The 1153433-nt window shown below is 44.8% G+C and overlaps 1 protein-coding gene, 2 long non-coding RNA genes and 1 pseudogene across 3 annotated transcripts; 3 read left to right on the forward strand and 1 right to left on the reverse strand.

The window, feature by feature from the left end:
* Positions 1 to 113987: 113987 nt before the first annotated feature.
* On the forward strand, positions 113988 to 129344 carry LOC144762724 (kinesin-like protein KIF15-A pseudogene; annotated as a pseudogene).
* Positions 129345 to 445946: 316602 nt separating this feature from the next.
* On the forward strand, positions 445947 to 945480 carry LIN7A (lin-7 cell polarity scaffold A). Its single transcript, XM_078674233.1, has 6 exons — positions 445947 to 446121; positions 689224 to 689342; positions 780647 to 780718; positions 839273 to 839482; positions 875081 to 875299; positions 937910 to 945480. The coding sequence occupies exons 1-5, from the start codon at positions 446085 to 446087 to the stop codon at positions 875297 to 875299; spliced, it is 657 nt and encodes a 218-aa protein (XP_078530359.1). The 5' UTR covers positions 445947 to 446084; the 3' UTR covers positions 937910 to 945480.
* LOC144770547 (uncharacterized) lies at positions 527162 to 529100 on the reverse strand. Its single transcript, XR_013598924.1, has 6 exons — positions 528964 to 529100; positions 528734 to 528795; positions 528565 to 528631; positions 528395 to 528469; positions 527902 to 527984; positions 527162 to 527379 (listed from the first exon to the last, which is right to left on the reverse strand). It is a non-coding gene; the product is annotated as an uncharacterized LOC144770547 (long non-coding RNA).
* Positions 533855 to 534969, forward strand: LOC144770553 (uncharacterized). The gene is made up of 3 exons (XR_013598925.1): positions 533855 to 533931; positions 534342 to 534424; positions 534905 to 534969. It is a non-coding gene; the product is annotated as an uncharacterized LOC144770553 (long non-coding RNA).
* Positions 945481 to 1153433: the final 207953 nt, after the last annotated feature.

A 1153433-nucleotide genomic window follows, 5' to 3' on the forward strand; every position in this document is an offset into this window, starting at 1 on the left:
TACAGCAACTGGAGGTCACCGTATTTAATTATGCGGATGATCTCCAGTTAATCTTTAATCTGTCCCATTCACCTTCATCCGCTCTGAATGTTCAAACCATCATGACCCTCATTCAAGATTGGATGAACTGCAGCCACCTCAAACTTAATCCGGACAAGACCGAATTGGTCCTGACCGGAGGTGGCTGCAGTCCCTGGTCTCCCTCCTTTTGGCCCCCCTCCCTTGGTGTCCCTCCACTCCCGGTTCCCAAAGTGAAGACCTTGGGTATCTTTCTAAACCCCCAGCTCTCGGTTCTCCCACAAGTTAATTCTGTGGTCTCTTCATCTTTCTTTTCCCTCAGAGTGATTAGGAAGGTTTCCCGCTTCTTTTCCCCCCCCAGCTCTAAAAATTATCAGGATGGCCATGGTGTTATCTCGTATAGACTATGGCAACATAGTCTACAACGGAGCCCCTGCATACATGATCCACCGTTTGCAACTGGTGCAGAACCAGGCGGCCCGTCTGATCCACGGCCTTCCCAGATATCATCGGGTCACCCCTTTACTCAAGACCCTGCACTGGCTTCCTATAAGAGAGCGTGCCCTGTTTAAGCTCGGCTGTCTTACCTATCAAGCCAGAGCGGGCACTGCTCCTAAATTCATCTGCTCTCTTATTAAACCATACTGTCCAGGCAGAGAACTCCGCTCGACCCATTTGGCCCTTCTTACCATCCCCCGCTTTAAAAAGCAGAGGGCGGGCGGAGTGAGATTCGCTGTCCTGGCCCCAACGTTTTGGAACTCCCTCCCAATTGCTCTACGTACCTCCCTCTCGTATCCCCTTTTCCGTAAAAATCTTAAAACTTTTTTGTTCACCCAAGCCTACCCTTAAATCCTTTTGCAGCCGCCATCCACTGATCACCACTAGCGCCATGAAACCGTTGGGTATGCGAGCGCTGTACAAATGTTTTTAAATTCAAATTCAAATTAAATTAGTAGCAGTAATCACAATCCACAGTTGTAGATAATCAACTGATAGAAATAGTAAATAGTGTAGGTGGTCAGATGGCAAAGTCTTAAAAGAGTTAATAGAGTCTGTTGTGCCTTGGGCAAAGGCAGTAGCTGGTTTAAGATGTTGAACCAAGAAACCTGGGTCAGCCAGCAACTCTGGTGGCTAATAAGAACAGGGTAATCATGTTTGCTTGGCAAGTGGGCACTTAGCATTCTCCTGAATTTGAGAAAAGTCCACCCCATCCCATCCCCACCTTCAGTTGTATAGTCTTCCCGTGCGTGGAAGTAATAACAAGCATTAGAAATGCAATAGGTCTCACATTTGCTTGAGTTAGAGCTATTTGCGCTGCAAATGGCAATGTCTTGTATCAATGTGTTATGGAGTGTATGTATATGGTGTATAGTGGAGTTATATGTGTTGGATTGGAATTGTTAGTTATGGAATTGTGTTGCATGGAATTGTGTGATGTGGAGTGGATTTGTGTAGTGGAATTATGTGGTATGGTGTGCAGTGGAATTATGTGTATAGTAATTATGTGGTATTGAGTGTACTGGAATTATGTGGAGTGGGATTGTGTTTTATGGAGTGTAATTATGTGGAATGGTATTTTGTATTGTGGAGCTGGGAAAGGGCGAGGACAGATAAGGGAGAAAGAGGGAAATGAAGAGAATGGGGCAAGTAATGAAATGAGGAAGAAAGGAATGAAGGGAAGGTGGAAGAAGATTAAGGGAGATGGACGCAGGTGGAAACGAGCAGGTAGGGGAAAACAGAGTGAAGAGAAAGAAGGAGCCTGAGAGAAAAGGGAAGTGACTGAAAAAGAGGTAGAAGAGAAGGGAGGAGAGTGAGAGAAGAAACAGGAGAGAAGGCATTACGAAGGTAGAGAACAATAATGGAGAATGGGATGAGCCCTCCGTTCCCTTTTCCCTTCACACTGGCACTGAGAGCTGTGGGGTTTGTATTGATTTAGTTTTAATGTCTCTTATTTACAGACATTTCCATGAGCTTACTCCATGCATTATAACATTATATGAATCATCAAAGTCTGTAATTGGATTCTGAAGCAAACACAACTTGCTGCTGGTCCACTTGAACTGAAGCACTCCTACGGAACTGCGCCAAAGTGGGCCCGGAGGTAGGAGCAAGGGTCCCTCCTCCGATGTATCCCCTCAATCTGTGGAAAATGAACAGCTGCGCCTCAAGCCCAAAGCCAAAGCTGGCTGCCTGGTTAATTATTACATTATTTAAAAAATTAGAGAAGAAGGAGGTTCAGTTTGAACTTGCGTGAATGTTTATATCTAAATGAACTGTTTTTTTCTGTTTTTTTGCAGTTTCTTATAGCGTGAATTTGACCTGAAGGCATAAATTGCATTCATTTTAGGCACAGGGAGATTACGTGATATACCCAGAATCACAGGATGCTTGAGTGTTTCCCGCCAGGATCGAACCTGGTTCCCCAGCTTCAAAGTAGGTCGCCCTAGCCGTTAAGCCACACCCTCTCCTGTGTACATGGTCGAGAAAGTGGCCAAATGCTGAGGCATGCTTTGCCAAAATGATCATGTTTTAGTCGCAGTGAGAAGAGCGGCGCGTATACAGTAAATGTTGCTGCCTCATATCTGAGGGTGTCACAATTTTCACACTCAATGCACAAATGCTTCTAAAACAGAAACAATGCAGGATGCGATTTGCAGAGCTTGAGTATGGCTTTATGTGCTCCAAAGATATTGCAGCCATCAGTATATGAGTGGTACATGAGGTTCATAGTCTCCCGTTCCAAATCGGCAGAACAAATTCCACTTTTCGTGATCACTTTGCAATACTTCTCAAGTTCAGGGTATGTCTGCTCCATTCTAATCAACGATCTGCTTCACCTTCCCTACTATCCACGGGGACTGGAGTTGGAATAGTAAATTAAACTATTCCACTATCCAGCGCCCCCCAACGAAAGTCGTTGTAACGACTTGCGTTGTAAAACCTGCGTTGTAACGGTATGCGTGGTAATACCACGCGTTGTAACGACATACATCCCAATGCAGCTGCCAGCAGCTTAGCACCCAGCAAAGGCAGAGCAGGAAAGTCAGCAAACCACTCCCCTCACACAAGCGTGAGGCCCAGTCTGAACTTGGGGGTAGGGGCGAGGTTGAGCGGCGGAGGGCACCTTGCGCCCCTGACCTGCACAACATGTATGCCTTATTTAAAATATTTAAATCTCCAACTCTAGAACTATGTACAATACACAACCTCGCTGAGATGTCCTCTGGTCGGTGTGCCACAGTGTTTCAGGAAAGCGGGCGGGCCTTTGTATAGTACACATACTAAATCTGAAGAACTTGCACCTATGAAGTGTGCGCGGACTAAAAAACCTTGCCTTGCTTAGCAGCCAATATCCATCTAGTGGAATGGCCTGCATGGACAGTTTCTTTTAGTGGAAAAGTATCTTCGAATGTCTGATCAGAGGCTTCAGGGCAGCAAAAGGATGGATTTACAGCACATCAGCAGTGGCGTCACTAGGGTTGGTGTCACCCAGTGCTGGTAACTCATGGTGTCACACCTCATGACTTACCCCATGAATCCATGATGGACTGAGTCCGAGTCCGCCAGTGCCAACGAATCATAGACTTCTGCTGCCTGGGAAGGTGAAGGTTTGGGCTACATATGCGCCCGCTGCGTTAATTGCATCTTTACATTGTGGACGTCGGGGGTGCATGGCGGGGGTTTGAATCAAATTTAGGAGACAGCGCCACAGTCTTCTTTTTGGCGCCAAGACCCGAGACCTCGAGCTGACACGTGCTACATGTGTTGTTTCTCCGGTCTGTGATGTCTCTTCGTGAAGATTTTAAGGGCATGTCGCAGTTCTACATAGCACGAACTCGTCCCAACCCGAAGGTACTGGACGCTTTACATGAGCACTCGTACAAGCATACATTCATTTGTTGCAGACAGGGGCAAATTAAGTGATTTGCCCAGACCAGCTTGGGGACGCGTCGTGGCCCGAGGCTCGAACCCTGGTTTCAGGCACCAAAGTCGGCAATCTAGCCGGCGGACCCCCAACAATAGTCTTGAAAAGAATGGCTGATGCCTTCAAATCCATGCGTTTTTTTGTGATCTTGGGCGGATTAACCTCCTCCTTGCCAGAGCTCAGAAACAGAGAGCCTGAACTGTTGAAAGTTTAAAGGGGCGAAGTTCTCAGATGTGTTGGGGGGATGGGGGGGGGTTCTCGGCAACTGGGCTTGAACAAACAGTGTGTTTTATACCCGGACGCCCGCACATGGCCATGTTGTTGAGGGGCAGGGCTGGTCCTCTGGTCCATTGGAGTTTGTTGCAGCTCCGGCCCAGCCCCTCCCCTGCCCCTCTTCCCTCCTCCTTGGAAGCCTTTTCTTTTTCCGAGCTGCCTCTTCCGTGTGAGCGCCAGAGGGATCGAGCGGGCCCCTGGTCTGCCTGTGTTTGTGTGTGTGCGTGATCCAGGGGGTCCGATGGCACACCACCAGCAGAACGGACAGCAGTACTAGTGCACTGACATCAGCGACTCCGCAGCCTGCATGATGCCCCAAGCTGTGTAAAATCGGCTTTTTCCCATAAATGCATGTTTCTGAAGATTTCCTTCCCGTTTTCTAGAAAAATAAATGAGGAAATCCTGGACATTTATACCGCTCTTGAGTTGCTGAAACCTGTCACCACCATGCCCGCTGTCCCGGCTGTCCTGGACACTGTCCTTTCAGAGAAATCTCAGGTATGGTGCCTGGAATCCTTCCCTTCTCTCTCCCTACAGGATGCAGGGATACTTCTGAGTAATATGAAATCTGGCTCTCCTCTAGATGTCTGCCCGCTTAAGATCCTTAAGCAGTGTAGAAATTCTCTTTTACCCCCTCTTGTAGACATCATGAACAGGGCCATGAGCGAGGGCATTTTTCCCCACCAGTGGAAGAATGCAGTAGTAAGACCTCTGCTTAAGAAACCCTCTCTTGACCCTGGGGTACTAAAGAATTTCCGTCCCATCTCACTGCTCCCAGCCCCCGCCAAGATGTTAGAAACCCATCTGAATAAACATCTTGCTGCCTTCGTAGAAAATTCTGGCTGTTTGGATCCTTCCCAGCATGGATTCAGGAGGGAACATAGTACAGAGTCTGCCCTCACCATAGTACTGGATAATATCCGTATGTGCGTGGATGGGGGACAGACCTCCCTCCTGATCCTCCTGGACCTTACAGCCCCCTTTGATACCCTTTCTCCCTCAGTGCTAACATCTCGCCTGAGGGAGATTGGTGTTCGGGGGGGAGGCACTAGCTCTACTTACCTCTTTCCTCGATAAGCGAGAGCAAAGAGTGAAGCTGGGGAGGTTTCTATCTCCATCCCTGTCTATGCTCAGGGGTCGGCGTTAAGTCCGACCCTTTTCAACATCTATGTGACCCCCCTTGCCAGACTAATTCGGTCTTTTGGGATGGAGGTAGTCTCCTATGCGGATGATACCCAGATCCTCGTCTCTCTCTCCCAGTCGGTTTCTCCGACTGCCTCCAACTTTAGATCTTGTATGGAGGCTGTCGGACAGTGGATGATTCACAATTCGCTGAAACTGAATGGGGAGAAGACTGAGGTGATGGTGTTCGGAGGTAAGGAGCAGGTTTGGTCAGCTGACTGGTGGCCGGATTCACTTGGAGCATGTCCTGTCCCGACGGCATCTGCTAAAAATCTTGGGACAGTGATCGATCCCACCCTCAGTATGTGCCAACAGGTAAATAGGACAATTTCCACCTGTTGGGGTGTCCTCTGCATACTGAGGAGGATTAGGCACTATCTTTCGCAGCAGGCTAGAAAACAACTGGCAGTTGCTCTAGTGGGCTCTCGTCTGGACTACTGCAATGCGCTGTATGCGGGACTGAATAAAAGCCTGCTGCAGCGCTTGCAGGTGGTCCAGAACGCAGCGGCTAGATTTGCCCTGGACCTGCCTCGGGCCACCTCGGCCACTTTGGCCAGGAAGCGGCTTCACTGGCTTCCTATGGAGGATCGTATCCTGTTTAAAACCCTGTGTCTGGTTTATAGGGCTCTGGCAAGAAACAAGTCTATAGGAATTGGGTCTATCCTGTCCTGTTATAGCCCTTGTAGGAACTTACGTTCCTTTAACAAGGCTCTCCTATCGGTTCCGCGTATCCGAAAAGCTAGATGGGGAGGCAAAGCCTTTTCCAACCTGGCACCCAAGTGGTGGAATGTTCTTCCTATAGAACTTAGGGCCCTCCCTACTCTGCAGCTATTCAGAAAGGCCCTGAAGACCCGTCTTTTTGTGCGCGCATATTTGTAGTCTGACTTGCCGCTTTTTGATTTATTTTGTTAGGTGCCTTGACACCTTATGGTTTTAGTTGCGCATTATAAATTATTTTCATTCATTCATTCAAGTAGAATTTGTCCCAGACCTGTCCCACACTCAACCCTGTTGCGCAACCGTGACATCATTCTTTTTCTGCCTCCCTGTTTTAAGTTGGTGTACATAGGCGTTTCTGGTTGTAAGCGAGGCAGGATACCCTCCAGAGAGAATTGACGGTGTCACCTAATGTGATGGTGACACCCGGTGCGGTCCGCACCCCCCCCCCCATCCCCCTAGTGACGCCACTGCAGCACATGCACAGCGACAGCAGGATGAATTTATAGAGAACTGAAAATATGGGTGTGGAGGGGGAGGGGGCTTTGGGATCGAGCAGATCAGCAGCAGCTGGGGGGCTTGAAAGGGGTCCATGGCACACAATCAGCAGGCTAATGGTTAGTGCAGTGAATGGTGACAGAAAAAGACAATGACAACCCGACAGCTGCTTTTGCTTCATGACTGGCAAACCCACGGGATGCAAGGAAAAACAAGAGGGAGGAAGGGGTGTAAGGTGGGTGCATGGTGGGAGGGTGCCTCGGAGAGGGAAACAGAGATAAACCCCTTTAAGGGGCTTGTCTCGAAGGAGGAGGTGGCTTAAGATATAAAGCTGCCGAATTTGGAGCTCGAGAACAGGTTTGAGCCTCGGTGTGGGCTGCATCATTTAATTATAAACAGCAATCTCGGAGGGGGGTGGGGCGAGACAAATAAAAAAAAATAATACACAAGGAGGGGGAGACAGATACAATTTTAAAAAAACACACACGGTTAAGACCAAATGTAGCATCTGAAACCAAGTAAAGCAAACGGTGCGAGGAGGTGGCTCAACATATAACGATACCGACTTTGGAGCAGGAGAACAGGGTTTGAGCCTCAGCGTGGGTTGCATCATTTAATTATAATTAAATAAACCGAGATCTTGTGTCGGTGAGGGCAGGAAGCTGCCAGATGTGGAAATGCGAGCAGCAAAGAAAAAAAGTAGTCCCTAAATAAAAAGATAAATAGCCAGCAGTGTAAGTTAACTGTAGTTGATCCATGCTGCTTCCTCCAGTAATGGAAGAAAATGGAAGCGACATATCGGACCACCAGCCAACAATAAGTGAGATAAGAACAACAATGCCAGATTCCACCTATGGCAAGCAACAAAACAAAGAGAAATGCAATGGGTGGAGTTTCACCAGTAATATTGATTACTTGATGCCTCATAGAGGCAGCGCATGCGCTGCCTAAGCGAGACCTAAAAAACGACGTACCCGGGCACCAAGAAAATAAATAAACAACAGACATTTGATTGTGTTTAAATTTGCTGGAAAGGAGCATTCTGTGGAATACAGACTTCTACTTTATTATTTGCTGGAGGTTTATACCTGCTCATACTGACATTCTCCCTCTCTCTCAGGCCGCAGCACTTACTTTAGTTCTGGAAGCGACTTGAGCTGGTGGTGCGGTAACAGGCGGGCCCCCTGCATAGCCTGCCTGCAACAAATTGGACTACCGGGCCGGCACGGCAACCAACGCAACTACTGAATGCATGATTTTTCTGGTGACAGTGTTCACTCAGTGGGCGCTTAGCTGCCTTCTGAGGAACGGCAGCCACTACGGTCGGACTCCATGGTTTGAGTACATAATGATTACTGCGCCGCAGCCTGGTGGGCTGGGGTCGGACTGTCGGTAATAAAGGTTGCCAGAAACAAGTAAGTGACCAACTGCCTTTATTCCAATAAAAAAATGCAGCGGCGCCGCTGCAATGCGACAGGCGCTGCTTGTTGCTGGTGTCCCAAAGAGCCTGGGAATCAGCTTGTCAATCTATGTTGGTGGGGAGAAACGCAGCATTAGCACCCCGGGCATAAATAATAGCATAGCAAACATTACACTCTCATTCTGGTTTAACTGTTAACCCTGAGCGGCAGTGACAAATCAGCTGCTACCTTTTGACTGCAACACAGTAACGCTTAAACAGCAACGGGCTCTGATGCCCAGCATACCCGTATGCTTCCGTTCCGAGCAAAAGAACAGCTACAAAACTAACAAGCACTATACTGACATGAAAGCAGCCGACACTGAACTGACATGAAAGTTTGCACCGTGCTGAAACATGAAGCGTGGCGCCCGTGCAAATAGAAAAGTTATTGATAGAAAGTTATGAATACAATAGAGATTTATGAGGGCGGTGGCCCATGTAGCGGGTGCTGTGGTGTTCAAATAAACGAGGCATGGTACTTAGAACAGGAACTCACATTATAACATGAGCCGGACATGAAAGAAGTAGTCCCCAAAGGGGCACATAAACGCTTACACTGTAAGGAAACTGTAGTTGGCTGGTGCTCCTTACCAAAAAACCGAGGTGGTTTATGAGGAGCACCAACCAATAAGTAGCCAGCAAAGAAGAGCGACACAGGAGTCAATCTATGGTAAGCAGCAGGCGGGATTACACTTCTATAGTGAATACAACACGTCTTGCAGACAACTCATGCGCAGTGAAGCTCGACCTAAAAAGGATCAGCTAAATAGTCTATACATTGGTGTGAAATTTCATTACAATCCATTCAGCCATTTTGCTACTAAATCCAATACAAAATGTCTATGTAAAACGCATTGGGTCAAAACCTGCTTAAGGACCCTCCCTTTTTGTGGCACCACCTGGAGCAAACGCCCCAAATCTTTCTATTGTCGGCCAATGTAATGGGGCAATAGGTCTGGAAAGTTTTGTTTATATATGAATATATAGAGAGAGAAAACTCCCCATTTTGCGTGGTGTGAGATTTGAGCCCCTGCGACCCCCCTTTCCTATATATCGCCTCAGTGCCCTCACGGTGTACTCCCTCAGTGTCAGAAAACCAAAGCAATAAAAGAAAGGGACAAGGTAGGGTGACCAGGTGTCCCCGTTTTGCCAGGATGGTCCCTGGTTTTAGCCAGCTGTCCCAGCAAATTTCAAGAAATGTAGCTCATGTCCCCGTTTTTGGAGAGGGTCAACTGAAAACGGTGGGAGGTGTTTTTTATGTTTTACAACGCAGGGATTGTTAGCCGTTGTTTCAAGAAAGCAATTTAATTAACAGGCAAGCGACTGGGCTTAAAAATTGCATTTTATGTTTGTTCTTACTGCCTGTTTTGTCATTCTCTGCTGAGGAGCGCGCTCCTCGCTTTAAGTAAAAATTGTAGTCCTCATTCTATTTTTTTTAAATGTCCCGGTTTTTGGCTTTAAAATTCTGATCACCCTAGGACAAGGAGTTAAACCGCCCTGCACGACAGTCACCCAGACAATGAACGGCAGCTCTTTCTTTAAACAGAGAGGGAGGTGCAGTAAAGGGGACAACAAACCCTGCGGAGGTCGCGGCAGGAAAAGGGAGCGAAAAACTGGACAAGCAGGCCAACAAGGAAAACGCCGACAGCGAGAGAGAAGGAACCGGAGCAGCTCCAAAAGAGGGGAATGCTTCCCTAGGCACCGCGTAGCAGCAGAAGGCAGCGTCCATCCAGGAGCCCAGTGGAGAAGGCGTCGAGCAGGAGAGACCAGAAGCACCCGTTCTTGGCAGTGAGGAAGATGAGCCCTGGTCAGAAGTGGCGGCTTGCCCCGGAGGACGATGTACAGCCACCACAGCTCTGGAGAGTTGCAGCGTAGCGTATTCCGAGGTTCCCTCTACATCTGAAGACCTAGAAGGAGACAAAAAAGAAGATATAAAGAAAAACTCACCATCATTTCAGAAAGACTCTCCCCAACTTTATATACATGTTTTCACGCGCAACGAAATAAAAATAAATATATCGTTATGAAAGATCAAAGCCTCTTCGCTTATCCTTCTGTTCCAGTCTCCTACACACGGTCAGCCCCATTCTTTGCTGTATTTTATTGTTCTTTAAGCGATGTGATATCTTTATTGTTTCAGCTCTTTGCCATACATTGTTAAAACGCCTACACTAACATATGTATTTGTAAAGGACACATTCACCCATGGGTATCTTGGCACTGAATAACAGACGTTTTATTGTTACCCAACTCAATTGTGCTAATTTTATCGACCTCAGATTGTTGAAAGGCTGAGTGGATTCACTGGGATTTTAACCTGTCACTATGAGGTCGAACACAGGCCCCTACACTGGGCACATTAGTCCACTAAGCTACCAGACCTAGAAAAATACTCTCCTAATAGACAGAAAAATGGCACAGTGGATACTAGTCCATACTGTGAAGATGCTTGTGTAAACTGCTCGATAAAGTGCTGGGTTGTGTGCAAAACTGGGGGCTCTGGAGAGTCTCACGTGTCCATGGCATGCTCCTTTAGGACATAATGGCTTAACTTGAGAAAAAGCCATTCTGTCGCCATCTTTGGTTGGGTTGGTCGGCGTGCTACACCTCCGCCACACCCCCCTCGTCACCATACTATTTAGGAACCGCCTGTCTCCGCATCCTGTGATCGCAAAGTAGCCCGGTGGCAGAGGGCACGCTAGCGACTGTTGGAGCGCTGCAGGAACTTTATTTTAATTCTATTTTAATTACTCACTGCACTCTGCTGATCACTAGCAGTTCTATCGGCCTCTCGACCTGTGTCCGCTGATCGCTAGCAGGCACATAAAAATAATTTTTAATTCCCCCCTCTTCCTCCCTGCTGATTACTAGCAGGCGCATTTACCTTTCAAGCCAGTAATCCTCCGTGGGCTGACCGCTTAACGGTGCTCACTGGTGGCGGCGGGCGCCATCTTTGGTTGGGTTGGTCGGCGTGCTACACCTCCGCCACACCCCCCTCGTCACCATACTATTTAGGAACCGCCTGTCTCCGCATCCTGTGATCGCAAAGTAGCCCGGTGGCAGAGGGCACGCTAGCGACTGTTGGAGCGCTGCAGGAACTTTATTTTAATTCTATTTTAATTACTCACTGCACTCTGCTGATCACTAGCAGTTCTATCGGCCTCTCGACCTGTGTCCGCTGATCGCTAGCAGGCACATAAAAATAATTTTTAATTCCCCCCTCTTCCTCCCTGCTGATTACTAGCAGGCGCATTTACCTTTCAAGCCAGTAATCCTCAGTGGGCAGACCGCTTAACGGTGCTCACTGGTGGCGGCGGGCACCATCTTTGGTTGGGTTGGTCGGCGTGCTACACCTCCGCCACACCCCCCTCGTCACCATACTATTTAGGAACCGCCTGTCTCCGCATCCTGTGATCGCAAAGTAGCCCGGTGGCAGAGGGCACGCTAGCGACTGTTGGAGCGCTGCAGGAACTTTATTTTAATTCTATTTGAATTACTCACTGCACTCTGCTGATCACTAGCAGTTCTATCGGCCTCTCGACCTGTGTCCGCTGATCGCTAGCAGGCACATAAAAATTATTTTTAATTCCCCCCTCTTCCTCCCTGCTGATTACTAGCAGGCGCATTTACCTTTCAAGCCAGTAATCCTCCGTGGGCTGACCGCTTAACGGTGCTCACTGGTGGCGGCGGGCGCCATCTTTGGTTGGGTTGGTCGGCGTGCTACACCTCCGCCACACCCCCCTCGTCACCATACTATTTAAACATCTACTATGTGTCAGCGCAGCGGACGAGCGCAGCGGGCGCGTCGTAGGCGTGCCGGAGTTGCGCCTGAGTTAAGCCCATCTGCGCCCGTCCGCGCCCGTCCGCTGCCGGCCGGGGCTAGGGGCTCGTTCTTATGCACCTTTTATCACCTATTCCTCGGAGAGTCTTAAATATCTGCAAGGTAATTGGTCGCTTCCTTCCCCTATTAGTAATACCATCTCTGCCCTTGGTCTCTCTCCTTCCCCTCTGCTGCCCCGTTTATCCCCTCCTATCCCCCCTCCTCCCCTGTCCTGCATTTTACTGAACACAAGGTCGGCCGTGAAACACCACCAAGACCTGTTCATCTTGCTTGACTCCCAGAAGCCAGATATATTGTGTCTAACTGAGACGTGGTTCTGCGAGTCCTCTTTGCCATCTCTCTTAGCTGCTCTTCCTCCGGGCTACGCGGCCCTTCGGGCCGATCGCCCGGCAGGGAAAAAAGGTGGCGGTGTGGCACTCATTGCCAGATCAGAGTACAACTTCCAACTCCTTCCTTCCACTTCCATCGACTCTGTGGAGTACCTCGTGGCTCGCTCTGTCACCTTTTCCCCTCCACTTATTTGTCTACTAACTTATCGACCACCCCAGAACACTCCCCAGTTTACAATAGCTTTTCAGGATCTATTGGCAACGCTAGCTGTTAATCATGCTTCTGTCCTTATATTAGGCGATTTAAACTACTGGCCTAATGATCCGTCAGAATGCCTATTCTCAAAACAATTTACTGAACTGCTTCATTCTTTAAATTTCATCCCCCATATCCAAGTCCCTACGCATATTGGTGGACACGTGTTAGACCAAGTCTGGTCTCTCAACTATTTCATCTCGTCCATATCAGTGTCCCCTTGCCCATGGTCTGATCATGCTTTTATATGTTTCTCTCTTCACCTTAATCTATCAGTTAAGACCCCACTGGGAAAAAACATCTGGGCACGGAATTGGAATCGTGTCGATCTGTCCTCATTATCATCCTCCCTCCTAGCCTCTGCGCCCGATTTAGCCGGTTTACCATCGCTGTCTCAAGCCACGGAGATTGACACCTGGCTTGCGGGAGGCTGTAACTCGTCAGCCCCCCTACGCCGGATCTCAACTAAAAGATCTAAGGAGGCGAATCGGTGGTTTGACGAAGATCTTAAGGAAAAAAAACTGTCTCTCCGACGTGCTGAGAGATTATGGAGAAGGGAATATTGCCCTCTACGGAAAATCGATTATCTTTTACTACTGCAGCAGTACAAAAAAGCTATTTTAGGAGCTAAAACCGCCTATTTCTCAGCTAAAATCTTAACAGCAGAAAATCAAACGCGAGAAATTTTTTCTATTGTTCAGGAGTTAGCCTATTCAGAGAGGAGCATGTCTAGACCTCCTCCTACTCAAGCCCTCTGTGATTCTTTAAATTTTTATTTTCTGGATAAAATCTCCAATATCAAGAGTAATATTCCTCCCCCCTCTGTCACTTACGTTGACCCCCTCCCGCCTATCCTCCTGCCTTGTTTAACCTCAATTCCCCCCTTCACGGAAGAAGTGTTTCGGGAAACACTTCTTAAAGTTAAGTCAGGCTCTCCAGCTGATATCTGTCCGGCCCGCATTCTCCAACAAATCTATTCCGTTTGCACACAGCCCCCGATCACCTTCCTTAACAGTTCCCTCGCTCAAGGGGTTGTGACTCCAGCCCTTAAGGCGGCCACTATTGTGCCTATTTTGAAGAAACCAGGTGCCGATCCAGCTATCTCAATTAACTATCGGCCCATCTCCTTGTTGCCATACTTGGGCAAGGTGCTTGAGCGCCATGTTGCCTCGGTACTCAGCGCCCATGTAGAGGCTACGGGAGGTCTGGCATCCTGTCAAGCGGGTTTCCGTCCTAGGCACTCTACTGAGTCCGTTGTGGTGTCGGTCCTAAACAACCTCAGGGAGGGCGTGGACCAAAACAAACATCAAGCCCTGGTGCTCCTCGATCTCTCCGCCGCTTTTGATACGGTGGATCATTCCATCTTGCTTTCACGTATCAGAGCGGCGGGAATCGGGGGCTCAGCACTAGTCTGGCTCTCGTCCTTCCTGCGGGATCGCACCCAGGCGGTCCGGCTGGGGGAGTTCACGGCAGCTCCACTTAAGATCACGTGCGGTGTCCCCCAGGGTTCTTCTCTCTCCCCTCTACTGTTCAATCTTTATATCTACCCTCTTATCTTTGCACTTCAGCAGCTGGAGGTCACTGTATATAACTATGCAGATGACCTCCAGCTTGTTTTCAATCTCTCTTCTTCCCCTCACGCTATTTCTAATTTTCAGACTATTATGATTTTCATCAGGGACTGGATGAGCCACAACCATCTGAAGCTGAACCCGGATAAACCGAGCTGGTGCTCACTGGTGGCTCTTCCAGCCCCTGGAATTCTTCTTTCTGGCCTTCCACCCTTGGTTCCCCTCTTCCACGGTTAAAACCCTTGGTGTAAAAATTAACAATCACCTTACCCTCCACTCACAAATCAGCTCCGTTGTCTCTTCTTGTTTTCTGATGCTTCGCACTATTCGCACGGTTTCCCGGTTCTTCTCCCCTCTGGCACTTAAACTCATCATGTCTGCCCTTGTGATCTCCCGGCTGGACTATGCCAATGCCTTATACAACGGCATTCCGGCATATAGCTTATGTAAACTCCAGCTTGTGCAGAACCAGGCAGCTCGGTTGGTGTATGGCCTTCCCCGTTTCCATCATTCTACACCATTGTTGAAGGCGCTGCACTGGTTGCCTGTTAAACAACGGTCTCTCTTTAAGACTGGCTGCATGGTCTTTCAGGCACGGCAGGGAACGGCCCCTGCTTTCATCTCCTCCCTGCTAAAAGATTATGTTCCTATCAGACAGCTGCGATCATCCGCTAAATCCTTTTTACAGGTTCCTCGCTACAACAGGAAAAAATGGGGAGGCTCCAATTTTTCAGTTCTGGCTCCCATTTTTTGGAATTCCCTCCCTGACCACCTACGTGCTACTAAACAATACCCCCTCTTTCGCAAGGGCCTGAAAACGTTTCTGTTCGTTCAAGCCTTTTCACACTAACTGCCCTTTTTAATCTTCTGTCCTCATGCCTCCAAAAGCGCCAAGAAACCGTATGGTGTACGCTGCGCTATATAAATATTTTAAATTCAAATTCAATAATATTGCACTCATAATAAAACTACATAAAGTAGACAACGTTCAGGTCCATCATGCCTGCTGGCGTACTCATGTTTGACAGGCTTGGGTATTTATTGCTATTGATGTGTTTATGCCACACAATCTTTCAAAAGTGTAATTAAAACAGTAGTAAACATCTTAGTTGTATAAAATGCACCAGATAAAGGTCCGTTAGCATCCCGGTGAAATGGGGCTGCAGTTAATTAGTGACCAAGGTGAAAGGCCTCTCTGCCCTTCTTGTGATAACCACGCTTCCTTGATGTAGCTGGACACAGGCTTGTAGATGGTTAACAAGACTGATCTGACACAAAGTGCTAGTGTGTTAAATGAGACTGCAGTTTCTTGGTTGCTGCGATGAGGAAATCGCTATGCCGTTCTTACAATAAGTCATGCTCCCATAATGTGGCTTAACACGGGCTTGTAGATAGTTGCCAGATCTGATCTGACACAAAATGCTAGTGCGTCTGTGCAAGATGTAATTAAAAACAGTTTGAAAAGAGGGACGAGCCTCTTTGAGCTTAAGTGCTTGTTTTGGTGCAAAATAGCATAAAGAGCGTTATGCCCACTGTTCAATAGCAGAGTTCAGAGATGGAGCAGCAGCCTTCTGAAAATTTAGCACTGTATGTTTTAATGGGTAGGATACCTAGGCGGATTTTTTAAATATAGGGTGCGATGGGCATCGGGGCTAACATCATTCAGGTACTGCTCTATACCCAAATAGCTGCAGAATAAAACAGAAGAGTGTGCTTTCCCAATACGTGTCTTGAGGTGGTGTGCAGAAAGACTTCCTTTACCATGACGGCAGTGGTGCTGTGGTGCTGTGGTGCTGTTGATGTTGGCTGGCTCAGACCATAGATGCTTGAGAGCAAGGATTTGGAAACAGCCTTATACATAACTTGCCCATTGGTTATGATGCATTTTCCCTGCAAGGGACACTTCAAGCACTGATCTCAGAAAAAAACTCTCCGTGCCTGGAGCGACAGCTATGAGCTCAGAGATGGTAACCAAGCCCTTCCCCAGGTACAGGGGGAAAAGTGGTGTGCTGGGGCTCTCGTGCAGTAGTGATCTTAAAAGTGAGTTTTCAGCATTTGGAGCTGTTTGCTGTTGCTGTACCCCCAGAGTTCTCCAATCTGAATTTCATCGTTATACACTGTGGCTCTGCTAACACATGTAGAAATTGGCGAATGCTTGATAGGCATATTTATATCTCATGTAAGGCCATAGTACCGGTGTAGAAACTATGCCATGGCATGGAAAATGTATTGTGACCTGTGAACTGCAGCAATTCATCCACTATTATGACACTGGAAAACATGGCTTCAGGCCTACCATTGTATGCTGACTGCTGCTGTTTAAACCTGCAGCCTGACCAATCAAAATACCATTTTTGACATGGGAAAAAAACTTTCCTTCTAAATATTCATGTTTCACCACTATGTTGACCTTGTAGCCCACAAGGTATGGTGCATGGTATTTACAAATTGGAAATATAGAAATTGAAGGTTACCACATCTTTATAGTGGCAAGGTCCAAAAGCTATTTTCATTGTCACTCTGGCTGCTATATGAGAAATCTAGAGCATAGACTAAAATAATATTTCTACTATCTCTGGTTTGAGACCAGCTAGAAAAATGGTTAAACCACTTTTTAGACTATGTAATAAAAATCCACTTTAATAGCGAAGACGGGTTTTTAATAAATCTTTAGGGAAAGTCATTTTTAGAAAGTTTCATTTTTCCTGCCTGAAGCTCCTGGAGGCAGCTGCCCAGACATTGTTTGACTTTCATAAAGTGTAAGAACTACATTTTGCCTTAAATCTATCAAAATATATATATATCTGGCTCCCCTTGTTAGATTTTTGTTTGGTGTCATTGTGGTTATTAATGTATTTCTAAATTGGCGTGGAACTTTTCTTGTGTTATGTTTTTGACTTGTTACCTGTTTTGGTGCTTGTTAATGCTTGAAACATTTTCTTTAAGCTCGGTGCTATAGCTAATAGTGGTTGTCTTCAGGAAACTCACAAGCTGGAATTAGAGGACAGGAAGGCTGAGAGGGAGTTGAAGCTGCAACTTACTACCATGGCCTTGGAAGAGAAACAAGGATCTTTAGCGCTGGAGGAAAAAAGTCTTGAGTTAAAGAAGAGGCTGGATCTTGAGGAGAAGAGAGATAAGTTGTGACAAGGACAGTCCCATGAGATTGGTGGCAGCAATGGTGAGGTGTCTACAGGGGGTCACAAAACCCTAAATCCCAAAAATGTGATCCCTAGCTATGTAGTGAGAGATGACTTCGATAAATGTTACATCTATTACGAAAGGGCATTGAGGTTGTGCAGGGTGAACTAGCAGCACTGGGGAGTTTTGTAGGTGCTTGTACCTGTACGAGGGACTGATACACTTCTAACACTAGAGGAAAAGGTAGATGACTCATACCCACATCAGCAATGCACTAGTGCAGACGTTTGCTCTCACACCTGAAGAGTGCCAGAAGAAGTCCCCAGGACACATATAAACAGGCACATTGCGCATGAGTTGATTTTGTAGATACCTCCTTAAAAGCACCGGAGGGCTGGGTAAAGGTCAGTGGAGTATGTATCTAGGTTGGACTATATAATTTGTTAATGAAATAACACATATTGAGTAATTGTCTTTCAGAGTTGTTGATTCCAAGCTGACTGACCCATAAACCTTGGAACGGCAGCTGATATATGGTGTGCAGGAGAGTTTCCAAAAGATCCTGGGGGTGATCACAAGAAGGGTATCTCAGACCCACACTAGTGAAAGGAGGAGAGCAACAAGTATCAAAGAGAAAATTTCTTATGGCTCTATCTTCTGACAAGGACATAGAGTCCCAAACCGCTTCTAAAAAGCAGGTAAGTGGGAACTGATGGAGAAAGAAACCACTTGTGAGGGATAGGTGCCCTGACTGCCTGTGGTTACGGCACCAACAGGTAGATTACTTATTCTCCAAGAAGATGGTTAACACTAGTGAGCACTCCAAGGGGTGACTATTTTACCTTCAGGGCAGGATTACCCAGAGGGGGCCCTAGTACCCCTTAGCTGGGAGCTGGACCCAGAAAATAAGATGATGATCCCTAAGGGTGGTAGGAATCGCTTCCACAGGGGCACAGTGAATGGGGTCCCGTCACTGCTCCTCCTGATACCTCTGTCAGCCAGACCATGGTGGAGGAAAGGCTGGTTTCCCCAGGATATTATTTGCCAAAACTGGTTTGCCAGGGTCAGGAATATGTCTGCATTGAGGCCATTGTATCCTTTAATTGGGATGAGGTAATTGTCCAGAGAAGAGTAAATGTCTACTCCCAACATGCCCAGACACTGTACTCTTGGCATGGAGCACAAACAATCAAGAAAAGAGGGCAGAGGTGCGACCACCTAGGGCAGTTGCTGGGGGCGTGGTAGCTAAACATATGCTACTGAAGCCCTGGACAAGACTGAGCGGTAGGAGGTGGATACCATTCACAGTGGGATGACTAGAGGCCCAGGGGGTATCTGCTCTGGCAGAGAGGACCCCAGGACTGGCACTGGTGAGGCCACATCTGGACTGGAGGTGCTTCCTGTACAGCCGCCGCAACCGGAGACAGGGGACCTGGGCCAGACAGACTCCTACAAGACACAGAGAGAGTGTTATCCTCTAGGGGGCTGTGTCCCCCCCCTTCCCTTTAAATCCTGGACAGCCAGACATATAATCAGTCTCATAGTACAGGCCCTAAGATGGCAGAAGTAAGTTTGGAAGGCTGATGTCTGCAACCTGCGGTTGTAGTCCCCCCATTGAGAAACCTAAGGGAGAAAGATGGTTTGTGTCTGTATGTGACTGTCATCTGTATCAGACTGTTTTATTCCACAACTGTACACAAAAGATCAAAAGAGATTGCTTATTTTATATCACATTTTAATAATGCATCCTCTCTTTTCTGTGTCTGTTTCAGGACAGATTGTCTAGCACAGGTTCAAGGAATAGTTAAAATTTGTCATTCCTAAATTGACCATGAAATGCTAGACATTTATAAGGCTGTCATTTCGTTTACATTTTTAAACTACATTACAAAGCCCCATAGAGTTTAATTTATTCCTTGGGTTTGGGCCACTGCTCCAATCTCAAGCCATCTGTTCTAAGCAGCCTTAATACGGGTATTGTGCAGTCGGTTTTGACCCGCACAAGCCGTGCTTTGTATCCACAAGGTAATCCCACTCCATGAAATTGCCTTATTTTTAAGAAATGCGTGTATATTGCTAAATGTGAGCTCTTCATTCAATGCAAAAGCACCGTATGTTCACAGAATGAACGTCTGTGTGTAAAACCCACTCTGAAGATTGTCTGACAGCTACTGCTTGTAATGATGGAACATATATTACACGTTCAACTGTGTTACTTGGCATGTGTGAGAGGCCTCAACACAGATGGCTGGTATTTGATTAATTGCTCGCCTAAACACTGCATAACATTGATCCCCTTTAGCCAAAAGCAAATACTGCAGTGTTGTTTTTAGAGCATGTGCGGTGTCATGTTCTCGTAAATTAACTAAGAGCAGTAAGGCATTCGTTGTCGAATCATGGTGGGCTGGTTCAACCTTTCATCCTTCTATGGTCAGAATGTTATATGATATCGAGTACGGTAATAATTATTCTCTGATATCATCCACCAAGAAGACAACGTAGTTTGTTCTGTACAATATAAATGATCATTATAAAGTGGGCAAATGTATTTAAAAAAAATTGACATCGGTGTGGGTCTCCTTGGTCCTATGTTCTGAGTTTGGGGACGTGTGATACTCTCCATGCAACTTTATGGCTCCTTTACTTTTATTTCAGGGTGAAGAAAACGAGCCGCACTTCATGTAGTTTGTGGCCCCATATTTTTCTGTGTTCCAGTCTGCCAATCAGAGGGTTTGGGTCTGCAGATCCCGTGATCAAGGTCGGACTGGGGCAGAAAATAGGCCCCAGGCACCAAAATAAAGAGGTCCCATTAGTGATTCAGATAGCTAAAAAAGTGGCCTAAGTTTAGAAATAGGGGCAGTTTTGAACGTGTAAAGACACGATGCAGAAGTGTTTTTCAAAGTATGGAAGACTGCATGGATTTGTGTTTGCTGCGGAATGTTTGTTTTAAGATTAGGGAAGCCATCAGTAAAAACTGGTCCAGCAGACCATAAAACAGGCCTACAAACAGCCGGAAAAACGGCCCACACACTATCCTGTCAGACCAGCCCATCAGGCACTGCTTGATTGCCCTGTATGCCAGTCTGACCTTGTCTGTGATAGGTCCTCGAACTCGAAAGGATGACGGGACAATACCCCCTTCATCCAATCAACTGCAATTATGTTTTACATTTGGGTCTGTGGATGTTCTGCGCACCCCAGTTTGTGGATCTTCTGTGGAAAAACAGTTAGATACCTTCACCGTTTGAACTCTTTCAAGCCCAACTGACACATTATATATTGCAACATTCATTTCTCATAAACGTCTGAAAGGATTTACATCAAACCAAGCAACGATGCTTCAGTGAGTAAAGTTGTACCTTCATGTTAGGTTTGATGTAATTCATTAAGTTGTTATTTCTGTAGAGGTGAGCAAAGCATCCTATGAGTGTGTCCTAAAGCTTGGGAAGTTCAAAGGTGCTTACCTTAGACTGGTGACTTTGTTATTGACTACTTAGTGTCAGACAATGAAAATGTGTCAGGTCTCTAAAGTGTTTTTGATGTAGCTTTTGTTGAGTATTCACTTGCCTGTGGACAGGGGAACAAGCGAATGGAAGTTCTGATGGCACCTGGAGGATGGCTGTTTTTGGCTTGGATTGTGCACTGTGGCCAGTGCATTTCATGTGGTTGTTGCTGAATTTGTGTTGCTTGACCTTCCTTGAGATTTTCCACAAATAATTGCTGATGGCTTTATTCATCTTTCTTTATCTTTAGGAAATGTAGGCAATATTATTTTTTGGGCATAATCTTTCTTTTTTATATATTCTTTCTACAAAGTTCACCTGGTGAGTGTATTTACTCATCCATTCTGAGTTCTTGGTATTGGCTTGAGTGTTATTGGATGTTGTTTTCTTTTTACTCAATCCTGTACTAACATGCTAGGGTTAAACATTCTGTTTTCCAAGAAGGACCTATTCTAGGTCAACTTTTCAGGGACGCATTTAAGAAGCAGCCACAAGACATTCAGTGTGCCCCAAAGTCTTCTAGTGTCAGTCGTCTGCTCTCTCTGTTTGACTGTTATTATGTGTTCCAACATATTTCCATGCGGTACTCGGGCCTCCTAGTATCTTCAAGTTACCTTTCCAGGAGATATTCAAAGGCTTGATTCATCATCCATATCTGCAGAAGAGAACTGGTTTCCAAGATTTGCCCTTAGGGAATTGGCAATCCCATCCTTGTTTTTTCTTCTACCACTGAATTTGTTGTGCACAAGCTCTGTAATTAAAAGTGGCAGAAGAAAGCGACAGGCCTTCCCTTCACCTGGATCTGTTAACAAGACAATCTCTTGATAGGGAGTTACAATTGGAAACCTCGGAAACACCCTTTTTTGCCACCAAGACATATTTGTTTGAAACTTGCCATGCCAAACCCAAATCGTATGTATTTTTTCTTTAGGAAGGATTCTGTAGACTTGTCAAGTGCCTTTTCAGTGGAAACTCTGACGTAAGCATAACTCCAGAGGAGCTCTTGCTAAGCATGTATCATATATGCGGCCAATTCTCAGTTGAGTGCGGCGGCAGTTCGATTGATGTATGGTAATTAAGTATTGCTTTATGTTATAAGAAAACTAGAAATTCACTGAAAAATCTCAAAGGTGCCCACCCCCGGGACACTGCTGTTTGCTATGGCAGGGTGGGAGCATGGCTCCTGCCCTGTAATAGCAAATTCTGCTTTGCTTCAGGGAACCCTGCTGCAGGATTGCTTTTGGGCAAGGGGAGCTGTATGTCACCACCTCCCCTTGCTAAAAAGCAATACTGGTTCCCGCAGGAGGTGGGGAGCTGGCGGGACAGTGGGGGCCTTGGGGCTCCCCCATGGTCTCCAATGTGTGGCCATGCCCTGGGGGACGGGGTCACCGGGGTGCATATAAATTGATCGAAGTAGACAATTTTTTTGGGCAAAGTTTGAAGTTGCGACTCGAGCGCGGCGCTCAGTGCTGACCCCTAGTGTGAACGTGATGGGTGCATGGCTTCAAGCAAAAATAATTAAGATTTGTTTTTTAAAAGACTTGATTATGTATTGGGTGGCTCTAAAAAGAGCCCTTGTTTTCATTGGGAGATTGTTGTAGCTACATGTAAGTACGGATGCAGAGCTTCAGGTTGTTGAGAAACACTCTGTTGCCTTGATCAGTGAAGTGTACTCCATCACTTCTGTAGATGCCATCCATATGGAAGCGTAGATTGTTGTTATAGATGGAGCCCAACTATCGTCTCTGAGGGTAACAGAAACAGATTTATTGACATTTTTCTAGCTTTCTCAATCTGAGCACAACATTGATTGGACCAGTTCCATTTCTGTCTTTGGCATACATTAGAGTATACAAAGACAGTTTGGGGGATAAGCAACATCAATTCTGCAAAGGTGTCCTTCAATAGGATTTCCAGACCTACCCCAGTTAATGTGCCTAGGTCATTGCCATCACAGTGCACAATCATGAGGTCAGGGGGTTGGAGATGCAAAAAGGTTTTAACCAAAGGCATTAATTAATGCCACTTTAATCCTCTCTGTCCAATCAATTTAATGTCTACATTTTGCAAAGCTAGGTCTTTGTCAATACCTCTGTGTTCAGCATACCTTTTGCATCAGAAAACATAGCTGTGCCCAACAATCCACCCTGAAAGCATTTTGAAGGGATGACTGGAAGTAATGAAAAGATGTCTGTAGCTGAAGTAGTCAGTTGTTAGAATGAGAGGTATCTACAATGGTGGACAAGATGCTGGTTTTAAGAAAGTAGAGAATTGATTGACTGTTTAAGAACTTTGTACATTCAAAAATAGGGTGCCTTTTACATTCTTTAAAAAACAGGTTTCTTATTGGTTAGTAAAAAATGTTTGAAAGGTACAGTAGAAAGGATAAGGTCATATTTTGCAAAGTCAACCAAACTTGCTGTGTGCATTTGCAACACTGTGTGGTGAACTTGAAAATATGGTGAACTTGTGACCTGTCAGTTTAGTTGAATGTTCCATGAACTGTTACTAAGAAAACTGGCATTAAGCAGAATGCGGGTAGAAGTCAGTTGCTAAGGGTTATTATGTGTAACCAATAGATGTGCTCCCGCCTGATGGTTCAGACAAAGGAGCTTTCAATCCTAATGTTAGGTTTTCATCTGCTTGCATTCAGGCAATGTGATGTGGCTTGTTGGGGGTGGGGTAGGATGTGTGCGACTTTAGGATTCATGTTTGACATGTCTGGACTCTGCAATTAATGAATCAAGGTTAAATTACAATTGTGAGCCCTGATGACCACAGTGTAGGCCGGAGGCAGCGGTCAGCAAGGGTCCACAGCCACGTGGCATTGACTTGAGCTGCACAGAGTTAGTGGCACCTGAAGCACTCAGCATGTGCACAGCCAGCGTGATGCGTGGTCTAGGCGGGCCACACTGGGAGCAATGTCTTTTGCCTAATGAATTCTGTCTCAATAACGCCACATGGTGGTTACTTGTGGTGCACTGAGTTAGTGGCACCTGATGCACTCAGAGTGTGCGCAGCCAGCGATGATACGTGGTCCGGGCGGGCTAAATTGGGGGCAATGTCTTTTGCCTAATGAATTGTGCCTCAATAAGGCCACGTGGCGGTGGCTTGTGGTGCACTGAGTTAGTGGCACCTGAAGCGCTCAGCGTGTGAGTAGCCAGCGATGATGCATAGTCTGGGTGGGCCGCACTGGGGGCAATGTCTTTTGCCGAAAATTATTCTGCCTCAATAAGGCCTCATGGTGGTTATTTGTGGTGCTCTGAGTTAGTGGCACCTGAAGCACTCAGCGTGTGCGCAGCCAGCGATGATGCTTGGTCCGGGTGGGCCGCACTGGTAGCAATGTCTGTTGCCTACTTGACTGCGCTATCTACAATTGCGACTCGATTTGAATTGTGAGCGTTGCTGTCTGTAGTGTATTCCAGAGTCAGTGGTCAGCAAGGGCCCACAGCCATGTGGGATTGACTTGAGCTGCATAGTTAGTGGCACCTCAAGTACTCAGCGTGTGCGCAGCCAGCGATGATGCGTGGTCCGGGCGGGCCGCACTGGATTCAATGTCTGTTGCCTATTGGACTGCGTCATCTGCAATCGCGACTCAATCTGAATTGTGAGCCCTGCTGTCCACAGTGTAGGCCGGAGGCAGCGGTCAGCAAGGGCCCACACCCACGTGGTGTTGACTTGTGATGCACAGAGTTAGTGGCACCTGAAGAGCTCAGTGTGTTTGCAGCCAGCAATAATGGCGTGTTCTTGCAGGTCAGGATTGGATTGGATATGTGTGGGACCAGCTGACCGCAGTGTAGGCCGCAGGCAGCTGTCAGCAAGGACACACAGCCATGTGGTGTTGACTTGAGCTGCACAGAGTTAGTGGCACCTGAAGCATTCAGTGTATGCGCAGCCAGTGATGATGAGTCGTCCGGGCGGCCCGCACTGGATACAATGTCTGTTGCCTACTCGACTCTGCAATTAATAAATGAAGACTAAATTTTAATTGTGAGCCCTGCTGACCGCAGTGTAGGCCAGAGTCAGCGGTCAGCAAGGGCACACAGCCACGTGGCGTTGACTTGAGCTGCACAGAGTTGTGGCACCTAAAGCACTCAGCGTGTGCGCAGCCAGCGATAATGCGTCGTCCGGGCGGTGCAATGTCTGTTGCCTACTGGGCTCCGCAATGAATGAATCAAGACTGAATTTGAATTGTGAGCCCTGCTGACCACAGTGTAGGCCGGAGGCAGCGGGCAGGAAGGGCCCACAGCCACCTGGCGTTGACTGGTGATGCACAGAGTTAGTTGCACCTGCAGCACTCAGTGTGTGCGCAGTCAGCGACTCCGCAATGAATGAATCAAGACTGAATTTAAATTGGGAGCCCTGCTGACCACAGTGTAGGCCAGAGGCAGCGGGCAGGAAGGGCCCACAGCCACCTGGCGTTGACTGGTGATTTACAGAGTTAGTTGCACCTGAAGCACTCAGTGTGTGCGCAGCCAGCGACTCTGTAATTAATGAATCAAGACTGAATTTGAATTGTGAGTCCTGCTGACTGCAGTGTAGGCGTATGGAACAAAAGATGAAAAATGTATGAAATACATTGTCAAACTATTGGCTCTTCTGAGTACAATCTTGTTCTTAGAAATTAGCATTTAAAAAACCTATGAAATTCACTGAAAAAAGCACAGGTTTCAGAAATTAATTCTGCCTCAATAAGGCCACATGGTGGTTACTTGTGGTGCACTGAGTTAGTGCCACCTGAAGCACTCAGCCTTTGAGCAGCCAGCGATGATGCCTGGTCCGGGAGGGCCGCACTGGTAGCAAAGTCTGTTGCCTACTTGACTGCGCCATCTGCAATTGCGACTCAATCTGAATTGTGAGCCCTGCTGTCGGCAGTGTAGGCCGGAGTCCACGCCTCCGCCTAGCACCTGGGATCCTTGCTCCTCCTTGCTCCTCCTACCTCCCACGATGCTGATGGCGGCAGGTAGCTGGCGTTTCTGGTGCTCCCGGCTCTTCCGATGAGCTGGCGTTTTGGCGTTTTGGAGTAGCAGCAGCAGCTCGTACTTGAAGAAATCCGAGAGAGCGAAGTTTTGGCAGCATATTTTCTGGAGCCCGAGACCGAGCCCTGCTGACCCACGCCTTGTCGGCAAGCACCCTGACGAAGAACGTATTTTTTGCCGCTACAACGTTTATGGACACCTGATTTCGGCGGCGGTGGGTGAGTCTTTTCAGGCACAGGGCAGCAGCTGCAACTAGCATTTACGTTGGCAGGCTCAAAACATAGGCAGCAGGAGGTACGAGGAAGTGGCACGAGTTGCACGCTTGTTCAAGGCTCCTGAACTTTAAAAACAACTTAAAAAACAGCGGGTCTTTCGCTTGTGGCATTTACTTGATTGTCAGGGGCACCGTGAACCAGAGGAAGTGGCGGCTCCTGCGAGTTCGAGGAGAGGCATTTTTCCCTTCCTTGAGGGCCAGGACTACAATATCCAGCATGCTTTGCTTCCCCAATGCTTCTGGTGGCAAGGGTGTTAAAGGAGCCTTGTCATAGCTAAGAGTAGGTGACCGTTGCCCTGCATTGAAGTCTTTCGCAAAAGTCACGGTATATTGCAGCGGGACGGACTGCCCCTGAAACAAGCTTTACCGCCTCATGGAGTCTCTCTCGCCCTGCTTCCCCACGTTGACTTTCATTTACCTAGGGGATACCGAATTGCAGAAGTTGTTCTTTTTCCTTGACAAGTAACAACAAGCTAGTTTATCAACGGTTTTTCTCGAGGGGAAAAGGGGAGACACAGACCGGACAATATGGCCAAACTTCTCAATGCACGAAATAAAGCGAAAGCCCGGCGACAGCAGGCTAAGGAAGCAGAGGATGCTGCTAAGCTGGCGATTAAAGGTGAATGTAAAGAAGATGATTCCTCTGAAAGCTCAGATGAGTTGGAGGGGTCCTCCACTGAATTGCTTACTCAAACTGGCCTAGGAGAAAATACGGGGCTGGGTGAGACAGGGAAGGTGAACACTGGCTCGGAGGTATCCTAATCTGCTCAACCTGCTCAAGATGGCCAAAATGAAGTAAAAAAAGTTAAGACGCCTGGTGCGCTTAAGGGCCCAAAGCAATTTCCTCTGTTTGAAAAAAAACAAGCATACAGTTCATTAGCAGCCCTGCTCAACCAGTAGTTTTCTTGGCATCAAACCACCTTCCAGAAACATCGGCCGTTACTGTGTTTTCAGGGAACTTAGACCCAGCGCTCAACGTGGTGCCCAATACTATCTCACTACCTGCTATGACTTTACTTCAAGGCAAAAAGACATCGGTATCCTTAGCTCAAAGAGGAGATGAATCGGCGAATGCAGCAGTGTCACAAGGTTGTAACCAATTGACCTCTGGGACTGTCATTGATTCCAATTCTGGCCATGAAATATTTAGTAAGCCACTCTCACCTTCTGTAGACACCCGACCTGCATACTTGACTGACCCATTTAGCCCCATCTCAGATATAAACACAGAGACTGCGGGTGAAATCCAGATGTCAGTAAAGGACATGTTGAACCTAATTCTAGATGAGGTGCGGGAGATGAAAAGATTTCAAAAAGCCGAACTGGCCTCAATTCATCAGCGATTGGAAAAGATTGAGGATTTAGTCTCCACCTTCCCACTCCGTCTTCCAGAAGCTGAGAGCCGAATCTCAAACTTGGAGGACCAGATGACGGAGGCTAAAAAAGATGTCAACGTGATTTCCAAGAGTACACGGGTATTGGAAACAAAACTGGATAATCTGGAAAATTATAACAGAAGATCTAACCTCCGAATAGTGGGGGTTCCGGAAGGAATAGAGGGTTCTAACACGGTGCAGTGGGTGACCTCCTTTTTAAAACAGAAAGTTATTCCAGAACATGAAGGGGACTTAACAATTTCCAGAGCGCCCCGGGTACCTGCCCAACCGTTCCCCAATTCCACACTTCCTCGTACAATCTTGCTAAATTCCTCAGATGTCCGGATAAAAGAAACTATTCTATCTAAAGCTATCCAGCAAAGACGATTTGCAGTGAACGAGACAATTTAATGTCGAATTTTCTCCGATATGTCCGCAGCTGCCGCACGGAAAAGGAAGGAGTTCGTGAAAATTCTTCATCTGTTTAAAGCCAATGGAGCCCAAGCTATGATTGCTCAGCAGTCTAAACTTAAAGTGTTGGTGAAGGGCAAATTTTACATGTTGTCAGACTTAGATGAAGCACAGGATTTGCTGAAGGAAATTTCACATGGTCAGAAGGGGTAAAAAAAGCGGGGGGATATATCTCTATGTTAACTATTCTGTTTCGAATAACGTCGCAAAGTCTAAGAAGTGTTCTCTTTTTGATCATAGCTAATGGCGTTTCATAAATTGAAAACTAAAAGATTTGAGGTGCGCTTGGTAAGGTGAATTTCAAGGGGGGGAGTGGGGTGATGGAGTGCAAAGGGTCCCAGGGGTCAAGGGGTGTAACAACAGGACACCCTAGTGTTAGGGGGTAGGGCTCTGTGGCTGGTGTGGGGGAGGGAAAAAGGGCCACAGGTTGGGGGGCTTAGGGGGTAGGTATCACGGGTAGGTGGTGGAGGTTGAGGGGGAGGGGAAAGGTTAGAAGGGGTGGTGGGGGTGAAAAAAGAAATGAAAAAATGAAGTCCTTGGTGTTATTCTGTTTAATCATTTTGCTTTTGACAGGTTTTCGGCTACTCGTAAAATGTAAAAAGAGAGATTCGGACGGAAAATATGCAATTTATTTTGAATGTCTAGTAGGGAGTGTCTGAAAATAATTTCTTTCAATGTTAATGGCCTAAATAATATAAAGGAAATGTGGGCTATAGAAATGTGGATCAAGACCGAAAATCCCTTTGTAATACTGTTATGGGAGACACACATTTCGTCTCCAAAACTCGATGAGTTTTTAATGTTTAAAACATGGGCCTCATACCAAGGTTTTTCCTCGTTTTCTGAATCTCAGCGAGGGGTTGTGATCTTTCTAAATAAGAATATCCATGCTGAAATTATACATACAGAAGAGGGCGGCTCAGGGCGTTGGTGCTGGGCTACATGTAAAATCAAAAATAGACAGAGACCCATTACTTTTGTAATCTTCTATGCACAAGTAGATGATAACTCTAGAGCCTATGAAGATCTGTTGCAATCTTTACTGACGGTGGTAGGAGATATTATCATCGGAGGGGATTTTAATGTCCTCATGAATTTAAATTAGGATTCAACTTCTCAATCAAGAAAGCAGCCTAAACCTAAATCGCTGAAAACTATTCTTAACTATAAAATAACGCTAGACCTTTGTGATCCATGGCGTACACGATACACGTTAAAAAAAGAATACACATGCTGGTCAGGGAGATTTAAGTCTTCCTCTCGGATTGATTTTTTTCTTGCTTCTAGACAACTTAATTTGTGTCAGCAGAGGACTCTTCATAACAGGTTCTCTGATCACGCAATGTTAGTTATTGAGTTTGCTTTAGTGAAAAACTTAAAAAATCCTAAACGCTGGCTGTTTAATAAAACATATTTGAATGATGAAACATGGGTTGCATTAATGAAATTAGAGATTAGAGATTTTGTCTACCGTAATATTGAAACAGCCCCTCTTAATATTGTCTGGGATACTTTAAAAGCTTTCATTCGCGGAGTCGTTATAGGTAAGGATGCAGCCTTACTGAAAGCAGTTAGATCTAAGAAGAATTCGTTGGAACAAAGAATACAAGTCTTAAGGGATTTAAGGGAGCTGAATCCCTCCAGTAGTATTCAACATCAACTAAATGAAGCAAAACGGGAACTCAGTGAAAATTTCTATGCCCAGAGCGAGGAGACTTTTCGTAGACAGTCCTAGAAAATATATGAAGAGAGTAACTTTACTGGGAAGTTTTTAGCTTGGCAGGTCAGAGAGCAAGCTGCCGCTAATTTGATCAGAGGTCTAAAGTGCCCAGTGACCAATATATATACAGTAGATTCGGCTGGGATAGGGAAGAAAATGCTTACTCATTACAATAATATTTATAGTCAGCAACATAATACAGATTATTATTCTTGAATTCTATGTTGGAGGGCGGCCCGATACCAGATTCCTTTCGGGAAGGAACTGTGGTGAGTTTTTTGAAGAAGGGGAAAGAAGCCAAAGATCCAAACTCAAATCGACCCATTGAATTCCGACTATAAAATCGGCACAAAATTACTATCAATGTGTTTTAACCAAATATCAGCAGATTTGATCCACCCTGATCAGAATGGTTTCATTGCAGGTAGACAACTGATCACGAATACGCATTATTTGATTGAAGCTTTAGATTATTTTGAGACACAATGGATTCCAGCGTTAATTTTGTTATTAGACGCTGAAAAAGCTTTTGATTTTGTGGTTTGGGAGACACTTTTTATTATTTTGGAGTATTTTGGTATTCCAGATAAAATTATAAACCTAATCCGGAATCTCTACACTGGTGCCAAAGCCAATGTCATCATAAATACGGTAATGGTCGTGTCAGTCCTAGTCAAGCGTGGCACGAGGCAATGCTGCCCATAATCACCAGTTCTTTTTGCGTTTTTTATTGAACCCTTAGCAGTCGCAATATGGATTTGTGCGAATATTCTTCCTCCCGTTCCTTTAATGGCTAAAATCAAATTATACGGGGATGACATTATGCTGTTAATTAAACCAGAATTACAATTGCAAGTAAGGGTACTCCAAATTTTTGAGGAATTTGAAGCCTTGGGGGGGATATCGGATCAATAAAAAGAAAACGGAAATTCTGGTATGTGGGGGCAGAGATCCAGAACTGCATTCTGATATAAGTTGTTGTATCAATACTAAACCTAAAAGATACCTTGTTTTTTTTTTTCCGCTTCAGTCAAAGACCTGTATAGGCTTAACTTTGATCCCCTTCTTCAAAAGATTTGTGCAATGTTTGCACGGTGGAACTCACTGCCATTATCGATCCTTGGCCGGGTCGCCTTGATAAAAATGTCCGTTCTTCCTTTATTCAATTTTTTGTTTTCCACCATTTCTTGTTTTTTGCCAGGAGTCTTTTTTTCTAGGGTAGAATCTCTGTTTTCGGCTTTTGTCTGGGCGAAAAAACACCTCGTATCGCAATAGGCACTCTTTATGAGGAATCAGATCAAGGAGGTCTCTCTTTGCCAAATCTTAGGGATTACTATAATGCATATTTCGCACAGTATTTATCGAGATTTAAAAACCAAACTGAAGGCCAAAACTTATTTATAATTTTTTTTTAGATTTAATTTGCCTAGAAAATCAGATACCCCCCCCTTGCAGGTACTTAAATCTCCCAAATTAGTTCGCTACAAGACAATTCTATGGTTTTAAAAAAAACGTTCCGCTATGTTTAAAAGATATTCACTTCCCCTGATTAACTCAACAACTCTGCTGTCTAGCACATTTCCGTTAGTAGGGATCAAAAGAGGATCAGAGATAGCGGAAAATGGGGCCAGGGCAGGATTTATTCAAGTAATCGATTTTTGAAGAAATGGATTATGGATAATCCCGATAGAGATGGCACGTTCAATTCACAGGAACTTTATGCTGGCAGGGTCCTATAATATGATTTATATATTTCTGGGGCAATTGGATCCTATACAGCTCAATCAACCAACCCAATTGGCCAATGTCCTTTTTGTGAATGAATGTGTAAGGAAACCCGGGGATTGGAAGCGTTGTTTAGCGCAGAGTAGGGAGGTGGATTTAAGCCAAAAAGCAATCAAAAAATGGCAGGAACAGGAAAATCATGTATTGTCTTTGAATACCTGGAGGACTATCAACAAATTTAATTTTAACACACTGCGGTGCGCCAATTGGCGTAGAATGCTATTCTTTGGTAAATGGTTATTGTACCGTACACCTGCGGCCATTTCTAAAATGTATGTAAATCATCCACGCAACTGTTTTCGATGTCTACAATATGCTCCGGCCAATTGGTCCCATGTAATGGTCCACTGTACTAAAATCGGGGTATTTTGGGATGAAATATTTGTTTTCTTTCGAACCTATTATACGATTATGATTTCTTTAAATGTAAAATTGATGCTTTATGGTTTTGATCCGGATCTCAAGCTTTCTGACCAGTTAGCCAAATTAGTGTATATTGCAATGGCAGTGGCCAGATCTTTGCTATTGCAGAATTGGCGGTCAGAACAGATCCCATCTATGCAGGAATGGCTACAGAAAATGAGGAGAGTTAGGAAAAGTGAACACATTTATGCATTAAGGGTAGGGGGAGTAAGAACATTTGATAAAATCTGAGGATCTTATATTAATTAATTCCTATATAGGATATTGAGGATGGAAGTAAACTGTAATTATTGGCTGTATCCTCAGGCTGGATATGTTTTATGATGAATTTTGTTTTTGTTTTGATGATCAGTAATGTCACTAAAGGACTTCAATAAAAAAGAAAAAAAAATGAAATTCCCCCGTTATAGTTATAGTTAGTTCAGCTAACTCGCGTGCCCGCAATGCACTTTTGATGACGTCACATATTACATCACTCATGACATGGTCAGTGACATCACTCATGACATCACTGATGACATCTCAAATGACATCACTGATGACATCATACAGTGAATGTGTGTTTTTCGGAAAATTAAATATGTGTTATATATGTACATCTCAATTTCGATGACAGAATACATGGGTATATAAGTGTCTAAATGGATGATTTTTTTTGTAAAATTGATTGTATAACGGACTGATTAAGTGTATCTTAGTGAATACAAGTATTACCGAGTAATTTTTAAATATTTAGATATCTGTATCAGTGTCTCACTTTGTGTACAGGTGACTGCATGGGTTGGTGAGTAGCTACATGAGTGTCTATATGGGTAATTAGTTGTTTTTTAAACTATCAGTATGAATGTTTGTATGGTTCGGTGGGGAATATTACTTAGCGCATAGATGCATGAATGAGTGACTCACTGTTTGTATGTGTTTTGAAGACAGCATGTGTGCAGGACTGTATGAGTGGATGAGTGTGTGTATGGGTGTTTTAGTGAGTGAATGACTGTCTCAATACTATCTTTATAAGTAAGTACATATGTTTTAAACTACTATATGTGAGTATTAATGTTTATAAGTGAGTATATATGAGAGTGAGAGATTGAAAGAGTTCCTGTATAAATAAGTATGTGTTTCTATAAGTGATTGTTTAAGAGAGTAAGTATGTGTACGTGTACGTTTCTGTAGAAGTAAGTGTAGTGGTGTGTGTATAGCTGTATATGCAACTAAATGGATGTTTGATAGTTTATTTGCATGTGTGAGTATGTGTGTAAGTAACACTATGGATGAGTATCGGTGTGTAACAGGATGTATAGGCGTATGAGTACATATGATGAGTGAGTACATGTATGAGTGACTATATAGAACTGTTGGTGAATGAGTGGATGTGTATGTAGATGTTGGAATTACTGAATAGGTTGTTGTTATTGGTATCTCAATTTTTTTGAAAATGTTAGTTTCTATTTTTTAATGTGTCTATCAAAGGTTATATCAGGGTGAGAGGAGGTCTGCCATTCTTTCACAAGGATGATGTCATCAGTGATGTAATTTGAGATGTCATCAGTGATGTCATGAGTGATGTCACTGACCATGTCATGAGTGATGTAATATGTGATGTCATCAACAGTGCATTGCTGGCGCGCGAGTTATAGTTAGCTGAACTAACTATAACGGGGGAATTTCAATGGTTTTGTATAAGTGAAATCTCCAGCCAACTATAACATGTGTGAAACCTATGGTTTTTTCAGTGAATTTGCAAGGTTTTTTAAATGCTAATTCCTAACTATAACATGGCTAAAACCTATGGTTTTTTCAGTGAATTTCAAAGGTTTAGTAAATGATAATTTTTAAATGTAGTACATAAGTTGGCAGGGTATGCTCAGACGTGATTCCCTTGCTCACTTTGCCACTGGATTCAAGCAAGCCTGGCTGAAGACAGCTGCAATGCCAGAAACCGGTCCTGGGAAGCTTGTTTCCGGTCCAGGGAAGGCATGGCTTGGCAGTTCGGGCTGGACTGTTCCCATGAGGCACAGGGTCAGACTGATTTGCATATGGCCATGTCTGAACTGGGGTGGCAGAGTGGGCTAAAGAATGGTGATGGATTAAACCCAGATCAGTTGACTGGGGGTGAGTGCTTGTATTGTCAACCCTCCGTCCATCATTTTCTTTGGTTTTGCTTTGTTCGCCATAAGTTGGCAGGGTATGCTCAGACGTGAGTCACTTGCTCACTTTGCCACTCGATTCAAGCAAGCCCGGCTGAAGACAGCTGCAATGCCAGAAACCGGTCCTGGGAAGCTTGTTTCCGGTCCAGGGAAGGCATGGCTTGGCAGTTCGGGCTGGACTGTTCCCATGAGGCACAGGGTCAGACTGATTTGCATATGGCCATGTCTGAACTGGGGTGGCAGAGTGGCTGAAGAATGGTGATGGATTAAACCCAGATGAGTTGACTGGGGGTGAGTGCTTGTATTGTCAATGCTCCGTCCAGCATTTCCTTTGGTTTTCATTTTTAAATGTATAAATTATTACATTTCTTTCTTTTTATACTAATTTCTTACATTTTTATGAAAAATATTTATATTAATTTAACTTTTTTAACTATATTTAATATTCTTAATGTAAAATAATAACAAAACTAAATCCCAATTTTTTTTCTCCATTTTTTACAATTAGAATCTCTATAATTCCTTTTTCATATTTTTTTGCATAATCGCACCGTACGCGTACAGTGATCACACCACACTTTGTCCGGCAAATGGTCCTCTGCGCATAGCCATGCACTCGTTACAGATACACTTTGACCTTGCGCATCGCATCAACACTTCTGCGTGACCTCATAGACGGCGCCCCGTAAGCATACGGCGCAAAAGTTTCTAATTGTTCCAAACCATATATTTATGTTTTTAATGTACATATTAAGGGAAGACTGTATCTAGGACAAACATGAAAATTCTTTTTTTAACTTTTAATAAGCACTTATTACTTTTTAAAGCAATTATGCAAATCGCAAAGGTTCGTCGTACATACTCGCATCTTAAGAGCACTGTAAGCATACGCAAAGTCATCTGACCATAAAAGGAGAGTTTTGATTAGTTCATAATACTTCCTATTCCAACTGGCCCCTCTCATTTTGATTATCCTACTTGACTTTTCCAGGAAAAACATCTATTCTGTGGAGCTGTTGTCTTTTACAACCAAACTCTACAATGGCTGCTCTTTTAGAGACTTCATCAGTACATTCCTCCAAGAAACATTTTGTAACTAAGCCACCTCAGAAAAAGAGAAAAGAAGCTTTCATTTGGAAGTTTTCTTCATTTCCGTAGGGACAGAAAAACGTGAATGTACCGAAAGTAACATGCAAGATCTGTGAGGTTACACTTTCCAGGACTGACCCCACTAAAAAGTACTCTTTCGGGACAGCCTCAATGGTTCACCATGTCAAACATTTGCATCCAAATAACTATGGAAGGATGACAACACAAAGGTTCCAGGAAAATCCTCAACCTGCAGTTCCTTCTACCTCAAAAGCACCACCACCTCTTCCGAACATTCCGCATCATATTATTGTGCCTCAGTTTGCAAATCTTACAATTCATTGTAAATTTTGCAGAGAAATCCTTTGTTACGGTGAGCAGTCTATTCACCTCATTGTGAAGAGCAAAGAAGAGCACCGTTGCCCAAAACAATAATATTTTTTTTCTTTTTCATTCCTGTTCCACAGTTTTTTTGTTTCCAGTTTCCTTTTTTTTGGTTTAAAAAAAAAAAACAACTAAAAAACTTCCTGAAAAAAAAAAAAAAATTAGAAAACTAAAAAGTAAAAAAACACTTTTTTTCAGAACTACCTCCACTAGCTTAAAAAAGAACTATATTTCTATATGAGTGTGTAAAACTTTGTCAGAATGAATGTGTAGTGCATAAATGAACGAATGTCAGTCAGTCAGTCAAAATACTTTATTTCGATAAATCAATATCATAAAAAGACAATAGCACTATACAAGTTTTCACAACAAAAAGAAATACATAATTAATTAATTGATAAATACAAGATAAAATCATGATTCAATTACACAGTCAATATATTTACAAGTAAAATATGAAAATATTTTCTATTATAAAAACATGTTAAAATAGGTAAAAATGCCATAAAAGGAGGTCAGTTAAATTGGTCATCATAATCACATACAATTTACAATAACACAAAAGAATTCATAAAGTAGGCATTTCCTCTGATATAGACAATACATTTTCACATTCATTACAGTACCATGGTGGAAGAATTATTAACCGCATGCGTGCGGGCAGAATTCCGCTCGTACGCGGAGTTTTGCGAAAGCGCATTTTACGTGACGAGCTGGGCTCGTCATCAGCGTAGCAGGAGGCTACCTCATGACGAGCCCAGCTCGTCATCAGCGTGGAAGGGGTTAATCATGTTCCTCTTCTTTATCCTAACAGCCCCCACTAGGAAATTGGCAACATGGAACATAATCCTTGGGGTCTGCAATAGTTGTAAAAACAGGAGAGCTGGTTTGACCTGAATAAACCCCGCCTCTTTTAAATAGGGATCAGGTATTTTGTTCTTACTGCCGTGTAGTGACCACAGAACATCAAGAAATGCAGTGTATTCTGGGTCAAGAAATTATCACAAGTACACGGCACCGCATTTTCTGGAGTACTCCAAGTTGGAAAATGACCGAGGGTCAAATGGATTAAGTTAAAACGAAAACGGGTTAAAAGAAAACGGTGATAAGGTTTATTTACAATCATTAAATACAGTTGTGGGCCAGCCTGAGTGCTCAAAATAAAGCTAGCCCTCACCGTTGGTTTCTCTAATTCCATTTGCTCCCTCTTCAGTCTTAGCAGATCCCCCATCATACCTTTAATCAAAGCAATATCCCTATTTGTTATTGAGGCTGGGGAAAAGAAGAGAGTCTGGTCTCCCTAGCTTTACAAAACTGTCTTTTATATAGGTGAGCCACGGGATTTTACTGACTCTATCTAACTTCAAACAGTCTTTTAGTATACTATGGTTAAGAGGTATTTCTTGGTTCAGCCAAGTCTTTAGCCATAATAAAACAGGAGCCACTTTAATCAGGTCTGTAATATATCCTACGCCTAATTCATTATGGATTGTATATGTTGGAGTGGACTGTGGCACTGAGAGAACAGCTCTTAAAAATGTATTCTCCGTAATCTAGATGATATCAGGGGAACAGTATCCCCAGATTGCACTCCCATAAGTGTCCACGGCAAGACATTTCGCTTTGTATATTTTTATCAGTGCTGCTATTGGCCTAGCTCCCAGTTTTTTCGCGAATCCCTGTAGTGCAGAGGCTGATCTTGCCAGGGAAATATTTCTATGTTTTAACTGGGGACCCCAAGTACCTCTCTCGTCAAAAGTTATCCCCAAGTATGGAAAGGTGGCTACTCTGCATAGCTCTTGCTTGCCACAGGTAAATGTTTTTAGAATCTTGTTTTTATTTCCCTTGCCCATTATCATAATTTGGGACTTCATTACATTTATTTTTAAGTCCAACGACCCCATGAAGTCTTCAAAGGCATCCAGAAGGCGTTGGAGTCCAACACCAGTCCGTGAAAGCAAAATGGCATCATCCGCGTATAGAAGCACTGGAATTCCAAGTTCTCCCACATGCGGGACGTCAAGAGTTGCCTCCTTTAAGGCTGGTTCTAGGCCATTTATATAGATGGTGAATAGGAGGGGTGCCAAAATGCACCCCTGCCTGACCCCCCTTTCCGATTTAAAATGACTCGTACATCGTCCCTCCGGGGTAACTCTAACGGACGCTATGAGGTCGGTATGCAAATCCGCTAGAAGGTTAACCAATGCCCTATCTAGGCCCATCTTTATTAAAATTTGCCACAATTTTGAGCGATAACAAGGTCAAAAGCAGACGAGAGGTCCATGAACCCCAGGTACATGGACCCCTCCTTGGCCCTGGTATATTTATCTATCAATAAATGTAGACTAAGACCTTGGTCTATCGTACTTCTTTTTGGTCTAAAACCATACTGAACATTTGATAAAACCCCCTTCTCATTTAGCCAATCATTCAGTTTGGATAAGATAACCCGGCCCAATATTTTTACTGAAGAATCAATCAATGAAATCGGTCTATAACAGGAGGGGTCTTGTCTGTTACCTTTTTTAAAGACCGGTATCATGATAGATTTTTTCCAAGTGGCCGGGATGTTGTCCTGTTTTAGAGCATTAAAAACATTACATAAAACTTTAGACCAAAATTTCGGGGCACATTTAAAGACGTCTCCGGGTACCCCATCAGGGCCCGGTGCCTTGTTTTTCAGAGTCAGCTCTATTGCTCTTTCCACTTCTACTACTTCAAAATTGATGGCAAGAGCCACTGCAGTTTGTATTTCCCTCACCTCTACTTCAGAGGTAACTATGGGCGTGTCTGCACTACTAATTCCTGCATAGATCTGTTCAAAATGATGGATCCAGCCCTCATCTGGGATATTCGCATCAAGGGGAGTGTTCTCATCCTCAGAAAAAAGTGGCTGATTTATGATCTTCCAAAATAGGCCACTGTTTTTTAAAGTACCAGGGTCAAGAAGTTGGTCCCATGCTGTGTTCTTCAAATCCCTTTTTCTATCAAAGATAGCTTTTTTATATGCAATCCTTGCTTCAATTATATTGGCACGATTTTTAGGCATGGACTTCACTGCTTTAAGTAAATCCCCATGCGCCTTCGTACATCTTTTATCGAACCATCTTTTTCCCAGGAGTGGCCTCTGCCTAGAATCGATCTGTAAACTATGATTTATTTCTAAGCAGATGTTATCAAATGCCATTATAACCTCTTTATTCTCAGTTCGGTTCGCTAAGCATATTGCAACTTCATCCTCCACTTTAGACAAAACCTCTGGAAGAAATGTTTCAGGAATTATTTTTGTCCATTTCAACCTACGCTTTTGATCTTTAACGGCAACATTTAATCCCCCTCTATGTGTCACCGTTATTAGTGAAAGTAGGTCTGTGTGCTTCACTTCAAGTAAAACAGGATTATGATCACTAAACACTGATACCTCTGTGTAATAAATTATCACATTTTTCAACAAAAAAGAGGACATAAAAATATAATCTATGATGGTGCCATCATCATTTCCTTTAAAGGTAGGGGACCTTTTTATACCCTTCCCACAGCCTGTCTCATATAGATTCCATCTTGCAAGGAAGATTTCAAGTAACTCTCCTCGCCTTGTGTGTTCCATGTGGATTGGTAAGGAGAGGGGAGGACCTTCATCATCCTGACTCATGCATGGCTGGGTACAGGGGTGAATATTGAAGTCCCCTAATAATATCAATTCAAAAGTATTTCCATTTGTACTATAGACAGACAGGAATTTATCCAGTACTTCCAAATTGTGACTGGTACATTCATTTGGATTAGCATTATAAAAATTAACAAAAATAATCTTGGCCTTATCCTGAGTAGAAAGTTCTACAATCAAACAATTTTCACATCCCGAGAAACACTCCACTAGTTTGCCTTTAACGTCCAGTTTGAAAAGGGTTAATAATCCTCCCTTGGCTCTTCCTGCAATACTGCCAATTGCAGGGATACAAAAATGACTATAGCCATCCAAAGAGAAACTATTAAATTGATCCCATGTCTCTTGTAAGGCAATGATATCAAAAGATTTCATAGTCTTTAACCAATCCGCATTTCCAATTTTATTCTTAATACCCGCAACATTCCACGTAGCAATTCTTAATGACAGTGCCGGTATTTGGTCAGTACTCCCCATGGCAGTTGGTAGTCAATCGTTTTCCTCTAAGGAGGATAATGCTGTATAACAATTGTATAGTGGTAGAGTATAATCAAATTGCCTATTTGCTAACTGGTAACAAAACCTATCCCCAGTGTTGTGACGTTGTTGGACATTTGAAACATTTGGATCACGACCTGCCACCTCCCCTCTATGCCCATTTACAAGATACCTATGTTGAGGCGGTGTTGGGCATTTCGTATTATCCAGATGATGATAAAAGAAGCCAAGGGGTCTAGCACATACAGAGTTTTCCTCAGTTGATAGAGATGCTGCTCTGAGGAGAACTGTAGCCACGTGTTGGGGATGCTTAAAGTTTACAATGATGCAATCCCCTTTTGATCCCTTTCTTCTGTTGCCAATCCAGCTGACTCTACGAGTAGATATTATATCGTTAGAAAATGCAAAAGGAAACCCACAGTTCCTGTTTAACCACGCAAGTGTTTTGTTTTTTAAGGCTGCATGTGTTTCTAGCTTAGAGTCAGTCAATCAGGAGTCAACCTCAGGAACATTGATTAGAACCACTGTATAAGGAACACACTCCGGAGGCAGATTTACTGGGTTATTCCTCCTAGGCCTACTTCTCCCGCCCACTTCTCCCCCAGCTACAGACTTCTGACTAGCATTATGTAGTGTAGCTGGCTGTACTGATAGTTGTACTGTTGGTTGTACTATTGGGGTTCCCCCCGAAGGTTTAGTAGGGGGTGGGGTTTTCTTTGAAAGGGAGGCTGGAGGGTTCACTAGGGGGTTCTGTACAGTGGCCCCTAGCCCTGAATCCTGGTGCTAATAGATGCTCCAAGCGTGCCAACAGGAACAGGTACGATTTCCCCGGCTATGGTGTTTCCAGTAAAGATAAAGGGGCCAGGGAGGGGGCTCGTAGATGTATGAGACCGAGCCATATGGGAATCCAAGAGGCCCCCCAATCTAGAGACCTCTTTTGCGACCTGCTCTAATTTAGCCACCAGTGGTCTAACCATTACTTCTAGTTTCATCTCAAAAATGGATGCCAGAAGCTCTAACTGGTCAGGATGTAAGAAATTTCCCTCAGCATTATTTGTGGGTTTTAATGTACTTCCACCGCTGTGCGATATGATAGGGGGAGTACCTGCCTTTTTTTATTTCCGGCAGGGACCTTTCTACATGCCCGCACCATTCTCCGAACCGGGGAATGGGTCGGTGATTGTACTGGAGAGGGTGTTGGGCTCAAAGTAAGAATAGGGTCAGTTGTGATTACCCGATCTTCTGGTGTCATCGTGATGGATACATCGCTGATGGCAATCACACTAATATCTGGATAAGGCAACGTGGAAGTTGGCGCGCTCAACCCTGTCTCTTCTAAGTTGGTCTTGTTTAGTGATAATCGCCTTTCTTTATTTATTTTATTAACTACCTTAACTAGGTAGTTATCTAACGTCCTTGTATCATTTTCAAATACCGGTTTAGCTACTCTGGACTTAGACATGTTATGAACAGAGATACAAAACACTAGTAAGAATATCTAACAGTGTCTCTGTTGTAGGGAAAAAGCTTCTATATGTAGTTTAAGGCCAAGAGACAAACAAAACAGTTAAGAACCATAAAATAATGGTATTTCTTACAGGTAGACCTGAATCCTAGGGGAAAAGCCAAAGTCCGTGGCCCGGCCCGGCCTCTTCTGGCCCCTGACGGCCACAGATGGCCCCGCCCTTGTCCCGGGCTTCTCCCGGGCGCGCCCCCGCCCCCCCCCGCGGGACGAGGAGGGTAGGAGACCTTTATGCGCCTCCAGGCTCTTCCTGATAGCGAGTGCGGCGTCCTTGCCGCAATGAGGCTGCTGGGATTTGTGGTCTTCAACAGCAAACGGCCCCCGGCGGAGTCAAGCCCGGCCAGGAGCACCGCAGCAAAGAACAGGAGTCGGCGGAGCCAAGCCCGGCCAGGAGCACCACAACGAGAAACAGGGGTTGGCGGAGCCAAGACCGGCCAGGAACACCACAGCGGAGCCGAGCCCGGCCGTGTACAGCAACCAATTGGTAGGAAACGCCTCCCCCAGGACTCAGTGGGGAGGAGACCTTTATGCGCCTCCATGCGCTTCCTGATAGCGAGTGCGGCGTCCTTGCCGCAATGAGGCTGCTGGGAGTTGTGGTCTTCAACAGCAAACGGCCCCCGGCGGAGCCAAGCCCGGCCAGGAGCACCGCAGCAAAGAACAGGAGTCGGCGGAGCCAAGCCCAGCCAGGAGCACCACAACGAGAAACAGGGGTTGGCGGAGCCAAGCCCGGCCAGGAACACCACAGCGGAGCCGAGTCCGGCCGTGTACAGCAACCAATTGGTAGTCAAATCAGAAAAAACAAACTTCTAAGGTGGTGGAGCCACTGGCACGGGAGGGAGAAATATCATCAAAACCGTGAGAGAAGTCACATACATGATTTATGACAAAAGACGTGACCTGGCGAGCGTTAAACGCAGCTTCTCCCATGAACGAATGAATTAGTAGTGAATGGTGAATGTGAAAGTGCAAAAAGTATAAGAGAGTGCTACAGAATAAATGTATAAGGTGTTTACCTATACTATACTGTAGTACCTCCGAAGCACTTCAATGTAACGGTATGCAACGGTTACCACGCATTTTTTACAACGCGGTACCGTTACCACGCTACTTTTACCACGCAAGTCGTTACCACGACTTGCGCTGGGGGGCGCTCCAGGATAGTAAATTGTTTAATTTACTATCCAACTCCTTCCCTAGAGTCCACGGGGACTGGAGTTGGAATAGTAAATTAAAAAATTTACTATCCAGCGCCCCTCCACGCAAGTCGTGGTAACGACTTGCGTGGTAAAAGTAGCGTTGTAACGGTACGCGTTGTAAAAGTACGCGTGGTACCGTCATACATCCAATGTAACACATCCATATAAATATGTTAGAAGTCTATACTTCAATTTGCTCTGCTAGTGAAACTGCCTGGGTGAATTTGTATGTGTTAGGAGCGAATTTACAAGCCCCTTGTACCTCTTTTACACATCTTTTCCGTCACTTTTGTGATGCTGTTGTGTTGCAAAAGATGTACTAGAGTACCTGATATTTACAATGTGATGCATATGGAAGGTGCATCATATTCTAAAGCCCTGCGCCAGAAATAGACTTTCCTGCGCAGAGAGGGGGGGGGGAGGGAGTGCAAGTGTTCTAGCATAGGAACACCTCCTAAAAGTGACTGAGTGAAATCTATAATATTTAATTCAGTCACTTTTAGTGCTATGCTACATCAAAACCCTGCTCCTGCTTGAAACAGGTGTAAGGATTGAAACAGCTTTGTGAGCATAGAACCCCAAGAGCATTGCTGGAGCTGGGTTGCACTTGGAGCGCAAGTCAAGCAATGCACCACCTTCACTACTCAAATACATCACATATCTGTGCTGTTTTTGCTACATAATACACTACATTGTAAATACGGTGCATCCATTGTGCTGATATCACAGTGCACAATAACTGCCATATCTCTGGGAATGTACCACTTATTGTACATCTCCTGATTACTGTTTCAATGTAGAGAATGGATTACTATACACTGATCAATGAGTCACTGCAAAACTATAAGAGGAATGACAGAGTGTTTGCTGGAAGTGTAAGGATAGAGACTGGGGAATTCAAAATATAAAAGGTATATTTGCAGGTGCATAGAACAGTACATGCATAGTAAATAGGAGTTTGAAGCAGTCCGTATACTAAGGCCTACTTTGCTCCATAATTACTTGGGTACTGACTGCATGATTACAGTTCTGCAAAGAGAGTGCATGACTGAAATTATAAGAGCTTCAGTTTTACCACAGTACATATATAAGGAAATACTGCTGAATGGCTCACTCCAATATTGAAACAGTAGAGTGATAGTGATTGTGAAAGTCTAATGATACAGACTGGACAATTGAATGTATAAAAAACAAATGTACACCTACATAGAAGAGTGCAAGCATACTCCCTACAGGTTTAAAGCAGTACATGGCCTAAGGCCTCCTTTGCACCATGATTACTTGAGTACTGACTGGATTATTACAGTTCTGCAACAAGAGTGTCTGTCTGAATTAGGGAGAACTTCATTTTTAGCAGAGTGCATACATAAGGGCATTCTGCTGAATACTTCACTACAATACTGAATCAGCAATCACAAATAGTTTGCTAGAAGTGTAAGAACATAGACTGGATAATAAAAGCTATAAAAGGCAAGTTTGCCCGTGCATAGAAGAGTGCATGCATAGTGTATAGGACTTTGAAGCAGTCTATGCCCTAAGGCCCACTTTGCACCATGACTACTTGGGTACTGGCTGAATTATTACAATTCTGCAAGGAGAGTGTCTGGCAAAATATACAGCAGCTTCACTTTTAGAATAATGTATACATAAACACATACTGCTGAATGGCTCACTGCAATACTAATATAGCAGTACCAAAATGTTTGGAGGGAGTGTACATAAACAGATTATGCAATTGAAAGTTTAAAAGCCAAGTCTACAGGTTCATAGAAAAGGGCTTTTATTATTTAATAACCTTCCCAAAGCCCCAAGCGCCAGCACACCTTTCCGAGGGTAGGATTACGATCTACAAATCCTAGCATTTTTTAAATTAAGAACCATAAAATAACAAATATTAAACCTTTTTTTTTCTTCTAATGATAACGATATTTTTTTATACGTCTTCTATTTAGATGCTTTTGATCATGAAAATGCAAAGAACACAGTTTACCGAGAAACACGTTTTAAACTCTCCAACGTATGTAGATAATAATACCTTATACATGTTACTATCAAAATCGAAACCTTTACAACTTCACAGTTTGAAACTTTTCCGAACACGTGCAGACGAAAAACAGTTAAAACGTGAGCACGTGTAAACTGCAAAACGTGCCATCTACATAGGCGGAGCCACATCTTCCTTCCATAGACTACTAAACAACAAAAAACTATATAAACCACACCTACTGTGCAATTAGTTTTGTTTTCCCGAGTTATTTCTGAATCGCCAATCTCTGTTGCAGGTTTCGTTCGCCAGCATCGGATTCTCTTTTTGCGTCAACAAACATATTCCGGAGTTGTAAGTTGTTTCAAGATGGCATAGGCATAGTACTTAGTTATAAATTGTGACTATTTGTCAATATTGAAACATTTATAGGTAGAAAAAAATGTTATTGCATGTTTTCCCTTTTTCTCTGTAACGTCAGCAGCTTGTTCTTAGAAACAGATATATTATAACAAATATTACTCCTTTTCTGGCTCCTTTTACCGTATATATAGTGACTTTTTATATTATAATATTGATACTGTACTTCGCTTGAGAGGTGTTGGTGACCCGTCGACGCAAACTCTAAACATTTACAATCAATGTCACCATCTTCCACTTATTATTATGTTTTCCCCTAGAGATCACATACGGTTAATATGTATATTATAACATTAACAGTCTTGGTGATCATAGTGGAGTTCACGATCTGTCGTCACAAAGAGTAACGATAAGTAAGCAACGTTACCGACTTGCGGCTTTCAGTCTATTTTCCCCTTGAGATCATATGCTGTGAGAATATATACATATTATTATTCTCACCGTCATGATCTCAGAGGAGTTAATGACCCGTCACCACGAAGAGTGAATTTTTTCACCTCCCGGAGAAAAAAAGGTCAGTAAATAATTAACGCTCGAAACTATTTCATTATGGATGTTCTGTTAAATACTTAACTTTATTTTCCTTTTCTTTTTACTGTAACAATGGTATCAATCGTAATATTATAATAGATTGTCCTATTGTTACAGAAGAGGAATGGGAGATTTTTCAGCGCCATCTGTAATATAATGATCAAATATTTATAAAAACTTGATCAGATATTTTAATATATATTAAAATATAGCTATCATGCATATTTTCTTACTTTAAATATTTAATAAACCCTACATTTCTGAATGGTATTTTCTAATTTCTATTCTTATTTGCGATTCCTATTCACATTCTCCCTAAAGAATATATAGGACCTGCACTATATATTATAAGAGTAACATTCTATATATCCTTTGGTGAGTATGTGATTTATTAGCGGAACAGTCTGCAACTTGTAAACACTACAACAGCATGTTTCTGAATTGTACAGAATACAACTTTTAAAAATATTAATGCATGCATTTCTATGTAATATGAAACAATTTAGATTTTACTGTTTTACTTGTTCTCTTGATCTGAGATAATGTAGTGCAGGAGTGTTTATTGTAGCACTTCTATTCTACTTTATCTAAAAGTAACTGATGCCCTCTTACATCAATAACAATGTGGGGCTACACTTTTACAAACTGTAGCACAAAAATGAACTATATAGCCATGCTTAACTGATATTATATGAAATTCCATTTTTAATTGTCACCCCTTTCATATATACTTCAACAGTTTCTGAAGAAAGTTTATTTGTATTTGCTTAATAAAAACTGTTTCTAACCTAGACTGAATTTTTTGCCGCGCAACCACACCTCCCAATCATGAAAGTAAACACCACATTATAAGTAAATAGTAGTACTAAGAAGTATGTCACCTACAAACTTGATAAAAGAAAACTGCGCAAAACACTGTCATTTTTCCGACTTGATTTAAACACCACACGGCAATTATATAAATGGCCCTTGAAACATATATAAAAAATTGTTTACCTCATATTTCCTCTCCACCACCTTATGGGCACTGTACACAGTTAATAGTTTTCCTAACTTACCCTCTACTACTTTCTTTCCCCATACTCCTTTGGAAAATGCATCACAATATCACTGACAACAGTGAACCGTTTCCACGCAATAAGGAGCAAACTTGTGTTCGGAACACTTTAGCTAATAAAATGTCCATGTTCTCCAAAGACGAGCAAGGAATGACTGCTAAGCCTTCTACTTTTAATACTTTACAGCCAATGAACATTAAACTTCATGAAGTCCCGCTTGGAGCACGTTACCCTAATACTCCCCAAACAGGAAGGAATCCTTAATAAAACGTTTCCACAACCTTCTTCTACGACTAACGGTCCTATGAAAAAAATAAATATAAATCTCCAGCACAGTAAGTATTTCAATTACCAACATATTCTGGTGAACTTCTAACCTATCTACTCACGCTAGTGATCCATGAACTGTTACTATGGTAACAGGCATAAAGGTAGTGGCTGTACAAAACATTTTTATATTTCCCTTGGATCCTCTACAAGACAGAAACAAAACACCACATTTGCAACACCTTTGCACAGTTTTTTTTAATAAAAAGAGGCCCCGGAGGTGGGGGAGGGGGGAGGGAATCGAGTGGAGGAGAAAGCGGTCCCCGGAACTCCGGGGGCCATGAGTTCCCCCGCATACATATAGTTAAACATCCGGGGGGTAATGATCCCCGCGCAGGGGAGACCCTCTCGGCCCCCATTATGAAAAACAAATAGAGATTTGACCCCCCCCCGGAGGCTAATTAACAATAAAGCGGACTACACGTTTTTTTTCTTTTTCACCCAAAATGCGTACCCTGCATCTTTTTAATAAAAAAAATATATATATCCCGCGTGACGTCATATACGGCGCCCCGGTACAAAAGGGGGAAACCGGACCGGATATAAGCTTCCGAGGACCTTGTTTCCGGTCCAGGGAAGGCGTGGCTTGGCAGTTCGGGCTGGACTGTTCCCATGAGGCACAGGGTCAGACTGATTTGTATATAGCCATGTCTGAACTGGGGTGGCAGAGTGGGCTAAAGAACGGTGATGGATCAAACCCAGATCTTGTGACTGGGTGTGAGTGTATGATTGGTTCAGATGCTCCGTCCATCACCACCCCCTTTTGTGCCCCATATACGGCGCCCCGTACACGTACTCCACGTAAGATTCTAATTATTCATAAACATACATTTATGTATTTAATGTACATATTAAGAGAAAACATTATCTGGGATAATCATACAAATAGTTTTTTTAAACTGTAAAAAAGCATATATTACTTTAAAATCAATTACGGAAATATCGCACGTACATCATAAGAGTAAAGAGAGTTTGAAGACTTATACATTTTATAAAACAATATAGCACTGCACACTAAAGAAGAAAAGTCAACACAATTATTGACCCCTCTCCCAACATTTAAAAGTCCCTGGGGGAGGTGGTAAATTAATCGAGACTGAATACGTTAGTACAGCCTACTGTGCTTACGCTACCAGAAAAACACAACAACAGTACAAAGCCCAGATTTCCATTGTAGTGATTTCTTAGTTGCAGGTCTAGTTGTCAGATCGACACACACTCTCTCATGGCTGGTATACACCCACACCACACCTATCCAGCACATCCGTCACTACACACGTGACCCTATGTATAAAAAAGACAGGCGCACGTGTTCTACGTGATTTTAGAGTTGTTCCCAAAGCACCGAACAAGGGGCCCACTACCACATGCGTGGCCTCTTTGGTCACTGAGTTAGTGGTGCCCGAAACACTGAGTGGGTGAAGAACCTGCGATGATGATGATGGGAGCACGAATATATCGTTAGCCACAGAGATATCAAGACTCGGGACCATATATGAGACTTCTTTATTGGAGATCGGAACTACCTCATGAAGAAGGTGTCTTTTCCGCAAAAAGGTGAGCAGTGAGACTTGAGTATGCATCGCAAGGAGTCAAAGGGTTGTAGCTGACTACATACAAAAATGCAACTTAGTATTTTAGACGAACGCACTGCTACATAATGTATTCATTTATATGTTTTTTTTTTCCCCCAATAGCAGTAACGTTTTTATACTCGCTGAAGTGTCCGGAATATATTCACAATACAAACAGTTCGTAGAAATCCGACAATCAAATGTCTATAAAAGCGCAATATTATCTAACTCCAAATTAATATAGCAAGAATTACCAATTATAACATCTTTCTTTTAATATCTTTTAGATGTACAGCTTCAGGATGGATTATATGTAACATGACAACGGCAATAGCACAAGGTGAGCAAACAAGCTTGTTTCTGAAACAACAACAAGTTATCTGTCAAAGGAGAGAATATGTAGTATGCGGCAGGCGCAAAAAAAACATTGGGCTAAAGGGGCTTCAGCAAGGATGACATAGCTTCCTGGGCCCACACACACTCGCACCCGAGTACATGACAGGTCATTTAAAGACATTTTGCTTGTTAATGAGGCTTTGATAATCCCCCCCGCTTACAGCCCCTGCAGCTCCACTCTTCTTTTTGCTTGAACTAAAGCCTCCACCCCACCCCCGTTGTTTTTGACTGGTTGCGCCTCTGGCTTCACGTACCCCTTCCCTGTCGTGTGTGTCTCTCCTACTTTTTAATATCCTTTTTTCCCTTTCTCTTTCTTACTCTCTCACATCATTTTTCTTTTTTTTTTTAAAGATTTGGACGCTGCTATCTCCACTCTGCTGTATACAACCTTATCTGAATTGAAATGATTAACTCTCTTGATTACAGTTATGTTATCTGCTCTTATATAGCGCTCGAATCACCCTGGGGCATCTCGGCGCTGTCTTAAGATACAGCATGATGGGCATATTCAGGAAGCTAGATAGGCATTTAGAACAAGAAAGCTTTTAGATGCTTTCTGAAAGAGGTATACAGTGAAGGGTTCTTCCACACGTAGAACACCATGTTTCAATCACACCAATGGCACTAGGTGACAAACAATTTTGTTTCAACAACAAATTATCTGTGAAAGGAGTGAGTGGGTAGTGTGCACCAGCTTCACTGTCTAAAAGGTTAAATTAGCTCCGAGCAGTGACAACATATAGGTTACAACAGTCTGACAAACAGATCTACAAGCTTATTACGCCACTTTTGTGTCACTTTTAACATGGGAAAAGTGACGCAAGCAGCTTGTAAATCTACGTCTGACTTATCAAGAAAAAATCTCAACTCCAGACTCTGCGAGACAGTTTTAAGGTTGTTTTTTCTCTCTTTCTTTCTCTCTCTCACTCTGTGACATCATTTCTCTTTCTCTTTTAAACTTATAGACACTGCTGTCTGCTTTGACGTCTAGAACAACAGTTGAACTCTAGTTGTGAACTCCGGTGGCCGCACTGTTTATACAACGGTAAGCACAGAGGCCTAGATATACAATGCCTTCATTACAATGCATTAGAAATAGGTCGGCATATTTACAATACCGTTCTGCCACTTTTGTGTCAGTAACGCAGTAGGCACTTCCATATAGACACCACTTGATCGCAGCACTATAACAGAACTGAAATGTACTAGCACACTGCACACGTAAAACTATAGTGTTACCTTCATTTGTGAAAGGAGACAGTGGGTAGTGTGCACTAGCTTCACTGTGTTGAAATGTATAATTACCTCCGAGCAGTGACAACAGATAGGTTACAACAGTCTGACAAACAGATTATTATGCCACTTTTGTGTCACTTTTAACATGGGAAAAGTGATGCAAGCAGCTTGTAAATCTACGTCTAACTTTTCAAGAAAACCGATCTCAACTCCAGACTCGAGATAGTTTTAATGTTGTTTTCTCTCTCTTTCTCTCTCTCACTCTCTGTGACATCATTTCTCTTTCTCTTTTAAAGTTATATTAAATGCTGTCTGCTTTCACATGTAAAAGCAAAGAAGTCTTCAAGTTTTAATTCCACTGGCCGCAGTGTGTATACAACGGTAAGCACAGAGGCCTAGATATACAATGCCCTCATTACAATGCATTAGAAATAAGTCGCCATATTTACAATCCCGTTGTGCAACTTTTGTGTCAGTGAGCACTTCCATATAGACACCACTTGAACGCGGCGCTATGAAAGTAGTGAAATGTACCAGGCACACTGCACACGTAAAATCGTAGTGCTACCTTGACTTGTAATGCTTCAGCTCATTTAGTCACATCTACATAATTCTAAACTCTAATTTTATTTTTTGTTTTGCAGATTACCAATCGTACGTCTTTTGGAGTCAACTTCACAGTTTGTTTATACTATTGTTTTTTAAAAATTATTTTTCTAGTTCTTTATTATATAGTTATCATTACGTTTCGTTTACAGTTATTCTTTTAATAAAACTTAATTACAAAAAAGTACATACTACTTTTTCTTTGTGGAGGGGTGATGATCTACAATAAAAATAATATTTAAAATGTTGAAGTACTATAGTAAGATGTTCAAGACTAGGATTGAAAAGTACTGAGTTATATTTTCTCTGGAAACACTATAACATGGTAAAGAAATCAAACTAATACGAAACAGTGTGTACCACATTTACAAACCTCTTGCGACATTTCCCCATGCAATGCCTACCCCCCTACAAACAGTGTGTGCGCCTCAATGACGCCCCTCAAACCACGGAAACAATAACCCCACAAACACTTCTATATTGTATGAGAGGGACTGCATGGCCCTCCGCCTGGTGCCCTGGAGTCCCCACGCCCAGACCCGGTTTCTGCAGTGTCCTGGGGGGAAACAGCCATTACAACGCCTGATCGTCACCGCAAAGCCGTTAGCACGCGTATGGCATTACCACACATGCTTTTACAACTAGTATGCATTTACCACGCATGATAAACACATAATCTTAATAATGTATTTGCGTTGACAAACACGCGTTGTAATGGCTATGGCTTACGTCCTTCAAATTAGTTTCTAGGTCTATGTGTAACCAAGTCTGATAAGATCGGAGGCCAAGGACAAACACCATGGTGTCTGTGCAGAAAATCTCATTGATCACAGAGAAAATATGCGGAAGGTAAAATGAAACTACTAAAATGGCGGTGGGCGGAGTATGTAATCAACGTTTCGCGCCTCAACACTACATTTCAAATAAATATAAATACAATATGTTTATTAATATATTACAAAAGTATAGCAGCGGATGACACACACGACCAGGGAAAAGAAAGCGGCAAATTTCATACCAGAAATGAGGAGATGTTGGCGAACTTGAAGAAAAAGAAAAAAAACGTGCGCTTGGAAACCAGGCTGCGCATGCGTAGAGAGTATGTCATTGAAATTAGTTTCTAGTTATATGTGTGACCAAGTCTGATCAAATCGGAGGCCAAGGACAAACACTGTGGTGTCTGTGGCAGGAAATCTCATCGATCACAGAGAAAATATGCGGAGGGTAAAATGAAAGTAACAGGTATAATAAAAATAACGGAGGAAAACTACTAAAATGGCGCTGGACAGAGTATGTAATCAACGTTTGGCACCTGGACACTACATTTCAAATAAATATAGATACAATATGTTTATTAATATATTACAAAAGTATAGCAGTGGATGACACTCACGGCCCGGGAAAAGAAAGCGGCAAATTTAATACCTGAAATGAGGAGAGGTTTGCTTGGCGAACTTGAAGAAAAAGAAAAAAACGTGGGCTTGGAAAACGAGGCTTTGCATGCGTAGAGAGTACAACTGGTGCACAAAAAAAACCCGGAAAGTTTTACATACTATCATAGAAATATAGCTCTTTTTTTGACCTGTAAAGTTAGTTCTTAAAAATATTTTTTAAATTTATTTTTTTAGCCCCACGATCGCACACGGCTCCCCACATTCTTCGTAGGCCCGCATTGCTTTATCAGAGACATCACCTTATATGCTGCTCTCTCTTTCGAAAAACAATCTGCTTTCTTGAAAGAGAGAACAGATTAACTTGCTCTCTTTTTCAAATAGGAAAGCTTTTTCCTGTGGTAAAGTGAAAGCGGCGACGGTGCCGCCCTACCATACCAAACAGCAGGGTCCCGGAATTACGCACCCCGAGACACTGCAAGAACCGACCCTGGGAGATGGTGGACCCCAGGGCCACCAAGGGTTCGAGGAGTGGGGCAGCGCGACCCCCTCCCAACATTAAAATCCCCGGGGGAGCGCAGGTACCCGGGGCTGGAAGGTAATTTTACATATTACTGCCCCAGGAAGGTTGTGGTCCCCGCGATGTGTACGGGGAGAGAGAGAGAGGGAGAGCTGAATACACACTTTAAAAAAAAAAATATTTTTTAAAAAAGCCTCATCGGGGTGACGGTCCTCGAGACTGAGGGGAAGAGGATAGTAACCCCCCACATACTTCAAAATAAAACCACAGAGGGGTGGCGTTCCCGGGTGCTCGGGGCACCTTACAAGCCCCCCACTATGAAAAAAATTGCCCCCGAAATATGCCCCCCGGGACCTAATGAATAAAACGGACTTCTATTTTTTATTTCCCTTTTCCACCGCGTACGTATACCAAAAGCGTATCCCCTGATTTTTTATTTAAAACAAAATTTAATATTGAGCCTAAAGATCTATGTACGACCCACTGAGCAAGCCTAGAGGTTCCGGATATTTCTAACCTGCCCCTTTCCTTATTTCTCAACTTTGTTTTTTACACCATTTAACAAAAAGCACAATCTGCGATCCAAACTCAACCTCTCTGCCAAATTTGGTGTAATTTCGTTCAGCCGTTCGGGCTGTAGCCTTGGCTAAAGGTCCCTATGGAAAATTGCATGGGGAAAACACGTTTTGGGACCCCCTTTTTGCTCGGCCCCCACTTGACGAATCACCCCCAAACTTTCAGGGAAGGAGCGGAACTGAGCAGGCCATTTTCTTGGAGAAATTCGTGAAGATTTGTCCACCGACGCCAAAGTTATTCCAAATAGAATGTTGTGGAATTCCTATGGAAAGTAGGTCCTAACTATAACTACATACTGGCAACCGCCAGTAGGTAATATATATATATCCTTTCTCTATGGATCTCAGATGTAAACTGTAGGTTGAAATTGTTTACATTAAGCCTCGTAACAAAATCAGTAGCATCCTCCATGGACCCCTTCCAAATCATAAAGAGATCGTCTATATACCTCAGATATAAGACAACGTTATTGGTCATTGTGACCTTGTGGTCCCCCATGAGGACCTGCTCCTCCCAAAGTCCCATGTGCAAGCACGCGAAACTTGGAGAGAAGCAGGCCCCCATGGCCACCCCTCGTAGTTGTTGATATACCTGGCCACAAAAAATAAAAAAGTTCTGTTCAAGACATAACTTCAACATGCCAATAATCATTTTGTTGTGATGTATATAGTTCATGGGGCGTTTGTCCAAATAGTGCTCTACTGCCTTGATACCATCACAATGTCTGATGGAGGTGTATAATGACTTGACATCCAAAGTCATTAACAGATATTCCTGACTCCAAATGACTTGTTCCAATTTCATTAAAAAGTCAGTGGTATCCCTCACGTATGAATGCAGTTTTGTTACCCATTCTTGCAAAAAATAGTCGACATATCTTGAAATATTCTCAGTGGAGCTGTTGATTGCAGATATAATCGGCCTGCCAGGTGGGGCAGAGATATCCTTATGGACCTTTGGCAAAAGGTAAAAGGTGGGAATTACTGGAAAATCTTTCTTTAGGAATTGGAACTCGTCTTTTGAGATCAAACCTGCACTTTTCCAGGCCATCAGTTTTGAATTTTGTTCGTTCCAGGCCATTCTGATGGCCCCTAAGTTGCTTTTCCTGTAACAGGATTGATCTCCCAATTGGCTCTCAGCTTCCTTAATGTATAGTCCCCGATCCCACAAAACAATATTTCCGCCTTTGTCGGCCTGTTTAACTATGACATCTTTATTCTTACTTAATTTCTTGATTAGATTGTCATAGTTTTGGTTTTGTCTGTTAATGGCAGAATGTCTCTTGTTTGTGGAAATATACAACTTTTTTAGGTCTTCCATGATGAAGTCATGATACACATCCAGATTGTCGTGGGGCATAATCGGTAGGAAAGTTGACTTTGCCTTGAATGGGGTGGTACCTGTTCCAGTCCCTACCCCTGTCTGTGTGGCTTCCATGAGGCTGACATCTGCCCCTTCCTGTTGTAGATTCCAAATTTCCTGGAAAGAGGAGGCATCTCCCACCGTCAGGAGAGATGGACTTTTTACTGTTGAATTCTTCGCTCTTTTGTACGGCTGCATGCGGTGGAATTTGCTTAATTTAAGTTTTCTAATAAACCTGAATGCATCCAGACGGGTAGTCGCGTAATTGAAGTCTCTGGGGGGGCAATACGATAATCCCAAACCTAGGATAGCCACCTTCTTTTTGGTCAACTGGATCTGGGTCAGGTTTATGATGGTTCTGGTTTCTGGATTATTTATTGTTGTACTTTCTTCCATTTTCCGCGTTTGTTCCTCCTTGTGCCTGCAACGTTTTGCTTTGTTACATTTGCGGCGTTCGAGCCGCTTGCGGTTGGCTCTCTGTCGCCTGGAGCAACATTTGCATTGGCTTTCACTCGAGGTCTTAGGGTGTCTCTCCGATTCTCGCAAAGGCAACTCACTTCCTGGGCAAGAGAGAGTTTTGTAAACCCCAATTGTTCCGATCTTGAGGGTTCACTCTCTATCTCACTATCTGGCGCCGAACTCAAATCAATTGAGGAAGAGGAAACTGATATTGTTCCCTGTGTTTTCTGAGCGCCTTTCCCCGCCCTTGCTTTGATGTTGTCATACCTGCGGGCAAAAGTGAACACCCGGCCGTTCAAGTAATCAAGTCTATCCCTCTCAAATTTAAAAGCCTTACGCTTTTTAATGATGTCCTCCTCTTTTTCCAAACGTTTTTGCATGTCATCCCTCATTTTCTGCGTGATTTCATCATTACCACTTCTTTTAATTCATCCTCAATGCTCTCTATTTCGGACTGAAGTTTAATATGATCCTTCTCCGCAGACTCCACTAGTATGGCCATTAATCTGGCAGAGTGCTCCAGATTTGCTGCTGCCCACCGCTCCAACATATCAGGGTCAGGGTTCTCATAGCTAGGCGCCAGAGTTATGCGCAATCCCCTAGGGACTCGGCCAGCCTGCAAATGACGTGTTAGGGATTTATTCTCCCACCATTTAGCCTGTTCTTTCTTCATTAGCTTCTCCAGCTTCCGAAAAAGATCTTTGGCTGTTGGATTTATGTTGGATTGTTCCACTCGTTGGGTGGTTGATTCACCGCCTCCAGCCGGAGGCACAAATACAAATTCAGAGGCTTCCTCCCTCCGCTTTAATACATCCACAGACATGATTGCCCTGCAATGGCTGTTATTTAAGCACGGCACCAAACGAAACCGAAAAACAGTGTCCACAATGTAAAAACACCGTCTCCGGGCACACTCCCCACTGCGCTCTACGAAGGCTCTCCTACCTGGATCAGGCTGCTCGCAAGTGCGCAGAAAACAATCCTTAGGCAATATGCGAACTCCTACAACCGCAGGTCGGTGTGTGCCTCTTTCGCAGGGGCTCTCACGGCTTACTCCTACCGGAGTCCAGACTTCCGATTCCGGGTTACGAAATCACAGCTTCCTGCCGCTTCTTGCCCGTATGAGGAGGGGCTCCGCTCGCACCACAGAAGCTACTCGGTGCCGATTAGATGTCGGAAAAGACGCCATCCAACAAGTTCCCAATGAAGCAAAAGGAAAAACTGACGCCAGAGCGAAGCCACAGCTGAGTGCTAATTTCTTGGTGCTTTATTTAGTGCTATATCTTTAGCCAGCAATCTGTCATGACGCGTTTCGCCTCCAAAAGAGGCTTGGTCACATAGTTTGTTATAGACATAGAAGAAGGTATAAATACTAAAAGCCACTGCAAATTCAGCTGTAAATCATTAGAGAAACAGTGGACATGGAAAAAATACTGCCTGTAACATCGTAGAATGAAACAGCAAGATTAATCCGGGGCATATATATATATAGCCACACAATTCAACCCATACGGTTGAAAGAACAGCAAGCACTCCGATGTTCAGATGTCAAAATCAATTTATTTTCAAACCCCCTTCACCCCCAAAAAAAATATATATATATATTGTTGCTTCGAGAGGGCACACTGCGATGTTTCTGTTTCTGTTTCCAGCATATTGGCACCCTGTGCGAATTCAATATAAAATGTTTTGAATTCAGAAGGCGAGTCTGATTGCCTCTTTGGGAAGATTCCATGATTAAGAGGCTTGTTGGCCTCGAAACGCGTCGGAGCATGTGAAATATACACGAAGAGAGGGCAGGAGAGGCACGCACAGGGGGCCAATATGCTGGAAGCAGAAACATCGCAGTGTGCCCTCTCGAAGCAACAGAGCTTCTTTGTTTGATATATATATATATATATATTTGATATATATATATATATATGTATGTATGTATATATATGTATATATATATGTATATATATATATATATATATATGTTTTTTTTTACCTACTAGCGGTCGCCATTGAGGTAGTTAAAGTTAGGACCTATTATCCATAGAAAATACGCAACATTCTATTTGGAATAACTTTGGCGCCGGTTGACGAATCTTCGTGAAATTTTTAAAACTGGTGGCCTGCTCCGGCCCGCTCCTATCTTGAAAGTCTCGGGGTGATTTGTCAAGCGGGAGCAGAGGAAAAAGGGGGGGTCCCAAAACGTGTTTTCCCCATGCAATTTTTCATAGGGACCGTTAATCGTAGCTACAGCCAGAACTGCTGAACGGAATTACACCAAATTTGGCAAAGAGGTAGCCCTTGGTTCAGACTTCTGCCTTTTGGTTAAATGGTGCAAATCTGTTCAATAGTGGCTGAGAGAATCAAAAGTAAATTCATAGATATATCTATTGCCGTGGTGGATCCGCGCATCCTGAACGCAGCCTTACGATCATGAGCTGCATTCTAATTGGTTGTCAACTGTTTGTCAACTGTTTGTCAACACTCCAAACCAGGAAGTGTTGGCAGCCATTTTGTGCCTCGGTAGAAGCGAGGTTCAAAATGGTGTGCAAACAAGTGTGCAAAACGTATAAAGGGGGCAGGGTAGAAATATCCTGACCCTCTAGACCTGCTTAGGGGGTCCCACAAGGACCCCCCCAAATTTTTTTAAAAATGTGCGCAAATGTGCGTGGATCTGCCGTAAAAAAAACCAATTAAAACAAAGTGCGGGCTCCCGTGCTCGTTGAAAAATTAGCCCCCGGAGGGCCAAATCCAGAGAGCTAAAATATAAAATTTGATGTGGGGCCCAGAGGGACCCCCTAGCCCCGGGGACCGCACCCCTCGGGCTACAAAATAAATGGGTGAGGGGGTGCTCAAAGGCCACTCCCCCAGTAAAATACATGGGTGGGGGCTCAAAGGCTCCCCCAGCCCCGGGGACCGCTACTCCCCGGGGGTTTAAAAAACAAATGGGTGGGGGGCTCAAAGGCCCCCCCAAGCCCTGGGGATCACCATCCCCTGGGGCTTTTTAGATTGTGGTAGGGGGGCCACGTGGCCACCCCTTGGAGCCATCGAGGGCCCTGGGGACCACCAACCCCCAGGGGCAGCTCCTGCAGTGTCACCGGGTACCCAGCCTCGGGACACTGGTATTTGCTATGGTAGGGTGGGAGCGGAGGCTCCCGCCCTGCCATAGCAAACTTGTTTTAGATTTTGAAAGAGAGAGCAGGGAAACCTGCTCTCTCTTTCAAAATGCAAAGCAGATTACTTCCCACACGGGGAGCTGCATTTTAGCAGCTCCCCGTGTGGAAAAGCAATGCCGGCTCCCGAAGGACGCGGGGAGCCAGCTGGGACAGTGGGGGCATTGGGGCTTTCCTCACGGTCCCCAACGTTGTATATAGGCCTCGGTCTATGGGGTCCTCAGAGAGAATAAAAATGAGTGATAGGTGGTCCTTTTTTTTACGGTAAAATTAGGAGTCACTTAAGTTTTGGAATGTCGACAATCCCGTCTCCCACTTAAATAGCTACGAAGTATTTAGTGAAGCCCACACTGTGAAGCGTTTCACAAGACGTGAAACAGCAGTGTTTGACTGAGATCGATAAAGAATTGCCCACTGACGAGCATAGAGTACGCAAATTGTACATGGGGTTTTGTAACACCAGTGGCTGCTGCTCCCGCCCTCTCTTAAGGTTAATTAAAAGAGTTATGTACTCCTTTTGCTCCTAATGTACAGAACGCTCCATCATCTCTGTTTGCTTTCCCCTCTGTCATGTAGAGGCCCCTGGGGAAATATGATGGCTTCCCTACAGCCAGGACCTCTGAAAAGGTAGAAGAGCTGGTAAAGAGTCAGCCCGGGTATTACACTTCCAGTTATAAACACCATTCTTTTCTTAGTAAAACTTTGAACCCCGGCACTTATTCTTTTACAAATTAAGTACTATGTTAATGTCACATGTGAATTGGGGCGGAAGGGTACAGAGACATTTTGCAGTCTAGGAGAACGCCACCTTCCCGGGTATTGTTTATTAATTGTTCGAGGAGTTCGAGGTCAATTTATGTCCGGGGATCGTCATACTCAGAATCTTTTTTTAAATATGCAGGGTGGGCCGCGGCAGTCCCTGAAGCCTCGGTGATCCTATTTATTTATTTATTTGGTGTATTTATAGAGCGCAGAAACCTGTCACCCAAAGGGCATCCTGGCGCTTTAATCAAGAAACCGTACACTTTAACCGCTCAGGCCAATTGTGGAAATAAGTACGTTTTTTTAAATTTTTTTTTTAAAGACGTTTATTAAATTTTCCAGTTATACACAGCGTCTTGCATACAACCCTGAGGCTGGCCGCTATTTACCATATGTACATTACCACAACATTAATGCAATGTTAACGACCATCCTCGCCAAGTCGTAAATTGTGTATACATCAGCTTAATACATTCGGATAGTAATGTTCACAGACCTAGTCCGTCTTATTTTATATTTAACAACCATAACTTGTCTCTATCAAAAGCAGGATTAAACCAGTCATTATCAACATCCTACAGGGTTACACATTACAAGCATTTTCAAATGGGTCCTAAGTACATCTATCATACTATGGAAACAGTTCCTATCTCAAGCTATACCACTAGTCTTGCTTGGCACACTCTGCGCCTCCCCCCGTCTAGCACGACATACCTCGTAATTGCAACTACTAACCCCCCCAGGTGCATTCCAAGTCACACAAGCTATATCGCATTTTCCTTAACCACTTCTTAGCATACTTATTCCAAAGACATCCCCCTCCGTGCCCCAAAACACATAGGAGGCCATAACAGAGCAAAGTCACTGTATCACCCCCTCTACGGGTCATCATCAGGTTCTGGCAGTTCCTCCGGGGACTCACATAAGTTCCCTCGATATTCGTTCCAATTATTCCATATTCTCGACCATTTCTTAGGGCACCCTCTATGCACATATACTGCCTTTTCCGCTACCATTGCTGAGTCCATATCATTACACCACCGAGTACATGAGGGTTTCACACCAGATCCCCATCTCCTAGCAATGTTACGCTTTGCAATGGCCATACCCAGTGTCGCCCAGATTTGCAATCCCTTGTTCATATCAGTAGGTGACCAAATATTCAGTATACAACACTTAGGTTCATTCTGCAACACAACCCCCGCCGCCTCCGATATCTCAAACAAAACCTCCTCCCAATATGACTGTATTTTGGGGCAATCCCATAATATATGAAAGAAAGTCCCTGGGGATCCACAACCTCTGAGGCAAGTAGGTTCCGGGGTGCGCCCTAGCTTGTGCAGTAGAGTACGTGAATAGTACACTCTATGTAGTATTTTTAATTGTACCAGTTTCAGTCGCGAAGGTATGGTGGTCTCTCTGGGCGATGCCAGTGCATGTAACCAGTCCTCATCCGCTATGTCTCCCAGATCCACCTCCCATCGACTGCGTAGGACTACCGTGGGGTCAGGGAGATTATTGACGAGCTTCCGATATGTAAGGGAGATCGCCTTCTTATCTAAGTGGTCAGTGAGGAGTCTATCCTCCAGGGGGGAGGATGCGGCAAGAAGTGTACCAGATGGGATGGCCCCCTGCAAGGCATGTTTGATTTGTGCATATCGATAATGTTCATTTTTTCCCATTCCATACTGCTCTTGTAGGGCTGGGAATGAAATAATCTCCCCCCTTATCCATAGGTCTCCAATTGTCGAGATGCCAATTAGATCCCATTGCCTGAAACCTTTCGAATTCGACAGCGTGCCAAGTTTGCGGGTATCCCAGAGTGGTGTGGCTAGCGTAAGGACTCCCTCCCACCCTAGAGCTCTCTGTGCAGTGTGCCAGATCTTGATTGTGTGAGCCGTAGGGCCTGTGAGTGTGTGCCGGCGTTTGTCCGAGTATAGCGCCTTCATAAGTTTGTCTGGGGGGAGGACGGTCCTGTCAAGAGCGTAGGCCGGATCTTGTTGCGGGGCATGTATCCATTGATTCACCACCATAAGTTGTGCCGCCCAGTAGTATAATTTGACGTTTGGCAAGGCAATGCCCCCATCGTACCAACTACGTGTCAATTTAGCTTGTGCTATACGGGCTGGTTTACCGTCCCATAAGAGCGCGGCGATCTCCGCATCAATCGACTTTAGGTATGTGAGAGGGACCGGAAATGGGGTGTTTTGTAATGCATAGAGGAGTCTAGGAAGTGAGAGCATTTTAAAGAGGGCCGCCCTGCCCAGTAAAGTCAAAGGAAGGGAACGCCAGTGCTTCACATCCGACTTTAGCCTCTGTAGAGGTTTCAGTAAGTTTTCTTCCATAAAGACTGTATCCTGTGGGGTGACGTATATCCCGAGATATTTAAACCCTCTGGTCACCGTTTGCAAGGTGCAGTCATGGGGTAGCATGGGCGTCGAACCGCGCAAGACATACAAGAGCGACTTGGCCCAGTTAATTGTATACCCCGAGACGTCTCCATAGGTCTTAAGTATGGCCATTAGTGTCGTTCGGGACGGGGTTGGAGACATTAAATACAGCAGCACGTCATCAGCATAAAGGGAGATGCGGTCTTCCCAGCCCTCTCCCCACGAGATGCCTCGGATCTGTGGATCCATACGGATTTTCACCGCCAGTGGCTCCAGTATAAGGGCGAATAATAGCGGGGACAGGGGGCATCCCTGTCGGGTGCCGTGACCCAATGTGATCACGCGTGACGTGTGCCCATTCGCAATGATCTGTGCCAGGGGTGCTGTATAAAGGAGCCTAACCCAGCCACAGAATTTAGGGCCAAAGCCCATTTTCCTGAGCACCGCGAAAAGGAACGGCCATTCCACAAGATCGAACGCCATGGTTGCGTCTAATGAGAGAATTGCGGCATCCTCCCGGAGTGAGGGAATGCGGTGTAGTATTCCGTTTAGTCTCCGCAAATTAAAGGAGGTGTTTCGCCCAGGCATAAAGCCTGATTGGTCTGGGTGCACCAGTGTTGTGAGGTGAGGTTGTAGACGTAGAGCCAGGAGTTTCGCTAGCACTTTAGCATCTGCGTTCATTAGTGAGATCGGCCGGTATGAGGATGTCAGGTCAGGTGGTTTACCAGGCTTGTGTATAGTGACAATAGTGGCCAACCTCTGATCCGGCGAGAGGGAGCCCCGTTCCAAGCAGTCAGCATACATGGGAAGCATATGTTGGGTAAGGGTTGGCGACATTGTCTTATATAGTTCGATTGGTAGGCCGTTGGGTCCCATTGCCTTTCCAGTGTTTAGGGCTGCCAGGGCCACCCCCAACTCCTCCCCCGTTAGGTCATCCTCTAGTGACTGTGCATCTTCCTGCGAGAGTGTGGAGAGAGGAATGTCATGTAGGAATTGTGTGCATTCGTCTTCTGACACTTCCGCATGTGCTGTATACACTGATTCATAGTAAGAAGCCAGTTCCTCCACTATTTTAGGGGGAGAGGTTGTGTGCGTACCGTCTGAGAGTGTTAATGCGGCTATCCATCTACTCGCCCTTTCCTTCCTTTCAATCCATGCAAGCATTTTCCCAGTCTTATCTCCTAATTCATAGACCCTGTGTAACGTATCAGTTAACCTTGTCCTTGTCATGTCCTCTGCGTACGCCCTGAATTCCTGAGATGCTAACGTCAGCGTATGTGCTGTGTCCTCCGTGGGGTCAGAGGCGTGTGCCAACTCCGCGGTCTGGACCGCTGTTTCGAGCGACTCTATGGTTGCCCTCTGTGCTTTTTTATGCCTAGTGATAGTGGAGATGGCTTGTCCCCTGATCACTGTTTTGTATGCCTCCCATAGTACCGACGGTGATTCGACCGAGCCCACATTGTCTTCGAAGTAATTCGCGGTAGCCGTTTTTAGCGCTTTAGCAATGGCACGATTTTTAAGATACCCTGGATAGACCGGATAAATCCGTTGTCGTCTGGTGGGGTGCACTGTGTAGGTGAGTAGCACTGGGGAATGGTCAGATATCCCCCGCGGTAGATGTTCTATGGATGCAATCTTTTCTGGGGGAACGGCTAGTGTCAGTAAGTAGTCTAACCGGGAAAGACTATAATGTACTCCCGAAAGAAATGTGTAATGTCGATCCCGTGGATGTTTGAGTCTCCATACATCTAACAGTCCCAACGCATCTAAGAATTCCCCGGAACAGGTGGTCCGCTCTGGTAGCCTCTCGAGGAGGCTGTCGATCCATGGCAGCGTCTAGCACCACATTGAAGTCGCCTCCAACTATTAATTCCCCTTCTGGGAGTCCAAGCAGTAAGTTACCCAGGTCTCGGAAGACTCCTTGATGCAACGCCGGGGGGATGTATACTGTTAGTATATTATATGGCCGTCCCTCCCATTGGCAGCTGATCGCTGCAAAGCGTCCCTGGTCGTCAGCCCATGTGTGCTTGATAAGTAGGGGTGCATTTTTGGAAACCAGGATACCTACCCCACGTGAACCAGAGGAGAATTCTGCGTGTGTGACCATTTTAAACCCCCAGCGGTTAAGGGCCTTACAGGCTGTTCCCACCAGATGTGTCTCCTGGAGCAATACTATTGTCGGTGCCTTTCTCTTAAGAAATTGGAGGACCAAACCCCGTTTAATTTTGTGGCCCAGCCCATTCACATTCCAGGAGATGATAGTAAGCGGGGTAGTAACCAGTGATTGTGAGTGGGGGTGAGGCGTTAAAAGGTCTCGGTCAGCCATGACTGTAGGTGCTCCTGTGTGTCAGTGACTCTGAATATAGCATTCGGACCGGGGTCCAACAACACTGAGTATGGGAAGCCTTGTCTGTGGCGATGAAGAGTGCCTGGCCTTGTGTAGAGGTAATACAGAGAGTGTCCTGCGCTTGTGTGTAGAGCTAGCCTATATAGGAACCTGAGACTATTGGAACATCGGGACCTAACTAATGAACAATCATTGTTTACTAAGTGCCGGGGCGTTAGCGTCCCCGAGGAAGAAACTCGGACCGGGGTCCAACACCATCTATCGTATTGAGTACTGCCTAGAGCGGTTCCAAAACCCTCCCCCTGTCGAGCTAGGTGGTCTATAGAGAGTACTAGGCTTACTAGGAAGCCTCGTCTGTGCCGGCGTTGAAGACCCAGCCGTATGTACTGGTTCCAGAGTAAGTGTCCTGTGATCGTGTGTACATATAACCCTAGGAAAAACATGAGACTTAAAAGAGAACAATAGAACTTGGCAAACAATCCCCCCTGCCCGCCCCCCCTCCCTGCCTCCCTGCTATACGGACATATAACCGCCGCTTCCCCAACTTAGCAGAGTGCCTGCTCCCATTTCCCCCCAATGTACTTGCTTGCGGGGTAAGTGTTCCGTGGTACTAGTGACCCCATCAGTCACAGTCTGCTCTTCCCGTTCCTAGTTCAACGGCAGCCCTTTCACCTCTCGTGGCCACCTATGGATCTGACTGTGCCAGTAAGGAACTCATGTTTCAGGTCATTGTTCGTCGGCTTCCGGTCCCTCTTCCAGCTCCTTGTCATGATTTTCCCCGGTCGAGGCTGGTGAAGCTTCTGTATTCTCGAACCGTTGGTTTCGTTGGCCTCTGCCCGTGCGTCTAGTCTCCTCCACCCGTCGCCAACCGTCCAGCCAGTCCCACGCCGCCTCCGGGGTATCAAAAAACCAAGATTTATGATTATCCACGACCCTCAGTTTCGCCGGGAACAGCATCGAGTAGGGCAATTCCTTTGCTCGCAAGGCCTTTTTTACCTCCATGAAGGTTTTGCGGCGTCGGGCCACCTCGGCCGTATAGTCAGGAAAGAAGGCCAACGTAGAGTTTTGTATTTTGATGGGCGGGGCATTCCGGGCCGCTTGAAGTATGACATCCCTGTCCCGGAAATTAAATAGCCTGGCCAGTACAGGTCTTGGTGCTGCACCCGGTTTCGGTGTTCCACCTGGGACCCTGTGTGCTCTCTCCACTGAGAAGAAGTTCGACAGACCTTTTGGTCTCAGTTCGGTCTTGATAAGGTCTTCTATGTAAAGGTCCATCGCCCGTTTGCCTTCCGATTCTGGTATTCCTAGGATGCGGACATTGTTACGTCTAGCCCGCCCCTCCTGATCGTCCAGCTTGTCCTGCAGTTTCTTAGTGACCGCTTCCATTCGTTCCATGGCCAGCTGTAGTTCGGAGGTGTCCTCAACCAGGGATTTCGTGACCACCTCTACCTGCGCCACCCTCTCGGTCATCTTGTGAAGGTCCGCCCTCAGTAAGCCTACATCCGAGGAGATGGCCCCCACTGTAGTTTGGACATTAGTGAGCGTCCTCATTAAGTCCTCGAGTGTCACCTTTTTCCCTCCGTCACCTTCGGGGCTTTTGCCTGCGGACGTGCGCCCTTCTGGATGTTGCGATGAGGTCTTCTCGAACGCGAATTTGTCCAGCCTTGACTGAGCAGCGTTGTGCCGCGTTCCTTTTCCCGCCATTCCGCCTTCCCCCCGTGGGCCGTTAGGCGTGTCAGCTCCGGCTAGAGCCCCGATAGCGTCTTGGCCCCCTGAGGTACGGTTGTGCAATTATGACGGGCCGTCGAGGAGGCAGGCCCGTTCAGGCGTCAGGGGTAGGCTCTGAGAATGTTGCAATGGGTGGGATCCCCCAATTCCGAGGCTGGCCAACGCAGTCTACAGAGACGATCAGGGGTGAGACGAGGCTCGGGCAGACGTGGACCCTAGTGTAGAGCGTCTCGTGGTTTTCTGGCCTCTATGCCACAGCGTTCTCACTGTCACCCTGGGCGATCTATGTCCCTGGGGGATGAGGGTGCACACAGTGGTCAGTACTCGCTATCCACGTTGTGGGAAATCCTCTCTGGTCCAATGTACCCCTTCTAAGCTGTATTGAGTCCGCAGTATGCGAAGGCGACCGTGCCACAGAGCCGACACGCCGGCGGCCCCCGTCAGGGGTTTATCGTCTCCTGCTCGTTCCCAAGTATAAGCCCGGTAAGCCGTCACCTCACCAGCGCGGTCCCTGGACGAGCAGCAACGCAGGTGAGGTCGGCGCCGCAGGAGGGGTGGCACGCCTGGCAGCAAGTGCTCGGGTTCGCCCCGGCACCGTGGTATTGGGGTTCTCCCCGCCCGCCGGTAGTACAGGCGACGGCAGGTGTGGCGAGGGGTGGATCGGGTGCAGGCTCCAAGCCACAGCGGCAGTCTCACCCGTCGCTACTGATGTCTTTGACTCCCCTGCCTCCGGGTGTCCTCCACCGGCCCCCTCGATCCCAACCAAGCCAAGGGAGGGGGGGTGTGGGGGAGCCGCCGACTCACCTCAGGAGCGCGCCGCCACAGGTGTTCTCGTCCGTCGTCCGATGCAGGATGTTTCCTCCGGGCGACGGTCAGATTCGCGATGCGGGAACTTCCGGTCCAGTCTCCCGGCGGTCTTCCACTTCCGGCCGGACAGTGCTTCAGGCCAGGCCGGTGCAGCCACGATGTCAGTAGGCCGCAGACAGGCACTCCACCGCGGGGCTGATGCCGGTGTCGGATCAACACCGGGGTTTCGGCGGGGGATGCCGCTTGGAGTCTTCTCGCGGAAGCAATCGCCTGAACAGCAGAGATAACGGATTAATGAGAGGATATAGAGATGGGGTCTCGTTTACCACGGAGCTCCTCTGCTAGGCAGCCATTCCAGTCGGCTGCTAGCCACGCCCCCCAATAAGTACGTTTTTAACGCTTTCCTAAACGGCAGGTAATCACTGTGACTCCTCAAGGAGAGTGGCAGGGAGTTCCAAAGTCTGGCCGCTGCAACGCTGAAAGAGCGGCCACCCATCCTCACTCTATGAAACCTCGGGACCACAAGAAGATGAGCCGATGAGGAACGGAGAGGCCGCGAAGCCAAATACCACGCAAACATGTTTTGCAGAGGAATAGGGCCCTGTTGGTGTACAGCTTTAAACACCAAACAGGCAGCTTTATACTGTACCCGCAAGTCTACCGGGAGCCAGTGCAGATCTCGTAATGCAAGAGTGGAGGAACTGGACCTAGGGCGGGAGAGAGCCAGCTTAGCTGCCATGTTCTGCACCCGCTGTAGCTTCCCCGTCAGATTTTTTGGGGCCTCCAGAAGCAGCCCGTTACAGTAGTCAAGACGACTTAGTATGGTCCCACGGACTACTTCCGGCCTGGCTTGAGCGGGGAGAAGGGGAAGAACTTTGCGTAACATACGCAGCAGCATCATACACGTAGCAGTAGTTTTATTGACGTGTATGTCAAGCTGTAGGTTAGGACCAAAGATCACCCCCAGGTTACGGGCTGATTCCGCCGCCACCACTGGCTCAAGAAAGGTACTAGGCCAAAAGTTCTCTGGAAGTGGCCGCGGAATCCGGTCGATGGAACAATGGAGCACCTCCGTCTTGGAGCTGTTAAATTGTAGGGAGTTAGCTCGTAACCAGTCCGCTGTAGCTGCCATGCAGCGATGGAAAGTATCCAGCGAGACCGCATTGTTCCCTTCCAGAGAGAAGACCAGCTGGGTGTCATCGGCATAATTAAATGCCGAGATACCGAAAGATTTTATTAGCTGGACTAGAGGGCAAAGGTACAGGTTGAACAGTATAGGGCTGATGGCCGAGCCCTGTGGAACTCCCTGTCCTACACTCCTTGGCAGAGAGCTAAATGGCGGGAGTGAAACCAACTGTTGCCTGCCGCCAAGATAGGATATCAGCCAGTCTCTAGCCCCCTCAGAGACCCCACACTCCTCCAGTCTCCTGACAAGGGTCCGATGGCAGACCGTGTCGAACGCGGCAGACATGTCGAGCAGCACTAAGAAGGCTGCCCGGCCACTGTCGACACGCGAACGAAGATTGTCCAACACGGTCACCAGCGCGGACTCCGTCCCGTGTCCGGGGCGGAAGCCGAACTGGGCCTCATGGAACCAGCCGATGTTCTCCAGGAAACATGAGAGTGAACGAGTCACCCATTTTTCCAGGATCTTAATCGGAAAGGGGAGCAAGGAGATAGGCCTATAATTGGAAAGACAGGCCGGGTCCAAGGTTGGCTTTTTTAGCAGAGGTGACACTACTGCTAACTTCCAGCACTCTGGCACCGATGCTGACTCCAGGGATTGGAGACAGATCGAAAACAAAGGCAAGAAAAGTTCTGCATGGAAAGCCTTCCAAAATTTGGGAGGCAGCGGATCAAGCGGGGACCCCGAAGACACCGTGTGTGCCACATTGCAGAATTCCTCAAAGGAGGGAGAGGGAAAAAACCTTAGTTGGGGTCGACTGGGGGGGGTATCCGGAGCTCCCAACCAAAGATCAGGGGCATTCAGCTGGGGTCGACTGGAAGAGCTGCCCGGAGCTCCCAGACCAAGGTCAACAGCACCCGACTGGGGTCGACTGGGCAGGCCCACCGGAGCTCCTGCACCAGAGGCACCCAATATACGAACAGAGCCAGTAGGCTGGGGTCGACTGGATGAGCTGCCCGGAGCTCCCAGATCAGAGTCCCCTGCACCTGTCTGGGGTCGACTGGGCAGGCCAACCGGAGCTCCAGTACCAGGCGCCCTTGAAAGAAGGGCAGAAACAGTCGACCGGGGTCGACTGGATGACTCGATCGGAGCTCCCAAGCCAGTGCTGAGAGCAGTTAGCTGGGGTCGACTGAACGAGCCAACTGGAGCTCCCGTGCCGAGAGCAGCAGGTAAGGGGTACGTTAGACCCTCTAGGATCTTAGCAGTCTTCTCCTCGAAAGCATTCGCCAACGAGTCACAAAGAGCCTGCGACGCACGAACCGTATTAGCCGCACACGCAGGGTGGGACAGGTCCCTGACAATTTTGAACAAGGCTTGGGATTTATTGGGCGCCTGAGTCATAGAAGCTTCTAAGTAAGCCGCCTTGGCCCGCTTAATCTGTACCTTGTAACCTCTCAGTGCGAGCCTAAACGAAGCTTTTGCCGAGGTGGAGTACTCCCTCCTCCACACTCTCTCGGCACGTTTACAGCTCAACTTCAATTGTCGTAACTCCTCCGTGTACCAAGGAAAAGCCCGGTTCACTCTCCCTCTAGATCTACGGAGGGGCACCACCTTGTCAAGCGTGTCAGTGATAGACCGGCACAAGGAGGAATAGCTTTCTTCCACCGAATTACTCAGGCAAAAGTTAGCAGGTATTAGGGAGGGTGTGGGAGATGAGCTGAGTAATCGGGACCAAGGTCTACCCAATTTCGAGAGTCCCACCCCGGCGGCTTCAGAGGAGTAGACCCCTAAACATAGGGTAAAAGCCACAAGCGCATGATCGGTCCAGCATTGGGCTAAAATGTCCTTAATCACTGCCGATTGAACATCAGCGAAAATCAAGTCCAAGACATGACCACCCCTATGAGTCGCCGAGCAAACCAGTTGCTGCAGTTGGATGTCAGCAAGAGCTTGGCAGAGAGACGTAAACGCTCCGTCTGATGGACCCCCCTGCCATAGGTTAAAATCACCCAGAACTAACAACTTCGAATGGGTATTTGATAAGTCGTATATTAGGTCCAGGAACTCTGATAGAGAGGGAGCCGAGCCCGGCGGTCGATAACACAGCACACCTGAGATCAGTGTTCTCTCCAGATTACTAATGAAGAACCCCATCAGTTCGAAGCCCGATACCTCGCTAATTTTAAGCTGGAAAAGACCCAGCTTTTTCCGATAAATAATACCAATTCCACCACCACGGTTCTTCGGCCGAGGGGTGTGGATGATTTTAAAACCTGGGGGGCAAGCCAAACCCAGTTCAACTAGGCAGTCCTCCCGAGTCCATGTTTCGGTTAAAAATAGCACGTCCAATCCTGAAGAATCGATCAGGTAGCCAATCTCAGTATGGTGCTTGCAAAGCGACCGAACGTTGAGCAGCCCACACGACAGAGATTGAGACGGAGATAGACCAGTGGCCCTCTGTACCAGGTGAGCCTGGGACGGTCTTAGTTCCAACAAATCCGTCCGAGAATAGACCAGGCGCGGGAGGTGCGGATGGCCAGAGGTAGTGGCCCTAAGCGCGCCCGTTGCGCGAACGGGCGCAAACGGGCGCAAACGGGCTTACCTCTGGCGCACCTCCGGCGCGCCTACGATGCACCCGCTGCGCGTGACCGCTGCGCGCTTGGTCTTCCACCCTTATGAGGTATTCAACCGAGCGGAAGTCCTACTCCGGCGTCCCTTGCCTTCAGCAAAGATGGCGCCCGGAGTGCTCCTCGCCTTCACCCCAACCCAAGATGGCGGTCGGACCCGCTAGCCTAACTGTATCCCGCCAAGTGCGGGTGAAAATACCTTTTAAATGCGGGTGAGCCTGAGCTGATTCCCGGCCTAAGAATGCGCCCCTAAATGGTAAGAATAACAGCACGGTCAATGGAGCCCTTTAATGGCTCTGTAGCGTAATGCCAGCAGTGCTATTAATATTAAAAAAGCAACACAATTAAAAACCACAGCAGTTACAAGCGCGCTGGTGCAAGATCTAACCTGCGCAGCGGTCTGGCAGCCTTAATAATCTTACCAAAATGCGGAGGTCCGCCTCCGGCGTCCCTTGCCTTCAGCAAGATGGCGCCCGGAGTGCTCCTCGCCTTCACCCCAACCCAAGATAGCGGTCGGACCCGCTAGCCTAACTGTATCCCGCCAAGTGCGGGTGAAAATACCTTTTAAATGCGGGTGAGCCTGAGCTGATTCCCGGCCTAAGAATGCACCCCTAAATGGTAAGAATAACAGCACGGTCAATGGAGCCCTTTAATGGCTCTGTAGCGTAATGCCAGCAGCGCTATTAATATTAAAAAAGCAACACAATTAAAAACCACAGCAGTTACAAGCGTGCTGGTGCAAGATCTAACCTGCGCAGCGGTCTGGCAGCCTTAATAAGCTTACCAAAATGCGGAAGTCCGCCTCCGGCGTCCCTTGCCTTCAGCAAGATGGCGCCCGGAGTGCTCCTCGCCTTCACCCCAACCCAAGATGGCGATCGGACCCGCTAGCCTAACTGTATCCCGCCAAGTGCGGGTGAAAATACCTTTTAAATGCGGGTGAGCCTGAGCTGATTCCCGGCCTAAGAATGCGCCCCTAAATGGTAAGAATAACAGCACGGTCAATAGAGCCCTTCAATGGCTCTGTAGCGTAATGCCAGCAGCGCTATTAATATTAAAAAAGCAACACAATTAAAAACCACAGCAGTTACAAGCGTGCTGGTGCAAGATCTAACCTGCGCAGCGGTCTGGCAGCCTTAATAAACTTACCAAAATGCGGAAGTCCGCCTCCGGCGTCCCTTGCCTTCAGCAAGATGGCGCCCGGAGTGCTCCTCGCCTTCACCCCAACCCAAGATGGCGGTCGGACCCACTAGCCTAACTGTATCCCGCCAAGTGCGGGTGAAAATACCTTTTAAATGCGGGTGAGCCTGAGCTGATTCCCGGCCTAAGAATGCGCCCCTAAATGGTAAGAATAACAGCACGGTCAATGGAGCCCTTTAGTGGCTCTGTAGCGTAATGCCAGCAGCGCTATTAATAATAAAAAAGCAACACAATTAAAAACCACAGCAGTTACAAGCGCGCTGGTGCAAGATCTAACCTGCGCAGCGGTCTGGCAGCCTTAATAAGCTTACCAAAATGCAGAAGTCCGCCTCCGGCGTCCCTTGCCTTCAGCAAGATGGCGCCCGGAGTGCTCCTCGCCTTCACCCCAACCCAAGATGGCGGTCGGACCCGCTAGCCTAACTGTATCCCGCCAAGTGCGGGTGAAAATATCCTAGGCAGTGCCTTATTTGTTTTGTAATCACCGGGCAGTACTTATGGTGTTAAAAAAGTGATACACTCATAGAACTCTTGCAGTTGTATAATTACACAGGGTTCATGTGCCTAACAGTTAGTTACATTATTTTTTGTAGGTGCACTGTAATGTTAAATAGTATTGACTTTAAAAACGTCTATAAACAGATGATAATCACAATAAATAATGGTCAAGTGTTGTCAGAAAAAGAAGACCTATACACTCAGTTATTTATTTATGTTTTAAAAGTAACCTTTATTAAAACAGAAATAAATAGAAATATAACTTTAAAAGAACAGTATAATAACAAAAATGTGGGTTGGACTCCAGTGGAAGCAGCATAGGTAACCTGCAAGACAAAAATTAAACATAAGTACGTGTGCTATGTAGAAGAGGCAAAGAAAGCTACTTCGAATGAAAGGACCATAGTGAAAATGGAAGGGAGGGGCAGTGGGTAGAAGTGAGAAAGGGAGGGAGAGTTAAAAGATGAAAGGGAGGAGGAGACAGAGCGTTGGCCTATTGCACTCAGCCCTTAGTGTTTACCCTCGTCACCCATTTTTCTAGGACGCAAAGAACTGCAAGATAGACTGTGGCTGAAGAAGTCCTTAAAATTAAATACATGAAGCCAGAGATTATGGGCCATGTTATGAAGGAAGGGTGATAACATTATCGCCGTTTTACCGGCAGGAAACTGCAGCTAAAGTGGATATAGGGGGTTCATAATATGCTGTTTTGAATTCCCTTAGAAGCACAGATTTTGGTGTGAACCTGGGATTCTATGGGAATTCACAAGGGCATATTATCAACCCCTTAATGTCGCTTTAGCAGCAGTTTCCTGTCGGTAAAGTGGTGATAATGTTATCGTCGTTCTTTGATAATATAGTCCTACATTATTAGCTACGGGATAAATTGCTTGCATGCACCTGTGCACCCAGGGTGCGGCACCCCAGTCCCTTCCCCCACAATGTGCTCAATTGTAGGTCTTCCACACTGAGGCTTCACAGCTCACCTGCCACCACTGGTGTGTCCCACAACGTGCTGGTGCAAGCTCCGAGTCCGGGGTACATGTGTATGGAAGACTAGGTCTCCAAAATGGAACAGTGTCTTGATACTGCCATGGACGGTGCTAGAATGCTCAGGGCATCATTGCGGGAGAGAGTTCCCGCTCAGCCCCTTTACCGCCAATCAATGAATTTCTGTAAAGGGAGAAATAATTTAATGGTGGAAACGTCTGCAGGTAAATGAAGGTTTATTTTAAGCTTGATAGAAAATAGGAATTGAGTGCATCCTACGTTTTTAAAGTACGATCAACCGTTAGTGGTAATCGTGGTTCAAAGAGGAGTTGGAGTGCACAGGAATACTCAAGGTTAAATAATAATATGTTATGGTAAAGTTTACATAGAAAGGAATAGAGCGCATGCTAGAAGCTTAATGTTTGCGTGTAATGCAGTGGCGGGAGCCTGTGTGCATGTACACTCAGTAAGGAGCTAACTACAGTGTCCTTAAAAAGCCAACGCCACATGTCTGTAGGGCAGCGCTGCCTGCTGGCTCAGGTCTATACTACGGTCTAGTAGGTTCTTAAAATTAGACCGATGTGACTGAATGAGGTCAGAGATCACAACATAACACTTGGCAATATTGCTTATTTGCACGTGCACAGTCTGCCTGATGCATCCCACCCCTCTCGCAGCACCGCGCTGAAGAGATGTCTGTAGGGCAGCGCTGCCTACTGGCTCAGGTCTACAGTATGGTCTAGCAGGTCTGTAAAATGAGACAGAGATGACACTGAATGAGGTGAGAGATCATATCATTATGCACAGCAATATTGTTTGTTTGCACCTGTGCAGTGACGCTAATGCACCTCACCCCTCTTGTCGCACCGTGTTGAATTGGAGGCCCTGTGCACCTAGGCCTCTGTGCTTACCTGCTACATACACTACAGGCAGCAGAGCTCACAACTTGAATTCAGCTTTGTATTTATACTGTGGACATCATTGAATTTAGCCTTGATTTATCAATCTGCACTGCTGACAGCAGGGTTCACAACTTGGAAAGAGAAACATTGTGAGAGAGAGGAAGAGAGAAAGAGTGAGAGAGAGGAAGAGAGAGAAAGAAAGAATGAGACAGAGAGAAGAAGAGACAAAGAGAGAGAGAAAGTGTGAGAGAGAGAAAGGAAGAGATGGAGCGGGAGAGGGAGTGTTCACTGCAGAGTACATACAACTGCACACACATATTTCTGTGTTACGCCTCTGCGCACCCAGGCTGCTGTATTCCATCAACTCCCACTGCAAGAAGGTGTCGGTGTGCTCTTTTCCTCCCAGGCTGCTGTACCTCATCCACTCCCACTGCACAGCGGTGACTACCCATTACTGCACACCCAGACCACCCCATCCACTCCCACTGCACGGAGGTGATTGTCCATTCGTACACACTCAGGTTTGTGCACACTATCCATTCTAACTGCCCAGAGGTGACTTCTCGCTGCTGCAGAAAGAAGCTTCTCTACTCACCTTGTGCCACCAGCGTGTTTCAAATAGGGTCCACCACGTGCCGAAGCAACCTTCTCAGGCATTGTTAGGATGGCCACGCATCATCGCAGATTCCACAGACTTTGAGCTCTGGTGGTGTTGGAGGGGGTGCCGATTCGTGAAACACAACCTGTTAGTTAAAAAGGAAGATAAGATTGTGCGTCATTCGTTCATCAAAGAAGAGAGGAAGAGAGAGAGTGACACTGAAGAGAGTATACGCAGCTCACCTTTCTGTCACTGGTGTGTCTCTCACCAGGTGCCGGGACATAGTGCACCCTGAAGCTCCACATCTAAAAGATAGTAGAGAATTAGTAATTGTAGGAAAGTCCAGTATGCAGGAATGAAAAGACAGAGACGGTAATTCTGTTGATGTGCATTGATCCTCAGAACATGTCTTGTTTGTAACAAATTTAAAGCAAGAATGACTGAATAGCCGTTAATTTCTACTTCTCAATTTTCTCATATTTAAAACATAACCTTCCGAAAGCGACACAAAGCAGCCACGAGCTGTGACACGAATGTCACGCTCGTGCCTACATACTTTGATGCTCGCAACACACCATACCTACTTAAAAAGAAGCATTTGCAATGCAATAGGTCTCGCATTATTAAAGTTTGAGCTATTGGCATTGCTAAATAATGCAACACCAATAACTGAAACTTTAATAATGCGAGACCTATTGTATTGCAAATGCTTGTTCTATGATAGAGTTGAACTTAAAGGGATATTGCAGAAACCATTATGTATGACTCAGATTCTTTAACAGGAATAACACGAAGGAAGATGTTATGACTAGTAATTGGCACTACCTTAATGTCTGTGTTGTAGTGCTGCCGTCACCCGGGTCTTAAATGCAAATGTGTCATTATGTCAGTGAAGTCCCACAACATGGCCAACATGGAAGGTACGGGGTATCACTGACTCTATATTCATCCATAGTTTCACACATAACAGATGGTGGACATGACGCATTTCTGTGGATATGAATGTTTATTGCACATTCAGTGGAGTGTTGCAGCTATAGCAATACAGGGCTATGAAAACCTCACGTTGCAGTTTTTGGCACATGAAGGTCAGCTAATTAGAGTGAGACTTGTGGTTGGAGTTAGGCTGCGCCAACATATATACTTATGTGGTCAGTCGGGTACACTGTCGAACTTGGTGCAGGAAATCAGTGTTCCAGTTCGGAGTCGCGTCCACATCCTGTGATTGTAGACAAATCACGTAATCTCTGCGTGCCTGAAAGTGTAATGTAAATACGGTGCTCATGTAAAACGCTGAAATACTTTTGGATCGAGTTTGCGCTATATAAATATGATACAGAAAAAAACCTGATCCAGTTTCTAGGTTTGTACTTGTAGAATGAGCGATAGAAATTTACATAACCAAAGTTTTTCCTACTGCCAGAGGTAGGATGGTTGCATACGCTGTTTACAGCACAATGTAATGTGGTAGGGCCCAGGGGCAGCATTTTTACAAACATAATGAATACACAGAGACAGATAGATAGTTGAACTGGGTACGGGCATGTGTGCTCGACTGCATTTTATTACCAGGGTCACATATCCAGTTATATCTGTGCTGGGTGAATGTGAGGGAGTGTACGCCAGTCCTCCCGGTATCATTGCTGTTGGTAACAAGTACAATAGTAATCATCAAATCATACACAGATATTCCATCTTAAAGAGTTCATGACTTGTGCTGTACAAAGGTAGGAGCACTACATGTGAAATAATACACAAAAGATTTTATCGTAAAGGGTTCATGACTTGTGGTGCACTGAGGTAGGGGCTGCAGATCTTAAATCATACACAAAACAGTCTATCATAAAGGGTCCATGAATTGTGCTGCACTGAGGTTGGGGCATCAGAAGCATTCAGCGTCTGTGGACCCAGCTATGATACGTGATCTGGGCGGGTCGCACTAGGAGCATTGTCTGTTGCCTACTGGACTGCAAGGGCCCACGGCCATGTTGCGTTGAGTAGAGCTGCACAGTATTGGCAATTTAGCGTATGTGCAGCCAGCGATGATAAGTGGTGCACTGAGTTAGTGGCACCTGAAGCAACCAGGTTCTGTTGAGCCTGCGATGATGCGTGGTCTGGGCAGCCCGCACTGGTAACAATGTTTTTTGCCTTGTAAATTCTGACTTAATAAGGCCATGTGGCGATGATTTATGGTGCACTGAGTTAGTAGTACCTTTGGCGCTCAGCGTGTACGTACCCTGCGATGATGCATGGTCCGGGGGGGCCACATTCGGACCAATGTCTTTTGTCTATAGAATTCTGCTTCAATTCGATTTTTGAGTGATAGTATGCCTCATTACTGACATAAAACTGTTCACTTCTTCTTGCGATGACTTATGGTGCACTTAGTTAGTAGTACCTTTGGCGCTCAGCTTGTACATACCCTGCGATGATGCGTGGTCCAGGGGGGCCGTATTCGGACTAATGTCTTTTGTCTATTGAATTCTGCCTCAATACGGCCATGTGGCGATGACTTATCGTGCACTGAGTTAGTAGTACCTTTGGCAGTGAGCGTGTACGTAACCTGCAATGATGCGTGGTCTGGGGGGGCTGCACTGGTAGCAATGTTTTGACTTATGAATTCTGTCTTAATAAGGATAAATGGCAATGATTTATGGTGCACTGAGTTAGTGGTACCTCTGGCGCTATGCGTGTGCGCATCCTGCGATGATGCGTGGTCTGGGCGGGCCGCACTGGGAGCAATGCCTTCTGTCTAAAGAATTGTGCCCTAATAAGGCCATGTGGCGATGAGTTGTGGTGCAGTGAGTTAGTGGCACCTGAAGACCTCAGCGTGTGCGCACCCTGCAATGATGCGTGGTCTGGGCGGGCCACACTAGTACAATGTATCTTGCCTACTGGACTGCTACATCTGCAATCGCCGTCCTCCTGAATCGTGAGCCCTGCTGTCCGTAGTGTAGATCGAAGGCAGTAGTCAGCACAGTCATCGAGAAATGTTTTTTGTCACATCATTTAACAAAATCTGAGGACATAAAGTACAATTGTCTCTGCATTAAATAAATCAAGGCTGAATTCAATGTTGTCCGTAGTGTAGATCCGAAGCTGAATTCAAGTTGTGAACCCTGCTGTCCGCAGTGTAGATCGAAGGCAGTAGTCCGCACAGACATCGAGGAATGCTTTTTGTCACATCCTTTACCAAAATTTGAGGACATAGAGTACAATTGTCTCTGCATTAAATAAATCAAGGCTAAATTCAATGTTGTCCATAGTTTAGATCCAAATCTGAATTCAAGTTGTGAACCTAGCTGTCTGCAGCGTAGATCGAAGGCAGTAGTCGATACAGACATAAGTCTGTGGTGCTGTGCAGTGGGTTCGCAGGGGGCCTGTGTTGAGGAGGGAAGTGGTAATGGCGACAGCCGCGTGGCAGGGTGAGGGCCATCGCTCTGGCAGGCTCTTTTGTCTTCGCACAAGTGTACCACGCCCAAGGCATGGCCTATATATTTATACTCTTACGCTGGAGTTACGTACGTTGGACCAGCCCACTCCGCTTCCGCATCAAGGGGGGGGACAACACAGCTACATGACCGAGATATTCCCCAGTGTCTGAGATGATATGGTTGCATCCACTGTGCAGTACACTACACTTATTAATACTATATCTCTACTTAGAAAGGTTTGTTGTTTGTGTAGTGAGTTGTGTACAGCATATCACCGGTACACTTGGGATTGTGTAAATTATTGTTGATGTGTGAGTTCCCTCCCTTATACATAGTCGGTTGCCACATCTCTGAACATTCAGCTATTGTGCGGTTGAGGAGGTATGGTATTTTGGGAAGGTCCGTTGTCCTGTTTTGCGCTGCCTCTGAGGTAGTAGGAGGGGAGTGGTCCGGGGGGGGGGGGGGTTGTGGTAGTTGTGGCGCTGGGTGTTGTGATTTTGTTGGGTATCGGAGCTGTATGATTAATACCTCTATCACATATTCGTCTTTAGATATGGGTGTGAGTTGGGTGTAATTCACGCATTAGATAGTCGATCTCCTTACACCAGTTAAATGTTGATGTTAATTTGTTACTGGTAAGTGGGGCTATCGTCTGTTTTTAGGTAGCATTGCAGATTTGGCTGGTTCTTGAAAATGTGGGGAAGTGGTGTTTTTGTGGTTTTTTTCAACGGGAATGCCTATTTTGTATATCATTAGCGTTAGTTGTGGTTCTGGTTCTGGTTTATGGCGATTTTGTTGGCAGAAGGAATCAATGGAAGAGTGGTAATATTTTGCAGTTTTTACTAGGTTGAGAATGGGATGGTAATTAAAAAAGACAGAAAAAAACAAATATGCTTAATGAACATTATAATGATAAATTAGCATTTAGCAGGGGTGTTATAGTTAGCTGTATATCCAAAGCTGAATTCAAGTTGTGAACCCTGCTGTCCGCAGTATAGATCGAAGGCAGTAGTCAGCACATACATCGAGGAATGCTTTTTGTCACATCCTTTAACAAAATCTGAGGACATAGAATACAATTGTCTCTGCATTAAATAAATCAAGGCTAAATTCAATGTTGTCCATAGTTTAGATCCAAATCCGAATTCAAGTTGTGAACCTAGCTGTCCGCAGTGTAGATCGAAGGCAGTAGTCGATACAGACATAAGTCTGTGGTGCTGTGCGGTGGGTTCGCAGGGGGCCTGTGTTGAGGAGGCCAGTGGTCATGGCGGTAGCCATGAGGCAGGGTGAGGGCCATCGCTCTGGCAGTCTCTTTTGTCTTCGCACAAGTGTACCACGCCCAAGGCGTGGCCTATATATTTATACTCTTACGCTGAAGTTGCGTACGTTGGACCAGCCCACTCTGCTTCCGCTTCAAGGGGGGGGGACAACACAGCTACATGACTGAGATATTTCCCAGTGTCTGAGATAATGTGGTTGCATCCACTGTGCAGTATACTACACTTATTAATACTAAATCTCTACATAGAAAGGTTTGTTGTTTGTGTAGTGAGTTGTGTACAGCATATCACCGATACACTTGGGATTGTGTAAATTATTGTTGATGTGTGAGTTCCCTCCCTTATACATAGTTGGTTGCCACATCTCTGAACATTCAGCTATTGTGCGGTTGAGGGGATATGGTATTTTGGGAAGGTCCGTGGTCCTGTTTTGCGCTGCCTCTGAGGTAGTTGGAGGGGAGTGATCCGGGGGGTGGTTGTGGTGGTGGTGGCGCTGGGTGTTGTGATTTTGTTGGGTGTCGGAGCTGCATGATTAGTACCTCTATCACATATTCGTCTTTAGATATGGGTGTGAGTTGGGTGCAATTCATGCAGTAGATAGTCGACCTCCTTACACCAGTTAAATGTTGATGTTAATTTGTTACTGGTAAGTGGGGCTATCGTCTGCTTTTAGGTAGCATTGCAGATTTGGATGTTCTTGAAAATATGGGGAAGTGGTGTTTTTGTGTTTTTTTTTAACCGGAACGCCTAGTTTGTATATCATTAGCGTTAGTTGTGGTTCTGGTTTATGGCGATTTTGTTGGCAGAAGGAATCAATGGAAGAGTGGTAATATTTGCAGTTTTTACTAGGTTGAGAATGGGATGGTAATTAAAAAAGACAGAAAAAACAAATATGCTTAATGAACATTATAATGATAAATTAGCATTTAAAAAACCTTTGAAATTCACTGAAAAAAACCCATAGGTTTCAGGGGTGTTATAGTTAGATGGATAATTTCACTCATACAAAACCATTGAAATTTAGTTGTACTAACTATAACTCACATGCCTGCAATCCACTGCTGATAATGTCACATATTACATCATTCATGACATGGTCAGTGACATCACTGATGACATCTCAAGTAACATCACTGATGACATCACTGATGACATCTTTTACGTGACAATCTGATACACCTGATCATACACTAGTATAACTTTTCATCGCTCACTAAAAAATATAGAGTACCATCTTTAAAATAATGACACACCAATACAACTTTCTAAAAACCCACTCACTGCTTTGTAGATCTACACACACATCTAAACACTTACGTATAGATTTACTCATTCATGCTGACAAAGATTAATAGAACACTATTAAATATAGTTATACACCTATATTGACATTACCCACCAGCACACATTTTATTGACTTATATAGTCATTCTGCTCACTTATGCAAATAATTCATCATACTTACATTTACTCAGCTACACACATATATAAACACCACTTTATTTATTCATATAAATAGTAACTCATACTTAGTGTGTTATAAAACCACTATTACAAGTATGCAGTTTTCCATACAGTAACTCAGACAATGACTGACTCTTATGTATACTTATTTATATACAACAACTGTCACATATACTGTCTTTTATATTTATACTTTCTTAGACATATATCATTGAGAAATATATTTACTCATCAACACACCAATAAAGAGATTTACCCACCCAAACAACTGTTTCCACATGCAGTCTTAACCGCATATACCTACTAAATCAACGATTTACACATTCTTGGACAGTCACACTCGTCCCACCCAACCACATACGCATTCACTCTCCCATACAAATACTCACTTAACTAATTAAAAATTAATATAGAGTTTCACATAGGTAGTAACCAACTTATGCAGTAGTTTACACAACAAGAGACAGAGTGATACAGATATTCACACAGTTTAATCATTATCCCATATATTTAGTGAGACACTTTAAATTAGTCACTTAGACAGTCAATCACGGTGCTACTAAATCCTCCATCCAGACACTTATACATCCACTAAGTCTTCACTGCAGATTACTATGTATATAATACTAATTTAAATATGGCACCAAATCACTTTCACTGGATGATGTTATCAGTGATGTCATTTGAGATGTCATCAGTGATGTCATCAGTGATGTCACTGACCATGTCATGAATGATATAATATGGGACATCATCAGCAGTGGATTGCAGGCGGGTGAGTTATAGTTAGTACAACTAACTAAAACGGAGGAATTTCAATGGTTTTGTATGAGTGAAATGTCCAGCTAACTATAACACCCCTTAAACTTATGTTTTTTTCAGTGAATTTATATATATATATATGTGTGTGTGTATATATGTGTCTATATATGTAGGGACTGAAAGCTGAGGACTGAGGACACGCGACCGGTGCCTCATTGCACGAAATCAGGCATATCAGAGTCTGTTTCCCCTCACACAGTGACTGTGATGTGGTTTTTAAAATAATTGATGAATTTAGAGTTTTCTTGAAATTGACTATTAACGAAGAAGACGGTATACTCTACCTGTCTGTGACCAAGAGAAACTGAGATTCTTTAAATCAGAATGTCCTAAGTGACAATTTTGAAGACCGAGATACGCTGTTATTACTGCATGGAGAACAATAGAAATAAAGACATTTAAGTTTGGTGACATTTGGGAAAACAAAGAGCCTTGAGAAAGTCACATGACGTGACGAAACACGTGTCGCTGTTGTCGTGTAAGAACCTGCGAGAGGAGATCACAAAACCATTGTTAATATATAACAAGGACCCTCTATCCATCAAGGATATTTCAAACTGAGTGTCAAAAAAATATTTCTCCCTTTTTTTGTAAAATTCTCTTTTGTTGCTTGTTTGTCAATAATGAAATAATTCATGTGTTGTTCGGATGATACAACTCAAATTGGATTTAAAAATAAATTCACTATTCCTATGAGAACGAAACTTGTTGGTAGTACATGAATTTTTGCATATTTATTAATTTGTTTTACTTGTTTTGAATCAAACATTTAACTGACCTAGTTTAATCACAGTGGAGTGCTGGGATATTCTGTTTATAAAATATATATATATATATATATATATATATATATATATATATATATATATATATATATATATATATATATATATATATATATATATATATATATATATATATATATATATATATATATATGCCTCCAGCTGGTTTCGGTGCAAACGAAACCTCCCGAGCACTTTCTCCAGCGCACAGACGCAAATAAGGCTCCAAAACCAGTCTTCAATTCATCGTGGTTTATTTAAAGTGCAGGGGTGCAGAAGAGAGCATCGAACAGACGCGTTTCGGGCGTGGCCGCCCTTGCTCACTGTTAGCGGTCAGGTGGACAAACTGACATTTTTATAGTTCACATTACATTTAAAAAAAAAAGCGCGGTTAAATGAAGATTGCGCGGTCTAGCAAAATTAGGCAACATGGTGAAAGGACTTATACATAATACAAAGTAAGTGATGCTGGTCAGCATTTGTCGGCCATCTTAGCTTAGTCAAAGAACAAACTTAAGTCAATGTATCTAATACGTAACAGTTCTTACTGGTAAATCCAAATAATTAGTGGTCCATAAAAATAATAATGCATTTCAAATATAATTTCAACTAGCAGCAATTCCATTTGTAAGAATATACACTGTTTCCAAAGCACAAATGCCACGGAAAATATTCTTTGTAATCGACAAAAAACGTTTGTTGAGTGCATTCAAAAATATTAAGCACAAATGCCCCAAAAAATGTCGTCACCATTTTTTCATATATATATAATATAATGTTTCATAATGTTATTTCCAAACTAATGATTCTATACAGAAATTTGTCCATCCTATCATAAAAACTTAATGTTACAAAAGTGGGGAAGTGACAAAATGTCAGCGATCAAGCTCGTTTTGACAGATTGTGTGCCAGGTTATATCCAACACCAAAATCAAAATTAAAAAAAACCCCCAAATGCTGTGTTAAAGAATGAATGTTGTCAACTAAGGTGTGAATCATTATAGTTACTATTTGTTAAGTTCTTGGATGTTGACGCCACATCCATTTTGCGCCAAGAGTCGCACAAAGGGAGATATATGTAAATCATGTAATGTATACCAGATGGTTACATTAATAAATTCGATTACATATTTTAGCTTCTACTATAAGCATTCTGAGACTGAAACGGAAACATAATATCTGAAAACAGTAATATGTGGAGATTTATAGAAAATTCCTCAAATCTTCTCCCATATTAAGACCTGCAGGAGTTTTGCTATTGAGTCTTATGATATACATTGACTCCAGTTGTCTTAATTTCTTTTCATAATCCCCTCCTTTTTTAGACGTTTTCACAGCATCTATTACAAAATAGTTTAGCTGAGATAGGTTTCTGTTGTGAAATTGGTCAAAATGTCGAGCTACAGGGTAGCTCTGATCACAATTCACAATAGCCCGGAGGTGTTGGAGGATACGCTGGTATACAGGTAGTTTGGTACTCCCTATGTACCTCAAATCACAAGTGCAAGTTAAGACATATACTGCTAGTTCTGTCCTGCAGGTATAATGGCCTTTTATTGCAATGGGCTTTGGATCAAAGGGAGTTGTGTAGGTCCTGGTGTTAATGCCAAAATGGCATGCACGGCAAGAGATACAGCGGTAGAAACCCTTACGGGGTGACAACCAATCATCATTCTTTACAGTTTCTGGTGCACTGGATACCAGCTCATTACGCATGCTATAAGCCCTTCTATATGTTACTGTTGGTTTGTCTGGTAAGATATCATTTAATACAGGGTCAGTTAGAATTACTGGCCACTGTTTTCTCACCAGATTAGAGATATAGCGGGCTTGTCTGCTGTAGCTGGTAATCAGTCTGATTTCATTGCCTTTGTCTGTGAAATTGTCGCATTTTTACTGGTTGAGGTTTCTGCTAATAAGTTCATCCTGTCAACTTTATTTGCCTTGGTTCTGGCTTTATTTAGTTCTGTTCTTTTGTAGCCCCTTGCTTCCAAACGGGAACTTGCCTCTTTTTGGTGCTGATCACGGAGTTCTACCGTACTACAAGTCCTATGTATTCTCAGGAACTCCTCATAGGGGATTGCTCTAATGGTGTGTTGCGGGTGAAAACTTTGTGCATGCAGGATGCTATTTCCCGCTGTGCTCTTCCTAAAAAGGCTTGTTACAAGGGTATTATCCACTACCTCAACCAGAACATCAAGGAAACTGACCTTTTGTTTACTTATTTCAGCAGAAAACTTCAAATTAGAGTTATTCTTATTGATGCTAGATACAAACAAATTGGCCTCTTCCAGACTCCCTCTCCAGACAATAAAAATATCGTCAATGTATCTGATGTATTTCACAATGTTGTTACTCCACACTGTGGCATGATCCACCTTGAGGACATGCTCCTCCCACCAGCCCACGTGGAGCCCCGCGTAGCTGGGGGAGAAGCATGCCCCCATAGCCACACCCCTCAACTGCTTGTAAACCTTATCATCAAAAAGGAAGACATTGTTATTAAGGCAGCGTTCAATCATAGTGATCAGCATGGCATTGTGCTTGTACAGTTCGACAGGCCTTTTATCCAAATAAAATTTGACAGCTTTTAGGCCTTCTCCATGTGAAATACTAGTATACAGACTAGCAATGTCCATTGTCATCAGCAGGTATTCCGCGGACCAATTACACTGGTTGATATTTCTGAGGAATTCTGTCGAGTCCTTGATGTAGGCAGGTAACTTTGTTACAAAGTCTTGCAGGTAATGATCAATATATTTTGAGGTGTTTTCAAATAAACTATTTATAGCAGATACTATTGGCCGCCCTGGAGTTGGAAAAACATCCTTATGAACTTTCGGGATGAAATAGATATTGGGTAGTACTGGGTGATCTTTTTGTAAAAAGTTCATTTCATCCTTAGTTAAGAGACCATCTCTTTTCCATCCGTAAAGTTCCTTATGATAGGCTTGTTGGATCGACCTTGTAGTTTTAAGATCAATCTGTGTATAGCATTCTGGATCATTAAGATGTTTGTATGCCTCTTCCATATATTGTTGTTTGCCCCAGAGTACAATGTTCCCACCTTTGTCAGATGGTTTGACAATGACTGTTTGTTCCATTTTTAGTTTTTTCATCAAATCATTATATGGTCTTGTCTTAATGTTTGTAACTCTTTCTTTTTCTTTGGTACGTAGATTGAGTGTTTTGAGGTCATCTATTATGAGATCCGCATATACATCAATTGCATCCTTGGGCATTGTTGGCATGAAGGTTGATGGTAATTTGAAAGGGCTCTCCACAGTTCGGCCCAGATTAATCCCTTCTTCTCTGGCTACATCCTGTGTATTTTGGGTGGATATGTCCCCATTTGATTGTAGTGTGTGCAATGTTTTCATTAATGTGATGTCTTTTACTTGCAGTCCACTTTTTTTCATTGTTGGGGTAGGGGTCATTGTTGTACTTTTTTTCGTTGTTCCCACTCCTTCTTTGATTGCAAAATATTTGCGTAATTTTATTTTCCTAATGAATTTGAATATATCCACTCTGGTGTGGCCATAGTTGAAATTGCTCTCTGGGCAATAGGAAAGTCCCAATGTTAATAATTGCTTTTCCGCCTGGTCCAATGTAATATTAGTGAGGTTGATTATAGTATTGTCATTTACTACTTGTTGCTTTTCCAGTTCCTTTTTTCCGGCGGTCGCCCTCTGCCTCTTTGCGCACTTCCTGCGTTGTCTTCGCCTTGAGTTCCTGAGTTGTCTGCTTGTGTGTTTCTGGAGCGTAGTGTGCCCCTTCGTTGCATTCTCATAAACTCCAACTCTTCTCTCAGGGTTAGTTGACCCATATCCCCTTCCTTTGCACCTGGGATTCCGCTATCAGAGTCTTCACTTGTTGGTACCAAGCTTTCATTGGATGTCGTGGCAATTGAGTCGCCAAGATTTGCTGTTGTAGATTCTACTTGCGGTTGGGCTTGTGCTTGTTTGGGCACGTTTTTTCCTGATGCCCTTTGTCTTCGCAAATGGTCGTATTTTCGCGCAAAAGTGTAGATCTGCCCTAATTTATAATCTTGTTCATCACGGGCAAATTTATATACTTTTCTAGTTTTGATTGTTGCTTCATGTTTACTCAACCGTTTCTTAATGTCTTTTCGTGTTTGTTCAATCAACGCCTGGTCTTTGGCAAATTGTTCTTTTGCAATTTCTTCATTAATGCGTATAATTTCCAAAAGATCCTTATCTCGATCAATTTTGGCATATTTTATCAGGAGGCATAACAGTCTCATAGAAGCTTCCAAGTTTGATTCTGCCCATTCTTTAAGTAGCATTGGGTTTGGGTTGTCAAAACTAGGTACCAGCATAATCCTTAAGCCTCGTGGCACCCTGCCTACTTCATGGTATTTTTCTAATGAGCGAATCTCCCACCACTTTGTTAATTCACTCCTCATGTGTTTTTCCAAGTCCCTTAATAATTTTTTGATGTCATTTTCCGTTTCAGTTTCTGCGCGTGCATTTCTATTCTTGTCTCCACTCTGTGTGACCTTGGGAAAATTTTGAAACAGCTGATCGAACGCCTCCTCCCGTTCCCGCTCCTCCGACATTCTCCTTTCTTTGCCCCCTTAGGTTATGCACAAAAGTTATTAGTTTTAGGAAATGGCACGTTTAGAGTGTGCCGCTCCTTACCGCTGGTTGACGGAACACCTCTGCAACCTGGATAGAAATCACGGCGTCTTGTGCCGACACGGTGTTTTTTTCTCCAACACCCGCCGGGATACTTTGCACGGGATCCCCGTCCAACGACGGATATTCCCGCAGCAGTTCACTCGGACGTCGGCAGCTTCGCTCAAAGCTCTCCTCCAGGGGGTTGACGTGGTTTGCTAACAAAGCAAAAAAAATCCAAGGCGGTCCGTTTGACGAGTCAGCCAACTTGATGCAAAGGGGTCTGTGCTTACAGGAACCGACCTGTCCTGTATTTATATGCCTCCAGCTGGTTTCGGTGCAAACGAAACCTCCCGAGCACTTTCTCCAGCGCACAGACGCAAATAAGGCTCCAAAACCAGTCTTCAATTCATCGTGGTTTATTTAAAGTGCAGGGGTGCAGAAGAGAGCATCGAACAGACGCGTTTCGGGCGTGGCCGCCCTTGCTCAATGTTAGCGGTCAGGTGGACAAACTGACATTTTTATAGTTCACATTACATTTTAAAAAAAGCGCGGTTAAATGAAGATTGCGCGGTCTAGCAAAATTAGGCAACATGGTGAAAGGACTTATACATAATACAAAGTAAGTGATGCTGGTCAGCATTTGTCGGCCATCTTAGCTTAGTCAAAGAACAAACTTAAGTCAATGTATCTAATACGTAACAGTTCTTACTGGTAAATCCAAATAATTAGTGGTCCATAAAAATAATAATGCATTTCAAATATAATTTCAACTAGCAGCAATTCCATTTGTAAGAATATACACTGTTTCCAAAGCACAAATGCCACGGAAAATATTCTTTGTAATCGACAAAAAACGTTTGTTGAGTGCATTCAAAAATATTAAGCACAAATGCCCCAAAAAATGTCGTCACCATTTTTTCATATATATATAATATAATGTTTCATAATGTTATTTCCAAACTAATGATTCTATACAGAAATTTGTCCATCCTATCATAAAAACTTAATGTTACAAAAGTGGGGAAGTGACAAAATGTCAGCGATCAAGCTCGTTTTGACAGATTGTGTGCCAGGTTATATCCAACACCAAAATCAAAATAAAAAAAAACCCAAATGCTGTGTTAAAGAATGAATGTTGTCAACTAAGGTGTGAATCATTATAGTTACTATTTGTTAAGTTCTTGGATGTTGACGCCACATCCATTTTGCGCCAAGAGTCGCACAAAGGGAGATATATGTAAATCATGTAATGTATACCAGATGGTTACATTAATAAATTCGATTACATATTTTAGCTTCTACTATAAGCATTCTGAGACTGAAACGGAAACATAATATCTGAAAACAGTAATATGTGGAGATTTATAGAAAATTCCTCAAATCTTCTCCCATATTAAGACCTGCAGGAGTTTTGCTATTGAGTCTTATGATATACATTGACTCCAGTTGTCTTAATTTCTTTTCATAATCCCCTCCTTTTTTTAGACGTTTTCACAGCATCTATTACAAAATAGTTTAGCTGAGATAGGTTTCTGTTGTGAAATTGGTCAAAATGTCGAGCTACAGGGTAGCTCTGATCACAATTCACAATAGCCCGGAGGTGTTGGAGGATACGCTGGTATACAGGTAGTTTGGTACTCCCTATGTACCTCAAATCACAAGTGCAAGTTAAGACATATACTGCTAGTTCTGTCCTGCAGGTATAATGGCCTTTTATTGCAATGGGCTTTGGATCAAAGGGAGTTGTGTAGGTCCTGGTGTTAATGCCAAAATGGCATGCACGGCAAGAGATACAGCGGTAGAAACCCTTACGGGGTGACAACCAATCATCATTCTTTATATATATATGTGTGTGTGTGTGAGGGGGGTGTGATAAATATATATATATATATATTACCTACTGGCGGTCGCCAGTAGGTAGTTATAGTTAGGATTGTTTTCCATAGGGAAATCGCAACATTCTATTGGGAATAACTTTGGCGCCGGTTGAGGAATCTGCCTGAAATTCTCCTCAAATTTGCCTCGCGGCTCTCCGCTCCTTCCCTGAAAGTTTGGGGGGGGATTCGTCAATCGGGGCCGAGATAAAAGGGGGGTCCCAAAACGTGTTTTCCCCATGTTAATTTCCATAGGGCGGTTGGACTCACTTTTAGCTCGAACGGCTGAATGGATTTTCACCAAACTTGGCAAAATTGTAGGGACTGGTAGCCCGATGTGCCTTTGCTATGTCTCAAGATATGTGCTCCAGTGGATTTTGAGTAATTTAGGTTTAAAAAAATATTTATATCTATAGCCGCGCCCCGGTACGCGCACCGGGGAGCGCTCCTGGCGCGCACCGCGAGTTCGCGCGCGGAAAGCTTTTGGGTGTCTGTAAACATTCAAAACAGTCCGGAGCGGCCGCCATCTTGTGTCTCGGTAGGATCGAGACACAAGAGGTGGCAAAAACAAAGGGGGAAATAACCAAAAGGGGGCAGGGTAGCCCCACCCTGACCCCCTAGGTTTGATGTGGGGGCCATAAAAGGGTCCCCCGGGACAAAAAAAATAAATATATTTTTTTCGATTTTCGCGGGGGGAGCGCCCGGTACGCACACCGGGGAGCGTACCAGGGAGCGTACTTTGGTGAAAAATAGTGAAAAAAACAGTGTAAAATAATCATTTTGAGTGATCGGAGGTAGGGTAGCTCTGAAAAGAGCTTTTGGGTTCTGTGGCTGATTTAGGTACCTACAAGTACATCCCACACACACCCACACGCACACACCCCAAACACACATTGTTATTGTGGTATATGGAATCTATACTATAGTCTGTCAGGAAAGCAGAAACAACATGGAGGCAGGAGATGAAAAAGAGATGTCAAATAAACATTGGAGATAATATAGTGGGAGAAAGGAAGTAACTATGAGGAAAATTACTATGTAACATAAAAAAGTTGCACAGTATACTATAAGTCTCACATTATATTATATTCATTTTGTACTATTTCATGAATTACATATAAAAAAGAATAATGTCTGGAACAATTTTTAATTATTAAATAAAAATGTATTGCTCTGATTTTTAAAAATTGAATAATACTTCCAACATTATTTCGTCAGGAATGTCCTCATTTGGATTACATGATTCCATTTCTTCCACATATTTAAGATACTCTTCATCAAGAGACTGATCCAAAAAGTCTAAATCATTAATCTCTTCCTCTGGGTTGTTCTCGAGATCAATTTCAAATGAAATATTAAATTTCTTTTGTTCTCCTTCCATTTTGTTGCTGTAAATTGTATAAAAATATATCAGTAGAGATAGGGCACTGTTAGGTTTAAGTTCAGACAGGTACTTCTGAGTTTTTAACAGTGAAGTTATGTTTGGGCAGTGTATGGTATCAGGCAGGAAGTAGAACTATTAAAAAGTGCATGTGATGAAGACTAAATCATAATTATACTAGAGAAGCCTAACTTAATCCATAAATATAATAGAGAAGCGTATCTCAAGCAATAACTATAACAGAGGGACAATAAATAACTATCAGAAAACGTTTTTACTAATTAATTTAAAGTGCTCATTACAAATTAACAATTTACTTTTGAGACAGGTGAAGAAGAAAAAATGTGAAAATCCTTTCAAGATGTACCTCAGGTAGCTGTAGTCAAAATGTACATAACCAATCAAATGTCAGGAAATAATACTAGAAATTGAAAGTAACATTTTAATTGGTTGTAAATTCTAACACTTCAGATGTGTTTTTGTCATGTAATTTACCTCAGGATATTTAGAGAGGGCTACAGGCCAAATGGCTCAATGGAATTCCATCAAATTTGGGAAAATGGTAGGGACTGGTATGTAGTATGTCCTATTCTATATTTGGTGAACTTCTCTACAGAGGTTTTTATGTAAATTAACTTTAAAAAAAATTTGGGAGCGCTCACCGTGGCGCGTCCCGGTACGCGTACCGGCAGCGCAACGGGAGTCCTCCATCTTGTGTTTCGGTAGATTTGAGACACAAGATGGAGGACAAACAACGTTGGGAATGGGTATAAGGGGGCACAGTAGGCACCCCCTGACCCCCTAGGTTTTCTGAGGGGGGCTTAGGAGGCCCATATAGGCCCACAAAAATAATATTTTTTAAATTTTTCGCGGGGGGAGCGCCCGGTACACGCACCGGGGAGCGTACTTTGATGAAAATTAGTGAAAAAAGTTAGAGTAAAATAATCATTGTGAGTGATCAGATGTAGGGTAGCCCTGAAAAGAGCTTTTGGGTTCTGGGGCTGATTTAGGTACCTACAAGTAGGTTCCAATGCACAATCTTAAATTCAGGAGGAATATTCTATTCCCCTCATCTGAGAAGTGCACACCATCTCCTCTGTAGATATCTTGCATGTTGTAACGCAAGTTGTGTTGTATATTGAACCCATTCCATAGTCTCTCATGTAAGCAGAAACAGATTTATTCACATGTTTCCATGCTTTCTCAATCTGTGGACAAAATTGGTTGGACCACTTCCATTTCTGTCTTTGGCATATATTGGAATATACCAAGGCAGTTTGTGGAAAAAGTGTCATCAATTGCCCAAAGGTGTCCTTTAAAACCATTTCCAGACCTACCCCAGTCAAAGTGCCTAGGTCATTTCCACCACAGTGCAAAATTATAAGGTCAGGGTGTGGCAGATGGTGAAAGTTTTTCACCAATGGTATCAATTGATGACATCTCAATCCTCTTTGGCCAATCCATTTTATGTGCACATTTGGTAAATCAAGGTTGTGAAAATTTCTGATAGCTGCATACCTTTGAGCCCAGTGAATGTAGCTATGTCCAATAATCCAGACAGAGTACATGGTGAGAGGAGGTTCTGGGCAGTCAGATGAAGTGTAGGAATGAAATGGCAGTTGGAACAGTAGGAGTTTGCAAAAAAAAACTGTTGAGTTTCAGTCAAGCAATGATTGGTGGATTCAGATAGTTGAAAAGTGAAAGTTAGGGTGCATGGTTGTGTTCTGTGAAAGAAGTCATTTGAATGGTCAAGAAAAAGTCATAAAAAGAAAGATTGCACCTGATAAGCTGGTTTATTGATAGGTCAAACATCCTTGCTGAGTTCATGTGCAACATTGTAGAATAAACTTTTAACCCTGAGAGCTCAGTGAGGAGGGAGTTGCTATGGTAACAGGTAGAAAGGGCTGAGGGGGGAAGGGTGTTGATTTGAAAATAGAGAGGGAAGAGTTTTGATTGGTTACCATGAGGAATATGTGTGTAGAATTGGAGGTTTTCTGTGCCATTCATGGTTGCAGTGCCTGGAGTACATACCTTTTGCTCTGCTAAAGAAATATTGGTGTGTGTATCTGACACTGATCTCAATCTCCCAAAGCATTTGTAAAGGTGAGTTATGATTCATTCAATATAGATAGAGAGTTCAGATTAAGAAGCACATTGAGCTTCTTTGCTGTTGGTTTGTGTGATGCTTTTTGAAAATGCATGGTATCAATATTTGCAATAGAGAGGAAATGTATTTTGTAAAATAGTGAGTTTTCAGAACTGAAATGGAATTCTTGTACATAGGACCTGCGCTGTGTTTCTAAAATGTTATTCAAAAAACGATTTTGGGGCAAATCAATGGTTTTACATTTTTTAGAAGGAATAAATAGTGTGTGCATGATTACATAAAAATATTTGAACCTTTCACAATCATATCACCTGTGTTACCTCAGATTAGGAAGCAGAATGAGCTTCTTTGCTGTTGGTTTGTGTCATTTTTTGGGTAATGCCTGGTAGGAATGTTTGCAATAGAGAGGAAATGTATTTTGTAAAATAGTGAGTTTTCAGAACTGAAATGGAATGCTTGTACATAGGACCTGCGCTGTGTTTCTAAAATGTTATTCAAAAAACGATTTTGGGTTAAATCAATGGTTTTACATTTTTGAGAAGGAATAAATAGTGTGTGCATGATTACATAAAAATATTTGAACCTTTCACAATCATATCACCTGTGTTACCTCAGATTAGGAAGCAGAATGAGCTTCTTTGCTTTTGGTTTGTGACATTTTTTGGGTAATGCCTGGTAGGAATATTTGCAATAGAGAGGAAATGTATTTTGTAAAATAGTGAGTTTTCAGTACTGAAATGGAATGCTTGTACATAGGACCTGTGCTGTGTTTCTAAAATGTTATTCAAAAAACGATTTTGGGGCAAATCAATGGTTTTACATTTTTGAGAAGGAATAAATAGTGTGTGCACGATTACATAAAAATATTTGAACCTTTCACAATCATGTCACTTGTGTTACCTCAGATTAGGAAGCAGAATGAGCTTCTTTGCTGTTGGTTTGTGACATTTTTTGGGTAATGCCTGGTAGGAATGTTTGCAATAGAGAGGACATTTATTTTGTAAAATAGTGAGTTTTCAGAACTGAAATGGAATGCTTGTACATAGGACCTGCGCTGTGTTTCTAAAATGTTATTCAAAAAACGATTTTGTGGAAAATGAATGGTTTTACATTTTTGAGAAGGAATAAATAGTGTGTGCATGATTACATACAAATATTTGAACCTTTCACAATCATGTCACTTGTGTTACCTCAGATTAGGAAGCAGAATGAGCTTCTTTGCTGTTGGTTTGTGAAATTTTTTGGGTAATGCCTGGTAGGAATGTTTGCAATAGAGAGGAAATGTATTTTGTAAAATAGTGAGTTTTCAGAACTGAAATGGAATGCTTGTACATAGGACCTGCGCTGTGTTTCTAAAATGTTATTCAAAAAACGATTTGGGGGTAAATCAATGGTTTTACATTTTTGAGAAGGAATAAATAGTGTGTGCATGATTACATAAAAATATTTGAACCTTTCACAATTAATCACCTGTGTTACATCAGATTAGGAAGCAGAATGAGCTTGTTTGCTGTTGGTTTGTGACATTTTTTGGGTAATGCATGGTAGGAATGTTTGCAATAGAGAGGAAATGTATTTTGTAAAATAGTAAGTTTTCAGAACTGAAATGGAATGCTTGTACATAGGACCTGCGCTGTGTTTCTAAAATGTTATTCAAAAAACGATTTTGGGGTAAATCAATGGTTTTACATTTTTGAGAAGGAATAAATAGTGTGTGCATGATTACATAAAAATATTTGAATCTTTCACAATCATGTCACTTGTGTTACCTCGGATTAGGAAGGACACTGAGGGCCTTATTAATGAAAACAGCGATGCATCAGTTTTCACTGTGCACTCCTTCCGACACCAATGATGCGTCATATTTAATGTATGATGCATCATGTCGCAAGGAGTTACAGATAAGTCAGTATTTCTGACGTATCTGTAAGCGCAAAAGTGACGCATTGCTGGAGTGTGTCACAAAAGTGACGCAACTACAGCAATGCGTCTTTTCAAATGGGGAAAGTCCCATGTGAAAGGGTTTGCGTCAGTCTTACGCCTGCTGTGAGGCAGGTAAAAGATTTTGACATAACAGTGTCCTAAAAGTGACGCAGTGAAATCTCATAGATTTCACTGCGTCACTATTACAAGGTTTTTTACGGGGGAACGCCCCCTCTGCATACATTATACCTGACGCAGGTATAATGTGGCGCAGGGGTTTAAAAAGTGACACATCTACCTAGATGTGTCATTTTTTAAATATGGCAAAACAAGGCACATGTTTTATGCTGCCGATGCGTCACAAAAAGTGACGCATCACCAGCGGAAAACTAATGCAGGGCCACATAAATTAGGCTCTGAGCTTTTTTGCTGTTGGTTTGTGTCATGCTTTTTGATAATGCTTGGTATCTACATTTGCAAGATAGAGGATTTTTATTTTGTGAAATAGTGAGGTTTCAGTAGTGAAGTTGAATGCTTGTACATAGGACCTGTGCTCTGTTTCTAAAATGTTATTCAAAAAACGATTTTGGGGCAGATGAATGGCTTTTACATTTTTGAGAAGGAATAAATAGTGTGTGCATGATTACATAAAACTATTTGAACCTTTCACAATCATGTCACCTGTGTTACCTCAGATTAGGAAACAGACTGAGCTTGTTTGCTGCTGGTTTGTGTCATTTTTATGGTAATAGTTGGTAGGAATGTTTGCAAGAGAGTGGAAATGTATGTTACCTGTGTTTCCTCAAATTAGGAAGTGGATTGTACAGATGAGGTGAGGCATGTCCAGGGGCGCAAAGGAGTTGAGGCCTGTGTCCATGAGTGCAATTGAGAGGACTTACCTCCTCCGACCCTTAGACAAACATTATGTAATCTGTGGCCCTTCGACAGGCCTCAATACATTGAGTATAATTGATGGTAACAGGGTGGAGATGAGATGAGGCGTGTTCAGGGGTGTAAATGAACTGAGGCCTGTCTAATGGTGCAAATGAGTTGAGGTCTATTCTGGGTTGCAGATAAGGTGAGGATTGTTCATGGGTGCATAGGAGGTGATGCCTGTGTTGAGGAGTGTAGTGGAAGAGAGGTCTGTCCAGAGGTGGAAAGGAGGTGAGGGCTGTGTCTAAGAGTGTAGTGGGGGATAGGCCTCATGAAGTGCAGTCCAGTGGACTCTTAGACACCGGCCTCACCACCTATGTTCCCCAGGACAGTCCTTACCTCATGTGTACAATCTGCTTACTAATCTGAGGAAACACAGGTGATATGATTGTGAAATGTGCAAATATATGTTTTTAAACATGCAGATACTATCTAATCCTTGTTAAAAATGTAAAAGTAATTAATGTGCCCGAAATATTTTTTTAGAATTATATTTAAAAAACAGATATATAATATGTAGAAGTATTATAGTGTTTATATTGTTTGCTTATTGTCATTGTTTTTTTGTTTGGTAATAGTGGTCTATAATGATTTTTTATTTTTATTTTTGTTTTGCACAGATTTAAATCAAGATTTCAAAAATAAGAAAAAATGCCCTCAAGGGAAAGGAGACGAAAAGATTGTAAGCGGAAAAAATCTAAAACAGCAACGGAATTAAAGCAGTCTCCTACAACAAATACTTCAAAAAACAGGAAAAAAGCTCCTGGTAAGACAACTAAGTCTTTCTTACGGAACATATGTAGATCCCAAAAAAATGTTGGACAGTATGTAGAAAAAGAGAAGGAGAGAGCAATTTTGAAGAGGAAGGAGAGATTCCAAAAAAATTTTACTACTGCAGCAGGAGACAATAATATGTAAAGGAATAGAAGGCAAAATCAATTTAGGGACATTCGTAAACGAATGTTTCGCAATAGGGTGGTTTTAAATTTGTTAAAAAATATTAAAAAAGGTAAACAGAGATCTGCTTTTTATAAGCAAAAGAAAAGTGTAGAGAACATTGTTGATCATGCTTTTGAAGTTAAGAAAAAATTATTTATTTTAATTATCAATAGAATTGGGACACTTAACAAGACAATTGATGTTTTCAAATCAAACAGTAAATGGAAAAGAGTAATTAATCGGACTAATTTTTGTAAAGTTTTTTCTGGAGAATGGATGCACAGTTCAAGTTGTGAGCCATTTTTTAATGAGGAGAGTTACTTTCAGGAGAATGATTTAGTGCATGCAGTTGACACCAGTGGTCGAGCATATGAGGTGAAAGACGGTTGTCCGATTGAAAAAGAGAAACTTGTGCCTAGAGAATCAGAAGAGGTGTTAACTGATGAAGTTTTAGGGAGACGTACTAAGGGTCCTGTGTACACTTGGAAGTGAAGTAGTATTTGTAGTGTGTGACAGGAATCAATCGATTTGTTTTGTAACTTCTTACGTACATATAGTAAGAAAACTCTAAAACAGAAAATGAAAATGTTGCAAGACTTAGATCCTTGCAGAGTGAGAGAAAAGACAGGTTTGCAAGGCCATTCACTGGCTTGTCTTTCAAGAAAAGTATGTCAGAGTCTTTTTCATCATTTTAGGATGTTAACTTAAGCTTAAACAATAAAACAGTGCTCTTTTGCATGGAACTGAATTAGATGTGAAGAAGATTTGTGAAGAAATTGAGATTTGTTATTTTAGTGAAAAAGAGGACAGTGTAGAAATTGACACAGAAATTCAAGGTAATGTGGAAGACAATGTACAGATTTCAAGTACAGAAAAGTTTGACCAGGAAATTATCAGGTTTAAGGTGAAATCCAGTGAAAGGCCGAATTTTACTTGTGTGTGTTGTCGACGAACTCATTATAAGAATCAAACTAGATTAGTTGATTTATACGTAAAAAGTGAAAAGATAAATAATTATGAGTGGAAGGATTTTGCAACTTATTTGTGGGTGGAGAATTCTTTTGATTTGAGTTCTGATCAGCGTATTTGTAAATATTGTTATGATAAATTAAATCAAAACAGAATGCCTGCTAGAGCTGTTCATAATAATCTTGAGTTGGTAGACATTCCTCCTGAATTGATGGATTTAAATACATATGAGTGTATTTTGATTCAATGTGTCCATCCTTTTCAGGCAATCGTTCGCATGGAGCCTAAGATAGGGAAATTGTCTCCTTCAGATTTACAGAGAGGATTAAAGGGAAGAGTTGTTTATTTGCCCATAGATTTCAAGAAAAATATTGATACAATTGGTGTAGAGAAAGTGGAAGAGGAACCTCTGGTTATTCTAGTTAATGGGGTTCCGAAAAAGAGTAAGAAAATCTGGCAAGATTTAGTGGATGTTAGGAAAGTCAAAAAGGCAACGTTGTATTTGGTCAAAAACAATGAGTACTACAAACATGTATGTGTTGGAGCAGAGGAAACAGCTGCAGATGAAGACAGTGATTGTTCAGCTGGCCAAATTGAAAAATTTGATGTGTCTAGAAGTGAAGAAATATATGAACATTATACTGTTCATCCTTTGCATTCCAAAGAATTAATGGGGAATGCAATTGACTTGTTTCAAATGAAATCAGCAAAAAGAAGTCCCATTAGTGTATGGGAAGAAAGTTTGGAAGCTCGTTGTTTTCCACAGCTATTTCCAACAGGTCGAGGTGGACGATATGACGATCGACCACTTCAAATTCCAGCATCTGAATACCGGACTTTAAGATTATATGCTGAAGATCCAAGGTTTCGTCAATGCATCCCATATTTGTTTCATCTACTGTATGAAAGTGACTTGTCTGGGCTTTCTTATGCAGTAAACCATATACTGAAAAGTGGACCACATCTCCAAAATGTTTCGGCGAGGGACTTTATGGAGAAAGTTAATCTGCAAGATAATATTTTGGAATCTCATCTAATCAATCTCATGGCGTGTCAGCGTGGTACAAACGAGTATTGGTACCATCGTCATGGGGAATTGAAATGTATGCTAAGAAACTTAGGAACTCCTACATGGTTCCTCACTCTTAGCTGTGCCGAGTATGCATGGGACGACTTACTTCAATTTATACGCGAGGCAAATGCAAATATACAAAATATAGAATTCAAAACACCTGGAGAACTGTGTTCTTTGGATCCAGTGAATGTATGCAGATATTTTAATCATAGATTTGAAGCTATGATGTCTTTCATTACCAACAAAACAAATCGTCCCCTTGGAGAGGTTTTGGATTTCTTTTGGAGAAAGGAGTACCAAGCGAGAGGTGCTTCTCACATACATATGTTGTTGTGGATTAAAGATGCACCCAAATTTGGAACAGATTCGGATGAGACAGTGATGAGCTTCACTGAAGAGTATTCAACATGTGCTGTTCTGAAAACTACTGAAGAAAACAGTTTAAGGCAACAAGTTTTACGCTTTCAATCCCATCGTTGTGGAAAGTACTGTCATCGAAAATTCAGAAACAAGGACAAGTTCTACACAAAATGTCGTTTTGGTTTTCCACAAGCAGTGATTTCTAAAGGAAGAATAAATATTTGATGTCTTCTCTGCGACATACTGTGACGAGGAAATCACCCAAAAATACATACAATTTAAAAAGAAACGAAGAGTCCAAGTACATCAACGACTACAACCCAGTGATTTTGTCCATGTGGAATGCTAACATGGATATTCAGTTCGTTGCTGACAACTCTATTGCTGTGGCTCGATATGTGACGTCTTACATCACAAAAAAAGAAAAGACAGAACTGAAGGAAATGTGGGAGGACATTTCACATGAAAAGAGTCTAAGCAAGAAATTATACAGTTACAGTCTAAAGATGTTGTCACATCGAGCAATTGGAGCATATGAATGTTCCGATCGATTGTCATCAGCAAGTCTATATGCCAAATCTAGAACCATCATTTGGGTGAGTCTAGGTCTTGCTGCAACACGAAACCGAGTTTTGAAATCTGTACAGGAAATAGAGTATTTGGCGGAGAAAGAACCAGAAAGTACAGATTTTTTTAAGACAAACATGTTGGATACATACTATCCAAATAGAAGTCCTTATCTTGAGAACGCTTGTCTCTATGAAGTTCTGCAAAGATATATTTATAAGAGGAACATCAGAGAAGATATCAATAATGGAATATATGCTGTCATTGGATGTGAAGGATGTCTAGTGAAGCAGAGAAAAGGCCATTTGATTAATCATCGAAAATTGAGTTGTGAAAATCCAGACAAAAGAGAATTTTACTATTTGGCTCTTTTGCAACTCTTTAAACCATGGCGTACAGAATAGGAACTACTTGGAGATTTTCTCTGTTACGAAGACTCTTTTAATGCAACGAAGGATACCATAGAATGTCCTGTTTTTCCAAATTATCTGCAAATGTTGAATGAAGAAATAGAGCAAGAAGCAACAATTGCTGCAGAGATTGCGAGAGACAGTTCTCAAGATAGTCAGAGTTCTGCTTCATTGAGTCAGGATCCACTAGGAGGACCAATTATCCAAAATGAAGCTGCCACTGCCATGGATGAGGTGGAAAGAGCTATGGAGCAAGCTCAAGAGGATGTAATTAATTTAGAAGATTTGGTGAAGCAATTAAACCTTGAGCAGAAACAGATATATGACGAAGTCACAGAACAGGTTGAACATGGATTCAGTCATGAGAAGAAAGAGTGCTCATGTACATCATTTAAGCCTGTCCAACTGTATGTGAGTGGAGAAGTGGGAACTGGAAAAAGTTTTCTGATTAAAGCAATTGCAACTTATCTGCAGAAAAGGACTGAATCACCGCTGTCTTGTGTTGTTACCGCTCCAACTGGGCTGGCAGCACATAATATTAAAGGGATTACTTTACATCGTTTACTGATGCTGCCAGTGAAGCATGATAACAAATTGCAATACCACAAGCTATCTGGAGATGCGTGTTCCGAAGTTTCCAGAGTCCTGAAGAAAATGAAACTTCTTATCATTGATGAAGTAAGCATCTGATGCTTGCTTTTGTGCATTTGAGAATGCAAGAAATTCTTAGAACAGAGTATGATGTGTTATTCGGAGGAAAACACATTATTGTTTTTGGAGATCTACTGCAGTTGACTCCAGTGAAAGGACAACCATTTTTTAAAATGGTAACGCATGAAGATACCAGGAAGTGCCTAGGAAGCATTGGAAATGTTAATATATGGTTATATTTCAAATATGCAGAACTACTCCAAAATATGCGGCAGGCAAAGGATGAAGATTATAAAAATATTCTACAAGATGTAAGAATCGGAAAAATAAGTCAGCATGGAAAAGAAGCTTTACATGGACGATTAATTTCAAATTAGTACCCAAATGAAAACATTCTTGCAGAGAATATTTTTAAGAAAATTAACGAGAAGAAATCTGGCATATGTTTGATGCCTACTCTGAAAGAATGTTCCATGTTCAACAACAAAATGTTAAAGTTGGAAAATGAAGAGATAGTGAAACTGGAAGCTATAGATAAAATAGAGCATATGGGAGCAACAATTATTTTGTCTGAAAATTTGAAATCAAAATTGGATTCATTAGAGAAGACTATATCTAAAACTGCTGGTTTTGAAAAGACTCTGAATGTGTGTTTAAATTGTCGTATTATTTTGAGAAGGAATTTAAATGTTGAAAGAGGTCTGGTAAATGGAGCAATGGGTCATGTTGTTGGTTTTGTGAATTACAAAAATAGAGATGGAATTGAAATTTTAAAAATTAAATTTGATGGCATTTAAGAAATAAAACAAATTTGTCGTTGTTCAGCTAGGTTTTTGCTTGTGAAATACTTATATGTTCGCCGAAAACAGTTTCCTGTTTGTTTGGCATATGCGGTAACAATTCATAAATCTCAAGGTTTAAGTGTAGATAGTGCTTTGGTGAACATTGGAAGTTCTGTCTTTAAAGAGAGTATGGCATATGTGGCATTATCACAAGTCAGAACTTTATCAGGATTGTACTTGATTGAGTGTGATGAAACAAATATTTGTGCTGATCTAGATTGTGTTAAAGAATACAATAGGTTAAGAAGAGAGTATGCTCCACATTTGCCTCAATATCCTCTGTTTGAAAAACGTGTGGTAGGCCGAAAAAGAAGAAATGAGAATAATTGCAGTGAGGTAGTAGCAAAAAGACAAAAAGTAGATGAAGCTGTAATTGTAAGCAGAAAGAAAAAGGATTCTGTTGAAGATGTTGTTGGATTTCAGTTTGAAAACAGTTCTGGTGTCAACTGCTATGCTAATGTAGTGCTTAATGTTGTTTTTTTTCTTCAAAATTTACAAGAACAGATTGTTGAAAATCGGGATCAAACATTCTGCTGTTTATTGAATTCTGTGTTTGAGAAATGTAGCAGTGATAGAGCAAAAATAGAAAGTGTTTCAGAAATTAGAAATCTTCTAGACATATGTTCTGGTCAAAATCAATTTTCACAGAATATTCAGCAGGATTGTCAGGAATTTTTAATGTATATGTTTGATGTTTTGGAAGATGAAGGTGTAGATATAAAAATCTTTTTAGCCTTTCTTATCAATGGCAGCATGACTGCGACAACTGTAGTTTATCAAGTAGTACTAGAATAGACACTGAAAGATTTATATATTTGACTTTACCAGACTGCAAATCAGTGCCTTTTAATAATCTAGTTAAAGCAGCTGATCACAATATGGTGTGTACCCAATGTAAGTCTGCAATGCTGTCCACATTATTTTTACAAACTTATGGCAAATATGTGATTTTAATGTTCCAACGATGTAGACCTGATGGAAGTAAATTGTCAACTTGTATTAAAAATTTTGTGGCTTCTCAGTTATCAATTTCAGGAAGAACGTTTGCAACTGTAGCAATTATTTATCATGACGGTCCTTCAACAACATCAGGGCATTACACATGCTAATTAAAAAGTCGTAAAGGTTGGACCCAGTGTAATGACACTCATTTGACTTTCAAACAACGTTTGCCTTTTGACTTAAAAAATTCATACCTAGTGTTTTTAGAACCAAAATTTAAGTAAAGGTAATTGGCCTATGAAGACGGGACCAGTTAATAAAGGTTATTTTGCAGTTTAAAAATATATTCTGAGTAAAAGTGATCCAGTTAATATAAAAAATTGACTTGTCATATAGGTACTGTAAGTGGATCTCATAGTAAGTGATATCAGTATTATACAAAATGATGAACATGAGTGAGTCAGAGATGGTTTTACAAATACTTAAATATTGTGAAAATGTTGTATGAGCCTTTCTTTCAGAACGTCGGAAAAACTGTAATTTCAGAGTTTCTTAGAATTAATTTGAAAATATACTCATACATCTGACACTATTTGGCCAAAAGGAATAGTAAAGGAATGAGTAAAGAGTCATGACTGAAAAAAAGGAGTATATGAAAATAATAAAAATATTTCAGATGTTCTTGGAGCTTTTCTTCTAGAAAGTCGATGAAATGGATTTTTTAGTGAACAGCAGAGTACTTTCCAACGAGAAAAGGACCTTCATGATATACTATTTGGCCTAAAGGAAAAGTAAGTGAATCAAAGATTAGTGTACATTTGTAATTTGTCAGTATCTAAGTTTTTTTTTAAATACAATGTTTTAGATTGTGTTTTTTTTTCCCGCTGTCATATGATGAGTAATTTGAACTCACTGTTTTAAGTGAAATTCAATATATTCTGAGAACAGCAAAAATAAACTATGTAACATGTTGTACAAGTTATTCTATACTTTGGATTGTGTAAATTAAATTGTATTCCCATTGTCTGACACTTTCCTTTTTCCATCCTCTTTCAGCTCTTTTTACTCACTTATAATGTCTTTCTCTCACTCTCTGTAACCCCCGTTCCTTTACTCCACTTCTTTCACAACCCCTCATTCTCATTTCAACTATCTGCATCCCCTCTCTCCCTTGCATAACGTTTCAGCTTTCAGTCTCTCTGCTTTACTTCCCTTTTCCGTATTTTACTCCTTTGCTCTTTTAGTAATTCCTCTTTACTCACTCAGCAGTATTGTCGCACTCTATCACTATAAATCACCCACTCTCCCTTGCTTATCTTTGTTTGCTCCTTTCTTTTGACCTCTTCTGTCTATTTTCCGTTCACTACCTCTATGTCCTCAGTCCCTCACTCTCCTTGTGTTATGTTCAGTTGTGTTTATCTACCTTCTATCATTTCTCTTACAACAACTTCACTGCTCCTCTCTCATCGTTCTTCATCCCATTTATTTTACTCTGGTTCCATTACTATACCTCATTTCCTATCTTTCAGTGTCCTTCTCTTTACTTTTATCACCGAATCATTTTCTCTCAGTACCACTGTTTTAGTCCTCTTCTCCTCTCTTTCCTTTTTTTCTCCCTTACTCATTTCCTTTCCTCACTCATTGTACTCCACTTCACTCAGTTTTTCTCTTAGTCTGTCTGTCTACTAACTTCCTCACTCCTTTTCACTCAATCCTTCTATATTATCCTCTCTCCCTTCATCCCTTCACTCTATGACTGTTCTTCACTTACTCTCAGTTATCTTCCATTCCTCATTCTTCTAAATGCATCCTTAATTAGACTCCTTTCCCTCTCAGTCATTATCTTTTTACTTACTCCTGTTTCCTGATTTAGTTTTGCTAACTCACATTCTTTTAGTATCTTTCTTACCTTCAGTTCATTTCTCTCTTCTTCTCTTCCTCTCTGTCAGTGAATCTATTTGCCTTACTCTTAGTAATTTGCTCTCCTTCTATTTCTTTTTCTCTCTTTTTGTCCTTCTACCTTACTTTATTTCTCTTTCTGTGTCCTTCACTCTTACTTTATTTCTAAATACACTGTTATGATTTTTAACCTCTTCATTTGTATCTTTTATTTTAAAATAGATATTTTACTAATTATAACTTATTTTTTCTTCTCTCTTTCACAGATACAAAGTGTAGTAAAAAATGTAATAAAAGTTACATTTATTATATGGTAAGTGTGACTAAATGTAGTTTGTCATCACCCTTTGCTTTAACCTCACTAATAATTTCTCAAGCAACCTCACTCCTGTTTCCTTACTCTGCTTCGTTCACTTATTCTTATTCTCCATGTTTACTCCCCTTTCCCTATTTCCCCTCTCACATTCAACTTCTTTCAGTCCCCATTCTTTAGTTCACTTACCCTCTGTTCCCTTCCTTTGCTCCCTCACTCATTCTCTTTTTCTTAATTATTTACTTCACTCCTACACACACACCTCATCCCCCTCCCAACACATATACACACCTCTGACATACAGCCCACACACACACCACACACACACCTCATACACACACACACCCCCCCCACACACACTCCTCACACACACATTCCATACACACACATACATCCCACACACATACCCCCCACACCCACACACCCCTCACACGTATCTCACACACCCTCACCTCCACCCACACCTAAACACCCCACACACCCACACCCACAGACACACCTTACACACCCACACCCTGACCTACACCCAGTGACTCCCTATAAGTCACACACACTGCATTACTTACCTTTCTTTGCTGTTTCACTCAGACCCATTCAGGCACTGTTTCCTTTACTCTCTCTGTCCTTTCTCTTTGTCACTCCCCATGTCTTATCCTAATTAAATTTTTCACCCTCTTTCACCCCTCTTTACTTACACTCACTGCTCTTTTTTCACCCTCCCTCACCGCTGTTCATTGATCCCGGTTCCGCCACTACCCTTCATTCCCCGTTTTTTAGTGTCCTTTCTTTTTCTTTCAACAGCCACTCACATTCTCCCACTATTTCTACTTTAGTCTTCTTCCTCTCTCTTCCCTTCTTTCGCTCCCTTATTCATTTTACTTTTCTCACTTTCACCCTATTACACCTTCTCTGTTTTTTACTATGTAATAAACAATCCCTCTGTGTTTCTCCCTCTAGCTCTCTTTCTCTTAACATTACTCTCTTTGTGTTCTTCCCTCATGCTAACTCCTTCATTAATTCTTTTTTTTGGGTGCGTGCCCCGGTGGGCGTACCCTGAGGAAAAAAATTGACAGAGATTCTTTAAAAATATATGTTTATTTTTAAAAATTAGAGGTAGTGCTAAAAAGAACTGTTTTTTTTCTTTTTGTTGTTTTATATTTTTTTAATGTTTTTTTGAACATTTTGTACTTTTTTGGGCTTTTTTGAACAGTTTTATATTTTTTTTGTATTTTTTATGGGGAGAAACAAAAAAAAGGGAATTGAAAATGGCTCAACTGGAGCAAAAAACGTAAAACGTAAAAAATGAGGTTTTTTTAGGGCAATTGTGGTTGTCACCAGCAAGGACGACGAGCTTTACGCTCTTTTCACCATAGGAGATGAGCTTACCACAATATATACATGTAATTCGGAAATCCGCAAATCATGGTTGAATGCAAGGCATCGTCTCCATTGTCTCTGGTCCCAATTGAGTGGGTTGCTTTCTTTTGGAGGTGGTCCTTGAAGATTGGGGGAGGTTTCTGGCCAGTTCCCTCATCTCTGCATTAGAATAGTTGTTCGGATGCTTGCGGGTCATGTGTCTAATCATAGTATTATTACCAAAAGAATATTTCTTGTTAGGGTTGCGCCTTGAAAGTTCCATGCCACAGATTAGGCAAGTCACCTTGGCCACATTGACTTTTTCTTGCCCTCTGGGATAGAAAAAAACTCCCATACAATGTGTGGCCTTGGCTGGTATGGGGTATTGTCTTCATGCAGCCATCTTCTCCCCTCCTCCTCTTCCTCTTCCTCCTCCTCCTCTTCTTGACCACCAATGTAATGTTGTGGTGGTCCTCTTGGTGGTGGTGGTGGTGCAGATGCTCCAGCTGCTGCTGCTACTGTAGCCATTTTAAAGTAGAACATATTTCTCTAAGTTGTTCAAACAGGTCTTCCTCAGTCAAAGGACAAAGTCAGAATAAGGAAAAAAGGTAGGGTCTTTCATCATTTGGAAAACAAAACTGTTCTGGACCAATGAAAAGTGTTATTTTCAAGTCACATGATCCGGGCTTTAATCATTTGGAAACCAAAACTGATCTGCACCAATGAAAAGTGTTATTTTCAGATCACATGACCCGACGCGTTTACGCTACGCGCCCCGGGGCGTGCCCGTAGTCGCGCCGCGGGGCGCGCCCAGGGGTGCCTAGCGTAAGCACGTCAGAACGTTGCGCGATCGTATGCGCTCGTGTGCTTCCGGGTGCGCTTACGCAGTGCGTCATATGACGCATCACGCGGCTACGCGATACGTCACGATGTTGTTTTCGTTCGCGGGAATAGCGCTAACGGGACGCTCCCCGGTACGCGCCCCGGGGCGCACCGTAACATTGCGCTTACCCGTGCATTCACCGGTACGCGCCCCGGGGCAAAAAAAATAAATAAAAAAATATACATAATTATACAATATAAAATTCGTTATAAATTTTTTTACTTTTTATACCTATAGAGATTTGCTATTAAAAAAACATTGAAATTCACTGAAAAAACCATAGGTTTTACACCAGTTATAGTTAGGAATTAGCATTTAAAAAACCTATTAAATTCACTGAAAAAAACATAGGTTTCACACCAGTTATAGTTAGCTGGAAGTTTTACTCGCATAAAACCATTGAAATTCCCACGTTATAGTTAGTTGGACTCACTATAACTTGCGCGTGCAATGCACTGCTGATGACGTCACATATTACATCACTCATGACATGGTCAGTGACATCACTCATGACATCACTGATGACACCATCCAGTGAATGTGTGTCTTTCTGAAAAATAAATATTAGTGAGTACTGTTTAAATATTTAAATATATGTATTAATGTTTCACTTTATGTATAAGTGGCTGCATGGGTTGGTAAGTAGCTACATGTGTAGGTATATGGGTTATTAGATGTTTTTCTTAGTATCAGTATGAGTGTCTGTATGGTTTGGTGGGGGTGTTACTTAGCATTCAATTTCCTCGCCTTCCTTCGTTTAATGTCAGCTTGTAAATTAGTTAATATCTCATCTAATAATGTATAGTTCTTGACTGTTGCTTCCGGTAAATTCAATTCTTTAATTTCAACCTCACATGTTTGAATTTCTATGAGTAGTTTAGCAATTTTTCTCTCTGCATTGTCAATTAAAATTCTGATCAAGTTATTAGAGCTACTGGTCAATTCTTTTTCCCATCGGTCCAATAAGTCAGGCTCTAAATCTTCATAGGTCGGCACAATTTGTGATCTAAGCCCACGGGGGATACGATTTAAGGTAAGATATTGCTTTAGTGTCACTGCATCCCACCATTTGTTGAGTTCCAAGGTCTTCAGTCTCTCCAATTTAATACATTTGAGTCGTAAACACTCATTCTTCGGTTTGCTAGTAACAGTTACTGCTGCACTAACTGAGGAACCTGAGCTAAGATTATTAAACAGGTCCTTATCTATTGCCATGTTACCGATCACCTTCCGAATGGCCGTCTAATCTAGATCTTCCATCTTCTGTGTAATAAATGCCCTTGTCTTAGTGGTGTTGACAGTTTCTCTAGAGGAGGATTTATCTTGCACTGGATTTCATAAGGCATTAAAATCTCCCCACAATATATTTGGTATGTTTATATCTAGGAGTAAAATATATAGCTCCTGAAGAGAAGTTGGATCATCTATGTTTGGACCATAATATACTGCGATGGCTAACCAGCTACCTGATACTTTCAGCTTGGCTATACTCCATCTGTCCCTTCTATCTACTGTGCATTTCCCCCAAAATCGCTCCTACAGATCTCTTGAAGAGGATGGCCACTCCTTTTATAGGACATTATTGATAAGATCATATACAATGTTCTAGCCACTTTTGGTTCTTCAAAATGCTCGCACACTCTTCCTTTGATAAGTGGGATTTCTGTTTTATTATTATTTCATTTCATATAAACCTCCAGTAATTTCCCTTTGTCTCCTAGGAAACCTGGGACCATTAACATTCCAGGATAATGTTGTAAATGTTTTTTCCTTTGATAAGACCATCCCTATCCTGTTTGAAACAGTGTCGGGAACTTGGGACTACTGCCCCAGCCTCTGTTAGCTATATGGTTTATTTTTTTTTCATTGAAGACCTTTTTCCCCCCTAATGCTCCCCAACCTGTGTTCAGTGAAAAATGTTTCTTTGTGAGTGATACACTTAAAACCCCTAACCCACTTTGGGGAACCCTCCCCATGTCATTTCATAGCCTACTTGGAAGCTACCCTGTCAAGGTCTCCTTCCTTCCTGATGTCATATATACTTATGTCTTCTGATGTGCTTTAATTTGTTCTATGATATTTTCTACTTCTTTTGGGTCCTTGATACTCTGCATCTTGTTGTTCCACATTACTCTTAGAGTGGCATGAAGTCTCAATTTGGCGGTGGTGCCTTGCTGTCTAAGCTCTTGAATGGGTTTGCCCTGTTCCCATTGTCTATCTAGTGTAGCTTTGGATATGTCTGGCCTAATTTTGAAAGAGCAGTCGCCCCTGGTGAAGGAACCTGCGTTAATAGCTGCTGCTAGATTTTTTTTTTTAGGGCACACGTTTTGAAGTTTATTAGAACTTTTCTTGGGACCTTTCTTGAAGGGGATTCATGAAAAGGGTCCCGGTGAATACGTTGGATATCTTCCTCTAGACCGAGGTCTCTAATTCTGGATAGAACTCCCTTAACAAGTCTACAGTGGCCTTCTTTATATTGTCCCCTTGGAAACCCTCTGGGACATTTAACACCCTTACATTATTTCTTCTGGCATTATTCTCCAGGACTATTTTCTCTCGCAAATCCTTTCCATCTCGCTTAAGGGAGAGGATCTCTATCTGGTTCATTTCCACATCTTTGTTCTGCTTTTCTACTACCCATTCTATCTCATCCAGCCTTTCCACTATGGAGTTTATTTTCTTCTCCAGACTCTCACATACCTCGTGAATCTTCTCTTGATTCTTCTCTGAGATGTCGAACCTAGCCTTTATTTCACTTATCATGGAGGTTATAATTTATTCCACCCAATTTTAGTTCTGGAACTCTTTCTGGCCCTTGCGCTGTGTTCGCATCGCTTGGTTTTGACCCCCTTCTGTTAGTACTTGAAATCTGTTTGGGGACTTCAATTCTATTTGTGTACCTGCCCTTGTGAGTTTTTCTATGTCCTTCCGACCGATTTCTGCCATGCCTGGTGCTCCTCTACACTCTGGCAGATCTAGAGGGAGTGTAGAGCTAAGATTAACTCCACTAAGGGATTGCACCTTGAAATATGTTCTCAACGAGGGGGTGACTTTAATGCAGTCAACTATATATTTTTTCTTTCGCCCACCCTCCTTTAAGGTTGTCCTCTCCCCCAAGGCTTTGTTCGGTCTAGCTTCTGGCAGGATTAGAACGAGGGACACCTGTCCTGCAGATCTAATGGTGGCTTGATCTGAGAGGGGTATAGCTTCTAACACCTGCTTATTTCTTAAAGTATATCTATTTACTAGCCCCCTCTCCACCTCATCTAGCCTCCTTACTTCCGTGGAGAGTATTTTCCCTCTAGTACAACTTGCTGCTTTCTTTTTCTATAATTTGGTGTCTCATTCCATCGCCCACGTGCTTTTTTCCACTTCTTCCTTTTAAGGGAGACATTTATGCTTTCCTGTCCTCCGGGTTAGCTCTTCTCCCTTTTTTTAACAAGTTGCAGCAGCGAATTTTCAGGGCCGGCTGTCTCACACAATCTTGCTGAGGGCACTGCTCCCAGTCTCCTCTCCACCCCTCCAAGCTTTCCAGGCTGCACTGCCTGATACCCCCTGGAGGCAGATTCTTGCGGAGACCCACCGATCGCAGGAGAGCCGCGCAGCTGCTTCCGTCCACACTCCTGCACTCCGTAATAGCCGCGGTTTCCCCTGCTTCTGAGGCACCGGGGCTGCAGCTCCCTCGAAGGATTGCGGATGGAAAAAACAATTGCCCTCTCACACCACTCCTATCTGCTTTCGTACAGGACTCCCACCAGAAGCACCTCTCAGTGTCTCTAGTCACGCATTATATGTGGTAAGTGAAAGCTCCGGCTCTGTTAGTCAGCCGCCATGTTCCCTGAGCCTCACTCTGTTACCCTGGAACATTAGTCTTAATGCAAACAAATCCACCTCTAGAGGACCCCAAACCTGAAATAGTCTCTGAAAAATGTGTACATTTAACTTCCAGTTGCTGAAATCCCTGAGATATCTGAAATTCCAATCTGCCACAAAATTGTCTTGCCCCAGAAAATATTCTGCTTTTAACCCTATTTTATGCTCTAGAAAATAACTCTAAATCTTCTTCGCAATCTGAGAAAAAACTCTCCGATCTGCTTCCACCCAAGGGGTTTATATACCAAACTGCTGAAACATTGTCTATCTTCAATAAAACAGTGACGTTCCTTAGCTTTTTCCCACAACTTTGCAAAGCATACAGACCTGCTCTCATCTGTAAACCATTTATGTGTTCGAATTTTCCTCCAAAGACCATCTCCCACCAGTTTCTTGCTCTTCCAAACACCACACCCAAACAAAGAGGCTTACGTCTGTTTCCAACACAAAATCCAGGCAAACACATAAAAATGCAGATTGTCCAACCAACATACTAACTCCTCCCGAGCGAACTCTGATATAAAAATCTGATATCCATACCACAAGCTTTTCCTCAAAGCTTCTGTCTTTAATCACTGTAATGAAGTGGACAAAGGGAAACCGCCTGAATAAAAGAAGAAAACAAGCCAGTTACTCTCGCCAACGCCCTCAAAGTAAAATCTTCTTTATTCAACAAACCTTTTACTTCCGATTTTATTTTTACTACCTTTCTTTACTGAAGTGTTCACAAAACCCCCCAAAAAATCCAATCATTGACTGGGTATCAGAAGGCCCAGTCCTTCCAAAAGATCTATAGTCACAAGCTGTTGCTTCTCCAAGTCCTTCTGACTCTGTGACATTAATAAAAAATCATCCAGATACATGATCATTATGGTGAAGAGACTAAATATCGATTCACAAATATCAACTTACCTGAATATCATTGCAAAAATATTGTGGCTCAGGAATATCTGCAGACAAAGCGGCCGATTCCGATCTGGTAAAAAGCGCTCCGAATAGCCGTTCGGAGCGTTTTTCCCGTACGAATCGTACCCTGCAATGTCCCCCGTACGTACGACGAAGTACGATTCGTACCAGGAGCCGTACTCCGTACGAGTCGTACAGAGACCGTACAACTCTAATCTCCGTACCATTCTCCCTCGGAACCCGCTGTACGCGACATCGCGGCTGGTTTTTACGACCCAGCAAGTACAATACATGTTGGGGACGCACCGTACAACCCTTTTTTTACGGGAGCTGAAAACAGCCGTAAAAGCAGAGTTTGCGCCGAAACAGGTACGGAACGGCTCCCCGGGTACGGTGCGTACCACCCATGATCGCAGGGGTACGCGCCGTACCCCTGCGATCATGGGGGGTACACGCCGTACACCCAGCGTACATGGGGTGAGGTTCCGTGGTTTTCGGGACCGGACTCCATTTTGTTGGCGTTGCTCGAGACGCCATTTTATGTTGCCCTCACGTAGGCCTTGGAAGTAAACGACGAACAAAGTTGCATGGGCTTCGTTGTCCATGTACATATTAACTTGCCCTTTCTGACTTGTGAGTGAACTGCAGGACGCTGACCTCTTCACCTGAAACTGACCCTTCACGAGGCCAATTTCCCTTGGTTTGATTCTTGTCTGAGATTACCAATCAATGTTCAGGAACTCGTTAACTTTTAGTTTCCTTGCACATATCTTATCCTAATCAGCATCTGAATTGTTTCTTTCCTTACGACTTTTCATTACATGGGTAGTGCTTTCAATTATGGGTTTGCCGGCTTGTGGAAATTGAATTTGGGACATTCCTAATAATTAACGTTTGGGTTGAGTTACTGTAAATTGGGTTTTTGTTAATGTGATACTCAGTTAGAAAATGTGTCCTATTGGTCAGAATTTTGCGCAGTAGGTGTACATTTATAATGAGAATATTGTGTATAAATACTGATGTCTTGCTCTATGAAACTTGAACAGTTTCTTGAGTTGTACACCGTGTTGTATTGCTGAGAATACTGTTACTAGCTGCAGCTAATAAATTTGATCTATGACGCCACCTAGAAGTATTCCGTTTCTCTGTTTGCCAAGACAGGAAAACCCGAAGACTTTGGGCGTGTCCCTGGCGCCGCTGGGCTCTAAAACCCGGTTCTTCAGTTGGCACCCATCGGTGGGGCGACTTCAGCGGTACCGGTCCAAGCCCGAGGATCGTGAGGAGCCACGTAAGGAAATTCTGGAGGAAGGCCGCCACTTCATTGACCCCTGCATGCCAACGTGGACCAAAGGTCTTTTCTGCGAGGCTTCGCGCTTTCCAACGGCTACGAAGGACTGCTGCCCTGACTGTCGCCCTGTCTTGGACCCTTGATTGATCCTTTGTAGAGCGAGACGATAGACGGGCTTCTGGTAGCTTGACAGATATTTTGGTTAAGTATAAGTGGGTCGCTCCCACGACTTTGTTTTGGTTCTTGGTTTTGATTTGATTTTTGCAAAAATCGAAGTCGAGGGGCTCGTATATTTACAAGTGTATCGATAGTTGATAACCCCTTGAAGTTTGAAGCTAGATTAGTGAGCTATAAGATGCCTGTTCTTAGCAAAATTAGGAAATGGTTTAGTTGTGGTTGCAACAGGGATTCCCGATTGGAGGATTCGTGTCCTATACCTCCGGTTGGAACTCCGACTTATGAGCTCTATTCAAAACACGGAGTGGGTCCTATTACTTATAATGAAGTATGTTTCCGCTACACTAGAAAGGATGGTGTCTTACGATGGCCCTAACATGGTAGTTTTGAAGTAAATATTTTAGATAATCTGGAAGTTGCGCTATTTAAGAAGAAAGCCCAGCCGGCAATGTTTGACTCTTTCCGCCTTTGGCTAAAGGAAGCCAAACAGCGAGAAATTAAGCAAGCAAAGAGAGATAGGAAAGATAAGAATATGTCAGTACTACAAGCTGCTAGGCAGTTTAAGTCAGATGAGGAAGATCGAGTGTGTGAAGTTTTAGATAGACAGCGTTGCATGGCCATAGATAAATGTTATCCGGCCTTGCCGTCTTCTCCTCCAAAAGTGACGGAAGACCCTGAAAAAGATCCTTTGATGTCTCATTTACTGAGATTTCCACCGCCTTATGTGCAGGGTGCTACTGCGCCTCCATTACCCCCGGTTGTTCCACCCTTTGTTGTTCAACTTCCTGCTGTTGTTCAGCCACCCGGTGCTCCACAGATGGTTTTGCCTCCTACTGCGCAACCCACTCTAGGGTCGCAAGCTTTGCTTCCAGCTTTGCCTCAAACTCCTTTGCCTTCTGCTTCTCCATCTCAGACTCCTACTGCTCTTGTTCCTACTTTGTCTCAAGATTTTAACTTTCCTGTTTTTACGCCTACTTCTTCTCCTTCTGCTCGTAAACGGATGAGAGAGACCGTTGCTAATCTGTTGTCTCCATTGTTTGGGCCACTGAGTATGACCCCTGTTTCGGAACGTAAGCAGAGACGTAGTCAGCTTCCTGGTTCTGAAGAACGAGCAGTGTTGGATTTATTGGCTCGTAGATGGATTTTAAATGCTTCCAGGTATAATTTGCCAGCAGTTATGGATGTTTTCTTTCAGTGGGAGCCGCCTAAGCAAAGGTATGTTTTTAATGTAATGTGTGCCTTTTTGAGGCAGGAATGGGAAGATAATGAGTTGGGTCCGATTCCGCAGGAAGTGCTTGATGTTCGGTCAGAGTTTGCTAAAAGGACGATAGTGGAATCTGATGTTACAGATGCTGTAGAGACGATACTTGCCTTCAGGTCTAGGTTACCGCCTCAGCCATTGTATGAACCTGATCCATCTGTTAGGAGGAAAGTGAAGCGGTATCCTATGAGAGAGGTTCCCCCTGTCTGGAGAGAGGCAGTTCAGGCTGATGTTAATCGGGGTATTCAAGCTGCAGATGCCCATTTTCAGCGAGTGTGGGTACATGTTCCTTGGAAGCGAGCAGAGGTCTTGGCTCTTAAGCAGACCTTACCTGACCTCCGTAAGAATCCTGCCGGTTATTACAAGGAGTTGTCTCAGACAGTTGAAGCGTGTATTATGAATTTAGCTGACATAGACATGTTAATGGATAATGTAGTTCCTCAACCTTTGTGGGCGAAGATTCGTCATGAGAATCATGCGGCAGAGTTAGGAGATACGTGGGCTAATATTGTTGCTGCAGATGGTAGGCAAGTAGGAGGTGCCAAACCTGAGCCCTTAGTTGCAGAATTACCTGGTAGGATTATTAATTTAATGAAAACTATGATGCCTGCTTTGCGAGTGAATTGGGACAAGTTAGCAGCATGCAAACAAAAGAAAGACGAGAGTGTATCTGATTTCTTCACTAGACTTATGTTGAAGTGATTACATCAGGTGTGACAGAACCTTTTCTTTTGCATACTGGTGCGACAAAGAGTTCTATTATGCACTAACCAACACAGCTACCACGATCTCCTCCCTCCAAAGGGGCGCCGGATGGTGCATACGGAGGTATGTAGGAATAACATTTGCGCCTTTTAGCGGTAGAAAATTCTTGAGTTGTTGCCAACATGTTTTACATAATCTGCGCTTCATTTATTGGAAATAGGACTTGAAGCCCAGAAAAAACGTTCTCTCCCCCACTTGTTGATAGTACTGGAAGCAGCGCCAGTTCAAAAGATACAGGTAGATCTCGACGATTCTATACCTTAAGAGTGGTAGCTTGAAGGTTGACAGGTTGTCAATAAAACTTTATTGTTTTTTTTGCACCCCACACAGATAAATAACAAAGCCCTGATGAGGGTTCGGAAATTGGTTATTCGAACCTGAAACACGTCGGCATATCTACAAGAGTGAATTGTATCATTTATTGATATACCAAAAATAATACACACTGCTTTTCTCTTGTGATTTAATTCTGCTTTGTTTATCTGAATAAGAAATTGATTTGGAACTATTGATGCAATGAATTTTTAATGTTCAATGTTCAGTGTTATTTGGATGTATTCTTGATTTTTGTCTTGTTATGAAGATCATGTATTTTGTAATGTCATGTGATAAATGTATCTCTTTTTGCTTATAAAAAACAAGTTTGTTTAAGAAAAAGTAAAAAATATGAGTGAAAGGTATAAATAAAAGTACCTGACCAGGTCTAATTAAATTTCCACTTGGTCCTGTTTTGAAATAGCTATAGCATCAAGATATGAGGGGTTGGGGCATTCTTCATTTTTCCACGTAGTATAACGGTCCAGTCCACCCCTAGTCCCGATACGGACCTAACTCCTTTGTGTGTTGAAGTATAATCCTGGCAAGGGAACTCCAACTCCAGCTGGTCATTTTGCTCCTCCGACGTATCCGTTTGAAGTGATACAGCTAGATTACATTCACATGGAGAGATGCAATAATCTGAAGTATGTCCTTGTGGTTGTTTGCGCCTTTTCCAGATGGATAGAGACCTACCCCCTAAAGGATAATACTGCCTTGTCTACAGCCAAGGTTTTGCTCAAAGAGTATTTCCCCATATTTGGTTTGCCGAGAATTGTATGGTCGGACAATGGGAGTGAATTTGTGGGCCGAGTCATGAAGAAAGTGTGTGCGGGATTGGGTATCAATCAGAAGTTCCACGCAGCGAATCACCCCCAGTCTGCTGGACTTGTTGTATGTTACAATGGTACCTTGAAGCTGAAATTAGCTAAGGTACAAACGAGCACTGGTCTTACATGGCCGGATGCCTTGCCGTTGGCTCTTTTGTCAACAAGGACGACAGTGCATTCTCGTGTGGGACTTAGCCCATACGAAATAGTTTTTGGTCGTCCAGCGAATGTTTGGGGTGTGCCTCGTCCTAAAAAATACAGTGACCTTGAGTACCCTATGTTGGTGGATTACTTACATGACTTGACTGCTAAATTACGTGTTCTCCACCAACAGGTCTATGACAGTTTGCCGACAGCGACTACAGATCCAGGCCACGCGATCCGACCTGGCGATTCAGTTCTCATCAAGAACTTTCAGCGATCCAGGAATTTGGAGCCGAGATGGACTGGTCCCTATTTGGTATTGCTGGTCACTAGAGCTGCTGTTAGAGTAGCTGGTAAAAAGAATTGGGTGCATGCCACCCATACTAAGAAAGTTCCTTTGCCTTTACCATATGATCAGTGCGTGAGGGATGGAATAGCTGACACAGATTATGAGAATGTCCCTAGATTGGTGCCTTTTAGTGATGCTCATTTGACATGGACTCAGTCGAAACGCGAGGATGATGATGTTCTGCAAGCTGCTGTGCCTCCGTCTTTGAGACTCGACACAACGAATCCGGAACTCCTCTTTAAGGATCAGACTGTGCCTGGCAAAGAGCGCTACAATCTGAGATCGAAAAAGGACGTTTGAAATGGACAAATAAATCAATTTTTTTTTATATAGTGTATTACACCTTGTCAGATCAAGAGACTTTTTTTACTTTTTCTTTTTCGAGTCACCATCCGGACTCAGCTGCAGGGTCACGGTATAAGTTCTTAAGGGGTGAGCCGCGTATTGACACAAGGTTTGTGGTTTAGGGTCGTTAGTACGATCTTGACGCACACTTAAGTGAAGAAGGAAAATTGCCGTGAGCAGCACGTTAGAGGATGCAGTCTTTTGAGTCCGACAAGGATGTCAAAAGAGTTGATTTCAGAGTGCAAATGTGTATATTGGTTCGTAGCAAATGTTTTTTAATAATGTGTTTTCTTATGCTTTTGAACATTACGTTGGTTTGTGTGGGTTGGATTTTCTATGCATCACAACAGACACTTGCATCTACCTCCCAACCTACTCTTTCTTTTTCTACTGTTTCCCCACATGAGTTTCATACGTTGCCTGAACATGAACAGACATGAAGATTAGAATTTGTGAACAATTCGTTTATACAGATGTTAATCAGCATCAGCTAGTTGTAAATACCACGAATTGTTGGGTGTGTGGTCTTATGCCACATACGACTGATAAGGGAATGCCATATTTGGTTTTGCCTTTTTCACCTAATGGGTCAGTATGGGCACTCCAGTCAATGTTTATCTATGCGAATGAAGCATCTCCTGTACGTTCCGTCAAAGATAATGCGAATAATAATGCCTTGATACAGGGAATAGTAGATATGGTCAGAGATATTTATGCATATAATGCTATCCCTAAAGATGAGGTACGAGCATATATTGTTTGGAACAAGACTGAATATAGCATTAGTTTGACTGAGAAGGAGAGTCGAAAAAGGTCTCCCCCGATTTGGATTGTACCCCACCGAGGTCATTTTTGTCTGCAAGGTAATGGTCAGAATCCGAGAGCTCAGCTTGGTAAGAGTGTGTGTGCTCACACCTATGTCTATACGTCCCAGAAATCTCCACCGTTCGTGCCAGCCAAAGGCACGTATTTTGTTTGTCACGATAGAGCATATACATGGTTGCCTTCTGACTTTTCAGGCACATGTTATGTGGCATTTTTGCTTCCCCCTACATACACAGCTGCTTTCAATTACCATAAGACAAGATATGGTAGAGGTGTTATCGATGCGAAAGACACTGCCGCACAAGAAGTTGGAGACTTCTTTAAGGGTTTCATGCCCTTTTGGGGTCCTATGGCTAATGGTAGGACTATTCGTCAGCTTACGAGAGTGGTTGAGGCCACTATCAATGAGACTGCAGGTGCTCTAAGTAATATTACAGCTGAGCTTCAAGCGGATCGCCTTATGACATTACAGAACCGCTTTGCTTTAGACATTATACTTGCAGATAGAGGTGGAGTATGTAAATTGATCGGGTCTAGTTGCTGCGTTTTCATACCAGATAACGCCCCGACAGTGTACCAAGCCATCTTGAGGTTACATAAGTCCGCTGAGTCTATACATGTAGACCAAGGGAACTGGTCGTTGATAGGATGGTTTTGGGAACTGCTGTCCAAATCGGGATGGAAGATTCTGGTGTTCCTTGGTATGGCTCTAGCGATCCTTTTCTCGTGTTGCTTATGCATTCAGTGTGGTCCCGCCATTTGTGGCCTTTGTGCTACAATCTGTGTGAGAAGACCAGTCCCGAGAGAAGTGAAGGATAATAAGATGATGTTACAGCAACACCGTGATGACCTGATGAAAATAGATATAGACCTGGATTCAGATTGACGTGAGTTTAGGTTATTGCCTACGTAATGGCAAACGGAGGTTCCGTGGTTTTCGTGGTTTTCGGGACCGGACTCCATTTTGTTTGCATTGCTCGAGACGCCATTTTATGTTGCCCTCACGTAGGCCTTAGAAATAAACGAACAAACAAAGTTGCATGGGCTTCGTTGTCCATGTACATATTAACTTGCCCTTTCTGACTTGTGAGTGAACTGCAGGACGCTGACCTCTTCACCTGAAACTGACCCTTCACGAGGCCAATTTCCCTTGGTTTGATTCTTGTCTGAGATTACCAATCAATGTTCAGGACCTTGTTAACTTTTAGTTTCCTTGCACATATCTTATCCTAATCAGCATCTGAATTGTTTCTTTCCTTACGACTTTTCATTACATGGGTAGTGCTTTCAATTATGGGTTTGTCCGGCTTGTGGAAATTGAATTTGGGACATTCCTAATAATTAACTTTTGGGTTGGGTTACTGTAAATTGGGTTTTTGTTAATGTGATACTCAGTTAGAAAATGTGTCCTATTGGTCAGAATTTTGCGCAGTAGGTGTACATTTATAATGAGAATATTGTGTATAAATACTGATGTCTTGCTCTATGAAAATTGAACAGTTTCTTGAATTGTACACCGTGTTGTATTGCTGAGATTACTGTTACTAGCTGCAGCTAATAAATTTGATCTCTGAGGCCACCGAGAAGTATTCCGTGTCTCTGTTTGCCAAGACAGGAGAACCCGAAGACTTTGGGCGTGTCCCTGGAGCCGCTGGGTTCTAAAACCCGGTTCTTCAGGGGTACGTACCGTACCCCATGTATGCTGGGTGTATGGTGCGTACCCCATACACGCTGGGTGTACGGCGCGTACCCCCCATGATCGCAGGGGTATGGCGTGTACCCCTGCGATAATTTTTTTTTTTTTTGAGACCAACGGTCCCAGATTTTATTTAATTTCACAAATCAAAACGTAAAACAAGCCAGTAGATCATACAATGTCATATAAACGACAATCATTACCCAGTCGGTAACATTTTCGACATTTCGGTCGCATTTAGGTGAAAATAAACAGTAGCCGGGAAGATGCATTAATCCGCAATTCTCAGTCTCAGGAGAAATCTTAGGTTGCAGTGCCTGCAGTGTATATCACTGCAGAAGGGCCAAAGTGTTCATGATAGTCAACAGCAGTTGTTCCAGGCTGTGTTCCCTGGGTGGCACGGACGATGTCAGAGACAGGAATCACATCCCACATTACCATATGGGATACAGGGCTATAGACGCGTGATCATGGCAATATTGAATAAACATTGAAGAAAAGTTAAATGGAACGGGAGAAATCAACATCATCATGAGCGCAGCAGAAACAATGCCAACTGCCAATCAAGAAAATAAAGGAGAAAAATAAATAAATAAATAAAGAATAGGGAAATAACTAAAGTAGGAGGGGAAACACATCAACAACAATCGGACTAGTGTTTGAGTGTACAGCAGTGTATCGGTGACACTAATGTTTTATGTAACGCTGTATGTGGACAGTGTGGGGACGGGAATGGTCGCGGATTGAGGATCGCTGCGGCCATGTGGCGGTAGGGAGGAATAATAGCAAACAGACTTTGTCGGGCGTTGCCCCAGTGGCCGGGGGGGGGAGGGGGGAGAGGCATGCCGGGGCGGGGGGGAAGTGTACCCCTGCGATCATGGGGTGTACGCGCCGTACGGTGTGTATGTGATTGTGCGCTTCTCCGTATGAATCGCCCTTACCTGATGTGGACCGTACGACTCACGTCCTGATACCACGGTCCGGATCGTACTCGTCGGGTCGTACGGCGGGTGTACAAGTCGTACGGAGACAGCTCCGGATGCGAATCGTACGGACGGTAATATTACCGGATCGGAATTGGCACCACTTTGGGTAAGTAATATCGATGTAAAAAATATCGAAGTGTTAATATCATTTTCAAAAATGTAGGGGCCCATAGCATGGCGGGTGGATCGCCACCGCCCAACCGGCGGTGGCGATCTGCCCGCCAACACACCCCATGGACGGCTTTTTACCTCTACCACATTAGCATAGCGGGGGGTACCGCGGCGGACGGAAAGACCGTCTGCCGCTTTTCCACCAGAAGGCAATCGTCCCGATTGCCTGCCGGGCAGAAAAGGCCCATAATATGGTGGTGGTGTCTTGCAGGCACCACCATCCATACTAGCATGTGGCATTTTCAATGCCTTTCCATGGCAGAGACTCCACCATGGAAAGGCATGCACTTTTCGCACCGGGTGCCAGTTGCGGGCCCCCAGGGGGGTGGGGGCCTGCACTTGGGGGGTACCTGTGGTACCCCCCAACATTTGAATGGACAAGGTGGCAGGCGCCACCGGTACCTGTCACGTTGTGCATGCCAATGCACAACATGCATATATTGCATTGTGGCGGGTGCTGCTTACAGCACCGCCCGCCGCAATGCAATTTATGCCGAATGCCACTACCACTGTGGTGGTGGCATCCTACTTTGCCATTGCGGGACCGCCGCACCTCTTGCGGGTGGTCCCGTTTGCCGTTGCGATGGCAGGCGGACTCATCGTAATGATGCTCATAGATGTTAAAAATATCGAATTTGTTTTAATGTTATGTATATTAGTATATATTTTATATATGTGTGATGCATTTTTATGTATATGATATGTTTGTATTTTTATTATATGTGTAAAAAATGTAGTTATTAAATTTTTTTGTTTGAATTTTGCGTTTTTAGGTCAGTAGCGGGTTGTCGGTTTATAGGGGAATAGGGTGGCAGGTAATTTAATTATATAAAATGTATTGAATGTTATGAGTAGTTATTAATATGTTTTAATTCAAATTGTGTGTTTTTTGTAACGTAGCGGGTTGTGGGTTTATAGCGGAATAGGATGGAAAATAATTTAATTCTATAAAATGTATGGAATAATTTTCATTTATTAATAATTGTTGAATTGGGATGTTATAGTGTTAAATGTGTAAATTTGTTTTTTATCAATCATGTAATAATTAGTTGTTAATTAATTTTCGTTAAATAATCAGCAATTAAGTATATTAATTGTGTAAACATTTGTATGTGTGTTGTGCTGTTTATAGGTGAAAATGGTGGGACTGATGGGAAGTAATTTCATTTTTTTATTGATGATTTCATAATTAGTTGTTAATTAATTTTAATTAATTAATAGGCAATTAAATATGTTAATTGTTTAATTATTTTTATGTGTGTGTTGGGCTGTTTATAGGTGAAAATGGTGGGGAGTAATTTAGTTTTTAATTGATGAATTAATAATTTGTTGTTAATTAATTTGAATGTATTAATTGCCAATTAATGATGTTAATTGTGTAATTATTTTTGTTTGTGTGTTGCGCTGTTTATAGGTATAAATGGTGGGACTTGTGGGAAGTAATTTAGTTTTTGATTGATGACTTAATAATTACTTGTTAATTAATTTTAATTAATTAATTGGCAATTAATTATGTTAATTGTGTGAAAATGGTGGTAACGGTGGGAAGTAATTTATTAATAAATAGTAGTTAAATAAAAATAATTAATTAGTAATTATTTATGGTATGTGTGTACTTCATTTTAGGTGTGTGTTATAAATAGTGTAGTGTTAAAGAATGCATATTAAATCAATGTTTATTAATTGTTATTAAAACAATTTGTTAAATAATTAATAATTATGGAAATAAATGTAAATGAAAATGTTGAAGTTTTTTTATTGGTGTGGTGTTATAGGCTAGGAAATTAAATAAATACATTATTATTTAAAAAAAATGTTTGTTAATATTTGCTTGTTTGAAATAAATATTGTTTATAAATGTATTTATTTTAGAGAATAGTTCTACCTTTTTAATATATGGAATTAATATATCTAATGTCAACGTTGAATATATTTAATCTGCTATTTTTAAAATATTGTTCATTTATTTTTTATATTGTTTACATTTTTTAAATTATTTAAATGTTATTAATTTTTGTTTCTCTGCTACCCAACACTTTCCTAACTGTTGCACTTACTGGAGTGGGAATATTATTTTTTACACCTTTGCTATCCAACACTTTTCCTACTGTTGCACTCAATGGAGTGGGAATAGTAATTTTTACCTCTCCGCTATTCTGAACTTTCACTACTGTTGCACTCACACGATTCGGAATAGTAATGTGCACCCACTGGAGTGGGAATAGTAATCTTTACCCCTCCGCCATCCAGTACTTTCCCTACTGTTGCACTCACTGGAGTGGGAATAGTAATTTTTACTCATTAGCTATCCAGTTCTTTCCCTACTGTTGCATTCGCTGGAGTGGTAATAGTAATAGTTACCCCTCCGCTATCCTGCACTTTCCCTACTGTTGCACTAACTGGAGTGGCAATAGTAATTTTTATACTCCGCCATCCAGCACTTTCCCAACTGTTGCACCTACTGGAGTGGGAATAGTAATTTTTACCGCTCCTCTATCCTGCGCTTTCCTTACTGTGGAACTAACTGGAGTGGCAATAGTAATTTTTACCCCTCTGCTATCCAGCACTTTCCCTACTGTTTAACTCACTGGAGTAGGAATAGTAATGTTTACCCCTCCACCATCCAGCACTTTCCCTACTGTTGCTCTCAATGGAGTGGGAATAGTAATTTTCACTCATCCGCTATCCAGCTCTTTCCCTGCTGTTATATTCACTGCGGTGGGAATAGTAATTTTTACTCATCCGCTATCCTGCACTTTCCTTACTGTTGCACTCACTGGTGTGGTAATAGTAATTTCTACAACTCTGCTATCCTGCACTTTCCCTACTGTTGTACCTATCGTATGACCTAGCTCTAGGACACCCCCGCGCCGCACGGCCGCCAGCTGCTGTGAGTGCCTCCCTGCCGATACTGCTTCCCTGCCGCCGAGTGACCACGCCCCCTGCCTCGAGCAGCGTGGGCCGTGGCCGCCCGACCTGCCCCTGATGTGATTATAGCTTTGTCCGTGTATAGCCTGGTTTCTGTTTTTGTATTTGCTTTTCTGCTGTATTCCCTGTTGCCTTAGTCTCTGTATTGCCTGATCTCTGTACTTTGGTTTTTCCGCCGTATCTGCCGTTTTCCCTGTCTTGCAGCGCCCTTCGTCATCCCTCCCTGCTTCCCGCCACCGCCGCTAACCCCGCCCCTTTTACTTCTGTACCCTCCCCGCTCCCGCCTCCCAGCCATATATGGCGACCGTGCGAACGCGCAGCGTTGACGCGCAGCGGGCGCGCCGATTGTGCGCCGAAGGCGCGCCAAAGGTAAGCCCGTCTGCGCCCGTCCGCGCCTGGACCGCGCCCAGTGCCAGGACCCCTGGCCCCCACCGACGGAAGCCGACCCGACGAACCTACAACGCCGGCGAACTCCTCGCACTCAACACCGGCGGTATCCCGGGATGTCACCGAGCCACCCCGAGGCACACCCACGGACCCTTCAGCTGCCACGCCTGCAAGTTCACCTGCATTCGGACCTACCCTGCACCCGCCAAGCCGAACACCAGCAGCAACCACCTCAAGTGCATCCTGCTCAACACCCGCTCCGTCCACAGACACGCCATCGAACTCTGGAACCTCCTAGACACCACAGCCCCTGACATCGCCTTCCTCACGGAGACCTGGATGAACGCCTCCTCAGCGCCTGACATCGCCATCGCCATCCCAGAGGGCTACAAGATCACCCGGAGGGACCGCACCGCCAACCAGATGGGAGGAGGCATCGCCATCATCCACAGAGACACCATCCGCATCACGACCAACACCGACGACACCCTAACCACCGCCGAACACCTGCACTTCCAGATCCACACCGACCCAAGGACCACCCTCAGAGGCACCCTGATCTACCGACCCCCGGGACCACGCACACGATTCAGCGAGGACATCGCCGACTTCATCAGCCCGCACGCCCTCCCCTCCGCCGACTACATCCTCCTGGGGGACCTCAACTTCCACCTGGAGAACAACAGCGACCGCAACACCACCACCCTGCTCGACAACCTCGCCAACCTCGGACTCAAGCAGCTGGTGTCCACCCCCACCCACCTCGCCGGACACACACTCGACGCCGTCTTCTCATCCAGCAAAGACATCGCCTTCAATCACGCTACAGAACTCCACTGGACGGACCACAGCTGCGTCCACTTCACCTTCAAAAGAACGACGATCCACCACCACCAGCAACAGATTGCCCGAAGAAGCTGGAACAAGATCACAGCCGACCAGCTCACCGCCTCCCTGAACCAGCACCCTCCTGCCAGCTCAGCGAACCCGAGCCAGGCCGCCGACAACCTCACGAAGTGGATCAGCAACTGCGCGGACGAACTCGCCCCTCTAAGGGCCCCGCAGCAGACCCGGCAGCAGAAAAACCCCTTGGTTCACCGACGAACTCAAGAGCTCCAAGAAGAACTGCCGAGCCCTCTAGAAAGTATGGAGAAGGGAACCAACAACGGACAACATGACCACCCTCAAGCTCGCCACCCGGAAACACCACCAACTGATCCGCGCCACCAAGAAAAATGCATACAAGGACCGGCTGGACAACAACGCACACAACTGCAAGGAACTCTTCAACATCGTGAAAGAGCTCTCCAACCCCAACGCCGGTAACAACGACATCACCCCGTCGCAAGACCTCTGCAACTCCCTCGCCTCCTACTTCCACAACAAGATCGCGGACATACACAACAGCTTCAGCCCACAAACAACGCTCCCCACGACCGCACCAACGCCCCCCACCACCACCCTCAGCGCCTGGACTCCGATCAGCACCGAAGACACCATCCGCACTATGAACTCCATCCACTCCGGATCTCCGACCGACCCCTGCCCTCACCACGTCTTCAACAAGGCCGACGCTGTCATCGCACCCCACCTACGGGACATTATCAACACCTCCTTCGACACCGCCACCTTCCCGGAGAGCGGGAAGCACGCAGAACTCAGCGCTCTACTCAAGAAACCGACAGCGGACCCAACCGAACTCAAGAATTACCGTCCCATCTCGCTCCTCCCGTTCCCGGCCAAAGTCATCGAAAAGACCGTCAACAAGCAGCTGGCCACCTTCCTCGAGACGAATGGATCCATCGACCCCTCACAGTCCGGCTTCCGAGCCAACCACAGCACCGAGACCGCCCTCATCGCCGCCACCGATGACATCCGAACCCTGATGGACAACGGAGAAACAGCGGCCCTCATCCTCCTGGACCTCTCCGTGGCATTCGACACTGTCTGCCACCGCACCCTGGTGCAGCGCCTCAGCAACATCGGAATCCAGGAGAAGGCACTGGAATGGATCACCTCCTTCCTCGACGGAAGAACTCAGAGAGTCCGCCTACCACCGTACAAATCAGAGGCCACCGAAGTCATCTGCGGCGTCCCTCAAGGATCCTCGTTGAGTCCCACCCTCTTCAACGTCTACATGAGCCCCCTCGCGGCCATCGCACGCCAACACAACCTCAACATAATCTCCTATGCCGACGACACCCAGCTGATCCTCTCCCTGACCAACGACCCCGCCGTCGCTAGAGCCAACCTGTACGAAGGGATGAGAGATGTAGCCGAGTGGATGACGACCAGCCGCCTGAAACTGAACTCAGACAAGACGGAGGTCCTCATCCTGGGCTCCTCGCCCTCCGCCTGGGACGACTCCTGGTGGCCCCCCGCCCTGGGCACCGCACCCAAACCAACGGACCACGCACGCAACCTGGGCTTCATCCTGGACTCCTCCCTCTCCATGACCAGACAAGCCAACGCCGTCTCCTCGTCATGCTTCAACATCCTACGCATGCTACGGAAGATCTTCTGGTGGATCCCCACCGAGACCAGGAAGACTGTCACCCAGGCCCTCGTCACCAGCCGACTGGACTACGGCAACGCCCTCTACGCCGGAACCACCGCCAAGCTCCAGAAGAGACTCCAGCGGATCCAGAACGCCTCAGCCAGACTCATCCTCGACATACCACGAAACAGCCACATCTCCGGACACCTCAGAGACCTGCACTGGCTCCCCGTCAACAAAAGAATCACCTTCCGTCTCCTCACCCACGCACACAAAGCCCTACACGACCAAGGCCCGAGCTACCTCAACAACCGAATCAACTTCTACGCTCCCAAACGCCACCTCAGATCATCCAGCCACGCCCTCGCCGCCGTCCCACGCATCCGAAGAGTGACAACAGGAGGAAGGTCCTTCTCCTACCTGGCCGCCAAGACCTGGAACTCCCTCCCGACCGACCTGCGCCTGACCCAAGACCACCTCTCCTTCAGGAAGAAGCTCAAGACCTGGCTGTTCGAGCAGTAACGGCACCCCCCCTCCTAGCGCCTTGAGACCCTACGGGTTAGTGCGCTCTATAAATGTGTTGATTGATTGATTGGTATTGCAAAATGTATGTTTTTTTATAGTTTAATGTTTGAATTCATTATAAAATGATAACTTTTTAAAATTTAAAATAATTTATATATATATATGATTAATTTTTATATATTTAAAAGTAAAAAAATTCAATAAACATAATAGTTAAATTATATTCATTTCTTAATAAATCGTGAAAAGGAAAAGGCTGGTGATGGAAAAAGCTTTCTGTGTAAATGCTCTTTCATAGAGATTTACAATGAACAGGTATTCGATTTACTGGATTCTGCATCAGCTGGACTGTTTCTAAGAGAGCACATCAAGATGGGAGTGTTTGTTGTTGGTGCAGTAGAACAGGTGGTGTCTTCTGCAGCTGAAGCGTACCAGGTCTTGTCTATGGGTTGGAGGAATCGTCGTTTGGCATCAACTTCTATGAACAGAGAGTCTTCCAGGTCTCATGCTGTCTTTACTGTCACCATTGAATCCATGGAGACAAATAGTGGCATCGTTAACATTCGGTCTTCGCAGCTCAACTTGGTGGACCTGGCAGGTTCTGAGCGGCAGAAAGACTCTCAAGCTGAAAGAGTCCGGTTGAAGGAAGCAGGTAGTATAAACCGCTCGCTAAGCTGCCTGGGACAAGTCATTACAGCACTAGTAGATGTCTCGAATGGAAAACAGCGGCACGTCTGCTATAGAGACTCTAAATTCACATTTCTACTACGGGACTTGCTGGGTGGTATAGCCAAAACTTATATCATTGCAAATGTGCACCCTGGATCCAAATGTTTTGGTGAAACTTTGTCCACCCTTCAATTTGCTCAGCGGGCAAAGCTGATTAAAAATAAGGCAGTTGTGAATGAAGACACTCAAGGCAATGTTACCCAGCTTCAGGCTGAGGTGAAGAAGCTGAAGGAGCAGCTTTCCCAATTACTTTCTGTTCAAATACCTGAAGATACAACACTTTCTAGAGTTGCTTCAGTCGAAGAAAGTGGTGGAGAGTAAATGAACCGTTTTCTCGACGCAATGTTGTTCTTCGAGAAGTCTGAGAGTGAAAAGAAGGCGTTGTTGGAAAAGATTTCCCAACTAGAAGAATTATGCATCAAAAAGGAAAGGTTCATTCAGTCCAATAAAATGATAATTAAATTCCGTGAAGACCACATAGCCCGCCTGGAAAAAGTTCAACGAGATGCACGAACCTCATTTTTGGATGATGAACAGGATAATTATATAACAGAACTGAAGCAGGAGGTCCGAAATTTAAAAGAACAGGTGGAACACCACCCTAGAGTAGCAAAATATGCAATGGAGAATCACAACCTCCGAGAGGAAAACAAGCGCCTCCGGGCTTTACAGTCAGTAAGGAGGGCTCAGGAAATTGATCAGCAAACCATGATGGACTTGGAGAGAGCTTTCCTGGAGGCTTCTGCAGCTGAAAGCAGAACTGGAGGTATGCCAATGCATTCAACCCCAATTCCAACTGAAAGCAATTAATTGATATCTGTGGAAAGGCTGAAGGTGCGTCTTTCACAAATGCAGAGTGAACTTGCCACTTCAAAACAAGAATATGAAGAATTCAAAGAAGTCACACAAAAAAACATGCAGATCTAGAGTCGGAGATTCAGTCATTGTTAAAGTCAAATAAGCACCTTGAAAATATTTTGGAGGCAATGAAAGCCCATAATCGCCAGGAGGTGTCTCAGCTGAATAAAATGCATGTGGAAACAATTAGGAATATGACTACTCCGACCAAAGCTTACTACTTAAGATCTCGCCTCGTTCCCCGAATGAGTCCAGAAATCTTGCAAAATGGTTTCGATACACCAACATCTGAAGAGCAAATGGAAGAGATTTGCAATGAGCCAATTCCACCTGAAATGAAAGAGCAAGCTTATGAAGCTACTGCATAGGAGCTCAGACTTGTCCAGGAAAATGTGAACACCCTCCAAAGGAAGCTGGGTGACCAAGAGAGTAAAAATATGAAACTTCACCAACAGTTAAACAAACTTGATCATCACTCTACTCAAATGCAAGAGCATTTCACTTCAGAGAAAGCTTCCTGGAGCACAGACCAGGACATGTTAAACGAACAAATCAAATCTCTGGAAAATCTGCGCCGGGACACAGAAAGCAAGAATGATGTATTGAAAAGTGAGGTCCATGACCTGAGAGTGGTCCTTCGTTCTGCGGGCCGGGAGCTCAGTGCAGTGAAGGCGGAGCACAGTTCAGTTAAAGAAAAGCAGGAGAAAGAGCTGAGTCAGCTGTCCGACAGGCACATGAACCTTCAACTCCAGTTGGATAGTATCCGGCTAGAGCATGAAACCATCCTAGAAGAAAAAAGATCTCTCCAAGATGCATATGATAATTTGGAAGAGGTAATGAAGTTTGAGACTGATCAACTGAAGCAACAATTACTGGCCACAAACCAAGAAGGTGAGACTCTGAAAACTGAACTCAGCAATCTTTTGTAACTTCTGGAAACTCAGAGAGAACTTAAGCAGAAGCTGGCGTCTCAGCTACAAGAAGACAAGGAAAATACCTCAAAGGAGCTCATAAAAGTCCTGGAGGAAAATGTAAATTTGAAAAAAGAGACTTCTGAACTGAGGACAGGGTGTGATCAGCAGTTTTTGCAGTTGCAGAAACTGGAACAAAATGTGACTTCTACCAAAGCAGTTATTGTGGACCTTGAGGCTAATGCTGAGAATAAGGAAGTAGTTTCGGATCTGATGAGCCAAATCCAGGAGCTGAGAAAGTCAATCATTCTTAAAACTGAATCCATTGATTTGATGGGTGGAGTACTAGAAGACCGGAATTTCAAATATAGTGCTGTTCTCCTTGCTAAGGAGGAATGCAAATCCATTATAGACGATCTAGCCATTCAGATTGAGAAACTTAAGGAGGACTTGGAAAGAAAACAGTCTGCCGATAATGTTGAGAAAGAGCTCCTGTGCGATGACCTTGCCCACGCAACCGGGCAGTTAGACCTGTTAAAAGAGGCCTCCAACTGGCAGGCTGGGGTACTGCAGCTAGTCCAGGAAGATCTGAGGAAGAAAGAAGAACTAAACCACCAGCTGCAGCAACAGCTGGACAAAACGAGGGATGAAATGGAGAGGCTGAAGAGTGACTATGAGGAGAAGTTGCGACAAGCAGAAATTGCTGCAGAAGTGGACACAGTGGTACTTTCCGAGAGCCCTAAGACACCTAACTTTCAAGCATTTGTCCAGCATGACAGGCAGGTGCAAGACCAGAGAGACACGATAGCCACTCTGGAGCTTTTGGTGTCTGAGTTAAGTGAGGAGAGGATGGCCAAAAATGAGGAGATCCTAGGACTAAAGCCTCACCAGGAGGAGGTCATCGCCTGACCTAAGATGGCCGCCAGAACGCCCGGTCTGCACCCAGCTTGATGCAACCTCCCTCCCCACTGATATCTTTGGAGTGAGGCCTCCCAGCGCCTGCCAGATGGACTGAGTTCCTGAGGCGCAATCCATCACCCGCGCATTGAGTACCCACGGGGAAGTGGGGTGTGGACTACGCTTGCCCGGAAGTGACTACTGAGGGGGAGGCCCCACACGATTTTCGGAGCTGGGGAACCGCACAGACAACAGACAGTGCACTACACTGGACCATCAGGTGACACCAGCTCCACGCAGCATAATGGGGAAACCAAGGTTCTCACAGAACGCAATGGGATACCTACCAAATACCCGCGCCTCCTCAAGACACCAGCGACCCCCTCGTAACCCACAGTGGTCCTCTACCATGTTCTGCTACTACTATTGGTCATCGACCAGTCCTCAAGCATATCCCCTACCCGGCTAACCCATCAAGACATTGAATCTGCGAACTTGCCGCCGGCCGCCAACCGTTGAGACCTAGCAGTTTGGCCGATGCCCGGTGGAGCTACCTTGATAGCTATAGAGGAGATGGGCTGTGGACTTCCCCCTCGGCCATCACCTACCCAGCCGGACTTTGGACAGACTTTCCTTCGTCTCTCCGCTGTATCTCCCTCCTACCCGCTCTACTCCTCTCCACTTTCCTGCTACTGACCTTTGCCCTCTCCTATCCTGGCCCTTAGTCCCCACCCTGCTTATCTGTGAATTTTCCCTCATCATTTGAGACCTAGCTATTTTGTCTGATGCCCGATGGAGCTACCTGGTTTAGCTATAGGGGAGATGGCCCGTGGACTCCCTCCTTGGTCGTCACCTACCCAGTCGGCCTTTAGACAGACTTCATTTCGTCTCTCCTTGTTGTCTCTTCCCCTATCCTCCCTTTCTCACCTTCCCTGCCCCCTCCCCTCTACGCTTCATTTATTTTGCCCTCCATGTTCTTTAAATGTTTTCCCATTGAGACCTAGCTATTTGGCCAATGCCCGGTGGATCTACCTGATAGCTATAGAGGAGATGGGTTTTGGGACTACCCTCTCGACCGTCACCTACCCAGCCGGAATTTGGGTAGACTTTCCTCCGTCTTTCTGCCGTATATCTCTCCTACCCCTTTACCCTTACCCCCTTCCCCTCTACACTTCACTTATCTCGTCTTCTATGCTCTTGTAATTGTTTGTCTAGCAACTGATTTAAATTGGAACTGATGTAATCTTGTAATTTTGTGGAACCTCATGTAAAGCTCTCTGATACCTCCAGCGCTATATAAAACTCTTAAAATAAATAAATAAGGTAGGTCTGCGATATTTAAAATGGTTGCGCTCCCGCGCCTTTTGTATCAGCTGCAGAATCATCCGCGCCTGGTCGCACCCCAGTGGTTCCGGCAAGTTAATTCCGTCCTGGGACGCTTCTTGTGGGCGGGCGGTGCTGCCAGAGTGGCGCTGTGTACCTGCTTCCTGTCCACCTATTGTGGTGGCCTTGCTACATCTGACGTGCTGTCGTATTACCAGGCCTCCCACTTGTTAGTGTTGAATGAATGGTGGTACGGTGATAGAGGAGACCCGGCATATGCATTAGAGCGCTCGTTGATGGGTGTCAGCACACTGCACACGCTCTTGTACTCAGCCAGACTGCGGAGGCAATTGCCTTGTGCCACGCAAGTGTTTTTTGTGATATGGCGACAGGCGCTGCGCCGGAGGGCTGGTAGGGCAGATTGACAGCAGAGACTCCTCTGTGGAGAAATGGGCGACTCCCCGCGTTGGCCTCGCTGGCAGGGTTCGGCGGATGGGATTCTATAGGGATCTCTTCACTGGGAGATGTTGTGTCTGGAGTAGCCCTCAAATCGTTCCAGGAGCTTAGAGACGAGTTCCATATGCCTAATACCCAATTTTTCAAATACCTGCAGCTCCGCCGCGCGCTTGAGCCCAGTCTGGTGGGTCTGGAGTCACTACCGGAGTTCAGCCCCCTGGAAGCGAAATTTTTCATGGGAGACCTTGGAGACAAGAAGGTGTCACATATTTATCAAACCCTTGTCATCCATTGTTCCTCTACTCTAAGCGCATTGAAGGAAGCCTGGGAAGGAGACGTTGGACCCCTGGATGAGAGCAGTACGTCTCAGGCTAGTCCAATATCTGCATAGGGCCTATTACACGAGGGAGCGACTGTGGAAAGCAGGCTTGATTGGAACCCCGGAGTGTTTGCGATGCGGAGCTGAGCAGTATGCAGCATACCTTGCTGCATACTGTATGGACGTGTGCCGGCCTGACTGGGTCCTGGAGGGGTGTATGGGGATGTCTGTCGGAGGTGCTGGGGTGGGATCTTCCCCGTACTCCTCGACTGGGCCTTCTACATGTACTGGAGGGCGTGGGGGGGGGGGATATCTACAAGCGCCACCTCTTATTGTTGGGTCTTGTCGTGGCCAAACGGGATTTGGCACGAGCATGGAAGAGTGATCGTGCCCCCCCCCCGTTGACCGCGTGGAAAGCAGGGATGGATTATTTTATGGGGCTAGAGCGCCCTGTGTTTGAAGCCAGAGGGTGCCCCCGGAAACATTACAACATTTGGAAGCAGTGGGCGGAATATAGGGGTTTGGCTCTGGTACCTCCAGTGGAACCTGACGATGGTCTAGATTTGGAAGATGGAATGTAGGCCTGAGGAGGCGCAAGTTTCCTGGCTAGACACAAACAATTATTGGAGGCTACTGGGATCACGTGCACGGGGTTAGGGAGGGATAAGGGGTGGGTAGGTGGGGCACTGGGTGGATGTGGGTGGCGGGGAGGGGGTTAAGTGGGGTTGTTTTTGATTGGGTTTATGTGATGCTCATACCAATTTTGACGTTTGGCAGGACTCTCCTGACTGTGGAGAACTGCATACATGCTTTACCTGATCAATAAAATAAAAAATGTTGTTTTGAAAAAATAAATAAATAAATAAATAAATAAATAAATAAACCGCCAATCTTCTTCGGATACTCTCTCTACAGCTCCTTTTAGCAAGATCTCCTTCACTTCCTTTTCTGCTAAAATCTGTAACTCCTCTTGAAATACTAACTGCCTTGGCTCTCTTAGTTGTATTGCTTCCTTTCCGAACTCCAAAACATAACCTTGAATTGTGTGAAGAACCCTTAGATCTTTTTTTAGCACTTACCAATTGTTTACAAACCACCTTAACCTTCCCCCTACCTTTCTTGGGATAAAACCAAAAGCGGTCTTCATTCTTACCTTGAAAACCTTGAGCAAATTGTGCTCTTCCTCTTGATTGGCATATCCTGCCTGTTCTTCCTCTCTGAGGATAAAACCCTGTTGCAGACTGAAAACCTCTGAATGTCCCATGTCCCTGGGAGTGATACTGTACCCTGGTGAATGATCGGCCAGGGAAACGGGTCCTAGGCCCAGCCCAATCAAAAACACCTCTGCCAAACACCCTTCTCAAAGATGCCTGGGCGTTGTCTAGACTGGTGAAGGTTGATACAAACTTTCCAACTCCCTTCACCAATCCTTCCCCAAATAAATAACCCTTTGAGTCTTCTGAAGGCTCTCTTTTTTGGCAACATCTCCCAGTTTGGGACTTATCCTCATTAAAACTGCTTTGCTTCTTTCAGCTATTAATGCAGCGTTTGTGTTCCAAAGAAAGCAAACTGCTCTCTGCGATCATCCACGCAGCAACTCATTGTCTACTTCAACACATTTCATTCTCGCTTCCTCAGCCATGTCCAGAATTCTGGCTAATGGTCCTAAAATAGCCAACAAATGATCTTGACACTCCTTCTCTTTCTCTTTAAAATGTTCTCTAAAGCCACCTGTACAGAAGTCCTAACTTCCTGCTTCACCAATTTCCTCAAATGTGTGTCCCCAATGCCTGAAGATTCACCTCCCTCACGTTTATCCATTCTTCTTCTTTTTTTACTATAATAACCTCTTTACCCAAATAAACTTTATTTCAGTTTATAGAACCATAAAAGATGCAAACACATGAGTCCTTGTCGATAATATTCGGAATAGGAGTACTGTAAAATACTCTATATACAAGCTCTTAAAAGAGAAGATATTCATGTTACATTGTATAGACATAGGAGAAGATCAACCCTAGACAAATCTCACTATTTACTGGTTTGACCTATAGAGACGCTGACTAAAGTGTTAGAGCATTAATAAATATTATTTGCATCACATTTGCGGTGTACAGCCTAGCTAAACATCATCAGCCATTATAAAACCCATGTCACAATGACCAATTAAAAGAAATAAAATCACTCAAAATATTACCAATTGGCAATAAAAGTATTGAAATGTAAGAGCACACCCATCGTAACTAATCATTATAGATTCAGTTTGTTTAGTCCATAACAATCGGGGAGTTAGACAAAGACCTCCTTATAATAGCCCAGAACTGGCCTAAACATTTCACGACTGCACAAACGAATAGTCGTGTCATATCTGACTTTAAAATACATATGGTTTCATTGTGGCTGTGTGTCCTAAGTTGTCTACATACAGGGGCCAGCCAATTCCTTACACTAACACTAAAAGCCTGTAAATTGGGTAAACGTTTGCAAACATGTAATAAAACAATTCTTTACCTTACTTACTTATATATACCGTACTTATATACTTTGGTATACTATCAACCAAAACAACATAGAAATAATACTTATTTACAAAATGTTGGCAAATGTAAATATAAATTCAGATACATACATTGCTGATAAAAGTCATAATAACAATACTTATCTGTCAAGGAGCAGCAGATAAAAGAGGAAGATGGCTGCTCTGATGGAGTTTAAATAGGCTTAAGGGACATTCTAAATTGTGGAATTTTGGTGTTGGTGATGTTCACTTTGAAATGGTGCAAGGAGCTGACAATTAAAGATATATGCATAATGCTAGCCTCCGGTCTTGACATGAAATCTACAACTTTCATTTAAAGTCAGTGCTAATAAAGTCACCACCTCAGATTCAGCAGCGGTGCGTCCATTGGGGCGTATGGGCATAGCCCCACTAAGCCTGGACGCACCGTGACAACAAGAGCATAATTGCTGCCTGCAATTTTAATTCAATCACAAATATTAAAGCGCCGCAGCGCAGCGCTTCCATTCCGGGATATACCCGATGGAATGAGGAGTGCACAGGGCGTGGGGCTGGCTGTCTGCAGCAGGCCAGCAGCAGTACAGTACTGTCTGTGCATGAGGTGTTTGGGGCTGTATCTAGCCCGAGCATGCGTGTTAGTGGCTGACAGTGCGAAGTTCACATTAGAGAGGGACCGAAGGGGTGGGGGGTGCTGCTTTAGCCGGGCCCCGGGGTTACAAAGGCGCCAAGGCGAGCAGTCAGTGTGCCCCCCTAGCCAATCCTGATGGCTGGTCCACCGCAGGCAATCCATTATTGGATGCCGCGCGTGGGTGGTGGTGGCACACTGCCTCGGCACTGCATGGCCAATCACTGTGTGACTTCAGCAGGTGAAGCCATGCAGTGATTGGACACGCGCCGTGACGTTTTTCAGTAGTTAATTTCTACTGTACTTGTACTAGTTTCTAGTCTGTAGGGGCTGTAGTCGTCGCCACGTGAGTGCAGGCAGCAGCAGAGGTCCGTCCGTTGGTGTCCGAGCACTTCACTTGAGTTGTTTGTCTACGCTGTCACCACCTGGTCCTGGGGTAAGAGGCATTTTCTGAGTTGGCTAATTGGAACATCCATTAGTGGAGCGTCTAGAAGTCAGTTGGTTTGTGCTGAATGCTCTTGTGATTACTAGACCCCAGTTTCCTGATCCCACTTAAAGTCCTGGCTGACGGTGATATGCATCGGAGTTTGTTGAAAGGGAGTGATGGATGATCTGACCCTCTGTTCCAATGGGATTTGCACCACATGTGCCCTGATATTCGAAGAATCGCATCCCCTACTGACACCACACATCTACGTTCTTCCAATACTGCTTTGCGTCTGAAGTAATGACCTCCTGATCATCATGCAAAATTGTTTTGGTTTCGCCTTGGGTGACTTTTACTGGTGGGTGATTGATACTATAAAGAATGTCTTGCCTATATCTTTTTGAAGGGCACATTTACTCTTCGAAGCAGTGCCCTGTTGGTATCGCACGTGACATTTCAGCAAGTCTAGTAAAATCCCAGCTCCTTTTATTTTTACCAGAGGATGGGGTGGCCGAAAATCCTGCGCATCCCAAGGTTTGTACTTTGCCTGAACCAGGTTTTCTTTGACGCAGTTGAGCAGAGTAAGACGCATCTAAAATCAGCCTAGGGCCATCTTATGGATTTATTCGGGTTCAGAGCAAGACATATTTTAGCCCCCTCTGTTGTAAACAACCTTACATTTATCACCAATTTCACCTAATTCAAGCCCTACCGATTCCAAACATGATTGAATTTTACCTTAATCTTTCGGAAAACTCCGGCGCACAATAGACAAAAGTGCTAAAGTATGTGTACATTAAACAACTATCCTAAAGCTGGAATCTTATATTTGTCTCATACACTGGTAAATTGCTCGGGTACTCCACTGAGGCAGAAACAAGCTAGTCTCATCCTATTTCTACAGGTGAGAAAATGCCTATTTCCACACACTTAGGCCACTTTCAGGCCACACTGCTTGGACAGTGTCCTAAAGATCGTTTATGGTTCCGTAAGGCAGCATTTTTAATGCATTCCTGTTAGGGCTCCAACGGGCAGAACGTAGATAGCAATAAAGAAGTGTGCCTTCCTTTTCATGAGTGTGACTACGATCACCTATCCTGACTGTGGAGTACTGACAGTAGTGTCAGTTAAATGACTGATAGTAGCCGGACAGACATTTTTAACATTTACCTCCGAGGGAGAGCAGCCTACAGTCCTTTCCTGTGTTTTTGGGTTGCTCTGCCCTTGTTCTGCATGACGAAAAGGGTCAAGACTGATTTGCATATGGTTGGGGGGTCTGAACTGAGGTGGCAAAGTAGGCAGAAGAACGATGATGGATTTAACCCAGATCTAATAGTGTCTGGGGGTGAGTGTCTGAAAAGTTTCAGCGCTCTGTCCATCATCTTATTGTGTTCGCTTTGTTCACCTTAAGTTGGCATGGTATGCTCAGACGTGGGTCCCTTGCTCACTTTGCCACTGGATTCAAGCTAGCCTAGATGATGGGTGTTACCCAGGATGCTTGTTTCCGGCCCAGGGAGGACCTTGCCTGGCAGTTCAGGTTGACTGTTCCCATGAGGAACAGGGTCAAGACTGATTTGCATATGGCCAGGGAAGACACATTGGGCCTATGGAAAACCCCAATCGCAGAATGCTGGGATGCAATTCTGCAAGAACTCCTGGGAAGTGATGGGACCCGAAGCTTGAAGCAGAACAAGCAGCAGATAGGCATTAACATGGACCCCCCACCCCACTCAAATCTTGAAATGGCCTTTCACATACATGACACTCAAAAGCTGCATTCATATAGGAAACTACTAAATATGCAACAAGTGGAACCTGCATGCCACACAAAAAATACACACCAGCAAATATTGTAATCCAGGGACCATCGCTTTGGCTACTTAGATGTACCCCGCCAACCTGGACCCCCATCCCATTTAACCTCAGTTGCTCCCGGTTTTTGCCCCTCACTCCTAATATTACTACCTTTGCAAAGCAGTGCATGCACAACCCACCAGTAGGTGAACTCCCCTTTGGTGATCAGCAGCGCATTGTGCCTCACACTTCATCAGTTGTAGACCTGTGATCCAAGTCGCCACACGCAATTGCTGAGACACTAAGGGCATCATTAGGAGTCCGCCCGCCATCCTGACGATAAAAGGGACCGCCCACCATATGTGCGGGGGTCCCGTGCATGTCGTGCATGTGCATGCACAACGTGGCAGGCACAGTGCGGTGCCTGCCATGTTGTGCATGCACATGTAGGGGGTACCATAGGTACCCCCATGTGCCACCCCACCTCCCCAACATCCTGGGGGCCCGCAACGGGCCCCCAACCTCGAAAACTGCATGCAACTGATTTGCATATGGATGGGTCAGTGGAGTGGCATAGAGGGGAGTGGCATAGAGAGGGGGGCATAGAGTAGAGTGGCATAGAGCAGAGTAGAGTAGGGAGTTTTAGAGTGGAGTAGAGTAGAGGAAAAGTGGCATGGACTGGAGTAGAGTAGAGTGTCGTAGAGAGGAGTGGGGTAGAGTGGCTTGGAGTGTTGCCATTACAGACAATGCACTGTAGAAATGACAGAGTGCACACCTTTCTAAAACGAACTACAATCTAGTGCAGATATTTTCGCTGCGCGCTGCTTATAAATAAGTAAATGCAAGACTGTCATGAAGGGAGAGCCGCACCTCGTGCTCGGGCCCAACCAGGCTGTTTTGGGAGTGTGAGCTCAGTTTAGTCACTTTACAAAGATGTCTCCTGCAGCCGCGCTGCCCAGCCATCCCCCTTCTGGGACCGTCACCCACTTCAGACGGTTTCAGTGCCTTGTTGATGTGTCGTGAGTCGTGTTAATTGGTGCTTTGTGCCTTTTGTTAGTCACTGTGCGCCTTTTGCACCTGCGGCTAGCGCGCCTGAAACACTGCTTTACCTTTCTCCTCTTCGGCGTGAGCAGCCACAGGGCACACCAACAGGCAGTGGATTTTTTGTAACAGGATGTTTTCTTCCTACAATATTTTGTACTTGGTGTGCAGTGCATTATCAAACATGGATAATGCAGCCGTAATGGCAAGGTGTGACTAAATAACTTCACAGAAGAATTGGGGTTGGTTATTTCATTAATCTTGTTGCAATAACCAAAGGCTGCCAGAGACACTGCGAACATTACTGAAACTTGGTTATTTTTCATATGAGTGAGTGTTACGGACCAACGGTGTCCTACCTATGTGTATTATGGTTTATGGATGATGCATACATTTTGGAAATCCATGTGAGTTATTTATCTGTGCATAGTTTTCTTAATTGCTTTACTTTAACCTGGGTCGGAGATTTAGAGCAAAATTAAGTGATTTGCCCAGAATCACACAGGAAGTTGACTGAGTGAGCCGGCGCCGAGGCCCGAGACACGACGTGGCCGGGTTGTTGCTTAAGTTGTCAGTGAAAGAAATGGTGTGCACTGCAGCACATGACTGGTGAGAATGACGGTGCTCTAGTGTAGTGCAAAAGAGTTGTACAATTGTACCCCAGTGCTACATAAAGAGGTGGGCGGCTGTGCTACACTCGGGGTGTCCAGTGGCACTAGAACTGTGTCCCACTACTACCTAAACTTGTGAGTCCCCCACTTTTCATTGCAGGCCTACAGTTCTGAATATTGAGGCGGGTGCCAGACATCTTATTAGTATATAAAAGTGGGTAGTATTTACTTGATATATTTCAACTTCGTTTAGTACAGCAAAGAGCGTGACTTGCCCCCCCACTTCTTCCATTCTGTCACTAGGGGATCCAATAAAACTTATCATTCCACCTAGTAGGTAGTTTTATTCTTTTCCAGCCTATTATTACCCTCTGCACACCCTACACCCACACAGACCGTAAGAGTGGCATAGCTAATTATTCCCTCTAAGTTCCCCAATACATTGACAGGTAGTAGCTTAATCTACTCCTTAGGAGGGATGCCAGTAGCGGCCCGATAATGAAGCATGCCACCCATTGGGTGACGATGGTTACCGTCCTTAACAAGAAGGATCTCCCGTTTTGGTTAACCCTACTGGTGTGATATCCCTCATATATTTTTGGCAGCCAGTTCTTTCTGTGATATGTTGACGTACCCGTTGCCAGATTTTGCGCCAAACCAATTATGCTTTCCGTTCCAAAAAAGGTTAAGGGTTGGTGCAATCTGCCAGCGCCTCAGTGAAGGGATCCATGTAGTGTTGACATAGAAAAAGGGTGTTTGTAAGGTGGCATTTGGGTTGGTGTATTTTGATGAATAAGAAAACGAAACATTTCGGCTACATTTCTGGTCAATGTATTTTTCTTCTATTGCAATGTTTTTAGACCCCACTCTATATTCACACCAAGGGGCAGTGGTTTGATTCACACTCGCACCAGCCTGTAAGCTGGGACCAACCTTTATCCCAAACCACAGCCAGGGGTCAAGCTCACCTCACACTGCAGAGTCCAGACATGCATCACATCAACGCAAACTAGAGGGCTCACCCTCACGCTGCACAGGTGCAAATGTCACACTCAAGGAAACTGCAGGGGTCTCAGTCACACACTCAGCCAAAATGTAAGTGGCATCAACATTCACCCAACACTGCACGAAGGACTCAAGTTTACCGCACACTGGAGTCCAAATCTTATTACGCACGTGCATTAAACTAAAGAGGTCTCATCCTCACACTCACCTCAAGCCGCAGCTGGGACCAACCCTCACCCCAAATTGCTGCCAGGACTCAAGCTCACCTCGTACTGCAGAGTCTAAACATTAATTACACTCACTAGTATGACATCTCAGCGTGATAGTTGCTGTTCCGGTGTGCCTGCATTCCTGCCCCCTGTTCCGGTGTGCTTGCATTCCGTCCCTCTGTTTGTGCTCGCTTTTTCTTGCCTCTGCCCCCTGTTTGTGCCTGTTCCCTCGATGTGCTTGCTTTCCTGCCCCCTGTTCCCTCGTTGTGCTTGCTGCCCCCTGTTCCGGTGTGCTTGCATTCCTGCCCCCTGTTCCGGTGTGCTTGCATTCCTGCCCCCTGTTCCGGTGTGCTTGCATTCCTGCCCCCTGTTCCGGTGTGCTTACATTCCTGCCCCCTGTCCCTCTGCCCCCTGTTTGTGCCTGTTCCCTTGATGTGCTTGCTTTCCTGCCCCCTGTTCCCTCGTTGTGCTTGCTGCCCCCTGTTCCGGTGTGCTTGCATTCCTGCCCCCTGTTGTGTGGGCTGTGAGAGCTGTGTGGGCTGTGAGAGCTGTGTGGGCTGTGAGAGCTGTGAGAACTGCGTGGGCTGTGAGAGCTGCGTGGGCCGTGAGAGCCTCGTGGGCTGTGAGAGCTGCGTGGGCTGTGAGAGCTGTGTGGGTTGTGAGAGCTGTGTGGGCTGTGAGAGCTGAGAGCTATGTGGGCTGTGAGAGCTGTGTGGGCTGTGAGAGCTGTGTGGGCTTTGAGAGCTGTGTGGGCTGTGAGACCTGTGTGGGCTGTGAGGGCTGTGTGGGCTGTGTGGGTAATAACTGCACTTTCACAAATGCTTTATTAACCTTCCTGCTTTCTCAAATTTGCTTGAAAATGCATGATTTTGCTTCTTTTTTTTCAAAATTTTCTTGAGGGGAGGTAATCCCCCCAAACCTCCCTTTTGGGGTTCGGGCTCGCTCGCTGCGCTCGCTTGCTACGGTGCTGTATGCAAATCACTTTTCGCCCCACCACCTTCAAATGTCACCCACCGCCCCTGCTCAGATTATATGTCCTTAATTGGCATGAATGTATGGCCAAGAAGTAAGGGGTAGTATTCCCAAGGTGTGAAGCACTGGGATTATGGGTTTCGCTGGTTGGGGAGCATGTTGATAAAATCATAAATACAAGCATTAGAAATGCAATAGGTCTCGCATTTGTTTGAGTTAGAGCTACTGGCATTGTAATTGTCAATGTTTTTTACGTATGTATGTGGTGTGTAGTGGAATTATGTGAGTTGGATTGGATTAGTTAGTTTTGTAATTGTGTGGTGTGGAGTTGATTTGTTTAGTCAAATTATGTGGCATGGTGTGCTGTGGAGTTATGTGGGCAGTAATTATGTGGTAGTGAGCGTATTGGAATTATGTGGAGTGGGATTGTGAATTATGGAGTGTAGGCAGAATGGTATTTTGTATTTTGGTGTTTTATGTAGTGGAATTTATGTGGTGTGCTGGTGATTTTTGTGGCATGATGTAGAATTGCGTGGTGTGGATCGGATATATGTAGTGTGTTGTTTAATTGTATAGTTGAGTCGTACTATGTAGATTGGTGTTGGAGTATGTGGTGTGGATTGGAAATATGTGGAGTTGAATTGTGTGGCGTGGAACTGTGTGGATTGCTTTGCCCTTTTGGTGATAAAAAAGAACAAATAGGTAGAAGCTAAGCTCCCGATCTGTGTGTTTGGGTGTTACAAAAATAAAGAAGGAGAGTTAGAGCTATTGGCGTTGTAAATGTAAATGTTTCTTACCTATGTGTCATGGAGTGGAGTGGCTGTATATGATGTGGTAGTGGAATTATGTGGGTTGGATTGGAATTATTAGTTATTGCATTGTGTGGCATGGAATTGTGTGGTATGGAGTGGATTTGTGTAGTGGAATTATGTGGCATGGTGTGCAGTGGGATTTTGTGGTTAGCAATTATGTGTTTTTGAGTGTGTTGGAATTATGTGGAGTGGGATTGTGTGCCATGGAGTGTAATTATGTGGAATGGTATTTTGTGTTGTGGAGTGTCATGTAGTGGAGTTTAATTATCTGGTGTAATGTTTAATTTTGTGGTATGAAGTTGAATTGTGTGTTGTGAATTGGATATATGTGATGTATATTGGAATAGTACTGTGGAGTGGAATTGTGTGGTTTGATGTTGAATTATATGGTGTGGAACACATTTGTGTGGAGTTGAATAGTGTGGCATGGTGCATTGTGGCACTGAGTGAAATTATGTTGAGAGGAATTTTGTGGCATGGTGTGGGGTGCATTTAAATGGATTGATGTTATGTGGGGTAGAGTGGATTTATGTGGGGTGTATTTATGTGGTATTGAGTAGCATGTAATTAGATGGAGTTGGATTATGTGGAGTTAAGTTGGATTATGTGGAGTGAAAGTATGTTGAGTGGTGTGGAACTGCATGGCGCTGGATAGTGTTTTGTGGAGTTGTGTGGCATTGTGTTGAACTATGAGGAATTGAATGCTTGTTGTCTAGGGGCACGAATATCCTATTTGTTAATTTTGGGGTTGCAAAATAGGGTTGTAAGCTGTCAGTTCAGACACTAAGCAAATGGTTTAGGTTGACAATTAGTCTAGCCTACAGCAGAGGCGGATCCTCAGTTTTTGCCCCATTTGACACCATTAGGTGCTGGTTTTCTGACACTGAGAGTGCCCTGGGTTCTGCTGGGAAGGCCCAGTGCTATGTTGAAAACACACAGTGAAAGCACATTCATACATGAGGGGTTCACTATATATTAGGGTACACTTATTATTGGCATGACCTACCCAATAAGTACCTATTACATAATAGACCAGGGGGATTAAAAACACCTTTATTTCCCTAGTATATTATGGGGCATGGTAGCTGAGAAGCCAGCAGCCCTTTCTGCACATGCATGTATGGTCTGCTGAGAGCCAGAGGTAATTTTAACCCCTTCGCTGCTAGGCCTTTTCCCCTCCTGTGCTAAGCCTTTTTTTGGCAATTTGGGGTAGTGCGCGCTTAGGCCCCTGTAACTTTTTGACCACATAAGGTATCCACGCCAAATTTGCGTCCTTTTCTACCAACATCATGTGGATTCTAAAGGTGCCCAGGGTTTGTGGATTCCCTTGGAGGGGTCCCAGAAATTAGGCAAAATACATTTAAATCTTTGTTTTTTTTTTGAAAAATGGGAAAACGGGCTGCAAATGAAAGCCTCTGGGATTTTCCCTGCAAATGTTATCAAAAAAGGGTTTGTGGGGCTGAAATCTCCATTTTCTCAGCTTTTAGGGAATGACAGTCTTTTGCCAGAGAACCAACATTTTTCACACAGTTTTGGCATTTTTCTGGGACATAGCCTATTTTTGCTATTTTTAGAGCTTTTAACCTCCTTCCAGTTAATGGTAGAAATGAGTTTGAAAGCAATAATGGATCTGGAAAGCTATACATTTTCCAAAAGTAGACAAAATTCTGAATTCAGAAAGGGGTCATTTGTCTAAATCCATGAAGGTTTCGTTATAGAAACTAACATTTAAATATTGGAATAATTGAAAATTAGTTGAAAAAAACAGCCTTTTGTCTCAACGTTTTCACCTATAACTTCTTGTAATTTTGACAGCTCTTTGAAAGCAATATACCGTTACATCTGTGGGACTTTCCTGGTTGTGGGAATATATAGGACTTCTAGTTTCACCAAGAACCCGACGAACCCAGAGCCAAAAACTGAGCAGCAACTTTCAATGGTATTTTATTATTTACTGGGTATAGAGCACTTATTCTTGGAAAATGTATACATGGAAAAATCGGTATGAAAGACACCTATGTATTTCTGAATTGGTTACAAATTATAGAGTTTAGAAACAGTATATATTTGTACATTTTCAAAATTGGGAATACTCATACTAGCATTTGAATGTGGTCATTTTTCCAAAATATGTTTTTTTTACACAATGTCTTTCATTGGGAAGGGAGAAATGCATAAAAACTCAATATGTAATAACAGCTGATTTACAAATCTGAATTACCCTAAGTCTCCCGATAAAATTTGTACCTCACTTGTGTGGGTCGGCCTTGTACCTGCGACACGAAACCCCGCAAAATGCAACGCGGTCACACCTCAATTTTGCAGTTAAAAATTTACCCTTTTTTGTCAAAGTGCCTAGCTGTAGTTTTTGCACCCTAGCTCTGCCGGCACCTAGGGAAACCTAGCAAACCTATACATTTTTGAAAAGTAGACACCCAGGGAAATTCAGGATGGGGTGACTCGACTGCCTCCCACCAGGTTATGTTACCCAGAATCCCTTGTAAAGCTAAAACATTTACAACAAAAATGCATTTTCCTCACATATCTGTGGTGGAAAGTTCTAGAATCTGCGTGGATCAACAAATTTTCACCTACCCAGCGTCCCCCCGGTCTCCCGAGAAAAATGGTACCTTACTTGCCTGGGTCTGCCTAGTGCCTTCGACAGGAAACAGCGCAAAACGCAACGTGGTCGCACCTCAATTTCGCAGTCAAAACTGGCCCTTTTTTGGCTAAGTGCCTACCTGTCGTTTTTTAACCCTAGCTCTGCCGGCACCTAGGGAAACCTAGCAAACCTATACATTTGTGAAAAGTGGACACCCAGGGGAGTTCATGGATGGGGCGACTCAACTGCCTCTCACCAGGTTATGTTACCCAGAATCCCTTGCAAAGCTAAAAAATTGACAAATAAAATGCATTTTCCTCACATTTCTGTGGTGGAAAGTTCTGGAATCTGTATGGATCAAGAAATTTCCACCCACCCCGTGTTCCCCCAGGTCTCCCCAAAAAACTGGTACCTCACTTGCCTGGGTCTGCCTAGTGCCTGCGAAAGGACACAGCGCAAAACGCAACGTGTTCGCACCGCAATTTCGCAGTGAAAACGGGCCCTTTTTTGGCAAAGTGCCTACCTTTTGTTTTTTAACCCTAGCTCTGCCGGCACCTAGGGAAACCTAGTAAACCTATACAAATCTGAAAACTAGACAGCCAGGGGAATTTAGGATGGGGTGACTCATCTGCCTCCCACCAGGTTCTGTTACCCAGAATCCCTTGCAAACCTAAACAAATGACAAAAAACGCATTTTTCTCACATTTCTGTGGTGGAAAGTTCTGGAATCTGCATGGATCAACAAATTTCCACCCACCCCGTGTTCCCCCATGTCTCCCGAAAAAAACTGGTACCTCACTTGCCTGGGTCTGCCTAGTGCCTGCGATAGAAAACAGCGCACAACGCAACGTGTTCGCACCACAATTTCGCAGTGAAAACGGGCCCTTCTTTGGCAAAGTGCCTAACTTTTATTTTTGAACCCTAGTTCTGCCGGCACCTAGGGAAACCTAGCAAACCTATACATTTTTGAAAACTAGACACCCAGGGGAATTCAGGATGGGGTGACTCAACTGCCTCCCACCAGGTTCTGTTACCCAGAATCCCTTGCAAACCTAAACAAATGACAAAAAACTCATTTTCCTCACATTTCTGTGGTGGAAAGCTCTGGAATCTGCGTGGATCAACAAATTTCCACCCACCCCGTGTTCCCCCAGGTCTCCCAAAAAAATGGGAACTCACTTGCCTGGGTCTGTCTAGTGCCTGCGACAGGAAACTGCGCAAAATGCAAGGTGATTGCACCACAATTTTGCAGTGAAAACGGGCCCTTTTTTGGCAAAGTGCCTACTTTTCGTTTTTGAACCCTAGCTCGTCCGGCCCCTAGGGAAACCTAGCAAACCTGTACATTTTTGAAAACTAGACACCCAGGGGAATTTAGGATGGGGTGACTCATCTGCCTCCCACCAGGTTCTGTTACCCAGAATCCCTTGCAAACCTAAAAAATTTACAACAAAACGCATTTTCCTCACATTTCTGTGGTGGAAAATTCTGGAATCTGCATGGATCAACAAATTTCTACCCACCCCGTGTTCCCCCAGGTCTCCCGAAAAAAAATGGTACCTCACTTGCCTGGGTCTGCCTAGTGCCTGCGACAGGAAACAGCGCACAACGCAATGTGTTCGCACCGCAATTTCGCAGTGAAAGCGGGCCCTTTTTTGGCAAAGTGTCTACCTTTTGTTTTTGGACCGTAGCTCGGCCGGCCCCTAGATAAACCTAGCAAACCTATACATTTTTGAAAACTAGACACCCAGGAAAATTCAGGATGGGGTGACTCAACTGCCTCCCACCAAGTTTTGTTACCCAGAATCCCTTGCAAACCTAAGAAATTGACCAAAAAAACGCATTTTACTCACATTTCTGTGGTGGAAAGTTCTGGAATCTGCGTGGATCAACAAATTTCCACCCACCCCGTGTTCCCCCAGGTCTCCTGAAAAAAAAGGTAAACACTTGCCTGGGTCTGCCTAGTGCCTGCGATAGAAAACAGCGCACAACGCAACGTGTTCGCACCGCAATTTCGCAGTGAAAACGGGCCCTTCTTTGGCAAAGTGCCTAACTTTTATTTTTGAACCCTAGTTCTGCCGGCACCTAGGGAAACCTAGCAAACCTATACATTTTTGAAAACTAGACACCCAGGGGAATTCAGGATGGGGTGACTCAACTGCCTCCCATCAGGTTCTGTTACCCAGAATCCCTTGCAAACCTAAACAATTGACAAAAAAAAAAGCATTTTTCTCACATTTCTGTGGTGGAAAGTTCTGGAATCTGCGTGGATCAACAAATTTCCACCCACCCCGTGTTCCCCCATGTCTCCCGAAAAAAACTGGTACCTCACTTGCCTGGGTCTGCCTAGTGACTGTGACAGGAAACAGCGCACAACGCAATGTGTTCGCACCGCAATTTCGCAGTGAAAACAGGCCCTTTTTTGGCAAAGTGTCTACCTTTTGTTTTTGAACCGTTGCTCGGCCGGCCCCTAGGGAAACCTAGCAAACCTATACATTTTTGAAAACTAGACACCCAGGGGAATTTAGGATGGGGTGACTCATCTGCCTCCCACCAGGTTCTGTTACCCAGAATCCCTTGCAAACCGAAAAAATTTACAACAAAACGCATTTTCCTCACATTTCTGTGGTGGAAAATTCTGGAATCTGCATGGATCAACAAATTTCTACCCACCCCGTGTTCCCCCAGGTCTCCCGAAAAAAAATGGTACCTCACTTGCCTGGGTCTGCCTAGTGCCTGCGACAGGAAACAGCGCACAACGCAATGTGTTCGCACCGCAATTTCGCAGTGAAAGCGGGCCCTTTTTTGGCAAAGTGTCTACCTTTTGTTTTTGAACCGTAGCTCGGCTGGCCCCTAGATAAACCTAGCAAACCTATACATTTTTGAAAACTAGACACCCAGGGAAATTCAGGATGGGGTGACTCAACTGCCTCCCACCAGGTTTTGTTACCCAGAATCCCTTGCAAACCTAAGAAATTGACCCAAAAAAACGCATTTTACTCACATTTCTGTGGTGGAAAGTTCTGGAATCTGCGTGGATCAACAAATTTCCACCCACCCCGTGTTCCCCCAGGTCTCCTGAAAAAAAAGGTAACTCACTTGCCTGGGTCTGCCTAGTGCCTGCGATAGAAAACAGCGCACAACGCAACGTGTTCGCACCGCAATTTCGCAGTGAAAACGGGCCCTTCTTTGGCAAAGTGCCTAACTTTTATTTTTGAACCCTAGTTCTGCCGGCCCCTAGGGAAACCTAGCAAACCTATACATTTTTGAAAACTATACAACCAGGGGAATTCAGGATGGGGTGACTCAACTGCCTCCCATCAGGTTCTGTTACCCAGAATCCCTTGCAAACCTAAACAATTGACAAAAAAAAGCATTTTCCTCACATTTCTGTGGTGGAAAGTTCTGGAATCTGCGTGGATCAACAAATTTCCACCCACCCCGTGTTCCCCCATGTCTCCCGAAAAAAACTGGTACCTCACTTGCCTGGGTCTGCCTAGTGACTGTGACAGGAAACAGCGCACAACGCAATGTGTTCGCACCGCAATTTCGCAGTGAAAACAGGCCCTTTTTTGGCAAAGTGTCTACCTTTTGTTTTTGAACCGTTGCTCGGCCGGCCCCTAGGGAAACCTAGCAAACCTATACATTTTTGAAAACTAGACACCCAGGGGAATTCAGGATGGGGTGACTCAACTGCCTCCCACCAGGTTCTGTTACCCAGAATCCCTTGCAAACCTAAGAAATTGACAAACAAACGCATTTTCCTCACATTTCTGCGGTGGAAAGTTCGGAAATCTGAGTGGATCAACAAATTTCCACCCACCCCGTGTTCCCCCAGGTCTCCCAAAAAAAAAAGGTACCTCACTTGCCTGGGTCTGCTTAGTGCCTGCGATAGGAAACAGCGCACAACGCAACGTGTTCGCACCGCAATTTCGCAGTGAAAACGGGCCCTTTTTTGGCAAAGTGCCTACCTTTCGTTTTTGAACCCTAGCTCTGCCAGCACCTAGGGAAACCTAGCAAACCTATACATTTGTGAAAACTAGACACCCAGGGGAATTTAGGATGGGGTGACTCAACTGCCTCCCACCAGGTTCTGTTACCCAGAATCCCTTGCAAACCTACAAAATGGACAAAAAACACATTTTCCTCACATTTCTGTGGTGGAAAGCTCTGGAATCTCCGTGGATCAACACATTTCCACCCACCCCATGTTCCCCCAGGTCTCCCAAAAAAAATGGTCCCTCACTTGCCTGGGTCTGCCTAGTGCCTGCGACAGGAAACAGCGCAAAACGCAACGTGTTCGCACTGCAATTTCGCAGTGAAAACCTGCCTTTTTTGGCAAAGTGCCTACCTTTTGTTTTTGAACCCTAGCGCTGCCGGCACCTAGGGAAACCTCGCAAACCTATACATTTTTGAAAACTAGACACCCAGGGAAATTCAGGATGGGGTGACTCAACTGCCTCCCACCAGGTTTTGGTACCCAGGATCCCTTGCAAACCCAAGAAATTGACCAAAAAAAATGCATTTTCCTCACATTTCTGTGGTGGAAAGTTCTGGAATCCGCGTGGATCAACAAATTTCCACCCACCCCGTGTTCCCCCAGGTCTCCCGAAAAAAAGGTAACTCACTTGCCTGGGTCTGCCTAGTGCCTGCGATAGGAAACTACGCAAAACGCAAGGTGATCGCACCGCAATTTCGCAGTGAAAACGGGCCCTTTTTTGGCAAAGTGCCTACTTTTTGTTTTTGAACCCTAGCTCGGCCGGCCCCTAGGGAAAACTAGCAAACCTATACATTTTTTAAAACTAGACACGCAGGGGAATTCAGGATGTGGTGACTCAACTGCCTACCACCAGGTTCTGTTACCCAGAATCCCTTGCAAACCTAAGAAATTGACAAACAAACGCATTTTCCTCATATTTCTGTGGTGGAAAGTTCGGGAATCTGAGTGGATCAACAAATTTCCACCCACCCCGTGTTCCCCCAGGTCTCCCAAAAAAAAAAGGTACCTCACTTGCCTGGGTTTGCCTAGTGCCTGCGATAGGAAACAGCGCACAACGCAACGTGTTCGCACCGCAATTTCGCAGTGAAAACGGGCCCTTTTTTGGCAAAGTGCCTAACTTTTATTTTTGAACCCTAGTTCTGCCGGCACCTGGGGAAACCTAGCAAACCTATACATTTTTGAAAACTAGACACCCAGGGGAATTCAGGATGGGGTAACTCATCTGCCTCCCACCAGGTTCTGTTACCCAGAATCCCTTGCAAACCTAAACAAATGACAAAAAACGCATTTTCCTCACATTTCTGTGGTGGAAAGTTCTGGAATCTGCGTGGATCAACAAATTTCCACCCACCCTGTGTTCCCCCAGGTCTCCCAAAAAAATGGGAACTCACTTGCCTGGGTCTGTCTAGTGCCTGCGACAGGAAACTGCGCAAAACGCAAGGTGATCGCACCGCAATTTTGCAGTGAAAACTGGCCCTTTTTTGGCAAAGTGCCTACTTTTTGTTTTTGAACCCTAGCTCGGCCGGCCCCTAGGGAAACCTAGCAAACCTATACATTTTTGAAAACTAGACACCCAGGGGAATTCAGGATGGGGTGACTCAACTGCCTCCCACCAGGTTCTGTTACCCAGAATCCCTTTCAAACCTAAGAAATTGACAAACAAACGCATTTTTCTCACATTTCTGTGGTGGAAAGTTCGGGAATCTGAGTGGATCAACAAATTTCCACCCACCCCGTGTTCCCCCAGGTCTCCCAAAAAAAAAGGTACCTCACTTGCCTGGGTTTGCCTAGTGCCTGCGATAGGAAACAGCGCACAACGCAACGTGTTCGCACCGCAATTTCGCAGTGAAAACGGGCCCTTTTTTGGCAAAGTGCCTACTTTTTGTTTTTGAACCCTAGCTCTGCCGGCACCTAGGGAAACCTAGCAAACCTATAAATTTTTAAAAACTAGACACCCCGGGGAGTTTAGGATGGGGTGACTCAACTGCCTCCCACCAGGTTCTGTTACCCAGAATCCCTTGCAAACCTACAAAATGGACAAAAAACGCATTTTCCTCACATTTCTGTGGTGGAAAGCTCTGGAATGTCCGTGGATCAACAAATTTCCACCCACCCCGTGTTCCCCCAGGTCTCCCGAAAAAAATGGTACCTCACTTGCCTGGGTCTGCCTAGTGCCTGCGACAGGAAACAGCGCAAAACGCAACGTGTTCGCACTGCAATTTCGAAGTGAAAACGGGCCTTTTTTTGGCAAAGTGCCTACCTTTCGTTTTTGAACCCTAGCGCTGCCGGCACCTAGGGAAACCTCGCAAACCTATACATTTTTGAAAACTAAACACCCAGGGAAATTCAGGATGGGGTGACTCAACTGCCTCCCACCAGGTTTTGTTACCCAGAATCCCTTGCAAACCTAAGAAATTGACCAAAAAAATCCACATTTTCCTCACATTTCTGTGGTGGAAAGTTCTGGAATCTGCGTGGATCAACAAATTTCCACCCACCCCGTGTTCCCCCAGGTCTCCCGAATAAAAGGTAACTCACTTGCCTAGGTCTGCCTAGTGCGTGCAATAGGAAACAGCGCACAACGCAACGTGTTCGCACCGCAATTTCGCAGTGAAAACGGGCCCTTTTTTGGCAAAGTGCCTAACTTTTATTTTTGAACCCTAGTTCTGCCGGCACCTAGGGAAACCTAGCAAACCTATATATTTATGAAAACTAGACACCCAGGGGAATTCAGGATGGGGTGACTCAACTGCCTCCCATCAGGTTCTGTTACCCAGAATCCCTTGCAAACCTGAACAATTGAAAAAAAAAGCATTTTCCTCACATTTCTGTGGTGGAAAGTTCTGGAATCTGCGTGGATCAACAAATTTCCACCCACCCCGTGTTCCCCCAGGTCTCCCGAAAAAAACTGGTACCTCACTTGCCTGGGTCTGCCTAGTGACTGTGACAGGAAACAGCGCACAACGCATTGTGTTCGCACCGCAATTTCGCAGTGAAAACAGGCCCTTTTTTGGCAAAGTGTCTACCTTTTGTTTTTGAACCGTAGCTCGGCCGGCCCCTAGGGAAACCTAGCAAACCTATACATTTTTGACATCTAGACACCCAGGGGAATTCAGGATGTGGTGACTCAACTGCCTCCCACCAGGTTCTGTTACCCAGAATCCCTTGCAAACCTAAGAAATTGACAAACAAACGCATTTTCCTCACATTTCTCCGGTGGAAAGTTCGGGAATCTGAGTGGATCAACAAATTTCCACCCACCCCGTGTTCCCCCAGGTCTCCCAAAAAAAAGGGAACTCACTTGCCTGGGTCTGCTTAGTGCCTGCGATAGGAAACAGCGCACAACGCAACGTGTTCGCACAGCAATTTCGCAGTGAAAACGGGCCCTTTTTTGGCAAAGTGCCTACCTTTCGTTTTTGAACCCTAGCTCTGCCGGCACCTAGGGAAACCTAGCAAACCTATACATTTTTGAAAACTAGACACCCAGGGGAATTTAGGATGGGGTGACTCAACTGCCTCCCACCAGGTTCTGTTCCCCAGAATCCCTTGCAAACCTAAGAAATTTACAAAAAAACGCATTTTCCTCACATTTCTGTGGTGGAAAGTTCTGGAATCTGCGTGAATCAACAAATTTCCACCCACCCCGTGTTCCCCCAGGTCTCCCGAAAAAAACTGGTACCTCACTTGCCTGGGTCTGCCTAGTGACTGTGACAGGAAACAGCGCACAACGCATTGTGTTCGCACCGCAATTTCGCAGTGAAAACAGGCCCTTTTTTGGCAAAGTGTCTACCTTTTGTTTTTGAACCGTACCTCGGCCGGCCCCTAGGGAAACCTAGCAAACCTATAAATTTTTGAAATCTAGACACCCAGGGGAATTCAGGATGTGGTGACTCAACTGCCTCCCACCAGGTTCTGTTACCCAGAATCCCTTGCAATCCTAAGAAATTGACAAACAAACGCATTTTCCTCACATTTCTGCGGTGGAAAGTACGGGAATCTGAGTGGATCAACAAATTTCCACCCACCCTGTGTTCCCCCAGGTCTCCCAAAAAAAAGGTACCTCACTTGCCTGGGTCTGCTTAGTGCCTGCGATAGGAAACTGCGCACAACGCAACGTGTTCGCACAGCAATTTCGCAGTGAAAACGGGCCCTTTTTTGGCAAAGTGCCTACCTTTCGTTTTTGAACCCTAGCTCTGCCGGCACCTAGGGATACCTAGCAAACCTATACATTTTTGAAAACTAGACACGCAGGGGAATTTAGGATGGGGTGACTCAACTGCCTCCCACCAGGTTCTGTTCCCCAGAATCCCTTGCAAACCTACAAAATGGACAAAAAACGCATTTTCCTCACATTTCTGTGGTGGAAAGCTCTGGAATCTCCGTGGATCAACACATTTCCACCCACCCCGTGTTCCCCCAGGTCTCCCGAAAAAAATGGTCCCTCACTTGCCTGGGTCTGCCTAGTGCCTGCGACAGGAAACAGCGCAAAACGCAACGTGTTCGCACCGCAATTTCGCAGTGAAAACTGCCCTTTTTTTGGCAAAGTGCCTACCTTTCGTTTTTGAACCCTAGCGCTGCCGGCACCTAGGGAAACCTCGCAAACCTATACATTTTTGAAAACTAGACACCCAGGGAAATTCAGGATGGGGTGACTCAACTGCCTCCCACCAGGTTTTGTTACCCAGAATCCCTTGCAAACCCAAGAAATTGACCAAAAAAAACGCATTTTCCTCACATTTCTGTGGTGGAAAGTTCTGGAATCCGCGTGGATCAACAAATTTCCACCCACCCCGTGTTCCCCCAGGTCTCCCGAAAAAAAGGTAGCTCACTTGCCTGGGTCTGCCTAGTGCCTGCGATAGGAAACTACGCAAAACGCAAGGTGATCGCACCGCAATTTCGCAGTGAAAACGGGCCCTTTTTTGGCAAAGTGCCTACTTTTTGTTTTTGAACCCTAGCTCGGCCGGCCCCTAGGGAAACCTAGCAAACCTATACATTTTTTAAAACTAGACACACAGGGGAATTCAGGATGTGGTGACTCAACTGCCTACCACCAGGTTCTGTTACCCAGAATCCCTTGCAAACCTAAGAAATTGACAAACAAACGCATTTTCCTCATATTTCTGTGGTGGAAAGTTCGGGAATCTGAGTGGATCAACAAATTTCCACCCACCCCGTGTTCCCCCAGGTCTCCCAAAAAAAAGGTACCTCACTTGCCTGGGTTTGCCTAGTGCCTGCGATAGGAAACAGCGCACAACGCAACGTGTTCGCACCGCAATTTCGCAGTGAAAACGGGCCCTTTTTTGGCAAAGTGCCTACCTTTCGTTTTTGAACCCTAGCTCTGCCGGCACCTAGGGAAACCTAGCAAACCTATATATTTTTGAAAACTAGACACCGCGGGGAATTTAGGATGGGGTGACTCAACTGCCTCCCACCAGGTTCTGTTACCCAGAATCCCTTGCAAACCTACAAAATGGACAAAACACGAATTTTCCTCACATTTCTGTTGTGGAAAGCCCTGGAATGTCCGTGGATCAACAAATCTCCACCCACCCCGTGTTCCCCCAGGTCTCCCGAAAAAAATGGTACCTCACTTGCCTGGGTCAGCCTAGTGCCTGTGACAGGAAACAGCGCAAAACGCAACGTGTTTGCACCGCAATTTCGCAATGAAAACGGGCCTTTTTTTGGCAAAGTGCCTACCTTTCGTTTTTGAACCCTAGCGCTGCCGGCACCTAGGGAAACCTCGCAAACCTATACATTTTTGAAAACTAGACACCCAGGGGAATTTAGGATGGGGTGACTCAACTGCCTCCCACCAGGTTCTGTTCCCCAGAATCCCTTGCAAACCTAAGAAATTTACAAAAAAACGCATTTTCCTCACATTTCTGTGGTGGAAAGTTCTGGAATCTGCGTGAATCAACAAATTTCCACCCACCCCGTGTTCCCCCAGGTCTCCCGAAAAAAACTGGTACCTCACTTGCCTGGGTCTGCCTAGTGACTGTGACAGGAAACAGCGCACAACGCATTGTGTTCGCACCGCAATTTCGCAGTGAAAACAGGCCCTTTTTTGGCAAAGTGTCTACCTTTTGTTTTTGAACCGTAGCTCGGCCGGCCCCTAGGGAAACCTAGCAAACCTATAAATTTTTGAAATCTAGACACCCAGGGGAATTCAGGATGTGGTGACTCAACTGCCTCCCACCAGGTTCTGTTACCCAGAATCCCTTGCAATCCTAAGAAATTGACAAACAAACGCATTTTCCTCACATTTCTGCGGTGGAAAGTACGGGAATCTGAGTGGATCAACAAATTTCCACCCACCCTGTGTTCCCCCAGGTCTCCCAAAAAAAAGGTACCTCACTTGCCTGGGTCTGCTTAGTGCCTGCGATAGGAAACTGCGCACAACGCAACGTGTTCGCACAGCAATTTCGCAGTGAAAACGGGCCCTTTTTTGGCAAAGTGCCTACCTTTCGTTTTTTAACCCTAGCTCTGCCGGCACCTAGGGATACCTAGCAAACCTATACATTTTTGAAAACTAGACACGCAGGGGAATTTAGGATGGGGTGACTCAACTGCCTCCCACCAGGTTCTGTTCCCCAGAATCCCTTGCAAACCTACAAAATGGACAAAAAACGCATTTTCCTCACATTTCTGTGGTGGAAAGTTCTGGAATCCGCGTGGATCAACAAATTTCCACCCACCCCGTGTTCCCCCAGGTCTCCCGAAAAAAAGGTAACTCACTTGCCTGGGTCTGCCTAGTGCCTGCGATAGGAAACTACGCAAAACGCAAGGTGATCGCACCGCAATTTCGCAGTGAAAACGGGCCCTTTTTTGGCAAAGTGCCTACTTTTTGTTTTTGAACCCTAGCTCGGCCGGCCCCTAGGGAAACCTAGCAAACCTATACATTTTTTAAAACTAGACACACAGGGGAATTCAGGATGTGGTGACTCAACTGCCTACCACCAGGTTCTGTTACCCAGAATCCCTTGCAAACCTAAGAAATTGACAAACAAACGCATTTTCCTCATATTTCTGTGGTGGAAAGTTCGGGAATCTGAGTGGATCAACAAATTTCCACCCACCCCGTGTTCCCCCAGGTCTCCCAAAAAAAGGTACCTCACTTGCCTGGGTTTGCCTAGTGCCTGCGATAGGAAACAGCGCACAACGCAACGTGTTCGCACCGCAATTTCGCAGTGAAAACGGGCCCTTTTTTGGCAAAGTGCCTACCTTTCGTTTTTGAACCCTAGCTCTGCCGGCACCTAGGGAAACCTAGCAAACCTATATATTTTTGAAAACTAGACACCCCGGGGAATTTAGGATGGGGTGACTCAACTGCCTCCCACCAGGTTCTGTTACCCAGAATCCCTTGCAAACCTACAAAATGGACAAAACACGAATTTTCCTCACATTTCTGTTGTGGAAAGCTCTGGAATGTCCGTGGATCAACAAATCTCCACCCACCCCGTGTTCCCCCAGGTCTCCCGAAAAAAATGGTACCTCACTTGCCTGGGTCAGCCTAGTGCCTGCGACAGGAAACAGCGCAAAACGCAACGTGTTTGCACCGCAATTTCGCAGTGAAAACGGGCCTTTTTTTGGCAAAGTGCCTACCTTTCGTTTTTGAACCCTAGCGCTGCCGGCACCTAGGGAAACCTCGCAAACCTATACATTTTTGAAAACTAGACACCCAGGGAAATTCAGGATGGGGTGACTCAACTGCCTCCCACCAGGTTTTGTTACCCAGAATCCCTTGCAAACCTAAGAAATTGACAAAAAAAAACACATTTTTCTCACATTTCTGTGGTGGAAAGTTCTGGAATCTGCGTGGATCAACAAATTTCCACCCACCCCGTGTTCCCCCAGGGCTCCCGAAAAAAAGGTAACTCACTTGCCTAGGTCTGCCTAGTGCCTGCGATAGGAAACAGCGCACAACGCAACGTGTCCGCACCGCAATTTCGCAGTAAAAACGGGCCCTTTTTTGGCAAAGTGCCTAACTTTTATTTTTTAACCCTAGTTTTGCCGGCACCTAGGGAAACCTAGCAAACCTATACATTTTTGAAAACTAGACACCCAGGGGAATTTAGGATGGAGTGACTCAACTGCCTCCCATCAGGTTCTGTTACCCAGAATCCCTTGCAAACCTAAACAATTGACAAAAAAAAGCATTTCCCTCACATTTCTGTGGTGGAAAGTTCTGGAATCTGTGTGGATCAACAAATTTCCACCCACCCCGTGTTCCCCCAGGTCTCCCAAAAAAAAAGGTACCTCACTTGCCTGGGTCTGCCTTGTGCCTGCGATAGGAAACAGCGCACAACGCATTGTGTTCTCACCGCAATTTCGCAGTGAAAACAGGCCCTTTTTTGGCAAAGTGTCTACCTTTTGTTTTTGAACCGTAGCTCGGCCGGCCCCTAGGGAAACCTAGCAAACCTATACATTTTTGAAATCTAGACACCCAGGGGAATTCAGTATGTGGTGACTCAACTGCCTCCCACCAGGTTCTGTTACCCAGAATCCCTTGCAAACCTAAGAAATTGACAAACAAATGCATTTTCCTCACATTTCTGCGGTGGAAAGTTCGGGAATCTGAGTGGATCAACAAATTTCCACCCACCCCGTGTTCCCCCAGGTCTCCCAAAAAAAAGGTACCTCACTTGCCTGGGTCTGCTTAGTGCCTGCGATAGGAAACAGCGCACAACGCAACGTGTTCGCACAGCAATTTCGCAGTGAAAACGGGCCCTTTTTTGGCAAAGTGCCTACCTTTCGTTTTTGAACCCTAGCTCTGCCGGCACCTAGGGAAACCTAGCAAACCTATATATTTTTGAAAACTAGACACCCCGGGGAATTTAGGATGGGGTGACTCAACTGCCTCCCACCAGGTTCTGTTACCCAGAATCCCTTGCAAACCTACAAAATGGACAAAACACGAATTTTCCTCACATTTCTGTTGTGGAAAGCTCTGGAATGTCCGTGGATCAACAAATCTCCACCCACCCCGTGTTCCCCCAGGTCTCCCGAAAAAAATGGTACCTCACTTGCCTGGGTCAGCCTAGTGCCTGCGACAGGAAACAGCGCAAAACGCAACGTGTTTGCACCGCAATTTCGCAGTGAAAACGGGCCTATTTTTGGCAAAGTGCCTACCTTTCGTTTTTGAACCCTAGCGCTGCCGGCACCTAGGGAAACCTCGCAAACCTATACATTTTTGAAAACTAGACACCCAGGGAAATTCAGGATGGGGTGACTCAACTGCCTCCCACCAGGTTTTGTTACCCAGAATCCCTTGCAAACCTAAGAAATTGACCAAAAAAAACACATTTTTCTCACATTTCTGTGGTGGAAAGTTCTGGAATCTGCGTGGATCAACAAATTTCCACCCACCCCGTGTTCCCCCAGGGCTCCCGAAAAAAAGGTAACTCACTTGCCTAGGTCTGCCTAGTGCCTGCGATAGGAAACAGCGCACAACGCAACGTGTCCGCACCGCAATTTCGCAGTAAAAACGGGCCCTTTTTTGGCAAAGTGCCTAACTTTTATTTTTTAACCCTAGTTTTGCCGGCACCTAGGGAAACCTAGCAAACCTATACATTTTTGAAAACTAGACACCCAGGGGAATTTAGGATGGAGTGACTCAACTGCCTCCCATCAGGTTCTGTTACCCAGAATCCCTTGCAAACCTAAACAATTGACAAAAAAAAGCATTTCCCTCACATTTCTGTGGTGGAAAGTTCTGGAATCTGTGTGGATCAACAAATTTCCACCCACCCCGTGTTCCCCCAGGTCTCCCAAAAAAAAGAGGTACCTCACTTGCCTGGGTCTGCCTTGTGCCTGCGATAGGAAACAGCGCACAACGCATTGTGTTCTCACCGCAATTTCGCAGTGAAAACAGGCCCTTTTTTGGCAAAGTGTCTACCTTTTGTTTTTGAACCGTAGCTCGGCCGGCCCCTAGGGAAACCTAGCAAACCTATACATTTTTGAAATCTAGACACCCAGGGGAATTCAGTATGTGGTGACTCAACTGCCTCCCACCAGGTTCTGTTACCCAGAATCCCTTGCAAACCTAAGAAATTGACAAACAAATGCATTTTCCTCACATTTCTGCGGTGGAAAGTTCGGGAATCTGAGTGGATCAACAAATTTCCACCCACCCCGTGTTCCCCCAGGTCTCCCAAAAAAAAGGTACCTCACTTGCCTGGGTCTGCTTAGTGCCTGCGATAGGAAACAGCGCACAACGCAACGTGTTCGCACAGCAATTTCGCAGTGAAAACGGGCCCTTTTTTGGCAAAGTGCCTACCTTTCGTTTTTGAACCCTAGCTCTGCCGGCCCCTAGGGAAACCTAGCAAACCTATACATTTTTTAAAACTAGACACACAGGGGAATTCAGGATGTGGTGACTCAACTGCCTACCACCAGGTTCTGTTACCCAGAATCCCTTGCAAACCTAAGAAATTGACAAACAAACGCATTTTCCTCATATTTCTGTGGTGGAAAGTTCGGGAATCTGAGTGGATCAACAAATTTCCACCCACCCCGTGTTCCCCCAGGTCTCCCAAAAAAAGGTACCTCACTTGCCTGGGTTTGCCTAGTGCCTGCGATAGGAAACAGCGCACAACGCAACGTGTTCGCACCGCAATTTCGCAGTGAAAACGGGCCCTTTTTTGGCAAAGTGCCTACCTTTCGTTTTTGAACCCTAGCTCTGCCGGCACCTAGGGAAACCTAGCAAACCTATATATTTTTGAAAACTAGACACCCCGGGGAATTTAGGATGGGGTGACTCAACTGCCTCCCACCAGGTTCTGTTACCCAGAATCCCTTGCAAACCTACAAAATGGACAAAACACGAATTTTCCTCACATTTCTGTTGTGGAAAGCTCTGGAATGTCCGTGGATCAACAAATCTCCACCCACCCCGTGTTCCCCCAGGTCTCCCGAAAAAAATGGTACCTCACTTGCCTGGGTCAGCCTAGTGCCTGCGACAGGAAACAGCGCAAAACGCAACGTGTTTGCACCGCAATTTCGCAGTGAAAACGGGCCTTTTTTTGGCAAAGTGCCTACCTTTCGTTTTTGAACCCTAGCGCTGCCGGCACCTAGGGAAACCTCGCAAACCTATACATTTTTGAAAACTAGACACCCAGGGAAATTCAGGATGGGGTGACTCAACTGCCTCCCACCAGGTTTTGTTACCCAGAATCCCTTGCAAACCTAAGAAATTGACAAAAAAAAACACATTTTTCTCACATTTCTGTGGTGGAAAGTTCTGGAATCTGCGTGGATCAACAAATTTCCACCCACCCCGTGTTCCCCCAGGGCTCCCGAAAAAAAGGTAACTCACTTGCCTAGGTCTGCCTAGTGCCTGCGATAGGAAACAGCGCACAACGCAACGTGTCCGCACCGCAATTTCGCAGTAAAAACGGGCCCTTTTTTGGCAAAGTGCCTAACTTTTATTTTTTAACCCTAGTTTTGCCGGCACCTAGGGAAACCTAGCAAACCTATACATTTTTGAAAACTAGACACCCAGGGGAATTTAGGATGGAGTGACTCAACTGCCTCCCATCAGGTTCTGTTACCCAGAATCCCTTGCAAACCTAAACAATTGACAAAAAAAAGCATTTCCCTCACATTTCTGTGGTGGAAAGTTCTGGAATCTGTGTGGATCAACAAATTTCCACCCACCCCGTGTTCCCCCAGGTCTCCCAAAAAAAAAGGTACCTCACTTGCCTGGGTCTGCCTTGTGCCTGCGATAGGAAACAGCGCACAACGCATTGTGTTCTCACCGCAATTTCGCAGTGAAAACAGGCCCTTTTTTGGCAAAGTGTCTACCTTTTGTTTTTGAACCGTAGCTCGGCCGGCCCCTAGGGAAACCTAGCAAACCTATACATTTTTGAAATCTAGACACCCAGGGGAATTCAGTATGTGGTGACTCAACTGCCTCCCACCAGGTTCTGTTACCCAGAATCCCTTGCAAACCTAAGAAATTGACAAACAAATGCATTTTCCTCACATTTCTGCGGTGGAAAGTTCGGGAATCTGAGTGGATCAACAAATTTCCACCCACCCCGTGTTCCCCCAGGTCTCCCAAAAAAAAGGTACCTCACTTGCCTGGGTCTGCTTAGTGCCTGCGATAGGAAACAGCGCACAACGCAACGTGTTCGCACAGCAATTTCGCAGTGAAAACGGGCCCTTTTTTGGCAAAGTGCCTACCTTTCGTTTTTGAACCCTAGCTCTGCCGGCACCTAGGGAAACCTAGCAAACCTATATATTTTTGAAAACTAGACACCCCGGGGAATTTAGGATGGGGTGACTCAACTGCCTCCCACCAGGTTCTGTTACCCAGAATCCCTTGCAAACCTACAAAATGGACAAAACACGAATTTTCCTCACATTTCTGTTGTGGAAAGCTCTGGAATGTCCGTGGATCAACAAATCTCCACCCACCCCGTGTTCCCCCAGGTCTCCCGAAAAAAATGGTACCTCACTTGCCTGGGTCAGCCTAGTGCCTGCGACAGGAAACAGCGCAAAACGCAACGTGTTTGCACCGCAATTTCGCAGTGAAAACGGGCCTATTTTTGGCAAAGTGCCTACCTTTCGTTTTTGAACCCTAGCGCTGCCGGCACCTAGGGAAACCTCGCAAACCTATACATTTTTGAAAACTAGACACCCAGGGAAATTCAGGATGGGGTGACTCAACTGCCTCCCACCAGGTTTTGTTACCCAGAATCCCTTGCAAACCTAAGAAATTGACCAAAAAAAACACATTTTTCTCACATTTCTGTGGTGGAAAGTTCTGGAATCTGCGTGGATCAACAAATTTCCACCCACCCCGTGTTCCCCCAGGGCTCCCGAAAAAAAGGTAACTCACTTGCCTAGGTCTGCCTAGTGCCTGCGATAGGAAACAGCGCACAACGCAACGTGTCCGCACCGCAATTTCGCAGTAAAAACGGGCCCTTTTTTGGCAAAGTGCCTAACTTTTATTTTTTAACCCTAGTTTTGCCGGCACCTAGGGAAACCTAGCAAACCTATACATTTTTGAAAACTAGACACCCAGGGGAATTTAGGATGGAGTGACTCAACTGCCTCCCATCAGGTTCTGTTACCCAGAATCCCTTGCAAACCTAAACAATTGACAAAAAAAAGCATTTCCCTCACATTTCTGTGGTGGAAAGTTCTGGAATCTGTGTGGATCAACAAATTTCCACCCACCCCGTGTTCCCCCAGGTCTCCCAAAAAAAAAGGTACCTCACTTGCCTGGGTCTGCCTTGTGCCTGCGATAGGAAACAGCGCACAACGCATTGTGTTCTCACCGCAATTTCGCAGTGAAAACAGGCCCTTTTTTGGCAAAGTGTCTACCTTTTGTTTTTGAACCGTAGCTCGGCCGGCCCCTAGGGAAACCTAGCAAACCTATACATTTTTGAAATCTAGACACCCAGGGGAATTCAGTATGTGGTGACTCAACTGCCTCCCACCAGGTTCTGTTACCCAGAATCCCTTGCAAACCTAAGAAATTGACAAACAAATGCATTTTCCTCACATTTCTGCGGTGGAAAGTTCGGGAATCTGAGTGGATCAACAAATTTCCACCCACCCCGTGTTCCCCCAGGTCTCCCAAAAAAAAGGTACCTCACTTGCCTGGGTCTGCTTAGTGCCTGCGATAGGAAACAGCGCACAACGCAACGTGTTCGCACAGCAATTTCGCAGTGAAAACGGGCCCTTTTTTGGCAAAGTGCCTACCTTTCGTTTTTGAACCCTAGCTCTGCCGGCACCTAGGGAAACCTAGCAAACCTATACATTTTTGAAAACTAGACACCCAGGGGAATTTAGGATGGGGTGACTCAACTGCCTCCCACCAGGTTCTGTTCCCCAGAATCCCTTGCAAACCTAAGAAATTTACAAACAAAATGCATTTTCCTCACATTTCTGTGGTGGAAAGTTCTGGAATCTGCGTGGATCAACAAATTTCCACCCACCCCGTGTTCCCCCAGGTCTCCCGAAAAAAACTGGTACCTCACTTGCCTGGGTCTGCCTAGTGACTGTGACAGGAAACAGCGCACAACGCATTGTGTTCGCACCGCAATTTCGCAGTGAAAACAGGCCCTTTTTTGGCAAAGTGTCTACCTTTTGTTTTTGAACCGTAGCTCGGCCGGCCCCTAGGGAAACCTATCAAACCTATACATTTTTGAAATCTAGACACCCAGGGGAATTCAGGATGTGGTGACTCAACTGTCTCCCACCAGGTTCTGTTACCCAGAATCCCTTGCAAACCTAGGAAATTGACAAACAAACGCATTTTCCTCACATTTCTGCGGTGGAAAGTTCGGGAATCTGAGTGGATCAACAAATTTCCACCCACCCTGTGTTCTCCCAGGTCTCCCAAAAAAAAGGTACCTCACTTGCCTGGGTCTGCTTAGTGCCTGCGGTAGGAAACTGCGCACAACGCAACGTGTTCGCACAGCAATTTCGCAGTGAAAACGGGCCCTTTTTTGGCAAAGTGCCTACCTTTCGTTTTTGAACCCTAGCTCTGCCGGCACCTAGGGAAACCTAGCAAACCTATACATTTTTGAAAACTAGACACCCAGGGGAATTTAGGATGGGGTGACTCAACTGCCTCCCACCAGGTTCTGTTCCCCAGAATCCCTTGCAAACCTACAAAATGGACAAAAAACGCATTTTCCTCACATTTCTGTGGTGGAAAGTTCTGGAATCTGCGTGGATCAACAAATTTCCACCCACCCCGTGTTCCCCCAGGTCTCCCGAAAAAAACTGGTACCTCACTTGCCTGGGTCTGCCTAGTGACTGTGACAGGAAACAGCGCACAACGCATTGTGTTCGCACCGCAATTTCGCAGTGAAAACAGGCCCTTTTTTGGCAAAGTGTCTACCTTTTGTTTTTGAACCGTAGCTCGGCCGGCCCCTAGGGAAACCTAGCAAACCTATACATTTTTGAAATCTAGACACCCAGGGGAATTCAGGATGTGGTGACTCAACTGTCTCCCACCAGGTTCTGTTACCCAGAATCCCTTGCAAACCTAGGAAATTGACAAACAAACGCATTTTCCTCACATTTCTGCGATGGAAAGTTCGGGAATCTGAGTGGATCAACAAATTTCCACCCACCCTGTGTTCTCCCAGGTCTCCCAAAAAAAAGGTACCTCACTTGCCTGGGTCTGCTTAGTGCCTGCGGTAGGAAACTGCGCACAACGCAACGTGTTCGCACAGCAATTTCGCAGTGAAAACGGGCCCTTTTTTGGCAAAGTGCCTACCTTTCGTTTTTGAACCCTAGCTCTGCCGGCACCTAGGGAAACCTAGCAAACCTATACATTTTTGAAAACTAGACACCCAGGGGAATTTAGGATGGGGTGACTCAACTGCCTCCCACCAGGTTCTGTTCCCCAGAATCCCTTGCAAACCTACAAAATGGACAAAAAACGCATTTTCCTCACATTTCTGTGGTGGAAAGCTCTGGAATCTCCGTGGATCAACACATTTCCACCCACCCCGTGTTCCCCCAGGTCTCCCAAAAAAAATGGTCCCTCACTTGCCTGGGTCTGCCTAGTGCCTGCGACAGGAAACAGCGCAAAACGCAACGTGTTCGCACCGCAATTTCGCAGTGAAAACTGTCCTTTTTTTGGCAAAGTGCCTACCTTTCGTTTTTGAACCCTAGCGCTGCCGGCACCTAGGGAAACCTCGCAAACCTATACATTTTTGAAAACTAGACACCCAGGGAAATTCAGGATGGGGTGACTCAACTGCCTCCCACCAGGTTTTGTTACCCAGAATCCCTTGCAAACCCAAGAAATTGACCAAAAAAAACGCATTTCCCTCACATTTCTGTGGTGGAAAGTTCTGGAATCCGCGTGGATCAACAAATTTCCACCCACCCCGTGTTCCCCCAGATCTCCCGAAAAAAAGGTAACTCACTTGCCTGGGTCTGCCTAGTGCCTGCGATAGGAAACTACGCAAAACGCAAGGTGATCGCACCGCAATTTCGCTGTGAAAACGGGCCCTTTTTTGGCAAAGTGCCTACTTTTCGTTTTTTAACCCTAGCTCGGCCGGCCCCTAGGGAAACCTAGCAAACCTATACATTTTTTAAAACTAGACACGCAGGGGAATTCAGGATGGGGTGACTCAACTGCCTCCCATCAGGTTCTGTTACCCAGAATCCCTTGCAAACCTAAGAAATTGACAAACAAACGCATTTTCCTCACATTTCTGTGGTGGAATGTTCGGGAATCTGCGTGGATCAACACATTTCCACCCACCCCGTGTTCCCCCAGGTCTCCTCAAAAAAACTGGTACCTCACTTTCCTGGGTCTGCCTAGTGACTGTGACAGGAAACAGCGCACAACGCAATGTGTTCGCACCGCAATTTCGCAGTGAAAACAGGCCCTTTTTTGGCAAAGTGTCTACATTTGGTTTTTGAACCGTAGCTCGGCCGGCCCCTAGGGAAACCTAGCAAACCTATACATTTTTTAAAACTAGACACACAGGGGAATTCAGGATGGGGTGACTCAACTGCCTCCCACCAGGCTCTGTTACCCAGAATCCCTTGCAAACCTAAGAAATTGACAAACAAACGCATTTTCCTCACATTTCTGTGGTGGAAAGTTCGGGAATCTGAGTGGATCAACAAATTTCCACCCACCCCGTGTTCCCCCAGGTCTCCCAAAAAAAAAGGTACCTCACTTGCCTGGGTCTGCCTAGTGCCTGCGATAGGAAACAGCGCACAACGCATTGTGTTCGCACCGCAATTTCGCAGTGAAAACAGGCCCTTTTTTGGCAAAGTGCCTACCTTTCGTTTTTGAACCCTAGCGCTGCCGGCACCTAGGGAAACCTCGCAAACCTATACATTTTTGAAAACTAGACACCCAGGGAAATTCAGGATGGGGTGACTCAACTGCCTCCCACCAGGTTTTGTTACCCAGAATCCCTTGCAAACCTAAGAAATTGACCAAAAAAAACACATTTTTCTCACATTTCTGTGGTGGAAAGTTCTGGAATCTGCGTGGATCAACAAATTTCCACCCACCCCGTGTTCCCCCAGGTCTCCCGAAAAAAAGGTAACTCACTTGCCTGGGTCTGCCTAGTGCCTGCGATAGGAAACTACGCAAAACGCAAGGTGATCGCACCGCAATTTCGCAGTGAAAACGGGCCCTTTTTTGGCAAAGTGCCTACTTTTTGTTTTTGAACCCTAGCTCGGCCGGCCCCTAGGGAAACCTAGCAAACCTATACATTTTTTAAAACTAGACACACAGGGGAATTCAGGATGTGGTGACTCAACTGCCTACCACCAGGTTCTGTTACCCAGAATCCCTTGCAAACCTAAGAAATTGACAAACAAACGCATTTTCCTCATATTTCTGTGGTGGAAAGTTCGGGAATCTGAGTGGATCAACAAATTTCCACCCACCCCGTGTTCCCCCAGGTCTCCCAAAAAAAAGGTACCTCACTTGCCTGGGTTTGCCTAGTGCCTGCGATAGGAAACAGCGCACAACGCAACGTGTTCGCACCGCAATTTCGCAGTGAAAACGGGCCCTTTTTTGGCAAAGTGCCTACCTTTCGTTTTTGAACCCTAGCTCTGCCGGCACCTAGGGAAACCTAGCAAACCTATATATTTTTGAAAACTAGACACCCCGGGGAATTTAGGATGGGGTGACTCAACTGCCTCCCACCAGGTTCTGTTACCCAGAATCCCTTGCAAACCTACAAAATGGACAAAACACGAATTTTCCTCACATTTCTGTTGTGGAAAGCTCTGGAATGTCCGTGGATCAACAAATCTCCACCCACCCCGTGTTCCCCCAGGTCTCCCGAAAAAAATGGTACCTCACTTGCCTGGGTCAGCCTAGTGCCTGCGACAGGAAACAGCGCAAAACGCAACGTGTTTGCACCGCAATTTCGCAGTGAAAACGGGCCTTTTTTTGGCAAAGTGCCTACCTTTCGTTTTTGAACCCTAGCGCTGCCGGCACCTAGGGAAACCTCGCAAACCTATACATTTTTGAAAACTAGACACCCAGGGAAATTCAGGATGGGGTGACTCAACTGCCTCCCACCAGGTTTTGTTACCCAGAATCCCTTGCAAACCTAAGAAATTGACCAAAAAAAACACATTTTTCTCACATTTCTGTGGTGGAAAGTTCTGGAATCTGCGTGGATCAACAAATTTCCACCCACCCCGTGTTCCCCCAGGGCTCCCGAAAAAAAGGTAACTCACTTGCCTAGGTCTGCCTAGTGTTTGCGATAGGAAACAGCGCACAACGCAACGTGTCCGCACCGCAATTTCGCAGTAAAAACGGGCCCTTTTTTGGCAAAGTGCCTAACTTTTATTTTTTAACCCTAGTTTTGCCGGCACCTAGGGAAACCTAGCAAACCTATACATTTTTGAAAACTAGACACCCAGGGGAATTTAGGATGGAGTGACTCAACTGCCTCCCATCAGGTTCTGTTACCCAGAATCCCTTGCAAACCTAAACAATTGACAAAAAAAAGCATTTCCCTCACATTTCTGTGGTGGAAAGTTCTGGAATCTGTGTGGATCAACAAATTTCCACCCACCCCGTGTTCCCCCAGGTCTCCCAAAAAAAAAGGTACCTCACTTGCCTGGGTCTGCCTTGTGCCTGCGATAGGAAACAGCGCACAACGCATTGTGTTCTCACCGCAATTTCGCAGTGAAAACAGGCCCTTTTTTGGCAAAGTGTCTACCTTTTGTTTTTGAACCGTAGCTCGGCCGGCCCCTAGGGAAACCTAGCAAACCTATACATTTTTGAAATCTAGACACCCAGGGGAATTCAGTATGTCGTGACTCAACTGCCTCCCACCAGGTTCTGTTACCCAGAATCCCTTGCAAACCTAAGAAATTGACAAACAAATGCATTTTCCTCACATTTCTGCGGTGGAAAGTTCGGGAATCTGAGTGGATCAACAAATTTCCACCCACCCCGTGTTCCCCCAGGTCTCCCAAAAAAAAGGTACCTCACTTGCCTGGGTCTGCTTAGTGCCTGCGATAGGAAACAGCGCACAACGCAACGTGTTCGCACAGCAATTTCGCAGTGAAAACGGGCCCTTTTTTGGCAAAGTGCCTACCTTTCGTTTTTGAACCCTAGCTCTGCCGGCACCTAGGGAAACCTAGCAAACCTATATATTTTTGAAAACTAGACACCCCAGGGAATTTAGGATGGGGTGACTCAACTGCCTCCCACCAGGTTCTGTTACCCAGAATCCCTTGCAAACCTACAAAATGGACAAAACACAAATTTTCCTCACATTTCTGTTGTGGAAAGCTCTGGAATGTCCGTGGATCAACGAATCTCCACCCACCCCGTGTTCCCCCAGGTCTCCCGAAAAAAATGGTACCTCACTTGCCTGGGTCAGCCTAGTGCCTGCGACAGGAAACAGCGCAAAACGCAACGTGTTTGCACCGCAATTTCGCAGTGAAAACGGGCCTTTTTTGGCAAAGTGCCTACCTTTCGTTTTTGAACCCTAGCGCTGCCGGCACCTAGGGAAACCTCGCAAACCTATACATTTTTGAAAACTAGACACCCAGGGAAATTCAGGATGGGGTGACTCAACTGCCTCCCACCAGGTTTTGTTACCCAGAATCCCTTGCAAACCTAAGAAATTGACCAAAAAAAACACATTTTTCTCACATTTCTGCGGTGGAAAGTTCTGGAATCTGCGTGGATCAACAAATTTCCACCCACCCCGTGTTCCCCCAGGGCTCCCGAAAAAAAGGTAACTCACTTGCCTAGGTCTGCCTAGTGCCTGCGATAGGAAACAGCGCACAACGCAACGTGTCCGCACCGCAATTTCGCAGTAAAAACGGGCCCTTTTTTGGCAAAGTGCCTAACTTTTATTTTTTAACCCTAGTTTTGCCGGCACCTAGGGAAACCTAGCAAACCTATACATTTTTGAAAACTAGACACCCAGGGGAATTTAGGATGGAGTGACTCAACTGCCTCCCATCAGGTTCTGTCACCCAGAATCCCTTGCAAACCTAAACAATTGACAAAAAAAAGCATTTCCCTCACATTTCTGTGGTGGAAAGTTCTGGAATCTGTGTGGATCAACAAATTTCCACCCACCCCGTGTTCCCCCAGGTCTCCCAAAAAAAAAGGTACCTCACTTGCCTGGGTCTGCCTTGTGCCTGCGATAGGAAACAGCGCACAACGCATTGTGTTCTCACCGCAATTTCGCAGTGAAAACAGGCCCTTTTTTGGCAAAGTGTCTACCTTTTGTTTTTGAACCGTAGCTCGGCCGGCCCCTAGGGAAACCTAGCAAACCTATACATTTTTGAAATCTAGACACCCAGGGGAATTCAGTATGTGGTGACTCAACTGCCTCCCACCGGGTTCTGTTACCCAGAATCCCTTGCAAACCTAAGAAATTGACAAACAAATGCATTTTCCTCACATTTCTGCGGTGGAAAGTTCGGGAATCTGAGTGGATCAACAAATTTCCACCCACCCCGTGTTCCCCCAGGTCTCCCAAAAAAAAGGTACCTCACTTGCCTGGGTCTGCTTAGTGCCTGCGATAGGAAACAGCGCACAACGCAACGTGTTCGCACAGCAATTTCGCAGTGAAAACGGGCCCTTTTTTGGCAAAGTGCCTACCTTTCGTTTTTGAACCCTAGCTCTGCCGGCACCTAGGGAAACCTAGCAAACCTATACATTTTTGAAAACTAGACACCCAGGGGAATTTAGGATGGGGTGACTCAACTGCCTCCCACCAGGTTCTGTTCCCCAGAATCCCTTGCAAACCTAAGAAATTTACAAAAAAAATGCATTTTCCTCACATTTCTGTGGTGGAAAGTTCTGGAATCTGCGTGGATCAACAAATTTCCACCCACCCCGTGTTCCCCCAGGTCTCCCGAAAAAAACTGGTACCTCACTTGCCTGGGTCTGCCTAGTGACTGTGACAGGAAACAGCGCACAACGCATTGTGTTCGCACCGCAATTTCGCAGTGAAAACAGGCCCTTTTTTGGCAAAGTGTCTACCTTTTGTTTTTGAACCGTAGCTCGGCCGGCCCCTAGGGAAACCTATCAAACCTATACATTTTTTAAATCTAGACACCCAGGGGAATTCAGGATGTGGTGACTCAACTGTCTCCCACCAGGTTCTGTTACCCAGAATCCCTTGCAAACCTAGGAAATTGACAAACAAACGCATTTTCCTCACATTTCTGCGGTGGAAAGTTCGGGAATCTGAGTGGATCAACAAATTTCCACCCACCCTGTGTTCTCCCAGGTCTCCCAAAAAAAAGGTACCTCACTTGCCTGGGTCTGCTTAGTGCCTGCGGTAGGAAACTGCGCACAACGCAACGTGTTCGCACAGCAATTTCGCAGTGAAAACGGGCCCTTTTTTGGCAAAGTGCCTACCTTTCGTTTTTGAACCCTAGCTCTGCCGGCACCTAGGGAAACCTAGCAAACCTATACATTTTTGAAAACTAGACACCCAGGGGAATTTAGGATGGGGTGACTCAACTGCCTCCCACCAGGTTCTGTTCCCCAGAATCCCTTGCAAACCTACAAAATGGACAAAAAACGCATTTTCCTCACATTTCTGTGGTGGAAAGTTCTGGAATCTGCGTGGATCAACAAATTTCCACCCACCCCGTGTTCCCCCAGGTCTCCCGAAAAAAACTGGTACCTCACTTGCCTGGGTCTGCCTAGTGACTGTGACAGGAAACAGCGCACAACGCATTGTGTTCGCACCGCAATTTCGCAGTGAAAACAGGCCCTTTTTTGGCAAAGTGTCTACCTTTTGTTTTTGAACCGTAGCTCGGCCGGCCCCTAGGGAAACCTAGCAAACCTATACATTTTTGAAATCTAGACACCCAGGGGAATTCAGGATGTGGTGACTCAACTGTCTCCCACCAGGTTCTGTTACCCAGAATCCCTTGCAAACCTAGGAAATTGACAAACAAACGCATTTTCCTCACATTTCTGCGGTGGAAAGTTCGGGAATCTGAGTGGATCAACAAATTTCCACCCACCCTGTGTTCTCCCAGGTCTCCCAAAAAAAAGGTACCTCACTTGCCTGGGTCTGCTTAGTGCCTGCGGTAGGAAACTGCGCACAACGCAACGTGTTCGCACAGCAATTTCGCAGTGAAAACGGGCCCTTTTTTGGCAAAGTGCCTACCTTTCGTTTTTGAACCCTAGCTCTGCCGGCACCTAGGGAAACCTAGCAAACCTATACATTTTTGAAAACTAGACACCCAGGGGAATTTAGGATGGGGTGACTCAACTGCCTCCCACCAGGTTCTGTTCCCCAGAATCCCTTGCAAACCTACAAAATGGACAAAAAACGCATTTTCCTCACATTTCTGTGGTGGAAAGCTCTGGAATCTCCGTGGATCAACACATTTCCACCCACCCCGTGTTCCCCCAGGTCTCCCAAAAAAAATGGTCCCTCACTTGCCTGGGTCTGCCTAGTGCCTGCGACAGGAAACAGCGCAAAACGCAACGTGTTCGCACCGCAATTTCGCAGTGAAAACTGTCCTTTTTTTGGCAAAGTGCCTACCTTTCGTTTTTGAACCCTAGCGCTGCCGGCACCTAGGGAAACCTCGCAAACCTATACATTTTTGAAAACTAGACACCCAGGGAAATTCAGGATGGGGTGACTCAACTGCCTCCCACCAGGTTTTGTTACCCAGAATCCCTTGCAAACCCAAGAAATTGACCAAAAAAAACGCATTTCCCTCACATTTCTGTGGTGGAAAGTTCTGGAATCCGCGTGGATCAACAAATTTCCACCCACCCCGTGTTCCCCCAGGTCTCCCGAAAAAAAGGTAACTCACTTGCCTGGGTCTGCCTAGTGCCTGCGATAGGAAACTACGCAAAACGCAAGGTGATCGCACCGCAATTTCGCTGTGAAAACGGGCCCTTTTTTGGCAAAGTGCCTACTTTTTGTTTTTGAACCCTAGCTCGGCCGGCCCCTAGGGAAACCTAGCAAACCTATACATTTTTTAAAACTAGACACGCAGGGGAATTCAGGATGGGGTGACTCAACTGCCTCCCATCAGGTTCTGTTACCCAGAATCCCTTGCAAACCTAAGAAATTGACAAACAAACGCATTTTCCTCACATTTCTGTGGTGGAATGTTCGGGAATCTGCGTGGATCAACACATTTCCACCCACCCCGTGTTCCCCCAGGTCTCCTCAAAAAAACTGGTACCTCACTTGCCTGGGTCTGCCTAGTGACTGTGACAGGAAACAGCGCACAACGCAATGTGTTCGCACCGCAATTTCGCAGTGAAAACAGGCCCTTTTTTGGCAAAGTGTCTACATTTGATTTTTGAACCGTAGCTCGGCCGGCCCCTAGGGAAACCTAGCAAACCTATACATTTTTTAAAACTAGACACACAGGGGAATTCAGGATGGGGTGACTCAACTGCCTCCCACCAGGCTCTGTTACCCAGAATCCCTTGCAAACCTAAGAAATTGACAAACAAACGCATTTTCCTCACATTTCTGTGGTGGAAAGTTCGGGAATCTGAGTGGATCAACAAATTTCCACCCACCCCGTGTTCCCCCAGGTCTCCCAAAAAAAAAGGTACCTCACTTGCCTGGGTCTGCCTAGTGCCTGCGATAGGAAACAGCGCACAACGCATTGTGTTCGCACCGCAATTTCGCAGTGAAAACAGGCCCTTTTTTGGCAAAGTGTCTACCTTTTGTTTTTGAACCGTAGCTCGGCCGGCCCCTAGGGAAACCTAGCAAACCTATAAATTTTTGAAATCTAGACACCCAGGGGAATTCAGGATGTGGTGACTCAACTGCCTCCCACCAGGTGCTGTTACCCAGAATCCCTTGCAAACCTAAGAAATTGACAAACAAACGCATTTTCCTCACATTTCTGCGGTGGAAAGTTCGGGAATCTGAGTGGATCAACAAATTTCCACCCACCCCGTGTTCCCCCAGGTCTCCCAAAAAAAAAGGTACCTCACTTGCCTGGGTTTGCCTAGTGCCTGCGATAGGAAACAGCGCACAACGCAACGTGTTCGCACAGCAATTTCGCAGTGAAAACGGGCCCTTTTTTGGCAAAGTGCCTACCTTTCGTTTTTTAACCCTAGCTCTGCCGGCACCTAGGGAAACCTAGCAAACCTATACATTTTTGAAAACTAGACACCCAGGGAAATTCAGGATGGGGTGACTCAACTGCCTCACACCAGGTTTTGTTACCCAGAATCCCTTGCAAACCCAAGAAATTGACCCAAAAAAACGCATTTCCCTCACATTTCTGTGGTGGAAAGTTCTGGAATCCGCGTGGATCAACAAATTTCCACCCACCCCGTGTTCCCCCAGGTCTCCCGAAAAAAAGGTAACTCACTTGCCTGGCTCTGCCTAGTGCCTGCGATAGGAAACTACGCAAAACGCAAGGTGATCGCACCGCAATTTCGCAGTGAAAACAGGCCCTTTTTTGGCAAAGTGCCTACTTTTCGTTTTTGAACCCTAGCTCGGCCGGCACCTAGGGAAACCTCGCAAACCTATACATTTTTGAAAACTAGACACCCAGGGAAATTCAGGATGGGGTGACTCAACTGCTTCCCACCAGGTTTTGTTACCCAGAATCCCTTGCAAACCTAAGAAATTGACCAAAAAAACCACATTTTTCTCACATTTCTGTGGTGGAAAGTTCTGGAATCTGCGTGGATCAACAAATTTCCACCCACCCCGTGTTCCCCCAGGGCTCCCGAAAAAAAGGTAACTCACTTGCCTAGGTCTGCCTAGTGCCTGCGATAGGAAACAGCGCACAACGCAACGTGTTCGCACCGCAATTTCGCAGTAAAAACGGGCCCTTTTTTGGCAAAGTGCCTAATTTTTATTTTTGAACCCTAGTTCTGCCGGCACCTAGAGAAACCTAGCAAACCTATACATTTTTGAAAACTAGACACCCAGGGGAATTTAGGATGGAGTGACTCAACTGCCTCCCATCAGGTTCTGTTACCCAGAATCCCTAGCAAACCTAAACAATTGACAAAAAAAAGCATTTCCCTCACATTTCTGTGGTGGAAAGTTCTGGAATCTGCGTGGATCAACACATTTCCACCCACCCCGTGTTCCCCCAGGTCTCCTGAAAAAAACTGGTACCTCACTTGCCTGGGTCTGCCTAGTGACTGTGACAGGAAACAGCGCACAACGCAATGTGTTCGCACCGCAATTTCGCAGTGAAAACAGGCCCTTTTTTGGCAAAGTGTCTACATTTGGTTTTTGAACCGTAGCTCGGCCGGCCCCTAGGGAAACCTAGCAAACCTATACATTTTTTAAAACTAGACACACAGGGGAATTCAGGATGGGGTGACTCAACTGCCTCACACCAGGCTCTGTTACCCAGAATCCCTTGCAAACCTAAGAAATTGACAAACAAACGCATTTTCCTCACATTTCTGTGGTGGAAAGTTCGGGAATCTGAGTGGATCAACAAATTTCCACCCACCCCGTGTTCCCCCAGGTCTCCCAAAAAAAAAGGTACCTCACTTGCCTGGGTCTGCCTAGTGCCTGCGATAGGAAACAGCGCACAACGCAACGTGTTCGCACAGCAATTTCGCAGTGAAAATGGGCCCTTTTTTGGCAAAGTGCCTACCTTTCGTTTTTTAACCCTAGCTCTGCCGGCACCTAGGGAAACCTAGCAAACCTATACATTTTTGAAAACCAGACACCCAGGGAAATTCAGGATGGGGTGACTCAACTGCCTCCCACCAGGTTTTGTTACCCAGAATCCCTTGCAAACCTAAGAAATTGACCAAAAAAACCACATTTTTCTCACATTTCTGTGGTGGAAAGTTCTGGAATCTGCGTGGATCAACAAATTTCCACCCACCCCGTGTTCCCCCAGGGCTCCCGAAAAAAAGGTAACTCACTTGCCTAGGTCTGCCTAGTGCCTGCGATAGGAAACAGCGCACAACGCAACGTGTCCGCACCGCAATTTCGCAGTAAAAACGGGCCCTTTTTTGGCAAAGTGCCTAACTTTTATTTTTTAACCCTAGTTTTGCCGGCACCTAGGGAAACCTAGCAAACCTATACATTTTTGAAAACTAGACACCCAGGGGAATTTAGGATGGAGTGACTCAACTGCCTCCCATCAGGTTCTGTCACCCAGAATCCCTTGCAAACCTAAACAATTGACAAAAAAAAGCATTTCCCTCACATTTCTGTGGTGGAAAGTTCTGGAATCTGTGTGGATCAACAAATTTCCACCCACCCCGTGTTCCCCCAGGTCTCCCAAAAAAAAAGGTACCTCACTTGCCTGGGTCTGCCTTGTGCCTGCGATAGGAAACAGCGCACAACGCATTGTGTTCTCACCGCAATTTCGCAGTGAAAACAGGCCCTTTTTTGGCAAAGTGTCTACCTTTTGTTTTTGAACCGTAGCTCGGCCGGCCCCTAGGGAAACCTAGCAAACCTATACATTTTTGAAATCTAGACACCCAGGGGAATTCAGTATGTGGTGACTCAACTGCCTCCCACCGGGTTCTGTTACCCAGAATCCCTTGCAAACCTAAGAAATTGACAAACAAATGCATTTTCCTCACATTTCTGCGGTGGAAAGTTCGGGAATCTGAGTGGATCAACAAATTTCCACCCACCCCGTGTTCCCCCAGGTCTCCCAAAAAAAAGGTACCTCACTTGCCTGGGTCTGCTTAGTGCCTGCGATAGGAAACAGCGCACAACGCAACGTGTTCGCACAGCAATTTCGCAGTGAAAACGGGCCCTTTTTTGGCAAAGTGCCTACCTTTCGTTTTTGAACCCTAGCTCTGCCGGCACCTAGGGAAACCTAGCAAACCTATACATTTTTGAAAACTAGACACCCAGGGGAATTTAGGATGGGGTGACTCAACTGCCTCCCACCAGGTTCTGTTCCCCAGAATCCCTTGCAAACCTAAGAAATTTACAAAAAAAATGCATTTTCCTCACATTTCTGTGGTGGAAAGTTCTGGAATCTGCGTGGATCAACAAATTTCCACCCACCCCGTGTTCCCCCAGGTCTCCCGAAAAAAACTGGTACCTCACTTGCCTGGGTCTGCCTAGTGACTGTTACAGGAAACAGCGCACAACGCATTGTGTTCGCACCGCAATTTCGCAGTGAAAACAGGCCCTTTTTTGGCAAAGTGTCTACCTTTTGTTTTTGAACCGTAGCTCGGCCGGCCCCTAGGGAAACCTATCAAACCTATACATTTTTGAAATCTAGACACCCAGGGGAATTCAGGATGTGGTGACTCAACTGTCTCCCACCAGGTTCTGTTACCCAGAATCCCTTGCAAACCTAGGAAATTGACAAACAAACGCATTTTCCTCACATTTCTGCGGTGGAAAGTTCGGGAATCTGAGTGGATCAACAAATTTCCACCCACCCTGTGTTCTCCCAGGTCTCCCAAAAAAAAGGTACCTCACTTGCCTGGGTCTGCTTAGTGCCTGCGGTAGGAAACTGCGCACAACGCAACGTGTTCGCACAGCAATTTCGCAGTGAAAACGGGCCCTTTTTTGGCAAAGTGCCTACCTTTCGTTTTTGAACCCTAGCTCTGCCGGCACCTAGGGAAACCTAGCAAACCTATACATTTTTGAAAACTAGACACCCAGGGGAATTTAGGATGGGGTGACTCAACTGCCTCCCACCAGGTTCTGTTCCCCAGAATCCCTTGCAAACCTACAAAATGGACAAAAAACGCATTTTCCTCACATTTCTGTGGTGGAAAGTTCTGGAATCTGCGTGGATCAACAAATTTCCACCCACCCCGTGTTCCCCCAGGTCTCCCGAAAAAAACTGGTACCTCACTTGCCTGGGTCTGCCTAGTGACTGTGACAGGAAACAGCGCACAACGCATTGTGTTCGCACCGCAATTTCGCAGTGAAAACAGGCCCTTTTTTGGCAAAGTGTCTACCTTTTGTTTTTGAACCGTAGCTCGGCCGGCCCCTAGGGAAACCTAGCAAACCTATACATTTTTGAAATCTAGACACCCAGGGGAATTCAGGATGTGGTGACTCAACTGTCTCCCACCAGGTTCTGTTACCCAGAATCCCTTGCAAACCTAGGAAATTGACAAACAAACGCATTTTCCTCACATTTCTGCGGTGGAAAGTTCGGGAATCTGAGTGGATCAACAAATTTCCACCCACCCTGTGTTCTCCCAGGTCTCCCAAAAAAAAGGTACCTCACTTGCCTGGGTCTGCTTAGTGCCTGCGGTAGGAAACTGCGCACAACGCAACGTGTTCGCACAGCAATTTCGCAGTGAAAACGGGCCCTTTTTTGGCAAAGTGCCTACCTTTCGTTTTTGAACCCTAGCTCTGCCGGCACCTAGGGAAACCTAGCAAACCTATACATTTTTGAAAACTAGACACCCAGGGGAATTTAGGATGGGGTGACTCAACTGCCTCCCACCAGGTTCTGTTCCCCAGAATCCCTTGCAAACCTACAAAATGGACAAAAAACGCATTTTCCTCACATTTCTGTGGTGGAAAGCTCTGGAATCTCCGTGGATCAACACATTTCCACCCACCCCGTGTTCCCCCAGGTCTCCCAAAAAAAATGGTCCCTCACTTGCCTGGGTCTGCCTAGTGCCTGCGACAGGAAACAGCGCAAAACGCAACGTGTTCGCACCGCAATTTCGCAGTGAAAACTGTCCTTTTTTTGGCAAAGTGCCTACCTTTCGTTTTTGAACCCTAGCGCTGCCGGCACCTAGGGAAACCTCGCAAACCTATACATTTTTGAAAACTAGACACCCAGGGAAATTCAGGATGGGGTGACTCAACTGCCTCCCACCAGGTTTTGTTACCCAGAATCCCTTGCAAACCCAAGAAATTGACCAAAAAAAACGCATTTCCCTCACATTTCTGTGGTGGAAAGTTCTGGAATCCGCGTGGATCAACAAATTTCCACCCACCCCGTGTTCCCCCAGGTCTCCCGAAAAAAAGGTAACTCACTTGCCTGGGTCTGCCTAGTGCCTGCGATAGGAAACTACGCAAAACGCAAGGTGATCGCACCGCAATTTCGCTGTGAAAACGGGCCCTTTTTTGGCAAAGTGCCTACTTTTTGTTTTTGAACCCTAGCTCGGCCGGCCCCTAGGGAAACCTAGCAAACCTATACATTTTTTAAAACTAGACACGCAGGGGAATTCAGGATGGGGTGACTCAACTGCCTCCCATCAGGTTCTGTTACCCAGAATCCCTTGCAAACCTAAGAAATTGACAAACAAACGCATTTTCCTCACATTTCTGTGGTGGAATGTTCGGGAATCTGCGTGGATCAACACATTTCCACCCACCCCGTGTTCCCCCAGGTCTCCTCAAAAAAACTGGTACCTCACTTGCCTGGGTCTGCCTAGTGACTGTGACAGGAAACAGCGCACAACGCAATGTGTTCGCACCGCAATTTCGCAGTGAAAACAGGCCCTTTTTTGGCAAAGTGTCTACATTTGGTTTTTGAACCGTAGCTCGGCCGGCCCCTAGGGAAACCTAGCAAACCTATACATTTTTTAAAACTAGACACACAGGGGAATTCAGGATGGGGTGACTCAACTGCCTCCCACCAGGCTCTGTTACCCAGAATCCCTTGCAAACCTAAGAAATTGACAAACAAACGCATTTTCCTCACATTTCTGTGGTGGAAAGTTCGGGAATCTGAGTGGATCAACAAATTTCCACCCACCCCGTGTTCCCCCAGGTCTCCCAAAAAAAAATGGTACCTCACTTGCCTGGGTCTGCCTAGTGCCTGCGATAAGAAACAGCGCACAACGCATTGTGTTCGCACCGCAATTTCGCAGTGAAAACAGGCCCTTTTTTGGCAAAGTGTCTACCTTTTGTTTTTGAACCGTAGCTCGGCCGGCCCCTAGGGAAACCTAGCAAACCTATAAATTTTTGAAATCTAGACACCCAGGGGAATTCAGGATGTGGTGACTCAACTGCCTCCCACCAGGTGCTGTTACCCAGAATCCCTTGCAAACCTAAGAAATTGACAAACAAACGCATTTTCCTCACATTTCTGCGGTGGAAAGTTCGGGAATCTGAGTGGATCAACAAATTTCCACCCACCCCGTGTTCCCCCAGGTCTCCCAAAAAAAAAGGTACCTCACTTGCCTGGGTCTGCCTAGTGCCTGCGATAGGAAACAGCGCACAACGCAACGTGTTCGCACAGCAATTTCGCAGTGAAAACGGGCCCTTTTTTGGCAAAGTGCCTACCTTTCGTTTTTTAACCCTAGCTCTGCCGGCACCTAGGGAAACCTAGCAAACCTATACATTTTTGAAAACTAGACACCCAGGGAAATTCAGGATGGGGTGACTCAACTGCCTCACACCAGGTTTTGTTACCCAGAATCCCTTGCAAACCCAAGAAATTGACCCAAAAAAACGCATTTCCCTCACATTTCTGTGGTGGAAAGTTCTGGAATCCGCGTGGATCAACAAATTTCCACCCACCCCGTGTTCCCCCAGGTCTCCCGAAAAAAAGGTAACTCACTTGCCTGGCTCTGCCTAGTGCCTGCGATAGGAAACTACGCAAAACGCAAGGTGATCGCACCGCAATTTCGCAGTGAAAACAGGCCCTTTTTTGGCAAAGTGCCTACTTTTCGTTTTTGAACCCTAGCTCGGCCGGCACCTAGGGAAACCTCGCAAACCTATACATTTTTGAAAACTAGACACCCAGGGAAATTCAGGATGGGGTGACTCAACTGCCCCCCACCAGGTTTTGTTACCCAGAATCCCTTGCAAACCTAAGAAATTGACCAAAAAAACCACATTTTTCTCACATTTCTGTGGTGGAAAGTTCTGGAATCTGCGTGGATCAACAAATTTCCACCCACCCCGTGTTCCCCCAGGGCTCCCGAAAAAAAGGTAACTCACTTGCCTAGGTCTGCCTAGTGCCTGCGATAGGAAACAGCGCACAACGCAACGTGTTCGCACCGCAATTTCGCAGTAAAAACGGGCCCTTTTTTGGCAAAGTGCCTAATTTTTATTTTTGAACCCTAGTTCTGCCGGCACCTAGAGAAACCTAGCAAACCTATACATTTTTGAAAACTAGACACCCAGGGGAATTTAGGATGGAGTGACTCAACTGCCTCCCATCAGGTTCTGTTACCCAGAATCCCTAGCAAACCTAAACAATTGACAAAAAAAAGCATTTCCCTCACATTTCTGTGGTGGAAAGTTCTGGAATCTGCGTGGATCAACACATTTCCACCCACCCCGTGTTCCCCCAGGTCTCCTGAAAAAAACTGGTACCTCACTTGCCTGGGTCTGCCTAGTGACTGTGACAGGAAACAGCGCACAACGCAATGTGTTCGCACCGCAATTTCGCAGTGAAAACAGGCCCTTTTTTGGCAAAGTGTCTACATTTGGTTTTTGAACCGTAGCTCGGCCGGCCCCTAGGGAAACCTAGCAAACCTATACATTTTTTAAAACTAGACACACAGGGGAATTCAGGATGGGGTGACTCAACTGCCTCACACCAGGCTCTGTTACCCAGAATCCCTTGCAAACCTAAGAAATTGACAAACAAACGCATTTTCCTCACATTTCTGTGGTGGAAAGTTCGGGAATCTGAGTGGATCAACAAATTTCCACCCACCCCGTGTTCCCCCAGGTCTCCCAAAAAAAAAGGTACCTCACTTGCCTGGGTCTGCCTAGTGCCTGCGATAGGAAACAGCGCACAACGCAACGTGTTCGCACAGCAATTTCGCAGTGAAAATGGGCCCTTTTTTGGCAAAGTGCCTACCTTTCGTTTTTTAACCCTAGCTCTGCCGGCACCTAGGGAAACCTAGCAAACCTATACATTTTTGAAAACCAGACACCCAGGGAAATTCAGGATGGGGTGACTCAACTGCCTCCCACCAGGTTTTGTTACCCAGAATCCCTTGCAAACCCAAGAAATTGACCCAAAAAAACCACATTTTTCTCACATTTCTGTGGTGGAAAGTTCTGGAATCTGCGTGGATCAACAAATTTCCACCCACCCCGTGTTCCCCCAGGGCTCCCGAAAAAAAGGTAACTCACTTGCCTAGGTCTGCCTAGTGCCTGCGATAGGAAACAGCGCACAACGCAACGTGTTCGCACCGCAATTTCGCAGTAAAAACGGGCCCTTTTTTGGCAAAGTGCCTAATTTTTATTTTTGAACCCTAGTTCTGCCGGCACCTAGAGAAACCTAGCAAACCTATACATTTTTGAAAACTAGACACCCAGGGGAATTTAGGATGGAGTGACTCAACTGCCTCCCATCAGGTTCTGTTACCCAGAATCCCTAGCAAACCTAAACAATTGACAAAAAAAGCATTTCCCTCACATTTCTGTGGTGGAAAGTTCTGGAATCTGCGTGGATCAACACATTTCCACCCACCCCGTGTTCCCCCAGGTCTCCTGAAAAAAACTGGTACCTCACTTGCCTGGGTCTGCCTAGTGACTGTGACAGGAAACAGCGCACAACGCAATGTGTTCGCACCGCAATTTCGCAGTGAAAACAGGCCCTTTTTTGGCAAAGTGTCTACATTTGGTTTTTGAACCGTAGCTCGGCCGGCCCCTAGGGAAACCTAGCAAACCTATACATTTTTTAAAACTAGACACACAGGGGAATTCAGGATGGGGTGACTCAACTGCCTCACACCAGGCTCTGTTACCCAGAATCCCTTGCAAACCTAAGAAATTGACAAACAAACGCATTTTCCTCACATTTCTGTGGTGGAAAGTTCGGGAATCTGAGTGGATCAACAAATTTCCACCCACCCCGTGTTCCCCCAGGTCTCCCAAAAAAAAAGGTACCTCACTTGCCTGGGTCTGCCTAGTGCCTGCGATAGGAAACAGCGCACAACGCAACGTGTTCGCACAGCAATTTCGCAGTGAAAATGGGCCCTTTTTTGGCAAAGTGCCTACCTTTCGTTTTTTAACCCTAGCTCTGCCGGCACCTAGGGAAACCTAGCAAACCTATACATTTTTGAAAACCAGACACCCAGGGAAATTTAGGATGGGGTGACTCAACTGCCTCCCACCAGGTTTTGTTACCCAGAATCCCTTGCAAACCCAAGAAATTGACCCAAAAAAACGCATTTCCCTCACATTTCTGTGGTGGAAAGTTCTGGAATCCGCGTGGATCAACAAATTTCCACCCAGCCCGTGTTCCCCCAGGTCTCCCGAAAAAAAGGTAACTCACTTGCCTGGCTCTGCCTAGTGCCTGCGATAGGAAACTACGCAAAACGCAAGGTGATCGCACCGCAATTTCGCAGTGAAAACGGGCCCTTTTTTGGCAAAGTGCCTACTTTTCGTTTTTGAACCCTAGCTCGGCCGGCACCTAGGGAAACCTCGCAAACCTATGCATTTTTGAAAACTAGACACCCAGGGAAATTCAGGATGGGGTGACTCAACTGCCTCCCACCAGGTTTTGTTACCCAGAATCCCTTGCAAACCTAAGAAATTGACCAAAAAAAACACATTTTTCTCACATTTCTGTGGTGGAAAGTTCTGGAATCTGCGTGGATCAACAAATTTCCACCCACCCCGTGTTCCCCCAGGGCTCCCGAAAAAAAGGTAACTCACTTGCCTAGGTCTGCCTAGTGCCTGCGATAGGAAACAGCGCACAACGCAACGTGTTCGCACCGCAATTTCGCAGTAAAAACGGGCCCTTTTTTGGCAAAGTGCCTAATTTTTATTTTTGAACCCTAGTTCTGCCGGCACCTAGAGAAACCTAGCAAACCTATACATTTTTGAAAACTAGACACCCAGGGGAATTTAGGATGGAGTGACTCAACTGCCTCCCATCAGGTTCTGTTACCCAGAATCCCTAGCAAACCTAAACAATTGACAAAAAAAAGCATTTCCCTCACATTTCTGTGGTGGAAAGTTCTGGAATCTGCGTGGATCAACACATTTCCACCCACCCCGTGTTCCCCCAGGTCTCCTGAAAAAAACTGGTACCTCACTTGCCTGGGTCTGCCTAGTGACTGTGACAGGAAACAGCGCACAACGCAATGTGTTCGCACCGCAATTTCGCAGTGAAAACAGGCCCTTTTTTGGCAAAGTGTCTACATTTGGTTTTTGAACCGTAGCTCGGCCGGCCCCTAGGGAAACCTAGCAAACCTATACATTTTTTAAAACTAGACACACAGGGGAATTCAGGATGGGGTGACTCAACTGCCTCACACCAGGCTCTGTTACCCAGAATCCCTTGCAAACCTAAGAAATTGACAAACAAACGCATTTTCCTCACATTTCTGTGGTGGAAAGTTCGGGAATCTGAGTGGATCAACAAATTTCCACCCACCCCGTGTTCCCCCAGGTCTCCCAAAAAAAAGGTACCTCACTTGCCTGGGTCTGCTTAGTGCCTGCGATAGGAAACAGCGCACAACGCAACGTGTTCGCACAGCAATTTCGCAGTGAAAACGGGCCCTTTTTTGGCAAAGTGCCTAGCTTTCGTTTTTTAACCCTAGCTCTGCCGGCACCTAGGGAAACCTAGCAAACCTATACATTTTTGAAAACTAGACACCCAGGGAAATTCAGGATGGAGTGACTCAACTGCCTCCCACCAGGTTTTGTTACCCAGAATCCCTTGCAAACCCAAGAAATTGACAAAAAAAACCGCATTTCCCTCACATTTCTGTGGTGGAAAGTTCTGGAATCCGCGTGGATCAACAAATTTCCACCCACCCCGTGTTCCCCCAGGTCTCCCGAAAAAAAGGTAACTCACTTGCCTGGCTCTGCCTAGTGCCTGCGATAGGAAACTACGCAAAACGCAAGGTGATCGCACCGCAATTTCGCAGTGAAAACGGGCCCTTTTTTGGCAAAGTGCCTACTTTTTTTCGTTTTTGAACCCTAGCTCGGCCGGCCCCTAGGGAAACCTAGCAAACCTATACATTTTTTAAAACTAGACACGCAGGGGAATTCAGGATGGGGTGACTCAACTGCCTCCCACCAGGTTCTGTTACCCAGAATCCCTTGCAAACCTAAGAAATTGACAAACAAACGCATTTTCCTCACATTTCTGTGGTGGAAAGTTCGGGAATCTGAGTGGATCAACAAATTTCCACCCACCCCGTGTTCCCCCAGGTCTCCCAAAAAAAAAGGTACCTCACTTGCCTGGGTTTGCCTAGTGCCTGCGATAGGAAACAGCGCACAACGCAACGTGTTCGCACCGCAATTTCGCAGTGAAAACGGGCCTTTTTTTGGCAAAGTGCCTACCTTTCGTTTTTGAACCCTAGCGCTGCCGGCACCTAGGGAAACCTCGCAAACCTATACATTTTTGAAAACTAGACACCCAGGGAAATTCAGGATGGGGTGACTCAACTGCCTCCCACCAGGTTTTGTTACCCAGAATCCCTTGCAAACCTAAGAAATTGACCAAAAAAAACCACATTTTTCTCACATTTCTGTGGTGGAAAGTTCTGGAATCTGCGTGGATCAACAAATTTCCACCCACCCCGTGTTCCCCCAGGGCTTCCGAAAAAAAGGTAACTCACTTGCCTAGGTCTGCCTAGTGCCTGCGATAGGAAACAGCGCACAACGCAACGTGTTCGCACCGCAATTTCGCAGTAAAAACGGGCCCTTTTTTGGCAAAGTGCCTAACTTTTATTTTTGAACCCTAGTTCTGCCGGCACCTAGGGAAACCTAGCCAACCTATACATTTTTGAAAACTAGACACCCAGGGGAATTTAGGATGGAGTGACTCAACTGCCTCCCATCAGGTTCTGTTACCCAGAATCCCTAGCAAACCTAAACAATTGACAAAAAAAAGCATTTCCCTCACATTTCTGTGGTGGAAAGTTCTGGAATCTGCGTGGATCAACACATTTCCACCCACCCCGTGTTCCCCCAGGTCTCCCGAAACAAACTGGTACCTCACTTGCCTGGGTCTGCCTAGTGACTGTGACAGGAAACAGCGCACAACGCAATGTGTTCGCACCGCAATTTCGCAGTGAAAACAGGCCCTTTTTTGGCAAAGTGTCTACATTTGGTTTTTGAACCGTAGCTCGGCCGGCCCCTAGGGAAACCTAGCAAACCTATACATTTTTTAAAGCTAGACACACAGGGGAATTCAGGATGGGGTGACTCAACTGCCTCCCACCAGGCTCTGTTACCCAGAATCCCTTGCAAACCTAAGAAATTGACAAACAAACGCATTTTCCTCACATTTCTGTGGTGGAAAGTTCGGGAATCTGAGTGGACCAACAAATTTCCACCCACCCCGTGTTCCCCCAGGTCTCCCAAAAAAAAAGGTACCTCACTTGCCTGGGTCTGCCTAGTGCCTGCGATAGGAAACAGCGCACAACGCATTGTGTTCGCTCCGCAATTTCGCAGTGAAAACAGGCCCTTTTTTGGCAAAGTGTCTACCTTTTGTTTTTGAACCGTAGCTCGGCCGGCCCCTAGGGAAACCTAGCAAACCTATACATTTTTTAAATCTAGACACCCAGGGGAATTCAGGATGTGGTGACTCAACTGCCTCCCACCAGGTTCTGTTACCCAGAATCCCTTGCAAACCTAAGAAATTGACAAACGCATTTTCCTCACATTTCTGCAGTGGAAAGTTCGGGAATCTGAGTGGATCAACAAATTTCCACCCACCCCGTGTTCCCCCAGGTCTCCCAAAAAAAAGGTACCTCACTTGCCTGGGTCTGCTTAGTGCCTGCGATAGGAAACAGCGCACAATGCAACGTGTTCGCACAGCAATTTCGCAGTGAAAACGGGCCCTTTTTTGGCAAAGTGCCTACCTTTCGTTTTTTAACCCTAGCTCTGCCGGCACCTAGGGAAACCTAGCAAACCTATACATTTTTGAAAACTAGACACCCAGGGGAATTTAGGATGGGGTGACTCAACTGCCTCCCACCAGGTTCTGTTCCCCAGAATCCCTTGCAAACCTACAAAATGGACAAAAAATGCATTTTCCTCACATTTCTGTGGTGGAAAGCTCTGGAATCTCCGTGGATCAACACATTTCCACCCACCCCGTGTTCCCCCAGGTCTCCCGAAAAAAATGGTCCCTCACTTGCCTGGGTCTGCCTAGTGCCTGCGACAGGAAACAGCGCAAAACGCAACGTGTTCGCACCGCAATTTCGCAGTGAAAACTGCCCTTTTTTTGGCAAAGTGCCTACCTTTTGTTTTTGAACCCTAGCGCTGCCGGCACCTAGGGAAACCTCGCAAACCTATACATTTTTGAAAACTAGACACCCAGGGAAATTCAGGATGGGGTGACTCAACTGCCTCCCACCAGGTTTTGTTACCCAGAATCCCTTGCAAACCCAAGAAATTGACCAAAAAAACCGCATTTTCCTCACATTTCTGTGGTGGAAAGTTCTGGAATCCGCGTGGATCAACAAATTTCCACCCACCCCGTGTTCCCCCAGGTCTCCCGAAAAAAAAGGTAACTCACTTGCCTGGGTCTGCCTAGTGCCTGCGATAGGAAACTACGCAAAACGCAAGGTGATCGCACCGCAATTTCGCAGTGAAAACGGGCCCTTTTTTGGCAAAGTGCCTACTTTTCGTTTTTTAACCCTAGCTCGGCCGGCCCCTAGGGAAATCTAGCAAACCTATACATTTTTTAAAACTAGACACGCTGGGGAATTCAGGATGGGGTGACTCAACTGCCTCCCACCAGGTTCTGTTACCCAGAATCTCTTGCAAACCTAAGAAATTGACAAACAAACGCATTTTCCTCACATTTCTGTGGTGGAAAGTTCGGGAATCTGAGTGGATCAACAAATTTCCACCCACCCCGTGTTCCCCCAGGTCTCCCAAAAAAAAAGGTACCTCACTTGCCTGGGTCTGCCTAGTGCCTGCGATAGGAAACAGCGCACAACGCATTGTGTTCGCTCCGCAATTTCGCAGTGAAAACAGGCCCTTTTTTGGCAAAGTGTCTACCTTTTGTTTTTGAACCGTAGCTCGGCCGGCCCCTAGGGAAACCTAGCAAACCTATACATTTTTTAAATCTAGACACCCAGGGGAATTCAGGATGTGGTGACTCAACTGCCTCCCACCAGGTTCTGTTACCCAGAATCCCTTGCAAACCTAAGAAATTGACAAACGCATTTTCCTCACATTTCTGCAGTGGAAAGTTCGGGAATCTGAGTGGATCAACAAATTTCCACCCACCCCGTGTTCCCCCAGGTCTCCCAAAAAAAAGGTAACTCACTTGCCTGGGTCTGCTTAGTGCCTGCGATAGGAAACAGCGCACAATGCAACGTGTTCGCACAGCAATTTCGCAGTGAAAACGGGCCCTTTTTTGGCAAAGTGCCTACCTTTCGTTTTTTAACCCTAGCTCTGCCGGCACCTAGGGAAACCTAGCAAACCTATACATTTTTGAAAACTAGACACCCAGGGGAATTTAGGATGGGGTGACTCAACTGCCTCCCACCAGGTTCTGTTCCCCAGAATCCCTTGCAAACCTACAAAATGGACAAAAAATGCATTTTCCTCACATTTCTGTGGTGGAAAGCTCTGGAATCTCCGTGGATCAACACATTTCCACCCACCCCGTGTTCCCCCAGGTCTCCCGAAAAAAATGGTCCCTCACTTGCCTGGGTCTGCCTAGTGCCTGCGACAGGAAACAGCGCAAAACGCAACGTGTTCGCACCGCAATTTCGCAGTGAAAACTGCCCTTTTTTTGGCAAAGTGCCTACCTTTTGTTTTTGAACCCTAGCGCTGCCGGCACCTAGGGAAACCTCGCAAACCTATACATTTTTGAAAACTAGACACCCAGGGAAATTCAGGATGGGGTGACTCAACTGCCTCCCACCAGGTTTTGTTACCCAGAATCCCTTGCAAACCCAAGAAATTGACCAAAAAAAACGCATTTTCCTCACATTTCTGTGGTGGAAAGTTCTGGAATCCGCGTGGATCAACAAATTTCCACCCACCCCGTGTTCCCCCAGGTCTCCCGAAAAAAAAGGTAACTCACTTGCCTGGGTCTGCCTAGTGCCTGCGATAGGAAACTACGCAAAACGCAAGGTGATCGCACCGCAATTTCGCAGTGAAAACGGGCCCTTTTTTGGCAAAGTGCCTACTTTTCGTTTTTTAACCCTAGCTCGGCCGGCCCCTAGGGAAATCTAGCAAACCTATACATTTTTTAAAACTAGACACGCTGGGGAATTCAGGATGGGGTGACTCAACTGCCTCCCACCAGGTTCTGTTACCCAGAATCTCTTGCAAACCTAAGAAATTGACAAACAAACGCATTTTCCTCACATTTCTGTGGTGGAAAGTTCGGGAATCTGAGTGGATCAACAAATTTCCACCCACCCCGTGTTCCCCCAGGTCTCCCAAAAAAAAAGGTACCTCACTTGCCTGGGTTTGCGTAGTGCCTGCGATAGGAAACAGCGCACAACGCAACGTGTTCGCACCGCAATTTCGCAGTGAAAACGGGCCCTTTTTTGGCAAAGTGCCTACCTTTCGTTTTTGAACCCTAGTTCTGCCGGCACCTAGGGAAACCTAGCAAACCTATATATTTTTGAAAACTAGACACCCCGGGGAATTTAGGATGGGGTGACTCAACTGCCTCCCACCAGGTTCTGTTACCCAGAATCCCTTGCAAACCTACAAAATGGACAAAAAACGCATTTTCCTCACATTTCTGTTGTGGAAAGCTCTGGAATGTCCGTGGTTCAACAAATTTCCACCCACCCCGTGTTCCCCCAGGTCTCCCAAAAAAAACTGGTACCTCACTTGCCTGGGTCAGCCTAGTGCCTGCGACAGGAAACAGCGCAAAACGCAACGTTTCGCACCGCAATTTCGCAGTGAAAACGGGCCTTTTTTTGGCAAAGTGCCTACCTTTCGTTTTTGAACCCTAGCGCTGCCGGCACCTAGGGAAACCTCGCAAACCTATACATTTTTGAAAACTAGACACCCAGGGAAATTCAGGATGGGGTGACTCAACTGCCTCCCACCAGGTTTTGTTACCCAGAATCCCTTGTAAACCAAAGAAATTGACCAAAAAACCCACATTTTTCTCACATTTCTGTGGTGGAAAGTTCTGGAATCTCCGTGGATCAACAAATTTCCACCCACCCCGTGTTCCCCCAGGGCTCCCGAAAAAAAGGTAACTTACTTGCCTAGGTCTGCCTAGTGCCTGCGATAGGAAACAGCGCACAACGCAACGTGTTCGCACCGCAATTTCGCAGTAAAAACGGGCCCTTTTTTGGCAAAGTGCCTAACTTTTGTTTTTGAACCGTAGCTCGGCCGGCCCCTAGGGAAACCTAGCAAACCTATACATTTTTTAAAACTAGACACACAGGGGAATTCAGGATGGGGTGACTCAACTGCCTCCCACCAGGCTCTGTTACCCAAAATCCCTTGCAAACCTAAGAAATTGACAAACAAACGCATTTTCCTCACATTTCTGTGGTGGAAAGTTCGGGAATCTGAGTGGATCAACAAATTTCCACCCACCCCGTGTTCCCCCAGGTCTCCCAAAAAAAAAGGTACCTCACTTGCCTGGGTCTGCCTAGTGCCTGCGATAGGAAACAGCGCACAACGCAACGTGTTCGTACCGCAATTTCGCAGTGAAAACGGGCCCTTTTTTGGCAAAGTGCCTACCTTTCGTTTTTGAACACTAGCTCTGCCGGCACCTAGGGAAACCTAGCAAACCTATACATTTTTGAAAACTAGACACCCAGGGGAATTTAGGATGGGGTGACTCAACTGCCTCCCACCAGGTTCTGTTACCCAGATTCCCTTGCAAACCTACAAAATGGACAAAAAATGCATTTTCCTCACATTTCTGTGGTGGAAAGCTCTGGAATCTCTGTGGATCAACAAACTTCCACCCACCCCGTGTTCCCCCAGGTCTCCCGAAAAAAATGGTCCCTCACTTGCCTGGGTCTGCCTAGTGCCTGCGACAGGAAACAGCGCAAAACGCAATGTGTTCGCACCGCAATTTCGCAGTGAAAACGGGCCTTTTTTTGGCAAAGTGCCTACCTTTCGTTTATTAACCCTAGCGCTGCCGGCACCTAGGGAAACCTCGCAAACCTATACATTTTTGAAAACTAGACACCCAGGGGAATTCAGGATGGGGTGACTCAACTGTCTCCCACCAGGTTCTGTTACCCAGAATCCCTTGCAAAGCAAAAAAATTGACAAAAAAATGCGTTTTCCTCACACTTCTGTGGTGGAAAGTTCTGGAATCTGCGTGGATCAACAAATTTCCACCCACCCCGTGTTCCCCTAGGTCTCCGGAAAAAAAGGTAACTAACTTGCCTGGGTCTGCCTAGTGCCTGCGATAGGAAACAGCGCACAACGCAACGTGTTTGCACCGCAATTTCGCAGTGAAAACGGGCCCTTTTTTGGCAAAGTGCCTACCTTTTGTTTTTTAACCTTAGCCCTGCCGGCAACTAGGGAAACATAGCAAACCTATATATTTTTGAAAACTAGACAACCAGGGAAATTCAGGATGGGGTGACTCAACTGCCTCCCACCAGGTTTTGTTACCCAGAATCCCTTGCAAACCTAAGAAATTGACCAAAAAAAACGCATTTTCCTCACATTTCTGTGGTGGAAAGTTCTGGAATCTCCGTGGATCAACAAATTTCCACCCACCCCGTGTTCCCCCAGGGCTCCCGAAAAAAAGGTAACTCACTTGCCTAGGTCTGCCTAGTGCCTGCGATAGGAAACAGCGCACAACACAACGTGTTCGCACCGCAATTTCGCAGTAAAAACGGGCCCTTTTTTGGCAAAGTGCCTAACTTTTATTTTTTAACCCTAGTTTTGCCGGCACCTAGGGAAACCTAGCAAACCTATACATTTTTGAAAACTAGACACCCAGGGGAATTTAGGATGGAGTGACTCAACTGCCTCCCATCAGGTTCTGTTACCCAGAATCCCTTGCAAACCTAAACAATTGACAAAAAAAAGCATTTCCCTCACATTTCTGTGGTGGAAAGTTCTGGAATCTGTGTGGATCAACAAATTTCCACCCACCCCGTGTTCCCCCAGGTCTCCCAAAAAAAAAGGTACCTCACTTGCCTGGGTCTGCCTTGTGCCTGCGATAGGAAACAGCGCACAACGCATTGTGTTCTCACCGCAATTTCGCAGTGAAAACAGGCCCTTTTTTGGCAAAGTGTCTACCTTTTGTTTTTGAACTGTAGCTCGGCCGGCCCCTAGGGAAACCTAGCAAACCTATACATTTTTGAAATCTAGACACCCAGGGGAATTCAGTATGTGGTGACTCAACTGCCTCCCACCAGGTTCTGTTCCCCAGAATCCCTTGCAAACCTAAGAAATTTACAAAAAAAATGCATTTTCCTCACATTTCTGTGGTGGAAAGTTCTGGAATCTGCGTGGATCAACAAATTTCCACCCACCCCGTGTTCCCCCAGGTCTCCCGAAAAAAACTGGTACCTCACTTGCCTGGGTCTGCCTAGTGACTGTGACAGGAAACAGCGCACAACGCATTGTGTTCGCACCGCAATTTCGCAGTGAAAACAGGCCCTTTTTTGGCAAAGTGTCTACCTTTTGTTTTTGAACCGTAGCTCGGCCGGCCCCTAGGGAAACCTATCAAACCTATACATTTTTGAAATCTAGACACCCAGGGGAATTCAGGATGTGGTGACTCAACTGTCTCCCACCAGGTTCTGTTACCCAGAATCCCTTGCAAACCTAGGAAATTGACAAACAAACGCATTTTCCTCACATTTCTGCGGTGGAAAGTTCGGGAATCTGAGTGGATCAACAAATTTCCACCCACCCTGTGTTCTCCCAGGTCTCCCAAAAAAAAGGTACCTCACTTGCCTGGGTCTGCTTAGTGCCTGCGGTAGGAAACTGCGCACAACGCAACGTGTTCGCACAGCAATTTCGCAGTGAAAACGGGCCCTTTTTTGGCAAAGTGCCTACCTTTCGTTTTTGAACCCTAGCTCTGCCGGCACCTAGGGAAACCTAGCAAACCTATACATTTTTGAAAACTAGACACCCAGGGGAATTTAGGATGGGGTGACTCAACTGCCTCCCACCAGGTTCTGTTCCCCAGAATCCCTTGCAAACCTACAAAATGGACAAAAAACGCATTTTCCTCACATTTCTGTGGTGGAAAGTTCTGGAATCTGCGTGGATCAACAAATTTCCACCCACCCCGTGTTCCCCCAGGTCTCCCGAAAAAAACTGGTACCTCACTTGCCTGGGTCTGCCTAGTGACTGTGACAGGAAACAGCGCACAACGCATTGTGTTCGCACCGCAATTTCGCAGTGAAAACAGGCCCTTTTTTGGCAAAGTGTCTACCTTTTGTTTTTGAACCGTAGCTCGGCCGGCCCCTAGGGAAACCTAGCAAACCTATACATTTTTGAAATCTAGACACCCAGGGGAATTCAGGATGTGGTGACTCAACTGTCTCCCACCAGGTTCTGTTACCCAGAATCCCTTGCAAACCTAGGAAATTGACAAACAAACGCATTTTCCTCACATTTCTGCGGTGGAAAGTTCGGGAATCTGAGTGGATCAACAAATTTCCACCCACCCTGTGTTCTCCCAGGTCTCCCAAAAAAAAGGTACCTCACTTGCCTGGGTCTGCTTAGTGCCTGCGGTAGGAAACTGCGCACAACGCAACGTGTTCGCACAGCAATTTCGCAGTGAAAACGGGCCCTTTTTTGGCAAAGTGCCTACCTTTCGTTTTTGAACCCTAGCTCTGCCGGCACCTAGGGAAACCTAGCAAACCTATACATTTTTGAAAACTAGACACCCAGGGGAATTTAGGATGGGGTGACTCAACTGCCTCCCACCAGGTTCTGTTCCCCAGAATCCCTTGCAAACCTACAAAATGGACAAAAAACGCATTTTCCTCACATTTCTGTGGTGGAAAGCTCTGGAATCTCCGTGGATCAACACATTTCCACCCACCCCGTGTTCCCCCAGGTCTCCCAAAAAAAATGGTCCCTCACTTGCCTGGGTCTGCCTAGTGCCTGCGACAGGAAACAGCGCAAAACGCAACGTGTTCGCACCGCAATTTCGCAGTGAAAACTGTCCTTTTTTTGGCAAAGTGCCTACCTTTCGTTTTTGAACCCTAGCGCTGCCGGCACCTAGGGAAACCTCGCAAACCTATACATTTTTGAAAACTAGACACCCAGGGAAATTCAGGATGGGGTGACTCAACTGCCTCCCACCAGGTTTTGTTACCCAGAATCCCTTGCAAACCCAAGAAATTGACCAAAAAAAACGCATTTCCCTCACATTTCTGTGGTGGAAAGTTCTGGAATCCGCGTGGATCAACAAATTTCCACCCACCCCGTGTTCCCCCAGGTCTCCCGAAAAAAAGGTAACTCACTTGCCTGGGTCTGCCTAGTGCCTGCGATAGGAAACTACGCAAAACGCAAGGTGATCGCACCGCAATTTCGCTGTGAAAACGGGCCCTTTTTTGGCAAAGTGCCTACTTTTCGTTTTTGAACCCTAGCTCGGCCGGCCCCTAGGGAAACCTAGCAAACCTATACATTTTTTAAAACTAGACACGCAGGGGAATTCAGGATGGGGTGACTCAACTGCCTCCCATCAGGTTCTGTTACCCAGAATCCCTTGCAAACCTAAGAAATTGACAAACAAACGCATTTTCCTCACATTTCTGTGGTGGAATGTTCGGGAATCTGCGTGGATCAACACATTTCCACCCACCCCGTGTTCCCCCAGGTCTCCTCAAAAAAACTGGTACCTCACTTGCCTGGGTCTGCCTAGTGACTGTGACAGGAAACAGCGCACAACGCAATGTGTTCGCACCGCAATTTCGCAGTGAAAACAGGCCCTTTTTTGGCAAAGTGTCTACATTTGGTTTTTGAACCGTAGCTCGGCCGGCCCCTAGGGAAACCTAGCAAACCTATACATTTTTTAAAACTAGACACACAGGGGAATTCAGGATGGGGTGACTCAACTGCCTCCCACCAGGCTCTGTTACCCAGAATCCCTTGCAAACCTAAGAAATTGACAAACAAACGCATTTTCCTCACATTTCTGCGGTGGAAAGTTCGGGAATCTGAGTGGATCAACAAATTTCCACCCACCCCGTGTTCCCCCAGGTCTCCCAAAAAAAAAGGTACCTCACTTGCCTGGGTCTGCCTAGTGCCTGCGATAGGAAACAGCGCACAACGCAACGTGTTCGCACAGCAATTTCGCAGTGAAAACGGGCCCTTTTTTGGCAAAGTGCCTACCTTTCGTTTTTTAACCCTAGCTCTGCCGGCACCTAGGGAAACCTAGCAAACCTATACATTTTTGAAAACTAGACACCCAGGGAAATTCAGGATGGGGTGACTCAACTGCCTCACACCAGGTTTTGTTACCCAGAATCCCTTGCAAACCCAAGAAATTGACCCAAAAAAACGCATTTCCCTCACATTTCTGTGGTGGAAAGTTCTGGAATCCGCGTGGATCAACAAATTTCCACCCACCCCGTGTTCCCCCAGGTCTCCCGAAAAAAAGGTAACTCACTTGCCTGGCTCTGCCTAGTGCCTGCGATAGGAAACTACGCAAAACGCAAGGTGATCGCACCGCAATTTCGCAGTGAAAACGGGCCCTTTTTTGGCAAAGTGCCTACTTTTCATTTTTGAACCCTAGCTCGGCCGGCACCTAGGGAAACCTCGCAAACCTATACATTTTTGAAAACTAGACACCCAGGGAAACTCAGGATGGGGTGACTCAACTGCCTCCCACCAGGTTTTGTTACCCAGAATCCCTTGCAAACCTAAGAAATTGACCAAAAAAACCACATTTTTCTCACATTTCTGTGGTGGAAAGTTCTGGAATCTGCGTGGATCAACAAATTTCCACCCACCCCGTGTTCCCCCAGGGCTCCCGAAAAAAAGGTAACTCACTTGCCTAGGTCTGCCTAGTGCCTGCGATAGGAAACAGCGCACAACGCAACGTGTTCGCACCGCAATTTCGCAGTAAAAACGGGCCCTTTTTTGGCAAAGTGCCTAATTTTTATTTTTGAACCCTAGTTCTGCCGGCACCTAGAGAAACCTAGCAAACCTATACATTTTTGAAAACTAGACACCCAGGGGAATTTAGGATGGAGTGACTCAACTGCCTCCCATCAGGTTCTGTTACCCAGAATCCCTAGCAAACCTAAACAATTGACAAAAAAAAGCATTTCCCTCACATTTCTGTGGTGGAAAGTTCTGGAATCTGCGTGGATCAACACATTTCCACCCACCCCGTGTTCCCCCAGGTCTCCTGAAAAAAACTGGTACCTCACTTGCCTGGGTCTGCCTAGTGACTGTGACAGGAAACAGCGCACAACGCAATGTGTTCGCACCGCAATTTCGCAGTGAAAACAGGCCCTTTTTTGGCAAAGTGTCTACATTTGGTTTTTGAACCGTAGCTCGGCCGGCCCCTAGGGAAACCTAGCAAACCTATACATTTTTTAAAACTAGACACACAGGGGAATTCAGGATGGGGTGACTCAACTGCCTCACACCAGGCTCTGTTACCCAGAATCCCTTGCAAACCTAAGAAATTGACAAACAAACGCATTTTCCTCACATTTCTGTGGTGGAAAGTTCGGGAATCTGAGTGGATCAACAAATTTCCACCCACGCCGTGTTCCCCCAGGTCTCCCAAAAAAAAAGGTACCTCACTTGCCTGGGTCTGCCTAGTGCCTGCGATAGGAAACAGCGCACAACGCAACGTGTTCGCACAGCAATTTCGCAGTGAAAACGGGCCCTTTTTTGGCAAAGTGCCTACCTTTCGTTTTTTAACCCTAGCTCTGCCGGCACCTAGGGAAACCTAGCAAACCTATACATTTTTGAAAACTAGACACCCAGGGAAATTCAGGATGGGGTGACTCAACTGCCTCCCACCAGGTTTTGTTACCCAGAATCCCTTGCAAACCCAAGAAATTGACCCAAAAAAACGCATTTCCCTCACATTTCTGTGGTGGAAAGTTCTGGAATCCGCGTGGATCAACAAATTTCCACCCACCCCGTGTTCCCCCAGGTCTCCCGAAAAAAAGGTAACTCACTTGCCTGGCTCTGCCTAGTGCCTGCGATAGGAAACTACGCAAAACGCAAGGTGATCGCACCGCAATTTCGCAGTGAAAACGGGCCCTTTTTTGGCAAAGTGCCTACTTTTCGTTTTTGAACCCTAGCTCGGCCGGCACCTAGGGAAACCTCGCAAACCTATACATTTTTGAAAACTAGACACCCAGGGAAATTCAGGATGGGGTGACTCAACTGCCTCCCACCAGGTTTTGTTACCCAGAATCCCTTGCAAACCTAAGAAATTGACCAAAAAAACCACATTTTTCTCACATTTCTGTGGTGGAAAGTTCTGGAATCTGCGTGGATCAAGAAATTTCCACCCACCCCGTGTTCCCCCAGGGCTCCCGAAAAAAAGGTAACTCACTTGCCTAGGTCTGCCTAGTGCCTGCGATAGGAAACAGCGCACAACGCAACGTGTTCGCACCGCAATTTCGCAGTAAAAACGGGCCCTTTTTTGGCAAAGTGCCTAATTTTTATTTTTGAACCCTAGTTCTGCCGGCACCTAGAGAAACCTAGCAAACCTATACATTTTTGAAAACTAGACACCCAGGGGAATTTAGGATGGAGTGATTGAACTGCCTCCCATCAGGTTCTGTTACCCAGAATCCCTAGCAAACCTAAACAATTGACAAAAAAAAGCATTTCCCTCACATTTCTGTGGTGGAAAGTTCTGGAATCTGCGTGGATCAACACATTTCCACCCACCCCGTGTTCCCCCAGGTCTCCTGAAAAAAACTGGTACCTCACTTGCCTGGGTCTGCCTAGTGACTGTGACAGGAAACAGCGCACAACGCAATGTGTTCGCACCGCAATTTCGCAGTGAAAACAGGCCCTTTTTTGGCAAAGTGTCTACATTTGGTTTTTGAACCGTAGCTCGGCCGGCCCCTAGGGAAACCTAGCAAACCTATACATTTTTTTAAACTAGACACACAGGGGAATTCAGGATGGGGTGACTCAACTGCCTCACACCAGGCTCTGTTACCCAGAATCCCTTGCAAACCTAAGAAATTGACAAACAAACGCATTTTCCTCACATTTCTGTGGTGGAAAGTTCGGGAATCTGAGTGGATCAACAAATTTCCACCCACCCCGTGTTCCCTCAGGTCTCCCAAAAAAAAGGTACCTCACTTGCCTGGGTCTGCTTAGTGCCTGCGATAGGAAACAGCGCACAACGCAACGTGTTCGCACAGCAATTTCGCAGTGAAAACGGGCCCTTTTTTGGCAAAGTGCCTAGCTTTCGTTTTTTAACCCTAGCTCTGCCGGCACCTAGGGAAACCTAGCAAACCTATACATTTTTGAAAACTAGACACCCAGGGAAATTCAGGATGGAGTGACTCAACTGCCTCCCACCAGGTTTTGTTACCCAGAATCCCTTGCAAACCCAAGAAATTGACAAAAAAAAACGCATTTCCCTCACATTTCTGTGGTGGAAAGTTCTGGAATCCGCGTGGATCAACAAATTTCCACCCACCCCGTGTTCCCCCAGGTCTCCCGAAAAAAAGGTAACTCACTTGCCTGGCTCTGCCTAGTGCCTGCGATAGGAAACTACGCAAAACGCAAGGTGATCGCACCGCAATTTCGCAGTGAAAACGGGCCCTTTTTTGGCAAAGTGCCTACTTTTTTTCGTTTTTGAACCCTAGCTCGGCCGGCCCCTAGGGAATCCTAGCAAACCTATACATTTTTTAAAACTAGACACGCAGGGGAATTCAGGATGGGGTGACTCAACTGCCTCCCACCAGGTTCTGTTACCCAGAATCCCTTGCAAACCTAAGAAATTGACAAACAAACGCATTTTCCTCACATTTCTGTGGTGGAAAGTTCGGGAATCTGAGTGGATCAACAAATTTCCACCCACCCCGTGTTCCCCCAGGTCTCCCAAAAAAAAAGGTACCTCACTTGCCTGGGTTTGCCTAGTGCCTGCGATAGGAAACAGCGCACAACGCAACGTGTTCGCACCGCAATTTCGCAGTGAAAACGGGCCCTTTTTTGGCAAAGTGCCTACCTTTCGTTTTTGAACCCTAGCTCTGCCGGCACCTAGGGAAACCTAGCAAACCTATATATTTTTGAAAACTAGACACCCCGGGGAATTTAGGATGGGGTGACTCAACTGCCTCCCACCAGGTTCTGTTACCCAGAATCACTTGCAAACCTACAAAATGGACAAAAAACGCATTTTCCTCACATTTCTGTTGTGGAAAGCTCTGGAATGTCCGTGGATCAACAAATTTCCACCCACCCCGTGTTCCCCCAGGTCTCCCAAAAAAAATGGTACCTCACTTGCCTGGGTCAGCCTAGTGCCTGCGACAGGAAACAGCGCAAAACGCAACGTGTTCGCACCGCAATTTCGCAGTGAAAACGGGCCTTTTTTTGGCAAAGTGCCTACCTTTCGTTTTTGAACCCTAGCGCTGCCGGCACCTAGGGAAACCTCGCAAACCTATACATTTTTGAAAACTAGACACCCAGGGAAATTCAGGATGGGGTGACTCAACTGCCTCCCACCAGGTTTTGTTACCCAGAATCCCTTGCAAACCTAAGAAATTGACCAAAAAAACCCACATTTTTCTCACATTTCTGTGGTGGAAAGTTCTGGAATCTGCATGGATCAACAAATTTCCACCCACCCCGTGTTCCCCCAGGGCTTCCGAAAAAAAGGTAACTCACTTGCCTAGGTCTGCCTAGTGCCTGCGATAGGAAACAGCGCACAACGCAACGTGTTCGCACCGCAATTTCGCAGTAAAAACGGGCCCTTTTTTGGCAAAGTGCCTAACTTTTATTTTTGAACCCTAGTTCTGCCGGCACCTAGGGAAACCTAGCAAACCTATACATTTTTGAAAACTAGACACCCAGGGGAATTTAGGATGGAGTGACTCAACTGCCTCCCATCAGGTTCTGTTACCCAGAATCCCTAGCAAACCTAAACAATTGACAAAAAAAAGCATTTCCCTCACATTTCAGTGGTGGAAAGTTCTGGAATCTGCGTGGATCAACACATTTCCACCCACCCCGTGTTCCCCCAGGTCTCCCGAAACAAACTGGTACCTCACTTGCCTGGGTCTGCCTAGTGACTGTGACAGGAAACAGCGCACAACGAAATGTGTTCGCACCGCAATTTCGCAGTGAAAACAGGCCCTTTTTTGGCAAAGTGTCTACATTTGGTTTTTAAACCGTAGCTCGGCCGGCCCCTAGGGAAACCTAGCAAACCTATACATTTTTTAAAGCTAGACACACAGGGGAATTCAGGATGGGGTGACTCAACTGCCTCCCACCAGGCTCTGTTACCCAGAATCCCTTGCAAACCTAAGAAATTGACAAACAAACGCATTTTCCTCACATTTCTGTGGTGGAAAGTTCGGGAATCTGAGTGGATCAACAAATTTCCACCCACCCCGTGTTCCCCCAGGTCTCCCAAAAAAAAAGGTACCTCACTTGCCTGGGTCTGCCTAGTGCCTGCGATAGGAAACAGCGCACAACGCATTGTGTTCGCTCCGCAATTTCGCAGTGAAAACAGGCCCTTTTTTGGCAAAGTGTCTACCTTTTGTTTTTGAACCGTAGCTCGGCCGGCCCCTAGGGAAACCTAGCAAACCTATACATTTTTTAAATCTAGACACCCAGGGGAATTCAGGATGTGGTGACTCAACTGCCTCCCACCAGGTTCTGTTACCCAGAATCCCTTGCAAACCTAAGAAATTGACAAACGCATTTTCCTCACATTTCTGCAGTGGAAAGTTCGGGAATCTGAGTGGATCAACAAATTTCCACCCACCCCGTGTTCCCCCAGGTCTCCCAAAAAAAAGGTACCTCACTTGCCTGGGTCTGCTTAGTGCCTGCGATAGGAAACAGCGCACAACGCAACGTGTTCGCACAGCAATTTCGCAGTGAAAACGGGCCCTTTTTTGGCAAAGTGCCTAGCTTTCGTTTTTTAACCCTAGCTCTGCCGGCACCTAGGGAAACCTAGCAAACCTATACATTTTTGAAAACTAGACACCCAGGGAAATTCAGGATGGAGTGACTCAACTGCCTCCCACCAGGTTTTGTTACCCAGAATCCCTTGCAAACCCAAGAAATTGACAAAAAAAAACGCATTTCCCTCACATTTCTGTGGTGGAAAGTTCTGGAATCCGCGTGGATCAACAAATTTCCACCCACCCCGTGTTCCCCCAGGTCTCCCGAAAAAAAGGTAACTCACTTGCCTGGCTCTGCCTAGTGCCTGCGATAGGAAACTACGCAAAACGCAAGGTGATCGCACCGCAATTTCGCAGTGAAAACGGGCCCTTTTTTGGCAAAGTGCCTACTTTTTTTCGTTTTTGAACCCTAGCTCGGCCGGCCCCTAGGGAAACCTAGCAAACCTATACATTTTTTAAAACTAGACACGCAGGGGAATTCAGGATGGGGTGACTCAACTGCCTCCCACCAGGTTCTGTTACCCAGAATCCCTTGCAAACCTAAGAAATTGACAAACAAACGCATTTTCCTCACATTTCTGTGGTGGAAAGTTCGGGAATCTGAGTGGATCAACAAATTTCCACCCACCCCGTGTTCCCCCAGGTCTCCCAAAAAAAAAGGTACCTCACTTGCCTGGGTTTGCCTAGTGCCTGCGATAGGAAACAGCGCACAACGCAACGTGTTCGCACCGCAATTTCGCAGTGAAAACGGGCCCTTTTTTGGCAAAGTGCCTACCTTTCGTTTTTGAACCCTAGCTCTGCCGGCACCTAGGGAAACCTAGCAAACCTATATATTTTTGAAAACTAGACACCCCGGGGAATTTAGGATGGGGTGACTCAACTGCCTCCCACCAGGTTCTGTTACCCAGAATCACTTGCAAACCTACAAAATGGACAAAAAATGCATTTTCCTCACATTTCTGTTGTGGAAAGCTCTGGAATGTCCGTGGATCAACAAATTTCCACCCACCCCGTGTTCCCCCAGGTCTCCCAAAAAAAATGGTACCTCACTTGCCTGGGTCAGCCTAGTGCCTGCGACAGGAAACAGCGCAAAACGCAACGTGTTCGCACCGCAATTTCGCAGTGAAAACGGGCCTTTTTTTGGCAAAGTGCCTACCTTTCGTTTATTAACCCTAGCGCTGCCGGCACCTAGGGAAACCTCGCAAACCTATACATTTTTGAAAACTAGACACCCAGGGGAATTCAGGATGGGGTGACTCAACTGTCTCCCACCAGGTTCTGTTACCCAGAATCCCTTGCAAAGCAAAAAAATGGACAAAAAAATGCGTTTTCCTCACACTTCTGTGGTGGAAAGTTCTGGAATCTGCGTGGATCAACAAATTTCCACCCACCCCGTGTTCCCCTAGGTCTCCGGAAAAAAAGGTAACTAACTTGCCTGGGTCTGCCTAGTGCCTGCGATAGGAAACAGCGCACAACGCAACGTGTTTGCACCGCAATTTCGCAGTGAAAACGGGCCCTTTTTTGGCAAAGTGCCTACCTTTTGTTTTTTAACCTTAGCCCTGCCGGCAACTAGGGAAACATAGCAAACCTATACATTTTTGAAAACTAGACAACCAGGGAAATTCAGGATGGGGTGACTCAACTGCCTCACACCAGGTTTTGTTACCCAGAATCCCTTGCAAACCTAAGAAATTGACCAAAAAAAACGCATTTTCCTCACATTTCTGTGGTGGAAAGTTCTGGAATCTGCGTGGATCAAGAAATTTCCACCCACCCCGTGTTCCCCCAGGTCTCCCGAAAAAAAAGGTAACTCACTTGCCTGGGTCTGCCTAGTGCCTGCAATAGGAAACAGCGCACAACGCAACGTGTTCGCACTGCAATTTCGCAGTGAAAACGGGCCCTTTTTTGGCAAAGTGCCTACCTTTCGTTTTTGAACCCTAGCGCTGCCGGCACCTAGGGAAACCTCGCAAACCTATACATTTTTGAAAACTAGACACCCAGGGAAATTCAGGATGGGGTGACTCAACTGCCTCCCACCAGGTTTTGTTACCCAGAATCCCTTGTAAACCAAAGAAATTGACCAAAAAAAACACATTTTTCTCACATTTCTGTGGTGGAAAGTTCTGGAATCTCCGTGGATCAACAAATTTCCACCCACCCCGTGTTCCCCCAGGGCTCCCGAAAAAAAGGTAACTCACTTGCCTAGGTCTGCCTAGTGCCTGCGATAGGAAACAGCGCACAACGCAACGTGTTCGCACCGCAATTTCGCAGTAAAAACTGGCCCTTTTTTGGCAAAGTGCCTAACTTTTATTTTTGAACCCTAGTTCTGCCGGCACCTAGGGAAACCTAGCAAACCTATACATTTTTGAAAACTAGACACCCAGGGGAATTTAGGATGGAGTGACTCAACTGCCTCCCATCAGGTTCTGTTACCCAGAATCCCTAGCAAACCTAAACAATTGACAAAAAAAAGCATTTCCCTCACATTTCTGTGGTGGAAAGTTCTGGAATCTGCGTGGATCAACACATTTCCACCCACCCCGTGTTCCCCCAGGTCTCCCGAAACAAACTGGTACCTCACTTGCCTGGGTCTGCCTAGTGACTGTGACAGGAAACAGCGCACAACGCAATGTGTTCGCACCGCAATTTCGCAGTGAAAACAGGCCCTTTTTTGGCAAAGTGTCTACATTTGGTTTTTGAACCGTAGCTCGGCCGGCCCCTAGGGAAACCTAGCAAACCTATACATTTTTTAAAACTAGACACACAGGGGAATTCAGGATGGGGTGACTCAACTGCCTCCCACCAGGCTCTGTTACCCAGAATCCCTTGCAAACCTAAGAAATTGACAAACAAACGCATTTTCCTCACATTTCTGTGGTGGAAAGTTCGGGAATCTGAGTGGATCAACAAATTTCCACCCACCCCGTGTTCCCCCAGGTCTCCCAAAAAAAAAGGTACCTCACTTGCCTGGGTCTGCCTAGTGCCTGCGATAGGAAACAGCGCACAACGCATTGTGTTCGCTCCGCAATTTCGCAGTGAAAACAGGCCCTTTTTTGGCAAAGTGTCTACCTTTTGTTTTTGAACCGTAGCTCGGCCGGCCCCTAGGGAAACCTAGCAAACCTATACATTTTTGAAATCTAGACACCCAGGGGAATTCAGGATGTGGTGACTCAACTGCCTCCCACCAGGTTCTGTTACCCAGAATCCCTTGCAAACCTAAGAAATTGACAAACGCATTTTCCTCACATTTCTGCAGTGGAAAGTTCGGGAATCTGAGTGGATCAACAAATTTCCACCCACCCCGTGTTCCCCCAGGTCTCCCAAAAAAAAGGTACCTCACTTGCCTGGGTCTGCTTAGTGCCTGCGATAGGAAACAGCGCACAACGCAACGTGTTCGCACAGCAATTTCGCAGTGAAAACGGGCCCTTTTTTGGCAAAGTGCCTACCTTTCGTTTTTTAACCCTAGCTCTGCCGGCACCTAGGGAAACCTAGCAAACCTATACATTTTTGAAAACTAGACACCCAGGGGAATTTAGGATGGGGTGACTCAACTGCCTCCCACCAGGTTCTGTTCCCCAGAATCCCTTGCAAACCTACAAAATGGACAAAAAATGCATTTTCCTCACATTTCTGTGGTGGAAAGCTCTGGAATCTCCGTGGATCAACACATTTCCACCCACCCCGTGTTCCCCCAGGTCTCCCGAAAAAAATGGTCCCTCACTTGCCTGGGTCTGCCTAGTGCCTGCGACAGGAAACAGCGCAAAACGCAACGTGTTCGCACCGCAATTTCGCAGTGAAAACTGCCCTTTTTTTGGCAAAGTGCCTACCTTTTGTTTTTGAACCCTAGCGCTGCCGGCACCTAGGGAAACCTCGCAAACCTATACATTTTTGAAAACTAGACACCCAGGGAAATTCAGGATGGGGTGACTCAACTGCCTCCCACCAGGTTTTGTTACCCAGAATCCCTTGCAAACCCAAGAAATTGACCCAAAAAAACGCATTTTCCTCACATTTCTGTGGTGGAAAGTTCTGGAATCCGCGTGGATCAACAAATTTCCACCCACCCCGTGTTCCCCCAGGTCTCCCGAAAAAAAAGGTAACTCACTTGCCTGGGTCTGCCTAGTGCCTGCGATAGGAAACTACGCAAAACGCAAGGTGATCGCACCGCAATTTCGCAGTGAAAACGGGCCCTTTTTTGGCAAAGTGCCTACTTTTCGTTTTTTAACCCTAGCTCGGCCGGCCCCTAGGGAAACCTAGCAAACCTATACATTTTTTAAAACTAGACACGCTGGGGAATTCAGGATGGGGTGACTCAACTGCCTCCCACCAGGTTCTGTTACCCAGAATCTCTTGCAAACCTAAGAAATTGACAAACAAACGCATTTTCCTCACATTTCTGTGGTGGAAAGTTCGGGAATCTGAGTGGATCAACGAATTTCCACCCACCCCGTGTTCCCCCAGGTCTCCCAAAAAAAAAGGTACCTCACTTGCCTGGGTTTGCCTAGTGCCTGCGATAGGAAACAGCGCACAACGCAACGTGTTCGCACCGCAGTTTCGCAGTGAAAACGGGCCCTTTTTTGGCAAAGTGCCTACCTTTCGTTTTTGAACCCTAGTTCTGCCGGCACCTAGGGAAACCTAGCAAACCTATATATTTTTGAAAACTAGACACCCCGGGGAATTTAGGATGGGGTGACTCAACTGCCTCCCACCAGGTTCTGTTACCCAGAATCCCTTGCAAACCTACAAAATGGACAAAAAACGCATTTTCCTCACATTTCTGTTGTGGAAAGCTCTGGAATGTCCGTGGTTCAACAAATTTCCACCCACCCCGTGTTCCCCCAGGTCTCCCAAAAAAAACTGGTACCTCACTTGCCTGGGTCAGCTTAGTGCCTGCGACAGGAAACAGCGCAAAACGCAACGTGTTCGCACCGCAATTTCGCAGTGAAAACGGGCCTTTTTTTGGCAAAGTGCCTACCTTTCGTTTTTGAACCCTAGCGCTGCCGGCACCTAGGGAAACCTCGCAAACCTATACATTTTTGAAAACTAGACACCCAGGGAAATTCAGGATGGGGTGACTCAACTGCCTCCCACCAGGTTTTGTTACCCAGAATCCCTTGTAAACCAAAGAAATTGACCAAAAAAACCACATTTTTCTCACATTTCTGTGGTGGAAAGTTCTGGAATCTCCGTGGATCAACAAATTTCCACCCACCCCGTGTTCCCCCAGGGCTCCCGAAAAAAAGGTAACTCACTTGCCTAGGTCTGCCTAGTGCCTGCGATAGGAAACAGCGCACAACGCAACGTGTTCGCACCGCAATTTCGCAGTAAAAACGGGCCCTTTTTTGGCAAAGTGCCTAACTTTTATTTTTGAACCCTAGTTCTGCCGGCACCTAGGGAAACCTAGCCAACCTATACATTTTTGAAAACTAGACACCCAGGGGAATTTAGGATGGAGTGACTCAACTGCCTCCCATCAGGTTCTGTTACCCAGAATCCCTTGCAAACCTAAACAATTGACAAAAAAAAGGCATTTCCCTCACATTTCTGTGGTGGAAAGTTCTGGAATCTGCGTGGATCAACACATTTCCACCCACCCCCGTGTTCCCCCAGGTCTCCCGAAAAAAAAATGGTACCTCACTTGCCTGGGTCTGCCTAGTGACTGTGACAGGAAACAGCGCACAACGCAATGTGTTCGCACCACAATTTCGCAGTGAAAACAGGCCCTTTTTTGGCAAAGTGTCTACCTTTTGTTTTTGAACCGTAGCTCGGCTGGCCCCTAGGGAAACCTAGCAAACCTATACATTTTTTAAAACTAGACACACAGGGGAATTCAGGATGGGGTGACTCAACTGCCTCCCACCAGGCTCTGTTACCCAAAATCCCTTGCAAACCTAAGAAATTGACAAACAAACGCATTTTCCTCACATTTCTGTGGTGGAAAGTTCGGGAATCTGAGTGGATCAACAAATTTCCACCCACCCCGTGTTCCCCCAGGTCTCCCAAAAAAAAAGGTACCTCACTTGCCTGGGTCTGCCTAGTGCCTGCGATAGGAAACAGCGCACAACGCAACGTGTTCGCACCGCAATTTCGCAGTGAAAACGGGCCCTTTTTTGGCAAAGTGCCTACCTTTCGTTTTTGAACACTAGCTCTGCCGGCACCTAGGGAAACCTAGCAAACCTATACATTTTTGAAAACTAGACAACCAGGGGAATTTAGGATAGGGTGACTCAACTGCCTCCCACCAGGTTCTGTTACCCAGAATCCCTTGCAAACCTACAAAATGGACAAAAAACGCATTTTCCTCACATTTCTGTGGTGGAAAGGTCTGGAATCTCTGTGGATCAACAAACTTCCACCCACCCCGTGTTCCCCCAGGTCTCCCGAAAAAAATGGTCCCTCACTTGCCTGGGTCTGCCAAGTGCCTGCGACAGGAAACAGCGCAAAACGCAATGTGTTCGCACCGCAATTTCGCAGTGAAAACGGGCCTTTTTTTGGCAAAGTGCCTACCTTTCGTTTATTAACCCTAGCGCTGCCGGCACCTAGGGAAACCTCGCAAACCTATACATTTTTGAAAACTAGACACCCAGGGGAATTCAGGATGGGGTGACTCAACTGTCTCCCACCAGGTTCTGTTACCCAGAATCCCTTGCAAAGCAAAAAAATGGACAAAAAAATGCGTTTTCCTCACACTTCTGTGGTGGAAAGTTCTGGAATCTGCGTGGATCAACAAATTTCCACCCACCCCGTGTTCCCCTAGGTCTCCGGAAAAAAAGGTAACTAACTTGCCTGGGTCTGCCTAGTGCCTGCGATAGGAAACAGCGCACAACGCAACGTGTTTGCACCGCAATTTCGCAGTGAAAATGGGCCCTTTTTTGGCAAAGTGCCTACCTTTTGTTTTTTAACCTTAGCCCTGCCGGCAACTAGGGAAACATAGCAAACCTATACATTTTTGAAAACTAGACAACCAGGGAAATTCAGGATGGGGTGACTCAACTGCCTCCCACCAGGTTTTGTTACCCAGAATCCCTTGCAAACCTAAGAAATTGACCCAAAAAAATGCATTTTCCTCACATTTCTGTGGTGGAAAGTTCTGGAATCTGCGTGGATCAACAAATTTCCACCCACCCCGTGTTCCCCCAGGTCTCCCGAAAAAAAAGGTAACTCACTTGCCTGGGTCTGCCTAGTGCCTGCAATAGGAAACAGCGCACAACGCAACGTGTTCGCACTGCAATTTCGCAGTGAAAACGGGCCCTTTTTTGGCAAAGTGCCTAACTTTTATTTTTGAACCCTAGTTCTGCCGGCACCTAGGAAAACCTAGCAAACCTATACATTTTTGAAAACTAGACACCCAGGGGAATTCAGGATGGGGTGACTCAACTGCCTCCCATCAGGTTCTGTTACCCAGAATCCATTGCAAACCTAAACAATTGACAAAAAAAAGCATTTGCCTCACATTTCTGTGGTGGAAAGTTCTGGAATCTGCGTGGATCAACAAATTTCCACCCACCCTGTGTTGCCCCAGGTCTCCCGAAAAAAACTGGTACCTCACTTGCCTGGGTCTGCCTAGTGCCTGTGACAGGAAACAGCGCACAACGCAATGTGTTCGCACCTCAATTTCGCAGTGAAAACGGGCCCTTTTTTGGCAAAGTGTCTACCTTTTGTTTTTGAACCGTAGCTCGGCCGGCCCCTAGGGAAACATAGCAAACCTATACATTTTTGAAAACTAGACACCCAGGGGAATTCAGGATGGGGTGACTCAACTGCCTCCCACCAGGTTCTGTTACCCAGAATCCCTTGCAAACCTAAGACATTGACAAACAAACGCATTTTCCTCACATTTCTGTGGTGGAAAGTTCGGGAATCTGAGTGGATCAACAAATTTCCACCCACCCCGTGTTCCCCCAGGTCTCCCAAAAAAAAGGTACCTCACTTGGCTGGGTCTGCCTACTGCCTGCGATAGGAAACAGCGCACAACGCAACGTGTTCGCACCGCAATTTCGCAGTGAAAACGGGCCCTTTTTTGGCAAAGTGCCTACATTTCGTTTTTGAACACTAGCTCTGCCGGCACCTAGGGAAACCTAGCAAACCTATACATTTTTGAAAACTAGACACCCAGGGGAATTTAGGATGGGGTGCTCAACTGCCTCCCACAAGGTTCTGTTACCCAGAATCCCTTGCAAACCTAAGAAATTTACAAAAAAACGCATTTTCCTCACATTTCTGTGGTGGAAAGTTCTGGAATCTGCATTAATCAAGAAATTTCCACCCACCCCGTGTTCCCCCAGGTCTCCCCAAAAAACTGGTACCTCACTTGCCTGGGTCTGGCTAGTGCCTGCAATAGGAAACAGCGCACAACGCAACGTGTTCGCACCGCAATTTCGCAGTGAAAACGGGCCCTTTTTTGGCAAAGTGCCTACCTTTTGTTTTTTAACCCTAGCTCTGCCGGCACCTAGGGAAACCTAGTAAACCTATACATTTCTGAAAACTAGACAGCCAGGGGAATTTAGGATGGGGTGACTCATCTGCCTCCCATCAGGTTCTGTTACCCAGAATCCGTTGCAAACCTAAACAATTGACAAAAAAAGCATTTGCCTCACATTTCTGTGGTGGAAAGTTCTGGAATCTGCGTGGATCAACAAATTTCCACCCACCCCTTGTTCCCCCAGGTCTCCCCAAAAAAATGGGAACTCACTTGCCTGGGTCTGCCTAGTGCCTGCGACAGGAAACAGCGCACAACGCAATGTGTTCGCACCGCAATTTCACAGTGAAAAGGGGCCCTTTTTTGGCAAAGTGCCTACTTTTTGTTTTTGAACCCTACGTCGGCCGGCCCCTAGGGAAACCTAGCAAACCTATACATTTTTGAAAACTAGACACCCAGGGGAATGTAGGATGGGGTGACTCATCTGCCTCCCACCAGGGTCTGTTACCCAGAATCCCTTGCAAACCTAAGAAATTGACCAAAAAAAACGCATTTTCCTCACATTTCTGTGGTGGAAAGTTCTGGAATCTGCGTGGATCAACACATTTCCACCCACCCCGTGTTCCCCCAGGTCTCCCGAAAAAAACTGGTACCTCACTTGCCTGGGTCTGCCTAGTGACTGTGACAGGAAACAGCGCACAACGCAATGTGTTCGCACCGCAATTTCGCAGTGAAAACAGGCCCTTTTTTGGCAAAGTGTCTACCTTTTGTTTTTGAACCGTAGCTCGGCCGGCCCCTAGGGAAACCTAGCAAACCTATACATTTTTTAAAACTAGACACACAGGGGAATTCAGGATGGGGTGACTCAACTGCCTCCCACCAGGCTCTGTTACCCAAAATCCCTTGCAAACCTAAGAAATTGACAAACAAACGCATTTTCCTCACATTTCTGTGGTGGAAAGTTCGGGAATCTGAGTGGATCAACAAATTTCCACCCACCCCGTGTTCCCCCAGGTCTCCCAAAAAAAAAGGTACCTCACTTGCCTGGGTCTGCCTAGTGCCTGCGATAGGAAACAGCGCACAACGCAACGTGTTCGCACCGCAATTTCGCAGTGAAAACGGGCCCTTTTTTGGCAAAGTGCCTACCTTTCGTTTTTGAACACTAGCTCTGCCGGCACCTAGGGAAACCTAGCAAACCTATACATTTTTGAAAACTAGACACCCAGGGGAATTTAGGATGGGGTGACTCAACTGCCTCCCACCAGGTTCTGTTACCCAGAATCCCTTGCAAACCTACAAAATTGACAAAAAACGCATTTTCCACACATTTCTGTGGTGGAAAGCTCTGGAATCTCTGTGGATCAACAAACTTCCACCCACCCCGTGTTCCCCCAGGTCTCCCGAAAAAAATGGTCCCTCACTTGCCTGGGTCTGCCTAGTGCCTGCGACAGGAAACAGCGCAAAACGCAACGTGTTCGCACCGCAATTTCGCAGTGAAAACGGGCCTTTTTTTGGCAAAGTGCCTACCTTTCGTTTTTTAACCCTAGCGCTGCCGGCACCTAGGGAAACCTCGCAAACCTATACATTTTTGAAAACTAGACACCCAGGGGAATTCAGGATGGGGTGACTCAACTGTCTCCCACCAGGTTCTGTTACCCAGAATCCCTTGCAAAGCAAAACAATGGACAAAAAAATGCGTTTTCCTCACACTTCTGTGGTGGAAAGTTCTGGAATCTGCGTGGATCAACAAATTTCCACCCACCCCGTGTTCCCCTAGGTCTCCCGAAAAAAATAGGTAACTAACTTGCCTGGGTCTGCCTAGTGCCTGCGATAGGAAACAGCGCACAACGCAACGTGTTTGCACCGCAATTTCGCAGTGAAAACGGGCCCTTTTTTGGCAAAGTGCCTACCTTTTGTTTTTTAACCTTAGCCCTGCCGGCAACTAGGGAAACATAGCAAACCTATACATTTTTGAAAACTAGACACCCAGGGAAATTCAGGATGGGGTGACTCAACTGCCTCCCACCAGGTTTTGTTACCCAGAATCCCTTGCAAACCTAAGAAATTGACCAAAAAAAACGCATTTTCCTCACATTTCTGTGGTGGAAAGTTCTGGAATCTGCATGGATCAACAAATTTCCACCCACCCCGTGTTCCCCCAGGTCTCCCGAAAAAAAAGGTAACTCACTTGCCTGGGTCTGCCTAGTGCCTGCAATAGGAAACAGCGCACAACGAAACGTGTTCGCACTGCAATTTCGCAGTGAAAACGGGCCCTTTTTTGGCAAAGTGCCTAACTTTTATTTTTGAACCCTAGTTCTGCCGGCACCTAGGGAAACCTAGCAAACCTATACATTTTTGAAAACTAGACAGCTAGGGGAATTCAGGATGGGGTGACTCAACTGCCTCCCATCAGGTTCTGTTACCCAGAATCCCTTGCAAACCTAAACAATTGACAAAAAAAAGCATTTTCCTCAAATTTCTGTGGTGGAAAGTTCTGGAATCTGCGTGGATCAACAAATTTCCACCCACCCCGTGTTCCCCCAGGTCTCCCGAAAAAAACTGGTACCTCACTTGCCTGGGTCTGCCTAGTGAATGTGACAGGAAACAGCGCACAACGCAATGTGTTCGCACCGCAATTTCGCAGCGAAAACAGGCCCTTTTTTGGCAAAGTGTCTACCTTTTGTTTTTGAACCGTAGCTCGGCCGGCCCCTAGGGAAACCTAGCAAATCTATACATTTTTGAAAACTAGACACCCAGGGGAATTCAGGATGGGGTGACTCGACTGCCTCCCACCAGGTTCTGTTACCCAGAATCCCTTGCAAACCTAAGAAATTGACAAACAAATGCATTTTCCTCACATTTCTGTGGTGGAAAGTTCGGGAATCTGAGTGGATCAACAAATTTCCACCCACCCCGTGTTCCCCCAGGTCTCCCCAAAAAAAAAGGTGCCTCACTTGCCTGGGTCTGCCTAGTGCCTGCGATAGGAAACAGCGCACAACGCAACGTGTTCGCACCGCAATTTCGCAGTGAAAACGGGCCCTTTTTTGGCAAAGTGCCTACCTTTCGTTTTTGAACCCTAGCTCTGCCGGGACCTAGGGAAACCTAGCAAACCTATACATTTTTGAAAACTAGACACCCAGGGGAATTTAGGATGGGGTGACTCAACTGCCTCCCACCAGGTTCTGTTACCCAGAATCCCTTGCAAACCTACAAAATGGACAAAAAATGCATTTTCCTCACATTTCTGTGGTGCAAAGCTCTGGAATCTCCGTGGATCAACAAATTTCCGCCCACCCCGTGTTCCCACAGGTCTCCCGAAAAAAATGGTCCCTCACTTGCCTGGGTCTGCCTAGTGCCTGCGACAGGAAACAGCGCAAAACGCAACATGTTCGCACCGCAATTTCACATTGAAAACGGGCCTTTTTTTGGCAAAGTGCCTACCTTTCGTTTTTGAACCCTAGTGCTGCCGGCACCTAGGGAAACCTCGCAAACCTATACATTTTTGAAAACTAGACACCCAGGGGAATTCAGGATGGGGTGACTCAACTGCCTCCCATCAGGTTCTGTTACCCAGAATCCGTTGCAAACCTAAACAATTGACAAAAAAAAGCATTTGCCTCACATTTCTGTGGTGGAATGTTCTGGAATCTGCGTGGATCAACAAATTTCCACCCACCCCGTGTTGCCCCAGGTCTCCCGAAAAAAACTGGTACCTCACTTGCCTGGGTCTGCCTAGTGCCTGCGATAGGAAACAGCGCACAACGCAACGTGTTTGCACCTCAATTTTGCAGTGAAAACGGGCCCTTTTTTGGCAAAGTGCCTACCTTTTGTTTTTTAACCTTAGCTCTGCCGGCAACTAGGGAAACATAGCAAACCTATACATTTTTGAAAACTAGACACCCAGGGAAATTCAGGATGGGGTGACTCAACTGCCTCCCACCAGGTTTTGTTACCCAGAATCCCTTGCAAACCTAAGAAATTGACCAAAAAAAACGCATTTTCCTCACATTTCTGTGGTGGAAAGTTCTGGAATCTGCGTGGATCAACAAATTTCCACCCACCCCGTGTTCCCCCAGGTCTCCCGAAAAAAAAGGTAACTCACTTGCCTGGGTCTGCCTAATGCCTGCAATAGGAAACAGCGCACAACGCAACGTGTTCGCACTGCAATTTCGCAGTGAAAACGGGCCCTTTTTTGGCAAAGTGCCTAACTTTTATTTTTGAACCCTAGTTCTGCCGGCACCTAGGGAAACCTAGCAAACCTATACATTTTTGAAAACTAGACAGCTAGGGGAATTCAGGATGGGGTGACTCAACTGCCTCCCATCAGGTTCTGTTACCCAGAATCCCTTGCAAACCTAAACAATTGACAAAAAAAAGCATTTTCCTCACATTTCTGTGGTGGAAAGTTCTGGAATCTGCGTGGATCAACAAATTTCCACCCACCCCGTGTTCCCCCAGGTCTCCCGAAAAAAACTGGTACCTCACTTGCCTGGGTCTGCCTAGTGACTGTGACAGGAAACAGCGCACAACGCAATGTGTTCGCACCGCAATTTCGCAGCGAAAACAGGCCCTTTTTTGGCAAAGTGTCTACCTTTTGTTTTTGAACCGTAGCTCGGCCGGCCCCTAGGGAAACCTAGCAAACCTATACATTTTTGAAAACTAGACACCCAGGGGAATTCAGGATGGGGTGACTCGACTGCCTCCCACCAGGTTCTGTTACCCAGAATCCCTTGCAAACCTAAGAAATTGACAAACAAATGCATTTTCCTCACATTTCTGTGGTGGAAAGTTCGGGAATCTGAGTGGATCAACAAATTTCCACCCACCCCGTGTTGCCCCAGGTCTCCCGAAAAAAACTGGTACCTCACTTGCCTGGGTCTGCCTAGTGCCTGCGATAGGAAACAGCGCACAACGCAACGTGTTTGCACCTCAATTTTGCAGTGAAAACGGGCCCTTTTTTGGCAAAGTGCCTACCTTTCGTTTTTGAACCCTAGCTCTGCCGGCACCTAGGGAAACCTAGCAACCCTATACATTTTTGAAAACTAGACACCCAGGGGAATTTAGGATGGGGTGACTCAACTGCCTCCCACCAGGTTCTGTTACCCAGAATCCCTTGCAAACCTACAAAATGGACAAAAAATGCATTTTCCTCACATTTCTGTGGAGCAAAGCTCTGGAATCTCCGTGGATCAACAAATTTCCACCCACCCCGTGTTCCCCCAGGTTTCCCGAAAAAAAATGGTCCCTCACTTGCCTGGGTCTGCCTAGTGCCTGCGACAGGAAACAGCGCAAAACGCAACATGTTCGCACCGCAATTTCACATTGAAAACGGGCCTTTTTTTGGCAAAGTGCCTACCTTTCGTTTTTGAACCCTAGTGCTGCCGGCACCTAGGGAAACCTCGCAAACCTATACATTTTTGAAAACTAGACACCCAGGGGAATTCAGGATGGGGTGACTCAACTGCCTCCCATCAGGTTCTGTTACCCAGAATCCGTTGCAAACCTAAACAATTGACAAAAAAAAGCATTTGCCTCACATTTCTGTGGTGGAATGTTCTGGAATCTGCGTGGATCAACAAATTTCCACCCACCCCGTGTTGCCCCAGGTCTCCCGAAAAAAACTGGTACCTCACTTGCCTGGGTCTGCCTAGTGCCTGTGACAGGAAACAGCGCACAACGCAATGTGTTCGCACCTCAATTTCGCAGTGAAAACGGGCCCTTTTTTGGCAAAGTGTCTACCTTTTGTTTTTGAACCGTAGCTCGGCCGGCCCCTAGGAAAACATAGCAAACCTATACATTTTTGAAAACTAGACACCCAGGGGAATTCAGGATGGGGTGACTCAACTGCCTCCCACCAGGTTCTGTTACCCAGAATCCCTTGCAAACCTAAGACATTGACAAACAAACGCATTTTCCTCACATTTCTGTGGTGGAAAGTTCGGGAATCTGAGTGGATCAACAAATTTCCACCCACCCCGTGTTCCCCCAGGTCTCCCAAAAAAAAAGGTACCTCACTTGCCTGGGTCTGCCTACTGCCTGCGATAGGAAACAGCGCACAACGCAACGTGTTCGCACCGCAATTTCGCAGTGAAAACGGGCCCTTTTTTGGCAAAGTGCCTACGTTTCGTTTTTGAACACTAGCTCTGCCGGCACCTAGGGAAATCTAGCAAACCTATACATTTTTGAAAACTAGACACCCAGAGGAATTTAGTATGGGGTGACTCATCTGCCTCCCACAAGGTTCTGTTACCCAGAATCCCTTGCAAACCTAAGAAATTTACAAAAAAACGCATTTTCCTCACATTTCTGTGGTGGAAAGTTCTGGAATCTGCATTAATCAAGAAATTTCCACCCACCCCGTGTTCCCCCAGGTCTCCCCAAAAAACTGGTACCTCACTTGCCTGGGTCTGGCTAGTGCCTGCAATAGGAAACAGCGCACAACGCAACGTGTTCGCACCGCAATTTCGCAGTGAAAACGGGCCCTTTTTTGGCAAAGTGCCTACCTTTTGTTTTTTAACCCTAGCTCTGCCGGCACCTAGGGAAACCTAGTAAACCTATACATTTCTGAAAACTAGACAGCCAGGGGAATTTAGGATGGGGTGACTCATCTGCCCCCCATCAGGTTCTGTTACCCAGAATCCGTTGCAAACCTAAACAATTGACAAAAAAAAGCATTTGCCTCACATTTCTGTGGTGGAAAGTTCTTGAATCTGTGTGGATCAACAAATTTCCACCCACCCCTTGTTCCCCCAGGTCTCCCCAAAAAAACTGGGAACTCACTTGCCTGGGTCTGCCTAGTGCCTGCGACAGGAAACAGTGCACAACGCAATGTGTTCGCACCGCAATTTCGCAGTGAAAACGGGCCCTTTTTTGGCAAAGTGCCTACTTTTTGTTTTTGAACCCTACGTCGGCCGGCCCCTAGGGAAACCTAGCAAACCTATACATTTTTGAAAACTAGACACCCAGGGGAATTTAGGATGGGGTGACTCATCTGCCTCCCACCAGGTTCTGTTACCCAGAATCCCTTGCAAACCTAAATAATTTACAACAAAACGCATTTTCCTCACATTTCTGTGGTGGAAAATTCTGGAATCTGCATGGATCAACAAATTTCTACCCACCCCGTGTTCCCCCAGGTCTCTCGAAAAAAAATGGTACCTCACTTGCCTGGGTCTGCCTAGTGCCTGCAACAGGAAACAGCGCACAACGCAATGTGTTCGCACCGCAATTTCGCAGTGAAAGCGGGCCCTTTTTTGGCAAAGTGTCTACCTTTTGTTTTTGAACCGTAGCTCGGCCGGCTCCTAGAGAAACCTAGCAAACCTATACATTTTTGAAAACTAGACACCCAGGGAAATTCAGGATGGGGTGACTCAACTGCCTCCCACCAGGTTTTGTTACCCAGAATCCCTTGCAAACCTAAGAAATTGACCAAAAAAAACGCATTTTACTCACATTTCTGTGGTGGAAAGTTCTGGAATCTGCGTGGATCAACAAATTTCCACCCACTCCGTGTCCCCCCAGGTCTCCTGAAAAAAAAGGTAACTCACTTGCCTGGGTCTGCCTAGTGCCTGCGATAGGAAACAGCACACAACGCAATGTGTTCGCACCGCAATTTCGCAGTGAAAACGGGCCCTTTTTTGGCAAAGTGCCTAACTTTTATTTTTGAACCCTAGTTCTGCCGGCACCTAGGGAAACCTAGCAAACCTATACATTTTTGAAAACTAGACACCCAGGGGAATTCAGGATGGGGTGACTCAACTGCCTCCCATCAGGTTCTGTTACCCAGAATCCCTTGCAAACCTAAACAATTGACAAAAAAGCATTTTCCTCGCATTTCTGTGGTGGAAAGTTCTGGAATCTGCGTGGATCAACAAATTTCCACCCACCATGTGTTCCCCCAGGTCTCCCGAAAAAACTGGTACCTCACTTGCCTGGGTCTGCCTAGTGACTGTGACAGGAAACAGCGCAAAACGCAATGTGTTCGCACCGCAATTTCGCAGTGAAAACAGGCCCTTTTTTGGCAAAGTGCCTACCTTTCGTTTTTGAACCCTAGCTCTGCCGGCACCTAGGGAAACCTAGCAAACCTATACATTTTTGAAAACTAGACACCCAGGGGAATTCAGCATGGGGTGACTCGACTGCCTCCCACCAGGTTCTGTTACCCAGAATCCCTTGCAAACCTAAGAAATTGACAAACAAATGCATTTTCCTCACATTTCTGTGGTGGAAAGTTCGGGAATCTGAGTGGATCAACAAATTTCCACCCACCCCGTGTTCCCCCAGGTCTCCCCAAAAAAATGGTCCCTCACTTGCCTGGGTCTGCCTAGTGCCTGCGACAGGAAACAGCGCACAACGCAATGTGTTCGCACCGCAATTTCACAGTGAAAACGGGCCCTTTTTTGGCAAAGTGCCTATTTTTTGTTTTTGAACCCTACGTCGGCCGGCCCCTAGGGAAACCTAGCAAACCTATACATTTTTGAAAACTAGACACCCAGGGGAATTTAGGATGGGGTGACTCATCTGCCTCCCACCAGGTTCTGTTACCCAGAATCCCTTGCAAACCTAAATAATTTACAACAAAATGCATTTTCCTCACATTTCTGTGGTGGAAAATTCTGGAATCTGCATGGATCAACAAATTTCTACCCACCCCGTGTTCCCCCAGGTCTCTGGAAAAAAAATGGTACCTCACTTGCCTGGGTCTGCCTAGTGCCTGCGACAGGAAACAGCGCACAACGCAATGTGTTCTCACCGCAATTTCGCAGTGAAAGCGGGCCCTTTTTTGGCAAAGTGTCTACCTTTTGTTTTTGAACCGTAGCTCGGCCGGCTCCTAGAGAAACCTAGCAAACCTATACATTTTTGAAAACTAGACACCCAGGGAAATTCAGGATGGGGTGACTCAACTGCCTCCCACCAGGTTTTGTTACCCAGAATCCCTTGCAAACCTAAGAAATTGACCAAAAAAAAGGCATTTTACTCACATTTCTGTGGTGGAAAGTTCTGGAATCTGCGTGGATCAACAAATTTCCACCCACTCCGTGTCCCCCCAGGTCTCCTGAAAAAAAAGGTAACTCACTTGCCTGGGTCTGCCTAGTGCCTGCGATAGGAAACAGCACACAACGCAATGTGTTCGCACCGCAATTTCGCAGTGAAAACGGGCCCTTTTTTGGCAAAGTGCCTAACTTTTATTTTTGAACCCTAGTTCTGCCGGCACCTAGGGAAACCTAGCAAACCTATACATTTTTGAAAACTAGACACCCAGGGGAATTCAGGATGGGGTGACTCAACTGCCTCCCATCAGGTTCTGTTACCCAGAATCCCTTGCAAACCTAAACAATTGACAAAAAAAGCATTTTCCTCGCATTTCTGTGGTGGAAAGTTCTGGAATCTGCGTGGATCAACAAATTTCCACCCACCATGTGTTCCCCCAGGTCTCCCGAAAAAACTGGTACCTCACTTGCCTGGGTCTGCCTAGTGACTGTGACAGGAAACAGCGCAAAACGCAATGTGTTCGCACCGCAATTTCGCAGTGAAAACAGGCCCTTTTTTGGCAAAGTGCCTACCTTTCGTTTTTGAACCCTAGCTCTGCCGGCACCTAGGGAAACCTAGCAAACCTATACATTTTTGAAAACTAGACACCCAGGGGAATTTAGGATGGGGTGACTCAACTGCCTCCCACCAGGTTCTGTTCCCCAGAATCCCTTGCAAACCTACAAAATTGACAAAAAATGCATTTTCCTCACATTTCTGTGGTGAAAAGCTCTGGAATCTCCGTGGATCAACACATTTCCACCCACCCCGTGTTCCCCCCGGTCTCCCGAAAAAAATGATCCCTCACTTGCCTGGGTCTGCCTAGTGCCTGCGACAGGAAACAGCGCAAAACGCAACGTGTTCGCACCGCAATTTCGCAGTGAAAATCTGGCCTTTTTTTGGCAAAGTGCCTACCTTTCGTTTTTGAACCCTAGCGCTGCTGGCACCTAGGGAAACCTCGCAATCCTATACATTTATGAAAACTAGACACCCAGGGAAATTCAGGATGGGGTGACTCAACTGCCTCCCGCCAGGTTTTGTTACCCAGAATCCCTTGCAAACCCAAGAAATTGACCAAAAAAAACGCATTTTCCTCACATTTCTGTGGTGGAAAGTTCTGGAACCCGCGTGGATCAACAAATTTCCACCCACCCCGTGTTCCCCCAGGGCTCCCGAAAAAACAGGTAACTCACTTGCCTAGGTCTGCCTAGTGCCTGCGATAGGAAACAGCGCACAACGCAACGTGTTCGCACCGCAATTTCGCAGTAAAAACTGGCCCTTTTTTGGCAAAGTGCCTAACTTTTATTTTTGAACCCTAGTTCTGCCGGCACCTAGGGAAACCTAGCAAACCTATACATTTTTGAAAACTAGACACCCAGGGGAATTTAGGATGGAGTGACTCAACTGCCTCCCATCAGGTTCTGTTACCCAGAATCCCTAGCAAACCTAAACAATTGACAAAAAAAAGCATTTCCCTCACATTTCTGTGGTGGAAAGTTCTGGAATCTGCGTGGATCAACACATTTCCACCCACCCCGTGTTCCCCCAGGTCTCCCGAAACAAACTGGTACCTCACTTGCCTGGGTCTGCCTAGTGACTGTGACAGGAAACAGCGCACAACGCAATGTGTTCGCACCGCAATTTCGCAGTGAAAACAGGCCCTTTTTTGGCAAAGTGTCTACATTTGGTTTTTGAACCGTAGCTCGGCCGGCCCCTAGGGAAACCTAGCAAACCTATACATTTTTTAAAACTAGACACACAGGGGAATTCAGGATGGGGTGACTCAACTGCCTCCCACCAGGCTCTGTTACCCAGAATCCCTTGCAAACCTAAGAAATTGACAAACAAACGCATTTTCCTCACATTTCTGTGGTGGAAAGTTCGGGAATCTGAGTGGATCAACAAATTTCCACCCACCCCGTGTTCCCCCAGGTCTCCCAAAAAAAAGGTACCTCACTTGCCTGGGTCTGCCTAGTGCCTGCGATAGGAAACAGCGCACAACGCATTGTGTTCGCTCCGCAATTTCGCAGTGAAAACAGGCCCTTTTTTGGCAAAGTGTCTACCTTTTGTTTTTGAACCGTAGCTCGGCCGGCCCCTAGGGAAACCTAGCAAACCTATACATTTTTGAAATCTAGACACCCAGGGGAATTCAGGATGTGGTGACTCAACTGCCTCCCACCAGGTTCTGTTACCCAGAATCCCTTGCAAACCTAAGAAATTGACAAACGCATTTTCCTCACATTTCTGCAGTGGAAAGTTCGGGAATCTGAGTGGATCAACAAATTTCCACCCACCCCGTGTTCCCCCAGGTCTCCCAAAAAAAAGGTACCTCACTTGCCTGGGTCTGCTTAGTGCCTGCGATAGGAAACAGCGCACAACGCAACGTGTTCGCACAGCAATTTCGCAGTGAAAACGGGCCCTTTTTTGGCAAAGTGCCTACCTTTCGTTTTTTAACCCTAGCTCTGCCGGCACCTAGGGAAACCTAGCAAACCTATACATTTTTGAAAACTAGACACCCAGGGGAATTTAGGATGGGGTGACTCAACTGCCTCCCACCAGGTTCTGTTCCCCAGAATCCCTTGCAAACCTACAAAATGGACAAAAAATGCATTTTCCTCACATTTCTGTGGTGGAAAGCTCTGGAATCTCCGTGGATCAACACATTTCCACCCACCCCGTGTTCCCCCAGGTCTCCCGAAAAAAATGGTCCCTCACTTGCCTGGGTCTGCCTAGTGCCTGCGACAGGAAACAGCGCAAAACGCAACGTGTTCGCACCGCAATTTCGCAGTGAAAACTGCCCTTTTTTTGGCAAAGTGCCTACCTTTTGTTTTTGAACCCTAGCGCTGCCGGCACCTAGGGAAACCTCGCAAACCTATACATTTTTGAAAACTAGACACCCAGGGAAATTCAGGATGGGGTGACTCAACTGCCTCCCACCAGGTTTTGTTACCCAGAATCCCTTGCAAACCCAAGAAATTGACCAAAAAAAACGCATTTTCCTCACATTTCTGTGGTGGAAAGTTCTGGAATCCGCGTGGATCAACAAATTTCCACCCACCCCGTGTTCCCCCAGGTCTCCCGAAAAAAAAGGTAACTCACTTGCCTGGGTCTGCCTAGTGCCTGCGATAGGAAACTACGCAAAACGCAAGGTGATCGCACCGCAATTTCGCAGTGAAAACGGGCCCTTTTTTGGCAAAGTGCCTACTTTTCGTTTTTTAACCCTAGCTCGGCCGGCCCCTAGGGAAACCTAGCAAACCTATACATTTTTTAAAACTAGACACGCTGGGGAATTCAGGATGGGGTGACTCAACTGCCTCCCACCAGGTTCTGTTACCCAGAATCTCTTGCAAACCTAAGAAATTGACAAACAAACGCATTTTCCTCACATTTCTGTGGTGGAAAGTTCGGGAATCTGAGTGGATCAACGAATTTCCACCCACCCCGTGTTCCCCCAGGTCTCCCAAAAAAAAAGGTACCTCACTTGCCTGGGTTTGCCTAGTGCCTGCGATAGGAAACAGCGCACAACGCAACGTGTTCGCACCGCAATTTCGCAGTGAAAACGGGCCCTTTTTTGGCAAAGTGCCTACCTTTCGTTTTTGAACCCTAGTTCTGCCGGCACCTAGGGAAACCTAGCAAACCTATATATTTTTGAAAACTAGACACCCCGGGGAATTTAGGATGGGGTGACTCAACTGCCTCCCACCAGGTTCTGTTACCCAGAATCCCTTGCAAACCTACAAAATGGACAAAAAACGCATTTTCCTCACATTTCTGTTGTGGAAAGCTCTGGAATGTCCGTGGTTCAACAAATTTCCACCCACCCCGTGTTCCCCCAGGTCTCCCAAAAAAAACTGGTACCTCACTTGCCTGGGTCAGCTTAGTGCCTGCGACAGGAAACAGCGCAAAACGCAACGTGTTCGCACCGCAATTTCGCAGTGAAAACGGGCCTTTTTTTGGCAAAGTGCCTACCTTTCGTTTTTGAACCCTAGCGCTGCCGGCACCTAGGGAAACCTCGCAAACCTATACATTTTTGAAAACTAGACACCCAGGGAAATTCAGGATGGGGTGACTCAACTGCCTCCCACCAGGTTTTGTTACCCAGAATCCCTTGTAAACCAAAGAAATTGACCAAAAAAACCACATTTTTCTCACATTTCTGTGGTGGAAAGTTCTGGAATCTCCGTGGATCAACAAATTTCCACCCACCCCGTGTTCCCCCAGGGCTCCCGAAAAAAAGGTAACTCACTTGCCTAGGTCTGCCTAGTGCCTGCGATAGGAAACAGCGCACAACGCAACGTGTTCGCACCGCAATTTCGCAGTAAAAACGGGCCCTTTTTTGGCAAAGTGCCTAACTTTTGTTTTTGAACCGTAGCTCGGCCGGCCCCTAGGGAAACCTAGCAAACCTATACATTTTTTTAAAACTAGACACACAGGGGAATTCAGGATGGGGTGACTCAACTGCCTCCCACCAGGCTCTGTTACCCAAAATCCCTTGCAAACCTAAGAAATTGACAAACAAACGCATTTTCCTCACATTTCTGTGGTGGAAAGTTCGGGAATCTGAGTGGATCAACAAATTTCCACCCACCCCGTGTTCCCCCAGGTCTCCCAAAAAAAAAGGTACCTCACTTGCCTGGGTCTGCCTAGTGCCTGCGATAGGAAACAGCGCACAACGCAACGTGTTCGCACCGCAATTTCGCAGTGAAAACGGGCCCTTTTTTGGCAAAGTGCCTACCTTTCGTTTTTGAACACTAGCTCTGCCGGCACCTAGGGAAACCTAGCAAACCTATACATTTTTGAAAACTAGACACCCAGGGGAATTTAGGATAGGGTGACTCAACTGCCTCCCACCAGGTTCTGTTACCCAGAATCCCTTGCAAACCTACAAAATGGACAAAAAACGCATTTTCCTCACATTTCTGTGGTGGAAAGGTCTGGAATCTCTGTGGATCAACAAACTTCCACCCACCCCGTGTTCCCCCAGGTCTCCCGAAAAAAATGGTCCCTCACTTGCCTGGGTCTGCCAAGTGCCTGCGACAGGAAACAGCGCAAAACGCAATGTGTTCGCACCGCAATTTCGCAGTGAAAACGGGCCTTTTTTTGGCAAAGTGCCTACCTTTCGTTTATTAACCCTAGCGCTGCCGGCACCTAGGGAAACCTCGCAAACCTATACATTTTTGAAAACTAGACACGCAGGGGAATTCAGGATGGGGTGACTCAACTGTCTCCCACCAGGTTCTGTTACCCAGAATCCCTTGCAAAGCAAAAAAATGGACAAAAAAATGCGTTTTCCTCACACTTCTGTGGTGGAAAGTTCTGGAATCTGCGTGGATCAACAAATTTCCACCCACCCCGTGTTCCCCTAGGTCTCCGGAAAAAAAGGTAACTAACTTGCCTGGGTCTGCCTAGTGCCTGCGATAGGAAACAGCGCACAACGCAACGTGTTTGCACCGCAATTTCGCAGTGAAAATGGGCCCTTTTTTGGCAAAGTGCCTACCTTTTGTTTTTTAACCTTAGCCCTGCCGGCAACTAGGGAAACATAGCAAACCTATACATTTTTGAAAACTAGACAACCAGGGAAATTCAGGATGGGGTGACTCAACTGCCTCCCACCAGGTTTTGTTACCCAGAATCCCTTGCAAACCTAAGAAATTGACCCAAAAAAATGCATTTTCCTCACATTTCTGTGGTGGAAAGTTCTGGAATCTGCGTGGATCAACACATTTCCACCCACCCCCGTGTTCCCCCAGGTCTCCCGAAAAAAAAGGTAACTCACTTGCCTGGGTCTGCCTAGTGCCTGCAATAGGAAACAGCGCACAACGCAACGTGTTCGCACTGCAATTTCGCAGTGAAAACGGGCCCTTTTTTGGCAAAGTGCCTAACTTTTATTTTTGAACCCTAGTTCTGCCGGCACCTAGGAAAACCTAGCAAACCTATACATTTTTGAAAACTAGACACCCAGGGGAATTCAGGATGGGGTGACTCAACTGCCTCCCATCAGGTTCTGTTACCCAGAATCCGTTGCAAACCTAAACAATTGACAAAAAAAAGCATTTGCCTCACATTTCTGTGGTGGAAAGTTCTGGAATCTGCGTGGATCAACAAATTTCCACCCACCCTGTGTTGCCCCAGGTCTCCCGAAAAAAACTGGTACCTCACTTGCCTGGGTCTGCCTAGTGCCTGTGACAGGAAACAGCGCACAACGCAATGTGTTCGCACCTCAATTTCGCAGTGAAAACGGGCCCTTTTTTGGCAAAGTGTCTACCTTTTGTTTTTGAACCGTAGCTCGGCCGGCCCCTAGGGAAACATAGCAAAGCTATACATTTTTGAAAACTAGACACCCAGGGGAATTCAGGATGGGGTGACTCAACTGCCTCCCACCAGGTTCTGTTACCCAGAATCCCTTGCAAACCTAAGACATTGACAAACAAACGCATTTTCCTCACATTTCTGTGGTGGAAAGTTCGGGAATCTGAGTGGATCAACAAATTTCCACCCACCCCGTGTTCCCCCAGGTCTCCCAAAAAAAAGGTACCTCACTTGCCTGGGTCTGCCTACTGCCTGCGATAGGAAACAGCGCACAACGCAACGTGTTCGCACCGCAATTTCGCAGTGAAAACGGGCCCTTTTTTGGCAAAGTGCCTACATTTCGTTTTTGAACACTAGCTCTGCCGGCACCTAGGGAAACCTAGCAAACCTATACATTTTTGAAAACTAGACACCCAGGGGAATTTAGGATGGGGTGACTCAACTGCCTCCCACAAGGTTCTGTTACCCAGAATCCCTTGCAAACCTAAGAAATTTACAAAAAAACGCATTTTCCTCACATTTCTGTGGTGGAAAGTTCTGGAATCTGCATTAATCAAGAAATTTCCACCCACCCCGTGTTCCCCCAGGTCTCCCCAAAAAACTGGTACCTCACTTGCCTGGGTCTGGCTAGTGCCTGCAATAGGAAACAGCGCACAACGCAACGTGTTCGCACCGCAATTTCGCAGTGAAAACGGGCCCTTTTTTGGCAAAGTGCCTACCTTTTGTTTTTTAACCCTAGCTCTGCCGGCACCTAGGGAAACCTAGTAAACCTATACATTTCTGAAAACTAGACAGCCAGGGGAATTTAGGATGGGGTGACTCATCTGCCTCCCATCAGGTTCTGTTACCCAGAATCCGTTGCAAACCTAAACAATTGACAAAAAAAGCATTTGCCTCACATTTCTGTGGTGGAAAGTTCTGGAATCTGCGTGGATCAACAAATTTCCACCCACCCCTTGTTCCCCCAGGTCTCCCCAAAAAAATGGGAACTCACTTGCCTGGGTCTGCCTAGTGCCTGCGACAGGAAACAGCGCACAACGCAATGTGTTCGCACCGCAATTTCACAGTGAAAAGGGGCCCTTTTTTGGCAAAGTGCCTACTTTTTGTTTTTGAACCCTACGTCGGCCGGCCCCTAGGGAAACCTAGCAAACCTATACATTTTTGAAAACTAGACACCCAGGGGAATGTAGGATGGGGTGACTCATCTGCCTCCCACCAGGTTCTGTTACCCAGAATCCCTTGCAAACCTAAGAAATTGACCAAAAAAAACGCATTTTCCTCACATTTCTGTGGTGGAAAGTTCTGGAATCTGCGTGGATCAACACATTTCCACCCACCCCGTGTTCCCCCAGGTCTCCCGAAAAAAACTGGTACCTCACTTGCCTGGGTCTGCCTAGTGACTGTGACAGGAAACAGCGCACAACGCAATGTGTTCGCACCGCAATTTCGCAGTGAAAACAGGCCCTTTTTTGGCAAAGTGTCTACCTTTTGTTTTTGAACCGTAGCTCGGCCGGCCCCTAGGGAAACCTAGCAAACCTATACATTTTTTAAAACTAGACACACAGGGGAATTCAGGATGGGGTGACTCAACTGCCTCCCACCAGGCTCTGTTACCCAAAATCCCTTGCAAACCTAAGAAATTGACAAACAAACGCATTTTCCTCACATTTCTGTGGTGGAAAGTTCGGGAATCTGAGTGGATCAACAAATTTCCACCCACCCCGTGTTCCCCCAGGTCTCCCAAAAAAAAAGGTACCTCACTTGCCTGGGTCTGCCTAGTGCCTGCGATAGGAAACAGCGCACAACGCAACGTGTTCGCACCGCAATTTCGCAGTGAAAACGGGCCCTTTTTTGGCAAAGTGCCTACCTTTCGTTTTTGAACACTAGCTCTGCCGGCACCTAGGGAAACCTAGCAAACCTATACATTTTTGAAAACTAGACACCCAGGGGAATTTAGGATGGGGTGACTCAACTGCCTCCCACCAGGTTCTGTTACCCAGAATCCCTTGCAAACCTACAAAATTGACAAAAAACGCATTTTCCACACATTTCTGTGGTGGAAAGCTCTGGAATCTCTGTGGATCAACAAACTTCCACCCACCCCGTGTTCCCCCAGGTCTCCCGAAAAAAATGGTCCCTCACTTGCCTGGGTCTGCCTAGTGCCTGCGACAGGAAACAGCGCAAAACGCAACGTGTTCGCACCGCAATTTCGCAGTGAAAACGGGCCTTTTTTTGGCAAAGTGCCTACCTTTCGTTTTTTAACCCTAGCGCTGCCGGCACCTAGGGAAACCTCGCAAACCTATACATTTTTGAAAACTAGACACCCAGGGGAATTCAGGATGGGGTGACTCAACTGTCTCCCACCAGGTTCTGTTACCCAGAATCCCTTGCAAAGCAAAAAAATGGACAAAAAAATGCGTTTTCCTCACACTTCTGTGGTGGAAAGTTCTGGAATCTGCGTGGATCAACAAATTTCCACCCACCCCGTGTTCCCCTAGGTCTCCCGAAAAAAATAGGTAACTAACTTGCCTGGGTCTGCCTAGTGCCTGCGATAGGAAACAGCGCACAACGCAACGTGTTTGCACCGCAATTTCGCAGTGAAAACGGGCCCTTTTTTGGCAAAGTGCCTACCTTTTGTTTTTTAACCTTAGCCCTGCCGGCAACTAGGGAAACATAGCAAACCTATACATTTTTGAAAACTAGACACCCAGGGAAATTCAGGATGGGGTGACTCAACTGCCTCCCACCAGGTTTTGTTACCCAGAATCCCTTGCAAACCTAAGAAATTGACCAAAAAAACCGCATTTTCCTCACATTTCTGTGGTGTAAAGTTCTGGAATCTGCATGGATCAACAAATTTCCACCCACCCCGTGTTCCCCCAGGTCTCCCGAAAAAAAAGGTAACTCACTTGCCTGGGTCTGCCTAGTGCCTGCAATAGGAAACAGCGCACAACGAAACGTGTTCGCACTGCAATTTCGCAGTGAAAACGGGCCCTTTTTTGGCAAAGTGCCTAACTTTTATTTTTGAACCCTAGTTCTGCCGGCACCTAGGGAAACCTAGCAAACCTATACATTTTTGAAAACTAGACAGCTAGGGGAATTCAGGATGGGGTGACTCAACTGCCTCCCATCAGGTTCTGTTACCCAGAATCCCTTGCAAACCTAAACAATTGACAAAAAAAAGCATTTTCCTCAAATTTCTGTGGTGGAAAGTTCTGGAATCTGCGTGGATCAACAAATTTCCACCCACCCCGTGTTCCCCCAGGTCTCCCGAAAAAAACTGGTACCTCACTTGCCTGGGTCTGCCTAGTGAATGTGACAGGAAACAGCGCACAACGCAATGTGTTCGCACCGCAATTTCGCAGCGAAAACAGGCCCTTTTTTGGCAAAGTGTCTACCTTTTGTTTTTGAACCGTAGCTCGGCCGGCCCCTAGGGAAACCTAGCAAATCTATACATTTTTGAAAACTAGACACCCAGGGGAATTCAGGATGGGGTGACTCGACTGCCTCCCACCAGGTTCTGTTACCCAGAATCCCTTGCAAACCTAAGAAATTGACAAACAAATGCATTTTCCACACATTTCTGTGGTGGAAAGTTCGGGAATCTGAGTGGATCAACAAATTTCCACCCACCCCGTGTTCCCCCAGGTCTCCCCAAAAAAAAAGGTGCCTCACTTGCCTGGGTCTGCCTAGTGCCTGCGATAGGAAACAGCGCACAACGCAACGTGTTCGCACCGCAATTTCGCAGTGAAAACGGGCCCTTTTTTGGCAAAGTGCCTACCTTTCGTTTTTGAACCCTAGCTCTGCCGGCACCTAGGGAAACCTAGCAAACCTATACATTTCTGAAAACTAGACACCCAGGGGAATTTAGGATGGGGTGACTCAACTGCCTCCCACCAGGTTCTGTTACCCAGAATCCCTTGCAAACCTACAAAATGGACAAAAAATGCATTTTCCTCACATTTCTGTGGTGCAAAGCTCTGGAATCTCCGTGGATCAACAAATTTCCACGCACCCCGTGTTCCCACAGGTCTCCCGAAAAAAATGGTCCCTCACTTGCCTGGGTCTGCCTAGTGCCTGCGACAGGAAACAGCGCAAAACGCAACATGTTCGCACCGCAATTTCACATTGAAAACGGGCCTTTTTTTGGCAAAGTGCCTAACTTTTATTTTTGAACCCTAGTGCTGCCGGCACCTAGGGAAACCTCGCAAACCTATACATTTTTGAAAACTAGACACCCAGGGGAATTCAGGATGGGGTGACTCAACTGCCTCCCATCAGGTTCTGTTACCCAGAATCCGTTGCAAACCTAAACAATTGACAAAAAAAAGCATTTGCCTCACATTTCTGTGGTGGAATGTTCTGGAATCTGCGTGGATCAACAAATTTCCACCCACCCCGTGTTGCCCCAGGTCTCCCGAAAAAAACTGGTACCTCACTTGCCTGGGTCTGCCTAGTGCCTGCGATAGGAAACAGCGCACAACGCAACGTGTTTGCACCTCAATTTTGCAGTGAAAACGGGCCCTTTTTTGGCAAAGTGCCTACCTTTTGTTTTTTAACCTTAGCTCTGCCGGCAACTAGGGAAACATAGCAAACCTATACATTTTTGAAAACTAGACACCCAGGGAAATTCAGGATGGGGTGACTCAACTGCCTCCCACCAGGTTTTGTTACCCAGAATCCCTTGCAAACCTAAGAAATTGACCAAAAAAACGCATTTTCCTCACATTTCTGTGGTGGAAAGTTCTGGAATCTGCGTGGATCAACAAATTTCCACCCACCCCGTGTTCCCCCAGGTCTCCCGAAAAAAAAGGTAACTCACTTGCCTGGGTCTGCCTAGTGCCTGCAATAGGAAACAGCGCACAACGCAACGTGTTCGCACTGCAATTTCGCAGTGAAAACGGGCCCTTTTTTGGCAAAGTGCCTAACTTTTATTTTTGAACCCTAGTTCTGCCGGCACCTAGGGAAACCTAGCAAACCTATACATTTTTGAAAACTAGACAGCTAGGGGAATTCAGGATGGGGTGACTCAACTGCCTCCCATCAGGTTCTGTTACCCAGAATCCCTTGCAAACCTAAACAATTGACAAAAAAAAGCATTTTCCTCACATTTCTGTGGTGGAAAGTTCTGGAATCTGCGTGGATCAACAAATTTCCACCCACCCCGTGTTCCCCCAGGTCTCCCGAAAAAAACTGGTACCTCACTTGCCTGGGTCTGCCTAGTGACTGTGACAGGAAACAGCGCACAACGCAATGTGTTCGCACCGCAATTTCGCAGCGAAAACAGGTCCTTTTTTGGCAAAGTGTCTACCTTTTGTTTTTGAACCGTAGCTCGGCCGGCCCCTAGGGAAACCTAGCAAACCTATACATTTTTGAAAACTAGACACCCAGGGGAATTCAGGATGGGGTGACTCGACTGCCTCCCACCAGGTTCTGTTACCCAGAATCCCTTGCAAACCTAAGAAATTGACAAACAAATGCATTTTCCTCACATTTCTGTGGTGGAAAGTTCGGGAATCTGAGTGGATCAACAAATTTCCACCCACCCCGTGTTGCCCCAGGTCTCCCGAAAAAAACTGGTACCTCACTTGCCTGGGTCTGCCTAGTGCCTGCGATAGGAAACAGCGCACAACGCAACGTGTTTGCACCTCAATTTTGCAGTGAAAACGGGCCCTTTTTTGGCAAAGTGCCTACCTTTCGTTTTTGAACCCTAGCTCTGCCGGCACCTAGGGAAACCTAGCAAACCTATACATTTTTGAAAACTAGACACCCAGGGGAATTTAGGATGGGGTGACTCAACTGCCTCCCACCAGGTTCTGTTACCCAGAATCCCTTGCAAACCTACAAAATGGACAAAAAATGCATTTTCCTCACATTTCTGTGGTGCAAAGCTCTGGAATCTCCGTGGATCAACAAATTTCCACCCACCCCGTGTTCCCCCAGGTTTCCCGAAAAAAATGGTCCCTCACTTGCCTGGGTCTGCCTAGTGCCTGCGACAGGAAACAGCGCAAAACGCAACATGTTCGCACCGCAATTTCACATAGAAAACGGGCCTTTTTTTGGCAAAGTGCCTACCTTTCGTTTTTGAACCCTAGTGCTGCCGGCACCTAGGGAAACCTCGCAAACCTATACATTTTTGAAAACTAGACACCCAGGGGAATTCAGGATGGGGTGACTCAACTGCCTCCCATCAGGTTCTGTTACCCAGAATCCGTTGCAAACCTAAACAATTGACAAAAAAAAGCATTTGCCTCACATTTCTGTGGTGGAATGTTCTGGAATCTGCGTGGATCAACAAATTTCCACCCACCCCGTGTTGCCCCAGGTCTCCCGAAAAAACTGGTACCTCACTTGCCTGGGTCTGCCTAGTGCCTGTGACAGGAAACAGCGCACAACGCAATGTGTTCGCACCTCAATTTCGCAGTGAAAACGGGCCCTTTTTTGGCAAAGTGTCTACCTTTTGTTTTTGAACCGTAGCTCGGCCGGCCCCTAGGAAAACATAGCAAACCTATACATTTTTGAAAACTAGACACCCAGGGGAATTCAGGATGGGGTGACTCAACTGCCTCCCACCAGGTTCTGTTACCCAGAATCCCTTGCAAACCTAAGACATTGACAAACAAACGCATTTTCCTCACATTTCTGTGGTGGAAAGTTCGGGAATCTGAGTGGATCAACAAATTTCCACCCACCCCGTGTTCCCCCAGGTCTCCCAAAAAAAAAGGTACCTCACTTGCCTGGGTCTGCCTACTGCCTGCGATAGGAAACAGCGCACAACGCAACGTGTTCGCACCGCAATTTCGCAGTGAAAACGGGCCCTTTTTTGGCAAAGTGCCTACGTTTCGTTTTTGAACACTAGCTCTGCCGGCACCTAGGGAAATCTAGCAAACCTATACATTTTTGAAAACTAGACACCCAGGGGAATTTAGGATGGGGTGACTCATCTGCCTCCCACAAGGTTCTGTTACCCAGAATCCCTTGCAAACCTAAGAAATTTACAAAAAAACGCATTTTCCTCACATTTCTGTGGTGGAAAGTTCTGGAATCTGCATTAATCAAGAAATTTCCACCCACCCCGTGTTCCCCCAGGTCTCCCCAAAAAACTGGTACCTCACTTGCCTGGGTCTGGCTAGTGCCTGCAATAGGAAACAGCGCACAACGCAACGTGTTCGCACCGCAATTTCGCAGTGAAAACGGGCCCTTTTTTGGCAAAGTGCCTACCTTTTGTTTTTTAACCCTAGCTCTGCCGGCACCTAGGGAAACCTAGTAAACCTATACATTTCTGAAAACTAGACAGCCAGGGGAATTTAGGATGGGGTGACTCATCTGCCTCCCATCAGGTTCTGTTACCCAGAATCCGTTGCAAACCTAAACAATTGACAAAAAAAAGCATTTGCCTCACATTTCTGTGGTGGAAAGTTCTTGAATCTGTGTGGATCAACAAATTTCCACCCACCCCTTGTTCCCCCAGGTCTCCCCAAAAAAACTGGGAACTCACTTGCCTGGGTCTGCCTAGTGCCTGCGACAGGAAACAGTGCACAACGCAATGTGTTCGCACCGCAATTTCGCAGTGAAAACGGGCCCTTTTTTGGCAAAGTGCCTACTTTTTGTTTTTGAACCCTACGTCGGCCGGCCCCTAGGGAAACCTAGCAAACCTATACATTTTTGAAAACTAGACACCCAGGGGAATTTAGGATGGGGTGACTCATCTGCCTCCCACCAGGTTCTGTTACCCAGAATCCCTTGCAAACCTAAATAATTTACAACAAAACGCATTTTCCTCACATTTCTGTGGTGGAAAATTCTGGAATCTGCATGGATCAACAAATTTCTACCCACCCCGTGTTCCCCCAGGTCTCTCGAAAAAAAATGGTACCTCACTTGCCTGGGTCTGCCTAGTGCCTGCGACAGGAAACAGCGCACAACGCAATGTGTTCGCACCGCAATTTCGCAGTGAAAGCGGGCCCTTTTTTGGCAAAGTGTCTACCTTTTGTTTTTGAACCGTAGCTCGGCCGGCTCCTAGAGAAACCTAGCAAACCTATACATTTTTGAAAACTAGACACCCAGGGAAATTCAGGATGGGGTGACTCAACTGCCTCCCACCAGGTTTTGTTACCCAGAATCCCTTGCAAACCTAAGAAATTGACCAAAAAAAACGCATTTTACTCACATTTCTGTGGTGGAAAGTTCTGGAATCTGCGTGGATCAACAAATTTCCACCCACTCCGTGTCCCCCCAGGTCTCCTGAAAAAAAAGGTAACTCACTTGCCTGGGTCTGCCTAGTGCCTGCGATAGGAAACAGCACACAACGCAATGTGTTCGCACCGCAATTTCGCAGTGAAAACGGGCCCTTTTTTGGCAAAGTGCCTAACTTTTATTTTTGAACCCTAGTTCTGCCGGCACCTAGGGAAACCTAGCAAACCTATACATTTTTGAAAACTAGACACCCAGGGGAATTCAGCATGGGGTGACTCGACTGCCTCCCACCAGGTTCTGTTACCCAGAATCCCTTGCAAACCTAAGAAATTGACAAACAAATGCATTTTCCTCACATTTCTGTGGTGGAAAGTTCGGGAATCTGAGTGGATCAACAAATTTCCACCCACCCCGTGTTCCCCCAGGTCTCCCAAAAAAAATGGTCCCTCACTTGCCTGGGTCTGCCTAGTGACTGTGACAGGAAACAGCGCAAAACGCAATGTGTTCGCACCGCAATTTCGCAGTGAAAACAGGCCCTTTTTTGGCAAAGTGCCTACCTTTCGTTTTTGAACCCTAGCTCTGCCGGCACCTAGGGAAACCTAGCAAACCTATACATTTTTGAAAACTAGACACCCAGGGGAATTCAGCATGGGGTGACTCGACTGCCTCCCACCAGGTTCTGTTACCCAGAATCCCTTGCAAACCTAAGAAATTGACAAACAAATGCATTTTCCTCACATTTCTGTGGTGGAAAGTTCGGGAATCTGAGTGGATCAACAAATTTCCACCCACCCCGTGTTCCCCCAGGTCTCCCAAAAAAAATGGTCCCTCACTTGCCTGGGTCTGCCTAGTGCCTGCGACAGGAAACAGCGCACAACGCAATGTGTTCGCACCGCAATTTCACAGTGAAAACGGGCCCTTTTTTGGCAAAGTGCCTACTTTTTGTTTTTGAACCCTACGTTTTCCGGCCCCTAGGGAAACCTAGCAAACCTATACATTTTTGAAAACTAGACACCCAGGGGAATTTAGGATGGGGTGACTCATCTGCCTCCCACCAGGTTCTGTTACCCAGAATCCCTTGCAAACCTAAATAATTTACAACAAAATGCATTTTCCTCACATTTCTGTGGTGGAAAATTCTGGAATCTGCATGGATCAACAAATTTCTACCCACCCCGTGTTCCCCCAGGTCTCTGGAAAAAAAATGGTACCTCACTTGCCTGGGTCTGCCTAGTGCCTGCGACAGGAAACAGCGCACAACGCAATGTGTTCGCACCGCAATTTCGCAGTGAAAGCGGGCCCTTTTTTGGCAAAGTGTCTACCTTTTGTTTTTGAACCGTAGCTCGGCCGGCTCCTAGAGAAACCTAGCAAACCTATACATTTTTGAAAACTAGACACCCAGGGAAATTCAGGATGGGGTGACTCAACTGCCTCCCACCAGGTTTTGTTACCCAGAATCCCTTGCAAACCTAAGAAATTGACCAAAAAAAAGGCATTTTACTCACATTTCTGTGGTGGAAAGTTCTGGAATCTGCGTGGATCAACAAATTTCCACCCACTCCGTGTCCCCCCAGGTCTCCTGAAAAAAAAGGTAACTCACTTGCCTGGGTCTGCCTAGTGCCTGCGATAGGAAACAGCACACAACGCAATGTGTTCGCACCGCAATTTCGCAGTGAAAACGGGCCCTTTTTTGGCAAAGTGCCTAACTTTTATTTTTGAACCCTAGTTCTGCCGGCACCTAGGGAAACCTAGCAAACCTATACATTTTTGAAAACTAGACACCCAGGGGAATTCAGGATGGGGTGACTCAACTGCCTCCCATCAGGTTCTGTTACCCAGAATCCCTTGCAAACCTAAACAATTGACAAAAAAAGCATTTTCCTCGCATTTCTGTGGTGGAAAGTTCTGGAATCTGCGTGGATCAACAAATTTCCACCCACCATGTGTTCCCCCAGGTCTCCCGAAAAAACTGGTACCTCACTTGCCTGGGTCTGCCTAGTGACTGTGACAGGAAACAGCGCAAAACGCAATGTGTTCGCACCGCAATTTCGCAGTGAAAACAGGCCCTTTTTTGGCAAAGTGCCTACCTTTCGTTTTTGAACCCTAGCTCTGCCGGCACCTAGGGAAACCTAGCAAACCTATACATTTTTGAAAACTAGACACCCAGGGGAATTTAGGATGGGGTGACTCAACTGCCTCCCACCAGGTTCTGTTCCCCAGAATCCCTTGCAAACCTACAAAATTGACAAAAAATGCATTTTCCTCACATTTCTGTGGTGAAAAGCTCTGGAATCTCCGTGGATCAACACATTTCCACCCACCCCGTGTTCCCCCCGGTCTCCCGAAAAAAATGATCCCTCACTTGCCTGGGTCTGCCTAGTGCCTGCGACAGGAAACAGCGCAAAACGCAACGTGTTCGCACCGCAATTTCGCAGTGAAAATCTGGCCTTTTTTTGGCAAAGTGCCTACCTTTCGTTTTTGAACCCTAGCGCTGCTGGCACCTAGGGAAACCTCGCAATCCTATACATTTATGAAAACTAGACACCCAGGGAAATTCAGGATGGGGTGACTCAACTGCCTCCCGCCAGGTTTTGTTACCCAGAATCCCTTGCAAACCCAAGAAATTGACCAAAAAAAACGCATTTTCCTCACATTTCTGTGGTGGAAAGTTCTGGAACCCGCGTGGATCAACAAATTTCCACCCACCCCGTGTTCCCCCAGGTCTCCCGAAAAAAAAGGTAACTCACTTGCCTGGGTCTGCCTAGTGCCTGCGAAAGGAAACTGCGCAAAACGCAAGGTGATCGCACCGCAATTTCTCAGTGAAAATGGGCCCTTTTTTGGCAAAGTGCCTACTTTTCGTTTTTGAACCCTAGCTCGGCCGGCCCCTAGGGAAACCTAGCAAACCTATACATTTTTGAAAACTAGACACCCAGGGGAATTCAGGATGGGGTGACTCAACTGCCTCCCACCAGGTTCTGTTACCCAGAATCCCTTGCAAACCTAAGAAATTGACAAACAAACGCATTTTCCTCACATTTCTGTGGTGGAAAGTTCGGGAATCTGAGTGGATCTACAAATTTCCACCCACCCCGTGTTCCCCCAGGTCTCCCAAAAAAAAAGGTACCTCACTTGCCTGGGTTTGCCTAGTGCCTGCGATAGGAAACAGCGCACAACGCAACGTGTTCGCACCGCAATTTCGCAGTGAAAACTGGCCCTTTTTTGGCAAAGTGCCTACCTTTCGTTTTTGAACCCTAGCTCTGCCGGCACCTAGGGAAACCTAGCAAACCTATATATTTTTGAAAACTAGACACCCCGGGGAATTTAGGATGGGGTGACTCAACTGCCTCCCACCAGGTTCTGTTGCCCAGAATCCCTTGCAAACCTACAAAATGGACAAAAAATGCATTTTCCTCACATTTCTGTGGTGGAAAGCTCTGGAATGTCCGTGGATCAACAAATTTCCACCCACCCCGTGTTCCCCCAGGTCTCCCGAAAAAAATGGTACCTCACTTGCCTGGGTCTGCCTAGTGCCTGCGACAGGAAACAGCGCAAAACGCAACGTGTTCGCACCGCAATTTCGCAGTGAAAACGGGCCTTTTTTTGGCAAAGTGCCTACCTTTCGTTTTTGAACCCTAGCGCTGCCGGCACCTAGGGAAACCTCGCAAACCTATACATTTTTTAAAACTAGACACCCAGGGAAATTCAGGATGGGGTGACTCAACTGCCTCCCACCAGGTTTTGTTACGCAGAATCCCTTGCAAACCTAAGAAATTGACCAAAAAAACACATTTTCCTCACATTTCTGTGGTGGAAAGTTCTGGAATCTGCGTGGATCAACAAATTTCCACCCACCCCGTGTTCCCCCAGGTCTCCCGAAAAAAAGGTAACTCACTTGCCTAGGTCTGCCTAGTGCCTGCGATAGGAAACAGCGCACAACGCAACGTGTTCGCACCGCAATTTCGCAGTGAAAACGGGCCCTTTTTTGGCAAAGTGCCTAACTTTTATTTTTGAACCCTAGTTCTGCCGGCACCTAGGGAAACCTAGCAAACCTATACATTTTTGAAAACTAGACGCCCAGGGGAATTCAGGATGGAGTGACTCAACTGCCTCCCATCAGGTTCTGTTACCCAGAATCCCTTGCAAACCTAAACAATTGACAAAAAAAAGCATTTTCCTCACATTTCTGTGGTGGAAAGTTCTGGAATCTGCGTGGATCAACACATTTCCACCCACCCCGTGTTCCCCCAGGTCTCCCGAAAAAAACTGGTACCTCACTTGCCTGGGTCTGCCTAGTGACTGTGACAGGAAACAGCGCACAACGCAATGTGTTCGCACCGCAATTTCGCAGTGAAAACAGGCCCTTTTTTGGCAAAGTGTCTACCTTTTGTTTTTGAACCGTAGCTCGGCCGGCCCCTAGGGAAACCTAGCAAACCTATACATTTTTGAAAACTAGACACCCAGGGGAATTTAGGATGGGGTGATTCAACTGCCTCCCACCAGGTTCTGTTACCCAGAATCCCTTGCAAACCTACAAAATGGACAAAAAATGCATTTTCCTCACATTTCTGTGGTGGAAAGCTCTGGAATCTCCGTGGATCAACAAATTTCCACCCAGCCCGTGTTCCCCCAGGTCTCCCGAAAAAAAATGGTCCCTCACTTGCCTGGGTCTGCCTAGTGCCTGCGACAGGAAACAGCGCAAAACGCAACGTGTTCGCACCGCAATTTCGCAGTGAAAACGGGCCTTATTTTGGCAAAGTGCCTACCTTTTGTTTTTTAACCCTAGCGCTGCCGGCACCTAGGGAAACCTCGCAAACCTATACATTTTTGAAAACTAGACACCCAGGGGAATTCAGGATGGGGTGACTCAACTGCCTCCCACCAGGTTCTGTTACCCAGAATCCCTTGCAAACCTAAGAAATTGACCAAAAAAATGCATTTTCCTCACATTTCTGTGGTGGAAAGTTCTGGAATCTGCGTGGATCAACAAATTTCCACCCACCCCGTGTTCCCCCAGGTCTCCCGAAAAAAAAAGGTAACTCACTTGCCTGGGTCTGCCTAGTGCCTGCAATAGGAAACAGCGCACAACGCAACGTGTTTGCACCGCAATTTCGCAGTGAAAACGGGCCCTTTTTTGGCAAAGTGCCTAACTTTTATTTTTGAACCCTAGTTCTGCCGGCACCTAGGGAAACCTAGCAAACCTATACATTTTTGAAAACTAGACAGCCAGGGGAATTCAGGATGGGGTGATTCAACTGCCTCCCATCAGGTTCTGTTACCTAGAATCCCTTGCAAACCTAAACAATTGACAAAAAAAAGCATTTTCCTCACATTTCTGTGGTGGAAAGTTCTGGAATCTGCGTGGATCAACAAATTTCCACCCACCCCGTGTTCCCCTAGGTCTCCCGAAAAAAACTGGTACCTCACTTGCCTGGGTCTGCCTAGTGACTGTGACAGGAAACAGCGCCCAACGCAATCTGTTCGCACCACAATTTCGCAGTGAAAACGGGCCCTTTTTTAGGCAAAGTGCCTACCTTTCGTTTTTGAACCCTAGCTCTGCCGGCACCTAGGGAAACCTAGCAAACCTATACATTTTTGAAAACTAGACACCCAGGGGAATTTAGGATGGGGTGACTCAACTGCCTCCCACCAGGTTCTGTTACACAGAATGCCTTGCAAACCTACAAAATGGACAAAAAATGCATTTTCCTCACATTTCTGTGGTGGAAAGCTCTGGAATCTCCATGGATCAACAAATTTCCACCCACCCCGTGTTCCCCCAGGTCTCCCGAAAAAAATGGTCCCTCACTTGCCTGGGTCTGACTAGTGTCTGCGACAGGAAACAGGCCAAAACGCAACATGTTCGCACCGCAATTTCGCATTGAAAACTGACCTTTTTTTGGCAAAGTGCCTACCTTTTGTTTTTGAACCCTAGCGCTGCCGGCACCTAGGGAAACCTCGCAAACCTATACAATTTTGAAAACTAGACACCCAGGGGAATTCAGGATGGGGTGACTCAACTGCCTCCCATCAGGTTCTGTTACTTAGAATCCGTTGCAAACCTAAACAATTGACAAAAAAAAGCATTTGCCTCACATTTCTGTGGTGGAAAGTTCTGGAATCTGCGTGGATCAACAAATTTCCACCCACCCCGTGTTCCCCCAGGTCTCCCGAAAAAAACTGGTACCTCACTTGCCTGGGTCTGCCTAGTGCCTTTGACAGGAAACAGCGCACAACGCAATGTGTTCACACCTCAATTTCGCAGTGAAAACGGGCCCTTTTTTGGCAAAGTGTCTACCTTTTGTTTTTGAACCGTAGCTCGGCCGGCCCCTAGGGAAACATAGCAAACCTATACATTTTTGAAAACTAGACACCCAGGGGAATTCAGGATGGGGTGACTCAACTGCCTCCCACCAGGTTCTGTTACCCATAATCCCTTGCAAACCTAAGAAATTTACAAACAAACGCATTTTCCTCACATTTGTGTGGTGGAAAGTTCTGGAATCTGAGTGGATCACCAAATTTCCACTCACCCCGTGTTCCCCCAGGTCTCCCGAAAAAAATGTTACCTCACTTGCCTTGGTCTGCCTAGTGCCTGTGACAGGAAACAGCGCAAAACGCAACGTGTTCGCATCACAATTTTGCAGTGAAAACGGGCCGTTTTTTGGCAAAGTGCCTACCTTTCGTTTTTGAACCCTAGCTCTGCCGGCACCTAGGGAAACTTAGCAAACCTATACATTTTTAAAAACTAGACACCCAGGGGAATTCAGCATGGGGTGACTCAACTGCCTCCCACCAGGTTCTGTTACCCAGAATCCCTTGCAAACCTAAAAAATGGACAAAAAAAACACATTTTCCTCACATTTCTGTGGTGGAAAGTTCTGGAATCTGCGTGGATCAACAAATTTCCACCCACCCCGTGTTCCCCTAGGCCTCCCGAAAAAAAAGGTAACTAACTTGCCTGGGTCTGCCTAGTGCCTGCGATAGGAAACAGCGCACAACGCAACGTGTTTGCACCGCAATTTCGCAGTGAAAATGGGCCCTTTTTTGGCAAAGTGCCTACCTTTTGTTTTTTAACCTTAGCTCTGCCGGCAACTAGGGAAACATAGCAAACCTATACATTTTTGAAAACTAGACACCCAGGGAAATTCAGGATGGGGTGACTCAACTGCCTCCTACCAGGGTTTGTTACCCAGAATCCCTTGCAAACCTAAGAAATTTACCAAAAAAATGCATTTTCCTCACATTTCTGTGGTGGAAAGCTCTGGAATGTCCGTGTATCAACAAATTTCCACCCACCCCGTGTTCCCCCAGGTCTCCCAAAAAAAAGGTACCTCACTTGCCTGGGTCTGCCTAGTGCCTGCGATAGGAAACAGCGCACAACGCAACGTGTTCGCACCGCAATTTCGCAGTGAAAACGGGCCCTTTTTTGGCAAAGTGCCTACCTTTCGTTTTTGAACACTAGCTCTGCCGGCACCTAAGGAAACCTAGCAAACCTATACATTTTTGAAAACTAGACACCCAGGGGAATTTAGGATGGGGTGACTCAACTGCCTCCCACCAGGTTCTGTTACCCAGAATCCCTTGCAAACCTACAAAATGGACAAAAAACGCATTTTCCTCAAATTTCTGTGGTGGAAAGCTCTGGAATCTCCGTGGATCAACAAATTTCCACCCACCCCGTGTTCCCCCAGGTCTCCCGAAAAAAATGATCCCTCACTTGCCTGGGTCTGCCTAGTGCCTGCGACAGGAAACAGCGCAAAACGCAAAGTGTTCGCACCGCAATTTCGCAGTGAAAATGGGCCTTTTTTTGGCAAAGTGCCTACCTTTCAATTTTTTAACCCTAGCGCTGCCGGCACCTAGGGAAACCTCGCAAACCTATACATTTTTGAAAACTAGACACCCAGGGGAATTCAGGATGGGGTGACTCAACTGTCTCCCACCAGGTTCTGTTACCCAGAATCCCTTGCAAAGCAAAAAAATGGACAAAAAAATGCATTTTCCTCACACTTCTGTGGTGGAAAGTTCTGGAATCTGCGTGGATCAACAAATTTCCACCCACCCCGTGTTCCCCTAGGTCTCCCGAAAAAAAAGGTAACTAACTTGCCTGGGTCTGCCTAGTGCCTGCGATAGGAAACAGCGCACAACGCAACGTGTTTGCACCGCAATTTCGCAGTGAAAACGGGCCCTTTTTTGGCAAAGTGCCTACCTTTCATTTTTTAACCTTAGCTCTGCCGGCAACTAGGGAAACATAGCAAACCTATACATTTTTGAAAACTAGACACCCAGGGAAATTCAGGATGGGGTGACTCCACTGCCTCCCACCAGGTTTTGTTACCCAGAATCCCTTGCAAACCTAAGAAATTGACCAAAAAAACGCATTTTCCTCACATTTCTGTGGTGGAAAGTTCTGGAATCTGCGTGGATCAACAAATTTCCACCCACCCCGTGTTCCCCCAGGTCTCCCGAAAAAAAAGGTAACTCACTTGCCTGGGTCTGCCTAGTGCCTGCAATAGGAAACAGCGCACAACGCAACGTGTTCGCACCGCAATTTTGCAGTGAAAACGGGCCCTTTTTTGGCAAAGTGCCAAACCTTTTTTTTTAACCCTAGTTCTGCCGGCACCTAGGGAAACCTAGCAAACCTATACATTTTTGAAAACTAGACAGCCAGGGGAATTCAGGATGGGGTGACTCAACTGCCTCCCATCAGGTTCTGTTACCCAGAATCCCTTGCAAACCTAAACAATTGACAAACAAATGCATTTTCCTCACATTTCTGTGGTGGAAAGTTCTGGAATCTGCGTGGATCAACAAATTTCCACCCACCCCGTGTTCCCCCAGGTCTCCCGAAAAAAAAGGTAACTCACTTGCCTGGGTCTGCCTAGTGCCTGCAATAGGAAACAGCGCACAACGCAACGTGTTCGCACCGCAATTTTGCAGTGAAAACGGGCCCTTTTTTGGCAAAGTGCCTAACCTTTTTTTTTTAACCCTAGTTCTGCCGGCACCTAGGGAAACCTAGCAAACCTATACATTTTTGAAAACTAGACAGCCAGGGGAATTCAGGATGGGGTGACTCAACTGCCTCCCATCAGGTTCTGTTACCCAGAATCCCTTGCAAACCTAAACAATTGACAAACAAATGCATTTTCCTCACATTTCTGTGGTGGAAAGTTCTGGAATCTGCATGGATCAACAAATTTCCACCCACCCCGTGTTCCCCCAGGTCTCCCGAAAAAAACTGGTACCTCACTTGCCTGGGTCTGCCTAGTGACTGTGACAGGAAACAGCGCCCAACGCAATGTGTTCGCACCGCAATTTCGCAGTGAAAACAGGCCCTTTTTTGGCAAAGTGTCTATCTTTTATTTTTGAACCGTAGCTCGGCCGGCCCCTAGGGAAACCTAGCAAACCTATACATTTTTGAAAACTAGACTCCCAGGGGAATTCAGGATGGGGTTACTCGACTGCCTCCCACCAGGTTCTGTTACCCAGAATCCCTTGCAAACCTAAGAAATTGACAAACAAATGCATTTTCCTCACATTTCTGTGGTGGAAAGTTCTGGAATCTGAGTGGATCAACAAATTTCCACCCACCCCGTGTTCCCCCAGGTCTCCCAAAAAAAAAGGTACCTCACTTGCCTGGGTCTGCCTAGTGCCTGCGATAGGAAAAAGCGCTCAATGCAACGTGTTCGCACCACAATTTTGCAGTGAAAACAGGCCCTTTTTTGGCAAAGTGCCTACCTTTCGTTTTTGAACCCTAGCTCTGCTGACACCTAGGGAAACCTAGCAAACCTATACATTTTTGAAAACTAGACACCCAGGGGAATTTAGGATGGGGTGACTCAACTGCCACCCACCAGGTTCTGTTACCCAGAATCCCTTGCAAACCTACAAAATGGACAAAAAAATGCATTTTCCTCACATTTCTGTGGTGGAAAGCTCTGGAATCTCCGTGGATCAACAAATTTCTACCCACCCCGTGTTCCCCCAGGTCTCCCAAAAAAAATGGTCCCTCACTTGCCTGGGTTTGACTAGTGCCTGCGACAGGAAACAGCGCAAAACGCAACATGTTCGCACCGCAATTTCGCTTTGAAAACGGGCCTTTTTTTGGCAAAGTGCCTACCTTTCGTTTTTGAACCCTAGCGCTGCCGGCACCTAGGGAAACCTCGCAAACCTATACATTTTTGAAAACTAGACACCCAGGGGAATTCAGGATGGGGTGACTCAACTGCCTCCCATCAGGTTCTGTTACTCAGAATCCGTTGCAAACCTAAACAATTGACAAAAAAAAGCATTTGCCTCACATTTCTGTGGTGGAAAGTTCTGGAATCTGCGTGGATCAACAAATTTCCACCCACCCCGTGTTCCCCCAGGTCTCCCGAAAAAAACTGGTACCTCACTTGCCTGGGTCTGCCTAGTGCCTTTGACAGGAAATAGCGCACAACGCAATGTGTTCGCACCTCAATTTCGCAGTGAAAACGGGCCCTTTTTTGGCAAAGTGTCTACCTTTTGTTTTTGAACCGTAGCTCGGCCGGCTCCTAGGGAAACATAGCAAACCTATACATTTTTGAAAACTAGACACACAGGGGAATTCAGGATGGGGTGAGTCAACTGCCTCCCACCAGGTTCTGTTACCCAGAATCCCTTGCAAACCTAAGAAATTTACAAACAAACGCATTTTCCTCACATTTCTGTGGTGGAAAGTTCTGGAATCTGAGTGGATCAACAAATTTCCACTCACCCCGTGTTCCCCCAGGTCTCCCGAAAAAAAAGGTACCTCACTTGCCTGGGTCTGCCTACTGCCTGCGATAGGAAACAGCGCACAACGCAACGTGTTGGCACCGCAATTTCGCAGTGAAAACTGGCCCTTTTTTGGCAAAGTGCCTATCTTTCATTTTTTAACCCTAGCTCTGCCGGCACCTAGGGAAACCTAGCAAACCTATACATTTTTGAAAACTAGACACCCAGGGGAATTTAGGATGGGGTGACTCAACTGCCTCCCACCAGGTTCTGTTACCCAGAATCCCTTGCAAACCTACAAAATGGACAAAAAAAAGAATTTTCCTCACATTTCTGAGGTGGAAAGTTATGGAATCTGCGTGGATCAACACATTTCTACCCACCCCGTGTTCCCCCAGGTCTCCCAAAAAAAATGGTACCTCACTTGCCTTGGTCTGCCTAGTGCCTGTGACAGGAAACAGCGCAAAACGCAACGTGTTTGCATCACAGTTTTGCAGTGAAAACGGGCCGTTTTTTGGCAAAGTGCCTACCTTTTGTTTTTGAACCCTAGCTCTTCCGGCACCTAGGGAAACTTAGCAAACCTATACATTTTTGAAAACTAGACACCCAGGGGAATTCAGCATGGGGTGACTCAACTGCCTCCCACCAGGTTCTGTTACCCAGAATCCCTTGCAAACCTAAAAAATGGACAAAAAAAACACATTTTCCTCACATTTCTGTGGTGGAAAGTTCTGGAATCTGCGTGGATCAACAAATTTCCACCCACCCCGTGTTCCCCAAGGTCTCCCGAAACAAATGGTACCTCACTTGCCTGGGTCTGCCTAGTGCCTGCGACAGGAAACAGCGCAAAACGCAACGTGTTCGCACCGCAATTTCGCAGTGAAAACGGGCCTTTTTTTGGCAAAGTGCCTACCTTTCGTTTTTTAACCCTAGCGCTGACGGCACCTAGGGAAACCTCGTAAACCTATACATTTTTGAAAACTAGACACCCAGGGGAATTCAGGAAGGGGTGACTCAACTGCCTCCCACCAGGTTCTGTTACCCAGAATCCCTTGCAAACCTAAAAAATGGACAAAAAAACACATTTTCCTCACATTTCTGTGGTGGAAAGTTCTGGAATCTGCGTGGATCAACAAATTTCCACCCACCCCGTGTTCCCCCAGGTCTCCCGAAAAAAAAAGGTAACTCACTTGCCTGGGTCTGCCTAGTGCCTGCGATTGGAAACAGCGCACAACGCAACGTGTTTGCACCGCAATTTTGCAGTGAAAACGGGCCCTTTTTTGGCAAAGTGCCTACCTTTCGTTTTTGAACCTTAGCTCTGCCGGCACCTAGGGAAACATAGCAAACCTATACATTTTTAAAAACTAGACAACCAGGGGAATTCAGGATGGGGTGACTCAACTGCCTCCCATCAGGTTCTGTTACCCAGAATCCCTTGCAAACCTAAACAATTGACAAGAAAAAGCATTTTCCTCACATTTCTGTGGTGGAAAGTTGTGGAATCTGCGTGGATCAACAAATTTCCACCCACCCCTTGTTCCCCCAGGTCTCCCGAAAAAAACTGGTACCTCACTTGCCTGGGTCTGCCTAGTGCCTGTGACAGGAAACAGCGCACAACGCAATGTGTTCGCACCGCAATTTCTCAGTGAAAACGGGCCCTTTTTTGGCAAAGTGTCTACCTTTTGTTTTTTAACCGTAGCTCGGCCGGCCCCTAGGGAAACCTAGCAAACCTATACATTTTTGAAAACTAGACACCCAGGGGAATTCAGGATGGGGTGACTCAACTGCCTCCCACCAGGTTCTGTTTCCCAGAATCCCTTGCAAACCTAAGAAATTTACAAAAAAATGCATTTTCCTCACATTTCTGTGGTGGAAAGTACTGGAATCTGCGTGGATCAACAAATTTCCACCCACCCCGTGTTCCCCCTGGTCTCCCGAAAAAAACTGGTACCTCACTTGCCTGGGTCTGCCTAGTGCCTGTGACAGGAAACAGCGCACAACGCAACGTGTTCGCACCGCAATTTCGCAGTGAAAACGGGCCCTTTTTTGGCAAAGTGCCTACCTTTCATTTTTGAACCCTAGATCTGCCGGCACCTAGGGAAACCTAGCAAACCTATACATTTTTTAAAACTAGACACCCAGGGGAATTTAGGATGGGGTGACTCAACTGCCTCCCACCAGGTTCTGTTACCCAGAATCCCTTGCAAAAGTACAAAATGGACGAAAAAAAGAATTTTCCTCACATTTCGGAGGTGGAAAGTTCTGGAATCTGCGTGGATCAACAAATTTCTACCCACCCCGTGTTCCCCCAGGTCTCCCGAAAAAAATGGTACCTCACTTGCCTTGGTTTGCCTAGTGCCTGTGACAGGAAACAGCGTAAAACGCAACGTGTTCGCATCACAATTTCGCAGTGGAAACGGGCCCTTTTTTGGCAAAGTGCCTACCTTTCGTTTTTTAACCCTAGCTCTGCCGGCACCTAGGGAAACTTAGCAAACCTATACATTTTTGAAAACTAGACACCCTGGGGAATTCAGCATGGGGTGACTCAACTGCCTCTCACCAGGTTCTGTTACCCAGAATCCCTTGCAAACCTAAAACATGGACAAAAAAACGCATTTTCCTCACATTTCTGTGGTGGAAAGTTCTGGAATCTGCGTGGATTAACAAATTTCCACCCACCCCGTGTTCCCCCAGGTCTCCCGAAAAAAATGGTACCTCACCTGCCTGGGTCTGCCTAGTGCCTGCGACAGGAAACAGCGCAAAACGCAATGTGTTCGCACCGCAATTTCGCAGTGAAAACGGGCCTTTTTTTGGCAAAGTGCCTACCTTTCAATTTTGAACCCTAGCTCTGCCGGCACCTAGGGAAACCTCACAAACCTATACATTTTTGAAAACTAGACACCTAGGGGAATTCAAGATGGGGTGACTCAACTGTCTCCCACCAGGTTCTGTTACCCAGAATCCCTTGCAAAGCAAAAAAATGCACAATAAAACGCATTTTCCTCACATTTCTGTGGCGGAAAGTTCTGGAATCTGCGTGGATCAACAAATTTCCACCCACCCCGCGTTCCCCCAGGTCTCTCGAAAAAAATGGTACCTCACTTGCGTGGGTAGGCATAGTGGCTGCAACAGTAAAAGGCCCAAATCGTACGGTGGAGAATCTAAAATAACCTATTGCAAAACTACCTTTGTTTTTTTGGGGGGTGGCACCTGAGTTTTTGGCCCGTGGCTCAGCGGCAAACTTGTGAAGCTACCAAACCCAAACAGTTCTGAAAACTAGACACCCGGGGGAGTCCAGGGAAGTATGGCATGCGTGGGTCCCCCAATGTTTTCCTACCCAGAATTCCTTGCAAACCTTAAATTTAGGGAAGACAATCACTTTTCCAAACTTTTTTGCGTGGGATCTCCGTGCCGGCACAAATGTCTTACCACCCAGCGTTCCCCTTGTTCTCCCGAGTAAAATGATACCTCACTTGTGTGGGTGGGCCAAAGCAGAACAGGCCAAAAATGTATTTTTAAGAAATTGTAGCATTCAGGATTGACAAATTAAGCACAGTTTTCTAATGTTTTGGGGTCATCCTAGTCACAGGCCTTTGCCCACCCACACAAGTGAGGTATCATTTTACTCAGGAGATCAAGTGGAATGCTAGGTGGTAGGACATTTGTGCGGCACAGAGATCCCACGCAAAAACATTTGGAAAAGTGATTTTTTTTACCTAAATTTAAGGTTTGCAAGGAATTCTGGATAGGAAAACATTGGGCGACCCACGCATGCCATACCTCCCTGGACTCCCCCGGGAGTCTAGTTTTCAGAACTGTTTGGGTTGGGTAGTTTCCAAAGATGCCCGCCGAGCCCCGGGCCAAAAGCTCAGGTGACCCCCCAAAAAATAAGGTAGTTTTGCTAAAGGTAATTTTTAAGTCTCCACTGTACGAATTGGGCCTTTTCCTGTTGCAGCCACTATGCCTACACACGCAAATGAGGTATCATTTTTTTCAAGAAACCTGGGGGAACGCGGGGTGGGTGAAAATTTGTGTGAGCCTAGTGATGCCACACTTTTAAACACAGAAATGTTTGACTTTTTTTTATTTCAGCTACATTTAAAGTTTGCTAGGGATTCTGAGAAAAGGAACATTGGAGGATCCATGCAAGCCATACCCCCTTGAAAGCCCCCGGATGTCTACTTTCAAAAAACGTGTGGGCATGCTAGGTTTCCCTAGATGGCAACCGAGGAAGGAGTGAAAAACCCATGTAACCCCCCTAGCCAAACCAATTAGTTTTGACAAAATGAGTTGTTGACTTGTGCAGCGTGACAATTTGGACGCAATATTGCTAAGAAAATATGACGGACATTGTGAGTTTTGCAGGATATTCTGGATACAATTAATTGTTAGATTTCACCAGGGAGACATCACCATGTAGTCCCATGGGTTTTCAAGAATATCTACTATTGGCAGGTTATTCGTAAGCGGAATGTACACCTTGGCACAGAGACTAAGAAAAACAAGATCCCTACACAGCCATCTATTCCTCAAACACACACACATACTGGTTGGATTTGGCACGAGGGCGAGTGATGATTCATTATATATAATTTTATTAACGAGAGACTTCACAAAAATGAAATGCATTGTCAATTACATGGACAAAAAAACTGAACCAATGACTCGCAGCTCGTGAGCTGTAAAGCCACTTCAAGGCACCAACCGCTTTACAGGCCATTCACACACCTTTCATACCTGACACACAGACGACCATTCACACCACCAGGCACAAAAGCAACACATCCCAACATTTACAAAAAAACTGACAAGGTGCGTCCTGCTTAAAAAAAAAAAAAATAAACACTGACAACAAGTTTTCAAACACACACACATACTGGTTGGATTTGGCACGAGGGTGAGTGATGGTTCAGTATATACCATTGTATTAGCAAGTGATTTCACAAAAAATGAAATACACTGTTAATAATGGAAAGGACAAGAAACTGAACCATTGACTCACAGCTCGTGAGCTGTAAAGCCACGACAAGGCACCAACCGCTTTACAGGCCATTCACACACCTTTCATACCTGACACACAGAAGACCATTCACACCACCAGGCACAAAAGCAACACATCACAACATTTACAAAAAAAGTGACAAGGTGCGTCCTGCATCAAAAAAACCAAAAAAAAAACCACTGACATTAAGTTTTCAAACACACACCCATACTGGTTGGATTTGGCACGAGGGTGAGTGATGGTTCAGTATATACCATTTTATTAGCAAGTGATTTCACAAAAAATGAAATACACTGTTAATAATGGAAAGGACAAGAAACTGAACCATTGACTCACAGCTCGTGAGCTGTAAAGCCACGACAAGGCACCAACCGCTTTACAGGCCATTCATACACCTTTCAGACATGCGACACATACAAAGTATTCACACCGCCAGCCGCGGACCCATCACATTACTAGACTTCCACCAGCAGACAACGCCAATCAAGGGCCCATCACTTTCACACGCCAACATTCCTGACATAGCAACAACACAAACTCATGGATTACATGGAGTGGCGCTCAACTAGCACTGTGTGTAGTAACCAGCATTAAGTCACTTCCCACACACCGCCAGCAAAGCACCAGTCCACACACACCACCAGCCAAGCACCAGACCACACACACCGCCAGTCAAGCACCAGACGACGCACACCGCCAGCCAAGTACCAGTCCACACACACACCGCCAGGAAAGCACCAGTCCACAGACACCGCCAGCCAAGCATCAGTCCAGGCACACCACCAGCCAAGCACCAATCCAAACACAACACCAGGCAAGCGCAAGAGCACGCACACCGCCAACCAAACACCAGACCACGCACACCGCCAGGCAAGCACCAGTCCACACACACCGCCAGGACAGCACCACTCCACACACACAGCCAGCCAAACACCAGTCCAGGCACACCACCAGCCAAGCACCAATACAAACACACCAACAGGCAAGCGCAAGACCATGCACACCGCCAACCAAACACCAGATGACACACACCACCAGGCAAACACCAGTCCACAGACACCACCAGGCAAGCGCCACTCCACACACACCGCCAGCCAAGCTCCAGCCCAGGCACACCACAAGCCAAGCACCAATCCCAACACACCACCAGGAAAGTGCATGACCACGCACACCGCCAACCAAACAACAGACCACGCACACCGCCAGCCAAGCACCAGTCCACAGACACCACCAGACAAGCACCAGTCCACAGACACCGCCAGCCAAGCGCCAAACCATGCACACCATCAGACAATGGACACTACACGCAAACAAACATCATACTTTAGGTTTTTTGGGAAAAAATAAAAAAAATAAACAAATTGCAAATTGATACAAATCTACTAACACAACAACTAAATCTAAAAACACTAAACAAATGCCAACTTTGAAACTGAACAATAAGTTTTAAAGATTAAAGACCAACCAGTTCACTTTAACACTCATGGATGCTCCCAAAAATTCTTTTGCGTGTGGTACAATCTAAAACAAGCAGGTACACACAGCCCAGGGTTTGAAGGGCAGTCGGGGCAGTACATACGAACCTCCTTCCGCAAACCTCTTCGCCAACAGACTCTACATCTCCGACTGGGAAAGTCTTTTGAGGTTGTAGGAGGAATTTGATCAGGAAAGTGGCGATCTTTCAATCTGCCAACATCCTCCACCCCTCCAACTCTAGGAACACTTGCCTGTTCCACTAAAACAAGGCTGCCTATTACAGACTCCTGAAACTTTACAAAAGTCATCGTTGACTGGGGACAAGATTTCTGGAACACAACAAAAGCATTAGAGGTTGCCAAGCGGAAAAGATGGATAGCCAACTTCTTGTACCAAATGTAAGCCTTACGAAGAGCAGCATACGGTTCCTACCTCTGATCTACTCTGTCAACACCACCGATGTGCCTATTATAGTCCATTATGCACACAGGTTTGCGCGCTTCTGCAACCTGACCCCAAACAGTCACCGGTTCAGTGCTTTCATCATGTATGGAAGTCAACATGTAGACATCTCTCCTGTCTGAAAACTTCACAGCTAGAAGCTCCTCACAACGCAATGCACTGCACTGTCTCCGAGCAAGCTTTTGACAAACAAGTTCTTTAGGGAAACCTTTACGGTTTGAGCGGATTGTGCCACAAGCAACAGTGTCCACTTTGGCCAATTCCCTGAACAACCGCACACCAATGTAGAAGTTATCTACATATAAATGATGGCCTTTGTTAAAAAATCCACGACCAAGTTCCCACACAATTTTCTCAGTCACTTCGAAAGTCGACGGACAACCAGGGGGGTTAATCCTGAATTCCTTACCGGTGTACACCCTCAAATTAGAGACATATCCAGTCAGACTGTCACACAGCATATAAAGCTTAATTCCATAGCGTGCCCTCTTACTAGGAATGTATTGCCGAAATACCAAACGGCCCTTGATCAACAGCAAAGGCTCATCCACTGCAATTTCTTTCCCAGGATAAAAGATCTCAGGAAATTGATCGACGAAATGATCAATGACAGGCCAAATCTTGAAAAGACGGTCACAATCAGGGTGATCTCGTGCCAAAGCAGAACTATTGTCAACAAAATGCATCATCCGAAGCAGAAGCAAATACCTATCATGACTCATGACTGCCGGAAATATAGCTGTTGCCATCAAGGGACTAGTAGACCAATATGAAGCCATTGAATGTTTCCTAAGCAAGCCCATCGAAAAAGTTAAACCCAAAAACTTTTTCATCTCCTCCAAATTTGTGGGAGTCCACCGGGTAGCTCTAGCGTGGGGCTTAAGGCTGGCACTGTTCACTCTCAAAAAAAATTCTGCATACCAATCATCTGCTCTACAATCTCAGCCAAAAACACATCATCCATAAACAACTTGAAAAAATCAATTGGCAAAAAGTTTTCAGTGTTCACTCTACACCCTGGAACACCAGTAAATTCAGGCAATGCCGGCTGCACCATGCCTGGTGCAACCCAGAGGTCAGAACTTTCAACGTCAAGTCTTGCAGCCGCAGGCTGCCGACCAGCTGCCTCTTGTCTCACTACACCAACTGGAAGTCTAGCAGCCCCAGGCTGCAGCCCAGATGCCTCTTGCCGCACTATTGGCACAGCAATGTCCTCCGCAACCACAGGCACTTCATCCACACCAAAAGTAGCTTCATCAGCCCTCAGAGTATCTTCATCATCAGATGAAGCCATGTGTAGAGAAAACTCACTACCTGAATCTTCACCTCCCACCTCTGGCTCTGAATCAGAATCAGTCTCTGGACCATGGTCAGAGGAAGAATCAAAAAGCATTCCAACAACTTGCTGAGCAGTAAACCGGCGGCTAGCCATTATCCTTACAAATAAAGGAGTCTGCACAAACAACTCAACAACCCCAACACTGGGCAAAGTAAGTAAAAAAATGTAAGCCTTTATCACAAATATCGATATATTGAAAAGATATACAATTCGCATACAAGCGACAGCTACACTCACCAGTACCTACTCTGCAAAGACACAGCAAATAGGCAATGATATCCCACTAGAAAGAAGAAAAAAAGAACTTACATCTACAGAAGTACACATCAAGAACAAATGCAAAACATGTTTTACAATCACAGAAAACAGAAACCAAACATACGCGTATTATTACACACTTTGCAAAAAAAACAATTACATTACAATTGAACAATAAAAGGTCTCTTACCAAACACATGCAACTACACAAACAGCAGAACAACAGAACCACCAGTAACGGAACCGCACACTGCAACAATCTAAAGAGAAAAAAAAACAATACACATTAGAAGAAACAAAAACAACACACATTACAACAGGCTATGTCACATGGTATGTCACAAATGGGGTGTCTGTCCCCATGGGGGCAGAATAAAAATCATTATAAACATGGGCCCCCTGGAAGCAACCCTACGGAGGGCAGAGAGGCCAAATAAAGACACTAATCTGCCCCCAGAGGGGGCAGAACATACTTTTGAAAAAAATGGGTCCAAGGAAGCGACCCTTGGCCAAGGGATCGCTTCCTATAATCCTATAAAAAAAAAACAATCCCTGTAGTCTAGTGGGCTTTTCTATCCCCCCCCCTGGGTCCAGAAACGGTAAAAAAACAGCTGATCTGCCCCCAGGGGGGGCAGAACCTGTCTAAAATATTCATGTTGCCCCCTGGAAGCGACCCTTGCCCAAGGGGTCGCTTCTTTTATTTAAAAAAAAAACAATCTCTGGTGTCTAGTGGGCTTTTCTGAACCCCCTGGGTCCAGATTCGGCCCAAAAACCGTCTGATCTGCCCCCAGGGGGGGGGGGGGGGCAGAAAAGTCTAACAAAAATTGTTGGCCCCTAGGAAGCGACCCTTACCCAAGGGGTCGCTTCCTTTACAAATAAAATACAATCCCTGGTGTCTAGTGGGCTTTTCTGCCCCCCCTGGGTCCAGATTTGACACAAAAACCGGCCGAAAAGTCTAAAAAAAATTGTGGGCCCTTAGGAAGCGACCCTTACCCAAGGGGTCGCATATTTTATAAATAAAATACAATCCCTGGTGTCTAGTGGGCTTTTCTGCCCCCCATGGGTCCAGATTCGCCCCAAAAACCGGCCTATCTGCCCCCAGGGGGGGGGGGGGGCAGAAAAGTCTTAAAAAAATTGAGGGCCCCTAGGAAGCGACCCTTACCCAAGGGGTCGCTTCCTTTTTAACTAAAATACAATCCCTGGTGTCTAGTGGGCTTTTCTGCCCCCCCTTGGGTGCAGATCGGCCAATGAAATTGCCGATCTGCCCCGGGGGGGGCAGAAAAGTCTGTAATTAAATTTGCTTCAAAGGAAGCGACCCTTGCCCAAGGGGTCGCTTCCTGCACACATAAATAAAATAAAGAAACAATCCCTGGTGTCTAGTGGGGGCATTTCTGGTGCAGGATCGCGACGCTGTGCGCGATCCTGAACCAGAAATGCCCTGCATTGGGACATCAGGGGAGAGGAAACACTGTTTCCTCCCCCCGATGCCTCAAGGCACCGAGAAATGGGCCCCCCGCCCCACCGGAGACCACAAAACCTACCTGGTAGCTGGACGCGCTGGAAACAAATGGCTTCCAGCGCGTACAGCGCTTCCTGATGACGTCGGCGCACGCTGTGCGCGCTGACATCACCAGGAAGCGTGGGGGGCCAGGGGGTAGCAGCGGAAAGTCGTCCGCTGCCACCCCAGCTGAAATCTAAAGGATCGATGCCCCAGGGGGGGAGCGCCAGCACTCCCCCCGAGGGCTGTGGTGATGACGGAGCGGTTCCGTCATCAGCACAGCTCAACCGACGCTGATGACGGAACCGCTCCGTCATCAGCGTCGAAGGGGTTAAAAGCAGTCCTGTGTTGCAGCAATGCTTTTAAATGTAAATTGAGCCCAAACTCGACTTTGGTGAAAGGGCACTTAAAAAGTAATAAATAACAATATTGTGGCATATTAGGTGCCCCAAGGGTCTCCTCTAGGTGTCCCAGGGGTGGGTAGTCATGTACTTATCAGGTGGGACCTTATAAAAGATGTTTTATATGGCCTGCTGATAGAGAAATTGCACATTTAAACCATGGAGCATCAAAGGGGGATAGGACAGGAAGAGAATACCGGGTCCATTTACCCCTATCCCCTCTGACCCAGCCAGGTGGCAAGCTTAAGGCAGGAATTTGCAGATGGTAGGGGAGGAGAGCTATGGAAATGAGCCATACTGGAGGTTGGTTTAACTAGTTCTTGCTCCTCTGCTGTACGTTCAGCCATAATGAGTTTTGGAGAAATAGTGATTTCTGGGAGAAGATTATGCCACACTTTGGAGGAAGTGGTCATGCTCTGGGGTGTTGCCCTGCACCTCATTGAAAAGGCATGCTCTCCTGCTTAACCCCAGAGAACACTAAAAAAATATGTGAAAGGTGCAGTGCATCTCAGATCTGCTGCTTGAAACTAAGACTTTGGACGTACCTTGCTTCAAGTGGAATAAAGAGTGGACTCCCTGCAAGCTACAGGTTAACAGAGCCCACCTTGATTATCACCGGCAAGAATCCCAAGCCTGGAGTGCGCCTAGTGGATTTTTAAGAGTTTTGTCTGAGTGAATTGTGGAAACTGAAGTCCCAAACTCTCAAGGACCACCTTGGAGATTACAGACTCAGGAAGAAGTTCCAGAAGTCGGCAGCAACTTTGGAAAAAAGCTCTAGAGGGAGACAGACTAAACGGCAAGAGCCAAGATGGCGACCTTCAACCCTGAGCTGGCCTGCCCTGCTGAAAAACTCTGGAAGCCAGACTTTCAGAGTTTGACCAGGAGCACCTTGGAATGCAAGCTGGTGAACCCTCACCCAACCCAGACTGGTGAAGTGCATCGAGGGACCCCGGCAGAAAAAGCTCCAGAAAAGTTTTTAAGTCCGAAGGAAAAATCTTCACCGAGCCCTACTGCGTGGGGTATCCGAACAGGACTCCATCGCGGTTGGTCTGAAACTTTGAGTTTTTCCCGGTCAAGCGCAACCAGATGTCCCATTGATGCGTTACAGGTTTCTAAGTGCAATATAGTGGTAAATGTTAAAAAAAAATCATATCTCCGGTTCCCCACATTGTATTTCTGTCATTTTGGTGTGACCCCACGGTGGTATATGCACGCTAAGGCGTATCCTAACCTATGGGGTTTGTGTGAAAGGCAAAACTCACGGTTTTGCCAATGCGGCATTGTGGGATTTCCAAAAGTCGCTGCACTCTGAAAGAGAGAGAACATATATAAAAATACACACAGGTAATACGAGACAACTGTGATATCTCTCAATAGGTGCACTTAGAGAATTAAAGTGCTAAAACACCTTGTGCTTGAAGCAATCTGGGTTCAATGTGCAACCCAAAACATGTGTAAACTTAACTCAGGCAAACGTGTCTCACAAACAGCCACTCCGTATAATTCTGTAGACGGAGGGGTCCAGGTTACGGCTAATTACCAGTAGTTGTATTGCGCCATTCAAATGCAGCGTGATTAAAGCAATCGCTTAGTTGTACAACGGTATGTCAGATGCTCAATGGTAGTGCCCTGTCACAGCGCAGAGCGAAAAGCGCTGTGGGTAGTGGGTTAAAAAGACCTAGTCCTGAAGAATGCTTAACTGAAATTGCAACAATAAGCAGAAACATGTTGACCACTTTTCACATAATTTATTAAACCGGGACGATCCTGGTTAACCTAACCAGCCAACTCACGTCTGTCTCACTTGTTTTAAATGATCACTGGTTTTCCACCATTAAAATTTGTTTTGGAATAAAACCGGTTATCTTTTAATCTTCACTACCCTGACACCATCCCCCCTAAAACCTGCTCCGCTGTAACTCAGGCGTCGTAGCACACCGGGGGGACATTTGGTCCCTCTGGTGGGAACCCAATGATGAAGCATGTCACCAACTAGGTTGGTGAGTGAGGGTTATTTTAAAGAAAGAGGTTTTTCCTCGTGCTGTCCTTTAGCTTCCCACACTTTTGCTCTATTGTTGTTATGAAGAATTATCCCTCACTCTCTAGTTGTTAACATATACTTGGGATTAGTCAGAATAGTTACATGTGAAGCCTTTGACAGCTCCAACTGTGATGACCCCTCATATTTGAGGCAGCTCGAATTAAACTTAATCAATAAATTTTTCATTCTACAGATTTGGGGGAGATGTCAATGCCATCCTAGATAATACATTAGATAGGTCATACATTTAAATATATTACTACCCCAAGAGTATTTAGCAAAATAAAAGATGTGATGCTTGATCTAGGTTTATATGATATTTGTTGGCTGAAATGAGGGAACCAGTGAGGCTATACTTTCTTTAGCAAAAAATATGAGCCTCACTCAAGGCTAGACTATTTTTGGTAGGACACCATTGGTTTGGAAGGTAAGGGAGAGAAACACCTGCTGGCACATATTTCTGATCTTTCAGCTGGCAGTTTAAGCTTAGAATGACCAGAATCTAATACTCAAACTAGATGGACATTTTATAGAAAATCTACTGATAAAAGAATCATATAAGAGATAATTGAGTGTACCCAGGAACATTTTAACTATAATAAGGATACAGCCTCTTGTAAAATGGTTTGATATTCCTACAAGGCTTATGTTAGAGAGATAATTACTAAAGCATCATGTATATATGTAAGGGTGACAGAGGGGGAGCCTAACTAGTCTGAGTATAAGACAGCATGAAACGAGGTTGTGGTACAAAAAATTAAGTGTAACAGATCCTGGAAAATTGGTCAAAGCAAGACAAGAATTAAACTTTGTTTTGAAAATCAACCACCAAAACGTTGGGAAGTTAGTAAGATGCAGACTAAGGGTAGAACTGTGGGACACTGCTGACTTGGAAAACAAGGCTAAAAATGATATAAAGATTCTAACGGATAAGGATTAGGGCTGAGTGTTAAGCCACTACTCTTCAATTTATATATAGAGCCTTTTGCCCAATTAATTTGCTCAGACACAAATATAACTCCTTTCATGGCTTCGGTTAGATAGAAAGGTGGTCTTATACGCTTATGAAATCATAATTTATACATCTGATGTGGTTGCTTTAATAACTATAATAGAGAATCTGGCCAAGGAATTTGGCACCCTATTAGGTTACCAGATTAATAAGGAGAAAACAGAAATAATGGGGTGGACCCTTAGAGACAAAAACGATAACTTTAAAAACAGATTAGGTGTTTGGGAGTCCAAATCACCCAACAATTGGAATAGTTAACAGGAAGAAATGTAGAAATGGCTTAGATACTCAGTTAAAATGTATAGACGGGTTAATCTAGTTAAAATAATAATTCTTCAAAAAACAAACCTTTTTATTTAATAGTGTCCCACTACTATTTCCAAAAAACAGTATATCTAAAATTCAGGCCATGATCAGTAGTCTAATTGGGCCCCAAATGGTGTGCGACTTTCTTGGAAGAAATTTAGCTAAAAGAAGGAGGTTTCACTCTAACTTATTTTCAAATATATGCATATGGGTTTCACTTTGAAAATAGTAGGATGCTGCTTACAAACCAAGATAAATCACCAAGGGGAATGCTGTATGGTGAAATTCTAAAGAGTATATGTTAGAAATGGGATTCATGGTTGAATGATGCATGCACCCAGACCAAGCAGGAACCACCACTCTGCTATAAGCTAGATACTCACTAAAAGATAACCTGTGCTCACCCTCTGGTAGCTTGGCACAGAGCAGTCTGGCTTATCTAAAGAGGAACTGTTTAAAGTAGTTGTGCTACACATGCACAATACACAATGAATACACCACAAAAAGCTCCATACAGTTTTAGAAAACTAAAGAAAATATTTATCTGAGGAAAATAAGACCAAAACGACAGAAATCAAATCAGTAGAAGTTGAGCTATGAATTTTTAAAGATGAAATGCAAAAACAGTGCAATAGAAGTCTCTACTGGTCATACGGTTCTTTGAGGTCACGAAGGACTGGTGCAAATCCAAAGTTCAGGCTGACCAAGGTGGAGGACAGACCGGCTACCTTGGATGGAGCAAAGCATCAATGCTTAGGGCATGATGTGTCAATCCAGAGTCCAGCAGAGGTGCAAGAAGTCTTTTGTGTCGCTAAGACTTCAGAAAACAGAAGGCAAGCCGACAAACCCTTGGAGATCACTTGAAGGGAAGGTACAGTCCAGCTCTCCTTCAGCAGAGTCAGGGAGCAGCAGGCAGCAGGGAAACAAGCAGGAAAGCAGTGCTCCCAGAAAAGCAGTCCAGTTGAGTCCTTTAAGCAGCACAGCAATCTTTCTGACAGAGGTTCAGCTCAAGATCCAGAAGTGTCTGGTTTTAAGTGGTCGAAGTCCCAGTATTTATACCCAAAATGGTCTTTCATGTAGCGGGTGTCTTCAAAGCAGCTCTCTGAAGTGCACAAGTATCCCTGTCAACCCAGTCCTGTCTGCCAGGCTATCTGTGGAGGGGTAAATCAGTGCTTCATATATAGACAGGATACTACCTATTGAAGTATAAGTGTCAGACCCTCCCATTCTTCCTGCCCAGGAAGACCCATCAGAATTCAAATGAGTGCTCAGAATGCAGATAAACCTCACCTTCCTATGTTTGTGGCTGTCTAGAGGGAATGCAAAAAGAGTAGCTGTCACTCACCCCAGACTTGTATTGAAGACACACTGTCAGGCACATAGAGCAGTAAGTGCAGAGAAATGTTCACTTCTAAAAGTGCCATTTCTCAAACAGTAGTGTTAATTCTAACTTCACCAGTAAGGAGGATTTCTCATTACAATTCCAAAAATATTAAACATAAAGCGACTCCCCTCTGATCAGAAATTACAGCTTAAAAGAGTATTACGGAATTCATAATGCTGGCCTATGAGACGGTTATGCTTCACAGTAGTGAAAAACAAAATAGACGGTTTGTCACTGCCAGGACATGCAAAACAAAAAAGTGTTACTTATTACTTATTTGGCACCCCACCCTTAGAGTTACTTAGGGCCTACCTTAGGGGTGACATACATGTAATGAAAGGGGAGTTTAAAGCCTGCAAGTAGTCTTGAATGCCAAGTTGAAGTGGTAGTAAACTGCAAACACAGGCACTGCAGTGGCAGGCCCGAGACAGATTTGAAAGGCTACTTCTGTGGGTGGCACAATCAGTGCTGCAGCCCACTAGTGGCATTTGAAGTACTGGGCCAGGTTATAAAGTATTCCACTATACAAAAGGGCTTAGCACAACAACAAACATGCCAATCAGGTATACACCAATGTCATCATGTTTTAAGGGAGAGTCACATGCACTTTAGCACTGGTTAGCAGTGGTAAAGTGCTCAGAGTCATAAGGCCAACAAAAAGAATCATCAAAAATGGGATGCAAAATGGGGACAATTAATAGGAAAGACCACCCACAGGATATCTAACAATGTAGAAAAAAAATCCTGTATACATTTGGAGCACCTAAATACTTCAAGAAGGTTCATTTGAAAAGTTTAAGAATCACTTTACAAGCATGGTATAGCATGAGGAAAATACTGGGGATTCACTACTATGCTCAACTTGCCCCGATAAGGGATTCACCCTGTACACCAATCTGCTTAAATGATAAACTCAGTTTACCTCTAAGCGATGCAGGTACCAGAAGTTGGTAATCATAGTGAGCCAGCCAATCGTGGTCTCTGCAAGACAAGTGACACTATGAAGACGTGATTCAAGACAGTGCAAAATGTAAATGTGAGGTCTCTCTCTGGTATTCGGAACAGGTCAATGAAGATGAAGAGAAGCAACCGTAGTTATGAGCAATATGGGAGGGATGCCTGTTAACGTCTCATCTAGCAAGTGTCCCTATGTTTGTGATATAGAACTGTAAAACCTGCTGCCATAAATAGCGAGACGCCACTTTTTCTCTCTTCTCTGGTTATATTGGACCCCAGAGAGACTGGCCACGCTTTCTAAAGTTCCCAGATGTAAACAGTGTGGCTTATAGAAAGCAAATGACGTACATATGTTTGTATCCTGTCCGGTTCTGGGCAGTTTTGGGGGGAAAGTAAGTGAAATGTTATCAGCCACGTTGGGGTGCAGTATAAAGGTAAGCCAAACCTTAATCTTTTCAGATTAGATCCCAAAATCAACATCATTTTGAACACAGCTCAAAAGAGACTATTCTATTTAATCCTGCCAGACAGAAGAGAAATTTGTAGGAAATGGATATCTACGGAAGCCCCCCTTATCTCAGACTTTCTTACTGCTGTTATATGCAATTAAAATTGACATTTTTTTTTCAATTTGTTTTTTTTTCGGTATCATACAGCCATCAGCATACCTTAACTCACACATGTTTACAGTGTGTGCGTTTGATATAAAAAATAGAGTACACTTCATACATCCGACTCCTTGCTGCTGTTTTCGGACAGTTTTTTCTGGACTCTAGCCCTCCTTCCATTCCGTCGCCCTTCAACCCCTTATCCCCGTGGATGATCCTCAAATGTTTTCTCCCTTTTCTGCTTTCCCTTCTCTCCTTACCCTTGCATCCCTCCCACCCTCCCTTTGTGCTGTGACTGCATCCACTCTTTTGGAACTCTGCTCTGTGATTTATTGAAATAACTCTAATCACTAGTAAATGCAGTAGACTCTTAGAGTATATCCATTCTTTTCCCCTCCCTATGTATATAGGGATAACTCCAATCACTAGTATATGCAGTAGACCTTTGTACTCACTACCATTCCTATGTGACCCTTAGAGTATATCCAGTCATATCCCTCCCTATGTATATAGAGATAACTCTAATGACTAGTCTCCTATGTGACTTTTAGAGTATATCCATGTGTATCCCCTCCCTATGTATATAGAGATAACTCTAACGACTAGTCGCCTATGTGTCTGTTAGAATATATCCATGTGTATCCCTTCCCTATGTATATAGAGATAGCTCTAATCACTAGAATATGTAGTAGTACGCATTGCTCTCTACCCTTCCTATGTGACTTTTAGAGTATATCCAGTCTTACCCCTTCCCTATGTATATAGAGATAACTCTAATCACTAGTTTATGCAGGAGTCCGCTGTGCTTTCTACCATTCCTATGTGACTCTTAGAGTATATCCATGTGTATCCCCTCCCTAAGTAGATAGAGATATCACTAGTATATGCCTAGATTTTATCCATTTGTACCTCCTCCCTGTGTGATTTTATCTCTTGTACATTTGCAATTTTTTCTGTTTGTACCTCTTTATAACGTATGTAATCCTAAGTCTTTCTATAACGCATGTAATCCTCAATCCGTATGTTTTCAACTGGTTCTTATGTAAGTCAACAATTTGCAAATTCTTTTTGTACCGTCAGTCATTATGTTTGAAACTGGGTCTTATGTAAAGCGCTCTGACACCTTCGGGTAAAGTTCGCGCTATATAAAATCGCATAAATAAATAAATAAATAAATAAACATCCAAGTACCTTCCCTGGCTCTGCAATGCTCCTGGGAACAATCTGGAGTTAGACTCAAAATTAGCATTCTAAGATACATTCTACATAGCTGGAATTGCTACATAACCCCAATGAAATAAACAGTTGTCATTAATAAGAAAGTGGTACACAAAATATAAAACCAGAAAAAGCCTCTGGAAGCGATTGGTAGAGGTAACATATTCACATTCCTGGGTCATAGAGAGCGGCTCAAACATATATCCTGCCCCGGACATTTCTACAAATGTTCATACTGACAGTCTCTGAGCACCCTGCTCAAACCCCCCGTTCCTCCTGATCTCATATGGGCGGTCAACCGCGACAACTCCCCATGAAGCTCTAGGGGACTAGCGCTCGGTGCGCACAATGAAATCTACGCAAGGGAGCATCGACTGCTGAACCGAATGTGGCGCAGGTGAGTCACTCCCTGGGTATAATTCTGGGTGACAATCTCCTGCCCCTGGCTCCCCCTACTAGATGCTATCAGAGTAATCCCTACTAGATGCTATCAGAGTAATCCGGACCTCCTCCCATCGGCAAGGCCCTCTCCTCCTGTCCTGAATTGGTCTCGTAAAGTGCACCAGCCTCAGTGACTACACATCATCTGTGGAGAGAGTGCATCCCCGCGTCATAACTCCCTTCTGACTCTGATCCTCCTTCCAACACACTACACCTACTGATAGTTCGGTCTCCCTTAATCCCGTTAGGAAGCTAAAATAATTATCAGCCTCACTGACACCTAATCATAATGCCTCCACTCACGTCATCCCCCCCAACCCTCTCTCCTCACCCTATATTAGGCGACATTGTCCAAACTCCTTCTCGCTGTCTCTCCCCTCTATCCTCGCACCTAAATCTAGAAAATCCCTTAAACATAAACTGATCAGGCAATTTCCAGAGTCCCTCTTTGCCGACATCTATCACTCTCCCGTGAAAGGTCAAGTAAAAATGGACCTCATCTTTCATACAGCCAGACCTGGCTTTTGGATCTCCAAACTGAGAGCAAAACACCAAATCATCAAAACCACCAACACGCCCCACAGCTGTAAACTCTCATTCTACCCGCCAAATCACCTACCATGCCACAGAACCACTTCGGTAACCATATATTCCAACTGCACCGTCTTGATCCAAGCCAACAATGACAATCTTGAAACCTTTGATCTCCTCTCTTCATTCCAACCCCACCCGCGCATCATCCCCCCTTGCCCCTCTCCCAACTGGGCAACCAACCCCCCATGCCCAATTCACCCCCTGCTTTTTTTTAGGGAAACAAGGGGGACCCAATTGGTAGCTCTGGACCATGGGTATCAGTTATTAGGAAAAACAAAGGTCCAAGGCTAAAGGAAATAACAAACTTGTATTATATAGACCACAATAGGCTGCTATATATTTTCTATGCCCAGCCGGACAGGAAATTTTTTATAAATCAATTTAAGTATTCTTAGGAGTTTAAATGCATTTTGGCAGCAAACAATTTTTGCAGTAAGGCACAGTCCTGTACCGTACTGGAAGGATGAAAAGAGAGAGGGAAAGAAAATAAAAGAGAAAGGTTCTTCAGGCAAACAAGAAATGAGCAATCTGGGCACTGTCAGAGTCAAAAGTATCAGTGTTTCCGAGAGCAGTACATACAGACAATAATGTACAATAGTCAACTGTATGTCTACTAAGAGCAGTCGACGTTTCGATCCCGGGCTCTAATAAAAAGGGATCATCTTCAGGACTTAACAAAATAATTGCCTGGTAGAGTCTTATATACGCCTGTTAGGGAAGAAAACAGGGAAAAAGAAGAAAAAAATATACAGTTTAAAATTCCGAGAAGTCACCTAAGCCACAGTAACATTTGAATTCGAAGTGATGAGATACCAGCCAGGGCGTGCTCTGGATTCTGACATGCAGGTGGTGCTTTTTACTAGTAGGGCAAGTGACCAGGTGACTTGATTTGTCTGATAAACACTCCATGGTGGTGAAGAGGATTTTCTGTAATTGCCAGTGGGAGGTTGGAACCAAGGGTGAAAGACCTCGCATGGAGTCTCAATAGTGCCTAGGTGATGGGTTGTGGGGGGCAGAGGGTTCGGTGTCTGTTGTGCAGGTGTGCCGGTTGGCGTGTGAACCGCAGTGCTGATGTGCCCGTGGAGAATAACGCGGGCGACCATCGGATTACCTCTGTGAGGGTCGGTTGGGGCCTCAAGGCGCGCGTGAACAGGATGTGTTCTGTTGGGGCTTGGATGCGCTCCCGATTGATTTAAGGTTTGGATGGTCGCTGGGAGCACTGGAAGGGGAGGGAGAATGAAGGTTAACAAAAATAGTGCCCAACAACGAAAATTGGTGGAAAAAATGTAATTTAAATACTTCGTACCCGTGGAAGGAGCGAGGTACTGCCCGTCTTAAAGTACGGGGAAGGGGTAGCTTCTTGATACGAGGTGAGGCGGTCGAGTAACTGTAGTCGATCCGCTGAGGAGACAAGCATGTGTGATTAGTGGAGTGGTCAGTGCGACCAGTGCTGGTAAGCCGAAGGGGATATGACTTACCAGTTTGGAGAATTTTTGGAAGAAATTGAGGCCCATGCTTTCGGTTCACCAAGAGTTGGGAACCATGGGGTTAGCGGTCGGTGTAGTTAAAATGATCCGCTGGTGAGAGAGGTAATGTGGGGTTAATCATCCGAACGAAGGAAGAAGCCGTAAGCCAAAGGGGGTTTGACTTACCGAAATAGGGACAATGTCCGGATGCAGGTTGATCTGGCTGTCAGTTCCGCGAGGGATAGAGAGCCTGAGGAGAGCTCTCTATCCCTATGGGGACAATTAATAGGAAAGACCACCCACAGGATATCTAACAATGTAGAAAAAAAATCCTGTATACATTTGGAGCACCTAAATACTTCAAGAAGGTTCATTTGAAAAGTTTAAGAATCACTTTACAAGCATGGTATAGCATGAGGAAAATACTGGGGATTCACTACTATGCTCAACTTGCCCCGATAAGGGATTCACCCTGTACACCAATCTGCTTAAATGATAAACTCAGTTTACCTCTAAGCGATGCAGGTACCAGAAGTTGGTAATCATAGTGAGCCAGCCAATCGTGGTCTCTGCAAGACAAGTGACACTATGAAGACGTGATTCAAGACAGTGCAAAATGTAAATGTGAGGTCTCTCTCTGGTATTCGGAACAGGTCAATGAAGATGAAGAGAAGCAACCGTAGTTATGAGCAATATGGGAGGGATGCCTGTTAACGTCTCATCTAGCAAGTGTCCCTATGTTTGTGATATAGAACTGTAAAACCTGCTGCCATAAATAGCGAGACACCACTTTTTCTCTCTTCTCTGGTTATATTGGACCCCAGAGAGACTGGCCACGCTTTCTAAAGTTCCCAGATGTAAACAGTGTGGCTTATAGAAAGCAAATGACGTACATATGTTTGTATCCTGTCCGGTTCTGGGCAGTTTTGGGGGGAAAGTAAGTGAAATGTTATCAGCCACGTTGGGGTGCAGTATAAAGGTAAGCCAAACCTTAATCTTTTCAGATTAGATCCCAAAATCAACATCATTTTGAACACAGCTCAAAAGAGACTATTCTATTTAATCCTGCCAGACAGAAGAGAAATTTGTAGGAAATGGATATCTACGGAAGCCCCCCTTATCTCAGACTTTCTTACTGCTGTTATATGCAATTAAAATTGACATTTTTTTTTCAATTTGTTTTTTTTTCCGGTATCATACAGCCATCAGCATACCTTAACTCACACATGTTTACAGTGTGTGCGTTTGATATAAAAAATAGAGTACACTTCATACATCCGACTCCTTGCTGCTGTTTTCGGACAGTTTTTTCTGGACTCTAGCCCTCCTTCCATTCCGTCGCCCTTCAACCCCTTATCCCCGTGGATGATCCTCAAATGTTTTCTCCCTTTTCTGCTTTCCCTTCTCTCCTTACCCTTGCATCCCTCCCACCCTCCCTTTGTGCTGTGACTGCATCCACTCTTTTGGAACTCTGCTCTGTGATTTATTGAAATAACTCTAATCACTAGTAAATGCAGTAGACTCTTAGAGTATATCCATTCTTTTCCCCTCCCTATGTATATAGGGATAACTCCAATCACTAGTATATGCAGTAGACCTTTGTACTCACTACCATTCCTATGTGACCCTTAGAGTATATCCAGTCATATCCCTCCCTATGTATATAGAGATAACTCTAATGACTAGTCTCCTATGTGACTTTTAGAGTATATCCATGTGTATCCCCTCCCTATGTATATAGAGATAACTCTAACGACTAGTCGCCTATGTGTCTGTTAGAATATATCCATGTGTATCCCTTCCCTATGTATATAGAGATAGCTCTAATCACTAGAATATGTAGTAGTACGCATTGCTCTCTACCCTTCCTATGTGACTTTTAGAGTATATCCAGTCTTACCCCTTCCCTATGTATATAGAGATAACTCTAATCACTAGTTTATGCAGGAGTCCGCTGTGCTTTCTACCATTCCTATGTGACTCTTAGAGTATATCCATGTGTATCCCCTCCCTAAGTAGATAGAGATATCACTAGTATATGCCTAGATTTTATCCATTTGTACCTCCTCCCTGTGTGATTTTATCTCTTGTACATTTGCAATTTTTTCTGTTTGTACCTCTTTATAACGTATGTAATCCTAAGTCTTTCTATAACGCATGTAATCCTCAATCCGTATGTTTTCAACTGGTTCTTATGTAAGTCAACAATTTGCAAATTCTTTTTGTACCGTCAGTCATTATGTTTGAAACTGGGTCTTATGTAAAGCGCTCTGACACCTTCGGGTAAAGTTCGCGCTATATAAAATCGCATAAATAAATAAATAAATAAATAAACATCCAAGTACCTTCCCTGGCTCTGCAATGCTCCTGGGAACAATCTGGAGTTAGACTCAAAATTAGCATTCTAAGATACATTCTACATAGCTGGAATTGCTACATAACCCCAATGAAATAAACAGTTGTCATTAATAAGAAAGTGGTACACAAAATATAAAACCAGAAAAAGCCTCTGGAAGCGATTGGTAGAGGTAACATATTCACATTCCTGGGTCATAGAGAGCGGCTCAAACATATATCCTGCCCCGGACATTTCTACAAATGTTCATACTGACAGTCTCTGAGCACCCTGCTCAAACCCCCCCCGTTCCTCCTGATCTCATATGGGCGGTCAACCGCGACAACTCCCCATGAAGCTCTAGGGGACTAGCGCTCGGTGCGCACAATGAAATCTACGCAAGGGAGCATCGACTGCTGAACCGAATGTGGCGCAGGTGAGTCACTCCCTGGGTATAATTCTGGGTGACAATCTCCTGCCCCTGGCTCCCCCTACTAGATGCTATCAGAGTAATCCCTACTAGATGCTATCAGAGTAATCCGGACCTCCTCCCATCGGCAAGGCCCTCTCCTCCTGTCCTGAATTGGTCTCGTAAAGTGCACCAGCCTCAGTGACTACACATCATCTGTGGAGAGAGTGCTTCCCCGCGTCATAACTCCCTTCTGACTCTGATCCTCCTTCCAACACACTACACCTACTGATAGTTCGGTCTCCCTTAATCCCGTTAGGAAGCTAAAATAATTATCAGCCTCACTGACACCTAATCATAATGCCTCCACTCACGTCATCCCCCCCAACCCTCTCTCCTCACCCTACATTAGGCGACATTGTCCAAACTCCTTCTCGCTGTCTCTCCCCTCTATCCTCGCACCTAAATCTAGAAAATCCCTTAAACATAAACTGATCAGGCAATTTCCAGAGTCCCTCTTTGCCGACATCTATCACTCTCCCGTGAAAGGTCAAGTAAAAATGGACCTCATCTTTCATACAGCCAGACCTGGCTTTTGGATCTCCAAACTGAGAGCAAAACACCAAATCATCAAAACCACCAACACGCCCCACAGCTGTAAACTCTCATTCTACCCGCCAAATCACCTACCATGCCACAGAACCACTTCGGTAACCATATATTCCAACTGCACCGTCTTGATCCAAGCCAACAATGACAATCTTGAAACCTTTGATCTCCTCTCTTCATTCCAACCCCACCCGCGCATCATCCCCCCCTTGCCCCTCTCCCAACTGGGCAACCAACCCCCCATGCCCAATTCACCCCCTGCTTTTTTTTAGGGAAACAAGGGGGACCCAATTGGTAGCTCTGGACCATGGGTATCAGTTATTAGGAAAAACAAAGGTCCAAGGCTAAAGGAAATAACAAACTTGTATTATATAGACCACAATAGGCTGCTATATATTTTCTATGCCCAGCCGGACAGGAAATTTTTTATAAATCAATTTAAGTATTCTTAGGAGTTTAAATGCATTTTGGCAGCAAACAATTTTTGCAGTAAGGCACAGTCCTGTACCGTACTGGAAGGATGAAAAGAGAGAGGAAAAGAAAATAAAAGAGAAAGGTTCTTCAGGCAAACAAGAAATGAGCAATCTGGGCACTGTCAGAGTCAAAAGTATCAGTGTTTCCGAGAGCAGTACATACAGACAATAATGTACAATAGTCAACTGTATGTCTACTAAGAGCAGTCGACGTTTCGATCCCGGGCTCTAATAAAAAGGGATCATCTTCAGGACTTAACAAAATAATTGCCTGGTAGAGTCTTATATACGCCTGTTAGGGAAGAAAACAGGGAAAAAGAAGAAAAAAATATACAGTTTAAAATTCCGAGAAGTCACCTAAGCCACAGTAACATTCGAATTCGAAGTGATGAGATACCAGCCAGGGCGTGCTCTGGATTCTGACATGCAGGTGGTGCTTTTTACTAGTAGGGCAAGTGACCAGGTGACTTGATTTGTCTGATAAACACTCCATGGTGGTGAAGAGGATTTTCTGTAATTGCCAGTGGGAGGTTGGAACCAAGGGTGAAAGACCTCGCATGGAGTCTCAATAGTGCCTAGGTGATGGGTTGTGGGGGGCAGAGGGTTCGGTGTCTGTTGTGCAGGTGTGCCGGTTGGCGTGTGAACCGCAGTGCTGATGTGCCCGTGGAGAATAACGCGGGCGACCATCGGATTACCTCTGTGAGGGTCGGTTGGGGCCTCAAGGCGCGCGTGAACAGGATGTGTTCTGTTGGGGCTTGGATGCGCTCCCGATTGATTTAAGGTTTGGATGGTCGCTGGGAGCACTGGAAGGGGAGGGAGAATGAAGGTTAACAAAAATAGTGCCCAACAACGAAAATTGGTGGAAAAAATGTAATTTAAATACTTCGTACCCGTGGAAGGAGCGAGGTACTGCCCGTCTTAAAGTACGGGGAAGGGGTAGCTTCTTGATACGAGGTGAGGCGGTCGAGTAACTGTAGTCGATCCGCTGAGGAGACAAGCATGTGTGATTAGTGGAGTGGTCAGTGCGACCAGTGCTGGTAAGCCGAAGGGGATATGACTTACCAGTTTGGAGAATTTTTGGAAGAAATTGAGGCCCATGCTTTCGGTTCACCAAGAGTTGGGAACCATGGGGTTAGCGGTCGGTGTAGTTAAAATGATCCGCTGGTGAGAGAGGTAATGTGGGGTTAATCATCCGAACGAAGGAAGAAGCCGTAAGCCAAAGGGGGTTTGACTTACCGAAATAGGGACAATGTCCGGATGCAGGTTGATCTGGCTGTCAGTTCCGCGAGGGATAGAGAGCCTGAGGAGAGCGGGGGCCATGATTGTTTTAACTTGCATTATCGTTGGATCGTGTCAGGTGATCGTGTCACGTGTGACGGCAAGGAGTCGTCTGGGTAGCAATGGGAACCCCACACCAATTTGTCGGCCCTTTTGAAGTGGTGAAGGGATAATGTGGGCTTATTGAAATATTACTAACGTGCACGTGAAATTTAAAATTGTGAACAATTAGTAGCGCAAATGAGTGAACCGGAATGGTGGAGTCGCTCGCTGTTTGTTGCATAGTAGCAAAGGCGAGTCAATTCTGTCATGCAATTTTGTGAATTCTAAAAAAATTACTGTGAATTCTAAAAAAACGGCGCAGTGAAATGATGTAAATAACATTTAACAATAATATATAATTAGCAACGCAAGGTGGAGAAGGTCAGATGCCATCTCTTACTCGATCCGGTGCTACTTATGCCTGATCAAGATAGCACGTTGATACTTAATCAGAAGGTGAACAAGCTGTTTGTACATTTTATGTCCTATAGAAGGGTTGTCCAGTCCTCGCTTCTGTTTAATCCGGTCTGGATGGTATTGAACTGGATTATAGTTTTTAGTTCTTCTCGATTCAGGAGTTGAGACAGGTTGCCTCCTCTCTTTGGCAACTTAACGGCTTTCAGGATAGTCCACTTGATGTCATCCGCTGTGTGGTTTAGTTCTGAGTAGTGCTCTACTAGCGGAGCGTTAGGAGTACCACATCTGATGCGGCTCCTGTGCTGGCTGATGCGGGTCTTTGCTTTTTGGGTAGTTTGGCCCACATACATTTTCGGGCAAGGGCAGAGTATAGCATAAATAACATTACATGTGTTACAGATCGTGAAAGATTTCATTTCAGCAGTAATGCCATTGTGACAGAAATTACGTGCCTCAATTGTAAAATCACAAGCGTTGCAGCATCCACATTTTACATGGCCCAACAATGATGGTAAACCCCAATTTGATTCAATTGTAATTCTGGGTGTGGGGGCCGGTAAGGCTACTCTGATCAGGTGATCTCTTAAAGTTTTGTTCTTGCGGAAAGCAAATAGTAGTCTTTCTAGATTAATAGTTCCTGCATTTATCATGGGCCAATGATTCAGAATGGATTTTCTGATAATATTTGAGACTGGGGGAAAAGTGGTTACACAAGCTATCCTCTCAGTCTTGTCACGTTCCTTTGGTGTAAGTAGAACCTCTCGTGGGCAGTACCAAGCTCTTTTAGATGCAGTTTTAACCAGTCGTCTTAGATAGCCATGGGTTTTGAGTTTGTTTGCAAGGATATTTGCTTCGCTGAAATAATCTGTTTTAGAGGAACAATTGCGCCTTATCCTCAGGAATTGGGAATAGGGCAATGAATCCTTCAAGGCCCTAGGGTGGTTGCAATTGTAGCTAAGGAGAGTGTTACGTTCTGTGGGCTTGCGGTAAAGGCGTGTTAGAAGTTCGCCCTCATTATGAAAGATAGTCAGATCTAAGAACGCTATTTGGGTTTTGTCATGGGTTAGGGTAAAGGTCAGGTCTGCACAATTATTGTTTAACCAGTGGAGAAACAAGTTCAATGTGGCAATATCAAGCTTCCAAATCAGAAAAATGTCGTCTATATATCGACGCCATAATGCTATCCCTGGTAAAAATGGGTTTCCATCTGCCAAAATGGAACCTGTTTCTAGCGCATCCATAAAAAGGATGGCCAGATTGGGGGCAAAAATAGCCCCCATGGAAGTCCCCTTTATTTGCTGGTAGAAAGCATTGTCAAAGGTAAAAAAGTTTCGGGAAAGGCATAGTTCTAGTAGCTGGAGGATAAATAGGGTAGGGACCCTGTGTGGACGAGGTCGAGAGTCAAGAATTTTTTGGATGAAAAGTAGCGCAGCTGTCTGGGGGATGTTTGTATATAACGACTCTACGTCCAAGGTACAGAGTGTATTCAGTACTGGGTCAAAAGGATAGTGTTCTACCAAATTTATCATTGTCATGCTATCCCTTATGTAGCAGGCTGTAGATGGCACAAATTCTTTTATAAAGTAGTCCACATATGCTCCCAAAGGTTCCAAAATTGAACCACAGGCTGAGACAATCGGTCTCCCAGGGGGTTGATCAATGTTTTTATGCACCTTAGGGAGGGTATATATCACTGGTAGGCGCAGGCTTTTTACATTAAGGAAGATATATTCTTTCTTACTCAGATAACCTTTGGCACATGCTTCCGATGTGAGTTTCAGTATGATATCCTGGATACCTTTCGTAGGGTTACCCGGTAGTCTTTGGTAGTGATCTGTGTTAACAAGTTGGCGCAGAATTTCGCCTTTATATGAGTCAATATCCTGGAGTACTATTCCACCCCCTTTATCGGCACTCTTTATTATGAGCGATGTATTGCTCTTAAGCGTGCTTATGGCATCCTTCTCCTGTCGGGAGATGTTGTATGGAATGTACAGTTTTTTATTTTCTAAGTCGACTAGATCTTTTTGAACCAGTTTTTCAAACGTTACGATCTCCGATGGAATCATGCTGGCAGTGGCGAGAAATGTGGATGGAGGGCGGAAGGGTGTGTTTGAGGTAATGCTGGGTGAGGGATGGAGTTGAAAGAAAGCTTTCAAACGGATCAATCTAAAGAATCTTAACAGTTCGGTCTGCAAATCCATGAAGTTGGGACGCACAGTGGGTACAAAGGACAGTCCTTTTTTCAGAAGGTCTAATTCTGTGTCCTGTAGTGTGTGTTTGGACAAGTTGAAAATTGGTATTAGTTCAACTCGGGAAGTTTGGGTGGGCGAATAAGGGTCATTTCTTGCGGTATACTCTACCACTGGTAGAAATTGTTCCTCGTTCTGCGTTCCCCTGGAGCATTGAACCATCGTTGTGGTTTCTTTGCTCGTCCTCTTTGGGGGGTGTTCGATTGGCCTCTGGATAAAAAATTTGATTGGGCACCACCCCCTCGTCGAGGGTTACTACCTCCTTCTAGCGACTCCACCATTACGGTTCACTCATTTGCGCTGCTAATTGTTCACAATTTTAAATTTCACGTGCACGTTAGTAATATTTCAATAGGCCCACATTATCCCTTCACCACTTCAAAATGGCCGACAAATTGGAGTGGGGTTCCCATTGTCACCCAGACAACTCCTTGCCGTCACACGTGACACGATCACCTGACACGATCCAACGATAATGCAAGTTAAAACAATCATGGCCCCCGCTCTCCTCAGGCTCCCTATCCCTCGCGGAACTGACAGCCAGATCAACCTGCATCCGGACATTGTCCTTATTTCGGTAAGTCAAACCCCCTTTGGCTTACGGCTTCTTCCTTCGTTCGGATGATTAACCCCACATTACCTCTCTCACCAGCGGATCGTTTTAATTACACCCACCGCTAACCCCATGGTTCCCAACTCTTGGTGAACCGAAAGCATGGGCCTCAATTTCTTCCAAAAATTCTCCAAACTGGTAAGTCATATCCCCTTCGGCTTACCGGCACTGGTCGCACTGACCATTCCACTAATCACACATGCTTGTCTCCTCAGCAGATCGACTACATTTAATCGACCACCTCGCCTCGTATCAAGAAGCTACCCCTTCCCCGTACTTTAAGACGGGCAGTCCAACGGACTTACAGATAGCTCGTACCTCGCTCCTTCCACGGGTATGAAGTATTTAAATTACATTTTTTCCACCAATTTGCGTTGTTGGGCACTATTTTTGTTAACCTTCATTCTCCCTCCCCTTCCAGTGCTCCCAGCGACCATCCAAACCTTAAATCAATCGGGAGCGCATCCAAGCCCCGACCGAACACATCCTGTTCATGCGCGCCTTGAGGCCCCAACCGACCCTCACAGAGGTAATCCGATGGTCGCACGCGTTATTCTCCACGGGCACATCAGCACTGCGGTTCACACGCCAACCGGCACACCTGCACAACGGACACCGAACCCTCTGCCCCCCACAACCCATCACCTAGGCACTATTGAGACTCCATGGGGAGTCTTTCACCCTTGGTTCCAACCTCCCGCTGGCAATTACAGAAAATCCTCTTCACCACCATGGAGTGTTTAGCAGACAAATCGAGTCACCTGGTCACTTGCCCTACTAGTAAAAAGCACCACCTGCATGTCAGAATCCAGAGCACGCCCTGGCTGACATCTCATCACTGCGAATTCGAATGTTACTGTGGCTTAGCTGACTTCTCGGAATTTTAAACTGTATATTTTTTTGTTCTTTTTCCCTGTTTTCTTCCCTAACAGGAGTATTTAAGACTCTACCAGGCAATTATTTTTTAAGTCCTGAAGATGATCCCTTTTTATTAGAGCCCGGGGTCGAAACGTCGACTGCCCTTAGTAGACATACAGTTGACTATTGTACATTATTGTCTGTATGTACTGCTCTGGGAAACACTGATACTTTTGACTCTGACAGTGCCCAGATTGCTCATTTCTTGTTTGCCTGAAGAACCTTTCTCTTTTATTTTATTTCCCTCTCTCTTTTCATCCTTCCAGTACGGTACAGGACTGTGCCTTACTGCAAAAATTGTTTGTTGCCAAAATGCATTTAAACTCCTAAGAATACTTAAATTGATTTATAATAAATTTCCTGTCTGGCTGGGCATGGAAAATATATAGCAGCCTATTGTGGTCTATATAATACAAGTTTGTTATTTTCTTTAGCCTTGGACCTTTGTTTTTCCTAATAACAATTCACCCCCTACATCCTCAGCCACCTACACCCAACCCCAAACCCTCCTGTCTCCCTGCAGCTCCAGTTCACCCCCCGCTTCTGCAGCCTCCAACACTCTACCCCAAACCCTACCCACTCTCTACAGTTCCAAGGTCTCAGCCTTGCCTCCTAGTTTAGACCTTCCATCAGCTCTTCCCCCTAGGCTTATCATCCCTCGATCTCCTCTGACGATCGCAATACTTTCCCTGAGGCGCCCAACCCTCAGCCTTGACCCTTCTTCAAGACCAATCGTCCACCACACCAAGTTCCCCCACACCCTACACAGCCTAACATGCCCCTGCCTACTCCAGACGACCACCACACCCAGACCCTCCACACCATACAACACACTCTAGCTCCCTATCCGGTAACATAATAAACACCAAAAGACAACACTCCTCCACCAACTCGACAACTGGCCACAGTAACCCCATCCAGAAGCAACCCCCCCCCACTCAAGTTGTGACAGACTGTCATCTTGTCCGTATCAAAAATCAAGTTGCCTTTATAATAGGGACTGAATCTCATCCTGTCCAACCTCCTGACGCTTCATAATCCTCCCCTTAACTACCACCCCTCTCCCACCGTTCTTCACCCCACACGCCCTAGCCACACAAAACCCCCGCCCCCTACCCAGACACCCTGCCCCTCCCCGCACCAGACCAAGAGACCAAGTAGAACCGCTGAAGCCATGTCGCCAGAGGAAGCGTTCGAGCTGGCCTCCTCATACACCACCCCAAGCCCCAAACAATCTACAATCCCGGTAATCACCGGCTTCAGACGTGATCAATTCCCCCCGAATCCCCCTAGACCACCTCCCTTACACACCACCCCTAGCGACGAACATTCTACAATCCAGGTAATCACCGGCTTCAGAAACGATCAAATCCTCCCGAAATCCCCCAGACCACCACGCGCCCTCATCAACATCCCCATTGAACCTAATATAGGAAGGCCCAACACAAACTGCATGCTCATCAATTGCAGATCCGCTGCGCAGCATGCCACAGAGCTAGCAGAAACCATTCTCAGCCATGACATAGACATAGCCTTCATCACCAAAACCTGGCTAAATGACTTTTCGACCCCCATTCTGGATATGCTCGTACCCCCAGGCTACTCTATCATCAACAAGGATAGGAAGGACCAAATAGGAGGTGGCGTGGCAATTATCCACAACAATAACATATCGATCTCTGAAGTCCACTAACCACAACTCCTTTGAATGTCTAACCACCAACATCAGTACAGCCAAAAACACTGTACTTCACTGCAACCTCCTGTACCATCCACCAGGCAACACCACCTCGTTCACGGAGCACCTGTCAGACCTGATAGCCCACTGCTCCCTCCGAAGCACTAACAACATTATCTTAGGCGACCCCGATCTCCGCTGGAATGATGAGAATAGTGTTCCAATACAAACACTGAATGACCTACCTCCAACAAGCTTACCCACCACTGCTCAGAGGAAACCCACAACAAAGGTGCAATCCTGGATGCCATCATTGCCCAACAGGACGCAGTCACTATTGACCACATCCTTTCAGTCGACTGGTCCGATCATCACCTAATCCTTTTCCACCTAGCGCAACCGATCATGTACCAGCCCTCCACCAGAGACCCCCCCTAAGTGGTCTAGGAACCTATCGCAGATCAGCTCTGCTGACCTAGAAGAAAAAAGATCCTCCCTCCTTCCCATCTCCCCGGACTGCCTCTCTACTGCAGAACTCACGGCACACCACAAAACAACGATGTCCTCCATCCTAGACCAACTCGCCCCCGTGAAACTGAAAAAAACCAGGAACATCCCCTCAAGAACATGGTTTAACAAGGACATCAACAAGGAAAGAAGGCAACTCAGAGCCTCAGAATGGCTCTGGAGAAAGAACTCCTCCACAAGCCACTACGAAAAGCTCAAATCAGCAAGAAGAAAGTACAAAAACCATATTGATTCTGCCGCTATCTCCCCTGGTGTGACCCCCCTCCGCTCCCCGCCTCCCGCCGCTGCTCCATCGCGGCCCCGCCCCCTTCTTTTCCTATGTCCCCACTGGCCGCCCGCTCCCGCCTCCCAGCTGATCCTCCCTCCCACTTCGCCTTAAATGGAGACCGCACGGATGTGCAGCGGATAGCGCAGCGGGCGCGCCGATTGTGCGCCGAAGGCGCGCCAAAGGCAAGCCTGTCTACGCCCGTCCGCGCCTGGACCGCGCCCAGCGCCAGAAACCCTGGTCCCCGACGACGCCAGACCTCACGACGGACCTACGACGCTGCCACCCTTATCGCACTCAACTCTGGACGGAACACCGCCTGCTACCGAGCCACCCCGCAACGCACGCACGGACCCTTCACCTGCCAAGCCTGCAAGTTCACCTGCCTCCGGACCTGCACTGCACCCGACAAGCCGAGCACCAGCAGCAACCACCTCAAGTGCATCCTGCTCAACACCCGCTCCGTCCACAGACACACCGTCGAACTCTGGAACCTGCTCGACACAACATCACCAGATGTCGCCTTCCTCACAGAAACCTGGATGAACGCCTCCTCAGCCCCTGACATCGCCATAGCTATCCCGGACGGATACAAGATCATCCGGAGAGACCGCGTCAACCAGGACCGGAGGAGGCATCACCATCGTACACAGGAACACCATCCGCATCTCGACCAACTGCAACGACACCCTCACCGCCACCGAACACCTCCACTTCCAGATACACACCGACCCCAAGACGACCCTCAGAGGCACCCTCATCTACAGACCCCCGGGACCATGCACACAATTCAGCGAAGACATCGCAGACTTCATCAGCCCGCACGCCCTCTCCTCCACGGACTACATCCTCCTAGGGGACCTCAACTTCCACCTGGCGAACAAGAACGACAGAAACACCACCACCCTACTGGACAACCTCGCCAATCTCGGACTCAAGCAACTGGTGGACACCCCCACCCACTACACCGGCCACACGCTTGACCACGTCTTCTCCGCCAGCAAGCACATCTCCTTCAGCCACTCCACCGGACTTCACTGGACAGATCACAGCTGCGTCCACTTCAGCTTCAGGTGAAACACGACCCTCCACCACCCACAACAGGCGCCTCGCCGGAGCTGGAGCAAAATCACCGCCGAGCAGCTCACCACCTCCCTCAGCCAGAACCCGCCCGCCACCACAACGGACCCTAACGAAGCAGCCAGCAACCTCACACAGTGGCTGACCGCCTGCGCCGACGACCTTGCACCACTAAAGAACCCTCCCAACAGACCCGGCAGCAAGAAAACCCCCTGGTTCACCGACGAACTCAAGGACTCCAAGAAGAATTGCCACACCCTCGAGAAAGCTTGGTGCCACGACCAGACCACAGACAACATGACCGCCCTCAAGCACGCCACCCGCAAGCATCACCAGCTGATCTGCACCACCAAGAAGACAGCATTCAAAGAACGACTGGACAACAACGCCCACGACAGCAAGGAACTCTTCAGCATCGTCAAAGAGCTCTCCAACCCCAGCGCCGGAAACAACGACATCACCCTCTCGCAAGACCTCTGCGACTCTCTCGCCTCGTTCTTTCACCGCAAGATCACCGATATCCACAACAGCTTCAACTCACAAACCACGCACCCAACCGCCGAACCAACGCCCCCTACTACCACCCTGTGCAACTGGACCCCGGTCAGCACCAAAGACACCACCCGCACGATGAACACCATCCACTCCGGATCACCTACCGACCCTTGCCCCCACCACGTCTTCAACAAGGCCGACTCCTTCATCGCACCCCATCTACGGGACATCATCAACACCTCCCTCCACACTGCCACCTTCCCGGAGAGCTAGAAGCACGCCGAGCTCAGCACCCTCCTGAAGAAACCAACAGCGGACCCCACCGACCTCAAGAACTTCCACCCCATCTCGCTCCTCACTTTTCCTGCCAAAGTCATCGAGAAGACCGTCAACGGACAGCTCGCCGCCTTCCTCGAGACGAATGGATCCCTCGACCCCTCGCAGTCCGGTTTCCGAGCCAACCACAGCACCGAGACCGCCCTGATCGCAGCCACCGATGACATCAGATCCCTGCACGACAACGGGGAAACAGCAGCCCTCATCCTCCTGGACCTCTCTGCAGCATTCGATACTGTCTGCCACTGCACCCTAGTACAGCGCCTCAGCAACATCAGAATCCAAGAGAAAGCACTGGAGTGGATCATCTCGTCCCTCGCCGGAAGAACCCAGAGAGTCCGCCTCCCCCCGTTCAGATCCGAGGCCACCGAAGTCATCTGTGGCGTACCACAAGGATCCTCACTCAGCCCCACCCTCTTCAACGTCTACTTGAGCCCTCTCGCTGCCATCGCACGCCAACACAACCTTAACATCATCTCCTACGCCGATGACACCCAGCTGCTCCTCTCCCTCACCAACGACCCCACCACCGCAAAAGCCAGCCTCCAGGAAGGAATGAAAGACATCGCGGAATGGATGAAGATCAGCCGTCTGAAACTGAACTCAGACAAGACGGAGGTCCTGATCTTGGGATCATCGCCCGCCGCCTGGGACGACTCCTGGTGGCCCCCCGCCCTGGGCTCCGCACCCAAGCCAACGGACAACGCACGCAACCTGGGCTTCATCCTGGACTCCTCCCTCTCGATGACCAGACAAGTCAACGCCGTCTCCTCGTCGTGCTTCAGCACCCTGCGCATGCTCCGTAAGATCTTCCGCTGGATCCCCACCGAGACCAGGAAGACGGTCACCCAGGCACTCGTCTCCAGCCGACTGGACTACAGGAACACCCTCTACGCCGGAACCACAGCCAAACTGCAGAAAAGACTCCAACGCATCCAGAACACCTCCGCACGACTCATCCTGGACATCCCTCGACACAGCCACATCTCCGGCCACCTGAGAGACCTGCATTGGCTCCCCGTCAGCAAGAGGATCACGTTCAGGCTCCTCACCCACGCACACAAGGCTCTCCACAACCTGGGCCCCAAGTACCTCAACGACCGCCTGAACTTCTATACGCCCACCCGCCAGCTACGATCGACCAGCCTCGCCCTCGCCGCTGTACCGCACTTCCGCAGAACCACCACCGGAGGAAGAACCTTCTCCTACCTGGCAGCCAAGACTTGGAACTCCCTCCCCATCCACCTTCGGCTGACCCAGGACCATCTTTCCTTCAGGAAGCAACTCAAGACCTGGCTGTTCGAGCAGTAACGTATCTCCCCCCCCAGCGCCTTGAGACCCTTCCGGGTGAGTAGCGCGCTATACAAATGTCATGATTGATTGATTGATTGATCATTAAAGAAAAAAACAACTTCTTCTGTACTGCGCTCGATAAGGCAGAAAACAGACCAAGAGAACTATTTGACATCATTAAAAAACAAACCTCGGGACCATCGAATTCCCTCGTCCAGCCCTGTAAAGCCTTATGCGATAACTTCGTCAACTTTTTTAACGACAAAATCGACAAGATCCAACTTTCCCTTGACATTAACCCACATCCCCCAGGCAACAACCTCCCAACAATCGAATCCACCTCAAGCAGGCGATCCGCACTTACCTGGTACGCCTTCGACCCCGTCACGGAAACCGAGATTCTCAACTTAATCGCCACGTCGAAGCCCTCATCCCATAACTTGGACCCTCTACCATCCCAATTTGCCAAAGATCTGAAATTCGCCCTTGCTCCACTCTGGTGCGAAATCATAAACAGTTCCTTAAAAACGGGTTCCATACCCGACTGCCTCAAGGTCGGACAAGTAACTCCTCTCTTGAAAAAACCAGGCCTTCACTCAAATATCTTAGATAACTTCAGTCCGGTCTCCAATCTTCCCTTCTTGGCCAAAATTCTGGAAAAATATGTGCTCCGCCAACTGAACAAACACATTGACACTATCAACCTGCTAGATCAACATCAATCAGGTTTTAGAAAAGGCTATAGCACCGAAACAGCAATCCTTAACATTGCCGACGACATCCGTCACTCCCTTGACAGAGACCATTGCTGCCTACTCATCCTCTTCGACCTGTTAGCAGCATTCGACACGGTTGATCATAGTCTTCTCATCAAGGCCCTCAAAGAGAGAGTTGGTGCAGAAGAACAGGTTCTGCAATGGTTCTCATCCTTCTTCCAGAATCGCTCCCAGAGAGTCAAAATCTAATCATTCACTTCTGACCTTCTCCCAGTGAACAGAGGCATCCCCCAAGGTTCCGTTCTCTCCCCGCAATTGTTCAACATTTACATGTTACCCCTCGCTTCCATTCTGAATAAAGCCAACATCCTCTTCCGTTTATACGCAGATAACACCCAGATATACCTGGAATCCTCCTCCCTCAATGATATTCTAAGACACAATAATACTCTCAAAGAAGTCCAAGAGTGGTTATCATCGAACCACCTGAAACTCAATCAAGGTAAAACAGAAATCCTCCTCATCTCCAACAAGGAAGAAAACCCGCAATTGACGGAGTGGCTGAAAGCCATTGATACTCTCAACGTGAATCCCACTTTGACTAACTCTGTAAAATCACTGGGAATCACCCTAGACCACAAATTATCCATGGCGAACCACATCAAAAACTCTGCCAAGAGCGCCTTCTTCAATCTGAAGCTACTCAACAAAGTCAAACCTTACATTCCACCTGCGGATCTCAAACAAGCCATCCAATCTCTTGTGTTATCCAGACTGGACTACGCGAACGCAACCCTCTCTGGTACCCCCCTTTCCCACCTAGTACCCCTAAAAACCACCCTCAATGCAGCGGCCAGAATGGTCTCAGGAGTAAAAAAATTCGACCACATTTCTCCCGCACTCAGAGATCTAAATTGGCTCCCAGTGGAAATGCGGGCCAGTTTCAGAACGGCCTGCCTGACACACAAAGCCTTGCACACAGGAAAACCAGAATACCTAGCCTCGAAACTCAAGAAAGCCGGTCAATCTAGAACTCTCAGAAGTTCAAACTCCCTCCTTCTCATCCCCCTAAAAGCATGCAAACATAAAACGGCAAATCGCTCCTTTCCAGGGAATGCTCCAAAAATCTGGAACGCCATCCCTGTGAACATCAGAACTATTTCCTCCTTTTTAAAGTTTAAACGCCACCTAAAAGACCTCTACCTCAACCGTGCCTTCCCGAAACCAATTACGTAACTTTCGAAGCCCTAACTTGTCTGCCTCCAGACTGCTCATACCTGCAACTGTCCTCTCCCCCCCTTCCTCCCCATCACATGGGATCGGCACCGCTACGTGAAGCTCTCAGGATATTACTTTGCCCTCATCGCCTCTGGTCTAGCTGAGCGCTTATTTGTATATGTATTTTATCTGTGGGCTTGTTGAACGCTTATCTTTGTGTGTAATGTACTTGTTATCTGACTTATACATATCCTGTTGTGAAGCGCTCCGATACCCTCGGGTCTGGCCAGCGCTATAGAAAACTCCTAAAATAAAAAAAAATTAAAAAAAATCTCCCTGGACCCACAGCTCACTGAATGCCATGTTGACGAGGTCACAACACGGGGCAACGGGGCAACTGGGCAAGTCAGCAACCAGTCGCTGACAAAATCATGGAGGAGTTCTATGTACTAAAATAATGATTTCAAGAGAAACCATCACCTCACCTCCCAGGGAGGAGGTCAGTCAGTGACAAAGCCTGTCCCACCACAATCTTTGAGGCACAAGGAACCACTCTCAGCAGACACATCAAAACCATTAATTCCAGCCAGTAACAGTCAATCGGTCAATGCATCGGACACTTGGTTGTGACTGTGTGTTGGAGTGGGAAACAACCATTACAACGCAGTCATTGCAACACACTACCTTTACAACATAGTCATTAAAACACAGCTGCCTTTACTTCGCATGCCATTAAAACACAGTTATTACAAGGCATGTCACTACAACGCATGGCATTTCAATGAATACCATTACAATGCATTATAAGGTAAGTAATTGGGATTTTTTAGTTTTCGGGTGGGTATGGGTTTTGGGTTACATGGGGATAGTACTTTTACCCCTACACTACTAACACTTACCTTAATGTTGCACTCACTGGAGTGGGAATAGTAATTGTTACCACTACACCATCCAACACTCACCCTACTCTTGCCCTAAAAGTATCATGTGTTGTAATGGTATGCGTTGTAATGGTAGGCATTGTAATGGAATGTGTTGTAAATGTAGTTTCTAGAAATGCATTGTGATGGCTTGCGTTGTAAAATCATGCTGTAATGTATGCTGTGATGTAAAAACTGTGTTGTAAAGGCATTCGTTGTAATAGTTTGCATGGTAAGATCATATATATATGTTCTGCATTCTGTCCATCAATTGTTCTTTTTGCGTTTGTCATATATTCCCTGTTAGAATTGGGGGTCTCTGGTTTGCACAGGTATGCACTTGTGACAAGCAGGGACCCTCTCCTCTAGTCTGGGCAAAGGACTACTCCTAGAAATAACTCCTGCTCACTCTCTAGGCGGGGTGGCGCGAGCAGACAAGGCTAATCCCCAGAGCATGTATGGTTAAGCATTTGTACTAATACACACAGTAACTAATCAACACACCATAGAGAGACACAAGGCTGATCTTATGTAAAAATATAGTTCTTTATATTTAGACTTTCAAGCAGGCTTAGTTTACAGGCTTAATAACTTTCAAACTGTTCCAGTAACTTTAAAAGCGGTTCCACAATAGTCAAAGCAAGATGCAGGCCTTGGTTGCAATGTTTATCAAGACTGTGCGCTTCGTAGCGCTTCTGTACGCTCCGTTCGGTTCAACAAGCAATGCCCAGCTAAGTCTCACATGCCTCGCATTACGACGCGTACGGCGCGGCTGGCGTACACAAGAGGTACGAGTCGTAGCACTCCTGTGCGACCTGTTCTGTCGATGACGAAAAGCGGCTTCCAAAGTAACATGCGCCTCGCGGACACTGCAGTCCGGAGCGTGGCGTACGATACAGACGTACCAGGGGCTTGTTTAGGAAAGAGGCGGTGCGAGTCGTAAGTTGTAGCGAGACCCGCACGGCGTACAGTTCGCGGCTTGAAGTTCACAGTACCTTCTTGGTTGTTCGGTGCGGACGGGGGAAAGATCCGACGTCCCACGCAGCGGTGCCTTCCTCCTTCGATGCGAGCTACGGCTCGATGGCTCAGCAGTCTCTTCACCTTGAGGGCAGCGATGTGTTGTGGGGCAGGCTCTTGACCTCGGCGTACGCTCCGATCCTGAAGAGGAGGGGGAGCGGCTTGAGGTGATGCAAGCGGCGAGGCGCTTTCAGCAGAGGGTCACACGGAGGGGTGAGCCCAGGCGGAGTCCGTCTTTACTTTTTGAGCTACGGCTCGGGGGCCACAGGATCACGATGCTCGGACCGGACGGGTCCGTTCTTGCGTTGCGAGCTCTGGCTCGATTTGGCAGCAGTCACGGTGCGCGGGCCAGGTGGGGCTGGCCTTTACTGTGCGCGTTGCAGCGCGATCGCCCAGGAGTCATGTTGCTCGGCGGGACAGGGGTGCACAGGCTCTCAGAGTGGGTGGCAAGCTTCACAGCGCACTCAGTTCTCTGTGGTTAGCACTGCAAGGGAAGGCAGCACCTTCAGCAGCTTCCTTCTTCAGGGGGATAGAGCCCACTGTTCCTGGGGCTCAGTTCAGGGGGCAGGTTCACACGCAAGCCCTTGGATATCTGCTTCAGAGATTGCACAAGTTGAAATAAATAAAGTCTTTCTCAGTCTTTTCTTCTCTCCTTCTTGCAGCAAGGCACCCACCACAGGCCAGTCTCTCAGGCTAGAGACAGTAATCCTACATGCAGCTTTCCCAGGTCCTTCTCTTCGGGCAGAGTTTCTTCTTGGCACAAACAGGATCTAGTTTCTTGGGAGCAGGGCTCCTACTTTTATACACCATTTCTTTTGTTCTCGCAGGCCAGGGGGGCCTTTGCCTAATCCAGTCCAGACCCTGAGTACTTTATTTTGCAGACTCTGGCTACTCCTTTCAGTGAGCAGGGCAGGGACATCAGACGCTCCGCAGGAGGTGGAGCCAGCATTGTGGTGACAAGTACAGTCCAGGAGCACTCTGTTGACAGTCTTCCCCTCTCTCTTCACAAGGTGCAGGGCACAGTCATCAGCCGCTCCCCAGGGGGCGCAGCCAGCATTAAGGTGGCAGAGCACAGCCCTATTCAGAGTCAAGGGGCACTCCCCCCACCCATCCTGGTGTAATCTCTCTATTCACCACCTGTCAGCGCCAGCCTGTCTCTTGGAATTCCCCATCATGGTGTCCCAAGGACACCACGGAACCCTGCCCGATCTGACACTTGCTTGCCTTGATCGTGAGGCCTGCCTGCCTTGCGCAGTGCCATCAACACTTCCCAGAGGTGGCGCAGGTGTTCTTGCCATGTGCCACTGAACACTGCAATGTCATCCAGGTAGGCGGCGCTGAACTCAGCCAGCCCAGCCAACACCTGGTTGACCAACCTCTGGAAGGTGGCAGGGGCATTCTTCACCACAAATGGCATAACCCGGAACTGGAAATGCCCATCTGGTGTGGAGAATGCTGAACTCTCTTTGGCCCCATCAGTCAAGGCGATCTGCCAGTACCCATACGTCAAATCAAACGTGCTGAGGTACCATTGCAGCCCCTATCTGATCTATGAGCTCATCAGCTCTGGGGATGGGGTGTACGTCAGTCTTGGTGACTGAATTGAGTCCTCTGTAGTCCACGCAGAACCGGAGTTCGGGTGTGGCTCCCGGCGCTGCAGCCTTTGGACCAAGACCATTGGGCCCAAGTACTGCTGGAGGACTCAACCACCCCAAGAGCAAGCATCTTGGAGACCTACTCTTTGATGCAGGCTCTGACCCTGTCAGTTACTCTGTAAGATTTGTGCTTTACAGGCAAGCTGTCTCCTGTGTCCACATCATGGACGCACCAATCTGTGACACCAGAAACCAGGGTGAACAGATCAGAAAACTGCCCCAGCAGTTGGCGGCAGACATTCTGTTGCTCAGGGGTCAGGGTGGGTGAGAGGTTAACTCCATCCACTGACCCATCTTGCTCTGAGGCTACCAGGAGGTCAGGAAGAGGTTCAGACTCCTCCTTCACCCCATCATCTGTTGCCAAAAGCATGCCCACTTCGGACCTCTCCAAGTGGGGCTTCAGGCAATTGACATGCAGGACCCTTAAGGGGTTCCTGGGAGACTGCAAGTCCACCAAATAGGTGACAGGACTCTTGCGCTCCACAATCTCAAAGGGGCCTGTCCACTTATCCTGAAGTGCACAAGGCTCCACTGGGGCTAAGACCCACACCTTCTGACCAGGCTGAAGCTCAACCAGAGTGGCATTTTGGTCATACCACCGCTTCATCTCCTCCTGGCTGGCTTCCAGATTTGCCTCAGCAAGTGCTCTGAAACGCCTAGTCTGGTTCCTGAAGGCCAGCATGTAACTGTATACATTCGGGGGAGGTTTCCTGGGAGATTGCTTCCAGCCTTCCTTGACCAGACTTAGAGGTCCTCTGACTGGATGGCCATACAGGAGCTCAAAGGGGCTGAACCCTAGAGACTTCTGTAGCACCTCACGGTATGCAAAGAGAAGGCATGGTAAGAGGAAGTCCCACTTATGCCTCATGGGTTCCTCAAGACCCATAATCATCCCTTTTAGAGTTCGGTTGAATCTCTCAACCAACTCATTTCCTTTGGGGGTGGTAAGGTGTGGTGAATTTGTAGGTTACACCACACTCTTGCCAAAGGGATTTCATATATTTGGATATGAAATTGGTGCCCCTGTCAGACACCACCTCTAGAGGGAATCGGGAGAAAATTCCCATCAGTGTCGCACCACGGGGCCGTCACTGTCTTCAGAGGGTAGGCTTCAGGGTACCGGGTAGCATGGTCCACCAAGACCAGGATGGACCTGTTGCCCATGGCTGTCTTGGGGTCCAGAGGCCCCACGATGTCAATTCCCACTCGCTGGAATGGGGTACTGACGACGGGGAATGGCTGGAGAGGAGCCTTTTGCTTCCTCCCACTCTTACCACTTGCCTGGCAAGTCTGGCAGGTCCTACAATGAGCATCCGAGCTCCTGTGCATTGAGGCCAATAAAAGTGGGTGACAAGCCTTTCATAGGTCTTGTCCTGCCCCAAATGCCCTGCTAATGGCACATCTTGAGCCAGCCCCAGTAGGAAGGCTCTGAACTTCTGGGGTACCACCAGCGCACGGGCTGACCAAGGTTCAGCAACCTTAGGCTCTCAATACAGGAGGTCATTCTCCCAGTAAATGGAATGTGTACCGGACTGATCACCATTGGCCTGGTCGGCAGCCGGCTGCCGCACACCCACGAGAGAGGGGCATTCTATCTGCTCCCTGCAGAATTCCTCCCTGGAGGGGCCTCCTTTCTGCTGCCAATGGGTCAGCTCAGGCAGGTCCCCCAGTTCGGCTATCTGTTTCCCGGTAGGCTCCAGGGCATCCCCTGCAAGGTCTGCTTCCTCCTGGGCCGTGGGCACTTCAGGGGCCGGTTTCCCGCGCCTCCTGCGCCCTCCCTCTAAGGCCGGTTCCTGGGCCTCTCCCCTACTTGCTGCCATTGCCTGGGTGGTCATACACGCCCAGTCGGGTAAACCCACCATCCTCAGGTGAGTTGTCTTCTCCACCTTTTCCCAAGGGGAGCTCTCCAAATCATTCCCTAGCAAACAGTCTACAGGCATGGCAGTCCTCACAGCAACCTGCAGAGTACCAGAGACCCCCCCCCACTCAAAGGGAACCTGAGCCATTGGACAACGACTCTCTGTGTTGTCAGCATTGACAACACGGCAGTAGGCATGGGGCACAACCTGCTCTTGAGATACCAGGTGCTGCCGGACTGCAGTCACACTGGCGCCTGTGTCTCTAAGAGCCTCTACCTTCTTCCCACTGATGGTCACCACTTGCCCATATTTCTTAGTGTTGGAGGGCAAGTAGTTCTCAGGGACCATCTCACTGTCTACTAGTGAGAATAGGGTCATCTGAACGGGGTCCCACCCACCTGGGGCTTCTACTTCCTCCCCAAAGGCTACACTAGCCATCTGCCGGGGCGGAGCACCAGTGGGTGCTGGTTTCACAAACTGGCGACACTTGGGGTCATTGGCAAAATGACCCAGCTCACCACACTTATAACATTTTGGGGGCCCCTTTTGAACAGGGTTACCTGTCGGGGCCCTGGTCTGCTTCTGGGGTGGGGGAGGCTGAGAACCTTTCCCTTGGTTCCCTTGGGGATTACTTTGGGGCGATTTCTGGAATCCCTTCTGTTTACCCTTGTCCCCCCCACTCTTCTGCTGGGGACCCTGCCCACCCTTGGCTGAGTCTCCCACTTGACCCTTTTGGACCCTGGTGCTGACCCTCGGTCCGCCTCCTCAGCAAGCTTCCTAGGGTTAGTCAGCTTGCTATCAATCAGGTGCTGGCGTAGCTCAGGAAAACAATTACTGGACATGTGCTCCCATGCAATTAAATCAAAGAGACCTTGAAAATCATTCACTTTGCTACCCTTCACCCAACCATCCAGTGCTCTGCAGAAAAAGGTTACATACTCAACATAGGTACTCCCAGGAATCTTTGTACACCCCCTGAACCTCTGCCTATACAATTCAAGAGTTAACCCATACCTGGTCATTAAAGCTTCCTTCATGTGGGGATAAGAGTTATAGACTTCAGAGGGCAAATCTAAGAGTGTGTCCCGCCCCTCACTAAGGAACCGCCCCCAAAACCCCGCTCCCCAATCTCTCTCAGGGACCCGGTGGGAGGACATGGCTACCTCATAGGCCTTGAACCACTGCCCTATGTTATCATTTTTAAAATACTCTTTGACCACATCCTTTGGCATGTACACCCTTGACTCTACCTGAACTGGCGTTGTGCTGCCACCAGAGGGAGGGTTTTCCAAACTTTTGGCTTGCAGCTCCAGCTCCCTCATTTTCATGTCATGCTCCATCTGAATGTTTCTTTCTTCCAGAGCCATCTTCTTGCTTTCTAGCTCCAATTGGCCATTTAATTTCAGCTCTGCAACTTCATTTCATGATCCTGGGTTGCCTGTCTTTCTGCCAGCTCCTCTGGCGACAGGCCTCTGCCAAAGCTTTGGACGCTCTCTGCTGGTTCAGCTATCACAAGATCCTCAGGTGCATTCCTTGATTCAAGCCAGGCTTTCAGGGCCTTGTAGAGATCTGGCTTGGTCTTGCACCCCACATGTGGAACCTTGAACTTCCTGCAGAAGCTCTTCAACTCAGATTTCTTGTAGCTGTCCAGTTTTGACTCATCCCATTCTACCTCTACCACTTCAGAGGTTTCAGATTCAGCTTTTTCTATGCTGTTTGAGCCAGGCATGACTTCAGACACAAGGGATCTCTTCCAGCAAAGCAAAAATTAAAAAAGAGTATGTGGCTGTGTTACTGGACTGCACTCACCATGTAATGCTCAACAATAACTGTATATATACTACAAATGCAAATGTGTGATCCTCACCGCTGTCTCCAATGTTAGAATTGGGGTTCTCTGGTTGGCACAGGTATGCACTTGTGCCAACCAGAGACCCCCCAATTCTAACATTCCCCCCCCAAGCCTCTAAGTCACAATCAGCATTTTCGTCTGTGTGGACTAAGCAAAGGTGGCGCTCCTCATCTACCCACCATTCACACGTAAGTTCTCCATGTAGCCAGCTGAGGGGGCGCGGGGTGTGCCCAATGCATAGCAATATGCTGTTTGTCCAATACTAGCCTCAACATGGTAAATTTGTGTTGCATACGGGTCCTCAATTTGGGGACCTGCAAAAACCCGAGAAGACAGTGCTTGACCTTCGCCTCAACACGTACTACTGTAGTTTCCTACAGAAGTTCCAGGACCCACGACCAGTACATCTGTCATGTGATGTTATCTGAATTTATGTAGCGCACAGCTGCCCCAGCAAAGTGGTGTCCCGGCGCCAGGTACAATCCCATGTCATGTGTTTAACCATCACAGGATCAACTCCACATCGGGGGATGCTGACAAGTATGCTGTGTTAAACCGCGCCAACCACCAGTGGGGGATCAGGTAAGACGATGCAAGTAATGAAACTGCGTACGTTTAAAGCGAGCGTTGTTAGTTTGCTCCCAAACCTGTGCGAACACTCGCCACCACTCCCCCTCCATTAGAAGTGACAGTATGTCTGCTAACCACCTGCCCTGGACCTGGTAGAACGTCAACTTTGCGGTCTGCCTTCTAGGCTGTGTGCAGGTGGGAAATCAGACCCCTGAAGAAGCCCGGATCAAGGATCATCTTCAAAGTATGGCATTCCTTGGGTTCTTCAGGAAAAGTTGTCCATAGTTTGCGCGCTGTGCGTGATATTTTTGCGTATTGCAAAAAATGTCCTTCTAGGACCCAGTAGCATTCTCTTGCATCCAACAATGGAGAGAAAGGTCTCATTCAGCAGTGGCGGTCTGCACAGGTAAGAGCTGTGAGGTGGGTAAGTTGCAGGGCAGGGTGAGGGGGAAAAGTTGACAGAGGACAGGTTAGTTAAAATTAAATAAAAAAATAAATATCACTGATGCTGGTAAGTGGTTTATTAATTTTTTTATTTAATTTTAATTAACTCGTCTTCTATTGATTTACATCCACGCGACCCCTGCGCCTGCCCCCACCCCACCGCCCAACCGCCTCACCACTCTTACTTGTACCGGCTGCCACTGCCATTCAGGTATAAATCCCCTGCCACCACACATCCACTGTCAAACCATCCCTTCAGGTCCATCACTGTTTGAATGTGATGGTAGCTTTGGAGCCATTTAATAGGAAGGGGCTGTGTGTAAGGGGCACTTCGCAATACCAGGCCCACACAACCTGGCAAACCACAAATGGGCAATCCAGGGGGGGGTTCTGGAACCCACCATAAGATATTTTGGGACATCCGTCCCCTGTCCCCAATCAACCAAAAGCTCCTTCTCCATATTCGGACCCTCAGCGCACCATTGCACTGCATATGGAAGGAGGCCAGCAAGATAAAAGAGGCTAAGGTCTCGCAGGCCAAGCCCCTCAAGGCCATATCCAGGTTCAGTATCTCTAATTTCACCCTGCTACAGCAAAGAGGCAAGGAGGCTATTGAGGCTAGTAAAGGTGGTTCTAGGACTACAACAGTCTGGAGAACATAGAGGTAGCAAGGCAGGTGGGCCATCTGGGCCAAAGCCCCTCGCCCCATAATAGACAGGGGGAGGCGGTTCCAAAAGCCAATGGAGGTCTCCAGACCCGAACGGACTGCTCCCATTTTCAATGTGTATTGAGCCTCGGTTGAGTGCGTGACCAGGATACCTATGTAACAGAAATGATCACACTCCAATTTAAACTCCAATGCGGGGAGATCCACAAACTCTTTCCCAACCTGAGTTTCCAGCAGGAACATAACCGTCTGTCTACTGGCTATTGACATTCAACCTTGACACTGCTCCAAACGCCGTCAAGACATCCAAGAGGGCAAGCACTGCATATTCAGGGTGAGCTACGTAAAGTAATGCGTCATCCGCATACAGGGATACAACATGGGTACGGATGTCGACAACAACACCCAAACGAGCCGTGTCACGTCACAGTCGGATCGCTAATGGCTCCATCGCCAGTGCAAAAAGGAGTGGGGATAGCAGGTATCCCTGTCTCGTACCCAGTTCTTTAAAAATAATGGCAGAAATCACAGCACTACTACGAACCCATGCCTTCAGCTAGCAATGTAGTAGGTGAACCCAGGAAATAACCTGACAGAGGCCCATTCTTCCCAGAACCTCCCATAGGTAGTCCCACTGCAGAATATCAAAGGCTTTTTCAATATCAAAAGCTAAGGCAGCAGCCTGTATGTTCATAGCCACCACTTTGTGTAGTGTATGTGATAACCACCGCAGATTCATATGGGTTCCCGTGCCTGGCATAAACCTGCATTGGTCGCCATGGACCAAATGTGTCACCACCCTACCCAGACGCACCGCCAATACCTTAGCCAATATTTCAGTATCAACACCCAGAAGGGATAAGGGCCAAAAGGAGCCAGGCATATGAGGGTCCTTGCCTGGTTTGAGAAGCATAAAAATATGGGCCTCTCTCATATATGAAGGTAGAATCCCCACTCGGTTGGCCTCCTGCAGGGTCTCTAACAAATGAGGAAGCAGAAGGTGTGCAAAAGTCTGGAAGTATTCTACAGGAAGACTGTCTGGGCCCGGAGATCTACAGTTCGATATGGTGTGCACTGCCTCTCGGAGGTCCTCCAGGTGAATTTCCTCACCTAGGCCGTCACATTGGACTTCAGTGAGGCAGAGAAACTCGTGAACATCTAGAAATTGCCTCATGGCACACAAATTCTCTCTGTATACTGACACTAGATGAGTGTGTAATATGGAATTGATGCCATTGTGCGTGGACACGCGACATCCATCCGCCCGTTTGTGCATCAATATGATCGGGGGACACTCACGCTTAAGTAACCATGCCAATGACTGTCCCGGTTTATCCCCCTCGTGGTCGAGCAAATGCTGATATTCATACTGGACCAGGCAGTCCAACCTGTCCCATATGTCCCCTATCTTATGTTGGGCATGTAACAGTGCCTCCCTCCGCACCTCCTTGACAGGGCCTTCGTACTGCTGCTGCTGCGGGTAAGTCCAATTTTTTAAAAATGTTATTCTAGGCCTTTTTTTCTTTTGGAGGGGTAGTCTTTTCTTTTGGGCTTTTGGAGGGAGGGGGTATTTTATTTTGAGATTTTGGGGAGAGTGGTGATTCGCTTTAAGGTTTTAGAGGGAGGGGGTGTTTTATTTTGTTGTTTTGCAAAGGTGTGGGGCACTTCACTCGCCCTACCATTTTAAAGGGGACCAGCTACCCCTGGTAAGTGCCTTTGCTTTGTTTGGTGTTACTCCCTTCATAGGTTTTCAAGCAATTGGTGTTTAAAAATGTTTTGGGTTGACTTTAAAGGATTACACATTTTGTGTTATTTGGACTATTGGTCCTTTGATGGTCTAAAAATAAATAAAACTGGATGAAGGAGGGATCTTTTTTCCTGTTATCCATTTTGCATCCAAGGAAACAAAGCTAGGGCTCAGAGCCTGAAGCTATCTGATTGGGAAGCCATAAAAGAGAAGGGTTGTTGTCATCATGGGCCTTTGTCCCTGTGTTCTGAAAAAACACCAAGTGAAGGAGACATAAGGGGCAGGCAGAGCATTATATGACCTTGTGGCAAAATTAGATTTTGCCATGGGATTTGCAGGTCCACACACGTTCCAGAGGTTTGTGAATGCTAGCTTAGGGGCAGCAAACCTATAACAAGGACTCTTGTACCCTTAATAAATCTTTCCTGGGGCCCACGAACACCACAAGGGGTCAACAAGTTTTCACCGGTCTGTAATGGCTTGGCTGCCAAAAATGCGTATTCAGTGGGGGTTGGTGACACTTGTGTGCTAGTGTGTGACACTTGAAGGCTGAATATGATGCATGCTTTCTCTTGTTATGTATAGCAGTCATGCTGAAGCAATTTAAACCTTTGCATCAGCCAACAAACACTTTTTATCTGCATCGTTTTTACTGTACATATAAAGGATCACTTTCAAAAGGCTGAAAAACAATTGCGAGATTGGTTTTCATTACAGAAATTTGAGATTAGTTTGCATTTCTAGTTCACTAGCGTTAGAGGGCTGAGGTGTTGCTCGCAACGCCTAGTCACAGGCCAGGCTCTGTGACCAACCCCCACTCTGCACACGTCAGAGGCAGATCATAGGTTGTTTGATGTTGTATATGTTAAAAAAAGATTAACTTGTCTGAAAAAACACAGGTTCAAATAAAGTTATGGTTAGCTTTTCGTGTGTTTAAAAGACACAATTAATGTACAGTTATGGTTATGAATGAAAACCCAAAAAGCAATGAAATTCGTAAGTGATACTTAGCTCTGCTATTCATGCCAAAAGTACAAGCATTAAAAAGCATATCTTAATTACATAACAACACATACTCAAATCAATGAATATTACTACTTGCATTTCCATCCCTTTCATAGTTCTATGGTAATGTGATATGCAATGTACATTAACTGTGGTTTTTAAGAGCATGCCTGAGGTTTTTTTTAGATACACAATGCGTAAAATCTTAAAAGTTAGGTGGGCTCGAATAGGCCGCCAAATTACAGTTTGCAAAATGGGAGTCGGGTAACTACAGAAGGGTGCTAGGTAAACCAATCTTGCTGTTGGGTTTCAAATTGATTTTTGGAACTTTGTAGGGCAGCTCTTAAACCCAGACATGAGACATTTCAGTAGTCCAACCTTGAACCAATGTGTGCAGTAATAGTGGCACAGGGGCCATCTTCAGAGAGATGTAGTGAAAGAAGATAGGTTTTCCTCATAGCGAAAGTCTAGGATGATGAGACAGTCATCACTTGACAACCCATTTGCAGAAACACATCAATTTTGATTCCAAGACTTTTGAAACTGTTGGGGTCTTAGGACAAGAATCAAAGTGAGGTGGCTATCAGGGTGGGTGCCAGAAACTGCGTTTACTCCCAGTGACCAGAATTTCATGGCGGCGGATGGAGTGGTGGCGTTGAGGTAATCTTGCGGTGCTGAACCTTTGACGAATGTGTGACTATAAGGTAGCGCCTCCCACCTGTTCCCCATATCTCTTGAAAAAAGACAGCAGTGGATTTATTGTTGTGAGTCTACTGCTGCACTGTCAATCCCCGGTTTTATGCACTTGTTTATGCTGTGAATACAACGCCTGACTTTTAACTTTTTAATTTTGCGCATTGCTCACTTTGGCCCCACGTACCTTAGGAGGGAAATGTGCTTCTGTAGGAATTCTGCTTTACCTTCAATAATTGCATGGAGCCAAGTGTGAGGTTGAACTAGTTTATTTCTCGGAGCGCCGGGGCTGCGCACCTCTCACTGCTGGGCTCGGCGCCACACAAGATGGCCGCCTTCCGGTTCCTGTGTGCACCTTCCGGTTCCGGTCCTCGCCCGGAAAGGCTAGACCGTCACCACATATCTCCCCCCTTTAACATTGTGAACAACAACAATAATATGAGCAAAGGTCTTACTGCATGTCCATGGCAAAGTCTTTAAACTTCTTGGGAACTCTCACCACTCTTCCTGCTCTCGTCCTCACCACTCCTGCTTCCTTCTCGCCTCCTTGGTTCATCGGAACTGCGTGCAGTCCTCGCGTCTCATTCCTGCCCCCTACAGCTTCCACCAGCCTCTCTTTGTTCCATTCTTCTTCATTTCCCTTCATACTAGAGTCACCTCCATTTTCCCTCTCTCTGCCATTTCCACAGTCCTTGTTCTCAGTCCTCTCGACTTGCTCTTCCTTTCTGTCAACGTGCTCTTGCCTCCTTCCTCGACTTTCGCTGCTCGACATCTCCTCTTCCCCTTCCATATTACTTTCTACTTCCGTCCCCCATTTCAGGATTTTGTTGCATTTCGCCATCCTGTCTTGCGACCACACCTTGCCATCGCTCAGCCACGCTGATCTGGCATACGGTTCTAGGACCTGAAGGGGTGGCGTGAACTTGCTTTTTCCTTTCCTTTTCAGTGTCGCTACCTTCACTCTCACCCAGTCTCCTTTTTCCAGTGTCACTCCTCGCACATTGCGTCGCTTGTTGAAATGCTCTGTATAAGTCTCTTGTGCTCTCTCCAGATTACGTTTCACTATCGCAGGTGACCATCTGCTTTGCACCACCATCTGTCTCCATGCGATGTTGTCCTTGGTGAATGGCTCTCTCCCCCTCAATATTTTGAAAGGACTGTAGCCTGTACTTCCAGGCGTGATGCGATAGGCCCACAGCATTTTGGGTAGTTCCTTTTCCCAGTCCTGCCCATCGCTTATGGCTGCCTGGACGGTCCCCATAATAACTCTGTTGAACCGTTCGGCCAGTCCATTCCCTGCTGGATGATAAATGGGAGTGTGCTTAACTTCTATTCCATTTCTGGACATGAAAGCTTCCCATTTGGTTGAGACAAACTGTGGCCCGTTATCACAAGTTATTATCTTGGGGATATCTTATTTTATAAATATCGCGTTCAAGAATGCCAGTACAGCTTCAGTGTCCACCGTTTCCTTCACCTCCACCTCAGGCCACTTGGAGTACCTGTCAACCAATACTATGGCATATTTCTGTATCCCCGCAATGTTCAAGATGGGCCCAATGATGTCTATGGACACCATCTCCCATGGGCCACTTGGCACAGGAAACTTTCCCAACTGCGGTCTCATCAGGGTTTGGGATTTATCTGCCCTGGAGCATGAGTCACAATTTCTCACATACCTTTCTGCTTGAGCGTCAATCGCCAGCCACCAATACGCCTGTCTGGCCAGGGCCTTGGTTTTTGTGATCCCTTGGTGCCCCTCATGTAAAATCGCCAACAGGTGTTCTACCAGTCCATGGGGAGGAATGACCTTGTCGCCCCTCACCAGGAACGTGGGGTTCTCTCCTAGGGACAGTTCTTCTCTCACTTCCCAGTATTTCTTCATCTTCTCCCCCAGGTGCCTTTTCTCCGGCCACCCATGCGTAACATACCCCTTTCTCGCCTCCAGGTCTACATCTTGCTGGTACGCCTCCTTCCATTCCTGTTCGCTGATTACTTGTTCCATGTCCTGCACAGAGGCCACCATGTAGCCTTCCCCTCCGGGGGTTTCCTGTTCATCTGCACTCTCCTTGGCGGCTGCCCTGCTCAAGAAATTCGCCACTTCGTTCCTAGACCCCGGAATATATTCTACCACGTATACGTAGTCTAATAGTCTTAATGTAATTTTCGCTATCCTCGGGGTGGCATGTGCATGTCCATTTGAGGTCAGAACATTTATCAACGGTTTGTGGTCTGTGCGGACTAAAAACTTGGCCCCACACAGGAATTGTCGGAAACGTTCCATCGCCCACACCACTGCCAGCATTTCTTTCTCAATGACACTGAATTTTTCTTCACTGGGTGCCAGGGATCTGGACGCAAAGCTAACAGTGGAAACCTCTCCATTTTCCGCCCTCTGCCTCAATACCGCTCCTAGGCCTCGGGCGCTGGCGTCGGTGGTGAGTATGGATTCTGCGGCCTGGTCAAAGCCCTTGAGTGGTATGGCCTCGCTCATTTCCTTCTTCAAGGCTTCAAATTCCTCCTGTTCTTCTTTGTCCCACTTGAATCCGTTCCTCTCCTTCAGCAGTTGACGTAGGTAGTGTGTCTTTGTGGCAAAGTTAGGAATTAATTTGCTATAGAATTCCACCATGCCAAGGAACGATCTGACGTCTTCCTTCTTTGCGGGGTCTGGGGCGTTCTTTATCGCCTCCATGTTAGCTCTCTTCGGCTCAATCCCCTTCTCGCTTATTTCGTGCCCCAGGTACGTCACTGACGGCACACCAAATCTGCACTTCGCCCATTGTTTTGTAGTATCTTTAGCACTGCGTGCAGCCTTTCGTTGTGCTCTTGTTTGGATTTTCCCATTATGAGGATATCATCCTGGAAGAATTGAACTCCTTCCATCTTTTGGAAGAGCTTGTGCATAAGTTTTTGAAACACACATGCGGCAGACGCCAATCCTAACGGCATTCTCACGAATTTGTAACATCCAAAGGGTGTTATGAAGGTTGTGAGGTGGCTGCATGTAGGATGGAGTGTCATCTGATGGTATGCCGAGGACAGGTCCACCGTCGAGAACCACTATATTCCTTTCGTCATTGAGAGCATCTCGTTTATGCGTGGAAGGGGAAATTTGTCTATCAGGATGTTCTTATTGAGTTCCCTGAGGTCCACGCACAACCTCACCTTCTCATTGGGTTTTTGAGCTACAACTAAGGGTGACAACCATTCCGCACTTTCGATGGCCTTTATTACACCTCCTTTCTCCAACCTGTCGAGGTCTTCTAGCACCGCCTCTCTACAGCGGAATGGTATGTTCCGGACCTTGTGGATTACGGGTTTTGCTCCCTCCTTCAAACGTATCATGTGCTTGAACTTTGTCAATTCTCCTATCTGTCCGCTAAACACTTTTGGATATTCTCTTTGCCATGCCTCATCCTCTCGTCCTCTTTCCGTATCCATCAGCAGCACTTTCTCTACCCCTCCTGGATTCAGCTGGATCCCTAGCGCACCCTGATCTTTCCATCCCAGGACCGACGGCCCTTTTTCCGCCACATACAGCTTGGTGGCTTGGCGTCCTTTAAATTCGAACTGCAGAGGGCAATACCCCAACATGGGTATCCTCTGTCCTGTGTAGGTAACCGGTCTCACATCCATTGGGTGTAATTCGGTGTTTAGTTTTTCCAAGAACTTCTCCTCCCACACTTTTCTCTGTACTATCATGATGGGGGCTCCTGAGTCGGCCACGATGTCGATCTTAACCCCTCCTATGCTCATGTTGAGTCTCGGCTTGTCGGACTCCTTGCATTCCACATCTAGGACTTGGACGTCAATGTATAGGACTTATTCCAGGTATTCCTCCTCAACTTGCGCCTCTTCCTCATCTGGGCCACCCTGGTCAATGTACTTGATGGTCGCACCTTTGGGTTTCCGCCTGCATACTTTCTCGTAATGCCCGAATACACCACAGAACGCGCACTTCGCCCTGAATGCCGGGCATACTTTGTCGTTTCCTAAGTGCGAGGCGCTTCCACATCTATAGCAACTTGGTCTCTTGTCCCCACAAGCCTTTGGAGACGCCCCGACTGTCTGTTGGCCTCCCCTGGTGTACTGGTACTTAGGTGGTCCCTGTTGCTTGGGTTTGGCTCCTTTGTTGTGCACCATTACCCTACATACCGTTTGTGTGCTTCCTGCGTCTCTTCTAGCTGCCTGCGCACATCTTTTGGACATCTCTGCCTTCTTGACCAAGGCCCAAACCTCTTTAAGAGGGGCGTCGCCATTCACCCATAGCTTTTCTTGTATGTGCGAGCTTGTCGTATGCATGATGATTTGATCTCTTACTAGGTCGTAGTGGAGATCGCCAAATTTGCACGTAAGCGCCAGTTTTTGTAATGCTGCCACGTATTCATCGACGGTCTCTCCACTCTCCTGTTTTCTCTGGAAAAAGTTGTACCTATCTATGGCCACACACACCACGGGCCTATAGTGGGCATCGAGGTCCTCTATCGCATGTCGGAATACATCCGTGTCCGTCGCATCTCTTGTGCCTTTCACCATAGTGTCAAACACCCTTAATCCCTCGGGCTCCAGATTGTGTAGCAGTATCTTCCTCCTTCTCGGGCTTGAATATTCTGCGTCGCTTTCTTCCTCCAGCGCCTCCAGGTAATTCAGGAAGTATCGTTTCCAATCTTCCCAGGGCATTGTGGGTTCTCCTTTCTTTGGGAGGAAAGGCACCATGTTGGTGAGGGAAGTGGACGGTGTTGCCATCTTCTCGTTGCCCCTTGGGACTGCCTGGACGTGAACTGTACGGTTGGGCGGGCTGCCAGGCGCTTGCCTGGCGTCCGCGTCCTCCCCTTGGGTCTGTCTGCTGTCCATGCTTCCTGCTGCCCCTCTGGTTTCCAGGTTATCTTGTCTTCTGCCCCTTTCCTCTTTTCCGGGCTTCTTACCCTGTTTAATCTGATCCGCCAGCTTGTCATGGCAGGGGGGGCGGAGCAGGTGCTATGTGGCGCTTCTTCCTCTTTCCCGCCTTGAGTTCTGGGGCATGCCACGTTCTCTGTGGTCCTGCGCGCACTTTTCGCGCGTCGTGTGTGCTTTATCTTCTTCATCTCTCTCTTTTTTTTTTTAGGTCTGCCCACTCGCTGGGAGCCAACCCCTTGTGTCGCCTCGTGGGCTGCTCCTGCGCCAACTTCTGCCCTCTGCCGCGCTCCGAGGTCACTCGTAATGCTCCGGTGAAGGTGCGTTCCCTTTTTTGTCTTTTTTTTCATATGCTCGTATCCCGCCTCGTCGCCATTGTAGGAACTCTGCTTTACCTTCAATAATTGCACGGAGCCAAGTGTGAGGTTGAACTAGTTTATTTCTCGGAGCGCCGGGGCTGCGCACCTCTCACTGCTGGGCTCGGCGCTACACAAGATGGCCGCCTTCCGGTTCCTGTGTGCACCTTCCGGTTCCGGTCCTCGCCCGGAAAGGCTAGACCGTCACCACAGCTTCCCCTGCCCGGTTCCACCACGGCTGTCTGTGCCGATTGAGTGGAGGGCAGGGCGCCATCTTGGTGCCAGTCCCGGATCCCGGCGGGACCGTAGGCAGCGGTCTAGCTGGGGGAGGGGTTTCACCATAAATCGACAGGCTGTGTTGGGCGCGATGCGGCAAGTGTAGGTGGTGGCAGCTCCTACGCAATCCTCTTGTGTTCTGGGGCAGTCTGCGAGTCTGTTTGCCATTTATTGTTGTGACTCTACAGCTGCACTGTCAATCCCCGTTTTTATGCACTTGTTCATGCTGTGAATGCGCCTGACTTTTAACTTTTTCATTTTGCGCATTGCTCACTTTGGCCCCACGTACCTTAGGAAGGAGGTGTGCTTACCCTTCCCCGTTCCACCACAACTTTTTGTGTCGATTGAGTGAAGGGCAGGGTGCCATCTTGGTGCGAGTCCCAGATCCTGGTGGGACCATAGGCAGCGGTCTGGCTGGGGGGTTTCAACATAAATTGCGCATCCCCTCCCGGATGCGGTGCGGACGGGCAGCCGGCACGCCAAAGGCAAGCCCGTCTGTGCCCCGGAAGCGACCAGCGCAAGCCACGCTGGCCGGGCCGAGCCTGCTGCTTGTAGCGGCAGGAGGTCCTTCACTCGTGAGGAACTGTTGCCGTTGGATGTTACTAAATGTAGTGGAGGTAAGCAGTGGGCAGTTCTTCATAGTTTATCTAGAACTTGCCCTTCCTGTAAATTCTGCCTCTGCACCAGCATCACAAGTCCTCCTCCCTTAGTTGCGAGGGAGTCCAAGATTCAGGCAGCACTCATTAATGCCCGCTCCATGGCCGGGTATGCACTTGACATATATGAGCTTCTGTTGGATGCTAAATTGGATGTTCTATTTATAACGGAGACTTGGCTAAGTGAGTCCTGCACTCCGGTAGTGGAGCTTGCTATCCCTAGGGGCTATAAAATTGTCCGTAGCGACCGTATAACTGGGGGAGGTGGGGGAAAGGCAGTGGTGTTTAGGGATACGTGGTCTTTTACTTGTGAAGTCTCTGGTGAGTGGGTGAAGGGAGAGGCTCTGGATTTCACTTTCACCCTTTCCCCTCATTTTATGCTGGGTGGCACGTTGGTTTACCAACCGCCCGGTCCGCCTGGAGCCTATTTGAAGGTACTTGGCAACGTCATTATCCCTTGTGCCCTGCGCTATTCCAAGTTTCTACTATTGGGGGATTTTAATATCCACTTGGATGTTCCCGATGCGCCTGACTCGGGGGCTCTTTTGGACTCACTTAATTTGGCTCAGCTGGTTCAGTGGGTCAAGATGCCATCATATTCGGGTGGTCATCTAATTGATTTGGTTTGCACTAATTTTGATGTAGAGGTAGGGGATCCAGAACCCGCTACTTGGTCTGACCATTACTTGATCAGGCTCTCTTGGCCTGTGGGAAAGTTTCCTCGAACTCATGCTTTTCCCTCTGATTTGCACCCTGGGAAGATTAATCTACTGGCGCTCTCGGAGGCTTTGCTTCAGGTACGCCCGGTCCCCGCCCCGATCTTGAAGGGGTGGTGGACAGCTTTGACTGCTGGATTGGGCGGGGGGTTAGCTCGTGTACCAAACCAGCTTGATGCAGTAAGCAGTGCTCTCCACCCTCGAAGCCTTGTTTTTTGAATGCTCTCAAGGATATGAAATTGGGGTGTAAAAAACAGGAGTGCTGTTGGTGCCAGAAGTATTGCTCTTCCGCGAAGTCTGCCCTTCGAATAGCACAGAGGGATTACTACAGTGCCATTAGGAAAGCTAAAAGCGATTACTACGCTGGGAGGATTGCGATGGCAAATAACAACAGCAAGGAGATCTTTGCCATTGTCAAGAGCTTTCTATCACCTTGTGCGGAGCAAAGGATTCTTCCTGTCTCCTAAAAATGGTGCGAGGTGCTGTCTACCTTTTTTGTCAAAAAGATATCGAGGATTCAGGTCAGCGTGGGTACACATTCCAGGGAAGTAGGGATTCCTCCTGCGGTGTCTCCCTCTATTTCCAGCGTACCTACCCCTCGGTTTACGCTATTTATGCCCGCTGCTGAGCCCGACATTTTGGCCATCCTCGGATCTCTCAAGTCAGGCTCTCCTACAGATCCCTGCCTGGATAGAGTATTAGTTGGGGTAGCCGAGGAGGTTTGCCCTGCGGTAGTGGCGATTGTTAATCTTTCCCTTCGGACCGCCACGGTTCCCGTGCGATAGAAACAGGCAAACTGTTACCCCTTCTCAAGAAACCTTCGCTGGATCCTTTGGCTCCAGCTAATTACTGGCCTATTTCTCTCCTACCGGCCCTGGCCAAAGTTTGCAAGAAGGTGGGTGTTCGGCAGCTTGAGACCTTTGTTGAAACATCGGGTGCCTTACACCCTGCCCAATCTGGGTTTAGATCTGCCTATAGCACGGAGAACGCTTTGGTGGAGATGTCGGAAGCGATTAGGGAGTGCCTGGATTGGGGCGGCAGGGCGGCCCTGATTTTACTGGACCTCTCTGCCGCCTTCGATACGGTGCCACACCAGCTACTCCTTGCCCGGCTATCATCTATTGGCATTGCCAGTCTGGCATGGGAATGGGTCAAATCCTTCCTGGATGATCATACGCAGCAGGCCTGGATGGCTCCTTTTTCATCCTCGGTCAGGAAACTCTCTACGGGGGTTCCTCAGAGCTCTTTATTAAGCCCTCTTCATACATACCTGACCCCTTTGGTTTATCTGGCAGAAGAGCTGGGAGCAAGAATTATAGCGTATGCGGACGACACCCAGTTATTATTTACCTGGAGGGGCTCGCACTAACATCGACCAGACATGCCTACCGTCCGTATTTCGCTGGCTTGCACAGGCCCATTTCAAGTGCAAGGAGGACAAGTCGGAGGTTCTCTTGTATGGCCAGTTCCCCCCGGCCTTCAGACAATCTCTGTGGCCTCCAGATTTCCCTTGTCCTAATTCAGAGGGAGGCCCTGCAAAAAACTTAGGGGTGTGGTCCAGCGAGGATCTCCGGTTCTCAGATCATGTAAAAAACTTACCAGAGTCTGCTTTGACACCCTTAAGGCTTTAAGAAGGTTTTTTCCCTTGCTCCCAAGAGAGGCCAAAGAGACGGTAGCCCGTGCCCTTATCCTCTCCCGCCTTGACTATGTCAATGCTTTGTTCATTGGCATTCCTGGGTATTTGTTGAAAAAACTTCAAATTATACAGAATGCCGTAGCCAGACTCCTGTTCAACATCTCTAGGAGATCTGGTGTTCGGTAGCATTTGCGGGGTCTGCACTGGCTGCCTGTGTTCCAGCGGTTGCAATTGAAAGCCCTTACCCTATCTCTCAGGGCCCTCCATGGCCAAGGTCCTGTGTATCTTAGGAGGCGCTTTGCTCTGTATGTGCTCAATCGATCCCTGCGGTCTGCCTCTCTACGTCGGATGACTATTCCGCGGTTTCGTACATCACGTCTGGGGGGGCCAGTCTCTTTCTGTAAAAAACAGCAGCTGCCTGGAAACAGCAGCTGCCTGGAATGCTCTCCCCACGGATCTACAGCACATTCAAGACTTCCGACTTTTTAACAAAACGCTTAAAGACGCATCTGTTTAGTCAGCTCATCTAAATGGTTCTTGCTTGCTCCACCCAGCTCACTCTCACGCCATGACACTCTAGAGTATTTGTGCGCAATACAAGCTCTTTATAACATAACAAAATCTACTGCGGACGAAAAGAAGACAGGTGAGAGCATTAGGCTTCACGAGAGTGCATGGAGTGCGTGCACAATATAGCAGCAGGGATAAACACATAGATTAATAGCTCTGACAAAGGCCCCAGACCCATGGGGGTTCCTAGTGAGGGCCGAAACATGTTGGCACTTTAAAAGGAGTACAACTGAACAATCATATTCAGTGAAACCCAATAAATTTAAGTTGGTATACATACCCCAGGTACCCTCGGAATAAAACTTTAGGTTTGAGTATACCTAGAGTTATTTTTAAACATCACTTATCTGGATCACTGCATGTCCAGTATTGCTTTATCTAAGAACTTCCATTCCACCTATGGTTGAGTCCGCCCGGGTTGTATCATTTCACCCAGGTGTGGATAGGCGCCGATGATGAAGCATGTCATGATAATTGAGTGAGGCGTCTACTCCAATATCTTTGGATACTCGTACCATCTAAGCAAATGCCGAGGGAGTTCATCACAACCTGACAGAGTACTTTTTAAGAATAAAACCCGGAGTTCCCAAGGAGAATTCTCAAGGCAGCGCTTGCTTACATGTGTTCTGATTTAAACCACTGCTTAGGTTCTTCAAAACCAACACCCGCCAAGTTATTATCCAGGCTACTATACTACCAAGGCTGGATTATGCAAGCTCCCTGTACCTAGGGGCCAATAAAGCAGAAATACATCGCCTACAAAGGACACAAAACGCTGCCGCCCGGATGCTCTTTGGCCCGCCGAGAACCTGTTCTATTTCAAGCTTTTTACTCAGGTTGCACTGGCTCCCGGTGGAGGAACAAATTAATTTCAAAGCCCTGTGCATTTCCCATAGAATTCTGAATGCCCAGGCCCCCGATATTTTAGCCAATCTTCTTACGCTCTACATACCCAACCACCAGTTGCGCTCTATCGGTCAACATCTGCTGCATGTTCCCCTTTTTAGAGAGCCCAGGCCGAAGGGTGCTCCTTCTGTACCCTTACTCCTAAGCTCTGGAATGCCCTTCCTGTTCACATCAGAAGCATCCAAAATCACATGTCATTCCGAAAGGACCTAAAAACATATCTCTTTCCGAAATAACCTGCTCCCCCCTTCCAGTGGCTCTTTGGTTCTCTGTTTACATTAGGATCTGCGCTGGGACACACCTTTGCTGGGGCAGCTACACGCTCTACAAAACAAATAACATAACATTTATAATTTGGTGGATGGCCCATCCTCTGCCATGGCGACGGAGTAAATTACTACTTCACCCTGACAGGCGCACCACCTGCCAAATTATGAAATGTCTGCTGGCTCAGCAGACATTTCTAGTATTGGCATGGTGTTGTAACTTTGCTGGACGACTCTGTCAAACATGACGGAGCTGTACATCAAAGTTACATTTTATATTCTTTTCAAAAATAAAATCCCCAAGCAGGCTATACCCCCCTCGCCATGACTGTTTCCTCCCATGGTGAAGGGAGCATGGGGCACTTTTCATAAACTCTTACCACCAGGTTTTTACTGGCAGTGACGGACCTTGAAAAATGGCTACATGTCCCCCCATCATGATTATGCCATATTGCCAAACATCTGATGGCCCTTACTCCTTACAGCCATCGGAGGAGTTTAACCATGGCAGCGGCAGAGTTGTGTCTGCAGTTGTCAAACTACTACTTACTTACTTATGCCTACTAACCCTTCAGGGGTATATGCCATTAACCAGGACTCTTCAGCCATCTCTGTCCTGGGCTTTTCTTTCATTCTGACTCCTGGTGTAACCCATCTCCTTGCAGTCAGCATCGAGGCCTTGATATCAGGTGTTTCTTAGCCTTCCTCTTTTCTTTTTCACTTGAAGGTTCCACGTGAGGGATTGCTTGGTGGTGTTTGATGTGGGCTAGTGGAAGGTGTGACCTATTCAGCTCCAGCTTCTTTTCATAATTTCTTCATGAGCAGGGAGTTGGAAAGTCTGCTGCCATAGGTCGTTGTTGCTGATAGTGTTTGGCCAGCGGATTTGGAGGATTTTCCTCAGAGAGGTGTTGAGAAAGGTCTGAACTTTTTGGTGGTGGTCACTGTTGTCCTCCAAGTTGCTGCTTCATATAGAAGTTCAGATTTTATGTTGCTGTAAGAAAGTCTGATCTTAGTTTGCATGGACCAGGTCATTTCGCTGCATCCAAGGTGTCCACTGGTTCCCAAATTATGGTCTGCCCAAATTTGAATCTGGTGGGCAGACCATACTCTTAGTGGGGAGGGTACTCCTTTGCTGTTTTGACTGTGTTCCCTCACCACCAAGCAACATATCTGACCCTTAATGTTCCAAATAACTAAAGTGTAAGAAACCATCTACCTTGATTGGCCCTTGTGACGGATCGTTGTCTACTCTGACTATAAGTGATGCATACTATAATGATATTCCTGAAAAGAGCCCTATGATTCGCCAAAACTGACTGGTGCTAAAGGGAAAGGGCCAAGTGCCACTCTTTGAGTCTCATCTGAGAAAAAGGAATAGAACCATTCCAGTGGAGGTCCTTCAATACCAACTGCACAGTTTGTTTAGCAGAATAAAATGGTCGACAGTGTTAAATGCAGCAGACAAATCCAAAAGAATCAAGGCATTGACACTGTTGATATCTGCAGCAAGGTAGAGGTCATCTAATACTGCATTGATAACTGACTGTGCACATCTGTTGAGCCTAAACCCAACTTGAGCATCGTTCAAAATTGAGTAACAATAAAAAAAACATAAATATGGGACAGTCTACAAAGCTTTCTAGGCTTTTAGATGTTCCTCGTAGAAGAGAGTTCAGTTGATATTTGTTGACAAGGCCCTTTGACATGTGCAGTAGTAAAAGGAGAATGCAGGTATTTAAAGGAGCAGGCACGATGCCTGAAAATAAAGAATTTCTGATAGCTAAAGGAGGAGGAGTCAAACTTTGTCTCAACAGATGAAGAAACCTCACAGGAAATGGGTCTGAAGGTGAACCTGACTTGCTAAAAACTAATAAAGCATATAAAGTAGGGACATCTAGTACGTCAAACTCAGCCCATAGTAGAATATGCAGAGGGCATAAAGGGGTTGGAGTTGATATCAAATGTCTCCATTATTTTTCGTATAATGGTGTGGATTTTGTTAGATAAACAATTGGCTAGTAATTATCAAAAAAAATTGTGCGACAACCTGAGTGGCTGCAGATTTATTGGTAATTAGTTAATGATTTTAAACAGCTCTTTTAGTTTATTGTCAGCAGAGAGAATTCTTTGATGACAGATTTATCTAATGTAGGCTACAAATTTGTTTACCATTGGTTTGTATTTGTGATACATTTCAAACTTTTCTCAGGATTACATAGCAAGTCATTTAACCATTGGAGCATTTAAATTTGTACCTAGTAAGTTTATAAGTGACAGGTGCCACAGTCAATGCAGCTCAAAATTTGAGTGCAATGTTCCTAATATTTAGCAATCGGGCTACCCTATGAGCAGACTTGAAGTAAAGGGCCAAGAGTGGTTGGTGTTAATTTTCTCTAACCTATCAGATATCTGTGGTGTATCTGATATGCAGGGATATTTCCAGCAGGTCATGCAGTAAACGCTACAAGCAGGATAGGACCAGGATGAGCACGAGATGGTGGTAAGAGAATTGAAGCCCTTTTGTACAATGACAAGATCTACATGAGTCACTGAAGTCAATATTTGAGAGAAGGCACTAATGTGTATTCACTTTGTAGTAGTAACCTAGGGGTCTGAAGTTATGCCTACATGTGAATTTAAATTACCCCTAATCAAAGGAATTGAATGCGGCATAATAAATATTGTAATGATCTCTGTAAAATCATTCACAAAAGCTGAAGTATTGCCTAGGGTGCTTCTTTAGTTATGTTATGTTATGTTAAGTATGTTTATATAGCGCATGGCTACCCCAGCAACAGGGCATCCCAGCGCTTGCAGACAGGCTAGATGGCAGAGCACAGCAGGGGAAATGAAGTGACAATTTAACTGGCACCCGGAGTGCTGGTCATCCTAAATGGAGGAGAACAGCCAGGTTTTAATTTCTTTCCGGAAGAGCCGATGGTCCTGTGTGGCGCATACCTCTGGGGGGATGGAGTTCCAGAGCAGCGGGGCCATGGATTTAAAGGATCGACCACCTGCTCTGCTCTTGCGTACCCTAATGGTGCAAGGGAGGTGGAGGTCTGCAGAGCGTAATGCACGTGTGGGGACGTAGAAGGTACCGAGTCCCTGCAGTATTTGAGGGCCTTGGCCATGTTGAATTTTGTGAGTTAAACAGAGGGTTTTAAATTGGATTATTTGTTTTACGGGCAGCCAGTGTAATCGTCGTAAAATGTGTGAGGTGTGACAGTGTTTCGGCAGAGCAAAGAGAATGCGGGCAGCTGCATTTTTGGCCCTTTGAAGTCTTTTAGTAACTGTCAGGTTTGTGCCAAGCATAAGGCCATTGCAATAGTCCATATGGGATAGAACCAGGGACTGGACTATTACCTGGCGGGTAGGAGGCTCGAAAAAGCCCAGAATGGCCTTAAGGGAGCGAAGACGGCCGTAGCAGGTGCCAGCCACCTTTTTTGCGTGGGATTCAAAGGAGTCTTCATTGTGCCCTCTGCACACAGCCGTTGTACAGTCATGTATCATTCCATTTGAAATGCCATAGAAATGGGTGACCACGCAAGGTTGGTAGGTCCCAAAAAGCTAGACCACTGAAACAACAATATCCAGGAACCCCAAAATGGCTACCAGGGAGCAAAATAGAAATAGAAATGGTAAAACGAAAGAGAATGAAAGGAAGACCACTCCTAAACTGCAGAGAGCTAGAAGCTATGGATCGAGGAAAAGTCTGTAGAACACAGACGTTAATGTTAGAATTACAAGAGGAATTACAGGGAGTCAGAATCTAATTGCAAAACTGTTAAAATATGAGTACAACATTATAGGTAAACAGTAAGAGCTAAGCAAGCAGAATCAGTTAAATAAAGATGTGTGGTTCAGCAGCTACTTCATTTTGTTTGTGAAAGAGATTCACCTGACTCCAAAAATGTATTACGGTTCAAATGGCTGAAGTGCTTTTGATATTATCACTGTGCTGTTGTCTATAAGGAATGCTGTCACAGTGAAAAAATTGCAGATACCTTATTGTACCTATCATTATCTGTGTGCCTATATTGCAACAACAATTAAGTTTACCACATTTCAGGACATTACTATCTTGTTAACAGATAACTCCTTCGGCATGCTTATGATCTGTGCCATCCAAAGGATCAAAGAACTTCCACAACCAAGGCTATGGTGGAACAGAGTGCATGTGAGAACACTTTGTTGTTCTGTGAATCAGATGCAGTAAGACATTGGGTTATCAATTGTGAAGGATGTGAATCTCACAAGTAATAAGTCTGCAATTGTCCTTTTACTAGGAAACAAGTACCCTATTGAAACACTTGAGTCTCTCAATGTGTACTCATGGCAGGCGGTGTTGGCTAGTAACCCTAGCTCACTGGTACACAACAACAACGCTCAATATATTATTCTCCAGTCAGTGCTTTTGCTATTTTGAAAAGGATAACTACTTTTATTTCATACGCACTACTAAATACTATACATAAATTATAAATATGGACAGTTAGGTAAATGGAAATGCCTTTGATGACACCCTTGTATCACGTTACACCCCTGGTGGGTCTTAAACCCTATAGTCACAGTACCCCCCACCTATTCTAGATGCGATATCATAATATAAGAGTGTGTCATTATTAATAAGGGAGGTCTACTGGCTTGTCAGAGTGTCACCACATCAATAAAATCAGCCACATGTTATATAATTCACCCATCTAGCAACAATGGCATCAACGAGGACAGTCCCAATAATCACTAGTAGCCATTATACTGAAGACCATTTGCATTGTTAGCCATCAACATTGTCAATCAATATGTTCCAGAGTCTTTTTTCCACTTTTTTAGTCTGCTACTGTAGACCTAGGACCAACCAACAGAGGTCCCTACACTCCAGGATCAATAAACAAACGCTTCAGCTCTAGGAGTGCAAAGTCTCTCCTGGAGGTCATAATTACAATGCTTTCGGATACTTAGTGTCATTATTTTATAAAACATTCCTGGACAGCTGCTGTTCATTTTTCAGCCCCCAAACACTCTTGAAAACTATTGGTGGTGCCCCTGCCTATTCTGTGGCCACCATAAAGGAAATATGCAAATGTAAACTCCTTTGCAGGGGATTATAGGGTTCTCCAAAGGACCTGTGCATAAATATTTAAGTAGCAGCTTTCTGCTGTGGAGCAGGGAGGCTTCCAGGCCTTGGCCTTCCTTTCTTTACCTTTATCTCCTTACATTTATAGGTGCCCTGGCCCCATCTGGGGCACCCACAGCCTTAGTTGTTATTGGAGGTTGTGGGAGGAGCTGTAAGGCCTCTGTGGTCACAGATGGCTCTCCGCAAGCCCTGCACCTCCTTTGCGGTGCACAGGAGCCAGCATATCTCTGGTTCTGCTCTGTTTCTCTGCATTTCCCCTGCCAGCAAACAAGGTGAGCATGGAGATGAGAGGCCAGTGCACCTCACTCCCTCCAGACACTGGCACCTATGGGCAATGAGCCGGCCCTGTAAACGGTCCTTTGGTCCAGGATGATGGGGAGTCCAGGACCTTAAAATACATGTGTTGTGCCCCAGCTGATGGGGTCCCTGGAGCTAAAATAGTTTCGGGGAGGTGTCCCCATGCAAACTTCCTCTCCATAAAAATATTAGTTACGCTTGTGTTGACCCTAGTGGCTTGATCCTTCCTGTGGGGACTTTCTTGCCTTTTTCTGAGGAGCACTATGTGCTTTGTTCTCTGCTTGCTTCCCGAGGATCGAGCTTGCAACAGAGGTTTCTCTTGTCTATGGGGCCAATTTGCATGTTTTTGGGCTTGTGCTCCTGAACGTTAGTTCTCGCTAGCAGGAGCATTTTCTTCAGGCCTCCTGGCCTTTAAAGGGCACTTTTTTTCATCAAGATGGGGTTTCTGGCTCCCTGTGCCAGACTTGTCCTCTGCCTGGCTCTTTGTGCTCTTCTGCTTATGGGGGCATCTCGTGCAGCTCCTTCAGGGCCTTCCTGATGCACTTTCCAGGTACCACAGCTTTCTGGCTACTTGTAGGGCAGGACCAGTCAATATAGGTCCAAAGGGAACCATCTAGGGTCCCCCTGAAGGTCCATTCCCCAAGTGATCCTCCCTGGGCATAAAGGACACAGAACTACTGGTCCTTGCGAAACCCATCCTAATCCTGATGATCATTTGGACTCAAAGTCCCAAAATCCATCTTTGATGAGCCATCAGATGGCTTCTCATTCCAGCTGGGCATTAATTTTTACCATTGGCACTCTCATATCTAGCACTGTCTCATCAGACTCTCTCTTTTGCAAGGATTTGTTAAGTGGGGGTGTAAAGTTATGGAAGCCAGACTTCCCTGACCAATCACCACATCATCACTTCACCCCTGTTCCAACATTCCTTCACAGCATTCTGGGACAATCTAATATGGTGACTTCAAGTTGTCTGTAAAAAGAGCTATCCTGCGCTTCTTAGCTCCACCCATAACTGACACAGCTGCCTGATCCCTTCCCACCAAACCTTCAAGAGCAAGCCCATCCTGGGCTGAGCTCAGAGAGCTGGCCCTCCTCCTTTGTTTCTGTGGGCCTGGGATATCCCAACCCAGGTCCAGTGTGCCATGCTAATTAACCTATGCTGATTTTATCCCCACCCCTTAATTTCACATGAACTAGGTCCAGCACAGTTAATGCCTCTGGTTGGGGAGGCCTTTGAGCCTCCTTCTGGAGAGCAGAGGAACTTATTTGCCCCAATTGTGGGGACAAAGTCCTGGTGTCTGATTTTGAGCTGAGCCCTGAGCCAGGGAACTATGATGATTCTTAATGAATCATAAGGATAGTAGGTATAGTATCAGGGACTGTAATGCACAATCCATTTGCTGATGATACAAAAGATGCAATCATACCATGCTGTTCTTTTCTACATATCTATCCTGTGCAACTTCACCAGATTTAGCCATGGTGCAATGTCGGTCTCAAATCTAAATGAAGGGTAGTTTCCAGCTTTCACAAGAAGCTGTGACTGATGCCTTCCTGTCAAACTATAGGATGAGAACCAAAAGAGTTAGAACATGTAAACATTAGTATTGCATTGACATGTCCTTTTGTCACGGTACTATTTCTTTTAGGAAGAAGTTACAATGAAAATGTTTATAAATCTAGGAGATTTCTTGAACTTTTAAGAAGTTTTTCTTACTTAACTGTCCTTATAATATTAGCTCAGGTTAATTTTATGCTCTGTATATTTGAAATTAGATTCGAAAAATTATTTTAAGCAAGTTTTGAAGCTTAGTTTTAATGCATTTCGTTACAACATTACTTTTTGTTAAGTGAAGGCAAATGTTAAAGTTCAGTTCTTGTCTATTCCTGCCTATCAAAAAATGCAATGTTTTTTGCTTCAGTGTTCTATTTTGAGTTTCAAATGTTTCCTAAATATGTTTTTAACCTTATAGGTAATGGAAATCTTTTAAAGTGTAATGCCGATGGTATTTTAAAATTATTTACCTGATAAGGTACTTATGTGAACAATTTTAAGTGTTGTCACTGTTTTGCTCTAACTTAGATATAGAGGACTATCACTTATAAAATGAGGGGAATACGAGAAGAACAAAGGCGAACAGGGTTCTTGGCCACAAAGTCCTCTGTTATCTCAGTATGCAGATGAAGTAGCTGGGAGCTTTTGATTGCCTGTAAACAAGTGTCACAGAGCTTGGTGAGTACACTTTATACCATGAGTGTTTCTCTACGACCATCATTAAATGCACCAAGTAAACAATCCTAAGAATTCTTTGTATTCATATGGTGTAGTGTAGTTCCTATATTCCCAATAGGCTCTGCGCATTGGAATAATATATCCTATAGATTTGATGTAGTACTTAGGTCAACTAGGTCTCTATTGAATATATTAGACCTAATTGTGAGTGGCAGCTATCTCAGAGGTCACTAGAAACACAAGAGTACACAAGAAGGGATTCGTTTCTGACAACCGCATAAACATGACAACTTTGTTTCCCCAAGAATAAAACTGATCTTCAGAGTCGTGGAAACAATAGATAGATAATTTACTCCGTCAATCGTAAATGCTCCGTTTCATCAGAGGTGCAGAGATAAAGAGAGACTGGCGTTTTCAATAAAAGGGTTTATTGAACAGTCTTCTTTCTCAAGCAAGTAAAGTGAACTGCTACAATCGTAATACTGGTTGCAAAGTATAATGCGTACAGTAAGAAGAGTATTATAAAATAATACTGTAAAAGCATTGTATGGTTCCTAGACCATAGATAAATACCTACATAAATAACAAAGGCTAAACAGTACTCAACTGGTGCTTCTAGTAGAGGGAAGAAGTAAGTGAGGTGTAGCATAGGTTTAGTTTCTCTTTGCCAAGAATCTAACAAAGATTTCTCTTAGGGTCTAATCAGCTCCATACCTTGGTTTTAGAATGAAGGAGGTCTGGTATCTCTGTCTCGGGACTTGATTTCTCAACACCCCGCGAGGGGAGCTTGGAAATACTGGCGCTGGATTCTCAGCGAGAGAAAGGACAGTTTCTCGATCAGTGCGTCAGCTGGAGAGTCGGCTTCCTTCGGCACTTGCTGTAGCGAGCTGCGTCGGGCAAGTAGATAGTCGAGCTGCTTGGAACCACCGTGTGTTTGCTAGGGTAAGTGTAGGCATATTTATACCTTGAAGGTGCCTAGTTTGACGTAAAGTCGGACATAATAACGTCATCAAAGAACCCCAAGGGAATGGTAGTTCTTTGAAAACTCCATGATTTCTAGGACAAATCAATATTCAAGCAAAGGGATGTCCCTGACTGCTGAAGCCGAGTTTTTCCAAGAAATCGTTGTGGCTTTTTGTAACAAGTGGAAGTAGCCATGCCTGTATTTGGACTGGATGGGTTATGTGTAAATATAGCTATGATTTCTGTGCTGATATAAGGGCAATGGGAATTCTACCTATATAAGGGCATTAATCGGTAAATTACGCTTGGATTCTAAAATGCTACACAACAATGGACCTAATTTAACAGGTTGCATGTCCTTGGTGTTACATGGCCAGACCGTTACCAATGTAAATGCTAATACAGTACACAATGGTAACAAAGTGAGAAAATGTGCAGCCAACAGAAAGAGGTTCAGCTAACACTCAGAGAAAAGCCTCTGCTGACTCCATTGTAAACAAGGAATTAGGACAACCGTAAGATGTTAAGGGTATCATTTTGAGTTTGTTGGAGTGGGTCCTATTTGGGGTAGGACAACACAGGATTTCCAGAGATATGGAACCAGTGAACTCTGCCTGGAACTGTGCTCCAGCTATCACTGGGCTGCCAGGTCATAGTTACAGTTGCCTCGCCCTCCTTAGGCTATCACTAGATTTTATGGCATGACACGGAGGATAACATTATGCAAATCTACTTTATTGCGCAGCTCACAGCAGTGACAATTGAAGTAATCTAGAACTTCAATAACATTCTAGTAACATATAAAGTCCATCAGCACGTAGCATTCTCCCTTCTTTGTTGCTGCTGCTTACAGATAAGTACACCCTCTTTGCCTTATCTTCCTTTTTTATTTAACACTGTTTTATGATATTGAATGAGCTTTTCTTGACACCCCACCTGACCCTCAACTAATACCTTTGGCCTCCCTAATGTTCTGATTATTGAATTCAACCCTTATTTGGTCAGGTTATTGGGAGGTGTTCAATATTTAGTTATTCACTCTTACCCTTGGAGCCGGGATGTTTTTCTTCACCCACCTCTGAGGATCGCTTTAATCTCCTTTGTTTCTTTCAGGCTGAGTACAAGATTTTTTTGAGGGGCAAAGCCTTCTTAGATCCAAACGCGTGCACCCTTCAAGCCGTAAAATCGCGCTCACGCTCGATACTCGGCTTCAAAAATAAGCTCACCATGCTCACTCTGCTTTTAGCAACAGGAGGCCCTGACTCCTGCCATGAAATTAGCTATCTTTACTCACGAGCTGCTGAGACCGACTCGCTGCTCTCACACGTGGGCCGGCCCCACTCACAATACCGTCTTATGTGTGACCAGCAAGCTCATCAAGGGGCAGCATCTCGCCGGTCAAGGCTCAATAAAATAATACTGATCAACCGGTGAGCGCGAGTTACGAGGCAGCATTGCGCCTGACAGAGTTGTTAAAATGAAACAAATCAGCGCAGGCACCAAATAACAGCTCTGATGCACCACTGATATCTCAAAAAATAATAATAAAAGCCAAACAGGGAACACTCCAGGATAAAAAAAGACCAGTCAGGAGGAGGCCGCACTATTACTAACTTGTCAAAACAATAAAAAAAAAGAGAGAGATAACAGAGGTTTCAAGGATATAGATGTACGACTTTAGAGGAAAAGTCCTAGGGAACTCTCTGTAGCCATTTTGCATGGTTGAGCTGATACTTAATCTACAGATGCCATTTTGAAAGTTTGGGAGACCAGCTTAATTCTGGCAGTTGTCGTCTAACCAACTGTCACAATCATTCCTTCAAGCAACGCTGACAGTTACTTGCATGCCGGTATGTCCCTTGAACCCTCAGCGAGTAGAATGGAGGATAAAATGGAAGGGCTAATAAATAAGGTGATTAATAAAGTCATTGGGTCACTAGATGACACAATAAATAACAAATTGGAAGCCCTCTTCCAAACAGGCTGGTCATCCGCTGCATCCACTGGCCCAGAACACCCTGAAGAGGAAGCTCGGGCAAATAAGGCCCAAAGGAAAAGGAGCACTGGGGAGAATACTTCAAAAGGGCTCAAAAAATCGAAACACTCCTCTCCATTGACCTCACGCACTGGTGGTGAACTTGACGGATCATCTGGCACTTCAGATGGAGAACCAAAAGGCCCAACTCATATCCCCATCAACAGTGATGATAATATGGGGGATGCGATAGATCTGTCCTGCTCCTCCAATCTAGACTCATACTTTCAAGATATTGAGGAAGAGGACACTGACGTTAATGACAAGGCACAAAAGGCCTCTGGTTCTAAGATGAGCATTTTGGACCCATTCGGAAAGAGTATGTTTGATCCTCTCTTAGTTAAACATCCCCTACCCAACACATTGCGGAATACCTCTCCTTTTGGCTTCACAAAGAAATACCCAAAGATGTCAGACCTGAATGCCCACGCCCCTCCCTATCAGACAAAGTAGCCTTAACCCCAGAACTTGATCCAAAAGTTGCAGCGTTTATAGCAAAAGGGGAAAAAAGGCTCAAGAAAGGGCATTGACAGGAGCCTAAAATCATGCCAGGATAGACTAATCGATCTAAGTGGAACACTCACGAAAATGTTTGAAATTGCCGTGGAGGCCTGCCTTGACGATTTCCTAATCGACCCAAGGGTGTTACGCCAATAGGCGCAAAGAGCAATCTGCCTCATGGGAAATGCCGACACTGCACTCTCAAACGAGAGAAGGAAGATCATTTTGCTCAAAAATAATCCAAAATTAATTGAATTGGCTTCCAAAGTAGGAGGAGCTTCTGATGAAGGACTTCTCTTCGGGGATGAATGTGTCTGAGATATGGCAAAATATGTAGGGGCATTCAGCTCCATTCAGAAATCCCAGACAGATATTAAAAGAGTATTCCAGGACATAATTTTTGGGAGGGCTGGGAGAACACAGGGTCGGTTCCCTGGCCGTACACAAGGCAGTTCAAGAAACTATTTCGGGTGAGGTCAAAGATTCCAGTCAAGCTTTGGCTCGTACTCAACCTTCTATCCGCAGAAGCAGAGAACTCGTGGTAGAGGGTTCAGAGGAGAAGGGAGACAAAGAGGTTTCTCAGTAGGTAAGAATTACCAAAGACCTTTCACATATCCTTCTAAAGGTGGGAGGGAGATTAGCCCAATTCTCTGGGAACTGGAATATGGTGACGGAAGACCCCTGGGTTTTAGAAACAGTGAGGAGATACAAAAAAGAATTCACTGGTACCCCAGTACAAACAAGAATGCCCAAAGAAACACATTTTTCCCACAAGGACTCAACTCTAGTATCACAAGAGGTGCAATCCAAGAAGGGACACAATGTGATTTTGTAATCAATATATTCTCCGTAGAAAAGAAAGACAAAGGGCTAAGGCCAATCATAAACCTAAAAGAACTAAACGAATGGGTGGCCTATCACCACTTCAAAATGGAGGGAGTACATTTTCTAAGAGACGTGTTAGGGAATAGGGACTGGCTAACCCGTATAGATCTCAAAGATGCATACTTTACCATCCCAATTGGGCCACCTCTTCAGAAATTTCTCCAATTCAGCCTGGGTGGGAAACTTTGGTAGTTCTGAAGCCTCCCATTAGGGCTATCCTCAGCCCCTTGGTGCTTCATCAAAGTTCTTCGCCCCATAGCGGGATGGGTCATATCAAGCAGAATAAGACTGATAATATTCTAGACTACATCCTTATAATGGCCTAATCAAGAGAAAAAGTATCTCTTCACATAGACCTTACAATAAAACTGTTAGAACATGTCATGATCCCTGATAGTGTGGTTGGTTTTGTACTATAAAAAAATTGCAACAGCCACCTTGAGCTGCATTGACAATGCCTTGGTTTTTATTTTCATTTTTGTCCTCTTGTTTTGGCCACAGCCTTTATTGTTTTTTTATTGCCTTATGGTTCTTTTCGTTTTATTGACTACCAGCAGCCCGTCCCGACGTTGTCCGGGTATGAAATAGAATGTGTGTAATGTGTGTATTTGGCAAGGGAAATTTATTTTAAAATCTCGCGGTAGACAACATTTTTTGTTTCATTAGAATAGGGACGGAGAAGGCCCAGCTGCAGCCTTGGTTGATGTTAGCAGGCGCGTGTAATTGGTGTAGTGATCCGCCGCCTGAGCCCGGCTACAGCCCTGGTTGATGTTAGCAGGCGCGTGTAATGTCGTTGAATGAGAGAGTTATCAGCCGCGGGTAAATCCGTTTAATGAGAGAGTTGAGTGACAGCGAGTAGGAGAGGCTGCAGTAATTGTCCCCGTAGACACGCTCATTTGCGCCTGTTTGATGTTAGCAGGCACGTGTTCCCCCGCTTGAGGCCCAGCTGCAGCCCTGGTTGATTTTTTTAGGCGCGTGTAATTAGTGTACTAATCCACCGCCTGAACCCGGCTAGAGCCCTGATTGATGGTAGCAGGTGCCTGTAATTTCGTTGAATGAGAGAGTTCAGTAACAGCGCGCTGGAGAGGCTGCAGTAACGTTACTTACCAGGCCTCCAGGTGAATGCGTTTGTCACGCCCCCAGCACACGGCCACAGCAGACGATCTTCTGATTAATGTATGACCCACATGGCATGAAGGGCGGAACGTAGCACACGCCCCCAGTGTTTCTAACGTCCCCAGAGTGTCACGCCCCCAGCGTGCCCCTTGATGCTGCTCAGCAACGTAATTGGTGCTGGGCATGAAGGGCGGACACATGCCCCCAGCGTTTGTCACGCCCCCAGCGTTTGTCACGCCCACAGCCCACGCCCACAGCACAACGCAGACACGGCCACAAGGGACTACTTTGCTGGCACGGTTCTTTTACCTTTTAAATGTATAGAGGAGTTGGCCTAACGGCTAAGGCGCTCGACCTCAGACCTGGGGATCTGGGTTCGAGTCTTGGTAACGACGCCAAACATCCTGTGATTCTGGGCAAATCACTTAATCTCCCCGTGCCGAATAAAAATGAATGTGTACCCTCATGTAACGTAACTGGTGCTATGTAAAGCGCTCTGATACCTGATTCAGTTCGGGTCAAGTCCGCGCTATATAAAACTCTGCAAAAAAATATATATATATGATGGCCGTCTGCATAGCCTATGTCCTTCTGCTGCAACTGCCCTTTCCAACGCTGTATTGGGTGTTGTGATTGGTGCTGTGGTTACTGAGATTACACACCTCAAAGGTTTGGGCTCTCTCTTTATAATATTAGTATGGATGGATGTGCACAAACGGGCAAATGTATGTATTGCACGAAATAAGCAGCTAACATGGAATTTGTGCATTTCCTTTCATTTTGTAGCAGGTGTTCTTTTATTGTGTTCGCATTGTGCAGCCTTTTGGGACACAGAGGTTGCCGTTCATCCCGCAGCCTCCATAAAAAGTGGCCGCGCCCATCTGCTCCCCGTGGATTACTCCTTATCTTCAGCTCACGGCAGGAGAATCTCCGACGCTCCGAAGAATCCTTGTTCTGGTTTCTTGGAGCATTGTAGCGTACCAGTTGTCCATTTCCAATAAGTATCCAACGTCTGAAAGAGTTCTCTGGGACTATTTTTAGGTAGGAGACGACGGTTCTTGTCCTTTGAAGTGTCTTCGTGAAACAGTCAGGAGCGCGTACATGATTTATTATGTAATGTGCACGTGAAGAATACAACGAGTGACATTCTGAGTAACATTTTCAGATAATGACAACATTGTGCATGTGACAACAAAACATGTGACATTTCTGAGACAATATTTGAGATGCCTAAAAGAACAGAACAAATCTGGCGCTCTTACCTTAAAGGCAAGTCTGTTTCCTAAAAGTAAAGTAGTTATACTTATTAAAAGACCCATTTAAGCACCAAAGGATGGAAGTTCAAAGACAAGTGTTACTTTAGACTTTTGAAGGAAGCAGAGAACTTCAAACACTTGGCAGTTTGGATTTAGCAATAACTTTAGTTTTAGTGAGCTACGAACTTATCTGTTGTTTTCATGCATGAACCAGTTACAAATACTAACATTTGGGAAAGTGCTATGAAGGAAACCAGTTAAAGCACTTTCCAGTGCAATACGTGACTAAAGGACTGTTTAGTTCCTTGCATTCCATGGTGTCTTTTTTTTCAGGTAAAGATTATTTCATTTCTATGCATATATTATATTACTAAAGAAAGAAGAGAACCAGAACTCAACTGTTGTAATATCTTCGTTCCAGATCTCCCTCCCTGCAGTACCCTCCCTAATTCCCTTCCCCTCGTCTGGCCACTTTGATCCTCTGGTGCATTTTACGCACAGTCAAAGCTGCCAGAAGGTGGGCTACTTGAGGGTACTGCTCCTGAGGAACTAGGAACCTGACAGAACACTTAGGCTTCATATTAAACAAGAAAAAATCCTGCACAACCCCAAGCCAAGAAACGCAGTTCCTGGGATTTGCCATACACACAACACAAGCGGAATTAAAATTACCTGGGGAAAAACTAAGAAAACTCTGCAAAGAATTGTGGAATTATTAGGGAAGAAAGAATTTCATCTCAGAGCCCTAGCAAGGATTCTAGGCCTCCTGTCCTCTACGATCCAAGCTATCTTCCTAGGTCCCCCATATTACCGAGCGCTTCAAAGTCTCAAAGCTAAAGCATTAGGAACAGACCAATCCTACTCCCAAATTATAACTCTGGACACAGATTCTTCAAGGATAGAAATAATGTGGTGGTTAAAGAATGCAGAAGCATGGAATGGGAGAGCGATTTTCGGGGAAGAACCAGAGATAGTGATAAACTCAGATGCGAGCTTAGCAGGATGTGGGGGCCAGATGCAGCAAATCGACAACTGGGAGATGCAGGACAAAACAAGAGTAGGAATTACACATCAACTGGTTAGAGTTATTAGCAGGCTCCTATGCAATCCGATGCTTCACCAAAGATTAAATTAAATGTTCTGTCATGCTACGAATGGACAATGTATCTGCAGTAAGCTATGTCAAGAAGATGGGGGGTCCTCACTTGAAAGTTCTGACAGATTTAGCCAAATTCTTCTGGGGTTACTGCCTGAACAAAGGCATCTCAGTAATAGCAGAACACATTCCAGGCCTGAGCAATGGGGTCACTGATTGGTTTTTCCAGGAATTTCAATGATTCCAGCATTTGGAAGTTACACAAGGGAATTTTCCTTACCATCTAATCAATGTGGGGACTTTTCGGCGTAGACCTCTTTGCAGACAAATTAAACACTTAAGGACTTAAATTCTTCAGCTGGGAGCCAGATCCTCAAACATTGGGGGTGGATGCCTTCCTTCAGGATTGGAAGGGTCTAACACCTTATGCTTTCCCTACGTTTGTCATGCTACCCAGACTACTAGTGCACACTCGCAGGAACAAAGAAATTATAGTAGTAATAACCCTCCTCTGGAGATGGCAGGCATGGCTTCCAATCCTACTGGAAAGGAGCATAGACCTTCCGATTCTAATACCAACAGTCAAGGAAATATTAACAGGCCTGGAAGGAAGGCCACACCCTCTAGTAGAGCCGGGTCTTCTAACACTGATGGCCTGGAAGATTTCAGGAGACAGTGGCAGATTGCAGGCCTTTCGGCAGATGATTTCAAACTCATATCACAGTCATGGGCACCGCACAAGGAAAGCATATAGACTGGCTTGGGAGAAATGGGTTCTTTGGTGTCTTCAATAGAATTAAAATCCTGTTTCAACTAATTTAGTTAATGTATTAAACTACTTATCCAACCTTTTCACATCAGGACAGTCTTACAGAACAGTTAATGTTTATAGTTATGGACATCTTGATACCTGTTATCACTCAAATTTGTAATGGCATGTTCAGATCTGGGATTTATCCGGAAATTCTAAAAAAAATCTTCCTTAAACCACTCCTAAAAAACCCACATCTTGACAAGGACGACCTGAAAAATTATCGACCGATGGCCAGCCTTCCATTCTTGGCAAAGCTGCAGAAAAAGCGATGAATTCACAGTTATCCTAATTCATTGAGAACATCACTTATTGGATAACACCCAATTCGGGTTCCGTAAGTTCCATGGCACCGAAACCGCCTTGATCAAAGCCGCGGATGACACTAGAGTCATCCGAGATCAAGGAGGAACAGCACTCTTGGTGCTACTAGACTATCTGCAGCTTTCGACACGGTCGACCATTCGATCCTGGTCGATCGTGTCGAAAAAATGGGCATCCAACAAGCTGCCAAAGATCTACTGGCCTCCTTTCTATCAGGCAGAACTCAGGCTGTCACCCTGGGATCATACCAATTGACTAATCTGTCTCTGCCATGTGGGGTCCCACAAGGCTCATCCCTGAGTCCGACACTTTTTAATATCTCCGTGTCAGACCTAGCCAATATCATTCGAGCACATGGGATGAGCCTTACCTCATATGCAGATGACACTCAGTTAGTCCTGGCCATTAAAAACAACGGCCATAAGATGGCCGAGAGTTTCAAAGAAGGTATGTTGGGAATTGGAGACTGGATGGCCTCCAATTGTCTAAAACTCAATTCCGATAAGACGGAGGTTGTCATTTTTGGACAACTCACACCAAGCTGGTCTCCCACTTGGTGGCCTGCGTCTTTCGGAACCTTGCCTAAACCCGCTTCCAAGGTAAGGAATTTGGGAGTTGTTTTTGACGATCAACTCAACTTCGTTGCCCATGCCAACCAAGTAGCATCCTCGGCCTTTCATAAACTGCGCTTAATACGGAAAATCATTCCCTTCCTCCCTGAAAGTGCCGGGAAAACTTTGGTAAGCGCTCTAGTGCTGTCCACCTTGGATTACTGCAATGGTCTTTTTGCTCTTGCTCAGTTCAGGGTGTTTAACAAAATGCAGACAATACAAAACGCGGCAGCAAGACTACTCGCCAGAATTCCCAAACATAAGTCCGCTTCCGACACCATCAGAAAACTTCATTGGCTCCCAATCAGAAGCCGGGTCAAGTTCAAAACCCTTTGCATTGTATACAAGGCACTACATAAACAAGGACCTCAGTTCCTCAAAGACCACCTGATCCTCTACCATCCCCCTAGGGAACTGCGATCATCTACTCTCAATGACCTAGTGGTGCCTCGTACCAAGACCGTCTCCTGGGGAGACCGTCGGTTCCTGGCTTCGGCCCCAAAACTGTGGAATACCCTACCTCGGTCAATTCGGACCAGTTCCTCTCTCTGGTCCTTCCGTAAACAGCTAAAAACCTGGCTGTTCAATCAGCAATAATCTCAGTTCATACATAAGCAGTGGAGAATCTGATGCAGATGTCGCAGCGCCGAGACGCCCGCGGGCATTTGTTCGCGCTTTACCAAATTTCATAAATAAATAAATATAGGTCTGCGATTGCAGCAGGCCACTGTTGTAGAGGGAGTGTCTGTGGGACATAACTTACTATCCAAATCAATTATGCAAAGTATGAGGGTCTCAAACCCCCTTTCCCAAAATACACCGCTCTGTGGGACGTAAAAGATGTTCTTCAAGTTCTAGTGAATTGGGGTGAAAACTCTAACTTATCCATAAAACATTTATCCTTCACACTCACAGTTTTACTCTACCTGTTATCTTTTAGACGAACCTCAGGCGTGAAAGTCTTAGACGTTACAGTAGGGTCTACTGGCCAGAAGGGGTTTGCTTTTACCTAAAAAGACGAACCAAGACAATGTCAACCTCTATTTTTATACCTTTTTACCTTAAAATGAGACTCTTTGCATGGTGAAATGCTTGCAAGAATATGAGAGAAAGACTGCCACACTGAGAGGAAACACAGATCAATTGGAATTATCCTATAGATCACCTCATAAGGCAGTATCCTCCCCCACTTTAGCTAGATGGGTCAAAGAGGTAATGAAAGAAGCAGGTATAGACATTACTATATTTGGTGCACGCTCCCTAAGGGGTGCCTCTGCTTCCAAAGCTTTCTTTCTAAGGGGGGGCCTGCAAGATTTCCTTAGACCTGCAGATTGGGCAAATGAAACAATGTTTAAAAGCTGTTATTTTAGACCTATTAGTAGTGCTATTGATAACGTATTAAATGCACTTAAAACTTCCATATTGTTAGCCTCCATGTCATGCCATATAATTGAGATTTTTCACAGACTGGTGGGCAGACAATCTGCATTTTATTAAAGACACAGAGGCTAAGATTATCCCACCCCTGAAAACCCTCCCTGTATTTCAATTTTATTTTTCAGAAGAGAAAATGCTATGCTTGGAAAGTTAAAGTATTAGAAGTTATTTGGTTCGCAACATCAAGAAAGGAGAATGCTACGTGCTGATGGACTTTATATGTTACTAGAATGTTATTGAAGCTCTAGATTTCTTCAAGTGTTGCTGCTGTGAGCTGCACTAATACATTGATTTGCATAATCTTAGCCTCCGTCTCTTTAATAAAGTCCAGATTTTCTGCCCAGTAGGCTGTGAAAAATCTACATTTACCTGCCAGTGACCACCGTGCAAAGCAAAGCATGGCAGTCCCTAGCAGGGAATTTAATTAATGGCCTACGAGGCAGACAGGGATCTCCAAACATGATGGGCACTCCTCCACCAGGTCAGTAGAGGCCAGAGTTTCTCATGACGTGGCAAGCTAGTGGGCAGTCTGCCTAAAGTTACACAGGCCCTAAGAGTCAAACAGTCTTGCCGTTTTATTAAGATACTTTTCGTGGGGTATTAAAAACCATGGGCAAAAAAAATCAGTTACTATTCTCTCATGGGCTTATCTGAATATCTAATCAAGCACATTATGGGGAAACAGCATTCATTTACCATGCCCAATGCTACAGAATATACTAAACTGTCAGAATATGCAGATCCAGCAGCAGGTCCAGGAATTGTGTACATACCATAATTACTCTTGGCTGCCAGCATACAGCAAGAATAACTCTTATAAGTATGAAAAGTCAAAGAACCACTTTAAAACGGATGTTGCAGATTGTGCCAATTATCTGGAGATGTGTAATGTCTGCAGGTTCCCACATGGTCCTATTCTGGAAGTCATTGTGGGAGTGATCGCTGGGGAGATGGGCGTAAAATCACAATGAAGAGACGATTTTCTTCACCCCTACTACAGTACGTGTCATCCAACTCGCCTCTTCAGTCCATGGGCTGCAATTACCTGTCACCAAATAGTACAATTACCCTGCATTCTTTATTGCTTAATTATTCTATTTGGGGAAAAACAGTATTTGCTTAGTTTGTCCTCGTCTGTGCCTGGTTCTTTTGCGACGTGTCCTTATTTGTTCTGCCACGGAATGTACAGTTCCCTTGAATTTGATAAAGAACTCACCAAAATAACTCTTCCCTAGAAGTTATACATTAATCAGTGACGCAAGCACCCACCCAACCGTGTCCCTGCTCCCGTCCGCAGAACTACCGCCCACGGCTGACGTGGAACGGTCCCATGCTGCGCGTGGCCTTATCCTCCTCCTCTGTGTACGCATACTGGTGACAGAGGCTGCGGAATCGCTGCTATCATAATTGAGGTTTTTAGAAATAATTGGAAGCTACACTCCCCCACTTCCGTTAAGTCTGCTATTTTTAATTTATAAAGCAGATTAATGAAGAGGTTAAGCTTGAACTTACATTTTCACCCATGACCTTGTCAGCAAAGGAACGCTCCTGTTAAGGTTCCTGTGATTAACCGAATGGCATTTATAAGAATCGTACAGCCTGAACTGTCTCCTTTCTGTATTTAGAGTTACTCTTTGATCAATTTGGACAGCTTTTTCTTGTTGGCATTTCAGGCATCTTAGAAGCAGCCAAAAGTTCTGGGTGCTTTAGTGAAAAACATATATATTTATGGATTTGCGGAGATTGACCTTGCATCAGAAATGCTAGTTTTGGGTAGGTAAGAGCTGAACGGTGTGTTTTCTCAACATTAACTTAAATGAGATGCACATAAGTAGGCAAGTAAATGAATAAATTAATGGTCATCTACAGCCTTGCATCAGTGTAAGAAAATAACTACCACATAGCAAGAATTTATTATACAGTAAGTGATTATTTTTTTTAAAAAGTGCCGGGCCACTCAATTCTTCTTAGGGAGACACGGCACTCTCCCATCAATGGCGCAGTACACATTTGTGGTGTTAGCAACATAAATTTCACCAAGCAGTAAATGCTTGTGAACCTTTCAAGAGATGGGGCATGAATACCTTTCTTGAATTGTGTGATGGGGCAATTCTTGAATTTTAGAGGTATTTCGAAGTGAAAGGAGGCTGTTGTCAAAAATATCAACAAATTGTGTATTTTAAGGTACACTTTCAAATAGGTTATTAAGGGGCACTTGGGAAATATTGTAATATATGTATATTCTCATATTGTGCCAGTGAAAGACATTGGGGTATTAGTTGATTGGGGTGACCACCAACTCCAGAGGTTATTAAGGGGCACAAGGAAAATATTTCAATATATGTATATTTTCATATTGAGCCAGTGAAAGAAATTGTTGTATTAGTTGAGTGGGGTGACTACCAACTCAAATAATAGCTACACTCCCTGTCAAGGTGAACCACTAAAGTTGCTAAATTAACCTGCGCTCAAATCCCTATTAGCTATGGTAAGGAGCGAGCAGGGTTGACTTAGAGACAATTAATAAAGTATTTATACAGTACTCAATCAGTAATCAAGTCAAAACGTCAGACAAGAAAAATCCCAAACCAATTAAAAAAAAATAGGAACTTCAAGATAGTGATTAAAAGGGTTAAGTGCCAACTGCTGTCAATTGGTTGCGTATGACCTGGACAATGGTACGGTTTAAGGTCTGCCGTGATGGAGTGCTGGTTTGTATACATGAATCAGATTCATCCCAGTGAAAAGTTTTACCTTCAGAGTTAGCCTGTGGAATAAAAGACAAAAATCCTCAGTGGGGCAAGGCAGAAGGCTGTGGAGGAAGAGGGTTTCATGTCGTCTGATAGTTGCTAGATGAGGCCTCAGTGATGCTGTAGACATTTGGCGGGAAAGCAATGAGTGGGAAACATTTGAATTTCGTGCCCAGAGATTGCTGGCTGAACACTTTTCATTCCTTTATAACAATTTTTAGATATAGTCCATTCATGTATAACCGACATAACTTATTGGGATGTATTTTGTGAATGATGTTAAGAGTGTTTATATGTCGTATACTACGACCCACTAGGTATCTGTAAAATGATATTTTTTAGACAGTGGAATAGACTATTTGGATTTTGATATATATATTGTTCTCTAATAGTGATGTTTAGATAATACTTGTCCTGAAGAAGGCCACAAATCATTTACTATTCACCGAAATGCAGCGTCAACAGTTGTTTTACAATTTTTATGAGTTTTTAATATTCTGCCAGTATATTGTTTTTAACCCCTTCGATGGTCATGACGGAATGGTTCCGTCATGATCATCGGTGCTCCTGTGCTCATGACGGAACCATTCCGTCATGAGGACAGGGGCACGAAATCCCTCGGCTGCAGACAGCAGACGGATTTCCTTTTCTCCTCCAAAGCCTCGGGAGCTGGGGAAGAGCTTCCCCAGCTCCCGAGGCCCCCTCCCTGGTTTCTGTGAAATGACGATCAGCGCTCTTGTCGAGCTGTCGTCGTTTCACAGAAACCAAAACTAAAATAAGCCTTTGGGCCTATTTCATGTTTCACTTTCTATTTGCTCAGGGGGCTATTATCTCAGCCCCCTGAGCACGTAGAAAGATGGGAGAGGTATCATTGGAAAGCGGACAATCTCCCCTTTCCAATCTCTGCTTGCACCAGGAAGGCGATGGCCAAGCAGTGATCCACCCACTGGACACCAGGGAGGGGGGAGAGGCCCCTTGGGCAAGGGGCTTTGCTCCCCCCATAAGAAAGTGGGTAAATTTAGTCTTTATGACCCCCTGGGGGGCAGATGGGGCAGTATCCCCCAATCTGCCCCCCGGGGGGGCAGAAAGCCCACTAGATACCAGGGATTTTTCTTTATATTTTAATTAGGGGTGGGGGCTGCCCAATATGGGCGTGCCAATGTCCTCACTCCTGGCATCAAAATCACAGTCTTTCTGTGCCCCTGCGGGGAAGATTATGGCTGTAGCCCACAAACTGCCCACAGGGGGAGCGGGGGGGCAGAAAGCCCACTAAATACCAGGGATTTTTTTTAAAATTATATTTAGGGGCGGGGACTGCCCAACATGGGCATGCCAATGCCCCCACCCCTCCCACCGCAAAGGTACAGTCTTTCTGCCCCACCTGGGAAGCAGAGAGCCCACTTGATACCAGGGATTAAAAAAAATTATAATTAGGGGCAGGAACTGCTCAATATGGGCGTGCCAATGCCCCTACCCCGCCACAAAGGTGCAGTCTTTCTGCCCCACCAGGGATTTTATTTTCTCAAAATTTCGGGTTGGGAGCTGACAAGAATGAACATCCAAATGCCCCTACCCACCCCAAAAAAGATGCCACAGTCTTTCTGCCCTTCCCTGGAGGGAGAGGGGGCAGTAGCTCCTGATCTGCCCCCCCAGGGGAGGCAGAAAGCCCACTATGCGCCAGCGAATATGCTGGCTTTGTCAGGATTGCGTCGGATCCAGCGTTGATGGGGAGGACGGAGTCGCCATCTCCATAAGTCCTGCTGCCTCTGAGGATTAGACGCTTCGCGTTCTAGTTGTTTGTCCGTGTCTGTGCTTCCGGGTTTGTCAGTCTTCCGGGTTGTGGAGTCCTGCGTAGGAGCGACCTGTCTTCCGGGTTCCGCCTTCTATCTCGGGAGCGCCGCGTCCTGGGAAGCTGCCGCACATCTCCTCCGGTTGCTGCCTCGCCATTCCTGAAGCAGCTGGGATTCCTGCTTGGCTTTATGGCTTTGTTGAACATGGTGGTAACGCGCTAGCGCTGATGGTCAGCCCCGCGCTCTGGGGGTCCTCCTGCATTCTTCTTTCGGAACTCTGATTACGGGCACACGGAATCCTCTTGCATTTTCGCCTCAGGGACTCTGGTTACGGGCTCAATGAATTTCTAGCATTCTTACTCAGAGGCTTTGCCTGGCGCGCGCTCTGAGTTTTCTGCACTTCCCTTATGTTTCTTGCCATTTATGTAATTAGTCATGCGCTTATGTTATTCTACGTTTAGAAGCAGGTTTTTTACCTTGGCTCCGGCTGTAAGGGGCCTTTACTTGATTATAGGTTTGGTGTGTGTAGGGATTCACCACGCCCTCTAGTGGCTTAACACTAACCTCTGGACATTACTACTGGGAGGCTAATATTACTTTATGGTCATATTTGGTTGTGCTTTTAACAACCACGTCACATATTTTTGTACCTTTATAATCGAGCCTCGTCATATTACTCTTCGACGCCTGATGAGAGGGTAAGCTTAACTGCTGATATTGTTATATGAATATTGATGGTAACCCATTTGGAAGTTATTAATACTTTTCTTTTCTATGTAGGAGTTGTTGCATCAAGTTTCATTCTTATTTTGGACACAAGTGGAAGAGGGGAGATTACCAGGTATACACTTAATTGGTAGAGATGCATGTTATGTATTTTATGCTCCCAGTGTATGTTGATTATTGAGTCAGCCTTCTGTTTTCAGGACATCTTTGGATCCCTGTGGAGCTTTATGGTGTTGGACGAGTGTGGGACCTGCTCTGCCTCTACGTCTCTTCCCTTGTATCCCCTCTTCGCCCTACTTCACTGGTACCACCTTTAATCTTGTCGGGTCGGGTGGATTAGTGGTAGGGGGAGGTTGGGAATTATCTTCAGACTTCTTCCTCCTGTCTCTGCAGAGACCTCTGGAGAGTCTGACAGAACGCGAAGCCCACGTGGAATCTCTGCCCAAGCAGGATGGAGGCGAGCAAAATCACATTAGCTGATCTGGCACACATGTTAGGAAATTTACAGAAAGAAAATCAAGCTCTTTCTATTAGGTTAGATATATTACAGAGAAGTATGGCCCAAGAGGCCTCAAAAGGGGCTGAAGGAGGCGGTCCTCCTTCATTTACTCCCACCACAGTAGTTAGTAGCCCTGTTATTCAGGTTACCACTCCTCCTACTATACCATTAGCCCCTCCTGAGAGGTTCTTAGGAGACCCTTCTCCCTTTTCTGCCTTTATTAACCAATGTCAGTTGCACTTTATGTGCAAAGCTAGTTATTTTCTGACTGAACAAGCCAAGGTGGCTTTTGTGTTATCGTATTTGGGAGGGGTTGCAGCTACTTGGTCAGTTCCGTTAGTGTAACTTAATGATCCTCTTCTGTATAATTACGGCTTAATCAAGGTAGAATTAAAAAGATTATTTGATAGACATTCTCTTGTACAATCAGTAGATTCAGAGCTACTGAACCTGAGACAAGGATCAAAGGATCTAATCACATATATTGCTGAATTTAATCTTCCGGTGGTAGAGGCTGGGTGGCCTGAAGAAAAGAGAAGTGCCTTATTTTATAGGGGGCTTAAGGACAAATTTAAAGATGAGCTGGCTCAGGTGGTTGATACACCTGCTGATTGTATAGCCCTTATGGATCTAACAGTAAAACTGGACCAAAGCTTACATGAGCGGAAGAGAGAGAGGGGGCGGTCAGAGGCACGACTTCTAACATACAGAGAAAAGCATACAGAGGTAGAGAGGCCTGTGGCAGAGGCTGAACAAATGTAGATTGGGAGCATAAAAGGCCCTATTAGTCACGAAGAAAGGCAGCGACGTAGGGATCACAAGTTATGCCTCTATTGTGGTAAACAGGGTCATTTTCTGAAAGAGTGTCCCCTCAAACCTGAAAAACAAAAAGAACAGGGAAACTAAGCGGCCTGGTTTCTAAGGAGACAGGGACTTCGGGCGGTTCAGGTTTAGTAGTCTCCCAGCCTGTAATTACAGATCCATAATGTACTATATTTTCACATTTTCACATAGACAATTGGTTGCATTGGGAAGGTCAGCATGTTAGGGTTCAGGCTATGGTTGAATCCGGGGCTACCGGCAATTTCATGGATATTCACTTGGCCAACAGGAGAGGCATAGCAAAAGAAGTAAAAGCAAGAATAGAGGAAGTTAAAACCATAGATGGGAGCACCATTAAGTTAGGACCGGTTACACATACCACTATCCCTTTGTCCATGTGTGTAGAAAAGACACATTCAGAGAAGGTTACTTTTGATTTGATCCAATCCCCCCAGTTCCCTGTAGTATTGGGAGTGTCCTGGTTATCCCAGCACTGTCCTACCATAGATTGGAGACAGAGAACTATCCTGTTTACTTCAGACTTCTGTAACAAACATTGTGTACCACCACCTAAGGTTTTAGCCCCATTGCTGGGAAACTGTACACAAGTTGAACCCAAAATTTCCTCTTGTTACCTGAAGTGGTCAGACGTGTTCAATAAACAAAAGGCCACAACTCTTCCACCTCACCTCCCTTATGACTGTAGAATAGACCCGATACCAGGGGCTCAGATTCCCTGCAGCCATATATATGCCCTTATGGAGAAGGAGAATCTCTATTTACGAGATTATTTGGATGAAATGCTACACATAGGGTTTATCCGTCCTTCCAGATCCCCAGCATCTTCTCCTCTTTTTTTTATACCTAAACGGGAGGGGAGTCCCCGATGTTGCATTGACTATCGCACATTAAATAACAACACAATAAAAAACAGATATCCATTGTCTTTGATATCTTCTCTGCTAGTCCAGGTTAAGGGAGCTAAGATCTTTACGAAGCTGGATTTACAAGGAGCATACCACTTGGTACGAGTCCAACAAGGCGACGAGTGGAAAACAGCCTTTCGTACTAAGTTTGGACTTTGTGAATACTTAGTTATGCCCTTCGGGCTTTGTAATGCTCCAGCTGCGTTTCAGTATTTTATCAATGAAGTACTGAGAGACATGTTGGATGTGTATGCCATTGCCTACATAGACGATATCTTGGTATCATCGTCATCTATAGAGGAGCATATAGACCAGGTGAGATCAGTACTGCAAAGACTCAGAGATAACCACTTGTTCGTAAAACTTGACAAATGCAAATTCCACACGACCAGAGTTGCCTTTTTGAGTTTCATATTGACACCACAAGGGGCATGTATGGATTCACAAAAGGTAGTGGCAATAACACAATGGCGGTCCCCCAAGACAGTGAAAGACGTACAAACCTTTTTGGGATTCGCTAATTTTTACAGGCCATTTATTGAAACATTCCCTGAAGTGGTCTCTCCAATCATCAAGTTGCTAGAGAAAAATGAGGAATTCGTATGGTCCTCAGCATGTCTTTAGAACCTTGAAAGGTGCTTTCACTCAGGCTCCTGTCTTAAAACATCTGGATCCTACTAGTCCCTTTACTGTAGAAACCGATGCATCCCAAATGGCAATTGGATGTGTTCTTGGCAAGTCGGGACTGACATGCCGCGAATCCCTATTTCACGCACTCTGGAAAGGGCTTGGTCTAAGCTCTCTCTCGAAAATTGGACTCATAAACTTGAACAATCCATCCCTTTACACGACCCTGACCCTGTGGTAGCTGATAAAAACTTCAATAATTGGCTTGATATCTCACTTGATCTAGTTCTGCCGAAGAGAAGAATTAAAAAAAAGGGTAGAGTTTGTAAATCTTCTTGGTACACGCCTGAGCTTAGAGGCCTAAGGAAACGATGTAAAAAACTCGAGCGTGTCTGGAGGAAAGAGTGGGCCAGTCATAACAAAGAAGCCTACCGCGCAGCAATTAGGGCCTATAAAGTCTCTTTTAGAAATGCTAAGGCTGCATTTTTTGAGGATAGGATTAAAAGCTCTTCCAACTCCACCAGAGAAACTTTTCAGATTGTTAAAGAACTACTGAAGGTCCCTGACCCCCCATTAGCTCCAGATACTTCAGGAGTTAAATGCAATGAGCTGGCGAACTATTTTGACTCCAAAATTCAGAATATTCTAATTACTCTACCTCAGCCTGACTGCTCAATAGATACCTGCAGCCGGCCTCCGGTGCTCGGCCCTCAGCTTGTTTCCTTTGACTCAGTTTCGGTGGAAGAATTTCAAAAAGTCTTGGCTGCCATGAAAAGTGTCCCCCCTAGTGATCCCGTACCTATACGGATCCTCAAACAGATTGCTTCCACCATCCCCCCTCTTGCCACTGATTTAATTAACGGGTTCCCTCTGTCAAGGCATTGTCCCTCTTAGTTGGAAGGGAGCCACTGTAAAGGCCCTATTGAAAAAGCCGCGGCTGGACCCTTTGGAGTTGGCCAATTTTAGGCCGATCTCATTATTACCAGGACTCAGTAAGATTGCAGTAAAAATGGTTAATCAACAACGATCCCGCTTTCTGGAATCTAATGAGCTGCTACGGAGCTCTCAAACAGGCTTCCGCCCAGGCCAAGGAACAGATACTGCTCTTATATCAGCCATCGAGGAGGCTAGGTGCATCTTGGATTCGGGAGGATCAGTGGCAGTGATCCTCCTGGATCTAAGTGCAGCCTTTGACACGGTTAACCACCGTGTCTTAATTCAGCGCCTATCTAATATGGGTGTTTCAGGTACTGCCCAGGCCTGGTTAACATCGTTTCTAAACAATCGGACGTTCCAAGTTTGGGAAGGCAATTCACGTTCCAATCTAATCCCCCTCCAGTGTGGCTTACCGCAGGGCTCTTCATTGAGCCCCACATTGTTTAACGTGTACATGTCCCCCCTGGAGGATGTGGTCGCTCCTTTCGGGATCAAAATAGTTAGTTATGCAGATGACACCCAACTTGTCAGTCAGTCAGTCAAAATACACTTTATTCGATTTTTGTTAAAATCATAAAAGGACAAGATACAGTACAATGTATTTTTTTTTTTAAACATCAATAAATTTGATTACTAAATTTATGACGTGAGTTATTATTTCATTATTCCACATAATTACAACGATTAAAATTTTAGATAAAACCAAATTTAAAAGTAGGTTAAAATAAAGCTTTCCTAGATGTTTTTTTCTTCCTTAATCTGAAGGCGGCTGTTAAATAACATGCAACGCTAAAGATGGTATGGGTTTCCGCTAGTGATTGGAGGAAAATTAAGGCTGGCCTTACTTGGATGAAACCAGTAGCTTTTAGAACAGGAAGTAAATATTTTACCCTCTCCCTAGTATACAGGCCACAAAAAATGTACAATGAAGAGTGTCCTGAATTGAGAACTGATCACAATCACAGGGTGGTCCGTCTTCAGGTTTTGACCACACGGGGAAATTACCAAGTGAGTAATGGATTAGATTCAGCCTAAATTTTGTTAGCAAGAGTCTGTGGAGTGGGTTAGTAACAATTTTTAAGTATGGTTCCAGAGAGGGAGTGGTAATTAAAACTATGTGGGCTCTTACTGAGGGTTTCCTCAGTTCTAACTCCTCTCTCTCCATACGAGCCCTCTCCAGAAACTCCTGCTTGATCCATCTGATGTCTTCCCTCCTGATGTTAGTTGGATCGGCAAAGAGTTCTAGTCTCCCAAGCATGGCGAAAGTAGATCTAATATATTTCAGCCAGGGAATTCTCATAGCATTGTCCCTCGAGATAACGTCTTTAAGAATGGCATGATTTAATGTTAGCTCAGAATTCAACCATGTTTTAGTCCAGAAAAGAAGTGGGGCTAACCTCAATTTGTCCACAATATAAGGCAAGCCCATTTCCTCATGGATCGTGAAGGTGGGAGTGGAATTGGGGACAGATAAAAATTTCCTGATGAGTCCATTTTCCACCCTCTGGGTTCTATCCAAGTTTGCATATCCCCACATAGCAGACCCATACATGGCAATTGGGATACACTTACTATTATATACCTTTATCACTGCCTCCATTGGTTTGGCGCCTAATCTTTTTGTGAAGGCCAACAGGGCTGATGTAGATCGAGCTAGACTAATGCTCTTTGCCTTAATCTGGGGGACCCAGGAGCCTCTCTGGTCAAAGAGGACCCCCAAATACGGAAAGACGGGAACCCTAGAGAGAACTTGCAAGTAAAAGATTTTGTGTGCAACATATTTCCTTTTCGGCCTATAATCATGGTATGTGACTTTGTTACATTTATTTTTAAATCAAGATTCTCCATAAAGGAGCCAAAGCGATTCAAAAGGGCCTGTAGACCAATGCCAGTTCGAGCAATTAACACAGCATCATCCGCGTATAGGAGGGCTGGTATCTGTTCTCCTCCTATACGCGGCACATCAGCCATTCCTGCATCTAAATATTTCCCCAGCCCATTTATATAAATGGTAAAGAGAAGGGGGGCCAGAATACAGCCCTGGCGCACCCCTTTCTCAGATTTAAAACTGTCCGTGCACCTTCCGTCCCTAGTGACCCTTATTTTAGCACACAGGTCCTGATGTAGGCTAGCAATAAGACCTACTAGGTGTTCCTCTATGCCCATCTCGAGTAGGAGGGACGTTAGCTTGGTCCTGTTCACCAAGTCGAAGGCCGAGCAGAGGTCCATGAAGGCCAGATATACTGACCCCTCCCCGGCCACCGTATATTTGGAGACCAAAAGGTGCAGATTGGAACATTGTTCAAGTGTCCCCCGTTTTTCTCGGAACCCATATTGAATGTTTGAGAGCCCCCCACACCGTTCTAAATTTTCCCTCAATTTAGTCAGTAAGACTCTGCCCAAGATCTTAAAAGCAGAGTTAATGAGGGAAATGGGGCGATAACACCCTGGGTCCTCCCGATTTCCCTTCTTAAAAATGAGTACAATGATGGATGTTGCCCATGTTTCGGGGAAGATACCTTCGTTTATTGCCCCAAAGACTCTGACTAATACTTTGGACCAAAGTGTCGGACAGTATTTAAAAAAGTCCGCCGGGACACCATCAGGGCCAGGGGCCTTATTTTTTGTAGACTCCATTATAGCTTTGTGGACCTCCTCCTCAGTAAACTCTAATGTAGCTAAGCTATGGTCCATCCACATTGTGCCTATTATTTCATTACGCTTACCTCCATATACCTTGCTTAAATGCTGCACCCACTTCTCGTCAGGGATCACACAGTCTGTGACCGTATTATCATCCCCCGAGAAGAAGGAATGATTTACAATGTCCCAAAATCGTTTAATGTCTCTAAGGACATCTATGGTAAGGAGGTCATTCCATGCATTGTTTTTAATCTCATTTTTCCTTGCCTTAATATTTGCTTTATAGTCACGCCTCAAGTTTGAAAGTTCATCCTTGTCTCTTACCTTGGCCTTTAAGGCCTGTTTCAGGGCTCTATGGGACCGTGAGCATTTGGTATCAAACCATTTGTGAGGCTTTGTAGGGAATTTTGATAAAGGTTTTGTGAGGTACCTAGCAGTTTGTGCACAGATCGAATCAAAAGCTGCTATAATTTGGGGGTTTGGAGTGGTATGATCCATACAAATTTCCACTGATCCCTCAATTTTAGGCAATAAAATAACCATAAACGTTTCCTCCACAACCCTACCCCATTTAAGACGTCTGCCCTGGTCACTGGGCACCGCCATGGTACAAACTCGATGTTGTCCCACTTGTTTGTGCCATAAGTCACTCCAGTGTAACTTCACCGACAGAGGATTGTGGTCGCTATGGGGTGAGGCAAAAGCCTTATAATCTTTCACCTTTGAAATAAGGCCTGGAGAAATGAATATGTAGTCAATAACCGACCCATTTGTTGAGCCTTTGTAGGTGGGTACCAGCTCATTCATTCCTGTGTTAAAAGGTTCATATAAGTTAAAACTAGCTAGCATTAGTTCAAGTGCCTCCCTTGTTTTGGTGTGTTCAAAGTGAGGAATTTCTGCTCCATTAGGAGACTCTGAAACATCTGAGTGGCACAGTTGTTTACGTTGGTGACTGATAAAATCTCCCATCAAAAGGGTATCAAAAGGAGTATGTGTATTTTGACTATAGTTATTCATGAAGTTCAACAAACGGTCCACGTGTTCTGTTTCTGTTAGTCCTCCCCATGCATTATAAAAATTAATTACAAGTAGGGTGCACCCTGGGGAAACTAACCATTCTATTATCAGGATATTTGGCGAACCTGAGTCCAACTGATTAAAAGACCCTGCTAGCTCTAAGGAGAAGAGTAGAGTAAGCCCCCCTTTTGCTCTCCCTGCACTACTTGGGGTTGCTGGAACTGTGAAACTTGAGACACCATCTAATAAGAAGGTTGGTGAGGTATCCCAGGTTTCTTGAAATGCTATCACCTGGTGTCTAGAGATATAATTATCCCAAGTTGGATCTGACCTTTTAGCTCTTGTCCCTGCGACATTCCAGGTCAGGAATGTACATAGGGATGGAGCCGCCACCTCGGGGGGTACTGATGTTGGGATCACTGTTGAGACTGGTTGTCAGTCGTTAGTGTTTAAATCGGCTAATCGTTCAAAGCGATTAGCTAGAACCAGGTTTAAGCCTGCACTGTTGGGTGTAGATCTATTTTGACTTACATTCCTAGGTACTGTATGCCACCCATCTCCTGCTGTCTCTGTATTGGGGATTGTTTTCGCATGTGTGTTTGGTCGGATATACCCTCTTAGCGGGGGATAAAAGAACCCTAAGGGGACTGCTCTAAGGGTGTCGTTTTCTCGTATATCTGACCCATCCCAGAACAAGCTATTCGGGCAATGAGCGTTATCAAAATTTATCACCACACAGTCACCTTTCACGGTTTTAGCTCGTTTCCCCACCAAACCCACCCTTCTCTCTAGAATAATACTGGAGGAAGTGTTTGTTTCTCCACTACTGGAGTCATCACACCATTTTTTGCCTTCCTCATAAGAGTAGCGGTAGATTCAGCCTCTCCTTTTCTTAGTGGGGGAACCCCTACAAAAACTGCAACAAAAAGTGCTACTGCTGGGGGCAGATTTAGATGAATCTTACATTCTGAATGCGTATGCTCTCTTGCTGAAAAAGGGGAAACCCCCTGAGAGAGATTGGATATAGGTGGTTGGGGTTTCTCATTCATACCTGGCCCTACGCTATTTACTACCATGGTACTATTGATGGGCGGTGGTAACAATGATTTTGGCCGCAAATTTGTATGGCATTCAGATCCCAGTGTGTGACCTTTGTGGGCGCTATCAAGTTTTTTAACTAAATCGTCTATCAAGACACACTTTTATAATAGTCCTTCAAGGCATGTATTCATGGTGTCGACAATGTCCTTCGCAATACCCACTAATAAAGGTTCAATCCGTTCCTCAAAAAGAGCATCAAGATGATCCTTTAAAGTGTCCACCACCACTTTTCTGACTTCGGGATCCCCCTCTCCTTTCTTCCTCTTTTTTGATGTCGGTTTTGAAGTTACAGGTGGGTCCAGAGTCACTATAGGTTGCAGTACTTGTGGAGCACATAATTGTTTCAAACTTGAGGCAGAAGTGGGATTCGTTGTTATGACATGAGGCTCTAAAGGGATGCCTTGCACTGTAGCTAGTTCTATTGTGGTAGGAGAAACGGCTACTAAGCCCAGTTCTTGCTGTGCCGTAGCGATCTCTTTTGACAAAGCCCCAACCGCAGTAGTAAGGTAAGACATAATAGAGTCAGACTGTTTAGCGACTTTTGCCTTTTTCCCTCCTTCATCCACAGTCGCACCATTTTTGCGCTTACCCATCTTGTCAGCGAATGTACGATGGGCGGCCCAGTCCTGCCTAGTCCTGCCGTGGACTGCCGTAGACTGTCCCGCCCTTGTCCCGGGCTTCTCCCGGACAGCTCCCGCGCGCGACTCGCGGTGCGAGAGTAGCCTCTGCCTTATGTAGCGTCTCCAGGCGCGCTGGTCTCGTGGCAGGTGTGCGGGGTGGCCGGGGTTGCTGGGAAATGTAGTTCCCGATTGGAACTACTGCCGTTGCCCTCACGGCTCTCTCGGGTGTCTGGCCGTTCCCCTCACGGCGTTCAGGTGAGAGTGAAGCTGTCCCCTGAGATGTCCCCCGCAAAAAGCTCGTTCAGCCTCTGCCTTATGTAGCGACACCCAACTTGTCGTTTCACTTTCCCAATCGGACCAATGTACTGAAAACCTTCACCTCTGCCTGACGAAAATATATGCCTGGATGAGCGAGTCCTCTCTCAAATTAAATGGCTCCAAAACGGAACTTATGCTGTTGACATCATTATCCAATGCTATCTGGCCCACTTGTTTGGGAGTTCTCCCCCCCTCAAAAATGAAATCAAAAGCTTAGGGGTATGGCTTGAACAGGATCTTTTTTTTTTCTTTTTTTTTTTTTTTTTTGTGTAAGACGTTTATTGAGTACTGTCAAGGTTACACAGCGTCATGCCTACAACCCGGAGGCTGGCCGCTATTAGTGTAAATCAGCAGGTTGAGAAATGGGCATTCAATAATCGGCATATGTAGCATTGTATAGATAGCGCATCAACTCAATGACAAGCACAAACGTAATCTAGACATATCAGTTCGTCTTACATTTTCTGTAACATTTTCAAGTAACTTTAACATGTGCGATAACTCAGTCACTAAGAGGGAGAGGCATGTGCCCCGGTGTGATGGCCTGTCTACATTCACAATCGGCATGAGACCTCACAGTATCCTTACACATCTCCATACCCTCCCACGTTCAAGGAGCATCAGAGCAAAGTTCCAGTATTCCAACCTTAATCCTCGGCATCTATTGGAGAGTCTGCTAGTAAATAGCAGTGCAGCGGGGCCCACACATCAGTGGGTCTGGAAGCGGGAGGTAACAGTTCAGAGTAAGTGTGCAATTGTTCCTGGCAGTACACCATGTCCCGCATCCACTCCTTAAATTTGGGTGCCCTCCCCCTTCCCCACCTGCAGGCCACTCTGCGCTTGGCTAATAGCAAGGCCATCGCCACATACTTGCGGTGGGCAGCCTGGAGAGGTTCAACGTAGCCTAATAGTGCCAATAATGGAGTGGGCTCCACCGCCTCATTGACCATCTTGGAAAGTGCCTGGAAGACCTGATCCCAATAGCGGTATACCTGATCACATTCCCATGCAAGGTGCAGGAAATCAGCCCCTGGAGCCCCGCATCTGTCACAAGTGTCACTAGACCTTAGCTGGAATCTGTGTAGACGTGCAGGTGTATAGTATAATCTGTGAAGGAATTTATAGTGAATGATTCGATATCTGCTGCTGGATGAAATGCGTTCTGTTTGCTGTAGGCAAAATGTCCATTGTTTATCAGTAAGGGCTACGGCTAGCTCCCGGTCCCACTTTTCCCTAGCAGGCACCTCAGCGCAGTCCATATTGACACGTATCGACCTATACAACGTGGACACCAGCTTGTTGGGGCTATCAAGTTGAAGCATGTGTTGTAGAGGGAGAAGCACAGGAGGTTCGCGCGGGAAATCAGGTGTAACCGCCTGCAAACCATGTCTAAGCCTGATATAGTAAAATATCTCCAGTGGCGTCGGCTGTATCCCGGCATATAGTTGGTCTTTAGTACGAAAAGTGCCATCTCTATATAAATCGCCCCATGTTCGAACATGAATTCTTGTCAATAACTTACGAAAGCCAGCCTCCTGTAGGACCGGCAGCTGCGGGTGGTATGTCAAAGGAAGTAGTGGGGCGTATATCAGCTGTATATCTAGTTTTGAACTGATATGAGTCCACGCCGTCACCGTGCTGAGGACCGTGTTTGGGGTTTTGTCCCTACCTTCAACTGGGGAGTAGAGCGCTCCTTCGATCGGTGTCGGGTGTGCTAGCCAATGTTCGGCCGCCAATTGGGGCATGTATTGAGGCTGCCGTATCCAAAAATAAGCAAAGTGGGCTTGGGCAGCCTGGTAATAGAGTTCGAAATCCGGAACCCCAAAACCCCCCTGCGAGTAAGGCCTAACCAGTATCTCCCATTTAAGTCTGGGCGTTTTCCCACCCCAGACCAACCTGAGTAATTCCGAGCGCAGCTGCTTAAAAAAATATGTCCCGGGATTAAATGGTATATTCATAAATAAATACAGAAGCTGGGGGAGTATCACCATCTTAACCAGTGAAGCTCTTCCCGCCATGGACAAGGGGAGGGTTATCCACCTGGAAACATTATCACTGATTTTATCCATCACCGTCCCATAATTGGCACGCATAAGTGCCTCCCTATCCTTTTCTATATGAATACCCAGGTATTTGAAATCTCCCTCACACCAGGCAAGGGGATATTCCAACTGAAACTTACGTGTCGAGGCAGTGAGTGGAAAAATGCAGGACTTGCTCCAGTTAATCTGCACTCCGGAGAGAACTCCAAAACAGATGAACTCCCTAAGTATGGGGTGCAAATTCTCACCTGGGTGGCGTACATAGAGTGTAATATCATCTGCGTACATTGAAATGAGGATCTGTCTCTGAAAGCACCTCAACGCACTATCCCGATGGTGTTGACGCAATTTAGCTGCAAGGGGTTCAGTGGCAATGGCGAACAGGAGCGGGGACAGGGGGCAACCCTGCCTAGTCCCCCTTGAGACAGGGAATTCTGAGGACAACTGCCCGTTAATGAGTACTCTAGCCATAGGACGCGTATACAGCAGTCTGATCCAGGATATAAAAATAGCAGGGAAGCCCATCCGCTCAAGCACCCGGAATACATAATCCCACTCAAGCGAGTCAAACGCTTTAGTGGCGTCTAAAAAGATGGCCGCCATTGGCAAGTCCTCATGGACAGCTCCATTGACTGAGAAGAAGGTGCGGAGGTTGTGCGATGTCGCTCTGCCTGGGACAAACCCAGCCTGATCAGGAAGTATAAGGTCTGGCAGTAGGAGACTTATGCGCATCGCAATGAGTTTGGCGAGGATCTTCACGTCACAAGTTAGCAATGAAAGGGGCCTATAGGAATCGCAGCGTGAAGCAGATTTCCCAGGCTTAAGCAGAGACGTGATAAGGGCAGTTCTCATGGAGGCGGGGAGGTGACCAACCTCTAGTGCGTCTTCGTACACTTCACGCAGGACCGGTGCCATGAAGTCGATGTACGTCTTATAGAATTCAATGGGGATGCCGTCAAGCCCAGTGGCCTTGCCCGATTTCATGTGCATGATAGCCTCCCTGACTTCATCAAGTTCAAACGGGGCACTTAAAAATGCCCTTTGCGCGTCGCTCAGCCATCCTAAGGAGACATCCGCCAGGTAGTCCTCAAGCGTCAGCTCCCCTGTTCTGGTGGAGGTGTAAAGTGTACTATAATGTCGTACAAATTCATTCAGTATTTGTGTGGTATCTCTAAGGAACACCCCTCCAGCAGTCTCTAATTCAAGTATGATAGTGGGCGAACGCATAAGTCTAACTGTAGTAGCCAGAGCTTTCCCCGGCCTCTCGCCTTCCCCATATCGTCGTGCCACCCAGTGTTTGTTTCTGAATTTCACCTCTCGGGCAGCCTCATCCGTGTATTCCGATAGCTTTTCCCGTATCACAGCGAGCGCATCGCCGCCTGGGGTTGCTCGAAGTTCCTGTTCCGCTCGCGCTAGGTCAACTTCCAGGGATCTCAATCTATTCAGTATGCTCTTTAGGACCCCCGAGCCCTTCGAGATGCAGAGGCCTCTAAGCGTGACTTTAAATGCATCCCAGATAGTTTCAACATCCTGAACTGAGTCCTTATTACGTTGAAATTGAACAGGATCTTTCCTTCAAAACTCAAGCTAAAAAAACGGCTGGAGACTACTTTGGTCTACTCCGTTCGGCTCGGAGAGTCCTCCCTCTTCTCCCTCCTTTCTCAAGGAAGCTGTTAATTCAAGGTTTGATCTTGTCCAGGCTGGACTATAGCAACGCCCTTTTCTTAGGCGCCCCTGAAGCTACAATTAATAAATTACAACAGATCCAGAACTCCGCTGCCAGGCTGCTCACGGGTACCTCGGCTAGGGCCTCAGCGAAACCGGCCCTTAGATTACTCCATTGGTTGCCAATTCGGGAAAGGATAGAGTTCAAATCCCTGTGCATTGCTCACAAGTCTCTGCAAGGTAAGGGACCCCCCATCTTGAAGAGCTTAGTCTCACCGTATAAGGCCACCAGGTCCCTCCGCTCTGACCATGAATGTTTGGCCAGAATTCCGAGAGTAAAGAAGGCGCGTACAGGAGGTCAGCGATTCTCTGTGAACGCAGCGATTCTGTGGAATTCTCTTTCCTTGAAGCTTCGAGCAGAATCATGCCATTGTTCCGGAAGCTCCTCAAAACGTTCCTCTTCCCCCAGTGATCCTACCTACGCTACTCTCCGTCTTGAGCTTGGCTCTTCTTAGCGCTGGGACGCTCCAGAGTAACCATGCGCTCTATAAATCCGTTTACATTACATTACATTACATTCTGTCTCAAAGAGACACCTCCACTGGATACTTACATCCAGTTGCTTTTTTTTCCTATAAACTTAATCCCTCTGAACAAAATTACTCAGTAGGAGACCGAGAACTTTAGGCCATCAAACGAGCTTTTGAAGAGTGGAGACAATACTTGTTAGGAGCCCTGCACAAGGTTATTGTCCTTACTGATCATAGAAACCTATTAATTTTGAAATCTTCGAGAGCATTGACCTCTAGACAGCTACGATGGACTTCCTTTTTAGTGAATATGATTTTGTAATCCAATATCAGCCCGGTAGAAAGCATGGGAAAGCGGATGCATTATCCCGATTGGGTCATGAGGTGGACGAACGAGCAACTATTCGTCCGCCTAATATAGCTCCTGAACGAATTTTAGGGGCTCAAACATTAGAAGAGGAGTATTTACAGAAAGTGAGAGTAGTCCAAACCACAGAAGAATGTAGGACATGGGAGAAGACATATCAAGGGAATAATATTGACAGCCTTTTGTATGTTCAAGGCAGACTTGCAATACCTACTCCCGAATTACAAGAACAGGCCTTCAAGTGGTGTCACAATCATGTTCTTGTGGGTCATCCTGATTATAACAAGACTGTAGACATAATACGTCGTTATTTCTGGTGGCCCTCTCTGGTGAAGGATGTTAAGACCTATGTTCAGCAGTGCCACGTGTGCGCTCAATGCAAAAGTTCACATTAAGTTCCAGCTGGTCTTCTACTCCCCATTCCCACTTCTCCCAGCCCTTGGCATACTGTTTCCATGGACTTTGTAGTTGATCTTCTCAGAACAACTAAAGGACACACAGTAATATGGATAGTAGTTGACATGTTGACCAAAATAACACACTTCATTCCTCTGAAATCCCTTCCCATGTCACAAGAATTAGCGTGGTTGTTTGTGCAGCATGTAGTTAGGTTATACGGTTTGCCCTCTGTACCTGTTTCTGACCGAGGCCCCCAGTTTGTGTCTAAGTTCTGGAAAGGAGTAGGCAAACTTTTGCACATCGACATGCGGTTTTCCACAGGGCATCATCCTCAGACCGACGGGCAAACAGAAAGAATCAATCAGTGTTTAGAACAATATTTACAATGCCAATTGTTGCAGACACCAGCAGATTGGGACAGGTATTTGTGGGCAGCGGAATTCTCCATCAACAAAAGTAAACATGCCTCTACCGACTATTCTCCTTTCTTTGTTTCCTATGGATTTCATCCCCGATTTTTAGTGTCTCATGTTGTGACATCTGCACCAGTTCCTGCAGCCAAGGATTTTATCACATAGCTTCTGGAAGTGCAAAAAGCAGCAATAGCAAATCTTGAAAAGGCTTAACTGGCATATAAGAATAGTGCAGATGCTCATCGCCGCTCAAGCCCTGAATTTGTGATGGGGATAAAGTTTGGTTATCGACCCGCCATATACAAATCAAAGGTGCTCACAAATTCAAATCTCGATATATAGGTCCGTACGACATTGCGGAAGTAATTAATCCAGTGGCTATGAAGTTAGTGCTTCCTGATAACCTGATAATCCACCCGGTGTTTCATGTGTCCCTGTTGAAACCCGTTGCACCCGGTACCAAGTTACCAGTCCAACCACATCTGCTTGACATTGAAGATGAAGAGGAGTACGAGGTTGGGGCTATATAGACTCTCGTAGAGGATGGGGTAAACTCCAATATCTCATTCATTGGAAAGGTTATGGACCTGCAGATCGGACTTGGGAACCTATAGGGTACGTGCATGCTATTGATTAGTAAGGTTGTTTAATTGTAAATATCCTTGGAACCCCAAACCAGCAGGGGCTTACATAGGGGGGGATATACTGTCAGGATTGCGCCGGATCCAGCGTTAATGGGGAGGCCGGAGTCACCGTTTCCATAAATCCTGCTGCCTCTGAGAATTAGACGCTTCGCGTTCTAGTTGTTTGTCCGTGTCTGTGCTTCCAGGTTCATCAGTCTTCCGGGCCGTGGAGTCCTGCGCAGGAGCGACGTGTCTTCCGAGTTCCACCTTCTCTCTCGGGAGCGTCGCATCCTCGGAAGCTGTCGCGCATCTCCTCCGGTTGCTGCCTCGCCAATCTTGAAGCAGCTGGGATTCCCGCTTGGCTGTACGGCTTTGTTGAACATGGTGGTAACGCGCTAGCGCTGATTGTCGGCCCTGCATTCTTCTTTCGGAACTCTGATTACGGGCACACGGAATCCTCTTGCATTTTCGCTTCAGGGGCTCTGTTTACGGGCTCATTGAATTTCTAACATTCCTACTCATAGGCTCTTCCTGGTGCGCGCTTTTTTCTTATGTTTCTTGCCATTTATGTAATTAGTTACGTGCTTATGTTATTCTACGTTTAGAAGCAGGTTTTTTAGCTTGGCTCCGGCTGTAAGGGGCCTTTACTTGATTAATATAGGTTTGGTGTGTGTAGGGATTGACCACTCCCTCTAGTGGCTTAACACTAACCTGTGGACATTAATACTGGGAGGCTGATATTACTTTATGGTCATATTTGTTTGTGCTTTTAACAACCACGTCACATATTTTTGTACCTTTATAATTGAGCCTTTATAATTCAGCCTCCTCATATTACTCTTCCTCGCCTGATGAGAGAGTAAGCTTAACTGCTGATATTGTTATATGAATATTGATGGTAACCCATTTGGAAGTTATTAATACTTTTCTTTTCTATGTAGGAGTTGTTGCATCAAGTTTCATTCTTGTTTTGGACACAAGTGGAAGAGGGGAGATTCCCAGGTGTACACTTAATTAGTAGAGATGCATGTTATGTATTTTATGCTCCCAGTGTATGTTGATCATTGAGTCAGCCTTCTGTTTTCAGGACATCTTTGGATTTATTTATTTATTTATACAATTTATAGAGCGCAACGAATGCCCGTGGGCATCCTTGTGGAGCTTTTATGGTGTTGGAACTGCTCTGCCTCTACGTCTCTTCCCTTGTCTCCCCTCTTCCCCCTACTTCACTGGTACCGCATTTGATCTTGTCGGGTCGGTGGATTAGTGGTAGAGGGAGGTTGGGAATTATCTTCAGACTTCTTCCTCCTGTCCCTGCAGAGACATCCGGTGAGTCTGACAGGCTTTTTTATACGCAGGGGTGGGGGCTGACCAGAAAGGGCATCCCAATGCCCCTAACCCCCCAAAAGAATAGCCACAGTCTTTCTGCCCCCCTCTGGGGCATATCGGGGCAATAGCCCCTGATTTCCCCCATCCCAAGGGTGGCAGAAGCCCACTAGGCACTGACTTTTTTTGCAGAATGTGCCTATCCGTGGATTTTGGGTTTTAGCGCAGTCGGCACCTAGGGACACATAGCAAACCTATATATTTTTGAAAACTAGACACTGAGTGGAATCCAGGATGGGGTGACTTGTGTGGCTCTCACTTGGTTCTGTTTCCCAGAATCCCCTGCAAACCTAAAAATGTGTTTTAAAAAAACATATTTTCCTCACATTTCTGTGGTGGAAAGTTCTGGAATCTGCTTGAAACTCCAAAATTCCACCCACTCCGCGTTCCCCAAAGTTTACCGAGAAAAATGGTACCTCACTTGTGTGGGTTAGCCTTGTTCCCGCGACAGGAAACGGCCCAAAACGCAAAGTGGACACACCACATTTTACAGTGAAAACTGACCCTTTTTTTGCCAAGTGCCTAGCTGTAGATTTGAACCCTAGCTCTGCCGGCACCTAGGGAAACCTTGCAAACATATACATTTTTTAAAACTAGACACCCAGGAGAATCTGGGATGGGGTGACTTGTCTGGCTCTCACCAGGGTCTGTTATCCAGAATCCCTTGCAAACCTCAAAATTTGTCCAAAAAACAAATTGTCCTCACATTTCTGTGCTGGAGAGTTCTGGAATCTGTGTGGAGCCACAAAATTCCACAAACCCCGCATTTCCCAAAGTCTTCCAGGAAAAATGGTACCTCACTTGTGTGGGTAGGCCTAGTGCCCATGACAGGAAAGGGCCCAAACGCAACGTGAACACACCACATTTTACAATAAAAGCTGCCACTATTTTGCAAAGTGCCTAGCTGTAGATTTGAAGCCTAGCTTTGCTGGCACCTAGGGAAACCTAGCAAACCTATACATTTTTTAAAACTAGACCCCCAGGGGAATCCGGAATGGGGTGACTTGTCTGGCTCTCACCAGGTTCTGTTATTCAGAATCCCTTGCAAATCTCATGTCATGTTGTTTATGTTATTTATGTATATGTGATAATGTTTACATGATTTGTCGATTGATGCATTTGCACTTTATCATATGTGTGAGATACTGTAAAGGTTTTTAAAATACAGCCCAACATTTTTTTTAAATAATAAAGCACAATATATTTGTTATATTTGGTTCATATTGAGTTTGGCTTTAAGACAGGTTTTGAGTCCATTTAGTACCATTGTCCTTAATTTAGTAACCTGGATGTTTTTCAGTTTTAATTTTTATTGTATATTTAAGAATCTTCTTTATTCGCATAGTTTTGTACACATCATATTACAGAAGTCTTCTATAAGGTTTGCCGTGTTATTACGTACACACATTTTTCTTCTTAATTTATGAAAAGGGAATTTTTGTTCTTGGACACTTTTCATGGCTTCGCCTGGTGAAGATTTTACCTTCTTGGAACTCGGATTCTTCCAGCGAGGCAAAGCTGCCGGCTATTGCCAAAGAATGCTCAATGAGGTCAGAAACCTCCTCTGTGAAGTCCAGCTGATTCAGATTTACTGCTGCGGATAGGAATGTAGCGATACAAAAGGGGATGATGGACGGAGCGTTTGAGCAAATCAAACACTCACCCCCAGTCAACTGATCTGGGTTTAAACCATCACCATTCTTTAGCTCACTCGGCCACCCCAGTTCAGACATGGCTATATGCAAATCAGTCTGACCCTGTGCCTCATGGGAACAGTCCAGCCCGAACTGCCAAGCCATGTCTTCCCTGGACCGGAAACAAGCATCCTGGGACCAGTTTCGGATTCATAATCCTCATCAGCCAGGCTATCTTGAATCCAGTGGCCAAGTGAGCAAGGGACTCACATCTGAGCATACCCTGCCAACTTTGGGCGAACAAAGCGATACAAAAGGGGATGATGGACGGAGCGTTTGAGCAAATCAAACACTCACCCCAGTCAACTGATCTGGGTTTAATCCATCACCATTCTTTAGCTCACTCGGCCACCCCAATTCAGACATGGCTATATGCAAATCAGTCTGACCCTGTGCCTCATGGGAACAGTCTAACCCGAACTGCCAAGTCATGTCTTCCCTGGACCGGAAACAAGCATCCTGGGACCGGTTTCGGATTAATAATCCTCATCAGCCAGGCTATCTTGAATACAGTGGCCAAGTAAGCAAGGGACTCACGTCTGAACATACCCTGCCAACTTAGGGCGAACAAAGCGATACAAAAGGGGATGATGGACGGAGCGTGTGAGCAAATCAAACACTCACCCCCAGTCAACTGATCTGGGTTTAATCCATCACCATTCTTTAGCTCACTCGGCCACCCCAGTTCAGACATGGCTATATGCAAATCAGTCTGACCCTGTGCCTCATGGGAACAGTCCAGCCCGAACTGCCAAGCCATGTCTTCCCTGGACCGGAAACAAGCATCCTGGGACCGGTTTCGGATTAATAATCCTCATCAGCCAGGCTATCTTGAATCCAGTGGCCAAGTGAGCAAGGGACTCACGTCTGAACATACCCTGCCAACTTAGGGCGAACAAAGCGATACAAAAGGGGATGATGGACGGAGCGTTTGAGCAAATCAAACACTCACCCCCAGTCAACTGATCTGGGTTTAATCCATCACCATTCTTTAGCTCACTCGGCCACCCCAGTTCAGACATGGCTATATGCAAATCAGTCTGACCCTGTGACTCATGGGAACAGTCCAGCCAGAACTGCCAAGCCATGTCTTCCCTGGACCGGAAAAAAGCATCCTGGGACCGGTTTCGGATTCATAATCCTCATCAGCCAGGCTAGCTTGAATCCAGTGGCCAAGTGAGCAAGGGACTCACGTCTGAGCATACCCTGCCAACTTAGGGCGAACAAAGCGATACAAAAGGGGATGATGGACGGAGCGTTTGAGCAAATCAAACACTCACCCCCAGTCAACTGATCTGGGTTTAATCCATCACCATTCTTTATCGCACTCGGCCACCCCAGTTCAGACATGGCTATATGCAAATCAGTCTGACCCTGTGCCTCATGGGAACAGTCCAGCCCGAACTGCCAATCCATGTCTTCCCTGGACCGGAAACAAGCATCCTGGGACCGGTTTCGGATTCATAATCCTCATCAGCCAGGCTATCTTGAATCCAGTGGCCAAGTGAGCAAGGGACTCACGTCTGAGCATACCCTACCAACTTAGGGCGAACAAAGCGATACAAAAGGGGATGATGGACGGAGCGTTTGAGCAAATCAAACACTCACCCCCAGTCAACTGATCTGGGTTTAATCCATCACCATTTTTTAGCTCACTCGGCCACCCCAGTTCAGACATGGCTATATGCAAATCAGTCTGACCCTGTGCCTCATGGGAACAGTCCAGCCCGAACTGCCAAGCCAGGTCTTCCCTGGACCGGAAACAAGCATCCTGGGACCGGTTTCGGATTCATAATCCTCATCAGCCAGGCTATCTTGAATCCAGTGGCCAAGTGAGCAAGGGACTCACTTCTGAGCATACCCTGCCAACTTAGGGCGAACAAAGCGATACAAAAGGGGATGATGGACGGAGCGTTTGAGCAAATCAAACACTCACCCCCAGTCATCTGATCTGGGTTTAATCCATCACCATTCTTTAGCTCACTCGGCCACCCCAGTTCAGACATGGCTATATGCAAATCAGTCTGACCCTGTGCCTCATGGGAACAGTCCAGCCCGAACTGCAAAGCCATGTCTTCCCTGGACCGGAAACAAGCATCCTGGGACCGGTTTCGGATTCAAAATCCTCATCAGCCAGGCTATCTTGAATCCAGTGGCCAAGTGAGCAAGGGACTCACGTCAGAGCATACCCTGCCAATGTAGGGCGAACAAAGCGATACAAAAGGGGATGATGGACGGAGCGTTTGAGCAAATCAAACACTCACCCCCAGTCAACTGATCTGGGTTTAATCCATCACCATTCTTTAGCTCACTCGGCCACCCCAGTTCAGACATGGCTATATGCAAATCAGTCTGACCCTGTGCCTCATGGGAACAGTCTAACCCGAACTGCCAAGTCATGTCTTCCCTGGACCGGAAACAAGCATCCTGGGACCGGTTTCGGATTCATAATCCTCATCAGCCAGGCTGTCTTGAATCCAGTGGCCAAGTGAGCAAGGGACTCACGTCTGAACATACCCTGCCAACTTAGGGCGAACAAAGCGATACAAAAGGGGATGATGGACGGAGCGTGTGAGCAAATCAAACACTCACCTCCAGTCAACTGATCTGGGTTTAATCCATCACCATTCTTTAGCTCACTCGGCCACCCCAGTTCAGACATGGCTATATGCAAATCCGTCTGACCCTGTGCCTGATGGGAACAGTCCAGCCCGAACTGCCAAGCCATGTCTTCCCTGGACCGGAAACAAGCATCCTGGGACCGGTTTCGGATTCATAATCCTCATCAGCCAGGCTATCTTGAATCCAGTGGCCAAGTGAGCAAGGGACTCACATCAGAGCATACCCTGCCAACTTTGGGCGAACAAAGCGATACAAAAGGGGATGATGGACGGAGCGTTTGAGCAAAACAAACACTCACCCCCAGTCAACTGATCTGGGTTTAATCCATCACCATTCTTTAGCTCACTCGGCCACCCCAGTTCAGACATGGCTATATGCAAATCAGTCTGACCCTGTGCCTCATGGGAACAGTCCAGCCCGAACTGCCAAGCCATGTCTTCCCTGGACCGGAAACAAGCATCCTGGGACCGGTTTCGGATTAATAATCCTCATCAGCCAGGCTATCTTGAATCCAGTGGCCAAGTGAGCAAGGGACTCACGTCTGAACATACCCTGCCAACTTAGGGCGAACAAAGCGATACAAAAGGGGATGATGGACGGAGCGTTTGAGCAAATCAAACACTCACCCCCAGTCAACTGATCTGGGTTTAATCCATCACCATTCTTTAGCTCACTCGGCCACCCCAGTTCAGACATGGCTATATGCAAATCAGTCTGACCCTGTGACTCATGGGAACAGTCCAGCCAGAACTGCCAAGCCATGTCTTCCCTGGACCGGAAAAAAGCATCCTGGGACCGGTTTCGGATTCATAATCCTCATCAGCCAGGCTATCTTGAATCCAGTGGCCAAGTGAGCAAGGGACTCACGTCTGAGCATACCCTGCCAACTTAGGGCGAACAAAGCGATACAAAAGGGGATGATGGACGGAGCGTTTGAGCAAATCAAACACTCACCCCCAGTCAACTGATCTGGGTTTAATCCATCACCATTCTTTATCGCACTCGGCCACCCCAGTTCAGACATGGCTATATGCAAATCAGTCTGACCCTGTGCCTCATGGGAACAGTCCAGCCCGAACTGCCAATCCATGTCTTCCCTGGACCGGAAACAAGCATCCTGGGACCGGTTTCGGATTCATAATCCTCATCAGCCAGGCTATCTTGAATCCAGTGGCCAAGTGAGCAAGGGACTCACGTCTGAGCATACCCTACCAACTTAGGGCGAACAAAGCGATACAAAAGGGGATGATGGACGGAGCGTTTGAGCAAATCAAACACTCACCCCCAGTCAACTGATCTGGGTTTAATCCATCACCATTTTTTAGCTCACTCGGCCACCCCAGTTCAGACATGGCTATATGCAAATCAGTCTGACCCTGTGCCTCATGGGAACAGTCCAGCCCGAACTGCCAAGCCAGGTCTTCCCTGGACCGGAAACAAGCATCCTGGGACCGGTTTCGGATTCATAATCCTCATCAGCCAGGCTATCTTGAATCCAGTGGCCAAGTGAGCAAGGGACTCACTTCTGAGCATACCCTGCCAACTTAGGGCGAACAAAGCGATACAAAAGGGGATGATGGACGGAGCGTTTGAGCAAATCAAACACTCACCCCCAGTCATCTGATCTGGGTTTAATCCATCACCATTCTTTAGCTCACTCGGCCACCCCAGTTCAGACATGGCTATATGCAAATCAGTCTGACCCTGTGCCTCATGGGAACAGTCCAGCCCGAACTGCAAAGCCATGTCTTCCCTGGACCGGAAACAAGCATCCTGGGACCGGTTTCGGATTCAAAATCCTCATCAGCCAGGCTATCTTGAATCCAGTGGCCAAGTGAGCAAGGGACTCACGTCAGAGCATACCCTGCCAATGTAGGGCGAACAAAGCGATACAAAAGGGGATGATGGACGGAGCGTTTGAGCAAATCAAACACTCACCCCCAGTCAACTGATCTGGGTTTAATCCATCACCATTCTTTAGCTCGCTCGGCCACCCCAGTTCAGACATGGCTATATGCAAATCAGTCTGACCCTGTGCCTCATGGGAACAGTCCAGCCCGAACTGCCAAGCCATTCCTTCCCTGGACCGGAATCAAGCATCCTGGGACCGGTTTCGGATTCATAATCCTCATCAGCCAGGCTGTCTTGAATCCAGTGGCCAAGTGAGCAAGGGACTCACGTCTGAGCATACCCTGCCAACTTAGGGCGAACAAAGCGATACAAAAGGGGATGATGGACGGAGCGTTTGAGCAAATCAAACACTCACCCCCAGTCAACTGATCTGGGTTTAATCCATCACCATTCTTTAGCTCACTCGGCCACCCCAGTTCAGACATGGCTATATGCAAATCCGTCTGACCCTGTGCCTGATGGAAACAGTCCAGCCCGAACTGCCAAGCCATGTCTTCCCTGGACGGGAAACAAGCATCCTGGGACCGGTTTCGGATTCATAATCCTCACCAGCCAGGCTATCTTGAATCCAGTGGCCAAGGGACTCACGTCTGAGCATACCCTGCCAACTTAGGGCGAACAAAGCGATACAAAAGGGGATGATGGATGGAGCGTTTGAGCAAATCAAACACTCACCACCAGTCAACTGATCTGGGTTTAATCCATCACCATTCTTTAGCTCACTCGGCCACCCCAGTTCAGACATGGCTATATGCAAATCAGTCTGACCCTGTGCCTCATGGGAACAGTCCAGCCCGAACTGCCAAGCCATGTCTTCCCTGGACCGGAAACAAGCATCCTGGGATCAGTTTCGGATTCATAATCCTCATCAGCCAGGCTATCTTGAATCCAGTGGCCAAGTGAGCAAGGGACTCACATCTGAGCATACCCTGCCAACTTAGGGCGAACAAAGCGATACAAAAGGGGATGATGGACGGAGCGTTTGAGCAAATCAAACACTCACCCCCAGTCAACTGATCTGGGTTTAATCCATCACCATTCTTTAGCTCACTCGGCCACCCCAGTTCAGACATGGCTATATGCAAATCAGTCTGACCCTGTGCCTCATGGGAACAGTCTAACCCGAACTGCCAAGTCATGTCTTCCCTGGACCGGAAACAAGCATCCTGGGACCGGTTTCGGATTCATAATCCTCATCAGCCAGGCTGTCTTGAATCCAGTGGCCAAGTGAGCAAGGGACTCACGTCTGAACATACCCTGCCAACTTAGGGCGAACAAAGCGATACAAAAGGGGATGATGGACGGAGCGTGTGAGCAAATCAAACACTCACCCCCAGTCAACTGATCTGGGTTTAATCCATCACCATTCTTTAGCTCACTCGGCCACCCCAGTTCGGACATGGCTATATGCAAATCCGTCTTACCCTGTGCCTGATGGGAACAGTCCAGCCCGAACTGCCAAGCCATGTCTTCCCTGGACCGGAAACAAGCATCCTGGGACCGGTTTCGGATTCATAATCCTCATCAGCCAGGCTATCTTGAATCCAGTGGCCAAGTGAGCAAGGGACTCACATCTGAGCATACCCTGCCAACTTTGGGCGAACAAAGCGATACAAAAGGGGATGATGGACGGAGCGTTTGAGCAAAACAAACACTCACCCCCAGTCAACTGATCTGGGTTTAATCCATCACCATTCTTTAGCTCACTCGGCCACCCCAGTTCAGACGTGGCTATATGCAAATCAGTCTGACCCTGTGCCTCATGGGAACAGTCCAGCCCGAACTGCCAAGCCAGGTCTTCCCTGGACCGGAAACAAGCATCCTGGGACCGGTTTCGGATTCATAATCCTCATCAGCCAGGCTATCTTGAATCCAGTGGCCAAGTGAGCAAGGGACTCACTTCTGAGCATACCCTGCCAACTTAGGGAGAACAAAGCGATACAAAAGGGGATGATGGACGGAGCGTTTGAGCAAATCAAACACTCACCCCTAGTCATCTGATCTGGGTTTAATCCATCACCATTCTTTAGCTCACTCGGCCACCCCAGTTCAGACATGGCTATATGCAAATCAGTCTGACCCTGTGCCTCATGGGAACAGTCCAGCCCGAACTGCAAAGCCATGTCTTCCCTGGACCGGAAACAAGCATCCTGGGACCGGTTTCGGATTCAAAATCCTCATCAGCCAGGCTATCTTGAATCCAGTGGCCAAGTGAGCAAGGGACTCACGTCAGAGCATACCCTGCCAATGTAGGGCGAACAAAGCGATACAAAAGGGGATGATGGACGGAGCGTTTGAGCAAATCAAACACTCACCCCCAGTCAACTGATCTGGGTTTAATCCATCACCATTCTTTAGCTCACTCGGCCACCCCAGTTCAGACATGGCTATATGCAAATCAGTCTGACCCTGTGCCTCATGGGAACAGTCCAGCCCGAACTGCCAAGCCATTCCTTCCCTGGACCGGAATCAAGCATCCTGGGACCGGTTTCGGATTCATAATCCTCATCAGCCAGGCTGTCTTGAATCCAGTGGCCAAGTGAGCAAGGGACTCACGTCTGAGCATACCCTGCCAACTTAGGGCGAACAAAGCGATACAAAAGGGGATGATGGACGGAGCGTTTGAGCAAATCAAACACTCACCCCCAGTCAACTGATCTGGGTTTAATCCATCACCATTCTTTAGCTCACTCGGCCACCCCAGTTCAGACATGGCTATATGCAAATCCGTCTGACCCTGTGCCTGATGGGAACAGTCCAGCCCGAACTGCCAAGCCATGTCTTCCCTGGACGGGAAACAAGCATCCTGGGACCGGTTTCGGATTCATAATCCTCACCAGCCAGGCTATCTTGAATCCAGTGGCCAAGGGACTCACGTCTGAGCATACCCTGCCAACTTAGGGCGAACAAAGCGATACAAAAGGGGATGATGGATGGAGCGTTTGAGCAAATCAAACACTCACCACCAGTCAACTGATCTGGGTTTAATCCATCACCATTCTTTAGCTCACTCGGCCACCCCAGTTCAGACATGGCTATATGCAAATCAGTCTGACCCTGTGCCTCATGGGAACAGTCCAGCCCGAACTGCCAAGCCATGTCTTCCCTGGACCGGAAACAAGCATCCTGGGATCAGTTTCGGATTCATAATCCTCATCAGCCAGGCTATCTTGAATCCAGTGGCCAAGTGAGCAAGGGACTCACATCTGAGCATACCCTGCCAACTTAGGGCGAACAAAGCGATACAAAAGGGGATGATGGACGGAGCGTTTGAGCAAATCAAACACTCACCCCCAGTCAACTGATCTGGGTTTAATCCATCACCATTCTTTAGCTCACTCGGCCACCCCAGTTCAGACATGGCTATATGCAAATCAGTCTGACCCTGTGCCTCATGGGAACAGTCCAGCCCGAACTGCCAAGCCATGTCTTCCCTGGACCGGAAACAAGCATCCTGGGACCAGTTTCGGATTCATAATCCTCATCAGCCAGGCTATCTTGAATCCAGTGGCCAAGTGAGCAAGGGACTCACGTCTGAGCATACCCTGCCAACTTAGGGCGAACAAAGCGATACAAAAGGGGATGATGGACGGAGCGTTTGAGCAAATCAAACACTCACCCCCAGTCAACTGATCTGGGTTTAATCCATCACCATTCTTTAGCTCACTCGGCCACCCCAGTTCAGACATGGCTATATGCAAATCAGTCTGACCCTGTGCCTCATGGGAACAGTCCAGCCCGAACTGCCAAGCCATGTCTTCCCTGGACCGGAAACAAGCATCCTGGGACCGGTTTCGGATTCATAATCCTCATCATCCAGGCTATCTTGAATCCAGTGGCCAAGTGAGCAAGGGACTCACGTCTGCGCATACCCTGCCAACAGATAGTAATGTAGCAGAAGTAACCTGATGTTTGGCGAGGTGCAATGTACCTTCGTCGGATTAACTTGGCAGGTTGCTAAAGTTTCAAGACCTTGCAAACTTGGGGGCTTAGACTCACTCCAGCAGAGGAGAGTAGTAAGGTCCAAGGCAGGTTCAGTTGGAACTGGTTAGCTGGAAATGCAGGAAAAGGCATCTACAGAAAAGGTGTTCTGTCTCTGTAGCCCAAATAGGAGGGCAGGCTGATTACCCTCAGAGTTCACCTTTTTTGTCTTAGGTTCAAGTGGGAGCAGGTCCAGCCCATAGGGTTCTCCTCACAGGACTCAACAGTCTTCCACAGGTCCATTGGTGTTCTGAAGGGGGTCCTCATAGGTGCCAAATTTATGCCTGGCACTTATTTGTGGTTAGGGGTAACTCCTCTCCGATCCCTAACCAATGGGGAAAATCATTTACAGGGGGAACCCTAACCACATTTGCAACAGTTCCTATGTGCCCTACTACAAGCAATCTCACAGTGGCCCTCTCCACCTACTATCAACATGGCAGATTTGTTCTTCTCTTGTTCAGTGCTCCTGTGCCCACCCTAGCAATGTCACCATAGAAATGAGCAACCTCTCCTTTGTGGCCACTCGTAACCATTTCTGGAGGCTGTTCCTCTCTCACTGGCGCCTGCCTGGCCAGGTAGAAAAAGGAAGGGGGAAAGCCCAGGTGTTACTTACATCTGCCTGTGAAATTATCGGCCCGTTTAAAGATAATTATGTTTTTGAGCACAGCCCAGATCCTTGGGCTGCTGAATCCCCAGGCAACAGGTAACGTGTCTAAAAGTACCTGTTCTAAAATATTTATTGTGGGTCCTACTTTATTGGTTTGTAATATTTGAAAAAGTCCAAATAGGAATTTTGCATCGGTTTCCTAAGCAGAGATAGCAAATATTAAAATTACTATTGTAGCCCAGTGCTTTCCTTTGGAGAAGTTACCCCTGCTGCAGTGAATATAGCTCTAAGGTCTTTTTCACTGTAAGTACTTGTTCAACATTAAACCAGTAAATGTCTTGTTTTTATAACCGCGCACCCTGCCTTATGGGCATGCAAGTTTGACTTAGGGCAATTTATTAATACTTAAAAGGCGAGTTCAGGCCTGCAAAAAGGGGTTATTTTGACAAGTCAAAGTTGCAATTTAAACCTGCACAATTGAGCTATTGGTGGCAGTCCTGCAGTAATGTTTAAACAGCAACTATGGTGGATGGCACAAAGAATGCTGCAGCCCACTTGTGAAATGTAACTTATAGGCTCTAGGCACACTGTGGGACCATCTATTAGGGGCTTATAAGTAAGTTAAATATAGTTATGCCAAATCAGGAACTTTGCCAATAGTTAACAGTGGTAAAGTGCAGTGTTCTACAGTCAACTAAAGCGTTAAGGCAAACATTCTGGGGGAAAAGCATGGATGAGATGATAATTTTCAACAGCCAGGTAAGCAACATCCCTAGTGGGTATTGGGACTTACACTGCCTAAGGCGTCATTGAAAGCTGGTGTCAAAACTGTGGGTTTTCCAGCTTAATTTCCCTGAAATTTGGATTAGGAGCATTGTGTCTACACCATCCCAGGAATGTGTTGAAATTCATTATAATATTTTTTGAGAGAAAAGAAAATATTATGAAGAAAACAATACATATATGTGGAAATTATGTGTCAAAAACATGGTAGACAACTGTAAATCTTACAGGGTTTCTGAGCTGGTATTTTCGCTGCATTGGAAATATGCTTATGTACTCAGTAACTACATTTTAATAATTAGTGTAGTATGAGAACACCTGTACCTTAATGGTCATATAGGTGAAAGTACAATTTATTTGTATTTCAGAGTAATCCAAAGAAGACCAACATGGCTCAGTTTTAGAATGTTTTTAAAATGTTGATTTGCCTTATAAAATTACAAATTCACTGTCCATGTAGCTGGTGCGAAGTCCCTAATATCAACTTATAGAAACAGCAGATTCAACAATTAGCAGAGCTGCATCTTCTGAGATTTAGCCCACCAGTTCTTTTTCTGCATAAGGTACCAGACAGTTTTGGGGGTGACACTGACAAGTCACATGTCTGTTCAGAATCCCATTACACTCTTGACCAGCTGAGGTCTGCACCAGCCCACATTGGGCTTGTTACATAGCTGTCACCTCCTGCATGTACGCCATTGTGCTATGTGTATGGAGCAAGGGATAGAAACTGATCACTGGTGCTGTTGCTCAACTTCATGAGTCCCACTTGCATCTTTACTACCCTAGTCATCAGACACTTGAATTTCCTCCCTTGCATGTCTCAGACACACCTCTACCGCACAGTTTACTCAGTCCCTCCGATGCAAACCACTTTCCTCACTATCTCGATCAGATGTCTCACTCACTATATTCCTTTCTCTTCATCACGTCCTCCCAAACATTCCATACTTACTCAATCTTGAGGCTTCAGTACTACCATACAGCATGACTCCTTCAATCCTTCTCCTTCATCACACATCTCAGTATTTTCATTCTCTCACATTTTCTTCATTGGTGGCCTCAACTTAACAAGGGTCACAGTGGGTGGGGAGTAGGGTGACCAGAATTTTAAAGCCAAAGCCGGGACATTTCACAAAAATAGAAGAAGGACTGCAATTTTACTTCAAGCGATGAGAGTGCTCCTCAGCAGAGAATTACAGAACAGGCAGTAAGAGCATACATAAAATGCATTTTTTAAGCCCAGTAGCTTGCCTGTTAATTAAATTGCTTACTTGAAACAGCTGCTAACTATCCCTGCTTTGTAAAACATAAAAAACACATCCCACCGTTTTCAGTTGACCCTCTCTAAAAACGGGGACATGAGCTAAATTTCTTGAAATTTGCTGGGACAGCTGGTTAAAAACAGGGACCGTCCTGGCAAAACGGGGACACCTGGTCACCCTAGTGGGGAGGGAGGTTGGATAAATGAAAGTAGAAAAAATGCTTCTATGCAGGTCGGCCGCAACCTCTCAGGTGGTAGATTCAGGAGCAGGAAGCAGGAACCAGGAAGCACACACGCTCCCAGACACCCCTAGCCAATCACAACGCTGCCTGACAGCAGCGTTGTGATTGGTCTGAGCGCCGTGAGGGACTGGGAGGCTGTGTATGCCCCCCACCCAGGCTGTGGAATACAGGCGGTGGAGAACAGTCATACGCACTTAAGAGAGTGACCACCACTTCTCCCCCTGTTCCTGTGAAAGCCAGCCCCACCCTGACCCTAACCAGCTGAGCCACGACGGGAAAAAAGGATAATAAGTTTGTGCTATTATTGTTTTATTTCTCCTTTTTCAACTGCTCACAAAGCAGTGGGGTGACGCCCTTGAGTTTCTTGTTCCTCACTTCCTAGTCTCTTCACTCCCTTTTTTGTATGTTTCGCTTGCCTCTTGCCTTTTGCCCTCTACTACACCATCTCTCCATTCTCTCTCTGCGGGCTCATGTACTTCATCTGCAACCCTCTCCTTCAACATGGCTCCGAAATCCCTTATTCTCCCTGATCATCATTCTCTTGCTGTAGATCTCTCCCTCAGACTTTTCCCTCCCCTATAATGCAAACCTTTCACTGTTCTAAACATCTATATTCTAATTGCATAATTCTATTCGTTATTCCAGGTAGTTTGATTTATTCTATTCATAGGGAATGTTGATCATAAATAACAGTTCATTTTGCGGTGATATGGTAAAATGTGACAGAATAAACAAAGGTAAAGGGACTATGTCTAGGGAACCATTGTGTACTCATGTATATTTGTGCATGTTAATCACATATGGCTTGATAAATATTGTGCAAAGGAATGATGCTTTTTGATGAGGCAGTTTGTGCATTTTTCCATTCCATTCTGTGGTACTCAATGTATACTGCTAAAGGTAATGTTGAGCTTAGGAGACAGCAAATAGTGTAAGTGCCCTTGGTCAAAATGTTTTTGATTTTAGGGGACACTTTAATCTATTTTTTCTCAAGAATTATCTTGGATGGCAGGATCTTCTCTGCTCATGTGAACCATTCCTCTTGGATGACAGTACATTGCATAAGTATCACTCTAAAAATTATATTTTATTGATAGAACATTTTACTATTCCCAGTCATTGTTTTCCAGCTACTTTTAGCCCCTATTTTATTTAACTCCTAACTTTTCAAAACACACACTCTAATATCAAATCACTCAAACCTTCTGTATATGAATCAGTACAACTGTTGTAAAGTTGAATCTGTAACACCAGCTCATTGCCTAAATTCTTTACTAAAATGATCACAACATTGCTAACTGATATCAAAATGTAAATAAAATGCAAGTTACCAGATAATTGGTGTTCAAACTTAGCAACAAATGCCTCTCTGCAAAGTTATAGGAAACACAAAACCATCATCCTAAATAGATGATTCAGTTTCAAATGTCGTAGCCAAAAATATCTCCCAGCTTAATGAATGCATGCTTCATTTTGTTAGTGACTAAGGGGCATATTACCAAGGGCCTTATCGCCGCTTTAGCGGGAATTTTTCCCGGTAAAGCGGCGATAATTTTATCGCCCTATTACCTAGCTGTCGCTAACACCAGTTAGCGAGAGCTAGTAGGAGATAGCGATCATCTTGGGGCCCACTTTGCATGTCAGCGATATTTATCGCTAATGACATGCAAAGTGGGCATGCCAAGATGTTAGTGACTGGAAACAGTCGCTAACATCGCTATCTCCTATTACCTACTTTTGGAAATAATCGCGCTAAGCGCGATTATCTCCAAAAGCTAACGCCTGCCCAGAGCAGTTCTTAGCCATGTTATCCAATGGCAGGTGGATAACATGGCAAAGAGCATTAGCTCGGTAATGCATGAATATCGCAGATTTTTCAGCGATATTCATGCATTTCGGCCGATTTTTACCGCTTTTGAGATAAACCTTGATAATATCAAGGTATCTCAGCGGTAAAAATCGTCGGAGCGCGGCAATATAATTTTAGCCGCTAACCACGCATAGCGATAATTATCGCTATTGCTTGGTAATATGCCCCTAAATAACTTCCTAAAAATTTGGCAGGTGTAGGCGTGTAGCCATTCCTTAAAATACGGACATTGACATTGCATATCCCAGTCACTGCATTCCCAACCGCAGCCTACTATTTGTACCCAAACTCGTGAAAAACTATGTAGCCAGCCAACTAAAAAGCTACATCTTGGAGATTAACCTGATAGGTGACTTCAAAGTAGGCTTTAGGCCAGGCAACAGCCTCACAACAGCATTAAAACTGCTACTCTTTGGGTATTAGATGTACCTGTATATGTTCTGGACATCGATGAGTATCTTCCTGGACTGCTCCATACACTTTGTTACTGTAATATGAAAGCATACTTCTGTAGAGCCCACAGAAAAGGTCTGGCATAGAAGAGTGTAATGATTCAGGTACCATAACTGTTGAGCTTTCTGCCACAAGCTACAGGGTGTGCTCCAGGGTTCAATCCATGCTCCACCTGCTATTTAACTTTTATGGAGCCCCTGGGTGACCGACCTCCTAAAGAAATTCAGTATTGACTATATTCAATAAACTCATAGCTCAGCTTAACCTTCATAACCTCTCTTGAAAATGTATAATTGCGTACAAAATTCTTAGTGAAAATTAAATAATTGATCTCAGACCTCAAGCTCAGTCTCACCCCCTTGGAAACTGAGTTTATGCTAATATCACCATTCCAGGATCATGAAGCTGGTTTATCTTTTTTGTTCCACTAAGAATCACATTGTTGGTAAGTAAACAAGTAAAAAAAAAACTACTTAAAAGTGAACATGTTAATAGTATTATCAAAGGGATTCACCATCACAATAGTTTGTTACGAATAATGAAACCTTTCATTACCAAACAAGACCTAAATGCAATGATACAATTCACAATAATAAACAGGAATAAAGAAACACCCTTTCTAATTGGTATCCCAAAATAGAGGTTAGCGCTGCTTAAAGCAGCAATTCATACTGCCATACATCTAAGTGTGTGTGTACCACCTGAAAGGATCACATCACCTCAGTGCTAAATGAACTGTGTTGGTTCAACCAGTATACAACTCCAAACTTTCATGTACCAAGTGCAAGGAAGGCCACCTAAACATGTTACAATTCACGACATAGAAGATTAAGATATCAGGAGGAACCTACTCCTCCAGTACCAAAAGGGAAATAATCCTGTGTTTCCAGAGAGTTGGTCCCAGGCTTTCACTTGACCTTCTTGCAAATTCTGGAACTTTCCAACACTCTCCCTGAAGAAATCATCTACTCTCAGTATATTTACGTCCAACGTCTAGGCCTGACTAGCCAAGAGAGCTAGTCACCTGAAAGAAATTCCTTCATACTTAAGCAATAGCCATGTATCTAGGACATGCACTTCATCTAGAATCTGCAGGGGCAAATTTCGGTGCCTGACCTCCTGAATGCTTGCGTTTATCACTTTCCTGGAAAAAAACATATTTAAGCCCAAAGATGTTCAACCGATTCCAATCTCATTGTCCAATTCCCATCATAGCCATGCACCAAATTCTCTCCAATTTTTCTTGCTTTCTCGCATATGATGTTTTGTCATTTCTGTTATGTTTTAAAAATGGGTCAAACTGCCTCATTCAGTCTTACAAAGTGCTATATAACAGATGGAATTCTGAAGCAGCGGGCAAAGCAGAGATATTACGTCACATGCCGCCACAAGACAGAAGTATGAACAATGTCGGTGGCTGGGATGGTTCCTTTCCCCCAGGTTACCATGTAACATGAATCGCATGTTGTAGTACATGATACGTCAGGAATTGCCCTGCTGGCACTTAGTAAGTGTCCATGATGTAGTGGAAAGGCAGAAAGGTCCCGTTGTTAAATAGGTTTCCCAAGTGAGTAATTTCCGCCTCCCTTCAAGGCTCCACGTCGAACCACTGTGCCATCTCCCGGAGCTCCGGTAATTGGCATGATGAAATGAGTGGGGAATATTTTTTATTTTATTTATTTATGCGGTTTTTATATAGCGCGGACTTTACCCGAAGGTGTCAGAGCGCTTCACAATAGGAACAGAACTGATACATGAGAACATTACAAGTGAACAAATTACAAAAGCAAACGTTACATTACATGAGGCAAAAGTGACAATCGTGAGCAAACAAAATACAAGAGGTAGCAAACGGTGCATTACAGGAGGAAAAAGTGACATGTGTGCAGGTTACAAAAGTGTACAAAGTACAAGTAGAGGTATAATACTGCAGTAAATGGAGGACACTCAAACTCAAGAAAAACGTTACGTAGGCAATGGTGGCACTTTTGCAAGTATCGGAAGCAAACAACATGCAAGAGGTAGCAAACAGTGTGTTACAAGAGAAAAGTGACGTGTGCATGTTACAAAAGAGTACCAAACACAGGTAAAAGGGTAGTACTGCAATAAATGGCAGACTCTCAAACCACAAGAACACACTGGGAAGGCACTTCCCAGTGTGTTCCAGTGTGTTCTTAGATTGGCCAAGAGAGGCAGCCATTTCCCTCAGAAAAACAAGAACTTCGTCCATGTAGAGTGAAATAAGGTGGTGTTCGCCATGTGCCAATATTCTCTGTTGCTGTGCAAGCAAGCGCAGGTGACAGGCAGGAGCTCCATGGCCAGTTGGGACACTGGACAGACTTATCTGGTGCCTCTCTATATGGCAAAACTATCCGAGATCAGCTGACCTGTCCGGACCATGCCTTTGGGTACTTGAACAAGGCTCGGATCCAACTTAGGTATCCCTGGGCCCATACCCATGCTCTCCAGATTCGTCAGCAGGTAATTATAACACCAAGGTATCAAAAGCTTTTTTGATATCAAGTGATACCACGTCATGCCCTTGGGTCTCAGCAGGTGTATCTTTCACCAGGAGTAATAGTCTACGAATATTTGGAAAGGTGCTGCGGTCAGGTATAAACCCAGATTGACCTTTGTGCACCAGTACGCCTATGACGTGGAGAATCCTATTGGCCAGTACCTTTCTCACTATCTTCTAGTCTATATTTAAGAGGGACCAAGGGCAGTAGGAATGAACATCTACATGATCTTGGCCCGGCTTGGGAAAGACCACAATTAACGTTTCACAGAGCGAATCAGGGAGCTGGCACAGCTCCTTGGCCCCATTAAATACCTCAAAGACTTTCTGTGAGAAGTGTGAGCGAAAGGTGGCATTGTATTCGATCAGCAGACCATCTGTCCCCGGCATTTTATTCTTCGCAATTTTTAAAATCGCTGCCCGTATTTTCTCTAATTGGACCGGTTCATCAATGTTAACACGCTGTATGGAGTCAGCTTGGAAGTGATTGCCCCCTCAGGAAATCCAACACCCTATCAAGGAGTGGCTCATCAACATCCGCATATAGGGTTTGATAATAATCTCAGAAGGCAGTGTTAATGGCAGCCTGTGTATTAACAGTTGTGCCATCATCTAATCTAATGGCTCCTATCTGTGGGTGCTGTTGGTCCCTTTTAGCTAGCCATGCCAAAAGCCTTCCGAAACGGGTACTATCGGCATGTAGGAGGGCAAACGTTTATAATTATGTTTCCCCAGATGCTTCTATGATTTCCTATGCTTCTTCCTGAAATGCTGAAGCACTCCATTCTCGGGAGGGCACATCTGCTGTTCAAGGGTCAGAAGTTCCCTTTTCAATACCCGGCGAACTCTCCATGTAGCAGCCAAACAGTATCCGCTGATAATCACTTTCTGGGAATCCCATTCTATTATCCTGGAATGAGTAGAGTTCTTGTTGAGGTCGAAGTATTGATTAATATGTTGATAGGGATTCACTGATTGGGGCGGGGTGTAAAAGTGTGTCTGTCTGGAGCATCCATGTCATTATGTTAGGGTGCGGTCTCCCCAGCTCAGTGTCAGCTGCAGTAGACAGTGGTCAGACAGGGTACATGCCAGATACTCAGTTTGGACAATCTGTGTGCCTAGGTCCTCACAGGATAGGAAAAAGTCTAATGTGGTATGTAAATCATGTACCGGTGAGTAGAACGAGAATTCACTGTCATTTGGGTGTCCTATCAATGAGTCACCTATAAGTAATCAAGTCTTGGAAGTATTGTGATGCTCAAATGCAAGGGGCGTTATGTAGTGGAGGGACAGATCAGTTACGACACACGTCAGGAACACAATGGAAGTTTCTGTCCCACATGCCAGGTGTATACGTGTCTCGATAAAGTGCAGGTGTAAGTGTGTCAAAGAAGGCTATCTGATTAGAGTTGGGTGCATAGATACCCACAAGCGTGAGCAGTATCCCATCTAACTGGAACTCAACACTCCTGTAACGGCCCGCTTCATCACTCTTATGCGAATCTACTACATAGGAGGTCCCCGGGGAAATCCAGATTAGTATTCCCCGCTTATAGGCCGAGGCTAAGGTGCCGTATACTCATCCCCTCCACTTCACTTGTACTTTATGCACCTCCAAACATGTTGAATGTGTCTCCTGCAAAAAAGCAATGTTCGTGTGGCAACGTTTAAGGTAGACTTGTACCCAATAGCATTTTGTGGGTGTGGCCATGCCCAGTACGGTCCATGTCATCAGGTTGTATAGTGGGGTCAGGCTACTTGTGAGTTTGCCCATTGCTTCTGTTGGTGGATAAGAATGCTGAACAGGGTGCTAGGCCAGCCCCCCCATGAGTGCAATCAATCAATCAATCAATCATTTGTAAAGCGCAGTACATACCCGCGAGGTTCTCAAGGCGCTGAGGGGGGGTGCTTCTGATCAAGCAGCCAGGTCTTGAGTATCCTCCTGAAGGTCAGCAGGTCTTGGGTCTGTCGTAAGCTCAATGGGAGGGTGTTTCATGTCTTGGCGGCGAGTTGGGAGAAGGATCTCCCACCTGTGGTTGTTCTTCGGATGCGCGGGACGGTGGCGAGTGAGAGGTCGGCGGAGCGTAGCTTGCGGTTGGGGATGTAGAAGGAGAGCCGTCTGTTGAGATAGGCGGGGCGGGTCTTGTGGAGTGCCTTGTGTGCGTGGGTGAGGAGCTTGAAGGATATCCTCTTGTTGACGGGGAGCCAGTGCAGGTTTCTCAGGTGGGGGGGTGATGTGGCCGTGATGTGGTACGTCGAGGATCAGTCGTGCTGAGGCGTTTTGGATGCGTGGTAGTCGTTTGATGAGCATGGTCGGGGCTCCAACGGAGAGGGCGTTTCCGTAGTCGTGTCTGCTGCTGACGAGGGCCTGGGTGACTGTCTTTCTTGTATCTGTCGGGATCCATCTGTAGCTCTTGCGGTGAAGGTGAAGATCTTCCTGTGTGGTCCTCTGCTAGTAGACGTTCTGCACCCATCTATGCCATTGCTCCATATTGTATTTATTAGACTCCACGTATTCAACAAAAGAGAAAGAAAAAATTACCATCCCTTCCCCGCCCAGAATAGGTGGATAATGTGTCCCCAGCCAAAACTGCTCAGCCAACAATCAGTAACAAAAGAAATTACTACAAAGAAAAATAGGTCCAGTTTGGATACCATGTGGGGCATAGTATGATATGAGGATGCATATCCTGCAAGTGAGCCCCTCACATCATTGATACATCCAGCCCTAATTGATGGGAGTCACTAAGTGATCCCCACATTTGTAGCCCAACAAGTCACAGCAGGAGGTTTATGAGAACAGATACACCAAAGTACTCAGAGTAGATCATCCGCCAGTCGCTGTGTTAGGTCTGGTCATCAGGGTGTGTCCCCAGTCAAAGCCCTGCATTCCCCAGTGTCAGAACTAATGTCCATCGTACTGTCTGACGGAGGGCCTCAAATATGTTCTCACTATGGTGCGTTGCCTCCTCCATGGCCTGTGCTTGTTGCCTGGCCATCTGATCTTGGGTAGGACAATTCCTGATACCTCTCCCGTTTCCTGTGTTGGGGTCTAGGCATCAGCCACTCGCTATTCGGTTGAGTTTCAGTGGAGACAGTTTCCAGCCCTTTAGCATGGACTCAAGTCCATACATCTTCAGGGGGTGAGAAGTCTCGCCTTTCTTTATTTTAAGGATCATAAGGTAGAGTAAAGTGTACTTCAATTGTAGGTTCCTGAGGCAACATTTGAATATGTAGGCATTGCGGAGATGTTGTACTTCTGTGGTGAAGAACAGGTAGGCAGTGATAATCCCCCCAACCCGACAGGGACTTTTCATCCTGAACATCTGGAGTATATATCTGGGGTATTGAAATGCAGGGCTTTATGAGTTCTGCACGTAATGTTTTATTTTTTGCTTGCCTCATAAGGGAGCCAGTTCAGGGTTTTTTTAGACCCGGGGAGATGTGATTATTCCTTTTTGTTCTGGAAACAAGTCTGGCAGCAGCATTAAGTGAGGCCCTTAGAGGGGCCAGATTGTATCTAGGTAGGCCGCCTAGTGTGGCACTTATGTAGTCCAGCGTGGGCAACACAAGAGCTTGGACCTTAAGCTTAAGGTCGTCCTATTGGAGGAAGGGTTTAAGTTTCCTTAAAATGCTCATCTGGTAATTCGCTCCATTGGTGACATTACTGATGTGATCCTGCATGTTCAGGTATTCGTCTAGTGTAATTCCCAAGGATCTACCAGAGTCTATAATGTGAGGAGAACATGTGAGGGCTGTTAGAGGCTTCCTCCAAAGGTCGCTCTTGGGAATGTGGTTCGGAGGAGTAATGATGAGTAATTCCGTTTTGGCAGCATTGAGCTTGAGAAGGTTGCCAGTGAGCCAATGTTGAGTGTTTTGTAAAGTAGAGTTGAGGCATATCATTTCTTCAGGGGAGGAGATTTTCCTGTGATAGTGAATTTTAGCAGATTACAAGGTGTCTGTTAGAGGTTCCAACAATAAATTGAAGAGAATAGGTGGGAGGACGGATCCCTGTAGAACCCCAAAGGTGACCATGGAGGGCTGAGAAAGGGATTGATTCACCTTGACTCTTTTGGTTCGGTGCTGGAGGAATGAAGTGGACCATTGCAGTACAGAACCTGATAAGCCCATCCCCCATTCAAATAGGTTCAGTAGACTGTTGTGTTTAACAGTGCCAAAAGCAGAGGATAAGTCAAGTATTATAAGAATAAATGATTCATTTAAGACCAGCATCTTTAATGTGTCATCCACAATGTGTGTGAGTGCTGATTCAGTGCTGTGACCTTGATGGAAGCCAGATTGGTATTGGTCAAGGAGTTGAAAGTTATCTATGTGGTTGCAGAGTTGGATCTGGACACATTTTTCCAGAAGCTTCGCTAGAGTGGGAATGTTGGAGATTGGACGGAAGTTGGTAAGATCTGAACACTCTGCACTAGGTTTTTTTGAATGGGGGTTTTCTGTCCTACTTTTGAGCAGTCAGGGATAGTGCCTTGATGTAGTGAGGCATTTACAATCTTAGACCATAAGGGGAGAATAGCGACTATGATCTCTTTGAAGATCGTCAGAGGTAAGTGTCGATGAAGTGATTAAATGGGTTTGAAGCTAACATTTTTTTGTAAATGTCACTTTCATTAAGGGGTGCTCCTCCCTCTCAGAGAGGGGGTTGTAGCCCACACTGTAACTAGGTTTGCAGTGCGAGTAGGTTACCCTATGATGAAGCATGCCACCTACGGGTGGGTGAGGGAAACCGTTCTGAAAAGGGACTCTCCGCACTCGTTCTGATTTTCAGACCTATGGGCTTTTCTTTGTGTTTTTGTTTTGGTTTGAAAGTGCGCCAAGAGGCATTGTTTTTAGGGACCAGTCCAGGGGGACCAATCCAATCCATGGTCTGGGAGGTGTGTGAAAAGATATGCGTGGCAGGGGGAAGTAGTTGCCTCGCTGATTGCTGGTCATTTTCAATGGCTTTAGTTTTTCCCAAGAAGAAGGAAGCCAACTCCTCACAGTTTGGCAAAGTGATGGACCCAATGCCAAGCGGGTTTGGTACGTTGGGTGTTGTTCCTTGACAATATGAAAGCTTTATTTGGTCCGATTTCTTGCTTGGTCAGGGCTGGGTTTTAAAGAAGTTGGCCTTCAAATTTGTGATCCTTCTATTGCATTTGTTCTTTACTGATCTTAAGCATTTTAGGTATTCCATGGAGGGCGAGGATTTCCGGACTCTCCCTGCAAATCTTGGATTGTGTCTTTCAGAGTTCAAGTTGTCAAAGAACCAAGGTTTATAGACTTTGGTGAAGATGTTTTTTGTTGAAGGGGGGGTGATAGAATCCAGGACGTCCAAAATAGAGGTACTAGAGAAGTCTGTGAGGTCATGGACATCAACCGAGTCAAGGTGTTATTACAGCGGGTAAATAAGTCGTTAGGGTTTATGTTTCAAAAACTTCTTTTCCATTGTTTTGTTTTCTTCGGTTGCGTTCTCTTCAGGGTCACCACCACATTGATGAGGAAGGTGATATGACAATGGTCTGTCCAGTGGCAGGAACTAATGGACTTAAATGTGATGTTGTCCATTTTCGAAATGATATGGTCCAATGTCCCACCCTTGTTGTGAGTAGTGCTGTCACAGATTTGGATCAACTTATGGTCTGATAGAAAGGATTTAAGGCTGTTCACTGCATGGTCATCCAGGTCATTTCGATGGAGGTTAAGTCCCGAGGAAGATCTGTGTCACTTGAGGGTCCTCGTTGGTTGTGATGACTTCCATAATTTGTTCAATGAACATCAGATTACCTCCAGAAGGGTGGTAGGACGTGTGTTACAAACGAGACTATTGTTGCTAGCAATGTTGATGCAAAGATATTCACAAGATTGCAGTTTATGACTGAAACACAGAGACGGTGTTACGGTGGATGCAGGTTATTCTCCCACCTTCTTGGATCTATCTAGTCGAATCATGCCATGACTAGGGGGGACTAGTAAGTCCAAAGGAGATGAGCTGTTCAACCAAGTTTCTGTGAGGATAACAATATCAAGCTCATGTGTGAGGATGAGGTCTTAAATATCGGGCGCATGTTTCATAGCTGATCTGCAGTTGAGGAGCATACATTTCAGTTGGCTATTGATGTGGAAAGTGCAGCCCGAGAGATGTTAGTACGCTTGAGGTTGTCATTGTTTACAGCTCTGTGATTTAAACTAGGCTTTCTGTAATGGGTAGCCTGAATGGTTTGGATTTGATGATGACAGGCCTTATTGGTATTTTTTGTGTGGAAGTAATAGTGGAGGAGGTCATGGATATCACTGTTAGATAGACCATCATTCAATCTCATAGGTCGAGAGGAAGCGTTGGGGACGGGTATTGTTTTTGAGCTAAAATGAGAAGTGTGAAGGACATGGGAAGGTAGCATGCCTGTTTGGGAGCCGGTCCAAATCATCAAGGCACAATTGGGTCTATGAGTGAGCAATAGCTCTGAGATGATGGATGTAAGTCTCTGGAGTTCTTCCTTGATATGGAGCATCCTAAGTGAAATCACTTCAAGGTACGACTTCCGAGAAGCGTGGTGACTGGTAGCTATGGGTTGGGGGTGAGGCCAAGTTGAGAGGAGAGGCCATTATCATAGGGTGGAGAGGAGTATAATAATTGTGGTGGACAGATACTTCTGATTATCCTATTGATGGAAAATCTAAAACATGTGGGGGAAGTGGGAGAATAAAGCATGATTCGTAAAACAAGAAGGTTATTGTAAAAATCCTGGTTGCTTTGTTTTTTATTGTGACTTGGTACAGTGGAGAATTTAGACAATACCGTGAATAATTATTTTGTAGAATTTCTAGCAGATTCAATTTTTTGTATAAAGTAGATTGATTTTTCTTTAGAAAGTATTGAATTATAAACACAAAAGCATTGTTTATATTTTTCTTTTTCCTCCTTACTGTACTCCTTTCACCATTTCCGTTCTTGTCATCTGAAAAATTGTCTATACGATCTGAGACTATCTAGGAACCAGGGTGCTGAGGGTTTGACTCTATGTGGCCAGGAGATCTTAAGAGGAGTGGAGATGGAAACGGCTGACTTCTTCCAATTAGCATAGGATGAAGTTACTGAACCCAAATCCTCTTCAATGTCTGGCTGGGACTGAGCTTAAATCTGACTAAATTGGTCAGCCTGAATTCTATTCCAAGAATACAACCTGAGAGCATCATGTGGGTCCTTTCCAGGCCCAGCATTATTTTGTAGTTTGATATCAAATATGACAGCATGGTGATCTGTCCATGTTATGGTGTGGAATGGTTACACTATTGTTAATTATTTGATATGTGACCTCACTGAACTATATTGTCTGTAGATTCACAGTGATAGAAGAAGAAGGTGGTCATGAGGAAGCAGACCATGATGCAGCATACTAAGCAGCCCTCTTCCTTGCTGTGTGCCACCATCACCTGCATCAGCAACCTCAAAGTGGCACAAGACTCAGATGCAGAAACCTCTGCCACATACAGTGATTCCCCCAAGATGCACATTGATTCTACCACCTCCTGGTTCTCCAGAGGTTGCCTGTGTCAGTGGCACCACAAAAGAGAAACATTTAAGCTACTAGTACAGGAATGTGTAGGCAGAAGGTCCCTAAAAATACAACCACCCAATGGCATGTTTATACCATAGGAATTTGGTTAAAATGTTAGCCCTGGACTTTCTCTCTTTTTATTTTGTGGAAGGAGTGGGATTTTTAGATTTGTATATTTTGTGGCAGCCATCTGCCCGAAATGGATTGTTACCTACCATACCTGCTAGAGTTGCAGTTCCAGTGCTTCATCATGATGTGCTGCAATTGTTTGGCCAAGCTGTTGAGCAGAGTGCTGTTCACAATATCCACCTTACAGCAGACACGTGGACCAGTTGTCAAGAAACTGATTACATATGTATCATTGCACTCTGGATTTTTGTGGGGATTAGGCAAAAGCTATGTGCAGGTCTTAGCGCTGAACAAAGATTTAAGGGCATTTTACGGCATGCAATAGTAGCGATGTTTGCCATGGAGAAATCCTGTACAGCTGCAAACATCTTGGAAGAGTTTAACAGCAAGGTGATTGAATAGTTTTGACTCAGAGATCTCAGAATTCGGTATGTTGCCAAGGGCAATGGCAGTAATATAGTCAAGGCCATGGCAGATGGTGGATATTTCAGGGTCCTGTGTTTGGCACATTACATCAACCTGATTGTGCAGAGCTTTCTTAAAAAAGACGACATAGTCAGCCACATACTGACCACCTGCCAAAGAATCTGCACTCATTTCAGTGATTCTTTCTAAGCCCAGAAGTAAGTGAGGAACATTCAGCATACTTATAGAGTTGAAGTTAAAGCCCTCATTCAGGAAGTGCCAAATTGTTGGAACTTGACCTTCTACATATTAAAACGGTGCTTTAAGCAGCATGACCTATCACCGACTAGGTCCTTCAAAGAGGGGGGGATGCAACTGGGAAAAGCATGAAGATAGACAAATGGGGGCTAGTCAATTACCCGACACAAATTCTACTCCCTTTTGGTGTTTTCACACAGCAAGTCAGCAAGGAGAAAAGTACGGTGAGACAGGCCATCCCATTGTTGCATCTGCTACAAGACCCATTGAAAATGGTGTTGTAAAAGTTTGGCGGAGTGAAAGAAGAAGCATATAAGTTGGATCAAAGCTTAATCTTTTATTTGGCTATTGATTCTGGGATACAAAGACAGATTATGTCATCCAAATAGTATGTATATGGCACAATACTTGAGCCACAGTACAGAAAAATACTGGCCACATTCATTTTTTTTTAGAAGGGGATGTTAACAAGACTTGGAATGTTGATCAAGCAACAGACCTGGAAGAAGAACGGTATGAAGTTAGAAGCTGAAGCAGAAGTTCGGGTGTGCCACTTTCATCCTCCAGAGTGGGAAGTGCTGTGCTGTTGTCCACAGCCTTCACCATCATCACCAGCAACACCAGCTACAGAAGAATCAGACCCAACCTCTGCAGTGGCTTGGTTTTAAGTGAGGGCTCAAGTCAAGTGAAGAGATAAAGCCAACAAAGGTCAAGCAAGTGGCATAACCAATGACTATTCAGAGGATGGTCCAAGAATATCTGGATTACACAAAGGAGGTCTACCTAGAAAAAAGCCCGTTGGTGCATTGGTATGAGAAGATGAGACAGTGGCCAGAGTTCAGCAGGCTGGCAATAAAGTATCAGGGTTGTCCGGTAGCCAGCGTGTCGTCTGAGTGCATGTTCAGTACGGCTGGCACAGTTGACACAGTCAGAAGGACCAGGCACAAACCTCAATAGGTGGAGAGATCAGTGATGTCATTTGAGATGTCATCAGTGATGTCAGCAGTGATGTCACTGACCATGTCATGAATGATGTACTATGTGACATCATCCTCAGTGTATTGCGGGCGCGCAAATTATAGTTAGTACAACTAACTATAACGCGGGAATTTCAATGGTTTTGTACGAGTGAAATGTCCAACTAACTATAACACCCCTAAAACCTATGGTTTTTTCAGTGAATTTCTAAGGTTTTTTAAATGCTAATTCCTAACTATAACATGTTTGAAACCTTTGTTCTTTTCAGTGAATTTCAAAGGATTTTTAAATGCTAATTCCTAACTATAACATGTCTGAAACCTATGGTTTTTTCAGTGAATTTCAAAGGCTTTGTAAATGACAATTTTTAAATGTATTAATTCTTATATTTATTTTTTTATACTGATTTACTAAATTTGTTTTAACTATTTATTTTTAGATATTTTATTTTTTAAATTACATTATAATTACATAATACATTACATTACAAAATATACTTTCTCAGAATGAATTACTTTAGTTTAAATACTTTGCAAATAGGCAATAGAGTTTTAAGTACAGTAGTTACAGATGTTGCAATGGACAACACAATTTCAAACACAAAGCAACATTGAGCTGAATGGGAATTTCTAGTTAAATGCAATTAGTTACTTTATGGATTACTTTTCTAGCCACAGGACTGTATCCGAGATTCAGTCCTGGGACATCTCCTGTAAACAGTTGAGTAAAAGTGTTTTGGTTACAATAGTGATTTTTAAGGAATATTATTGTATTTTAAAAGTTGACACTTAGAAACTTTTTCATATAGAATCACCAATGTTATCCTATGGGAGGAAATTCACTTAGCAATTAAGTAGTGTTATCATTAGTTTTTCTTACTTAGTGGTAGATCCTGGATCCAGCACTGGTGCATCTCCTGTAAACAGTTGAAAGATTGCGTTTTAGTCATACAGGCGATTTTTAAGGAATATTTGTAGTTTGTGAAAATAGACACGGAGAAACTTTTCTGGTGAAAACCAGACAATGGATTCCTATGGAAGGAAATACAAGTTACTTGTAATTATGGTTAGAATTACTTTTCAGGGTCAGTGCTGGGCTAAAAGATGCAGCACTGAGTTCTCTCCTGATAACAGGTGAGGAAATCGGAATTCGTTATTCAGATGATTTTAGGTGAATATTTAAAAGTTCCAAAACTCCACACTTAGAAGAATTTCCAAGTGAAACCAGTCAATGTTAGCCTATGGAAGGAAATTCAAGTTACCAGTAAGTATGGTTAGAATTACTTTTCAGGATCAGTACTGGGCTCAAAGATGCTGCACTGAGGTCTCTCCTGATAACAGGTGAGTAAATCAGAATTTGTAGTACATCCAGTAAGCGCCACAGAGCTGCATAGCAGAAAGATGTAAAAAGGGGCACGGCCTGCACCACCTCTCTGCAACGCAGCGCCGTGGCGCTTACTGGTAGCACCTGGTGGGCTACTTGGCCCCCACGGTCCCTCAGGTTTGAAGTGGAATTTTTTCCCTAACTTAAAACACGACACAGCGCGTGTTTGCACATATCACGTCAGGCTCCTCCCCACCCCTTCCTTCACACACTGTGTAAATTCGCCCTGTCACTGTTCTAAGTTGAGAGATTAAGTCCCCTTCAATCCTAAGGGTCCCTAAGGTCAAACTAGCCAATTAGGTATCTCCAGTAAGCGCCACAGAGCTGCGTTGCAACGAGGTGTAAAAAGGGGAGTGGCCTCTGAACACCTGTCTGCAATGCAGCTCCCTGGCACTTACTGTTGGCCTATTTGGCCCTCAGGGACCCTCAGTATTGAAAGAGAATTAATTCCCCAACTTAGAACGCGCCACAGAGCGCGTTTGCACAGTGGTGAAGGAAGGAGGAATGGCCTACGGTGATATGTCTGCAAGCACACCTTGTGGTGCTTCTTAGGTTTGAGGATTAATTCCTCTTCAATCCTGTGGGTCCTTGGGGGCCAACTAGCCCACCAGGTCCCTCAAATATGCTCCCGGAGGCTGCGTTGCAGAGAGGTGTTCAGGGGCCACACCCCTTTTTACAACACTCTGCAACGCAGCACCTTGGCGCTTACTAGAGGTACCTGGTGGGCGAGTTGGCCCCAGGGACCCTCAGTATTGACAAGGTATTAATTCCCCAACTTAAACCGTGCCACAGGGCGTGTTTGCACACGTGTGAACTCAGGCCCCGCCCCCTCCCTTCACCACTGTGCAAACGCGCCCCGTGGCACGTTTTAAGTTGGGGAATTAAGCCCCTTTGAATCCTGGGGGTCCCTGGGGTCCAACTAGCCCCCTTCAATTTTAAGGGTCCCTAGGGTCAAACTAGCCCACTAGGTACCTCCAGTAAGCGCCACAAGGCTGCGTTGCACAGAGGTGTAAAAAGGGGCATGGCCTGGAGCACCTCTCTGCAACGTAGTCCTGTGGCGATTACTGGAGGTACCTAGTGGGCTAGTTGGCCCCCAGGGACCCGCAGGGCGCGTTTTCAGAGTGTGTTTTTGTGAGGGGGCGGGGCCTAGGGACGATCGCGTCTTTTAAAAAAAAAAAAATTGAAAGGGGGACTGTGTGGCCCCCCTTCCTTTTACTTTTTTTGGGCCCTGGGGATCCCATCCCCCAGGGTCTGACCCCCAAATATATATTTTTTAATTTTTTTATGTGAAGGGGGCCGCATGGACCCTCTACCGTGGCCAATTCCGGGCCCTGGGGACCCCATCCCCCGGTGCATGGCCATTTAATTTAATTTTTTTAAGGAGGGGGGCTGCACCCTCCTCAGGTCACTTCAAGGCCCCGGGGACCCCATCCTCCGGTTTCCCTGCTCCCGCTTCAATGAAGCAAAGCAGTTTGCAGTGGCAGTCTGGGAGCCGCGAGGCTTAATAATGCCCCAGGATTTGCCGCCCCCCCGGGGACAAATTACAATATTTAGCGCGGGAGACCTTGTTTCTGTTTTTTTTTATCGGTAGGATGTGCGGATCCTATGTGCATCCTGCAATTTAGTATTACATATGTTTGAGGATACAACAGATGCATCCTGCAATTTAAAAAAATATATATATTTATTGGCCCTGCCCCCTTTTCGCATTTTGCGGCGTTTGTTTTGGGTTTATTGTGCCTCGGTTCTACCGAGGTACAAGATGGCTGCCAACACTTCCTGGTTTGGAGTGTTGACAGCCAATTAAAATTCAGCTCGTGCACGGCAGGGTGCGTGCAGGCTTCGCTTAGGGTACGCGGACCCTCCGAGCCCATAGATATATAAATTACTTTAACTGTCATTTTCTCAGGAACTACTGAACGGATTTACACCAAATAAGCAAAAGGCATGAGTCTAAACCAAGGACTACCTCTTTGATATATTTGGTATAATTCCGTTCAGCAGTTCGGGCTGTAGCTGCGGCTAAAGGTCCTATGGGAAATTGCATGGGGAAAACGCGTTTTGGGACCCCCCTTTTTTCTCGACCCCCCACTTGATGAATCATCGTGAAACTTTCAGGATAGGAGCGGACCGGAACTGGCCAAAAGTTTAGAAAATTTCACGCAGATTTGTGAATCGGCGCCAAAGTTATTCCAAATAGAATGTTGCAAATTTCCTACGGATAATAGGTCCTAACTATAACTACCTACTACCGACCGCCAGTAGGTAATATATATATATATACATATTTATATATATGGTGGTAACATTTAGACGGGCAAGGGCGATGAAGGATAAACTGACGGAGAGTCATTTATCACGACCATTGTCAAAACCATTTGGGGACCCCCCGCCGGGTTTTTACCCGTGTGGGAGATGTAAAGCCTGTAAAAAGCCTGTAAAAATAGTAAGAAGACCTTAACATACAAAGTGGGAGACAACATGAGAAGAATTAAAAAGTTCCTAACTTGTACAACACCTTACACTGTATATTGTTTAGTCTGCCCTTGCGGATTGAGATATATTGGGAGCACTATTCACCAAACAAAATTTCGCATACTTGAACATTTACGTGCCATCAACAAAGGGGATGTAAATTATCCAGTGGCGAGACATTTTCAGAAGTATCATGAAAGCAACAATGAGTTAATGTCATACTTTGCTTTAGATCATGTTCCCATGAGCGTAAGGGGAGGAGATAGATTGATGAAATTACGCAGATTAGAATCTAGGTACATTATAGACCTTTGTACCAAGACACCGGAAGGTTTGAATAGTCATGAGGAACTTTCAGTACACTTAGGATAAAGGGCTCTTTATCCATTAGGGTGATACACTATACCCATTAGGTAATTACAGGCACGTATACATTTTCATTGATATAGATTGCATTTACATAAGACGGTGTAACTGTAAGAGGGTTGTGTGAGAGAAACATTGCACTTTACTTGCTGAGTAGAACTATGAGATGATAAGTGTGGAAAATTGACTAGTAACTGGATAAATTATCCAAAAAGTAATGAAATAATGAAAAAATTTAATTTTAAATGATTTGGGGAATGCACGTTTTTGTTACTTGAAATTATGATTTGGTTAGGACTAATGAACAAAGTAGCCCATACAGGGCGTTATGAATAAGTAGAAGTTAGCCCATACAGGGCGAGATTAAAATAACGAACTTCTACAGAATATTGAGATGAGCTCTATTAATTATATAACAGTAGAGTTTAATAGCAATGCGCAGTATAAGTATTATGTACTGTTACAAAATGGCGCTCACGATTATGCGTGTAGATACATTGTTACATTAGTCTTTTGTTGATGTTTATTATTTGTAAATGTGATCACGAGGTAATCGTAATATAATAATGGCCGCATCCAGAACGCCCTCGTACCACAGAGGAAGGCGGATGCCGAAACGCGTCTGGTGCGTTTGAAAGTCTAAATAAAATCTTGACTTTCCCCCCCGCGAGTACTGTGTCTCTTTTGAAAAAGAAGCGGACAGGGAGCGCAATATATATATATATATATATTCACTGAAAAAACCATAGGTTATAGACCATATATAGTTAGGAATTAGCATTTACAAAACCTTGAAAATTCACTGAAAAAACCATAGGTTATAGACCATATATAGTTAGGAATTAGCATTTACAAAACCTAATTTTACTCACACAAAACCATTGAAATTCGCATATATAGTTAGTTGCACTAACCATATATCGCGCACCCGCAATCCACTGCTGATCATGTCACATATTACATCATTCATGACATGGTCAGTGACATCACTGATGACATCACTGATGACATCTCAAATGACATCACTGATGACATCACTGATGACATCTCAAATGACATCACTGATGACATCTCATTTGACATTACTGATCACATCACTGATGACATCATTCATGTGATAATACGATGAACCTCTTCAGACTCTAATATAACCTTAGATACACTCAGTGTAAACAGACACTCACAGACTGTCACTCATCCATGAAGTTAAACACACACCTAGTCAGTTATGCAAAGAATCAATCACACCTCCATTTTCTCAACTATACAGTTATACACACCTTACCTATTCAAACATATACTAACACATATTTACTCTCTCATACAATCCTGGATACAAGTTCACAATGATCCATACAGCCACTCACACATTCACTGGCTCTTATGCACAGTTATTTATATATGTCAACTCTCACATGTACTGTGTTTTACATATGTACTTACTTTGACATGTAGCACTGAGATATCCATTCACTCACCAATACACTCATGCACACAGTCAACCGCCCATACAGCTGTTTCCACATGCACTTTTGGACCCATACATCTAGTGAATCAAATGCTCACACATATATGCACAGAGTCATACACCTCCCAGCCACCCACACACACACTCAGTCTCCCATACAAATACTTGGGCAACCAATCAATAACCCATATAGTTACTCATATAGCTAATGATCAACACATGCAGCAGATTACAGAACAACAGACATAATGATGCACAAATTAAGACAGTTTAGTCACTAACCCATGCACTCAGTGAGACACATTTAATCACTCACTCATACAGTCAGTCATGCACCTACTAAATCCTTCATCCAGACACTTATAAATCCACTCATTCTTCAATATGTAAGACATATTTTAACTTTACAGAAACATACAGTCACTGGATGTAGTCATCAGTGATGTCATTTGAGATGTCATCAGTGATGTCATCAGTGATGTCATTTGAGATGTCATCAGTGATGTCATCAGTGATGTCACTGACCATGTCATAAATGATGTAATATGTGACATGATCAGCAGTGGATTGCGGGTGCGCGATATATAGTTAGTGCAACTAACTATATATGCGAATTTCAATGGTTTTGTGTGAGTAAAATAAGGTTTTGTAAATGCTAATTCCTAACTATATATGGTCTATAACCTATGGTTTTTTCAGTGAATATATATATATATATATATTCACTGAAAAAACCATAGGTTATACACCATATATAGTTAGGAATTAGCATTTTTAAAACCTTATTTTACTCACACAAAACCATTGAAATTCCATATATAGTTAGTTGCACTAACTATATATCGCGCACCCGCAATCCACTGCTGATGATGTCACATATTACATCATTCATGACATGGTCAGTGACATCACTGATGACATCACTGATGACATCTCAAATGACATCACTGATGACATCACTGATGACATCTCATTTGACATCAATGACCACATCACTGATGATATCATTAATGTGACAATACAATGCATCTCCTCACATTTCAATATAACCTCTGTTTCACCCAGTGTTAAATACAGAGTATAATTTTTGAAACCATTGACACACCAATACTAGTTACTACATATGTACTCACTGATTCCTACGTCTACACACACATTCACTCATTCACCCATACAATCATTCATACATACAATCACTCATCTTTACAACACTATCATATGCACTCATACACCTATACAGACACTCACACTCTGCCACTCATCCATGGAGTTACTCACACACCTAGTCAGTCCTGTAAAGAATCAATCACACTTCCATTTTCTTGTCTATACAGTTAAACATAGAGCACCTTACATTTTCAAACATATACTAACACATACTTACCTTGTTATACAATCATTGATATAAGTACACATTGATCTGCACAGAGTCACACACCTCCCAGCCAGCCACACACACACTCAGTCTCCCATACAAATACTTGGACAATCAATCAATAACCCATATAGTTACTCATATAGCTACTGATCAACACATGCAGCAGTTTACAGAACAACAGACATAATGATGCACAAATTAAGACAGTTTAGTCACTAACCCATGCACTCAGTGAGACATATTTAATCACTCACTCATACAGTCAGTCATGCACCTACTAAATCCTTCGTCCAGACACTTATACATCCACTCATTCTTCAATATGTAAGACATATTTAAACTTTACAGAAACATAAAATCACTGGATGTTGTTATCAGTGATGTCATCAGTGATGTCATTTGAGATGTCATCAGTGATGTCATCAGTGATGTCACTGACCATGTCATGAATGATGTAATATGTGACATCATCAGCAGTGGATTGCGGGTGCGCGATATATAGTTAGTGCAACTAACTATATATGGAATTTCAATGGTTTTGTGTGAGTAAAATAAGGTTTTAAAAATGCTAATTCCTAACTATATATGGTGTATAACCTATGGTTTTTTCAGTGAATTTTCCAGGTTTTGTAAATGCTAATTCCTAACTATATATGGTTTATAACCTATGGTTTTTTCAGTGAATTTCAATGGTTTTTTAATAGCAAATATCTATAGCTGTAAAATGTATTCTTATTTAAATCCCAAAATATATTTTATATGTTTATTAATAATTTTTTTTAAATATTTTTTTTGTTTCGCTCCCGGTCCGCGCACCGGGAAGCTTCCCGTTAGCTCAATTTGATGCCGCGACCCGGTCCGCGAACCGGTAAAAAATCAACATAGTGACGGACAATCAATTAACATACAGCATTTGAAAAGTCTATCATTCATTTTTCATTGTGGTACGCTCCCCAGAACGCTTCCCGGTTCGCGTACCGGGCGCTAACCACGAAAAAAAACAAAAAAAAAATTTATTTTTTTTTGCTTCGCGGGGCCCCTTTAAAACCTCCACATTAAACCTAGGGGGTCAGCGAGGATCTACTATGCCCCCTTATAGTTATTTCCCCCTTTGTTTTGGCCTCCTCTTGTCTCTCGATCCTACCGAGAGACAAGATGGCGGCCGCTCCGGACTGTTTAGAATGTTGACAGACACCGGAGAGCCAATCAGCTTCGCTACGCGAAGTTCCGTTACGCGTCAAGTACGCGAACCGGGGCGCTGCCTGGTCCGCGCTTACAGATATATATCTTTTTTTGAACGTTAATTTCTCAAAATCCACTGCAGCACATATATTGAGACCTACAAAAGGCACATCGGGCTACCAGTCCCTACAATTTTGCCAAGTTTCGTGCAAATCCATTCAGCCGTTCGGGCTAAAAGTGAGGCTAACCGCCCTATGGAAAACTCAATGTTAAAAACACGTTTTGGGACCCCCCTTTTTTCTCGGCCCCCCCTGGACCAACTCCCCCCAAATTTTCAGGGGCTGCTCAGAAACAAAATGTTCCATTTTGCTGAAAATTTCAGCCAATTCCGTCCACAAACGCCAAAGTTATTAGACATAGAATTTTCAAAAATCCCATAGGGAAAAAATCCTAACTATATATACCTACTGGCGACCGCCAGTAGGTAATATATATATATATATATTACCTACTGGCGATAGCCAGTAGGTATATATAGTTAGGATTTTTTTCCTATGGGATTTTTGAAAATTCTATGTCGAATAACTTTGGCGTTTGAGGACAGAATTGGCTGACATTTTCAGGAAAATGGAACATTTTGTTTCTGAGCAGCCCCTGAAAATTTGGGGGGGTTTCGTCAAGGGGGGGCCGAGAAAAAAGGGGGGTCCCAAAACGTGTTTTTCCCATGCAATTTTCCATAGGGCGGTTGGCCTCACTTTTAGCCTGAACGGCTGAATGGATTTACACCAAACTTGGCAAAATTGTAGGGACTGGTAGCCCGATGTGCCTTTGCTATGTCTCAAGATATAGGCTCCAGTGGTTTTTACGAAAATTAACTTTGAAAAATATATATTGGGCTACATTGGGCTATGTATATGTTGGAGCCCAAATGTAGCCCAATGTAGCCCAATGTAGCCCAATGTAGCCCAAAGATGGCCACCAGAGACAAAAAAAACAAATGTAGCCCAAATATCAGCCAGATGTAGCCCAACTATAGCCCAATGACAGAATGTCCCAGAGTGTTCTAAAGAACAACTAGAGTGCTAACAGTCCTACTTATTACAAAGGTATGGCACACCTGAAGCCATCTTGATTGGAATAAAGTGGTAACTCTTAAAACATTTAATTTAAAAAGGAACAAAATGAGGGGGTTCATTTTGCCATAGAAAGTATGATTAGCGAATATATGACGAAATCCCGCATCCCATCAGTCCGCAAAAAAAATCCCGCATGTACTATTAGGCCGCAAATTAAAATAACGAAAACTTTTAGAACGAATATGCCTTTAGCATACACTAAACAACTAAACTACCCTAAACCCTAAAACACTACCCCCAGCATGACCCTACACTACACAAACAGTACAACACTACCCTAAACCCTAAAACACTACCCCCAGCATGACCCTACACTACACAAACACTACAACACTACCCTAAACCCTAAAACACTACCCCCAGCATGACCCTACACTACGCAAACACTACAACACTACCCAAAACCCTAAAACACTACACCCCAGCATGACCCTACACTACGCAAACACTACAACACTACCCTAAACCCTAAAACACTACCCCCAGCATGACCCTACACTACGCAAACACTACAACACAACCCTAAACCCTAAAACACTACCCCCAGCATGACCCTACACTACGCAAACACTACAACACAACCCTAAACCCTAAAACACTACCCCCAGCATGACCCTACACTACGCAAACACTACAACACTACCCTAAACCCTAAAACACTACCCCCAGCATGACCCTACACTACGCAAACACTACAACACTACCCAAAACCCTAAAACACTACACCCCAGCATGACCCTACACTACGCAAACACTACAACACTACCCTAAACCCTAAAACACTACCCCCAGCATGACCCTACACTATGCAAACACTACAACACTACCCAAAACGCTAAAACACTACACCCCAGCATGACCCTACACTACGCAAACACTACAACACTACCCTAAACCCTAAAACACTACCCCCAGCATGACCCTACACTACGCAAACACTACAACACTACCCTAAACCCTAAAACACTACCCCCAGCATGACCCTACACTACGCAAACACTACAACACTACCCTAAACCCTAAAACACTACCCCCAGCATGACCCTACACTACGCAAACACTACAACACTACCAAAAACCCTAAAACACTACCCCCAGCATGACCCTACACTACGCAAACACTACAACACTACCCAAAACCCTAAAACACTACCCCCCAGCATGACCCTACACTACGCAAACACTACAACACTACCCAAAACCCTAAAACACTACCCCCAGCATGACCCTACACTACGCAAACACTACAACACTACCCAAAACCCTAAAACACTACCCCCAGCATGACCCTACACTACGCAAACACTACAACACTACCCAAAACCCTAAAACACTACACCCCAGCATGACCCTACACTACGCAAACACTACAACACTACCCAAAACCCTAAAACACTACACCCCAGCATGACCCTACACTACGCAAACACTACAACACTACCCAAAACCCTAAAACACTACCCCCAGCATGACCCTACACTACGCAAACACTACAACACTACCCAAAACCCTAAAACACTACCCCAGCATGACCCTACACTACGCAAACACTACAACACTACCCTAAACCCTAAAATACTACACCCCAGCATGACCCTACACTACGCAAACACTACAACACTACCCAAAACCCTAAAACACTACCCCCAGCATGACCCTACACTACGCAAACACTACAACACTATCCTAAACCCTAAAACACTACGCCCAGCATGACCCTACACTACGCAAACACTACAACACTACCCTAAACCCTAAAACACTAGCCCCAGCATGACCCTATACTACGCAAACACTACAACACTACCCTAAACCCTAAAACACTACCCCCAGCATGACCCTACACTACGCAAACACTACAACACAACCCTAAACCCTAAAACACTACCCCCAGCATGACCCTACACTAAACAACCACCACAACTCTACACTACACTAACACAACACTACACTACACAACACTACACTACACTACACAATCACTAACCCACGAAAAAATTAACACAAACCCATTTACCTCTCTCGTCATCGTGGTTTTCACAACGCAAATGCATTTACCATACATGCCTTTAAAACGTAATTCTTTGTAAAGGCATGCGCGATAAATGCACATGCGTTTTGAAAAAATGCGGGATAATGGTATGCGAGGTCAATGACCTTGCGGGATAATGGTATGCGGACTGAAAGTCTGCGGGATAAAAAATGCGGGAAAATGGCTGCAAACCATGATTAGCAGCAGACTTCCCTGGTGAGCACTAGCTTTACTACAGTGATCTAATGAGCAACTAGAGTGATAACATTCAGAATTTATGGCAAATGTGTGACACATCTGAATGCCTTCTTGATAGAACCAAAGTAAACAAGCATTGAAAATGCAATAGATCTCGCCCTCGTTTAAGTTAAAGCCATTCTGTTTGTAATGAGGTGGCTTTTTAGCTTTGCTTTTATTAGTGTTTTTAAAACTTTCATGTAAATAACATGCATATGTATGCATATATGTATATGTATGCATGCATTTATATTTATATAGATATGCAGATTATATATGTTTATATATGTATATTACCTACTGGCGATAGCCAGTGGGTATATATAGTTAGGATTTTTCCTCTATGGGATTTCTGAAAATTCTATGTCTAATAACTTTGGCGTTTGTGGACGGAATTGGCTGAAATTTTGGGGGGGTTTCGTCAAGGGGGGGCCGAGAAAAAAGGGGGGTCCTAAAACGCGTTTTTCCCATTCATTTTTCCATAGGGCGGTTGGACTCACTTTTAGCTCGAACGGCTGAATAGATTTACATGAAACTTGGCAAAATTGTAGATATGGTTTGCCCGACGTGCCTTTGCTATGTCTCAATATATGTGCTCCAGTGGATTTTGAGAAATTAACGTTTAAAAAAATATATATATCTGTGACAGCGCTCCGGTTAGCGCCCCGGTTCGTGTACCTGACGCGTAACGGAACTTCGCGAAGCGAAGCTGATTGGCTCTCCGGTGTCTGTCAACATTCTAAACAGTCCGGAGCGGCCGCCATTTTGTCTCTCGGTACGATCGAGAGACAAGATGTGGTGAAAAACGAAGGGGGAAATTAAGGAAAGGGGGCAAGGTAGACCACTCCTGACCCCCTAGGATTGATGAGGGGGATATTAAAGTGCCCCGCGGGGCAAAAAAGATTTTTTTTTTTGCGATTTTACGCCGTAGAGGCGCGTCCCGGTACGCGAACCGGGCAGCTCACCGGGCAGCTCACCGGGCAGCTAACCGGGCAGCTAACCGGCAGCGTAGCTGTCAACATTGTAAACAGTCCGGAGCGGCCGCCATCTTGTCTCTCGGTAGGTTCGAGAGACAAGATGTGGTGAAAAAAGAAGGGGGAAATGAAGGAAAGTGGGCAAGGTAAACCCCTCCTGACCCCCTAGGATTGATGAGGGGGATATTAAAGTCCCCCGCGATTTTTCGCGGTAGAGGCGCTTCCCGGTACGCGAACCGGGCAGCTAACCGGCAGCGTAACGGGAGTCCGCCATCTTGTGTTTTTGGAGCGTCCGGTTCACGTACCGGGTAGCGTCCCGGTAAGCGTAACAAGGGGAAAACCAAGAGAAACAGTAAAAAAAAAATTAAGGGAATTGATTTCCAGCAAACTTGGCAAAATTGTAGGGACTGTTTGTTTGATGTGCCTTTGCAAGGCCTCAAGATATGTGCACGTGTGGATTTTGTCTAATTAAGGTTAAAAAAAAAATATATATCTGTAAGCGTGCTCCGGCACGCTTACGTTACGGGTTTTGTTTCCACTGCAGAGCCGATACGTCACGGTTATGCGACGCGTCATGAGGCGTCTCACGTGGCTACGTGATACGTCACGTAATAAAGAATATATTTTACAGCTATAGATATTAGCTTTTAAAAAACCAATGAAATTCACTGAAAAAACCATAGGTTATAGACCATATATAGTTAGGAATTTGCATTTACAAAACCTTGAAAATTCACTGAAAAAACCATAGGTTAGAGACCATATATAGTTAGCTGGACATTTTATTGACATAAAACCAATGAAATTCCATATATAGTTAGTTGCACTAACTATATATCGCGCACCCGCAATCCACTGCTGATGATGTCACATATTACATCATTCATGACATGGTCAGTGACATCACTGATGACATCACTGATGACATCTCAAATGACATCACTGATGACATCACTGATGACATCTCAAATGACATCACTGATGACATCATGACACACCAATACCAGTTACTACATACGCACTCACTGATTCCTACGTCTACACACACATTCACTCATTCACCCATACAATCACTCATACATACAGTCACTCATTATTACAACACTATCATATGCACTCATACACCTATGCAGACACTCACACACTGCCACTCATCCATGGAGTTACTCACACACCTAGTCAGTCCTGTAAAGAATCAATCACACTTCCATGTCCTCATCTATACAGTTAAACACAGAACACCATACTTCAGTGACATCACTGATGACATCACTGATGACATCTCAAATGACATCACTGATGACATCTCAAATGACATCACTGATGACATCATGACACACCAATACCAGTTACTACATACGCACTCACTGATTCCTACGTCTACACACACATTCACTCATTCACCCATACAATCACTCATACATACAGTCACTCATTATTACAACACTATCATATGCACTCATACACCTAGTCAGTCCTGTGAAGAATCAATCACACTTCGATTTCCTCATCTATACAGTTAAACACAGAACACCATACTTTTCACACATATACTAACACATACTTACTCTCTTATACAATCACTGATACAAGTACACATTGATATGCACAGAGTCACACACCTCCCAGCCAGCCACACACACACTCAGTCTTCCATACATCCACTCATTCTTCAATATGTAAAACATATTTAAACTTTACAAAAACACACAGACACTAGATGATGTCATCAGTGATGTCATTTGAGATGTCATCAGTGATGTCATCAGTGATGTCATTTGAGATGTCATCAGTGATGTCATCAGTGATGTCACTGACCATGTCATGAATGATGTAATATGTGACATCATCAGCAGTGGATTGCGGGTGCGCGATATATAGTTAGTGCAACTAACTATATATGGAATTTCATTGGTTTTATGTCAATAAAATGTCCAGCTAACTATATATGGTCTCTAACCTATGGTTTTTTCAGTGAATATATATATATATATATATATATATATATATATATATATATATATATATATATATTATGTAAACGTAAGTTACCTGTGATCATGCTGCTTGAAGAAACTAATAATAATGTAATTTTTGGAAAACAAACATACTACTCACTGAGCTGGCAACCTCGATTCATAGCAGGTCAAGCAGGTCTTGTTCCCTGTCCAAGATGTATGCCCAGAGGTGTCAGCTACTGCTGGGTGCACTGGATGGCAGTGCTGTGGTGCATACATTGCCTCACTCACTCTCAGAGCTCCTAATGCTCCCGCAAGGTGTAACCCTTACCAGGCCTGTTGCCTGCTGACAACATGCGGAGGAGGTGGCACTGCACCCTGAAAATGAGTGCAGCCACTGCCACCTCACTGAAGATGGGACAGGGCTGCACACCCGTCCACCTGCGCCACCCACAAGGGGTGCTGGTGGCACTGCCTCCTTCTGCCATGTTGATGATTTGGGACAGAAGGGAGTCGGACTGGGATGGGAAGGAAACAGGAGGACAGAAAGGACAGGTCAGGAAAAGAAAACAAAAAACAAAGTAAAAAAAGCTACAGAAAACACACAGAAATTTAAATACACACTGGGAAAGTCAGACAATAATAAAAATAAGTACAGAAAAGATGTGATTTGGAAGTGGGCGTTTGGATGGGTTGGATTGGGTTGGACTGAAGTTGGGAAATAAAAACAAGAGAGAGAAAGAAACCTAGGCAGCAGCAAGCAAAAAAAAATGGCCGCACACATGTGCACCGCATGCTGCCATTTGCGCTGATTACTCAGGGCGGAATGTGCTACCGGTGCTAAATCGCAGCACGATGTGCATTTTCCACCCTTTTGCGGAACTCGGCTGAATTTGGCAGAGTTTTTAAGAATCTCTGTGAAATTCCGTGAGTTTTGCTCAGGCTTAGTCTCAGCCTTATGATGTCTCACATGATTTAGGATTGGTGACCATCTTATGTGAGACATTGGCCTTTTACACTCTGTGGTCAGTGCTCTAGTTGTTGCCATCCACCTAATAACGGCAATGTTGTTTTGGTCGCCAGTCCTGGAGTTGTTGCCCTGCTGCCACCTGCTTATCAGCATTGTCCTATTATATAAAAGGGGTTTAAAAAAAGGGGACTATAGTTAACTGGAGATGAGCCTATAAAGGGGGTAGTTTTTTTTCTGGCAGCAAGGAATTATTGAGACCCCCAGGACTCCTTCTAAGGTTAATCCTTCTGACTTTAGGGTTTTCCTGGGAGCTTTAGTTAGTGTCCTAATCATACTATCTTTTCCCTAGCACCTGCACCCCTTCCCTTGGGAGTTTCCACCCCAATCCTCTATGTGCCTCTTCGTCCCCACATTCTGCATTGCCAGAATGCCCTGATCTTCTAACTGCCCTGATCTCTTTTGTGGCTGAGAGCTATACTGGGCAGTTCCTAGGTCTCTCCCTACCCCAAAATCCTCCTTCTCCAGACCTAGTTATCAAATTTGTGGCAGACTCTAACTGCCACCTAGAATATGCTTTAAGGGGGCTTCCACGGAGTGCTTAGCGATGTACTTGCTGCCTTCTCTCTCACAGGTTTTTTTTCTTGCTAGACTAGGCTGGTTTAATCTACCACCATACAGGCCACACCACATGAGTTGATGGTGCTTCCAGCTCTGTGTGCAAGCTACCTAAGAGGAAAGAAAGTTTACTTGATCTGTTGTATTTTGTTAAGTCATTCGCTAGGCGTAATCACCTTTACCCGTTGTTTCCCCCCCATCAAAGACACACTTTAGGAAAGGAGATATAGTACATCTGGACTCCCTCCTTTTTTATTCTGTTGCCTGAAGAACCATAAAGCCCATTTTGATACTAGGCATAAACAGTGCTTAATTTGTGCTGGTGATTTCTGCTGCTCGGCAATTTAAGCACTGTATATACACCTATTGAACTTGATACTGAGTACCTTAACTCCCCATCCCAGCAAGGAGGCAGGGATCAGGAACCCCGTTTGACCTTGTCTAGCCGTAGCTACTTTGGAGCTTGAACTCCCCTCTAACTCTCAGACTCTGGCTTTTTAGAGATAGATAGTAAGCCCATGGTTGATCTAGCCAATTTCTGGCACTTCAAGTCGAGGAAAGGTCACCCATTCAACCTGTGGCCCAGTTCACAAACTATTGACTAGCCCACACTTTTGACCCGGGCCCCATAGTTACTCTACGAGCGGAATGACCAAGGCATACTCTTAGAGATAAGGTCTGTCTTACTCCAGAAGTGGACCCTAACACAGTGTCCATATTTATTAGCTGGGAGAGACCCAAGAACGGGAATAGGTCACACGTTAACTTCTGGGTATATTAGAACACGCATCTTCCTCCCTTGACTACCTTCAACTCTCAGCCCTGTGGAGCTGGGACCAAAGATCTATAAACCTTTAAAGAAGCACCAATTCCACCATCACTGCAGAATGCCACAGATCCTTTCAGATGGACAGTAAGACTGATGATGTGTCATCATCAACCAAGAGAGACTCCACTTGGGATTTCTTTTTGGGAGACTGTTTCCTGAAGGATGTCTATAAATATGTCCTACCCTTTATGAACCAGGATAAGGACCGGGCCACCAACCATCCAATTATTTTTAAGAGTTATGTTATTGGGAGAGCCAATGACAGACAAGGCCGTGCTGCCAACAAAAGCAGTTCTCAAACCTATGGTTGCTTTGTCAGCTGATTATCTAACATGGCACGTAACCCTCCTTCTAACCAGAGTTTCTTCAACTAAAGAGTCTGAGGTGATGGAGGCAGAGCAACCTTTCCTGTTGCTTCAAGGAAACCCAGTCTGAGAGAAATTGGCCTGGCATATGATGTCCACTATTCTAGTGGGCACCTTGCACCAGTCCAAACGACCCTTATTGATGTTAGGTTTAAAGTCAACTTTTATAGAAAGCTATCCTAGTGGTAGCTGTGGAGAGCAGTCTTCGGGCTAAGACTTAGAGGCGAGTTAAGCTAGTTGTTTTACCAATTATAGTATCTTGAATGATCAAATGAAAGCATACCACACAAGATATATATCAAATATATATGTATTTATTCTAAAAACAACCCCTCTGGACTCTTTATGAGGTCAGAGGTAAAAGTACAATACAAGGAACTTAATTATCATACGATAAGTTGCACAGTATACGTTATGCCCTAGGGGCCTCACAAACCATATACTGAAATAGTGGTATAAGAGCCACATTAGGGTTAGAAAGCAGGCCTAGGGCCTGTAGAACCGCTGGGGCTACCAGGAACCACCCAAGTTTAGGATGCAGGAGGCCCACGGGGGACGTGTGCAGTGTCTAAACACAGCTGCGGATCATTATTGACTTTCTATGGAGAACTAACAAGTTACAATTTTAAAGATTAAGGGCACTTAGAGGTGAACTACGATGGAACCCTTTTAGACTAGGACACTTCGAGAGTCAAGACCCACGGGAGCACCGGAGTACTCGTGTTACCTCACCCAGGGAAGCCGGGTGCATAGGTGTCTTTTGGTGTTGGGTTTCGTCGTCGATTCCTATGGAGAGCTGCGAAAAAATGCTGCAGGTGACCAGAGGAAAAGTGTCCGGGTGGATCCAAGGGTGGATCGGAGATGTGAAGAACCTGAAAGCAGAGGGGTCAGAGTCTGGGTCACTAGCCAGTGACCAGGATGGCGAGGAGAAGATGCCGACCGATGTCGGGTGATTTCAGGTGAAAAAGGTGAAGCTTGACTCTTCAGCCATGAGGACCAGGAGGCATCGACGAAAACCAAGAGCTGGATTTGAGCTGTCCCACAAAGGATCTAGATGACTGCTGTATCGGAATCTGGATTAGACCCAACAAGCCTTGGCAACAGCAACTCACGCAAGATGACAAGATTGGCTTTGGTGCAGACCAGCAAGGTCTGAGGGACTCCTCCTTTGGAGAGGAGTGGGAGCACATTTGGAGCAACCAGGAAAGCTCAAGAAACAAAGGATTAGCCTTTGTGGGGGCTCACTGGCCAACAGACTAGGAACCGCAAAGGTGCCTCAAGCTGCGGTGAAGAAAGGGGACTCACGGTTCACTCGTGGAGTGCTGGCCTCTGTACTTCAGTGCAAAAGGAGCACGGGGCAGGGGCATCAAATACCCCAATGCACAACTTCGGGATACCTCCGGAAGAAGGTGCAGTTGCAAAAATGCAGGATGTCCAGGAGTTCCGGTCCCACGTCTCTCGTGTCAACTACGGGTCTCAGATTTGCTAGGAGCTTGGGTCAGCTTCAGAGATGTTTGGAAGTCCATGTCCTATGTCACAGATTCTTCGGGATCCTCAAAAATGCAGACCGGCAAAGATGCAGTTGGTGCCTGTTTGAACAGGGTGGTCACTCCATGACCACAAGGGAGATTTCTTCCATCTTCCAGTCGATATGGAATGTCAAAGGTCCAAGATATATGTTGCAGAGTTTCATTCAGGGTACTCTAAAGTCCTAGGGACTGGGGTTCTATACTTAGAGTAAGTTTAGGGTTTGGATTAACTCCTCCTATGGGTGGACCTGGGGAGGGGGTGGTTACACCCCTTCCCCTCTGTCCAGTTTCGCGCCAAAGCTGGGGCTGAGTGCCCCAGCAACCGGGTTGAACTGGGAAATGCATGGAGCACCTTGTGTGCCCCAGGCAGTGTCTGAAAATCATTCACTGAATGCAACCCACCCTACCCCAATACACTAAAGCCTGTCCAGGCCTCCCCTGCCAGAATTTCGTCCAGCAGCAGGAGGGCAGACTACTGTCTGTGGCAGCAGCATCCATTTTGTGATGCTGGGGCTCTGTTTAACTTTAACCGGGTTTACCAGTAAGTGCATGTCTTCTCCCTCTAGAAGGGTGGAATGCTACCCCCGCTGCCAGAACTGGCGGAGGGTAGTATTCCAAAGTGTTTGACACCTTACACGACATGTTTTGATAAAGCCAAACCAAAGTAAGCATTAACCGCGAGGATTATAATGCATTTAAGAGTATATGGTATGGCTATATCATAGGACAGCTATAAGGAGATGGTTCCAAAAGCTGCAGAGGTGTGCAGCTCATGCTAGGGCACTCTCTGACACGATACCAAGTACTCGGCCTTCAGGATTGTCAAGGCCTGCCATAGGAGTGACTTGTAGGTTACTATGCGTCTATACATAAGGTAGATAAAGGTATACTATTCCTAAGTAAGGGGTGCTTACACCACCTTACCCAGGTTGCAAGTACAGACCTGTGGTGTCAGTTTGGAAGGCTAACCAGGGGTGGCACAATACATGCTGCAGCCCCTGGTAGGCCTACGGGGTACCTATGCCCTGGGTACCTAATGCACCATATACAGGCACTCACAAAGGTGACCCAGTAGCCAATCGGGTATGTCAGTCAGTCAAATTCACTTTATTCGGTTAATTAAAACCATAAAAGTATACTACAAGAATACATTTCAAAAATGTTTACAAAAAATATTAAATAAACATAATCATCCCGATTTATCAAATATTACATAATTAAATTATTAATATACAGAATAAAAAGGGGAACATTTCATACAAGTCCTGACACCAGATGCACATTATTAGCAGTACTTCCGTTCTTCTTAATCAATCTGGTATGTACCTAAAGTACATGGAATCCATTTTATAGAGAAAGCAGATAGGCTGGGGCCCTGAATAGCGTGATCCCAGTCCAGCTAAGTCGAAACCCAGCAAAACCCCAGGCAAAAAGTGGGGGTAACCATATAGTCAGATTCCACCTTCCTACACAGTCAAATAAGCCTTTGTCTGGCTTCCATTCGCTCTTCCAAACTGTGACCAGCTACTACATAGATTTTTTTGGGACCTGCCTGTTTAATACCCAAGTACACCATGCTAACTCCCTTGCTCACTTTGCCACTGGATTCAAGCTAGCCTGGCTGATGAGGGCTGTTAGCCTGAAATCAGTCCCAGGATGCTTGTTTCCGGTCCAGGGAAAACATGGCTTGGCAGTTCGGGCTAGACTGTTCCCATGAGGCACATGGTCAAGACTGATTTACATATGGCTGTGTCTGAACTTGGGTGGCGAAGTGAGCTAAAGAAAGATGATCAATACAACCCAGACCTGTGACTGGGGCTGAGTGTCTGGAAAGTTTCAGCGCTCCGTCATTCATCTTCTTGTGTTTGCTTTGATTGCCCTAAGTTGGCAGGGTATGCCCAGACGTGAGTCCCTTACTCACTTTGCCACTGGATTCATGCTAGCCTGGCTGATGAGGGCTGTTAGCCCGAAACCGGTCCCAGGAGGCTTGTTTTCGGTCGTGGAAAGGAATGGCTTGGCAGTTCGGACTGGACTGTTCCCATGAGGAACATGGTCAAGACTGATTTGCATATGGCTGTGAATGAACTGGGCTAGTGAAGTGAGCTAAAGAATGTTGATGGATTCAACCCAGATCTGTGACTGTGGGTGAGTGTCTGGAAAGTTTCAACGCTCCGTCCATTATCTTCTTGTATTTAACCCTCTAAAGGAGACATTTGTCACATTTCATGTGAACTCAAGGCCAGACATTTGGCTCATGCATTTTTATGCATGCCTTTTTACGTTTTAGTCGACCTATTTAATATGTTACTTATATGTGTGGGCAGCCTGGCCCAGTTATTCTGATATGGTATTTTAGCTTGTCTTCCTAATCAATACTGCACACATTGCTGTATCAGCTCGCTTTTATTTATTGGTCTACAACGTTATGCTGCCTCTTACTTTCTTTCCTAATAGATGGTATTCCATCCTGAAGACTGGGCCTCGTTTCAATGTCTTTGTTCACTTGGATGCTGGTGACGTGGCATTCTCCTCCATGATTTTAGTGTCCTAGTTGTTATTATCGATGCTATAATTATAGTAATTAAGAGAGGCGATGCGTAGGATCAAACTTTCTGAGTCTTAATAAGACCTTGTGGGTCTTCTTAATACTAAGACCAAAGCGAAATCAAGCAACTTACACCACACAGAATTCCAGCTCAAACTTTAAAGGTTTATTCAAAATGGAAATCATTAAAGAAGGCACAAACCAGTTTGTTACGGAACTACCAACAATTCTCTCATTTGGAAATCAAACTATAGCAAAAGGATCAACATAACGTCAACTTCAAAGTAAGTGGCCAGAGACTAGTATAGTTAAGCAAGAGGAAGGATATAGAGTCTGCCTCCAAAGAGTGTACCAAAACCTTTAAGTATAAATCAATAGACAGACTAGCACTGAGTCTACACAATTAGAAATCAGGAACTAGTCTAAGTATAAAGTAAATAAACAGACTGACACAGACTCTGTTAGATGAAAAAGTCTAGCACATATCCCTAAAACATCTTTCATAATGTTTTTCGCAGAAAAGCCTCACACTTCAGTGGTGACATATGATGTACTAGGGTTGAACTTGCAATGTATCACTTTAGCAACCCAAATAAACATTTCAATACATTAGTTACATTCAATAAGACACATCTAGAAACACCTACTATACTACATATAAAAGATTGAGGTGTGCATAGGAAATGCAGGGAATTACATGGTACTTATATAAAACAGAAATGCATTAGTCAGTTCAGCTAATGAATGGTACTCGGAAAAGACTCAGCTCAAGGACCTTGAAAGTTACAAAAACATGAACATCCTGAGCATGGATTCCTCAAGAGGAACGCACAAATTAATCCAGGTTCATTTTGCTAAATAAACAAGACAATTGAGGAATACAAAATGAAATAAAAGTGCTAATTTCTTTCTGCAAATATGAACAGATGTCAATAAAAGCTGTGTGAGGCATAGTCAGGCTAACTAAACCACAGCTAAAGTAAGCATTATTTTTTAATTAGTAAAAACACTCCTACACTAGGCAACTGGTCACTCTCCAATCCCTGCCTTAGGGTTTCTTCCCATGCCCCCATCTTGTAAGAAGTGCTATAGAGCCCGGTAAATAAGCGAATGCACAGTTCACATGGTGCTGGCATACCAAAGGTGCGGCTAGGGGAAGTTCATCTGCACTCTTCCTCACACAATGCCAGATTCTCTCAGCCATACTGGACTTACACCCTGAAACAACTGTTCTCGCTAAGGCTATGCAGAGGACATTCCATCTTTTCACTGCTATTACCCTACTCTTAATCTATTTTTGGCATCTGTTGGAAATGGGGCTCCTGGCTGGCTGTGGTATTCACCCCAGCCAGGCATAACCCACCACTATATTCAGGGGCAGACAGAAACACCCTAAACTAACCATGCTCAACCTCTGGTAGTGCGCCGCTCAGCAGTCAGGCTTAACATAAGAGGCAATACGTAAAATATTTAAGCAACACATTAATTACTTTAAAACTGTGAAAACACCACAAAAAGACTCAGCACCAGTTTTAGAAAAATAAAGAATATTTATCTGATTAAAATAAGACCTAAATGATGAAAAAACAATAAGTATTTGTTAAGATACAGAAGTTCAAAGTATGTGGAACAGTACAGTGTTGGAAGTCTGTGAGCTTCTATTCAGGTATTTAGGTCCCATTGGGGATGCAGCAATGTTCTAACCAGTACAGTGATATGTAATCAGTGCTTTTCAACAGTTGTCACAGGCAAGCTTACAGCCAGGTTCTCGGGCCGGTGCCTCCAGGTAAGCCCAATCATCCATGAGAACGTGTAGAGTGGCTTCTTAGACCTCGCAGGTCTCCGTGTACAGTAACTGTCAGGGGAACCAAGACAGCTGTCAAACAGCCATGGTGATCTGCATCCAGGAGGCACGCACAGCGGTGCTATTGTGCTATAGTGCTGAGGCCTCTTTACTAGGGAATCCTATCAAAGGAAATTAGGTTCTTCCTCATACATCTTGGGTATCCAAAGATATTAGGTTAGATGCCTCACTCACTTTATTGTGACATGGATAAAGGAATCCTTTGGGTGTATCTGTAGGTATTTTTATCTCTTTACCTTTCTTTTTGATCCCTGCTTATCCAGTCTGATTTAATCTAAGAGCTCCCCTTATATCTTTGGTTGAGTTCACTCTGGTGGTATCATATTACCAGGGTGTGGATAGGCACTAATGATGAAGCATTTCATTATAAAATGAGTGAAGCATCTAATCCAAAATCTTTGGATAGCTGATAGGTATAAGGAAGGACCGTCTTTCCTTTGATAGGATCCATTTTCTTCCTCTTCTTTCTACAAATATTCCAGTTGCTTTTGTGTGTGACCATAATTTTGGGAGAGTGCAATTGGTCTCACAGTCTCTCGCTCTCAATTTTGTGATAACAGTGTAGAGGGGCATCTACAGCCCCCAGAGCTGCTAGCCAAGAAACAACGAGGGAGATCCAGAACCAGGTATCTTGAACCGATCTACCATTCCCTAAAAGTATTAGAAATGGCAGAGGTCTCTCTTTCGATGATGACGTAATATTGTCTATTTGATCAGAGTCACCCCTGATCTCCGACGCCCCCTTATCCCTTACCAACAAGGGTATTAATGATTGGGAATCCTTTACAGAATTGAAATGGACACAGTTAAAAATACTACTCCATGCGGCGATTATGACCCAGTACCTTTGGGGCAAGATAGACCCTACTGGTCTAATTGTGTCAAATGCCCAAAGCATTTTTTTGAATGATGCTAAATTCAGACGCTGCTGGTCCCTCAAAGCATCTAAATGCACTAGGGACTTGCTGGTCTTAATTACATAGGTGGCAAAGAGGCTCTTTGACACACTCTTTGTTGAGATCAAAATCATGAAAAACATATTGAAGACACAGATGACATTGACAACTTTTAAGAAGCAACTCGAAGAGAACAACAAAACTATCAACGAACATAAAGAATACCTTGCACAAGCAAAAATAAACAAATTTCAGAAAGACCTCAAACGATTCACCTTTGTTGGCATCTTCCCATACTCCAGAGTGGATTACAAACCAAAGAATTCTGATGCATCCAATTTCGCAGATACCGACAGCACAGGATCAGAGAAACACTCTAATGATTTTTCCTGTGGAAGTTCCCACCATACTCAAGACGGAAGAAGAGGTGGATGCTCACGTGGAAATAGAGGTTTCTACCCCAAATCTATGCAGTTACATCCACAGCCATACAGATGGAGCCCATATGCCCAACCTCCCTTCCAACCTCCAAAGTTGAGAATACCCCAGGCAACCATTCCTGGCTGATTTGTTTAGGGAAAGGCCAGAACCGGGGAGGAGGGAAAATGAGAGGGCAAACAGTACAATGGCAGATTCAACCTCAAGAACTGGCAAAAGAGCCCCAAACGGGGTATAAGCAAAACCCCATGGGAATAGTGTACCTAGGCACGGTGACTTTTACTGAAGCCCAACAACAAGTCCTCATAATAAGATTTGGGCTTTGTGCGCACACCACAATCAGACCTCTTCAATCTGAAAGTGGAACTAGCTGAATTCTTCCATTGGATACGCTTGTCGGTCTTTTTCAAAGACCAAGCCTCAGCAGTATCCAATGAGGACACCAATACAGGGCTGATAATGGAAATCTCACTTCAGTCCATCAAGCAACACTAGGCCTCCAGATGTATAGGTAGTAACCCTCGACATCGACAACTTAAGGGACCAGAATAGACGTATGTTCAAAAACTTGACTAAAGTAAAACATGAGGCAATCAGGGAGCTCGATAATATGGTTAACATTATCATAAAACCATCCAACAAATGCGGAGAGAAAGTGGTCATCCTAAAAGAGATGTATCGTACTGAAAACATCAGGCTCCTAAATGACCAAAGAAATCACAAAAAGCTGATGAGATCCAGCAAGAGAGATCATGGATGACATATAGTTCATGGTGAATGAAGCAAGAAAGAACTGGATAACTACAAAAGAAGCTGCATTCCTCATTGAAAGTGGAGCAATAGTACCCTACTTTTACATACTCCAAAAAGTTCACAAAAGAAAAATCACCCTCCCTAAGAACACCAATAGTCTCAGGCATTGGATCCATTTGGGAAACTCTGTCAAAGTTCACGGACCACTTACTGAGACCTCTTGTGAGCAAGATCCCTTGCTACATAAAAGACACCAAAGACATCGTGATTATGCTGCAGAACCTCACCTTCAATCCAGACACAGACCCATTTGTAACTCTAGCTGTAGAGACCCTTTATACAAGTATACTTCAAAAGGCTTCCCTTGAGGTACTACAGTCCCTACTGAGTGAAACTGAGTGGAATTCAATCTCACTGAGGCGCTTTAAGCTGCACTGTGCACACATGGCACTGACAAATAATTTTTTTCAGTTTCAAGAAGACTTCTACTGACAGACTCAAGGAACATATATAGGCAGTACATTTACCCCAAGTATAGCCTGTCGGTATGTCCAGGATTTTGAACAAAAAACATATATAACAACACAAATCCCTTCACCAAAACATCTGGATAGAGGTGGAGACAGAGGCCAATGAATTTATGGAATGACTGAACACAATAGATACATTCTTAAGATTCACAATGAATGTCAAAAAGGAATCAATTGCTTTCCTGGACCTCAAGATCTGGGCAAAAAAAAACTCCTAAAAATAGAGGTTTGTAACAAATCTCTGGACGTCAACAACCTACTCCGATATGACAGCTTCCACCTGAAAGCTGTAAGAGATAATCTGCCAGTAGGCCAGTTTCTTAGGTTCCAGAGAAACTGAACAGAAAGGTCTACCATTGACAACCATGGAGCCCTCGTACACTTCAAACGATGTGGAACCTGCCCGAGGTAATGGGCCACCATCTTTGCAAACAATGTAACATCTGCCCACTCACAAAGGCAAACAAAGACAAAGACTTGCACCTTTTCACACCTTGGATCCTCAAGAAATATACAAATTGCAACAGTACCAATGTGGTATACATACTCTTATGCAAGTGTGGCTTGAAATATGTGGGCATGACCACAAGGAAAGTCAGATTATGCATCAAAGAAAACAGAAGCACTTTTCGATTTAAGAAATAAATGACAAAACTGATGCCCCACTTTCTATCCTCAGGTCACACGGAAAATGAATTTACCTGGTTTATCATCGAAAAACTGCCCTCAACAGTGATAGAGAAGCAGAAACTGCAAAATGAACAAAGATGAATCTATAGACTGTCAAGTACGTTACAGGGATTAAATCAGGAAATCCACTGGATGCAATTATCGTGAGTACAATATAAACGACATCTACCCCAGATGAAACATTAGGAATAACATCAGCCAATTACCATAGGAGTATAGAACATAGTCCGAGCTACTTCACCCTTATCCAATGACTTCAACAAATATCTGACCACAACTAGAAATGACAAAAGAAAATCACTACCAAGTAATGCTCATAAATATTCCTCCTTCATAGTATGAGCTAAATATATGGAGAGGGTTCAGAATACCTTGGACATGCATACAAGTACATATACATAGGGTTAAAACAAACTATTCTTCGACTCTGAAAAAACCATCACAACCCATTGTGTGTCATAGAAAAAGAACAAAGAGTTAATAACCCCCATTAATTTCCTTTTCCAGCTTTTTTAATTGAGCGGGATGCTCAGGAATGAAGTGGGACTTCAATTCTCAGCATCTGACTACAGGCGTTGCAACAGCATCAGGTGCCTACAGGAACTGGTACAGTCTCTGTGAATACTGCTCCCCAAGTGCACGCAAGTGCTCGGTGGTGGTCTAGGAGACAGGGATTTAGGCATACCCAAGGTGCTCGATCCTTGATAAAGTGATAAAAAAGAGGGTTGTTTATATGCGGACAAGAGGCTGCACAACACAAACTGTATGGTATTGACAGTGCGATAGACACCATAGGGGGGCCTTGGCCGTAGCTTTAAATCAGAACATAGTTTTATAACTATACAAAACCATGTATCAGGGATGCTATGCACATGATCTAACCCTCTGATACATGGAAGTTGTGAATATATACATAATGAATGGAGGGTTTGTTGACACGCCGTCAAGGTTAACCGCTTCCATGCGGCACACATTTCCCCAATATGCGGGCGAATTCCACATGTGGGCAAATCGGACAGCCTCTAGCTGTTTGACACACATGCCCACCGTGATGTCAGGCTTCCGGGGGCCGTTCGACGCATGGAAGAGGTTAATTATGGGTGACATCACACAACGTGACGCGAATGAGGGGATCACCCTAGTATTATGTTGGTATTTAAACGACCAAAATATATTGCATTGACACGGGCTGTAGTGGGAGCTTTAACACTAAACTAGGGGCCAGATGTATGACTGTTTTTGCGGTCGCAAACAGGAAATCGTCCCGGTTGCGACCGCAAAAAAGAGTCCTAGTGTGTACGCATGTTATTTTGCAAGTCGGTACGCTATTACTGACTCCCAAAACAGGGTTTACGACTCGCTATTAAGAAGGGGTGGGCCAAGGGCATCCCTTCCTAATAGTGACTTGCACTTCAATGTAGCATAGTTTTGTGAACGCATTTGCGGTTGCAAAACACTCACAGTTTACCAACGACTTTAGGTAGGTGGTAAGCCACTCACAAACGGGGACCCATTGGTATGTGTTGCCACCGACACCCCCATATCAAATAGAGTCCAAACTATAGTGCGATAAAATTGGCACATTCTGAATGGAGCAGAAAAACAATGGCCTCAACCTCTGTTTACCTTTAAGAGGGATGCAAGTATTCGAGATGAACTGGTTCACGCAAGAACACCACCCCCGCATGTCCAAACCCAAATAACCCTATGGGACAAAGAGCGGTCGGCGGGCCACTATCCCTGAGGCAATTGTGTAGCGTGCCAATACACTAAGACTACTAAAGAAGTTGGCATTGAAACAGGGAAACCATGGATCCTGAAGTACTACACCAACTTTAATAGTGAAAATGTCATTTATCTCATTACCTGCCCGTGTGACCTTTTCAACGTAGGAATGACTATCAGAAAAATTAACACGCAAATCAATGAGCATAGAAGTACAATCAAGTGCTAAAAGAATACCACAAATTGACACGCCACTATTTGGAGAAATGCCACTGGGACGTAGATTTGAAATGGGTAGTACTTGAAAAGATCAACACAAACTGCCCAAATATACAGAACAGGCTCAATACCAGTGAACAACAATGGGTGTACTGCCTAAAAACGTGGGAGTCTGGACTGAATGACAATCCTTTGGTTCCAGATCAGAAAATAAAATAAAAAACATGCATGAGGAATGCATTGTCAAAAAATAAGCGAGAACGCTGTCAGAAACGGAGATGTAGATGAGAAAATGTTCCTCCCTTTCAACCATAAGCAGCAATAATTGCTCCTTTTTAAAAACTCAGGGCTCCCCTTGTTATTTTGTTTTTTTACATCCACAATTACGTTTTTTACAATTTGGATTGATTAAAATTTCTTAATTACTTTTTTTTATATAAAAGACCTACAAAATTGTATTTATATATATCTTATCAATCTGACACAATCCTCCTCCAATTCTACAGTCAATTTACGGGATAATTACCTAGTAACATTCACTAGTCTAAGGGTGACAAAATAAATAAACACTCAGTTTCTGACATCGCACCAGCTGCAATACTGATTAGTGCCTCAAACCACACCCCCGGGGCCCTTCGCATCACACGCAACCACCATGGGGCACACGCGCCAGGCTCGAAAACAATCCTTTCTGCCTGGGAGCACAGGTTAACCCCTTCGGGGCTGATGACGAGCTGGGCTCGTCATGGCGCACACCGGTCGTGCGCTGATGACAAGGCCAGCTCGTCATGAGCCCAATCCTCGGGGGAAGCGCTGGCGCTCCCCCAGAGGGTCTCCGATCGCGGTCGTTTTGCTGGGGGTGGCAGCGGAAGAGTTTCTGCTGCCGCCCCCGCCCCATGGTAATCCCTGATGACGTCAGCGCGCACAGCACGCGCTGACATCATCAGGGATTCCCAGCGCTCGGGAAGCCATTTGCTTCCTGAGCGCCGGGGAAGAAGGTAGGTTTTGGGACTCCGGCGGGGGTTTGGGGCCGCAAAGAGGCATCAGGGGAGAGGAAAGAGATTTTCCTTTCCCCATATGTCTCTTTGCAGGGCATTTCTGTCTCACGATTGCGCACCGCGTCGCGATCGTGCGGCGGAAATGCCCCCACTAGCACCAGGGATTTAAATTTAGTTTATAGGAAGCGACCCCTTGGGCAAGGGTCGCTTCCAGGCGGGGTCTGATTATGTTTTCGTTTTTCTGCCCCCCCCGGGGGCAAATCGGCCCATTTTTTCAGCCGTTTTGCCCCCAGGGGGGGCAGAAATTCCCCACTAGCACCAGGGTTGTTTTTTGGTGGCAATATGGCGGCCATGTTTATTGTTTAGGTTTTTCTGTCCCCCCTGGGGGCAAATCGGCCCGTTTTTTTTGTCGTTTTGCCCCCAGGGGTGGCAGAAAATTCCCACTAGCACCAGGGATTTTGTTTTTAGCTTTTAGGAAGCGACCCCTTGGGCAAGGGTCGCTTACAGGTGGCCTCACAATTAACTTTTTGTTTTTCTGCTCCCCCTGGGGGCAAATCGCCCCGTTTTTCGGCCATTTTGCCCCCAGGGGAGGCAGAAATTTCCCACTAGCACCAGGGATTTTTGTTGGGGCAATGTGTTTGTTTTGGGAAGCGACCCCTTGGGTAAGGGTCGCTTCCATGTGGCCATGATTGTGTTTTTGTTTTTCTGTCCACCCTGGGGGCAAATCGGCCCTTTTTTTTGTCGTTTGGCCCCCAGGGGGGGCAGAAAATGCCCACTAGCACCAAGGAATTAAAATTTAGTTTTTAGGAAGCGACCCCTTGGGCAAGGGTTGCTTCCTGGTGGCAAGTAATTATGTTTTTGAATTTCTGCCCGCCCTTGGGGCAAATCGGACCTTTTTTTTGATGTTTTGCCTCCTGTTTTTTGGCCCACTACGCCCTAGGATTTGAGTTTTGTTCCAATGTTGGTTTTAATTTTGGTTGTTTTTTACTGTCCGCCTCCCTTGGTGCCGGTTGGTCTTTTTTTGTCCTTACTGCCTTGGCTGGCGGTGTATGTGGAGTGGTGCTTGGCTGGCGGTGTGTGTGGAGTGGTGCTTGGCTGGTGGTGTGCGTGGAGTGGTACTTGGTTGTCTGTGCATGGAGTGGTACTTGACTGTCTGTGCACGGAGTGCTGCTTTGCTGGCGGTGTGTGTGGAGTGGTGCTTGGCTGGATGGTGTGCGTGGAGTGGTACTTGGTTGTCTGTGCACGGAGTAGTGTTTGGCTGGTGGTGTGTGTGGAGTGGTGTTTGGCTGGCGGTGTGTGTGGAGTGGTACTTGGCTGTATGGTGTGCGTGGAGCGGTGCTTGGCTGGCGGTGAGTGGCGCTTGGCTTGCGGTGTGCGTGGAGTGGTGCTTGGCTGGCGGTGTGTGTGGAGTGGTACTTGGCTGTCGGTGTGCGCTGAGTGGTGTTTGGCTGGCGGTGTGCGTGGAGGGGTACTTGGCTATCTATGCACGGAGTGGTGCTTGGCTGGTGGTGTGTGTGGAGTGGCGCTTGGCTGGTGGTGTGTGTGGAGTGGTACTTGGCTGTCTGTGCATGGAGTGGTGCTTGGCTGGTGGTGTTTGTGGAGTGGCGCTTGGCTGGTGGTGTGCGTGGAGTGCTACTTTGCTGTCTGTGCACGGAGTGGTGCTTGGCTGGCGGTGTGTGTGGAGTGGCGCTTGGCTGGTGGTGTGCATGGAGTGGTACTTGGTTGTCTGTGCACGGAGTGGTGTTTGGCTGGTGGTGTGTGTGGAGTGGTGTTTGGCTGGCGGTGTGTGTGGAGTGGTACTTGGCTGGATGGTGTGCGTGGAGCGGTGCTTGACTGGCAGTGAGTGGTGCTTGGCTTGCGGTGTGCGTGGAGTGGTGCTTGGCTGGCGGTGTGTGTGGAGTGGTACTTGGCTGTCGGTGTGCGCTGAGTGGTGTTTGGCTGGCGGTGTGTGTGGAGGGGTACTTGTCTATCTATGCATGGAGTTGTGCTTGGCTGGCGGTGTGTGTGGAGTGGCGCTTGGCTGGTGGTGTGTGTGGAGTGGTACTTGGCTGTCTGTGCACGGAGTGGTGCTTGGCTGGTGGTGTTTGTGGAGTGGCGCTTGGCTGGTGGTGTGCGTGGAGTGCTACTTTGCTGTCTGTGCACGGAGTGGTGCTTGGCTGGCGGTGTGTGTGGAGTGGCGATTGGCTGGTGGTGTGCGTGGAGTGGTACTTTGCTGTCTGTGCACGGAGTGGTGCTTGGCTGGCGGTGAGCGTGGAGTGGCGCTTGGCTGGTGGTGTGCGTGGAGTGGTACTTGGCTGTCTGTGCACGGAGTGGTGCTTGGCTGGTGGTGTGTGTGGAGTGGCGCTTGGCTGGATGGTGTGCGTGGAGTGGTACTTGGCTGTCGTGTGCGCTGAGTGGTGTTTGGCTGGCGTTGTGCATGGTCTGGTGCTTGGATGGTGGTGTGGGTGGACTGGCGCTCGGCTGGCGGTGTGTGAGTAGTTACTTTCTGTTGGTCACTACACACACTGCTAGTTGAGTGACACTCTACGCAGTCCATTATTTTCTGTAGTTGCTGTGTCAGATATGTGGGCGTGTGAAAGTGATGGGCCCTTGAATGGCGCTGGCGGCTGGCGGTGTGAATGTTTTGTATGTGTCACACTTACAAAAGGTGTATGAATGTCCTTACTGCCCCTGTGTGATGGGGGTACTGGTAGGAGCAAAAGACTGACTGGCACCAAAGGGGTCAGGCAGTAAAAAAAATTCAAAAAATTAACCAGTGTCTTGATGTTAAACCTCATCTAATCCCAATTGGCCTAAGCCCTATTTGATGGCCCATCTGGCCGAATTTAAATTTGGGGGGCAAATTTGTGTGTTGTTGTTTTAATTGTTATATTGTTTGTGAAATGTGGTAGTAATTTTTTTTTCTTCTCTATTTTTGTCTTGTTCCAGGCTTTTGCTGTTTGGATTGTTGTAGGTTGCGGGTCTGTTTGCAGCTTGTGTAGTTGCTTGTGCTTGGTAAGTGAATGTATTTTGTACTACTTTCCCTTGATGTTTGTCTTTTTGAAAAAGGTTGTACTTATAGCAGCTTGTGTGGCTCTGTGTTTTTTTTTGTTTTTTTTTCAGCATTAGTGTTTGATGTGCACTTTGTTTTCTAATCTGTCATTTCTTTTTTTCTTTCTAGTGGGATATCATTTCTTTTTGCTGTGTCTCAGCAGAGTAGGTGCTGGTGAGAGTAGCTATATTTGGTAAGAGTGAAATTGTTTTGGATTGTATTTATCTTTTTGTGAAAGCCTTACCTTGTTTACTTCTTACTTTGCACAGTGTAGGTTGTTGTTCACTTGTGTGTGCAGTCTTCTTGCTTTGTAAGGATAATGGCTAGTCGCAGGATTACTGCTCAGCAGGTTCTTAGTTTGCTTTTTGAGTCTTCCTCTGACCATGGTTCAGAGACTGAGTCCGATTTGGACTCAGAGGTAGGGGCAGAAGATTCAGGCAGTGAGTTTTCTCTTCGCCACTTTCCTCAATCTATTCCTTCCACTACCGCAAGAGACTTTCCGACTAGAAGATGCAGAGTCTGTTGGCGAAGAGGCGTGCGGAAGGAGTCTTGTATATACTGTCCTGACTGTCCTTCTAAGCCTGGATTGTGTCTGTCAGCTTGTTTTAAATCGTACCACACGCAAAAGAAGTTTTGGGAGTTTTAATGAGCTGTAAAGTGAATTGCCTGGTCTGCATTCTGTAAAAAAATTTCGTTTGTTTCAAGGATTGGCATTAGTGCAAAGTGTTTAGTTTAAGAATTTGTGTTAGCTGATTTGTAGGTATTTCCATTTGTTTAGTGTTATTTTGAAAAAAAGAATTCTAAATGTGTTTGTGGTGTGTGCCGGCTGGTGCTTGGCTGGCGGTGTGTGTGGAGTTGCGCTTGGCTGGTGGTGTGCGTGGAGGGGTACTTGGCTGTCTATGCACGGAGTGGTGCTTGGCTGGCGGTGTGTGTGGAGTGGCGCTTGGCTGGTGGTGTGTGTGGAGTGGTACTTGGCTGTCTGTGCACTGAGTGGTGCTTGGCTGGCGGTGTGTGTGGAGTGGCGCTTGGCTGGTGGTGTTTGTGGAGTGGTACTTGGCTGTCTGTGCACGGAGTTGTGCTTGGCTGGCGGTGTGTGTGGAGTGGCGCTTGGCTGGTGGTGTTCGTGGAGTGGTACTTGGCTGTCTGTGCATGGAGTGGTGTTTGGCTGGTGGTGTGTGTGGAGTGGTGTTTGGCTGGCGGTGTGTGTGGAGTGGTACTTGGCTGGATGGTGTGCGTGGAGCGGTGCTTGGCTGTCTGTGCACGGAGTGGTGCTTGGCTGACGGTGTGTGTAGAGTGGCGCTTGGCTGGTGGTGTGTGTGGAGTGGTACTTGGCTGTCTGTGCACGGAGTTGTGCTTGGCTGTTGGTGTGTGTGGAGTGGTACTTGGCTGTCTGTGCACGGAGTTGTGCTTGGCTGTCGGTGTGCGCTGAGTGGTGTTTGGCTGGCGGCGTGCATGGTCTGGTGCTTGGATGGTGGTGTGGGTGGACTGGCGCTCGGCTGGCGGTGTGTGAGTAGTTACTTTCTGTTGATCACTACACACACTGCTAGTTGAGTGACACTCCACGCAGTCCATCATTTTGTGTAGTTGCAGTGTCAGAAATGTGGGCGTGTGAAAGTGATGGGCCCTTGAATGGCGCTGTTTGCTGGTGTGAGTGTTGAAATGTGATGGGTCCGCGGCTGGCGGTGTGAATGTTTTGAATGTGTCACACGTACAAAAGGTGTATGAATGGCCTGTAAAGAGGTTGGTGCCTTGACGTGGCTTTACAGCTCACGAGCTGTGAGTCAGTGGTTCAGTTAATCATACTTTCAATTATTATTATTTTTTTTTTTTGTAAATATTTTTTTATTGCAGCAAGAGCATATAATCAAACAGCATGTTCCATCGTCTCTCCTTGGTTCGCCTGAGGTGTGTCGCCCCTCCCCCCAGTATTACACAGCCATTCAGCTCACAACCCAGAGGTCGAGCGGCAATAACACGTTGGGAAGAAAAATTTAACAGGGGCGTTCAGTACATGCCCGTAGCCACCAATCGGAGGAGGAATAACATGGCCGCTTTTGGTCCTAACCTTCTCTACTCCCTGTCCCAAAGCCAGGTGAATCAAGAGCCTCTTGTCACCCAACCTGAACAAACCCCCTCCCCTCTCCCACAACACCCTCAACCCCAACTACCCCTCCACCCTCGCCCAGGACCACCCCTAATAGCCCTCCCACCCCTAGCCAGACCCCCCCCCCCCAGGCGTGCCAGAGTATCGTCCAATCAGAATCTTAATCCCAATCACAGGACCAGATCCGGAACTTAGTACCAGGAGTTATCAGCTATCATTCGTAAGTCCTCACAGTGGAACTCAAAGGTAGGGAAGCAGCAAATCAGGTCTAGACCGTCCCCCCGTCGGAAGGGCGCTCCGCCGGAGCCGGACTATGTCCCGGGGAGTCCTCCTCCTCCATGTCCACGAGAGTGAGTCCCAGGACCATCCCCTCCCACGCCCTGGCCCTCTCCAGTGCTGTGTCGTTGCCTGCCCTGAGCGCGGCTCGCAGGCGAACCTCACCCTCACATCTAGCCCACTTATGCAGTTCAGACCTCCAGCGCCCTATCACAGGGCCCCGGGACGCCTTCCATTGGGACGTGATGGCTCGCTTCGCCAGGAGAAGCCCCAAGTCCAGAAACTTGCTAGTGACTTTATTTTTTGAAGTGTGTGGGAACCAGTGTAGTATGCAATGCGCCATGGTGAGTTGCAGGTCCCTTTCCGTCACCTCCCTCAGAACCTCCACTACTTCCTCCCAAAAGGGCCCCAGCTCGGGACACGACCAGAACATATGTTGGAAGTCGGCAGGATCTGCCGGGCAACGTGGGCAGGATGCCGGGTGGGCCGGGAAGTATGTATGCAATTTATCAGGGGTCAGGTAGGCCCTATGCAGGACATAAAAGTGCACCAGCTGGAACCTTGCGTTGCGTGTGCTATTTCGGGCCCCCTCCAGTATTCCCTTCCATGCCTCCTCGGGGATCTCAATCGCCAAATCAGCCTCCCATTTCGCCTTCAAGGCCAGCAGTGGAGCGACAGATTCCGAGACCATGCGACGAGACAGGCACGCGACAGCCTTGACCGTCCCTGTCATCATCACGACGTACTGGCAGCCCAGAGACAATGGTGGCTCCGACATGCCCGTTCTCCAGTGCCTGCGGATCGCCGCCGTTAGGGCCGCATGAAGGAGGAAGTCCCCGCCTGCCAACCCAAAGCGGTCCTGGAGGAGATCAAAGGGTAACATCGCCCCGTTTTCGTACAGGTCACCCATGGATGACAGCCCCTGCTGGTCCCATCCTTCTAGCCCGTGCCACGAGCCCCCATGCGGAAGTGCCCCGCAGAGCCCAAGAGGGATCTCAGGTGCGTACGGAATCGCAATCCCACACCTCCGGCGATATCTGTTCCAACATTTCCGGGCCGTCGCAAACTCCTGTGTGAGGTGGAAATCCCCCATCGGTAGACCCAGTACGATCCGCGACAGCACCTGGACTGGACCCGCCGGTTCTCCCGATCCGTCTGTCCCTCTCCTGGCCCGTGCTACCCATTGCGTCAGCCACTGCAGCTGTGCCGCCAAGTAGTAGAGCTCGTAGTCCGGCAGTGCCAGCCCGCCATCCGCTCTAGGGCGGAGAAGTGTGGCGTGAGCCACCCTGCGCCTGCCTGCCCCCCACAAAAAGCCGATGACCATCGATCGCAGTTGCCGAAAGTAGCTCGCCGGGATCCAGATCGGGAGGGTCCCGAAGAAGTAGAGCAATCGTGGTAAGGTCACCATCTTGAGCAGCGCCACCCTCCCCATGAGTGATAGCGGGAGCGTGCCCCAAAAGTCGAAGTTCCCTTTAGCATGCCTGATCGCCGACCCGATATTCCCCTCAAGGATATCGGCCCTGTCGTGGAAGATCGTGGTGCCAAGGTATCGCAGGCCTCTCTCCACCCAAGTCACGCCCTCCGTTTCCTGCGGGCACTCTCCCCGCGGGTGGGTCGGAAATAGGTGGGATTTCGCCCAGTTCACACGAAGACCGGAGACACTGCTCAGCGACTGCAGGAGAGTCTTAGCACCACGCAGAGAGTTCGCCGAGTCCGCCAGGAACATCAGCAGATCATCTGCGTATAACGCTATGTGGTGTACTTGGCCATAGACGTCCAGTCCCTGATACGCCCGGCCCAGCCGGGCTCGTGCTGCAAGGGGTTCGACAGCCAAGGCAAATAGTAAGGGGGAAAGAGGGCATCCCTGACGGGTGCCCCTGCCCACCCTGCACATCTCAGAGATAACCCTCCCTGACCTGACTCTCGCCGTCGCTTCTTGGTAGAGCAGTCTCGTCCAACCTACGAAGCCTTCCCCAAGGCCCAACGCTCGTAATACATGGAATAAGTAAGGCCATTCCAAGCTGTCAAACGCCTTCTCCATATCGACAGCGAACACCACCGCCTCGTCACCATCATAAGTGTCGGCCTCCAGTATATGTAAGAGTCGCCGCACATTAAGCGCCGTATTGCGGGCCGGGATGAAACCCGACTGGTCCGCATGCACCAGTTTGGACATGTGAGGGAGCAAACGCGCCGCCAAGATCTTGCTCAGGATCTTGTAATCCAGGTTAAGCATGGACAGTGGGCGGTATGCCGATCTGTCCCATGGTTCCTTGCCCGGCTTCAGAAGGGGGACAATCAACGCCTCCCTCGTGGTCTCGGGTAGACAGCCCAATCGCCTCGACTCATTGTACAGCCACGTCAGTCGGGGCGCAAGGAGGTCCACGTAGGTGAGATAGAATTCCGCAGGGAATCCATCCGTGCCCGGCGTCTTATTCCTTGCCATACTCTTAATGGCTACCCGTACCTCTCTTTCCACGATCTTGTCCCCGATCCGTTTCGCATCCTCCTCACCTAGGACCGGCAGGTCCAGATCCTCCATAAAGGTCTGGAACTCCACCAACGAAGGGAGGACCCTGCTGCGGTATAGTTCAGTATAGTAGTCGTAGAACAACGCGTTGATCCCCTGCTGATCGAATCTCGCCGCTCCCGTGTGGTCTCGGAGCTCAAGGATGACCGAGCCCCGGCGGGCCGGGTTGGCCAGCCAGGCCAGGAGGGCCCCCGATTTGTCGCGTTCCGAGTGCGCTCGTGTGAGGTAGGCTTTGTAGTCAAAGCACCGGAGGCGCTCCACCGACGCCGCCACCGCCTCTCGCGCCCCCAGCAGGTCTCCGTGAGTGTCCGGCCGCTCAGGTCTTTCCCTCTCCAGCCTCCGCAGGGTCTCGTCCTCCTTCCCAATTTCGTCCAGAAGCGTTTTCCGCACTCCCGACGCCGTTGCTATGCATTGGCCTCGCAACACCGATTTGAACGCGTCCCATTCCGTTACAGCTGAACCCGCCGTGCCCGCATTCACCTGAAAATAGCCCTCTATGCCTGACGCAATTGTGGTCCGGAAGAGCTGGTCATCCAGCGCCTCAGGACGTAGTTTCCAAGCCGGGATCCTCGGGCGAAACTGCGACCAGCGCAGCCGCACGAGGAGGGGGTTATGGTCCGAGATCGAGCGTGTGAGATACTCACTGTGGTTCACTTCCGCGTGCACGTCCTGGGAGCTCAGGAAGGCGTCAATGCGGACGTGTAGCTCGTGAATGCCGGAGAAGAATGAGTAGTCCCTGTCTAGTGGGTGGTTAGCCCTCCAAGAGTCAACCAGACCCCACTGTCGTTGCCAGGCGGAGCGCGCAAGTGCAAGTCTACCAGCTGGTGCAATCTGTAGGGGGGGGTGGGACCTGTCCAGGGTAACATCGGCCACGCTGTTAAAATCGCCGCCCAGGAGCAAGGGCTCCATTAAGAACTGAGCCAGTTTGTGGGACAAAAGGGAGAGGAAAGCAGGTTGGTCTACATTCGGGGCGTACAAACAACCCAAGTTAAGGTCCCTCCCGTCCAGCTTGCCCCGCACCATTACGTATCTCCCTTCCGGGTCAATTACCTGTTGCGTGCACAGGAAGGGTACCCCCGCCCGCACCCAAATGGCCACCCCCCGAGCATAGGCAGAGTAGCTAGTGTGAAAGACCTGTCCCCTCCAACGCCGCTGCAGAGCCCTCCCCTCCTTATCCAGCAGATGTGTTTCTTGAAGGAAGGCGATGTGAATGCCCCGCCTGACCAGATAGGAGTGAATTTTATGACGCCTATGCATCGAGTGCATCCCTCTGACGTTCCATGTGAGACATTTGTAGCCTAAGTCGGATCCCATGGCAGAGACCACCATATCTCCATCCCCCTCTCAGCCACCCCTCCAGCACGCCTAGGCCCCCCCCCTTGTCCCCCCCCCAACTTGTACTAGCAACCTACCCCAACTCCCACTCCCCCGGACAGATAACCAACATGGAAACCCCATCCAAACACAGTTAGCAAAAAAGCGTATCATTACAAAATAGGGTTGGAGTGGCGGCAATGCCGGCTCCAGACAGGCCCGAAGTCCCCCGCCCCCGCCCCACTACCCCCAGCAACCAACAGGAGATGTCCCCCGACTCTCCCCGTCCCCAAGGTCTCAGTAAGAAGTCCCAGTGGGCAGCCGCACCCCACAGCATAGCGTCCTGAAGCGGCCCTCCTCCGCCCACATATCCCGGTACCTTACTCATGTGATCGATGTCCCGCGAACCATCTCAGTCCAGGATACCATCCGCAGTCTGGGGAGTCACAACCGGCAGGTCTGTCTCGGACAACTCATGCCCACTGCTGGAGCCAGGGCTGGGAGCACTGGCCTTCGACTGCTCCGAAGCACTACTGGAAGGGCTGGCGTCCCCCTGGCTAATGGTCGCCACTGCCTGCACCGCCTTGGCGCGTTCCTGTTGCCAGTCCGATGGGGAGCCAGGTCGTCCCGCCGGCGGCGTCTCCGACGCGTGTCTCCTGGGGGGGGTCCTCGTAGCGCGGTCCTCTGCCGACGCCCCTCTTGAATCCAGCCAGCTCCAAGCCTCCTGTGGTGTCAGGAAAAAGTGGGTGCGCTCTCCTGCGACCACCCGCAGCCGCGCCGGGAACATCATAGCGTAGGGCAGCTGTAGCGACCTCAGTTTCCTCTTGACCGCCAGGAAGGAGGCCTGCTGCTTTTGCACCTCTCTGGTGAAGTCCGGAAAGATCATGATCCGACTGTTGTCGATGCTCAGGTCCGGGATGTCTCTCACTCTCCGCAGGATATGGTCTCTGTCCCTGAAGTGCAGAAGACGCAGTACGATCGGTCGCGGAGGCGCCCCCGGTTTGGGAGGACGCGCAGGGACTCTATGAGCCCGTTCAATGGCAAAGAACGACGAAAGTCCCTCCGGGGCCACCTCTGAGCGTAGCCAGCCCTCCAGGTAGGTGACCGCGTCTCGCCCCTCGGCTTTTTCGGGGACCCCCACAAGGCGAAGATTATTGCGCCAAGAGCGCCCTTCACTGTCCTCAGCTCGGAGCTCCAGCACTCGTACCTTCTGCGCCATTTCCGCCAGGGTCGTCTTTAGCTCCGCCACGTCTCCTGGCAAACTTTTCAGGGTACCCTCGGTCGTCGCTACCCGCTCCTTCAGCTTTTTGTGGTCGTCCCTTAGCAGAGACAGGTCCGACCCAATGGTGTCCATGCGTTTCTCAAGGGCCTCCCGCGACGCCACTATCGCCTGCATTATGTCCCCCAGGGAGGGGTCCCGCGGGCGGGATGGACTCCCGGCCCCCGCCCCCGGCGGGACTTCGTCCTCTGGGTGCCCCGGGTCGTCCAGCTTCAGTGCCTCGAAGCCCTTCTTCCTGCTGCCGCGTGTCATCTTGGCGGGCAGTTAGCGTCGCGTGCCTCTTCCAGACCCTGGTCCGCCCCACGACCTTCGCCCACTCCAATCTCTGGGCCCTCGCCCCGTGGGGACCAGTCCGTGCAGTAACCCAAGTGCTGGGGCTCGCTCCACCAGGGTTGCGGGGCACAATAGTCCCGGGTCAGGGCTCCTGACGAGGTTCCCGCGTCGAGATTGCTCAGGCCGGATGTGCACCTACGGGCCCCAGTGCTAATTGGGCGCACTGGTCTCGGGCGCCCCCGAGCAGGTAGACGCTCTCTCCCGCCAATGCGTCGCAGGGGCGGGCAGCCAGCCTCTCACCCCCTGCACTCTTTTCTGTCGACACTCTTGAGCTGTACACCCCCCCCGCGGTGTGGGTCCCTCAGGAGTCCTCTCAGTAGGGCGGACCAGGTGCTCTGCGCCGACCCCGAGTCCCTCACGGACCCAGAGACTCCGCAGTTAGTTCTTCAAGCCGGTCTTCGTGTCCCGGCCGGCGCCATCTTAGGGTCAGGCAGTGAGGTCGTCCTCTGCCCCGCAGCTCCGTGCGCGAGGATGTCCGCCAGCTCTCCTCACCTCCGTTTGCGTTCCGGAGGCAACTTCGGTAGACCCCAGCCACCACAGCATTAGGGGAGCTCTCCCCCGCCTCGTAGGCTCCGGCGCCAGGCACGTCGCTACAGGACGGCGGCCGCCATCTTAGGCGCTCCCATCGCCGGGTGCCGTGCCCACCGCTCTGAGTGCGGCAGGGGTAGTTGCAGAGCCCCCCAGACCCCCAAAGTCTCACTGCGCGTTCCTGATGCTCTCTTGAGCACTCGTGTTGTAATGTGTTGCTTTTCCTTACAGATGGTGTCAGTGGTCTGGTTTGTATCAGGTATGAAAGGTGCGTGAATGGCCTGTAAAACGGTTGGTGCCTTGTCGTGGCTTTACAGCTCACGAGTTGCGAGTCACTGGTTCGGTTTTTATGCATTTATTTATTAACAGAGCATTTCCTTTTTTTGAAATATCATGTTAATAAAATTTTATGTACTGAACCATCACTCGCCCTTGTGCCAAATCCAACCTGTATGTGTGTGTCTTTGAGGAATAGATAGCCGTGCTTGATTCTTTGTCTTTTGAGTAACTCAGTTATAGTGTATATTATAGCTATAAATAACTTTCTAAATTTAGATATTATTGTTAATTCATGGTAGTATATGGTCATGTCTTTCTGGTGAATTCTATTGTTGTTTTTTGTCCACAATCTCTTGCAAACTTGAAATTGTCTGTCACAATTTTCATGCGATTTTGTCCCCTGAATCGCACGTTCTCCAACTGAAAACTTAATTCATTCAAAACAATTTGGTTTTGCAAGGGGGTTCCCATGATTTTTTGGCCCGGGGCTTGGCGGGCATCTTTGGAAAGTACCAAACCCAAACAGTTCTGAAAACTAGACACCCGGGGGAGTCCAGGGAGGTATGGCATGCATGGGTCCCCCAGTGTTTTCCTACCCAGAAATCCCTGCAAACCTTAAATTTCGGTTAAAAAAACCACTTTTCCATACATTTTTGGGTGGTATCTCGCTGCCGGCACAAATGTCTTACCACCCAGCGTACCCCTTGTTCTCCCGAGTAAAATTATACCTCACTTGTGTGGGTGGGCCAAAGGCCTGTGACTAAGGCAGGGGGGATTAATTTGTCAAACTTAAATACTACTTTTTTAAAAATTCATTTTTAGCCTGTTCTGCTTTGGGGCACCCACACAAGTGAGGTATCATTTTACTCGAGAGAACAAGGGGAACGCTGGGTGGTAGGACATTTTTGCCGGCACGGAGATCCCACGCAAAAATGTTTAGAAAAGTGATATTTTTACCTAATTTTATGGTTTGCAAGGAATTCTGGGTCGGAAAACATTGTGGGACCCACGCATGCCATACCTTCCTGGACTCCCCCGGGTGTCTAGTTTTCAGAACTGTTTGGGTTTGGTAGTTTCGAAAGATGGGCACTGAGCCCCGGGCCAAAAACTCAGGTGCCCCCCCAAAAAATCAAGGTAGTTTTGCAATAGGGTATTGTAAATTCACCACCGTACGATTTGAACCGTTTCCTGTTGCAGCCACTATGCCTACCCATGCAAGTGAGGTACCATTGTTTTCGGTAGACCTGGGGGAACGCTGTGTGGGTGGAAATTTGTTGATCCACGCAGATTCCAGAACTTTCCACCACAGAAATGTGAGGAAAATGTGTTTTTGGGTCAAATTCTTAGCTTTGCAAGGGATTCTGGGTAACAAAACCTGGGGGTAGGCAGACGAGTCACCCCATCCTGATTTTCCCTGGGTGTCTAGTTTTCAAAAATGTATAGGTTTGCTAGGTTTCCCTAGGTGCTGGCAGAGCTAGGGCTCAAAAACAAAAGGTAGTCTTTTTGTCCAAAAAGGGCAAGATTTCACTGGGAAATTGAGGTGCGACCATGTTGCGTTTTGCGCTGTTTCATGTTGCAGCCACTATGCCTACCCACGCAAGTGAGGTACCATTTTTTTCGGGAGACCTGGGGGAACGCTGGGTGGGTAGAAATTTGTTGATCAACGCAGATTCCAGAACTTTCCTCCACAGAAATGTGAGGAAAATGTGTTTTGTTTGTCAAATTCTTTGCTTTGCAAGGGATTCTGGGTAACAAAACCTGGGGGTAGGCAGACGGGTCACCCCATCCTGAATTCCCCTGGGTGTCTAGTTTTCAAAAATGTATAGGTTTGCTAGGTTTCCCTAGGTGCTGGCAGAGCTGGGGCTCAAAAACAAAAGGTAGTCTTTTTGTCCAAAATGGGCAAGATTTCACTGGGAAATTGAGGTGCGACCATGTTGCGTTTTGCGCTGTTTCATGTCGCAGCCACTATGCCTAACAACGCAAGTGAGGTACCATTTTTTGGGGGAGACCTGGGGGAACGCTGGGTGGGGGGAAATTTGTTGATCCACGCAGATTCCAGAACTTTCTACCACAGAAATGTGAGGAAAATGTGTTTTTTTGTCAAATGTTTAGGTTTGCAAGGGATTCTGGGTAACAAAACCTGGGGGTAGGCAGACGAGTCACCCCATCCTGAATTCCCCTGGGTGTCTATTTTTATAAAATGTATAGGTTTGCTAGGTTTCCCTAGGTGCTGGCAGAGCTAGGGCTCAAAAACAAAAGGTAGTCTTTTTGTCCAAAAAGGGCAAGATTTCACTGGGAAATTGAGGTGCGACCATGTTGCGTTTTGCGCTGTTTCATGTCGCAGCCACTATGCCTACCCACGCAAGTGAGGTACCATTTTTTTTGGGAGAACTGTGGGAACGCTGGGTGGGTAGAAATTTGTTGATCCACGCAGATTCTAGAACTTTCCACCACAGAAATGTGAGGAAAATGTGTTTTTTTTCTCACATTTTAGCTTTGCAAGGGATTCTGGGTAACAAAACCTGGGGGTAGGCAGACAAGTCACCCCATCCTGAATTTCCCTGGGTGTCTAGTTTTCAAAAATGAATAGGTTTGCTAGGCTTCCCTAGGTGCTGGCAGAGCTAGGACTCAAAAACAAAAGGTAGTGTCTTTGTCCAAAAAGTGCAAGATTTCACTGTGAAATTGAGGTGCGACCACGTTGCGTTTTGCGCTGTTTCATGTCGCAGCCACTATGCCTACCCACGCAAGTGAGGTACCATTTTTTTCGGGAGACCTGGGGAAACGCTGGGTGGGTGGAAATTTGTTGATCCACGCAGATTCCAGAACTTTCCACCACAGAAATGTGAGGAAAATGTGTTTTTTTTTACAAATTGTTAGCTTTGCAATGGATTCTGGGTAACAAAACCTGGTGGTAGGCAGTCGAGTCACCCCATCCTGCATTCCCCTGGGTGTCTACTTTTCAAAAATGTATAGGTTGTCTAGGTTTCCCTAGGTGCTGACAGAGCTTGGGCTCAAAAACAAAGGGTAGTCTCTTTGTCCAAAAAGCGCAAGATTTCACTGGGAAATTGAGGTGCCACCATGTTGCGTTTTGCGCTGTTTCATGTCGCAGCCACTATGCCTAACAACGCAAGTGAGGTACTATTTTTTTCGGGAGACCTGGGGGAACGCTGGGTGAGTGGAAATTCGTTGATCCACGCAGATTCCAGAACTTTCCACCACAGAAATGTGAGGAAAATTTGTTTTTTTTGTCAAATTCTTAGCTTTGCAAGGGATTCTGGGTAACAAAACCTGGTGGTAGGCAGTCGAGTCACCCCATCCTGAATTTCCCTGGGTATCTACTTTTCAAAAATGTATAGGTTTGCTAGGTTTCCCTAGGTGCCGGCAGAGCTAGGGTGAAAAAACTACAGGTAGGCGCTTTGTCATAAAAGGGTCAATTTGTAACTGCAAAATTGAGGTGAGACCATGTTGCATTTTACGCCATTTCCTGTCGCAGGCACAAGGCCGACCCACACAAGTGAGGTACAGTTTTTATCGGGAGACTTCGGGTAATTCAGATTTGTAAATCAACTGTTATTACCAATTGAGCTTTCATGCATTTCTCCCTTTCAATGAAAGACATTGTGTAAAAAAAAAATGTTTTTGAAAAATGACCAATAATTCTCATGCTAGTATGAGTATTCCCAATTTTGAAAATGTGCAATTATATACTGTTTCTGAACTCTACATTTTGTACCCAATTCAGAAATACATAGGTGTCTTTCATACAGATTTTTCCATGTATACATTTTCCAAGACACAGTGCTCTATACCCAGTAAATGAAAAAATACCATTGCAAGTTGCTGCTCAGTTTTTGGATCTGGGTTCGTCGGCTTCTTGATGAAACTACAAGTCCTATATATCCCCACAACCAGGAAGGTCTAACGGATGTAACGGTATATTGCTTTCCAAGAGTTGTCAAGATTAGAAAAAGTTATAGCTGAAAATGTTGAGACAAAAGGCTGTTTTTTTCAACAAATTTTCAATTATTCCAATATTTAACTGTTAGTTTCTATAAAGAAACCTTCATGGATTTAGACAAATGACCCCTTTCTGAATTCAGAATTCTGTCTACTTTTCGAAACTGTACAGCGTTCTAGGATCCATTATTGCTTTCAAACTCATTTCTACCATTAACTGGAAGGAGGTGGAAAGCTCTAAAAATAGCAAAAATAGGCTATGTCCCAGAAAAATGCCAAAACTGTGTAAAAAAATGTCGGTTCTCTGACAAAAGACTGTCATTCCCTAAAAGCAGAGAAAATTGAGATTTCAGCCCCACAAACCCTTTTTTGATAACATTTTCAGGGAAAAACCCAGAGGCTTTCATTTGCAGCCCGTTTTTCCCATTTTTCTGCAAAAAAACAAACATTTCACTATATTTTGGTTAATTTCTGGGACCCCTCCAAGGGAATCCACAAACCCTGGGCGCCTTTGGAATCCACATGATGTTGGAAGAAAAGGACACAAATTTTGCGTGGATACCTTATGTGGTCAAAAAGTTACAGGGGCCTAAGCACGCACTACCCCAAATCGCCAAAAAAAGGCTTAGCACAGGAGGGGAAAAGGCCTTGCAGCGAAGGGGTTAACAATGCGGCCCCCAGGCATCCCTGAATGGTACGCCCGAAACAACCCATGGCTGGTTGCCCACAACCAATACTGTCTCTCACCTGGCGGCTGCGACACACGCAACCGCCATGCTCTTTAATTAGCATTTCACCACCCCGGTAAAGCACTAATTAAAGACGTAGCCTCCAGGCAGCGGTACGGACACTGGATCTAGAAATCAATTTACCACATAATTGCGCACATAACACCTAATGGGCCAATTAAGCAGAAGACAATGACCTATAAAATGAGATGGTCTCTCTCCACTCTGCCATCATCGGGGAAGTGGACACTTCTAGGAGGACGGCGAGGGACACACCTTGAGACAGTAAGGGTGTGAATGAATGTGTGAATGGGAACTCATGAGCATTTCACTATGGAGTTCCAATATTGAGATATTGAATGGTTTGCAGTTGTGATTATTTACCTCCCTTTATTATAATCCTATTCTATTTAGAGTGTGACTAGAGGGGTCCCTTTTACCCTCTTCCCATGGGGCAATTAGGACCCTGCCTTGGGGTAAGAATGTGAACTGGTCTCACTATACAAATGAAATTTATTGTATTATGTGTTTCACGTTTGCAGTGACACGTGTTAACACATTCACATGCAAAATTCTGATATATGCATGGTGTGTATGTTTCTTTCCTGTATGTGACTGGGCATCATTTTGATAGAATCTTACATTTGTTTTACAGGTTTAAGAAATACTGTTCACTTAGAGGATGACACAGGTCACCCTACACAGTGGTAACATCTACAGGATTTGGTAAGATAGGAGCCCTAGTTTTTTCATCCGGATGAATGCCACTGACCCTTTGGACCAGTATGGCAGAAACATCTTGACAACAATGGAGGTGATGGGGTACTAGTTCCCCTAATCCCCACATTTTAGCTTTGAACACCCAGTGAATGAATGTATTTTGTTTTTTACATTGGCTTTTAAGAAACATTTTCCCACGGGCCCCCACTCAGATTTCAGAAGTGCCTTCCTGTCTCCAGGTGTAGACCCGCTCTCTACCAAACGCGGTGTCTAGAGAGCGAGAACTGCCAATGATGAAGCATGACACCTGGTGGTGTGTGAGGACAGTCTTTTACATTTTTTGAGATGCCCAGTACCCCACTAATTAGTGCTTAGTGCATGTCAGTTTTCGGTCACTAGTCTCAAATGACTATTTATTCAGGGTAACGTCTTTGTGTGTGCAGTTTAAAACTGCACATAGGCTCTGCAGTGGTAGGCTCGAGACATGTCTAAAAGGATACTGAGTGGGTGGCACAATCAGTGCTGCAAACACACTAGTAGCATTTAATTTGCAGGCCCTGGGCACATGCAGTGCACTTTACTAGGGACTTACAGGTAAATTAAAGATGCCAATTGTGGACAAGCAAATGCTACCATGTTTAGATTATAGAGCACATGTATTTTAGAACTGGTTAGCAATGGGAAAAGTGCCCAGAATTCTAAAGTCAGCAAAAATGAAGTCAGCAAAATAGGAGCGGAGGAAGGCAAAAAGTTTGGAGGTGACCCTGCAGAACCGGCCATTTCTAACAGTATCCTTATTTTCCCTTTCCCCCAGTTATTTATTTGCGAACTTCCCCATGACTGCAGATTCAGGGATGCTGCTCATGGCTCAGCATGTGACTTATTTTATACTTTAGCTTCTTAGCTAAACATGCCTTTGAAGTCTAAACCATCATTTTAGACCACAGCGACTACTTTAGCTTACCAAGACCCATTTACAAGATTACTCGGGCCCATATCTTTTAGCTGCTTTCCCACTATCTATACAATTTGACATAAACATAGAAAAAGCAACCTGGGACGGCATCACATTCATCAGCAAGCATAGCATTGCTATCTCTGCCTTTACTACTGATATTAATCATCTGTCAACACTCCTGTTCTTTAACATTCAGACCAAGCTCAAATCTAACATCAAGTCTGTTCTGATCTATTTTCCCCCATGTCTCTGTATTGATCAGCATCTTGAATGCATTTCGCTAAATGCTGATGGGCTAATAATGCTTTGATCCTTCAACCTCTGGGCTGATGACTCTACTTCCCAAGATGCAGTCAATTTAATTGTCTTATGCTCTACTTTTGATCTCAAGCAACTTACTTCCTTACACATACTGGGGGTCACACACTTGAACTGTGGGTCAGGGTGTGATGATGTAATTTCTTAGGGCCTGATTCCACGTTTTTGTAAATTTATGGTTGTTTGCTGTTGACAAAGGTATTTTACTAGTAGGGGGGACACAGCAACACGACCAGGGCAGACCACAAGCCGCAGACACCTTCGCGGCAAGAGTCACCAGGGTCACGTCCGCGCCCGGGGGCACTTACATAAATTGGGCCCTGGGCTCCCGCAGTGCGAGGGACACAGCAACGTGACCAGGGGGGAGACCATAAGCTCCAGACACCATTGTGACAGGAAACCACCACTGTCACGTCCGCCCCCGGAGGCACTTGCTTAAATTGGGCCCTGGGCTTCTGCAGTGCGGGGGACACAGCAACACAACCAAGGGGCAGACCACAAGCCCCAGATACCATCGCAGAAGGAAGCTGCCACCGTCACAGCCGTGCCTGGATACACTTGCATACATTGGGCCCTGGGCTCCCGCAATTCAGGAGACACAGCAACACGACCAGGGGGCAGACCACAAGCCCCAGACACCATCGGGGCAGGAGCCACTACTCTCACGTTCGCGCCCGGAGGCACTTGCATAGATTGGGCCCTGGGTTCCCGCAGGGTGGGGGACACAGGGATGTTACCAGGGGGCAGACCACAAGCTCCAGACACCATCGTGGCAGGAAGCCACGACTGTCATGTCAGCGCCCAGAGGCGCTTCCATAAATTGGGCTCTGGGCTCCCGCGACATGGGACACGCCCCAGTGTGTGCCTGGGCGAAGACCGGGACAAGAGCGGGCCTGTCTGGTCCCATCCGCAGCCAGACGAGGCTGGGCTGGGCCCACTCTCTTTGAGGCCTAGGTGAAATCGACCAAGTGAACAAAAGCTACTTTTTCTCTTTTTCTTCTGGACAGTGGGCTAGCGAAAGGCTACAGGGTTGTGTATAACCTCACATACCACTACTGCAATTGATTGTATGTTGGCAAGAACTGTTGGGGTGATTTCAAATGACATTATGCTGGTTTAACGCGGACTCTCTCTGGATCTGGGTCATTCCCTAAGGCACCAAGGCGATGAAGCAGGTTCTTCCTGCCCTTCTGCTGATGCTACAGCCTACTCAGCTCTATGTGCGCCCTGTTTGTCTATTACCCCTCCAATTGATAAGATGGCTCCTGACAACATTCCAACACTGGCTCCTGTATGTCTAAATTCACAAAAAAAGCTCATGCATAAGCCAGCCCGTGAAAAGAAAGAGGAAACCAGGGGATTTCTAGGGGGCTGCCACAGCATCCGCAACCAAAAACCAACCTCTAAAAAGAATTGAACAGAGTCTGTTCTTGCCCTGGAGTAAACACCACTGTGAGACTCAAGCATTTCAAACAGAGGGGCCCTTACATGTAGAAGAACGGGGTCAGGGCTCACCAGCGAATGATATTAGCGATGTGATTTCAGTATTTAACACGATTCTTGATCAAGAACTGAATCCCATTATCAAGCGTCTTGATTTGCTAGAAAGATCCCTATCTGGTTATCACGAGTCAATTAACCCCTTCGACGCTGATGACGAGCTGGGCTCGTCATGAGGTAGCCTCCTCGCACGCTCATGATGAGCCCAGCTCGTCATGAATAATGGGAATCATCAAATCTCAGCACAGGAGGGGAATACCATCAGCATTGATGTGGTTAAAGCATCTAATACCAGGAATTCTGTATATCCTAACCTTCCATCGACACAATCTTACCGTTGCCAAATAAGGTTGGATAGTGTTTCTGCCATAGTGGACAAGTCACAGCAGAGGGATCCTACACACACTATCAAACCCCATTTAAGTAAGGATATGGCTATAAAGACAGCTGACACAGTTACCACCAACCCAGCTAAAGAAATGGGGACTAAGAGGACTAACTGCACAGTCTCCCTGGGAGGAGCTTCAGGGCCTACCGCTTCCTGTAAAGATATATTGAATCTTACCCCTGAAGCTTGCCCTTTTGTATTGGTACTTGCTGGTGTTCCTCCTTTGAAGGCAGGTTCAGCTGACTCTTGAGTACAACCAAAGAACAAAACCGTACATTGGTTAAACAGTTTTAAGTATCGTGATACCGGGAATAAAGAGAAAATCACCATGATACGGAGGGTTGGGTGGGTGGGACAAGGGCGTAAGGACTTTTCAATTGACTGTATTGTGGTCAATTTTAAGACGCCACTGAATGTACGCAACATTCTAAAACATGGGGAATCTCCATACCATATCAATTCCCAGATTGTGTCTCTACCACTTGGTTATTTTTATAAGCCAGCAGTACCTCTGCCTTCTCAAGACACCCCTAATAGGGAAATGCAGTTACTGAATTGCACAAACAGGTTTGTCACAGTTAGCAGTTAGGAAGATGTAGAATGACTACCAGCAGCTGTGGCCTCTGAGCACCCTCCATCCCAGCCATTAGATCATGCTCCTGCCGTGCAGCTGGTGGGTTGACAGTGTGGCGGAACATAGCTCTAGGCGGCCACGTGGATGTTCTGGAAACAACTAGTCCTGGGTTTTGGTTAATATCTACAATAATGTATTTATTAATGTACTTACATTTTTACAACTATTCAATTTCCTTACTAAAATATCTAACAGGGTTGACTCTCAAGGCCATGTACTGTATGTGTCTCTTGCGGGCAATTTTAATGTTCATCTCCCTATTTGTCTAAATATTCCAGGTCCTAATGGGGGTAGGTCAGATCCAAGAAGCCAGGAGTTGAAGATGATAGTAGCATCCCATGACTTAGTGAACACAATAGAAACTGGAGGGAAAGATATTATTTCCCCACCTTTATAGAAAGGCAGAGGGGCGTCCTCTACAATTGATTACATATTTATCACATGGAGTTTAGAGGAGAACTCGATACACGGATATGTTGCTTTATCTACTTTTAGTGATCATAATCCCCTTTAGGTGGCTCTCCTAATTGCCCTGAGGAAAGTTTATTAGCATGAGATAGGGGTCAGTATTCTCCGATCCGCCACAGACAATCTAAAACTAATATGGAGAATGCGTGATCCTGCCCAAACCCAAGAAGTAATTTTAAAGGAGAAAATGAGACTAGTGACGTTTTTTTTCCGGAAGAATACAGTGCACCCTGTATCGTGGGCGCATTTAAAGATCTCTGTTTAAGTGTAAAGAACGCCCTCCTCAAGCTGGTACGCCCTATTAAAAGTTGCATGGCTGGTTTGACCACAAGTGTACGTTGGCTAACCGGGAATTAAGAATAGCACTAGGAAAAAAACCTAGAGATCAAGAACTAGTTGCCAAATTGAGGAAACAATATAAGGGTGTTATGGAAGAACGATGGCAGCTAGTTGTGACTGAAGAGGAGAGACCCTAGCACAAGCAGCCTCTATAAAAGATAGTAGGCATTTTTGGGCATCTGTCTCCGATTTGAGACATAAAACTGAGGGGTATATTATCAAGGGGTTTATCTCCGCTTTTTTGGCTTTAAAAGCCAAGAAAGCGGAGATAAAATTATCTCCCTATTACCAAGCTGTCGCTAACACCAGTTAGTGACAGCTAATAGGAGATAGCGACCATCTTGGGCCCCGCTTTGCATGTCAGTGATATTTATCACTAATGACATGCAAAGTGGGCGTGCCAAGATGTTAGCGACTGGAAACAGTCGCTAACATCGCTATCTCCTATTACCAACTTTTGGAGATATTCGCGCTAAGCGCGAATATCTCCAAAAGCTAACACCTGCCCTGAGCAGTTCTTCACCATGTTATCCAATGGGAGGTGGATAACATGGCTAAGAGCATTTGCTCGATAATGCATGAATATCGCTGACTTTTCAGCGATATTCATGCATTGCGGCCGTTTTTTATCGCATTTGCGATAAACCTTGCTAATAGCAAGGTTTATCTGCGATAAAAATCGCCGAGGTGCGGCGATAATTTTTGTCTCTAAACAAGTTAGAGACAAAAATTATCGCTAGTTGTTGGTAATATGCCCCTCAGTTTGTTTCCCCAGTCTCTTGTCATATTACGAGGGAATCTTGGTAAGTCCACTTTAGAAAGGTTTATGCTGCATCATCAACAGAAGACATTTTTAATATAGATAGCAGGAAACTTGCAGAGGCTAATATAACAGTGGATGAGGTGGATGAGGCCTTCCCTTAAGGTGTAGGGGGAAAAGTCCCCGATGGTGTCCAGATTGATTTATTTAAATTTAACACCGAGCTCTGGTCCCCTATTCTAACTAATGTGTTCAGTAATCTGACACACACATATGTGCGGGCCTCCTGGTGTACCTCCATCATTGTCCCATATTCAAGAAGGGAAATAGAAATTACCCTAGTTGTTACAGGTCAATCTCGCTGAACGACACCACTGTCAAAATTTTGGGACCTATCATCTATAACAGAATTCAGGAGTGGGCCCAAGCTGAATCTATTTTGCATCCTTCCCAGCACGGTTTCAGAAGTAAGATCCGGATAATTGAGCAATGTGCTAATCCGAATCTGATAATAGGCAAATACTCCACCGCAAGGTGTGGCTTTTATGGATATAAGTGCCACTTTTGACTGTGTCTATTGATCCAAATTATTGCACATGCTGTTTTTGCGGGATCTGGTTGCCTTTCTTGTTCATTTCCTTGCATATTTGCATAGGGACATGAGAGCCAGGATCAGAATTTGTGACAATGGAAATGTGTCTAATGATATTGAGATTGGCAGAGGTGGCCTCAAGGATACATGCTCACCCCTCTTTTGTTTATTTTATTCATTAATGATCTATACCCATCTTTACCAAATGTAACCAGTGATGTTCCCACTGTCAAAGGGGGTTGTTTACCCACACTCCTATATGCGGGGGACACTGTACTTATGGCTCTATCGCCTAAACCTCTGCGCCTTCTAGTATCTGCTTTCATTGCATTTATGGCTAATCGAGACCTTTGCATCAATTTTTCAAAGTCCCCTATTATGGCGTGCGGCCCACGCTCCACCCAATTCTTCTCTATGAAAGTGGGTATAAACGCTTTGACTACTGTCAAGAGTTTTCCATATTTGGGAGTCATGTTTTCTGCTTCAGGAGCCTGGGCACCCAGTATTGCACATCGCAGAATGCAGTTCTCAAAGGCAATCGGTTTGTTATTTTGCCTCCTTCAACCCTGGGTTGGGGAGCAATGGCAGCCATGTTACAGGTTTATAAATCTCAGTGTGTCTCCATCGCTACCTATGGATCCAAAATATGGGTGTTTGCAAATTGTGAAGCTATACAATATGAAGAAAACAGCTTCTGAGGCAACTCCTTGAAGTTCCAATTTCAACTCCACATATCATCTGCCACAAAGAACTAAACCTACAATACATAATTGACCTTATTAGGAGGAGACCCTTACTATTTTGGTTGTCTATTTGGAGCAACAAGAAGGCAGTATTAACTAGAGATATATTATTTGACTGTCTCTCCAGTGATAATGGTCTCCGAATCCTGTGGTTGGCATATGTTAAAATAGAATTAGGTAAAATTGGTATGTATGAGGCCTTTATTGGCTGCTTACACCCCGCCTCCCCAGGCGGGTGGTATGACAGCCCAACAACTGCGACCCCTATATGCCTCTTCGGTAGCAGTTATTAGGGGTCTGGTTCACACATTACTCGCAACCTCCCGGGTGGGACCCCGGGTGAAGCTGTGCATCCACTTGGCGGTGGTGGACTTAAACTTAGTCCAGTCATGGTTAATGCGGTCATGGGCAAGCGTCCCCAGGATTAGGAAGAAATGCCTTTTTGGCTTGCCGAGAAATTTGACCAACTGGAAGCAGTGTTCCCAAATACTAGTCCTGTTGAGAAACACAGGATTCTCACCGTGAGTTTGCAGATAGACTTAGTGCCTGACGTAACTGAGTGTACAACTTGGGGGGTGATTTTTGCGGCAGTCTATACTAAGTGCCTTGGCACCCCATCAATTACTGTTTTGCCCACTGTGATCAAGCGTGTTCAGGATGAGCACGGACCAGAGGTGGCAGTGGAGTTGGGAATGCGACTCATAGGACCGTTTGATATGGTACGCGATCTCGTCCTGGCAAATGTCAAGGGGGATACGGTAAGTTTCCAGGTCTCTAATGCTCTGCGCGAGGTCCCCGACACCGACAAACCACGTCAGTAGCCAAGAATTATTACGAGGCTTATAAGACCGTGGGCTGTAATAGTTTAGGTGTTAAGCCTTTCGCGAAAAAAGAAAAACAACAGCAAACTCAGCAAGGGTCGTCTGGTAAGGATGACCCCCCGAAGGCTCAGAAACAAAATTGGAGTAAGAACAAAAAACAGGGTAAGCAGCAGCAGCAGAAACAGGGTTCCCGTCCCATCGGTAACAGCCACCGGTGGAGGAGGTGGCGGCAGAGGTCAAAGTGCCCAACAGAGCCGTGAGCAGCCTCGTAAGGCTGACGGAAAAGGCCCGCAGGACGAGTCACCGCGTCAAAGACGCCAGTTTCAAAAGAAGAAAGTTGCTGCTGTAACAGTGAGATATGCCACAGATAGTGAGAACGCAGCTTCGGAATCTGACATGGGCTCTGACACTGCTGGACAGCGCGGCGGAGATTACCATCATTCGTGAGGCGCTGCGTCCACTACTGAAGGTGACAGCGACTGACACCTTTGTTGTAGTTGAAACAGCTGACACTAGAGTGGCTCCCCCTGAAAGACTTCAAGAAATTTGTAGTTGAAGGTGACATAGAACGTACCATAAAAGGGGCTTTTGGGGAAAATCTAACGACTACTTATGATATTTTGTTGGCGGAGGTCTACTGGCCCCCACTTTTTGTCTTGGCCGCTCCACAAGGGGAGGAGGTAATCCTTCCCGCTTTCGCGCACACTGTGCCGAAGGAGCAGGCACTGCAATTTGCAAAAGATTGGGCTAAGGCGCTTGCGCCGGCGTTGTACCGTACTCACTGTGGATGGAACAAATTTTCCCCTCAACATGAGATCCCTTTGCTGTCCATGCCACAGCCACAACCCCAATGCCCCATACGGCGTGAGGCAAAAGCCTCTGTGACAGAAATCCTTGAACAATTGGAATATCAAGGTGTGATTGAAACGTCTGTGTCTCCCGATGAATAACCCACTTTTTACTGTGACCAAGCCAGATGCCTCGTACCGTTTGGTATTGGATTACCGTCACTTAAACTCACATTGTCCTATGCGTGTGGTGCAGAATACTCACAGCTCTGCTCTTGTGGATAGTCTTGTGCGTAAAAGGTTCAAAACCACGCTTGACATTTCCAATGGCTTCTTTGCCCATAACTTGTCCCCGTTAGTAGTCAGTGGACGAGTTTTTCCTGTGGCGGCAAACAACGCCAATTTTCCTGTGGCGGCAAACAACGCCAATTTCTTCATTTGGCCATGGGCTACAAGAACAGTCCAGGAAATGTTGCTGCCCGCATAGTCTCTCTGCTTGAGAGGTTCGATGCAGATGCCTGTTCGTATGTGGATGACATTTATCTCACAGACGATTAATTATGGCCGCATCTGTGCCCTGTTGACCACATAATTTGCCATTTTGCGGACTTTGGCTATAAATTCAACTTTGCCAAATCACATATTGCAGAGTACACAGTGTTGTTCCTGGGCTACGAGCTCAACAATGAAGGTAGAGGTTTGGCTCCTCACTTCTTGGAGAACTGCGCACTTTTGCCCGCTTCCACAACGCTGAAAAAGGTACAATCCTTACTGGGCTTTCTGAATTTCGGACATAGATACATTCCAGAATATGCCCAGCGTATCAAGTCACTCTATGCATTGATACATCCTACTTTTTCCAAATCGTGCGGGCTGCCAGAACATTCAGCCATCTTGCAATCTTTGCAGGCTGACCTACTTAAATCTAAGTTCTTGTCGACTCATGATAACCACACCAACCTGGTGATAAGAATCGTACCGGGGCGGTGGGTTTCACGTACCTCACTTTTAATGAAGGTGACACAGTCCCTATTGCTTACAAGTCACACCTGTACACTTCGGCCGAGTTGCGGTTTTCCACTGTGGAAAAAGTTTTGACAGCAGTGCAAATGGCGATTCTTAAGGAACGTGCACTGTCTAATGGGACAACACATTGTGGTTGTTACTCCGTATCCTGCCTGGGAGGAAGTGACGAAGGCCAGTGTACCAAATTCCAAGGCTTTGCACGATAGGTGGATACAATGGGCTACATCCTTGACATCCCCTGATGTAATGTTCATTTTTAATTCCTCTTTGCAGATTCAGGAGTTTCTTGCAGTATGAGTTTGTTAATCCTGCTCATCTGACTATGCGCCCACTTGAGGATTTTCGTTGTATCATTTACACTGATGGAAGTGCACAAGTGGCTACGAGTTCTAGACAGGTGTATTCCGCGGCCTGCACAATTGTGGTTGGTACGATGGTAGATGGTGAATTCAAGTCCGATGTCGTGCATACACAGACATTAGGGGACTGTACCGCCCAGTTGGCAGAACTACGTGCTCAGATGCTTACATTGCAGTACGTGTACCCCAGTGTGACTACTCTTATTGTGAGTGATTCGTACTACTGTGTACAGTCTTTCAATGACAGTCTGCCCTTTCGGACTAAAAATGATCATTGTGACTCCAAAGGACTCACAATAAAATATAAAATGGTCTGGGTGCAAGTGGCGAAGCTAAAAGAACGTCTCCAACTCATTTTTGTAATTCATACTCGGGGTCATCAGTGCATAGGAGTTCACGCTGTTGGCAACTGTCTCGCGGACAAGACGGTGAAGACAGCAGTAGCAACATTTGCAGTGGCAGTGGTTACACATTCTAAAAGTAAGATTGATGATGACATCTTGGCAGCTATTGCTGCGACTGAGAAGGGAGGTAAATATCCTAAGGGTTTCTCTTCGAAGTACTCTTATCACTTAAGTCCTGATAAAGTTCCTTATGTGAGAATTAACGACGTTGGTGGCAGACTGATTCCCAACGGGGACCGCAGACAGGCTTTGATTACAGCAGCCCACACCAGGATGGCTTCGGCACATGCTGGCGTGTCAGCTACTGTATCTCTCCTTCAGCAACGATATTGGTGGCGGGGTTTGTACAAACAGACACGTGATTTTGTCCTTCAGTGTGACATTTGTCAGCAAATTAAGCCTTCTTCTGCTGCACGCCCGCGCCAAACTCAGTTGTACATATCTAATAAGCCACTTGCGTGTGTTTATTTAGATCACTGCGGTCCTTTCTCCTCTGATACTGCGTATAAGTACAGCTTAGTAGCAGTTGACTCTGGCATGCGCATTGTCTTGGTGTGGCCTCAAAGGAGCGCTGATGCCAGAACTGTCATAAGAGATTTGCATGTCTTTGTGGGAATTTTTGCATGTTGCACCTTCCATCCAGACCAGGGTCCAGCGTTCGCCTCTAATGCGTACAAGGGTGCCATGGGTTGATTGGCGGTCCAAGACATTTGGCAATATTACTGAACTTGGTTCTTTCTCTTTCAGACTTGAACTCTGCGTTCTATGATGTTTGCCCTGAGTGCTGTGTGTTCCCCGAACATGGAGGGGGGGGGGGGGGGGGGTGTAGTGTGGTTTATGGGCCTCTTTCTGTGTGCATGTTAAGTTAGCATGGCTTATTAGGAGTTTAAACGCCATTTTCCCTTTTGCTGCTTTTTAGCACACAACACTGCTGAGCTGTTTTTGCAGAGTTAGCTTTCACGAAGGTCTATACATGAGAAAAGGTTTGTTTTTCGACATCTCTAGACATATATCGTGCCCCCAGTCTGTACAGTGAGTGCTAAGACGCCAAGGTTATCATAACGTGCGAGCCTGTTTGTCGGCGTGTCCGTGTAACACATTCTAGACACAACAATTTGGCAGCTGCAAACCGAGTAGGATTCTGGTGCCTTTATCATAGCACACTTGCCAGAATTGAACACACTTGGAAGATTCCAGGCATGCAGGGAGACTAACCGATCCTGATGTAATTTACACTTACTGAGCGGACAGGTAAACGGGGACCCCCTAAGAAAGCTCAAGAGACCTTCTATAGTTTTATAATACATAGTTCCTAGATAGGGAGGGTGCTTCAATAGGCTCTTTTATCACCTGTTTGCACTATCATTGTAATATGATTCCTCCTTTTGTATTTTATGGTATTGTAACCATGCTGACTGTATTATTCTTAATCATATGTATGCGTATGTTGAGTAAAATACTGCGTTTGAGATCATGTAGTTAAAATAAACATTTTAACCTTACCATGTCTCTATTTTACTCCTGTTGTGGACTGGTATGAACGTATAACCAAAGAGTGTTCTCACTTCCCACCATTCCTGAGATGGTCCTAAGTCGCATGTTCTAGGTTGTCTAATTATTGGTTTCTTTGCTATAGGATGAAGAGCTAATGTGACACTGATTGCTAGTCTGGTAGGGGATTTGGGGTACTAAGGTGAGTTTTGGCACACCCTAATTCACTGAGGTCCTAAGTCTCTATGCACAGTTCTGTGTCTGAGCAGAATTCCTGTAACACCACAGTCATAAAGATACTAGTGAAGACTCTTCAGTCGAAAAGATTCTCCTAGTAAAATACTTTTGTGAATAGAAAACAATTGTAAACTTACACAAAAGAGCAGGTTTACCTTTGTGAATAAGGCCCTAAGGGGCAGATTTATGTTGGGAATGCGCCACGTTTGCGTCACGCAACTGCGGCGTAAATGTGGCGCATCCCTATGACCCATTTACAACGTGACGCATCGAGGCAGATGCGTCACGTTGTAAAGCCCTGCGCCACTTGTGGGCGTTCCGGCGCAGGGTGGGCGTTCCGGGGCAGGTGCGCCTCACAAAAGTGGCTGAGTGAAATCTATAAGATTTCACTCAGTCACTTTCAGGCCAATGCTGCGTCAAAACCCTGCGCCTGCTTGAAGCAGGCGTAGGTCTTGACGCAGCATTGTAAAGATGGGGCACCCCCGAGCCTTGCTGGAGCTGCGTCGCGCTTGCGACGCAACTCCTGCAATGCGCCACCTTTATGGCACAGATGCGTCACGCATCTGTGCCGTTTTTGCCCCATGGTGCGCCGCATTGTAAATGCGGCGCACCATGGGTGGCGGAGCAGCGGCGCAAAATAACTGGCGCATCCCTGGGGATGCGCCAGTTATCATAAATCTGCCCCTAAATGTTTATACATCTTGAAGAAAAATAAAGGAATGGTAAGTGAAATATTATGCTGCATGTAATAATACTTGATTGATAATGGAAATGTATATAATGAAGAAAGAAAATATTTTTTTTCAATATTTATTGAATAATCTGTGTCATAGATCATTCATTTGGCACATTAAATTAATGGAGAAACAAATGAGGTTGAGCAGGAGGTCTTAGAGCTTTTTTTAAACTACTGTAAAAACAGATTTCTTCCCCACTTGAATTTTCTGCTCCAGATTTTAATGGTGCTGTAAAAACATACTCTTACACCTTCAACAATTTGATTATATCTACTCTGGAAGATACAATTAAAATATAGCAAGTCACTACGGATGCTAATTCATCACGTACTATTACAACGCGGTCGTTACAACGACCCCGTTGTTAGTATGCAATACCTTTACATCGCGATTCATTACAACGTCTTGCTGTAGGGGTCGCGCTGGACTTAGGAATGGTATTATTTACTATTCCTATTCCTACTCGAGTTTGCGCAACAGCAGGGAAGGTGTTGGATTTTATATCCAATACCTTTGAACCCCTCAGCAAGTCATTGTAAAGACTTGCGATGTAAAAGTTTCGCAAAATAACAACGCAGTCGTTGTAACAACCACGTTGTAATAGCATCGTGTTGTTTTAACACCGTTGTAAATGCTGTTTCCCCCACAATTCCACTCAAGACTATTATGAGCCAAGGGGCCAAATGGTTCACTTCCTCGTTTTTTGGGCCTTCTTTGTTGAAACAAAAATAAGTTAGTAGAAGCTCTAGTGGAAATGGAGCACCAGCTACCCACCTTGTGGAGTTAAGAAGCTATAAGAAACTCACTCATCAAACTGAGCAGACTACTATCAAATGTTCATTAACCCCTTCGATGCTCATGACGAGCTCAGCTCGTCATGAGGTATACCTCTCGTGTGCTCATGACGAGCTATGCTCGTCATGACCACACCCATTTCCATTATGGCCCAGCACAGCAGAGGAGCTACTCAAGCAGCCAAGCTGTTAAAACATTAATTCATTTATGAACCATTCATTCATTTTAACCCCACAAAATATGTATTTTCCATGTATAAATTGCTACTCCACTGTTTGCAAAACCTGTGCCTCTCTTACTGGTTGATGCGGTAGAAAACTTACTCAAGCAACAACCACAATCGTTGTCAAAGTGAACCACTAATGTCACTAAATTAATCTGTGCTTAGCCCTCTGGTAGCTTCGCCCAAAGCAGTCAGATTTAACTTAGAGGCAATGTGTGAAGTATTTATGCAGCGCACAAAAAGGAATAAAGTGAAAAACAACACAATGCAAATCTCTAAACAATTCTCAAAAATATAGTATGTATTAATAAATGAAATGATACGAGAACGACATAAATTCATTCTGTAGAACCAGATATGTTATATTTTGGAGTTTTAAGTAGATATAGCGCGTAAAAAGACAAAGAGCCACTCACAGTAATTTGGTCGTGCTAAATTGGCCGAAAGCCACAAGTTCAGTCTGACCGCGAAAGAGTATGAGCCGCATACAGAGGCCAGGTTAGTTCTACTGAATATGTTACCTTCTCAAAGTCCAGCGTGAAGAGTTCTGTTTAAGCTGGAGGAGGTTGTGCGAAGAAGGGAGCGTGTCGCGGATGGTCATCACTGTAGCGTAAAGAGGAGACCTGGCATTGCGGATGTTGGTTGCTGTAGTGTAAACATCCAGTTGGGTGGCACAGATTGTCGTTGCTTTAGCATGAAGTGCAGATCGCATGTTGCGGGCCATTGCTGGTGGTTGCTGTAGAGTGAAGAGTCAGGTTCACCTTTGCAGTGGTGGTTGTGGGTGGCAGAGTCTTGGCACAAATGGACCCGTTCAGGTTCTCAAAGAGCCCAAAATGTCAGGATTTCACTTTTATTCACAGGAGGAGCTCAAATCAAATGATGTCTACCAAGAATCCAAGACCTGGGGAGTCACCTCATCAAGAACTCAATACAGCAGGGCTAGCAGGACTCAGGCACATCCAGTTGCAGGGTCAGGCAGGGCCAAAGCAGCAGGTCAGCTGGACAGTTGCAGGGAGGCCTCTGAAGCTTGTAGTGTCCCTGTAGCTCATACAGCAGGCCAGCCAACTGACCCTTGGAGTCACTCAGGTTAACTATGGATTAAGGGAGCAGGTCTGGTCTTTCTTCTTATAGAGCAAGACAGTTCTTAAGCAGCAGGACAGTTGTCTGGTAGCCGCAGGACAGTCTTCTGTTGGAATGCAGTGCTTTTTCTGTAAAGTCCACAGATCCAGGAATGTATTGTTGATTGGCTCTGGAGATCCAATATTTATATTTATGAGGTGCCAGCCTTTGAAGTGGGGAGATTCGATATACTACCCCCACATCTGGTTCTGGAACATTCTTCCACTTCCCCCTCCCAAGATTCCAAAAAGTCTGAGGTGCCAAAAGACTGGGCAGGCCTGGTGTTAGATTTCTTTGTGTGCATGTGAGGCAGAGTCCTTTGAAGTGAAAGTTGGGTTGGGTGTGCTCCTCCCAGTGATCCAGCGACACCTGAGCCCCTTTTATGTCACTGTCTGGAAAGAATAGACATACCTCAGCAGCAGAGCTATTCACAGTCAAGTGACACAGGATTCTTTCAAAAAGTGGCATTTTCAGAATTGTAACTTAAACTCCAATTTCACTATTAAAGAGGTCTTAAAATTTCAATTATTTTGGGTGCAAACAGTATATTTATATCTGCTCCAAATTCAGTTATCACTTATTAAATGCAACAAGGTAACCCAGTGTTAGTCAATAGCTCAAATAGACCCTACAACAGTGAAAAACAATGTTGAGAGTTTTTTTACTGCCAGGACAGGTAAAACTTAAGTACACATTTTCCTACTTTTTAAATAGAATGAACCTTGCCCTATGAGCCTCTAGGGCCTACCTTATGAGAGACTTATGTGTATTAAAAAGGAAGGTGTAGGCCCTGCAAAATCATTATTTTGCCAGGCCAAAATAGCAGTCTAAAACTGCACTACAGGCTGAAGTGGTCGGCCTGTGCCCTGTTTCAAAAGGACACTTTAATAGATGGCACAATAAGAGCGGTATGCCCACTACTAGGATTTAATGTTCAGGTCCTGGGCACATGAAGTACAATTTACTAGCGACTTACAAGTAAATTAAAGTTATAGGATTCTGCCGTCTCTCTTTTATAAGAGTGACATTCCTACCTGTCATACTTCCAATCCAATGCAGGCAAGGAACGGGTTCAGTGTAACTGCTACTTTCTCTGCCTTCAATCCTTTCATTTAGATGTTGATGCTCTCCAGGATTGAATCAATCTCCTCAGATTCTCATTGTGAATCAGAGGATTGTGAAAGTCATTTTCCCAATGCAATAAAAAAGGAATTAGTAGCTCCTCTATTGAAGAAACCTATAGGAGATCCTAAAATAAAGACCAATTAAAGTCTATTTTGCTCCTACCTTTCACATTCAAGCTTATGGAGAGCATTGTTTTCCTTCACTCTTCAAACATCATCGGGGCTCATAATATTACCCCCTATCAATCGGTCTTCCACTTCTGTCATAGTATTGAGACCAATTCCAGTAGTAATATGCAGATGATATTGGATTCTGGTGGAATGAAGTCTCAAACTCTGACGGAACTCTGCCTCACGCTACATTATGCTGAATCTGCTGACATTGTGTGTATCAGCTAAAGAACCCTTCACTAGCTCACCTTTATTTGTGTCCAGATGGATCTCTTGCCCTATTCTGCTTGTCATTCAAACCTATATACTGTGGCGTTCCATAATATGTATACGTGGTTAACAGCACTCACCTGATTCTAAGGCGAGTAACTTGTATTTGCACAAATGTGTTTCCTTGCCTGCATGTGTGCCATTTCTTTTTCGATAAATGACAGCTACTTGTGTTGAAACTCAGATAAAACAGAGGTGCTTCTGTTTGGTAAGTCATCTCTGTGGAACTCCATGTGGTGGAATTGCAAACTTGACACTGCCTCCATTCCCACCACCTTAGTCTACATTTTAGACATTATTTTCTATCAACAACTCTCAATGAACTGACTTCTGTTTCTTTATGTTCCAGATTTTGAGAAAGGGGCTTCCCATTCTTCCTCCAACTGATAGTCCAGGTGATCATCATATGTCACCTACATACTCTTTTTGTCTTTATCTGGAGCCACCTATTATCTTAAAGTCCAGACTACTGAGCTTTAGAAGTGCAACGCCCAGGCTACTGATTGGCCTCAATAGACTTTCTCACATTTCCTCTAATCTGGACCGACTCCACTGGCTGATGCTTCGTAAAAGATGCCTTTTCAATGTTCTTTGCATGTGCCACGACGCGGTTCATGGCTACTCATGATTTTCATGCTGAAGGCACGATTTATGGTTTGGCTGTATGTGCTCTGTCCATCAGGGTGTTATGTTAGGTTAAAATATGTATAAGGCGCATTGCTGCGCCAGCAATGGGGCATCCCAGCGCTAGAGTCGGCAAAGCAGGGTAGGTGAGAGAAAAAAGCTAATAGTCAGAAAATAGCCAGGTCTGTACGGCCCTTCCGGGGGTTCAATGGTCCTGGATGTGCCAAGTGGAGAGAGGCAGGGAGTTCCAGAGCGTGGGGGCTAATGCCCTAAATGAGTGTCTGCCTGCTCTTGCCCTACACACCTGGTGGAGGACATTGCATCTGCCACTCTATCATCCCAAGGACCAACATATTTAAAGATCACCACTGACCCAGAGGTGATCTATTTTCCTTCAGAGGAACCACCTTGATGGTGATTCCTCTGAAAGTACCAAAGGTTTGGTCAACAGCTGCTCTTGGTTTTGACAGTTATGCACCCAAAGTTTTGTTTTTAATAAACAAACACCCAAAGTTGGTTTTAGTTTTTAAAAAAGACTAAACTGACATGTGTAACCTAACTCCTGTGGCTTGTAACCCTGCAGGTAGAACTGCCAACATTCAAGGAGAAAACCACTACTTCTAAATATTAAGTAAGTCACTCCTAAGTAGGCCTAGCAGCCCACAAGATATGGTTCCTAGTATTTAAAAGTGCAAACGTTATTTACACTGTTAGGGCTGTAGCTAATTCTATGAAAAAAAAGCTAAAGCACAGTTAATATATTCATTCTGTGTATCGGGGGACTGCTCATTACCTTAAACACACCCCTAGGTGTGTCACATCCTCCTTCCAGGTGCAGAAAGATTTTGCCACGTTGGATTTAACTGAGAATAGTGCACTGTGGTGTAGTCTACAATGAGGAAAACAGGATGTGCTGCAAAATTATGAAGATTTGCCCTTGTGAACACTATGTCCCATTTGTCAGTTAGAATCCAGAAGTCACCCTCACCAACTAAAGAATTGTTCAAAAAGAGCACCCCTTTCCTTCCTCCTCAGAACATTTTTGAATCTGTGGCAGAACGAAAGAGGACTGAACCTGCTCTTTGTAGCCTGTGATGAGACCTGAAGGGCTAGACCTATTCCTATGTGTACCCAGGACTGAGAAGTGAACTTCAAGGGTCCATAGATCGAACTCCCGTGCTGCTACAGGGACATAACATGCTGCAAGAGGACTTTTTCCTTGTGTGTTCAGTGGACCAGTTACAACTGGAACTGGACTGGACCTTGCTGGTGTCATCTGCTGGAGTGTGTCCTGGACCCTAAGTGATGTCACTTAGGCCCTAGGAGACTTAGAAGTGGTTTAAAGGAACTTCTCTAGAAAGTCTTAAAAGTTACGACTTAGAAAATATTGAACTTCTAAAAGACCTCTGGAGCGTTATTGGGACCATGTGGAAAAGATGATTGATTTTGATGCAACTTTGTCAGATCCATCTTCAGGCTAGGCCCACTGCCACTTTTTAAGCCCCAAGACTAAGTCCAAAGGTAGAAATCTTGACCGGGTAATGACTCGAAAAGTATCCACCTGCCAAGAGAACTTCTGCCGCCGCAAAATCTGGATTTCTCCCACTCTGAGCTTCTCCAACGAAATCCAAAAGCTTCAGCAGGTCCTCGTCCAGTCGAGTGGCTGTCCAGCTTCAAAAACAATTCGGCTGATGCAGCCTGAAATCTTGCTCCACTGTAAAATTTCTAAATCCATGAAAAAGACTGAGTCAGAAGGTAAAAACGTTGGGAGGGTGACCCGCTTGGTGTGTCCAACTTGCTCTTCATCAAGGTCAGCTTGATATTGGGCCTAGGTCCCGGTCAACCATTAACAGAGAGTTCTGGTTGGCTCTTTACCTTTTCTTGGTGCTATTTGTCTTTAAACTTAAATCACATATCTGGTCCCCACTATTGGATTGTTGCCATTTTGAAGTAATTTCTGTTAATACCTTTTTCTTATGTTCTAGGAATTGGTTGTGATATTTTTACCGTATTGTCCAGCATATAAGACAACTGGGCGTATAAGACGACCCCCCTACTTTTCTTGTTAAAATATAGGGTTTGGGCTATACTCGCCGTATAAGACTACCCTTCCTCCAACGCACACCAAATAAAAATTTAAAAACATCAACGCGCACGGTGGCTCAGCTAGAGGGTGCCTGTCCCTGAAGTTACAGCACACTGTATACCAGCATATTTATTTAGGTATTTATTTACCGGTATTTATTTTATGCATTTTGGTATATAGCGCGGACTTTACCCGAAGGTGTCAGAGCGCTTCACAATAGGAACAGAACTAATACCTACCATTAAAACCCACAAACTTTGTTTCTCCATCTGTAATAATGTCCCTGACTGAGACAAACACCTTAATGAGGATGAAGATGACCTTCCGGATATTGACGATGGGAAAGAGGGTCGTTGATGGGCCCCTATCTGTGCTGGATCTCCCGTGCCTAGCTGCGCAGGCTCATTTATATCCATGTCCAGTAGCCGATAAACGTACACAGCAAAGGTGGAATCTTTTATTAAAAGTTTTTTAAAGCCTTTAATCAGAGCGGCATTGATCAATGTGGCAGCGCCTGTTATCAGAGTGCGCTGGCCTGGCAGCGGCCGATGTGCGCTATTCATTGCGGCACCTGTCCCTGAAGTTACAGCACGCCGTATACCAGCATATTTATTTAGGTATTTATTTACCGGTATTTATTTTATGCGTTTTTATATAGCGCAGACTTTACCCGGAGGTGTCAGAGCGCTTCACAATAGGAACAGGATTGATACATGAGGAGAACATTATAAGTGAACAAATTACAAAAGCAAACGTTAAGTTACATGAGACGACACCCGGCGTATAAGACGACCCCGACTTTCGAGAAGATTTTCATGGGTTAAAAAGTCGTCTAATACGCCGGACAATACGGTAAGTTGTCTTTATACATTTTGCGTGTTTTAGTGTTGTTATATACTTTGAACATTTTGCTAAGTTAAGATTGTCTGCTCTGTGCCACAGCTTCCAAGGTTTAACCCCGGATTGAATTATATGAATTATTGAAACTATGGTTGACCTTACAGGATTTTGGGACTTATTTCTTGGATAGGACATGCATCCTACCCAACTCTCTTACAAGATAGATATACTATGCCTATATGCTGTGTTAAGTTAGCATGAGCTTATTAGGAGTTTAAACGCCATTTTACCTTTCTGCTGCTTCTGCACACGACACATAACTGTTATTGTACCTTTGAGCCTAGTAGAGTGTTTTTGATTCACACATGAATAATATGCTGTTACTCTGATATCAGCTTTGCTTAGTGAGCTGTGTCTGTACAGTGAGTGCTGAAGCCTTCAAGGATATCTCAACACAGTTGTTGTGAGGTCTGATCTACGCACCTTCCTAGACATAACATACATGCAGCTGCGGCCAAATTCGGGCTTTAGGCGCGTTTTATATTGCTTTGCACAGAGCATACACACACACTTGATGGTGCTTCGCATGCAGAGAGCTGGTGGAAGATGATGTGATCCCTTACCACTAGGATCTGAGGTATGGGCCCGCCCTGCTAAAACCCAAAGAGACCTTCTTAGATATAATATAATATACTAGCTAGGGAGGGTGAGAATTAGGTGTTGTTTAACCCTATTAATTTAGCATTTTAACATGCTTTCACCTTTCATACTCTATGGACTAGTAACTATGCTGATTACTTTGTTGCTTATAATATGTTTGCTTGTATTATCTAAGATACTGCGTTTGAGAACACTGCATTAGTAAACAAACATTTCAAATGTGCACGTGTCCTCTTTTACTCCTTGTTCTGGATTGAACTGATTGTATAACGAAAGAGTGTTCATGTGTTCCACGTTACCTGAGGTATTCTAAGTCCATGTTCTGGTTTGTCTAAGTATTGGGAGTTTGTAAGGACCAATGGACACTGTAGCTAGTCTGGTAGGGGATTTTGGGTACTAAGGTGAGTTTTGGCACACCCTAACTCACTGAGGTTCCAAGTCTCTATGCACAGTTCTGTAGGAGAACGGAATCCCTGCGACATGGCGGCCAATCGTTGGTGGTCTTATTACATGACACTTGAGTAGTGCAATATTCAGTCCTTAGCCCCTTCACTATTGTTTCCGGATAACGGTGGTGTCGGAAAAACCTACCTATTTTTTAAATAGGTCTTTTCAAGCTTGAATCTTTCTAAACGGTTTCCTTGAATTACTACCCAGTTGTGCTACAAAGTTTACTTTGTACCTCCTTCTTTCTGTGTCGTTATGGCCGCGGTGAACATTCCACAGCATAGTCGCATTGCGGTGCGCAACCATTTGCAGCATTATAATGTTCCCGTGGATGGCATGGCCGTGATTATGGTGGTGAGTGCAGAGGTAGCTTACCCTTACGAAATCTTTTACTCGTGGGTGACCTTCCCAGCTGTGAACGCAAATACTACTGTGCTCGACACATACACTCCCACTGCTGTGCCACTGGAATATACTCCGTATAGGGCCCAGGCAGTTCCTATTGATGCCTGGCAGCACCGCGTTTGGTTTGATGGCGCCCTACCCCACTCTTTGACAGCTCCGAGGTTAGGTCCTTTGTCCATTCCAGGCGCAAATTGGCCTGTTTTGGCTGGATTTATGCCTCATCCTCAACACAGCGAATGTACCGTGGTTGAGCTAAGACGACTACATGTAGTCGCAATTAGCGTTATTAGGTCGTTAGTGTAATACATAACTCGTAATCTCCCGGGCGGGGCCCCAGGAGCTGCGGCGCCTCCTGCTGGACAGGGCAGGATGAAGCTCAGTCCCGTAATGGTCAATGCTGTGATGGGCAAGCGCCCCCAGGATAGGGATGATTTTCCTTTCTGGCTTGCCGAAAAGTTTGACCAACTGGAAGCAGTATTTCCTAACACGACTCCTGATGAAAAACACAGGATTCTGACAATTAGCTTGCCGAAAGACTTGACCCCTGAAATCGGTGACTGTGAGACCTGGGGTAGAACATTTGCGGCAGTGTATGCGAGGTGTTATGGCACACCATCTATGACTGTTTTGCCAACGGTCCTTAAACGTGTTCAGGATGAACACGGACCTGAGGCTGCTGTTGAATTGGGTATGCGCCTTTGTGGCTCCTTTGATGTAGTTTACGATCTCATACTTGATAATGTCAAGGGGGATGCGGTGAACTTTCAGGTAGCCAATCCTTTGCAGGCGATTCCCGAGGTCGAGAAACCCCGACAGTTAGCACGAATTATTGTGGCGGCTTATAAAACCGTGGGCCGCAATAGTAGGGGTCTCATGCCTTTTTCTACTAAAGAGAAAAAACAACCCCAAGGGCAGAAATCAGAAACTGACGAACAGCCCAAGACCAAAAAACAGAATTGACCGAAAAAACAAAAACAGGGGAAGCAACAACAACAGAGACAGGAGTCTCGTCCTGCGTCTCTATTGCCTGCGCCCCCAGAACGTGTTTATGACTTGCGCGATCGCGCGATGATAAAATCACCTGATCGGTTTCAGGTTTCCGATCAACGCTCTCGTCGTTCTTTTCAGGAGTCATCAGCCTCATCCACGGTGGAGGAGGAGGCGGCAGGGGTCGGGGTGGCCAGCAGGGACGCGACCAGCCCCGCCCGAAAGACTGTAAAGGCAAGCAGGACGATTCTACACCAAAAAGACCCCAGTTTCAAAAGAAGAAAGTCGCCGCTTTATCAGCGTGATATGCCACAGATAGTGAGAACGCAGCTTCGGAATCAGACATCGGCTCTGACCTTGCTGGACAGCGCGGCGGAGATCACCATAGTGCGAGAGGCGCTCCGTCCACTACTGAAGGTGACAGCAACTGATCGTTATGTTGTTGTGGAAACAGCTGACTCTCGGGTTACTCCCCCTGACAGACTTTATGAAATAGTCCTGTTCATTGAAGGTGACATACAACGTACCATAAAAGGGGTATTTTGGGAAAATCTTACAACTACCTATGACATTTTGTTAGCGGAGGCGGACTGGCCCCCACCTTTTGTTCTTGCAGCTCCGAGAGGGGAGGAGGTAATCCTCCCTAGTTTCGCGCACACGGTCTCAAAGGAGCATGCGCTGAATTTTGCAGAGGAGTGGGCTAGAGCCCTTGCGCCGGCTCTGTACCGTACACACTGTGTTTGGGATAAATTTTCCCCACACCACGAAATTCCTTTGCGGTCACAGCCACAGCCTCACCCTCAATATCCCATCAGACGTGAAGCTAAGGCTTCCGTTGCGGAAATCCTTGAACAATTGGAATATCAAGGTGTAATTGAAACGTGTGTGTCACCAATGAATAACCCTCTTTTTACTGTGACCAAGCCTGACAGTTCATATTGTTTGGTATTGGATTACCGGCATTTAAACTCGCATTGCCGTACCTGTGCAGTACAGAAAACTCACGGCTCTGCCTTGGTGGATAGTCTTGTGCATAAGCAGTTTAAAACCACGCTTGACATATCCAACGGTTTTTATGCCCACCATTTGGATGGTCTAAGTTCCCAATGGACCAGTTTTACATGCGGCGGCGTCCAAAAACAGTTCAAACGTTTACCAATGGGCTATAAGAATAGTCCAGGCGTATTTACTGCGCCCACATAGTCTCTCTCTTGGAGAGAATCGACCCTGATGCATGCTCGTATGTGGATGACATCTATCTAACAGACGACGAACTTTGGGAGCATCTGTGTCAAGTTGACCGCATAATTTGTAGCTTTGCGGACTTCGGTTACAAATTCAACTTTGCAAAGTCGCACATTGCAGAATACACAGTGTTGTTCCTGGGCTATGAACTCAACAATGAAGGTAGAGGATTAGCTCCTCACTTCTTGGAGAAATGCGCATAGCTGCGCGCTCCAACAACTCTGAAAAAATCACAGTCTTTGCTGGGATTTTTAAATTTCGGGAGGACATACATTCCGGAATATGCCCAGGGTATCAAGTCTTTGTATGCTTTGATACAACCAAATTTTACCAAATCGTGCTGGCTGCCAGAACACTCAGCTATTCTGCAATCTTTGCAGGCTGATCTGCTCGCTTCTAAATACTTACTGACTCGTGATAACCACACCAACCTGGTGATAAGAACCGTCCCTGGGGCGGTGGGTTTCACTTACCTTACTTTTAACGAAGGAGACACAGTACCTATTGCCTACAAATCACACTTGAAAACTTCGGCTGAAATGCGATTTTCCACTGTGGAGAAAGTTTTAACAGCTGTACAGATGGCGATTCTTAAGGAACGTGCTCTGTCACAGGGAAAACGCATGCTGGTTGTTACCCGTGTCCTGCTTTGGAAGCAGTTACGAAAGCCAGTGTACCAAATTCTAAGGCTTTGCACCCTCGGTGGATACAACGGGCTGCTTCATTGACATCTCCGGATGTCACGTTTATTTTTTATGCCTCCTTGCGGTCGCAGGAGTTTGCAGTATGAATTTGTTCATCCTGCGCCGTTGGCTATGCGGCCTTTGCAGGATTTCCCTTGTATCATATACACTGATGGTTCGGCGCAGGTTGCACATGGTTCTAAACACGCCTACGTTTCCGCATGCGCCATTGTGGTAGGTGCCATGGTGAACGATGAGTTCAAGTCCAGAGTTGTGCACACACAGACTCTAGAGGACTGCACCGCACAATTAGCAGAGCTTCGTGCTTTGATGCTTGCATTGGAATACGCTGATCCTAGTGTGACGACTCCTATTGTAAGTGTGATTCCTACTACTGTGTCCAGTCTTACAATGAAATCTGGAAAACGTCACAGATTGAGGCGGCAACCCGCCTTAGAGCTATTGATCAAGCTAATTTAGAAAAGCTGCTTGCAGTGGTTGATAATAGCATTAACACACTTTCTTCTGTTATTTACACATTGGATAATATTGTGTCATCTGTTGTTGATATTGTGCAAGATGAAGTGTCTGTGTTATACCATGGTCAAAATCAATTGCATTCTATCATGCAGATTGCGTGGACCCTGCAGACACTCAAGTCGGGGAGAGTGCCATGGAATTACTTGAATGTGTCGTCTCTCTTTGCCCCATTTAATTTGACTGACAAACAGCGACTGCTTTCAATGAGAGATGCATCTTTTTCCATGTTACACATTGAACGGTTGGAGTCTTTGCCATTCTCTGTGGCAGAGGCCACTGCTGCAACGTGGCTTATCCACAGGTTGATAAAATTACCGTTTGGGCTTTTCAAATTTACAAATTGTATGAAATATTTTGCCATTGGTAGATACCAGCCTCTTGGTAGTTCCTATCTCCATGAAGCCTGGTTTCTTCCTTTTACATACAGATACCTTAGGGAGGGAAAGGAAGTTTATCTGAAAGGTCAAGAGTGCACCGAAACACCAGATCACTCATTAATGTGTAGACATATTCAATTACACGGCTCTTGCAATCAAGACCAGCCTAATTTAGCCTGTGTTTTGAAAGGTACTCCCGTGCCCGCTATCGTCCCCACTTTTACATTACTGACAAATGGCAGTTATTTACTTTTAAATAATGAAGATTGATGTGGGTTAATAAAAGGCATTGCTTATGTCGTAACAGTCAGTGAACGTGTGGTTTGCTGTAAAAATGTTTTATACCCACCCACGCTTGGGAACTTGGTTGTTTCCATCTGGCCGAGGATTCCGACCTTGAAAGCAGAGTTCAATGGGATGAGTCGAATAAGAGCCCTATTGTCACAAAAAGAAGTTGCCCTGACATCTGCTCGTGAAACATTTGTCCTTCACGTAGCTAACACCCGCACAGAGGTGCATGCTTTAATAAATACTGACCTACCATTGCATTTCAGTGAACTGATTCATACAATCTTTAACGCGTCCTCCACGTCGGGGCTGGTGCATTTTTTTTAAATAGTTAGCAGCTGTCTTGTGACTTCATTCCAAAGATATTTGGAGTCATTCCTGCTTTCTTCCATTCAATCTTTTCCAGCCTATTTGGTGGATTTCCCGTTTTACTGGCGCTGGCTGCAGGCATTCTGGTGCTATTTTGTTTTATAAAAAATGGATGCACATCCTGTGTTCTAAGATGAACTGTCACGGCTGGCACTGTTTCGCAACAGGATGCTTGAATACTATGGCACGCTGCCGCTTGCCACCTTAAGTGCAGCATATGGATTATCGTTTCGATTTTCCTACTTTACATGTGTCCAGCCTGTCTTTCATTGCCTGAGCTGCGATTTCGACTGGGCCCTGGATTTGTGTCTCTGCAATATGGTGTCTCCTGACGTGGATTTTAATCAACTCATAAGTCCCTTAGTTGCTCATGAGTTGATTTGTTCTGACGGAGGGATTATGGCCTTGGCAGCGATGCATGGAGTACTGGGTCATTGAAATATATTCGCAGCGGCGCAGGATTTCTTGGCACACAGCTTCATTGAGAACCCACCGAGTTGTCCTCTGATGGTGCTAGAGGCTCCGGTAATTGAAGAGCATGTATGTTCTTTCCCGCTATTGAATTGGATGGCTGAATTGTTTTCGGATGATAACAGTGACTTCCTTTTGGAAGCTGTTGCTGCATATTTTGCATATTCAGTCCTAGGCTGAGACCTATCGAGGCCTTTGTTGACATTGAACTTTTTTCGTTATATATATTTTTTTGAATTATGAGAAACTTTTCGTGTCCCAGACCTATTGACTTTGATCCAATTGAACGCTAAATTGTCATGATGGTGAGATTTTGTTTTTTTGGGTGACGAAAATATTTTTTTCTCACTTACTCAAATTTGAACTGGCTATCGTTCTTGAACTCTTCATTTCAAAAATGATCCCCTTATCTTATCTTTTCTTATCCGTGCTCGGATCATGGGGGGGGAGGGGTGTCATAGAGATATGCTATGCCTATATGCTGTGTTAAGTTAGCATGAGCTTATTAGGAGTTTAAACGCCATTTTACCTTTCTGTTGCTTTTGCACACGACACATAACTGTTATTGTAGCTTTGAGCCTAGTAGAGTGTTTTTGATTCACACGTGTATAATAGGTTGTTACTCTGATATCAGCTTTGCTTAGTGAGCTGTGTCTGTACAGTGAGTGTTGAAGCCTTCAAGAATATCTCGACACAGTTGTTGTGAGGTCTGATCTTCGCACCTTCCTAGACATAACATACATGCAGCTGCGGCCAAATTCGGGCCCTAGGCGCGTTTTATATTTCTTTTCACAGAGCATACACAAACACTTGATGGTGCTTCGCATGCAGAGAGCTGGTGGAAGATGATGTGATCCCTTACCACTAGGATCTGAGGTATGGGCCTGCCCTGCTAAAACCCAAAGAGACATTCTTAGATATAATATAATATACTAGCTAGGGAGGGTGAGAATTAGGTGTTGTTTAACCTTATTCATTTTAGCATTTTAACATGCTTTCACCTTTTGTATTCTATGGACTAGTAACTATGCTGATAACTTTGTTGCTTATAATATGTTTGCTTGTATTAGCTAAGATACTGCGTTTGAGAACACTGCATTAGTAAATAAACATTTAAAATGTGCACGGGTCCTCTTTTACTCCTTGTTCTGGATTGAACTGATTGTATAACGAAAGAGTGTTCATGTGTTCCACGTTACCTGAGGTATTCTAAGTCCATGTTCTGGTTTGTCTAAGCATTGGGAGTTTGTAAGGACCAATGATACACTGTAGCTAGTCTGGTAGGGGATTTTGGGTACTAAGGTGAGTTTTGGCACACCCTAACTCACTGAGGTTACAAGTCTCTATACACAGTTCTGTAGGAGAATGGAATCCCTGCGACAATGGGTACCACTCAGATATTTCTAAACTGGTCCCCCTCCTTCTTGGTCAACAACTCATACCCAACCAGTAACATCAACTCAGCCCCTGGGGACTACGGGGTTCCTCACAGGTCCATCCTCGAACTTCACCTTTTTAATTTATACATGAAAACTCAGGGTGCACTGCTAACCCTTCCTGACATCAAAATCTATCAACATATGGGTAATATCTAACTCTATTTTAGGGTGTCATCAGCATGTTATGTTCAATGTCTCAATAGTTGCCTCTACTTAATCCAGTTTGTACCTTATGTTAATCCCCCAAAAACATATTGCACTGCCCTTCACAGTGGAAACCAGCTAATAGATATCCAATTTGGCTATTAAATATAAATTGAAATACCTCTCACACTGCCTTAAACCTTCTTAGTTAAGATCTTTGTCACTAAGAAGCAACATACCATCTTGCATCAGCTGAATCTCCTATCTAAACAATTAAACCATCCATCCCCCTCATATTTACATACTCATGAACAATCCTACAATGGCAGTAGGGTAGATCTACTCTATGTTGTGCATATATCAGCATTCATGCCCTTTTCAGTTGTCCACTGCCTAATAATTGTCCATATTACTGTCATCCTATTAGCCTTGTAATAGCTCACTTTACCAGTGCACATCAAGTTTAATACCTGCTGCATCATATACACGGTTCTTAAGTATCCCAAACCAGACCATGTCCAGCACTCTTGAAGAAAGTCAAAGACCTACGCACAACCTATACCTATAGACCATCCATCTACAGGCCCAAGGGCCAACAGAAGTGACCTTTTCTTTAGAACCTATTATTATCCCAAACAAATCCCTTCCAGGCTGTGGAAACTCGACATTGTCTGCCAACAAGACCTGCAATCATTAAATCGATGACTATATCATTGATTGTGAAAAGCGCAAGCACTCCAAAACACTGAGATCTTGCTGGTATGCAAGGACTTCAATGTGGACTCCTATCCAATCCTTAACTCACATTATGAGCTCCTAAAGACCAAGCCTTGAAGATAAATGTAGATCTGAAATTAAGGACCAGATTTAAAGTCTGTCAACGCATTGGCGACGGAGTACCCTGTCCACCAAACTCTAATCAACCCCAAATGGAACATGACATGAAAGAAGGCTTACATAACTCAAGCTCTAAATCCTCACTACTCCATTCTACCTTTTCAGCTTGAAAACGTGAATCAACAAGGACCGTACCAAAACAACTGAAAACTCCGATCGCCTTTACCTCACCCGACCCAGTACTTCCTTGGAAACGTAGGTCTTTGACCAAATATCCGATCTAGGTGATACTTTTTGTCAGGTTGATGTATCCGGTTTCTATTGTTTACCAATACTCTGCACCAAATGCCAAACAGCCAAATATACTAGATGAATAAGGAGAGAAGAGGAAGAATTTTGGAAGAACTATCAGAGTTTTTTCCCACACTGACACACACAGGTGGAATATGATTTGCAACTGGTAGAAAAGGAACAAACTAGAAGATTGGAAAAATAGGCAAACAAACAGATTAGCAGAAATACTGAAAAATTGGGAGCAGGTGAACTGAAATGATGCCCCTCAGCAGAGGTGACCCTTTCCTGGACTGAGACGTCCCTGGAGGCTGGAAGCGGGTAGAAGTGCCCAATAGCTGCTGACCCTACTGTCAGGAGGGGGCGGGGGGACAAAACGGGCGTCTCTACCCAGTGTGCGCTGGCAGCTGGCGCGTCCCCCGCCCGTCTCATGTGTTTATGTGGTCTATGAGCGAATAAAGCCAGCGAAGCCGCGGTTGTGCACAGCCACCGGCAGCAGCAGAGACAGCCCGCCTGGATCCCGGCAGCATCTCTTCCTTGGAGTCGCCGCCTCCCGGCCGCATCCACCGCTTCCTCGCGCGTTCTCCCTGCAAGCATCGCCGCTGACCGGGAAGCTGAGAGCCTCAACGCTTCTTTTAGCCGCGGACATGGCTACACTGGCGCAGCCGCTCACCCTGGACCGGGGTAAGTCTGCCCGCCGCTGCGCGGGAGCTCAGAGGCTGCCGCTGTATTCCACGTTAAAATGGTGTCAGGGACGGGAAGCCGCGGGTGCCTCCGGCCGCCAGAACGCTAGAGGAGCGCAGGGTACCGCTGCCGAGGAGGGGGGCGCAGAGTGTCCACTCCAGCCGGGGCACTGGAACCCTGCCGCCCCCATCTTATGAATAGGGATCAAGCCCCTCGTTGCCGCTGTCTCTTCTCCTCGTATCATTATTTACTTTTTCCTGTTATGTTTACTCCTCGTCCCTCTTACTCAGTACTCTACCTTTTCCTCTCCTTATTTCTTCTATACTTTCTCCTCTGTACCATTCCTTTTAATTCTGCCCTTTCCTCGCTGCCTTGGTTTGCTGTTTCCCACGCGCACCATTGCGTTTTATTTCCTATCATCCTACATCTAATCTCCCCTTCCCCCATTTTCTCTTCGGTCCCCATCACATTTCTACTCTTGTCTTACATCATCTTTTCTCCTATCCTCCTTTAAACCCGCGCCTTTTGCTCCTTTGCTCTTTCTCGTTTGAGTTATATTCCTTACTCCTTGGTGCTTCTTCATCCTTCTCCTGCTTCCCCTCCCTCACTCCATCTCTTTCGCCCTCTCCGTGTACCTGTGCCCGCCGAGCCCCTCTGAGCTCCAGGGACTCCGGGAGTCCCACTATTATACTGAATTAAACCGCTCTGTGTGTGTCTCATCAGAGGGGCAGCAGAGACCTTGGACGCCGTGTTGACACAGACTAAAAATAGATTCTGCGGAGGTTGTGATTTATTAGATGAGATTGAGTAAATTCACCAGCTCCGGCACAGAGGTGTTGCAATATGTTAAGGAGCCGTTAAGGATGGGCTCCCAGAGAAGCTTTTCTTTGCTTATGGGACTAGCCGCCATGTGAGATTTCAGTGCAGGGGCTTGCATGTGTATCCTTTATGTGTTAGGGTCTGAGTGGCTAATAATCTGCTGTCAAATCTTAGATGCTCCCAGGACAGGTATCACGAGCAACAGAACGAATCAAACTTTCGGACGAGGAACCTGCTTAGCGTGCTGCAGAATGGATGCCTGTTAGTTGTGATATGGAGTGAGCGTGTGTTTGGTACAGTAAATAACTCGACACGAAAGAAACGCAGGCAGCAAGACCGACATGTATCTGAAGTAGGGTATACAGAGAGACAGAGTCTAAACAGGGGGTTGACAGCTACATATATACTGTAAAGAAATCTAGCTGCAGTGAAGGCCACAAGTTGCATACATGCACTTGTGTGGGCAGGAGAAAAGCTCACATTGGGTGATGAGAATTACCTTTCAGGTATATTGTCGTGTTTCTATGATGGGCGCCAGGCAGTACATCAGACTCAGGACACAGGTTGGTCATGCAATGCTTCTTTTATTACTTTCTCTTGGAGCTGGTTACATATACGTCCGTCCCAGTACCCGTCCTGGTCAGTCTGCCCTCCTTCCTGTCCCTAACCGGATGTGGTGTCCGGTGACCTGGTCACCTCCCTCATGACCCACAGGGTCCTAGTGTCCTCCTGTCCTGTCGCCCTATCTGTTGGGTCACAACATATATGATAAATGCAACTTTGTGTGCATGTGAACATGATGGCCAGCCCTGGATTGTTGTAATGAGAGATTGGCACATACTGTAAATGGAGATGGTCTCATTGCGCTGTAGGTATGGGCTGCTTCAATCAGCTGTACACAATGGTGGAGAGCTGCAGCCGCCAGGCTCATCAGGTGCTCTTTTTCTGTGTGCTGTTTCGTTGAATTATATTCCTTCTTTTTATAAAGGCCACAGACAGGGTATTCTTTAATTGTTAATGCTGGGGATGGTTATTTCGCATGTTGTGAGCGACACTGAAGAAAGTGAAGTGGTAGAGGGCCTTGATGACTGGCTTAGACCACCTTCTCCAACATTTCAATATTTGTCTTTTGATTTCTCTCTTTTAATTTGGAACATTTTATCCTTAGTGAGTGGGGTGCTCTAACATCATCATAGACCTTATGTTTCGGTTGTCCAGCTTCAAGAGCTATTCAACGGATACAGCCTGCAGTCTTGCTCCACTTTAGGATTTCAACATTCCTACAAAAGACCGAGTCAGAAGGTGCAAACCTTGACGGGGTGACCTGCTTGGTGTGTCTGACTTGTGCTCTATCACAGTCAGGATATTAGGCCTAAGTACCTGTCAGAGATTTCTTGTTGGGGCTTTACTTTTTCTTGATGCTCTTTGTCTTAAAACACCTTTCTGGTTCCCCTCAACTGGATTGTTGCCGTTTTATTTTCAGTTTTCTTAATACATTTGTCTTATGTTCTAGAAATTAGTTGTGTTATTTGTATTGAGTTGTTTTTAGATTTTTTGACTGTTGTTAAATACTTTGCACATTTTCAAAAGCTTGTTTGCTCTATGCCTTAGCTTCCAAGGTTGAGTCCAGGTTTGAATTATTGAAACTATGGTTGACCTTACAGGGCTTATTACTTGGATAGGAATTGCATCCTCCCCGACTAATAACCAATTTTCTTGCAATGGGTATCATCCAGATTGTACCGAACTGCTTCACCTCCTTCCTTTCTGGTCAGTAACCCATCCAACTAGTAACATCAACCCACCCCCAGTGGACTATAGGGTTCCTTGCAGGTCTATCCTCAAACCCACCTTTTGAAGTTATACATGGAAACTCAGGGTCCATTTATAACCATTCCTGACAGCAAAATCCATCAATATATACGGGTGATATCTATAAGAGTCATTGGACCACTCTCCTTTGTTATTGCACTCTCCTGTGACTTGAGCCTTTAACTAGGAGAGGCCTGTGACCATCTGGAATATCCCCTGTCAGTGGACTATAATGCTATATTAGATAACACTATAACGTCTTTGGGCCTAGTTTTTTTAGGTCGAGTATTCAAGACCTCTTGTATATACTTTAGTATATACTTATTATATACTTATATGTGTATGTGAATGTACTTTGTGGCCTCCGGAGATCAGCCCTAGGACTTGGTAGGTCAAGCATTAGAGACCTCTTATTATATACTTATATGTTTATGTACTTTGTGGGCTCTGGATATCAGACCTAGGACTTGTCTGCTTCCGCTTAGGGACTTTTTTTTCTGTTCTACTGTCTCTATTTAACTGTCTTGATAGCATACTACCAGCAGAGGTCAGTAAACTACCAGAATTGCATTCTGCTGAGAGACTTTCTTTTTTGAAAAATTTTCTGGCAACTGCCTCTAATTTTCTTGATAGAAAAAGACCAGCAGAGGTCAGTAAAATACCAGACTCAATTTAGAATTCTCTAGATTCCAGTCCATTGAAATTGTCTTCCACGAGCCCCAGTAGACAGTAATATTTTTTTCAAATCTTGTCTATTCAGTGATATGACCACAGAAGGCCCTGATTTTATATTAAAAACAGAGCTTTGGACTATACCATTTCCCGCTGAATGGCAATATTTCTCTCCATGTACTTCCATACCTGGCGTGTCAGGCAGTTTGGTGCTTACTTTCCCTCCATGCTAAAGAGCAGTAGATGTTTCAGCACCCAGGCTAATGTGCTGCAAGTGAAATACATATAAGGTCCCAAAGACGAGACCGATTGCATTGCAAATGCTTGTTTATGTAATTGTATACTTTCTTAGGCTTTGTATTGTTGGCTCAGGGATCTAATTTGTTTTTAAAAGATGTAATTGGCTATACAGTAATGAATTTGGCCAATAAGCTAATTAAACACAACATAGACTAAAGGACAGGCTTTGGCATGGAACCAGACTTCAGCACTTAATTCCACGTGAATGGAGACAGACCTTACACTAACTAAACACTTACTATCGCTATCATTCATAGATTATGTACTGTTTGAAACTTGTTTAGAGCTTGAGGTATCTTACAGTATCCAAACAGTAGCTTGTTGAATCTATATGACACCCAAACATATCATCGTTCTACTTCCTATGTAATTAGTTGACCTCGATAACAACGGCAAAGAAAGCTCCTAAGTTTGCTCCTAGAGTAGAACACTTTCCAATATAGGCCCTTTATCATGTATACTTGCCAAACTGTGACATAGTTGTTCCATATCCAATGACGACCTCTAGTAGTTGTGTTTCTGGACTTCCACAAATCTAATGATCTTCTGCGGAATCATTTGTGGGGGTTTAAATACTGAATTTGCTAAACATTGATTACAATTTTTGTTTGTTGAAATCTTGCCCATTCCCTCCTGCCTATGTGGACAACTTGTATTACATTCCATTTAAATAACTTTATTACGGTTTCATTAAAATCTATTCCCGTTGCCTAGGTCTCCTTTTTATGTTGGTTTGTGTTCGAATTATGCAAGCTCTAATTAGCCCAACGTCCATGCCCTGTATTGCCAAGGAAATTCCCTGATGTATATTCTGTTCTGCTGCTTCCAGGCAAAGGCCTGTGACTATTTTTGCGATTCAGGGAGAAGTTTGATAATCCGTTCCATTGGGTTTATGAGAAAAATGTAGCCCGCAGAGCTGTGACTGTTTACTAGATAAATCCTTTTGAAGGATTGCTCCAGACTGCTGTACCACGGGAAGCGTGGCGCTTCCTGCTGCTTCTGCAATGAAAGAGACACCTGAGCCGATGCGGTTTACTGACGGCTTTCATGTGAAACAATTTTAACAATCCATTCGGAAACCATATTGGCCATGCCCAGGACAGTCAGTGTTTACAGCTCTTTAGCTGTAATGGGTGAATCCATAAATAAGACTTGGGAATTAGATCCAGACAGCACTGAATTGATAATTGTAAAAAGTAACAAAGGACAATACACTGGGGACTATACACAAAGGTAAATTTACATCTGAGAAAATCTACACATGTAAGTTTACCCATTCATATTTGAGTAATTTAGCTACTTTTGGCTATTTACCATGTATGAGTGTAAATTACTAAAAAGTTACTAAAAAGTATAGACTTGCATATTCCCTGAAACCGGGGGTGGAGTCGGTAAAAAAGTCATACACGACCATAAAGTTACCACTAGTAGTGACTGTACAACCGTATTTGATGTTCCACATACATGGCAAAGACCTTTGCAATCATTACAGCAATCTCCCTGTAGTAAAGGATAGGGACATTTTGAGAAGTTAACCAAAGTTTTTCTTGTTTAAATATCTGTAAATTAAATGTTAATGTAAATTAATTGAATGTATGACTTTTAAATGCAGAATGTTTTTAAATGCTACATCATTAATAATTAAATGTTAAATAAAAAATGTAAGGACTCCACCTGCCTAGCTTTCATGGACCCATCGAGTGCCTTTGTCAGAGTGGTTGGGTCCAGGCTGTAGGACATGTTGATCGATCTAGAGGTGGACCTTGGGCTAGTTCAATTCCTGCATGCACTTCGCTTGAACTTATCAGCGTCTGTTAGGTACGTCCCTGCTGGGGAGTACACCCCCAGTTTCCTGCTGGGGGAGGGGCGTCTATCAGGGGTGTGCACTGGCCCCCATACTCTTCCTGCTATATGTCAATGACCTTGAGGAGACTCTCTCCAGTAAAAAGTCCCTGCTTTACTTTACGCGGATGACGCGGTCATAATGGGCAGAACACACATGAGTCTAAACACCCTCTTCCAGAAATGTGTGAGTTTCAGGGGTCCATGGGCCTAACCACCAACCATTCTAAAACGTACACCATGTGGTGTGGGCCCAAATCTACCAAACAAAGAAGTGTTTATCTTCAAGACCATCAGGTAGCTTTCACACGGGAGTTTTCTTATCTGTGGGTGGTTCTTGATGCCAAGGGCAATTGGGGCCCCTGTAAGTGTAATACAGTCCTGAGATTCTTGGATGCTGCTGGTTTCATTTATAGTTTAGAAATATTTAAGAGCAAATGTCTTCACATCCTCACCTATGGGGCTGGCATTTGGGGCTATTCCAACATATCTGCCCTCCAGATTGAGGAGAATAGAGAGCTACATCACCTTCTGAGTGTTTCACCATCATGTGCCTCGTATATTGTTCATCCTGAGCTATGTATTGGGTTAGTTGAGGACTCTATTAAATTGACCTCTTTGGTCCTCTATTGTGCCATTTGGGTGAACCAGCATGACGGCCTGAACAGGAAGGTGATCCTAGATTGCCTTGCCTGTAATAGAGGCCTAGATATCCCATGGCTGACTTATATTAAATAATAAATTATTGATTTGGGGAGACCTGGACTCTTTTTGCCCGGTGGATATCACTAAAGCTGATCTATCTTGGGTCGAGAATGCGTTTATAACCAGGAATAGACTGTGCAAAGAGGAACTTAAAGTAGCCAACATTTCTTTTAGGGAATATACTAGTCTGCAATCTACTCTCATATGGAACCATTCTTGTCCTGGATACACATCACGTGGGACAGAGTCCTCTTAACTAGATTTAGGCTGGGCATAGCTAGGTGGCAGCTATTCCATTGGTTCGATTCAATTGTACCAATGTGCTAATTTGTCCCTGTGGCGAGTCTTCTCCCCAGAGTCTGCTTAATTTTACTTTTTTTGTAAATATTATAGGTCCTATTCCAAATTTTTTTAGTCATATTAATTAGATCCTGTGGTATTAGAAGCTATGCAGAGGCCTTGACCTACCTGCAATTATAGAATTCCTCCACTCCCTGCTGTTCCATTTGTTCTTTCTTAAAATGTGCTCTCATAAGAGAAAACAAATGGCTTTCTAATTGTATACTACTGTATTTGCTAAATTCTGATTAGAGGGATTTGTGTCACACACAAATCCCTCTAATCAGAATTTAGATACCTTTCTTTCGGGCCTCCCTTCACTACCTTCTTTACCTGATGAATTGACTTCATTAGAGAAAGAGGTTACTGCTCAAGAAATAAGCAATGCTATTAAATCCTTAAAAAGATCCAAAGCACCTGGACCTGATGGTCGTACTGTTGAATTTTATTCTACCTTTTCTTCCATTTGTGTCCCAAAACTTTTGGCACTATTTAATTCATTTATTGTTGATGTTAAAGCTTCCGGTTCATTTATGGACGCCCTAATAATTATCATCCCTAAACCTGACAAAGATCATTCTCTTTGTAAAAATTTCCGTCCTATACCCTCAATAAATTATGACTGTAAAATATTTGCCAAGATTCTTGCATCACGACTTGAAAACATTGTTCCTTTATTAGTAAAAACGGACCAAGTTGGATTTGTGAAGGGCAGGTTAGCCTCAGATAATGCTCGAATGTTTGCAAATATTATTTCTTATGGTAGGAAATCTAAATATCACCTTGCAGCATTGTCTTTGGATGCTGAAAAGGCTTTTGATCGTATCAATTGGCAGTTTATGTTTAGGACCCTTCAATGGTATGGCTTTGGCCCTGCTTTTATTTCATATGTTAAGTTGTTATATTCATGTCCAAGGGCCAGTATTTTTGTTAATAATCACTTTTCTAAATTATTCTCCTTATCTAGAGGTCCTCACCAAGGATGTCCCCTTTCTCCCCTGTTATTTGTTTTATGCCTTAAACCCTTCCTTGAACGTATCCGTGTCAATACTCATATAACTGGATTCACTTATAACTCCATAGAAACCAAGTTATCAGCATACGCAGATGATATATTAATTTACATGTCAAATCCCCTTACTTCTCTCCCACCATTCTTGGATGAGGTTCGGTTATACTCCAGCGTTTCTGGTTATAAATTAAATCTCTCTAAGACAGAAGTTTTACCCCTGAACCCCATATGCTTTCAATTTACGTTCACTGACACAAATTTCACATGGTGTTCCACAAAGATTAAATACCTGGATATTTGGTTTTCTGCTTCTTTAAATACCACAATTAAACATACGTTTACTGCATTAATTACTAAAATTCAGTCCCTCCTTCTTAGTTGGTCCCCCCTTTATCTTTCTTGGTGTGGTCGTGTGGACACTATTAAAATGGTGATTGTCCCGCATGTCTTATATATAGTTTCCATGCTACCTACTCGGATCCCCAACTCATATTTTTCTCAAATTAAACTCCATCTGTTCAAAATGTTTATGAAATAAAAAACATCCACGAATAGCTCTTACAAAACTCATTCATCCTAAATCTGAAGGTGGTGTCCGTTTTCTGAACTTCAAAGCTTATCACTCGCCTTTTTGATTAAACAATCCTTTGCTCTTTCCCATGACTTTGCAGATATCCCTCTTCCCAAATAGATTGTTTTTGAGCGCTCTTTATTAAAGGATTTTTCCTTTCATAATGTATTCTATATGTCCAATAGTACCTTCATATCCACAAATCCTATTTTAAAATATTCCCAGGGCATATTATACAACACATTTTCTTCAGGACTAACACAATTTCAATGTTTTTTATCCTCCACAAAATGGTATAATAAATATCTTAAGTATAAAGGTAAATCATTTTACTACAAATACTGGAAGGAGAAGGGAAGGGAATTACTTTTGTATACCAATTGATTCACCAGAATTCTGTTATTCCCTTTCCTGATTTACAACTAAAATTTCATTTACCTAACTCTTGTATTAATGAATATACTGCAATCTCAACTGCATTACAATCACAATTAGCCACTTATGATCTTCCAGCTGATACACCATCTCCTACACCAATCACCCCATTATATAGTTTATTTACTTATTTATTTATTTTTGAGATTTGTAAAGCGCAACCAAATGCCCTTGGGCGTCTCGGCGCTACAGATTCATTGAGGATGTAAAGAAAAAGGCTGGGTTTACTGATTGAACAGCTGCGTTTTTATCATTTTGCGGAATTGAGGCAGTGAAGGAGCAAAGCGGATCTTTAATGGTAATACATTCCATAGCTTGGCTGCTGTCACCACAAAACCTCTGTCTCCCCAGGCCATTGTCCTGGTACGAGGCACCACGTGCTGGTAGGCAGTTGTAGATCTGAGCTGTCTAGTAGGACAGTATACAACCAGCTGTTTAGATAAAAAAATTGGGCCTTGATTGTGAACAGCTTTGTAAGTCAGACATAAGGTCTTGAATTTTATGCGATTCCTGATCGCCAGCCATTGGTAGTTAAGAATAACATGTGAGATGGCCTGAAATTTAGGTGTCCCTGAAAGTAAACGAGCAGCTACATTTTGGACCGTTTGCATTTTTTTGATGACCCTGCATTGTGCATTTGCAAACAGTCCATTGCAGTAATCTAATGATGACATTACCAGAGTGCTAATCAGTGTCTTCCCTGCACTTTCTGGTAGGAATGGGATAAGTTTTTTGATCATTCTAAGTTTAAAGAAGGCTGTAGAAGTGACTTGGTTGGCATGGGAAATGAAATTTAAGTTGTCGTCAAATATTATTCCCTAGTTCCTAACCTTTGAGACTGGTTGAGGTGTCGGCCCCATTGATGGAGGCCACCATGAACTTGACCAGACTGGGGCTAGTTTCCCGAAAATAACCACCTCCGTCTTCTCGGAGTTAAGTTTGTGGCAGTTACTGGCCATCCAGTCCTTGATGGCCAGCATGCTTTCTTGGAAACATTTTGACACTTTATCTCCATTCCTGTTAATTGCCAACACCAGCTTGGTGTCGTCGGCATAAGAGGTAAGGCCCATCCCATGAGATTTTATAACTCTGGCTAAGTCCGACACATAGATATTAAAAAGTGTCGGACTTAGGGATGAGCCTTGAGGAACTCCACAGGGGAGGGTAAGCTCGGCCGATCGAAATGGCCCCAGGCTAACTGCCTGCGTTCGTTCCGACAGGAAGGAGGTTAGCAGATCCTTGGCTCTATGTTGGACGCCCATTGCCGAGACACGGTCGATCAAGATAGCATGATCGACTGTGTCAAAGGCTGCAGACTAATCCAATAGTATAAGCACTGCAGTGCCTCCCTGGTCTCTCATTATTCTAATGTCCTCTGTAGCTTTAATGAGAGCGGTTTCAGTTCCATGAAGTTTACGAAACCCAAATTGCGTATCATCTAATAAATGATGATTCTCAATGAATCATGAAAGTTGCATATTCATTGCCTTCTCTGCAACCTTAGCCAGAAAAGGCAGACTAGCTATAGGTCTATAATTTCTCAGTTTGTCTGCCTCCAGGTGGGGTTTCTTTAGGAGAGGTTTGAGAAGCGTGTTTTTCAGTACGGCTGGGTATATACCTGTCTCAAACATGGCATTACAAATTTGAGTTATCACCCGCGCAATCAGATTGATGACAGGGGAGAGAGCTTTTGGTGGGCAAGGGTCAAGCGCCGATCCCGATTTTATGGCCTTCATTATGTCCACTATGTCCTGTTCATTAACTTCCGAGAAATGTGATAAGCAGTGGTCAGGGGAGTTAATACTAGATAGGTTATTGTTAGTGTTTTTTTTAGAAGAAAACTCTGCATAGATATTATTAACTTTTTCAAAAAAGTATAGAGCCAGAGCATCAGTAAGTGCTTGCGTTGGAGAGGGAGCAACAGCTGGTGTGCTTCCAGATAGTTGCTTCACAACTTGGTACAGTTCTCTATGGGAGTTTTTAGCTGTTTCAATCTGTGTGGTATAGAACATTCTTTTTTCTTCCATAATCATTTTGTTGTACTTATTGAGTCCTTGTTTATACTGCATCTTTTGTTCTATGGAATACGATCTACGCCAGTGTCTCTCATAGTTTCTACACTTCTGTTTTTGTTCTCGGAGAGCGTTAGTGAACCATGGTGCCGAGGGGGAAGATCTGTTTTTAGAGATGGTTTTATTTGGTACCAGTTGATTCATGGCATTACTTATCCAGTCCATGAACTGTTCGGTAGCTATGTTAGGGTCAGATGATTTGGCTGGACAAGTGTCATTTAGAAGGGTGGATAAATGCAAATTGTTTATATCCTTCCAAATTCTAAATACGCAATGACCTGTTTCCGCCGCTTTTTTAATAGGAGGGCATTTGAAAGTTTTTTTTAAAGATAATAGCGTAATGATCGGACCACGGAAGTGGTAGAATATCTTGAATAAGGATTTTCTTGGAGTTAGTAAAAATACCGTCCAACACGTGACCGGCTTCATGCGTAGGAGATGAAACTAGCTGGACCAGGCCTATGGATTCCATATCTGTCAGCAATGTGAGGGAGTCATTGCTGTCTGTTTTCTCCAAATGAAAATTAAAATCACCCAATACGGTGAGTGACTCATCTAACGCTAATGATTCTAATAACGTGTTAAAGTTAGCTAGAAAGTCAGTCCGTGCTCCTGGGGTCTATATAAAAGAATTCCTTTAAAGTTTTGTGAGGGAGTTAGTAGAATGGAGAAATGAACCGCTTCATAAATATCAGAAGGGATAGGATATGTTCTAACTGGAAATTGTTTGCGGAAAATTATTGCCAGTCCACCACCTTTTTTATTACATCTATTTTGTCTTTGAACATTGTATCCTTCTGGGATTGCAACCACCAGATCCGGCTCGGATGCATTGTCCATCCATGTTTCTGTCATAAACAATATATCTATATCCCTATCAGTGATTAAGTCGGCTATGTCCTGTTTATGTTTGCCTAGTGAACGAACGTTAATAAGTGCTATCACTAAGCTAGATTCTTTGTGGGTCATATCCACCCTAGATTTAAAAACAAGGTTGATATGAGGGAGCAAAGACTTACAGTGTAAGCAGTCTGGTTGTCTGAGCACCTAATACTTGAAGGACGCAACCGCATTAAATCATTTCTGGAGTAGGAGATAAAGGATTGTGAGGTGGATAGGCCAGGGGATATGGCCACAGGCATGGTCCCGGCACAGACGGGCGCAGACGGGCGCAGACGGGCTTGCCTTTGGTGCGCCTTCGGCGCGCCTTCGGCGCGCCCGCTGCGTGGTCGGGAAGTAGAGGTCATCTTATAGAAGGGGAAGGAGGGTGGGAGGCATCCAGCAGCTAGAGCGCTGTCCTTGGCGTCCTCCCAAGATGGCGTCCACCCCTGTCTCCTACCGCGTGAGCAAGCAATCTGCTATGCGGGGAGCGTGGTTCGAGATGCGGCCAATGCAGTATCTGCAGTGAGTTTAAAAAGTAAAGAAAACGTGGCGTTTAAAAATAATAGCAGCAACCTCGAGCCTATCCCCCGGCTTCCGCCTCAGGGGAGATGTCACAATTAAATCTAAGCGCAGATGAGGAGCGTGATTTAAAACGCCAGGAGGGGGGAGGCAGCCAGCAGCTAGAGCGCTGTCCTCTGGCGCCCACCCAAGATGGCGTCCACCCCTGTCTCCTACCGCGTGAGCAAGCAATCTGCTACGCGGGGAGCGGGGTTCGAGATGTGGTCAATACAGTATCTGTAGTGAGTTTAAAAAGTAAAGAAAATGTGGCATTTAAAAATAATAGCAGCAACCTCGAGCCTATCCCCCGGCTTCCGCCTCAGGGGAGATGTCACAATTAAATCTAAGCGCAGATGAGGAGCGCAATTTAAATAGCCAGGAGGGGGAGAGAGTTCAGTAACAGCACGCAGTAGAGGCTGCAGTAATGTTACTTACCCGGCCTCCAGGTGAACGCGTTTGTCACGCCCCCAGCACACTGCCACAGCAGACGATCTTCTGATTAATGTACGACCCACATGGCATGAAGGGCGGAACGTAGCACACGCCCCCAGCGTGCCCCTTGATGCGTTGCAATTGCGTTCACATGGCATGAAGGCCGGACACATGCCCCCAGCGTGCCCCTTGATGCTGCGCAGCAACGTAATTGGCGCATGTATGTACGACTCACATGGCATGAAGGACGGACACATGCCCCCAGCATTTGTCACGCCCCCAGCACACGATGTGATGGCCGTACCACACGCCACCAGCGTTAGTCACGCCCCCAGCCCACGCCCACAGCACAACGCAGACACGCCCACAAGGGACTACTTTGCTGGCACGGTTCTTTTACCTTTTAAATGTATAGAGGAGTTGGCCTAACGGCTAAGGCGCTCGACCTCGGACCTGGGGATCTGGGTTCGAGTCTTGGTAACGACGCCAAACATCCTGTGATTCTGGGCAAATCACTTAATCTCCCCGTGCGTAACAAAAATGAATGTGTGTCCTCATGTAATGTAACTGGTGCTATGTAAAGCGCTCTGATACCTGATTCAGTTCGGGTCAAGTTCGCGCTATATAAAACTGCAAAAAAATAAATAAATATGGTGGCCGTCTGCATAGCCTATGTCCTTCTGCTGCAACTGCCCTTTCCAACGCTGTATTGGGTGTTGTGATTGGTGCTGTGGTTACTGAGATTACCTGCCTCAAAGGTTTGGGCTCTCTCTTTATAATATTAGTACGGATAGGGCTGTTATTACTCCTGTTTGTATTTCCAAGTTTTCCCCATCCTCGTCTCCATTATGCCGGTCTTGTTCTAATGATACTGGCACAATGAGACATCAACTTTCTGATTGTACAAATGTATTAATATTTTGGAAATCTGTTTGGACTATTTGCATGAAATTTTTTAAATGTGATCTTCCATTATCAATACAAAATGTATTTTTAGTTTCCTCCTCACCTGATGTTGTAGAATCCTCCTTTATTTCCATTTTATTTGACTTATTTATTGCATTAGCATTCAAAGTTATCTTATCGTCTTGGAAAGACAATTCCAAATTATCTTCATTAACTTGGTGGAATTTTATTTGTGATGAACATAGAATTGCTAATGTTTCCTCTATTTCTCTCGCTCAAAAAATTACAGCTGATCTTCTTTGGCTACCCTTTACATCATATCTCTCTTCACATGCTTCTTTACACTAATTTTCTTTTCCGTTAAATTTGTTCTATAAACTTGTTGAACTTCTCTCTTTCTTTATTCTTTTCTTTCTCCTATATCTCTCTTTTCGTTCTTTTTCTCTTCTTTTTCTCTTTCTTTTTTCTTCTCTTGCTGTTCACATATTGTATTTACATATTGATCACTTTTTTTTATATATTACAGTAATATGTTCATATATCCTATCAATGTGTTATGTCTTTTTTTTCTCTCCTGAAAATTCAATAACATTTCTTAAACAAAAAAAAACAGCTAAAAAAAACTACTGTATTCGCTGGCATTTTGCACATGTTTTTATTCTAAGTATTTTATTGTGATTTATTTCTTTTTAACTAATGATTTGTGTTTTTTTATCTATATCAAGGATGTTTTTAAGTCTCGCCTGACCTAGCGCATGCACTGCTCAGCAAGACATTTAGTGTGTGGGCTTTTAAAAGTCCTACCACAGCTTTTTTGCTGGCATAGAGCCTGCGGTTACATGCACAATGACGAGCAGAGGCACCATCTGGCTTTTCTCTCTCGTCATGGTGCGCGCACATCGCACACCACTCGCCAGCCTGCTTTCACTTTGCTTTTGCCGTTGCGCGCGCGCGCCCCACCCGCGTGCACACGCACCACCGCGTGCTTTTAAAAAAAATATATTTTAGCGCGCGTGCGCAAACACCTCCCTCCACCTCTCTCTCACGCTGCAGCCCCCATCTATGCATTCTTCGCCCATGTTCACAGAAGGCTGGAAGGGACCACATTTTCATGGGCCATCTGTCTCCCGGCGGCAGCAGGAGGAGCTTTGGCAACATTTTCAGAAGCCCCGGGAGCAACACCAGCAACAGGAACTGTGCCTCAAGACCCCCCAGCAGCAGACCCTGCACTCTCGCCAGCAGCAGGCCCAGCAACACAGGGACCCCACTCTCCGCAGCGGCGCCATGGTGTTGGTGCACGTCGGATACCTCGTTCTTCAGGTCTTTGGCTCTGTGCGAAACAGAGGTATTCTGTGCTCTCGCCCCTGGCAGGCATTCTTCTCTGTCTTTAAACCGATGTCTTCAGCCTCCAGAAACCGCAAGACTTGCCCCAGCACTGCAAAGCTTTCCCTGGTACTTGTCTGTCTGGGAATCTAGGATATGAATGTGCTTCCGAGGCAGGTCATCTCTTTCATTGACCCGGAAGCGCACCTTCTCTTTAGTCTGATGCTCACCTTTCCAATCTCCTGGTTGCTATTTACCATCTTGCATGTCCCTCGTACTTTTCTGAGGTGACTTAAGGTGGCTCAAAGCTCATGTGTGAGATTGTAGAGAATATTGTATGATTTCTTAGATACAACATTTTACAAACTGTTGCCTCTGAAACTAGGTCAACAAATTTTCAGACATTACAATTTGAATAACAAGTGTTGAAAACCTGGAATCAACTCTGAGAGCTACCAGCAGCTCTGCAGCTCTGTCTGAGACCAATGTACCACATATATGTCACTTCCGGACGCACCCTGAGACCTGGAGTCCAATGCAGTTCAATCCGGTGGCAGTATTAATTTACATGAAGCACCTAAAGGAGGGTGCCCTGGTGTCGTGTATCAATGGATCCCTTGTTGTTGGCCTTCCAGGAGGAATCATGTGCGTCATTGTGTAACAGGGGTGGAAACCTAGCAGTGTAGGCTACAAAAACACATTGCAACATTTTGAGCAAGAATTAGTATTCTGAAAATACAGCCACAAAGCTATTTGCCAGAAAACGAGGTGCATGTCCCCACCATAGGGAAGCAGATGGCTCTTCCATGGTTCTCCACTCAGTCTCGGGTGTTTTTGTACCTCGTCCAGGTACTTCCAGCGATTGGATGTTTTGTTTCCTCGTGCTCTCCATATCCCCCTTTCGCTGCCCTACCTTATATAAGGCCGGGCAGGCTGCAGACACAGGTGGTCACCTTATTAATGCTTTGAAATGTTACGTTTTGATAAGACGCAAGGAGCCAGCGAGCCCTCGCCACTGTACTCGGCGCACGGTTTATGAGAACAGAGCGCCTCTGTGTGTGCTGGCATCACCCATCGAAAGAGCTGATGCGCGGAGGCCTCTGAACAGACCAAAGAGCGCCCCCCGTAGAGGGTCCTGGCCTGGGGGCTGCAAACTGTTGACAACGGCATCTCACCAGGGCATGACCCTTTGTAGCGTCTACTGAGGGGTGTTTCGGTTCCTTGTGTATCACGAGGGCACAACACATTTCCAATACGCCGTCAGCCTTGTGTGTAGTGTACAATGTGAGGTGAAACCCGTTTTATAATGTCACACGTTCACTGTCCAGCTAATTCTGGTTTCCCTGGCACGTAGAACCACCTTTATTTGCATTTTCGCCTTACATCCTTTCAGAGTTTATACGTTATATAACTAGGCCAATGAGACCCACAGGCAATGGCCACATCATGCAGCGCTGCACTGGCTCCGTGTAGAGTCCAGGCCTGCTTATAAAGTGAATTCAATTAACCCTATGTTTCTATTGATAGTTTGTTTTGCAGGAAGGGCAGCTGGGGAACAGTGGTTGCCTCTTTCTGTTTCCGGGCTGTGCTGTCTAAAATAATGTACTAATGCCAAGAAATATCGGTTAAATGAATTCACCCTACCCTCTACAGGCGCATAAAAATAGTTCCTCGACTCTGCGCTGAGACTGCGCAGCCCTTCGTGATAGAGCCGCAGACGTCTAGTCTGTAGCGAGTCACATAGTCAGCTGCGTTAAGTATTTTGTGGTAATAGTATGAGGAAAAACCAATTAAGTTGACAAGTAAAGTCTGTTATCTCACCAGTAATTTATTTAATCAGTCAGTGACTGAGTGCTGCCTGTTCCAAGAAGTTGTGCAGTTTTCACGTTCCAAGGGTCATGTCCCCATATCAAATGCGACTGAACGCGCTAGTGGGCCAGTGTAAATTCCAATAAGAAAAAGAAAACACTTAAACTACCAGTTGAGACAGTAACCTTCCAGGATGTGGGTCTGTACAAGTACACTTTGCACTAGTTTGTGTTTCCATTAGTATTGGGTATCTCCGATCATTGGTCAAGGGAGAGTGAGAAATCCCCAACAAATTGCATCCCACAGAAAGTCTCCCCCTCCCCCCCACTGAAGGTGCGGGGCCAGGTGTGAGCCTCTTCCCTGTGATGTGTGAAAGCTTCAGTACCGCTTTGTTTCCCGGGTGCCTACTCCACCTGCACCAAGTGTGTCTTCTCTGGGATCATTTTGAAAACACCCGCCTATTGAAAATGTTCATATATTTATGTATTATGTATTTAACATTACTAAAAGTTATGTGTAGAATTAATTTAATTTAGTTCATTTTTTTTAAATCCCTCCCTGCCTAGACCTCACTTAAGCCCTCCTTAATCTTCCCAAAACCCTTCCCCATTAGTTGTAAATATTCCCCATTGTGCAGCCACTCCCTATATCCTGCACCCAATGCTACTAAAAAATGTATATCTACTTGTGCGTAGATCTCCTCAGTCTTTGATATGTAATATATGTCCTTGCACTGGTCTCTTCCGCCTTGAATCCCAGTGATGTACTACCTAACTGCGCTAAAATGGGCCCAGGAAATACTTGGTGGAGTCCTGTCTACCTACAGTAACAAGGGCCTTGGACACTCCAGACAGAATCCTGCCTACTTTGAGGTACATGGGTCTTGTACACCCCAGTTCCCAGACAGTGTCCTCCCTATTTTCAGTAACATACGCCCTGGATACCCCTCATGGTGTCCTGCCTGCCTGAAGTAGCATGGGCCCTGAACACCCCCAGCTATGTCCTGCCAACTTCTAGTAACATGTAAGCATGGGCGGATTTTGCGAATTGGCAATCCGCGAAATTGCGTATTTACGGATTCGCAATCCGCAAAATCCGCGAACTCTCGCAAATTTTGCGGATTCCTTTTTTTTTGTGTTCGCAAGTGTTTCTGCCATTTCGCAAGGGTTTTTTACCAGTTCGCAAACGCAAACTTACTTGTCGGGTAGCAACGGTCGCGACCATGTTGTTTCTACGTCTGGTTCATCACAGCACCCTCTGTTTCACCACTGCCACCCTCTGTTTCACCACTGCCACCCTCTGGCTCACCCATGCCACCCTCTGGCTCACCCATGCCACCCTCTAGTTCATCACTGTAGATTATGGGGGGGAAAGCACACCTGCCCTGCCTCAACTGACATGAATGAATTAGGGGCTGCTTAATGTGTCACTGAATTTGAACTTCCAGGCTGGAACCTGCTTCCTTATCTGTAATTGCTTTTTGTTGCAGTGTAATTTTTTTAACAGGACCTTTGTTGTATACATGTAGCTATTCTCTGAGCCTGCTGTTAGGGTCAGAGCAGGGTCATAGAATAGTTGCAAGTAGGCAACTGAACTCTGAAGGGGCCCTCAGGAAGCACTACAGGGAATGGTTACTAATGATAAGATTGAACTTTTGCACCTGCTGAGTGCTTTCAGTTTTGCAAAAATCCAAATATCCAGCAGCATCCACAAAAAGTAATCCTTCCAGGTCAAGATCCAAATCAAAGTGACCAGCACATGAAGAAAGCACTAGGAGGAGCCTGCTGGACAGGAACAGGCAGTTGGAGACTGTGGGGCACTTCCGTCCTAAGTTTCCCCTCCCCCCCAAAATGGACTCCTTGCAAAAAAAAGGGCAGGCAAATGTCAACCTGAGGAGTTATTCTGATAAAAATCATAATTTTCAAGGTTTATGCTGCCTGCTGGTGGAATTCTTGTGCGAAATTGCAAATTTTGCAATCTCGCAATTGCGAGATTGTCGCTGCCCGCCGCATCTACGTGTTCGCAAGTGTTTACTCCCGCGATGTGTGATCACGGGCCTTTATGACGTACTCGCGTTGCCAAACTCTCGCTGTGCAAGGTGGCAAGCCGCGATGACGTCGACAAACTCCCGCGGGATCCCGCAGCAAGATCCAAAATGGCGCAGCACACGCAAACATGGAGAAAAACAACTCCGCAAACGCTGAATGACGGTAAGTGAACGCTGCGCGCCGCAAAATTGTATAGTATTCTAGTTGGCAAGTGCGACCAAGCAAAAAATCCGCTTCGCGCGGATTTGCGAATTTGCGGCAAATTCGCGAGAGTTCGCGAATTGCGAATTCGCCGAAAATCCGCGAGCGGAACGGATTTTACGCCCATGCTTAGTAACATGGGCCCTGGATACGCTGGGCAATATATATATATATATATATATATATATATTTATAATTTTCTTTTGTTTGAAGCTGTCTGTTTTGGTTTTTAAGATGCATTGTAACACCATTTACCGGATGCCCCCTTTAAAGATAGCTGTGCCTAGTAATTGAGAACTGTAGAACAACAGGTTGACATCAGTATATATATATTTGCAATATATACATTACGAAGAAACACATACTCCACCTTTAGAAACACGTAAAAGAGGCCCATCAACTATTCTATAGTGACAGTACCTTAATCGTGACAGCAGTATCAGCATAACACGTTTCAACTCAACATGAGCCTTAATCATATGCATAAACAGGGATTGCCACTCATTTGGTCTTGAAATATTCAGGTACACAAACAGTGAGGAAGGACCCACGGTGAACCGAGTACCTGAAAAGTAAAAGACCTTAGATGGAAATGGCCACACAATAAGTTATCAAATTGAATCACCGAAATCAGTGAGTATTTAGAATGTTTTCTGATGTACTGTCAAATTAGTTCAAATTCATTCCTTTGCATCTCCACAGTATTGTCACTGATGTTGGTTCATCATTACAAGTTCAGAGACCACAATATCCATAATGCTTTGCTGTTAGATGTCCCTTACTGGAAAACACAAAAGATGATGGACGGAATGTTGCACAATGGCAAAACATTCACCCCCAGTCACAGATCTGTGTTTAAGCCAAGCCATGTCTTTCCTGGACCGGAATCAAGCATCCTAGGACCAGTTTCTGGCTATCAGCCGTCTTCAGCCAGGATAGCTTGACTCCAGTGGCTTAGTGAGCAAGGGACCCACGTCGGGCGTACCCTTCCCACATAGGGTGAACAGCAAAACACACAAGATGATGGACGGAATGTTGCACAATGTCAAAACATTCACCCCCAGTCACAGATGTCCCTTACTGTCACTTAGTACAATGTTGTTTTGCCTTTGATTGTGTACATAATTTCACATCCTCGAAACGCCTTCAAAGGATAGAAATTCCATGTGTGGCTGAGACATATGTTATTAGGACAATATCCAAGGTCATGCCATTCTGCTTGTAAAACCAAGTTCTTTCACGGTTTCTTTCTTTCTTTGTTGCCTTTGATACAAAATCTCGTCGTCATGGCGTGCAAGGGTTTAAAGTACCCCCACAAATCCTGGCTGTTTAAAAGGCTTTCATTATGTACATGGCGGGCCTCCATTGTAAAGGTGGCCCAGCCTCGAACATTCCGTCCACTTCTCAAATACAGCCAATGGGCAGCCTGTTCCAATAATAATCCAAATGCAGTGCCATGTTCAGTACGCCCTGCCTGTCGGGTTGGGGCCTGCCTGGGAGCATCAATCCCCAAATATTGCATAAAAACACGTACTCCACCTTTAGAGAGACTTAAAACAGGCCCACAGGCCATTCTGTTGTGACAGCCCTTTAATCAAGGCAGCAGTATCAGCATTAAACGTTTTAACTCAACATGAGCCTTAATCATATGCATAAACGGGGATTGGCACTAATTTTTTCTTTAAATAATCAGGTACATCATCCTGTGAGCCTCTCACAAGCGTGATCACACACCTTAAAAATTGATGTGTTCAGCTAATGGGTGTAAGTAAGTATTTACAAAAAGCATGTGCTTTTAATTCATCATAGGTGTGTAGAGGTATTGAACACTTTATAGATCTTTGTATTGAAGAGTAACTCTGTGAGCAGGTGGCAGTTGAATTGTGTTCATTATGTTCCACATAGGTCTTTTGGTACTGCAGAAAAAGTTTCTAGCAGGGAAAAGATTCTACATACAACATGCTAACTGTTGTAAGCAGCCTAGAGTTGTTAGACAGAGTCATCTTTGCATGACAATTTCTACTCAACATAGACGACTGTGTGCACCAGGTACTAACCTATGTACATGTGCATGTTTTGCTACAGAAGATGGACTCTCGGTAAAGTTTTCACCACAGTATGAAGGTTGCAGGTAGCAATATCACAACCCATACTTTTACAGCTAAGGGAGTTGTTTCTGTAATGGTATTTATCAAAGCCATGTTCTTTTGAGTTATTTTGTACTTACATTTAGAGCTCTAAAGCTATACCAATTCATAGAGCAATGTGTAAAAAAGCTTGGATCATTGTTGATGTACACAATGATGTCATTTGAGATGTCACCAGTGATGTCATTGATGATGTTCACTATTATTCATACATGCCTAATGGTCCATTGCCAACACATGTGTGGAATAAAACACTGTGTGGTTGAATTCTGGCAGGCAGTCGATGGCAGCAGTCCTGAGTTTGAGGGCCCTCGCTGATTTAACCCTGTATGGGCCAACAGGGAGGAGCTGAGGTAGCCCAACATGTCAGTGGCATGTGTAACTGGCTGCCTGTCCCCAACAAAGTGGCTGCCTATTTTTAACCCTAGCCGCACCCAGTCCTGGGCTAGGTGAGTGGAGGAGGCAAGTGTAGCTCCTCCAGCTCCCCATCACTGCTGGATGCTACAGATATGGAGAACGAGTCACTGCAGGCACCGTAGGGGAGGTGAAGAATGACAAGAAGGGAGCGGTGAGACCTTATTTTTAATAATACAATATAACAGAGTTGTTCAGAGATGACCAATGCTTTGTTCTAAAGCTAGAGCTGAAGAGCGTTGAAGCCGCAGCCGGCAGTTTACAGAGCACTCTGTATGAGGGTCAAGTCACTCACTGGCATGTATACATAACATAAAAGACTGTGTACACCAGGTACTAACCCATGTACATGTGCATCTTCAGAACATGGGCTATTTATAAAGTTTTCACCACACTATGAAGGCAGCAGGTAATATGGTCTTTAGCACCTTCAGACCTTGGTTATTTTAAGCGAATAGTGTCTTTTTTTGACTGGTGTTTCATAGAGAGTGCACTGTTCCTAGCAGATACTTTTAAATATTTTGTGGTGTATTTCTCATGAGTCGTTTGCTATCTACAACCAGTGAGGTACATAGTAAACTCTCTCCATAGAATAAACACTGTTTATTGTACCCACTTTTCCACTTACATCAACTTAATTTCTTAATGTAGGTTCGGTGACTGTAAGGGGTTTGATACAGATAAAAGTTGTCTATAGTAGGGAATTCATTTTGGAATAGACATTGAGTATTTTGAGGAACTTGGCTTGTGCAAGGAGGAGTTCCCTTATATCTATGGCTGATTGTTAATGGAACTAGGCTACCCCTGAAGTGTATGGTAGAAGATTAATGTTGCACATCGCACAGGCGTGCTACTCCTAATGGAGCTGTATCTGTGATGGCATTAATGATGCTTCCTATTATTCTGAACTATTTTGTACATGCTTTCAGGCATCTAATCTCATATTAGTGTGTAGAGTAGTGTGTGCAAAAGAAGCTTGGATGTGTAATCAATGATGTCATGTGAGATGTCATTAGTAATGTAATAAATTATGTCAAAACATGTCATGAGTGATGAAAAATGTGAGGTCATAAGCAGTGCATGGTGGGGTGCAAGTTATCTCTGCTTACTATTACTGGTGAATTTCTGTGTTTTTTTTATTTTAAAACATTAATGTTGTCTCAGACATGTTCACCTAACTATAACATTAATGGAACATTTGGTTTTTTCATTGAATTGAGACGATGAGTTGTGTAAAACTGTATTCACCATTGTACATTAGTCAATGTCAGTATGCAGCCATGCTGTTGTTCCAGTGGTTTCTGGTTGTTGTAACAGTTTTGAATATATTGTGACATAATCTGTGGAATTATTCTTAGAGTGCGCAAATAGTGTGGGCATAATAGTTCCCTAAATTCTTGTGACAGATGTGTCAGAAACTGTGCCCAGACTTCTTCAAAATCCTTCGCACCACTCTAACGTTATCCGTTCTACATCTGTTTGGTCCCATAGATATTGATGCCATTAGACTACCCATGATCACCTGTCTAGCAGTGGTCAGTGCCAAGGCAATCTGTTTCCATTTCTTCATGTGGAGTAGAAATGTTGGTCTGTTCGGGAGGCTGGGTATTGTGTAGGCAGGCAATTGAGGAATGTCCACATCAAACATATTATCTATCTCTCAAAGACAATTGTACCAATATTGATTTAACTTTGAAAATGCTCCAGCAGATGCATCAGAGTACCTTTGTGTCCAAACTTCCTCCAGCATTTGTCATTTGTTGTCGAAATCAGGACGGTAGCCTTATTAACAACTTCAACCATATGGCCCAGCTAGACTAGACCTCCTCTATGCCATATTTCTGGATGTCTTTCAGTAGTAGTTAGCCTCTGTAGTGCGAACAGGTCAGAGATTATAGAAATCCGTGGGTACTCAAGTGAGTTATTCAACCAGGAAAATACATTTGAATTTGCTGTTCTTATTGCTGAGTATGTGTTATGGAGATGTTCAATCTTTGTCTTGATCTGCCACATAATCTGTAATTTCTTCCGAGAGAACTGAAAAAAGCATGAGATGGGTCAGTCATCACTATTAACCCCTTTGCCGCGGGGCAAATTCTGCTGTGGTGCGAGGGGGGCAGGGCAGGGCGTGGCGATCGGGTACTCAGGTCGGCTCCCGGCCGTCATGAGTCACAATAGGCATGTGCCCATGACGGCCGGGAGTCGTCCGAACTCTGCCCACTGATTATTTCTCCCACACAGGCAGGGAATTAATTGTGCGTGGGCAAAGCTCATGGCCGTCATGAGTACATGCCTACTGTGACTCATGATGGCCGGGAGCCGTCCTGAGCATGTAAGGAGTTGAAATGCCATCTGTGTACACTGATAATATTATGGTTTCCTTGCCTATGAGGATGCCTATGATGTCTGGATTTTGTTGCACCCCTTTCGCAAAGGTCTCAATAACCAGCATGAAAATAAAGGGGAGAAGGGTTTTACACTACATTGTGAATGGGAAGGAGGCACATCCATTAACTGTCATACTAGCCTTTGGAACTTGTCGCCCAGTTCCTGAATTAAGAAAATGATCAGTTAACAGGATACGTGATGTGTAATCTGGACGCGGTTCCTGAGTGTAATTTTAATTTGTAATAACTCTGAAACTTTTAATCTTAACCGAGCATGCCCAGGTACTGTGAAGAACGGGCTGCTAGGGACTGAAACTAGTAGTTCCCTATCCCGTTAGACTCCGATAACAATTTTACCTATTTCTGTATTTTTAATGATGTGAATTCCTGCAAAATTGTTTTTAATTGTGGGTCTCAGTCCATTTGGCACCATATTAATACTTCTCTTAGTCCCGCTTATAGGCATTTTTAACTACATATATTAATTTCCTTAAGGGCCTTTTTTATATGTGCGGAAACCTTGCTGTTAATATTAACCGAGCATGCCCAGTTACTGTGAAGAACGGGCTGCTAGGGACTGAAACTAGTAGTTCCCTATCCCGTTAGACTCCGATAACAATTTGACCTATTTCTGTATTTTTAAGGATGTGAATTCTTGCAAAATTGTTTTTAATTGTGGGTCTCAGTCCATTTGGCACCGTATTAATACTTCTCTTAGTCCCGCTTATAGGCATTTTTAACTACATATATTAATTTCTTTGAGGGACTTTATTTATCTGTGCGGAAAGCTAGCTTTTTTAGACATCAAGGTAACAAACGATTCCTGTTTAGTCACATTTTATCTAACATTGATTAGTGTTTGGTATACCAATTAAAAACTCTAGGAAGGAAAGTTAAGAAAGCGAAGGGTGTGTAGCGTGAATAGTTGAGGTTGTATTAGTTGTATGACATAGCCTCTTTTTATCTATTTACCTTTTTTCGTTATGTGCTTTTAACCGTTTGATTTTGTTTATGGTTTTAATTGACTAATAAACTAAATGTACTACTACGAGAGGGGAGACCAACATTTTGACACTGTCAGTCCCATGAATGACTAAATTGTTGCTCTCAAATGATTTTCCACATCAAGAGATAGTGTGAGTTCTTGCTTTTGGGACCTTTATATGTTCTCTATAACATGCAGAATACTCCTTGTATTATCACCTCCATTCTGCCCTAAGAAGAAGCCACATACATTGTTGTTTACCAAGCTGAGTAACAGGCTGTATGCGATTTTTAAAAATTGCAAGGAACTGATTTTAGAGAACATGGGGACACTATATGACAGGTATATGTTTACGCAACATGAAAACTGAAGGGTAGTGACACTTTTTACAGTGTTAAATTTTAAAATCTGTAATAATTCTCTTTTGAGAAGTATGAGTTGAATGCAGCCAAGTCCTGCATTCTTCAATAAGGTGTTATTGATTATAAAAAGGTATTTTGTTTACATATTTTATAGTTTTCTAATATATATATATATATATATATATATATATATATATATATATATATATATATTACCTACTGGCGGTCGCCAGTAGGTATATATAGTTAGGATTTTTTCCCTATGGGATTTTTGAAAATTCTATGTCAAATAACTTTGGCGTTTGTGGACGGAATTGGCTGAAATTTTCTGGAAAATGGAACATTTTGTTTCTGAGCAGCCCTTGGAAATTTGGGGGGGTTTCGTCAAGGGGGGGCCGAGAAAAAAGGGGGGTCCCAAAACGTGTTTTTAACATTGAGTTTTCCATAGGGCGGTTGGCCTCACTTTTAGCCCGAACGGCTGAATGGATTTGCATGAAACTTGGCAAAATTGTAGGGACTGGTAGCCCGATGTGCCTTTTCTAGGTCTCAATATATGTGCTCCAGTGGATTTTGAGAAATTAACGTTTAAAAAAAGATATATATCTGTAAGCGCGCTCCGGGCAGCGCTCCGGTCCGCGGACCTTAAGCGTACCGGAACTTCGCGTAGCTAAGCTGATTGGCTCTCCGGTGTCTGTCAACATTCTAAACAGTCCGGAGCGGCCGCCATCTTGTCTCTCGGTAGGATTGAGAGACAAGAGGAGGCCAAAACAAAGGCGAAAATGACCATAAGGGGGCATACTAGATCCTCCCTGACCCCCTAGGTTTAATGTGGAGGTTTTAAAAGGGCCCCGCGGGGCAAAAAAACCAAAAACATTTGTTTGTTTTTTTTGCGTGGGGAGCGCCCGGTCCGCGAACCGGGAAGCGTTCTGGGCAGCGTACTGCAATGAAAAATGAATGATAGACTTTTCAAATGCTGTATGTTAATTGATTGTTGTTTTTGTTGATTATTTTTTATTTTCTTTATTTTTTAAGCATTTTTTTTATTGTGATTGTGTTTCATAATTTATTAAACTTTCTAACATTTCATTGTCAGAAATTTCATAATTATCATGGAATATACATTGTAGTCTCTGAGGGTGTAAAATGTCCTCATTTGCAAGGAGGTTATCTACTGCTTGTACACATTGCAGTAGTTCATTGTCCCAAGTTTCATCGAAAAATTCAATGTCAATTTGATCAATTGTATCAATCAATTCTTGGCTGCTCTCTTGCAGGTCCATTTCAAAAGAAACTTGGTTTTCGCCTTCCATTTTGCCTGAAATTTGGATTAAAAAAATATATATTAGTAGAGATAGGGCAATGTTGGGAATAATTATAGATAGGCATTTTTTATCAGTGAATTTATCTTTGGGCAGTGTATAGTATCAGAGTGGAAGTAGGAATATAAAAAAGTGTATGTGATTTAACGTAAGTAAATTCATAATTATACAAGAGAAGCCTAACTCCATCCATAACTATAACAGAGAAGTCTCTCTAAATCTATAACTACTTCAGAGGGATAGTATATATCTATCAGAAAAAGTTTACCATATTAACTTATAGTGCACAATATACTTCAGTTTTAAAAATAAAAACGTACCTTTAGAAAGAAGTTGAAGGAATTAGTGAAAATACTATTGAAATGTACAGCAAGAAGTAGTAGTCAAAATGGCGGTGTTTTCTTCTCTTCCTTTATATATATTCAGGTATATAACCAATGAAATGTCAGGTAAAAAAAGTAGAAAATGAAAGTAACATTTTCATTGGTTGTCAATTCCAACACTTCAGATGTGTTTTGTGAAGTAATTTACCTCACGGTATTTAGAGAGGTCTACAGGCTAAATGACTAAATGGAATTCCAATCAAATTTGTGAAAATGGTAGGGATTGGTATGTAGTATGAGCTAATCTATATTTGGTGAAATTGTCTCCAGTGGCTTTTCTGTGAACTACTTTCCCACCTTTTTTGATGGTGCGCTTCCCAGAGAGCGACCCGGTACGCGAACCGTTGAGCGCCCCGGTTCGCGAACCTTAAGCGTTCCGGGAGTCCACCATTTTGTGTTTCGGTCGAATTAAGATACAAGATGGAGGGCAAATAATGTTCAGAATGGGTAGAAGGGGGCACGGTAGAGTTATCTTGACCCCCTAGGTTTTCTGAGGGTGGCTGAGGAGGCTTATATGTGCGAAAAAAAAACATTTAAAAAAAAATTTCGCGAGGTTAGCTCCCGGTTCGCGTACCGGGTAGCGCCCCAGGGAGCGTACTTTGTTGGAAATTAGTGAAAAATGTTAGAGTAAAATAATAATTGTGAGTGATCAGATGTAGGGTAGCTCTGAGAAGAGCTTTTGGGTTTATGGTACATTTAGGTACTTATAAGTAGGTACCAATGCACATTCTTAAATTCAGAGTGAAAACTCTGTTGCCCTCATCTGAGAAGTGAACTCCATCTCCTCTGTAGATATCTTGCATGTAGTAACGCAAGTTATTGTTGTACAGGGAGCCCATTCCATGGTCTCTCATGTAAGCTGAAACAGATTTGTTTACATGCTTCCTCGACTTCTCAATTTGTGGACAAAATTGGTTTGACCACCTCCATTTCTGTCTTTGGCATATATTTGAATATACCAAGGCAGTCTGAGGAAAAAGTGCCATTAATTGCTCAAAGGTGTCCTTTAAAAGCATTTCCAGACCTACACCAGTCAAAGTGCCCAAGTCATTACCTCCACAGTGCACAATTAACAGGTCAGGTTTGGGCAAATGCATAAAGGTTTTCACCAATGGTATCAATTGGTGACATTTTAATCCTCTGTGGCCAAACCACTTAATTTCCACATCTTGTAAATTGAGGTTAGGTAATTTTCTGTTTTCAACGTACCTTTGAGTCCAGTGAATATAACTATGTCCAACAATCCAGACAGAAAACATGGTGAGAGAAGGTTCTCCTGCAGTCAGATGAAGTGTGGCAATGAAATGGCAGTTGAAAAAATGAGAGTTTAAAATGAAAAAAACTGTGGAGTTTCTGTGTTCATGAAGCAGTAACAGTGATTGGTGGATTTTGATTGCTGAAAACAGAAAGTTAGGGTGCACGGATGTGTTCTTTGAAAGATGTATTTTGAATGGTCAATAAAAAATCATTAAATGAAAGAATGCACTGGATATGCAGGTGCACTGAGAGTTCAGAGTTCAATTGCAACAAAGTTGTGTGAACTTGCAAACACCAGAAGTCTTCCAAGAGGTGGTTGCCATGCAGAAAAGGCAGAAAGGGCAGAGGGGGGAAGGGTTTTCATTTGAAAAAAAGTGAGGGAAGAGTTTTGATTGGGTGACATGAGAGATATGTGTGAAGAATTACAGCATTTCTGTGCTTTTGATAGCTGCAGACTCTGGAGTGCATACCTTTTGCTCTGCTGAAGACAAATTGGTGTGTTTCTGAGACTGTTTTCAAACTCAAAGTATTTGCTAAGGTGAGAAAATATATCTTTAATTTAGATAGAGAATAGTGTGGTTTAAGGAGAAAATTATGAAGAAAGTTGTGTTCTTCAAATGTTGCTTTGTCTCAAGTGTTTTACAAATAGATTTTGTTTCTTTGAGAAAATGTAATTGGAGAAAATGTGAAGTATTAGTACTGACAGGGTGTTATTGTGCATAGGAGCTGTGGAGTCACGCTCATGTTACGCGCTGCGGAACGCGCCCCGGTTAGCTTCCGGGTCGCTGAGCTTCGCGCCTCGGTCCGCGCCCCGGGACACTTCCGGGTGCGCTAACGCGGTACGTCACAAGACGCATTACGCGGCAACGCGATACGTCGCGCTTTCGCGACGCGCCCCGGTTAGCTTCCGGGTCGCTGAGCTTCGCGCCTCGGTCCGCGCCCCGGGGCACTTCCGGGTGCGCTAACGCAGTACGTCATAAGACGCATTACGCGGCAACGCGATACCGTCACTAAGTTGATTTTTTACCGGTTCGCGGACCGGGTCGCGGCATCAAATTGAGCTAACGGGAAGCTTCCCGGTTCGCGGACCGGGAGCGAAACAAAAAAAATATTTTAAAAAAATTATTAATAAACATATAAAATATATTTTTGGATTTAAATAAGAATACATTTTACAGCTATAGATATTTGCTATTAAAAAACCATTGAAATTCACTGAAAAAACCATAGGTTATAAACCATATATAGTTAGGAATTAGCATTTACAAAACCTTGAAAATTCACTGAAAAAACCATAGGTTATAGACCATATATAGTTAGGAATTAGCATTTAAAAAACCTTATTTTACTCACACAAAACCAATGAAATTCCATATATAGTTAGTTGTACTAACTATATATCACGCACCCGCAATCCACTGCTGATCATGTCACATATTACATCATTCATGACATGGTCAGTGACATCACTGATGACATCACTGATGACATCTCAAATGACATCACTGATGACATCACTGATGACATCTCAAATGACATCACTGATGACATCACTGATGACATCTCAAATGACATCACTGATGACATCACTGATGACATCTCAAATGACATCACTGATGACATCACTGATGACATCTCATTTGACATTACTGATCACATCACTGATGACATCATTCATGTGATAATACGATGAACCTCTTCAGACTCTAATATAACCTTAGATACACTCAGTGTAAACAGACACTCACAGACTGTCACTCATCCATGGAGTTACTTACACACCTAGTCAGTCATGCAAAGAATCAATCACACCTCCATTTTCACAACTATACAGTTATACACATCTTACTTATTCAAACATATACTAAAACATATTTACTCACTTATACAATCCTGGATACAAGAGCACAATGATCCATACAGCCACTCACACATTCACTGGCTCTTATGCACAGTTATTTATATATGTCAACTCTCACATGTACTGTATTTTACATATGTACTTACTTTGACATGTAGCACTGAGATATCCATTCACTCACCAATACAGTCATGCACACAGTCAACCGCCCATACAGCTGTTTCCACATGCACTTTTGAACCCATACATCTATGCACAGAGTCATACACCTCCCAGCCACCCACACACACACTCAGTCTCCCATACAAATGCTTGGGCAACCAATCAATAACCCATATAGTTACTCATATAGCTACTGATCAACACATGCAGCAGTTTACAGAACAACAGACATAATGATGCACAAATTAAGACAGTTTAGTCACTAACCCATGCACTCAGTGAGACACATTTAACCACTCACTCATACAGTCAGTCATGCACCTACTAAATCCTTCATCCAGATACTTATACATCCACTCATTCTTAAATATGTAAGACATATTTTAACTTTACAGAAAAATACAGTCACTGTATGATGTCATCAGTGATGTCATCAGTGATGTCATTTGAGATGTCATCAGTGATGTCATCAGTGATGTCATTTGAGATGTCATCAGTGATGTCATCAGTGATGTCACTGACCATGTCATGAATGATGTAATATGTGACATGATCAGCAGTGGATTGCGGGTGCGTGATATATAGTTAGTACAACTAACTATATATGGAATTTCATTGGTTTTGTGTGAGTAAAATAAGGTTTTTTAAATGCTAATTCCTAACTATATATGGTCTATAACCTATGGTTTTTTCAGTGAATATATATATATATAATATTTAGGTATTCATTACAATTATTTTGACATATTTGTTTGTTTATTTATGTTAGGAAATGTTTCCTTTAAATTATTCTTGATATATTTAATGTAATGCATTTAAACATTGTTTAGTTTTTTTATATTTTAAAGTATATATCATTTAAATTATTTTATACATGTCATAGAGTTTCTTGTTCACTTTCAGCCATGCTGCACAGCAGCTGTGCCGCTGTACAACATGGCTAAAGAAATTGACAAAGCCAATACATCTTGCATAGGCAAGACCTATTGGCCTTATCAATGGTCGTTTAGCTAGGGCATCACACCACCCACCTGCAAGTTGGAGAGCCAAGTAGAATTTGAAAAGAATGGGGGAAAGGAATGGAATTCTAAGGTACTCCACAGGAGATGGGATTTTTCCGGGACCTTGTGGTTCCTATCTGTGCTAGTTCATGGTGATTGGCAGGGTAAGAGGTGAACCACTGCCAGACTATTATCAGCAAACCCCGTGAATGTTTTCACAGTGTAGATCAGTGGTCAGTGCCTTCTGTTGAAGGCCATAGAAAGATTGAGCAGGATCAGGAGAGAGAAGTTGTTGCTGCTGTTGATTAAGACAGTATTGGCAAATACTTGTGGAGTAGGTGAGTCCATATTGGGGCATTGTCTGAAGTTAGAGTGGTTGACCTGTAGAAGACTATTCTTTCTGATCTGTTCCTTTAGCTGGGAGGAGCCTGCTTTTTGGATGATTTTGCCTGTGCAGAACAGGTTGGTAATATGGAAGATTGTTAGAATTGGGGGTCTCTGGTTGGCACAGGTGAGTACTTGTGACAAGCAGGGACCCTCTCCTCTAGTCAGGGCAAGGGACTTACTCTTAAAAATAACCCCTTCTCACCCTCTAGGCAGTGTGGCGCGAGCAGACAAGGCTAATCCTCAGAGTGTTATGGGCTAAGCATTCGTGACAACATACAGTAATTGAATGACACACTACAAATGGACACCAGTCTAGCTTTATGTAAAAATATAGGATTCTTTATATAAGGTTTACCACAAGTCTCAATAACATTTAAAAATATCCACCATACTATTTAGCAACACTCAGTACTTTAAAATGCGTAATTCAGGAAGGTTGTGCGAGTCGTATTCCTTCTGTGCGACTCGTGCAGTGTTTAAAAATGCCCCACAGAGTCTCACACGCCCCGCGGACACTTCAGTCCGAGGCGCTGCACACATGGTGCGAAGCGTACACAGTACCTTTTGTTTTCCTCTCCTTCTTGCAGCAAGGCACCCACCACAGGCCAGTCTCCCAGGTCAGAGACAGTACTCCTCCATGCAGCTTTCCCAGGTCCTTCTCGTCGGGCAGAGGTTCTTCTTGGCTTAAACAGGATCTGATGTCTTAGGAGCAGGGCTCCTACATTTATACAGCAAATCTTTTGTTCTTTCAGGCCAGGGGGCCCGTGCCTTATTCAGTCCGGTTCTGGAGCACTTTGTTGTGGTGACTCTGACTTGTCTTTTCAGGGTGCAGGGCAGAGACATCAGACGCTTCACAGGAGGTGGAGCCAGCATTGTGGTGGCAGAACACAGCCCTATTCAGAGTCAAGGGGCACTCCTCCCACCCATCCTGGTGTAATCTCTCTATTCACCACCTGGCAGCCCCAGCCTGTCTCCTGGAATTCCCCAGCCCTGTCACCCACAGAAACCAGAAACCAGATACACATCCTAGCAGAGGCGGGCTGAAATAGTTAGGCAAGCAAATACTAACTTTCTAAAAGTAGTATTTGCAAACACAGGATATTAAAATAACCTTTACTAAAAGATGTATTTTATAATTCTGAGTTCAGGCATACTAAACTTAAATTTCTACCATGTTCCCTGAGCCTGCTAGGATCATAGAGTGTAATAATTCCAGCAGCCCATCCTGCCCTATGAGGACAGGTAGCCTTACAATAGTGAAAAACGAAAATGGCTGTAATTCACTATTAGGACATGCCACACACATCAGAGCTTGTCCTACCTTATGCTTACAATGCACCCTGCCCTTGGGCCTACCATAGGGGTGACTCACATGAAGTAAAGGGAAGGTTTAGGGGCTGGCAAGTGTGTGCACTTGCCCAGCCAGCATGACAGTACCAGACTGCACGCAGGTTCTGCAATGGCAGACCTTAGACACTTTATAAGACTGCTTCTGTGGGTGGCACAACCAGTGCTGCAGGCCCACTAGCAGCATTTGGACTTACAATCCCTGGCACTCCTGGTGCACTTTACTGGGGTCTGACAGTAAACCAAATACGCCAATCATGGAAACCAATCACCTATACACTTTTCATAGGGAGCACTTGCACTGTGGCACTGATTGGCAGTGGCACAGTGCTCTGAGCAGCTAACACCAGCAAAACATATGAGGCACAACAGCAAAAAAGTGGAAGGGAGACTCACGCCAAGGTGCCAGGTCTAACAAAGATGTACTATAGATTATCTGGGTTCTGGATTGGTTTCTTCAGTAAGGGAAGGACATTTCCTTTCTCAAGGGTATCTGTGAATTTTTCTTGGCTGATAGAGGCATTGATGACTTTAAGGAAAGGTAGGAGAGCCTCTTCTTGAAGACATTTCATGATAGAATATTTTAAAATGTCATCACAGGAGTTGGTTTTGACTCTACTCAGAATGTTGCCGAATTCACCATGCAGTAGAGATTGCAGGCGGTCCACTTGGACAAGCATCAATGTGCTGATGTGGGATCTAATTTTGTTGATATTCTAGGTGATGTGGTTGTTGATATTTTGCTTATTGTCGGATGATGGGACTGGAAGGTCTGCTTCACTGCTTTGAAGAGTGCTTTGTGTATGTTGAATTAATGAATTTCATTTTTATAAAGTGCGAAACAGCTACCTCAGAAAAAAGGAGTCCCGGCGCTAAAGGGGCAAAACAGTTCAAGCTTGCAGCATATTTTAGAGAAGGTCAGAAATCAGACAGAAAGAGTAAAAAGGAAAAGCCTTCTGGAGCCATCTAAATAGAGATGGATCTCCCTGTGACCAAACATGCAGAGTGCAATCTTAGTGTGCAAATGATAACACACCTGGAAAAAAGGGAGGCCATATAGCACCTCAGTCCTTGTCCATAAATAATGGTATGGCAAAGAGATAAGATTTTAAATAGACCTCTTTTGTGAACTGGGAGCCTGTGTAATTTGATGAGTTAATTAGAGAAGTTTTTCTTGAGACCTAGAATTAATCTGGCTGCTGCATTTTGTTACATTTTGGACTCTGTGTAACTGATGTTAAGGAAGACCCTATAATAAGGCATTGCAATTGTCCATTCTAGTTATTGAACCACGTCCTTCCTAGACGATGCTGGTTGAAAAGGAAGAATTTTTCTGAAACCAGTAGCATAAATATTATTCACATGAAATGCAATTAATAGATTAGAATCCTCAAGCTCTCCCAATGTTTTTGTTAGTTTCACTGTACACCATTGAATATCAATCGGATGACCTTGTGTTCCTCAGAACTTGGGTATTGTATACTATATAAACAAACAATTTGTTCTGTAGGATAATTTTCCAATTAATCATATACAGAGTTAACATAAAAAAAATGGAGGTCAGACAACAGAATTTTTGTAAATGATAAATATTTGATAGCATTATAATTTCGATAAATAAAGCAATAAGGTGCTCCATAGGCAAAGTAAATTGCTCGTGCAGTGCATCAAGAAAAATGGTGCTCAAACATGTGTACAAAGACAGTTATTAACTTCAAGCAGCCTTTCCTGTTCAAATCTATAGTCTTTCAATCATGGGTCAAGTACATCAGTTCTTAAATTGCCTGAGACCCTGAATTGTTTGGTACAGGCTAAGAGTAAAAACTGTTGACGCTTCGACCCTTCTGGGTGGGGCATGTGCTTTCTCTACATCATAGCAGGGGTTTATCAGGATTGTGCATGGAACAACCTGTGTGTTGGAATGTATCATGTCCGACTCCTTGTATAAATGATTGCTAAAACCCAAAATAAACTATGAGAAGAGGATTGACTCACTTGGAATTGGAGAAGGGCAGTATTTTTACCTTAATTTCAATAGAGTTTCCCTGTGTCGATTAGAGGGCTATTCCTCGCAGTGCCACGACAGACAAAATGCCCACCCAGCATATCCACAAAAGAACCTCTGTGTGCATATAGACAGGATATAAATAGGTCACAAAAATTAACTTCACCCTATGGTTTGGTGGGTAGAAAAACTGTCTATGAAGCATTCATATATGTATATGATATTTGGGAAACAGATGTACAAACCTGAGGCCCGCTGGAGTGCTTATAAAACATTATTTTTTGAAATCGGTACAAAAATTATTGTTGGAAAATGGACCCCACCGAAGGGCAGTAATGGGGACTACCACTACCAGCATGCTTTTTACTGAAGAACGCATACAGTATGAAAATGAGTGGCAGTCCATCTCTGGCTTTCCAACTCACCTACCCTATGATTTAGATGCCGGAGGCATCGAAACGCGTCAGGGACACAAATCAATCAGGCTTGAGCACCCGTTTCCTGTGAATAAAAGGTTCGGATGAACTGTTCTTTGAGGAGTGCATCAATGAAGCTCGGGGGCATTCTTTGGATTGATGGTTTACACGGCGGCTCCGGCCGTGGGAGATTGCACTGCCACCAACATAAAGGGAAGGTCTTTGTGTCTGCAAAACTTTGTTGCAGCCTGTTTCCAGCATGAGGAACTGAATATTTGGGAAACAAATGTACAAACCTGAGCCCCACTGGATGGCTAATAAAACAATTTTTTGAGAAAGGGAGAAAATTCATTGTAGGAAAACGGACCTCACCGAAGGGGAGTAATTGGGACTACCACTATCAGCATGCTTTTCACTGGAGAGCGCATACTGTATGAAAATGAGTGGCAGTCCACCTCTGGCTTTCCAACTCACCTACCCAATGATTAAGATGCCCAAAGCATCGAAATGCGTCAGGGACACAAATCTCCATTGTAAGCGTTTCGGCTGCGTACAGCCTTGTTCTCCAATGCCGAGGCATCATTTCCATTAGTCTTTTAACTCTTTTTCTTATCACGTGAAAACAACTGTGCAACTAAAAGTGAAAACAGACTAGTAGTTCTCATTTCACATCTTTCGTCAACTCATGAATAATCATTTAATCTTCATGATCATTACCTCAAGTTAATTTATATTTTAAAACAGCGAAGAGCGAGTGGGAGGAGGCCGCACTTAAAATATTCGATGACATGAATGTGGGTGTGAAAGGAACTCCTTATGAAGGGAGAAATCCAGGACAAGCAAAAGATTTATTCACACACTTAAAAAGACTAGAGAAATTGAATCGAATGGAACATTCCAAGTGGTGGGACTCAAAGTCACTGCAGAGATACTTAGAAGTTAAGCCTGTCCCAATGGGACTGAGACTTTTAATAGCACCAAGTTATGAAGATCCCAACCCCGACATGCTCCATAAGTGGCAGAAAATAACAATGAATTGTCAAGAAGGATGCTAGGAATTTTGATAAAATATGCGGATATAGATCGAAAGAGAATTTTGGTAGAAATAGAAAAAAATCTCAGTTTAATTAACAAAGGAATTTGACCAAGAACAAATCAACAAATCTCAGGCTGGGATGAAAGAATGATTGTGTAAACTTGAAGGAACAGTAAAAGAAAGGGAGGTACACAAATTTGCACAAGATCAGACAGCCTTTGATAGGGGCAAATTTATGATTTTGCCAAAAAGTTTGATAGTCTGCGTAGGCAAAAACTCACAGCGCATAGCAATTCTAGTCCTAAGAATCACTCAGAACAGAGCATCCTGGTCAGCTCTGAAGTGGATAATGATGCGGACGAAGGTTCAAGTGGGCAGTTAAGAGGATCAATACTGTCCGTCATAGATGAATTGGATTTTTTAAGGCAGGACAGAAGATCCAATTTACGACCAACACAGCAAGCTCCAAACCCAAAACCTCCACGAGGAAGAGTCAGAGGAATAGGAGGAGGAAAGGCGCAAGGCAAAGAAGAGGCAACAGAGAAAATGAAATGGAGCAGCAAATGATAGAAATGAATCAAGATTCTGAAGCCTCCATCATTTAATCTAACGAATATTGGGCCCGATGTAGGTCGGTCGGTAACGGCCGAAAATCGGTATTTTCGGCCGTTACCGACCGGTATTACGGAAATGGGATGTAGGGGCATGTGTAACTGATTCGGTAAAATTACCGATCGGTAAATTTACCGATCGGTATTTCTACCGAATCGGTAATTATGAGATGTAGGTGGGACTCTTCTGAGTCCCACAAGCCTTACAGAATCGGTATTTTAACATCAAATTCAATTTGATGTTAAAATACCGATTCCGGTGTGCATGCACATGTGTGCATGCACACCTATGCCATATGACAGGCAGACCTGCCCTTAGGGCAGGTATGCCTGCCACATGGCACCCGAGCCTCTTTTGGGGGTGTCAGAGGGTGTCAAAGTGACACCCCCTGCACCCTTGTGTAATTCGGTATTTACCGATTCGGTAAATACCGAATCGGTAATGCCCATTCATTCCTATGGGCTTCAAAGCCCATAGGAATGAATGGGCATTACCGGTCGGTATTTACCGAATCGGTAAATACAGATTTTTACCGATTCGGTAAAAGAAACATCTGGATGCTCCTACACGTCCCTCCTTCTTATTTACCGATTCTTAATTACCGAATCGGTAAAATTCGGTAATTAAGAATCGGTAAATAAGTCCTACCTACATCGGGCCCATTGTTCTTTCAGATAAGGATAAAACGATACTAAGACTGGGACTCTCTTTCTATTTGGAGATGGATATGAGTTATGTGCAAATGAGGAATGATATTTTTGGATGTATGACATTACAACGCATGTATTTACATCGCATGCCTTTACAACGCATTTATTACAACGCAGTCCATTACAACACATAGTGCTTTGGGGGCTAGATAGTGAATAGTTTAATTTACTATTCCAACTCCAGTCCCCGTGGACACTAGGGAAGGTTATTGGATAGTAAATTAACCTATTCCCTATCCTAGAGCGCCCCCCAGAGCAATGCGTTGTAATATGTAATAGTTTTCGTTGTAATGGTTGCGTTGTAAAGGCTCTGTGATGTAAAAGTTGCGTTGTAAGTGTTGCTCACCAATATTTTTACGTTTATCAGAATGTTGAAATTGAAAAAATACTTTTTGTTAGATTAGAAACCGCGACAACGGGAAAAAACAGCGCTTACGCTACAACAAGGAAATTTCACTGTTGATGATATGAATTTAATGCTTGAATTGAGAGAATTGGAAAGTGAGAGAATAGGAGGAGAGATGATCCAAGACGTTGAGACATTGGCGTGTGAGCAAGGAATCAATATATTTGGAGATACACCCACGAAATTCAGACCAAGTTCACGGTTTATTCCAACTACAGCAAAAGATGCAATGGATGTTTACAGTGAACTAGTGACTAATGAACTGAAAGGCTTGTACACTCATATAAATAATAAACAGCATATGAATTCACAGAGACATATGGAATATTTTGTTCTACTTAATAAGCTTTCTAACAATGACGATTGCATTGTGCAGAAGTCCGATAAGGGGGGCAATATAGTCTTATGTGCTAAAAATAAGTACTTAGCAGAGCATATACCCAGTTAAATAATAGATCTTGCTATGTTAGAATTGTTGATGAAAGAATGCAAAGAACACCCCGTAGCTACAACCTAGAATTACAACAGTGCTACGAACAGAGTTTAATAAGCCATGAAGAGTATATGTTTTAAGAATAGATAATCCAGTCACACCTGCTCTATACTTAATCCTGAAAGTGCACAAAGATGCGGTCAAACCGCCTGGTCGTCCCAAAATTTTGGCAATTGGCAGTGCTTTCCTGAATACTTTTGTTAAGACCCTCCCATCCTGTATACATCCTGTAACATCGTGATAACAGAGGGGCAAGTTTATGCATGGATTAAAGACAGCAATGCGATCGGAGGCTCTATGGAGGGCTTGACAATAATTGCTGAAAACAGAACCTATTGAAGGTATTCTTTTAGCTCTAAGGACTACAAGTCCCAGAAGGCCATTGATTGTATGAGGCAAGCTGACCCGTGATCAAGTAGCAATGAGCTCCGAAACGTGTAGGGAAAAGGCACATGAAATATCCGGAAGCGCTGCTGTTTTGCTGAATAAAGAACTTTGCTATGAAGCTCTATTTGCTTGCCGCTGTGTGCGTCTCCAACCTTCTTGGCGCCTTTGGATGATTGATATATATCTATCTATATATATAAATTCACTGAAAAAACCATGGGTTATAGACCATATATAGTTAGGAATTAGCATTTAAAAAATCTTATTTTACTCACACAAAACCATTGAAATTCCATATATAGTTAGTTGCACTAACTATTTATCGCGCACCCGCAATCCACTGCTGATGATGTCACATATTACATCATTCATGACATGGTCAGTGACATCACTGATGACATCACTGATGACATCTCAAATGACATCACTGATGACATCACTGATGACATCTCAAATGACATCACTGATGACATCACTGATGACATCATCCAGTGACTGTGTGTTTCTGTAAAGTTTAAATATGTTTTACATATTGAAGAATGAGTAGATGTAGAAGTGTCTGGATGAAGGATTTAGTAGGTGCGTGACTGACTGTATGAGTGAGTGATTAAATGTGTCTCACTGAATGCATGGGTTAGTGACTAAACTGTCTTAATTTGTGCATCATTATGTCTGTTGTTCTGTAAACTGCTGCATGTGTTGATCAGTAGCTATATGAGTAACTATATGGGTTATTGATTGATTGTCCAAGTATTTGTATGGGAGACTGAGTGTGTGTGTGGCTGGCTGGGAGATGTGTGACTCTGTGCAGATCAATGTGTTCTTGTATCAATGATTGTATAAGAGAGTAAGTATGTGTTAGTATATGTTTGAAAATGTAAGGTACTCTATGTTTAACTGTATAGATTAGAAAATGGAAGTGTGATTGATTCTTTACAGGACTGACTAGGTGTGTGAGTAACTCCATGGATGAGTGGCAGAGTGTGAGTGAGTGTCTGTATAGGTGTATGAGTGCATATGATAGTGTTGTAAAGATGAGTGATTGTATGTATGAATGATTGCATGGGTGAATGAGTGAATGTGTGTGTAGACATAGGAATCAGTGAGTGCGTATGTAGTAACTAGTATTGGTGTGTCAATGGTTTAAAAAATTATATTCTGTATTTAACACTGGGTGTAACAGAGGTTATATTAAAGTGTGAGGAGATGCATTATATTGTCACATGAATGATATCATCAGTGATGTGACCATTGATGTCAAATGAGATGTCATCAGTGATGTCATCAGTGATGTCATTTGAGATGTCATCAGTGATGTCATCAGTGATGTCATCAGTGATGTCATCAGTGATGTCATTTGAGATGTTATCAGTGATGTCATTTGAGATGTCATCAGTGATGTCATCAGTGATGTCATTTGAGATGTCATCAGTGATGTCATCAGTGATGTCATTTGAGATGTCATCAGTGATGTCATCAGTGATGTCACTGACCATGTCATGAATGATGTAATATGTGACATCATCAGCAGTGGATTGCGGGTGCGCGATATATAGTTAGTGCAACTAACTATATATGGAATTTCAATGGTTTTGTGTGAGTAAAATAAGGTTTTTTAAATGCTAATTCCTAACTATATATGGTCTATAACCCATGTTTTTTTCAGTGAATTTTCAAGGTTTTGTAAATGCTAATTCCTAACTATATATGGTCTATAACCTATCGTTTTTTCAGTGAATTTCAATGGTTTTTGAATAGCAAATATCAAAAGCTTTAAAATGTCAAGTACGTGGTAGGTAAAAACATTTTCGTGTTTATGCACGCTGATGTGCTTTGAACGCTGCCCCCCCCCTCTTTTCTTTTAGGAGTATTCTCTCTTTGCAGATAGTGAAGGGTAGGTAACGCAGGCCTTTGCCCCCGTTGTAATCCGTCGTGCCTGCTTCCCTCTCCATTTGATTGATTGTTATCCAAGCATTTACTGTTTTGGAATTGGTTCTCTTTGGTTCATTCTCTATTTACAAACAAGCACAGAGTCGCAATACTCTGTTTAGTCTTTGCAGATAGTGAAAAATCGTCAGAAAAAACAAAAGGAGTCAAGCAAAATCAGTAGGCCACTAATGGGATCTCTTTTTGACCTCGCTAAAATAGAAACATTAGGAACAACCCCTCATGAGAAATATGAAACTAGTGAGAGGAACCGAGCTCGACGCCATGATGGCTGCAAGACAGCTCGGCTCCGCCGCCCACCCTGCCCAAAATAACGACAAACCCTATGCAAATATTATAAATATATACAACACACCAGCAAAGTAACAGGGTAAAACGTTTTATTAAATACTATTTACATGGCAGCCTGCTGCAACATCGATCCAAATGCATGCCGCCGTTCCCGGGATTTCTCCCCGACTACTCTGCGGCCTACGAGATGGAGAGGCCGGGGCGTTGACTAGGCGGGGCCTCCAGCCGCAACCACAGCGCCAACGATCGCTGCTGACGGAGGGGAGCCTTGCCGGTGAGAGCCACTGATCTGAAGAACCGCTGCCTGCGGTGCCTCCCTGAGCCGCTTGACGGAGGCCCCCGAGGGGCGGTGTGGTGGCGCGGACTCGGAGGGGGCGCTTGGCTCCTGCCCCCTCCCCAAGTCTTGTTGCCCTGGTGTGGCCTGAGATCGCCCCCGACATAGGCGGCCGGCTCCCGACCTTGTCCCACAATCCGTTTGACCTGAAGACACGTCCTGCGGTGCCCTGGTCCGACCATCACATATACCTGCACCAGGAGACGGCATGGGGTGCACTGGGAGGGAGAGGCGGCGCGAACGAGCCTCCCCCACCTCCCCAGGTGGAGGTTTCTCAGCTGCACCCCAGCGCTTCACTCGGCCAGCTGAGTTGCGCCCGCTCTTGCGGCACAGTGCCTCGCTCGGCCAGCTGAGTTGCGCCCACTCTTGCGGCACAGTGCCTCGCTCGGCCAGCTGAGTTGCGCCCGCTCTTGCGGCACAGTGCCTCGCTCGGCCAGCTGAGTTGCGCCCGCTCTTGCGGCACAGTGCCTCACTCGGCCGGTTGAGTTTCGCCTGCTCTTGCGGCTACAGCGTCTCACCCGCCATCCGGCTGAATTGCACCCACTCTTGCGGCCTACGAGATGGAGAGGCCGGGGCGTTGACTAGGCGGGGCCTCCGGCCGCAACCACAGCGCCAACGATCGCTGCTGACGGAGGGGAGCCTTGCCGGTGAGAGCCACTGATCTGAAGAACCGCTGCCTGCGGTGCCTCCCTGAGCCGCTTGACGGACGCCCCGAGGGGCGGTGTGGTGGCGCGGACTCGGAGGGGGCGCTTGGCTCCTGCCCCCTCCCCAAGTCTTGTTGCCCTGGTGCGGCCTGAGATCGCCCCCGACATAGGCGGCCGGCTCCCGGGGTCCGGCGGAACTTTTTGCCTTTTGGTGACTCTTCCATTCTGGACCTTGTCCCACAATCCGTTTGACCTGAAGACACGTCCTGCGGTGCCCTCGCAATGCGGCCTGGTCCCTGAATGTGTGCGGGGGGACGGTATTGATTGGATCAAGATGGCGGCTTCACACAAAGCTGACTCAAGTGTTGCTGCTGATGCTATGCAGACAAAAACTGGTTTTCAGTTTGTACATTCTTCAGGATTTTTCCATCCAAGGCTGGTTGAGAGTTTGTAGAACGATGACTTCAGATTTTCAACATACTACTCTTCAACATTCTTCATAAATGTAACAATGTGAGACTCACTAGGAGAACGGCCGTTTATCTTTCCTTTCAAAATGCTGCCAACAATATTTTCTGAATGGAAGACACCATCTTGTAGCATAAAGGGCTGCGTCAAGGGTGGTATTGCCCAGAATGTCTTGTTTTCTAGTGCTCGTAATGACGAAGCAAGAACTGCCGAAAGGGATTCTGGTCCTGCCGCTACTTATTGGAGACATTGAACTATACTCTGGACCTGCCTGGCCTCGACCAAAATGGCGCCAGTATGGGAGCGACTTGCAACTCCTTATGACGTTCTAGTTACTTAGCCTTGACGTTATGGGGGATGTATGCGGTCTTTGTGCACATGGCGGGCGGGGAAGGGTACTGACTGGGAATACGGACAACCCTATTGATGTCGATTTTTCATTATTGATTATTATATTAATAAAGCTTCGAAGTAATGTTACCCATGATACTCGCCCATGGTGTGCGTATGCACGATTTTATTGTAACTGATCCTGTTATACTTTCAATTATAAAATCAACCTTCACTGATCCTGCAACCGTTTGTCACGTTTAGTTTTTTCAATTAAATGGCTCGCTTGTTACATACTCCTATACCCCTGGCTTTTGAAAGACACCATCTTGTAGAATAAAGGGCTGCGTCAAGGGTGGTATTGCCCAGAATGTCTTGTTTTCTAGTGCTCGTAATGACGAAGCCATAACTGCCGAAAGGGATTCTGGTCCTGCCGCTACTTATTGGAGACATTGAACTATACTCTGGACCTGCCTGGCCTCGACCAAAATGGCGCCAGTATGGGAGCGACTTGCAACTCCTTATGACGTTCTAGTTACTTAGCCTTGACGTTATGGGGGATGTATGCGGTCTTTGTGCACATGGCGGGCGGGGAAGGGTACTGACTGGGAATACGGACAACCCTATTGATGTCGATTTTTCATTATTGATTATAGTATTAACCCCTTCCACGCTCATGACGAGCTGGGCTCGTCATGAAGTAGCCTGCTGCTACGCTGATGACGAGCCCAGCTCGTCATGAAAGCATGAGGATCCCGGAATCCCAGCACAGCAGGGGAATTCCCATAGCATTCAAGTGGTTAATAAAGCTTCGAAGTAATGTTACCCATGATACTCGCCCATGGTGTGCGTATTGACGATTTTATTGTAACTGATCCTGTTATACTTTCAATTAAAAAATCAACCTTCACTGATCCTGCAACCGTTTGTCATGTTTAGTTTTTTCAATTAAATGGCTCGCTTGTTACATACTCCTATACCCCTGGCTTTTGAAAGACACCATCTTGTAGAATAAAGGGCTGCGTCAAGGGTGGTATTGCCCAGAATGTCTTGTTTTCTAGTGCTCGTAATAACGAAGCCAGAACTGCCGAAAGGGATTCTGGTCCTGCCGCTACTTATTGGAGACATTGAACTATACTCTGGACCTGCCTGGCCTCGACCAAAATGGCGCCAGTATGGGAGCGACTTGCAACTCCTTATGAGGTTCTACTTACTTAGCCTTGACGTTATGTGGGATGTATGCGGTCTTTGTGCACATGGCGGGCGGGGAAGGGTACTGACTGGGAATACGGACAACCCTATTGATGTCGATTTTTCATTATTGATTATTGTATTAATAAAGCTTCGAAGTAATGTTACCCATGATACTCGCCCATGGTGTGCGTATGGACGATTTTATTGTAACTGATCCTGTTATACTTTCAATTATAAAATCAACCTTCACTGATCCTGCAACCGTTTGTCACGTTTAGTTTTTTCAATTAAATGGCTCGCTTGTTACATACTCCTATACCCCTGGCTTTTGACCTTTTCCTATGCGCGGTCTGTACTACCGCCCTTGGGCGATCTATGTAATGAACAGACTACCATTGCCGAAACACAAGGGAATGCATCTCAGAGAGATAAGTCAAGTACGTGGTAGATAAAAACATTTTCGTGTTTGTGCACGCCGATGTGCTTTGAACGCTGCCCCCCCCCCTCATCATTTAGATTACCACCGCCCATTGCACAAAAGCGTACCGGGCGCTCCCCACGCAAAAAAAAACGTTGTTTTTTTTTGCCCCGCGGGGCCCTTTTAAAGCCTCCACATCAAACCTAGGGGGTCAGGGAGGATCTACTATGCCCCCTTATGGTCATTTCCCCCTTTGTTTTGGCCTCCTCTTGTCTCTCGATCCTACCGAGAGACAAGATGGTGGCCGCTCCGGACTGTTTAGAATGTTGACAGACACCGGAGAGCCAATCAGCTTCGCTTCGCGAAGTTCCGTTACGCGTCAAGTACGCGAACCGGAGCGCTACCCGGAGCGCTGTTACAGATATATATATTTTTTTGAACGTTCATTTATCAAAACACACTGGAGCACATATATTGAGACCTAACAAAGGCACATCGGGCTAACAGTCCCTACAATTTTGCCAAGTTTCGTGCAAATCCATTCAGCCGTTCGGGCTAAAAGTGAGGCCAACCGCCCTATGGAAAAATGAATGGGAAAAACGCGTTTTGGGACCCCCCTTTTTTCTCGGCCCCCCCTTGACGAAACCCCCCCAAATTTTCAGGGGCTGCTCAGAAACAAAATGTTCCATTTTCCTGAAAATTTCAGCCAATTCCGTCCACAAACGCCAAAGTTATTAGACATAGAATTTTCAAAAATCCCATAGAGAAAAAATCCTAACTATATATACCTACTGGCGACTGCCAGTAGGTAATACATATACATATATATATATATATATATATATATATATATATATATATATATATATATGTATTACCTACTGGCGGTCGCCAGTAGGTATATATAGTTAGGATTTTTTCTCTATGGGATTTTTGAAAATTCTATGTCTAATAACTTTGCCGTTTGTGGACGGAATTGGCTGAAATTTTCAGGAAAATGGCACATTTTGTTTCTGAGCAGCCTTTGAAAATTTGGGGGGGGTTCGTCAAGGGGGGGCCGAGAAAAAAGGGGGGTCCCAAAACGCGTTTTTCCCATGTTAATTTCCATAGGGCGGTTGGCCTCACTTTTAGCCCGAACGGCTGAATGGATTTGCACGAAACTTGGCAAAATTGTAGGGACTGGTAGCCCGATGTGCCTTTTGTAGGTCTCAATATATGTGCTCCAGTGGATTTTGAGAAATTAACGTTTAAAAAAAGATATATATCTGTAAGCGCGGACCGGGCAGCGGCCTAGGACGCGTACTTTTCGCGCAACGGAGCTTTGTGAAGCGAAGCTGATTGGTTCTCCGGGCGTCTGTCAACATTCCAAACAGTCCGTAGTGGCCGCAAACAGTCCGTAGTGGCCGCCATCTTGTCTCTCGGTAGGATCGAGAGACAAGAGGAGGCCAAAGCGAAGGGGTAAATGACCATAAGGGGGAATAGTAGATCCTCGCTGACCCCCTAGGTTTGATGTGGAGGTTTTAAAAGGGCCCCGCGGGGCAAAAAAAAAAAATTATAATAATAATCTTACGGCTGAATGGATTTGCACGAAACTTGGCAAAATTGTAGGGACTGGTAGCCCGATGTGCCTTTGCTAGGTCTCAATATATGTGCTTCAGTGGATTTTGAGAAATTAACGTTCAAAAAAAGATATATATCTGTAACAGCGCACCGCTTCGCGTACTTTTCGCGTTACGGAGCTTTGCGAAGCGAAGCTGATTGGCTCTCCGGTGTCTGTAAACATTCCAAACAGTCCGTAGCGGCCGCCATCTTGTCTCTCGGTATAATAATAATCTTACGGCTGAATGGATTTGCACGAAACTTGGCAAAATTGTAGGGACTGGTAGCCCGATGTGCCTTTGCTAGGTCTCAATATATGTGCTTCAGTGGATTTTGAGAAATTAACGTTCAAAAAAAGATATATATCTGTAACAGCGCACCGCTTCGCGTACTTTTCGCGTTACGGAGCTTTGCGAAGCGAAGCTGATTGGCTCTCCGGTGTCTGTAAACATTCCAAACAGTCCGTAGCGGCCGCCATCTTGTCTCTCGGTAGGATCGAGAGACAAGAGGAGGCCAAAGCGAAGGGGCAAATGACCATAAGAGGGCATAGTAGATCCTCGCTGATCCCCTAGGTTTGATGTGGAGGTTTTAAAAGGGCCCCGCGGGGCAAAAAAAATAAATAATAATAATAATCGAACGGCTGAATGGATTTGCACGAAACTTGGTAAAATATTAGGGACTGGTAGCCCGATGTGCCTTTGCTAGGTCTCAATATATGTGCTTCAGTGCATTTTGAGAAATTAACGTTCAAAAACAAGATATATATCTGTAACAGCGCTCCGCTTCGCGGAGATAAAATTATATCTGTATTACCTAGCTGTTGCTAACACCAGTTAGCGACGGCTAGTAGGAGATAGCGACCATCTTGGGCCCCACTTTGCATGTGAGTGATATTTATCACTAATGACATGCAAAGTGGGCATGCCAAGATGTTAGCGACTGGAAACAGTCGCTAACATCGCTATCTCCTATTATCAACTTTTGGAAATATTCGAGATAAGCGCGAATATCTCCAAAAAGTAACAGCTGCCCTGAGCAGTTCTTAGCCATGTTATCCTATGGGAGGTGGATAACATGGCTAAGAGGATTAGCTCGGTAATGCATGAATATCGCTGAGTTTTCAGCGATATTAATGCATTGCGGTCGGTTTTTATCGTATTTGCGATAAACTTTGATAATAGCAAGGTTTATCTGCGATAATTTCTGACGGTAAAAAAATCTTTGCAATGCATCGTTAGGGATAAATATCGCTTAACTTTGGTAATATGCCCCAACGTCTGTTAACGTTCGATTCGAAGGAAATCAGGAAGTGTTGAAAAACATTGTCTGCGCCATCTTGTCTTTTTTCAAATGCCACACTTTTGTCGTGCACGGCAGCCATTTTAGATGCCTTGACCAGACCCACTCTGTGCACGCTGTCGATCCTTAGCATGGCTCCCCACCCTCGCAAGCATCTCCCCCAGGCAGTGGTCACCCCCGCTCTCTGTCTTATGCATGGGTAATAAACCTCCCCCCATCTGCGCTGCTCTTTCCTGAGAATCACACCCTGTGCCCGCCCGACACCTCCCTTTCGCCCTATTCACTACTGCACCCTCTGACACTCCTTTTCCTCTGTGTCCGATTGTCCAGGCTGGTCCTAGGGTATCAGCTAGCCCTGCAGATGTAGTTTATGGCCACAGCTGTAAAGATTCACCCCTCTTCAAAGGAGTTATAGTAGATCAAGGCCCACACTCGATGAGATCCGTCACAGCAGAAGCGTTGCTATTATCTGAAAACCATCCTGTATTGTGATTGGGGAGGGGACCGAGCGTGAAGCGGAAGATTCCAGGGATGACTCTTTGTACATCAAAGTTTTTACAATTATGTGTCACATTAAAAATATATAGCACTCCGACAAAGTAGTAAGATTATAAAACTTTAATAATTTATAAATATATACAAGAAAACAAAAATAGTAATAACATATAAACATTTTTAGGGAAAAAGAACGAAGTAGCGGTCGGCTGTGCGAATAGTCCCAACGCAGCACAACGTCCAGATTTCCGGCGTGGGGCGGGTCATCAGTAGCAAACTGTTGTGCGAATAGTTCCAAGGCAGCAGAACGCGCTGAAATCTAGATGACACGAAAGTGATGTCTAGTAAGTTGCCACCCAGCAAATAACGGCGTGGGGCGTCGCGGGGGGTGGGTCTTCAGTAGCAAACTGTTGTGCGAATAGTTCCAAGGCAGCAGAACGATGGCACCAAGGTGATGTCCAGTAAGTTGCCGCACTGGTTTTGGTATCCTACAATGCTGCTCCGAATAACGGCGTGGGGCGCCCCGGGGGAGGCGGCGTGAACGGGCCTCTCCAGGTGGAGTGTCATCTGTTGTAGTGGGGCGCCCCTTTACCGTTTCAGTTGCCATTCCGTCCGTTTTTGGTCCACTGTGTCAAAAGCCGCAATTCAGCTGAGTTGCGCCCACTCTTGCGGTGCAGCGATAGGCGGCTGTCACAGGACTCTCAAAATGGCGGCAGGCTCTTTCCTTTTTGGGCCTGGTCCACTGAAATGGCCCTGGGACACCTTGGAAATCGGACGCTTGTCTGCTAGGTCTTGGACCCCATTCTCGAAAGCGTCCCCTCCGCCTTGAGAATTCATCAAAAGTTTTGGGGGCCCCGACTCCTGCAGGCTTCTGGTGGGGAGCGGCTGCCATGATTGCTCGCGGAATGACTACGACGGAGCTACGAGATGGTGGTGCTCTCATGCTGACGCCAGCTTCAGTCTGAAACATCCAGAAACAAGGTGGGGCTTTCATCGTTTGGAAAAAAAAAAAGTTTTCATCCAATGAAAAGTGTTGTTTTTAGGTCATATGATCAAGCCTTCCATCATTAGGAAACCAAAAGTAAAATGAACCAATGAAAAGTTTTATAAACAAGTCACATGACCTGTTATGCGGCATAGGGTATAAAATGCGGAGAAAATACGTTGGCACGTGAGGCGGCGTCAGTAGCGGACCGATGTGCGAATAGGCCGAAGGCAGCACAACGCGCCAAGATCCGGATGGCACCGAGGTGGTGTCCAGCAAGTTGCAGCACTGGTGTGGCCATCCTACAATGTTGAAAGTCGGCGTGGGGCGCCCCGTTGGCCTGTGAGTTTGCGTCAGTAGCGGACCGATGTGCGAATAGGCCGAAGGCAGCACAACGCGCCAAGATCCGGATGGCACCGAGGTGGTGTCTAGTAAGTTGCCGCACTGGTGTGGCCATCCTACAATGCTGAAAGTCGGCGTGGGGCGCCCTGTTGGCCTGTGAGATGGTGTCAGTAGCGGACTGATGTGCGAATGGGGCCAAAGGCAGCGCAACAATATTTTCTGACGAGAAGACACCACAAGGCGCTGAGATGCCAAGATCCGGATGGCACCGAGGTGATGTCTAAGTTGCGGACTGATGTGCGAATGGGGCCAAAGGTAGCGTAACAATATTTTCTGTATGGAAGATACCACTAGGCGTTGAGATGCCAAGATTCGGATGGCACCGAGGTGATGTCTAGCAAGTTGGTGTGGTCATCCTACAATACTGAAACTCGGCGTGGGTCGCCCCATTAGCCTGTGAGATGGCGTCAGTAGCGGACCGATGTGCGAATAGGCCGAAGGCAGCACAACGCGCCAAGATCCGGATGTCACAGTGGTGGTTTCATAGTTGAGAGGCACTTCATCTGCAGTGGGGCGCCGAGATCCGGATGGCACCGAGGTGATGTCTAGCAAGTTGCTGTACTGGTGTGGTCATCCTACAATGCTGAAAGTCGGCGTGGGGCGCCCCATTAGCCTGTGAGATGGCGTCAGTAGCGGACTGATGTGCGAATGGGGCCAAAGGCAGCACAACGCGCCAAGATCCGGATGGCACCGAGGTGGTGTCCAGCAACTTGCCGCACTGGTGTGGCCATCCTACAATGCTGCGCCGAAAGTCGGCGTGGGGCGCCCCGTTGGCCTGTGAGTTCGCGTCAGTCAGTGGGGGCTGTTTGAGGATCTGACTGCATTGGAAAGCAATGTGATGCTGTGCGTCGCCCCCAAGATGGAGGTTCCTCGGCTGCAGTGGGGCGCCCCTTGGTGTTTCACTCGCTATGCAGCTGAGTTGCGTGCGCACTTGTGGCGAATAGGCCGAAGGCAGCACAACGCGCCGAGATCTGGATGGCACCGAGGTGGTGTCCAGCAATTTGCCGCACTGGTGTGGCCATCCTACAATGCTGCGCCGAAAGTCGGCGTGGGGTGCCCCGTTGGCCTGTGAGGTGGCGTCAGTAGCGGACCGATGTGTGAATAGGCCGGAACCAGCACAAGGCGCCAAGATCCGGATGGCACCGAGGTGGTGTCATAGTTGAGAGTTCTGAGCAGCGCTTGTAACACTGTCTGAAGCTTATTTGCACCTGCTGCAGCTTCACTATTGCCCTGGTGTGGCCTAAGATCGCCCATGACATAGGCGGCCACCTCCCGGGGTCCGGCGGAACTTTTTTCCTTTTCCTTTCTGCATCTTGTCCCAAATTCGTTTGACCTGAAGACACGACCAGGTCCCTGAATGTGTGCAGGGGGACGCTATTGATTGAATCAAAATGGCGGCTTCACACAAAGCTGACTCAAGCGTTTTCTGGTGGTTTCATAGTTGAGAGGCACTTCATCTGCAGTGGGGCGCCGAGATCCGGATGGCACCGAGGTGATGTCTAGCAAGTTGCTGTACTTGTGTGGTCATCCTACAATGCTGAAACTCGGCGTGGGTCGCCCCATTAGCCTGTGAGATAGCTGTTCTTTGGATTTGGGCCTGGTCCACTAAAATGGCCCTGGGACACCTAAGAACTCAAACGCTCGATTTTTTTTTCCTTTCCTGTACATGCAAAAAAAGGTAAATGCCCGGTATGTTACACGCTTCATCTGCCACGATGAACTCTCCAGAGGAACCGAAAAAATATATAGTTGTGGTAACTATACCATGCATCGTCATATGGAGAGGTGGCACCAATTAATTATAGTGCTGCATAAAAGAGAGATTTGGAGGAGAACCCCTGACCTGCTAGTACATTCATCAAAGAAGTGGCACTGAGAGCTTCAGAGGCAAGGGAAACGGTCCCAAATATTTAGAAGAACTTTGGAAAGATTAAAATGACATGTTTAGATTGTGGTAAATTAATTTCATGTGGGCAGATGAGTGTTACTCTAATAAATACAGCATATGAACATCATCATAGTCGATGGTTGGTAGAGACATTTTGACTATATCCTGGACCTGCCCGTCCTCGCCCAAAATGGCGCCGGAATAAATGGGACTCGTAACTCCTTGTTGTGTACTGGTTGCAGAACCTTGAAATCACGAGATACGTATGCAGTTTTGAAGCACATGGCGGGCGGGGACGAGAATTGATTGAATATTTCGACATCCCTATTGATATTAAGTTCTGATGTGTTATTGATTACTGTACTGTTGAAAGTTCGAATTAACGTCACCCATGGTACTTGCCCGCAAATGTATATCTAGATAATTTTATTGTAACTGGCCCTGTCGTATTTTAATTATAAAATGTACGTCCACCGATTCCGTAACTGTTAGACACCTTAGTTCTTGCAACCTAATGGCCCGCCCGTTACGTTCCTCTACAGTGTAAATGTCTACTCATCACATACGATTACAGTTTGCTCCGTGGCCGGCCCACGTGGTTATAGGCTCGTATTTGTATAATGAAATTTTCACAATAAAGGTTTTTAAAAGAAAACATGGTAGTAGTATATACATTGGTAAAGTTTGTAATAATAGTCACTGTTTTAGAATCATTAAAAGGCAAGTGAAATAAAGCAGACCAATTACATGAAGGGTAAAAGGTATAATACGAAGGAACGCAGTAAAGATAAATGGTCAAGGGCTGTTGTGTTTTCTATTCCTGCAACATAAAGTGATCGATAAGAATCTCATATTCAGGCGTATCGGCGACTAAGACAGCAGGTCGACCCTCTTTTGCTCAACGGCTCCATCATGGGACGAAGAAACGCTCTTTTTCTCGAAAAAAGAATATATTTTACTTGCAGGACAGTTGTAAAATTTCCGGGAAAGTACATTAGCCTGGAACATTATAACATATATTTAAGAAAAAATAATGTTCGGAAGTAATGAAAAGCGTAATTTTTAGGTCATATGAGCAAGCCTTTCATCATTACAATAAGAAAAGTAAAATGAACCAATGAAAAGTTTTATTAACAAGTCACATGACTTGTTATGCTTACGTTACGCGCTGCGCGCCCCGGATGACTTCCGGATGCGCTAACGCGGCGCGTCATATGACGCATTACGCGACAACGCAGGTCCAGAATATAGTCAAAATGTCTCCACCAACCAGCGGTCGGAACACAACCCCTTTCAGCAGGCTAAATAGTTCTGTTAAATGAGAACAGAAGGGACAGGCAACAAGAACCATCAGTGAAAGAGGGGAGGGCTAGTTCTTCTCTACCGGGTTACATTGGGGCGCTACCGGAACTGATCGAATTGGTAGTCTACAGTGTTTCTGGATGTTTCAGACTGAAGCTGGGGTTAGCATGAGAGCAGCATCATTTCGTAGCTCCGTCGTGGCCATTCCGCAACCAATCATGGCAGCCGCTCTTTATCGTTATTTTGGGCGGGGTGGGTGGCGGAGCCGAGCTGTTTTGCAGCCATCATTGTGTGGAGTTCAGTTCATCTCACTAGTTTTGTATTTGTCATGAGGGGTTGTTCCTAATGTTTCTATTTTAGCGAGGTCAAAAAGAGATCCCATTAGTGGCCTACTGATTTTGCTCGATTCCTTTTCTTTTTTTTTACACGATTTTTCGTTATCTGCAAAGACTAAACAGAGTATTGCGACTCTGTGTTTGTTTGTAAATAGAGAATGAACCAAAGAGAACTAATTCTAAAACAGTAAATACTTGGATAACAATCAATCAAATGGAGAGAGAAGCAGGCACGACGGATTACAACGGGGGCAAAGGCCTGCGTTAACTACCTTTCACTATCTGCAAAGAGAGAGTACTCCTAATAGAAATGAGGGGGGGGGGCACCATTCAAAGCAGATCAGTGTGCATAAACACGAAAATGTTTTCACTTACCACGTACTTGACATTCGACAGCTTATGATATTTGCTATTAAAAAACCATTGAAATTCACTGAAAAAACCATAGGTTATAGACCATATATAGTTAGGAATTAGCATTTACAAAACCTTGAAAATTCACTGAAAAAACCATAGGTTATAGACCATATATAGTTAGGAATTAGCATTTAAAAAACCTTATTTTACTCACACAAAACCATTGAAATTCCATATATAGTTAGTTGCACTAACTATATATCGCGCACCTGCAATCCACTGCTGATCATGTCACATATTACATCATTCATGACATGGTCAGTGACATCACTGATGACATCACTGATGACATCTCAAATGACATCACTGATGACATCACTGATGACAACATCCAGTGACTGTATGTTTCTGTAAAGTTAAAATATATCTTACATATTGAAGAATGAGTGGATGTATAAGTGTCTGGATGAAGGATTTAGTAGGTGCGTGACTGACTGTATGAGTGAGTGATTAAATGTGTCTCACTGAATGCATGGGTTAGTGACTAAACTGTCTTAATTTGTGCATCATTATGTCTGTTGTTCTGTAAACTGCTGCATGTGTTGATCATTAGCTATACGAGAGGCTATATGTGTTATTAATTGCTTGCCCAAGTATTTCTATGGGAGATTGAGTTTGTGTGGGGGTGGCTGGAAGGTGTGTGACTCTATGCATAGATGTGTGAACAGTTTATTCACTAGGTGTATGAGTTCAAGAGTGCATGTGGAAACAGCTACATGGGCAGTTGACTGTGTGCATGAGTGTATTGATGAGTGAATGGATATCTCAATGCTACATGTCATAGTAAGTACATATGTAAAACACAGTACATGTGAGAGTTGGCATATATAAATAACTGTGCATGAGAGCCACCGAATGAGTGAGCGGTTGTATCGATCATTGTGAACTTGTATCAGGGATTGTATAAGAGAGTAAATATGTGTTAGTATATGTTTCAATAAGTAAGGTGTGTTTAACTGTATAGTTGAAGAAATGGAGATGAGATTGTTTCTTTGCATGACTGACTGGGTGTGTGAGTAACTCCATGGATGAGTGGAAGTGTGTGAGTGTCTGTATACACTGAGTGTATCTAAGGTTATATTAGAGTCTGAAGAGGTTTATCGTATTAGCACAAGAATGATGTCAAATGAGATGTCATCAGTGATGTCATCAGTGATGTCATTTGAGATGTCATCAGTGATGTCATCAGTGATGTCACTGACCATGTCATGAATGATGTAATATGTGACATGATCAGCAGTGGATTGCAGGTGCGCGATATATAGTTAGTGCAACTAACTATATATGGAATTTCAATGGTTTTGTGTGAGTAAAATAAGGTTTTTTAAATGCTAATTCCTAACTATATATGGTCTATAACCTATGGTTTTTTCAGTGAATTTTCAAGGTTTTGTAAATGCTAATTCCTAACTATATATGGTCTATAACCTATGGTTTTTTCAGTGAATATATATATATATATATATATATATATATATATATGTATATGTATATATATATATGTCAAGCCTAGGATGCTTGTTTCTGGTCCGAGGAGGACCTGGTCTGGCAGTTCGGGCTGGACTGCTCTCATGGGAAGCATGGCCAAGCCTGATTTGCATATGGCTCGGTCCAAACTGGAATGATGTGGTGAGCAAAAAAAATATGGATTTAGGCCCAGTTCTCTGTACTAGGGGTGAGTGTTTGACATTGTTCAGCATTCTGTCCTTCATTTGTTCTTTTGCATTTGTTTCCTTAAGTGGGATGGGTATGCCCAAACATGGGTCCGGTGCTCACCATGCCACCGGAGTCAAGTTATCCTGGCTGATTAGGGTGCTACCCAGAATACGGTCCGAGGGCGCTTGTTTACGGTGTGGGGAGCTCTTTGTCTGGAATTATGGGCGGGCTGTTCCTATTGGGAGCAGGGTCAAGACTGATTTGCATATGAATAGGTCTCAACTTTAATGGCGTGGTGAGCAAAATACTATGGATTTAGGCACAGATTTCTGAACTGGGGGAGAGTGTTTGCCATTGTTTAGCATTCCGTCCATCATTTGTTATTTTTGCATTTCTTACTCTAAGTGGGATGGGTATGCCCAGACGTGGTTCCCGAGCTCAGCATGCTACCAAAGTAAAGCTATCCTGGCTGATGAGGAGTGATACCCCAAAACTGGTTCTAGGATGCTTTTTTTAGGTCTGAGAATGACCTGGTCTGCCGATTCGGGCTGGTCTGTTCCCATGGGGAGCAGGGTTAAGACTGGTTTGCATTTGGCTGGGTCCAAACTGGAATGGTGTGGTGAGCAAAAAAACTACCGGAGTCAAGTTATATTGGCTGATTAGGGTGATACCCAGAATCCGGTCCGAGGATGCTTGTTTACGGTGTGGGGAGCTCTTTGTCTGGAAGTACGGGCAGGCCTGTTCCTATTGGGAGCAGGGTCAAGAATGATTTGCATATGAATAGGTCTCAACTATAATGGCATGGTGAGCAAAATACTATGGATTTAGGCACAGATTTCTGAACTGGGGGAGAGTGTTTGCCATTGTTCAGCATTCCGTCCATTATTTGTTCTTTTTGCATTTCTTACTCTAAGTGGGATGGGTATGCCCAGATGTGGTTTCCGAGCTTTCCATGCTACCAAAGTCAAGCTATCCTGGCTGATGAGGAGTGATACCCCGAAACCGGTTCTAGGATGCTTTTTTTAGGTCTGAGAAGGACCTGGTCTGCCGATACGGGCTGGTCTGTTCCCAGGGGGAGCAGGGTCAAGACTGATTTGCATTTGGCTGGGTCCACACTGGAATGGTGTGGTGAGCAAAAAATCGATGGATTTAGGGCCAGATATCTGTACTGAGGGTGAGTGTTTGATATTGTTAGCAATCAGGCCATCATTTTGTTCTTTTTGCATATGACATTTACAAAGCAATATATATTGCAAAGCAATATATGGGGAAAGGATAAGTGAGCCCAGACAGGAATGAAACATGTTCTTGCATGTTGCAATATATTGCAAAGCAATATATGGGGAAAGGATAAGTGAGCCCAGACAGGAATGAAACATGTTCTTGCATGTTGCATTCTCATCTCCACAGCCCCTGTTTGACTTAATGGTCTTTCTTACTGGCTTGTGGCTCTATAAACTTTTCAGGACAAGAAATGTTAAAAGTTGAGGTTTAATATTTTCCATAAGTCCCAACGCTCAGCAATTTTCCCAGATTTTAAGGTTAATTGGCTAGCGCCCCGAGGAAGCAAACAGCACTGTCCTACCTGTGTGCTTTCAGATTTTAGGTTATGCAAAGAAAGTGTTCGTACATAGTTTGAATCGGATGACTATAGCAGATTGCATCCAAGCTAATTTTATTAATCATATATTTTTAGACCTGTTCATATTGTCGAGCTTTGTGTACAATGCACAGCAGTCTACACAGTGTGCAATTGTATTGACAGGTCCTTTTTTTCATTTGCTAAGTAAGCCAACCTGATTGTTGTGTTACTTACAGTCCTGCTGGCTTTTTGAAATTCCCTGGAGCATGCAGCTTCTTTTTCAGCAAAAAGGACATTACAATAACCCCGTTTGTATAAAACAGGAATGCAGTACCCGTTTCACTGGTATTCAATGAAAGCATGCTCTGATTTTGGGAATATTCGTAGTTGACAGCGAGAGCTATTAGAGTCTGGTTTAGAGTTTAGTGGATGCAGGACATCCCCCAAAAGGCAGCGGATTCCCTTTCTACCCTATATATAGCGCACAGTCATCATTCAGTACACTCTAAATAAGGCGAAGAGGACAGCTTCTTGTGGCTGCCCGGCATAGACCCCATTGTAACGCAGCTGCTTAGTTTTTTGCTGCCTTAGCTGACCATTGATAGAAGAATTTGGACTATTGTGCCCCATTTACCTTTTGAGTATGTCTAGATTATACGACGTCTTATTTGATTTCTTCCACTGACAGCCTTCCTGGCCAGCGACCAGGAGAGTCAACTGCAGTTTAAAACTGTCGGTTTTCCGGATTTATAAAATGTTTGAAACTCTCCTGACACTCAAACTAGCAAATCACTCAAACAATGGCCAGCTGGGGTGGCTGCCACAAACAAAGGGTGGTGAGGCGGGTGGAGGGAGTGCGGGAGGAGGAGCGTGGGGGGGGGGGGGCACAGGAGTGGAGCGCGAGGATGTTAATAATAATTAAAAAATAACTTAACCTCAAGCTACTGGCCGCCTCCCACGTCACACCTCCTGTGCTCTTCCAGCTCCCAGCAGACACTGGAACAGAATCCCTGTGCAGTCCCTGCACTGTTCTCATGCTATTAGAGCAGCGCAGGGATTGGCCTGAGCGGGTTAAAAGGCCCCCCTGCACAGACCAGGGAGTCTGTGCAGTTTCCCCAACCCAGCTGTATAATCCAGAGGGGTTGGAGAAACCTAATCGCGCGTGTGTGTTTGGCCGGCCTGAGACACACATGCACACTCAGAAGTGCACATAGCATTCTTCCTCCCTCCTCCCATGTCCTGGCCCTGCCCCTCCCTGCACAAGCTGGATCAGAGCTGGCAAATGAGAAATAAAACGATGATAGAACATCGTTTTATTTTTCACTTGCTGGCTCTGAGCCAATGGGGCAATGCTCCTTCGCCATTGCGGAGGAGCCGTTCTTGATGGCCAGTGCTCTCCAAATGAGATATGGCTTCTACTTGCAGAACATGTTGACTGGTGTTAACATGTTCACATGGTTCCAGGTCATGATGCCCTATTAGATCTTCAAGCAGACGCACATGGGATTGAAAAAGTGCCGCATCTTGTGATTTTTGGACCATAATTTTAAAGGAGGGATGACAAACTAAGTCTGAGCTGCCTATCATGAAGTGATAATACAAACCTTCCATGCAGGGCCCATCTTCTCCATGCCTCATGGTCGAAAGTCCGAAAACTACTGAGAGACTCGGTAGAGTTACTACATGCCTGTTCCTTAACCTATCATTGTAAAATGTGCATTAAGTTACGAAAAGGATAAATACTGCCTTGCAAAACATGAAGATGGTTGTGAATTACCTGAATTGCAAAAAAAGGGTGAACGTCTCCAACCACTTGTGCTTCTGTGCCACACATACGATTTGCCTATGTCCCTAAAAGCTTCCCTGCATGCATCGTGGCAATAATTTGTTGGCCCTTTGAATATGAGGGACTTCTCAAACTGAAAATCAATGCTCCCTATTATACCACTTTGGTGTGCTCGAAAAGGGGCACCATCTACTGTTCTTGCCACCCTGTAGTCTCAAGAGGGAAGCTACTAGCACCTCCTTGGCACAAAACATGGCTGTTGTCTTTATTGGGGTAGAGTAGCTGCAACAAGGGGAAATGACCACTGGTCTATTCCATCTAAGTTTATTACAGAAGCTTGAGAGAGACGAATGCCCTTCTGTGGATTTCTTTTTTTGTGATTTGGATGTTTGTAAATAATTATTTCTACAACTTTTACAATATTAATCTCACCATCAAAATGTGTGCATACTGTAAATGCTTTGAGCATACCAGTGGTGCATCTGTCCTGAGGATTAGTCTCAGCTATTTGTACGCATTTATTTATTCGGAAGAAAAGCAGATGCATTATGGTGGATACATTCTGCTCAGAGAGGATAATAAGTTAGCTACATCACCACTTTGTCTTTCTCTGCACTTTCTTTGTTTCCAGGGGTGTCTGGAGAAAATGCACAAGGATTCCTATCAGAACAAGTCTCTGAAGGGTGCACCTAGCAAAGAGCACATAGGTAGTGGTCCTTGCAATTAATTTTGGGAAGTAGGGTCTTTCCGGAAAGCTTCCTGAAGCTTAGTAGACGAGACATTTTGTATTTGGAGTTTTCCCCAGTTTGTTGGACACCGATGAGCATGGATGCTGCTACTGTTGGGGCTTCTAGAACATGTAGCTGAGTACTGCGATTCATTCCTGGCTTGGTTATGTGCCTGAAGGCCAGTGCTGAAGCTGCAGTATCCTTCTCTGTTGTAACTGCTGACCTTGCCTACATGAAAACTCTTAGCCAATATAAAGAAAGAGTACAGAGATGCAGGCATACTGCCTTGAAGCCCTCTCTACCACTTACCGTTGATTGGAGGAGGGCAGCACAATAAACTACAGCTGCAGGTGAGCTGAGAGGTGACTTTGCCTGGTGATTGCACTGCCTTGCTGCCTCACATTTTAACATTCTTAAAGAATACATTTTCGAAAGCAGGAGTATTCTTCAAGTGTTCGACTTTCATAGATTCCATCAGAACGCCTGATGTTCTTTGTAAATCCCCAAAAGTTGGACATGTACACCATAAATATGAAGTAATATAGATTTTCAACTTATTGCTCGTGAGTTTTATGAATTTGGCAGCACCACAAATTGTGGTCTAAGTTGTGGGATTTCTTGGAAGGCATCCAACTGGAACAAGTGGCATTTAAGAATGCTGCACCTTCTTAAACGGAACAAATATTTGTTACTGCGTAACGAAAGATTTATGCCAATATTAAAAATAACTTCCCAAGTCTACCATGTAAGAAGTTCATCTCAGATGCATAACATTCCTCAAGTGGACATGTGAAGGTTGGTACACGTATTTAAACTATGTCCCTCAAGAGGAGGTCCCTTTAAGATGACTCAAGTCTTGATAACTCATAATATTAGACTACTTAACCTCTTCACCTTAAGTAGCTCCATGTGTTAGATTTTAAAAACTCATCAACGATTCATACAGATTCGGGAGAACTAACTGGAACTATTGTATTCTTATGCATATTGTTGTTGTTGTGCCTTTTTTAAAGTTAGAAATGTGTTTGCATACAAGGTGTCATCATTCATGATCGCATGCACACCTGAGACCTTTTTGATTTCATGCTCAGTTGATAAGTAATTCATGCATACATGAGTGGTGGCGTGAGAAGGTTTGAGCTGTCTCACGCCAACTCTGGCCCATACTGCATCTGTGTTATATCTTGAACTCTTTCTGAACATTACATGCCAAGAGGGGCATTTTGGACCGCTATCTGATAAGAACAGTTGTCTTAAAAATGTCCACATCTCCAAAGTCTTTCTGCAGGGTTCTTAGGATTGTACCTCTACAGGCTGGCCAAAAGAAGTTATATATGTTCTACTTGAATTTATAATTCAGTTGGAAATGTGTTTTTCTGAACTATGAATCATCTTCCAGGATAGGAAACAATATCCCCAATTGAAAGTTTGTTGTGCAGTTTGGCAAGTAATGGTCTTTTAATTGTGAGATGTTCATGTTGAGTAACTATAAGTGCTTTAATGGTTATTTTGAGCTGTGATCTCTGGTTAAGACTGACATCTTAGCAGAGTACTATGGCAAGAACTTCAGTGTTGATCCTCAAAGAAGTCTGTAAGGGATCACAAGATTGGCACTGTTATCACACACTTGATCAATGTAGGGACTTCGAGATATAGGTCAGTTTTAAAGGACATCAGTATATGCATGTCTCTTTCTAAGATGGTACTGCATTTGCCATGTTGAGCCAGGTAGAGATGCAAGTCATCAGCAAACCTGTCAGATAGCTGCATGTACCGTAGAGTACTGGTATGTCCAGTGTTGCACAACATATCCTAATAATCAATACAATTAATGCGCTTTGGCTACTATGATGTCTTCAGCACTAGGTACTCCAGTTGCATAAATGACTGGTTTAGCATCAACATAGGTGACATGAAAGTCATAAAATGCGGTGTTGTGTCTTTTACGATGCACCACTATTATATACCGAGTAATATATATATCTATAAATACTTTTTTGCTGTCATTGTGTGAAATGAGCAGCATTTGAGTGATTTAAACAAAGTAGAACAACTCTTTTCACTACAGCACTGATCAGATATTGAAATTTGTTTGTACGCTGAAGCAAAAATCACCAATCACACCTTTTTAGGGCTCGCCTGGCGTTGGAGCGCGAAGCGCTCCCCCCAGCGAGTTCTATAGTCACTATCCTCCCTGCCAAGGGAGTGAGAGCTGTGAACGAGCAGCTCCAAACCTGGGCACGAGCCGACTCAGGTCCGTGAACGCGCGGGAACGTCAACGTGCACGTTCACGCGCGTCACGCTCCTGTCCTCCCGCGTCTCTGCCGAGGCGCGCTCCAGGCCGACTTGCGGTGTGCGTCACAGCGTGTTCCAGCGGCCAGAGGTAGGTAAGTGAGGGCCGGGGGGGATTTGTTTGCTTGTTTTAAAGCTGGGCCCCCTCGCTTATCAATCTATAAGCCTCGTTATTTAGTTTTAACTTCCTCGTCCTTTGTTGCATTAGTATCTATCATCACGGCAATCCCTGCTCCTCGACTATATTTTGAAGTTACACCTTCTATTTCGTGTGTTAATGTTTTACTTCTGTATATACGTTTGTTGTCTTAGAAGAGCTCCCTTAGCACAGCTCCATTAAAGTCTGTGCAACGCTCTGATACTTAGCCACCTTGGTGCTAAATTATTCATCAGTGACTAAAATAGGAGCAAAGAACACTTTCCGTGAGAGCATTTCTCTCTCCGTGTTATCACTGCTACGCCGGAGAGGTTTGCCAGCTTCAAACATGCGAGGGTTTTCTTTCTTGTGCTCTCATTATAAACACCGATTCTTGTTTATTTAGCGATGCGACCTATTAAGATATCAGAGCACCTTACACAAACACAATGGGAATGCATAAGCACTTAATATCATCATGTTATAGACTGCTGAGGTTACAGGAAGTAAAAGTAACAAACTGGCTAGATAGAAAGTTTAAGAAGTTGTTTCACGTCCAACAAGCAAAGCCAAGAACTGAAGGCGTCCAGACACAGTGTGCCCAATTGCTGGGAGGAAGTCGCCTATGGCCATGAAGCCTCCGTCATATCCGTTATTTTTTTCTGTAGTTTCAAGTGACTAGAACAAGGCAGTCCTGCAGAGTTGCAGCAACAATCTATGCAGTTCCAGCAATCTCTAAGAGTGTGGTGAAGTGTCCTGCCTTCTTGCTTGCTTCCATGTAGATTACATGTGAAGTTATAGTCGCATGAAGACAAGTGGCCTTTTTTTAACTTTCAATATGGATGCACCATTGATTATGTGTTCTGTTGTGCAGTTATGCAATCCAGATTTTTAGGAAAGAGCAGAATTGAACACTGCAGCCCCTAACGGAATAAAAGAGGACAAACCCTGATCTCGACCCCCATTGGGATAATGAAGGAAAACCTTTAACATCCCTATTGCCAATATACATGATGGCCCGCTTCCATTATTATAAAGGTACGGTATTACCGTTTTTTTTGAAGTACAAATAATAAGAATTCTGCGTCGATCCTGCATGTATCTAATACATGTATTTTTAAGTTAATTAAATAATGTTCAAAGCTCGCTTCAATTTGCTGTATACATACAACATGAATGACGAATAGATGCATAGGATTTTTCTTTATTCCTATAAAAAGAAATGGAACTTAATTAAATGAACACAGGAAGAAAATGAGGCCATGGCACGTGCTGTTCTTTCAAAATGGCACCAAATTGGCACCATGCACCAGAAAGGATCATTCCAATAATATTTGTTCAATCTTATGACCTTTCGCTAAGACGATTTATTGGGAAATGTTAACGAGATTTAGAATAATTACTTCTTACCTTGAAAAATATCGGGAAATGGCATGAAATATGTCACAAGCAGTATAAATAAGTTGCCTAGATCGTAAGTACATTATCACTTGTTCCAAATCAAGTGAATGAAGTTAGATATAAATCTAAAACTAATTGGAAATTTGATAGAGATGTATCATAGTGAATTGAAGATGGTTTAATATATATTTTAAGTGAGTCTATGATTGTCTGAGCTTTATACATCTAGTGTAGCTTCTGAAACGTAGACAGCTGAAAGGACTCATTTACTTTGTCAAATTAGTACATTTCCCGGTCCACACTATGCCACTCTTCAAAAGGGATGATGGTTACAGGATCTTTTAGGTCACCTCATGGCAAAACTATCCATCAAACTTATGTTTTCTATAATTCCTGTGAATTGTTTTTACCCTTCTTCTCAACACTGATAAATATAGGAGAGCCCTGTTTTTACAGACATTCACTCTATGAGTGAGGGCAACTTCTGTTGATGATGTCAACCGAGTATTCGCCTTTTCTATTTAAATATATCCCCTATTTTCTGTTTCTAATAGTTTTACCAGTGCTCAATATATGTAAGTAGGGGCACATATGCACTACATAAGGACCACTGTGGAAGCCTGTGAGACATGTTAGGTTTATCAGGGAGATAAACACACAATGTGTAACCAAGGTTTTTAGACACCGACATTGTTGGATTGATGATGACACACATATGTTTGCTGGTTGTGATGCTCAATTTACATAAAAGCTCACCAGAACGTATGGTATCCACAGTAAAATGGGCTGCGCAAGGGTGCAGCTTATGGGAGAAGAAAGCCCTTCACAGGTTTTAGTCAACAAGCATCTGCAATGCAACAGGTCTTGCATTTACATGAGTTTGAGCTATTGGCATTGTAAATGACAATGCCTTTTATTTAGGTTATGGTTTTTGAAACATAAATAAAACGCATTGTCATTTACAATGTCAATAGCCTAAACTCGTGTAAATGCGAGACCTATTGCATTGCAAATGCTTGTTTCTTTATGTCTTGGGAATTTCGACATGTATTGATTCTACAATATTTGTGGCTTAATCTAACTCGGTTCTTACCATTCAGGACTATGCAAATGGTACATTAAGACGTTCTCATTCAGTCACCAGATGATGATAATGTAATTTGTTGGCAATTTATCAGGAGTCTGCACTTAGAGCCAATTTTGGTCTATATTGATGCTAGTATAGCCTATCGACCCACGGCTCCAGTAAGTTAAGCATTCTCATAGACTGAAAGCACGAAGCGAAAGACTTACGTGTACTTGCTGATGACTGTGGGTTAATATCTTTAAAACAGAAATACTGAATATTCTAATTTATTTTTTTTAATTAACAAAAAATCTAGGCGTACTCATGAAAGCTGCATAGGAGTAGTTTTCAATGAGTACTCTCATTTCTAAGCATTTAAACATATGTGAAAGTGCAGAATGTACTTTTATGCCTAGAAAAAATGCATATTCACTTGCTATTTTGTTTTCTGGGGAAATATGTTTCCTTGTGGAAACCCCTTCCTGAATAGCCCTACCAATTCTGGACTTGTTCCACTTACTTCCCACACTGCAAAAGGGTTCACGACTGCCATTGACAAAAGTACATCAATCCTTGACATTAACTGCAGAGGAATGTGCCTTCAAAACGTCAGTGAGAACCCAGAGGCTGACAAGCTTATTTATGTTTACAAGTACAAAATATTGTTCTGTGAATACACAACATAAATCTACATCCGCAAGACAAGCTCAGCACCTAAGGTCACCTTTAAGGTTACAGATGACTTTGAGATTCTGGCCCAGAATTTACAAGAATGTGCATATTAATAGTTTAAAAAGAGAATAACACTTTCATGCTTTAACCCATTGACCGTGGCGCGAATTCCGCCGCGATGCGGGTGAAGTATGGAGTGGGTGTGTTTCGGACAGCCCCCGGCCGTCATCCGCACACGCCCACTGTGGCATCGGACGGCCAGGGGCCGTCTGACGCACCGAACGGTTTAAAAACACGAGCTGTATGAAATTATGACATTTGTCAAATATGTTGCCATTTGAAAAATGAATTCTTCATGTCTTATCTCATCTCTTTACTTAATCACATTTTAGGGAACACTCTTCTCAAATGCATGTTCAAAAAGCAACTTCAGATATATGTCTGATAAATTTCCAAAGTGAAAATTATTATGGCTTTATTGATGCCATGGTCTGCAATACCTAAATGAAATGGCTTGTGGCAGTTGGAAGAAGTGCCAAGCTTCATAATGCAAGCTGGAACCGGGTACCTGCAGTAAACTATTATTTTTCTAACTTTTAAAAAGGTAATGAGATATCTTTGTGGAAGAAATTAATCACAAAGTGTGATCACAAAACAATTCTTTTTTCCATTTGAATGTCTTGAGGTTTGTAGGAAAGTGTCTCTTTTTGCTAGTTTCCCCCTCTTTTTGTCTGACATCTACTGCAACTTGACTTGCTGTGCCCTGGGTCCCTGTCAATCAGGTTCCCAGGGCCTGGGTTCTTTCCCAAAACTGTACCTTTGTACCCACAATTGGCACATCTCTGGCAACAGGTAAGCCTTGTAAATGTTACCCTAGGTACCAACGGCGCTGTGAACAATAAAGGCCTCCAAGGGCTTCAGCACCCCCACACTGCCATTGCAGGCTGCATGTTTTGGTGCATAGAAAAATGAAGAGTCGACAAGGCACACAACACTGTGTGCCATGCCTACAACCCACTGCCTGAGGCCTAGGTAAGCCACCCCTCTTGGAGGGTGCACTAGCCCTAAGGTGAGGGTACAGTGGCATGAGCCCTGTACTCCTACAGTGCCTAAGCCCATTCTTAGATTGTAAGTGTAGTAAAGTCATCAAAAGTATATGGTCTGGGAGTTGGTCATTACAAACTCCACAGCTCCATAATGGCTTTACTAAAACTGGGAAGTTTGGCAGCAAACTTCTCAGCACATTAAACCCACACTGATGGGAAGAAGATGTGGCCTAGCGGCTAGGGGGGTCGAGCTCGAAGCTGGGGACCTGGGTTCGAGTCTCAGCGGGGATGCTCAACATCATGTGACCCTGGGCAAATCACTTAATCTCCCGTACCTAAAAGAAAAGAATTGAAAGTGTACGTATATATTGCAACTGGTGCTCATGTAAAGAGCTCTGATGCCTTTGAGTCTAGTTTGTGCTATATGAAACTCTCCCCCCCAAAATAAATAAATAATAATGTAAAATGCACTCAGAGGGCATCTTAGGGACCCCCCCTGAAAATTGACCAGCCCTGGTGTGGTTCCTGAATGGCTGCCCCCCATTTGCCACCACCAAACAGTTTTCTGGACTCCTGGGTAGAGAGCCACCGCTCTCTGGGTCCAGAAACAGAACCCATCCTGGGCAGAGGTGTCATGCCTCCTCCCCCAATATGGACTTGATCCACGAAAGGGGAAGCTTCAAAGGCCTTCCATCTTTGGAAGCTGTCCCTGTCTTTTGCTCTTCCCAGCAACTGGTTCACACTGGTTCTGGCCCCCACTTTGGGCAGGAGAATCGACGGAAAAACCAAGCTAGGAAGAGAGGTGTGCCCACCTTTGCCAACCCCACCCCTCAGGTGGGGAAGGCAAGGTGAAGCACACATCTCAGCCCCCTCTATCCTGAAGATAGGGGACTCAGCCAATTAGAGAGAGGCTCAGGCCCCCTCCCTCCGGACGGTGGCATAATTGAGTGTGTACCCACCCCAAGGAAAGGACCCATTGGTCATGACCTGCACACCCCTTTAACGCCCCTAAATTTAGTATTGAGGGGCAACCTTGAACCTTGCCTCCTCAGATTCGAGGAAGAAAGAAGAAGGATTGAAGAGCCATGCTGACCCAGGAAGAAGAAGAGGACACAACTGCTTTGGCCCCAGCCTTACCGGCCTGTCCGATCTACGACCTGCGTACAGCAAGAACCCCAGTGAGTCCAGCAGCCAGAAACCCCCAGAGCCCAAAGGATCTGCCCTGCAACCATCTTACAGACTCTGTCTTCCGTGAGCACCGGATTGGCTCAAGCAAAATCTCACCAGCAGAATCTGGATTCCGGCAACTCCACGATTCTGCACCACTTTGCACCCGATGCCCACGGCCAAGGGTTTGAGTGACCCAACACCACAAGGAGTTCTCCACTGCGATCCTGACCTGGTATCTGGTGATCCCTGACCTCCCTCAAGCTTTGAGATGAAGCCTGCAGTCTCAAGCTGAAGGTTCCCCCGACTGCAACCTGAGCTGGTAAGAAAATAGGATGCCAGAAGACACCCCTGCAACAGACGCTCCAAGGCCTTTGGTGGCCCAACAAGCATTGTCCAGGCATCTCCTAAGAACCAACTTACCTCTCCAGCCAGTGGTCACCTTCAGGAATCCTCCCTGCCCAAGCCTGAGCAACTTTGCAAATCTGAAGGTCTCCTTTGAAAAGCACCCTGCACCCGGCTGCCCAAGGGCCGCTGGTGGTGGAGCTCCTGTGCTGGTTGTTGGCCCCTGCAGTGCTGACCTTAACCCTAGGAGCTTTACTCCCTCACAGGTTGGCCTGCTCGTCAGCAGTCCTTAACCGAAAGCCCCCTTAGCCCCATTGGCTAACATTGGGCCCTTGCGCTCCTCACCTTGCCACCCCACTCGAGTGCCCATCTAGACATTGGGAAACCTTGGTCCTAACCCCCAAAACTCCCACTCATAAGTCATGTACTTACCTGAGAAACTGCTAACACTTTTTCCTTTATAGGAACCCATGTTAAGAGATTTTGGAGCCTAAAATGTTGGTTAACTGAGGTTTGTATGGAGAAAAGGGAACTAAATTGTAAAGTATAAAAAGTCTTACTTACTGTGTGTTATGAGATCCTTAAGTGTGGTATCTAGGCATACAATCCCCAGTACTCAAAGTAATCCAAAAGTAACTAAAAAGTAATCTGAAAGTAATTACTGTGTGATTTAAACTGCATTTTAAAGTGATGCAAACCTGTAAGAACTGCAAATCCATCCTCAATTGATTTCTGTATAAAGGTCTACAATTTAAAGTATATTTTACCTACCTGTACCCAGTTCTGCTGGGTTCTAGAACTAAAACACAAGTATGCCTTTTTTACACTTACACAATTGGTCTGGATTCAGTCTTTGAGTGAGTGCATCATTCTTGATTGAGTGAAATCAATAAAGGCTTAACACACCCTCTGGATAAGCCTAACTGCTCGCCCACACTACCACAAAGAGAGCTGTTAGTACTTACCTAATTTAGCCTCTGCTATACCTCTGAGGACTCCCCTGACTCTGTGCCCACTATACCTTACTTTGGTGTAAACTTTTTTTGTCTAATGTTGGTATGTGAATATCTTTTCATTATGTACAATGATGGCTCAACAAGACCTCGATACCTCACTAATTCGCTTGAATGCCATTGTTAGACCTGGCATCTTTGGCGTGGTTTCCCCTGACGTTTTGCCTCTACCCCCTGTTTTTTTGAAGCTGTGCTGGATTTAGTTTTTGCTGGTTTAGATGCTTTGGGCACTTTGCCACTGCTAATCCGTGTCAAAGTGCAACTGCTTCCTGAGTAAATTGTTATTGTGATTGGTTATCCATGATTGGCATATTTGTTTTACCAGTAGGTTTCTAGTAAAGTGCACTGAGTGTGCCAGGGCTGGTGATTCAAATGCTACTAGTGGGCCTGCAGCACTGATTGTGCCACCCACATGAGTAGCCCTAAAATGGTGCCTCAGGCCTGCCCCCGTAGTGCCTGTGTGCCGTTGCTAACTGCCAAGCTGCCCTGACCAGTGTCCACACTGGCCAGGCCTAACCCTTCCCTTTTTTACACATTGGACACCCCTATAGAAAGCCCTAGGTACCCCCCTGGGCAGGGTGCAGTGTATATGAAAGTAGAGCATGTACTAGCGTGTGTGACATGCTCTGGTAGAAAATTACAGCCATTTTCGTTTTTTCACTATTGAGAGGGCTATCTTGCCCATAGGCTATGATGGGGAATGCTGTGTATAATGTTTACCTGCATATCTTCCCATAGGAGCTAGATAGAAAATTAAAGTCTGGTATCCCTGAACTCAGAATTTAATAACCTATCTTTTAGGAAGGCTGGTTTTTAAATCCTGTGTTTGAGAAGAGCACTTTTAGAAAGTGGCTTTTCTCTTGTCTGACCTTTCTGTGTGCCTTTGCCTGTTTGTGAATTGACTGTCTGGTTTGTGAGTGACAGGGTGCCAGGGAGCCCCCAGGAGGCTGGATGAGTCAGCCCTAGGCTGAATAGCTACATCTGCATCTTGAGGGGCAGGAGGGGATAGCACCTGGGTCTGAACAGGGCTGTGCCTGCCTTCCACAATGCTGGCTCCACCTTCTGCTGGGCAGCTGATGACCCTGACCCTCTCTCTGAAAGGAAAGAAGAAGTCTGTGTAGTAGAGTAGGGTCTGTTTCCTATGGTTACCCCCACTTTTTGCTGTGATTCACTGGTTTTTCGACTTTAGGATGGCCGTGGTCCTGCTAATCAGGCCCACAGCCTAGCTGTTCCCTCTCTAAATTGATACCATGTACTTTAGGTACATACCAGATTGGTTACTGGGTTACCCTTGTGAGCCCCTGTGTATGTGCACCCTAGGACTACCAGGGGCTGCAGCATGTATTGTTCCACCCCTGGTTAGCCTCCCAAACTGACCCCACAGGTCTGTTCTTACAGCCTGGGTAAGGTGGTGTAATCACCCCTTACTTAGATATAGTACACCATTATCTACTTTATATATAGACACATAGTAACCTATAAGTCACTCCTATGGCAGGCCTTAACAATCCTGGAGGTAGAGTGATTGGTTCTATGTGAGAGGGTGCCCTAGCATGAGCTGAGCCCCTCTGCACCTTTCAGAACCATCTCCTTATAGCTGTTCTATGATATAGCCATACCATATACTCTTAAGTGCATTATAATCCTCTCAGTTATGCTAACTTTGGTTTGGCTTTATCAAAATATGTCGAGTAAGGTGTCAAACACTTTGGAATACACCCATCCCCACTAATTCCAGTGGCAGGGGTAGCATTCCACCCTTCTAGAGGGAGAAGACATGTAGTTACTGTTAAACTCGGTTAAAGTTAAACAGAGCCCCAGCATCACAAAATGGATGCTGCTGCCACAGACACGAGTCTGCCCTCCTGCTGCTCGACGAAACCCCGGCAAGGGAGGCCTGGACAATAGGTTGCCTGTCCAGGGAGGTGCTAGCTCCTCCCCAGACAGGTTTTAGTGTATTGGGGCAGGGAGGCTGCATTCAGTGAATGCTTTCCAGACACTGCCTGGGGCACACAAGGTGCTCCATGCATTGCCCAGTTCAAACCGGTTGCTGGGGCACTCATCCCCAGCTCTGGCGTGAAACTGGACAAAGGGGAAGGGGTGTAACCACCCCCTCCCCAGGTCCACCCATAGGAGGGACCTTAGAGTTAGTCCAACCCCTAAACTTACTATAAGTATAGAAACCCAGTCCCTAGGACTTTAGATTACCCTGGACAAAACTCTGCAACATATATCTTGGACCTTCGACATTCCATATTGCTGGAAGACGGAAGAAATCACCCTTGTGGTCAAGGAGTGACCCCCCTGTTCAAACAGGCACCAACAGCACCTTTGCCGGGCTGCATTTTCGAGACTCCCGCGGAATTCTGAAGAATCTGCGATACAGGACACAGACTTCCAGACATCTCTGACGCTGACCTGCGCTCCCAACAAAGACGAGACCTGTGGCGGACACGAGAGACGTGGGACCGGAACTCCTGGACATCCTGCATTTCTGCTACTGCACCGACTTCCCGAGGTATCCTGAAGTTGTGCATTGGGGTGCTTGAAGCCCCAGCCCGAGCACCTTTTGCAGCAAAGCTCAGTGGCCCACACACCACACTCCACGAGTGTCCCGTGGGCCCGCTTTGTGCATTTCAGCTCGACGCGTCTTCATGGTTCCTAGTCCATTGGCTAGTGAGCCCCCAAGAAGACCAATCCTTGATTTACTTTGCTTTCCTGGTTGCTCCAGGTTTGATCCCACTTCTCCCCAAAAGAGAAGTTCCTCAGACCTTGCTGGTCTGCACCGAAGCCCATCTCAATATCTTGAGTGGATTGCGTTTGCTAAGGCTTGTTGGGACCAATCCGGATACCAACGCTGCAGTCAACTAGATCCTTCATGGGACAGCTCGAATCCAGCTCCTGGTTGTCATCAACACCTCCTCGTCTTCGTGGCTGAAGAGACACGCTTCACCTTTTTACCTGAAATCACCCGACATCTGGTGGCATCTTCCTATCGCCATCCTGGTCACTGGCTAGTGGCCCAGACTCTGTCTCCTTTGCTTTCAGGTTCTTCACATCTCCGATCCACCCTTGGATCCACCCGACACTTTTCCTCTGGTCGCCTGCAACACTTCTTCGCAGCTCTCCATTGGAATCGACGATGAAACCTGACACCAAAAGGCACCTATGCACCTGGCTTCCCTGGGTGAGGTAACACGAGTACTCTGGTGCTCCCATGGGTCTTGATTCTCGAAGTGTCTAAGTCTAAAAGGGTTCCATCATAGTTAACCTAGAAGTGTCCTTAAATTGTAAATTTGTAACTTGTTCGTTTCCCATAGAAAGTCAATGGTAACCTGCAGCTGTGTTTAGACACTGCACGCGTCTCCCATGGGCCTCCTACATCCTAACCTTTGGTTGTTCCTAGAAGCCCCTGCGATTCCACAGGCCCCAGGGCTGCTTTCTAACTCTCACGTGGTTATTATACCACTATTTTAGTATATGGTTTGTGAGGCCCCTAGGGCATAACGTATACTGTGCAGATGCTAATTAAGCTCCTTGTATTGTACTTTTACCTCTGACCTCATAAAGAGGGCAGAGGGGTTGTGTTTAGAATAAATACATATATATTTGATATATACCTTGTGTGGTGTGCTTTTATTTGGTACTCAAGAGATTATAAATGGTAAAACAACTTGCTTAACTCGTCTCCAAGTCTTTGCCTGAAGGCTGCTCTCCACAGCTACCACTAGGATAGCTTTCTATATGTTTGAATTTATAACCTACCATCAATAAGGGTCGATTGGACTGGTGCAAGGTGCCCACTAGAATAGTGGACATCATATACCAGGCCAACTCCTCACAGTCAGGAAAACAAAGTGCTCCAGGACTGACCAGAACTGGTTCTGACTAAGCCAAGGCCCCTCTGCCTCCAGAAAACAAAGGAAAGACTGGTATAAAAAGGGCGACCCAGACTACAGAAAATTAGATCATCCTGGAATCAAGACGGAACCTCTGCCAAGGAGAAAGCTGGAAGACTAAAGAGGAAGGACTGTCCTGCTGTGTGTTTGTGGGCTGACCTGCAGTTGCTTTGCTGCCAAGGAGAAGGGAAGGACTTGGCTGTTGCTGTGTTCTCTTGCTTGAAGAGATCTCCAAGTCCCTGAGGAGAGCTGGCCTCCTGTTAAGAAGTCCCAGGAACAAAAGGACTTCACCCCCAGCTTCCCCCTGAACTCTGCTGTATGAGTTCTGCCCTTCCTAGAGTGCTTGATCCCATTGCGGGGCCTCTGGAAATTTTGCCTGCTGTTTGGGGAGATGAATAAGGAGAAAAAAATCTGCAATTTTCAGGCATCGCTCGCTTGCGGAGCGCATCCCCGACAGTGCCAGGAAATTCCCGCCACCGTGAAGATCGAGATCGCTGCAGCGCCTGTTGCCGCTGCAAGAACCGACGCATCGTTCGGTTGTGGAACGCATCGCCCCGGTGCTGGAAGATTCCTGTTGCTGCGAATATCGTTGCAGAGCCTGTCGTCGCTGGGTGAGATCGCAGCACCTCCTGCTTGTGGACCACATCACGTCGCTGCGAACAACCTCGCAGAGCCATCGCATCGAGGGGCCGCGAGAGGAGAAGATCGACGCTGCCTGCACATCGCCGCCACACCTGAGATCGTCGCCGTCCCAAAGATCGTCGCATCGTGTCTGTGCGAGACGCTTCCTACCGAACCTGCGCACCGGAATCCATACAAGGTATCGCATTCCTCCCCCCTTATCTAAAGAGTCTATGCCCTGACTAGAAGCCAGGGTCCCTATTTGGACAATGGTACCTACCTCTGCCAGATAGAGACCCCCAGATCTAACAGCCATAGTGCCAGATTTTACTATACAAACTGAAAACGGCATTTGATACTCAGTGTATGTACCGTCGACAAACACTCATAGTTGGGCAACTACTGGCATTTTGCAATTGTCATGATGTTGAACACCTGCATTGTTAATGTCTGGGCGGCTTCCGCAAACATGTCTGAATGTTTTTCATTAGAGTTTCTCACTGTCTCCGATTCTTTTTAATGTTTGTGTTATACCCTTAATGATATTGGTACAGTCTTTTGGACCATCTGTGCTATTGTATGAAAATGATATCAATTATTTTCATTAATTTAGCTCAAACTGCTCCTCTTTCCATGACTAGCCTCTAGCTGTGTCTTAAGGCTGTTGAATCATGACTGAGCAAGAATTTCTTACACCTGAAAGCGTAAAACACTGAGCTTTTACTCATTGGGAAAAGTACTCAAAGATGTATTCATTGTTATCTGCTTTGTCACTGTGGGCAGTCCCAAGACCAAGCTACACAGGTTAAATCCTTAGTGGTCATGACTGACTGCAACTTCTGTCTGTGCTCCAAAATCAATAATACTACTTCTTGTTTTCATTCTCTGCAACAGTTTAACAAACTCCTCTCATTCGTACCAAACAATGACCATGCTAAATTTATTCCACTATATATTACTGTCAGAAAGCACTAACCTTGCAGTCTGGGTAGTTCGATAGGGACTATGTATCGGGCATGTATGTTCAGTTCCAATGTATAACGGGAGGGAATCTAATTATCCGGGTCATTGCAAATGTATGGGAAAACAGAGAAACAACTGTGAAAATGTATGTTGTATCCAACTGACATCCTTGGCTATTTATGGGCATGGTGCAAATTCCTGAGAGATGTATCACTACAATGTATGCACATTTTGATATGAGGAAAGCCTAATAAACATATATCATTTTTTAACCCTTGTAATCTGGGCAAACCTTGTAGTACTTGGGCAAATAATGCCCAATCTCAAATCCTAAATAGAATTGGCCACACAGTTGTAATCAGGGATTATGAATTATAACATTGCATAAATATAAACTGTGCCAAACTCTCAAGTGTTCACTTTAATCTTAAATCTTCGGATGGCTTAAAGATGGATGATATCTCCAAATGATAATGATTGTCTAACAGTTGAGATTCCAATGCATTCATTCTTTGTGCTTTTCAAATTCATGCAAAATCTAAAATTGAATTATGTAATTTCAATCTGGCATTGGATTTTGTAAAGCGATCCTTCTGTCTGTATATTAAAAAATGTATGGTGTAGAGTTTTAAGGTAATTTGCAAATGCCAGTAATTTCGCCCTAGATAAAAGGAAAACCTATGTAAAATGTAAGACAGTCTTGTTCAGCTTGTCACTGAGTATGATAAACACGTTGATAGAACAGCTGGGTACTTTATGTATCTGGGATATTTTCCATCTGGCTCAATACCTTATTTTCATTGTTTAGCTGTACGATTTTTGTACTTGAATTGAGTTAAATACGCCATATTTCAAATGTAGCTAGAAACAGATTTCAAATACAGACAGGCAGAAAAGACACTGTAACAACTGCAACAAGCTGCTTAATTTGTTTTTTGTGAATTGCAGGCAGTGATTTGGATGCTATTTGATCCATCTGCTGCACAGCAATCAGGCTCCCTTGTTGTGTAACAACTACAGGACATGTGCCACGCGAGCTTCCTTCCAGGAGCTCCATTCAAATCCCTGCAGAGTCCTTAGCATTTCCTTGTGTAGCAGAGATTAATTTTGCTACGCGTTTGTCATATCTTCCTTGTCCGGCTTCTTCTTGATTAGAGCCGCAACCTTTTAGGAAATGAGTTTGGTTTGACGTAGATTATGTTCCGCACTTAAGCAAGAGATGTTTATAAACAGGCCGTCGTCACCACAGATAGCCCGGCGCAGCCATTCTACTGTATGAATATTTTACTGTGGTGGGCAGATCTTCCTGCAAGAGTTGGGGGAAATGGTATTTTCCCAAATCGAATTCTGCGAATTTTTAAATCATGATCTTGAGGTAAACGAAGCCTACTGTTCTGAACCATATCACCTACTAAAATTGAGAGGTGATGTGACCTCACATTGCAGTCTTCTTGTAATGGGCGACCTGGGTTCTGTCAGTGCTAGTCTTCGGTGCATACCAGAAGTCTTTTGAAAAAGGCTACCCATTGATTGTTTTTGCATAAACAAATACATTTCACCTGCTTTGGACAGGCAATAAACAGTGTGTCCGTTTGGGCATTTTTAACCCAAGACAAAATCTAATATAATGTAATCATTGACTTCGTAATTTCTAAAAAACAAACAAAAAAACTGCCTCGTTAGTGGTAGTAAGCGCTACGTACTTGCTATTTAAATTGAAGCACGTGTTATAAATGTAGGCACGAGTTGTGAATGAGAATAAAAATGACTCGTTAAGAGGTTTATTGTTTAACCATTGAGCATTCTTTATGTCTGCCCTGCAGCTTTTTAAAACATTTCCAAAACGCCCTTCGGTCTATCCTGCCTGTTGGTAGATTCAACAATAGGTCTCCTGAAGGGTAGCCTCTGAACTGCGTCTCTGGCCGATGCAGAACATATCACACCAACCTCCTCCTACACGAAAGAGCAGAGGCCACAATGGGGGACAGCCATGGAAGCACTTTATTTGCACAATAATGATGGATGCATTTCGGCAGAGTATTGCCTTCTTCAACGCCCAAGTGTTTAGGAGGCTTCCAACATACTAAGGTGAAAGTCCTGCAGCATTCTTATTCATGCGAAAAGGCTCCACCCTCAAAGATGTAATCCCACCTGTTTCAGTTCACGAAGCGGTCGCGGACTGCAACACCCAGAATGTAGCACTCTGCTGCCAGGTAGGTGAAGCGTGGAATGTTTGTTAGACTTGATGGTCGTGCGGGATGCAGGGTTCAGATGTTATTGACAGCCCAATTTTCCTGCTTGTAGTGAAAACAAGTAGATTAATTATGACAACAAAGTCTGGTACCACTTACCCAATTGATCTAAGCGGACACACTTTTCATTTAGTATTTTTTACTCTTTTTTTCTTTTTCCACAGAATTCATTCATATATGTCAAAAGAACGATACAATTTCAGTAGCAAAAATTCACATACAGTTACACTTTTCACAACATAAATTAGACAATCACTGTGAATGAAACATATTTACATTTACACAATATATACATCAAAAACAGACAAAAATGCCTATTCTCAATCAATGTTTGAGGCACCAGTCCTGATATACAACCTATAGACAACCAAGAGGCACTGAGTATTTTTGCTAGCCTGCTTGTTTGTTTATACTGGAACAATAGCAAGTACTAGGGTCATAAAACAGGTAGAATAATATCCAAAATCAAAATCCTGACATGCCCTTCCTGAATCTTGTTACAGTAGTGTGTCAACGTGTTTCGAACCCACGTATTAATGAGGGGCTCTCCTCAGGACCTGGACTGGAGACTGTCCTGTACTGTAAAGTGTAATAGAAAAATAGATAGTGTAAGGACAGCTGATCCCTTCTATACTTATAGTTAACTCAATCTGATCTAGGTGTACCTGAAATGTCGCTTTTGCAGGGCAACAATGTTCTTTTCCAAAGGCACTGTGATACTGTATATCTGCAGATGTACAAAATAATAATGTGTCAGGACCACCTGAATTCGCTGCACTGTTTTTAGAAAAGAGTCTTACTCCAAACTGAGTAACTGCGCGTGTTTAACATTCCTACCTCAAGGTGGGGATCTTTACAAATGATTCCTGGCTTGTAATTGAGCTGCCCTGCACTGTTTGCTGTGGGACGAGTAAAACATAATCAGGATGCAATCTCTGGCTAGTTCACCTTTTTAATGAGAGCCACCTTTGCACAAACCTCGTGAACGGGCGGGAAAAAGAGATTTTTCACGCTTTACAGTAAGAGATTTCCTTCGAGGCTGTTGATGGAAAATAAGCCGTGCATTAGTGCTAGCTCGATCTAAAGCATCTTGGCTCCTCAATTTTACTCGTATGCTTCTATCACTTACATCCGCTTTGATTCCGGCACTCCGTCTCTCTCCTCGCTTCTGACTTCGGCGTCTGACGTCAGCACTGGCGGCCGGGCTCGGCTGGATTTTAAGGCAACACACAGGTGGAGCTTACAGCGTTTTTTCTTCTTCTCTGGCCGCGGCACCTGGTTGATGTAGTATTCTTTGTCGATCATAGAAAATGCAGATTCTTATGCACTCCAAGCGAGGTTTGAGTAAACAACATGGTTGGATTTTACAGCGTTTTTTGAACGAACCGGGGGACCTGGTTAATGTAGTGTTCATTGTCGTCCATAAAAAATTACAGATTCTTGTGCAATCCAACAGATGTGGGCACTGCTGCTAGCTTAGATTACTGAGCTTGGATAGAGCATATAGAGAGCATATAGAGTTTAGGGCATGTCAAAGTCAAAAGTAAAAACTTCATAAAATTTCCCATGGTACAACATAATACACATTTGTGTACCACTGCCTATAGCACCACACACTTCATTTCCCATTTTACAACATAATGCACATTTGGACACCACTGCCTATAAAACTACACTCTGAGACAGAGAAGTAGATTCCACACCTTTCTCTCTTCAAATGCACATCCCACACATTCTGTTCCTAGCAAGGTTTTAAAAAGCAAACACTCCCACTCCCACAGCAGAGTGGATTAAAACACATCAATTAAAAGAATGGTAGTCAAAGGTCATCACATGGTCCCAATATATGGGAGTGCCTCTGACACTACAGGAAGATACTATTCCACTGCAGTTTTACAAGACGTTTAGCGATATACTTCTTCCAGAATTTATGGAGCTGGTTATGCATATTGATGACGGGGTGAGACTCCTGCCTTCCAGGATGTATTATTACAGCAATCTTCTTGAAGAATGAAACACATCTGGAGGAGGGAGGGTCATATCACCCTATCTCTTTGATTACAGCTGCAAACATTTATGCCAAAATACTAACCTCTTGAATTGCCCCTCTTTCCCAACATTTGGTCTCCCATTATCAACACAGCTTCGTACCTGGCAGGGATACTACCAGCTATACTAATACAGCAGTTGCCCTTTTTGATGTTGTGGAATCTGTAGGAGGACACAAAGAATGTTTTCGACCTGGTTGTGTAGGATTTTCTGTGAGCAATAATGGTCGCCTTTAGTGTTGGCCATACATTCATTCTCCATGTTCAGAGCTTTTATAGAAGTCCTATGGCTAGGATGGTTTTGGATGAAAATTGCACTTGATTTATTATTATCCGCAGGGGTACCTGTCAGGGTTGTCTGCTGTCCCCAATGTTCTTCATCTTATAAATTGAGCCCTACCTTAGGTCTCCTCTTTCCAATGCAATGATCAGCCCAGTCAATTCGATTGGAATTGAGCCGAAAGTAAATGCTTATGCTGACGATGTCGTCATTATACATCAGACTCTATGTCAGACATCGAACAAGTGTCAAACAAAACCATGAGGTTCGAGCTGTCTATAGCTTTAAGCTCAATCTCACAAAAACTCATGTTTTGCTAAATTTTTAAGCAGATTGCCTAATTCCAGGGACTGTCCCAGTGGCCACCTATCTTGGGATCAGGGTGTCTACTTATGCACAGCGAATTGTTCAACTTAACTATGAGATGTTGCTGCAGTCAGTTATAGCAAAGATGCAGTCTTGGAACCGTCTCCCGATACGTATTATTGGCCGATGCATCATTATCAAGATGAATATTCTTCAGAAATGTTTATATCTCTTTCACTCAATACCTCTTCGAGTTCCGGATTAATTTTTAAACATCTTGAGGGTGCTTTAGCAGCTTTATCTGGTGTTACGAGTGAGCCGGGTGAGTTATTTGCTTTTTACAACTCCTGCATGACAGGGGAATCTCCAGTTGCCCGATTTTAAGCTCTATTTCTAGGTATCTTTCAGGGCCCTTATAAGGAATCTACTGATTGATCAGGTTACTCTTCTATCCATAAGGATATCCAATGGCACTGGGCCCTGATATTAGTTTTTTGTTACATAGGCACTCAGATCCCAACTACTTTAAGTGGGTTTAGTTAAAGATCCTTAAGGATAGTGTCCGAATCTGGGGTAAGATATGTTCTAGATATTTCCTTTCTGCCATATATATATATATATACACCTCTATGGGGGGAATCCAAATCTTCCGGCTATATTTCACAATTCGGTGGCTAAACTCTGGTATAACAAGGGGCTTAAGATTGCTGAGAACATTTTTGACTATTGTGGGCTCAGTTCTTTTTCCACCCTATGATTGCTGCATGACCTTATGCACAAGTCCTTTTTTTAAATACTTGCAGATTCATTATTTTTTCTTGTGTAATGATGCATATGCTGCAGTGGGTGTTGATTCCAATTTCCTGTCATATCTCTCTACGACTACTGTTAAATTTCTGATCAGGTTACAATATAATATTCTTACTGCCCATAGAGTTGATGATCTAATGACACAGGTGTATAAGTAGAGCACTAGGTTTCAGTTAGATATCCCTACTGAAGAAATTACTAGCTCCTTTGACGTAATCAATCGCTCACTTCTTATGGTCAGTCTTAAGCTGCAACAGTTAAAAAAGAGAGAATCTGCAAGTGGGTTAGAATTCCCTCTTATGATTGAATGTTTGCCCCAAATGCGGCACATACGCAGCCGACATAGCTCATATGTTTGCCAGCTGTCTTGCACTTCAGAATTTCTTGTTTAGTCTGAGTCAGCTTCTCTCCTTTCGTGGGGAGCCCAATTTCCAGCTATCTGTCAGAGATTATGCTGGCATTTAAACCGGACTTTGGCCATAGATATATTGTGTTCTAAAAATTGCCATTATTACTGCTCGTTTATGCACTGGAAAATCTTGGATTAACCCTGTAGTGCCCATGATGTCTGAGTGGTGGGCTCTATTCTGCCAGATTTCTGAAGTAGAATTGGCTACTTATAGGACAAGAGGAGCAAAGAGCTTTAAACCCTTTCAACGTATTTGGGCAACTATTTTTGATCTCTGATTTGTTGATTTGCTGATTTCTCTGACTGTTGAGACTCCTCTTATCATTTAATTCTTCCTTACTCGATATGTTCATTCTAGGTTTGATTCCTAATGTAAATTTTTTTGTGTATTCCTTTGGGTTTGGATGTTACCCGGCAAAGCTATTTGTGTTTGATGTCTTATGGTGATCAATTTCAGCTCTATTAAATCTTTAATAAAAGAATAAAAAAAGAAATAAGATGGAATTCAGTAAATGTACGCAGCGACTCAGAGATAAGGGTGCAATCATTAGTCTTAATATCCTTGCAAGATAATATCTATATGATAGGCACAGTCTGCGCACCTCTCAAGCATATGGTGGACCACAATGCTAGTGTAAGGATGTCAGAAGTTACCAGAACATTATATATAAAGCTGTATCAGAGTTAGAGTTGTGACATAAGGTGGGCATATAAATCAGCCTTTCCAAAGAAAGAGGGAGGGTGGAATGAATATAAGGCTAGAAAATGCAAAACAATAGACCTTGACATTACTCTAGTTTGGCGTAAAAACAGCCTAAAGACTAAGAGGGTATTGCAAGAGTATTAAAGGTGTATTTATGGAAAGAGAAAGAGCTTAGGAATATAGTTCAAATCACATTTTTCAGTATTTGAAGATGTAAATGCCAGGTCTGATGATAAAAGAGAGGACTCACCTGCATTTTGTAGAGGTAAAGGGACATAAAGGTGGCTGAGATTTCCCTAGATAGGATCCCCTGTTCTTGGGAGTGTAAGGGGGTTACATTCAGTGCTTAATTTGAGCTGGTGGTTTCCGGTGCTGAGCACTGGCAGTTAATCATCAACACTGATGCTTTTCATGAGCTCCAGTCAAGGACTAATTTATTTCTTGTAGGCAGGGGAGATTAAGTAATTTGCCCAGAATCACAGGATGTTGCCGACAACGAGTTTCAAACCTGGTCCTTAAGCTCCGAAGTCGGCAGCTCTGGCCATTACGTGTGAAAAACAAGGACCCCCTGAGAAAATGGATAATACAAGTCCTAGGTCAGGGATAAATAGTGTGTGAAATAACAACCATGGCACTTGAACTAAAGATAAATTCTAATCAATTAAATAAATTTAAAAAAGGAAGAAGTAGTAGGTCTGTACTCAAAATTTATTATTGACCTTGTTAAAATTAACAGTCACAAAACATACATACTAACCATCAATATAGACAATATCAAATTATTCATAAATTCAACGGTACATAATCAGTATACATTAGAAATTAACAATTCACAATTAAAAGGTGGCATAACAGTTAGTTCTCTACGCGCGTTTCGGCGACCAGCGCCTTCTTCTGGAGTAGCCACGTGAAACCTAAAATAGGTAAAATTAGATAAAAGAAGAATAATATTCAAATCAATACATAATATAATCCCTGTATTAAAAATAAAGAGTTAATTGTACAGGTAAAAACTAATTTTGTCAACATACAGCAATATAACTACACCTTCTTTTTGGAGAAACAGAACCGAGTTTTGAATAACTCTACAATGCCCTAGCTGTGGGCCTTCATTTCCTTGTGCATTTCAATTTCAAACTATGATTTTTCTAAGTGGTAAAGAAGGGGAGAAAGCCATAAATTTAGCATCACAGGTTTGAAAAAGGCCTGATATTGTTGATAATGAGTATAAAACGGATACACCATTATTTTAAGGAAAATATTTTTAAAGTACCAACATTTTACTTATTCACTTAAGGTGGTACACGATAACCTAATCTCATGCAACCTCAGCAACCTGAGCAACTTAAGTCTCATGGTCTATTGGGGGGCAAAAATTAGCAATTGCTATTAAATGAAGCTGTTTATTTAGTGCAGAGTTGACACATAATACTTACGATTATTTGCACGGACTTAGTTGCAAAATGACCTCAAGCATGAACTATTATCTGATAAAGCTGAGGGGGTGGAACAGGGTAAGCTGAAACGAAAAGCATGATTTAATTATGTGGCCCATTTTATTTAAAATTATGTTTATGAAATGCGATAGTTTAATGAAAATCGCCTCAAATGATCTAATCTTAGTTAGAGATCAAATCATCTACACTGATAACGGCGGGAAGGTTCATAAGTCGATAATGTTTTACTTTATATTATGAGAAATGCCACACAATTCTTATCGTTTAATAATTAAAGTCGACATCGTTCAAAAAGTTCTCTTACATGTGCAAGTGGGGGACCCCACACGAGTCGGACTCGACTTCCAAATTACCAAAATATAAGTTTTATGAGGAATTGGTAACAATCTATTAAATGGAGGTGCAGGCCAGCGTCACAAATTATTTCCCAAAGCATTATTTTATGGTTGCAAAACAAGAGAACCAATGTTACCTGATTTAGTATCGTCAAAACAGCTTCCTGTTTCTGTTTAGCTAAAAATATCTAGTCTTGACACTCATTCCAGTTCTATAAATAAAATACAAACGGTGTCAGCGAAAAAATGAAAGAAGTGATTTGATAACGTAATGATTAAGGGAAATTACATGTGACTCTGTGAGTACCTGATATAAAAATGTTAAACATCCTGCCTCGCTTCCCAGTTTATATAGTTGATTGTGTGTGTGGATACTGCAAAAAACGAGAATGATAAGTTCATAAGTCATGATTCATAATTCCAATGTGCCTCAGTCTAAGGCGGTTTCGCAGTTATAACATTAAATTAACACGTACCTCAAATATTTTGAAGGCTGCAGGAATTGCAACAAAGAAGTCTTCTTGATATGAAGAACCTCCTTTAGTATCGTCAAGTATAGTAAAGGGATGCCAATGAAAATATGTGCAAAATAAGAAAGAGAATATTTTTTAAAACGTGGCATTAAAGAGGTTATTGTGCTTCTAAACGATCATTTTAGTCGAAGCCTAGAGCTGTCAAAGATAAATGACGGCATTCAGACACTCACCAAACTGAGCTTGTTCTCGAATCGATAAAGACTGTAAGCGAGGCACAGGATTCACGGCTTCTGATAAAAACAGCACCGTTTGTCCAAAGAGCTCGTTATTTAAGCTCTGTGGTCCGGAAGTTAACAGAGAGGTATCAGGTGTGTAGATCCAGCGCTTGACCGAAACAAACAGTCCCCTTTAAAGGGCAAGAAAAGCGCCGATGGACTAGCAAAATATTTTGTAGAAACAAATGAAGGATTCCGCGCGTCATCCGATCAACAGTGCAACCAAAGGAACAAAAGACTCCATACACCATCTGATCATTAGTGCAACTGAGATAGAGTTCGAACAGGCAGCTTCTATAATATTATAACGTATTTAAAGATGTACATGAAGTCTGTGTCATTGAAAATGATAAAAAACGGACGAAAATATCAGCTTAAAAAATTAAACGAAAAAATATAAAAAGGATATATAGCCAACATAAAAGGACGGCCGTAGCAACAAAAAAACTAGTAAAGGAGGCTCTTATATATATTGGTTTTCAAGAATTGGCCATTATTCAAGAATGAAATAAAGTAATATATTTTCTCATATGATATACTATAACCAATTACTGAATGGCAATACATCATTATATGCCCATATTATGAAAAAATGTATAATGAATTACAGTTATACATTTTCTCATTTGATAAAATGTAACTATTTATTGAATGGCAATACATCATTATATGCCCATATTATGAAAAAATTTATATGAATAAACAGTTAACATAGAGCATTTTCCCAGGGTATTTCACTATTCAGCCCACGCCGAAAGGTATCAAGAACAAAAATCCAATAAACCTCTCTCTTTCTTCTTATCTCAGCTCCACCTTTAGAGTCTGGTATATGGATTTTTTCTAATACGCGCCATTGAAAATCATCAGGGCCATGGTTCAAGTCAACAAAATGCTTTACCATGGGTGCAGTTGTTTTCTTAGTTCTGATAGCAGAACGATGTTCAGTGAGGCGGGTTTGTACCATTCGTGAAGTTTCCCCTATATACCCCAGATGGCACGGGCATTGTATGAAATAGACAACATTTGTAGTTTTGCAGTTCCACATGTCTTTTGCTTTAGAGGTATGCCCATTGTGGCTAAATTCTTCACCTGCAATAATACTTCTACAGGATATGCAGGTCGAACAAGGTAATGTTCCTCTGATGGGGTGATTGGTCAGGATTGACCTCTGTGTGAATTTCTGGTTGTCAGCCTGGTTAGAAAGACGTGAATGTACGATGAAATCTTTGATGTTCCTATTCCGTCTATGGGCAAATAACGGCTTATCTAGTTTTGTCTCCACTGTGCAATTACTGTTGAGAATGTGCCAGTTTGAACTTATGATCTGTTTTACCTTCGCATTAACCGTTGAGTGCTTGGTAATGCAGACCACTTGTTTATTTTCCTTGGAGGGTTTATTTCTCAATAGACAATCTCGGTCGTAATATCGAGCTCTTTTATATGAGTTCCTCACCAGCCGGTGAGGATAACCCCTATCTATGAATTTTGATCTCATAATCAAAGCCTGTTTGTCGAAATCGGCAAGGTCAGTACAGTTCCGTCTGACCCTCAAAAACTGCGAAAAAGGGAAACTATCTTTTTGCGTTCTGGGGTGGAAGCTTTTGTAATGCAGAAGTGTATTCCTTGCAGTGGGTTTTACATGCAGGTCGACTTTGAGTTCACCTAGATCTGATATTATTGCAATGTCTAAAAATTCGACTCTTTCTCCTCCTTATCCTCCAATAATAACTTTACCATTAAAGGATGTGATAAAGGAGGTGGTATTGTGATCTCTGACTCCACCCAATATGAGAAAAGTATGCTAGAAATGTTGCAAGATACCTTGTTCTATAGTCCAGTGAAATCATATTCTACTCTTAACATCTCTAAAGAGATACGATTTCTAACAAACCAAGCTCTGGAAAATGGAGACATCTCAGACAAGGAATATGACTTTTTGAATCATAATCAAGGAAAGATGGCATGTGTGTATGGATTGCCTAAAATACACAAACATCAGAGCAATCCTCCCTATCGTCCTATAGTTTCCACCATAGGTACAATAACGGAACCCTTGTCTAAATACGTGGACAATTACTTACGTCCACATATTCCCAAAATCGAGTCATATGTACGAGATACCGGGCACATGATCTCTGGAGTTGAAGGCTTAAAGTTTAACCCAACACATGACTTATTGGTAACAATGGACATAGAATCCCTATACAGCAATATACCTATTGCTGAAGCCATGGAAACTACGGCATGGTTTATCAATGAGCATGGAATTCAATGTCCATCAACCTTTCTACTTGCATGTTTGAGAATCGTACTTACTGAGAACATCTTTGGGTTTGGGCCCCATACTTATCGCCAAATCAAAGGTGTGAGTATGGGGGCGTCCGTGGCCCCGTCGATCGCAAACATCTATATGGCGGCTTTCGAAAGGAGATACATCGAAAACGAGGTTGCCCCTTTTTTTGAATCCATCTCCCATTGGTCCAGATATATCGATGATATTTTCTTTGTCTGGACCGATGGGAGGGATACTCTAATGGAATTTACTGCTTGGATTAACGAAGCAGACCCCAACTTACGTTTCACTACTCATGTGAGTTCAGAAAGAGTCGAATTTTTAGACAGTGCAATAATATCAGATCTAGGTGAACTCAAAGTCGACCTGCATGTAAAACCCACTGCAAGGAATACACTTCTGCATTACAAAAGCTTCCACCCCAGAACGCAAAAAGATAGTATCCCTTTTTCGCAGTTTTTGAGGGTCAGACGGAACTGTACTGACCTTGCCGATTTCGACAAACAGGCTTTGATTATGAGATCAAAATTCATAGATAGGGGTTATCCTCACCGGCTGGTGAGGAACTCATATAAAAGAGCTCGATATTACGACCGAGATTGTCTATTGAGAAATAAACCCTCCAAGGAAAATAAACAAGTGGTCTGCATTACCAAGCACTCAACGGTTAATGCGAAGGTAAAACAGATCATAAGTTCAAACTGGCACATTCTCAACAGTAATTGCACAGTGGAGACAAACCTAGATAAGCCGTTATTTGCCCATAGACGGAGTAAGAACATCAAAGATTTCATCGTGCATTCACGTCTTTCTAACCAGGCTGACAACCAGAAATTCACACAGAGGTCAATCCTGACCAATCACCCCATCAGAGGAAAATTACCTTGTTCGACCTGCATATCCTGTAGAAGTATTCTTGCAGGTGAAGAATTTAGCTACAATGGGCATACCTCTAAAGCAAGAGAAATGTGGAACTGCAAAACTACAAATGTTGTCTATTTCATACAATGCCCGTGCCATCTGGGGTATATAGGGGAAACTTCACGAATGGTACAAACCCGCCTCACTGAACATCGTTCTGCTATCAGAACTAAGAAAACAATTGCACCCATGGTAAAGCATTTTGTTGACTTGAACCATGGCCCTGATGATTTTCAATGGCGCGTATTAGAAAAAAATCCATATACCAGACTCTAAAGGTGGAGCTGAGATAAGAAGAAAGAGAGAGGTTTATTGGATTTTTGTTCTTGATACCTTTCGGCGTGGGCTGAATAGTGACATACCCTGGGAAAATGCTCTATGTTAACTGTTTATTCATATACATTTTTTCATAATGTGGGCATATAATGATGTATTGCCATTCAATAAATAGTTACATTTTATCAAATGAGAAAATGTATAACTGTAATTCATTATACATTTTTTCATAATATGGGCATATAATGATGTATTGCCATTCAGTAATTGGTTATAGTATATCATATGAGAAAATATATTACTTTATTTCATTCTTGAATAATGGCCAATTCTTGAAAACCAATATATATAAGAGCCTCCTTTACTAGTTTTTTTGTTGCTACGGCTGTCCTTTTATGTTGGCTATATATCCTTTTTATATTTTTTTTCTCGTTTCATTTTTTAAGCTGATATTTTCGTCCGTTTTTTATAATTTTCAATGACACAGACTTCATGTACATCTTTAAATACGTTATAATATTATAGAAGCTGCCTGTTCGAACTCCATCTCAGTTGCACTAATGATCAGATGGTGTATGGAGTCTTTTGTTCCTTTGGTTGCACTGTTGATCGAATGACGCGCGGAGTCCTTCATTTGTTTCTACAAAATATTTTGCTAGTCCATCGGCGCTTTTCTAGCCCTTTAGAGGGGACTGTTTGTTTCGGTCAAGCGCTGGATCTACACACCTGATACCTCTCTGTTAACTTCCGGACCACAGAGCTTAAATAACGGGCTCTTTGGACAAACGGTGCTGTTTTTATCAGAAGCCGTGAATCCTGTGCCTCGCTTCCAGTCTTTATCGATTCGAGAACAAGCTCAGTTTGGTGAGTGTCTGAATGCCGTCATTTATCTTTGACAGCTCTAGGCTTCGACTAAAATGATCGTTTAGAAGCACGATAACCTCTTTAATGCCACGTTTTAAAAAATATTCTCTTTCTTATTTTGCACATATTTTCGTTGGCATCCCTTTACTATACTTGACGATACTAAAGGAGGTTCTTCATATCAAGAAGACTTCTTTGTTGCAATTCCTGCAGCCTTCAAAATATTTGAGGTACGTGTTAATTTAATGTTATAACTGCGAAACCGCCTTAGACTGGGGCACATTGGAATTATGAATCATGACTTATGAACTTATCATTCTCGTTTTTTGCAGTATCCACACACACAATCAACTATATAAACTGGGACGCGAGGCAGGATGTTTAACATTTGTATATCAGGTACTCACAGAGTCACATGTAATTTCCCTTAATCATTACGTTATCAAATCACTGCTTTCATTTTTTCGCTGACACCGTTTGTATTTTATTTATAGAACTGGAATGAGTGTCAAGACTAGATATTTTTAGCTAAACAGAAACAGGAAGCTGTTTTGACGATACTAAATCAGGTAACATTGGTTCTCTTGTTTTGCAACCATAAAATAATGCTTTGGGAAATAATTTGTGACGCTGGCCTGCACCTCCATTGCATAGATTGTTACCAATTCCTCATAAAACCTATATTTTGGTAATTTGGAAGTCGAGTCCGACTCGTGTGGGGTCCCCCACTTGCACATGTAAGAGAACTTTTTGAACAATGTCGACTTTAATTATTAAACGATAAGAATTGTGTGGCATTTCTCATAATATAAAGTAAAACATTATCGACTTATGAACCTTCCCGCCGTTATCAGTGTAGATGATTTGATCTTTAACTAAGATTAGATCATTTGAGGCGATTTTCATTAAACTATCGCATTTCATAAACATCATTTTAAATAAAATGGGCCACATAATTAAATCATGCTTTTCGTTTCAGCTTACCCTGTTCCACCCCCTCAGCTTTATCAGATAATAGTTCATGCTTGAGGTCATTTTGCAACTAAGTCCGTGCAAATAATCGTCAGTATTATGTGTCAACTCTGCACTAAATAAACAGCTTCATTTAATAGCAATTGCTCATTTTTGCCCCCCAATAGACCATGAGACTTAAGTTGCTCAGGTTGCTGAGGTTGCATGAGATTAGGTTATCGTGTACCACCTTAAGTGAATAAGTAAAATGTTGGTACTTTAAAAATATTTTCCTTAAAATAATGGTGTATCCGTTTTATACTCATTATCAACAATATCAGGCCTTTTTCAAACCTGTGATGCTAAATTTATGGCTTTCTCCCCTTCTTTACCACTTAGAAAAATCATAGTTTGAAATTGAATTATTCAAAACTCAGTTCTGTTTCTCCAAAAAGAAGATGTAGTTATATTGCTGTATGTTGACAAAATTAGTTTTTACCTGTACAATTAACTCTTTATTTTTAATATAGGGATTATATTATGTATTGATTTGAATATTATTATTCTTTTATCTAATTTTACCTATTTTAGGTTTCACGTGGCTACTCCAGAAGAAGGCGCTGGTCGCCGAAACGCGCGTAGAGAACTAACTGTTAAGCCACCCTTTAATTGTGAATTGTTAATTTCTAATGTATACTGATTATGTACCGTTGAATTTATGAATAATTTGATATTGTCTATATTGATGGTTAGTATGTATGTTTTGTGACTGTTAATTTTAACAAGGTCAATAATAAATTTTGAGTACAGACCTACTACTTCTTCCTTTTTTAATTTATTTAATTGATTAGAATTTATCTTTAGTTCAAGTGCCATGGTTGTTATTTCACACACCAGCTCTGGCCATTACGCCATATCCTCTACCCACTTTCATGGATAGTAGTTGGTTCTGTTTAACGTGGCACTAACAGGAGAAATGGGCTGGTGCAAGCTGCCTTCTGACCACTGGCTACATTTCTGGAATCTAAGCTGTGATGTGGCAAAAATTTATAAAAAGCGATGATTTGGTCACGGAGATTGGTCATTGTCAGGTCAGAATTATATACTGGTGATTAATTCTTTGAAATGTGATATCATAGCCTGCACTGTTTCCACAGCTTTATTCTAATTTGCAGGACACTTTAAGGTTTCTCCAGATACTAATACTGATAAGTTTAGCTTGAGCTACGAGGTGAAGAGGCTACCCTCAGCCGCCCAGAGCTGTATGGGCCTACTTTGAAGTTGTCAAGAGATCCTCACTCACACCTTCAGCTCTGAGTAGCTAAAGAGCCCTGCTGCAGTAAATGAAGATTATTCTACCCAGCAAAACTAGGGAGAGCAGCTTGAAGTAGACTGGTTCAGAGCTGAAGCCCATGGAGCCAGACACCTGGATTGGGACGAGGTGAGGATGAGCCTAGAAAGCGGCCAGAATAAATGGGTCGAGTCCAGAGAAAGCAAGCAGTGTATTGAGGGTTTTTGAGGGGCCATGCATTAGGCATTGACTGGAGTGCCTGGACGGTGCACGGAGGTGTCCAGCTTAGTTACTGCTGCGGCTTGTGCTCTTGGGGCATTCCTGTCATTGTCTGACTTTGTTACATACTTTCCTATGTGTCTTTCTCTCATTTGCTACATAATAACTGCCCTGCATAGACCTTGCTTGAACGGTGTAACTGCAGAAATTGCTGAAACTACTAAATTGTCAAAGTAGTCTTATGGTAGAGGCTTGAAAGGACTAAAAAGTGATCATGTGCCTGGTTCCTTTGACTATGTGGAAGTGGCAGTTGAACAGTTACCATATGTATATTGAAAATTGTTAATTGGGCAGTAAAGGTTTGTCTGTATGCTGGAATTGTTGAAGTTGTGAGAAGCAGCATGCCTGGTTGGATCTAGGAAGGCTGGGAAAGTGGCCAGGCTGTCAGGGGTGCCAGAGACTAGCAAGTGATTCAAAAGTGGAAACCTGATGGTTGATGGTTGATAATCCATCTGATAATCTGCCTGACTTTGTTTGGACATCAGGAGGTGTTGAGGTGCCACAGATGTAGTTGTATGTGCTCATGCCTGGGTGAGAGAGAGCAGTTGATTTCTGAGATGAGACTCCCCATGCCCGCTACGCATGACTCGACTTGAGTCTTATTCCAATGCTATTCTCCTCAAGACAGCGGCACTTGAAAAAGCTTGTAACCAATTTGTATTTGATGATTAACATCTGTATAGTTTAAGAACTCTGCAAGAATTGTGTGAATTATATCTACCATTATTTACAGACAGACAGAGGCACTGGTCTCTTTAATATCTGCACCTTTTCTGCTAGCCACTTTATCACTGAGCCTTGTCTTGAATGAATCAACTAGTATACTGCGATACTGGAGGTTTTGTTACTGAATTGCAATTGAATTAGTGCGAATCAGTGTATACCTGCAAACGTCTTATTATTCATTTACTTATTTTTATGTCGAGCCTAGGCAGAGGGCATGCTCTGAATGGAAGACCTGCTGTATTCGATACAGGACTCGATCCCGCCTACTGGCTTCCCATTGGTTAAGTGCAGTGTCGCTCTATTTTCCTGCCTCCTAAGTAGTTAATGGAACGATAACTCAATAACGTTTTTCTGCAGAGCAGTACTGCCTAACTACAGTGTCTTTCCACTTCCATTCTTGATCAGTTGTTGAAAAGAAATCTTTTTTCGAATTGTTGCACCAAGGCACCCTGAGCTGTATTCTTGAAATGTGGTGGCCACACCTTGCTTTTTGTAATTTGTAATTGTTGTACAGGAGCAGCTGTTGCAGAAGGGTATCGCGTTTATTGCTTTCATGACATTTGCTGCATAGTTTACTGTCTCCGCATGCATACTTTTAGCATATATCCAGTGGTCCCTTTAATAGATCTAGTATCCTCCGGTTTGCTCATTTTAAAACGCTATAATGAAATCCTCTTTCACATCCAAAAGCAGAAACAATTTTAGCACTTTGTGTTTTGTTTCTTTAAACAACTCTCATGGCCCAGACAATGAAGCTGAGCAATCCAACAGGAGACGACTTACCTTTCATTTCCTATCCTATGTTCAGTATAACTAATCCAGTAGCCATTGTAGCTGCTCCTGTGATCGCATGAGTCAATGTCTGCAGATAGGCAGTTCCCGGGCTTCTCTTACTTAGCCCATCCTACACATAGTCGGCGGTGGCACTGTGAAACTGAGCCACATGGTCATGGTCTTAAGGAAAAGAACAACCCAGGAATGAGGTGCAAGGTTTGCCAGCACTTCTCCTGGGATGTTTCTCCCACGTCCTGCAGTGAGTGTGGTGTCAGGCTTCCCCTTACTGCTGTTGGTGCTCCAGGTAAAAGACTAACTAGTCCTTCCATGTAATAGGCTGTGCTACATTTCAAACTGTGATCGTATCTTAGAAATGTGGTTTTGGTTCCATCACTTAATTTGAACTGGTGGTTCAAGGTGGATGCCACCGGCACTCATTTTTAATACAATACGCCTTGTTTATATACCGCATACTCGTTTACATGAGCACTAGTTCCGTTATACAGGGACAAAGGCATAAACTGTGAGGTGTGGCATTTGGTGGCAAAGGCTTCATGTTCCAGTGGCCATCATTGGTCTGTCCCCGGCCGTCTCGTTTCATAATGCTGTGCTCTGCATTTACTAAAAGCAGGGGGGGCTTCGGTGGGTGTGGCAGACTCTTCAAGTTCATATAATTTCAGCAGCTCTTTGTTGCCTTTCCCCCCATTGGTTATTAAATCCCGCTCCTCACATTGTCGATGGTTCAGTCTTGCTTCCTGTATTTGCTGCTATCATCGCTTCTCCTCAGAATATTTGGGTCTCTGGGGGAACTGTCTGAGCTGATAACCTTTTATAGCAGCCACTAGCATTTATGGGCCTCCTGGCAGTAACATGTGGTTTTATTTTCATTGCCCCCACTCTTTCCTCCCGTGCCCATAACGCTTTTCGCTGCATGGCTTTATTTTCATACAGGCTCTGTCAGACAAATGGCGCACAGCCAGGCTTTGTTTTTATCTGAGAGACTTTGCTGTCAAAATTACAGACCTCTGAAACAAAACTGTTTTTTAATTTGCAGTGGATTTGGGTAATTTTAGAATTATCACAGGATGTTTGCACTGTTGTAAAAAAGAGTGCACACCAATTTGCATCATTTCTAATGTTTGTGTAATACGGAAAAGCGAGGCAAATCATGTAGGAAACTAAGTTGACCCTATTTTCTCTACTTTTTAAAGTCACAGATTGATTTACATTTGTAATAAAAAACAGTTTGTTACCGAAGTAACAAAAATTGTTAAAGGGCAGTTTGTTTGAACTTCTTAGTAGTTCTGCATTTTTCCTTAATGTTCTGTGATTTAATTCAAGTGGTCCATGAGAATACATTTGGTTTAACAACCGTGTTTCTTATTCTTGCCCTGATGTAAAGTCTTTCTGTACAATGGACTTACATAAAATCTGCTTACTCTATTCTCTATTCCACAAGCAGCTTTAATGGGGCTAACAGCAGCCTTGGCTTATTCGATGGGATGGACGATCTCTGGATCTTAGATAATATATTACTCCTGGAACATTAGATACATTCACTTTTAGGTCAAAGCTATACATTTAAGCAAGCATTTGCAATGCAATGGCTCTCTCGTTTGTGAGAGTTTGAGCTATTGCTATTGTAAATGACAATGCATTTTATTTATGTGTTTTGAAAACCAGCAAGCGGTGCGTAAACACGCACTTAGTCCTTGCTTACGAGAAGCAAGGCTGGCAGTAGCTGCACATCTTTTATTGTTAGCCTTGCTTCCGTAAACAAGGACTATAAGTACAAAGTGCATGTATATGCACCACTGGCAGGTTTTCAAAACACATAAATAAAAGGCATTGTCATTTAGAATGCCAATAGCTCAAACTCTCGAAAATGCAAGACCTATTGCAAAGCACATGCTTGTTTGGAATTATGATTAAATATATTTATAAGGGCACAAGATTAAAACCTGCATTAGAATGGCTATTTGTGGGAGACCCGACTCTATGATAAATGAGGTATCAAAATCCCAAAGTCCACTGGGACTAACCCTTCATACTAGGATTGTGAAGAAAAGAGATAGAGTTAATAAGCACAAAGAACTCGATCAGAGAAACTATAACTACCATTGTGAAAACATGCAATGTTGTAAGTAAAAAGTTCTCTTCTGGGGCCGAAAGTAAAGTAATAACTCAGGACTTTATCGGAGAGAAGAAATGCAGGGGCAAACGAAAAGATAAGAGGAGGCAAAGAACATCAGGGAATGAACTGTCTTACCTGGAGCGGGAAACATCCTTTACGACGCAACTTTTACCACGCAGTGCCTTTACAACGCATGTTTCTCAACGCAAGTCATTACAACGAATTGCGCTGGGGCGCTCTAGGATAGGTAATAGTTTAATTTACTATCCAACACCTTCCCTACTATCCACGGGGACTGGAGTTGGAATAGTAAATTAAACTATTCACTATCCAGCACCCCCCAACGCAAGTCGTTGTAACGACTTACGTTGAAAAACCTGCATTGTAAAGGCATGCGTAGTAAAAGCATGCGTTGTAACAACGTACATCCCCTGGAGCACCAGACAAGTTCAAACGTAAAAATTAAACCTGCTTCGTTGAAGAGAAAACTGTGGGAAAATTTGCAATTTACTATTGGAAACAACTTTTAAAAACCCGAAGGTGCTCAGGGTTGATGCACAGGTACATAGTGCCATGAACAGTATATTGTTTAAAATGCAGATGTCCATTTGTGCAAGGGAAGTGAGACAGGTATTACATCTTCTAAGGGGTATATGGGGTCCAATAGCCCTGAAAAAGTAGTTATGCAATCTGTCTAGGAGAAAGTGGGCAACAAAAGAAGTAGCCCAGTGAAATACTCAGGACTTCACAAAGTTAACATGATAAATAAAGAAGAAGTACCTAGTGAATACAATGATGTAAGTGATAAATCAGTTCTGGCTACCTGAATGATCAACAGGATATGCCATTATGTTCTATGCTTTCAGAAAATATTTAACACTGGAAGAGATCGTTTAGTCCTGTGAGGAATAAGCATAATAACATCAATTTTCATGTAAAGTTGATAATCATTGCTCATAAAGAAGATTTTCCCTTTCTTTTCTGATTGACTTGTCCTCTACACTTGAGGAGGGTGAGAATTACGGTATGGTTACTGAAATAGGGTGAGTCACAAATTCGGAGATATTCCAAGTTGGTACCCCTCTATCACAAACCAACCTGCTGATGGAGGGCACAGCTCTGACAAATGTGGAATGGCTACTTGCAATGAATAAAACATTGAAATCCATAGCTCATCTGTTAGACAAGCTTGTTAGTGACAACAATAATAATAGGGATGCAAATATATTACTGATGCAATATTTAACAGAATTGAACGCTTTGTCTCAGTTAGCAAATAATAGAGAGCCAGATAAGAGAAGGCAAGTCACCTGTCATACAGAAATATAAACTGCCAAAATGGAAGACAAAGAGATTCATTCCAGTATCACATAAGAACCCAAGGATCAGGTGAGTAAGTAGGAGGAAGACCTGGTCAAATGTTTTCCCCTTCCATAATGATGATAAAGTTGAGTAAGGTCAAACCTCCCCTCACCCCATTGACACTAGCTTGAAGTACTGGATTGGTGGCCAAAAAACAATCTCAATCAAACAGAAGAAGAACACGGTCCAAAGAATGTTTTCTCAATGTGCCAAAATAATAAGACATGAAATATTGCTTACGGAGATAAAGAAAAGGAAAAATAGGAGAATAGCCAAAAAAGATACAAGAATCTTATTTTTCCCTCTCAACTGGAAAAGTATAATGAATGCAACTTGGATATCTCTAACTGTAAGGGTGTTACCTCTAGTATAAATGATAAGAGGAGTGTGCAAAAATCTTAGTTTATGGAAATATTGGTGGTAAAGAAAACACCAGGCCGTCTTTTAAATAAGCAGCCGGATGTAGTAACAGCGGAGTATAAACAACATAAATTTCTCTTGAGTGACCCTTCCAATCCAACATAAAATGCTCCTAGTTTGTGTACTAGTAATGAATCCCAGTTAATACTGTGGTATCAAACAACCCAAATGAAGAAAGTACAGCAGCAAAAGCAAGAACACATATGGGTTGCTCACTAGGATGCCTCGAAGAGATGAATGAATTGGGTATGTACAAGGTAAAAGACAGTGTTATGCTGTTGGTGGATATCTTCCCGGACAGAGGGCACATAATCTCCTTAAATCGATCAAGGATCTTAACAATTTTTAGTTTGTTCCTAAAGCTTTAAAAAATAAGACCTAAGGCTATAACTTGGTCACATTTCCAAAACAAAATAAGTTGCAATTCAGATGATCAACTGCATTGATATTTTTTCAATCAAGGATTGTCGCAGATGAAGGTTTAAACTGCACTAATGACCCTAGATGCTCCAGATATGATAGTTATGAAAATAATAATTTACACCAATTAAGAAAGCAGAAATGTAAACTTGAACAAGATCAAACTATCTGGAAAAATAATTCATGCATTACGGCTAGGGAAAGGATTATTTAAAATCATGCCTGCAGAGAAAATGAACGAATAGTCATAACTAAGACAGACAAAGGTAGATTAATTTGTAGGAACATTAATAAATATGGCCTCACCAGAGGCAGGTGACTGAAATTGGATAGTGTCAGCTATACATTCTAAAAGCCAGGTTCCTAAGCCTGCACCTTGTGACAGCATCAAAAAGAAAATGGAAGACTTTTACTAAAAAGTTGAAACATACAGATGTTACAATTGTCACTGTACAGAAAACATGGGAGCCTCAAGAAGTTGTGATGAAGGATTTCATTGTTTATAATCATTGCAAATGCTGTAAAGGACTTATAGTGAAGGACAGCAGGGGGCCTTTTAAATTAAGTAACAGTAAAGAGGGACCTAAGGATTTGAAGAATTTGTAATTAATTTGTGGACTTTTTAACAGTTTTAGTAACAAACACTAATTTGAAAAACCCTCATATTTTGTATAGGGCTACTAACTTCATTGTCACAAATACCTATTTTCTGCTGAACAAGCCTCAAAACAAACAAATAAGACAAAGAATTCTCGTTTTTGAAAAGATAAGAATAACGTGCCCTTTTGTTTGGAGATTTTAATGCAGTTTTGTTTTTAATTCTACATTTGAAGTAGAAAAAGAGTCGAGCCTAAATATTCCTGTACAGTCTTTTACAAGCAAAACTGGTGATTTCAGAGTAAGAGAACTGGTTAATATAATAATCAATGGAAGATGTAAAGGCAATCAACCAAGTAAGCCAGTCTTTGATAATGACAAAATGTTTTCCATGGTTGACTATACAATAATTTTGCTGTAGGATTTTTAATTGGTCAACGATTTTGTAATAGGAGATCTGGATGGGCGCGATCATACACCTTTTCTACTAACTTGGGACTGGGTTGTAAAAGATAAAGATATTTGGCGGAATTTAGTCTATAATCAGTGCAAGAATTATTGAAGAATAATTTGGTCAGTTAAAATTAAAGAAACAAGCAAAAAAATGATTCAGAATCTTCTAAATTCAATTTGTGAAGATCCAGTAAGGAAGATATTGGTGAAATATTAAATACTATTATGTAAAATTAAACAGGTTGCATAGCATTTTAGAAAAATGAATGAAAAGGCAAGGTCCAAACTGTGGTCTGAGAAAGAAAAGGCTAAACCAGCATTAAATAAGAAAATTAGCAAAGCATATAAATGTGACCCTGATAAAAAATTATAAGAAGCAATTTAGGAAAGAAATAAGAAACATTGATTTGAAAGAAAAGGATTGCATTAGCTCTGAAGTTATACAAGCCCAAAGCAGTGGAAGAGCTAAAACCTATTAGTCACAGGTTAGTAAAACCCTTGGGTGAATTAAGAAATTAGTGACATATGCTGTGGATGAAGAGCAGTGAGTTAGTTATAGCGCTGATCTTTATCGTATGAAGGAAAATATAAATAGTGATATACAATAATATTTCCTTTATAGGCAGCTGAATCAGAGGGTAAGCAGTGATTGGACTATCCTAATTCCATCCACAAAGATAGTTGCAATAATAATAAAGAATCTAGAGAGTTCCAGTGCCAAATGCCCAGATGGTTTGTATGCTGATATATGAAAGCAGGACCCTAATCTATGGGCACAAGTCTCAACACTTCTAATAACTGAAGTAATTACAAGCAACTGAATCCTAGGCTCTTGGAAGGGAAGTATACAAGTCCTAATTTTTAGGAGAGGGTGCATACTATACAAGACAACTATTGGATGATTACATTATTAGATATTCAATGTAAAATGTATGCTAAGCATTTATGACAAGCCATTGAAGAATGGGTAGAAGCTGAAAGGATCTGGCCTACACACATTAGAAAAGTTAGGATTAGGGAGTGGTCATTAAACAGTAGATGGGGGTTTTGCCTTGAAGCCGATGGTGGAAGATTATATTTTAAAAGAAATCAATTCATTTATGTAGCTTACATAGATGTATCTACTGCTTTTGATATGATTAGTAGAGGAAAGCTATGGCAAAACCGATGAATTGGAAGGTACCCCCAAGGTTATTGAAATTGATTGTACAATGCCATGAGGATGCTTGGGCATGTGTAGAACTGGGGAGCAATGGTACCTTAACAAGGTAAGGTTGTGATCCTAAAGGATTGTGCCACAGGTGTTTGTTGGCACTGCTACTCCTTTCCTTTATATCTAGCAGATATACTGGTAAATCTAAGCACTGATCACACTTTTCCACTAAATAGTTAATTTCAGCTATACTATTTATCAATGATATAATTCTGTTGGACCGCTCTCCACTTGGTCTTCAACAACAGCTGGATGCCTTTGTCTTTTATTGCCAAACTAATGACTTGAAAATAAGTATTTCAATAACAAAAGTAATAATATTCTAGAAGGAAAAAATATATATATATCTTAAATTGGTGGATTAAGTCAGAGAAATTGGAGGTTGTACATGAATATACATATTTGGGCAGTCTCTTTAAAGATAATCTTACTTTTAAGGCACATATGGTTATCCAGAAGCAGAGATCCAAGGCTGCGCTTGCTACTGAAGGAAGATGGATTCTGTCCTGGGACATAAGTCTGTTGAGATACTTAGGGAGAACTATAATTTAAAAATAGTGAGCCTAATTCTTTTCAGCTATGACATTTTTGTGGAGTGTGAAACATCTCATTTGCAGACTGCAGTGATGCTTCTAATCGAAAGATTGGCAGAGACTCCTGACAGGTACTGGTAATAGTGCACTCAGAGCTTAGACTTATGAATATTAAATTAATGTATTAAAAAAAAGTCTTAAATTATGGGTCGAGTATATGGTTAGCATCAGAGAGGCATTTGCTCAAATGTCAGCTACGGACAAAAAAATCAACTCCTTGGATAAAGAATGTAGGCATTGTTTTGGAGGAAGTAAGCTTGCCCATGGTTACCATTTGTAATGCTTCTCAACATATTGCAAGGAAAAGAAAGATAAAAGTATTATTAAAAGCAACATGAAAAACTATTACAGGAAAAGACCCCAGTTGGCACATTTGTTAAGTATTGACTATACAGGTACTTTACAACAATATTTAAAAGATATAAAAGTCAAAAATATTAGACAATTGATGCTGAAGTTGAGAATTGACCAATTGTCTGCCTTTAAAATTGGACATACAACGCCATCATTCTGGAAAAAGAGACCCAATCTGATGCTATGTGTCCGTGCTGTAAACAATGTGCTTTTTCTTTATGTCACATATTATTATTTTGTATTCTTTTTACCACAAAAGAACGAACGTTTTAATGCATGTTTTTTCAGAGAACGCCATATACAACATCTCCAGGATTCAGTGCCTACCATGTAGTAATGTCGGGCTATGTTATAGGATTGGTAAATTCTTGGAAATAGTTAATAATACCCTGAGGTACCAAAAGCGATCTATATTACCAATATGGTTGTTACTGATGTGGCAGTGAAACAAATTTACGATCATTTATGCACTTTATAATTGTATACCTGAATATGCACTGTTCATTACCTGTACTAGAATACTTTATTGTTTAATTGATAAAATGCAAATTGATGTGTTTTCCTAGTTTTTTACGATGAATTATAAATATTAATCAGGATTTTGTAAGAAGAATCGAAAGATACAGGAAAATGTGGTCGATTAGGTTTGGCAAAGAATGCACTATCTCCTGGAGTTAACCTGTCGTTAAGTGTTTATTGAATGTATTTAATGTAATTTAACATACAAAGATCTGCCCAAATTTGAATGCACAATAGGAGATGGGCTACTATTGTTAAACGTAGGAAAACAAGGTTTTAATCAAGGTTTACATAACATCCAAACAACAGAGACAATGAAATGTTTTATTATTTGTCTTATATGTAAGTGAATGATATTTTGTTTGCTTGAATTTTTAATTATTTACTTAGGGCAATGGAATGAAGTCCATTTTATAGGTTAATGAGGTTGTTCAATATATGCTCTTATAATCCTGTAAAGTCACGCAAACATAACTAGTTATGTCTGCGTGACTTTTTTAGCACAAATCAAACAATACATAAATTAACTGAAACTGCTAAGTTTACCAAACTTGCATTTATTGGGAATTTGCATATGAGAAAGGCTATAATTGATATGAACAAGACTTTATTATTAATGTGTACCTGGAAAAGGCTGCATTCAGGGGGTGGGAACTAGCAATACATGCTCTGCTCTAGGAGATTTATGTTACTGTTTTTAATACACACAAGTTTTCGAGAATGGGTTTACTCTACTGAGCATTTCAGCAATCTAACCAAATTCTTAGTATTAGAAACAAGTAGCCATCAAAATAAAAGGTAGACTTTCGATAGACTTTGGAGAGAACATTGCTTTCTCCTAAATGAACTATTGTTTTCATAACATTTAAGCACTGAATAGTGTATTGTTTAGGAGTAGGCATAGTGGATCTCTGTGCCTTTTTGTTATTCTTAGGTGTAAGCAAGGGCTCATTACAAGATATTTCCAGTCTAAGTTCAGTCAAATCAGAAAAGTGATTGGAAACATAATGGAGTTCGCCCCAAAAATAAAATATATATGAATATTGAGGATTTTTAACTAACTTTTATTAAGAGCTCAACTATGAGGATGGAAGTCAGGCAGAGGTTCTTGGAAACCCTGACAATGCTGGGATTTTCTAAAGATACAAGATTTTTAGGAAACAATAAGTGATGGAGAAACCCTTGCTGTTCTTATGAGTCTAAAAGCTGGAAGCTGCATGGCGATGTGCTATGTACAGTATTTTATTAAACATTCTCTGATATCTTGGAGTTACTCTGAAGGCCTTGTTTGAAGATGGGAGCAACAACACACAAGTCCCTAAGTCACAGATGCTTGCTCATTTATCCTCACACCCAATAAGAATACCTGTTTGTGTAGTTCCTCTCCTATTTCTCCCATGCATGTGGATTTAAAGATTTTGGGCCATATGTAGGTAAATGGCATTTACCGAATCGTAAATACCGAATTTTACCGATTCGGTATTTACAAATCGGTAAATGCCATGTAGGTAATTATTCTGTAACAATTACCGAATCGGTAAGAATCGGTAATTACCGATTCGGTAATTACAGAATCGGTATTTGCCATTGATTCCTATGGGCCTTGAAGCCCATAGGATTCAATAGCAAATAACGATTCGGTAATTACCGAATCGGTAAAATTACCGATTTTACAAGGGGGAAAGGGTGTCACTTTGGCACCCTGTTGCACCCCTGTTTCTGGCTTGTATGCCATGTGACACACAGACATGCCCTTAGGGCATGTCTGTGTGCCACATGGCACAGGTGTACATGCACAGATGTGCATGTACACAGGGATTTGTTATTTACCATGCAATAATATTTCATGGTAAATAACCAATTTCTAAGGGCCTGTGGCACTGTTTCCAGTGCCACCTACATCCCATATTACCGATTCTGTACATTTACCGATTCGGTAAATATACAGAATCGGTAATATTTTGGCCACCTACATCTGAAACTCAAAATATCGGTCGGTAACGTTACCGACCGATATTTGGCCACCTACATATGGCCCCTAATCAGGTGTGGTACCAAACGTTAATTCCAAATTTCTATCACAGGCCATCGACCAAGCTCAGAAGGGATTTGTTCCAGCAACGAGTTTTGCAGACAATACTAGGATGTTGACTGTGCCAACTTAAAGTGCAGACCAGTTGGGCCTCATCAGTAAAGCAAACCATGCTGTCCTATGGCACAGCAAGCATGAGCGTCACAGCGAGTCTGCAGCAATTAACACAGCGGTCCAGACGCTGAATAAGCTTAGCAGCAGTGCCACAGTGCAAAGCTTTCCTCAGTTCAATCTGGGAACGAATAGCCATCCTAACTATAGGTACATCATATTCTTCTGATGAAAGGAAACACCTACCCTCGATACCTTGCAGATAAATCTCACTTTGGTTTATCTCAGCATAGATATTTGAGGCAACTGGCATCAAGAATCACACCTAGAGTTTTTACTTTGTTTTGCGTGGGTATATCAGTGTTAGTGGTAGGATTATTATGCAAACTCACAGCAACTTTAAATAATTAATCACGGGTAGACTTCATATGCACAATAAACAGCGCAGAAAGGGAGCAAAACACTAGCTCGTCCACATCAAGATGGCGATCAGGACTAGCTTAATAATAGCAGCCACTGCACCTAAAATTGTGCTTAGCACAGAGGTTTATGCCAGTGAAAAAAAACTGCATCCTCTTTATTAAATAGATTAATTCATGCATTATGTTAATAATATGTGTAAGAACTTGAAGAAGGCCCACGTTTTTTCTACTGTTTTTCTTCGTACTCACATAGGAGGTATTTTGTAGAGACATTCTAGGTTTTTAAACAGTTATTAAATGATTAAAGTGTAATCTAACAGAACTGAAATGTTTACTAACTGAATCTAAAGCTAGGAAGTGGACAATGGATACATTAGTGGTTCACTTATACCACAGTGAGTTGACCATAATAGCCTATGTATGATAATTCACAAGACAAAGCTGGACATGCGAATTACACAGTCATCCTGAGTTTGCTTAAATGATTTGCCTTTGAGTTACAATAAGTACTTTACTTACTGTTTCTTCTTTTGGTTTATTACTTAAGTCAAGAAGGCAATACTTATGTTTACATAACAACAGATGCATTTCATTTCCTAGAAGAAGGTGCAGTCTGGTCCTGCCTCGCCCTGCCTGACTGACGTACCTGCTGCCTTGGGTTTTGGAAAAAAAGAGGTCCCCTACGAAAAACAATTAATCTTGCTAACTGTAGGGAAAATTACACTGGGGGGAAGACAAATGCTAAATGCAAGTAATTTAATAATTATAGGTTGTACATTTCAGGCTACAGATCAGAAAATAATACATAAAACAAAGTGCACTATGATAAATATAACCACATGAGCATGTTGTTTGATTATATAGATTTATCTAAAATTCTTCATTCAAAGTGTTGAAAAAACGTATTAATCAGCATCATAGAAAGTTATGGAAATCACTAGATGCAGTCTCATTTCACTACGAGCCGCCTTGATGAGTCATATGTAATTCTGTTAATTGACCCGTGGTACTGAAGAACACATCTGCTGTAACCCACTAGGGCCACTACCTCTACCTACTGAGTGTTAAGTATGTATCTGTGCGGTGAAGATGCAAGCCGAGTTAATTTAATTGATTTGATTTACATTTATATTATTGTCATTATATTCTTTTCTCTGTATTGTCCAACAATAACTGATTTGATGTCTGCAACGGAAGAATTATTGTACTGTCTTTTCTTTGTTTACTACTTCAATAAAAATGACTTGAAATAAAAAAAAAATATATATATATATATATAATTATTGTTTGTTAATTTTTTGATAGGTATTGATTTACATATAACACATACATATCCACATATACACATTCACATATCCACGAAAACCACATGCATAAACACATAAAATACACAGAGACAATTAATTGACTTCACTGTATGTTGAACATATGAATAGAAAAAGGAGCAGATGAACTGTGGACAATTTGAAGGATGGCGGTAAATGGAAGCTACTCGTGTTTCAGCTGAGGTGCCTTCATCAGGTGGACCATCTCAACTTTCTCTGTGACAAAATATACATTAGACATGGACTAAGAATACATGTGCGCTTAAATCTATTCATGGTCTAAAATAGAAACTCTCTTTTTATGAGCAGTTCATGCTTCTGAACTTGATTAACTATTTGTTCAGTGCAAATTCTTCAAGGGAAAATGATCGTATATACACAACTTTTAGTGAATAAAAACACAATGCTTAAGATGCAATGTGACCGATAATGACACCCAACACCGTGATTACACACTATATTTTCTTATATCACAAGAAAGTAGATAGGTTATAAAGCAATGCACCTTAGTGCCACCTATTAGTGAGCTGAAAATCACTAATGGGGACTGGACCCCATATGATATTAAAAACTAAATACAAATGGGAAAATTTAAGTTAAACACCTGTATATATTTCATGTTGGACTCAAATGAGAGCAAATAGAATAAATGTACCTACTTTATATGTGTAGGATAAAAATCTGGATCCTGAAGTTAAGATCAATGTTCCTAATAGCGCTTGACTGTCGGGCAAAGCCTGTTTTGTTAAAGAAATAAAAAAAGAAGAAGATATAATAAAGTTATGCCCAGAAACGGTCTGATATGCTATTTATTCGATTCTATCTGGTCTTAGGGAGGTGGAGGGCATGGTTTACCTTTGCAACGATTAAGAGAAAAGTGCTTCACCAATATATGCACTCTGTCTATCGTCTACTTCATTAGTTGTTGCCACTCTGCTGAAACAGACAGATAATGTATCTGTATTTTGAAAGATATGAAAATATACCCCTACTATTGATCTGCTTAGATATGTCTGGGGTTGCAGATCACACCCCTTGTATATCCACGCTTACAGTAGATCTAATACGCACTATGTCGTCAATATATGGATCGTTGTATGAATGCGGAGTCCTCAAAATGTGCCTCTCGGGAGTCGATTCTATCTTGCATCATATGCTACAATTAAAAAATATACTGCAATCAGGGGGTGTGAAGATCTATCTTTAAGAGACCCTATTTTTTAGCTAATCATCACTGACTATACTTACAGGGGAATTTCATTTTCACTAGGCTTAATCGCCTGTATGAGGGATAAATGAGATTGTGCTCCAGACTTCAAGGGTTCAGCTGGGGATTGCCTTTAAGTGAAACAAGTATATATATCCCTGGTAAGAACTCGAAGGGAACTTAGAGATGGGTTATTCAAATTATAGCATTATTACAGCATGAAAATGATAGCATATGGATGTGTCCCGACCTTAAGGTTCAGTTAACTTTGGTCTTAGAAAAATTATGTAGCCTTACTAAGTTTTCACTAAATATTAGTCGATTACATTAACTGTGAAGAACATGCAATTTGTTATTCGAAAGTGACTGAACTGCAGCCCAAGGATTCAAGGCATCAATGGACTTAGATCCTGATACTATACAGAACTGACTTTGAGTACTCCGGTGAAAAAGCCTTAATCCCTTAGTTATAAATCGCTCCTGCATGCTGAAACAATCGGGATATTAACAATCCATTGCAGGGCACTGCACAAGAGAGGCCAGCTTTATTTTGAATCAAATGCTCACTTGGACACTTTTGGTCAGAATAGGAACTTACTCGTGTTTATGCTGCTGATACAGAAGACTCCTCTCATTCAGTAAACCAGAAAAACAAACCACCATTTTATACAATCTAGCGAAAGATTGAGAGGCGTCTGGAGTCACGTAGATTAGGCGATTTGCAACATGCTGATGGAAATGAGCTTCATGTTAGGCTGTGTAATACATGGGAATAGAAGGCAGACTAGATGGTTGGCCGCCATATTAGAGTGGAGTTCTTTACTAAAAGGCATTTCTTACACTATGTATTGTCTAAACGAAATGAAACATGGGAGGTCTAGTTTTTAATGAGCTATTAAAATTACCTTACGTACATGATGAAACAACATAAGTAGATGTGTAAAACGAAGTCAGACACATGGGCATGTTTTAGATATAAATAACATGCAGCAATGGTATATAGAGCAAGATCTCCTATATTTAATGTATATTGTACATCATTCTTTATCTTATAGTTTTTTTTTGATTACGTGGTTATCCACCTGCTCAATTAAAGGGCCTGTTAGGGCTCTATGTAGTAGTCGGCTAGTGTTGTAAATGTCAACTGTGATTACATACAGAAATGTATACTTTGACATAAAGGTGTTATCCATCATGTGGAGATACAGCATAAGTTGCTTAATTAGGAACTACTGTGCAAGTTGAGTGAAGGGAACTGTTTCTGTAATTTTAATGCATACAGAGTGAAGCCGCATGCAGTAATTTATGTTTAGGGATAGAGCTATACTCTCCGTATTATCTTACTCAACTAATTTTATTGAAAATATTTTTTATTTAAGAAGTGCTATACTGGTAAAGTGAAAACAGCCTAAAAAAAAGTCTGGAGATGGTTAATGCCTTCTCAGATAACAAGCTAGTAATTAAATCTAATGGTTTGTTCCCACGGTATTTCTTGGTGCAGATCTTTCTTGAAGGTATCTAATGTGAAAATCCAGTAAACCTCTCGTCGCTTTCTGGCTGGTTCATTATCCTTCCCATGTTTTGATTGGATTTTCTCAATAATGAGCCACCGGATGTCATCTTCTCTGTGGTTCAGTGCAATATAGTGTTGCACCGTGGGGGCTGACAGTTTCTTGGTGTGAATGGCTGAGCGATGCTCAATCAAGCGTGTGTTAAGGGTACGCGCTGTCTCACCCACATACCCAAATCCGCATGGTCAAATTAAGAGGTAAACTACATCTTTAGATTGCAATTTGTCATTCCTTTCACAATGATCATCTGTCCATTTGGCTGTACACTGCCTGTCTCTAATGCTAGAGGGCAGACCCTACATGTCCCACATTTGAAATTACCTGTGACTGGTAAAAGCCCAACAATAGTTCTCTGTATTGGCTTTTGTATCTGAGGCATGCGCAATCTCAATTCTAAATCTTTGAGATTTTTGTTTTTGCGGTAGGCAAAAAGCGGCTTTGGTATTCTGTCCTGCTGTTCCTTGTTTGCATTCAGGATATGCCAATTTGAAGAAATTATTTGTCGAATTTGTGCATTCAGCATGTAATGCCCTGTAACAAACACTAGTTCAAAGTTGTTCTTTTAGCTGTTATTTGTTAAGAGGTGCTGCCTGTCATAAAATCTAGCACTCTTATAAGAGTCTCTCACTAATGTGTGAGGATACCCTCGTCCCACAAATTTATCTTTCATGACTTAAGTTTTGGTATCAAAGTCAAGGATGCTGGTACAATTTCTGTGCAAACGCAGCAATTTACCAAAAGGCATGCTGTTTTTTGTGATGAGGGATGAAAGCTGTCATAGTGCAATAAAGTTTTGCGTGCTGTTGGTTTGGTGAAAAGATCAACCACAAGTTTTCCTGTGACATGCTTAATGATGATATCTAAAAACTCTATCTGGATGTTTCTGAAGGTGAAAGTGAAGTGTAAGTTGGTGTCACACAAATTCAACAATGTTAAAAATTCATATAGAACATCTTCAGTATCTACTCAAATGAAAAAAATATCGTCTATGAAGCAGGACCAATTCAAGATGGATTCATAAAATGTCGCCACTTCATTGTAGATGTGTTTGTATTCAAATCTGGCTATACAAATGCTTGCCATCGTTGGTGCGCAAGAATCACCCATGCTTACGCCCTTGACTTGTTTGTATAACTGGCCATTAAATTCGAATACATTCTCCTCAAGAAGTATTCTGAGGCAATGGATAATAAATGTCTCAATACAGTTAATATTCATGGTTTGGTTGAACCACTGTACTGCTTGTAAGGCCCCTTGAATTGGAATGTTGCTTTAGAGGCTTTCAAAGTCCATAGTTACAAGCCATTGTTGTTGTGGATTGAAGGAATGCCTTCCACTAGATTGATAATGTGCCTCGTGTCCTGGACATATGCTGGAGTTTTGTTAATATGTGGACTTAGAATTGCATCAAGATATTTTAAGAGTGGTTTTGTGATAGAACCTATAGTAGCGACAATAGGTCTATAGGGTGGATTTCTCTCATGTTTGTGTATATTTGGTACCCCATTTAGACTAGCCATTTTGGGATATTGCACATTCAAGTAGGCATATTCTTTGTCACATATATGTCCGTCTTCAAGTGCTTTATATGCAAGTCATTTAATTTTTATTTTATGAGTTGCATTTTCGCTAATTTTGTTGTAGACTTTGGTATTGTTTAAAATTTCCTCCATTTTTTTTTTTTCAAAACTGTATTTATTAGAAGTTCAAGCAAATCAAGTGCACAGCTCTCCAAGAGCAGGAGAGCACGTCAATATGCAAATTACAGCAGAATATACGTATGGCTCAAACCTATGACTAACCCCTACCCGCCCCATTATCCCCCCCACAACTGCAACAGTCCCAACTACCCACCCCTTATCCCACCCCAACCCGATGCACGTGATCACAATCAGCTGCAGTATACAAGAGGAAACACACTAAGTGTCTTGGAACTTTCCAGGCCCCGAGGTCTCAATCATCGGACAGATCACCATCCGTTTCAGCGGGAGGATCCAATGTCAGGTCTCTGTAGTCCGCCCACCGCTTCCAGATCTTGTAATGCTTCCGAGGGCAGCCCCTGGCTTCAAACACTGGCTTTTCCAGCCCCATGAGGAAGTCTAAGCCCGCCTTCCAAGCGTTAAGCGGGGGGGCGCGGTCACTCTTCCAGGCCCTCGCCAGATCCCTCTTGGCCACAACAAGGCCTAACAGAAGGAGATGGCGCTTATAGATGTTACCACCCACTTGATCCAGGATATGAAGAAGACCCAACCTAGGTGTACGAGGTAGCTCCCATCCCAGCACCTCCGACAGGCAGTCCCACACTCCACCCCAGAACCGGACCAGGCCCACACACGACCACACAGTGTGCACCAATGTGCCTCTCTCAGCCCCACAGCGCAAGCAATCAGGGGAAACAATCAGGCCCGCCCTCCACAGTCTCTCTCTAGTGTAATAGGCCCGATGTAAATATTTATATTGTATGAATCGCAGCCGCACTGCTATAGCTGTGCCCCGGGGGGATTCCAACGCCTCTCTCCAGTCATCCTCATCCAGCGGACCAACATCCACCTCCCAAGAGGCCTTCAGCGACACCAGGGAAGAGGAGCAGTGAGTGACCAGTGTTTGGTAGATTTTCGAGACTTTTTTATCCCCTAGGTCTCCCATGAAAAGCTTAGCCTCCACGGGGCTAAAGTCTGGAAGCTGGTCCAGCTCCACCAGACTCGGCGCCAGAGCATGACGAAGCTGTAGGTACTTAAAAAACTGGGTCTTAGGCATCGCAAATTCGGCGCTGAGCGCTTCAAAGGATTTAAGGGTAGTCCCGGTAAGTATATTACCAAGTGACGAGATCCCTATGGAATCCCAGCCACCAAACCCCTGCAGGGAAGCCAGTGCAGGGAGCTGCCCGTTGTTCCACAGCGGAGTTTCGGCCGTCAGCCGTCCCCACCAGCCCATTCGACGCAGTGCCTGCCTCCATATCAGGAAGACCACTTGAGTCGCATGCGGCAGCGACTTCCGCCGCCTGGCCGAATACAAGAGGGTATGGAGCGTGGCATCCCCCATCAGAAAACGTTCTAGGGCATACGCCGGATCATCACGGCCACCGTACCACCACTCATTTAAGACCAGCAAATGAGAGGCTTGATAGTAGGACAATATGTCTGACGTCGCGAGACCTCCACAGTATGTGGACAAAAAGCAGGTCCGCAGTGCCACCCTAGAAGCACCCCCAGCCCATAGAAACTGGCCCAATAAGGAGTTTACCCGCCGGAACCACTGCGGGTCCACTCTGTACGGATGGTTTTGTAGCTGGTATAGCAGTCTAGGGAGGGCCACCATCTTAAAAATAGCAGATCTGCCATAGATATTCAGAGGCATGCGCGACCACGTTTTGACGTCGGATTGAACCCTGTCCCACACCGGTTGTATATTACGCTCCCACGCAATATCAGCAGACTCCGACAGGAAGACTCCGAGATATTTCAGGCCACCGATCGCCACCTGTAGATCCATTGCCCAAGGAGACACGTCGCGCCGGCCCCCTAGTATCCAGAGAGTCGATTTACGCGGGTTAAGGTAGAGTCCCGAGACGTCCCCGAAAATGCGCATTATCTCCAAAATACGCGGGCCTGAACGATCAAGGTCTGTCAAAAAGAAAAGAACATCATCCGCATACAGTGCGATTCTGTCCGTGAGGCTCGCACTCCATACAAAGCCACGAAGCTGCGCGTCAATGCGCACCCAGGCTGCCAGCGGCTCCATGACTAGCGCAAAGAGATACGGGGACAGGGGGCACCCCTGCCGGGTCCCCCTAGCAATCGGGAATTTCTCCGAAATGGCGCCCGAGACACGTACCGAGGCTGTGATGTCGGTGTACAACAGTTTGACATACGAGACAAAAACCGGACCTAAGTTGAGGCGTGGTAACAGAGCAAAGAGGTACGTCCAGCTGACAGAATCAAACGCTCTGTCGATGTCCGCCAGTAGGAGCGCCGCCCGCTCCCCAGTCGCCCCCATCGCACCCACCGCTACCTGTGCCCGTCTGATATTGTGCCTTGTCGCTCTGCCCGGCATAAATCCCGCCTGATCCGGGTGGACCAGCTCTGCAACATACGGGAGAAGACGATTTGCCAACGCCTTAGCCAACAATTTGGCCTCAAAATTAATAAGGGAAATCGGGCGATACGACTCGTGTCTGTCAGGGGGCCTGCCCGGTTTCAGGAACACCACTATTTCAGCGTGACGCCAGTCATCCGGCAAGCAACCACCTTCCCGCGCCGCCTCCAAAGCCAGCCGATAGTGCGGTCCCAGCTGCAAATGAAATTTCTTGTAGAACTCACTGGGAAAGCCACTCGGTCCAGGCGCCTTGCCCGTGTTAAGTTGTCCTAGCGCGTCGCCCAGTTCCTCCGCCGACAGGGGAAGGTCTAGAGCCGTCTTGGCCTCATCCGACATCACCCGGGGGGGAAGGTCAGCTATGAATTTGTCAATTGCCTCCGGTGGGAGACAATCACGCGAAGCGTATTGTGCCCTATAATAGTCGGCAAAACTCGTCGCAAGCGCAGCAGGGTCCGTCATGGCAATCCCCTCCCCGTCGGTAAGGCCCGGCAGAGAGATCGGCTGTAGAGTTTGCTGACACAGTCGGTGGAGCATAGTGCATGATTTGTCGCCCCACTGGTACACCCTACTCCGCGTGGCCAGCCAGGCTTGCCGAGCCTCGTCCAGTAGGATCGAAGCATAGGATCGCTGTGCCTGGAGAAGTAGCCTGAGCGCCACATCTCCTGCATCTCCACTACACTGCCCCTCCAAAGCTCTCACCGCAGCCGCAGCCGCTACAGTGGCCTCCTGACGCTTCCGACGGGCGGCAGCACACCAGGCGATGTCCACGCCCCGCAGCGTGGGTTTCATGGCCTCCCAGACCGTCACGCTGTCCATGTCTTCGGTCAAATTCTCCCGCCAATATCGGGCTATCGCACCGCGCATGTGGGTCGTATATGCCGTCCGTTGGAGATGCCACGAAGACATCCGCCAACGGAACGGCTGATGGGATTTACACAGCGCAATCCGCACTGCGACTGGGGAATGGTCCGACAATCCTCGAGGTTGGATCACGGCCTGCTTCACCCTATCGAGGAAGGCCCCGGGTACAAACACACAGTCCAACCGGGAAAAGGAGCCATGCACCGCCGATACATACGTGTATTCACGTGTCCTGGCATGTAGATGTCGCCATGCATCCACCCAACCTAGCCCATCGCTCATCGCTCTCAGACGCGTAGGGGTAGGCGCCCCCGCGGCCACCTGCATTCTCTGCCTGTCCAGACTCACATCCATCACATCATTCCAGTCACCCCCTATTACAGCCAGGCAGTCCGGGATATCGGCCCACAATTCAAACAGGCGCTCCGCCAGAGACCACTGCAGGGGAGGGGGAGCATACACACTGCCGAACACCACAGGTTCCACACCAATCATGCCTCTGACAAACACAAACCGACCCTGGGGATCAAGCCAACTGCGCTCGTGAGTATAAGACAAGCGTCGATGAATGAGGACAGCCACCCCTCTCGACCCCCTGGTAAAGCCTGCATGGAACACCTGGGTATAACCAAAACGTTGTAAACTCAGTACCTTCGTCCCTAACATATGTGTTTCCTGCAACAACATGACATCCGCCGAGTCCCTCTTACCCCAGCGCAGTACTGCTCCCCTTTTAATTTTGTCCAGCATTCCCCTGACATTCCAACTAAGAATCCTCATGGAGCCACTAACAGGCGCCGTCTCCGGGGAATCACCCATAGTCTCGGTGGGAGAGCATCTGGAAACCCTCGGACCTAGCCCAAGCACCTTGCAGCACAAAAATCACAGCAGCAAAAATCACGTGCATCCCCACCCAACTACCCTGCACCCCCCCCACCCCGTTCCCCAGCACAACATCCCCAACTACCAAACCCCCGCCTATCCCCCCTCCCCCACCCCTATACCTCATGAAACAGTGAAGTACCTGTCGCGGCATAAAGAGCCCCGGGCCCAAAACAGAGCGCCCAAAGCCCCCAGGCCAATGGATCCCCTCACACACCCCAACTAACAGTACCTCCCCTTAGGGCCCCCCTCGAACATGGGAGGAATAGGCCGCCCATGGGTCAGCACCCCGAGCCCCATTACTCACATGTGGCCCACCGCTTAAGCGCAGCGGGACAGAACTACTACAAACATTGCGCCCCCCCCCTGTGTGTCCAGCCACGGCCTAGACCACTCCACACCATGCGCCAGCCCATCAAGCAGTAGTGTCACCCCTATGGCCACCAGCCAAGGCGAGACTCGAATGACGCTCAGGAGACAAGAGGGGGCCCTACGATCCTCAGGTCCCAGTCCCAGACTGAGCAGTGTCCGACTGTGCACCATCCAGCAGGTCACCCCCGGATTGGGAGCGGCGCCGCGACCTAGACTTCCCGCGTCTCCTGCTCCTGCTGGAGGATTCGCCCCTCTCCGGCGATGACCCACGCGATGCTCCAGAGTTCAGGCCCGGCTGGGCATTCGGTCGGATCCTGACTGTCTCATCTGTCCAGTTAAACACCGCCTCCGGGGTGTCAAAGAAGTGGGTCTTGGAATGAAATACAACACGCAGACGAGCAGGGTACAAAAGTGAATACTGAATTTTCAGTCCACGTAACTTGGCTTTCGCATCTTGGAAGGATCGGCGCTGCTGCTGCACCAGCCTGGTATAGTCCGGGAAAATCATAATCCTGTGACCCTCGAACGACAAGTCCTCCTTCGCTCTTGCTTCCCTAAGAATAACGTCCCGGTCATGAAAGTTGAGGATCTTGGCGATGACTGGACGTGGTCGCTCTCCCGCCGGCGGTTTCTGCGCCAGGGCCCTATGGGCGCGTTCCACTACAAAGCAGCGTGATAGAACGTCCGGGGGAAGCCAACTCTCCAACCAGTGCGTCAAGAACACATCCATGGACCCCTTCTCACAATCCTCTGGAAATCCAACAAAGCGCAGATTGTTCCTTCGCGCCCTCCCTTCCGCATCTTCGACCCGGAGTGCCAGCCCCTTTTGAATCCTGGCCATGTCCTCCACCTTTTTCTTTAGGGCCACCACATCATCTTCCACCCCGGTAATCCGGGTCTCGGTTTCGGTGATGCGGGCCACAGCATTGCGGAGATCTTGACGCAGCAGCATGACATCGGCTCCAACCGCACCTATTTTGGCATCAAGCATGTCCCTGGATTGCGTAATGGCGGCCATTAGGGCCGCATTATCTGGACCTGTGCCCTGGCCACCCCCGGAGGCCCCGGATCCCCCACCGGGTCCCGTGAATTTATCAATCGGCCCATGCTTGGCAGGACCAGTGCCGCCCCCACCTCTCGTCATGGTTAGTGGTAGGGAAGAGGGCCTCTCAGCCACTGCGGTGGGTCCCTCGTCGACAATAATTCAACAGCAGTGTCCACTCTGTGGGCCAAGGAAACACCGGCAGGGCCTGAACTCCGTCCCCAATGAGCACCCCCAGATCACGGGCACCGCAGCCACACTCCGGGCGGCCAGCCTCGGCGGGAACGCTAATAGGACAGCCCCGTCACCTGCTCAGGGCCTCCAAGGTCTCTGTTCGGACCGCACCCAGGATCTGCGAGCCAGTATAGTTTCAAGTACAGTTTCAAGACACTGGGGCGTCCAGGCCACCCCACCCCTCACTCGTGACCACAGCAGTAAACGATGCAGGGTAGGTACTCTGGTCTTCAAACTGGATAGCCCTGATCACCCCTCGGGCCACACGTCTTGTCGCGGCGCCTTAACGCAGGTCCACCAGGGAGGAGGAGGAGAGGGGGGGGGCACTCACAGTTTGTCGCGGACCGTCTGTGGAAGACTTCCAGGCACCACTCGGACAGCAGGCTCGTCCCTCCAGGCGTGTTCGTGAGCCCCACTGAACAGCACTATGCAGCGTCGTCAATGCACCAACCGTCCACTTCACCAGCCAGCACCGTGAAATCTGTCCCAGCACACCAAATTGGACGCGGCGCTCGACCCTCCAGCGCCCCGGTTGCACTTCCGTCTAGAAGCCAGTGAGGATACAGCCCGGCCGGGGGTCGCCAAAGTCCAGGCCACAGTGTCCCCAGGGCCAGGCCAGCCACAGTCGCACTCGGATGCCCCAGGTGCCCAAAGCAGGATCCAGCCGGAACTTGCTCCGACGTGCCGCAGATGTCAAGTGGCCTCGGGCCAGGCCAGGGGATGTGTGCCGCAGGGCTTACTGCGTGAGCAAAGTCGGGTCCTCCAGGCAGCCGGGCCCCTGCCACAATCTACCCCCTCCGTGCTCCTCCTGCGGTGTGTGCCCAGTGGTCGTCGGGCGCGGCAACCGCCCCAGCAACATCAGGGGTGGGCTTCAGCAACCCACCGTCATCCGGGTCCGGGCCGGCCCGGGGCCGCGAAAATCGAGGTCCCCGGCTGCCCTGGGTCTGTGCAGGCCGCCGCTCCTCTCCGCCGTCACAGGGTCACCTCTAAATATGAGAAAGCTCCACTGGGCCCCACAGCAGTGTCCACAAGCTCCGGCGATGCCGCCTCTGCGCGGGGGATCACCCGACCGGCCCGACCACCGGCCGTCGGCGTCCGACCCTGAAACTCGAGGTCCCGGCTCCACTCGCGTACACCAGGCCGCACCACGCCGCCGGCAATCCCGGGTCACCGGGACGGCAAGGAGAACGGGTCGGCACACCGGAGGGATCCGGACACCGTCAGGAACACTCTCCACACCGGGAAGGCAATGAACGGGCTCGGGGGCCAGGATAAAAGAGCAGATTATGATCGGGCCGGCGGGAGCTCCTCTAAGCTGCGACCGCCATCGACGCCCTCCAAGCCACGCCCCCCAAATTTCCTCCATTTTTCAAACATAACTTGTTGTGTCTAGAACCACAATTCCACCACCCTTATCACAGCTTCTTATAGTGATTTCTGGGGTGTGCTTTAAATCAAGTAGTGCTTGGTATTCCTCTTTCTGTATTTTGTAAGGTGTTCTCTGGAAAAATTTTGTCGCACCAATAATTTGTTGGTGTACTACCAGCTCAAAGATTATTACTTCAGGTGGTACTTGCTCCGCGGTTGGTGTGAAGGTCGATTTTGACATCAAACCTGATTTGTTGATTTGCACCACAGATGGAATGTGATGGTCAAAATACGATTTGAGACGGGTTTTTCTGAAGAATGCTATTAAGTCTCCAAATCTCTCAAACTTATTGATACCTGAGTGTGGAACAAATGTCAAGCCTTTCAATAGTAGTGAGTAAGTGGCAGGAGTCATATTAGACATATTTAAATGGAATATTGGGATTTCAGTTATTCTCTCTAATATTGGGTGTTGCATGTTACATAGGGGTCGATTCCGAATAGGGAAACAAATCCGTACGACGATTCGTATTTGTAGCTGTTTCCATACGAATCGTAGTAATTCGTCCGAATTGCGTAGTACGATCCGTTGGCTCGAAATACGTATGAATCGTCGTGAAACGTACGAAAGTCAAGGGTGAGTCCGTACGACATAGACCCGCACAGTAAACCGTACGATTCGTAAACATGCCGTACGACCCGCCAAGTATGATCCAGACCGGGGAATGGGTACGCGATTCATACGGATACGTCGGGTATGATCAATTCATACGGAGATCTACACTATCGCATAAGCACCGTACCCCTAAATTCAGGGGGAGTATGCAGGGGGTGTACGCACCGTACACGTACAACCTTGGGGGGGGGGACCGTACCCCTATGCACTGTACACCTATATTCATGGGGGGTATGCATGGGGTCTTATGCACTGTACCCCTGTAATCCAGGGTTGTATGCACCGTACCCCGATGCACCGTACCCCTGCAATGATGGGGTGTTTGCACCGTACACGGGGGGTTCCGTCCAGTATGCATTTCGAGCCAAAATCTGGTTTTCCAGACGTTTTAAACTCCTGTAGCAAAAGCGTCGTATGGAGTGCTGTCAACACGAATCATACTTGCTGGGTCAGAAGAAGCAGCCTTGAACCGTAAAGACGTCGCGTACTGCGTGTTCCGAATACGATCCGTACGGATCATTGAGTCGTATGGTCTTAGGTACGAATCGTACGGAGAACTGCATTGGGTACACATCGTACTACATCGTACGTACGGGTATGGTTCTCCGTACGATTCGTACGGGATTTTACAGAATCAGAATCGGCCCCTAAGTATTGGTTCTTGTTTGTCTGTTAATTTCCCTGGTAACGGGCTGATATTGGGGCCGCCAATTGCCTGTTCTCTGATTGCGCCTTCCTGGAAAAGGCTGGGGAGTTTGGTAAGTTCTGGATGCATAACGACTATTTCTGGAATCAAATTGAATTGGGGCATTTTCATTATCAGAATTTGATGTATCGGAAAACGTTGTTACTTTCCGATTATATTGCCTATACCCTGATTACTCCTGCTGCCCCCCTTCCTGCTGGGTATATTAGTTTTCCGACAAGTATGGATATGTGTTTTCTCTACTCAAAAAGCGGATGTCTTTGTCAGTTTTCCTTTTATTGAGATATTCAGTATATGAATTCATCTCTAGGTCTATCGCCTCTAGTTTTTTCTTAGCCTCATCCTCAGCTGAATTACTTGATCATAGACCATTTTTCAAGGAATATTTTTATTTGGACAAACAACCCTGGAATGTTTTTAATTCTCAGTCCCTGGGGAATTACACCCACCCGTAAGTATTCTAACATATATTGGCCATGCAATTCAATCCTTTTGTTTTTTTTCTTTAGTGCCATGAGTTTATCAGATCCTCATTTCTATCTGGATTAGTGGTAGATTGTTGGCCAGAGGAACCAGAATTACCAACCATAGATGCAAAATCATCATCAGGAAAACTGAACGTTTGAAGGTCTGCCATGATTTTATCAAACAGTCTTTGTATACTTAGTTGTGGGTCTTAGCAATAGTGTGGATTTCCTGCAAGAAGAGAATAAGTGCTAAAAAATAAGGATGAAAAAGGAACCAAAATTGGGTGAGGAAAGATGTTTTTCATAATATAAAAATCTAATATTCCCTTACTAGTGAGAGCACTGAACTATACCTGTATGGCTGGACAAGCCTGTTAAGGCTATACCCTCATAAACAGGCCTGCTGCCTTGGTCCTCTGACCAGGTCCATCCCTCTCGGACCCTGTTTCCCCTGCTGCACAGAACTAAGACCCTGTTTTTAGAAGATACAAATATTTATTTATTAAATTTGTAAAGCGCATGAATCGCCCCTGGAGGGGTATCTCCGCGCTAGGGGGTGGTTTATGCAGGGTTAGGTAGGCCAATTACTGAACAATTTAGTCTTTAGGAGTTTCCTGAAGTGGAGAGGATTAGTGCACTTCTGTAATTGGATGGGCAATTGGTTCCAGTACATGGATGCAAGATATGTAAAAGCTTTGCCCGCTGCCCTAAGTTTTCTGTAACAGGGGAGAGCTAGCAGAGCTTTATCTCCAGAGCGAAGAGACCTTCCAGACAGATAGTTTTTAAGTTTTTCAGCAAGATAACTAGGGCCTCTGCCATGTAGTGACTTGTGGAATAGATTGCAAATTTAAAATGTGATTCTCTGGCGGATGGGAAGCCAGTGAATCTGCCGTAACAATGGCAGGATAGGAGTTCTAGGGGGCATGGTAAGAGCCAAACTGGCTGGTGTATTCTGAACCACCTGCAGTCAGCATACCTTCGTTGGCGGACATAAAAAGAGCATTGTAGTAAGCGAGACGGCTAATAATTAAGGCTTGTATTAAGGTCCTGCATACAGTTAAGGGAAGGAGGTGGAACACTCTACAGAGGAGGCTCAACGTGTGAAAACAGGTACATGTGGTGGCCAAAACTTGGTCTCTCACAGTTAGGGAGTGGTCCAGTTGGACACCCAGGTTTTTAGCCACAGATTTTGGGGGTGGGGGCTGAACCCGGCTCTGCAGGCCACCAGTCGGGAGACCACAGGGTTTGGACTTTACCAAACAGCAAGATTTCAGTTTTGGCTACATTAAGCTGAATGAAGTTTTGCGTCATTCATCCTGAGATTGTTCGCATACCTTCCGCAAATACAGTTTGGTAGAGATCTTGTCATTATCAAAAGATAAAAGGAGTTGGGTATCATTCACACAGGAATATGGGGTGAATCCGTGGTCTCTGCTGATCTTTGGAAAGGGTGATATGTCCAAATTGAATAGAGTAGGGCTAAGATAGGAGTTGGGTATCCTTCCGAATTTCGTAGCGTGCGCTGCATCGCATTCGTTTTATTTATTTAATTGTTTACTTACCTCCAATCATCCATATTCCAGTGTTTACTACCCCCACCCTGCCCCTCCCATGCCCCGCCTTTCTGCCCCACGGAACTCCCTCCACGGGCCGCTCCTGAATAGGGAACTTACAAAGCCAATCCCAATAGAGAGAGGAGTGAGACAGTGTTGCGTACTTGCACCCACCCTGTTTTCACTCTATATTAACAAGGTGGTAGATTATTTACAAGAGCAAGCAAATGACCCACCAAAGTGAAATGGGAGTTTGGTACCGGCGTTGCTCTTTGCAGACGACACTATTCTGATATCACAGACCATAAAAGGGCTACAAAATATGCTGAATTGTTTTAATAGATATTGCATAGAAAAGGGACTAGAAATAAATGCTAATAAAAACAAGTACCTGGCCATTAACCCCCAATAGAGCTTTAAAAAGAAACTTATACTGAGTAACCAGAGAATAGAATACGCCACTAATTTTACTTACTTGGGTATACTATTGGACACAAAGTTAGCCTGGAATCAGCAAATTAGCCACTCAGCTTTAAGGTTAGCCCGAAGCTCAGGGGCAATCCTCAAGAAGTATAGCTCAACTACAAGTAAATCTGTGACACCAGCACTTGAGATATACATATGTAAGGTCCAGTCAGCAGCATTGTATGGATCAGAGCTATGGGGTACAAGTGATATTAAACAATGGACAATTAGGGAAAATAAATTTGCGAGGAGAGTACTGGGGTTACCCTAATCAGCGCCACTTGTCCCACTCTTTCACGACCTAAACCTGAAGCGCATAGGGCATCTCGCAACTCTACGCCCGTTGCTCTACTGGATACGGCTATGGACAACACCAGAACTACTAGTATATAGAGAAGGTGCCTGTGAACTATTGGCTATTGACACATGTCTCACTTTCCCATGGTTAAGATTTGTCCGGAAATGCCTTATAGAGCTAGGCCTTAAATCGTATTGGACCAACCCCCACAGTTTAATGTAAAGCTGTAAAGGCAACCTGAAGGGTACTTACTGGCAATACCTATTGAATACACTTCATTGCAATCCAAGATTAGGAAGGTTAACAACTGATTTCCTTGATATTAAGCCTAGCCCGAATCGTGAGGATTTCCTTGATCGGGTACAACCGTATTTAGCAAGAATTTTGTACCTAAAGCTAAGATATAACGTCTCTAGAGATTAAGAGTTACACTGCAAATTGAGGGGGCAAGGAAGATCGCTGCTGTACTCCATGCACTAGACGCACTTTAAGGTCTGTAAATAACACTGAAAATGTTGCATATGTTCTGTTTTTCTGTCCAGCGTATGACAGGGCAAGGAGCAAATGGATTTGACCACTATGTAATTCGCTGGTATTCAGAAAGCACCAAGAGGCACTGAGGGTATTGACAACAAGCACCCTACCACATGTTATATTTGCATTATCTAGATGTCTGTTTATAGTGGGTCTTAAAAGGAAGAGAATGGGGCTAAAACTGTGATGTAATAAAGATTAAGATATCGGTGACTGCGGGACCCACCTTGGATTGTACAAATAACTAGACATCTATCCTTTTATATACTTCAAAAATTTTTTAATTGAATGAAATTGTTTTATTATGATCGTCTGACTTTTTTATGCAAATCATGTAACATACGGCTGGATATATTTTAGATTATTTTATGAATGATGTATTAATATGAAATCTTTTATGGCCTTTGGCCGAAATAAAGCATTTAATGTACATATATGTATATATATATATATATATATATATATATATATATATATATATATATATATATATATATATATATATATATATATATGTATATATATATATATATATATATATATATTTATATTTATATATATATACATATATATATATATATATATATATATATATTCATTACAGGGGCTTCAGGCATCTCTCCTTATTCATTGTTCTGTTCAAGTGTCATTCACATTTTTCTCCTGCTCGCCACGGCACACAGCATGGGACAATAGGTCTGCCCACTTCAGCAACTGGCTCTCTTCCCTGTATGTAACAGCATTTTTTGTGCATGTGCGCATCTGCCTAAAACGTAGTATCATTTAGTGCCACTGGGTGGCCAAGTTGTGCTCCTATTCCTGCTTTTCATTTTTTTGCAAACATATGTACAATACCTTAAGATAGTAGACATTTTACTTTTTATTTCTTTTAAACTATTAATGCCTATCACGTACGTGAGGAAAAATAAATAAATAAAAACTAAAACAATGCAAAGTGCCATGTCAGGCCTTTTGGTTTTGCCAATGCTAGTTGTTTTTCCTCTTATATTTGAACAACAGCTGCTTTCTGTAAATCCTCTACAGAAAATTACTGTGACAGTTCTCAAGAAAGCTGGTCTCCTGGGATAATATATGTGTTGAATTATGCATCACACTGAATCTTAAACGTGTAAACTGAATTACTGTGATAAAAAAACATTTGGAAGTTAAAGTCAAGCATCTGAAAGCACGAGTTGATCAACTCTAGGTAAGCCCAAGTGATTTCAAACACCTTTCAGTCATTCTGAGACAAAAAGGGCAGGAAAACGTTTCTTGACCAACATAAGAGGGCCAACAAACAAGGATGCTTACCCTCAAGACGTATGTGGTGTTTACATCGGAGCTGTACTGCTTCAGCTGAAAAGCATAGCACTTCTATAATTAGCAGAAACATCTATCTTTTGCAAAAATGCAATGATGGTCTTCCCCAGTTCTTGACCAATGCCAGCTCCATGAATGAACACTCCATTTTAACTGAGGTGGATTTGGAACGTAGTGTGTGGTTTGCTATTAATGCCATATTTCACTAGTCAGTTTCTTTGCTCTTATGATCTGGAGTATGAGGTAAGATGTGACTGTGTACAATGTGCTGCTCTCTTAAGACCCTATGGGAAGGGAAGCTATGTGCAATCACCGTGACCATGAACAAATATTAGGCTGATTCCACAGCTGTTTGGTCTCCGGCGGTATAACCCAAGTCGAGATGTACTTTTTTAATGGGTTCAAATAAAGATAAGGCTTCACCAGTTCGTTGAATTATCCTTAGATACCATTTCTCATTCAAAAGGCTATTACTTCTCCAGTTCGTTGAAGTAATGGCCTTTTGAATGAGAAATGGTATCTAAGGATAATTAAAAGGAGCACGTGCTCACCCAAGGCAAGGAATATGCACCTAATAAACTGGAGGGAAGCCCCTAATAGGTCTATCACACATCAATAAACACGAATGCATAGGCACGTCAGCTATGAAGCTTAAAAGTGTACTGAAGCTGTCCACTGCTACTGGCTCCAGATGGACGAAACTTTCTGTGGGGAGTCGGTATTGGAAATGCAAAACGTTAAAAAGTAGAGTCATAGTAAATTGAGGTAAATAGGCTGAGTGCTTAAATGGTACATGAGTACAAGAGACATAGATGTAGGGTACATATGGAAGGAGAAATGAATCAGTTAGAAGAAGGGATGTACAGGCTTCATCAGAGGTAGCTGTAGAAGGCTAGAGAGGGCAAGGAGGTGTAGGAAGTGTAGGAGGTGCTGCAATTGGGCAGAGGGTTGAAGCGTGTGTATGAGGAGCGCTGGAAACACAAAAGGGACATAGCAGGAGAGAAGCTCTGCATGTACAGCAGGGATTAGGTATGTGGGGTAGAAGGAGCCTATGGACATTATTAGCTTTGGCAGAACAAGGTCAATTCGAGTGCCACAGCTTTAGGGAGCAGACTAATAGGAAGATAGGCCCTCCTTCACATGCAGTCTGCTATTTAAGATTCTTGTTCTACAAGAATTTTTACCATATTTTATTGTATAATAATCTAACTTGCATTCATATCATGTCAGATTTCTTCAAGCCCTCGATAAGGCCATTATTCTCCAATAAAGTTGTAAAAAAGACATTCGGCTTGAAATGGAACACCGTGTTAATCATTCAGCCTCTACACATTGTCTCAACTTTCAAACGAAAAGTATGCTGTGGAATTTTTCAAAGAATATCTGCAGTCATACATATAATATATTATGCTTAACCGTTTTCTACGGAGCATGAATAAATAATTAACCAACATAAATCCAATAACAGTGGACAGCTACTTTGCTATGTTTTTTCTAAGTTTTCATGCAAACTGCGGGCGTATTGATATTCTGACACATCTATCAGGTAGTCACTGCCATCTGCCTGGTTCACTATTACCAGTGCGACCTGGGTAGCTGACTTTGGTCATCTACGGTAGGGAGATAAAGAGGTAGGCACAGCCGAGGGTCCCAGGAAAAGCGGGTCGTCTCAGGGTTCCCCCGAATATCTGGAAGCATCTAGAATTGTTCCCCTGCTTTTGCTGCGTCAATGGCCCACTTACCCTGTTTTTCACTTTGATGTAATGCCAGACTTTCATATTCCTCCTATTTAGCAATAACTTCTTGCCAGTGTTTCAACCTGGGGCTCCGCAGTGACTTCTACTCCATTGCTGCCCTTCTGTTAGCCACTTCCATGGTCATATCAATGAATCTACATGTTACCTTTGAACCCTTGGGTCCTGGCTTATCCCCAGAAAACATGCTTTAGGCTTGGCTGATATGCCTTTTTCAGTATCATTGTTCACTAATTGCTCCATAGTAGAACAATTCTTCTCCAATTCTGGGCAGGACCAAACCGCATGCCTATATTTCACCCTTAGTTCCCCCCATCTGGGGCATGCAGCTTGCATATTTGGATAGTGATTATTATTATTGCTCTTTGTAAGTAATAACAATGAAGGAGTTTAAAACAAGCATTCCTCGATATTCTATGGGCATGTCTAAGTGATCCAAATGGACTGCAAATCAACTACCTAGGGAATCCTTGCCTACTGACCACCAGGACTACGACGGAATTTCAGTAACATCATCACTTGCTCATCACCCATTCTGTCCTCAACTCCAGGAACTTTCTCCTCCTCAGCGAACTCAACTTCCATCTAGATGACCCCACTGACCCCCAACACCACCAACCTTCTGAACAGCCTCGACTTCAAGGAGCTCATGGAGGGCCCCACACACAAAGCAGGCCACACATTAGACCCCATCTTATTAAACTGCAACCCAGCCAAAATCAACCACACCCACCCACCCACGTACCTGGACAGACCATTTCATCATCCCCTTCAACATCTACACCCCTATGAGCACGAGGACAGCAACAACCCCCTCCCTCAACCGCACCTGGGAAAACATCACCCAACAAGCGTGGACCAACACCCTCAACCTACCCCTGCCCCCACTCTCTCCAATGACACTAACTGAAATGCCTAATGCCTCAATGATTGGCTCACCAACTGTGCCAACAGCCTCGCTCTCCTCAAAGACAACAAACCCAGGAAAACCTGGGAACAAGCAAACTGGTACACATACAACCTCAGTAGCTCTAAATACACTGCAGACAGCTGGAAAGGAAGTGACGTTCTTCTCCAAAACCCTCAGACAGAAGCACCTACAAGGTCGCACTCAGATCCTATCACCATGAGCTGATAGAGTCCTTGCCCCAGAGAATTAAAATGCTAAGGAGCCCTTTACAATTGCCAAAGTATTTACCCATCCAGGAGCCACATACAAATCCATCACCCCATTGCAGGGCCACTGCAATTAAGCATGGGCGTAAAATCCGTTCCGCTTGCTGATTTTGCGGATTTTCGGTAAATTCGCAATCCGCGAACTTTCGCGAACTTACCGAAAATTCGTAAATCCGTGCGAAGCGGATTTTTTTGCTTGGTCGCACTTGCCAACTAGAATACTATACAATTTCGCGGGAGTAAACACTCGCGAAAACGTATGCGGCGGGCAGCGACAATCTCGCAATTGCGAGATTGCAAAATTTGCAATTTCGCACAAGAAATCCACCAGCAGGCAGCATAAACCTTAAAAATTATGATTTTTATTAGAATAACTCCTCAGGTTGACATTTGCCTGCACTTTTTTTTGCAAGGAGTCCATTTTGGGGGGGGGGGGTGGGAGGAAGGAAGTGCCCCACAGTCTCCAACTTCCTGTTCCTGTCCAGCAGGCTCCTCTCAGTGCTTTCTTCATGTGCTGGTCACTTTGATTTGGATCTTGACCTGGAAGCACCCAGCAGGTGCAAAAGTTCAAACTCATCATTAGTAACCATTCCCTGTAGTGCTTCCTGAGGGGCCCCTCCAGAGTTCAGTTGCCTACTTGCAACTATTCTATGACCCTGCTCTGACCCTCACAGCAGGCTCAGAGAATAGCTACAAGTATACAACAAAGGTCCTGTTAAAAAAATTACACTGCAACAGAAAGCAATTACAGATAAGGAAGCAGGTGCCAGGGATCTTGACCTGGAAGGATTACTTTTTGTGGATGCTGCTGGATATTTGGATTTTTGCAAAACTGAAAGCACTCAGCAGGTGCAAAAGTTCAATCTTATCATTAGTAACCATTCCCTGTAGTGCTTCCTGAGGGGCCCCTCCAGAGTTCAGTTGCCTACTTGCAACTATTCTATGACCCTGCTCTGACCCTCACAGCAGGCTCAGAGAAAGCAATTACAGATAAGGAAGCAGGTTCCAGCCAGGAAGTTCAAATTCACTAACACATTAATCAGCCCCTAATTCATTTATGTCAGTTGAGGCAGGGCAGGTGTGCTTTTCCACCCATAATCTACAGTGATGAACTAGAGGGTGGCATGGGTGAGCCAGAGGGTGGCATGGGTGAGCCAGAGGGTGGCAGTGGTGAAACAGAGGGTGGCAGTGGTGAAACAGAGGGTGCTGTGATGAACCAGATGTAGAAACAACATGTTCGCGACCGTTGCTACCCGAAAAGTAAGTTCGCGTTTGCGAACTGGTACAAAATCCTCGCGAACTGGCAGAAATCCTTGCAAACACAAAAAAAACAAAAATCCGCAAATTCGCGAGAGTTCGCGGATTTTGCGGATTGCAAATCCGTAAATACGCAATTTCGCGGATTGCCAATTCGCAAAATCCGCCCATGCTTAACTGCAATCAGCTTTGAGACTTCGTCCAAGACAAAATCTCCAACGTGTATGCAAACTTCAACCCTCCACCTCCCCATCCACCCATGACTGTCCCCCTGCACCTTCGGCCCTCCCCTCAGGAGCACCAAGGTTCTCCAACTGGACCCTCTGACCACAGAAGAATCAACAATGTTCATGGCATCCACCCACTCAGGTACTCTCACGGATCTATGCCCGCACCAACTTCAACTTCAGAAGCATCATTATAAGCCCAGTACTACAGTCCATTATCAACTCATGCATCACTAAAACCACATTCCCAGATGCCTGGAAACACACAGAGGTCACCCCTCTCCTCAAGAAACCATCAGTAGACCTGGAAGTCCTCAATGACTACTAACCTATCACTCTGCTTCCCATTCCTGGAAAAATCCTGGAAACAGCCTTCAACAGCCAGCTCGCCTACTTCGACAACAACACAAACTCCTTGATGACTCACAATTGGGATTTCACAGCAACCACAGTACTGAGACGGCCTTCATCGTTGCAAAGGACAACATTTGCACCATAATGGACCAAGGACACCCTGCAGCCCTAATTCTGCCAGACCTCTCTGCAGCTTTCAACACTGTCTCCCACAACACACATCACCAGACTCCACGATGCAGGAATCCAAGAAGCAGCCCTCCAATGAGTGCACTCCTTCCTGTCTGATAGACACCAAGCGTCAGACTGCTTGCTTTCACCTCCGAACCCAAAAACATCATCTGCGAAGTCCTGCAGGGGCTGAGAGATGACCCCTGTCCTGCAGGGGTCATCTCTCAGCCCCACCCTCTTCAACATCTACCTCATGCCCCTGGCTCCCACAGACTCAGAATCATCTTATATGTTGATGACACTCAGTTCATCCTGTCCCTCTCAGAAGAGCCCATTACCATCAAAAACAACTTCAAATTCTGTATGGTGGATGTTACTACGTGGATGCGCACCAACTGCCTGAAACTCAATGCAGAGAAAACAGAAGTCCTAATTTTTAGACCCAACAATTCCCCCTGGTACACCACCTGATGGTCCACAGAGCTGGGACCCACTCCGATTCCCACTGAAAGGGCTCGTAACTTGGGCATCATCCTGGACACTGAACTCTCAGTGAGCTCCAAAATCAATGCCACCGCATCTGCCTGCATCAACATCCCCTGCATGCTCAGGAAGATCTTCAAATGGCTCCCCTGAACACCAGAAAGACAGTCACCCAGGCTCTGATCACAAGCAGGTTAGACTACGGCAACGCTCTCTAAAACACAATACCTGGCCTTCTCACACACTAGCTTCAAACCATCCAAAATGCTGCTGCAAGACTTGTCCTTAATGTTTCCCACTGCACCCCCATAACACCACACCTAAGGGTACTCCACTGGCTACCCATCGAGAAATGCTCCCACTTCAAAATACTCACCATCACCTACAAAGTGCTACACCAGAAAGGACCAGCCTAACTTAACCATCATCTGCACTTCCATCAACCAGTACCTCTGATTGGCATTGCTGTCACTTGCATACACCCTCCATTTCGTAGAAGCAGAGCAGGATGCCGATCATTCACCCACCGACCTGGCAGCAAAGACCTTGAATCCCCTCCCCAGGGTATCAGACCAGCTCCCAACATCCACAAGAAACTGAAGATCTGACTCTTCGTTTGGGCTTCTGACCCTTTGCACCTACTCAGTGCCTAGAGACCCTTTTGGGTGATTAGCTTGTGCTATACAAGTTCCATTCCATTACACTGCACTGTTCTATTCCACTTCAGAGATGGGCCTTATATATCTTGACCCATCTTTCTTTTAAAGTTATAAAGTAGTCTTGATTTTCCTAAGTAGTGCTAATATAGAAATGTTTTGGCCTTGCGCTTCATTAGTGGATTATCTGCAGTCCCAATTGCATGGGGGAGGTTCATCAGTACTTACCTGCCAATGTTTTTTCAGGGCAGCAATTACCGGTCTATGAAACAGAAACTGTCTTGAAGGTAGACCATATTTCTCACTCATTCCCTAAACACGTAGCATTAAGCCCGGTCTGTTCAAGCCGTCCACCCTTACCGGGCCTTTTTCCTTCCATGTTTTGAATTCCAGCCCCCAGACTGTTCTGTTCGACAGAACTCGCAGCTCTATAATAGGAAACACTGGTGCATATGGTATAATTGCATGGCTTTTATAGAGGCATTTATTCTAGAAACATTTTAATACTCTCTAGGGTCCCATCTCCTCACTTCCTCCCTTCCTAGGCCAGAGGAGAGTCCTCAGTAGCTTCACTAGGTGCAGGGTTCTTCTATTTACCCTTTCCTGTCCAGTTTACTATATGCTCACCTCCCTTGTCAGTCACTGTAACTGAGCAGCTAAATAGTACACCACAATGTCTGGGCAGTCCCCCCATCATGTGTAGGAAATTGAAGTTTGGGCAGCGCCGCCATATTTCTCTTTGTGCCCCATATTAAGTCAGCAAGGATTGTGTAAACTTCCCAGTCCAACTTCCTGGGATTATCTGAAGCATGATCCAGAACTGCACACTCTTTTGCAAAGCCTGCATTACTTGATGTATATTGCTGTCAAATAGGTCATGTTATATGTGATAAATCTACACCTACATAATACCGTACTGTGATTGTCTCTCATGGTAGTTTACACAAATGGGGGTGAGTTAGCATTCCCTCTGAACGTGAACATATTGAGTAGGTGCTGAGCTTCCCCCATTCAGTCTTAACCTAGGGATATTTCCAAATCTGCCTGGTGCATTCACTGCTTTTTCAGGACCCCACTGCATGTCACCTAGGTATAATAACATAACATTGACATGTAATGATATAGAATGGGTTATTGCTCCGTTTTCAATGCCTTGGTAGGGGTACCCTGTCTTATTCCATTAGCTAATGGTTCCATGGTGATGGCAAACTAGAGTGGGGAGAAAGGGCAATCCGGCCTGGCCCCCTCTCCATTTTCTATGCCTCTGATTTTATAGTGCATATGCTGACTCTTGTTTGGGGATCAGCATATAGCAGTTTAGTCTCGTTTATGAATCCCTCCCGAGTCCCATGCTCTCCAGTACCCTTTAGAGGTACTCCCACCACAGCGTATTGAAAACTGTTTCAAAAGAATTACATAGAATTAAGGTGTCCGGCTGTCTGGGGTTAGCCCCATTTCTAACAACCCCCACTGGTCAGAATGTATCAATATAAATATCAACATTAGTAGCCACAAGGTCAACACTGTGCTCAGTATTTTACAGTCTACATTAAGCATGGATAATGGCCTGTTAGTGGATACAATTGTGGGATTCCTCCCTTTTGCTCATGAAGTGATACTCACTAGCACCTCACTGGTGGAGGGTAGGAGTACCTGGGACTCATATGCCTTATTAATTAGTTGTACCAAAATCGGAGGCCAACTGATCTATGTAGGTCACACAAACATTTGTAGGCAGGTCATCATGGCCTGAGGATTCCTCCATTTCTATATGTTTTAAACCCACTTTTACCTCATCTTCAATTATTTCCCAAGCAGGGGTATCTGTATCTTCAGGGAGAAGTAACACAAAAGCAGCTTCCTGCAACTATTGCAAAGTGTGTTCTTCCTTTCTCTGTCCCATATCCATATGCAGTCCCCTTTAGTAATCCATAAATTAATATTGTTCTGCCAGTGTATCATGTCATATACAGATGCACAAAACTGTAGGATTTCCCTTCATCTTTTTTCTAGATTCACCAGCCAGGTCACTAACCTCCTTGTCTTTTTCCTCTCCCTCTGTACCTAGGTCATATAGTTCTTATAATCAAAGCAGCTCAGTCTTTCTAATAAGCCTTCCAGCTTCTCCTGTCCCTCCTCTATAGGTGTAGTGATGTACACCAATCACTGTGAGTCAATTGCAAATACAAGTTCAAATCCCACCGCTGCTACCAATGTTAGAATTGGGAGTCTCTAGTTGGCTGATGTAGGTACCTTAGTCCAAATAGGGACCCTTGCTTCTAGTCAGGGAAAGAAGGGACACACTCTTAGATAAACCCTGCTCCCCCCCTTGGTAGCTTGGCACGAGCAGACAGGCTTACCCCCAAGGCAATATGTAAAGTATTTGCACTAACACGCACAGTAACACTTTTAGTATTCTTATGCCTCTTAAATCAGTTCCTTGTTATGTTTCTAGCCAAAAGAAAGGCTCACTCCAGTATGTTCCCTTGGGCTCACAGTACACCCTTTTAACACAGTTTACCTTTGTGACCTTTGATCTCACACAGCTCACGCTTCAATGGGGAAGAAAGGTGTCTCCTGGTCAGCAGTGCCCCCGCTCTAAGTGCGGCGATGTTCCCAAGAATGCCCACACTGCTGTTTACTTTCCCCTACTAAAGCGCGAGTAGGCTGTAAGTATCAACAAAGATATGAATGTATCAAATGTCCCCGCCGTAGCAGGGGACGTGCTGACTCCAGAAATGACCCCAAACACGGAGATTATTCATAGGGTGTTCGTGTAAGCCCCGGTACCGCCGCTCCTCATGGGCAAGTTAGGGCCTTTCTCTACAATGCAGGAGGCCGTTAACCAAGCCCTGCACACTCACACCCCCTGCTATGGGTTCCCAGCAAGCCGCTCTTCAGGTGTGGTTCCTCCCCCGGACCGGAGAATGTTACCTTTTGGAATGCGGGCCAGAGGAGGCCTTCAACCTGACTCGATTCCGGGCAGCACAGCTTCACTTCGAGAATGCGCCCCCGGCTTATGATCCAGCATTGCGGGCTGAGCCAATCCCGGCGCGGCTCTGACGGTCGAGCCTCCAGTTGCCGGACAACTCTCTCTCTCGGGAGCAGCTTCCTTCTTGCGGGGTTCTCCTGTTGACGTCAGAGGACCGGGGAGGCCGCGTTGCTAGGAGATGCCCTGCGCCTCCTCCAGTCCTTGTTCATCTCTTCCCAGTCTAGCCTCTCGGTTGCTAGGGGACGCCCAACGCTGCAGCCGATCTCAGTGCGGCGGTCCCCTGATGTCAGCAACGAGGTGGAAACGGGGCTTGCAAGACTTCCGGGCGGCTGGCAGTGACTCTTGATGCGGTGATCTCGCACCCCCACGGGCAGCGGCGGTGAATGTAGCCCTCACACAATAGCAGCGCCATGGGCCACTGTAGAGCTCCCGGTCTGGCGGTGGCGACGGCAAACCTGGGCACGACACCTCAGGCCAGACGGGGGCCGGCGAGGACAAAGGGCCGGTCCTCCGATGGTCACACTGGGCACAATAATTACCGTGCACATCAGGCAGGCGGCACGACGAACCTCAGCGGCGTCTGGTCACACAGGCCAGTCCCAGAGTCAGCAAGGACAGCAGAGCACGATGCAGGGTGAGCTTTAGGGAAGTTCTTCGGTTAACTTTTATGTCCCTGAGTTAAAACAGGAGGCCAGCTCATCCGAGGCCCTTGGAGACATGGTAGGACACAGCACACAGCAAAGTCCTTTCTGAAAGCAGGAGGGGAACACAGCACACAGCAAAGTTCCTCAGATCTCTTCCTTAGTAATCACAGCAAACTGCAAGTCAGCCCCAGATCACACAGCAAGGGCAGTCCTTTTCCTCAGTCTCTTCAACTGATCTTCGTTGGCGGAGAGTCCTCTTGATTGCAGAAGTAGACTAAATTATAGGGGTTTCAGTTCTTACTCTTATACCCCAAAAGTCTTTGTTCTTCATGTGTGAGGGGGTCCAGGATCCAGTCCCAACCAGTTCTGGGTGCCCTCTGCCAGGGCAGGTTTTCTTCCTTTGTGAGTGTGGGCCAGGGCTATTAGACGCACCGCAGGAGGTGGAGCCAGCATTGTGTAATGCAGGCACAGTCCTATGCAGGCCCTGGTGCAACTCCTCCCACCACTCTAAGTGTAGATAGGTCTATTCAGCCTAGGGCCAACCCCCCCAGTCTCCTGCGGCCACCCCCAGCCCCTGTCACTCACAAACCAGTCAGTCAATACACAAATAGGCAGAGGCACACAGAAAGGTTGAACAGGAAAATAGTCACTTTCTAAAAGTGCTATTTTAAAACACGAAATTTAAAAATTATCTTTCCTAAAAGATGCGTTATCAAATTCTGAGTTCAGGGATACCACATTTCAGCTTCCCATATTGCTCCTATGGGGAGATATGCAGGTACACATGGGACACAGCATTCCCCATTCTATCATATGGGCAAGATGGCCGTTCAATAGTGAAAAACAAAATTGGCAGTATTTCACTATCAGGACATGTTACCCACACTAGTACATGTCCTACCTTTCACATACACTACACCCTGCCCAGGGGGGTACCTTCGGTCTACCATATGGGGTCCAATGTGTAAGAAAAGGTAAGGGTCAGGCCTGGTCAGTGTGTACACTTGCCGGGACAACATGGCAGTTCACAGACTGCGCACAGGCACTGTGGTGGCAGGCCCATTTTAGGGCTACTCATGTGGGTGGCACAATCAGTGCTGCAGGCCCACTAGTAGCATTTGAATTACCAGCCCTGGTACACAGTGCCCTTTACTAGGGACTTTCCAGGTAAAACAAATATGCCAATCATGGATAACCAATCACAGTAATAATTTAGAAGGAGAGCATATGCACTTTAGCACTGATCAGCAGTGGTAAAGTGCTCGGAGTCCTATTGCCAACAACCACAGGTCAGGAAAAACAAGGAAGAAAGGAGCAAAATGTTTGGGGATAACCCCGCAAAAAGGGCCATTTCCAACAATTCCCAAAGACTTAGTGCGAGATTACCCAAGGGGTAATGATATTTAGGTATGGTTCACGGCATATGAGATCGCACTGAGGATGAATGAGGTGCCTGAGAAGCATTGGGGGCGGACCTATGGAAACACTTTGAGGCTTCTCGGAGGGATGTTTTTCCACCTTTGGAGAGGGCAGGAACCCTGACCTACGCCAACATGAAGAAGGCTTTATGCCTCAGGTATGGGCTGACTCCTGAACAGTACAGGCAGAAGTTCAGGAACTTCAAGAAACTGGAATCCAGTACTTGGGTGGAGTGTGTGAATGCATACACGCGTGCACTGGATGGTTGGATGACGGGCAGCAAGGTAACTGATTTTAAGTGCTTATGCAATTTAATTTGTTGGGGGCACTTGAGTAGTCTGTGTGTTCCAGAGCTGGCCCATCATCTTTTAGAGAGTAGGATGACTGATCCTGGTAAGCTTGCTGAGAAGGCAGACCGCTGGACCAGCACCAGGGTCAACAAGAGGATTGGTTTTCCCATTCCAAAGGTGTACAGGGTCCCCAGCAGAAGGTGGGGGAGGACAAGGGTAACAACAAGGAGTTCTTTAACCCCTTCCACGCTCATGACGAGCTGGGCTCGTCATGAAGTAGCCTGCTGCTAGGCTGATGACGAGCCCAGCTCGTCATGAAAGCATGAGGATCCCGGAATCCCAGCACAGCAGGGGAATTCCCATAGCATTCAAGTGGTTAAAGGGCCCCAAAGTAGGTCCCAGGTAAAGGAGTCCCTGTCCCTCAAGGCTAAGAGCTCCTGGCCCCCTAAGGGCAAGTGGGACCACAGAGGTCCTCCTACTTGTTATTTTTGTGAAGAGGTTGATCACATTGCCCCTAAATGTCCCAAGAAACCACCTGCACCCACTGGTGCTCCAACACGAGGTTTAGTGAGTGTAGCATTGGAAGAGGAATTGAGTCCTTGGGATGGGGAGGAGCATGCAGTTATGACCCTGGTCTCATTAGGAGATCAAGAGATGGTCCAAGAAACCTCTCTGTCCGAGAACACTAAGAAGTACAGGCAGTGGGTGACATCAATGAAAGGAGGGTGGAGGCTCTGAGAGACACCGGAGCCAGTTTGACATCTGTCAGGTGTCAGTGGGTGTCTGAGGAGCAGGTCATTCCCAATTTACTTCACCCTGTAGCTGCACCAGACAACTCCGTGCGCCTATGCAAGGTGGCGCTACTTCCCTTTGAGTGGGGGTCTCAGGTTCCTTGAAGGTCGTTGTAAGTCCGTCCATGCCTGTAGACTGTCTGCTAAGGAATAACCTGGAGAGTTCCCCCTGGAAGGAGGTGGAGCGCCAGGCACATTTGGAGATGTTGGGTCTGCCTGAGTGGGCTTGTGTGACTACTCGATCTGTGGCAGCCAGTAAGGGGGTTCAAGAGGACCTGGAGCCTGAAACAGTGGACCAGTTGCCTGCCTTAAATAGAGGAGGCAGGGGGCACGGGAAACCAGCCCCCAAAGTTCCCAAGGTCCAGGAGGTGGCAAACCTTGAGGGGGATGCCCTGGAGCCTACGGGGCACCTGGAGCCTACGGGCCTTCTGGGGCACCTACCTGAGCTGACCCAATGGCAGCAGGAGGGAGGGTCCTCTAGGGACAAATTATGTGAGGGGCACTAACAATTCAGGGTTATGCCCTATGGGTTGAAGAACGGCCCTGCCACCTTCCAGAGACTATTTAACCAGGTGCTGTGTGGGCTGGAGGAATTCAGCGCTGCCTACCTGGATGACATTGCTGTGTTCAGTTCCAGTTGTGAGGAACATTTGCAACACCTCTGTGAATTGTTGAATGCCCTGCAGAGGGCAGGTCTCAGTATCAAGTCAAGTAAGTACCAGATAGGGCAGGGTTCTGTGGTGTACTTAGGACACCAGGTAGGGAGCGGCCAGGTGGCGCCCCACAGCAAAAATTGATACCATTCTGACTTGGGAACCCCCCAAGACCTAGACAGAGGTGAGCGCCTTTTTAGGACACACAGGGTATTACAGGCAGTTTGTGAAGGGGTATGGCACCATAGTTGCCCCCTGGATAGAACTGATTTCGAAGAAGCAGCCCAAGAAGTGATCTGGACTGATGTCTGCCAGACCGCTTTTGATGCCCTGAAAACTGCCATGTGTACGGCGCCCGTGCTCAAGGCGTCTGATTTCGCCAAAGAATTTGGGGTGGAAACAAATGCTTCAGGGCATGGAGTGGGAGCAGTACTCTCACAATTAAACGATAAGGGCTTGGATCAACCCGTAGCTTTCATTAGTAGGAGGCTACTTCCCAGGGAACAGAGGTGGAGTGCAATAGAAAGGGAAGCTTTTGCTGGGGTCTGGGCGCTGAAGAAGCTGAGGGCCTACTTGTTTGGGACTCACTTCCTGGTTCCGACAGACCACAGGCCCCTCAGATGATAGATGCAGATGAGGGGTTAGAACACAAACCTTTTGAGGTGGTCCATCTCCCTACAAGGAATGGACTTTACGGTGGAACACCTGATGGTCTGTCCAGATATTTCCTCCTTAGTGATGAGAACTCCCATGATGGTGGGTAGGTCGTCCCACTTTTCAGCTGGAGAGGACACATGTTAGACCTGGCATTTCTTGGCGTGGTTACCCCTGACTTTTTACCTTCACCTCCTCTATGTTTGATACTGTGATGGATTTCGTTTTTCTGGCTTAGATGCTTTGGGCACTTTGCCACTGCTGATCAGTGTCAAAGTGCAAGTGCTCCCTGTATAAAGTGTTATGTTAATTGGTTATCCATAATTGGTATGTTTGTCTTACTAGTAAAGGGCACTATGTGTGCCAGGGCTGGTAATGCAAATGCTACTAGTGGGCCTGCAGCACTAATTTTGCGACCCCACAAGTAGCCCTAAAAAGAGATCTCAGGCCTGCCACTGCTGTGCCTGCGCAGTTTGTTAACTGCCTTGTTGTCCTAATAAGTGTACCCACTTGCCAGGCCTTACCCATCCCTTTTTTATGCATATCAGACACCCCTATAGTAGGCCCAAGGTAACCCCCTGGGTAGGGTGCAGCGTATGTGAAAGGTAGGACATGTACTGAGGTGTGTACCATATCTTGACAGTGAAATACTGCCAAATTCATTTTTCACTGTTGCAAGGCAATCTTGCCCATAGGACAGAATGGGGAATGCTGTGTCACATGTTTCCAGCATATCTTCCTATAGGCATAAGGTGGAGGGATGGAGTTTAGTGTGCCAGAAATCAGAATTTAGTAACACATCTTTCTGTGAAGATGATTTTAAATTGTGTGTTTAGAAACCACAATTTTAGAAGTGGCTGGTTTCTTGTCTTAACCCCTTCCATGCTCATGACAAGGTCAGCTCGTCATGAGGCACACTGGAGCTGTGCTAATGACGAGCTGACCTTGTCATGAACAATGGGAATTGAAAAATATCAGCACCTAGCGGGAATTGCCTTAGCACCAATGTGGTTAAACTATCCTGTCTGCCTCTGCCTGGTTGTGTATTGACTGTCTGGGTTTGTATGTGACAGGGTCTGGGGAGTGTCCTGACACGAGAGAGAGGAGTAGGTGAGACAACAACAGACTGGCCTGCATTTGGTGTGGGGGGAGGAGTAACCCCCTGGATTTGAAGAGGGCTGTGTTGCTGCCACCAAAGGAAGGTTCTACCTCCTGCGGAACGTCTGGGGCCCAGACCCTCACTATCAAAGGAAGAGGGTGTGCACTGGGAGCAAGACACCCAGGTCTGGTTTGTACCGGGCTCAGATCCCCCAGAACACAAAGACTTCAAGGGCATTTAGGGGTATACATGTGAGAGCTGAAACCCCTGAACTCAAGCCTGAAAAGGGATTAAAACTACTTTGTGATCAAGAGGAACCTCTGCCAAAGAGGAACAGCTGAAGAGACTGAAGAGAAGGACTGACCTTGCTGTGTGTTCTGGGGCTGGCCTGCAGTTTGCTGATTTGACTAAGGAGGGGACAAGGGACTTTGCTGTGTGCTGTGTTCCCCTGCTTGAAAGGACTTTGCTGTGTGCTGTGTCCTGAAGTAACTTGTCTCCAAGGGCCAGAGAGGAGCTGGCTCCCTGTTGTGGAATCTCAGGAACATAAAAGTTTCCAAGTGTGTCTCAGCGACGCTGTGTGCGTGTGCTTTTTGAAGCATGAGACCTTCGTGAGAATTGCCATGTGACCGTGTGCCCCGGAGCAGTCTTGCGCTCTGCTTCGATCGACAGCGTGACCAGAAGTGCTGTAATCGTTATCGCCATCGTCCCGGAGCGTCGTCCCAAGGGGGAGCCGTGTAAAATCACCACTGCCGGCCTGAGCCTGCCTTTGCCAAGGAGAGACCTGTAACCTTCACTATCGTAGGTCCGAGGTCCTTTGCTCAAGATCAACGGAGTTGCGCCGGGAGCCGATCATCTGCGAGGCTGTCGCCTGGTCGCCTTACTCTCACTGCAAGAAGCAGCCGCCGCCATCCCGAAGACGCACAGCATGATGCCCATTCTCGAGGAGAGAGAGAGACCGCAACCCCCCAGGTAACGCTCAACGAGCGTGCGTGTGTCGCCGCCTTGGGTGGAGTGCGTGCTATGGGAGACCGCTTTCGGCCTTTCCCATCTTTGCAGCGCGAGCCTCCGCTCAAGTCAGTTTCTCGACCCGTACTCTCCGAAGAGTGGCAATACCAGGGTCGGATTGTGGAGCTGCACTTTGTTTTCTTCATAACAGGATTGGGGGCATATATTGGCAGTCGCTGACCGCAAGTCAACCAAGAGTGGCATAGAGACCTTCACGAGCACCGCAATCGGTGCCGAATTGCTTTTACGATCCGCATTAGTATGTGCACTACGAACTGCATTATTACTTGTTTTTACGATCCGCATTAGTACTTGCATTATGGACTGCATTATTACTTGCTTTTATGATCTGCGTTAGTACTTGCATTAAGGACTGTCTTATTTCTACATTATGAACTGCATAGCATTTCATTAGGACTGCATTAGATCATTGTGAACTGCTCATTAATACTGCCAGAACCTACAAGTGATTGTTGGCCAAATAACCAGCCCATTGAAATATTATGAATACGCATATGCTGGATATTTTTATCGTTTGGTCTCATCGTTTTTCTTCTTGATAAATATACTGCTATTTTCCTAAATCAGTGTGGTTTCTATTTGTGGTGTTATCACTGTGTTACTGGGAGTGTGGTTGCAAATACTTTACACATTGCCTTGGAGATACGCCTGGCTGCTTGTGCCAAGCTTCCGGAGGGTGAGCAGGGGTTATCTAAGAGTGTGTCCCTCCTTTCCATGACTAGAAGCAAGGGTCCCTATTTGGACTAAGGTACCTACCTCAGCCAACTAGAGACCCCCAGTTCTAACAAATATCTATCATTTTTCCATGACTCCCATCCCAGCAAACATCCAGCCCACCTAGTCATTGTGCCATTCCTTGTGCAACAATACGTTATCAGCCTACCAGGATATAGTCTTGCATCTTATCCAGCAATTGTGACCTGAACAATTTAGGTATCAAAACCTCCCCAAACTTAACATTCACAGACAGGTAGGCAATGGCCTCCTATCTAAGCTCAAAATCAAAACAAAATCATAATTCAGGATCGTTGATGTTGTCAACTGTGTGTCCCAACAATTGAAAAAGGGGTTACCAAGCTGCAGCACAAAAGAGATTTCCCCAAGCCATTAATATATTTTTAGGATGGCCAGTTTTGGTGGCTAGGGTCAAAATGCTTGCCAACCTGAACCATCTACCCATTTATGGCCTGTATTATATAAATCATACTACCTTGTCTGTTGTGGTTGGAGTTAATTAGGCACCACTTCTTCCACTGAAAATGACTGCCCTGTGCCGAGATTGTAGCTGGAGTTTGTGTCAATGTCCTCGCTTGTCTCAGCTGTGCTTACATTTCCAATGGGACTTCCACCCAGTTCTGCCACCGCACACTTTTGTTCAATTCGGGCTTGATGTTTGGTCAGACTGCCAGTATGTTTGCTGTTTCTTACAAAATCTTATATGACATTGTTCTTTAGGATGTTCACTATAAACTTCAACCCTTTTCAAATCTGTCCATAATCTGACATTTAACAGGATTGTGGGTTCTAGCTAGGAGAGCACAGTTCCATGTGCTACAACATCAGCGTCAGGCCACCAGTTGCCCTCAAAGATCATTAGAAAATGTCACAACCAGCCTTACTCCTATCTCACCCTGAAGTGTACTTTATGTTCCTTTAAGAATGCAATGTTTAGCTGCAGTCTTATTTGATGTTTATTTTTGTGTCTTAATCTAGTGTCTCAGCCAGCCAATGTGAATATTTCTCAACAGATGTATGAATTGAGAAGTATAAGCACACAATATCAGAGTCAGAAAAAGGGGCATTGATCACAAGGTCCCGTTGGTGCCTCCTGGGACAACCTATAGCTGAGATAAGCACAGAGGCAAATTTTACATGTGACCTATATGTATTTTGTATTTTAAATAGCTCTAAAGTTCACATAGCATGTTTAGCCTCATGTTGTGAGAAAGTGGCTTATTATTTGAAGGAGATGGGAGTCCTCATCAAGAATTATGTTACAATTCTGTACCATCCAGTTGGGTAATTTATTTATTTATTTATTTATTTATTTAATTTGTATAGCGCGTTATAACCACCGGGGTCTCTAAGCGCTGTTTGTCCAGATTACGTAGTGGGGGTTCGGTATTTACTTGATCTTAACACAGCGCCTAGAGGCTACTCCATGCTTGCCTGAACAGAGTGGTTTTTAACTTTTTCCTGAAGGATAACAAGTTACATTCCTTCCTTAGTTCTGGGGCCAATTTGTTCCATAAAACAGGAAGCGTGTTGGAGAAGGCACGTCCTCCCACCGTGGCCAGTTTAAAGCGGGATTGGGACAAGAGGGTAGCGTCTGACGAACGCAAAGTCCTGCTCGGTGTATAAGGGGACAGGCGAGATTTCAGGTATCTCGGTGCATTACCATACAACGCCTTATGTACGATGCACAATCCTTTAAAAACAACCCTCTGCCGAATCGGGAGCCAATGTAGCTCCTGCATCAGAGGGGAAGAGTGGGCAGTCCTAGGTTTCTTGTAAATCAGCCGGGCTGCGTCGTTCATAACCCCCTGTAGCATATCCAACAACCGTTGAGGTAGGCCAATATACAGGGAGTTACCGTAGTCCAGCCTAGCCAGAATTGTGGCTGAGACCACGTGTCTCATGGTGGAAAAAGAGAGTAATGCAGAGATCTTCCTCAATTGTCGCAGCAGGCCTATACAAGTGCCCACTACCGTGGTGACTTGTTTCTTCATGGAGAGTTTGTCGTCCACGTACAGACCCAGGCTTTTGACTGCAGACGCCGGTTCCGGCGGCACACCCAGCTCCACAGGCCAGAATTTCTCGCTCCAGGGGTTGCCCGTGATGGAAATAGGCAGCACTTCCGTCTTGTCCGGATTGATTTTTAAAGAATTCTCGGACATCCAATTAACGGTGGCTTTGAGTATGTCCTGCAACCTGGTAGACGCTCCCGGGCCATCATCCAGCCGGATGATTATCTGGGTGTCATCGGCGTAGTTGTATACTAGGCAGTCCATCCTATTCAGGAGTGCAATTAAAGGCTGCAAGTAGACATTAAAGAGTAGGGGTGACAGGGCGGAGCCCTGTGGAACCACACAAGTGATGGGGGCGGAAGTGGAAAGAAGATCCCCCAGCTGTACTCTCTGTGTCCTGCCTTGCAGGAATGATGTAAGCCATGCATGTGCTGTACCCCTGATGCCAAAGGACCTCAGCCGCGACAATAGTTGTTCATGACACACAGTATTAAAAGCCGCGGAGAGATCCAATAGTACCAGGGCGCTCGGTAATAACTTAAACCTGAGCTCAACTCAATCCTTAGTAGTTGTAGCAAAGAGAGAAGACAGACTTAATTTAGAAGAAAATAAAGCATTTATTTGTACCTAAAAAACGGTTAAAATGTACATATTTTATAATGTATCAACATAGATTAAAATGTAAAGAACAAATAGACACCGAAATGCCAAAAATCAGATGTATGGAACCAGAGATATGATTTTTAAGTTTCAAGTGAACAGTTAAGGCTGATGGTGAGCAAATGCTGGTTGGGTACAGGGACCAGGTTTATCCCATTGGAAAGTTTACCTTCCGACTTAGGTTTTCTAAAGAAAACTCGTAATTGATGGGTTGTCTGCAGGTCATGCTGCAGGCTGGGTCAAAAGGAGAATCAGACAATGGAAGTCTGGAAAAGTGCAGGTCCCCGGTGGGAGCCTCAGCTCCAGTGGGAAATGTGGTGCGGTGGACGTTGACATGTCGATGCTCCAAGTGGGTAAACTCCGGATAGGTGTCGTTGGTGGTCAGATGCTGTTTGACGTCGGCCTTGGTGAAGTCCCTCTACATTTGGCCTAGAAACTTTTCTGGAAGTCAAAATCCTTTCAGCAGGGAAACCAGTGAGTTGAATCCGACTAGAAAGTTTACGTTGCGGTGGTGGCTTTTGCATTGTTCCTGATCTCAGTTGATTCTTTGGTAGAAAAGTTCTGAAAATGTTTCAAATGTTCAAGTTTTGCAGATTTTAGGGTGAGAGGAATACACACTGACAACAACCAGTGGACAATTTATTTATTTATTTATTTATTTGCAGGTTTGTACCGCGCTGGCTTCACTCCCGAGGGAGTATCTCCGCGCCCTCCGCGCCCACAATGACCTTGTGGGCATCACTTGGGGTTAGAACTCACTCTCCCTGAATCCAACATTAGGGTCCAGGGCCAATCTAGTTGGAAATGGTCAGCTGTGCTCTTGAAAAAAGTAGGCTTCTTCCAGCTTTTGAGGTCATGTAGCTTAACAGGAGGTCAAGCAAGTGACCTTTGGAGTCCACTTCTTTCTTCTGGGTATGAGAGGGAGCAGGTTCACCCCTTGGGGTCTCCCTCCATAGTTTTAACAGCAGGGGCAGTCCTACTTCTATCTTCCAATGGTTCAGATGTGTTCTTAAGAAGGTGCCACATTAATGCCTGGCACTAGCTTGCTGGTGGGAGAACTTGCTTACCGAAGGGAAAAAGTTCCATCTTTTCCCACCTACCCACTTTGAGATCATTTTCTGATGGTTTGACCTTAAACAAAGTCACAGTGTCCTATTCTGCCAAAATCTAACATGGTACAACCTTTCTAACCCTGGGTAGATCTCTGGGCACACCCTGTGGTGTGTTTAGGGAAATAAAACCCCCCTTGCAAACCGGTTCTGAACAGGTTTTCCCTCCATGAGATAGGTGCCACCCTAACTACCTGCCTGGCTTAGGCTTGAGTTCCATATGCATGTGACAGGAGATGCCCCTTCGAAGCTAGTGCAGTTGGTGGGCACATCTCTCAGGCCATCCTGTCAGAATGAGGTCACACATCATCCCACCCAGGGCTCTTTTGTTCCATTTCCTGGGATCCATTCCCACATCCGTCCTGGGCGCCAACAGGATACCAAGTGACAGTTGAGGATTAACTCTGAAAAGAGTTCTAGAGGCTTTTAGGCAGGAAAATAGTGACTTTTGTAAATGTACTATTTCTGAAATAGTTTGAAATAATTAAACATTGGCATTCTGTTGGATTTTGTTTAACTATCAAAAATATGGGCATGATCCACAAAGGTAAACATACACTTTTGTCTAAGTTTATTATTGTTTTTTCTATTCACAAACTACGAGTTTACTACTGTGGAAATTCCACAATTGGGGCGGAGAACTCCGTACATAAAAAGATAGTACAGGCTTATCTTTATATGTACAGTGTTCTTCACCCGATTGCAGAGTCTCAACACTCATAAACTTACTATTAACTCGTAGTTTGTTAATAGCAAAAAATGTACTCAAAAGTGTATGTTTACCTTTGTAAATCAGGCCCTAAGTGTTTGAAGTATTTTTCTAGCTAGTGCGAAACTGAAGTGAGCTTTATTAAATGTAATGAAGTAATCCAGTGTTTTCTGTGACACTGCCAGCCTTGCTACAGTTAAAGATATAAAACATTAAATGCATATGTCCTACTTTTAAATATTGAGCACCCTGCCTAAGTGCTGCTCAGGCCTACATTAGAGGTGACTTAATATTATTTAAAAGGAAAATTTAGTCCTGACAAAAAGGTGATTTTGACAGTTCGAAATGGCAGTTTTGAAACTGCCCAGATAAGCTGTTGTGGCAGGCCTACAGTCATGTTTTACATGGTCATTTTAGTGGTGGCACAATAAGTGCTGCTGCCCACTAGTGACATTTCACTTACACACCCTGGGCACACGGGGTTCCATGAACTAGAGGATTATATGTAAGCTAAATGTGCCAATCAGGGATTTTAACGAATTCGACAATTTTTCAGGAGTCAAAGCACATGAACTGGGGCCTGGTTAGCAAAGGTGCCAGTGTACAGGGCCCAAAAGCCTACAGCATCAATAAACGAAATGGGAGTGATCATGTAAAATGAGGCCTTTTCTTACATGTGTCATTTTTTATGTATTTTTTCGGTCAGCAGCAATACAAAGTTCTTGTGTCTTTTAAAACCTAGCTTCCAGGTCCATAATCCGTGCCCCCTTTCTTGATTGCCATCGTACGTTCATTAAACCGCCCAACACAGTAAAGCAAATATCTTGAGGCAAATGAATAAAGCTACCTTCTCTCATCCATCACCCCCCTATCGTTCTATTTCTTTGTGAATTTCGCAACAGTCTTTCCTTTTCTATAATCCTTACTCCTAAAATTGCAGTTTTGCAGCGTTTAGTTTGCACCAACCCAGCCCGCCACAAACATGAACTGAACGCATAATCGGATAACAAAGTCGATAAGGTAAAGTGAAGTGTCATTTTAGAGAGCAGGCAGGAAATGCAAAGCGTTGTATTGAAAGAACCTGTCAACATGAAAGGGGATCAGCCGAGAATTGGATAAATGGCGGAGACTTGCTTGAGAAATGCACTGAAGCGCGAATATATTACAAAACCTGCCACGAAGAAGAACATTCTTCAGCTTAAATCAAGATGTATCATGAGACAAGCTCAAATGGGGGGAAAGGAGGGGGCCGTAGGGATGACGTTTTTATATTAGAAATCAGCAACTGGAGTTTATACATTAGGATTCGCCAGCTTAGCTCTACACTTAAGGAACGGCGAGGCAATCAAAATGCTCACAGAAGGTGGAGAGGGCTGTCAGACAGAAGCATTATGGGTTGGGCCCAAAGGCACTGATTTTTTGTTATTTTTTTTCTTCTGAAAAGCAATTGTAGAAGCATTGTCGCTTTTTATTGCTCCAAATATTACTATTTTGATATGTAATCATTGGCCAGGCGAGTGCACTATTGAAAGCTTTTCATTTCATCAAATGACAAAGAAACAACAGTTGAGTCAAATAAAATCCAATTTCTAAGTTCTTATAAATGGCTTTTTTTCAGGTTTTGTTACATCTGTTCCTCTGTCTTTAAAACACTTGCAATTGCATGCATTTACTGTTTCTGAATTTTAACATTTTAACTTACACTCCCCCTTCTCCGCCTACAACTACCTAGTTTGAAATAGTAGTTGTCCATCTTTTATTTCACTGACCGACCTTGAATTCCTAAAATAAGCTGATTCATATTTGAGTCAGCTATGATATCACATTAATAAACGGCATTGTGGGTACCAGGAACTATAGGTCGTCTTTCATGGTGAAAATAATGCACTTAAACATTTGCAGTACTTATGTCCCACTTCTTTCAAGCGCCTCTGTAAAGAGTGCGTAACATGTTAGGTATATAATTAGAAGTCATGCAGGTATAAATCTACAACGTGTTATTACGTACAATACATAGCATGTTCAAGGCCCGACCAGAAGGCAACGTATAAGCAAGCAAAATAAAGAGTATATAGAATTCCTATCTAACATGGCAATGCCAGAATATAGAATAAGTGGGACATTTTCTGCAAAATGTTGTGACTTGTAAATACGAAAAATTCCAAGAAAGTAGGTCAGCTGAAGTGTACTATAAATCCGATCAAAGAAATGATAGACTGTCAAAAGGTTTTCATAAAATTGGTGGAGGGCTCGAGGACGTGGTATGGCACATCTGAAAAGATCTGTTCCTCTCCAACAGCAGGCGGTATCGCAGCTGCCTCGCACAAATAAAAGAAGTTCATAAAAGCAGTGATGGGTCTGTTTCTTTGATGCGTCATAGGCTGGAAATATTTTGCTGGCTACATTGAATTTGACCCACTCCTCTGAGTGCATTTGAGGAGTCAACCTGCCTTCAATCCCGTAGGCCTTCTGTTCTCGGGGATTTCTAATTACACATACGCAAGCAGGGAGTTCACATATTCTAGAGCTGTGTACCTCTCCAACTTGTCTTCTAATAAAGCAGATTGCCTTTCAACCCCTAATTGTCAAAAGTAACTACTGGAGTTCCGGCCTAGACATCGATTATGCTTTCTCTCCCTCCTCTGTAATCACCACAATTTATAAATGAAAAACACTTAAATATATAGATTTGTAAAAGGGGTTTATTAAAAATAAAAGTTTAAAAACATTAAGCATCACATCAGCTTGCCAAGGGTAGACCTGTTGGCTTTGTCAATGCTTGTTATTTTTTCCCCAGCGATACATTTACACCTTAATAATGACTCAACAACCAGACCCTCCTCTTTTCATGATCCTGTGTCTTGTCCCAAATCTTCTCTGCGACTCCTTCTTTAACGAACAGTGGGGCATATTACCAAGCAAGAGCGATAATTATCGCTATTGCTTGGTTAGAGACAAAACTTTACCGCTGAGCTACGGCGATTTTTATCGCAAATAAACCTTGGTATTACCAAGGTTTATCGCAAATGCGATAAAAATCGGCCGCAACGCATGAATATCGCTGAAAAGTCAGCGATATTCATGCATTACCGAGCTAATGCTCTTAGCCATGTTATCCACCTCCCATTGGATAACATGGCTAAGAACTGCTCAGGGCAGGTGTTAGCTTTTGGAGATATTCGCGCTTAGCGCGAATATCTCCATAAGTTGGTGATAGGAGATAGCGATGTTAGCGACTGTTTCCAGTCGCTAACATCTTGGCACGCCCACTTTGCATGTCATTAGTGATAAATATCACTGACATGCAAAGTGGGGCCCAAGATGGTCGCTATCTCCTACTAGCTGTCGCTAACTGGTGTTAGCGACAGCTAGGTAATAGGGAGATACTTTTATCTCCGCTTTCTTGGCTTTTAAAGCCAAAAAAGCGGAGATAAACCCCCTTGATAATAATGCCCCAGTTTTCCCAGACCAGGGTTCTTCTGCACTGCGAATCCAAGTGGGGTGGGGGAGGGGTGGGGTGGGGGATGGGTGTAATATCCCTGGCATCCTTACTATCAATCTGAGGAAAAAACTACCTAGGCAGTATTTCGAAAATGTCAGACAATATTGTAAAGACCAACACTGGAACATGAACAGTTTCTAAGTAGTAACAAAATTTATTACAGTCACATAAAAAAATACATGTATCTTACATCAATAATTAAAAATATACCTTCCTTAGAAAGTACATATACATAAAAAATTCGTGAACATAAGCGAATAAGTTGTGTGTCGACGCGTTTCGGCGGCCAGCGCCTTTCTCAAGACAGTTTACAACTTTCTGAAAATAAAAACAATAATCAATATACAGAGTATTATCATTCATTATAGTTTTAGCTGAACAATGAAGGAATATTTAAAAATAACGTATATACACAATTTGATTTCTAAACCTAGAAACAACTGTTCCACCAGCTAGGTCCTAAATTAATATAAACACAACTGATGATCTGACAAGAATAGCATAACATACATGATATAACATAACATAACCTCTGTTGTAGCTTTCTACTGATAGGATCATTACTTAGGTCTTTGAATAACTTTAAGACGTGGATGATACATCATGTGGCTGTTACCTACGCTAATATACTGATTGCCATTATTGACCATTGAATTCTTTACACAGCATCTTCTCTGTTGTAACTTTCCACTAATCGGCTTAGGTCTTTAGATGGCTTGAAAGCATGACTGATACATCTTATGACTGTTACATACGCTAATATTCTGATGCACATTATTAAACGTTTATTAAACATTAAAGTCAGTTTCTTGTTTATGGCGCAAGACAAGCTGCGACTCAATCAATCTTTTGCTAAGTACAGATGATCTGTTAATTATAATTCACGTACTTATCTTAGCATCTAATATGTGATAAATACGATAGTGGCTCTAAATTAGATACGAAAAAGCCAGATGGGTAAAAGGAGGAAAAAATGACAGAAAAAGAAGTGAAAAATAGAATGAGATAAACAGAAACAGGTATCTTGATCCCGTACTACATGTGTACTGGCAATACTACTATTCATTACTATTGAAAAGCCCAAGCCCTTGGGGATCCCTTATTTTATTAAAAAATACGAACAGTTCTAGTATTAATAAGAACTCATATTGGCTATTTATATTAATGTGCAGGTTCGTTTCTAATTGCAGAGTTAGATATCTATAGCATTAGTTACACTTACCTAACATAAAAGTGAAATTAGACAGCGATTCACGACACAGTGGTTAGAATTTCACACTGTGGGGATCCATATGGTGCTTAAAATAGAATTGCTGCTTCGGTTTGTGAAAATTCTATAATTATTAATGGAAACAAATAGTTTTTAGTAATAAAAAGTCTCATAGCCAGCGCTCGTTATATTGTTGCTAAAAGATCATTAAAGTCAGGAAGAATGTAACTAACCTAATCAACTAAGTTTGCAGTTCTATTATCGTAGACAGGTATACATGTGCCTCAGCAATATGGCTGATTAGGTCTATGTTGCCAGGAATCACGAACTTCCTGTATGAAAATAAAGAAATACTGTTGAGCATAAACAGTAGGGGCTGCTGGAAGCCTGTGTGCTCCTAGGTAAACTCCTTACCTGCACACGGAGCTTTTGAATTTCGACGCCTCCACAATCTGATTCGAACTCTAAGGCTAGAAGTTACCTGAAATGCGATGAGTAAAATACCGATTTTTAGAAAGTTAACTATGAGGAAAAGCGATAAATTATCTCATGCTGCCCTCTACGTTCTTACCGGGTGGTTTTTAAAATCGCGACCGTTTTTGATGTCGGGTCTGATGTTCGGTATGTTGCTAGATCGCCGTGCTCGATTCCAAGCCTGAATAAATCAAACAATTGCCTAATTACTATCGTTAACAGGCATCCTAGCTGAGTCTCTACTGTTACTAAAAAGTGGCATACCTCCAATGTTGGCTCTTTAAATTTCAATGCTATCGCACAATGACGATGAAAACACGTGGAGATGATAAATACTTGTCGAGGAGTTCCTGCCGAATAACAGAAAGATAATATATTAACCTCGTGTCCTGCACACCTAGCGTCTAATTTTCCTAAGTTGAATTAGGCATGCTTAACTTCTCATTTAAAGCGGAAAATTATTTTCAGTAACCGGTGCATTAAAGAATGACCGGAGCATTTGACTGCTCAGTCAAAGCGAGAGATATTTGTGGAGCCGGCGTCTATAGCGTACATACCTATAGTTTCATGGATCAAAACCGCATGGAGGCGGACGTCTTACACCGTCAAGTTCCGTGATGAAAATGAAGGTCGGGTCGATTGCGCGCGCATATTTAAGTAGACACCTGTGAGTGTCATTGTGCTGATCGTGACGTGGCTCCAAATAATAAAGCTCGAAGAAAGACTGCTCTGATGGTTACTTAACCGAGAAGAAACCTACTCGGCTATTCCTTCAGTCACTATTTAATGTAGGTGATCATTCATGATCTGCTACAAAAAAAGTATATTTAAAGCGCTAATTACCAGTCTGAGAAATAAATACATAAGGGACAATAACATCTCGAAGAAAGACTGCTCTGATGGTTACTTAAACAGGAAGTAACCTACTCGGCTATTACTTCAGCTACTATTAACTGTAGGTGATCATTCATGATCTGCTACATAAAAATTATATTTAAAGCGCTAATCACCAGTCTGAGAAATAAATACATAAGGGACAATAACAGCAATCATTGGGGATTTTTGTACTTATATTATGACATCTAATTATAAGCTGGTGACGGGAAGGCATCTATTAATGTGGCTCTTTATCAACACTTTATTCTGTCGCTATGTATTTAAAAGATCGCATTTTCCCATGGAATTTCGCTGTTTAACCCCTCACGGAATGTATTGAGAGAAAAAATCCAGAAGACTTCACGCTTCTTACGTATTGCTTCGCCTCCTTTGTTATCACTAATGTTAATTTTTTCTAGTATGCGCCACGTGAAGTCGTTAGGACCATGGCCATGGTCTAGAAAATGCTTCACAATTGGTGCTGTTGTTTTTTTAGTTCTCACCGCGGAGCGATGTTCAGTCAATCGTGTCTGAATTGCACGAGATGTTTCGCCCACATACCCTAGCAGGCATGGGCATTCCAAAAAGTATATAACGTTGGAAGTTTTGCAATTGAACATCCCTTTGGCACCAGTAGTATAGCCATTGTGAGTGAACGTTGCACCTGCATGGATATTGGCGCAAGATTTACAACTAGAACAGGGGAAGGTACCTTCTACAGGGTTGTCTCCTATCAGAGATTTCTGTGCTGAATGTTGAGAATTTACAGAGTTTTTCATTCTTGAATGGACAATATAATCTTTAATATTTTTGTTTCGCCTATGGGCAAACAAAGGTTTTTCCAATTTAGTTGTACCATTACTATTTAAAATGTGCTATGAGGAGTTAATTACTTGTTTCACTTTAGCATCTACTGTGGAATGCCGTGTGATACAAACTAATTTGTTGGCTTCTTTTATGGGGTTAGATCTTAACAGACAATCTCTGTCGTAATACCGAGCTCTCTTGTACGAATCTCGCACTAATCTATGAGGATAGCCTCGGTTTAAAAATTTCAATTTCATCTCCGCCGCCTGTATATCAAAATCTTGGAGATTAGTGCAGTTCCTCCTCACTCTCAAAAATTGAGAGAAGGGGATGCTTTGTCTCTGATTCCTAGGGTGGAAACTGCGAAAATGCAGGAGAGTGTTCCTGGCCGTCGGTTTTACAAAAAGATCTACCTTCAGTTTTCCTTCCTCATGAAAGATCCAGATATCTAAAAATTCCAACTTCTCATCACTAATGTGAGAAGTGAATTTAAGGTTAGGATCACAAGCATTCAGCCATGCTAAGAAGTCATCCAAGGCTGATCTCCCATCGGTCCAGACGAAAAAAATATCGTCTATGTATCTGGACCAATGGGAGATTGACTCATAAAAGGGCGCTACTTCATTGTGGATGTGTCTCGCCTCAAATTCAGCCATGTAGATATTTGCCACAGAGGGTGCCACTGAAGCCCCCATGCTGACTCCTTTGGTTTGGCGGTATAGTTTTTGTCCAATCTCAAATATGTTCTCGGTGAGAACCATATGGAGACATTGCAGCAAAAAGATCTTGGGGCAAGGTACAGAGTAGAGGTCAATAAACCATTCTACTGATAACAAAGCTTCTCTAATAGGAATGTTACTATAGAGAGACTCAATGTCTAACGTGACAAGGAGATCTCTGGACGGGTTAAAATTAATACTCTCTACTTTGTTAATCATGGCACCAGTATCTTTAATATAAGATGGAACATTAGGTATGAAAGGGCATAAAAAAGTGTCCACATATTTAGAGAGTCCCTCAGTGGGGGTGCCAATCGTAGACACGATCGGTCTGTATGGAGGATTTTTTTCATCTTTGTGGATCTTGGGTTGACCATAAATGCAGGCAGTCTTCCCTGCATTAGTATTTAGATAGTCAAACTCTTTAACGTTTATATCTCCGTTTTCTAAAGCCTGGGTGGTTATTAAACGAATATCTTTAGTTATTTTATTGATAGGATTGTGCCTTTCTGATTGATAAAATGTTTGGTCTTCCAACATTTTAAGCATATTCATCTCATATACTTTAGAATCTAGAACTGCTATGCCCCCGCCCTTATCACAACTCTTGATTGTGATGGATGTATCTGAGGCAAGATTATGAAGGGCAGCATGTTCTAATTTGTCCATATTATAAATGGGTTTTGGGATAAAACGAAGTGTTTGTTCCAATTTTTTAAGAACGACTAATTCAAATGCCGCTACCTCTGGTCCTATCTGATCTAGGGATGGGCTGAATGTGGATGGAAGTCTAAGGGTTGCTGGTTCTATAGGTAGAGAATCAACTAATTCATTTTGGAAATACTTTTTTAATCGGATTTTTCTGAAAAAAGATATTATATCGCTATATAATTCAAAAACATTCGTGCCACAATGGGGTACAAATGACAATCCTTTTGATAAGAGACTGACACTCGATTCATTTAGGGGGGTACTAGAAAGATTAAATATGGGAATTACATTCCCGGTTTCCAGTACTGTCTGTTTCTTGTCTCTCTGACAAACTGAGGTTCCTGCTGTTGATATTGATTCTGAGGGTCCTGCTGGTAATGATGCTGGGGTTTGTACCCTCCTCTGCTTTGAGTTTGGAACCTCACTCTCGATCGCCCGCGGCGACCACCTCGGTTGCCTAAAAAAGGAGCCTGATTTTGGTTGCGTTTTACTTGAGCCGAATTATAATTGCCGTCTGACTCATAAAACGCATCTTCTCCTTCTCCACCTGATTCAGATGAGGCAGAAAAATTATTTACCCTCTGTTGTTGGTTCCTATTAGTATCCATATAGTGATTTTGCTTATAAAAATCTGGTCTAAGATATGGATAGGCAAGTTCTATTGAATAAAATCTTTTCTCTTTAGTAAGTTTGTCATTTTTACGTTTCTCTAGGTAGCTAACAAATGATTCTACTTCTTTATTAAGGTCTTCTAATTTTTTCATGGTTTCTTCTAGATTACCAAGTTGTTTAATGGCTTCTTCTAATGTTTCTATTTCTTTTTTGATATCTGATGCTAATTCTTTGGCAGTCTCTACTATGAGCATCATTAAGTCTCGCGAGCATCGACTCGCGATCATGCTCCATTTTTCTATAAAACTCCGATGATACAAATAAACCAGGAATGTTTCTTACTCGTAAGCCCATGGGAATTATGCCTGATTTAAGATAAGCTAGCATAAATTCTCCATGGGCTTCCATTCGTCTTAATTTCTTTTTTAAATCAAATAATTTGTTATAGTCATCTTGTCCTCTTTGGGTATTCGAGGAAGAGGATGTTGTATTAGTGACAGTATTTGATGTGCCTATCAATAATGCAAATTCTGCATCAGAAAAGCCAAAGGTTTGAGTTTGTGCCATCTTATATTTAAATGATGTAGGGGATGTCTATGTGGTCAAAGGTTAGTTAATCAGAGATGGTTCTTAATAGAGACTAGAAAGTGCAGGTGAAGTAGAGAAATATTTTAATAGGAAGAGCAGCACCAAGCTACCGAGGTAACTAGAGGTTGAGATAGCAATATGATATAAAAGAAGAACAACAAGCTGTGGGTACAATACTTGTAAACAACAAGGGTTCCCTGTTAGAGCAAGTGACAATCAACCCCTAGGTCAGGGAATAAATCTGAGGAAAAAACTACCTAGGCAGTATTTCGAAAATGTCAGACAATAATTATAGAATTGTTCACAAACCGAAGCAGCAATTCTATTTTAAGCACCATATGGATCCCCACAGTGTGAAATTCTAACCACTGTGTTGTGAATCGCTGTCTAATTTCACTTTTATGTTAGGTAAGTGTAACTAATGCTATAGATATCTAACTCTGCAATTAGAAACGAACCTGCACATTAATATAAATAGCCAATATGAGTTCTTATTAATACTAGAACTGTTCGTATTTTTTAATAAAATAAGGGATCCCCAAGGGCTTGGGCTTTTCAATAGTAATGAATAGTAGTATTGCCAGTACACATGTAGTACGGGATCAAGATACCTGTTTCTGTTTATCTCATTCTATTTTTCACTTCTTTTTCTGTCATTTTTTCCTCCTTTTACCCATCTGGCTTTTTCGTATCTAATTTAGAGCCACTATCGTATTTATCACATATTAGATGCTAAGATAAGTACGTGAATTATAATTAACAGATCATCTGTACTTAGCAAAAGATTGATTGAGTCGCAGCTTGTCTTGCGCCATAAACAAGAAACTGACTTTAATGTTTAATAAACGTTTAATAATGTGCATCAGAATATTAGCGTATGTAACAGTCATAAGATGTATCAGTCATGCTTTCAAGCCATCTAAAGACCTAAGCCGATTAGTGGAAAGTTACAACAGAGAAGATGCTGTGTAAAGAATTCAATGGTCAATAATGGCAATCAGTATATTAGCGTAGGTAACAGCCACATGATGTATCATCCACGTCTTAAAGTTATTCAAAGACCTAAGTAATGATCCTATCAGTAGAAAGCTACAACAGCGGTTATGTTATGTTATATCATGTATGTTATGCTATTCTTGTCAGATCATCAGTTGTGTTTATATTAATTTAGGACCTAGGTGGTAGAACAGTTGTTTCTAGGTTTAGAAATCAAATTGTGTATATACGTTATTTTTAAATATTCCTTCATTGTTCAGCTAAAACTATAATGAATGATAATACTCTGTATATTGATTATTGTTTTTATTTTCAGAAAGTTGTAAACTGTCTTGAGAAAGGCGCTGGCCGCCGAAACGCGTCGACACACAACTTATTCGCTTATGTTCACGAATTTTTTATGTATATGTACTTTCTAAGGAAGGTATATTTTTAATTATTGATGTAAGATACATGTATTTTTTTATGTGACTGTAATAAATTTTGTTACTACTTAGAAACTGTTCATGTTCCAGTGTTGGTCTTTACAATATTGTCTGACATTTTCGAAATACTGCCTAGGTAGTTTTTTCCTCAGATTTATTCCCTGACCTAGGGGTTGATTGTCACTTGCTCTAACAGGGAACCCTTGTTGTTTACAAGTATCCTTACTATCAATGCCAACAAAACTCAACTGGTGGAAAAGTCAAGGCAAACCAAGCCTCGAAGTAGTATTGGAATGTCTGGTTCAGTCCGCTCCTCACTCCCCCCCCCCCCACCCCCCCGCTCAGCACAAAAGGAGATGGAATCATCTTGATGATGCTTTGCAACCCAGACAACAAGCTGAAAGAATGGACCGGAAACATTCCTACACAATAATAGTAATACATAGTACCCCGGATGCCTGGTGAATCACCAAAATCCGGTGTCTAGACCTCACGAAAGAGGTAACTGTAGTCATTGTTGTCCTAACATGAGGCCTTTATTTAACAATAAATACAGTTTCAAATCTGTCAGCCGAGGCTACTGCATTATTTATGAATCTCCGTTGATCGACAGGTTATCCTGCTTGTTCGCAGCCACACAAGCCGATGGAGGTATTGGAGCAGTCTATTATCCTGAACTGTTTTCGGGCAATTCGGCTTTTAAATGCACCCACAACCTCTTTGATCTACCAAGTCTGAATTTGTTTATTTTAATGGACCTTATTGTCACAGTGTGTTTCACTGTTGCTGGAAGAAATGTTTATGTTGAAATGTTGTAAACATTGATGGTGCTCGCAAGGAGAGGCAGATGTGATTTCTATAACCTGCTACACTAAGATTAGGTTTAAGGAACCTTTAAGACAGTCATGGGCGACATGTGCACATCCGAGAGATTAAGGAGAGTTCAGATTCAGATGTTATGTGTCCATTGAAGATACCCTGTGAATGTAATGTCGAGGATTGCGAGGCAGTAGTCTAGTTGTCCGCGTCCAAAAGGGTGCGTATGCGCGGGCGTGCTACGTCACGCGCTGTAGTATAAAATAAATGGAGGCATGGCTGGGAGTCAGTCCGGACCACGCGGAAAGCTAATCTGGTGTCCCGTGTGTTCCTTATGCCGCTGCGCCGCGTAACACTAGCGCCTGCGGCCTGAGACCTCACACTGGCGACGAGGGTCTGAAAGAAAGCATGCTGTGCCTCGGAGCACATCTCGAACCCCGGACGCCCATTGCGGCCGTCACGCCAGTATCTGGCGGGCCCCGAACCAGCAGCGCGACGAGCGCCTTTCATCGAAGGCCTCGTGGTGTCCGCCCACGGCGCCCCTCGCTCCTCCCGCCTGCGCAGTGAACCACTTGGCAAGTCGGCCTCGTGCACCTGGAGTGGCTGCACCGGCGCAATGACCGTCAGGGCGGTTGGAGTGGCGCGCTAATCGCCGTGGTGAGGGAACTACGCTCACGAACCCAGCGCGGATCCCACACCGGGCCCGGAGGAGGAACAATCACGCGCCTGGCAGCGCACTACGTCCGAGGCCCGCACCGACAGCGCCCCCACAGCTACCTGCTCCCAGCCTGACACCAAGGGCTGCCCGGAGGATAGCCTTACCCGCTCCGGCCCAGATTGCCACGTGCAGCATAGCAGGCACATCGGCGCGCCAAAATGACGCCCATTCCCGCCATCGAGCCGTTCAGCGTAGACGGCGCCCCAACATCCCTAGCGCCACGCTGGAAGGACTGGACGGACCGTCTGCAAATTTATTTTGAAGGGACTGGCACTGCCAGGGAGAAACGCAGGGCACTGCTTCTTCATCTGGGCGGTAAGGACATTCACAAGATATACAAAACGCAGGTGGAAGCTACCCCCAAGTCGTACCACACTCTCTTCAACGCTCTGAATTCACACTTCGAACCCATGGCAAGCAAAGACTATGAAAGGTTTGTGTTTCGTCAAGCAAAGCAAGAAGCTGAGGAGTCGATTGATGCGTTCCATGGGAGACTGAAAGAGCTGGCCAGCGCATGCGGTTTCCACGACGAACAAGAGGAGATACGGGGGCAGATAATCCAGGGCTGCTACTCCTCCAAACTAAGAGTCACAGTCCTACAGGAGGACGGAAAACCACTTGCTGACATCCTCAAGCTAGGGCGCTCGAAGGAACTGTCGCAAGCCAGAGCCTCGCACATGGAAGCTGCCCTCCATCGGCCAATCAAGCTGGAACAGGTCATCACGGCGGAGAAGGTAAACGTCGTGAAGCCTAGGGCACGCCAGTATGGAGGAAAGAAACAACAAGAAAGGCGCAGAGAGTGCGGATACTGTGGAGGCCAACCTCACCGCGCACAGGACTGCCCAGCAAGAGGGAAGAGATGCAGCTCATGTGGGTGGATGAATCACTTCGCAGCTGTATGCAGATCCACGAAGTCAAAGAAAGAAGCTGCACACGCGATAATGGAAGAGCAAGGCAGCGAAGATATGGACGATGACACAAACGAATATCCTGTCCACTACGTGTTCGCCATAGATCAACCGCAGCGGAAGAAACGACGACTCCCAAAATGCTGCATCAAAATCCACCAACAAGAAGTGCGAGCGACAATTGACACTGGGGCGTCCATAGAGTTAATGGCGGCGAACGTATATAACCAACTCAGTGCCAGACCCCCCCTGAAAGAAGCAAAGATTAGAGTGTTCGCATACGGACAGAAAACACCGATCCCGCTAATAGGATGCTTCAAGACAGAACTACAACACCAGGACTTGAAAGTCCCCATGACAGTGTACGTCACATGGGAGGGCAGTGGCATGTGTTAGGGATTTGCAGTTAGTCCTGTTTCTATGACCATGGGCCATCATCACATGACCAGGGGCTGTGGTATTTAATTGTGTCCTACCTCATTGTTCATTGCTCGATATCGCCAACGTTGTGGCCTTGGTATCCAGCTCCTTTGGTTCCTGCTTTTGCTGAGGAGTTCTTTTGCCTTTTGCTCCTTATAGTCTCCCACGGGCTCGTGGGGGATTCCTGTTCGTTTGGGTTTCCTGTTTTTTCCCCGTCTTCCAGCTGTCCCCGTCTTCCCGCTGTGTTAGTAAGTCAGTCAGTCTCCCTTCCCTCGTTTTAATTTTAGTCCTTTCCCTCGTTCTGTCCCTTGTTTTTTGCCAGCTTATTTCGTCTTTGTGTAGAACGACTTGATTCGAGAGCGGGGGCTCCCGTTCTCACCTTGGTCTTGCCGGCAGCGCGGTGTTTGACGCGCTGTTTGTTTCCATCAGGCAGACTTTGTGTAACGCCTGTCTACATCGTTAGGCGCGCGGAAGTGACGTTTTGGGTCATTCCGCTGTTCTCTTTGTTTACACAAGACGCTGGCGCTTTGGAAGGAGAGTCGCTAGTCTCTTTCCTTTCCCTCCCTAGCCATGTTCCTTTTCTAAGGGTTTTTTTGTAGCTGCTGTTTTTGTGAAGCAGTTCCCAGCCTTCTTTTTCCCCTTTTTACGGTGCTTAACTTTGCACCTTCAGTGTATGCAGGATACTCTGTTCTTTGTGCCCCTGACTGGGTTTATATCTCCTTGGAGTACCATTAGTATTTATATTGTGGAGAACCCAGTCCCTACACGAAGCCAAGCCTGCGCTTACCACAGGTGCAGAGGCGTGAAGGAGGGAGCCGTGTCCTGCTATTCTACAGGGTGGGAGACTTGGTGTCTCGTATTAAACCACCCTCTTTTTGGGTTCACTGGAAGGCTCACTGTAGAATCTAAGTAGTGGGCTTTCAGTGGATACGAAAAGGGGACTGGTGCATGCTACGCTCCTGCAGTGCTTGGGCGGGCTGAGCAGGGTCCAACAGAATATCGAGCCCACGTATTTAGCACTGCCTGAGCGAGCATGGACGTGGATGGGAACGCAGTGGGGGATGGTTCAGGAGGTCCCTCAATGCAGGATATTATGGGGGCATTGCAGACATTGCAGACACAGGTTCAGGAGCTACAGCAGGAAAGCGCTGGTTTGAAACAAGAATTAGTGGCTGTCAGGGCCAGAGAGCAGTCACACCAAAGGGGGGCCACTTCCGTTATCCACCCTGCGACCTTCCAGTATAGCGGGGGGACTGGTCAGGGTACAATGGGAGGCAGTAACTCCAGTAACCCCATTAACGTTACAGTGTCTTCTCCGGTAGCAGTGCCGTTAGCCCCTCCTGAGAGATTTACGGGAGATAGTGAGAAATTCGGGATGTTTATGACCCAGTGCCAGCTACATTTCATGTGCAGACCGAGTGCCTTCCCTGACGATCCCGCAAAAGTGGCCTTTACAATCTCCTACCTGGCTGGTAATGCTGCTCAATGGGCTATACCTTTGGTAGATAGTGATGATCGGGTGTTGTACAATTATAGCGCATTTAAAGAACTGATGCGGGGACTGTTTGCCAAGCATGCGTTTATGCAGGCTAGTGATGCTGAATTGATGAAGCTCCGGCAGGGCAGACAGGATTTGTTGTCCTATATTGCATCCTTTAACAGGTTGGTATCTGAGACCCATTGGCCCACTGAAAAGAGAACTTCAATATTTTACCAGGGTCTCTGTGAAGAGCTAAAGGACATTGTGTCCCAGGTGGTAGATCCACCAGAAGATTGTGCGGCATTCATAGATCTGGTGGTTAAACTGAACCATAGGGTGTCCGAGAGGCGAGGTGAGCGTAGCAGGTTTCAGGCAACCAGAGGCAGTTACATAAAGGCGGAGGTGAAGAGCACAGGGGATAACAAGGTGGCACCCGAGCCCATGGAACTGGGCGGGGTACGGGGTCCTTTGGCGCCAGAAGAGAAGAAGAGGAGGAGAGAGAACAATCTGTGCTTATATTGTGGTCAGGGGGGCCATTTCGCCAGGGAATGTCCGGTGAAGCCCTCTGGTGTGGGATTCAGCAAGAAGGTGGCTTGTGTTCAGGTAGATCATAGGGTAGGTGAAGGATGTGGTCAACAGTATGAGGTGGTCGGATCTGTAGACCAAGCACCTAGACATTTTGTTATTAATGCCCAGTTATTGTTACGGACTCAGGATTGTGTTTCTGTTTCAGTGTTGTTGGATTCGGGTGCCACTGGCAATTTTATGGACATTACTATGGCAGAGAAGCTGGGGGTTCCTTGGCAGTTGAAAGAACGACCTGAGCCAGTAAGGGCTATTGATGGTACCGAGCTGACATCGGGGTGTATCACCCGTTGGACTGCACCTTTGGGTCTATCATGTAAGAATGGGCATTCCGAGATGGTGGTTTTCGATTTAATCGATGCCCCTTCGTTTGGTTTAGTGTTGGGGGTACCATGGCTGCAGAAGCATAATCCCAGGATTGATTGGGTGCAGAGGTTGGTAACGTTAGATTCAGCGCACTGTTTGAAGCATTGTTATGCTGTTGCAGGGGCGCAGATCGACCCCTTGGTTTGCGCTGTGACGGATGTGGGATCTGTTCCTCCTCAGTACTTGGAGTTTAAGGACGTCTTTGATAAGACGAATGCCCAGGAACTTCCCCCCAACAGGGCTTATGATTGTAAGATCGATCTGGTACCGGGGGTCTCTTTGCCTTGTAGCCGGGTGTACACATTGTCAGAACCTGAGGAAGAACACTTGAAGGAGTACATCGATGAGATGTTGAGACTCGGGTTCATTCGTCCATCTTCTTCCCCTGCGTCATCTGCTATTTTTTTCATTCCTAAGAAGGAAGGGACCCTCAGGGCATGTGTGGACTATAGGATTTTGAATGCGGCCACAGTGAAGAATAGGTACCCTCTTCCACTCATCTCCGTGTTGTTAGATCAGCTCCGCAAAGCTACCGTTTTTACAAAATTGGACTTGCGGGGAGCCTACCACCTAATAAGGATGAGACCCGGGGATGAGTGGAAGACGGCTTTTAGGACCAAGTATGGTCTATACGAATATACTGTAATGCCGTTCGGCTTGTGTAATGCGCCGGCGGCATTCCAGTTCTTCATTAATGAGGTGCTCAGTGAATACCTGGATCGCACGGTTATCGTCTATTTGGACGACATTCTTGTGTTTTCAGAGATAAGGGCAGAGCATTCAGAACATGTCCTTTCGGTGTTGCGGACCCTTCGGGAGCACCATCTATATGCCAAGCTAGAGAAATGCCAGTTTGACACTCAAGAGGTAGAGTTCCTTGGGTTCATCATTTCAGCACAGGGAATACGAATGGATCCAGGGAAGATACAGGCCATTGTGACCTGGCCTTTGCCTACCTCTGTGAAACAAATCCAGGTGCTCCTGGGTTTCGCCAACTTCTATCGGCGTTTCATTACGCATTTTTCTGAGGTAGTGTCACCAATGACTCGCCTGTTACGAAAGGGTGTTCCTTTCGAGTGGACCAGTGAGACGCAGACTGCTTTTCAATCTTTATTGGAGCATTTTACTTCAGCCCCCGTGTTAGTACATCCTGATCCTGCCCTGCCGTTCTTCGTAGAAACTGATGCATCCATGTGTGCAGTGGGTGGGGTGTTATCCCAGCGCGACGAATCTACCGGCCATATGCATCCAATCGCTTTCTTTTCAAAGACCTTGTTGCCTGCCGAACGGAATTATACAGTGGCCGAACGAGAACTGCTAGCTGCAAAATTGGCATTCGAGGAATGGCGACACTATTTGTGGGGGGCCAGACACGTCATTACCATCTATACGGATCACAAAAACCTTGAATTCTTCCGTTCTGCTAGGGCATTGACACCTCGTCAGATGCGGTGGGTGTTATTCTTTACTGAATACGATTTTGTCATCACCTACAGGCCAGCGGCCCAGCAGGTTAAGTCCGATGCCCTTTCTCGGATACATAATGAACCTAAAGGGGAAGAACCCGTGACAGAGAACAGGGCTATGATAGAGGGCAAACGGATAGTGGGGGCCACAGAGATGGATGATTTTCCTGGTGTGGTAAAAGAGCGATTGAAGCTTCTTGATCTAAGCTCTTTGTTATCTGTGCCCGAGGTAAGAGAGAAGGAAGGGTTGTTGTATCATGGGGACAGGATGGTAGTTCCTCCTTCTTTAAGGGATGAGGTTTTGGAGTGGTGCCATTCATCTGCACTGGTGGCACATCCTGGGATGAGAAAGACGAGAGAGGTGTGTGAGCGGTGGTTTTGGTGGGACTCCATGATAAAGGACATTCAGGGATATGTGAAGTCATGCCCTGTATGTGCCATTAATAAGCCATCGCACTGTAAGCCCTCTGGGCTCCTGTGCCCTTTGGAGGTACCGCCATCCCCTTGGCATACCATAAGTATGGATTTTGTAACGGAATTGCCATTGGTCTCTGGATATACGGCCATATTGGTGGTGGTGGATTTATTCACCAAAATGGCACATTTCATACCACTCCGCAAGATCCCTACAGCGAAGGAAATGTCAGTGGTCTTTATGGCTTCTGTAGTACGTTTACATGGGTTGCCAGAGGTGATTATATCTGACCGGGGGGCGCAATTTGTATCTCATTTTTGGTCCGAATTGTGTCTGGTTCTGAAGACAGAGATACTTTTGTCATCGGCATACCATCCTCAGTCTGATGGACAGACTGAGCGAACTAACCAGACAATGGAACAGTATCTGAGATGTCTGATTACCTCTTTGTCATGTGATTGGGTGACGGCTCTGCCCATCGCCGAGTTTGCATATAATAACAGCTTGCACTCCGCTTTGGGCATGACCCCATTCTATTGTTCCCTTGGGTACCACCCTAGGGCGGTAGCCATTCAACCCACGGGACGCATGCCAGCCATAGATGGGATCTGCAGGCAATTGAGTGATATCTGGGGCTTGGCCCGGGAGAGTCTGGTGGAGGCCAAGGCTGCTATGAAGGCACAAGCGGATAAACATCGGGCCCCAGCTCCCCCATATAAGGTGGGCGATTTGGTGTGGTTGGCATCTCGTAATCTGAGGTTGCAAGGGTCCCGTAAATTGCAACCCAGGTACGTAGGCCCCTTTCCGGTAGTCCAGGTTATTAACCCGGTTGCAATGAAGCTTGAGTTGCCACAGGATTATGGGGTACATCCGGTGTTTCATGTCTCACTATTGAAACCTTACATACCTTCTGCACAGGAGTTGCCCCCACCCCCTCCCTTAACTATTGATGGTCAGGAGGAATTTGAGGTGAATGCCATCTGTGACTCCAAGCGGGTATGGGGTTGCCTCTTTTATTTGATTGACTGGAAGGGATATAAACAGGAGGATAGGACATGGGAGCCAGCTGGTGGGGTTCATGCCCCTCGATTGGTCCGATTGTTCCATAGGCAGCACCCCTTGAAGCCCCGACCCGTGGGGAGGGCCGTAGGGGGGGGGTACTGTTAGGGATTTGCAGTTAGTCCTGTTTATATGACCATGGGCCATCATCACATGACCAGGGGCTGTGGTATTTAATTGTTTCCTACCTCATTGTTCATTGCTCAATATCGCCAACGTTGTGGCCTTGGTATCCAGCTCCTTTGGTTCCTGCTTTTGCTGAGGAGTTCTTTTGCCTTTTGCTCCTTATAGTCTCCCACGGGCTCGTGGGGGATTCCTGTTCGTTTGGGTTTCCTGTTTTTTCCCCGTCTTCCAGCTGTCCCCGTCTTCCCGCTGTGTTAGTAAGTCAGTCAGTCTCCCTTCCCTCGTTTTAATTTTAGTCCTTTCCCTCGTTCTGTCCCCTCCCTTGTTTTTTGCCAGCTTATTTCGTCTTTGTGTAGAACGACTTGATTCGAGAGCGGGGGCTCCCGTTCTCACCTTGGTCTTGCCGGCAGCGCGGTGTTTGACGCGCTGTTTGTTTCCATCAGGCAGACTTTGTGTAACGCCTGTCTACATCGTTAGGCGCGCGGAAGTGACGTTTTGGGTCATTCCGCTGTTCTCTTTGTTTACACAAGACGCTGGCGCTTTGGAAGGAGAGTCGCTAGTCTCTTTCCTTTCCCTCCCTAGCCATGTTCCTTTTCTAAGGGGTTTTTTGTAGCTGCTGTTTTTGTGAAGCAGTTCCCAGCCTTCTTTTTCCCCTTTTTATGGTGCTTAACTTTGCACCTTCAGTGTATGCAGGATACTCTGTTCTTTGTGCCCCTGACTGGATTTATATCTCCTTGGAGTACCATTAGTATTTATATTGTGGAGAACCCAGTCCCTACACGAAGCCAAGCCTGCGCTTACCACAGGTGCAGAGGCGTGAAGGAGGGAGCCGTGTCCTGCTATTCTACAGGGTGGGAGACTTGGTGTCTCGTATTAAACCACCCTCTTTTTGGGTTCACTGGAAGGCTCACTGTAGAATCTAAGTAGTGGGCTTTCAGTGGAAACGAGAAGGGGACTGGTGCATGCTACGCTCCCGCAGTGCTTGGGCGGGCTGAGCAGGGTCCAACAGCATGCTGATCAGCGACCAAGCAGCCAAAGAACTCAAGCTGATATCCTTTGCCATGGCGGTGCTGACAGAAGAGCTGGACACCATCCTGGAGGAATTTGAGGAAACCTTCAAAGGCATTGGGTGCCTCAAAGGGAAGGAAGTGTTCCTCCACATCGACCCATCGATTCAACCAGTAGCCCTAAGACACCGAAGAATAGCATTCCACTTAAGGAAGAAAGTCGAGGAGGAACTGGAGACCCTAGAGAAGCAGGGCATTATTGAGAAGGTCAGTGGACCCACACCCTGGGTATCCCCGATCGTAGTGGCTCGCAAGCCGAAGCAGCCAGGCCAAGTCCGCATATGCGTGGACATGCGACTACCCAACGCAGCAGTCAAAAGAGAAAGACACTTAACCCCCACGGTGGACGACATCCTGGGGGAGTTAAATGGAGCACGGTGGTTTTCGAAAATCGACCTTCGTTCCGGCTACCACCAACTACCTCTCCACCCAGACTCACGGTACATAACAACGTTCTCCACCCACGTAGGCCTCCGGCGCTACCCACGCCTCAACTTTGGCATCTCAAGTGCCGCCGAAGATTTTCAAAACACAATCAGGGAGGTACTAAGTGGGCTCCCAGGAGTACTAAATGTAAGTGACGACCTGTTGGTCTATGCCAAGTCCGTTGAAGAGCACCATCAGAGACTTAGAGGCGTGCTGCAGAGGATCAAGGAGGCAGGGCTTACGTTGCACCGAGAGAAGTGTCAATTTCTACAGAGCAAAATCAGTTTCTTTGGGTACACATTCTCCGACCAAGGGATAGCCCCGGACCCCAACAAAGTCCAAGATGTGAAAGACGCTCCACCCCCATCCAACATATCTGAAGTACGGAGCTTCTTAGGGATGGTGAACTTCTGTGGGCGGTTTATTCCAGGCCTATCAAACCTCACCAGGCCCCTCCGAGAGCTAACAAAATCCACCACCCCCTGGCAGTGGGGCGAAGACCAGGAGAAGGCGTTCCAAGACACCAAGGAGGCCCTGTTGGCAAACCAGACGCTGTCGTACTTCGACCCAGTCAAGCCTACGAACATAGCGGTCGATGCCAGCCCCTACGGCCTGGGAGCCGTGCTGACCCAGCGACAAAACAACAAAGAATGGGCTCCCATAGCCTACGCCAGTCGCTCCCTGACCGACACGGAGCAAAGGTATTCCCAGATCGAGCGAGAGGCAATCGCGATTCACTGGGCCTGCAGGCATTTCCATGTCTACGTCTACGCGCACCCCTTCACGGTGTCAACCGACCATAAGCCGCTGATACCCCTGTTCCGGGGCTCGGTGTCAAAGCCGCCCCCGAGGATCGAGAAATGGATTCTCCAGTTGCAAGAGTATGATTATCAGGTGGAATACAGACCTGGGGCGACGAATCCTGCAGACTACCTATCCAGATACCCCCGTGCCGCCACCGAGATGGAGAGGGAAGACGCTGAGGAGACGGAGGAGTACGTGAGGGTCGTACTGGAACGGTCAAGACCTCTCCCCATGAGTTTGGAAATGATCATCGAAGCCACCCAAAATGATGAAGTGCTACAACTGGCAGCAAATGCCCTACGAGCCAATGACTGGAGGCCAATCCAAAATTCCCTGAGCAAACAAACTCTACAAGCCAAAGCGTCCCTAGAGGCACTCTTGAGGGTGAAGGAAGAACTGTCCCTTGACAACCGAGGCTGTCTACTGCGAGGCCCGCGGATAGTAATGCCGGCGAGCCTAATTCACCAAGCTGTAGAGTTAGCACACCGAGTACACCAAGGCATGGTCAAGACCAAGAGCAGGCTTCGAGCCAAGGTATGGTTCCCCGAAATGGACGCACTGGTGGAACGGGCAGTCCAGACGTGCACGTGGTGCCAAGCAGCAGGACTTCCTGAGCGTCCACCCCCGATCATCACGGAAGACAACCCGCAGAAGCCGTGGGAGCGCGTGAGTGCGGATTTTGGGCACCTGCCAGATGGAAGGTACGTCCTTGTCATCATTGACGACTTCACCAAGTACCCCGAAGTAGAAATTGTTGAAACCCAGACTGCCTAGGAAGTCATTGCGAAGTTTGAAAAGACAATAGCCACTCATGGCATCTTCGAAGAGGTCAGAACAGACAATGGCCCACCTTTTCAGGGACAAGAGTTTGCGGACTACCTCCGGAACTGGGGGATCCATCACAGGAAAATAACTCCCCGCTGGCCTCAAGCCAACGGGGAGGTGGAAAGATTCATGCGCACCTTAAACAAAGTCATAAGGATTGCCCACGCCGAAGAATCCCCCCTAGAGAGGGCAATATACAGTTTTCTACGCGAATACCGGCTAACTCCGCACCGAACCACAGAGACTGCGCCAGGTCCTGCCACGATGGGACGTGTGGTCCGAGACACCATCCCCAGTCACCCCGACTGGATACCGAACCGGGTGGACCCGCAGAAGACCCTGTCAAACAGAGCCCGGTCCAACAACTATGCCAACTCGCGACGAAGAACCAAAGAATCGGATATTAGAGAAAGAGATCGAGTGTACGTGAAGGAACGATATCCAGGAAGCAAACTCAGGCTTCCGTTCGAACCACAACCATGGACAGTCATGCGCCGAAACAGCACCCTGGTGACCGCTCAACGTGGGCCAGAAACCGTCACCCGCAACGTGTCCTTCTTCAAGAAGGTCCATCCGGACACTGTTAGCCCACCAGAGCCGGAACAAGAAAAGGAACTGAGTCAGGAGGCCCCCAGCCAGCTGGACAATCTCGAGGGGTCAGGGACAACAAACAGAGACATCTACGAAGAAGACCGTGCCGAGGGTCCAGCGACACCTGGGACTCCCAAGATGAACACTGCACACTCTCCGGCGGGGCGACCAGCCAGAGGCCCCACACCCAGGACAACACCGCTGAGAGCACCGACCAGGGGAGAACGGACCGGGTATGGTCTGAGGAAGAACCCGGCTCCCTCATCCCAACTGGTGGACTTCATGGTGGACTGAGCCCCTGATTAAGAGCCACGAACTGGTAACCTGCAGAACAATGTTTGATTGCTATATTGTTTGATTTTCTTACTGCTCACATTTTGTCTAATAAAGGTTAGAAGGAATGTAATGTCGAGTATTGCGAGGCAGCAGTCTAGTTGTCCGCGTCCAAAAGGGTGCGTATGCGCGGGCGTGCTACATCACGCGCTGTAGTATAAAATAAATGGAGGCGTGGCCGGGAGTCAGTCCGGACCACGCGGAAAGCTAATCTGGTGTTCGTGTGTTCCTTATGCCGCGGCGCCGCGTAACACTAGCGCATGCGGCCTGAGACCTCACAGTGAATGCACGTGATTCTGCCTGGTGATGCTTTGGTATAGAGTTTTTGTTCTCGATGTTTTCATGTAAAAACTCAATAAAGAAATTTATTTAAAAAAAGAACCCTTTCATGAACCCTTTTGTAGTCTTTATTGACTTTTGACTATTGTGCTCAATCAGTCGGTAGTTAAGGGCGCCTTGGCACCAGAACCTGCTCCACAGGGACAATGATCACATACAGTTATGGATGCTCTCATTTTTGTTTGTGAAAATATTACATTGCTGCGTTTCCATGGTTTCAACTCACCTTTCATCCTGTTATGCAAATGGAATATCAGCTCTGGATGGAAAATATTCAAGTAGAGTTGTTAGATCTTTTGTTTTTAATTTTTATAGATTTGATGCATTGCCCAATGCATGGTTGAATGTGCGGCGCTAATTTTCCTTGATGCTTAATAATTCTGGTCTGTGAATTGAAGGCATCTTTTTGAGCATTGTTTGACGATAAAGAGGATCTGTCCATGCCAGAAAGATGGCACAGCTTCTGCTGCTGCTATTGCCAAGGCCCACTTCTGGTTCTGGTACACAAGTCAAGGGATCTACCTTGGAACCTTGGCGATATCTGCGCATGTGCAATATTTGTCTGGGAGCTTTGCTATGAGCCTGGACATATGGGAAGTACCACAATAAATGCCAGTGTCTGGCAAGGCTAGGAATGCAAGGAAGAGCCCTGTGAAAATGCCAGAATAGCAGTGGTTTCTGGAATGAGTAAAGTTTAGGGGTAGAAATGGTTTTTATGGTTCTGGATTGGGTGGACTTTAGGAAACAGGTATGGCTATGGTTTATGTGTGGTGAGGGGTTTTTAGGCTTCAGGAATGGGTGAAGTTTAGAGGTCAAGGATTCGTGTAGTTTAGGCACTGTGAGTGTTTTTTAGGGGGCAAGAACAGATGGGATTAGGGATGGCGAGGGGTCAGGGAACTGAAAGCATTAAAAGTACCGCCAACAAAAATGCTTCTGATAGTAAGACCAGCAACCATTAAAAAATAAGGCTGCATAAGCCAGTTTAGAAAAAAAGACTTTCTATGAATTGGTTATTATGAAATGGTAAATGCCATTCATTCTGCAAATTTGCATTAAACATTTTAGGTGAAATGTTTCTTAGTAATGATATTCAAGCAAATCATTTTTCCATGAAATCACATACAACTAGTATATGGAAAAGGTCGACCAGAACTTAGATGTAGTCCTTAGCAAAATGTACATTAGTCTTGTATAATGTGTGCAATTTCAGGAATTATGCATGTTAGAAATGGGGGTCTCTAGTTGGCAATGGTTTACACCGTTGTCCAAGTAGGGATCCTCCTTTTAGTCAGGGTAAGGGGAATACACTTCTAAAATAACCCCTGCTCACCCCCTTGGTAGCTTGGCATGAGTAGACAGGCTTATCTCAGAGGCAGTAAAGCATTTGCACAAACATACAGTAATACAGTGGAAACACTACAAATGGACACCACACCAGTTTAGAAAAATAAGTAATCGTTATCTAAACCAAAAAAGACCAAAACAACAAAAAACCACAATACAATAATCAAATGTACTTTTTAGAAAGTAAAACAGTTCTGTTCATAGCAAACTATAGATGCAACACTTTCAACACAAAGTACCTTGGAAGCATCAAAATAATAAACAAAAACAGACATAGTGACGGTTATGTGTCGGTTCTTTATGTGCAGGGAAGATGATGCGTTAGTTCCTTACTCCAGGGGAGGTAATGCCTCGGTTCCTTACTGCCCCGCAGTGGAGGTGATGCATCGGTTCCTTATTAAAGGGGAGTTGATGTGTTGGTTTCCTACTGCACGGGGAGGTCCTGCGTCGGTTATTATTCCTTTGGCCCCGGTGTCCTTGTAGACTTGGCACCCCAGTGCGATGCGTGGGGATTGGGGATGCGGCGGTTCCCGATGCGGCGGTGGCAACAGTGCTGCATTGGTTTCTCCAGCCCCAGTCCCACGATGTGTTGGATCTTGCAGCTGCCCAGCAGGGCCTGCAGTGGAATTGGTGCAGTGATTTCGGACTGCGTAGATTGGTGCACTCGATGAGGCGTGCAGCGATTTCTCTAGCCACGGGCAGGCGATGAGTCGGAAACAGGTGCGGATGCATCCCGCTTCTCTTAGTTGCATCTCTTTTCCAGCTCCCAACAGCAGGAACAACCTCCAGAGGCCCAGAACAGCAACAGGCACCTCTTCACAGGTCAGAACTCCCAGCAAGGAAGTTAAGGAGAGCTGGTGGTGAAGTCTTTGTGTTCCTGAGACTTCAGAACAGGAGGGAAGCTCTACTTCAAGCCCTTGGAGATCTTCCTCAAGCAGGGGATACCGCGCACGGGAAAGTCCTTGTCCTTTTCTTGGCAGAAAGAGCCACTGCAGGCCAACCCCAGACAGCACACAGCAAAGGGGCAGTACTTTTCCTTCAGTTTCTCTAGCTCTTCTCCTTGGCAAAGGTACCCCTTGAATTCCAGAAATGGTCGGAAAGTCTGCACCCCACTTTTTATAGCACACATTCCTTTGTTTCCTGGTGGCAGAGAAGCTCTTTGCCCAGCCTATACCAGTTGTGTCCTCTCTGGTGCAGCTTCCCGGCAAGAGGTGGAGACAGCATTGTGTAAACCATGAGTACTCACTCCAGGCTGGTTGTATCTTTCACCGTTCGTTTTCTGAAGGAATCGGAGAGACAACCATCTATTATTTTGAGACGCATGCCTCTACACCATTGAACTCGTTGAACTTGCAGTGCTTGATGAGCAATCAAGTCTTTCTACATACTTATCCATCGTTTAACCAGTTCTCTACCTTACCTGACTGAATATGTACCTTTTTTAGTTGATATTTAGCATTGAATTGAACTTTGACTGTTCATCACTTCACCATCGTATGGTATTTTCTTTATCACTTCTTTGACTCTTTCACCCGCCAGATTCTTCAGATACTTAATCTTCCAGCGCATCAATGAAATTATTGAAGGTTTTGATCTGGGCAGTCCATCTGTCACCAAATATTCTGCTCTTTGGCAGTATAAAAGGGAAGTAGTGGTTTTGAGAAAGCAGGAGCATTGTAACCAGTTATGGACCTCCCTGACAAGAGTATATACTGTTCATCTGGACTTGCACCATTCATACCATTGGTAAATCATTGAGACATGCTTGCTTCAGGATCATCATGGCCAATCTCAACTTTTGTGACTACTTATCATGTAACTATTGGAACCTTTCAACTTCTGAAGGACTTTCGAGTTGTGCAGACCGCACCTAACACCATATGTGGTGTTCGCTTTGGGGATCACCAGCTTTGTATTGACAACCTCTAGGGCAAAGACTGTGGTATGATGACTCTCTTTACTCAAGTTCTGGTAAACGTGATTGTATTCTCTTTATATTTGGTTGTCGTGCTTCTAATGTTTCTATGCATTTATCTACCTCTACTCACAGCATTCTGTTTGCACCTGGCTGTCGCCGCTTGTTGCACTTTCCGTAACTGTTCATTATTGTTTTTAGCGTTTCTTTGTGTTACACATGTTTTTCTGCTTTAAGTGCTTCCTTGCACTCAGCAATCACTGCCTTTGGTGCTTCTCTGTACCTGGTTGTTGCTGTCTTTAGCATTGTCATACTGTGTGAATGACGGCTCAGTTATGTAGTGGTGCTTTAACTCTTGTCTCAAATTTAACTGCAAATTTCAAGCCGACAGCAAACAAAATTTCTGAAAGGCTTTTTCTTTCTTCACTGGCCTTGCACTGGCTGGAGTGGCGCTTTGACTCCATATACATTAACCGTTGATTTTCAGTTTGACTGAGGCACATTTGGCATGCACGCAGAGTCAGTTGGACCACAATAAATTCCTTGGGAGAGCACTCTTGGTTCTTCGGATCATAGAGTTACATAATTCTCTGTCTCATTGCCTGTTATAGCATCTGCCCCAGCCCTGGTATATGTAAAGATCACAGCACATGTGAAGCTTGGTATTACACATCTTTTGTTCTCAGCAAGAAACCATTAACTGAACATTCTAAAGCATGAATTCCATCCCCACACACAAGCACTTACGTCACTGTTCTACGGAGTCCATCATGGACCATAAGGGTCCAGACATCTCTAACTTATAAGACATTACAAACCTCTTTGTCCTGGGTAAAAAAGGGAGCAGGTCCAATCCTTTAGGGATCCACACAGGCCACAGACTACAGTTCCAGTCTTATTCTGATATTCTGATCTTTTGCAGGTTCAGAAAGAAGGTTGCCTTAAGGTGCCTCATTTATGGCTATCATTAGCTAGTGAGTGGGATTAACTCATGGGCACTCCCTAACCGAGGAAGTAAAAGTTCCCCCCAGGCCCTATCACACCTGCCTTTTCAGCAGTTCCTGTTTGTCTTACTACAAACGCTCCTATGTTGCACCATATTCACAACATCCAAGATATGGAAATCATTCTCCCCTTGTGCAAAGCCTGTGTGCCCACCCAGATAAGTGGCCAGGCCAATAAGCAGCCCTCCCTTCCATGGTCCCTGAAAAGTACTTCTAGGAGAAGCTTACATCCCATTATGTTTGGAACCAGCCTGACTATGAGGGCAAGCATTTGCAATGCAATAGGTCTCGCATTAGGAAAGTTTGAGCTATTGGTCTTGTAAATGACAATTTTTTTATTTATGTTTTTTTTTAAAATAGCTAAATTAATAGCTTTGTCATTTACAATGCCAATATTTATAACTTTCGCAAATGGGACACCTATAGCATTTGTAATGTTACATGTTTTGTATTTACGTGACTTAGATGTATTGATATTACAAATAACAATGGCTTTCAATTTTTTTAAATAATTAATACTTAAATAAAAGTGATTGTCATTTATAATGGCAATAGCTTAAACGTTTGTGAAGATTATGTTCAGTGTATTTTATTGTGACGAAAATCCAAGAACAGAAGTGAAATATTAACGTCTTTTTTGTGACATTTGTAATAAAGCTTGAAACATTGAGAGAACATATCTGAACCAGTGATGCTGTGGTGGTGCTGAGTGATGCTGTGGTTACGCTGAGTGATGCTGTGGTTGCACTGAGTGATGCTGTGGTTGCGCTGAGTGATGCTGTGGTTGCGCTGAGTGATGCTATGGTTGCGCTGAGTGGTGCTGTGGTGGTGCTGAGTGGTGCTGTTGTGGTGCTGAGTGATGCTGTGTTAGTGCTGAGTGATGCTGTGGTGGTGCTGAGTGGTGCTGTGGTGGTGCTGTGGCAGTGCTGAGTGGTGCTGTGGTGGTGCTGAGTGATGCTGTGGTGGTGCTGAGTGGTGCTGTGGTGGTGCTGAGTGATAATGTGGTGGTGCTGAGTGATAATGTGGTGGTGCTGAGTGGTGCTGTGGTGGTGCTGAGTGATAATGTGGTGGTGCTGAGTGATAATGTGGTGGTGCTGAGTGGTGCTGCTGAGTGATGTTGTGGTGGTGCGATTATGTCTGTTTTAGCAACATTTTCGTTTTGTTTTCCTTACTTCGATCAGGTTTTCATTCTTTTTGTAAACGATGGCATAAAACAATGTATTGTTGCTTACTTTTAAGAGGCGATTGACGGGCGCATCCGTATCTGAAATCGACATTAACAAATCGTTTATTTCACAACGAGTTCGACCAACAAATCGTCACAGTCCCCGCTTGATTGCATGTCTGGTGAATATGGCATATTTCCAATGTATATTTATTTAATCCTAACATTTTTAATGACATACCACAGGTTTATTGCTTTTTTGGAATCAAACAAATTATGCTGTGATACGGCTACGGAGATTGGACTGCAGCGACTACACTGCATTTATTGGAAAGTCTGTAGTCGGTCGGGTGGTTGCCTGCTTGTCAATGGGCATAACTAACTGGCTCTTTGAATGCCATAGAAGTCAATCTTTCCACTTGCTTTCGGTTCTATTCTGCTATTTGAAAAATATCCTTTTTCAACAATTGCTAACGTAGCCGAGCGAAATAAGAGGGTGTAACTCCCCGTTAATTGACACATGATTGGTTTTGCTTTAAAGTGTTTAAGAAAGGAATGTGTCTTAATGCTGCGCCTCGGGCGAACAGGCGTGGTGTTTTTTTTGTGAAAGCGGTCCAGAAACAACAGATTTGAGGGTGAGGTTGACGCAGGCTGAGAAGACCTGTCAGGCAGACTTTTACCTCCTTTGTGTCAGTGGACAAAAGCGCACAAGCGGACCTGAACCCTTTCCTCTCAAGGGCAAGTGTGAGCTTAGCCACTCGTGTTTGGGAACATGGAGCAGCCACTTTCACTGATGCACTGTGTTGATTTTATTTTATATTTAAAGAGCACAAACTAATACCTTAAGGCGTCTAGGCGCTACAACCTGGCAGTACTGCAGAAGAAAAAGCAGAGACCCCGCAGACGATGCAGATCATGACAGAAGGGTGAAAGGCCCGGTCTTAAGGGCCTTTCTGAAAGGGAGCAGTTCCATGGGATTTTTCACATCATGGGGGGTGGGAGCATGGCGCTTACCACGATCGAGAAATTACAGAAGCAGCAAAATTCCTAGGCTTGCTCACCCAACTAAAATAACAAAAAACAAACGCAAAGTCTCGCTAATCTGATACATGTTAGGGGCCATTCAAGAGGTTAATGCTGTAAAGATGTGGCGTATAGGACATGTAGCAGCTGAAAGATGCGCCCAAGAGCACACTGGGTGGAAGCAAAAAGAAGGCTCTGGGGCAGTGAACTGCACATGGGGGACAGGGGAGTAAAAGTAGAGGGCGAGCCCATACAAGCTCGAACCAGATGCCTTGCTCTGGCTCTGCCCAGGGTACTCTTGAACGAGCCGAGCTTACATGTGACTTGTCTGCCACCCACACTAAACGCAGGCGCCAAGATTTAAAGACAAGGCCTGTCACGCAAGCAGGCAGAGGGAATCAAACGCTGATGTAGTGGAGGGATCCCACAAAGTAAAACCAGAACATTTCAGAGCAAGCTCGTTTCTCTAAATTGAGAGATTCTAGGAGATGGGTTATTTCTCACAGTTTCCTTTTTCTTCACTGAGACATATTGGAGAAACTACCGTTGCATGCGTTCAAAATACGTGTTCTGTGCCAAAGCCTCTGGCACTGAAGATAAACTATGGCACTGCAGCGAGTACATAATTAGGGGGGGAGGAGAAATGTGAGACACGGCCTGGCGGCCGTGAAAAGTGTGAAGCAGGGGGCGGGGGAGCGGATCCCTTTGAAGAGAAGCTCTCGGAGGCAGGCGGCTCGGGGAGCAAATGGCAAGCGCGTGCACGAGCACATGCACTTGACGTAATCCGCCTGGTGGTTTCAGAGCTTGGTTTGCCCTCAATACTGTTGTCTATTTATCACTTACGTGATAAAATAGTCGAGACCTAAAAATGGATAGGAATTTCCTGGTGCCACCTAACTGGTATTCCTGCTAGGGAGGAAAACACCACCCCACTCCCAGGCCTTTGTCCCTGCTGTGGCATCAGTTTTCACACCTCGTTCAGGGCAACTACAAGCTGGACAGTCGCTGTAGAGCTAAAGCTTACTCGCCTCCAACACCTTCAGGTGGGATTAAGGTAATTTTTTTAAAGTTACCTTTCCAATAGATTTAATAAAAATCAAAGTCCACCATTAGATTGGATTTGTATTATATATAAAAAGGCTCTTTAAATGGAGTCTGTAGCTGGTACAGGTCAAAAGTTATAGATTAAAGTGTGTAATCTATTCCTATGTGCCAGTTAAAGCCTGACCATTGACAATGTTGTTTTGGAAGCCACTGGGGGAACATGCCATTCCTAATGTCACAATTGTTAAACTCTTAACTGTTATGCACCCTACCTTAGTGGTGACCTATTTAATATTTTATATCAGGTCTTCCTAACTGTCAAAAGGGTGATTTTGACAGGTCTCTGCGGAAACTTCTTTTTTTTATTTGGCTAACTGTTAGGGAAGGGTAAATGTCTGCATTCTTACTGCAAATCATTTGTAATTGTAAATGTTTTCAGAACTTATTGCTTTTGTGCAACGAAATCAACTCAAAACTACCATTGCCTCTGGTTGTGCAATATAAAGGTCTACAGTGCCTCAAAACAGATCAATGCAAAATATGCCTTGCTAGAAAGCCAGGATGAGCTAGAGTGGCACATACAAAAACAGCTTCTGAGCAGCCATGTCTAGGACTCTCTACTCATGCTTCCTAAACACAGACCTCTCTCTCTCATAGAATGAATACAAAAAAATAGCACTTTTACTGACCTATGTATGAAACATTCATTTAGTGAGAAGAGGGATCACATACAAAGATGGATGAGCAATGTACATTATATCATACTCACACTCACTCCCAAAGCTGCTTTAAAACTTGTTTTGTCTGTATTTAAAGTTAGGTAAAATCAATCTGCTCAGCTTGATCTGGGGCCAAAACATATAAACAAAAATACACCATATCACGTGTGACACCAATTAGCCCTGGCTTTTTGACAACAGTGGTGTGCCTTCTTGAAGATGTAGTATTGCCCATTAATTGTATATTGTACTCAAGCCCATCAAGGAAAGTGTTATTGGCTGAAAAGACGTCTGTACCTCTGCATGTCACACTTTTAACTCTAACATGGAAGTGTTTTAATGACAAAAGAGAACACGCGCTCTTCTCTTTGAAAGCTGTCTCTGGGGACACTAATAGCTCGCCATATAAAGATTGTAAGAGGCACCCGAGACTGTCTGCAAATAATTTTGAAAGGTGCTGCAGAAGTCTAATATTTTTTTAAACATTTTCAGGCTTAGAATGCACCCTTCACATATTTAGTTAATAGCAGGTGTGCACATACGAATATGTCCGTGCTTTCGGAACAAGAAATGTGCCTGGCACTTGCGGGCCATAAATTACTCTTTCATTTGCTTAACTAGCTTCAACCAAAGGGTCTGGTACTTTTTTTAAACTCCTTATTACAGAAAAAGAAAAACAGTTGCCATGCCTTCGGAGTCAGACCATTTTTAGTTATCGTATTGCTTTTTATTAATAACAAAATTAGCAAATCCAGAGCACAAACCTCAAAACAAGAAAAGAAGGCTGGCAACCGGATAGCATTTTAATGCACTTATTACTTGAAAACCGAGCACTTGAATGCCAGGTGGGAAGAAGTGAGCCAACGTCATAATGGATCCTCACCCAGACTAGAGATCTGGCCTAGCAGCAGCAGCAGACATGCATTATGTAAGACAGTAGCCTGTGCACTGCTGTGAAATAATGCATCCTGCTCACTTTGACTGACCTTGACAGACCTCTGATTTGCAGTGGGAGTGTGACAATGCGATTGCAGTTATCAATTTGAGTTAGTCTAATCTCAGATGAGTGGTACTTGGCAAGATTGTGTATGTTACTTCCTAATTTGCTGCTGGATGGTGTATGGCTGGTAATGAATCAGCTGAGCATAGAAGATATTCACTACAATAATCATTGTTATACTCTCTTAGGAGAGATAGTATTTTCCTTTTCCAAATGTAATTGTGTGTACATTTGTACTTTTATGATTGCAAGTGAATGGTCCTTGCGTGGCAGTCTCCCAAAAATTTTGCTTTCACCCCCTCCTATTTTGTTGAATTCATTTTTGTTGGCTTTAGGACTCTGTGCACTTTACCACTGCTGATCGGTGTTAAAGTGCTAACTAATGTTAGAGTGCTCCTTAAAACATTGTACAATTGTCCTACACCTAATTGGCATATTTAATTTATTTGTAAGTCCCTAGTAAATGGTACTACATGTACCTGGGGCTGTGAAATAAATGCTACTAGTGGTGCTGTAGCACTCCTTGTGCCACCCACTAAAGTAGCACTTCACAACGTGTCTCATGCCTTCTACTGCAACCTGTAGTGCAGTTGTAATCTGCTATTCCAACCTGGCAAAATTAATCTTTTGCCAGGCTCAAACCTTTATTTCTGATACTTGTAAGTAAGTCTTCCAGTTTTCCGTTTTAACTGATTTTTACCGATAAATACAGACAGAAAACAATCTGTTTCCTGGCTGTATTTATTTTGAAAAGAGGAAAAATGCTGAAATTGGTACTTTTTGTAAGAGAGATTCCACGCTGTCTTTCTGGAGTTCTAGGCAACAGATGAGCAGATAGGCGGCTGGGAGAGTTAAAAACAGGATGAGATTTCCTTAAAAGGCATATGTTAACATATATTTGTAGAATAATGCTAATGTGTACTTGTGAGTGTAGTGTTTTGAGACAAGCATCCATGTATTAGTACACATTAAAGAAATAAATAAATGTGGAAATATACCATTTTACAATTCCATTTATTCTCAAAACACAAAATAAACATGGATAACTACCAATCAGGTGGCCCAAAAATAAATATGGATAAATAAAAACATACATGTTAATAAAATAAATACCATAAAACCGGAAGCCCTACTTAAAAGTAACCCCTAAGATAGGCCCTAAATGCTCCTAGGGCAGGGTGCCTGGTATTTTTAAGGGGAAACATCCTTTACAACGCAACTTTTACCACGCAGTGCCTTTACGATGCAACTTTTACAATGCAAACCATTACAACGCATTGCGCTGGGGGGCGCTCTAGGATAGGGAATACGTTTAATTTACTGTCCAACACCTTCCCTAGTGTCCACGGGGACTGGAGTTGGAATAGTAAATTAAACTATTCACTATCCAGCGCCCCAAAGCACTATACGTTGTAAAGGTATTCGTTGTAAATACCGCGTTGTAAAGGCATGCGATGTAAAAGTATGCGTTGTAACGTCATACATCCATTTTTAAGGTAGGACATGTAGGTTTAAGTATTACATGTCCTAATAGTGAAAAACTCCTAAAGTCATTTTTCTTTTGCTATTTCTTTTGCTATTCACTAACATTGGAGTAGTTTATTACACTTAATAGGTCATAACTTAAGCTTGGGAGTAAGTTGGGAAATTACGTTTATACTGAAATGACCTTTAAAATGCTGTTTAATGGTAAAGTAGATTTTAAGTCACAATTGTGAAAATGCCACTTTTTCAAAGTTGGTATTTTCTGTGCCTAAACCAGTGTGCCTTACTGCCGTTGTCGTGATTCACATTACTGCTAAGGGTGTGTATTTCTTTGAGACATGGGGACAGAAGAGGCTTAGTTAGGTGTAACAGCACGGGCCATCCTTGCAGGATGGCTGGGGGAGGAGTTGTGTCCAGCCCTGAATTTCACGTCAAAATACCATGCCTGCAACTCACACAAAGGACCAGACATTAGCCTTTTATCTCTCGAGTTGTTTGGGATCCAATCCAGGAAGGGCTGGGGAGTAGACGAGGCACACCACACAAAGGCTGGCACTGGGGATGAAAGGTGGCACTCTCAGACCCCAGATCAGATCACGTCTGGCCAGTGGAATACGCAGAAGAAGGTCTGACCTGCAGCCGTGCTGCTGGAGGAACTGTCCTGCTGCCCTGCTACTGGAAGGATTCCCTGCTGCCTGAAGTAGTAGGATGTGGCCTGCTACTTGAATCAAGGGTCACCAAAGTGACCCCAAGGGCTAGCTGGCTTGGCTCCTGAGTGAGCTACAGAGACACATCAAGCTTCAGAGATTCTACAAATTATTTGCCTACTGCTGCTGATCTCTATTGGAGTGAATCCTAAACCCCAAGTGATGTCCCCATAGGTCATGGACCATTAGTGTGGTGCAAAAGTTGCCTCCTCGTATCAAAATTAAAAACTTAGGAATTATACATTTTTTAATCAGAAACTGCCCTAAGAACTGATAACCGATCTGATGAAAGTGAATAGCCGGGTGGATTTACTTTGCCATAGCTCTTGCTTCGTTCTTCTCCGCCTCAGCAAATCCCTATCAGCAGGACCGCTCGGCAATGGTATTGTCCTTGTGGACCCCTCTTCGACTACCGTCTGCACCCTCATCCGCTCGTCTTTCAAGCTCCAGAAAAACGTAAAGGTCAAAGGTAAAAAATCTTCACAGGTCTCCTAGATGATCAGCAACCCACCGACGATATTGACCTCTTTGTCCTGAAAAACCAGCTTTTCCCTCTCTGAGCATTTCCCACCATTGTCAATGGCTTCACTAAGACTTTCGTAATGTGGCTTCTCATTATCGATGACTCGTCCTCGGGTACAATCTGGTCTGTGAACCACTGAGACTTTACTTTCCAAAGGCAAGCCGAGGATGGGATCAATCTACCCCTTGTAGCAAACCTGCGCTTCATTGCAGTCAGCCTTAACTTTTGACTTTGACCTGCTCTTGCATGATCAGATACCTGTGGGTTGTACATTGTTCTTTTTGGTACTAGATTTTACCAAAAAGTAAAAAAATCATGACTCCGGTTAGAAAAATTAGATTTTATTTGTTTTGGCCTCATTTCATTTATTAAAATGTACTCTATTTTTAGGTCTCGCCTAGGCAGCGCACATAGGCTGCTTTAGGAGGGCCTTTAGCCATTGGTCTTCACTTTTCAAGCACTGCACTCATGCTTGTGACGGCATCCACCTTGGGGGAGCGAGCAGCGGCGTGCCACAATCACGAGTGCAGTGCTTGAAAAGTGAAGTCTGCACACTCATGCATGCACCACTCCCGGGCTTGTCTCTCCCTCGTGCGCGCTCTCTCTCTCTTTCTCTGTCGCTCTCTCCCCGCCAGGACACCTCCAGGGATGTCCCATGCAACTGACACACTTTGGGGAGACATATGTGTCTCGCACACAGTTGGCCTCTTTACTCCTCTCTCATGTCTGCCCTACAATGGATGGACACGTTGGCAGAGAATCCGTGTGATTTCATTGCCTTTGTGACTGTTTGCTTTGGAAAATAACATATACCTTTGCATTTTTGTTTGATTTTACCTATTCCATTTCCCGTTCTACCCGAGCGCTCTGAGCTTTGCATCTGGCGCTTGGATAGTAAATCTTTACCTGTAATAGCGCTTTAAGAGCTATTGTTTCTTTGCTGAAATCCGATTTCCTCATATGGATTTTCTGGAAATAAATGACCTTTCCGATCTGTCTCCCTCTCTGTAGTCAGTCCCGGAGGCGAGGGGTGGGCTCGAATGACGTACAAAGTGATGCACCACCTGAGCCTCCAGAGTCCAGGTGCACGAACCGTGAGTGATAAGGAAACACCTGCAGACACCATTTTAAAGATCTTAGTAAAATCTCTGATTTATAAGGGTTGTGTCTGCAGCTGGCTCTCGGTGGCTGCAGAGGCAGCTGTAAAGGAACGTTCACGCATCGACCATCCCAGTGAATTTATTGCTATCAAGTGGTGATGTCCTGTTCACATCTCAGTGCAGGGATCGGTCCCCCCTTTTTGAGGGAGGAAAAATTATTGTATGATAACTAATTTCAGATGTTTTGATGTGGAGTGGACATGGAACGGAACACTTACTAGGAATCAGTGAGTACATTTGCAGAAAAAGAAAAAAAAATAGTCCCCTTGTAAAATGACAGAGCACATGAGTCTAGGAGCGATCATGGGATAACCCTGCCCTCCTGTGGACGAAGTGCAGAACAAGCCTATGGTTGGATACCTCGACAGTCGTTTTCACTGTACTCAAAGTCGTTTTGATGCTGAAGTGTAGTTTCACTTCTGTATGGCCGCAATTCCAATTTCCTGATGGAATTTGATAGATTACCTTAGTAGGCAAGGAGTTTGGTTCTGGTTGACTCCCTCTCACAAACCATAAGTATAGTTGATTTGCACTATGAAAATCCTTCTTAATCCCTGTTGCCTGATAACTATAATTGTGTTTATAACAAGAAGGGCTTTTTTGAGAAGCTTTTGTTAACGGCAATAGGCTTTTAAAGGTGGATTGTTATTACACTACGCCAAAGCCTGTGTTCGGGTATTTTGTTACATTGAATCTCGCATTTCTTAGAGGGCAAGGATTTTGGTGTGGGTGACCCACCTGAGCAAACCATAGTGATAGACAATTTGCACATTGGTAATCCTTATTAGGCACTATTCATAGGGATTTTATTTGTTTTCACAATTGCATTTGCTTTGTAATTTTGTTATGGTATACCCAATGGTCTTCTTATGGGAAGGCTTATGGTTAAAACAGTAGCTCTGAGTTGGTTATGGTGGCACCCAGTTGTAAAAGTTATAGGTGTGATTGTTTATAATGATAAATGCAGTTGTCTTGGCATATTGATTATGAAAAGCATATGTTCAAATCAATACCCATTTAGGGAAAATTATTATTGCCCTGTATTAAAACCTGCAGACAAGTATTTTGTTACATGGAATCTCACAGATTATCATAGTAGGCTTTGGTCCTGGTTACCCTCTGGCAAATCGTTGGTATAGATATAGACAGAACTCTCATGGGACCTCCTGCAGGCCTCGCAGGGTCCCTCATGAGTTCTGTGGCCAATGGAATAAAAGCCCTCTCGGCCAATCAGAATGCCTATATTTTTAATGTACGATCCCCCTGGAGTCCTCTCGGGGCTCCAGTGAAACCAACAATAAATATATCACTAATTTTCAAACCTTAATTTTTTTAAAACCGCTGAACAGATTTGCAACAAATCCCAAAAATCACACTTACTGAGTAAAGTTCAATCTTTCTGTCAAATTTGGTTTAATTCTGTTGAGCCATTTTTTAGCGTGTCGCTGTCTAATATTCTTATGGAAAATTGCATCTGGAAACACCCTTTTCTCTGCTTCTGCATAACAGATCACTTTGAACCTTTCCAATAAAGACTTAGGTGGATGAACTTGTTTTTGGACTGTTGTTAGAAATTGGGTCTCTAGCTGGCAGAGATATGCACCATGCCCAAGTAGGGACCACAATCCTAGTCATGATAAGTCAAATACACATCCTAAATTAACCTGCACTCACCCTCTGGTAGCTTGGCACACAGAAGTTAGGTTTAACTTAAGAGGCAATGTGTGAAGTATTTGTGCAACACTTATTACAGTAAAACAGTGAAAAGAGCACACAAATATAATCCAAATCTGATTAGAAAACTAGAGTTTAATTTATTGAACAAAACAAGACCAAAATAACAAAAATCCAAAAAGTAGAACCAGAGTTATGAATTTTTAAAGACAATCTCGAAATATATGATTGGACCTGGAAATACATGAAAATTCTTGCAATGTCTTGATTTTTTTCTCTGTAACGCTAAACTACAGGTTTGCACAGATTGTCACAAAGGCATAAAGATAACGATCGTATCTGAGTGCATTTCATATAGATGATGGCCACACAATACGGAATCATCCATATTTCAATAGCAGTAGTATAACAAGAATTGGAGGGATGTTGTATAAGATGCACAATATCTATATATATCTATGATTACATGCAGTGAATGAGGTAAATGCGTAATAGTAGATCATTGAATTTTAAACAATTTTATTTAGCAACAGCACACTTATTCTCACAAAAGCACTTCCCATAAATCCAAATTAATAATGCATCCACCTCATTAAATCTGTTTCTGTTTTTCAAATGATGTTAATATTGTGCCTGCAGGCTTTACATATAGCTCCTGAGATCGCAGAAACCAGGAGTTTCACATGTTTTATAGCCAGCTGAAGATGAAAAGGGGCCTATCAATTTGCTTGTACTTAAAACATTTATAAGTGTAATTGAGTTTTTTTTTAGATTTATTTCAGAAGTCCCAGAGTGGAAAAATGCCACTGGTTTTTAGAAGCCGTGCTCAAAAACCCATTTTCAGGAGCACATGAATGCAAATCAATAGTTTTATTTTAATTTGAGCTTAAGTTACATCAAATAAATTCATTCCTGACCTCAGTCATCATCATCTCTTCTCGCGTGCATATCTGCCCTCGTCCCCTCACCAGTACCCTGTGAATCTAAAGTGCCCCCATTTCTGATCTGCATTTTTTGACATTTGACAACTCTCTTGGAAAATAGTGTAATACAGCAGCTTCTATTGCAGATTCTCTGTAGAGTTTAGTGATAGATGATCTTCAATGGAGTATTTTGGTGCCCGGATTTCCTAAGCTATGACCTAGGCATTCTACATTGCCAGTCATTAAATATTTATTTTAATTTTCTAGTTTGAGTTGATGTATCTAGAACCTACACTATGTACAAGAGACCAGGTTCAGTACAAAAACATGAAAAGATTATTTTCTAAAAACAAATAATAGCCCCTAGAGTATGGATTGGAGCAAGAAGAATTGAACTAGTGAACATGTGAATTTTAAGTAAAATTAAAAAGAGAGTAGAGCCAACCTGAACAAAGGAGAGATAAACACTTTCAGTACTTGGGATCATAAAGGTTAAAATTCCAGAAACAAGATGATGCTTAAGGATTGTAGAAGAGTAAAATCATGTGAGAGGATGAGTGCAGAAAACATTTATAGGAGACATGAAGAGGAAAGTCCTTGGTTAAGCCAACAGGTTTCACTTTGCCGGCGATTATTTGTTGCTGGTACTGGTCTTGTCATTGCAGCACAGGCCTTTTTTGATTGCTAGTGCCTATAACATGGCCACATGGATGTCACTAGCTTGGAAATGTTAATGTTCCAAGTTGGCCGAATGTTACAGTCTATACAGCTGAGATAGTCACCATGTTGCATGTAGATACAACTAGATGGCCACCTTGGAATTATGGGAAAGTATCGCTCAATGATGAACACCACTGCCGCAGTTAGCTTTGTCAATGTACGTATAATAGTGTCACAAGCAATGAAAAAACTAAGAGCTTTAGCATGCCATCTTGGAATGGTTTTTCTATGATGGTCATCTTGGAAGTTTAGAAAATAACATTCCAAGATGGCTGGCTGGTGCTACTAGCTTTCCCAATCCCGGCACAATTCTACAAGCGTTGGCAATTGGAAGGCACTGGCAAAGACAATAGCACTATGTGGCATGCAGAGGCTCGGAAGAGATATTTGGGGAGGTGAAATAGAAACACTGAACCACAGCAGTGCATCAATGCTGGGGTCACAGGGAGGGGAGAGCAACACAAAGATGCATAGGCGGTGGGTGTGATGGTTAAAATTGAGGATGACTATAGAGATGAGGAGAGAGAGTGAAGGCACGAAATAGAGAGAGAAGGCACGAAAGAAAGAGACAGGCTGACAGACAGAACGACAGAGACCTCAAGAAAGGAGAACGACATGCACTTAAATCAAGTAATAAATCTCGAATCTAGCATAAAAAAGCAGAAGGAAAAGTAGCTCCCTAGTTATAGTAGTGGACAAATACAATCAACCAATCAAAATGCAGGGTTAAACCTAAATATTTCAGGGGTATGTCAAAAACAAGAATCGGTACGAAAGTCATCAAATCAAGAGCATGGAATTGAAATAGCCATCCATTCATGAGCAAAACTCTATTACCTATAGTGCTATATATGACAGCCAACTGAAACTGTCTGTAGAGAGACCACAAAAAAGATGTTTAAAGTGAAGGCTGAAGGACGAATTGGAGTCCGACCATAGATTGACAAGAGTAGAAGCAGGGATACTGAGAAAGAGCATTCCTTGTGGACTAGAACAGGACTAATAATAAGGCTTTTGGATGACTAGAAAATAAAAAGAGGATTGTGAGGAATCTGGTTATTTGTTAAGAGGGGTAGACGCCCTTAGTCAAGCAACAATGACAATCCTTGTCAGGGTCAACCACAAAAAGTCACTCAATTAACCTGTGCTTAACTTTGGGTAGCTTGGCACAAAGTTATCAGGCGTACCTCACCGGCAAAGTGTAAAGTATTTATCTAGCACTCAAAAGTGTTAACATGACACAAGAAAAATACCAGATCAGTTTAGAAAAATAGAGTAACTTTTAGTATATAAAATGTAACCAAAACAACAATAAACTAATCTGTGGAACTGGACATATAAAATTAAACACGTGTAAGTTGATACAGCACCTAAAGCATCAAATCACCACTTGTGGTCATCTAGTGGTGTTAAAAAAATTACAAGTTCAGGTTGAGCAGGATGGAGTGTGTGCCGGATACAGGGACCAGGTTAGTCCCTCTGAAAGATTTACCTTCTTAAAGTCTGGCACCAAGAGTCCAGTTCATGAGGGAGTAGACTCAGAGAAGCAGAGAGAGTGTGGCAGATGGTCGTCGCTGTAGCACGAATAGCAGGCTGGGTATTTCTCGGATGGTCATTGCTGTAGTGCAAACAACCGGTTGAGCCATCGCGGACTGTTGTTGCTGAAGCTTCATAATGGCAGGCACCACGGGCTACCAATGCTGTAACATGAAGTGCAGACTCTTACATTTCCGGTCGTTGCTTGCAGATCGCTGTAGCGCAAAAAGTTAGGTTTACTGGAGGTTTGTGTTGCTGGTCATCACAGGGTGCAGAGCGTTGTGCGAACGGGCAAGTTTGAAGTCACGAAGAGTCCAAAATGTCAGGATTTGACCTTCTTTGTCAAGAAGAGCTTTACTGATGATAGCCAAGGGACCTGTACATAGGGAGGCACCTTTTCAGTATCAGGAGCCCACTCCAGCAGAGGCCACTAGAGGTCAAACAGGTCAGTTTCAGGCCAAGTTAGGTCCAGTGCAGCAGGTCAGCTGAGCAGTTGCAGTGAGTCTTTTGGAGCCTGTTGGGTCCCTATAGCTCAGACAGGAGGTTAGCTAACTGACCTTTGGAGTCACTCAGGTTAGTCTGTGATGAAGTGATCAGGTCCACTGTCCTTTTCAGATAGCAGGCAAGTCCTCAAGCAGCAGGGCAACCCTTTGGGCGGTCACCGTAGTTCTCAAGCAACAGGGCAGTGCTCTGATAGCAGCAGGGCTGTTCTCTGGGTAGCCATGCAGGCCTCATGCAGCACGGCAGAGCAGTCCTTTGGGAGCAAAGCAATCCTTCTTCTGTAATGTCCACAGATCCAGGATTATACTGAAAATTGGTTTATACCTGGTGCCAGCCTTTGAATTGGGGAGATTCCCTACACTACCTCCAACACATCTGGTTGTTCTGGAAAGCTCTCCCCTACCCCAGTCAAGGCTCCAAGAAGTCTGGGCTGACAAAAGAGTAGTGCAAAGTTATTTTGTGTGTGCTAGAGGAATACCCCTCAAGATATATATGGGGCAGGGAACAGCTCCACCCCCAACCATCCAGGCATGATGGCCCATCCTGCCTACACTCAGTCCCCTTAGCATCACTGTCTAGTAGGAATACACAAACCCCCAAAACAGAGCCATTCACAGTTAAGTGACCCAGGATACTGGTAGAAGGCATAAATGGTTAGCAGAAAACAATGCCAACTTTCTAAAAGCAAACATAAAAAGATGGGTTAACGTTCTAAAACCGGCATTTTCAGACTTGTGACTTAAAATCTGACGTTACCATTAAAAAGGATTTAAAATTACAATTAATTTAAGACTAAACAGCATATCTCTATCTACTCCTGATCAAAAGTTATAATATGTTAAATGTAATAAGATAACCCCATGTGTGTCAATTGGAGAGATAGGCCTTACAGTAATGAATAACAATGATAGGATTTCTTCACTACCAGGACATGTAAAAGTTAAACACACATTTCCTACTTCTCAAATATTAAAGCACCCTACCTTGTGAGACTTTTGGGCCTGCCTAAGGAAGGTTCAGGCCTGACAAAAGGTTTATTTTTCCAAGTCAAAATGGCAGTTTGAAACTACACAACAGACTGCAGTGGCAGGCCAGAGATATGTTTTAAAATACTTCTTTAGTGGGTCATGCAATGAGTGCTGCAGGCCCACTAGTAGCATTTAATTTACAGGCCCTGGGTACATGTAGTACCATTGACTAGGGATTTACAAGTAAGTTAAATGTGCAAATTAGTTGTAAGCCACTTTTACCATGTTTTAGGGAACGAGCACTAGTGCCTTAGCACTGCCTAACAGTGGGAAATTAGAGTCCTAAATCACACAAAAACGTATTCAGCCAACAGGAGGAGTGACAGCAAAATGTTTAGGAGGATGCCATACCAAAGATGTCAGGTCTAACAAGGATGACGTTTAAAAATGTTATATATTTGAAATAGACATGTAAAAGAAATTAAGAATAGAGGTGAGGAAAGTGTAAGGGTTGAAGGGGATGGAGCTAAGATGATATACAGAATGGCACTGCATTTCTCTTCGAGTGCAATTAAGACACAAAAGAAGGAAAGCATCCTTAATTGTACTGCATAAAGACAAATAGGGTTTATGGTGTGAATTTGGAAGGAGGAGTACACAGTGATAATGGGCTATAGTCTATTAGCACAGAAAGGACAAGAGTCTTAAAGATAAAATGATGTCTCCTACATAAGTGGTGTAAAGAGAGAAGAGGGTTAACTATTTTACCTTTGCCTTTCTCTGCTCTCATGTCTCAACTGCATGTGAACCATGCATCTTTAGCTTTATTTTAGCCTTGCCATGATGCTAATCTAGTGTGTGTAAAGCAGCATAGGCCTGTCCCTGACAATGTGAAGTCCAGAACCTGGAAGGGCACATCAATAATGGCCGTGTACCAGATAGTGGCCCACTGTCCCTGTCATGGGCAGTGGTGTCAGTGTACTATGATTGTGATTTATAATGTGAAAAAACCTTTTTTGCTCCTTATCTGTGAGAGTGCACTCTCACTCTCACTGCCACAAAAACACATTACCCGGTGCTGACTTCCTGTGTGCATATCCAATGTGTGTCCATAGGCATGTGATACATATATGGTAATTGGATTCTGAGGGTGAGTGAGTATGAGCACTGAAAACCATTGGAATCCTTTTGGATGCCCCAAGTTGTAGCGAGTGACAAGATGAAGGATGAGGATAGCTCACCCTCACTGGATAGATTCTAGACTTCACATTAGAAGGCAAAGTTTTACAGGTGCAAGAAAAGCTCCCGTGAAACCAAGGCTGGTTCTGTCTGACAGCCTGTCTTACAGAGGTGAGGAGACATCAGCTGAAGTCAATACTTTCTGACATCTACAAAGCCTAGTAGCCTGCTCTGCCTGCTGAGCGAGAAAGGAGTGTGCTTGGCCCTGATAGAGTGAGACACTGTCTAGGGGGAGAAGTCCAGTTTTAGGTGGAAATTGACACTCAGTGACATTTAGGCCTTGTTCTTAATGTTATTTCTTTCACTTGTATAAATTAATTATTAGGTACATTGCTAATCATTTGTATTTTCCAAGTACAAAAGATGTCTACAGAGTACATCTAGAGTACAATCTTTTTCACTGCAATTGAACATCGTCTGTAGAATTTATTAAACTTAATTCAAGGTTTATCATTACAGTAAGGCATTAATATTAATCTGAGGTAGTACATTTGTATTGGTGTCTCTTCTTTCAACCATAGGTATCCACAGCTCTTCTAAAGCTATTTCTCCAGTCTCTCATTCCCATATGATGAAGAAATATCACATGTGCTGGTGGGAAGGATGTACTATTGAAAGGATGTTTCACTTCACTTGCAAATCGTATGTGTTTTTCACTGGGAGTCCCAAATGTCGGTGTTGTGAAGGATGTAAAGCTCAGTATTATAATAATAGATTTAAGATGTCAAGCTGCTTCTCCTGATGTCATAGATTTGTATCTCTTATGAAAATCTTCAAAGATGTCAACTGCCCACTCTGAGCGTGTCTGTATGTTTGTGATTGCACACAGTTGTGCTTGTGTCTATGTGTATATATTTCATATATATGTGTGTGTGTGTGTGTGATGGGCATGTCCATGTGTAGAATACACATTGTGAATGGTAGTCATCCATGCTTATAGCTTTTCTGAGCTCCTTTACTTGGTGCCACTGCATTTTAAGTGATCTCTGAGGAATCATGGGGATATAAGCTGAAAAAGTTGGAAGTCATGCAGGACAGGAGATTCGGGAGCTTCGACCAACCTGAGCAGCCTACTTTGTGGTTATATATATTAGATTACTTAGGCCGTATTTAAACAAATGCTTCTATTAACTTTGGAAGAGGAGAATTCAGTAGGTCAAGGTATGGGTCTCTGCCTGAAAACACTCAAAGCCCTGAACTAATAACATCAGGGAGTGGCAGGATATACTTGTTTTGTATAGCTTTCATAGAGAGTTGTTAGCGTGAATGAATTCTAAATCTAGTAATTCACTGCTATCATCTAGCAACTCTGGGTAAAAGAACTTGTTAACCACTGGGCTACATCATTAAGGAATTCCAAGCTCTTTTGGCTGGTCTCTCTGGGAGCATATCAAAATCGAGGTTGAAAGCAGGTACCTGAGCTTATGAAGGAGAGGGAAGGGAGGGCACAGAGAGTGGTGGTGGTGGGGGGGGGGGAGGTGACAGGAAGTCAGGTATTCTTTTTTAATTTGGCACAGGGAGGAGAGACCATGGTATGCATGGCTCTCCCATTACTCCTCTATCCCTGCGTAGCATTTGAAATTGAGCGGTGATGATTTTGGGGACCATACATAACATAATACTATAGATGGGTAAAAAGTGGATCACTGGGAAGTTTTGCACCCTGGGGTTCCGAGTGACATCATAGAGAACATGAACTTCTCTGGTGATTATTTGATGTCACTCAGTACCCTGAGGGGGAAACCATACCTGCAATTCACTGTTAATCATCTACAATTCTATATTTTATTAATGATTCTTATGGATCCTATTGGCATGAATGTCAATTTCTCAAGCCAATTGTTCACTGCTACTACATCACAGCAGTGAAAAACAAAAGTTGTTTCCCACTGCTATGATGTAATTTTGGGCAGAACCTTATTCTCTATCAGCCGCCACATTACATTGCAGAGGCCATTGCAGGCCTCTGCAAACCCTCTGTGACAGAAAAATGTCAATGCTGTGCTGACACGGCTGTTAGACTACTTGTCAGAGTAGTGACCACTGCTCTATGGAAAGCAAAAAGCATTGCTTTAATAGGGACAGGGAAGGAAAGTCCACAGTGGTGTGCAGGGGTGGATGACAAGAGGCTAGTTATTTTTGTCATAATTTGATGCAGAGATGGGAATTATTGGTGGTATGGGCTTGTGGCAGGACATTCAGTGTTATTTCGTACAAGTTGAATGGGAGGATAAATGCAGACGGTGATGAGGGTGAATGGCAGGAGCCAGGTAATCATGTTTAGGAGAGGAGGGAATGGAAGGGTAATGCTGAGAGTGGTGTGAGAGTGCCGTAGAATACCATTTTTTTCGATTTAGGTGAGAGTGAAGACAGTAAATGTAAAAATTGATGGAAGCGAGCTGCATATGCCCAGGTATTTCTTTTTTTTTTAAACATATTTGGAAGACAGGGGCGGATAATGCTGAGGGTGGCAGAATGCTAAATACCTTTTTTTGTATTTGGGTGGTAGAGGGTAGGAATTACCAGAGTGTGGTGGGGCCATATTGTGTGTGCTGCTGCTGCATAACTGCTATACTCCTAACACAGTTTATGTCAGCAGGGGAACCTTAATGGAGGAGCCATACTTACAATAAAGCAAAAAGAAAAAATTGTAACTATGAATAAAGAGGAAGTTTTTCTCCTTAGGGTTCTCAGTGCTATCATAGACTCTTCGATCTTTGCTCGTGTAGTCTATTTGATGTCACTCAGATTCCCTCTTTGGATAGCATCTACAATTCTGTAAATCACAGCACAATTTCAAGTCGGCAGTTGACATTTGGTTAAACAGTACTTTGTTTTGATGACCTTGGAAGAATGCTCCTGACCCTCAACCTTGTGGTTCACTGAGGCAGATGAATACAGAGTCCTTATTTTGATGACTGACATACATAAGAAGGATTGATGAAGACCGTGGCATAGAAATAAATGACATTTCTGAAACCCACACTAGAAAACTTCACCTTTGTATGAATTGGGAGCGCTGGCTGCCTCCTTGAAAGGAAACAGTTTGTCCTCTTGAGGGAACCTTCTGGGAGACGGGGTGAAGCTGTGGCTCTAGGATCTGGCGTCCTATCTGGCCATCAATGCCTGGCCCCAGCTGTTGCATATTACTAGTACACCTCACTGAGATTCAATGCAAGCACCTGCTCAAATGAGCCGAAATGTTCCTCGTTCTTTTCAATTATGCACAAGCCTCTGTTCCAGCAGCTGCCTCATCATTTTCTCATCTGTCATTGACCCAAAAAAAGAAAAAACGACTGCCATAATTATTGAAAACTGCTATACTAGTACAACGGTATGGAATTATACTGTATACAGTGAGGTCAATAAAACCTGCTGCAGAGTGCGCTGCGTTGTCTAAGATACCGTGAGGCGGGAATACAATTACTCTGACATCGTTAGCAAAATTACTGGCAGTGGTTGGCGCCAAAATTGGTCCACGGCAGTCATTTTGAAAGTATGATCAATGTTTATTCAGTTAAGCCCTGCTCGTTAACTGCTCTTTGTTGAAGGGAGAAATCCTGCATCATTACCCTAAGTAGTGGGGCTACATTAGTTTAAACCTATTAAATAACTGAACCCTGTATTAAGACATCGAAACAAAGTGTCTCATCTGAAAGGAGGTAGCAGCCTAAAGTGAGAGTTCTTCTATTGCATTGGGAAGGAAAGAAAGGTGCCCAGGGATGGATGTGTTTAACTGGTGTTGTTTATTCTATGAATATCATTTTTCAATCTCTCGAATGAATGGATTTCTATTGATATTTAGGTGAAAGGTTTATAGAAAATACCTGAAATTGGCAATTAAGTGAACCACAATACTGGACATGTTTATTTCTACTGAACAATAACTAATCTTTTTTAATTTTTTATTAAAATATATTATGTCACACTTGGTCACGGGACGACCACCCATAGGTTTATTTGCATGAAATTTAAAATCAAATGTTGCTGTATAGTGTGGCAGGCCTTATACCATCATTTTCTCATTATTGTTACACACATTTTTTGGAATTGTTTTTTGAACTCCAAACTATTGATTACAAGTCCATTTAAATAAACAGCTATTTAATAGCATCCAGATGTATTAAACGGTGGTCTATGCATTTTTTTATATTTGTTTTGCTTTGAATAGAGTATCAGTATTGCCATTTTCCTTGTTGTTTAACTTATACCATCAAGGCATAGATGGAGGGGAATCAGGTCAGCCCCTTTAGACATTGGTTGTTCTAAGTATCACTCACCTGGTGATCAGTCCCACTTTACAGCCAATGGCTGTTCTGCAGGCATCGGTCCTTTCCAAATTTGAATAGGAAGGTTATCAATTTTGGATCAAGGTTGGGGGTGTTACACACCTTTTCCTCAGTGGAAGGTCTTGGGCATTCATTGCGCAGAAGGTTGCGAGTCTCTCTGTCCAGAGACTTTCTTACCCACTGAGTTAAATATTTATTAACGTGTCCATGGGCCACCATTCTGAGCTGTGAGGTAGTGCCTAATGGACGTGGAGTTAAACATTTCCCCGCCAACGGGGTAATTATTAACAGCCGAAGAAGTGGAAGGTTGCTTCAGGTCTTGGTCTAGATTCTCTAGGGTATCATTGGTATCTTGTGGATCAAAAGTAAGTGTGTCCATGTCCATCGCATCAAACTCTAGGGACTCAGTTTGTGAGTTAAAACTGTCTCCAATATCATTTGTACCATGAAGGTTACTTCTTTTTCTCATGCCGCTTCAGGCAACTTTTCTCAGTGGCCCAATAGGTTGGGCTTTATCTTTTGCGCTGCAATAAGCACCATTATCTATTGTAGCCCAGAGGCAACCAAAATCATTAGCAAGGGTTGATGCTTCCTCCAAGTGTTTCCTTTTGTGGGAAACCTTCCCCCTCTTAAGGGGTCCTGCGATAGTAGGGGACTCTCGGTCAGAGAGAGAAAACTAGATCTCCTCAATGGGGGACACCCTCTTCCTCTTGTTAGTGCGACGTCCACTGCCTCTTTAACGGAAGACCCAAGCTCTTCTTCAAGAAACCTCTTAAGACTCTCACACATAAGTACTTCCTTAGAAGGCTGCTGTGGGCTGTTAATATCCATTCATTCAAAGGGGAAGCTGGGATGGATAAAGTTGAATTAATAAAATAGCCCTTTAAAAAGCTTACTTGAATTATTAAAATAGACTTTTAAAAGGCTAACTTAAATTAATAAAATATCCCTTTAAAAGGCTTACTCGCAGTTAATAGTTTGTAGAAAGGGTATTGTTCCTCAAACTTCGTGAAAGGGTCTTCTTTCCGTTTCTCCTCTTTAATTACATTTTTTTAAATAACTGAGCTCCCTATGCCGGAGGCCACTAGGTGGCGTCGCATTAAAAGGATTATGCAAAAAATACAAGGAAAGGCACTTTAGTGGCTGAGGAGGCGTCCGACTTGCAGCAGGCATTGTTACAAGCTTGAGCGGTTGTTTCCATGGTAACGGGCCTGCCGAGATTGAGACCTCCTCCACCGGTTGCTAGGCCTCACGTCACTAAGGACGCGTGCTCCGGCAGGAAGGAGTCTCCCTTGCGTCTCCTATGAGGTTGCTAGGAGACGCGACCCCCTTGAATCACGCTAGCGTGATTTTGCCTGTTCTTTTTTTTTAATCAATTACAAAGCTTAACGAAAATTAAACAATTAGGGCCCGGCCATAGTTAAAGCAGCCAGAACAAGCAGGCACGCTTCATGGACATAACCTCGGTAAGCGGGGCGCAATAAATATGCCATTTCCTTTTTAGGTCTCGCCTCTCAATGCGCATGCGCATTGAGCGGAGCGAGACTATAGGGGCTTAAACAAGGTTTAACTAAAGTGGCGATTTGATGCTGTGCCCGTGCGCTTTTAGGTCAATGCGCAAGCGCATTGACCTAAAATGCGCATGCACAGCATCTCTTCCCGCTCCGCCCCACAAGCTTCCCCCAGCGTGCGGTCTGCCTCAGCCGCACTCCTCCCACACCTTTGAAGTGAAGCTTAGCTTCACTTCAAAGGCCCCTGCTGCTTCACACTATGTCTCTCCCTCCTCGCTGCTCTCCCCGCTCCGCCCCCTGCTGCGGCCGTGTCGCATTTCTCCTCCCCCCTCCCAAGTCCCAGAATTCACAGATACATTGGTAGCTATATGCTATCTTATCCCCTACTTGACACAGAAAACACATTCAAATGGCAAACCTCTTCCTCTAGTTGAATTCATCGTCTATCGTGCAGGTTTTTCATGTTCGGTTTGTTTCTGAACGTTTATTTTACTTTTATCTCCCCCGCTTTCAATATTTGGTCAGCTCCAGTCCAGTCTCTTCTCTTTTTGCTCAATCAGTAGCTCCACCGGTCCTGTTTAAATGTGCCTACAAATATGCTTGTGCAACGCGTTTTTTACATCCATACGGTGGGATTTGTCGGTCCCCGCACAGATGTATCCCCTTGATGCATGTTAGAATAAATTGTCCCTCTCCGGCGACCGTCAGCCCTAGGCGTTCTTTATGGTTGCTTCCCACCATTGCTTCGTCTATCAGGTGCGGCTTCTCCAAGAATATCCCTGCATTTGACAGTCCGCGCCGCCCGCCCCCTCCTCCCGCAGCTGGCGGCGGTTCGGCTCTCAGTCACCTCATGGCGATCATCGGCATCGTGAATGCACAGCGCAGCTCTGGCAGCGGAAATCAGAAGATTGTTTTCACTCCCGCCTCTAATGTGTCCCTTTCTTCTCTGTACTTTCCGAAGTCTGTCTTTATTTATCCTGTCTCTCTTTATGTCCCCACCTTGCTTGCATTTTTTCCCTCGATTCTCCATCCGCCCTGATTTTAACAGCTGCCTTCTTGTCTTTGCTTTTTAAATCTATTACGTTTATTTCACCTCTTTCTTTCCTCGACCACTTTCGGATTTAAATACCCTCATCCCCAGTTTCCGTCTTCCGCTCTCCGCCTCTTGCCCTGCTCTCCTCCGCTCCTGTTTCCCCTCAGCCTCCGTGTGTCCCCTGACTCGCCTCCCTGTCCCCCCTCCTCACTCCCCTCCTCGCTGCACATTGCACCAATATCATTAAAGATGCAGGGATTCTGTCGAGACATGAGGTGCAGGATCTGATAAATAGCAAACAGGCAGTTTGAAGCTGCTGAGTTTGCAGAAGGATGGAGTTTTGGGAGATGAAGGCCTGAGGTTTCGGCTCGCTTTTCGTTTTGTGTGCTGTTGACTCGTGGGCATCTTGTATTGTAGGAAGACTCGCCTAACGATCAATGGATTGATAGCACAATTACTCTCATCAAATATATAACCTGGCATAGACGGGCCGCCACTGTTTCAAGCTCATGTGCTATAACTCAAAATGATGACCACCTTTGCCTGAAATTCTGTGTCACATCTTTCAGTGATATTGTCCCAACAGACCCCTGCGCACCGCCGATTACCACACCCCCCGCATTCCTTCACTTCCATTGAACCACGCAGTCCGGGACACAATCCCTCTGCACCCATCTCCCTTTAGCCTCCTCCCGAGCCATGCGATCCTCCCCATGTCCCTCACTCATCCAAATTTGAACTCAACCGCCCTTACTGAAATTTCAGCTTCTCTCCCCACTCTCCACCACTAGCCCCCGCTAGCACATCGATCACGGGAGTGAAATATTCAGTTCACACTATTTATTTTGATGATATCTTCGTTTTCTTAGGTGCAAACCGCGTGCGCATTATAAACACTTTGAATGTCCTCTCTTTAGTGTGTTTGGTTACTTTATATCATTCCTTCCGCTGTTATCTCCCTCTACTTACATGCAAAGCAAGCGCCCGTCACAAACAGGCTGTCTAGTCTCTCTTTAGTTTGCTGGCGCCATTCAATTCACTCTATTAAATGTTATAGGTGTCACATTTGAAAAAGTTTAAAGTATTGGCATTGTAAATGACAACGCTATTAATTTGGCTATTTTCAAAACCAACACATTAAAAAAAAATTGTCATTTACAAAACCAATAACTCCAACTTTTCTAATGCGAGACCTATTGCATTTCCAATGCTTGTTTTTTTTTTTTTACTCAAGATAAATGATGCAAATGACAAACCTTTGACAATGTGACTAAAGGGGAAACTTAACGAGGCACTTACCTGGCCCGGCCATAAATTGGACAGGGTTAGATCCTGTTATGAGAGAAAGGTTAATGTAATATGAAAATCTTAAGGAGTATCAATCTAAAATTACAGTTAAATACAACGATAATACACATTTAGTAATAATGCCACGATGAAGAGAGATACTTAGCTTTGTCAGGAGCAGCGAATAAAAGAGAAAGATGGGAGTGTGCACTCTCTATTTATAGTGTTAAGAACATTGTTATGTTTTATGATGTATTGACATTCTTTAAAGGGCTGCATGTTTGGGTAGCAAATAAAAGTGTTTGCATAATGGTAGCCTCCAGGCTTGTAATGAAATCAGGGCAGCCCATTTAAACAATGGTTGTTTTAAGGGTCACTCACCTGTTGATCAGTCCCACTTTACAGCCAATTATTCACACATTAGATGTGGAACACTAGACTTTCTTCTCTTTCACAGTGCAACTCGGGTGCTGCTGGAAAGTCAAAGCTAAATATGTTGATGTTAAGATTTAGGATCCTGATTAAAAACGTATTATTGACCCTAGTGAGACAATCCCACCACCCTGCTCTTCGCAAGCTGCGTCAGTGCAGTCAAAGTCCCCAGGTCCATGCTTGAGTGGCTGGTCCAGTCCAGGTTTTTCCTAAACATTCCGGTACTTCTACTCTTGTTCATCTCTTTATAAGTAAGAAGACTACCACTACCTGAATGCAAAGATTTTTTTTTTTTTACCCAATTAACTACTCGCACATGGACTTTTGAAAGCTGAGAGATCTGCAGCCTTTTTACTGAGACCCAGAATCTCATAAAGGAAGCTCAGTGTGTAACACAGGCCCTTGCAACTCCTGCGATGTGAGGGGCGAGAGCCAGCCTTTCAGGCGCCCCAAACCTTTCAGAGGGCCTCCATTCAACCCAAAGCCAATTATTATTTAAGAGATGTGAGAGACTCAGGGGCCCCTCATCATATTCTGACGGGTCCCTTTTCATTTTGTGTTATGTCACTGAGAAGGCTTTCATTCCTACCTCCCCAGAGACCACTGTATCTGAACATCAGGAGTAGTGGACATCACTGCACCTGATTGATCATCCTATTGTTCCTTTTCATATTTGTTTACCTTGTGGTCTTAGAGTAATAACACACAGGACCTATATTGCACTTGGACTACTCTCTACCCTTTGCATTTGATTCCCTGTGTGCCTGTATAAAAGCATCACACTTAAAGCAAAGGGAAGATTTCGGGTGCTCCTAGCGTATACACTACTGACCAGTGCCGGTGTCTCTGGGTTGGACAGCCCGGCTCCTTTGGGTGTGAGAACTACATTTTCAGTCTAATCTCTGTTTTGTTTCAAGTATCTGCTCTAAGCCCCTTACTTAAATTGTGTCAACACTCTGATCCCCACTGAGCCATCATGGCTTCAACGTATTTTAGATCTGATACTGCATTATTTCTATTAGTGGGTGGATTGGGCAGATCTTATTTTTCTCTTTGTGGTATACTTGCCACCACTTAGTCAGAATTTCCCCAGAAAGTCTTTTATTTAAGGCAGAAATTGATTGTTCATTATAACTCTATATTTAGCAAAGGTCTTCTGGTCCGTAACTATGGCGACCACAGTCCTTGCTTTGCATTCAGATATTTGCATCCAAACGCATAGTGATTGACATAGTCATGTAGTGTCAGGACGATGAGGTGTGTATGGCTTGTTTGGTGGAATCTCTAGTGATCATTGGAATAACTAGGGGGATTTTAGATGTTTCTCTGATTTTGTGCTTCAGGGACTTCACTTTAGTGTGCTTGAGCCAGGCACAGAATTGCTGCACTTTAAAGTCTCCCTTTAGTTGGAGGCTTCCTGACTCTGTCTATCACTCGTAGTGAGCTGGAGCCCCGGGGTTAGGGATGGAATACCTGGCAGGTGTCTGTGGAGTGAGCTCTCTTGTGAGGTATCCTTAGTCTGGCAGGGCTCTGAACCTCCTTCACAGGAGCTTCAGTTGAGTGTAAACATTCCCGTAGCTCATTACAAACATTGAGGGTGTGAGGATCGTGTGTGTGTGTGTGAGTGTGTGTGTGTGCATGTATGTGTGTGAGTGTGGGTGGGTGAATATCGGCGAGATTTACTGTGCTAGGATCTGTGTCCCTTGCTCTAACAGTATCACTCCCTGACAGCTGATGAGACTCCTAAAACTGTCTATGCATTGCATTTGGTGAACACTCTCGCTTTCTCATATATTGGGTCCATCTCTGACATGATGGAGTTCAACTCTATCATGAATGTGGCATAATGGTGATGATTCCTGGCATAATAGTGGCAGTTATCGGCAGACCAGCCTGAAGCTTTTGCTATGCCTGTCGCAAAAACTAGCTATAGGGCACTCACCAGACAACTTGATTTCAGTCCTGGCTTTCTATCTTGACCATACTGTATGCCACTGGGCAATTTATTTTCCTCACTGGAACTCCTATTCTGTGACCATCACATTTGAGAGCCCATTGAAATACTTCAGTCCAGGATGTACACTGCACAAAAACCTTTCTTGTATGGGGTTAGCAGACCATAATGTTGCTTCTTCTACGACAATAAAGGTACAAGACAACTGACTTGCCACTCAAGTTATTATTAAAACTGGTCAGGGAAAATGAGTTACGATTCACTAATTCTAATAAAGGCTACTCAGTGCATTGATATTATCTTTTGAGCTAAAGTGAAACACTTTTTAATTTAGGAGTCCAGACCTCAGCCACAAATATGGCGACAGTCAGTGACACTTCAAGCAGGACAGACAGGATGTGGAACTTGGCCACCAGATCCTCACTACCACTGCCATATTGGTGCTGGCTGAGAGGTGAGAGATTCTAAGGCTTGGGTGTGTTTTCTCTATGTATTCCCACACCCAGATAACTGTGCATGCAGTTTGTCATTGTAGGCACTGTCTCTTTATAATACAGCCTATGATCACAATAAACCGTGCTGTGAAGCTTGCCACTTCTGCTGATGGCCATGCCCATAGTGCTTCGCTGGGCCTCGTTAAGTAAAACATCCAGTCTGCTCCTGCTTTCTGGTGGTGCTGATTGTTGACATAATGAGGATATCCATCTCTAGCAGAATGCTTATTCATGGCCATCTATGATATGTTTGTGTTTGCCTCTGCCCCAAGACACAATGTGGGAATTATTGTGCATGCAGTGACATGTTTAGGGCCACATCTTGTGAAATGCTGGCCCTGGCATTATTGTGATATTGAAGTTATAATAGTGGTAATTCTTGGCCTAATTTGGGGATCTCTTGCATGATTCTGCCCATGCTAGTACCACATTGATTCTTGAAAAGTGGTGGGGGCTTTTTGCGTACTGTGAACACCCATGGCATGATGGCACATATTTCTGAAATATTGCATGGGATAGCATATAATTATGCTTTTCTGTTTTCAGTTTCTATTTTTGGTAAAATCTAGTGGGTTGTTTTCAGTGATTTCAACACCTTAAAAAACGGTGGTACATATTTTTGCGCCTATAAAAACAATAGAAAGAGTATTTTTCCGGTGTTTATAGAACTTCTTGCTTTTATCATTTCTTGCTTTCTGCATTGATAGTGCGTGGTATATAGACAGTGTACATACCATGTATATGAGGTCCAAATGCATATTTACAAATCAAACGTATTGTAGTACACCATACAATACTTCAGTGAGCCTTGGTCATGTGGCTTGCTCTTCCCTTCCCATGTAAACATTTATCTGTGGAAAGGCCCTCTCAACAATGGCACTTGAGACAGGCAACGTCAAAACAGCCAGTACACAATATGCTAACTCCGGCCACTGACATAGCTTTCCATGCCAATACTGGTGCACCTGAAGTTTGCGATTCTCTGGGACAGGTTCTGCAACACGTACGTTGAACTGGGCGCATATGCCCTCAGAGTTATTGGAGCGGTCAAAAATGAAGCAGTACTTTTCAAAGTCCGGAGAAAATTCCCCTTTATGGAAGGGATCTAGAACTTGTGCAGAGTACCACAGTGAGGCTTCACTGACTTCAATTGCCATGGTCGGTGAAGGGACTTTTCTATGCATCATTGCAAGCCATTTCTCATGCATTCTAAAGTAAAATTTCCTAAATTGCTCCTCTGCATTTCTTTGCTTACCAAGTGGCAAGCATTCTCCGAAGGATCATGTTGCAGTTCCAAAGACACTTGGTAGAAAAGGGTATTTTCAGACTCTATTTTTTTTATTATGTCCACTACATCAGTCATGTTTTCCTTTAACAATCTAAGAATGCAGTAGAGTGTACTTTTTAACATTACTATCAATATACAACATACGATCCTCACATTTCTTGCCTTTGGTATCATCACTAAACAAAAATTCAGTAAACGGTCGGCACATGGATAATATAGCATTCAAGCCCTCTAGGACTGGGAACCATCAGCTTAATGGCACAGTTGGGGTGACCAGAATGGACTACAAAGTCAATAGCATTATTCACTAACTCTGAAGACTGTAAAGAAGCTTTTCAGCAGACTATCTAGCTGGTGGCAAGGATCTCTCACAGGGAAGCACTTCAGCTCAGGTATCAATTTTCACAGGTCAACACACAACTTTTTCATATACGTAGCTGAATCACTGCAAATACAAACAATATCACTCCAATCTTTGTTGAACTTGGTAAATCCAATCTTTGTTGAACTTGGTAAGAATATTTTCCAGGGCATTCCCTATTTTCTAAAAGTCTGGTTTCATGTTATAACCACTATCCCAGATGCTTGGTGACAGCATTTTTTTCACATATACCAGTCACTACAACTTGCAATTAATTTTTAACGCCTGGGGTGTTTGGCGATTCCCCCACTATAAAAACTGACTCGCTAGAAAAGAGGGCTGATGTATCAAAGGGTTTCAACCATTCTCTGTCTTTGGGTAAATGTGATGGTACATATTGAGAAAGATTCCTATGGAGACAGCCATTTTACCTATTAGTGAACGGATCAAACAATGCCAAAATATCAAATCTGATTTTGCTATTTCCTGATTCTCTATAGTTTTCGTTTTTGAAAATATTAAATAAGACCTAAAACATTCTTCTAAACCCTGCACCTTTAGACTAAAGACCACAAAACTGTAAAAAAGCAAAAGGAAGAGGAAGCAATATTTTAGTGACATCCCTAAACAACAAAACTCAAGCAGGATAATGTTAGCCCAGTCTTTCTTGCTGCTACCTTGTATAGCAAAGTTACATTGTATTGGCCCATTCGATAAGAAATAAAAATGACTCTTTCACTCTCATTTCCTTTCTTTGAATGGCATTTAGTTTGTGGTTGTGTAGGTGTTTTTTCCGTGTTTATATATTTACAATATGTTTACACTGGGGAGGACTATTTTCCTTTTGGTGTTTTTTTCAGTTATTATGGGTTTAAACCTAAAACAGGATAGCCTACATATAATAGTTTTCACTCTTAGCATAATGTAGACATTGGTAGCAGGTATAAACCCACTGCGTATAATGCTGGCCCTGGCACAACAGTGGTAGTTTGTCAGCATTTATTGTCCATCCATTGGCATGATAGCTATCAGCCCTGCGATAATTCTGGGCCTGATATCCTTTGACCGCCCTGCTAACACCAGAAACGGTCGCTCCCCCACCTCCTCTCCTCTCCTGGCTGGTATCGTATTTTTGATGCTGAATTCTGCCTCGCATTTCATTTTATTTTCATTGTATTCTGGAATTTAAAGCTGCGCTGCGCTTTGTGACACTGCTGTGCCTTGCTGCCTTGCTGCCTAATAGAATTACATCTCGAGTGTGGTGCTGCCTAATAGAATTACATCTCGAGTGTGGTGATTAGTTATTAGCCCTGCACAGCGCTTTCTAGCTTCACCTGATATAGCGCTTTCCTCTGCTGGCCTCAGATAGTCTTGCCCTGCATAGCGCTCCACTTTCAGTGTGGCTTTTGTTGGTTGAGACGCTCGCAACGTCTGTTTACCAGACTGCCATTTTGTTGATTTGCTGACCGTCCCTGACCCTCCCTGGACCTCGCTCCCGCCTCCCTGCTGCCCCTCCCACCCACAGAGTTACAGGCTGCCCACACCCTCGTAGTGAACTGTGACCGCCCTGCTAACACCAGAAACGGTCGCTCCCCCCCCTCCTCTCCTCTCCTGGCTGGTATCGTATTTTTGATGCTGAATTCTGCCTCGCATTTCATTTTATTTTCATTGTATTCTGGAATTTAAAGCTGCGCTGCGCTTTGTGACACTGCTGTGCCTTGCTGCCTTGCTGCCTAATAGAATTACATCTCGAGTGTGGTGCTGCCTAATAGAATTACATCTTGAGTGTGGTGATTAGTTATTAGCCCTGCACAGCGCTTTCTAGCTTCACCTGATATAGCGCTTTCCTCTGCTGGCCTCAGATAGTCTTGCCCTGCATAGCGCTCCACTTTCAGTGTGGCTTTTGTTGGTTGAGACGCTCGCAACGTCTGTTTACCAGACTGCCATTTTGTTGATTTGCTGACCGTCCCTGACCCTCCCTGGACCTCGCTCCCGCCTCCCTGCTGCCCCTCCCACGCTCCGCCCCTCCACTATCCATATATGACTAATGCATCAGCGCGCAGCGTTCACGCGCAGCGCTTCGCGCCCCAATTGCGCCGAAGGTGCGCCAAAGGTAAGCCCGTCTACGCCCGTCCGCGCCGAGACCGCGCCCAGCGCCAGACCCCCTGGTTCCCATAAGTCCCAGCCCACTCGCATCACTTACGATGCCAACACCCTCCTAGCCCTTAACCACGGTCGCTCCCCCAACTGCGTCCAAGCCGTTCCTGGACACACCCATGGACCCTTCTCTTGCAACTCCTGCAAGTTCGACGGCACCAAAACCAACTCCTCATCCACCAACACCAAACAGAGACCTGACACCAACCAGCTAAAATGCATCCTACTCAACACCCGCTCGGTCCACAGACACGCCATCGACCTTTGGAATCTACTAGACACCAAATCACCGGACGTCGCCTTCCTAACAGAAACATGGATGAACGCCTCCTCAGCCCCAGACATCACCATTGCCATCCCGGAAGGATACAAGATCATCCGGAAGGACCGCATCAAGCAAACAGGAGGAGGCATCGCCATCGTCCACAAGAATTCCATCCGCATCTCAACCAGCTCAGACGTCAACCTTGCCAACACCGAACACCTCCACTTCCAGATCCACACCGACCCCAAGACCACACTCAGAGGCACCCTCCTCTACCGGCCTCCAGGACCCCGTGCACAATTCAGTGACGACATCACTGACTTTATCACCCCACACGCCCTCCCCTCCGAGGACTACATTCTATTGGGAGACCTCAATTTTCACCTGGAAAAGAGCAATGACAGCAGCACCACCACCCTTCTGGACAATCTTGCCAACCTCGGACTCAAACAACTTGTCACTACCCCCACCCACATTGCAGGTCACACACTCGACCCCATCTTCACCTCCAGCAAACATGTCTAATTCAGTCACACCACAGCTCTTCATTGGACGGACCACAGCTGCGTTCATTTTACCTACAATAAGACCACAATCCACAACCATCCTCAACCTACCCTGCGAAGAAACTGGAACAAAATCACCATCGACCAGATCTCCTCATCGCTTCTCCTAAACCCCCCCGCCCACTCCTCAAACCCCGACCAAGCAGCCACTAACCTCACCCAATGGCTATCCAACAGCGCCGACATCCTAGCACCGTTGAAAAAACGTCAAAGCAAACTAGGCAGCAAAAACGCCTCTTGGTTCAACGATGATCTTAAGAAATCTAAGAAACTCTGTCGATCCCTTGAGAAGGCCTGGAAAAAAGACCCAAACACCAGCACCAGAGACGCCTTCAAAAACGCCACCCGCATACACCACCAACTAATCCGATCTGCCAAGAAAGCCGCATTCAAAGATCGTCTAGATAACAATGCCCACAACAGCAAGGAACTATTCAACATCGTCAAAGAATTTACCAACCCTTCAGCCAACTCCAACGACATCACCCCCTCCCAAGCCCTCTGCGACTCCCTAGCTTCCTTCTTCCACAACAAAATCGCAGACATCCACAACAGCTTCGACAACCGACCCGGAGACCAACCCACCCAACCTTCCGCAGGACCCTCACCCCCCTTGAACATCCTTAACGACTGGAACCCAATCTCCACCGAGGACACGATCCGCCTGATGAACTCCATCCACTCAGGATCCCCAACTGACCCATGCCCTCACCATATCTTCAACAAAGCAGACTCCATCATAGCACCACACCTCCGAGATGTCATCAACTGCTCCCTCAACTCCGCCACCTTCCCGGAAAGCTGGAAACACGCAGAACTCAGCGCCCTTCTGAAAAAACCCACAGCTGACCCCACCGAACTCAAAAACTACCGCCCCATCTCGCTCCTTCCATTCCCGGCCAAAGTCATCGAGAAAGCTGTCAACAACCAGCTCGCCGCCTTCCTCGAAACCAACAAATCACTCGACTCCTCACAGTCTGGCTTCCGAGCCAAACACAGCACTGAGACCGCCCTCATCGCAGCCACAGACGACATTCGAACTCTACTGGACAATGGAGACACAGTCGCCCTCATCCTCCTCGACCTCTCCGCTGCCTTCGACACAGTCTGTCATAGCACCCTTCTACAGCGCCTCAGAAACGTCGGAATCCAAGGAAAAGCACTGGAATGGATCACCTCGTTCCTCACCGGAAGAACCCAGAGAGTCCGCCTCCCACCATTCAAGTCAGAGGCCTCTGAAGTCATCTGCGGCGTGCCACAAGGATCGTCACTCAGCCCCACCCTCTTCAACGTATACATGAGCCCCCTTGCGGCCATCGCTCGCCAACACAATCTCAACATCATCTCCTACGCGGACGACACTCAACTGATCCTCTCACTCACCAAAGACCCTAACACCGCCAAAACCAACTTACACGAAGGAATGAAAGAAGTAGCCGAATGGATGAAGCACAGCCGTCTGAAACTGAATTCAGACAAAACAGAAGTCCTCATCTTAGGCACCTCCCCCTCCGCCTGGGACGACTCTTGGTGGCCAGAGGCCCTCGGAAAAGCACCCATCCCGACGGACCACGCACGGAACCTGGGCGTCATCCTGGACTCCTCACTCTCGATGACCAAACAAGTCAACGCCGTTTCATCTTCTTGCTTCAACATTCTTCGCATGCTCAAAAAAACATTTCGCTGGATCCCCACCGAAACTAGAAAAACGGTCACCCACGCACTGGTCACGAGCCGCCTGGACTATGGAAACACCCTATACGCCGGTACCACCGCTAAACTCCAGAAAAAACTCCAACGCATCCAGAACGCCTCAGCCAGGCTCATACTAGACATCCCGCGTAAAGAACACATCTCTGGTCACCTGAAAAACCTCCACTGGCTCCCCGTACATAAGAGGATAACGTTCCGCCTCCTCACCCACGCACACAAAGCACTCTACGAACTTGGACCCGAATGCCTCAACACACGACTGTCCTTCTACACCCCCACCCGTCAGCTACGATCCTCCAACCAAGCCCTGGCCACTGTTCCTCGCATCAACAAAACCACCATGGGAGGTAGATCCTTCTCCTACCTGGCAGCTAAAACCTGGAACTCACTTCCCACTCACCTTCGCCTTACTCAGAACCACCTAGCATTCAGAAAGCAACTCAAAACTTGGATATTCGACAAGTAATTCCCCACCCTTCCTCAAGCGCCTTGAGACCCTATGGGTATGTAGTGCGCTATACAAATCTATTGACTTGACTTGACTTGACTTTGAATGACTGTAACAATTTCAAGCACAATGCCAACTCCAAAATCATGCACTACCACTTGCATGGCAGGTAGTCTGTGGGTGGCTGATTGAAATAATATTTCATGGGTTCAGTGAAACAAACCATATGCACCTTTTGCTGTGGATAGAAAACCATGCCGATCGTTAATGTAAATAGTCCCATTGTGCCAAACATCAGTGCTGTCACTCATCACTTAAATATTCATCCATTGATGCGCACACTCATTAATTAAAACCTACGCCTGTTTACCAATTCATTCATCCACAAAATAATCCATTCTTGCAGCCATCACTCGGTGCACACGCTTTCTTATTTGTACTTCTTCACACCCATCCATCCATAAAGGCGCTCAGTCCTAACTCATGCGCTCTTTCACCCTGCCATTGTCTCTTTCAACTATTATCTCATTCTCAAATGTGCCCACTGACCCTCCGATCACCCTCACACATTTATTAAAGAACAACTTTCAAGTACAATTGAGAACTATTGATTTTGTTACTTGCTTGTTTGTAGACTGTTCAGAATAAAATAATGTTATGTAGTAAGTAAGGTTTTTTTGACAGGAGATAAAATATACAGAGTGCATTGCTATTCCAAGCTTTTATAGTAATTCCTGATATAGTTTAATAGTGTGTGCGTATTCAGTCATGGCACACATGTAATCTGAATCTGATGGGGCACACGCGTTGAGACACGGGGCTTGGTGCTCTCAAAGGTTGCCCTTGGTTACTGAGATGAAAGATGAAAGCTCAGTCCTTCAACTACACTCACTGCTTGGTTGCCGAATGAAAAGTGTTCCATTTCTCTCAGATTGCAGGGCCTTCATTGTTACTACGCGGCGCTTCATAGACGCAAGCCGCCGTCGTTGTCACAGTGCTGTGGGTAAATAAGTGTACTGACAGTGCCGCTCTGTACATTATGGAACCAAATTAAAGGGCAATCACTCGGCAGACTCTTTCATATCGCCCGATCCATGCCTCACAACATTGCACTACAAAGGGAGCCGCGCTGATATCTGGGCCACAGAAGGATTTCTATTTTTAGCTTTGCCAATCTGCAAACATATCGTTCTCTACTGCTAGCACTCGGCACTACACTGCAACACGTAACATCTGTTCAAAGGGGCCTTTACTAGGTCACAGAGAGGCTACCCTCAATTTCACATTAATAAACAACGAAGCAGATGGATTTGTTTGAGGGAAAGCATGTGTGAAAAAGCCGCATTTTGATTACTTTAGATTGACGGACAGACCCCTCTTTATTCTCTGATGACACTACTTTTAAAAACAGGCTTCTTATATATTGAGCTTATCTTACAACTTGTTGCTTTTAACAAATGTGTATACACATAACTGGCCAGATCCAATATGCTCCAGTGCAGACTTTTTTTTGTGTTCTTGGAGTTATCCTCCTGGTTTCACAATGGGATACACCAAACTACAAGTTCCAGAATGCAAAGCAAAAGCCTGCCCTGGAGCAGCTTGTAGGGACCTCGGAATCTATGAATAGCTGAACATCTCCTCTGTGAGCCACCAGAGTCCTTGACATGTGTAACTCTCCATCACCTGCACTAAACTACCATGGCAACAATTCAGTAGCAGAATGGTCATGTATGACAAAGGGATACTTTTTTCATATGTGCAGGAGCAAATCATGATCATGATACTTCCGTCTGAGTCACGACTGTAGACTTGGAAGGAATAAATCTGTAAACATAAAAGGTGCTAAGAGCACACTACACAAACCATAATCTACACCTATAAATCACCCCGTCTCGCCTGCCCAGGCATCCTAGTCTTTGAAGCTTGCTTACACTACATTCAGTAGTGCGATCAAGCAAGGTGCGGTTCCTGCCAGTGACTACAGATATCAACTGGGTCAGCACACCTCTCGAAAGGCGGAGTATGGGCATTCCATCCCACTGACGTAGTAAATATCATACTCTGCACTCTAAATCAGGCACATGGTGGACATTGGTTTTAGGATGACAATTTTGGGATATTCCTTTACTGTATGATTACTGGAGTTGAAAATTGAATACTATTTTGAGTTCTTTATGCACTGTTTTACCTTCTAGAATAGAGATTGACCAGGTAATTGTTGGAAATGGCCATCTTGTACGTAGTAATACCCCAGAGTTTTTCCCTCATCACCCTATTTCTGATTAACCCTTTTTTGTTGGCATTAGGATTCTGCACACCTTACTCCTGCTAACCAGTGGTAAAGTGCTTGTGTTCTCCTTTCCAAGCATGGTAACATTTGTTAACACCTCATCAATACATTTAATATACTTTTTCCTGGTACATGGTACTACATGTACCCAAGACCTGCTCCTAGTGGGATGTCACACTAATTGTGCCACACACTAAAGTAGCACTGTAAAGGCCTGCCACTGCAGCCTATGGGTACAATGTTAAACTACCATTTCGACCTGCCAAAAATAAACCTTTTACTGGGCCTAAATCTTTCTTTTTAACATTTATAAGTCACCCCTAAGGTAGACCATAACAGCTCGTAGGGCTGGGTGCCAGGTATTTAAAAAGGTTTTACATGTCCTGACAGTGAACACTCCCAAAGTTGTTGTTCACTGTGGCAAGGCTAGCATCCCATAGAATAACACTGATTTACCTTATTGCATTTAATAAGTGCTAGATTCATTTTCATTTTGAGAACAGCTAGGAAAATACCTCACTCCCACTTTTTAATTGTAATTTAAAATCCTGTTTAGTGATGAAGTCGGACTCTAAATTACTATTTTGATATTGCCACAGTTAGAGAGTTGTCATTTTCCTGCGTAAGTCATATGTGCCTGTTATGATGGAAAAGCCCTCTGTTTGGTAAACGACATGGACTGAATGCCCATCTGTGCTGTTCTTTGGCTCCCTAATACTGATTTTTATTGTCATGGTAAACACGGATCATGCGTGTGCCCCATGACATATTCCAGTTTCACAATTTGCGGTCTTGTTAGACCTCGAGGGGTGCCTATAATGCTACCCTCATTGTGATGGAAGGTGAGTGCCTTCACCAGGAGTTAAGCAGCACAAGCATTGTGATGGCAGCATACCGTGCAGTTATTAGTTATAGTGAACATGTTGTTTTTTATGCTGAATCACTGGAGTGAGGGCTACAGGCTCACTCACCTTTTTAAAGTACCACTATTGTGTGCTTAACTCACCCTTGGCCTAAATCCGTTAGATGTAGAATTCTGCGCAGAACAGGAGTGGTGACTCTGCACTGGATGGATGTGTGCCTGGGAAGGGTACAGTACATGGATTGAGCAGTACTGTGCAGTACATGTGTGGTTAATGCATGTACTTAGTGCATGCATGCCTGCGAGGAATACATCACATTAGAGATGTCATGCTATGCAGTGTGTATGCAGTGAAAACATATGCTGAGTGAATGTATGCTTGGGAGAAGTACAATGCATGAAGGGTGAAGTGTTGTGCAGTGTGCATGGAGTGAATGTGTATGCTGGCTGTATGTGTGCCTGCAAAAGACACAATATACAAAAACTACAGAACTGAACAGTAAAGGCAGATTGACTTGGTGTGGTGAATGTATGTGTGTCTGTGGTGGCACAATAAATGGAGGTAACAGCGTTGGACAGTATGTGCACTGTGCATGTACACAGAGTGCAAGTGCGCCTGCAATGGTACATTACACGGAGGACCCTGTGTTCCATTATGGGCAGCCCAGGTCTGCCTGGTGAAGACATGAGGAGTAGAGGTATCCCCTCAGACAGATTTATATTACTGCATTCTTGTGAGCTGGATGTGACACACCATAGGAAGGAAGAGAGAGAGAGAGACTCCCCAGAACACTTCCAAAGGGTGCTCTTTGATTCAGTGATAGATCATAAGAAAGGGGCCTGGACACATCCCAGGAAAGAAATGGGGCTGATAAAGAAATCATAAAGAGTGGGACTATCAGCTTCGAGTCTTTCCTGCTGTGACAGGCAACCTTTCAAGGGGAATGAAAAGAAGAAAGTGTACACTTCATAAGAAGTAGAACCCCAACTTAAAACTTCAAAGACCCAGACCCTTATTCGCATTTGGTGTCTGGAAATAGACTATAACAAGAGGCGGTTCAGACCCAAATATTTTGTCATGTACCAAGCAGCCAGATGAGCTGTGTGAGAAGGTGTAAGCCGACTTCTGCCTGTGACCAGGACTGGGGGCCTGCTTCTCTCCTAGCTGGGGGAGGAGACATAACCCAGAGAAAGCAAGATCCCCTACCCTGTAGGCTGTAGCGCCATTGCCTGCCTGTTTGCCAAGACTAGTGTGCACTGTGAGGAAGAGGAGCGTGTTGGAGGGAGCAAGGTCCAGTGGGGAACCCTACCAAGAGGACTCCCTGTGCGAGGTGGGAAGAGACAATTGTACCCTGATCAGTTTATTGCCTATGTGCATGAGTGATTCTGTGACCCGCGTATGCAAGGAGAGAGCTGCCGTAGACTGAGATGTGCATCGCGTGCCATGCATGGAGACCCAATCCCATACCACGTCATTGCAGTGACCCCGTATGCTAGAGGGGTCCACTGTTGAAGTGATTGTGTCAAAAAAGCGCCACTCATGTAATTCTTAGGGGTAACCCCATATCCCAAGATGGGCTACTATAGTATTGGTAATGACATTGGAGGAGTCTGTGTCTTGCCAGCAAGTAACACAGCAACCCTGTATGCCAGAAGGGCTGCCAGTAGTGGGTTTTGCCATATGTTTGGGCTTTTGCTCAGGAAAATAGAATCTGTGGGTCAAGCCTGTGTATCAAGATCTGCCGCAGACTGATCATGAGGATTTACGAGGAGGCTGAGGAGGGCTTTGCACTATGGCTGGGATTAGGAGCTTGAAGATCAACTCCCCCTCGCCCCCCCCCCCCCGGTGTGGAGAAAACTGACTTACCACGCCTACAGAAGCTGGAAGCATCTCTGATCACTGTAGAAGCCAACTGTAGAGGCCAACAGCACTGCTCAAGAGAGAGCCTGTTCCTGCCAGGTGCTACCTGATAGGCAAGATGGCCGCTACATAGGAGCTCTCTGTAAGAGCTCCTGGGTTAGGGATAACTAGATTTTAGTTTAAATCCCGGAAAAACCCAAGCAAAAAGCCATCTTCGCCACCACCCTCCCCCCCCACAACACGAGGAATAAACGAACGTCAACTTACCTGGAGGTACCGGGTGACGTGAAACGAGAATCCATCGAGACTGCTCCCTGCTGGACTGAGGATCGTCTGCCTGGAGGATCGACCGGACCGCCTGGACGGACTGAGGATCGTCTGCCTGGAGGATCGACCGGACCGCTGTGGATCAATTGCCTGGAGGTCTGACTGCGGCGCGTTCTTGCCCGACCCGCGCTGTGGCGGTGGTCACGAAGGAAGGGAGGCAGCGTCCATGTTGCCCCAGATGCTGGATGTCCCTGGAGGCGTTGCGGGAGGTGCTGCAGCGCTGGTCAGCCCTGGCGCCGACGCTGGTTGCAGCGCACCACTGAGACAGGGGCCCCGGGACCGGGGGCTGGCCTTGGGAGCGGTGCGGTGCGAGGAGCGGTGAGTGAGCACTGCCGGCGCGGCTGGAGGCTTTGGAGAGAGGAGCGGGAGCAGACGAGGAGGAAGAGCGACGACAATGAGGCCAGGAGGTGGAAAGAGCCAGCGGGTGAGAGGCTCGGCGAGAGGATGAAAGAGGGGAACAGAATGGAATAAAGCTAACGCGGGAGCATTCGAAGCGGCGCGCCTGACCTTAAAATGGCGGCCGCTCGAGACATTTAACCCTCGCATAACAAAGGAAGTAAATAACCTGGAGACTAGAAAGTGAAAAAGGACAAAGAAACACAGAGAAAGGAGCCTATAACAAAGATAATATGAGGCGAGAAAGTGAAAATGGACCAATTGAATAAGTAGAAACAGATAAAATCCCCTGACTAGAGCAAGTACAAAAACGGCGGACATCTTGGAATATCCAATTTTTAACAGATTTGCCTCAATAAAGGGCTTACTATAATTAGTCTTACCAGATACCACAAATACATGGCCCAAGAACGCCTTTGGAAGCGAAATTAGCATCACGGACATACTGAAATAAAAGGTGTGTAGGGTGTTCCAGCAGGGAACTACGCAATACAAAATAGTCAAAAGGCTTCTGGGGGAACTACGCAATACAAAATAGTCGAAAGGCTTCTGGAGACCTTCAACGTGAAAACGAAGCGGAAATGGAGGGAAGATACCGAGGGTCGTCCGGGTCTCATGCAAAGAATATAGAATATCCTTCCACTCTATCCAAAAATGCTGCCAAAAAATTCAAACATACTACACTGAGAAAAAATCCGGACACTCTGTTCGCGGACCCATATTTTGATAGAGTTAAAGGTATCATGATGAACGACCTGATATTCTACACTGACAAAACCGCTAAATGGCGTGATATCTTTACAAAAATGCTGTTCACAAAAATGGTAAAAAATATACCACATGGCACAAAAATAACGACCTCAATAACTAAAAGAGGTAATACAGAAGTATGCATTACTATATACAAAACGGGAATAGTGCTGATACAAGCAACTAACAAAGAGCTCGAGAAATTTGAGACAACTTTCCAAACTTTAAAGGAATCCATAGTAGGACCTAATCACCAACATAATATAGTAAGACCAAATCGCCAACAAAACATGACCCCACCAGATATCACACCCAACAACAACTACCCTGTCACTAGAGATGTCAATTTAACTGACAATCAAATCTCTAACGCCGGAGATTTATCTATTACGGCGATGGCAACACCGGAGAATGAGACTGAAAAGATAACGGTGTATAATATCATTGTAAATGAAGAGAAGAACCAGACAGTAAGGGAAGAACCATTGCCGCCATCACACGTGGCCACTCCAACGGAAGAGGGTAGCTCAGATCAGAGTGAGCTCCCTTATGATGAGAACTACGAAAGGAACATAGTAGAGGCTATACACCTTCCCCAACCTCCTTCGAATACGAGACTAGAGGTCCACGGATCCTTACCCACAAAAACACCCCCTACACCTAACAATATAGGAAACAATGATGACACCCTCAACAGAATCAGGAATCACAACCAAAGTAAGGATACAACGACAAGTTATGTGGCAATGAGAACAGACTATTCTCAGAGGAGAGCAAATCGCAGAACGCAGACTGCCAGATCTATCTCACTTAAGAAATTACCCAGAACACAGAAAGAAACCAAGGAGCTAAAGAAACTAATAAGCAACATGGCACAAGACTCGAGGAAAGTTTCACAGACAATTGGGAAAATCTGGGAGATGACGATAAACACGAATTCCAAGATCACACACATCCAGAATCTAATACTCCGACCCAACCGACCAAACAGGACCAACCCCATTCCAAACGAAGAAGCTCATGTCCTACTTCGATCCTATGAACAACAGGCTTCGAGAAAGGAAGAGATTATCGAAACTGTACCTATCGAAATTGTACCTATTGACCCTAACAGAACGTCCCGAAAGAATGATAGGAAAGCAATCCACCACAACCTACAACATATCCAGGTAAATACAACCGAAATAGAAAATGGAAACAGCGTCAACTCACAGAAAACACTGAACTGCCTACTACTTAACTGTCGCTCGGCAAATAAACACGCATCAGACATAGCCGCCTTAATCCTCAACAAAGAAATCGACCTGGCCATCCTCACGGAAACATGGCTCAATGAATCATCCTCTCCTACCTTGGATCTTCTAGTACCACCACAATACAACATTGTCAGGTTGGACAGACCCAGGAAAGTGGGAGGAGGTATAGCGTGCATCCATCGCTCAGAGATAGAGGTCAACCAATTCCAATCTGACCATATAGAATCCTGTGAATACCTTGGCCTTAACATTAGATCACCAAATAATCAAAATTACAACCTACATGCGTTTTACCACCCACCGGGAGATAACGCAAAGTTCACAGAGCATCTTATGGAGATCATAACGGCTAACTCCAACCCAGATGCCAACAACATATTCCTAGGTGAGTTTAACCTCCACTGGGACGACGGATATGATAATATGGTCAATTCGATCAAAGATTTCCTCAAGGAGCTAAACCTCTCGCAAATATGCACCCAGCCCACTCACTCACAAGGAGCGACTTTAGACTGGATAATTTCTAGAAACAAAGAAATTTCAATCACCGCTATAGACCCGTGTGATTGGTCTGACCATCACGCCATAACATTCGTGATACCTACAATGAAAAAGGGCAGGAACACACAACCTCGCAAGGTCAAAAAACTGATACGAGATACAAAAGAAGCTAATATTGTACGATTGGTGGAAAGATGTGAGAAAGACCTGAAGCCTCGCAACAACGAGCAGAATGTAAAGGAGCTGACTGATCATTACATAACCTCAATCGGTAATATAGTCAATGACACCTTGCCTCAAAAACTGAAAAGTGTCTCGGAAAAGCCCAAAAATCCTTGGTTTAATGAGGCTTTGAACGAGGACAGGCGAAAACTGAGAATGGCAGAAAGGAAATGGAGACAACATCCCTCCTCCCCCGAACTGAAGGCCCTCAGAAAAACAAGAAAACAATATAATCTAAAGATAACCAGCGCCAAAAAAGAATTTATAAGGGCTGAACTGGACAATGCCATAAACAGACCTCGAAAACTCTTCGAGATCCTAAAACAACAGTCAAACAAATTAACTAAAACGGCCCAAGAGAACCCAAAAAATCCCATAAGTTGTGAGAAATTCTCCTCATTTTTCACGGATAAAACTAAACTGCTAGAAGTTGAGCTCACAAATGCAGCGGCTAACCTCACGACCCATCCCGCTACTAAAAATAAGGCGAACGCTGCAACGGAAGATCTCCCAACAAAAAATAAGGCAAGTTGGGATACATTCGAACTATACAACCATGAAAAGATCGCCAAAACTCTAGCGGAACTTAGACCCAACAACCACTACCAAGACCCACTACCGGCAAAATGTGTAAGAGAAATCAGCCACACTCTAGTTCCAATCTGGACTGAGATAATAAATGCCTCACTATCACAAGGGACCCTCCCTGACTGCCTAAAAACGGGGCAGGCAGTTCCCATCATCAAAAAACCGACAGCGGATGCAACTGACCCAAACAATTATCGACCAGTGACCAACATCCCTTTACTGGCCAAACTTATTGAGAAATGCGTGCAAGGCCAACTGAGTCAACACATCGCTAAGTTCTCACTATTAGATGACTGCCAATCAGGTTTCAGAACAGGACACAGTACTGAAACTGCGATATTACATATTGTTGATGACGCCTTACAAGCCCTTGACCAAAATCATGCATGCCTACTGATTCTACTAGACCTGTCATCAGCATTTGACACGGTAAATCATGAGATACTGATGACCAGACTACATGACAGGATGGGTTTATCTGGAAATGTTCTGAAGTGGTTTAACTCCTTCCTGCAGAACAGGACTCAGCTATTTCTGGTCAACCAAGCAATCTCCTCCCCATGCCCTAACACAATAGGGGTCCCTCAAGGTTCAACGCTATCCCCAGATCTATTCAACTTATATGTAGAACCTCTCACAGAGATTCTTCGGAACTCACAGATCTCCTACCACATGTACGCAGACGACACGCAAATATATATGAAGATTGCCTGCAGTGATGACATTGACCTCATGAATGAAACGTTAAAGAAAGCGTTGCATTGGCTAACAGCCAATCATTTGAAACTTAATGCCAACAAAACAGAATTCCTGTTAATCTCACCGACAAGGAGTCAACCAGAGGTAAAGGAATGGGCTAAACTGGTGACTGCGCTTAACTGCACCCCGACCCTTGTTAATTCAGCCAAATCTCTAGGAATTACACTAGACGAGAACCTAGACATGAAAGAACACATCAATGCAATGGCCAAGAGCGCCCGTTTCCATTTGAACTATCTAAGAAAGCTGAAACCCTTTATCTCAGAAGCAGATCTAAAACTTGCTATCCAATCGCTAGTTATCTCGAGGATCGAATATGGCTGCACTACGCTAGCTGGCCTACCAAAAACATCCACTGCACCACTAAAAGCCTGTCTCAACGCAGCGGCAAGACTTATCACGGGAACGAGGAAATTCGATCACATATCCCCCCACCTGAAGGCACTAAACTGGTTACCCTATGATGCTAGAATTAAAATGAAGATGGCCTGTATCACTCACAAAGCGGTCCACTACAACACGCCGAGATATCTAGCCAAGAAAATCAAACTATCGGGAGGTAACAGATCAACGAGAAGCGCTAAAGAGTTGCTACTACGGCCGGCCTTCTTCCGGAAAAAAAAGACCTATGACCGAGCTTTTTCGGGAGCCGCCCCCAGAGTCTGGAATTCACTCCCTCCTTACATCAGGAAGATTCAAAATATTGCAGCATTTAAAAGGGAACTGAAAAGCCATATGATGAGTAAATACCCTACATAGAGATGACCACAGACCAGTGGCATAAACATTTTATGCCAAAGAGGACTGGAGTCATCATAAACAATTGGAAGACCAATAAGACAAATGACTATCCACTCAAGCTATGACTATCCACTCAAGCCTCGGCTTTACACCCTATCGCTACCTCATATTTAGGTGTTATCTGCACTATGTCTAACACCATGGATACTACCCCTACCTCATCATGTTAATATTTATGATCGTTACAACTAGCCATACCTATTCTACTCTTTGCTAATTACTCTGACATTGCTCTGATAATATTTTACAATCCTACCTCATTGAACTTGACTGTATGACTATGACACAACCTAAACCATATGCACCACTTATCGCTAAGTGATCAGGCGTTAGGAATATATTTATCTAATCACCCCAGACAGTATATTGCCTCCTACCTTCCATATTTGTTTTTGCTGTTTTAATTGCTACTATAATGTCAATTTATTAACCTTCTATGTCAGTTTGTAATCACCCTAGATAGTATTTCGCCGTCTACCTCCATATATGTTTTGCTGCTATAATTGCCTCTATAATGCCAATCTGTAATCTCATATGTTAAGCGCTCTGATACCCACGGGTCTTGTCCGCGCTATATAAAACACTATAAATAAATAAATAAATAAATACCACGTGTATTGCAAGTAGCCCAACTTCTCTGAACTGGACCAGAACTTACAAGTGTCTGTGGTCGGGGCACCTGCTGAAACACTTAACACTTCAATGCTGCTGGAGCAGGTAAGGCTTGTATCAGGCCTGTTGGGCCTTGGGGAGGCTCGCTGCTGAAGGTATTGTGGCTCTATAGACACTTTTGACTAATTCCTAGGAGTCAAAGGAGAACTTTTGAGTAAGGCCTACTTGTAAGCATTCCCTGGATGTGGCCAATAGTGAATAGGGAATAACTTCAACCACATTGCAAGGAAGATTTGGGACAGGGATTTTCCAGACAATCAGTAGACCCCCAACCTCAAGGGGATTCTCTTGTTGACATTATTTCTGTTAATGGCTCTCCTGTGATGTGATATGTATTCATCCCAGTCAGTGAACAAAATGGGCCTTGGGTGTAGGGAAGGGTATTTTTCTCCTGAAATGGCCTGGGAGGTTGTACCTAATCCCTTCCTGAGCTTCAAAGAGTAGCTTGAGTGCTGTACTTAGCTCCTACCTGACTTAAGAAGATGCCTACTCTGTTAATGGCAAATACAGCTCACACCGGGCCTCGCTGCCTTTTGGTTCACTAGACAGACTGGTTCACTAGACAGACTGGAGCCAAACCCAAGAGAAGAACTGACCAGAATCAGCTTTGGATTAGGCATAGGGTGGCACTGGGCATAAAAGAGACAGCTCCAGAACATGAAATCAGAACACTCCTGGACCTGAGAAGAGACAGATGAAGGACTGTGGTAATGTCTAAAGAAGGAAGACTGGATCTACTTGCCATGAACACAATATCCCAAACGTGACTCCAAGGGTCAGTCGGCTGACCACCCGTGTGCGCTACAGTGACCCAACAAGCTTCCAGAAGCGTTTCCTGTTTCCAAACTGACCAGACCCTGTTGGCTCACCTGACCTGGTTGCCTCTGCTAACCTCTGTGGGAGTGAGTCCTGATCCCCAATTACTGTCCTCAATGTTCTGAACCCTTGTCTGGAGTCAGAGTGTACTTCTCCCTGCGTAACTGAAGGTTTCATCAGATCTGACAGAGAGCAGCATAAGGGCATCCATCGCAGCACTGCTCAGTTACGGGTCGACAACTGGATCTGACACAGAGCCCCCAAAAGCAGTTCAGCTCCCGAGTGAATGCCTCACTGTATCCATTCCAGCACAACGCCGGAATGATGCAGAGCCCTGCATTGTCTTTGCATGAAATTCAGAAGGTAAAACTTCCAGTGGGATGAAGCTGGTCCTGTATATAGCGTGAACTCCATTGTAGTCAGCCTCAACTTGTAACATTGTCTCAGACCGGCGCAACCAGTTACCCACAGTTGGCGCTTTGCCCCTTTTGGCGCTATTTTTAACCTAAAACTTGAAAAACTCATAACTCCAGTTCTACTGATTGTTTTTGTGTCATTTTGATGTAATTTTATTTATTAAATTTATTGTTTCAAACATGCTTGGGATTTTCTTGTGTTGTTTTTTTCACTTTGTTACCGTTTGCTTGCTGCATATATATTTCACACATTGCCTCTAAGTTAAGCCTGACAGCTTTTGTGCCAAGCTAACAGAGGGTTAAGCTCAGGTTTATTTAGTGACTTTTGTGGTTCACACTGACAAGGATTGTGATTAATATTCGAAGTGGGTTCTCACTCCCTTCAATCAATAATCCAATTTCTTACAGCAATGTGTGTGACAGTCACAGCTGAGCTTGGAATGTTTGGTCTTTGTGTTAAATGAGTGTGGTGTTTAACAGTTTGAAAGACTGCTCTTGGTCGATTTGTGACCTTGTTGATTTGTTTTTCGAAGCAATTCTCTTCTAAGAACAGAACTAGATCCTCGTGGAATCTTCCCTGAAAATAAAATGCCTATAAGACATAAGAAGTTTTCAACTGTCTTTTTATTTAGGTTAAGGTCGCTGCTGGGCACAGAGCAGGAGAATTTCTCTTTGGTCGTTTTTGAGAGAGGGTCAGCATCTGCTCTGTAGTGTTAGAGGTCATCTAGTTGTGCTTATTTGTGTACTCATGAGTGGAGTAAGGAGTGGCAAAGAATGTTGCTGCATATTTATTTTATTGTTTGTGGTTGAGAATCATTACAGATGCCTATTGTAGAAGAGTAGAATGGTATGAGCATATTGATCTAACCAATCAATTTGATTGGGTTTTCAAGAATAAGGAGGTTGGGAATTTGATAATGAGGTCCAGAGTATTGTCTGTGGTGTGGTTTGGGCCTACTACAAGTTGCTTGAGTCCATACAACATGTACATTTCTTTTAGTTTGAATGAGATTGTGTTCTTTTATTATTTCAATACCTATTGCCATCATCTAAATGGGTGTTATTAGAATAGTTGCGCACTGAAGAAAGTGTTATTTATCATATTGCACTGTTCAGGAAAGAAAGCGTTATGGCTGGTGGATGGTAGTTGATATAAAAATAGATTTTTTGTTATAATAATTTTAAAATGTGTAGTAAAAGAGGGTCAAAGGGGGCGTTTATAGTGACGACAGATACATGTTGAATGTACTGTCTTTTTCTATATAGAAAAGTGACACAAATATACCATAAAACGGCATGTATTCTAAACCAAAGTGAAGAGTTAACTGTGAAATCAGGCTCCTCCTGAAATGAGCAGTTTAACTTGAGAGGTAGAAGATTTGAGCTCTTGAACTGTTCCTAATATCTACTTAATGACTTAGCCTTGCTGAAATTCTTTGTGCACAATATCTAGAGTGCTTTGTAGCATACATTACAAATATCCTTCTTTTCGTTTTCTTTCCTTGCTTAATTATACGAATAATTATATCTCTGCCATTAAGTTCTTGAAAGGGCCAGACAATATTTCTCACTTCAAGAAGGTTAAAACATTAGGGCAGAAAGGGAGAGCTCCCATACCATGACAAAGGGAGACTCAGGAAGGTGATTGAGTGTAAAGAATTCAGTGGTAAAGGCTGTAAATTGAGTGCAGAAATTGGGGTCGAGGAGTAGAGAGTTATTAAATCGCCAACGTCCTGAGTGAGGAGAGAAGGGGATAAGGTCAATATCCACAAAGACGGGAGCGTGGTCTGAAATTAAAATGGAACCGATGTCTGAGTGAGTGGCAAGCTGTGCTAGGGGTTTACTGAGGAAGAGGTAATCAATACGAGATTGGGAATGATGGGTGGGGGAATAAAATGTACACTCTCGAAGTTCAGGATTACATAATCTCCAAATGTCAACTAAAGCAATATTTCGAATAGACGTAGTAAATTGAGAATGCATCTTAGAGGGAACAAACTTAACTCTGGAATTCCTATCTATAAAGGGGTCTAGGACTTGATTGCAATCACCACCGAAAATAACATATTGTTCATTGAGTGTAACCAATTTGTCAGAATGATTCCCATTCGTATCCCAGACTTCTATTTCAAATCGATAGATTCTATTCTGCTAAAATTTCTGTGGAAGGGAAAGAAATCTCGAATAGCCCTCTCTGCTTTGAAAAAAGATAAATCCCTAGGTGGAGTCAAATTTCCTAATTTTAAACTTTACCATAACGCTTTTTCCTTAAAACAAGCAATACGTTGGCTCTCTTCAGATCTTCCTTCTTATCCTCCTCTATGGTTAACATTGGAATCTTCTTTCCTTTACCCTTATGAATTTAGTGAGTTTCTTTCCTTCTCCTCTAATGTAACATCTCTTCGTTCCCCCATTATCTCTCACTCCCGAGCTCTTCTTCAACCATATTTATTATCTTCCTATCCTTCTACATCCTCTACTCACACCCAACCTATCTGGCATAATAAGCACCTTAAAATCCGTAATCGCTCAATCTATTGGAAATCCTGGCATTCTCTTGGCTTAAAATGGGTCTCTCAACTTCTTTCTGGTACTCAACCTCTCCCTTTCCAACATCTCCAAACTCAATTTTCGTTGCCTTCATCTTCCCGTAAACAATATTTATCACTGATTCCCTCCCTTACTCAATACCTTTCTTCACTTCCTACCACCAACTCTATCCCTATCACGCATCTTTCTGTTTCTAATGCCCTCGACCATTCACTCTCTGCTTCTTTTCTCTATAAATCTATGCAATCTTCTACGGATCGTACTAAATCTAAAGTTGAGTTGGCTTGGGAAAAAGACTTGTCTCACACATGGCCCTTCACGTTGTGGGATCAACTTTGGTCTAAGCTTCACAGTACATCCAGAGCTGCTAACACTACCCAAACTTTATTTTTTGTTTACAACCGTACACTATTTACTCCATTACTTATGTCATCTTTCTCCTCAGACACTCCCTCCACTTGTTGGTCCTGTCCATGCCCTTTGGCTGATCTGAAGCATATGCTATTCGAATGTCCTCCCATTTTGCGTTTCTGGCAATTGGTTTGGTCCCAATTTCAAAAGATTTTCAACTTCAGTTTTTCCTTTTCCATTCTCCATGTTTTCCTAGGTTCTCTTTCCCCTGTTTTCATTGATTCATCACACAAACATAAATTATTTGATCTTTTGATTGCCATTGCTTTACACCATATTACGTCACATTGGAAACAGGCTAACGATGTTTCCTTTAACGCTTGGTGGAACGCAGTTTGTTTTAACCAACGTCTAGACACTAACTTTGTTTCCCCCATTTCTCTAGCAATTAAGCGTGATCTCTTATGGATCCCCCTTACTGAATATCTATCCAGAATCACCAGACTCCCTCCCACTTCTCCAATACGTAATGTTGAAGTTCAAAAACCACCGTGATTGCATTTTTTCTTAATTACTTTCAAAGTTTTTAAGTTCATTTACTGCTTATTTCATATCACTTATGCGTTTTATTAATCGAATTGTTCCTTCACTTCCTTTTGTTTATGAGCGTTATTACATATCCTATTTTTCTGTGCAGTTATTTTAATCAGTTCTGCCATTTTGTAAGAGAGATTTCTTGTTTTCGTAACTTATGACTGTTTCTTCATTTTCTGTCATTGCTTCTTTATACTTTAATAAACTTCAAACTTAAAAAAAAAAAAAAAAAAAAAAAGAAAGGGAGAGCTCATTATTGCTAATACATAACTGGAAGCGATCTGTGTCCTCCCCAATTTCCACCCCTATGGAGAGCAGCCACATTAAATAGATAGAAAACTTTACGAGCAATTTGCTCTGTTAACGAACTAAGGGTCATGGACACTACTGATTCAATACTTAAATCTTTCTCAAAGAGTGAAAATAGTCTAAAAGGCAGACTAGCAAATGTGGCATTTGCTTAAAATTCTGTGACCAATTTTAGCACTTAATATTCAGAATTTAAAAGAAACGAGGAAAGAAAATCACCAAAAGGGCTTTAACTAAACAGGGTGCCCCATCCTTGATCTAAAGCTTCATTTTCTATGTTCTCCGGTCTCTGCAGAGCTGATTGGCTTGTCCACAAATGCAAAAGAATGTATCTGTCTTAACTCCAGCAGACACTGAAGGGAAGACAGGTGGAAGGAGTTATAAAGCGAGGAAAGAAAAATGTTAGACATGTTCTAACATTCATGGTTGTCACTTAACCCTCATATTGTGGAATTTGGAAAGGGAGATTTAAAATGTGGGTAGTATTTTTATTGTGTAGTATCCTGTCCAAGTGACCGAGAGAGCATTAGAGGTAAAATTGCTGTCAGCAGAGTAATGGAAGTTCACTTGCTTTAAGGCGGAGTAAGAATTAGGATATTAATTGCGACAGCAAGATCAGTACCATTCTGTTTTGTGCCTATTTGTGCATATGCATTTACCTCTACATGGGCCATACCCCTTTATATTGGGAGTCAACAGCCTATAACTCTAAACACTGGAAATAGTTTTTACACATAAGCGATTATACAGAGCTTTTATAGGGTGTTTGGATCATTTTCAAGAGACAGTCTTTAAGTTGTAGGCAAAGATTGATACACCTATTCTAGTGCAATATCAGCTGGATTGGTACCCAGCGCTGAAGCATTTTAAAACTTAGATTCTATATGGTGTATTTCAGAACATGTTCTCAAATTTATAAGAATTGAAAATGATGTGCTGAAGTCAATTTTGATTTTGAAAATGTAAAAATGAAACAAATATATTGCAAGACAAATGATAACTCCTTAGTCTCTCAATGAGATTAATAGGCCAGTGGTCATCGGTTTTAGATTTTATGCTTGTCAAAGGTCAGCTCTTGCCATATTGTTCTATTTTATTTTTTGTTGAGCCACTCAAGGGTGATAACTCATGTTTTACTATAGATTTAGCCACTGCAATTGTCCTACCGTCTATAGGGGCTGTGGTGCCATTTTATTGAGATATGCCTTGGAGAAAGTATGTACGATGCAGGACATATTGTGGCCAGCACATAAAAGTGATATTATATGGCGAGTGAGCTGAATAAACTAAAGGAATGTACATTTCTTCATATTACATTATGAACTGTAAGCGTTCATAGTTGCAAATAAGTGGGAAAAGGTAGCTGTAATAAAACAGTACATGCCCAACTTTTTAAATACAGTACACCCTGCTCAATGTGCTGTTTATGGCCTGCCCCTGGAGTGACTTATATGTATTTAAATAAGGTTTCTTTTGCCAGGTCGAAATGGCAGTTTATATGGAAGGCCTGAGACATGTTTTTAAGATGGTTACTTAAGTGGGTGGCACAATGAGTGTTGCAGACCCACTAGTAGCATTTAATTTATAGGTCCTGGGTACAAGTCATACCACTTTACTAGGGACCTATAGGTTAAGTAAATGTTCAATTGGATAGAAAACAATTTACCATTTTTACCATGTGTACCATGTTTAAAGGAGTGAGCATAAGCACTGCAACACTGCTTAGCATTGGTAAAGTGCACAGCGTCCTAAAAGACAACACAAATGCTTTCAGAAAATAGGAGGGGTGAAGGCAAAAGGTTTGGGGGTGACTCTGCAGAGAGGGCCAAGTGCAGCACGTGGTGAAAGAATAGCAATAATAAAGAATTGGAAAGTAATAAAGGACTTAATTGAGGAGAAAAAGAGCAAAATCACAGTTGGAAATTAGGTGAAGGGCGTTTCCATAACGCAGGCATTTTAGATTAAAATATTTACCTCTCTATGTGATTTGGAAGAAATAGATGGAGATAAAGCCCTAACCAGAAATCTAATGATGTCTTTAGAACACAGCCCAAAAATGACGTACTGTGCCAAATTACTTGGCTTTGTATTAGACTGAAACTTAAACTAAAACTCTCACATACATTTCCTTGATGATAGAAGGCACCACCAATTGATACTGTTAAAAGGAATTAAACACCACATTATTAAAGTAGACTTCAAACTTGTAACTTAGGCTCCAGTGCTTTCTGGAGTACATCCCACTACATTTGTTATAATATTACCAAATCCACATACAAAGCTATTCACACAGTATCCTCTAACTAGCTCTCAGAAGCACAAATATCTTAATGCTAGAAATTCGTGCCTTCAACAAAAAAAACTAAATAACACCAAAAGGGGTTGGCTCAAAACGCAGTAAGGCTGCGCCACATATCAATATAAACAAAACAGTTGCCAGTACTGCGCAAATGAATAAACAAAATTTGAATGCCCAATGATATGAAACAATTGAAGCATGGCCACCATGTACAGTGTGTTCAAAATTTTTAATATTTTTTATTTTCTCAAAGGAGTAGAAAAGTCATTTCACAATTTTTGAAATTTCTAAAGATTATTAATGTTGGGGAGGGGAGTAGGTTATGATTTAAAATTCGAAACAATGTGAATGTGAAGACAGATATAACAGAAATTGAATAGTACTCTTACACTCACATTCCACATTTGCTCTGTGCAAGACTTTCATACAACAATCCAAACTCACAAGGGTACGTGAACAAACAACACAAGGTCAAAACATGCAGTGCGCAGTGAAGGAGAGTTTCCTAATATTTACAAAGCGAATATTTTTAGAATTGTTTTAGAAAAGGAAGTGTCCTAACCAAAAACCGAAAGGCAGTGTATTCGGAGAATGGTGGGGCACTGATACTATTTTCAAATCACTATTGAATATATGGTGTAACAAGCCATCTAACCAATATATAGATTCCTCTATGTAAAACAATATTCACTTCCAAAAGATTGGCCACTTGATCGTGAAACAAATTCAAAACAACAGAAAACACAGGTCGACGCGTTTCGAAGCCCCTTTAATGTGGGGGTTCTCCTCGGGACCTAGCCAGAAAATTAAACCTTATCTTCTGAAGAAAGGATCATTTTCTTCTCACAAATCCATTGTCAATAAAGGCATTTTTTCAATTCTCAGCTTCATGAAGAAGTTTGTAGATGCCGTGCACTGACACTTCTCTTTCGTCCTTTTTAAACACACTTTTGGCACCCTGGATTCGGGCTTCCTGACTCCTCTCTTGCGTACGGCGTGTCGCGACGGCTGACTCAGACACGCCGTACGCAAGAGAGGAGTCTTCGAAACGCGTCGACCTGTGTTTTCTGTTGTTTTGAATTTGTTTCACGATCAAGTGGCCAATCTTTTGGAAGTGAATATTGTTTTACATAGAGGAATCTATATATTGGTTAGATGGCTTGTTACACCATATATTCAATAGTGATTTGAAAATAGTATCAGTGCCCCACCATTCTCCGAATACACTGCCTTTCGGTTTTCGGTTAGGACACTTCCTTTTCTAAAACAATTCTAAAAATATTCGCTTTGTAAATATTAGGAAACTCTCCTTCACTACGCACTGCATGTTTTGACCTTGTGTTGTTTGTTCACGTACCCTTGTGAGTTTGGATTGTTGTATGAAAGTCTTGCACAGAGCAAATGTGGAATGTGAGTGTAAGAGTACTATTCAATTTCTGTTATATCTGTCTTCACTTGTGCGTTCTATTTTCACATTGTTTCGAATTTTAAATCATAACCTACTCCCCTCCCCAACATTAATAATCTTTAGAAATTTCAAAAATTGTGAAATGACTTTTCTACTCCTTTGAGAAAATAAAAAATATTAAAAATTTTGAACACACTGTACATGGTGGCCATGCTTCAATTGTTTCATATCATTGGGCATTCAAATTTTGTTTATTCATTTGCGCAGTACTGGCAACTGTTTTGTTTATATTCAACAAAAAAAAGACACAAAAAGTCCTTCTCTGGTAATGCTCTAAAGAATTGAAACTAGATCCCTCCTTCAATCAGAACCCCACCCAACTTTCAGTTCTTCATAAGGGAAGTTATAGTTCTAGTCCCACTTACTTTCTTAGTTCTTTCTCCTCTGTCTAGCCTTTCTAGTCATATATCTGTAATTTGTAAAAAAAAACTTTATAAATAAGTAGAACATTTATTTTCAATGAGAATACCCAACTTACCCAAGAAAAACTGTTTAAGAAAAGATCTTCAATTTGACTTTGAAATGCAACTGATTCTGAGGATTGGTCAAACGTGTGTGCATGCACGCACATACACACACACACACACACATGTCAGCGTATGCAGGGTGATTGGCATATCTCTTTATAAAGGTTTATGTAGTGGTGTCCTGAAGTGTGATAATTATCCAATATTGTTGCGCGTGCAGAAGAAGAAATCAAAAACTGATCTTCATAATAATGTATTTCTAATACTGCACACCAACACAATATTTACCCATGGTAAAAATCAATTGCAAATTTCATTCCTGCTAATTTATGCGGAGTTTTCAAACTAGCGGGATTCCAAATTGTGTCCGATTTCATATTTAACACCTTGAACTGGGAATGTGTCAATAGTGATTTTGATTTCTAATTAAAGGCGCCCTGATATGTACGATTTGCTCTTGTGACTGTCCACACATTGCAATTCCATTTTGAGTGCATATGGCTCACAAATGTACGTGAATGTTATGATGCTAAATATTCAAACATGCTTTTGAGGAGATATGATTATGATGTAGAATATATTGACACTGATGACAGTGGCACATCTTGCACTCCTGAAGGGAATCTTGTCACTGCTACTACGTTTAATAAAAATGAATTCCAGATGTTGTGTCTCTCAATTGTTAATCGTGGTGTTAAGAGACTATTTCGCAGACTTTTTTTTTTAATGTATTGAAGTCCTTTAGTGACACCATAAATCATAAACACAAAAACAGGATAATCATATCGTAAAGCATAACCAGGTCATAAATACAAAAAATACATGAGCAATGATTTTTCTCTACCACATCTTGAAAAACAATGAATCAAAGTAAGATCCCCATATTTTTTCAAAATGTTTCACCCCTCCAATCCTCTAAGCATAGATTTGTTTGCTTTTTCTGACTCTTTCCATTTTATGGAGCCATTCCTGTACCAAGGGGCAATACTCTGAGCCCCAATTCTGTAATAGCAGCGATCTAGCCACCGCCATTGCAATATAAACAAGTTTTGCCAATTGTTCTGTAAGCATGAGGTCTGGAGCAACACCATACAGCATTAATTTAACATTCGAGAGAATCATAATATTACAATGATTTTGAAAAAAACACAAAAATTCCATCCCAAAATGCCTTAATTTTTTAACAGAAAACAATTATATGGGACCTATTGGCCGGAGCGTAATGTGAACACCTAAAACAGTTGGATGAATTATTAATATACATTTTGGCTATGACCGCCGGTGTTCGGTACAGGAGCCATTTGCTAAAAGATAGCATTCTACGCCAATTACCTCCCCTTAATACAGTGAAATTTAATTTATTGATGGTCTTCCAAATGGTTAGAGATAACACATGATTTTCTTGTCTCTGCCATTTACTAATTGCTTTTAAGCTTAAATCCCCCTCCCTGCTCAAAATTAAGCTGCGTTTCCACTCCCCAGGTTTCCTCACCCATGGATCCACAAAAAGATCATTAGTCAATTGGGTAGGTAGGCTAATCCGTGTAGGGTCCATTTGCCCCAAAATTCTATAAATCAAATTGTACGAACCTATCAGAAAAAAATTCCCATGGATTAGACATGCCATCTCTGTTGGGGTTATCCATAATTCATTCCTGACAAAATCCCTCAACATAGTAAACCCGGCCCGCCGCCAGTTTTCCACTATCTCCGGGTTTATTTCAATCCCTATGAGTGGAAATACACTCGTCAGGGGGGTTGTTAGATTAATAAGGGGAAGGGAGTATCTTTTAAGCAGCGCAGAACGTCTCTTGAAAAGCCAATTCAATGTCTTATAGCGAACAATTTTGGGTGATTTAAGTACCTGAAGCGGGGAAGGTATCTGAGTCTCAAAACAAATTAAATCAAAAAAGAAATTTATGAATAGTTTCTGACCATAAATTTGATTTTTGAATCTTGCCAAGTACTGTGCAAAGTATGCATTATAAAAATCCTTAATATTTGGTAGGGAAAGGCCACCTTGCTCCGTATCCTCATAAAGAGTTCCTATTGCGATTCGAGGTGTCTTTTTAGCCCAGACAAAGGCTGAAAACAAAGATTCCGCTTTAGAAAAAAACGACCCAGGCAGAAAACAAGAGATAATAGAAAACAAAAAATTAAATAAGGGAAGAACAGACATTTTTATTAGCGCAACCCGGCCAAGAATAGATAATGGCAATGGATTCCATTGTGCAAACATTGAACGAACCTTCTGAAGAAGAGGGTCAAAATTAAGTATATACAGATCTTTAACTGAGGCAGAAAAAAAAACCTAAATATCTTTTGGGTCTATGATTGATGCAGCTTCCTATATCAGAATGAAGTTCTGGGTCTATTCCCCCACAGACCAGAATTTCCGTTTTCTTTTTGTTAATTCGATATCCCCCGAGAGCCTCAAATTCTTCAAAAATCTTCAAAGCATGTGTTTGAGATTGCATATCAGGTTTGATTAACAACATAATGTCGTCAGCATATAATTTAATCTTGGCCATGGAGGTGACGGAGGGAGAAATATTTACACAGTTCCTAATTGTGGTTGCTAAAGGTTCAATGAAAAATGCTAAAAGAACAGGTGACAATGGGCAACCCTGCCTTGTGCCCCGAATAACTGACACTGATCCCACCGTAGCTGCATTAATAATAACGTTGGCTTGGGCACCAGTGTAAAGATTCTGGATCAGATTTGTGATTTTCTCTGGGATCCAAAAGTTTGTAAAATAATAAAAAGTGTCTCCCAAACCACCAAATCAAAAGGCTTTTCCGCATCTAATAACAAAATTAACGCAGGTACCCCTCGTGTTTCAAAATAATCTAAGGCCTCGATCAAAAAATGTGTATTAGTTATCAATTGTCGACCGGCTATAAAACCATTTTGATCAGGGTGAATCAAGTCTGCAGAAACAGAATTAAAACGTGTGGATAATAATGTTGTGGTAATTTTATAGTCCGAATTTAATAATGTGATGGGTCTGTATGAATTCGGGTTTTAGCTTCTTTTCCCCTCTTCAAAAAGCTCACCACGGTTCCTTCCCGGAACGAATCTGGGATTGAATCGCCATCCAACATAGATTTTAATAGTTGCAAAAAAAGATTGGAAAAAGAGCTAAAAAATACCTTAAAAAACTCAGGAGGGAGCCCGTCAGGCCCACAGGCCTTACCTATTGGGAGATCTTTCACCACCAGTTCTACTTCTTCCCTAGTAAATGTATTGGCCATTGTGAGTTGATCTATATGGGAAAGAGTAGGTAATTCATATTTACCTAAAAAATCAAATAGCTTTTGTTGATCTATATTAAGTTGTCTACTATAGATCTTATTGTAGTGAGAAAGCATTATCCTCCCTATCTCAGCCGACTCAGATGTCTCTGTGTGAGTAACGGGGCATTTTAGGGAACAAATCAGATTGGCAGCTGCTTGTTCTCTAGCCTGCCAGGCCAAAAATTTCCCGGTAAAGTTGCTTTCCTCATCATTTTTTTGCGATTGCCTGAGAAAAATCGCTTTGCTTTGAGCAAAAAAATGTTGGCTAAGTTCCCTCTTGGCTTCATTTAATTGATCCTGCACACTTCTAGCGGGATTCTGCTGCCGTAGTTCAGTTAGAGCCTGTATCTTTTGTTGAAGCGAATTCTTTATATTCCTGGCAGCAGACAATTCTGCAGCATCTTTACCAATAATTATGCCTCGAATAAAAGCCGTTAGGGAATCCCAGACAAAATTAAGGGGAGCCGTATAGATGTTGCGAGCAATAAACTCAGAAATTTCTAATTTGAGTGATGCCACCCATGTTACATCATGCAAATACGTTTTATTGAACACCCATCGCTTGGGGGCTCTTGTATTATCTGCCAATGCGAATTCAATAACTAGCATTGCATGATCGGAGAACCTGTTATGCAAAATCTTCTGGTAGCAAAAATTAAGCTGTCGGGAGACAAGAAAAAAATCAATACGGGAGGAAGACTTGAATCTACCAGACCAACAAGTATATTCTTTTTTTAATGGGGTTTGTGTACGCCAGGGGTCGCAAAGATCGAGTATTGCCATGTTATTGAAGATGGATCTGAATGATTTAGGTTTAAGCTGTTTTTTCATATAAGTAGTTGAATCCAACTTTAAATTCATCAGAATATTAAAATCGCCTCTAATAACAATATCCCCTCCCACCATCAATAAAGATTGAAATAGATCCTCATAAATCCCAGAATTATCATCAACTGGGGCATATAAACTAACAAAAGTAATGGGTCTTAGTCTATTATTGATTTTACATGTGGCCCAGCACCAACGGCCTGAACGACCCTGTTCCGTCTGTATAATCTCAGCATATAAGTTCTTATTTAGAAAAAGCGTGACCCCCCGCTGGGACTCAGAGAACGAGGAAAAGCCTCGATATGAAGACCATGATTTGAACATAGAGAACTCCTCAATTTTTATAGCTGGAATATGAGTCTCTTGTAACAAAATTACAGCGGGATTTTCAGTCTTGACCCACATTTCTATGGCGCACATTTTTTTCTTATTATTTAAACCATTAACATTAAAAGAAATAATTTTCAGACCCATTCTAATATAGAATCAAAATCAAAAACCTGAAAGGAAAACATCACAAAAACATTGCACAATCTCTGTCTGACTCGCCCCTTTTTTTTTTCCTTTATCGGTTACACTCATCTTGAAAGACTCATAGCATAAAATTAAAAAGTTGATAAACAGTAGCACAAAGGACTTCATTTTTTGTGTTTTGTTTCCACCCCTCCCACCCGTGCTCCAAACCCTCAACACCCCCCCCATCCTGTGGCCCTCCTCCTACTCCTGATCCCTTAACCCACGCTGGCCACAGAGCCTTAACCCCCAACCATGAGGTGTCGTGTTATTACACCCCTAAACCCCCTGAACCCTTTGCTCCTCACCCCTTCAACCCCCCGAGCCTCTAAGAACACATCTTAAGTACTTCTAGTAGTGAAGAAAAAATTAAGATAACAAAATGAATTTCTAGCCCTTCTCGCCTTGCGAAATTTCCCTAAGCAGTTCCTGCGCTTCATCTACATCTGTCAAGATAAATATTTTGCCCTTAACCGAAACATTTAGTTTCGACTGCTGAGCGATAGTGGCTTGAGCCCCCTTGGCTTTAAACAGGTGTAAAATTTTTACGAACTCTTTCCTTCTGCGGGCTGCGGCTGCAGACATGTCGGAAAAGATTCGACATTTAATAGTTTCATTGAGTGTAAACTGTCTCTGTTGTATGGCCTTAGACAGAATTCTCTCTTTGATTCGGACATCAGAAAAGTTCAGAAGGATAGTGCGGGGGAGTGTGGAATTTAGAAACGGCTGGGCTGGGACCCTATGAGCACGAGTAATCATTAAGTCACCCTTAAACTCAGGGACCACTTTCTGCTGTAAAAAAGTGGTGACCCAATGGACCATATTGGATCCCTCCGTTTCCTCTGGAACCCCCACTATTCTGAGATTGGATCTTCTATTGTAGTTTTCTAGATCATCCAGTTTCATTTCCAGTGTCTTGGAGGTTTTAGACATAATTTGAACATCTTTCTTGACCTCTGTCATTTGGTCTTCCAAATGAGAAATTCTACCCTCAGCCTCTTGAAAACGAACAGGGAAAGAGGATACTAAATCTTCAATCTTATCCAACCACTGATGTATTGCAGCCAGCTCAACTTTTTGAAACCTTTTTATTTCCCGGATCTCGTCTAAAATCAAATTAAGCATGTCTTTGACTGACATCTGCAACTCCCCCACAGTCTCGGTGTCCATATCCAGAATGGGGCTGAAAGAGCCTGTAGAGCCTGCCGATCTAAGATCACCGGATGAGACTGCAGCCTTTACCGATACATCCCCTTTTGGACCTATCAATAGCGGGCTTTTTTTGCCATGCGGAGAGACAGAACCAAAAATAGAACCAGAAATTGTATTGTCTGCCATATTTAAAGGTGGATCCAAAATTGTAGCAGGTAATGCTTCTGGAGAATGGCTTAAAACCAAAAGTCCCGGGAAACCAATGGAACCGACCACAGACTGAACCACAGACTGAGCCGGACTGCCAACAGAGGTCGAAGTAGGCTTTCTATCGACCAGAGGAAATTGCTTCGGAGTTTTGAGGGCCTCCGATGCCTTAGCTTTTTTAGCATCCTTTATATCCTCTTGAATAGATTGCCCTGTCTGGGCCACTTCCAGGCTGGTGTGCCTTTCCCCTGTGTCAGCTGTCTCAACTGGTGCCAAGTTGCCCCCAGGGCTAGTTCAAGAAGGTATATCTATATTGGACCCCTCTGGCTCATCCGAACTCTCAGAGGATGTCTCCCCCTTATCATCATCTTTGTTGATTAATTTAGCGGCGGCCTCTTGAGCGGCCTCTTGAGCCTGCTGACGGCGTGCTTTCGCCTTAATTCGGGCATTCAAGAGTTTACCCATCCTTTTAACTTTCACACAGTTAGGTGAAAAATAAATGCGTGAAAAAAAGCAGATGATTCTGGTCACTGAAGTCCAAAACAGAGAGCCTACAGTGACCAGCAAAAAAAAGGGATACTTCAGAGATGCCAGTGATGCCTGTACCCCAAGCTTGAGCCTACCACTGCTGTGTCACTCACCCAGCGCTACTTCCATCACGGGGTAATAGAGAGTCTGTTCATAAGCAGGGAACAACCTTGCTAGTCTGAAGTCCGTGTCTCTGTCTGTTTGCAGATCAATCTGTAGGTCCGCAAAGTCCGCAGGTCTGTAAGCACGGCAGAGACCAGAATCTCCGTTTTATTGCCTTTGCTGCTTTCGCTTCGCTGCCAAAAACGCTGTCACAACGCCCAAAATGAAGGACTGCCTTCAGGAATCCGCATTAGGGGGCCCGAAATCCGTTAGAGGGAGCGCGGCTAAAAACGCCTCTGCCTGCTGCCGCCATCATCCTCGTGTGGGGGGGAGGAGCAAGGTGCCCAGGTGCTACGTGGAGGCGTGGAGCTCCACCGTACTATTACGCAGACTTGAAAGGAAGTATGATTCCCCACTGTGAGTAAACAGAAACTATACATTTAGTTTACTCTGACTGAAAAAGAATGATGACCACGACTGACTTAAATCTTTCTCAAAGAGTGAAAAGAGTCTGAACAATAGAACAGCACAAGCACAGTGGAATATACTACTTATCCTGTGGCAGAGTTTCTGTTTTCCGGGACTTTGCTAGGAACATAAGCTACATAACCTGCACTTTGTTGTCCCGATGGTTCTGTACCAGTGGTCCCTGTCCCAATTGGTCTCCTAAAAAGAATAGAGACTATAACTATGGCCTGACAAGTGTCATCTGATTATCAGTATGCCCTTCTCAACCATCTTCCTCATCCCAGGCTATATTTAATGTGGCTTCCACTTCACAACAGCCATCATTTACTTTCAGTTCACTTTCGAAAAATTACACACCCTCCGGGTTTACAAATTGTTTGACCCTTTTTTCATCTTCTATGTACTGTGCCCATAATTCCTTGCTCCCCATCCAATTTCTCTTTTGTCACCTGTCAGGAAGGTATGTGTTTAAAGAATTAAAGGTATGTTATTTTAATTTATGTAGATTTATAATTTACCTTGGTTAAGCATGCACGACACCCCCTGACAAATATTAATCGCATTGAAAACCTGGTTAGGCCTAATTCTGGCAGGTGAGTTCGTCATTCCTTTTGGGTTTTAGGGGAGGATTAACAATAAAGAATAGGGGCCGCGCTCTGGCTTAAAGTTTTGTTTGCTGTACATTGCTTAGTAACCACATATAAATAGGAATGACCCTTGGTTGGCATTCTATTTGATGTTTGTCTATTCTCAGAAGTGGTCTGAGCAATTCACAACATAAAAAACAGAAAGGGTTTTGAGAAAGATAGCATGAAGAGCAGGATTCAGAGAAATTGAGGCCTGACATTCTGATTCAAATGATAGCTTTAATGGGGCTACAGTTAGTAATTGATGGAGCTGTGGCTTCAAGCTCAAGCTCATTTAAAGCCTAACACATCATTGGACCTGGACTTTGAAGGTGGTACGGATTTTATTTTACCAAAAGTGATACACTTGCATGTTCCAAATGGGTTCTGTGGACAGTCTGCCTCTGCATAAAGTCATCAGGTCGCCGATGTCCAAGGAGGGGAAGGATGTGGATTGTTTGTGCATTCCAAGGTTCATGCTGCATATGCAAAGACTTTATTACAAGCCGTGCAAGAGCTTTATGTTGTACTGCAACAAGGCAAAGGATGTATTGATCTGTTGGCATCAAAGGCATTTCTCGTAAGGTTCCTATGAGACACTACCGTTGATGGTTTAAAGTCGGATTGCAATAGGTTCAGAGGCAGCCATTTTATCTTATTGCCATTTGTGGATGATATCCAGCAATTTTGAATGAGAACAGAAGGCACTGATTAAACATCTGCTATTTTGGGGGCACAATTGCTTGACTCATTATTAAATGATCTAGTAAAACACACTAATGAGGAAAATAAATTGCTGCATCCTCTTCATGCATTATTGTCAGGAAATCTTTTTAACAACTTACAAAGAAGGAGAAAATAGCAGTTTCAACAACAGCAAAACAGCCTTTTCATAAGAAAGCCTTCTTTAGGGGCACGGGGCTTAAACAAAAAAATCATGACCACATGCAGAATTCATACTATATGAGGGTATTACCAGTGGGAGGATGACTACGCTGTTTAAAAATGGATCTCTGGGTGAAACAACTAATCCCAGTTGGTTATACTACAAAATTCAACATCCCACCACCTCAGAGATTTTGTTTTACATCAGTTCCAAGATTCAGACGAAGGCAAAAGCCCTTCAGGTTGTCTTAAAAGACATTTGAACAAAACTGCAATTGGGTAGGTACCAAGAGGAGAACATAACCAAGGTTGCCATTCCATTGTATTCATGCTTCCCAAACTATGGGGGTTATTAGGCTGGCGGACAGACTTTGTCCGTCCGCCATCCTGTCGTGGGCAGGGACCGTCTGCCATAAGGGCGGAGGTCCCGTGCCTCGAATTAGGATGAACCCGCCACAGTGGCGGGTGCATCCCGCATTTTTAACTTTGCGGCGGGCGGTGCTGAAAGCACCACCCGCCGCAATGCTATAAATGCATGTTGTGCATTTCAAAGCACAACATGACGGGCACCGCGCGGTGCCTGCCATGTTGTACTTAGAAACGCAGGGGTATGGTACCCCCCATGTGCCTTCCCCACCCCCTCTTCACCTGGGGGCCTGCAACGGGCCCCCAAAGCAAAGACCGTATGCCTTTCCGTGGCGGCATTGCCGCCACAGATAGGCATTCCACAAGGCACATCCTAATATGGCTGGCAGTGTCTGATAGACACCGCCACCATATTAGACCTTTTCCTCCACAGTCGCAAGGCAACCACGCCGGAAAAGCGGCGGACGGTCTTCCCGTCCGCCGTGGACCCCCCAGCCATCCTAATGTGGCGGGGGGTCATTTCTGTGAGGATGGCGGACGGATTGCCCCCCGCCGGGCCGGCGGTGGCTACCGCCAGCCCAGCGGGGGCAATCCATCCGCCATCCTAATCGACCCCTATCAGAGGAGTGTGTGAACATGTTTGTGACCTAGAAAACAGTACAAATGCAATCAATCTAAGCTATCCTTCCAGTGGTTCACTAATGAAATTTCCTATCTTCTCTAGACTTAAAGAGATGAATACTTTATTATAATATCAGAATGCTGGGAGCTCCATTGAAAACATGGGAGTGCTCCGGGCTTCTAATGACCGGTAGAAGCCCGGAGCTCCAAAATTCCACTGTTTTCGTGCCTCATGGAGCCCGAGGGGATTTCAATTCAAATTCCAGTCCAAATGATGCCCTTCAATCTGTCAGTATCACCAAAACTGTTCACAATGGCATTGGCCTCTGCTGCTACTTCGTAGTCTGAAGAGGGCATTATCTTATTTTCAGATTTAGATGATTGGATAAGCAATATATATTCTCTCTCTATGACTGTTTAAGACACAAAAACATTTTGCGAATCCTCCAAAGTTTTGGCTGGTTACTGAACTTGAAAAAGTCACCCCTACATCCATCCCAAGATTTACAGTTGATATGAGCCAGGCTTTAGTCTTTAATATGAAATATGGGTGGAGTACCCTGTCTGTCAAATCCTCTGTCTACCAGTGTTATTATGAGTCGAGCAGAATGTCAGGTTTCTAATGGTGGTGCCACTCTGGCTCTGCTGTCGGAGACACAAACCAATGGCCTGCAGAGAAGGGGCTTGTTGTAAGAACACTAGACAGCCTGCCTCTTTTAGACAGAAGGTCCGATGTCCTTTTTAGGTTCAGGGACAGCCAGGTGGTCCAAAACAGAAAAAAATACAAATGTCCCACACACTCTGAGTATCAGGGTCATTAGTACATTTGTTTTCAATAAGAAATTCAATTTTTTCGATGTTTCTTTTTTAAAACACAAATGTTTGGTGAGCGCCAGCCTGAAATATGATTTGCTTTCACTTATGGCACATAAAATGTCTCTCTTGATGGCTATCATGTTCGCTAGAAGCGTAAATAGATAGCTACATTAGTTATATTACGATCGTACTTGAGAATTGCACATGATAGTGTAATATTAAGTCCAGAACCTTCATTTGTTCCCAAAGTAATATATACATTTCATGGAGACAAGACATTATTTTTCCAGATCCTGAATAAAAAAAGAAAAAGATTTACATATATTAGATGGATGTAGAGCTATAATTGTCTACCCGAAGTTGTGAGCCTAAAAATGAGATTGCCTGTGGCATCATTAAGACGGCCATCAATGAGGGGCTAGCGATGTGAAGTCCTGCGTGGAGGATGAGTTGCTCAATGGCTGGTTCTGAAGAAGCTGCAGGGCTTGCGATGCAGAGTCCTGCATCATCATCAAGGCTGCAATTGATGAGTGGCTTCTGATACGAGAGCCTGCGTCGGTTGATGCATCTCATTGCAGTAGTATCAATGGGGCTGAGTGCTGCGATACAAAGTCCTTGCATCTGGAAAGTCCACGCAGAAGAGGCGATGCATCAGTTCTGCTTGGGGTTGCACAGCTCACCAGAAGATATGCTTTGGTTATGCTGGATCCACAGATGGGCTGGCACAGCACCTTTAGGCCCACATCCAAGGGTCCGGGACTGGGGTGGAGCCACTTGGCAGGGTACACTCACAGATGGCAGTGTCCAGGTACTCGGTTTAAGTTTGTTGGAACCTTCTGTCCCTCAAATTTTAGTCAGGAGGCCAGTCAGTTAGCCCTTGAAGTCATTCTGGGATCCTGGGTTCTACAGATGCAGGTCCAGTCCTTCTCACCCAGGCAAGAGGGCAGCATGCAGAACGTAACAGGTCAGCATAGCAGGGCAGCAGTCCATGTTATGTTATGTTATGTTATGTTATGTTACACATATTTGTATTGCGCACAGCTGCCCCAGCTAAGGGGCGTCCTGGCGCATGGCAGGAAATATGCAACACCTACAGAGAACACAACAGATAAAAGCAAGGAAGTTTATTAAAACAGAAAGATTTTTAAAGCTTTACGAAAAGCTAAAAGGTCATCTAATAACCGCAATTCAACAGGAAGGGAATTCCAAAGCGCGGCTGCTCTGACCCGGAAGGATCGGCCACCAACCCGACACAGCCTGTATCGAGGGGTCACGCAAGAGCTTGGCCCTCAGATCTCAAGGAACGGGTAGGTACATACCAGGACAGAAGATCTGCAAGGATTTGAGGACCCCCTCCCCTCAAAATCTTGAACGCCAAGCATAGCACTTTAAACTGAATTCTTGCCCTGATAGGCAGCCAGTGCAGTGATCTCAGTGTGCCGGAGACAGAACTCGTTCGGGGTAAGCCAACAATGGCTCTCGCCGCAGCATTCTGAACGCGTTGGAGGCGGGTGACCTCAGCCAAATTGGTCCCTACCAGGAGAGAGCTTGCATAGTCCAGGAGAAATAACACAGTAGCCTGGACTATCAGCTGCCTGGTACGATGGTCAAAGAACTTCAGAATGGGACGCAGCGACCGCAAAATGCCGAAACAGCAGGCCGCGATTTTCTTCGAATGGCCCACAAAACTAAGAGCAGGATCAGAGCAGCAGTCCAGCAGAGTGGCAGTCCTTTCAGCAGGACAGCATTCCTTCTTTGTGGCAGAGTTCACTGTCTAGAAGTGTATTGAATAATTGGGGTCTGAGGTCCAGCATTTATACCTGGGGTTCACTTTGAAGTAGAGAAAGCTTCAAGAGGTTTCCACCGGAGGTGTTAGGCATCCTCTTCCTCTCTGTTTTAGCCCCAGCTTGTCTGGGGTCAGAATAAACTAGTGACAATCCCTTTGTGAGAGTCCTCAGGCAGTGCCTTCGTGATGTGCACGTGTGGTAGGTGACAGCTCTTCCCCCTCATTAACTCAGAGTGACCCATCTTGCCAAATCCTATCGTCCCTTCGTTTCACTGTCTGGGAGCAATCCACAAAGACCAGCTGTCAGCTACTCTTAGTCATGTGGCCCATTAATAGGCTAAAGGCACCAAATAGGACTAGAAAATGGCAACTTTCCAAAAGTGACACTTTCAGTATTGTGGCTAAAAATACAACTTTACCATTAAAGAGGGCTTTTAATTACAATTTTGTAGACACCAGACTCGAGATGTCTACCTGCTTACAGCTACAGTTACAGCTTATTAAATGAAATAAGGTATCTCCAATGTTACTCTATGGGAGAGGTAGGCTGCACTGTAGTGAAAACAACTTTAGGAGTTTTTCAATACCAGTGCATGTAAAACCTAAAAGTACATGTCCAACTTTTTAGGATTGTATACATTTTTATTTTTGAATAGAAATACAATGTGGTCATTCACCTACATACAACGGCCGGCGAAGAGAGAAGGCATGAAAGAAAATAGAGGAAGAAAAGGGTGTTAATGACAGCAACCATCAGATGAGATAAAATAACAAAAAATAAAAAAATACCATGCTCACATATAATGGTGCTTATAGTGACTTCCCCACCTCCCCATGTGGAATTAATAAACATCAGTTGGTGTTCCTGTCGTGAGACACAAGACTCGCAGGTAAATTGGGCAAAAGAGCTCTCTAAAAGTAGTGGACAGATATTTCAAGCAAGGGCCCCACATTTTCTTGAACTTTGGTAATGTATGGTTCGCAATTGCTGTCAATTTATCCATACTGAGTAAGTCCCAGAGCTTATGGGTCCATTCTGCGTGTGTGGCTATGGCGTCTGTTCCCCATCATATCTGTAGTACCTGCTGGGAAGCGCACAATGCCAGAGTTATAGCCATCCCCCTGGGGGAGTGTAGTGGGGATGTTAGGGCATTGGGCAATCCCAACAAAATGTAGCTAGGGAAGCCGGGCAATTCGGTGTTTGATCAATGAACCTTTGACCAGTAGCGGTGTAATTTAGGACAGTGCCATAGCAAGTGGGAAAGTGTGCCAGAGTGATCGCAGTGGTGCCAACATCTATCGTCACTCCCCCTCATCCACTTGACTAAACGGGAAGATGTATAATACCAATAATGGACCACTTTGAGACGAGTCTCCCTCCCTGGGGCGCTGCAGGCCGAAGTGCGAGCTCATCGCAAGATGTCAGTCCATTCCTTGTCTGTGAATCGGAGTTCACACTCTACCTCCCACCTTGTTCTAGCTGACAAACCCAGGGATTTAGCAGAGGTGTTTAAGAGGACATAAATGTCCAACAACAAGAGAAGGCAGCGTTCAAAGGGGGTGAGTGGCCTGCTCATATGCGGACGTATCGACGGGTGGGTCGCCCAGTGATGAATGGCAACATAATGCCAAAGCTCTGTGTCCGGGAGTTCGGAGTACTGCTGAAACCTCATGAATTCTAACAGGATCTGGGCATCAAAGAGATCCCCTATGCATTTGCAGTTTGCCTCCTGCCACTGGGAATATGTTGTACCATGTAACACCGGTGGGAAATCTGTGTTCCCTATGAATGGTGTAAGGGGCGAAATGGGGGTAGAGGTTTGTTTAGTAACACAGAGGTTATCCCAGGCTCCAACTGTGGCCCTAACAGCTGGGGAGATATACACTCCAGGTGGGTGGTTTCTGCGCAGAAGTCAAGGAATCCTCCATATATGGACCCCCGCCACTGCCTGGTCCAGGAAGCACCAGTGTTTCTCTGCGTACGGGCATTGCCATTCCACTATGAATCGTAGCTGAGCAGCCTGGTGGTAGCGTAATAAGTGGGGTATGCCCAGTCTGCCCAGTCCCACCGGGATGTATGTACACTCCCTGGCCATTCAAGCATGCCAAACGCCCCAGACGAAGGACTCCATGGTGGTTTGGAGCTTCTTCAACACTGAGGGAGGCAGTTGTAGCAGCATCGCCAGCATAATGTATAAAATCTCTGGTAGTAAGGACATTTTGATTGCGGCTATTCATCCCGACCAAGAGAGAGGTCCCCCATGCTAGGAATTGGCCGTTTTCAGTAGGGAAGCGTAATTGTATGACACAGATCTTTCTATAGAGGAGAACAATTGAATACCCAAATAAGAGATTTCCTGCGTGGTCCATGAGAACGGGAATACCGTTGCCAGGTAAGCCTGTTGCTCCTGCGAAATAGTAAGATTAAGAGCCTGAGATTTGGCAGCATTCACCTTAAATCCTGATGCCCTCCTAAACAATGTTAGTTCCTCCAAAGGAGGGGGCAGCAATTGGCGAGGCTTGGTAATGGCCATAAGCACATTGTCAGTGTACAGTGCTATCTTATGAGACTCGCCACCCACCCTGACTCCCTCGATAAGAAGATGTCCCCGAATGCGCTCCACCAGTTGCTCCATATAGAGTGCAAACAGGAGACGGCAGAGGGGACACCCTTGGCTCGTTCCCCTAGAGACAGGAAAGAAGTGGGATAGTAAACCGTAAGCGTGGATGAGCGCCACTGGGTCAGCGAAGCAGGCGCAATGCACTGATGGAAACGAGGACCAAAGCCAGTATCCTTCAAAACCAGCCGCAGAAAAGGCCAGTGCACCAAGTCGAATGCTTTTTCAGCGTCGCTCGAGAACAATATCATGGGGGTCTGCGAGCAGTTATTTCTATCAATTAGGCGGAATAGGCGCTTTGTATTATCACCACAGGTGTGCCCTGGGACAAAGCCCGACCGATCAGGGTCTACCAACCTGGGCATATGCATGTACTGCCCCAGTTTATGGGCTAGAATTCCAGTGAATATCTTCACATCCACATTCAGTTAAGATATGGGGCGGTAGGAGGTGGCGTGTTTGGGGTCCCTTCCCAGTTTAGGTAGGACCATTATGATAGCAAATCTGATAGTCTCTGTAAGGGCACCTTGGGAGCTGAAGGAGTTGTACAGCCAGGTCAGTAAGGGGGGCAACCGTGCAGCAAAAGGTTTGTAGAATGCAGCTGTAAACCCGTCCTGGCCAGGAGTCTTGTCTAGCTTGGGACGCACTATTGATTAGGACCTCTTGTGTTGTGATGTCCATCTCCAGGAGATGTTAAGGTGGCTTGCTCCAAATATGCAGAGTAGTCCGTATGGAAAAGCGGCTTCGCACTATAGAGCTGGGCTTAAAGTCGTCTGAATTCGGCAGCAATGTCTGCACCGTACATCAGGGAATGCTGGGTGTGATGTACTAGAACTGGAATGGGGTGGGCATGAATCGTAGCGTAGCCTGTGGGCCAAATATGGGCCAATCACTCCCCTATCTTCTTTGGTTGTGGGGGCATGGGACAATAATTTAGTGTTGAGACACCACCTCCTGGATCTCAGGCAGCTATTGTGCAAGTGTAGTGTAATCATGGTAGGGGAGTGGTCTGATATGGAGGGCACCTCAATGTCTACATGGGTCACCACAGGTTAGAGAGGGGTGGACACTAGGAAGTAATCAATTCTGGAATAGGACTGGTGCGCTGCCGAGCAAAAAGAATAGGACCTCTTGGCGGGGTTCAATGACCTCCAAAGGTCTACCAGTCCTACATCTGAGAGCCAATGAAGTCCCTGTGAAGAAATGGCACAGTTGTTCCTGCTCTTTGAAGGGACCTATCTAAGTCCAGATTAGACACCAAGTTAAAATCCCCACCTATCAGAATCTTGACATCTGGGGTGGTCAGGATAATGTCAACTGCTTGGCGAATATAGGGCTCCTGATGATCATTGAGAGTGAAAATACATGCAAGTGTGAAGGTGTATTGGTGAAGTCAGATCCGCAATGACATCATGCGGCCTGTGATTTCGGAGTGTAGCTGGAGCACCTACCCCTGGAAGTGTGTGGACAGCAGGATCGCCACCCCATCTTTCTTTCCTGGTCCCAAGGACCAGAACTGACGTCGAACCACTTCGACCGCATAAATGTGTCTTCTAGAGAAGACATATGTCGCAGTGGGCAGCTTTCAGTTGGGACAACAACGCTATTCTTTTCGCTAGGGCATTTAGGCCTCTAACATTGTGGCTAACTATTTGCACCATGGGGAAGGGAAAGTGGTGCCAGCCGTAGAAACCCAACCAAATGAGGGGGGACTCCAGCTTGGCCAATGGAGGTAGTGAGGTGTAACCATGTTGCACAATGAGAGAGCATGGAAACATTTGTAAAAGGAACAAAGCAATAAGCATGAGTAACAGAGACACTGATTGGTGTAAGACAATGAAGTACTTAGTACAGGTCTATGTTGTCCACCATTCGTGTCGAGCAGCAAGGGGGTGGAAGGTAGCAGGAGCCTGCTGCACCCTTAAAACATGCATCGCGATTAGCGTAGTCCTAGAGTTCATATATATATAACACCCGAGATGATAAGGACAGCACAGGGGCCATTGCTGTCAGAGGCCAGGGATCCATTGTCAGGCGAGTTGAGCTTGTGGCCGCAGGGCCATCTCTCCCGACCCTATAATTTATCCATCTGTTCCAGGGACTGGTCCCACTGAAAGAGGTGCTGCAAGAGGCCCCTTGTAACAAAATAGGAGCAGCAGAGATGCTCGTAACTTGAGCTTCTAAGTGCCACAGCCTCGACCATCCCCCCCCCCCCCTCCCCCCCACCCGGGGCCGGTCGAGTGGGGTTGCCAGGGCTGGTTTCTCTTCCCAGTCCGGCCGTGGTTAGATCTTGAGCAAATGTCCAATTGTGGCAAGTGGCTGAAATCACTATGAATGTGGTACTTTGAACTGTCATGGCCAGGAGCAGATATGTTATTCGCTGCTTTGTGCGAAGAATTTAAACATCAATGTGTTCATACTTCAGTGCAGCATGCCTGGGTATGAGGAGTGGTTCCTTAAGCTTGACCTTCTCCAAATGTATGAAGATTTGCAAATGTAAAAGATAGGATTCTTGTATCATATTTTGTGCCAAGATTCTGCACCAACTAGTATTCACATGCAGTGGACAGACTGCACCAAACATAGATTGTAAAGATGTTTTCACCCACACTACCGGCTTGAAAATTTCATAAGTGTTGGTGAAGTTGATCGTTTTTTTTATATTTAAGAAAGTATTTGAATCAGTGAAATATAGCATTACTGTTTTTGTACAGACCTATGCAAAAATAATGTATTGTATTGTCCTTTCATGTGTACTTTTTTGTTTTTACATTATATGCATATTTACGTTATTTCTAAATATGAGTAACTTGATGTTAGGTCTATATGTTTAGCATTAACTAGAAATGAACGTTCAAATTCAACAGAAAAAGCAACTTGGATAATAAAGCCCATAGGACTCATCTGTTCTCACTACCTTGTCAGGGTTGCGGGTTGGACACTGTCTTTGTTGCGTTGGGCCTGGTTGTATGTTCCCACGTTTGAGTTTCTATTTATTGCGGTGGCTTTATTCAGAAGCCCTGCCAACCCTTACGGTGGTCGCATCTGCCTAGTTCCCCGATTATCTTTTCTTCAGCAAAGTCAAGAACTGTAAAATCGTAACATACAAAATAAAGGGTTATCTACCGAGGCCTCCACCCCTGCTCATTTGTCTGGAGATTGGCATTTCAAGTGCATTTACCAATGTCTTTGAAATTGAGTTCAAAATTGCTCTGTGTAATATGAAATTAATGCACCAAGAAGGTTCAGCTCGTCGCTGTGTAATTGCAGTCTATTTCTCTGAGCTATCAATTCAACCTGCTGATTTATAATATCAAGGCTGTGAAACTTCTCATCAAAAGTACCATACACTCCAATAATTGTATTAAATTTACAAGGAGTTTTGAGAATTGATTGCAGGATTAAACGTGAACGGTGCAGCCAACTGAATGTGAACTGGCAGATGTGGTCAGGGAGCAGGGAACTGCAATAGATCACATGAAATATTTCCAGAGGGTGTTTTCATTTAATAAAAACAATCTGTCAAGGAGAGGGCTCTCAGGTGCAGTGTACCCTGCAGCGCTAGGCATCCAGTTCAACTAACATTTGCTCAAATACAGTCGTGTATGTGAGCCACTTTCAGTTTTTTTGCTAGGACATCAAGGGTAAAAATATACTGCACAGTGCAAGCTCGGAGCACTTACCAGCTGTTCACACCACACCTTGTCGCTTGCTAATTATGGCGTCTAATTTGCATATTGAAGCTTGCAAAAAGTGAAATCACATTGCTCTTGAGAAACGGAAGGATGACTAAAACTAATACAAATTGTAAGGTGACTTTGAACACCTCCCATGACAACTGATTTCGTCTGACAGTTCCTCCCGTTTTTTTCTATTTATCCAGATGTGGCGAGAGCTATCGAACTGCTGGAAAAGCTGCAGGATTCGGGAGAAGTTCCAGTGCACAAAATCCAGTCCCTGAAGAAAGTCCTGCAGAGTGAATTCTGTACAGCAATCCGAGAGGTATGGTTCTGTCCAGAGGCGCAACTAGAGACACATTTTTGTGCGGGGGGGCTACTAAAAATTTCTGGGGTGGGGCTGACTCTTCCAGTAATATGCAGTGTGGAGACGCAGGGGCTCTAGGAAGGGGTCAAAAACAACAAAGCCTTGTTCTGTCACCAATGAACGCGCTTAATGTACACCACAAGAAGGGCTTTATCTTTGTCTGCCAGTCAGTGCTTAATTTGAGCCTGTGTTTTTCGGTGCTCGGCAGCGGCACTTAATTATCAACATCAGAGCTCGACAGTCTGCCACAAGGTGGCGCTGTCTGGCTAATTTAGACATTACCGCAACAGTTAATTATTAATTCAATATACATTAAAAATGACAATTACTTGCAGCACTAGCTATTCTGTTAGCTTTGGGGGTCTGAAATAGTCCGTAGTGTGACACTTGCAAGAGTGTGAATGTTAGTAGTTGTGTTGATTCTGTCATTGGCATCATGGCAGGGGCAATGTGTGGTGCAAGCTGCAGTGGCAGCTTGTTTTAATGTTTTTAATATTGTGATATGTACTAGGAAATATACAACATCCATTTGACCATCTCTAGTGATTGTTGTAAAAATTATTGTAAAAGATATTATCTTTCTAAATGTTTATTTTTAGTTCTGCACAAATGTGTTTTATGAAATTAAATATGAAATGTTTTTAAGTATGATACAACATTGTTTGGTGTTTTGATAAAGATGCAAACAATAAAAATATCAAGGAGATAAATCTAGTTCACGTGTTGCAATATATAGGTACATTCTATTCTCTTTTTCTTTGGTTCACTGTAATATATACACATCTCCTTTGTAGGAGTAGGGAATTACATCAAAAGGGAAATTTACAATTTTTTTATGCTTATGGACGCACTCACACAAGCTGCCTCACTCCTATTTCAAGTGTATGCCTCCTGTGAGTCGAGAGAGGCATCTTCTTTACATCACTTATTGCTTTGAATTCTGATGTATGCAGTTTTCTAGTTTTTCTTTTTTAATTGGAACATTCCGATACCACGGTTTGCTTTTGCGAGGCCTCATCAGAGGAGTTTAGCAATTAGTAATTTGTAGTCACTTTTTATTCACGGGAGATCCACAGGCCAACACAGATAAGTATGCAAAGTATAGGCGATTCATTCCTTTTCTGATTTATAGTCAGATAATTACTCTCGGAAAGTCCTAATGCAATTTTTTAAGCTTTAGATCAGAATCCTAATTTATCAAATGAAAGTGAGACTTGTATCCATACTGAGGTCCATAAAACCTTAGCCAAGAAAATTAGATCTGCCAAGGCTGGACTGTATTATATTCCACTAGATCTTTTTAAAACTGATGCCCCAGTATTGTGTAGAATTATAAATAATTTATTTGCATAACACTCAAAGTTGTAAATATTTAGTGTTCCACCGGGTTTGGTTCACTGGTTCAAACCACAATAAAACTAAAACATGTATTGTAGCACCACTGGTGAGTGTCTGCCAGTGCAGAATTCTATGACAGTCTTGCCTGCCCGGTTCTCTGACTGTGGTCTGTATATTACTCAGAATTTGACGTTAAACACAAGCATTCCTCATTCAGTTTCAGAAGGTAAAATTCTTTAATATATAATCCTCAAAATATATCAATTAGAATCTCTACAGTAAACTCCTTGGGCCACTGCAACGTGCCAGGTAAACTGGTAAGAATCATCAGTAACTCTTACAAGGGAATGGCCTGCAAGATAGTGCACGGAAGACAACACACTGAAGCCTTCCAAACGAGAAATGGTGTCCGCCAGGGTTGTTTGCTCTTGCCTTTTCTCTTCTTGCTGGCCATTGACTGGATCATGAAGACATGCACATCAAAGAGAAACAAGCATTGGCATAGCCAATAGGTCTCGCCTTTGGGACTTTATAAGGGTTTAGCCATGCAACAGGTGATGTTGTTGCACTAAGGATATTGTGCTGGATGACTAAACACTTATAAGGTACAAAGGCGAGATCTATTGGCTATGCCAATGCTTGTTTTCTCTCTGGGGCTCCACACACACACACACATAGCCTTCCCTGGAGATATATATGGAGATCCCATGGATGTATATGCCACACACAAAGCTCTCAAGTTTTCCATGTCCATCCATGCCCGAGTAGCTCTTCCAGTGCATGTTTTTTCTCTGGGTCTTGTAGCCCTGAATTTATAAGTGGGTAAACAGTTCTACAAGTTCTAGAATGGAAAGCAAATACCTGGACTGGATGAGATACGCACACACCTGGGAAAGTTGATAGTTCTGCACACATTTATCAGAGTAAGGCGCTTGGTGGATACAATGTAAGTGTTTTCAGATTACCCTCAATACCCACATATGTGGTTCAACATCATCGGGGACACCTTAGTCCAGCCAATTAGCTCCTCTATGCATCTCTATAAATAAGAAAGTGTTGTTTAATTGGTCCAATCAAGGTGAATCAGGACTTCAACTCCCAGAGTGCATTGTTGAACACCAAGAACTGGCTAAAGATTTTTCTGATGACTTGGAGTCCTGTGGTATCCTTACACTCACGCTTAGAAGAGGGTTGCTAGTCTGGATCCACTTCTGTTTTTTTGTGGGGTTTTTTTTGTGGGGGGAGTGGGACTGGAACTTATTTTTCATCATCAGATCAAATTTTGACCGAGAGGACTTGAAAGGCAGGATGAGGAAAACGATAGGAAACAGTGAGAAAGAGAGATCGAAGAGATGAAAAAGCACGCGCGACACTGAGGTTCAGAGAAACAGGTAGTGAGGGAAGGAGAAGGCATTGGATGGAATCCAGACAGGGGACCTTACTGTTGCGGAATTTGGCAGTTTTAGTGGCCTTCTAACAAAACATTTGAGCCCCTGCACTTATTCCTAATGAATAACTAGGATTATTACTTTAAAAAACCTAAGCTCCAACATGTGTGACACTTACAACCACTCCTGGCTTTTTAGACAGACTCCATGCGCAGTTTCCGCTTACCATTCAAAAGTGTGACGTCACATGCTGCACAGCATTCCTGTCTAAAAATGCAGGTTTTACCGAAGGAGCATATTTTACAGGAGTCACCTGACAGGTTTTTGGATAACATCATGGAACTCGTTCAGTGTTTGTGACACTTCTGGTTGATGCAGAAACTAAACTCCTGACCAATTATCAGTAAACACCACAAATACATTTTCTCCTTCAGTTGAAATAAAATATATGTTTCGTACCTTATTCAAGGGGTACGGATTTTAGCAACCTTGGCAGGATGAACGCCAGATTTACAAATTATATACTGACCTCTGCAACAGCCGATCAACCCACTGAGCTGCTATACGGCTAATAGTGGTTTAATCAATCTCTTTCGAAATGGATAAAACTGAAGGGGTCACATGTAGAGTGTTAAAGGTACCGCGCAAGCAACACAGCTGCCAGTGCCCCCGCCCGCATCAAGAGTGAGACCTGTAGTCAGTCCTAGGTTTTTAGCCCTCTGCACTTTGTATTATGGGACTTGTAGTTTGCTTTTCTCATCTTAAACGTGGACCTAAATATCGTAGAATAAACACTACTCCTGCTGGATTAGAAAGTGGGACTAGCTGAAGGTGTTGAATAAAGATCTGGAGAACTCCCTCTATCACAGGAAGAAATAGAAGGGGGGGGGGGCGGGACACCGTCATATCGTAACTGGATGATACACAGGCCTGGACTGCCATGCCCTGGGTTTGCCCTACCGTACTCAGCTGTGTTGACTCCATGTTTCATGGCTGTCAGCTGACCGACTAGGTCACGGTGGCTGATGGCTTTACGGCGACTGCTTCACTAACAGAGGTGAGAACGAACGGAAGGGCAAGGTTACTCATGCCTTCTTATTTAAATAAATATTTAATTTTTTTATCTTTTGTAGCAACTGCTGAAGGATTTCAAAGTTCTATAAAGGCAGAACTGCCCCAGGCGGTTTTGCTGGCATAGTTTAGACATCAGCCCTGTCAAGTACCACACATCTGGTGTTAGATTAACGCATTTCAATGTGGTGGTCCGCATCACAGCACTGAAATGGATAGTCATGCATAATAGTGCCTCCTCAGCTGTCAAGGCTGAGTCCTAGGGGTACGACTGACAGAAAGCTGGCTGGCTCCACACTGCTTGTAAGCAGGCTTGCCGACTGGCTCATCTCGCTCTGGGCTGGTTTAGGTAGTGCATATACAATGTAACAGTCACACCCGTGAATCAGATTCACTGAAGTCAGTCACGACTCGAGTCAGTGATGATTTCCCCAATAGGTGGGCAGCCTGGCAGCACAGTTATGTTAGCAGCACACCCCGCGTTCCAGCCATAATGATGTGATGACCCAACCCTGCCCTCAGCGGAACGGTGCAGGCAGCTGCACTGCAATCCAACAGCCATGAGGAAGCGACACAAATCATTGAATCCTGGTTGCGTAGCATCTCTCTCTAATTAAGTCCAGGCATATATTATGTTGTTTAAACAGCGTAGTCTGCCGCCCTCCACTCCTACCCGGGAACCCCTACCCTGCTTGTTCCTGATGAGTGCAACGCAGGGTTTCTACATTCACCCCGGCTTGGCTGTGTTAGCACAGTAGATTGAGTCCGCTTCCCACAGCCTCTCAGGTGCTAACCCTGATGGAACATTGGGGCCTGCAGCCTACCACGGCCACTACCCATGCAGGAGAGAGGCTGTACCGCTCATGACCCTGCTTCTTCTAGTAATTGTCACTGGTACTTACTGCAACTTACTTCTAACGAGTCTGTCATCATCATGCACCAGCCTGAGTAAAGTTGTTGCTGAGCCTGAGGTCTCGGAAACTGTAGCTCCTCTGTGACAGCCGGACTGCTCTCAAGCTGCAGCAGGGCCAGAGAAGCGCCCCACCTGCGTTGAAAGTAATTGCGCTAGTGACAACCACCGACTTCAATTTTGGTGGAGAGAGTGTTGGGACCAAAGGGGGTCTAAGTTGGAGTTTCTTCTTTTAGACTGTTTTCCGTACAAGTAATTACTTGACCTTGAAAACAACTAATACCTGTTTCTTACATTTTAAAAGTCGCAGCCAGGGTTGCGTTTGTTGTGTAAAGGTTTTGCAAATATCTAACATGTTATGCAACATTGGCTCGCGGATGGTCAGGTATTCTAATATGATTATTTTAGGAAAGTGAGTTTCAGATCTGAACGGATTCCAGACAGGCACGTTCCATTGCTCGTCTTGCTCTAGGGTTCAGGGAGGTCGGAAAGTCAAGGGTATCCATAATGATCTGAATTTGTGGGACATGTTGAAGAGTGGTGCTTTGCAGCAGTTTTAAATCTTCTTTCAAGTTTCTCGTTGCTCAAATGTTGCTTAAGAAAGTGTCACTCAATCGTTGAATGTCACTCATAATTACATTAAAATTATGGAAATGTCACACACAAGCAATCTCAAGCCTTGGTAACTATGAGGCATTTTTATTGTATTTACCCTCTATTGTGCTGCGCAAGTAGGTTAGGGGCTGGCTCATCAATCTGCACGCATGTAGCTTCGACACCAGACAAATGGGGACCCTTTGAGTAATGCCGTTGGTTGAGGTATAGAACGTTTGTAAACTCAATTAAGCGCGGCCACTTGTCCGCGAAAGTGAAAGCGTTGAAAAACAAGCTTTGAAATGTGACCCAAAACAGATGGCACACTGCACGCCTCTGCATGTAACCGCAAGGTCTAGGCCATAGGCGTCAACATTCTAACAAAAGGTGGGGAAAAAGCCGCCTTTGGCCAACTGCGTGTGGCCTTTGGCCAATTGCGTGTGAAAGCCACATGCAAAGGCCAATGAAATGTCACTACTTCGAGCACAAGCTTTCTCGAAGTCCAGAGTGATTCCAAGAGGCCGATTCATAGAGCCGGGCATGCTCGACCTAAAAATGGGACCCATTTGACACTTTGGATACAGTTCAACTACCTTAATTTTATAGACAATCTGTACCTACTTTCCCATACCCATCTGTAGATGCAAGAGAAGACTGACAATGTGGCAGCCACATCAGCAGACCATGGCCTCAATATCCACAGGGGAAAACCAAGATCCTGAAGGCTAACACAGCCAGCATGACTACAGTAACTCTTGAAGGCGATGCACTGAAGAGGTTGAGGCCTTCATCTTCCTGGGCAGTGTCCTAGACAAACAGGGCAGCACAGACACCAACGTCAAGGCAAGAATTGCAAAGCAAAGGCTGCCTTCATTCAGCTAGAGAAGATCTGGAGCTCCAAGGACATAACCCTGCAGACCAAGATCAGGCTTTTTAACACCACGTAAAATCGGTCCTTTTGTATGAAGCGGAAACTTGGAGGATAGCAGTGACCACCACCAACAAAGTCCAGACCTTCATCAACACCTTTCTTCCAAATTCCCTCGCAAACATCAACAATACTGACCTATGGCATTAGACTTTCCAGCTCCCAATATTTTTGAATGACCCTCCTTAGCATAAGTCAAGGGTCTCCGTGGATGTTGCAAGAGTCAGGAGTGTTCCATTTCCTATACTGCTTTCGCAGACGATGCAATATTAATGAGCCACACTTTGCACTGACTCCTGGATGCCTTTTCATCCTATTGAGAGAAAATCCCAGAAATAAACTCAACATAAAACCAAGTAATGGTCATGTCCCCAAATTACAATTCAAAGTGCATTTCTACATTAATGATGACAGACTAGAAACTGTTGCCTTATTTGAATTTCTTGCCATCAGGTTTTCTCTCTCTACCTCTTGGAAATCCTGTGTTGGAAAATAGGAATTGGTCTTTACTCACAAAACAGGTTGCGCTGTAAAGTTCAGCCACCACTTTGAGAACACTCTGTTTCCAATTCTTTAGCTTTAGCCAAGTATGTATTAGCCACTTCTTATGAGGCAAAACATAAATGTGCTCCGGCAGGCAGAGGAGATAATGGTTTTCTGAGAGTTGTGTTTCATTTTTGTCATCGCGGGTGCGAATATTAGAGGCCCTGATGGTTGAGCGCCTTGAGACCCTCCCGGGTGAGTAGTGCGCTATACAAATGGCATGATTGATTGAACTAACATGTACATGTATTTATATAGCGCAAATCACCAACACGGTATCTAAGCGCTTGCTTAGGGAACCCGTCCTGGTATTCCCCTGTGAGATACCCCGGCAGGGTATCCACAATGTGAGAGCCAGGCATCCCGCCGTGAGGGGCCGTAGTGGAGTTTAAGCAAGCTACTGCCCAGAGTCGCAGAGTGTCACCCCGTGAGTCGAGTAGGCACCGGAGCGAGAATTGTCAAGTCCGTGGAATTTTTGAGCCCGAAACCCACCGAGGTGGGGAATCGAACCCTGGTCCACAGCCGATCTCAGCTTCCGGGTCTGCCGCCTCTAATCACGGAGCCACGCTTCTCCCCTACATGGAAAACATGGAAAAATATTAACATGATATCTGGCCTTAATTCCCTTTTATTTTGGGTAAGGTTGTGGTACTATCCTAAAGCTTCCACCTTAAAGTTGCATCTGTTTGAAATTCCCTTTTGAACAAGTCTCTTCTGTACCATTTAATGCCAGCTACCGGAGTTGCTACTAATAATATTCTGGCAGCGTCTGAGTACTGGGGAGGACCAAAAGATCTCCCAATGATAATGGGCAAACCCTTAATTTTGGTCACTCCAAACCACTTCTGGGGCCATTCCCCACAATGAGGTTTGAGCCAATTTGGCTAGAGGCACAAAAAAGAGGTCAGGCCCAGATGTCAGCTACATCTCCCTATGGCAGTAACTCCTTTGACGTTAATCAACCTACTGGGAAAAGCTCCCTGGCCACCCTGTCAAGTAGGGAAAGTCCTACCCCAAACCAGACAACATGGATATGGGACCCCCTCTATACGTATTTTACAGGTCAGGGAAAGAGAGGAACACAAATATGTCATGCAAGAATATTCCCTCACGACCTACACAATTTTGAAATTAACAATTTTTATACTTTGACAATTATTTGACACAGGGTCACAACATTGACTTTTTTTTCCACAAAAGGTTTTTTTATTATTATTTTTTTATGTAAAAAATGCTTTTCATCTTTTTTTCTCTTTTTTAAATTTTCAAGTTATCACAATCATTTGATAAAACATTTAGTATCACATAGGAACAATAAAAAGACTAGTGAATTATAAAGGAATCTTTATCTTTGTACACTGCTATAAAATGGACAGGCTGGAGACTTTTGGGTTTACGGACGCAGATTTTAGTTCCCTACTGGGCCAAGTTGTAGACAAAAACAACACCACCAGCAACACACTAGGTGACAACAGCAAATGGCAAAATGTACTCAATCTTAGGAAGAGAGCAAAACGTATTGAATCACACGCATATTATATGCGGGAATATCTACTAGCAGGGGTCATTCCATCTGGCCTGAGAGTTAGAAATGCACCAGCGCTATTTATAGAAATACGTAAATTCCTGGAGTGATGGTCTTTGATATCTAATCGTTGTTCCAGGGATTGGATGCTATTAATTATAGAAACCGCTAGGGATATCTTGATTACACTGAACGATGAAATTCTAAAACTGGAGGAGAAATTGAATTCCTCATGTGCAGTGGACGATGCTAAAGATAAATTAGACAAAATACAGATTGAAATGAAAGACTTTGAAACTTACCTTATGAATAAAAAAACAGAGAAATTGAAAAATGATGTGCGTTGGTTCTCAAAGGAGAACATTTATCCATACTTGAATCCAAGCTATTATCAAGCAGGTAACCCGAACGAACATCAATTTAATTTCAACTATAAGAAATATTACACCAATTTTTCTGACACTGGCTCATCTGAGTCTGATAATGATAATTACCCACACCCAGGCCCAAGTGGAGGCAGATATAACTCTGGGTCTTTTAGAGGAAGGCAAGGTCAGCGCAATTTTCAGAACAGGGTTTTTTTATCAAGAGGCCCATACAAGGGGAAGCAAGTTCATTGGCAACAACACAGAGGGGGTCCCCACACATCGAGCCCACAACCTCAACAACAGTATGTGAAGACAAGGAACCAGCAATACTGGTGGTAGCGGGTGAACAGATTCACAATAGGTGTAGCAATACTCTCCCTATCTACAACTTATCATCCAGCTTATTAAAAGATGAAGAATCTTCAGTACTGAGTAAGGGTTTATCCTTTGTCCCCTTTTCCTCAATAGACAAATTCAAACTTCATGTCGACCTACATGCTTTTTTCAGAAAAGTTAGGTTGAAGAAATACTTTAAGGGGAGAGACTTGATAGACGAGGAGGAAAATCTCTCTAAATGTAAACCTCCATCCATTTTTTCTCCAACTCTGGATATGGTTGGACCAGAAGTACAGATCTTTGAAAGACAGGTCCTGGCAGATATTACCAGATTACTTTCCAAACCCCAGAGATTCAATTTCAACCTTACTAGACAAGAGAACTTAGCCCTCACAAGCCTTGAAAATAACACCGAATTGGTGATTAAGCCTTGTGATAAAGGTGGGGGTATATCAGTTTTTGATAAATTGGACTATGATAACAGAATAAGAGTCATGTTTTCTAACACAGAACATTACAGACCTGCCAACACCAGAGAGATGCACAGACTCAGTGTGTCGATTAAAGAAATGACACAATTGGCTTTATCCAATGGATATATATGTGATAAAGAATTTCAATTTCTTAATAAACCTTGCCCTGTCACACCAGCTATGTATGGTCTCCCAAAGACGCATAAAAATTAAACTAATCCACCCTTGCGCCCAATAATTTCCACTATCGGCTCCAACACTGAGCCATTATCCAAATACGTAGACACCTTCTTATGTCCTCTTACTCAGAAATATGAGTCATTTGTAAAAGACACAGGAGATATGATAAATAAAATTGAGGGCTTAGCTTTCAACCCCAGGACTGACTTCCTAGTGACGCTTGACATTGAGGCGTTGTATACCAACATTCCTCAGTGTCAAGCGTTACAGGCAGTCACTTCATTGCTGCAGAGATATCCCAATAATAGGCCGGATGAATTTATCCTTCAGTGTCTGGAATTTGTCCTTCTGAATAACTATTTTGAATTTCAAGGCAACTTATTTAAGCAGATAAAGGGCACAAGTATGGGCGCATCGTGTGCTCCTAGTGTAGCAAATACCTATATGGGAGAATGGGAGAGAAAAAACATCTACAATACAAATGCCCCCTTCTTTGAGAACGTCTCCGTATGGAGACGTTTTATTGACGATATATTTTTTATTTGGCAGGGAGATGTGACACAACTAGAAGACTTTATTCTTTGGCTCAATGCCAGTGATAACAATCTAAAATTTACATCTAATTACAGTCGCGAAAGAGTTGAATACCTAGACATCACAATTGAAGGGAAAGATGGAGAGTTAAAAGTAAGTCTTTACCGCAAACCTACTGCAAAAAATACCATCCTCCAGTTTGGGAGTTTTTATCCCCACTGCCAGAAGGATTCAATCCCCTTTGGGGAATTCCTTCGCATTCGGCGAAATTGTACATCTTTGATTGACTATGACATCCATAGCGCATCTCTACGAGAGCGACTAACTGATAGGGGTTACCGACACCGCTTAGTCCGCCAAGCCTTCAAAAGGGCAAAATATTATGACAGAGACGCTTTGCTTAAACACAAAAGAAATAAAACTCAAGACAAGATTACATGTGTAATAAATAATTCCACACTAAATTACAAAATTAAGAACATAATTAACAAGAATTGGAGAATTCTTGAAGTTGATAATGAAACTGTCTTGGAGAAACCGTTAGTAGCATATAGGTGTACCAGAAACCTTAGGGACCGGCTGGTCCATACAAGGCACAAAATTCAACCACAAGAGAAACAAACAACCTTGACTGATGGTGATGCCGTCCGTGGTAACCACAGATGTGGCAATTGCCATGCTTGTGATTCTGCGCTCGTTGGTAACACACTCCAGCACAATAATATGACCATTGCATTAAGATCTTTTACGAATTGTAGGAGCTAAAATGTCGTCTATTATATTGAATGCCCATGTGGACTAGTATATATAGGCGAAACGGGACGAGAGTTCAGACTGAGATTCAGTGAACACAAATCGTCGGTAAGAACCAAAAAGATGACAGCACCTTTAACCCAACACTGTGTTGATCTTAATCACAAAGAATCAGAACTTAGATGGTGTATTCTGGAAAAAGTCCAATATAGGAATGGAGAGCAACTTGAGAAAACTAGGAAAAAACGTGACTGTTATTGGATTTTCCGTTTTGACAGTGTCAGGACGGGCCTTAATGAAAATATTTCTTGGTACATGACAGAATAAATTTATCCTGTACACATTAACCAAGAAAATAAATGATCTTACCCTAATTATTTAATTCGGACAACTGAGAAAAAACGATGTTAATTATTTCAAACTCAATTAATTGAGAGTCGTACATGGGATGTACTTTAACATAGAGTCCATATATATGCGTCTTTAGGGTAAAGACAGCGCACTTTAGACACTTTTAGGGGTCGTTTACAACACACTAGACCCTTCAAGATCTCAACATGGCATGATTAATATATATCTATATTTTGCCTTTGTTAGCCCAATTTATAGTTCTTATGGCCATCCAAGTGAGGTCATTGCAATAGCCATGAACACCATTTAGCAATGGCGCTTAAAATACTAGTCATTGTAAGAAGTCAAGTATATAATATCAAATAAAAATAGAAACATTTGGTTTCACGATGAAAAGCAGTATTGTGAAATTGCAAAGTATGGGACCTTCACACCGCTAATACAACAGTGAGTGCATAATATGCGCTATACTGCATAAAAGTCGGGGTTGTTCCAGATTTAAGAAACAGTATTGATGATCCGGCCGTAATTTTAAAATTACAAAAAATAAATGGATAACCAACATATAGAACATGAAAACGACAACAGTCAGTAATGGCGCCCGTGAATAGCTCAGTCACGTGTGCTGTCTCAATCTAGTGATACCTGCTCTTCACATACAAAAAACAATTGCAAAGGATGTGACCATCACACCACAATTACATTAGCGTGTGCATAAAATCCGATACATTTCCTGAGAGTCAGGTTTGTTTTAGAAATAAGAAATAGTATTGATGATTCAGCCGCAGTTTTAAATTACGAAAGGGAACCAATACTCAACACATACAACACCAAAATGACACCACTTAGTAATGGCGCCCGTGAATATTTTGGTCACGTGAATACAATCTTTTGGCGCCAAAGGTAATACATTTAAGGGAAGATGTCAGAAGAGTTCCCCTGAGCCCACGGGGTTGTATGAGGTGGTCCCGGACGGAGTGTTGCTCGACGCGCATCGGAATTAACTAAAAGTAAGTGAAGCTGCCCGATAGAGCCCTAACACCCGAGCCTTAATATAAATCTCAAGGGGAGTGAGTAGTCCACCTTAATAGGTAGTTGCAAGTCGGGGCTGATTTGGATAGGTTACACTTGGGGCACCCTTGTCGGTAATTATTAATGATTTGTAAGTCACCCGCACTTTTGGATCAGGGTTAACTAGTGAGTTGAAATAAGCGCTGTGCACGACCTTCATTTTCGATTATTTTTCCGTTGTCAGAGTTAATCGCTGCTGAACAAAGGAGGTATATCGAATGGACTGTAGACTAGAATCCAGCAGACGGTTTTGAAAATAGGTGTTCTGATTTGTTAAAAAAGGTTAGTAGGATTACTTTTTAGTCGACATACACCAATATAGAACCCCTGTTCTTAGACTAAAGAACTGCTGTCGTTTTTAGGAAAATTATCCCCGCCGTAAAGAGCTGCCACCTCCAGACAATCCTCGTACTTTGGTATATCGAATGGACTGTGGACTAGAATCCAGCAGACGGTTTTGAAAATAGGTGTTCTGATTTGTTAAAAAAGGTTAGTAGGATTACTTTTTAGTCGACATACACCAATATAGAACCCCTGTTCTTAGACTAAAGAACTGCTGTCGTTTTTAGGAAAATTATCCCCGCCGTAAAGAGCTGCCACCTCCAGACAATCCTCGTATTTTGAATCATGCAATGACTGGGTAGATCGTTTATTTAATTTTGGTAAGCAGCAAGAATATAAAATCGAATTATATTGCTAACAAGCTCACAAATCAGCGCCCGATTGTGATATATACCTGTGATTTAATTTAATCTAGGAACACTCTAGAGTGACTAATATCATTGACTTGAATACATAACTGAAGTGGTGATCTACCCTACAGAAAGCACCAGGGTAAGGAGATTTGTCATAATTGTAACAACTAAAATAGTAATACTGCCTTTTTGGTTAGTACCAACAGGATGTCCATTTATATACTTGTCTGAAGTATCTAGCCATATGAGAGTCTCATATTTTCTTTTCCTGTTTTTCACTTTATTTTTCCTGTTTTTCACTTTATCTTTCCTTTGTTGAAATTGACGTCATGCCATAACCCTTAGTTCTGGTAGTGAGTGACATGTGCTGCTTTGCTAGGTTCTGGATCACTGACGAAAGACACAAAATAATGAAATAAGAAATGTGATTTAATATCTGTTTATGGTTCACACAGGGTAATTTAAGCTATAGTGATGTTTGTGTAATGTACGATTAAAACAATAGACAGTCAAATTAGATTATTGATACCAATGTATGTTATTTATCATTACAGATATCCATCCATGCAGTGGTTATAAATTAGTTTGTGATTGTTCTGCTAACAGGTCCTGAGGAAGGTGGTTTTATACCACCGAAACGCGTCGACCTTGCGTAACAACTTCGCGTTACAACTTGCGACCCCTCAGACGCAGAATAAGGAGTGAATGTAGAATGTGTGTGAGAGAGTTGGTTTCAGGGATTCTTGTAAGATTTGATTAGGTCTTTGTTTTCTTCCCTGTATGTATGGATATGTTTTTTTATTGTTCCTATGTGATACTAAATGTTTTATGAAATGATTGTGATAACTTGAAAATTTAAAAAAGAGAAAAAAGATGAAAAGCATTTTTTACATAAAAAAATAATAATAATAAAAACCTTTTGTGGAAAAAAAGTCAATGTTGTGACCCTGTGTCAAATAATTGTCAAAGTATAAAAATTGTTAATTTCAAAATTGTGTAGGTCGTGAGGGAATATTCTTGCATGTCCTACCCCAAACCAGAGCCCTTGGTTCATTGTCTGAAAGCAATACACATCTCACTTCAGGGGAGCCATCCAGCTATCAGGTGACAGTTGTATGCCTATAACTTTTAGGTAAAAAAATGTACATTTTTAAAGTGTCTTCAGCATAATATGTAGAAAAAACTTAATTTCACCACTCTATTGGATTTTAAATTATGATTAAAACGAGTCCTTTAATAATGCTACCAATCTGAATTAAGCATTTATTAAAAGTAGCAATGTAGCCCAGTGTTTTCCTATGGCATTAAGCAGCCTTGCTACAGTGAATATAGCTTTTGGGGATATTTCACTGTAAGGACATGTTCCACATTAAATTATACATGTGCTACTTTTAAAAGTCATACACCTAGCTTTATGGGCAATCAGGCCTAATTTGGGGTGGCTTATTAATACTTAAAAGGAAGGTTTAGACCATCCAAAGGAGTGATTTTGACAGGTTGAATTTACAGTTTAAAGCTGCCACAGGCATGTTATGTTACACGGTTGCCCATGACTGTAGTCTCTTAACCACAGCCTGCACATGTGCACTGGCGGATGTGTACAGATGTCCACGTGTAATCAGCCCAGTGCCCCTTACCTTAGCTGCATCTCAGCTGCCCTAACTTATTTTATTTATTTATTCTATTTATAAAGTTTTGTATACCGAGAACATGACCCAGGAGGGCATCAGAGCAGATATGAAACAATAGTGGGCAAAGAATATTTGTTACAAATAAGTGCGAGGCTAGCGCATTACCTAAGCGCGATTCAATGCGCTTAACATTTGAGTTCAGGTGGATCAAGTAATGGGAGAAGAGCAATCAATATATACAATACCAATATGTGCATAGCCTGCCAACACTGTTAAACACCGGAGTACATGCATGTAATAGACAATCACGGCATACTTCCCGACCAGGTAATGGGAGAAGAACAAGCCTTATATACAATACAAATATGTACAATGGCCTGCTAACACTGTTATTCCCAAGTGTACAACCATGTAATCAATAATCAGAGCGACAGAAAAGAGGGCAGTAATGAAGCAGCAGAGCCAACGCCAACGCCTTGAGGGCAAGACTTGATCATTAGGATTTTTTTCACTCCCTTTTTGAAAGAAGCAGTGGTTGGGATTCGACGGACATCCGGAGGAAGAGAGTTCCAAATCTTTAGGGCAAATCTTAGAGAAAACTCTGTTACTCAATCTCTTTTTGTGGAAAAGCTGTGGTTTCAGGAGCACTGAGCTTGCACTTCGAGACGGATGACCACCCCCTGATAATTCTAGTTTGTGGGCTAGATTGATGGGGTGTGTGAAGTGCAGGGCTTTGTGAGTCATGCATGTAATCTTTAGCTGTATTCTAGCTCCGTAAGGTAGCCAGTTTAGGGACTTTAAGGCTGGGGATATGTGATCATTTCTTTTCAACTTAAAAGGCAGACACTGGTGGTAAGCACGCACAGTTCAACTGCCATGTAATTTGCCAAAGTGAGACTCAGGAAGTGAGCATCACCCACAATAAAGGTAAAAAAAACAGGTGTTCAGAAAGCAAAACATCCTGGTGTAATAAATGGTAGTAAGGCCTACTTAAGGGTGACTTATTGATATTTTAAAGGGAAAGTTTAGGCCTGCCAAAAGGTGTTATTTTTACAGATCAAATTTGCAGCTTTAAAACGTCACAGCCAGCTACAGAGGGCTGGCCTGCAGTCACGCTTACACTGTTACTGTAATGGATGGCACAATGGATGCTGCAGATCACTTGTGACATTTAACTTACAGGTCTAGGATACTGTTTAGTACCATATACTAGGAACTTTATGATAAGTTAAATATGCCAATTGGGGTATTCTACTGTTGTCAAGTTGAAAGGGAGATCACATGCACTTTACCACTGGCTAGCAGGTGTAAAGTGCACAGAGTTCCACAAACAGCAACAACATTAAACGCAAAAATCTGGGGGTACTGCATGGAAAAGATGGGGCCCGATTCACAGAACTAACTTAAGACAAAATCCTAAACGAACTACCATTTTGGTATTCACAGAAGGCACCAGGGCCCGGACTGGCTACCGGGTAGTTGTGTGTGCTGCCGTGCTGGGGGCTTATTTCGTTGATGGGGACCTGCGTGTGCAAAACGAAATTCGTTTTGCTTTTTTTATTTCAAATCGTACGCAGGCCCCTATCAACAAAATAAGCCCCCACCACAGAGAAATTAGCCCCTAGCTCGGCAGCACACACAACTGCCTGGTAGCCAGTCCGGCCCTGGAAGGCACTTACTCATTTTGGTAATCACAGAAAGCACTTACTCATTTCGTTATTCACAGAAGTTAGGAGTCCTAACTTTCGGACTTCTAATTGCTTTCTGTGACTACCGAAAGTCTTAAAAATAGGATTTTTGTCAGTTTTGTAGTAGTAAAGTTAGGACTCCTAACTTTAGGACTCCTAAACTGAGAAAAATCCTAACTTTAAGACTTTCGGTATTCACAGAAGGCATTTAGGAGTCCTAAAGTTAGGAGTCCTGACTTTACTACTCCTAAACTAAGAAAAATCCTAACTTTAAGAATGTCGGTACTCACAGAAGGCATTTAGGAGTCCTAAAGTTAGGAGTCCTAACTTTACTACTCCCGAACTGAGAAAAATCCTAACTTTAAGACTTTTGGTATTCACAGAAGGCATTTAGGAGTCCTAAAGTTAGGACTCCTAACTTCTGTGAATACCAAAATGACTAAGTGCCTTCTGTGAATACCAAAATGAGTGTGTGCCTTCTGTGAATACCAAAATGGTTGTAAGTTTAGGATTTTGTCTTAAGTTAGTTCTGTGAATCAGGCCCTTACTTATTTGCTGCATTACTCCTTAACCTATTCCTCGACAAATAACTATGCATGTAGTAGTGTGCACCACCAGGAGTAATTCTTGCCAGATGGTGCCACTTTCCGTCCCTCTTATCTCACTTCACCAGTTCTATTACTGACTGGATCGTTGCAACCTAGGTTTCAGTTTCCAGAAACAATATATGCAGATTTGTGTGACATGACTTCACAGCTTCCATCTTCCTGCAAAAGATTTTCCCCATCCTATTCACCTCCTACTTAGTGCTATTCGCTGTTGCTGGTTTCCTCTCCCCCGATACTCTTCTACACAGTAAGCAGAATCACTCAACAATTGCACCTGATCACACTTTACAGAATTAATCAACATCCCTCTTGATTTCCTTCAGCAGTGAAAACCATCATACAGAAACAGGTTATTCTTCCCAAGGTGGCTGATCAAGAAACCTTAATGACTTGTCTTATGGATCTGTTACCGTGAAAATTAACTGCACCCAGCACAATTTCCTTTTTGTCTACAAGCACCATCTCTACATTGCTAATTATGCAGTCCTGCGGCTTTCTCAATGCTCTTCTCCCCACTTGTAAACAGGCACAATTCACTGTGGAGTGAACACAGATACATATTTCCTTGCACCTGTTCTGTGTCATGTGTCATGCCTCGTCATGTGATGCTATGCCATATAATATAATATTTGTAGAATATAATTGGTACCATCTAAAGAGCCGCGTGTTGCTTTGAGTCAAGGAACCTTGCAAACACATGAAAACTTCTCGTATCACATTAAGAGGAAAAGAGAAATTATATACTGAGCCATGAGTCAGAGTAAGGGTGGGCAACAGCCAATACGAGCCTTGGACGATTGGTGGGGAGCACGCAACAGGGTTGTCTACTGTCCCCTCTCCGTTTTGCCCTTGTGATGGAGCTATTGGTAGTCTGGGCACAACGAGAGGTGCAGGAATGAGTTATTGTTTTGGGGGATGTACGGTATGTCATCTCCTTATATGCTGATGATGTGTTGTTTTATCTGTCGTCCCCCCGGGAGTCGGTCCCAGTGTTGCTAGGTATGTTGGAAGATTTTGGGTCATATTCTGATCTCTGGATTAATCACGCAGAGTCCTTGCTGTTCCCTCCTGCTAGTCTGGCCCAGACCCTGGCGGACAGATTGCCGGGAGACATTCCACTTCAGGTACCTAGGAATTCATGTAGCAAACTCGCAGGAACTTCAGCTTCGACACAATATGGGTAGGGTCTTGGAAGGACTGCTAACCTCAGTGGCATTCTAAAACACATTGCTCCTTTCGTTAATGGGTAGGATGGTGTTGTAACCTAGATGTCTGTATGTACTGCAGATTTCCCTTTCCCTGATACCCAGCTCGTATATTGTGGCAGTTGGATACCATCCTTATCTCTCTCTAGTGGGCTTGAAAGCGTAGTCGAGTGGCATTGTCGACTTTGACCAAGTGGTATTCGGATTGGGGACTTGAGGTCCAGCACCTTGAATTATATTATTTTGCTGCTCAACTGCAGTGTGCGGCTAAATGGCGGGACTCCTCTGATAATTATGAAAAAAGCATATTGCGAGGCAGGGTGCGGTTGACTCGTCTTCCAGAATTCCTAATGGATGGTGTGGGGGTCATGCCGGACACCCCTTATGATGTCAGGCATACGGCCACATTATAGCATAAGTTTGTACAGTCGGTATTGAGGTGGGATCCGTTTCACAGGGATCTTCCAATCTGGATTTTGAAGCCTTTTCGATTACTACTGGGTATTATGTCAGTTCAGGCATGGCGTGAGAGTGGTTGTGAGCAATTCAGGAATCTATATCCGGATAAGCACTTCATTTCATTTGAAGAAGGCACGGGACACATTTTCGTTTGGCCCTGGTCATTTCTTGCAGCATGCCGGGTTGATGGACATCGCATAAGTCACCCGGCCTGCTTACCCTGTGGTACTTCCACACACTCAAACCTTGGGCATAATGTTGATGTGTGGAGGGGTCGGAATTCGATCATGTTCATGTACAGAGCTGGTCATGAAGACGCAGGGGGTCCCACTCCTAAAGCATGCTTAGCCTGGGAAGTTGTTCTGGAAATACCCCTCACGGATTAGAATTGGGATAGAGTCAATAATCTCACACATAAGGTGTTATGTTATGTTAGGCGTGCTTGTATAGCACATGGCTACCCCAGCAACGGGGCGTCCCAGCGCTCGCGAACAGAAACCAGGGGAGTGGGGCAAGGCAGCAAAGGACAGACTGGTATAGTCACTTTCAGGAGCGCTGCAAGTGCATACACCTAGCTAGATAGATGCAAACAGCCAGGTTTTAATCTGTTTTCGAAAAGACCAATGATGATGTGTTCTGCGCGCCTCGAGTGGAATAGAATTCTATAGGGCTGGGGCCAAAGACCTAAAGGAGCGGCCTCCCGCTCTGCTTCTGCGCACCCTAGGGATGCACGCCAAATGCAGGTCTGCGGAGCGCAATGCTCGTGTTGGAACATGAAAAGTACAGAGTCCCTGCAGTATCTGGGGGCCCTGTCCGTGTAGGATCTTATGGGTAGTACATAGAGTTTTAAACTGAATTCTCTGTTTCATAGGCAGCCAGTGTAGGTGGTGCAGAAGATGGTGTCCTGTGATGCTGGGTTTAAATTAGCGCATTTCAATTTCTTTCATCGGTCCTACATAACACAGTGTTGACTTCAGCGCTGGGATCCCACCCGCTCAGCAGTGTGCCCTAGATATGACACAGACAGGGCAGATTTTATGCATTTAGCTTGTGAGTGTGGGGAGGTCCAGAGGTATTGGGCCTGGGTGGTGCCAGAAATCCAAAAATCAATACATATTACATTTGATTTCATCCCGGCTTGCTGCCTCTTGGATAACGATGTTAGGCTGAAGGGGAAGAAAATATCCTACAGATTTTTGCAGTTTGTCCTGGTCCAGGCCAGAAGATGTCCAGCCAATACCTGGCTGGGTCAGAGGGCTCCTGACTTTGACCGTTGGCGCAGAGATGTTCGAGAATGGGCAGTCGCGGAGGAAGTCCATATGAGACTCAGTAGGAGAGATGAGAAGGCAGCAGAGGATATCGCTGTGTGGAGTGCTTTTTGTGCAGGGTTCTTGGATCTGGAGACTGATGCAAAGGGTCAGGGCACTGAGAGTGAATGTGACTCTGAAAGTGATAGTAAGACCGGGTGGAAGATATAATTCATATATGATGAGATGTGGTTGGGGATTACATGGGGGGTGAGCAGTTCCCTTTGCAGGAGTCTGGAGAGAAATAGAATGATCCTATTGATGATTTGCTCTGCCTCACTGAATCACCTAAGATACATTTTGATGTGCACCTGTCTCTACTTCTTCTGCAGTGCTGTATTGTTGATTGTTTTGAAAACGTAAATAAACTGTCGTTTTTAAAAGTGTAAAAGAGAAACAACTTTAGGCTCTGTAGAAATGAATACGGTCGTCAGTCTCTCTCAGATTTACTAGGGATGTATCATGAATTTATTAGTATTATATCAACATGGCTTCTCTTGGTTTTGGGACCTCGATTTAGTGCAAAGGGGCACATTGCAGCTGCCTTACGATTTGATCATTACTAAATAGCTTTTCCTAGAAAGTATTTTTCTGGTGAATATGTTTTTCTGGTGATTTTGGTGATATTTTCTATGCAAAGGTGCATACATCAGTTGGGTTTAACATGTGTAAACAATAGATTTTTTTATTCTGCATGTGGTAATTGGCTTTGCACTATATTCTCATGCAGCAAGCACTACTTCTGCATGCCTTGAATTAAAATGCACCATTTTCGTGTGCAGGTTTTCGAGATTCGTAGGCTTTTGGAATTGCCACTAAACACTAAAGGAGCGTTGCCCTATCTACAGAATACAGTTCACTTAGAACTGTTCCATATGAAAAACACAATCAGGGTATCCCAATCACTTTCAGCACTCCAAGCGAAATAGAATGCTGTATCCAAGAGAGCTTCTCATTCTCTGAAAAAATATAATTTTCTGACCTTCAGCAGTTATCCGCCGCTGCCACTAGGTGGCTCCAAGCAGCTGCGCCCGCGCCTTCCCTTAACGTAGGCTCTGCATTGTATCTGTATTATTAAGCAGATAGCTTTTTGGGTCCAATTAAAATATAACTGCAATACGTTGAATAGTGGCGATTGTGTGTCGTGGAGCATTGACTGCATCGTACTTGTCCCTGAAAAGCTAACGCTGAGCTTTATTTTTACAGTGTTTGAAGTGGAAAGATGTATGGGCTCTTACAGTTCGCCACATTTAGGTTTTAACAATGGGATATATTTTAATATGTGAGGAATGCTTATCCAATACGAGCCTTAGCTGCTGTGCAAGCCTCACAGGCGGGAGATGTTGGGACATGATTATACAGATTTCTCTCCCACTACTTGAAAGCTTCTTTGTGAAAGGGAGATGATTGTGCTCATTGTGCCAGACAGCAGTGCCTGCTCCAACATCACCGAATCAAAAGTTTTCTGATTTCTTGTTCCTATTTATTCTGACCTCCATCCCGCCACTTCTCTCTGAGGATTAATTGTTCCATGCCAAGACTCGTGTTTTCAGGACATTTGAAGACAATCAAGCAGTTGTCTTCTCGTGTTAGTCAGAAAGACGTTATTGCTGAGCACTGTGTGGAGCTCTGACAGAATGTCCAGGGTAATTCTCTGAAAAAGTCTAACCAATGCAAATAAAAACGTGTATGCATTCCAAGGAAAACTGCCTGAAATGTGTGATCAGAAAGCCTTGAGCTGTGCAGGTTACGGCTACAATCACAACCAGAACGTCCACCTTCACACATAACATCATAGATTTATTAATTATTACAATTATTATTATTATCTTCTAAGAATGACTTCTACTAGGTCACAGTACAAAGAGCCATGGTCCTAATCTCTTCCTAGACTTCAGATATTGTTGGTGGAATTCAAGCGGATGTTTATTCAGACCCCAAAGATCCATTTGCACATTTAAAAATGTACACAATCTATGTGGTATGATGGAACTTTTTATGACTTAACAAAGCCAAAATCGAAATTCTACTTATCTTGGTAACAAAAATGACACAATGTATTGGGTTGCTGCTGTCCTTCCACCAGCTCCAATCCCATCCCAGTGTCCACAGCTGGAGGCAGCAGAGCCTCTGAACTGTCAGTACCTTGTCTTGCGTCGTCCAGCCTGTGGTGCACCGGGCCCAGCAGGTGGGTAGGCCTGAGATAGCACACTGAAAGAATACACAACCACACTTGTGTTAGGCTCTCGACCGAAGGTCACATGCGCCCTGGAGCGCGTTTATTTATACCCTCGTACCGAGCCCGGTCACGAACGGTGCTGCAGGGATACATTGTCTTGTAGCAGCCGGAGGGCTCTCTACATTCCTCCTTTCTTTTAGACAGATAGAATCAATTGGGGAAAAGGAAAAAAACAGAGGAGGGAGAAAAGAGCAAATAACAGAACGAAGCATTACAGCCATGGAGAGAGATACGTCTCTCTGATCATCATCATGGCTTCTGCATGGGCAAGGATAGTTTAGCACATAAAGTCTCAGTCTGTGGCTGGGCACTTGATTGGGTTGCAGCCGATACCGTTGACTTTGCTGGTTTGCATCCTCAGAGTCTCCCTTGGCATTCTCAGGACCCCCAGCCCAGGGCCGCTCTGGACACTCGTCCACCTTGGCTGCTTCTGGACGTGCCGGACTCCAGTCGTGTCTTGGAGGGTGCCTGATTATGGCCAATCTCTGGAGCAAACATCATGGGGGTGCCCCCGGGATCTTCTTCTCTGTCACGGGATGAGCCATCAGGTGCAGGACCACAGGTCAGCTCCTTAAACCAGGACACGTTCCTCACCACAGTGTGCCTGCCTCGTTGACCCGTGATCATGGTGCCATCGACACGCGTTACAGTCCATACCTCAGGCTCGTATGGCGTGCAAAACTTTCAGCCTGGATGGCGGTCTTTAAGGATTACCCTGGACCCCAACTGCAAGGTGGGAGTCTTCGCTCTGCGTCTTTCGGTCGCTTTCTCATTAGTAGCCCACGTTTCGGTTGAGCCTTTTCGACATCCAGGCCAGGCGGCACCCACTGCGGGTCCTCTGGAATAAATTTCTGCGGCGATCGCTTGGCACACCCGGTCGTTGAGTGTGGTGTCTGCCGGAAGGCGAGTAACCACTGGTGCAGGCATGCTTCCGGGTCTTGGTGCTGGTCCACTCCCATCCTGAGGGCCCTGTTGAGCATCCTCATGAATCACTCCACCTCGCCGTTGGCTTGAGGCCATTGAGAGATGATCCGGCGATGTCTGATTGCTCGTTGTGCCAGGAAGCCGTGGAAGTCCTGACCCTGGAAGGGTGGCCCGTTATCTGATTTGACTTCTTCCGGAAACCCAAACATGGCGAACGTCTTCTCTAAAGGCTGTTGAAGAAGGCTGAGCACAATGGATGGCACCAGCTCAACGAATGACTCCAGGATGACCATTGTGTGCCGCCCATCCGGGAAGCTCCCGAAGTCAATGCTAATCTTTGTCCAGGGTGTGAGGCAGGGTTCCTCGGTCAGTACCGGCGCTGGGTCAGCCCCTGTGATGGTGCTAGGGTGGCAGTTCCTGACCTCTTAGTCCCCCATTTCGTCCATGTTGGGGAACCACACCTTCGTGCGCAATCTTGCCTTTGTTTTGGCGGTCCGTTGATGGCCTTGGTGTGCACACGTGACCATTCGCTGGCATAGACTTTTGGGGATGACGATCCGTTGCCCCCGTAGCACCAGCCCTGATCCACTGATGCTGAGTTTGTGCCATACTTTACAGAGCTTGTGTCGGGAATTTTGTTCTTCTGCTGTGAGCAACTTGGCTCCTTCGAGGAACCGATGCGACTGCCCCCTCTCCAGGGCTTCTTTTACTCTTCCCAGGGTGTCGTCCGCATTGGTTGCCCTTTGAAGATCTGCCTTCTTCACTGCCATGGGGCAGGCACTGGTTTCGACCATCTTCACGAAAGCTTCAGTATTCCCAGCTTCGTTCTGTGTTGTGTCGCCGTCTCTCTGACTGGGGTGTCAGAACAGAAAGTCAGCCGGGTTGTCTGCCCGAGGCCTGTGGAGCAGCTGGAACCAGTACGCCTGCAGCTGAACCTCCCACCTCTCTATTCTTGGGGGTGCTAAGCGTGATGACCCATTGAACAGTGGCAGGAAGGGTTTGTGGTCTGTTACAACTCGGAATTGATGGTCACAGAGGTATACGTGGAAATGTTTGCATGCCCACTGAATAGCCAGAGCCTCGGGCCCTATTAGGGCATATCTTGTCTCTGTCAGAGATGGCGCCCGGCTGGGAGAGGGGACGGGGATGCAGACTCCCTTGGTGTTTTCCCTGGCCCCCCACTCCCAGGGCATGACGGTTTTTGTCAGCTGTCACAGTGTCACCATTCCGAGGAAACTCCTGATTTCAGTCGGATTCTGTGGGACCGGGGCATTCCTGATGGCCTCTGCCTTACGTAGGTCGATGCGAAGTCCATCTTGTGAGAAGACATATCCGAAAAAGTCTATTGACCCTCGGTAGAAGGCACATTTCCTTTTGTGTAGGGTGAGCCCGCAGTCTACTAATCTCTGCAGGGTCACTCTCAGCCGACCATGGTGTTCTCCAGGCTCTGTGAGTATATTAAGATGTCATCGCTGAGCTTGATCGCTCCGACCAGGCCTGAGGGTTTCTTTAATGTCATTTTGAAACACCTCTGCGGCTGAGGACACACCAAAACTGAGCCCGGTATACCATCGGAGGCTGACCCGCGTGGATAACGTGGTTATACAGCGGATTTCCGGCACCAACTCCAACTGATGATACCCAGCGATCAGTTCCAGCTTGGTGAACTATTTGGCCCCATTGAGGTTGGCCACAATGTCATCCATAGTCGGGGTCACATGTCTCTCTCTCCGGATAGCTTTATTCAGAAGCCTCACAACGACAAATAGTTGAATGGCCCCGGGTTGCGTTGGGTTTGGTGTGACTACCAACGGGGACACCCACGGGGTGGGCTCCTACACCTTTTCAATGGCCCCCAGGTCTTGCAGTTCTTTTTCCACCAGCGGGTGGAGATGGAAAGGAATCCACCAGTGTTGGAGCGCTCTCGGCTGTATTGCTTTACCTATGTGCAGTTTTACTTGGTGTCCCTCCAGTTTTCCCAGGCCTTGGAAGAACTGTGGAAACTCACTCAACTTTTCCTCCACATGGGTGTTATGAACCTGCCTGGCAGAGAACACCAACTCATGATATTCTGCAGTATGGCACCCAAACAGCATCCCCTTCTTCCCCTCTGTCATATGGAACTTTGTATTCACTGAGCGTTCGGAGCTTGAGACCTCAACTTCGATCACTCCTCGTAGCGGGATGGGTTCAGTACCAACATAGGTGTACTTTTGGCTGAGCAGGGTGCAAGGAATGGTTTGGGGGACAGTCTTTCAAACTGGTCTGCGTCCATCCATTTACTGATGTGTCTGTGTCTATCAGCGTGTGCACTGAGGTCCTGTTGACAAGGATGTCGCACATTGGAGGGGAGCAGTAACAGACTACAGGAGGTAGCCCATAAACCCTATAGAGACCAGGGTAAACTTGTGTAGCATAGCACAATGTCTCTATGGGTGTAACTAAAAAGTCAATTTAACAGGGGCACAATTAATTGCTAGGAGCACTGGAGGAGAAACAGGGAGATAATAATTTGCAAGACATCAGTGATTTATTGTATATATTACTTAATATATTTTAAGAAACAAGATAAGCACTGTGTTACATTTAATGGCATATAACCTGTGTAATACGGTGCACAAGTGCTCGTGAAATAGTGAACGGCGTGACACATGATAAAGTATGTATATCGACAGGGTGGTGCAAAAACAAGATAGAATATATACAAGATATGTGAGTACAAGTACCCATACAATAGATGCAAGTAAAACAAGGTAGTTTAAATGGGTATTCTCAAGAGATGAGCGCCGTATATTTCGATGTAAGAGTCGATGGCGTTTCGGCCTGTGGAAGTGCTAGGCCGTCATCAGGACCAGTTAATGATTAGTTACATAACAGTGATTGTTTAGTTGCTCCAATATAATTACAGGGGAACTGCAATTAGAGTAGATCCATAGTGAAGGGGAGCGTAAGTACGGTGGTGCTGTTTAGAGAAATAACAGCGTATTGGCTAGGAGTGTCAAGGCGTCTCCATTGGGAGGTGGAGCAGGGGTACCCAGGTAAACTTGGAACGTCGGTGTGAGTCCGGCTGTAAAACTGTGGGCCAAAGGCAGAAATGGATGCCGTACATCACGGTTACGGCAGCGTCAAAGGTGTCTCCATTTGGGAAGGCAGCAAGGGTAACGAATAACACCCTGTGTGTTTGGAGCAGATCAGAGGGGGGCACTTCTTCCTGCCAGGTCTTCCTGCAAACCAGATTACAAAAGTGTTGTCATCATCCTCCTAGAATGCGGTGACACCTTGTTCCTTTGGTGTGTCAGTGGTGTCGCCTTCCTCGAGTGTGAGGTGCCAAAGGGTCATAGGACACCCTCTGGATGCACCTCCACTGGAGCATCCTCTCCCACTGCGGCACACGCTGACGTAGTGATTGGCCTTGCCACATTTGGAGCAGGTCTGTCCTCTAACCGGGCGTCGATCTTGCACTTTGTGGTCAAACCCGCAATGCCCACACTTCCCACCAGGCCGGTTTCCGGCACCTTATCCAGGTCCCGGTACGGGTCTTTTTTACACGACCTCCACCATCTATTCCTTGACGTAGACCATTCTCTGCATCAAAGCAGCTGGAGTATTGTGCACTCAAATCATCCATCTCTTCCAAACGTTTGTTGGAAAGGTCGTAAGAGCGGGTAAGGATCTCGTCCAGGGATATTCTTGGTTGGTGGAGCATCTGGTGCCACAGCGCAACGGATTTGCATCCCTGCATGACTTGCGCCCTGATTTCCTCCGTCTGGTCAAGGTTCGTGCATGTGTGCGCCAACTTCTTGATCCGGGTGTAGAATATGTCTACAGTTTCTGCTTTGGTTTGCAGGGCCTGGCGTAACTTGAACCGCTCATAATCTGGGTTCATTTGCGGGTCAAAGTATCTGTCATAAGCCGCTATAGCACATCATACTCTTGGGGCGCCCATGTGTCAGGCAACGTCTCGAACAGCTCATAAAGTTCATCGCCCCCGAAGTGCACAGGCAGGGAGCGTTTGTCTGTCCCATCAGTCTCTCTGGTCCCTGTAAAGTAGTGGTTCAGGCGACCTACCCAGAGCTTCCATCTGGGTGTGGACGTGGTGGGGTCGGCAAGTTGACTGAACGAGGGTATTGGCGTCACCAACGCCTGTGAGTATGACTGTTGTTGTGGCCGCGGTGGGTCCCTATGGCGCACAGAAGCTGCTCTTTTCTGTGGTGGGCGTGGCGATCGGTACAGCATGTGGGGTGTCGCTGGTAGTGCTCTGTGTCCCTCGTCCTTTGCGGCCTTGTGACTGACCTGTCGGAAGCTGGGGTCGGACGTCCTTCTGGTGCTCCTTTTCTCTTGGTGGTGTGTCAGGTTGAGGTGCACAGTGTGGGCACATGGGTTTGGTTGCTGTTGTCTGTTGTCTGTCCTTTTCCTTTAATGCCCCACTGCACTGTGAGTCAGAGTGTGGGGTGTCTTCTCTCATCCTTCTGCCTTTGTTGTTTTTTTTTTGTTGACCTTGTCTCAGTCTCCACGCACTTGAGAGCCTTCTCTTGATCTATCAATGCATATTTTTTTTTCCTGCCAGAACACTCCAGCGAGGGTGTCAGAATGGGCCCACGTGTCTCTAGGGTCCTCCGCTGCGCCTTGATCTGGGCCGCATTGCAGGGCCTCAAGCCCCACCCTTGCGCCAGGCGACCGGCTGGGCCTTCAGAACTGCACACCTCACGCTTCAAAGCTCCTCCACTCTGTATCACGGGCATACCAACGCGCAGCCTCAGTCAGAGCAGCTTGCTGTCTTGTGCGCAGGCACTGGGATTCACCGCAGGGAGCGGTGTCATCTCGGCGGAGCTGGCAGGCCTTCCTATGGCTTCTGAACAGCCAGAGGCAGTGTATACATGCGCCGCCTATGGGAATGATGCTGAACTGCAGCGGGGAGAGCAAAGGTCTGTACTCCCCTCGTGTCTAGTGTGGTGCGCCGGGCCCAGCAGGTGGGTAGGCGTGAGATAGTGCTCTGAAAGAATACATGACCACACTTGTGTTAGTCTCGGCCGAAGGTCACGTGCGACCTGGGACCCATTTATTTATACCCTCGGACTGAGCCCGGTCACGAGGGGTGCTGCAGGGATACATTGCCTTGTAGCAGCCGGATGGCTCTCTACACAGCCAAGCACTTTGCAGAGAAACTCCAGCCCTTACCTGGGCTGGAGTTTTTCTGCAAGGTGCTTGGAGAGGAGCACAACACCCAAAATGTGAACCACCTATGAGTCATTTCTGACTTTGGCCTTTTATTCACCCACTAAACAAATGATGTTGCAAAAGGATCCTGCTTTCAACTAGATTCACAACAGATTACCTGCAGAGGTTTGTAGAGAGCACTGACTGATGGCTGATAACTAACTAGTCACAGCTGACTGGGATACATGGTCCTAGCTAAAAAAAAAAACGAATTAACAGGCCGCATCATATGTGAAATCAGGCTGCAAGGGTGACCCTTAACTGGAAAAAGTCCTACCAGCACAAAGGCTCCCCCTAGTGCCGGGAGGAAGCCAGGATTCATTGTAAAGTTCTATGCACCCCATATGAACAACAAAAGGTAACAGTATGACTAGTTCTGAAACAAGAGACAGTCAGAAAGTGTGAGACACCAGCTTAAAGCGTCCATTTGGCCAATGCATAGTCTAGATAACTCCTAAAATTAGAAATATTAAAACACTGATTCTTGGGAGTACAGGGCGCAAAGCCTAGACCCCTGACATCCAACCAGGAATGCATAGCTAAACTGTCCTATTTCCAGTGTCACTGAAAATTGAGAAATTCAAAAAATTGTGGCCAGAACTATGACACCTGATGACTGTGTATGATCCCAGACTGCCCTGAACACATGACTATTTAAAACTTCCCATTCTGGATAGGATAACAAATATACAGAGCATAAAAGCCTCACAACTAGCACATAGTCACTCAGCTATATAAACCACGGTTTACACAACATAATGCATGGCCCACAGGAGTGGCAAATTGCCTCATGATGGCCTGATGAAAATACCCTGATGTTAGTAATAAGAGCTCACATAGTATATGCGTAACCCATGCTTTGTCACTAATAAAGTTAGAGGTGACTTTATGGTTTAAATCTGTTTTATTGCTGTTTTCAGAACAGAACAGAAGAATAAAGAGGAAATAGTAGAGGCCATGAACATTGCCAATGAACAGTAAGATACTAACATGGGCTACTCAGAGCCCCTGCTTAAAATCCAGTGTACAACTAATACAAAATAAAGGAACAAAACCCCAACCCACCCCTCGCCTACCCCTCCTCCATTCAGCCCTATATTGAGCTAAGCGCAAATTCAAACTACATACCCCCGAGTTAAACCAGGGTGGGTGGTGCTCAGTCGTCTGGCAGTCGTAGCAAGAGTAGATATTTAGGGCATGGGAGCTTGTGGAATTCCTGCGTCAATAAAGCTAGGAAGGGAAGCCATGCTTTTCGAAAATCTGCACCCCAACAGGCAAGTGTAAGTGGTATTTTTTTCCATGCCCAGGATGTGCCATAGGTGTGTCAACTACCCTGTATGTGTGGGGGACTGCGGGGCCCCCAGTGCGCACGGATGTTCTGCATGGCCGCACCCAACACCATTCCTATCAGGTGGCCCCTCCTGGACTTCAGTGGGTATGCCAATGGATCCGGCACGCTCATCAGAAGGTGTGCCGGAAATCAGAACAGCAGAGTATCGAGATGTTTGTCAATGACATCTAATATTTGTGTCCAATAATTTTAAATGTGGGGGCAGTCCCAAGTAAGTGGATCAATGTACCTGTCTCCCCGCAGTTCCTCCAGCAGTGTGCACTAGCTACTGAATTAATCCTATGCACCCTCTTTGGTGTGTAATACCAATAAGTGATCACTTTTGTGAGTGTATCTGTCAGCGCCATGTTGCTGGCAGTGTGGCGTGCCCTGTAACATATGCCCTTCCAGTCCTTGTTGCTGAATGGTCTCCCAATATCCCTTTCCCATCTACCCCGTCCAGCATGGTATAAATGTGTATTTGGCACGTTCAGCATCTTATATAGGTCGGAGATTATTCCCTTGTTGGAGGACTTTGACAAAAGCCACCTCTCATAAGAGGTGAGATGTTAACTAGCAGTCTCTCTATTATGTGGCTGCAGGACGCAGTGTCTAAGCTGCAGGTATCGCATGCACTCTGTCTCGGGAATGCCATAGTCTGCATTAATTTGTGGGAACGAAAGTACCCCTTGGACATCAAAAAAGTGACCCATAGAGCGGCACTGGGATTGACGCCATGCTAGAAATTTTGTTTCACCTAAACCTGGCTCAAAGTCTGGGTTATCTAGCAGTACGGTCAGGGGGTACGGAAACATTGTGAGCTGGTGTTAAGGTTAGTGTGATCCTATGTCGACATTGTTGTCCGTGTGATGTCAGATACATTAAGGCTCCGGGGTATACGGGCTTTCTTTAAAAATGGGATGTTCATTAACTAGGTACCCGCCACCGCCCTTTCCTGAAACAGTCAATGTTTCCCTGATTCCGTTCAGTTAATTCTACTAAGTGTCTTAACTGTGCAGCTTGGAAGTACAACTGGAGGTTGGGTATGCCCAGCCCGCCTTTGCAAGGTGGTAAGAAGCTGAGACTTTTTTCATCCAAGGTTTACGGCCCTGCCATACAAAGTTCATGATTTCTGCTTACAATTTGGGGATCATACCCGAGGGTGGGCATGGAGGAAGAGTCTGGAACAGATACAGAATTTTAGGGAGGATCGTCATCTTAATTGCTGCAATCCTGCCTAGCCAGGAGATCGGGTGGTGTTTCCATCTGAGTATGTCGGAGCGCACTTGCCTAAATAAGTTAGTGTAGGTGGTGACTATAGTGTCGTGTGTTGAGGCAGCTATTTGGACTCCCTGGGAAGAAATTGTGTCATTCACCATCTGAGGGGGAAGTGAGAGGTTAAGGGCTACCGACTTCTCCACATTAACTTAAGGTTTTAAGTTTGGAAACACTTCCAAAGTCTTCCAATTCCTATGGGAACGTCCCATATGAAATCTCCGGGTCCTTGAGGGTCACACATCATCGGGATAAAGACTTATAGTGTGGCACGTCCCTGAGCTATTTGGAGTGTGGCTCACCTCGTCCTATTGACCCTCACCGAGGTCTACGGAGAGCGATAACAATTTAAGACCTGTGTGCGGAAGCGTCCCCCAGTGCCAAAGTGGGGCAAAACTTGTTCCAGATATGGCCAATGTACCCTATTGAATGCTTTCTCAGCATCAATTTCCATCAGCATGTAGTTGCCTGTGAATCTGGAGGCTTTATCTACTATGTGTAGGACCCTTCTGGTGTTGTCACTGGTCTGTCTCTGGGGGATGAACCCCGCCTGATCGGGGTCAATCAGGGCAGACATGTATGGACCCAGCCTCTGTGGCAAAATACCTGTTTATAGTTTGAGAGCAATATTAAGTATTGAAATGGGCCTATATGCACTGCATTGCATTTTATCTTCCCCTGGTTTGGGAATGACTATTATATTTGCCTCTAGCATGGTGGCCAGGATGGCGCCCGTAATAGCAAAGGAATTAAAAAGCCTAGTCAGTAAAGGAGCGATTTTTGGGCAAAAGGCTTTGCAAAAAACTCTCCTGCCCAGAGGTGACTTTAAAGCAGATGGAAACATATCTGTTATTAGAAAAAGTGCCAGAAGTGACCAAGCTGAAAGGCCTTTTTGAGTGACCTAACTGCCCTACAAAGGACTAGCACAGCCTAATAATAAGTATTTTTATGCAGAACTTAGGATTCTCTTTTATAAGTGTTGTAATAGCAGGCCTCACTATAAGCCAGTGCAGTGGCCCTTAGTGTGTCGACCTCTAAAGGATGGAAGGCTCACTTGGCCAGGCTGCATTTGTAATATGCATATCATTATTATTTTTTGTTTTATTAATAATGACAACTTGTATAGCGCATAATCTGGTATAGCATGACATTACGGCGCCTTTATGTAGTCTGTCTGGCCACTTCTGATGTGAGCTGGGGGCGTTTAGCTCACTGAGGCATCGTTAGCAAGTGAACTGAGCAGAGATTACATTTTGAAGTTAGAGAGCCAAATATGCCTCTGGGGATAATGAATGATTGGCTGATAATTTTAGAACATTACCCGTGTCCAAATGCACTTTTAAACACAAAAAAAACAGAATATCAACGACTCCCTTCAGCATGGTGTACGCTTCAGAATTCCTCCGGGTCCCCGCTCTGGCAGTAAAATGTGCCTATCACTGGCCCTCTAGGCTGGTGGAAGTGGTGATTTGTGTGTTTGTGCTGTGGGCAGCATACCGAGGTCATGTTCATGGGCCATTTTCAGGAGCGTGCGCGCACTTTATTATGGAATATTGGAGAGTAGCAGTCATCATGGCCCTAAAGCATCTTATACTTAATGTTGGTAATGCCTCACAGCAAGTATTCTACAGCAGTTAAGAAAATTACTGAGTTCAAGCTCTCCGGAAATAGAAGTGACTGAAGCTTTTTGGAAAAAGAAAAGAAGAAAAGGAAAAAAACAAATGAAAGAAATTGCAAAGGTTAAACATTAAAAACACAAGACAGGTGTGCATACGTTGAGGCCGTAGTGAAGTAAAACAATATGGTTTGTTTTAATGTATAAACCTACCTTAAACTTTACTTTCACTGTCATGTTACCTTTCAATCTGTTACTTTATATGGGAATTTTGTATAGCGCAGAACATTGTCCAAGAGGCAGAGAAATACATTTATATTATCCACAGATCCCTTCAGTCTTCATCCCATTCATTACTAATGGAGAAGTTCATCTCCCTGACAGAAAAAAGAACAGAGGAATGTTAGGACCCCTAACTCCCACCGGGAGTTCTTAAGCAGGACCTACCCAGCCTTCCGCCTGTTCTTTTTTCTGTCTGCCCAACAGAATGGGACGAGGATTGTGCTGGATGCTGCTCCTGCAGGTTGGGAGTGGCGGTCGTCCTGGGTTTCCCCATCTGGCAGTTGGGCTGTCTGTGATGGGATTTTTCTGTGACTCCCGGTCTACTGGGCTTGCCGGGAGGCGGAGGTTGCCAGCCTGTGAGAGGCTGGCCTGGTATATGATGTCCACTAATGTAGGTGGGCACTCTACACCATTCCAGACTACCCTTATGATGATTTAAGAGGTCATAGACAACCTTAGAAAACTCTCTAATTGGTACCTGTGGAGAGCACCTTAAGGCTTAGTCCAGAAGGAGTGTAAAGCAGCTTGTTTTACCAGAATGCAATCTTATAGTACAGATTAAGTTAAAAAGAACCACACTATTTATTTATTAAAATATGTATTTAATATATAATACTCTGTAACATGGCGAGATATCTCCTACATGGAGATAAACACAATGCACACAATACTTTGCAAAGTAACACAGTAATGTCACAGAATACACAGTATACACCAGGGGGGGTCCTAAACCATATACTAAGAAAGTGGTATAAGAACCACGACTCCAGTCAAGACAGTGTCGAGAGGACCTAGAAGTACTGGGGACGCAAGGAACCACCCAAGGTGAGTAGATAGGGACCCAACAGAGAGCGTGTGCGGTGTGAGTACACGACCGCATGCTCCATACAACTCTACGGGTAAGTTGCGGTAGGATTTTTATAGATTAAGGACCCTTCTCAGTGGACCCTGAAGAAACCCTGTGGAAGACAGAAGGTTGTAGAGCCCCCCCACCCGTGGATACCCTAGTACCCACGTTACCTACACCAGGGAAGCTGGGTGCATAGGTGTGAAGTGGTGTCGGAAACTGCAGTTGAACCCAATAGAGGACTTCAGGAAAGTGCTGCTGCAGAAGAAGGAGAAAGTGTCTGGTGGAATCTGAAGGTGGATTCGAGAGGAGAGGTACCTGCAAGCAGAGGGGGCAGAGTCTATGTCACTCAGGAGTGACCAGGAGACTTGGAAGACGAATGCTCTGCGATGTTGGGTGTTTCAGGATGGGTGACAATGAATTTGACTCTGCACAGATGTGAGGACCAGGCGATGTTGAGGAGGACCATGAGCCATGCACAAGCTGTCCCACAAAGGATGTCGAGTGCTGAGGGGTTGGTGTCCGGCCGTAGCACCAACAAGCCTTGGCAAATGCAAACAATACAGGAATTGAAGAAGGAGCAACGTCGGGACCAGCAAGGTGCAGGGGATTCACCAAAAGCAGGGAAGTCATGGCAAGCCCAAGCAATCAGGGAAGCCCAAAAGAAACAAGTGTCACCCTCAAATGGACCCACAGGCCGGAGGCACTGGAGTCATGAGAGGACATCGAGCAGCTCACCAAAAGATGCAGGCCACAGTCCACATGATGTGATGTGGCTGAAGATTCTGGTCACTGGAGGTGCTTGGGGTTGGGGCTACTTGGAACCTGAAGATCTTCTTGGAAGGAAGCCAACAAACCTTTGCAACTGCAAGTTGATGTGGTTCACAGGGGTTCGGGTATTGCAACCCCCATGAGGGATACTGGCCTCAAACTTGGTGAGTGGGCAGGGCAGGCCTCAGGAGCTGTGGAAAGCCACCACCGGGTTTGCAAAACCTTACGGAGTCCAGAGGAGCTCAGGATCAGTAGACCGGTCGACTTAGTTGAGTTGCATGCAAATGCAGGAGAGTGACTCCTTCACTCCAAGGGAGATTCCTTCAGGTGTCTTTGATGACCACAGGCCTTCGAAGGTTCCTGTATGGTGCTCAGGCACAGGAGATGCAGCAGACTGGAAGGGAGACAAAGTTGAGCCCAAACGAAGTCCAGCGAAGTCCAGAATGCCCAGACGGTATAAGAAGAAGTGGTGTATGATCTGAATTCATTCCCACGACGAATCTATGGACCCACCCACAGGTATGCTCTTAAGTACACTTAGGAAACGGTTGGAATGATTCAGGGGACTCTCCCAAGGGAGGGTCTGGACAGGGGAGAGGTTACTCCCATGTCCCTTGTCCAGTTTCGCACCACAGCGGGAGCCAATGACTCCCAGAACTGGTTCAAACTGGAATATGCACAGGGACCCTAAATGTGCCCCTCCTGCAGACTTAGTGGTGCTGGCAAGTACACCCACACGGTTCCAATACACTAAATCCTGTCTGGGAGGTGGTTACAAGCCAGGGCACCCTGTCACTTAGAACCAAGCACCCTGCCTTCAGGATTGCAAAGACCTGCTATAGGGGTGACTTATAGGTTTTAAGTGCAGTGACCCTAGTTATAGGAAACCTATATCTTTAGTAAGTGGTGCTAGCACCAGCTTACACAGGCTGCAATGGCAGGCCTGTAGTTCCATTTTGAATGGTGTACCATGGGTGGCATAATGCATGCTTCAGCCTATGGGGGACCTCTGGTGTACCTTATGCCCTGGGTACCTTAGTACCATATACTAGGAACTTATAAGGGTACCCCAGTATCCAATCTGGGATGTACCTAAGTACTTACCACAACAATTTAAGGGAGAAAGCAGATAGATTGAGGTCCTGATTAGCAGGATCCCAGTCAGACTAGTCAAAAACATCTTAGCACCAGGCAAAAAGTGGGGATAACCATGCAGAAGGATTCTACCTTCCAGCCCTTTGCAGCTGGATTGCTGGTACCACAAGCAGTTCCGGATTGTTGGCCCATGTCTTCCTGGTGGCTGAGCCTGGGGAAAGACGCGCTGCTTCTGGCATGTTCTGGCCTGCGGACGCTGGCCTCACGGTGTGGACTGCAGCTGGGTCCCATGCACGCTGGCATGTTGTGCGCGTCTGGTTTGGCTTTGGGGGCGTTTTTTGGCAGTCGGTGTCTTGAAACTCTGCTGGCCCCAGGGGTAAGTACCACATAGTAGTTTTGCTGTATAGGTTCTTGCTGTTTTTGTGACCTTGTACATCCTTCTTTGCGCTGTGGGCAGTGCTCCAGTCTCTTACTCTGACGGGCTTGGGTTCACTGTGGGGGTACTTGTGTGGCATTTGTTTCTGGCCTCCCTCCTTGGGGGTGAGGTGTGTTTCAGTTGCTCCCGGTTTCTTGGGCTCTGCTGGCCTTCTTCTTCAGCTGTGTGGCATACTTTCCTGTCCTGGCGGGCTTTCCAGCAGGGTGGGGGTGTTGACCAGGAGGGTGCCCGGGGTTTCTGTCCTGTGTCTTCCCATTTGCTGTGCCTCTTTTCGGGCCTTGAGTAGCGGCTGACCCTTGGTGGCTAGTGACTCAGGGCTGTGCTAGTGGTGCCCCTGGAGTGCCTGGCAGCCAGTGTGGTTGTTTGCCTGCTGCCCAGCTGCTGTGGCTAGTGGTGTGCGCCTGGGCTTGCTGGTGGGGGTGTTAGTGTGGCAGACAATGTCATCCGGAGTCTACCGTCCCTGGGGGTGAGTCTTGCGTGACTGTTATTCCTCTGCTTTGTTCAGTGCTTTTCATGGATATAAAGAACATTTGTGGACCCTTTTTTGACCATTCATAATGATGAGCTTCTTCTCTGGTCTGGCATTGCGGCTGCCCTTGGTTGGCTGGCAGCTCTGGCTGTGCTTGGGGTGCCTCTGGAAGGCCTGGTTGCATATGGGTCAGTTTGTCTATTTCCTGGCGCACGGGCATTGGGGCCGGTGAGGCTGTTTTTGTGGCTGCAAGGTTGTCGGATGTGTGCTAGTCCCGGGGGGTGTACCGTGTAGCATTTTTGTCTTCCCCCATCTTTTCTGCATTGTGCTGCTTTGGGTCCGAGCCTGTGATGTATGGTGGGTCAATGGAGACCTTAGCTTTCTGTGCACAGCCCTCAGTTTTCAGTGGTGTGGTCTCTGCCTGCTGTTCCTTTGGTGCCTCTATGGCCGGGTTCTGGTCACTGCAGTGAAGGCAGGGTCCTGATGCTTTTCCTCCTGGGGCCTGGTTTTGCCATTTGGCCTTGTTTTGTTAGGGTGCCTGCCCACCTTCCTGCTGTTTTTCCATGGGATTTGTGGCTCGGGAACAGGGTTTTGTGCCTCTGGTGTCTCCGGTCCCTTTTTTTCCAGGGCTTTTGGTTGCCCAGTGGTGGTACTGTTTGCTTGAGTCTGGTTTCTTTTCAGTCCCTCTTCCTGCCTCAGCTCCCTCTGTGGGTTGTGTAGATGTGTGTCCTCCGGGCTCGTTCTTCCTTGGGTTGTGGTGTCACCTTGGGTTTTCCTGTCTGGTTGTGGGGCTTTGGCTTCTGCCTCTGCTGTTTGTGGACTCACTGTACCTTTTCTTTGGGCCCTCATTGACCTGTGCCAGTTGGGTTGGTGGTGCGTTCTCTGCCCCTTTCTCCTGGTCTGTGGTTCCGTCCGCAGGCTGCGCGGGTGCGGGTGCGGGTAAGGATCTCTGCATGGATGTGCTATGGGCGGCCCTGGTTGTCTCTCCTGTTCTAGTGGTCCAGGGATGGTGCTAATTTCCTGCCATGTTTACCCTGGGCTCTGGGGAAGGTGGCTGTCTGCATCTCAGGTTGCTCTGGGGCTGTCATGTGGTTTTGTCTTGGTCCTTCGGGGGCTGGTGTTGGGACTTACTTGGGATGGTTCCTTGGTGTGGTACTTTAACCTCCAGGCTGGTTAGTTGGCTGGTGGATTGGTCTTCTCCTCTGCTGTTTTTTTCCACCTTCAGTCGCCCCAGGGCTTTTGGTTGGGGGTGTCATCCTTGGTGTGTGTTGTTTGGAGACACAATCTTTCCTGGTGTGCGGTTTGGTCTTAAGGTTCCCATGGTCTTAATGGCCTTGGCGGTTTGCCTCACCCTGCTCTGGGTTGCTGTTTCCTGGTCCTGTTTGGTGGTGTCTGCCTCTTGGCTTTACTTGGGTGGGACCCGGTTATTAGCTTCGTTCATGGTGGGGTTTGTGCTTCACTGGGTTCTGGCCTTGTGGCTCCCTGCCTTTTCCTGTGTGGTTGGGTGTGTGTTTCTGGCAGCCTGGTGCTTCTGGTTGGTCTTCAGATGGCTTTTGTTCTGGTGCTCTTTAGTCCTGCTTCCTTCTGGCTGCGGCGGTGCCTTTGTTGGGTGAGGTTCCGGTGGTTGTGTCCCAGTATCCCCTCTGTTATTTGTGAGTGTCTCGGTCTTGGCCTGTTCTTGTGCCCCGGCTCCAACTCCTTCTCCCGGTATGGGTGCTTTGGTGGTCGTCCTGTGTCTGCGCTGGTGGATGGTGCCAGATGCTCCTGCCATGGGGCCTGGTCCTCCTCGGGGGGGTTTCTGTGGTGGTGTTCTCTGGGCTCTCTGGTGGCTGGGTCGGTCTGGTAGGCGGGGGGTTGCTCTTGTACTCAGTGGAGTAGTGTGGCTCACTGGTTAGAGGCGGCAGGCCTGAGAGCAGAAGTCAGCCTGGGACCAGGGTTCAATTCCCGACGCGGCAGGGTCGTGGACCTTGGTCAGCGGACTCGATAATTCTCGCTTCGGTGCTTACTCTAATCAGGGGTTCCACTCAGCAACTCTGGGCATTAGCTTGCCTAATCTCCACAACGGCCCCACCAATTCCGGGGATGCCTGGCTCCACCTTGGGGACTCCCAGCAAGGGACCATCCCACAGGGAAAGCCAGGACGGGTTCCCCAGAGTTATACAGCGCCGGGACGCCCCGTTGCTGGGGCAGCTGTGCGCTTTACAAGTATACTACATTTACATTTACATTTGGTTGGTGCTACCTCCCTTACTGGGTTAGTTTGTGTGACCCTGCCCTTTGTTGGTCCTCTGGGTTTGTGCCTTGGCCCTGTGCTTCTCCACTTTTTTGGAGCTGGTATGCTGTCGGTCTCCCTGATGTTGTTGGGGTTTGTCCCGTTGTTGGCCCTGCTGCCCTTCGTTTCCTGGTTGGGGTGGGAGCTGTTGGGTCTTACCTTGCTTCCCCTCGACTCTTTTTTGTGGTTGGTTGATTATCTTTTAGAGGTTGTTGGGCATACTTTCTGTTGTCTGCTTGGGCACGCTCTCTGAGGGTTCAGCTGCTGGGTCTGTGGGGCTGCTTGGTGGTGCTAGGTGTGGCGGACTTGTGGCCCTATGAACGCCCATCCTGGCTTTTCGTGCCCTGTGGGGTGCTGCGGCTGTTCTGGTCTTCCTTGTCTGGGGCCTTTGCCTTTGGGCTTGGGGTCTCTGTGGTGCCTCCTTTCCAACCTTGTTTTTGTTTTTCCTTGCTTTGTCGCCATTGTGACTGTCTCCCTTTCGCTTGGTGTATTTGGGGGTTTAGGTCGGTGGGGCCTGGTTACTCTGCTTGTTCTTTTTTCTGTGGTTGGCTGCCGCCTTGGTGTCGTGGGTGCTTTCTACTTTCCAGGGTCCTGGTTCTTCCGGGCTTGGTTGTGTCCCTGTTGGCCTATGTCTGGCTTGCTGATGTGTCTGGACGCTTTTGCCCTTCTTATGTGTGTGGCCTCCTCGCTGTCCTTCAGTTGCTGTCGGCCTCTGGTGCTTCCTTGGAGGGTGTTCCTCCTCCTTTGTGGGTTCGGGGGTGCTCCCAGTGTGGGTTGGCTGCCCTCTGGGTGGCATCGCCATGGGCTTACTGTTTTTTTATTCACCTTAGTCGTCTCCTGCTTATCAGTGGTGCGATCCTTTTGTTTGGTTGGGGTGTTGCATGCTGTGTGCTCCTGCATGTTTTTTCCTGTGGTTATCCCTTTTGCTTCCCTTGGGATACTGCTTTCAGTGTGGTGTCCTGGGTGCTCTTTGGAGGATCGGAAGGCCGGGTTCTGACTTTTGTATGCTCCATTAGTAATGAATGTGACGAGGACCATGGGATTAAGATTACCGGCAGGCAATAGTACATTATAGCAGAGGTATCTTAAACATGAGGTACAAAGACCAGCTGATGTCTTACATCGAGTTGAGACAGGATTACAAACATCATCATTTGACGGGAGCACGTAAATGGGTCATTATTAAGCAACGTCCTGTTCAGCTGGTTTTGACATGTTACATTATACACATTTACAATGTGAAAAAGTGAGTACAGCTAATATGGACAATATACATGTGCTCTTAAAAGTCGGATAGAAACACTTTACAGAACAGATTTTTTTTATTATTATTATTATGTGAATTAACAAAAAATGACCAGTTCTGGAGGATGCTGTAATCCGATTTCAGACCGGGAACAGTATAGCTCGTTCGTTCCTGTTGTTTCTTGCTGTGAGGCTGATCCCAGTTTAATCAAGAGCTCTTTAGAATGATTACAGTTTCGGGTCTGTATACAGATGGCTGTCACTAATACCATCTATACGGTGTCCGGGTACCAAGCAGCCGAGGAATTGTTGGAGATAAAGAGACAATATGGCATCTCAGTGCAGTTCACAAAGGCCATCCTGTGTGCAGTGTGCGGGTGGAACAGCTGCAGCTCGGATTGTCCTCGTCTGATGTCATCACGCTACTCTGCACGCATACGACATTAGACCTATTTTGCTATAATCTACGGATAAACACGGTTTTACACGTTTGGACAGCAGCGTAACAGGAAATGTGACAGCAACTAAATTGCGACAATTGGTTGATGATTTTTTTATGTTCTGTATCTTGTCCTGACGTTAATCGTGATAGGAGTGGCACCATGCTACATAACTTTGTTTTTTTAATATAAAACATTTTGTTAATTTTATTCCTACAAAATAAAGCAAAAGGCAACCGAGAAAAACATGATTTTCCTTCAAGGCGTATATCATGGCGACACCAGTGACAACGGTCACTTGATTCCAAGAGTCCTATACCCCAGCAAACCGAAAACAGAAGTTATCGGGTTTTCTTATTTCCTGCGTTTGTACCCAGAGAATCCATCTTCCGTCGTCCAAGGTCTAGATCCGCATGGAATTAAAGTAATCTCCCTATTCGCAGCAGTCCTTCCAGATTTTAGAATGCTTCTGTAGCCATTCTCTAGATAGATAAATAGTTCATCTGGGTGTGGCTCTTATAATTTGTAGAAGCGTAATTACACGGAATTTCAGCAAAGTATAAGTGGATGTAATTAACCTAGCCTTTAGTGCTATTTTTTTACGCCCAAAATGCACCCTGGCGTTCAAAATGGACACAAGGATGCATTTTGCACTAAGTATATAGCTCTAAGTGCAACAGAGCATGGACAGCAGCTGCTCCTGCTTGCTAAATTAGTTTTTCCTGTGCTACTTCGGTATGATTTTTGTTGAAAATTATTCCTAATTACGCAATTTCCTGTAATTTCACGTCAAAAGAGTAAAGCAAAATTACCAAAATGACTGATTACTCCAGCATAATTACAATTTTGCTCGCCTAATAAATAGATATTTAAAAGCTCAAGCATTGATCAAAACCTTTTCTCCACTCCTAGGAGAATCATTCTCCTTCTGCAAGTGAGCTGTCTCTTCTTTCAAGAATAGCAGTCAGAGCCACAGAAAGGCTAGCTTATATTTTTTCGTATCCAAGTCCAGATTTATATGGAGAATGTTTTTTTGGGGGTCAACAGGCAATTTCCAACCCGACACTGTAGTTATAGAAAGCACTCTCACCCAGAAAGCGATGGCTACTCTACTACTCCATTTTGTGTGCATGAGGCCACCAACATGTGAGATGCATCTCAGGCACAGTGCTGAGGTTATCATAGAAAAGTTCCACAACTTGTTACACGTAAGGTACGATTAGTGTAGATACTTTAGTTGGAATAATCAGTACTGTGATGGAATGGCAGGTTCTCATTGGGATGCCCTTGCCTCTCTTCAGGGTCAAAATGGGGCAGAAAATAGGTTCGGATATCAAAATAAAAGTGGGCCCCATTAGTGAATTAGAAAGAAAAAATGTGAGCCATGTCTGTAAATTGGTGCAGTTTTGAACTTGTAAAGACATGGAGCCTGATTCCCAAAGGGCCTCCGCATTCGTGGTGGAGAATCCAAAGTCATGGTGGAGGCCAACACTTGTGGCGGAACTTACTGACTGCAGTTTTGTATTGCGGAGGTCCCACCACAAGAGCGAGCCTCCGGCCACAACTGCGGGCCTCAGTCACGAGTGAGGAAGCCCTCTGGGAATCAGGCAGATGCTGTATTAGTATTTTGTGAGGTATGGAAGACTGCATGGATTTGAGCTTGCAACATGCGTTTGTTTTAATGTCAGGGAAATCAGCAGTAGAAAGCGGTCCAGAAGATCATAAAACATGCCCACAAACAGCCCAAAAAATGCCTCATACACACACGGCCTTTTCGGACCAGCCCATCAAACACTGCCTGATTTCCGTATAGTGCAGTCGATCCTGCCTCACTCCAATACTAATTAGAGAGGGGACCCAAATCCAATTCCCTGGCCTGACACAGTATATCGAATGAGTCTGGAGTATTGGTAACCAAGCAGTGGTAGATCTGAGTTATCTTATGATCCTTCCACTCACTACTCAATTGTTTCACAATCTAACATCTTAACATCACCAACTGGTTCAGTTTTTTCCCATCCCACAAAGGTGCTTCTTTAGTTAGCCTCGCACCCATCCCAGTTCTTTCCATATCTTGAATATCAGTCAGTGGCTGTAGCGAATGCCCCTCCATAAAGTAAAAGTAATATTTTAACTCCCTGCATCGCCAACTATTTAGATGGGAAGGCTGGGCCCGCTGTGTGTCATACCACCATTCATGAAGGTTCACTAATTGGGAGACTCTACATTAAGACATAATAGCTGCTGCCACCACACCCTCATAAGTGGATTTAAAGGTTTTCACTAGGGCGTATTCCAGGAAATCTCTGGTTCCATAGAAAGGGCCTTAACCCCTTCGGCGCTAATCAGTGGGTGGGGTTCGGATGGCCCCGGCTGTCCTCCGCACACGCCCACCGTGACGTCGGACGGCCGGGGGCCATCCGAAGCACACAAGGGGTTAAAATAGATTGAATTCACGTAAAAAATTAGAGTGGCACCTTAAAAAGGAAATTCTGAAGTTGATATAGTACAGGCGGCAAGGCCACCAGTTTAACAATTGCAGATCTGCCCAACAACAACAGCACGAGTTTCACTTAGAACTTTATGTTGCCAATTAGTTTATCAGTATTGGTTAAATTGTCCTGTCCCATGCCACCCTAATGTCTTGTATTACATAAACCCCCAGGTATTTTAAATCCTCTGCGGTCACTTATGGATCTTGAGCCCAGTCGTGATCTTTTGGGTGATCACCCACTCTGTATGCAGATGACTTGACTCAGTTGATGTTGAGTCTGGTTACAGACCAAAAAATATGAAAAATCTTTAAGGCTCTTGGACCGAACCATTTCACCTCTGTCAGGTGGTCTAGAGCATCATCTGCATACAGAGCCACCCTATCTGCAACTTCCCACGTCCACTGAATCCCATTCATCTGAGAAGCTACCGGAATCCATTCTGCTAATGACCCAATCTCAACAGCGAAAAACAAACCAGACAGTGGATATCCCTGCCTGAGCATGCCACATATTTGCCCTGCCAGAAACCACCCACCGTCCTCATTTGCTGAAACATTATCCACCCAGTCATTACATGCTTGTGGACACCAAATATTTGGACATGGAAGTGAAAAAAGACCATACCATTTGCAAACACAGCACACAGAATAAAAAAGATACATGATTTTGGGTTGGATTTAGAAAGGGAGCGTACCATCTCATATATTGTTATTTGGAAACTAGCTATCTTTAATAGATGAGAAGAAATATCACACTTTATATTACAATTATATTCATTCTCTTTTTCTTTTTATGTCCTTTCAAGTCCGTTGGTTTATGAATTCTCTAGTACTTTTAACAACAGAAAACATTTATAATGTTGTTTGCCAGTAACTTCCACAGAACTCTGGACCATGCAGGGGACCTAACAAGAGAGCTACCTGGGGCCTTATAACCTGGCCTGTGGGCCAGAAGAAAGTTTCTCAGCAGTTGGAGAGAAGTGGAACTAATTGATTTTTTCACCTCTGGACAAATAAGAAAAGGTGTTTAGGCTTGCACAGGAAGGTATCACCCTAAGTGGACAAGGAAACCAGGTTTGTCCTCTTCAAACCTTTTTGTTGCACTGAAAACAAGTTCAGCAGTACCTTGCAGTAAAGGTTTCTGGTCTTGTGGATCCCTGTCTGGCTAAAACGTCCAGCCTTGCCCTGCTGAATATTTGGAGTTCCAAAACAATGACTAAGTCAATAGGTGAAACATTGGACCCATGGTAGGCACTCTCAATGGCCCTAAAGTCCAACGTTGTACCACTTGAACTGTTGGAGCCAAATCCAACAATGTCAGTGGGAACTCGATGACGATATATACAACCTAGTGGGACACTCGCTAGCTACAGCCTACGACCGTGTCCGGCTAGAAGATTAACCTCCATTTTCTTCTGAGACTAAGTCAAAATGTAATAACCATGACTGCAATGACCCTCTTGTTGTACCAACCTCTCCTCCACCGTGGTCAGCCTTAAATGGCACCTGGATCCGATTCATCCACAAGCAGTTGTTTTTCAATGTTACTTTACTTTTCCTTGGCACATTTTGCCTTACAGCCTTAGAAATGTGTATCTCTTATTGCTTTGCATTATTTGAATGAGCTTAGTATATAAGATAGGCCTCCATAAAATAGGCAGGGTTCAGTCCTTTACTTACCTGGGCCTACTGTTTGACGGGTTACTTAATTGTAACCTGTTAGTTGCCAAACATTGCTCTAAACTTGTGGCTGCCACAGGGGCAATAATGAATTACGGGCGGAGGCTGGGACGGTGGTCGCCCGAACAAGTGATGAACCTCTATAGATCTATCTGTTGTTCCAAAGTGACCTATGGTGCCGAAGTGTGGGGGTGTATAAACACCGAAAAGATTCAAGTTGAAGAAAACAAATATCTTAGAAAGGTGTTGAAAACCCCGCAATGCACATCGGCCCTCATCGTCCACGAGGAACTAGGGGTGGAGTTTATTGCAGATTTAATAAAGGTCAGACCACTTTTAGCCTGGGTAAAGATTTGGATTAACGATGAGGCAGCGTTTAGCAGGCAAATTATTTTAGATTGCCTGAAAAGAGATAAGGGAATGAGTATCCCGTGGCTTAGATATATAAAGTCTACGCTGGAGGACAAGGGCTGCTTGAACCTTTTCGATAACCCAGAAGAAATCACCGCCCATGACAAAGTGAGAGTGAAAAATGTATTTAGGGAGTGGGCTGTGGCTCACAGGGCGTGCAGAGAAGAACCGAAAGTAACAGTCCGGGCCTACAGAGCGCTTAAAACAGAAGGGGGCATGGAACCCTACTCAGCACTACTTTATAATGCCCAAGAAAGATTTTATATGACTCGTTTTAGGCTCAATCTTTTACATCATATCCTGGCAAATCCTGCAGGTTTTACACATACGGTTGAGCAGAAGGGTACCTGCGGCTGCGACAATAGGTCTCCGCAGGATACCCTTCATTTTGTATTATTATGTTCATTTTATTCTGTTCCAAGGCGTACATTTTTAGTGGGTATTTTAAAACAGTCAAAGTTTAAATGTGCCAAGCTTGCTTTGTTGTTCTTACAAAAGGCCAATGACCCCCCACACGCTGTTTTGTATAATGAATGTTATCAAGATTGCTGTTAGGTTGAGGACTTCAATGGGAGAATGAGTATATATGGAGACGAAATGTATATGTATGGGACCCTTGAAATGTATTTTTAATGTGTGAACCATTTTATGTACTTTTATGGTATTTTTTAAATACCGAATAAAGTTAATTGACTGACTGACTGAATGAGCTTAGTGTCTTTTTGCTCATTATTCTTTGATCTATTTTTCTAAATTATTTAGAGAATTTTATTGAATTGTGCTTTTTACTTTAAAGTTGTTATAACGCACGAACGTAACATGCACTTCTCTGGAAATTGACTGCTGCTCATGCCATACTTTACAGGGGTTGAGTAGAGATTTCTTTAGAATCGTATGCACTCACCAGATTGTGTTTATTAAGTTAGTAGAGGATGCTCCTAAATTAGTAATCCGACATCTGAAACACCCACACATCCCTCCTTAAATCTTCAGATCAAACAAAAGCCTCCAACAATGAACACTACATACAAATATCTATCGGTTTAAAATTGGCCTGGTCAGACCACATCTCCTTCTCTTTCAAAATTGTGAAAATAATGCACCTTTACTATGGTAAATTAGGAGACAGAAATGGCAACATCAGAGACCTTCAAAGACATTCACAAAATGTTTCCATTGTCCACTGTTCATAGGTGCAAAAAAAGGTAATGGTTGAGTTCTGTAAGCTTGTAAAACATTATAATGATGAAAATTCTAGCTTCAGGGACAAACTAGACTCCAACAATGCAAAATTGGTAAGATCCGAAAAAAACAAATGTGTACAATGATGAAGTAAACAAGTTGTAAAAACATCAACGAGCCTCTCAAAGACATAGAATAATTCCCACATCGCGCCACTTCCTGAAATTTAAATATGCCCTAAAAGCAATTAAACAATCAACATGCTTAACAAAATCCTCTACCCTAAAACTGATATTTTGAACACAACAGAGTCCACCTCAGCTCCCATCATTCCATAAACTTTGTCCAAATGTGAGGATTTAGCCTCCCACTTACTTCTCCACCAAAATAATGGGAGTGAGGGAGCCATGGCCAACCTTACATTACTCTCAGATAAAGAAAGTTACAGACACACCAAGAAAACTCCCTCAGTAACCTTAGGTACTGTCACCTATATATTCAATACATTAAAGAGAAAAATAAAATCATTGTTAACACTTAATCTTCATATTTCCCATCTGAAGCCCCCCCGCTTTGCTTACTCCACCTTAATGTTGAAGTCAAAGAAATGGCCAGAAGCAACAGATTCCACTTAAAGCTTCTCAGTACTTTTAATACCTTCCTTCATTTAGAGTTAAGGGGAGCCAGAGGAGGACTTGTGTGTGACAACAGAGGAGCACAGCACTTGGATGCTTGGGTTCTTTCTTAAGTGAATGAACCTTGGCTATTATTTGGAAGTCTCTGAATTGGAAGGTTGTGTAGATCTCCCTAAAAGTCAAAATGCATTCATGTTGTAAATATCATGTGCACTCCTACTACAATACACGTGATACAGCACATGCTGTAGTCCATTTTATAGTAAATCACAAAAAAGTGCCTACACCCGACATGCTTAACCAAAATATTTAAATGGAATGGGCAAGTATGAGTTTGACCTGGTATTTTTATTTATACCTATTTACTTTATCACATTTTTTCTATACCTTTTTCAAAGTTTCACCAAAAAGGAAAATACATTCAGAATATTTACATTACAGTACATGACTATTTACAACCACATATTTACAAATTTCATACATTCCACAAACAAAACTTTTTACAAATAAACTTGAAAGGTTTATAATTTCATTAAATCGAATCAATCACAATCAAAGGAAAAAGACAAAGTCAAAACAAAGGAGCAAAGCCAAAAGATGGAAATAACTTATAGAATCAGCCTTGACTGATACAAAAACTCTTAATGATATTGCTTGCTCCTTCTGGTGTGCCGACGCGTTTCTAGTCCAGGGAAACCAGTTCCCGGACTGTCATCAGGGCTTTGTCAGTTTTCTGTATAGAATGCAGAAAGACATTTAGGATTTATTACTAAATTGCTACCTACTCCTATATCATATTTTGCACAGTTCATTTTCTGAAGGAAGTACCTGTCTTTAGTAGGTCATTCCCTTGAAGGTCAAAAAACCGACAAAAGGGCTTCGAGTCAGCCTATTTTATTCAAAGAGAGACCGTTTCTAACAATGGGGCGTTATCTCATTATCTGCAATGAGAGAAAAGTTTTTTTCAGAGTTGGGATCAGATTTTATTGAGAAATTCTAAAGGGGAATACCCTGTTATGTTCATACCTTTTACACAGAACTCAAGGTGATGGGCGTCGCCATCAGGCGGTGTTATATTGAAATTTCACTCGAAGATTCTAACAAAAAAGAATGAATGTGGGCGCCGGCCCAGCCCTGGACGGCGCCGTTCACGGTGCTGTTGCTGACGCAGTTCGTCCCTCCTCTGGCTCCGGCTCCGCCGCTGTCGCCGGCTCCCCCGGCAATGGAGTTGGAGGATGATTGGCAGGGGTCTGAGGACCCTCTTGCCTGTCAGTGTGAATTCAAGCAGGACTGGGTGGACAATCTGGAGGATGCAGACGACCTCAATGTCTCTTCTGACGCGGGGTTTGCCTCGCCTCTGCCCACGATAGAGGAGGGTGCTTCCTACACGATGGTGCTCTGTCAGGCTGCTGAGGTCCTCAACCTAGACCTTCCTACGGTGGCCCTCAAAACCAACCTCCTCACTGAGGTGCTCCAGATGGTGGCTACCTCGTCGGAGCCGCTGCTTCCCTTCAATGACGCCCTCACAGACGTCCTGTTGGGTAGTTGTTCGCGGCCGTACACAGGGGCCCCTGTGGACAAGAATGTCACCAGGTGTCACGGTCCGGCGCCTGGTGACCCTGCCTTCCTCTCCACCCAACTGACGCCTGAGAGTCTGGTTATCCAAGCCTTGACATCACAGAGTGCCTTTCCCATGACTTCGCCGGATAAGGACTCTAAGAAGCTGGAACAGTTCGGTAAGCGGTTGTTCTCCTCGGGCCGCCTGGGGCTGCGGTCGGTAAACACCGCCTGCTTTTTAGGCCGCTGCTCCCATGCGGTGTGGGATACCGTGGCTCAGGTGGTGCCTCAGTGTCCTGAGGAGGTTCAGGCTGTTCATTCACAAGCGTGGCTGAGAGTAAGGATGCGGTTAAGTTCGCCATTGGGTATGGGCTGGACTCCGCTGACTCATTGGGCAGGGCGATTTCTACAACTGTGGCGCTGCGTCGACACGCCTGGTTGCGTTCTTCTGGCTTCTCGACAGATGTCCAGAGTTCGGTCATGGACATGCCCTTTGATGGCACTCACCTGTTTAGCGACAAAGTTGACAGTGCGCTGGAGTCTTTTAAGGACTCGCGGGCCACGGCCAAGTCCATAGGTCTTTTAACCAAAAGCCCAGACACTCCTGGTTTTCGTTCCTTTCATGGCATCAAAGGGGCGCCCAGGCACGTTCCTTCAGCAAGCCTGCGCAGAACCAGCTTCAGCGCGGACGAGGCTTCCACAGGGGCGGGTCTGGGAACCAGCGTGGGGGTCAGGCCACTTTTGCCCCCGCTGCTTCTACCTCCAAACTTTCCTAATCCGAACTTTGTGAGGCAACCTACGCCGGTGGCTGGCAGGATCCGTCATCACCTCCCCCACTGGCACAATATTACATCGGACAAGTGGGTGTTGCAGATCATCCGCAGGGGTTATTCCCTTCCCTTTTAGTCCTTCCCTCCAGCCATGCCACCTCAGTGCCACCGCATATCGGGGGATCACTTGGTGCTTCTCCAGCAGGAAGTCACGGCTCTCTTGGCCAAGGGGGCCGTCGAGCGCGTTCCTGGGCCAGAAGTCGGAAGTGGTTGTTATTCTTACTACTTTCTGGTCCCCAAGAAGGACAAGGGGGGCTTGCGCCCCATCTTGGACCTCAGGAATGTCAATCGCTTCCTCCGGAAGGAGAAGTTCAAGATGTTGACTCTTGCTCAGGTCTTGGATGCCCTCGAGCCTGGAGACTAGATGGTAGCATTGGACTTGCAGGACGCATATTTTCACATCCCGCCCTGCCGGCCCAACGGCGTTACTTGCAGTTCACGGTAGGCCAGGAGCATTTTCAGTTTGCCGTCCTCCCCTTCGGCCTTACCAGTGCCCCTCGGGAGTTCACGAAAGTGATAGCGGTGGTCACCGCTCAACTGCGCAGGTCAGGGGTGTCAGTCTTCCCCTACCTCGACGACTGGTTATTGAAGGCGGGCTCGCCCCAGGCAGTTGTCACCCTCCTCCAGACTACGGCCGACCTCCTGCATTTGCTGGGGTTTTCCATCAACGTGCTGAAGTCACACCTGAGTCCTTCACAGAAGCTCCCCTTCATTGGAGCGGTTCTGGATTCGACGCGGTTTGTGTTTATTCTCCCGAGCAGCGAGTCCAGGATATTCAGGCTATGATTCCGATCTTTCAGGCGCTGCGCCTCTGGACATAGCAATGCAAAAGGGGACATGGCAGGAACACCAAGGCATTACCTTGGTGGTTCAACACCTGGCAGGTTCTCTGAATGCCAGGGCGGACAAACTCAGCCCCCGATGCTTGATGGATCACGAATGGCATCTGAACTCAGACGTGGTGCAAGGTCTCTTTCAGCAGTGGGGAGAGCCTCGGTCAGATCTATTCGCCACCGAAGAGAACACGCAATGTCATCAGTTCTGCGCGTTGGAATTTCCAAGGTGGCACTTGCTTGGCGACGCTTTTCATCGCGAGTGGAGGTGCAGTCTGTTATACGCCCTTCCGCCTATACCACTTCTGCCCAGAGTGCTGAAGAAGATTCGGCGAGACCGGGCCCAAGTCATCCTTGTGGCTCCGGATTGGGCACAAAGATACTGGTATCCCGAGCTACTTAACATGGCGATTGATTCCCCGATCCGACTGCCTCTTCAGGAGGATCTTCTGTCTCAGCAGCAGGGGACGGTCCTCCACCCAAACCTGTCCAGCCTCCGCCTCCATGGGTGGAGATTGAGCGGTGACAGTTGACAGCTTTTGACCTTCCTCCTGAAGTCTGTGATGCCATTCTGGCAGCCGGGTGTCCTTCCAAAAAAATGGTACACGCCTGCAGGTGGAACAAGTTTGCGGCATGGTGCACAGCCAAGTCTGTGGATCCCCTTCCTGCCCCTCTTTCTGAAGTCCTTCTGTTCCTTCTTTCCTTGGCCCGGCAGGGCTCTGCTCTGGGCACTATCAAAGTTTATCTTTCTGCCATCTCCGCCTTTCTACGGCTTCCAGATCAGCCTTCTCTTTTTAAGTCCCCGGTTGTTAACCGTTTTCTAAAAGGCATCACGCACACGTTTCCTCCTTTGCCATTCATCATGCCTCAATGGGACTTAAACCTTGTCTTGACGTATCTGATGAGAACTCCCTTTGAGCTCCTTCATAACTGTCCACTTCACCTTGAAGACTTCTTTCTTGGTTGCTATCACTTCTGCCAGAATAGTGAGTGAGCTCCAGGCTCTTTCTTCTAAACCTCCTTTTCTTTCTGTTCATCCGGATAAGGTGGTTTTGAGGACCCGTCCTTCTTTCCTGCTGAAGGTTGTCACACCCTTCCACATCGGGCAGACCATCACTTTGCCCACCTTCTTTCTGCCTCCGCATCCTTCAAAAGAGGAGGAGAGGCTCCACCGTCTGGACCCAAAGCGTGCGCTCTCATTCGATCTGACGCGCACACAGCAGTTCCAGGTGGATGACCAGCTCTTTGTTGGCTACTTGGGTGCCAAAAAGGTTGGGCCATGCACAAACGGATCTCTCTCGGTGGGTCGTTCTCTGCATCAAGGCCTGTTACTCTTTGGATAAGGAGGAGCCTCTTGGGGGGCTGCGTGCCCATTCTACCAGGGTGACAGCAGCTACGACTGCCTTGGGACACTGCGTTCCCTTGCAGGACATTTGTCAGGCAGCTACGTGGGCCTCGCTGCACACGTTTACCAAGCATTACTGCCTTGACAGTCCAGTCCAAAGAGACGGCTTCTTTGGCCGTTCTGTTCTCCGTGACTTTAAGTGTAATCTTGTTCGCATACCCACCTCCGGGGTTGGTATTGCTGGAGTATCTATTCTAAGGTAAGGAATCTATCACTAACGTGTCTCTTTCAGATGCACAAGTTACTACTTGTGTAACGATATATCTGTAAGAGTCATTCGTTAGTGATAGATTCCTTACCCCCCATCCATCTTCCCCGTTCTGCAAACTGATTACTTGGGTTAAGGTCATCCCTTTCAGGGCCCTAGTTTCAATGCACCAGTGGTCAGTTTCTTGAATGGCACTGCGTTCCTGGCGCGGAAAGTCGTGTACAGAACTGACGTCAGCGCGCATGTGTGGTGCCTAAGTGGTCTCCGTGACGTCATCTCGGCGCATACAACAGCAGCGACGGATGCTGAGCCGCAGGACGCCACCTATTGACACGCAGGGATACTACTAAGCAAAACTTTCCGGATCCAGTCTGATGCCTGGGGATATTCTAAGGTAAGAAATCTATCACTAACTAATGTCTCTTACAGATATATCGTTACACAAGTAGTAACTTGTGCGTCAGTGTGTGTATTTGCATTTGAGTGAGGTCTGTATGCATATGGGCATCTGTAGGTGTGTTTTCTGCCTCTAAACATGTCACACAACAGCTTACACCCATTTAGCAAAATGAAAGTACACCTAAAACAAGGAAGGACTAATGGCTTTTCCGATGCTTGTCGTTTTGTGGCTAATGGTATGGCAAGCTGCTGCACAAAGGAAAGTTAAATATACCAGTTTAGTGGGATGGATATTAGATGAATAGGGCAAAAAGTAAAAGATTCAGAAGTAAGTGTAGAACTGGGAGATGCATTTCAGCAGCAAAAAAGAAGACACTGAGCAAATGGAAGCCAAATCAGTTTCACATGTGCATTCAAATGGACAACAAAGGTATGGAGATCAGGTAAAAGTAAGCAAATTAAATGTATAGTGGAGGTTGAATGAGTCGTCCGACATGGACATGGCCAATGCAAAGGGAATCAGGACACAGGCAATAAAAAAAAACATTCACCAAAGTGAACAATGGTAGGAGGACTATGCAAGGAGATTCTCACATAAACATAAGGACTGCAAGGAAGGGGGTGATGGGATTGGGAACCAGACACTAATCAGTAGGACAGGAATACGGTCAAGGGCAAGTAGAGATAAAAGTAGAGCTAAATCACAGGAACTGAGTGGAACAGGCAACTCAGTATATACACACCAAGGAAGTGACCTGGAAAGGCATCAGACACTGAATGCGCCAATGAAAGACACATGGGCTTCATTATGATGTCGGGCGGAAATGTTGCGCCCAACACCATCTAGGATTCGGGATCTGACCGACTCGAGGTGGGCGGTTCCACCCGACCGATTATGATGCTTCCAAACATCGTTCCAAACATCGTTCGGAAGGACTCCCCTTGACTTCTATGGGAGCCTGTGTTCCGACTGACAACACAGGCTCCTATGGTGTCTGTGAAAACCTTGCACCCTGTTGTGGGCACCCCATGGTGCCTGCCACACTGTGCTTGGCTTTACAGGGGGTGCCTTGGGTGCCCCCTTGACCCCAAACCAGAGGACTCAGGATGAAGGGGGGCTGCTAGAAGCTCCCAAAGTCAGTATCTGACAGCCTTTTCATGTCAGACAGACCGAGTTGGAAAGGCAGTCAGAATTTAACATCGTAATCGGTGGGTAGGAAACGTTGTCCGTTTAGCTGAATGGAACGCATCTGACCGACTCGGATTCTCTGATTGCCGGTCGGGACGGATTCGGAATGACCGAACGGTTCCTCTTCTGAAGCAACCATCGTAATAAGTCGCGTGGATTGGATTCCGACACACTTGGGCAGATGGGTTCCAACTCGGTCTAGGGGAATCTGACTGTCAGTTGGAGGCTTTCGGACCGTCATCGTAATGAGGCCCATGGTGCGCAATCAGGGAATCGATGAAAGTAGTCAGGCGCAAAGGGGTAATAGTTGTAGATGACACAAATAGAAAACCATTAGGCAGCACTATACACACGGAGGTATTTAAAGTCCAGTGAGGCTCACAACAGCGCACTGAACAAAGTGGTGAAAGATCAGTCACAAACATACACAGAGGATCCCACTGGGTGCCCCTTTCTCCTCCTCATGCATTTTGGGTACTTAACTCTTTAGGGACCATCCCTCATGGAGCAGGATTTTGGAAGCCATTGCCTTGTCCATTCACATTATAGAGAGTTTCTCCATATGGGAGTGTGTTGCTCCCACTGCCTCTTTAAAGATCTATGAAAAGGGGGAAGATCATGGAGGATGTATAGGCTGGTGCATGCAATTTTGGGATGTTGGACCTAGCCCTTTTTGCATGGTCTTCTACAGATATTTGACTTCTGTTGCTGAACCGTTTTTGGTTAACCACCAGTAAAGTGTGTTTGTTATGTCCCTAAAATATGGTACAATTCGCATATACCTGATTGGTACATGAAACATACATATTTGTCTCTAGTAAATGGTACTACAAGTACCCAAGGCCATAAAATAAATGCTACTAGTGGGCTGCCTTTCAAAAAAGAGTTTGGCCCATGTGGACAGAAGTGGGGTAAGGGCCCGAATACTTTATAAAAAAGAGAGGAAGGAACCCACACTTCATTATATTTCACACCATTCAATTTCAGGATGAAAGGATAAACAAAACTTAATATGTTTATCTTGGCGATTATTTGCGCCGTTTTATTCATCAATTTTGTAAAAAAGCAACTTTTGGTGGATATTATTTAAGTCAAGAGAAATACCACTGCCTTTCACGTACTGACCATGAAAGTCATGATGCCTAATCTTTACAACACAAAACTTGAATCAAAATCCGTGATGCCTAATCTTTACAACACGAAAACTTGAATCAAAATACATACAGTGTGGAGACATATAACTAATAAATAATTTACAAAAAAGTGATAACATTTCACAAAGAAGGGAAAATTGTCAAAGTATTTTTCAGTGACATCATAATGAGCTTTTAAGCAAACATGCACTTAATCACAAAAAACAGTATTTGACCACAAAGCAGCCTTCCAATGAGTCTGCGTGAAAACAAAACAACCTCTCGGTGGAAATGTTAGTAGGCTTTAAGTTCCTAGATGTTTTATCTATATTTCAAGATTTAGGACTTGATCCTGTTCGCCTACGCGTTTCGAGTTTGGGAGATTTCTTCACAAACTCTCTTCAGGGCCAAATGAATTATTTCCCCCGTTCTTTAAACCTAATGGTGAAAACACAAACACATTGTGGACACTCGTTATAAATTGCTCCCCTCAACCTGCTCCATCCTTCTCCTATGTACAACTTCTAAAATGAAACATACCTCTGGGGACTTGAGGTAAGTTCAGTTCATCCAAAACACTTAGATGGATTTGTTGAGTCTGTGCGCCTTCTAAAAAACACACGGTGTGTTTTTTAGAAGGCGCACAGACTCAACAAATCCATGGATGGAGCAGGTTGAGGGGAGCAATTTATAACGAGTGTCCACAATGTGTTTGTGTTTTCACCATTAGGTTTAAAGAACGGGGGAAAGAATTCATTTGGCCCTGAAGAGAGTTTGTGAAGAAATCTCCCAAACTCGAAACGCGTAGGCGAACAGGATCAAGTCCTAAATCTTGAAATATAGATAAAACATTTAGGAACTTAAAGCCTACTAACATTTCCACCGAGAGGTTGTTTTGTTTTCACGCAGACTCATTGGAAGGCTGCTTTGTGGTCAAATACTGTTTTTTGTGATTAAGTGCATGTTTGCTTAAAAGCTCATTATGATGTCACTGAAAAATACTTTGACAATTTTCACTTCTTTGTGAAATGTTATCACTTTTTTGTAAATTATTTATTAGTTATATGTCTCCACACTGTATGTATTTTGATTCAAGTTTTCGTGTTGTAAAGATTAGGCATCACGGATTTTGATTCAAGTTTTGTGTTGTAAAGATTAGGCATCATGACTTTCATGGTCAGTACGTGAAAGGCAGTGGTATTTCTCTTGACTTAAATAATATCCACCAAAAGTTGCTTTTTTACAAAATTGATGAATAAAACGGCGCAAATAATCGCCAAGATAAACATATTACGTTTTGTTTATCCTTTCATCCTGAAATTGAATGGTGTGAAATATAATGAAGTGTGGGTTCCTTCCTCTCTTTTTTATAAACTAGTGGGCTGCAGCACGTGTGCTACTCACTAATGTAACCTTGTAAAACATAGCTCCAGGCCTGCCACAGCAGCCTTTATAGTAATTTTACACTGCTATATCAACCTGGTAAAATAAACCTTTTGACAGGCCTAAACCTTCCTTTTTAATACCGACAGGGCACCCAAAAGGTAGGCCCTAAAGCCTCAGAGAGCAAGGTGCATTACATTTAAAAAGTAGGAAATGTGTCCTTATGTTTCACAGGTCAGGGCAACGAACAAATCCCAAAGACGTTTTTCACTGTTGTAAGGCCTATCTTTCTTGTTGACTGGGTTGCCTTATTACATTTAATAAGTGTTAACTTTGAATTAGGAGCAGGTAGAGATATGATGTTTACACTCAAATGAACTTTAATTTGAAGTCAATTTTAATGTTGAAGTCTGATCTAAAAATTACATGTTTAGAAAATTGGCCTTTTCTTGTCCCAGTCTGTGCCTTCTGCCAGTGTCCGAGGATACATGACTGTAATTGGCTCAACTGTTGGGGTATTTGTACGGCTTTTTGTATGGCTTCTAGGCAGTATAACAAAGGGGGCTTAGGTGTAGACAAGTTGGGCCTTCCTGGTAGGATGACTGGAGAGGGGCTGTACCCAGCCTTACACACACTGTAAAGGGCTTTCCATCCAGCACACACAATGGAATATACCACCAGGCCTACCTGCCTTTTCTAACCCCCAGACAGTTTGTAGCCTTGACCGAGAAGGATAAGAACTTTCTAGAAGAAGATGGGTGGGTGTAGGACAGGGAGTCCCCCCACACAGACACTGGTACCAGGTATTAATCTGGACCTTCAGAACACTCCTGGGACTGTGGAAGTTATAGAAGAAGGACTGCCCTGGTGCCAGAGGACTGGCCTGCTGTTTGAAGGACTGACTTGTTGTGTGAGAAGGAAGTCTGGACCTGCTTGTTTTCATCCCAGGCTATGTATACTGACTCCAAGGGTCAGCTGGCTGACTTGCTGTGTGAGCTATAGGGACATAACAAGCTTCAGAGGCTTCCCTGCAACTGCCTTGCTGTCCTGTTGCAGCTGCACCTGTCTGGACCTACCTGAGTCCTGCTGGCCTCTGCTGGCGTGGGTCCCTGATAAGTAAGAGGTGTCTCCCCAGGTCCTGGATCCTCAGCTAGACCCATAGCGAACTTCTTCTACAGGATGGGTGAAAATACTGAAGCGTGGGCTCCTCGTGACTAAAAAAAGACCTGTTCTTGCCAAGCCTCTGCTGTCCGTGATGACCACCAATGCGAAGCTCTGGTGTTACCTGCTCTTCACGCCAACAGGGACAACCAGTAACAAACAGCAACGCGAGACCCGCACTTGCGCGTCAGCAACTACAGCCTGTGATGCTTGACTGGCTCATCACGCTACAGCAACAACCATGCGTGAGGTCTGACTTACTCTTTGTGCTACAACAGCTCTCAGCCTGCTCCTCGTGGCCTCCTCAGCCATGAATGAAACTCTTCGCTCCGGACTTAAAAGGTCACTTTTCCTCAGGGCTAACCTGGGGCCTATATCCGACATGTGCTCTATTGAGGTCAACCTAAACCTGGGACTTTCTCCCAGTCTAGCATGACTAGATGACTGCGAGTATTGCTTTGTGCTTTTCAACATTATTTTCACTTAAAAACGGTAAATTGAATATCTCCAGTTCTACTGATTGGATTTTTGTTGTTTTGGTAGCATTTTATTTAATAAGATGTCCTCTGTCTTTCTATATCAGTTTGCGATGTTTCTTGTGTTGTGTTTTCGCTTTGTTACTGCTTGTGTGCTGCATAAATACTCATTGCCTCTAAGTTAAGCCTGACTGCTTTGTGTGAAGCTGCCAGAGCGTTAAGCACAGTTAATTTAGTAACTTTTGTAATTCATCCTGACAAGGATTGTCGTTGTTGCCTACGTGGAGCTTCTAGCCCTCTCAATCAATAACTCAGTTTCTTACATCGCAAAATGCAGGAATGTTGATAAGAGACGCTGATATTTCTACTGATGACTTAGTCTTCTATCCTTAGACCTCAGTTACAAATTCTCCAGTATTTGTCAGCTATTTGCAAACCTGAGTTTTCTGTGGGATCAAAATTGCAGGTTGTGCAATGTTTACTGCACCCATTAATTACCTGGTGTGATAATTTTGACAAATTGTCGGCCCTTCAAACTTGCTGTAATTTAATGTGTGTAAAATGAAGCCAAACACCAAGAGATGTGGATTTGGCATGAAAAGCAGCATATGTGTGTTGCTATGTTCCATTTCTGAGGACACAACCAATACATTTGTAACCCAGCAGTGTTGCATTTTATAATGTTTGATAACTACTACTTACATTTCACCACTGAGTACCTACTCTTTAAATATTCCACTGAGGGTAGATACTTGGTTTTGATATGCACTTAAAATAAGTTAGAAACTTGTAATTAGGGACACTGGAATTACGTAATTCTGCAGCTTTTGCATTATTCACTTAATTATTCATTCTTTTTTACCAAATCATCATCTGCTGCATAATCTACGGATTTTAACAAAAACAATGTTTCTATCTCAAACATATCAAAAATTAATTTACTAAAAAAGTGCCCATATGTTCGAGTGTAGTGCAGTAGCAGCTAGTACGGAGTGGGGGCTGAAAACAAAATGAAAATCCCACTTACCTCGGTACAACTGCCGTCTCTCCTCTGTCATCTCTCCTCTGCTTCGCTTACTGGAAGCACACAGGCTCCCCGAAGCCAATCATAACGCTGCTTTAAGCAGCAGGACGCAAAAACAACAATTGATGGACAGAATGCAGAACAATGTCATACATTCACCCCAGTACAGAGATCTGGGCCTAAATCCATCGTTTTTTGCACTCCACACCACCCCAGTTCAGACATGGCCATATGCAAATCAGCCTTGACCCTGTGCCTCATGGGAACAGTCCAGCCCGAACTGCCAAGCCATGTCTTTTTCGGACCGGAATCAAGCATCCTAGGACCGGTTTCTGGCTATCAGCCGTCTTCAGCCAGGATAGCTTGACTCCAGTGGTGTGGAGAGCATGGGACTCACGTCTGAGCATACCCATCCCACTCGGGGGGACAAATGGAAAAACAACAATTGATGGACAGAATGCAGAACAATGTCATAAATTCACCCCAGTACAGAGATCTGGGCCTAAATCCATCGTTTTTTTGCACTCCACACCACCCCAGTTCAGACATGGCCATATGCAAATCAGCCTTGACCCTGTGCCTCATGGGAACAGTCCAGCCCGAACTGCCAAGCCACGTCTTTCCTGGACCGGAATCAAGCATCCTAGGACCGGTTTCTGGCTATCAGCCGTCTTCAGCCAGGATAGCTTGACTCCAGTGGTGTGGAGAGCATGGGACTCACGTCTGAGCATACCCATCCCACTCGGGGTGACAAATGGAAAAACAACAATTGATGGACAGAATGCAGAACAATGTCATAAATTCACCCCAGTACAGAGATCTGGGCCTAAATCCATCGTTTTTTTGCACTCCACACCACCCCAGTTCAGACATGGCCATATGCAAATCAGCCTTGACCCTGTGCCTCATGGGAACAGTCCAGCCCGAACTGCCAAGCCATGTCTTTCCTGGACCGGAATCAAGCATCCTAGGACCGGTTTCTGGCTATCAGCCGTCTTCAGCCAGGATAGCTTGACTCCAGTGGTGTGGAGAGCATGGGACTCACGTCTGAGCATACCCATCCCACTCGGGGTGACAAATGCAAAAACAACAATTGATGGACAGAATGCAGAACAATGTCATACATTCACCCCAGTACAGAGATCTGGGCCTAAATCCATCGTATTTTTGCACTCCACACCACCCCAGTTCAGACATGGCCATATGCAAATCAGCCTTGACCCTGTGCCTCATAAGAACAGTCCAGCCTGAACTGCCAAGCCATGTCTTTCCTGGACCGGAATCAAGCATCCTAGGACCGGTTTCTGTCTATCAGCCGTCTTCAGCCAGGATAGCTTGACTCCAGTGGTGTGGAGAGCATGGGACTCACGTCTGAGCATACCCATCCCACTCGGGGTGACAAATGCAAAAACAACAATTGATGGACAGAATGCAGAACAATGTCATACATTCACCTCAGTACAGAGATCTGGGCCTAAATCCATCATTTTTTTGCACTCCACACCACCCTAGTTCAGACATGCCATATGCAAATCAGCCTTGACCCTGTGCATCATGGGAACAGTCCAGCCCGAACTGCCAAGCCACGTCTTTCCTGGACTGGAATCAAGCATCCTAGGACCGGTTTCTGGCTATCAGCCGTCTTCAGCCAGGATAGCTTGACTCTAGTGGTGTGGAGAGCATGGGACTCACGTCTGAGCATACCTATCCCACTCGGGTGACAAATGCAAAAAACAACAATTGATGGACAGAATGCAGAACAATGTCATACATTCACCCCAGTACAGAGATCTGGGCCTAAATCCATCGTTTTTTTGCAGTCCACATCACCCCAGTTCAGACACGGCCATATGCAAATCAGCCTGACCCTGTGCCTCATGGGAACAGTCCAGCCCGAACTGCCAAGCCATGTCTTTTCTGGACTGGAATCAAGCATCCTTGGACCGGTTTCTGGCTATCAGCCGTCTTCAGCCAGGATAGCTTGACTCCAGTGGTATGGAGAGCATGGGACTCACGTCTGAGCATACCCATCCCACTCGGAATGACAAATGCAAAAACAACAATTGATGGACAGAATGCAGAACAATGTCATACATTCACCCCAGTACCGAGATCTGGGCCTAAAGCCATCGTTTTCTTGCACTCCACACCATCCCAGTTCAGACATGCCATATGCAAATCAGCCTTGACCCTGTGCCTCATGGGAACAGTCCAGCCCGAACTGCAAAGCCATGTCTTTTCTGGACCGGAATCAAGCATCCTAGGACCGGTTTCTGGCTATCAGCCGTCTTCAGCCAGGATAGCTTGACTCCAGCATCATGACAGCAGCGTCGTGATTGGTCTGAGCGGCCGGATTCGGCGCACAGACAGGGAATGGGAGCCTGTTCATTTTGTCCACCCAGGCTGTGTAATACAGCCGGGTGGAGAACATGCTAAGTTCTCATAACTGTTTGGCCACCCCAAGACAGCTGGTCAAACCGTCACGCGTACTGAAGAGCACCAACCACTCCTTCCCTGCTGGCTGTGATGGCAGCCAAGTCCCGCCCCAATACAGGCTTCAGAATGAAAAAATAAAGTGATAATACCATTGTGTTATTATCATTTTATTTTTCCTTTTTTTTGCACTGCTGAAAGGCTGTGGGCGAGGCTCCTTAGCGGAGGAGCGGCTGCTGGTGCAGTGGAAGGCCCTTTGCAAAGGTTAATTGCTCATCTTTCAGTTGCTAATTTCTCCGTTTGGTTGTTAAACTGGTACTAATGAGGTAAAACTTTTGTCCCAACTGTATTACCATGCAAAAATGACTAACTAATGATGTAATACGGACACAAAATGTGCTGCATGATGCCAGATAATTTGCTTTTTCTTGGCGCATAGCTTAGTCATCCTTAGTGCATAATTATGTGCACCCCTGCCACATATTTCCAGTGATCCTGCCCTTAATCAAAGCCAGAATTTGTCCATGTTCATAAAAAAGGGAGGTGCTATATAGTTCCCAAATCTCAACGGCATCTTTTATCTACGAGATTGATTACGTTTACAGTCGTCTTATGCCTAACTCTTGCAGCAATGAAATCACATTACCATAATAATTTAAAAAACACAGCATAAAAAACATGAACCTGTTTTGTCAGCTGTGTCTAGTCTGTCTAATTTGAAGGAGTTCAGGGTTTAGTTTTTTAGTTTTATTCCCCTGCTCCTCTAGAAATCAATTCCACAATCTCATTAGCAGTATGACTGTATGTCTCCCTGATAGCTGACAATGGGCAAACATCTTATGTCATCGAAGCAAGACATAGCAAAGTATTTCAAATGCCGAGGGCAAGTATTAACCACATAGAAATGAAAAGTAGGTTAAGCTCATTGATTTCCTGCGGTTTAATAGACAATGTTTTTGTTCTGGGTGGATAATTTCCAGTGTTTTTCATTAGTTAACAAAAACGAGTGGTATTATAATATTGTCATATCTGTAATTAAATAGGCTGCTTACGCCTTGATGGCATTATTCAAGGGACAAGAGATACGAATGTTATGCTCTAGTGCAGACATTTTCTGAAAGAGTGCATTAAGAGCAAGCCACGCCAAGCAGTGTTGTAGCACAGAACAGCTAATGACTATGTATTGTGACAAGCCATCATGTCCCCGGAGTATGCAGGCATCACTGCACGTTCTGTCTCCCGAGGCAGACTGTTCTACGAGAGCACATTCAAAGCTTTGAGAAAAGTCAGGCCTACATAGATAAATATAGCTCTATATGTTTTGAGACTCTGGACCGTATATATACAATTTCTATTGAATTCTACTAGTCAGTGATGCTGCGGGTAAGTATAATGGAAGTAATGTCTATGAAAGTTAACGTTTTTAAATTGGAAAAACAGACATGTTAAGAATATGGTGCATTCGTTTTTAAAATATAAGAATATATTTTTATTTAGATGCAAGATAGTATTTCATAAATATAATTATACATGTAATTAAAATAAAATAGTGTATGGTGTGTTACCCCCAAGCGATCCAGATATAATTGTGTTCTGCTGTCAATACCAGTGGTCAAATAGCAACGAATGCACAGAATATGAGCCTAATGAGAATTCTGATGCTGGCTTTCAAGATGATCATGTTTGTATTTTACTTGATCGGTCTTCACTCTGAACCAAAGGGCGTCCCTCTAATATCACTGTAACACATTATCAGATAGCGCTGTGAAGCACGGCAGGCTGCCACGCCGATTGTGAGCTGGATACCTCAAGTTCCAGAACAGAGTCAAATATTAAGTACCTAGTCACTAGATGCTACTAAATATATCCTTCAAAATGGATCTCTCATAAAAATGCAAATTAACACAATTTCATGCACCATCTCTTCCTCACTCTCCTTTTACTTTCCTCCCGAACTCCTCCCCGACTCCTCGCTGATGACAGTTCTTTTAAAAAACAAGAATAGAGTAGTCAAGGGAGAGGTAATTGGTGTTAATACTTTTCTTGCTGCCGCTCCATTTTCATGGGCCTTCACTCCGGCATGATGCCCATAAAATGTCACAAGGGGCAGTGAAGATTATCTGATTTTAGATCTTTTGCAGCATTTAGCAGACAGAAAGTTGTGGTTTGTGTTTCCTCCCCCCGAGAAGTGCTATATAAGATGCTCAATTTCTGGGCAATATTTTCATGCGTACCGTTATCATATTAACCATCCAATAGAAAATGTCTCAAAACATGATGATAGACATACTTAGCTTCCATACACACCGTTGAAAAAGCTTTATTCGAGTTATACACTCATAAAAGCACACACATATAAATTTACACATTTAAAACTCTAGACATACGTTGGCAATAAATACAGATAAAATACACAGTACACACACATAAAATATTTGCCAATAATAATTAATATAAGCTTTCTCATAAAGTGCTGCAGCTAAATGCAAGTTAAAGTGCAAAATCACCCGCTTTATAGTCCATAACCAAATTTATACAGTCAAAAAAGCTCTTAACGTACATATTAGCAGCATTTTACGGTTAAAATTCATAAATCCCTCCCGCTAGCAATACTAATTCATACAAGCAAAAGGGTGAGATTCAAAGCATGTTAGGAGATAGAGCCCTCCTCCTTATGGACCAAGCCCACCCCAGGTATTTTGCCGTTCCTACTACAATGGGCAATTCAGTGGAGGAACAAATGATTCTCAGCCCCTCAACACCACTTAAGACACCAAGGTTTCTACAAACAGGTGCCAACCAGGATTTTCTCGGTTTTACATAGGCCACACACAAGAATAGAAAATGTGCTATACTTTCGTTTCGGGCGCCACATGTCGGGCAACACGAACTACTACTGGTTCCCCAGCTGGACGTCAATGACCTCAGGGGGAGGGAACCTGCCCTTAACTGGAAAAATAATTTCCTGTCTAACGGAACAGTTATAGTGTCCCAGTACTGTTCTAGGGCAGGTTTTATTTTAATTTCCATGAACCTACCCCCCATGGATTCTGAGGTCACGCTCCTCCAAAGCTTCTGATCAATGTGCTCCCAATATATAGCTTTTATGGTGGTTTTACTGGGGAACACTTCCCCAAGGGGATTTTCCCAGAGTTTGGAGAGACCAAGTTCAGTTAGGGCGTCCCTAAGCATTTTTAGCCATGTAATTTTGTGGAAGACATCTGATTTAACTAAAGCTGAGAACCCCTCAGCATAGTGTCTAATTTCTGGGGTCGTCCATAACCGCCTCCAATAAAGGATAGGCCTTAGTCGGGCACGATCACTAAGCGATCTTCTTCCTAAATCCAGGCCAAGCGGTATTAGGGGGGTACTTTGGGGAAGACTAGTTAACCCTCTCAGGAACCTGTTCTCAGATTTTTGGAGGGTATTAAACTTCTCAAAGCCCCAGACTTCAGCCCCGTAAAGGGCTGCGCCCAAGGCTTTTGCGTCGTATACCATGAGAACTGGTTTAATAGGCCTAGTTTTGGATTTTGCTTGTTCTACCCGAAGAGCTCCTGAAATCTGCTGGTGTTTCAGCACCGCCTTTTCAATATGTCTCGACCAACCAAATTTGCTTGATATCTCCACCCCAAGGTATGTAAAAACATTTACTACCTCTAGTCTGATACTGTTCAGAGATAGCCTAGGTTGGGATTGGCGCTTTTGCCCAAAGACCATCAGCTTGGTTTTATTTACATTAACTTGGAGACCTCGTTCCTTACAGAACATATCAAATATGTTCAAGGCCCGCTGGAGTCCTGCCGGGTTTTTGGACACGATCAAGGTATCGTCAGCGAACATCAGGATCGGAACCCTGATGCCCGCTAGCGAAGGTGCATCGACCCTCGCATCCAGCATCCTATCCACTATACCATTAATGAACAAGGAGAACAGCAGTGGTGCCATGGCACAACCCTGCCGTACCCCCCGCTCAACTGGGAAGTTGGTAGTAGATTCCCCGTTCCTCCCCCACTGGACTTTAGCGAAATTGCTTTCATGGAGACGCATTATTAATGTAAGCAGCTCAAGTGGGACCCCTATCTTACTCAAAACAACCCACAACTTGCTCCTAGGCACCAGATCGAAGGCAGCCCTCAGATCTACAAATGCTACATAGAGGCTGCCTTCTCCAAGGAGTACAGTCCCCCACCGTAGCATAGTGAAGCGAAAAATTTGATCAACCGTGCTGGTTGCCCGCCTAAATCCTGCCTGGTAGGGGGATAAAGCATTGTGCTCATCTACTCAGGCCATAAGTTTGTCGACCACCATCTTCCCCACCACTTTTTGGATAGTGGCCAGCAAACTTATCGGTCTATAGTTTGCCGGGAGTGACCGATCGCCTTTCTTAAAGATCGGTATTATTATTGCCCCCTTCCATACATCGGGTATTTTTGCCCCTTTAGCAAGGGCATTCCCCAGCACAGTCGCATATCTTGCCCATCGAACCTTATCATGTTTGAAAATATCTGAGGGGATTCCATCTAGCCCCGGGGCTTTCCCCCCCTGCAGTAATGAGATTACAAGTTCAGCGTCTTTGGTTGAAAATAAATCACCCTTGCAAAATACCACAGGGATTGGTTCTATGGCCATTATATCCCTATTCTCCGCATACTGGGGTTTGAAATACTCGACCCACGAAGCTTCATTAACATTATTATCGGGGTTATTTGGGCTACCCCCTCTGCCCCATTTCACAATTTTCCAAAAAAGTCTGGAATCTTTTTGCCCAGAGGCCTCAAGTAACTCCTCCCAATGCTCCTCATCCCACAGCTTCTTAGCCTTGCGGATGTTATCATTATATTGTTTCCTAGCAGTGCTAATCAAAGCCTTATTCCTGCTTTTGATTGCCCTGCCCAACTCCAATCTAGTTGCCCTACACTGCTTGTTAAACCACCTTGCCAGTTTGATAGGTGCTTTTCTATTTGCCCTGGCTGTTTTGATGAAATGCGGTTTTATCAAGGAAAAGAATGTGTCATGTATGTCTGCAATTAGAGAGGAACCCGGTGTTACAGGATATACTATTTCCATGGCGGCGATAGCATTATCCACCTCCAGGTTAATTTGATCCAAGGTGGCCAAATTGGCCAATACATTTGGCCATTTCACCCTTCTTGAGTCATTAGCCATAACAGGTACGATCTCACTACCTGACACTAGGTGGACAGGCGCGGCCCTCCACCATGAATGGGTAACACAGAGGGGGTTATGATCGCTTTCTACTCTCCCCTTAATTTCCATGTCACCCACGCCACACCATAACTCAAGACTACAGATGACATAGTCGATCCTACTTTTATTATGACCATTGTCAAATGAACAATTTCCACCTTGGTCACTTTTTGTCCTGCCATTAAGGGCCCTCAAACCATGTTCCAGACATAGCGCATTCAACAACAATACATCTTTAGTCCACCGCTTCACGGGTATGAGGTTTAGATTTGGGACGCCCCATAAGGCATCTTCCTCTTGTCCTATAGGATGTTCAGTATTTTCTAAAGGCTCAAAAGTCCTGTTCAGATCACCTGCCACAACCACTCTATTTCCAAGTGACTGGGATTCAAGGGAGGTCGATAGAGCTTCTAGGGTGGGAGAATTCCCAGCACTTAAACCCCTAGCATAAATATTATAGATATCTATCACACCGCCCTTTCCTAGTGTTAACCTCAATAGTTGTATATCCTTACAGCCTAGATCAATCACTTTTATTTTAACTTGAGAATTCTGCTTGATCCAGGCTGTTAGACCTCCCGTAGGTCTGCCCCTAGGGCCTCTAGTCGCTGGTATACAAAAATGTAGGTAGCCTGGCAGGTAGACTGGATCACAAGCCCACGTCTCTTGGAATAGGCACATTTCGAACCCATTAGCAAAATCTATCCAATCTTGGGACAGCAATCTAGAGGCCAAGCCTGCTATGTTCCATGAAAGAAACCTCCCCGTGATATCACCATTGCTGATCCCCCTTTCAGTGGCTACCATGACCGGTGGATTAATCAAGGTCTCACCGTCACCGCCCTCTCCCATAACAATATCTACACAATTGGCATCTTTAGCATCATTTATACCACAACTTAATAAAGATCTGGGTTCACCCCCCCGATATTCCTGACATGCCATGTAACCCCCCCTCGTACTTCCACATTCCTTGTCAAGGACCACTCCAGCTAAAGTACACATTACATCCCCATTGGGTGACAATGTTACCTCCACGATACTTCCCCCATCCATTTGTTCAACAGAAGCAAAGAGTTCAACTGGATTCCGTCAGCATCCCCACCTCATATGCCCTAGCCCACCATCAAGGTTATATACCTGTTTATAACAATCATTTGGACGTGGGATAGGGGCAAAAAAGAGCTGGCCTCTACCCATGGAGGTAGGCTAATTTTCGTTGGCTCATTACTCCCCCCAGAATGAGTGGACACTGGTCTAGGATAAAAAAAAGTCAAATCCACAACGCCAATCCCTCCAATGCTAATATTCCACCCTGGTCTCGTGATCAACCCTACTACCCTTGGGTCTTGGAAGTTGATTATAATACACTCACCCCGCTGCTTTTTTAGGGTATTCCCAATCCAGTTAACCCTTCTAACCCCGATAATGAGGCCGTCCACACCCCCTGGCAGGGGTCTATTGACCCGTAGCCAATGCATGGCTTTATTTTTTAACATGTCATAGGTTTCTCTTTGACCTTCCAGTAAGGGTGGGACATTGGTGAGAATGGCCACATATGGATAGGAATCGGGGGTGAGTTGAACCGGGGGAATCCGAGTCGGAGGTTTATTAACATATGGTTTTGATGGACAACGTTCTGGAACAGCAAGGCTCGATGGAGCAACATTTCCCACTGCTGTAATAGGATTAATTCCATCGACTATGGTATTACCATCCCTTACAAGGCCGCCTCTGCTTACTATCGGGGGGCAAGCGGCACATTTGATCCAACATCATTATTACCTTGCTTGTTACCTATGTCTATCAGTGTGCCCTGTCTAGGTACCATAGTGGTTGGTAGGGGTGGACTATTTTTTTTAGCGGCAGAGGCAGAGTTTTGCGTGCCATTTGTACTACCTTTAGCCAAAATGCTATTACAGTTGGTCTTAGTTTTCCCACGATTAGTATTGTTTACAGTGGATAAAGGTGCAGCTATGTTCTTACTGTTCTGCCCATTATTCCGCTGAGGAGATGCACCACTCGCAATTTGGGGTGCCATGTCAACCACCGTGGCATCTATATCCCGCTCGGCTAAGTGATAATTAGTTCCATTCCCTCCCATTTTGTTGCTAGACTTAATTAAGGATTTTATAGAAAAAAAATTATCTAAGCTAGCCTGCTCAAGATGGTCCAATTGCTCTGCTAGCTTTTTGAGTCTAATCTCAAAGGGATTTAAGAGGGAACGTATTAGTTTTTCCAAATCCGTGAAATATTCTGGATTAGGTATCAGTTGCCCGGGGGCTGCTAGAGTAGTGAGGTCTATTGCTGTTGATATTGGGATCATTAGACTTTCTGCACCTATTGGGGCAACTGAACCCTCCCCCGTTATTACCCCAGTAAGATTCTCTGCAGGGACATGGGTTAGGGGTGTTTTGGTGGCCAACTTCCTATACTTCCTTGCGGGGTTTGGGATTTGAGTTTTTTTAGTAGTGGCAACCCTTTTCCTCTTTGGGCATGGTTTGGATTTATTGGCCTGCGATTGAGCACAGGCTTTTGATGTAGTATTTTGCCCCCTCGGCGCCCGTTTAGAAGCGTTTAAATGCTCTGGGGATAAAGTTGTGACCACTATATCTACTGGGGGGATACCCAATGGCTCATTAGATACAGATATATCATGCGAGGTATCATGTGTAGCTGGCAGTACTATGGAAGATAACGGAGTAACCAAAGAAGGAAAACTCTGGCCTACATGTTTCTCAAGGGGGGTTTTCAAAAGCTCAATCGACAGCCTTCGCCCGGCGCGTCTTTCCGACAAAGCAATCTCCCTATCAATGTCCTGCGGCAGGCGTTTAAAGTATGTATCTAGGGGGCCCATAACCGCCGGCCCCACCTCGCCCATAGAAGACATCAAGGCGGAAGTATTTAAAGAACTAGCCATGAATCAAGCCCCCCTACTACCTGTCAAAATACTAGATGTTCCGGGTTGAAACTAAACAAATAGGTTACAACAAATACCAAGTCTGTAGATATAAGAGGGGGGGCCCAGCCCGGCCTCCTGCGGCCCCGGACGGCCACAGACGGTCCCGCCCTTGTCCCGGGCTTCTCCCGCGCTGCGGGAGTGTTAATGTCTAATATAGGACTTGCACACAAGAGGTGGAAGGGGTGGGAGGGGTCGGGAAGAGCGGCCCAGGTGTTGCTGCTCCGGGCTGGCGGGCGCTCCTGGGAGATGAAGTCCCTCAGGGAGCACACGCGCTCGCTCGCAGCCCCGTTGAACACTTCCCTCGGCTGACCCTTCAGAACTCCAGGCGGCAACAGAAACACTCCAACGAAGCGGGACCCGCGGAGCGGGTTCCGCGAGAGGTAGGCAGAAAGGCTGGAAGGCTGCAAGGTGGTCAGTCCCAATCGCTGATTAAAATACAAAAAAGAACAGAAAAGCGTCCCGCTCTCTGTCCCAGCAGATGCTGCTTAAGAATGCTCGGTGGAAGGGTGGGAGGGGTCGGGGAGAGCGGCCCAGGTGTTGCTGCTCCGGGCTGGCGGGCGCTCCTGGGAGATGAAGTCCCTCAGGGAGCACACGCGCTCGCTCGCAGCCCCGTTAAACACTTCCCTCGGCTGACCCTTCAGAACTCCAGGCGGCAACAGAAACACTCCAACGAAGCGGGACCCGCGGAGCGGGTTCCGCGAGAGGTAGGCAGAAAGGCTGGAAGGCTGCAAGGTGGTCAGTCCCAATCGCTGATTAAAATACAAAAAAGAACAGAAAAGCGTCCCGCTCTCTGTCCCAGCAGATGCTGCTTAAGAATGCTCGGTGGAAGGGTGGGAGGGGTCGGGGAGAGCGGCCCAGGTGTTGCTGCTCCGGGCTGGCGGGCGCTCCTGGGAGATGAAGTCCCTCAGGGAGCACACACGCTCGCTCGCAGCCCCGTTGAACACTTCCCTCGGCTGACCCTTCAGAACTCCAGGCGGCAACAGAAACACTCCAACGAAGCGGGACCCGCGGAGCGGGTTCCGCGAGAGGTAGGCAGAAAGGCTGGAAGGCTGCAAGGTGGTCAGTCCCAATCGCTGATTAAAATACAAAAAAGAACAGAAAAGCGTCCCCACACACTTCTACTGTTAAATCAATTAAATGTTTGGTGCCCTACCTTTTATAAATCTGACTTCATTTTCAATCATAATTTCCTATGCACTGATTTTAGATGTTGGCCCCATATTTTGGTTTCTAGTTTGCGATCTACATTCACTAAAGGCTTCAGTCGCTACTTCATGTAGTTGGATACTTTCTTTGTTTGGATGAATTAAACATTTCTGCTTTTTCCTTTCTGTTTCAAATATGTGATTTTAATATTACAGTTAAATATCGGAGCTATGACAACCCTATATTTCAAGCATTTATACATGTTTCCTATAAAGACAACAAGGTCAAGAACTTCAGCCTTCTTAACTAACCAGTTACTGTTAAGACTTCTTTACCCTTTGTTTGCTTATCCATTTTTTGTTCTTGCACATCAGCAGATCTTTCAAATAGTTATGCATGTATTTATATTTCATACAATATTCATGAAATTTGATATTAATTAAAATATTATCTGGTATTGTTTGCCACTTTCTGCTTTATTATAAAAATATATTTATTATTATCTAACTGTTTTGCTATTTAACAATTACATTTTATATGGGAAACATTTGTCAGTACATAACTCACTTTCCCCATTACATTTGACATAAAAAGAAATGGGTGAACTCCTCTTAAATACTAATAACTAAAAACATCGAATTTCACATGGATGAATTTTCATAAAATATTGTCTCATGGATTTTTTAAAGATTTCTCACAGTTAATAATGTTGTTTTGCTAAATTACGCACTTCCGTTTGGTCGTCATTCCTGCTGCATTGCAAAAGCCACTAAAGAGGTATGAGATGTGCAGTGGCTCTTTAAATACAAAAATCTAGGTATTAAAATGAATGGGATCTAACACAGCTATTTGGGATTATGTGAGATTATAGTGGACAAGAGTTTTCAATCGAAAGGAGTCCTCAGGCTGCTCCCAGGTCTTGATGTGCAGGTCTTCACAGTTATAGTCTGCCAGAGTTAAGGGTGACCACTTCTAGTAACCGCATTGCCGCCGACACTAGGTAGCGTCTAGCAGAAAGTGCATATCAGAAGGCACCCCCAAGGAGAAAAAAGCCCAAAGGCAGAAAACTTCTGAGATAGTTTCGATGCTTTGGAGCTGGCCAGCGGAACTTGGATTGAGGAACACCTGGACACCCTGAGAAAGAGGTGATGAAACCAGACGGCATCACAATTCCCCAACAGGATTTATGGACTAGAAGCTGGAGAGGAAGGAAGGATCCTGAATGATGGAAGGGAGGAAAATCAGGAGGCAAGACTGAATAATATCACAAGGAAAACGTCAGGAGCAAGGAAACATGACAAATTATTGCTCTAAGTGTTGTGATGCATAAAGTAGAGAGGATTTCCTCCTTTTATAAACCAGGAATAGGACATTAAATAAGGAAGAACTGTGTCCTCCATGTTTGGGTGAGTGTCTCAGGGCTCTGTAATGTGATGTACATCTTGGATTGGGCTAGATATTACCTACTAGAAACCCTCACTGAGGGATCGTAAAGTCACAAGGATCATCTCCTAGAGAAGACCACTCACAAAGAGGTGCAATGGATGAAGAGGCTGCTCTGGCAGGCTGGCTGCTGAGAAGTAAATTTAATTTGTGAGAGCAGCAGCCTTCCTGCACTGTTAGAGCTTCCTCCTGCCTGGATAGAGCAGCACATTCCACCCACTCATTATGTAGCAAGGGGGAGATAGGAGGAGAGACAGGGACTGCTATAATCGTACAACAAAACCAGAATGACAGACAAGGGATGTGAATGCTGTATCTTCCTGAGAAATAATAACCAGTACTACCTAGAAATTTCTGTTCTAAAATACTTAGGAGGTTTGTCGCAAAGCACTTACATGTCAGTTGCAAACATGAAGGATATGTTCCAGAAGCTTTCCCTGGACAGAGTGCCTTCTGGTACATTATTGCTTGCAGTCATGTGATGGATGGGCCAGCTGAGGTGCAAAAGTCAGAAATCAGGCAGTTTCACCAATTCTAAATGAGGGCATGTGGCAGAAGGTCGGTCGAATTGGACTTCCACTTGTTTACAGTAGTTGTCCTGTATATGCCAAATTTGAAATGACCACATAGGGTTTGTTTCTCAGCGGATGAACGGATCTGAGCAACTATAGACCTATCTCTCGTCTTCCCTTCCCGGGCAAGATGATTGAGGAGGCCATGAATGGTCAACTTAGTCGGTTCCTTCAGTCCAATTCCCTGCTAGACACCACGCAGTTTGGCTTTCGCCCGGAACACAGTACCGAGCTGGCGTTAATACAATTTACAGACAAGATTAGAGAGGCTTTAGATCAGGGTGGGGCTGCCATACTTATTATGCTGGACCTTTCGGCCGCATTTGATATGGTCCATCATAAAGTTTTGATGGACTGGTTATTGGCGGTAGGAGTCTGTTGCAAGGCTTGGGAACTTTGGGAATCTTTTCTGGCCAACAGAATAGAAACAGTGGATCTTGGCAGTGACGGGAAATCTCCTATACAACAAAGTCTTAACACGAAGTCATAACAACGAACAACGACGAACGAGGAAGTCTGGATCCACGAAGTATGGAACAACGAAGTACGGAACCACGACTCTGCTTTGTGAACCGGAACTATATCCAGGATCTTTAGAAGGCTGACGTGTTGTATCGGAACGTGAAATAATAACAAGAAACGTCTCTTTTCTTCGCCTCACTACACATTTTGAGCTGTTTGATTCGCAAGTTTGGGGACATTACGTCACTTTACTCCGCCCCCTCACTTCTACTTCTGGGAAATGAACAGTTTAGAAACTGATAATGACTCACATTTTTTTGATATGGCACTATTTTAATAATAAAAAATAATTTCCGAAAAAGATGCCTTGTGAACTGTATTCCTGCAAAAAAAATAACTGGAGTAATAAAAGAGTGTTTGGATGCAGTTTGTTTTTGTCCGCTTTGCTTGCACAGCTGTTTCATAATAGATGAAGGACAAATAGTTTTGTGACGCTCTGTGAATTTACGAACGTTTCAAGTCTTTTTCAGTGTAATGATGAATGCCTTTCCAATGACAAAAAATATTTTTTTACGTAATCCACTCTTTAAATTAAAAAAGGTTCCATTGTGCATAACTCTTCATTGATGTGTTTCAAGAAGAACTCTGCTCGATACATTTTAATTCAAAACAACATTATTGATATAATTGGTAATGGGCTTTTAAATCTTTTTAATGTCGTTGTTTAGGAAGTAGTTGGTAAAAAAGTAGTGGTTAAATACAGATCGTTGTTTAGCTTTCGTTGTAGAGGAAGTCGTGGTTTAGGCAGTAGTCATAAAACCGGCAGTGACAGCTCTAAGCCTTTTTCTCTTCCCTGTGGAGTTTCACAGGGCTCTTCGCTTAGCCCAACTCTTTTCAATGTGTATGTTGTCCCATTGGCACTTTTGATTAGATCTTTTGGTTTCCAGCTTACCTCATACGCCGATGATACATAAATTGTGCTATCCATTCAAAAAGGCACTGAGGTAGAGACCAGTCTAAAGTGCCACAACTGCATGCAGGCAATTGCTGCTTGGATGGTGTCAAACTGCTTAAAACTTAATGCCGGGAAAACAGAGGTCATCCTCATCGGGAACACAGCACATTTATGGACCCCTGACTGGTGTCCAGACACAATGGGCGCACTTCCAACGCCGGTGGACAAGGCGAAAAACCTTGGAGTGATTGTGGACTCTAAACTGGCATATTGTGATCAGGTCAGCAAGGTCGTCTCCTCCTGCTTTCTCATCCTGCGTATTCTGCGCAAAAATAAAATGTCTCCTTCCGGATGAAAGCATGAAAATAGCGGTCACGGCGCTCATTCTATCACGTCTGGACTATTGCAATGGTCTCTTCATTCACATCCAGAAGAGACAACTGGTTAGACTCCAGATTGTGCAGAATGCGGCAGCCAGACTGCTATTAGGGACCCCCAAGTTTGCTTCGGTTAGGGCAAGTCTTAGAGCCCGTCACTGGCTCCCTGTCAAATTCCGGATTCAGTTTAAGGCCGTGTGTCTAGTCTTTACGGCCCTTAATGGCCATAGCCCGACTTTCTTAAACAATCCATTCAGTGGTACGTTCCGGAAGAGCCCTATGTTCCATGCAAGCCAAACAAGTCTCTCCCCCACGTCAACAAACAGAGCTGGGGCGGCAGGACTTTTCAGCATTGCGCCGCTAAAGTCTGGAACAGCCTTCCTTTTTCCTTAAGGAACTCGACAGAGCTGTTGTTGTTTAGAAAAGGACTGAAAAACTTGGCTTTTTTAGTTAACTGACTCCTGCCCACTGGGCTTGCCACAGCTTCCACAGTAGGTAGTGCATAGCGCCAGGACACCTCAGGGTAGCAGCGTACTCTAAAAATCCCATTAACATTAACATTGTGATCCTTTAGCCAATCTTTTAATGTGTAAGTCTATTTGAACTCTCCATTCATTTTATAGCCCAGGACCTTTCTTGTGATGAAAGACATGAGTAGAGCCCTTCTGGTGTGAGAACTGATAATTGAATCTTCATTTGGCATCTGAAAAGGAAAACACTTGGTGGAAAATACACATATTTGTGTGTTATGTTTTAACTGATGTTGCATCATCCAGAGTGGAAGAGTTTCTAGGCATTTGGGAGATGGATGATGATGCCCTGAGACGGATGAGGATTCATGATCCACTTATTAAGATAATGAAATGTCTATGCTTTTGAGCAATGTTTTAAGTGGTTCAAAAACATGTTGGCAAGAATAGGTGGGCTTATTAAGCCTTTGGGTTAGGTAAAAGGAATCCATTAACAAAGGGTAGAGTTCTGTTTCGTCTATTTTGACTGTTTTAACTTGCTTTTGTAAGAAGGAGGAAAGCAATTTAACAAAAGTCCACTGACATCATGGAATGTGTTCAAGAGGTTGAGATTTCCATGTAGTGGACAGTATCAAACATAGCTAGAATTAACAGGCAAGAAAGTAGACATACCTTGTCTTTGTCCTGAATGTGAAATGTGAATGACATGAACATGCGCTGTTTGGGTAGTCTAGTTGCCTTATAGCACCTTATAACCCTGTAAGGAACGCAGGAAAAAACACACATTGTCTGAGACTGTTGGTTCCGATGTTTTATTTTTACAACAAGAATTAAATTCTTCTTTAATTCTTCTAATTCGGTCAGTCTGGGCAGACTATGCTTCAGCAGAACTAATATCAGGAACAACCCGTGCAGGTAAGCGTGCCGAAGCAGGGTGGGGGGAGTCAACAGATGACGACGAGGTAAACTTAAATATAAAAAAAATGAAAATCACTTACCTTGTGCTCGCCGCGTCGCCGACTTGGTGATGTGGCGAGCACAATGTAAGTAGTTTTTATTTTATTTAAGTTTAGCTCGTCATCATCTGTCGAATCACCCCCCACCCCACTGCTCTTATCTGCACAGGCCGCGCCAGATATGAGTCTGTAAAAGCCCTGAAAAGTATAAGGACCAAGGTTTTAAAAAAACAGTTAGCTGGCTCAACTTGCAGTTGAGGTGCTAAGGCAGCAAAAACAATCTTCACTATGTGTTCATTGTCAGAAACTGGTTGAGTGTCACTATTCTGTAAGCTGCTCCAAGTATTAAAAAAGCTATCTTCTACCAGGTTCCAAGTGTTCACAAATATAATTATTTGACTTGAAATGTGTTTTGTTAGAAGCTGTTCAAGTCAGTTGACTGCACTACTGGGTCTCATGGTTAAAGAGGTGACATGAGGTTAATCCTACTCTTAGTCAGTTACACGTACCTTTGTCGTGTAGATGGTATGAATAGTTGTAGCTTGATTTTCAAGTGGAGGAGTCACAAAACGATCACTGGATGCTTAAACTTCCAATGTATAAAGTCTTATTCTGTGGCATTTTATTTTTCAGTCGATTTTTCTATGCAGTGGGCTCACAGTAATGAGTGTTTTCAACCCGTATTTTTTAATCCCTTTACTACAGGGTCTTGAGAGGGGTTCGATTGGCTTAGGGTTTTTAACATGAACATACTATCATCAAAACCCAGATAATTTACTTCCTGAGAAACAGGTATCACTTTAGCTAAATGCTATCACTATTGTGCTGTATGACTGTAAGCGACCTACTAATAAAGCAAAATATGTATATTGTAGGACTATTTTTAAAGGGACATCCTCAGACCCACGTATTACTGGTGTTACTGTAAAGATATGTTCACAGAGTATCAGGAAGTGCTTCAATGGGTCTTAAAATGAAACCTATAAAGTAAAAGGCAATATCAATATCAATATAGAAGAAATATCAATATAGAAGAATCAAGAGCTAAAAATCCATGAACTAACAACAATGCAAGCCTCGAGTCTCATGCCCCAAATCTCATACCTCCTAATAGTCAAATGGAGGAAAAGAGGAAAGAGAAGGAAAATAAAAAGTACATGGGGACTATGACCCTCAAGCTGCATCAAACACTACGCTTACCTCCTTAGCACTTTCAGCTCACTTCCCTTCCAGTTCTTACAACCCCAACAGCACTATCAGGTCCAGGTGGTCAGTGGTAGTTCTTTATTCCAATTAAGTTGAGTTGAGTGTTCAGGCCAGTTCCTGCACGACTCAGAGTCACAAGTTCAGTGTTTTGGATCATTTCTGTCTCTTGTTCTCTGATCACTAATTCCCCCCAGGTTTTAGCAGGCAGGAAAGAGTATTAATCTAACGTATAACATTTTAAGGCATGTTCTCAATCCAAAGAATCACAGGTTTACTCTTAATAAATTCATTTAGTAGCTTGGTAAGCTACTTGTAGTAAAGTTCAGAAAATATTTAACTTGAGAGAGTATGTATGTTTATCTTAACAAAATGTGCCTGTGCATAACAGATCCAGATGCCAGATATCTTAATCTTTCTTGGATTAACTCTTTAGACCTTAATGCTTAGCTCTGGACACAGTATGTACTTTACTCTGTTAACAGAATGACAGTGAATCGCTACGTACAAATGCAATTAGGTGCCCCAACCATAATTATTAAAACCTTGTTAGACCTGGCACTATTGGCATGGGTCGCCCTTTCATTTTTGCTGTTGCCTCATGTGTTTTTGCTGGTGTTAGATGCTTTGGGCACTGTGCCACTGCTGTCCAGTGCCACAGTGCGAGTGCTCCCTCCCCCATGATTTCATGATTGGCTGGTTTGGGTTACTTGTCAGACCCTAGTACAGTGCACCAGGAGTGCCCAGGGCTGGTAATCCAAATGCTGCTGGTGGGCTTGCAGCACTGGTTGTGCCCCCCACAGAAGCAGCCTGTAAAAGTGTGTCTAAGGTCTGCTATTGTAGAGCCTGTGTGCAGTCTGGTACTGTCAAGAGGACTGGGCAGACTCTATGACATCGGTCTGAGGGGAACGGTGCTCAAGTGGTTTACATCGTTTCTTGAGGACCGTCGACAAACGGTCTGGGCCTCACCGAGCTCCGCTGAGATGCCGCCATTGGGAGTCGGAGTTCCACAGGGCTCTGTGTTGAGCCCGACTCTCTTTAACATCTTTATGACTCCTCTGGCGGCACTCGTGGAGGTTTTTGGGGCCCAGATCGTGTCCTATGCGGATGACACGCAGCTTCTTTTCACCTGCAGGAAAGACCAGATATTCGATGGGGAGAGCATTCGGGGGTGTCTGGAGAGGGTCTTTGACTGGTTCCAGCGGAACGGTCTTAAGGCCAACTCCAGTAAATCGGAGGTCCTGCTCTTTGGCTGTGCCTCGGAACCGGAATGGCGTGAGTGGTGGCCGGCGGATATGTGTCCGCCCGCTCAGCCATCTATGGCTGCCAAAAATTTGGGAGTCAAGTTTGATAACAACCTCACGCTCAGATCTCACATTCTTGGTCTGACAGGCACCTGCTTCGGTATCTTAAAGACGCTCCGGAAGTTCCTACCTCTGCTTACAGAGGAGCATAGAAAGATCACTGTCCAAGCTCTAATAGGATCTAGATTGGACTATGCTAATGCTCTATATGTAGGGCTTCCGGATTATCTGGTTCAGCGGCTGCAAGTGGTGCAGAACTCTGCGGCTCGTGCCATTTTCGGCCTTCATAGGCGGGCGAGAACATCCGGGGTGCTGCAGTCACTTCACTGGCTCCCCATCCGAAAGCGGATTATGTTTAAAACTTTGACGCTGGTGCATAAGGCACTCTCTGGCTTGGGAGCGAAGTATCTGCAGCGTAGACTGGCCTTTTATCGCCCGGCTCGCTCACTGCGGTCGGAAACTTTGTTTATGGCCGTGGTTCCCCGAGTGAGGAAGGCTCGCATTGGGGGTCGCTCCTTTAGCCTCAGGGCCCCCCAGTTGTGGAATTCCTTGCCTCTCGCCCTTCGCAGTATTTCCAGCCTGTTCCTATTCAGGAAAAGCCTTAAGACCTGGCTTTTTAACCTTTAGGGTTTTCTTTTTTTTCTTTTCTGGTCTCTGTTTTTATCATTGTTATGTCTTTTAATTGCTGAGTCGCCCACATAAAGCGCCGGGACACTCTTGTTGAGTAGCCGTGCGCTATATAAATAAACGTTTAACATAACATAACATAACATAACACCCACTTGCCAGTCCCTAAACCTTCCATTTTCTGTGGATTTTACTGTGGATTTATAGAGCGCGTTATCACCCAGAGGTATATATAAGACCCCACTATGGTAGGCCCAAGGGCATGATGCAGTGTACGTATAAGGTAGGACAAGCCCTGGTGTGTGTGGCATGTCCTAATAGTGAATTACAGCCATTTTCGTTTTTTCACTATTGCAAGGCTACCTGTTCTCCATAGGCCAGAATGCACTTAGATTATTACATTTTATAATCCTAACTGACTCAGGGAACATGGTAGAAATTCGAGTTTAGTATGCCTGAACTCAGAATGATAAAATACATCTTTTAGTGAAGTTGGTTTTATCATTCTGTGTTTGAAAATACCACATTTAGAGGGTAGGTATTTTCTTGTCTAACTGTCCAAAGCCTGCCTTTGCTAGGTTGTGTATTGCTTGTCTGGAGTTTTAGTGACAGGGCTGGGGGATTCCAGGAGACAGAATGAGTCAGCCCAGTGGTAAATAGAGAGATCTGCATCTAGATGGGTGGGAGGAGTTTCACCTGGGACCTGAAATAGGCTGGAAGCGCGACTCAAGAGGAAGAAGTGTGTCACCGTCGCAGCCGCTGCTCAGAGCAGGGGTGTCGCCGCTGTAGATGATGCATTGCACTGCATCGAGAGAAGCGTCTCACACCGAAGAAGAAGCGTGTCGTCGTCGCAGCCGTTGCCATCGCATTTCTGAACAAGGATGTCGCCGCTGTAGCTGACGCATTGCACCGCATCAAAAAAAGCGTCTCACATCCACGGAGAAGCGTGCCGCCGTCGGAGCCACTGTCATCGCATCTCTGAACAAGGGTGTCACCGCCGCAGTTGCCGCATCGAGGGGAAGCGTCTCGCATCGAGAGAGAAGAGTGTCGCTGCCAAAGCCGCCGTCGTTGCATCTCTGAACAAGGGTGTCGCCGCTTCAGCTGATGCATCGAGCCAAGACTTCTCGCAAAATCGGAGAAGCGTGCCGCATCTGGAAGATCTTCATGTCTTTATTTCTTTGCACCGGAACTTTGCCGCATTTCCATCGCTGCAACACTTTTGTTGTGGAAGCGTCACGCATTGTAAGGTACATCGACTTAAAGTGTCACTTTTTAAGAACTGAACAGAACTAAGCTACAACTACTTTTTTAAGTTCAGTATTGTGGATTTTTGTCGTTTGTGGTCTTGTGTGAAGTCTATATAAAGAATACTTATCTTTAATATACAACTGTGTGGTGTCCATCTGTAGTGGTGTCACTGGGTTACTGTATGTGGTCACAAATGCTTTACACACTGCCTCTTGCCACAAGCTGGACTGCTTGTGGCAAGCTACCAAGGGGGTGAGCAGGGGTTATTTTAGGAGTGTACCCCCTTAGCCTGACTAGAGGCAAGGGTCCCTACCTGTCACAAGTACCTACCTGTGCCAACTAGAGACCCTCAAATCTAACAAACCTCTTGAATAGTAACCACTTCATTCTTCTTATCAAGGTAGGTATCCTATTTGGAGAAATGTAAATGAATCCAATACCCCTTTCTGGAATGCTCTTGTTTCACCACAGCTAGTCGCAAAGCATGTCATGAACACAACCTATGTTCTTCCCGATCTACCAGAGAGTCATGTAAGTCTCCTGGAGGTTTTTGACATCTCTTAAATGTAAGTTACTTCTATAACGAGATGAACACTGATTCATTTACATTGTTTCCCAAAATTGAATGGTAGTATGCACAACCTTATGAGTGCAGCAGTCCCCCATTTATTAGAAAACACAATTCATCTCTAGTTTAATCCATGCCATGCAGTCATCTAGGTTAAAGAAGTTACTCCCTTCTTGTATTAACTTCTTAAATGTACTCATGCAATACCATCGAACAATGAATCTGCATGTAAAAACAAAGATGAAATTCTATCTCTCACTCCTCCACCGGCAGTTCATTTTTCAATTGATCTTTATTGATTTTCTGAATTAGTAATATAATTTGACAGGGTTTGGCAGGAAAATATTTGTTTATTGTAATCATGACAATGAAGAATTCAGTTCACATCAACAAATTAAATACGATACAAAATGTAACATGGTGCTAATAAGCACAATGTTCCTAACATAAATCTCTCCGACCCCCACCCCCAGAGGTTCAAACACACTGGTTTTCACCCTCTCTCTTAGGGAAATAAACGTTTTGTGCAGTTTTTTTATATAAAATGTTTCCCTTTAATTATAATTGTTGTAGAAAGTATAAGCATTTACATGGTCTTGTGTACTTTATTTCTATGCAGATATTTTATTATGTTTTATGTTAGGTTTGATATCTGTTATATATTGCGTTATGTTAAATAATCCTTTTCTAAAACAAATTGGGAATGTGGAGCACAGAAATACCATATTAGAAAATTACCAAATGAAATGTGAATGTTTGTGACCACTAGTCTTGATAGGCGTATTAAGAATTATTTTCTTAAGCATTTATAATCTGAGATTGAAGAGAGTGATGTATTACAAAGGAGGGTGTCTTGTGAAAAAAGTATTTACTGTCTATTTTGTTTTAGGTAAGAATGTTGAATTACTCTGAGGACTTTATAATTGCTAGCAGTTCACCAAAATGCCAGATTTAGTAAAGTGATATCTCACCATGAGTACCCAATGCTACCACAGTTGTATTCATTGTCGCACACTTAACCCTTCATCAGCTTCTTCTTTATTGCAGAGGGACTAAATGGAAAGCCAGTAAAACAACAAAGTGCAAAAGGTTCTAGGAGACTTCTTTTCATTCTCTTCTTGAAACTGACTATGTTTTCTCAGGTTTTGCTGGATGAGGAGGCAAACAGCAATCTTCTGGCAGTACTGAATTTACACTTGTTTGACTAACATCAGCATACATGACATTTCTCTTATCCAGATTCAGCATTTTTGTGTCACTGACTAAAGAGAATTGTGCGTGGTGGAAGTTAAAGCTGTGATATTTATTGTCAGTTTTTGTTGTAAGTGGACTTGTGTCCTTACCCTGTTGACTCATGGAGCCTAGGGTATATACTTTATCGACTAGTGAAGGTATCTAACGTAAGATAGTAGACCAGAAAATGGCTGATAAAAGGGTCATGATTTCAGTTTTTGAGCCATGCAATAGCAACAACTTTTAAATGATTCAGTTTTGGACATAAGATAAGCATTTTGAAATGTAGTCGTTGGTAGGATTGACTCTCTTTTTGATTAAAGCTTCACACTTGCCAGCAGCTGAGTGCTTCCTAGATATGTGTGAAAGCTGATGTTTGAGTTAATGTTTTTACTCAATGCTTTCAAGCAAACGTCAAGGGATCTGTATTTTAGGATAGTACCTTCACTGTTTGTTAGTGTGCAGGATTTTCTCCTCCTCATCTAGAAAAATGTTAGTTCATGTTTTTAAAATGTTTTAATGTGTTGCCTAATTTTTTGTTAATTTGGGCCAGATGTACTATACACTTTAACAGTTGCAAATGCTTTGGTTTGGCGTTTGAGACTGTTAAAACGCTTTTTCTTATGTGCTTATCTCATTTTGGACTCGAAAAACTTTTTCAGACTCCTAAAATGGGATCCCAAATGAATACTGATACGGTATCTGAAAGGGACATGTGTGGTTCTCCCTTCTAAATACCAAATTGATGTTTACGAATGAAATCCAGTCGTATTACAATAATATTTCACCGACATTTCAAAGGAGGTGGTAATGCATTCACAAAATAGAAGGGATTCTCGTGGGACCCCTTACCCTTTGTGAATGTAAAAAAAAGGTTTGTTGAGGAGTACAGCATGATCCAATGGACTACTGTCAACACTAAAATAAACACAAAAAGTAAACATTTCCTTTAAAATGCAGTTCTCCTTCCTATAGAGAAAACAGGGTACATTAAAAAAAAAAGTTTTGTTATGTTAAAAGGCAATCACAGGTATGGTGTTTTGCTGACCCCACCAGGCCACCTTCCTGTGATAGCCTCCTATTGTATTGAGTCACAATGAGCGACCTACCTATCGTTCATGAGGTAGGTTGTATTCAGTCCGTTTGTGAATTCTAAGAACCCACCTATTATTGTGTGACCTATAAATAGTATGTCTGTCCCTAGTTTTTATTTTCACTTTGACATAATAGGAGATTTGGACATGGGAGTGATTGTGAGCAGTTTGCCTAGGGCCATATATGTTTTCAACCTGTTTCTGGTGGTGGATTCACATCCCCTTTACAGTATTGGGTTATTATTTGTTCTAAATATGTTTCCCTTATTATTCTGTAATTTCTAAGTCCATTCCAAAAGCTACTTATGCTTTTACCATTACATCCTAAACACTCATAAATCATTCATATCTGTTTTTGCTTCTTCATTTTATATTTGAAATTCTACAAACTGATAATGTATATTATTCTTGAATTATTAACAGAGCTAGCTTGTACTAGGAGGACTTTTGACATGTTGTCGAGTTCCTAATGAATAATTCATGTTTTATTCGAAAGATGCACACATTTCTGACTTGGGCAATAATTCTTCCCTTTTTCATAGAAAGAAGGCTGATGGCATGAAACCTTTTAGAGTTTTCATAACAAACTCAATTATTCCCCTTAGCCGGTCTTTGACAAGGTCTTAGAGGGCACAGTATTTTCAAGAATATCAAACAGAATCTCCAGATTCCTTTTCTAAGTTCCTAAATAGCACAAGCAGCTTTCAACTCCTACCACTGCTGGAACGCCTATTTCTTTATGCATGACGATCTAGTTAAAAGATGTGTTATTCTGGCTTCCAGTTAGTTTGCTCTCCTATACATTTTCACATCTAATTTCCAGTGTAAGCCACCACAAAATTAATGGGGGAGGAAGGGACGGGACGAGGGAAATAATTATAATAAAATAAAAAACATTTAACTGTCCCGACACTGTCGGCCACCTCGGTGCTTCTTTTCTCTCCTGATGTTGTCCCAGTAGTCCCTGGGACACCAGTACAGGCTCCCCACCTAATCTTGGAGCTGCTCTCAATAGCATGAGAGCAGTGCCAGGATTCGTTTGAGTGGCTTGGCTTGCCACTCAGACAATGCCTGGGAGTCTGCGTTGTTTCTCCAACCCGGCTGTCCAGCACCGCTGTTTTGGAGAAACGTAAGTCGGCGGGCCAAATGATCATGTGCATGTAGGTTGTGCACTACTTCTCCTCTGCTTGCTGTGACGCCACCAAGCTCCGCCCTGCCCAGACTTGGCTGGGTCTAGAGGGAAACCGTAAAAATAAAATTATAATAAAACTAATGTATTATAATTTTATTCTTTTCATTTCACTCAGCTGCCTCTCAGCAGGAGTTGGGGTGTAACGCTCCTCCATCATTGCGTAGGAGCCGCTGCTGCTACTTTCTAGGACCCCACCAAGGACTATGTGAAGGAATGTCTAATAATTTTTTGGGGGAAGCATGACTCCAAACTTCTTATTGTGACGATCATAGATGAATACACAGATAATATCCTCATTAATATAGCCATCTGCTGTCAGCATTAACAGTTACCAGCAGCATTACAATCAATACAGTCAATCATATATATATATATAATTGGTTAGGAAAATGATCTGTGCCAGATTGTGAGAGATTTGGCACAAATGGGATCCTGTACAGTATTGGCTGTGCTACACGTGGATGGTGCTGTTTTAATTTCTAGAACTGCAAATTGCCTCAGATTACTTCTAGATGCTTCCAGACCTCATATGAGTGACCTGGACCTTAAAACAAATCTTAGCAAGTTTTTTAACATGAAACTTGGGCCAGAAATACTAAAACCAGGAAATTCCAAATAGGAGGGGTTCAGATAGTGTCAAACTTTACATATTTGGGGTTTCCCTTTGACTTGGACTTAAATCGGAAAGATACCCACTTAATTGTAGAGCCAATCAACTTCAAAGAACAATTGAATAGTTGCACGTACATTGGGACATAAACTGGTGAACGAGTCTGTGAGCATATATAATAGCAAGTGTGCTGCCATAGCAACCTATGGAGCAGGGGCTTGGGGGTATAAGGGTGGGCAGCAATTAGAAAAAGTAGAAAATCAATCTTTGAGGAGATTGTTGGCCATCCCTCAGAGCCTCATCAACCATTTTGTGACACTCTGAAGTTGGGCTAGAAGATAAAATCAAATGTAAGCGCCTATTGATGCCTAAGGGTTTGGGGTAAACTCGAAGAAGGCTTCTTGAGGGGGATTTTGTCCGATTATTTTTCCCTGGAAAACGCTTTATCCATTCCATGGTTAAATTATGTGAAAACCACATTAAATGCTTTGGGAATACCCAAGATTTTTTAAAATCCAATATGTATTATTGGAACTGAAGGGGAAAATTGTCAATTGGTTAAACTTTCATAGACCATTGCAGATTGAAGAGGAGGGGGAAATCCCAAATGTAAGAAGGGTAAGCTGGGTGGGCAGTAGACGAAAAGATAGAGAAGGCAACTGTGTTATTGCAAACTTTAAGAATCCAAACCTAGTACAGTATATACTGGAGAATCACAATAGGAACACCACGAGCACAATCAGGACAATGCCATTGGTTTTTTTCTATCCTAGAAAACCGGTTGCCTATCCCCCAAACCCTAAACAGGTGACTAGAGGAAGGATTGTGGACGACCACTGGGTAAGGCATAGGGAGAGTAGTGCGCAGCACCTCTCACACCAAGTAGGCCCTCAGTGGAACAATAGATATACCCCCCTTTACATGTTAGATGGGAATGAATGACTAGGGCTGCCATGTAGGGCTGAAGTGGGCATAGACAATAGGGGGAGAATCAAGGACCTGGCACCTATGGAGCAAAGAAATGCCCTAAAAATGCAAGTCCCAGTGAGCCCCGAACACAATACTAGAAGGGAAGGGTTTGGGTTTCAGGCTAGTCCACTGCACCAGGGTCCAATGGAAAGTGATGCTCGGGATGACAATATAGGAGTTATTTCCTGGAATATAGCAGGGATAGCGGGTAAATTTGAAGACCCAGATTGGAGAAAAGAACTTCAGGGCTATAGCATATTAGCCTTCCAGGAGACCTGGGCAGTGGCCCCGGAACTGTATCAACTAGAAGGTTTCAAGTGCTTTTCTGTCCCAGCACAGGAAAGTAGAGCAGGGAGAGCGAGAGGTGGGTTATCCATTTATGTTGATATAACTCTAGAAGGTAAATGGACAGCCTCATCCTGGACATCACATACCCTGCAGGTACTTAGTTATGTAGGGAGAGGGCAGAAAATACAGTTCTTTAATTTTTATAATCCAGGGCCCTCACAGGGGGATCACGTAGCATTATTGGAATTAAGCAACAGATTAAGGGAAGAGACGGAACAGAGAAGCAAGGGGGGGAGTTCAATCATTCTGTTATTGGGTGATTTTAATTGTCACCTTTGTCCAAACATTCCCACTACACAAGTAGATTGGGATGCCTGCCCACAACGAAAGGGGCCGCATTTTGAGCATACACAGGAGGGTACGTTACTATCCACTATGCTAGATACCTACTCACTGGTTCACACTTTGGACATGGTAGCCCAGGAGAAGGAGGATTCATATGTTCCTTCATTCAAAGGTAGAGGTTGCTCCTCAACGATTGATTACATAATCATCTCTTCCTTGGCTCTGTCAAAAGTTAAGAAGGTAATAACAAAATGGAGCCCCTTTAGTGATCACAATCCACTAACTATAGATCTAAAACCCGGGGGCCGTAGAATTAATAGCATCAAAAGGGAGGGCAGGTTGCACCCTGTAGCTCAAGGAAGACGCCTTAAGTGGACCAAAATAAACCCGCAGCAATTCTATAAAACACTAATAGTGGAAGGCGGGAAATATGTAGAGGAGTGTTTAGATCTCCAAGTAAAAGGCCCAGACCTAGTAGCCTTGTTTGAATCCCTAACACAATTAGTGAATAAATTCCTGGAAATAAAAGGCCCCATTAAGAAACCAACTCATCTTCGTTGGTTTGATACAAATTGTTCCAAAGCACTAAGGAACCTAAAAAAAGCTCTCAAATGTAAGCCAAGGGATACGGCACTAGTGGCCAATTGTAGACAAATCTACAAAGCTAAAACAAAGGAGAGGAAGCAGGTACTACAGGCAGGGGTATGGGCAGACCTGAGAGAGGCAGGTGAGAACAGGGACTATCCTGAATTCTGGAGAATTGTGAATAGGCCCTGTTTCCAGGACAACACTGCCCCAGTTATTAGTGCAAACATCCTCCCTGATCAGTGGGTTAGACATTTTGAGGGCCTGTATAATAACATTAAGGGGCCCACACAAGAGGGATTGTGGGAAGGTGACAGGAGTGTAGACCTAGCCTTTACACTCGAAGAACTCAAACTAGCGATACAAGGACTCACACCCAATAAAGCACCAGGCCCCGATGGCACACCGCCAGATTTGTATAGAAGCAACATAGACCTATGGGCACCTATTCTAACAAGGGTCCTAAATGCGGCGGTTAGGTCTGGCCTTCCACGTTCATGGTCCACCGCACTGATAGTACCCATTTTCAAGAAAGGGAGCCGAGATGATCCTAAATGTTACAGGCCGATCTCCCTAATTGATGTTTCAGCAAAAATTCTAGGGAGGGTGATATTAAATCGGCTAACGGAATGGACCGAGGAACACCACACCCTAGTGGACACTCAGTACGGTTTTAGATGTGGCAGATCAACTAGTGACCAGTGTTTGAACTTATATCTACTAACTGCCAAATATACCAAAGCCAGCAAGGGCACTGTTTATATGGGGTTTATGGACCTGGCAGCCGCATTCGATAATGTCAACAGAACTAAACTATGGGCGATGATGGTTACGATGGGCATAGAAGTGGAGCTCATTAACATTCTAAAGAGCTCCATTGGAACACTACGGCGAAAGTGAGATTTAGCCCAGAGGGGGGATGTACGGAAGCTTTCCCTTGCTCAGGAGGAGTAAGGCAAGGTTGTATCCTTGCCCCGTTCCTTTTTTCTTTATATATCAACGGCCTAGAAAGCTTCCTCATTTCCCTTGCCCAGGATTGCCCAAGAGTAGGATTGCGGCAAATCCCAGTACTTTTATACGCGGATGACGCGGTGCTGCTGGCCCGTACACCGAGGAGTCTACAACGCCTGGTAAACGGTTTCGTGGAATTTATGGCCAACCTGGATCTTGCAGTAAATCTAAAAAAGTCTTTTGTCATGGTGGCCGGCAAAAAAACACCCAAGAAGCCAGTGTTTAAGATAGGGACTCATACTCTTGAAACGGTTAACACCTTTCCCTACCTGGGCCTTTTGCTGGATAGTGACATGCACTTTAAAACGTTACTGGAAGAACATTGCTCAAAGCTTATATCCTCCAATGGGGCAATTTTAAGTTTTGCAAACAGACTGGGTCGGTGGTGTCCTGAACAAATAATGACGCTTTATGCCTCAATCACCATGTCAAAAGCAGTATATGGAGCTGAGGTGTGGGGATTCAAGGACCCGACGAAATTACAAATTGAAGAAGACAAGTTCTTCCGTAGAATCCTCAAAATTCCAAAAACCACCTCCTCACTCATCGCACACCAAGAATTGGGCATGGGTTACATTTCGGATGAGGTGAAGATTAGGCCTATCACCGCCTGGATTAGAATATGGACTAACCCAGAGGCTGAACTATCCAGGGAAATTGCAAAAGACTGTTTGCTAAGGGACAATGCACTCCTAATCCCCTGGTTGAAATATGTTAATGTCACCTTGACAACTATTCACCGGTCTCATTTGTTTCTTGACCATGCTTTGATTACAAACAATTGTAAAATGACAGTGAAGAAACTGTTACTAGAAAGCTTTGCAGCCGCCAGACTAAAAGCAGGGATACTTAAGAGATCAGTAATAGCGCACAATCTAGTAGTCAACGGGGTGGGCATGGAATCTTATCTGTTTTTAATGTATAATCAACAGGACAGATTTTTAATGTGCCGTTTTAGGCTCAATCTTTTACCTAACATTTTAGCCTACCCTTCAGGGTTTACTGTCACGATTGAGCAGAAGGGTGCCTGCGGCTGCGACAATAGGTCTCCGCAGGACACCCTTCATTTTGTACTTTTATGTCCATTTTATCAATTGCCTAGGCGTCGATTTCTGGTCCACATACTTAAAAGACAGAAAATACAACATGCGAAATCAGCCCTGTTGTTTTTACAAAAAGCAAATGATATGTATACCCTGTGCGCTATTTCAAGTTTTCTAAAAATAGCTGTTAGATTAAGAAACAAACACAAGAAATTAACCTCAGCATGAACTCTATCGCTGAATTAAGATTCATGTACAATGCGCCCAGCCAATGTTTTTATCTAATCTTTTTTAATACAAGAATAATGTTCAGAAATGTAATTTAATAACATTTTAAGGACTGTTTAACATGTATTTTTATGATGATTTTTAATTATCGAAATAAAAAACGAACTGAACTATTAAACCACGATCTAAAAGCTTGGTCGGAGATACATTCCTTCAGAGACAACAGAAAATTTGTTTGGAGGATTTTGAGAAGTTGCAGTCCGGTATAAATTATGTTTTATTAGACAGACACCTATAAATTATGGTTTTATCAAACAGTCACCAGGGATTGAATTTTATTTACTTACTGTTTTAAACATTGAGCATAGATTTTTTTTCTCATTAGATTACATTTCAAAAATATACGTTTTCTAGCTGCATTTCCATGGCAAGGTTCGTGGCTTTCAACTCTCCATAATTGTATTTGTGACAATGTCTCCAATCAAACACAGTGCACTTTATGCTTTTCTGTAAGTTATAATCTTATCATTGGAAACAGATTTTGGTCCTAATTCTGTGCCCTGCTAATTTTAAACAATATAAGATAGCATTAGTCTTTTTGCAACAATTAATCGGTGTGCGTACCTGCATTCCAGTAGTACTTTTTATCTGTTGTGCCTTAGCTACAAGGAAGAGAGGTAGAGGTCATCAGTATGAAAGTTTTAGTGTTTTATTATATGTTTTTTTCTGAATTTCGTTTTATGTACCTCGATTGGGAAATATCTATTACAATGCAGGCATTACAACGTAGTGCCTCTACAACATAGTCAGTACCACGACTGCCACGTCACTACGAGTTCCATTACAACGCAAGTCAATATAATGACTTTCTTTAACTAATGCAGTGTTGGACTGGTGTTGGATTTTAAGTCCAAACCCCTCCCTACTGATTCACCGAATAGAGTTGGAATAGTAATTTAAACTGTCCAAAGTCCAGCGCTTCCCTACAGCAAGTCGTTGTAATGACTTGCGTTGTAATGGAACTCTTGGTAACGACACAGTCGTGGTATTGACTGCATTGTTAAGCCACACTTTGTTTTGGCATGCATGGTATCAAATGCTATTTATCTCCATTCTATAATAGGAAATTAAATCTTGATGTTGTTGCTATATTTCTGTTATGGACTTATTTTAATTGTATTGTACAATTAAATGTGCTTTTATGACTATAATGAAGTCCAAATAACCACAATGATGAGTACTCCACTAGCCTAAGCGAAGGCATGATTGACAAAGCCTCAAGGATGGATAACGATGGAACAAAGTCAGTAGTAGAAGTGATGGGGGGGCAAAGCCCATCTGTGTATATTGTTAGGAACTATTAGCCCAGATCTAAAATCAACCTTGACCAGAGGCTTATGTTATGAAGCTTTTGTACCTTTCAAAGCTTTAACCAAACTCAATCATTGTGGAGTAGAATTTTTTAACTAGCCTGATGTGAAAAAAGGAATTGTTAAATAGAAGTGGTCAGAGGAAGGCAATAAGTAACTGCCTACCTCATGAGTAGATCCGCTCGCAGAGCATTCATTGGAAGTTACTAAGGGGTATGAATACCGTCGGTGTTTTCTTATAAGTTCTGGAGTGTCCTACAGTTAGTGATGACTTCTATGGTAGGCGCCTGCGGGGGCCATGAAGCTAAAATATAATGTTAAATTATTCTAAACATGGCGTGAGTTGGAATCATTGAAGTGGTTTTTGGAAATCAGCACGAACAATGCACGATAGTTGAAGTGTAGTTGTAGGCTGTTTTGAGCTTTAGTTCGAAAAATACAAACTAAAAAATGGTATAGAGCCTCAAAGATTTGTGTATTCCAAGCGCTTTTTAGGTTAATGCTAATTCACGTTGGCCTATAGCCTTATTTTCAAAGATGCAGCACACTATTTCGTCCCCAGCATATACATAAAAATACCTGATTTGCTCAAATGAATTTGCTTCAGATTAAATCATTATGTGTCTGCCCTAGTGTATTTTTCCTAACTGTAAATAAATCTCACTTCAAAAGCTCATCAGCTGAATTTTTATTCCGTGGAAATGAGTTATTTTTTGCTGATTGTAAAATTATATTTTAATAATTATGCGTGTTAAACATTTGTATAGATTTGTCGTTTGCCCTGTGTACTTGTTAAGGGTCTATAGTTCTTTAAAAAAATGTTGTCAAGAGTTATGGATCATATTCGCCTTGCGTTGAAAATTAAAATGAAAGAGCATGCACGCTCATCTGATAACAAGTCAAAGAATATTCTCATGTTGTTTTCTTTGTCTTTGTGGACATTTTAGGTGTATCAGTATATGCATGAAACCATATCTGTAAATGGCTGTCCGGAGTTCCGTGCCCGTGCTACTGCGAAGGTAAGTGGTGCTAGAGCTTTTCAATGCGTTTGTTACTCCTGTGAATGAATACCTGACTGTGCGTGTGTGTTTCAGTTATTTTCGTGTGCACAGTGTAGGAACTTTTAGACATCAGTGGCAGCCGAGAGCCTAGAACCAGTTCTCCTTCTCAGGTACTGTAACAGTCGTTAGGCAAACAAGCATTTGCAATGCAACTTGTTATTGCATTTGGGAGAGTTATAGGTATTGAAGTTGTAAATAACAATGTCATTTACCTACGTGTTTTGGAGTGGAACGAATGTATCAATTAATCAATCAATCAATCAATCAGGGCATTGTAAAGTGTGCTACTCACCCGTGAGGGTCTCAAGGCGCTGGGAGAGGGTTGTATTGCTCCGTTCAGCCGAAGAGCCAGGTCTTGAGGGTCTTCCTGAAGGTGTCCAGGGAGGGGGTGGGTCTGTTGTCTAACGGTAGCTCATTCCAGGTCTTGGCTGCGATGTGAGAGAATGATCTTCCGCCTGATCTAGTTCTGCGAATCCGTGGGGTTTCAACCAGTGCGAGTTTGGAGGATCCCAGGTTTCTGTTGGGTACGTGGAAGTTTACTCTGCCGTTGAGGTATTTGGGTCCGCTGTTGTGCAGGCACTTGTAGGTGTGAGTGAGGATCTTGAAGATGACTCTCTTCTCCACGGGGAGCCAGTGGGGTCGCCGCAGGTGTTGACTGATGTGTTCGTGCCGGGGGATGCCTAGGACGAGTCTAGCCGCGGTGTTCTGTATTGTTTGCAGTTTGTGGAGCATCGACTTGTTGATGCTGGCGTAGAGTGCGTTGCCATAGTCAAGTTTGCTGGTGATGAGTGTGTTGGTGACCGTTTTCCTCAATTCAGGGGGGATCCATTTGAAGGTCTTTCGAAGGATGCGGAGTGTGTTGAAACAGCTGGAGGTGGCTGCGTTGACCCATCGGTTCACGGTGAGTGATGAGCCGAGTATGATGCCGAGGTTCTTTGCGTGGTCTGTGGGGGTGCTTCCGAGTGCGGTGGGCCAACAGAAGTTGTCCCATGCTGAAGGGGTTCTTCCGAGGACAAGGACTTCTGTTTTCTCTGCGTTGAGTTTTAGGCAGCTGTTGGTCATACAGACTGCCACATCTTGCCTTCCTCTCTGTGGTGGGTCTTTGGTGAGGGAGAGGATGAGCTGGGTGTCGTCTGCGTAGAATACGATGTTGAGGCCGTGTTGTCGGACGATGTCTGCGAGGGAGGCCATGTAGATGTTGAAGAGGTTCGGCTCATAGATGACCCCTGTGGTACTCCACAGGTGATGTCGATGGGGGCGGAGAGGACCGGCGGTAGTCCTTTGGCTGCTTCCGGTGAGGAACAAGCTGATCCGGTCTAGGGCAGTTCCTTGTATGCTGGCCATGCGAAGTCTGGTCGAGGAGGATGAGGGCCGCGGAGTGGCCCTGGTCCAGGAGGGTGCGAATGTCATCTGTGGCGGCGAGTAGGGCCTCTCGGTGCTGTGGTTGGATCAGAATCCGAATTGGGACCAGTCGGTGGACTGGTGTCAAATCAACCAGACACCTTCCACCATTGCGCAAATTGAAGGGGAAGGATTAATGACCAACATATGCGGTTGCAGCTCCATAAGAACACTATCCTCCTGTCTGGTACGAGTGCAGATGGCCGAGTGAGGTTGCGAAGACTAGTTTGTCCTTATGCAGTGGCTTTAATATGTATGACGCCCTGAAGAAATTGCCCAAAATTTCGATGGCAATGAAACATGTCGGCAAGTAAAGTGGTGTTGGTTGGATAGTTAGTAACCACATCTACTTTTTTAGATCCCACACCCAACACAAGAGACAGAACAAAATTGCATATCTGTGTTGTCGTGTGGTTTATATGTTGTTTGACACTTTATTGGTTGTCTTGTGGTCTTCTTTCACTGCATATCTTCACAAAACACTTTCCTTTTGTGTTTCTTGGACACATTTTTCTTTTCCGAGCTTGATGGTGCCAATGATGAGAACAGGGCAATCCTGGTGAGTACATGCCAGGTTCCCGTTGGTGGTGCGCCCGTGAGGTGCCATCTCGCTCCCACACACTTTTTTTGTTTTCCTTGTATTACAGTTTGACACTAAGGTGTGTGTGTTTTTGTTGTCTCGCAACTGGATTTTTACTATTCGGGAATGGGCGATTGTTAAAGGAGGCACATTTCTAGGATATACCGACTACCCTATAACTAATGGAAGGGGAGTAAGTTTTGTAATAATCATGCAATAATTGGTATACCCAAAAGGGATGAATTCATAAGTGCCTACAAGGTCTAGGTCTTTTGTGTACTAGTTGCATTGTGAGTGGAGGGCGACCTATGACTAGCTTTACCCTCTAAGCTCCTGTTTGTTTCAATACTTATAACAAACTATAACAAATCTGGGGACAAAGTAAGAAATATACTTAGGAATAACTGGAAGATCCTGTTAATGGACGAAGATCTGAAAAAGATACTGCCAGAGAAAACAAATGTTACCTATAGTAAAGCACCATCACTGGGGATCTTCTGATTAGGTCTTATTTAAAACCGACTGATCCTCAAACCAACACAGTGACATGACTCCCAGCTCCCACTAATGGCTTTTTAAATGCACTTAGTGCAAGGCCTGTAGACATGGCATAAATAAGAGTGAGTATAAAACCATCTATGGTATGACAAATAAGATACAGGAGAAAATCACCTGCAAAACAGAATCAGTTGTATATGTCCTAGAATGTCAATGTGGCACCAAATACGTGAGCAGTACAATCAACAATCTTAAGCTCTGTATACTACAACATCTGAGGGCAATCGCAAATAAGGACTACCAATATGCAATGGTGAAACACATATGGGAAAGGCATGATGGGAAAACAGAAAATATTAAATATTCTTGCATCAAAAGTGTACAGAAAAAACCACGAGGAGGTAACACGGGATTAGAGCTACGTTGTGAATGATCTAAAAAGATTCTCTTACTAGGTACAGGGACCCCCAATGGGCTAAATACTGATGCTGAACTATACATCCACATCTTATATAGCTATGGTTGCATGGGGTCCCTCAGCATCTCTTGATCCTCACACACAGCCTATACTCTATTCCACTTGGGAACATGGATACTTGAAGAATGAACACGCCGTTGATGTGTCTATGAGTTAACAAAAGAGACTCTGCATTTGCTCTTACCCATGGGATCAAAATAGTTTTAAAGTGTGCCAATTTAATGGTTTAAATCATTGATGGTTTCTTAACAGATAGGGTGGTCAAGAGGACAGTGGACATCAACAATACAATAATTGAAGTAGATTGCTGGGCATATGAGCATATAATTCTCTATACATCTCCTCTTTGACTTTTTAGATGTTACACTCCCTAACAGTCTATGGAAATCAGGTAGCCTGAAGCACTTTAATATCTTATGATAATGTGCTTTAAATTTAGCCTTTTTACTCCTTTGATTGTTGACTAGCACTTTAAAGCTCAGTTAAATCCGTATTTTAAAGGGCTATGTGTTATCACTGACACTCTTAAGATCTGTGGGACCTGATTGCTTAAGCTACCAATACCAGCTATGACAGACACTGGTTGGACAGTTCCGCTAATATACCAACTAGTTTCAAGTAGCTAGGGGTGTATATCACCAAAGACAGAGCGGAGTTCCTCTCTAAAAACCTGGAGCCCCAGCTGACATGCCTGACAACGGACGTGGGCCACTGGCGTACGCTGCCTCTCTCCCTCATGGGACGTGCCACAATGTTCAAGATGCTAGCACTGCCTCGACTCCTCTATATACTGCAAAACACACTGTATCCGATTCCATCAGGGGACTTTAAACGACTATCACAGGCGGTGTGGACTCTACTCTGGGATGGCGGCAACCCCCGGATTGCGCTACGCAAACTTACAGGGGGGTGTACGATGGGGGGCTGGCCCTCTCAGACGTGCATCTATACTATTGGGCCTCCCAGCTGCAGGTGTTCTATGACTGGGTGTATACCAATAGGTCGGAGCCTGCATGTAGGGTAGACCGGTTGGTGATACCGAGTGGAAATTGCGAGCCACTGTTATATGCCCACAGGCCGCGAGCGGACTGGCCCTTGCATACTGGAGTGATGGTTCCATGCTGGAGGGAGGCGAACACTTTTTGGTGGTGGACGGTCTCCCTGACTGGTAGAACCCCCTTATGGCTCGGTAAGCAGTTGGCAGAGGTGTCCAGATTGAAGGGCTTTCGGGGTTGGAAACTCATAGGCATTGCATATCTGGGATGTGTGGAAGAGGGTCTCCCCCCACTCGTTTGCATACCTGAAAAAAGAATACGACCTGCACGACTCACAGCGATATCAGTACCTGCGCTCACACATTCGGGGAGGCACTTCCATTCCAGAGTATTACCCCATGGAGGATCGGCTACTCCTAAATCCCATCCATGAGAAGCCTACTTCCACTATCTACCGAAAAGCTCATAAACAATATGCCTGACCCTTTAGTGTTGTTGCGCGAAAAATGGGATCGAGACTAAGGTGCATTGGAGGATGACGACTGGCAGGATGCCCTGCAGAGCCCACGGGAAATTGCGATTCACGTCCGGTTCCGGTTAGTACAGCTCAAAATTCTGCACCGCATGTATTACCCTCGCACCCATTTGTATACATGGGGTGGGAGTCAGTTGGCCCTCTGCGCGCGGAGATGTTAGGGGGAAGGCTCCTACTATCATATATTGTAGGAGTGCCCTGAGATAGTACCCTTGTGGACCAAGGTCACGGACACGATGGCGGAGGTGATGGGCCCTCCGGTACCGAGGGAACCCAGGTGGTTACTACTAATGATCAAGGGGGCCACTGACTGGACCAGACATGGGCAAATCTGGCTGGCATTGGCGGCCGGTGTCGCGAAAAGAAATATCGCCTGTACCTGGGGGGGGCAGGCTCCTCCGCAATGGGAACAGTCTGTGCGAGATCTTGATTGGTGTCAGAGAGCGAACAAGATCATCTATAAAAGTAGAGGATGTAATAAAAAATGGAAAAAGATCTGGGGTCCTTGGAGGAGATACAGGGAGAGGTGGGTGGACTGGGATCAGGGTTTTCAACTTGAACGTCTTGCTTGTGGTTAATGCTGGTCATACTTTATATTGTACACTGTTAACCTATCACATGCTATTTGAACATTGTGCTGTAATGTCTACTGATATGAGCGATGTTAATAAAAAGAGTTTTAAAAAAGTGTAGAATAGGCTAATCCCTGATTGACACATTTCCCTTACCTATAGATCCCGTGTATACTGTACTCTATGTACCCAGGGCCTGTAAGTTAAATGTCAGTAGTCGACTGCAGCACTTATCATGCCACCACTAAAGTGATAATAACTCCAGTTGCAAAAATTTCAAACTGCAAAGTTCAAACAGGCAAAATAAATGTTTGCCAGGGCTAAACCTTCCTTTTTAATACCTATAAGTCACCCATAAGGTAGTACTTAAATGCCCATATGGCAGAGTGCATGGTATTTAAACAGTAGGGAATGTGTACTAAAGTTTTACTTATTCTGGCAATGAAAAATCTCCAAAGTAATTTTGCACTGTGGCAAGGCTGCACTGAGTTATATTTTAAAACCCTTAAATGCATAACTTCAGTTTGGGAATAGTACAACCGTGATTCAAGGATTCAAATAAATAGTCATTTAAAATCCAATCTAAGGGTCAAGTCTGATTTTAAATTACTATTTTGAAAATGCCACTTTTAGAAAGTAGGCATTTCAGAGTAAAGCCTCTAGTAGCCTTTTCGTAGTCAATCCTCAATTGTCAACTGGCAGCCTGCTGGCAGGTATGCATGGCTCCCTGGAAATGGAACAAAAAGGCCTTGCCAGGGAGGAGGTGTGACCTCCTCACGACAGGATGGCCTGGAGGGTGTGCCCACCAAATGCATAAGCTACAAAGGTGCATCCCTGTTGCAGGCAGATGTAACTTGCACCTTGGCCCGCCCCTGCTGTTGTCCAATTAGCCTGAGTGCACCAATCAAAGTTTGAGGAAAATGTGTTCCAGAACTAGTGTGCAGTAGGAGTTCCTCATTTCCCTAGGGCACACCTCATGGGTGAAAAGAGAAGAATGGTTCTGTCAAATTGGTTTTAGGTAGAGAGGGGCACTGTGGAATTGTTAATAGTAAGACACACAGGATGTGCTGCAAAATTGTGTAGTGGTACCCCTAGGAACTTTTACTCCATTGGTTAGGGAGTGGACAGGCGTCTCTCCAACCCACAGGCTGGCACTGGCCATAAACATGGTACCCTCAGTACTCTCTTCAGAACCTCTTTGAACTTTTGGAACATAGAAAAAGGACTTCCTTTGCTGTTTAATCTGTAGTGAGAAACACCAAAGGCTGGACCTGCTCCCCACTTATACCCAGGACAGAGGAGTGCAGTTCAAGGCATAGTTGGCTAGCATCCTTTTCAACTCTAGGAACACAAAAGCTTCAAGAATCCTAAATCTCTGCTGAGCCTAGCTGACCAGTTCCAACTGGATTTGCCATGGACCTTGCTGGTGGCTTCTAGAAGATTGAGTCCTAACCCACAAGTGGTATCCAAAAGGTCCCGAACACTTGTCTGGTGTTAGAGTGCACTCTTTCCCCATCAAAAACTGCAAGACTGGGCCTTATAAACTTCTTCTAAACTTTCTGCAAAAAGAACCAGTGACTACCACCGGACAGCTGCCAACCCGCAGTCACCAACATTGAACTCAATTTGCCCATTTGCCCTGCTGAAAGGATCCTGACTTCCACAAAAGTTTCTAAGTCTGAATGTAGAGAACTTCACCTGGGCCCACAACAAAGACACCTTCCTGGGCCAGGACTTTATCCGCTTGCAGTTTTCCTGCTGTTGATATCAAGACCCTTGAACTTCTTGTTGGAGCCTGGGTCCTGCAGTTAAGCCGGTCACCATTGATGAGTCCCTCTAAGGATCCAACTGTCACCATGACCTGCATACGACCTTGTGGACAAATACTTTTCATTAGAAAAATTACTAAGTCAAAAGGTGAACTTTTCACCTAGAAAAACATGGTCCTTGTATCTGATCCACGCCCCATCATTGTTGGTGATAACTTTTGACTTTGACCTGGTCTAGCGCAACCAGATGCCCGTGGTTGGCACTTTGTGCTTTTTGATGCTAAAAAACTCTAGAGTTTTGAAAAATCATGTATCTGGTTCTTACATCAATTTCTAGTAATGTTGGTGTCTATTTGCTCATTGAAATGTCTCTATTTTTCTAAATTTTTATTATGTTGTGTTATCTTCTTTTTACATGTTTTGGTACTGATAAATGCTTTACACATTTCTCCTGTGCTACAGCTACCAATGGTTGACCTCAGATTTGAAATATTGAGACCTAACTGGAGTTGGTAAAGAATTGTGCCATTATCACTTTATGAGAACTAACAGCCACTTCCACTATTAATCCACTTTCTGACCGCAACAATTTGCATAAAGTCATACAATTACAAATATAAGTTGGCAAAACAATACATATCCCCTCATAAGTGAGTATAAGAGGGATTCTTACAGTGCAAGTGTTCTACCCCAAGGTTTGTCACAGATGTTAAACAACATCAAGAGCCTTGCCTTTTATGGTAATCAGCACAATTCAAAGTAACTAAATATCTGTGTACAGACTTTACCAAAATGTAATAACAATTCATCCCTACAGGCCTATTGACTTCAACATATGCTTTTCACAACAAATAATTAAAGCCTCATGCCTTTGCTGAAACTTTTCATAATACCAGATCAGCCCTATAGCATATGACAAATGGCATCGTTGACTTTTCACAATATCCAATTCAGGCCTACTGTATTGTTCATAAGCTTCCCAACAAAGGGCAATGTGTAATACAAGCACTAATGTTCTGTAGATTCACACAACTTTCTGCCCAATTAAATGCTGTTGTAAAGGATATCAACGTGGAGGAGAAGCCAAAGCCCTCTCCCCAGTATGCTTCTTAAAACTTCTTTTCTGTTTATCACTTAAGGTCTAACGACTGCTGCACTTATAAGCCAGACCTAAAAAACAACATGAAAACAGTGGTTGGAGGAGACTTAAAAACGAATTCGGAACTTAACAATTTATGTAAAAGACTCACCAGTTATAATACTATCATGAAAAAGTCTTTAATAGCGATAAGTTAGCAATAATTCTGTCAGAAGGGATGGGTAAGCAACATGTCAGTGTATTTCTCTACCTAGCAATGCTGTAAATTCACTACTCAATGGCTTTAACTTCCACAAATGTACAGCATCTTCAGGAAACAGCTTCTTGTGTTGTATGTGCCTGCAGCAAAAGAGCAGATGTTCAAGAATTAATCTGAAAATAAATGTACAATATATAATTATTACAATTAGTTTTAGAGCGGATCATACCCTGACATGTCTCAGAGCGCTGCACATTTAGCAAATACAGTATATAATACATCAGAATACAAATCAACTCTGATATGAAAGGGTTACAAGTCAGGCACTGTTTTGTAATGTATTTGTTTCACCATATATTTGTATTACTTGTAGGCTACATTATGGGTTGGGGTAACCTTTGTATAAAATAGGCAGACATTCATGTTTGCTTTTTGCAGATTTGATCAGTTATGGAAAATATGAACACTATCGGCCTGCATTCACAAAAATAAACTTACACATTTGTGTAAGTTTAGGCTTTATCAGTATTCACGAAATTGCATTTCAAATGTACGTTAATGAGTGCGGAACCTCCGCAGTCAGGGCAGAGAACTCTGCACAATGAAAGATAAGACAGGCCTATCTTTGTATGTGCGGAGTTCTCCCCCCCTCCCTCCTCGCCGACTAAGGATGCTCCATGCTCACAAACTCACTATTAAAATGCAGGTCTGTGAATACTGAAAAAGTACAAACTTACAGGAAAGTGTACATTTACCTTTGTGAATCAGGACCCTAATTCTCCTGACTTCCCCTCCCTTCGATCCTAAATGCTAACAATCATCATAAGGTAAGCATGGCAAGTTTTGAGGGGAAAGGACCAGAAGAGAAGCTCCCTGTAGGTATTTCCTCTGGCAGGCTAAGAGGAAGGAGGTGGTTGTTTTCCTGTGAGCTGCAGTGAATGAGATCCCAGACCACCCAAAGATAAGACCCCGCAAAGCCAAGCATGTTTCTTTCAGTAAGGGTACCATTGGCTGACCTGGCCTGAGCATCAAGGCCATCATCAAAGAAAATGTGTGACATGTAGTGTGTAACAAACCAGCTAAGCTTTAAAACTATGTTAGCAATAAAGAACTTAAAGGTGCACATCAACGTTAGAAAGAGAAGCATTTAATAAAATAAAGAAAGCGAAAACTAAGGGGATTGGACAAGAGCCAGAGGTGTGAAGATTCAGCAAAAGGGAAACATATCACTCATTGTAAAATAATTCACATTTGTTAAACTTCAATGGAACTGGAAATATAGCCAAAATGTGGAAGTATCCTTCGGAGATGTGACCTTGATGTATACAGTTCCAGAGCCAATCAGTGAGCACATGTGGTTAGAATAATGTTGGTCACTGTGACTTGGAAAACCTTTTATCTTCACACTTAGAAATATTATGTGGTAAGAAAATGTCAAGTGGGACAAACACGGATGGTTTTACATGCAGTATTTAAGGGGGCTTTAATATGTGCGACCAAAGCCATTGTTTAATGCTGTTCAGTTAGTGTTAAACAATCAACACTGGACATACCAACTACGTGTGGTCAGCTAGTAAGTACTAGAAGCAAAATTGGACCGTGCCATTGATCTCAGTAAATATTTCCATGTCAATAAAATATTTTTATTTAAAAGGCTCCATGAGATTGGCATTGCTTGGAGAAAGACCGTCCTGAACACCTTTTAAAAGAAAACTACATCTCCGAATGGGACATATCAGTGTGGGTAACTGATCTGGTCAGTTCCTGGCTAAATTGATTCGTCAGCTTCATCTCTGTCTGCTGAACCATGCAAATTGAAGCTTTTGGACAATAAATCAGGATCATATTTTTAAAAAAATAACTTCTGTATGCAAAAAGGACTTCACCTATCATTTTTCTAATTGACTTTTTCTGGACCAACTGCAAGCATATATGTCAATTGGGTCCATTTGATAACAGTTGCTGGGAGATCCAGTTATCTGGATCCTGTGAAGAGTTCAGCTGCCTCTTCTGGACCTTCAAAATCATCGTCGACTTTCGGTTGTTTGGAGGCAAGTTCTTGTAAACGTATGCAGCTGTCCACAGCGTGGCTTGCTTAGATATCACCACTGTGCTGGCAGGTTTCCAACTCAATCATATAAACGACCTTGTCCAGATTTGCAAGGCAAACCCTACACTGAGTACGCAATCATTATTTCCAACCTCGTAGAATCCCCGTCCTCATTTCTTCTGTGCCCTTGACACTGCCCGGTTGTAACATATGAGCAAGCAGAAAACTGAAGACTGACATCAGGAAATTACAGAAGGTGGAAGGTATTTTAAAGTAAGTTGTTTCTGAAGAAGAAAAAAATCTAAAAACTTTGGTGGATGGCTTTCAAAACCGACAGAAGCCATCCACCAAACTTTTTATACATTGGAGGGAGGTGAATCCTTTGAGTGTACAGAGATGACCCTGGGCCATCGATCATCCCTAGATTTAAAGGACAGCAGTTCACCATCTTGACGGGTGCATCTGTTGAACAGTAAATGAAGCACTAAGTCTAAGGTCAGGAATTATGAACTGATTACCTTTACTGGGGCAGAGTGATGACAAAGTGCACATTACAGGACTCAGGCCGAATATAAGGGTACATCTATACTAGATTTGATCAATTTAAAAGAAGTGCGAAATTTCATACCAAAAATGTAAATCCTCACCAGTAGCTTTATCCTTTGTTGTAGATTTATATATGTTTTTTTGATATAGCAGAGGTTTTCAGGAGTACTCATGGAAAGCTGCGACTTTAAAAGTTTTTCTAGAAGTACTCATGAATTCCTTATGTGAGTTCCATGTTCGTATGTACTTTTATACGTGTCTGTAGTTACATATGCAAACATCCGAGTAAATCCGCTTGATGACTTTTTAGACATATTATTTTATATTCAGCATCATATGCCCATGCGTTCAAAAAGAATATTCAAAAGGAAGAAGGGTATGGATTGAGATGAGCGGGGAGTGGGCCATACTCATGACAATTTGGGGGAATCTCCCATGCCAGTTCTGATTCTCCCAAAAGCTTTCCTCCTGTCCTTGACATGAAGAAGACCACGACCATTTCCAAGTTGGGTATTGGTTAGGAAAACGTTTGTGTATTCTGTTTCCCCAAGCAATTACAATGGCAGTTGTGCCCAGACTTTCAGCGCCTGCAGGTCATTACCTACTACTTGCTACTAATTTGTACTTGTACTTCTCATTATCATTAAACATTCAGATTCCAGTTTCAAGGTGATTGAAACACACTCGGGGCACATTCTCAAGCCCCTATTGCCACGGGAACATCACTTTTTTGACGTTCCCATGGTGATAGGATCAGTGCCTTATTCTCAAGGCAGCATTAACCCACTTAACGTGGCTTTAAACCCTTCAGCGCTCATGACGAGTTCAGCTCGTCATGAGCTACAGCGCTCCGGTGCTAATGACGAGCTGAGCTCGTCATGACCGCGCCCGTTCCGTGGAACACTCGCATGCTGGGCTGATTCCCTTGCAGTGCTGAGCGTTCCATTGGAACGGGTGTGGCCATGACGAGCTCAGCTCGTCATGAGCACCGGAGCGCCGTAGCTCACGACGAACTGACCTCGTCATGAGCATGGGGGCGCTGTGCGCGCCCCCTGCCCCCCAGCTCAGCGGGGGAAACAGCCCTGCATGGAAGGGGTTAAGCCACATTAAGTGCCTTGAGAATAAGGCCTTTTCACGCTAAATTTAGCGTGAAAGGGCCGTGCAGTGGGTGTTGCGGTGGGCGTTCCACCACAACACTCATTGTGATCGACGCTGCCACTTATTATCAAGGGCGGCGATAATAGGTAGCAGCACCGAACTTAAGACCAGAAAAATCCTGGTCTTCAGTTGGGGAAACGAGGAGAAATGCTTCATTTCTCCTCGGTTTTGGTTTTTCCATGTGTGCTGCCTTGTGCAGCACACATTGAAAAAGCAAAATGGTATTTCAGGAATGTTCATGTGCAGGAAGGGGCACCTTCCTGCACATGAACAAACCTCCCCTGCACACAGACACCCTTGCCAAGGAGGCTAACGAGTCGACTCTCACCACCACTTCATTGAGAAAATCCCCCTCAATCTCTTGTTGCTGAGGATAACACTGTGAGTGTGTCTGCTTATTACTCACTTCAATAGAATGCCCGATATAATTACTAAGCGTTGCAATATAGGATTTTTTCTAAAATACATTTATGATATAAAGAAAGGAATTCAATATTTCAAGAAACGTAGAAGGGTTAGTTTGCAGCGATAAGGTCTATTTCAGAAATGTTTAAACTGCAACAAGAATCTGTGAAAGAGAGATCGATCGATAATAAAACTGACATTATTCCTGTAAAGGTTGACTTGCAACTCTCCTCACTCTTCCTTAGGCAAAAAGTAGTCCTCAGTTATTCTGGGGGAGGCAAAATTTAATGAGCCCTTGTCGGGAAGGTCGAATGCGCTTTTCTTGCTGATGGCTACAAATTGTCTGCTGTTGACAGAGCTAATCTGCCCTGCATAAAAGGGACTCCGCTGGGCAGAAGTCTTAATTAGACTCGAATTATTGATATATATGACATTAATTGCAGCTCAGTTCTCCAGTTTTACCAGGCGATCCAACTGGGAAACACATACTCACGAGAATCCCATACGACCTATATAAATGGCCATTGATTTTCTAAAAAAAAAAAGCTGTTGATTAGAAATTGTATTGTGGTGAATATCTGCCTTATGTTCAGCCATGGACGAGTCACTGAACCACGTTCAATGTTAAGATTGGATATTTTAAATAACATTTTGATATGCCCCACAACATAGACCTCTGAACTAAATAGCAACGGATCAGCTCCAAGAGAAACTCATATTTCATCATTCTAATGAAAAAATATATTTTGTGTCAACGTTCAGTAATGGTTTCAATTCCGCATCTTAAACCCCACGTTATCAGCCAAGAGTTTACTGAGTGCTTCTTAATTACTCGATTCCAAGTGTTGTTTTCATGTGGCAGTGATGTCTGGGACGAAGAGGGGATGCCGGCCCGCGTGCCTCTTCCCGCTCATTCCTTATTCATGCAGCTGAGCCGGCTGTGCAGAGGGCCCTCGTGGAAGCACGGCCTCTCCTGGCTGTATCTGGGCTGTCAGCGCGAGCCATCTGACTGCATTAATGTTAGTGATGGGAAATGCATGCATGCTGCAGAAGCCGGGACTGCAGGAGTATTAGCCTGCTGCCTGGAACGAGCCGCTGCTTCTACACCTTTATGTTTCCGAAAAGATCCCTCTGTGCACGCTGCTTGCAGTGCGCACCGAGGGCCGATGGCTTTGGCGAGGCGCTGGAAAGTAAAAGCGTGCTTCCAAAATAAGACGGTGCCTGGTGCCGCTGCCTATTTAAAGACGCACCAAAATAATGAGCAGCCAAGTTTCGGTGGTGGGGGTAACCTATCTGTCTTCATAGAGCTGGACAATGAATTATGGATGTTCATACATTCTGAAGCATTGTCAGAAGCGAAACCCTGACAGCCCTGGGTTGATGTTTTTGAGTAGGCTGTGCACAGTGTAGGTGCAGGTGAGCTGCCAGGCAGGAGAGCGTACAACGGAAGAGCCTAATGAGAACTCTGCCTGCCAGTATGTCTCTGGAACAATGGGGATTTGGGGGGGTGGCCGACCAACGGGAGGCTCGCCCCCCCGGGGAAGTTTGGGGCACCAGGGGAGGGGGGGGGAGGGGGAAGTTTGGCACACGGGGATCGCCGTAGCGGCGCTTTTGGGCTGGTTGGGCGGTTTGGGCTCCTTTTGGGCTGCTTCTGGACGGGGGGCTATATAGCCGGCCATTTTGTGTCACCGCGCACGTTTGTGGTGCGGTGACACAGCAGCCAGGTCGCAGAAATATTTTGTCGCGTGGGAGTTGGGGCCCAGCGGTTTGTGTGGCGGCGGTGCGCGGTTTTCCGAGCCGTTGTGTCACGCGGGGGCGTGTGAGGCGCTCAGGCGGTGTGAGGAGTGGTGACCTGTGTCGGCGGTAGGGGGCGTGCGGACTATTGATGGCGGCGACGGACCCGCGTGTCGTGGAGGCGCTGCGGCTCTTGGAAGAAGCGGGCCGCATGGACTTGATGCGGCCCGACTTGAAGGTGAGGCCGCCGCGGCGCGCTGCCATCGGCGCCGCGGCAGCTGTGGCGGCGTGCGACCCGCCGAGGTCGCGGGTTGTTCAGCGGGGGGGGAGGGGGGGCGGGGGGGCGGATGGGGGCGGCCGGGCGGCGAACAAGGCTCCGGCAAAGGCTCCTGCGAAATCAAAGGGGGGGGCGCGGAAGGCCCGGCAGGCGGGGCGGAAGAGGCCGCTGGTTTTTGTGACCGGAGGGGAGGGGGGGGTGGGGGGAGGACGCGAGGAGGTGAGAGAAGTGTTAGAGGCACGGCCGGGTGGCCTGGGGGGTGTGGGGGAGGGGGGTGGGGCCCGGATAGTTGTGGCTGGGGAGGGCGGGAGCACTGGAGGGGGGGGGCGGGGGGGTGTAAGTGCGGCGGGGCCTGCGGGAGGGGAGGGCACAAGTGGCAGTGGGGAGCGCGGGGAGCTGGTGGGGGTAGGGCTGGGGGGGGCGGTTTCGCCGCTGCTCATTGAGGAGACAGATGTGGAAGAGGAGGGGGTGGGGGGTGGGGGGGGGGAAGACACGGAGCTGGACTGGGGTGGGTCATCGGCGGAGATGGGGGGGTGGGGGCGAGGGGGCGGTCGTCGCCGGGGCAGGGGGGCCGGGGGGGGGAGAGGGGCCGGGAGGGGGAGAGGGGCCGGGGTAGAGGGAGGGGTGAGTCGGAGGCGCTGGGAGGCGTGAGGGGAGGCGGCGGCTCGACCAGCGAGGGGGGTGGGTCGGGGTGGGCGGTTGGGAGGGGCGGGTTTGAGGAGGGGGCCGGGAGCAGGGCTGGGGGTCCGGGCGGGCTGGTGGCGAGTTTTGGGGGGGTGCGGGGGGCAGTGGCGTGGCCTGGGGGGAGGCAGGGGGAGTGGGGCGTGGAAGGGGGGTGGGGCCGAGTTGGGGTTTCGGGGGGTGGGGCGGGCCGGGGGGATGGGCAGGGGAAGGGGGTTGGGAGCTAGGAGGAGGGAGTGTCCCGGCGCGGCGCGGAGGCCATTCGGCGGGATGGGGGAGGGGTGCGGCGATGGGGTGGGGGTTTGGCGGAGGGGGCAGCGCGTGGGGGGGCGACGGGGGTGGTTTTTACCCTGGCATGCTGGACTCCACCTTTTTTCCTTGGCAGGAGCTGTTGGTAAGGCGCTCGGGGGAGCAGCATGCGGCTCCCACCCACCGAGTGGATGGGCCGGCTCTGTTTGGTGCGGACGGCCGAGCTCCAGCGAGGGACCTGGCTCAGGGACTTGGCGAATGGAGGCGAGACGCGTCTCCGCCGGCCCCTCCCCGATGGGTCTCTACGGCCGCCGGGGTTGGGGGAGTAAGGATGGACACGACTATTTCTGAGTTGCCTGCGAGTGTGGTGCATAGGAGGGGGAGTGTGGACTTGATGGATTTAATGCGGGTGTGTCGTGAGCGAGCGGGTTTGAGCCGGGTGGAACTCCAGTTGGGGGGCCAAGGTGGTGTGGTACCGGCGGATGGTGAGTCTGAGGAGGAGGGAGAGATTCGGGAGGATGGGGGGGCTGGTAATGGTGTTGGAAGTGTATTTCAGGTGCCGGCACGGCAGGAAGCACCCAGAGTGACGGCCCCCTCGGCTCCACTGGTTAGGCGGCGGGATCCAGCAAGGACGCCGACCTTGACGCCAGGTAAGACAGGTGACGGCGCGGGGAGCGCTAAGAGGCGTTGTGTGCAGGTGTCCGTGGGGTCTGGGGGCGATGGGGAGGATGGGTGGCGGCTGGTGCGGGGACGGTATGTACAGGACGCGGGAGTCGGTACCGAAGGCGCGGGGTCGGGCGGGGCTGCGCCGGGCGAAGGAAGCGGGGTTGAGGCGGCCGGCGACAAGGCGTCGGGCGGAAAGGAGGCGGCGGGGGGAAGTAAGGAGAGTTGTGTGATTCCGGTGCGGAAGCTGCCGTACATGGGGTTGACCAAGCCGCTGGGGGCACATTCCTCCGCGGCTACGAAGGAGAAGATTTGGAAGGGGGAGTACATCGATATTTTGAAGCTGCTGCATAGGGAGTTGACATCGAAGGAAGGGTCAAAAGAGGAGGAGCAGGAGTTGGCTAGGCGCCCAAAGGTGCCCCTGACGCTGGACAATTGGTCTGCGGCGTTCCTCATTTACGCGAGCGTGTATTGCGAGAAATTCCCGGACAGGTGCGTCGCGCTCTTTAAATACATGGATGTGGTCCGGAGGGCGCAGGTGACATACGGCGGGTATGCTTGGTCGCACTACGACGAGGAGTTTCGGGCACGCATGGCGGGGGACCCCGAGGCCCAGTGGGGGGAACTGGATTCTGATTTATACCAGCAGACGATGGGAGGGGCCAAGTTTGGCCACACCATCTACACGGCCAGCGGTTTGCCGCTGGCGTCCCCCCCTTTGCGGCGCGCCCCACCCATGGGGGGGTGGGTCAGGGCGCCTCCGGCAGCCAGGCCGCGGTCGGGGCCTGTTGGGATTTCAATAGGGGTGCCTGCGGGCGGGCGGCGTGCCGTTTCCGGCATGAGTGCTCTTCGTGCGGACGGAACCATCCGGCGCTGCGGTGTTGGGGCACCGGGGGCCCCCCAGGCCAGCTGCCTCCGCAGGGTGGTGGATTTGCCAGAGGGGGTTCAGGCGGGGGGAGGGGTGGGGGTAGAGGGGGGGGAGCAGGGGCTCTGGGAAAAGGCTCGTACGCCGGTTAGGATCGAGCGGATGGAGCCCTGGTTGGCGGCGTATCCGCGGGCGGAGGATGCTGCAGTGCTGCGCCGGGGTTTTCGGGAGGGTTTTCGGTTGGGGTACGAAGGTCCCCGGATTGCTCGCTGGGCGGAAAATCTGAAATCAGTGAACGCGCACAAGGGCATAGTGAGAGAGAAACTGTTCAAGGAGGTCAGGGAAGGGCGGATGGCGGGCCCCTTCACGGCGCCGCCGCTGCCAGGTTTGATCATTTCCCCCATCGGGGTGGTGCCTAAGAAGGAGGAAGGGCAGTTCCGACTGATACAGCACTTGTCCTGGCCGGAGGGGGAGTCGGTCAATGCGTACATTTCGGCGGATTTGGCGTCTGTGACGTATTCGTCGGTGGACGTGGCGCGACGTCTGGTTGCGGCGGCGGGGCAGGGTGCGCTGTTGGCAAAATGCGACATCAAGTCGGCTTTCCGACTCCTTCCGGTACACCCGGCGGATTACCAGTTGCTGGGGATCCAGTTTCAAGGTCACATCTTTGTGGATAAGGCGCTGCCGATGGGGTGTTCCATTTCATGCGCACTATTTGAGCGGTTCAGCTCCTTCATTCAGTGGGTTTTTTCCAGGCGCACAGGCTCGGAGTCAGTGACGCACTATCTGGATGATTTCTTCCTGGTGGGGCGGCCCGGTGCGGCGGATTGTCAGCGGCTGCTGGATGGTTTGGCCGGGTTGATGGGGGAATTTGGGGTTCCCCTGGCGTCAGAGAAGACGTGCGGTCCCAGTACGGTGTTGTCCTTTCTCGGTATCGAGCTCGACTCGGTCGCCATGGAAGCACGCCTGCCAGAAGACAAACGGGTGGCGATGTTGGGTCTGGTGGATGACATGTTGGCGAGGAGGAAGGTGACGGTGCGGGACGTACAGGTGTTGTTGGGACATTTGAATTTTGCGTGCCGCGTGGTGCGGGCCGGACGGACGTTTTGCCGGCGTCTGGGGCTGGCGCTGTCGGGTTTGCCATTGCCACATCACCATGTGCGCCTCTCGGCAGGGATGAAGGAGGACCTGCGCATGTGGCGGGCTTTCTTGGAGCGTTTCAATGGGGTGCCGATGGCGCCGGCGGAGGACTGGGAGTGGGAGGTCACCATGTACTCGGATGCGGCGGGCGTCGGTGGTTTCGGCCTGTACTGGGAGGGAAAATGGTGTGCGGAGCAGTGGCCGGACCACTGGCAGGCGGGTGGGAGGAGCATTGCGTTCCTGGAGTTGTTCCCCTTGGTGGTGGCAGTCACGGTGTGGGCAGGGGCGTTGGCACACAAGAGGGTGCTTTTTCGAGTGGACAACATGGCCGTCGTGCAGGTGGTGAACAGGCAGTCGGCTCGGGATCCGCAGGTACTGAAACTGATGCGGGTGTTTGTCTTGCGGTGCTTGGAAAATGACATACTGTTTCAGGCGCGCCACGTTCCCGGTGTGGACAATGACATTGCTGATGCCTTGTCTCGTTCACAGTGGGAGAGGTTCCATGGGCTAGCCACGGCGGCGGAGGAAGTCAGGACGCCGGTGCCGGAAGAACTGTGGTCGGTAGGCGAGGCCGGGTCTTTCAGTTGGTGAAGACGTCGGTGGCTGTGTCGACGTGGAAGGCTTACGAGCTAGCGTGGGAGGAATTCCTGCAGTCAGGTGCGGTGCGGCGTGGGGACAGGTGGCAGCGCGAGGAACAGGTGGTAAGATTCATGCTGGCGCTTATGGACGGGGCTTGTCGCGGGTGTCTATTGCGGGAAAGTTGTCGGCGGTGGCTTTCATGGGGAAGATGTGGTGGGGTTACCCTCCGTCGGCGGGGGAGTTGGGAACCAGGCTGCTGGAGGGGTGGGCGAGGGAGAGTGGGGCGACGGTGCGGCTGCGCCGTCCCATTACGGCGGTTTTGCTGGCAGGAGTGATTGGCGCGCTACCAGAGGTGTGCAGGGATGTGGGCGAGACGGTGCGTTTCTCTACATTGATGTCATGGCTTTTCTTTGGGGCGTTTCGAGTGTCGGAGCTGCTGGGCGCGAGGGGGCGGCGGGGGGTGTTGTGGGGAGAGGTGGAGGTGCGGGCCCAGGAAGTGGCAGTGTGTTTGAGACGCTCGAAGACGGACCAGCGGGGGGTTGGTACTTGGGTGGTGCTGGGGCCGGGCGACAAGGAGGGGGTGTGCCCGGCGGTTTGGGGCAGGAGGTTGATGGCTGAAAGTGGCGTGTCGGAGGGGGAGGTTTTTGGGCGGGGTGGGGGGGAGGAGTGACGGCGTCTCAAGCATTGTGGGTCTTGCGGCGGGCACTGCGGGTCTTGGGGGAGGATCCCCTGGCGTTCGGGACGCATTCTTTTCGGATTGGGGCGGCGACGGAGGCGGCACGGAGGGGTTGGGGTAAGGAAGAGATACAGAGGCTGGGTCGGTGGAAATCGGACGCTTACAGGACGTATGTGAGGTTGAGGGAGGCGGATGGTGCGTTGTCGCAATGATTCCCGATTCTCATATATGTGTCTTTGCAGGTGCTGTGGCGGGGCCGGATGTGGCTGTCCTGAATTTGTTTATTGTGGGACATTCGTTCGTCAAGCGGGCTGAACGAGCGGAGTGGGACAGGCATCAGGCTCTCAATTTGGGATTGGATCCGGGGTTGTATAGATGTCATTGGAGGGGTAAAGGGGGTAGGCGTTGGCATGAGTTATTGCCGTTGTTAAACACGTTGGTGAAAGGGGGGGTGTGCCCGGATGTGGTGGTAATTCACCTGGGCGAGAACGACTTGGTGCAGTGCAAGGGTTTGGCGCTACTCAAGCAAATGAGACAGGACCTGCAGGAAATCAGGAGGCAATGGGCGGGCTGCCATGTCATATGGTCGGAGTTTATTCCCAGGCGGGTGTGGAGGGGAGCTGAGCGCCCAGGGGCCATAGACAGGGCTCGTAGGAAGATCAATCGTGAGATGCGCGCTTTCTGCGCCAGGGAGGGGGTGGGGAGGATGGAGCACCCGGAGTTGCGCTATGGTGCAAACTATTTCTTCTTGGAGGATGGGGTCCACCTGTCCAGGTACGGCATGGAGCTGTATATAGTGCAGTTAAAGGAGGCTTTAGATGGGGCCCTGGGGGTGGTCAGGTATCCCAGGAGACAGGAGTCCTAAGGGGGGGGTCGAAAGTCGTAAGCGACTTTCGAGTGGCGCTGTCCTAAGGAAATAGGGTGGTTGGCTGGAGGCCTGGGACTGCATGGTAGCGGGGGTTTGGGGTCATGGAGGTCATTAGGGGCATCTAGTAGAGGGGCAGGTTGATGAGCGTATGTTGTTGTATTACTGTTGCAATGTTCGGGCTTACATTTAGGGGTGGGGGTGGGGGGCTGTTAGGCAGTTGTTAATTAGTGAGCAGTAGTTTTGTGCGGCACAGGCCAAGGGGGATGTGTTATACGTGCACCTGATTCCAATAAAAGCGGCCTTTTTCACACACTTCTGGTGTCAGTGTCTTTGCTTCCCCCCCCCCTCACCTACTGGTGTGCCCCAATGGGGATTTGGGGGGGTGGCCGACCAACGGGAGGCTCGCCCCCCCGGGGAAGTTTGGGGCACCAGGGGAGGGGGGGAGGGGGAAGTTTGGCACACGGGGATCGCCGTAGCGGCGCTTTTGGGCTGGTTGGGCGGTTTGGGCTCCTTTTGGGCTGCTTCTGGACGGGGGGCTATATAGCCGGCCATTTTGTGTCACCGCGCACGTTTGTGGTGCGGTGACACAGCAGCCAGGTCGCAGAAATATTTTGTCCCTCCCTCCCTCCCTTTTTTGCAGGGTTTTTTCGGCATTTTTAGGCCCAAGGGTTGTTTCCCTTTGCGGGGTGGGGGGGTGGTCGAGGATATGGTCCCGAGGGGCTTTTTTGGTTGATGGTGCACTATTTAGGTTTGAGGTTGTGTTTTTTGTCGCTGGAACAGGTGCGTTGTGGGGCGCTGTCCTAAGGAAATAGGGTGGTTGGCTGGAGGCCTGGGACTGCATGGTAGCGGGGGTTTGGGGTCATGGAGGTCATTAGGGGCATCTAGTAGAGGGGCAGGTTGATGAGCGTATGTTGTTGTATTACTGTTGCAATGTTCGGGCTTACATTTAGGGGTGGGGGTGGGGGGCTGTTAGGCAGTTGTTAATTAGTGAGCAGTAGTTTTGTGCGGCACAGGCCAAGGGGGATGTGTTATACGTGCACCTGATTCCAATAAAAGCGGCCTTTTTCACACACTTCTGGTGTCAGTGTCTTTGCTTCCCCCCCCCCTCACCTACTGGTGTGCCCCAAATTGACTGCTTGAATACAGCCTCTGCAAGATTAAATACAACGGACATTTCTCATTTTTTGCTTGACATAAGCAGGCATACAGACAAGCCATGGAGGAGCCTTGTCCTCTGAAGGATAACCATGGCTGGTAAGAGTCAGGCACCGACCTTGCAAACGTGACTCTTCAACAATACAACTTTCTTTTCAAAGTTCGTGACGTGCTACACATTCCTCTGTGTCCCTCATTTGCCTCTCTGCCTCTGTTCTCAACATTTACACGGATGAGCATATTTTAGTGTACAACCAGTGGGTTTAATTTACCCTAGAAATATACAATCTCCACCTGGTTATATTTATCACCCAAAGCAAAAGAGTTAGATTTGGAAATATATTTGGTTTCAAGATCTTCACGTTTTGACCCCCATTTTGCAGGAAATCTCAAACTAAGCAGTAAGTATCATACTCGATAAATTAATCGATCTCAAATTTTGTTGGGTGCATTCACCATTAAATAAACTTTGGGCCACTCATAATGCAGGTTTTAGAAGGTCTATTGCCCCTCTATAAAGGCGATTTTGGGGAATTGCTATTATCTGTATTATGTTCAGTAGCACTATTGGGCATCAGAGTTCATAGTGACTAAGAACTAGGGGCCTCATTTACAAAGTGCATCCGTTTGCTTGGGCCAGAACCAAATGTCCTTGCGCCACCATGGATGCACTGTATTTACAATACAGTGCTCCATGGCACAAGGATTAACAGATGCGTCAGAAATTCGAACACATCTATTGACGCAAAAGTGACGCATTGCTGGCGTTGCTCATGAAAGTGACGCAACTCCAGCACTGCACCACAACAGATAGGTGAGTCCCATTCAAAAGCCCTGTGCCATTCCTTATGCCTGGTCCTAGCAGATGTAGGGATTCTGATGCAGTGAAGGTGTAGAGTGACGCAGTGAAAGGTTGTAACTTTCACTACATCAGTTCTACATGGATTTTTGCAAGGGAACGCCCACCCTGCATACATTATACCTGACGCAGGTATAATGTGGCGCAGGGCTTTACAACGTGGCGCATCTCCCTAGATGCATCACGTTGTGTTGCAAAGTCATCCTGTGCCCTGGGCACCCTCCAACTTTTTGCTGACTGATGCTGGTGGTAACTGATTTTGACTGACCCTGGACTCCGCCTAACCAGGCCCAGGGCCAGTGCTAAGCTGAAAGGAACACATTAGAATGCAGTTTTAAACACCTAACATACACTAGGGTACGCTATGGTATGGTGGGGTACCCCTGTAATTGGCATGACCTATCCCATAAGCCCCTAGTATATAATAGGGCAGGTGATTGAAACTACCTTGAAGTCCCCAGTACCCTGGGGCATGGCAGTTTATAGGCCAGCAGCTTTTTCTGCACTTGCATGTGTGCACTGCTGAAGCCTGAGGCCAGTTTAAAAGCAGCACTGGTGCCAGGACTGCTTTAAAATGTAAATTGTGCTCAAACTCGACTTTGGTGGTAGGGGCACTTGAAAATTGAAAGGGACCCCAGGGTCTCCCGTAGGTATTGCATGGATGGGGGGGGTCAGAAATGTATAAGGTACACCCTTATAAAATGAGTTTTTATATGTCTGGGTAAAGTGACATTTCACATTTCACTCCCCACATTGTATTAAAGTGCTGCTCAAATTCGACTTTGATGCTAGGAGCACTGGGTAAGGAGGATCTGCAATATTGCTGCAGATTCAGAACCCGTAAAGTCTCCCCTAGTTGCACAGGGGGTGGGGGTCCTGTAGAAATTAGGGACATACTTATGAAATATGTTTTATAGCCCTGGCACTAGAAACCTGTCCCAAGTCATTTTCCCCATTGCAAATCCCATGGCCCATAGGTTAACATGGTAAGAAGTTATTGATTAATAACTATTGATAGGAGAGGACTAGCCGGACCATTCAAAAACTTCCCAGAATGGTAATAGTACATCCAACAATATTATATTGTTGGATTTCTCCTAAAGTGTACATACAGGAAGTTATAAGACTTTCTTGTTTGTAAGTCCAAATTCAGCCTTCCGTGGTCTGCCCTGATTGGTCAGATTTAAGTGGATAAGCCAGGCTGCTTCCAAGAGGTGATAAAGAGTCCCTGGGGTTACCAACACTGCTGGGAGGGCAGTGTGCTGGTCCATAGGAATGCCAGGCCAGGGGGTGGAGTCATAAACCATGCTCTTCAAAGGCAGAGGGGAGGCCTGGGTGTCAGTTACACTTTTACACTTTTGACTAGGTTAGGCTTAAGAAAGGTATGTGCAGATGGTAGGGTGAGAGTCTATGGAAATAAGCCATCCCAGGGAGTGTGTTTAGCCAGCTCTTACCTCCTTGCTGGAAAATCAGCCATTATGGATTTGGAAGAGTTGATGCACTCTGGGACAAAATAATGCCACACTCTACAGGAGTTGGTCATAACTATGAGGAGTTTCCCTTATCTCAGTGGTCAGAAGTGACCTGTTGCTTAACCCAGAGCATTTTGAATAAGTATCTGAGAGAGGCAGAGCCCTCCAGATCTGTTGCTTGAAACTGAGTGACGCAAGAAGTAACCTGCTAAGAAGATTTTGCTGTGCGAACCTCTGGAGACTGCACCATCTGAAACTACAGCCCTGTGGATTATCTTGCTGGAAAAGAACTAAAGAGTGGACTCCCTGAAAGCTACAGGTTAAAAGAAGCTCAACTGGAACATCACCAACTAAATCTACACCTTGGAGACCCATTGTTAGATCTGGGGGTCTCTAGTTGGCAGAGGTAGGTACCACTGTCCAAATAGGGACCCTTGCTTCTAGTCAGGGCAAGGAGATAACCCTCTGAGATAACCCCTGCTCACCCTCTAGGTAGCTTGGTACGAGCAGTCTAGGCTAACCAGAGGCAATGCGTAAAGTATTTGTACCAACACTCACAGTAACACAGTGAAAACACCACAAACTGACTCCACAACAGTTTAGAAAAATAAAGGTATTTTAATCTAAACTACACAAGACCAAAACGACAAAAATCCAACATACACAGTTCAAGAATATGGTTTCAAAAGAGTTCTTAAGGTTGCGTTAAAATTCTTTAGGTTGCGATAGAATTCTCTACGTTGCGATAGAATTCTCTACAGATGCGTGAAAAGTTCACAGTTGCTTCACGTTTACTCACAGTACCTTTTAGTTGCAACAAAGTTCCAAAAGCAGAAGCTGGTGCGGTGGAAAACAAGCGATGCGTTGCTCCTGAGACCCTGGGGAGGCGGTTGCGACAGCCCCGCTGCAGCAGCGGGCGTATTGCGACGAATCCGGTCTGTATGGGGAGGAAGGCCACTTGTATGGATTCCAGTGCGTAGGTTCCGTAGGAAGTCTGTTCTCGCAAAGGCACGATGCGACGATCTCGTAGGGGCTGCGACGATCTCCGGAGCGACGATGCGCGGTCCAGCGGTGATCCATACTCTCTCGGCTCTTCGATGCGATGGTTCTGCGACGATGCTCGCAGCGACGTGATGCGGTCCGCAAGCAAGCGGTGCGGCGTTCTCACCAAGCGGTGACAGGCTCTGCGACGGCTCTCGCAGCGATGTTCGATTCTCCCACACCGGTCTGGTGCATCCCGCAAACAAAGGATGCAACGTCTCTGGCAGCGGCGTCAGGCGCTGCGACGATCTCGACCTCCATAGCGGCGGGAAACTTCTCGCACTGTCGGGGATGCGCTCCGCAAGTGAGCGATGCGACACTTTTCAAGTTCAAAAGTCACTTAAGCTTAGTTTCAAGCTTCCCAGCACAGGTACAACTTCCAGAGGCCCCACAACTGGATCAAGCACTCTAGGAAGGACAGAACTCTCTCAGCAGAGTTCATGGAAGCTGGGGGTGAAGTCCTTTTGTTCCTGGGACTTCAAAACAGGGAGCCAGCTCTACTCAGGCCCTTGGAGATTCCTTCAAGACAGGGGACACAGCTCAGCAGCAAAGTCCTTCCCCTCTCCTTGGCAGCAAAGCAACAGGTCAGTCCAGCAGAGCAACAGCAGGACAGTCTTCCTTCTTCAGTTTCAGCTTTCTCCTTGGCAGAGGTTCCTTCTTGATTCCAGGATGATCTAATTTTCTGTTGTCAGGGGTCCTGTACTTATACCCCCAAAGTCTTTGTTCTCTTGGTGCATGTGGGCCCTGAGCCCGGTCTAAACCAGTTCTGGGTGGATCCTGAGCACTCTGTTTTGCTGGCTGCATCTTTCCTTTCAGAGTGAGGGGCAGGGTCCTCAGCCGCCCAGCAGGAGGTGGACCCAGCATTGTGGAAGGCAGGCACAGCCCTATTCAGGCCCAGGTGCTAGCTCCTCCCGCCACTCCAGTTGCATTTGCAGTCATTCAGCCTAGTGCTGACTCATCCAGCCTCCTGGGGAATCCCCCAGCCCCTGTCACTCTCAAACCAGACAGTCAATACACAAACAGGCCCAGGCACACAGAAGGGTCAGACAAGAGAACAGCAACTTTCTAAAAGTGCTGTTCTCAAACACAGGATTTAAAAACAACCTTTCCTAAAAGATGTGTTATTAAATTCTAAGTTCAGGGATACTAGATACTTATGTCAAATCTTGTTCCTATGGGAAGAAATGCTGTTAACCACTGTAGCCAGCATCCCCCATGTTAACCTATGGAGCAAGATAGCCTTACAGTAGTGAAAAACAAAAATGGCTGCTATTCACTACCAGAGCATGTCACCTGCACTAGTACATGCTCTACCTTTTACATACACTGCACCCTGCCCAGGGGGGTACCTTGGGCCTTCCATAGGGGTGACTGATGTGTACAAAAAGGGAAGGGTTAGGCCTGGTCAGTGGGGACACTGACCAGGAGGACATGGCAGTTCTAAACTGCACACAGGCACTGCAGTGTCAGGCCTGAGACATCATTTTAGGGCTACTCCTGTGGGTGGCACAATCAGTGCTGCAGGCCCACTAGTAGCATTTGTCATCACCAGCCTAGGCACACCCAGTGCACTTTACTAGGGACTTCATGGTGATACAAATATGCCAAACATGTATATTCAATCAGAATAACAATTTACACAGGGAGCACTTACACTCTGGCACTGATCAGCAGTGGCAGAGTGTCCAAAGCATCTAAACCAGCAAAAACGAAATCCAGCACAGCATCAAAAATACAGGAGGTAGAGGCAAAAAGATAGGGGAAACCACGCCAAAGATGCCAGGTCTAACACGTGTCCCCTCCAGCTGAAAGTGGGGAGAACTACCCACCCTCTTGGGAGTTCTCTTCACTAAGGCGGAAAAACGTGGACAGACCATCAGCATTGGCGTGTTCTGTGCCAGGGCGGTGTTCCACCGTAAAGTCCATTCCCTTTAGGGAGATGGACCACCTCAACAGTTTTGGGCTCTCACCCCTCATCTGCATTAACTATCTGAGGGGCCTGTGGTCGGTCTGAACACGGAAGTGAGTCCCAAACAGTTAGGGCCTCAACTTTTTCAGAGCCCAGACCACAGCAAATGCTTCTCTCTCAATCGCACTCCACTTCTGTTCCCTGGGGAGTAGCCTCCTACTAATGAAAGCTACTGGCTGGTCTCCATTCTCCTCAGTGACTTGTGAGAGTACTGCTCCCACACCATGCTCTGAAGCGTCTGCCTGTACTATGAACTCCCTGGAAAAGTCAGGTGCCTTGAGCACCGGTGCTGTGCACATTGCAGTTTTCAGGGCATCAAAAGCAGTTTGGCAGGCGTCAGTCCAGTCAACTCTTTTGGGCAACTTCTTGGAAGTGAGTTCTGTCAAGGGGGCGACAATGGTGCCATATCCCTTGACAAACCGTCTGTAGTACCCGGTGAGTCCTAAAAAGGCTCTCACCTCTGTCTGGGTCTTTGGGGGGCTCCCAAGCCAGAATGGTATCAATCTTTGCCTGTAGGGGCGCCACCTGGCCGCTCCCCACTTGGTGTCCCAAATACACCACAGATCCCTGCCCTATCTGGCACTTGCTGGCCTTGATAGTGAGGCCTGCCCTTTGCAGAGCCTTCAACACTTCGCAGAGGTGTTGCAAATGTTCCTCCCAAGTGGAGCTGAACACAGCAATGTCATCCAGGTATGCGGCGCTGAATTCCTCCAGCCCGGTCAGTACCTGGTTAACCAGTCTCTGGAATGTGGCAGGGGCATTTTTCAACCCAAAGGGCATGACTCGGAACTGGAAGTGCCCCTCTGGCGTTGAAAATGCTGACCTCTCTTTGGCCCCATCAGTTAAGGCAATCTGCCAGTACCCAGAAGTCAAATCAAATGTACTGAGGTACTGGGCAGCTCCCAACCGATCCACGAGCTCATCAGCTCTGGGGATGGGGTGTGCGTCAGTCTTCGTGACCGCATTGAGCCCACGGTAGTCCACGCAAAACCGGAGTTCTGGAGAGCCACCGGGCGTAGCAGCTTTCTTGGGCACCAAGACCACTGGGCTAGCCCAGGGGCTGCTGGAGGGCTCAATCACCCCTAGCGCCAACATCTTGGAAACCTCTTCCTTGATGCTGGCCCTGACCTTGTCAGCTACCCTGTAAAATTTGTGTTTCACAGGCAGACTGTCTCCAGTGTCCACATCATGGACGCACCAGTTGGTGACACCTGGGGTCAGGGAGAACAGGGAGGAGAACTGACCCAAACACGTGGCGACAGTCACTCTGCTGCTCTGGGGTCAGGGTGGGCGAGAGGACCACACCATCCACTGACCCATCTTGCTCCTTAACTGCCAGGAGGTCAGGGAGAGGATCACTATCCTCTTCCATTCCTGCATCTGTAGCCATGAGCATAGTCACTTCAGACCTCTCAAAGTGTGGCTTGAGGCGGTTCACATGTAAGACTCTCAGGGGCTGCCTGGGAGTCCTCAGGTTAACCAGGTAGGTTACCTCACTCTTCCTTTTCACCACCTCATATGGCCCAGTCCACTTGTCTTGGAGCGCACAAGGCTCCACTGGCGCCATCACCCACACTTTCTGCGAAGGTTGAAATTCAACCAGAGTGGTATTCTGGTCGTACCATCTTTTCATTTCTTCCTGGCTTGCTTCCAGGTTCGCCTGAGGGAGCTTCCTGAAGCGTTGTGTCTGGTTGCGGATGGCCAGCACATAGCTGAACACATCCTGGGGGGTTTTCCCACGGGACTTTTCCCAACCCTCCTTCACTAGTGAGAGAGGTCCTCTAACAGGGTGGCCATACAGGAGTTCAAAGGGACTGAACCCTAAGGACTTCTGAGGCACCTCCCTGTAGGCAAACAACAGGCATGGTAACAAGACGTCCCACTTCCGTCTCATGGCCTCCGCTAGGCCCATAATCATACCTTTCAGGGTCCGGTTGAACCTTTCAACCAACCCATTTCCTTGAGGGTGGTAAGGAGTGGTGAACTTATAAGTTACCCCACACTCCTCCCACAGAGACTTCATGTACTTAGAGATGAAGTTGGTACCCCGGTCGGAGACCACCTCTCTGGTGAACCCCACACGGGAAAAGATCCCCATCAATGCACGGCCCACCACGGGTGCTGTGATTGTCCTGAGAGGGACTGCTTCCGGGTACCGGGTGGCATGGTCCACCAAGACCAGGATGAACCTGTTGCCTAAGGCTGTCTTGGGGTCCAGGGGCCCTACTATGTCTATGCCCACCCGCTCGAAAGGGGTGCTCACTACTGGGAAGGGTTGAAGGGGTGCCTTCAACTTCATTCCAGTCTTGCCACTGGCTTGACAGGTTTGGCAAGATCTGCAAAAGGAACCAACGTGCTTTCTCATCTGGGGCCAGTGAAAGTGGGTGACAAGCTGGTTCAGGGTCTTGTCTTGCCCCAGATGTCCTACAAGAGGCACGTCATGAGCCAGACCCATTAGGAAGTTTCTGAAGCGCTCGGGTACCACCAGCACATGGGCTGCACCGGGCTCAACAAACTTAGGCTCGCTATAGAGTAGGTCATCTTCCCAGTAGATAAAGTGATCTCTGGCTGCTCCACCTGCTGCCTGATCTACAGCCTGTTGCCGCAGACCATCGAGGGAAGGGCATTCCTTCTGCGCCTGGCAGAACTCCTCCCTGGAGGGACCACCTTCCTGCTGCCAATGGGTCATCTCTGGTAGGTCTCCCAGTTTGGCCACCTGTTCCCCTGTAGGTTCCAGGGCATCTCCCTCAGGTGCTGCTTCCTCCTGGACCGTGGGAACGGCTGGGGCTGGTTTCCCGTGCCCTCTGCCTCTTCCTCTCCTGACAGGTCTCTGGGCCACTGTTTCAGGCTCCAGTTCTGCTGAATCACCCTTACAAGCTGCCATAGGACGCGTGGTCACGCAGATCCACGCAGGCAGACCCAACATTTCCAAATGAGTTCTGTGCTCCACATCCTTCCAGGGAGAACTCTCCAGGTCGTTACCTAACAGACAATCTACAGGCAAGGCATCACTGACAACTACCTCCAAGAGACCAGAGACTCCCCCCGCATGCAAAGGGAACACGCGCCAGCTTGCAGAGGCGCACTGAGCTGTCAGCGGCCACTACAGGGCGGATCGCACCAGGGATGATTTGCTCTTCAGACACCCACTGACACCTGACGGATGTCACGCTGGCTCCTGTGTCTCTCATAGCCTCAATCTCCCTCCCATTGATGGTCACCTTCTGCCCATATTTCTTAGTGTTAGAGGGCAGTAAGGTTTCCTGGACCACCTCTTGGTCTCCTAGAGAGACAAGGGTCATAACCGCTAGCTCCCCCCAGTCACTAGAAACTAAATCCCCTCCCAAAGCTACACTAGCTAACGCTGGGGTGGGAGCACCAGTGGGTGCGGTCTTCTTCTTGGGACAACTTGGAGTAATGTGGCCCACCTCATTGCAGTGATAGCAGGTAGGGGGGCCCTGGTTATTCCTTCTATCTCTATTGTCCCGCCTGCCCTTAGAGGGCCATGGCTGTTTAGGTTTGGGGGGTTGGGACTCCTTTCCCTGGGAATTATTTTGGGGCCCTTGTGAGAACTCCTTTTGATTACCCTTGTCCCCCCCACTCTTCTGCTGGGGACCCTGCCCACCTTTGGCTGTGGTACCCACAATTCCTCTGTGGACCCTGGTACTGGTCCAGCGGTCCGCCTCCTTAGCAAGCTCAATGGGGTCTGTCAGCTTGCTGTCTAAAAGATGCTGGCGCAGCTCTGGAACACAAAGACTACTCAAGTGCTCCCAACTGATTAAATGCAACAACCCCTTAAAATCAGTTACTTTACTGCCCTTCATCCAACCTTCCAGTGCACGCGAGTACAAATTCACAATCTCCATCCAAGTCTCAGACTCTCTCTTCTTGGAGTTCCTAAACTGCAGTCTGTACTGCTCTGGGGTAAGGCCATACCTGAGACATAAGGCCTCCTTCATATTGGGGTAGGTCATGGCGCCTGCTAATTCTAAGGCTCTAGAGCACTCCTCCCAGAAGCCTCAAAATGTTTCCACAGGCCCGCCCCCCAATGCTGTTCAGGCACACCATTCATCCTCAATGCAATCTCATACAAAGTGAACCAGGCATAAATATCCTCACTCCTATGGTAATTCTGCACCAGGTCCTTGGGAATGTATACTTTACCCCCCTGCACTGGCTGCGCGCTGCCACCATTAGAACTGGCATCCACCTCCTTGGCTTTAAGATCCAGTGCTCTCATGCTCAACTCATGAGCCAAAAGCAATTTCTTTTCCTCCAAGGCGCGGGCACTTTTGCTCTCCTCCGCCGCCTTTTCTCTTTCTTTATCCATTTCCAATTGCTTCATTTTCATTTTCATGACCTCCAACTCATACTCTCTCACTCTTTGATTCTCTTGTAACTCTTCTGGGGAGAGGCCCCTGCTGGAATGGTTGTTGCCAGCTCCTGTTATGTTATGTTATGTTAGACTCATTTATTAGGCGCACAGATGCTCCAGCGAAGGAGCGTCCTGGCGCCCGCCAAGGTAGCAACACAACAGAACAAGAAGGGGCCAGAAGGAAAGCTAAGTAAACAGAAAAGTTTTTACAGCTCGCCGAAAGGAGAGTAGATCCCTGAGGGCGCGAATCTCAAAGGGAAGGGATTTCCATAACACTGCGGCGCGCACTTGAAATGAACGGCCGCCGGCCCGGCAGCGCTTAAACCGGGGGACGACAGCAAGTTCCAGGTCAAAAGATCTTAAAGCACGCCCCGGGACATAGCAGGACAGAAGGTTGGAAAGAATCAGGGCAGGCGATCCCTTGATAATCTTGTAAGCAACACAAAGGACCTTAAACTGGATCCTTCGAGCAATCGGAAGCCAGTGCAACGTGCGTAAAGTATTGGTTGTAGAGCAAAATCTAGGCAGGCCCACGACAGCTCTCGCCGCTGCGTTCTGAACACGCTGCAGGCGGGTAATTTCAGCCTGGTTTAGGCCCAATAGTAGGGCGCTGGCATAATCGCGCCGCGACATCACTGTTGCCTGGATCACGAGTTGCCTGGTATTCGCATCAAAATTTTTTAATACGGGTCGTAATCCACGCAAGATACCAAAGCAACAGGCCGCCGTGCGCTTAGTATGGCATTTGAATGAGAGAGTTGGATCGAGCCACACCCCAAGATTTTTTAGCTCAACGACCGGGGTAGGTGTAGGGCCCAGGTCCAAAGGCCACCACCTGTCTCCCCAGAGTTCCGTATGCATGCCAAAGATCATAACCTCCGTCTTACTTGCGTTCAGCTGGAGACAGTTGGAAGTCATCCAGCTGGCGACCGCCTGAAGTCCGTTCTGGAATCTGGGGGCATCCACATTCGCATCCCCGCTGATTGTAACCGCTAGCTGGGTGTCATCGGCATAAGACACCATGGTCATACCCCAATACCTGACAACCTCAGCCAGCGGTCTCACATATAGATTGAATAATGTGGGACTCAGCGAGGAGCCCTGGGGGACCCCCAGTTCCAGAGGATGGAATTTGGACTGATGGGGAGGAACGGCCACGCAAAAAGAACGGTTGGCAAGGAAAGATCGGAACCACTGGAGCGCAGGACCGGTGACACCTGCTTCCTCCAGGCGCAGCAGAAGGATCGGGTGGGCAACGGTGTCAAAGGCGGCACTCAGATCTAATAGCACCAGCGCCGCCGTTTGACCCGCGTCAAGCACGGAGCGCAAATGCTCCACCATATAGAGTAGAGCCGTCTCCGTGCTATGCCCTGCACAAAATCCATTCTGCGTCCTGTCCAAGATGTTAGCCTGTAAAAGGTGGTCAGAGAGGACAGAGTTGACATGCGCCTCCGCAACTTTAGCAGGCCACGGGAGAAGAGAGATTGGGCGGTAGTTCTCAGGTTTCCCAGCATCCAGAGTTGGTTTCTTGAGGATGGGCACAACTACCGCCTGTTTCCACTTCACTGGGACCACACCGGATGCTAAAGAGATGTTAATCAGAGAGCAAACCGGTGAGAGGCCATTAGATGGTAGGTCTCTAAACAAGGCCGGCCGTAGAGGATCAGCCGGAGATCCTGACTTGACCTGTTGGGCCAGCTTACCAAAACCTTCCGATGTTAATCTCGGGAAGGAATGTAACACATCCAGGGTGAGGGGCTTAAGGGGACTACCGACAGAGGGTACGACCGTAGGAAAGGCTCTATAGATGGCATTGACCTTTTCCAAGAAGAAATCCGCCAAAGTTTCACAGTGAGAGATGGAACCCTGGTGACTCGCAATCACTTTTTTGGCGATAAGGTCTTTCAGGGCTTTAAAGATAGTTTTGGAGGGGTTAGTACTGGTACGAAATTGTAGGGCGTAATAAGCCGCGCGGGTTCTGCACACTGCTCGATGGTTTACAGCGGCAGAGTACAAAGCTTTTTTATCACTGGCGTAAGCTTTGCGCCAAACCTGCTCGGCACGTCTACAGGTGTTTTTAAGCACCCGCAGCGAATCATCGTACCAAGGACTCGGGTCCCTTGACCCACACTTACACGAGACTATCGGAATAAGGGAGTCAAGGTCCCTGGTAACCCACTCACAAAAGCGATCGTAGCCCACATCCACAGTATCAGCTGAGCCTAGCGGGTCAGAGGATAATAGATGGAAGAAATCCTCGAGTTTTAATTTATTCCAACACAGTCTAGGGATCGAGCGGACCGCAGATTTGCGGTGCGGCTCGGACAGTGGACACTGGATACGCACCAAATAGTGATCGGTCCAGGCCAAAGGGGAAGGGGTGAGGATACTGGCTTCTACTAAATTGGTGAAAAAAGGGTCTAAGATGTGACCACCTACATGGGTGGGCTGCAACACCAGCTGGACTAACTGGAGCGCCTCAAGATCGGCAACAGAGCTGTAAACCGCAGGTATAGACAAATTATCATAGTGGAGATTTAAATCTCCAAGAATAGAAAAATTGGAACAGCCTGCTGCCAAGGAGCTGATAGCGTCAGGGAGGGCCTCCCTGAAAGCCACGTCGCTCCCAGGGGGACGATAAATCAAAAGGCCTGTGAATGCAAAGTTGGGCGTAACTGAGATTTTAAACAGCGCGCTTTCACAGCCAGAGATTTTTTGCCCTTGCCAGACAGACGGATAGCAAGACTTGACCGCAAGCGCTAATCCCCCTCCTCTGGAAACTCGGTTGAGGGTATAAACCGAGTACTCAGGCGGGAAGGCCAAGTTAATCACAGCCGTGTCGGTCTCCTGTAGCCAGGTCTCCGTCACACAGAAAGCATCCGGCGACTCTTTACCTATCAGGTCGAAGATGTCTTGGTGGTGTTTTACCAATGACCTGACGTTCAGGTTCCATATAGTGAAAGAAGGGCGGAGGCGGGTTCCAGCAGCGTCCGAAACGTTGCTTAAGCAAGTAATGGGGGCTGGAAGGGCAAACATCCCGCAAGTACAGGAATAAGGTCCGCACAGCGGTACTACCCGTGGAGCATCACAGCTCCTGTTGCAGAGCCCGATGGCAAGTAGGGCATTCCTTGAGTAGTACGGCATAATGTTATCCGCAGTGATCAGCAGAAACGGCCAGGGCCCTACCACGTCCTACGCGTCCTAGCGTGGACGGGCGCAGACGGGCAGGACTCTGGCACGACTCCGGCCACGCGAAGGCACGCCCGCTGCGCGATCCCGCTGCGCTAAGGGAGGAGCTTCAAATAGGCGTCCCTCGCCGGCTCCTGCGCACTAAAGCGCACGTAGGGAGTGGCTCCTGAACGAACACCCACCCCGCTCCAAAATGGCGGCGACAGTGAATCCCACCTCAAGCCCCGGACCCGCCCAAACGGCGGTGCTGTAACGATTATAGTGCAGGTGAGGGAGTATTTTAAAAACAGGGAAAACAAACCCAAAAGGAAAATAAATACAAAAACGGGATCTTTAAAAGCAGTTGCGGTAAATAGGCGCGAAGCGCTCCTGCAGCAATGCGCTACCTTGACAGAACGAGGCTAGACTGGGGACTCGCCTCAAATAGGCGTCCCTCGCCGGCTCCTGCGCACTAAAGCGCACGTAGGGAGTGGCTCCTGAACGAACACCCACCCCGCTCCAAAATGGCGGCAACAGTGATGGCGGCGACAGTGAATCCCACCTCAAGCCCCGGACCCGCCCAAACGGCGGTGCTGTAACGATTATAGTGCAGGTGAGGGAGTATTTTAAAAACAGGGAAAACAAACCCAAAAGGAAAATAAATACAAAAACGGGATCTTTAAAAGCAGTTGCGGTAAATAGGCGCGAAGCGCTCCTGCGGCAATGCGCTACCTTGACCTGCACCTACTTTGCCCACTGACAGATCTGTGACTTGAAAACTGTTTTCCACATCCACAACATCATTTCCCTCTTGTGCCTCCCAATGGGCCTTCAAGATTCTTTGCAGCTCAGGCTTCCTGTATTTGCTCTTTATGGGGCACTCAAACTGGTTGCAGAATTCCTGAAGCTGTGCAACTGGGTAAGAATACAGATCCTCAATGCGAAATTCTAATTCTGCTTCCTTACTGGGTGCCTTCCCATTCAAAGACATGATGTATAGAAGGGTTACTCAAAAATAGACAAATCAAAACCAAAAACCAGTAGTATGCGGTGGCGTAGTGGTCTGCACTCACTAGTGATGTACACCAATTACTGTGGGTCAAGTACAAATACAAGTTCAAATCCCACCGCCTGACCACCAATTTTAGATCTGGGGGTCTCTAGTTGGCAGAGGTAGGTACCACTGTCCAAATAGGGACCCTTGCTTCTAGTCAGGGCAAGGAGATAACCCTCTGAGATAACCCCTGCTCACCCTCTAGGTAGCTTGGCACGAGCAGTCTAGGCTAACCAGAGGCAATGCGTAAAGTATTTGTACCAACACTCACAGTAACACAGTGAAAACACCACAAACTGACTCCACAACAGTTTAGAAAAATAAAGGTATTTTAATCTAAACTACACAAGACCAAAACAACAAAAATCCAACATACACAGTTCAAGAATATGGTTTCAAAAGAGTTCTTAAGGTTGCGTTAAAATTCTTTAGGTTGCGATAGAATTCTCTACATTGCGATAGAATTCTCTACAGATGGTGAAAAGTTCACAGTTGCGTCACGTTTACTCACAGTACCTTTTAGTTGCAACAAAGTTCCAAAAGCAGAAGCTGGTGCGGTGGAAAACGAGCGATGCGTTGCTCCTGAGACCCAGGGGAGGCGGTTGCGACAGCCCCGCTGCAGCAGCGGGCGTGTTGCGATGAATCCGGTCTGTATGGGGAGGAAGGCCACTTGTATGGATTCCGGTGCGTAGGTTCCGTAGGAAGTCTGTTCTCGCAAAGGAACGATGCGACGATCTCGTAGGGGCTGCGACGATCTCCGGGGCGACGATGCGCAGTCCAGCGGTGATCCTCTCTCTCGCAGCTCCTCGATGCGATGGTTCTGCGACGATGCTCACAGCGACGTGATGCTGTCCGCAAGCAAGCAGTGCGGCGTTCTCACCCAGCGGCGACAGGCTCTGCGACGACTCTCGCAGCGATGTTCAATTCTCCCACACCGGTCTGGTGCATCCCGCAAACAAAGGATGCGACGTCTCTGGCAGCGGCGTCAGGCGCTGCGACGATCTCGACCTCCATAGCGGCGGGAAACTTCTCGCACTGTCGGGGATGCGCTCCGCAAGCGAGCGATGCGACACTTTTCAAGTTCAAAAGTCACTCAAGCTTAGTTTCAAGCTTCCCAGCACAGGTACAACTTCCAGAGGCCCCACAACTGGATCAAGCACTCTAGGAAGGACAGGAACTCTCTCAGCAGAGTTCAGGGAAGCTGGGGGTGAAGTCCTTTTGTTCCTGGGACTTCAAAACAGGGAGCCAGCTCTACTCAGGCCCTTGGAGATTCCTTCAAGACAGGGGACACAGCTCAGCAGCAAAGTCCTTCCCCTCTCCTTGGCAGCAAAGCAACAGGTCAGTCCAGCAGAGCAACAGCAGGACAGTCTTCCTTCTTCAGTTTCAGCTTTCTCCTTGGCAGAGGTTCCTTCTTGATTCCAGGATGATCTAATTTTCTGTTGTCAGGGGTCCTGTTCTTATACCCCCAAAGTCTTTGTTCTCTTGGTGCATGTGGGCCCTGAGCCCGGTCTAAACCTGTTCTGGGTGGATCCTGAGCACTTTGTTTTGCTGGCTGCATCTTTCCTTTCAGTGAGGGGCAGGGTCCTCAGCCACCCAGCAGGAGGTGGACCCAGCATTGTGGAAGGCAGGCACAGCCCTATTCAGGCCCAGGTGCTAGCTCCTCCCACCACTCCAGTTGCATTTGCAGTCATTCAGCCTAGTGCTGACTCATCCAGCCTCCTGGGGAATCCCCCAGCCCCTGTCACTCTCAAACCAGACAGTCAATACACAAACAGGCCCAGGCCCACAGAAGGGTCAGACAAGAGAACAGCAACTTTCTAAAAGTGCTGGTCTCAAACACAGGATTTAAAAACAACCTTTCCTAAAAGATGTGTTATTAAATTCTGAGTTCAGGGATACTAGATACTTATGTCCTATCTTCTTCCTATGGGAAGAAATGCTGCTAACCACTGTAGCCAGCATCCCCCATGTTAACCTATGGAGCAAGATAGCCTTACAGTAGTGAAAAACAAAAATGGCTGCCATTCACTACCAGAGCATGTCACCTGCACTAGTACATGCTCTACCTTTTACATACACTGCACCCTGCCCAGGGGGGTACCTTGGGCCTTCCATAGGGGTAACTGATGTGTACAAAAAGGGAAGGGTCAGGCCTGGTCAGTGGGGACACTGACCAGGAGGACATGGCAGTTCTAAACTGCACACATGCACTGCAGTGTCAGGCCTGAGACATCATTTTAGGGCTACTCCTGTGGGTGGCACAATCAGTGCTGCAGGCCCACTAGTAGCATTTGTCATCACCAGCCCTGGCACACCCAGTGCACTTTACTAGGGACTTCATGGTGATACAAATATGCCAAACATGTATATTCAATCAGAATAACAATTTACACAAGGAGCACTTACACTCTGGCACTGATCAGCAGTGGCAGAGTGTCCAAAGCATCTAAACCAGCAAAAACGAAATCCAGCACAGCATCAAAAATACAGGAGGTAGAGGCAAAAAGATAGGGGGAACCACGCCAAAGATGCCAGGTCTAACACCCATCAGTGGATTTCTAAGGGTTTTGTTCCAGTGGATTGTGGGAACTGAAGTCCTCAACTTTCAAGGACCATCTTGGAGCTTCCAGATCCTTGAAGTACGTTTGAGATACTTTGGGACCCCTTGAGGAATTCAGGAAGAAGTTCAAGAAGTTTGGAGCAACTTTGAAAAAAAGCTCCATAGAGTGGTGTGGCTCACTGGTTAGAGGAGGCAGACCCGGAAGGAGAGGACGGCCCGGGACCAGGGTTCAATTCCCTACGCGGCAGGGTCGTGGACCAGGGTCAGCGGACTCAATAATTCTCGTCTCGGTGCCTACTCTAAACAGGGATCACACTCGGCAACTCTGGGCATTAGCTTGCCTCATCTCCACAACGGCCCCCCACATACGCCGGGGATACCTGGTTTCACCTTGGAGATACCCAGTAGGGACCATCTCACAGGGAAAGCCAGGACGGGTTCCCCAGCGGTCTACAGCGCAGAGATACTCCTTCGGGAGTCGATTCTAGCGCTTTAGAAACCCACAATTAATTAATTAATTAATAGAGGGACCAACTCAACCTGGCCAGTCAGGCCGCCTGCCTTCAACCGCGAGCCAGCAAAGATACCCAGGTTCGTCCCTCTAAAAGCTCCAACTTCCAGAGATTGACCGGGACTAGAGAAAATCTGAAGCCGGCGAACCCTCACCTGATCCGGCTTTGTGAGGAGCATCCGTGAGAAAAAGCTCTAGAAAAGTTTCAAAGTCCGCTTGTAGAAAAGTTGACCAGGAGCAACCGCGAGAGCCAAGCCTGTGGGCCTGGATTCCTGGGTTGTCCCGCTGGAGCCATCTTGAAATATTCTCTAAGTCCACTCCAGGGAAGTTTACCGGGACCTCATCACAAGGCAAGCTGGCAAACCCTCACCGAATCCCGACTGGCTGGCAGCTTCAAGGGGCCTCGAGAGAAAAAGCTCCAGAAAAGTTTCTAAGTGTGAAGGTAGAAACTGAGACCAGGACCTGCCAGGGAGCTGTAGCCGCAAAGGGCTCCATCGAGCCCAGCCTGAAACTTTGACTTTGCCCTGGTCTATCGTGAGCAGGTATCACAATATGGTGCTATAATCTTCTAAGTGCTATATTTTATTAAATCTTCGAAAATCCATATCTCTGGTTCCCTACATTGGATTGTTGTCGTTTTGGTGTCATTTTAAAGATAAAAATATTTCCTATGTTTATAAATTGGTGTTGGATTTTTATTATGTGTTGTGTCTTGATTATTCACTGAAATGGTGTTTTTAAATGCTTTACATACCTGTCTTTGAAATTAGGCCTGTCTGCTTGCAGCCACGTTACCAGGGGTTTAGAATAGGAATACTTTTCTAAGACCTATACTTGGTCCTACCATGTGTTAGTGGCCTTATTGCCAGTGGCAGACCTACATTTGCCCCTACCAATAACCCACTTTTCAACACTTTGTAAATGGGGCGCAACATGAAGCATTGTTTACGCCACTGCTGCGTCACAAAAAGTGATGCAACAGCAGCGCAAAGGTGTTGCAAAGGGCTTATAAATCTGCCCCAAGGTATTCACGGTGAGGGAAGATCCCTCCAATTAAGAAAAAGATTAATTCCCCTGGGTCACGTAAAGCAAAACACCAACTAGGTGGCAAATGTGAAAAGAGGTAATTTCCTCCAAAATGCCAGGTGCCACTTCCAATCAGGAGATTAGTACAGTATTCAAACTGGGTATCTCAAGGACACATTTTCCATTTATGTCTCTCTAAGAAAAAGTATTTTTCCATCTAATAAGAATTTAGGAGTCTCTACCACTTATACATTGGTCACCATGGTGAGGAGGCACCGGGGCTCTCCCTCCACAGAATGCTTTCTCAAATTCCTTATGAGCAAAAGATTTTATTTGGAATTTAAGCAGAATCTTAAAACCTATTTTGTTTTGGATCTTCAGATGACCACATTGCAGGCCGACGCAGCACTTTCAGACAGTCTCAGCTGTATATCGTGCTACACACATGATAAAAACAACAGCTAACTAGTGACAGCTTAGATGGAGTAGCGTTAAAGAACCTGTTGAAGTAGATACCACTCTGCTTGAATTGAACATGCAGAGAGGTCTAACAGCTAGCAGGCAAAGGAAATCCTCTCCTTGGTACCCTAAAAGAGACCACCTTAAATCATATGCCTAGCTTCAATGAGGTTAATATTTGCTCAGGAGTGATTTGTATAAATTCCTACAAAATCTTGGAATGGCTTGGAATAATCTTTAGTCAACTAGAACATCCTCCACTTGAGGGTAATACATTTGTGTAGTAAAAGACAACTTTGTCAATATATAGCTTTCTATTAGGGTTCTTGTTGAGACCTTTCAAAATACTGAAAAATAGTTTTGGGAGAACCTACTACGGGTGATTGGGTTGAGTTCCAGCAGCCCTAAGAATGGCAGATATCGGATTGTGGCTTTTAAATACTTACATGGGGTTGATCATTCACAACTGATAAACTACACAAAATGCTAATTTGTAAAGATATACTATGCATTTGCTGCCAGGTGTCCACAAGGTATTTTTTCAGACGATGCCACCATGTCCCTATATCAGACATATTTTATAGGGTTACTACACACCATCTTATGAAAGTTTGTACAGTGTGACTTTAATTTTGACCATGTGTTCAAGCTAACCTAGCACGTTCAGAGGCCTAGCTCTGTTATTGACAATGCAAAGTCCAGATCCTCTCCTTTGACTTAGAGGGTGCACCAAGAATCAAGCAGGCTGCCGTATTCATAATTAACTATTGTCCTTGTCCTTGGTACATCATATAAGCACTGGTGGTCGTATAATGTATTTTGTGAATTTATAGTTTGACCAGATCTTTTTCTTATTGTCAGTGACAGCAGAGTCTGCTAACCACTCTTGTGTAAAGTTCCACTGTTCTGTGAATCCAATAATTTTTTGATAAGGTCCCATGTGCCTGTTTGTGAGTAGTGCATTCCCACCACATGCATGATAGTAGGCCTCTGTATGTTGTGTGAGTCTAAGTAATGGAGCCAATGATATCCTCTGAAGATGCCCCTGGTTTAGTATGGCACAAAACAGAGTGTGAGGATAGTTTACCCACACAACAAATGTGTATTTCCTGCATTCCTGTGGCAGGCTAGTGGAGGCACAGAGAATGGAGTGAGGAAGAGGGACATAGGGCTCCTTTTGGAAAAATCAATGAGGGCGTTATTAGTAAAAGGCTGCAGATTAGTTCTTCATGAGCACTGCCATTTGGCAGATGGTGGGGTGCAGGCTGGTACTGCAAATTCTGTTTGAAGTGAGGATGTTTCTAGGCAGGTTCTGCTTCTTTTTCAGTTGTAGATTACTGTTTCAGTAAGATGTTGGCAGCCAGAGGAAGAGAACACACACTTCAGTTTTCCCATGTCCTGAATACTCCTGGTTAGAGCCAGCCCCATTTCATCCAGCTGTGAGAACCACTACTTTACAGAAAGGCAGAGTCTGAAGAACAGCCAGGAATTTCAATTTGAAATAGCATCAACTCTAACTGGTTAGGAAACCTTAGATAGGTAATCAACATCTCCTGCCTGGAAAATGTATATAAAAGTGGGATATAAACCACCCCACTTATTTTTAGTTCCAACTCCAAGTCCATCTTGCCTTACAAAGACAGTGTTCAGGAGAGTACTTAAAGGACTGCTTTTAGACCAGGACTGGTGTCTACCTGACAGCCAGTCAAACAGAGGTGAGAAACATCAACTGAAGTCTAAAACTTGCTGGAGAAGCTGAGGGTCTGATGAAATGCTTAGAATCCTGTCTGCCTGATCAGAGAGTAAAGGAGAGGCGCTGCAGGAGAAGAGACTATCCAGGAGAAGACGTCAAGCATTTTCCCAGGATGTGACTAACTGCTGTGAGGGAATGAAGTCAGTTTTGACCCAAAGTCTGCAGGGCCAATGGTCTCCCGTTGATGCTTCCATTGTTAGCTGCATAAGTAGTATTTACCAAATTGTCTCTGTGTGGCCCAGCATTCCCACCATCAATCCCAGGGCTAAGTGCTAAAGCTACCACCTAAGGTGGTCAGGGGGAAATCATTGCTGTGTAAGTCTCCTTGACCACAGCTGCTGAAGAGGAGCACTTGTCTACTCTGGCCTCCAGGGCCACAGCTGCCGGAGATGAGCATCCAACTGAATTTATCTCCAAGGCCGCATCTGCCACATATGAGAATCTCTCTGTATAGGCTTCCAGGACATCAGCTGCTGAAGACAAGTGCCCGCCTGCATTGGCCTCCGATGTCCCAACTGCCAAAGATGAGTGTTTAATTTGCACTGGATCCAAGAGCCATAACAGAGAAACTACCTGTGTTGGCCAGAAGGTTGCAACCTCCAACAAACCCCCCAAGTGAATTAATGTGCACCCGCGATCCAGATGAGAGCTAGAGTGCTGTCCATGGTCTCACTTATCAGTGCTGAATATCAAATGTGTAAAAACACTGTTCATACTAGCCCATGTCTGGGACTCACCAGCATGATTAAGCACGTTTTTTTGTGGTACTTACTATGTCTGTACAAATTAAGAACGTGTGCCTGAATGTGAGCAGAGGAAAACTGATACTGCATGCTAGCCTTTGCTGTCACAGACTTCTCTGGACAAAAAGATGATTAGTGACATATGGAACAATCTTTGTGGCAATCTCTAGTGATCTACACGTGTGTCTAGCATATGCCTTGTTAGACCTGGCACGGTTGGCGTGTTCTCCCTTGACCTTTTTGGCTTCCGATCTCATGTTTTGACCTTGTTTAGCTGACTTAGGACTTTGAGCGCATTTGACACTGCTGTGCAGTGACACAGCGGTGTCCTCGTCATATACATACTGGCGATTGGTGTATATATGATTCGCTGATTCGAGTTCGCCGGAAGTCCCTTGTTCAGGGGTAAGACTTATATCCGGGGCTTGTATTTCAAATGCACATCTGTGGACACCTGCCGCACTGGTTGTGCCTTCCACGGAGGTAGCTCATCGATTGCACCACAGGTTTGCCCTAGTGAGGCCTGTGTGCATGGCTTACTGATACTCAGCTTGGCATTTAAAAAGCTAGGTGCCAAGGTTCTGCATGTCTCTTACTTTATTGGAGTTCTCACTGGGGACAGGGTGCAGTGTTGGGAAGAAGTAGAGCATGTGCGCTTTACATGCAAGGGTTGTGAATGGCACCAGGTGATGTGTTTGGTATGACAGAGCCTGCTTCTTGCAATGGATTAGCATGGGGTAATGTAAGGAAGGGCTGGTGAGCAGTATTACCTATGGACAGAATAGTAACAGTATCGTTTTTGGTATTTGTGAGTTCGTAATGGCAAATCCTCTCTGGTAGTGCAAATGCATTTAAAAATACGTGTGTGGAAATATCACTTTTGGGAAAGTGGGCATTTAGATGTTCATGGCTCTGTGTGCCTGTCTGCCTGTCTCCTAATTTACAACTGGGTGCTAGGGGGAAAGCCACATCTGTGCATTCCTATAGAACGCCATAAACTAGGGACTCAATGGAAACTGCGGACCTCTAACTTTGAGGGGCCTTGCTGGGAGAGTTACATTGGGATGAAATTGGCACCTGCATTTGACAGGGCAGAGTCTTGGCCCCTCTAATATTAGTGACCTAACCTCCCGTAGTAGATTGGCAGACTGGACAGAATTAAGAGTGGGCACGTGCAGTTGCCTCATAAACCTATTGCATCTTCAAAGGCTATTCTGGATATAACTATTGGGACTCTGACCTCAACAGTCAGAGATACTTTTGAATTTGGAACCATACTACGCTGATTCAACGCAGGGACATCAACACGAGGAATCAATAGGGCAAGAAGGATTGCAGCTGGATTATCTGCAGGCTTGTGGTGGCCTGGAGCTTTTCGTGCTCTAAGAAGGGGACTATCACTTGTTGAATTTTGCCTGGACATTGCTGGCCTGCAGCTAAGTGCCCCCTGTCATACCCTGGACCCTGAAGTACTCTGCAAGGGCCGGTGAGCTGACCTCCTAGCCACAAGATCCTAGGGACACAAAGGACCTCACTGTCTCCACCAGATCATAAGGACCGCCTGGGTGCAGCAGAGACAGGTGGAAGTGATCGTAGTTGGGACAAGGGCCGTCCTGACGCACACCTTCATCATGCTGTGCAGTTGAGTGTGCCCATAAAGCATCAGCCACCTGAGGTGCCAGGAAATGAAGAGTTCGAGGAGTGCGAGGGAATCTTGCAGAGTCTGAGGGACCCATGCTTTGAATCACATATGTGGCAGAGCATACTAAACTCTTGCACTCCAGGAGGCCACAAACGTCTCAGCTTATTGTGGTTACATCCCGACTTGCAACAGGCTGAGCATAGAAAGATATTTCATCTCTAATGTGAATTGCTTGTTGTTAGAAATGGGATTTCTGGTTGGCTAGGGGTTGCGCCTAAGCCAGGCAGAAACCACCACTCTAGTCAGGGCAAGGGAGTTACACGCTAAAGATAACCCCTACTTACCCTCTTGGTAGCTTGGCACGAGCAGTCAGGCTTATCCCAGAGGCAATGTGTAAAGTGTTTGTGCAACACACACAGCAGCAACATACTAGGCCCACCACAAAAAGGAACTCCACACAATGGTATATAAAAATAGCCTTTGTATTTTCATAAACACATTAGAAACATAATCACACAATATACAACTGGCACAAGGCAATGTTCAGAGGGGATTATATACAGGACAAGGCCAATCGGGCCACGGTCAGAGCCATCAGACAGGTAAATAAATATTAAACGCAACCAGTAACTACTGGTACCATAATGACCTAAGCATTATCATAGTCACATTAGAGACCATCCTAAAATATCATAGCATGACATTAGGCATAACCACATTAGGCCCAAACCTCATTAGCATAAACACATTACGCATTAGGCCTCATCAGCATAAACACATTATGCATAAACCGCCTAAACATAAACGCATTATGTCATAGGCATCACAAGCATAAATCACGTTACGCAATCATATTAGTCGTAAAGCATATTATTAAACACCCATATAAGCCTAACCACATGATGCCACCTCTGCGGGCATTACCTAAGGGCCTTGCGCCCTACTAACACACAGGCACTGCAGTGTCAGGCCTGAGACATCATTTTAGGGCTACTCCTGTGGGTGGCACAATCAGTGCTGCAGGCCCACTAGTAGCATTTGTCATCACCAGCCCTGGCACACCCAGTGCACTTTACTAGGGACTTCATGGTGATACAAATATGCCAAACATGTATATTCAATCAGAATAACAATTTACACAGGGAGCACTTACACTCTGGCACTGATCAGCAGTGGCAGAGTGTCCAAAGCATCTAAACCAGCAAAAACGAAATCCAGCACAGCATCAAAAATACAGGAGGTAGAGGCAAAAAGATAGGGGGAACCACGCCAAAGATGCCAGGTCTAACACCCATCAGTGGATTTCTAAGGGTTTTGTTCCAGTGGATTGTGGGAACTGAAGTCCTCAACTTTCAAGGACCATCTTGGAGCTTCCAGATCCTTGAAGTACGTTTGAGATACTTTGGGACCCCTTGAGGAATTCAGGAAGAAGTTCAAGAAGTTTGGAGCAACTTTGAAAAAAAGCTCCATAGAGTGGTGTGGCTCACTGGTTAGAGGCGGCAGACCCGGAAGGAGAGGACGGCCCGGGACCAGGGTTCAATTCCCGACGCGGCAGGGTCGTGGACCAGGGTCAGCGGACTCAATAATTCTCGTCTCGGTGCCTACTCTAACCAGGGATCACACTCGGCAACTCTGGGCATTAGCTTGCCTCATCTCCACAACGGCCCCCCACATACGCCGGGGATACCTGGTTTCACCTTGGAGATACCCAGTAGGGACCATCTCACAGGGAAAGCCAGGACGGGTTCCCCAGCGGTCTACAGCGCAGAGATACTCCTTCGGGAGTCGATTCTAGCGCTTTAGAAACCCACAATTAATTAATTAATTAATAGAGGGACCAACTCAACCTGGCCAGTCAGGCCGCCTGCCTTCAACCGCGAGCCAGCAAAGATACCCAGGTTCGTCCCTCTAAAAGCTCCAACTTCCAGAGATTGACCGGGACTAGAGAAAATCTGAAGCCGGCGAACCCTCACCTGATCCGGCTTTGTGAGGAGCATCCGTGAGAAAAAGCTCTAGAAAAGTTTCGAAGTCCGCTTGTAGAAAAGTTGACCAGGAGCAACCGCGAGAGCCAAGCCTGTGGGCCTGGATTCCTGGGTTGTCCCGCTGGAGCCATCTTGAAATATTCTCTAAGTCCACTCCAGGGAAGTTTACCGGGACCTCATCACAAGGCAAGCTGGCAAACCCTCACCGAATCCCGACTGGCTGGCAGCTTCAAGGGGCCTCGAGAGAAGAAGCTCCAGAAAAGTTTCTAAGTGTGAAGGTAGAAACTGAGACCAGGACCTGCCAGGGAGCTGTAGCCGCAAAGGGCTCCATCGAGCCCAGCCTGAAACTTTGACTTTGCCCTGGTCTATCGTGAGCAGGTATCACAATATGGTGCTATAATCTTCTAAGTGCTATATTTTATTAAATCTTCGAAAATCCATATCTCTGGTTCCCTACATTGGATTGTTGTCGTTTTGGTGTCATTTTAAAGATAAAAATATTTCCTATGTTTATAAATTGGTGTTGGATTTTTATTATGTGTTGTGTCTTGATTATTCACTGAAATGGTGTTTTTAAATGCTTTACATACCTGTCTTTGAAATTAGGCCTGTCTGCTTGCAGCCACGTTACCAGGGGTTTAGAATAGGAATACTTTTCTAAGACCTATGCTTGGTCCTACCATGTGTTAGTGGCCTTATTGCCAGTGGCAGACCTACATTTGCCCCTACCAATAACCCACTTTTCAACACTTTGTAAATGGGGCGCAACATGAAGCATTGTTTACGCCACTGCTGCGTCACAAAAAGTGATGCAACAGCAGCGCAAAGGTGTTGCAAAGGGCTTATAAATCTGCCCCAAGGTATTCACGGTGAGGGAAGATCCCTCCAATTAAGAAAAAGATTAATTCCCCTGGGTCACGTAAAGCAAAACACCAACTAGGTGGCAAATGTGAAAAGAGGTAATTTCCTCCAAAATGCCAGGTGCCACTTCCAATCAGGAGATTAGTACAGTATTCAAACTGGGTATCTCAAGGACACATTTTCCATTTATGTCTCTCTAAGAAAAAGTATTTTTCCATCTAATAAGAATTTAGGAGTCTCTACCACTTATACATTGGTCACCATGGTGAGGAGGCACCGGGGCTCTCCCTCCACAGAATGCTTTCTCAAATTCCTTATGAGCAAAAGATTTTATTTGGAATTTAAGCAGAATCTTAAAACCTATTTTGTTTTGGATCTTCAGATGACCACATTGCAGGCCGACGCAGCACTTTCAGACAGTCTCAGCTGTATATCGTGCTACACACATGATAAAAACAACAGCTAACTAGTGACAGCTTAGATGGAGTAGCGTTAAAGAACCTGTTGAAGTAGATACCACTCTGCTTGAATTGAACATGCAGAGAGGTCTAACAGCTAGCAGGCAAAGGAAATCCTCTCCTTGGTACCCTAAAAGAGACCACCTTAAATCATATGCCTAGCTTCAATGAGGTTAATATTTGCTCAGGAGTGATTTGTATAAATTCCTACAAAATCTTGGAATGGCTTGGAATAATCTTTAGTCAACTAGAACATCCTCCACTTGAGGGTAATACATTTGTGTAGTAAAAGACAACTTTGTCAATATATAGCTTTCTATTAGGGTTCTTGTTGAGACCTTTCAAAATACTGAAAAATAGTTTTGGGAGAACCTACTACGGGTGATTGGGTTGAGTTCCAGCAGCCCTAAGAATGGCAGATATCGGATTGTGGCTTTTAAATACTTACATGGGGTTGATCATTCACAACTGATAAACTACACAAAATGCTAATTTGTAAAGATATACTATGCATTTGCTGCCAGGTGTCCACAAGGTATTTTTTCAGACGATGCCACCATGTCCCTATATCAGACATATTTTATAGGGTTACTACACACCATCTTATGAAAGTTTGTACAGTGTGACTTTAATTTTGACCATGTGTTCAAGCTAACCTAGCACGTTCAGAGGCCTAGCTCTGTTATTGACAATGCAAAGTCCAGATCCTCTCCTTTGACTTAGAGGGTGCACCAAGAATCAAGCAGGCTGCCGTATTCATAATTAACTATTGTCCTTGTCCTTGGTACATCATATAAGCACTGGTGGTCGTATAATGTATTTTGTGAATTTATAGTTTGACCAGATCTTTTTCTTATTGTCAGTGACAGCAGAGTCTGCTAACCACTCTTGTGTAAAGTTCCACTGTTCTGTGAATCTAATAATTTTTTGATAAGGTCCCATGTGCCTGTTTGTGAGTAGTGCATTCCCACCACATGCATGATAGTAGGCCTCTGTATGTTGTGTGAGTCTAAGTAATGGAGCCAATGATATCCTCTGAAGATGCCCCTGGTTTAGTATGGCACAAAACAGAGTGTGAGGATAGTTTACCCACACAACAAAAGTGTATTTCCTGCATTCCTGTGGCAGGCTAGTGGAGGCACAGAGAATGGAGTGAGGAAGAGGGACATAGGGCTACTTTTGGAAAAATCAATGAGGGCGTTATTAGTAAAAGGCTGCAGATTAGTTCTTCATGAGCACTGCCATTTGGCAGATGGTGGGGTGCAGGCTGGTACTGCAAATTCTGTTTGAAGTGAGGATGTTTCTAGGCAGGTTCTGCTTCTTTTTCAGTTGTAGATTACTGTTTCAGTAAGATGTTGGCAGCCAGAGGAAGAGAACACACACTTCAGTTTTCCCATGTCCTGAATACTCCTGGTTAGAGCCAGCCCCATTTCATCCAGCTGTGAGAACCACTACTTTACAGAAAGGCAGAGTCTGAAGAACAGCCAGGAATTTCAATTTGAAATAGCATCAACTCTAACTGGTTAGGAAACCTTAGATAGGTAATCAACATCTCCTGCCTGGAAAATGTATATAAAAGTGGGATATAAACCACCCCACTTATTTTTAGTTCCAACTCCAAGTCCATCTTGCCTTACAAAGACAGTGTTCAGGAGAGTACTTAAAGGACTGCTTTTAGACCAGGACTGGTGTCTACCTGACAGCCAGTCAAACAGAGGTGAGAAACATCAACTGAAGTCTAAAACTTGCTGGAGAAGCTGAGGGTCTGATGAAATGCTTAGAATCCTGTCTGCCTGATCAGAGAGTAAAGGAGAGGCGCTGCAGGAGAAGAGACTATCCAGGAGAAGACGTCAAGCATTTTCCCAGGATGTGACTAACTGCTGTGAGGGAATGAAGTCAGTTTTGACCCAAAGTCTGCAGGGCCAATGGTCTCCCGTTGATGCTTCCATTGTTAGCTGCATAAGTAGTATTTACCAAATTGTCTCTGTGTGGCCCAGCATTCCCACCATCAATCCCAGGGCTAAGTGCTAAAGCTACCACCTAAGGTGGTCAGGGGGAAATCATTGCTGTGTAAGTCTCCTTGACCACAGCTGCTGAAGAGGAGCACTTGTCTACTCTGGCCTCCAGGGCCACAGCTGCCGGAGATGAGCATCCAACTGAATTTATCTCCAAGGCCGCATCTGCCACATATGAGAATCTCTCTGTATAGGCTTCCAGGACATCAGCTGCTGAAGACAAGTGCCCGCCTGCATTGGCCTCCGATGTCCCAACTGCCAAAGATGAGTGTTTAATTTGCACTGGATCCAAGAGCCATAACAGAGAAACTACCTGTGTTGGCCAGAAGGTTGCAACCTCCAACAAACCCCCCAAGTGAATTAATGTGCACCCGCGATCCAGATGAGAGCTAGAGTGCTGTCCATGGTCTCACTTATCAGTGCTGAATATCAAATGTGTAAAAACACTGTTCATACTAGCCCATGTCTGGGACTCACCAGCATGATTAAGCACGTTTTTTTGTGGTACTTACTATGTCTGTACAAATTAAGAACGTGTGCCTGAATGTGAGCAGAGGAAAACTGATACTGCATGCTAGCCTTTGCTGTCACAGACTTCTCTGGACAAAAAGATGATTAGTGACATATGGAACAATCTTTGTGGCAATCTCTAGTGATCTACACGTGTGTCTAGCATATGCCTTGTTAGACCTGGCACGGTTGGCGTGTTCTCCCTTGACCTTTTTGGCTTCCGATCTCATGTTTTGACCTTGTTTAGCTGACTTAGGACTTTGAGCGCATTTGACACTGCTGTGCAGTGACAAAGCGGTGTCCTCGTCATATACATACTGGCGATTGGTGTATATATGATTCGCTGATTCGAGTTCGCCGGAAGTCCCTTGTTCAGGGGTAAGACTTATATCCGGGGCTTGTATTTCAAATGCACATCTGTGGACACCTGCCGCACTGGTTGTGCCTTCCACGGAGGTAGCTCATCGATTGCACCACAGGTTTGCCCTAGTGAGGCCTGTGTGCATGGCTTACTGATACTCAGCTTGGCATTTAAAAAGCTAGGTGCCAAGGTTCTGCATGTCTCTTACTTTATTGGAGTTCTCACTGGGGACAGGGTGCAGTGTTGGGAAGAAGTAGAGCATGTGCGCTTTACATGCAAGGGTTGTGAATGGCACCAGGTGATGTGTTTGGTATGACAGAGCCTGCTTCTTGCAATGGATTAGCATGGGGTAATGTAAGGAAGGGCTGGTGAGCAGTATTACCTATGGACAGAATAGTAACAGTATCGTTTTTGGTATTTGTGAGTTCGTAATGGCAAATCCTCTCTGGTAGTGCAAATGCATTTAAAAATACGTGTGTGGAAATATCACTTTTGGGAAAGTGGGCATTTAGATGTTCATGGCTCTGTGTGCCTGTCTGCCTGTCTCCTAATTTACAACTGGGTGCTAGGGGGAAAGCCACATCTGTGCATTCCTATAGAACGCCATAAACTAGGGACTCAATGGAAACTGCGGACCTCTAACTTTGAGGGGCCTTGCTGGGAGAGTTACATTGGGATGAAATTGGCACCTGCATTTGACAGGGCAGAGTCTTGGCCCCTCTAATATTAGTGACCTAACCTCCCGTAGTAGATTGGCAGACTGGACAGAATTAAGAGTGGGCACGTGCAGTTGCCTCATAAACCTATTGCATCTTCAAAGGCTATTCTGGATATAACTATTGGGACTCTGACCTCAACAGTCAGAGATACTTTTGAATTTGGAACCATACTACGCTGATTCAACGCAGGGACATCAACATGAGGAATCAATAGGGCAAGAAGGATTGCAGCTGGATTATCTGCAGGCTTGTGGTGGCCTGGAGCTTTTCGTGCTCTAAGAAGGGGACTATCACTTGTTGAATTTTGCCTGGACATTGCTGGCCTGCAGCTAAGTGCCCCCTGTCATACCCTGGACCCTGAAGTACTCTGCAAGGGCCGGTGAGCTGACCTCCTAGCCACAAGATCCTAGGGACACAAAGGACCTCACTGTCTCCACCAGATCATAAGGACCGCCTGGGTGCAGCAGAGACAGGTGGAAGTGATCGTAGTTGGGACAAGGGCCGTCCTGACGCACACCTTCATCATGCTGTGCAGTTGAGTGTGCCCATAAAGCATCAGCCCCCTGAGGTGCCAGGAAATGAAGAGTTCGAGGAGTGCGAGGGAATCTTGCAGAGTCTGAGGGACCCATGCTTTGAATCACATATGTGGCAGAGCATACTAAACTCTTGCACTCCAGGAGGCCACAAACGTCTCAGCTTATTGTGGTTACATCCCGACTTGCAACAGGCTGAGCATAGAAAGATATTTCATCTCTAATGTGAATTGCTTGTTGTTAGAAATGGGATTTCTGGTTGGCTAGGGGTTGCGCCTAAGCCAGGCAGAAACCACCACTCTAGTCAGGGCAAGGGAGTTACACGCTAAAGATAACCCCTACTTACCCTCTTGGTAGCTTGTCACGAGCAGTCAGGCTTATCCCAGAGGCAATGTGTAAAGTGTTTGTGCAACACACACAGCAGCAACATACTAGGCCCACCACAAAAAGGAACTCCACACAATGGTATATAAAAATAGCCTTTGTATTTTCATAAACACATTAGAAACATAATCACACAATATACAACTGGCACAAGGCAATGTTCAGAGGGGATTATATACAGGACAAGGCCAATCGGGCCACGGTCAGAGCCATCAGACAGGTAAATAAATATTAAACGCAACCAGTAACTACTGGTACCATAATGACCTAAGCATTATCATAGTCACATTAGAGACCATCCTAAAATATCATAGCATGACATTAGGCATAACCACATTAGGCCCAAACCTCATTAGCATAAACACATTACGCATTAGGCCTCATCAGCATAAACACATTATGCATAAACCGCCTAAACATAAACGCATTATGTCATAGGCATCACAAGCATAAATCACGTTACGCAATCATATTAGTCGTAAAGCATATTATTAAACACCCATATAAGCCTAACCACATGATGCCACCTCTGCGGGCATTACCTAAGGGCCTTGCGCCCTACTAACACACAGATATCCACAATGACCCCCAAGTCAACTGGCCTTCCACTGGGACTCAAAATGCCCTCTGTCCCAAAATGTCAGGGCTGGCTGCCGATGCAGCAGAATCCCAAAAGTGAGCAATTGCGCAGATCTAAACGTTGCAGCTGCCGCTAATTGCGGTGCAGATTTGCAGGCGAAAATGTGGGCACTGGCACTTACTGTGCTCTCTGGACCCTCTGCGTACCCACTGGGATTCTCTAAATAATTATGCTCCACGTTGCAACTGCTCACTGTAATGCGGCACACCTGTGAGAACAGCCCGGGCACTCACGGTGCCCTTAGAGCGATCACAGGGGGGGGGGCGGGCACAGACAATGTGCCCCTACTCACTACCATCACCAAGTTCACAACGGAGCCCCGCTCACCAGGGCTCTGGGGAGGACTCTGCCCACAATCCCCGGGCACCGACAATGTGCCCCAACAGGTCCCGCTACCGGGACCTCTCTGAAAACTGCACCACTCACCGGAGCTTTTTTTGGGGACTCTGCTCCTCTCTGCACCGGTCCTCAATGTGCATGGAGGCGGGGTTGGCTCCTGCTCTTCTTTTGGCACCGTCCAGTGCGGGTTGGGCTCCCTCTAGTACCTGGCAAAACGCCGGGTGGGCACCCGCTCATGGAGGCACAAAACAGCGGGGTGGGTACCCGCTGAAACCTGGCAGAAATGCAGAGTGGGCACCCACTCCCCACGCTGTGCAGGGGGAGCTCCAGGTCACAGCCCAGTGCTGCAAATCTATAATAGAAGCGCTACACGAGGTGCTAGGTCCTGGATAAAGGTTAGGGGGCACAAGACTGGGCTCAGGCAGGCCAGCACACAGGGCCCTCCCGAAGGGAGGCGGTCCCTCGGGCGGTTCCACCTGGATCCCAGCAGCAGCCCCCAGCGTCAGAACAAGCACAGGGTCACAGCTTTTATAGTACATTTTCCTTTGTCTGTAGTACAGGGCTTTAGGGGAACCAGATGCAACTGGTTCAGGGGGGGATTAGAGCACTTTGTGTACAAGGCTTCTCTTCCCCATTTGTCATGTGGGGGCTCGTCATCAGATACACCACAGGAGGCGGAGCCAGCATTGTACAGGCTAGACACAGGCCTATTTAGGGACCAGGGACTACTCCCATTACTCCAAATGCAGATGTCCCATTCAGCCTAGTGCTGACTAACCCTATCCCTCTGGAGCCACACACACCTCACCAGCCCCTGTCACTCAAAAGCCAGACATGCAGTTCACATCAGGCAGGCAGACACATGGCACACAGAAATGCCAACTTCTAAAAGTGACATTTCTAAAATAGGTATAATAAATCTGCGCACACGATTACGCAGCATTTATTATCACTATTCCAAATATACCAAACTTGACCACGCTGCTCCTCTCATATCTTCTACGGCAGATTGAATATGGATATTTTAAAAGGGTTAACATTAAGGGTTTTTTGGGAGCATTTAAGGTATGAACAGCTGTCCGGAAGAAATTTGGGATTGGTAGGATAAATAGATATACCCCTTTAGTGGACAATCCTCTACTTTCAGATATTTTTAAGGAATGTTATATGGCACAGTTGGCTCAGAGGGGGGTGAGGGTCATCGCTGATCTGGTAGACAAGGGAGGAATCCTCTCTTTTGATACAATAAAGGATACATTTGGCATTAGTAACACCCATTTTTTAAGTACTTACAAATCAGGGATTTTTTGTTAAAAAAAGAGGGGGAAGTGTCGGCTTTAATCGGGTCGTACTTGTCGATTTAATGTTAAAATATTTTCTCTTCCTCACCAAAATATATAAACAATTGAATAAATAAATGGCAGATGACTTAGGGAAACACGGTGCTCGCTGGTCAGAGCTCCTACATGTGGGAACAGGAGATTGTGAAGATTCCCTATATTTAGCGCAGACTTCGTTTATCGCTACTAATTTACAGATCCAATGTTATAAAACATGGTTCAACCTATATATGACTCCGAAGAAGATAGTTAAATGGGGGGGGTTCTAAGGGCGCTCATTGTCCACGGTGTGGCTGCTTTGCAGCCGATCTCATTCATTTATTTGCAAACTGCCTCAAGCTTGAAAATTTAACAAAGGATGTTGGCAAAATACTTGAAGCACAGCTCAGTTATCCAATCACTATCTCACCGGGCTTATTAGTTTTAGGAGTAAGTGATGTGGGAATTCCATGGATACACCAAATATTTTTATTTATAGCCATGACTATCCTCAGACTGTGTTTGGCCACCGCCTGGCTGGATCCCGAACCACCCACTGGGCAGCAATGGCTGGGTAGACTCCTCGCTATATATCGATCTGAAATAGCTGTTATGAACGCAGGGGAAGAAAAGCCAGGGAAAGGAGTAGAGAAATCTGGGCTCCAATTAAGCAGTGGATGGAAGGGGTATGGAAAGATTAAGGGTATAATAACTGCAGATCTACTGTTTGCTCTAACAATTGGATCTGTGCCTGTTTTCTTTTTCTTCTTTTCTTTTTCCCCTTTCTTTTGATGCATTATTTTTTCCTGTACCTACAAATGTAATTCTTTTTTGGATCCAACTCTAGGAGAGGGGGGATTAGAAGGGTGGGATGGAAATAATTTCTTACTTTGAGATGTTTTTAAATGTATGTATTATTTGATGTGATGAAAAAAACTTGAAAGAAAGGAATTACCACTGAAACACTTATCAGGGAATCCCAAATGCATTCCTCTGGGAGGGCAGCCCCACAGTAGTGAGAAACCAAAATGACTGTTTGTCACTACCAGGACATGTCACATACTTAAGGTACATGTCCTATCTTTTACCTACAATGCACCCTGCCCATAGGGTTAGCCATCTTGAAGAGTGTGTAAGACTAGGCACAGTCATACATGCAAGTACGTACTATCTCCCACCACAGTCAGATGTCACTCATCTCATCCAATGTGTTATATGTAGGCAAAACAACAAACAACAACCTTTCAAGCATAAACTCCAAAGGGCACAGAGGAACACCATGTAAATTGAAGCTCTTCACAACCTTGTCAAGGGGGATGAACCAGTATATAAATAATACATTTGGACCCCCCAGAAAGTCCTTTGGGCCTTGCAGATTCAGAAATAATGACCAAACATCCATACTTGTATGCAATTAAACAAAAATTAAGGAATACAGAGATTGCTTAAGAATCTCACCCCTCTTAAAAGTTATTATTTCTTTTTTTGTACTCACCAAATGTATATTTATGATTATGTATGAAATAATTATTTGAGATACAATAACAAATGTGAGCTTCTGAACAAGGTTTGTGATCATGTTATGTTTAATAGCAATCTTAAGTGGCTTTCCCACTGCTTGAGCACCATACAAAAACTAGACATAGGCATGATCAGTCATAGAAATTTAAAAAGAACACTTTTATGTCAATTTTACTTTTTTCAAATCATGTGTATGCTTCCAGACAACAAAAACAAAAGGGGGGAGGTAGAGAGGAAAGGAGTGGACTCTGCCTCAAAACTATATGTAAATAACCAAAAAAGAGTCCCTCCGAGGAGACAAAAGAGAGATGAAAATGCAACAACACCAACCTTGCTGTGGAAGGGAAATGTTTTTTGTTTTCAAGTAATCCTCACCCACCAGGGTTACCCCTTGGTGGCATGCTTCATCATAGGGTTAAAGCCTAACCTGCTACGGAAAGGGGCTATGACCAGTGAATACGCGGCAGCACTAATTGTGTGATGTTCCTATACACCTATGTTGGTTGAGACGGTATTGGAGTGGGTTCTATAGTGCATAAAAAGAAAAATATCAAACTAGTGGGGAAAAGGTCAATTTATTCACTCCCCTAGCTGATATGATAAACAAAAGGGGATGTTGAGAAACTACTGAAGGCATATAACCCACCATTTCCCTGGTCAACTACTTTCAAGCCCTACCCCAAGGCTTTTCTTCAGGACTGAAGGGGTTTGCTCCCATTCCTATAGTCAACTGATCTCTAAGTAAATAGCAAATAAAGAATGAAAATAAAGGAAAAGTAAACAGCACCAAATAAGTCTGTTCTCAGTTTTTCTAAATCAATGAAAGGTGCCATATTCAGGCCAATGAGTCCAAATCGGGGAAGGAGGGAAACCTGTAGTCAGACCTTTATCAAGGCTACTCCCTCACTGGGGGAAGAACCCGTTCCATTGCAGGTTAGGGATGAACCCTATGAGAAGCATGCCACCAATGGGTAACCCTGGTGGGTGAGGGTTACTTAAAAAGAAAAATGTTTCCCTTCCACAACAAGGTTGATGTCATTGCTTTTTCATCTCTCTTTTTTCTCTTGGAGGGACTCTTTTATGCTTCCAGACATACACGGGTTACATAGCTTATTAAATTGAAAGTAATAATGTGTTTAATCAACTGATTTTAGTTGCTAGCTGTTAGAAATTGGGTTAATGGTTGACTGGGGTGTGAGCTCTGGTCAAGCAGCAACCTAGTCAGGGTAAGTCACAAGCAAACCCGAAAATAACCTGTGGTCCAACACCTGGTAGCTTGGCACAAGCTTAACTTAGTGGCAATGTCTAAAGTATTTGTGCAACACGTCAAGCAGTAAAACAATGAAAACACCACACAAAACACCACTCACCATGTTAGAAATACAGAACACAATTTAATAAAAACAACAAGACCAAAATGACAAAAATGCAATCAATAGAACCGGAGTTATCAACTCCTAAAGAATAAACTGCAATATAGTGCCTAAAAGCATAAAGCACCAACTGCAGCTATCTGGTCAGTCTGGACCGGGTCAAAGTCAGAAGTTCAGGCCGACCGCATTGAAGCGCAGTTCGCATACAGTAACAGATTAGTCTAGCTGGGGATTTACCTTCTCAAGTTTTGTACCAAGAGTTCTGTTCACATTGGAGAGGGCTGCAGGGAGCACGGAAAGTGTCCCTGACCGTGGTCGGTGAGGCATGAGGAGCAGGCCGGAAAGAATAGCAATCCTTGTCATAGCACAGACGTCCTTCTTCATGGCAGAAAAAAACAGGCACAAAATGAGGGAGTACAAAGTGAGAGGTCAGACAGAATATCCACAGGTCCTGAAGCGTACTTTCAGTCGATGTCTGAGGTCCTTCTTTTATTCACAGTTGTGCCTTTGAAGAGGGGAGACGCTTCTAGAGGCATACCTTTGAAGTGCACAGATCCCCTGCCTTCCCAGGCATCCCTCAGCTTCATGCTAAATTGGATGTTATTCCCTCTCTAAAAGTTGAGGGACTCCATCCACCAGTGTCTAGCCTCCAACGGAGCCCTGCTCTAACTACATTTTTTCACACTGCTCATCACAATGAACCATAATCCCTGAACACTTCGCCATTTTGGCATTCATTGCTGGTTCTGTGAGCAGGTGTCAATGAAATTGAGTGTGTCAGTGCATACTGGGGGAAGTGCAGCGGGAGTTGCAGAGTGTGCTGCAATTGCCTCATGATGCACCTGGAGTTCACTATATCTTACCTTGGTAGTGCATTTCAGTCATACTGCTGCCCTAGCTTACAATATTAACAATTAGCAGCGGCCATGTTGCAAGGAAAAATGTCAGTCTGCTTTAGCAATTCACCATGAATATTATCTGAAAGTGCATTCTATATTTTAGAAAATATGCACCAATTAGTTGGTCTGAACTGCTGGGATGATGGGACTGTACTACTCCAATGGAACTCAAATATGGATCCCTTGTTCTGTACAACACAGGGAGCGGTTGAGCTTCAGAGGACTGTTGGCAGCCTCACAGTGACAGATGGTTACTCGTCCAGCAAAGAGCAGACTATGTGTCTGGACGCCCTCAACCTGCAGTGACCTGCCACTCTTGGCTTAGAATTCAAAATACCTATCTTTGTTCCTGGTAAACTGGTCCAATGAAATGTATCAAACCTTAGACTTATGCTTTACAGCTTTTTTTTTTAAGTGCTGTAATGCCCTTTCTGGTCTTATTCACATTAAATAATACTGCAAATAAATGAAATGAAATAGGGTGTGTTTGGGTAAGTATGTTTGTGTGTGTATCTTTGCATGAACGTGTGCATCTCTGCGACTGTTTGTGCACGCATGCATGGTAGTGTGATCATGTATATCCAGACACATTGCCTTTTATAAATATGGGTTATTGATGGATCTCTTGTTTGTTTATTGATTTATATAGGTATCATACATGGAAATTTATTTTTTTGTAATTTTTCTTTATTTTAAGAGATACTGTTTGGTTATTTACTATCCGTCAAGGGTGTGTCATAATGTTGTCAGAAACAAAAAAACTGCAAATCACGAGTGACGGTACTCTCTTTCAGGCAACTGTTGCTGCATTTGCAGCCAGCGAAGGCCACTCCCACCCTCGAGTGGTGGAGCTGCCAAAGACCGAAGAAGGACTTGGCTTCAATGTCATGGGCGGAAAGGAGCAAAACTCCCCAATCTACATTTCCCGCATCATTCCTGGAGGAGTGGCAGAGAGGCAAGGAGGCCTCAAACGTGGAGACCAGCTGCTTTCTGTTAATGGAGTGGTACGTATACAACTTCAGTCTCCTAATGATGCAGCGCTACTCCAGAAATAATTCCTAAAACCATATCACCTTTGCCTGAAATACCAAATCATACATCTACTCATCAGTGGGGCCCATTACACTGTGAGTTACTCACAAAACACTTTCATCCTACTTCATGGATCGGTGAGATTCAAAGGAGAGCTGCTGTATCATAGCGGAGTGTCTAAATTAAAACTAAATATTTACACTATTTACACCTGCAGTTTAAGGAGTTTTACCATGGTTTTATTGACAAAATATTTATTTAGAAACATCACCATTTTTGGTCAACGGATCTGCTAGTAAAAAATTAGGCGTAGGAAAATACAAGACCAGCTTAATTCTCCATTTATCTAATTTTTATTAAAAGCAAAGTTTAGCATGTCTAAAAAGTTTGTTCACTTTATTTAGTTCTTTATTTAAAACGACATTAAAGGAATAAAAGTTTTATCTCAAACAGTTATATTAATTTATTTCAGAAATTTAGAAATAGACATTATTAATTTAGATTTCAAAGTGCAAGTATTAGCAAAAGACAGATAGTTCCCAAAATTCATTTGCTCCTAACTTCCCTCACTAATATCCTCATCTAAAGCTCAGACCTCATTCAAAAGAAAATAGAAAATTATTCTAAGTCTTACATCTCAGGAAAATCAGCATACCGACAGCATCTCTGGAGGAAATCGGAAGAGAGTTTTTTTCTTAAGTAAAATCAGCACCTTTTTCACTAACTTTATCTATCTACAAAAGTAACTATCGGCATAAACTCGAGTTCTGATTGGACAATTTAGGGGTGGATGAGCATCACCTCATCATTCTAATATACGCTTTCCGTTGTGTCAGCTAAATTTTAAAGGGTCTTTTGTTTAAGAAACTCTTTGGCCTAGTCACATTGTTGTATAGCGTTTTAGGACCCTAGTGTAATTTTCCCGATTCATGCCCTTATATAGATATAAAATACCGTATCCTTATATAGGCATAGAAATCATAACCATATTAAGACATAACTCAAGTAGTCCTTATATGGCTTGGCTACTTCCACCAGTTCCAAAAATCTACAACGATTTCTTGGAAAAACCCGCATTCAGCAGTCAGAGACTTCCCCCTGCATGAATATTAAGTTATCCAAGAAATCATGGATTTTTCAGAGAATTAAGTCTCTGATGACGTTATTATGTCCAATTTTACGTCAAGCTCGGCACCTTCAAGGTATAAATATGCCCACACTTGTTCAAACAAACACGCGGTGGTTTGGAGCAGTTCGACTATCTACTTGCCCGACGCCCCCTGCTGCAGCAAGTGTCCCTCCAGCTGACGCACTGAGAGAGGCTGTACTTTCTCCTGCCGAGAAATCCAGCTCCAGTGTTTCCAGGCTACCCTTGCGGGTTGCTGGGAAATCGAGTCCTGAGAGAGAGATACAAGAACTCCTACATTCTAAACCAAGGTACGGAGTTGATTAGACCCTAAGAGAATTCTTGGAATAGATTCTTGGCAACTAATACTAAAACTAGGCTACACCTCACTTACTTCTTCCCTTGTACAAGACCTAGGTTAGGTACACCGGGGTAGGTGTATTTTAGAAGCACCAGTTGAGTACTTTTAGTCATTATTTATCACTGTATGTATTTTATGCATTCTAGGTATCTTATGGCTTAGAAACCATATCATGCTTTTACAGTATTATTTTATAAAACTCTTCGTATTATATGCTCTGTACTTTACAGCTAGCATTACGATTGCAGCAGTTCATTTCTTATGCTTGAGAAAGAAGACTGTTCAATAAATACCCTTTTATTGAAAATGCCTGTCTCTCTATTTCGCTGCACCTCTGGTGAAACGAAGCATGCACGATTGATTGAGTGAAATAACTATCTATTGTTTCCCTGACTCTAGAGATATATTTCTTATTCTTGGGGAACAAAGTTGTCATGTTTTAAGCGGTTGTCAAAAACTAATCCCTTCTTGTTTATTCGAGAAAGTTTCTAGTGACCTCTGAGCTAGCTGGCACACACACAGTTAAGTTTAGTATATTCGGTAGAGACCTAGTTGACTTCAGTCCTACGTCTAACTTACAGGATACACTATTCCAATGCACATAGCCTATTGGGAATATAGGAACTCTACTACAACATCCTCAACTAGCAACTCCATGAACTTTTCCCACGTTCAGTTATTCAAACGTTCATTCTTTTTGGCAGTCATCAGGACTTCCACGGCATGTTGGCCTTGAACTGTTTTCGTTCAGGCACAGGCAGCTCGCATTCTTTCTCGTCTTTTAGCCGCGCATGCGCTTTATCTCTTGCTGTCACAGTAATCAAGACTCCATGTTTTTGGTAGACCTCACAAGCCAGAAAGCTACATTTATGCGTGATATGCTTACCTGTCTCCAACCTCCAGCCACAAATACGTAAACAAAAACCACATTTATGCCGTTTTTGATTATTTAATAGCTGCACATTAGTTCATGACTTAATAACATCACATAATTAGTTAATTATGATTGCAACATAAGCAAAATTAGTTTCCCACGTATACTTGTGTAGGTGCAATTTTTATTCTAAGTTCGTTAATTTCACACATCACTCAATTAGTTGAAGTTATGGTTATGGAAGTGTGATTTCACAAGGGGTATACAACATTTTGTTTCTCCACCTCGCTCCATCAACTCCCTCCTTTGGTGATTTTATCACCAAATATCTCCCAAAATGTTGCTAATTTTATCTATACATGTTTCGAGTTCTTCAGATTAGTATAGTTTAAACTCTAGTATCTTCTTATCTGGTTTCCCCAAAGGCTCTTTCTTGAAATTCCTTCATTTCTATATCATAGTTTTCTCTTTCTCTTTTTTCTCGAATTACTTTCTTTATTGACTTTCTTGCATTCCTTCTTTTTCTATATATACAACATAATCTTATCATCAAAATCATTAATACTATTACTGTTACTGGAATTAATATTTTACCTATAATTGAACTACCTATTTCTTGAAACCAATGTTTAACTGCTGAAAGACTTTTACCAAGTCGTTCAAGAACACCATCAACCTCCAGTGGTTCAATTCATCTATGCAACTCTGTAATATTTGTGATGTACTTTTCAATATTTAGATTTTTGTCTGGAATATAGGTACAACAGTGCTGTACCTTCAAACTTCAAAATTCCATAAACTCCTCCTTATTTTGCTAATATTATATCAAGAGAAAGACGATTTTGCATCACTATAGCTCTCATAGCAATCATTTCGGTGTTTACCATTAAAAATCCACCGGCTGTGTCTGTTGACAAACGATCTACTATCGTTGACAATCTTCGAATTCGATTTGCATTAAAAGATTTTCCCACTGCTGGTATCAGTGCTCCAAAAATATCACCTAATATTTTTATTATACTCTCTTTTTCTACGACTTAAAGGTTTACCTATCTCATGTATCCCATTAGTACCTCTATCTATATGAAAGATTTTTGGAAAGACCAAACCCACATAGCAGGTCCCATACCAGTGGTCCGGTGATCTATAGTAAGCTTTATTCCCACATATGAAGTATATGCCAGGAAAAACTGGATCTTTTCCCCCTTTAAATCCCCAACCCCCTAGGATTCTATAAGTGTCTTTACATTGACATGCTCCCACAAAATAATTGTCATACACAGTGTTGTCTCTCCTAATACAGAATTTCCCTAACAATGGAGTGTCTATATTTATGGCTACATTCACATTTCTTTCATCAAGATTTTCATCTTCAAATGTCCAATATTTGGATTTCTCATGCTTTACTTTCTCTTTACGTTTATAGGCAATTCTTCTCTCTTCAACCATATCTGAAAATGTTTTATCTTCAATTCTCATTTTACATGTCAAATTATTTTTAAAGGTGTAATCATGGCTTAATTCATCTATTTCTAAGAAGAATTCCCTCATTACTGTGGAGGGCTTTATTCTATTCAGTGCATTAACAATTTTTAACTTAGCAAAAATATCATCTGAATTTGAGTCATGGTATTCTAATTTTCCTGTTTGATAAAACAGGCTTGTAATCACACTACATGTAACTCCATGAAACAGATGCAGGTAATTTTACACAAACGTAGCAATCACTAGCATCCATTGTCCTAACATATTCAGATATCAATCTTGAAAACGTGTTCTTAGTGAAATCACTAATGGAACTATCCTGATGTAATTCTGGTCTATATACATGCTGCTTATTAGACTTTGATTCCACATTTTGTCCATTTGAACTCACATTATGTTTCAACTTCACTAAATTATTCTGAAAAGGAATGACAATAGCTAATATTATCCATATCAATATTAGTAATCCTGTACATATCAAACATGATCTACACCATTTTCTAAAGATAGAACATTTCGTTTTATGGTCGTTGTTAGACATTTTTTTTTTTACACAGCGATTTTTCTAACAATTTTTCTTCGACCTTTTGTCACCTGTAGGCTTTCACCTTTCACTTACAATGTCCTCTTTTATATCAGGATTTCATTTACCTTGTCCCTTTGATCAATTATCGCTTCTCTCTGTGATTCAGTTCTTTATTCACTTTTCCAATTTGTCTTTAGGCAGCATAAGTTCTCTTGGCTACTGTTTACTTCTTCAATCGGAGGTAAAACTATATATGTCCATTCAGGTGATTTGTACTTCTGATTTGGTCTTCTCACTCTTTTTGGCCTTTGGACAACTTCTATTCTTTTTCCCAATGACTCCTTTTGACTGGTTATTTCATTTACTTGATCTTCTGTCTTTCTTTCTTTGTTAACCAATTTAAATCTCAGTCCATCATTTCCTTTAGGCCAATTATCTCCTTTATAAACTCTTTTTGTCTTAGGCTCCGTGGTGTTATGTTCCACTCTCCAAGCCCTTTTTGTTGAACTCTTTCTCAATGGAGTTTCATCTGCACTGTCGTCAGTCTCACTATCAGTCTCTTTGACAGTTTTATTTATGACAAACATGATAGTGTCTTTTTCTTTTTCAGAATCAGTTTTCTTCATGGACAGTTCTTTCACTCCGTTAGGAACATCTCCATAACTGGTACTTGGAATCTCATCCTTATCGTGAGTTATTTCCTCTTTTCCAGTGTCAGGATTTTCGTTCCTGCTTTCAGAGCTTTCAGACTGTTCTTCAGAATTTTATTGATCACCAGTTTTATCTTTACTTTGCTTAGTGTCCTTACTGGTGTTAGTCTCTACCAAATCTCAATCCTCAGATTGATCTTCAGAATTCGGTATTTCAACAATTTCTCCTTCAGACGCCGAACTTGCATCTGATACTTCAAGATGTTGACGTTCTTGTCGAGCTTCAGTATCTGGACTTCTCTCTGGCCTTCAGAGTCAAAATCAGTTGTGCTTTCACCTTCCTCATTTGGATTCTCAGGCTCAGGCACACGAATAGTATGGCTTGCATGTACCCATCTTTTTACTCCGGCACATTTAACTGCAGTGGTGCTGACCAATATGACTTGTCTTGGTCTCTGCCAACGAGGCACCAAACAGTTTCTTCTACGGTGTACCTTTATTCGAACCCAGTCTCCAAAAACTAGATCATGAGCTGGACTTTTCTCTTTCGTGTTTGATTCAGTTCCCACCTGATGGAACACAGAAGTCACCACGTCAGACATGTTTTTGCAGTAATCCCGCATGATGTCATCATTAATAGTTAACAGCTTATCAACTGGTACAAATGCTTGTCTCATCACCCTGCCCATTAAAATCTCATGTGGACTCAATCAAGTTTTTCAGTCAGGTATGCTTCTTAAGGTCATCAAAACAAGTGGTAAGGCATCTGGCCACTTTATTCCTCTTGCCAAACACATTTTTGCAATCCTGTTTTTAATTGTTCCATTTACTTGTTCAACTACTCCTGAAGCCTCAGGTCTGTAAGCACAATGCAGTTTCTGGCGAATGTCCAGTGCTTCTCATATCATCTGCATAAGTTCATTTTGAAAATGCGTGTCACGATCAGTTTCGATTGTCACTGGAAATCTGAACCTAGGGATTATTTCACGTAAAAGTAACTTTGCAACAGTTAGCCCATCATTTCTCCTCGTGGGGAAAGCCTCTACCCATCGACAAAACAAACAGATGATCACTAAAACATATCTGAGTCGGTTACAAAGTGGAAGTTCAGTAAAATCCAACTGCATTCTTGTAAATGGACCTCCCTCCCGTCCTATGGTTCCCAGACTCCCAATTGTTTTTCTGTTTGGATTAAAATGCTGACACACTAGACATCTTTGGCATAAGCTTTCAGCAATCATCATAAACTTGGGATTGTACCACGTTTGTCTGAATAAGCGAATCATGGCAAATCTTCCAACATGAGCTTGACCATGGTATATTCGGGCCATATTTGAGATCATGCTATCGGGCATTACTGGTCTTTCATCTTTGTGAACCCAAATTTCATCTTCCTCTCTTTGTCTGCATCCTGCTTTTAACCAAACATTTTTCTCTTACTCATCAGCTTCTTCCTGCATTTGCCTCACTTCCTGCCAAGTTTCAACTACTGTTGTTAGCATTAAAGGACTTGAAACATGTTCTTTTTCTCTGTCCCGATTAATGGAGGCCAAATTTTTAGCACAGTATTTTGCAATTGAGTCTACATACCTGTTACCTCGGACGATGTAACCATCCCCTTTTTTGTGAGCCGCACACTTAACCACAGCAATCTTGTCAGGCAACTGAATTGCATCTATCAACATTCTCACGAATTTTGCATTACGTATTGGTGATCCTGCAGAAGTCAAATAACCTCTTTGGGACCACAGCTGTCCGTAGTCATGGACAACTCCGAATCCATACTGACTATCAGTCACTATGGTAACCTTAATTTCCTTTCCCAATTCACATGCTCGAATCAAAGCAATCAATTCTGCTATTTGAGCAGAACGAATCCCTTTCAGACAAGATGCTTCCAGTACATCTGCCACTGTGCAAACAGCATATGCTGCACTCAAAACACCTTCATTTGTTCTCAGACATTTACCATCAACAAACATTACATAGTCGGATTCAGGCAATGGCTCATCTCTGATGTCTGGTCTTGGTTTGGTACAGTATTCAAGAACATCTAGGCATTTATTTATTTATTTATTTTAAAGGTTTTATATAGCGCTGGCTAGACCCGGAGGCATCAGAGCGCTTTACATGAGCATCAGATCATAGTTACAGGTTACATCGTTACAAAGGTTACACAGTTATTAGAGCATGGCAACATAGTTACTTGTATGGTCGAGATAAACAATAAGCACAAATACATAAGGGGAAAAGCAGGCAGGGGGAAAGATTCAGGGGAGGGGGAAGGAGCTGGGGAAGTAGACAGGTAATGAAGGTGGGAAAGAGGAGGGGAGGGTGAAGGACACCGCATGGGAAGAGGAGGGGAAGTGCGACGGGGAACACAAACCGGTAGACGAGTCAAAGCAACGTCCAAAGTCCAGTAAGCTGTGATACCAGGGGAAGTGGTATCACTTTCCTATCTCAGTTACGGGAGGCTCCCTTTACGCAGTGGACTCTCTCAGAGGGTTCTCTGAGACTCCAAGGCCTACATTCTGGATCCTTCCCCAAAAAGGGGAGAGGGAGTGCTTTGGCAAGGGGTGCCATGTCATACCTCAGCTGTGAGTGGCTCCCTTGGCGCAGTGGACTCTCTCAGTGGGTTCCCTGAGACTCCATAGTATAAATATTGGATCTTTCCCCAACAAGGGGAAAAGGAGTTTCCATGTTATCAGGTAATAGTGTAGAAGGGTTTACATTTACGCATCAAGAGATTGTCACATTTTCTGCTCCCAGAATTACCTTTTCTTATTTAGTCATTCTATTGTTGGTGAGGTACTGCATTTTTGTCCTAGTGAGGAGAATCTCCACAGAATGAGGTACATACACCCTCACAGGAAATCCCATGACTATTCCTTCAATTTGTTCTAGACTGACGCTGGTAGCTGCTACTGCTTTCAGACAACCTGGCAATGCTTTTGCAACTGGGTCTAAAACAGCTGAGAAATATGCAATTGGCTTTCTCAGTTTTCCATGTCTCTGAATTAGTACTGACTATGCACATCCTTCTCGTTCACTGCAGTACAGTTCGAACTCTTTATCATAGTCAGGCATCCATAAAGCTGGTGCTTCACACAAGCTTGTTTTCAGCTGTTCAAATGCTTCCATCTCAGTTTTGGTCAGTACTATAGGGTCTCTGATATCTGCTCTAGTTAGTCTCTGTAATGGCTTTGCTATCAGTGAGAATCCACTAATCCATTGTCTACAATAACCTACCATTCCCAAAAACATCCTTACTTGTCTTTGAGTCTTTGGTGGCAGCATTCCTTGTATCATTTTGATTCTTTCTGCAGTGACTTGTCTGATTCCTTTGGCAATCTTATGACCTAAGTATTGCACTTCTTTCTGACAAAATTGTAATTTAGATGGAGACACTTTATGCCCCTCTTCTGCCAAATGATTTAACAATGCAATGGTATCTGTTATACATGCATCTTTTGTTTTCGATCACACTAGGAGATCATCAATGTACTGAACCAATACACTTAAGCAGATAGCAGAGGCGAGCAGGCAAATAGATCGCCCAGAGTGAATGTGAGTATTGGTTACAAGAGTAAGGCGGGAGTGAGTCGGATGAAAGTTTCTGACGGTGCCTGAGAGAGGGAGAAGAGTGTGTGCTTGGAGCCACTCTTGAGGTAGATCAGTCTGGTCCATTTGTGAATGGAAAGGTGAATGATGTAGAAATAACTTTCCTATCTGCTGCTGTTGCAGTTGCTGTTTAATTACCTCATGCTGCACCTATTCTGCCGCAATTATGACAAACTTTTTCTTGAGCTCTTCTATATTTCTTACTAATTTTGTTTTGTTGAAATTTCCTTTCAATTTTCCCTGACTTGCATCAGTATTTTTATTTTCCAATTGTGCCACTTGGTTTTCTGCTAACTTCACTTGTGCCCACATATCTTTTTCTTTTAATTTCTTTTGTTTGGCATCAATTTCTTCACTACAATATTTGGCTTTTCTTAAGACATCATCTACAGTGCTCGATTGCCATCCTATCATACAATGCCTAATCATATCTCCAATTTCTGGTCTTAATCCATACACAAATCGATATATAAAATGACTCATGTCCTTTTCGCTCAATTCTTCATATCCACTGTATTGTTTAAACACCAATAACCATCTTTCATAAAATGCATGTACAGATTCTTTCGGTTCCTGTGTAGTTCCGTCTATTTTTACCCAATCTGTTTCTTTTGGCGGAATTTTATTCTTCAAGAACACTGCCACTTGTTCGTATTTTCTCATTACTTCAGGCGACGGGGCACCTGTTACTTTGTATCGAGGATATTCCTCCTTTGGCCAATTTACAGTTACTTTACACTCAGTCCACAAATCTGCTGGCACAACTATATCAAATAATCCATCCAGATCAACCCATAGCACATTTGAAACTTTCACAAATCGATCTACCAGTCGATACCATTCTACTGGCTTTTCTCTCAATCTGGGGAAATCATTTGTAAATGATAGTATATCCTGTCTACTCCATGGAACATGCACATATCCTCCTCCAGGTATTTCTCTCATAGGGAACTCATTTGCGACTGTTTCCTTTTCTCTGACTGGGAATGCTAATGTAGATTTATCACTAGCCTCTTCCTTCTTCTTTGCCCATTTCACTCTCCACTTATTCACATCTCCCCATCTCCGTAACAGCACAATCAATTCTTTTATTTGGGTCAACCTTCCGGCAGTATTCATATTTTCAATGTCTTTTCCTGAAAAATCTACTCTGTAGGATTTCTGCAATGTTTTATTCTTTGCGAATTCTACTTCAAATTAATTTGCTAATCCTTCTAATTGATCATGTACAGACTTCGCTTTCCATGTTATACTCTTGCATATGAACATAAGTTTGTCATCTTGGTACGTTTTTAATCTGTCTGTTCCAATTGTTCCAATAATTAAATCTTCCATATCGATTTTTAATCTTGCTACATCTAATACTTTAGGTTCATGTTCTTTTAACTTCAGAGTTTTAATCCAATCACTTAATTCTTGTTCTGATGGTCCTACAGGAGTTTATGTTAAATCTATTTTCTCTATGCTCTTTTTATGTGTAGCAGAGTCAGATTCTGCTCCGGTCGCATACTTATAGGGTAAACTCTGATTGAAAGTTAAGTCAGGCGGATTTACATTATTTGCTCGTCTAATTTCTGACAAATCTGGATACTTCTTTTTTTTTACTTTTTGCAAACTCTGTTGTAAAGGGATTGTCAAACTTGGTTCTTTTATTCTTTGATTTTCAAACACCGGAATTACAGGTCCTATCGTTACTGCTTCTATGTTTTTCGTAAGCCCCTGTATCTTTTCTGTCAAGGTGTGTAATTGGATGAACACCTCTTTCTTGAAGCTGAATGGCACAAAGACAGAGGTCATGATGCTGGGATACAACCCTCCCTTGTCAGTTAACACCTGGTGGCCTAATAATCTTGGTCAGCCCCCTTTGCCCAAGGAACACATTAAAAGCTTGGGAGTATGGTTGGACCCCACACTTAGCTTTCGGGTGAAAGCGCGTAAGGTAGCATCTACCTGCTACGCCTTAATGAGAGTGATAAGGAAGATTCTCAAGCTCCTCCCATTCGAAGCCAGGCGCCTTTTGTTGCAGGCTTTGATCTTATCTTAGCTAGATTATGCAAATGCTATCTACCTGGGGGCTCCACAGGGAACGATTAAGATCTTGCAAACGGTTCAAAACTGCGCGGCTAGGCTGCTGCTGGACTTGCCCCGGAGGAGCTCTGCTAAAGCGGCAGTACGTCAACTGCATTGGTTACCGGTGCAACAAAGGATATGGTTCAAGGCAATGACGATTGCACACAAAGCGATGATAACATCTGGACCTATCGTATTGCAACCCCTATCCCAACCCTACCAGACCCCGAGGACCTTAAGGTCCAGCAGTAGAAATCTTCTCATGGTACCTAAGATAAAAAGAACCCGTTCAGGTGGCAGACGATTCTCCCTACAAACAGCAAAATTTTGGAACCAGCTTCCTGACTCCTTGCGGCTGGAAGCGAATCATCTGAAGTTTAGAAAGCTGCTGAAAACATTTTTGTTCTCATAAGCCGTTGAGGACTGACTAGGTTTATCTGAAGCGCTGGGATGCTCACGGGTAGCCATGCGCTATACAAATGCGTAGTCATTCATTCATTCATTCATTTGTAGATCGTATATATTCAGCAGTGCTTGTTTGTTCTTCAACTCGCTTTTCTACTCTATTTACACTTTCTCGTTAGCTATTTTGCTTGGGAGTACCGGTAAGTCTTGGTTCTGTTATTGACGTATTAGGATTGTATCTCACTTCTACTCTTTCTGGTACATCTCTAAAATTTGAAAATTGCCTTGGAGTTTCATTAATTCTTTCGTCTACGGGTGGAGCATTAGGTGTAGTCCATAAAGAACCTGGGTGATACGGGGGCGGTCTCCTATTTCATATTTCTTCCTATACAGCATCCTCTGATTCACTATCACCATAACCTTCTTTCCCTGTTTCCACATTTTTCCTCTTCTCTGTACATTTCCGCCCTTCATATTCATCCACTAGTCTGACTGGATACATTCCATCACACATGTCAGCGTTTCTCCATCTGCGCATTCTTCTCTCATGTGTTTCTCCCCATAATCCACGCAATCTACCTGTTGGTCTGATATGTCTTTCCGACCTTTCTCGTTCCTTTTCGTGCATCTCATCTTCCCATTCAACTAAAGCTTCAAACTGAGTTGGTCAAGGTCTTGGTTCAAGCTTCATCATCCTTTCTCTCAAGTTTTGCAAAACTGCCACATTAAAAGATCCGACTTCTCGAAAAGCTAGCGCACCATCATTTCTGGTATACCTTGCCCAATTCTCTAACCAAACACACGTATGATAACCATATTTTGACAACATATAGGAAGCCGGCGTTTTCGGCGGAGGAAGTAATTTTCCCTCCCTTGTTACTATTGCCTTGTCCTTCGCAAACACATTTTTCAACCTTTTAAACCATGAAGGTTTCTTCTTTTCCTCTTCGTAATAGTAATCAATTTTTCTGTAAATTCCCTGTCTTTCAAAAGATCGCGTACTTTTCTGTGGCTGTTCCGTAACACCGACCTATCACAGCGCGGTTTACACTAGCGTACCAATTAGAACAAGATACGTCTCTTTGTTGCTTAACCAATAATTTCGCTGCTTTTCGTGATGCACCAATCAGCCCTTACTCTGTCTTGGTCACGAGGATCAATCCCTGCACGACACTTTAGACATCACCAGCGCTCCGGCTTCTGCAGCGCCGACTGACCGCTCCGTTACAAGGTTTATCGAGAAGCCGTATTTACAAGCAATGTTCCCTCTAATTTTTTTCCTCTGTGTGCGGCAGTGGAGGGTCTCTGTGCGCTGCAACCATGGCTATGTGCGGCAAGGAACCAAACCGCGCGTGTCTGCGGCGCCAAATGGCACTCAAAACGTTTACTTTACAAAGTGAAAAGATGGGGAATTTTCAAACATACAGTGCCACAATAAGGGTCTTAAGGGCAGTTTGCAAATTGGATAAGCACGCCATGACATGATTTGGTTAAACTGGCCCATTCTGCCCTCTGTTCCACTCGTTTTTCCCTTGTTTTTGTTCCCCTCTGCCCTCTGTTCCACTCTTTTTTTTGTGCCTTTCTGCCCTCTGTTCCACTCGTTTTCCCCTCGTTTTTGTGCCCTTCTGCCCTCTGTTCCACTCGTTTTTTGTGCCTTTCTGCCCTTTGTTCCACTCGTTTTCCCCTTGTTTTTTTGTGCCCTTCTGCCCTCCGTTTCACTCATTTTCCCCTTTTTTTGTTCCCTTCTGCCCTCTGTTTCACTCGTTTCCCCCTTTTTTTGTGCACTTCTGCCCTCTGTTCCACTCGTTTTTTGTGCCCTTCTGTCCTCTTTTCCAATAGTTTTTTGTGCCTTGCTGCCCTCCGTTCCACTCGTTTTTTCCCTTGTTTTTTGTGCTCTTCTGCCCTCTGTTCTACTTATTTTTGTGCCTTTCTGCCCTTTGTTCCACTCGTTTTTCCCTTGTTTTTGTGCCTTTCTGCCCTTTGTTTCACTCGTTTTCCCCTTTTTTGTTCCCTTCTGCCCTCTGTCTCACTTGTTTTCCCCTTTTTTGTGCTCTTCTGCCCTCTGTTCCACTCGTTTTTTGTGCCCTTCTGCCCTCTGTTCTACTTATTTTTGTCCCTTTCTGCCCTCTGTTTCACTCGTTTTCCCTTTTTTGTGTGCCCTTCTGCCCTGTTTTACTCGTTTTCCCCTTTTTTAGTGCCCTTCTGCCCTCTGTTTCACTTGTTTTCCCCTTCTTATTTGTGCCCTTCTGCCCTCTGTTTCACTCATTTTCCCCTTTTTTTGTGCCCTTCTGCCCTCTGTTTCACTAGTTTTCCTCTTCTTTTTTGTGCCCTTCTGCCCTCTGTTTCACCCGTTTTCCCTTTTTTGTGCCCTTCTGCCCTCTGTTCCACTCGTTTTTTCCTCGTTTTTGTTCCCATCTGCCCTCTGGTCCACTCTTTTTTTTGTGCCTTTCTGCCGTCTGTTCCACTCGTTTTCCCCTCGTTTTTTGTGACCTTCTGCCCTCTGTTCCACTCGTTTTTTGTGCCTTTCTGCCCTTTGTTCCACTCGTTTCCCCCTTGTTTTGTGTGCCCTTCTGCCCTCTGTTTCACACGTTTTCCCCTTTTTTTGTGCCTTTCTGCCCTCTGTTTCACTCGTTTTCCCCTTTTTTTTGTGCTCTTCTGCCCTCTGTTCCACTAGTTTTTTGTGCCCTTCTGTCCTCTTTTCCAATAGTTTTTTGTGCCTTTCTGCCCTCTGTTCCACTCGTTTTTCCCTTGTTTTTTGTGCTCTTCTGCCCTCTGTTCCACTTGTTTTTTGTGCCCTTCTGCCCTCTGTTCTACTTGTTTTTGTGCCTTTCTGCCCTCTGTTCCACTAGTTTTTCCCTTGTTTTTTGTGCTCTTCTGCCCTCCGTTCCACTCGTTTTTTGTGCCCTTCTGCCCTCTGTTCTACTTGTTTTTGTGCCTTTCTGCCCCCTGTTTCACTTGTTTTCCCTTTTTTTGTGCCCTTCTGCCTTTGTGCCCTTCTGCCCTCTGTTTCACTCGTTTTCCCCTTCTTTTTTGTGCCCTCTGTTTCACTTGTTTTCCTGTTTTTTTGTGCCCTTCTGCCCTCTGTTTCACTCGTTTTCCCCTTCTTTTTTGTGCCCTTCTGCCTTCTGTGTCACAGCTCTTGTGTGCTGTGAGGACGTGGGGCAGACTCTGGCCTTTTGTTTAAGTATTGCTGTTAATCAGAGCCCCTTCACGGGCTCCGATTAACAGCAATACTTAAACAAAAGGCCAGAGTCTGCCCCGCGCTTTCCTAACAAAAGCGTAGACAGTTTCCAAACACAGCGTGTACTTTAGCACACGCTGTGTTTGGAAACTGTCTACGCTTTTGTTAGTAAAGTGCGGGGCAGACTCTGGCCTTTTGTTTAAGTACTGCTGTGAATCAAAGTCCGTGAAGGGGCTCTGATTAACAGCAATACTTAAACGAAAGGCCAGAGTCTGCCTGCGCTCCCACATAGCTGCAAGCACCACAAGCCCTCCCCCGCCTCCTTACTTGCACTCCTCACGACTGCTCCGCCGCATTCGCGCCGCTCGCTTCTTTCAATACGGCCGGCGGCGCGACGTTCTGACTGTGTGCGCGCTCCACACGAGGTGGTGCGCGCTGAGGTCAGGAGCGGTGCGCGCGCGTGCCCTAGAGGGAACGGTGTTTACAAGATATACAACTGAACCAGTTAGTAACTTACACAAAACAACTCCATTTGTCTGTTTCGCTAAACAAAGTGATAGAATTTCTTAATCACACAAGTATTCTGTATTTCCAGTAGACAGCGCTTACCTCTTCTCTACCACAGCATTTTACATTCGCCGATAAAGTAGCACCACTTCCTCTACTTTACCCTTCTCTCAAGCTCGGGTTAAGCTCTATTACTCTCCTAGCATTAAGTTTTAAATCAGGATACGCAATGATCCCTGTACTTGAAGGCTAAGATTTTATAGACTGTCCTCGCTATGCATTTATCCTTTCGCACGGAAAGTCCCTAAACTTGTGATGTGCAACGATACCACTGCAGTATAAGACAATATTACTTTTTGAAACAGACTATGCTATGTGCGGCTTCACTTGCCACACTTCCTCTGCCTGCAGACAGAGTGACCAGCTTCACGCAATTCTAGGAAGCCTTTTCAGGACTACATATAATGTAATACGAACTCAACAGATGTTAGTCATAATTCTGTACATCAAAACCCTTATATAACACTTTATACATAATCCTAGCTAATTCTATAGCAACAAATGCTCTGCTACCAAGTTAATTACTGATGCAGCGCTACTCCAGAAATAATTTCTAAAACCATATCACCTTTCCCTGAAATACCAAATCATACATCTACTCATCAGTGGGGCCCATAACACTATGAGTTACTCACAAAACACTTTCATCCTACTTCACGGATCGGTGAGATTCAAAGGAGAGCTGCTGTATCATAGCGGAGTGTCTAAATTAAAACTAAATATTTACACTATTTACACCTGCAGTTTAAGGAGTTTTACCATGGTTTTATCAACAAAATATTTATTTAGACACGCCACCACTGTGGTCGACGAATCTGCTAGTAAAAGAGTAGGCGTAGGAAAATACAAGACCAGCTTAATTCTCCATTTACCTAATTTTTATTAAAAGCAAAGTTTAGCATGTCTAAAAAGTTTGTTCACTTTATTTATTTCTTTATTTAAATTGACATTAAAGGAATAAAAGTTTTATCTCAAACAGTTATATTCATTTATTTCAGAAATTCAGAAATAGACATTATTAATTTAGATTTCAAAGTGAAAGTATTAGCAAAAGACAGATAGTTCCCAAAATTAATTTGCTCCTAACTTCCCTGACTAATATCCTCATCTAAAGCTCAGACCTCATTCAAAAGAAAATAGAAAATTATTCTAAGTCTTACATCTCAGGAAATCAGCATACCTACAGCATCTCTGGAGGAAATCGGAGGAGAGTTTTTTTCTTAAGTAAAATCAGCACTTTTTATACCTTTTTTCACTAACTTTATCTATCTACAAAAGTAACTATCAGCATAAACTCGAGTTCTGATTGGACAGTTTAGGGATGGATGAGCATCACCTCATCATTCTAATATTCGCTTTCCGTTGTGTCAGCTACATTTTAAAGGGTCCTTTGTTTAAGAAAGTCTTTGGCCTAGTCACATCCTCAACTAGCAACTCCATGAAATGTTCCCATGTTCAGTAATTCAAACGTCCGTTCTTTTTGGCAGTCATCAGGACTTCCAGGGCATGTTGGCCTTGAACTGTTTTCGTTCAGGCACAGGCAGCTTGCATTCATTCTCGTCTTTTAGCAGCGCATGCGCTTTATCTCTTTCTGTCACAGTAATCGAGACTCCATGTTTTTGGTAGGCCTCACAAGCCAGAATGAGAACTATCATAAAAACAAACACAAATAAATGTTAATTATTGAATAAAAAAACATTCTGTTTACCTACCCCTTTTCTGAGGTATCCCTGTTAGTTATTACCTAGCAGACAAGCTATATTTATGCGTGATATGCTTACCTGTCTCCAACCTCCAGCCACAAATACGGAAACAAAAAGCACATTTATGCCGTTTTTGATTATTTAATAGCTGCTTGTTAGTTCATGACATAACAAAATCACATAATTAGTTAATTATGATTGCAACATAAGCAAAATTAGTTTCCCACGTGTACTTGTGTAGGTGCAATTTTTATTCTAAGTTGGTTAATTTCACACATCACTCAATTAGTTCAAGTTATGGTTATGGAAGTGTGATTTCACAAGGGGTATACAAAATGTTGTTTCTCCACCTCGCTCCATCACTAACTTGGGCCTTTCACAGAGGGCATGTAACAGAGTGATGAGGACCTAGAAAGTATACATTTACAGGCACTAATCCTCCAGTTACAGCCAGTGAATGTAATCATAATGCCACTGGCAGCAGTGCTGTGTAAACAGCATCATTACACTACTCTCTGACAGCACACTATGCGATCCAGTCACTGATGTGGACGAAACGCGTATGGGAACCTAGAGTCCATTCGTTTTTCTTGCCTGTATTAAGGCACATTTATTGTGCAGTAATTTTTAGAAGCATCCTTATTGCTGTTTTCTTTCAAACTGCCTCCGTGGTCAGCTTCGTTTGATTTTAAATTGTGGAATGAAGCATCTAGACATCTTGAGGTATGACATGATGGAGTTAATCACATTACCAGGCGTTCAGCATATCCATGGCTATACATATATCAGCACGAAAAGCATCTCCATGAAGTAGCATTAAAAAGTGCAAAATGACATATGTTCTGTTGGAAAACATTTTGTTTAACTCCCTATTTTAACTTCTGAAGCATATACCTGGAAGTAAAACTTAATCATATTGCTTGGATATGTCATTTATTAACCCCTTCGAGGCGGATGACGAGCTCAGCTCGTCATAAGTTACGCCTCTCGTACGCTCATGACGAGCTGAGCGCGTCATGAACCGCGTTTTTTAAAAAAAACCAGCGCACAGCGGGAAAACCGCTAGCGCGCATGCGGTTAAAAACTATGACTAGTTTAACCAGCTCTAAATGAAGCCCACTTGTTGAGAGAAACTAAATGAGCAAATCTTGATCTGCTCTCTCGTGTCTTCAGCTGCTAGTAAGGGGAGGTGTACTAAATAGTTGGAAGAGTGGAATCCATAAACACATGAAAGAATACACCCTCAGTCCGTTTCCAAAGCCAATGTGTCTTATACCCGTAAAGTAATGGATACTCTCATGTATTGTGAGTTGGGGGCTGTTTGGGGAAAGTATATTTTTGAATGGAGGCAGTGTTCTGTTGGTGCTACACGAGTGACATGCTTTTAGGTGGGAAAACACAAAAAATTGAATTTAACAAAGTGGCCTGCAAATCATTTTTTTTATTGCAACTCTCAATAAATACACTGCTAGACCTTCGGAACCAAATGGGGGAAACAAGCATGGCCAAAGCCAATCAGTCACGCCTGGAAGTAAAGGAAAGGACTGTTTTGCTAATGTAGGTTTGATCGATTTTTTGATGTTTATTTCTGAAGGGTGTGCATGCAGTGAGGCAAGCAACTACGGGGATACATCGGGCAGAGAGGAACAAGCAAAGTGCGGTGAAGATCCGGCAGGGAGACAGAAAGGTGTGGTCAGTAAGGCAAGGCATATTGGGGCAGAGATGAGCAGGCACAAAGTAGAGAAGTACAAAGAGCAGAGCAGAGCAGAGAGGCACTCCATGGCACTGAGAGATCCATCAATCAGATGTAATTTGTTCCTCTAGTGCAGTCATCATTTCCAATCAAGTCTTTGTCATTTGTGATCTTCCCAAGTGATGTCACTTTTACATCAGGCATTTTACTTTGTCTAATGTAATGTCAGCAGATCTTCTTTAAGTGCCGCGCATGCTAAACACTGAACACAGTGCACATATTTGTGTTTAGAGGCCCAGTGAAAAGATAACATGACAATACAGCCTGCACGGAAATATTTAGTCCATGTATTGGTTTGTGTTTAGACACAGGGGAAAACAGATCACAAGAAGCGCTTCTGTAAGAAAAGTTAACAGCTTCCGGAAAATAGACTTCCAACCTAGACCAAAAGAAAAGCCTTTTTAATAAATAGAATCAGAAGCAGCTCCTGCCAAAGCCCTTCATCTCCAATCACAGCGCACCCTGGGCCTTACTTAGATCTCGGTTACAGAGAGAAAATAAAGGATGCCTGGTAGTTTGGGGACTTTGTGTAATATAAAAGTCACTGGATACTTGGATGAGCTCTTTCCACGCCGTAAGGAATGCATTTTAATACTGCAAACATAAGTGAGTGAGAGGAGTTTGCCGATGCGGACCTTCCACCTGAAGTGAGAAGTACCGCCACCGGGAGGCGCAGCTGACCATAGAGGGGGGCGTCTAACCCCCCTCCACTGGCAGACAAGGGCACAGGAGCAGCAGGGCATGAGAGCACGCCAAAGAAAAGGCCAGCGATTACGTAAAAGGGCAAGTGCCCGAACAAGGTCCTTGGGATGCCTCACAGCAGGGATACTTGAGGGCAGATAAAAGGGTAAGAAATAGTCAACACGGAGCGGACACAGCACTTGCAGCCCAGGCATGGCTGTGGGGTCATGAACGCCTGACATTTGGTAGCAAGTTGAAGCCTTGAAGCCACTACCCTCTGTACCAAGTAAGCGACAGAAGTAGAGCTTTCACTGCGGTTGGAAGGTGATTTATGACAACTTTGAAGAGACATCATGACTGGAAGGATGATGCATTTATGGATTAGGCTAATTATGGTTATTAATATGCAATTAAGTATAGCATGTACACTGTATAACCTGTTATGAAAATGCCTTACATTGTAGTCCAAAATATGCCAGAAATTTGCATTTTAATGACCAATACCATCATGACAAGTATGTGCCAACTTATGATGTGAATAAACTGTGGCCGTTCTAACACCACAAAAGTTCTTGGTGTACATAATTGATGGGAAAGTAGGAACAGCAGGAGGGCCGGTGAGTTGCTCGCACAGCTGGGGGTAGGGGGATTAGCGCTAAAACACCCAGTGCTTTACTAGCTTGGGAACCCAGTTCTTGAGCTCACTCTAGGTGTCCCAGTATCAGGCCCTTAACCAAGCTTTATGCAGGCTAACATGTTCCACCAACATATCCAAGATTACAGCATAACCGTGTCACTTTCCTTCAAAATACTGTATCAACGGAGCTTAAAGTACTCCTTGTAGGAACTAAAATTGTTCTTGGAGCTAGTAATCTCTCTAGCACAAGTGCTTGTCACATTCTGTTGTTAACTCAAAGGTTGACAGTTTGAACACTCTCCTGAGACAGAATGTTTTTCTTTGTAGACTGTGTTAAAATGCCACCTAACAATAAAACAAAAGTTTTGCTTTTATTTAACTTTGACTGATATCTCGAGAAAATACTCCCCTTGATTCCTTTGGAGTTAAGGAAAACCGTGGTATCCGTATTGATATCATCGAGGCTGGATTACTGCAATGCATGTTTACCAGCGCCTCAAAAGCAGTATCCACAAACTGGAGACTGTTTAAAATGCTGCAGCAAGAGTACTCTAAGGAATCTCTAAATTTAACTCTTTGACCAAAGCCTTATTTCATCTCCACTGGTTGCGGGTAGCCAAACGGAACCAGTTTAAATCTCTACATTGCTTTCAAATCATTGAACATTCTGGGGCCAATGTAACTGGCCAAGCATCTTAAACCTTACATTCCAACAAGATCCCTTAGATCAGCTGAGCTCGGGAATCTTGTCGTCCAGAAAATAAGAAGGGCCAGGTGGGCTGGTAAGAGCTTCACCAATACAACAGTTAAATAGTGGAACTCTCTACCAACCTTACTGAAAAAAGAGACAGAACTGCTAAAATTTAGAAAGTATCTAAAAACCTGGCTGTATGGGCATAACGCTTAATCTACTCAAGCCGAATCCGTTTGTTCTAAGGTTAGCTCATAGTCACCTCAGGTTATTGTTGGGCTTTATAAATACACCATCATCATATTCATTAGAGCACTTTTTTCTCTTGAAATTTCAAGTTGGTTTCCTTTAATTTTTTACATTACTTTGTGGATTGAGAAATGACTGACTGTGGATAATGAATGGAAAATATATAAATTAAACTTAATCTTAAACGTGATTTCAAGTCAGAGAAAGGGTCCCAATGGGTAACATTCAACATTAAATACAAATAAGTCTTTTTTTCATGGTGTGAAGGCATTGATCAGTTTCACAAAGAAGGATGCTGGATATTTGTCTGCACTCGAACCTACAACGCTTACGCTGTGAAGCAACACATTTCCCACTCCCACCACTAACTCCTGTCTTAATAAGCAATTTTAATATTCCTATATGAAAAACCAAGCTCTGCATAGAAATGGCAAATCAAGCTTGCGCACATAGTATTTTAAAGAAGAGCAAAGAGTAGAGAAAACTTGGGATATGTGAAGCAAGCACTGAGGCGGAAACAATGGTAGGGAGGGCTTATGCTGCACTCCACGCTTATAACTTCAGGCTGGCAGGCAGGAAGGGCGGTGCATAGGTGTTTAGCAAGTGGAGTGGGGGAAAAGGGGCACTGACAACAGAAAGGTAGTAGAAGGGAGAAAAGGTTCTACTATCATCAGTGAAGCAAATGGTGGAAAGGGGGTTGGGGCCTGATCCAGCAGGACACCAACGTGCGGACAATTATCACTAAAACACACACATTCGGGCCCATAAACCAAACTCACTTACAATATGCGGTCGTTGAAACCTCGCTGGGGATCAGTTTTAGGGCTACTTCTGTATGCCCGGTTTTGCCTCTCAGTCTTGAGCCTATTTACTTCTAAGCCCTTTCTTTACAGATGGATCTATTTTAGTTGATTATATTTGGCAATTTATGACAATAATACATTTACCTGATTATTTCATTAAATAACCACAGACTCGGGTAAGTTTAAACGTTTATCTGAATTTTACCATAAGAATCAAAGACATTCTGAGGAGGTAATATTCAACTTATTTAGATTAAGCTATAATTTTCAATGATGAGTATCTCAGGAAAAGAGGACAGAGAGAAAAGGCACATTTACACAAATACACAGATTTATAGTTACCTAGGGTGGTGCAAGATCAGACCCCTCTGGCCAAGAGTTTTGGCCCCGAGATAAAATTTCAGGTGACAGATTCAAGAGAGGATTAGGACAGGGCAGGTAACCTCCTCTGGATTTAACACCAGTGTCAAACCCCTCTCTGATGCTAATTTCCTCCTTGATTCTTCCGCAAGTCTCCTTCCTAGTTCTATTGCCTCCTCGATTCTTCCGCAAAACTACTTCCTAGTTTAATTTGTTAATAAACATTTTAAGTCTGCTTTCAGGTATTTCGATCAGCATTCAGACAGCATCCCTATCTCTCAGCATTCTGGCAGCGAATAAGGCTTCCTCATCTAACTAACTAGCCCACTTATACCTTTTAATGGCATGTTCCACCCCCAAATGTTTCAAAGTTGTGAAAACTCCTAATTCTGATTGGACAAGCCAAGGGGATGATCATCACACCATGCTAAGCTTAATACTTTTCTTAAGAGCAGTGTCTTATGTTCCCGCCCATTAATTTGTTTCTCCCAAGCTGTATTTCCCACCCATTTTCATAATATCTTTATTAACATTGTATAACATTTATACATCTGTCCATTGAGTCTTCAGGATGTTCAGCTGTTTCCCAGGACATGGGAAAGGGGTGTCCTTGATGGAGTTCCAAGACTTCAGATCATGACTCTGGGGTTGTCTCTATTGCGCCTGTGCATGGGAACCACGTGATTATCAGCCTTAACTTTCTTTGAGGCCCAAATACAAACAGAGAAGTCAAGAAGACGAAATGTTAGAATGTTAGAATCATAAAAAATGATTTCACTGTATACTACTTATCTCTAATCTAATCCCATTTAATAAAAACCTTTTTATGCATTAGCACTTAGTATATATCTCGATTTAGTTTCAGGCAAAGCAGATGCTTAGCATGTGAGTTTTGACCGTCATTGCTCAGAAGCAACGCTTTCCCTCTAAGCGTTAAGTCATCATGCAGTTGGCGCATGCGCAGTAAATGTTCCCACTTTTAACAGCCATTTTGAGTCGCACTCGGTTTACTTGTAAGTAGACACATAAGCAAGCTTCCCCCTTTTCTAATAAATGTAAGAATAACGTGTAAAATTAGTACTACAAACAATATTAGGCGTTTATTACAATTTTATATGAGAGGATTATATACGAGCAGGTTGCTTATGTGCAAATCCTTGCTCCATGAGGCCTAGCACTGACATTCAGTAAGTAAACAGTGGAAGGAGGCAGACCCTAGCACTGACTTGCGACAGTGAGGGCAGAAGCGGAGAGATGGGGGAGCCAAGAGCCATGGTAAAGCGGGGTTTCTACCAGCACTGACGCATGGTGGAAAGGGGTTGAGTCGAGTTCTAACATGGGAGGAGGGGAGAGATGAACAGGATTAGATCTTTCAGACACAACATGAAACAATCAAACGTTTCCTAAGTGGACCACCTTAAAACCTCTTTCTCATACTAAGTTTAACAACATTCGTAACTTTCTCATGGCTGCCTAGTATGAAAGCAATATTCTTTACTCATCCATTTTGAAATACTTCCATTGAAAAGCCTTCACACCTTCTCTAAGATGACATCAAATAAACTCTCTCATTGACCAAAAACACTACAAACCCAGATGAACTTCCCAAATAGCATCTTCAATGTATCTATAAAATTATAGTGAAAGCTGTCTCCATTCATCTCAGATCAGAAAGAGCAATCTGCCCCAGGACTAACTGTTTAGCTTCAGATCGTACATCAGAACAGAGGCCATAACCATTTACTTAGTTTATTATGCCAACTTGAATGATCTCTACCTCCTGGTCCTACTCAAACACTCTCCAAACTTTAACACAGTCAACCACCAAGCATTACACACTAGAAATAAACCTGGGTGTCCCGAACATGGTCCTGCAGTAGTTCACCTTCTGCTTCGCTAACAATTTATCAAGTTGGTAACCTCAATCTCACAAACTCAGAATCAGCAATGGCCCTTTCTATCCCACAACATTTTAGACATTTGCATGTAACCCACTGATCACTGACAGCAGCACCAAGATCTATTACCATGCCACAGAATGCACCTCTCCACTTCTCACATTTAGTGACAACATTTTTTTTAATCTCATTCACAAGTGGATGTCCAACGCCTACCTACGACTCAACCAGTCAACAATAACTTCTACCTGTTTGCCAGTAGTACTAACCTAAGTCCAAATATCTGAAACCCACACTACTTCACTCCTCTACTGTTATCCAACACAAAATCCCTTGGATTCATCCTCAAAATGATATAGTCTTTTAAAAACATATAGCCCCAAAAAAAACAGAATGATATCAGCTCTTATGAAGAAACTGAAATTGTTTTTTGGAACTAAGGGGCCGATTAGGATGGCGGTGAATCCGCATCCCCCGGGCCGGCGGAAGCCACCGCCGGCCTGGAGGATGCGGATTCACCGCCGCGGCCACAGACATCACCCACCGCCAGATTAGGATGGCGGTGGGATTGCGGTGGGACCAGCGGCAGACGGCAGGTCTGTCCGCCGCTGATCCGCGGGGTGTGGTGGGCTATTTGGTGGCGGTGTCCGCAAGACACCGTCAGCCAAATTACGATGTGCATTCACACATGCTTTTCCACGGCGGCTTTTCCGCCGTGGAAAAGCATGTGGTCTTTGGTGTTTGGGGGCCCGTTGCGAGCCCCCAGGGTGTCGGTGGGTGGGGGGTGCACATGGGGGGTACCTATGGTACCCCCCAGCATTTACATGCACAAAGCGGCAGGCACCGCGCGGTGCCTGCCACTTTGTGCATGCAAATGTAAAACATGCATTTTTAACCTTGCGGCGGGTGCTGCTTCAAGCAGCACCCACCGCAAGGTTAAAGATACAGGATGTGACCGCCAGGGTGGTGGTCACATCCTAATTGCACCGGAGGGACCGCTGCGGACGGTCACTCCACCTCGGGGATGGCGGACGGACGCAGGTCCGTCCGCCATCCTAATAGGCCCCTTTATTCAGAACAACAGCCTAAGCCGTTGTCCTCTCATATCTAGCTGGAGAAAGCATCCTGTTCTACGATCTCTTGAGGTTCCGTGACGATTTTACTCGTGTTTGTAACATTGTCGTAAATACATAATTTTGGTATCAGTGAACCGCAAATCATCCATTTAGTATATCCTGGTGTTTTCGCTATGCTACGAGCAAGAGCACTCCTGTTACCAACACATTTGTGATTTACCCATGGCATCCATTTTAGAACACGGAAGCCATTTTGTATTCCTTGCCCTCACATAGTCAATGGACACACAATGATCTCTCTCTTCATTAAAGGACACGTAGGCTTTAACCGGCGATTCACCTTGCTAGTGACACGTGCACCTTAGGCCAGCAACGCTGTGGCAGCATGACTCGGCAAGAACTGCCTCCCCAGCCTGAGGCCAGTCCTGCTATACTGGTTCTTGTGTTCGTTGGCCTGATCATGATTAAGCGGCCGAAGCTGGTAACCGTGCCCATTTACGACCCACAAACATTTCTTATCCTGTCTTTCTATCTTCTGCACCTGGCTCTGCTCCTTTCCTTCTGGGCCTTTATTAGGGGGAGGTAACGAAATTTACGATGAGGCGGTCCGGGTCTTGAATGAAGAATTGACATGGGATTATGATGGACTAGTGGGAACCCCTCATTCGTAATGTTTTGACATCAGATACTGTTGACGATTCCTGTGCAACGCCAAATATTTATTGTTTAAGACACGAATGTTTAGAACTGTGGTAACATGTAAAGAATTTGCCTGAAGCCCAATATTTAGTATATAAGGAGCAACCCTCTTTGTACAAATTGAACAGGCTCCTAGACACTGCCCGTGTGCAGTTTCTGTGACTTCTGTGTCCCTGCAGTAATAAACCTTTGGTCTTTGACGCCACCATCGAGAAGCCCGTGTTTCTGTTTGTTTGTGCACCGAGACAGGTGGAACTCCGGGGTCTTCGGGTGTTATCCCTGACACCTCTGGACGGAACCAAAAAGTCCAGAACTCCAATTGGCGCCCAACGTGGGGCGACGTCATTCGGTACCGGTCCAAAAGCCTGAAGAGTTCGAGGAGCTTCGTGTGAAGATTTCAGAGGGAGGCGCCCCACTTCATCGATCCCGGCATATCGCAAAAGTGGCCCCGACGTTCTCTTCCACGAGGGTTCCCGTTCAGACGGCTGCAGTGGTCCGTTGCCTTGACCGTCGCCCTGTCTTGGACCCGAGGTGCAGTCCTCAGTACGGCGAAACGTGACGGGTTTCTCCTTGGTGACGTCTTCAGTGCCTCAGTTAAGTATTCAGTGGTTGCTAGTTGGTTATTTTGTAAGGGTTGCTCCTATTTGGATAATCCTGTTAGTTCTCAGTTCAGTTCAGTTCTGTAAGGTTATCACTGGTTATTCTGGTTACGATAATCATTCTGTTCAGTTCAGGTATCGATACATTTGTCAGTTCTGGTAGGCCTAAGTTCTTGGTTCGAGTGCGCATCTTTTCTGTTTGTGTCTTGTTTGTTTTGTGTTCCGGATTATAAAATGGTAAGTCGGAAAAATTGTATGTTGTCTTGTTTTAGTTGCAACAGTGATTCCCAGTTGGAGGACTCGTGTTTGGTTCCTCCGATTGGAACTCCCCTTTATGATCTTTATTGCAAGTTTGGTGTGGGCCCTATCTCTTATAATGAGGTATGGATCCACTATACAGAGAAAGATGGTGTCCTTAGTTGGCCACTACATGGTAGTTTTGAACCTGAAGTTCTCGATAATCTAGAAAGAAGGTTGTTTAAGAAGAAAGCCCGGCCGGCAATGTTTGATTCTTTCCGTTATTGGCGAAAAGAATCTAAACAGAGAGAAATTAAAAAGTTGAAGAAAGAACAGAAAGAGCAAGAGTTGACTTTAGAACAGTCTGCTAGGCAGCTGCAACTCAACGAGTCTGAGAAAGCGATGGAGGTGGCCGATAGAGAGCGTAATTTAGCGATAGACAAGTGCTATCCTGCTTTGCCATCGAGTACGGCTAAGATAGTAGAGGACCCTGAAAAGGATCCCCTTTTGTCTTACTTGTTACGCTCACCCCCACCGTATGCACAGGGTGCTACGGCTCCACCTATACCGAATGTTCAATTACCGGTTGCTGGACAACCTGGTGTCCCTGTTCCCGCTCCCCTGAATCAAGTTCCTGTACCTCCTGTGGTCAATATTAATGTTCCTTCGACAACCCCTCTTCTAGGGTTGCCGTCTTCTTTACCTATGCCTGTGTCGCTCACACCTGCTACTTCACAAGCTATTTTTCCTGCTATTCCTACTGTTCCTGATCTATCTGTTCCAACTGCTACTCTATTTACTGCCTCTGCTAATATTATGACTCCGCTTTCTGTTCGTCGGAGAATCACTGATTCTGTCTCTAATATTCTATCTCCCTTCTATAAAACTCTGATTAAGACTCCTACCTCTGACTCTGTGCAGAGACGTAGTCAGCTTCCCAGTACTGAAGAAAGAGGAATATTAGATTCCACTGCTCTTAGATGGGTTTCGAAAGTTGGAAGATATAATGTACAAGATGTATTAGATACATTTATGCAATGGAACGAACCGACACAACGATATGTGTTCGATGAAATGTGTTTCCTTCTACGTGAGGAATTGGAAGAGGATGACCCTGAATCAAATCTAGGAGAATTAATTAATGTTCAGAAAGAGTTTGCTGCAGGTATGATAGTTGGACAAAATATAAAAGAAGCGATGGAACTGATTTTAAGTTATAGGACCGACTCATCCCTTCGTTCACCGAGAGAATTAGAGAAACGTAGTACGAAACAAAATCGTCAATATCCAATGAGAGAGGTTCCACCAATTTGGCGTGAAGCTGTGCAAGCTAATGTAAACCTTGGTATTGCAGCCGCTCCGGCCCAATTCCAGAGAGTATGGATACATATTCCATGGAAGCGAGCTGAAGTGTTAGCAGTGAAACAGGCCTTGCCAGATCCGCGTAAAAATCCTGCAGGGTACTACAAAGAGTTGGCTCAAACAGTTGACGCTTGTGTATTGAATCTTGCTGACATAGATCTGCTATTTGGTAATGTAGTACCGCAACCAATTTGGGCTAAAATTCGTAAAGAGAATCATCCAGTTGCCCTAGGTGGTGACTGGGCAGCTATAATTGCAGCGGATGGTCAACAAATAGGTGGTTCCAAACCTGAACCTTTAATTGCTAATTTGCCTGGTAGAATAATCGATTTAATGAAAACCTTGATGCCAGCATTGCGCGTTAACTGGGACAAATTGTCCGCGTGCAAACAAAAGAAAGACGAAAGCGTCTCCGACTTTTTCACAAGATTCGAGGAGACTTTCGTGGATCATAGTGGTCAGGATATGAGCACAGAAGGAGGCCAGAGATTATTTGTTGATAAATTTGTGCACAATCTGTTGCCAGAACTTAGTAGTAAATTAAAGAATTCTGAAAGTGCGTGGGCTGTCTCTACGACTGCGCAAATACTTGCGACTGCTCAGTACTATGAAAATAGGGATAAAGAAGAGAAGGAAAAATCAGATAAAAAGACGAAAGATTTAAAAACTAAAGTACTTTTACAGCAAGCTTATCCGCCTCGCACGAATCAGACGAATATGCAGCAAGGGTCATATCAAAGAACGGATTATAATTTTCAAAGGCCACAATACCAATGGAATCAATGTGCTTATTGCAAAAAGGAAGGTCATTACAAAAGTGAATGTCCAGTTCGAACGCAAAATAATGCTGCGGCAGCTCAGAGAGGTCGTGGTAGTTCTATGCAAAACTCTAGAGGTCGAGGACGAGGTGCTATGCCTCCGCAGACGAGTGATCGCCCTTCTAATTATTTCGACCAGCGAAATGGACAATCTGCCCAACAGAATAGGTCTCCACAGTATCATGTTGAAGACTATTATGAAACTAGTGAGGAAGTTCAGCAAAGTGAATACTAGGACAGCCATGGACAAAGAGAGGGAGTAGTATCAGTACCAGTAGATCAGAGTGGGCCTTATGTCGCAGTAGCAACATCAGGTATAGTCGAACCGTTTCTGTTGGATACTGGTGCAGCAAAAAGTTCTATCATACATGCGAAACTCCCTGGCGCACCTTTGTCTGGCTCAACAAACGTTTCAGTAGGTTTTTCGGGCGCCCCTGTTCACAACCCTGTTTCTGGTCCTTTGTCTATTTCTGTTGGACCCTGTCAATTGAAAGCACCCTTGATTTTGACGACAGGTTGTAACGAAAATCTGCTTGGTTTAGACTTGTTAAAACGCCTGTACGCGACATTGTACTGTTCTCCAGCAGGAGTACAGCTTACGTTGGGTAAAAGAATAATCTCCCCGATGTACTTGTCGATGGATGCGCTCCCACCAGAGCTGCGTTCACTCCCTGATACTCTTTGGGCGACTGGTCCTAATGATGTAGGTCTCTTGGAAATTCCACCCTATGTAGTAACTTTGAAAGCAAAGGTCAAACTTCCACGAATTCCACAATACAGAATCTCTAGTGAAGGTGAGCGTGCGCTCCTACTGATAGTACATGATCTGATCAAGAAAGACGTTATAGAAGAAACTAGAGGTAATGTCTGTAATAGTCCTGTACTGCCTATTTTGAAACGAACTGACCCAACAAAGCCTCCAGTATATAGGTTCGTAATTGATCTTAGAGAGGTTAATAAAATTGTGATCCCACAGTTTCCTGTGGTACCAGACATTACTGCATTGTTAACGTTGATTCCTGCTACAGCAGCATGGTTTTCAGTTGTCGACTTGAAAAATGCCTTTTTCAGCATTCCGATAGCCGAGGAAAGCAGAGATATCTTCGGTTTCTCTCTAGGAGGACGAAGCTTTAGATTTAAACGCGCTCCACAAGGTTATTGTGAAAGCCCATCCATTTACAGTCAAGCATTAAAAAGCCAGTTAGATTCCTTCGTACTTCCTCGTGGTTCTGCTTTAGTACAGTATGTTGATGATCTTCTAGTGGCTGCCGATGACAAGGAAACTCGCAAAACAGCTACGATTTCTTTATTGCATCACTTGTCAGATTTGAATCACAAGGTGTCACCTTCAAAAATGCAATACTGCTGCCAAGAAGTGACCTACCTAGGTCATCTCTTGTCAAAGGAGGGAAGGAAGTTGACCCCAGAGAGAATAAAAGCAATTACACAGATGAATGTTCCTAGCACGCAGAGAGAAGTACGTGCCTTTTTAGGTATTACCTCATATTGTAGGCAATGGATCCCAAATTTTTCTCTTTTAGCAAAACCATTGGTAGCCTTGACTGGGAAAGGTGTTCCGAGTCCGGTACCATGGTCTGCTGAATGTCAGCAGAGTTTTTCTGAGTTACGAAATGCACTGTGTTCAGCACCTGTATTGGGTACACCCGACTACAGTAAGCCATTCACGCTCTATGTCCACGAGAGAGAAGGTTGTGCATTGAGTGTTTTTGACGCAGAAATTTGGTGATAAACAACGCCCTTGTGCGTATTTTTCATCAACATTAGATCCAGTAGCTAGAGCGTTGCCTAGTTGCTTGAGAGCTACAGCCGCAGCTGCAGCTTCCATTCGACAATCTGCTGGTTTAGTAATGAACAACATGCTAGTAGTTATGGTTCCTCATGCTGTGGATACACTCATGAACCGAACCAAGACGCAACACCTTACCAGTGCTAGATTATCAGGTTATGAACTGACACTGTTAGCTAGTCATATTCAGATCAAAAGATGCAATGTATTGAATCCAGCAACATTGTTGCCGACTAGCCAAGAGTCGAGTGATTCCGAACCACACGACTGTTGTTTCAAAACTGAGGAAGAAACAAAAGGACGAATCGATCTAAAAGACACTCCGTTGTCAGATCCAGATGGCACGTTGTATGTTGATGGGTCTTGCTTCAAATTGGAGAATGGTGATGTGACTGCTGCTTATGCAGTAACAACTTTGAGTACGATTGTGGAGACTGCAAGAGTGAGTCAGAATTCTGCCCAGGCTGCAGAATTGATCGCGCTAACAAGAGCGTGCGTTTTAGCTAAGGGAAAGAGAGTGAATGTGTTCACAGATAGTCAGTACGCGTTCGGCGTGGCCCATAGTTTTGGCCGTTTGTGGAAAGAAAGAGGTTTCATTACGTCCCATGGGACTAAGATTCAACATGGTCAGCTAGTTAATGACTTGTTGGAATCTCTAACCTTACCGACTGAAGTTGCGATTGTGAAATGCAGTGCTCATAAAGCAATCACGGATGATGTTGGTCGTGGGAATGCTTTTGCCGATGAGACTGCAAAACAGACAGCTAGAAATATGATGAGTAGAATGTATGTTGCAACGTCTGCAAGATGGATTTCTGAGTCTGGAATGTGTGAAGACACAGTGGAAAGCGTGAAGGAAATTCAGAAAGAGGCGACTGAGGAGGAAAAACTTGCATGGAGAGAGAGCACGGGTAAATTGGACTCGAGTGGGTGTTGGATTGACTTGTCGGAACAACAGCGTTGGATGTTGCCTGATGCGTATGTGCTTGCAGTAGTAACGATGGCACATGGAACAGCGCACATCAGTTCAAAAGGGATTTGTAAGATGTTGGCTCCGGTCTGGAAGAATGACGGGATTAGTAAGTGTGCAGAGAGAGTGGTGAGGAACTGTATGGTATGCTTGATGCATAATCCTGGCAAGGGAATCCCCACACCTGCAGGTCACTTCGCTCCTCCTTCCTGTCCCTTTGAAGTGATCCAGCTAGACTTCATTCACATGGATCGTTGTAATAATCTGAAATACGTCCTAGTGGTAGTTTGTGCTTTCTCCAGATGGATCGAAGCATACCCACTGAAGGACAATACTGCCTTATCCACTGCCAAAATTCTTCTTAAAGAATACTTCCCCAGATACGGAATGCCACGGATTGTATGGTCAGATAACGGAAGTGAGTTCGTAGGGAAAGTTATGCAGAGTGTGTGTGCCGGCCTAGGGATTCGACAGAAGTTTCATAGTGCGAATCATCCCCAGTCCGCGGGTTTAGTCGAGGGTTACAATGGCACCCTTAAACTGAAACTTGCTAAGATACAAGCATCCACGGGTTTGTCCTGGCCAGACGCATTGCCTTTGGCTTTGCTATCAACAAGAGCAACTGTACATTCTAGAGTAGGGCTTAGTCCTTATGAAATAGTTTTTGGTCGTCCTGCAAATGTTTGGGGGGTACCTAGACCGAAAGAATTTAAGCAGCTGGAATACCCAATGTTAATTGATTACCTTTTCGACTTGACTGCTAAATTGAGTCTTATTCACCAACAGGTTTTCGATGCATTGCCAAAGTCACCGGAGAGTCCAGGCCATCAGCTGAAACCGGGTGATCAGGTGGTCATCAGAAATTTTGCAAGAACAAAAAATCTTCAGCCCAGATTCATTGGCCCTTTCCAAGTCCTGTTAGCAACGAGAACTGCTATTCGTGTGGCCGGAAGGAAAAATTAGATCCATACGACACATGCTAAACGTGTGCCTCTGCCACTTCCTTACGACAACTGGGTAAAGAAAGGAATCGGTACCTCTGAAACGGAACAAGTCCCCAGGTTCATACCTTTCAGCGATGCAGAACTAATCACGGATTCACCAAATTCTGACTCTCCTCCTGAAACTGCTCTTTTGAACCCTGAACATTTGTCATCCACACCCAATGAACATTTGCCATCTGCACCAAAAGAACATTTGCCATCTGCGAACGTGAACATTGCAACGTCAGCTGAAAATACATTGTTTCCAGATCAGACAGCTCCTGCAAAACTGAGATACAACTTACGTTCTCGCAATATGGACAAATAAAGCAGGAAACTGCCTATTTTCAGATTTGAATTTGCTATACATTGCCTCCAGCCAGGAAGTTTGCTAATACTTTGTATTGTTTCTTTTTGTTTTAAAATTGCCTTGCCGTCTGGGTAGCCGTAGGGTCGTGGCTGTGTGCCTAGTTGAATCTGCGGGGGTCAGACACAAGGTCGATCTTTCTGTTAGTTCTGGGAACTCCCAGGGCTGATAGAGGCATTTTCATCTACGTACACATCATCAGTGGTCGCGAACGGTCGTAGAAGATGGAGCTTCCTGAGCTACAATGAGAAAATGTAATTTATGTTCGCAGAAATAGACTGTACAGAATACTTCACAGCAAATGCTTTCTAATGCAATGTGCAGTTACATTTTTAATTGTTTTGATAACGTTGGTGGGTGGAATCATCTTTGGTGTACATTTGATTTTTATGCCAGTAACTACAGTACCTCCCCTTGATCCTACTACTTCTACGGTTCCTTCTATGCATTCTTATCACTCATTTCCTGAACACGAACAAGCTCGACGCTCAGAATTTATTAACAATACATTTGTACAGCTCTTGCATCAACACCAACTGGTAGTTAATACTACAGACTGCTGGGTGTGTGGCTTGATACCCCACACTATGGATAAAGGCATTCCCTATTTAGTCTTGCCTTTTAGCTATAATGGATCATTTCAGGCTTTTCAGACCATTTTTTCATATGCCCTTGAAACCTATCCTCCGCGTCCACCACGGTCCACTAAATACAACTCAGCCAACAAAGCTTTAGTCCAGGGAATTATTGACATGATTAAAGACGTCAATAATACTCCATCTTACCCTAGAGATGAATTACGGGTGTATTTGAGTTGGAACTCTACAGAGTATCGCCTTAGTTTGGGAGAAAGCAAGCGTAAAAGCTCCACTTCAGTTTGGGTCGTGCCTCACCGAGGTCAGGTCTGTTTGCAAGGAAATGGGAGAAATCCGAGAGCTCAGCTAGGGAGGAGTGAGTGCGTTGAGACTTACGTATTTCCGTCTAACTCCTCCCCTGCCTTTCTGACTGCTAGGGGTACCTACTTCATCTGTCAGGACAGAGCATATACATGGCTGCCTGCTGACTTTTCAGGTTCATGTTATATTGCTCGATTGTTACCTCCGACATACACTGCTTCTGCAGATTATCACAAGACCAGAGTAGCAAGAGGTGTCTTCAGCAAGGAAGATACCGCTGGTCAAGAAGCTGGAGACTTTTTCAAAGGTTTCCTTCCGTTTTGGGGGCCTATGGCCAATAGTAGAAATCTTCGTCAACTAACACGGGTAGTTGAATCTACTATTACAGAAACTGCAGGTGCCCTTAGTAACTTAACAGCTGAGCTTCAGGCGGATCGTCTCATGACGTTGCAGAACCGTATGGTTCTAGACGTAATACTTGCAGATCGAGGTGGGGTATGCAGAATGATCCAATCGAGCTGCTGTGTCTTTATTCCAAATAATGCTCCAACAGTCTATGAAGCAATCTCTAAGTTACACAAGATTTCCGACTCTATACACGTAGATAAGGGAAACTGGTCCTTCATGGAGTGGTTTTGGACTCTGATATCAGCGTGGGGATGGAAGGTTCTGATGGTCATTGGTGTCATCCTAGTATTTCTGTTCTCGTGCTGCCTTATTATCCAATGTGGTCCCGCTCTGTGTAGTCTCTGTGCTGCAACCTGTTTCAGAAAACCACCTGCATTAGGAGAAAAGGCACGAGACAGGATGATGATACAACAACATGTCACTGACCTAATGAGCATAGAATTAGACTCTGACTCTGATATAGACTGAGTAATTGCCTATGTAAGGGCAAAAGGAGGGCTGAGGTTCCGTGACGATTTTACTCGTGTTTGTAACATTGTCGTAAATACATAATTTTGGTATCAGTGAACCGCAAATCATCCATTTAGTATATCCTGGTGTTTTCGCTATGCTACGAGCAAGAGCACTCCTGTTAACAACACATTTGTGATTTACCCATGGCATCCATTTTAGAACACGGAAGCCATTTTGTATTCCTTGCCCTCACATAGTCAATGGACACACAATGATCTCTCTCTTCATTAAAGGACACGTAGGCTTTAACCGGCGATTCACCTTGCTAGTGACACGTGCACCTTAGGCCAGCAACGCTGTGGCAGCATGACTCGGCAAGAACTGCCTCCCCAGCCTGAGGCCAGTCCTGCTATACTGGTTCTTGTGTTCGTTGGCCTGATCATGATTAAGCGGCCGAAGCTGGTAACCGTGCCCATTTACGACCCACAAACATTTCTTATCCTGTCTTTCTATCTTCTGCACCTGGCTCTGCTCCTTTCCTTCTGGGCCTTTATTAGGGGGAGGTAACGAAATTTACGATGAGGCGGTCCGGGTCTTGAATGAAGAATTGACATGGGATTATGATGGACTAGTGGGAACCCCTCATTCGTAATGTTTTGACATCAGATACTGTTGACGATTCCTGTGCAACGCCAAATATTTATTGTTTAAGACACGAATGTTTAGAACTGTGGTAACATGTAAAGAATTTGCCTGAAGCCCAATATTTAGTATATAAGGAGCAACCCTCTTTGTACAAATTGAACAGGCTCCTAGACACTGCCCGTGTGCAGTTTCTGTGACTTCTGTGTCCCTGCAGTAATAAACCTTTGGTCTTTGACGCCACCATCGAGAAGCCCGTGTTTCTGTTTGTTTGTGCACCGAGACAGGTGGAACTCCGGGGTCTTCGGGTGTTATCCCTGACACCTCTGGACGGAACCAAAAAGTCCAGAACTCCAATCTCTAACACCATCTTCCATGTTTACTGCTCTGTTGTCCTCTGGCTAGGTTTGCACTATATAAAAATATACATTCACACAGTATTTATAACTGCTGATGGTTATTGGCCTATGGCAAGGTGAATATGAGATTATGACTGGTTCATTGAGGATATCTTTTTAGCGTACAGTTTTAGTTTGTTGCTTTATTACATGTTGATAGCAGTTAATAGTGATTGATGTATATGCTTTCAACAGCTGTATTATTTTTTTTCAGAGTGTTGAAGGAGAGCACCATGAAAAGGCAGTGGAGCTTCTTAAAGCTGCTAAGGAGAGTGTGAAGCTTGTAGTGAGGTACACACCAAAGGTTCTGGAAGAAATGGAGGCACGATTCGAGAAACTGCGCACTGCCAGACGCAGGCAGCAGCAACAATTGCTAATTCAGCAGCAGCAACAGCAGCAGCAACAACAGCCACAGCAAAATCATATGTCGTAGGTGAGAGCTTTTATTGCTGGTGCTTCATAGTGTGCACAATTTATATTCTATCTTAGGAGAGAGTCCAGTATATCCATATTAGGCAGTAATACAAAGGACTGGTGGCCTGAAGAGTCACCTGCTCCGCCCCACTCAGTTGAAACTGCAAGAAATCTAGGAGTCCTATTTGACTCCTCTCTTTTCTTTGACCAACATGTAAGGAATGCGGCAGGAAGCTGTTTTAGCATCATTAAGTCCCTTAAGAAGTTCTTTGACTTCTTGCCTATGGACTCAAGAAAGTCGGTTGCAGTGGCTCTGATATTATCGCGATTAGATTATTGTAACGGCCTTATTGCCGGAGTCAAAAAAGCTACACTAAAAAAATTACAGAGTGTGCAACATGCTGCAGCAAGATTAGTTCTTAAATCATCTAGAAGATCTTCTGCCTCCACTGCGCTTCAGACCCTTCACTGGCTACCCCTACATAAAAGGATTCTGTTTAAGATCTTGCTAACCGCCTTTAGATCTCTCAATAAGACAGGCCCGGGATATTTTACGAGACGTTTTACTCGCTATGATCCCCTGAGATGCCTAAGGTCGTCTGGAGGTAACATCCCAAGATTTAAGCTTAAAACCAAAGGAGGAAAGACTTTTACAGTACTGGCCTCTAAGGCCTGGAACGCCATGCCCATTAACCTCAGACTCCTTGGACAGGAAAATGCCTTTAGGTAGCATTTAAAAACGTGGATCTTTAGTCTGCCTGATGGCGTTGTAATGGGTGCCATTTAGATCTTGACATTTGGTTTGTACACGTGTTCAGCGCCAGGATGCTCCTTTCGGAGCGACAGTTAGCGCTTTAGAAATACCCCATACAAATACAAATACAAATACACATTGCACTTATAGCCATTCTTATTTTAACAAATGTATGTAGAATTCTGCGTATTTGTAAAAGGCACAGTGGCGTAAGGGCTGGTTATGCTCATGCGCATGTCCAGCACTTTGTGACAAGGGATTAACATGTACACACAAATGCACATTTCATACTTGCAATCCAGACCTTAAGTGTGTTTCCAAGACAACAGAGACCATGAAGCTAGAGACTGATCAGTGCTTCTGCAAGGTCATTAGGGTTGCCACTTCCTGGCATACAATTAATGCTGTTCCACCTCTACTAGTTTCAACTAAAACATTTACTTAGAGGTATATTAAAATGCATCCATTACGCAAATAACATTTACATCATATTGTAATGTACCTATATGAAAATTATATTTACATCGCAAACATTTACATAGGCTAACATTTACATAGCATTTTTAACAATGCATTGTAATTTCATGTTTAGTTTTCATTTCATGGTTTCACTGTAAGTACTATAAGCACGTAGCATTCTATTTAGGAGAGGAATGTGTTCTTTTCAATTAATTTGTATTTATTATGATCATTTATTAAAGAATATTGTTAATTTCAGAATTGGGTTAAAAAGTGATGTGGGGCAAAGGGTGGGAAGTAATTAGATGAAATAAGTATTTCTAATTTATCTGAATTCAAATTTGATTATATTTATTATGGAATTTTTAAAGTGAAATAGAGGCAAAGTGTGGTAAGATATTTCTTTAAACATTATAATGTTTTTTTAAATCATAAAAATATACTAAAATTAATTAAACAGAAATTAAAATAAATTCAACACAGTTTTAAAAAGTTTAAGTTTACTGAAGAATTTCTACCCTCTCTATGCATAGAGTATTACAACCATTTTAGAACTGACCATCTACTTTCTAGTCAATGTATAACAGACTTCATATCGCTCTAAATCTCTGGGGATTGTGTCCTAACCAAGGGAAGAAAAAAGATAAACAGAAAATAGTGAATGAAATTAATGGGAAAATGTTATATGCATTGTTGGCACTGCTACAGAATGTGTGTGTTTCCATGTGAGAAAATCCTAAAAGAATTGATTGATTAAGGCAACACATATTTCATCCAGTCACGCGTCTCTGAGAGACACAATTGGAAGTCTCTAAGTTAGGCAAAGTAGGTCCCCACATTTCCCACTATCTGAGTCTCACATACATAGTTCTGGGACATCTGTTATCTGATTATGTTGCACAGCGATACAATATAGATATTAAATAGACAAGGTGAGAGCAGGGATAGTAGCGGAACTTACTTGAATGAAGCCACCTTACTACAGTGAGACGATTGCTTAGAAATGACTACAACTATTTTAATTCTGGATAACCTTTCCTTAGTAAAGAGAGCCAGGGAGGATTTTGAGGGCTGCGTGTGAAACATCCTGGCACTCGTCTTTTCCACAACCTGAATTTAGAACAATACTTCCATTTACATGAGATAATTGCATTCACTTACTAGTGTGATTTGAAAAAAAGAAGCTTACTTTGATGTCCCGTAATTAGCACTCTCAAAGAAAATAAATAGAAATCCCATAAACGTTGTTTAATTTGTCATGGATTTAGAATTCTTCTTACAAATCAAACATTTAGTGGTTTACTCTTTTGCATTCCAACAGTCCCCACTATTTGATTAGCCACAAGCTTATGATTTTTCATAGCAGAGTGCATGGTTAAATCCAAGTCACTGTAAGAAAGGGACAATGTTTACTTGGTGGGAAAAAAACACAAACTAAGCCTAACACTTGAATTAACATTGTTATGTCCAGGTTAAGAGGTCCTTGGCACTTAATATGTTAACAGTGAAGTGTTTGTGTTTTAGTTTTATTTGCACAATTTCGATTATTGGTACGTATAAGAGAGTGATAAGGTGGAATATAGAACATTTTGTAGTGTAGTTCCTATATTCCCAATAGGCTCTGTGCATTGGAATAATATATCCTATAGATTTGACATAGGACTAAGCATGGGCGTAAAATCCGCTCCGCTCGCGGATTTTTCGGATTTTCGGCAAATTCGCAATCCGCGAACTCTCGCGAATTTGTCAAAAATCCGTGAATCCGCTCGCGGCGGATTTTTTGCTTGGTTGCGGCGCGCGGCGTGGTGCACGGCGTTCACTTTCCGTCATTTTAGCGTTTGCCGAGTTGTTTTTCTTTGCGAGTGACGCGCCATTTTAGATCTTGCTGCGTGTTCCCGCGGGAGTTTGTCGCCCGCGAATACATACTCGCGGCTTGCCACCTTGCACAGCACACCTCGCGAGAGTTCGCAATTGCGAACACGTAGTTGCGGCGGAAAGGAACAATCTCGCACTTGCGAAATAGAGATTTTGCAATTTCGCACAAGAAAATCACCAGCAAACAGGATAAACCTTCAGAAAATTATGATTTTTATCAGAATCACTCCTCAGGTTGACATTTGCATGGCCTTTTTTTTTGCAAGGAGTCCATTTTGGGGGGGGGGGAAGGAAGTGCCCCACAGTCTCCAACTTCCTGTTCCTGTCCAGCAGGCTCCTCCCAGTGCTTTGTCCATCTCCTGGTCACTTTCATTTGGATCTGGAGCTGGAAGGATTACTTTTTGTGGGTGCTGCTGGATATTTGGATTTGAGGCCTTTTTGACTGTCTTTGGATCACTTTTGGATTAGAAATCAACTTTCACAAGTAAGTTTGTTTGGGGCATTACAGTTGCTGCAAGTACAATTTTTGAACTTTTTCAGAAAATTAAATAAATTATATTGTGGGTAACCACAGTATCCAGTAGGACCAGGGTTGGTTATGGGTGCATGATACAACTGTTTTGTTGAATTTAAACACCATTGAGGCCATGGATGGGCTGGGATTGTGCAGATTTTATTGTTTTTTGTCGTTTTTTTGGGCCTGCTGGTGTGGCCCTTTGCCCAGGGGTGGTGAGTGAGTGTTGCATGGGCCTAGTCTTTCTGTGGGGTGTCTTCTTGAATTTAAACATAATTGAGGCCATGGATGGGCTGGGATTGTGCTTATTTTATTGTTTTTTGTCGTTTTTGGGGGGCTGCTGGTGTGGCCTTTTGCTTGCCCAGGGGTGGTGGTGGTGCATGGACTGAGTGTGCCTGTGGTGTGGTCTCACTCTCTTTGATGTAAACATCATAGATGGCATTGGATTGTGGTGATTTCTGGCTGTTTTTCTGTTTTTTGGGGGTGTACTGTTGATGTGGACTGGCCATGTGGGTGGTGGTGGTGGCCATCTTGAGTGCTGGCTGGTACAGGCAACATGTGCTTGGGGTGTAAGGGGGCCATTTTGAGGAGAGGCAGTGTCTGAGGCCTGCACTTATTTTGCCTACTTTTCATCCCTTATGCCCAGGGGTAGTGAGTGTTGCATGGGTCTAGTGTTTCTGAGGGGTGTCTTCTTGAATTTAAACACCATTGAGGCCATGGATGGGCTGGGATTGTGCAGATTTTATTGTTTTTTGTCGTTTTTTTGGGCCTGCTGGTGTGGCCCTTTGCCCAGGGGTGGTGAGTGTTGCATGGGCCTAGTCTTTCTGTGGGGTGTCTTCTTGAATTTAAACATAATTGAGGCCATGGATGGGCTGGGATTGTGCTTATTTTATTGTTTTTTGTCGTTTTTGGGGGGCTGCTGGTGTGGCCTTTTGCTTGCCCAGGGGTGGTGGTGGTGCATGGACTGAGTGTGCCTGTGGTGTGGTCTCACTCTCTTTGATGTAAACATCATGGATGGCATTGGATTGTGGTGATTTCTGGCTGTTTTTCAGTTTTTTGGGGGTGTACTGTTGATGTGGACTGGCCATGTGGGTGGTGGTGGTGGCCATCTTGAGTGCTGGCTGGTACAGGCAACATGTGCTTGGGGTGTAAGGGGGCCATTTTGAGGAGAGGCAGTGTCTGAGGCCTGCACTTATTTTGCCTACTTTTCATCCCTTATGCCCAGGGGTAGTGAGTGTTGCATGGGCCTAGTGTTTCTGAGGGGTGTCTTCTTGAATTTAAACACCATTGAGGCCATGGATGGGCTGGGATTGTGCAGATTTTATTGTTTTTTGTCGTTTTTTTGGGCCTGCTGGTGTGGCCCTTTGCCCAGGGGTGGTGAGTGTTGCATGGCCTAGTCTTTCTGTGGGGTGTCTTCTTGAATTTAAACATAATTGAGGCCATGGATGGGTTGGGATTGTGCTTATTTTATTGTTTTTTGTCGTTTTTGGGGGGCTGCTGGTGTGGCCTTTTGCTTGCCCAGGGGTGGTGGTGGTGCATGGACTGAGTGTGCCTGTGGTGTGGTCTCACTCTCTTTGATGTAAACATCATGGATGGCATTGGATTGTGGTGATTTCTGGCTGTTTTTCTGTTTTTTGGGGGTGTACTGTTGATGTGGACTGGCCATGTGGGTGGTGGTGGTGGCCATCTTGAGTGCTGGCTGGTACAGGCAACATGTGCTTGGGGTGTAAGGGGGCCATTTTGAGGAGAGGCAGTGTCTGAGGCCTGCACTTATTTTGCCTACTTTTCATCCCTTATGCCCAGGGGTAGTGAGTGTTGCATGGGTCTAGTGTTTCTGAGGGGTGTCTTCTTGAATTTAAACACCATTGAGGCCATGGATGGGCTGGGATTGTGCAGATTTTATTGTTTTTTGTCGTTTTTTTGGCCTGCTGGTGTGGCCCTTTGCCCAGGGGTGGTGAGTATTGCATGGGCCTAGTCTTTCTGTGGGGTGTCTTCTTGAATTTAAACATAATTGAGGCCATGGATGGGCTGGGATTGTGCTTATTTTATTGTTTTTTGTCGTTTTTGGTGGGCTGCTGGTGTGGCCTTTTGCTTGCCCAGGGGTGGTGGTGGTGCATGGACTGAGTGTGCCTGTGGTGTGGTCTCACTCTCTTTGATGTAAACATCATGGATGGCATTGGATTGTGGTGATTTCTGGCTGTTTTTCTGTTTTTTGGGGGTGTACTGTTGATGTGGACTGGCCATGTGGGTGGTGGTGGTGGCCATCTTGAGTGCTGGCTGGTACAGGCAACATGTGCTTGGGGTGTAAGGGGGCCATTTTGAGGAGAGGCAGTGTCTGAGGCCTGCACTTATTTTGCCTACTTTTCATCCCTTATGCCCAGGGGTAGTGAGTGTTGCATACTTGCATGTCCCTAGTCTTTCTGTGGGGTGTCTTCAATGTAAACATCATGGATGGCATGGGATTGTGCTCATTTTTCTGTGTTTTGTTGATTTTTTGGGGTGTATAACTGAACTGATGTTCCTCTGTCTTCCATTGCTTTTAGGTGCACAAGAAGACTCAATAGAACCACCAGTGCCAGGAAGAAGTCCTGCAGCGGTGTGTGCAGCATAACGTCACGCGACGTCACGTCTGGACACAGAACCCTCTGCAACTCGTGCAACTGCTGCCTGCTGACCTGCTCTGAAGAAGATGGCCCCAAAAAAAGTAACCCGTAGCTCCTCTAGCAAGAAAGGTGCCATTGAGGAGCAGAAGAAGCAAGTTACCAAGGACACTGGTGTGCCGCCCGCCCCTTTTTTTGGGAGTAAAAAAAAAAGTATGCCTGCAGCAGCTGCAGCGGGATCTGCTGGGGACCAAGCTGGCAGCAGCACCCCCGCTCCATTGGGCTCAGTGCCACCACCACCACCACGCCAACTTAAGTCCAAGCCCTTGAGTGCTGCAGAGGCAGCCAGTATACTTCTTCAATCACCATCGACCAGTGATGTTGGCTCATCGCAAGAAAGCAGCAGCAATGTCCCTCAATCAACACAGGTTGTTGTAGCTCATCTGACGAGTGTTGAACAACCACAGCCGCAACAACAATCACATGTGCAAGTACAAGCCCAAGTACATGTGGAAGGAGAGGCAGCGCAAGGAGATGCGCAAGCAGAGGTGCATGGAGGGTCACAACAAGTGCCCACAATAGTTGTTCCTCCCGAAGTAGGGGCACATCAGGAAATCGACAATCAAGGCGAGGTATCATTTGAGGAAGCCACTCCTCCTGATGATCCTTCATTGTCTTCCACACCCCTAGCAAGGAAGAGATCAAGGGTGGTGTCTACATCCTCTTCAAGCACACCTCCTTCTGATGATACGGATCAAACTTGGGAACCAGCACCACAGCCGTCTGAGAGTGAGGCACACCATGATCCAACAAAGGTAGTTAAGCGTAAAAGGAAGCTCGTCCAAAGTCTCAGAGTTATGGAGTGTGATGAGGCTCAACAAGAAGTGGCGGATACTGCTGCTGATGAAGACTCTGCCAACGACGACCCAGTCATCATAAAGGTCACTGCAGCCCCAGCGGGCATGCAGCAAACAGACATTTTGACCCTAGCCCGAAGAGCTGCTGCGCGTGATGATGATGATGATGATGTTGTCGATGAGGAGGCAGTGGAAACACCACAATCATTGGAGTTAAGTAGTACACCAACTCGTCCCGCTTCCATATTTCTTTCTGGCAAGAAGAGACCTCCGTCAACCTCGACCTTAATTAGTGGCGGTGAAAGTGCAAAACGTACAAAAGTTGGGCAATCCAGATCCTCCACTTCATCTGGCATTAGCTTCATGACCACCACCACCAGTATCGCCGCCTCCTCCAGGTCCCACAGACACTTCAAGTCCCCAGTTTGGGACTTCTTTACTGTTTGTCCCAAAAATCCAAAGTTTGCCATTTGTACCCTTTGTAAGCTTGCAGTTAGTCGTGGTAAGTCAGGTACCAACTATGGTACCGGCGGCCAGAGTGGTCATCTTGAGAGAAAGCACGCTGTCAAATGGTTTGCGCACCTAGATGCGATCAAGAAAGGCCAAAATCAAGGAAACGTTGATGTTTCATCTGATGATGACGAGCAGGAAGAAGACGTGTCAAACACGTCCCTTACACCCAGTACCCCTGTCAGCAGCACACCCAATGTGAGGCACACTAAGAGTGTTGGAGCGAGTGAGACACCAACGCACAAAAGTTCACCAGCGAGCAAAATTGGGTCAACGAAGTCATTATCAGCCCGTAAATGCTTGGTCCAGGGCAACATTAGAACAATGCTTACTTCAGACGTGCCATATGAACGCAACCACCCACTGACGCGTCTGTATAACACTAAGCTGGCTAAAATGCTAGCTGTGGACCTTCTACCTTTTTCTTTTGTAGAAGCGGTAGGTTTTCTTGAATTAGTGGCAACGCTCTGCCCTAAATGGAAAGTTCCGAGCCGGTTCTATTTTGCCAGAGTTGCGGTTCCAGCACTACATGAAGATGTGCTGCAGGCGATTGGGGCAGCTTTGCAGAAGAGTGCTGTTCACACAATACATCTGACAACAGACATGTGGACCAGTGGCCCAGGCCATGATTACATGTGCATCACTGCACACTGGGTCTCTTTTTCAGGTGTTAAAGCAAAGCTAAACGCAGGTGTTGACCCGGACAAAGTTTTCAAAGCTGCTCGGAAACATGCAACACTAGCCATGTTTGGCTTGGAGAAAAGTCACACAACAACAACAAGTGAGGAGGGTCTAAGGGCAAATTTATCGACCAACCAGATATACGCCCCTAACACAATCTATCACACGCTATATTGATGATATTCTTGTAGTATGGCGGGGCACTGAAGAACAACTACTATCATTTCATGATTGGTTAAACAGTGTAAACCAATATCTGAAGTTCACCATGGAGCACAGTAGAACCTCACTGGCATTCCTTGATCTGAGACTACACGCAACCCCAGCGGGCATTGAGTCCGAGTTATATCGTAAACCCATGGCCAGGAATGCTTTGTTACGGTATGACAGTTGCCACCCAAGAGCCCTGAGGGACAATTTACCTTTTGGCCAGTTCTTGAGGGTACAAAGAAACTGTTCCAAGAAGGAGTCTTTTGAAACGCACGCCAAAAACCTGGAGGAACAACTTAAGGAGAAACGATACCCTAAGAAAATCATTCGGAGATCTAAAAAGAGGGCCTCTAATAACCAGAGGGATGCCCTTCTTGCAATCAATCCACCGAAAGAAAAATCAGACCGGATTGCCTTTGTAAATACCTTCAACAGCCGATCCAACCAGTTGCAGAAAATCATAAAGAAACACTGGTCCATCCTAGAAACGGGAGGTGACAACATTCCCCAGCCCATGTTTGCATATAAAAGAGGACCCAACTTGAAGGACCAACTGGTTCATACACGCCCACGCAGTAAAGAAGAGAGACAAGTGGGTACCCTGTGGGATTTACCAGCTGTGGTTGGCCACCATCCATGTGGTAATTGTTCTGTCTGCCCTCAGACTAATAAATCCACAGAAGTTGACATCGGCACTAATCGCCCATGGACACAGAACAGGTTTACTAATTGTAATAGCAGTAACCTGATATACTTGATCAAATGTCCTTGTGGATTACGGTATGTCGGTATGACTACTAGAAAGGTACGCACACGCATCCAGGAACACAAAAGCACGGTGCGTTGCCGCAAACAAGCAACCAGACTTACCGCACATTTCCTGGAGAAAGGCCATGGTCCAGAAGATTTTTACTGGACAGTTCTTGAACAACCGCACATTCCAGACTCATGTGCAGATACAAGCAGGTTCTTGTTCAAGATAGAACAGAAATGGGTATACCGTGTCAACAGTGACAAGGAGGGACTCAATGAACCCATACCCTGGATGTCCCTCTGATTGGGCGTAATCATTATATTCCTCCCATTGATTCCTTAGCACTGCACATAATACCCATTGGAAATCAGTCTCTATTGCCTCCCTTCAAAATATGCAAGTACTAATAGCGCATCACAATTCCTTTGAAGCGCATTAATATTAACATCAGCAGTAACGGTCATCTTCTACATCCACTGCGCATATGTGCATCAGCTCCAATAGCGCATAACAACCCCATTAAAGAACGCTTTCATATTATCATCATTGTTAGTAGACGTCTGTAACTTAACATCTATCCATTGCGCAACAGTACACACTGCCCCAGAGTCATGCCGCTAAGGCCTTGTTTTTGTAATGCACTCGTGAAAATCACTTTTATATACTTTCGCGCATTTCAGTACATCACTTAGGACCCACACGTGACATTGGTAGTACCAGCATACTTGGTCCTATAGAGTTGGTTCCTAGAGCGAACTACAACTCCCAGCAGTCTCACTATCACGTGACTGCTCGTCAACGCGCTGGTTCCGTGAATCAAACAAAACACTGGCTCACTCGGCGGTCGGCGCCCCCCCGAGCAGTACTGAAGACTGCCTGGAGACGCCGACGGCCAGGTGAGCCAACGCACGATCCAACGCGTTATGCGTAGTTTTCTGATGCCTCGCTCGGCTTGTGTTTGCCGTTAGAGGCCAGCCTGACATCGAGCATATGCAGCGTTTCTCTCCACCCTGAACGCCGCTTTACAATGCGTGGCGGTTTTCCCCTGTGTGCGTTCTGAAACTGACACGCTGTTAGATGTTTTTCCGCAACTTTAATATTAAGCGGTCTCCGTCAGTACCTCCTAACTGACGCTGCACGGCCCTTTCGTATTACCTATCCCCTTCGTGTGGTCATTGCCCTTGAGTCATGACAGTACACGGCGCCCACGCCCAGCCTGGTTATAAACAGCCCAGTTAACCTGCCATCTCAAAGTTTATTATGCTACTCAAATGGGTTAGTGCTTTATCACTGACCGCTCGATTAAACGTTATGTGATTTCTCACAGAGCGGTGCTCCTTTTACCTGCGCTGCAGCCAGGTGGGGTGAAGCTCCTCAGCCTACACATAAGGGTGAGTGCATACCTGAAATAACGATCAGGCATGATTGTACATATTGTAATGTCTCTATGAATACAAATAATAACGTGCATTGTATTATTTGTTTGTTTGTTTGTCGTTTTGTTTTACATGTTGGATCCCTAACCATTTCATTGACAGTTTACGGTTGAGCACGCCTGGACTTTCAGGTGACACTTTTAATCTATTTAATTTTTGAAAGCAGTAGTGTATTATATACAGGTCCTGAGGAATGCATTAAGAACATCTTACAATATGCTGAAACATGTCGACCACTAAGTGCGGTTATTATTTAAAGCCTGCACCTACACCTGCCTTTTAACCTTAGGGTGTGGGGGTTATTATTAAAATTCTTTTTACCACCCATTCACCTAATTTTAGTACCTTTCACTTTTTTCATCACTATACACTGCTTTTTTCAGCAGCCACCACCACACTTCTCTGTTCTGCTCTCATACCTCATATTACATCTCGGTCACGGTAATATTTACCGGCCGTCTTGCCTCCTGGGTAAGGAGATCCCATATGATGATAATAAGGGCGGTACAGTGTGGCTTCTGATGGGAACAATATTTCCCTCCTGGTACCCTTGAGTCTTGACTCGACCACTCTTTTATTATTTCTCACTGTTACTGTCTGATATAGTGGATCCTACTGTCAAAACTTTCCTTTCTCTTTCTGACCCCCAGATATCAATTGTTGTGATAGATTGGAGAAAAGTCACACAGCAGAAAACCTTTTGCAAGAGTTTAACAAAAAGGTCTTGACAATGCTATCCCCCCTAAAACGCAAGATTGGTTATGTTTCCACGGATAATGGCTCCAATGTAGTTAAGGCCATGTCGGAGGGTGGCTATTTCAGAGTGCCATGTTTGGCGCACTGTATCAACCTGGTAGTTCAAAAATTCTTGAGTGATAGAGACAGTGCAGCGTTCGCGGTAATGGCCACCTGCCGCAAAATGTCCAACCATTTCAGCCATTCTTTTAAGGCCCGGAAGCATCTGCGGAGACTGCTACTTCAACGTAGAATGCCAGTGAAAGCACTCATCCAGGAGGTGGCAACACGTTGGAACTCAACCTTCTACATGCTTGAGCGTCTGTATGAGCAGTATACGGTACTCGATCACTATTTCTTCACAGAGGGTAAATCTCAGAAGGAGGACCTGCGGATGACTGCGGCGCAATGGGACATAGTTAAAAGCCTGACAGACATGCTTCGTCCTTTTGAGTTCTTCACGCGTGCAGTCAGCCAGGAGGACTGTAATTTGGGAAAAGCTATCCCATTGTTGTGCATGCTGGAGCACCAACTGATGGCGGTGTCTTCTGAGTTTGAAAAAGAAGATGAAGAAAAAAAAAACCATTTCATTTTGTCAGAGAAATTAGACGAAGCATTCTTTCCTTTTGATGATGCAGATGTTCAAAAGTACAAACATTGGTTAGCCTGGTCAGCCAATAGGTTTGAAAAAGAACGGCAGGTTATTGAAGGAGAAGCCAGTACATCAGCATCAGCATCAGCAGGCCATCCCCAGTCACAAGAATCCACTTCTGCACCTGTGGCTGGGGCACAAGTGACCTCTCAGCCGTTAAAGACACCGGCAACTGGATCATCTGCACCACACACAATGACAACACTAACAGTGGCTGCGGAGGAGGATTGGCTAAGTTTGATGGGGTATGGTTCTCGAAAAAATGTCACAGCCACAGCAAAAAGTAAGCAAAGTGGAGGAACCGTTGATGACCTTGAGTCGATGGTGCAGGACTATATGAATGACTCAACAGTGGTCTTTCTTAATGAGGAGCCATTGCAGTATTGGCATGGCAAAAAACAATTGTGGCCACAGCTCTGCAACCTGGCTATAAACTATTTGTCTTGCCCACTCGCAAGTGTGTCTTCTGAACGTGTTTTCAGTGCTGCTGGTGGCATTGTAACTCCCAAACGGAGCCGCCTCTCGCCCAAAAATGTGGAGCGGCTGACAATGATCAAGATGAATCAGCACCTCATACCACCTGATTACAAAGTACGAGAAAGCACGCCGCATGAAGACGAGGAGGACGGCAACGTAGATGAGGGGATTTTTTCTCTGTTCGGTGGCACTGACCTCATCCAGCCTGAATTCGCAGAGTATGATGACGAAATCTTGTTCTTATTCCCTGACACCGAGCACTGAAAATGAGACAATCAATCAAGAACTTTCTTTTTCGTCCTTATTCCCTTTTATTCCTGTGTGCTTTGTGTCTCTCTTTCTTTGTTTTCCACAGTTAATTTAATTCAAACTTTAATCACCTAATCCCAAAAACAAGACCATCATCAGAACTGTCTTCACTTGTTTGCTTATTGCTTTGAAGGTGCCGCAGTCTACATTCCTCAGGTTCACAAGTTCCGAAGAACATGCTCCTCTATCCTCCTCCTCCAGACTGCGATTTCCCTCCAAGCAGAGTGCTGGATTACGCCCAATGAAGAAAGACTCAGCACTTGTGGGGGTGTTGTACTTCTTTGCGGGTGAGTTGACGGATTTGGGCCCATTGCTGTGAAGCTCTAATAATGGACAAAAGTGTTTTGGACCAAATATGAAGTGGAAATTTCTTGCCGTTTTTGCTGACTTGCTTGCCTTTGAGGTGCTCTTTGGCGGGGTTCCGGGGGTTTGTGGGTAATTTTTGGTGTCTGTCGAAGCACTGCTGCGACAGTCTAATCTTGATTGCATTTGCTTTTCAGGAAATCCGTGGTGGAAAACAGGAGTTATGATGATTGATGATGATGACCTAGCTGAACAGCGCCGCATTTGGACCGAAGGCCGAGAGATATTGTAAGTATGAGATTTAGCTTTTTCGCTGTTTGGGGGTGTTGTCGGTTGTTTTTTTGCGGGTGGGTTGGCGGGTCTTGCCTGGGGCATTCCTGGGAAGGTCTAATACCGGATAGAAGTGTTTTGGACAAAATCCATAAGGAACAGCCTTTTTTTTGCTATTTCTTCTGACATCTTGCTCAATGTAGCGTTTTGGGGGGCTTCCTGCTGTTCGTGGGTGGGTTGCGGCCGGGGTCTCTGTCGAAGCACTGCTGCGACAGTCTAATCTTGATTGCATTTGCTTTTCAGGAAATCCGTGGTGGAAAACAGGAGTTATGATGATTGATGATGATGATGACCTAGCTGAACAGCGCCGCATTTGGACCGAAGGCCGAGAGATATTGTAAGTATGAGATTTAGCTTTTTCGCTGTTTGGGGGTGTTGTCGGGTGGTTTTTTGCGGGTGGGTTGGCGCCGGCGGGTCTTGCCTGGGGCATTCCTGGGAAGGTCTAATACCGGATAGAAGTGTTTTGGACAAAATCCATAAGGAACAGCCTTTTTTTTGCTATTTCTTCTGACATCTTGCTCAATGTAGCGTTTTGGGGGGCTTCCTGCTGTTCGTGGGTGGGTTGCGGCCGGGGTCTCTGTCGAAGCACTGCTGCGACAGTCTAATCTTGATTGCATTTGCTTTTCAGGAAATCCGTGGTGGAAAACAGGAGTTATGATGATTGATGATGATGATGACCTAGCTGAACAGCGCCGCATTTGGACCGAAGGCCGAGAGATATTGTAAGTATGAGATTTAGCTTTTTCGCTGTTTGGGGGTGTTGTCGGGTGGTTTTTTGCGGGTGGGTTGGCGCCGGCGGGTCTTGCCTGGGGCATTCCTGGGAAGGTCTAATACCGGATAGAAGTGTTTTGGACAAAATCCATAAGGAACAGCCTTTTTTTTGCTATTTCTTCTGACATCTTGCTCAATGTAGCGTTTTGGGGGGCTTCCTGCTGTTCGTGGGTGGGTTGCGGCCGGGGTCTCTGTCGAAGCACTGCTGCGACAGTCTAATCTTGATTGCATTTGCTTTTCAGGAAATCCGTGGTGGAAAACAGGAGTTATGATGATTGATGATGATGATGACCTAGCTGAACAGCGCCGCATTTGGACCGAAGGCCGAGAGATATTGTAAGTATGAGATTTAGCTTTTTCGCTGTTTGGGGGTGTTGTCGGGTGTTTTTTTGCGGGTGGGTTGCCGCCGGCGGGTCTTGCCTGGGGCATTCCTGGGAAGGTCTAATACCGGATAGAAGTGTTTTGGACAAAATCCATAAGGAACAGCCTTTTTTTCAAGGTCAAATTTTGTTCTAAAACACAGTAGTACACCTACCTTGAGGGGAAAGATCCGCTATAATATTTTGGCCATACTTATTGATCCTTAAAAAGGTGACTCAGACAGAGCACGCAATTTCTAAAATATTGTACTGTCTATTAGGGAAATCAAAGTGTGACTTTTTGCACCACACAGCGTACATACCTTTTATTTATTTATCAGTGGTATTGTAATAGCACTTCCTGTTTTCCGTTCAATAATTACAGGCCGGGTTTCAGTCAACATCCGCCAGGCAGGCAGTGGACAGGGTGTCTTCTGTCAGTGGTCACCACATTGATGGACGAAGCGTCAGTTGGAATGGAGGAGTGCCGCCAATAAGAGGAATTGTTTGCTGCATGCTTATTACTTACCAAATTCAACAGGACAACTCCAACAACATACGCAATACAGATACAGTATCCATTGTTGTCTTTTATTCTATGAGTGTGACTGCATGTGCTTACCTTTAGTTTGTAACCAAAGATTGTCTGTATCTTCAATTATTGTTTGTCCATGCTCTGCTTTTTTTTTCTTCTCTCAACAAAACCTACCCAAAAAGAAACCCCCATTCCCATCCATTTTACAAACCCTAACCCTCTTCCCCCGGGCTGTGTTGTTTTGCTTGATGTCTGACTAAAATGACATCAATAATTCCACACACTTGCTGGGGAGGATAAGGTCATAGCAGCAACAGTCTGGTGAAGGAATACGAGGATATCTTCTAGACTTACTCAGCTTCAGTACTATATCTTCTAGTAGTAGTAGCCAATGTCAAATAAATTCAACGCAAGTACTAGTTATACTTGCAAGCAAATACTTTACCATTTGTTAGGCTACATTATGGCACTGTTCTAGTGTACTGTCACCTGCTATTTTCTCGATCGTACCGTAACCGTTGTAATGCTACAGTAAGGAGGACAAACAAGGTTTCGTTTTCTTTTTTTCCATAGGCATGCAACTGCCACTGTGTCACACCACTAGTACCACCGCAATGAGGAAATGTCACCCGCCCAGGATTGACAACGTTAATCCCCATTTCACCTGGAGCCAGCCCTGGGCCTAGCCCTAATTTCTAACACAAATTACAGGTAAGATAAGCGTTTGGTGGGAGGTAGTATAATGGAGTATTATTTCGGAGTAGACAAGAGATTGACGGTTGTACTACTAAAGTCCTACGACTGTTCAGGAAAACAAAGTTACTGTTACACCCCCGCCCCCCACCCACCAGACTGAAAAGCAGTAAAAAACAGGTATGGTCAGATAAAGTTGAAAAATATATTTATTTAGCCCTAACAAAATAATCTCCCTCACCCACCCTAACCCCAACGATTGTCTCTGAAACGTCCCAAAACGATCCCAACTCCCAAATCCCACCCCCCAAAAGTCTATAAAAAAAGGGCAAGGGACACTCCACTACTGGAGGGTGCTGGTGCTGGTGCATGATGCGGCATGGGCATCATACTCCTTGCGGAGGGTGGCAAGCTCGGAGCGGAGGCCCTTAACCAAGTTCTTATACCTCAGGACCTCCTGCTCCAGGTTGGACATGCGGACTCGTAGGCGGCGTTGGCGTTCCTTGCAGCTCCTGTGGGGGGCAGCTGGTATTTCGGTTGCTTGGCGGTGGCGGTCGTCTTTCTTAGCCCGGCTCGGTCCCGCTGGCTTAGTCACAGAGGAGGATGCAGTGGTCACAGTCGAGGATGTTGCCCCGCTCGACTGCGTGTCCTCCTCCTCCTCCAGGGCCACCAGCCGCCGATATTCGGCGACTGTGGCCTCCAGCCTCCGTTGCCGGGCCAATCTAGCCTGCTCCCTCCTTGTTGTTGATTTGGAAGGAGCAACTATATGAAGAAAGAAAGACATAGTCTGTAACCAATGCTCCTTATTAATAACACAAAGTGATTGAGCCGAAAGTTGGGTCACAGAGTACAAGTAGCAAATTGAAAGCACAGTACATAACTATTGAGGACAGTATCTATGTAACCTCCCACTTCTGCATCCTTGCTCTAACAGTAGTGGTAGTTTAATGAACTAATTCTACGACCACTATGGACTTCCATTACAGTCGACTATGACAGTACACCAGTCTTATTCTTCTTCTTCTCTCTTGTTTAGGGAAATGGGTACGTTATCTTATGCAAGCCGGCAGAATGACATGGACACAGCACAGTGAACTTGCACCCGAGAAAAAAAACACCATGATGAGTGAGACAGACTTGCGTTACTGTACCGGTCCAGTACATGCAGGTGGTGAAGCTATTACTTTTCTATTACGGGTGGCACTGAGAATACTCTGTTACAAGGGCTACTGCTTAATTAATTTACCTTTCACCCTACAGTGCAAATGAGTACTAGAAAAGGAAAATGAAGAAGCTAACTAATTTGATTATCTATCACTTCACATGGGACGTATTTAATGACAGATGAGATGACTTTAGGTGCTTTGCTTAATATTGAGTGAACAGTGATACACCCACACATGAATGACGTACTACAAGTAAACTAAAGTTATTAAGAGAGGTACGGAGTGTCCACCGTAATAACCAGATATATGCTGTGAATGCAAACGCAATACAAAGTACTGCTACTATTCATGATAGTATTGGACACATTTACAATTTCTTTTCCTTGCCTTCCCTGCACTGGAACGGACGTGCGGGTGCGGTGGTACATGCTCTTCAAGGTAACACTTACTTCACCTGGCGACCATCTACTCTCTCTAGATACACATGTGCTATCTAAGAGTCAGAGAATACCATGCTCCAGGCATCCATTCAGTCAAAGTATACGCACACATACAGTTTCTGTTTCACCCACCCAGGCTGCTGTCATTCCACCCATCCTTGCTTCATCATTGACCCAGCCATGCACCATACCATATTCTTTCCTTCCCAGCCACCTCGGGGGCCAAGCAAACACATATCGTTCTTCTTTGCCAGCCATCATACAAGTTCGCGTCCCACTTACTTACACCCTTCTTTCGCTTTTCGTTCATCCCATCCATCACGTTCGTCTAAGAACTTATTGGGATTCTTCTCACCAAAAACTTCACAGCTAAGTCGAAGTACATTTCGAGGAGGCTACTACCTGGTTGATTTGTAATTGTAATACACCCGTGCAGAAAGCACACTATGCAGTCTTCAATCTCAATAAGTAAGGAATATATAGCTTACCTGTTTCCGCCACCACCGTTTGATGCCCCACAGGAACGTCCGCCAGCTCTTCTACCACCGCCTCCTCCCCAGAGGCCTCCGAGTCCTGGTCCAACACAGCCACCTCCGCGCTGGCCCCGTCACCAGATGTTACACCTACAAAGTACATTTAAGAATGTTAGAATACACCACTCACTACTATATAATATTTGGTCTAGGAGAAATGTTAAAAAAACAGAATACAATGTAATAATTTGTGACTGTCTACTCCATAGTAAAAATGTCCCATTTTCCAGGGAAGGCTGTTGTCTTGCTGCACTTTTATGCACAACTGATGAATGCTTGCTTTTGATTTTTAACACGCACCACTTTTTCTCCTAACAGACAGAAGCTTGACTCCTGAGTCCTAAGAACACGACCAGGATCAAGTTCAAACCAGGTGAGAGTTCGGCTCGACCACAAGAAATGTGTCCAATTAATCGTCAGCACTAACCACTTTTCCGTTTACAGTTAAATAGTTTTATGACAAAGTAGATTTTAATAAATGTGTTTACTTTTAATAAAGCTTTTAAACTTAAATAGACTCTGTGGTTTTTGTTCCTCTAGACTAGAGTGGATGAGCTAAAGGTTTTGGAATTTTTGCAAGCATGAGTGCCTCTGACACTTCTTGACTGTGCTGTGACTCCGTACTACTCTCTTGTCCTGCGTACGATAATCTAGAGATCATTGGGGATCTATAATCGGTGACTTCGGGAGCTGAATGACTCTGCCACACTATCTAGTCAGTAAGGAGACAGTGCATAGAGGTATTGCTGAATATAATGGGAGTCCAATGGAATTGCCAAATGTCCAATCTTAGTTAGCTACACAGACAGACTAATAAGAATAGTCTAGTAATACCACAGGGAGTCATATTCGAGGCAGGATAAGAATTTATATCCAGTCTACAAGAAGATCAAAGACGATTTAGAAAAAATCGAATGAGGAACGCTAGGAAAAAATAGGTACTGTTTATTAAAATGTAAACTTACTGGGGCCAGCAAAGGAGCCCTCGCCTGCCCGATCCTGGCCTGCATCCTCAGCACCCTCCTCCTGTGTCCTCTTGCCCTTGGGGGGAGCTGATGTACAACATGAAAGAAAGAAAAAACAGAAAACATGGATGAGATTTTTCAACCAAATCAAACATTTCAAAAGAACAATAACAACATATTTTGGAAAAATAGCAAATAGATAGACAACTATTCCACGGGATCTATCTCATGTGGTATACTACGTTATTCGTATTGCCTGATTTGCGGAACGTTGACTTAGAAAGTTCCTATGTAACTCAATAAACAGACTACTAAAGAGGTTTGCCTAGGCCTGGCACTGCAGCAGGCAGCAGTGCGCAACACGTGACAGACAAAGTCCATCCTGCTTGCAGATCAGTGAATACTCAAACTATCAATCCACCCGCCACCACCGCCACTATTTCTTCTTATAGCCATGTGTCTAAAGGAAGGACTGGACTTCAGTCTGTTGGGGCTGATTTAGAAGTCCCTTGCGGAAGTTGCGGCTCATTTTCCTCCATTGTTGCGTGCCTTTTCTGACGCAGCGGCAGAACAAAAGACTCGCCATGGTGTTGGTGCGGCGTATATATTAAAAAAAAAACACATATGGGCATATGGGCGATGCATCACGTTGTAAAGCCCTGCGCCATCAGGGGGCGTTCCGGCGCAAGGGAGGGCGTACCTGCGCAGGAACGAATCCTAAAAGTGGCTGAGGGAAATCTACAAAATGTCAATCAGTCACTTTTAGGACAATGATGCATGACTCAAACCCTGCGCGCTTGAAGCCGACGTACGGCTTGATGCAGCATTGGGGAGATAGGGTACCCCAGAGCATTGCTGGAGCTGCGCCATCGTTGGCACGCAACTCCAGCAATGCGCTGCCTTTACGGCACAGATGCGTAAGGCTTCTGTGACGTTTTGGGCCACTGGGTGGTGGTGGCATGGCACACAATTACTGCCGCATCCCTGCTACTTTGCAGGGATGCGCCGGTAATTGAAAATATGACCCTTACTGTCTAGCATTACGCAGTTCTTTTCTTTACAGTACACTCATACATAATTTCTCAGGCCAATGAAATGCTTCTGAACACAACATACAAAACAAAGAAGCATAGTAGCAAGCAAGGCTACTGAGAAGGAGAGCAGTGCACCTGAAATGCATAGAAGATTTTGAAATATAATTTACCTCAATGTAATCGGCAGCATTATTGCTCTTGGTAAAGAACAAAGATTTGCAAATAACAGAGCAGGATAAAACAGAGTAGTAAATGTACTACTACTACTGCTCACCAAGCCCGGGGACCTCTACGCCGAGCGCGTCCAGCAAGTCCCGCTCCCGGTCCATGACATCGGTCCAGCGGTGGGTGGCCTGGTTATATGTGCGCCGGACCCCAGAGATCTTGTACATGGCCCGGCACACCTTCTCCCACCGCTTGCGACGCTCCCGGATGCCATAGCCGGTCGCGATCTTGCCGCCTCCCAGGATCGTCTTGGGGAGGCGGCGCTGGACGTGGAAGATCAGTGCCGCCACTTCCTCCGCGCTGAAGATCTCCCTCGGGACCACTTGCTCCCCCCTTAAACGCCCGCACGGGAGCCGGGCACGGGGTGCGGGACCCTTCCCCTTCTCAGGGTGCTTCCCGGCTCCCTTTACCATGGTCTGGGCAGAAATAAACTTAAATGATAAAGAAGAAATAGAATAGTGAAGAAGAAAAGAAAAGAGTTTAAAAAAGTAGTTTAAAAGTAACTAAAAGCTGCAGAAAACACAAAAATATAGAGGTAGAAAAATAGAGGGATAGATAATAAGTAAAATTAGATCAAAAAAACTTCAAACAAGCAAAGGATGGCAGAGATTGAGAGAGGATAGAGAAAGCATGCCCAGAACCATAGCAATGAATGAGAAACAAGATGGCCGCGCCCGTTCACGACCGCGTGGGTAAGTTCGCGCGAGATTTTCCTTGCGAGTACGTGCGAAATTGTACTAGCGAGCAGCACACTTTGCGAGATTACACATAGCGGGCGAAACGGAATTACGTCACGCCAACAAGATGGCCGCGCCCGTGTACGACCGATAGGGTAACTTGGCAAACGTATAGCTAGAAGCGCCTCGCGAACACGCGCAAGATCACGCGAACATACACGTCACAAAAAAAACAATTTTGTATTCGCACGTATTCGCGGCTTCCGAAATCGATCTCGCACGGATTCGCGCCCCAAAAAACGCGCGAAATTGCAGAAAAAACGATTTTAGCTAAACTGAAAGCAATGAGCAGGTGCAAAAGTTCAAACTTAACATTAGTAACATTCAAGGTAGTGCTTCCTGATGGGCCCCTCCAGAGTTTGCAACTATTCTATGACCCTGCTATGACCCAAACAGCAGGCTCATAGAATAGCTACAAGTAGACCATAAAGGTCCTGTGAAAAAAAAATTTCACTGCAACAAAAAGCAAATTACAGATAAGGAAGGAAGCAGGTGCCAGCCAGACTGGAACTTTCAAAATTACTGACACATTAATGAAACACAAATTAATTGATGGCAGTTGAAGAAGGGCAGGTGTGCTTGCTTTTTTCAACCACCATAATCTACAGTGATAAATAAACCTAATAGGTGCCAGTGAGGATGTACCAGAGGGTGGCATGGGTGTCCCAGAGGGTGGCAGTGGTGAAACAGAGGGTGCTGTGAACCTGTGATGATAAACCAGACGTAGAAACAACATAGTCGCGGCCGTTGCGAGCCGAAAAGTACGTTCGCAATTGCGAACTTGTCCCAAAATCGGCGCGAACACGCGCCAACACAAAAAACGGAAAAATCCGCAAATCCGCTAGAGTTCGCGGATCTTCGCGGATTGCGAATCCGTAAATCCGCAAGTTCACGTACGCGAGATCCGCTAGATCCGCCCATGCTTACGTAGGACTGAGGTCGACCAGGTCTCTATCGAATATACTAAACTTAGTAGTGAGGGCCAGCTAGCTCAGAGGTCACTAGAAACTTTCTCGAATTCACAAGAAGGGATTAGTTTTTGACAACCACATAAACATGACAGCTTTGTTTCCCAAGAATAAGAAATATGTCTCTCAGAGTCGTAGAAACAATAGATGAGTATTTCACTCAGTCAATCGTGCATGCTTCGTTTCAACAGAGTTGGTGAGAAATAGAGAGATGGGCGTTTTCAATAAAAAGGTTTATTGAACAGTCTTCTTTCTCATACAAGAGAAGTGAACTGCTACAATCGTTATGCAGACTGCAAAGTATAATGCGTACAGAGAGAATAGTATTATAAAATAATACTGTAAAAGCTTGTATGGTTTCTAAGCCATATAAAAATACATTCATAAATATACAGGCTAAAATACTCAACTGGTGTTTCTAAAATACGCCTACCCCAATGTACCTAACCTAAGTCTAGTACGCGGGAAGAAGTAAGTCTTGTGTGGCATAGGTTTAGTTGTTTTTGCCAAGAATCTACCAAAGGTTTCTATAGGTTCTAATCAGCTCCAGCTTCCCTTAGTTAGAATGAAAGAGGTCTGGTATCTCAGAATCGGGACTCGATTTCCCAACACCCCGCAAAGGGAGCTTGGAAACACTGGAGTTGGATTCTCGGCAGGAGAAGGGCAGCCTTTTGATCAGTGCGTCAGCTGGAGAGTCGCCTTCCTTCGGCACTTGCTGTAGCGAGCTGCGTTGTGCAAGTAGATAGTCGAACTGCTCCGAACCACCGTATTTTGCCATAGCAAGTGAAGGCTTATTTATACCTTGAAGGTGTTTAGGAATGCTATAGCTTGACGTATAGTTGGGCATATGAAAGTCAGGAAAGAACCCCTAGGGAATAGTTGTTCTTTGCAAAGTACATGAGTTCTTGGACAAATCAATATTCAAGCACGGGGAAGTTCCCTAACTGCTTAAGCCGATTTTCCAAGAAGTCGTTGTGACGTTTGGTACGGGTGGAAGTAGCCATGCCTGTATTTGAATAGCATGGGCTATGCCTAAATAAGGGATTGATTTATATGCCTACATAAAGGCAATGTGAATTGTACCTATTTAAGGGCATGAATTGGGAAAATTCACTCAGAGCTCTAAACGCCACACAACAATTTGTAAGAGCTTGGTGGGAAGAACCAGTCAATTATCTAGTAGAGATGAACAGTGTCTGGAACTTACACATCACTTAGACTTTTCTTAACATGATGACAAAATCTTGAGGAAAAGCAAGAGGCCCTAGAGTTCAGAGTCTTAATGAAGATGTGGAGCTGGTCTTAGGTGTCCTACTGAGCATGAGGTTTGGGATCAAAATGGAGAGAGCTATGTTGAAGAGGACTTTCTCAATTTGCGGTAGCGATTTTTAAATTTCAGTTGTAGAAGAAGTTAGTTAAATCTTTATTGTTTGGTAAGATAGAACGATTACAATATATACAACATAGATTAAAAACATAAAGTTTACAATCCAACATTCTATCCTGCTAAAAATCACAAACAAATAAATGCAATCATTGACTGCAAAAATTCTTTAATTAACCAAAACGTAAGTCAAAATCACATTCATTTAAAAAATCGACATCATTAATGAATATTATTGCATTTTCCAAATGTAATTTTTTTTTTTAAATGATAGTCAAACTGCAATGTCAACCATAAGTGTTTCCAAGGCAAAAAGAAATCTCAACATACTTTCTGTAGTGCTTTTGAGTACCTCAATGAAGAAAGATTTTAAGTTGAGTCCATGTTGCCTGAAGCACCCAAAATAATTTCACAATGACTCACTATTTTCAAGGTCTGAATGCTTAGATGTTTTGTTGACTCCGCTGTATTTTGGCTGAATAAAGGGTAACTCCATCCTGTAAACAAAATGTCCTCTTAAACAGAACAGTATATGTGACATTTCTCAAGTGTCTTCTTCAAAGAGTCCCAAATAGAAGGAAAATTCTACAAGTTTAGAAAATCACGTTGGTAGTATTATAAATCTAGTTTTAAGATGATAATTAGAAATGATCAGAATGGCAAAGCACCAAACTTCTCCTGAAATAATAAGAGGACAACAAAGCAAGGTCAATTTCCAGAAGTAGAATCAAGTAGGTTTCAGCTGCAACAAGCAAAAATCAGGAACAAAAATTAAAGCAAGGGGTGATACATCCTTGATTTAGAACTGTTGTGATATATCTGGTTACGACTCATTTTGCACCTGGTTAACCCGGGCACTGGACAAACTCATTCCAGTAACCTGGGGTACAGGACGCACGCAGGACGCCAATCCCTGGTATAACGATACTTTGGCGGACTTCAAAAAGACTTGTAAGAGATATGAGCGCGACTGGAGAAAAGACTATTCCACCAAGAAAAAGGTCTGCTATCTAAAACAAATTAAAATATATCACAAAGCCATCTGTAGGACTAGGGCAGCACATTATGCCACTGAAATAAAAATCAGCCCCAATCCGGCTAAGGTGATCTTTAAATTTCTTAAGGAATTCAACACAAAGAAACCTGCAGCCAATATTGTTACCTCGGGGGATCAGTGTGAAGAGATAGCCTCCTTCTTTGTGGAGAAGATTCGGGGCATCTATCTAGCCTTTTCTCCTGAGACTCAGCCCTGCTGTGGCTTAGACACGAGACTTAGTTCTGTCTCCAGATTATCAGCTAGCCCCGAAATTTCGGAGGAAAGGTTCGATCAGCTAACTAAGCTTATTAAATCGGGTTCCCCAGCAGACCCCCTTAAGCCTGCCCAATTCAGAGACTCTTCTCGGTACTGTTTGGCCCCATTGCATAGCCTTATCAATGCTTCCTTTTCAGCCGCAATTGTGCCAGCTAAGTGGAAACAGGCTTGGGTCTCTCCTATATTAAAAAAGCCCACCTTAGACCCTCGGAAGCCCGAACATTTTAGACCTATATCGTTGCTTCCCTGGGCCATTAAGATTGCTGAGGCCCATGTAAATTCCATCCTTACCAATGTTTTAAATTCCAATAACGCTCTGGATGAAACTCAGCACCGGTTTCGTGCCGGTCATAGCATGGAGACGGCACTCCTGGCTATGACGGAGCATCTTCGGGCCTCTCTTGACCAGAGCCAAATGGCGGCACTGATCCTACTGGATCTCAGTGCCGCGTTTGACACTGTCTCCCACCAGATCCTGCTCCGCCAGCTTGAAGAGGCAGGGATCACAGATATGGCTCTTGCTTGGTTTAGGTCTTTCCTGACCAGCAGATCATTTTGTGTTTCCACTCCTCCCTTCCTCTATAGGGCATACTTCATTGAGCAGGGGGTTCCTCAGGGCTCGGCATTAAGCCCCACCCTGTTCAATTTGTATGTTCAGCCGTTGGCTGCTGTCGCTAAAGCGTGGGACCTTAACATCGTGTCATACGCTGACGACACGCAGCTAGTGGTCGCCCTATCGGAATGCACTGCTTTGGATCATCTTAAATTTAAAGCAGGCTTGGCTGCTGTAGCAGAGTGGCTGACAGCCAACTGTCTACAACTTAATGCCGCCAAGACGGAGGTGCTAGTGGTGGGTAGAAACCCGGAACTAAGGGGAGACCACTGGTGGCCTTCTACTCTGGGGAAAGCTCCCATACCTAAACTTGAAGTAAAGAATTTGGGAGTATGGTTAGACTCAGCATTAAGTTTTAGCACCCATACTAAAAAAGTTGCTGCTACTTGCTTTGGCATTCTACATAGCTTGAAAGCAGTTTTGAAATTTTTTGATCCTGCTACCAGACAACTAATTGTTCAATCTACGGTGCTATCCAGATTGGACTATGCCTCCTCTCTGCTTCTTGGTGCCAATAAAGCGGAAACTGCCCGCCTGCAACGCATTCAAAATGCGGCTGCTAGAGCCTTAATAGGCCTGCCTCGTTTCAGTTCTACCTCCAAAACCATTCGGAAACTTAATTGGCTTCCAGTAGTCCAGCGGATACAGTTTAAGGTCTTGTGTACCTCATTTAAAATCCTAAAACAATCAACCCCTAAAATGCTAATGCCTTTGTTGAAGATGTATGTGCCTATGCGGGCCCTACGTTCAGCTGGCCAGAATCTGGTTGAGATCCCTCGGTTCAAGAGAAGTAGAGCCGGTGGACATTCCTTCTGCTTTTTAGCAGCAACGTTATGGAACACTCTACCAGCCCATATTCGAGAAATAAATGAGCTGTATCAATTTAGGAAAGCCATTAAGACCCATCTATCCCCTTAAAATAACTGTGTCCTTTCTGTTCTCAGTTGTGTTTGTTCAGGATTAGCGCCAGGACGCCCCTTTGCTGGGGCAGCTGTGCGCTTTACAAATTTTATAACATAACATAACATATTAGGTTCTATTAGAAACTGACTTCACAGGAGAAGACCTTAATTCGTCTTTGATTGGGATCTTCAGACTACAAATCCCCATGAATTACAGTGGCCATGAATCATCGTGTGTATGAGTCAGCATTTTTTACAGATTGCTTTTTTATGTTTCAACACTACATAGTTTTGCACTTTCTGGATTTTTTGAAGGGGCATGCTGGGGAGACCAGTGTGTAGACTTTTGCAATAAACCCAGCTTCACATAGTCACCATGAATATTTAAGCAATGTATGAAGTGAAGCAGTAGAAAATCCCCTTTTAGATTGTGTAGCTGAAGAATACTGTTTGGAAACCCCAGGCACTTCTGGCATGATACATTTCATTACTGTTGTTGGCTATCATCCTGTTCTCTTTCCTTCTCCTAAAGGTTGTAAGTATGCTTTGAAGAATATTGTCTCTTTGGTATTTATCCTCCATCTTAATTTTACATACTTTACAGCTCTTGCTAACTCTCGTTCTATATATTGGGCCCTGCTTTGCTATTACGTATGTAGCACTGTTTCTCCATCAGTAAAATTGTCACTACCCATCTTCCATGTGTTTATTCATCTCTGTGCAAACTCGTGGGGGACGAACACTCCAGAATGATTGGGTAGTTTTTCACTTGAAACCTTTTGCATTCCTTACCTGATCTTTTCTCAGTAGCCTCCTTGAGAAGAGCATTTATCCAGTGTAAGTAATGTATCACATTTCAATTAAGAGTATATACAGCATTTAGCATCAGTGTTTAGACTTGTGTGAATAATCTTGTGTGAATAATCTTGAGGTCGAGATAGGTAGCTATCGTACAGATTCTGGAGCTGCTGAATCTTCAAGTTGGTCTTTCTTACTTCTGCATTGTAGCAGTTCATAACTCTCTTTCAATTTTCCTAAGAGTGGCTCATCTTTTTGGGTTCTAATTTTTTGAGAACTTAATTAGCAGCAATTGCATCTGTAGAAGGGGTTGTACATCATGAGAAATAGCTATTCATAGTCCCAATGTAGCTAATAATTACTGAATTATGAATTAGTCTCTTTTTGTTCAGCATTTTCATCTGATATAGTTCTATTCTTAGGGTTATTCATAAAGAAAATACCTTTACGGATCTTAGGAGTGTTAAATAGATTTGTATCTATTTTAGTTGCTCTTTATAGAATAACGGGTTAAAGTTGTATATTTTGACATTACCCTCTATTTGAATTCCTTTGCTTTCTAAACGTTTTGTATAATAAGGTTCCACAGTTGCCTATGTTCCTAATCAGTTTCTGACTGTGAGGAGTCATGTTCCTTTTAAATCAGTGTCTGTAAGGACATATTCATTTTTGAGAAACATGGGGCTTAATGAGATGATTATAAAGTCAAGTGCTTTTTCTCAGTTTCTGGTACTCCTATTCCTCCTATATTGGGGTCAATTTAAATTTCAGTGTATTTAATTATGTGTTCCATTCATCCATTCTTCCATTTGTCTCCAAATAAAGGTTTGAGGCATCTGTACATATTGACCATCGGAGCCTAAATCTTTGTTAGGAGCATGATTCCAAATTCTTCGATTTATTGGAAGAATTAGTGTCATTTTTAGCATTGATCTAGACCCTTAATTAGAGTCATTTCACCTCTATATTCTAGATTTTTCTGTAGTGCATCAATTTCATCATATCTTTGAGAACACAATTGTGTTAAATATCTAGGTGGTTTCTTTTTTTACAGTAACAAGTATAGATTATAAGATTGCTGCTGAACTTAAGTGTAGTTTGTGATAGGCCTCAAATGTCCTCTATTTTATTTTATATCTTGAAAACAAAGATGACCTGAATAAGTGTCATCAAGGTTTTCGGCTGAGTTAGGCTTGATTGAAAGTCACCATTATCTCATATTTATGAATAATGGTCTTAGTGTCACCAGCGACTGATTGGATACTAGCTTAGAATTGTTTCTAATTGCAAACGATTGCTGTATTAAAAATATGTTGCATAATAAGGATGAAGGGGCATCTTTTCTTTGTTCAAATATCAAACAAATCAAAGTTAAATATATCCTGGGTAATTCATTTGTGCAAATGCATTATAACATAACAAGGTAATGTTTTTATTTTGTTTATATCCTTTTTCTCAAATTTTAAAATATATTGTAATGTATTGGTTGGTAATTTGCCCACCTGGGACAAAATCACTAGAGTATGATTAACAAAACAACACTATGCTAGATTTCAAGGTTCTTGGGTTGGAACAATCAGTGACAGGCTGAGCCAATAGCAGAAATTAAAGAGGTGGTGGAATTGATAAACCCAACAAGATTAAGGGTGTGATTTATATCTTGGTGGGCCTTGTCCTGCTGTTGCTTTCTTGGCGTCTTCCTGCACATCGTTTTGGCGGTCCGCCCATCCAATTTAGATGTTGGCGGGTAGGGGGAGAGAAGACCACTGCAGTCCTGCAGCCTGCTCAGAGACTCCTTCTCCCATGACGATGGCGGTGGAGCCAGAAGCATCTTTGGGAGGGAGTCCCACCCACCTTCCTGCCATCCAGATTATGATGAAGCCACGGTGCAGTGGGGAGCTTGCTCAGGGGTCGCAGTGGTATTTTAAATTGTGCCAACTGAGAGAGTACTCATGTGTCCCAAATCATCGCCGGTGCCCAATCTTCATATTTAAAATCATTGGCACAGACCGTTAGGAGGAACGAGTCCTTGGTTCCAGGTGAAATTAACCTGGTACTAGTCCTAAACCAGAAAGAAGGGGAAGGAGGTCTGAGGCCTGCAGTAACAGTGCTGATTGAGTGCCAGATAGGCCTCACCAAATAGTTGCATGTTTTCTTTTTTTCTCCTCATACCCAAGCACAAACCTATCCCAAGAGCACCTACCCCAGATTGAAAGACACAAATATGGGTGTGGTGACAGATAGAAAGGAAAGGAGTATTTCTAATCACATACTTACCGCTGTTTCTCATTTCTTTGAGACTCCGGGTGGCACCATCCTGATGGAAGAATCCAGTAGAAGGAAAGAAGACTAAGAGATACTGATCACAGAGTTGTCCATCCGTAACCTTCTTCATCAAAACCTCTATTCTTTATGCAACATCCTAAATAAACGTCAGCATTTGAAACTATATCCAGGCTCTGCATTTATATATATCCTCCCAGCCCTCCAGCAATGGGCAATTAACCTGGGTCCATGGAAACACTTGAAACTTTGTGTTTTTTCCTTGAAGACATAGAGACACCTGCATTTATTCCTAATATCTTCAATATTAGACATGGAAATTTATTTTATTCAGGAGTAAAATATGTGGCATACGTTTTCCGTACTTTGCTTCATGCTGTTAAGCTTATTCTTTTGTCTGCTACCTATCAATCAATCAATGAGGTTGGAATTGGGATATTGTACATAAGTTTTCTAGTTCATCATTCTTGTTTTGTGTATGAATATTTCAGCCTTTGGCAGAGGTTTAGATCCCATCTATTTTCTGGTTCAATGAATGATATTACATCCTGATGCATTTTTTTTGGCATCTGGTTCCATATTGACCATAGAGTTCGGAATAACCAGCTCAAAATGATAAAAACGACACAAAGAAAACAATTGCTGCAAAGTCTGGTCAGTTTATCCCAAGTATAACTATTTTAAATTCATACACTATCACAGTTTCCCTCGATAAGTGCTCGGTGATCCTCCTCAAGTGATCACACCGAGAGACGACTTAAGCCCATTTTTGGCGTGTATGATACATGGCAGCAATGGAACAAAACACAAAAAAGACAGGCAGCAATTTTGTCCAAGAAATGGGTCTTTAATAGTCAGACTCTAATAAAACTCTTAAGCATTGTCTTCATAGACTAAAGTGTTGACGACGTTTTGACCGAGGGTGGCTAATACGACATCATGGAGGACAACGGTGAGAGAATAAGAATGTACTTATGATCCACCAGTCACCCGGGTTGAAACGTCATTGATCCTTTAGACTATGCTTATAACTTGTATTGGAGTCTGACTCTTGAAGACCCATTTCTTGTACAAACTCTGACTCTGTGTTTTGTGTGTAGTTCTACTACTGCCATGTACCATACACACCAAACACTGGATTAAGATCACTTGAGCAAAGAGCACTTATCTATGGAGACTGCGATACTGTATGAATTTAATACAAGTATACTTTGTGGGAACTGAGCAGGTTTTGCTGCAATTATCTTCGTTGTGTAATTGTTATCATTTTGATACATTGAGAACCTTAGCTGGTTATTTCCAACTCGAAGGCCAATCTGGGCAGCCCAGGTGGTGTTGGGCTGCCTGTGTTTTTGCTACCTACTTTTTGCCATGTGGGCACTTAAATGGTCCTTCCTGAGGGAGGGCAATGACTGTTAATTCAAACGCATCGCTTCCTCTGCAATTTAATAGGTGCTTGATTGTGTGCTTGCGGCCCTAGCATTCATCTATCTGGTAGTTTTTAATTAGCCTAGTTTTTCAACACTACATGGCATGTGTTCTACAGTTCAATATGCGAGTGAAGTAAGCACAGGGAGCCTTAACAAATTAGGTGTGACTTGTGAATGGTGCTTAAAAATGTTTTTTTCCCAAACTTACATTTAGTTTTATCTATCCTACTGAGATTTTTAGAGCATGTAGAAATACCTCCCATAAGTGAGAATGCTTTAAACATTCACCTGCGCAGTGCTTAGAAATGTATCAATAGTCTGCTCCTATATTTTTACAGGAGAATCAAGCAAAACCTACAATTTCTTGCTTTCCTTTTGCTCTGGCTAGTTTACTGTATTGTATCCTTACCATTAGCACTGAAAATATTATACCGAGATAATTGACCTTATTGCCTCCTTGAATCCTTTCACTATTTGGATAAACGTGCACTTATTGAATATATGGTCATGTGTGTCCCTGTCCTAGAATTGGTTTTTGCCAACTTTTTTGCTTTTCACTGCACAATATTCTTATTTTTTTAAGGGGTGCTTTATATAATGGTAGAGTCACATTATAGAGGAGTCATACAGGCACATGCATCAACCATACTTGCGAGCACAAACTGTGTGATTTGCAAAAATCGGCCATTTGGGCCCGCAAAATGGGCTTCTGCTATGCATCAACGTGTCAGCCTTTCGCAATTTAAGAAATCGCTAATTATTGAGATTTCTTAAATTGCGATTGCATTTAAGGAATTGCAAATTGCGATTTCTTAAATGCAATGCATGATGGAATCGCAAATTGCGATTTCACTACTAGGGGTCAAAAATTACCATCAAGTTGAACTCGATGGTAATTTGCAAAAACTTTGAAAAATGCACTAAAGCTGTAGGTTACACACACACACACATGGCCTTGGGGCATTTGTGTGCGCAACATGTGTGCACAGATCAATTTCAGGGGGTGCAACCGGGTGTCCTTTTGACACCCTTGCACCCATGAAATTGCATGCGCAATTTGCGAGTACCTGTTGGTACTCGCAAATTGCGCATTCAATCTCCCATTTATTCCTATGGGCCTGTAGGTCCATAGTAATGAAAGGGAAGGCATTCCTTAATTGCAACTCACAATTTGTGAGTCGCAATTAAGGAATGTTTGGGAATCGCTAATTTTATAGCGATTCTTACATGCATTGGCTTTTGAAATTCCTTAATTGCGATTCCTTAATAGTCGCAATTAAGGAATCGCAAAAGCCTACATTGATGCATGTACCTGATAGAGTGTACTATTGGCAAATGCTGGAACATCTTCATTAATTTTGGATTAATGAATATGCCAAACAGCAAGGGGCTAATGGCAACACCATGCTGGATGTTCACCTTCTACTGTTAGGTGGCCCCTCTGCCTGCAACCTTGTGTGGCAGCTTTGTGAAAGATCCTTAACCAGTTTTAATTTTGTATTTATAGATTGGAGGTATCTTGGCCCTATCTGTACTTACAACAAAAAGATAAAAAGGTGAACTAATCTAATTAAATAGAAATAGCCAAGTTTGTAAGGCTTTTCTAAACTTCTCCAAGGTAGGCTCCTGACCGAGAGTCAATTATCACTAAAGTGCATTGACCCCAAAATTAAATTAATAAAAGTCACAAAAGGTATAATTTTTTCTCTGTTGCTTAGTTGTCAAACGGAGTATCTAGGAAGAAGGATGCATCTATCATTGACTTTCCTGTCCTGAAGCAGGCTGGATCTGAAGGATTTCTGATGAGGGCCGGACTGGCTATTTATTCACCGGGCATTTCCCAGTGCCCTATGAAGCTGATTTTGAAAACCCAGGGTTGCTACTGCCAACTCTCTTCTTTCCCCGAGGTTAATTGCAGTGTGCACTGGGAGGCTTCAAGAGAGAGAAAGAGAGAGAAGGAGGAGGAAAGTAGAGAGAAAACGATCAGAGGAGAGAGAGGAGAGACAGAGAACTCGAGTTGAGATGGATGAATGGTAAGAAAGTGTATGCACAAGGAGACAAAGAGAGAGTGGCTTGTTTGAGCATTTTTTTAGCAGGGCTACTTTTAGTTCCCCATTCCGGCCATATTTTTAACACCAGATACTGGCCCAATTTGGAAAGGCTGATGTTTGAGATGTTTTATCTTGGAGTCTGGTGATGCGATAAACTAGCATAGGTGTGCCCTCTTTTTGATAGAGGAAGTCAATAACAGGAAAAGTAAATCATGAATTAGGATGTTTGGCTAAGAGCCTCTATTTTGTCTGATAACTTTTCATTTCTGTCAAAGTGGGGAGGCACCCTGTTCAGTCTAATACTTTGTTTACTCTTAAGTGAACATTAATCTGCTTCTTAATACAATATATATATGGAAATGTCTCAGACTACCTTCACACACTGGGTATGAGCAACTTATCTTCTTCAGAAATTCCCGAAGTTAGGGCATGTTCATAGATGTATGTGAATTCTGTTTTCCAGACATTATCCTAAAGCAATGCATTTGCAGTGTATGTGAGGGTCTGGAGGGACAATTTGAAATGGTCTGAGTGTGCCCCAGTATTTGAAAATGGTAAAGTCTCAACTTAAATGCATAAAAGGGCTTAGGTCAGAAGCTAGTTTGTACTTAAATGCGATCAGCCTCATTCCCTTTTTAGGTCTCGCCCTGCGATTGCAGGCCAAAGGCCTGCTGTCGCAGAGCGAGACTATTGTAATCATACCGGCTTTCAAGGACTGAAAGGGAGAGGACAAGAGACTGGCACGCGCACACATGCAGCAGCCTGCCGGGATCAGGTCGCGCGCGTCAACAGGCTCTTCACAACACATGCACAGCACACATACAGCCCCCCACGCATATACACATACATACAGACCCCCCCCCCCATACACACATACACAGAGAACCCCCGGCGCTTACACACACATCCCCTACCTCCTCTCGGCGTCTTCGCGCTCCCTTGCCCCCGCTCCTCTGTTGCGCGCGCACCACTAGTTTCGATTCCCCCGTCGGCTCCTCTGTGGTGCGCATGCACCACAGGTTTCTATTCAAACAGCCAATCAGGAGGCAGAACTCCTTTTAGACATGCTCCCTCTCTGGTCCGCTATCATTTTTAACTGCACGGTGCGTCGTGCGCCCCAGCAAAAACGGCAGCATGGGCCAATCACCTTTGTTTTTGCTTATTATTTCCGTAGGCAGCTTTTGGTTATGGCAGCCCACACGTACAGAGACACCTGTGCGAGTACTGGAAACGTGTGCAGGACCCGGTGCAATATGCGTAAAAAATAAATAAAACAAGATGGAAGATGTGCTGTCTAGTTCGGTCCCAGTTAAATAAATGCTCCACCTCCTCCCCATGACTTTTGTAATCTGGTTTCAATTTGAATGAACTCCGTGTGCAGCATCGCATACTCACTCGAGATTGTCCTCTACTATAAAACAACGTTCAGTTTAAGGAGGGAGCACCGCCTGAGTTGTACGAAATGACTAACATTAAACAAATACCGGACCTGACATGCTCAGGCCTTCCAGGAAGCAAAAGACACCTCGGTTCAAAACCCGCCCTGATCGGGACAGTTATTTATTATCGACGGTAACCTGCATTCCTGGTCGGAAATGTGCCTTGTAATGGTCACATGAAGCGCCGGTCATTGCACGTGCACACAGCGTGGCAGCTGTGTGTGAAGTTTGTTTCCCACCGCCGGGGCCCTGACCTCATAAGATTCAACCAGATGATAAACCCATTAGCGCGCGCTCGCCCAGATGAGGGCCCGCCTGCGCCGCGTGGCTCCCGCGCGCGAACCCTACGGAGTGATTTAGCGCCAGGCACAGATAACGGCCAGCCTGTCTGCGCGGATGCCATCCCCATGTCGTCTTCTCTGGCCGAGGCCAGGTGTTCCTCGTCCCGGGGAGCCCAGAGGGGACGCCTCGCTGGAGGAGCTGGACAGTGGAAGTTACTTATGCCGCCACGACGGCTGCTGGTTTTAATTTGGACCTGACAATAAAACATTATGTAATTAGTGCTGAGTGAAGATTTCTGGTTGATTGTTACTTTTGGTAGGGAGCCAGGATGTGCCACTTTACTTCGACATGCAGCAGGACTAGAGAGGTGAGCTGCACCCTGTGCCGTGCTGCCGTCATTCGGTAATAGATATTTTTTTATTAGATAGATGCAAGATACATTATAGGCAGGGAAAACAGTTCAACAGAGGGCTAGACAACATTCTGTATAATCAAATACACACACTTACAACGGGGCAATCGGGAGTGTATAACCGTTCGCTGGGGAGTTGGTAAGAATAAGATGGTATGTAGCTTTAAAACCCGGAAATAGTAGTTTTCTGCTAACCACCCAATTGATGACGGCAGAAATAAGTGGGAGTATGTTAAGATTTTTTTTTTAAAGCAAATGTTAGTACTTTGCCCATTGAAACGAATGACTATCGAGGCATGCCGACTAGGTGGCAACAGCAGTAATTCAGCTTGGTCAAAACAGAGTGTACTAGTGATTTGGCCATATGACAAGAGGTGTGTGGAATAGGTCTGTGAACATTAAGTACTTGGCATCTGGCAGAGGTGCAGTGGAAGTACTGTAGGGTTCCTGGGTCAAAGTTCTGTTGAATTGTCGCTCAGATGTGAATGTTGGGAGGGAAAAGAAAATGTGCTTTTCATCAGCATATACATCTCAAGAGAAGCTGAATGATGACAATCGTTTGGCTATAATAGTTTTCTTGCTCGTCGCAGCGCTGCCCTCTGCAGATTTATTTTTTCAAGTAGCTGGCACCCAGTGCTGCAGTGGCGGCCGCACACACCACTCACAGGACTCTGCGCTTGAACAATGGTGGCCTCTTGTTTAAATTACCTGCAGAAGAGTTTTATTTTTATTAGCCTGACAAAGGAGCAAGCTTGAAAGTTGCCACCCGCCCGTCACTGCCCGCATTAGCCTCGCGTGTGGTTCTTCACATGCCAGATTGCAGCTGGACAGAGATTTATTAAAAATAGAAAAATGGCGACAGTCCTATTTTGTCAAGTGTTGTTACTTGACACCCATATTTCTTTTAATTACCTGAAGACATTTCACGCTGTTTTGTTCAGCGAACGTCACTTTGGGTTTCAGTTTTTCCCAAAATTCAACTAGTTTGTGCCAGGGAGGCTTGCTTTTTTTGCCTCAATTTGTGTTGTTCCAGTCACTAGGAGGGCACTCTTGAAAGCTCAGTCGAAGGGGTACTCGGAGCAGGCAGCATGCGAGGCAAGGAAGCACCGTGCACAGCAGCGCTTCCGAGGAGACAGATAAAGGTGCATTTTCATTCTTTCTCTCTATTAAGTTTCATGACCGCATGGCAAGGTGAGACGAGTGATGCATAAACATGCCCAAGGTTTCGCAGTCGATTACACTTAGCTGCACGCTGAGGCAGATAACCAAACGCCGTATTGCAGCCCCAGCCGTGATCTCGCCATTGTGTCGGTTGCTTCCTTCTAGTTGTTTATTGGATACGCAGCAACGCAGCAGGAACTGTTTCTCATGAACCCAGCACACCCTCCCTGAGCTTTGCACTTACCAGACTTCAGCTCAATATGTGTCTCTGCTGGGGCAGGGACGATGGGGCACATTTCATGGTAAGCGTGTGTAATTAGCCCCTTGCCTCATCTCTTTCACCATGAGAGAAAGCAGCGCCAAGGCACTGACTGCGTTTGCCTGCACTGGAAGGGCCGGGAATAAAATGCTAACAGCCGCCAAGCAGGAAGATGCAACAGTGGGCTTTATATAATTCATGAGCCCTGCTACTGAAACACATTACAGCGTGTGTAAACTTTTTTTTTTTAACCGTTTTGTAGTTTGTGACTTTGACCCAAAGACGCTTTATACGAGCATCAGTTATATTACCTAAGAGGACATTGATTTTTCCTAGTCACGGTGATATTACGTGATTTGACTGGCTACATAGGCCAGCGCTGAGACTTGAACCTCGTTTTCTAGTTCCAAAATCAGCAGCACTGTATGTGTTGATACTTTTGCACAGCAAACTGAGTTCTGGTGCAACCTCATGCTCGTCACCTCTGAGGGATTGGCAGGTGATTAAAGATTATTGTTTTAGAATAATTTCATATTCTTCTGTCAATTGGTTTGCCTTAATATATCTAGTAATTAAAAAACAATGTGCACTAAGAATTATGTTTTTTCATCGATGATTATGACTGTCATATCAAATATCCCCCTTTTTTCCTCCCAGTATTGGACAGGGTTATCCTAAAATTATGTCCACCGCCAGAATTCATTGTGGAATGATGGCAAGGAGACAGGGTTTAGTTCGCCACTACCTAAAGTCCAAGTAATGTTGTGCAACCTGTGATGATTCCCATGCCTGAGTGTGGGTGATGGTAATGTGCATTGCCTTATTTATAATTTTCCCAACAGCCAAAATTCTCATAATGTTTCTACCCGCATTTTAGTGGTTCAAGAACCATGCTATCTTCCTCAACTGATAACAAAGATTGGTACTGTGTGTCATCTGCCATTGTATGCAGGACATTCTCTCTCCGAACGCTTTTTTTAATTTGTAGAGCACACATTTGCAATGCAATAGGTGTTGCATTTGCGAGAGTTTAAGCTATTGACATTGTTAGTGGCAATGACTTTTATTTATCTATTTTAAAAACAACATATAAATAAAAAGCTATGTCATTTACAATGCCAATAGCTCAAACTCTCGTAAATGCGAGACCTATTGCTTTGCAAATGCTTGTTACATATGTGACTGTCTTATCTGGAGATGGATAGGGCAGGAGACGAAACAAAATCAAAACGCCCCCTCACTCTCCCCTCATCAGCCCCTTTCCTTTACTTTCTTGAGAGCTCCACTGTGCATCAAAGCAAACAGTGATGCTATTTTTCAAGTTTAAAGAGGGGTTTGCACTAGTATTCTGGCTTATTTCGTTTTTCGTTCTGCTCTTCTTATGTCACCACAAGCAGGATTCAAAAGATGATTGCAATGCAGAACATATATTTAAAGTATTTTCATTTTGAAATTATGTGCTATTAAATAATAATTTAGAGCTGTTATCCTCTTATTTTATTTAAATATGTGACCCCACTAACTGTTCTTCCATTTATATTAATTTAGTCAGATGGAGAATGGCCTCTTCGAGTCATTTTCATCTGCTCAATCTCTATGGAAGTGTGAGGGGGTGGCATCAAAAGTACAACATACTCTATTACTTTAGGATTTGGTGGTCTATTGAATTCACCTATTTCTTAATCCACCCATCGAGCATATCCAAATGCCCTATTGGATTTTCTTATGAATCAGACAGACATGATAATGCTATTGATGTGATCTAAACGCTGCCACATAGGTTATGCCTCAACGATTTCACAAAATGTATACGTTGGTCTTCAGATATGAAACTAATGCTCAGTCTGGCAAAGCAATCAGGGAATATCTTTAACTAAATCTGGGTCCTGAAGCCACCAACAGAGCTTGACTTTTAGGAGCCACACATGTCACTGCAATGCTATATATCTCTTAGATAAGCAGATACTTATGGTATTTTTTCTTCTCTAGCAGCAGCACAGATAGAAAGAGGAATGTGTTACTATATTACAGTCCAGCCTTTTCCCCTTCCATTGGCATTGTCAACTTCAGAGGTGCCTTAATATGGAACTCCTTGGAAGAATGGTGTTTTTCTATCTAATTCCAAGTTTTAAGAGATATGTCCAGAGAGCCTTAATTGAATTATGTTAACGTATTATTTTATATAAAAATATATATGCATATTCTTTAGAAATATATATAAATATATACATATATAGTACTTTAAATGTAATGTTTGATATAATAAATTACATTTTTCACTTATTTAAAATACTGTGATCATAAATTACCAATCCCTGAATTTTAAGTGCCCCTTACTGCCTGTTAACGCTACCTTTCCCTGAACCCTACAAACTCCTTCCTGCCCCTTGAAGCCACACTTCCCTGAGCCCTAAAACTCCTTTACTACTCCTTAAGGCTATATTTCCCCGAACAAAAAAAACCTTGCTCCCTCTTAATGCTATTCATCCCTGAACCCTAAAAACCCTTTACGACCCTTTACCACTACTCTTCCCTGAATCATAAAAACTCCCACCTTCCCATTAATGCTGCCTTTCAGTAAGCCCTAAAAAAGCTTTGCAAACACTACTTTCCCCGAAACCCTAAAACCTCCTTACTGTCCATTGACTATCCCTAGACAATACCCTTTCCTGAAACCTAAAAACCTGTAACTACCCCTTAATGCTACCAAGCAATGAACTCCAAAAGCTCTCACTGCTACCCTAGCTTGGATACTTTATAATACCTCATAATGCTACCCTTCCCTGAATAAGAAATCTTTTCCATCCCTTGAACCCTGAAAAGCTCTTATTACTCTTGAACACTATCCTTCCCTGAACTGTGAAAACTCCTAATACCCCTTCATGCTACCCTTCCCTTGATCATAGCCCTTACCACCTTTTACTACTATCCTTCTCTGAACCTGATAAACCTGTTAATGCTACCCTTCCCTGAACCATAGAAACAGCTTACTATATTTAATGATATCCATCATTCTATTCTCCTACGTATCCCTCAACACAGATCGCTGATCAAGTGTCATGTACAGGGGGTGCCAATGGTTGTCCATTACAGAAGGAGGAACCATTCAGAGGATGAGTTTATTTTGTCAGTCATTTTTGTGGTACAGCGTAACCCTAGGGGTGGTTCTATTTCAACAGTCGCTAAAATAGAGGCTAAATTGGTTGAGAGATTACATACAGCCACCAATGGTTGAAATGATTTGGATGAAATGTGGTCCTGGATATAATGTTTGTTTTTGTTTAATAATGTACCGTATGCATTAATTTTCTAGCACTTTACACAAAAATTAAATTGGATTTTTAGCTTCTAATATGGTCCTATAATGCCAGTGGATGTGCTCACCAATAAGTAAATGGTGATGGTCTTCTACATATTGGAATTTTGCATTTAGAGTACCACTCACCTAAGTGGAGCCCGGTACAGGTCAATTGTGTTATTATCTTATCTAAGGATTTGAGGGCCAGTGGAATATTATACAATAATATAATTTAATATGGAAAAAGATGGTACAATTGGCGTCACGTGTAGCAGTATATTTAGGATTTCAAGATGTCTGCCACTCTGAGATATAATTCATCATTTTTATTTGTTGAATTATTTAAAGGGGTCATTATACTGAATAACTATATGACTGTAAAGCGGGGTTTTGCACAAATTTCACGAGTTTCATCAAACTTAACCAATTCTTTGTTCCTGTGGTAAAGTAATGCCCCGGCCTTGATAGACTGACTTCACATTTCAAGATGACCACCACTGATTCACAATCGTTCACATGATTTGTTCACACTCTGCTTTGCCATTGACGCGTCGGCAGCGCTGTTTTTACTCTTGGCTGCCCCATCTGTTTGGATTCAGTCCCTTTGAGCACAGAGGAGCTACAGATGCACACCCCAACTCCATAGCCACTTTGAATGAGAGTAAGATTAACTCTCCTAGTTTCACGCGGTAGGCACATGTCCTGGATTGTGACCCCATGCTTTTTATTTCTGTTTTGATTATTTGCCAGTTGCTTTATTTGAGTAGCTTTGTGTTTTGACCCTGGGTGACTTGCGCATGGGACCAGGATTTATTATTGAAATTGGAACTATATATGGAATTTTTATATATTGGTATTTCGACAGGCTTTGCAGTGGTGTGTCCTCAATTGGCATATGCTGCCCTATCAGGTAGCACACAGACAACGGTGTAGTAGCTACACTTTGGCACTGATAGTTTGGATAGCTTACAGGTAGACTATTGTTTTTAACACGTGCATGGTGGTATCTAATTGAGCATATTGAGCACTGTCAGCTTTGAGGGGGAGTGGAGAAGGAGCTTTCATGTTGAACAATGTAGAGAACTAGATACACCAACTACAATTATTAGCAGGGCATGCAATAATCAAATGCGCGCGACAACAGTCATTACATGCATGGTGGTTAAATGAGGCATGGACTCACCAGCCCTATATGTACAAAGACATAAGGCAACTTAACAGATATTCAACAGCATCACTGTTGCAAAATAAACTTGAAAGAACCAATATTCTTTTCAAAAAGTACAAAATATAATGTATTGTTACAAATGATTACACATTAAATAAAACACTCACTCAAACTCACTTCAGTCATTTCCACATGCACACAACACATCCACAAATATAAAATCACAATGTCAAGAAGACAAAAAATTATATTCAATGATAACTGATACATTTTACTCGAGCTAATCAATCTCACTTTATATATGTTAGAACAATTGAAAATATTTTGGATATTTAAACATTGGGTGAGACAATGACTAACAACCCAAGGGTTTTGCAATAGGTCTGCAAAAGAAACGCAGCGTAGCACAGACTCAGATGGTTTCAGATGGTTTCTACATGCATTTCGGCACCAGAGGTGCCTTTGTCAGGAGAAGCCGCAACCTATAGGAACTTGATATCCTGAGAGATATAGGAATCTATGGAATGCTGTTCAGGGAGTTAGTCCTTTCTCCAGAGAATGCAAAGCATTGAGTGCCTAGACGGATGGCTGCCAAAGAATCATGTGGAAAATAGTCACCAAAAGCTCACGCATGGGTGAGTCTCAACCAGTTAGAAAAACTAAATAAAGCACATAGACTACAGGATATCGGTTTTAAGTTCAATGAAATGCACAAACATAATTGCATTTAAATGTCTCACAGATTGACAATAACCCAAAAGATGAAATGGAAGTAGATACCCGCTGCAAATGGATATTTTCTGGTGCTCTAACACTAAAGAATATGCGATACTGAGAGCACAGAGGGACCAGTGTGGACCTGTGGAATAAGTCTGTATAGTTTTCAAGATGAATAAAGGATGCACGTTATTGGAAACTTCCCCACAAAAACGCCCTTCACCAGCACTATGAGCATTTGCTGTCACATGTGAGAGCTTTCCAGGCAATGTTAGCAGTGTCTCTTGGAGTGTGGGTTCTTTTATATTTATGGCACCTTCATTCTCTGGTCTAATAGGTCACAAAGGACTTTTTGTCTGATTGATGTATGTTAGAACTGTTTTTTATCTGGTTTTCAGCTTATGCACCAAGTACAAGCAGGAACCACCACTCTAGTCAGGGTAACCTAGATGCACAATAAAAGATAACCTGTGCTCGCCCTCTGGTAGCTTGGCACAGATCAGTCAGGCTTATTTAAAGAGGCAATGTGTAGAGTATTTCTAAAACACACACACAGTAACACAATGAAAAAACACAGAAATGCTCCACACAGGGTTAGAAAAAATATGTTATATTTTTATGAGTAAAACACAACCAAAAAAGATAAAAATCCAAAAAGTAAAGCCAGAGTTATGAATTTTTAAATTTTAAACCCAAATCAATTGCTTCTAGTTATATAGATCACAGGGGATACTTGAGGTCACGCTGGACCGTGGTAAATCCCAAGTTCAGGCTGACCATGATGGAGGGCAGACCTCGAAGACTCAATGTGTTGGTTATGATCCACCCAGGCGATTAAGGCTTCAACGATAAACCCATTTATGATGCAGGAACTAAGTTGTCATCGAGCTGCACTGTCCATTGACAGTGAGCCGCGCAGTCTACCGAAGCAATGTTATCGATCGGCTCCTGCATCAGCATCAAAGGGCAATGCGTCAATTCCGATAAGCGCAAAGTCATCACTGCATCAATTTTGATGGTTCTGGACAGCAGAAATCACCTTTTAAGGGTCCAGGACTGGATTGGCAGCACTTGACAGGGCAGGACTCACAGATGGCAGAGTCCAGGTGTTGTTGCAGAGTTGACAAAAGTATTTGATGGCCCTGGGATGTCAGAACAGGGGGCAATTCAGCAAACCCTCAAAGTCACTCTGGGTTCAAGTGAGATGGGTCCAGTCCTTATCCTCAGCAGGGCAGATATCAGCAGGCAGCAAGTCAGCACAGCAAAGCAGAAAAGCAGTTCTTCCAGATCAGCAGTAAAGCAGAGAGGAAATTCTTGTCTTGCGTACTGGAGACAGGCTGCAAGGCACACAAAGCACTAAGAGCAGAGAGAGGTCCACTTTCTAAAAGTGGCATTTCTACAATAGTAATGCTAACCCCCACATTTACCAGTAAAGAGGATTCATCATTACCAATTCAAAGATATGAAACATGGTGCAGCTACTCCTCGAATCAGGGATTTCAGCTTAAAAGTGTATTAAGCAATTCCCAATGCTAGCCGATGAGAGGAGTAGGCATCATAGCAGTGAAACATGAATTTAGCTGTTTGTCTCTACCAGGACATGTAAAATTAAATGTACATATCCTACCTTTTACTTACACAGCACCCTGCCCTTAGGGCTACCTGGGAACTACCTAAGAGATGACATATGTGTAATAAAAGAGGAGTTTAAGGCTTGGCAAGTAGTTTTAAATGCCAATTCAAAGTGAGAGTAAACTTCACACTCTGGCCCTGCAGTTGCAGGCCTGAAGCGGGTTTGAAAAGCTGCTTATGTGAATGTCACAATCAGTGCTGCAGGTCCACTAGTAGCATTTAGGTTACAGGCCCTGGGCATATGGTAAACCACTTTACAAGGGATTTATTAGTAAACTTAATATGCCAATTGTGAAGACACCAATGTCACCATAGTTAGGGTAGAAGCACATGCCCTTTAGTATTGGTCAGCAGTGGTAAAGTGCTCAAAGCACTAAGGACAACATAAAATAGAGCAAAAAGAGTAGGTAAGCAGTCAGAAGGTTTTTTGGGAAGACCACCCTAAGAATGACAGGTCTAACATTGTATATGATGTAAACATAGTTTTGATATACATTGTGTAATATTTTTTAGGTTTAGGTTCTCCGGTCTTCCTAGTCTGGAGGAGACATTTAATGAATATTGCCGAAATGCATCGACCCTAGAAATAGAGGAGTCCAAAGGAGCACAACATGGTTTGATTAGTGCAATCACGAAGAAAAAACAATGGGACTGTTGCCCTAGAACTTGTTTTACCTGGTGACTACCTCCTAGTAGAAAGCAAATAGGACTGACCATGCAATCACTTTGCAAATATAATAACAAGGAAGCAAGGAGATAAGAAATGGGCATTGATTTGTTTTGTGGTGTAAAGATTTTTGGATTATCGGCGCATAGTGATGTTGTGTCTTTGTATGTTGTAAGTTTCTCGTGTTTTAGTTTACACACCAGATATCTTAAAAAATGATGGGATGGTATTGGATACACGGTGTTGCTGGCATTATTAATTGATAAAGGTATCTTTTATTGAGCCAACTCCTGGTGGAGATTAATTACTTCACTGTGGCATGAGTTTTTATGAATCTGTCCCTAAGGTATGCCAAACGTTTGATTTTGAAAGTCAAACTGCATTCAGTTGGAGATTCAAATCTTTGCCCATACGTTTGTGAATTGGACCCTGGAAAACAGATCTAAAGAAGAGATCTCAGAATGCATGATAGAGATAGAGAGATGGGCACAGATATGTGAACTCCATCCAATGCAAAAAAAGCACAAATGTTTGGTATTGCCTGACTCCAGACATACAGGGTGATAGACCCAGCGATTTCTAGCTGGCTGGGATGTATTGAAGTTAGTCAGAATCCTCCGTCCTAGATAGGATGAGTACGATACATGTGCCCAATAACATGTGGTCACCCTTGGGTTCAGGGCCCAAGTTTAAAGTATTGGCACAACACCACCCTTACACCACACTGCGTACGCCACAAAAAGTATCTGTACCGTATGTATAAAACATTGGTCTTTGTATTACACACACATATTGAAATCAAACCGAGTTACACATTGTATATACACTTTACAGTAACATGCAACTGTCGAACCTTCCTATAAGCAGCAGAATGGCATGAACATACATGCCCTAATCAGAAGTTTTCATCCAAGCAATATTGCATACTCTCAAGAAGTTGTAATGGTCAAGCAATCACAGGTCTTTGACTACACCTCATGACCCAGCTCCTCAATCACTTAACTACACCAGCCAACGATACACATTGCCCCTGCTGGTGCCACATTGATGAGACTGTCGGAACCACCTAAAACAGAAAGAAACAGTTACTTAGTTTTGTCAATCTTGATTACACTGCCAGGCGCCCTGGGGCACCTGCACGAGTGTGGGAGCGCTATCCCCCATAGACAAATAATTTGGACCCAGGAAGCTTGCGCAATTCCAGAGGATGTGGCCTAATGTCTAGGGCGGCTTACATAAAATCTGGGGCACTAGGTTCGAGTCTGGGCAATGATACACAACATCCTGTGATTCTGGGCCAATCATGTAATTTCCCTGTGCGTAACAAAAAAATTAAAATAATAATTAATGTGTCCTAGAGTAACGCAACGGGTGCTCATGTAAAGCACTCTGATACACTATACCTTCGGGTCAAGCTTGGGCTATATAAAACTCCGACAAAAAAAGTCTGGGGAAATATTTCCCCTCAAGTGGAGGTGCAAGCTGCCTTATCTCCTGACAGCCAGCTGTAGGTGCCGACAAGGTCCTGATGTTCTCCACAACAAAGTAGCTTGTGGTGTGCATCCAGGGAGAGGGAGCCAGTGACCTCAGGCAGTGGGCGCCATGTCAGGCACTGTCATTTTTCCCATCTGGAGCTCGAAGATACCCTTAGCTCAGGTCCCCCAACACCCCTCAGATACCACATGCTCCAGGGCGTAAGCTAGCACAGGTCCCCTTGTTGCAAGCATGGGCCCTCGTACTCTGCAAGCTTCCCCCACACTCCTCAAGCTCCTCATGTCCTGATACCTCAGCTGGGATGCTGATCTTTACGAGCACACTCCTCTGCACAGTGTGATGATGGTGTACTTCAGGACAGTCCTTGACCCAACTGGCGCTAACTTCCTCACGTTTCTGCATGGTCCTTATGATCTTGTGGAAATGGAGAGATCCTTTGTGTCCCTGGGATCTTGTGGACAGGAGGCTAGCCAACTGGCCATTGGAGAGTTCTTTGGAACCCAGTGAATGACAGTTGGCACTTAGATGCAGGCCAGCAACGTCCAAGCAAAATCCACTAAGTGATAGTCCCCATCCTGGAGCACAACCAGTTCCAGGCCACCACAAACCTGTGAATAATCCAGTTGCAGTCCCTTGTGCCCTAATTATTCCTTTGTCGATGTCCAGGTTACGAACCAGCAGAGTATGGTTTCAAATCCAATGCATCTTTAACTTCCGAGGCTGGAGCTCCAGCACTTATACCCACAATGGCCTTTGAAGATGCGTTAAATTCAAAAGGCCAATATTGAAATGCACAGGCACTCTCTAAATGTTGTCCTGTCTACCATCCTACACTGTTAGGTTTTATCACTATCTTTAGTGGGCCCAAGACCCTGCCTCTGGAATGCAGGTCCCAAATTCACCCCCACGTAACCATCCCAGAAAGGCCTCTTAGAGTCAGTTTCCCTTAAACCTCTAGTTATGGCCTCCTATCAGAAATGCACACATAAAGTTGTCCCCCCAGCATCCAGATGTGAATTGGAGAGAGGCCAACAGGCACACAGAGCCATGAGCATCGAAATGCCCACTAAAATGACATTTCCAGCTAAGTAATGTTGAATCCATTTGCACTACGGGAGAGGATTTACCATTACGAACTCATCAGTATCAAACACAAATCTGCTACTATTCTGCTCATAGGAAATACTGCTCAATAGCCTTTTCCTACCTCCCCCAATGATGCTAATTCAATGTGAGAAGCAGGCCTGTCATACTGAACACACCATCTGGTGCCATTCACGATCCCAGCGCGCACAGGTCCCACTAGCGGAAAACTGTGGCATGATCGATGAGCTACCTCGGAGGATGGCCCAACCAGTGCTGCAGGCCCACAAAGGAGCATTCCAGGTACATGCCCTGGGGATATAACTTACCCCTCGACAAGGGACTCACATCTAATTCGAATCAGCCAATCATGTAAACACCAATCACCAGTATGTACATGACAAGCAAAGTGCTTGGCACTTAAGGGCAGTGTCAAATGCACTCAAAGTCCTACGCCAGCAAAATAAGGTCCAAACATGAGGTTGGCAGCCAAAAAGGCACAGGAGACCCGCCAAAAGAGGCCAGGTTTAACACGAGGCAACCTCTCCTTAGTTATTATTACATGATTTATGTTTGTACATTTGAGAAATGCAACAAAATGTTGATCAAATTTGTTGACAAACTGAAAAATATCCACTTTTGCATTCCATCGTCAGGCTGCAATGAGAGAGTGATGCAGGGTGTGCACTAATAAGTAGACAGGAAGGTGCCAAAAAGCACATTTGTATGTGTGTACATAGAGATCAAAGAGGTCCGTTTGTTAAAACAACAAAAATGCTGATTTATTTAAAACGCTGTTGCACATAAAAGTGCAAACACCATAGAGGTAAAATATTTAATGAACAGGAATTTGTATAGACAATTCCATTGAGTGACCTGTGTCGAACCACATTTGCCGCAAGCTACTGGTGCAAACATGTATTTTAGTATCAGCTCCTCCTGCATTTGGTGATGCATTGTCCACGTTAAGCTGATTCACAATTAATAATCAAGAACTGTAAATATAGTATCAAGATGGCAATCATAATGTACATATGTACAGGGACACATTTTTAAAATGATTGTTCTTATTATAGTGGCAAATAGAGGAAAGGCTTCAAATGAGGTTTTAAAGGGGCATGCATGAAATTCTTGAAACGTTAATAAGCCATGATGTATAAAGAAGATTAAACGCTTCTCTGCAGGACATACAGGATCCCATCAGTGTTTTCAGGAGCAGCAATGGACATGCAGCATAAACACTGAAATATTTGCAGCTGCAGAAACAATAATACTGATAGAATGTAGTCAGAGACAAAAATGAATTTAATGACTAAGGTACCGGGGTTTAATGTTTTTCTTTATAAGAGTTTGAAATGCCCAAATATCTGTTAATATATGCTAGCACTAGAAAACTGGAAGAGCACGTGACAAAAATTAAAGATTAAACAATCAAGTTTTCAAAAGTTTCCTTAAAATTAAATCATTGGTTGTAGTGTCAAATTAATGTAGGCCTTTGATTATATAGCTCCTTGGAAGAATACTTCATCGACTCCAACTATGGGAGACAGCAGTGAGATGAGGTAGTTTAGCAAATGCTGAGTTGAGATCTGACTGCTGCCTGGATAATGGCGAAATGAGCTTCGGGAGAAAAGAATATTTTTCTTCATTTTCAATCAGTGGAAACAACAGAAAGCAGTGATGTTTTTGAGAAGCTAAAGCAACATCTCAATCAAACGTGATCCCCATGCTACACACTGTAGTCAAAGGGCTTGGGCAATATCTGTGGAAGGTTGGAAGGTCAATACTTCAGTCTTCTGAGTGAAGCTTAAAGTAATTATTTCACGACCAGTTAGTTACTTCAGAAAGACAGTCACAACATTTGAAATTTAGTGCGATCATGGTTCAATCCATACACAGAACTCATGATAGAAAAGCGAAAGACAGAGATCCATCTGGCCAAGGGAAGCATCCTAAGGTAAGACTGAAGGAAGAACATCAAGAATGCAACACTCTTCAAAGTGAAATGGGCCAGCACTACTGCTTTAGACCAATTTCTTAAGAGTTAAGTAAGCCACCAATTTCTGTAGAGTGAAGTAAGCCACTCTAATGACTTCCCCCTGATATGGCTTTGTGCAGTCTAGAAATCAGAACTCCAGAGGACTCCGTCCCGAAGGTGGTAGCAAGATCAAAAAGGATCAGCAGTGCCAGCGCCATGCCCCCTGGTCCAAGTTCTTTGTGAACAGCCATGGCTCCTCTGTACAAAAACCATTCTAAGTTCATTTCGAACAGATGCTAAGGCAACCAAAGTTCTGTGATAGGGCGTAAAGCCTGCTCGTGCAGAATCCAAAAGTTGGTTACTGTTCGTGAGTGTGAATATTTGAGAACTGACCTCCTTCTTAGTTACTGTAGCCCTAAAAGATACCAGATAAATAGGGCTTGGACACACAGAATTAACCAGCACTTTTTTTCAACAAAATAATTTCCAGATCTTCTTTCCCGTTCAGTGGAACCTAAATAAGTCAGGCGCAATGGTAGCTGCTGTCAAATGCTAAGAGTTAGGCATGGGTCTTCTAGGGATTGAGATCTAATTTAACTTTTAATTTTCAACGTGGATCCCCCTGATAACAGGATGAATTCTGTAAGTATCGAGAGCTGAGAATTCAGGCGCAACTAATTGGTGAAATCTCAAACCAAAATCGTAGGATTAAAGTATCTCTGTATCCACTGTATTTTTCCAAGACTAGAGGCTAGATACTCATAGCGTGCTGGAGAAGCACACATCGTTTTACTGTGCCTATTAGAATGAGAAGATCTCTTAAAAGTTTTGAAGATTTTCATAGTTGGGAGAAGACAAACATGAAGAGTTGAAGCAAGATCAACACATTTAAGTTCAGCATTGTGTTACTAAATTGCAATCGAATAGTGTTGTTTTGCTTTGGAGCAATAGTTTCATCACCAGGTGCACTTCAGTCCTTTGCACACCCATTCAAAAGAAGCATGTGTCATTATGCCAAGGTGCAGATTGTTGAGAACAGTGAGGGAGAAAAGTTGTTATGTAAGTAATTGTATCTAGTGCTGAGTTAAACCTCTAGTTGAAGTTAGTATTACCTGTATTAGATAAGACAAGGGTTGTTCTCCAGTTCACAAGCAAAATAATGAGTATCAAGCAACTTATGCTTAGAGAACAGATGCCTCGTGCTATGATATGAGGGCCTTGCCAAGAAGGAGGAGATGTAATAGAACAAATGCAAAAGGTAATGGATGCCCTTAGTGTTTGAAAAAGCAACCATCCTGTAACCTATATGCGAGATAAGCTCACAACTATGAGATCAACTCAGATGTGGAAATATCAAATACGATCATGTGTCCTGTGGCATTGGTAGGGCAAGTAACATAACAATTAAAGTCAAGAGTGCTGCAGGATGCTAAAACAAATACTTAACTACTGATTATTCCAGTACCTTGGCCCACAGGTTAACATCACCCAAGACTAAAAATGTGAAATTTTGTGAACTACGAATACATCTAGTTGAAGTTGGTATCAGGGCCACAGATTGATAAGCCAGCACACTCACTAAGGAGGAAACAGGGCTCAGGGGAAAACAAAAATACGTTTGCATTGGCAGTGTTGTTCATAAGTATGGTCATGATGGATAAGTGCTTAACATAAATAACCACTATGCCTTTGGCAAATTTTGTAGGCTGCAAAGAGGTAAGATCACCATAGTCTGCCAAAGACTCTATCAGCCATGTGTTTGCTCTGAAGAAAAGATCCAGTTTATGGTATTTATTTCTGCTAATGATTTCAATGCTGCGATTAGGCATAGACCTCAGGGTTAGTAAAGCGGTTCGCAGTAATTTATAGGAAAGATTTCAGTCTCAAAGTCTCCCTTTCAGTGGCCAACGATGGAGTGGCTGGAGGCGTAACTACACCCTCTTTTCTATTTGTCAATCAGATCAGATCAGGTCATGATTGCGCCTGGTATGTGGTCCTAGTTGGAGTGGCTTGGAAGCCACCGATGGTGGATGCGTGAGCCTGCTGCTGCGCGCTGGCCGTGCTGTATCCTGCGATATCGGTGCTCAGCCTGCCTGCTGAATTGTCCAGTGCTTGACATCGCCTGAAGGAAGGATTGGGAGAAGAGATGACACAACCTAAACTCTGAAAAGGGCTGGATAGTCAAGGTGGAAGAGGCAGGCCTGACTTTAAAATGGCGACCCCGGCCTGCTAGTTGGCGAGGCCCAAGTTGCAGTCTGGCATCCCTCAGGGGTGGACAGAGGCAGGAGAGGTGTGAACTCACGAGAAAAGCAGAAAAGGGAGAAGTCAGGCATTGGAGGCACGAGGACAGTAAACTGCACCTTCCAGCAAAGTCGGAACTGTGGAGGGGAGACATTGGCCTGGACACTGACGTTATCTCCCAATACTGATGAAGGTTGTGGCAGGGAGAGTCGATTTAGACAGCCTTAAACTTGAGAAACCACTTGTGGTGTGGTTTGGCCAACTGGGTGCACATATACTACTGGGGTGCCGGCGGGTGGTTTCAGTAGGTGGCCGATGTCGACCAGACTGGCAAGGCTACTGAGGTCAAGGTCAACAGTCTCCGAGATAATCAGACGGCTGAGGCAGCGAGAGGTGCACTAGGGGCCCGGTCAGGCAGTGGAAGCTCGGGGCGCGGATCGGGACACAGCATGAGGTTTGCCACTTGCTCTGACACAGTGGGGACCCTGACAGTATTTCCCCTGTCCACCCCCACAATTTGCCTGAACTTCTGGTGCCCGCCCAGTGCTACATGGTGCCCTGTGACTGGTCCTAGGTCCCGATGGACCTGCTGGAGGGCGAGAGGTGCAGAGATCATTCCTGTAGAGTAGCAAGGTGCGACTGAAGGTGATTGGGGGCTCAGATGTGGAACAGCTGGCCTAGTTTAGTCAGAGAGCCCACATCCCACCTACCCTCGCCCAGAGCCACTGGGAGCCCTGTATAGGTTCTGGACCCTGTTTTTGCCCTACGTGACCAAACAAGAACTGTGACGTGAAATGAGGACCCATTGTCCTGGGAACATCATATGGCTACCTACCTTTGTGTTACTCTGCTGATGAGTTGATGTACCCTGCTGGTGCTCTGTCTCCTGAGGAATAGTCCCTAGCAGAGATAGGAAAAGCTAGGGTGAAGACAGCGAGAGTGCCATCAGATCTGGGGGATGACACCATCAAGAAGCAACAAGAGCCACCAGGATTAGGCAATGGTGTCAAGTATTATGGTCAGTTGTTGCAGACCAAAATACTTGGCACCATTGCTGACACAAAAGCCACCCTACATCAAGATATACGTACTGTGTCTGTGGAGTTTGGGCTGCTCAGAGCTGAACATCATAAATTGGGAGAACAAACACTGTCATGTCAGGTTGCAGATTGGAACACAGGGCTTGAGATGCAGAAGGATGCAATAGGAGGAACAACATCAGGGTGGTTGAGCTGCCAGAGGGAACAGAAGATAGAGGCATGATTACTTTCCTTGAACCCTGGCTACGCACTGTGGAAGCTAAAAAAGGATTAGCGTTCACTTTGGTGATTTAATCATACACTCCTATCTTAAAGTCCTCATACACTCATATCCCAAACATACCAAAACCCAACAGGTCTCTAGTTGTAGTGCCACAAATACTCAAATGTTGGGAAAATACATAATATATTTATTAAAAAAAGTTTAACCATTATTTTTTACAAGCATTAAATCATAAGTTAAAAGATTGTTCCATGCATAAAAAACTGTTTCATGACTATACCGTTTTCATTGTGCAATACATGATTTTATCATAATGAAGTGAAGTTGGGAATCTGAAGCAAGAGGTAGGCCACACGGACACTGGCATTTGCACGGGATTTGAGTGACATTGGGCTCCTAGGAGACCGACGGTGCCGATATACGAGTGACTGGGAATGCGCTCACAGTTGATGATACTGCTGATACGCCTAATTTAATCAACCACCTAAAACAAATGAACATATATAATTGGACCCCTTCATTGTGGGGATGGAACCATAAGGCCCAACGATGAATTCACTTACCCATAAGAATTTCACATTTGATTAAGACAACCCTAAGAGTCTCATTGGTTACATTGACAAGGGTTCCAAAGAGGCACATAGAAATTTTGTCTTAAAAAAGGTGGTCACTATTCATATAACACCCCCGAAATGTGTTGATGCACTAGATAAACTAAATCCATTCAACATGCTGACATATTTGATGAGGAAGTTTGTAGAAATCGTTTGCCTGCTTTTTTATTTTGTCTACGGATGAGTTCACAAACTATAAAAAAGTGCACTGTCGTATATGTTGTGTCTCTCCTCTTTTTTTCCAACTTTCATTCTTGTTTAAGCTACAGTGTATTTTATTGTATTGTGTTAAATATTGAGGCCACCCTTGTATTGGAACCTTTTTGTTCTTTTTATATCTTCATTTTGATGTAATCATGTATTGCACAATGAAAATGTTATAGTCATGAAACGGTTTCTTATGCAAGGAACAATGTTTTAACTTATGATTTAATGCTTATAAAAATCATTTTTAAACTCATTTTTTAATAAATATATCATATATTTTCCCACCATTTGAGTATTTGTGTCACTACAACTATTGACCTGTTGGGCTTTGGTATGTTTGGAATATGAGTATATTAGGACTTTAAGATAGGAGTGTATGATTAAGACACCAAAGGGAACGCTAATCCTTTTTTAGTCTTGTTGAGCCCTGTACCTTTGGGGTACGTGGGGCCTCTCTCACAATATTGGCTATGCACTGTGGTAGCACCAGGCAGCCTCTCCACCTTTTACACCCTTGAAAGTGCGCATAGGGTCCTGGCTCACCCTCCCGCACCAGGTCACACACCGCCAGTCCAGTCCAGTGGTGGCAAGACTCCTGCATAATAAAGACAGGCCTGTCCTCCTACAAAAGGCACGATCAGATGGCCCATTTGTGATAGATAGCAGCTGGGGTACCGCCCCGGAAGACAGACACTGCTGCTACAGTCAGAGATCCGCAATTTAGGAAGAGGGCCAGGAATACGCCTAAAAGCGGCGCATAGCGTCACGCTTCCAATAGTCACTCCGAGGACAGCGGATGCTCTTCGAATAAGCAAGGCTCCTCTAGATGGGGTCAACCACTTGGGAGATATGGAATGCTCTGCTGATGAAAGATTTAGACAAGCTGAAAGTTATTGATGATTGGGCCAGCGCAAGCTGATCCGAAGATGGTTGTCCTCAGGCTGTGACCTGCCCCCTCTTGGAAGACTGTACCAATGGCTGTTTGGGGTCTACTGATGAGACTGATGGCTTGCTTGCAGTTTGGGCGGCTGGTCGTTGCTAGGCTGCTCTGGGGGTAGGAGAGTTCTTGTTTGTGTTTTTTTTTTTAATGTTTCACTGTGTTTTGATTGCAGGGGTTGTCCTAGATCCTTACTTCAGGAACGGGCTGGGTGGGCAGGGGGTGGGAGGCTTGGGATTGAGATGGGTTTCCGAAAATGGCTTCCACACAATACACACTGAAGTTCCTGATGTGGAATATCAGAGGGATGGGCTCAGCCATTAAGAGGCATAACGTTCACAGATACCTACGAAGGCAAGGCGGAGGGTGCAGTTAAGCTCTGCAGCAAGAGAAACATCTTTCACTAAGTGAAGTGGAGATATTACACAGAAGATGGAGAGGGCGTATATTTGCGACATCCTATTCCGCATATGCCAGGGGTGTGCAAATTTGGATAAGGGCCGGAGTAACCTTCGAACCCTTGCATAAACTGGTAGATTAATAGGGTAGATATGTGTTGCTGAGGAGATTGCTTGGGGGTGATAATACATTGTCCGTACATTGCCCGTGTATGCCCCAAATCAAGACCAGGTGCCCTTCCTCCAGGGTCTCTCGGCCCTTATGGCCGACGTGACGTTGACAGACATGATACTGGGGCGACTTTAATTATGTGGCTGATTCCACTCTGGATCATTTGCACCCCCCACTACTAGAGGCTCAGGCCCATCGCATTACAGCAGGGTTGTTTGGACTGGTGGGTTTCGTAAGTAGCAGAGCAGCTAACTCTCTGTGATCTATTGAAAGCCATCCTCTGAGCCAAGCTTTTGTTAAACTAAACGGAGGAAAAACCGAACTCCTAATTCTCGGTGGAAACAAAATTCTCTGGGGCCCCCAAAACTGGCCTCTTCAAATGGGTGACCTCCCCCTACCGTCACAATCCGTCCGTAACCTCAACATAATTATAGATGACCAACTATCTATGCGACAGCAATCGGATAAGGTAGCCTCAATCTGCTTCACAATTCTTAAATGGCTCAGAAAAATTCTTTGGATGCTGCTGCCTTCGACACAAAAAACTGTGGTCCAAGCCTTGAGCGTGTCCAGACTGGACTACGGCAATGTCCTGTATTTGGGCGCCAGTAAGAAAGTGCTCCGGAAGCTGCAAGTAGTCCAGAACTCTGCGACCAAAAGGTCCTCTCCGCGACCTCAACTAGCTCAGGATAGAAAATCATTCCAAATTCAAAGTCCTTTACTATATGCACAGGATCAATGCCGGTACAACACCACTCTACCTCAGGACCTTAGTTCACCCATACCTCTCTATGCGTCTTCTCCGTTCAGCCAATCGGGCTAAATTTTAAGTTCTTAGGACGGTCCTTTGCTTACTTGGCCCTGTCTCTATGGAATTCTCTCCAACCCCCACTCCGCCACAAACTTAATTATCACAAGTAATGTAAAGGTCTTAAAACGTGGTTATTCAATTTCTAGAGTCTGTCCTTCCTTTTCGTCCAGCAGATGCATAGGCGCCGGGAAACCTCTGGATAGCTGTTGCGCCATATAAATTTAACAAAATAAATAAGTGGGCGCTGGGGGTTGGAAGATATCTGGAGAACACAACACATGCGAGATATAGATTGTTCATATTACTCGCCCGTCCACCAATTGCACTCGAGGCTCAACATCTTTGTTTCCACACGAAATACCTGGGATGTACGTTCTCATATCATAGTGCTTTGTTGTTGACTTTTCAGCCTTTGGAGAAATGCCCTTTGATCCCACTGTGGTGACTCAACCCGCTGATGTTGGAGGATATTTGTTTTAAGGACACAATGGGCAGCGCCATTGATACCTATTTTTCTAACACTATATGAACGGCATCCACAGTGCTAGTGGAATGGGAGACATTTAAGATTGTAACGGAGGGGATTTGCCTGGGACAGCTATAGGAGGGCAGAGATACCTTCACCGGGAACCGAAGGAGCTAGAGGACAGACTACGTGGGTTAGATAATGCTCAGGTGACAGGAACAGGCGACTTGGAAACCCTACGGGAAACACATGCACTTTACCATCAGGCTCTCGAATGGCTACGGTACCATGATACTATGGGGTATCTTACCAAGGTTCAAGAAGAGGAAGGGAGGCCTGGCTGATTACTGGAGTGGCTAGTTAGGCCGGAGACCCACAGATCCCCGATCACACATGTTCGAACTTGTACTGTTGAATCTGTCCACGAGCCAGAAGCGATAAACCCATTATTCCGTGACCATTATGAAGTCCTGTATAAAGCACCTCCCCTGGTCTCTCCGGGAGACAGAGACATTTCTTGCTGGCATTGGACCAACAAGCAAAGGAGACACTTGGTGGCCGGGTGACAGCACAAGAGATTTGTGTGGCTATTAAGAGTATGGGCATGGGTAAAAACCAGGGCCCAGAAGGTCTCCCTGCTAAATTTTACCCTGTGCATGCCTTGAGACTGTCTTCCCGCTTGGAGACCTTATATGCAGAAACTTTGAGACTTTGTCAGTTCCCTGAGTACACGCGAGACACACTAGTGATTCCGCTCGCCAAGACGACCACTGCGGGGGCACAAATTACAGGCTTCCGACCACTGTCCATGCTCAACATGGATTTTAAAATACTTAGTAAGATCCTGGTGCACCATTTGCTTCCATACATGTCTACCCTAATTCACGTCAATCAAAATGGTTTTATCCCATCTTGGAATACCTCATTTAACCTGCGTAAATTGTACTCTATGCTGCATCACCCTGGAGTAAGGCTCTTCCCGCAAACAGTCCTCCTATTGATGGATCTGGAAAAGGCCTTTGGTACACTGCAGTAGGTTTACTTAGTTGAGACTATGGGGCGTATTGGTATTTGAGACAGTTGGGTGAAATGGGTGAAGGTGCTTAATGAATGTCCCATAGCATGGGTCAAGACAGGCAAAACAGTGTCCACACAATATGGAATCTTCCGTGACACCTAACAGGGATGTTGTGTAACCGGAGGGAAAGAGGAGGTACTTAAGAACAGGTCGCCCTCCTAGAACGTATTTCAAAAAGTGTAAACCCACCTTCCTGGGTTCAGAGACCTGTCTTGTGTTGGGGCTCTTCTAAAAATAACGAGTGGAGCCAAAAGAAATTGCAGAAAGAAAAAAAATGTTCTTTCTTGAGTCCCCTCACTCACCGGGGTTTCCTCACGGTGACATGCTTCATCATTGGGGCCATCCCAGTTCTCTACGAAAAGGGGCGTGCTGCGACTGGCGAATTACGTAGGAGCACTTAGTTGTGAAGGGCTATGTGTAGTGCAAAAAAAGTGAAGTGGAGTGGTGAAATGTGAGTTAAAAATACCGTGCTAGTGGGCCTCAATAGTTTATTCTGCTCCTAGGTTGGTATGCTTAAAAGTGGGGTTTATACTGAAATCCGACCAGCTATGAAGGTAGGGTCAGTATATGGTCAACATGTTTCACGCCACCCCTGGCGTTTCTTCAGGACCATACATCCCGAGATGCGGTCCGACGGGGAAGCAGCTAGGTAATGACTCGCGGTGTGGCTAAACAGGAACAATGCTTCCATAGAAGCGACACCGCCCCCCCCCCTCTGAGACCATGAAGTGCTATTAGGCACCTACAAATGTTCACCATTGAGCAAAACATACGTCAGTAATCAAAAGCGTATGTATTCTGAACCACGCATGTTTCTAGTTTGAGCTGCGGTCGCTAATGTATTATTTTTGTATCACTTATTAGTTACATAACCTTCATTTTAGGTTTTTTAGGAGTGGAAATACAGGGCTTGACCCTGTATGGTCCTGAAGAAATGCCATGGGTGGTGTGAAACATGTTGACCATATACTGACCCTACCTTCATAGCTGGTCGGATTTCAGTATAAACCCCACTTTTTAAAGCATACCAACCTAGGAGCAGAATAAACTATTGAGGCCCACTAGCACGGTATTTTTAACTCACATTTCACCACTCCACTTCACTTATTTTGCACTACACATAGTCCTTCACAACTAAGTGTTCCTACGTAATTCGCCAGTCGCAGCACGCCCCTTTTCGTAGAGAACTGGGATGGCCCCAATGATGAAGCATGTCACCGTGAGGAAACTCCGGTGAGTGAGGGGACTAAAGAAAGAAACATTTTTTTCTTTCTGCAATTTCTTTTGGCTCCACTCGTTATTTTTAGAAGAGCCCCAACACAAGACAGGTCTCTGAACCCAGGAAGGTGGGTTTACACTTTTTGACCTAACAGGGATGCCCATTATCACCCCTCTTGTTCGCCTTGGTGATCAAACCCCTGGCTGCGCTGTCCCAACAAGGAGGTGATGGGGTGAGCCTGACTGTGGGTGGACAAAGCCATATCATCTCCCTATATGTGGATGCTCTCCTGATCTTTCTCAGTGATGATGTGGCTGGCTCTGCAGTGGCACTGGGCCTCTTGGGAAGGTTTGAGCTCCTATCGGGCTTGAAGGTTAACATAAGCAAGACCTATTTGTTTCCCATGTCTATGGAGCTGCCCCACCCCCTGGACCTCCCTGTGGATCTCAACTGGGCCCCTTCTACCTTTAGATATATAGGCATTCACATCTTCCACTCCCTGGAAGACCTGCAAGAAGGAAATCTTGTGAGGGCTCTCAGGTCTCATAGATACTGTATCCCTTGTGCTTGCTCTTTGCAACTCCCAATTATGGCCCAGGTTTCCCTATCTAAGATAGTCATGCTGCCATGTCTGCTATATGTTTTTTATTTATCTTCTAAATAAAATACCTGCCATGTGGTTCGAGCAATTGGGCTCACTGCTGCGGGATCTCATATGAGAGAAGGGGTGATGGAGGGTGTCCTTAGCAATGCTGCAGCGCCCCGTGGTGGAGGTTGGTCTGGAAGTGCTGAACTTCGAATTTTGCTTCCTGGCCTCTCAGTTACAGTGGATTGCGCAGTGGCTGGAAGAAAGACAGACTCTGGGACTCCCACTGCCCTACTGTTGGTTAAACGGCTTGACCCAGCGGCGGTCATCCCTCACCAATCACTGTTACAGACCATGGCCCTGCGATGTTGGAAACGCTGCGTGGCTAAAGTGGTGGGGGTTCCTTTGTATGCACCGATCCTGCCCCTGGTTGGCCTACCACATGGACAAAAAACAATATTCACCCCTTACCAAATGATAGGTTGGACTGAAGTCGGACTAGAGACTGTAGGGGACTGCTATCAGCAGTCCGATCTTGGGGTACTGGTCAGAAGGAGCCCACAACACATGCGGTATTGCATTCTATGGTCACATTGGGCATGGCAAAACACCAGGTGAAATGGTTTTATGCCTCACTGTCGGAGATGTCCCGTACACCGTTATTAAAACTAGTAATCGCTGGGAGATAATATGGGACAGGGAACTTTCAGATCCGGAATGGGGCAGAATGATAGCATACCCAAAAAAGGTCTCTTGTAATACTAGGATGAAATACACGCAATTTTATACATATGACCTATATGGCACCACACAGACTCCGGTTTGCCTATAGTGGCAAAATATGTGATTGCCAGAGGTTTAATTATTTGATAATGAACTGAGAAAAACCCCAATTCCAAATTGAATGTCCATATAAATTCTTCTTTATTGTACGTCCTTCTTTTGGAAACTTGAGGCCATTCTTCATCAGTTAATATGAGTACTGGTATTACAAATCAACAGATACAACGGTGATCTTCTTCTAATACATGTAATAGTGTGAAATAGCCAACATGTGTGATTTCAAATTCCCAAATTTCATCATGATCCAATATCCCAATAGATAGATTCTTTCGATAACAAGCATAGGCTGTAGCCTCCCATCAGTTACACTGATACAGCTACACTGATGGGAGGAGGAAAACAGGGAACTGAGAAGTAGCGCTGGGCCTTCTCTTTTTCCCTGAAGCCTGTGAGAACCCTGAATGTGACTGTGGTGGGGAAGAGGGGAGCGGAGACAATACTCTGATGGGCAACACACCCAATAGGAGTGATGATGAACTTGGGGAATAGGGAAATTATTGGAATGGAACACAGTAGCACGTAGGCAGCCAAGTGGAGATTGAGAGATGCCTTTCTATGGAATCTCTCACCAACGTATCTGGGATAGAGCGCAGATGACACAGTGGCTAGAGACTAAGCTGGCAGTGACCAAAATCCCATGCCCGCACCTGCCCGCACCTGCCTGCACCTGCCCGCCCCTCCCCTGTACACCACACTTCCCAGGCCCTAACCCATGTCTTTGACATAATATTGCACAACTTACACCCCCCTGAACAGTTAGTTGGTTAATAGTTATTTTTTGTTTTACACAAACTGTGTGACATTTCCCTGAAGGCCCCTTTAGGACATGTATAATTGAAAGTTGTACACCATATAAGTAATAAGCAATGTACTAGGGTGCTACAGCATTATAGGAGTCACTTTACTCACAGGTCCCTGTGCTCATATTACCCGTCCGGCTATTAAAAGCTGGGGTAGGACCAGAGACATGAGATGTGGCCAGTGTGCACCTGTTTGTGATAATGCTAAGCTGTACCACCAACTGTGTCTCGTGCAATTTTATTAGTTGATATATATGACTGATGATAAACTAAATGCAAATAAAACATGTTTGAAAAAAATTATTTTGACCTAGTGGAGTAGATGGAACCCGGGGTTCTGGCAGTGGCAACACTGCATCCACATGTGCACAGACTAGTTTATTGAGGACACCTTTAGAATGCCCATGGGGCAGCCATATGCACAGTGGCAATGGCGGCTTATAGGGAATGATTGTGGTGGGGTGGAGGGTACGATGGGGGGGGGGTTTAAATAATATAAAATAAAAACTCACTTACCTTTTCCACCGCCTCTCTTCCGTCTCTGTTTCGCTTTCCCTCGGACTCCAGTCTGGAAGAAGCTGCAGGAAACACCCGGGCTCACAGGCCCCCCTGAGCCAATCAGCATTGTGATTGGTCTGAGCACCATGGACGGGGACAGGGAGACTGTGCATATTCACCAGCAGGCTGTGCATTACAGCCTGGTGGGGAATATGTAAAGTGCGAATGAATGTTTGGAAGCGCCAAGGCAGCCAGCCAAGCAGTCATGTGCACTTACGTATTCCCAAACCACTCCTCCTCCCAGAGCCACCAGCCTTACCCCACCCTAACCCAGCCGCGCAGTAGCGAAAAATAAATGGATAATAACGTTGTTATTATCATTTTATTTTTTCATTTTTCACTGCTCTAAGAGCAGTGGGGCGACACTCCTCGGCATTAGCGGAGGACCCGCCACTGGCAGTGGCCTGGAATTGTCCAACATCAGCTGTGGCCAGAGATGGGAAAAGAGATTGCCAGCAATCTAGAACAACGCTGCCGTAATCAACACAGAAAACGCGTGGGGGAAATAAAATAGACTGGAGACCAGCTACTTTCACCCATATCTACAGGCTGCCCTGTAAGTGCAGCTACTGGAAAACCAGAGCAACCTAAATTATAGGTCTGTAACATAATTCAACACAAAGAAAGGGATAAACTGTACTAAGAACAGTGCTTCAGTGTGATGCCGGAATCACAAATCATAATATGGACATAACCAGGATCTCCAAATACAAGCAATTAAAATGGGGCTGCATTAGTTTGAAAAACAGCAGTTTTGCAAACACTCGTGAATGTTGATTAACAGTGAAGAACCCGCCGAGGCTGAAAAAGATTATTTTGCCAGCGGAGAACACATTTAGTATCCATTTATCATGAAATACGATGTGTCATAATTGCTGCATTTCCTACTCTGGTGCAGTTCAGCTATGATCCATCTATGCCCAGTTGAACACTCCACTCCCCAATTAATCTGTAGCACCCCACATGACTCTCCTTATCCTTCTAAAAATGTATCTCACCCACATGGAACAAAAATAATCTGCATCTAAAATTCTGCTGGCATCCTCATCCAAGAGATTAGTGCTCAACCCAGACAGGTCTACATTCTTTAAATTTACAGTCACCCGAAACCACAATTCTAATATCCTTCCTTCACTGTCAGACCAGATATGGCGCTAGTAGCACCAGGTGAAACAATCTTTTTTGACACCCACTGACCCAATGACCTCCTTCACGACGGATTTCCTCATCTCACCCTCCAACAGTGACCTCAACTCACCATAGCCCCTCTCTCACATGTATTTCATTTGTATTATAGCGCTACTCATACCAGTGTAGTGTGTCGGAGCACTTTACATCACACACACATTACACAGAGACAGTTAATCACATATGTGTAATTCAATCTACAGGTAATGTTGCTTGAAACAATGAAGATTACAAGATGTTGGAATCACATTGCCCATACTAGTAGGCAGTATATTGTGTCTGGAGCAGCACAAACTCATCATTTAAAACGTCCCAAACTGGTTGTGGTTGTCATCACTAATAAGAATGTATTTCCACCCAAACAATACCTTTTTAGTAACAATAGAATAAAGAAAGACTCGATTTAAAAACATAATATCCTAATCTATACCTTTCAGTCTGCACACAGCTCTTTGTTGACAGTTCATAGGCCACTGTGCTACATTAGGATTGTAACTTTTGAATTGCATGTAACAAAAGGATCTCTGTAACAAAAGCAATAACCCACTGTGCTATCTACATAGAATACAGTTCTGTGATCTGTATGGTACACATTCTTTGCAGAAGGCATATTCCCTGTTCTACTTTATGGTGAGTTGGAACTGCCACTCAACAAAACTCCGATCTTTCTCCAGCAGGGACATTAATCACCAGAATTATCTTGACATTTTAATGTTGCCTGAAAACTGAAGGACACACAAGGAACTCTACAGCAGGTGCTTTTAGACCTATATGTTATTTTGAAATACAGCACCCACCCGAGTACAGCGCTAGGTGCGGCTGCACCAGTTGCTCCGCCGTAAAGCCAGTCCTGCATTAGAAACATGAAGCCCTATAAATTGCAGACACTGTGCTGAATGCAAACTGTGTATGTAACATAAGGTGCTGTTAGCTGCAAAACACCTGTACAGTAAACGCTGTGCCTTGCTTGTGCTCTCAGATTTCTTTTTCTTTTTTATTGTAGGTTCTTCATGAAGAAGAAACACAAGAATACCAACAGCAACAATCAGTCAAACACAGCGGTGCTCGAGTACTCCAGTGTGCAATAAACCAAGTGGTACTCATCCAGAAACTGTGAATGAGAGGGCCAGAAACCCTGAAGAACAGATACCTGTATAAGCGCTGTCCTTCTTTCCAGAGTGTTAGTGCCCTGTTTAGCAAGGCTCTTTGAACTCTCCTGTGTGTGAAATGCCTTGTCAGGACAGTATTTGTCAGTCCCAATGAACCTTGAATGTGGACCGGACAGCGTGCTCCCTGTAGGTCTGTCCCGAGAAGAACAAAAGCCCTCACAACATGCCGACGATGCAGAATCGGTTCCTGATGTTGCACCTTGCAAGTTCAATGGCTGGCACTCCCCTCTACTTCAAAGCTGTTGAAATGCACGGCAGACTTGACTTCCAGTTCTACAACACTTGTCGGACTTTACTTTTAAAGTTGTTTTCTTCTTATAGGACCAACTGTCTTTTAACACCTCTAGTTTTCATATATTGTGTTTTGTATTAATATATTGGAATCGTGTTTAGATTGTCATTGTTTAAAGTGTAAACAATAACTATACTCTTTACAAAAGTATTCAGGGTTTTTATTACCAGCTCTAAAACACCGGTACTTAAGCATTTTCATTGCAGATCATCTTTGCCCAATTGATGTGTTCCGTAGTTAATAGACAGTGGGGTGGCAATTTGGAAAATCTGAACAGTACTGATAAAGAATTTGGTAGGATTGTCTTAAGTTTGCATGCACTCACTATTTTCCTTGTCACTCTCCCCTAATTCTGCTATCAGTGAGATGAAATACGTGTCAAATCCCACAAGGACTAAGGTTAATGGCTATCTTTATTGTAAATATAGTGATTTCTCCTAGCCCTTACAACAGCTTTTTGCATGTTTTAAACTAACTCTTTTCTATCATGGGAAAATGCATAGTTCATCTATTTGCACAACATCTTGCCCTAGCGGTAGGTACTTCCTTAAATCCCCACGTTTCTTTACCTTAGACATTTTTAATAAGTACTTTTCGCCAAAACGATGCTTCTTGTATGGTATCTGGGGTCCAGCTCTCTATTTTACCTGACAATATATATATATTTTTTAGCTTATTGGAGTTGTAAGTCGCATATTAAAGATTGTCTGCCAACAATCAAAGGCATGTTTACAATGCGTGATAAAGATGATAGGGCATTCCATAATCTTAGTTATTTAGTTATTAAGGTACATTACAACATTGTTTCTCATTTAACACAATTCCACTGCTGTGTCTGACGAGATGATGTTTAGCATGCTGTACATCATGCTTTCTTCATTTGTTTTTGCATCCATATACTTCTCCACTGCACTCCATGTTTCTCGTTGTCACCCACCTGGCCTCTCAATTTCTGCCTTTAGAGATCAAGTACAGCAACTCACATTTTATCCAGGAATTAAATGCTCATAATATAAAACGACAAACTCCTTAAGGGCCTCTAAAGACCTGGACACATCCCTTTCCAGTTTTCTATGGTGAATATGTTATCTTGGAAAGATTAGTAATACTTGTTGGAACAATGCTGAGAGCCCTTAAGAAACATCGGTGTCACTCATCTCTGCAACCAGTGTCCATCCTCTGAAATGGAGCTGGAAATTGGTGGAAACAGTCTCTGAAAGGCAGACATATTTAATAAGACAAACAACAGGATATCCCAGCTCTCACTATAGCTTTTCCCAGTCCTGAAAAACATAGCCTAATACAACAGCAAATGTATTTGGAAATGTTGGAACATTTTAATCACAAATAAGAATGTGTTCAAGTACAAGGTGGTTGTTTCGCAGATACAAATAAAACATTTTCAAAGTAAAGATGCAACAAACATTTGCCTCCACATACTAAATTCTCAAATTCTATTAGATACTTTACTTCTAATATATCAGCAATTGAGCCGTTTTTTCCCCTAAAGAGTGTTTTGTGTTATTTTCAATCTGAAGCCCTACTATATATAAAATGGTACAACATGTCTTTGGAATCTTTGTCACCCGACTACACTTCATATTCTCAGTGTGCAAGACTTCATGCAAGGACATTCTCAAAGGTTCTGCTTTCTGCTTTGGATGTCAAGTGTACATCAGTAGAGTGTTGCATTACATGTATTCCCACTGTATTGGACAGGTGTGCTTAGGTCCCAGCACCTGCCCCAGAATGTGCTTAAGTGCGAACGACCATGTAGAAATAGCAGACACACTCACAGCAGTGCAGTTATCGTGTCATTAGTTGAAAACAGCAATAGTTCTTTAAGAGCAGCACAAAAGCAGAGGTGATATCCCATAATAGTTGCATAAATTCAAAAGAATAACCTTAACCCGACAGTGCAGACAACATAGCAGACTTCTCTTGCTGTTCACAGCAATATGCTCTAACCTGCGTGTGAAAGTGTCATTGATGTCAAGACTTATAGTTGTTTTTCATTATGAAGAGCTTTATTTCGGTCTGGCGCCCATAAAAGCGTACATACAAAAAACAATACATTGGAATTCATGACAGTTTAAAATTGTACAATAGTTACCAGGCTTGTTTGCATGGGTCTAGTTACAGCACCTCCGTAATTCAGATAAGGGAAAAAAGTTTGCACTAACATATCTTGTAGATACAATGATTTGTAAAATGATTTAAACAGAATGAGTGCAAAACCAAAGGCACTAACCTAATAGAACAGACTCCTGGTGGAAACCAATGAATAATAGCAGCAATGGGACAAATGGTATAAATTTGCTTTTAAAATGTAAAATGGCCATATAGTCTCAACTCAGTGAATCACATTGTGCCCAGGATAAGACCAAATAGTAACTTACACAACTAAAAACAGAAAAACTTCAGTAGTTTTTAAAATTTAGAAATAGAAAAAAAGATATTAAAATTCTTTATAAAACCTACAATTTTTAAGAACAGTGTAGATTTTATTACTGTGTAGACTTGCCTACAAACATCCAGCGCCTATAACACATCGAAGTAAAAAATTGCGATACAGAAAATATGATGGGTTTGCAGGTGTTGTATTTTAAAACTCTAAATGCCTTGCACAATGTGCAAACCCTAAATTCCTACACAGGGGAATGAGCCAGTACTTCCTTGCTAGTTTGTAAGCTGGGAAAAAAAGAAAACATGGAGCTCTGACTCTTCCTCCCAGTTACAGGCTGGGCACTTCCTCCGGGCCGCGCTTCTCCATTTGCAGGAAAAGGCACGGAGCACGAGGGTACCCAGTCTGAACTGAACATATTGTTTCCTTGCCAGGGGTGGATGGAGGTCATATACAAAAGGCTCAAATACCTGTGCTAGCTTTCTCATTCGATAGGCATTCACTAGTTCTGGATTGGGAAATTAAGGGGCATGCTTCCTCCGCACTACTCCACAGGCTTGCTTTACCCAGCCTAGTACATTCTTTTTGTATGTGAATAAAGCAGGGAATTTTCGCCGCACCAGGAATACTAAATATCTCTTTTAATTCCATTCTGTAGACTATCAACTCAGGTGTCACCTATAATCTGCGCCAGAACGTGAGGGGTTTCAGTCCTATCTCATCTCTGATGAGTCTAATCCCTAAATCCAGCCATAGAGGGGTAAGGGGAGTGCTGGAGGGGAGACCCAGAATCTGTCTCATAAAGCTATTTTCTACTTTACTCAGGTCTTGTCAACAGCAGTAGCCCCATAATTCGGCCCCCTATAATGTAGCACCTCTGGCTTGCATTTTATAGATCACCGCTACAGGGCCTGCACGTTTAGAGGAAGAGTTTCTTAGTAATTTGATGATTCCTCCAGGTGTCTGAGCTAACTTAAGTTTGGATTTACCAAATTGTGGGCCCCACTCCATATTTTCTGTCAGGGTGACCCCTAGATATTCAAATACCGTCACCCTGTCCAGTCTAATGCCATCTAAATTGGGGTTGGGACGCAGTGCTTTCGGTGGATTAAAAACCATAAACGTGTTTATCTCCAGTCCCCGTTTGTTACAGAAGATGGCAAAACAATCCAGAATCCTTTGTATTCCCATAGGGGATTTCGACATTAAGAGGGTGTCATCAGCAAACATGATTGCGGGGACCTTGATGCCTGCCAATTTGGGGGCATCATTTTCCCTTACCTCAGTAAGTTGGGAGAGTAGTGCATTGACAAAGAGGCAAAACATGGTTGGTGCGAGCACGCAGCCCTGCCTTACACCTCTGTCAACTAGAAACCGTGATGTCAAGTCAAGTCTCCTCTTTTTCTACATCTTACTTGGGCAAAATAGCTTCATGTAATCTTACAAGTATGGCCAGCAGATAGGGGGAAACCCCATTTCTATGAGTACCTCCTACAATTTTTCTCTAGGCACTAAATCAAAGGCCGACTTTAGGTCCACGAAGATCAAGTAGAGGCTTCCACCCTCCATTCGCACCGTTTTCCAAAATATAAGTTGTAATCTATAAATGTGGTCAACGGTAGAAGTGTTCTTCCTAAAACCAGCCTGATATGGACTTAAGATCGCATGGTCATCCATCCACCCCTGTAGGCAATCAAGGATTAACCTCGCGAAGAGCTTTTGTGCCACATCAATCAGACTGATCGGTCTGTAATTGGCTGGCAAAAGAGGGGAACCTTTTTTAAAAATTGGCACTATTTCTGCCCCTGCCCAGGTTTCGGGGATTGGCATACCCTTCAAGATGTCATTAAATAGAATCTGTAAATAGGGTCCCCAAATTTTCGGCTAATGCTGGACAAGATCCCCCGGGATCTTATCCAATCCAGGAGCTTTGCCAGGAGAGAGCTTATTTATCACATTTACCACCTCTAACAGAGTAAACTGCGGAACTTCTTCACAGTTATCCCTGGGCAGAGTTAGTTTTTATATCTACTCAGTTGACGATCATTCTCATTGATCCATTGTGCCCACTCCAAAAGTAGTTGGCACAAAACTGATGTGCCTGTATGGCCATTTGAAAAAGGTGTTCAAAATACATTTATATCTAGTGCGTATCCCAATGTATTCTCCCCTAGCCCTTTGGAACTAGATTGGTGTTAGAAAGATTCTAACAGAACTTTCTACCCTTATCGAGGATGTGCATATCTAGGTCATGTCAGGGTGCTGTACCCCCCCCCCCGCCCCAAGAAATGTCCCAAAAATTGACTTCACTATCTAGGGAAAACAAAACAATAGCAATATATCGTGTTTGCTTTCAAATCCCACTTATTCAAGAATACATTTCTCTCACAAAAAGCAGCATGTCTCCACATTCACAATTGCACAACTAACCTAAGTAAATCCTAATGTAACATGACGATTCTTACAAAGCATTCTAAACACATAGTAGGAGAAATTAGGTGCCATAATGCAAGTCATAAAACTTCCCCTATTTCATTCAATGGCATAATTTCCACATATTGTTGGATATTTTTTACTACAAGCAAAATGTCAGCAGCTATCCCCTATAAGCAGAGTAGTGTTACCCTTACGAGTAAGCTGAGTTTAGCGATGTGTTTTTTTGGTTGCTTTGTGTTCAGAGCTTTCCATTCTTTATGTTTTTCCAAATTGTATCTCAATGTTTTTCTGCAATTTTCACAAAATAGTTTGAATTCACAAGCTCTATTGTTTCCGTATCCGTCATGCTTCTTCTTTGATATTATAATATAAATGTATACTTACAGCATAGATACTATGCATATTCTAGGTTATTATAGGTATTTTTCATATGTTTCATCTAATGATTTACTTTCGAATATTTATTTGTTTGTTATTACCATTACTTGGTCTGTTGTTTGAAACATGTTTATCATTGCCAGTAATTTCTCATTTGCTTTGTTTTAATGCAGATGGACCTTTTCCGTACCAGTTATCATTTGTCATTCTTTGTGTTGTATGAGATTTTCCCTTTTATATCTTTAGTATTTATTTCTGGTTGTATAAAGATATATGGTTTATTTCTTGCAATACGTTTACAACAGATCTGGTGGAGATACATATAGTGTGGTAGTCTTTTGTGTAGGCACGGGTGTATTAGTGCATTTTACAAATTGCCTCATTCACATTTGAGTGACGTATGTGACCCACATTAATTCTTTACAATGGTAAGGTTGTTTTTATAAGTCCTCATTACTAAAAGTAGTAAATATTGTTAGTTGGAATACTTGCCAAAACAAAAATACAAATAATTGTGGAAACAATATTGTCCTGAGTATTTTACACAGATAAAACAAATATATATATATATATACACACACACACACATATACATATTCCTATATAGAGCACCCTTCAACACCAGCGACACTCTAAATTCGCTGACTTCAAATGTCTGTGTTTCTAGTTATGCCTTTAACTCCTTGCGTGCATCGGACGGCCGGCGGCCGGCCGACGTCACGGTGGGCGTGTACGGAGGACGGCCGGGGGCCGTCCGAACCACGCCATAAATCACCCGCACCGCGGCAAAATTTTCGCCACGGTCAAGGGGTTAAGCACACGTGTCAGGAGTTGCTTTTATTTATTCCAGGTTAGCTTGGATAGTATTTTAATAATCCGAAGCTGTAATACTGTGCCTGGAAGGGTAAAAGGCTATAGTCATTTTACATCTCAGCATAAATGGCACTAGCCTTTGCTTAAATACTTTGCTGTATTAATGGCAAACAACTTTGCCCCTTTCTAGCTTGCTGTGGATGGCACTGTGCGAATCTTATGCTTACAAAGTTTGCTAGAAAAACAGACATTTGAGGTGAGCAACTTTAGTGTCACTGGTGTTGCAGGGTGTTCTACATCGAGCTGCTTTCCACCTAAACATGGGACCTATCCAGAGCTCTCTGCATCTTTTTTGCATAAATATATATATATATATATATACAGAGAGAGAGAGATTTTTATATATATATGGATATATAGATATATATATATATTATGTTTGCTGTAATTTTAGATATGTTGCTGTAATTCACAATTATTGTGGCACATTATATCTAGCCCTACTTTATGGGTTCTGTGTATTTGCTTGTATATTTCTAAGAATTGTAAATATGACTTCACTGACCAATACCATAATATATTGAAGCAGTACATTATATACTCTCCGCAGTTTTTACAGGGCTGCTATGTAAATTGCAAGATAAACATGACACGAAACAGAAAAATCTGTCGATGAAGAAATTTATTATTAATGTTTTTCTGACATTTCCATAAGATTCAGGCAAGACCCAATGCATCTTAATGAAATTAAGGGTATTGATATAATGTGCTAATATCTGTATATCTCTCATGTGAGTGAAATGACAGTGCCATTTTTGTCCTTATCATATATTTGTTGATGTGTCATAACATTACAGATATACATTGCAAAGAAAATATCAGTTACACAGTTAAAATAAAGACATTTGATGATGCTGTTCAATACCTGCAGAGTCTAGATGTTGTGTTTAATTTGAGAATTCTGTCTATTGCTATGTTGCACCATTTCCTTAAAATATACACACTTCTACAATCACACCTTTACTATGTTAATTTTAAGAAACAAAGAAATATTAAATAAAAAACATTTTCAAGTAATTAAAGAGCATTTCCTGTCACAGTTATTTGTGTCGTACACATTAGTTTATGCTTGCAGCAAGCACTGTTTTAAAAACACTAACTGAAAATGCGGGACAAATGGGATGCATCCTTAACAAATGATGAATCAAATACATCACTGGCCTAAACTATTATCAAAATATGTTATTTTGTATATTTAGTCAGAAGGTACCATCTTTGCTTATGCATTTATATTCTTCTTATGATGGGGATCCAAATAAGTTGAAAGAAGGTTACACTGTCCATAGAATTTTTCAATTTTCTTTTATTTAGAAAAATTTACATTACTCTATATTACATTCTTAGTAAATCAAATTAATAATACCCTGAATTCCCCCTCCTGTGGAGTGCTTCATGGGACTTCTTTAAGTTGAATATAAATGAAAGAGGGGAAAAAAAGCAACAATCAAAATACAGGTCTGTAGTTTAATCTTCTTCAATAATACCCCACTTTGGAGTACATTGTGCCACCCTTAAGATCCAGAACAGTAAAATGTGAGGCCATAGTGTTTTCAGAAATGACAATCCATATCTTCACATATTGCTTCTATTCTTTTGAAATTATACTCATATGTGGCAGTTAGTTAATACAGAGATAAAGGACTGGGTGGCAGTCAAATCACTTTTGTATTAAAAAAGAGGTGATCAGTTACCAATACTGGTAAAACAGCTTGTCACATCTATGGAAACACTGGCCCTGGAAAATAGGATGAACAAGGAGGTGAGAATGGAGAAAACAAACATACTCTACCTAGAATGCTAAATGTATTGTTCATTCAGTAGGTAGAAAATATGTTCACATAAAAACAGTGAAATGACCTTTCTTTGTCTCAGTGGGGGTGCCAACGTTTTCCTGAGTGGCTTGCGGGCCGGCCGGCTTCGGATTCTGGTTACTGGGCCCTGTGCATTGCTGCTGCAGCCTCCCGGTGAAAATGGAGGCTGCTCTGCCTTTTTTTGTCGTGTTTGGTTTGGCTGGGGCCCCTACCCGTATGGTGTGGCCTATGGTGGCCTAATTGTAAGCTCTTTCCTTGCTGGCTTGGGCTGCGGTGTGGTGGTCTATGGCCACACCTCTGCATTCCTTTCATGCCACGCTGCAACTGACAGCAAGTTTTTGTATCTCCCTGTCACTGCACGCGCTGGGGCTGGTTAAAGGATGTATTTTCTACTTTCTTGGGAAAAATGTGTTTAAGTAGGTGGGTTTGTTATTTGTTCTGTCATTTACCTATGGTTCAGTATGGGAAATCATAGTCAGAAACACAGACATTGCTCTCCTGAATCTTCATCCAGTTCCTCAGGGGGCAGTGTGAATTCGCCACCTCCTTTGAAGAAATGTAAAGGGGGTGATAATATACGGCAAATAAACTGATTTTGGAGACTTTGTCTGCTATGAAGTCTTCTAAAAAGGAGGCTGCCAGCATGTCCAGAGAAATGGTTTTGTCCCAGTTTTGGAAACTGTCTATCAAGGCATTGCCCATTCATCCTATCATGATGGAGGTTCTTTTGGAAGAGTGGAAGTATCGTGACGGCATAATTATGCCTCACTTTATGTCTAAGCTGTACCCCTTGCTGGACATGGAGGATACTATTTCAGAGTCTGTTCATATTGACTCTATTGAGGCCATTCTGGTGTTGTGTCCGTCTATGGCTGAAGATATTGTTCTAAAGGATGGCGCAGTTAAAAATATTGACTCTTCTTTGAAGAAGGCTTATGAGGGATCCCATCTCGCCATCCGTACTGGGATGTATGGTGCGTTTGATTCGACTTCAAGTCCTTGTCCTCCACTATGCAGGACGGTAGACAACGCCCTGAATTGTTGGAATCCATGAACCGTCAGGCTGAGTTCCTCTCCGACGCTGTGTTTCACTCTGTTTGCGTTCTGCTCTCCCCTGTGGTGCGTCCATTGCTGCCCGATGTAATTTGCAGCTGAAGGGTTGGAGCACAGATGCTGCTTTGCAATCGCTGTTTACTAGTCCTCGTCTTTTTGGTAAAGACCTTCAGGAGAAGTACAGGGTGTTCAAGGAATAGAAGCTTTGGCATGAGGAGCCATACCTTACCTCTGCTAAATGTTTTCGGCAGCCTTCTCCTAAGTAGAGAAATTCCTTCAGGAACCAGAAGAGCCATGGGAGAGGTTTCCAGGCGAAGTTTCAGAAGAAGCCTCCTACTGATTCGGGTCCTGCGAATCAGTGTTTCATGACTATGCTGCATTCCAAAGCAGTCCTGCTGGAGTTCTGCTAGAGGTTGGTGGGAGAATGCACCATTTCCTGGCAGCATGGCGTCTCATGACGACAGACCAATGGGTATTAGCTGTCCAGGACCGGGGTTACCAGGTCGAGTTCCAGTCCCCCCCACGTCAGGCCAGAGTGTAGACTCTGATCTTGAAAGAGGTGTCAAGGCAGCGGGCCCTGTTGGAGGGGGTTCAGCTGTAGTTTTGGAAGAAGGCAATTGTTCATATTACTCGGTCAGAGTGAGGTCAGGACAATTATTCTATCATCTCTCCAGTGCCAAAGCTCACAGACAGCTTCCGGATCATGATCAATCACTGGCTCCTGAACAGGTTTGTCCGGAAGATACCTTTCAAGATTGGGACCCTGCAGCGTGTGATCCCATTGAGTCAGACCGGTTGGGTGACGTCTCCCTTGGATCTTCAGGATGCGTATCTGCATGTGCCTGTGACTTTGGGGTTTCAGAGGTTTCTGATGTTTTACCTTTGGGGTCGTAATTGGCAGTTTTGTGACCTCCCTTTGGCTTGCGTTCCTCGCCTATATTCTTTAACAAGGTGGTGACTCCCCTTGTAACTCACCTTCCTCTCCTGGGGGTGTCTGTGTTTCCTTACCTGGACGACTGGCTTTTGCAGGCCCCCTCTGCCCTGATGATTTGACCATTCATATGCCAGAGGGGCACAGCTTTCTCCTGAATTTTCTGAAATGGCATACTTGGTTCCTTGGGCAAGGTTGCATCTTTGCCACTTGCTGTGGCTTCTTCACTGCTTTGTTTGTAACCCTGTTCAGGATTTCTCCTTGAAGATTCCTGTGTGTCCGGATGTGGTGAGCAGCATGCAGTGGTGGATGGACTCTTCCAATCTCTCTCGTGGCATGTGGCTGCATCCATCTCCTCTGGTGGTACCGACGACGGATACCAGTTAGTTGGGTTGGGATATGACTCTGGGTCAGTGGACCATGCAGGCTCATTGGCAGGGACCGGAGTCCTGCCGCTCTTCCAACTGGAAGGAAGGGTCAGCTGTGGAAAGGGCCCCTCGATACTTCCAGGGTCCTCTGTTGGGTTGCAATGTTCTGGTGAGGTGGGGCAACACTGTGACTATGTCTTACGGGAATCATCAGGGCAGTACTCCCAGTCAGTCATTGAATCTTGTGGCCTGTGCTATTGCAGGTTGGGTAGAGCTTCATCTCCAGGCTATTTCAGCTCAGCCCATCCAGGGCTTGGACTACGTGGTGGCGTATTGCCCTGAGTCCCATGTTCTTGTCCTCTCTAACATGCCTGCCTTACAGAGTGTTCCGTTTGATTTGGACTCCCAAGATGGACTTGTTTGCTTCCAGGTCCAATGCTCTCCCGCCCATCTTTTGTTCCCGGATTCCGGAGTCGGGGGCATGGGGTGTGGAGGCCTTGTCCCTCACGTGGCCTTCTTGGTTGCTATATGACTTTACTACCTTTCCCCTCATCCCTGCATTCCTGTTGAAAGTCCGGAGGGTGGGGGCTCAGGTGCTGGCTGTGTTGCCTTACTGGCCCCAGAGGTCTTGGCTCCCGTTGTTGTTGAGTCAGGCATGAGTCCTCCTTGGATCTTGCTGCAGTGCCTATCTCCTCTGAAGTCTTCCACTGCTCACCTGCTGGTCCCTCTCACGTTAGCGGTGTGGAGGTTGAATTGCAGTTGCTAAGTGGTCAGGTTTGCCTGACCACATTATTTCTGTGATGCAGGCCTCGCGTGGGACGTCCACTTTGTCTTCTTATACTAAGCATTCATCTTCTTTTGACACCTGATTTATGGTTGTGGTCTGTCCTCTACTACTTGTTCTGTCTCTGAGATTCTGCAATTCTTGTTAGACGGGATCCATAAGGGCTTTCCTCTGTCTACCCTGTAGTGCCATGGGTAGATATCCGGTCTTTCTGGAATCTGGATTCCTTGTCCTCTTCGGAGAGGCTGTTAGTGTACCGGTTGTTCCGTAGCTTTTCTCTCTCCTCATCTGTTGTCCGTACTTCGGTGCCTCCCTAGGATCTTTCTCTGTTAGTGCATACTCTGTAGTCCTCTCCTTCTGAGCCTTTGTTTTCTGTTGATGTCAAGTTCTTATCTTTTAAGGTGCCTTTCCTGGTGGCCATCACCTTGGCTCAAAGGTTGGGGGAGCTTTCTGCTTTGTGCTGTTCTCCACCTTTTTTGAGGTTTGTGGAAGATGCTGTGATTTTGAGTTTGGATCCTGGTTGGCAACCTTAAATACGTTCTACATTTCCTTCTTCTCAGGAGTTGGTGTTGCCTTCTTTCTACCCTTCCCCTTCTTCTCCTGTAGATAATTTTTTGCACACTTTTGATGTGGAGCATGCTTTGACCATGTATGTGGACTTGTCGGCTGCTTTTTGCTTGTCTGACAGTCTGTTTGTGACTTTTGCACTGGCTGGCCGTGGGAAGGCTGCCTCTCGGCTTACCCTGGGTCGTTAGATCAAGTCTACTATTTCCTTGGCTTATCGGGGCTTTGGTTTGCTGTGTCCTTCAGGTGTGCAGGACCGGAACACGAGGGGTGTCTCGGCTGCCTTGGCTGCCTTTCATGGGGTTTCTTTGGATGAGATCTGTTGGGTTGGCACTTAAGCTTCTGAATCTACCTTTATAAAGCGTTACAGTTTGAATTGAGTTCTGAATGACCATTTGGATTTTGGGTGAGGTGTTTTGCATGCTGTAGAACCTGCGGCTCCTTGTTAAATATTTTATTCTATTAAAGATTTCACTGTGGTGCGCTTCTTTCCTGTGTGTTGTCTGGTTTGTTTTCTGTTGGTGTTCCCAAGGCCTTCTCTTTGTGTGGGTTGCTTTGGTATGCCTCATATGTGATGACTGGGTCGAGGATGAGGGACATAGAGGGTAATGTTCTAATTACTTACCGATAATCCTCATTACTCTTAGTCCTACTCGTTCTCAACCCAGTCATATTTCCCACCCACCTTCTCTTTGTCAGGCCTTTGTTGTGCTTGGTATGTCAGGAAGTGCTTTGTGCTGGCTATTGTGTTATAGCCCCTGGCAGGAGAGTGGATGGAGCCATAAAGCGGTTCCTGTTTTGTTTACTGTCAGTGGAACATACCTCATATGTGATGACTGGTTCGAGGACGAGTAGGACTTAGAGTAATGAGGATTACCGGTAAGTAATCAGGACATTGGTGTAATTGTTGGACTTTGCAGTGGTCCTATTTACTATTCACACTGCAATGTAAGCAACATTTTGAAAAGCTTTTGAAAAGTTTTGAATTTGAATGGTTCTTGCTAAACATTGTAAAATAGGATAAACAACATCCAATTGAACATAAATCCTGAAGGTAAATGTAACTATTAACAATAAAGAAAATGTAAAATAAAAGTGAGAAAAACGACCTTAAACACTTTTAAATAACTTCCTAGTAAGAAACAATGTTAAATATATATATATATATATATATATATATATATATATATATGTATATATATATATATATATATATATATATATATATTTATATACTTATGTTTAAAACGATAATTCAATAAGTAAATGTATTAAGAAAATAACAATGAATATGTAAAATATTTATCAAAATTAATGTTAAATATTTACTAATTATACACCCACCATAAACATAAGAAATGCACAAAACAAATTCCTAATTTGAATGTAATTAAAAATGACAAAATGTAACCAAAAATGCCAAAAGCTTACGATTAAATGATTGAATATAAAATTGAACAATTTGAAAAAATAACCACATAAAAAAGGACCTACCCACTCATCCCACCTACTCCCCTGCAGACCTAACAACCCGCCATGAAAACAAATCAATAAAAACAAAAAATATATAATTATTTTAATAAATCAATCATAGCGCAAACACACATATCAAAAAAACTATGTGGTATATTAAAAAATAAAATATACATTAAAAACATGGACAAACGAGTATTAATAACATAACAAATAGATAGATTCAACATTTGCGTACATAATTAATAAAATGATTGATTAATTACTAATTAAAAAGAATTACCATTGAACTATGGCTGGCTGGCAGCAGTTGAAAGTGTGCACATGCGCTGCCGCTAGTCGAGTTACTCCTCCGACCATCCCACAACTCACCCTGGTTTACTCTCTTCGTGTCTTCCGCCATGACGCTCTTTTGCTGCTCTGTAGATTCCCAGCCATGGCTCTATGCCCGCTTTTTGGCCTGAGAAAAAAGAAAGCAGTAGATGCCGTGAAGCGGCTGGGACCTGGTTGCCTCTGCAACTGGAAATAGTGACGCTGGTTGGAGCTGGGTTTTTTTATTTGTGGGGCTGGCTGGCTCCTGTCTTCTGTTGCTCTTCAGCTGCCTGAGTTCTGGTCTCTGTCTTCCATCAGATAGAGAGGGTTCAATACTCTCCCTGTTTTCCTCAGTGGCTAGCAGGGGAGGCTATTACACAAGACAAGGGTCCTTAGCTTTTTAGAGAATCAAGGAAAGAATACAATATAGGCCATGATAGGTAGCTATATTATTCCTCTGTCCAGCCGGACAGGGTATTTATTTTAAAGTGATTCATACAATTAAAAGGAATAACAGTAAGGCACAATCCTGTACCGTACTAAGGAGGGAAAGTTGGGGAGAAAATAAACAACATAAAATGGGGAAGGTTTTTTAACAGGCAAAAACTGAGCAAGTTAGCCACTTTTAAATCAGTGTGTCAATTTCAAGTATTGCCAAACACGTGCTAGGCACAACAACATTCAACACATTGGTTAGTTGTGAAAACACTCAAAAAAGTCGACGTTTCGATCCCTTTGCTCTAATTATCAGGGATCATCATCAGGACTAACATTTTAACCAATTGCCTGGCATTAATATAATACAACCGCCTGTAAAAAGGTAAAGGAGGAGAAAAAACAAAACAAGAAAGCCAATGGCCTAATTAGTGCTAGCTGACAGTGGTGCACGCAGATCCAGAAGTTTCATTAAATGGCAGCCTTGCATATTCGGAATCGGATAAAGGTGCTATCACATTGGTGAATTACTATGTGAGAGGACTGTCTATTTGTGACTTAGTGAAGTGGTAACCCGTATTGTTTAACATAAAATTCAATAAAATTCAACACAAGAATACATCCACTTTTTCCATGCATATAGTAGTCAGTCTGGCTCTTCCACACCCTATAGGAAAAAACACCCTTCATTAGTGCTGTCATGCAAAGGTAAGGGGTTTAAACGTCGGGCAGAACCAATGGTTCTTCTGTATTGGAATCAAGGATTAGGAAAGGCTTACCCTAATTGCGGGCTCCATTTCCTAGCTATCATTGAGGAAGTGGAAAGCGGCGGTTAATCTGTGGCAAGGAGAAGTAGGTATAATGAAGGACAGTTAAGTGCGCAAGCGTACTGTTGTAAAAAGGGGTGAAGATGAGTTGTACCTGAAGGTGCCGGTACAGGGTAGGGCAATTAAATCTGCCTCGGTGTGGTTGTTGTCCCTGACGGCAGTATCGTGTCCGTCTGTGGGTAACGAGTCCCGCTTCTTTTTGTTTTTGCCGCTGTGAGGAGAACAGAATGTCAGGGTTTGGCCAGACTACGGGTGCGTTTTGAATCGCGTGGGTGGCTGCCAGATGCGGTCTTACCTTGGTTCGAACTGCAAGATGAGAGCAAAGATCTGCTATCAATCGGGAATGGACTCCCTCGGGTACTGCGCAAGATTGCGAGCACACTGTGCCCTGCGCAGAGGCAGCTATAAGCTTCCGGCTCACTGCATGTGGGAAATGGAAACTGATAAGAGGTTCTTCCAGAAGGGTTGCCATCTTAGAGTGGTTTCAGAATGGAATATGGATTTAGAATTAGGCGCCATATTGTAGTGGTGATATTGGTAAAGGGTGTGCTGACGGCGAACAATACGGTGACATATTAAATTACATTAGTGGTGATTTATGTGCAGTGCATGAGTTCGTGGGTGCAATGCTATTTACAGATCAATTATGTTTTGGAATTGAATACAAGTGCTGTACAATACAAAAATAGAACATTGTTATTATAAAAACTTAAATTCAAAAACACTGTGCATTCCACATAGGGCATTGGTTGCACATTATCAATTGAATTTATTCGGAAAGAGTCTCTAGAACGTAAGTCCAACTCAGGGGTGTAGGTTTACAGCAGTGTTGTCCAATCCTCTGCTCGGTTCAGGCCGTTCTTAATAGTGTCAAATTGAATGATAGTCTTTGGTTCTTCACGGTTAAGCATCTGCGCCATGTTACCACCTCTCTGAGGTAATTTCAGAACTTTGAGAATAGTCCATTTCATGTCGTTTTCATTATGTCCAGCCTCTGTATAGTGGTCCACAAGGGGTGCGTTCACCGTTTTGCATCGAATACGACTCCTTTACTGACAGATACGGGTCTTGACTTTCTGGGCGGTTTGTCCCACATACAGTTTAGGACATGGGCATTCAATTGTATAAATAACATTACATGTATTACAATTTGAAAATGAATGTCTTTCAACCATGGTGTTATTGTGGGTGGATTTTTTTCCCTCAACCGTGAACTCACATACATTGCATCCTCCACACTTTGCATGTCCCATTATGGGAGGTAGGCCCCATACTGTTTCGATGGTTGCCGCTTGCGCTGGTGTTGGCAATGCAGCTCGTACCAAATGGTCCTTTAGGTTCTTACTTTTGCGAAATGCAAAAAGGGGTCTGTCAATATTTATGTTACCAACGTTTATTGTGGGCCAGTGTTTAATGATCGATTTCCTGATTTTGTTAGAGGCTGGGGAAAACGTGGTTACACAGGCTATTCTGTCATTCTGGTTTTTGTTTTTGGGGAACAAAAGAGTGTCACGTGGACAGTACCACTCTCATTTGGAGGCCATTTTCACTATTCTCCTAGGATAACCACGATCTTTGAATTTGTTGGAGAGGGTTAGAGCCTCTTTGAAGTAGTCCTCTTTAGTAGAGCAGTTGCGTCTGATTCTAAGGAACTGGGAATAGGGTAACGAGTCCCTGAGAGCTTTAGGGTGATTACTTGTATAGCTTAAGAGCGTATTACGCTCTGTGGGCTTCCTGTATAGTTGTGTTAGCAGCTCTCCATCAGAATGATAGATTGTAAGATCGAGGAAAGCAATGGACGATTTATCATGGTCTATAGTGAAGGCTAAACCACAGCAGCTGTTATTTAGCCAATGTAGTAGTTGATGTAATATCTCACTCTCTTGATTCCAGATAAGAAAAATATTGTCAATATATCTCCACCATAATTTAATGCCGGAGAAAAAAAGATTGGTGGGTGTTAGAATGGAGCCAGTCTCCAATTGGTCCATAAACAGGATTGCCAGGTTGGGGGGAAAAATAGCCCCCATGGATGTCCCCTTAATCTGTTGGTAGTAGGTGTTTTCAAAGACAAAAAAGTTCCTAGTCAAGCATAGCTCTAGCAATTGGAGTATGAACAGGGTGGGGACCCTATGTGGGCGCGGTCGTGTGTCCAAGGTTATTTAAATGACAGGTAGCGCAGTAGTCTGTGGGATGTTCGTATACAATGATTCCACATCTAGGGTACAGAGGGTGTCATGTATAGGATCATATGGGAGATGTTCCACCAGGTTAATCATTGCCATGCTATCTCTCACATAGCAGGCGGTAGATGGAATTAATCCTTTGATGAAGAAATCTACATAGGCCCCTAGAGGCTCCAAAATTGAGCCGCAGGCAGACACAATTGGATGACCAGGTGGGTTGGTGAGATTTTTATGAATTTTGGGTAATGTGTATATAACTGGTAGACGGGGGGATTTGACATTGAGGAAATTGTATTCCTTTTTGCTAAGAAACCCTTCTTTACAGGCTTGGGATGTAAGTCTGATGATGGTATCTTGGATTTGTTTGGTGGGATTACCAGGTAGTTTTTGATAGTGGTCGGTATTAGTCAGTTGGCGCAAGATCTCGGCTTTATACGCCTCTGTTTCCTGAATCACAATACCTCCACCTTTATCTGCGCTCTTAATAACAACAGAATTATTGTTTTTAAGCGTTCCAATAGCATTCTTTTCTTGGCGTGAGATGTTATATGGAATGAACATCTTCTTGCGCTCTAGGTCAGCCAGATCTTTGAGTACAAGTTTCTCAAATGTGAGAATCTCAGAGGGTATCATCCCACTGGTTGGTGAGAATGTGGAGGGGGGACGAAAAGGTGTGTTAGAGTTAGGTATAGGGCTAGGATGGATTGGAAGAAAGCTTTTAGACGGATTGTCCTGAAAAATCTCAGGAGTTCTGTCTGTAGCTCCATGTAATCTGGATGAATAGTAGGAACAAACGATAAACCTTTCCTAAGTAATTCGAGCTCCTGATCAAGCAGAGTATGCTTTGAGAGGTTAAAAATAGGAATAGCCTCTGCTGATATTGCGTCTGTTACCATTGATAGAAATTGTTCTTTGTTTTTCGTTCCCCCGGAGGGTTGTGCCATCTTTGTGGTTTCTTTACACGGCCTCGTTGTGGGGTGTTGGGCTGGCCTCTGGCTAAAAAATTGGGATGGCTACCACCCCATCTGTTGGTTGCGCTTGATCCTTCACCTGGATCTGAGCTGTCTGAGGAATCTCCCAAGGTATCGGAGAATCCTACTAAGTTCTGGCGGTGGTTGTTGCGACCCAAGGGTCTGCTTGTCGGTTGACTGGAATATGCTCTGTTATTGTAGAAGTCTTTTTGTAGGTAGGGATAGCTGTTCTCGATATTGTAGAGTCTAATATCTTTCTTTATTTTATTTGATTTCTTATTTTGCTCTATTCTATAGAAGTCTGCTACTGTTTTCTCTATTTGTTCTAGTAGTTTTTTACTGTCGGCAGTAGGGTCTGTATCCTGTAATTGTTTTTCTATGTCAGCAATTTCTACCTCTAATGATTTTAATGTCTCAGTAGCTATGTCAATCCCAAGGACTAACCGGTGCCTCGAACAAGTGTTACCTATATAGCTAAAGTTAGTGATAACTTAGGATTATCTGTGAAGATACCTGAAATGTTCCTCACTTGAAGGCCTACCGGAAGAACTTCGGCTTTCAAGTAATCAGTTAACATCAATACCATTAGCTGTAGTCGAACTTGTTTTTTACGTAGTTTCTCAAGTTATTCGGGTAAAGGGCTATTAGCTGCAGTGGGTACATCCGGGGTGTCAGATAAGAGGGACGGTCCTTGCTTGTCCTGGCGGTCCTGCTTGCGCACTTAACTGTCCCTCATTATACCTACTTCTCCTTGCCACAGATTAACCGCCGCTTTCCACTTCCTCAATGATAGCTAAGAAATGGAGCCCACAATTAGGGTAAGCCTTTCCTAATCCTTGATTCCAATACAGAAGAACCATTGGTTCTGCCCGACGTTTAAACCCCTTACCTTTGCATGACAGCACCAACGAAGGGAGTTTTTTCCTATAGGTTGTGGAAGAGCCAGACTGACTACTATATGCATGGAAAAAGTGGATGTGTTCTTGTGTTGAATTGTATTGAATTTTATGTTACACAATATGGGTTACCTCTTCACTAAGTCACAAATAGACAGTCCTCTCACATAGTAATTCACCAATGTGATAGCACCTTTATCCGATTCCGAATATGCAAGGCTGCCATTTAATGAAACTTCTGGATGTGCGTGTACCACTGTCAGCTAGCACTAAGTAAGCCATTGACTTTCTTGTTTTGTTTTTTCTCCTCCTTTACCTTTTCACAGGCGGTTGTATTATATTAATGCCAGGCAATTGGTTAAAATGTTAGTCCTGATGATGATCCCAGATAATTGGAGCAAAGGGATCGAAACGTCGACTTTTTTGAGTGTTTTCACAACTAACCAATGTGTTGAATCTCGTTGTGTCTAGCACGTGTTTGGCAATACTTGAAATTGACACACTGATTTAAAAGTGGCCAACTTGCTCAGTTTTTGCCTGTTAAAAAACCTTCCCCATTTTATGTTGTTTATTTTCTCCCCAACCTTTCCCTCCCTGGTACGGTACAGGATTGTGCCTTACTGTTATTCCTTTTAATTGTATGAATCACTTTAAAATAAATACCCTGTCCGTCTGGACAGAGGAATAATATAGCTACCTATCATGGCCTATATTGTATTCTTTCCTTGATTCTCTAAAAAGCTAATGACCCTTGTCTTGTGTAATACTGAATTTACCCAAGGTCCTCAGCAAACTGTTTGGGTTCCCTTGTTATATTTGAAAATAGCAGGGGAGGCTGCCAGGATAGTTTCTTGGAGGCGACCTAGAGACAGCAGCTGTTTGAGCATCTTGAAGGTGTTCATTTTTCTATTTTATTGGCAAAAGCAAAGGCAGTGGATTTATGGAATGGCGAGGTGTAGTGCTAGATGGGCGCTGTGAGAAGTTGGCCTGGTATATGATGCTCACTAGTTCTAGTGATCACCTTGTACCATGCCAAGCAACCCTTATGATGATTGGTTGTAAGTCAACCTTAATAGACCAGCTATCCTAGTAGCGTGGACAAAGCAGTCTTAGGCTACACTCTGTAAAGGCATGTGAAGCAAGCTGTTTTACCATACACAATCCCCTTGAATACCAAATGAAAGGACTCCACACAGATATATATTGAAAATATATATAGATTTATTTCTACAAATATCCCCTATACTCTTTATGAGCTCAGAAGCAAATGCGTTAAAACAAAACACAGTTTAAATATACAAAAGTTGCACAATATGGATGAGCCCTAGGGGCCACCTAAACCATATACTAAAATAGTGGTATAAGAACCACTATGGGGAAAGGAAAGAGACCTAGGGCCTTGGGAATCGCTGGAGCTGTTCGGGACTCGGGTGCAGTGCTCAAAGTGCACGCATGCACCAATGTTAAGTCAATGGTGCGTAAAAGTTACAAAGTTAGTGTTTCAGGAACCTTCCGCTGGACCTACAAGGATAAAACTTTAGACACAGGCACTAGAGGTGTATACCAGTGTGGGAACACCAGCGTTGCTGAGTTACCTCACCCACAGGAAGCGGGTGCACAGGTGCGAAGTTGTGTCGGGTTTCGTCACGCAGGTCGATGGTGCTTGGAGCTGAAGTTGCTGCAGGCGGGTCGTCAAGGAGTGTTCCGGTGGATCCAAGGGTGGATCTGAAGAGGTGAAGACCTGAAAGCAGAGGGGACAATGTTCAAAGTCACTAGTCAGTGACCACCGTGGAACCAGGATGGAACCAGGCAATGTCGGGTGCAAACAGGTGAAGAGGTGCAGCTTGTCTCCGCAGCCACGTGGACACGAAGAGGTCAAGGATGTCCAGGAGTCGATCACGAGCTGTTCCACGAAGGCTCTAGCTGATGGCGGTGTCGGCAACTTGATTGGAGCAAACAGGCCTTGGCTAATGCAAGCCACGCAGGAAGTGGAAAAAGCTTAACACTCGGACCAGCAAGGTCAGAGCGGGTGCTCCTTTTCAGGGGAGCAAGGGCCAGTCTGGAGCAACCATACCAACATTGCAAATCGTAGTTTTCATTGCCAAGATGGTCCCTAGCCGCATGGCAATTGACCGGGATGGCGCGTCGAGTGGCAAAGTGCAAAAGGGCCCCACGCAGATCGTGGAGATGCTGGGGGGCTGATCTTCGGTGCAAATGCTGCTCGGTGTCGGGGTTCTCAAACCCCAAAGCACAGCGTCGAGGGTGCCGCCGGTGCTGCGCATTCAGCTCTTCAAGGGTCTTCCGAGATGTCCGGTCCCACGTCTCTCGGTGCCTCCACGGGTCCCTTCTTTGCAGGGACTGTGGATCGGGCTCTGAGATGTCTGGGAGTCTGGGTCTCATTGGGCTCTGGGCTCCGGCTCCGGCAGGAGGCGGCGGCAAAGCAGACGTCGAGTTGCTGGTGGGTGCCTATATTCACAGGGTGGTCACTCCTTGGCCACAAGGGAGATTCTCTTCAGTCTTCTGTGCAGCAGAATTTCGAAGTCCAGTCTTCTTCTTAGTTTCAAGTCGAGTTCAGGATGATCTGAAGTCTTAGGACACAGCTCCTACTCTTAATCCAAATCTGGGGGCCGGATCACCTACTAGGTCCCTCCTCTGGGTGGGACCAGGAAGGGGGGTGGTTACACCCCCTTTCCTTTGTCCAGCTTCGCGTCAAGACTGGGGCTGGAAAGCCCCAGCACCGGTTTGAACTGGCATATGCACAGAGACACCTTGTGTGCCCTAGGCATGTCTGATTCTATTCAGCCCTGTCCTACCCAATACACAAAATCCTGTCTGGGGTGGTGCTAGCACCTCCCAAGGCAGGAAACCCTTTGTCCAAGCTGCTCTCGCTGGAAGGACTCCCAGCAGCAGGAGGTCATACTTGTGTCTGTGGTGGCAGCATCCATTTTGTGATGCTGAGGCTCTGTTTATCTTTAAACGGTGTTCAGGTTAGGTACATGTCGTATCCCTCTAGAAGGGTGGAATGCTACCCCCGTCGCCAGAACTGGCGAGGGGGTAGTATTCCAATTCGTATGACACCTTACTCGACATGTTTTGATAAAGCCAAACCAAAGATAGCATTTAACCGCAAGGTTCATAATGCACTTAAGAGTATATGGTATGGCAGTATCATGGAACAGCTACAGGAATTGGTTCCGAAAGCTGCAGACAGGCTCAGCTCATGCCAGAGCACTATCTCACATATTTCCAAGCACTCTGCCTCCAGGATTGATGAGGCCTTCCATAGGAGTGGCTGATAGGAACATGTGTGTCCATTTTAGGTTAGGCATAGGCATACTACACCTAAGTAAGGGGTGATTACACCGACTTACCCAAGCTGAGTGATCAGCCAGTTGTGTCAAATATGGAGGCCAGGCCAGGGGTGGCACAATACGTGCTGCAGCTCCTGGTAGGCCTTGGAAGCACCTATGCCCTGGGTACCTGGGTACACTGTTACAGGGGCCAATAAGGTGAACCAGTTCCAATTTCGTAATGCACCTAAAGTGCATTGGCAATAATTTAGAGAGAGAACAGCAGGCTGTGGGTCTGATTAGCAGGCCCACAGCCACATTAAGTCATAAACCAGTGAAGCAAAAAGCAAAAATTTGGGGTGACCATAGGATAGCAGACCCTACTCTCCTACAGGCGCTACTGACAATCACGATCTGGCAGGTCTCTGTAGCTCCTGCATTTGTGGTTTTCAGCGTCTCTGGCATGATTGACTTGGTTGTGCCCCCATTCTGTTTGGATGCTGAACGCTTTTGCTCCTTTGGTTTTACAGTGGTGTGCACCTTGAGGGTGTCCTCTCTCTGCTATTTTTGCTGCTTTGATGAATAAGATTCTTCAGTGCAGTTTAGAGGGGGCCACTACGTTTTTGCACCAGGGGAAGCTGCTTATGGGTGGTATCTCTAGTGGGATGCCCTGGTAGTGTTCGCTGGATAGTCCCCACTTCTTCTTCTGTTAAAGCTCTGCCCTGGAACTGCGAGAACCTTTTTTTCTCTTTGCCTGCAGGACTGTTGTAAAGGGAAGTCCCTACCTAGCACCAAGAGGATCACCAGTTTCTCTTCTGATATAATAAAGGCACTCTAGGAATGGTTCCCTGAGTGGATCCCCCAAAACCTATTGCTAGGGTTGGAAGTTTGAAGATTTCAATCCAACATGATGGGAACGCATTTGAGAATCTCTCAAATGATGAGGAACACAGACTCCACTTCTGGCCCTAAAACCAAAGCACTCTTGGTCGAAGCTAAAACTGCATCAGCGGCCGCAAGGCTACTACCCTAGTCTAAAATCACGGCTTGGGTCCGCTGCACTACTAAGCCCACTAAGCTCGGAGGAGGAGATGGTGGACCCTGGTTAGGGGGTGGCAATCAACACATCTGATATTTTGAATATATTATTCAACAGGGTGGATCAAAAGGGTAACATGAACCGGACCAGATCCACACAATGTAACTTCAAATCCCTCTACTGAAAATAAGAGGATAGAAGAAGATAAAGAGGTACATCTACGTGAATCTACTGCAGAAAAGGAAAAAAGTATCTTGCCCCTCCTCCATGATAATTATGGAACAAGCTGCAAGCTCAACTTCTGGGTAGGCGAAAGAGTACCCACTGTTTTTAAAAACAAAAGCTACTTCTCTAATACCGCCAGGCTCTTCTAGTATTCTGCAAACAGAACAACATCCTGGTTTTTTGGCAGATATCATCGCAGGTCACGAACCTTCTTCTAAGCAACTGCCTTTCAGCCAGGTCACTTCAACTGCACCTGCTTAGCAACTCACAGTTTTTAACGCAACCCCCTATTACAGAAGTCAGTAAGACTGTCATCACACAAAGTCAATGCCGCACTGATAGAGAAGGTTCTGCTGAGATGCATCAAGGTGGTGAACTGTCATCGCAATGGGATATAAATACCATGCTAAATCTCATCCAAGATGAAATACAAGAATTCAAATTAACACAAGCAACTGAGTCAGCTACCCTACACCTTCCGCTATCAAAACTAGAAGAAGCAGTGGTGAGCTTCCCGGCAAGAATGCAGGAAGCGGAGAGCAGGATTTCGCAGGTTGAGGATCAGATGAATAGAATGCAGCAACACGTGGATCTTGTGAGGAAAGATAAAGTCTCATTAAAGAACAAGATTGACGAATTGGAAAACCACTTGAGACATACCAATATCCAACAAGTTGGTGTGCCAGAAGGATGCGAAGTAACTCAAACTATCCAATGGGTCGAGACTTTTATTTATTTTTGAACATTCTGCTGGAAGTTTCTGGTGATTTGTCAATTACCCGAGCAGACAGGGTGCCAGCTCATCATTTTCCAAATTCTAATTTGCCGGAGACAATTCTGGTAAATTTTTCAGACTACCACATTAAGGAACAGATACTATCCAAGGCTATCCAGAAAAAAACAATTTACAACTGATGAAGTGCTTTGCTGTCAAATTTTTTCAGATATGTATTGTTAGACCTGGCAGCCTTGGCGTGGGTTCCCCCTGCATTTTTGGCTTTGCCTCCTGTATTTTATTTTTAGTGTGTGATGGATTTTGTGTTGCTGGTCTAGATGCTAATCAGTACCAAAGTGCAAGTGCTCTTAGTAAATTGTTTTTATGGATTGGTGTTTCCATGATTGGTTTATTTGGTTTACTAATAAGTCACTAGTACAGTGCAGCTTGTGTTCCCAGGGCCTGTAAACTGAATGCTGCTAGTGGGCTTGCAGCACAGATTGAGCTTCCCACACAAGCAGCCTTGAAACAAGGTCTCAGGCCTGCCATTGCAGTACCTCTGTGCAGTCTAGTACTGCATGTTGACCTGGCAAGTGCACCCACTTGCCAGGCCCTAACCTTTCCTTTTATTGCTCGTGAATCTCCCCTAAGGTAGGCCCAAGGTACCCCTGTGGGTAGGGTGCAGTTTACTATTGTAAGGCTATCTGTCCCATAGGATAGAATGGGGAGGTTACTCATAACATCTTATGAGCATTACTGCCCATAGGAACAAGATAGGAAAACAAAGTTTGATATGCCTGAACTCAGAATGTTAAGATGCATCTTTTAGTGAGGGTGATTTTTACATACTGGGTTTGAAAATACCACTTTTAGAAAGTATGTGTTATCTTGCCTAACCATCCAGTGTGCCTCTGTTAAGTTGTGTATTGACTGCTTGGCTTTGGAGTGACAAGGGCTGGGGATGTGCATTCTGTTCGGACAGCCAATGGAGTGGCTAGGTGTTTCCTGCCTTTTCGGGGTGAGTCAGGACTGGGCTAAATAGACCTGGAATGCATTCAGAGTGGGGGGAGGAGATTTCTTTCACTCCCGAATAGGCCTGGTCTGCCATGGACAATGATGTCTCCACCTCCTGCCAGGAAGCTGTACCAGAGAAGGCAAAAAGCTTCTCTGCCACAGAAAACAAAGGATTTTGTATTATAAAAAAGAGGAGCCCAGACCCCAGCCTTTTAGATTACTTCTTGGAATCAAGAGGAACCTTTGCCAAGGAGAAGAACTGGAGAAACTGAGTAGGAATACTACCCCTGTGCTGTTTGTTGTCTGCGGTTGGCCTGCAGTGGCTACTTTCTGCCAAGGTAAGGAGAAGGACTTTGCTGTGTGCTGTGTCCCCTGCTTGAGGAAGATCTCAGAGGGCTTGAAATAGAGCTTGCCTCCTGTTCTGAAGTCTCAGGGACACAAAGACTTTACCTCCTGTACCCCCTGAACTCCTTTGCTGGGAGTTCTGACCTGCTGAGAGGCGCCTGCCAGTGTTCTGGATCTCTGGAGGTTGTTTTGGGACTGAAAACTGCAAGAACTGTAAAAATCAACACATCGCCAGTTTCCGTCGCAACACAGAGGTGCAAGAAGAATTTTCCGATGCATTACCGCCGCCAAAGATTTGTCGCAGCGCCTGCTTGTGGCTGAAGTGTCTGCCCCGATCTCCAACATCCGAGATCACCCCTCCGATTCTGACAAAGGCCCTGTTGTGGAAGAAGGGACGTAACTGAAATCCAGGGTCTTCACGCATCGCATGGTACCAGATTGTCACGCATCGCATCGAAGTGACAAGCCTTTCGCATTGTTTGGGGATGCAGTAAGAAACCAATGCATCACCTTTCCACGCAGTAAGAATCCGATGCATCACCTCCTCCCCGGTAAGGAACCGAAACATTACCTCCCCTGCGCAGCAGTAAGAATGTGACCCATCACCTCCCCCAGACCAAGGAACCGACGCATCACTTTGCCTGTGGCCCTTTTTGTTTGCATTTTTCAGCGCATTCACGGTACTTTGTGTAAAAGTGTTGCACCCAACATTTTAGTACTGTAGTGTGGATGTTTGCCATTTTGGTCTAGTTTTGGTTTAGATAAAGATTACATATTATTCTAAACTGTTGTAGTGTCCATTTGTAGTGTTTTCACTGTATTACTGTATGTGTGCAGAAAGGCTTTACACACTGCCTCAATGATAAGCCTGTCTGCTCATGCCAAGCTACCAAGGGCGTGAGCAGGGGTTATTTTAGAAGGGTATTCCACTTACCCTACCTAGGAAGAAGGGTCCCCACTTGGACAAAGGTGCAACCCATTGCCAACTAGAGATCCAGATTTGTAACATGTCTGCTTCGGCCGCAAGACGTAGAAAAGAGTTTGTGAAGGTTCTATACCTATGTAAGGTTCAGGGTGCGCAGGTGACTAGCACAACAGTCTAAACTCAGGGTGCTTGCAAAAGTGAAGTTCCATACGTTTACTAATCTAAAGGAAGCCCCAAAATTGCTGCAAACAATTTCTACTTAATAAATATAGAGAAAGGGGAAATCATGTATTAGGTATTAAGAACAGTAGGTGAGTTGGGGGCGTCCTCACCATGGGTGCATCAACTTTGCACTCAGTCCAGGTGTCCACGAATGACGCCTCCCGAGGGAGGTGGGAGAGGGGCTATATGGGCAATTCCCCATATACTACGGAGGGAAGAATCAGTTTGGGCAGTCACTTTGTTTTGGAGGGTATTTGGTAGCACAGGAGGTTTTTGAGGGGTGGTGTTGGGGAGCACGTGTGGAAGAAAAAACAAGCAGATTCTGAGGAGACAGCAAAAAATGGCATTAATGGAAAGCAGCTATAGAATAAAAGTGGTCCAACAATTAAGATGAGTATCAAAATTCCAATATTATCGTGCAATCTTAATAGGTCATCTAACAAACAAAGAAATGGGGCGCTAATCAGGTGGTTAACATCATTTTCTCCACAGATAATATTGCTGCAAGAGACTCATCTTAAAACCAATACGCCAAAACGTTTTATTCCTAAATTCCACATAGGTCATACTTCACCTCAGCCGGGCTGGCAGTAAGGGGGGTAGCGGTGTATTTAGGCCATGGGCTCGACTCGGGAGAGATTCAAGTTCACAGAGATCAGGGTGGAAGATGGATTTGGATTACAGCCCTGCTGTATGGGAACCCGCTTAATATAGTAAGCTATTATGCCCCAATAATGGATGACTCTAAATCAATTATGCAGATAAACAAGGTGGCTATGGGAGCATAAGGCCCTAAAATTATAGGAGGGGATTTTAATGTAATCAGGATGCCTCCAATAAAACTAAGAAACAGTTAAAGCCAGGCACCAAATAATTAATAGATATAATGAAGCAGGGCTATCAACTGATAGATCCATGGCGCAAAGCTCATCCAGAATTTTCCCAGTATACCTCCTTCTCACAATCAGCTTCTCAGATAAATAAGGGGACTGCTTCTGTTTTTTCAATTTGGGGCACCTTCAAGGCAGCTATCCGGAAGCAGATTGTTGCTTTCACATCCTCACAAGCAAAAAAAACGAGCAAACCGTATAAAAGAGCTTCAAACCTCTGTGGATGTTGCTTTACAGAATAGGATTAGACATCAGGGTGCACAAAACTTAGTAAAAGTGGAACAGGAGCAGAAGGAATTTTTTATTTTAGAAGAAATACAGAGTTCATGGCTTCACTAACACCAGGTCTATGAGGAAAGTCAGATGGTGGGAGCGTTTTAAGCATGGTCAACTAGATTCAAGCAAGACGCAGCAATGAACTAGTTGAAACAGAGACAGGGACATCAGTATGGGAAAAGGATAAGATAGCTAAAATGCTCCTATAGTATTATATAATAATCTATATACAGCCTCAGGTGAGACCATAGGTCCGTATATTCAGTCTATAAAACTCCAAAATCTGAATAATATACAATCAAAATAATTAATCATAGATATTACAGCACTAGAAATTCTAAATGTCATTGCCTCGTGGTAATACCTGTGGCAATGATGGGTTTCCTTTAGAATTTTCCATACTACTTTCTCTAAAGAACTGATTCCCCTGGTAGTTGAATTTATTCAATTTTATTAAACAAGATGAGGAGATTCCTACAAATTTTAAGGAATCTACAACCATTCGTTTTGCTAAGAAGGGGAAGAACCCAAAAGACTTTAACTCATACATGCCAATTAGCCTACTTAATACAGATTATACACTTCTAATGAAAATCTGGGCCAGTCGAGTGACCCCCAATAGCATAGAAGATGGCCGACAGGTTAATGTTGTCTAATACGGGCTTTTTAGTACAAGCACTTGATTTTTTTTATTGTGAACCAGACCCCAGCAGTTATAATGATGGTGGATGCAGAAAAAGCATTTGTCCTAGTCAACTGGGATGCACTTTTAGCTGGCTTCGAGAGGTTTGGCTTTCCACTATGGTTTACCTCTATGCTCGGTCATCTATATCAAAGCGCACAGGCAAAAATAATTTTTTGAACTCTAATTTAGCTGGAATTGTGAAAATAAACAATGGAACTCAATAGGGTTGCCCCCTCTCAGCTGTTTTATTCACTTTTTTTATCTAACAATTTGCATATGGGATAAGGGCCAAATTGGACATAACTGCACTGCTACAGGGTATGTCTAAGCTTAAATTGTTTGCAGATGACATAATACTTCATCTCAGGCTAGAAGGACAAAATATTGAAGCAGCACTGACAGAATTTGAGCAGTTCTGGGAAATTGGAGGTTACAAAATCAATCATTCCAAAACTGAACTGCTGTTATTTAATACTCCTCTTAACTTTCTTCTGGAAAGTCTTCAGCAGAAGGCTTCTAATCATGCACCTAGCCGTTATTTAGGCATACGAGTCACTAATCAATACACAGAATTATATAGAATTATGTAACAATGAAGAAAAAGATTAAGGATTTATTGGATATATGGACACTTCTCCCGCTTAGGTTAATAGGGCGGGTTGCATTGTTAAAAAATGTCCATTCTACCTTTATTGATTTCTTAGTTCACTAATGTCCCGATTAAAATGAATAGAGGCTTTTTAAAGGAATTAGAGACACTTTTTAGACATTTTATTTGGAATAAAAAGGCTTTATGAGTAAGTGTAACTGTGCTGCACCTAGATGTAAGTCAGGGGGAATTAGCATTACCTCATATGTATACATATTATGAAGCTGCTATTCTAGATACAATGGTATGATTTATAGATGTCAAGGGTATACATGATAGTTTTTTTGGGAGAAGATGGTCAGGAAGCAGGATCCCAGATGTCAATATTTATTAAAACGTCAAAACTCCCACAAAAGACAAGATATAAAACACTCCAGAGGTATGGTTGGAGACTCCAATCATGCCTTTTAAAAAATCAAGCTGCAGGATAAGGTTACTTGCAGCTGAGTGAATGTAAAGTACTGGGTCTTCATATACCATATTGCCACATAAGGCATTGGATTTCAAATGGATTTAAAGAATTGTGACATTTTCGGGTTAAAGGGGGAATTACAACCTGGCAGCAACTCCAAGCTAGGACAGAGATCGCTGCAAGGAATCTGTATTTCGGGTACCTTCAGATAGTACATTTACTAAAAAAATACTGTGGGTACTTAAATAGCCACTCCTCACCAATAATAACAGCATTATTCAGAACTAAAATGAGGAGCATAGGTAATTGGACCAGGGTGAGAGCCAGCTGGTAAAAAAGATCATGTTGACGACACAGTGTATCTTTTCTGAGGCCGAGTGGCAGGCAATCTCAGAATTCGGATATAAAGCATTAAGGACCAGATGTACAACCCTTTCATTTTGCACTTCGCAAATTGCGTCACTTCGCGGCTCGCAAAATGCAATTTACAACATTGTCTCAGACACTGTTAGTGATTACTAATGGGATCGCAATCTGCCTGCCTCATTAGTATTCATGAGGTAGGTGCTATTTGCAACCCTATTAGGAATGGCCAGCACTCACAGGGATAGTGGCCTGCTAGGGTCAGCAGACCACCATGTCTGTGACTGCTTTTTTAATAAAGCAGTTTTTTTTAATGCAGCAATAGATAAATGAAACGTTTCTGTTTCATTTTTTAAGACGAGGCAGTGGACACCCGACCTCCCAGGCCATAGCGCAAACAAAACGATTTGCCGCAAGAATGGATCACTGGGCATTGGCAGATGCATGGCACAACTAATACCCTAACGCCAGATTGTACTCCTTTCACTCCATACCACATGATGTCTGAATTCTCCTAGACTATTTCCTCTGTTCCATTGACATTATCCCTATAGTCCATGGGGCACACTACTTGGGTTGGATCCTATCTGACCACAATGCACACACACAAACACAGGCCTGGCAACCACCCCCACCCCACGTCCCCACCTGGGAATTACCATGTGAATGCCTAGAGGACCAAGTGTTCAAACTAGAACAGACAATGCACATTCAGAATTACTTCCGGAAAACATTAAAACTGCAACCACAAGGGTGGTGGAGTGAGATGCGTTTAAGGTGGTGGTCAGAGGGACATGCATTCAGCACATCTCTGGAGTATGTAAAACCCTAGAACAGTGCATACTAGAGGAAGAGCGGAAACTAACAACACTGACACAGGCAGCAGATAAAAACGAAGCCACACTAACGCAGGTAGCGGATGCCAAAAGTGTTTATTCAGAGGTGCTTGCTGACCTCAGAAAATATCATTTTAGAGCACATGCTGCTAGGGTACACAGGGAGGGGGATAGAGCGGGCACCCTGCTGACATTGCTTGTGAAACAGGACACCGCTCCCCATCCGATAACCAGAGTATACACTATCGCAGGCATACTAGTCCGGTCCCAAGTAGACATAATGCATGCATTTCACGAGTATTATGCAAAACTATACACAGCCTCAGACCCGGCAGATTCAGGGGCAGTGGAGACATTTTTAGATGTGCACATATTGCTATGTATAGCGGCAACTGACAAAAATACCCTAAATGAACGAATCACCTCGACTGAAGTGACGCAAGCAATACAAACCTTAGCCACGAATAAGGCCCCAGGTCTAGATGGCCTACCACTGCAATTCTACCGTACATTCTCCACCCTGTTAGTCCCATGATTGGTAGAAATGTACAAGACAGCACTAGACGAAGGCATACTCCCATGACCCCTCCGGGAATCACTAATTGTCTCCTTTTTAAAACCATACCGAGACCCCCATCACTTGGACTCATACTGACCCATTACCCTGCTGTCCGCAGATTACAAAATCTTTGTTAAAGTACTCGGCAGAGCGATACACCTCGGTCCTCCCGGCATTAATCCATCCAGACCAATGTGAATTTGTTCGATAAGGAGTACCTCCCCCAACATCCGGCAACTAATCCATGTGCAGGATCAGGTTCAGGTTAGTTTTCCCCATGCCGCATGCATGATCCTGGACCTGGAAAAAGCCTTTGATATGTTATCATGACCCTACTTATTTGCGGTTCTCCAGAAGGTGGATGTAGGACCATGACTGTGAGCATACACTAAATTGAAATATAAGGGAGCCAACATCCAGGATTAGGCTAGGGCGGCATGTGTCCTCTTCTTTCACGGTGGCAAGAGTTTCAAGGCAGGGTTGTCCGCTTTCCCCATAGCTCTTCGTCCTAGCCATGGAGAGACTGGCAGTCTGTCTCGGAGCAGTAGGCAAGCAATGGGGCATCCCGCTAGCGGGAACCACACATAGCATATCAATGTCTGGAGATGACCTACTTTTATATGTACGAGATATCGCTGCAGACCTCACTCCAATCTTTGCCACCCTAGCAGGCTTTGAAGCAGCTGCTGGTCTAAAGGTCAACTGGGCCAAGTCCACAATATACCCGTTATCTTCTGACCTCCCTCCACAGGCAGTGCGGTTCAGAAAAAAACGACCTTGTGTGGAGTGCGCAGGCACCACAAGGTTTAGGAGTGCACCAGTATGACTCCACACTAGATGTCTATGAAGCCAATCACCGGAAAGTATTGGTGACATCCGCTCTTTTGTCAGCCTCTGGAAAACCCTTCATCTAACCACCGCTGGAAGAATAGCAATGGGCAAAACTATTTTTGTCCTGTGACTGCGGTACCATTTTGCCAATTTTCCAATAGTTCCTCCCCCATCCTTCTTTCAGGAGCTAGACACCCTTCTCAGCACCTTGATATGGGGTGAGGGACGCTGATGGGTAGCCCTGGCCAAAATGCAGCTACCTCTAAGCCGCGAAGGACTAGGAGCCCCCTCATTCGAAGTGTACTTTCTAGTGGCTCAACTACAGTCGGCGGACCGTGGAATGTTTGTTAGGAGAATCAGTAAATGTAATGCAAATGTTTTGTATTTTACATTTTTTTAATCCATTTTTTTAATCTATTTTCAAATTACATTGTAGGTTACTTGTGGTAATTTCCTGAAGAAGGCGTTTGCAACGCCGAAACTTGCGTCGATAATTATTACTGTCTTTTATTTGTATGTAGGATTTTAATGAAATTCTAATATAATGTTTATGTCAGATGGAACATTCAATATGTATTGATTTTGAGGATTTATTGTTGTGCTGTCCTGTCAATTTCAATTTTTAATCACATGCATTTGTAATACTGATTAAACAAATTAATTTTTCTATATATATAGTTTACTCTTTATGTTGAGTCCTCCACGAAGTATTGCTTGTATTTTTTGTAATTGCCTAGTAGAGATCTTTTCGTATATGTTTGTTAGGAGAGACATACACCCACACTGGGACAATATCCATTCCAGCAATCCAACGCATTTGCTGCCAGGACCTAAACCGTGTCAACTTATCCCTTACAGGTGGCAGGGGCACTCACCTGCATGAAACACATACACCGGATGTCACGGACGACCCCACTTTATTGCCCTTTCCTGCTGCTAATATGTCTTCCCCGAGATCTCGACCATTACCCAGCACGAACCCTGCATATCAGGACAGAAGAGTCACTTACAGAGGCAGGATCGCTATTCGCAGACGGGCACTTGCTCTCATTTGCAGAACTGACAACAGATATTGGTCTTCCAAGAGGCCAATTACTCATGTATGGGCGGTTGGTGGCAGATTGTCGCCGAGCCTGGCACAAGACTGACAACAAACCGGCAACACACTGAGTCCTCCATGCTATATGTAAATAGGCCCAGCATGACACATAGTGACATGGCTGTATAAAGCAATCCGAGAACTGAATGCAGTGCCACTCATCTTTCTGCAGGAAAAAATAGGAGGCTGAGGTCTAGAGACCCCACTATGACAAAGAATGGGAAAAAGTGTATTGAAACTAGTGATTCAAAAATATACTGTTTTTTATCCTGCATCCCGCATATCTGACACCAGAAAATCTTCAACGATCTTACCCCGACACCTTATTCTAATGCCCAAGATGTCAAGATCCTAGTGCTACTTTCCTACACATGCTCTGGAGCTGCCCAACACTCACGCCTACTAGAATGTAATACACACCACACTGCACAAGGTAACGGGGCTCACAGACATTGTAACATGGGAAGCCAGTGCGTTAGGTGTATTCAAACAGCGCAAGCAACACAAAGTCGAAATAAGGTTTGCATCTCTAGCTCTCCTTCTGGCCAAACGAAATGTAGTGAAGACAGGGTTCCGCTTGCACACATTGTTATGTTAGCATAAGCGTATTAGAAGTTTAAAGGCCATTTTGCCACTTTGCAGCTTTTGCACACAACACTACATGTAACTGTTGTTGTACGTTAGACTGCTTGGTTTTCTTCGCATGAGAACGGTCTATTTTTCACATCCCTAGACTTACACCGCGACTTTAGTCTGCACACTGCGTGCAGAAGTCTTCAAGGTCATAATAACAATGTATGCTGTGATTCAGGTTGATCGAACCATGCTCTAGACACAACACGCACACAGCTGCAACCAACTGAAATTCTAGTGCCTTTAATATTGCACTGCATGCATGTTTTTGGGCACTTGGGGAAAAACCTTTTCCAGACACAGAGCTTTGCTGATCCTGAGATGTGATTCACCTCTGCTGATCTTGGAGGTATGGGGTTCCCCATTTAAGCCTAAGAGACCTTCTAATATTATAAAACCTAGTGCCAGATGTAGGTAAGTTCCATTTACCGATTCTAAAATGCGGAATTTTACCTATTCGGTATTTTAGAATCGGTAAATGGTATGTAGGTAAGTATTCGGAAAATGTTTTCCGAATCTGTATTATTCGGTAATTACCGATTCGGTAAATACCAAATCGGTAATTCCCATTCATTCCTATGGGCTTGGAGGCCCATAGGAATGAATGGGAATTACCGAATCGGTATTTACCGATTCGGTAATGGGGGAACACTTTTCTAGGGTGCAAGGTGTCACATTGACACTCTGTTGCACCCTTGAATAGTGCATGGGTGCACATGTGGCACACATACATGCCCTAAAGGCATGTATGTCTGCCACATGGCACGTTTGAAAAAGGCACAAATTTGCTTTTTCAAAGGTTTTTGATATTTACCACAAACTTTTATATGGTGGTAAATACTGAATCCTTAACTATGCAATGCACTCATTTGAGTGCTCCCTACATTTCAGGTTCGGTAATTTACCGATTTGGTATTTTAAGGAATCGGTAATTTACCGATTCCTTAAATTACCATTACCGAATCTGAAATGTAGCCACCTACATCTCAATAGCCTAATACCGGTCGGTAACTGCCGAAATTCGGTAATTTCGGCCGTTACCGACAGATATTGGGCTACCTACATCTGGCCCCTATTTCCTAGCAGTGGAGGTTTGTTCACAAGGCGCTATATGACCTGTTTCCACTATCATTGTAATATTATTTCTCCATTTTTGTTTTATGGAATTGTAACAATGTAGATTGTTTTATTTTTAATCATATGCCTGCTTATTTTAGCCAAAATACTGCATCTTAGAGCACGCAGTTAAAAATAAACATTTTAAACTTCTCCGTGTCTCTGATTACTCACGTTGTGGACTGGTATGAGAATAAAAACGAAAGAGTGTTCTTGATTCCCACCATTCCTGAGAGTACCCTAAGTTGCATGTTCTGGGTTGTCTAATCATTAGTAGCTTCGCTATAGGATGGAGACCTAATGAGACACTGATGCTAGTCGGATTCGGGTTCTGGGTACTGAAGTGAGTTTTTGGTACACCACAAATCACTGAGGTCCTGGTTTCCTGTGCAAAGTTCTGTGCATGAGCAGAATCCCCGCAACATGGCGCACCTAACATTTGATCTTATGTTCGTGATGCTCGATTAGTGCTTATATCAGCCCACAATACCCTCACTACGGTTTCCGGATAACAGGAGGGATGAATTAACCTACCTATACGAATGTGTTATAGGTTCATTCAAGCTTGAGATTTATACAAAGGTTCACGTTGAATTACTACCCTTTTTGCGCTACAATTTATATAGATAGTTTTTTCTGTACTGTGTCCTTATGGGTGATATTGATATTGCTCAACATAGTCGCGTACCACTCCGGAATCATTTGACGCAGTACGGGGTAACCGCTGATGGTATAGCGGTGCTCTTTGTGGTTAGTGCAGATGCAGCGTTCCCATTTGAGCTTTTTTACTCTTGGGTTACGTTTCCTGCTGCGAATGCGGATGATGGTACTTTCCATACTTACGCACACTCGGTGGTACCTGCGGCCTATGCACTGTATAGGGCACAGGAGATTCCGATTTCTGCTTGGCAGCATCAAGTTTGGTTTAATGGCTCCCTTCCCCACACCGTATCTGCGATTCAGTTAGGTACCTTGTCCATTTCTGGGGCCACTTGGCCAGTCTTGGCCGGGTTCAAACCGCACCCACGTTATCAAGCAGTCCCTATAGCTGAGTTACGATTACTCTATGCCTCCATTGTCGGAGTACATGGGCTTTAGTGCAATAGGTTTCACACAACATCCAGGTGGGGGCACCTGGAGCTGCAGCGCAACCAGTTGGACCGGGCGGGATAAAAAGGTGTCCCGTCATGGTTAATTCGATTATGGGCAAGCACCCCCAAGATAAAGATGAAATGCCTTTTTGGCTTGCCAAGAAATGTGACCAACTGGAAGCAGTATTTCCTAATATGACTCCTGTTGAGAAACACAGGATTCTGACCATTAGTTTGCAGAAAGACTTGGTGCCTGAGGCAACAGTTTGTGAAACCTGGGGTGAAGTATTTGCGGCGGTCTAGGCGAAGTGCTTTGGCACACCATCTATGACTGTCCTGACCTCCGTGATCAAGCGTGTTCAGGATCAACACGGTCCGAAGGCGACTGTCGAGTAGGGAATTAGACTTGTTGGAGTGTTTGACATGGTTTCTGATCTCATCCTTACTAACTTCAAGGGAGATGCTGTTACTTCCAGTTGTCTAATGCTTTGCGAGCTGTCCCCTAAGACGATAAACCCCGGCAGTTGCCGAAGATTATTGCGCAGGATTATAAGACCATTGGCCGCAATAGTTTGGGTGTTAAGCCTTTTGCTAAAACAACAGCTCAACCACAAGCGCATACGGCTAAGTCTAATAAAGACGACCGTCCAGTTTTTCCTAAACAGAATTGGAAAAATAAAAAACAGGGGAAGCAGCAAAAGAAACAAGGGTCGCGTCTTGCATCACCAATAGCTGTGACTACTGAGCGCACATATGATTTGCACGACCGCTCAAGAGTTAAGTCTCCTGGTAGATTTCAGTTTCCAAATCAACATTGTCCTCGTTCTTTGCAGGAAACACTGGTCTCACAAACCGGTGGAGGAGAACGCAGCAGAGGCCGGGGTGCCCCGCAAGGACGTGAGCAGTCCACCCAACAGAAGGTAAAGGCAAGCAGGACGACTTCCAGTGTGAACGCCCTCAGTTTCAGAAAAAATAATTTGCTGCTTTAACCGCAAGGTATGCCACGGAGAGTGAGAACACAGCTTCGGAACCTGACATGAGCGCTAACGCTGCTAGACAGCGCAGCAGAGGTTACAGTAGTGCGGCAAGCACTGCGTCCATATTTGAAGGTGACAGCAACTGACACTTTTATCACGGTGAACATGCAATGTAAAATAAAAGGGTTTTTTTGGGAAAATCTGACTTCCACATATGACATTTTGTTGGCGGAAGCAGACTGGCCCCCACCCTTCATTTTGGCCATTCCGAGAGGGGAGGAAGTGATCCTCCCTAGTTTTACACACACTGGGCCAAAGGAGCAGGTACAGAATTTTGCAGAGGTGTGGGCTCAGGTGCTAGCACTGGCTTTGTACTGTACTCAGGTCGGATGGGATAAACTTTTGCCCAGACATGAGATTCCATTGTGGTCTATGCCACAGCCTCAACACCATTATCCCATTCGGCGAGAGGCAAAAGCTCCCATTGCAGAAATCCTTGAACAATTGGAATATCAAGGTGTAATAGAAACATGTGTGTCACTCATGAATAATCCTCTTTTCACTGTAACCAAACCTGATGGGTCGTACCGCTTGGTTTGGAAATATCGGCATTTGAACTCTCATTGTCGGACATGCGCGGTACAGAATACTCACAGTTCAGCCCTAGTTGATAGTCTCGTGAGAAAAAGGTTCAAGACCACACTTGACATATCCAATTGCTTTTTCAGTCATAACCTGTCCTCTTTTAGTAGTCAATAGACAGCCTATACTTCTGGCAGCAAACAAAAACAGTTCAAAAGATTAGCCATGGGCTATAAAAACAGCTCCGGCGTCTTTCCCGCATGCGCTGTCTCTCTGTTACAGAGCATTGACCCTGATGTGTACTCGTATGTTGACGATATTTATCTCACAGGCGACGAATTATGGCCGCATCTCTGTCGTTTTGACCGCATCATTGTTATGTTTGCGGACTTCGGTTACAAATGAACTTTGCAAAATCACACATTGCAGAGTACACAGTGTTGTTCCTGGGCTATGAGCTCAACAATGAAGGTCGAGGTTTAGCACCTCACTTCCTGGAGAATTGCGCACAGTTGCGCGCTCCGACAGCTCTGAAAAAAGCTACAATCTTTGCTGTTTTTTTAAAATTTCGGGCGTACATACATTCCCGATTATGCCCAGCGTATCAAGCCGCTATATTCCTTCATACAACCTACTTTTACCAAATTTATGCTGGCTTCCTGAACATTCAGCTATACTGCAATCTTTGAAGTCTGATCTTCTTGAATCTAAATACTTACTGACACGTGACAACCACATAAACCTGGTAATAAGAATTGTGCCAGGCACAGTGGGTTTCACATACTTCTCATTTAATGAGGAAGACACAGTCCCTATTCCTTATAAGTCACACTTGTACACTTCGACTGAAGTGAGATTTTCTACTGTCGAAAAAGTTTTGACTGCAGTGCAGATGGCGATTCTAAAGGAGAGAACGCTGTCGCAGGGAAACACCTGTTGGTTGTTACACCTTATCCTGCCCTTGAGGCAGTGATGAAAGCCAGTGTAACTAATTCTAAAGCATTGCATCTGCTTTGGATACAATGGGCCACTTCTCTGACGTCTCAGGATGTCTTGTTTATCTTTGATTCCTCATTGTAAACTCAGGAGTACTTACAGTATGAACTTATTCATCCTGCTCCTTTGTCCTTGCGCTCGCTTGAGGATTAACATTGTATCATTTACACTGACGGTTTGGCGCAACCTGCGACGGAATCTAAGCATGCTTATTCAGCTGCCTGCGCAATTGTTGTGGGTACCTTGGAGAAATGGCGAATTCAAGTCCGATGTCGTGCACACGCAGACATTAGGGGACTGTCCCGCCCAGTTGGCAAAGCCACATGCTCTGGTGCTTGCACTAGAGTTTGCTGATCCTCGTGTGACTACCCTTATTGTAAGTGACTCTTACTACTGTGTTCAATCTTTTAATGACAATTTATTCTTTTGGACTCAGAATGAATATCGTGATTTAAAGGTAGCACAATTAAACACAAAATGCTTTGGGTTTGAGTCGCAGAACTAAAAGAACGCCTGCCTCTCGTGGTTGTAATTCAAACTCTTGGTCACCAGCGCGCAGGAGTACACGCTGTTGGTAACAGTCTTGCTGACGAAGCAGTAAAGTCTGCAATGGCGACATATTTAGTAGCAGCAGTTACAAGGTCCAAAAGTAAGATTGATGATGACATCTTGGCGGCCATTGCCGCCCGAGAGATGCGAAGTGATTACCCTAGAGGTTTCCCTTATCATTTAAGTCCTGATAAAGTTCCCTATGTGAGAATTAACGAAGTTGGTGACAGATTGATTCCCAACGCAGACCGCAGGCTTTCCTTGATAACAGCTGCTCGTGAGGGCATCAAAATACACAAGATGATGGACGGAATGTTGCACAATGCCAAAACATTCACCCCCAGTCACAGATCTGATTTTAATCCATCGTTATTTTGCTCACCAAGCCACCCCAGTTTAGACATGGCCATAAGCAAATCGGTCTTGACCCTGTGCCTCATAGGAACAGTCCAGCCCGAACTGCCAAGCCATGTCTTCCCTGGACTGGAATCAAGCATCCTAGAACCGGTTTCTGGCTATCAGCCGTCTTCAGACAGGATAGCTTGACTCCAGTGGCTTAGTGAGCACGGGACCCACGTCTGGGCATACCCTTCCCACAAAGGGTGAACAGCAAAACACACAAGATGATGGACGGAATGTTGCACAATGGCAAAACGTTCACCCCAGTCACAGATCTGGGTTTAATCCATCGTTATTTTGCTGACCAAGCCACCCCAGTTCAGACATGGCCACATGCAACTCAGTCTTGACCCTGTGCCTCATGGGAACAGTCCAGCCCGAACTGCCAAGCCATGTCTTCCCTGGACCAGAATCAAGCATCCTAGGACCGGTTTCTGGCTATCAGCCGTCTTCAGCCAGGATAGCTTGTCTCCAGTGGCTTAGTGAGCACGGGACCCACGTCTGGGCATACCCTTCCACATTGAGCGAACAGCAAAACATACAAGATGATGGATGGAATGTTGCACAATGGCAAAACATTCACCCCAGTCACAGATCTTGTTTTAATCCATCGTTATTTTGCTCACCAAGCCACCCCAGTTCAGACATGGCCACATGCAACTCAGTCTTGACCCTGTGCCTCATGGGAACAGTCCAGCCCGAACTGCCAAGCCATGTCTTACCTGGACCGGAATCAAGCATCCTAGGACCATTTCCTGGCTATCAGCCGTCTTCAGCCAGGATAGATTGACTCCAGTGGCTTAGTGAGCACGGGACCCACGTCTGGGCATACCCTTCCCACATAGGGTGAACAGCAAAACACACAAGATGATGGACGGAATGTTGCACAATGGCAAAACATTCACCCCAGTCACAGAACTGGGTTTAATCCATTGTTATTTTGCTCACCAAGCCACCCCAGTTCAGACATGACCATATGCAAATTAGTCTTGACCCCGCCTCATGGGAACAGTCCAGCCCGAACTGCCAAGTCATGTCTTCCCTGGACCGGAATCAAGCATCCTAGGACTGGTTTCTGGCTATCAGCCGTCTTCAACCAGGATAGCTTGACTCCAGTGGCTTAGTGAGCAAGGGACGTGCTCAGACGTGAGTCCCGTGCTCTCCATGCCACTGGAATCAAGCTATCCTGGCTGAAGAGGGGTAAAACCCCGAAGCTGTTGCTAGGATGCTTGTTTCCAGTCCAGGGAGGACCTGGCTTGGCAGTTAGGGCTGGACTGTTCCCATGAGGCACTGGGTCAAGATTTGCATGTGGCTGGGTTCAAACTGGAATGGCATGGTGAGCAAAACAATGATGGATTTAGGGCCAGATCTCTGTACTGGGGTGAATGTATGACATTGTTCTGCATTCTGTCCATCAACTGTTGTTTTTGCATTTGTCACCCCGAGTGGGACAGGTATGCTCTGACGTGAGTCCCGTGCTCTCCATGCCACTCGAATCAAGCTATCCTGGCTGAAGAGGGGTGAAACTCTGAAACCAGTTCTAGGATGCTTGTTTCCAGTCCAGGGAGGACATGGCTTGGCATTTCGGGCTGGACTGTTCCCATGAGGCACAGGGTCAAGACTGATTTGCATATGGCTGAGTTCAAACTGGAATGGCATGGTGAGCAAAAAACGGATGGATTTAGGCCCCGATCTCTGTACTGTGGTGAATGTATGACATTGTTCTGCATTCTGTCCATCAACTGTTGTTTTTGCATTTGTCACCCGAGTGGGACGGGTATGCTCAGACGTGAGTTCCGTGCTCTCCATGCCACTGGAATCCAGCTATCCTGGCTGAAGAGGGGTGAAACCCCGAAACCGGTCCTAGGATGCTTGTTTCCATTCCAGGGAGGATCTGGCTTGGCAGTTCGGGCTGGACTGTTCCCATGAGGCACAGGGTCAAGACCGATTTGCATATGGCTGGGTTCAAACTGGAATGGCATGGTGAGCAAAAAAACGATGGATTTAGGCCCAGATCTCTGTACTGGGGTGAATGTATGAACTAAAAGTATTCCCTTGAGAGTGAATAATTAGGAAATGCCAGAGGGTCAAGGAAAAACAAAAACACAATACGTATATATATAAAAAAATTGTTACAATTTATTGAAATGCACAAATGTTAAAAGAAAAGTGGTCCACAGTGGAACCCACTCAACAGAAATAAAACGATAAAAAATATTTATGACATTCAATTTCGGCCAGCAAGATTGAATCACGGGGACAGAAAGAGCTGTAAGACATGAAATTAGTGCAATACTTTTTGTATATTCGGACTCTATTGGGAACACCTAAGCTATATGTACCGTACTACGATATATCAGCAAAGATGTCGAGATCCTGAATTATACTGGGTAAAGCGTCGACGCGTTTCGGTGGTTTTCCAGATTATTGTCCACCTTTATCAAGACACCTTTTAGTTTCTGTCGAGGTGTTGGGGTCAATGTGTTTGCCCTTAGAGTTCGTATATAGGAACTAAATTGGATTTTTATCTTATTCCATTGTTGAATGCCAGTTATTGGAGCTGTATCTGTGGGTCGTGTTTCAGATATGGTACTCCTGTTTATATAGGTACCTGGGCATGCAGTCAATTCTGAATTGTTGTGTCAGAAATGTATTGCTGGTCTTCTTATAATGTTAAAATCCAGAGGCGCCTAAGTCTTGTCCTTGCAGAGTTAGATTTTGTTGTTTTTGCATTTGTCAACTCGAGTGGGACGGGTGTGCTCAGACGTGAGTCCCGTGCTCTCCATGCCACTGGAATCAAGCTATCCTGGCTGAAGAGGGGTGAAACCCCAAAACCGGTCCTAGGATGCTGGTTTCCAGTCCAGGGAGGACCTGGCTTGGCAGTTCGGGCTGGACTGTTCCCATTAGGCACAGGGTCAAGACTGATTTGCATATGGCTGGGTTCAAACTTGAATGGCATGGTGAGCAAAAAAACAATGGATTTAGGCCCAGATCTCTGTACTGGGGTGAATGTATGACATTGTTCTGCATTCTGTCCATCAACTATTGTTTTTGCATTTGTCATCCCGAGTGGGACGGGTATGCTCAGACGTGAGTCCCGTGCTCTCCATGCCACTGGAATCAAGCTATCCTGGCTGAAGAAACCGGTCCTAGGATACTTGTTTCCATTCCAGGGAGGACCTGGCTTGGCAGATCCGGCTGGACTCTTCCCATGAGGCACAGGGTCAAGACTGATTTGCATATGGCTGGGTTCAAACTGCAATGGCGTGGTGAGCAAAAAAAAGATGGATTTAGGCCCAGATCTCTGTACTGGGGTGAATGTATGACATTATTCGGCATTCTGTCCATCAACTGTTGTTTTTGCATTTGTCACCCCAAGTGGGACCGGTATGCTCAGACGTGAGCCACGTGCTTTCCATGCCACTGGAATCAAGCTATCCTGGCTGAAGAGGGGTGAAACCCCAAAAGCGGTCCTAGGATGCTTGTTTCCAGTCCAGGGAGGACCTAGCTTGACAGTTCGGGCTGGACTGTTCATATGAGGCACAGGGTCAAGACTGATTTGCATATGGCTGGGTTCAAACTGGAATGGCAAGGTGAGCAAAAAAATGATGGATTTGGCCCAGATCTCTGTACTGGGGTGAATGTATGACATTGTTCTGCATTCTGTCCATCAACTGTTGTTTTTGCTCGTGAGGGCATGGCCTTGGCTCATGCCGGCATTTCAGTGACTGCCAATATCTTGCAGCAACGTTAATGGTGACGCTGATTGTACAAACAGATTCATGCATATTTCCTTAATTGTTTATGTGAGTAAAATACCCAGGCAAATCCTCAGTAAAACACTAGCACATGAACAGTGGCATTAGCCCAAACATGGTTTGGAAGAAATAATCAAAAAACGTTTTTGCACATTTGGTGTATTTTAATTTCTGTTATAAAACATGATTAAATGATAAAAAAGTTTTGGGTACATTTGTATCGATACATGATAAAATATTCCAGCATTATAGCATATGCATGGGTCTAAACATACATCAGGTACATATATATTACAATAAAAAGATGGTTTCCTGTCTACGCGTTTCGACACAACTGTGTCTTCCTCAGGACTGTACCATCATATTTCTATTAATACCAACTCGTGGTACCGGAATTAGAGCCAATATAGGAGCAGATACAAACGGTAAAAGGTCCCAGAATCAAGTGAGAAGTAGTAGGTTCTCCAAAGTTGTTATTATGAGAACATCAGCTTTTAACGTTTTTCAGCAAAATTTACCGCCTGTGTTGGTGACAATTTATGTGAACCGGCTGCATGTGGTTCCCGGCGTCTTTATTTCGTGATCTGCACCCTCTTACTGGGTCGACTAATGTGGCCCGGCTTTAGAGGTTGATTGACGTAACCTGGCTGCACGCGGTTCCCAGCGTCTATGATACGTGAGATAAAGAGCTGAACGCGGACCGGTGGCAAATAGATCCCGGCGGTTTCTAGTATTTCGGCAAATACTAGAAACCGCCGGGATCTATTTGCCACCGGTCCGCGTTCAGCTCTTTATCTCACGTATCATAGACGCTGGGAACCGCGTGCAGCCAGGTTACGTCAATCAACCTCTAAAGCCGGGCCACATTAGTCGACCCAGTAAGAGGGTGCAGATCACGAAATAAAGACGCCGGGAACCACATGCAGCCGGTTCACATAAATTGTCACCAACACAGGCGGTAAATTTTGCTGAAAAACGTTAAAAGCTGATGTTCTCATAATAACAACTTTGGAGAACCTACTACTTCTCACTTGATTCTGGGACCTTTTACCGTTTGTATCTGCTCCTATATTGGCTCTAATTCCGGTACCACGAGTTGGTATTAATAGAAATATGATGGTACAGTCCTGAGGAAGACACAGTTGTGTCAAACGCGTAGACAGGAAACCATCTTTTTATTGTAATATATATGTACCTGATGTATGTTTAGACCCATGCATATGCTATAATGCTGGAATATTTTATCATGTATCGATACAAATGTACCCAAAACTTTTTTATCATTTAATCATGTTTTATAACAGAAATTAAAATACACCAAATGTGCAAAAACGTTTTTTGATTATTTCTTCCAAACCATGTTTGGGCTAATGCCACTGTTCATGTGCTAGTGTTTTACTGAGGATTTGCCTGGGTATTTTACTCACATAAATTGTTTTGCCCTGACCCAGGAAATTTATCCAAATCAGGGGGTCCTTGTTTTGTTTCACAGATTATTTCCTTAATTGTGACATTTGCCAGCAGATTAAACCTTCAACTGCTGCGCGACCACCCCAAACACAGTTGTACATATCTAATAACCCACTTGGGTGTGTTTATCTAGATTACTACGGTCCTTTCTCTTCTGATACTGCGTATAAGTATATCTTAATTGCAGTGGATTCGTTCACGTGCTTTTTATGGGTGTGGCCACAACGCAGCTCGGATGCTCGAACTGTCATCAGCGATTTGCGTGTCTTTGTGGGAATTTTTGCATGTGGCACCCTCCATTCGGACCAGGGTCCAGCATTCGCCTCTAAGGCGTACAAGGAAGCCATGAGGTCTTTGGGTGTGCAGGTCAAATGTTTGTCTCCATACAGGCCTGAGGGAAATTTGGTTGTGGAGCGGATGAACCGTGACTTAAAGCAATCCTTGGCACCTAGGGTTTTAGGTACAGGCAGAAACTGGTTATCCCATCTGTATAGTGTTCAACGTGCACTTAATAATCTCCCTACAATGCTCTTTGGCATAAATATGTTTGTCCTGGACCTTGAGGGTCTAGACATGGCGGCGTGGGCTGCACCCTTTGATCTAGATGATAATTCTGCTGCATTACAGAACCTACAAGAGACTCGAGACTCGAGACAGTCTTGCAAAGGAACACTTGCCCTACACAACTGATGCTGCACTTCAGATTCCGGTAGATGGCTGGCTACCTTGAGTCGTTGACCTGGTCCATGAGAAGGTGAAGAACAAGAAGGAGTTTGGCTCCTCTCATTGTGCACCTGTTCCAGTGCTTGGCTTGCAGGGTACAAGAACAGTCATTTTACCTTTACTTCCTGGTCGCTAAGATAACAGGTACATCTCCATTGACAATGTCAAATTACAACAAGTGGCCGATTCCTCTTAGTATGACCCAGCGGTCTCTTGTCCAGCAACGCTGAGAAATTCTGTTTTGGCCCCAGCTAACACCAACGGGCCTGACATAGCCATTGAGATGACTACAGTTACTAATCCATTATTGAATCCACCGGCTGGTGATCTCCAAGAAGATACTGAGTATACCTATCCCACAGATGTATCATTGCCTGGTGTGCAGACAACTGCATTTGACCAATCACGTATTTCCTTTGACTCTGACTCTACAACATCGAGCCCCATCTAAAAAAAAATCTTTTTTCAGTTTAGTTTAAAAGACACTTTTTAATTCCCCCTTGGACTTACATTTTGCTGGTGCTCTTCTTCATTTTTTTGTTCATGTCGATTGGATTTGTGGTTATGTTTTTTCATCTTGTAAATGGACATTAATTTAAAGAAAGATCTTCAATTAGATGAATTGATGGAACTTTGGCACCCCACTCCTCATCACACAGAATGAAGAGGGACCAGACTTTTGTTAACATCACTGCGTGGTCTGTGTTGGATGGGACTGTGTGGGATGCTGTAAAATTTCAAATTGACGACCCTACAGAGGATATTAATGTCCCCAATATACTTTGTGTTTCTATGGGGGATGTTGTGAAACAAAACACATGCTCTGATGAAATCTGTTTAATTTTACACAATGGGAACATTGCCCGGCTCCCATTGAAGGTAGTTATAAAACACTATTGAAGAAATGTACTTATTTTAGTGATTTTAGTCAAACTAATCCCGAAGCCTTTTATTTCAGATTGACTGCAAAGTCCTCTCCCAAAGTTAGACTCACCCACACAAAGTTACTTTATTCGATGTCCTTTATGGATCAATTAGTTATAGGGGGCTATGAGCTGTGGAAAGATATCATTGATCTTAAATCTGTTTGGGGTTCCAAAAGCTGGCAGGTGCAAGGAACAGAAGCTGTGCTTCATGTATGTCCCTAACCACATGTTGTTTTGGAACTCGACAATTTCACAAACTACTTGCTTTGAATTGGCTACTTCTAAAAAAATGAATGCGCCCATCATTCCTGATCTAGGTACTTATCCCGAATGGGGCAATCACACAGACATGTCTATTGATGAATTGCAGTCCCTAATATAGCCTTATAGCCCGCAGGTAGAGGGCTATACCGGCTATTAATGGCCCTCTCCAGCGTTAAAGGCCCCGAGCCGAAGGCGAGGGCCTTTAACAAGGGAGAGGGACTTTAATAGCGGTATAGCCCATCTACGAAGGGCTATAAGGCTATTAGAACATTCTGTCACTAGAGGACAGAATGTTCTAACAAAAAACAAAGCCGTTTGGAAGCGTGAGGGGATTGGAATCCCCCTCAGGCTCCCTGAAGCCTTTGTTCACAGCCAGAGCTGTGAACAAAGAAACATTGGAATGTTGGAGCTCCAGTCTTATACCAGCCATTATACGCCCAGACCACTCCATTGTTTTTAATGGAGCTCCCAACATTCCAATGTTCTAATTACTAATACCTCCTTCAATATTTCCAGCTTTGATCCCCAGGGTTGGTTATTATGACAAAAAAGTTCTGATTCATGTCAACATCTTTTTCTGGGTCTGGATCCAGGCTACACGCAGGTTAGAGAGCTCACATTCTGTTACTACCTATTCTGTAAGTAAATTGTGTCAAAATTTGCTTAAACATTCCACCTTAGCGTCGGTTAACCATCATTTATCACAATTGACTGATGATTTTGATTTAAATAACTTTGTTAAAGGCCCTGTAGGAGGCAGGTCGAAAAGATGGATATATGCTATGTAGTATGGAAAGTATCTCTCAAGTTGAAGCTGCTTCCAGGTTGATGGCTATTGATCAAGCAAATTTAGAAAAAGTGCTTGCTGTCATTGATAATAGCATTAATACTCTCTCTTCCAGAATTTACACTTTGGATAACATTGTTTCATCTGTTGTTGATATTGTACAGGATGAAGTGACTGTTTTGTACCATGGTCAACATCAATTGATCTATAATACAGTTTGCTTGGACTTTACAAACTTTAAAATCTGGGAAAGTTCCTTGGGACTACATGAATACATCATCTCTGTTTTTACCATTTAATTTGACTGAAAAACAACAGTTCATGTCCATGAAGGATGCAACATATTCATTACTGCATATTGAAAAATTGGAACCTTTACCATTTTCTGTCGCTGAATGTATTTCTGCTGTTTGGCTCATCCATGGGTTGATAACTCTTCCATTTCCCTTGTTTAAGTTCTGTTCATGCATGAAACACTTTGCCCTAGGCACATATGTACCATTAGGCAGCGCCTATCTCCATGAAGTTTGGTCTCTTCCATTCACATATAGGTGCCTGAGAGAGGGTAAGGAAGTTTATTTGAATGGCGAAGACTGCACTTCTACACCTGATCACTCACTGGTTTGCAAGAACATACAATTGCACGGTTAGTGTAACACTCAGGCCCCGAATTTGGCTTGTATTTTAAAAGGTAATCCTGTGCCAGCTATAACACCGACTTTCACGCTGCAAGCTAACAGTTATTATTTGCTTTTAAATAATGAAGATTGCTGCGATATGCTGGCAGGGATTTCGTACGTTGTTACCGTCTCCCAACGTGTAGTTTGCAGTAAAAATGTGCTTTTCCTGCCCCCGCATGGGAGACTCGACATATCCATCTGGCCTTCGCTTCCGACCTTGAAAGCAGAGTTCGACAAGATGAGTAGAATAAGGGCTCTATTGTCCCAAAGAAAAGTCACCCTTACTTCTTCCCCTGAAACATTTGTCCTTCACGTAGCTAACACCCACACCGAGGTGCATGCGCTTTTAAATCCTGATCTCCCACTTCATTTTGGCGCTTTGATTCATACTATTTTCAATGCCTCGCCAACAACTAGCCTGGCACATTTTTTTAAAGTTGTGAGCTCCGGCCTTGTGACTTCGTTCCAAACTATATTTGGTGTGATACCAGCATTTTTTCATTATATTTTTTCTAGCATCTTCGGCGGGTTACCATTAATTCTTGCCTTGGCTGCCGGTGTGCTGCTGTTGATTTGCTTGCTCAGGAATGTCTGCACAATCTGTGTCACGAGACAGCCTGCCCCAGCTGCGCAACCGGATGCTTGAATATTATGGAACACTACCTCTGGCAACCTTAGGTGTAGCTTATGGATTATCCTTCCGATTCTCATACTTTACTTGCGTGCACTCCGTTTTCCATTGCCTGAATTGTTGTTTTGGGATCACTGACATAATATAGAATGACAAAATATAGACTTACCAAAATATAGTCACCAAAATATAGAAAGCCAAAATATCGAATTCCTATCTACAAACAGGTAAGTACAAAAATATCGAATCCAAAATATAGTCTGTAAAAAATATAGTCAGTCAAAATATCGAATTTTTTTAAATGTCTTAAAAGTAATTTAAAATTAATGAAATAATAAATATAATTAACTAAAATATACTTAAAAATACTCAAATAACCTTAAAATTAGATATAATTAATTTAAGTTATTAGTAAAAAATGTACAATATTTTACCGTAGGATAGCAGGAGGGTAACATTTAATATTACCACTCCAGTGAGTGCAACAGTAGGGAAAGCTTTGGATAGCGTAGGGGTAAAAAATACTATTCCCACTCCAGTGAGTGCAACAGCAGGGAAAGCGTTGGATAGCGTAGGGGTAAAAAACTACTGGGCCTGATTCACAGAACTAACTTAAGACAAAATCCTAAACTTAGTACCATTTTCGTATTCACAGAAGGCACTTACTCATTTTGGTATTCACAGAAGACACATACTCATTTTGGTATTCACAGAAGTTAGGACTCCTAACTTTAGGACTCCTAAATGCATTCTGTGAATACCGTAAGTCTTAAAATTAGGATTTTTCTCAATTTAGTAGTAGTAAAGTTAGGACTCCTAACTTTAGGACTCCTAAATGCCTTCTGTGAATACCGTAAGTCTTAAAACTAGGATTTTTCTCAATTTAGTAGTAGTAAAGTTAGGACTCCTAACTTTAGGACTCCTAAATGCCTTCTGTGAATACCGAAAATCTTAAAATTAGGATTTTTCTCAATTTAGTAGTAGTAAAGTTAGGACTCCTAACTTTAGGACTCCTAAATGCATTCTGTGGATACCGTTAGTCTTAAAATTAGGATTTTTCTCAATTTAATAGTAGTAAAGTTAGGACTCCTAACTTTAGGACTCCTAAACTGAGAAAAATCCTAATATTAAGACTTTCGGTATTCACAGAAGGCATTTAGGAGTCCTAAAGTTAGGAGTCCTAACTTTACTACTACTAAATTGAGAAAAATCCTAATTTTAAGACTTACGGTATTCACAGAATGTATTTAGGAGTCCTAAAGTTAGGAGTCCCAACTTTACTACTACTAAATTGAGAAAAATCCTAATTTTAAGACTTTCGGTATTCACAGAAGGCATTTAGGAGTCCTAATTTTTAATATGTAATTAATTACAATTACATTACTTCCCACCCTATTCCCCTATAAACCCACATCCCACTACAGAAAATACATTATTACAATTATCATAATTATGAAATATTTAATTAATACAAAATAATTACCAATTAATACATTAATACAATTATCATAATTATGAAATATTTAATTAATACAAAATAATTACCAATTAATAAAAATTAATTGCCAATTAATAGAAATTAATTACCAATTAACAATACATTTAAAATCAATACCAATAAATGAAAAAAATTATTTACTTAATTACAATTAAATTACTTCCCACCCTATTCCCCTATAAACCCACAACCCGCTACAGAAAATAAATTTAGAAAATTAACATAATTAACAATTAATCAATTAATACAAATTAATTGGCAATTAATAAAAATTAATTACCAATTAAAAAATAACAATAAATTCAAAATGAGTACCAATAAATAAATATAAATATTTAATTAATTACAATTAAATTACTTCCCACCCTATTCCCCTATAAACCCACAACCCGCTACAGAACTAGAAAGCAAAATTTAATTAAAAATTATTAATAATTGCTCAAAAATAATATTTAATTTAATATAATTAAATTACTTCCCACCCTATTCCCCTATAAACCCACAACCCGCTACAGTATTAAATTACGCAAAAATTAAATAACATAAAATTCATTACTTAAAATACATTAAACATACATTACAAAAATTAATATACACTTTTCACACATATACTAACATACAAAACACTTTAAAAAAATTGATATTATTAAAAAATCGATATATTTAATGCCTGTATTGTATACTTCGATATTGTGACTTCTATATTTTGAAAATCGATATTACTTACCTTAAATTCGATATTTTTAACCACTATAATGTGTCCATTCGATATTTTGTCCATTCTATATTTTTACTTCGATATTATGTCCATTCTATATTTTGGAATCGATATTATGACTGTTTACCGTTGTTTTGAATGGGCTTTGGATTTGTGTCTCACAATTACGGCATTTCCTGCCCCAGGATTATGATCGACTAATGAGTTCCTTAGTGGCCCATGAGTTGGACTGTTCTGGTGTCAGGATTAGGCCTTTGCAGCTGCACTCAGAGTTCTAGGTAATTGGGATATATGTGCAGCGGCCCATGACTTCCTGGCACAAAGTTACCTTGAAGAACACACAAGTTGGCCTCTGATGGTGCTAGAGGCTCCAGCTATCGAAGAACATGAATTTTCGTTTGCTTTATTGAATTGCATGGCTGAATTGTTTGCTGATGAGAACAATGACTTCCTTTTGGAGGCTGTTGCAACATACTGTGCATATACGCTGATGGACTGAATTGTCACTTTTCCATCTTCAATGCGTACAGTAGTCGGAGTAATTTTTTACGTTTTTTTTCTCCATAATGGGCAGTATACCGCCCCTTCTTGGTTTTTTGCCTTTTATCTAACAAATTCGAACTTATCGCTTCCAATTCTCGAGTTTGGCAAATTATTAGCTTGGTTCTGTCTCACTCGAACTTGCTTCCCTTTTTGTTTGTGGTCCGATCAGGGGAGGGTGTAGTGAAGACAGGGTTCTGCTTGCACACATTGCTATGTTAGCTTAAGCATATTAGAAGTTTAAACACCATTTTGCAACTTTGCAGCTTTTGCACACAACACTACATGTAACTGTTGTTGTACGTTAGACTGTTTGATTTTCTTCGCATGAGAACGGTCTGTTTTTCACATCCCTAGACTTACACTGCGACCTTTGTCTGTACACTGCGAGCAGAAGTCTTCAAGGTCATATTAAAAATGTATGCTGAGATTCAGGTTGATCGAACCACGCTCTAGACACAACATGCATGCAGCTGCAACCAACTGAAACTCTAGTGCCTTTAATATTGCACTGCATGCATGTTTTTGGGCACTTAGAGAAAAACCTTTTCCAGACACAAAGAGCTTTGCTGATCCTGAGATGTGATTTACCTCTGCTGATCTTGGAGGTATGCGGTTCCCATTTAAGCCTAAGAGACCTTCTATAATTATAAAACCTAGTTCCTTGCAGGGGAGGGTGGTTCACAAGGCACTATATGACCTGCTTCCACTATCATTGTAATATGATTTCTCCCTTTGTGTTTTATGGAATTGTAACAATGCTGATTGTTTTATTTCTAATCATATGCCTGCTTATGTTAGCCAAAATACTGCATCTTAGAGCACGTAGTTAAAAATAAACATTTAAAACTTTTCCGTGTTTCTGATAACTCACGTTGTGGACTGATATGAGAATAAAACCGAAAGAGTGTTCTTTATTCCCACCATTCCTGAGAGTACCCTAAGGTGCATGCTCTGGGTTGTCTAATCATTGGTAGCTTCGCTATAGGACGGAGAGCTAATGAGACACTGATGCTAGTCGGATAGGGGTTCTGGGTACTGAGGTGAGTTTTTGGTATACCACAATTCACTGAGGTCCTGGTTTCCTGTGCATAGTTCTGTGCATGAGCAGAATCCCCGCAACAAAAACATTGCCATGCACTGGAGAACTCTGGCAGGGCCCACTCTGGCAGCCTGGAAGGGAGCAGTCACAAAATGGGGAACATCAGAGGAAGATGCACTACGCCATGAGGAAGTCTGCCGCTTCCATAAACACCACAACCCCATGAAGTAAGCAGCACTCTTGTACACTTTTAAAAGTACAACAGAACACTACGAGTTCCCTCTATCACCAACAAATCCCCTACAGGCTTCTTCAGAGGAGCCTAATCCAGAGCAAGAACAAGATGACCATCCCTGTGTGCACAATGCACAGGCTACAAACGCAGAGTATGTATAAGCACCAAAACTTACACCCCTCAGACGCATGTCTCCTTTATACCCTTTCATCATCATCCCAACGAGAACTCTCATCAATGTAAATCAGCGACCTGGTTCTGCTCCCCAGTTCAGTCAAGGTTGTTTTCTCCCCACTAAAATAGAGTCTTACACTTACTAGGAACAGAGGTTAAGCATAGCTGTAATACACAAAATAAATTGGGCCTTATTATGAGTTTGGTGGTGAGTCGCTGGGTCTGCCCTGCTGCTGCACTGCTAAACCTGTGGTCGGGCCGCCCGCCAGATTACTAGTGTTTCTTGTGTCTGGCGGGCTGTCTTTTTATGTTCCCACTGTGGTGCCTTAGAAAATGGGTACGCAATAGGAACGCCAAAAACTGTTTCTGAGTCCATGCCGTGCAGGAACTGGGGTACGTGCACACAGGGAGGCACATGTTGATGGATCAAATCATTTGACCTTGAGCTGCTCCTTTAGGATCTTGTCTTCTAGTATGTGATACATACTTTTATAATGTGAGACCCATCAGGGCCATGGATATAACAACTTTAAAGGTGGTTTGGTGGTACTTCCCTTTATTTTATCCTATTTACTATTTCCCAGAAATCCTTGCCTTTTCTGATAAGTACCAATGCCTATTGTTCAAATCTTTCCTCTTTTATCTCGGGTCATGTTTATATGCTTTGTGGGCCTTCCGCACTGCGATGTGATCTTTGGGGTTTAAAGAAACGGCCTTCCGTAACCAACGGTTGGCCAAGGAACAGTGGCTATCAAACCAGAGAGGCATCGCCTGTCCTCGCCTTACTGGCTGTAACAGTAATTGCCTGATGCTCAAATTTAAAAGTTAAAATGATTAGTCATTTAATGACTCTGCACATTGTACAGACAAACATATAAGTCACAAGGTGGGACTTCAACAACATGGCAGCAAGTAGCATGTCTTAACCCCCAGTATTTTTCTCTGATAATGGTGATCCACTTCTTCCATGAAAATAATTAAGTTTGTGACACTTATCTTGTTGCAATCTTGTTGCAAGTATAGTAGAGAAGTTCTTTGCTACCAGAAACCATGCACTCCATATTTTATGGACTTAGGGCCGAAACATATATGTTTCCATAAACAAGAAAAGTAGCACATTCCTGTGACTTTGTAGAAATTAGTGACTTTCTAATAAGTGACCAGTTAGTGAGATGTACTAACAGTGAAAGGGTCCAGGACACATTTTGGCTAGGAATCCATCTCTTAAAAAAACTACAGAAATTGTTGAAAAGGATAGAAAATACTACTGCATGGGTAAAAGAAATGAAAGGATGACAAGGATATAGTGAAGTACAAAGCAGTGTGCATGTGAGAACTCAGAATGTTCCCAACAATTCTGCAGCTTTACAAGTGTATGAAAAGTGAGTATAAATGTAAACAAAAGTAAGCTGGCTACTAGCACTCATGAGTTTAGGAGCAAGAGCTATAGCTGTGTTAGCATGGGATGTATGTCTAATAGTCCCACATGCTTAACAAGGAACTATACTGCACTTAAGGTTCTCTTTGTAGGAGTTTTCAATTATGAAACATTTAGAAACATTGACAAAATAACGGAAGAAGTGAGAAGAGTTGTCTTGATGTGAAGGAAAATAGTGAATTGGTGAATATGGAGAGATTAGTTATGTCTGAACATGAAATTGAAACAGATGGGAAAAAGTTGAAAGTGTTGGTAGTATTTGTACAGTGTGCATTGACAAAAAAAGAGATCACCTGCTTGGATAGAGCCAACAAATAGACATGGGCATTACTTTGAATCCCAGTGCTCGTGAGCAAGTGTTGTCAGTAGACAATGGGGGTGAATGCCATAATATTTGCATAGAACTTCCTGATGTTTCTAAGGAGAATCCTGGTTAGATTAATACTTTTGAGTTCAACATTGACCTCTAGGGTGGTGCTATTCAAAGTGCTCATAAGGTTCCTAAAGTTCTCAACTTGATGCTAGAACTGCTTAAGAAGGAATTACAGAAATTGTTACGTCAAGGGGTAATTGAAGACATTGAGTGATTACAGTGGCAAGTCATTTTGGTTCTTGCACTGAAGAATTGAAGTAAATGCCTAAGAATGTGTGTTAACCTTCAAGACCTGAACGGGTGTATATGGGTAGATTACAACCATTATCCAATATTTCAGAAGCTTTACAAAGCTAAGTGGAGCTAAGATATTTAAGTATATATTTACTAAGATTTTACTCTGTATTTGCACCCCAAAAGTGATGCAAAATCCTTTTTTACCTATTTACTTTCCAGTGCTAAACCTATTTTATTCTGGAAAATCACTTGAAAGTAACACAATGCAATGCAAAACTCTGTTTTGCAATACTTAGCACCACGGGTGCGATCCATGGTTGGTGCAAGGGTGGTCCCATAGTTATATGAACTGACTATAACTTATGCCCTTGCAATGCACTGCTTATGACCTCACACATTACAACACTGATGACTTGGCCAGTGATATCACTGATGACTCATACACCTACTACCAGACCCACCCAGGCATTCTCACAGCCACTTTCAGATATACTCAGATGCTCAGAGACCCACGTAGTCACTCATGCACCCAGTCACAGACCCACTTAGACACTGACACACCCACTCAGAGACCCACTTAGACACTTGTGCATCTACTTACCGATGCTCTCAGACTAAGTCACTGACAGACCTGCTCAAAGAGACATGCACCCACTCAGAGACTCATGCACCAACCCGCAGACCTAATCAGAGATTTATGCACTCACTCACAGACCTACTCAAAAACTCATGCACTAGATCACTGATCCATTCAGGCACTGATGCACCCACTCAGACAACAATGCACCCACTCAGAGACCAACTCAGACACTGATGCCCCTACTCAGAGACCCACTCAGACACTCATGCACACACTCCTAGACCCACTCAGAGACTCACGCACCCACTCACAGACCCACTAAGAGACTCATACATCCAGTCTCAAACCCACTCAGAGACTCATAGACCCATTCACAAATCCACTCAGACATTTATGCACTCACTCAGAGACCCACTCAGACATTCACACACCCACTCACACACCCACTCACAGATTTACACACCTACTCACAGATCCACTCAGAGAATCTCGTAGCCACTCACAGACCCCTTCTGAGACTCATGCATCTACTCACTGTACCTATCAGATACTAATTCATTCACTAACAGACTCACTGAGACACTGATGCACCCACTCAGAGGCCTAGTCAGACACTCATGCACCCACTCTCAGACCTCCTCAGATACTGATGCACCCAGTGACAGACCCACTGGAACAGTAATGCACCCACTCACAGACACTTATGAAGCCAGTCACAGATCTATTCAGATACTAATACAACCACTCTCATGCACCCACTCAGACTCAGACACTCATACACCTACTCATAGAACCATTCAAACACTCACACACCCACTGACAGACCCACTGAGACACCATGCACCCACTGACAGACCCCCTCCAAGAGTCATACACCCACTCACAGACTGACTCTGAGAGTGATACATGCATTTACAGACTTATTTAGACAGTGATGCACCCAGTGTGATGCACAGAACCACATATATAATTATGAATTTTGATTTTTGTGGTGGTTATTAACTGTTTGCTTATTTTGGTGTGTTTGTGAAATATTCGCAAATTTTGAAAGATTAAAAAAAAGATATTAGGTATATGACAACTACACATAAGACAGGATGCAAAGTTTGTAGTTGCGGAGAACACCCTGTTGCCTTCGTCTGTGAAGCGAACTCCATCACTTCCGTAGATTCCATGCATGTCAAAACTCAAGTTGTTGGTGTAGATAGAGCCCATGTTACGGTCTCTGAGGAATGCAGAAATTGTTTTATTAACATGTTTCCTGGCTGTGTCTATCTTTGGATAGAATTCATTTGACCACTTCCAATTCTGCCTTTGGCATATGCTGGAGTACACCAAGGAAGTGTGAAAAAAAGAGTCATTAATAGTGCAAATGTATCTTTGAGTATGATTTCTAGTCCTACCTGTCTAAGTTTGCCTAGGCCATTACCACCACAGTGTACAATCATGAGGGTAGGGGTTTGGCAATTCACAATGCTTTCAAAGGCAGGAATTTATGACACTTTATCCCTTTCTGGCCAATGCAAGTCCACATTAGGCAAACCCAGGTCCCTGTCAATGCCACTCTTTCTAGCAGACTGTCTAGCCAAAACCACATAGCTGTGGCCCACAATTCACACTCTAACTATTCTGAAAGCAAGGAGCAGTAGCAAACAAGAGAAGGCTGGAGCAGAATAAGACAGTTTTCAAAATGAAAGGTAGTTAAAATGAAGGTCTGATTTTAATAAAAAACGTATTACATTGGATGGTGTAAATATGCAGGATAACAAAATTAGGTAGCGTCTGTAAAGGATAAGTAAGTAGATCTGTTATTGGCACTGGTAAAAAATAAAAAAATCGTAATGCAAAGTTGGATATACTTTTAATTTTAAATAGAGAACCACACCTGTTGCAGTTCATTTTCAAGCTAGTATTCTCCTAGTATGTGCTGCAAATGTCTGGCCTACTGGTTCTAGTGGGTTGCTATGGAGACTGTGCTAAAAAAGTGTTTGGGGAAGGGTGTTAAAGAATGTGTGGTCTGTTCTTTTGTTTATTTTGAGGTGTTTAGACTCATTGTTGACTAATAAAAGTTTGTTTTCCTAGTAAAGTTTTTCTTATAAAGTGTAGTGTAGTTTTAAAGTAATACCAAGCTTAATATGATTTTTAAACCCCTTAATTGTTTATGATTTCATTGTGAAAATATCAATCAATCAATCAATCATGCCATTTGTATAGCACACTACTCACCCGGGAGGGTCTCAAGGCGCTTGGGGGGAGGGGTATGCTACTGCTCGAACAGCCAGGTCTTGAGTTGTTTCCTGAAGGCGAGATGGTCCTGGGTCAGCCGAAGGTGGATGGGGAGGGAGTTCCAAGTCTTGGCAGCCAGGTAAGAGAAGGATCTTCCTCCGGCGGTGGCTCTTCGGATGCGTGGTACCGCTGCGAGGGCGAGGCTGGTGGACCGTAGCTGGCGGGTGGGCGTGTAGAAGGTCAGGCGGTCGTTGAGGTACTTGGGGCCTAGGTCGTGGAGAGACTTGTGTGCGTGGGTGAGGAGCCGGAACGTGATCCTCTTGTCGACGGGGAGCCAGTGCAGGTTCCTCAGGTGGCTGGAGATGTGGCTGCGTCGGGGGACATCCAGGATGAGTCGGGCGGAGGCGTTCTGGATGCGCTGGAGTCTTTTCTGAGGCTTGGCTGTGGTTCCGGCGTAGAGGGCGTTTCCGTAGTCCAGTCGGCTGGTGACGAGTGCCTGGGTGACAGTCTTCCTGGTCTCGGTCGGGATCCAGCGGAAGATCTTGCGAAGCATACGCAGGGTGTTGAAGCACGATGAGGAGACGGCGTTGACTTGTCTGGTCATCGAGAGGGAGGGGTCCAGGATGAAGCCCAGGTTGCGTGCGTGGTCGGTTGGCTTGGGTGCGGTGCCCAGGGCTGGGGGCCACCAGGAGTCATCCCAGGCGGAGGGCGAAGATCCCAGGATGAGGACTTCCGTCTTGTCCGAGTTCAGTTTCAGGCGGCTGTCCTTCATCCACTCGGATGACGGCGACGTCTTTCATCCCTTCCTGTAGGCAGGTTCTGGCGGTGTCGGGGTCTCTGGTGAGGGAGAGGATCAGCTGGCATGTAGATGTTGAAGAGGGTGGGGCTGAGTGAAGATCCTTGCGGGACGCCGCAGATGACTTCGGTGGCCTCGGAGCGAAACGGGGGGAGGCGGACTCTTTGTGTTCTTCCGGCGAGGAACGAGATGATCCACTCCAGTGCCTTCTCTTGGATACCGATGTTGCTGAGGCGCTGGATTAGGGTGCGGTGGCAGACCGTGTCGAATGCAGCGGAGAGGTCCAGGAGGATGAGGGCCACTGTTTCCCCCTTGTCGAGCAGGGTCCGGATGTCGTCGGTGGCTGCGATGACGGCGCTCTCGGTGCTGTGGTTGGCTCTGAAGCCGGACTGCGAGGGGTCGAGGGATCCGTTCGTCTCGAGGAAGGCGGTCAGCTGTCTGTTGACGATCTTCTCGATGACTTTAGCAGGAAAAGGGAGGAGCGAGATGGGGCGGAAGTTTTTGAGATCGGTGGGGTCCGCTGTAGGTTTCTTCAGGAGGGCGCTGATCTCGGCATGCTTCCAGCTCTCCGGGAGGGTGGCGGTGTTGAAGGAGGCGTTGATGATGTTCCGGAGTTGGGGTGCGATGGTGGAGTCGGCCTTGTTGAAGATGTGGTGTGGGCAGGGGTCGGTCGGTGATCCGGAGTGGATGGTGTTCATCGTGCGGGCTGTGTCTTTGGTGGTCACCGTGGTCCAGGTGCGAAGGGTGGCGGTGGGGGGCGTTGGTTCGATGGTTGGGTGCGTGGGTGGGGCGCCGAAGCTGTTGTGGATGTCGGCGATCTTGCGGTGGAAGAACGAGGCGAGGGAGTCGCAGGGGTCTTGTGACGGAGTGATGTCGTTGGTGCCGGTGCTGGGGTTGGAGAACTCCTTGACGATAGTGAAGAGCTCTTTGCTGTCGTGGGCGTTGTTGTCCAGTCGTTCCTTCAGGGATTTCTTCTTGGTGGTGCGGATGAGCTGGTGGTGCTTGCGGGGAGCGTGTTTGAGGGCGGTCATGTTGTCGGTGGTCCGGTCGAGGAGCCAGGCTTTCTCGAGGGTGCGGCAGGTCTTCTTGGAGTCCTTGAGGTCGTCGGTGAACCAGGATACCTTCTTGCTTCTGGGTCTGCTGGGAGGGTTCTTTAGTGGCGCGAGGTCGTCGGCGCAGGCGGTCAGCCACTGTGTGAAGTTGCGGGCTGCTTTGTTGGGGTCCGTTGTGTTGGCGGGTGGGCTCTGGCTGAGGGAGGTGGTGAGCTGGTCTGCGGTGATCTTGCTCCAATTCCTGTGAGGTACCTGTTGCGGGTGGTGGTGGGTCGTGGATCTTTTGAAGCTGAAGTGGACGCAGCTGTGGTCGGTCCAGTGCAGTCCGGTGGCGTGGCTGAAGGTGATATACTTGCTGGAAGAGAAGACGGGATCAAGCGTGTGGCCGGCGTAGTGGGTGGGGGTGTTGACCAGTTGCTTGAGTCCGAGGTTGGCGAGGTTTTCCAGCAGGGCGGTGGTATTGCGGTCCTTGTTGTTCTCGAGGTGGAAGTTGAGGTCCCCGAGGAGGATGTAGTCAGTGGAGGGGAGGGCGTGCGGGCTGATGAAGTCTGTGATGTCTTCGCTGAATTGTGTGCGTGGTCCCGGGGGTCTGTAGACGAGGGTGCCTCTGAGGGTCGTCTTAGGGTCGGTGTGAATCTGGAAGTGGAGATGTTCGGCTGCGGCGAAGGAGTCGTTGGCGTCGGTCGTGATGCGGATGGTGTTCCTGTGGACGATGGCGATGCCACCTCCGGTCTGGTTGATGCGGTCCCTCCTGATGATCTTGTACCCGTCCGGGATGGCGATGGGGATGTCGGGTGCAGAGGAGGCGTTCATCCAGGTTTCCGTGAGGAAGGCGACGTCCGGTGATGTAGCGTCGAGGAGGTTCCAGAGTTCCACGGCGTGTCTGTGGACGGAGCGGGTGTTGATCAGGATGCACTTGAGGTGGTTGCTGCTGGTGTTTGTCTTGGCGGGTGCGGGGCAGGTTCGGAGGCAGGTGAACTTGCAGGTGCAGCAGGTGAAGGGTCCGTGGGTGCGTCTCGGGGTGGCTCGGCAGCAGGCGTGGGTCCGGCCGGCATTGAGTGCGTTGAGAGTGGCGGCGTCGTAGGTCAGTCGGGTCGTCTTGCCTCAGCGGGGAGGGCCAGGGGTCCTGGCGCTGGGCGCGGGCCGGGCGCGGACGGGCTCAGACGGGCTTACCTTTGGCGCACCTTCGGCGCTCAATCGGCGCTCCCGCTGCGCGCGTCTGCTGCGCGGTTGCTCTGGGGGTGTCATAAGTAAGGAGCCGGGAGGGAGGAGCAGCTGGGTGGCGGGAGCGGGGCGGCGAATGGAATCACAGGAGGGCAGGGCCGCAGGGAGGCAGCGGCGGGAAATTCCAAGAAGCAGCTGGCAGCGGGAAATTCCCAGGAGCAGCGGGAAATTCCCAGGAGCAGTGGGCAGCGAGCGAAGGAATCTGCAGGCAGGAGGCGGCAAAGGCAGGCAGGAGCGGCAGCAGTGAGTGGGGCGACCAAGCCCTGTGGAGGGCTGAGCGGTCACACTCTGTGGTCCCCTACGGTCCCCTTAAGTAAGGAGCCGGGAGGGAGGAGAAGCTGGGTGGCGGGAGCGGGGCGGCGAATGGAATCACAGGGGGGCGGGGCCGCAGGGAGGCAGCGGCGGGAAATTCCAAGAAGCAGCGGGCAGTGGGAAATTCCCAGGCGCAGCGGGAAATTCCCAGGAGCAGCGGGCAGCGAGCGAAGGAATCTGCAGGCAGGAGGCGGCAAAGGCAGGCAGGAGCGGCAGCAGTGAGTGGGGCGACCAAGCCCTGTGGAGGGCTGAGCGGTCACACTCTGTGGTCCCCTACGGTCCCCTTAAGTAAGGAGCCGGGAGGGAGGAGCAGCTGGGTGGCGGGAGCGGGGCGGCGAATGGAATCACAGTGGGGCGGGCCGCAGGGAGGCAGCGGCGGGAAATTCCAAGAAGCAGCAGGCAGCGGAAAATTCCCAGGAGCAGCGGGAAATTCCCAGGAGCAGCGGGCAGCGAGCGAAGGAATCTGCAGGCAGGAGGCGGCAAAGGCAGGCAGGAGCGGCAGCAGTGAGTGGGGCGACCAAGCCCTGTGGACCCATGGGACCCAGGGACCCAGGGACCCATGCTGACAGTCGCAAATAATTTGTGAATATTCACAAATACCCTTCCACGTTGGGCTTCATTATAAATATAAAAATGAGTGAAAGGGTTAACTCATATTAACCATTCAGAAGTGGAGTAACAAAACTAAAATATGAACCGCATGTTTTTATTTGCTGCCTTCCACAGCATCAGAGAGTGAAACGTTGAAAAGATTGCCAGTAATGGTTGCTTTGTAGTTTTCCCATTTTGTGAGAGTATTGCATCTAGCTTATAAGAGTAAAAAACAAGTATTTGACCAACAAACTCAATTTTCAGGTATGTGACTTAGATTAAAGGTGGATGTCTATATGAGGTTGATAAACATGCACTTGCAGACTCCTATGTCAAGTACTCCATAGGTTATACCACCCATAATTCAACTGACACACATGTTTTCAAACGCATAGAGCCTTTCCCTCATCCAGTCACTCCGCAATAGAGGCATTTATACATTTACTAACATACTCAGAAACTAGTTATGTATCCAGCAGTATCAAAGGCAGTTGCAGACACACTTACATAACCCTATCACCTACTCAGGCACTCAGGTATTCGTTCAGCCACTTACATACACATTTAGAGAGACAGACAGTGATGTACTGGCATATTTACTTAAACATCTGATGGCACTCCTACAGCTGGAATCCTACTCTTGATCAGATATGTAACCAACTACTGACAACACCTAGTCACCCATCTAGACAAGTAGTTTTTTAAACATGGGTGGTGCCTACTATTACAGGGCCTGTCTGCACACTTTTACTGATAGCTTGACTTGGCATGAAAAAGCCCCTTGCCAAGATTTAACTCACCTTCTAGTACAAATGCCTCACCTCTGAAATCATGGACTCCCTGCTCAGCTCCACCGAGTCTCAATCCACCAAGTCCCAATCCAGAATTGCTCCAATGACTGCCCCCATGAAAGTCAGGTGGAGCCAGGTGGCCCCCCCTGCTGCTCGCAGCACCCAACCGCGAGAGACAGCAGCGCACCGCTGTGCAAGGGGAGATGCAGGCCGGCAGAATTCAATGGGGATTGCGCCCCCCGTTGCTCACAGCTACCCACCGCGAGAGTCAGGAGCACCGGCCGACTTCAGCGTGCAGCGTACCGCCGCACAAGGAAAGACGCGGGCCGGCAGACAGGGAGATGCAGGACGGAGGCGAAAGGAACAGAGGCATTGAGGATGCCACAGTCCAGAGTCGGAGCCCGTGTGAGGTAAATCAGGCCGTCCCAACCACCGTCGCCGCTTTCCACATGGCAGCCCGGTAAGCCTTTTTTCTCTAAAGCTCAGGAATCAAGCAAGGTGCCGGGGGTTGAGAGGAGCTTGCGGTGTGGCCTAACCCGCCGCCATGTTCCCGCCGTGTGCCTGGGTGGGCTCAGGCAGTTGTGTGTAGATACCTGTAGTGGGGGAGCAGGGGACACAGACAGTTGGGGAACCAGGAGGCTGAGGCAGATCAGAATGGAGATACTTTGGGAGAGCTGTGTGTATGCCCCAGCACTGTATGGTAGCGTGTGGTTCTACATTTTGGGTTTCAGGTGTATTGTGTACAGCTGTGAACCTCCCTAAATCCTGCAATGCCAGGTGGTAATTTGGGTCAGGACTGAGGTGCTTTGACAGAGCTGTGTGCATGGCTGTAGAGCTGTGTGCATGGCACAGTATGCAGCAGGGAGCCTCGAATGCTGTAACTACAAACTCTACTGAAGGTCAGCAGAAAGCCATGGGTATGTTATCTGCTGTCCACCTGCCCGGGGTCCTGGGCAGGGTATTGGCAGCAGATAGTAGGCAGATCAGAGCCCCACCTTCTGCCTTTGCCTCAAGAGGGGGGCCTATTCAAACACACATTGGAAAATATCTCCATGCGCTGACTGTTGAATGAATTTTTCATGTGAGCTGTGTTGAAATCGATAGAGGTTAGGAAATGTTTTGAAAGTTAGTGCTCAACACTTTCTAATACTTCAGCGTACACCCCTCAGTCTCCAGTTGCTCTATTTGTGACAGGGTTAATCTGTTGTCTAACACATTTTAGGTAACTTCTCTGCATTGCCGCAAACACCTGAGATTGTCACACAAAATGTGCTACTTGGCAGGGCTGGTTAGTTGAGCAAATAAAGCTTTGAACATGGGAACACTTCATATTACGGTCTAATGCTGCAACACAGCTCCAACTACTTACAGTGACAGACAGTGATTAAACTGAAAGTAGCAATCAGCAGGGCAAATTGATTTATGTCATTGAGTGCGCACCTGTAAAGCAGCCTCTACTTCTCAGGCCTCTTTGCGTGTTGTTGTGTGTAGAGTGGCTGTGCTCACCTCCTCCAGAAACCCCTATGTGGGTATCCTTTGCTGTCCGGCCTGCCCAGTAAAACCGTTTTCATCTCTAGCTCAAGCTATCCACTCCATTAATGCGGGACAGGCTGTAAAAGATGAGCAGCCCAGAGAGATATTGGGGCATATTATCAAGGACCGGCATTAAAATTATCGCCGTTTTATCAGCAGGAAACTGCTGATAAAACAGCGATAATGGGCTTGATAATACCAGAACAAAAGAAATGGCGGATTTGCATAAGACAATCAGCACATCGTAAACTATCCCCTTATTTTTATCCATCTCATCCGTATTAATTGAATTACTCTCTTGGAGTGCAAATCTGATATTGTGCTCATCCACCTATAGCACTAATCTATGATCATCCACCCACTCCAGGTATGGCAGAATATCAAATACATTTAACAAAAAATACCAGTGCACATCCTATTCTTAATAGCTATTATCCAATGGGCATCTAGCCACAAACATCCAATATATCCAGTTTACGTTAGTCCATAATTGAGGCACACAAATTTCATCAATATTCAATGTTCTTTTATTTTCTTGTCACAGCCATCCGACGCGCGTTTCGCCCTTCCCGGGCTTTTTCAAGGCAAACAATCGTTCAGTTGAACCCTCTGTATTTTCTGCATTAGTTTGTCACTACAAGCTTGGCAATATTGTTCCTCCCGGCTTCTTATTTTCAACACGTGAGGTTGCTGTAAGTAATTTTGTTATCGATCCCCATATGGCTATTGTAAGTTCAAAGGTTTGGTCTTGGAGCCTTGATAAGTTCCATCGCCATTATGCATGTAAAGTTTCGGGAATGGTGGCTTCTTTCCGCGGGCTTGATAATACGCTCTTGTTAATTCCCATAGAAGCCCATGTTCTGATGTTAACACCGGTCCTTGATAATATGCCCCATTGTTTCTTCATTGCAGGTTACCAAACATGAGCAATGTAGGCAAACCATAACAGGATATAATCTGGTCATACAAGAAGAAAGTGGGAATTGCAGCACTGAAGGCATCCAGCACAGTCATTATTTTAATTAACATTAAGTTAAACTTTGCTTAAGAGTCATGGCAATCACCTGGTGCAGTAAAAGGCTGCAGCAAAGGGCAGGAATCCTCATAAAGGTATTGGAAGGGGTGGAGAGCAGTAGGCAGTAGCAGAAGGCAATGAAAAGTAAGCGTCCCTGGAGACAACCAACTCACAACCTTGTTATGCGACCTCTACAACTTTTACAGCATAGCAACAGATCCCGTTTCTTTGTGTGTAGCAATAATGAAAACTCAAGACAGTGGAAGCACTGACTGCGATGCAGCGCGCTTGAATTTTCTCACTCCCACTTGCCTTTCGCTACAAGCAATTACTAGATCCCACCTCCATAACTACAGTAAGAGGCGACTGCTAGAAATAAAATGCCTTCAATATGCCCAGGCCTCGTCCTCTCCTCAGACTGTATGACTTGGATTTGAGACACTAGCATGCACTGCGTTCATTAGTCTATTTTTTGTTTCACATGGATTTTTTAAAATTAAATTACTGCAGCAGTATGGAAGAGCAGAAGGCCAACAGAGGTTGCTACGGGCCAGATAAAACCTTGTAGTGGACTGGATGTGGCCCACAGGTCATTGTTTGTAGACCACTGTAATAAAATAACACAACTGTTTATGTTGGTAGTTAAATACGTAAAAAATGTAATCTGATAGTACATAATGAAAAGCTAAATGTACTTTTTTTTTTCTTTTCAGGCATCAAGTTCAACTTAAGTACAGACAGTTACAATACCATCAAACACTCAGAAGAGAAGGAAACAGAAGCAACGATACTATCAGCTAACAAATAAGAAACAAAAGTGGCAAAATGCATAGAAAGTGTTGAAAGAGAAAAGAGCTCTTGGTAACGGAACAAAGATATTTCTTAAAATAGTATGTGGAAAACTGGAAAGTCACCAAATCAAGTAAATGAAAAACTATGTTTCACACCAACCAAGAAAGGAGAAAAAGTACATGACATTAAGTTTAAAAAATTTACATTCAAGTAGAGAGTTTAACCAGAAGACAGTGTCAGTTTACGGTAAATAAGAGTTAGAATGTTCTCTGGTATAGTAATTCAGAATTTGATAAGAACTATAAAGAAATATGAAAGGAAAAAAGAAGCTGTCAGACAAAAGGAACATATTGAGACTATAGTAAATAAGGTATGTGCTCTCAAGAGGAAGCTGTTTATTTTGGTTCTATGTAGAATGAGGATACTAGATAAAATAGTGATGACTGTGAGGAAAAGAAGCCAAACAAAAAACTTGTCAATAGAATTAACTTTTAATTTTTAGCATCGATTGGAGACATACTTCTAGTAATGAGCCTTTCTTTAATGAAGAAAGCTACTTCCAAGAGAACACATTAGTGCATGCAGTTGAAGAATCTGGACAATGCTATGAGATGAAGGATGGTAGTCCTATTCCAAAAGAGGTGATGGTACCTAGAAATGTAGAGGAAGTGATAGCTAAAGAGATACTGGGAAGGCATACACAGGCCTCTGTATATAAATGAAACTATAGCAGTATTTGCAGTCTTCAGAAGGAATCAATTGATATATTGAGGAATTCCCTATGTATCTTCATACAAGATTCTAAAACAGAATATAGGTATTTTGCAAGGATTAGATCCATGCAAAGTAAGGTACAAGTTAAGAGGGACATTTAGTAGCGTCCATCAAAGAAAGTGTGCCAAAGAAGCTTTTCTTTCTTCAGCATGTTAGCTGTTCATCACTCTTAAAAGGGAAATTCAGTAAGGAGACTTTACTATCTGAAATCTCCTGTCCTATGTTTAACAGATAGAGGTCTTTTGCCTGGTACAGTAGCAGATTTAGAACAATTTTGTGAAGATGTTCAGTTTTGTGTCTTTGGTCCAGAACAGGAGTGTAGGGAAAACAAGTGGTTGGTATGTACAGGTATAGAGGAACAGGAGAGAGGTGTTACTGTAGATAACTTAACAGAAATGATTACTAAGTCTAACAATGTTTTTTGTATGAGAAACCAAACTGTGTTTATATCTGTTGCTGAAGCCCTCATTACAAAAGCCAAACCTGTAATGTAGTTGTGTACTCAAACACTGAACAGGAGAACAAAGATAAGTGCAAGAGCTTGCTGTATATTTATTCACAGAAGAATGGTTTGATTTGACCACCTGGCAAATTATATGTAAGTACTGTTATGATAAGTCAGAGGATAATAAAATGCCAGCAAGTGCAATACATAACAAGTTAGAATTAGTTTCAATTCCACAAAAACTTTGACATTTAAGTGTTTTTGAATCAATTCTTAAACAATGTATACATTGTTTCCAAGCTATAGTTCGTATTGAGCCTAAAAAAGGGAAATTACCTGCAACAGAGCTTCAGAAAGGTCTTAAAGGTAGAGTTGTGTACTTGCCATTAGATGTCAAGCAGAATTTTTAAACTAAAGAGATAGAGGGAGATGTTGAGGAACCACTTATTATTCTAGTCAATGGTGTACCTACCAAGAACTAAAAAGTATGACAAAGGATAGGGGATCTTAGTAAACTAGAAAAAGCAACATTGTATCTTGTAGAGAATAATATTTGTTATGAAAATGTAGATGCTCTTCAAGATATAACACATATAGAGGATGACACATTACCATCAAGAAGTCAGATTGAAAAGGTGGATCGTTCCACATCAGAAGTAATTTATGAAAACTAGAGGATCCATCCTCTGCATTCTAAAGAGATTATTGGTGATGAAACTGATCTCTCTCAAATGAAACAAGCAAAAGGAGCTCCCTTGAGTGTCTCGGAGGAAAATTTTGAAGCTCACTATTTTCCACAGCTGTTTACCACTAGAGTAGGTGGTATGTATGATGTCTGAGCTGTACAAAGACCAGCAGCTGAGTAGAGATCAACTAGACTACATTCAGAAACCCCAAGATTTAGCCAATATATTCCCTAAATATTCCATGTATTGTTTGAGAGACTTACGCAGTAAACCATTTTCTAAAGACAGGAGTGAATCTGCAAAATCTATCAGCAAGGGTATTGTTGAAAAAGTTCAAGGAATAAAGGAAAACCAGGAATACAACTTGATTAATTTGATTACTTGCCAATGTGGCCCCAACGAGTATTGATATCATCATCATGGTGAGCTGAAATGCATGTTGAGGAACCTAGGTGCACCTACTTGGTTTGTAACACTCAGTTGGGCTGAGTATGCGCGGGATGATCTGCTCGAATATTTGTAAGAAGTAAATTCAAACATAAAGGACATGAAAGTAAAGACATCTTAAGAAGTTTTCTCCTTGGATCCTGCAAATGTTTTCAGGTATTTTAACCACAGGTTTCAAACCATGATGTCTTTCATCTGCAACAAAATGAATCCTCCTTTTAGTGAAGTAACTGATTTCTTTTGGCGTAAAGAGTACCAAGCAAGAGGTGCTCCACATATTCATATGTAGTTATGGAGAAAGATTTACAGAAATTTGGAACAGAGAGTGTTGACTCTGTCCTATGTTTCATACAACAGCATGTAATGTGTTGTCTCACAAGACAGTGGTGAGAAAGGCCAGAGATAACAAGTTTTTAAGCTCATAGATGTGGCAAGTACTGTCGTTGAAAATATACATGCAAAAAAAAATGTTAATCAATCAATCAATCAATCATATAACTTGTAAAGCGCACTACAATCCCGTGAGGGTTCCACGGCACCGGAGGGGGGGACTGGGTAGTGCTGCTTCTATTGGTCAAAGAGCCAGGTCTTGAGTTGTCTCCTGAAGGTCAGCAGGTCTTCGGTTTGTCGCAGGTAGAGGGGGAGGGTGTTCCAGGTCCTGGTGGCGAGATGGGAGAAGGATCTGTCTCCGGAAGTAGTTCCCCAGATGCATGGGACCGTGGCCAGGGCGTGGTCGGCAGAGCGGAGTTTCCTGTTGGGTACGTAGAAGAAGAGTCGACTGTTAAGATAGGCTGGGACGGTTTTGTGGAGTGCCTTGTGTGCGTGGATCAGGAGCTTGAAGGAGATTCTTTTGTCGACGAAGAGCCAATGCAGGTTCCTTAGGTGGGCGGTGATGTGGTCGCGGCACGGGACGTTGAGGATCAGGCGTGCAGAGGCATTCTGGATTCTCTGTAGTCTGCTGATGAGCTTGGACGGGTGTTCTGGCTTAGAGGGCGTTTCCGTAGTCGAGTCTGCTGCTGACTAGGGCCTGGGTGACTGTTTTCCTTGTGTTTGTCGGGATCCATCTGTAGATCTTGCGGAGCATGCGGAGTGTGTTGAAACAGGTGGAGGAGACCGCGTTGACTTGTTTGGGCATGGAGAGTTTCGAGTCGAGGATGACTCCCAGGTTGCGTGCGTGGTCGATGAGGGCTGGGGGGGACCCCAGTGATGTGGGCCACCAAGAGTCATCCCATGCGGAGGGGTTGGACCCGAGGATGAGTATTTCCATTTTTTCTGTGTCAATTTGAGGCGGCTGTCCTCCTTCCAGTCTGCGACGGCCTTCATTCCCTGGTGGAGGTTGGATTTGGCAGTGCGGGGTGAGGGAGAGGATCAGCTGAGTGTCGTCGGCGTAGGAGATTATGTTGAGGTCTTGCTGTCGGGCGTTGCGTGCTAGTGGAGCCATGTAGACGTTGAACAGCGTCGGGCTGAGGAAAGATCCTTGAGGGACGCCACAGATGATCTCGGAGGCATCGGATCGGAACGGGGGTAGGCGGACTTTCTGAGTTCTGCTAGAGAGGAAGGAGGTGGTCCAGTCCAGGGCCTTGTCTCGGATGCCTGCATCGTAGAGGCATGTGCGTAGTGTGTGATGGCAGACAGTGTCGAAGGCGGCGGAGAGGTCCAGGAGGATGAGGGCCGCTGTCTCGCCGTTGTCTAGTAGGATCCTGATGTCGTCTGTGGCGGTGATGAGGGAGGTCTCGGTGCTGTGGTTGCTGCAGAAACCTGATTGGGACGGGTCCAGGATGTTGTTGTCTTGAGGTGACGGTGAGCTGGGTGTTTACTATCTTCTCGATGACCTTTTCTGGGAATGGAAGCAGGGAGATGGGACGGAAGTTCATGAGGTCGCTCGGATCCGCCTTGGGTTTCTTCAGTAGGGCGTTGATCTCTGCGTGCTTCCAGTTCTTAGGGAAGGTGGCGGTCTCGAAGGAGAGGTTGATGATTTTGTGCAGGTGGGGTACGATGGAATTGCTGGCTTTGTTGAATATGTGATGCGGGAGCGGGTCGGATGGGGAACCGGAGTGGATTGTTCCCATGATCTTGATTGTGTCCCCGATGCTCACGGTGGTCCAGGTTGTCAGGGTGTCGTGGGTGGTGGGGTGCGGGGGGTTCGGTGCGGTGTGGTCGGCAGGGGTCATCCGGGGTCTGAAGCTGTCATGGATGTTGGTGATCTTCCAATGAAAGAAGGTGTTGAGGGAGTCGCACAGGGTTTATGATGGTGGGATGTCGTTGGCGTTGGAGCTGTTGTGTGCCTTGTTGTCAAGGCGGTTTGTGAAGGAGGTTCTTTTGGCGGTCCTGATGAGGTGGTGGTGGTTGCGGACGGCGTCTTTGTGGGCAGTGCGGCTGTCTGGCATCTTGTCGCTGTGCCATATGTTTTCCAGTTTCCGGCAGGTGCGTTTTGAGTCAAGGAGTTCCGGGGTGAACCAGCTGACTCTTCTGCTGGTGGGGTTTTTCAGCGGGGCGGCGGTGTTGGCGCAGTCGTTCATCCAGCGTTCGAGGGTGAGTGCACCTTCATCTGGGTTGGTGGGGTTTGTCGGAGGGTTGAGTGCGAGGCTTGTCTGTAGTTGTTCTTCAGTGACTTTGCCCCAGCAGCGGCGGGGTGTCTGTAGTGTGCGGTGGTGTGTGAGGGTTTTTCGGAAGGAGAAGTGGATGCAGTGGTGGTCTGTCCAGGTGAGTTCGGAGGCGTGGCTGAAGGTGATGTGGGAGCTTGAGGAGAAGATGGCATCTAGCGTGTGGCCGACGCTGTAGGTCGGCATCGTGACGAGCTGTTTCAGTCCGAGGATGGCGACATTGCCGATGAGGTCGTTGTTGTTCTCCAGGTGAAAGTTCAGGTCTCTGAGGAGGATGTAGTTGGTGGAGGCCATCGCGTGCGTGCTGATGAGGTCGGCGAGAGAGTCGCAGTAATGAGGCCGGGGTCCTGCTGGTCTGTAGACGAGGGTGCCTCTGAGGGTGGTCTTGGGGTCCATGTGGATCTGGAAGTGCATGTCTTCGGTGGTGCTGAGGGTGTCGTTGGTGTTTGTTGCTACCCTGATGGTGTTTTTGTGGACGATGGCGATTCCTCCTCCAGCCCTGTTGGTGCGGTCTCTGTGGGTGATCTTGTGCCCGTCTGGGATGGCTATGGCGATGTCTGGTGAGGAGGTTTCATTCATCCAGGTCTCGGTCAGGAAGGCGACGTCCGGTGATGTAGTCTCGAGTAGGTCCCAGAGTTCGACGGCATGTTTGTGTGCGGAGCGGGTGTTGTTCAGGATGCATCTAAGCTGGTTGGGTTCCGGCGTGGCAGGCATCTTGGCGCTTTTGAGGCAGGAGAAGCTGCAGTTCCAGCAGGTGAAGGGGCCGTGGGTGCGCTTTGGGCAGCCTTGCAGCAGGTGTTGGTTCTTCCTGGGTTGAGAGCGACGAGGGTGCTGGTGTTGTAACAGAGGCGGTCTTCGTGGCTGGTGCGGGGCCAGGGGTTCTGGCGCTGAGCGCGGTCCAGGCGTGGACAGGCATAGACGGACTTGCCTTAGGCGCGCCCGCTGTGCGTGGCTGGCAGCAGCCGCCATATATGGGGAGGTGGGGGGAGCAATAGGGAGGCGGGAGGCGATGGAGGGGTGAACGAATGGGCGTGGAGGGGCGTGCTGCAGGGGAGGCAGTGGCGGGGACGGGGGGGCAGGAGACCGGCACGGGGCACAGAAGAGAAAAGGGACAAAATCAAGGGGCACAGAGGCACAAGTCAGCACAGGGATACAAAGAACAGTGAGGGGTACAGAATAAAAGGGGGCACAGAATCAGAGAGGCGAGCGGGGGCAGGGGGTACAGACAGTTACAAAGCAGGCACAAAGCAACAGGCAGCAAGAAAAGCATACCTAAGGCCACAACTGGCCACCAGGGTTGAGGCGCAGGTGGAGCCTTCGGGTGGTGGAGGGCCTCGATACACCGGCAGCAGCAGGAGACAGCGGGGTGACGGCGGAGCTGCAGCGGGGGGGAGCGACCTACCAGGAAGGTCAAGGGTCGCTCTCCTCACACCGAGGCGGCCGCCATATATGGGGAGGTGGAGAGGGAGGAGCAGCAGGGAGGCCGGAGGTGAGGGACAGGTGAACGAATGGGTGTGGAGGGGGCGGGGCTGCACGGGAGGCAGCTGCGGGAACGGGGGCAGGAGACCGGCGCGGGGCACAGAAGAGAAAGGGGACAAAATCAAGGGACACAGAGGCACAAGTCAGCACAGGGGTACAAAGACCGGCTAAGGGTACAAAATAAAAGGGGGCACAGAATCAGAGCGGCGAGCGGGGGGCAGGGGGCACAGACAGTTACAAAGCAGGCACAAAGCAACAGGCAGCAAGCGAAGCATACCTAAGGCCACCACTGGCCACCAGGGATGAGGCGCAGGTAGAGCCTGCGGGTGGTGGAGGGCCTCAATACACCAGCGGCAGCAGGAGACAGCGGGGTGACGGCAGAGCTACAGCGGGGTGGGGGAGCAACCTACCAGGAAGGTCAAGGTGCTGTTTTGGATTTACTCGACCTGTCATTTTTATAAGGAAGAATAAACAGCTTTTTATCTGCAGTTAGACGTACACTGACACGAAAATCACCCAAAAAACACACACAACCTGAGAAGAACAGAGGCCTCAAAGTTTATTAATGACTACAATCATGTCATTCTAAAAATGTGGAATGCAAACATGGCTATACAGTTTGTTGCAAACAACTCCATCCCTGTTGCTCACTACATGACTTCATATATACCAAAATCAGAGAATACAGAGATGAAAAATATGTGGAGGAGAATTCTTCAGAAAAGAGTCTTACAAAGACATTATATAGCATTAGCTCGAAAATGTTTTCCCATAGAGAGATAGGATCCTCTGAGTGCTTGTATTGGTTGAGTTCGGCTAGTTTGTTCTCAAAGTCAAGATAAATTGTTTGGGCAAGTCTAGGTCTTGCAAGCACACAAAATAGAGTGTTGAAGTATGTCTGGAATTTCAGTAACTAGCAAAGTTTGAACCAAACAACACAGAAATTGTGAAATCAAATATGTTGGATACGTTCTATCCAAGAAGAAGTCTACACCTAGAAAACTTATGCCATTATGTAGTACTTCAACTTTACAGATACAAAAACAATGTAACTGAATACATAGAAGAAGGGAAATATGCAGTAGTTGGATGTGAATGTTGTTTGGGTAGACCAGCAAAGGCAAATTTTATTAATCACAGAAAACTGAATTGTCAAACTGCAGACAAAAGAGGGTTTTTCTAATTGGTACTTCTGCAACTATTCAAGCCTTGGCGTCCTGAATATGAACTATTTGGAGATTACACCTGCCATGAAGACTCTTTAATGCTGTTAAAGACAGCATTTAGTATCCAATGTTTTTAAACTACTGGCAAATGTTGAAAGATGGGATCGAACAGGAAGAAATCATTTAGGCTGCCTCTTACGCGAAGCAGAAGGGACGAATTTATTCCCGCTAAGAAACCGACGAAAAGCTTGCAGAGAGTGAACCATTATTTTGGTGTTCACATCAACAAAGCTTGAGTAATATCAACGACATCAACACCAGAACCCCACTGAGGGTTGGAAGTATCACCTCAATCAACAACGAGCTACAGCATCGGAGAATAGCCTTGAAAAAGTCGGGGGTTACATTCCCCAGAACGACGAAACACGTGTTGGCTGTGACGTCTCCTTCAATAAACAACGACAAAACCCTGAACAAAAGGATTAAGAAATTTATTTTGCTGCTGTATGAAATGAATTGTGAAAACACTTGTACTTAACAATTAATTAGAATACTAAACGTGTGCTAGGGAGCAACAAACTTTTGTGGCATCGCCTAACTAGAAGAGGGAAAGTGGTTCTCTTCTCCTTTTAGCACCGTGAAAAATTATTGCCCAATTACTTGTATATAAGAAAAGTGCACATCTCCCAGTGGCGCCGTCAACCTAGTATAAATTACCACTATTCTAGCAATCAAACAGGAAGAAATCATTGTTGGTGAGGTAGCTAAGGAGACTTTACAAAGCAGCCAAAGTTCTGGAACACTGAGTAAAGATCCTATTGGACAACCCGTTATTCAAAATGAAGCAGCCATAGCTATGAATGAGGTGGAGACTGCAATGCAACAAGCAAGAGAGGTAAGTGTGGACTTAGTAGCAAAACTGAATGACAATCAGAAAGAAATGTATATTGAAATAAACGATAAAACAGAGGATGGATATTTGCATGAGAAGAAAGAATGTGAATGCTCCTCATCTAAGCCAATACTACCATACATCAGTGGTCAAGCTTGAAATGGAAAAAGCTTTCTAATTAAAGGTCTCTCTGCTTATCTACAGAGGACTACAGAATCAAATTTATCATGTGTAGTTACAGCACCAACTTGATTAGCGGCACACAATATTAAAGGAATTACTTTACATCGACTACTTATGCTACCTGTTGAATATTAGAATAAACTGGAATACCACAAGTTATCTGGTGAAGTTTGCCATGAGGTAACAAGATTTTATAATGGTCAACCTTAGAGGTTTAGAACTGGAATACGTAAATATTTATGCTTTATTTGGACTGAGTTACAGATGGAACCATGATTATGAAAATTGATCTTTTTCATCTGACACACAAATAAACTTGCAGTGATTTCTCTACTTGACACTGCAGGATTGCACATCTGTGCCTTTTGATAGTTTGTTTAAAAATGTAAATCAAAATATGACCTGTACAATTTGTAAATCAGATGTTATGTCTGTGTTGCATCTGTGAAGAGCTGGAAAATACCATATATTATTGTTACAACGATGCAGAGCAGATGGGTCTAAATTGGAAACCGGAATTGCAAACTTTAAAACTGGACAAATATGAATTTCTGTAAGAAATTACACTACTATGGCTATTCTCTTTCATGGAGTGTTTAATATAACATCAAGACACTAGATTTTTCTTATAGTGAAACTGGTTGGACACAATCCAATGACAGCAACCTTGTATTCAATGCAAAGCTGTCTTTCAAACTATGAAAATCGTATCCTTTGTTTCTTCAACCAAATTTCAAAGGAGTATTTCTAGAAAAAACAAGTAATATATGGTATTTCTCCTACGTGGATTGTCAGTGTTTTAGACCTCATTGGGTCTCTCAGAAGTGATGTATTTAAAAAGTTCTACAAAATTCAGAGTATTTCTATTGCCCTTAAAGGAGATACTATACCATCTGGATACTACACTAGCTAATTAAAGAGTGAAACGGAATGGACACAACACAATCACAGCAACCTTAACTTCAAACATAACTGCTTTTCAAATCACACAATTATCACCCTTTCTTTCTTCAACCAAACTAGTACATACTGTTTCTGTAACATAAATAATGCACGGCATTTCGTCTACATGGATCATCTGTATTTTAGGGTGAGCACTCAAAATATCGAAAAATAAATATCGACCTACACTAATATCGAGTTTATAATATCGAAGGGACAGAATATTGATGTTAACAATATTGATGGACAGAATATCGACCCTAAGGTAAGTAATATCGATTTTTAATATGGATGTAAGTAATATCAAAGTTAGTAATATCGATATCAAATATATCGATGTTAATAATACCGGTATTTATATTATTGTTATGTATTTTATTATGTATTTAATATGTATGTGTTATATGTTTTTTGTAAAGTGTTTTTTACTAGTTTTAAAATATATGCATAAAATTTTTATATGTTAATAAAGTTTTTTTAGTCAAACTTTGTGTTTTAGTACCATAGCGGGTTGTGGGTTTATAGGGGACTAGGGTGGGAAGTAAATTAATTATACTAAATGAATTCTTGATTTTTAGAAATTATAAATTCATTTTATTTATTTTTGCGTTAAAGTTCTGTGGCGGGTCGTGGGTTTATAGGGGAATAGGGTGGGAAGTCATTTAATTATAGTAAATTCATTAATAATTTGTAGGAATTATTGAATATTTGTAAACAAATGTGCGTTTTAGTTCTGTAGCAGTTGTTGGTTTATAAGGGAATAAGGAAGTAATTTAATTGTAATTAAGTAATAATTTATTTTCATTTATTGGTATTGATAATAATGTTATTGTTAATTAATTATTAATTGGTAATTACTTTGTATTAATTGGTAATAATTTTTTAATAATTGATTAATTGATAATTATGTTAAGCGCATTGATTTATTATCAGAGTGTGTTGTGCGTTTATAGGGGAATAGTGTTGGACATAATTGAAATCTAATTAAGTAATTATTACATTTATTGTTAGGTATTGATAATTAATTTATTGGACATTAATTATTAATTGGTAATTATTTTAAATTATACATTTTTAGTTATGTAAAATTAATTAATTGTTGAGTAATCATTAATTGGTAATTACATATTATTAAATATAAATTTTTGATATGTTTAATTAATATATTAATTAGTCATTATCATCAGTTTTAATAATTATTATTTTGGGGTACATAAAAATATTTAATTGTTCAATATTTTTTGATTGGTAATTACTTTTTAATAATTAATATGTTTTTGGTATAAACATATTTTATTGTTCAATAATTAATATTTGGCAATTAATGTGTATTCATTATTATTTATTGATATTCATTATTAATGTATTGTTAATTAAGTATTAATTGGTAACTATGTTTTAATACTTATTTATTGATATTTGTAAATAGTTTATATTTATTTCATAATTAAATCATCAATTATTTAAAAAAATATATTTTATTTATAAGTAAGTTAATTTTTCCACTCTCTGGAGTTGGAATAGTAATTTTCACCCCTACGCTATCCAACACTTTCCCTACTGTTGCACTCTCTGGAGTGGGAATAGTCATTTTAACCTCCACGCTACCAAACACTTTCCCTACTGTTGCGCTCTCTGGAGTGGGAATAGTAATTTTTACCCCTACGCTATCCAACACTTTCCCTACTGTTGCATGCTCTGGAGTTAGAATAGTAATTTTTACCCCTGCGCTATCCAACACTTTCTCTACTGTTGCACTCTCTGGAGTGCAAATACTCATTTTTACCGCTACGCTACCAAACTCTTTCCCTACTGTTGCACTCTCTGGAGTTGGAATAGTAATTTTTATCCCTACGCTATCCAACACTTTCCCTACTGTTGCACTCTCTGTAGTTGGAATAGTCATTTTTACCCCTACGCTATCCAACACTTTCCCTACTGTTGCACTCTCTGGAGTGGGAAGAGTAATGTTTACCCCTAAGCTATCCAACACTTTCCCTACTGTTGCATGCTCTGGAGTTAGAATAGTAATTTTTACCCCTACGCTCTCCAACACTTTCCCTACTGTTGCACTCTCTGGAGTTGGAATAGTAATTTTTACCGCTACGCTATCCAATACTTTCCCTACTGTTGCACTCTCTGGCGTGGGAAGAGTAATTTTTACCTTTAAGCTATCCAACACTTTCCCTACTGTGGCATTCTTTGTAGTGCGAATAGTAATTTATACCCGTACGCTATCCAACACTTTCCTTACTGTTGCACTCCCTGGAGTGGGAATAGTAATTTATACCTGTACGCTATCCAACACTTTCCCTACTGTTGCACTCCCTGGAGTGGGAATATTAATTGTAAGCCCTACGCTATCTAAACTTTGTATTACTGTTGTTTTTTATGGAGTTGGAATAGTAGCTTTATTCCCTCTGCTATTCAATATTTTTTATAATAATTTAGCTAATGTAGTATATAATTAATTTTAAAAATATTAAAAGTAAATAAAATCTTTTAATTTGTTATACATAATTATTAAATTGTTATTTCTGTTATTGTTTTATGTGTATAGATGTATTTGTAATTTATAATCTTTTTTAATAATTCATAAGTTATTAAAATTATTCAAACTAATTAAATATATATATGGTAGCTAATCGGGAACCATGTAGGTAGAGTGGCCAAGGACGTCCATTTGGACGAGCTAACTTGGGTCAACCATTTCACCAACCTCTATAAAAAGTATGATGATGCCCAATCTGATGTGGATGCCCCATATCTTGAATATCCCACTGATTGCCTGGACTTTACACTAGCCGAAACAGAGATGGCAATCAACTTAGTAAAGACTGGCAAAGCTCCAGGCTTGGATAAGATCCCTGGTGATTTATATAAACATGATCTAACAGTTTGGGCACCATATATAAATTACTTGTGTAATATGTTATCCCTTAGCTTAGATTTCCCCGAAAGTTGGAGGGGGGCTGAAATTGTTTTAATTTTTAAAAAAGGGGATCGGATGAACCCCTCTAATTACCGGCCAATCAGCTTGATGGATATTCTCCAGAAAATCTACTCATGACATATATTAACTCGTGTCAGTGACTGGATGGAGGAGAATGCAATTTTAACCAAATTTCAAGCTGGTTTCCGATGTAAAGTAAGCACAATAGACCAGATATTTAGATTCTGCTGTTTTTATTGGAAATATGTACATATTAAAAAGGGACATCTATACGTTGCTTTCGTCGATCTGAGAGCAGCGTTTGATTTAGTGCCGCGCAATCTTTATGGAAAACACTGAGTGTCGTAGGGTTGCCAAATAGCCTATTGGTCCAGATAAAAGAACTGCACGAAGGGAATTTTGCGAAAATCCGATGGGGCCCAAGTGGGGAACTGACCCAAAAAATTCCTATCGAGCGTGGCGTTCGCCAAGGTTGCGTAATGGCCCCTACACTTTTTTCCCTTTTCGTGAACGACATCCCTACACATCTAGAGGGATGTATAAACGATTCACCAAAACTGAATGGAGAAAGGGTAACATCACTATTGTTTGCAGACGAAACTATTCTGATTTCCCAAACTAAGAAAGGTCTCCAGGCACTACTTAATTCCTTTAGCGATTATTGTAGCAAGAAAGGACTGGAGATAAATAGGAAAAAGACAAAATGTATGACCCTTAATCCACCAAAAACTGACAAAGGATGTTTAACACTGAATGGTGTTAAATTAGAATCGGTCTCACATTTTTCTTACTTGGGGGTTACTTTAGACTCTAATTTTTCTTGGAGAGCCCAAATGGAAAAAAGTAAGCTGGCATTCACTCAGAATGTAAAGCCAATTCTTAGGAAACAAAGTTTGAGTACTAGTAAAGCCGTGTCTCCGGTAGTTGAGCTTTTTAAATTTAAGGTTCAACCAGCAGCATTGTACGGCGCAGAAATCTGGGGGCCAAGGTCAAAAGATACTTTTCGTGTTCTGGACAATAACTTCATGAGAAGTCTGGTAAGGGTCCCAAGAGGCACTCCCTTAGTGCCTCTTGAATTGGATCTAAATGTTAAAAGAACTGACCATTACACCATAATCCGCCCACTGATGTTATGGGTTAGATTGTGGCGGGTGCCTGAATTGCAGGATTACAGGGATGGTCTAAAAGAAATCATGGGGTTTAATAATTCAACAACTATCCCATAGTTAAAACATGTTAAAACTTGGCTTACCAAAATAGGTTTAAAACACTTCTGGGAGAATCCAGAACACCTACCGTCCAACCCAAAACTAACACTAAAAAGGGCCTTTTGGAGTTTCATGGTTAACATGGCAACAAATGCTTCGGCTGCTGGAACCTTGGTAACAAATTTTCTCAGCTTCAAGGATGAGCCACTATTTGAGACTTTTCTAGATGAGATAGAGCCCCCACTTGCTAAAACTCTATTCTTAAAATTAAGATATGGCAATCTCCTGACCAAAACAACCCTAGCACGTTGGTCAAGGAGGTCCAATGCTCTATCCCTGGAGGCTGACGAAATTTGCGCCATGTGTGACTGTAGCCAGATTGAAAATGAGATTCACATCTTCTTTTTTTGCCCTGCCTATGTATTGGCTAGAATAAGATGGATTAAACCACTATGTCTATTGTTAGGCCTGAGATCATGCAACCAGGCCCTGAGAATACTTAAAACCAACACAAATCAAACAATAATATTTAGTGTTAGTCGATGTTTACACTCAATCTTTTTCCTAAGGAAAAAAAAGGGCCAACAGCTATAAATGAAGTATATCCCTAAAACAGAATTAGAATGTGCCTAGTAATTATATGGGGATATCTGGTATATCCAAACGGTTGTGCTTAGTTGTATTTGTATTAAGAAATGTATTTTTATTGATGTTTTAAAACCTTTCGACAAAAATGTTTATATTAATGTAATGAATTGTGCTGTGACTCTTTTATGGCATTTATGCCGAAATAAAGATTTTGAATTGAATATATATATATATATATATAATATATTATATGTATATGTTTAATTTATGTTTTATTAAATTATATATATTACTTAATAATTTTAAACATTATAGAATATTTTTAACTAGATTTATTTTATTTATAAGTATTATTTAATTCATTTTACATTTTTTTTTATTTGTAAAAAAACTATTTTTAATACCAATATTTTTGACATCGATATTTTTTTCTGCTTTTTTTGTACTTACCATTTTGTAGATAGGTTGTTGATATTCTTGAGATCAATATTCTTGCTCCGATATTGTTGTAGATCGATATTTTGACCTTTGATATTTTGACAGTGATCCGCATTTTAGATATCATTTGGCCGACCAGGTGTAATGTTTTCAAAAGCATCTCCAAAATTCAAGTGTGGTTAGTATTGTACCAGATATAATAATAAAACATATATTCTTCAGATTTTTATTGTGTTGTAACTGTAGGTAAAACAACAGAAGAACAAATTGTAGGGAGTGCAGTGGTAGAAACACTTATTTATAGTAATAAACTGTGCAGTTTCTTTATCTACAATCTATAAGATTGTGCTTCCCTCACTGTATAAGGATGAAGCTTCATACAGTACATCGGTTATGGTGAAGAAGTATGAAAGCTGACAACAGTAAAAAAGGGAAAATGAAATGTTATACTATATTGTGATATACTGTTACAACATAAGCAATGTGTACTGTTATGTTTCTGAAATTTTGTAAATGAAATACTAACTTATATTCATGTTCTTTTTCTTTTTCAGTAGTGGTTGGAGTGCTACATTTGTAGATGTCTTAAGATGCTCGTTGTGCACACAAACATTTCTTAGACATACCCCTGGAGGGTGCTTTCATACATAAACAGCACTTGGCATGCTTCGCCACAACTTTGTTTTACCCATCTCTTAATTATGTGTTTCTGTGTAGTTCAGTAAAACATCTCTGTAAAACTATATACAAAGGTAGAGTCTCATACAGCCACTGACTCATCCAGAGACATACTGATTCAACAATGCATAGACCCTGTCACTCACCCATTCAATCACTGACACACCCACGCACTCACTGACACAGTCAGTAACACACTGACAAATACATCTACCACTACTTGATCTTACTGATCCATACATATCTTCACTCACTTAGGGGGTCATTAGTATGGCAGGCCGACTTTGTCTGTCAGCCATACCCCCGGGAAACAGGACCGCCCGCAATGCTTGCGGCAGTCCTGCACCTACAAGTAGGATGCGCCCGCCACACTGGCGGGGGCATCCTGCATTTGTAACATTGCGGCGGGCGGTGCTGAAGGCACCACCCGCCGCAATGCCACAAAAGCAAGTTGTGCATTTCAATGCACAACATGACAGGCGCTGTGCGGTGCCTGCCACATTGTACATTGAAATACAGGGGGTACCATAGGTACCCCCCATGTGCACACCCTACCCCCAGAATACCTGGGGGCCTGCTACGGGCCCCCAATGGTGAGAACCGCCTGCCTTTCCATGGTGGCGGAAAGGCAACACCCCACCTGCATACTAATATGGATGGTGGTGTCTACCAGACACCGCCACTATATTAACTGCTTTTCCACCTGGTAGGCAATCGGGCGGTTTGCCTATCGGCCGGAAAAATGGTGGACGGTCTTTCTGTCCGCCGGGGTCCCCCAAGCTAAAGTAATATGGCGGGGGAATTGGCATGCGGGCGGGCACAAATGCCGGTTGAATCACCACCGCCATGTGGGCGGTGCCGTTCCGCCCGACATGCTAATGGGACCCTAAGTTACTTGCTAATATAAGTACTAAAACAACTACTCACACACCTCTACATTAACGTATACACCCATTCAGCCATGCATACAGTCTCTAAGAACCTCAATCACTCTCCTTTGTAACTACGAAGACACCCAATCACTCACCCATACAGTTAGAAAGACATCCACTCACTCCAATAAACAGTCACACATACACTTACTAACCTACCTAAACAGCTACTGACACATCCAGCCAGTTACTTATACAGCTACTGTCATTGATATTCAATATTACGTACAGGTACTGACTAAGTCACTTACTCACTGGTACAGGTGCTCACACAGCCACTTAGTCACTGTAACAGACTCTCACACATACGTTTAGTCACCAATTGAGATACTCACCCACCCATTCACACACAGATACAGACTGTGACACACCCAGTCACACACTATTTTATACACTATCACACCCAGACACACACTGATACAGGCTCTAATACACACAGATGCACACTTATCCATAAACTAACACAGCCAGGCACACACTCATTCATACACTAATCCTTAACCACACACTGATATATATAGTAACATACCAAAGCATTTACTGACATATCCAGACACACTCTTGTGTGCATACTGATATACTGAGGCACACACTGTTCTATACACTTTCATACCCAGGAACACAATAACACAGTCACTGAGACACTTAGACGCACAATGATGCATACACTCACATAGCCACTCCCACACTAAAGCTACTTACACACACATTCATGCACCCATATAGCTGCTCACACATTTACCTACTCACCCACACACACAACTGCTGACACTGCCAGTCACTAACTCATACAGACATTTACAAACCCATTCGGTCACATATACTGACATTTACACATTCCGTGACAAAAACTACAGATACTTATCCACCCACCCACTCACTCACCCCTATAGCCACTAACACACCCAATCACTCATTTAAACAGACACTCACCCACCCACCCAGTCACTAACTCATACAGGCACTAACGCAACGAGTCACTCACCTATACAGCCAATCATGGAACCAGCCACTCATTCACCCATATATGCACTCTGGCACCCTGTCAATCACTCACAACACAAAGGCACTAACACACCCTGTCCCTCACTTATACAGCCACTCACCTAGCCACCTGCTCACAATTAAAGCACTCACACAGACATCCACTCACCCATACAGTCACTCATGCAGCTAGTCATTCACTCATATAACCAGTCACAAACCCACTATCTCACTCATACAGCAGCTCACACAGCCACTCATTCTCTCATAAAGCCACTCACACAGCCACCTTCTCACTCATACAGCCACTCACACACTGATATAGCTACTCACAAACCCAATCATTCACTCATGCAACCACTCACTCACCCATATATACATACTCACACAACCAGTCACTCACTCACAGTCATTCACACAGCCAGTTACTTACCCATACAGACCTTCAGACACCTACTCACTCACCCTAAGGCACAATGGCACACCCAGTCAATCATCTATATAGCCACTCACTCAACAACCCACTGAATTACACAAGCATTCACATACCCACTCACTCAGCCATATACACACTCTCACACACAGTCACACTCTCATACAGGCACTAACCCACCTAGTATGAAGACCAAAATCCAGAATGTATGCATTAAATTAAGTTTTGTTGTGGCAGCACAGTATAGAGCAACTGCTCATATCCAGTACTACTAAGATTTTCATTTTTTTTTTAAAGTTTTATAGAGCACAAACTTGACCCGTTAGGGTATCAGAGCACTTTACACAGTTACACGGTAAACAAAGCAAAATAGTCTCAAGTGTAGAAATATACAAAGTTTGGGGAGGGGTGGGTAGCTGAGGAGCATAGAGAAAAAGGGGGCACAAATAAATGGATACAGTTATAGTGGGACCAGTAAAAACAGAACAGAAGCCCCATGATTACATATCAGGCCGAGTTGGTAAAGTGCGGAAGAGGCAATAGGTATAGATTTGACAGACACACTGTGGTAGATGCAAGCATGTCATTGGCCTAGGAATTTGCCATTGAGGAAAGTTTTGGTCTCCTTCTTCAAGCGTGATCGAGAAGGGATTTATCGGATGTCAGGCGGGAGAGAGTTCCAACTTCTTGGTGCTGCTCCGGAGAATGCCCTATTGTAGGTTCTTTTTTTGTGAAAGCTAGCAGGTTGGAGCAAGAGGTTTCTAGCCGACCGGGAGTTCCTAGTTCCTTCAGACATCACCAGTTTCTGCACCAGGTAGGCAGTGCAGTTTGTGTAGAGGCCCTTGTGAGTAATGCATGCAATTTTCAGCTGTATTCTAGCCTCCATAGGGAGCCAGTTTAGTGCTCTCAAATGTGGAGAGATGTGGTCAAATTTCCTGGTGCCTGTGAGTAATCTCGCGGCTGCATCAAGGCAGGCTTTTAAAAGAGCCAGAGAAATTTTGGGTAAATCAGTGAGGGTGGAACACCTATATTCCAGTTTCGATATGACTAGTGCTTGGACTGCCATTTTTAAGTCCGGAGCATCTATGAAGGGTTTTAGCTGCCACAAGTAGCTCAGGTGGAATCTGGCTGATTTAGTCATTGAGTTAATATGGTCACGCATGTTCAAGTTACTGTCAAGGAGTATGCCCAAGGATTTGGCAAAGTTCACAATGGTCGGCGGGCAGTTTAAGGCTGGGATGGCTTTGATCCAAGTCTCGATCTCCGGGTTGGCTTTGGAGGGGGAGATCATGAGGAATTCGGTTTTCTTTGCATTGAGTTTCAGTTGGTTAATGGTTAGCCATTGGACAGTTAGTTTCACGGTCTCGTTCAGGTTAATGATCTCCTCAAGTGATGTAATATTGATGTATATTTGGGTGTCATCCGCGTACATGTGGTAGGAGATGTTGGTGGTACGAAGAACTTCCATGAGTGGCTCTACGTAAAGGTTAAAGAGGGTGGGTGATAAGATTGAACCTTGGGGAACACCGACTGTGACTGGGGTGGGAGCTGATAGGTTGCCGTTAATGAGGAATCTCTGAGATCGGTCTGTAGGAAGGACCTAAACCATTCTAGGACAACGCCATCGAGCCCCATCCTGAGATTAAGACGTTCGAGTAGTTTATCATGGTTGACCGTATCAAAGGCGGAGGATAGATCTATGAGGATTAAAAGGCAGGTTTTGCCTTGGTCAAGGGCTTGGAGGGCATCATCCACGGTGTGGAGCATAGTGGTTTCCGTGCTGTGCCCCAGTCTGAAACCAGATTGAAAGTTGTCCAATAGGTGGAAGTTATTGATGTGCTGATTTAGTTGCTGTTGGACACATTTTTCTAACACTTTAGCTAACAGAGGGATATTGGAGATAGGTTTGAAATTATTGGGGGAAGAGGGGTCCAGCAATGGCTTTTTTAGGATAGGAATGACTTGGCCGGCTTTCAAGGGGTCTGGGATTGAGCCCTGCTGAAGTGAGGCGTTGATTATTGTAGTCCAGCAGGGAATAATGTCTTAGGTGACAGTGGCGAGGCAGTTAGATGGTAGAGGGTCATTGAAGTGGTTATTGGGGTTCAAAGTAGAGATGATTTTGGAGATGGAGTCTTTGTCATAGTGTAGTGTAGTTCCTATATTCCCAATAGGCTCTGCGCATTGGAATACTATATCCTATTGATTAGACGGAGGACTGAGGTCGACTAGGTCTCTATGTCAGGATCTGAATCCCGGACCATGGCGCCTACCTTGTATTGAGGAACTGCATGTCCCACAAGTCCGGGTGACTTGGAGGCGGGAGCTACATATGCGGACTGAACCCAGAAGTCGGGTTGTATCGGATTCCGTTCTTGGAGATGGACTGACGGTGCGGCTGCCCGTTAGTCTCTGGCTTTCCGTGGTGCTTCGCAGGCCGATTCGTGAAGACACGGACTTCTGCTTGTTTGATCCGGCTGGGTCAGGATCCATACCGTTCTGCGGAGAATTGAGGGAGTGGTCTCCCTACTGGAGAGGTGTGGTGCTTCGCAGGAACTGGTCTGTGCGAAGACATACCCAACACTGGACTTGTGTTCCCTGCACGGAGGAGGAGTGTCGGCTGACACGCTCTGCGGCGCTGTGGTGCTTCTCTGTTGTGAGCGTTAAGACACGGACGCTGAATATCGTTTTCTTTTTTCATACTCTGGGAGGAAAGGTTAGAGGAGCCTGGTGACTGCCTACAGGGGAGCCCAGTTATTACTGTAGACTCCATGGGTGATAGGCGGTAGACCTCGTGGCTACCTCAACTTTTGTGACTTCTTGTGTTTTCTCTTTTGTTTCGGGCTCTGGTGCTAAACATTGGATTCCAGCCCTTGCTTCTGTGACGAAACAGAAGGAGGGGTGTTTGGTGAACCGTTTGAGAATCTTGCTATTTAAACCAGTGAAGGGCGAGGCCTGACGTCTTGTGAACGTCTTCGGGTTGTGAGGCTCTGGTAGGTACATGAGGGGGCCAAAGACATGGAGACTTGAGACAGGGATGCAGGAAGGGTGTAACTTGTGCTTGTGTCATTATAGGTACCTTTCAGGGGGTTTCACGTGTGAGAAGAGCGTCAGGCGACCACATTGATTGTCCCGAACTGGTACTCTTAGCAAGGTATGATCATCACCTCGCAAGAGAATTCTATTCTGAGAGGTACCCTAGAGTGGTTATAACGGGTTCTTCCTTTGTCTTTCAGGTTGATACCTTCCAGGCCGCACCATCCCGGACGTATATATTTTTCCCTCGCCAGACCACCTCTAAGCTTTGGGTACAAGGGTGAGCCAAGCTGGGGGAGGTCTGGAGGTGGACCCTTTGAGCATCACCCGGATCCCGAAGAGCGTGGCGACACCTGACACTCTATCGAATATACTAGACTTAATTGTGTGTGCCAGCTAGCTCAGAGGTCACTAGAAACTTTCTCGAATTCACAAGAAGGGATTAGTCTCTGACAACCGCATAAAATAACAACTTTGTTTCCCCAAGATAAAAACGCATCTTCAGAGTCGTGGAAACAATAGATAGATATTTCACTCTGTCAATCGTGCATGCTTCGTTTGACTAGAGGTGCAGAGAAAGTAAAAAGACTGGGGTTTTCAATAAAAGGATTTATTGAACAGTCTTCTTTCTCAAGCATAACAAATGAACTGCTACAATAGTAAAACTGTTTGTGAAATATAATGCGATCAGTATAAATAGTAGAATAAAATAATACTGTAAGAGCATTGTATGGTTCTTAAACCATATATAAATACATACATAAATAACAGAGGCTAAAAGTACTCAACTGGTGCTTCTAAAATACGCCTACCCCGGTGTACCTAACCTAAGCTTAGTACGAGGGAAGAAGTAAGTGAGGTGTAGCATAAATGTAGTATTCTTTTGCCAAGAATCTGCTCAAGATTTCTCTAAGGGTCTAATCAGCTCCATACCTTAGTTTAGAATGGAGAAGGTCAGTCTCGGGACTCGATTTCCCAACAACCCGCAAGGGTAGCTTGGAAACACTGGAGCTGGATTTCTCAGCAGGAGAAAAGACAGCGTCTCTCTCAGTGCGTCTGCTGGAGGATCGGCTTCCTTCGGCACTTGCTGTAGCAGGGCGCGTCTGGCAAGTAGATAGTCTTACTGCTCCAAACCACCGTGTGTTTGCTTGGGCGAGTGTGGGCATATTTGTACCATGAAGATGCCGAGTTTGACGTAAAGGTGGACATAATAACGTCATAAAGACTCTCGGTTCTTTGAAAACTCCATGATTTCTTGGACAAGTCAGTTCTCGAGCAAGGGAAAGTCCCTAGCTGTTGAAGCCGAGTTTTCCAAGAAATCATTGTAGATTTTCGGAACTAGTGGAAGTAGCCTTGCCGTATTTGGACTGCATGAGCTATGCCTAAATATGGTTATGATTTCTATGCCTATATAAGGATATGGTGATTTATACCTATATAAGGGCATGAATCGGGAAAATTACAATAGTGTTCTAAAATGGTTCACAACAATAGTATTCAAAGTTGGTCCAATTACACAAGCACTCACACACCTACTTTTTTACCCATATAGACACTCACACATCTAGACACTCACTCATAGAGCCACTCACACACCCAGTCACTCACCCATAGAGTTAGTGACACAACCAGTTAGTCACTCACTGGTCATTTTACTGCTTACTTGTGAGAAGTCACCGGCAGGAGGAGAGTTCGCCCTTCCCAGCCTCGGACCTCGCCGCACCCGCTTCGCGGGTGCCGCATCGCCTGGTGGCGTGAGGGGCCACACGTCTCTCATCAAGGGAACTGAGGAGTCTTCAACTGGGCTAGGCAGACAGCAGTGCTGCGAGCGTTGCAGGGACTCAATTTCCCAGGCGTCCCTGCGTGACCGATTCCCAGCTTCCGGTCCGCTCTCCCTGTTGTCCCGCCCACCGCCCTTTGGACATTTTTTAAACCCCTACTCTGCCTTTCATCGCGGGAGCACTGGTCATTTTACTGCTTACTTGTGAGAAGTCACCGGCAGGAGGAGAGTTCGCCCTTCCCAGCCTCGGACCTCGCCGGACCCGCTTCGCGGGTGCCGCATCGCCTGGTGGCGTGAGGGGCCACACGTCTCTCATCAAGGGAACTGAGGAGTCTTCAACTGGGCTAGGCAGACAGCAGGGCTGCGAGCATTGCAGGGACTCCATTTCCCAGGAGTCCCTGCGTGACCGATTCCCAGCTTCCGGTCCGCTCTCCCTGTTGTCCCGCCCACCGCCCTTTGGACATTTTTTAAACCCCTACTCTGCCTTTCATCGCGGGAGCACTGGTCATTTTACTGCTTACTTGTGAGAAGTCACCGGCAGGAGGAGAGTTCGCCCTTCCCAGCCTCGGACCTCGCCGCACCCGCTTCGCGGGTGCCGCATCGCCTGGTGGCGTGAGGGGCCACACGTCTCTCATCAAGGGAACTGAGGAGTCTTCAACTGGGCTAGGCAGACAGCAGGGCTGCGAGCGTTGCAGGGACTCAATTTCCCAGGAGTCCCTGCGTGACCAATTCCCAGCTTCCGGTCCGCTCTCCCTGTTGTCCCGCCCACCGCCCTTTGGACATTTTTTAAACCCCTACTCTGCCTTTCATCGCGGGAGCACTGGTCATTTTACTGCTTACTTGTGAGAAGTCACCGGCAGGAGGAGAGTTCGCCCTTCCCAGCCTCGGACCTCGCCGCACCCGCTTCGCGGGTGCCGCATCGCCTGGTGGCGTGAGGGGCCACACGTCTCTCATCAAGGGAACTGAGGAGTCTTCAACTGGGCTAGGCAGACAGCAGGGCTGCGAGCGTTGCAGGGACTCCATTTCCCAGGAGTCCCTGCGTGACCGATTCCCAGCTTCCGGTCCACTCTCCCTGTTGTCCCGCCCACTGCCCTTACCGTCCCCCTATATCAAAGCCCAATTCTCCCGCAGCACGGGACGCAGCCCGGGGTGAAGACCGGGCAAAGAGCGGGCCGTTGTAGGCCGTTAGAGGCCGATTGGGGCCGGGCCGGGCCATACCTCTAACCCCTGTTGTGAATTAGGCTTACTACTAATAGATGTTATTTATTTTTATTTACTAATATCGTCATATTTGCTATCATGTCCCCGAGAGGAACTAGAAGTAAAACCGCGGAAAAAAATAGGCAACTTACCGGTCCTATAGATAGCTTTATCACGAGGGCAAACTCTTTTATAGACCAGAGCATTTCACTTATTAAACGTAGAGTATCGCAAGACCTTTTAGAGGCTAGAAGATCCTCTATGGGACACCTGGCAAACATAAGAACGCCGGTCTCCCATAGAGAGGGAAGACAGAGCGAGGGTGGGGGGAAAAGACAGAGCCTTCCAAATACAGTCGACCTATCGGTCTCGCAACTTTCAGAAACTCAATTAACTTCTGACCTAGAGAAGACTCCTGAATTAGCCCCGCAACCCACCCCGGAAGCGGTAAGACAGGCAAGAGGAAGGAGAGAGGGCGCAGTAAAGAAAAAGAAACCTGTAGATATAAGTAACATAACAACAGACAAACCAATAGTATCTCTAACTGAGTTTATAGAGAATACACCTAGCTCCCCTCTGTTGGAAAATCAGAATAGGCAAACGGTGATGATACACCACACTCACGACATTACACCCTCCACTAGCTTAGAAATAGTACCCAACACCCCACAACCAATTGAGCTAGACCACAATTATAATGCTGAATTCCTAACAAAAATCAGAGATTTGTTGCAACAAACTTTTTCACCTATAGAAGCTAGACTAACAAAGATAGAAACAGCGATAGCCGATCTCTCAGCTCTGATGAAACCAAATCAAAAACCTAACTTAACCCAGGAGCAACAAAAACCAGCGGCAGCTAAGCCGCTCTGTTTAACCCCCAATCCCCAAGCGAAAGATTCGACTCCATCATTGGTAATAGTAGCCAAGCCCATAAACAAGACTGCGGTTAAGAACAAAACAACCGAAAACCCATCACTAAATCCCTCACACATAACAAACAATACCTCTGGCCAACATATAAATATACCTACGAAAACAAAACAATCCCAAACAAATAGAGAGAGGGAGAGACAACCGACGGGCATAACACGCCCAGTTACCCTTCCGCCAGAAGCAAGTCCATTTGTTGTTGTTATGACTGGCGTCCCAGAATTGGTGGATCAAAACTCCGAACCAAACTGGTCGCTCAAAAATAAAATCCAACATTGGCTCAGTATAAATCGTCCACCTCCGCCCTATTGTTCATCTAGAATTCTGATGGTGAGAAGAGCCCCCTGGGTGGGCCATGGGAAAAAAACAATACAGGGTAACTGTATTTTAATCACCTTTGAAGACCCTAGAATAGTCGAGCACATTTGCTCAGGGGAGGACTTTAGTTTAAATGGGGGGATTAGCACAAAGCGTCTCTCCTTTTTTTACCCACCAAGATTTCAGGATGGTCCCTCTCCAAATGATGGACCCTGGTATACAGTGGGACCTCGCTATCAGAGAAGAGGAAGGGAGGAGTGGAGAGAGCCATATCAGAGGGGGAACTATAGAGAACCATCTCAATGGGAGGGTTGGAATGGAATACCACTAACGAACAGGTACAGTGGCCTAGAGTCAGTAGACTGACCATCACAGCCAGCAGACCCTGGTAATAATAATCCAGAGAAGTCCGACACCCCTCATAACTCCCAAAATGTTAACATTAAAAGCGATAACACCCTTAGGAGTGATCGTTCACATCTGGGTATTGTTTCCTGGAATATTGCTGGACTACGCCCAAAGATTGAAGATGGGAGTATCATGAACCTTATGGGTAGACACCAAATAGTCTGCCTTCAGGAGACATGGTCACCGACAGAACTTCACCTATTGGGCTTTAAGACGTATTTTTCCCCAGCTTTGGTAGGACCCAAGGGCAGGCCGAAAGGAGGTTTAAACATCTATATACCCAACACTATTCAGCAAATAAAAATAACCACAATTCAATTGGATGATAACTTTCAGATTTTTAGTCTTTCCCTACCTAAAAAAGAGCAAGTTATCCTCATAAATTTTTATAACAACCTCGAGGAACAACAGCTCCTGATGGTGATAGCAAATCTATACGAGAAACTATCTACCCTAAGGCAGAAAAAAGGTGAAAAGGGCTCTGTTTTCTTTATATGGGCGGGGGATTTCAACCTGCATCATTGAACAATCTGGAGAAAAACTGTGCTGGGATGGTGACTGAGGAGGGTAATCCCCTCATTCACTTTTCACACACTAAATTTGGTATTATGATGAATGACCTCTTATCAGATCTGGACCTCCAAATGGCTAATACCCTAGATGGTAGTACCAACCATCTAGAACCAACCTATGTGGGAAGGGGATTTTCGACAACGGTCGACTATATCTTAATATCCGCTGGTCTCCAACCTAGGGTTAAGCACTTTGAAGTTATTCCAAACACCTTAAGTGACCATTCTGCTCTCAGATTGGATCTACATTTAATCCAACAACAATCTTTACCCCAAATAATAGCTAAGGCATTGACTCAGAACAATATAAATCTGGGTCAATTAAACGGATTCACAATAAAATGGGGGAAGATAAACCCTGGAGAACTCACCGAAGAGCTGATAAAAGCTACTTACCCCCAGTTTATGAAATGTCTAGATTTAATGACACTAGATGAGGAAGTACTTAGCAACTTCCCTATAATTATGGAAAAAATAAAATCTTTACTTACAGCAAGACCAAGTACCCGACCCCTGAGCAATAAAGGCTGGTTTAATCATGACTGTACCCAGGCTCATTCCAAACTCAAGATAGCACTAAATAAAGAGGATAGAGATCTTCATCAAATTGCCACCCTAAGAAAGGAATACCTTGTAACAAGGAAGAAGAGAAAAGCAGAATTAAAGCAGGCCCTATGGGACGAACTCCACTCTAGGGCCCAAGAAAGAAACCGTGAAGCATTTTGGAGAGTAGTGAGAACCCCATTCTTGGCAGACGAAGAAACCCCAAAAATTGAAGTAGCCATAGACGAGACAGAATGGGTATCGCACTTTTCCAAAATCTTCCAAAAGTGTGTAATAAACCAAGAAGCTGAACGAGAAATACCCCCAGACATTACGTATCCCATCCAAATAGAGTTTGAAATCCCAGAGATCCTTCTGGCCATAAAAACAAGCAAAAATGGAAAAGCTCCTGGGCCGGATGGAGTCCCGGTGGATCTTTTTCAACACAACACAGACCTCTGGGCCCCTATCCTTACTAGGGTATGCACGGCAGCCACAAAGAAAGGACTTTTGGAGTCTTGGACAAGGTCTGTGATGGTCCCGATTTTTAAAAAGGGAAATCGCCAGGACCCTGCCTGCTACCGCCCGATATCCTTGTTGGATTCGCTGGGCAAGATAGCAGGCAGGGTAATCCTGGAGCGATTACAGCAATGGGTGGAGGAGAGAGGCATCTATTTCACAGGCTAGTAGCTTTCCCTGTAATGAATTCTTGGGACTCGCCCTTACCCCTTTGTCCTTGTGACGAAAACTCAGTACAATCCACTCTACATGTAGTTATGTTTTGCAAATTTTATAGAGAACATCGTAAATTGTGGTTATTGTCTTTGTTAAAATCTTGGGGTTTTAAGCAGTGTCCTCCGGCCATGCTATATTTACAGTTATTAGACACAGAAATTACCTGTTATCATGTTCTTAATTTTCTGAAATGCATATTTAGGCACAGGAAAAATTTGTAAAAGTAATTATTTAAAGCATTTGAAATGAACTATGAAAATAATTTCTGTATGCTAAATCTTACTGTATTGTAAAATTTTATGCTTACAATTTTTTCTTTTTAAAAACGAAAAAACATATGTACTAACATTGCTTTTATGGATTTCTAATTTCGAAATTCCGAATAAAGAATAAATACAATACACTCATACACCCACTCACATATCCACTATCTCATTTATGCAGCAGTTCACATTGCCACTCGTTGACTCATACAGCCACTCACACAGTCACTCACTCATACAGCCACTCACACACACAGTCACTCACTTATAGAGACACTCGCCCACCCAGTCAGTCATTCATACAGGCACTAACACACCCACTGTTATTTCATGTTAAGAATTTTTTAAAGCATTCAAATACCACAAGATGTCTTGGTGCTGTCTGAAAGGCAAGCAGGTGATGTTAAGAAGTTAAATAACCTAGGGCCAGATGTAGGTAGCCAAATACCGGTCGGTAACGGCCGAATTCGGCCGTTACCGACCGGTATTTGGCTTTCAACATGTAGGGGGATTGCAACAGGGCATTTCGGTAATTTTACCGATTCGGTAAATATACCGGTCGGTAAATTTACCGACCGTTTTTTTTTACAGAATCGGTAAAATTGAGATGTAGGTGGGACTCTTCTGAGTCCCACAAGCCCTACAAATTCGGTATTTTACCATCAAATTCAATTTGATGGTAAAATACCGATTCAGGTGTGCATGCACATGTGTGCATGCACACCTGTGCCATATGACAGGCAGACCTGCCCTTAGGGCAGGTATGCCTGCCACATGGCCCCCGAACCTTTTTTTGGGGTGCTAGAGGGTGTCAAAGTGACACCCCCTGCACCCTTGTCAAAATCGGTATTTACCGATTCGGTAAATACCGACCGGTAATGCCCCATTCATTCCTATGGGCTTCAATGCCCATAGGAATGAATGGAGCATTACCGGTCGGTATTTACCGAATCGGTAAATACAGATATTTACCGATTCGGTAAATGGATCATCTGGATGTTCCTACATACCCCCCCTTCTTATTTACCGATTCTTAATTACCGAATCGGTAAAATTCGGTAATTAAGAATCGGTAAATAAGTTCTACCTACATCTGGCCCCAGGTCTGTAATTTCTTCCTAAAAGATGTTAATGAAGTAATTACTCTGAGAGGAGGAGGGAGGCTGTTCCAAAGTTTGATTGTGTTGAGGACTATACCTCTACCACCCCATTGCATCTTTGTTAATGTAGGGACAGCTAAGAGGTTGGCTTTAGCCTATCTAAGTTCTCTATTAGGCTTATATCTCATAAGAGCTGAGCTAAGAAAGTCTGGCACTGAATCATGCATTCCTTTGTGTGCTAAACAGAGGGTTTACATTTTTGCATAACTACGCATGGGAAGCCAGTGAATCTTGCAGAGTCCCTGTGTGTTGGAGTGGAATTTAAATAAGAAGCTTAAGGATCAATCTAGCCACTGGATTTTGAACTAACTGAAGTTGACTCATGTGTTTTTCTAGAATGGTTAGTGTTAGAACTAGCTATTTCTGGTAGGCTAAGGCTGACGCCAAAGCCAGGCAGAAACCACCATTCTAGTCAGGGCAAGGAAGTCACACGCCAAGATAACCTCTGCTCACCCCCTTGGTAGCTTGGCACGAGCAGTAAGGCTAAACTCGGAGGCAATGTGTAAAGCATTTGCGCCAGCACACAACAGCAACAACATCCTAGGCACACCACAAAAGGAACTCCACACAAGGTTATATGAAAATAACTTTTGTATTGTCAAAAACACATCAGATAGAAATCACACATGTACATTGTGCCAACTGGCACAGGCAATATTTATAAGGGATTATTTACACCAGGACAGGGCCACATGGGCCACTGTCAGAATCAACACTTAGTAGAAATGAAATACTGTCAGAAATTAGAATAAAAGGATATAAAATCACTGTAGCACAAGATAACAGTTATAAATCACAACCAGTATCTACTGGTAACAGGTAAGTACCACCTACGCAACCCTAACCACCTTAGGAGAATGTCACGCAGGGGACCAGGACCTCACTAGGACCACCTGTACTAAAAAGAAAAACCACCTAAGTATCACACAGCATTTAGGGGTATAAGCACAACACATTACACATGAAGCAAGAAAACACATTCAGCGGTGTAGTAAAGGGAAACACATGATGCATAAAACATTCAGAGGTGTAAAATCAAGGAAGACACATGATGCCTAAACATTCAGAGGTGCAAGGAAAAACCACAAAATTGCGCAAAACTCACATAAGCCACCACCTGTGGCAGTCCCTAGGCCAACTGGCCTTGTTGGGGCTAGGACGCCCTGTGTCTCAATGTCAGGGGCCTAAACATGGCAGGTGCCCACTACTTGCTGGGCACCTGGGAACATCCCAAGACCTAAACGGTGCAGCTGCCCACTAATTGCTGGGCAGCTGTGAATCCAAACTGCGACAGGGTCCTCACTGACCCTTAGGCGCAAACTGCGCCCACTGCTGGAGCCACACAGGCTCTGGACATATGACACATGCCCCATTGTGCAGAACGGTGGAGCCACACAGGCTCTTAAACTATATATGGCCATTGGAGCCCCCCCCCTCTGGGGGCTCGGCGTCAAGCGAGGCCCCACGGGCCTCTCCACACATCGAGGGGGACTGCGTGAGCCCCTTGGGGCTCGACGAACAACCTGGCACCTTTGGTGGAGCCCCCTCCTCGTGGCTTCCTACTGACAATAGACGCAAGCTCGCGCTACCGGGGGGGGGGCGGACACCGACAATGTGTCCCGGCGCCCCTCCCCTCTCTTCTGCCCCACTCACCGGTTCTCTGGCGAGCAGCGGCTCTCCTCACTCGGGCTCCCTCAGCACACGCGAGCCCCACAACCGCCCATCCTTCCACTTCTCCTCTTTCTGCCTCCGGGCCCGGGCCGGCAGACTCCCTGGTCTCCCTCTGCACACGGGAGACTGGAAGGCCGATCTCCAATCAGGGCGCGGCTCTCCAAACGAGCCGCTCGTGACGCGGCAACTTCTTCCCGGGGCCCGCCAATCACAGCGCAGCTCTACGGGACTCGCCTCCAACAGTGGCCCAATCGGTGCACGGCCTCACAGGGCGAGCCTCCCAGGCCCGCCAATCACAGCGCAGCATCTCCGGCGGCCATGAAACACAGCTCGGGCTGCGACGGTGAACAAAGGGGCATAACGAGGGGTGGGCACCCTCGCTATTAAAATAAAATAGAGAAGCGAGGTGGGCACTCGCCAAATAATTAAATAAATGGGCGAAGTCGCAGGGTAGGCACCTGCCAAACCTCCCGCAAAAAGCGCTCCCAGGCGCTATAAATACCAATTAAGCGCTCCCAAGCGCTTAGGCTTCAACAAGCCTGGGTAAAGGCAAGAAAAAAAAGGTCTCTACAGGAAAATGCAGCTACTCCATGCTGCCAAAGGTCCCAGAGATTCCAAGGGGCAAAGCAAAGTCCCCCCAATCAGCCCAGGCAAGGCAGAGGGGTCCCCCAGAAGTCCAGGAAAGTCCATCAGGTGTCCAGGGGCTGGGCAGGGCCCAGGGATTCCCCCGGGCTCAAGCAGCAGCACACCCCTGGCAGATTCAAGTAAAAAACAAGAACAATTTGGAAGGGGACACAGCCCCTTCTTATACAGAGAAAGTCTTTGAAGTCTTTGTGTTGGCAGTGTGAGAACCAGCTGGAACTGGTTATAGGGAAGTCCTGTCAGTATCAGGGACAGAGGTGACAGTCGCCCAGCGGGGAGGTGGAGCCAGCATAGTGGTCAGGCAGGCACAGCCCTTCTCTATCAGGTGCTATCTCCTCCCACTTCCCTGGCAGCAGATGCTGCCTTTCATCCACGGGCTGACTCAGACAACCTCCTGGGGCTCCCCAGCCCCTGTCATCCTCAAACCAGACAGTCAATCCACAAGCAGGCCCAGGCACTCCTGGGCCAGGCTCACCAGCCAATCACACACCAGCCACAGTCTACACAAATATGCCAACTTCTAAAAGTGGCACTTCTAGACTAGACACAATCATGCCGCATACACCATTACGCAGCATTCAATCTCACGAGTTCGCACATATCAAACTCGACCCTGCACTCCCCACACATCAGGAACTACCATGGGCATACATATTCCCCATTCATTCCTATGGGAGGGCAGGTCACTCACCACACATACACAGAGAGCTCACGCACTTTACACTGTACCACAGTGAAAAAGTGCGCAACCGCCTAAAATCATCAACCCTAGGGTCCAGAAACAGGCTAGGAAAAAGCAAAAAGTTTTGGGGTGAACCTGCCAAAAGGGCCAGATCCAACAGTTAGATAGAGACCATTACAGTAGTCCAACCTGGGAAGGACTAGAGCAGTGATTAAAGTTTTCCTGGCTATCTGGGATAAATGGAAGAATTTTCCTGATCGTTTTTAGGATATAGTAAGCTGATATTTGCGCACTCATATTAAGGTTGTCATCAAGGATGATTCCTATATTCGTAACTTTGGTGAAGGGAAGAGGGGGCTGGAGCAAATTATCAGGCCACCAATTAGTGGTCCATGCTGGAGAAGTGTTTCCGAACATGATAATCTCGGTTTTACCTAAGTTAAGCTTCAGGCAGTGCCCACTCTTGCAGTCACTGAACGCCTTGATGCAATTTCGGCATCTTAGAGGCCCAACAATTCATTATTCGCTGTTGCAAATATCAACTGAATATCATCAGCATGAGATGTTACCTCCAAGTTGAAGCTTCTAAAAAGAGTGGTCAATTTCGCTACATAAACATTAAAAATAGTAGGGCTTAAAGACGACCCCTGCGAGACTCCGCATGGCAGGAAGAAAGATGAAGAACTAAAAATTTGCGAACATTCATGACAAGAATTTTCAATTCTATTAAGGACACGGAGGCGAGGATTATGCTTCTCATTTCTTTACTGAAGCTCACAGAAGCCAATGAAAATACATAAACAAAAACCATGTGATCAACCATTGAGTCCCAGGGTATATAAGGTCCCTGTGTGAACATAGAATCCTCTTTCTTTGTAAACATAACAGTTAAGTCCATTCACTACCTGCTCCTAAAGAACCACCGGCAGAATAGGTCTTTTCCAACCTACAACTGAAGGCCCAATGGGGCTGTACATTCAAACTGGAACACGGTCCAGGGATTTTAACATTGTGTAGACACGAAGAACTGCATAATATCCAGCCACAGCTGTACCATGGTCAGGCTTTACTTGTTATCACCACCTGGAATAAAAGAACACCATGTAATAGCCATTCATAACGATCTGATAAACTGTCATCAATGCATAACGTGTATTAAAAAGGGTGGGAAAACATTAAAACGTATGCAATATAAAATAGCATGATCAAACAGATAACATGACATATAATGCATAATATCCTCTGGGTGGGATAATCCTTGCCTCCGTGTCCTTAATAGAATTGAAAATTCTTGTCACAAATGTTTGCAAATTTTTAGTTCTATGTCAGGACCGGAGGCTCCGATTATGCTTGTTCAAAGCTTAGCCACCACAACAGAAGCTACATCAACAATAAGTCTGTAATAAAATGCTTTAAATGTATGTTCAGTAGACCAGTCAGCTGTGTTCATGATGTCTGACAGGCTGACACCTGATAAATATGCTTTCGAAGCCATAGCTCCACGGGCTGAATGTGCCCCAAACTTGGAAATATCAATCCCTGCTTCGTCCATGACCCAACGCATCCATCGAGACAAGTTAGCTGGAGCCACCGAGTGAAAGGGTTTTTGTAGAGCAATCAACAGTTGACCTTGCATATCAGTATGAAATTTAGTGTGTTGAATTTTGAGATTTGCAGTCCAACCTCTGTAGTTTGTCCCTCTCATTCCTTGGTGACAAATCTGTTTTCCCTCCAAATTTCTCCTTTGCTCTGTGCTTAGGCCTGTGTACTCAAACAGTGCACCCCCAGCCACCATTTTGTGTTCACAAGCCAGTGAGGCCAGCCCCCCTGCCTCCCCCCACCCCAGCAACAGGGATTTTCTACATCAGAGGGCGCTTCTGTGAGCTGTTTAAACTGTATTTACTGGGGCCTGTGCACTTTGTTTTTTGGCCAGCAGGGGAGTAAAGCTTTATTCAAACAGAATTTGTAGATTTTGAGTTAGTGAAGCCTTTACTTGCAGAAGTCAAAAGTTGTGGATTGAGCCTGTCTGTCTCCTAGGAGATTCTGAACAGGAGCAAGCAGCTGCCCAGACCCCACCCCCAGGCCAGCAGACCATTGGCTATTCAGCTACCAGGCAAGTCTGAGCCCTCCTCTCACACCTGCCCAGGCCCCTTAAGGCCTTGCTGGGTGCACCCCAAATCATTCTCCTCAATCTTGTGAGTTGCAGCCTACATGTGCCCCAGATTGCAGTGAGCAGAGTCCAGGAAGTGGTAAGGAGACACACTAGTGCTGTCTCTTCCCAAGACAAAAAGTTGTTTAAAAAAAGATTTTCACTTTCTGTGTTTACTGTCTATGTCTGTGGTTGTTACAGTTAAAAAATGTAGTTTTAGCCTGCCTGTAATGGCATATTTTATCACCTGTGTTGTGTTTTAAATGTGTGGTTTTCCCTGCCCATGATTGCCTTCATTTAGTGTGTTGAATTGTGGGATTTGCAGTCCAACTTCTGTAGTTTGTCCCTCTCATTCCTTGGTGACAAATCTGTTTTCCCTCCAAATTTCTCCTTTGTCCTGTGCTAAGGTCTGTGTGCTCAACAGTGCATCCCCAGCCACCATTTTGTGTTCACAAGCCAGTGAGGCTAGCCCCCCTGCCCCCCTCCCCCCCAGCAACAGGGATTTTCTACATCAGAGGGTGCTTCTGTGAGCTGTTTAAACTGTATTTACTGGGACCTGTGCACTTCGTTTTTTGGCCTGCAGGGGGAGTAAAGCTTTATTCAAACAGTATTGTTAGATTTCGAGTTAGTGAAGCCTTTACCTGCAGAAGTCCAAAGTTGTGGAATGAGCCTGTCTGTCTCCTAGGAGATTCTGAACAGAAGCAAGCAGCTGCCCAGACCCCACCCCTAGGCCGGCAGACCATCGGCTATTCAGCTACCAGGCAAGTCTGAGCCCTCCCCTCACACCTGCCCAGGCCCCTTAAGGCCTTGCTGGGTGCACCCCAAATCATTCTCCTCCATCTTGTGAGTTGCAGCCTACATGTGCCCCAGATTGCAGTGAGCAGAGTCCAGGAAGTGGTAAGGAGGCAGACTAGTGCTGTCTCTTCCCAAGACAAAAAGTTGTTTAAAAAACGATTTTCATTTTCTGTGTTTACTGTCTATGCCTGTGGTTGTTACAGTTAAAAATTGTAGTTTTAGCCTGCCTGTAATTGCATATTTTATCACCTGTGTTGTGTTTTAAATGTGTGGTTTTCCCTGCCCATGATTGCCTTCATTTAGTGTGTTGAATTGTGGGATTTGCAGTCCAACCTCTGTAGTTTGTCCCTCTCATTCCTTGGTGACAAATCTGTTTTCCCTCCAAAGTTCTCCTTTGCTCTGTGCTTAGGCCTGTGTGCTCAAACAGTGCACCCCCAACCACCATTTTGTGTTCACAAGCCAGTGAGGCCAGCCCCCTGCCTCTCCCCCCAGCAACAGGGAATTTCTACATCAGAGGGTGCTTCTGTGAGCTGTTTAAACTGTATTTACTTGGGCCTGTGCACTTCGTTTTTTTGGCCAGCAGGGGGAGTAAAGCTTTATTCAAACAGTATTGTTAGATTACGAGTTAGTGAAGGCTTTACCTGCAGAAGTCCAAAGTTGTGGATTGAGCCTGTCTGTCTCCTAGGAGATTCTGAACAGGGGCAAGCAGCTTCCAACTCCCTGGCCAGCAAACCTTGTCTGAGGTTGCTGGGACCTTATATGGTGTGCTAGTGGTTGGCACATGTGTACACTGATTGGTGGTTGTGTCTGGTGTTTCTATTGGGTTAGGGTTAATGTCCTCATTGCTTGGGTATTTGAGGGTTTTGATTGGTTTCTCGGTCTGTGATTCAATCATTGCAGGGTTGGGACTAGGACTAGGGTTAGGATTTCTATTGGAAGTAGGGACTAGGGATTCCTATGTTATTGGTTGTTGGGACTAGGGCTAGGGTTGGACCTTTGATTGGAAGTGGCTATTTGGGGCTTCTGGTGTGATTGGTTGTTGGACCGGTTGTGGGACTGGGAGTGGGGTCGGGCTTTCTACTGGAGGTGGGGACTGGGGCTACCTGTGCCATTGGCTGCTTGGACTTGGGTTGGGACTGGTGGTGGGGCTGGGGCCTTTGTTGGACGTGGATATCGGGGTTTTTGAACTGATTGGGTGCTTGGACTAGGGTTGGGATTGGCTGCGGGGTCCTGGTCTCCTATTGGTTCTGGGTATTAGGGCTGGTGTTGTGATTAGATGGTGTTGGGGCTGGGGTTCCCGTTGGCTGAGGGGGTCGCCTGATTGCTGGGGCTACGGAGGGGGCCGGGCTTGGGGCGTCTCAGCCCGGGCGTCGGGGCGGAGGGCGGAGAGAACGGGGGTAGTTGCCTGTTTGAGCCTGTTGGGGACAGAGAGGACGCGGGTAGTTGCCTGTTTGGGCCTGTTGGGGGCGGAGAGGACGGGGGTAGTGGCCTGTTTGGGCCTGTTCGAGACTGGTTGGTACTGGGGCCAGGGGTGCTGCCCTTTTTCTCATTTGCCAGTGCCCAGCCCACGCCGTCCACGGCCACGGGCGGACCGACGCACTCACTCTGGGTGTGCACCATGCACAAATCTATGCACAGATTGGTGTACCGGCATGCACCGCCGTCCCGGCCGGGCTGCGTCTGCACACCCTACTGTCCCAACTGCCACACGTGTCCACCATTACCAACAAACGGTGCACAGCTATGTCCTGTGCCACTGACCGGTGCAATCGTTACTGACACGGCACCAATCAACACCATGAGTGGCTGCATCCCACTCTGACACACTCTCCCTGCTGTGGTTGCACCTAACAGTCCACCTTTTATCACTAACAAATATATAATGATCCTTCCATCGGTGGTCCGGCAGGCACCATCCTCTCCCTTTTGCCATGGTGACGCTGGCGCACGGCACGCACACTGCACACCGCCACACTTTGTAACTCTTGAAACAAACCAGTCTAAGATAAACACTCTCACCTCTACTTCATTCCCTCCTACACACAACATACACTTTACACATAAACACATCACCACCCCCTCTACGTCACAGTACCAATACCACTACTATGATCGCCAAGATGGCCTTTTCTGGACTCTCTCCTGCTCTGCCCCTCCTTGCATCATCTGACACCTCTTTTTACTGCACTGATCCCCTAGGACAAACATTTCTAGACTCTCCCCTCTGACGCCTTCCCTGCGGGGCTCCTTTTTGCTCATCCAGGGGCCTCTTCCTACTGCTAAGACTTAAGAAAAACAAAAGGAAAGGGAAAACATCCTTCGTTCTTTTGTCCCTCCACTATCCTTTTTCAGTCGAGGTTGGCAGACTGGCATGTTCACTTCTCAAATTCCATATTCCATGTTCAACTGTACTAATGTACTGCCCAAGTAGCTGAATGGCATGTCTACTACTCAAATTACTTCATATTTATAATATACTAATTGTCAACACTAATCCTTTATGGGTTCCGGAGTGGCGTGCTTCTCGCCGGAAAGGCGCTTGGACGCCCGTCGGGGGTAACGGGGGCTATATGAATGCAAATCTTTCTTCCCCTTTTATCCATCCGCTATCCTTCTCACTCCAAGTAAAGACTAATATCCACCACTGAAATTACCTCATATTTCACCATATTAATTCACCACTAATCCTTTATAGGTTCCCTGAATAGCATGCGTCAACAAGCGAGCGATAAATAAATACAAACCTTTGTCCTACTCTATACATCTGCTATCATTCCAAATCCAAATAACTGACTAACCTATCCACCACTTAAAATGTACTTGCATATTTCACTATACTAATTCAACACTAATCCTCTATGGATCCGGGGGTAGCGTGCTACCCGCCGATAAAAGCGCTTTGACGCCTCGTCAGGGGTAGTAAGCGCTATATAAATGCAATTACAATACAATACAATACATTGTACCACGCACTGCTTGGGATTATTTGGACAAGCTGGGTAGGTGACAGATGCAGTGTTACACTTAGTTCTTCTAGACAAGGTAAAGGTCACTCCTTCCCATTGAGAGCACCAATCACACCATCTCTTCATCTCTCCAAGAGGAAGCATATCTTTTATGGGTGTTGGCCGACAAGGCTTCATTGATAAATCTGTCAGCCTCGCGTGAAAGGCTCGGGACTTTCCATCGGTCCCTGAAACCCTTCAGACCACTAGGGGAAGTTGACCCAATAACACCAATGGATGAGGATTCTGAAGAGGGTCCAGCAGTAGGTTCTCTATCCGAGGAGAAGAACCGATACTAGACAACTCATTTGCAGAAGGACCGGGAACCATGCTTGAGCCCTCCGTAGCGGAGTGATCATGATGAGTTCCGTTTGATAAGCTCTGGTTTGTGCTAGAACTCTGAGGATCATCATAAACGGAGGAAATGCATAACACAGGGTTGTCGGCCACTCCTGTAGGAATGCATCCGTGGCTAGAGCCTCTGGGTCTGGCTTCCAACTGAAAAACTGCGGAACCTCTCTGTTGGGGTAGTATGCAAACAAGTCTATCTGACAGGGACCCCAGAGATGGATCAGGTTCTGAAATACTCGGGGAAGCAGCATCCAGTTGCTGAAGTCTTGCAGAGTGCCAATCTGCCAGTTCGTTGCTGTAACCCAGAAGATATTCTGCCACTACTGAGATTCTGTTCTGAAGACAGAAGTTCCAAAAGTCCTTGGCAATTTCTGCTAACATCCGGGACTTGGTACCGCCCAGTTTGTTGACATACCGAACTGCCGTTATGTTGTCAATCCGAAGAAGGATACAACAATCTGTCTTCTGGGGAGAAAGCTATCGGATTGCAAAGGAACCAGCTAATAGTTTCAGACAGTTGATATGTAACTGTAGCTCTTCCGGCGACCAACAACCACCCGTGGACAATTGGCCGCACCGGACTCCCCAACCCCACCGGCTGGCATCAGATTCGATTACTACATCCAGGGCTGATCCGAAGAGAGCTCAGCCATTCCAGGCCTCCATGTGATTTAACCACCAGGTCATCTCCAGCCTCGCCTCCTCTGAGAGAGGAATCTGTTCTGAGTAATTGAGGCCTTTTTGGAGATGGCAGATCTTGAGCCGTTGAAGGGCCCAGTAGTGAAGGGGACCCGGGAAGATTGCCTGAATGGAAGAGGCCAATAAACCCACTATTTTGGCTAATGATCTCAGAGATATCGTCTGCCTGTGAAGTGTAGACCTCAGTTCTTGTTTGATAGCCATGATCTTTTGCATTGGAAGCAGGAGCAGGCAGGTCAAGGAGTTGACCAGAAATCCCAGGAATTCGATAGATTGAGTCGGGGTCAGTACTGATTTCTGTGGATTCACAATGTACCCCAGATTCTGTAATAGACTGATCACCCAATTGAGGTGTATTTGAACTAACTGGGGGGATGTCGCCATAATGATGATGTTGTCCAGATATATTATGAGACGGACTCCCCGGGCTCTGAGCGAGTCTACCACTGGTTTCAGAAGCATGGTGAAGCACCGCGGTGCTGAGAACAGGCCGAACGGGAGAACTTTGTACTCGTAGCAAACTCCCTTCCATAGAAACTGTAGAAACTGGCAATGAGGGGAAAATATGGGAACAGACAAGTACGCATCCTTCAGATCCAGCCGGACCATCCAGTCTCCTTCTTGGAGGAGATTGCGTAATAGATGGATACCTTCCATCTTGAAGTGTCTGTAAACAATCCATGAGTTGAAATCTCTGAGGTTTAGAACCAGGCTGGACCCAACCCTTTCCTTCTCCACTAGGAAGACATTGCTTAGAAACCCTCGAGGTGGAAGAGTGGAAGACACTATCGCGCCCTACCGCAGTAAAGACTCGAGTTCTGTTGAGCTAAAGCTCTGATCCCGTTGGGAAAAAGACATCGGTTGTGGGCACACGCCCTGAAATGGGGAATCGTATAACTCTAGTTTGTACCCCTGTATTGTTTCTAACACCCAAGCATCCTGAGAGCTCTCGCTCCATCTGTCGAGAAAACACATTAGTCTTCCCCCAAAATCACATCGGAACAGGGAATCAATCTCACCTGAGTTTCCGGATTCCTGTTGACCACTAGAATTACCGCCAACCTGCCTTTGCGGAATCTGTTCCTGGATCTTCAAGTGGGGTAAAAGGAGGAGGTATTGGAGTCCGAATCCTGATATCCTCCTCTTTGTTGGCCACGAGGGGTGCCTTGATTAAAACCATGTAAGAACAAGCGCCCCTGAAAGCGTCCTGCCCTGCCAAAAAATGGGCGGAACACTCGCTTAAGGGATCCCTGGGCATTATCCAAGCCGTTGAAAGTAGCCACAAACTTTGTTAATTCTTTCAGGAAAGGTTGTCCAAACAGCATTCCCTGAGCCAGTGGACCCGATCCTGAAGTTGACAGCTCAGCGAGCTTAGGATCCAATTTCAGCAAGATAGAGCGACGGCGTTCAGTAGATAGTGCACAGTTGGCGTTGTCAAGTTGGCATACTGCCCTTTGTGCTCAGCCAATCAATTCTTCTGGATCGATCGCAAACTGAGACTTTTTGGCACGGAATCCTAATTCAAGAATTTTGGTCAGAGGACCGGTAATATCTAAGAGTTTATCCTGACAGGTTCTCCAAGACCGATAAATGCCCTTCTTGGGATCTTTAGTATACTTTTTGAGGTAGGTTAGCATGGACGGATCCACTTCCAATGTCTCCGCTACCTTACCGGGCAGATCCGAAGTCTGGCTCACACGTCCTTATCGAACGCTTGTCTAATGTGGGCATGCACATAATCTGCCACCTCTTGGCGCGGAAGCCAGTCCGAGGAATTAGGGTGGATAATGTCTGATGGTTCAAAACTGAGGACCTTGGGGGTTGAAGGTTTCTCAGTGTGCTTCTCCTTCCTCACCTTCTTTGCAGGTCTAGGGGCCTCTTCCTGATCTGTAGAAGTGTCTGAGGAGGTGTTCTGGTCAGTGTCCTGCGGAAGCTCAGTAATCATGGTTTCCCTGCTAGGGGTAGTAATCATGGGTTCCCTGCTCCTGGTCAGTCATGGACTTGGCGAGTCTAGCAAAATTTGCTGTGTGCGGATTGATCCTTTCCTTGCACACTCCTGGAACGAGACCCTGTAGAAGGAAGCCAGCCTTGTTGCTTGGCATAAGTGCTAAAGTGACACTTGAGGGGTTCAATAGCCCTCACCAATGCTCTGTTTACTGAATGTTGGACACCTGCGTCCAATGCCTCTACGAGGTCCTGTTCCATCGACCCAGAGGGTTCCTCCTCATAGTAATAATAGTCCTCCTCTTAATACTTAGCCATTCCGCACAGAGTGTGGATTCAAGACCCAGGAGGACTGTAAATATATACAGAGTATAGATTTGTAGGAGGTCAGGGGGAGTGGCAACCCCAGGCAAGCTTAGGCAATCCCACCAAAGTATTAAGATGTGGAGGGAGGAAGATTGCCAAATCCCACTCTAGGCAAAGCCTATGCTGTATCGTACAGCCCCACCCAATCACAAGGTGCAGGGCATAAGAGGGGCAAAAACAAGCCTTTTTTAATAAAACCAAACTGTAACTGAAGGCAAAACAGGGCCAGGTGCTCAAATAAGCAGCTCTGGCATTCGTTAAAGCCTCCAGAGTGAAAAACGGAGGCAAAGATGGCCACCGCGCATGCACGTAAACGGCTACTTGTCAGCAATAGAAATAGGAGTACGCGTCAATGAGACGCACGTCCCAGCTCCCCGGTGCCTCCCGCTCCACTGGACACCTCGCAAGCGCGAATAGAACACAATTTGAGCAAAGATCAAACAGGGGGAACAACAAAAGACTCACGGCAGCAAGGCGCCCCCAAAGGAGCGCGTCCAATAACCTCCCAGGATGCGCTGCACGACACATGCGCTACCGGGAGTGAGCTCGGAATGCGCTTGTAATTTCAGATGCAGACGCGGCAGGGAGCCAATCAGTGTGGTTCGTGCAGTTAAATTCTACTGACAGCAATATAAAGCAAGCAAGTACAATTTAAGCGCTATACAACGCATTCAAATACTGTACATACACAATATAGAACACATAAAACACCCTTAAGCTATCAATCAAGACAAGAGGGTAAACGCACTTAACTGGCTGTGGAGCAGCAAAGAAAGAGGACTCTATGTTCATGCAGGGACCTTATATACCCTGGGACTCTATGGTTGATCACATGGATTTTGTTTATGTATTTTCATTGGCTGCTGTGAGATTCAGTAAAGAAATGAGAAGCATAAACGGAGCCTCCGGTCCTGACATAGAATTACATTTCCCTAACGCTACTGTTTCTGATCTGGCACTGAGAAAAGAGGAGAGTAGATTAGGAGCGAACCCCTTCACCCTATTTCCTCCAGACCGTCAATAAGAGTGGTGTGATCAACAGTATCAAAGGCAGCAGATAGGTCCAGTAAAATCATGACGGCTGAACCTCCACTCCCTACTGCCTTCCTCACTTCTTCCGTAGCCTTTACCAGGGAGGTTTCAGTACTGTGCCCTGGTCGAAAGCCCCACTGAGAGGTGTCTAGGAGCCGATTATCTAGAATGTACTTAGATAGCTCAGAATTCATTATCTTTTCACAGACTTTTGCGGGGAGAGGTAAACATGCAATTGGACGGTAATTCGAAGTGTCATTAATATTTAAGGTTATTTTGGGGGGAAAACTCTGTTTATTGGCATTTGTCAGTTCAACAACACCACAACAGTGCAGTAGACATTACATTAGCAGTCCATGAATACAGCAGCACAGTACATTGATTTAATTAATATTTAAGTTGGACTTTCTTTAAAACTGGGAGGATAGAAGCCTGTTTCCAGACAGAAGGGAAGGTACCATTCGAAAACATAATATTGAAAATGTGTGATAGGTTCCTTGCAATGATGTCTGGAACCAATTTTATGATCTTTACCAAGCAGGGGTCATAAGGAGAGCCAGATTTACTTTGCAAAAGTAAAGAACTCACTTGTTCAGGCGCGGTGACAGAAAAATGGGTAAGAGAACAGTCACCTGGATCCCTCCCTTTAAGGGGCTCAGGAGGATGAGGGTCCCCACTATCAAATCCTTAAAAATCCAATTGACATTCTCTTTAAAGCAGTCACAAGGGCATCACAAAAGGATTGACTGTCAGAGGGATTAGTCCTATTTGAGATGGTCGGGAGTCTCTGAACAACTTGAAACAGTTATTTTGAAGAGTTGGAGGCCCTATCTATTACTTGATAAAAGTACTGATTTTTTCCTTAGTGATGAGATCTTTGTAGGTGGTAAGAGCCCTCTTGTATGACTGTCTCACCTGTTCATCTTAGTTTCTCCTCCAAAGCCTTTATTGCCTTTTACAGGCTTGTTTTTCATGCCTCAAGGCGTCTGAGAACCAAGGAGCCATAGGTTCCTTCCTAAGTGAACGCTGATTTTTGTGGGGAACTAGCTCCCTGAAGGTGTGCGACAACCAGTCACTCACTCATCCATACAGCAAATAACACAATCACTCAAACATACAGGCACTCACATAGCTATTCACTCACTCATACAGCCACTCACAGAACCAGTCACTCCCTCATGCAGCCACTCACACACCCAATCACTCACCCACATATCTACTTTCACACCCAGTCACTCACTTATATGGCCAGTCCTCCTTATATTTACACATACATACAATGTACCCTTTTTTTAACCATGAAAGGTGGTTCTCTTTTCATCCAGAACTGTTTTTACTTTTATTGTTTTTAGTTTTCCAATCTTTTGTATTTTGTGGGTGTTTTTTCTTATATAAAATGGCAACTTGGGAAAAAACCATTATCCGCAGAAACTATAAAACAGAGTAAAAAGTGGCATAAAAAAATTTAATAAATAGCATTTGTGTGTTTTTGCTGTCTCCAAAACTACAAAACAACAGTTGATGGACAGAATGCAGAACAATGTCATACATTAACCCCAGTACAGAGTTCTGGGCCTAAATCCATCGTTTTTTTGCACTCCACACCACCCCAGTTCAGACATGGCCATATGCAAATCAGCCTTGACCCTGTGCCTCATGGGAACAATCCAGCCCGAACTGCCAAGCCATGTCTTTCCTGGACCGGAATCAAGCATCCTAGGACCGGTTTCTGGCTATCAGCCGTCTTCAGCCAGGATAGCTGACTCCAGTGGTGTGGAGAGCATGGGACTCACGTCTGAGCATACCCATCCCACTCGGGTTGACAAATGCAAAACAACAGTTGATGGACTGAATGCAGAACAATGTCATACATTCACCCCAGTACAGAGATCTGGGCCTAAATCCATCGTTTTTTGCACTCCACACCACCCAGGTTCAGACTTGGCCATATGCAAATCAGCCTTGACCCTGTGCCTCATGGGAACAGTCCAGCCCGAACTGCCAAGCCATGTCTTTCCTGGACCGGAATCAAGCATCCTAGGACCGGTTTCTGGCTATCAGCCGTCTTCAGCCAGGATAGCTGACTCCAGTGGTGTGGAGAGCATGGGACTCACGTCTGAGCATACCCATCCCACTCGGGTTGACAAATGCAAAACAACAGTTGATGGACAGAATGCAGAACAATGTCATACATTCACCCCAGTACAGAGATCTGGGCCTAAATTCATCGTTTTTTGCACTCCACACCACCCCAGTTCAGACATGGCCATATGCAAATCAGCCTTGACCCAGTGCCTCATGGGAACAGTCCAGCCCGAACTGCCAAGCCATGTCTGTCCTGGACTGGAATCAAGCATCCTAGGACCGGTTTCTGGCTATCAGCCGTCTTCAGCCAGGATAGCTTGACTCCAGTGGTGTGGAGAGCATGGGACTCACGTCTGAGCATACCCATCCCACTCGGTGTGACAAATGCAAAACAACAGTTGATGGACAGAATGCAGAACAATGTCATACATTCACCCCAGTACAGAGATCTGGGCCTAAATCCATCGTTTTTTTGCACTCCACACCACCCCAGTTCAGACATGGCCATATGCAAATCAGCCTTGACCCTGTGCCTCATGGGAACAGTCCAGCCCGAACTTCCAAGCCATGTCTTTCCTGGACCGGAATCAAGCATCCTTGGACCGGTTTCTGGCTATCAGCCGTCTTCAGCCAGGATAGCTTGCCTCCAGTGGTGTGGAGAGCATGGGACTCACGTCTGAGCATACCCATCCCACTCGGGGTGACAAATGCAAAACAACAGTTGATGGACAGAATGCAGAACAATGTCATACATTCACCCCAGTACAGAGATCCGGGCCTAAATCCATTGTTTTTTTGCACTCCACACCACCCCAGTTCAGACATGGCCATATGCAAATCAGCCTTGACCCTGTGCCTCATGGGAACAGTCCAGCCCGAACTTCCAAGCCATGTCTTTCCTGGACCGGAATCAAGCATCCTTGGACCGGTTTCTGGCTATCAGCCGTCTTCAGCCAGGATAGCTTGCCTCCAGTGGTGTGGAGAGCATGGGACTCACGTCTGAGCATACCCATGCCACTCGGGGTGACAAATGCAAAACAACAGTTGATGGACAGAATGCAGAACAATGTCATACATTCACCCCAGTACAGAGATCTGGGCCTAAATCCATCGTTTTTTTGCACTCCACACCAGTTCAGACATTGCCATATGCAAACCAGCCTTGACCCTGTGCCTCATGGAAAAAGTACAGCCCGAACTGCCAAGCCATGTCTTTCCTGGACCGGAATCAAGCATCCTAGGACCGGTTTCTGGCTATCAGCCGTCTTCAGCCAGGATAGCTTGACTCCAGTGGTGTGGAGAGCATGGGACAACTACTTACACACCAACTTATTCAGCCATACAACCACAGACACTCTGTAGGAAAGTGCCTCTTTTGACATGGTTAGCCCCCACTTTTTGACTGATGCATGATGTGATTCCGAACTGTAAGTGCACTGTGTCAGAGCCAACCAGGTTCCCAGTGCCAGATCTCATTCCTAATACTGTGCCACTATTGTCACCCCTTCAGCCATTCCTGTAAACCCCTAGTAAATGGTGCCCCTGGTACCTGGGGCATGGGTACTGAAGAAAGTCCACTAGGACTGCAACACAAATTGTGCCACCCTAGGGACCTCTCACCAAGACCTTGCAAACTGACTTTGCAGTCTGCATATCTCAGTGCAGAAAAAACTAAAAGGTCGACATGGCACTCAGCCCTATGTGCTATGCCTCCATGCACTGCATGAGGTATAGGTAAGTCACCCCTAATGCAAGCCTTACAGTCCTAAGGCAGAGTGCGCTATTCCCCATTTGGGGACATAGCTGAATGAGCAGATATGACACTACAATATTAAGTCAATTTTTTGATACTGTAAGTGTACAGGAAATCCATAGAGAGTACATGGACTGGATTACAAGATTCCTAGCCCCATGATAGCTTCACTGTAACCTAAGTTGTTTAGTACCAAGCATATTGTCTGAATAAATCCTCACTGACACCAGTGTTGGATGTATTGATAAATGCACGCAAGAGACCCTTTAGAGGGCCTCTGAAAACCTACCAAGCACTGGTGTGGTCTCTGACTGGATTTAGCCAGCCTGTCACCTTCAGACATGTTTCTGACCTCAAGGGGTGAGGGCCAGTGCTCTCAGAGGCCAGGAACAAAGCCTGCTCTGGGCATAGGTGTTTCACACCTCTCTCAGGACAGGGTGGCCTTCCGAAGCAGGGAGCTTCAAAGACGAAGATATCTTTGAAGTGCAACCCAGGCATCTCCAGATAGTGGAGGATGCTAACTCCCCTTTTGTGCTCTACCTCTGAAGAATAGTTAGATGAGGAGGTGGGCCCACATTTAGCCTGCAGCACCTCTAAGGTGTGGTAGGTGATGTGGACCCCCATGTGCACCCCCCACCCCTCGAACTCCCAGGGGGCCCGCAACGGGCTCCAGCAGGGAGTCTCAGCATGCCTTTCCGTGGCGGTATTGCCGCCACGGAAAGGCATTGGAAAATGCCCATCATAATATGGCTGGCGGTGTCTGATAGACAGCGTCACCATATTATTCCTTTTCCGCCCCGGCCGCAAGGCGACCGGGGCGGAAAGGCGGAGGATGGTCTTTCCGTCCGCCGAGGTCCCCCCGCCATACTAATATGGCGGGGGGTGGGGGGTGGGAACGAGTGTGGATGTCGGGGAGGATTGCCCCCGCCAGGCTGGCGGTGGCTAAAACCAGTCTGACGGGGGCAATCCGCCTGACATCATAATGGGCCCCTTGGTGAGGTGTCAGAAACAGGGGGAAGAACAAATGAAGAATACACTCTCTGAGGTAGTACCTTATCAGAAAGAACCTTAAATGACATTGAGTTGGAAGTTCTTGATAAGGGTTTATCAATTTACCCTACTAGTGTTGGTAACACTACTCAAGCCCGTCTGACCTTTTTAAATTTAAAAGGAAACTGAAACCAAAAGAACTCTTTGCTCTGAAACCTACCGGGAAAAGAAAACTGACCTAAAGTCATTGTCAGGTGCCATGCCCAGTATGGTATGTTAAGTTATTATGCACATTTGTAGAGTGCACTATCATCCTGGAGGGTATCCTGGCGCTGAGCAGGTGTGAATCTAACCAAACCTTGGGCCTAGTATGACTACTCGCAAAGCCAGCTTCAGCTTCTTGTGGAGCTCAAGAAGTGAGGAGGAGTCTCAACAGGTTGTATCATTTTTTAGGAGCGATGTAGAATACTTGACTGCTGGATCTGATTTTACATATGTGAGGGATGTTTGCAAGATATTGTCCATATACTGATTTTGCAGTGAGTGATATTGGTACTTTAAATATGTTGATATCACCGTCTAATGATGATGTTGATATAGGTATAAAAAATTGTGGTGTCATACCTGACAAATGTAGTCCTAGTTTAAACTTAAATCCACTTACATACCTACACTCCCACACAACCAGATGCAACCTTTCATGAGGTAATGGTATGGGATCTCCAGAAATCTAGGTGCAGTAAAGTGTTTGTTAAATACAAGATCATCTTGTATTAATGGAAGGCATTTAAGTCAGTTGAGGAAGACCACAACATCGTAATGCGCCATGGAAATAAGGGCGTTAATGTGGGAGTCTTGCCCAATCTAATATACTTAGATGGGGTCTTTCGCCAGCTTGCAGACACTACATGTTATATGGTTTCATTCGGATCCACCTGCAATCAAGTATGTTTGACATATAATTAATTGCTAATTGATTGGGTGATGGGGGTCTGATTGAACCAGAGGAATTCTATTTTCTATGATGTGATCTTCCTACTTTACCGGTTTTAGACTTTCTCTCAAAGGTCCATACGGATATCATCAACCCCCTTGGTAGGACCATTATCTTATTCCGTAGGAGTTTCCTTAAAAGTGCTTCAAAATATAGTAATTTTAACCTACTCCCATTTTTACAGGCTATACCTTCATTATTGAACAACAACATTTTCTGGTTTGATGAGAACATCTATTTACAGACACAAGAAACAGCGACAGGCTGCAAGCTAAAAACTGGAGTCCATCAGCCTCTCCAATTTTAGAGGTAAACAGGGCAAAACAATTGCCAGCCTTGATCTATGGCCAACAAGGGTACCTAGGCGGGATAGTTTCCACTATCGAGCAGGTTCAATACAAGGCATACAGGAAATAATTTCCCCTGCCAAGTATCACTTCCGGGGCTCAGCTGTACCTGGAGGTAGGCCTACTGAAGCAAGATCTCGTCTGTAAAGCAGACTTTTTAGAATACTGCCCCAAGGTCATCCGCGCAAAACCCGCCAGTTTGAAGTCAATAATTAGTTTACTTTTGTATTGGGAGAAAAAATAACAACCCATAGTCAAATTACCTAAAGGAAACAATTCAAACTCTAAAAATAGACCATATATAAGATGACCAAACAAAGAGTCTGACCCACATATGAGCACCCAATACATTCTCATTATTATTCCTGGAATCTTACAACACATTAAATGGTGTACATTATTCATATGCAAACATCCATACGTTAGTGTGGCAGAAAATAGTGTGAATGAGAGTCATGTTGTTTACAATAAAAGAGTACAGAGCATCGGGGACCTCAGCATTCTACTCTACTTTAAGGTGCAGGCTGTGCTCTTACAAACATGACTCATTCAGCGATCTTCTGTGCTGTTATTAGACGGTCAGCAGAGAATTATACATTTACATAAAACAGATTACGCTCTCGAACAGCCTATGAACCTTCAAGGAAGCAGCAAGGCACTGTCTAAAAAAAATGATATAACTGAACTTAGCCAATACCCAACATTTCTATAAACCATTTTTAAAAAGCTTCTTAATGCTACCCCATGTTAGCCTATACCAGTTTCTTTTCTCTATATTCTTTTGTCCTTTGGTTGATATCTTTCTATTAATTGTAGAGTATTTCTAGCCATTTGTAAGCTTCACTGACGGTTTTCTTAATGGTTTTAATTATTAGCAATAAAGTTATTTATTTACCTACAGCTATGAGCCCCTCCTTCGTCCCCAGTTATGCCAATTTGGTAATGAGGTGGTTTGGTAATGAGGTGGTGGGAAGAACGGGTGGTCTGGGCTCCATACAATTCCAGATTCTACAAACACGTTGTGGCATGATGGAGATATAATGATAACTTGTTTGTTTTTTGGGAAGGTGAGACATCAATAGCTAATGAATTTATTGGTATTCTAAACAGAAACATCTACAATCTTCACTCTGCTAATACACTGAGTAAGCAACGCATTGAATTTCTGGATATTATGGTAAAAAGTGTCGATGAAAAGATCACTACATGCTGTTTTGACAAGGAAACTGCAGGTAACAGTGTCCTTCACGCTGAAAGTGGGCAGCCTTGCAGAATAAAATGGAGCATTCCGTACGGGGAACTTTTGCGGCTTAAGAGAAATTGTAGCGATAATGAGGTGTTTTTGAAAGAACTGGAGATAATGATGTATATGGTTTTTGGAAAGAAGTTATCCTATGAAGGTGCTGGAGTGTGATAAACAAAAAATTTTGAAAAGCAGAAGTTAATTGATTCACACAATTATTTCTAACGAAACAACAGATGACAAATTAGGATGATTATTACCTTTAGTAACATTTAGTACTCACTCTTCTACACTCAATAAGTTAATGAAGAAAACATAAGCACACTGTATGTTCTGATACTAGAATAGGTAAAACTGTTGGTACTAACCTAGTATCATATACCGAAAGAAGTTCTCTCTTAGACACAGTCTCGTTTAGAATGAAGTTCTGTTTTATACAAAAATGAAGAACCACTGCAGTTATGGTTTACCTGCATTAAGTGCACAGCATGTAGCAATAGCCATAATGTGAAGAAATACATACCGCCTCATTCTTCCAGTGCAACAGCCATTAGACAACATCTTACTTGTAATTCTTAATATTCTGTTTATGTACTAACTGTGTCTTATGGACTAGCGTTTGTAGAGGGTACTGTACACACTGTAAAGAAGAGAGTGTTCGAACACATACATGCTATCAAATACAGTAACCCCACATCCCCGATTGCAAGACATTTTCAAACTCATTACTACAGCAATTCAATTCTGCTAAAAGGTTATGTGATGAACAGAGTAAAAATCAAAGTTAGAGGAGGTAACAGGATGCACGAATTGCGGTACCTGGAATCCAAATATATTTTTGATCTGGAAACTAAAACAAAAAATGGCCTAAACAAGGACAAAGAATTTAGTATTTTACATGGAAATTAAGTAGAGATGCTGCACTGGTATTTTCTGTCCTCCACTGAAATCGCTTGTATAGATTGATTACCCTACAACGGATGTCTCTGAAAATCACAAAGAACAAAATACTTGTACCTCATGAGTCATTTGAATCTGAAAATAAATAATATTATTCAAGAGATTCTGCAATATCTGTAAAAAAGCCTGTCTCTAAATTCTTTATAATAGGCAACTTCTGATGCTCCCAGTTGCCTATTATAAGGAAATGACATCAGAACTCAACTATAATAACTTATTACAGTTCAGTTCTGATGTCACACTGCTTGCTACTAGGTCAAGCAGTGAGTGGGAAAGGCATGTCTGGTCATGGAGTATAATATAAGCTTCTGTTTAAAGAAAAACAAAAACATTACCTTTTTTCTGCTCTATTTTTCTAGCTTACAGTGAGAAGCAGAAAGGAGATGTAAATGGCAACATGTCTATTTTTTGCACTGCTTTGGTAATTATAGAAAATGTAGAATCTTTCTGCGTGTTTCTACTCATTCCAAGCTACTGGGCCTTTTAAAAAAAAAAATCAAATACTACTTATGTTACACTGATTCTTATATCTTTTGCACACAAAAAAAAACCTAGAAGCTTTTTGGGTGTGTTTAATTTTATTCTTTTTTTATTCTTCATGTTTGAAAACATGCTCTGTCTTTCATATAAGAGAAATACGCACAAAGGATTTAAGTGCTTTGTGGGAATGGTGAGGGTGTGACGATGTATGATAATAAATAAAGTGCTCCCTGCCATTCATTATAAGGATATTACAAGTCACCTCAGAGTTTCACAACCTTATATAAAGGAATGCTGCCTTTGGACCCGTTCCCCTATATAATTATGAAACTCCTCAGTAACTTGCAATATCCTTATAATGTACAGAGGGCTTACTTTGTCCCATATAAAATGGCATCACATAATGAAAAAACATTTCAGCCAACATCGTTGTTAAAAGGCCTGAATTCAGCCTTCCATACGACCTTATCCACCCATCGTACAAGTCTAGTGCTCTCGAGAGAGATCGGTTCCTTGTCACAATACGACCCACTGTCTTGAAACCTGAACATCTCCTCTATTAGTGGAAAAGGATGTCCTGAAATATAGAAAGGGCTTGAAAATTCACTGGTCCATGTAGGCCTATGGACTTTAACTTTTGTGTCATTGCCTTCTGAACGTCTACACTCCATCGTTGTATTTCTGTTACAGTAGAGTGGCTTTCTTTTCTTTCAGGTACAGCGACCCGAACTGCAAAAATAGCTGTGCGAGAAAAATAAATGGAAGCTTGAGAACAGGCCTGTTCACAAACAGACACATCATATATCAGTTGCACATTATTTATGAGGAGGCAGTTTGGATCGTTCATTTTGCACTGTAACTCGTGTGTCAGGTGTTACTTTGCCACACGAGGGAGCCAAATCCACACTTTTCATCCTTTTGAATTATTCAGCCATGCGTTACGATGATGTTACGAGAGTTATAAAGCTCTCAGCTGCTCATCGAGTGTCCCCGGAGCTGGCTGAGGCTACCTGCAATTTGAGGGCTATCCGGTTAATCCTGTTGGAACAGCCATGTTTTAACAGTTTCTTAAAAACTGAAAGCTCAGCTGTGGCGCGTAGCTCCAAAGGAAGTTGTTCCAGTTTGATGTTATGAACGGTCAGCGCCGATCTAATTCCTACCCACAACGTGAGTTAACTTTTTCCCTCGGCATGCTTGATAAATCCCGTGGAGATTCACTTCTGTTTTACCATCCTTGGATCATTAGAAATAAACGTTCATTTTAAATGTTACGTCATAAGGTAAAAAAATGTATATGACTATAAATAATTTTTGAGTTCCCAGTCCATGTTATGGCTCCTTTGACCTTGAAATCAGTCTCAGTCAGGGCTGTGAGTTTTGCTTTGATCACTATGGGTCACAGAAATGTAGTAGAAACTCCTATATTTGTCCCTTCATACCTACAAAAATCATTTGCCAATAAGGAGCCATACCTCATTTCAAAACATTTGGGGGCAGATTTACAACTTCTGGCGCATCTCTGCAAATCAGCAGGGATGCGCCAGAACAGTTGCGACACGCCAAACCACCCGTGCGCCACCACTGATGCTCCGCATTTACAATGGCGCACGGATGAGCAGATGCGTGTCGCATCCCCCGGCGGAAAGGTGGCGCATTGCTGGAGTCGCTTTGCAAGCGCGTCGCAGCTTCAGCAAGGCTCGGGGTACCCCTATGCCTAACATGCTGCGTCAATCCTTATGCCTGCTTCAAACAGGCGCAGGGTTTTGACACAGCATGACAATCTGGTAGATTTCACTCAGCCACTTTTCCGAGGCGTTCCTGCGCCGGAATGCCCACCCCCTGTGCCGGAACGCCCACATGTGGCGCAGGGTTTTACAACCTGCCGCATCTCCCAGATGCGTCACGTTGTAAATACCCCACAGCACAGCTCTGGCTTTGCGCCGCCGCTGCGTCACAGAAGTGACGCGACGGAAGCACAAATGTGGCATACGGGACTTGTAAACCTGCCCCTTCTTTTTTAATAGAAATGAGACTTGCAAAATACTTATTAATGTAAGCTCTTAAAAGTCATAGTAAAACGTGCTTTTGTGGTAAATTATGGCAACTTTTCTAGCAAAAGCATTCATATAAATGTAACCAATTTACAGCTGTATAAAGACACACTGCTGCCTATCCAGAATTCACAGGTTTACATCTGCTCAAGTGTAAATCTATTGCACCAAGATACAATAATTACTCTTCCCTTTGTACTATTCACCATTTCTGATTGTGAATCTACATTTAACTATAGACTGTCATGACTCCAGGCCCTTGTGGCGCTTCCTACAGAAGCATTTACAAGTGGAAAGTTACAACTAGTAACTTTTCACTTGTAGAAGAACACCTCTGCCACTGTGGTGGTGATCTCCTTATGGGGAAGTACAGGGAAAATATTAACGTTACATGTTCTTAAAACATTTTCAACATATTTAATTACAAATATAAGAGTAGAATAATTTAACATATTTATTATTAACCATTGAATGAAATAACATTTCTTTAAAATAATGTTTTATAAATTCTTTTTTTATTTGTATGTATCATGTATTACATTTTGTTGGAAGTCATGAGTCGAATTAATTTAAATTACTTTTAAATGTCTTCACAAAAGTTTACATTTATTTTTAAATTGAGTTATTATTAAACTTTTAAAATAATAAAATCTTAATTATATAACCTTTTTACTATTAAAGATTTATATAAATGAATATGTGCACTCGCATCTTTGTAATAGTTTGTCAATACAATTTTAACCAGAAACAGAATCCCTGGAGTGCGGGTTTTCTTCGTTTGCTTTAAAAAAAGAAAATCCACACATCAGGGAGTCTGTGTCCAGTAAAATGTTTATTGTTGATGCATTTTGGTCTGTTCTGACACCTTAGTCAATCCATTACAAAGGTGCAAGTGAGTGTGCTCAACATAAATGAGTGACCATGGTAAACATGGAAGGCAGACCTCCCATGCTCTAGTCTCTCGTTCACAATTTACAGTTCTTAAAATGGTATGAATGGCTTTTCAACCTGACAAAGGAAAAGGGAATATTGTCATTTTACTATGCAATCAGTTACAATAAATTTCATTCACATACTTAGATTTCTGTGAACCTAAAAGAGAAACCTTTTACTGGATCCCCGCCTTTTCTTACCCCCTTGTCATTAAATTCAAAAGAAGAAGACCGTAACATGAAACTTCAAAGACTTTGACCTTAATCACATCTGGTGTCTGGAAAAGGGTCCACAAAAATGAGTCATCTGTGAAGTAGATACGGCAGGCTGTGTGAGAAGGGGACGCTCTTCCTGACTTCTGCCTGTCACTAGTACTGGGGGCCATGCCCTACTAATTTCTCCCCTGGGTGCGGGACCTCATCCAAGAAAACAAAGATCACCTGCTCTGGAGCCTGGAGCACCAGCACCTGCCTGCTTGCCAAGACCTGTGTTCCCTGTGAGGAAGAAGAGAGCATTTGAGGGAGCAAGGTTCAGTGGGGGTCCCTACCCTAAGAACTCCCTGTTCGAGGTGTGAGAATTTGGCTGTGCATTTATCGGGCTATAGCATATGTGTATGACTGTTTGTGTTGAGCCCCGTATGTCAGGAGAGAGCCACCGTAGAGTGAGCCATGTGTTGAGTGCTGTACAGTTCTTTCATTGCCCGTACTGCCACGCTGCAGTGACCCCGTATGCCAGAGGGTGCCACGGCTAAATTTACCAAGTGCCAAAACTTGTGACCGGCTGGGCCCGAGTGCTCTTGCTAGAAGAGCCTGCTACTGTATAACCACATACTGCGGCAACCTAGAATGCTAGGATGGGCGGCCGGTATCAATGTTGCCAAAGGATTCGGGGCACCTCCTGAAGGATAGGCTGGGGCTATGATCAATGGGTTCGACCCACACGGCGAGTGAAATGCCCTGAATTACCACTGGGGACTGCCAGAGATGCTCTGAGTGACATTGCATCCTTTGCTGGCTCCAATCGGAAGCTGAGTTAAGTCTCTCCCCATTGAACAAGCTGGGAGCTGGGAGCTGTTCTGAAAACTGGGCAACGTCTGACAACATTGCTAAGGTGAGAGACCCTGATCTTCTGAGTGCTGCCATGTGGGATGCAAGCAGCCCGACTTCTTCAAACTGAGCTGGAGTCATAGTGCGTGTTGAGCTCTTCCATGCTGCAAGAGCGTGTACAACGTGAACTGGGCCAGTTGAGCCCCAGGGGATTTGCTGCAAAAGGTGCTGTGGCACCATAGGCACTTCTGAATAAATTCCTAAAGAATCAAAAGGGAGAATGAGTGAGTATGGCCTAATAGTTTGCATTCCCTGGATGCTGCCACCAGTAAATGAGGAATAACTCTGAACACATTACATGAAGGAGGGTGGAACAGGGACTTGCCTGGCAACTACTAGAGCCCCTATCTCAAGGGGAATTGTGTTGTTGCTTCTGAATTGTGCATATCGTTGCATGTAAAGAGTTAGAAATAAAATACTTCTTTTGGTTACATAAATATAATATTTGTCTGGACATCAATTTACTGTTCATACGGTGTAACCTTTGAGTTATGAGTCGTGTTCACTAATCTGTATCTACATCTTCCTGGAGGGAGTCTTGACTGCTCGACCACAGCTACCACTGAGAGTCAAGTGAAGAAGGTGAACTTGGCACAGTTGAGCAGGATGCATATTAGGTTGGGCCTAGAACATCAGGAGTAAAAGTCTTCAACTACCACGTTTGGGTTCAGTAACCCCATTTAGATTAGTTCTATGTGTCCACCCTAACCTTCCCAAGCAGATTCTTAGTCATATACATATGTTTGATAATTTGCTTGGAGTGGGCAGGGTTATAAGTCAACTATTATAGACATTTCTTGATTTCAGGCCATAGACAGCAGAGCTATAGATATCTCACAGGCTCGTAGTGCAGTGCTACCCCTTAAGTTACTGGGAACTTGCAGGATCAGAAAGCAGTAATAGTCATATTATCTTCAAGCTTCATCAATATTGACAATGAAATAAGTTTCTAAAAATGCACATATTTTGGTATCAAATACAGAATTTTACTTACAATACAAAAGCTCAGTTCCTCAAACAAAAGCTTGCAATTTTCATGAACAAACACAATTTATGCCACCAACATACCCATATTTTATTTTTAGCTTCTATCTGTTTGGGCCTCAAACATCAGCATGTCATTTTTCATTATGCATTCCCATATACTACTGCTACACAAGTAGAGACTTTAATGCGGATTCCTTATAATTAGATACTTGACATATTCCTGAAAAGGCAAGGATTCCACCTCTATTTTACCATAAAAAGCCACAATAATGCCACAAAGGCTCACACAATATCGAGGATAATTACCATTATGCCAGAGCCACCACTCTGGGGATAGTCAAATGTTATCAAGAATGCTTCCAATTTATCAAATATTGGGCACTATTGTTCCAGGCGAAGCCAAAATGTTTCATGAGTTCACACATTATGTCAAGGTTTGGCTACTATTATGGCAAGGATGGGCATGTGGTCACAAGAGACAAGGACAGCAAGATGTCAGGATCCATGCCAGCATTTTCCAGACAGCCATACACGAACACACAGAGATATTCTCACACACACTTCACTATGCATAAATGTGTACACACAATAAGGCAGACCTCACGCTGATAGACAAGCTCATTCACACACATACACCAGACATTACTAATGTGTATGCATGCACACAGGTGCACAAACTTACAAAAACATTTGCTTCATTCAGCCTCAGCCATTGCCTAGTAAGCCCTTCTCACTAAGCCACACAGCATTGTGGCTATGATCAAGGCTCATGGCTTCATAGCTTTGCAAAGGTACCGATACCAAGCACTGTGCTTCCTCGTTCAGGTGCGATCCAGAAAGTGAGTGGAGGGAGCAATGAAGCACGGCACCAAGCCTAATAATTATTGGACACCGAGGCTCTGGGGAGCTGCAGCTGTCACTTTTCGGCCAACTAAGCCCTGTGGATGCCAAGCAGCCACATACTGCGGGGGTTGGCCAAGGGTGAAAGGAGGTAGTCTCAGAGCACTGAGGTCCAGCATCAAAGAGTCAGGCAGAGAGCAAGGACAAAAGAAGTCACTAAAGCCCTCTTTGTAATCTGTCCTATACAGATGCTGACTCCTGGGGAGAGGTGGTCATTAAAACTCTATCAGAAATCACACAGCACAGTTGGTATTTATATATTTGCGTTACACATAATTACAATTTGAAAAACAGATTAGTTGATGTGTCCAGAAAAGTGCATCTATTTAGTTAAGAGGCAAAGTCAGCATTAAAAACGTTGGGGCAGATTTACAAGCCCCTTGCATCACTTATGTGTCACTTTTCCCATGTTAAAACTGGCGCAAAAGTGGCACAAGGGGCTTGTAAATCTGCCCCTTGGTCTCTTTCTTGCAAATTCACCCAATTGCCAACAAGATTACATCTATTCCCATCTTCTAATTAACGTTTAGCACTCTAGTGTCCTTAATAAGATTTGTATTGTAAAGATATCTAAAAAAAGAAAAATAACACTATCTTTTCTAGTAAAAGTCTAATATTTTTGCTTTCTGAGGTATTAGCGGCATATTCACAAAGTTAAATGTACTAATGAGTAAATATACATGTGTAAATTTACTCTTGCTCTTTGTAGTAACATTATAACCTTTGGCTATTCAGCATTTCTAAGTGCAGAATCGCTACAAAGTGTAGATTTACATGTCTCCACTCCGTCAAAAAGTTTAATAAACTTAAAATAATGTAACAATTGTTTTTGTTATATATCATTGCAAATAAGCTTTGTATGTATTAGAAATTTGGAACAAAATACAAAATTCTACAACACTATTAAATTAATTTTCATTTAAATGTTTAAGTATTTTTAACTTATTGAATGAAATCTGTTTATTTTAAAGGTTTTTTGAAATTATATAATATTTTATTTTATAGATATATATTTTAATATTACATTATTTATATGCATATTTTAAAAGTAGAGTGAAATTAATTCATTTTAACAATATTTCTTACACGTATTAGTTTGAGTCCCTGCCTCCATTTTTTTGTAAGGGAGGGTGTTGTAGTATCAGTTATTGTCCATGTGTGGTGCTGGACTTACTCCAGGTTGAGCAGGAGTACATTTAGGAGTATTTTGTGTCCATTGTAGCTATATTAACTATAGAACTGAAGTTTGTGAATATCACTGAGCTTACTCTTTTGTGGGTGGATGCCTATCCATCCCTGAACTCCTCCTTGATCCTCTTAAAACACCTACCATGTAGTTGAAGTTATTTGACCCGCCTTAAACCCCTCCTATATAGTAGTAACTATCTACCATTTGTCCGGCACTCCTCTCGTCCGTCCCACATTTGAAGCGTAGACATACATGTGCAGAGATTTCCTCAGTTGGAGCAGAAAAAATCAGCACAGAAAATATAGGAGAGGCAGATACCTCAAAAACTTAGGTTAGTTAATACCATTTTATAGAACATGAGTAGTACTATTTTAGTTCTACTATATGTACTAAACAATGCAGTTTGTAAAAAGGTCCCAAAGGTTTTGATCTATGCTCTTGACTGATGCTTGCTGGACAGGCACAGCCTCAGAAAGTGCTGTGTGAAAATGGCCATGCACCTTCATCTTTTCAACAGCACTGCTGCATGGGCAATGGACTGCCTTGAGTGAGGACTCTTGACTACCACTGAGTTATGTGGTTGAATTACTTCCACTACAACTAGCACTAGCATATCTTAGGTCAATTGTACTAAAGTTCTTTGTTACTTTGTGTGCTTTGATTTAACTCAGATACCAAAATATTGCTATAACTAAGTGCACCAACATTATTTTTACGTAAGTCTGCAGATCATCATAGTTAGAACAACAGGGCTGTCTCTAAGACACTGACCGAGAACGGAGAGGTATGGAGTTGAGAAACAGGCTGTACATAGAAGACACAGGCATCCATTAACATTCTATAATTTTCAGTGTAGATGTCTGACTGCTTATTATGGCCAGGGAAACGTCACTCCCTTACATTCCTTCACAGGTGCAACAATACCTCCTAGAGCCTAAAAGGTGTCCTACAAAATGAACAGCAACAATCCACGTGTGCTTGTTTAAGGAACTTGAAAGACGTTCTGTAGATGTATGCAGCAAGAAAGTTTGCAAAGACTTTCTCAGTGAACAGCAGCTCAAGAGTAGTGTCAAATTATGCCTTCGAGGAAGCGAAGTGTTAATTCTTAAAAACTTGGTTCCCTTATGTTGGCTTTGTCCAGGGGTATTTAATATGACAGCTGGTAACAGATCCAAGGAGGTCAACTAACATATGCTAATTGGATTCTCTCCCACAGCTCAGAAGGGATTAGTGAGCACTGAATCCTACCCACTGATTGGGAACAATGCTAAACTTCCATTCCTCATATAGTAGCCAACAAACGATATGGATCTGTGCATTTCTGGAACATGCTCATTTGCAACCAAAAACACACATTTATTTTATGATATTTAGTATTAATAGGTGGAATGAGGAATCAGTTCAGCCTGTCTGGAATGCCAATATTTCTCTTAAGAGACACTGATATAATTAACTGGATAGGCCATCAACAGCCCATGGCGGAAAAGGGTTTTATATGGTGGTGGTGTCTATCAGACACCGCCAGCCATATTACAATGGGCATTCAACAATGCCTTCGGAAAGGCATGCGGAGTCTCCCTGCGGGGGCCCGTTGCGGGCCCTAAGGGACTTCCAGGGGGTGGGGGGTGCACATGGGGGGTACCTATGTTACCCCCCTGCATTTCAAGGAACAACCTGGCAGGCACCGCGTGGTGCCTGTCATGTTGTGCTTTGAAATGCACAAGATGTATTCTTAGCATTGTGGCGGGCGGTGCAATGCTAAGAATACGGATGCGCCCGCCACTGTGGCGGGCGCATCCTAATACTCCCCACGGGACCCCCACCCTTATGATGGGCGGTCCCTTCACACGATGGGATGGTGGGCGGACTAAGTCTGCCCATCATCCTAATGGACCCCATAGTGTTTTCATGGCAACTGGGATATCCTGCAGAAATGAATGAGATGGATGGAATGAAACTTTATCATGGGTAAAGGTGATAAACTTGACAGTTCTTAAGTTTGGGTTAAGTTTTCCAATTTCACAAATTTCTCAGGTGAACGTTTATACTTCACCTACTGCTGTTTCATGCACTAGAGTTTTATTCTAGACCCAATTATGGGCTAGATATACGTGCCTTTAGAATAGCAATTTCCAAATAGCAATTCTTTTCAATTCGCTATTTGATTATCACAATGTATGAAAGTTTTCTTTTTTGGATCTCGCCTACACAGCGCGCATGCGCTGCATAGGAAAAAGACCTTTAGCCATCGCTGCACTTTTGCAGGCAAAAACGTGCACACGTTGCATTGCTTCCAATGGTAACCTGTGCACGTTTGGCGATTCCCTTGCAGGAGTGAGGAAACTGGGATTTTAATCTAGATTTCCTTACTCATCTCTAGAATCCCAAACCAGGTCGACTGAACCTTTTTCCCTGTTCTAGAAGAATAAAGGAAAGATTTATAACAATTTTGAACAACTTCAACATCAAATCCAAATTAAACTCGAAGGACCACTGACTACGAACGGAAGTTTCAAAGGTTTATTACAAAGCCAAAAATAGTTGGACATACAAACATCTCAGCAAAAGATTCAGGAAGTAAACTGGCATTAATACAAACATAATCCTACGCAAAATCCTTAAACGACTCAGGATAAAAAGCAAAGTTAATTTGAGTAACATCAAGCAACCAAGAACAGTCCCAGCTTGACGTCTGGACTGAATTTACAAAAAGGAAAGGGTTAGTCTGTCCCTACACTACACTAAAGTGGCATCCCTACATAGCATTCCTATCAGACAAGAGTAAGGTGTCAGCAGTGAAGACTTCTAAAGGAGTACCATCATTCCTTGCTAAGCCAATAATCTACCATTGAGCTCGTTCTAAGATGCTCCTTCTACCCCTCACCTAAGTTCCCAAGACACTCTCTCTACAGCTTACTACATCATGCTCTGTCAATCCCCTCTCAAAATCTGCTCTCCACCCTCGGGTGCTGTCCCTAATACAAAATCCCTTCTCGCTAAATGTTGCACTCCCAAATTCCTTGGCAGCTTTTCCTCCATCCGCGCCTACTATCCTAACTCCTAAACAATGGACTCTTCTACCTAACGAGCCTTGTGGCCTTGTACCTGCAAGCTGAAATACATGGGAACATCTCTACAACCATTCGAAGCTAAAATTTCATATCTTACTGAGGACAGCTTTTCCCAAGGAGAAAATCATTTCTTCTCGACTAAGGCTAACAAAGGAAAAAATATAGTTAGGCCTCTACGACTTCAGCATGTCTTAGGCCTCTGCACTTTTAAATGCATTTCTAACACAGCACAACATAGCATTCTACTATTATAACACATTAATTCTACTTTCAATGTGAACACTAGCTTTCATTTAAAAGCCTGTATTTGTTAATTCAGTATTAAAACACATATCTCAAAACATTTCATTAGCAATACGACATTTCTCATGTGGTTACATTTTTGCATTAGACAACACTGCATTTCTATTAAGCCCAATTAGTCTCTGATTAATAAACATGTGTATATCATGCTGTTTCTCAGCCTAACGTCACATGGCTATACTACATTAGTAGGTCCTCTACATATGCGGGTGCTCACTACTTGGGACTATAGTGCACCCCTACTAATTTCAAAATAAGATGGCGCTCTCTCAGTTCCCCCCTTTGATGACCCGTGTCATCACACCCTATACCATCCTTTGGGAAGAACCAACTTAGACAGAGCTTATTGACATTTTCCCCCTCCTGAGCATTTCCATGTTTTTCAGACTTTGATACTGACTGTCCTGCAGTCTCTCCATACGTCTCTCTTGCAAACGCATTGATCTCTCTAATCGACTTGACCTGTACCACTTGTACGCTCTGACCAATCCCCACAATCCAATCACACAACACACCACTATTATTGGTTTCAAGATGTAACCAAGAATCCCCTTCCCAAGATTGGCAAACCAACTACCAATCTTTCCCAACCCCTTTCCAATCTTTTCCCAAACAGTTTCTTCCGTCAATTCCTCAGTCTCATAATGTATGGCAGTAATGTTGCTTATATATTTCTCCAGATCCTTGCTATTATCTGGTATATAAGTACAACATTCTTGAACCTTCAAAAGTTTACAGACTCCTCCCTCTTTTGCTAGAAGGACGTCTAATGCAAGACGTTTTTGTAAAATCATAGTCCTTATCGACAACATTAAGGACTTAGCTCTATTCATGGATAGTTCGTCTACAACAGTCGCCAGCCTTCGAATCTTCACATCATTCAGAATCACTCCCACCATGTGTATCATTGCTCCAAAAACATCTCCAACTATGGCTGCTGCACTTTCACCCCGCTTCACTCTCACGTATTTTCCTCCTTCTATTAGCTCAAAATCTTCTGTATGGTAAAACTTAGGGAAAATGATCGCTAAATAACACGTTCCATACCACTTCTCAGGCAATCGCACAAAAGCATTCCTCCCACAGACGAAATACACCGTCGGAATCACTTGCACCACACCTTGCAAAAAGTCCTTTGCATAGTACTCTAGACTGAACGTATGCTCACACGTGGTGTGACCTACATAAACATTATCATAATATGTCTGTGGTCGGTGAATGCACAACTTCCCTTTCTGTACTTCATCTAAAGATATTGGACCAAAACTCCCTTTAGTCTTGTGCAACCTCTCCTAATCTGTCCAGTCCACTTTACCTTGTCCTGAATCTTGCAACTGTTTTTGTTTTCGGTATCTATCTTCCACTTGATCAATGAATTTCTTCTCAGTCTCTGACAAAAGGCACGTCAAATTATGACGGTGCGCATTAGCTGTATCCAACTCCTGGGTCGGAATAAAATATGTTCCAAGCCTGTCCTCTGACTTATAATAATCATACTTATTCAAATGCTTATATGCCGGTACTTCAGGAAGCACTGCATCGTAATTCGAAAAGAAATACTCAAAATGATTGCGACCATAAAATATGCTAAGCCACAAACTACATGAAATTCCATACGTCAATGGGAGATGGTAGTATCTAATACCCTCGTCTACAGAAGCAGGCAATTGCATACACACATAGCAGTCTTTCGCCTCTATCGTATCCATATACTCATACAACAACTTTGCATATGCATTAAGCTTGAAATTACCCTTGGACAGATCTACATGTAATCTACGACTTTCTTCTAGCAGCAAAGCTCTATCATGTCCTACCTTCACCTCTTTTTTGGTAGGAGTAGTAGGTGTAGGTGTACCCTCAACCTCTACTGCCTGCTCGTGTGGTGTCAAGTATGAGACTACAACTACTAACACAATGAAGAGTATTACTCCTCCTACAAGTGTGCTTACAATACACCTAGCTCTACGATTCGGGTTCCCAGCCTCCATGGTCTCAGTACTTGTCTCTCGAAACAGTCGTTCTGCAAAAATATTCAAAAGTCTCTGTCTTCCTTCTTTACAATTGAAGCACTCAAACCACACCTCAGAGGCTGAAAGTCCCATTTGACTTCAGTTCCTTCTTTACAGCACCAACAGGCAACCCTAACCCTTCTCCGTCCTCTATGGGAAGTCCCTAAATTTCTTCTTCTTCCACTCGAACCTAGGTTATTTACAGCAAATATTTACAACAGTCTCATTTATCAATAATGATGCTTGTTCCAACTGTTTCTAGCACATATTCCAAGAGTTCAAGACGAATAACAATGGATTCTTGAGCTGAAATTTCAGGGCCAAATGTAGGAAAAAGCAATCTACTCAAGATCAAATGACGAATTCTGCTTAAAATCGGTGGATCCGGAACATTGATGGTCAGTACCCCTTCGATCTCAAGTCCTGGTGCCAACAATAACACGTCGAACTTGATGTTAAGACTGTTACAGATCACCGTCACTGACCTCACTGTCCCTGATCTCAGTATGCCTGGCATCAGTCACAGGGTAGGTCCACTCGGGGGTTGCGTACCTCCGGCAAGGCACTCTCTTTCATCTGGATCTTTTTAATCCCTCACGAGTTTGCTCTTCCCCTCCTCCGTCTGATTTGGACTCTTCAGACACCGGGGCAAGATCTCTTTCGGGAACCAGCCTCAGGTTCAGTCGCCTTTGTCTTTCTGGCCACTGTTACCCCGCTCCACTGGTCCTCCTGCTCTCGACCCGCTCACTTTGCTCACTGTTCTCTTCAGCTGAGTTCAGCTGTGGGTCACTTTCACAGTCACTTCCCCTTTCAGAGACTGTTTCCAACTCACTTTCACTATGACTCTCCTCAACTTGATCCGGTGAGTCACCATCTTCTTCAGACACCCTCACAGCTTGGCTTGCCCCTCCTGTGGTCTCGCCACTGCATCTGGATTTTTATCAGGGAGAGGAGCTGTTTCTTCCAAGGGTGCTGGAACTCGACGGGTGTGTGAAGCATGCACCCAATTCGGTAGCCAACCACACTTAACAGCAGTGTTTGTGTTAAGAATGACTTGGTAGGGCCCCTTCCAACGAGCATCCAAATAGCTTTTTCTCACGTGCTTCCGAACCAACACCCAGTCCTCCAGACTCAGGTCATGGCAAAGATCACTGGAAGCCGGAATCACAGCAGCCTGCACCTGATGGGACACAGAACGGATTACATCAGCGAGTCCCTTGCAATAATCAAGGATCAGATCATCTGTGATACTCAGCAAAGCTGTTGCCGGTACCGCTGGTAACCTCATTGCCCTCCCCATCAGTACTTCATGAGGCGAGAGACCTGTTCTCCTGTCTGGAGTACTGCGCATACTCATTAGCACCAAAGGTAAGGCATCTGCCCACTTAAGGGACGTGGAGGAACACACTTTCGCCATCCGAGCTTTCAAAGTCCTGTTGATCTGCTCCACTATCCCAGAAGCCTCTGGTCGATAACTACAATGGAGTCTTTCATCAATGTTTAATGCCGTACAAATCATCTTCATGACCTCACTATGGAAATTAGTTCCTTTGTCCGATTCCAAAGAGGTCAGGACCCCAAATCTAGGCACTAGTTCCCTTAACAATAACTTAGCTACTGTAACTGTGTCGCACCTGGGTGTCGGGTATGCCCACCGTGAGAACACACACAGCACTACCAAAATGTACCTCAAGTGATTGCATCTGGGCATCTCGATAAAATCCAATTGCATCCTGTTGAACGGCCCCCCTGACCTCCCAATGTGACTCATGGTGACTGCCGTTCTTTTCCCAACATTCATTTGTTGAAACATAACACACCTTTGACATACAGCTTCGGCCACTGCACGAAACTTTGGATTATACCATGTTTGTCTGAACACTCGTATCATCGCATCTCTTCCCAAATGAACTGCACCATGAATTTGTCTCGCCATCGGACTCAACAGCTCATCTGGCAACACCGCCCTTCCATCAGACGAGACCCAAATGTCCACAGCTCCTTTCACACAGCCCAAATTGATCCACTCATTTTTCTCATGTTCGGACACTTGTTCTTGCATACATCTGAGCTCATCCCAAAGTATAGGCCATGGCAAGCATCATGTCTAACTCAGTTCTTTCCTCGCATCCTTCTATCTCCTGTTCAGTGAATGAATAACCTTGCTCAGCGCAGAATCGTGCAACTTCGTCCGCATAGCGGTTTCCAAGTGATACGAAATCTGTCCCTTTACCATGAGCCGTGCACTTTACAACAGCAATTTCCAAAGGTTCCAGTAAAGCTTCTAGAAGCAGCTTAACAAATTCTCCATTCCGGATTGGTGTTCCTGATAAAGTCATGCACACTCTCTGAGACCATAGCTGTCCATAGTCATGAACTACACCAAACCCGTATTGGCTGTCGGTATAAATGGTAATCCGAATTCCCATTGTGGCCAAGCAGGCATACATCAAAGCTATAAGTTCAGCCACCTGAGCGGAGTATACTCCTTCCAGGCATGCAGCTTCGACAGCTCCTGAAATGGTGCATACAGCAAATGCTTCTCTCAACTGACCAACACTGTCTCTTATACATGAACCATCGACAAAGAAAGTTTCATCAGGGTCAAGCAATGGCTCATCAACAATGTCAGGTCTCGGTTTGGTGCAAAGTTCAGTCACATCAAGATAATCATGGTCCTCACAATCTTCATCAAGCGTATTTGGCCACGACAACAAGGTAGCAGGATTTAGAACAGAGCACCGCTTAAGGGTCACATTCTCCGCAGCAAATATAACCTGCTCGTAGCGTGTGGGCCTGTTATTCGTCAAGTGCTGTGTCTTGGTCCTGGTCATCAACAGTTCAACTGAATGTTGTACAAAAATAGTCAATGGATGTCTCATAACAATGCTTTCACACCTTTCAATGCTGGCACCTGTTGCAGCTACGGATTTAGGACATCCGGGCAACGCTGAAGCTACTGGATCTAAAGTAGCTGAGAAATAGGCAACTGGTCTAGGACCCCTCCGTGCTCCTGAACTAAGACCGCTAAGGCACAACCCTCTCGTTTGCAGCAGAACAATGAAAAATATTTATTGTAGTTGGGCATTCCCAGGGCCGGAGCACGACAAAGGTCCTCTCGCAACTCAAGGAACGCCTTCATACAGTCGTTGCCCCATGGTACCGGATCACTCACATCCTTGTGCGTCAGTCTCTGCAAAGGCTTCGCCTTCAGTGAGAAGTTGGCAATCCACTGGCGACAGTAACCAACCATCCTCTGCTACCAACTGAGTAAGCTGGGATTTTAATCTAGATTTCCTTACTCATCTCTAGAATCCCAAACCAGGTCGACTGGACCTTTTTCCCTGTTCTAGAAGAATAAAGGAAAGATTTTGAACAACTTCACCATCAAATCCAAATTAAACTCGAAGGACCACTGACTACGAACTGAAGTTTCAAAGGTTTATTACAAAGCCAAAAATAGTTGGACATACAAACATCTCAGCAAAAGATTCAGGAAGTAAACTGGCACAAATACAAACATAACCCTACGCAAAATCCTTAAACGACTCAGGATAAAATGCAAAGTTAATTCGAGTAACACTAAGCAACCAAGAACAGTCCCAGCTTGAAGTCTGGACTGCATTTACAAAAAGGAAAGGAAATGGTTAGTCTGTCCCTACACTACCCTAAAGTGGCATCCCTACATAGCATTCCCATCAGACAAGAGTAAGGTGTCAGCAGTGAAGACTTCCAAAGAAGTAACGTCACTCCTTGCTAAGCCAATAATCTACCATTGAGATCGTTGTAAGATGCTCCTTTTACACCTCACTCTACCTAAGTTCCCAAAACTCTCTCTCTATAGCTTACTACATCCTGCTCTGTCAATCCCTTTTCAAAATCTGCTCTCCACCCTCGGGTGCTGTCCCTAATACAAAATCCCAAAATCAGTCGACACACCCAGGGGTACGCCCCTCTGGCAGGTGAAGATCTTCTGAGTTTTCCAGCATGGCACCTTTCCATCCAGCGTCCATTGGTGTGTGCTTGCGTCCCAGGCACCTTCTCACTAAATGTTGCACTCCCAAATTCCTTGGCAGCCTTTCCTCCATCCGCGCCTACTATTCTAACTTCTAAACAAAGGAGTCTTCTACCTAACGAGCCTTGTGGCGTGCATCTGCAAGCTGAAATACATGGGAACATCTCTACAACCATTCGAAGCTACAATTTCATATTTTACTGAGGACAGCTTTTCCCAAGGAGAAAATCATTTCTTTTCGACTAAGGCTAACAAAGGAAAAAATATAGTAAGGCCTCTACGACTTTAGCATGTCTTAGGCCTCTGCACTTTTAAATGCATATCTAACACAGCACAACATTGCATTCTACTATAATAACACGTTAATTCTACTTTCAATGTGAACACTAGCTTTCATCTAAAAGCCTGTATTAGTTCATTCAGTATTAAAACACATATCTCAAAACATTTCATTAGCAATAAGACATTTCTCATGTGGTTACATTTCTGCATTAGACAACACTGCATTTCTATTAAGCCCCATTAGTCTCTGATTAATAAACATGTGTATATCATGCTGTTTCTCAGCCTAACGTTACATGGCTATACTTCATTAGTAGGTCCTCTAAATATGCGGGTGCTGACTACTTGGGACTATATGGTACAAAAAGGGGGTGGTGATGGACGGAGCATCTGAACCAATCAAACACTCACACCCAGTCAACAGATCTGGGTTTAATCCATCACCGTTCTTTAGCCCACTCTGCCACCTCATTTCAGACATGGCCATATGCAAATCAGTCTGACCCTGTGCCTCATGGGAACAGTCCAGCCCGAACTGCCAAGCCATGCCTTCCCTGGACCGGAAACAAGCTTCCGAGGACCGTTTTCTGGCACTTGGGACCATAGTGCACCCCTACTAATTTCAAAATAACATGGCGATCTCTCAGTTGCGAGCAGCGGCACCATATGTTAACAATTATTGCGCCTTGCTGCTCTCTCCCGCAAGGGAAACCAGCGCAGGCCCCCTCAACTTGCTGCCGCACAAGGCGCACATGTGCACTTTTTCTTATAGTGATTGCATGAAGCCGGACATCATAAGTTATTATTCCCTGCTGCCCCTTTGTTGAGCCATTACACAGTGAACAAAACACGGGGGATGTGTTCGTGTAAACATCAGTGGAACTGTTGCACATAACTTGTAACCGTTTCTTCACAGAAAATGTTGAGAATGTATGTTATGTGGATCGCACGTGCACGAATGCTCTGGTCTAAACTTGGTGACTTTGTATTTCCATGTACAAATATGTTCTATTGGATCAATGGCGTTAGAGAAATGGCTAAAATTAGCCGCCATGATGCGCGATGGCTGGCTCTCTGCGGTGTGGAGATGATACTTGAGTCAGTGGCCACCGGTCAGCCTAATGCCTGCCTCGGTGCTCGTGCGCGAGGGCTGTGACTTTAAGTAATAATCACTGGCTGCCTGTGCCAGCAGCAGGAGCTGCAGTGCCTGCCTATGCCGGGAGGGAGGGAGGGAAGAGCTTGCCGTACAAGGAGTACGGTAACCTGCCGCACGGACAGAATCAGATGGGGCTCCCAGAGGCGCTCGTGTGAATGTGGCCAGAGCCAGCCAGGGCCCTGGTGCTGCCGCCACCTGTGCACCCCGGGGGTCATGCAGAGGGCACTGGAACCTAAAAATAGGCTGCTACAGCAGCAAGATGTGCCATAAGTCCTTGTGTGCGATGACCAAGGTAACAGGGGATTCCGTGGGCTGTGCAGAGTTCACTTGCTGCTGTTAAGTGCATGGTTACCATCAGGCAACTCCTGGCTCTGGAGTCTGCCGTTTCGTGCATGCTGCAATGTTGTGCAATGACTGCTCAGCCCTGGCATCTGGAAGGATCTCATGCGGGATACTGCACCTAAGGAAGCCGCGGCTCATATGTAGACATGTGTGCTGGTGACTGGACGTGTGGACAGCCTTTCGGCTGCAGACTTGCTCGCATCTTTCTTGTGGTATCATAGCCAATAGGTCTCGCCTTTGGGACCTGCTGCATATTTAAATACTTATAAGGTCCCAAAGGTGAGACTTATTGGCTATGCAAATGCTTGTTAAATTAGAGATTACTAGTGGGTCACAAATCGACCTAACTCAAGAAAATTAATGAGGTAGGTCCCAGTTTCAGACCCTGTAGAAATCGTCACCATCTCAGGGATGGTGGGATGCATGGATGAGCAGACCACACTGTCTGTGGTCGCTTTTTAATCAATCAGTCTTTTTTGGAAAAAAGGCAACTGGTTTCCCTTAATGGAAGCGGACTGTGTTTAAAAGAAAAGTTTTTTTTAAATTTGTTTAAGAAGACCTGGTGGTTCTGTGTACACCGCCTCCTCTAAAACACTCTTTTATTTACATTCACAAATTCCATTTGTGAATGAGCTACCACAACATGCTTGTAGTCGGGAAGGTATTAGTTTTTTGTGACAGGAATTGGGTCACAATACATTAACACATCCCATTCAGATTTAGGGGCTCATTAGGATGGCGGGTGGGCTTTGCCCGCCCGCTATCCTATTGGAAATCGGGACTGCCCGCCCTGAGGGCGGGGGTCCCGCACGCACCATTAGGATGTGCCCGCCACAGTGGCGGGCACATCCTGTATTTATAGTATGTGGCGCTCTCTGCTCCGCCCGCCACAATACTAAAAATGCTGTGCATCATTTACATAAACAAAGCGGCAGGCACCGCGCGATTATGCAAATGCAGGGGGGTACCACAGGTCCCCCCACGTGTGCCACCCCCCTTGGGCCTTTACTCTGGGGGCCCACAGGGGGCCCCCAGAGTGAACACCGCATGCCTTTCCGAGGCGACACCGCCTCCATGTTACTCGAAAACAGGCGGGCGGTGTTTTTCACTGCCGCCTTCCGCTCCGCCATCCAAATGTGGCGGGGGGAAATTGGGCTTGAGATGTCGGGCGGTTTGCCTCCGCCAGGCCAGCGGTGGCCACCGCCAGCCTGGCGGAGGCAAACCGCTCGACATCGTAATGGACCCCTTAGTATTTGCAAGGAATACTCCTTAAATGCTAAATCTGTATTTGGTCCCAAACCCAAATAGTGGTGTGGTAACGTGTAACAAAATCACAGTTTAGGTTTCATGAATACCTAAATGCTTTTTTGCTGTTGCAAACCGCCTGATTCTGCGAATTGGCTCATTTTGCGAATGCAAAAAAGCTTGATACATCTTGCCCTTAATCTCTAAAAATGGGTCTTCATCTCATTTGCTACCCCTTGAATGTCAGCCAATCATCACAGGTGCTTAGATTTCCTTATAACTCACAATCAAGTGGTGTTCATTCTTTTTCTTGTTGCACTCAAGCTGTTGTAAAACCTAGTACACATTGGGCATCATCATTGGTCTTAAGGCCTTATAAATTCGTAATTTGCATTCACAGAATTAGGAAATTATTGAATGCTTGATTTATGAATACAAATAAATTGCTACATTTGGTTCATAATTGATGCAACATTTTACTAGGGGTGGGCGGAATTTGCGTGAGCGCGTTATGCAAATCTCCGCGAAACGGTAAGAAATCTCTGCGAACACGCGGAATTGCTTGTTCGCAATGCTTTTTTACTGTTTGCAATTGCTGTTTGCATGCTCGGGGGAAATATCTCATGAACACGCATTTTGAGAACGCAAACAAGCAAAAAAGTTCACGAAGTCGCAGGACGCAGAATTTTGGGCAATTTCGCGTTCTCCGCGGAACTCGAAATTACCCAAATTCCGCAAACGGAACGGAATTTATCGCCCAGGCCTACATTTTACCACATGATGATGCCAAGACCACCAAAACTAGCATGTGTCACAGCCTTTCATCAGTGAAATGGAACAAAACATGAGTGTAGGACAGAAGGCATCTTTAGCGCTAAAGCAGATAGGTGGTCTCTCTGTAATTGAAGTCACTGAAATGCCAGCAAGCAAGGTGAGTATGAGCAGAGATGCCCCAACGTTACGGCCTTTAAAAACAAAAAAAGTCTCTAGACACTTGAGACAAATCTATAAAATATAAGTTTTTTCTTGAATCTGTTGAAATTGGTTTCCATACAGTCAAGATGCACTAACTTAACAACCCAGATGCAAAAAAAGTGATGTGTGATTTTATACTTTTCCAAACCCACTGCCAACCACACATTAACAATATGTAGTTTAGAACCAGACCCAGAAAAAGTGGAATGGGACCAGAAAAAGAAACAGCGACACTGAATATCAGCGAACACTTTAGATGCACAGCCAGAATTGATGTGCACTGCAGGAGTGCTGCCTGGCATTTGACTTCTGATATGGGTTACAATACACCTGCTTTTTCATGAAAAAGAATGCAATATTTTTGTTGCAGGTATTCTGCGGAGTCACAGAACTATGCTTGGGATCAAAGGACCTTAGTAGGCAGGGACTGAGACATCCTACCACCTGAGTACCCATGAACCTGGGACCAACTAGCTATAGTGTTGCACTTGCCTTCCTTCTAACTCACAGAGGAACAAGTGATTAGACACCCCAGAAAACAACAATCCCGACCATCTCAGAAATCGCTGTTGCAGGACACACCCTTTCGCTCTCACACTTGTACTAGTCCACAATAAGAGCTGACAGAGGCAGACTGTCATCAACTCATTCCATACGGAGAACATGACAACCGCTAGCTAAGCTGCCGCTTGCCGCCGGAGGCAGCTACACCCTGTCCACTCACTAGTGCAATGTGAGGCTGGGAGCCGCATTTTAGTCCTCTTGTGCTCCTGTTGACAGCGTTTGGGTGTGTTGGAGAGTTCTCCCCCTGCAGCTTGTCTTTTTTTCCCCTCACGGTCCTCCGAGCGGGGATTGCTGTGGCAGCCGCTCTCGCCTCCGGATGTGTGGCGGCTGGCGTGGAAATCGTTGGTTTGCTGCCACCCTGGAGCTGAGGAGGGGCCACAGAGCAGCGGCTCGTGGGCGCCTCTTGGCAGATACAGGCAGAGGTAGAGGCAGCACAGGACAACTTTTTCCCCACGGCCAGGTCAACGCGTCCCTGCCATCCGAAGAGGAGGTCAAGGTGGAAGCCGACAAACTCGGGCTACAGTCGCTACAAAACTCACCATATTGCTCGAGGTACTGCATTAGGCACTGCTATACTGACTACAGAGGGAGGTAAATTAGTGCTTACTACTGCACAGTCACTGCACCCGAAATCACTTACTTACGGGAGGTTCATGAGGAGAAGGAGACCAAAAACAGCACGCCCATTAAAGTCAGGGATAAGAAGGGGAGGAGACACAGTGGTGGGGCATATGGGTCCACAAAAACTAAGACTAAGATCAAGTCTAAGCCCAGGAAAATGGCTAAGAATAATTCTAAGGCTGATAGAAGTCTTCAGGGTATTAGTAGAGGCTCGAGTGTTTGTGCATCACAGTTAGATGAAGGCGAGGGAGAGGAAAATATATGTTTGAATAGACCCTCTGACCTAAGGAGAGTTGGTAATTTTTCCACTTCTCAACACGGGGAGGTAAAAAGTAGAAGTATTAAAGCGGGGAAAACAAAAAGTCATCAAGGCTTTAGATTACTCCGTCCCTTCGGCCCTACTTTAAAGTCCAACCATTAGTCTTAGACATCGCTGAGCAAGGGGAAGCTTTGAGAAGTTTTGAGAAGGAGCCAAAAAGGACAGTTAGAAGCCTCTCCAGGCTTGGAAAAGCCGGAAAAGATGGAAAAGATGGACTTGGCCTCTGTAGGGGGGCAGACTCCCTGTGAAATAGTAGTTGCAACAGTCCCGCTAGCACTAAATGTGGCCTCGGATAAGATTTCTCCACAATTGGCTACTGCAGTTTGCTTGTCCATGAGCATGACCATGTCTGATAATGAAACCGTAGAAAGCCGAAAAACCGTTGAGGAGCAGGGAATTGGAGGACCTTTGGTGGCTTCCATGGAAGCTCTTTTCTCCTCCTTGTCAGTGGACATAAAGAGGGGTTTCTCCATATCTGAAGCCAATCAGGGGGGGATTCGACTCTTGCGAGACAATAGAAATTGATCTTTTACATTCTAGGACAGAAGTTTTGGAAAACTCAGTTGGAGAAATTAAGGAGGAGGTGGCGGTGGCTAAAATACATATTGCCATGCTTTAGAAAGAGGAGATAATACTACGTGACAGGCTGCAGGTGCTTGAAAATAACTCACGGAGGAACAACTCGCGCCTCCTGAATGTTCCAAAAGGGAGCGAAGGAGAATATATCAAGTCCCCCATTGCTAAAGGAATCGGTCCAGATTGAAGAATTGGTGGAAGAGCTGAAGAATGACATTCAGAGGATCCACAGGACCCTTTTCGAAAACATTCCAACCGACCAAAGCTGAGAAAAATTCTTATACATTTCCTACCGTTTTCCTTGAAAGAAAAGATTCTCAATTGTGCTTTAAAACAAAAGTCCTTGAAACCTAGAAACTTTGCCTATGAGATTCGCTCACACCTGGCCTGAATAACCTTGGACAGACAATGGGAACTGGGCAGGAAAATGGAGGATTTTAGAAGGCTCGGCGCGGTTGCACAATTAAAATTTCCTGCACATATGAAAGTTATGTACAATAACAATATGTATAATATTAGAACAGTGCAGGAGGCAGATGAGCCGCTTGAAAGTCTTAACAAAGTTACAGCCATGCAGTAGATTACTCATAGCTTAGTCATAGATATCGACATAGGGTTCCTCTTCCCTATCCTTCTCGCCATTCCTTTCTTTGGCTTTTTTAGGGCTAGGTTAAACATAGGTTATTTATGATACTTAATTATAAAAGAACACCCACAACATAATCTCAAACAAATCTAAGATTATCTTTCAGAATTGCCCTCAGCCTTTAGCCCAATATATAAGTAAGGAGGAGAGAAGGCGGCCTGCCCCGGTAGGCAGAAGCTGGACTAGTAGTCCAGATAAATGGGGGTAGGGTTCTCCATGGGTAGGGTAAGGAAGGGAGAGGAGAGGGGGCATAGGTCGGGGAGCATTTGGGAAAAAAGGAAGAAAAAGAATTTCTCATTCGCCTTTTAGCCGCATTTATTTGTATTGGTTACCCTTGGTCTGGGCCTGTCACCTTGGTGCATTTAAGACTCTGTTGTTCAGACCTCAGCCTCTGTTGTTTAGACTGCCATGACCACTATTCAGTTTTTATCTTGGAATTTTAATAGCCTACATGTGAAGACAGGGATGGTAAATTTTTGCAGTATCTCAGGGATTCTCCCGCACAGATTATTATATTGCAAGAAACGTACCTTTTAAGAGTGGAATTGGATGAGATCTTAAGTAAATTAAAATGGGTGGAATAGCTAATTGCCAACATTAGAGGGGTAGTCATCCTGGTAAAAAAGCAAGCAATGACTGACCCGGGGGGAGGGGGGTGCAGGTGGGTTATTGTAAAACTTTCTTTTCAAAGTTCCCTTCTTAAAGTAGTAGGCTACTACGGTCCCAACCAGGACGATCCCTCTTCACTGAAAACCATTTTTTTTAATTTGTTGGAATTCCCAGAACCCATGATTATGGCGGGGGACTTCAATATAGATTTAGACCCCTTGTTAGATAAATCCCCTAATAGTAGAGTGAATGTACTGTCCAAATCACGAACATATCTTCAAACCATGATGACACAGACAGGTTTGTGCGACGTATCGAGGGAAAGGTCGGGCGTTCAGCTTTTATAACAACAATTATGGCCATAAGTCAAGGATAGATTATATTCTGTCCATTCACGATCTTAGGGGCAAGATCAAGAATATATGTTACTTGACACCTCACCTGTCTGATCACGCAGCTGTTTGGATGGATTTATGTTTGGCAGGGGGGAACATTTACGGAAATGGACATTTGACAGTGCATTACTTTTAGACGATTTTGAGGTTAAACACCTGTCTCAAGAAACAGAATGTTTTTTTAAGTTGAATATTGGCTCTGCTGAGATTTCAATGGTATGGGACGCCTGGAAGGCATTTTTGAGGGGTTTAGTCACAAGTAGGGTATGCCATAAGAATAGGTAATATAGGGAAGAGGTGACACAAACGGAGTCTGCTATGAAGGCAGTAGAGGTTAGGTTGAATAGGGAGATTGATACTGAGAAGCGACAGGAACACGTGTCAGAATTACAAACCTTGAAAGACCAGCTATATACTACCATTCAGCTCAGGATTACAAAAGGATGGGAAGCCAGTAGATGGCCCATTTTGAATATGGAGAGGGAGCCAGCAAACTTCTGGCAAGGAAGGTTAATTTGGATAGGATAAGCAACTTTAAAAAAAGGATTGATAGCGAGGATAACTCTCCCTCAGTATCAACTGATGAAGAAATTGGAGAGGCTTTTTTTTGCCATTTTTCAGGCGTTATGCAAGGAAGATAATGAGGAGGATAAAACGTATGCTAAAGAAATGGTTAGGGAAATGCCCGTTAGCCTCTTTAAACTCCTCCCAGGTAGAAAATTTGGAGGAGGACATATCCCAGCAGGAGGTTAGGAAGGCCATTGCTGCCTGCAAGGGGAGTAAGGCAGCTGGACCGGATGTGCGCCCAGCAGAATTGCACAGATCTCTGGGAGAGGCAATAATACCCATTATGTCGGTACTATTTAATAATATACTATCTGAGGGTCCTAGACCCCCTGTTTCATGGGGTCAAGCTGCATTTCATTAATTCTGAAAGCAGGAAAGAATCCGGCAAGTTGTGGGTCGTATAGGCCTATTTCCCTCCTGAATACAGACTATATAGTATTCACAAGGATTCTGGCAGATAGGTTGGGAGCAGTAGCCGACAGTATGTTACATCCAGACCAAAAAGGTTTTGTAAGAGGCAGAAACTTATCTGACCTAACTCATGATTTTACAGGTGCAATTGACTTGGCTTCAACCTTCTCTTTACCCTTGGCAGCAATGGCATTGGATGCCACCAAAGTGTTGGACAGGGTCAACTGGATATATCTAACGGCAGTGATTGAAAGGTTTAACTTAGGAGAGAAATGTTGCCGTGCTATACAGATTATATATCAAGACCCTACTGCAAGACTCCTAGTTAACGGGAAACTGACTAATCCTTTTAAGATTACAAGGGGCACCAGACAGGGCTGCCCCCTCTCCCCGCTTCTTTTTGAGTTGTATATTGAGCCTTTTGCTCAGCGTATGAGAGATGAATCGAGCATTTCATCATTTAATTTTGGAGCGTGGGAGAGGAAGGTCGCTCTGTATGCGGATTATGTTTTGATCTTGTCATCACAGCTGGAGGTATCTTTCCCCAGGTCATTAGGTTGGCACAGAACTTGGTCAGGTTTCTGGCTATGAGGTGAACGCAGAAAAAACAGAGATCATGACATGGAATTTGCCGGGGAGCGGGTACCAGTCCAGGGGTGACATGAGATATTTAGGTGTAAGGATTGTACAGAACGTAAATTAGATGGCGGGGACCAATATTGCAAAAATTTCGAGGGATTGCCAGAAGCTCATGAAATCTTGGGCACATCTCCCTCTGACTATTTTTGGTAGAATTATTCTGATTAAAATGATTGTACTACCAAAAACCACTTTCCTTTTTAACACTATTCCTTTGCATTTTGAAAAACCTGCAATAGACAAATTACAACTAAGGGTGGGCGTAGTGCTCCACTCTGTCCACGGAGTGTGCATAGTGTTGCCTACTTTGCGATTCGCAAAGTAGGCGTAGTAGGCAACGCTACGCACTTGCTATGGTGGAGCGAAGTTGCCTGCCACCTGCCTCTCTCCCGCCCTCTTGTAAATGCCCTCCAAATGATTTAAAACATTGTAAAATTAATTAAAATGACTTACCTGACATGCGGCGTTTCGGGGCTCCCTCTTCCTAGTTTCTCGACGACTTCTTCCTGACAAATGCGCATGGGCAGGCGCCCGCGCAATCGCATTCCTCGCGAGAAATGCGCTTGCGCTGCGCTCACACCGGTGCATTTGTCAGGAAGAAGTCGGCGGCCGAAACTAGGAAGAGGGAGCCCAGCGTCGCCGCATGTCAGGTAAGTCGTTTTAATTAATTTTACAATGTTTTAAATCATTTGGAGGGCATTTACAAGAGGGCAGGAGGGAGGCAGGTGGTGCATAGTGGGGCTACACGAAGTGTTTGGGTGGGCGTAGATTTCCCCCCACTTCGTGGTGCTTCACGTAGCCCCACTGCGCCCACTACGCCCAGGGTTAATTACAATAAGCTATTAACTCATTTGCCTGGGCATATAAATATACAAGGATAGCGTGGAAGAAGCTAAGGCGCAGAAGGGAGAAGGGCGGCCTTACGCTCCCTCACCTTCAGTATTATGCCTGGGCCTTTCAATTATCGCACTATAGGATGTTGTTGAAATCCCCAGATGATTCTGAAAGAGGCATTATGTTTTCGGCCATGCTGAAGGGTGTGGGATTGCCACTTGAGGGTTTCCTCTTTAAATTTGATGACCAAAAGTACTTCAAGAAGATCAGGTTGAAAGTTCTTTTGGCCGCAGCCGGATATGGCTCAGAATTAAGCAGCGCACTGGTCTTAACTACTACTCCAGCCTAGCTCCTCTCTGGGACTCTCCAGGGGTCCCAGAATGCCTGAAGGATAAATTAGCAATACCACTTAGAACAGCAGGGTTACTATTATGGAAGGATCTGGCTTCTGAAGGGTCCCTTCTACCATGGGAGTTTTTTCATAACATGCTGGAGGAGGCTATGTCCAGGTTTAAGTACGTACAGCTGCTGAGCTGGTCACAGAAGCTTAGAAATCTGATAGGCAAAGGAAACACTCTTGAGGATCAAATGGTTTCAAGGCCTGTTGGGATGAAAAAAGTTTCTTTTTACTATTGGTCCATTGTGGAAACTATTGATGGAGATTTTAAACTGGTAGAAGAATTGTGGGGAGCCTCTATGCCAGACGAGTGTTGGAAGGATGTGTGGCAAACTCTTTTCAGACACTGTTTTCAATTGTAAAACCCGCTTGGCTGAGGAGGAATCACTGCTTTACTACACACAGGGCCTATTTAGCTCCAGCTAGACTTTCATAAATAGCAAAAGGCCCCCCAGTTAGGTGCAAGAAATGTGATTTGGTAAATGCCACAGATAAACATATGTTTAAAGAGTGTCCAGTGATAACAGAATTCTGGGAGAGCGTAGTGGCAACCCTAGCTGACATTATACGTATCCCAGTCCAAATCTCTCTCGCCTTAATCATCTTTGGCATAATTAGTGAAGCTGTAGGCCCCGCAAGGGGGGTTCTTTTTTTATTCAAACGTGTTAGCCAGGAGAGAGATTTGTAGGAGACGGGCAGAGGTCACACCCCCGACACACTCAGAATGGTTATCTTCGTTATATAAGATCTCTAAGATAGATCTGGGTAGATTACAGAACAGCAAGAGTAAAGTATTATGGGAGGTTCTGCTTAATTGGTCTCAGCGTTAGTTATTTTGTGGCTAGTATCTCGGGGCATGGAAAAAGTTTTTGGGGCTTATATTGGTTAGGTCTTGAGTTTAAAAACACCATCTTTGGTCCGATGATTATGCCTCTTTGGATACTCTCAGACTGGGTTGAGTCCCATTGGGTCATCAAGTTTCCATCTTATACGGACCTGTACCAACAGTCATTGCTCATCCCTTATCAGAAGAGAGTGAGACCCCCCTTTTCTAGGAAAGGGGTATGCAACTTTTTGTGGGATTGTCATATACCAGTAGACGGGCATTGTTCCCGGGCCCCTCCAATCCAAGTGACTACGTCTCCTGAAATCGAGTCACGGTATTGACATTCTACTTTCTGTCAAATGCAGTCTGAGGTGGTTGAGGAGTAAAATAAAATAAGTAAATAAGGTCTGACAGAGACACAAGAAAAGTTTAACATTTTTATTTTAACTATCATGCCCTAGTATGCACTATACGTGTCACGAGTAAGAAAATGCCTAACACAAATACGGTCAACATAGTAAGTAGCCCATATTTCATAAAAGGAAATGTCATTATATAATACAGAGTACCCTAACCCTCTCCCCTTTTACTGAAGCAAAATGATTATATATCAGAAGATCTCTGGGTGTGTGCAGCAGACCTCGTACCTTAGCATACACAGATGAAAGTTCTACATCTCAGGTGCTCTCATGATCTCTTCCCTGGAAAGATCCCTCTCCAAGTGTGTTGTTACCTATTCTGTGCAAAGCTATTTTACAAAGTACTTGTTCCCAAACAACAGCTACATTTGTATGTTTTGTCTAGGTGCTGAGGCCTGACCAGAACAAGATAAAAAGGGGCATTGTTTTTTTACCTTGTCTACGGTGTGCAGACTAAATCTCAGGAAAAAAGATAATGCAAAAACAATGGCAGGTTCTGTGTCAAAGTACAGTAAGGCACAAACCAAATATGTTTGTATAGTAACGTGTGCAAAGCAGAGGGCAGTCTGCAACGTGCTCATGCTAACATAGGGAAAATTACAATGGGCCTGCATGGAACATATGACACCCTCCCCCTTGTCAGTATGCTAGAACCAAAATAACAACAGAAATCAGGTGACAAGAAGAACCAAAGCATACAAAAGGTATGTAGTCAGTGTCTCCTATAATGACTTATGACCAAATTGTAAAACAGATTTTTAGTAAAAAATGTATCCAATTACAGTGTATCGCTGATATGTAGGATGCCAAGTGAAAAGACAATGAATCCAGTAAGAAATACGAACCTTCCAAATTAGAAATGTCAGCCATCCAGTTGAGCAGGTCAGAGGAACAGACATGCACCTCACCTCATATCCAGTTGTCGACAAGAGCATGAAAGGACAACCTGTGGTGATTTTGATGACACTGAGATCCAGAAGACGCTGCACAGTTGCACAGGTATCACCTCTGGCCACTGGCCACAACACGGGGTTGCATACAAGCCGCATACCCAAGCAACAGTCCTGGTTATGGGCCAATAAGGAACCCATCAACAGTTCGACATCCAGTGGAGTGTGATATGGTGTAGCCAGGCAGATGCCCAGGGTCCATTGAAAGGGGCACAGGATGCAATGTAACGAAGTTGGACACAGGTGAAGTAAACATTGTGGAAGGTTAGAAAAAAATTCAGCATCCAGCGCATTTAGGGGCACCATGGCAAAAAGGTGTAGCTTTTGTCACCATCCAGTTTCAGCAATGCCTGTCCGGAAAGGACCACAAAAGAAGCAGCCATTGTGGAATAGCAGGTATGGCACGATGCTGCTGCAAATTAAGATGGGCATCAGCGGGAACCCACAGAATAAGAGAATGTATAAAAGCTGGAATTACTCCAAAAATAGTTTGAAAAGATGTCACAAGGCCGGAGCCCACAAGTTTAAAAAACGCGTGCCAGGCCCGTGGTATCAGATGCATTAAATATTGGATGCATCAAATCCCTGAAATGTAGGGGGAGATTTGTGTTCAACAATGACTGTATTTCAGTAGACGTTCTAGCCACTTGCACATCGAAGGTCTCACTGCCGAAGTGAGAGCTACTTCTTAATGAAACAATAACGCTTCGTGTCTGCTTAGCTTATTGAAATCTGTTTTCATAGTTGGAATGTAAGGCCATAGTGAACTAGCTACACTGCCTTGTTGAGGGGGGAACAGGACTTAGTTGCAACAAGTAACTAACTGGGAAACAGACACCACATACGGGATTCCCACCTGCAGACCGCAACAGTCCTGATTATTAAGGACGAGATAACTGCCTTTCAAAAGCAGTGTGAGAGTGGGAATTAATGCAGGAACAGGACTTCCTTTAAAAACACAAGCCAGTTCAGGGGCAGAACCATTACAGGTACCATGAATTTTTACTTGTTGACACACTAGGGAATGACTGGCAGTGGAGTTGCACCCTTCCTCTGTAAGAAAAGCCTAGCTCTCTGCTCGTTGACAACGATATGCAAACAGCAGGGGCCATAACTCACGTATGTAGCTGCTCCCAATTAGTTCATATTTTCCCTCCTGGAAAGTGTTTCATTCAGGCAGTGAACTGAAACATAGAGACGGGCAACGAGATAACCCCATGTAATAACCAACCGCAGAATGAGTTTCAGCTACAGTGAAGGGAAGTTGCTCAAATTTCTCAATATGTAGCATGGTGCAACTTGCATCTTTCATAGCCATTGATTGTTCTTCACATGTTGAGTTAAATGGTATGAGAAATGCAGTACAGTTAAGGTAATGACAGTGAACGCATCCATTCTTAAGTGTTTGCAGTGTCCAACCAAATTGTAATACAGATGTAAGTTGATTCTGACCATGATACCAGGTAGACATGTCAGTTTGTACAATATCAATTACAAATGATACAATATTATCTAAAGTATAAATGCATTATGACAATGTATAAACACTGTTGTCGACAACAGCAAGCACTTTCTCCTAATTAACTTGGTCAATGTGGCATAAACGTTCTGCAGCTTCCAGTTGTAACAATTTCTAAAGTTCATTATATGCAGCCATAAAAAAAATCATTTTGAACGTGGGGATTTGGGGCCCAAAGGGAAATCAGATAATTGTATATCTTCGGATAGGAGAGGGAAATGTTGTTTCACGACAGACAATGTGGAAAGTTCTAACCATTGTTTATATAATTTACCCATGGAATGACTGGTAACAGTGTTGGAATGTGGCATTTGCTGATAACGTGGATCAGATCTATTTAATTTGAACCCAGAAGTAGTGTTCACGAAACAAGAATGACGAACATTCGTGTTCAAAGGCCATAGTGACCACCAAGTTGGAGCTACCAAAGAAGAATTAAATGTACAATTTCGTATTATATAATTTAGTTGGTCTTCAGTCCAATTTGTATAAGAGTGACAATTATCAAAAAGGGCAAAGGATGGCATAATAGGAGTATTCAGTTCTTTAATCTTAGCCAAGCCTAGTCAAGTAGTCTGTTGGACCGTGTCATTAAGAAAGCTAATTTGCGTCGGTTTTAGACATGCATGGAATAAATATTCTGTACCTTAAACTTGCCATGATTTAGTGCCCTATACTGATTTAAAGTCAATATTGTCCTTCCAGTAATAATATTCTTTCAGGGCTACATTGTCAATAAACAGGGATGCATATATTAACTTGGTCTGAGTCAGCATATATTTTTTTGAAAGAGTAGGAACCAACTCAAAATCGTATGATGACGGGTCTGAAAAGTTATAAACGGTAAAAAAAGTTTAATTTATCTTTTGTGTATTGGAACCACCCTGAGATTGATTTGGGCAATGTTCCCATTGACTATAATTAAATTGAAGACACACGGTCCATTAGCTCTATGCAATATATGGTGCCCATAAAATTGATAGCAGAGCAAACTGGCATTGTTAGAAGAACTTAAATATCAATCCTCAGTGTCGAAGATAGTATAGTATCATAATTCAGAAAACATAGAATTTACAGCATCGACATCCCAATCATCCGATTGCAACCCGGGAACTATCATATCATCCATGAAAACACGGAATACATAGAGTATTTGTAGGGAATCCGTAGGACCAAATACATTGAATGGTACTTTATCCCATACAATTCCATCAGTGACTGGGATCCCTGAAATGTTAACAGGGACTGTTCTCTTTTCATTATATGTGAGGAAGAATGTGGGGCGAACACACCTCGTTGACACTTTCTACAGCAGAACATTCTGGGAGGTAGTGGCCATTATTCAAAAAGAAAGAACAGTCACAAATACAATCCTCTTGAACAAAAATACCATGGAAAACATAATTCAGATATAAATCCACGGTGGAACCAGATTCAACAAGGAGATAAAAACACAAATCCACACAGTTGGTGGGGTAAAATAAATGATAATGAAGAGCTATCTGAAGAAAAAGTATCTTGATTGATATAGTAACCAGAAGAACTCTGCCGGAATGATGGAGGCTGGGATTCTGGATGTAGATTTGAGGCTTGCACCCTCAAAATGGGGCCTCAAGAGGTGGATCAGAATAGACGATTTCTATAGTGGGGTGTGAAGATGGTAAAACAGGTACCAGGTCAACTGAAGACTTGACTTCCCTCTCCTACAACCAGGGAGAATCAGTAGGAACTGAACTCACAGTCTGTAAAGGAATATGACATTTTCGCTGAGACGATACTCAATTAGAGTTGGTATAATATATGCAAACAGCACGTTCAGCTATTATACATTGTTTGATAAAGAGAACTACCTTCAAGATTATGTAATACTATTCTGTGGCTTGGATTGTGTTCAACATAACTGGTTGATAATTATAACATGAAACATGTTCAATAATTTCATATGGTTCACTTAACAAACTTCAGTCATAGGCTCATTCAAAGTAATACCTTAATAAAATATGAGGTCTATTTAAGATATATGGTATGTAAAAGATGATCTTCCTAACTACCCTTGTAGAAATAAAGCAAGTGCAGTATAGAGTTTGGAATCCTACTAGATGAATCCTCATCTAACAAATAAGTGCAAAGTAAAAATTCCTCATACTAATGGTTCACACGCATGCTTGAGGAGCAGGGGAATATGAAGAAAATACAAATACCCCCCACACTTTGAACCAAACCTCGAATGACGCCAAGTGAGCAAAGTAAGCATGTCCAGCTTTTCCTAGAACATTTTACTTGACTCATAAATTCACCCATCTATCCAGCCATCCTACCATCCACCTTCCACTTTCACCTTCCCATCCTTCCATCGTTTCTGCTGCCCATTCATACGTCCTTTAATCACACCATTCATTCTTTTACCATTTCATCCATATACTGACTTACCATTCATCCATTCATCTATTTCTACATTCATCCTCCCACCTTTCACCTTTCCAACGTTTCATCCTCCATCCTTCAATCCATCCATCCATCCAGTTTTCAGCATTCCATCCATCCAGTGATCGAATTACTCCAAGTGAGCAAAGTAAGCATGTCCAGCTTTTCTTAGAACATTTACCTTGACTCTTAAATCATTTCTCCTGCCCATTCGTCCATCCTTCAATCCCACAATCCATTCTTTCACCATTTCATCCATCTACTGGCTTACCATCCATCCATTCATCTGTTCCTACATTAACCCACCCACCTTTCATCTTTTCAATGTTTCATCCTCCATCCTTCAATCCATTCATCCATTTTTCAGCATTCCATCCATCCAGTGACCATTACCTTCAAATACTGATCCATCCACTCACTCATCAATCCTTTCACACATCCATTCATCATTTAACCCTTGCATCCAACATTCTATCTAACTTTCTGCTCTCCCATCCATTCATCCATTCTCCCTTTCCTTCTTTCATCCTTTTATCAATGGAACCTTTTACTTTTACTTTTATATCCATTATTTTTCTTTTGCTTCATCCAACATTAAACCATTTTTCTTACTTTGTTCTTTTCACCTTTCCTTTTCACTTTCCTTCATTCCTTTCATGTTCCCTTCACAATTTCCATTACCTACCTGGTCATCATTCTTTCTTTCCTCCCCTTGTTTTCTTTCCTACTCTTCTTTCCCCAACTCGCTCTTTTTGATGCTCTCGGTCCTTTTTCTATGCTTTCGTCATTTCTTTTCCTTCTTCGCTGAACTTGATTTACTTTGCAGCCCCTGAACTCCAGCCATCGGTCCTGCCCTTGAATAGAGAACTTGTTTATTAGCTTTTTGTCTACAGAAAAAATATACAACTAACAAATGCTTTAGTGAGACCCATATCACCAAGTCATCATCTCCAGTCGTAACCCTGTCTTTAACTGCTTAAGCGGGAGCTTTACAACGCTACTGCTAAGGAGGTATGGAATGGTGCATCTCCATGCAGGACTGGCACGTAAGGATGAGCACATCCTTTGCATCCTGATGCATAGAGAAATTGACAAGGCATGGACCCCATATTTTAGTTTCTAGAGATCTGAGTTTCCCACTGCAAAATGAAGAGAGTTTAAACTACCTTTTGTAGAAGGTTTTATGTAGGGGTGCGAACTACTCTAGGTGGTTGATAAAAAACATTTCTTTCCATCAACCCTTGAAGAGGATATAGAGACTTTGAATCCTACCCATATTCAGATTATCTAAAACATATATGCCCTCAATTCCTTAAACAACTATATTGGTGTAAATTGATAGAAATTCATCCTGTGTACTGCATTGGGTTCACTCGTATGTACAACATATACCTTTATAACGGAAAGGTGACAACCATTTAAATGAAATATATTTGTGGAGAGTTGAGTGGCATGCTTGCTAAACTATGTGAGCTAGAGGTTATTGAGTCTATTGGTGGTGTTATAAACACAGTGAGCGTTCTTGTTCAGACCTTTCTATTGTCATTACTTTAATGTTTTAGACTCCACTATTTCCATTTTTTTACTTATTCAGACTTTTCCATTTCCTTCATAGAAGTATAAAGTTTTAAACAAGGGTAGAAAAGCTAAAAAAAACTTCCCATTATGCAGCTACTTTTATTATTATGATAATAGCGTTGACACATATGTTACCATGATTGTCTTATTGCTGGCTTAATGTCTGCCAGTCCCATTCAAGTTATAATATTAAAATTGTAGAAGGTTTTATGTAGGAGTGCGAACTACTCTAGGTGGTTGATACATTTTGTTTCTTTCCATCAACCTTTAAAGAGGATATAGAGACTGTGAATCCTACCCATATTCAGATTATCTGACATATATGTGCCCTCAATTCCTTAAACAACTATATTGGTGTAGACTGATAGAACTTCTTCCTGTGTACTGCATTGGGTTCACTCGTATGTACAACATATACCTTTATAATGGAAAGGTGACAACCATTTAAATGAAATATATTTGTGGAGAGTTGAGTGGCATGCTTGCTAAACTATGTGAGCTAGAGGTTATTGAGTCCATTGATGGTGTTATGAACACAGTGAGCGTTCTTGTTCAGACCGTTCTATTGTCATTACTTTAATGTTTTAGACTCCACTATTTCCATTGTTTTACTTATTCAGACTTTTCCATTTCTTTCATAGAAGTATGAAGTTTTAAACATGTGTAGAAATGCTAAAGAAAACTTCCCATTATGCAGCTACTTTTATTATTATGATAATAGCGTTGACACATATGTCAGTCCCATTCAAGTTATAATATTAAAATTGTAGAAGGTTTTATGTAGGGGTGCGAACTACTCTAGGTGGTTGATACATTTTGTTTCTTTCCATCAACTTTTAAAGAGGATATAGAGACTGTGAATCCTACCCATATTCAGATTATCTGACATATATGTGCCCTCAATACCATAAACAACTATATTGGTGTAGACTGATAGAACTTCTTCCTGTGTACTGCATTGGGTTCACTCGTATGTACAACATATACCTTTATAATGGAAAGGTGACAACCATTTAAATGAAATATATTTGTGGAGAGTTGAGTGGCATGCTTGCTAAACTATGTGAGCTAGAGGTTATTGAGTCCATTGATGGTGTTATGAACACAGTGAGCGTTCTTGTTCAGACCGTTCTATTGTCATTACTTTAATGTTTTAGACTCCATTATTTCCATTGTTTTACTTATTCAGACTTTTCCATTTCTTTCATAGAAGTATGAAGTTTTAAACATGTGTAGAAATGCTAAAGAAAACTTCCCATTATGCAGCTACTTTTATTATTATGATAATAGCGTTGACACATATGTCAGTCCCATTCAAGTTATAATATTAAAATTGTAGAAGGTTTTATGTAGGGGTGCGAACTACTCTAGGTGGTTGATACATTTTGTTTCTTTCCATCAACCTTTAAAGAGGATATAGAGACTGTGAATCCTACCCATATTCAGATTATCTGACATATATGTGCCCTCAATACCATAAACAACTATATTGGTGTAGACTGATAGAACTTCTTCCTGTGTACTGCATTGGGTTCACTCGTATGTACAACATATACCTTTATAATGGAAAGGTGACAACCATTTAATTGAAATATATTTGTGGAGAGTTGAGTGGCATGCTTGCTAAACTATGTGAGCTAGTGGTTATTGAGTCCATTGATGGTGTTATGAACACAGTGAGCGTTCTTGTTCAGACCGTTCTATTGTCATTACTTTAATGTTTTAGACTCCACTATTTCCATTGTTTTACTTATTCAGACTTTTCCATTCTTTCATAGAAGTATGAAGTTTTAAACATGTGTAGAAATGCTAAAGAAAACTTCCCATTATGCAGCTACTTTTATTATTATGATAATAGTGTTGATACATATGTTACCATGATTGTCTTATTACTGGCTTATTGTCTGCCAGTCCCATTAAAGTTATAATATAAAATTAGATCGATATTCAGACTCTATAAAACCTCTGATAGCAGAGAATATTTTAGAGAATATTTTAGAGAGGGACTTTGCGCCAAAGTTATCCAGACAGAGGTCATGCCAGTTTGCAGCATGACATTTTGTCAGAGGTGACAGCAGTGAAAGGTGGCCTGCAGCTGTTTCTTTGTTTATGTTCCAGCTGCGAACAAGCAGTTATAAGAAATAACTATCTCCGTACTTCATGACGAAAACACAGATATGCTCTGCGAGTCTTTCTGAAAACTCTAGAATAGGGTTGCTATTTACAGCTTCAGCTAAAACTTACCATAGCACTTAAAAATATCCTGAGGTTGTTAGAATCATACTAATCCAAGAACAATCTTTTTTTAAACATATTTTGCAATGGCAGGCCCGGTCTCAGATATCCAGGTCAGTGCTATCTTTCTCCTAGCCAAGACCAACGCAAGCTCCAGGAATCTGCTTCCCACCTTATGTTTGGGTGGTCTGGGAAAATGTCCCAGCAAGCAGACTCCAACTGTGGGTTCCAACGTACGAGCCACTGCTGCTCTAAAGAGTTCAGGTCATATGAACAAAGTCTGCATCATTATGGTCACATCTCTGGCATTTATGCACCTCGCCTCCGTAAGCCATCCGAAGTCTGTGGGGCATTGTATACGTCATATGGGTGTAATTGAATTGTATATATTTGAATATAGTGTTACGAGATATTATCTTAGGATGTGCTAATATTCTGGCCCATTCTGGGTCTGTACAGTCTCTTCCCACAATGGCTTCCGAACGACTGTGCAGGTTTGTCATAGGTGCACTGGTCATCTCCAGCTGGGAATCATAGAACCATTTGTCCTGGTGTCTTGCAGTACCTAGTGTTAGGCTCGAGTGGAGCAAAGCATGTGTTTTGGGTTCCTCCTGGCCATCCCCTCCATAATGGCCCAAAAGTGCAGAGTACTATTTAATCTGTTAAAAACTGCCCTGGCTGAACGTCATAGCCCTCAATCAGGTCCCCCATATGAGCCAGAGTTGACTGCTGGTCGCAATCTCCTACCGACTCCAGTCCGGTCTCAGTCCAGGCCCTCATTAATGCTGAAGTCAATGTTGTCCTTGGGTTGCCATGAGGGAGGCCCACCAGAGGTAAGGCCAGGGTATATATATGGGGTTTTCCCCTTTTTGCATAGGCTGCATCTCCAGAAGTGTGTGTAGGGCTGTAGTTTATAATAAGGAGGGGTGAGAAATGTTCATTGTGGGGTCCATCATTTTGGCCAGGAGAAGGTCAATGCGGTTCCCTAGATCCGTTAAATCTGTCCCCACCGGCCCCGTGCCTGCCAACCATTGTGCCAGCCACTGCAATTGTGCAGCCATGAAATACAGTTCAAAAGTTGGTACTCCAAGACCCCCTAAAGTGGATGGTCATTGTAAAGTCGTTAAGGCCACTCTCTGTCTCCCCCGTACTCATATTAAGTCTTGCAGCAGAGAGTCCAGCTTTTGAAACCAGGAGTCAGGTATTCGGATGGGGGGGTTAGTAAAGATGTACAACAGTCAGGGCAGCATAAACATTCTAGAGAGGGACACTCAGGCCATAATTGGTTGTTGGAGAGAGCACCAAAAGAGAACACATGCTTTCAAGATCTGAGACCCTCCCTGAGGTCCTCCAATGAGTGGAAGACCTGAACCCCTAGGTATCAGAAGGTCGAGGGAGTCCAGTTAATGTCTTTCACACTATGCATGGGGCGGGTCAGGCCTCCTGACACTGGGAAGAGATGGGTCTTGGTGCTGTTAACCTTAAGTTCAGACACCTTACAGTATCAAATGCTTTTTCGGGGTCAACTGATTTTATTTATAAATTTCTTTATTAGGTTTTCTCCAAATCTGCAGATTGCATCCAAAGCAACAAGTAGACAGTGTGCCCACCTCAGCCGAGGTGGTGTACATCACAATGAAAATACATGTTGACCATAGTGCATGAGTCCGCAACCGTGGAGAGTCTACTATCTTCAACATCATCTTTGGTTCGTCTCTGTGAATGCAAACGCAAAACCAACTGTGTTTAACTCCCCCTCTGCCCCCATCCCCCTCGCCCCATCCCCCCTTTCCCCAACATCCCCCATCAGTGCCCTCCCCCCCTGCTACCGAATCTATGTAACTTTAGGTCCACATGTTGAAGTGTTCAAATGGGGGCATCCTGTGTCTCCCTCCCCTGTCTGGGGCCCCCACCCTCAACGGAGGACACCTCATCTGCGCTGTCTGTGGTGATTTGGGAGGCCTATCTCCTGCATCATCGCTCCCCATGCCAGTAGCACCTTGGGTAGTTTAGCATCTCTTCTGGTGTTCTGAATGTGCCCCTCCTCCGCTAGGGCCCACTCCTGTCGGTCCGCCCTCCATTTTGTCAGTAGCGGTCCTTGCTGCGTTAACCAGTGGATCGCAATACGCCTCTTGGCAATAACTAGACCCAGGACCAGGAATCTTCTGCTTATCTTACGTTTTGGATCCCGAGGAATCAAGTCCAGCAGACAAGTGCACGGATCTAGGGCTATCGTCCACCCCGTTATCCGGGTCAAATCCCCGAGAACCACCCCCCAATACGTCTGGATCGTTGGGCACTTCCATACCATATGCAGAAAATTTGCCTGATCATAACAAAATCTGGGGCAGTGTGGATCTCTGGAGCCATCAGTGGCGTGCATTCTCCTGGGGGAGAGGTACGTCATATGTATTATATTATACTGGATTTGCTTAAAGCGATTTCTCACTGACATACACTCTTGTGTATCTTTTCTCAGTCTCGTGTCATGACCTCCTGTGGACACACCCACTGCCATTTTCCTTCTATCTTTAGGGGGCCGTGCTTTTTATCATCCCTCAACGCCCTGTAGAGGTGAGTATCACAATTTCGCCCTCCCGCCATAGTGATCAGGGTGACCAGGGTGTGGGTGTGTCCCGTGGCTTCCGGAAATGTGGGCCATAATTGCTGCACCGTTGCAGCTATTTTTGCATATTGCAAGAACTGCCCAGGTCCCAACTTGAAGGTGGTCACCACCTCCTGATAGGTAACACATTTACCATCCGGGTAGAGGTCAGACAACATCAGTCAGCCTTCCAGGCCTCTATCGACATCACCTGGGCAATTTAGGCAAAGGGCGACATCAGCCAGAAGTCTGCCTCCGGGGCGAAAGGTCGTTCCTAGATTATTCTACGGACCACTCAATGCCAAATTGCAGCCCCAAGCCGCACCAAAGGACCGAGCATCTTTAGCCCCATGGCCCGCCAGAACAACGCCCCTAACTGTCGGTCCCCGTATGTACCTGCCAGCAAGGACCTCTCCCAAGAGGGATCCGCGTCCAACCAGGCTATAGCATGCTGCAATTGCGATGCAAAATAATAAAGTTCCAGATCTGGGATCTCCAAACCCCCTTTACCCCAACTGCGTTTCATGACTTTTAAACTAATTCTGCATCGCCTTCCGTTCCATAGTAATTGGACAAACAGTGTATCGAGTTCCCTGAATACCGGGTGCGGAATTTAAAAAAAGGAGTCTTGCAGAGTATACAGACAGCAGGGCAGGACTACCATTTTTATTAGTGCAAACTTTCCCATCAGTGAGAGGTTAATACTACCCTGCAGCCTCCGGATTATACTCCCCATGTTATGCTGATGAAACTCTACATCAGTCCTAGAGATCCGAATCCCTAGGTATCGGACTGTGTCTTCCGCCCACGGGCGCTCCAACACCGGGCGGTAGTCTTCCCCCCAGTCAATCTCCGTCCCAATCACGTAGAGCAATGACTTTGTTCTATTAATATAGCGAATTGGGCCAGCATCATTATCAACGTCAGCAATGACTGGGTCAGTTTGTTCAGGTATATTAGTGCGTCATTGACGTACATTGACACCACATGCTCCAAACCCCCTACACTTATGCCCTGTCCTACAAGTACCTTGCGCAGCTGTCACGCCAAAGGCTCCATTGCCAGGGCAAATATCAAGGGGGAGAGCGGGCAACCCTGCCGCGTCCCCCTTGCTATAGGGAATGAATCTGACACGTAATGTCCCATACGGACCCTGCCAACGGACGGGCATATAGTAATTTGATCCAGTTTACAAACCCCTCCCCCAGGCCCATTTTAAGCAGTACCTGCCACAGGTAATCCCATCTGATCGATTTGAACGCCTGTTCGATATCAAGGAACACCAAGGTGTTCTGTTGAGCCTGTCCCCCCAAGGATTGCATAACGTACGCCAGGCGGCAGATATTCTGCAACGTATTTCTGCCCGGTATATACCTGGACTGGTCGTCATGGACCAGACTCTGAAGATAAGGAAGAAACCTAGATGTTAATACCTGGCTAATAATTTTAAGATCGACATTCAACATAGAAATGGGCCTATATGACCTTTGCCGGATCACTCGTAATCCCTCGTAGGAAAGGACCACAAACAAAGAAGGATCGAGGATTACGTATGTTTGGTTGATGGAAGGACGGGACTGCAGCCTTTTCTAGGAAACCTCTTGTTTACATCGTATGGTGGAAAATATATATGAAGGAAGTCTAAATACTGAAGCGACAACTACAGTAGACTAATTACCCTGCGAGGACTATTTGAGAGTATAAAATGTAATCCCCAACGGGACCCTAAAGACTGTGACGCATTGAAATATAGCTGAAGAGACCAAACATCATTCTTTAATTTGCTCCATCACATAGATCCGAGAGCGGCAATAATTAGTCACAGAAGTAATAAAGTGACATATGACACAAGACATATGTGAAGAAGCCCCATTCTTATTTGGAAATTTGTATATATTTTTCGGCCCTCATGAAGGTGATACCATCTAGCTTTCACCGAAACGTACGTTGGCCATCTGCAAACATCTGAAAACTCCATCTAAGGAGGAACACAAGATTTAAGGATTAAATACTACATGAAATATTGGACTGATGCCCTGTAAGAATACGGAACATCACCATATTAGGTCATTGTTTCTCAGATGTGTTGCTGTTCACTGTTAGTAGATTTTGCACAGTATGAGAGTGTGTATGTATGAGAAGAATAAATGGTGAGAAAGTTTGAATGAAAGTATGATGCTGATACTGTTTAGTTTTTTATAACTGTATCAGGGGGGCTTCTGATTTATTGAGTAAAGAAACTGTGTAAAACACTGATGTTTTCTTACTTATGTGTATGCTTTTGCTATGAATTGTAAACTAATGTTCTTTTTACTTGTAATATAAAGTTTAAAATAAAAAAAATCAGATTTATGGAAAAAAGAGAAAAGAATACATTATTTTGATCAATAAAAGTGAATTCAAATGAAAGTCATGCTGGTTTGAAATTCGATATCTGTGCTGTATCCTTGAAACTATATGGTGAGTTATACCCAGTTGCTAAATGTGATAGGTCAGATTAGAGTTTTTTGTATATATAGTATGTTTTTCTTCCCCCTACTCTGGACCTACAATTAATTGGGGGTACCTTAGTTTAATAATGGACCCCCATATAATCATCCAGCTCATTCGATATAGCGTCTTTGTAGATCGGGTTGCCACAAGCTTCAATATTGAGCCGCAGAGTGGTACTTTAGATCTCGGGCGAGCCAGCAAGTAAGCAATTAGGAGCGGGAAATGATCAAACAAATAGCGGGCTAGGTATTGCGTCTCGGCAACCCGATACACCGACGACTTTTGAATGAAGAAGTAATCTAATCGACTATAGGTATTGGCAGCAGGTGTGTGACACGAGTACACTGCACGACTAGGATTACGGTGGCGCCACACGTCCAATAACCCATAATTGTGAAGCAGCTGACCCATCGCCTCTCGGACTCTGGGTTTGGCGTCCAGTTTTGGGGGGAATCAGTCAAGCTCCCCATCGAGGGTACAGTTAAAGTCACCTGCCACCACCAATTCTGTATCCGGGCCCAAATCTAGCTGTCCCATCACTCGGCTCAGAAACCCTCCATCATCGCTCTTCAGGGCATAAATATTTACTAGGCATATACTGCACCGATCTAATGTCCCCTCCACCACCACAAACCTCCCATCAGGATCCTGCATTATATGCAACGCCTTAAAGGGGACTCCCGGTGCCACCTAAATAGGCGCTCCCCTAGCAAACCCCGAGTAGGATGGAGCAAAAAACTGACCCCTCCATTGCGTTGGACAAATTTAAGACAGTCTCCCCACAGGTGTGTTTCCTGGAGGAATGCTATACTCACCCCATATCGCCTACGGTATGATGCCACCCGGATTAGTTTCACCCTATTATTGAGCCCCCGAACATTCCATGTGATCAATTTGTAATTCTGGTTATCCCCTGGCATGATTGAGCTATTTTCGGTATCGCCGTCCCCAGCCGATTTGTGTGGGGACTCCCCAGTAGTGTCATAACTTGCCCCCGCAAGAGGACATCCTTGAACCCCTGTGTGACAACATAGACCAGACCCTGCAGCAACCCCAACAAATCCACAACTGGAAACCCCAACTCCCCCCACCCATAGGCGTCTGAGGACTCCGAACCCTGCCCCAAAGCTACACTCATACCCTACAATACCCCTCCCAACTTTGAATGTACGAGTTCAACCACACTAACCCACCCAGGCCCATACAAACCTCCCTCTCCACTTAGCCTCAGCAAAGCAGCCGTCTGACTGGCACCGCACAGCCCCGCCTGACCGAGGTCTAGCCAGGTTGCCTCGGCACTCCACAGCCGGCGAATCTACCCAGTTAATAGGCGAAATCGTGTACCCTCCTCCATCATTTATCGAACCCCCCCTCAAATCCAGTGGGCTCAATGTCCGTTCATCTGAGTTGTCACGGTAAAGTCAAGCGCCCCACGGGCCGGACCCGGTACTCACAGTGTCTATGTTTTAGAACCTCCAGATCTCCACGTCAAGCCTCCCATTCACTCGGTCCCAGCGTCCCTTACAGCCGGGCCAGTAGCGCCTTCCTTGCCTGACTGTGTTTCCTGCACCAAACAGAGTGGATAGAACTGGTTCTGTGTCGGGATCGCCTCTCGCTCCGTAGTGAAGGTGCCATCCGGTCCCACCACGATGTGTCCGCCATCTGCCCGATCACGTTCCCGCCTCTGTTGTCCTTCTTCTCGACGTTGCTGGTTCCTCTGTTGATTACGCCGGCGTCTTTGCTCCTGCCATCCCTGGTTGTGGTCCGGTCCGGCCAGGCCCGGCGAGTCCATCCATTCTGCCGCCTCCGATGGGGTACCAAAGAAGTGTACTTTGCCTGCGTGCTGCACACGAAGCCGGACCGGGAACATCAGGCTGTATTTGATGACATGGTGGCGCAGCCGGCGTTTAACACTCAGGAAGTCATTCCGCAGGTCCTGCACTTTCTTAGAATAGTCAGGATAGATATGAATGTCTTGGTTTTCAAATCTAGGCAGGCCATTGGCGTGGATGTGCTGTAGAATCATGTCTCGGTCCCTGAAATTGAACATCCGGGCAATCAAGGCTTTGGGCGGGGACCCCGGCTTCAGCAGTGGCCCCAGAGAACGGTGCGCCCTTTCCACCATGAACATTTTAGAGAGCTTGAGGTTGGGGAACGCTGTGCCAATCCAGTCCTCCAGAAATAGGTCTGCTGCCGACCCCTCTGCCTTTTCGGGGAATCCCAAAAAGCGGAGATTGTTCCTTCTCAAGCATCCTTCCGCGTCCTTCCGCGTCTTCCGCCCTGTCCTCCAGCCGGGCCGTATGGTCTTGGAGTGCCATCACCATCTCCTGCAGCTGCCGGACCTCCGTCTGTAGAGCGTTCAGGTCCCCCTCCATGATAGTGACCCTTCCTGCCACTTTCCTGAGATCCAGGTGCAGGTGATTGATATCAATGGCCATCCCATCCATTTTGGTTTCCAATGCCACCCCGGAGTCCCGAATCACTCCCAAAATGTCTGCCTTATCTCGAGCGGCCGAGTCTTGATGGGCCCCCTGCTCCATGTCCCCTCGAGGGAGGACCGCTGTAGTTGGCCCCAGAACCGTGTACTGCACAATTTTATTCGTTTGGGGCACCTCTTAGGGGTCGGTTCCTCTCCATTATCAGTTAGGCCATCCTCAAGTGTATCGCAGTGGCCCTTCTGTCCGAAACCCAGTAATGGCGTTAACAGTCCAGGGGAGGGGTTCCTTCTGACAGCTCACCTCAGGGGCCACCGCATTGTCCTGGCCCGGCAGGCTTGTCGTCCACCTATCGGCTCAGTGACCCGGCCATCCAACACTCTTCACCTGCCTCACCGGCCCGTTCAAGTTCTTGCGAGCCTGGCCTTCCGCCGAACCGCGGAACGAACGCCACCGGCCCAGCGTCTCACTCCAGGGGGAACGTTAATCCAACGGGGACCTCACTTCAACACCAGGGGTATCGCCCCCGGCCTCTGGCATTGTGCCCCACTGATTGGCCCCCAAGTAGTCCTTGTTCCAGCTCCACCAGCCGGTGCGCAAGTAGGTCGCACCCCTCCTCTTCCAACTCAGTTAGGGCCTGTCACCGGCCTTCAGTTTTGATTGTGCCAAGATACAGGGGGGCAAAGCAGTCAATGTGGGCAGGTGGAGCTGCACACCCTGCCACCGAGTTCTAAGCACAGGCCCGGGCCCCAGGCGGGCTCTCTGTTGCAGTCAGTCCCGGCCTGCCAGGATGCATACAGGCCGCACTGCAACGGCCTCACGTAGTTCCCTCCTCCAGCCTGCGGGGTCCCGCCTGCCATCTCCTTCCTCTTGCGGCTCGTCTATCCTCTCCTGGGGCCTTATATTGGGCGTCTTTGTGTGGCCGGACTCACTGAGGGCCCGGGGGCTCCTCCGCTCTCCTCCGATGCCTGTCTCCCAGCGCCGCCAGGAATCCGCCAGTTTAGGGACAGGATTCCAGCAAGGTCACCCTGGCTCCTGGAATGCAGGTAGGCCCCGCGGCCGCTCTCGGTGCTCGTTCCCAGTCCGTGGAGGCCCGCCCGCCAGTCTCATACTGCGGGCGCCGGTATCTAAAGTATTTCTCCCCACCTCAGCCCAGTGTCAACCGCACGGCAGGACCCCCCAGGGTCCAGGGCAACCACCACCGCCCGTCAGCCCTCCTCGCTCAAAGTCCGAGAGCGGCCCCCATTGCGGGGATCAGGATTCCCCAGGGTGCACCTTGGCCCTTAACAACAGTCCCCCACTGCAGGCGAATACCCCCGGGCACCTCAGAGTCAGGGGAGGGTTCCGTTATAGTTCTGCATTAAGAGGGATACCATAACGCCAGGATTGTGCAGGATTAACTAAACGCGGGGCAGGAGCACCCCTGAAACACATCTAGCCAGCCATGCTACCAGGCCACGCCCCCCTTCGAGGTCAACTGATGAGGGCTGTCCTCTGTACTCGTTGAGCATCTGTGTGATACAGCACTGAGTACAATCTACACAAATTACATGCGTTACTTCGGGCTAGGATGTACCCATTTTGGTCTGTATGGACTAAGTCCGGTATAAGCGGCAGCATTATACGGAGCACTAAAACCTTGCTGAGGATTTTAAATCCACGCCGCACACCAGATTACTCGTAGGGCCCCGCTACTTCTGGAGATTTACCTCTAATGTAAAATTGTACGTGGAACATAATCTTTGGTGTTACTTTGCATCGGCAAAACTGGAAAAAGTTAAAGAATGATGTAATCAAATTTATTTAGCCTTGCGAAAGCCCTGGCGCTACTCGCCATATAGGGCGAAACACATGTCGCAATTTCTTGGATAACTTCAACGAAAATGGAATTCATTTTCAGAATGTGAATGGTGATTGTAACGAAGACAAGAAGGATTTAGCCTTACACGTGATTAATTCATCTACTCACAAAAAAGCAACGTATACTCATACCTAACCTTAACTTGAAACTTTGAAGCTCTTAGGGTCCAGAGCTTTGAGTATGGTTTCCTCGCTCCCTCAATAATCACATAGAAAGATATAGGCCTGGGATCCCTGGACCTTCGACCCTTGTTGAAACAAATCCTATTTGTATCTACTTTTTGCCCGCCAAGTAACAAAGTGAGCAAGATAATTAAGAACAATTGGCACATACTACGGTCCCAGAACTTCCACTCAGCTCCACCATTCTTCTTGTATAAAAGGGGCAATAATTGGGGTGACCACAGGGTCCATGCCATCACATGGACCCCCAAGACCACTGCCATTCATTCTATTACCTCAAGTTGTGGCCTACTGCTACTGTCAATTAGCCAGGATGCCCACAAACACGCAACACAAAGCTTTTCAAAATTGATACCTCCACATACCCACTGAAACAATCTACCAATTGTCGATCCACCAATATCATATTTTCTATGTTGACCATGCACCTTGATACATACCGGTCAAGCTACACAGATGGATAAGGCCTGCATTTTCCAACACAAGAGCCGAAGTCCCTTGGTGACACATTTAACATCTCATAATCATACTGAAAAGGAATTCACTTGGCAGGTGCTTGAGCTGCCCCGTCTTTCAGTAAGGGTGGGGACTTACCATATAACATGATGTGAGTGCCACTCGATCTCCATATGTGACTCTGTTAATAACGGTTTGAACATTTTGGATGAGAGGAATTGCATGGCAACCACATATTGACTTTTTTCTGTAGCTTCAAACTTCAGTATACAAGGAACAAGTGCTTTGAGTGACCTTTGTGCCTTTCCCATTTACAAAATCATTTACTTCCCAGTACTGACCGATGCTTTCTTGTCCCTCCGGCACCATTCACATGATTTATTTTTTCGGTCGAGCATTCGAGACTTCTTGTATATACTTTAGTATATACTTATATGTGTGTGTACTTTGTGGGCTCTGGTGATCAGCCATAGGACGTCTCTGCTTCCGCTTGGGGACTTTTTTTTCTGTTCAACTGCCTCTACTTAACTGTCTTGATTGAAAACAATCAGTAGAGGTCAGTAAAATACCAGAATTCCTTTCTGCTTGTTCAACTGCATCTGATTAACTGTCTTGATAGAAAATGAAAAGTAGAGGTCAGTAAAATACCAGAATTGCTTTCTGCTGAGTGACTTTCTTTTTAGGGCTCGCCTATGTAGCGCGCATGCGCTGCTTAGGAGAGAGAACTAATGCCATCGGCACAGCTTTGGCAACGTGTGCACATCTGGCGATTTCCTTGCGGGAGCACGTGGCGCCATATGGTGGGCCATATGGTCTCATGCTCCCGCAAGGGAATCGCGCAGGCCGCCTCCCATGCTGCCGCATGATGCGCGCCATTGTTTAGCTTGATACAGTATTCACGGTGGCCGCCGGGTGGTGGAAAAGAAGGAAAGCTTTGTAGGTTGGAAATGCAGCTTTCATTGTGTGCTCGGTCCTCTGTTCTGCTGGTGAGAAAACTCGGGTGCGGGGACAAGCAGGACCTTGTGGCACCTCTCGCTCGTTTGGGTTGGGCTGGGGTTGGGGGTTTTGATTTTGTGTCTTTTCAGTTTGCTTGCACGATGGGCTGAGAGGTTTGATCCTGGGCAGCTCCTTCTTATGCAGAAAAATCCTTTGTTTTGGCCTGTTGCAGTGCACTCGGTGGCCGCCGGGTGGTGGAAGGGAAGCCTGCTATTTCATTTAAGAATGCGGACTTGGTGTGTGCCCTATTCTTGTCACTGCTCTTACTACACTTTACCAGGGAGAATCTCGAATGCGAGCACGAGTAGTACCTGAGTGCTCCGGCGATCTCCGCCACGACACATTAAACCTGGTGTGTCTACTAGTACACAGGGCTCTGGTGATCTCTGCCACGGACTGCCTAGGAGTGCACGGTACTCTGGCGATCTCCGCCACAGAGTGCCCAAGAGAACACGTTGCTCTGGCGATCTCTTTCACGGACTGCCCAGGAGTACACGGGGCTCTAGCGATCTATGCCACTGTGTATTAGAGCTGGTGTGTCTAGTAATAAAGGATGCTCTGGTGATCTCCGCCACGGCGCATCAGAGATGGTGTGTCCAGGAGTACATGTGGCTCTGGCGATCTCCACCACGGTGGCTGACAGCTTCAGTGCCCAGGCCCTACAGTCGGGATTGGGTAGGGGTTTAGGGAGAATTACCAGAAAATACAATTCTCGCTTCACAGGCCTGCACTCTCAGTCCATGCGGCATGGACGGTGGCACAGAAACACAACTGGCCCTGCTTCAGTGGGCCCAATGGTGCCCCTAATATCTCTTTATGGTGCCTGATATACCCCTCTGCCAACCTAGGCGGCTTGAAGCCTGGCATAGGAGCACTCTCTCCAAGAAGAGTGCCACAGTGTATGTTTAACCTGTGAGCATCTTTCTGTTTGCCAGTTTATGTATAATCACATATGCATGTCTGTTTGTGCTCTGTGTGTATGTTATGTGTCTACCTGTCTGTGCGAACATGTGAGTGTTTTGTGTCTACTTATATATGTGTGTGTATCCTTTCCGAGTGTATATGTATGAATGAATCTTGGTGTTTGTCTGTCAATCTGCCTGAAGGCATGTGTTTGGTGACTTTGCATGTTCATATATATGTGTACCTGTGTGTTGTTTCTGTTTGGGGTGTTTGTGGTACATCAATCCATGTGTAGACTTTTTTTGTGTTAGTGTATGTAACTGTGTGTATTTCAGTGTGTTGTTTCTGTGTATGCATATATTTGTGTTGTGTGTGTCTGTGGTTTGTCTGTCTGCATGTGAACGTTTCTATGTGTGTGTGTTTGCATGTTCCTTAGGTGTGTGTGCGTCAGTGGTCTCGTGTTCCAGCGAGTGTCAAAGTGTTGTTTTTGTGGGGGGCTACCTGTGTGTTTATTTTTCATTTATCCGTGTCTCTAAACATTGTAGTTTAGTGTATGGGTCACGGATTGTGTGTGAATAGTGCCTGTGGGCCCATGAATGTGTGTGCGATGTCTCGAGAGTCTGCGTGTGCGCATGCGCTGGTCTGTGGGTGCCACTGCTGTTGGAGCTTGAGGGGCGCCGGGGAGCAGTCTTGGTAAATTAGCAAAAAATAAATCGAGTATTGTAGCTGCTCAGGAGGAATTCATAAAAGTTTGGATAAGGACTTGTTAACTCGGAGCCTGGTGGGCTATACATTCCCCAATTGCAAAAAAAAGTTTCCACCCTGTTATCCAAAATAGGAAAGTGTCTGTGCATGAACACACACTACACTATGTGCGCCTCGAGGTGCGGACATTAATGACTGCCCGGAGGCTGCGCATGCCGCAGTGGAAACAAATTATGAGAAATGGACAACACCGGCCAATACATGCAACAGTTGATATTGTTGCACCAAGGATATTGTGCTGCATAACTAAATACTTATAAGGTCCTAAAAGCAAGATCTATAGGCTATGCCAATGCTTGTTTTATTTTTCTGGCAACTGCCTCTATTTAACTTTCTTGATGGAAAACGACTAGCGGAGGTCAGTAAAATATCAGAATCACTTTAGCATTCTCTAGATTCCTGTCCATAGAAATTGTCTTCCACGAGCACCCATAGACAATAATATTTGTTTTCAAATCTTGTATTTTCACTGATATGACCTCTGAGGGCCCTGATTTTATATTAAAAACAGAGCTTTGGACTATACTATTTCCGGGTGAAAGGCAATATTTCTCTCCATGTGTTCCCATACCTGGCGTGTCACACAGTTTGGTACTTACTTTCCCTCCATGTTAAAGAACAGAATATGTTGCAGCACCCAGGCTAATGTGCTGCAAGCTAAATACATAAAAGGTGTCAAAGGCGAGACTGATTGCATTCCAAATGCTTGGTTTAATTAGGTTACTCTGAGGAATTTGTCATGTATTGATATGAAAATATTGTACTCCCCCTATTCGGGACAGAATTTTTTTTTTCCCGCAGTTTTCATAGATTCAAATCTATCTTTCTACATTGTTTTTTACCCGTGAATACTGCCTTTCCCACAGCTATCTCAATATTTGCCACTCCCCCCTACGGGGATGCATCATCACCCCTTCACCTAGTAAGTTCAGTGGTCTAGAATAGAAATTTGCCTAGCTTACGAGAAGGTAAGTTTCTATTCTATTAAGGATGCGGAGGCGAGGATTATGCTTTATTCTCTCTTCGCTATTATTAACAATTTTCCACAGCAGCTCATCATTAGCAAGTAACAAAAAACGACATTTCCCACAACACTAGGGAAAAGAAAAACAGTCTTTGCCAAGTCCTTTCACAGTGTCCATGAACGTCCTTCCATAAATCAGCTTGCAACTTCCTGCACTTCCTCTTTCTTCGCTGGAAGATCTCTCCCATGGTTAGGCATTCTGCTTCGTGTGATCATTCCCTGAAAGAAACCACACCAATTACTTATGGCGCCATCAACCAACCAAACAAAGAACAACTTTAATCATAAAACCATTATTGTGCAGAACACAGCAATCAACTTAGATCACAGAACACGGCATATGCCAAGAAACAATAACGAAAAAGGGTTACTTACAACTAATACGGCATAGGACAGCAACCAACGTGCTTGCTGGGTGGGATAATCCTCGCCTCCGAGTCCTTAATAGAATTGAAACTTACCTTCTCGTAGGCTAGGCAAATTTCTATTCTATGTCAGGACCGGAGGCAAGGATTATGCTACTTCAAAGCTTATCCACCACCACTTGCTCCATATTCCATATTCAGCAGCGGTTTAAAATAGAAGCTATTAAAGGTGGAATCAGATGACCAATCCGCTACCCTCATAAGGTCCTCTAAACGCACACCAAGCCATCGCACCCCTCTCTGAATGTGCACCAAAAGCTCTCATATTAATACCTGCTGACTGCATGATCCACCGCACCCAACGGGCTATAGTGGGAGAAGAAACCGCCTTAAAAGGCTTCTTGAGGGCTATTAGGAGTTGTCGTTCGCCCGGGGGGCCGGACTTCCTATGTAGCTTCCTAATAAGCTTTTAAGCATTGCACAACACAGAGCTTAGGTGATTCTGCAAAAGCAGGGTAAAAAAGTGTGCGGGTATTGGATTTAGTACATCTAGTCAATAACATGGCCAATTTAGGAAACAATTCCTTTTGTGAAAGAAAACGATTTGGTTGCCAAGACAACAGGAAATTCAAAACCTGGTTCACATCCCAGAGGACCAAATAGCGGGGTTAAGGGGGCAATGACAATCTAATGCCCCTGAGAACTTTGCACACAAAAGGGTGTTCCCCTAAGGGCGCTCCGTCCACCGGAACATGTCCTGCTGAGATCGCCGAACGGACCGTATTCATTGACCTATACGCCAAGCCCCTCTGAGCTAACTCGGCCAAATATTTCAAAACATAGGTCAAATCTGCGACCACGGGATCCACATTCCGTCGTAAACACCAACATACCCATCATGTCCGGGCCGATTTGTATCTCTTAGATATGCTGTCTGCCCAGGCTCTGGACAACAAGAACTCAGCGTGGACCGTAAGGCCCGGCAATCTCCAACGTTGCCTGTAATCCTCCAAGCCATGAGCTGGAGAGAGCCTTCCTCCACCAACCAGTGGGGACTCCTTTCCAGACTCAACAGGAGATGGGGCGTTGGGAAGAGTCGGATAGGAGAATCCCAAGAAAGTCCCAGTAGAACCGGAAACCAAACTTGTGACCTTCAAAACGGCATTATCAGAACCACGGAGGCTCCCTGCCTGCGAACTTGGGCCGCCGCCCGGGTGATCATGGAGAATGGGGGGAACGCATATCCTCTCTCCCGACTCTAATCCTGGCTGAACGCATTGGATGCTACCGCCAGAGGGTCCGGTCTCCAACTGAAGAACCGGGGAAGCTGCCGACCGAGGTGGCACGCAAAGATGTCGATGGAGAACGGGCCCCACCACTCCTGCAGGTAACGAAAGATCTCCTGATCCAGCTTCCACACGCTGGAATCTCGGCGATAACGGGAGTGCCAATCCGCCACCAGATTCTCCCTTCCCGGGAGATACTCCGCAGTGATCGATATCTGATGAGAAAGACAGAACTCCCAAAACTGTTTTGCCATGGTTGCCAATGCCTTGGACCGAGTGCCCCCCAGGTGGTTGATGTACCTGACCGCCAACACATTGTCAATCTTTAATAGGACCGAAGCTTGCACCCGGTCCTTGGTCCAGCACTGGACCGCAAAGGAGCCCGCCAGGAGCTCCAGGCAATTGATGTGGAGTAGTTGCTCTTGAGGAGACCAAATTCCGCCGGTGGAAAACTCCCCACACCGCGCGCCCCAGCCTGCCCGGCTGTCGTCCGACTCTATCACCAAGTCTGGGGCTGAAACCGAAGATTGCTCTTCCGTTCCAAGCCTCCATGTGTGAAAGCCACCACTCCAGTGTGGCAGAGGTGGAGTCTATCAGAAAACCCAGGAAGGAGGCCTTCTGAGTCAGAATCAAGAGGGATTTTTTCTCGTTGATGACAAACGCTAACGACTGAAGGAGGGCCACTGCCATCTGCAGATGGTCCCGAAGCTGTGAAGGACATTGACTCTGGAGAAGCATGTCGTCCAAGTAGACTATCAAGCAGAACCTGTGTGCCCTCAAGTATTCCACCACCGGATTGAGAACCTTGGTGAAACACCACGGGGCCGAGGAAAGCCCGAACGGAAGGAATCAGAACTCGTAGGCCTGCCCCCGCCACAGAAACTGGAGGAATCGCCTGTGTGGAGGAAAAATCGGAACTACCAGGCACGCATCTTTTAGATCCAATCGTACCATCCAATCGAGTGGCAGGAGAACATCCCTGAATAGGTGAATGCCCTCCATTTTGAAGTGCCTGTACACCAGCTACTCATTGAACTCCCGAAGGTTGATGACCGGTCTCCGACCTCCTTAGGTCTTGTCTACCAAGAAAATATTGCTAAGGAAGCCCGAGGGATGGACTACTGTCCGACACACCGCCCCTTTGCGAAGCAACTCGTCCACTTGCTCGTCTATCATACCCGCATCTGACGCGCAGAAAACTATTGGCCGGGGAGGACAGTCTTGACGAGGGGAACCGTAAAACTCAATCTGAAACCCTCTGACCGTCTGGAGTACCCAAGCGTCCCCCGTAAGCGCTTCCCAAAGGGGGAAAAACAGCGCCAGCCTGCCCCCAACTCGCACCTGCGCAGCAGGCAAAACACTCACCGTAGGCATTTCCGTTGTTCCCTCTGTAGCCTCGGCCTCGGAATCGCTGACCCCATGTCGGATAATAGTTGTTGAAGCACTGGTCATACTGATATTGTCCGCGCCAGGAGCTGTGCCCCCTGCCCTGGGGCTGTTGGTTCTGTCCACGGCCGAGCGGGCGGCTCCTGCCTCGACCGGCCCCACGGAAAACCCGAGGACTAAAGACCCTTTTAATATTAGCCTGTGCTTTGTCCAAGGATGTGAACGTGGCAACAAGCTTCCCAAGTTCTTTTATGAAAGGCTCACCGAAGAGCCCTCCTTGAGCCAAAGCCCCTGCCTCAGAACATGCCAAATCCCCAAGTAAGGGGTCTACTTTTATCAGCAATGATCTACGCCTCTCTGTCAAGAGCACGCAGTTCGCATTGTCCATAAAACAGATTGCGTGTTGCGCCCACGCTGATAAGACTTTGGGGTCAATCAAGGAACCTGAACTACGGGCCTCCTACGCCATGTCCAGTATCTTGGTCATTGGACCAATGGCGTCCAGCAACTTGTCCTGGCATGCGCGCCACAAACGATCTATCCCTCTCTTGGGATCCTTAATAAACTTGGCGAGGAACGTCGCCATTTTGCCCTCAATCTCGGGAGTGAGTGACACCTCGCCTCATCCTCCAAAGGTTACCTGAGGCGGGACGCCACATACAAGGACGCCTTCTCAGCAGGGACCCATTCCGCCGAGCGAGGATGTACTATTTCATCGGGGTCCAACATATCTGAGATGCCCGGCTTCGGAGGATCCGAAGACCCCGATGACCTCAACGACCTCGACGAGCCTGCCTCATCGTCAGAAGCATCCGGAGTATCCCCTTGCTGTGTCCCAGGGGACGCCGGTGGGGGAACCTCATCCGAATGAGCAGGGCCCTGTGGAAGCACAATCGGGCCGTATGCTCCAGAAACGCCTGTTTAAGGCGCTCAAAATCATCTGTGTCCACCCCTTTGTCACACTTTTTCTTAGGAGGGGGAGGCCCCTGTTCGTCTGGATGGGCCTGTGTTGAATCGCCAGACGTCCCCAGGACCGCAGGAGGGGGGTGACCCACTTTTGCGCATAGTTTCTCTATCTTGTCAGCTAGTCGCTGCTCCATAGGGGTCATAAGGTCTGTGACTGCCTTGTAAATGGAGTTGTCTACCTTACCATAAAAATCATCGTCCCACTGCAGATACGCCAAGTAGTCTTCCTCCTCATAGTACTCGTGCTCCATGCCCACTGATTCGCAACCACCACAAGCAACCCAAGTTACTTATAAGTGGTTAGTACAGTTCTCGTGACAACTGGTGCTGTGAAACACCGAGGAGCACTCCCACACGTAGCGCTGTAATTCAGGGACTGAGGGCTCCTCAGTAGTGACACGCGGCCAATGGCACAGTTTCCACGGGCTTGCGGCCCAAGGACACCCCCTCTCCCAACTGTACACAGGGAAAAAATAACCGCCTGTCAGGGTGTCCGTGAGCGACCTACCGCGAGGGCCCCCACACAGGTACTTACCCAACCTAATGATCGGGAGTGCAGGGACTGAGTCCACAAGGTGCACCGCACCACTACCTACGCGCCGAGCGGGCGTGACAGAAGATTTGGGCAGTACAGACCCAGAAACAACCTGGGCGATAGAGTAGGCGGCACGGGCATGGACATACACTGGTGACCGGAGCGCATTCCATCCGTTTGTGACAGAAACGCGCTCCGGGACCCAAGTCGTGTCGCCCCCACAGCGCCCTCTAGCGGGCGGAGGACCGCACCGCGGTTCTCGTATTCACGGGAAAGAAAGCCGCGTAAGGAGCGCACAAGCGTTCCCGCGGCCAGCAGGGAATCTGTGGAAGGAAAACTGCCAACAATTCAACGATCCCCACCAACAAACAAGAAGACCCAAGACAATCACTAAGAGAATAGAAATGCACTTATCTCGAGCTGCCGAGCAGTGAAGAAAGAGGAAGTGCAGGAAGTTGCAAGCTGATTTATGGGAGGACGTTCATGGACACTGTGAAAGAACTTTTCCCTAGTGTTGTGGGAAATGTCGTTTTTTTGTTACTTGCTAATGATGAGCTGCTGTGGAAAATTGTTAAAAAAGGCGAAGAGAGAATAAAGCATAATCCTCGCCTCTCGTCCTGACCTAGAATATTACCAGCGCTGCACGCGGTCCGACCCGTTCCCTAGATATTCTGCTCACACGGGAGCAACCCGCCAGACCTCTTGTACTGATCATAGCAATCTGTAAGAGGAATCCTTCCAAACCGGTCGGTCTCTCCATTCTTTTGCCTGCAATTGCCTCTGGATTGTCGCCTAAACCCATTAATTCTCTGAGAACTTTCCCTGGTTTTGTATTTACAGTTATAGTCTTTCTTGGATGCTTGTGTGCCTGCCTGGATGGCAGACAATGCATTCCCCGATACGGCGATTAATTGAAAGCAAATTTATTTCACTTCTATTCCTTTAGGAATTGTTCAACTGTAATTGATCCCAAATGGGTTGGCTGACTCGTACACCAGCCAGCCCGTCAACTATGACGTATTCTCACTCACATTGCTGCTAACATCCCGCTGAGTAACACGTTTTACCCGTGAGCACCCTAATAGTTTCTCACCTCATTTCATTAAATGCTTTCTTTCCCTTATTCATTACTCCTTGTTGTTTTTGATTACAAACAGGACCTAATACTGCCATCCAACCGTGAGTGTTTATTTTCGTTCAAACTTTCACTGTGCGTTTGGGGCACCTATGTTATCTTTCAGGTCCTGATTAGCTCCATCCTCCTTTTCTCAGTTTTTACCCTCTACTCTTCAGGCCTCCTGGAATTTTCTCAGGTTCCGCTAATATGGCACTGTAATCCTATGTTAAAATACTCTTTCCTATTAATACTCTTGGTTGAAACTTTGCTTTGTTTACTCCCCAGGAAGCAGTCTTATTCATTATGTTTATTTTGTCCTGATGATGACCTTGAATTAATGAAGGTCGAAACGTCGTTGACAAATATCAGCAGACATTTGGATCTGTATTGTGTAATGACACTTTAAATGAAGTATTGAATTGCCTTAATTCTTGCACAATATCTATCAATGGACTTCCGCTTGCTGTATATTATTCTCATGTGTGTGTTTCACTTTGCGACGTTTACCTTCCCCTCATGAGCACCGAGTTCACTTTTCACCTAAAACACAATAAAGATGTATGTTTGACCCTGCTTTTTGATTACTTGTTCTATATCTGGCCAAATATAGTTATTTATGAATCTTGGTGCCATATTGTCTTTTGTTGTAAGAAATTAAGTTACCTATAATCACTTATCTATCTATCTGAGAAATAGTTGTATGATATAATACTTTACCTAGGTCATGTTTGGGTTTAAGGGTAACTCCTGTTGTATTTACCACAGCTTTGAGCACCGACACTCATTCCTTTACAAATTAAGCACTACATCCAGAGTATTAACACACACACACACACACTACCACAACTGTCATGCGTGAGCACACTGAATCTTCTACCTGATGGTAGTAAGGCATTCTCTTTGTAAAAATATACCTCTGAGTTTTTTGCTTGTGAAAAAAATCAGAAGTGCATATGCACTTGTTAACTTTTCACTTCTTTTCAACTAGACTAATATTTTTCCAGATGAAGAGACTCTTTCCCTACACTCATTCGATCATGGGATGGGATTTAACCTATTTTGAACCTGAGTAAATCTCTGACCATTTTCAGGGCATCAAATGGTCGAAAATAGTTTGGAAATGCCCATAAACATGAACATTTGTGGCCCTTACAAACGTCCAGTATATTCCCACACTGGAACGTCCACTTACCACCCACAGCAGATTTACTCAAATATTAACCTCTATGTAAGCAAATCCTTTTAATAGAGGGAAACTGACTTTTGTGAATTACAAAAAAGTCGCTTAGCACTTTAAAAAGTCTAATTGCGTTTATCTGTGAAACAATATCACTGCTTTGTACAAATCATTGAATTATTAACCAGCTCCTGGAACCCTTCAAAATCTTCCAAAGATTTACTAACTCATAATGCATCCAATCCAGGATTCCCCAGTCCCAAGACCCATGCAGCATTGTACAAAATATCACATCCAATATCCCTCAAAACTTACCCAATCGAACCTAGACATTTCACATACATTATCTGTTGCCATAGGCTTTCAGAAGTCACTGAAGCTAACTCCAAACTCTCCAAACTCATTTAAGGTTTGAAACTCTACAAGACTCAGAAGGTCCTTGCTCAGATGACACCACCTCTAAGCAAACAGAGACCAAAGAACCTACCATAACAGCAGCATATATATACAAATACCTTCCAACAGGGTTCTTCCCATCTAAAACACTCTATAGTCACTCCGCTTTTAAAAAGGTTATCCTATAGCCACATGACCCAACTAAATATAATACCATTGAAAGCCTATCTCTGATTGTGAAAATAATAGAGACATGTGTGACCTCTTCACAACAATGATAAACCAACAGATTGTAGACACCAACCAATCAGATGTTTATTCCAAACACAAGACCCAATTTGCCACCGTCAGTGCCTATCCCGATACCCTAGAGATGGCTTAGCAGAGCTAAGCGTGTATACTCTGCCTGTATGCTCAGGCTATCAACCTACATGACAGACTACATGAAAGACCAGGCAAGTACTTTGCACAGACTGCACTTAGTGACGTTTCTCATGGAACAGTCACTGCAATCATGTAGATCATGTCTCAATGACAGCTTACAAGAAATACTAGTGGGTGAGTTTTCAATCTAACTTTCCCAAATGTCTAGTGTGGCTCCCCAAGAATTCCTCCTGTCACCACTGCTCATCAGCCTATATGTAAAATCTCTCAAGGACCTCCCAAGATCTCACAAACTCCTACCCTAACAATATGCAAATATACCCGCAAGTCAGAAGGGAAGAGGAGCAATTCAGTAAAATAACAATTGGCCTAGAGGCATTGGAAGCCTGGGTGAACTAAAAACAACCTAAACCTCAATGGTTCAAGATTGAAATCTGGTCTTAGGTCCACTCCACCATCACAAAAGAAAAATTACTCCAATTGTACCACCTACAACATTGTTTTTAAAAACCACCCCAGTTAATTCCAAAGTGAGAAATTAAAGGTCTCTCTGGGCGGCAACCAATTTGGAGTGGTGGTGAAATCCTCTTCTCATCAACTAATTGCTCGAAAAGTTCACATAACGCTGCCCATTAGTAGTCGGAGCACTGGTGAAGTTCTGATTAGGCTACAATTCTCTCTACAATTGCTTTATATACTTCTAAATCAACAGACTCATAAAAACTCAAAATGTATACAGTATGGCTCATCAAAAGCCTAAGCAAATCTTAAAGCATGGTATGGTACACTGGTGCCTGGTGAAAGAAAATATGACCTTCAAATTATTTTCCTCACCTTCAGGTGCTAACAAGAGGGGGTGAGGGGTGGTGTTATGGCCAGAGCTGCCGACTTTGCAACTGGGGAACCAGGTTTGAGTCCCAGCATCAGCTCAACATAAGGCAAATCACTTAATCTCCCAGTGCCTAAAAAGAACCTGTGTTATATAATGTTACTGGTGCTCATGTAGAGAGTTCCAGTGCCATTAGTCAGAGTTTGCACTTCATAAAACTGCAACAAAAAATACAAAGCTTTTCATCAACATATTTACTGACGAAAATCTAGAGGTAAACTCCCTTAAGTTCCCTTACCTTCACCTCCTCTTGATCCCTAAAACAAACAGAAGAACCAGAGGAGGCTGGTGCTTCTCAGTGTCTGGTCTTTGCATTCACAACAACCTCCCTTGGGACATACGTTGCATTTAAAATGTCATGCCATTATGTAAACGCTAGAAATCCATCTATTCTAAATCTCAGCAGCTTCCACTTCTTTCCATGGTCATCTTCCTACACATGCAAATACCTCTGTGAAAGAGGCCCATACTAGTTAGGCTTCTGAATGTCAGTAGTCACCCGCTTACTTCTCTCCATTGTCTCCTTCTTACACGCTCTGGGAGCCGGACTGGGAACCAAAACCGGCCCTGGCAAAGTGCTCGGCCGGCCCCCCGCCCCCCCGGGCGGGAGGGGGCGAGCTCTTTGCCAGGGCCGCTTTTCAGCCGATTTTGTTACAGGGCCGATTTTGCAGCTATGCTGCAAAAACGGCTCTGCAACAAAAACGGCCCCCAGGGCCCAAAACCGGCCCCCACCCTTGCGGCCTACCGGGGGATTGCCCGGTGCCCACAACGGCCAGTCCGGGCCGGGAAGACACCGCTACTGCAAATCTTACTCGTTTCAGCAAAGGTTCAATTTGCATCAGAATAATCTTACTTTTCCTGGGTTTTGTATAAAAGATAGTTTGATGCTTTGTCACCTATGCATTTTCTTATTATTATTTGTATAAACTGCTTTACTTTTATTCAACATCCATGTGAGACATAAATAATAGAGTTCGTACTTCATAAGGACAGAAATGTGGGAACTTACGAGCTTGTAGGGGCAGAACAAAAGGAAGACATGTTTTGGACAAAGCAAATCGTGGAAGGATATGTGTTAAGCCTGTATCGATTTCTGTACCTATTCTGTTAACTTAAAGCAGATTCTTGAATGATGTTAAGTCGTGCTTCAGCATTAATAGAACTATAGGTGCACACGTGCAGCACTTGATAATAGATAAGAATTGACTGTCTTTGAAACTAGCATTTCTGCCAGACATGTAGGCTAATTCCACTGGTGAACTGCATGTGTACTGCACAATGATTTTCTCATGACTGCAAAAGTTCCATATTTTGCACACATACAAATAAGGAGAATTGAAGCAGCTGCTTTCTTTTTATCAGATCATCCAGATGGTAGCAGCTGCATCAAGACTAGGGTGAATTAAGGAACTGTGGATGTCGTCCTTTCTCACAATACAAGTAGGGAAGAAAGCAACAGCAGTTTCTTCATGAGAGTGGGGGAGCATTGCGCCCCCGCCCACTGCGAGCCACGTTAAATGTGAAAAATAAAATGTCAATAACATAATTTCATTCCATTTTATTTTTCACTGAGGCACGCCACAGCCGTAAGCTTGCCTCCAAGCTGGGAGGAATGCTGGGTGTGTCCTCTGTTGCCGATTGGCAGCATAAAGGACTGGAGCAGTGGCTTGACTGGATGCTTCTAAGTGCGCATGTCAGTTTGGCCAGCTATCTTACGACTTCCAGCCTGACGTGCGCTTTGCAGCTTTCCAACCTAGCGTCTTATACAGCTGGGTGGAGAACAAGCACAGACCTCCAGGGCCTCAAGGAGCATTCATCCTTATCGATCCATTCCATCCTGGCGCTTCTCTCATGCTGGTTAACATCATGACAGCAGTATCTATATTGGTTAGGGGAGCTCTTTGTGCATCAGACTGCAGAAGAATACAAGAAAGACTTGAAGCTCATGGGTAAGTAACATTGTTTTTTATTTAATTTATTAGAAATGTGTAATGCAATTAAGTGTATGCATGTTAGTTAGTGGTTTTTTGGGGGGGGCTTTTGAAGAGAGAGGTTGTTTTTATTTGGGCTTATGAAGGGATGTTTTTTTTTTGCCTTTTCGAGGTAGGGGTTGTTTAGTTTTTCGGGAAGCATTGGGGTACTTCGCTCAACCCACCACTTCAAAGGCTACCAGCCTCCCCTGGAAGAAAGCATATTGCTGTTTGTCACATACAGTCAAGACTAGCTGAATGTACCCATCGCTTTCTGAAGTGAGTCCCCTGTCGCACATCTTTTGCATTACAGAGTGCATATTTGGTCCTAGTTTCTTCCATTCGTTAAAGTAATCAATGCTTCATAACAAGGTCATTGCTGTTAAAAACAAAGTCTGTTTCTTTGTTCTTCAATTCAGGGAATCGTTTTCCATTGTATCATAATGTTGATGTGAATGCTACAATGCATTTCAGGATTTTAACCTTTTTCAGATGCGATTTAATTTCAAACACTTCTATTTGTCAATGAAGCTAGTGCCCGAGGAGTGCCTAAGACAGGTGAGGGAAACACAAGTCTAATTTTTCCCACACTTCTCCGGGGATGGGTGGTGCAAAATGGCATTAAACTGTGTATAGTTGTTTTTAAGCTGGGCTTAAAGTTGGTATATTAGTAGATGGGCCTGATATTTTGCTGTACATATTTCACTGAGTACGTTGTCAAGCGTGGTTATGATACTCATTCCTATCTTGGTTGTGACTAGTGTTTCTCCTGTCCCTCTGTTCTTGTTTCCCTTTTCCTTGTACCTACCTTAATTCTTTATTTGCCAGAGGTCCGGTTCTGTTTTTCCTATGTATGGTGCCAAAATTGTGGTCAATGCACTGACAACTTCTACCTACTTGGTAAACATAATCGTTTTGTCTACCAACTTTTTTCTCCAATTCATGATTACGGAAAATGTACAAAAGCCTTTCCAACAAAAGAGAAGCTGAGGATTCAGATCGGCAGATCTCTGGATATCAAAATGGACAATGGCAAAAATTAGCCTTGACCAATCACATTTGAATATTTTGAAAATGTTTCACCTCAGATTTTTCCATTGTTCTGTACCCACAAATAATTTGTGAAATAAGAGTTAATATATACATAAAATTAATCACTTAAATTCCATGGAACAAGTTTGGTAACAAATATATTTCAAGAACTACTGAACGGATCTACAGCAAATCACATAACTCCATATTTTGAGTACATTTCATGCTATATTTGATGTAATTCTATTTAGCAATTTCTGCTGTAGCTAAGAGAAAAAATTCTATGGAACTTAAAATGAAAAACACAACTGTGACGTTGCTGACTGTACCTTTGTTCAATCTTAACCAATTTGCTTGAAACATGGAATAAAGAAAATGACCCAACTTGAAAAAATAATCTATTTTTGTGCATAATCATCAAACTCTACCAACGTTATAAGAAAATGTTCAAATACATTTCATATATAAAGGGCAACTTAAATCATAGCTGCAGAGCTCTATAGCTGACGTTCTAATGCATTGCAGATACTAATTGCACCAAGATCGTTAAGAATGTGCATTTTTACTTCACAGGTGTTCCAGGCAGAAGTTAATTTTTGACGGTGGCTGCTAGTAAGGCACCCACCAGTACCTACTTATGAGGAATGAGACTTTCCGGTGTCTCCTGTGGATGTTGTTCCTTATCACTGTTACAGACATGTGACAAGATGAGAGCTGTCTGTCATGTTCCTACATAGTAAGCCACCGGCATCCAAGCCTGCTCTTATCCGCCTTATAATCACAGTCACTCTGACAAGCAGGAGAGCTCTCCACTGGCCTGCCACCCATTGGCAGATTCGAGCTGGCCTGAGTGGGCCAAATAGAGAGTGTGCTTTGTTTCCTTTAGCAGTCCTTCAAATTACCACCTTCCTGGGAGGATGAGATCCCTTTTGCAGTCTTCCATCACTCCCAGGCCTGGTTCTAGCAGGTAGGCCTGGTGGAACAGGCCCACCCATTCATGGCCAAGGCAAAATGCACCAGTCTAACTTTCTCTGAGTTGTCAGCTCTTTTTTTTATGGCTCCAGAGCAAATGTTACTTCTGTTTGGGGACGTCTCTGCCAGAATGACTCACGAGTGGGTGATCGGGGGAGGGGGTTGCGCGTGAAGGAGTTAGTGCGGGGGGATTTAATTTTAATTATAAACAAAAATAAACGTACCCGATTCAGTCCCGCGTCGTCTGTGCTTCTCTGTTCCTCGTAGGCTGCCTCCCTTCCATAAGCCAATCACAACGCTGCAATAGCAGCGTTGTGATTGGTGGGGATGGCGCCCAGCCAGGCGCCTATTAGGAGGCCATTTTCTCCATGCAGGCTGCATGCAGCCTATATGGAGAAAAGGGCACAGTATGCATGACTGGTTTGGTCAGCACCAGAGGGACGACTAAACAGTCAGGGTCCGCAACATTGGGCTAGTCACTCCTCCGCTGCCCTGTTGCAGGAACGCTCACCCGCCCACCCCTAACCAAACCCTTCTGCTTTCTCGCAGTGCGAGAAGCAGTACAATTTTATGTTACTGCTTCTCGTACTGCGAGAAAGCAGTGGGGTGAAGCTCCTCCGCCCACATGGAGGAGCCGCCCCTGGTTTGGGGCCTCCATCCTGCTCTGCCTGCTACTCTGTGGGCCTCACATTTGCTCTTCTGACCCCGAAGACAGAAATTAGGCCGGCTAAGCCTTGCACATTTCCCGAGCCCTGCAGTAACTGTTTTATCTGATGGTGCTGTGAGGCAAAGTTTGATTGTAAAGTTCAAAGCAGTTAAGAAAATGTTGTTGGGGCGTAGCTGCATGGGGGGGTGAACGGGTGGGTCGACCTGATACCATTTTCACACAAAAATACGGATTGTTTTTTTAATCTTTTTGATATTCTGCAAAGGCTTGGACAAGATCCATAAATATAACTTAATGTAAAATTGTTTATTTTCAATTTAAGCATTCCCTCTCTGATTTTGTTTACTTTAATTATAAACCTGGTCATATGTAACTTTAAACACATTTTAAATTGCATTTTTCCTATATTTACTGTTTTGAGTATGAAATTCAAAACAATACCGGCCTCAGTTGATTTTACTAATTTTTGTACTGTCCGGGACATTAAAATTCCAGTTGGGCCTGTATAAAACTAACTATTCGGTAACCCTAAGTGTGGGGTGTAACAACCCCCAAATGTTTGAATATTGAGATGTATGATATAGACTGAGTCAGTGATCTATTTTAGAGAGATAGGATAGTTTGGGTGGAGGCTAGGGATGTTGGGGTAAGGATAGGACAGGTACTATGGTAAGCAGAAGACAAAAGATACCAAGCTGCAGCAGGTGCAGTTGCACCAGGGCCAAGTGGCCGGAGGGGGCCATTGAACTCTGATTATTGCGGTATTTCACAGTTCAGACTGGACCCATTTTATTCATTGCACTAGGGTCCATGACATAGTGGCTACAACACTGACAGCTGCCAGAGATGAAGACTTAAAAGTGAGGCTTTTTAAATTTTTGGTTCAGGTTTAATATTATAGCCGTACACTGTATCTTCTTCCTTAACTATTGGATGTCTTGTGGTGTGAGAACACAGTGCACCTATCTGAATACCGCAGCGGGGTCGGCAGTCTGGTGTGGTGGGATCGTACGGCCCCTGATGGAGCCAGATCATTCCCAGTGGTGTAACTTAAAGTAATGGGCCTCCTTGCAGAATGTGATGAGGGGCCCCTTAGGCACCCATATCTCACATATTTTTGTTGACTTTGGGATGAATGGGGCCCTCTCCAGTGTTGGGGACCCCCCTGTACTGAAAGGCAGCAGAGGACTGGTTACGCCTGTGAGAATTCTATTCTAAGCTATAACCAGCGTAGAAATATGCAGAATTAAGGTGCTCTAGGACGCAGTTGTCAAACTTAAATTACAAAAAAAAAATTGGAGTTTATCAATGAAAGCTTTGCAACACCATTATAAGTAGAATAGACACGTTTTAATCAGCTTTTTTGGACTCCGACTGGTGGAAATGCACAAAACATTTAATGTTGTATCAGTGGTAACCATTTGTACGCAATTGTATATTGGGGGGGTTGCTCAAATCGTGAAGAAGGAGCATAGCTCCTACTTAGAGGCATAGGGTTTGATCTCCTCTGATAGGTGACAACCAAATCTTGTGAAAGAGGCAAGCACCCTAAAGTTGATGTAGTCCAACCTGTGAGCAAGTTTCAGGCCTGGTGCTTGTAGTGATGATTAAATCTTGTCTTTGCTGCACAACCACCAACATAGCAAAGTGTTTTGTGTAGCTGCAGTAAAGGAGAGATTATCATTAATTTCATGGCTGTGTGCTACGCTCACTGCAACTAGCCAACAGTCTGTCTGGGATGAAAGGTAGCATCTTGTTGATAGATCTCATCTTGAAATTATAATTTAATGGCATCCTTAATCTCATGGGAGAGGACCTCTTCGGAGTAGCCTCCAGTTACTCTGGGTTCACTCACTTCTTATGGACCCTCAATGTTTGATCTCAAGGATGTTCTTCTACACATTTTCATTTTTTGGGTCTCTTTATTGCAACCAGTTCTTTTAGATTTCTGTTATGTTAGTAACTCTGCAGGGGCCATTGTGAAATTTGATACAATTTGGGTTGAGGAGTAGGGAGCATTGTTTAAGGGGGTGAAAGCTCTATATATTGTGTTAGGTTTATTTTGTAGACCACATCTAAGAACATGTGTAGGAATTGTGTGACTTGGGGATGGGTATTTATAATATCGTTTTGTATACAATGATGAAATTGTATGGATTCATTGTAATGCATATTTTCTCTGTCTACTAGTGATTATAAACAAAATAACAAATAAAAAAAGATTTATTTTATGTTAGCCTACTTTGGCTTAATTCCTTACTCCTTTTACTCAGCTGACTGAGATGGTAGGAATGTTATCTTAACATATCCACTTAATATAGTGTCCCCAAACTCCTGTGCAAAGAGCAGAAGGATTGCAGGCTGAACAGTTGGTGATTTTAATCCCGATTCCAGCCGTTCTGTCTAGGCCTTATTCCATTTAGGAAGCTTTCAGGAGGTCCGCAAATCATTCGCCTGTGTGTAGGATGATAACCTCCCTCCCTGTAAACAAGGACATTGTTTCCAGTCATGCACATTAAACTCACAAATTGGTATTAAGTGTTTGTCTAATTAATTTGATAGAAACAAACTACAGCGCACAAAATGTTTACATCCCTTTACCACTACCCTCCCCATAACCCCACAATTAACCTTTGATTAATTTACCACTGCCCTTCCCTACCCTCTACATGTTTTGTGTACACACAGAATTTACAGAATTTACAGTTTGTATTGTGGTGCCTGGTCGGAAGTAGATATGATGTAATCTAGGGCTTGTAGGATACCGCCAGAAGCTACAAAAATTGGGCCCGCAGTGGCCCACCCAAATGCAACCTTGGCCCCCTTCATGTGAACATTTCTGAAACCGGGCCTGATCACTGCCCTGCTCGATCGGCACGCCAAAGCACCTTTAACCTGACACGACCTTTGGTTTGTACAGTTATGCCTGGCCTTTTATCTTAGGAACACACTTGTCATGCAGACAGCGCGAAGTGACAATTCTGGACATCTTGCATATGCATAAAGTCTTAAGTTTGCTTCTTTTGTGAGCTGATTAAGGTATTCTTAATGGGTTTTTTTCAAATATTTTTATTAACATGCTCAGTATTCAACAATTCACTTATATTACATTGCAGCAAAGTACAAGTTACGTCTTAACTTTACAAATTTATAATGAGCATACATTTAGACATACAACACCAGTCTCAGCCCACCCTCCAACCTATTTCTATTACATATGTCGTTCATCACCTGCCTCGGTATGCACGCCAGAGCTCCCATATTTCCACCCCCTGCTCTGAAAGACCGTATGTTCTGCTTGCTGACACCAATCGAGGTCTGCGATCCACTTTGACACCTCCGGTGGGGCCACCGCCCGCCAGTGTTTAGCAATATTCCATTTAGCAATCACTGCCGCTAATTTTAACCACTAGTCTGTGTAGCTGGGCCACAACTGTTCATTTGATATAAGCAGTGGGACCATCTGGGGTCTAATAAGACATCTGACCCCACCACTTCTGTCATTATATTCCCCACTTTTCATCAGTATGTAACACTGGGCAATCCCACAACATGTGAAACAAGCATTTTCAATGAAATAGGTCTTACATTAATTAAGTTTGAGCTATTGGCATTGCTAAATATTGCAACATGAATTGCAATAAAAGTCTATAAATTGTAGGCCAAAAAAATGTGTATTTATTTTTGTAGCAATGGTGGCATGCTGCGCTTGAGATTAATATGTTTAAAAGTAAAGTGCAAATGGGATCGGATGGATGCACAGCAATTTGAAAGATGATCACCCTATTTAGATGATGTTATGGTAATTTTGTGGTGCTTCGCAAGGTGACGTCGAGTGCCCAACGGCGTCGGTCGATATGCGTTGAAGAAGTGAAACTAGAGGATCTCTAGTTTCATCCCTTGTCAGGCACACATGCTGTTGTCTTTTCTAGTGATAAAAAGACTTCCACTCGATAAGTTTTCTTTAAATGTCTTTATGTTTCATTGCGTTTTTAACTTCAGTATTTCAAAATTAGTTCTTATGTCATCAAAATCATTGTGGACAATGTTTACTTCAGGCAATGTCTTTTAAAACGTGTCCAATGCATTTCGGGCATTAACATCATGCCCTTCATCAGGGGATCGACACTGTGAAACAATAATATGAATAGCTATTAATGTAACTACTATCAATGTCAACATATGTGAAAATAAACAAACAAACGTATTCCTAAACATAATCGTATTAACCCCAATTTCGTGCTGTGCACATACGGATAAAAATAACATGATTAAGTGGTGGTACATAATAGTGGGCATGGTGCTACACGTGTGGGAGCGGTTTGGAGTAAACAAAATGTGAATGTAAGGGCGGCGTGTCACTTGCATGCCTGTCTGGGGAAGTTGATCAATTCTGTAAAGAAACGATAAAGATGCGGTCAGCGCATGATAATTAGGTGCTTCGGTGAAGCGCTTGGGAGTTAAATCTATCGTGTGTCGGTGACTAACCTGAAATGAGGTTGAGAAGTATTACGGTCCGTTTATTCGTCTCCAGAAACGCCGGCACAGAAGTGCGCCATACTGGAATTGATGTGTGCACTGATGACTGGTGGTGTGTGTGTCTGTAGAAATTGTGTACTGATGGCTGGTGGTGGGCGTGCCTGGTGGAAGTGTGCACTGCCGGCTGGTGGTGTGTGTGACTGGTGAAAGTGTGCACTGACGGCTGGTTATGTGTGCCTGGTGAAAGAGTGCACTGGCGGCTGGTGGTGTGTGTGTGCCTGGTGAAAGCGTGCACTGACGGCTGGTGGTGTGTGTGTCTGGAAGCGTGCACTGAAGGCTGGTGGTGTGTGTGCCTGGTGGAAAAGTGTGCACTGACATGTTTAAAAGTAAAGTGCGCCATACTGCGATTGCTACAATAGTTAATTGTGGATGTGTTAACAATTGATGCGTGCACTGATAGCTGGTGGTATGTGTGCCTGTAGAAATTGGGCACTAATGGCTGGTGGTGTGTGTGCCTGGTGGAACTGTGCACCGCTGGCTGGTGGTGTGTGTGCCTGGTGGAAGCGTGCACTGATGGCTGGTGGTGTGTGTGCCTGGTGAAAGCGTGCACTGACGGCTGGTGGTGTGTGCCTGGTGAAAGCGTGCACTGATGGCTGGTGATGTGTGTGTGCCTGGTGAAAGCATGCAATGACATCTGGTGGTGTGTGCCTGGTGAAAGCGTGCATTGACGGCTGGTGGTGTGTGTGTCTAATGAAAGCGTGCACTGACGGCTGGTGGTGTTTGTGCCTGGTGGAAGCGTGCACTGACGGCTGGTGGTGAGTTAAATCTATCGTGTGTCGGTGACTAACCTGAAATGAGGTTGAGAAGTATTACGGTCCGTTTATTCATCTCCAGAAACGCCGGCACAGAGGGTTCTGGCCGCGTTTAGATATTTTGAAATTAGCCGATCATGTGACACGTCACGTGTCTGACATAGTAAAAAGACTATAGGAGTCTATCGTGTCATCGAGTGGAAAGATCGTGAGAAAAGAATGGATGACGGGCTAGTCAGTAATGCAGACTGAGTGCAAATTAATAAAATGTTAGAGAATAACGGCTGAATGGAATATAGACGAACAACATTATTAAAAGAAAAAATGTTATATACATGCACGGGTCTAGGATCGAACTGTGGGAGTGTGGGATAAAAATGAGTCTGTTGCTAGCGCTGTGGCTAGTGTCGATTGTGTGAAAAAACTGGATGAAAATTGGGGGGTTGGGTGCTGGTGGGGAGTAAAAGTGTCAATGTTAATCATGAACAAACACAGTGGTCACAAGTTGCAGTCAATGGAGCAAATGTTTACAGGTAACAGGACAGTTCAATTCTTTCATTCAGACCCATCGGTTTTTGAGTCGACAATTTCTGAATCCAGAAGTTCTCTCTTCTTAGGAGATGTTTGTTGTTATCAATCCCCTCCATTTGTTGAACAGTTTCAAGGATGATGTATTTGATTTGCGAAACATTGTGATGTTCTTCAACGTAATGTGAAGATAGTGCTGACTTCAAATTTTTAAGTCGGATGTTAGACTTATGTTCAGTGAGACGCACCTTGATGCGTCGTTCTGTCTTACCGACATACATCTTGCCACATGGGCATCTTATCCCATAGATCAGATTGCTGGTGTCACAGGTGGCATTGACTCTTAGTTTGATAGCGTTACCTTTCATGGGGTGATGGATAATGTTCCCTCTGATTATACTGTTGCAATTGCCGCAGTTAAGGCAAGGTTTTGTTCCAGAATATACTATGGTCTCAGTAGGTTTATTCTGTAGGATTTCTCCCAAGTTCTTTGCCCTAGTGAAAGCGAATAAGGGTGGTTGTCTAAATGACTGTTTGAAATCGGGTTCAATGTTTAATATTGGCCAGTGTTTCAATATAACTTGTTTATATTTCTTGCTGACGGTTGAATATTTAGAAACCACCACAGTTCGTGTTTGATCAGGTTTTGCTTTGGGAGTTAAGAGCTTAGACCTATCGATATTGGTGATCCTTGCTTTGGTTTCTTCAACTAGGGTTTGGGGATAACCTCTGTTGATGAACTTATTAGTCATTTCATTAAGACTTGCGTTGAGGATTGCATCATCCGAGGTAATCCTTTTTACTCTGGCCATCTGTGAGAATGGTAGATTCCTTATCAGATTTGGTTCATGAAAGCTCGAGTGTAGTAGCATGTTGTTTCTGTCTGTCGGTTTGACATAGAGTTCCGTTCTGAAACCATGTTTCAGAACGGAAAGATATTTTCACATCCAAGAAATTGACAGAGATGTCTGATATATCCCAGGTTAGTTGGATTCGTTCATCTATTTCATTGAACTTTGTAAGTTCAGTTCGTAGTGTCTCCTCCGTGTTATTCCAAATGATGAAAAAATCATCAATGTATCGGATTATCATTCTCAAGTTGTTGGTCCATGCTGTTTTCGTGAGAATATGTTGATTTTCGTACCACTGCATAAAAATGTTCGCATACACGGGTGCGGCCGAATTGCCCATGGCCATCCCGGTGAGTTGTTGATACCAATTTTCTTTAACTTTAAAATAGCTGTGGTATAAAGTGAAACACATGAGTTCCATTAGAAACATCTGTAAGTCTTGGTCCAATTCAGAGTTCAAGAGTGCTGCTTCCATAGCTTCAATCCCCATGTCATGGGGTATGCTCGTGTATAGGCTACACACGTCTGCAGTGCATAAGATCACTTTTTCGTCTGGATTCCATGGTAGTTGTTGTAATTTCAATAAGAATTGTGAGGTGTCCTTGATGTAGGTTTGCATAGATTGTACTGTAGGTTGTAAATATTTATCAATCAACTGTCCTATTGGTTCGTGTAGGCTTCCTCGCGTGGAGACAATTGGCCTCATTGGTGGATCCCTGATGTTTTTGTGAATTTTCGGCACTATTCGCAATGACGGGCTTCTTGGGTTGGAGGTTGTTAGAAAGTTTTTTGTTCTCTCGGTAATAACACCTTGGTTATGAGCACCATTGATAATGATCTGTAATGTTTTCGAATACTCTACTGTCGGGTTGTGATCCAGTTTACAGTAAGTGTTAATGTCTGTGACGTGTTCCATCAATTTGTTCTCATACATAGTGGTGTTCATGATCACAATCGCTCCGCCCTTGTCCGCTTTGGTGAATGTTGTTCGGTCATTAGCTGCCAATTTATGCAATGTATCAAGGTCCTTTTGTGTCATATTCCTTGATTTAGGTTTGGTGTGTTTGATCTTACTGAGATCTTGTTTGACAATAGTTTCAAATAAATCCAATGTCTTGTGGCTTATTGGTGCTTGAAAAGAGCTCTGGGGACGTAATCCCAACAGTTGATCTTTCTCTTGTTGTGGACGCTCCGGTACAACGTTATCGAAGAAGTGTCTTAGTCTGAGTTTTCGCATTAACTTAAAGAAGCTCACTTCCAGTTCTAGATGGTCTGTGGAAGTAGTAGGAACGAAGGAGGTTCCCTTCTGAAGTAATCCCAATTCATAGGTACTAAAGTTTTGGTCACTGATGTTGATAACTAATTGTTCTATGGTAGATTCTTTTTGGGTCTCTTCTCCTTCTCCTTGTCTTTGGTTGTTGCTGTCGTACTCCGAGTGGTTGGAGGATCTCTTTCTTTGTCCTTTTCTTTTGCCTCTCCTGGGTCTCCTTTTTGGGCTTGACCCTGTTCTAAAAAAGGATTGATGTCTGGTGTTCTGCTGGTAGTTGGTACTTCAGCTGATGTTTGATCTTGTGATGTCCGGGTGGGTTGAGTTTTGCGTGGTTTTTGACTCGGTTCGCTGTCGGTTGATGAAGTGTCAGTGTTGGAGTTATATGGGCGATTCCTGCGTTTTTGGGCATAAATGTCAGCCCATGTGTAGACTTCACCAAGTCTGTAATCCAAAGTGTCCCTCTTAAACTTCCGGATTTTGCGTTCATTAATTTCTCTTGAATGACGTTCTATTTGGTTTTTGATATCATCCAGGGTAGTTTTTAATTCATCTTCTGACATCATTTTGGAAAGTTCTGTTGATGTTTCCTCAATTTCTGCTGTGAGTTCCTCAAGGATGGTGGATAGTTCTTGAATGATTAGAAGGATCAAGTCTAGTGAACATTTATTAAGAATCTCATACCAGCGTTCTTGAAACTTTTTAGAATGTTTACAGAGGGATGGTTTCAGTGCAATTCTTAAGCCTCGTGGTATGCGTTGGTTACGGTGGTATTTAATGAGGGTACTGGCATGAAATTGTTGGTTGGTTTTCCTTTTAGAGAGATAAAGTAACTGTCTTATGTTTTGCTCTTTAGACCGGCTCGTGGTTTCCTGTGTGAGTTCCTCCCTGATCAGGGAATACATTTGGTCCACGTCTTTGGCATCAAACGCGAAAGTGGAGGCTCTGGCCTCTGTGCTCTTCGATATGTCCTCATAGTTACTCATGATTTTGTTGTTTGTAGAAATTGTAGGTGCGTGCTATCTATCCTGGGGACGCTATATTGGATAATGTAAATGGGATCGGATGGATGCACAGCAATTTGAAAGATGATCACCCTATTTAGATGATGTTATGGTAATTTTGTGGTGCTCCGCAAGGTGACGTCGAGTGCCCAACGGCGTCGGTCGATATGCGTTGAAGAAGTGAAACTAGAGGATCTCTAGTTTCATCCCTTGGCAGGCACACATGTTGTTGTCTTTTCTAGTGATAAAAAGACTTCCACTCGATAAGTTTTCTTTAAATGTCTTTATGTTTCATTGCGTTTTTAACTTCAGTATTTCAAAATTAGTTCTTATGTCATCAAAATCATTGTGGACAATGTTTACTTCAGGCAATGTCTTTTAAAACGTGTCCAATGCATTTCGGGCATTAACATCATGCCCTTCATCAGGGGATCTACACTGTGAAACAATAATATGAATAGCTATTAATGTAACTACTATCAATGTCAACATATGTGAAAATAAACAAACAAACGTATTCCTAAACATAATCGTATTAACCCCAATTTCGTGCTGTGCACATACGGATAAAAATAACATGATTAAGTGGTGGTACATAATGGTGGGCATGATGCTACACGTGTGGGAGCGGTTTGGAGTAAACAAAATGTGAATGTAAGGGCGGCGTGTCACTTGCATGCCTGTCTGGGGAAGTTGATCAATTCTGTAAAGAAACGATAAAGATGCGGTCAGCGCATGATAATTAGGTGCTTCGGTGAAGCGCTTGGGAGTTAAATCTATCGTGTGTCGGTGACTAACCTGAAATGAGGTTGAGAAGTATTACGGTCCGTTTATTCGTCTCCAGAAACGCCGGCACAGAAGTGCGCCATACTGGAATTGATGTGTGCACTGATGACTGGTGGTGTGTGTGTCTGTAGAAATTGTGTACTGATGGCTGGTGGTGTGCGTGCCTGGTGGAAGTGTGCACTGCCGGCTGGTGGTGTGTGTGACTGGTGAAAGCGTGCACTGACGGCTGGTTATGTGTGCCTGGTGAAAGAGTGCACTGGCGGCTGGTGGTGTGTGTGTGCCTGGTGAAAGCGTGCACTGACGGCTGGTGGTGTGTGTGTCTGGAAGCGTGCACTGAAGGCTGGTGGTGTGTGTGCCTGGTGGAAAAGTGTGCACTGACATGTTTAAAAGTAAAGTGCGCCATACTGCGATTGCTACAATAGTTAATTGTGGATGTGTTAACAATTGATGCGTGCACTGATAGCTGGTGGTATGTGTGCCTGTAGAAATTGGGCACTAATGGCTGGTGGTGTGTGTGCCTGGTGGAACTGTGCACCGCTGGCTGGTGGTGTGTGTGCCTGGTGGAAGCGTGCACTGATGGCTGGTGGTGTGTGTGCCTGGTGAAAGCGTGCACTGACGGCTGGTGGTGTGTGCCTGGTGAAAGCGTGCACTGATGGCTGGTGATGTGTGTGTGCCTGGTGAAAGCATGCAATGACATCTGGTGGTGTGTGCCTGGTGAAAGCGTGCATTGACGGCTGGTGGTGTGTGTGTCTAGTGAAAGCGTGCACTGACGGCTGGTGGTGTTTGTGCCTGGTGGAAGCGTGCACTGACGGCTGGTGGTGTGTGTGCCTGGTGGAAGCGTGCACTGACGGCTGGTGGTGTCTGTGCCTGGTGAAATTGTGCACTGACGGCCGGTGGTGTGTGTGTGCCTGTTGAAACCGTGCACTGATGGCTGGTGGTGTGTGTGCCTGGTGGCGAAGTGTGCACTGACGGCTGGTGGTGTGTGTCTTCCACAGACACCAATTGCCTTGTTGGTGCTAGTGTGGGCAGTGATGGGCAAAGATGCTCGAAGGGTGGTTATATAGCAATTGTAGTGTCAGTAGAGGAAGGTTCTCAGGCTAATTCAGGCTCTCATAGCTCTACAGAAGGTAGGATTCTAAGCCCTAGCTGGTGTTCAGCTGAGTCCATACATGTATGCAGCACATTATTGCACTTCCTCTGTCTTCCCTCTTCACTCACTAGGCGCTCCAAAGACAATACTACAGCTCTTGCTGGGGGAAAGTTTATTCTTGGCCCAAAGCACCACAGCTCACAAAGAGAGCACATGTGGATATGCTTGTGCATAGTGACACTGCTGTTTGGTGTGCCTCACCGCGCATGCCTCCGGCCCCTTTTTTGCCTCCAAACTTTTCGTCCGGGGTCCCTGATTAGTTTCCAATATTATGTCTCCCCATTAAGAACCGAGCAGCATCAGGTGTGTGGGCTGCTGTGCTGGATAGGTGCAGGCAGTGTCTAGTGCGTGTCCATATCGGTGTTAACAATACCTGCTCACTCACTCCTTGGCCACTGTGCTGAGCGCACCAAGTGATGCGGACTATAACGGTGTTCAGACTACTTACTTGTCAACTCTTTGGCCTCTTTACTGAGCGATGGAGTGTTGTAAAGGTGTTAGTCGTCTCCCTGGCCTTGCAGCAGAGTATACAGAGCGATGGAGCCGGTGTGCAGCCTATAAGCAGGATATTTGGAGTAATGGTGAAGATCAAAGGAAGGTGCATTTATTATGGTCATATGAGGGTGCTACTGATTCGGTTTGCTTACGCTTAGACTGGGCTGATATAACACTCTAAAATACATTGGGGGTGGAGGGAGGGGAGGGGTATGGTGTCCAAACTGTCCAATCGGCCATAGTTCAAAATAGCGGATGCTGTACTTAGAGGGATACTAATCTGAACAAAACTGCTTCAGAATTGTAGGCATGTGCTACAAAACTAACATAGCACCAGATGCAGCTCACGTCTGCAAAGGGTTTCCAGGCAAATGGACGGAAGGGTCATAAAACCCCGCCCCCCCCCCCACTCCACTTCTAAAGAGGACACAAGGAATTCTTTGGGTGGAACAAAAGGACCCTATAAAACTTGTGCTTATCTCGAGGAAGCGCATTCCTCGAAGGCTCTCTGAAGACTGGTAGAAACGCAGGAATGAGGCCCCAGCAACAACACAGGTTGTTTATGGGCTGTTACCAGAGCTCTCATAGACATTACAACTCAAGAAATCATGAGCTGACCCCAAAGACTGTTCGAACCCGTGCCCAGAACAGACAAGTGTTGCATGGCTAAACACTTATAAGGTCCAAAGGCTAGACCTATTGGCTATACCAATGCTTGTTTTGAGTGAGTGGCTCGTGCAGTATTGTCACTGTGAGGTAGAGATGCTGTAAGTGCTTTTAAAGGAGCCGCTGTGACATTGTGCCTCTTCAAAATGTATCTTAGGTCTGGTGTAATACTTCTAGCCCCTATTCCCGTCTTCTCGCACCCAATGCATCCTTAAATGTCCTATGTACAGCCGGGGTTGACACTCCTGTTACCCCTGCCTACCAGTGACAGTTTAACAGTCACAGGTGGTGGTGGACGTGGATGTGGTGGTAGACATGGTGGTGGATGTGGTGTTGGGGGTGAACGTGGTGGACATGGTGGTGGTGGTGGGTGTGGTGGTGGTCGATGTGGTGGTGGTGGACATAGTGGTGGTGGTGGTGGTGGACGTGGTGGTGGACGTGATGGTGGTGGTGGTGGCGTTGGTGGATGTGGTGGTGGTGGTGGACATGGTGGTGGTGGACGTGGTGGTGGGGGACATGGTGGTGGTGGATTTGGTGGTGGTGGTGGATGTGGTGGTGTTGGTGGTGGACATGGTCATGGTGGTGGACGTTGTGGTGGTGGACATGGTGGTGGATGTAGTGGTGTTGGTGGTGGACATGGTGGACGTCGTTTTGGTGTACACAGTGGTGGTGCATGTGGTAGTGGTGGTTGTGGTGGTGGTGGTGGTGGTGGTCGTGGTGGTGGTGGACATGCTGGTGGTGGATGTAGTGGTTGTGGATGTGATGGTGGTGGAATGTGGTGGTGGACATGGTGGTTGTTGACATGGTGGTGATGGATGTGGTAGTGGTGGATGTGGTGGTGGATGTGGTAGGGGTGGTGGACATGGTGGTGGTGGACGTGGTGGTGGTGCATGTGGTGGTGGTGGTAGTGGTAGTGGTGGTGGACATGGTGGGTGGTGGGTGTGGTGGTGATGGACGTGGTGGCGGTGGGGGTGGGTGTGGTAGTGGTGGTGGTGGACATGGTGGTGGTGGATGTACTGGTGGCGGATGTGGTGGTGGTGGAATGTGGTGGTGGATGTGGTGGTGGTGGACATGGTGGGGTGGACGTGGACATGGTGGTGATGGATGATGGTGGTGGACATGGTGATGGTAGTGGACATGGTGGTGGTGGATGTGGTGGACATGGTGGTGGTGGACGTGGTGGCGGTGGATGTGGTGGTGGTGGTAGTGGTGGTGGACGTTGTGGTGGTAGTGGTGGGTGTGGTGGTGGTGGTGGACATGGTGGTGGTGGTGGACGTGGTGGTGGTGGTGGACATGGGGGTGGTGGACATAGTGGTGGTGGATGTGGTGGTGGTGGACGTGGTGGTGGTGGACGTGGTGGTGGACGTGGTGGTGGTGGATGTGCTGGTGATGGATGTGGTGGTGGTGGACATGGTAGTGGTGATGATGGATGTGGTGGTGGTGGATGCGGTGGTGATGGTTGTGGTGGTTGTCAGGGCCGAACTGGCTACCGGGCAGTTGTGTGTGCTGCCGAGCTGGGGGCTAATTTCTCTGTGGTGGTGTGGGCTTATTTCGTTGATGGGGACCTGCGTGCGCTTTGAAATAAAAAAAGCAAAACCAATTTCGTTTTGCACACACAGGTCCCCATCAACTAAATATGGTGGGTGTGGTGGTGGGCGATGTGGTGGTGGTGGACATAGTAGTGGTGGTGGTGGTGGACGTGATGGTGGTGGGGTTGGTGGATGTGGTGGTGGTGGTGGACATGGTGGTGGTGGACGTGGTGGTGGGGGACATGGTGGTGGTGGATTTGGTGGTGGTGGTGGATGTGGTGGTGTTGGTGGTGGACATGGTCATGGTGGTGGTGGTGGACGTTGTGGTGGTGGACATGGTGGTGGTGCACATGGTGGTGATGGACTTGGTGGTGGTGGATGCTGTGGTGGTGGATGTGGTGGTGGTGGTGGTGGACGTGGTAGTGGTGGACATGGTGGGGGTGGTGGTGGACATGGGGGTGGTGGACGTGGTGGTGGTGCACATGGTGGTGATGGACGTGGTGGTGGTGGATGCAGTGGTGGTGGATGTGGTGGTGAAGGATGTGGTGGTGGACATGGGGGTGGTAGTGGATGTGGTGGTGGTGGATGTGGTAGTGGAAGACGTGGTGGTGGTGGAAGTGGTGGTGGCCTCATGGTGGACATAGTGGTGGCCATGGTGGTGGTGGTGGACATAGTGGTGGTGGACGTGGTGGTGGATGTGGTGGACATGGTGGTGGAGGTGGTGGTGGTGGACGTGGTGGTGATGGAGGTGGGTGTGGTGGTGGACATGGTGGTGGTGGTTGTAGTTGTGGATGTGGTGGTAGTGGATGTTGTGGTGGTGTACGTGGTGGTGTTTGTGGTGTTTGTGGATGTTGTGGTGGTGGTGGTGGACGTGGTGGTGGTGGATGTGGTGGTGTTGGTGGTGGACATGGTGGTGGTGGTGGACGGTGTGGTGGTGTACACAGTGGTGGTGCATGTGGTAGTGGTGGTGGTGGTGGTGGTCGTGGTGGTGGTGGACATGGTGGTGATGGACGTAGTGGTTGTGGATGTGATGGTGGTGGAATGTGGTGGTGGACATGGTGGTTGTGGACATGGTGGTGATGGACGTGGTAGTGGTGGATGTGGTGGTGGTGGATGTGGTAGGGGTGGTGGACATGGTGGTGGTGGACGTGGTGGTGGATGTGGTGGACATGGTGGTGGTGCATGTGGTGGTGGTGGTAGTGGTAGTGGTGGTGGACGTGGTGGGTGGTGGGTGTGGTGGTGATAGATGTGGTGGAGGTGGAGGTGGGTGTGGTAGTGGTGGTGGTGGACGTTGTGGTGGTGGACATGGTGGTGGTGGATGTACTGGTGGTGGATGTGGTGGTTGTGGAATGTGGTGGTGGATGTGGTGGTGGTGGAAGTGGTGGGGTGGATGTGGACATGGTGGTGATGGATGATGGTGATGGTGGATGTGGTGGTGGTGGACATGGTGATGTTGGTGGACATCGTGGTGGTGGATGTGGTGGACATGGTGGTGGTGGATGTGGTGGTGGTGGATGTGGTGGTGGTGGACATGGTGGTGGTGGTGGTGGTGGACGTGGTGGTGGTGGTGGACATAGTGGTGGTGGATGTGGTGGTGGTGGACGTGGTGGTGGTGGATGTGGTGGTGATGGATGTGGTGGTGGTCAGGGCCGGACTGGCTACCGGGCAGTTGTGTGTGCTGCCAAGCTGGGGGCTAATTTCTCTGTGGTGGTGTGGGCTTATTTAGTTGATGGGGACCTGCGTGCCCTTTGAAATAAAAAAAGCAAAACGAATTTTGTTTTGCACACACAGGTCCCCATCAACAAAATTATCCCCCTGCTTGGCAGCACACACAACTGCCCGGTAGCCAGTCCGGCCCTGGTGGTGGTGGACATGGTGGTGGTGGACATGGCGGTGGTGGACGTGGTAGTGGTGGTGGTGGGGGTGGTGGTGGACGTGGTGGTGGTGGACGTGGTGTTAGATGTAGTGGATGTGGTGTTGGTGGACGTGGTAGTGGTAGATGTGGTGGTGGTGAGGGTGGACATGGTGATGGTGGATGTGGTGGTGGTGGTGGACAAGGTGGTGGTGGTGGATGTGGTGGTGGTGGTGTGGACATGGTGGTGGTGGATGTAGTGGTGGTGGAAGGGATGGTGGTGGAATGTGGTGGTGGACGTGGTGGTTGTGGACATGGTGGTGATGGGCGTGGTAGTGGTGGACGTGGTGGTGGTGGATGTGGTAGGGGTGGTGGACATGGTGGTGATGGACGTGGTGGTGGATGTGGTGCACATGGTGGTGGTGGATGTGGTGGTGGTGGTAGTGGTGGTGGACGTGGTGGTGGTGAAGGTGGGTGTGGTAGTGGTGGTGGTGGACGTGGTGGTGGTGGACATGGTGGTGGTGGATGTACTGGTGGTGGATGGGGTGGATGTGGTGTTGGTGGACGCGGTGGTGGTTGGACATGGTGGCGGTGGATGTACTGGTGGTGGATGTGGTGGTGGGGATTGGTGTCACTACAACGCGGTTTTTTACAACGCATTCCGTTACATCGGAATTTTTACAACGCAGGATCCATTACATCGGATGCCATTACAACGCATGGCATTACATAGCAGATGCTATTACAACGCATGGCATTACATCGTAAGTATAGGTAAGTATACCTTTTTAAAAAAAATGTAATTAAGTTAATTTAATTAATTAAATTTAATTAATTTAATTAAAATACATTTTAAAATAGTAATTAATTTAATTTAATAGATTTAAATCTATTTATTTAATTTAATTTTAATAAAAATTGTAATTAATTTTAATTAATTAATATAATGAAATTAATTTAATTTAAATATTTTTAAAATTGTAATTAAATTAAATTAATTAAAATAATGTATTTAATTTAATTAATTTAATTAAAAAATGTAATTAATATAATATAATTAATTTAATTTAATAAATATATTTTAATTAATTTATAAATGGTAAATATAATTTAATTAGCCCTAAGCACAAACCCAACCCTGAACCCTAAAACACCCCTGTACCCCAAAACCCAAACCCAACCCTAAAACCTAAAAATACCCCTGTACCCCAAAACCCAAACCCTGCCCTGAAACCTAAAAACACCCCTGTACCCCAAAACCCAAACCCTGCCCTGAAACCTAAAAACACCCCTGTACCCCAAAACCCAAACCCTGCCCTGAAACCTAAAAACACCCTTGTACCCCAAAACCCAAACCCTGCCCTAAAACCTAAAAACACCCCTTTACCCCAAAACCCAAACCCTACCCTAAAACCTAAAAACACCCCTGTACCCCAAAACCCAAACCCTGCCCTAAAACCTAAAAACACCCCTGTACCCCAAAACCCAAACCCTACCCTAAAACCTAAAAACACCCTTGTACCCCAAAACCCAAACCCTGCCCTAAAACCTAAAAACACCCCTTTACCCCAAAACCCAAACCCTACCCTAAAACCTAAAAACACCCCTGTACCCCAAAACCCAAACCCTGCCCTGAAACCTAAAAACACCCCTGTACCCCAAAACCCAAACCCTTTAATTATAATTAATATTAATTAAATTTATTAAATAAAAATTAAATACTTACCTATACTTACGATGTAATGCCATGCGTTGTAATAGCATCTGCTATGTAATGCCATGCGTTGTAATGGCATCCGATGTAATGGATCCTGCGTTGTAAAAGTTCCGTTGTAATAGACTCCCGTTGTAAAAGTTGCGATGTAACGGTGCATCACCGGTGGTGGTGGTGGAATGTGGTGGTGGACATGGTGGTGGTGGACATGGTGGGGTGGATGTGGACATGGTAGTGATGGATGATGGTGGTGGTGGATGTGGTGTTGGTGGACGTGGTGATGGTGATGGTGGTGGACATGGTGCTGGTGTATGTGGTGGACATGGTGGTGGTGGACGTGGTGGTGGTGGATGTGGTGGTGGTGGTAGTGGAGGACGTGGTGGTGGTAGTGGTGGGTGTGGTGGTGGTGGATGTAGTGGTGGTGGACATGGTGGTGGTGGTGGACGTGGTGGACATGGTGGTGGTGGACATAGTGGTGGTGGATGTGGTGGTGGTGGATGTTGTGGTGGTGGACGTGGTGGTGGTGGACATGGTGGTGGTGGTGGTGGATGTGGTGGTGGTGGTGGTGATGGATGTGGTGGTGGTGGACATGGTAGTGGTGATGGTGGACATGGTGGTGGTGGACATGGTGGTGGTGGTGGACGTGGCGGTGGTGGACGTGGTAGTGGTGGTGGACATGGTGGTGCATGTGGTGGTGGTGGAGGACGTGGTGGTGGTGGACGTGGTGTTGGATGTAGTGGATGTGGTGGTGGTGGATGTGGTAGTGGTAGATGTGGTGGTGGACGTGGTGGTGGTGGACGTGGTGGTGGATGTGCTGGACATGGTGGTGGTGGACATGGTAGTGGTTGACGTGGTGTGGATGTGGTGGTGGACGTAGTGGTGGTGGACATGGTGGTGGATGTGGTGGTGGTGGACGTGGTGGTGGATGTGGTGGACGTGGTGGTGGTGGATGTGGTAGTGCTGAAAGTGGTGGTGGTGGGGGTGGGGGTGGACGTGGTAGTGGTGGATGTGGTGGTGATGGTGGATGTGGTGGTGGATGTGGTGATGGTGGACGTGATGTGGTGGACATGATTTCCCTTTATACTGTTTATGTGATTAAGTTTAGCCTGAATCTGCCCCCGAGATAAAAAGCCTCAAGTAAAGTGCCCGAGTCCTGTTCAGCTGAGACTGTGAACGGAGCCTACGTCTGTGCTGCAGTGACACCCCCTGCTGCTCACTTTTATTGACGCCCCTGAGTCTTGGATTACGGTTGCAGCTAATGCTACTGCCGTTTCCCTTTTACCCTATTATTGCCATTTGATTTTGACAGATTGCTACTGCAACTGTATGCCGATTAATTTTGATTACTGATTCTTGGATGAGTTTCATGAACTAGTCTTTCTGGGACATTCTGCTGCTTTAGCTTGGCTTTGAGCTTTATGCTCCTCTGCTCTCACTCTTTTCCTTTTGAATATGAACACTTCTTGGGTGCTACTAATCTAACACTCTGATCCAATCTTTACTATAGGGAATTAGTCCTTTATGGAACACTCTTATATGTATCACTTGATTTTTTAATCTGACCATTCTTTTTGATGAGATTTCTGTATACTTGTTTGATTTATAAACTAATTGAAATAAAAACGATCAAAAGAACGTTACCAATCTCTTCATGAGAATAAAGGTTTTTAAAACGTATTTAAAGTCTCATCCTTGACTAAACTTAAACTATTAGTAAAATGTATGTTTAGGATGCCTGATTCACTCTTTGTCTTACTATACAACATTCACAGGTCCATCACCAGAGGAGAGAAAGTTCTAACTCAGAAACAGATCCTAACCCTTTAAGTGATGATAAATTGGTAAATAAACCACATGACACTAGAGAAGAGATAAGAATATTATTGGGGCCCTGTCCGCACTATTAACTGTAACAGCACATTAGCTTCTTTCCTGCAAAAGGCCTGGTACATCTCCAACTATTTGAGGCCATATTTCACTTTATTAAAAGTCTGTGTTAGCCTTGCTTCTTTCTGTGCCAATCTGGAGTTATTGTATGGAGTCACTGCTAACTTAACAACATATTTGAAAAATGGGGACTGGGCATATCATATCATGCCAAATAGCATGTTTTATGTTGCAATTCAAGAATTTTTTCAAAGGCATTTTTGTGTATGCCTTGGGCATTTGCTTGTGTCTACAATGGAGGCACAAAGGAATTCCAGAACTTCATTTATGGTGTCTGATTGTAGGAGGTAGACTCCATATTGTGTCCACTATTTGCCTTTGTTTTTAAGTATCACAGTAGGCTTCGTCAAGAGACTCTTTGACATTTTCCCCTGATTTTAACATGAAAACATGTTCTGTGATATCTAGAGGCTTAAGAACTGTTCCAATTGAACTTGAGTTTTAGATTGTGTTACTTTCTGGACAAAGGATGTCACAATACCAATAGCATTTCATTGGCTTTTCTGTTTTTGTTTTAGGAGTGTCTCTGTTGGGATCCACCTGGGTCTGTAAAGCAGTTTCAGAATAAATGGCCCCACAATGCCAAAGTAATCTTATTTTCTACTGAAGTTTCTTCTTATGCAAAGATTCTTCTAATATGCCAGATTCTCTCACAAATTTACAGTGGTCAACTTTACACTTTATCCTAAGAGTTCAGTTTGCTTACACTGTGGACTCCTTCTTAGCACCCCTACAATGGAAAGGTCCAGGCGCCTGGGGAATGAAAGGAGTTAGGATCAACTACAATTTAACAATTACAGTGTAACACATTTAGTCACACAGAAAAGCTTGGAGTCAATTGATAGGATTATATATGGATTCATTACAAATTCAAAGCAAAGCTGGTATAAATCAGTTGCAGACACATAGTACTAAAATATAAAATCACTAAAGGGTATTAAAAGAATAGAATTAATCCTCAATAACAGAAAGCAAATGAGGAAATTGATAACTGAAATACACAAACAAAATAATAATGTATGATGTATAGATTGAACGTTTTGATCCTCTTGCCTATACATGAGGTTGTCTGAAAGAACTGACTCCTATTCTAGCTGGGAATCTGGAAACCCTATTATTCAGAGAAGTAGAGAAAAGTGTCAGCATAGAAGAACTTATGTAGATGTTCTCAAAAGTAAATTATATAGTATAGCATAAAGCCACACAATAGAGATGTCGCAAAGAGGTCTGTACCTCTTGGAGTCTAAAGGGGAATCTGAACAAAGCCAAAGCACAATGCTCAATTATACCTACAACATAACCTTTGATTGTATGTCACATGTCTCATTAAATTTCATCTTCAAAGACAAAACTTGACAGCTACATTTGAGATTACTTTCCTTTGGTCCACACAGTAAAATGTCCTTGAAGTCCTCTTGAATCCCTATTCTACTCAGACAGTAGTCCTCCCTTTTACTCGTTAGTCTTTCAACCCTCGCTATCTCTTTCACACAATGTGCTTTTCTTTCAACCATGAGATCATTACCTGCCCCTGCACAGGAGAGAAAAACATTGCATCAAAAGCAAGCATTCGCGTTAAAATTAAACATTGAGGAATCCAAAAGCTTAAGGCCTTTGGCCTTTGGTCAACTTTAGTACAGTGAGTATTGCAATACACTTTGAATACATGGTTACAGATACATGCACAGCTACAATATAGGTGTTGAGCATTATATGGATGTGTACATTTTCAGTTATAAAATAAATGGAGAGTATTATTTAAAGAAATACATAAACATAAGAAGAATACATTCTAACCACCCACATGTAGATATATGTGAGAACTGCCACTTGTTGCCACTGTAAGAAAAACATTGATGCGTTCTCATATAAAAGTTGACATTACACAGTAAATGCACTATCTGTAAATGTTCAAGTGCACTACATTTCATTACCATGGTTACATCACACGGGTACATAAGGCCATAGGTAAATATATATGTGACCTATGAAGCATGAATTGGTGGAGCCACAATCATGCTGCTCCACACTGTGCACTCAGAGCCATCAAAAGTTGTTTCTTTGGTGAGGGAGGGTGCAGGTTGATGAGTCACAGTGACAGTATTTTGAGTTTTATTCCATAACACCTACTCTCCTTAAAAACATTACTGACCATCTATTGAGCTTATGGAGTGTGGTATGCTGAACTACAGTGCTTCCAAACTTTTTTAAGACTAAAGCATTTAGGTACCCAGGTATAGGAAAAAAGAGACGGGCGCTCTACAGACGTGAGGGGCAGTGTAATATAGACTTACAATCTTGAAATTGCTAGGGTAGAGAGGTTGGTTACCAATACAACCTCAAAATGTGTCCTCACAGAGATCACAATTAAACATAAATCAATGTTCCACCCCGAGCAAATTATAACACGAGTGAGAGTCCTCGTTCAGTATTTAGCATTGAAACATAATTTTATTCCATTTAGTTCTTAAGGTATCTTCTCTTAATGAACACAGTCCCAAATCACACATAAATTAATAGTTTACACAATATTCCATAAGAAGCTGCCTCCTCAGACATTTGAGGTCGTGATCTGATGCAATTTCAATTTGGCTAAGGCAATATTTCTTGATGAAAGCACAACTTGCTTAAAAGGCAGCCAACATGTGTTTCGTTGTTTGCCTCTAGGCACAAAGGACTTCTTCAGGGCTGCAGATACCCAAAGAAATATACATAATTAAAAATATAAACGAGAGCAGAAGAAGAATGTTTTATTATAATAGAAATAGGCTAAAACAGTGTACCGACCAAGTTGATAATTATTCTAACTGAAATCTACATATCCATAATCACCGTCATAATTTATCTCAATGCAGCCAGTATTATACGGATATCAAAACGTAAATGAAATATTCTCAGCAAACCTATAACAAAAGAAACCAATTAGGCCGTTACCTCGGACCCAGATTGATATGTTAATCTATATAAAAGGAAAACAAATCGACCACTATTAAGTACCTTCTTTTTCATAATAAATCTTAGCAAACATAGATCAATATCGTATAGCAAATCAAAAACTACAAAAACTGAGTTTAAGTCCGTTAAAATCATATATCCCATGTTTAAGCGTACGCAAGTATAACTGTCACTAATCAACAAGTACGTGATCATACCAGTTATAAAATTCATTCCATTCACCTTTTAATGATAATCAAGTTATCTTGATAATATACAATTGCGTAGTAACATCAATGGAAATCAATATCCAAATGTGTGGTAGCATCCATAAGAGTCAGAGACTAGATCAGTCACGTGTTCATGACCTAAAGGTACGACAAAATTGAAAGCAAGTTTGAGATATACCGATCACACCACCCTGGTCCGAGTAACAAAAACGGCTACGTTTAACAAGTAAAGTAAATCTATCTTATGTATACACAGTAATACGTATATCAGAGAATACGAGTAACGTATATCAAAAAATACGAGTAACATATCAGTACCTAGTCATGGAACTCAAATTGATACAAATATCTAGTATAAAGTATATTAACAGAGGAATCTCTGTAAGTAAAGAAAAACAACGCTACCCTTAACAAAAGCTTACCACTAGTCGTATCACCGATATCGAATCTCTGTGATTTGGCGTTCAGCATGGCGTACTACGTGAGCACCATCTTGAATGTCGAATAAGTACATTCAGCCCGGTCACATGATACATATCATGTGACTAAAGCCCCAAACAGCGTAGATGCGCCATCTGAGAGTGGAGTAAACAAAATCACGTATCAAGCAGTCATACATCTCTCGTAATATTATCTTGTCAATTATAACAGAACTAATTCTATTCCACTTCATTGTTCTCTAATTTACTTTTATACGAGCAGTCAATTAAAATACTAATTCATATCTTGACCGTAAATCAAACAGCACAACCGTGGTATCTCAGAATAAAGTAAATAAACACCAGCATTGATTGGTCTTAGTGTAGAATCTCAACTGCTCGTAATATTTAATTTGATTCCAAATTGTTGTTCTCTAAGTTACTAATAATACGAGCAATCAGTTAGGATAACAATTCGTATCAACACTGTAAGTGACATGAATACATCATGGGACTAATAAGCACCACACGCCATCTCTAGAAGTAAAAGTGTAACGGGCAACAAGTAATTCCAATATCAAAATATTACGTAAATAATCTAATGGATTCTCACTACACTTAGGTATATAATACTCCATTATATCTCTGATTTTAACTTTCCATACGTGTATTCAGTTCAAGGACAAATTCTATCTCACCTCGTAAGTCACATAATTAAGGTCATATAAGTACATCCATTACAATTTTTTTTATTATTATTTGTAACGGGAGCAGCATGAGAGAGAGCAAATAACAGGCAAAGTTCTCAAAACATCTGCTATGTATAAAGTGTAATAACATTCAAATTAACCCAAAAGTATTGTAACTCACTATCAATATTTAATCCTAGCTCCACCCCTTTCAATTTCATTATCCAGAGTGCTTCTTTGCGTCTTAAACACAATTCCCTGTTACCACCCCTTGATTCACTTTTAATATGATCAATTCCATGAAATTGAAATGTATGTTCTTGTGAATCATTCCCATTTTGAATGAGGTGTGGAACAATGGGGTACCTAGTATCTCCATTCTTGAGTGCTCTGAAATGTTCAGGCATTCTATCACGCAATCTTCTAATTGTGCTACCAATATAGATTTTGTGACAAGTACATCTAATAACATATACAACAAATCTGGTTTCACAATTAATGACCTTTCTTATTATATGGTCCCCAGTATTGTTGTAATGGAATTTGGTAATCTTATCTATAGCCCATCTACATGTGCTACAATGACCACATTTATAAAAACCTTTCAAGTGCTCTGTTAACCAAGTATGTCTTGTGTCAGATCTTGGGTAGCTAGGACTCACAATATTGGCAAGTGTCAAACCCCTTCTAAATGTTAAACTGGGTTTGTCTGTGAGAAATGGTTGAAGGGTCTTGTAGGCTCTAAGGATATACCAATGTTTGTTAAGAGCTTTATACAATTTATTGGTTTCGGGACGATAATTAGTGACCATTCTAACCTTTGTTTCCTTTGTGAATTCTACCAACTTAGGTTTCATCTGAAGTGTTGTAGCTCTTTTAAGTTTGTATACTTTACTTGCTGCTTTGTCAACTACATTACGATTATACCCTCAAGCTAAAAATCTACTTTTCATATCTATAACAGTATTAACAAATTCCTCTTGTTCAGAGCAGTTCCTATGGGCTCTAACCATTTCACCATAGGGAATAGAATGTATCTGGCATTTGGGATGACAACTGTCTGCATGTAAAAGTGCATTACAACTTCTTGCGATACATTTTACTGCAAATGTTGTCACCCACAATGAAAAGTTCCACATCCAGGAAAACTATGTGTTGGATGTCATAATGTGTAGTAAATCTCAGGTTATAATCGTTAGTGTTCAGGTATACAAAGAAATCCTCCAACTCGACTACCGTGCCAGTCCATATTAAAAGACAGTCATCAATTAACCTGCCCCAGTAATAGATTGTGTCAATCCATTGGTTATCCATTAGGCCCCAGACTCGCTCCGCCTCGAACCAACCCATGAATAGGTTAGCAAAAGACGGAGCAAATCTGGAGCCCATGGCAGACACAACTAGTTGTCTGTACCATTTATTGACAAAGAGAAACACATTATTCTTCAAGACTAGTCTTGTCATGGATAACAACATATCTGTGTGCTCGAAATATTCAAAACAAACAAGATGATGGACGGAATGTTGCACAATGGCACAACATTCACCCCCAGTCACAGATCTGGGTTTAATCCATCGTTATTTTTGCTCACCAAGCCACCCCAGTTCAGACATGGCCATATGCAAATCAGTCTTGGCCCTGTGCCTCATGGGAACAGTCCAACCCGAACTGCCAAGCCATGTCTTTCCTGGACCGGAATCAAGCATCCTAGGACCGGTTTCTGGCTATCAGCCGTCTTTAGCCAGGATAGCTTAACTCCAGTGGCGTAGTGAGCAAGGGACCCACGCCTGGGCATACCCTTCCCACATAGGGTGAACAGCAAATCAAACAAGATGATGGACGGAATGTTGCACAATGGCAAAAAATTCACCCCCAGTCACAGATCTGGGTTTAATCCATCGTTATTTTGCTCACCAAGCCACCCCAGTTCAGACATGGCCATATGCAAATCAGTCTTGGTCCTGTGCCTCATGGGAACAGTCCAGTGAGTCCCTAGCTCACTTTGCCACTGGATTCAAGCAAGCCTGGCTGAAGACAGCTGGAATGCCAGAAACCGGTCCTAGGAAGCTTGTTTTTGGTCCAGGGAAGGCATGGCTTGGCAGTTCGGGCTGGACTGTTCTCATGAGGCACAGGGTCAGACTGATTTGCATATGGCCATGTCTGAACTGGGGTAGCAGAGTGGGCTAAAGAACGGTGATGGATTAAACCCACATCTTTTGACTGGGTGTGAGTGTTTGATTGGTTCAGATGCTCTGTCCATCACCCCCCCCTTTTGTACCGCTTTGTTTTCCATAAGTCGGCAGGGTATGCTCAGACGTGAGTCCCTTGCTCACTTTGCCACTGGATTCAAGCAAGCCTGGCTGAAGACGGCTGAAATGCCAGAAACCGGTCCTAGGAAGCTTGTTTCCGGTCCAGGGAAGGCATGGCTTGGCAGTTCGGGCTGAGCTGTTCCCATGAGGCACAGGGTCAGACTGATTTGCATATGGCCATGTCTGAACTGGGGTGGCAGAGTGGACTAAAGAACAGTGATGGATTAAACCCAGATCTTTTGACTGGGTGCGAGTGTTTGGTTCAGATGCTCCGTCCATCACCACCCCCTTTGTACCGCTTTGTTCGAAATATTCCACTGGTCTTTTATTCAGAAATGATCTTAGGGCTTCAATTCCTTGGTCATGATTAATATTTGTATACAAAGATACAACATCAAGGGAAACCAGGATCATCCCTGGCTCTCAGGTCACATCATTCAACATATTTAATACATTCTTTGTATCTTGTATATGAAAAGGTAGATTCATCACATATGGTCTTAAAAATGTGTCTATGAATTGTGACAATTTCTCTGTCTGGCCTCCAATGCCCGGAAATTATCGGCCTCCCTGGTGGCTTTGTCGGATTTTTATGGATTTTTGGTAAAGAGTACATGCATGGATATCTCGGGTGATCTACAAGTAGGAAGACGTATTCTTCATGGCTGATTAGGCCTTTATCATACCACGATTTAAGATCCCCATTAATCTTAGTGATTATTTCTTGTATCGGATTACTGTCTAGTCTCTCATAATGTAATCCATCATTTAGTTGGGAGTAAAGTTCTTCATTACAGTCTGTTTTATTCATTAAGACGATATTTCCTCCTTTGTCTCCCATCTGAACAATTAGGTCTTTATTGTTTTTAATATCAATAAGCGCCGTGCGTTCTCTCAATGTCAAATTATCATGTACTGGAAAGTAATTTTTCATCCTATTATTTGATGTTATTTTATCCAATTCCAGGCACATCGATTTATAAAAAACATCAAGACTGTTACCTGGAGTCAATTGGGGAATCCATTTTGACTTTAATTTTAATCCACTCTCAACACTCAAATCAGTACTGAATTCTAAGTCTTGCAATATTCTAGTTATTGTCAGGGGTTCCTCCTCATTTTCTGTCAGGGATAACAACATCTGCGTATCATAAACATCCTGTATTCTTACATTGCTCAATTCTGGAATATTCGCACAGCATTTCATCGGAATCGGATTGGTTGCAAAGAATTTTTTTTATTTAAGCATCCTTACAAATTTAAACAAATCAACCCTTGTCATACACCAATCATTTGACATTACTGGGCAGAATCCTAAGCCTTTTTTCAGAACCAAAATCATATCATCAGTTAATACAGTATCAGACAAATTATTAACATTAATTTCACAAGTTTCAATAGTACTGCTCTGATCTGCTAATTCTTCTACGAACGGGTTCTCATTCCCTGTTTTTCATTTGTTTGTTCCTTTTCCCCTTGCTCCTCTCCTTGTCTTTGTACTCCTACCTCCCGACGTCTTGCGCCCGTCTCCATGTTTCCTATCCTAATATGACGAACTTCTTGTAAATAACTATTCTCTGTAGGGAGCATTGTAATACCATCTACTTGATCTTCACTTTCACAGCTCAAAATAATATTTGATGATGAGCTGGCCTCACTTGCTGATAGTGGGCCTGTCTAGTTCTTTGGTCGTGTGTCTTTATTTACCAAATGATCAAAGCATTTAGTAAAAGTAAAAATGCGTCCATTTTTGTAATCAATCTCATCATGCTTCAATTTTCTTGCTTTCCTGTGTTTCATATCATCTTGTAATTTGATCAAAATCTCGTCAAGAATCACATAATACTTAACAGTTGGTTCTGGGAGGTTAAGCACCTTAATTTCATCCTCCAATATTTGAATTTATTGCAAGAGTTTCTTAATCTTACAATCTGCGTTTTCTATCAGAATATTCATAAGATTTCTTGAGCTATTAGTTAACTCATGCTCCCATTGTATTAATAGATCAGGCTCTATGTCGTCGTAGGTAGGTATTATTTGAGTTCTTAATCCTTGTGGAATTCTGTTAAGGGACATATATTGTTTAAGGGTGGCTGCATCCCACCACTTAGATAATTCTGCTCTCTTTAATTTTTCAAACTGAATGAATGTACTCCTGAGACCTTCATTCTGAACATTCTTATTTGCACCTAAAGCTGTAACTATTGAACTTCCTACACTTAAGATCTAGTCTCTGACTCTTATGGATGCTACCACGCACTTGGATATTGATTTCCATTGATGTTACTACGCAATTGGATATTACCAAGATAACTTGATTGTCATTAAAAGGTGAATGGAATTAATTTGATAGTTGGTATGATCACGTCCTTGTTGATTAGTGACGGGTATACTTGTGTACACTTAAACTTGGGTTATATGATTTTAACAGACTTAAACTCAGTTTTTGTAGTTTTTGATTAGCTATACGATATTGATCTATGTTTGCTAAGATTTATTATAAAAAAGAAGGTACTTTATAGTGGTCGAATTGTTTTCCTTTTATATAGATTAACATATCAATCTGGGTCCGAGGTAATTGCTTTCTTTTGTTATAGGTTTGTTGAGAATATTTATTTTACGTTTTGATATCCGTATAATACTGGATCCATTGAGATAAATTATTAAGAAGATTATGGATGTATAGATTTCAGTTAGAATAACTACCAACTCGGTTGGTACACTGTTTTCGTCTATTTCTATTATAATAACACATTCTTCTTCTGCTCTCGTTTATATTTTTAATTATGTATATTTGTTTGGGTTTCTGCAGCCCTGAAGAAGTCCTTTGTGCCCAGAGGCACACGACGAAACACGTGTTGGCTGCCTTTTAAGCAAGTTGTGCTTTCATCAAGAATTATTGCCTTAGCCAACTTGAAATTGCATCAGATCACGACCTCAAAAGTCTGAGGAGGCTGGAATATTGTGTAAACTATTAATTTATGTGTGATTTGGGACTGTGTTCATTAAGAGAAGATACATTAAGAACTAAATGGAATAAAATTAAGGTCACTATGAGTGATTGATAGTGCCTTAAACAAAATATGCTTGTCAACAGGAAGCCAATGCAAGTCGCGTAAAGACTGCTTAATACCATAGCTGCGCGGAATGCCTAACAGCTTCAGCGGCCGCATTCTGAATGGTTTGGAGCTTTTTTATCTGGTAGCAATGAAGGCCAATGTAAAGGGGCGCGACAAAATAAGAGCGCGGGGTGGAACATTGATCCAAACTTTTTTAAATCACTGCACAATTTTTAGGATGACAAACTTTTGTGACCCATCTAGCTTTAATGCAACCAAAGCATTGTGTGGTGGCACACTGTTATTTTCCGTTGAAATGGCAACTACATTTGTACAAACATACAGTTTTACTTATACGCCTATATTGCACACAAATGATGATATTTGGAAATCGGGTTCCAGTGAATATTTATCATTTGAGCATCACCAAGTAAAGTGTCTTGATTTGTTTTGATCCTTAATATATATATAATCTGTCTAAATATATTTTCTGTCAAACTTCAGAATTTCAAAACATGTGCTTCATTTTTTGCTTTCCTAACTGCTGACTGGGAATAGTTCATTTACAGGCATTTACATTTTGTTATGTGTCACAAAAAATGACACCCTACAGCCTTTCCTTTCACACTCTCTGTAACCCAGCATGATTATCACAAAATAAACACCAATCCTCAATTTTAAAAACATAACCAGCAATTTCTCCGAAGATAGTGGCGGCTGGTATTTGAACACGGTGGTGCGATGGGTCACTGGAGAGGGGGAAATAAACTAAAAAGTTAAATGCGGGTTGCAGGGTGGGGAAATTAATTAAAAATTAAAATGTTCACTTACCTGTCTGCCGCTGCTGCCCGCCGTTGCCGCCGCTCCCTCTGGGTCCTCTTTGGGCAGCTTCCAGGTCAGCAAGCAGGAAGCAGCAGGATGCAGGAAGCACCCGGCTCCCAGCCTCCTGATAGCCAGCCACAACACTGCAATGGTTGGTCTGAGTGTCATGGCTTGGCTCTCAGCCCGAGAATGGGTGGCCAAGCATGTTCTCCATGAAGGCTGGAAAGCAGCAAATGTGACAAGATAAATGCTGAATTTAAAGGAATCTTTACTTATTGCTTGGACGTCCGTGACCCACAAAAAGTCAACTTATGATCCACTAGTGGGTCACGGCCCAGAGTTTGAGAAACGCTGCAGTACTTTGTATGGGTTCTAATGTCTTTTCTACTTTACCAAAATATACAGGAAAAAAACACAGGGCCTTATTTATGAAGGCCTTGCGCCGCCGGTGCGTCACTTTTTCCCATTTTAAAAGTGACGCACCGGCGCGCAAGGCCTTCATAAATAGGGCCCACAGTGTTGAATGTGCCAGGGATTGCCAGTGGGTAACATGGGCACTTATTTGTCGCCATAGAACCTATGACCTCCAGTCTGTGGCCGCTATCAGTGTCTCCTCAAGGGACAAGCCAGGAAAGAGTAAGCACCAACAGCATCATTGATCAGGCAGAGCAGGAGGCAGACAGACAACCCCTCACTTCATGAACTGCTAAGATCCCAGGTCAAAATGGAAACAAACTAACAGTTACCCAGGTAGGTAGAAGATCAACCAACTGTGGTATCCCTGCTGATGTCTCTTACATGACTTGTGTCCTTTTCGTTTTCAGGAGGCTCCTGTCCCTCCCTCTTCTCATGTACCCTGCCTTTACCTCCTCTAATTGGCCCTGCCGTTCCCTCCTCTCATGCACTCAGTCCATGTTTGCCCCCTTTTGATTTTCCTTCCCTGACTTTTACCTTTTGTGATAACTCCTTTCCTGGTTTGTCCTTCTCCCAGAATTGCCTATGACCAGGTGAGTTTTTCCTACCTCTGCTATTTTATTCCTATTCTGAATACCTCTTCCTCTGTATGCACCCTCGTACTGTGGGCAAACAAAATTTTCCCCTCTCGATAGCTTTAACTGTGTATTTTCCATCTGATGCCCATTCCCAGGTATGCACTTCCTGATACCCCAGCACTGCTTGAACCCCACCATATGGGACACTAAATTACATATTAAAACACCCCAATCACTCACCTCAACACTCCCTCCAACTAAACCACTTACAAGCAGGGGTGCATGTGACAGGATTTATGGGACTGGGCAACACAAGTAGTGGGGAAGGGCTGGATGAGTGGGGGGAAGTTGGCATGGGCTAGGTCCTCCTTAAAAACATTTTGGGCACTGACCCTTTTTTTCAAATTAAGCACTGTGCTCATGATGTGTCCTACAGGTCCTACTCTTTGCTCATCTGGTCTTTAACTGTTCAAATGGGCAGCCTTTGGTGCATTTGGCACATGACTGAAGAAATGTGTTTGCAGAATCAAAGACAACACTCACCATCTATAATGTACACATCTAATTCCTTCTGAACTCACTGTTATGTGCATTCTCCTTTTGGCCGCAAATTTGCACATTGAACATTTAGTTGCCTCTCAGATGCTGATTATCAGACGCTAAAATGGTCTATTTAAATCGACTCGATTTTTCATACAGATGGCGAAAATGCAGGAAGAAAAGAACCTTATGTACTTTGAAAAAATGCACATATAAAAAAATGCAGACAGCTAAATTCTCCGAGGGTCCAAAAGAGATGAAAGAAAAATGAAAAGCATAAAATATAATGGCGTGAAATAACAAGAATTAAACGAAATGAATCCCTTGAAGATTACTGCAAAAATCGATAACAACCAAGGGTTAGGAACATTAATTTTTACAGACTCTTTGAGATGAAAACATAGCTTTGTTGGTGTACTTGATGCCGAGGGTTTAGTGAGACTTTTGTCAAAGCAGAACATGCTCTTCTCCAGTGCTTAATTTGTAAAAAACGTAGTGCAGGGGCCCTCGACTGGACACTAGCGCTTGCACCATCTGTTGCCCCTGGCAGCCCTGCCAATGAACGCACCAACACACTACTAATCATCACACTCATGCTATTACAGGCCCCCAAAGCTATAAGAATGGCTTTGGATGCAAATACTACTAATTGGAAATTTAAATTTAAATAATAAACAGAAGTTGTTGTGCTTGTACCTAAATTGGCAGACACCACTACCATGTGGCAGACAGTCACAAGCCCCGGTGCTGGCAATTAAGTGCCGGTGCTGAGTACCTGAAAGCACCGGCACAAACAAATGGAAGAAGCACTGCTGAAGTCTGAGAGCATTAAAATGAAGTTTATATTTGGTTCCGAACTCTTTCCCGCACTACTGAATGATCTGGTAGTAGCCAGAGGTTAATTTGTAAGAAAAAAAAAATGTACTGTGGCTCTCGTACCGGGGCTTGCACTTCTCATGTTAGCGCCACCTAAAACTACTAACCATGAATGTGGGGAGAGGTAATGGAGTAATGGCTAGAGCTGCTGGCTTGCGCTTTGGGGCGCCAGGCTCGAGTCTCCGCGTCGGCTCACCATCCTGTTATTCTGGGTAATTCACTTGCTCTCCCCTGCCTAACTGGTGCTCATAAAAAGTGCTGGTGCAGAGCACCGGAAACCACCGCCTCAAATTAAGTACTACTTATAGTATACCCAGGGAGGGACCGCAGTGAATACTCGTAGGCATCAATTGGCCTTAATTTATATAGCAGCGGAGAAAATGCACTGCTTCTACATGGGCATGCTGTATTGTCTTCAACAATGTTGTTTTGAACTATTTCCTGGTGACTCGATAAAAGCTTTAGATGTTTACCCATGTTCCATCATGGCGGTTAAATTTCGTGCATGCAAGAATGGCATTGGCACCTGCACTGCAACCATCTGAGCGTTCATATCCATACAATTTCCAAATCTTCGGTTACCGGCTGGAGAGATGTAAACAAAAAGGATTGTTAGCACTCAATTAGTAACGTTATATGTAAAATAAGAGCTCTTCTCTCTTCGTTAGGCCTGCTGTAAGCTTTAGTCTCGGTTTCCAATTAAAGGAGCGTTCCAGCTCTTGTCTGGCTTCCTCTTGCTCTGTTTATGTCTGCTCCTGTAAAAGATACTCGTGCTGATGACATATGGTGCGACCAGGAAGACTGGTGCCTTTTGATTTATAGTGCTGCTTCCTTCTTCCGGCTTGTTCTGCTTTTTTAAAAACAGAGAAGCATATTGCCAATCACACCGTCTCAGCCCCTCTCCTTTGCAGCAGTCAGTCTCAGTGTTCTGGCAGAGAGTGGGGAAATGCCTAGAACTTAAATTACATTTTAAGGTGAGCAAGTAAGATGAATTGATGCATACAATTTGGAAAGTCATATTTTTGTTTCAGAAGTACAAATACTTCCATACCTGATATTTTGGGATTAACTGGTCCATCTAAAAAATAATGGCAGTCAGTAGTTTGATGAAGTGGCAGTCAGAATTCTTATGTCATATGTTTTTCTTATTTTGGATCAAAATGGCAACAAGGTGATCGGTGGAACCTTTCATTCTCTTTATTGGACCTGGCACTTTTTTCAGGGTTATCCCCAAACTTTTTCCTTCTTCCTCTTGTATTTTTCGGACCATTTTTTTCTGTTGGCTTTAGGACTCTGGGTACCTTACCACTGCTAATCAGTGCTAAAGTGCATGAGCTCTCTCCTTTAAACATGGTATGATTGGTTTAAACCTATTTGGCATTTTTGATTTACATATAAGTCCCATGTAAAGTAGTATACCATATACTCAGGACCTGTAAATTAAATGCTACTAGTGGGCCTGCAGGGCTGCTTGTGTCACCTTTAAACCTGTTTCAGGCCTGCCACTGCAGTGCCTGTGTTGGCAGATTACTGCCACATTAACTTAGCATTTAAAACTACTTGCGAAGCCTTAAAACTCTGCTTTTGCCACATATAAATCACCCCAGAGGTAGGCCCTAAGTAGCCCTATGGGCATGGTGCTGTGTAGGTAAAAGGAAGGACATGTGCCTTTATTGTGTGGCATGTCCTGGTATTGACAAACAGCCGATTTTGTTTAGCAAAAGTGTTAGGCCTACTTCTCTCACAGGCTAACATTGGGAATTCCCTTATATATGTTTAAATGGTAATTCCTGATCAGAAAGGAGTATCATGGTCATATTTGGTATGTTTAGAATGGTAGTGGTTAATCATGCTTATTGGTGTAGGTGGATTTTTCATTAGTATTTTAGAAAGGCCCCTTTTAGAAAGTGCAAAAAGAAAAATTGATGGACAGAATGTTGAACAATGTCAAACATTCACCCCAGGACAGAGATCTGGGCCTAAGTCCATCGTGTTTTTGCTCCCCATGTCATTCCATTTTAAAACCAGCCATATGAATGTCATTCTTGGCCCTGCTCCCCATGGGAACAGTACAGCCCAAACTGCCAGGCCTGGTCCTCCCTGGACTTGAAACAAGCATCCTGGGATCAGTTTTAGTGGTTCACCCCTTATCAGCCAGGCTAGCTTGACTCCAGTGGCATGGAGAGCATGGGACCCACATCTGGGCATACCCGTCCCACTCGAGGTGAGAAATGCAAAAAGAACAATTGATGGACAGAATGTTGAACAATATCAAACATTAACCCCAGTACAGAGATCTGGGCCTCAATCCACAGTTTATTTTGCTCACCATGCCAAAACAGTTTAAACCCAGCCATATGGAAATCT

The sequence above is a fragment of the Lissotriton helveticus genome, chromosome 1_1 (assembly GCF_964261635.1).
Source record: "Lissotriton helveticus chromosome 1_1, aLisHel1.1, whole genome shotgun sequence".
NCBI lineage: Eukaryota > Metazoa > Chordata > Amphibia > Caudata > Salamandridae > Lissotriton > Lissotriton helveticus.

Excerpts from the sequence above, each read along its gene's own strand:
- LIN7A (XM_078674233.1), top strand. The coding sequence starts at position 446,085 with ATGGCTACACTGGCGCAGCCGCTCACCCTGGACCGGG. Across the intron at positions 446,122-689,223 it reads GCCGCTCACCCTGGACCGGG|ATGTGGCGAGAGCTATCGAA; the intron begins GTAAGTCTGCCC and ends CTATTTATCCAG. Across the intron at positions 780,719-839,272 it reads GTGCCCGTGCTACTGCGAAG|GCAACTGTTGCTGCATTTGC; the intron begins GTAAGTGGTGCT and ends ACTCTCTTTCAG.